The sequence below is a fragment of the Diabrotica undecimpunctata genome, chromosome 2 (genome assembly GCF_040954645.1).
Source record: "Diabrotica undecimpunctata isolate CICGRU chromosome 2, icDiaUnde3, whole genome shotgun sequence".
NCBI lineage: Eukaryota > Metazoa > Arthropoda > Insecta > Coleoptera > Chrysomelidae > Diabrotica > Diabrotica undecimpunctata.
Window position 1 is genome coordinate 22,955 of NC_092804.1, and position 1,153,433 is coordinate 1,176,387.

A 1,153,433-nucleotide genomic window follows, 5' to 3' on the forward strand; every position below is an offset into this window, starting at 1 on the left:
AGTCCAGGAGCCCGACCGACTTTCAGGCCACCCAACGCGTCCTTCAGCTCGTCTATGGAGAAGCACACATCAAGCTCCCTGGGAACTCCGGGGTATCTCCTCATCACATAACTTCTGCCAGCCGGGAATAATTCCCGGACAAGCCTCAGATTTTTTCAAAGGGAGAGTACGCCCGAATAAAGCTAACCGAACCTAACCCAACCTAACCTAAACAAATTGCTTTCAAGAGTTACCATCGCCAAAGGTGGAGTATTGCCCAATATACAAGCAGTATTAATACCCAGAAGACCAAAAAGAAAGCTTAAGATACTATTTTCCCTTTTTATACAACCCGGATCTTTTAAGGCCACACACTATTTCCTATTTAAAATTTCAAAGTTGCACTCCCTCTCACCCCCAGAGGGTGATGGTGGGTGGTAGTTTTTGGTGTTATTCGATAGAGCTTTAAAAATTATTACACAAGTGTTTTATTGGTTTTTTCAATTCAAAGTGTATTTCTCGAGATATCAAACCCCATTCATAATTTTTAAACTCTAATGCCGTTCACATTCGGCAAATATCAGTTTTAAAAGCTAATTTATAATATCAGATTATTTCCAATTCGATGTGTTTTTTGTAATTGAAACGATATTTATTGGAAAATTTTTGCCAAATTTTAAATAAAAAAAATTTTTATTTGATGTTTTGGTACATGCACTTGGTCCAGCTTATTCCAAACATGTGTTTTTTGTGATCCTTTAACTGTAGTTTGCCGGAAAAGAGGGTAAATCGAATTAAAAAATCTACAGTTTTTTCGATTTTCCGGCAAAACGGTGCATATTTTCTAGCCACATGTATAGATTTTTTCAATCAGCAATTCACCTTTACGAAATTTTCAGCAAAATTCTGAGTACGAAAGAAGAAGGAGCGGCCAATTTTATGTAAGAAATGACCATTCGCTCCACCCTCCACCTCCCGTTTCCATCGAAAAAATTGAAAAAAATTTAACAAAAAAGAAAAAGAAAAGAAAAGAAAAATAAGAAAAGGGAAAAAAAGAAATAAGTAAAGAAAAAAAATTAAAAAAGAAAAAAAAAAGAAAAAGAAAAAACCAAAAAAAGCAAGTTATATGGAAAAGACAAGAAAGAACAAAAGGAAAAAAAGAAAAAGAAAAAAAAAAACTAAAAGAAAAAGAAAAAAAAAAGAAAAAAAAAGGAAAAAAAAAATAATTTTTTTCTCGCGAACCGTTAGATGCAGGAAAATTCTAAGCATGCCAAAATAACGAGCGGTCAATTTCATGGCCACTCTTATCATAAAAAAAAGGAGAAACAAGAAATAAAAAAGACAAAGAAAAAAAAGAAGAAAAAAAAAGACAAAGAAAAAGAAAAAAGGAAAAAAAAGACAAAAGAGAAGAAAAAGAAAACTTTAGGGGGTTGGGTGCAGGGTAGTTTTTAATGTCATTCGATATATTTTTCAATACAATATATTGTTCAATTCGAACAATATAATGTTCGTAGTTTTTGGTTTTTTATTTGAAAGTGTATCTCTCCAGATTTCAAATCTATCGAAGGACATTAAAAATTATTCCCCACCCCCACCCCCGGGGGGTGAAATGGTGTGCAACTTTGAAATGTTAAATAGAAACCCCCATTTTTTGTTGTAGATTTTCTTTCCTCATAAAAAAATAAGTAACTTTATACGAAATTTTTTTTAAATCATTGATTAACGGGGCTACAATCGGAAAAAAAGGTTTATCGTGTTACCATAGGAAAATTATGAATAGGGTTTGAAATCTGTAGAAATACACTTTCAAATAATAAAAAACCAAAAAGCACTTATTTATCACTGTTTAATAATCTATCGAATGACAATAAAAACTATTCCCCACCCCATCCCCTTGTGGTGAAATGGGGTGCAACTTTGAAATTTTAAATAGTAAACCCCTATTTTTTGTTGCTGATTTTCTCTCCTCATAAAAAATAAATAAATTCATACAAAAATTTATTTCAAATCGTTGATTAACAGCACTACAATCAGAAAAAAAAATTTATCGTGTTATCATAGGAAAATTATGAATAGGGATTAAAATCAGGAGAAATACACTTCCAAATAAAAAACCAAAATTTACGTATTTAATATTGTTTAAAAGTCTATCGAATGACGATAAAAAGCCCCTATTTTTTTTATTTTAGAATTTAATTTCTCATCAAAAAACAAGTGACTTTTGTACGAAACTTTTCTTTAAATTGTTAATAAATATCGTTTTAATTACAAAAAACAAACATCAAATTGGAAATAACCTGATATTATAAATTAGTTTTTAAAACCGATATTTATCGAATGTGATCGGCATTAGAGTTTAAAAATTATCAATTGGGTTTGATATCTCGAGAAATACACTTCCAAATGAAAAAAAAAAAAAAAAAATTAAAACACTTGTGAAATAAGTTTTAAAGTCCTATGGAATGATACCAAAAACTATCACCGATCATCACCCCCTGGGGATGAGAGGGGGTGCAACTTTGAAATTTTAAATAGGTAGCCCCAATTTTTTGTTGCTGATTTTCTCTCCTCATAAACGGTCCTCATTTCCGGTCAAACGGTGCATTTCTGATAAAAATATGTATAGTTTTTTTTTAATCAGTGCGTCAAGCTTAATCGAAATAAATTAAATTTACAACGAAATATCAAGTTTTAATTTTAACAAAATTTTTCGGACATGTAGACCTCCAAATGGAAATTACTCACCATAGTTTAATATCCGGTTTTATTTCAAAATTCTCAGAAATGCCCCCCCCCCCAAATGTAGGCAATGTTTTAAATACTTTAATAGAGATATTTTCAACTTCAACTTTTGAAGGACTAATGTCTTACTATAACGAAAAACTTTATTTTTCACTAAAACTATTTCCTTCTCGAAATTTTGATGGTCTTTCTTTGATCTTTATTCTTTGATCTTTGATCTTTCTTTGATCTTTATTTTTTCTCTATCTCTCCTTTTAAGTTTCGAGCTACAAATCATTTCTAAAATATTTTCGAGTGGGATTATTTGAAATGAAACAAATCATAAACGAGCAAGTTTATTTACTAATTACCTAATACATGAATTATTACTTTTTATACATTATTTAATTAAAATTTCAACAGATTTTATTTAATCTATATCACAATTACGTCATAGGTTTTAGTAGGTAAGTATTGTATTAATATTATTATTAGAAAAAGGGCAGCCTAGGAATAGCCGTAACTGATATTTTTATAAAATTTGATCAACGTTTTTCTTTCGGTAACGATATGTCGTGCCGATAAAACTGTTTAGAAAGTTTGTTTTTTGTCGTTTTGTCGTATTTGTGTATTTTTGTTAAGTAATTTTATTCATTTTAAATTATTCTTTTTCGATTTTATATTTGAGGCCATTATTTGCAAAACTCGCTAAAAGTTTCGAAAATTATTTTTTTTTATAAGTTTATTTCAATTTTAAATAGGAATTGAATAATATAATCAGAATTTCTAAAAACTCGTTAGCATATGCTGTAGAGAAAATTACAGCTATTTGCAGATTTCGCTCTTTGCTTTAAATGTTTAATTGCAGAACTTGCTGTTTGTTCTACCACCAATAAAATTGGCCGATTGGTTCACGTAACGAACACGCTACTACAACAGGTGTGTTGAAGAAAGAAATTTTCAGTAGTTTATAATTATTCAAGCGAATATACAGTTGTATTTTGGCGAATTAGGAACAGTTTTTTTTATTTTTATGGAGTAAGTAAGTGAAAATGGTTGTTCTGTTAAACATAGTCCACAGGGAAAATGACGCAAAAAAGATCTTCAGTCAAAAACAAAGAAAAATAACGTGGATAAAGTTGCTAAGTCAGTGCTTCATATTAACATTTATAATTATAGATTTCTGCGAAAATCGTTTGATTTTTTATGTAGTTTCACTTATTTTTCACGTTTTAACGTTGGCGTTGGGTAGAGCTACAGAAAAGTTTAATGAAAGAGTTGTAATGTTACAGAAATACACCAAGAGCACTTCTGGCCTTTCCAACTTGTGGTCATAATGGACGACCCAGATTGTCGTATTTTTGTACAAACTCACGATGAAGCAAGTGATAGATTTTCATGGCTAACTTTATCAGTCAAAAGATTAAAGTAAACAAGACCTTCTGATATTGCCTTGTGGTAAAGTTGTACGGTACTTAAGCTGATGAAAAAAGAAACTGCACCAAAAAAATAAATAGAATCCATAACATGTACAGAGTATCATTACTGTAAAAGTGACATAAGCGTGAAGGTCTACTTGCCATGTGACTTGAATTTTTAGAAACTTTTCTACCATTATCTTCGAATAGTTCCTCAGCCTAAGCATGTGAAGCTTAATATTTTATAATAGGTAATAATTTTCTGCTTGATAATAAAAGAATAAAAATCTGTAAAACGATGTTTTTAAACACGCTGGAAATATTGGAAACCTAAGTTACAACTGCCTTATAAAAAATTTGAGAAGGTGGCACTTTAGAAAAGGATATACGAGGACGCCATACTGTAAGACCCAACAAAATTGCAGGAGATATTAAGAAAACTATGAGAACTCATATTAAATTGTTTCCATTAGTTCCTTTCCATTATAATAAAAAACATTAAAAAATGTATTTGGAAGATGGTTTAAATATTAGTAAAATGTACAGAATGTACAAAGAGCATATTGGACCAAACTAAGTACAGATGCAAGTGATCTGCAATATCGTGAAATTTTCAACTTAGAATTCAATATAGCATTCTTTAAACAAAAAAAGAATCAATGTCAACTATGCACGGGTTATACAGCTGATAATGACATAAAATTAAAATTGCAAGAAAAATATGATCAATACTTACAAGTACAATTTATTATCAAAGTAAGTAATTTTACAGTATATGACATAGGTAACAATAAAGGATTCTAATACGTTTGGTATGAAGAAGCGGCGAAACAAAATAAAATTAGTAGTTGCTTGTTAGACTGTCTGAGGACACCAAAAACTAAAGGGGTTAAAAGTATCATCTTATACTCCGACAATTGTAGGGTCAAAATAGAAACAGTCTTATTTTCTCCATGTTTTTTTGTTGTTTTTGAAAGGCCCCAACCAGATTTTGTAAAATCTTCTGACATGGTAAAAAATCAAAACTGGAGAATGGGCGAAACTTTTAATCCAGTAAAAATTAATAAAATGGGGGAATAATTGTCGTTGCTACTAGAAGAACTTAATACTGTTCAATTTAAATACGATTTTGCAGAAACCCCAAGAATTCTATGTTTGAAAAAAGTATTAGTCAACTTCAAACTCATTCCACTGAGTTGCCGAAACTTTATACTTCTCCTCTAACTGTTGATAGTAAGAAATTGAAAGATTTATTAGAGCTTTGCAGAGGTGATTCACCTTCAACACCGCGTTTGTACCATAACTTCTTTTTTATTTACGGTCAAAGAAGGGAACACACACGAAGAATAATATACATCAAGTCTCTAAAAGTTCTAGTAGCAGCGAAACTGAAGAAGATGACTTGGAGTAGAAATAAATGTAACCTATTTTGTGAAATTTAAGATATAATTATAAAGTTCGTACTTATTAAAATGTTTCTTTCAAAATGATCGTATGTCATTTTTTCCCTAAATTGTTCAGACGAAAAATGTAGTAACTCATATAAAAAAGAACAGAATATATTTAAAAAAATATAATTCTTTGGTGATAAATTTTAGGAACTGCATTTAAATAAACATACCTATAAAAGTTTGTTTTTCAACAGTTTATTTTTTTTAAACTGCTAACCAGTGTTCATACTTGTAAATTCATTTTCTCAAAACTATCTAAAATGACTTACTACAGTCTTTGTTGCATGAGTCGAATTTAATTACAGATGGAATAACCTTATTTCGCCCTGAAGAAAAAGAAAAGAAAAAAAAAACAAACAACTTGAAAAACCTATTCAGAGGTTAAGGTTTTTTTTATCTAGCACTCTTAATGTTGCGACCTTCTATTCTTTGTCGATTGTTCAAGAGCCTGCCTTTTCTTAATAATATTTTTATCAAACACAATTCCGTAGCAAATTATCGATTAACATGGAATAAAATTAACAATCAATAAAATAAATTAACGAAACGATCGTAGATATTTTCATTATTAAACATCTTCCAACAGTTTTACCGAACAGACATCATGAACCGTTCAAACAAAAGTAACATCAAAACATTTAACCAAAGGCATATCAAATTAAACCCAACATAAATGTATTAAAATATGCTCAATATCCTAGATACCTAAGATTAGTTAGTAGTACTTAACATGTTTTGGTGAACCGTTGTAAAAACAACACATTTTTTCATAGATTAAAGTAGTAGTCAACGAACGAGTAGAATGGTAATATGCAGCGGTTCTTTTTGGGTGTTTTTAGACGCCTTTTTGCTGTGTTTATTAATCAGGAAGACATTGGTGTTAAAATTAAGCAATAAAATTCTAAAAATGTGACAAAAAATTTATGTTAACACCTAGTCAAATCAAAATTTATGTGCACGAAAACTTGTAACAGTCCATTAATTATCATTCTACTCCGTTCATGGCTTCATTGTCGTTAGGTATGGGTAGGCTTCTGGGAAAGCGGGCTCAAAAATTTTGGTACGAGCCCGAATCCGGAGACTGCTCCTGTCAGTAGACCCAAGAAACGGGAATCCACTGCGGTGTTGTTTGAGCATGTTCGATCGCAGACTCGAGAGCGGCTATCGTCTCATCTATATCGTTATTTATTATAGATAGATCGAAATAGTGCCCATAAGCGTGACGAAGCATATCAGATTCTTTGGCTAATCGTTCCAAACTTCCATCGAACTAAAACAAATAAACGGAATATAAAAGTACTGATTATATCATTAACATTTAACTAAATTACTCATCAATGTGCATAAATATATTGACACCTTCTACGTAGCTATCGTAAGTGCATTCGGTCAACTTTACACTACAGCTGTAAAAAGGTTCGCTCATTGTGTATTGATGATGTTCTGTGGGAAACAGTCAATATTTTTGAAAATTTGCACATTAATTACGAAATAGGTGGGTAATAATCGTGTGTAATACTTGAATTCACATTATTTATTGTTTTCGAGAAAAATCATTTACGATATTTTACGTTGACCAACATAAAAAGTAAATTATACTATTTAACCCTTACTATGAATTACGTTGGACACTATACAAAATTATTTATCGTATATCATAGATGATATATATTCTTCTTTGAAAAAAATGGTTAATAATTGTTGTAAGTAGTAGATAATATATTCTACTCCGTTAAAATTTTAAATAATAATGTCGTATGTATATTAACCTCATTGTAATAAAAATATTCAAGGGTATTTTTAGGAAAGTAGGCAATGAAAAAGCATGAAATTATTATTGGTAGAATCACACTACCATATTTTATTGATAGAATTATCGTTATTTGTCATACAAATTCAAAAAGTAGTACCTTATTTTAATTATTTTAAGGTACCGTAGTATAAAGCTAAATATAGCTTTTAATATCCCTTATTCTAAGATTCATCAACATTCTAGTAACAAAAAAATAAAAATACAATATAACTCACTATCATCCCCAATCTAAGTGTCCCCAACGACTAAAAAGCAATGACAAATAGATACTTTTAAAGTAGATGCAGCGTACATGGCTATGCGATTGATTTGTGCCTTAGGTCCTTATGTTTAAAAAAAATTATCTAACACGTAGAAACCTAATTAGCGCCCCTTGTGTCCTGTCCTTCATGCCCCAAATGAAGCCAATATCTTCTTTATCCACGACTTGAAAACAGGTGAATATTGATAGTTTACGTTTATAATAAAGATAATAAGTTACCGTGTGGATTATTAAGTATTTTCTGAAAATCGAATGAAGCCGTTAATATTTTTCCCTTTAAGGTTTTAGTTTAGTTTTTATCAAAGCACTTTCTTTCACGCCAGATATTTTTACTATACATTATGTGATTCATAAATCTGTGTTTCAAGCGATGCTGGTTTAGATTTAATTTTTTTAATCTGACATTTACTACATTAGTCCTTTTTGGGAACGTAAAAACTCAAGTTAAAATATTTGTTAACAATATCACGATATTTCCTTTCAGTATTAGCTACAGAGGAGTATACCTGTTCGTCAAACCATTCCTTGTATAAATCAAATAAGCAATGGAAATTTAAATCGCTATCCAAATAAAGATTATCCCTTCTACTTCGTGTATAATGAGATTCTACGGTTTGAATGGACTTGATGTGATCACAAACACTTTTGACAACGTCTTCGGTCATCACCTTACGATGATTGTGACATTTCTGATCTATTTTTATATTAAACCGCTGATACCGTCTTATAAATTCGTCCTTATCACTTCTCTTCACTTTCAGTCTATAAAAAAGAGTAAAATTGCGACTTGATACTATATCAGTAAAAACCCTTCGTTTTTTTTTGTTTTAGGACGAAGTAGGTTACAAAACCCCATTGCTTTTCCCTCTTACGTAAATTCCAAAATTTATTGAAAATGGAAATCCTTTTATTGGTACTAATTTTTGAAGAACATTTTTGTCTACAATTTTTTGGCCTTTACCTTCACGACTTTTATATAATTTACCTCTATTTTTTAGTCTCCTTCTTGTATTATTAATCCAAGATCGACGTCTGATGTTATACATCTTTCGAGAAACCTGTTTTCGTTTTCTAAAACATTTCGGAGTTTATTTTGAAAATAAAGAAATAGGGCTGTTAACTGAGGGTGTTGATAGTAAATCAGTAGGGGATGAAATGGCTGACTGCGGTTTTCGTATAGCGTTGTCGTATTAAGAACAAAAGTAGTTATTACAATCGTAGTCTAAATAGTTTTTAGTCCACTCTGGTGGTGGAATCTGTGTGTTATCTTCCTCTGCTTGGTTCTCTCTTGATTCTAAAAATAATTCAATTCAAATTAAGTTACCATTGTGTAGCTATATTTATAAATATTTACTAGAAACCGAATAAGGAGAAACAATATTAAAATCTTCATCAACTGTATCTGACAAAAAATCCATAATTTGTTCTATTGCACTCTTGTATACAGCCACACAGGGGAATCTGGAAAAAGAAAATGTAATGTAATGTAAAGTTAAATGTAAAGAAAGACACGTATAATGTTGTTACTTAAATAACTTAACGAAGTAATCTATGGCAAGTAGTCGATCCGATAAAAAACATTATGAAACGCAAACCAAAATTATCGTATCATATACATACGACATAATTTTTATTTCTTTCCCGGTAAATATCTTATTTAACACGCACGACATTTTTGTAATAGTGCAAAAACGTAAAGTAAAGTAAATATAACTTACTATATTTTTCGTCGGTAAAGATAAAAATTATTACGTTTATATTAAAATACTCATTTTACTACAAAATATCAATACACAATAATACATACCTTCATTTTTTTCACTTTCTTTAATCAAATTTTCACCCTCCGTAAAATATCGGTAGTAGAACATACGATTGTATTCTTGGACATACGACATTTTACATTCTAATTTTAAAGGCGTTCTATTGGAATTATTGAAATTTTAATTATTGCAGACATTAGTTTACCTGTTTATGAAAAATAAAATGTATGAAAATAAAAAAAGTGAAAAATCGAAATTTGTTGGTTACGATACTTTACGTAGGAGGTGTAGATATTTTGGATAGTTGTGCGAAAAGAAAGAAAATAATGCTTTTTAATAACGACTGTTTTAGAGTGACTAGTGGGGCATAATACTAAACAAGGTATAAATAAGAATAATCTTAAAATAATTTATACCTAAGGGAGCGGCGCCAACACAAACAAAAATCAGAGTAGAAGAACTAAATTCGGAATCCACAGAATACTTCTACTAAAAAAGAATATTAGAAGATTTCTGGAAATAAAATATTAGTAAACGATAACATCGAAGACAGCTGGAAAAAACTCAAAAAGAAAATGAAGACAAAATCTGATGAAAAGAAAAAAGCCTTACAAAACACAATAAACACAACGGGCATACACCCACTATAAACGAATTAGAAATGAAACGAATACTTAGTTAGATAAATCAAATGGAAACACTAGCAGAGCTTCTTCAAACAGATGGAACATGTCTTTTACGAAACACAGAGAGAAATATGGAGAATGATCAGAGGAAAAAGGAAAGAGATGAACAAATTAATAAAAATGAAACACATTTAGAAGGAGACAAGGGCAGACTACTTTCGATCCCTATTTATTGAAGGTGACGATAATGAACCATCAACACCAGAGGTGACGGCAAACGAAGAAGTAAATATTAAGGAGGAAGCGGTAAACAAAGCATTAAGAAAATTAAAAAACAGATAATCACTAGGAGATCAAAGAATATCGAACGAACTCATAAAGTACGGAGGACCAGATCTGACCAAACAACTATTAAAACTAATTCAAAAATAATAGAATAAAACAGAATTTCTCAAGAATGGAGATCAGGAATAGAATAGAAATATGCTTTATTGTCACTGACAATTTTACAATATAATGGACAAAGCTTACAAAAAAGTCAAAAAAATAACAATAACAATTATTAAAACTTACTAAAATTACATAAATCGTCAATATCTCTTAAAATTTGCCAAATAACCTGAAAGCACTCCTCAACAAAAGTTTAGTTCCGAACAATTTATTGGGTTACTTAAAATGTATAAATATGTTACACAAAATTTAACTTAATTAATTGTTACAAATGTTTTATTGATCACAAATTATAATTAATTGTTACAATGATTGATTATTACAAATGTTAAATTTAATATTATTACAAATGTTACAGGAATGTGGCTAATAACCTTTGGGTGGATGCGACTTTATTTCTTTAAATAAAAAAAAAGAAGTTATAATTGCATGAAGAGTTTCAAAATTAGAGTTTCTCCAGGTACCACTGATATCATCAGCAAAAAGAAAAAATTTTCCATCGATTTTTAAGTTATTGATGTCGTTTATAAAGATATGAAAAAGTAAAGGACCTAGTACTGAACCTTGGGGTACCGCACATACAATTCTTTTGTGACTAGAGTCAGTATCATTTGCTCTAACTAGTTGTTTCCTATTCCTCAAGTAAGATTGGAACCAATTCAAAGAAATACCTGGAACACCGCATAGAATCTTTCTGCTTTTATTAGGCCGGTCGTCTAACAAATTTAACAGGTTCTTAAAAAATAGTTTTGTGGAAAAATCAGATGATCTAGAAATGCAACGAATATAATTTATTATAGATTAAGATTTTTGTTATAAACCAATGAAAATTGAAAAAAGGATTCATTTAACAGCAAGTCACTTTTTGTTATAGTAGAGAAGACATTCTTTGTAGAAACAATTAGGGTGCCACCATAAACTAAACTTGGATGATCGTACCTAGCAAATTGTGGTATATTTTTTACAAAAAACGGCTCGTTAACTTCAAACCAGTGCACGGTAACTGCAACTATCAAGAAAATCATAATTCCTCTAAAAACAAAAATAATTCATCTGTTTTATATCTAATAGAATGAATATTAATGAAAACCATGTTAAAGTTATCATCACTATAATAGTTTGAGGTTTCTAGTCCCGCAGAACACTCACAGTCATATTATTTAAAAATTTCGATTCGAAGAGGCAACGGAATAGTAGTTTCGGTGACTTTCCCTTGACCTTTATTATTCTTTAGGTGAATAATTCTTTTCGAAGTGAGAAAGGACCTAAAAGCAGCAAGATCAGCTTTCACCTCAGTTGGACTAATTCCAGTCGCATCGTTAAATTCTAGAAGAATTTTTCGTAAATCTTTAGTCTTAGTAGAAAGTTCTTCGGGAGCCAAAAAGACTTTAACAATTGTGTTGTTGAATCCTTCGTAACATACTGAAGCAGGTTGGTCATGTAGAAAAGCAAGATGTAGTTTAATGACTTTCAGAATATCTTGTTTCCTTAATCTTGCTAGAAAATATCGACTGTTCAAATTATTGTTTAATCTAACTCTTGGTGGGTCAAAGGATGAAGATTTATCAATGGTTCCAAAGTACCTTCTTAATGAAGTTAATACAGAACGGAAAGAATACTTAGATTTGCAAATTTCGATGGCCTGCTTTTCTGTAACTATTTTTGTATTTTCCACTTCACTTTTGTTGTTGCTTAAAATGGTAATTGGATTTTCCAAGCTAACGGGGCTTCTGATGTTCTTCGGACTTATAGTTGACCCAGATGAAGGCGTTGGTTCGGAATATGTAGATTCTATAGACCATTTAATGTTTACACCAGGTGGCCAAATTTCCTTATTAAATAATAAGTCAATGGAAGTTTTAGATTTTATGCCTATTATAGCGAGATTTAACAAAACGAGCAGTTTTACAGAAAGGTCAAGGAGTAACTTGATTTTGATGTTCAGAATGCAAAAGACTGCAAAGACACGAGTTATGGATCGCACTTTTGACTTAAAGAGCTTTTAGCAACAGGTGTCAGAAAAGCTACTACAGTGCACAATTTTTAATTTGTATGAATGAGATTTGTTTTCATTCAACACTCGGTGTACTGTCTTTTGATTTATTCTATAGATAGATGCAACTAGGACTGTAGAAGACGTAGGGGTATTTCTGAAATTATGTCAATTTTCTTATCATCACTAATTGTTGGTCGACCAGATCGTTTGACATCTTGAACACTATCTGTTTGTTTACACTTCCGAAGAAGCTTCCTCAAATAAACTCTCGATGTGGGGCGATCGGGGTAGCTCTCATTAAAAAGACTACATGGAAATTATTTCCACATTCACCAGTTATTAACACAGCTCCTAATCAGTCGGCTACAGTACGTACCATTCGGCCTTTGTAAAAATTTAAACGTCTCGTTAAACACTAATTGAACCAAATATTAAATAAGAAAAACTAAGCAGAAACAACTTAACTGAATTTGAATTGACGAAACTAAGCAGAAAAGGAAACTAAATATTAGGGTATAAACGCGATTGCAACCTAAAAATAGCTAGAGAATTGACTGAACTAGGCAGAAACAGAAACTTAATATTGAGCTATAAACGTTTTTGCAGACTAAAAACAACTAGCCACGGTCAAGTAAAAAAAACGTCAACTTTTTTGACAAATAACCAAAGGGGGACGTTAGAATTTTTATTAATTAAATGTCAAACTAGAATTTAAGTATTTATTTAATTTATTCGTCAAAATCATCTTAAATCCAAACAAAATTTGTATGATTGAAGAGGTATAATAAAATAATTGTAGTTTCGCATTTAATTAATAAATATTCTAACGTCTGCCTCTGGTTAATTGTCAAAAAAGTTTGGCAATTAGAGAATTGAAAAACGTCAATTTTTTCACAAGTAACCAAGAACGGAGGTTTTAATATTTATTAATTAATTTAGTATTTAATTTAATTTGTTCATCAAAATGAGCTTAAATAAAATAAGTATGGTCAAACGAGGTATCAGTTGCCATATTTTTAAATAGGTCCAGGGTTGCCATATTTTTAAATATCACAGTAGCGATATAACGTCATCTTTCACTATTACGTCACTTTTATGACTAGTTAAGAAGCCCACATCTGTTTATTACCTCCCTTCAAATTTCACTATTAAAAGTAGAACCGTTCAAAAGATACGAGAGGGTGAACGGACTTTTGACTAGCACTGTATATACTATACTATACGATATATTATTTTGGCTACCTCGTTTGATTTACACATTATTTAAAGATTTTATAAATGTTTTATCACCAGTTTGGCGTCAAAAATGGTAATTTTTTTAACCCTAATGTGACAAATAAAGAACCATTTTCTTAGACTCACGTCTTAGATTATTAAAAAAATGATTCATTAAAAAGTTATGAACTTAATATAGAGAGATCACTGTATATTTATGTAAAAAACGAAATAAAGACGTATAAAGAAAAAACGAAATATTAAATAAAATCTATACTTACATCTGCTATGTTTTGCAAAGCTGGGGCAGCAATGAACACAACATATGGTGAGAACTCAGCAGTACGTAGCACCTTAAGTGCTTGTGGTTCCACATCGAGGATGGCTATTTTGCCATCTTGATGTATTTTTCTAATAGTATCTAATTTAGTGCCATACATGGCATCTTCGTGAGTACCGTATTCTAAGTACTCATTAGCGGCTATGTCGGCCATCATCTCATCGTGAGATACAAAAAAGTAATTTCTGCCATTTTCTTCATCTGCCCTGGGTTGCCTCGTTGTATCTAAAATCAAAACTGTACTTATAACTACTAAATATTGTATTTATGTGGGATTAAATCACAACTGATTATAATAAAAATTATATTTTAAATTTGTTTTTGGTATTTTGATTTCCACACACACACACACACATATATATATATATATATATATATATATATATATATATATATATATATATATATATATATATATATATATATATATATAAATATATATATATATAGTTTTATTATTCGTTTTCTGATGTAATGTGACCATTTTTTAAATTGAAGAAAATGTTAAGCCACATTTTTTTTAAATAAACTGTTTTTATAAACATGTGTTTTTTCTGTAACATAATAAATGCTAATGAGTTTTAATGATTAACAAAATCATATAACATATAACAAGAGCTATGGTTTTCTAAACTTTAATCAATATTTTTAAGATTTTTTTAAAACTTTAAACCTTAGCATTCTTATTTTGTGGCTTACCACTATGTTGCAATAAGTCTAAGATTAAAAATATTTAGAAGTACATTTATATTTGGAAGTCTAAAACAAGCGATCAGTACGTATTAAAATAAAATGCTAATACTTACGCGGTATTGGATAAGCGTATTCATCCGGGTGTTTGGCTATTAACGTATTCTTTATATGCCTCCGTCCCACTCCATGAGCACCAAGCAACACCAATGTTTTCCTTTGAAATGCCGGATCGGTCACTGCAAAGTCATTTGATTAAATGTAAATCAATTTACAAATTTCCTCTCTAAACCGAGCGTCTGATATGTATGCACATACTAATTAACCTCGAGAGTTACTTCACCGAATTAATCGCTAGTTGGTTAGAGGAATAGATCCAAAATAGTTTTTCGATAAGCCCATATAAAAAATTAACTTAACAAGTACGTTTTCCACATCTTAAGAGGTTATAAAAACATTGACTTTTAAGTGTTGACTCATACTTCTGTTTGACATTCATTCTAACAATAAAAGCTTCTCTTGTAAATATTTAATATTTTTTTGTAAATTTAAATATACAATTATATTTGAGAAGGTAAAAAGACAACACCAATTGAAAGTTTTTCTTTCTTTTATTTTTTCTTTTTTTTTTACCTTTTTAACATGGACCTACATTTGCGAACAATGCATCGTTTATCCCATTTAAAATTAAAATTTATATTAAACAATAAAAAATGTCGAGGCCGTCCTGGTGGTACAGTAGTAAACAGTGTTTTTCTTCGGTCCTACAAAATTTGCAATTTACGGTGGGATTTAAGAATAGGGTTTAGTTAAGTTATAGTGCAATAATTAGCTGATAAACTGTAAGTCATCTGTATATATTTATTGATCAATCTATGATCATGATCATGATGATTAATATATTATGATCTTATACAAATCAAGTTGGTTTCTATTTACAATTTAAATAACCTTAAAATTTCGTATCGATATGAGGTGTATTGAGTTGTGCATGCCGTTGTTATGAGCAACTGGACAAGTCAGGACCGAAAATTCTGGGGCCACTATTCAAGATAACTATGGAGTCAAATATTGAATCGATTTCCACCCCCATTCAAAGTCCAATCTACAACTGTTAAGTCATATTTCACAGCCCTAGCCTAGCACCAATTTCTAAAAAAAAGATCAGGCTATAATTTTCGGCGCAATCGATGGAGCTCATTTTCAGGGTTACCTATCCCTTTAGGAAGCATAATAGGACCCAAAAAGTATTATTTTCTGTTTCCGTTTATTAAAAAATAGAATTTGCATATGTCAATCTAGTAACCAACTGTTAGAGGAGTTTATGAATTCCCACCGCTCAATCAAGGTTCAGGATCAAATTATAAATGCACGTCGACTTATAACACCAGCTGAGAGAGTTATACTGTCAAATATTTTTCCAACTATTCTTCATGATGTGTTTTGCAAATAATTAAAAAATATTGGTTTAAATATGATTCTTCTGATTTCTTTTCTTAAGATCAGTTCAAACCTACCGAAATATAGCGACATACTAAGTTACCGAAGACAAGTCTATGTCAGACCATACAATTTTGTCGTACCTGAGTCGTTTACAGTAAATTACGAAAATAGTTCCTATAGAATCTTTATTTTTTTAGGATAGTCTAACCTGCTATAAATGCAAAGCGTCAGAACATATCGCTAGCTAGTGTCTTACGAATTCCAGTAATGCTCCAAGTGTAAGCTCACCTACAAAACTCCACAACCAAGAAATTACCGACACTCCTAGTTATAGCAACACTTTCAGTCAACCTCATTCGGCGACAACACCGTTTTCACAAACTTCGGAAGCAATATCCTGCAAACTATCAACATCTTTTCCATTAGATAAAATTGCAGAAATTTCTGATAAAGCTGATACATTACCACATTTTTCTGAAACAACTATTTCAACCAATCTTACAAATAAAACTGTAAGCTCGACTTCTGTCTCTACTTATGAGTTTACTCCAGTACTTCCTAATGTAATAGAGCCACAGCATTTAATTAAAACCTCTGATAATACTTGCGCCAAGCAAGTACGTCCATTAAACGCAGTTTTGTTGAAATCATTTCTCCTCCTACAGATTCAGCACATTCATCACAAAATCTGTTCATAAAATCAAAATTTTCTAAAAACCGCACTTATCCAACGATCCATTTATACGGAAAACTCTTGAAAATTTTATTGGTAATCATACACCACCTTTCGTTTTAAATTACCACCAATTGTATTTAATGATTGATAATGTCCAAGGCTCACCCGACAATATTAATGTCATCAAAGAAATTTACAAGTGATATGGTTGGTTTACTCCATCTTTTAAAATGCAGCTATCAATATACAAATGATAAAACAACAAAAACTAAGTTTACAAAACTTCAGAAGAAACTACTACTTAACCATTTAGGAAAAGATATATCTGACTTGGACAGTGTCTCCTCTGTGGACAATCGTTCAGTATCCTCCAACTCAGAATCTATTAATAACATTTAACTCGATTCTTCAGTGGAACATTGATGGATTTTTCCATCGTCTCTCTATGCTACAGCTTCTTTTATCTGAATATTCTACAGGTATTATTTGTTTACAGGAGACTAACTTAAAGACAAATAAATTGTATAATTGTAGCATACAATACCCAAAAATAAATTAAAGTTTAAAATGCTAAAAGCAAGGGCCCAGCTGTCAAAACTCCTAAAACATTTTTATGGAATAATTACGTATCGGAAATATTAATGACAATACCTCTCTCTCTAATGTCTGAAACAAAGTTAGAAACATATCTGGTTTACACATACACAAATTATGCCTGCACATTTATCTAGGACATACCAAGTTAATACACTCTTACCTTTTCACAAATAATAATCTACCCATATGTGATCAGTTGAACACTTTTTAATAAATTGTGGTAAATACGATCAAGAAAGACATCGTTACAATTATCTCGAACTCTCTAGCAGAAACTCTAGGTCAGCAGTGTTCCTATGATAATATAATTAAATATTTAACATTTTCTATAAACTGTAGTTATTCAATTTTGTTATTTATATTTTGTTCCGTGACTAATAACCTTTTGGTGGATGCGCATTTTTTTCTAACAAAAAAAAAATAAACACAAAAATTTTAAGAGCCGAGACAAACGTACCTACTGTTTACATTTTTTGTTAAGGCTGCTACGAAAAACTAATTGTTAAACTGAAAGGATACTTACTGGGTAGTTTCACAACCTCCTCATAAGTAACTAAATCTAATTGGTCAAAAACGGCATTATGCTTCGCCAAATATTTGTCCTTATATTGTTTTTTCTTACGACCAAATATTGAGCAATTCACTGCAAAAAAAAAGAATGTTATAAAGTTGTTGTTTCTTTTTATAAAGTTAATTTTTATTTTATATAATATTCTAAAATAATGTATTGTTTGTTTGTTCTACCATTTAGCACAAAGCTTGAGATTCTTCTTCATCTGCCGATAACCTATCCAAATATTAAACCTTAACGATCGTATTGACTATAATAATTTTCTGTTTTATGGTACCATGCTGTAAAATTTCAAAATTCAGAATACTCTTCTTCAGCCTGAAAATTATTGATTGATTGATTTATTATATTTAGCAGAATTTTGCGTACATGAGGAATAAGGGTAATCGTTGTGCAATTGCTGCATATGGTTAGTGATTCTTTTTTATGAATAGGTATAAAGGTTGATTCGCATCACTCATTACGCATTCACCTGGTATCCATATCATGTTGCATATATCCTGTATTACCTATTTATGCCAATCTCGCCCATTGCTTTGAGTCTCCCGTACTATGCTATTTATAACTGTTTTTTTGTTTCTTAGTTGGTTGAGAGTTATCTCTACATCTGCTCATAAAATAATCGGTTAGGCCTCTTTGATTGGATGTTTTTTGTGTTCCGAAACTGACGTATCTTTTATAGTGTCTTTTTATAATTCTGAACAGTAATTTTCCAGGTTTTCACAATGCTCTCCATGTCGGTTTTTAATTCTTCATTATGGATTTCAATGAAGTTGTAACTTGAACTCTCGGGCCCAATATTAAACTTTTTTGATGAATTTCACGGTGATTTGCATTCCAGTATCCTGTGTTTGCAAATCCTATTATGAAGATATTGTGGGTTTTTGTTTTAAATGTTCTTGATATCTCCAATGTGATTTTGCTAAATCGCATATATCTGTACTTTAACTTAGTGTTTTCTGCAGGGACTTTGACTTTAATCTCATATTGCTAACAACAAGAAATTTGTCTATGTAACGTATTCAATGTGCTTTGAAAACAAATATAAAAATGAATTATTTGTTAATGAATTACTTTAAAATAAAATAAAGTATTATATGCTATAAGCGTGCAAATTTAGCACAATTACAAAAAGAGAACTGTTCTAGCAGAGTTTTGGTTGTAAGACAATGGTTTACTGTATAATACTCGTATATTTCACAACAGCTCATAAGGATCAGCTTACACAACAATCACAAATATAAACCTTTAAGTATGTAAGAATCATTTCAGGGATTAAAAAATACTGTGACTAAAATACTCATAAGAATTAAAAGCCTAGATATATCTCAAAGCTTTACGTCGCTGTCTAGGACAGTTTTAGTGGTTGAATAAATATATTATCTTAAGCAGGTAGACATACATAATAATATGGTAGACATAGATATACAGGGTGAGTTTTTAGTGCGATATCGGTCGATAATTTCATTGTGGTATTAACGAATATCCAAAAAATTTATTTAGAAGAATTGTAAGCAATGATTTTCTCCATACTTGGAAAATATGTGGAATTCTACAGGGTGATTAATAACTTGTGGTATAGCAAACAAACAATTTTTTAAATGAGACACCCTATATATTTTTATATTTATATTCCTCTCATAATTTTTGTTCTTATAATATTGGATTTTGCATTACTATACAGAGTATTTAACCAGTTATAATCATTTTTATTTCCAAATCCCTATAAAATCAACACCATGTATATAAAGAAGTAATGCATAAACAATTATTTATTTTGTACAATAAGGGAAACAATATATTGTAGTTTTTAACTTAAGCTTAATTAAAATCATTGACTAAAATTTGTATATATGGTGAACTTTAAAACAAAATTACGATTTTCTCAATTTTTTTTTAAATATATTTTATTTTTTAAAAATATTGTGTATTTTTGATACTCTTTCATTTTTATATAGCTTTTCCTATACCTAAACTCATTATTTTCCAAGATATTTTTAGTTTTCTTCAAATTCCGGGAATACATTCAATTTTTGTAAGTATTGAGTATTGAGGACTAAATAAATATTGAGTATTGAGGATCCATACAGAGATCTTGTCTCAAATAAGCAAACCCTGAGAGTCTTACATTGCCATGAGTTAATCTGTTTAATACAACATAATTTAAACTTGTCGACCAATATGTAATAATTAGTACAGTTAACATCATTTAAAGGGTTTTTACCCACATCTTTAGTGGCTTCACTCATGTATAGCGGGTAATTACACTGATAATAGATTGTTTAGTCCGAAAACGTTCTTTGATGTAACACGATGGTATTTTTATAATACATATACCTTTATTAACGGATTTTTTTAAATAAACATTTTTTGATGATTCTTGGTAATACAGCTAACTACGGGAATTTCATTTTCGTTGAATATTGTAAATAAATCGAATATAGAAAAAAGATCGTTCGATTAATTTATCGTAATATATAAACAAAAAAAATTAACAATAATTTTGAAAGCGAGATTTGTTTCAATTGATTGCAGCAAAACCCAATTGATATGAACTAATTTTTAAAACCTTTTTAATAAAGTCAAACTTGAAACAAACTATATTATTTAATGTGACAATTCTTTATTTTTCCTTTAGAACATTCATAATTTCAAATGTAGCGGGCCTAAGCTTAAAAGAAATTAAGTTGTTTTATTTCAAACTATCCAACTCTATCTGTCTATTGATTATGTACTTTAGAAATTAACTAAGACGTTAAAGCCGATTTATTATTTCAAATGATTAATGGAGCCCTAAATATAAAAAAGCCATAGAGTGTCACCATTTAAAGGGGTGCGTTTTTTAGAAAAGGGTGAATTCGTCCATATGTCCATATTTGTCCAAAGTTCGCAACTCACACCATTTTTGGTTATTTTTCGCTACTTTTTTGTTAAAAATTCTATAATCCTTTTCTACGCCATTGTAGGTATACACATTAAATAGAAAGGAAATTTAATTACTTTTGAAATGTTCTATTGTAGAAGGGTCTAGGGCTAATTTTAAGCAAGAAACTGTTATAGAATCGAAATATGCTTTATTGTCACCTAAAATTGTACAATTTTATGGACAAAGCTTACAAAAAAATACCCATAACAATTATACTTTACTAAAATTACATAAATCGTCAATATCCCAAAATAAAACATAATAAAATATACAAACCATTGCAAAATTTCACTAAATTGCAAATTGCATAATAAAACCTTACGAAATAATGCATATGATACCCAAATATACATATAAAAATACTTTGTTGCTTGTACCTAAACGTACTGTAATTCCTTAGTTATTCATTTATAAACTCTTTCACCAAATAATATGGTCTTTCAGATAGATATGTTTTTGTCAATTTACGGAAATTAAGGAATGGAGTTGTAAATTAAAGTTGCAAAGGGAGATGGTTGTATAATTATTTTGCCGAATATAATATAGATTTCTTTACTAACTCAGTGGACGGGATCGGTAAATACACATCAAAGCTTGAATTTCTTGCTGGAACATGTAGGTGTTTACGAATTAATCAAACAGTTTCTAGAATATATCGAGAGGGAAGAGTTAAAATCCCGTGATTTTTTAAGCAGCTTCTGCAATGTGTTATTCTGCTGAGGCCAAAAAGATACCGTATTGCAAAAAACAGTGGCAGTATAAAGATTATTGTTAACTGCTTGATAGACCTCATAAAACATAGCATCGCTGGTACATTTATTAAAAAAAAAGCCGAACTGACTGTGATAAAATGTTGTTTTCAACGAGAAAGGACATAGGTCGGGCTTTACTACGTCTCAATCATTTTGAATAGGACCCGTAGTGAGGCAATAGGTCTATAGTTGCAGACATTAGATTTTTCACGACCCTGGTGAAGAGAAATCATAATGGCTGTCTTTGGGCACTTTTTAAATATACCTTTTTCAAAGAAATCGTTAATAGTGAAAACAGGACTTTCAACACATTATTTGGGAGATTTAAGAAATTTTTTATGGATAGTCCATCAGTATTACAGGAATATTTGTTTTTGATACTACTGATTGTTTGGATCAGATTTTGAACTTGAATTTTGCTATTTACGGCAAAATCCAAAAATTGCTTAACAAAAGCTGCACTCTTCATCTTTAAAACCCATTTTAATTTATGTTGATAGGATTCTTAGATCAATAGCTATCGAATTTTTACCGTCGAGTTGGTACAAATTTTATACAAAAAATTTTCCGTTTCCATCACCACCTACAAAGGGCGGGTTTGGGGGAAAGCCCAGGGGTAGTTGTAGCAAACGTCTTTGCATCTTTTTGGGGCCTTAAAATTGATATTCTCAGCAATATTTAGCTTATTCGTATGATTTTTAGAGGACTGGACTAATAGTTTCTATTAGTCAAAATCTTAGTTTATCTTTGATGTCTGCAATGGGTTTACCATTGCCATCTTTGAGTATCTCATAGTGTGCTCGCTTTTTGGTATTTGTTAGTTCTTTTAGTTTTTTATGCATATTAAAGCTGTCGTATTTTCTGTCATACTCTTCTATTTCTATGCATTGATTGTTAACCACAGTCTTCGACGCCACTGTCCAATTGACCGGTTAATTATTGGTCGAATTGTTTCCAATAAAAAACTATCTTTTTTTCTCTACAACAATACTTATACCTATATCTCCGTAGAAAAAATTATGGGGAAAAAATATCGTAAGTCCCCGTTTTTTTTTTTACTTTGTTTTTTAAATATATTTTTGTAAAAAAAAATTGTTGACTTCAAGAAGTGACATTTTAATAGATAATTTATATTTGAACAATTTTTCTGTATATGTATATACATGTACATAGAAACCACCCAGCTGCACGCTAGTGCATACGGACAAATTCACCGGACACTTTCTCAAAAACGAACCCCTTTAAATGGTAGCACTTCGCGGCTTTTTTTATATCTGGGGGTCCATTTATCATATGAAATAATAAAACCTCTTTAACGTTGTAGTTCCCGTTAGCTCTATTTCTTTGAACATAATTAATAGAATGTAGTAGAATCTTGAATCACTTTTTAATGTATTCGGCAGACAAAGCTTTCTAAAACGAATAGAACTAGACATTCCAGACTTTTTACGTGTTAATTTAAAATGCAAACAGCATAAAAAATAAATAAGCACAGATATAAATTTGGACCTGACTAAGTACAAAAAAGTCATTTGTAAATAAGTACAAAACGGACTAGTATTCGAGACAATTTAGGAAACCAAAAAATATTAAAGCAAATAATTTTCAACATAATATAGTTAGAGGTTAAAATTCATTAAGCTGAAACAGCCATAGATATTTTACCTTACAAAGGAAAACAAGTCAAGCCAATAAAATCCATGCAAGTATTACATGCTTTAATAATCTGACTACGAAAAGCAAACTTTTGACACATACACAATTTGAGATTCCAATTTCGATAAGCATTTATATGTTTTTATGTAGAATTTTTTTCCCACACTGGATAGTCTACTCTGAAACAACTTAAACTGTACCAGCAATAACACATGTTTTACTATATAGGCTTCTATTTACGTAATGACTGTAAAAGGCATTTATGTAAAAGGTTATTTTTATTTAAGACGAAGAAAATAACTCGTAATAAATTGTCAGCGAAAACAGTAACAATTTGATACGTTGGCGAAATTATTTTTAGTTGTCTTCCCGCGAAGACTATAGGCACAAAAATATTTGCGGCGAAAAGAATTGTATTTCAGTAGGTGACTTCAAAAAGTATAATTTATCCTAATGTACCAGTGATTAGGAAAATTTTGCTACCAAAAAATATTTTTTTCTCAATAAATATCGCCAAAAAATTTATTTTGACTTATTATACGGGGTTAATCAAAAGGTGGTTTTTTATCCTAACTTTGAAACATTCTGTGGAATAATTTTGTTAGCTGATTTTCGTAAAATTTTATCGAAAAGTAATTTTTTTTAGCAGAACTTTATTTGTAATAATAATATTTGTGGACATAAAAATAGAAATGATTTTATTTGCCATTGTAGAGTTATTATTGCATCGCATTAAATTGCATCAAATCAAGACACAACTTCATCCAAAGGTCTGAGCCGGTAAATGGAACAACTCCGGACTCAGTACACCAGGACATTTATATTTATAAATGCAGCAATTGCAAAATTCTCGACAGTGTACCGAATACGAAATGTAAGTAATCGTAAGTATTCCATTGCAGTTAGTTATTGATACCCACAAATAAAACAGGCATTTTGAGTTTTACCAGGACAAATATATGCATAGGCCATTTTCTGCTTTAGTATCGTTGTTTTGTCCTGTTTACAAAAGGCTATAAAATCTGTTTATATTACAAATGTCAAATATGCAATTTGGTTTTAAGTATTCCGAAAGTACCGAGTTATTAACTCGACAAATAAATACGATGTTTCATAAAATTCTGTTCATGAGTTTAAAGCTAGTAAATGGATATGTGAAATTTATATTCGTTCAACTTATTGATTGGCTATAAAGTTTTTATTGTTATTACCCATATTCTGACCTAATATATTCAATAGTTGATCTAGGGAAAATACAATGATTTGGGATATCTATTGATAATAATTTATTTTTGTCTGAATTTCCTTCATTCTACCAATTATTAATTGTTACTATGCATTTCTAGTAGTTTATCATTTCGTATGAGTTCAATCACTACAACTACAAATTTTTATACAACTGCATGTATTTTGTCAATTACGGCAAGCTAGAAATACGAAAATACGTGTTTTGATTTTTCGTTATAATTTAAACAAAAAAAAGTAATACAATTACTAATACCAATTCTTACAATTAACACACAAAAATCTGCTAGAACGTCAGGCAGACAACAGTTCACTAGACACTTAACGAACGTTGAGCATGCTCTAAGTTGACACTAAAGTAAAGAGGTGGTCTTATACCTGTGGTACCATCACAACCATTAGCATGAGAAGAACATCCTTTTTCCACGTCTGGCATTCAACAAAAATACAGATCACACCAAATACACTTTTTAGGAGTAGTTTTTAGTCATTTAAAGGAGTTATTCGAAAAAGTTTTGAGGCGGCACTTTGGTTTAAAAAGTTTTATTTTGTAACAACACTTTGGTGGGGTAATATTGTGTAGGTAATTTCGTAACGCATGTGTATAACATCTATCAAAAGATAAGAGATTTGATATATTATATGACCTTAAACTCAACTTACTATTAGTGAGACCAATGAGCAAATTAGAAAAGTTAGCACATAAAAAGTACAAGAAGAAAATAAAAAATTATGAAAAATAAATAAAAAGTTATTATATCAAAAGTATGTTTTGATGATGACACATGATTACCAAGGAAAAATTCATACAACAATAATAGGCTACAAGTCCATGGAATACTTGTGAAGGGTCATTTGACCCAATATGAATCACCTAATATAAACCAATACTACAATATGTAATACCTCAAGAAACTATGATGTCGATGTTTATCGACAAGGTGCCTTCACTGATAAGTTAATGCTGTACAAAAATATTGGTACCAGTAACAGAGACAATCTTTAATTTTCGGAAAATTTTGACCGCATATTCATTAATTTGATACGAAAATCATCGATTTCATGGCAAAATTTTTCGCAGATATCTGAAGCTTTTAAGACATAGGTGGGGGTTACTAGATGACAAATAGATGAAAAAGTACTCGTATTTTTACTTTGCGTTTTTTTTAAACAATAATTTATGGTCACAATTTGATTTTTTGTCTACAAGTTTTTTCCGTATTTTGCCGTGGAATCGATGATTTTTGTATAACTAGACTGTGCTAATTGTAGTATTGATTTATATGTGACTCGTACTGGGTCAAATGACCCCTTAAAATGTCCCATCGGCTTGTAGTCTATAAGAAATGTAGCTCAAAAAAACTATATAGATAGATAGATAATAGAACAAGGAGTAATAACAACACATATGTTACTAAAAGTCTATTTGAATCGGATATTGCCTTTTAGATATGGAAAAGAAAACCTAACGATGTACATTTAAATATAACGATATACCCTAGTATAAAAACTATCTAATCGTTTGAAGTCTTAGGTCAGACATAGTTAATGGAAAAAACGTATTGAAGTACTGCCAGTTCGGCCCTATTCTTTTATAAACAAATGCCAAAGTACGATAATATATTTTTTTTACCTGTAATATTTTTCGATTTCGTTGAGAGCAATCGTTGTACTGAGAAACTGTTTCGTTATGAAGAGACAGTGAATTGGAATATTTACTTTTATGATTTTATTTAAGTTTTTTTTTCTGGAAAATGGCTTTTAGAGAATTACCCAGACTGGTTTTTATTTGTTTTTAAATTAGACTGAATTTTAATTATTATTGATTGCAGAATCAAACTTTTCATCTTATCAGAACATTAGTACTACATTATACCTAATATTATTTTATATATACATAAATTTTGTTTGGTTTTATTTTTATTTTGTTTTTTGTCTTGTTTTTTTTCTTGTTTTTTTATTATTTTATTTTTATTTTTTTAATTCTTTTATATGTTTTTTTTCTATTAATTTGTAGTATACATTTTTTTCAAACCATATTATTCAAATAGATTATGCACATGCACTAGTTACAACTTTTATTTACATATTTTAACATAGATGTAAATGCAATAAAGAATTTCCGTATTATTTGAAAATATTAAAAGATTAGGGTTTATTGGAAAACAACACTCACTTAGAATTTATTAATTCTTATAAAATTCGTTTATATTATTAATTTGTAAATCACATTAAGACCGCCTACTTTGCCAAAAGTACAATTACGAGCATTTGATAAGCCGATTCCATGCATATAAGATGGCGTAAGAGCATGATTTGCTTTCAGCCGATTAATGGTGTATAAAATTAATGTCGATTAGATTATGTGTAAAACCATTTTCTTGAGGGTATTCTCAGGTTACAATGCAGTAACCCTAGGATACCCTCTAGTTTTTGTCTGTTTTAGCCAAATAGTCAATGATTTCAGTGCCTTTTATTTCCGAATGGCCTTGATCCATGTAATAATTGTTACATTTAATCCTAACTGTATAGTTTCAAGCAGAATTTTAAGAATTTTTAGTTTAATGTGGTTTATGTGTTTTACTGTTTGAATGTTGTTAAATCTGTCGTCCACGCCTTTACTATCAGTAAATATAACATAGTTACTAATCGGATTCAATAGTACATACTGAAGAGCAACCATTACTGTCATCATGTCTACTGTGTATATTGAGCATTCATTGGATAAGCTATACTGGTGACTATCCCGTCTTTTTATAACATAATGGTCTCTTAATACAAAAATTGCTCCTAACAATATTAAAAAATGCTACAGATGAAAAACTACATTTTAGGACATTAGCATTTGTTTATAAAAAAATACGGTTGATCTGATACTACGTCGATATTTTTCATTGGGTATGTCACCCATATGACTTAAAGCTATCAGATAACTGTAATAAGTGCTCCCGTAATCTCGATTATGTTTTAATTTCTAAACAAGGTCTTTACACTTGACTGAATGACACTTAATATTCACAATACCCAAATTTGTTAAAAACACAAAGAAGTAAAAAAAGTATAAGTCGGAATATATAAAATGAAAATAGTGAGTTTGAAGCACAAAGACGGAATAAACACTGACATAAATAGATTAGTGAAAGATCGTTTTAAAAATTGTCCAAATTACCTATACAACCTTACTCCCCTAAATTATCTCCATGAGCGAAGACACCGGGTCCAAAACTTTTTCAACTTATAGTTTTTATACAGCAGAAAGTTATAAATTTAGAATTATTAGTAAGATTAAAAGGGTTTTTCATGCCATTTCCAAACTCATGACTTTTTTACTTTTTTTCTCAAGACTTCCGCTACTTGGAGTTCGATTTTTAAAGGCAGAAACGAATCTGAATTATAATTACTTTGAGAATTACTAATTAAGTTAAAAACTTTCTTTTAAAACTTCTTTTTCAAAACATAGATTCGGCATTAAAATACTACGTTTTTAAATAAAATTATTAAAAATAAAGAGATTAAGGAAATAAACATAAATTAAAAAGTAGAAATCAGCGGAATATGCTGAAAATGTGCCCAGTATGCGGGTGACTCGCTTACAAAAACAAACATTGATTAACTTACAAATGTGGAAGGAGGAAATTATGGTGGAAGAATGAAAGATCTATCTATGTATCTATGTATAAAATAGAAAACAATATCAAAAAACATGCGTGTTACGTAGTTTTGTTATACTATAATAAATAGTTTCGCGAATTCTGTAGATGTAAATTGGTTAAATGCCTTTAATAATCAAAATTTAATTATAATATCGACCCATTAATAATCAGCTAACAACAGCAATCACAAAACTAGGTAATTAATTCGATTTATTAACGGTAACAGTTTCGTTTACGACCTTAATAAAATACATGAGTTGGATTAATTGCTATTATTCTATTTGTTTAGTTATTATTTGGGTGAAATAGACATGCTACACATATAGAATGCAGTTCCTCTCAATGTCACATTAGGAGGCGTAATTTTGACTATATTTTTTTATATTAACGACTCTAGCGCGAGTTTTACAATACGTACCAAACACGTTCCACGAAATCACGGATCAGAGGCAATTTATTTTATTTATAATCTGATATATTCTGTGCATTTATATATCGTACTGCAAAAATTTAAAAGAAATTTGTGTATCTGAGACAGAACTACGACTAAGAGCAACGTTAAAAAAACAAAGATAGATAAAAAAAAATAGAGAATACAAAAAATAAAGGTTTTTTAACCTAGCTAAAACTAAAAGAAAGGCTTTGACTTCACAGGCAAATCAGATAAATCCTGTTTTAAACGGGATACTAAAAGTATGCTTTCTATGCTATTTATCAATGTTTCCCGAGTAATAAAAGGTACCGGTTTCTGTCGAAAGGTATCCTGAATTAGGCCACCACATTTCGCTTACACCTAAATTATTTTTATTCATTCTTTTCATTTCTTGAAGGATGATATGTATTTTACCAGGTTGATACATGCTTTTGACGTTCCGCGTACCTATTTTTGCTTTTGATATTTTTACTTTTTCTTGTTTCGATGTTTAAAAAGGGTTTCGCTGGTTAACGACTTACGTTCTAGCGGTTGGTAAATGTTATTTGAGTTGATTTTGTTTTTTCTACTTTTGTTTTCCATTTTGTATACCAATCACTAAGTATGTCCAGATGATATTGCAGATTTTGTGAGGCTTATAAAGGGAACTCCATTTACAGCTAGTACTACTACGTCTTCAACAAAGGAAGTGATTGTAGTTTTATTACTCTGGTATATTGGTTGTGTAGATTGAGAAAAGCAGAGGCTCAGAACATTAGACTTTAGGAAGAGTTGAAAGGACAGGGGTTGGATTGTTGATCTTTGAATTTTACAGTTTACCGGCATATTTGACACATCTAGACAGCTTAGCAGAATAGTGCCTTGTGTGTCCGTAGTTTTGGTATTTTTTGCACTAAGTGATGATTTTTGGTCTTAAATCAGAGCTGCCTATGTGTCTTAAAAGAAAACTCTTTAATCAGTGCGTGTTGCCAGTACTTACATATGGTGCAGAGACATTAACACTAACCAAGAAAGTAAGAAATAAAATTTGTGTTACCCAAAGAGCCATGGAACGATCGATGTTAGGCATTTCTCGTAGGGATCGGATCACGAACAAGGAAATAAGACGGAGAACAGGAGTGACAGATGCCATAGAAAGAATTATGACCCTTAAGTGGAACTGGGCGGGGCACATAGCTAGAATGTCGGATAACAGATGGACACAGCGAATAATACAGTGGAGACCGAGACAAGAAGGACATCGAAGTAGAGACCAACAAGATGGTCTGATGACATAAAACGGATCGACAAAAATTGGATGCAAACAGCACAAAACAGAAATACATGGAAAAGACTGAGGGAGACCTATATCCAGCAGTGGATAGATCCGGGTTAAATGATGATGATGATGATGATGATTTTTGAGTTCTTTTTAGTATCAACAGAAACTCTAATTCCTAAGAGATTGGTAATATGAAATATTTTTTCAATGCTTGCTTTATTTTCATATTCCAGCATAAACATGTTATAGTGGTTTCTCATTATAATGTAATGTAATGATAATGTATTAGTGATTTTACTAGAAACCAATTAGCAATAGCTAATTGTTCAGTTATTTCTCGAGTAAGAATACTTATCACATAATGTAATAATAATAACTCTTACTAGCTAACGCTTACAAATAAGTGTAACCTCATTACAAGCGTTTTGAATAAGTTGTTATATCAAAGTTCCAGAATGTTTAATTTTCTTTTGTCAAATGCCTTTGCAGCTCCCCGTATACACCTTCGTTTCTCCAATTTATTTAGGGTATCCAATACATTATTAAAATCAAATTCTGCTCCAAATACCTTTGCTCATTTTTAATAAAGCTCTACGAATAATTTTGGCAAAGAATTCGAAAACGTAGATATCAGATTTGTTCTTTTTTAATCCACATATTTCTTTTTGCTCCATATTTTTAGAGAGCGATAAAATTGGATTTTAGCTAATCTTCGAAGTATAAAAGGGAATGATATAATCAGTACGTTACGTAACGCGTAGGGAATTTTTTATTAATTTAGGAGTTTACCGCTTCTAATATTTAATATTGCTTTTTTTTAAGCATTAGAGTAATTTTTACAGATATAGAGTGCTATTAATTTTGAACGATAAGGTTCTACCACAGAGGCCAGTAGTCAATTGATAAACTGATATATTAACCAAAAATTCATTAGGTATGGTACAACTACATTCAATCTGATTTCCTTTTTAACTGGAAAAAACGAAAAACTACTGGGTCTACTACTTTCATAGATGTGCCAGCAATAGTGTGGCGAGAAGAAATAATATAAAAGCTGTTTATTGTAACTTATTGTCAAGATTAATAGAAAATAGGCTTAACTATACCGTATTTTAACTAATAAAGGAATCAGTACTCCCAGAAAATGCACACATTTGCACTAAGAATGAATAGTTGCACAATTATTTCTAGAGTTTTTGACTTAACTCATCTCAGGATGTGATACCGTAAACTATAGTTTTCCCAAAAAACGGTTAACGTGTAGTTTGAAAACACACCTCTTAACCATAATAAATATCCATAATACAAAGTGTTAACTAGCATCTAATCAATATTACTAAGAAATTAAATAATATAATAGTCATCTAGAAACAAGTATAATTTAATTGCGTTCATATGCAAAAGGTTAATGCATAAACTATTGCACGATTGCTAAATTACCTCCAACACAATGGCTTCCAGTGCTAAATGGTATACTACCACCACATCTGTATATTTGTTATACTCATAAATGCGTCAAAGACACATACAGTAAAGATAATAATAGACACGCAACTACAAACATTAAAAATAAGTTAAAGTAATGTAGAGAGAGGCAGACACACAAGTAGAAAAAAAGAGTTAGCTATAGAAAGACTTATTCCATCATAACTGATAAACATTTAGGTATTTCTATCCGTCATCCTCAAATATCCAATTTAACATTTTCTTGTTACGTATTGCTTCCCCAAGAAAAATTCAATTGACCAAATTCTTTATAGATATGAATTTGTAGAAGGTTCTTTACTTCGTTATTTCTGGGTCACTGATTTTGTTTATCTATTTATTTTAAAATAACACTGAGATAAACATAAGTCGTTGTAAATCCTAGATTTTTTGTGTTTTTTTTTTATTATCACAGTCACTTCGCTGTATTGTAATTATAACATTTGGTTGCATGTTTAGCATGTACAAGAACGGCATTCATTCCCATTGTTTATCAAACAAAAATTAACGACATTATAAGCAAACTAACAGATTTAAAAAAGATGAATTGCATAACAAACTAAAATTGGAAAAGACGTATAATTGCACTAAATACATATTTAAAAAAAATTGCTCTATTTGAATTTAAAACAGTTCACTGAGCTTGGAAGTATTGTAAACACTAAAAAACTTTCAATTTAGAATAATTATCTAGATCTGGATGGATACACCAGTATTTATCGTTAAGAACATCATCATCACGATATTTAACACCACAATAATTTCTGTTATCATTACTAGCAATCAAAGATAATATTTACAAATAAGAATACGAGCTATTTATTTATTTAACCACATCTATTAGAGAGTGATAACCAAAAAAGCAATAGGAAGATAATACTTACAGTACATTTAACCAACTTACACCTATAAACGATTATCGGAATTCGCATTTCGTTGTTGTAAAAGCCACGGTAAACTGCACTAGTGTTCTCCATAACACTTTGCTCAAATTTAGATATAAAATAAATATGTGCCATTTACCCTTGTTCATAGTTTGGCATATTTTGTTATATTTTAATTTATTTGTTATATTTTGTAATAACTATTTTCTGAAACAAATACTACCGTGCTAAGGATAATTTATATTCAAAATAGATAAACAAAGTACTAAAATAACACTTTTAATTTTTGTTAAAAAATACTTCGGAGTAAACTAGAACATTGTGTCAATTTAAATTGTGGTGGTTAGATTGACCATAATTATATCTGTTAGAGTGTACCGTTTTTAAGACGTCTGCGATTACGGGTGAAAGGGTTTTGGTAAACATATTTTTATTAAATAACTTTTTATTTTCAAATGAAAATACTTGTGGGAAACATGTTAATTTGTTTACGTACGGTTTCCAATCATCTCTAAAGTTTTTACCAAACACAATTTAATTACAATTGGCATTCCTAATGGTCATTAGGCTAATTTGCTTAATGTGTTAAAAATCTTTGTAAGTGGTTATATTATATTTTACCTCTCAAGCACAATAGTTAGAAAGTTTCTGTCATATTGATCTAAACTCAGTATATTGTAGTTCAAACGTGTAGTTTCAAGTGACCATCATGCTTAGACGTAAGTTGGATATTAAAGAATTAATTGCAAATGTGCATAAATATTTTACCATGGAAAGAGACAATGGTGGACCTTTAAAGTCATTATTATGTATAAATCAACGCGTTTGTGACGCACTCGGGATAAGTGAAAGTAAGCTAAAAAATGTAATGAAGACTAAGAGATTCTCAAGAAGATCTTACTGTGACTGAGTATTACAAAGACAAGAAAACAACTCATAAACATTTTAGGAGGATTGACTTACCTGATAGAGAAAACATTTTCGCAATATTTTGTATGGAGTTCGTGAAAACAATCAAAATGTCAGTTTAGATACTTTACTGGCCAATATAAGAGAAAGACGAGTTTCTGAAATTAAAAGGACTAGCCTTTGGAAAGTGTTAAGAGATTTAAGATTTAAATTTAAAAATGAAAATAATAGGTTACTTGTATGCGAAAGGAGTAGTGTGATTCACAAAAAATTGAGTACCGAACATAAAAAATGATTAGTTAAAAATAATACCAATTTTCCGGAATACGCCTTCTAATCAGAGTTACTAGAAATTTAGAAACGTAATGAAAAACCAACAGTTTATATAGTTGACCAAATTGTATCAAAGTATGGACATCAAGTACTAAGGTTGCCGCCGTATCACTGCCAGTTAATCCCATCGAACACATCTGGGGTATATATAAAACGTATTATGATAATCACGTTGGATGCAGTGGATACAGTGATGATGCAGTTAGGAAAATGTGGCCAGAAGCTCTTATAACTGCAACTTCAGAAATATGTGCCAAAACTGTAAACTAATGTGAAAAATTAATAAGAGTGGTGAATCCGGGAAAATCAAATTAGTGAAATTAATCTAGTGATTATAGATTTACATAATGATAGCGGTAGTGAATTTAGTGACGATGATGATTTATAAATTTAAATAATCAGTAAGTACACTATTATAATGTTATTTACAAAATAATTGTACAGCAGGTTAACCATTACATTTATACATTCATTATTAGCCAAATAATGAATAATATTTAAAATTCCATTTGAATTTTTGCTCCTTATTTCATACAAATGAACTCTAACTGATAATACAGGCAAACATATTCTAAACAAAGTAAGTGATTAAAACGATTATGGAGAAGTCCAGTGCAGTTTACCGTGCCTTTTACTACAACGAAAGGTTTTCTGCGAATTACAATAATCCTTTAGAGGTGTAAGTTGGTTGAATGTGCTGTATTGCTTTGCATGAGAAATGAAAAAAGTAAATCCCAAATAGAAATTGGAAGGGAACGAGGAATAAAAGAAGCTAAAACCAGCGAACAAGATAAGATATATAAATTATGTAAGAAATAACATTAGTAAACAAGCCTCTTTGTAACTTCATAGTGCAGTGTAGTTTGCCCATTGTTTTCTACCAAATCATGATTTTGTGTATAATTGACCTATACGATTTAGGAACTCGAAGGTCCAGCTTCATGTGATGTTCTGAGATTTTCGTCAACTTGAATTTCTTACCAGCCATTTGCTGCTCGCCAAACTTTTCGAACCACCTTGATTTGTTTTGGAAAAAATGCCGTTGTTTTTCGGCCGGTAAATTCTCCCATAACATCAAGTTCCTTCTGGAAAAAGTGAATTTTGCAATTTACGGCCTTATTGCCTATACAAACATGTTCAAAAGGGCAAAGGTGAAAAAGTTTTTTTGTGCTCCATAGGGGGTTTTCTCGTAGTAGCTTTGGATGATTTTTAATAGTTCTTTGGTGGATAATGCTTTTGAACTGAGTTTTCTTTTTTCTTGAACATTTAAAGCTGCCTCCGCTTAATATCTCTGGCCAATCTTGAACATTTGAAAGATATATCTGTGAAAGTATCGATTTTTATGCCATACTCCATAAAATATTTTTCTTGTACCATTTTTGCTGAAGTATTCCACATTAACTTTACAGACTACTCTTTATAGTCTTCGCCATTGCCTTTTTTCATGTTAAAGGCATAATCCTCGAGAATTTTTACTAGTTCCTTTATGGTAGTACATCTTTCAAGCGTAAAATTTCTCACCCGTAGGAACTCCGAACATTGTGTTCAAATAGAGCTTCTGGATCTCTGCTAGTTCAATGGGACATTTTCCGAAACCCATCTTTTGATTTCTTTACCTGACTGGCATCCAAATCTTGATTTTCCTTCTGGATTTATTATATCCGTCCAAAATTAATTACACCTTAATGACGTTTGTCAAACTGACAACAATAGAATTACCAGACACCTTCGTGACGGATCTGTCATAATTATGTCGCTGAAAAATCATGGACAGGAAGGAATTTTGTCAGTAGGAAACGTGGCGTCGCTGTGACGTTTTATCAGTTAAAAAGAGTCTAGTGAAATATTCATACCAAACCTTAAATTTTTTCAGGGATTCGTTCTGAAATGAATTACTTTATATTTTATTTTGTTTATTGAACTAATTAGCCACGTACTCAGGAATAAATCTCAGTGATTTTAATAAATCTGTAAAAAATTCTAGACATTAGGATTTTTTGTTTAGATAAGTTTATATTGAAGAAAAAGCTTTTAAAAATTAAAATCTGTAAAAATGTGATTTTACTTTTAAGATAATTTTTATGTAACGTCGAAAATAATTATATGTAAATTACTCGTTTATAGATTATGTAAATATATATATATATATATATATATATATATATATATATATATATATATATATATATATATATATATATATATAGATATATATATATATAATAATGATGATTCTGCCCATTTAATTTGTTAGAAAATAAGTTTCAACCTACGTAGTATCCAGAACTATTATAAATTGAAAGCAATAGTGAAATATTTTTTTAAAACGCGTGCCCCTACATACATTTAGATGAAACAATTAATAGACATAAAGAGAAGAATAAACAAAATAACGGATATGCATAATATACGTTTAAATACCTTGTTCCTGTTTCGTTTTCTCCATGGCCGCGCAAGCGGCCCTCCACTCCTGCAATTCTGGGGAAGGAATAAGACCAGCCGAACCAGCAGCATTGTCTTTCCTCGCTTGCCACCAATGATGGTCGTCTTTACTAATAATCTGAAACAAATCGGAAAAAATATCTTAACAATGTAATACGAAAATATTTTTTTTCTTTTTCTACACAGTATAAAAAATTTGATAAATTGTAGCAGGATGTTTATGAAAAACAAAAACAGATTCAGGACCTCTTTGATGATGAAAAGACACAACCTCAGATGAATGTAGCCAAATAAATAATACTTGGCATTTTAACCTTCTCTTGCATAATTTTAAGGAAAATTTTGTTTTCTTAGAAAAATTATTTTATTGCGAAATATTAAAAATTAACATTAGAAAATAGTATAGTAAGTGTAAAAACATTATATTTTTTACTTAAAACCCAAAAAATAGTCCGTCCACTCTAGTGGTCACTATGTACTTGTGGAATCGCGGAAGCGTAAGTTGCACCATTTGCACATGTATTTTGTTTTTATTTTGGGTGGTGGTGTACCAGATAAAGGTCTATCTCGTTTATTTTCTTTCTGCGTTCCCAAATTTAATAATGCTCTGGCAATACTTGCTTTAAATTCAAGCAGATTTTTTTTTGAATTTCTGTTTTTCTTGTACAAAATCCATGCATTTACAATACGAACATCCACAAAATGCATATTATGTACCAGCGTTTGTTTCTTCTCCTTAGAGAATACAGGGCCAACAACTGGTTCATTAGGTCAACTCCTCCCTTGTTTTTGTTATAGAACTGAGTCTTGTTTTCTAGCCATTTTGTAACAATTATTTTGCCACCATCAGTACGTGCAACGGATGAAATTCCCCTACCCTCTTGTTTCAGTTGTTGATCTGTTTTCATAACAGAATTACAATTTTGTAGTCGATTCAGTCGGAAAGTTCCTGTCGCTCATATACCTCTTTTATGCTGTTCTTCAATAAGGGGAAGTGAGTAAAATAAATTATCAAAAAATACTTTATGATTGATTCTCTCTAAGTTGTCAGTTAGATGCAAAACTACATCAGCGCATGCTCCAAGTTTACTAATTTGACTTCTGTCTCCCGAAGCTCCTTGGTAAACCTCAAAACGATACATATATTCACTAATTCCAGCTCTTACCCAAATTTTGACTCCCCACTTTTTAGATTTTTTTAGTAAGTATTGCTTTATACCTAATTTTTCCTTTTAGTGAAATAATTTGCTTATTAACTGATTGGTATTCCTCTGGATCTGTGGTATCTAAGAAGTTATTCTGAATTTTATCCAAAAATGGTCGGATTTTTCGCAATTTGTCGGTGTTATTTTGGTTTACATTATCATTTTTTACGAAATGTAAAAACCTCAAAATATATTCAAATCTATTAACAGGCATAGCATCTGCAATAAGGTCCATCCTCATGCCATTATCACTTGACCAGTAAAGCCGTATTCTGGTATATCTGATTTATGCCCAAGAAAGCATATAAGTCATATTTTTAAAAACCAACTTATTGTTTTGGTTAGCATATAAATTGGTCTGAAAGACGATATCATCCATTATATCTGCGGTGAACAGTGATAAACAATAATCAATGGGATTGTTTTCTTGAACATGAATATTTTCTGTTCCTCTAAACTGTGGAAAAGTTGCTGGCCCATACATGCTGTCATTATTGCACCATTTTCAGTCTTTTTTTCAGTATTTTTTGGTTTTTTCTCTTGATTTTTGTGTTTTGATGAAAATGCCAAAATACGCTGAGCTAATAGAATTTTATCTTCACCTATATCATCGTCACTGTTTTCTGGCTGTATCTCTTCTAACTCACTTTCAACAATTTGGTCTTCAGCTGTTACATGTTCGAGCGAATACGTCTCTTCGCCATTGTAATCACATTCCAAATCTAAACCTTCTGGTAAATCATAAATAATGTCATCATTGTAAATACCTATAAATTCTTCATTTTCTACTAAACATAAAGGTGTTTCATCCCTATTGTTGTCTTCATCGGCAAAAAGTACTTTCTGAAATAGAATAAAATTTATCATTGAGGAAGTAATATTATGTCAATAAATAAAATTTATTTATTTCCACTAAAATAATATAGGTAATTACATAAAAAAATGCCCTCGAAAATCCCTAAATAAATAAATCTTTGAAGAAAATAACAAAAAATATGTGAACAAGAAACCTACTACCCGTCTGAAAATTATATCTACTCATAAAATATACCACTAGAGTGAAATTCTAAGTTACATATTGTATGATGTCGACTCTAGTGGATATGCCTTCAAGGTGATATTTTCAGTGAGTTTTTCATTTATTTTTAAATTATAACAAAGGCTAATTGTGTAAAATACATAATTCTATAAGAAAAATATTTTCTTACCTTTTTTTTGCTTTTCCCTAGAAGGTACGGGCACTTATTTCAGGCAATTCACAGGTGACCATCGCGGTCAGGGGATTTATAGATACTAACATAAACAAACTTTGACTTTCAAAATAAATATTGTAGATAGCGGTAGTAGTTACTTGATTAGAATACACTAAAAGGGATTTCAAGGTGTTAGAATGTGAAATGGAATGACACTGGATGTAAAAAGGCTAATAAGAGGCAAAGGCCGACAAATATGCAGGAAGGATGTCTTTTTCCTACGGATACCGATGATTTTAACGGACCTGCCATTTGATTTTAAGTGTCCACAATTTTCCGTAAGTTTGCCGTTTGCAATGACAATAAATAAATCGCAAGGCCAACTGTTGTTATCAGAGAGCACTAAATTGATTTAAGAATTTTCATGCCTAATATTTTTGAGAAGTTTTTTTGTTTTTTTGGGTAATTTTTAGATATTGAACTTTGAGATATTATTAACTCTAATGTGGTATGAAGTTCGCCATGTCAGCTAGTTTAAAATAAGATTAAATAATAGAAATAAAACAAACTGCTATTGAACAAAAAATATGATACGAAAAACTAGCCAGAAGATTGGCTTAGATCAATATTTGTGTCCATAATAAAAAAAACCAAAGCAAATAGATGTTCACAAAGTTAATAATTGGTCAAAAGAAACACGACCTTGAATCCTACTCACGAGTGATCAACTTAAGTGGCAATTAATTTGAAATACTTAAGGGGCTTGGAATGAAGAATTGTTTGTAAAGACAATTTTGTTATTGTCAAAAAATTGCTAACATCAAGATGTTTTGTCGGCAGCGATAACGCATTTCATCGAGTAAAACAAAGTACAAACTTACTAGATAGGCACCACAAGGAAAAGCATAATTCTGATATTTAAAAAAAAATACCAAACAATAATACTCTCTTTGACACGTTCTTGGATTTTCATTGTCAAGTATTATCACATATTCCAAAAATCCTTTTTTTTTTAATCCAAATCGTCCTTTTCACTAGTTCTTCACAAAATTTTCCGTCGCCAGATTCGCTTAAAAATCCGACTAACGACAAAAGAAAATTAAATTAGGTACATTTTAAGTTTTTCTGGAAAATTGGTTTGAATGTAGTCCCAAGGAGAGTCGGAGGACTTTTTACGACAAATAAACTTTATTACAAAAACTTTGTCCCACGACATTCTGCTTTCATTAAAGGAGGGATCCGACTCCGTAGCGATACGTTTATTGAAACAATTTAGACTATACTCAAAACTAATTAATGTTAGTTTGAGTTGAATAAGGTAAAAGAGAAATTAAGATAAAGTTGGAGAGTGAGTTTTGTTGGAATATGATGACATAATGGAGTCTAAAAACAATTGATATGTGTTTCGGCCTACAGAAGTAACTTTTAATGAGACATAGACGTTGATTCTAATTGGAACAACTATTTAAATATTTTGAGACTATAAGGTAGCAGTGGTATATAAATACAGTTATGCCTTTATTAGAAACAGAATTTCTTGATCAATACACTGCTTAATTTAATAGAATTACTGGAATACTCGATATTGTATTCATAAGTGACTGCAGCCAATATTATCAAATATGTGGCAGTGGTTTGAGATGTTTTGCTGACTTAATTAGTATTAGACTACCTATTAAAAACTAAAAATAACTCTGATTCACTTATCAAAACACATTCACACACTGCCTAGGCCCCCTACATACATAACAATTTATAGTTGTGCGTATGGGAAACTAATCTTCAAACCACTAAAAAGAAACTCTAACCCTACTTGTAAGTAGAGCTTACTAACTCAGAGTAGAAGATCAAGATAAGTCATGGTCCCTCATATAGGTTTAAGACTTGTCTAACATTATTAACAGCTTGGTTGAAAGGTGCAAAACACCGATTACGCTATGCGATACCATCGATATGAAGGGAACCGGCAGATCACGTTACAGATTTTTACTTTTGTCTCACCCATATTAAGAGCATAGAACCAAGAATACTGTGCAGCATCCCAATTTACCATTAGCTATCCGTCTGTCGAACATAGCAAAAATCTTTCTATCCCAAAATCATTTAAAAACTTTGAGCATGAACGAAGAACCTGATAGTGTCGGGACTCCATCTGATAATATACAATAATTATTAGAATAGAAAATAGACAATAGTCTACTATTTCAAGAACCAGAACATTACACAAAACCCCTTCTGCTTTTACAGGATGGTTCACAGGTTCGAAATTTAAAACTAGTTGAATCACAGCCAGAATTTCTACCGTAAAGTATGGAATCTCCTCGAAGATAACGTCTAACAGGGGAGATTTCCTATAATATTCACATTCATATTGTATGAGAGCTGGCAAATTTGACAACTTCTGAATAAAGTTAAAGTAAGAGCACGGAGAGCATTTGAAACAGTAGCTTCGCACCGTTACCCGTTCGAGTAAGTGCGTCAACCAAATGTCCGAACCTGCGGTTTCTCTCGTACTAAGCACGATTACTATCGCAACGACGAGTCATCAGTAGGGTAAAACTAACCTGTCTCACGACGGTCTAATCCCAGCTCACGTTCCCTGTCTCTGGGTGAATAGACCAGCTCCAGAATATGGCCAGCTCACCGCTTGGCGAATTTTGCTTCGCAATGATAGGAAGAGCCGACATCGAAGGATCAAAAAGCGATGTCGCTATGAACGCTTGGCCGCCACAAGCCAGTTATCTGTATGGTAACTTTTTTGACACCTCTTGCTGAAAATTCGCCAAGACAAAAGAATCGATAAACCGTGCTTTCGCAGTCCCTATGCATACTGAACATCAGGATCAAGCCAGCTTTTGCCCTTTTGCTCTACGTGAGGTTTCTGTCCTCGCTGAGCTAGCCTTAGGATACCTGCATTATTCTTGGCAGATATACCGCCCGAGTCAAACTCCCCGCCTGGCAGTGTCATCGAATCGAATAAGGCTGGAGGTAAGTTGACGCTCGAAACGAATCACACAACGCAACGAATCGTCACTCCGTGCCCTTGGCTCAAGAATACCGTGACAGTCGCTGCCTCATCGTGAGCAAACGACGTACGCGTTTCGCTTCTTCACAGCAAATAAGGCATTGATGATCATTGAAAAACTCCTTGATATCTTTTTACGAGGTGTTTTTTAATTTTATGCTTTTCTACTTTTTGGTTCGTAAAAATAATCACTTATAATAAATTTTCCAACAACGACTATTTTAGCCCACATGTCTTTTCTTTTTACAATTTTTTTTCTAAAACTTTTTACCAAAACTTTTCGTAGGTAGTAGAATACTATAAATCATATTGTGATGGTAGGCATTTGATTATTTTATCCATTTTTGAACCTTTAATGAAATATAAGTCGTAAAGAGCATCTTACATAAAGAAAAAAAAAAAAAGAAATTTTGGCTCATAAAGGCAAAAGAAAATGAAATGAGATACAAAAATCAATTATTGGCTCATTATGAGGTTTGGACCGTCACTTTTTAGATATTTTTAAAAATGATCGTGTTCATTAGCTACTCGATATGTATTAAATAGCAACTTACTTGAAGAATATCACCAGTCTTAAAGGCAATACCAGCTTGTGCACATGGAATAAGGTCGTCTTCCAATGGATCATAATCAAACTGCGCTCTAACAAATATCTGAAAAAAAAAGACAGAAATATAATCTTAACGTAGAGTTTTATAAAATGCTATAGGTATTTTCACAAGTATTATTAAGCTTTGTTAAAAAACAAGTATTTTAAAACAAAATCTGTAAATGTTGAATTGAATTGGAGGTATCATGGATATTTTGCATGGATATTTTTTTGATAAATGACATCAAAAATCAACTGCTTCACGACTAACTCATACAGTAAATAAATCGTTTTTGAATTGTGACATCCTCTGGCAATTTACTTGGTGTTCAAAAATCTATTTCACGAGTAGTGTTTTTACTGTGGGTGGCTATAAGATTAAGTTATAATATTATTCAGAGTTAAAAACACGAAGATTCAAACATTTCATGACTCATTACTCGAATTCTTTAATTCTTGTGCTAAGTTAACGTTCTTTGATTGTCAATAAAACCCTAACCAATTACTTCGGGATTGCGCATTGAACCGTGTCGAAGAAGTTGGACTTGTTAATTTGGACAAATATATTTTGGTTGCTAAAAGCCCTCAAAATTTTTAACAGAGAATGACTTTAAGCAAGTCAAAGAATTCACATTTGTCTTAGACCGCTAGTAAATACAACAAACATAAGGCACAAAGTAAAAAAGTTCATAGCAATAGCAAATAGATCTTTCCATGGTCTTTAAATTATTTGTGAAATAAAAACCTAAAACGTTCAGTGAAGCGTAACATTTACAAAATGTTAATAAGACCGAATTGATATATGGGGCTGAAATATGGACTTTATCCAAAATAACAAAAGACTACTTTGGTTTGGTATCTTTAAGAGAATCATATTTCAAACGATTTTTGAGGCGATAATTAAAAATGGTCTATGGCGTCGAAGATATCACCTTAAATTATACCAGCTATATACAGATTCAGATATTGTGAAATTTATTAAAGAGCTAAGACTAAGAAAGGCTGGACACATTGCTCAAAACCAGAGGGCAGAACAAATATATGACGACCACGTTTGATGATGTGGAAGATCTTAAGATTCTAAGGATCACAAGTAAAGTAGAGTATTTATTTAACTCCATAACATACAAATATTGTTTATTATAATATACAACATAACTTAAATATATACAAACAAGAACACCTATTTAACAGAAAAACATTTATGGCAAAGTTACGGGAAGCAGTTCAGTGGATGTTCTGCAATGAGTCATATTCTTCTGAGCAGTAAAAACAATGTTTTAGAAAATATTACTTAGCTTAGCTTAGCTTAGCTGTTTAATACTTTTTGGTAAAATATTATAATAGTTATAATTAAAACAATTTTTTTCTGAAAGACTTAATCTACAGTGATTTGTTCGTAGGTAGTGACAGTTTCACGTATTGTGAACATGGACATAAGACTGCTTTATTAAATGATCCCATTTTCTGTGAATTTCAGTTAGCACTTGAAATATCAACAGAGTAGGTAGCGGCATAATTTTGAATTTGATAAAGAAAGGTCGGCAGTGTTCTAGATAACTAACCTCTGCTAAAATCCTGGCAGCTTTCTTTTGCATTCTAAAAATTTGAAGTGCATTTGGTGCATTGCCCCATATAATTACACCACAGCTTAAGTGAGAGTGAAATAAAGAAAAATACAGCCGGAAAAATGAAAGATTACCCGTGAAGGATCATATCAATCATTTATTTTGTGTTTGCTATCTTTTTCTATAAATAACAAATGTTTGTTATAGAAAAAGACAGCAAATACAAAATAAGTGATTGATATGGTCGTTTATGGGTAATCTTTCATTTTTCCGACTGTATGTCATTTGTAATGTTTCAAAGTTGACAACCCTTGCTAGTTGGCGAATAACAAATAATGACATTGATAGTTTTCTCTTAAGTTATGAGATCTGAGCCGACCAGTTGAGTCGATTATCTATGCTTATTCTCAATAGTTTAACAGTCTCTTTGCTATCTGGATCATTGTGTAAATTACTTGCAGATATCACCAAATTTTGCGTTTTGTCAGAGTTAAGTTTTAGTTTGTTTGCAGCAAATCATAGGCTAGATTTAGTAGAAACTTCCTCATGAGACATTTTTAAATCATTATTTTTTCCTGATATAACGTATGTTGTAAAATCTGCGAATTGTATGGTTTTGTACGGAGATATAAATTTAGGCAAATCTTTGACAAAAATAATAAACAAAAGAGGTCCTAAGATCGAACCTTGCGGGACTTCATATTTTACAGATAGAAAATCGGAGAGATGCCCTTTAGACACAACCGCCTGGTGTCTGCCACATTGATACGAAGTTATAAGCTTATCAGGGATACCTCTGATTCCAGAGTAGTTTAATTTGTGAAGCAAAATGTCGCGTGAAACGCAATCAAAAGCCTTCGACAAGTCGCAAAGCACTTCAATCACCTCGCTCACAACATTAAATACCGCGTTCGATTGTGAACGATTCAGAAGTGCTCGTTCTATTATTGCGTAGTAGAACGAACACTTCTGAATCCATATTGTGAGTTGATAAAGTAATTATTTGACTCAAAATAGGAACGAAATTGTTTTTTTATAACCTTTTCAATCAGTTTCTCAAAAGGAGAACCAATGCTTATGGGTCTGTAATTATAGGTTTTTAAGGGATCACCTTTTTTGGAGATCCGTAGTACTTTTGAGTATTTTAGTACTTCTGGAAATACTCCAGTTGATAGAATTAAATTAATAAGATGAGTGAAAAGTGTGAAAAATATTTGCTAAGTTTCTTTTAAAATTTTGCTATTAATTTCGTGAACGTCCCTACAACTAGACTTACTAAGAGACTTTATTATTTGAGAGACCTCTTCGTCCACAACGGAGACGAAAAAAAGGACTTGCCGGAGAAGGATAATTTCTATAATTGAAGAGGACATCGATATTAATAGTCGAAAGAGATGTAATTATATTCTCTGCAATTGTAGTAAAAAATTGATTTATTTCGTCTGGAGATATAACAGGTTGAACCGAACTGGATCGTGTGTTGTTTCTTTCTAAATTTACTATTTTCCAGCAGTTCTTAGGTTTATTATTGAAATTAGTAATACAATTACAGTAAGTTGACTTTTTAGCAATTTGTAATTGCCGATTATTTTCAAATTTTTATTGTTTATATACTTTTAACAAATCGGGATCCTTAGTGGAATCTGCAATGTGTTTAATAAGAGAAAGATTAGATCTGTAAGGGTCACGGGTGTTTATTCGGCAGTTTTTTTTTACTTTTTTTAGTTGAAAATGTTTTACTAATAAATTGTTTTAAGTTTCGGTAAGAACGACTGTCAAAAAATCAGGATCATTATTAATATGATAGAAAAAGTCCATATTTGTACTAGCTAGCGCACGTTTAAGCTTCTGTAAACGAGAAGAAATAATAAACCATTAAAATGCTTGATTTGAAGAAGATGGAGGAGGAATCGACCGAAGTGGCGACTTGTCTGCGAGCAGGTCTTGTTCCACAAAAATGATTGTCAAGTCAATTATGATGATGATAAATGGAGCTATTGGGGATCTTATGTCTAATTCAAAGTCTTCTTCATAAAAATCGTTTTTTTTTAGTTTGCCGTATTATGTTTAAGGTTATTCCAGAAGCACATTAGTGAATATTGTGTTGAAGTCAAAACTAACTAGCATGTTGTTGGGTTATAATCTATTTCTGTCAGTTTTTGTAGTAAATGTCTTGGGCAGTTTGTTGCAAGGATGCTACAAGATGATTTAAATCAAACAAGACTTACAAATAAACGATTGGAGAAGTACCACATAAGAACCGTCGTATTTAAATAAAATGCACTAAAACGTATTGTAATTCAAAATATATCATTACAAAAATTTAATTAAATATATCTGATTAATACCTTCAACGATTTTACGCACTTTTAAATTTCTTAATTTATCTCTTTTCATTAGTCAAACTCAATGCTTTCTAAAGGGAAAAATCTCAAAAAATAAACCCTAGAGACATAAGTAAAAAGCATAAAGTTTAATATCCTGGTCTAAAAGCAAATAGACCCTAACTTCCTAAAACCGCTCTTCAAGTCTCGGCAATCTCAGCTGCGGCAACTATTTTTTATCCTTGATATAAATCCGTCCACCTTCATTGCATTATCAACAAAAAAAAAAAAAAAAGAAAAAATAACGGTAACGTGCCTAATGCGTCCGAAATTAGGATTTAGTACCGGCCAGTTGGAACAAAAAAGGAGTGGAGTGGTCTTGAGGATTCAATAGCACAATATTCGATATGTTCTTTGTTGCGTTTCAACAAAACTATGATACAAATTTAGAAGCTGAGCCTGAAATTATTTTTACGTCCACATTATTTTGCATTAGTAGCGATATAAAATAGACGATAGACTTAATAGACGATATACAAAAGGCCATCATAAAAATATTGCTCATAAATTATACCACCATTTTAGCGGTAAAAATAAGTTAATCTATTATGCACAGCACACCTAAAGTTATGAAGTGTTACACGTGAATTTTTAATGTTGCGCTAAAACTAAAATTGTTGCGATTAAATACTTTTTTATGAACATTTACGTCAATGAATGTTGTTTTATATAACAACTTATAACAACCGACGAAGCGCCAATATTTAATTTTTTAGGTTTTTATTAGTTAGAGCCTTTATAAACTTTTATCTATTGGTATTTGTTTGTAAACTGAATCGTTTGGAACAATACAGCCTTCTTTAACGGCTTAATCCTCTCATTTTATCCTTCAAACGGAGCTAAACAATTTTAGAATAAAAAATATAAAAATAAATATATAAAGTTTTTCCAGTGTCGGATATACCAAGCCTATTTGAATCATGTGTTAGTCTCAGAGATTTAGAAACCTTACTTTCGGATAAGAACAATTTGAGAACAAATGTACACAAAAATTTTAAATCTTTTAATAAAATGTAAATCTGATTTTTTAAAAATTGAAGAATTAAGTTATTTTAAATACGTTTAAGAACAAGTCACCTTTGGAAAACATCCACCTGCAGACATGTTCATAAATAATTAGTTCACTTTCAACAAAAATACTAGTAAAATAAACTGATTATCTATTTATCGACACATATTGATGAATATAAATAGTCACATAAAAGAATTAAAATATGGACCAGTTTTTTTCTGGTATATAACCAAAATATAGTGTACGAGTAAAACAGGAAAAAGCAGTTGATCTAATAAATTGTTAGAAAAATATTATGATTTAAACTGGAATAGTATTAACGAATTAAGTTAGTTTAAACACGATTTAGAACAAGAAAACTTTGGACAACGTTCACCTGCAGACAAAGTTCATAAATAATTAGATTACTTTCAACAACAATACTTGTAAAATACATAGGTTCCCTGTTTTCCTGTTTATCGATATTATATAAATAAATATAAATAGCCACAGAAAAGAATAGAAATATGAACCAGTTTTGTCCTGGTAAAATACCAAAATATAATTTAGAAGTAAAACGAAGAAAAAGCAGAAATTAAAAAGTATGAAGCAATCATTAATTACCGATTACTTTAAAAAATAAAAATTTTACTATACAGTATGCAACCTATCCTTAAATTTCTTAAATTGATGTCATTTTGTTTGTTTATATTTCTAATGAATTGAAATTACAATAAACTAAATTATATTTGTAGAAGTAAAATGCCTATCAGTTGCATTATTTTTATACTATGTTCTTTCTTAGACGACCAATCATTTTTATTGACTAGCTTTTGATTCACTGATGGTGGTTGCTAGTGGAAAGTTTCACTGTATCAAAAAAAAATTGTTATAGAAATATGAGAGTAAATGCACAAGATTAGAAAAAGATTAAAACCCCAATGAAAATGGAAATACTTGAACCATTTGTACAGCAGATACATAAATAGTTCCTTATTAGAGTGTGCTCTTAAGATTGAGATTCTTCTTATACAAATAAACAAGTCAATATATACAAAGATTATGATTGATATGATATATGTTTCAACTTGAAAATTATATGGCTGATGGAATTGATAGGGATACTTTGATTAATATATATATAAATATTACTGTAAAAAAGTATTGCTCCAAACGTCCATACAGATGCACCATTGAAGACAAATAAACCATCATATAGTAGAGCTTTTAAAGACAAATTTATTGAAAAATTTTAGTCCATTTGCTACTCCACTAACTCTCGCATATAAGGAAGGAGGAAACAGAAATTCAAGCTGGTAAATAGATTTTAAGGAACTAAATAAAATTTTAGTCTCTCAATGACAAAAATTTTCAGGAGGATTTCGAGGAATTAATATCAAGAACTAGAAATGGTTCACAGAAACACTTTCCTGCTGTAGATATAAATTCCGCATTATTGTTAATGAGAATGTAAAATAAGGAAAAAAATGGCATTCGTAAAACAAGTTAACCATTTCCAATGAAGCAATACAAAAAGGAAGGTTTCAGGCTAAAAATTTTTAAATACACTTTCGTAGAAAATTCAGGAGAATACTCAGATCATATAACAAAAAATGGTTCCATCACAACTTAATAATGTTATTCGATTGATGTGGAAAATGTTCCAGAAACAAAAAAGAATGTACGAATGTATGAATCAATTTTTTGGGAATATCATAAGGTTGGTCAGGATATGGCAATCATTCTGGACCTGCTATAGGTAAAAAAATGTTACAATTTGAACTTTTTTTCAGTTCTTAAACTTCTCAGGGCACACATAAATATGGGACATGTTAAAAAGACTACAGATAAAAATACGAAAGACTACAGATAAAAAAAAGAAAAAAGGTAATCGAGCGAGTTAATATCGCCCAAAAAGTTCCAAATTATGATCACATTTGTTTTTTTCATTCTCTGTAATATCTATGTTTGCTATAAATTTTTAAAATATATTTTCTCTATATAGAAAATTGTGCAATGAAGAACTAAACTCATACGGAAGTTAAATAAATTCTTGTAAAAATGGGGAGGAATAATTAACAAAAATTGTAGCATTAAAATCATACAATTAGAAAAAAGCTATACATAAAGCAAACAATACTATTATGGAAGCATAATTTAAGACATTCATGAATGAAACGACACAACGATAATGGCAAGTATTTTAAAAGCAGACGGCACAATAAGAGAAAGGATATGGGGCTTAATATCGTATTACGCTGGCTCGTATTAATAAGTATGAAGTTACTTTTCGATAAAAATATTTTAATGGTCAATATAGCTACCAACTCTCTCAATATAATTATTCCAACACGTATTCCACACTTATTCCAACTTAGCAATGTATTAATTATCTCTTTATAATAATGTCCTCAAAATACCTTTAATTACCGATTACTTTGGAATTAACAAGGAAAATGATATTTCTGTAGCTGGCTGTATACCATGAACCATAAAACCATTTTTTTTTCTTTTAAAGAGGGTATATAATTCCAAAAATGCCCTTTCGGGTTACTTCAGGGAACGTTTTCGGACTAATAACTCTATCATCAGTGCAGTAACCAAGTACACATAAGTCACTAAATAAGTGGTTAAAAAACCCTTTAAATGATGTTAACTTTGTTAATTAATAAATATTTGTCAATAAATTTAAATAATGTAGTTTTGAACAGATTTACTTCATGACAATGCAAGACTACCAGAGGTTACTAACACAAGAGAAGGTGTTTCTATGGGCTATTGATGATCCATGGAGACATGATCCATGGAGACATTTTCTCTTGGGTTAACAACCTTAGATAGTCTTGTGTTGTGATCAAGTAAATCTGTTCAAAACTATATTATTTAAATTAATAGACCAATATGTATTAATTAAGTTAACATCATTAAAAGGTTTCTATTTACAAATGTAGTGGCTTCACTAATGTGTACCTGGTAACTGCACTGATGATGGACTTGTTAGTACGTTCTGAGATGTAACTCGAAAGGGTATTTTTAGAATATACAGTGCTAGTCGAAAGTCCGTTCCCCCCTCGTATCTTTTGAACGGTTATACTTATAATAGTGAAATTTGGAGGGAAAATAATAAACATTTATAACATAAATAAAATTTAATAAACAGACAGAAGCTTCTTAACTAGTCATAACAAGTGACGTAATAGTGACGGATGACGTTACAGCGCCACTGTGACAGATAATTTTAAATAGGACCTTATGGCAAGTGATAACTCGTTTTAAAGGTAATAAAAATACCTGTTCATCCTTACTAATTTTATTTGAGTGAGCTCATTTTGATGAATGAATCGAATAAATATTAAAATTGTAGTTCGGCATTTAATTAATAAGTATTAAAACCCCCGTCTCTAGTTAAAGACGGGGGTTTGTCAAAAAGCTTCGTCAAAAAGCTGACGTTTTTCAATTCCCTAATTGTTTTTACGCTAACATCAACTTTCTTGACAATTAACCAGAGGCAAACGTTAGAATACTTATTAATTAAATGCGAAACTACAATTATTTTAATATACCTATTCAATCATACTAATTTTGTTTGGATATAAGATGAATTGACGAATAAATTAAATAAATACTAACATTTTAGTTTGGCATTTAATTAAGAAAAATTCTAACGTCCGCCTTTGGTTATTTGTCAAAAAAGTTGACGTTTGTCAACTCTCTAGTTGATTTTAGTTTTCAAAAGCGTTTATAGCTCAGTATGTAGTTTCTGTTTCTACTTAGGTTACTTAGTCAATACAAGTATAATCAAATTGTTTTTAGTTAGTTGTTCTTAGTTTTCTTAAACGAGACGTTTAAATTTCTACAAGGGCTGAATGTTACGTACTGTAGCCGACAAAGTAGCAGCTGTGTTAATAATTGGTGAATGTGGAAATAATTTCCATGCAGCGGAACGTCTTTTTAATAAGAGGTATCTCGATCGCCCTACATCGAGAGATTAGTTGAGGAAGCTTCTTCGGAAGTTTAAACAAACAGGTAGTGTTCAAGATGTCAAAAGATCTAGTCGACCAACAATTAGTCATGACAAAAAATTTACATAATTTCAGAACTGGTAGTAAACCCTACTTCTTCTACAGCCCAAGTTACATCTATCTATGAAATCAGTCAAAAGACAGTACACCGAGTGTTGGCTGAAAACAAATTTCATCCATACAAATTAAAAATTGTGGACCAACTTTCAGATGATGACCCTGACCGAAGACTAGAATTCTGTGAAAATATGTCCAATAAAAATAACTAACAGCACGATTACATAAAACCAATTTGTTTTAGTGACGAAAGTACTTTTTCTCTCAATGGAAATGGTAACACAACACAATGTGAGGTATTCGAGTGAAACCACAAAGTTGGGCCAGTTTTTCTCAATACTAACGTAACCAGTGAAGTGTATCTGGTGATGTTACAAAATGCAATTGAACCGTTAATACTTGAAGTTCTGGAAGATAATCTAGATGAATTCGGCAACTTGGAAATAATGTTTTAACAAGATGGTGCTTCTGTACACCATTATGGTGCAGTAAGACGTTACCTAGATGAGGAATATCGTGGTAGATGGATTGGACGACGAGGTATGATAGAATAACTAGCTCGGTCATGGGACGTCACACCATTAGATTTTTTTTCGTGGGGATACTTGAAATCTAAAGTTTACGCTACAGCACCCGACAATATTGACATTTTGAAACAACGAATTGTTGAAGAATGTAGGGCAATTTCCCCCGACACATTTGAACGAGTACGGCAAGAGTTTAGAAATAGAATGCATTACTGTCAGGAAGTAGATGAAGCATATTTTGAACACTTACTATAAGAACTGATTGTTAAATATTTATTAAATGAGAAGCTATAATTTTAGTATTTATTTAATTTATTCATCAAAATGAGCTTAAACTCAAACACAAATGTTATGACTGAATAAGTATTTTCAATACCTTTTAAACGAAGTATCACTTGCCATAAGGTCCCAATTATACCTTACCATCTGTCACAGTGGCGCTCTAACGTCATCTGTCCCTATTACGTCACCTTTTATGACTAGTTGAGAAGCCTATTTCGTTTATTACCTTCCTCCAATTTTCACGCTACGGGGGAACGGACTTTTGACTAGCACTGTATATACCTTTTATAAAGGATTTTTCACGTAAAAGTTTTTTTTGATTACTTTCAAGTTACAAAAAAATCTCTTCCAAAACTTTGGAAATAGATCAACATATTTGGGAGTCAAATCTATAATATTTAGGCAGTACTGCTAAAACCAATTCATGAATTATGTAAATTTTAAATGTAGATTTGTAGACAAGTGTTCTCTATTGCAAAATTACTTACTTCAAACAATATTTTGTTGCTAAGTTGTTGCAATAAATAATACTGGCACTTTATTGTTTTTCCTCTTTGTAAGGATTTTTTTTACCTTATGGTAGCTTCGGAGTTAAAGAACCACTATGTGTCCCTCATTTAAACTGTTATTCACTTTTGAAAGTATAATGATGATGAAGCTATTACTAATGATACAAAAGAGATGTCTTTAGAATGTTCAGAATTTCATTTCTTCTATTTTTCATTGAAATTTTATACAGACCCTCAGTTGAGGTAAGCACTATGTCTATCTCACGCATTTTTAATCAATAGTCATTCAATATGTTTCGGTGGATTTTTTCATTCGTATCCGAATTAGTATAAGATTTTGAATGTCCACTTTGGAGTTGATCGGTGTTAAATTCGGCAAGGCGGAATCCTAATAAAAGTGAGCAATCCTACTCTGCTTTAATGTTAAAATACAAATCTTTAGACTTTGGCAGGTAAATTAAACTTAAAGTACGTATCTTCTATGTTTCTTTCTGATTAACGATTTAAAATTTAGATGTATTCTGCTTCATTTTTTATAGGTATTGTTAAAATATTCTTACATGAATTCAAACTAATTATGGAATAGGGAAAACTGATCAACTCTACTAATAACTAGTGAGTTAAACAAAAAACATGCGAATGATCCTAAACTACCTGATTTCGTAAACAATAACTCTAAGTTAGTACAGAATGAATGAGGGAAAATGACAAAAAACAGAAAAGCACATCGCACCAGCACCAGTGAGTAATTTGTTGATGTACTTACTAAAACAGGCAGCGGTTTAATCCGGAACAACTAGATCAAAAATAGAAAACAAAATGAATAACAAGTTCCTAATATCTAAATTTAGATTTAAATAAAAATGTTATAAACTAATTTAAACTATAAAAGTCTAATTTCTAAAATTCATACGTTTTTCTTTATTTTACTAAAATATGGTACGATAGTGGTAATGTTGAAATAGTGGGATCATGTTGTCAACACAGCTTGACTGTGGTTAGGCAATGTCATTTAGTTAGTCCGGCACTAGCAACGAGAAATAACGTCCTTGTTTTATATAAATATATTTACAAAATGAGAGACGGATTAATTTTATATTATAATCTTCCAATTTCGATTTTACATTGCTTATTAAATATTTTGTTTATATATTGTATGCGCAAAAATTCTTTAACAATAATATCTATCTTCGCCTCCGAATTAAACCGATAATCACCGTTTATAATATAAGATCAGAAGAATTTAACATGACGATTTTAAGTCAAAAAACTATTAGAATAATAAGATGTATACTGTAAGTCGATGAAGTTAGCATTGAACAAGTAATGGAAATAAAGTACCTAGTCATTGCACTGTCCAGCTATAAAGAAGGTAAAAAGAAGTAAATGATCACAAAGAGCAAATTAATAGAATAGTCGGATCTCTTAATAACACTATATGGATATAATCCACCTATTAACGGTGAGATATAATAGAGAATCTATAAGGCTGTATTATGATATAAATAATAATGTATGCATTAGAAACAGGACCCAATATTAAGAATGTTAGGCTGTGCAGAAATAAGAATATTCAGAAGAATTACAGGAAACACTCTGAGATCAGAATAAAATGTAATGTACAGGGTATAAACGAACCGACACTAAACAGAAAAACACAACAGAACCATCGCATCAGTAGAACGACAGATATACGAGTCGTTAAAATATAACGGAATAAATCTCCAAGTGGTAGAAGTATCAGCCGACCTTGCAGGAAATAGAGGGACAATCTTCCCTAGAGGCAATAGCCCACCAGTGAACAAGCAAAACTGTTTTTATAAAGGAAGAAGAAGAAGAAAAACAACTTCATACAGTAAGTAAATCTTGAACTCGTTGTTTGATAAGTTTCTAGTTTGGTATTTCTTTTTTTTTGTACTGTAAGTGATTTAAATAACGTGAATATCATTAGCTTCGATGCCAAATGAAGGAAAGTATGTCCGAAGAAAAATCCCATAAAAATGTTTCCACAATTCTACCACATCGTATAATATACGGTATTATAATTTGTTGTAGGTTGTAACGTTATAAACGTCACATCTTTATTAATTTATATTTAAATAATTATTTTATTTTAATTTCTTTATTAATTTATTAATTTCTTAAATTTCAGTTTTTTTTTTATTATTTTTTCTTCAAAGAATAGTTGGCGCCCTATCTCTTTCTGTCCGATAGACTAAATATTCTGTTCTATTTTGACAGAAGAGCTAATTCCATCATAGACATGTGACATATGGCACCTGCGCTATACTTCATTGTAGTCACAACTTTTGTCTTAAGTCCCTACTATTTCAGTCAATCAGCTTTTCTAAAGTGGTGGTATATTTTTTTGTGTGTAGTTTGAAATTTATAAAAGAAGGAAATATGAAATAAGGTACATTTTATGGTCTGCAAAAATCTCTTTGGGGTGAGTACTTTTATTGTAACCTATATTATATAATTGTGACAGTATTTTCAATATTCATAACCCCATTCCTTTCAAAGCCACTTTTTCGATTGAATGCATGTAGAAATCTCACAAAACTTAACTAATTTCAATAATAATTCTATTTCACTTTATCCTTGCCATCTGCTATTTGTTTAATTGTGATTTTATAAAATAATTGGCAAGAAAGTTAACACTCTTTGATATCTCTCTAATACACCCTGTGTTATATTCTAGTTTATGGGATAGTTTATCGAATAAAACTAATTTCTGCTTCTTCTTTCGGGAGTAACTTCCTGAAGACATCGTCGACGATTGGATTAGCCACATATAAAATGAACCAACTAAGACTGCAGCTGTCTTCAAGACCACTAAAATGGCCAACACCTAAGGTCTACCCACATAATCTGGAGGCAACAACATCTTGTACAGAAGCAAGAAACCAATCCATGTCATACGTTTCATTTCATTTTATTGTAAAGCTATAGGAAGGGTTGATGTTAAATAAAATAAACACCGTAGGAAAAATATATGGCTTGAAGATAAATGCTGGAAAAACTAAATGCATGGCAATAAGAAAAAACGCACTTTTAAGAATAGAACTGCAAGAAGACAATGCTCCAATCGATCAAGTGAAAACATTTTAAACTTGGAAATGATGATAAATGACCAATGGGATCCTTAACAAGAAATAAAATGCCGTACTGAACAAGCAAGACAAGCTTTTATCAAATTTAAACCACTACTTTGTAACCTCAATCTTTCCTTCAATCTCCGCTACAGGATGGTTAAATGCTATGTATTGTCCATATTGTTATACGGTATGAAAACATGGACGTCAAGAGTACCTTCCATTAATAAGTTGGAGGCCTTCGAAATGTTGACGTTGTGAAGAATGTTCCGCATACCATGGACAGATAGGGTGGGAAACGAGGAAGTCTTAAGAAAGGCAATTATTAAGAGAGAACTACTCAATTTGATCAAGGTACAAAAAATTGGATACCTCAGCCATATTCTGAGAGGAAAAAAATACGCAATCCCTCAACTAATCATCCAGGGAAAGATTGAAGGCAGGAGAGAAGTAGGTCGCAAACAAATGTCGTGGCTACAGAACATAAAGAACTGGACAGGCATAAATAACACGGGCGATCTTTTGCATGCCGCAAAAGACAGACGTCTGGCCTTAAGATAATTCGCCAACGCACTACAGGTGCACGAAACTATAAGAAGCAGGAGGCAGGGTTTGCTTGTGCAAACTTAATATCATTATTTTGTTTTATGCTAAATAAATATGATAAGTTAATTCATTGTTTTATTTATTATCAACTGAATTTTCATTGTTTAATTCATCGTTTAAGACAAGACGGATTCACACTTAAGATACAGCTAAGCGAAGCATAGTTGATAAGCTCCCATAGTTGATTGAGGTAGTATTTTATAATAGCATTTCAATTCTCTTTGGTAGCCTTATCGTTACACATTGAAGTTGTTACAAGGTGCGAGTAGGATTTAATCCATAACTAATAACAATCAGGTGTCAAAAACTACTATAATTTCAATCATATTGCTCTGAATCTCTTTTTTGTGGCATCTCAGTACAATTTTTATTGGGAATAAGCCACCACTTTTGATTTTGTCTTTTTATAGTGATAAAATAGTGATAATTAATAATTTAGTTGCAATTCAAATTAACCTTTATGCTGTCCTTGGTGTATATTCAAACCAAGTTTACGCTATACAATAAATAACTAAATTCAGCCATACGCAGCACATCTATAAATTGATTATTTGAAAACCCAACCATCATAGCCCAAAAGATGAATATAAATGTAGTCTTTAAAATTATAAAAAAGTCCGGAAAATAAATTTAAAATACTCGGACAGTTTTTCTAGAGAAAGGTTTAAAATGTATGTATATAAAAAATAACATTCAAGGCTGTTGCTTATGCGGGTAGTAAAGCTTTAATATTTTGAACTAAAATGTTATTATGATGAAGTTTTAAGTAATAAAAGGATCTACCTTTTGGTATTACGATAATAAAGATTTATGATAATAAAACTGCAAGCGTGTTAACATCGTAAAATCCGAAATTATAGCATATATGTCGCTAGAAATTCCATAAGGAACATAATCTTTTTTATTATAATGTAATAATAAAATTAGATAATCTGGAATCTGGAACAAAGGTATCGAATGAATACTAACAGCTAGTCAATATTATGAAAACAGAATCTACTTCACTATAACGAACGCCTGGGTACAAAAATATATATAACTTCTTATTTTTTACGCTAAAGCGACGAATTTATAACCTTATTTTTGCTGTCCAACGCTTTTTCCAAAGTCCCTGAATTAGTTCCCTTGATAAAATCTTTTAATTGCCACAACATAAACCTCCTCTGAGAGTTTAGTTTATCTCCACTCAAAGTTTACTTCTCATTAAGTTGTTTATTTGCTTAATAAAATTAGAAGGAAGAGGGACAAATAAAGTAGCCCAAGTTATATTTCGGCGAATTAGTTTAATGATTTCTAATTATCAGCGAGAGACTTAAGGAGGTAATAAAATTTAAGGAAAGAGCTAATTAAGCTGCAAAGGTTATGCATATGACTAAATCAGTGTAAAGTTGTTCGCTAAAGATAGCACTTTAGCGCTCTTGCGGGATAACATCTGAAAAATATAAGTCGTCAATACCAAATTTATCAGAAGTTACTGATAAGTTTACGCAATAATTATATAATTTCATTGACTTGCGATTAAACTAAAGTTCGATAAGTGTTGAATTCGACCGTTACTTAGATAAACGTTCATTTGATCTAAAAAAAAAAAAAACTAAAATTCTAAACTAAAAAGATCTAAAATTTTTCTTCTAATCTTCTTATGTATTCTTCTTCTAGCTCGATAACCGTTATTGATCGTTGGATATTATGTTGGCTACTATATTCAATATCGTGTCCTTGTTCACAGCAGCTCTAAATAATTATGTAGACAAATTTCTGTACCGTGCGTTATAATTAGATTTTTCAGCCTTGCTGTTCTTCTTCTACCAGCACAGCGTTTACATTGGATTTTTCCCTGAATGACCAGATGCAAAAGTTCATATTTTTTAGGATGTCTCATAATGTGAGCGAAGTATCCAGCTTTAGTAGTCGTATGTATGCCGAAAATTCAAAGGCTTCTAAGTGTTCTAAAAATAGCAGCCTCACTTAGAGTCCACACTTCCACTCCACACAGTAGTACTGGAAAAGTATAGTAATATACTCAATGCAAAAAAACGTAACGGAGCAAATTTTGTCAAATTCAAAGTATTTCAGTTTTTTATTTTTAGCCCCATTTTAATGATTTTCTAGCACACTGTGTATAAATAATTTATAAATTTTAATTTAGTATAGTTAGTTTTTTAATCAAATTTTGTATTTGACTTATTATACGGAGTTAATCGAAACGTGATTTTTTATCCTAAGTTTGAAACATCCTGTGGAATAATTCCGTCAGCGGATTTTCATAAAATGTTTTTTGGTTGCAACCGTGTCTTCTACGAATTATGTTTTTTGTTTAATGAGAAAATATGGATTATTTTAATTTTAGGAGTTAAATGACTTTGACACCCACAATTTACGACTTTTCCTATTATTACCATTATATTTTGTATTAATTTGGAATACGACAATGGGGGCTTTGTTGACTAATACCGAGGGAATGTTATATTGACATCCCAGAAGCACTGTATTTAAATAATGATTAAAAGCAACGACATTATCTTGGTTTTAATGAACAATGATAACAATAACAAAACATAAAAAAAAACAAATTAACTGTAACAAAGAAAAATTACTAAACAATAATTTGCCATTCCTCTTCTAGAACCAAGCGAAGTTCGTTAATTGAGGCTGGTGCGACTTCGCGACCTCTAATATTTCTACCAAACATGCCCCAAACGTCCTCTATTTGGTTCAGATCTGGAGAACACGATAGACAGTTCATTTTATTATTACCAACTTCCTCTAAATAGTGTGTGACACACATTGTAGAGTGGGGTCAGGCATTATCTTGCATTAATAGAAAATCATCGCCGATATATTGAGAAAAGGGTACTACGTGATTCGTTAAAATGTGCGGTCAACGAACCCTCAATAAATACCAATTCAGTGTGCGCCTCTCAGAATATTCCTGCCTATACCGTCACCTAACGCGGGGACTGAAAGCGCACTCCGCAAATCTCTCTCCAGTTCGACGCCATACTCGTTCTCCCCCATCTGATGAGTGAAGACAGCATCTCAACTCATCCGTAAAAAGAACATTACCCCATTGTCCTAAATTCCAATGTGCCACTCTGTGCCGTGGAAGTGATTTGGGCCCAGCTGCTGGTCTGCAACTTTGCAAATCAAGTTCATGTTATCTTCGACGAACTGTAAAAACAATAACATTATTGCCTCGAAGCCCTTGAAGCTGATTTTTTGTTTGTACCGCTGTTAAATGACGATACCGCAAAGCGTTTACTCGTATAAAACGATCATCTAAAGCGGTAGTTTTGCACTTTCTTCCACTTCCCACTTTACGCTTGTTTGTTCCAGTTCGTATAAAACGTTCCACTACCCTTTGGATGGTGGAACAATGAGTGTGCTGTACTCTAGCCACATATTCATAATTTTGCCCATCTTCAACCAGAGCAACGGCTTTCGCACAATCTTTGACACTAAGAACCATGATCAATCATAGATAAACAAAATGTGGCAATATGACATAATGATAACAGTCACCAAAGCCACCTCGTTCTATTACAAAATAATTATAAAATAATTATAATTAAAAAAGTCCTAAATTGTGGGTGGCAAATTCATTTGGCTCTAATAAATAAACCAAGGCATATTTTGACATGAAACATAAAACACAATGCTTAGCAGACATGCGTAGCAACCGAAAAATATTGTTTTACGAAAATTCGTGAACGGAATTATTCCACAGGATGTTTCGAAGTTAAGATAATAAAACCACGTTTTAATTAACCCCTTATAATAAGTCAAATATAAAATTTTATTAAAAAACTGACGATACCAAATTAAAATTTCTAAATTGATACACAGTGTGCTAAAAATTATTTAAAATAGGGCTAAAAATACAAAAATTGAAATACTTTGAATTTGATCAAAATTTTCTCCATTGCGTTTTTTTTTGCATCTGAGTGTATATATCAGTTTAACATAAAACTAAGATCGTGGGTGTAACTATGTTCCTCATTTTTACAAAAGAATCACGGGATTGTCCCATCCTGCTTTTAGTTTCTATGATTGGATCTCAGTTCTCGTTGATATTCTGCCGAGATACATGAGTTTACCTACTCAGTCCAGTACAGCATATCCGACTATTATGTATGTTTTTGTTATTATTTGTGTATGGTATTGTTAAAAGACAGGTAAACGCAAATGGGGATGACTATGGAAGAACTGTGTGGCAGCGGACTTGAGAGTAAAAGGTTTTAATGAAGAAGACACGGAGAAAAAAGAGTAGGGAAGAAAAGTGAAGAACAGCAATCCCCGAGAAGGAAAAAGCTAAGAAAATAGAAGAATTTGTTTCATTGTCTCGTATCTTGTTTCATTTGTATTTTGTTTCATTTTTTTTTTACAAATTAAAAGGAGAAAATCCCAGTGACTGGCTATATACCATAGTTTAAAAAAACTGTACATAGAAGTAAACACTTTTGGGAGTTAAATGGTAAGTATATTTTCTTAATAAAAATTATTTAAAATTTGCCATATCACAAATCTTCAAAGTCTTTTCGTTTCAGTCCCACCATGATCAGTGAAAAACTTTAAAGTATATTTAAACTTTAAAATGATACAACTACTACTAAGGATTTCCACAGTTTTCACTGTCTTCCTTCACTCAACCGTTTTCTCCAATTTTCCCTGTCATTCCAGTCTCCATCTCGCAGGGTTCTTTTCTCCATAGCCTCGTCGATTTCATCTCTGAATGACCTTCGGGGTCTTCCTCTCTTTCTTCTTCCAATCGGGCTCCATTCTGTGATTTTGTTTATCCAGCGTCCTCTGTCCGCTCTTCTGACGTGGCCGTACCAGGATAGTCTCTTCTCCTCTATATAGTCGATTATGTCTGATTGCACTCCCATTCTCCGCTTAATCTCTGCGTTTTCAATTCTGTCTCTTTTTGTAAGTCTACAGCTTCTCCTCAGGAACTCCATTTCTACTGCTCTTATTCTACCTCTATTTCTCTTGTTTATTGTCCAGTTTTCGGACCCATATGTCAGGATACTTCTTGTCAGGGTGTTATATATTCTCTTTTTTGTCTTTATCGTAATGTTCTTATCCCACAACACTGAGTTTAGTTGTCTTATACAGTTTCTTGTTTGTCTCAGTCTGTTATTTATATCTTCTTCTGTTGTTCCCTGGTTCGATATTATGGTTCCTAAATACTTGAATATATCTGTTCCATTTGATACATGTATCATGATACAAACAGAAGGTAAAATTTTGACTGTTAAATTACAAATAATGTGAAAATCTTACATTTAAAGTAGTTAAAACTAACTATGTAATTAGGTGTGAAAACCTGTGTATTGCATGAAAATCATGATTAATTTTAATATTATAATGACACTAGGCCGATGTTATATGATTTCCTACTGGACCGAAAACGTTTAGAAGATTTGTAATCTTTTTGAAAAAATTTGAAATAATTTTTATTAATAAAATATACCATTTTACACCAGAAGTATTTACTTCTTTGTAAATTCCATTTTTTTTAGTCTGTAAAATTTCTTTTTTATACACTACACATGATAATCTAATCTTGTTTAACCGAAACAAATGCTAACCAATTTTTCTCCTACAAGAAAAATTTTTCCTTAACACAAGTAACTGTAATTCTTATTAATTCCCGTTAAAGTTACTAAATAATATTAAATTGCCACACAAAATAGTTTCTAAAGTTCTTCTTCTTCTTGTAGTGCCTATCCGTTTCAGATGTTGGTGACCATCATGGCAATCTGTATTTTGCAAACTGTGGCAATGAAGATTTGTGGTTGTTGTGTTGATTAACGTACGTAGATTTTTCAGCCAGTAAATCCTTCGCCTTCCTGGTCCACGTTTTCCTTCTACTTTTTCTTGTAGAATTATTATCTTTCGCTGTTCCTTATGATATGACCGAGGTATTCGATTATGGCTGTTTTTATTGTGGTTAACAACTCTTTTCCTTTGTGTATTTTTAATAAAACGTCCTGGTTAGTAACGTGGTCGGTATAGAATATCTTCAGGATTCCACGATAAAACAACATTCACACTTTCTCAACAATATTAATAACTAGGACATTAAAATATATTGAAGTGTTCAAAAGATAATCCCCAGGTTTATCCCCAGGTCAAGTTTATAGATGAGGCATGTTATCGACGAAGAAGTTATACTGAAAAAAGCAACAAATTTAGATAACTTATCGAGAGGTTTACGATATTACATACCAAACCAAACCAAACATTCATGGCTACACAATAATATGCGAGAATCTTGTACAATTTACAATGCAATCAATATAATTCCAGGCAAAAAATTGTACAACGGTAAAAAAGAAAAGATTAGAAGAAAAAGAGTAAGTAGTTGTATTTCAACGTAGTTTTTATCTATATTGCGTGCTTCTTGTTTAATGCCAATATTGAATTTTTTACTCTTTTATCTAAGTCTTTATTTACCTGTTTATAGATTTAACTTCTTAGTTTGGCTAATCAGCATTCTAGATGGTTTTTTATGATTCTTACTTCTTTATGATGTACAAGGTTAAAGAAGCTTTATTGGTTCATATGGTTAATGGTCCCCCAAATATGAAAAAAGCTCGGAGTTTTATTTAAAGGGGTGCGCTTTCGAGAAAGAGGTGAATTAGTCCCTATGCAGTAAGGTGCATTTGGGTGACCTCAGTTTTCGTACACATATATGTAAAGAAAAGTTGTTTATAATTAAATTTCATATCTAAAAGCTATTTTTTAAAGTCAAGAACAAATTGTTTTTGATAAAAATGTATTCAAAAAAAAGCGAAAAATAAGAACACACGCTATTTTTCTTTTTTATCCCATAACTTATCTCTACGGGGGTATATATATGTATATGCATTGCTTTACAGAAAATAACTTTTATCCTTCTTCTTTAAAATGATGTTGTATAAAAGTATTAGCACTATAGTTTCAGAGGTAGTAAACTGACAATCTATCAGATTGCAAAAATTAAACAAATTTTAGAAAAAACACTGGAATATAGCATAGATAGTCATTACATATTTATAGACTACAAAGCAGACTTCTTCTTTTTATAGTGTCGTGCACCTATAGTGCGTTGGCGACGTCTGTCTTTTGCGGCATGCAAGAGATCGCCAGCATTATTTATGCCTGTCCAGTTCTTTATGTTCCGTAGCCACGACATTTGTTTACAACCTACTCCTCTCTTGACTTTAGTCTAAGCAGACTACGACTCTGTAAATAAAACGGAAATGGTCAAAGCAACAAAGCAATGACAGAGCTAGAAATACCAAATCAGTTGGTAAATTTAACAAACTAACTCTTAAAAAAGTTTAATGTAGAGTACGAATTTAGGGGTGAACTTTAAACCTTTTAGAACCTTTTAAACCTTTTGAACATTTTAAAACAAATAATGGGCTGCGCCAGGGAGACCCTCTCTTCTGTATACTGTTTAATCTGGCTCTGGAAAAAGTAACACCTATGTCACATATCACAACCATTGGTTCAATATACAGGGATGAGTGCCTTAAGAACCGGCAAAATAAGGCAAAAGATAGAAAACATAATACGTTGTGGAATAAAAAGAGATGCAAGTAGTAGAGGTGAGAAATTATCAATATAAACCTATAATTTACTTTACATTACATTAAATCTATCGAATATTTCCCACCTTTAGACGTTAGCTTATGAGCTGGTTGACTTCAGTCATAATAATACGTATCACGTAATGTAAGTAAAAACAGTTTAAGTACGAGTATGTTTTTATCCAAAATTAAAGTATTGGTCAATAATAAACTGTGATTTGAGACGTCGCATACACTCTTCTCAATACAGAATTGTCATAGCTTGTTATTCTGTATTCGTCAACACAGAATTAATTATCAAATTACTACTAATTAAACTGTTTACTTACATTTGCTTTATTGCCTTCAATCAGTTTTTACTTTATGCGGAATTTAAAAAATGTTAATGTTCGACGTCATACTTGTAATATTATGACTGAAGTCAACTTCAGCTCATAAGTTAACGTCTAAAGGTGGGAAACTATCGATAGTCCTAATGTAATGCAATGTAATGTAAATTAGAGGTTTCTATCGATAATTTCCTACCTCTCCTACTTTCATCTCTTTTTATTTCACAACGTATTATGTTTTCTATCTTTTGCGTTATTTTGCCGGTTCTTAAGGCACTCATCACTGTATAATAAATCACTGCAAATCCTTGCCTATGCTGATGATATCAATATTGTTGGGAGAATTAAAAACGCTGTAAGTGAGGCGTATGTAGCATTAAAAGAATCAGCTACAAAAATGGGGTTAATAATAAACACCAACAAAACAAAGTATATGAGTATAAGCACGCAACTACAAATCCTACGAAGACTTGTTATAGAAAACGACGTTATCGAAGCAGTGAAAGAATTTTTATACCTGGGAGCGCTTCTAAACACTGAAAATAATACTACCGCAAAACTAAACCGCAGAATTTGCATGGCCAACAGATACTATTTTGGTATCAATCTCCTCTTTAAATCCACAATTATATCGAGAAATACAAAAATAAAACTCAGAGAAAAATGGTTCAGAGATCTGGGTTCTAACAAAATGGAATAAAATCATGTTAGGATGTTTCGAAAGAAAATATTCTTTCAAATAAAAAATCTTCATCTGCATTACATGCCCTATTCACGTCTGAGGTGAATAGGGCATGTAATTCGGATGAAACAAAATGACCCAGCTAGAAAAACGTTCCTTGGTAGACCCATTAGCCAGAGAAGAAGAGGAAGGCCCAGAACAAAGTTCGTTGATAACATAGATAAAGACATAAATGATAAAGGCGATAAATAGGGACAACTAAAGAGAAATTCTTGAGGAGGCTAGAACACACACAGGGTTGTAAATACAGAATAATGATAATGAAATACTCCCGAATAATTTTTAGTTATATTTCTTATAAAACGTGTAAAAAATTACTTCAAAGTTGTACAAAAATATCTGAAAATCAGCAATGTAGCTAAAGGTGTTGACTATTTGTCGTCTTTCGACTTTTCTAATTAGTATAATGTATGTGATGCTTATTTTGTAAGATTTATCTAAAATAGTGGGGTTCTCTTTCCTCGACAGTTTCAGGACATTTTGGATGACACGAAACAAGATGGCCAAGGTATAATATATCTACAAGTGCTCGAAAATGTGTAATCTTACACCAATCCGTCTCGAAATGTCACTAAATATGTAAATAAATCCTTTTAAATTTTTTTCTGGAGTGTACGAAAGAATTCAGTTACCCGAAATTTTTTTCAAAGCCGTGCCACAACGTTAAAACTTTTTATGATGGTGTTCCATTACGAAAATACGATCACTGTATTTAATCAAAAATAACTAAACATTTGAAAATATAATGCCGTACTTTAAGAGTTTTGGTTGAAAATAATTTACTAAATGTTGTAAAAACATAAACCACTTACCTCACAAGGTGGTGGCGCACTTCTGTAAGAAGGTACTATTTTAAACGTCACCGATCCCCGTGCTTCCCTCTGTAAATACAAAAAAGCATTTTATTCAGTTTCATTTTTCGATATTAGGAGATTGTATAGCAACACAAAATTATAATAATAACAAAAATTATGAAAATACTTACGAGAATTTTTTGAAGCGCATTGACTGATTGATTTATAACTGGAATACCATTGATTTCTCTAATTTCGTCGCCTACATGGAGGGTTGCTTGCCTATGAATCATCCCTCCGTGCATTATCCTAGCAACTATGCATTTGCCGTCTTCGTTCATTTTTAGGGTAATACCCTGAAAGAGAAAAAAATAATTAAAAAATAAAACTGGTATTGTAGCAAACAAAGGTCATGCCAACTAGTTGGCGTGGTTCCTTGGATATTTCCTTTTTTACACAAGCTAAAGTAAAATTGGGGGAAAGCAAAAAAAAGCATAAAACATAATAGCTAATAAAGCTAAACCAAAAATATTACATGAACAGAACAAAGAAACAAATATCAATCTTATTTCCCAAAGGGCGCCACCCATTTTTTTCTTTTTTCTTTAACAAAATTGGAAAAAACAAGACAAGATAAGAAAAAAAAACAAAGTTTTAATGAAATAACAAAAATGGTATATAATGTATATAGACATACATAATATATGATGCCTAACGAATTTGCAATTTAAGGCGATTATCATAAATAAATAATACTCTGCATATTTTTATAAATTCCCATATTAATTAATCTTTTTCTTCTTTCAGTACCCTGTCCGATTATCTAACGTTGGCGATCATATTGGAAATAATAACTTTGTTTACGGCGGCTCTAAATAAATTAGCGGTGGTCTTTTGATACTATTCTCGGTATTTTTTTTTTACGGAAAACTTATTAATTAGTCACCCAGACAAAAAATTATCTACATAGATTATACGTTCAAACTGCACCGCAAGAAATAAAAATAATATAAACGGCCAAAGCACATGAATTTTATTACCTCACACCTGAACTATAAACTAAATTAAAAGCGAGAACTCTTTTCAACAAAGATTTATTTCAGACTAACTAATTATTCATTCTCTGTCGGAAACGATAAATTCGTCACCAACAAAGAATGATTTCACATTTTTTACTTAAATAGGCAAAACTGATAAATAGTCTTTTTACGTTGTATATACAGGTCAGCCGTGAGTATTTCTTGGTTACAGTAATTTAATTAAATTCTTCTTCAGAAGCTAAACAAAAATTCAGAAAGTAAAATCATTTTGAAATAATTTTAATAAGGTAAAGACTAAAAAAATAATATAATTTTATTGAATTTTGTTCACTTCTTTTTTGATGCAGGATTTTTAACAAAATAAAAAAAGTTCTCGGTCAGAAAGAACAGGAATCCCTTTGTGGTCTCTGGACCCAAAACTCTAAAAAGAAGTAACGTAAAGTATATGCATTCATTATTTTCACATATTATTAAAATTCCAAAGTAAAAATAGACAAAGATATTAAGTAGGTATATTTTTTTTCTTCTGTAAGGAAATAGAGATAAAAGGGTTAGTGTTTTTTTAAGCTAAAAATTGTTAAAAAAAAAAGAAAACCTTGGAAAAAAATAAGGTAGTGGACTGAGATAAAGACTCACTGTACGTACAGTTTACACAAAAGTCTAGTATCGAGTGACGATGTGAATTATTCAAGTCAGCTTTCCGCCGAAAGAATTACGTCAGATTTGTCCCTCTTCCATGCATTCATATACAATAGCTAAAACGTAGTTTGGAAAACGGAAATTGTTTCCAGCGACTTAAAAAGATCTTCTGGGTCTAAAAAACACTCTTAACTTCTCAGTTAAGGAATAAACAGAATAACTCTGTTTATTCCTTTGCCTGACAATTAAAGTCAAAGAATTAAAATCATTCCTTCGAGTAACAAATTGCAAGTCTCAGTAAATCTTAACTTTATATAGGGTCGGACAAAACTAATAACATAAAATTATTTTAAGTTATACTAATAATATCTATAAAAATTTTCGAATCGTTACAGGCTATGATAACAACTAAATACCGCGTAATGAAATGTTCAATATTTGCATGAATATACAAATAAATAATGATAATGAACTGGAAAAACCTATGTCAAACATTATAAATCATAAAACTTACCATTGGTTCATCTGTGTTTTTCTGGAACTGAACCAACCGAACTCTGGTCACGTTTTCCATCTCGATCTCGCCATTCGGGCCGTCCAGATCGTCACCGCCGTTAAGGTATGGAAGAAGAGGCGGCGGCGTGACTCGCATGGCTTCCTCGCCGTACACTTCGTGAGCCACCACATCATGCGCTTGCAAAAGGGACTGTAACAAAAGAAAGAAACCTTAATACGTTTACAAAATATACATATTATTTTTTTTTTAATTAATCGCATCAAGCACTGAGGGTTATTTAGCGGGAGGACAAAACACAACATCACAATATGAAATTACAAAATAAATTACAATTTCAGTTAGGTTGATGGTAATTAAAAAATAAAAAAATTCTTTATAAAAGATATATTTATATAAAAACCCTATCGGGCAACATCACAGAACGTTTTCGGAATAGCTATTCCATCATCAGCGCTCTCCTAAAATAAGTATTACCGCTTTTGCACTGATGATAGAATAGTTATTTCGAAAACGTTCTGCGATGTAACCCGACAGGGTTTTTACATTAATAAACCTTTTCTAAAGGAATTTTTTTGAATAAAGAATTTTTCAATTCATTGTGGGTTTTAAAAATATAAAGTTATTATAATATTACAATCTAGAAAACAATAATTTATAATTTATAATTTATTAAGCATATTGATATCGTTTAGATAGTACCTAAGTTAAATTTTAAAATTGTAATCAGGTCCTAAAACTGAAAAACACAAAATTGAGTGATTTTCTCTTGTAAACTGGATAGATGGTAAGATTTCTGAACATAACTGTTTAAACATTTCAAAGTGATCATAAAATCTGATAATTTTACACTGAAGTAGATAATACATTTCTATTAATGGTGCTTATTCTTATAAGGATTCTCAATAGATGTCAGGATCTTCTTCTAGTGATAGTGATAATACGATAATATCGAATAATCTCGTATTAGTTCAGCTAGATTTGGGTCTAGATGTTTCATTAAGTAAGTGATCAATTCGACTGTTACTTGATGGAAATTCATTTTATATAACAATAAAACACTGAAAACTTTGTTTTCAAAACTTCCATAAAATTTATTATAATATCTTATAACTACAGCTGTTTCGACAGAGTGCCTTTCTCAAGTGATCTATTTTTGGTATATCTTTACACTTTATAGTCACAACGGAATAGGTTAAGGAGGGGAGAACTGTCTGTTAAAAGTTGGTCATTCAGAATTGTTTGTGTGTTTTAATTTGTTAATTTCCAGAGATTCTAATATAGAGCTTAAGACCTTAATTTCCAAAATCCAAATGTATAACAACTTCTTCAGTGAGATTTCCATTTGATTTCCATTTCCAAGTTCACAGCGCACATTTAATTGCACAGTTATTCATTATTCTATCGATATTATCCAATAGACATGTTTAAAACCCAATATTTTGTTTCACAATACCTTTTTATATACCTAAATCCTTCTTTTAAAATAAAAACCCTAAGAGAAATTCCGACCCAGAAATAATTTCACCCAATCAACCTCTCTTACGTAGATATATCAATATCGTAACATCGATTTTCTATGACTAGGAAAATCTGAGGGAAATCTTGTCCTCAAGATCACTCGAATTCTATACCGACCTACCAAAACCCATCAACGATTCAATCTCATACGAAGGCCATTTCTCATTACAAATGAGCCGGTTTATCACAAGAGGAAAATATACGGCAACCTGTTTGTATTTTTTACGTTTATTTATTAGATTTTCAAATGACAAAAACCATGACGTAGATAAAATATAAAAATATTTCATGCGGCAGATATTAAACTATTGTTTTGTTATCAAGCGTTGCATATTACATTTTCTATTTTGAATACTGTTCGAATTCAATACTGTTTTATTGTTATATTGAAAACATTTGTTTTCGTATGAACTTTAAAATATTGTATTGTTAAAAATAAACATTTGTCGACTGCGCAAATGAAAAAAATTGCGTAAACTGTTGTTAATAAAAACTTTGGCATTTATTACATCAATTAGGATAAATACAGTATGGACATCTTGAAAATTGAAAAACATAAGTTTGGAATTCTTTAGTAATTGAATAATCTATATACAATTTTAAAAGTGTAGGTTTTTGTAAATCAAAGTCGGAAGAAAACCGATTAATCAATCTGGCACTTATTTCGAGTCAATTGAGCGAAAGAAAAACACTTTCAGGTTTTCCCTGGACGAAGTTGGGAAATTATTTTTAGACCTCATTAAACCCGCATTAATCAGTCGTTTTAACTTCGCTTTGAAAGTAATGACAATAATGGGGAATAAAACCGTTTCTTTTGTAAGAAAAATGCTGAAACCGTCTTTTAATAGGTAAAAGGTCTTTGCAGTTGCCATTTGCCCATTACAAATATTTTACTTGTAGGGAATTTGTATGTTGGTATCTTGGTTATTTACTCTTTTTGTAAGTTTTAAACTGTAACAGAGTTGAGATAAGTTTAAGATTGATGAAAAGGATGCTGGTGTGAGCACATATTCATGAATGTTAAAGAAATAAGTCTTATTCACAATCTTAGTCACAATCTGTAATAGGTTTTATTAGCCGGTTTGGCTATTTACAAACTTTTACAGCATCATCATCGTCTGTGCCCTTAATATTTTTGTTAATCGTTTCCATGAAAGTAGCTATTGTATCTAATTATATTTACAATTTGTAACTGACATTTAGTTTGTCAATTATATCTGGTAAGTTAGACAGTACGTGCAAGAAAAAACAGGCTGAATGTCTTCCAGAATACGGTATAGAATATGTGGTATGTCATTTAAAATAAAAATATTATTCAAAGTCACATGTAGGCCAAATTTAACGAAAATAAGAAAACATCCTATGTGATGAAATGATAAAATTTAAATGTGATTGTTAAGAGTATCTTGGCAAGGTATTTGGTGATGTGTTTCACGGCATACTTGATTATAATCATATGATAAATTAAGAAATCTTTAAATTTTTCAAAAATGAAGGGGGATAGGTATAGGAAACACTATCGAAAAATCAGAATAAATCGAAACACCTGAAACACTCTGTATAATTCACATTATTTTTAAATTGTAGTGGTAATGGCCTTGTATACTTCTGTAAAAAAACTACAGATATTAAGTACTTTTCCGTATAGAGATCGAGACATATAGGATGGGCAAACCTGTATATAAGTCATTTCACCAATCTATTAGGAAGGAAATCCTTAATAAGGATTTCCTTTCTTGAAGAGGCTTCAAAAATCCTAAAGTAAGTATTTCTTATAAACAGATAATCTTATTTTCATATATAAGAAACAGTTAATCAACCAGGTTTGTTGGTATACGAACTAGTAAACAGAATTCAATGATTAAGATTATCTATTTTTATCTATCAACATTCTGGAATGTGGCCAACATTCTGAAAACTACAAAACTTTTAGTTTTGTTGTCAGCATTCTTCTTTTCCTCAAGACTTATGTTATTTATAAGTTTATCTATAATTTTATTGCATCGTTTTATGGTTCTACTTAATATTTAACATATATTTTAAGAGAAAAAACCCGTTAGCTATTAGTAGATATATTTTAAAATACTAGTACAATGGTTATTATCAAGAAAATTAGTATTTGGTGGGATAACCTTTGTTTTTTATGATAGACTCAATTCTGCGAGGCATGGAGTTCACAAGACGAGCCAAATCTTCTGGTGTAATAACTACTCTTTACCAGTTTTGAATAATGGCTTCCATCAGTTCTCTAATTGTTACTTGGTCTTCGGCGTGATACTACCACTTTCAGCCTTGACCATAAATTTTGTATTGGATTTAGATCGGGACTATTTCAAGGCAGAACAGTAACGTCATGGTTTCTCAATCATTCCATGAAAGTCTTAGCCGTATGATAAGGCGCTCCGTCCTGCTGAAAGATGCATTATTGGGCAACCCCTTCAAACAAATCTCTGATAGTCGGCTTGCAGTATCTCTTCCTGATATTTTTTTGCATTAATATTGTCCCCTAATACTGCTAAACGTCCAACTCCATTAGTGGTCATACAAGCCCATACCGTGACACTAACAGAATGCTTATAGAGAATTAAAACACTTCAAATCTGTATCTTGGTATAAAACATTTAAAACATTTAATAATAAATGTTTTAAAAGTGTCGTCCAGAATTTAGAGGTGCATAACGTAACGTTTATGATCTAGTTGAGATCATCCTCAGTGTCTTCTTTTTGTACTTGAAGCTAACACTAAAATAGTAGCGGTGACATCAATTTATGGTTGTACATGTTTAAAACTTTAAATTCTAATACGACCCTAGGTCGATGATAATGGATAAAGATTTTAATACTTAAAGAGCAACATATTTATTCAACGCTAAGTCAAACCCGGAATAACAGAGAAAGCAATATGTATGTATGTATATATACATATCATTGTATTATGTAAATTGTTTCATACTTCCCAATGCAAAATTTTAAGTATATTTCATATCTTCGTGAGCCCTTTCATGGTAAATGTTTTTTTGGTAGAAATACTTGGCATTTTTTATTTTCAAAATTTTAAATTTTTGTAATTTTTGTAGCGTGAATTTTTGTGTACTTCGTAACAGTTTCGGTAATTACTTCAAACGCTACAGCAAAACCGGTTGGTAATTAAATTAGCATATGCCAACATGTCGTTTATATGTCGTAAAGCTCATTATTGTTCAGCTGGTAACTTCAAAGGACATCGGTTTGGCAATTAAACGGGTATAATTAATATAATACGCGTGGAATGCAATCCACTGCTTATTGTGTTGCGCCGTGTTAAACACCAAAGGTTTTTAATTTCGGAATTCTTGGAAATTTTCATAAAAAAAGTTCCAAGTGGAATTATTTGACAACGAAAAGGTGTAACATAAAGTTGCCATACCTACCGACATATTTTGTTGAGTCCTTATTTGGTAATAAACCAAACACAAGTTATTTATTACATGATTACTTTATGCAAGAAAAAGGAAAACACTATTTTAACAAGTGTAATTAAAGCGTTGTGTTAAATATATGGTGATTTTTTAATATTTTGTTGATCGATTTTTTTAAAAAGTAACTTTCTCTCTTGTCGTCTGACAATTTCTGACAACTCCTTACCATTATTATATTATTCATTTATTGTTTAAGAAAGTCCAAAAGTAGTAAAACTACAATAACTTACCACAGCTTACTGCCCTCTTCACAACACAATTATAAAAAGGAAACAAAACTTTCTATCAGGCGGAGATTATATATTCAAAAATGCTATATGGACTCATTCAAAGAAACCACAGTCAAAGAAAAAGAATTGCATCAAGATGCTACAAAACTTGTAAGTAGATTATGTATAGACTGGAATACTGTCGTGTTGGTTAACAGACCTGATTTTTTATAAAATAGCTTGCCATGAGTTCGCTCTGATAAAGTAAAGACTCAGGAATTTGCATATCAGCGAATGTAGGTACGCTGTAACGTAATAAAACCTACACAGTCCATTTTATTTTTAATATTTTACTCTAGTGTGGAGTATTAGAAACCGTTTTCACGAAGGGATTTCTGTCTAGACAAATTGGCATGACGTGAATACAAATGATTGATTCCCACCACAGTGCATTGCTTCGACTGCTTGCTTTGCAATGTTTAGAAAGTACAAATTTATTCTGAATCCTGAATTCAGTTTCCGATTTATATTTTTAATATCAAAACTGTTTGAGAAGCTATTGTCAAAGATAGTGAAACTTGATATTGAAAGAAAAAATAATTCTGAAACATCAGTTTAGCTTCGGGAACAATCACTCCATACTCCAAGAAGTCCATATTATCACTGATTGTATCGAAAAATTTATGAAGAGAAATTAAGATGTTCAGACATTTATCGATATTTCCCAAACAAATTACTAAGTTTGGCATATTGTATTAATATAGAAACTATCTAAAGAAACTTCAAAACCATTTAATAACAATCTTTAATAATATCTAAGTGATAGAATATTCAGAACCAAACAATATTTTCCAAGAATGAAGGTGATTAGAGCACCACAAGTCAGTATTCAATGACCAAGACTAGGTTTACCTAAAGAACAAAACACGAAAAAGTTAAATTTCATATATTTCTATACATGAAATATAATGCTAAAATACGAAATCAATGAGCAATTTATCTCTCTCTATCTTATGGGAACGTTAATCTACTATTCCTTTTTACTGGTCCTAAGAACACGACGTTGTCATGTATGCCGTTTACACAGAATATTATCGTACTTTTAGATGTTTTCTATATATAAATTGTATATAAATATAATATTATGCATAAATATTGATGTTATAAAATATATTTTATTAGATACTTTAACGAATACAAAACAATCTTGAATCTATGATAATCTTGCTGCATATGAATGATTAAAATATAAATTGCTAGAATATCTATCATCACAAACTGGCAACGATGGCGTGTCGTTTTATCGCATTCAAATTCCTGAGAATCAACTGCTTACAAATTTGATTCTCAACTATAGTAAGTAAGTCGTGTAAGTATAAAAAAGTTCTAGTGTAATTCTTGTGCTGATCAATCTATTCCTCTACAATTACAAGCATGTTCTTTGAATATTGTTGTGAATTTATTAAAAGGTTCAATATTTATAACACTTACGGATTTAATTTATTTCTTTATTTATTTTAACTTATCTGACAATAATTTATTATATCCGTACGTGACAAATTCGCGTGCGCGGGTCTTGAGAATTAACTGCCCTCCATATAAAAATGTTGTATTTATATACGAAATCCTGATATACTAGAACAGCATCGAAAGATCGAGAAGCTTGGCCGGCTCATTCACCATAATTTTGGTTCTAGACTTCCACCGAAATTTCTACAATAAAACAGAATAATTAGTCATAAAAGTTAGGCCAGTATATTTATCGTAACATTGCCCCCCTCTTAAAAGATGGTTCCTCCTGGAACCTTGTCGGGACTGGAACCGGAACTGTATGCTGGTATCGGCAACTGGACCCTCTTTTACAACTTCCAGTTGTATAAAAATGACAAGGGACGGTTTTCTCTCCGCACCAGTAACTATGCGGATTGCAACAGACTAACACCTGGACTTCGGTGTCTTTAAAGATCTCCTCCACCATATTTCGGATAACCCTCCAATCTAATTGGCGGCACTCCAACTTTGGCATGGCTAACTTTTGCACGTCGGACTCTAGTACGTGCCCTCTCAATTGAAGTAAGGCTTCCCATACATCTCGGTAGGTAGGTTGGTCACGGGCAGTGTCTTTTGTTACCAGGTAGAAAAGGTAACGTGATGCATCTTGGAGTTTCAAGGTTTTACCGGACGCTGGCACTTGGCATTGAAGTTCTGCAACTCGACCAAACTTCCTTCGAAAGACGGATGCCAACCCTGGTGCGTCTTTGATACTGGCCGGGATGGTAAGGGCCAGCGAGTAGTCATCGGGGAGCGCGAGTAGATCTTGCTTTTCTTCAGTGGTAACACCATGTCTCGCTTTACCGGTACCTCCATAGGCACCCATGAATTCCTCAAACGTGAGGTCAGACACATCTTGGACTTGGTTTACTTCCACTTCTTCATCTACGTCGTGGTCACCTTCGAAAGATGCCAACCGGTTATGGTGTACTATCATCGGCTTTCCCCTCGGAATCTTGCTTATTCGGTAGATGACATCGTTGATCTTCTCCATGATGAGGTATGGACCTTCCCAAAACTGCTGCAATTTGGGAGAACAACCTTTTCGCTTCTTGGGATTATACAGCCATACTTTGTCGTTCTTCTTAAAGCAACCCTTTTCGGCTTGTGTATCGTACCGTTTCTTCATTCGGTCGCTAGCGATCTGAAGGTGGGAACGGACCAACTCATGTACATCGTCCATTCTTCTTCGTAATTCGATCACATAATCTTCACCTGCTACATCTTCTCCAGGTCGACACCCAAACTCTAGATCACAAGGTAGTCGCATTTCGCGTCCGAATAGGACTTTCGCTGGTGTCTGGCCTGTTGATTCGTTAACAGCAGATCTGTAGGCCATTGTGAAGAACGGAAGGTATTGGTCCCAGTCTCGCTGATGATCGGACACCATCTTTGTCAAATATTTGCCAACTGTCCTATTCATCCGTTCTACCATACCATCAGATTGCGGATGATATGCTGTAGTTCTTGTTTTCTTCATGCCTAGTCTATCACATATTCCTTGGAATAGATCGCTTTCGAAGTTCCTGCCTTGGTCACTATGGATCTCCAAAGGCACTCCAAATCGGCTGATATATTCTTGGATCAACTTATCTGCAACGGTGGCGGCCTTCTGGTCTGGAAGTGCGTAAATCTCGACCCACTTAGTGAAGTAATCCATTACTACCAACATGTACTTGCCCCCATTTTCAGTTTCTGGAAATGGCCCTGCAATGTCCAAAGCTATTCTTTCAAACGGGCTTCCAACATTATATTGTCTCATAGGAGCTCTCCTTTTCCGGTGAGGCCCGTTACTCGTAGCACAAATAGTACATTTCTTACACCAGTCTTTTACGTCGTCGGAACTGTTCATCCAATAAAACCGTTCCCGAATTCGCTGAAGGGTTTTCCTTACACCAAAATGCCCTCCCGATGGACTGTCGTGTAACTGACGAAGTACTTCGGCTATTCTGCTCTTTGGGATCACCAACTGTCTTCTTTTCTCTGAACCGTCATCATTTTCCAGGACTCGTTTGAGCAAGCCATCTTCGATGATAAATGAGTCCCACTGGGCCCAATACGTCTTAACTACTGAGCATAGGTTTGATATTTCCTGCCAAGGTGGTCGACGGTTTTCCTCTTTCCATTTTCGGATTTTCTGTATAACTGGATCTCTCTCTTGTTCTGCCCTTATCTTAGTAGGCGTCCAGTCGTCGTTGACAATCGTCGTTCTTAGCACTGCTGCTTCCTTGGATTCCGTTTTGTTGCAGTGGGAACACTCTGCTGGGCATGGCCTTCTGGAAAGAGAATCAGCGTTTCTGTGGCTAACTCCGGCCCGGTGCTCAATCTTAAAATCGTATTCTTGGAGTCGTTCGATCCACCTGGCTATCTGACCCTCTGGATTCTTAAACTGCATTAACCACTTAAGGGCGGCATGGTCGGTTCGGATTAGAAACTTTCTGCCATAGAGATATTGATAGAAGTGCTCTACTGATTTCACTACTGCCAGAAGTTCTCTTCTCGTGACGCAATAATTCCGTTCTGGTTTTGAAAGAACTTTACTAAAATATCCGAGGACTCGTTCCTGTCCTCCTTGAATCTGAGACAGCACTCCTCCAATTCCCACATTACTTGCATCCGTATCTAAGATGAACTCTCCTTCTGGCAGTGGATACCCCAAAATTGGTGCTGTTATTAAATGCTTTTTCAACGTTTCAAAGGCATTTTGGCAGTCTATATCCCAGCGGTATTCTCTTGATTCCTCTGTAAGTCGCGTTAATGGCTTAGCGATATCTGCAAACTTCTTAATAAACCTCCGGTAGTAAGTACATAGTCCAAGAAAACTTCTCACTTGATGTTTGTCAGTTGGTTTTGGCCATTCCTTAATGGAATCGATTTTTCCCTTATCCACGGCCACTCCTTCTTTACTGACTATATGACCCAGATAATTGACTTTACCTTGAAATAGCTGGCACTTCTTGGGGTTTAGCATCAATTGGGCAGCTTTAAGTCGATTAAAAACGTTTTCTAAATTCCTCAAATGATCTTCGAATGTCTCCCCCAAGACGATTATGTCATCTAAATAAACCAGGCATGTTTTCCAAGATAACCCTCTCAACACATTTTCCATAAGCCTCTCAAATGTCGCAGGAGCATTACAAAGTCCAAATGGCATAACGTTGAATTGCCACAATCCAGATCCTGTGGTGAAGGCTGTCTTTTCTTTATCGACTGGGTCCATTTCTACCTGCCAGTATCCAGACTTCAAATCTAAAGTAGAAAACAATTTACTTCCAGCCAATGTGTCCAATGTGTCATCGATCCGAGGCAGAGGATAACTATCTTTCTTGGTAACGTTGTTCAGCAAACGGTAATCCACACAGAACCTCGTCGTTCCGTCTTTCTTCTTAACCAGGACCACCGGAGAGACCCATGGGCTCGTAGAAGGTTCTATCACCCCGTCTTTCTTCATTTCCTGAACAATCGTTTCAGCTTCCTCTCTTTTCGCCTGTGGTAATCGTCGAGCTGTTTGACGAATTGGCTTAGCATTACCAGTATCAATTTTATGCTTAACAACCGTAGTTCTTCCCGTCTTTCCTCCTTTCGGTACGAAAATATCACGATACTGCCGAAGAAATTCCCTTAATTTCCTTTTCTCCATCTGATTTAGAGACTGTCCTGCAACTGCAACCATTTGGTCGAATTTATCGTTGGAATTATCAGATGTTGTCGCCTGACGGATTATGGATGTCACAGGTACACAAGTTCCTACTTTTGTCTCTTTCTTTATGGTCACTGGGTAGTCGTTGACATTGATAAGTCTCACAGGAATTTCTTTAGCCGAAGTCACCAATTCCTTTCCAATTATGATTCCACGGCCAACCTCATCGTCGTGGTTCCAAGGCTCCATCATAACAGGTCTCCCTTCGTCTACAATTCCCTGTAGTCGCGCTACTATGATCGTTTCGCTTCTCGCAGGCACGACTGTATCTTCTGTAATGGCTGCTTGCACAGTGTTGTCATTATGTGGATGGAGAAATACCTCCTCGTTGCCAACTTTGATTACCTTATTCTTAAAATCCAATTGGAATCCATGCATATTCATTACGTCCATTCCTAATATAACATCCTCTTCGATGTCAGCAACTATAACAGTATGGACGAACTTTTCTGCTCCAATTCCCAATTGTACCTGGATTTCTCCATGAATGTTGGCATTTTCACCTGTAGCGGTCCGAAGTCGTAACCTCGTTGGTAACAGTTTCTTTCGGCTGTTTATAACTGTCGGGCGTATAATGGTTCTGGTCGCTCCGGTATCCACCAACAACGTATGTCTTTTACCATTTATTTCTCCATCTACATATACACTATCTTCACGACATTTCAAAGAAGCTATTAGTATAAGAGGGTCTTTGGAAAAGTTCCGGGTCGAAGCTGCTCCCCTAAAGCCGACTCGTTCTGGTTTTTCCGATGGTGAGTTTCTTGATTTTATGGTCTTCGTTTTCTTGCATGTCATGCTTTTTATCAAATTAAAGAGCTGGTCAAGTTTATCTTCATCTCCTTCCTCTTTTACAGTCCTAACTTTACTGTACCCGCCAGAGGCCTGCGTAGCTGACTCGTATTCGAGGGCGGCGGATAAGACATCAACCAGCGTCTTGTGACGAGCTAATCGTAGTGTTCTCTGCATTTCATGATCACGAAGACCATCAATAAACGTTTGAACGGCCAATTTTTCCATCATGTCTTCGGGAGCTGTTGGATAAGCATATCGTACTAATCTGGCAATATCTACCTCATATTCTTGAAGAGCCTCATCTTTCTTCTGTCTACGATTTTTAAGCTGCGACTGATATACATGCTCCAAATGTTCGTGGCCATATCGCATATTTAACCTCTTCTTCAGTTGTTCGAAATCATCGGTCTCCTCTACTGCTATGGTCTGAAGCACATCTAGGGCATCTCCTCGAAGAGCGATAGTCAGGTTTACCGCCTTTTCTTTTTCAGACCATCCATTTGCTCTTGCGGCTGATTCGAACTGTTTCATGTAGTTGTTCCATGACGATTTTCCATCGAAAGTTGGGACTTTCACATGGACAGAACCTCCACTTCCTTCAAATTTCGGCCGTGTTTCCAACTTACATTTCGTCTCTTCTTCTTTTGTCTCCACTGTAATTGGATTGTTTCCTCTCTCTGCTGTCCCTGTTTCCTCCATCTTCCTTTCCATCTCTTTAATCTTTTCTTCGAAGGCCAACATATCGGCAGCAACTTGGTTTTTTAACGAAGACACTCTATCGTCAAGAGCAGATATCTCTGAAGTGACTTTAGAGATGTTAGCAGAAACTTTGCTTTCCAGAGAAGAAATCTCGTTAGAAACTTTGCTTTCTAAAGAAGCGATGTTGCCGGATACTTTGTTCTCCAATGATGCGATGTCGCCGGAAACTTTGTTCTCTAATTTCGAAATCGACGAGATGACAGCATCTTCAAATATATAAGTCTCTGGATCTAGTCCTTCTTCTAGCAAAGCGTTCTTTAGTCGTTGGACTAACTCAGCCTTTTTTCCGGTAGAAGCTAATTCTCTGTCTTCGAGATGTCTTCTTAAATTAGTCACTGTCAGCTCATAAATCGTAGCCATTTTCACAATTTATTTTATATTCACTTGTAATTTATTTTCGCAATTTATCTAAGTATTCCACTGTTCTGACACCATTTGTTGTGAATTTATTAAAAGGTTCAATATTTATAACACTTACGGATTTAATTTATTTCTTTATTTATTTTAACTTATCTGACAATAATTTATTATATCCGTACGTGACAAATTCGCGTGCGCGGGTCTTGAGAATTAACTGCCCTCCATATAAAAATGTTGTATTTATATACGAAATCCTGATATACTAGAACAGCATCGAAAGATCGAGAAGCTTGGCCGGCTCATTCACCATAATTTTGGTTCTAGACTTCCACCGAAATTTCTACAATAAAACAGAATAATTAGTCATAAAAGTTAGGCCAGTATATTTATCGTAACAATATATCCGTATTCCAGCACAATTATTATTGACTCTTCCAGTTTATTGAGCTTGTTAGTTGCAATTTATTCCTTACATTAATTCTGATTTTAGTAGTAATTAAGCAACCAACCAAAAAACGACCCAATATTAACTCCAGCATCCAGTGCTTCGATGTATTTAACTAATACCCACCTAATATTCAGTTTAAAAACTTTCCAACATCAAATAGCTTTTAGACTCTTAATTAAACCCTTCAATACACAACTTTCCCAGGGGTAAAATGGCTTTAATCCAAAAATTAAAGAAAACTTTTGGTGAAAAAATGATTAATTAACGAACTGAACTGAATCTGACAAAACTTATTTTTGAAGGAAAACATTATAAGTAAAGCAACAATTACACAAACAAAAAAATTAACAGATCTAGACATAAGGTTTATAAATTAACGAAGAAACTTTAGAATTTACAATAAAATCAATAATTGGCAAAAAAAATTATTGATAAAACTTTTTTTCTGCAGCCGTCCCAAGAATAAAACTTTCGGTATGATTTATTAAATCAAAAGTACCATTTTACACAACTTGTACCACAACATTGTATCACATTTGATTTCTAAATTTTTTGATATTTAAACTACAAAATATATGATATTGATGATCAAATCTTAGTAAAATACTTTTCTCAGACTACAATATTATAATAATGTTGAATAAAATATCCACTTAAACACTGAAGACAAAGGTAAAAGAAACTATTTCTGAGAACGGTTACGAGGTTTCTGATTGTCATCGTGAAAAAAATACAGTGAGAGTATTAGTCGTTAGATCTAGGATAAAACTCAAGTTCCATTTAGATAAAAACTCGATCAGAACCGCTTACTTTAGAATTCTGCTGGACGGAAACAAAGAAAATATTTAGGGAGATAGAGGAAAATTGTTACTAGATTTAAGTAGACAATGTTTTGTTGCAATACAAAATGATAATTTTGCAACTAAAGAAATTTATTTATTACAGAGATTAGAGCCATAGATAAATATGGATTAGAGCTAAATGTAAAATATATGAACAATATCTACCAACAAATATCTGAAAATATTAAATGAAAATGAAAGGTTAGTAAATTCAGAAAAGAACGAGATTAATAAACATTTAAGGTACTGTTACCGTCTAGAATTTTCAAAAAATCCTTTTTTTAATTTTAAGATTCCTTTTACCTTCAAAAATAAATGTCTAGATAAATAAATATCTAGAAATTCAAAGCTAATCCCAAGATATAACGCATTTAATTTACCGTACCGGGCTCTCCGTTTGGCGCAGGTGTTCACGCAGCTGTCAGTCGCACGACTTATATTTATTTACCTCCCCCCCCCCCAAAAAAGGGTAGTTTGACATCTTGTATTCTTAGCTTTCTCATAAATTCTTGTTTATTATATAAATTATATATTTCTATATAATCGATTTAGAAATAAATAATTACAAAGAAAAATTTAAACACGTTTTTCTGAAAACTACGTTTTTAACACTCACGAACAGTTTTTTTCCGGATCTAGTCGGTGGATTTTAATAAACATTAAAACATTTTGCAATAAAGTACTTGGAGAGCGAAAAACTGCTTTTCTAGTTTCAAGTACTTTCCTAAATCCAAACTGCGATATATCAATATTAGACTCACATTAATTGGTGAACTTAGTGAACACTTTAGTGAAGTGATTGATTAAGCATGTTAGTAATTCTTCTTTTCCTTTTTCCTCTTTATAAGCAATTCTGCTGGTTCATTGGCGGATTAATAACTCTATGAAAGGTGGTCACTAAAATTTTTGCGCGGTCGTCCGATACTTCTGTCGATTGGTGACTTCTTGGTGATCTCTTTCTATTTTGACGAAATGTATCTTCCCCATTCTGCTTATGTGGTTATTCACTACTCCTGGACAGAATCGGTATGTGGTAGGATTAGCTAGTATTAGAGTGTTGTCTAATTCCTATTTACCACTCCTCCAATTAGTTAAGTAAAGTTTTCCTAATGGTTATTTAATATCCATAAAGATTAAATTAAGTTTCTATTAGTTGTTCCTTTCGTAATTTACCCACCTTATTGACCTACTTCAATAAAAAAAAATCATATCAAAACTGAACGTACGTACCATAATTTTTATGACGTTAATGTGATTATCTCATTACGCTATTCCAAACACAATTTAAAACTACTTACTCATCTGGAAAAGCTTACTCCGTAAATGGTTGTCATTGCCGATTTATCTTTCAATTAACAGTTTTTGTCGTGTGGTTTTTAATTTTATTTTTCCCATGCCGCAGAGATTTTAGGGTTGCTCTGAAAAGCGGAAAATTTTTATTTGCCGCCACATTGGAACATAAAAGATATTAAAATAATAAATAATTTTACACAGATAAAATACGTTTTTTTTATAATGAAATGTATTGTGAAAGGAAGAATTTAAATTACTTGGAAAATGATAAAGGACATAAGAGCTGAGATTAGTATAATTGGTGATAAAGAAATGAAAAAGTCATCAAGTCAACGAAATTTTTTCTTTATCAGGAAATTTTAATTTAGTAGTAATGAAGAGTTAACCTAATAAATTGTCCGAAACAAAATTTTTCTCGAGTAATGCTTTCAGGTTATTGTGAAAATTTTAAGAATGTCTTTGATTTACATATTTAGGATAGTCTATCAACAAGTGCTTTATACCGTGTCCTGTATTGCATGTGTCGCATTTTGAAAGTTCAATATTTGAGAAGAGATAGGCCTGCAGCGCTAGTGAGTATGCCTACAGCGTCCAAATTGTAAACGTGTAAATATAATTTAAGCTCTTTTACTTCTTACTGTGGACTTCCATAAAAATATTTCACTGTTGATGATTCTGAGTTTAGAACTGGAATCATTCCACTCCAGATTCCAAGCATTTAACACCTTATTTTTGAAATAAACTTTTAAATCGCATGCGACACTTCGACACTCTGTTTCTGATTCGTCATCGGTAATAGCGATACGCATACTAGTATCTGCTGCTTATGTCCTTTTATACCTATATGAGATAGTATCCAAAGGAAGTGGATTCTTCTGAAATTTTCTTGACATTTTAATTTGGTCTTGATGATTTTCTCAATGGGGTGTTAAGTGTTGACTTCATGATTTTAATGTACACGTTAATCGGAGATTTACCAGTTTTTCTCATCATTTTGTTCATAGAACATGTTAAGCTGATTGGTCTGTAGGAGTCAGGTTCTGGGTTTGATTTTTGAAGTTATATAAAACGTAATATAATAGCTTTACACCAAATTAATGAAAATTTATTATTTTGCCAAATTTTTGTTATTATTTTATTTTCAAGGAATGTATCATTGTAGTTACCATTTGAAGACATGTCTTTAAAAGTTTCAGCTAAGCTGTTAGCTATTTAACGAGGAGAAGTTAAAATCCTATTATCTACTTTTAATTTTCAAATAATATAATGGGCGTGTATTTTAAACCAAAGATTTCTTTTATTCTTCTCCATACTTCGTTGATAGGAGTGGAGTTATTTCTGAAACATTCTTGGATCAGGAGGACTTCTTAGCTTGTTTTATAATAAGCTGTGTATAAGTGATTTAAAAATGATTTTATTTTCAGGTGTTTCATGTCTCTTTATTTAGAAACAGCATGTTTAACTTGCTCTAATTACAGCTCCACATTCTAGGTTCCACAAAGAGACAGGAATCTGATTATTTATTGTCTTTTTTGTTTTCCCAACAAATTGAGTAGTTATAGCAAACTAAACTGACTTGAGAGATAAATATTATATATGGCGTGTTGTCAAAAACAAGAGTACATGACTCTGGTAGTGTTAAACTGTGAGGGCTGATATATATTTGTCTTCAAAAATGAAGAATGTGGTTGTACTTCGGCATAGAAGCACTAATTTTTAAGAATGTCATGGGGAAGACAGAAATTATACCAATTTTTTGTAATCCATTCATAAGAAAATCGTGTGGTATTGCAGGACATACGTTGGAGAGCACAAGTCGTTCCGCTGGTGTAACTAATCTTATTGTTCTGAAAATTTTACCTTATTTCTATTTGGCCATGATTATTTATTAAATAATCTCCACCATTTATTTATTGGATAAGTATATATATATATATATATATATATATATATATATATATATATATATATATATATGCGATTATATAATCTAAAAGTGAAGATTATATTTTTCGGTTGAATTTTATTTTCCTAAGTAGGATACTAACACATTTTTCTTTACGTCATTTAAAATATGTTTTATAACCATAATTCATTAATTAAAACAAAACCTAAGACCTAAGCCTGTATTATCATTTTTGTCTAAATTAACCGAATACATATAAACCCTATAAATCGTTAGAATTATGTAATTCCAAGGATTCATATAAGCTGGGAGACACGCCAAATACATAGTTAGCCAGCAGTTTATTGCTTTGTATGATACTCGTAACCTATAACTAGAACAAGGATTTACTGCAACTTTTCTAATTTATTATTTTGTTTGCTAGCGTAAACGACTTATTAAATTGGACTTCTATTATACCTCTTTGTGCTAGAAATTTATGAAAAATATGTTAATTTTATTGTAACAGTATAACAACTGTAAAAGTGTAACTGTTGTGCATTCATTTAGTAACAATTCTTGACTCTATTATTGATCAATATACTAATAATCATATAATATACTTCCTTTTCCTTTATACAAGCGATCTTTTCTTTAAATAAATATATTTGATTAATGATATCGGTCAAGGTTAGTAGGTCTGGAATCACTCATATAGGATCTGTTGATAAGTAGCAGGTTATAGCAGGTTACGTTGGTCAAAGTTTAGAGTAAAAGATGGGGAGTGATTACTTTTGTTGGGGGTTAATTGAGCTAGTGGTTTGGAGCACTGTGATGCTATGTGACCTGACTTCTTGCAATTAGCAGTAGCATACTAAGTCGTCTTGAGATATGAATATTCTATATGACGTGTTTTCAAAAACAAGCCTGTTACTAAATGATTCTGGTAGTATTAGGCTGTTGGGACTGATATAAATTTGTCTTCTAAAACTGTGACTGTTATTATATTCCGGGAAAGAAGCACCAATTTTAGGAATGGTGTGGCGAAAACAGGAAATGAACCAATTTTTTAAACTCATTGATCACCAAGTTGTTGGAGAGCACAAGTCGTTCCGGTGATGTAACTAAGCTTCTTGCTCTGACAAAATTTCACATTGTGTTTGTCACCATTTGTTTATTAGGTATATACATAAGCGATTATTAGATAACCTAGAAGAAAAGATTATATTTTTCGAAGCTGCTGACGGCTATGTTTGTCAGGAGTTTATCTGACTTTGATATTTTTGAGTTGTAGAACTGTTGTTTGATTCCATTCTGACTTAGCACACCCGCTAAAACGGGTATATGGGTATTTACTAAAAGTGGTTATTTTACTAAAAAAACTATCATTTTGAAAACAATGACAAATATTTGTAATACAGTTGACTTTATATTAGTTTAACTGGATATTGTGTAAAGCATACACCTACAGTTTATGAAACATATATCACTAAGTTCACTATAGTTTAACATTAAAAATTGATTATAACTAATTGCTATATTAAATCATACCGTATTTATAGTTCGAATGTTTACTATGTTCGTTTCGAATGTAGACTCTCAGTTTTATATATTGTTAATTGAATCTAGCCTATCTTTATGATGTTAGGCAAGATTCACACATCTTTGAAATAAAATAATCTTTATCACAACTATAAAAAAAGTTTTTTTCCTATTTCAAAAACAGACTAATTAAGAGATACATACATCTACGTTTATCTTGTTAGTAATATGCTCTCTCTGTAGAATACCCTTATCGAAAAACACAACACTAGAAAACTATTTTTGATAGTAAAATGAAGCGGAACAAAATCCCAACAATCTAATTGATCCGTTTAACCCAATGAAATCTTTTTTTCGGTTCGCCTTTCTTACATTTCGCTTACGCTCCCATTTCGGTTTAGTTGTGCCAGAATCTCCTTCATTGGAATTTGTGGAAGTAGCATAAACCGCTTTGTGCTCCGAGAAAATTCGCAGGAAACAAAATTAGAGAAAATCATAAAACTTCTCCATAGGCATATTACTGAAAGTCAATAAGTAAAAAGTTTCGTCAATCTCTTTTTTTTCGGAAAATTTAACGAGCTCTTCGTGTTTCTTTGTACAGGGACGATAGTGAAGAGTTTGTTTCTTTTTTTTTTGGTGCATTATTGATGAGAATGATTATGGGAACAAATTCGATTCTTCTAGGAACAATTATTGTGGATAATACCAGATATATTCCTGTATTGTCATAAAAATACTTTAATTCATAAATATCAAATATATTTACTCTCTTTTTTGGAACAAAACACTATAAAATCTTTATTCTTTTGATATAAAAATTATTATTCTTTTCAATACATCAGTTCAAGATTGGGGCCGTATCACTTAGGTTATTTCCTTCTCCATCCTTACAGCTTGTTATTCTTGGCTTAAACTCTCTACTTAGTTTGTTCACATTTTTGTAGAACTCTTCATTATTTTATTTTAATTTTTTAGCCATTCTATGTTTTCTAACAGGTTTTCTTTAAATTGACTTTTTTTCTTCTATGTAATCTATTTTCTTTCCTTCTTAGTGTCCGGTATTCCTCCTTTGCTCTTTTTGTGCATCTAGCTTGATTTGACTTTAGGTATGCTCTATTTATGTTATCTGTTGCTTTTTGCAACTCCTCGTCAAGCCATTCGTTTTGTCCAACTGGTTTGGTTTTTCCCAATATTTCCGATGCCTTCCCAGTTATTTCTACATTTGTTTCAAAGTACAAATGTTTCTACATTTTGTCCAGAATTCCTCCACATTTTCCCCCGCTTCCAGGATCTATTTTCTCATTCATTTGTCTCATATACTTCCTTTTTCCTCCCGCTATTATGTTTTGGGTGCTTACAAAGTTTATTAGTCTCAACCCGTTAGCATTTGACTCTTTATGCAAACTCTCACATATTATAGTTGGCTACAAAAATTGCTCTTTTTCCTCTTTTTTAATTGAATCTCCGTTACGGTGGGTGACAATCTTAACTGTTAGATTCTTCAACCTAGATATTTGTCTTTTTCCGAAACTTCTTGTTTCCTCTATTTTAGTCTGACTTTCTCAAGCAGTTTTGGTTAGTATAATTCTTAGAGAATTTTTAGCGTGTACGGCAAAGGACTAAACCCTTTGAGTTTACCTTCTTTGATAAATATATAATTGGTGATTTTCAGGAGAATATTTCTATTGTGTACGTTTTATTGGATAATTAAAATAAAAAAAAAAAATATTAAAATTATTATCATTTATTACTTTTAGTAACCCATTTGGTAATTGAAAAGGATCTGGAATTTATTAGTTGTCATTGATCTTATTATATTAATATCCATACCTTTCCATATCCATACGCTTTGGTAATCTTGGCGTCTTCTACGTCTCCGCTTAGAGAATTCATTAGGAAGTTTCCTTGCTTGTGGACTTAAAATAACTCCTGTACGTATGTCTACTACCTCTGTGACTTTGAGTTTGCTAAAAAATACAGGCAAAACTACAGAGGAAGGCTAAAGAAATGAATTCAATAGGTAAACAAACAAAGATTTCTTGTAGAAAGGTAATAAATGAAAGGGTGGAAAATTGTGGAAATGTAGTGATAGATCACAAACTTATCGGAGGGAGCAACCAACCCTGTTGAAAAAACTCGCATTAAGTATCCTTATGAAAGAAAACTCGAAGGCGAACATGGCAATGAAACAGGACTCAATTAAGACTAAGTCTGAAATTACACAGATTAGAAATGATAAAAATGTTAATATAAAGTTGTAAATAATAAACGTGGAAAGTTAAAAATTTGAATATGGAACATACAGGGTTTAAGCAATATAGAAAAGGCACTGATGGATGAATTTTCAAAAACAGGATTTATTATTTTAGGAAAAACTGATACTATAAAAAAAGGTATAAGGTTTTCTGAACTAAATGGAATTTTATTTCAGAAAGTTAACTAAGATTAGAAACGGCATCGAAAAAAATGAAAAGACGACTCTTATTGTAGGGTGTAGACCATCCGATAACGATGCTAAGGAAAAGAAAGATGCCTTTTGAGACAGTTTACAGTGCTAAATAGACATTCTGGAGAACGGTCATAGAAACCGGAGATATTAATGGAAGGAATAATAAGTGACTTATCCCACCTCACAAATACGTCGGGAACATTAATAAAACATTCCATCATCAGTGCTATCTGGATGTATATATTTTGAGCCACAAAATACATAGGAGGAATTTCTGTACTATGTACATATAAAGTCCTCATGTACATTATAAACCAGCGGCTCCAACCACTAGCAAAAAATATTATTGGAGAGTATCAGACGGACTTCCGACGGGGAAAATCCATACGGGATCAAATATTTACAGTCAAACAGATCTTGATTAATTCATGGGAACATAACATTGATGCTCACAACGTGTTTATAGACTTCAAATAGGCATAAGACTCAGTCAAAAGGCACAAACTGTACAATATATCGGCTGAATTGGCAATACCACTCAAGCTTATTGGACTCATTAAAGCCACAATGGATGAAACTCAGGCATGACTGTGTACGAATACAGAACCACCGGACAGACTTTTTCAAAATGTCGCAGAGGGATTAGGGACTAAAGTAGAGAGATGGGCTGGCCCCAACTTTGTTTAACCTGGCACTGGAGTAAGCGGTTAGGAAAATGCAAACTGGCCGAGGAAACTTACTGACCAACCAAACGGCTTAATTGGCCGCTTATGCCGATGATATTAATACTATGAGTAGAACAGGAGAGCAGAAAACATAAAATAAAGAAGACAATGAAACGGTTGGAAAGTTTACATACCTGGGAGTAGAAATATATGCCGACGGATCAAAAGATGGAGAAATGCCGAAGAGAATAATGCAGGCAAACAGAGATTATTTTGCCTCTCCCATATATTTCGGTCTAAAAATGTCTACCGAAATACAAAGATAAGAATCTATAAAACCTTAATTCGACCAATAGCATGCTATGGCAGTGAAGCACTGGTCCTGAAAGAAACAGCTAAAAGCAAACTCGACACATTCGAAAGGAAATTACTAAGGAGAATACTAGAACCTGTAAGGGAAAACGAAATCTCACAAGTCGATATAACAACAAGCTTTATCAACTTTATAACGAAACACCACTGTCAGATTTCATTAGAATACAAATATTGCAATGGGCCGGAGATGTGATAAAAATGGGAGATGATAGGTTATTACACAGAGCACTAAATGCTAGAATACAGGGAAAAAGACCGATTGGAAAACCAAGAAAGCGCTGGGAAGATACAGTAAATAGCGACGCACAAGCCCTTTTAGGAGTCCGTATATGGTGAAGATCAGACGCAAACAAGCAAGCGTGGAGGCAAAAAATAAAGAAGGCCAATGCTCAATTTGGGATGTAGTGCCGTAGAAGAAGAAATAGATGGGTAAAAACCCCTTAAATGTTGTTAAATTAAATTTGAGTTACATTATTTGATTTATAAACTAAAATGTTTGATTTTTCAGTTTATAAACTCAAATAATGTAACTCAACTTTAATTACATAACATTTAAAGAGTTTTTACCCACGTATTTAGTAGCTCAAAACATGTACATCCAAGATAGCACTGATGATGGAATAATAATTCCGAAAACGTTCTGTGATGTAGCCGGATAGGGTGTTTTAATATTATACCTTTTATAAAGGAATTTTTAAATCAATTTTTTGTTGCCAGCTCCAGGACTTTAGCTTCCTTGTGGATGATATATTTTACTCATGAGAATTCTAAAAAAAGGCAAAAATCGCGAAAGGATTATTTTGTTAAACACTTTTATAGAAATTACTTTAAGGTCACTATATGACAGGACATCACTTATATGACACTCTGATCAAAAGATAACGAAGTTTTACCGTCGAGTCAAACTTGATTTCACGTGCATAGTCGCGCGCGACATTCAAAATCACGAGTCGTTTTAAGCATTGTTTCTGAAAAAATCGTTCATTTTACAAAAAAAAAAAGAGCTAATAAACAATTTGATTCAAATTATCTTAGCTTCATTTTTTATTTAAAATATTTTTTCTACTACGTACAGATTCTTGGTAAACCGATTTGAGGAAGGGTGGTTTTAAGACCACCAGATTTTAGGAGGGGCAAGCTTCACCTTGTTCGTATGACTTTTAAAGGTTCAGTGGCATTTTCGTCTTTAACGACTGGCGTATAAATAAATTAATTTATTTATATAAAAAATTAGGCATGTCTGAAACATGATACTTCATTTTTAGGTGATTCTATTCAAGTTAAAAGGAAATAAAAAAGAATTTAAACTTAAATACAGTAACTCTTCAAACGTATATTATAAACTTAAAGAGCATCTTCTAGGGAAACCTCATCTAAAAAATATCATTTTAATTCGAAATCAAATTTTTGTTGTTATTTCGAAGTAAAATGATATTTTTGTCATGTCATCTTCGAAAGCTCTATTACTGAGTATAATATGAATCTGCTTTTACAATAAATTTCCTTATAAAAAATTAAATTTATCATTGCTATATTTGCTAGCGACAAATTGTATGTGAATTTACCTTACCATTACCTGATTTATTCATTTTTTAAAATCGTTAGCAAGTATAAACTACCTATACCGTACACCCAACTCCGCGCCCACGTCCCAAATTCATATCGTTCACAAGCTTTGTGTGTAAACTTCTGATTTCATTCATGTGTGAAGAGATGTTATCGTTTGTAACTAACTTTCTGGACTTTTACGGAATTAAGAAAGTTCATTCAAGCAAAATTGAAGACGAAGTGAAAATCTGCAGAGGATAATCTCATATCAAGAGAGAAAATTTAATTTGTGAGTATTTGCGGAGTTTATTCAGCCACTGTAAATCTCGTTTATCGAATACGAAACCAAGGAAGGTATTTATAGAAGAGTTCAAAGAAAAATATGTGCGAGTTTCGTTGTATGGGTGCTTAATTTGCAAATTTAATTATTTGACGGTTCTATTATGGCTATACGGTTCAGTTGATCGGTGGATTTCGTGATTTAAGAGCAAATATTTCGAGAAATTTAATACTTTAACTGTTTTAAATTAAATTACGTAGCTTGATTTGAAATATGAAAACTAGGAGGAAAATAAGATCAAAATGATTTGTAAAGGTGATTTTTAAAAACACTGTGAGTCTACTTATGTTTTATTACTGCTTATTTCGTCGTTTTAAAGTGATATTAGGTATTTACATACCTTCTCCAAATGTACGCCGTTTCGTTCGGTTCTCTCCTGGGGGTGTTGGAGGCATCTCCATACACGAAATATCTCCACCTGCTGCGTGATATGTTTGAATAAGACTTTAAGTTGGGGTTCGAAGCAACATCTGGATAAGATATTATTTGGGATCTTTAACACAGACAATATAGACAGGTGGAAAGCGCAAGTAAATAACTCTTTAGGGCACTGGAGATTAAAGGTAAGACAAAGGGCTGCGGAGGGGTGATAAGATATGATTTTATCTTTAAAGTTACAGACGGTTTGGTAGATATGGTTGAAATTGCATTATAATTTCAGTCATTTTAAAGTCACATTAAAGATAATCAGCGTACAGAACATACGCGTACGCTTTAAGAAAAAATTTTACAATTAAATTTTTAAAATCGGATTTTTACGATCATTTAATCATTTCGAAGCAGATAAATGAATCGTGGATTTATTATCAGTGATAAATATCTAATTTATTTATTAATTAAAAGGTGCAAACTTTAAAGTATTTAAAATATCTACAGAATATCTTATATAACGATATAAAAGAGCAATTTACCTTAATTTATCTATACATTTAAATGGAAAAAGATATAAATATTTACTGAATACATATACACCATTTTTTTAAGAAATTCAATTGATAGATCAATTAGAAATCTTAAAAACTAATTATGAAACTATAAGTAATATTTAAATTAAAAAGTGAAACGAATTTAAATAAGAAATGACAAGTTGAACTAAAGAAACAATTTTTAAATTGTCACTAATAATAATAAAAAATCCATATCTTAATAAGGAAACCTTGGCATGTGAACCATTAAAATAAAACCAATTAGAACTATGTCGACAGTACAGAGTTAAACAACTATTGGGTGTCATTAGCAAATATGTCACGGATTTTTAATATTCAGCATCAGGTTTTAACTAAAAATTAAGTGAAATATATCCTCAACATGATTAACCTTCGGCTGATAATGTTATGTCTCTGGCACCGACTGATTCCAATTTTCGCGGTTTAAGCGCTGCTAATTTTTATTTCAATCTGCACCTCACAGTACCTTTCGAACGTGCCTGTATCTATTTAGTTGTAGTTTAGCAAGTGGACAGCGTGTATCGTTTAATAAGAATTTTGAATATTATACACAATTGGGTCCCACAAACCGACGTTACAGTTGCCGTTACATTTTGAGGTAAGGCTAATTTGTTTGATTTTTTGTTTGCGGTACTGATTTATATTATATTTTAGAGCATATGTTTATAATGAATTACGAGAGGAAACAAGAATGGCTGTGGCGGCTTCATGGGGAAGTTTTAAATGATTCAGAAGCAGAACCAGATGATGATGATGTGAGTTTGATAGATGACCATATTATAGAAACTATTGAGGGTATAGATTCGGAAGAGACGTTTGAAAATCAACAAAACTTACCTATTCTTGAAGAAACCCCTTGTACCTCAAGAATACCCTGCCTTGTCGGTAAAGATGGAACTACCAGGTGGCGAAAATATCCTGCATCAGCACAGAATGTTCGAACACGCGCTGAAAATATTTTCACACATTTACCTGGACCTAAGGGAGATATAAGACATAAAAATAAAGCTTTAGAAATATGGCAATGCTACTTTTCTCCAAACATATTAGAAAAAATTGTTACTTACACCAACAAATTTATAGAAATGTAAGCCTATGATGTTTCACAAAATCGTTCTTTTAGACCGACTGATTTATTAGAACTAAAAGCAGTATTGGGACTTTTATATATCTCTGGTGCTAGTAAAAATAACCGGAGGAATGCTGAAGATTTATTTAGGACAGGAATGGCTATGAACATATTCAGACTTACTATGTCCCGGATACGATTTCAGTTTTTGTTGAAACATATTCGTTTCGATGATAAAGCTACCAGACAAGAAAGAGTACAAGTCGACAAATTAGCTCCAATTAGGGAAATTTACGACGAGTTTGTATCCAATTTGTCCCAACATTACAATATGTCAGCATTCACCACGATTGACGAAAAACTCGAAGCATTTCGAGGTAAATGTCCTTTCAAAATTTTTATGCCTAAAAAGCTAATTCGCTACGGAATAAAAATATATGCCTTGGTGGACGCTAAAATGTTTTACACTGCAAATTGTACATAGGGAAACAGCCCGCAGGACCATTGCAAAGGGATACTTCGAATTTAGCATTAGTGCCTCGTCTTTGTTCACCTATCTTGGGATCAAATAGAAATGTCACGCCTAAGGCAACACCGTCTTACTACAGTTGGGAAAATACGTCAAAACGTGAGATACCTCCTCAAATGTTACTAGCAAGACCAGAAAAATCCATTATGTTTGCTTTTAGAGATAAGTGTACACTCGTTTCGTATTCTCCAAAACAAAAAAGAAATATCCTGTTAGTATCGACTATGAATTACGATTATGCTATTGACGAGGAAACTGGCAAACCGGAAATAATCATGAACTACAACAAAACAAAAGGCGGTGTCGACATTGTTGACAAAATGTGCGAAGCCTACAATTGCTCTCGTGTAACTCGTCAGTGGACAATGGTCATTTTTTATAGTGTCATGAACGTTGCTGGAATAAATAGTTACATCATTTACACCTCGAATACAGAAACAAAAATCGATATAAGAAAATTCTTAGAAAATTTAGGATCGTCGCATATTCGTCGACAAACACAACAGCAAAACAGTCCCAGGATAATCCGTTCACGTCTTTTTGAAATACGTGGTATAGAAACTGAGAATATTGCTCCCCAGAATCAAACTCATGGACGATGTACATAGTGCAGCACTACAGAAAGTCGAAGAACAAGATATTCTTGTGCAAACTGTAAAAAATATTTGTGTCTAGAACATCTGACGGGATTATGTAGGCATTGTTTTGAAAATTATGGTGCCCAAAATTTGGAATATTTTCAGTAATTTGTGTAAATTTTGTGAGTAAAATTTTATTTTCCCTGTTTATTAATATACAAGTAACTGATTTATGTTTTAGTGGAACCAGGAATTTACATTATTTTTTGTTGTAATTATTTTGATTTTATTAAAAGCCTGTTCAAATTTCATATTTATATTTGTATAGAGAATAATATACACAACTATTATTACAATTATTTATCACCTACAGCTAAATTTCTATATATTTTTTTAATTTTAGAAAAAGGTTTGGTTTGTTAAACCGACGTTATCAAAAATTTTAAAATTTTTCACGTTATCTGCGGAAGGTTAAGTGTAAAACGGCACGTATCGATATAAGTTTCAGCCTAAAAAATCATTCAACATCTGACACTATGCTTAAAAATTAGAACTTACAAGCCACTATGCAAGAAAATTACAAGCTATATTGGAACTATTATTGCTCACAGATCGGTAGTGATCTAACTAAAAGTAATAATTATTTTCGTAGCATAGAAATTATAGTTTTTGGCGAGAGCGCCAATGAAAATAATTTTAAAGCGAAAAGTAAAAATCCGAAAATTTCTACTATAATTTATGTTTGAAACCAAAACTCAGATCCTCATCCAAACTATGCCTAAAAGGGAGATAAAGCAGTGTGCGACACTACATAGACACTACAGATTTTCTTTTGCCAGTGAAAAGAAGTAGACAGTAAAGGTACTTAAATGAGCAGGTTGGAGAATACCAGGCAGGATTCAAAAAGAGCAGAGCCACCGTAGATCAAATATTCGTGTTAAAAATGATTCAGAGCAGTACGTATAAGTAACAGTTAAAGCTAAACCTCCTCTTTAGAGATTTCAAACAAGCTTACGATTCTGTGATAAGAAGGCGTCTGTACCATGCCCTAAGATTGCTTAAAATTCCAGAAAAGATGATCAGACTAGTCAAAATGACCTAAATGAAGGCCGACAATAGAGTAAGGATAGAAGGAAGCCTAACAGGAAAATTTGAAGTAAGACGGGAACTAAAGTAAGGAGATCCGCTGTCCACAATACTCTTTAATTTCTTGCTGGAGGCAATAATAAGAGAGAGTGGAATACGAATGAAAGATATGATTTATGACAACATAAACTGCTGAGGATTTTCAAACTCTCTGCAGCGTAAGCAAAAAAGTCTGGACTGATTATTACTAAGCCAAAAGCAAAGGATGTGGACATGGAGCAGATCACATATAATGACACACAACTAAAGACTACCACAAACAACGAGTATGAAGAGTATTGCTTCAAAAAGGTGACGTAGTTTAAGTACCTAGGAGTAACCGTAACAAGTAAATAGGAAGAAAGTCAAGAAATAGATAAGCTGATTTCGAAAGGAAGCAAGACGGTCAAAGCTCCACATAAACTAATAAGCGCAGAAAATCATCTACGGAAATTAGTCAAATCGTCAGGACAAAAAGACTTAGATAGTTAGGTCATCTTGCGAGAAGGTAAATGAAAAGTAGGCAAAAGACTGGCTGCTGAAAGGTGAAGTAAAGAAGAGAAGAGGATGGCCAAGTAAAAAGTGGCTACAAGCATGTAATGGAGACCTACAAGTAATAGGGATAACAAATTGGAGAACTATGGCCATGAACAGAAGAAAATAGAGGAGGAAAACAGTAGAAAAATTCCAAGCTATGGGACTCTATGGCCTGTTGAGATGTATATATAATATTATAATGTTATACTTGAAATTTCTACGGGAGCTATATGTGCTTTCTGAGGTTTTACGGGTTTGACTCAGCATAATTTTGTAATATCATTATTTTGGATGACGTTGCGGCAAGTTCGCACTTGCCATTGTAAAGTCGGGTAGTAACGCTTCTTGCTGGTGCTTGAAGTAAACTGACCACTTCAAGAACTAGCGTAGGTTTTATCGAATATTTTTTATTAAAATTCACTCCCATATAAATATTTTTCTACATACCAATTGTGATTAAATTGAAGAGTTAACGTACAAACTGGGATATCTATAGAAGATATAACCCTGTCTATGAGTTTGAGTTTGTGCTACTGCTATCATTTATAAACTTTTAATGCACATTATTTTAAAGATTTCTAGCACATTCTTAAAATTTTCTTAGTATCATACATACTATACTTGCAACATTCAACATGTTTATTTTTATACGGTTAAAATGTCAGCTCAAATCCTTTTAACCGCATCGAAATTATATTAATACAGTTGATCGTCACAACTTATTGTAGATTTTCCTAAAGACTTTCGTCAACTATTGACCCCTTATACGTTGTTTCTTACACATGTTGCTAACACTGGTAGATTTTCTAAAATATGCATTAATGTGTTAGCCTTTTTAGGACGTACTAAACAGATCCTAAGAACCTTTACCAAAATTTACATAATGTTGTAGGTATGTCTATCTTTTACTTATAAACTTCGACAAATTCGTAAACATTTAATGGTAATTTAATCTAAAGAAAACTTTTTTGTATTGTCTTATATCTACACCCTCGTTTTTGTGTATTACAAAATCGCTGTAAAGACAATCTCATTAAACTGAAACCATCAAAACACAGTGTCAGATTGCGATAATGAATTCATATAAACTGAAACCATTATTATACGTTCACATTCCACATTCCTAATACTAGCTTCCCTACAATGTTCTCTTACTTGTACTGTGCTGTTTTGTTGTGCCATTTATATTGAAATAGCTCGTCTTATAAATGTCACAGCATTCAAAGGAATGTGTATTCGTTGAACAAAGTAAGTTTTCGAAATCAAAATAGCATTACTTAATACAGAAATTTCAGTGTTTAATTAATATAAAATACATATAAACAAAAATGGATCAAAATGAATATTTTTCGAATAAAATCAACGTGTCTTGATTGCATAGGTCGCTGATCCATAAAATATGGTGGTTTTAATAAATAAATTTATTAAGTTAAGATAAAAATTATTTAACAAAATAAATGTAAAGTTATATTTCAACAACTAATCATTTTAATGACGTCCTATTGTGGTATAACAAAAGAAGTAATAAAATTATTGTGTTTTTTCCTATAACAAAAACAATTATTTATACATCCGTACTACCATTCTGTATAGTTTTTCGTACTTTGTAGAGTTTAAGATAGGCATCGCAACAAATATCGACCCCAAACCATAGAGCCATAAGTACAGATTGATATATTACTCCAAAAATTTCGAGATGTGTGATTTGGCAACGTTACCACATTAGGAAAAAGGACGAGAGACTTCTTTTGAAACCAAATCCGCTCACAAAGCGAAGATACGAGTCGAATCAGGAATTTAACACCTTATCTTTAGCGAAGCCACATAACAAAACATATATATCTCTCCCGTTTTCAGACTACATTTTACTGCACTGTGTCTGACATAAATACAAAAATAGCTGAATACCTGCGAGACAGTCAGGGAACGAGGAGAACGGAAAAAATATCGATGGAAACCGAAAATATGTAGATATTTCTCTCGGCATTGGGAATAAGAAGAGATCATTGGTGAGGAAGTCAGTTAAAAATAAGGGCGGATGAAAAAAATATTTGGCTAAAGAATAATTTACATAGTAATTTAGAAATTTAAATACTGAATTGAATTGAAGTGAATTAAAACTATATATTTAGTACAGTAACTTTTAGAAAATAGGACCTTACTTCCAAATTATGTCGGACTGCATCGATTTAGCTGAAGATGTGGATTTAAGCTTGTCTTACCTTCTTTTACAAAAGTTATATATGGGCGAAGTGTGATCTGATTAAATTAAGTAAAATAAATATATTCAATGATAATTTATACTTTAATACAATTTTTAAGCTCTACAAACCAACGCTCATGGCGTAAATATTTGCCTAACAACTTAAGCAAAGATATTAAAAACAACAAGAGCCAAAATAAAAAGCACTTACACAGTGATGTATATAAACTTGAACGTGGCGACTGCCCAAAAACTATAACGGTCAAACTGGTAGAAATTTTAATAAACACATAGCAGAACATAAAAGGGCTTTCAATAATAGAAAAACCGATTCTACATATGCACTTCATCTTCTAGATCATAATTACTCTTTTAATGAGGAATTTAAAATTCTTCACATTCAAAATAAAGGCCTTAAGCTATCTTTGTTAGAATCTATGGAAATTAACAAATTAAAAAACACAAATATAATTTTGAATGAACAACTTGAGACAAACAGTTCTCCCCTCCTCAACCTCTTTCATTGAAGACTATAAAGTGTAAACGCATGCCAAAAATAGATCACTTAAGAAAGGCAATCAGCCGAAACAGCTGTAGTGATAAGAGTTTATAATAAATTTTGTGGAAGTTTTTGAAAACAAAGTTTTAAGTGTTTTATTGTTACATAAAATTAATTTTCACCAAGTAACGGTCGAATTCATCAATTATTTAAAAGGAAAACGATTGATTTTGATTCTAACGAATATTAGGTTAATTATAACCTTTTTTTTTTCACGTTGAATACGTCGATCGAAATATTCGCAATAAAGTTCGTAAGTATTATTAATAATAAAGTAATAATACTCGCAAGTAGCTTGTAATATATTCGTAATAAAATTAAATAAGGAAATTTCCACCAAGTAACAAAAAAATTATTTATATTTTGTATTTTGAGAACGATTTCCGAAGTGGAAATTAAAACGTCAAATTAAACTTATTTTTAACTTAAATTGTGACTTATTTCCAATAAAAATAGTAATAATTGCATTAATATGCCACAAAAAAATAGATTCAGAATAATATTTCCCTGGTAATAATTAGTAGTAGTTCACGCAGGATTGTGTGTGTAAATAAAAGATAATTGATTTTGGAAAACTCTGGTTACTTTATTATTTTCGACGTTGAAAATATTCTGGAAAACGCCACTGACAGTTTTCTTTATAAAAACATTTATTCCGAGACCACGCAAATGTGAATTCGAAAATTGAGAAAGATATCAAGCAGATATTACGTAAAAAATATATATAATACATTTAAAAATATATATGCTTTCCGTGGTTTGACTCCGCGTTGAATAATTTTGGTTTTGATAAAAACCATTATTTTGACGACGTGTCGGCAAGGTTGCACTTGCCATTTTTAAGTCAGGTAATAGCATCTCTTGCTGGTGATTGAAGTTAACCAACACTCCTGGTCGATGCGGTTCCTTTTTATAGCCGCAAGGCTTCTTGTGATTGGTCCTGTCCGTGTGTAGGTAGGCGGGGACCTACTAGTTGGTCTTGTGGTCTGATGTATTTTTAACTTTTTCTTTAATATCGTTTTCCCTGTTGTTGAAAATTTTTGAGCATCATCTCTTTGGTTTAGACTGGGGCTTTTTTTATATTTCTATTGATTCTCTGATATTCCGTTTTCTTTTAATTTCAATGTTAGCTAGCATCGTATTTTGGTTCAGGTATATTGTGTGTCCTTTGTTTGAGACATGTTGGGCAAAGGACGACGTTTTTCCCTCCTTTCGATGGCATTTCGATGTTCTTCGCTTCTAACATTGATTCTTCGGTTGGTCTGTCCGATGTACGATTTGTCACAGTCCCCACATGGAATGTCCTATACTCCTTAATTTTATAACGATATTTTTGTATTAGTGGATGGTAAAATAGTTGAGATTTTTCTGTCGGTATTAAATATCGTTTTTATTTTGTGTTTTCTTATCACTCTCCCTATTTTCTCTGGTTTACCCTTTACATAACTAGTAGACTGGCTTTTTAAACATTTTAAAATGTAATCTTAAAATATGCTACCTAAGAAAACGTCTAATTAAAAAACAATTCCTGTAAATACAGAATACCGTTTCCTCGTATATATTCCGCGTAATTGGCCAAAGTGTTACCAGCTAACATAACGCCATTTCGCGTTTGATATGTCAAAAAGAGCGATATTTCCTCCTCCAACACAAGCGGCCACACCTCTGCAGTTCCGTTTTGTCGACAATTTAATATAAAACGTCAGAGACAAGCCTAGTCATATCTTAATTTCAGCTTTTTCCAGAAGAAAATATTAAATTAGGCACTAACATGTTAAGGGTTGATAATGTATTGCACAGGGGGCAGATATTGACTGTTTTAAGAGAAAAATTGATGTTCGTAAAATTATAACTATAATAGTAGCTTTATATTTACTATTAAAGAGTACATCGTTTTACATATGTTTGTTATTTTTCTCTAAATAATTATTAAATTTCATATTCTTTTTATTTTATTAATTTAATAATTTTATCTTTCATTTTACTATTTTTATTCTAAAAACGCCGTTTGGAATTCAGGAAACTGGCGATCTGATTGGTGAACCTTAATTTATATTACGCTACACAAAAAAGGAACTACCTACTACCAGATGTGAAAACTACCGCACACTATCACTAATAACACACGCTAGTCAAATATTGTTGCATATCATCAAAAAAAGATTAAACACCTATCTAAATTACCAAATATCTCGGTTTAAAGTACCAAAAGCGGGTTTTTTAAAAGGTAAAGGTAACTACACGGGAACAAATCCTGAATCTGAGACAACTCATTGAAAAGTCGAAAGAATTTCATGTACCTATGGTTATACGCTTCGTTGAATACCAAAAGGCATTAGATTGTGTAAGCTGGATATATCTGTGGTCCATTTTAATAGAAATGGGCACACCAATGCTCAGATTAAAAATCCTATTAAAAATCTGTACCAGTCCAATATAACAACAGAACGACCAGATCAGAAGTTCTCAGACCAATTTAAGACCGAGAGAGGTGTTAGACAAGGATGCGTATTGTCACCTGACTTATTCAACATTTACGGTGAACATGTCATGAGGATGGCTTTAGATGAATGGGCCGGTAGAGTAACAGTGACTAATAGGAAAGTTTTTCTAAAAATCGATAAATTTAAGACAAAAATAATGGTAGTCGACAGATTCGACACTATTCATCTGACTAACATGTTACAGGAATACCAGATAGTGGACAGTTTTGTCTATCTCGGGTCTAGTATACCTAACGATGGTAAATGTGAAGCAGAAGTTTGGAGACGTACTGGTATGGTAAAAAAATGCGATGACTCCCCTAACTAAAGTTTGGAAAGACAGATCTATCTCTCAAAATATCAAGATGAGACATGTGAATGCCCTTATATTCTCAATATTTCTATACGGGGCAGAGACTTGAACTCTACGAGAACGCGAGCGCCAAAAAATTTATGCTTTTGAGACGTGGTGCTGCAGAAGAATGCTGCGCATCACTCGGATTGCTCATAGGACAAACGTTTCCATTCTAAACCAACTAGAGATTAAAAAAAGGCTGTCCACAGTATGTCTGCAAAGTATTGTGCAATTTTTCGGTCACGTGGTTCGCAGAGGTGACGATTATTAATTGTTTCTGCAAACGTTCCAGAGAGAAGATTAAGAGGACGATCACGAACTAGACGGTCCGACCAAATTAAGAATTCAGCTGGAAACTCATTCTGCGAAGCTCTAAAGGTAGAGCCCAATGGAGAAATATTGAAAGAAATCACGTTTCTCAGTAATGGGGAACCGACAAGAGAGAGAGAGAGAGAGAGAGAGAGAGAGAGAGAGAGAGAGAGAGAGAGAGAGAGAAAGAGACAGAGAGAATAGATTCTAAAAACAGTTTGCTCAGCTTAACTCAAATATGTATATCTATCACTTGACAACTCTTGGAGTTCTGTCATGTCAGCTGTACTTCAAAATAGAAAGGGTATAATTTTTTGTATATATCTTTTATCTATAAAAAGACATGGTTCTGTAGAAAATTAATTTATATCAGTAAATCTTTCTCTGATGTAGGTTATATTTAATATTTAACCAAATATCTTCCTTTTTATAGTTTGGTTTCATTTTTTTTATACATAAATACATAAACTCTCCTGCACACAACTTATAATTCGTCCAACATGCAATTTAGTATCTTATAATTTAACTAATTCATCTATTAATAATTATATTTATTTTATCCTTGCCAATTTGCTATTTTCTGTTAAATATCGCAATTATTTTCAAATATGGCAAGGAACTATTTTAAAACATACGCAGTTGCTAACACAAGTTTATTATTCTAGTTTTTTTGGCCTAATTTATGTCCACCTTTTTGGGTGAAGACTTAACAAACCACATGGTCGACCATGATCGGAAGTAGAATACTGTAGTAGGTTGCCGTGGCTATGGGAACTCAGTATATCCCTAAAGTTTAGTACCAATATGAATACCTAGAACTAGAAACTAACAAATGCATTCCGCATTCCTGTTTAACTATTTGAAAATAACATCAGAAGCCATAAGTATCATTTAAAAATATGTTTATGTAAAACCATAGGCAAGATTTGCTTTCATTTAGTAAGAAAATTTAAATTTTATATTTATTTATGTATATCGGAGATAGTTATATTGTCACAAGATAAATGTTTATCAACCGATTAAAATTATCGATTACCGTTATAAAACGTACATTATTATTTTTCATTTATCAATTTGCATGTCAAATTCCTGACAAAGAGTTTTGATTTTTCGTTAAATTTTATTTTCGGATCGACCAACTTTTGGGAGCAGTGTTCACGACAGACTAACTCTGGGTTTGAATTATTTAATTTTCTGCTTAAACACCCTCAAAGTACCTTGCTAAAGGTTTTAATGCTTTAGGGGCTATTTTAAATTCATACTGCCTCAATAAGTGTTAAAAATACATTCGAAATAATTTGCAAGCTAAAAATATGGATATTTTTCGCAATATTGTTTAATACCTTAATAATGCAAGACAGTCAATGTTAAAAGTACAATATTGTACCTTCACTTCGAAAAAACTAAGAATATTTAGATAATTTCTACTCCTAAACTGATCTGTAAATCATAATATATAGAGAAGATGTTTGATTGCAAACACTTATAAGAATAAATCTATATAAGTCTGAGATATATGGCACAATGAATTTGAAAGTTAAAGGTTTTGTAGTAAAAACATGAATCCATCAAACTAATACCTCATGACAGTTCTAGCATTCGTAAATTTAAGACTCACGCAAATAAGAAATATATTCAGCATCGAATCTTAAAGTGAAGCAATTTTTAACCAAAAGTCCATACAAATTTTCAATAGTGTCAACCGCTTGATGCCTTAAACATGAAAGGAAAATTTCAAAGACAACCATTATACTTAAAGACCATAATATGGAATATATACTAAAATTTGGTTTGTAATTTGCTACACTACTCACTGCACTTAAGGTGAAACAGTTTTGGTTTGTTATGAATAAGAGATGCAGATTCAGAAATTACATTATGTTGCCAAAGCATGGTCCTTATATATAATAACATTGTCCGTATGGAAAATGTCTTAATAATCCTTGTAGAGCAGCGCCGAATTCATTTACTACTCTGGACATAAAACAATGGGCTATACAAAAATTTCTGAAAGCCTTTAATAGCGGAGAAAATGTTTTTACAGAAAAGAAACAAGATAACAATTTTTATTCCATTCCTTATAGAAAAAATAAGAAAAAAAGGTGTGCAGTAGACGGTACTGGAGACTAGCGTCAAGCTTCATACTATACTTTCTGTAAACCTGTTTAATATTGAATAAAATAATTTTATTATTTATTTATTATTTTTAAGTACAATATTTACAGAAAACCTACCCAAACAGATCATGTTATACATGAAACATCTAATCATCCAACTCAACATAAAATGGCTGCTTTCAATAGTTATATTCATAGGTTACTCAAATTTTCACTTTCTAATGGTAACTTTAATTTAGAACTTAATACTCTCAAGCCAATTGCTTTCAATAATGGTTATGATCCCAACATTATTTATAAGAATCTAAATAGAGCTAAACTCAAAATTGCAGAAAAGCTTGAATATTTATCACAATGTTTTCTTCAAACTAATGCTTCAAACAACATCAGATATTTTTCCTTTACTTATATTAGCCACATTTTCAATAAAATATCTAAACTTTTTACTTCTACAATTGAAAACATCAAAATTTCCTTTAAAAACACTTTAGGTTCCTTTTTAATCAACACCAAAGATAGGATGAACATACTTAAAAAAAGGTATTTATGGTATTTATAAATTTAAGTGTGATAATTGTGATGCCTCTTATGTAGGTAGAACCATTAGACAGTTATCTACTAGAATTTCAGAACATTTGAAAAGACCAAACTCTTCAAGTTTTGATTAACACTTATTATCTAGTAAACATAATTTTAACATAAATACTGGTTCGTCTATTTTACCTGACATTAGTAGAAAGAAAAACTATTTGCAGTTGGATTTATTCGAAGATTTGGAGATGACAAAGCAAACAAATGGAAACTCTCACTTTCTTAATACCCAAATTAATTTAAATTGTACTAAATTTAAACCTATTAAAAAAAATTATTGCAGCTTCACCTCGTAGTGGACCCAGCTCGGCTGTTTAGACTACCTGCACTGAGTATACCCATTAAGAATTTATTAATTTCATACTTTGTTTAACATTACTATTTTATTCTTCAATAATTTACAAAACTAGCTTGCTCAGGTTCAATTGATCTATAGTTGGCGTTAATTACACTCTCCATACATCTGTGTAATCTAGACATATCATTTCCACAGTTGTATATTTCAACATCTCCCACTGTTAGTCAGTTGGTCTTGAGTAACGCTTTTACATATTAATTTTATAGTTCTCCCATTGACTGGGGGTTTAACTGAATTACTTGAATTATAACCCCATTTATACATTTCTTTAAATTTTGGTTTTCTAATTTTTAGTATTTTAATTTCATAGTCAGATTTCTTCTTTTCTACAGTATTGATAGTGACTGGTAGACCCTTTTATTGTAGTCAACCACCCACTGTCTAATAGATTGTTTAGTCAATTTCTTATTTCTTGCATTCATACTTTATGTCCACTTCAATTGTTCTCAAACTAACACCCTAATTATTATAGACAGCTTTAAGCGTGAGATCTGGATTATGCAATCTAGTTAAAATATTCTATATGTCATATTTCATCAGGTGATTTCCTAGAGTATTGTCAGTTGGACCTTTGGTCAATGCTTAGTTACATAGAATTTTGAAATGTGCAGATCACACCTACATGATTGTGACAGCCCATACAAGCTGTCATATGTCACATGTCACCTAAACATTTCTGTTAATACCGGGAGCCATTCTCTCTCCTGATGCCGACCAGAATGTAGATTCGATTTTTTAAATTATTTTAAACTGTTTGTCCTTGTTTCTTGTAGTGTTATGTTCAACTTTATGTTTAATTTTATGTGTATGACATTCTGCAATTGTTGGATAGCCCAAAATTAACGAAGTAAGTCTAAAACGTTAATCACAAAAAAATTTTCATTTATTAACTTCGAGTTTTTATCGAGGTTAATCAATTTCTTCATTTAAAAAAACGTTTTTTGGCTTATTTCAGATTGGACAAGATTTAATTAATAAAACTATGCTCGATATCTGCCTTTATTTTTCAAATTTAATACATAATTCACAATAATGTTACTGTTACTGTAATGTTACCTAAGTACAGATTTTACACAATAGGGTAATTTGGGTATTTGCCTATTATGATAATATTTCATATTTTATTATTTTTAGTTAGTGTGTTTGTCGTTTCTTAAATTGTTAATATTAAATATCTGAGTGTAATGATTAAATTCGCAAAAATTTTATATGTGTGTATGTAAAAATTTTCACTATTCCTTTAACTTGCCAAAAACAAAACTATTTTTGTATATTGACCAAATAAAATATTCTATTCTACTGCTGTTCCTACTATTATATTCATAGTAACTTACCAATTTAATCTTATTCGATTTTTAAAAATAGGAAATCATCGATTCCATACCCCGTATCGCCTTTCCACAACATTCCTAGTTCGTATAGGAGATCAATTATAAATTCTCTGTTTCTGTTATAACACATTGTCTAGAAGTATCATCAAATATGATTTCAAAACTATAACCACACTAACCAACTGTAAAAAATTGTACAAACCTAACAAAATCTCCAGCTTTAAATCTTTGTATGCCACTATTATTAAATGTTGTTTGATCATGTACACAACCCAGCCATTTTGAAACAATATTCCTAATTTTTAAATTATTCACTGATTTTTTGGACATTTAATGCAAAAATACTTTTTCTGAATGATATATTTCTGCATTTGTACCTCCAAACTACAAATAACTGCAGCTATTCATCTTAGAAATCATAGAATTGTATAAAACTCTTCTTTAAATATTTTATCATTTATTTATCATTTTTTCAATTCATAAAAATCGAACTATTCTACGACACTACCAGTGACGACGCTATGTTGTGGCGCTAGTTACGTTTCGCTCGCCTCAGTATTTCACTGTAGAGAAAAAAATAAAATAGAACGCCAGTATAGAAGCTTCGTTTCAAAAAACAACACATGGTTTGATTACTTGCTTATGGAAGGATACAAGGATAGTTTCTACTTTAACCAAAAATATGAGGCACTAAGAAAGTAGAATGTAAAATGCCTCCTAAACTGCATTTTCCTTACTTCCACGTTGAATTATTCTTTGCTAATTAAGTGCAGGTTCACACAGTAAAGGAAATTGCTCAAACGAAGAGGCAGTAAAATTACATTTTCGTGTTTATTCTTTTTTAATACCAATTACATTATATAAATTGTTGGTTTTTAGTATTAATGAATATTTAATTCCTTGAATGAAATAAACAACGAAAATGTAAACTTTTACCGGTATAAAGCAGAACAAAAAACAGAGTAGCAGAAGCTTTTAGGAAGCTTTTTGCGGTATCGCCAACGTTTGGAAAAGGACCTCTGCTATTCCAGTTATAATAGCATTGCACAAATTTTTGATGGCCGTCGGCGAGAAAAAGTATGATGCACGTTTATTAAACCAACGTATTTCCAGAGCGGAAATTAAATGTGACAATATTAAATTTTTGTCACCGTTTGTTGTTTATTTCCAACCGCAGTAATAGGTTCCAGTATTTTTATGCTTTGTGTGTTTTTTCCGACGCGCGCTCTCCAATATGTATTCGATATTTGATTCGTTAGAGAGGAAAATTGATGTAGTACACAAAGGTAAACATTTTTTAAACGATGTTTGTTTGTTTTTTATTGAATATAACTATTTTATTGAAATTTTGATGATTCTGGTGAAGTGTTCAAACGATACGATATCATGTCGGTAAAGTTTTGAAGAATTTTTCTAAAAAATTTAATTTTACTGTAGGAAATTGATATTTTTCGCTGTGTGACATTATTAAAATTTTACATTAAAAAATTGAATTAGCCTCTAAGAAGATTGTATATTAAAAGATATAAAGGTGGCACAATCAAGCGTACCCTGAAACGTCGTTTTCTGGCTCAACGGCTAATCTCCCAAAAACTGAACCCACGATGACGGCTTCACTTAAGAGTACAAATGTGCAATCATTATAACTGATAATTTATACCTAATAGGTATAAGCGATCCAAAGTTTCAGCTATAGTACATTCAACCAACTTACACATCTAAACGATTAACGGAATTCGCATAAAACATTTCGTTGTAGTAAAAGGTACCGTTAACTGCACTGGTGTTCTCCATAATGTTTAACACTTTGCTAGGTTTTAGGTATAAAATAAATATATGTGTTATTAACCCGTTATTCACAGTTTTGCATATTTTGGTATATTTTGTTTAATAAATAGTATTCCTGCATAATGTTATTTAACGTGAATTTCTTTCAACTACTTGTTTACATTATCACAATAATTTTTTTCTGAAACAAATACTACCGTGCTAAGGAAAATTTATATTCAAAGTAGATATACAAAGTACTAAATAGAGGTGGTTAGATTGACCAAATGTCTATTAGAGTATTCCGTTTTTGAGAAGTCTGCGATTATGGGTTAAAGTTAAGGTTTGGGTAAATATATTTAACTTTTTATTTTCAAATGAAAATACTTATACTAAAAATTAAATAATTGTGGGAAACATTTTAATTTGTTTATGTACGGTTTCCAACCACTTCCAATCTTTTTATCAAACATAATAAATTACAATTAATATTCCTAATGGTAATTTGCTTAAAGTGTTTAGGATTTTTGTAAACGGTTATATTATATTTTACCTCTCAAGCACAACAGTTAGAAAGTTTCTGTCATACTGATCTAAACTCAGTATCTTGTAATTCAAACGTATAGTTTCAAATGACCATCATGCCTAGATGTAAGTTGGATACTGATGAATTAATTGCAAATGTGCATAAATACTTTAATATGGAAAGAGACAATGGTGGACCTTTAAAGTCATTATTATGAATAAATCAACGAGTTTGTGACGCACTTGGGATAAGTGAAAGTAAGCTAAAAACTGTAATGAAGTCTGTCAAGAAGATCTTACTGCGACTAAGTATCACGAAGACAAGAAAACAACTCGTAAACATTCTAGGAGCATTGACTTACCTGATGGAGAACAATTTGAAATTCGCAATATGACATGTTATATCGAATGCGTGAAAACATTCAGCATGTCAGTTTAGATATTTTACTGGCCATCAAAAGAAATTAAAAGGACTAGCCTTTGGACAGTTTTAAGAGATTAAGGATTAACATTCAAAAAAGAAAAATAATAGGTTACTTTTATGCGAAAGGAGTAGTGTGGTTCACAAAAGAATTAAGTTTTTGAGAGAATATACTTGACTTAAATTTGAAAATGCAACATTCGTATGCTTAGATGGGACATGGATATTTACATAGAGTGAAATTAAAAGAATTTGGCAAGACGACAGCATAAAATCAATAAAACACATAGATAGAGAAGGCAAAAGACACATCATTCTTCATGCAGGAGGGTAAGAAGGCTTTATAGAAAACGCAGATTTGATTTTTTTTTTCAAAATCAAAATCTGCTGATTATCATGAAAACATGAATGCAGATATGTTTGTTAAATGGCTTGAGGAAAAACTGTTACCTACTCTGAGTGAACCATCAGTTATAGTCTTAGATAATGCACCTTACTATTCGCACATTTTGGAGAAATAACCAAAACAGTCGTGAAACGTACCGAGCATAAAAAATTGGTTAGTTAAAAATAATATCAATTTTCCGGAATACGCCTTCAAAGCAGAATTACCGCAAATTTCGAAATGTAATGAAAAACCAACAGTTTATATAGTTGACCAAATTGTATCAAGTTATGGACATCAAGTACTACGGTTACCGCCGTATCACTGCCAGTTTAATCCTATCGAACACATCTGGGGTATATGTAAAACGTATTATAATAATCACGTTAGATGTAGTGGATACAGTGACGATGTAGTTAGGGAAATGTGACCAGAAGCTCTTAAAACTGCAACTCTAGAAATAAGGGCCAAAATTGTAAATAAATGTGAAAAATTATAGAAGAGTGGTGGATCCTGAAAAATAAAATTAGTGAAACTAATCCAGTGATTATAGATTTACATAATGATAGTGGTAGTGAATTTAGTGCCGATGATGATAATTTATAAATTTAAATAATCAGTAAGTACACTATTATAATGCTATTTGCAAAAGAATTGCACAGCAGGTTAACCAATAAATTTATACACACATTATTAGCTAATGAAGCAATAATATTTAAAATTACATTATAATTTATACTGCTCATTTTATACAAATTAACTCTAATTATTGATAATACAGGCAAAAATATTCTAAACAAACTAAGTAATTAAAAAGATCATGGAGAACTCCAGTGCAGTTTACCGTGCCTTTTACTACAACGAAAAGTTTTCTGCGAATTCCATTAATCGTTTAGAGGAGTAAGTCAGTTGAATGTACTGTACAAAATATTTGTCAACATCGTCAAAAGTCTTAGGTTCTATTCAGAACTAACTGGGTTATCTACAACCCATCCACGCTCGCAATGGTGCCCGAAGATACTTAAGATGACTTTTAGGAATGATCACAAGTGTGCTGAAAGCTACTTTGAAATTCTGTGCAAAGCCCACTACATAAACTGGAGAAATAATCAACAAAGCCAAACAAAATTTCGACCAGTTTCAGCAATATTTTTTTATACAGAACCGTATTATAACAAATGAGAGTAAATAAAGGTTATAAATATCATATACAATAGTAAACTTTAAAGTTTATTTTCTAGCAGAAATACATATATCAAAACCAAAACTATAACTTTCAATAAATCACTTTATAGGAGCAGCTTAAATTCCATTTCCGAGCAGGCGATTTTTAGAGCGAAAATAGTTGAACGATAAGGGAATTAAAAGTTTTTGCGGTTGACATCGAGCAGTTTTAAAATCGATAAATGTGTCGGTTGTATAACGACTTTTTGATTGGACAACGTTGTAGTAGTCGACCAATCCATTAGAAAGTTTTTGTTTAATTCGCGATCTGTTTCGATAATTGAGATCTGTGTATTGGGAATTTTTTAGTGGATGATTTTTATCGGACGTACACTTTTGTTGAAGTGTTTACGTATTTGATTAATATAAATATTCAGAAAAAAAACATATTAATATCAAGTTATACAAAAACAATGTACGCAACATTGTAATTTGTATTTAAAAGTAATTGAAAATTATTTACGTATTATACATACATATTTGAACAATGATTATTTCTACATACTGATTATATTTGTGGATTTTAAACAGGAATTTATCGGAATATTAGAAAGATTATTACATATGAGAAGCAGAAACTTAAGCCAAAAAACAAAAATAACCATATACAAAACCCTTATACAACCAGTGTTGACATATGGGTCGGAGGCATGGACCATTTCCAAGGCAGATGAAAATCTCCTGCTTATATTTGAACGAAGGATCCTGAGAAGAATATTTGGTGGCATCTGTAAAAATGGTGTTTGGAGAAGGAGGTACAACTACGAAATATATCACAGATATAAACATATATTTGGTGGTAAAGACGTAGTATCCTTTATAAAAATAGGAAGACTAAGATGGGCAGGACATCTGGCAAGATCACAGCAGAACAACCCTCCTAGAAGAATCCTTATGTCACAACCTGTGGGAAGTAGAAAAAGGGGTAGACCAAAACTCAGATGGAGGGATGGTGTAGATGAGGATGGTAGACAAATAGGCGCAGCAAACTGGCAACAGTTGGCAATGGATAGAACTGACTGGCGTAATAGACTTGGGAAGGTCGAGGCTCTTTTATAGGGCTGTAGCACCAATGATGATGATGATTAGAAAGATTATATTTAGAACTATAATCACTGTTTTAGTTTTTAAAGTGCAGTAAATCTTTGGAAAGCACGACACATACTGAATTTTAACAAATAAAATGGGTATTGTTGCCCTGGAAACCACCAGGGCTACAACTTACAATAATCACGGAGGGAGCTACAGCTGCCTTAGGACAGGAATTCCAAACGTCAAAACGTTTAAAGCAAATAGAAAAGGTTAATGCAAGTAAATGATAAAGTTAAAATGTAATGGCACGTCTCGCAAAACAGGAAAACAACAAAGCAATATTTTCATACAACACAGATTCTAGTAAAAAAATTAAAGATAAATAAATTGTTTTTGTTGTAATCGGCAAAACTAAATCGATAAAAACAGGTATTGTTGATTTAATTAAATAATTATCAGAATAAAATCAAAGAGATTAAAATCCATATACAAACTTAATTTGTTTCTTTTAGTATCACTATCAGGTGTAATTTTATATTCTTAATTATTTCAAAACCACACAAGATTAACATAACACAGAAAGAAAACCAAAAGGTAATTTTAATAATAACACTGATAAACATAGTTTGCTGTCGGAATTTTTTTTATTGTTTCTAGGTAATTTGGGTCTGCTGAATCAATTTCAAACATATACGGTAATTTAACGCAGCACTGTCTATATATATATATATATATATATATATATATATATATATATATATATATATATATATATATATATATATATATATATTTTTATATATATATATATATATTTATATATATAATATATTTATATATATATATATATATATATATATATATATATATATATATATTTATATATATATATATATATATATATTTATATATATAATATATTTATATATATATATATATATATATATATATATATATATATATATATATATATATATATATATATGTAGTGCTGCTACCCATCAAATAAACAAAACACAAATAGAAAGTAAGTTATTTATTGTACAACAATATACTTACAAAAATAATCACACATCTCTGCCAAAAAAACTTAACTTTTCATCTAACCTGAGCAGCATCGCAGCACAAATCTGTTATTCAGCATCCCCTAAAAACTTCCTTTTATAGGATTTTCTTGCAAAGGCTTTAATAAGACGGTTCCTTTGAAGACTCCAGCAGTAATATGCCATCGTGTGAGTGTTCTAATCTCCCCTAATACCCCTCCTTCATCGTTTTGATATCTTGGTGGATGCGTTCCCCTTCTTCCTCACTAAGGTCACCAATATTCGTTGGGAAACGGTTAAGTGGCTGTGGAGGTAATGAATTTTAATACTTATATTATAACAACCGTGAATTGTTGAGCATTTCATCCACTATATTGTCGTAATTATTGTTTTCTATATTCCGATTTATTGTTTCCAAGAAAATTTTCCACAACATTTACAAAAGAGCACCATGCATTACATTCAATTTCAATCATCGATTCTGTACAATGTTAATCTTTTACATGTTTATAATTAATATTTATTAAAAATAATAAAGTTATTTTCTCGCACTTTCGTAATGTATTCCAAGAAATGGTCGTCGTCAATATCAATATGTAAACACGTTAAAATGGAGATGAAAATTTTACACAATAACGAAGTTGAGGTTGTTTTTTTTTTTTGAAAAATAAAATTATTAAGGTGTACTCCAAAAGCAATAATTTGTAATTTGCATTAATTTGTAAATAAAAAATATTAGATATTATACAAAAAAATAATCTTGTACCGCTATTGGTTTCATGTGAGATATTTATTATCATTAAGAAATGAGTTCCATTGTTGATAACCTTAATAATAACACGGAAAAAAGTCAATCTATGAGACGAGTACGATCCATCTCAAATATCAAGAAGATATTCAGCTGTAAGCAATAACCTGGAGCCAACCATTGTTATGCTAAAGACATTTTTTTCCTTATTGCTTATTTTTTTCATAAAGCTCTTTCAGCCTAGTAAAAACGTATTTTTGAACCAATTTTTCATTAGGAATTTCTTGTTTACCTCAGTAATAATCCTTACAGAAAACGAAATGCAAATAAATTTAACAAATGCCTCAAAATTTCTTGTTCAGTTGTCCAGTCGACAATATCGGCCAAATCGGCCATGAAACTTATTTTCGTATTATACGATTGGATCTTTGGTTTTCTTAGTCATATCGTAGTTTCTTATTTACTATTATTTAGCTTTTAGAAAATCGAAAAAGAATAATGAATTTGTAATGTTTACGACGGTTTGGTAATCTTGACATGCATGAAATATGCCGTGTACAGAATATAATATAAAATATCGGTGGTCTGGCTGGCACTATTTTAAATTAAATTATAATCTTCTCCAGCTCTGCTAGAACTGCAAAATCAATAAGACATTATCGTTTACAATGTATATTAATGAGTCCACGTTCATACGGACTACAGACGAGAGACTACCATTCCGATATCAAACAAATAACTTTGGAACAAAGTTTGAGCGTTTTAACGTGTTCAATCAGAAACTCATTAACCAACTGACACATTCATCGATTACGTAAATATACAAGAGTTCACCATATAAAAATTTGATGTTGTTTTTAGGTTTACGTTACCTCAAAGGCGCGACGGATAGTGTATCTACGAGTGATTGAGTGTTCTGTGCCGATACGAATTTACTTCATTTTTTATTAAAAATAAATGCCTCTCGAATATTTATTTGAACAAAATTTAGGAAAAGGAAAAATGCTTCCCAAAAACTTCCGTGAACATTACCGATAGAAACATTTAATTTTATAGTTGTAGTTTTTCATAGAAGTCGCATCTGCACGGGAATTACCGTATGAAAAGATTTACTGTTACCACAGAAACAAACCATAGTTCATGATTTAGATTAAAATAGCATTTCATCTAGAATACCCAACGTTAAATAAACGACTTGTATCGTACAGTTAAGGGTGTAAGTGATCCAACAGAACATCAGAAGTTCTGTGACCCAAACGTAAACTTGTTCGAGTGATAACTCGCATAATACGCAGCAAATCGTGTTGGAAAACAAACGAGACTCGAAATAAGTGTCACAAAAATGTGCTCTGAAAAGACTAAAAATATAAACACGAATTAGTTCATGAAAGAACTAACAGACATATATGACAATCAAAGTTATTGCCGTATTTGTCTGTTTTAAACATTAAAAATATTGACTAACTGGAAAGATCGTTAAAAAGGTCACGAGAACAAAAATAAACAACTTTTGATGAATTAGAACAAAAGTTTAAAAGTCCAGATAAAAATTAATTTATGGTTGAAAGGAACACCTGTAAAATAGCAATCACATGAGGACAGACAGTAACAAAGATATTATTATCATTATTATTACATAGTGATAAAGGTTGGGGTCATTAAGACCCATAAGTCCATTTAAAATAAAAATGATATAGTACATTACAGAATAATTAGTTGCGCAAATAAACTACAGAGTAGCAGATTGTACACAATACTGTTCAGTTAACAAACAAACAAATAATAATCTAGTTGGTTTTTAAATGAATTTATAGATAGAGAGTTTATATTTTTTCGTACGGAGACTGTACACAGGAAATGTTGGCGCCTTATCGATGAAAAGAATTTCTTCTTTAGAATATAAATCCATATCCAAAGACTCCATACTAGAGCTAAATAATAAAAATAAAATAGATGGTTTAGGTTTTATTTCGTTACAGCGTACTTACATTCGCTGATATGCATATTTCTATCTCTTGGCTTCATCAGAGCGAACATTTAGAATTTCAGGTTTTAGAACAGTATTTCAGGATATACTGAAATTAGTATTTCCACCAACAAAATAGCCTCATAAAAAAGAAAGGAACAACATCAGCTTTTAGAACAAACAACAACTTGGGCAAATATATTAAAAACAACGAGAACCAAAATAACAAGCTCACAGCGGTATATACAAACTTAAATTTGGCGACTGCCCAAAAACTTACATCGGTCAAACTGGTAAAACTTTTAAGAAACGTATAGCAGAACACAAAAGGGCTTTAAACTACATACACACTTTACCTTCTAGACCATTCTCATATTTTTATTGACAAATTTCATATACTTAACATCCAAAATAAAGGCCTCAAGCTATCTTTATTAGAATGTATGGAAATTAACATATTAAAAATACAGACATATTTCTGAATGACCAACTTAAGACAAACAGTTCTCTCCCCTCCTCAACCTATTCAGTTAAAGACTGTATGTAAACACATTATACAAAAAATGGATCACTTGAGAAAGTCACTCATTGTCCATTGCAGATCTTTTTATTGCCCACAATTTTATCACTTAACCTTTTTTCACAGGACTTGTTATTTTGCCGAAAATTATGTCTTTATTCTTAAAGACTCATCTTCTTCCCCTTTTCGACATCAGATCGCCCGTAAATTATTTTTCCTTTAATTTTTGTTATATTTTCTGCCTTTTACAATGGATTTCAACCTATTACTTTTTTTTTACTTTTTACCGTTTTCAAAAAGTTCGGTCCTGGTCTATAGGTTTAGTTTAGGAGGACTATTGATAGGTATTGAATAAAAATATAATTAAAGGTAATTAAAAATATTAACAATGGCACAATGCTACATTGCTAAATACATCTGTTTAAAATGTTATCAATTAAATTAATTTAACAGTTCATTATACAGTGTATAACTTATGAATACAAACATAAATTTTGGTGAGTCAATTTTACGGTTAATTAAGGGTTAAATTGTAACACTAACCAGTTCACAGACAGGCCATCAATTATTGAGTTATTCTTAAAATAATACCAACTAGTCAGGGGCAGTTTTATGTGTGTTGCGAAGTATATCATAACGTAATTCATAAATGGTGGTTAAAAGTTTGTGTAGATCATAAGTATATACTACTACTAGTATTTATTACAGTGTGTTTTATTAATAATTGTAAATATTTTAACTGTAGATTCCTAAGCACAAAACATTAAGATTTAATATAAGTATCTTAAATAAAATGGCTCCTCACTAAATTACACGATATTTTGTTAAAAAATTTAAAAACTGTTTGTACCCAGTAGGTAGGTAGTTGTCAGGGCATGATGACACTCTAAATATTATTTTCTTTCTCCCTCCATTGGCTGCGATCCTGTGCCATATTGCCATATGGACGGCTTAACGGAGGTATTTTCACACAAGAGTCTTCATTTGGTCTGTCCATCGTATTTTTCGATCTTCCTCTTGGTCTTCGGCCCTCTACTATTCCTTCTATTCTCAATAGTTTCATGGTACACCATACCAAATAGTGTTAAATAAACGTTTCTAGATACTACCAGACATGTACGACAAGGGCTATTTTAGCACCCTTGTCGCTAAACTTTTAGATTCTCCAATACTTTCTATGTAAATAATATACTCTTTATTCGGAATTACACGTAGCATAATCACAGTTATTTTGATTAATGTATCAATTATGTCAGTGTTTTTGGGTCATAGGATTGCATTTACTATGTAAATAAAATTTAATCGCTATTATTAACAAAACATAATGTTCTTTATGAATGTTAGGGAAATAAATCTTCTACTCACAATCTGTAATAGGTTTTATTCTTCTTTTGGTGGCTATCCTCTGTGGATGTTGGCAATCACGTTTGTCCATACAACTTTGTTGACAGCTGCTCTAAATAGATGTATGGTAGTCATTCCTGCCCACTGTCTGATGTTCTTCAACCAAGATGTCCTTCTGCGCCCTTGAGATCTTTTGCCCTTATCTTGCCTTGTAAAATTAGTTGAATTAGTTGATACTTCTTATTGCGCATCACATGCCCTAAGTATGTCATCTTTCTGATTTTCATGATACGCATAATTTTCAGATTTTTATTCATACGTTGGATCACGGAGTTGTTTGTAACATGATGGATATAGAAAATTCTGAGCATGCGGCCGTAGCACTACATTTCGAAGGCTTCTAATCGTTTAGATGTTGCCTCCGTCAAAGTCCAGGCTTCGACTCCATATAAAAGGGTAGAAAACACATAGCATCTCAAGACTCGTGTTCTTATATCAATGTTCAGGTGCATATTACATAAAATCTTCCTGAGGCGATTGAAGATAGGTCTCGCCTTTTCTATACCACATCTTATTTCCTGTGAATAGTCTCATTTCTTATTTAGGCTGCATCCAAGATATGTAATTTTGTCGACTATTTTCAAGGTTTCATTATTAGCTGTGAATTGGTGCTGTATTACGTCGTTTTTACTTACTACAAGAACTTTGGTCTTCTTAGAGTTTAATTTCATACCGTGTATCTCACAGGCTTCCACTATACGGTATATGTTTGCAGATCCTCCGCATTATCAACAATCAAAACCGTATCGTTCGCATATCTTAAATTGTTTATGATTTAACCATTGATTTTGATACCTTTTCTTAAACCATCAATAGCTTCCCTGAACAGCATTTCCGAGTAAGTATTGAACAACGTCGATGACAAAATGCAGCCCTGACGTACTCCCCGTTTTATCGTGAATTCTTGTGAGGTTTCGTTGTCTACTCGTACAGTTGCCCTTTGCTGTAAGTATAAATTTTTAATTAGGCGTAAATCTTTGTCATCAATACTAGATTCTTTCAGTATCTGAAATAATTTTTTATGTTACACCTTGTCACATGCTTTTTCAAAGTCTATAAAGCATGCGTAGACTTCGAAATTTACCTTTCGAGTTCTTTGTATTAATACTTGTATGAAAAATAGGGCCTCTCGCGTTCCCAGTCCGCTTTTAAACCCAAACTGAACACTGTTCTGATTTTGTTCAGTAGACTCGTTAGGAGTTTGAGTTGGTCGTTTTCAAATAGTTTCAATATTTCAGCTTGTATGTTATCAGGTCCAGGTGCTTTGTTGGTTTTTAGTCTTTTTATTGTATATATTACTTGTTATTTCTGGTCCTGAACATCCAGAAACACTGACTTCTGTCTTTTGCTCTTCCTTAAATAATTCATCCATGTATTGCCTCTATCTATCAAGTATTCTCTCATTTTCGTAGAGCAGATTGTTGTGCTCGTCTAGTGTTAAGTTAGGACTTCGTGATCCGTTTCCTCCCGTTAAGTTTTTGATTTTTTTATGTAGGTTAAAAGTGTCATACTTCTGTTCTAGGGATTCTATTTCTATGCATTTAGATTTACTGGTGATTCATAAGGACATAATTAATACATTAATCAAAATAACTGTGCCGCTTCATTTTTAACCTCACATATCTCGAAAAATAATGACTTTATCGTTACAAATGAAGAGTATATTATTTACATAGAAAGTATTAGAGAATTGAAAAATTGTGCTAAAATAATTCCGCCCGTGGCGTACAATTTAGAAGGGGTCAACCATTCACTTTCCCCTATCGTACGCCTCTCTTAGTAGTCAGAAACGTTTATTTGACATAATTTAGTGGGGTGTAAGAATCAACAGTTGGAATATTTCCAATTATTAATGAAATACCCTGTATATTTAAAATTTGGTATCAGTAATAAAAATTTGACAAAACAATATAAAGCAACACTATTTTTTCTCTTTTTCTTGTCGATGGGCGTGAAATTTACGTCTCATTTTGCGTTCATTTAAAAGATGACATTTATTAGCATTTAATAGCCAATGGTCTTACATAATTTTATTTTAAAAGTACGGTGAAAAAATACTTTTCTCTTGGTTAATTATAATTTCCCACTATTACTCAGTAAAATTCACATAAGTTGTGAATTTAATTCCTTTAATGTCCATCTCAAGTAAAAAATTTACAGTATTTTAGTTATTTACATAGTTTAGTTATTTTTTTATTGTAATATGTATTATACTAAGACACTCAGTAAAAATCAACTATTTTAAGATAAAGATACCAAAACATAAATTAAATTCATCTGAAGTGGTTAGTGTACGATAAACATTCAAGATAATATAATTATGTTTATATTTTTAATCAGTTTCGATGTAACATATCCGTGTCAGCTGTATAAATAATAAATAGCGACCATATAATCTCGGCAGTAGTTTTGTGAGAAAAGTAGCAGCGGAATAATGGCTTTAGTAGCGAATAGTTTGCCAACTTTGTACGAATATTACAGTGGAAATGGCATTACGCAGGGTTTATCGGATAACCAGCCCTATTTTACGCTCAACCAGAAAAATATTACTCTGTACAGTGGAGCTTTCCACTATTTCCGAGTGCCGAGGGAGTACTGGCGAGACAGGCTAAGAAAAATGAGGGCAGCAGGCTTGAATACCGTGGAAACTTACGTCCCTTGGAATCTACATGAACCTCAACCAGGTAAATATATTAACAATTTTATAGTTTTAATATTACTGTAAATTTAGAGTAATTATATCAAAAGTACGTAAACATTTTTAATACAATATTGTAATGCTCGTTAAAAACTCTAACCGAATTTTTAATAGTTTAACAGTTTTACATTATTATTGTTCAATTTTTCACATGCAAAAAACCATATTTTGTTTGGCTCTATTAGTTCCTACAATTTTCAACCTCAATATTAAAAATCATTACCATTACCTTAATACAATCCTTAGTAATAATTCCTACTCCCACTTCAACGCCACCCTTTAGTCATCATAAGTATAGATAGTTTTAAAATAGCAAACATACAATCGATCTCTCTGATCTTCACGTTGGTACCGAATAAAAGTGCCTTTGTGGTCTCACTCTCGACTGTTGACTGCCGCTAGCAATAGACTGTCTCTCATCTAGCTGTCGATCGCCAACAGTCGTTTTAATTGCTTTTTTTTCTCTTATAGTGGTTCCGAAAACTATCGCGAATCTCTCTCGTGACTGTTGACTGAGACGCTTGTCACCTCTCCGACCGTAGTAACCGTACCGAAAAGACGCTTTACTCTTCGCTTGCGTGAGTCTTTCCAGAACGCAAATACCGCGAATCTTCTTGACTTTTGAATTGTATAGACAACAGACGAAATGTGCTCTATCTTTGATCTTAGTGTAAGTACAGTGAGACACGTGTGTAAAAACCGCTAAAGACAGCCGCGAGTGAATATCGCGAATGGAAGCCTATAAATACCGCAAGTGTGTGTAACAGAAATATTAGTAAGACTTTTGGCAAAACTTGATTTGGCTAATATCTGTATAACAGGCTTAATTCAATCTCCTAATTATTTTGAGCCAAAAGATGTTAAAGCAACTATCTATTTTAGGGATACCCAATAAGTTGGTTAAACTTATACGAGTGACTCTGGAGGGTTCCAAAGCTATGGTGAGAATAGATGGAGATATGACGTAGGCCTTTGATATTGAAAATGGAGTTAGACAAGGGGATGCCTTATCAACAACACTTTTTAATCTAACTTTAGAAGCTGTTGTTAGAAAACTGGATGTAAATGGCTGTATTAATACAAGAGCTATGCAAAATATGCGCATATGCGGATGATGTTGCCATAATAAGCCGCAACAAAAGGGTATTGAGCGAAAAAGTCATAGAACTGAAACGAGAAGCTGCTACGTTTGGTCTATATATAAATGAAAGCAAAACAAAATATATGGAGTGCACAAAATCGAATGAACATGAGAATCTGAAGGTAGACAACCATACCTACAAATATGCATCCACTTTTCCCTACCTAGGCTCAATAATAAATGACAACAACAACATCAATCAAGAAATACAAGCATGGATTCTTAGCGGTAATAAGTGCTTTTATGCATACAAAGACTTAATGAAAAGTAAGTTACTGAATCGTGAGTCTAAGCTGAGAATCTACAAAACAGTAATTAGACCAGTGGTCACATATGGATGTGAAACGTGGACCCTCTCAACCACTGATGAAAATCAACTGGGAATATTTGAGCGCAAAATACTAAGGAAGATATTTGGACCAACCCAATGCAGCGATAGTTCGTGGAGAATTAAAATGAACCACGAGCTGGATGAACTAATGCAGAGCGCAGATATTGTCAGATTTGTAAAATCACAAAGACTAAACTGGCTTGGTCACCTAGAAAGAATGCCAGATAATCGAGCTGTAAAAGTAGTCCAGAGATGGAAGCCCCAAGGAAACAGAACAAGAGGAAGGCCCCGTAAAAGATGGATAGACGACGTAGAGAGGGATCTTAAAACCATGAACATCAGGCAGTGGCGAAGGAAAGTATCCGACAGGGCAGAATGGAAGAACATTGTTAAGCAGGCCAAGACTCACAAAGGGTTGTAGCGCCATTAGAAGAAGAAAGAAGAAGAAGAATTATTTTGAGCCAGCCCTATTTAATACAGTTCTCATACTCTGAAATTATATTATTAATTTCACATATGTACACTCTTTTGTTCAATCATTAGGCCATACAAATTTGAAACAAGCTGGAATAAAACAAACAAATATATAGAAACATTGTCCAGCCAAATACTATCATGTAAGCACTTAGTTGTGATTGTGGTGGTTGGCAAGCAAGTCAAAAAAGTCAAAATAAAGGTCATGTGGTACAATTTACCAAAAAACTTACCTCTAAAAAGCACAAATTGAAATAAAACGACAATATACACATATATAACAAAATTAAATATGATTTTTTAGAAATAATTTATAATACCGTAATAAGATACCTTAAATTTCGAATATCTTATTGATCTATAATCCAATAGCTTGGTTTGGTTTCTAAACCTTTTGTTTATTTCACAATTCATTTTTTTCTGTGCTCCTAATACTCTTGTAGGCTCCTTTTTAGCTTATAGTCAAATATAATAATCTAAAAAGACTAACTATCTAATCTTTCTAGGTGTCTTCGATTTTGGTCAAGGAGGAACTGATATGCACAACTTTTTACACATTGACGAATTTCTGAAAATCGCCAAACAGGAGGATCTTTTAGTGTTGGTTAGACCTGGTCCATATATTTGCGCAGAATGGGAGTTTGGAGGTTTTCCCAGTTGGCTTTTAAAAAATGTTACTACAGTTAGGAGCTCAAAGGACAAAAATTATATGTCGTACATAACAAGGTATGTACAGTAAATAAATAAAACTTTTTGTTTGTTTTAAAAAATAAATTTTTAAATATCGTTACAATATAACTAAAAAATGCCAATGCAGGTCAATGTTAAGCATTTCAAATTTTATCTCTATGTATCACAAACGATTATGATAATATTTTGTTTCGTTCCGAATATATAAGGGAAATCTAATTACATTCGAAATGTGTTAAAAAGCAAACTACACAAATAATGACACACAAGAGAGAAAGAGAGTAACAAAATGAGAAAAACAAGTCGAAAAGGAGGAAACTTGAAATATAAAAAAATGGGAAAGAAATAAGAGTATTTGAGGTTCGTGTTCTATTATCCTATATAACCAGTTTATTTTTGTCGTAAAGTGGCGGCCACAACGGCGCACAGCACATCGCACCGCACCTAGCCTTGACCATAGCCTCGCTGAAGCAAATTAAATACAAGCATTGCCGTAAATGCGCGTGGCCACAACGACGCACCACTCCTTCCTTCGTACATGGCTGGGTAGCAAAGCCCGCCTACGTAAATTGAGCTTAGTATTTTCTGATCTTCGCACTTCGCACAATGATTATTCTAGGGATGGATAAAGACAAATTAATTATTATTAGTTGTGAACCAATTTGGAACAAAAAAGCAAAAACCACCACAATAGTTTGGTTTTATCAAAACTGTGGAAAGAAGTGTACAATTGGCGTATTGCATTTTTCCATTCAGTTTTGATACTTATTCCAGATTTCTGGAATACTGTACTAGCTTGTATATGTCTAGTGGATGTGCCATATTCTTATGAAGTCACCCAATAATATCTAAAAAGTATATCTATTTAGTTCTAAGGCCTGTCAGTCATTTTAAGATATGGTTGCGAGGTTCTCTGATCTAAAGTCTACAATCATTAGCCCTTGACTGGCACATATCCAATAATTATGCCTGATAATTTCTGCGAACTCGGAGCTATTACCTGCTTAATTTCTGCCGTACTTTGGCCCCATTAGCAAATATACGTTAGCACATTTTTGCTATTAATTATTTTTTAAGTAATTTAACAGCTGACCAGAACAAAGATTATTCGTCGAAAGTCAACAAAAATAATGACGAGACCAATTATTAATTTTCCTCCTATCAAGTAGGAAAACGGCAACTAGGCTAGAAGTAAAGAATAGAAGGTAGAACGATTTGCAGATCATTTAGAAAGCACGTTCAAACCCAACGACAGTGATGGTGAAGAACTGAGATGGGAAGAACCATTCCAAACCAAAGAGAGGATAACGTTGACATGCTTTAAAGAAGTATCAACAGAGATAAAAGAGAATATAAATCCTAAGAAAGCTCCAGGATATGATCTCTACAGGAGAACAGGAGAAAACTATTAAAAAATCTACCAAGAAAAGCCATAGCCTAAACAGGAATTCAGAAATCTCAAAATCATACATTGCGAATAGATATTTCATAGTAAAACAAGAAGAAGTGTACACTTAAGGGACATCAAAGCTGGCGTGCCACAAGGGAGTGTATTAGGTCCGTTTCTGTACCTATTGTATACGTGTGACATACCAGAGCTAGAACAAAACCCTATTTCCACCTTCGCGGATGATACAGCCATATTAGCGATAGAAGACACTAGTGAAGAAGCGACTGATGCAACTATCAGTAAGTAAATAAAATTCAAACCTGGGCCAGAAAATGGCGAATAAAATAAAATGAGACTTAATATGTAAATATTAACTTTACAAACAAAAAATAGAAAATTTCCCAGTTAGAATAAATGATACCCAAGTTCCTTATGCAACATCAGCAATCACTCAAGGCATCACTCTAAAAGCGAGGTTGAGCTGGAAAGTCCAGGTCAAAAAGAAAAGAGGGGAGCTTGATATTAGATATAAGAAATTGTATTCGCTGATTAAAAAAAAATTCAACATTATCCATTCATATTAAATTATCCATTTACAAGCAAGTACTGAGGCCAGTATGGGTATATGGGTGCCAACTCTGTGGCCGTAGCAGAGATTTCAAAATAAAGTACCACATTGTTGATATTCCTTGGTATATCCGTAAGAGCAACCTTCACCAGGACCAGGGTATGGAAACATAGTCATGTGGATATCGAGGCAATCCAGCTTCTTGATAACACTGAACTAAAGAGAAGACTCATAAGGACAAAAACATTTGAGTTAGTGTAAATGTGTAACAGTTTAGTGTAAAAGGCAGGGTATAATGCTGTGATGTTATTGAATGATAGTTGTAGTGCATTATTTGAAAGATAAAATAAGAGTAAGCCACAGGGTGAGCCGTTAAACTTAAGTACTTGCTGTTTGTTAAGTTAGGTCAGAAAATAACTGATATTTGGTGATATACCAAAAAACTTTTTTGTTATGTGTTTAACTGGGTATATTGTCCCAGTGAGAGTTATGTTCGAACAAGCCTTCGGATTCATGATTGTTTCCGGTTGCGTTTTTGGAACTCTCATCTCTGGACCAGAGTGTTTTGTACCTGATACTCTTCTGGCCAGTGTTCTTATCAACATTCTCACATAGCCTAGTGATTTTTGTGCCTTTAGATTATTGTCTTCTCTTTGAGAAGACAGTTCAAAGCACAACGTTTCCCACTTTTCCACTTTATTTTACTTTTTAGATAGAGTACGCTGACTAAACTTTTGACTTGTCTTATTATCAAAATCTTTGTGATTTAATTAAATCACTTCTAGTCATGGATTTTTTTTATTCCAATTGATTAAATTACTTGTATAATTAAAAATAAAGTGGCACAAACTTTGTTTGATTTCAGGTGGTTTAACATGTTACTACCCATATTGGCGCTGTTTCAGTTCCAAAGAGGGGGATCAATAGTCGGTTTCCAAATCGAAAACGAGTTTGCAAGTCTCTCCATAGACGATCCAGTATACCTCAATACACTCAGAAAGTTATTTATTGACAACGGTATAGTCGAGCTGCTATACACAGCTGATGCTCCAGATTATCTTCATGGAATTATACCGGGAGTGTTGCAGACTGCTAACGTTGGAAGTATGTCACAAATTACAAATGGGATAAAAACTATGCACAGTCGACAGCCCAACAAACCGAATATGGTTATGGAGACATATACAGGTATTTACGGTTACAAAACAATATTATAAAATATTAAAACAATTAAAACAAAGAGAAGACAAATAAATCTTGATTGAATTGGATTATATTGTTATTAAAGTTTGATCTATTTTGTACAGTTTAATCCAATCTGAAAGTTAAATCGTTAAAAGATATTTTTCTTTCATTTCTATGCTATTATTCCCAGCAGCCATCGAGGAAATAAAATAGTACACATTCATAAAAATCTTAGCATGAAAATAACTTTTTTTTATAATTCTTTTCAGGATGGTTCGACCACTGGGGTGAAAACCATCATACTACGTCAGGAGAGGGTTATTTACCATATCTAAAAGCAATTTTAGATTTTCCGGCATCAATAAATATGTACATGTTTGTAGGTAAGTAAAATATTAAGAACACTATAATCCTCTGATGAGACCATTAAAAGCACTTAAAGATTCATTGAAATTATTGTTTAACTAGAGATTTTTCAAAGCTTTATCCATGTTTCTTAAAATCCATCAAGTACAATGGAGATCAAAAGGCAATTCAAAATTCGGAGTGCTAATAAGCCGTACGTGCTAGTAGAAGCTATTTTAATAAATATAAAAAGCATAGACGTTAGAAGAAAATAAAATTAACTACAAAAATCAATAAAAAAATTAATCAAACAAAAAATCCAGTTAGGCCAAAAATATGTCCTTTATAATATGTCGTGGAGAAACATACGAAAAATTTCCGGCATAGAAGGGTGACCTACAATAACTAGTCTCAAAATAGGCAAACAAATATCTTGCTTGAGAGAAGCTAACAATTTCAAACAAATATCCTCCAACGATAAATTGGACTCAGTTCTCTGGGAAAATAAACTATTGGTGGAAAGTTTTAAATTCTTTCTTAAAAACTTTCAACATTCCATTAAATGCTCGTCTTACTTTACAATAACTAAATAACATACTTAAGGAATTAAAAGAAACAAGTCCTGGGCCATATGACGTCCCACGGTTTTTCTAAAATACCTTTCCTCGTTTGCTTTAATTATTTCATTTCACCTGCAATGGCAATAATATCCCTTTTATTTGGTCAAAATTTACCATTCCTCCATTTTTCAAAAGCCACAAAATCTCGTCTACACCCTGTTAATATTAAACAACCAGCCTAAGCTGTGCATTCGGCAAGCTACTAGAAAAAATTATCAACTCAAGGCTGATTTGGCATGGATAAAATTTAAATTTACTTATAAATGAGCAAGACGGTTTACAACAAAACTGATCTGGCACATACAACATATTAGACTTAGAAAGTAATATTCACGAATCCTTTTAGCAACACAAAATACTGTATCGCAATATTTTTTGATTTAGCAAAGCATTAGATACATGTTGGAGATACGGTATCTTAAACAAGTTATAATTTTGCAAAATTCGTAAAAACTGCCTCAATTATATCAAGACTTTTAACTTCAACTTCAACACTGAAGTTTAACTTAAAAAACTTTCCAAAACTTTCCACAAAAACTATCCCGGAGAACTATCTTTTTCTTTTTTAATGGATTTCTTGATCGATAATAATTATATCTCTGTAGCATTGATATCGATTTTTCACAATTTTAATCATAAAATTGAGTTGATTTTTATCTGCGAGAGTATCGAGATATAGTGTTTATATATTGAAGGTTGGTTGGCATCATTAATCATTTTTTTGCATCTAATTTACGCTCCCCCGATGCTGACGAAACTGATTTGAAATTCCATTTGGGCGCCGAACGAATCTACGTATATGGGACAGGTAACGTTTGGAAATTGAAACACTGATCGATGTAACACTTTGCATTTTTTTAAGTTTATGAAAGCACGCCGCGGGTTTCCATTAAATAAGCACGAAGAGGAACACGAGAGGAAAGTGACAAGGAGTTATTGGATGAAATCTTCATATATAAACAAGTTTTTCATTATCTTACTTATTGGTAACCAGTAATTGGCGAATTTAAATCTAATTACCCTAAAATACTTGTCGGATACAGATTCTCGTGAGAAAATTAATTGATTTTAGATAAGCTTCAAATAAAAATACCATAAATATTGACAATGCTATTTTCAAATCTTATATTTTCAACTGTAATATTGCAAAATTTGTAGTTCAAGCAACGAATCAAACGATTTTTATTATCTCAAGAGAAGAGTTTGTATTTGAGGCAAGGATTTGCACTGATTTATTATATATTGAACCAGTGGTTGTGCTTTGTAACATCCGTATTACTTTTTCTGAAACCCAGGTATTTTCGTACTATCTGTTCTGTATATGGTGCCATACGGTGACATAGTACTGTGGAAAATATTTTATACGCTCCATTTACAAGCGTAATTTCTCATTTAGGTGGTTTGGTTTTTTTGTGTATCATCTTTTCTTCAAATCAATGATTTTTACTGGCACAAATTTCTGCTCCTAGTTTATCTTTCGCTGCTGCTTCAATATCTTCCTTAATTCTGGTCTAGTAAGAGTCTATATTACATTTTGATTCCTTAGCCTATTGGTGATGTTTTCCTAGTACCGTTCTGCAATTGTCGCATTTATCAGCTTTTGCACATTACATTTTTTTTATCCATTTTATTTTCTTTATTGGTGGTTGAAATTCTAGCCCTCAATGTTGAGATCACTATTTTATGATCTGAATATATGCTTGCGCCACTATAACTTCTGCAGATTATTACGTATCTTCCATACCTTAAATCTATTAAGATTTTTATAAGAATCTAGACAGATTTAATCTGTTATGTCCTTTATTATATGGCAGGGTGGTTTTTCCAATTGGGTTTTTCCTTCTCCTGGATCTTTGATTTTGTTTCGTAATTTCTGTACCCTTTCAATGGTAGACGTGGAGAAGCAGTTTTTTCTTATAGCTGTTTTAACTTTGTGCATTTCCTCTTTTCTATGGTCCTCATCTGTCAGTTCTTTGGATCTTGTGATCCATGTTTTGATTACAATCAAATCAAATAAAATTAAAATAAAATAAGTAAAATAAGTAACCAGTGTATATTTTTAACACCTAAAAAAAATTCGCAAATCGTGTTGTTAATTCACCATTTATAACTCAAGAATGGCTATACCGATTTTAATATTTTAAATTTTTTTGGATTTTTGTAATTGACCAGAATATTTATTAATTCTAAGATGATACAGTCAACTAGTATTATATAAAAATAAAAATTTTACAATCTCATAGGGACCAACTATATGTAACCGCATTGACAGTAAAAAGAATTAAAGAAAAAGCAAGTTATATGTAAAAATCTCAAAAAAAGTATTGTTTTCAATAACCTTATTCAATGAATTGTGAATTTCTGCAATCGATAAAAAATATTTGTAATCATTGATGAATTCAACTTAGTTGGGACATACACCGTCTCGTTTAATGGAACGCATCACTCAGTCAGATTCATTTGTGTAATTGTTAATTAAATATAAACGTGCCGCACAGAATGCAATCCATTACAGTTTATTGAATCATGATACCAGAATAATATGAACGGGTATAACAGGAAACCGAATAAAATAGGAAACCACAGTGTAATGCATGTAAAAGTATGGAATCGTTTTGTATAAAATGTTAATTAAACGAAAGTTAGACAAAGATAACACGTTATATCAAATTGAACTGAAGAGGATTAGGATAATCATATTTTGCACTAATTGGGTTTGTAGCATTGCTTTGGCGAAAACGGTCACAGTGACCGAGAGTGTTATGATTTTAGAAGATGGCAACACCGAAATAAGGTCATCGGAACGTATTCACTGGACACATTTGGAAAAAGTTTTAAACCGCTGATGAAGCTAAACTCAATATATACAGACTTAATGTCTTGAAGAGATATTTTTTTTTCTATTCTTCTTGGAGCAGCTTTTCTATTTTCCTTCTAGTTCCATGACCATTATCGATCGTTGGATATGATGTTGGCTACCATATTCGCTATCGTGGCTGTATTGATAGCAGGTATAAATAAGTCCATTTTCCGTACTATTGTCTTAAATTATTTAACCATGATGTTCTTCTTCTACCAGGAGCACGTTTACATTGGATCTTTTCTTGAATGATCAGATGTAAAAGTTCATATTTTTCAGGGTGTATCATTGTCCAACCAGATAACACCGTTTTAAGTATTTATTTCTCTTACTTTTTTCGTCCAAGTGGGTTTATCTTCTAGTTTGATGAGCATTTTATAGCCTTTTTCACGTTCTTTACAGAGTTTGACATTCCGATACTGGCTGTACATTTGACAGCTGTGGCAGTTTTTCGATTTATTTGCTCCTACAGCTTTCTTCTTTTCTCCGAAACTAGGCTTTGAAAATAAAAAAGACAACAAAGTAGACGCTAACTTAAAAGATTTTAAAATTCATTTTCCATTCGTTTTTACTAAGGATATATAAGGATTTAGTAACAATAGCATGTTTTAATAAACAGTACACTTTCCTCTGCACCTATGTGCATTATAATCAACTGCGAATAGCTTGAATATTTCTTCTCTTAAGAATTGTAGTATTATTGATTATTTTAGGGAAAGTTTGCCTATGGCTTTTTTACTTTCATTTCCTTTTTGTGAAGATATTTGTGGCGTTCCAAATGCCTACATAGTTGAAGCAGCTTATGATTGGTTTTCTTTGTGGGACATCTCCTTCAAGAAGGAGAAAGGAAAAAAGCTTATGTTAATATGATGTATGTAGCGATTTACTGGCCGTCTCTCTTCAGTTCTGACCCCCCCGGAGGAAGTGTGGTGGTCATCGTGATGTCGTGTGTTGTGCGTCTCTAAATTTGTCTCTGGTCATTTCTCTGGTCAATTGTCTCTTTTCAGTTTTTTTAACTCATGCGGAAGTATTTGACATATTCCTGTAATTTGATCAATCCATCTTGGTGGCGATTTTCCTCGTGGTCTACGACCTTCTACCTTTCCTTGGATAATAATTTTTTTCCTTTTTTTGTGTCTACTCTCATAACATATTCTAACTATTTTAATTGTTGGAAATGGATTTTACTGAAGATCCGTTTGCTGATCGTTAGTTGATTTGAAATTGAATTATTTGTTCTATGGTCGGTCCACAGAATTCCTTACATGGTGTCATCTGTAAAACGTATTTTTTTTTTCATTTTTCAACCATTTATTGAGACGCCCTTTTCCCATCTTTCAAGCGCCTTTCTCATAATATGCTCCCCATATATATGAAGTAGTAGATGTGAAGACAGTATATATCCTTGTCTGATACCTTGTTCTAAATGGAATTCGTTTAAGAGTGTTTCAACAGTTTAACGGTTCTAGTAGTGTATTCGTACAGTTCAGTTATAAGCTAAATTACGTGTTTTAGTACGCTTACTTCTTTTAGTATATAAGTATTGCCATTTGACACCGTCGAATGCTTTGCGATAATCTATAAAGCAAATGGGTAGTGGAATGTTAAAATCCCTAGATTTTCTAGTATTTCCCTTTGTATAAAAGTTTTCAGTATCGTATTTTTTATGTGTAACATTATTTTGCTGGCATGTGAGATATTGAAGATGGTTCTATAGTTATTGTATTTACGGAATCAGGCGTTTTTATGTATTTATGTATTGTTATTATCGTAGATTTTGTCCAATCGCTAAGCTATTACTTGAAATGCCATATTTTGTTACAGAGCAAATGAAGCAATTTTATTCCGATTTCGTCTGTGACTTTGAGAACTTCTGGTGTTATCATATCTGGACCATGTGCTTTGTTATATTTATATTACTGATCGCCAGTCTTATCAGATTTTTGAGTATATTGGGTTCTTTTTCGATTTTTTAGGGGTTTGAAGAACAAGTTACTGGCGTTTATCATCTTTATATAGATCCCAACAATATAATGTGCATTTATATTTTCTGGTGGTTCTCAGGGTTCCTGTGTGGTCTTCAACGGCTTAAGTTTTGGTTTTAAAGTATCTTGTTATGAAGCGTATTTTTCTAAATAGTTCTATTTACTGATTGTTTTGATCGTGGCTCTTAATTCTTTTACATATATATTGCGATAGTATTGTTGTTTATCAGCCTTGCATTTTCGTTTTATTGCGTTGTTGAGGTTTCTTAAATTGGCTTTTCCCTTTCACTATGTACACCACTTTGACATTTCCTGACTAAGAAGTGAAAATTAAGTTTTTAAAGCCGTAACAAAGCTTTTCAATAAAACTCCTCTTTTAGTTTATTTCTATAACACAACTTACAAGAATTTGATACTAATCATTCAGCAAAGTCAACCGAAAGTTGAAGTAGATTCACACCTACCAAAATCTCCCATACGATTTTAGTATTTTTTTTGGGTTTTCGGATGTTAATAATTTGAAAATCTGGCCATACGGCTTTTACAAGAATATGCTTATGCATTAACAAAAACGTACTCATACAAAAACGATGAAAAACAAACATCATGTAATACGTTAAAAAAGATTAAAATACTGTAAACATTCAATAAATATAAAAATTATTTACATTTAAACCTTTAATTACACAGATAACTAAGTTAAAAACAGTTTATCCACAAATAGAAATTTAGAAATCACTTTAAATAAAGATTATCTAATCTAAATATTTTATTAACAATTGTACAGAATGAACTAATATGTTAATACAGAAACTTTTTGTCATATACCTAGACAAAGAAAACTAACGAGGTGTGCTCAACCATAAAAATATTATACCGAAAATATCTTAAAAAATGATATATTTTTTCAGTATATCGCTTCTAGATGCCACACGACCAGAGAAAAATTGAATTGTGGTATTTATTCCTTTCTTGCTGGTATAATTTTCTTTTTTTTTTTAAAGCAACGCCACGGAGGACATTTAACCCCAATTTTTTTTAACCTATGCAACTATTTTTTTTGATAAAAATACTACTTGAGTTCAGTGGGACATCCCATATATATATTTTAAAATGATAAAATTAATAACACTATTTTTTTTGTTATAGGTGGTACTAGTTTTGGCTTCATGAATGGTGCCAACGATGACACGAGGGGAATGGACAATTCTGGACTTCAACTAGACACCACCAGTTACGACTATGATTCTCCAATCTCTGAATACGGTAATATTGGCAACAAATTCACCTTAATCTCAAATGAGATAATTGCCAGAAATCCAGTTAAAACCAAACTACCACCACTACCAAACATCACAGCTCCTGTAAAGTACCCGTCGATTATAGCCCAGGGACAAATATTACTAGCAGACATAATTAATGAATCAAACGAAAAAATAATATCAGAAAATATTTTATCGATGGAAAAGCTACCTATAAATAACAATGCTGGTCAAAGTTACGGCTATATTGTTTATAGACAGACTAATCTGGATCTATCAACAAATTCTGTACTAAAAATATCTGGATATGTGAGAGACACCGTACTTGTTTTGTTAAATGGAAAGTTGGTATCACCTGCACCTGTCACCGCAGAGAGTATTAAAGGATTTGGTTTCTGGAAGCTCTACAACTCTACCTTAAATCTGAATAATACAGAACTTCAAAACGCTACTTTAGATTTAGTTGTTGAGAACTTTGGAAGATGCGGTTATGGCGCCTTAGATCAATTCCAACAATACAAAGGCCTTACTGATGACGTTTTTGTTAACGGAAATAAACTAACGCACTGGACGATCATTCCTTTAGAATTTAAAACTAGCTGGAACAAAAATCTAAATAACTGGAAAGCTGTAGGTAACATTACAGATACCCCAGCACTTTATAAATTTTCATTAAATATAAGAGAAGAGCCAAAAGATACCTTTGTGTCTTTAATGACCTGGGTCAAAGGGATCACAATCGTTAATGGTTTTGTATTAGGTAGACACTTTTTTATTGGTCCACAACAAACTCTTTATCTACCTGCTCCATTCCTACATAAAGGAGTAAATGATATTATTGTTTTTGAACACTACCATTCTCCTGGTTACCTAGATTTTGCAGATCATCCGATATTTGAACAGGTTGGTCATGTACAGACTGTAAACAAAGGTAAAATAATGAATTATTAGTATTATAAAGACTTTTTCCTTTCAAAAAATTATATTATGTAAAATAATTATAGAATAATTATTTTTAATTGTTTTAATTTGTTCTCATTTCATTCTGTAAATGTTGGCATAAAAGATATGTCTAATTTCTTGTTTCTTTTACAGGTGCTCAATTGGAAACTCTAATATCCTTTTTAAAAAACCTGTATGTTATGGTGTCTGCATAAAAATAAATTGCATATTAGAACTGAAACGGGAAATTAAAAAAATTGCTTATCGTGCAAAATTAGAATGTTTTTTAGCTTCGTTATTTATTTGTTTTTTTATCTGTTGACTTTATAAAATGTTACTAAAGGAATTAAAAAAAAGAATAGAGTATTTTTATTTGGACTATTCAATTAGCTAAATACTCGTATAATGATAAGCCACCGTGGTGGGATAATTTTATTTCATAGTCCCACATCGAAGCAACGGCCTGCCTCAAGGATACTAGGGGGAGAGGAAACTTGTCATTGAAGAAAAAGAAGAACAATAAACAACTTTATATAGCATCAAAACATTTGTTCCATGGCAAAAGAACAAAACCTCTACACATTAGGAGAGGAATTCGACATCACGGGACTATCATAAATTAAAAGAAGAGGAGAAGGGTAAGCAGAGTATGCGCGGTTGGGAGACCCCCCTCCACTTCCACTCTGACGTCACAAACCCCGCCCACTGACGTCACAAGCCCCGTCCACTGACGTCGCATGCCCCGCCCATCAATATGGCGGCTGACAGCTGTCAACTGTCATACGTCAAACGTGAAGATAGCGTCAATTCTTCTTCTTTTCGTATGTCATCGTTCAAACGTGAAGATAGCGTCAATTCTTCTTCTTTTAGTATGACATCGTTCAAACGTCAAGATTGCGTCAATTCTTCTTCTTTTCGTCTGTAATCGTTCAAACGTGAAGATAGCGTCAATTCTTCTTCTTCTTTCGTCTATCAAGCTTACGTATACTCATATCTCTACGCCCCGTCCAATACGTATCCTCATACCCACACCCTGACGTGTATCGACCAATGATGGCATAGGAACGCCCCTCAAATAAACGCCTGAATGGTGACATGTAAACGCCCCTCGACACAATGAGAACGAAGCCTCGACCAATACGCATCCTTATGGCCCCACGCCCCGATGTGTAACGACCAATACGTATCCTTATGCCCCACGCCCCTCGACCAATGATGGCATAGAAATGCTCCCAAGTAAACATCTGACCAATGGTGACGTAGGAATGCCCCAAACGAGGACAGTGGTGTTACGTATAAAATACAAAGGCAATAGAACTACGTATAGATTAAGTAATAAACAGGGTATAGTTAGAAAGTCAAAGCAATTCATGTATCGCTGGAAAGAATATAACGTAAAGAATACAATGACAAAAATCAAATATAGCGACCGGTCAAAGAGGAAATAGGTTTGTAACGCCGAAACGGCTCAACGTACAACAACATGCAAGGTATGAATGGAAAGGGGATGGGTCAGAAGTACGTAGACACAGAAAAAACATGACGACACATTGCCAAAAGGACACTTAACTTGTAACGTCTAAACGGCTCAACGTTCAACAATGTGCAAGGTATCAATGGAAAGGGGAGGTGGTAATGAATATGTTAGGATACAAAACAAACGCAAAGAAAATGCTCAGAATATCGATTAATTAGACTAATGAGCTACATTATTAAACCAGATAATTACGTGTAACACGTTAAATGAAAAAGGAGGGGATATCCAATACGATAACACAAAAAAACAAACGCAAAGACATCACAAAACGGTATTACATCGTATCTCCGTTGTTATTGGTCCGATTGCAACGTATAAGGCGTCAAACGAAAGGTGAGAGGATACTGATTACCTCAAGATAAAAACAGACACAAGAAATTGCCGAAACGATAATTACGCTATATTAATATACTTAAAACGTAGTTTAAACGCTTAAACATCAACTAACGCGATCTAACATATAGCAGACGTATACCTGGCGCAATCTAACGCATATCAGACGCGTTCTAACTCATATCAGACGTATAGCAGATGCATATCAGACGTAGAGCATACGTATATCAGACGTATAGCAGACGTACAGCAGAAGCAATCTAACGTATAGCAGACGTATAGCAGAAGCAATCTAACTAGTATCAGACGTGACGTCAGTGGGCGGGGCTTGTGGCGTCAGTGGGCGGGGCTTGTGACGTCAGTGGGCGGTGCTTGTGACGTCAGTGGGCGGGGCTTGTGACGTCAGAGTGGGAGTGGAGGGGGGTCTCCCAACCGCCGCATACTCTGCTAAGTTACGTGGAGATATTTATGCAATAGATTTTACTATAAAGGAAGGAAAGACTATAGTTCGGTGAGGTGCGTTTTTAAATCAATAAGAAGAGGAGATCAGGACAGGGTTACATAGTTGATCTTAAAACTAAATTAACAAACCAGAATACAGTTTGTTCATATTTATGCTCCAACTTAAAAAACAACTAATAACGAAATGTATACTTTTTACGAAGACCTTAAAAAAGCTAGAAGCTAATGAAGACATGAGAAATAGGGGAATACGTGCTTGGCAGAGAAAGGCGATGGATAGGGACAACTGATGATGAATGATGATGATTAAAAAAGCTATAGACGAAAACAATCCTAAAATAATATTAATGGGAGATTTTAACGCCAAAATTGGAAGAACAATTGAAGACTTGAAGACAAGAAAACATGAATAACTTTCATAGAAAAGAATAACAAAAAGTGGTTAAAGATGGCACCTAATGGAACTAGCAAAAATGAAATAGACTATTTTTGCTCAAACAACAAAAGAATATTTAAAGACGTAGCAACAACAAACAACATAACAACTATTAGTGACCATCGTATAGTTCAAAATCTCGCAGACATTCACAGAACGAGATGATGAATTTATTAAACAAGAAATAAAACCTCTTCTTACAGAAGAAATTATTGAAGAGAGTAAATCATCTTGGAGGGCCCAAGATTTTGTAACTTCGGAAAATCATAAACGCCGCATGGTAGTTGACTACTCTCAAACAATAAATAGATTTACATTACTTGATGTTAATCCTTTGCCGAATATCGATTCACTAGTGACAGAGAAGATATCAAAATATAAAGCTCAATTGATTGAAAATTCGCGTATCATCAAAAACCAATTCAGGTATCTGACAAACCATTAACAGCTTTCAAGGCAAATGGATGCCTTTACCAATTCCGTCGTATCCTTTTACCAATGGAGTATCATGTTTTCAGAAAGCTATTGATTCTATCATTAAACAAGAAAATCTACGTGTTTACGCTTATTTAGATGACGATGATGATAATAGTTGGTGGTGTGGATCAAGATAGCCATGATTTGAATTTACAGAATTTTTTATGTGTCGTTAAAAAATATGGGCTATTATAATAATTAAGATATTTTATTATATAATAATTATATAATAAATAATTTGGGGATATACAATAAAAAACTCTACAATGAAACCTGATTCAGACAGATTGAAGGCTTTACCAAATTTACCAGTTCCTAATGATTCTAAAAGTTGGAAGGTTTTCACATTACTCAAAATAAGTTAATAATTTTTCAGCAAAAATTAGGGGTCTTAGAGATAGCAAGAAAGTTCCATTTCCATAGGTCCAGACTCGGTATTTGCTTTTGAGGAATTGAGAACTGATATAGCTAATGCACTTCTATGGACCATGGAAAAAAAAATAACTTCTCAGTGTTGAAACAGATTCATCTGAATTTGCTTTTGCTGCCACAGTGAGTAAATCTGAAAGACCCGTTGCTTTTTTCTTAGTCATTCGTTATATGCTTGCGTTAAAGGCAATTCAAACTTAAGCAATATTTGACACAGTATAAAATCCATAACAAAGCCACAATTCTATTTATTTTTATTGGTTTACAGTTCAATGCTAGATTCCTAAAACCCTCGGTTTTGGGTACCACAAAAAATTTTCTTGGAAGCCTAAATTTGTCCCTTTTGTATTTTATCAGACATATTTTATAGTTCTTATTTTGTTGGTAAAATATAAACTTCATGGATTCATAAAAAAATACCGCAATCCTATTATGCTCTTATCGGCTGGACACGATCATAATCACCGAAACTTTATAACATATAAGCAGTTTGCGTGGGATCCGGTTTCTGTTGTGGAAGGAACTTTCACTTTCGGCTGCTAACAACGTAACTAGTTTAGGTCAGCGCGAGAAACTTTTGATCACAACTTACAACTTCGGTCATTTGTATACGTCATAAATTGGGATAAAATTGGATTTCGAGGGAGATCGCGCCGAATTTAATTTAATCTGTCAGTAAAAGTTATAAAGGCATAGTGGTCGTTTTTCAGCTTATACTTTGATACCGTTTTTTTGACTGTGTGAATAGAATTTGCAGAAGTTATAGTTTTGAAGAATAAAAAAAATAAAGAGTTTTTTATATGGTAGGTATACAAGTTGTAATCATAAAAAGATATAAGATCTTTTATTCGGATATACGCCAAATACATCTAAATATAAATCAATGTTCTGTGAAGTCAATTAAGGAGCTAGTATTTTGCACGAACCAATAAAAACCTTGAGAACGATTATCAGTTTTCATTAATAGGTAATAAAACTGTAGATACTTAAGGTAAATATTTATAAATTGGCAGAGATCAGAAAATACAAAATTTTTGTTTATAAAATTTAAGAATTTAATTAGATAGTGACAAAAATAACGGACTTTTGTTCGATCTGATGTGGTTCGATATAAATCAAAATTTGTAAAATTAGTACAATTCTCTAAAAATATAGATGAAATAAATGAATAATATATTGACAAACATTATTCAATAGTGGAAAAGTTTAGTAAATAAGACGAATGGTTTAAAAAAAATAAACTAGAGGGAAACAGATAAGTTGCACTAACAAGAGAAAGTCAAAAACAAACAAAAAAGACAAATCCAAGTATAGTAAAAACATGTTAATAATACTTCTTAAACAGTTTTCTTCTTCGGTTTTCCAAATCCTGCCTATGCTAGTCTTGCTCTTCTAGTGATCTCCGCACTTTGGTTTTCTTTGTCAAGTTTCAGAAGTTGGCCTAGGTAAATATATGTTTTGACTTGTTCTGTCTCAGTGCGATTTCTGTTTATGTGTCTGGAGTAGTCTGTGTTTACCATTGTTTTGGTTTTGTCAAATTCATTTATACCCGACTTAATGGGAGCTGTTTACTAGTTGCTCCACAATACTTTGTATCTCATCAAATGTGCTCCCTATGATCACGATGTCGTCAGCGAATCTGTGGTGGTTTAACTGTTGCCATATTGTTGATGCCATATTTTGATTAATTCGTAGTTCTAAAGACATCTTCTAGGGCTAAGTTATACAGCTTTGGTGATTTCACGTTGCCTTGTCGAACTCTTCTCTTAATCAGGATGGGATTGGTATTATCAGAGGAGCGTTTCTAAATATATTAGGTATTAGTTGCCTATATCTTGAATCTATTCGACAACTATTATTATATATTTTGTTTTATGGTCCACATCTCGATATTGTCAAGTGCCTTTTCATAGTCTACGAAGCTAAAAATATGGCTAGTTAGTATTCATTCGTCTTCTCTATTGTTCTTATTGTTCTTATTATCAGATATCGGTGTGATGAACTATATATTTTGCGGAATCAAGCCTGTTCTACCAGTTAGTAATTATCCAATTTTGCAAGTCAACGGGTTGTTAATAATTCTCATAAACGGTCTGTACACTTGACTGAGCAACGATATAGGTCCCAACTATACTGTCCCCTTTTTTGTATGGGGCACTATTACTAGACTCTCAGTCCAGTCTTTGGGGATTTAACTGTTATGAAGACATCTATTAAATAGCAAATGTTAGTGTTAAGATTGTTATTGTCCTGCTTGTTTTCAAAAGCTCGGCAATTATACCACTGTTTCCTGGAGCTCTAATATTTATAAGCTCTATTAAAGCTCTTTGTGTTGTTCGTATTTCGCCTCAAAACTTTTAAACTTTTGTTTTCTTGAGTTATTTTAGTTATTTCTCTTGTATTGTTTTCTCTTACGTCTTTTCGAATTGATCGTATTTATTTAATTTCTTCATTGTTGTGTAGTTGGAGCCGTAGTTTTCCGTCAGCTGTCTTCTTTTACCTATTAGCTCTTTGGTATTTTGGCTTAGTTTTTCTTCATGGGTCAGAACGGTCGGGCAGCACTCCCTTTCCGTTTCTTTTAGAGCCGTCATTATGCCATCATTTGCTTGATCTACATCTTCTATTTCGTCTTGCAAGTCTTGTATATATCTGGTTAGTATATCTTTATAGAGGTCGTTATTTTCTGGGGGAATACATTTCTTTTTTTTTTTTTTTGTTTTTCGGATCAACTTTGTTCTTTCCAATTTGACATTTAATAGTATCTTAGCTCGGATTAATCTGTGGTCGCTTCCTATCGAAAATTTGTTGAGTACTCCGATGTCTTTGATTATTTCTTTTCGGTTTGTTATGATATAAACTATTTTATTTTTGACGCTAATCTAATATACAGACAGTAATGTGATCAGTGGCAGAATATCTGTGCAAGCTATTTTATAAAATAAATCGTTAGTTACAGAAGGTTATTGTAACAATAGTCTACGAGGAATTCTTTTATTATGTAATAAAGATCACCTAGAAAACGAAAATAAACTTTCTTTAAGAAAATAAAACGTTGATTGGAAGCATTTTGAGAACCATATCATAGCTCAATTTTTGACAGATTATTATTATTTACAAAAAGAAAAATAAGTTTGTAATAACTCTTCGATGTTTCTAAAAATGCAGTGAAAATTGGTATATTTTGTTTTTCGTAATAAGGTTTTGGTATAAGCTCGAAATATTTCAGAATTATTGATCGGGCATACAACACTATTTAAGGAAGAAAACCAAATACGATAAGAAACTTTAAACAGATAAATGGGGCATATATAAACCGCGCAATATATTTTTGTTATGTCCAGTAAATATGGCATTGGACAGAAGCCAACATCTACTTTTCTAGGTTACGTCGTTCACACTGTCATAATAAGAGATATAAATGAAGAGTCTTTATTGCCTTATTGCAATATGGATTGTTGTACTTATACTATATCTAAGTAGTCACTGCAAAAGCTAGTCGCTTTACGGTTTAAAATTGATAGTTTCTTATCACGAAATAGAAGATATGAAATAAAATTTTATGTCGATATGTTGAGAACCTATATTTAAGCAAATATTTATAAAATAAATATGAAAGATTATCTATGTCCGATAGAGACTTTTAATTAAAATTGATTTTATAAAATGACAGAAAGTATAAAATATAAGATATTTAGTTTGTCAAGTTTGAGTAATTAGTAAAACCCACTGAAGAGAAACTTTTAGCTACTGTAATCCAATTAAAAATAAGAAAGGCGGTAAAGCTAAATGGTCACCTGAGATATGAATGTTTGTAGTGATATGTCTGAAAGAGATGACGCTTTTCTGGAACCAAAGATCTTCACTCATACGGGTAAAACAAAGAAGAAAATTATCTATGCTGTATAAAGACTGCTATCAATTGTTGTATTGTATTGGAATTAGCTGGGATCTAAACTATATTATTATAGAAGAGAATAAAAATATGCTTTATTGTCACTGAAAGTTGTACAATTTTATACAATTGTATAAAAGTACAAGTTGTACAATCGTACAAGTTGTACAATTTTATTTACAAAGCTTATAAAAAGTCAGAAAAATAACAATAAAAATTAAAAATTTACTAAAATTACATAACTCATAAATATCACAAAATAAAATATAATAAAATATACAATCCATTGCAAAATTTCACTAAATTGTAAATTGCATAATAAAACCTTACAAACTAATAAGTTTAAGTTGCTGCATGTGATACCCTAATATATATATCAAAATACTTTAGATACTTGTACATAAAAGTACTTTGATTTCTTAGTTTTTCGTTAAGAAACTCTTCCGCTGAATAATATGGTCTTTACCATAGATAGGCTTTTGTCATTTTATGGAACTTAGGAAGAAAATTTGTAGATTTTAGTTGCAAAGTATGATGGTTGTATAATTTTTTTGCAGAATATAATATAGATTTTTTTACTCAGTGGACGGGATCGGTAAATACTCGTCAAAGGTTGAATTTATGGTCTAGTAGTCATGATTAGGTCCTTAGGTTTACGAATTAAGATCCCAAATTAAAGAGGAAAGAAGTAAAATCCCGTGATTTTTGAAGTACCTTTTACAATGTGTTATTCTACTGAGCCCAAAAAGATACCGTATTGCTCTTTTGTATAAATTAAAAATAACACCAGATTGGATAGCTGTAGTAGAACCCCAAAAAGGAAGACCATATCGAAGATGAGACTCGAAAAAAGAAAAATATATTATTTTGAAAGATGCTAAATTGATTTCCTTCGAAACAGATCTTATTGCATAGCAAGCTGTGGCTAGTTTCTTACTTAACAAATCGATATGACGGGACTATTTAAGGTTGCTGTCTATAAAAATACCAAGAAATTTTACAGAATCGTTTATTATGGGCATATTGATATTTTAAATTATATATTTGGGATAAAACAAATGAATGCCTTTTAAACAATGATAATAATGAAAGCCTAAAATCAAATTGTAATAGTGCAATCGGCCAGTTTAGTGGATTAACCTAATGGAAATTATTCAAAGTTGCGTTGCAGTCATACATGGTGTCAGGTTGATGCGAATATTCGACGGTGAATAAATCATCAGTTCATCTCGTTACAGAAAGCGGGAATGTGCATACACACTAAAATAATAATAACTACGCTCTGAGGTAGTGAATGCCAAGAGTTCACAGACAAAAGCATTCGGTTCGGAGCTAATGAGGCGCACTAAAGCTCAACCATCTACCCACGGTTTGTCGGGAAATCCGACCACTGAATGACATTGTACATGAAATGGTGGTAGGTGTCCCGTTAACCCTATTTAACACAATACGTTACAAATTTTACAGGAGACTATATACAAATTATTTAAAAGAATGTTATTCTCCAAATACATACAAACGCTAGAAATCTGATTCATCTCTAGGGACTAAACAAAAGAAAAGATTATAAGGCTTTTAAGTTTCACTAAGAGAAAACCTTTAAAATCAACAAAAAATAAATTCGTTTTTCTGTTACTGAGTGCAATATGTACGTACAATACACATGTAGGTTTAAAAAAATATATCAGTTTTAACTGAACCTGTTTCAGATGTACCATCCAATAATTTACTTTTCCTATTTAAAATCAAATAATAGTTGTAATAGTTTAGTTACGCTTAAGAAATGTTAAAAGATGACTAAATGAAAGCTATGTACAAAATAATAAAGTCTGAAGAAAATTAAGTAAACCTTATCAGTCAAAATAATATGCGATAAATGACGTGGTTAAGTCTTTTATCCAATGGGCAAAAAGCAAATGGTTTGAACAGGGAAAACAAAGATTACAAAATATGACAAAAATATAAGAAATGCCATGTAAGCATAATAAATTAAAATAATTGTTTTATTTATTAGGTACTTATAGTAACTACTTAGAAATAAGTCTGACCATTTTGACTATTTAACTAAGAATTATCTGAGATGGAAAATTTGGCGTATAGGTACCTAACTTAAGAAATGCTGCTTAGTAATATTATTTATTTTCTAGGTTACTGTTGATATTTTAGACTGATCTTTGGACTGTTACTGTTGATATTTTAGACTGATCTATGGACGTGTTTTACAATTCCACGTTCTTGTCTAAATCCAAGCTGATGTTCCAGGATGAAGTTTTTGCTATCTAGGAATGGTTTGATTTGTTATTAATTTCTCTAAGATTTGTAAAGCACTGGTGGTAAATTTATGGGTCTATATGATGTTAATTCTTCTAGTTTTCTTCCTGGTTTTGGTATCGTAATTCAACTGCAATTTTATATTGACGTAGAAAATAGTATATTGTTATTATTGCATTAAAAATTTATAAGATTGCTGTTATTTCTTCCTTTTTCATGTTGATAGCATCCTATCTAATTCATTTAGTGCTATTTATTTACTCCAATTCTTCAGGTGTAGATACCAGGTTGTTTGGTTAAAAGGCTTGTGGGAGATAGTCACCAAAGGCATCATTATTTTTTACTTTACTTCTTGTCAAGTCGTTATTATTTTCTTGTAGCTTTCTAAAACGACCTCTGTTGAGTTCAGTTCCTCTAGGATTCTTTGTACAGAATAATTTTTTACAATACGTATTTTTTAGTTTATCTGCTGCTTTAACGAGATTAAGAGTTATGTTTCGTTGCAAAATTCTTCTTTAATATTTAAAACTTTTTTTGAGTGTTCCGTAGCAACGGATTATTCTAATAATGACAGAAAGGACCAAAGATGGTGAGACACTTGGTGCAACTTTACAAATTGCACACGATTTTGATAATAATTTAAGCATTAAAATTAACGTTCTTCTTAGCATATTACCATTTATTTTACCTTAAATTTTAACAAGGATATATATATATATATATATATATATATATATATATATATATATATATATATATATATATATATATATATATATATATATATATATATAATCTTTCAATTTTATAATATTATTTCCATTAAGCTTTGTTTACTTTAGATATTCAGAATATTCAGTTAACATTTTATTCCTTGTTCCTATAAAAACCTTTTTGTTGTTCCTTTATGTTTCTTTGTATATTAGGATACGTAATCGAAGATGACGATCTACAATATTTTTAAATTGCAAAAATTTCTCTAAGACTTTTATTAAAGAATACATATAAAAATGATAATGAGCAACTCTTATTTAAAACCCGAAAACGCTCCGTTCTTCGATATGTAAATTCTCAGAAAGTGACGAAAAAGAAATAGCATAATGCCATTACGGACCAATTTATTTATTATCGAGAGAGGCTGAACAGAAATTACACTTTTAAAAATTTTACTAAATGGGAATTTTCAGAATAAAAACCGTTATAGGATCGTTAAAAATTTTAATAACTTAATTCAATTAGGGCAGTTGAAAAATTACGACGAAACCGTAAAAAGTCTGCAGCAGTTCTTACAATTTTAAATTAAAACGGAAACACAAAAACTAAAAAAGTATAATAAAATGGATATTTAAAATGGAAGTTTAAGACTAAATGTTTTCGATTTATATTACTTAAACTAAAGTTTTTTTATATAAGAAATACCAAAATAGAAAATCCAGAGGAAGTTTAGAGATTTTTCAAAATCTTGCAGAGAAAAATTAGCAATTTAGGATCAAAATATATATTTATCAAAAGATTAAATTAAGAAAATGTAAAACATAAATTAATTATGTAAATAAAATGTATAATATTTTCAGAAAGACATATCGAGGATAAACCGAACCTAATGCTTGAAAACCAAAATCTTTTCTATAGGTAAAAACGAAATAAAATTTCTGAGTGATATTTGATCAACAGTTAAATTGGAAATCCAGCAGTTAGTTTTTTATGTCGAAATGGCATTAACTTGTTAAAGTACCTAGCTCACAAAACTTAAAGTGTCGGTGGTAAAAGACTACTCATGTTATACAGATCCTTAATTTGTTCCAAAATTTATTACGGATGTGCTGCATATCTGCCAGCACAACCCTTGTTAAAACCAGGAAAGGACCCAGAAAACCCCAGTAACTACAGACCTATCTCGCTGTTGTGTCACTTTTTCAAAATATACGAGAGACTGATACTCGCCAGAATAGAAAAAAAAAATGTCGACAAGCACCTTATCCCACAACAAGTAGGATTCAGACCCGGCAAATCTTGCACCGGTCAAGTCCTCGCACTAACAGAACACATTGAAGAGGGCTTTGAAGAAAAACTTATAACATTGGCTGCTTTCGTAGATTTGACAGCAGCCTATGACATAGTAAGGCACAAAACAGACGTTTTTTTTTGTTATGCTGGAGGGTAAAGAAAGTAGGTGGAGAGTTTAAAACAAGGGCCTCCCACCTGGAAGTGTTTTAGCACCAACGCTCTACAATATATACACAAACGACCAACCTATGCCGACCGAAACGAAGCACTTCCTCTATGCTGACGATCTTGCAATATGTGCTCAAGGAAATAGTTTTGAAGAAGTGGAGAATAAACTTAAAACTGCCTTAAAAACAATGACAGCGTACTACCTGCAGAATTTCCTCAGACCCAATCCCTCTAAAACCTAAGTCTGCGCTTTCCACCTTCGCGCAAAGAAAGCCAAGCAAAAACTTCAAATTGCGTGGAGTGGTAATACATTAGAACACACAAACTAACTTATATATCTTAGAGTAACTCGGGACCCGTCCCTCACCTACAGACAACATTGCATAAAAACGAGAGGGAAAGTAACAACTAGGAACAGCATACTCAGAAAGCTAACGGGAAGTAAATGGGGCGCACGTCCTGGCGATTTAAGAACAACGGCACAGGCACTGTGTTTCTCAACTGCTGAGTATTCGTACCCCGTTTGGGGCAGATCTGCCCACAGCAAGCAAGTTGGTACTGCGCCAAATGAGACATGCAGGATAGTAACTGGGTGCATGAAACCAACGCCACTCTTAAATCTATATAAAGCAGCGGGTATTGCAGAATCCTCAACACGCAGAGGCGTTGCAGAGCACATAGAGAAAATTAAACAGATCGCGGACGAAAGGCATGCCCTATACAAAGCTCGAACACGACGAAAGCGACTAAAATCTAAAAAAAACTTCCTTGGAACAGTGCAGGATGAACCACCTGAATATTTTCCTCTTCCCACGGTTTAATGGACCGGCCAGTCCCTAGACTTTAAAACGTGGAAAACTATGAATAGGATAAGAACGGGGGTCGCTCCAGTAAAAAATCAAACATGGCAAAATGGGAAAAATCGACCAAGATGATGTGAACTGTGACTGTGGAGAAACACACAATATGCAACATCTTCTTACATGCAGAAACTGTCCTCATCGATGTACCCTCGAAGATTTGTGGCTCGCCAAAAAATATGGAACCGACATAGCCTGATACTGGGCCGAAATTTTATGAATGACATGTCAGGACACGATAAAGTAAAGTAAGTAAGCACAACAACGTTATTTGGATACGTTACTTAGGATTATACGTGGAGCGTACAGTACTAAACCACTCCGATAAATAGCATACAAGCTGAAATATATGAACCAACGCTAGAGGTTCGTAGGCAGCTATTAACCCATAATGACACTTCTAGTATAACTGTTATTAAAGAATTCCAATTAATAACATTTTAGACATATCCATGGCTAATGACTCTTCAAAGTTCAGTCTCCCATATTCCCAGAAAGTTTATCATGCAATGAACCTACTTAAATGGAAGCAATTTCCATCCTTATATCAATACAAAAATATATCTTCATCTTCAACTTGGATTATAAGAATTCCACCACTCAATTGCAACAACTCCAAAAAAATAGCATCAACCTCAATCTTATGTTTATACATCGTGTTATATCTGTTGTATATAATATGTATTATGTTATGTCTATGTGTTATATTATCTTATATGTTTATATATCGCTACTAACCTTAGAGTTTGATGTGACTATGTTTGTACATAAAAAAAAACAATTTGTGTTGTATATTGGGAAGTGTACGATAGAATTGGTTTTTTCTACTTTTTCCTATCTTAGTTTTTTTTATATCATACCCTGTAATAACAATTCAATAAAATAATATTTTACATTTTATTTATTTGGTAGTAATACTACTGGGTCACTGCTACTATATATCTACCAAAGCAAGTCTTTGCTTGTAAATAAAAACAGAACACATCTCGAAACATAAACTACACAAAAACTACATGTAGGTACTTGAGAATTTCACTTATCTTAATCTCATCGTGAAAAGCTAACGGAAATACGCGAGCGCTATCATAAATCACCTGGTGTTGATTATCCTAAAGGCGTCGTAAAAGATCGATGATGGTTAGGGAAAAGTAGAAAAATTCAAATTAGACCTGACAATGACATACGTCCATTGATTAATCTCCAGACACCTGTCGGCGCCAAAAATTTGAGAAGTAATTGGACGTGAAATATGACAATTAATATCGGATGTGGGTGGAAAACATAATCGCAATATAATTCGTTTAAAGATTTATCCAATTTGCACCACAAATTGTCTTTCTTTTATTATAATAGAGTAGATAGATGAAAATATATTTTATTTAGCAATACGTCTAAAAATAAAGAGAAAACAACAAAATATTAGAGTTTATATAGAATTATGTAGATCGGTGTTTTTGATCATTTTCTTGAGATGACAAAAATCTGTAGAATTACTATTTATAATTATTCTCTATGCTTTTCTGCATTTCTGTTATACGTTTTCTTAAGATCAACGACTACCATATGAGCTTTTGTTTGTTTATTCCTATATTTTACCAGCGGTTACCACATAATGAAAATTGCACCTGCCCTACGAAAATCTGAAGTGATTTTTTAATATTTTTGTCTCTTTGGAAATGTTGACACTATGTGACATGTTGTAGTAACAACAGGTCATTAACAAATGTGACCTAAGAAGAAATAAAATTATTATTACAAAGAAAATTTCATTGTGCTTAAACCGGACTCTATTTTGACATGAATTATATTTAATTAATGTCAAATTATAGGTATATACTTGTTCAGGTTAACTTCGTGGCCAACTAATGTACAAGAGCCCTGAAGGTCTTAAAAAAGTTGGCAGGCATGATTTACCAGGTCTGCAGTAAGGACAATGTCATCTGCAAACCACAAGTTGTGTAGAATCTCCCCTTTTACGACAAATCCAATATTTTTCCAATTATTGTTTCTCATAACACTCTGTAATAAAACGGTGAATAGTTTAGAAGAGATGGTGTCTCCTTGCTTAATACCCTTTTCCAACTAAGAAATAGTAGCACTAAAAAAGTACCACAAATCAAATACGAACTTCCCGATAATTAAACATCTTTTTGCAGAAATCATAATCGATTACCCCAACTACTTACAAATCTTTACCAACGCCTCTAAAACCCCAGATGGACATGCTGCTGCTTACTATTCTGATTAAAAATCCTACAGTATACACTTACCTACAAATTAAAGTATAGTCACAGGCGAGACCACAGCTATATTAAAAGCCTTAAGTTTTATCAAAACGAGTAACACGATGAAGTACGTCATCATTACAGATACGTGATCGAAATTAAAGCAAAGTTGTATAAGAAATCCCATTATACAAGCCATAAAAATAAATTAGAAATACTTCATTCCATGGGAAAGGACACAACTTTCATTAGGGTACCATCGCACCATCAACTAGCATTTATAGGCCGTATCAACTTGGAAGATAATACAAAAATTACAAAATATCCTTATAGTGACACGAAACATTGTAATAACATGTTTGGCAAAATGACTGGAAAAATTCAGCAATCAAATTAAACACAATATGCCCATAGTGAACAGCTCTTTGAATAACTCCACACATAGACGAGATCAAGTAATTTTAAACCGTTTAAGAATTGGTTATACTGCTGTCACACACAAATGTTTAATGAGTAATGAAAAGATGCACCACCAATTTGCAAAAACTGCTCCACTTCATTGACAATGAAACACTTCTTGTTTGACTGCCCATGTTTCGAAAATTAAAGAAGAATGCATGGAATTTCAGACGAACTCAAATCTATCCTGACAGATAAAAATTTTAATGTATTAAATTATTTAAGAGATATAAAATTGTATTATACTGTTTGTTGTACATAATCCTATTAAAACTATTGTGTTTGTCATCCCACTAAGAACCCTACGTGGTTGATGTGAAATAAGTTTTTTTAAATAAAAGAAAAACCCCCAAAGACAATGTATTTGTGTCGCCATAGTACATTCTCATTACACCTGCTCTGCGCTATTATATACATTCCAAAGAAGAGCTCTTAATATGGAGTTATGCTGGATTGAGTTAAATGCTTTTCCAGAGTCTAATATTACTATTATTGGCCTGTTGTATTCTATAACTTTTTCTATCAAGGATTTTATTACTTTTTGGTGATCATTCATTCCAAAGCCACTCTTAAATCCGGCTTGCTCAAATGGTTGGTGAAAATCTAACTTAGGTTCCAGTCTGTTAGAGAACTCAATAAGAGCTTACACAATTGAGATAATAAGCTGATAGGTCTGTAATTTCCAATTTCTGTACAATATTTATTTAATATTATCATAATGCCACTATTCCATTTTTCTTGTGTAACTCCTTTAAAGAGGCAGGCATCATTATAAGGAGTTTTTAAAACTTTTATAACGCATTCGCCTCATAGTTTTATCATTTTACTTACAATGCCATCTTCTCCAGGTGTTTTGTGGTTTTCATTATTTTTAAAGCTGACTTAACTTGCTCTTCGGTTATATCTGGATTCATAATTCACGCTATTCCTAACTATATGTGGAAAAACTTTTTTTTCGTATTTGAAGCATTATGAAACTAGATATTTGAAGTTAGTTAAAAGAACTAAGTCTACTCAACAAAAAATCCAGCACGACAAGTTGCATATATATCGATTCTAAATGTCTTGCAGCAGTTCAAAGTAGAAACCACGATAAATACAGCATCATTGTTTAGAGTAACTATGCAGTGTTCCATCAACACGTTCACGTTTGCGTTCGCAATCAATCCTCCATTTGCCAAACTCCGCCGATAGTTTCAAGTTCTCTGTTTAAGTCGAGGAACTTCATGGACTGTTTAACCAAGCGATAGAAACATAATCTGATGCATGGGCATCCCTAGGGCTATTTGTATGTAAATACTGATGTGTGAATGTTCCAGCCGGTTAAATTTGCATTTTAAATGTAAAATTGTATTGGTTTGAGCTACGAGATAATTTTATCATTCATTTTTATCAACATAAAGGCTTTACAATCACAAAAATATCGGTCATCTTATTACGGGGATAACTTAATACTTAAAAATCATCAGACGACAATAAATTAGTGTAGTGATAAATCTTGAAAAATATTAGTATAATACTAATATAAACGTAAAATTCAGTCAGAATTAAACAACAAACTTCTGAAAAAAATACGTAAAAAGAAATAAGAAAAAAACAAAAAAAAGGGTTCAATATACGGTTTTGTAGACTAGCGTGAAGCTTCATATTAATCAACAAAATTGCTCTAGTTACTATTCTGTTTACAATTTCATATAATTTTCAATTAAATTCCTGTTACTTCAAATTTTACATTTTATTATGTTTGCTTTACAAACCTGTCAATTTCAGACCTAATATTAATAATAAAATAGAAATATCATTTGATAGTAAATTTAATTATTATATATAAACTAAATAATTTGTTATTTTTGTATGAAATTATTTTAAAACGAGAATTATTATAAAAATTTAAACAAATGATTCAATGTTTTTATTATTCAGATGTTGTTATATGACAGATATTCTTTTAATGTTTTATTTCTCATTTAATGTATATATTTTGATAGTTATTTTTCATGCAGTTTTTAATTTATGGCTGCTTAGAGTAAAAAAATGATGACTAGAAACGAATTGATCGAGAGTAGTGAATCAATGTCAAGAACCGCTATTCTATGACTCCACCCATGACGACGCTGTTTTGTGACGCTAATTCCGTGACGCATATTTCGTGACAGTCGTTCCAACATTTCACTAGAAAGGAAAAAAATAATACAACGCCAGTATAAAATCTCTGCTGCAAATGACTTATTGAGATAAATTGAGGCTATGAGAGCAAAAGTGGTCTAAGCAACATTTTGCTGATAATTGAGTTATAGATTACTATCACTTCTAACGACCTAAAGTTTCATTTAACGTAAATCTCTCCAAGGTGATTTTTCATTATAGAAAATAACAAAAATTTGAAAACACGAATGGGCTAACCCACGAAGTTGTGGAATACAACACAATTATTGTTCAATACATAAATACGTAAAATAATGCAAGAGTTGGCTAACCATTTTTTTGTAGGATAGACCGGTTTTAACTGCTTATCAAGGGTACGTATCTAACCTTCCATTGAATAGATGTTTGTATTAAGGTAGAAATTAGACTGTTTAGTGCAGTCCTTTTTTTTAATTGGAGTCCATAATTTGGTTATTAATAATGTTCATATATATGTTTGGAACGAGATACAAGCATCAAGAGGGCCTCAAAAAATAGGATCCTGTTTACTGCATTATTTTAAAAATGTTACAACACAAAAAGTAAAACTATATTCCCATAAATGCGGAGGGCAGACCCGTAACATTAAAATGGCTGTCCTTTGCGATTTTATTGTGTCATCCTGACATTGTGATGGAGAATATTGATCATAAGTTTTTAGTCAGCGGACATTGCCTGTGACCAAGATTTGGGATTAATAAGTAAGGAAAAAAAATTTTTAAGATATCTACGTACCTGACGACTGGATAAAGTATATGAACGAAATAAAGCACATTTTACTATAATAAAGATGACAAAAAACGATTTTTATTCAACTAAGAAGTTAGAAAGAAATATGACCAATCGCAAACTTGACACACAAAAAGCAAAAGTCCAATGGTTACAGATTCAGTGGATGCAATACAAGAAAACAAGTCCATTTACAAATTACTACAAATACAGCAATAATTCAGATGTTCTTTTTACTCACTAGATATTAAAAAGAGGACAATCATGGAAATACTACAGCTAGATAACCCAAGCAAAAAAAAGATTTTTTGGAATTACTTTCATTTGTGCCTCCAATACATCATGAATTTTTCACAAGCACCAGAACAATAAGATACGCTATACAGTCAGAAGAAGGGTTCAGTAACTACTTCTTCTTCTTCTTCCTTCTTGTAAGTAGGCGTTAAAGCCTGCTTCTTCTTCAATATTAGCCTAAAAAATTGCTTAAATTATCGCACCATCTTTTTGTTGGTCTGCAAATACTTCTTCGTCCATTAGGTGACTTATCTCGTGCTATTGGTGCTATCCTATCCTCTGCAATTCTACTAATGTGTTCGTTCCGCTCTTGTTTCCGTTTTGTCACCTATCGATTTAGGTCTTCTATATTGCATGCTCTTCTTTCTTTCTTTCTTCTAGACTTTTCCCTAATATTCGTAGATGTATTTTCATCTATGTTGTTTTAAGTAGTTGTCTCGTTTTAGATGTGCCGGGTCTTGTCTCCGACGTGTATGTTAATATAGGTCTAATTGCTGCTTTATAGATTCTTGTTTTTGTGTCTTGTCTTAGGTGTTTGTTCTTTCGGATTGTGTCATTAACAGATCCCGTCGCATTACTTGCTTTTAAGCTTTGTCGTCGCACTTATTCTTTAACATCTCCGTAACTAGTTAAATCTATTCCCAGATATCTAAACTTTGATTCCTGCTTTATTATTTTGCCATCATTTTCGATTTAACATAGTAGTGGGTTTTAAGATATAATACATTTGTTTTTTTCTGCTGACATTATCATATTGTATTTCTTGGCTGTTGTATTGAATATGTGTGTTAATCATTGGAGCGATTCTGTCTCGGCGATTAATGCGACGTCGTCTGCGTAACATAATATTTGAATTTCTTTGTTTCCCATTCTTTAACTATGAACTTTACGTACTGCTTGTATTATTTGGTCCATTATTATATTAAAGAGAAGTGGGCTTAACTAGTCACCCTGTCTAACCCCACTTTATACTGGTATACACTGTGTTAGATTTCCATTTACCTTTGTACTCGATTATGGAAGTAGATGTTTTCGATAGTTTGTATAATATTGATTGGTATGTTGGATGCGATTGAAAGCCTTTGTCAGGTCTATAAAACATAGATATGCTGGTTTATTGTACTTGATGGCCTTTTCTGTGATTTGTCTTAGTACAAATACGACATCTACGCAGAATCTTCCGGATCTGAATCCTTATTATTCATCTGATAAAGTTGTTAGTTTATTGATTTTGTTAGTTAGGACTTTTGTGGTAAGCTTAAGTGCGGTGTTCAGTAGATTTATACCACTATAATTGTTGGGATCTTTTTTATTTCCTTTCTTGAACATTGGTATCATTATGCTGTTTCTCCATGCGTCTGGTATCTTGCAGTGCAATATTAGATTTTGTATAAGTTTTGTCATCTCTAGGGTTATACTTTCTCCTCCGTGTTTTAAAAGCTCGTAGGTTATTCCATCTGGTTTTGGTGACTTTCTATTTTTAAGTGAAATTATGGCTATTTCTACTTCCTGAAAACTGATTTTTATTCGTGTCTTAATTTAGGTACGTTATTGTGTTGATTATTATTTTCCTTTCATTTAAACAGTTCCGTCAAGTATCTTTCTCATTCGTTTGCTGGTATGCTATTGTATTCATTCAACTCTGCCATTTCTTTCCGTTAGTTTCTTATGAATCTCCATATTTGTTTTTGTGTAAAGTCGCTTTTCATTCTTTGTGTAAACTTTTCCCAGTGTTCGTTTTTTGATCTTCTTACTAACTGCTTTGTTTTATTTCGTATTCTTCTATAGGTCTCTCGGGATTCTGGAGTATTTTTTATTTTTTTTTCTGAACCAGGGTGTATTGTTGTTGTTTCTTGTTGTTCAGTATGATTTTGCGTTTTCCGAGAGCTTCTGTTGCTGCTTCTTCAATGTCGTTTTTAATTTTCTCCCCAGCTCTCGTTTATATCTTCGATATCGTCTATTTGTTTTATTTAGGAATTAGGAGAAACAGATTAGATATGGATCGTAAATAACAAAAACCAAAATAGGTAATCGGCAAGCACTTAAAATGAAGCAGTCAAATGATTTATCAATATAATTCTAATTCTAATTTCGTCTATGTTGATTATTATTAATGGTAATAGTTACTTATGCCTGTTACCAATGTTTGTATACTCGTGCATTAACAACATTTCTTGTTTCATTCAAAATGTTCTCATTGTCATTTTTTTAAAAAATCAATGTTATGGAATAAATTTTTTTTTGATTTCTCTATCTATAAAAGATTATTTTAAGAAAGAAACTCACCTTACATAAGATCCACATAAATCTTTCTGTGGAGGACAAAAAGCTTTCGCAGAACACAACTTAGCAATTCGATTACGGAGCAATATCTCTGCGTAAGAAACATTTTATCTACTAAATAATTCATGTCGAATAAAACACAATCGTCGTTCCAATTTAAAAATTTCCTAAGTAATAAATTGACTCATAATGGATTTCTTCTTACTTTTTTTTTCTGGCATTACCATATCGCCGGATTACTCGTCTGGAGTAGAGAAGAACTCCGGTTATTAATGTAGAAACGATGATTGAGGATAAGCGATTTCAAATTTTGTTTAATGGAAATTTTTTGAGTTTATCCCATTAATCTTTTTTAAAAACTTCAAGTAATTACAAAACGGATTTACGTTCATTCCGGATAGGACTGACATTACTTAAATTACGACAATATTATTAATATTTTACAATGGTGGGACGGGATATTGTAAATGTAGTGACAGAAAGCAATATTTTTTATTTTATTGAAAAATGAACGACCAAGTCAGATATTAAGAGAATTACGGAATACATAATCGTAAACGAACTCTAACTAAGGAACATGTTCTAGAATCAGAAGGTAATAGGTAATTATTTATGTTGATAGATTTGTACACCTACCCGTATTTTAAAATCTAAAATTAAAAAATCGTTGTGAATACTAAAAAATACAGTAAATTAAGAAATTTTTGGGTTATTGAGTAACACAACGACCAACATTTTTATGTCACCCTGTATTATCAGCATCTTGTAGCCCAAAATTATATCATTAAATATAATTTGCGGACAAAAAGACTAATATTTGACAACCTTCTAATTAAAAGTTAAATAATAAATCGGTCCCCCAACGGCTGAAATATTTTATTCATCTCATTCGTTATATGATGTCCTCGCTCGAACATTTAAAAATTCCCTTTTATAGCACTAAGGTTTTTGGAAATTATATATAATTTCACACCGCCCCGAAAAATTTGAAATCCCTCTGTTAAATAATTCATATTAGAATTAGACTTTCAAATGAAAGAAAATCTTTAATCCGAGATCTTTTTGGAATTCTTTGGCTAATAAATAAATGAGGCTAGTTATCTTTTATATTTCTTTGGGAAAAATTTAAATAAAACCTTTTTTCAAATTTCAATTATGACCTAAAAAGGTTGTAATTATAGATAAATTTCAGCAAAGGATAACATGAAAAATGGCATTATACTTTTTAATATTTTTTTGCCACGGCCGTACAACCAGTTAGAGCAAATTAATAAAAAAACATTTACAGTAATTTCGAATAGAGCCTAACAAACAGGCGACAAAAAATTTCGACTGTTTTGCTTATATTTAGCAAATCAAAAGTAGCCATAACTAAGATCTTCCTGCTTTCGTGTCCAAACTTTAACCTAATATTTCTGTTTAAATTGTAGAGTGGAATTAAGTTTTGTTAATCTTGAATTTTATAGATACTTTATCTATGAATGAAAAACTAATATAACCTGAAAATTCTTCTATATTAATTGGTAACATATTACTAATAATTTGTTTAGTCCACCAGTTCTGTATCTGTAGAGTAGGGAGTGCTAGTTAGGTTCCACAGCACTTCGGCTACAATTGCTTCCATACTCTCGTAATAACGATAACTCCGGACATTTACATAGGACATGATCTACAATTTCTTGTTCACACTTCCTACATAGAGGTGTGTCTACTAGCCCCAGTGTGTGGAGGTCTTTGCTTAGTTAAAAATAACCAGTTAAAAAACCAACTATCAAGCGGTTTTCGTGGTCATTCCCAAGTACTTCTTAGATGCTGACTTTTCAAAGTTACTTAGTGTTACTCTGGCAAGTCTACATCCTTGCTCTTCTTTCAATATTTTCACGGTTTGAGTATGGAAGTTACATTTGATAATTTCCGCGATTTTAGTTGACCAACCAAAAAGATCCCCAGGTCCTAGGAGTCTTGGACTTGCCGCCTTCCTAGCCCATTGGTCAGTAATGCGGTTGCCTTTATTCCTGCCTCAGAATACTGGTATTACCATCCGAAGCTTGAGTTAGTTAATCGTGATATTCCATTACTAACCCTGATGTGAAACTTAAACTAATTCAAGGTTAGTAGCGCTTGTCTGCTATCTGTGCAGATTATTATAGTTTTGACGGCTATATCTTTTTGGGTAATGTTTTTTGCGGCTATGAAGCTACCAGCCAAATCGGAGCCGTTGCTGTATATGCAATACGCATTTGCCACGTTTGTCTCCCTATACTGGCTTGTTTCGATTTTGTAAAGTTTGTCAAAGATAAACGTTGGTTTAATTGAGTCGCAGCCAGTCTGTAGTAGGGGTAGCGCATCCAAGCTCACCCTGCCAGAAACAATTTCTCAATTGTCCCATTCCTACATCAAGGTTTGCACCAGCTGAGCGCAGTCGCATCATTGTCACCAGCGCCATTGTCACCTCTTTGACATATATGTCTAGAGGCGTGATGCCAATAGTCCAATAGTTTTCTGTCCACTAATTGTTATTAAAATCTCTCTAATGTTATTAGTTGTGCTCTTCAACAGTTGCATTGTTTTATTGAATTCAATTGCAGAAGAAAAATGTATGCACCTAAAGAAGAAATTGCAATAGGTAAAATTTTTCAGTCTTTATTTATTTTGTGTTAACTATTGTACAAAATACGTTTTGATTATTTAAATATAGTGATCTCCGTCACATTCCTTGTGTAACCTTCTGACTCATTTTCTTTTGTACTCTTACTTATTTTTTAAACTAATTATTTTTTCATTCTAATATTCTCACAAATTTATGAAATAATCTTTTTGACGATGATTACATGAAACATTCTCACATAGTTACCACACTGCCAAACTATCAAACGTGCTGTTAAATTCTGATTTATGGTTTTTTCAAATTTTAGCAAAGAGTACACTGACAGTGATGAATCTGTAGTTGCACAAAAAAGAACATCAAACATCTAGCTGACCCACAATGCAATGAGCCTACATAACACATCGACATTATCTACCGTCATAAAAAATGCAATTGAACTAACCAACATATATAGTCGAGAACAAACACAAATATGCTGGCCACAAAATGACGAAACGTTGAAATGGAGGCGTCCGGCATATTTGCAATGAATATTAATATCAAACTTGGTACATTCGTTACGCCAGCGGTTCCCAAACTGTTATTACAACCTGAAAGTTAGGTTTAATTAGCTTTCTTGAAGATACACTGTAAAAATCTAATAATTGCATTAAAACTATTAGATAATGTAATATATTATATTATATATTTAGCAGGAATTAAATATTACTCACTGGACCAAAAATCGGACTTACAATTACTTATAAATACACTACGAAAATTAGGGATAATAATAAAAATGTGAAGTGTATACCCGTAATTCTTTGAGTTTACTTTATTCTATCAAAAATTAACACAAAGACCTATATAATATAACATAAAACAAATTCATAATGGTAAATGGTACGACACCAGATCAGATATGAGAATAAAAAATGTAATATTATCGTATAGACGATACCTTAAAAAACAGAAGAAAAGGAAGACTTAAATTGGATGAATATCATGGCATATTTATTTCTCTTAAATTTAAAACTTTAAACGAGACTTTTTGTATTATAACAATATTTTGTATTTTCAGGTTAACTCTGTGTAGATGCTAATAGTTTTTACCGCTCTGAATACGTATAAGTGAGTGTACTTAAGAGTCCCCTTTTTCTTAATAAATTATGTGTGGGTTAGCTTATGCATAGTTCCCATGAACGAGCACGATTATTTCTTAAACTACTTCAACATATACACTCAAAAATTTAATTAGTTTTGGCTATAATTTCGTTAGTTTTAATATTTTCTCAAGGGAACAAATGTTTTGAACAAAATACCGCTTCTCAAAAATTAATAAGCTTTGAGTTAACTTATAGAAGAGCCAAAACCCAAGTTCATTATCAGTTGCCAGTTATTATTTGTATATCAAAGATGCATTTTGACGTAAGTATTTCTTTTGTTTAAAGTTCAGTGGTAAAACCTGCATATGATGCGGTAAGCTTAATAATTATTCTTTTTCAATTTATCGATAATAAATTCGATATACTATAAGGTTACACAGACCATCCCTTTTTGTCAATGTCGAGGCAAACCTCCGACATAATGGAGAGAACCCACCTGTATTTAGGGCTTTGGCAGTCAACGACGGGTATATTTCAACTGGTTTTAGTATACTTATAGTTTTAGTATAAATATGTTCCCTTCAGAGGCCCAATAACTTTGACATAATGTAGGAAGTGCCATATATAATCTTTTGTTGTTTTTGTGTACAGTTAATTTATGTTATTTTGCCGAATTTAAAAAAAATAATTTTTTATGAATTAACTATAGAAATTATGAAAATTTCTGTATTTCGTGTAGCATTAATTTTAGTATAAACAAAGTAACAGCTATTGAATTCGGCGAAACGTTACAGCATTGGATTTTTTAATTTATCAATTTTGAATTTGAATAATTCCAGTAATTTATTGATTTTCTTTGTCACCAATACTTTTAATCATTTTTGCCGTGATTTTATCATGCCAAGGTGCCTTTCCATTTTTTAGTTTCTATACTGCATCTATTAATTCCTTGTATGTAATGTTGTCTATAATGTCGTGTTCTTTATTATCGCATTCGGCATTTACTTCAACAGGTAGATGTTTCATATATATGGAACTTGCCAGCGTATTTTAAAGCACGATTTATATTTTCATCCCTATCGTTTACAAGCATTTCATGAGCTCACCCTAAACGACTATCCCCAAAAGCTAGCCTTCTGTAGTTGGTTTCTAAACAATCTCAATAATAATGATAAGTATTTTGGCTGATATAAGCAAGCCATTGAATTGTAGGATGTATTGTATAACCCATATTTTTCGGGATTATAAACGCTGAAAGATAACGTCAAAAAATTTTAACAAATCAATTGATGGATAATAAATTAATAGACGGATATTTTCAGCAAGACAGAACTCGAATTCTTACAACGCTTCTGGATTGTTACGCCTATTATATTCCCCCCTCGATTTCTGAATATGACCACAAAAAAAAAATCGATTTTTAAAATACCTGTAACGGATTTGGAATATCTACGATAAAGAATAGCGAATCATATTGAAGATTTTAATAATACTCTGTGGATCCTAAACAATGTCATTGACTAAATAAGACGAAAAGTTACGGTATGTAGAGATGTTGGTGATGGACATAATATACAGAATATTCTTTGATTTAACTTATTATTGTTATTGGTATTATTATATAATTATTATTGTTACTTATAATTTTGTTAATTTTTTTAATTTTTGGATATAGTTCTGTTTAAAGGTTTTGGCTGATTTTTTATGTTTTACAATGTTAATCAAAAATAATTTATAAACCAATGATACAAATTCAGATTAAAACAAGACATACGTAATTATTTGCTCGGATAGCTTTGATGAAAATAATTGTGGATCGCTCGTTATATTTACACGGCGCTGGATTAAGGCGCTAGGGGGAAATGTACCAAAATAAATTTTTGGGAACTGCAGGGCTGCCTCATCATTCGCCAGATTATTAAAATACGTGACGATTTAAAATGTAAGTGCAGTGAGTGCGAATTATTGCCACTGTTTCTTTAATTGTGCAATTAACAAAAAACGTGACACTTTTAATTGACAAACGAAATTTTGTGTAAGTGTGATAGAACAATGAAAATTTAAATACACGTTCGTAGATAATTAAACTAAAAAGTACATTTATATATACCAATTTAATTATTAATATCATTAATATTAACACGCAAAAGTATTAAATCTAGATAAGCTTAAATGATGTCAATGAGGTCATAATAAAAAAAACTGTTAAATACAAGCTCAGGAGTGGCAACCGCTATCAGAAAACGAAAATCCAAAATAAGTGTAGAATCACAAAACATGCTGAAATAAAGAAAAGATCTTCTGAGACAAAACAAAAGAGAGACTGCCGAATTTAAAGAACTTAAAAACCGAAGTCTCAAATGCACCAAACCGAAACTAGAAAAGAAAAACATATTAACCATTAAAAATAAACAAGGACAACTAAAAAAAAGTAAATTTGATGTAGCAAACTCAATTCAAAAGTTCTACGCCGATCTATATCGTTCCAGAAACGATCCCTCTAACTCCTCAAAGCAGAATTTAAAAGCGCAGATAACAAAAATGTCAACACAGAAGTGATTCCTGAAATAAGCCACAAAGAAATAAAAAGAGCAGTGAAAGAAATAAAAAGGAATAAAGCTGCTGGAAGCGATGGAATCCCAGCAGAAATGCTAAAGAAAGGCGGAGAAGAAGCCATCACATATCTAAAAATACTATTTAATAAATGTCTATTCGAAGGCAACATACCCGAACAAGGGAATACTGCTAAAACAATACTAATACACAAAAAGGGAGACACCACGGACCTGAGAATTATCGACCAATTTCACTTCTTTCACAACTTTACAAAGATTATTACAAACAGGTTATCAATTAAATTTGACAGATATCAACCAGTAGAACAAGCCGGATTTAGAAAAGGGCACAGCACCTGTGATCATCTATATACTTTGAAAATCCCAACAGAAAAGACTAACGAATACAATTTCCCATGTCTGGCTTTTACATATTATGAAAAACGTTTAAACAGCGTAGATATGGGCAATAGAAGAAGCATTAGTCAACATTCGGATCGACTCCAAGTACTGAATATTTATACATAATATTTACGAACAAACTGAAATGATATTGACGTTGGGTAATGGAATCAAAACAAGACCAGTAAAAATCAACCGAGGTGTAAGACAATGAGACACATTTTTTCCAACATTATTTACAGCTGCCCTAGAAGATATCTTTAAGTCATTAAACTAAGAAAATAAGGGAATCCCTATTAACGGAATATACTTGAACCATCTTAGATACGCAGATGATGTAGTACTAATAGCCGACACGTGGAATGCAATAAATAGGATGAATATACATATTTGGGTTAAAATGTTAAGGTAAGCAAAGAAAATCAGACTAACGAAATAAGCAGACGTGTAAAAAGGGGATGGGCAGCATTCGGAAGACTCTCGTACGTACTTAAAAAGAAAAATATACCTCAAAGACTGCGAACCAAAGTGCTTAATTCCTGTATCCTACCTGTACTTACATATGGAGCTGGACATTTACTAAAATAAACATGGAGAACATCAGAAAACTCAAAGAGCTCTGGAACGACAGAGGCTGGATATCTCACTCAAAGACCATAAAACCAATGAAGACATTTGTAATAGAACAAAAGTAAAATATGCTGAAATGAAAATGGGCTGGATATAACCAACGTCTTAAGGATGGCCGATGGAATTAAAGAAATCGAGAATTGGCGGCCAGATAAAACCAAAAAGACCACGAGGAGGACCGCAAATGCGCTGGAGCGACGATATTAAAATAACTGCAGGACCAATGTGGAAACGTCTCACAAACAACCGAGATGAATGGCGAAAATTAGGAGAGGCCTATATTCGGCAATCCGAATAGAAAAAACGACTTAAAAAAAGACTAATATTGAACTGTATTATAAACTAATATGAGCTCTTGTAGCACAACCTTTTATAAACGTTTCTACATGCTTGTTCACTAAACCATCCCCCAACGTATATTTGATAAAGTCATAAATTTATACCGGCAATAACGTCTTTTAAAAATGTCATTTTTCTTTGTTATCCTAAAATATGCCCTAAATACATATATTTTTTTTTCAATAAAATATAGTCCAAAAGTAATAAAAGTGACGTCTCTTTACGCATGATAAAATATTTGATATATATTCCAAAGCCCAAGGAGATTCGGCAAATAAAACATATTTTATTACATTTTTTATCACTTAATATCTGTTTATCTCGGAATGATTTTCCTAGAGGTATATTTTGTAGTAGTTATATAAAAAAATAATCCATTAAAAACAAATTCAAAAGATCCACTGTTTGATTTTTATTCTACTTTTTAAAATATTCTGATTGTCGAGTGTTAAAATCTTTGGATACTAAACTTTTTGTCTTCAAAAGTATTTTTTTTTTCTTTCCTGTTGACTCTTTGTGTATTTTAGAATCCTGCATCATACATAGAAAAGATAAAGCTGTAAATTTTATGTGTAAGTATATTGTTAAATGTTTCGTAAACGAAAAAAATCCGGATTTCAAACTGTTTTCAAAGATCGTTTTTCCTAATAGTTCTTATAATTTTATGACAATTTGGTAACATTGAACGAATTTTCTATACAAAGTCTAATACAAAAATGATTACGACCTGTAAATCATTTACAGTCCAATAAATGTCCCGGGTCGCTCACATTTCCCCGAAAAGTCAGCATCGCCAAACGCCATAAAATACAAATCCACGCCCGATAGCATATGGACCTAAATTATTCATTTCTCCATAAAAGTGGAAGTGCGCTCACGATAAGAAAATTCGTGAAAAAGCAAAGGAAAATTGTCAAGTACGTGATAACGTCATCAGAATGACCAAAAGAAAGCGAGACGCAAACCATTCGCTGTTGCAATTCTGGATGTTAAATTTCCAGACACGAACTTCCATTGAAGGCAGAGTTGGACTGAAAATGTTTTTTCAGTAATTTTTAAAATATATATTTTTATTAAACTTCCTTACAGGGCCCTTAAAACTTAGATTTAGAAGAGGTAGATATTGAAGTTCCTTACGTAACTGTTACATTTTTGATGTTTGAGGTTTGAATTTTCTCCTCAAGCGAGTAACTTTTCACTAATAATTTTTTTCATGTTTCCTACAACACTACAACACTAAACAGTAAAATTTAAAGAGCGGAAACACTTCGATTTCGTCATGGAATACCTCAAATGTAACTAAAACGTTATAGATAGACGAAAACCATTCTAATATACTAGCAGAGTCCTATTCTAAAACACACTCGTGTCGAAGTTTGTTTGGCTCCTTTTTCGTGAACATTAAATTACGTAATGATAAATAGTGTATCTAGATAATGCATGTAGAATATCGTGACTTAAGAACTTGAGGAAATTATTTAAATGCAGTAGTGTAGAACTATTTAGAGCGGCACTCAACAGGGTCAGCGTAGCCATGATGATTTCCAACCTTCGATAGAAGATGAAACTTAAAGAAGAAGATAATGCATTGATATTAAAAAATGATCAAATTTAAATAATCAATATATTTTTCAGAGCCAGTGACATGGCCCCGTTGCCCTTTAGGACTAGCCGCCACTGATCTTAATATATGTTCAAATATTTAACTATACTGTTTATTATGCTGAGTACCATTATATGCGCTTAATGTCCTGTTTATTATGGTGAGTACCATTTAATTTCAGTTGTCTTTATCTGCAGGATTTCAGATTTGTTACCAAACATAGTGCAATCTCTTTTTGCGGCTATTAGATTTCTTATTTTTTTGGGTATCTGTTTCTTTTGGTTTTTTCAGTGCTTGATCCAATTCGCAAGAAATCTTCAGCAATTCAGATAGTTCAATTATGCTCTGTAGATGTATCCTGAAATTAATCCAGTATAGTCCTTTATCAAAAACTGAAGACAATAGAGAATTATTCAGACTCCATGCAACTTGTCTCTTCTTCTTCTAAATAATAAGATGCAATCCTTTTAACAAAAAGTCAATAATTTTTTTAAATTCCATTTAAATTTTTTATTACGAAACAACATTAAATCATTATCTAAGTACAAGTAAGCTTTTCTAGTTGGCGTGGTTTTAATTATTCGCTACTTAGAAACTTATTCGCTAAAAGTCATGACAGATGAACAAAAGTCCGCCAGATGCGCCAGTGTGGTGAAAACTGACTTCTAAGAACTTAATATTCCTCTGAAAGTTCGAAAGCGTATTGTAATCTCTTGTTCGCGGTGATAGTATCCCAAGGCGTGTCTGAATGTGATTTTCAGTTTTCCTTTTAATACTTCCAGTTATATGTGAAACTTACCGAAAATAAGCATGTTAAAATACCAGAAGCTACTTGGATGAGGGTTTAATCTTTTAGTTATTGTTAGCTTGTATTTTCATTATTTCATACATATGATGCACCGGCGCTGCCTGTAAATTTATAAAATATGTAAGCAATCTTAGGCGAAATCAAAAAGTAACTTTTTCCTGATGGTTTTTCCTCAGGTTATACGTATATATAGTATTTACAGAAACAAAGACAGTAATTAGATGGCACAATAACATTGACAGTCAATATTAATGACCTTTCTAGGTGATCTTAACTTGGTAAACAAGGCTTTCGATTTGATCAAAAATCGTGAAAAAACGAAAATCATAATTAAGGGTAAAAACAATTCCCAAATGCAGAAATATATATTAACAAGAAATAAACGACGTTTTGAGATATATTTTTAGAACATTTATTCTATTGGACCTTTTCTCATCTCTAAATTTTCAATTTTTTTATATTTATTTCAATCATATATAATTTATTTATATTCTCCTATTTAAGTTGTATTTGAAGGATTTAACTTGTTTCTTTTTTAATTGATATTTTTGAAAAAGCAGATAAACTTTATGAACTTAATACAAAAAATGTTATGATAGATAAATAGATATGCTTATACAAAACAAACAGTATAATAGTACATAAATGTAAAAATCTTTAAGACACTCTTGTGCTGACACAATTTAAAATATTATGCAAAATTCTATTATATATTTCAGATCGCGTCATATATGCACGAGGCAAAAATGACGGCAAATGTGCTACCATATTTTCCTTTCCGTTCATGCGGCAAGTTTTGCGTAGAAAAATATCACTTTATAAGACGGAAAATGTCTCTCTACTTTAAAATTGCAACGAGATTTATCGAACTATGTACGAAATATATAAAAACGACATAAAGTACAAGATCAAAAATTTTAAAAGTAAATCGAAATTACTCAAAGCAAAGCATAAGCCACCTTACAATATTCTTCTCTTAAATTATTCCCAATGGCGCACAAAAAGATGACCCAAAATAGGATCATTAAATCAGGGACCAGAATAAAAGAAAGAAAACTAATTTAGTGATTTTTCGCCAGTTCCAACAGTTTATTGTATGTCTAGAAAATTATTCAGTAAAGATAAACTAATTAATCAAAAACCTTTGTACGTTTTAAAAAATATATATGCAGATATTCTGCGGATGCAGACCCTGACAAAATACAGTTATTCGGTACATGTTGATCATTGTTAATTTTGTAAAATAATAAAAACTTTTAAATTCAATTTTAGATTAGACTTATTTCTAACGACTTCTAAAAAATTTCTCAATTTTTTTCACATCTCGACGAAAGGATCTAACTTATTAATAGCCCCAGCTCGAGTTATAAAAATTTCCGAAATTTGTGCAAAATCCGAAGAGACATAAAAACAAAAGATTTATAGATGTTTTAATACCCGTTTTACTACCGTTTTACGTGTTCCAATTTTTTGCGATTTGTTGCCCTCTTTATCGTCTTTAACGACGGTAATCAGTAGATTTGTCGGCGTTGGTGCAAAACCGAAAACAGAAAAGTCATAAACGACTTTAGGCCCTTTCGCCAAACAAACGGTGCCATCAAACCTGATGTACACATTACAGTTATCGTTTTAGGAGTCAACATGATTTTAGTGCGAAGGTAGATATTTCGGAAATCAAAGATAAGGATGTTGGTAATTTACTGAGTTGATATGCAGTAGAGTTTGAAGTAATTTTTAGGGGTTTTCGAAAAACTATATGTGACAGATTTATCTAACATTTGTTTAGAAAAATCTCTAAATAGATACAATTTAGATTTTTTCTTTTTATTATGATTGTCTAAAGCGTCTAATTAAAGTTCGAGATTTGTTTTAGATTATTTCTTTATATATAAAGATAAATATGTTGTTTCGGAAAAATATTGTTTTTATTATACTCCAGTCGTCAGAGACGAAAATGTAAGTGAACCTCTAAAAATCATACGCACAAGCTGAATTTTGCAGGGAATATTAATTTTGGGACCTCAAAAAAAAACAAAAAAGGTTAATACTTTTACCCCCGGACTTGTCCCTAAAACGTCACTCGTATTGAAATAAAAACGCAAAAATATTGATTGACAGAATCTGTACGCCGTAGAAAAATTTTTTTAAATAAAAAGTATATATATAGAATAAAATAAATGTAGCTAACAAAATTTTAAACAAAAATATTTATTAGCACTTTCTGACTAGACTGAACCGTTTTCTCACAAATAACGTTTGAAGCGACTATCGATTTTGAATGTCAGTTACGCGCGCGAAATCAATGCTTAATTAAGTCTATATCATCTCGACAGTAAAAATATACGTAACAGCGTGTACTAGTAAATCCCCTTATTATTTTTAAATTATTATACGAGCTTTATTATTTCAAAACCTATAAACTAAATTATCAGTCACTCAATGAAGTAAATCCAGTTTATCTTCTGAAGCAAACTTCTTGTATTAGTGACATCATTTAGTCTTAATATTGGATGAGTTTTCCGAACCGAAACTTAAACACTAATTAATAATTCCCTAAACTTACTAAGAAGCTTTTGGATTTAATTAATAAAACTAACTTTATGTTATAAATTGGACAGGACTGTCTTTGAAAACTAAGGAATTTTTGACAGTCAGATTAAATTTGATTCTGTGACGGATGATTCTTTTTAAAGCTTGTCACTTTGCACTTTCAATTTCCATTAGAAATGGAAGCTAGTAGGAGATGGTGATTTAAAATTAATTTAATTTAGTTATGTTGAAAACTGTTCGCATTAATTAAAAATACTATGTAAATTTATTTGCAGAAATGTAAAATGTTCCGTGTGTGAGAAGTATTTGATATTTTTATTTATATTTAGTAAGTATCAAAAATTTACCAGCATATTTAAAAAACTTAAGTAGATCTAGAAGGAGAATGAAAAAAGTTAGTACTGAAAATTGTATCAGAAATATTATAAAAACAAAATAAATGGGAGCCTACATAACATAGACCACTAGAACCAAAAAAAAAGCAGACGCCAACAACGTGATAATCAGTAGAAATATAAAAAAGAAATATCCTAAACAACTAATACTTTTCACAGATAATCAATAAATCTATTTCATACTTATAGATTTAAAAAATCTATTGTTAGTAAAGTAAATGTACGCAGACATCTAAATAATTTAGCAAACATCTACGAAAAACTGAATAGACTATAGCTGAAGAACTAAACAAAGAATTGGAAGAAACAGGTAGAAAATATGTAAACAGAAATAAATAGAATAGAATAGAAATATACTTTATTGTCACTGAAAATTGTATAATTTTATGGAAAAATCTTACAAAAAGTAAAAAAAAACAATAACAACCAGAATTTACTGCAATTACATAAATTGTCAATATCACAAAATATAAAATGATAAAATAAACAATCCATTAAAATTTTAAATAAATTGCAAGTTGCATAATAACACCTTTGAAGTTGCTGCATATGCTACCCAAATAAAGATAAAAATACTTAAGTTACTTGTACATAAAGATATTGTAATTTCTTAGTTAGTCGTTAAGAAACTCTTCTACTGAGTAATATGGTTTTTCAGATAGATAAGCTTTTGTCACTTTACGGAACTTGCGAAAAGATGTTGCAGATTTAAGTTTTAAAGAGAGATTGTTGTATAGTTAATTTGCCTAATATAATATGGACTTCTTTACTAACTCGGACGAGATCGGTAGATAAACATCGAAGTTTGAATTTCTGATGGAGTGAGATGATTTCACGATTAGGTATTAAAGAAAAGGCATGTAGGTGTTTACGAATTAAGCAAACAGTTTCTAAAATATAAAAAGAGGAAAGCGCTAACATCCTGTGATTTTTAAAGTATCTTCTGCAATTTGTCGTTCTTCTAAAGTCAAACAAATACCGTATTGCTCCTTTATGTGATTTAAAAATAACATCAGATTGGGCAGCTGTACTAGAACCCCAAAAAGAAAGACCATATCAAAGATGAGACTCGAATAAGGAAAAATATGTTGTTTTGGAAGATATTAACTTGATTTCCTCCAAAACAGATCTTATGGCATAGCAGACTGAGGCTAGTTTCTCACTTAACAAATCGATTTGAAGGGACCATTTAAGGTTGCTGTCCATAAAAATACCAAGAAATTTTACAGTCAACGATACTGATCTGGCTGTTATGAAGAAGCAGGGGTTAAGCAGCTCCTTCATAGGACAATGCTACTATCTTTTCCACGTTAAAAAAAGTAAATTACAGTCGAATCAGGTTTTTGTTTTGAGTAGATCAGAAGTTATAGTTGCGTTAAGAGTTGCAATATTAGAGTTTCGCGAGGTGGTACTGGTACCGTAAGCAAAAAGAAGAAATTTTCCATCGATTTTTAAATTAGTGATATCATTAATAAAGATAATTAAACATACAGGACCCAATAATGAACCTTGGGGTACTCGTCATACAATGATTTTGTGACTAAAGTCAGTATCATTTGCTCTAACCAGTTGTTTCCTATTCCCTAAGTAAGATTGAAAGTCAAAATAATACCGTGAATTTCGTAGAAATTCAGTTGTTTTAGTAAAATGTAATGTACACAATCAAAAGCATAGTCACAAAAAATAGTTGCAGTGTCAAGATTATTGTTTAGTGCTTGGTAAATCCCATGTAGCACCAAAAACTTAGCCTCACTGGTACATTTATTAGATAAAAATCATCACTTATTTTATGATAAAATGTTTAATTTTATCAACTGGCCTTATAAAGAATGAATTCAAGACCTTTTGTTAATTGGAGAGATAGGAAATGGTATTCATTTAGATTGACGGTTTGGAAGGGAAAATGTTTGAGCTGTGTAAGTTTTATTTCAAAGATTGTTTATTATGAACCAAGTTTTTTTTGCTGTTAAATGAAGCGAATTGCAAGATGATAATAAATAATACAAAACGAAATAAAACAATCAAACGAATGAAAATAATTAAGAACAAACAGATGCGTTGGAAAGGTCATCTCATCATCATGTAATATGAACTCTACGAGTCTTATAGACCCTTTGCGAAATTTCCATCTATCATCCATAACTTTTTTCTTTTAACTTTTAGTTTTTTTCTGTCTACTAAATCCTTCTGAATTATATCTGACCTTCTTCGTCAGATTCTGCCCCTTCTTCTTTTAAATAAGATTGTCTCCATGCAATATTCTTAACTTAAGTTTTATTTCCCATTGCTGCCCAAAAGTCCTAAGAATTGTAGTGTTCAAGTCCTACAATTTTACTTATTGCAGATTGTTTGAAAATTTCGCAGAGTTCGTTGTTAGTTCTTCTCTCCCATATTTCCTTTATTTTCCGACCCTTATATATCCTCCCTTATATATATATTCCAATCTTTCCAGATTTCCAGATTACTTTATTATATTATGATCGTATTTAATTATGTATTCTAATTACTTATATCCTTTAAAAGTTTATAGTATATTATTTTACTTCTATTTAGCAAGTTTTTATTTTCAAACTTTTTAACACAAATTTTTTAATCTGTTTTCAAATTAAAAAAAAAACAACTTGTTGTTAATTGTCTCGAAAGCATAGAAAACTAATGCAAAAATTTGGTATCACTGTGGCAGAAAATGACAGTTTTGAAACCCTAATTTATTAGGGTACGCTTGGTTTAGACGGACCATCGGCATAAATTGCTAATTTTAGTCATAATCAAATATTTAATTTTTTCGTTATTATTCTAATTATTAAATCAATAAATGTGACATAAACACAGTTTATCTTGTGACGTCTTATTTATAACCCAAGTTTCAGCCCCACACAGAACAGTTTAGATTTTAATATAGCTACAAATTTAGATTTTAATATAGCAATTAAAGATCCTAAGCATTTATTTCCATCGAAAATCATTAATTTTCCATTTTGTCATTTCTCATCACCCCCAGATATAAATTTCCACTTCTTTAAATTCGATTTCTCCTTCTGTTTCTGTATATACTTTCTATATACTTAGATTAATTATTTCCTTTTTATTTTTTAATTCTATGTATGGACTCTTTTATAGAATCATTTACAAAGTTATAATTTGTAATAAATGAGGTAGAAAAACACTTTTAATAAAGTCTATTAAATGCCGTATCTGAGTAGTTTCATTTCTAAGGAAAGTACAAATAAAAATTTTAAATTAAAAATGAACTAATAAGACATTAGTATTTCAGAAGAGCCGGAAAATTCAAGCTTTTCTTTAATATTTTATCACCATCAACATAAAAATATATTTTCAGTTGTCTGTAAAAGTGAACCATTTATTAAATTCCTAAGAGATTAATTTTTCATTGTTTTGTACTTTATAATTATATTTTTAAATTCGCAAGGTTTTTTCTTGTACAACAATCAGTTTTAAAATTGAATAATACCAAACAGGTAAATGATAAGAGAAGGTTGTGATTTAATGTTTAATTTTTTTGATCATAAAGTCAGTAATTTAAAGATTTTTTATTAATTTTAATCTGCGCCAAATTTATTTTAAATCTAAGTCTAGTCAAAACTTTTTCTTTCACTTTTTCCTACTTTTGACAATTATATTTTTAGGTTTTTAATCATTAACCAATCCTCGTGATATTCCTGTTCTATTCTTCTACCGCACCTCTTTATATTTCGTTTCACACTATGGACTACTATTTAACTTAACTTATTCTAAAATTGTTAAGAAATGGATAATTAATTAACAATTTTGAAAAACAAACTTAAAATATCTGTCTATTATACATCACTACAACTAATAGGATGATAGTTTGGCAAAACTAGTAAGAAATTGTAAAGCATAAGAATTAACGAAAGTTATAAATTAAAAACTTTTGCGAATTATCGAAATTATAGTGATATTTGGTGAAATTGAATTGGTGAGTTGAAACTATATACCAAGATTTACCACTATAGGACCCTTCCATCAAAATAACAGACATTAGAGATGAGAAAAGAAGGTCAATTGATTCCAATTAAAATAATATTGATGACTAAAACAAGATAAACATACATATCAAGTTTTAATGCTCTAGGACTTTTTGTTCCTTTCAAGAAAGAGGATATAAAAATACCAGAAGAAAAGAAAATCTATTTACACCAAACTCAATTTGTTTTTTCCGTATATCAAGAAGAACTTATGTACAGCTGGTGTCTAAAAAAACTGATACGACTTTTAAAGTGTATTTTGTAGAAAATTGAGCAGTGTATTTTAAAGGATAAATACTTATTATTTACATACTGTCACTGTTACTGCCAAATCTTAAAATTTGTCAGATAACTTATCCTGTTCAACATTAAAAAATGGGTCCACATGTTAGCAAAGAACTAAAATAAAGAATAGTAATGAAATTAGAAGAAGATGGTTGGTCACTATCTGTCGCAGCGAACCATTTTAACGTAAGCAGCACATCAGTTTTTAATACTATTAAAAGATGAAGGGAACAAGAAACTCTCGAAAGAAACCAAGGTTCTGGAAGACCAAAAATATTTACCGCTTATAAAGATCGTACGCTTTTGGAAAGATTAAAAGAGAATCCTTTTGATGATGCGGAAACTGCAAAAATTATGTCACAATTTCCGGGAATAAAGACAACAACTTCTGAATCTTCTAAAGAGAACAAAATTTATTTAAAAAAATTGTGAATAAAATCCTTTATAAAAAGGTACCAATCCAACGGTAACTTTAACATCTCAACTGTAAATTAGACATAATGTAAACTAAATTTCATTTAATAATTTTAAAAGGGTTTTTACCCGCATATTTAGTGGCTACATCCATGTACTAACTAGACACTGATGATGGAATACTTATTCCGAAAACGTTTTGTCAATTCAACATAGCCCAACTGGGTTTTTTTTATATACCTTTTTATAAAGGATTTTATTCAAAATTTTTTTAATATATGGTATACAGCTAAATACAGGAACTTTGTTTCCTTGTGGATTAAAATTTATTTAATCCTCTATATATTGATAGATATCGAGAAGCTGGTCATTTTAGCGCCAATGTATCGGGATGAATTTCATCTAGAGGAATCGGAATGGTATGGCGTATTGATGGCAGGTTTGTTGGGTAGACTTATCTGAAAATTCTAAAAAACATCATGTTTCCCAGTGTAGAACAGTTGTATTCAGAAAATAATTTTATCCTCCAACAAGATTCACACTGCAAATATAATAAATCAGTAGCTCTAGAATAACAACATCGAAACCTTACCATGACTCAGCTACAGTCCAAATTTAAACTCAATCGGGAACGTGTAGGGGGTTATTATAAAACGGTTGTATCTGCATAATTTTATACCTCAAATTGCTGAAGAGCTGTGGCACAGTATACAACAGGTTTGGGGAAAGACCTCTCTAAAGAAGACAATTTCATAGTTCCTTTCACGCAGATGGACCGAAGAATTCAAACTGTTATCAATGCTGATGGATATATTACAAAATATTAATTTTATTTTATGCTAGCCTAACCTAACCTAAATTTAGTATAGTTTTGGTCTTCCAGACCCTCGCGTTCTTTCGAGAGTTTCTTGTGCCCTCAATTTTTTATTAATAGAAAAACTGTGGTTCTGCTTATGTTAAAATGTTTTGCTGCCTCTGATAGTACCCAGTTATCTTTTAATTTGGTTACAATTTCTGCTTTCATATATTGTTGAGTAAAGTCGTTTGTTTTATTCCTTAATAATAATGAAAATAATAACAACAACCCTATGTTTTATGTAAAAACTATCATTTATACTTTTTATAAAATGCAGGAATTCAAAATAATATCAAAATTTAGACCTTAATAATTATTACAATTTATTAATTAACAATATGTAATCCCTTGTTTGTTTATTTTATTATTTGTATGCCATAATAAATATAATACAATGTCGGACCAATCAAATAACTGCTCAAAATGATCGAATCTTACAAAGAGTCGTATCCGTTTTTTTTAGAAACCAGCTGTACGTAGTTTCAAAAATCTAGAATTTTGCAGTTTTTTGCACTTAAAAAAATGATTTCGCTCGATTTATTATTGAGTTTCATTTATTTGTTTGTTGTCCATCTTTGCCATCCAAATAAAACGTTCATGTTTTTCAGATCACCTTCGACCTGATCTTTACAATTATCATTGTGGTCTCGGAGGTCTCGAATTTGTTGTTTTCACTTTATTATTTTATTTAGTTTATTTTACTCTTCTGTTTGCATATCACCGAACGATGTCAGCCTTTGGACCTTTATATAGCGAATGCTATCTGTTTTGATCTTGAATGATATGTTGAATTGTTCTTCTTCCATTTAATTTCGTCCTAAAATTTTTCTGATAATCTTTTTTCTAGAATTCTTAATGCCTCTTCATCTCTGTTCACGTATTTTACTAATGACAAAGGAAGACCATAATTTTCATGCACAGAAAAACAATAATAACATATCAAAAACATATCAAAAAAGAAAATCCAATGGTTTGGATAGTAAATGAATACAAAACGTCAAAAAAAGAAAAAAGCTTTTTTACAATACAGAACACAAGAAACACAACAGGCATATAATCACTACGAACTAATCAGAAATGAAACGAATACTTTAGTCAGACAAATAAAAAGGGAACACTGGCAGAACATCTATCTTAACATCTATCTCTCTTAAAATAGACAGAAATTGGGGTAATGATCAGAGGACAAAGAAAATAGATGAAAGAATTAATAACAACGAAACACATTCAGAAAGAAACATGCGCAGACCACCTTAGATCTTTATTTGCTAAAGGTGACGATAATGAACCACCAACACTGAAAGTAGCGACAAACAAAGAAATAAACATTAAAGAGGGGGCTAAATGAAGCATTAAAGAAATTAAAAATAGAAAATTAAAGAAAAAGAGAGAACAGAGTACTAAAAGGACTCGTAGAATAAGGATGACCAAATTTAATTAAACAAATATTACAGATAATCCAAAAAATATTAGAACAAAACAGACTAGCACAAAAATGGGGATCAAAATAATATCCTAATACCCCGTTTCAAAAAGAAAAACCAATTGGACTAAAAGAATTACAAAGGAATTAATTTATTATACATAACACTAACATTAACAACCAAATTGATAACATATAAACTGAATGAAATTATAACACTAGCAGAAGAACAACAACGTTTTAGGTCAGAAAGATCATGCACCGACGCTATATTTATAATGAGTCAAGTGCATCAGAAATCACTAGAATGCGACAAACTGGCATATTTATGTTTCGTGTGTCTTAAGAAGGCATTAGACAAGGTCAAATTACAGGACGTTATCCACTTATTCTACGCAAAAGAGATACCTCTAGGGATAATAAAACAATATAACATATCTACCAAAACAACACAATAACAAGAAAAGTAGAAGTAGAACTAACTGACTCAATTGAAGCTGGCAATGGGATAAGACAGGGGGATTTCCTGAGTCCTTTATTGTTCAACCTGATCCTGGATGTTATCATTAAAAAAATGCGAACTTAAAAGGAATATCAAACGCTCTGCTATGCAGACGAAACAATATTTATCTCTCAAAGTGAAGACGATTTACAACGCATGCTGCATTAGCTTAATATAACCGACCAAAAAATTAACTGTTTAATTTGAATTTCTCCAAAAAGTCAAACATTAAGTGAATATAGCAAAAAGAGAAACCGGTTGGTGGAGAAACAAAAATATCGAGAATGCAATAAAACCCAATTTACAAAAACAGTCATCAGACCAATAATGACACAATAATAATGAAATATGCTTTATTATCACTGAAAATTGTACAATTTTATGGACAAAGTTTATAAAAAGTCAATAACAATAACAATTAAAATTTACTAAAATTAAATAACTCGCCAATAACACAAAATAAAAGATCTTTATAATTAGAAAAAGTTAATCAATGAATTGAAACCTCTGAATAAAATAAAAACATAACAATGGGAATCCCATAAAAAAGAATTTAGTAATAGGGACAGCATTAGACCTATAGAAGTAGTAGAAGAACAAAAATATGATGATCATGAAAACACGGAAATTACAGAAGAAGAAATGTAGGATATCCAATGTGAATTAAAAAAACAGAAAAGCTCTAGGTTCCGATAGCATTGCAAATAAAATCTTAAAATAAGGTGGGGAAATAATATTTTTTTTTTTTTTTTTTTTTTTTTTTTTTTTTTTATTTCAACTTTAACGTGCTCGGCTACTATGGCCACTTACACAGGTACTATAACATGAATTTTCATTACACAAACATTAAGTGTTACATTAAGAATATGTTACAATAATACGGAATGATAATAATATGTTATACAATGTATAAATTAAAATCTAATTATATTTTTTGATATAAGTGTTCATCTCTAAGGAATTGTAGCACAGCTTTTATTTGGTCAGGGTTGTTTAGGATATCTCGTACTTCACTTTTGAGTTTGTATTGTAATCTTCTGGCCAAATGTTGATGGCATTCAGTAAGAATATGTTTGATTGTCAAATATGATTGGCAGATTTGACAGGAGGGACGGATGCTAGAGGACATTAGGTAGCCGTGTGTGAGTTTTGAATGTCCTATCCGAAGTCGTCTTATCACAATGAGATCTCGTCTTGAGAGGGCTGAATAATCAAATGTAGGCTGACTGGTTATTGACGGTTGTATTTCGTGTAAGATCGAACGGTTAGAGTTCCAATGCTGCTGCCAAAGGAGTCTGGTTCTTCTTTTAATATATGATTTTAGGTCCTTACAAATTTGAATTTTATCGGTGATTTCAGGTGATGCTGTAGCAAGTTTAGCATAGTGATCTGCAGTTTCATTGCCTTCTATACCAATATGTGATGGCAGCCAGATTATGGTAACTGTTATGTTTTGGGACAAGATAATTTGGTAAGAGTCTAGGATCTTTTGGACGATTGGATGATCAGTAAATATATTTTTGATAGAATAGATTGATGCTAAAGAATCTGTGCATATGGCAACCTGCTTATTAGGTGGAGATATATGGTTAAAAGCTTGCAATATACTAAATAATTCGCCAGTATGAACGCTGCTGATGGCTGGTATAAGTGATGACTTAATTAGTGAATGAGAGGTTGTAACAGAGCAGCCTACTCCTGTGTCATTTTTTGAGGCATCCGTGTATAATATTAGGTCGTATTTATTTGTATCTATAATGTCTTTAAATGCATTTATAATGATCTCTTTCGGATGTTTATTTTTATCGACGTTGGTGAGCGAGGTGTTAAATTTGGGCGTGGACATGATCCAAGGAGGAGATGGAGAGAGATAAAGAGGAATGGTATGTGTAAGAGAGATATCATTAAGTGTCTGTGCTAAAATTAGTGGAATAGGTTTTATTGGTGGTAAGAAATTGGTATTGTGTAAATTATACGTGGACATTACAAATAAGGGATGCACTGGATTAGAGGGGTTAGCTGATACCGATGCTGCATAAGAGAGTAGCAGTTGTTTTCTTCTTATACAAAGAGGAGGTTCGTTAGCTTCGCAATAAAGATTATCTACAGGACTAGATCGAAAAGCGCCAATACAAAGACGAAGGGCTGTGTTGTGAATTGAGTTTAGAAGGTTAATATATGTTTTGGAGGCGGATATATATATGTGACAACCATAATCTAGCTTGGAGCGTATTAGTGATCTGTATATTTTAAGAAGTGAGTTTTCGTCAGATCCCCAATAATGATGTGATAGAGTTTTTATTATGTTTAGTCTTATGCTCGTTTCTCTTTTTATTGCAAATATATGTTGCTTCCAAGTTAGTCGTGAGTCAAACGTTAATCCGAGAATTTTGCATTGTTTAACAACAGGAAGAGGGACATTGTTGATCAAAATAAGTGGAGATGGAGAAGGGGGACGTCTACTAAAGTTTATAATTTTAGATTTTACATTGGATAAAGATAACCCCATGTCACTAGTTTTTTTTAAAAGTGTGTCAACAGCAGTTTGAATAAGCTTCGAGGTGGTAGAAGAGTTTTGTCCATGACAGTAAATTACTAGGTCATCAGCATACATGATATGTTTAATAGGGGAAATGAGGTGAGAGCATAAATCACTTATTGCTAGATTAAAAAGTGTAGGACTTAGTACCGATCCCTGAGGTACGCCATCAGTTTGAGTATAAGTAGAAGATAAAATACCGTTGACAGAGACTCTGAACGATCTAGAAGATAGAAAATTTCGTATGAAGTTAAATATATTACCATTAATATTAAGAAGGATAAGTTTGTTTAATATACATTGCCTACTTATAGTGTCAAAAGCACCTTCAATATCAAATATGGCAGCTACGACTTCTTGTCTTTTGTTTAAGGCCTCTGATATATGAGTTTGGAGGATTACAAGGTTGTCTTGGGTTGAACGGTTCTGACGAAATCCTGACTGTTCACTAGCAAATATCTTATGTTTTTCAATGAACCATAGGAGTCTTTTATTAATCATTTTTTCGAATATTTTGCACATCGTACAAGTTAGTGATATAGGTCTATAAGAGTTGGCCAAGGAACGTTCTAGGTTAGGCTTTTTAATAGGTATTACGATAGAGGTTTGCCATTGATTGGGAAATTGGTTAGATGACCAGATTAAATTATGCATCTCAAGTATTTTGAGTAGGCTACAGTTTGAGAGTTTTTTGATTAATATGTAAGGAATGTCGTCAGGACCAGCGGCATTGTTTTTACAAGTTTGAATAACTGATACTAGTTCTTCAAAAAGAAAGGGAGAATTAAGATGTGTGATGTCCATTATTGTTTCGGGTGAGGAACAGGGTGGGGCGTTAGGTAATGGTTTTCGTAAGGAGGCATCTATTTTACTTTTGAATTTAGTGTCGAAGTGCGTTGCTAGGGTTTCACCGATTTCTTGATTGTCAGTGATTGTAGTGTTATTTACAGCAATACTAGAGATTTTGAGGTTGGTGTTGTTTCCTTGGATTTGCCTAATCTTTTTCCAGAGGTCCGCCGGATTGGTGTTTGAATTAATAGAGGATACATATTCTCTCCAAGATGATTTTTTACTTTGTTTTATAATAAATCGGGCTTTCGCTCTGGTTTTCTTTAGTTCAATAAGATTCTCCAGATTTTTGTTTTTACGGTAATTTTTAAGAGCTAATTTTTGTTGTTCTGTTGCAGTTTGGCAAGATGTATTCCACCAAGGTACTGCCTTTCTTTTATGGGAAATACTATTTTTGCCTATGTGCAAATTTGCAGCTTTAAGTATGGAATCTGTGATTAATAATAGATTATTGTTAATATTGTCGGATAGGGATAGAGAAGGTAAGGTGTTATCTGTTTGTGAAGTATAGTCTATCCAGTCGGCATTTTTTAGCCGCCAGAAGTTTCTGGTTATAGTTTGTTCATGGTTGGAGATATCAGATGATACAAATATTGGAAAGTGGTTGCTGTCATATAGATCATCGGAAGTTTTCCAAGTTAGTGAAGTATATGTTTTTGGGTCGCTAAAACTAAGATCTATCGCCGAAAATGTGCCAGAGGAAAAGTTCAGATGCGTATTAGAGCCTGTATTTAATAGACAGGAGCCTGTGCAATTGATAACGTTTTCTATAGTTTTACCTCTGCCATTAGTATGGTTTGACCCCCACATAAAGTTATGAGCATTGAAGTCACCTACTAGAATATATGGAACGGGGAGCTGATATATAAGATTTAGAATTTCAATTTCTTTAAGGGGGTAGTTAGGAGGAATGTAAACACTGCATATCGTAAGTTTATTAGGACACCAAGTAGTTACGGCGATAGCCTCGAGTTCGGTGGTGATGAGAAGATGGGATGAATATATTTCACTTGAAATAAAAATAGATGTCCCACCACTGGCTCTGTCACAATTAGTTCTGATATAATGATATCCTTCGAACTTTTTTAGTGTGGGAAGCTTAGATATTTTTGAGTTCGTTTCTTGTAGACATATGATATCGGGTTGTTTTTCTGTCACTAGTTGTTGGATTCTTTCAATACAGGGAAAGAACCCATCGCAGTTCCATTGGATTAAATTGAAGGTGAATCTTGAGTTGAAGGGTAAGGGGGCAACTGAGATGGTTGTTCTGGCTGTTGGGAGATAAGGATTTTGGTTTCATCATCGGTTAGGAGTTCAGATGAGACGCTGATATTATCAGAGTCATCTGGGTTTAGCTGTCTTTTGATTTTCTTTTGAAGTCTCGTAAGTCGATTTTTAAGGGATCTTTCCTTAGTTTCTGAATGGAGAACTGTTATGTCTTGTAATAGTCCTTCAATATTTGACGTAAAAACAAAAGCTTCATTAAGTGGACTAGGATTACCATGTGTATTTTCTAGGAAAGCAATAAACTGAGTCTCGGTCAAAGTTAGACCAGATGGATTATTTTTATAAATGGCCGCTACGGATTGTAGTGAACTAGCTGTTAGATTATGTTCCTCTGATTTTGTAGTTTTTGCTTTTTTCTTGTGAGGTTTGGAGATAGTGTTTGTTTTTGTGGATAACGGAGGAAGCATTTGGTTAGACGCTGGTTCGGGTGTACTTGCTGAAGATAATATAGAAGGAATATCAGAATTGCTGTCTGTTGATATAGCTCTTTTTTGTCCTTGTGTGGGTGGAATTGATGGGTGTATAGTTTCAGTATCTATTTCAGTGTGGGTTTCTGTGCAATTTAAAGTAGTTAGGTCTGATTGAACAGGAGTGTTTACGTCAGAAATTATATCAGTAATTTCAGATGTAGAGGGCTCTAGATGGGGTAGTTCAGTTTGAGAAAAAGTAGTTGGATTATTGGTACATGAGTCAGCGGTATGTCCGACCTCTTTACATAAAAAACAATGCAATTTATCCGTAGAAATAAATATTCTATAAGGTGTGTTTTCGTATGTAATAACGAAGTTTCTATCTATTGAAAAGTTCTCTTTATCGGGGATAATATACGTTACTCTTCGGAAGCTCATTATGTGTGCATAACCTTCTCCGAGTGCACCACATTTCACAAATGACACAGGAGAGACCAGCTGTAATCCAATATCTTTAAGGGCTTTCTCAATTATGGAATGTGGAATTGAAGGAGATACGTTAGATATAAGAAGGCGTTTAGCTGGGGTGATAAGTCTTCTGATGGGAACTACTGTAGAGTTGATAGAGATATTTTGATGTATTTTTAGAAGGTTATCGACAACTGTAGGCGAGGAAAGATAAATACAGATGCGATTATTTGGAATACGTGATGCAAAGGTAATGTTTTTTGGGATAACAATGTCCCCTATAGCTTTAACATAGTCAAATAAAACAGTATTTGGAATAGCGTGCATTAAAATGGCTTGCTCCTTACGTGGGAAAGTAGGAGGTGGAGGTTTGGATAAAGTAGCAGCGACATATGATTTTGTGGGGAGGACTTGTGGAGTTGTGAGGTTTTGATTTGAGTTCATTTTTGTGAGTGTTCCTGGATACCAAAAACACTTCACTTAATTTTTAGTATTGCAACAGTCGTCCTATTAGGACACTGTGGATAAAATAATAGGAATATAACAGTTACCTGTATCTGCAGTTTTCCTTCAGTTGAATATAATAATATTATAGTCCAATAATAATTGCTTTTTCCATAACACACAAAATAATTCGAATTATCACATCACAAGGTAATGTTTACTCGTTGGCTACATCAATGGGAATCTTGAATACTAATTAATTGTAATATAACTATTAAATACTGTTTAATATAAACACAATTATTAAAAATTAATAGGAGAACTTTTAATTATCAAGTTTAACTTTGACAGTTGGAAATAATATTTAAAAACATAAAGGTACCTACTTTTCGGAATATTTTAAATAGTGACACTAAAATTTAACTGTTTCAGAACACTTTCAACTAACTAATTATTATTTTTATTAGATATCCTCATTCTTAATCAAATTTTACATAATATAAATCTAAAATACGCATTTTATATTTTTATTTCATTCTACTACTACCTCTTGTTGCTAAAAAAGTAGTTTAAAAAGATTATTCCAACACTTACAATTTTCTAGAACCAGCCATTTTAGTAAATCTATCCACCCACCCAAAACTAGATATAAATCGACAACATTTAAACCTGTCCAATCATAATTTGTTGTTTTAATGAGTTCGGCAACTTGTATTAGTCAAATAAATCTCTGACAGGTTTTTTATTCCTTTTACCAACGAAACTAGTTTTACCTTTTTACAATTTTATTGGTGAGTCGGTATCTGTGGGTAGGAGCGTCTGTTTTAACGAAAACCAATAAAAATGATTTCACTAATGAAGGTGTACCTAACTTATTTGGCTTGAAGGTGTGTGAGTAATGCTTGGAATATTATTGGATATACTCATTAACCAATAAAGAAAAAGAATGTGGTTTAAGGCTTTTAATTAAATTACTATTTTTATTGGAATATATATGCCACAGTTTAAGTTTAATTGACGTTTCAATTTCCACTTTGGAAATCGTTTTCAAAATGCAAAACATTATTTATGTTTTGTATTTTGTTTAGTATAATCTTTGGTTTAATATAAATTGAGAAACTTCTTTCCACACCATATGATGTGATTGGAGCATACATTAAATTTACAAAAATATTTGGCTCTAAATCTATTTCTTCGCAAAAATTACCAATAAGAATGTCAGCTATCTTAGTAAGGCTATGTTTTTTTCCAAGAACAACTTTGATGATTCTAATTAAGTACTTAATTAATAGTTTTTTGAAGCAAACTAAAATTTGATTTAATGAATAACAGTTGCGTAAAAATTTGCATCTAGCAGAGATTGGGAACTTTCATCCGTTCAAGCGTCAATTATATTTTTTAAATCTACGAAATAGTCTAAATAGAAAAAAGCTATAAAAGCTATATATAAAAATATGCTTTATTGTCACTGAAAATTGTACAATTTTATGGACAAAGCTTACTAAAAGTCAAAAAATAACAATACCAATTAAAATTTACTAAAATTACATGAATCGTCAATATCACAAAATAAAACATAATTAAATAGGTATACAATCCATTGCAAAATTTAACTAAATTGCAAATTGCATAATAAAATATTTAGAAATTAAAAAGTTGCTGCATATTATACCCAAATATACACTGTGTGCGTAAAGTATGGAACAAATTCTTTTTTAGCTAAACAGAGCATTTTAAGAAATAATCCTGAAACACATCGATTTTTGATTTTAATTTACCGTATTTTAAAATAATAGTCTAATTGTGGGTGAATTACTTTCGAGTAATGACGTCATCGTCATTGTTTTTTAAATAGAACACCCCCATTTTGTCTCAATTTTCGGATTTCTTTAGCTGAGCTCATTCCAAAAATGTATCACATGTTGATTCAAATTGGTACAGGGTGGACAAAAATACAATAGTTTTGTGTGTGTTCATAAAGTAACGCGTTAGTTAAATTAACAATATTATCAAAAATACTTGTCTAGCGGACAGAATAATATGATGAAATACATGTCCTGTACAAACGTTGTACAAATTCTTGTTGAACCTTGTTTATTGTGTCTTGAGAAATATTGTTTATTGCTGTCCGAATTCTCTGTTGTAATTCTTGAATATTTGCTGGTTTCGTTTGATACACAACATTCTTCAGATGGTCCCACATAAAATAATCCAAAGGATTGAAATCTGGTGACTTCGATGGCCATTCAATAGGTCCACGTCTACCAATCCCCCAGTTCGGAAATATTTCATCTAGGTACCTTCTAACATCTACAGCATAATGTGGAGGTGCACCATCCTGTTGAAACCATAAACTTTCATCAAAACCTCCAGGATTACGTCTGCTGGGAAACAAATTACGTAAAGTAGGTACGAGATACCCCCTTAAAAACTTAAGGTGCGTTGCCCCGTTTAAATTACCTTCGAAAAAGTAGGGTCCGATGATTACTTTTCGCGCGTATAGTGTATGATGCTCACGCATCCAGTGGGAGTTTTCTTTTGCCCCGTATCTACAATTCTAACGGTTAACCTCGTCATTTAACGTGAAAGTGGCCTCATCAGAAAAAAATAATGTTTTACACCAAAAGAGGGTCTCGGTGGCAGTTATCCATCATTGCTTCGCAAAATTGCATTCTTCTATCAGGATGATCTTCGTTTAATTCCTGCACAAGTTTGATTTTATAAGGATGCCATTTCTCAAGCTTTAATAGTGTGTGCACCGTTTGTTTGCTAACATCGATATCGCGACTAACTTTACGCACTAAAGTATGCGCATCTTTTTCAAAACTAAGTAAAACATCTAATGCTGTATCAGCATTTGCAGAGGGACGACCTGATTTCCGTGCATTTTCAACCATACCAGTTTCTCGAATTTTCTTTTCAATCTTACTAACTGTTGAACGCGTTATAGGTCTTTCTGGATATTTATCATTAAACAAATTGCACACTTCCATCTGAGTTCGCGATCTGTCTCCATACCCAATCATAATAAGTATTTCAATTCTTTGCTTTACACTTAACTCCATTTCTACTTCAAATTAAATCTAAGCAATAATATTAAAACATTTACAAATACCAAAAATATTATAGTACTAACCTGTCACATAACATCAATAAATTACTAAACAAATAATGACATTTAACAAAAACATAGCCTACTATGTTTCTTTTAAATTAATAAAAAATAATTTCTTTCATATTCTGTCCGCTAGACAATAAGTATTTTTGATATTGTTAATTTAACTAACGCGTTACTTTATGAGCACACACAAAACTATTGTATTTTTGTCCACCCTGTACCAATTTGAATCAACATGTGATACATTTTTGGAATCAGCTGAGCTAGTGTAATCCGAAAATTGAGACAAAATGGGGGTGTTCATCCTGTATATTAGAATATTATTTTAAAATACGGTAAATTAAAATCAAAAATCGACGTGTTTTTGCTCCTTTATAGGATATAGGATATAGTAAATTAAAGTCGGACCATGCTTTTATTTTAAGTAGATCTGAAGTTATAATTGCATGAAGAGTTATAATATTAGAGTTCCTCCAGGTAATAAACACGACCTGACACAGAGATGACATAAAGAATGTTAGAAACAACAAAGTAGATTTGTAAATTTCTATGTTTGTTGTTCTTGGTAGGTACTTGAACTAACATGTTATTAAATATCTCTATAATAGATTACTGTTTTATATAGTATTTCATATTCTTCATTTAGATCGTTTTCTTTATAATAGTTATCCTCCTACATTATTTTAAATCTGCAGTCAGTAATATCGATTCTTCAACATTGTGAATATCTGATCATATTTTAAGAGAAACTCCCTTTTAACTAAGAATTATAGCCTTTTTACAGCATGTTTTATCTAGCCGCAATACTTACTTAAGTTCATTCTAAACGCGGTAACAAAGACTATTTAAAACGCGACTGCTTGGGCAAACGTCGTAATTAATGAACTATTTTCTGGTCATAAAGGTTATTTATCACTAAGGTTTTTGCCGTTGGCAGAACTATTGCGGCGGATTTGAAGCATCTCCGAAATTTCCATTACGGAGAAAATTAATCCGGCTTGCCGCAGGTGCTAGTCGAATTAAAACGAAATTAGATCTTTATATAAATCAGAAGAGTCAACGCTATGAAAATTATTTAAAAGGTTTTATCGAAGATGAGTACTTTTAATTACAAACTGGGTACTTTTTTTTCTTCTCTAATTAAGTTTATATTGGTCTTAAGCGGCTGGTAATAAACTTAGTCTTCAGTAAAACACAGATGATGTCTCTATGTTAACATTGCATTTTTAGATATTTTTATTTTATATATTAATTAATGTTGATTATAAAATGTTTTAAACAAATTTATTTAAAAGTGGTGTCATTTTTGGATGTTAAAATTATATCTTACTAAAATAGCGAAATAGTTTCAGAAACATTAAATATACCTTAAATTCACAAAAAAGAGCCAGTTTTGGACCAAGAAAAGGTCTTGTAAATTTGAAATATCTTGAAAGTTTGAATAGCTAGGAAACCAGAAAACCTGTAACTGTTATAAACACGAAGCATAAGCATATGCAAGACCAACTTAGCGTTAAAAATCTAAGTATCGTAAAACGAACGAAGAATGAAAAAAAAAATGTAAAGATAGTTATAATTTACTCACATCTTCCAATTTTCAAAGACAAAATCAAAGTATTTTTATAATAGTAGTATAAAAGTAGATTATTAAGGCTCATTAAAAATTCTTAAAAGAGATTGCCATATTAGCTATGCTATAAACAGTTTTTCAAATATAAAAGCATTGTTGTATTTTTGGATTTTATCCTGTGATCATTTGTAGGTACAATATTCTTTTGCTTCATATTTCTCTACATCTATATTACAGTTGTATCATCATCATTATCATTGCCTTTTTCCCTATGTGGGGTCGGCTTCACCAATTACGTTTCTAAATAATTTTCTTGGGTTATATCAATATACCCGTTACCGACATGTCCTGCCTATGCGTCTCTCCCCAGGTCTGTTTTGGTCTTTCTCTTTTACTACTTCAAGGAATCCACGGATCAGCATTTCTTCGTATTGGGTGATTACCGTCTTTACGTTGTTGACCAAACCATCTTAACTTATGCTGTCTCATCTTAGCAACAACTGGTGCCACCCTTAGACTTACCCTAGTATACTTATTTCTAATTTTATCCATTTTTGTCACTCCACTCATTCATCTAAAAAATTTTATTTCTGCCGCATTCATTAGTTGTTCCTCTTTCTTTTTAACTGCACAGCATTCAGTTCCGTACATCATGGCTGGTCCTATGGCTGTTTTACAAAATTTTCCTTTCAGCTTCATTGGAATTTTTGTGTCACACAACACATCACTCGCTTCCTTTCCATTCATCTATCCAACCCTAATTCTTCTACATGCATTTCTATCTATTCTCCGATTACTCTGTAACATCGATCCTAGATACTTAAAACTATTACTTTTCACAATCATTTTACCATCCAAATATATCATTGTATTTGTACTAATTCAATCTTTAAATGAACATTCCAAATACTCTATTTTTGTCTTACTAAGAGCTTATCTCCACTGTTCCAGTTTTTGTTCTTAGCATTCTTAAGCACCACGATATATCACCCTGTAGTTTCGCTATTATTTGATCCAGAACTAATTAGAATAAATAAGGGTCGAGCACCGAGCTAGTGCAATCCTACTTTCACATGAAATTGATTAGTCTCTCCCACACTTGTAGTAACACTAGTTGTTACTCCCTCATACATGTCTCTCAAAATCTTTACATATTCACCAGGGACTCCTTTCTTAATAAGTGCCCACCCACAGAATCTCCCGAAGAACCCATCATCAACTGCCTGCTATGAAAATTGCATCTGTTGCTGATCTGCCTTGCATAAAGCCAAACTGATTATTGGATATTTTGGTGTTTTCACGTATCCGTCTATCAATTACTCTCTTCCATATTTTCATGGTGTGACTAAGTAATTTTATGGCCGCGTAGTTTGTTCATTGTTTTACATTTACATGTTTTTCACTTTCAGGAATATCATTTGGTTCAATTACTTTTTCCTTTTTTAGTTTTTGGATTGCTGGATCCACTTCTTCGTTCGTTATTTTGGTCACCATTGCTGTTACTGTCTCCGTTAAATCAACTGGTTGCCTGTCAAATTCTTTATTTAATAACCTGTCAAAGTACTTTTTCCATGTCTTTTTGACATCCTTTTCATAAATTAGTATTTTAATATTTTCATTTCGGATACATCTAATCTGATTAAAATCTTTTGCTGTCTTTGCTCTATGTTTGGCTATTTTATAAATCTTGGCTTCTCTTTCGCTGGTATCAAGTTGATCGTAAAGGGTTTGCTACTGCCACTTTTGCTTTCTGTTTGGCAACCGTATAGTTTTGAAGATCTGGTCTGACCTATTTTCTTGACACTGCTTGTATAATCTTCTCTTCTCTCTTATTTTTTCTTGAACTTCGTTAGACCGCCAGCTGGTCTTGTTATTCTCGAACTTCTTCCTGACGTTTTACCAAGTATTTCAATAACAGTATCTCTAATAATAGTAGCCATCTCCCTCCAAATTGTATTAGGACTTCCTTTCCTATTTCAACACATTTTTTCTGCTATCTTTGCCCTAAATAGACCTTCGTTCTCATCTTTTAATATCCTTCACTTAATTTTTTTGTGGTCCGATCCAAAATTTTGGCTGGGTTTGCTTTTTACTTCGATGTTCAGTACAAGTAACTTATGTTTTTGGTTTACTGTCTCTCACTAACTATTACCTTGCAGTCCTTACATTCATGTATAACTTCTTTTTTTGTCATGAAAAATTGGGATTGATTTTGTCCACTTTTGTATATAACAATAAGTTTCTCTCTTTTAAAATAAATTATTAACAATGGCCCTATCGAATACTGTTGCTAATTCAAGTATGTCAATCCTGTCTTGGATTGGCCCACATGTGCATTAAAATCACGTTTTATTATAACTTTCTCCTCTAATGGAATATCAGCCTTGTTTGAGGAGCATACACACATAACATTTAATACTTCTTTATCAAGTACAAAATTCACTGACATTATTCTATTACTCGTTCTTACAACTTCTACTACGTGATCTTTCATTTCACTATCAGCAATTATATCAACTTCATTTCTAGTGTTACTTTTCCCTACATACCACTACCTGTATCTTCCACTTAGTTCTTTCGCCCTTTGTCCTTTTCACCTAGTCTCTTAAATACAGGCAATTTGTCTCCTTTTTCTTTTAAGCGCATCTTCTAACTCCACACACTTTTCAAGATTCCAAGACCTTTTTCTAATTTTTCTAACCTGTAATGGTGTTTCCCCTCAGATATTCCTCATCTAGAAATCCGACCGGAGGCTCATTTTGCTTCCGGAATATTTTACCTCAGGAGATCCCATCATTTCAGTATAATTTTTATTACATTGGAGACGATATTTTCATTATCATGATCTGAAACGATTTTCGGATGTTTGATGTCTTTTCTATCAGCATCATATCTATATTACAGTTGTATGTGTTAACTTAATTATTTCTAGCCTAATATGGATTCCTATTTTTTTAATTTTTTACAAACATTCGGACATAGCAAAATAAACTGCATCCTAATCGGTTGCTCTTAATATTCTGTTCTGTAAATGTAGGTTTGGCCAAGCCGGCACTTTTTCACGTAAAACTGCAGTTGAATCGAATGCAGGCCCTAATGAAACCTCGTTTAAATCGAAGAAATTCCCGAACAGTCGTCTTGGACGGGTAACAAGGTATCTTAATGATAATAGAAACTCACCTTCGAATCCCCGCTAATTCTGCAACGAATTTGCGAGATGTTGCCGAGTAATTGAATCTGCTTACAGGCAGAATTGTATAACCCAATTTTGGAATGCCGTTTGCAAGTTAAATTTATTTTTATTATTAAAAGATTTAGTTTATTGGGTCAAACAATTTATTGGTAATATGAAGATCCTTCATTTTATGAGTAAAATAATGAATGTTTCAAAAGGAATTATAACGGATCTTCTAAAAGCAACTTCAAAAGTATATCAGTTGGTAGCGGCTATAATTGTGAAATTGGTAGTCATTTATTCAGTCTGTTCATTATTTCTTGTTCTCTCTAATGTTCATTATTTCTTGTTCATTATTTCTTGTTCTCTCTTTTCCGTTGTTCTAATAGAGCGAGAATTAACGCACGATCTTTTTAAGTACCTGGTCGTTTCTACAGAGAATACTCAGTTTATTTATCATTTTTTGATTCCACTGGTTATTTTATTAATCAATTTATCTTTATATGGCAAAATTTTCCTTCCATTTTTTTGTCTTATGAATTGTCGTTTGCCATTTTTTTCTCAACTTTACCTTTTCAGATACTACGTTTATGATCTTCACTAGATGGCTATTCAAAAGGTCTATTATTTTGTATCTAATGTATTATTTTTAACAATAAAAATATCGGTCTTGACACAAATCGAGCCCAAATTGCTAAAGTTCGGCAAACTGCACGCTGCCACTTCGCTCTTCCATGTTTTCCAGGACGTTCTTTTTAGTCTTCTGCTTTGCATTTTACAATTTAAACCTCTTCTCGGTAGTCTGTCATCTTTCACCCTCACTACATGACCAACGAAGTCTCTGGATACTAGGGAATTTTAAGATGAGTGGTTCTTTTAACAGCTGGTAAAATTTATTATAATGTTTAGATCTTCATATTCCATTTTCGGTGATGGGTCCAAAGGTCTTACTTAAAATTTTTCAAAACAAAACAACTACACCCGTACAGTGAAGGATGCAACAGAAACATATTCACAACTGAAAAGAGCGGCAAAGGATATCGGACTTAAAATACACATGTAAAATACACTATCCCAGACAAGAGCGAATTAGAATCAGAAATTAAATTAATATAGAGGATAATGTTGAAGCAGTGGAAAGGTTCACAAAGGGAAAACATCGGAAGTCAAATATTAAGGTCTTTAAAACTGTCACTAGACCAATGTTATGGTTACGGGACATGGATAGTAACAGGAATCACACTAAACTTTTCCGAAAAATCAAATTTTAGGTAACATTAATTATGTAAAAGAAAGGATTTGCTGTATTTGGGTTTAAGTTATTCGTGTTATCTTTATGTTGTATTAAAACTATTTTGTACCTATGATTAAACTCTTCGTTATTATATCTGTTTTATCAGAAGAAAAAGATTTAGAGGTATTGATCATGAATAGTACTTACATATTTAACTTCACTTAAAACTTGTTAAGAATACCATCAAACGTACCTGAAATAGAAATAATAGAGTTACAATAATTCGCTTATTCTGTATCATATTTTATAAAATATTTAGTATTCAATTGAAATAGCTTTACAGTAGGATCCTAGAAGGCGTATTATATTTACAATTTTATTTGTTATATTCAGAATATATCTCTTTACCTAAACACTAAAGTCATCTATAACTTCCATCATCATTCAATCATCTGTAATACATAAAGCGTACGTTGGTAATAAGCACACTGTGAAATATATGAATATAGAGTGGATCGCCAAATTAGTAGCAATAGTAAAATTTCTTAGTTTTCTAGTTTAACTGAATTTTTTTAGCATTTGGTTGTAAGGCTTGTATTTACTTTTTGTGTAAGGGAGAGTGATATTAGGATCAGAAAAACAATGAGTTTTGTATTTTTTGCAAAAAAATTGTAACATTAAATCACTAATTTTAATATGTAGTGATGCCATCCTTTGCTGCAATTACAGCTTTAATATGGGCTAGAGCAGTCGCCTAGTTTCAAGTACTCGCTTATACTGGTCCTGTCTCATTATCCCTTTCACGAAGTATAGGCGTCCCATACCCTTGGCTTTCCTCTATTAGTCGTCAGTTAAACTTTTGATCAACTTTCAGTTTACCATAGAATTTTTTGAAATGTGCACATCACTATAATTGTGAGTGCCAGATGTCACTTTAACATTTCCGTTAAGACCAGAAGCCATTCTGTCTCCTGCAGTTGCCCACAATGTGGCATTGAAACAATTTTTTATACTGTTTGTCCTTTGTCTAGTGTTACTTCTTTTGTAAATGTATTTAGTGTGTATAACATTTATTGACTTGCTGAATAGTCAACATTTTTGACGAATAGCTACTGAAGATGTTTTGAGAGCGAAAGTGCTTAAACAAGATTTAATAAAAAAACTGTGCTGGATATCTGACTTGTATATGTGGTTTATACCAATTTCTTTTGGCCAAAAGTAATTTAAAGTAGAAAATACAAAAATATGTGTAGTGTTCCAAATAACTTGACCACCTACTGAAATTATGAGTAGAAAAGAGTGGTCTCACATTATTTCATGACCCAAAACTTTCACGTTCCTTTTAGAGTAAGGTTTGGGAAAGGTTATACTGCTTTATTTATTAATTTCGACACCTTTATTGTTAAAAAATTCAAACTCAATGTACTAAAATAATACAAAAAAAAACAGTATAGAAAAAATCGTATAAAATACACATATATCTATCGTTGAAACCACAGACTTTTCCATTTAAATAGGGATTTAAAAAGGCACACTGGGAAATATGTAGTTATGCTAGACTGTGAGTTGCATAACTCACAAGGCAAAATCTGCCTTGATTTCTTATTATATGTCCCAAGTGCTGCAGCTTACGGCCCTATACGATGTTAACCAAATCCGCGGTTGTGTTCATCCTCAGTACTTAGTATTTCATTATTGGCGACTTTGTCTATTCATGGTACCTTCAGGATCCTTCTGTATAACTATAGCTCAAAAGCCCAAAGTTTTGATAGAGTTTCTGCCTTCAATGTCCACGTTTCTACTCCGTACATAAGCACTGAGTACATGTAACATTTAAGGAGCCTTAACTTTGTTTCTAGGATGATGGCATGGCTCTTCAATGTCCACGTTTCTACTCCGTACAGAAGCACTGAGTACATGTAACCTTTAAGGAGCCTTATCTTTGTTTCTAGAATGATGTCATGCCTCTTGAACACAGAGCTCATAGTCAAGAATGCACTTTTTGCCTTTCCGATCCGATTTTTAATGTCATTCTCATTTGGTTCACATATAGATTTGTTCCAGTTATATTTTCCTTGCTGATGATTAATAACTTGGTTTTGCTGGTGTTTCTATCGAGTCCATATGTTCTACTAGTTTCCGTTATGTTGTTCATTAAGTTTTACAGCTCTGCTATAGTGTTGGAAAACACTATTGTATCATCTGTATACTTCTTCTTCTCGTAGCACTACAACTCGGGGTGGGTTTTGGCTGACTGCACAACTTGCTTCCATCTTGAACGGTCGTTTATAATAGTTGGGTCAGTGGGCAGCCCCATTGTTCTTAAATCTGACCATATATTGTCTCTCCATCGCATTCGTGGACGTCCTAAGGGCCTTCTTCCTGTGGGGGCTTCCTCCCATATTAACTTGGCAAGGCGGTTATTAGGGAGTCTATGGACATGGCCAGCCCATCTTAGCCATTGGGATTTAATCTCTTGGACTATATCGCTCGCTCTATACATTTGCTTGACCTCAGAATTTGATCTCATTCGGTACAGGTTGCTATTAATGTCTTGATAAGGCCCAAAGATTCTTCTGAGGATTTTCCTCTCAAAACATCTAAGTTTTCTTTAGCATACTTTTATATTTTTCATTTCATTTTTTTTTATCTGCATACCGCAGGTTATTAGGCTTGACTCCATTTATTGAGATGTCTTCATCAATATCTTTTAAGGCCTTTTCAAAAATGTGCTTTGAGTACAGATTGGGATCACCGCTGATTGTTTCCAACACAAGTTAGTCATTATCTTTAGATCTCTTCCGTCAATCCCTGTCCTCTTTAGCACTTCCATCATTTGTTCATGCCTGACTCTATCGAAAGTCTTTTTGTAGTCGATCAGGGATGCAAAAACATCACAGCTGACATCTACGATTATTATCAGCGACTACTAAATAAATATTTTAATCATTTATTAATTTCCACCTAACATTTCTATTTCTGCTGTCGGCAAATTTATGCATTTATTAATTCTCAGAATTAGTTTAGGAACTTTCAAGTTCACCATACAGTTAACCCTATCAATAAATTACGAACTATCGAAGTAAACTCTCCAAAGTAAGGTAATAAAATATCCGCGATATAAATGGAAAAGGAAATGGAGACTGCACGAAAACAATCGAACTTTGAGAAATTGATTCATTCTTGCCACCATTAGTCTTCCTTACAAGCTGAATCGAGCGCATATTATGACCTTGACATAGAGAAAGAAAGAACTATACGTAGATTTTAGAAACTGGGATAGATGTCACCGAAATTTTGACTTTTAAAGTGTCTGTAAGCTATAAGAAAGTACACAAAGAGATATTTTTATTGAACTATAGGAAAAAATTGATTATTTAGCATAAAAATCGTACAAACTTTGCCACTCTGAACAGATCCGCCCTAGACATAAAGATTTGAATTTTCAACACTAACCCTAAAACATTCTAAGCAAACACTTCAAAGCCGGATTTAAATTGAATTATTTGGTCGTTCTTTTGCAAGGCATTTATTTAACGGTTCTGCTCTAAAAAAACTTACGCCTCTAACGTTTGGACCACAAACGAATCTTCAAAGCTCAAAAGAATCCAATTAGAACGACGCTCTGGTTTGTATGAAAGAGAGTTTGACTAACAAGTCAGTAAAACGTATCAACGTATTTTTTTGTCCTTGGTTTTGCTTTTGTTTCGTTTAAAAAAAACGAAAAAGGGCCCATTAGGTCAATAGGTACATATCGCAACAAAATTTTGGATAAAAAATAAACAAAAAATACGGACGAACAATCTTTTTTAAAAGTTCTTCATAAAATTGCTTTATTAAAATTAAAATTAATCAAAAGCTTTTGTCTGTAAATCGTGATGAACATCGTAAATAATACTCTTTACCCTAATTTATTATATTTTATTTTTTTTTTAGGTTTTAAAATTTTTATTGTTATACAAAATTTATATAAAGTTGATCTACATCAATAGTAGTAAAATAATGATCACTTATTAAAAATTATCTAAAGGTAGTAAAATAGTAGTAAAATAGTCTAATGATCTATATTCTTATGATGTTGAAGAACATAGCTTTAACCCTAATTGACACATTAGATTCTATTCGCTGCAGCTCGAAATAAATCAGACTGCCTCTAAAGTTTAAAATTGGGTTTCAGAAAGCACAATGGGTGCCACAGTCGCTAACAAAAAACGGAACAAAAACACATTGATCCTGAATAAAAACAAGAGGCTAAATAATGGGGTGAACCTGGTTCTTCGGCTTCGAAAGAATTTAGTGTCCAGAAATTAGCCAAGAAGGTGTTAAACTAAATTTTGATTATTATTAAAACCTTTTAAAACAGCTAAATAAAAAAATTCGTCAAAATCGACTCAGTTTGCAGAAAAAAAAATTCTTTTAAATCAGAACAATGCACCGTGTTATATGATAATTTAGACAATGATAACATTAATTAATTATAGTTCGAATTGTTACAGCATCCTCCGTTTTCACCCGATTTGGTCCCTAGCAACTTTCATCTGTTTCAATACCGAAAAAATTCACGAGTGTAAAGCGTTTTTCATCACAAGATAAGGTCATAATAGCTTGGAAGCATATTTTGCAGCCCTTCAGATTCTCACTTGAGGGATGGAATTCATAAAGTGGAATCTCGTTGGTAAAGTGTATTGATATCCAGGGCAAACAAAATGATTAATAAAGTTTATTTTAAAAATTATATAATTGCGTTTTTCTTATCGAACCGCAAAATTTATTAAACAGCCTATTATTTATCAAATAATTAAGTCATTTTTGATTACTAGTCCCAAAAGTTTGCGCCATCCCCTGGTGTACATATATGTTTGGAAACGATAAAACAAAAACTTTTTATTCTGATTCAAAACAAACTACAATAGGTACTTCGACAAAATGAATGACCACCAACAATAATTAGAAAAAAAAACCTTTTGAACATGTCCTGGAAAAGTTCGAATTCGAGTTTTTTTGTTTTTCTTTTTTAATGCTTTCCTCTAATTGAAGATAGAAAAATGTCAAAACATAGCAAGTTTTAAATAAATGAATGGGCACTTTGCGGTTTGTTTTTAGGGTAGTAGTTTTTAGTTCTATTTAAATTTTAATTAAGTTAATGGCTGTGGATGTGCAGAAGCATATCTAGAATAATCATGAAATTTTTCAGAAAAATAAAGTTATAGAGTTGGACTATAAGTTACACAGAGCTATATGGAGCTACACAAAATTGATTAGATCAGAAAGATGTAATTTCTGAACAATTTTTGATTTATAAACATTTAGGAATACGATTAAATTAGTAGTAGAAATAAAGTAAACAATTTTTGTTGTAAAACGGAGAGCTCTGTATAAACTAAGTCAATTTGAATATACAATTCCAGATATACAATTAATTTGCATATATTATTCTCTAGTCATTTGGTGGGTATATTATGTAATAATTCCAGAAGGGACAATTTATCTGTAGACCCTCGAAAGAGGATTACGCTATCAAAATCCTGGACGTGCTATCACTATAGTGCGAATAATTAAATTTTCGACATTTTGGGATATAAACAAGGGACTAAAAAAATGACAAATCAATTTCACCAATTTTGCTGACGTTGAAATATAACAATTAACTGAATCAATAAAAATAAAATGTTAAATATAAATAACTTGGCTAATTCCGTCAACAGTGCTGTTGGGTCGATCTAGTAAGCTGAGAGTACTGTTGCTGATTTACATTATGGTGGCCACACAATCAATTTTGTTACAGCATTCTCCGTTTTCACCCGATTTGGCCCCTAGCAACAATGTAATGAAGTTAGTATTCTGGAAAATCTAAATGAAAACACATATATCTCATTGAAAATAAAATTGCAGAATCCACTACAATAATAAAAGTTTAAAATCTAGAGGACGACAGAACAAGGTAAAAAATTAGAAAAATAAAGATCTATCAAATCGATGAAGTCGATGAAAGCTTTCTGTACGGAAGGTAGTATACAGCTACAATATTCAATAATGATAAAATAGACTATACTGAAATGTTTCACCTTTTAAAAACTATGTATAAGCAGATTAAAGGGCGATGCTAATGGTAACAAGGCTATAACAATTTAATTATCAACTAATCAGAGAAAATTTGTAATTACATAATAGTCAATAATTTCCATTTACAAATCATCCGTTATTTGATTTAGATAAAAGCATAATATAAATATATAGGTATGCTCAAATACATAAATATTTATACGATCAATAAAACATTGCTTAAACGTTTCGTCTAATCGTTATTTTTAATGAACATTTTATTTGTTCTATTTCCTACTTTACAATAAGTATTGTCATATTAAGAGTAGATACTAGTACTAGAAGAGACTACTGCATAAGCAAAGGATTGTCCAGAAACAACTGTCTAATAGAATCTAGCTATGATCGCTCATCGGATCATACACCGGTTATTATGAGTCTGAGACTCACGTCAAAAAACACCAACTGGGCAGATTTTCAATCCTACCTCGAAAAAAACACCAATCTTGATCATGACATAGATACAGCAGCTAAATACTTCACCACACTTGTGCAAAAAGCGGCATGACAATCTACACCATCAACAGAACGCAAACCAACACACACCACAAATGTTTCCATGCACATTCGCCAACTCATTGCTGAAAACGTCGTGTAAGGAGAACCTGGCAAAGATCTAGAAATACCATAGATCTTCTTCTTTTTCAAGTGCCCTGTCCGTTGCGAACGTTGGCTATCAACATGGCAATTCGAGCTTGTTTGCGGCGCTTCTGAATAGTTCGACCGATGTGAGCCCGAACCATTTTCGCAGATTTTGTAGCCACGAGTGTCTTCTCCTACCTGGCCCTCGCTTACTGTCTATTTTCCCCTGGACAATCAATTGCAGTAGACAGTACTTATCGTGTCTCAATATGTGGCCTAGATATTCAAGCTTTCTTTGTTTGATTGTGCTCACGATTTCTTTCTCCTTTCCGATTCTTTGAAATACCTCTATGTTGGTGACATGTTCGGTCCAGGATATACGAAGAATGCGTCGGTACACCCACATTTCGAATGATTCTAGTTTTCACGTGATCGTCTCTGCCAGCGTCCAGGCCTCCATACCATATAGTAAGATCGAAAGAATATAGCATTTAACTAGACGTAGTTTTAGAGGAAGAAAAAAATCCTTGCTTATGACGAGCTTTTTCATATTGTTAAATGCTGCTCTAGCTCGTTCTATTCTCGCCCTAATTTCTGTGGCCTGTTCCCATTTTGCATTTACGTTGGTGCCAAGGTACACATAAGATTCTACATATATTTAATAGACTACGTAGGCAACTTGGAGTAGCCATCAAAGCCGCAAACAACAAAACCTTTGTACATTACATTACAAACCTTACAGCAAATGACCAGACGTTATGGAAGGCGACTAAAAGCTTAAGAAACCATACACAACTGTTCCTCCCATCCGTAAACCAAATGGCGAATGGGCCTGTTCCAACAAAAAAAGCGGACGTCTTTGCTGAACATCTTATAAACGTATTTCAAATAGATCCAGCAGACCCTAATGAAGAAGGGGAAGAACTAATTAGCGCAGCATGTCAAATGTCCATCCCAATTAAAAGTTTTACAAGTCAGAAAAGAAATGAACAAACTCAACTCACGAAAGGCCTCAGGTTATGATTTATTCTCGGCACAAGTACTAAAACAACGTTCTCGCAAGACCATTACTTTGATAACAGTTATATTTAACCGCATGCTAAGCTTATCATACTTTCCAAAAATATGGAAATTTGCTGAAGTCATTGTGATCCTCAAGCTAGGAAAAGGAGTAACATCTTATTGACCCATCAGCCTACTCCCAACCGTAAACAAAGTTTTTGAAAGATTGCTGCTACAAAGGATATACGCAGATCATGACTTCCTAACATTACTTCCAAAACATAAGTTTGGTTTTCCGAAAAATCACTCCACTACCCAACAAGTTTATCGAATCATAAAAGAAATATCAAAAAGTCCTGAAGAAAAGAGATACTGCCACGGTGTATTTCTAGACATCTCCCAAGCATTTGACAAAGTCGGGCACGGAGGTCTGCTTTACAAAGTAAAAATAGCACTATCCAGTAACTATTTCCTCCTACTTAAATCCTACATATTAAATAAATATTTGAAAAAGACAGAAAATATTTTATTTCACGTTCAAAGCGTCTATGTATCTATTGATACGTATTTCGCTTTAATAAAGCTCATCAGAATAGTTATTCATAGCCGTTCTCAACGTGAAAAATAAAATTCTCTGTCTTATTAGAAGTAACAATAACATGACTTCGTTATGGACGCAATAGCGACATCTGATAGAAAAATCGGTAAGATAGTTTCGAAACAAATTCAGATTTCTGCTTTAATCTGGAGCCTTCTAAAAATTGCAAGGCATGGCCAAACGATGATAAAGATGTTAATAGAGACATGGGGAATCTAAAATTTGCATTCCACGACATGTCTATTCATCTAAGCAGAAATCCTAACGAATTTGTTTCTCGTACTCATACAGAGTAGATCCGAAGAAAATGAAAAAGACAGAAAATATTTTATTTCACGTTCAAAGCGTCTATGTATCTATTGATACGTATTTCGCTTTAATAAAGCTCATCAGAATAGTTATTCATAGCCGTTCTCAACGTGAAAAATAAAATTCTCTGTCTTATTAGAAGTAACAATAACATGACTTCGTTATGGACGCAATAGCGACATCTGATAGAAAAATCGGTAAGATAGTTTCGAAACAAATTCAGATTTCTGCTTTAATCTGGAGCCTTCTAAAAATTGCAAGGCATGGCCAAACGATGATAAAGATGTTAATAGAGACATGGGGAATCTAAAATTTGCATTCCACGACATGTCTATTCATCTAAGCAGAAATCCTAACGAATTTGTTTCTCGTACTCATACAGAGTAGATCCGAAGAAAATGAAAAAGACAGAAAATATTTTATTTCACGTTCAAAGCGTCTATGTATCTATTGATACGTATTTCGCTTTAATAAAGCTCATCAGAATAGTTATTCATAGCCGTTCTCAACGTGAAAAATAAAATTCTCTGTCTTATTAGAAGTAACAATAACATGACTTCGTTATGGACGCAATAGCGACATCTGATAGAAAAATCGGTAAGATAGTTTCGAAACAAATTCAGATTTCTGCTTTAATCTGGAGCCTTCTAAAAATTGCAAGGCATGGCCAAACGATGATAAAGATGTTAATAGAGACATGGGGAATCTAAAATTTGCATTCCACGACATGTCTATTCATCTAAGCAGAAATCCTAACGAATTTGTTTCTCGTACTCATACAGAGTAGATCCGAAGAAAATGAAAAAGACAGAAAATATTTTATTTCACGTTCAAAGCGTCTATGTATCTATTGATACGTATTTCGCTTTAATAAAGCTCATCAGAATAGTTATTCATAGCCGTTCTCAACGTGAAAAATAAAATTCTCTGTCTTATTAGAAGTAACAATAACATGACTTCGTTATGGACGCAATAGCGACATCTGATAGAAAAATCGGTAAGATAGTTTCGAAACAAATTCAGATTTCTGCTTTAATCTGGAGCCTTCTAAAAATTGCAAGGCATGGCCAAACGATGATAAAGATGTTAATAGAGACATGGGGAATCTAAAATTTGCATTCCACGACATGTCTATTCATCTAAGCAGAAATCCTAACGAATTTGTTTCTCGTACTCATACAGAGTAGATCCGAAGAAAATGAAAAAGACAGAAAATATTTTATTTCACGTTCAAAGCGTCTATGTATCTATTGATACGTATTTCGCTTTAATAAAGCTCATCAGAATAGTTATTCATAGCCGTTCTCAACGTGAAAAATAAAATTCTCTGTCTTATTAGAAGTAACAATAACATGACTTCGTTATGGACGCAATAGCGACATCTGATAGAAAAATCGGTAAGATAGTTTCGAAACAAATTCAGATTTCTGCTTTAATCTGGAGCCTTCTAAAAATTGCAAGGCATGGCCAAACGATGATAAAGATGTTAATAGAGACATGGGGAATCTAAAATTTGCATTCCACGACATGTCTATTCATCTAAGCAGAAATCCTAACGAATTTGTTTCTCGTACTCATACAGAGTAGATCCGAAGAAAATGAAAAAGACAGAAAATATTTTATTTCACGTTCAAAGCGTCTATGTATCTATTGATACGTATTTCGCTTTAATAAAGCTCATCAGAATAGTTATTCATAGCCGTTCTCAACGTGAAAAATAAAATTCTCTGTCTTATTAGAAGTAACAATAACATGACTTCGTTATGGACGCAATAGCGACATCTGATAGAAAAATCGGTAAGATAGTTTCGAAACAAATTCAGATTTCTGCTTTAATCTGGAGCCTTCTAAAAATTGCAAGGCATGGCCAAACGATGATAAAGATGTTAATAGAGACATGGGGAATCTAAAATTTGCATTCCACGACATGTCTATTCATCTAAGCAGAAATCCTAACGAATTTGTTTCTCGTACTCATACAGAGTAGATCCGAAGAAAATGAAAAAGACAGAAAATATTTTATTTCACGTTCAAAGCGTCTATGTATCTATTGATACGTATTTCGCTTTAATAAAGCTCATCAGAATAGTTATTCATAGCCGTTCTCAACGTGAAAAATAAAATTCTCTGTCTTATTAGAAGTAACAATAACATGACTTCGTTATGGACGCAATAGCGACATCTGATAGAAAAATCGGTAAGATAGTTTCGAAACAAATTCAGATTTCTGCTTTAATCTGGAGCCTTCTAAAAATTGCAAGGCATGGCCAAACGATGATAAAGATGTTAATAGAGACATGGGGAATCTAAAATTTGCATTCCACGACATGTCTATTCATCTAAGCAGAAATCCTAACGAATTTGTTTCTCGTACTCATACAGAGTAGATCCGAAGAAAATGAAAAAGACAGAAAATATTTTATTTCACGTTCAAAGCGTCTATGTATCTATTGATACGTATTTCGCTTTAATAAAGCTCATCAGAATAGTTATTCATAGCCGTTCTCAACGTGAAAAATAAAATTCTCTGTCTTATTAGAAGTAACAATAACATGACTTCGTTATGGACGCAATAGCGACATCTGATAGAAAAATCGGTAACTATCTTACCGATTTTTCTATCAGATGTCGCTATTGCGTCCATAACGAAGTCATGTTATTGTTACTTCTAATAAGACAGAGAATTTTATTTTTCACGTTGAGAACGGCTATGAATAACTATTCTGATGAGCTTTATTAAAGCGAAATACGTATCAATAGATACATAGACGCTTTGAACGTGAAATAAAATATTTTCTGTCTTTATCATTTTCTTCGGATCTACTCTGTATGAGTACGAGAAACAAATTCGTTAGGATTTCTGCTTAGATGAATAGACATGTCGTGGAATGCAAATTTTAGATTCCCCATGTCTCTATTAACATCTTTATCATCGTTTGGCCATGCCTTGCAATTTTTAGAAGGCTCCAGATTAAAGCAGAAATCTGAATTTGTTTCGAAACTATCTTACCGATTTTTCTATCAGATGTCGCTATTGCGTCCATAACGAAGTCATGTTATTGTTACTTCTAATAAGACAGAGAATTTTATTTTTCACGTTGAGAACGGCTATGAATAACTATTCTGATGAGCTTTATTAAAGCGAAATACGTATCAATAGATACATAGACGCTTTGAACGTGAAATAAAATATTTTCTGTCTTTTTCATTTTCTTCGGATCTACTCTGTATGAGTACGAGAAACAAATTCGTTAGGATTTCTGCTTAGATGAATAGACATGTCGTGGAATGCAAATTTTAGATTCCCCATGTCTCTATTAACATCTTTATCATCGTTTGGCCATGCCTTGCAATTTTTAGAAGGCTCCAGATTAAAGCAGAAATCTGAATTTGTTTCGAAACTATCTTACCGAAATAAATATTTCTTTGTAAAATTAAATAAAGACTAACAATCCAACCTCTGTCCTATCAACTCCGGAGTCCCACAGGGTAGTGTTCTAGGGCCGCTGCCTCTCTCACTCTACATAGCCGATATACCAGAGACTAATATTACTACAATCGCTTTCTTTGCTGACGACGTAGCAATACTAGCTGTAAATGAAGATCCCATACAAGCCTCACAAAACCTGCAACATCATGAGAACATACTCAGTGATTGGTATACGAAATGTAGAACAAAAGTAACTAAAACAAAATCAACTCAAATAATATTTACCAACCGTCACAACATATGCCCACCTGTAAGGATAGAAAATGTAAGAATACCCACAGTAAAAGACGCTAGATACCTTGGCCTCCATCTTGATCAACGTCTAACTTGGAAGAAACATATCCAGACCAAAAGAAGGCAGCTTGACCTAAAATTCCACCAAATGTATTGGCTTCTTGGACATAAATCAAAACTTAACATCCAAAACAAAATTCTTCTATACAAAGCCATACTGAAACCTATCTGGTTCTACGGACTACACCTATAGGGCTGTGCAAAGCCAACGTCGCTGAATATTATCCAAAATTTCCAGTCTAAAGTGCTAAGATCGATAGTGGATGCACCATGGTACATAAGTAATCAAACACTTCACTACGACTTAAAGATTCCTTTCATCAGAGAAGAAATCCATCGAGCCACGGAGTCACAAAATGAACGTACCATTCACCATGAAAACGAGATAGTAAGGGAACTATTCAACAATGGTCCAGCCAAAAGAAGACTAGATAGAACTTGGCCCCAAGACCTACTTCAAAACTAAACCAAAATAGAATAAGGTGTAACATCATTGGATGTCTCTCCTTCACGTGCAAAACCTGTAACGCATTTACTTAATACTCTCTAATGATGTAGATTGTAAATAAAATAATTATAAAAAAAATATTAAGAATAGAAACTAAAATGGAGATACTTTTTGTATCTCTATTTTAGTTTAAAAAATGCAAATGCAATTGTATCGGGTGCCAAAGAGTAGCAAAGGAAAATATTTCGGAAAATTAAAAAAATTCAAGAAAAGAAATTACAAAACCAACTTAAAAAAATCACAAAAAATCAAAACTAGCGAGAAGAGGAAAGAGAAATGCAGTGAAAATTAAGGAATGTTTTATTATAAAATAAGGATATGAGTAGTATCGTTAAAGAAAATACTAAGGCATACTAAAGCCTAAAACCTCAGAAAAAATTTTAATAACAGTAAACATATAATTAATTAAACAAAAAAGTAGAATAGAAACAGGATAATAGAAATAACCAGCATCTATACACTGATCCTGAGATAGAAGACTACCAACAGCATGAAAGAGGAAAATGAAAATGTGTATATAGAGCACTTAGTAATGATCGAAATAGCTAAAACAAAACACTTCAAAAACAATAAGTCACCTGATAAGGATACTTTCGTCCCTAAACTACTAAAACTTGAACACAAAATTATTATAATCAATGTATTTTAGAACGAAAAATATTAGATTCTGATAGCCAAAAACACCCCTCTCCCCGAAACACATACGCCCATTTGTTAACTGCCTCTTTTTAGTGTTAACTATACATAATAATAAATACCTAATATAATAGGCACTTTCATTAATTGAAGAAATCCCAGTTGTAGAAATAAGGAAAACCTAAAGAATCTACAATAAATTGTGAATATAATTTGGATAAAAAGATAAAAGATTAATATCGCAAAATTTTCATTTAGCAGTTGAAATAAGTTCAGATGATTAAAAACAAAAGACACGAAACGTTGCTATAAGTAAATCCCAAAAACATTAATAAATATTAAATATTGTTGACTTTTGACAGCATAATCGAAAGCAAAGTTAGAAATCACAAATTTATAAATAAAATTACTTATTTGTTTCAGTTATTTACGAGAAAAATTTTGAATAAATGTAATATACGGTCAGGACATATTGTAACTCCCAGTATATCTAGTACTATTAAAAATGGAAATTATGTGAAAAATATATAAATTTATAATTATTATATACGATTCCGAATTACTCTCTTTATTCGGTTCACCAACGACCTACTAAAGGAATGTACATATTGAAATAGGTCACTTAAGAAAGTTGCCTTGACCTCGAAACATCTGCCGACTTTGGGGAAAATTTGTAACAAATTTAAAATAAAGTGACAATTTACACATGTTCTGTAATTATGAAATAAATATTCGTTATAAAAACGTGTCTTTTATACGCTATAGTTCAAAAAGGGAATTCGTTGAAGTTTTTAAAATATTCTTTCGGGGTGCTGGTCGTTGAAGTAAAAAAAAGTGTCTAACCTGGTGAGGATGATGCAGATGATGGTGGTCAATCCCACCGTTGAGGAACCGATACCTGAAGGGGCTATGTACAGGGCAACTACTATGAAAGGGACTTTCGAGAGTACGAAGAGGTCCACCAACAGGCGTAACCGGATCAGAAGACCTTCCTGGCTGGTCGCACCAATGAACAGGCCCCCCCGCCGCACCGTACAGCGAGTGCGGATGAGAAGGCCATCCACCGTGTCCGTACGGATCCAGGACGTCACACCGTTTATTAAATCACGTGACACACTTCCCTTACCACTCGATTGTTTTTTGATTTTAGGTCAATGGTACGGCACAGCGAACGTTTTCCGTGAGTAGTGAGATGAACTCGGCCCTAGGTGGGCGCACACCACCTGGAAGAAGCGCCAGAGCACACTGGATGGATGTTCCCGATGCTGCATGGAGCACAGACGACGCGGTCACAGGCGCGAAGCGTCGGCGCAGGGTTGGTCACGAAAATTCAAGGACTGTTTTTATCATTTCTCTCGTTGATGCATCAATAGGATCAAATATTTTCGTATGCGTAGGCATGAGAAAGGTGCGGGAAGCGGTGTGGAAACCAGGGCAAAGATAATACTTCATTCAAAAATGCGGTGTTTCATACAGGGCGATGATACTTTCGCTAACATACAATAAGCATCATTTCACTTAGACAAGAGCACATTTATTAGTCCAGTCACACAAAATAATTCCTTTTTCTGGAGTGAAATTTATAAATTTTGCTTGATTTTTTATTGGATAAATCAAGAAGAGTATGACTTTCACCATAAATATTTTATTTAATTTGTACATTGTCATCAAAATCATGTAAAGGTATAAATAGGCATTAATAAACCCGAAACACAATGAAAATGATGTACGCATTGATTATCTAAAAAAAAATGTATACGGAGGAACAACAAATGATGTTAGACTCACAAATAATAGAAATTTACTATTTTTGTTTGGAATGAACCATAATGTTACTTTAAAATTTAGTTTAAAATACGCTCAAGATAAAAAAAAAACACTTGAAAATCTGAAGTTTTGAAAAGCTGCACACAGAGATTGGATATCAAATTATCTGAAAAATATTCTGGAGCAGCTAAGACTCAACAACTAACAGATTTAATTAACAAAATTTAAAAATACCTACAAAATAGAGAGCTAGGCGACTAACACTTGCATTCAAAACTGGCAGTAAGAAATAGACAGGAAACTACAAATATATTAACTTGTTAAATAGCATTTAGATACAACTAAAACTTACAAGAATGGATAAATCAGAGCATAAGCTTATCAGACGAAGAACAAGGTTTCTGTACTAAAATATTGTGTACAAATTGGGTATTAATCAAACATATTTAAAAAATAATTAAATCAGCATTTCAATTAGAATTGATTTGAAAAAAGCATTCGATGCAGTAAGACTCAATATATGTTTTGTAATACAGAAATTATACAAAATCGAATAACCACAAAAAACTATTGAAAACATGTACCACAAAAACAATATGGAATATAACTTACGAAATCTATAGACAGGCAATATAATAAGACAGAAGGACTATGCTTTTGAAGACAATGCTTTTGAATTTAATCATAGGTATCGTCATCACAAGCGTCAATAATGGAAGAAGATATAGAATAGACAAAAAGAAGTAAAAGTACTCTGTCACGAAGATGACGCAGTATTGATGAATATAGTCTACAAAGACTAGTCACATATTTAAGACAAGAGAAAAAAAATATAGTATGACAGACTCACCTCAGAAAAGCAAAACCAAAAAGAAATCGCACCAGCGTTTAACAAGTGATGAAAGTAGAATAAAATAAATATAATATCGACAGTTGCGTTTCGAATTAATTCGAGTTTCTCCTCATTCTTCTACACGTATTTTAAGGACAATCTATCATCAGGGAAACTTGTGAGAAGACTGAATTGGATGGACGTATCAGCTGGTTGGCAGTTATACGAAAACAATATACCAACGTACGCATTTAGTGACCTCTAACGAGGAATTAGTAAAATAGAACCTAGATACTAAAATACAGAGTAGAAAACTTTGCGATTGCCCTGTCTAGTTTTGGAGCACTGGAGAGAGAAAGAGAGGAAGAGGGAGAAAAAGAGGGAGAGAGAGAGTGGAAGTGAGAGTCCAAAAGGCAAGTAGACTGACAAGCCTTAATGAGACTAGTGAGAAGAGAAAACTGAGAAGTTTTATACAAAATTCACTGAAAGACCAAAAGAGTGAGGATATGATAAGATGATGAGTAAAATGAAAAAGGCCGGAGTTGTAATAAATAGAATTGAAAAGATAGATCAGAAAATAATAATTGCTAGAGACTAGAGAGCTATAATTGTAGGTATTTTGAAAGTTACCGATCTTCTAGTGATGTTAACAAGTTTGATATAACAAAATTACAGATATATCGTAATCATACCCGTACGCATTCAATAAAATGAAGAATTAGCAAAAAGACTATATTAGAGTGAAACAGCTGTTGACGATCAATTTTATGATTTTGCAAAATGATGAAATGATTGCATATTACCTATGTGTTAATATTAATGTCCCACAATTATTGTAGAGATTGTATTGAGACTAGTAAAACCAATGTATTGTGAACTTATTAATAATAACTATGGGAGATTAATATTAAAACATGGAGCTGATTACTGGATTCGTCTTATGTCAATTACCATAAAATGCGATCCTCTTATCAACTCAAATTTAAAACGCAGTATTAAGATTAGGATATTTTCCTTCACAATGGAAAGTGGCTCAAGTTATGTTAATCGATAAAATGGGCAAACCTTTAGGATCCGTAACTTCATATAGACCCATTAGTTTATTACCAATTCTTGCTAAAATTCTTAAGAAAGTAATAATAAAGAAATTGAGTTCTTTCTTAAATGAAAGATGTTTAGTTCCCGACTATCAATTTGGTTATTGACAAAAACACGCTGCAGTTGACCAGGTGCACAGAGTTGTTAATATCATAACTAGGATTTGGAGGCAAAGGGCTGCTATTGTTCTGCAGTCTTCTTGGACATCACGCAAGCTTTTGATAAAGTGTGGCATACAGGTTTGCTGTATAAAATTAAACAACAATTACCATCTGAATACTATAGTATATTCAAATCCTACATAACAGACAGATGTTTCCAGATAAAATACGGTACTCTAGTAGTAACAGCATTGAGACCTATAAACTGTGACGTACCTCAAGTATCTCAAATAATAGAGTAAGCACGTAGTGTGCTTACTCCATTCTTATATCTATTATACACGGCCGGCCTACCCACTTCTGGTCAGTGTTCCTTGGCAACATCTGCTGATGACACCGTCATCCTCTCGTTACACACAAATTCTATCGAAGCTTCTAGAAGCTTACGAGTCCACTTAAACACAATTCAAATATAGTTAAGAAAATGTCGAATCAAGGTAAACGAAAGTGAATCAAACTATGTAACTTTTACAACTAAACGTCTGACATGTCCACCTGTAAAACTAAACAATCATACTAATATACTATATAACTATACTATAAAACTATATACCACAATCCGTTAGTGCAAAATACCTTGGTATTCATCTTAATAGACAACTTAGTTGGAGAAACCACATAATAATAATAAACGAAAACAACTTTGATTAAAATTACGACAACTTTACTGGCAACTTGGAAGAAGATCTGAATTCAATAAGCGAATCCAATATTGAAATTCTGCAGAGGTTCCAATCGAAGGTCCTTAGGCAATTGTTAATGGAGCATACTACGTCCCTAAAAAAGTCATACATCGTGATCTGTCAGTGTTGCGGGGGAAGAAATAAAAAAGTGTAGTGATAGGAATTTAAAGCGGTTAAATTAAGCGGTTCTTAAACTGTTTAGAATATAGGAAATTTTTTTTAAATACTAAAAGGTACCAGCACTGGTAGGTATTCTTCGCTCGTGTTAATTTCTCTGTATGCATTATCAAATTTGATTATTGTCCAAACAGGACAGATTGCAAATCTTAACTTGGAAAATAAAAAAAATATATATCAAAACTTATGTAACAAATAAGCCTTCTTAGTTCCATAGGCCTGATAATGGAGTTTAAAATGTAATCTCCGAAACCGGTCGCAGAAACATAAGATCATTTAAGACTTAATAAACTTAAAGGATTGCGAGTCGAGACTTTTCTTTTTTCATTAGTATTGCACAAGTTTCAAAAAAGGATAAAGTACAAAAAGTTATTCGAATGAAGAAGGCAGGGGGAAATACAAAAAGATAAAACAACTGATTTCGAAAACATAGATCAGAAACTCATCAAAACTAAACATAGAATAGTTCAAACTTTATTCATGGATCATGATTTAAGATAAGTTTTAACGAAAGTCGAAAACCATGGCAAAGTAATATTAACATGGGAATAATCAAAATTTTTACTTTAATATAAGTTTATAAATAAACTTATTTTAAAGTAAAATTATGGCTTATTCCCAATACAAATAGTAATTGCATTGATGCCACAAGAAAAAAATTCAGAATAATATTAAAAAAGCAATTTAATTTGATTTCCACATTTCCTTCTACACTAATCTGAATATGGTTTAGTTAAATGTTTACACTGAAAGGTTTGTATTTAATAAATCATCTTCTGGAATTTGATACGTCTACAGACTCATCACTTTATAGTCCCCCATAAAATTATTAGACCCTCCGAGATACAGCAAACTGATCACCGGCATCCTTTGTAGATCGGCAAACTGATCACCGCAGATAGGTAAACTCATCTCCAGCATTTTTGCCCCAAGGCTTGTTACCTGTTATATTTCTTGTTAGTGTATTAAATTCATAAGTTATGGCCTATTAGACGTATTTGACAATCTAAACGGATTTGAAATCTAAAAATTCATCTGCATAAATTCTTAATAGTGAACTTTTCAATGAAAATATTTGTAAGCTTGGGCTATTTCTGGTTATCTGAAATAGTCCCGCTAAAAACTTCGCTATTTTATTTGCATTAGGACTTGGATTACACTTTTAAGTTATCAAACCTTAGCAGTTTGCAACCATTTATCTGCAACTGGGTGGACGTAGTCCAGTGATCGGTTTGCAAATCTCTCCGGGTGTGTTTTAAAATCCCTACTTTCATTGCGGTGATGAGTTTGTACTATCTACGAAGGCATTTGTGCTAATTTTGGTGATGAGTTTACGTGTACCCGGAATTTGAGCCTCTTGAATGATGAATCTTAATTATGCAATATACCCAAATGTGAATCACGAATCTTTTTGTCATGCATGTGAATCACGAATCACGCATGTATGAAAGATCACAATAAAAAGCAATATAAATATCACAGAGAATGTCACGAAGCAAATGGATCTCGATTTAGATATAACTAACTTGGCTCGCGTAATCTTCATTGTAGGTTGGTAAAATGTTACGTATGGTCGTTGATTAAAAACGTTAAAACGTTAAAAACATTAATTGAGGTACGTTATTGTGTTGATGATTATTTTCCTTTCCTTCAAACAGTTCCGTCAGGTATCTTTCCCATTCGTTTGCTGGTATATTCAATTCTGCCATTTCTTTTCGTTGGTTTCTTATGAATCTCCATTATTTGTTTTTGTGTGCCATAGAACTTGCTTTCCGTCCTTTTTGTAAACTGTTTCCACTGTTCAGTATTCTTCTATAGGTGTCTCGGGATTCTGGAATATTTAATGTTTTGTACTTCGTGTAGGCCTCTCGTTTCTCTTTACATTTCTCTTTTATTTCTTTTCGAGCAATGGTGTATTGTTGTTGTTTATTTTGTTCAGTATGACTGCGTTTTCCTAGAGCTTTTGTTGCTGCTTCTTTAATGTTGTTTTAATTTTCTCACAGCTCGCGTTTATATCTTCGATAACGTCTATTTGTTTCAGCTGTATCTTCTGGAGTCGTTCCACAGTGATTTTACATTGACTTATTCCTCGATTACTTCCTGTAGAAAATATTTTGGTGTTATTTTCATTCTTATCTTTGCTAGTACTGGTTTGTTTTCACTCCCTGCGTCTGCTGAGTTTAAAGTTCGCATATCTATAATCTGCTTTGGGTGGATTTTTCTATTAGTGACTGTAAAATCAACCATAGATTTGTGCCCTCTGGAGTTTTTAAATGTATATTTAAACTGGAGCTTATGGTCGAAAATGTATGATTGATTCTCAGTTCGTTAAAAGCACAGAGATTAGCCATGAGTTCTCCATTTGCGTTGATATGGTTTTCATTAAATCTTTGTTTTACTTCTGGAACTATTTCATTTCCGATACGTGTTTTAGGGGTTCTCGTCAGGATGGTTTGCAAATTGTTCGTAGAATGCCTCTCGTTCCTCCTTAGGTTTGTAGTCCTCGGGGCTATAGATAGATATGACATTTAATTTTTGGTAGTTCATTGTGATGTTCATTTTATATCGACAGTAATAATTATCGTCAAGTATAGAACTAATAAATGAAACTTGAAGACTAAATGAAACAAATGGAATTTTCGTAAATCTAGTTCAACCATAGATAAGAGATTTGATTAAATTAAGTCTGTATTAATTGAAATTAAATTTTTATTAAATATTTCATAAAAAGAGACTAATCGATCGTATTGTAAATTAATCGAATAACTTTTTAACTACCACCTTAATTTTAAACCAGCTTAGTCTTGCTGAAAAGAAGAAAAATAAAAGAAAAAGTATTACACAACGGATCTCTATAACTTAAACACACCCTATATATTACTAATCCTTACACTATTCCCACATTCCAATAATATAGGTCACATTAAATCACCCAGAATAAAAGATGAGTGCATACAGGGTGATGATCGCAGTTGTCTTAACGTGCAAATGAGAACGATGCGGCCTGGAGACGAATCTTATTTGTGTCAAGGAGCAAAACGCTTTAGCTTGCCGCTCATAAATTCAACGGTTTATCTCGTAAATGTCTACTGAGAATACTTTATATCTTTATAAGAGGTAGACCAGGCGGGAGCTCGGGAGCTGCAATTGCTGGATAGATTATACTATTATTGAAAAGTTGTAAAATTGTGCTGACAGGCTAATTTTGGTTAGAAAATTCAAGTTAATAATAAAATGAAAGCTGACTATTTAACAAAATGCTTTCTTATTATTGACATACCTATATTACGTCAATCACGCAAGAGTTATTAGATTCAATTTTATTACCTTGTATAGAATAATACATTTTTTAATTCTTAAATAATTTACCATTGTTAGAATATTTTCCGTAAGCTTTGATTTAATGTGTTCCTTTAAGAATAGAAAAGGTGTGTTTTATTATCAGTGGAATATTGTTGTTGATACATGTTGTTGCTAGTGGACCTTTTTTAAACAAAAGTGTGTATATTAGAGCGATATAGCCAATTCTTAAACACTTAATAACGACTCTCTTCTATTAGTAGGCTATTCAAGAAGTTATTTACCAACCGTGCGACTAGATCAGAAGTTCGCAAAATTCATGGTGAACATGTCATGAGGATGACTTTAAATGGATAAGTCGGTGGAAAAACAATGGCTGGTAGGAAAATCTCCAATTTAAGATATGCTGATGACACTACACGTATAGCAGCAAATAAGCAAGAAATGTTAAATCTCCTGCGCAGAGTTGAGTACGAAAGCAATAAAGTTGGTCTGAAAATCAATAAAGCTAAGGCAAAAATAATCGTGGTCGACAGATTCCTCACTATTCAACCGACTAACATGTTACAGGAATACCAGATAGTGGACAATAATATCTCGGGTCCAGTATAACTAACAATGGTAACTGTAAAGCAGAAGTTCGAAATCGTATTGGTGCAAAAAATGCGATGAGTCGTCTAACCAAAGTTTGGAAAGACAGATCTATCTCGTTGTGCATACCTTGGACAGCTCGTAGAGCAAACCAACTCGAGAATAAAAAAGACTATAAACAATATGTCAGCAACGTATTCTGCAATTTTTTGGTAACGTGGTTCGCAGAGGTGACGATCACCAACTAGATGGTCCGACCAAATTAATAATTCAGCTGGAAACTCATTCTGCGAAGCTTTCAAAGCAGCTAAAGATAGAGAGAGTACTAAATTTTAATAAATTTTTTCCTTTTCTTTCTTTCTTTCGCGACCAGTTCAAATAATTTGGCTTGTCCATACAGAAAAGAGCGGTCTAAATGGTCATGTCAGTTGCGTGCAGGAGATCGTGTTCAGTGCAAGGTTTCTCCAACAGAGGATAACTAAGTAGATGTGTTGAATGTTATAAATGCCACTCCATATTCACACAAGGTATCGGCGTCAGCAGGCAAAAGTCCTCATTTCTCCATGTTGGCGTAACTTTTTGACACTCCGACTCACAGACGACTGACAATCCTCCATATAAGGTAAGGCATGCTTCTTACAGCTTTTAGCTTCTTTTCATTTGGCAAGACTAGATAATTTAAATTAAAAGATGATAAATAATATTAAAATGCCACAATCAAAAACAGCTTCTGAACAATCAATAAAAGTCTTTCTCTTTGATTATTTGTAATATAACTAAAAGTTGATCTAAAATGTGTCTTTTTTTAATTTGTAAGTCATTATATATTTAAATATAGTTAGTACATTATAGAAACGCATCAGACCGATAATAACTGTTCCTATTGGCCAATTAACCTAAACAATACCTCGTTAAAATGAACATTTTTCGATAAAATTACACCTAAATGCTTTTAGCAATTCACTTTTTACCAGCCACATTTTATATCCCTCCACCGACCTTCTCGTCTCCGCTAATTCGTCGACTGTTCACGGCCAACAGAATATCCAGTGGGATTGCCGAAATTATCCAAATACGTCAATAAAATCTAATCCTTTCCGAGGGAGGTGTTATTACATTTTTTGAGAAGGATGTTACTGGGTAACGGTTACTATAGTTACGTCCACAGATATTGAATAGAAGTGATAGGTGACGTTTTTAAATATTCCCTCAGCTAGTCCTTCTATTTATGAATCTCTCATTATCATCGTTACCTAGTCTTCTGCGTCCAAAGTTATACATGGGTCTCCACTAATTCCTTTCAGTTCTGTCTCTTCAATGTTCCGTTTTCAATGTAAGAGTTTGGGAGATAACGTGTCTGATTCCTCTTTTGATTTTTATACATTTTGTATCTGTGTGTAATCTTTGGGTCATAATTCCATTATTGTATACTCCTCTATACATTGTATATTCCTTCAACACTCTCATTACACTATTAATTTCTATCTTATCGAATACTTTGCGAAAGTCTACTAAGCCAGGACCAATGGTCAGCTGTATATATACAGTCTCTGGTTCTATTTATAACTTTACGTGTCACGGAAGTGTAACGGTCACCACTTAAATTGGTTGACAATTTATATAAGGGAAACAGTACTCACAATTATTGAGCTGGAAACGAATCGGCTGAACGTTGCTCTTCTGTGCAACCAATTTCTGGATATACGGATGGCTCCATATTCAGCTAAAGGAAAACTCGATTGCCAATCATGGCAAAATATGAGATAGCCTGGGACTACATGGATTTATTTAGACCAGCATTGGACTGATATCAACTTGAGCCCAGATTGAACCATAATTCGGATTTACTACGTTGGATTAAACCGAAGACCAGGTTTAAATCCTAATTAACGAGAAAATAACATTGTTATATAGCCCGAATAATACAAAAGAAATTACGAAAATGTATTAAAAAATAGCTTACCCTTTATCAGGGGTCTAAAAACACAATACTTATCGAACTTCAACTACATGCTTAAACTGATCAGTGGAAAAATGAAATTAAATCAAGAAATAATCCTTTTTATAGAAAGAAATAATCAAAGAGGGAGTACAGTTATTTTATTTGTATGAGGTAAAGGGTGATAATAATCTAACCGCTGTTTTGTACAGAAGATTTACGAAATAATCATAAAACATAAAATATGATAGGTACGGATTACTGTGGGAGGTATTTTATTAGGAAGTATTATCAGCCTAAAATAATATCTTGGGAACTAACAGAATTTAAAATTATGTACCGAGTTTATTTTTGAAATTTAATAAAATAACTAGCTAAATTTGGACAAGATGTAATAATCATCATTTTGACTTGTTACAAATGTTTTACGGATGAAAGATGAAGTATACAGGATTGGTGGTGAAATAAGGAAATCGAAGACTCAATAAGGCTGTAGAGCTACAGAGAAGAAGGAGAGATATTTTTTTAAAAGTTCTTTCTTGTATTATTCCAATATATGGAGATTAGTTCACTACATTTCTAATCTATTATGTGATGTAAGCTAAGAAAATTCTATATTTTAAAAAATTGTCAAAATAAACATATGATATAATAATTATCAATAGCATTATTGACGCATTTAGAGCTTTGAATTCAGTTGTTGATAAAATGACTACTATATGTAGAATGTTTGATTTAGATTGATCGTTTTGGTTTGTAAGGATTCCTAAATCACTTAAAGAGCAAAGGATTTTCTCAAAAGTGGGCTACAATATGCAGGTATCACAAGAAATTCAGAGTGTTTCGACCAATCAAGACGAATCTGGGCCACACTGAACAGAATCAGAACAAACTGTGACAAGTGCTTCGACTCACTTTTTAGGTGGGGCAAAATACCCTTTTCAAACTGCGATTGTGATGCTAAAAAACAAACTGTTGGTCTAGAAAATATCCAGTGGAGAAATTCCCGATTAAATCCTACAGTGGCATATAGTCCTACAGTTTGTCAACTAAATGTTTCTTTATAAAAATTAATTATCATTATTTACTCTTGGTAATGTATTATGTACACAAAACTTAACTGTGCTATAGCCATACGCTAAATAAATCCTATGTTATGTCTACCCTGTATACCTGATTTATCATGGAGTGGCTGTGTCGGAATCCCAATTGATGCTCGATAATTAATTTATTGGTACATTGATCTCAAGTTGTTTCCTTATGCCATCTTAGTTCTTATTAAAAAATATTCCAAATATTAAGTGGTATCAAATAAAAATTCCCGTTTGTTTTAAAAGTTCATTCATAACAGTTTGATTTTTGTGTTCTGCAGAAGACATGGAAAAAACTAAAAAGTCCTAGCCATGTGACTTCTCTGGTGTATATCCTCTGTTAGATGTCAGTAATCACGTAGAGTCAATAATTTTGTTGTCAACTTTTGTTGTTGTTATTAAATACTCGATTGTCATTCCCCTCCATTGTTCTTTCCAAATCTTTTTCATACGTTGGAAAATGGTGTTGATGAGAAAATGAGAATTCACCACATTCTTGTAATTTAGACCATGCCTCCATCAAAATTTAGCTTTTCACAGCAAATAAAAGAGTGGAAAACACAAATGTCATAGCATCTTAAGACTCATATTCTTATATCAATGTTCAAGTGCAGATTACAAAAGATTTTTCTAAGATGGTTAAAGACAGTTTTGTGACCCTTTTTTTCTTTAAACCCATAACATAAAATAAATGAAATGGGTTGGTATGTATAAGGGTTAGTAGACCCTTGTAAAGATATCCAACGTTGAACACCGCGTTTTTGTAATGAGAGATCTATCGTCAGTTTTAGGTTCATTTAAACCTTTAAAGTTTTTGCCCCAAATTGATTATTTATTAAATAATTATTTGGATGATTTTTCATTTTCTATCATCCTCAAAGAAATTCATAGGACATGACACCTTCCTCATGATGTTTATATCAAAAGTAACCAAAAATTGACACTCGACAAGTAGCAATTTATATCTAAAGCCTACTTCATAATTGACTTCCTTTGATTGCGGTCAAATAGGGCTTAATAGCACCGAATATCAAAGACACTATAACAATTTCATGTTTTTAATTGATTAGGCACGTCCTTGTAAGTGCAGAAAAATTATGACTACTAGGAAACTTAATTAATATTTAATGTTTTAGTAATTTTATATTTCACATAAATACGTTACAGAAAATGAATTGTAATATTTTAATGATAAAAACCATTCACAGTTGCTTAACTTCGTTTAACCCTAACAGCAACATGCAAAAATTGCATACGAAAGCTACAGTCTATACCTTTAAAACGCGTTTTGAGTCGATAGGATAGGTTTTGAGTTGATAGGATACCCTTTTCTCGAATTTTTATCGTCGAGCTGATACAATTTTATTTAAAAAATTTAGGGAATACCCGGGGTAGGAGTAGCAAAATTGACATTCTGAGCAAAATTCAGCTTGTTCGTATAATTTTTAAAAGTTCTGTGGCATTTTCTCGAGTATACATGATTATACAGGACATTATAAATGTAGCTGATATTTTTTCCGTAATAATAGTCTCTTAGCATACTTTGATTTACAAGAAGGATTAATCCAAAATGCCAAGTATCTGTCTTCCTAGTAATACTATCTTACCGTCTTAAGTGTCTGTATAATTTACGTAGTTACTCTAACCCTCTCGATACTAGTACAAAGCTCATCATCACACGACGTTAACACGATCCCTTGCAAGAGCAAACTTACACATTTTAAATGCTTTAATGGGGTTTATTGATTTTCTCAGTGACAGAGAACAGCAGACCCGGAAAATAATTCGAGCCATATGTTTCATTTCAGTAAACGAAAATGTCGTCGAAAGTAAAAGTTGGAAAATTAGAAAACTTTTTAAAGAACGGTTGTTAAATGTTCTTTCGGTAAATTAAACAGGTTAACGTTAATTTTGGAAATTTCCATACCCAGTTTAGAATGCTTTAAACTGATTTGGTAATAGGTATGTCAGAATAAAAGAAAAGCGATTTCAAAATACGATGAAAGATAATCCAATATCTCGGTATAAAAGTACAAAATTTATAAATTAAGTATTTCTTCTTCTTCTCTAAACTCTTTTTAGTCGCTACGGTGTAGAATTTTTTGTTGTGTTGGTGTCTATTCGGTTTTTAAATTTTTTTTTGTTCTTCGGTATCATTTTCGTGTCTGTGTAGTTCATCCCTCGGCAATCTGCTTTTATAATTTCATTTATCAGCTTTTTTGTGGCTGTACTAACTTTTATTTCTATACTCCTGTAGTTACTAATATTCTCTTTGATAATTTTTCGCCTCCCATCTTCTATACGTGCCCAAACCATTCCAATTGTTTTTTGGTAATTTTACTTATTCTTGGTCTAGTTACAATTAAATTAAATTTTTAAACCAATTTCCTCTAGCTTTCGTGTCACTAATTCAAATGAATGACTGATGAGAAAAAAACATCCCTTTATTTCAATTCCAAGAAATTCAACCGATTGTTGCCTTTTCAAAACCAAGTAGGCAAAAATTGTGTTTTAAATTTGGTAGTCTGGTTTTTAACATATTTAAACATAATAATATTCTTTTATAAGTTTCTTAAGCCTTATTTGGTAGCAACGCAAAAATACAAGGAAATGCTATGCCATCAAGTGGAACGTGGATAGTATAAAGTCAGTATCAAGTATAACGAGATTCACTGTCATGTAGTAGCGAGTTGTTATCTTAGATGTTGCTCCGGGATTTTTCATAATTTCTTTCATTTTATTTACCATCTTTCTTGCATCTACTTCGAATGGTTCTACAATAATTTGTGAATGTTCTTCGTTGCATTTGATGATCGTCAACTTTGGTAGACACAATGGCTTTGTACTTTCAATTATGACTATTCCGACACTTCCAATGCACAATTCCATATTCGGTTACCCGATTTTGAACAAACTCAAAATTTTGGTATATAAGAGTCCATTTTCTACGCGAACTAAGACCATAAATAAGTTAATTTGCCATACAAACTTTTAAAACTATTATTCATAAAACTTTAAATACTAGTTTAAAAACTGATTTATGTTATGAAGCAAACAAGCAAGTAATTAAATTAAACCCAGCCTATTAGACATGTTTACCCCTAAGAATTACGTTCGGGTATAACAATTCATTGGAGCTAGGGGTATTAAGTTAGGTTAAAAACAGGAGTCACTCCACCGCGCCCCAATTCTTCAGACCATCCCTTTTCCCCCTATAGAAATCTGATGCGCGATAGGGGCACAACTATCAGCCAAATACTCTTCATGTGGGAGTCCCGGGTAATATAACTCCAACATGGTTCCCTAACCTATTCAAATTCAGGACAGCGTGACGCGCTTTGTTCCTGTTATCGTCTAGTGACGTTAAACTAAGTAATTTTTTATATTTTTAGTTATTTTTTGATAAGATGTGTATGTGAGGGTCCTAATGGTGTTTTTCTGATCCTATTTCCTTGGCGCCCACACAGTGTGGCGGTTTGCAGTATTTATCGAATTTTCTGAGCTACGACCTATCCTTTGTTGGTTAGCATAGGTAAGAACAATGTTTTAAAATAAAATAAACCCAGAATTTTCATCAGGAGCGGATAGAAAAATAATTGAACTTGAATTTAGGGTCTTGATTTTAACAATAATATTTTTTTCTTGTGGTTTTGAGCTCGAAACTTGTAATTTTGAGTTTTTTTCAGTTTCAAATTATTTCTCGATTTATTTCAAATTATTTAACTTGAAAACGATTTACTAGAGAAAACTTACAACAGATCTTTTTTGTCCATAATGATCTAAAAAACCAAAAAAAGAACCTAATAAAGCGCGTGTGGCATGGCGGGCGCTCATTTGTGCAATGATAATTAAGTCCAGCAAAAATTTGTGCCCTAGATTTTATTTCTCTCTATTAAATACGCCGCAGCCCGAGTCTTATCATAAACGCTTCATTAACGATTAGATTAAACAACAATATTTTAAAATTAAATAAGCTCAAAATCTTATCTACTTATCGGGAAATGATATAACAAGGTCTGAACTTAAATTTAGGTCTTTGATGAATTCAAAAATAATATTCGGTAGTTGTGTTTTTGCGTGTTGACAATCGTAATTTTGATTTTTTTCAAGTTTTAAGTTGTTTCGAAACTCAAAACTGATCAAGTTTACAAAAAAAATTACAAGACACCTACTTTGTTTAGAATGGTTAAAAAATTTAAAAAAAGAACCAAAAAAACTGTGATCCAATTGTAAGAACCAGAATTATAACAAATTTCGTGAAAAGCAAATGCAAAATAAAAATTCGATGGAGCTTTTTAAGTATAACTCAGCTTTTATATGTGAGATTTACTTTCGAAACCCCCTCATTTAAAAGGTAATTATTTCGGCAAAAAAAAAATTTGAAAAATGATTTTGTCTTTATTATTAAAAAAATTATAACAATTAAACATTAAAAAATTTACTAAAAAGTTGAGAATTAATTTGTTTATAAGACAGATAAAAAAATTAAGCTATAAACTTTTAAAATATGGCTAATTAAAGTTATAGAACAACTTAAAACAAACATTTTCAGCTTTGGTAAATGTTAACTTTCAAAAACGCGCTCTAAGGCCACGGTCAGCTCGCAGCGATTGCGGGCGCACGTAAACCGCGCGAGTGGATCAATTTTCAATATATCGGCCAAAAATGAATATAGAAACAATTGCTAAAACCTAAAATGTTCGTTTTAAATTGTTCTATAACTTCCATTACATTAATCAAACTGCCAACGTTTATGTCTTAATTTTGTTTAAAACCCTTATAAACAAATTAATTCGCCATTTTTTAACGACAATAAATATATAGTTTATAATTATATAAATATAAACTGGTATAACAAAGCGCGTTATTAGAAGTCTCATATCTTGGTTAAAAATTAACATAGAAAACATGATCAATAGTTAACTCCATCTAAAACTGATTCTAACTTAAAAAATGCTTGTTTTACAAGTCTTTCGCTTATCTCACTTATTTGAATAAACTAGTAACTAGTTAAATCCTTTTCGCCAGAAGTACAGTTTCGGTTAGTTCCAGTTTTTAAATGGCCATAAGGAATGTAATCCATATAATTGCCGATATGAACTAACTCGTTGTACTGATAAAAAGTCTGTAATTATAAATAATTTACTATTTTTATTGGGAATAAGTAACATAATACAACAAGCTACATTATAACAAAATAAAAATAGTAAAATTCATCAAGATGCCACAAGAAAATAGTTCAGAACAATACTTATAAAGAACAAGGAACTACTATCCATTTTCTTGGTGTAACATTGTAAAAGTATATTTATTATCTTATTTTATAGAAAAATCATTCAACACATCTGTATAATTTAGGATATAAAGATAATACAAAACAAGCTGCTTTGTGCTTTCCTCTAACTTTAAAATAAAATAACGAATGATAAACGAAACCAGTCCGATATTTTTATAAGACTGTTTATTTCGAATCCTCCAAAGGACTACTATCTCAAGGGTCACAAAGCCTTCGGCAATCTAAGAAAATTTTTCCCTTTTCGCATTGGAAATCTCGATGGTCATGGATTAGGTAAAAAATATTTTTTTATATATTTTTTTTGTAGTTGTTAATAGAACTATTTTTCTTATTGACATGTACCACATCAATCATAAGAAGTTACTAGTGGTTATAAAACGGTTAATACTATACAATATAAAAAATATATAAGAAAATCATCATCATAGTCATTAACATATTGACGGATGTGTTAATGTAGTTAATCATTGAGCTTCAGCAGTTCGGACAGTTTGATTAATAATATTTCTATTGGTCTTGGTCAAGTGGTATAGGTGCCGCTTCAGTATACTGTTTGTTGAGGAGCTTTTTTTTAATGTCTGTCCATCACTGAGGAGGTCTAACGCGTTGGCATTGATTTCGTTGGCAGTATACTCCAATAATCCAAGAATTAGCAAAGGCTTTGCTTTCGAGCAAAACGAGCACATTCATGTATATTGTCTGAGAGTCAAGTAGCACTGAAGGCAATAGCGTGATAGGAAGTGATGTCTCGGCTAGTGTGGAACTGCATCAAAGAACTGAATAAACCTTTGCCATTTTCCACACGCTCTTCTTTTTTCAGTTAGAATTTGTTTAATATGTTATAATATGCACGTTGTTGTCTTCAAGATTACCGTTTTTACTTATAGGAGTAGAGTCCCAAACAGTGTTTTGGATTACAGCCCTTAGCTTTTGTATTGTAAATTCCAGCTCATCAAATTCTTTTATTCGGTGATCTAACTTTATATTCTGGTTAATGTGTTTTCAAATTGTTCATAGTTTGTTTTTTTGTTAGATAGTCTTAATAACTGTTTACTGTATATTATAGTTGAGCTTAGTGTTATTATTATGGCACTGTGATCAAAACTATGCTTTTTTTTTAATGCGTGTTAGCTAACCCTTTAAATATTGCAAAATCTAGAGATCCGGAATTTTGTTGTTATCTGCTAAAATATATTTTACATCTCTTATAGTTTCATCTTTGCTTGACATTTTGTACATGTTTATATTGTTTATTTATTTTATTACTTTATATATCTTGGTATGCTAATAAACCTGAGTGGTTAAAGCAAAATTAATAAAAAAAACTCTTCTATTACACTAGTGGAAAAGTCGAAGTTTTATTTTAAAAATATCTCAGATTGTGGCATTGTGTCTACAACACTTTATTCGAAAATGATTAATCCAGACAATAACTTTTAGTCATCTCCACCATCACAGAACAAGTTAACAAGATCAAACATTTTTTATCAAATATTTCATCGGACAATATAAATCAAGTAATTACTAAACAAATTATTATTTTTCCACTTTACAATAATGATTTTTCCTCCGTTCTCAAGCCCTCTGCCATCTATTAGTGTCGTAGCAATTATAAATCGATTTTGACATTTGTGCCCTGATTAATCGCCGCAATATTAGAGACTCGAGCTCTCAATTTACTTTCCAGGGTGATGCAGATAGATGTGCTTGTTCCTAATGAGTACATCGTCAGAGCAGGAAAAGATATGATCAACGTAATTAAACATCAGTTGCGCGAGTAGATGAACTGATCATTTGTTAGTCGAAATAAATAGCGGTAAAGGTTTAAAAAATAACAAGGTACCGGAAAATTAAAGGTTTACGACATTAGTGGAAAAGACGCTAGAATCATGCTCAACAGGTTATGAATTCTAAAAGCGTTTCCAATTTGTTTTATCAAATATCTCTAATAACTATAAACTCACATTACATTCAAGACGAATATTTTTAGCTGAAACATTTAATCTCAAATTCTAATCTTATAGCTAAACTAAAAGACTACAAAAAGCATGTGAGATTCTGTTCTAATCTAATCGACAAATGGTGGCATAACAAAAATTCTTCTATTAGCAGTATAGCAGTAGCATATCCTTAAGTTTCTTAACGGTTAGACAGTTCAGGTGAATTAACTTTCCATCGAATTTCAATATCTCCTATGCCAAAGTCGTTTCGCAAATGTTAACAATGAAAATCCAATTTGTAGTATTTCTATTTCTTCTGGTATATGTTAAAACACCGAAAAATATTCTCAATCTTTTTGCGTCGCTGAGATTTATAATAAAAGCATGTTTTTTAGAGTATTTCTTAGATCTTGATTCCGCCTAAAATTGTGAGTCAAATAAACATAAACATTTCCACTTAGATTGGTGAGAAAGTTATGCGGGGAAGAGAACGACAACCCTCTACGATGGAACATCAAAGCGTTTGTTTTTATTGTTTAGTCTGGGTTTTCTTCAAATTCGTTATTGTTGTTCGTTATTCGTTTTTGTCATGAAAATATAGTATTAAGTGGTAGTAGCAGTTAAAAGATAGAGTGAGCAATAAGATTTAGATTCGCAAGAAATAGCTTAGGGCGTGTAGTTCTTCAAAGCCGGCAATTTTTGTTGTGGAGAGGTGAATTTGAGCTCAAGATGCTATTTGACAGTTTGATAAGTTAATCGCCGATTTGTTGTGCTGTGTCTTATGTGAGGAGTTTTTTAAAGCAGCCTTACAACAATTTGAAAAGTCGACATGGTTTTAATCAGGAGCGTTTGAGTGGCCGCGTTATGAAGCTATTTGTTGGCCGAATCAGTATCCCACTCTCCAGGACTTGTCCATTTTGTGTTCCATGGTCACCCCAGACCATTTGTAGTTTGTGTGGGACACATTTATGTGTTGTTTGCAGTGTTTTGATCCAATTCCACTTCCAATCCCATAAACTTCTTAACGGAAATACCAGCCAGAGTGATATAAGGTACTTTTTGTTAAAATTTTTATACTTTTTTTGTTTATAATAAAAAAATTAAAAAAATAAACATTTTTACATTATTAAAAAAATTTTGCTTTAAAAATTATAAATTGAAAAAATTATAAGTTTTATGGATCGGCTAATTATCATATTTCTTTTAAATAAGGTTAACTTTAATATTTAATAAATATTTCAAAAAGGTTTGATATTTCATTTCAACATATGACAGTCAGTATTATCGTTTTCTGTCATTTGGTACATAACCATAATTTTGATATCTGTTTTGTTCAAACGTAAACCCTATGTAAGCTCTGTTGAAAAATTTAGATATTTTTCATTTCTAATATTTATTTAAATAGTTCCAACTAGTTGTAAAATCGTTACAACTGTCGCCCAACCTGTAAGATTTGTTGTTAAGTTTTGTTAATATTATTTGTAATAACTGTTGATGTGAGAGTTTAAAATTGTTTCCTTTAAAAAGATTATTCCAAATAGTTTAGGAACCTTCTTGTGTTTGTTGCCCAAGAAATCTCTGTAAGTATTTTTTTGATCGCTTCCTTTATAGTTACCCCTTTCCAGTCCCTTAATAAAAATACTTACCTACGATACTAGCTCTCCAACCAAAACAAGAGTGGCCGTTCGCAAACGTTTCGGTTTGTTTCCTTCCCCTTTCTCCAGCCCAGTAATTGCTCAGTCCCCACTCTCAACCCTCTATAAAGTGATATCCAATGTGGTAGGCAAATTAAATCGTTACAAATTGATTTTAAGCATCAGATAGCCATGTTTGATAATCTATGCAGGATCTTCTGGGATGATTCAAAATCAAGATTGGTAGTCGGTTGAGCTGTATATGTTCCAGACCACCAAGAATCCCTAATGTTCGAGCTACCTGTTTTACTTACTGAGTTTTTGGGTAATGTTCAAGTTACCTGTTTTACTTACTGAGTTCTTGGATTTTTGTATTCTCAATACAAAATATATTCCATGTTAGTTAGATGTCTCTGCTAAAACTATTCAATCAGAACTTTGCGATTGCAATGGTCATGCATATTAATTATTGGCTGTATGAAAGCAAAAAGAATGATTATGCAATTAAGTATTTGATGTAAACTTTGATGCAATAACAAATACTAATTCCACAAAATCAAGCTTGTGTCTTTACTTGTCTTGACAAAACTATAAAATAAAACAAATCATCTGAGAATTTTTAAAAAGAATTAAGAGAAAAATTTAATTTGTGTTAAATGAGTCGGCTTAAATGTATTTAGAATTTCTTTCAGATGTTTATCCTTATATAATATGACCTGCCTCTATTGGTTAAAAGTCATATGAAAGTCATCTTAGTGCAAGAAGTGACCTTGCCTCATTCGTTATTTGTAAATTGAATGAAGTTAGTTGAATGACGAGCATACTTTCAGGTCAATTTAATGTTTCCATTTTTCTTTGTTGTCGTTTTCTTTGTTTTTTTTTTTTATTGATTAATGCATATTTATATATATATCTGCGCATAAGTGTTATGTGGGCATATTCATACAATAAGTTTACATTTGAATCGATTATTTCTTAAAGGGACTAAGTGATATTTTCAAGTTTTGAGAAAAACAGAAAAATGTTGTTTATTTTTGAACCTCTTGATATTTTAAACTTTTTATTCTTTATTTCATTAGTATGTTTCGGTTAAAGGTGTGCATTAATCAAATTAATCTAGAATTTTGGATTTTCTTTATTGGACAGATTTAAAAAAAAAATTACCTTAGGTCCTTTCAGAAATATACATTTTTATACAACAAATTTAATTTTTTAGGTTTTCATATCATCCTATAATATTTTTATTGTGAAAAATAGCCACAAAAATATATTTAACCAAAATTAGAAAAATAATATAATATTAAATATAGAAATAAATAAAACCAAACCAAAAGAACATTCGAGTTTCAATTCTATAAACGTAAAACTCTAGCTTATCTTCTGATACCCACTGGTTAAGGCTTTGCAAGTGGCCTATTTTTTTCCAAAATTGGCACCATGTCTTCAGGATATGCTGGTATTTTGGACCATGTGATAATAAATTGGTTGTTGTATTTCGGTAAAGTCAAGTGGAAGTGATTAACGCCAAAAATGCTATTAATATATCCCGATGCCCTTACATAACCTGAAGTTTCAGAGTTATATTCATAATAGTTAAAGGTCGAAATTGCAAAATGAATTTTTTGAGATCGAGGAACATTTGTTTGTTGAGATTCAGTGGAGGGGCTTGTCTTTTTTAATACTTAGGATAACATTCCTTAAAATCAAGAATCTCACTAGTTTGAACTTCTTTTACAGTAAACTTGCTTTTGGCTCTTGAATGAACAATAATTTCTGTGTACTTATCAGTTTCAAATATTCTGTGAAATTTTTCTCTTAAAGTACCTTTTTATGATACCGAAATCCCTGTCACGGGGCAAAAAGAAGTGCCCTCTACTCGGAATATAATGTTCAATTTTATCGAAGCGCCTCATACCCAGGGCGCCTCATATCGTACCCAGGGCAGTTGCCACCAAAAAGTTTTAACTCTTTTATGTTGGGTGGTTTGTAATTTTTTATATAATCGAGCAAAAATGTGCATACTCCATTAGGTCCCTTATTGGCCTGTCTTTAGTGATAAATATAGAAAAAATAATTTTTTGTTTTAAGATTATGAATGCAAAATACTTTAACCGTTAGATCGATCTTATAGAAGACTTCTTATACAGGTATATATGGTAGAAGAACATTTTGCATTTAGTCAAATGCGAGTCCTACCACGTTGTTCCCATCGTAACACTTTTAAACAGTATCCTTTACATTCGTATAAAACTTGTTGACACTTTTTTGTGTACCAACAATTCTGCAACATCCCTTTTTTTTGAGGCATCTCCCAGAGAGGGACTTTTGATTTTTAAATTCAACTCTTCATATTTTACCCATGTGTCTATTTGAGGACGGCCAAATTTCAAAGTAAAGTTTTCGCAAAAAAACGTATATTAATAGTTGTATTTAATTTTCGTTTCAGTATACTTAGATCTACTAATTTTGTACGTACTTTTTATATTAAGCCTACTATATAGATATTTATATTCTTTTCCCTAATAGCGACTTTCTTTTACTGGATAGCTTTGAATGTGCTGACGAATTAATATGTTTTGATTTTTCTGGCACTGCCCGTTTAATATTTTTGTCACATTTATTTCTACAAGTCACATTATTTTTAATGAATAATTTTATTCGCTTTATTATTTTTTCAGATACAGAATGCAAATTTAAGAAAGCTCCACAACACACTTTTATCTCCAACGCGAATAAAATGATCAAAAGATACTTTCTCTTAATTTATTGTTTTCATTTTTCTGGCTTCTTCGTTTTGCTACATTTTTCTGATGTATCAGACAACTTTATTTAACTTATTTGCAAGCTCCTGCGATTTGCCTGGCAGCAATCATCTTACCTTTATAATCTGTATACGCAATACCATTGACTCTATCTTTTTGATTAAAGTTCTTTGGTAATTATCATCATTTCTCACACCTCGCCGTCTATTTTTAAGATTATCTGATTGAGGTGGATCCCCTTTATTTTCAGTGCTTCTATTTTCGTCTGAACTAGACATATTGCTAGAAAAATGTGATTATATTACTCTTAAATGCACAGAGTATCGAAGCCGGTAAATCACTGAAAATATTTTGCGAATCGAGACTTGCATTTTAAACCAAAACAGAGCGCAAGGTCAAATGCAGCATGACACAAATTTAAATATTTACTTTTTAAAGGGAATAAGTTAGTTTACTTAGGTCTTTCCTGCGCTAAACCATTATTTTCTTACACAGAAATGCAAGTAAGGAATAATCGAATTTAGTTCATTTCTGCACCAAACGGTAGGTTTTGGGTCAATAATTAATTTCGCATACTAAAAGAAAAATGGCCCAAATAGCACTTAAGCCCTTTCAGAAATAATCGATTCATTTAATATTGTAACACACAGTATTTATTATATATCGTGGCTAAATGGATCAAACTCTCCATTTGAATTTCTGGCTTCAAAGTTGGAGGCGGATTTCAAAATATATACTAAATTATTTCGAAAACTTTTGTAAAATTACATCCCTCTCGTAATGTTTTCAGCAATTTCATGCAAGATAAGACATTTACTGAATTGTGCAAGATCACATTAACGCTGTTTTCCGAACTTATATTTCACGACATTCACACTGAATCAAAAACACACTGTCACAAAAATCCGGAGAAAGACAAATGGGAATAATTTTTCTCTGTCGTCCATGCACTGATTTTTAAAACAGCTGATTATTCTTCTGTCGCGTTATTTTGTTGCTGAGACAGCTTATACTTAATTGAAAAAAAATCTCAATTAGTTCCCGTCGGAAAATCGTATTTTTCTAGCTGTTTAATATACGAACAATCGTGGATATATGAAATTGAATATAGGGACTGAATTATTTTTAATTACCTACATAACTATAGTATCTGTTATACTAGAGACTTAAACTTTTAGAGAAACGTTTTAAATTACTTAAGATACTTATCATAAACGATCAATATAAAATCAATCTTTAATGTAATGAAATCTTTTCTAAGATTTAGTTTTCCGAAATTGTTGGGTCTAATATTTTTTATTTTCTTTTATAATAAACTATGTTATCTCACTTTTAAAATAGAGAAATAACTTGTGCTTTTGATAATTATACGAGTACATCACGTAGTTAAAAAACCAGTGGACCACTTTAAATATTTCGCGTACAGGACACAAATGACGTCAAGGAAAAAATACCATTAGCACTTGTCCCAGAAAGACAATAGCTTACACATTTTCAATTCCGAAATAAACCTCCGTCGTTGTATTATTTTTGAGCATGTCTTTAAAATTCTTAAGTGCAAATGTTTACGTAGTTTTCTTGGACATGACATCCGACCTAAATTGCAGCAATTAATTTGGAACGAGACGACAAAACGAGACAAACAAGAGACCGATACAGTCTTGTACAGGAAATACATTTGTGAGAAAATGCTGAATGTTGAGTTAAAATAAATTGTAAAATCAAAATTTTAATTCATAGATAAAGACTTGCTTGATTTAATGACAGACTTATTACATTTGGTTTCGAAAATTAGTTTACGGATTTTATTACATTTTGTATGAGTTGGGTTACTATGTAAAGCTTGTAATATCAAAATTACAAGCTCTACATAATAATCTAACCCCAAACAAAAGGAAGTAAGTCTATGATTCAATTTTTTTTAATGGGAAACCTTTTCAACAAATAATAGCTGTTCCCTCCCGAATATTGTAGCATTTATATTGTAAGCGAATTATTTTTGGTATGTGTTTACCCTTTATAGTCTATAACCGAATAGGTTGAGGAGAGAGAACTGTTTGTCTCAAGTTGATCATTTAGAATTATGTCTGTATTTTTAATTTGTTAATTTCAATAGATTCTAATAAAAAATCGTAAGGCCTTTATTTTGGATGTAAATAATTTAAAATTCGTCATTATAAGAATGACTATGATCTAGAAGCTAAAATGCATATATAGAATCTGTTTTCCTATTATTGAAAGCTCTTTTATGTTTTGCTATAGGTTTGTTAAAAGTTCTAACAGTTTAACCGATATAAGTTTTTGGGCAGTCGCCAGATTTAAGTTTGTATACACTACTGTGCAAGTGCTTGTTGTTTTGCAAGTTGTTTTTGCAAGTTGTTGTTTGTTCTAAAAGCTGGTGTTATTCCTTTTTTTTTACGTGTTTAGCTGTTTTTCTTGATATTGTTATATCTTAAATACAGCAAAGCGATGAGAAGCTTTTGCTAGACGATGATGAGGTCATATGAATATTTTACCTTTATATTACCACTCTTATGTTTCTTTCTTAACTTGGTAGATTATATCAGAGGTGAGACTATTATTTTAATAAATAAACCTGGGCAAAAACCAATTTAAAAACTGCAATACACTTCAATAATGCGAAATTTACTCAAAAGTTTAATTAAACAGTTACTTTTTCGCACCAATTTTAGGTTATATGAAAATTAAAAAAAAAGGACGCTCATTCAGTCAAATAATTAACAGCAGCTATTTCGACAAACCACCGGGACCAAAGGTCGGGATTAACTAGATTAACTACTCATACTCGTTTCAAACATCATCAGCAGCTCTGTAGTATAAAAAGAGAGTTATTGGTTTTAAAGCAATAAATTAGAGGATGTGAAAGAGCTTTGTTATATTAAAAGTTGTTTGGAATATATTCTGCATGCTTAACATTGTACAGCTACTACGGAATTGTAAATACGACAATAAATTTTTGTATAGCGTGATTGTAAAACGTAAATGCAACGAAATCATTCAATGTACAGTCCTGTAAACATTTGTAAGTTGCAGTAATATTTTATTTAAATTAAAGAAAAAAATATAAATTATAGTGATTGTTGACAACAGTTTCTAAAATCAGTCACTGTCCTCTCAGTAGCAGGTAAGATAAAAAACTAGAAACGTAGAAAAATGCGGAAAAATCAAAAACAACAGATTACAGTAAATAATGGCATAATCAAAAGATGAAAAGAATATTTCCACGACTTACTTAGGAAAAAATATTACTACTCTGGTTAATCTAGTTAACGAAAAAACTTAATAATAAAAACTGTCCTAATATTGATATCACGAAAACTAAGTGGATTATAATAAGGAACATATAATACAAATTAACTCACTCGGTGAGCGGTGAACGGTGAAATCTTTTTGAGGCAACATTCTGAACGGAGAATGTTTTAAATGTCTTGGAAGCCTGCTGAACGTCAACAGTGACTTTAACAAAGAAAATTCTTTCCATAATTGAGTCCCGTAAGGTCAATATTCTGGAAACGATATTATGCAACAAAATATATCTAAGCAGCTTCATCAAGGAATTTATAAAAAATGTAACAACAAAGAATTTGAGCTTTGGTGCTACTGTCCAAGATATTTAGAATGATAAATCGAAGGTAGGAAACCCCTTAACACAACTACAAGAAAAAACAGAATAGTTTGCCAAATACTAACAACTGCTACTTATTATTTAGGGCAAAGTAATATATGTAAAATTAAACAAAAGGAAATTAAAGGATTTAAAGAATTTGACAAATAGAAAAACAAAACCAAAAAAAATTAGGTATATAATAAAAATCGAGTAAGCCTAAATGACCTTAAATCCTTTAAGCTAAAAGAAATTTGTAGACGATTACAGTATTTAGCATTTTGCACAAATAATAAATCCTTTACCACTTATATTAATTAGCATAATTATAATCTGTTTAATATTTTGCATATTCGCTCTGGTATAAATCATTTGCACTCGCAAATTTCTATAATCTATGTTTGATTTACAATTTGTTCATTAACTATAAATACTTGACTCGCTACTAATAATTGTTTATGGATCATTACAACCTCATTTGCAGTGCTATCAGATTAATTAATACCAAGTTATTTTTGATACATCTACAATAAATCAGATACATGGTTTTTGCTATATTCGATCATATAGCAACTTTTTGTTCATTCCATAAGAACTTTTAGAAGATGTACGGCATATAGTGAGAGGTGGGAGATACCGGATAGCGCAGTTTATACTCAACGGAAAGATCGAGAGAAAAAGAGGAATTAGTAGATAGAAAGTACTATTTACAGCTCCGAAAGCTCCGTCAATGGACTGGCTTATCAGCAGATAAATTCTGATTCGCTGCGCAAGATCCAGAACCACCAATTTGGGCACAATACTCAAAGAAGAAGAACAAATAGGACAAGACGAAAAAATAGGTATACCTATATATTACGGTTAGTGTATATAAACATTACTAAAACAAAAACAAGGTTATAGAATGTCTATAAATATATTTTTGTTTTAATTATTATTAAATTTTTAATATTTTGATTTTTAATTCTTGTTCCTTAATATCCCTTATGATTGGCCTTTCTCTCTCTTCGTTTTCGTTAATATTTTTTCTTGATTTCTATCCTTATTTGATTTATATTTGGATACTTTTTCAATAACTAAAAGTTCTCCTTTCTGTGAAACTACTTCTTTTTGATCCAGACATAATTAATAGCAATTAACAGGTTATTATTAGCAACTACTAAGGTTATTTCGACAAAAATAAAGTAAAATTGATAAAAACACAATTATTATCAACCTACCACCTGAAACTTTTAAGTTAACTTTTAATAATGAAAAGAGCTGGGTATTTTAAAATTGGGTGTGACACTAAAGTGTACTTTAGTCTAAAGTGAACATTAGTTAAGGTCTAGATTAAGTTGTCGATATGAAATCGGGCTTTAATTTTTATTCTACACTTCTCAGTTTAAAATAATTTTATATAAATATAATGCCAGATTTTTACAATTCTCAGTGCAAAAATTGTATTAAAATGTGACAAACTTACTTTACTTAATCGTGTCCGGACATGTCATTTATAAAATTTCGGCCCAGTATCGGGCTACGTCGGTTCCATCTTTGTTGGCGAGCCACAAATCTTCGAGGGTACATCGATGAGGACAGTTTCTGCATGTAAGAAGATGTTCCATATTCTGTGTTTCTCCACAGTCACAGTTCACATCATCTTGGTCGATTGTTCCCCATTTTGCCATGTTTGATTTTACTGGAGCGACCCCCGTTCTTATCCGATTCATAGTTTTCCACGTTTTAAAGTCTAGGGACTGGTCGGTCCATTGAACCTGGGGAATAGGAAAATACTCAGGCGGTTCATCCTGCACTGTTCCAAGAAAGTTTTTCCTAGTTTGAGCTTTGTATAGGGCATGCCACTCGTCCGCGATCTGTTTAATTTTCTCTATGTGCTCTGCAACGCCTCTGCGTGTTGAGGGTTCTTTCTCCTTCAGTTCGTTTGGTACTTTAATAAACAGTAAAACATATTCTGCATAACCTAATACCATTTCGTTTACACGTTCTCACTTAATATCTATATAATATTGTTATGCTATTTATTTTTTTTTGTCATTTTATTCTACGATTTGATTAATTATAATGTGAATATTTTATCTAATATATGGTGATATTTTGGTGTCCTTTGCTTATCTATAATCTTTTCTATTATATTTTCATTGATTGAATTCATTCGTAAAGTTAATTAAACCAAATTATCCCAGTTATTGGATAACTAGTCCCCATTCGGATATTCCTAATTAAATAAATTCCGAAAAGCCAATTAAAACAACGACGAGCCAAGACAACCTCCGTTACCCAAATCGCTTCCCGCTACACCTTCCTTTCTTGTGTCCACAATTATGAGGCTCATATTTTTCCTATAATAGCGCTGCGTTGTGACCATTAGGCACCACCGTCTATTTGCCTGCCTCAAACTTGAACCGAGACCCTCCACTTAATATTACCACTATTAATCAGGCCCAGAACGAGCTACGATTGTTGATAACGTCGCAGAAAGAGTTTTTTGTCGGAAACGGGGGAAACCGACTACGGTTATTTATACTTAATGTGCTTCGTTTCAACAAAAATACCTTTATAAAAAAGAGTTTTCTCTAGTTCTAGTTTAAAGATCAAAAATGTTAATATTGGCTTTTATCGGCAAATTTTATCTAAAATAATTAATATCAGATGTCGCTATTTGCGTCTATACGAAGCCATGTTAGAGTTGCTTCCTAAGACAGAAAAGATTTATTTTCACATTTAGAGCGACTGAGAAAGCCGTTCTGAAAAGGCCTATTAGGCCGAAATACATATAAGCGGATGCACAGGCGCCCTGTACGTGAAATCAAATCTTAACTGTCTTTTCCTTTTTATCCAAAATTTTCTCAGTATGTTTAATTTTATCATTGACGCTTTTTATCATTGATACAATTATGACATAATCTTTAGGACACAATGTTGTATTGTTAAAGAAGTAGACGAACGGGGATCAAAAACTAGAAACTTCAATTCAAAGACAGATGTAATAATATGTACAATACTATCAACGTTTCATTTCGATTTATATACGTACTAAATAACTATATGAAAAATAAACGATAAAATGATGATTAAGCTAGAAAATTACGAAACAAAGTTAAAATTATTTATAGGTTGACTCTAGTCGAAAAAGTTAAAGCCAATAATCATTATCATTAACTAGCCTATATTTTTCCACTGCTAAACGTAGGCTTTCAGTAAAATTTCCCCCCGATTTCTATCTTAAGCTTCTTGCATCCAATTTGTGGTGATTCGCTTTAGATCATCCATTCATCTAGTTGGTGATCGTCCTCGGTTGCGATATACCTCTTGTCCTGGTCGCCATTCAAAAATCTTTCCGGTCCATCTCTCATCCGTCAATCTGGCAACATGTCCGGCCGAAGTACATTTAGCCAAGGCTATTTTTTTAACTGCATCCGTGACTCCCGCTCTACTTCTTATTTCTAGGTTTGGTACTTTATCTCTAATGGTAATACCTAACATTGATCTTTCCATTGCGTGTTGTATAACTCTTATTTTATTTAGTTCCTTTTATCAGAGTTACTGTTTCTGCACCATATGTAAGGACCGGTAAAACGCATTGGTTAAAACCTTTGTTTTTAACCAAACTTTAATATTAGACTTGAAAATGTTGCTCAATCTACCAAATCTACCAAAGGCAGCACATGTGAGACCTATTCTTCTTTGTATTTCAGTTGTCTTATTATCTCGGCCTAAGCGAATCTCATGTCCTACAGTACTTTCAACCAACTTACACCTCTAAACGATTAACAGAATTCGCAGAAAACCTTGTAAGTAAAAATCGCGGTAAACTGCACTGGTGTTTTCCATAATGTTTAACCCTGCTAAATTTTAGGTATAAAATAAATACATATATGTGTCATTAACCCGTTGTTCATAGTTTTGCATATTTTGTTACATTTTTTTTTTAAATAGCATTCTCGCACAATGTTATTTATTGTAAATTTCTTTCACCTACTCGTTTAATAATTTTTTTCTGAAACAAATACTACCGTGCTAAGGATAATTTATATTCAAAGAAGGTATACAAAGTACTAAATTATTACTCTTAATTTTTGTTAAAAAATACTTCGGAGTAAACTAAAACATTTTGTCAATTTAAATAGTGGTGGTTAGATTGACCATGTCTGTTAGAGTGTACCGTTTTTGAAACGTCTGCGATTACGGGTTAAAGTTCGGGTTTTTGGTAAATATATTTAACTTTTTATTTACAAATAAAAATACTTGTACTAAAAATAAAATAATTGTGGGAAACATTTTAATTTGTTTCTGTTTGGTTTCCAAAGCATTTCTTAACTTTTTATCAAACATAATTAAATTACAATCGGCATTGTTTACAAGCCGTTTTGTTATTATCTTCATAAACAGTTTGTAAGTATGGGGGAGCAAACTAATAGGTCTGTAGTTCTTTATTGTTCTATAGTCCATCTTCGGCAGGCAATTTATTGTTTTTTATCTCCGAGAGAACTCTTGTTATTTCGTCCGTTATGATATATGGGATGTCTACATTTTGGACAATTCGCATTTGACTTTCTTTAAGATCTGGAGGTTCTTCTCATTTATAGAATTATTACTAAAAATCTTGAGTAACATTTAAAATATATTTTTAATTTGTTTTTTAAGTGTTGCAAAAATAATCTGTGTCTTTGTCTTTCAATTCTCTTCTATTGTTTATAAGATTTTTAGTAGCTTCGGTGAGTTTATCCTCCTTGTTTTTTACTTTTTCCCTGCATTTTCTATGAGCATTCGATTGCCGCTTATTGGAATGCCTCTCTGTTAACATTGCTCAGCTCTATCTTCTAATGTTGATGTGACAATAGTGACACTCTCACACCTCTCACACCTCTCACTCCCAACAGTGACAATATTTTTTCTGTTTGTGATTATAAAATTTCGTTTTTCGTTATTCCATCGGGACTAGACTATATCCACTTACGTTGTTGGTTCTCCTCTATTATTTCGCGAACCGTATCCACATGAGCCCATAGTCACTTCTGCGTTATCTTCTTTAAATCCAAGTTTAGCGTTAAAATCGCTCATTAAGATTAGCTGATTCTTCATTCCTAGGGCTCGTCGTGGGTGCCTATACTTGGATAATTTTAATGAAGCGCCTCTCGTTCAGTTTTAATATGAGGTACACAAGTCTTGAGGTTACACTCTCTATTTTTATAATTATATCTCGGTATTTCTTATGCACGAAAAAAACTACGCCTCCAACTGAATAATCGTTTTCTCCAATGGAATGCAGCAGATGCCCTGATTTTATTATAAACTAATTATAGACGACCAAAATTTTAGAGCACACTTTTAAAATTATTTTAAAATAGTTATTGGGAACAACTACTTCAGTTTGTAGTTTTAAAGCAAAACCTACTTGTGAGATAAGATGCCAATATGTATTCACTAGAAAATAGATGAGTAAATAGGTAAATTGGGACTACTAAAAAAATTATTGATATTATAAGAATCATAAAAAGGTTTTACAAAAAAGTTATTCTAAATTAGAGAGTAAAAACTAATCCCTCCAAAGAACGGAGAAGTGTCAAGCTAAAAAGGCCTGCGTCATATATATTTGTCCAGAACTTTATTATTTACATTTTGCCATTTGATTAATATGAGCGATTGATCACTTAACAACTGGGTTTCCCTTCAATGATGCAATGTTTTTCTCTAATGCTACACCATTACCGAATCGGAAAAGATATCATTGCTCTTAACACAGACCCCATAAAAGTAATGCCTTGATCATTATTTGTTGTCAGCAATAAACGACCGAGTCTTTAAACGACGCCATTTTCCACGGCTTTGATATTTAATTAACAATTTGGAGGTACAAAACTTTAGTTTCGTTATCGCGACGCGGCGTCCCTTTGAGATAAATTTTGTTAATTTAAATCAGCGCCGTATCCCAAATATCATTAAATATTTAAATTTGTTTTAGACTAAAAATTAGTTTGACAGGAAAATAAACAGCTCGTGTATGAGGTATTAAAACGCGAATATGAAAATCAAACAAAAAAATTAAGAGAATATAATAATATGAACATTTTATATAGAACAGAAAACCTTGATAAACTAAAGCGTAAAGTCTATAAAATGGTACTGCAAGTATTTAGAGGTTTATTCATGAAATGACTTTATGATTTAACGATAATTCACTCGAGTAAATGAAATTAATTAGAAGTTAAGAGGCTTTAGCTTAGATAAAATAAGTTAAAATAAACAAAGACTATGGCAATTGAATCCATTTCAACTAAAATCGAAGATCAAAAGGCAATGAAGATGGGAAATCAGCAAAAGAAGGATAAAGATTTGTTATAAAATAAATAATAAATGTAGCTATAAAATTTAGATAAATCAATATCATATGAAAATATCGTCGTCTGTATGCAATAAAGGCTTAACTCAAAAATCGACAAAATTGAGTTAACATCACCAGAGGGCTCGAAAAAGAATTATTTATGACCTGCAAAACTGGGGTCACTAGTATAGCTAAACTAGTAGTCACTAGTATAGTAACTGTAAATTATTTTAAAATTTCTTCTATAACTCATAATTATTTTTTTGTCAGGCATACTGAAAATGAGGGTGACAGCCACCACTCTTTAATATAAAGAAATATCACTAAAGCTTTAAAAGGAGGGCCTATTTATCTACCTCATTACGCTATACTAATCCGAACTGCTCGTTGCAAACAATCATTTGAATTACACGAATTACGTCATAATGATTTTTTTACATTTACCTGAAAAAGGTAAATAATAAAATAGCGACTATTTTCAGTGAATATATCCAAGAAAATACTTGCAATACTTTGCACAAGAGGAGTATAGATCAGTTGATACCACCAAGACAAAACAAAAAAAGGTTTAGAAAGCATGGATATTATAGATATAGAAAAGGCTTACACTGATAGCCTGCTAATAAATGAAAAGAAAAAAAAGACCTTACTAGCCTTTGTGAATAGTGTTTCACTAATTCAGCTGATTTGTACGGACATTTTAATATATACTTTATTTATTTCGTTTTTCTTATAGTTGATAATAAACACATTTTCCCATTCAAGTAACTTGTAGTATTCTTTATTGAAGATTTATTTCAGTTGATATGAATAACAAAAAAATGCCAGTTTTGTTTTTGCCTTAATTAGTCTTGAAAGACAACATTTTGATGTGCAAAAGTGACACAACTCAAAATAAGGGTTGAATTTAAAAGTCTGTGTCAAAATTTACTAAAGGCTACCTAACCCTCTCTCAAATAAACCAAATTTTTTTTTTAAATCCCAATCCATGTAGTAAAACAAATAAGAGAGTTTCTATGTTGTGCCACTATTGCATACAGGCGATGATATGATCCCTCCGTAAATAAAGCATTTTTACAAACTAATTTTATGAAATCTAGTGTTAAGGTCCGAATTCAGTATTTTCCAGAAAATCGATAAAACGAAAGACAGTTCTTTTCAATTGCACAAAAAGGAGAAAATAAATTGAACGGGTATTACATCGTTTCCAGAAAATGGATCGGTTTTATTGTTAAGATGCAGCAGTGACCTCGTACGTAATACGGGGTATAACGTAGTTGAAAACATCTGGATATTGGGTCGCTTGATATGTTTCGACTAATCGAAGATAAATAAAAATGTGGGTCCGGCACGGAAAACAAGACGATGGAGCCATGACAGAATTTTAAATATATTAAATGATGGAGAGAAGAAACATGTAATATTTATTTTATTTAAGCAATCGCATTAATCAGGTGATCAATGGCCACAAATTAGTTCGAATTAAATTACACCAAGTTTTTTATTTTATTAAATTTTGTAGTGCATATTAGTATTCGTTAAGTCAATTATAATGTTGGTACAATAAACTTACAGTTGAGTCCAAAAACAGTGGTAATGTTTTTGGATGTTAGTTAACACTTTGGATGTTGTACAAAGGACATTTGAGGTAGTATATTCTCAAAGCAGCGAAAATTATTTCCAGATCTTGCCCAAAATTAAAAGAAATATGATTTTGGGAAAATAGGGAAGTCACTACCGCAGATATCCAACGACCTATTTTATCCCAAATGTTAATCACACTGCAAAATCTTCAAAAAAATTATCTCAAAATGAAAACAGTAGATGTTTTAATTGCAAAAAAAGCATATGTGCAGATTTCGATCCCAGGTTAGGACAAAATAACAAAAGAATAAGGTTAAAAGATCGCCTAGATCGACATACAGAAGCCCATCACATATTCCCACTAGAAAAGAAAGAAAAGAAAAAAAGAAAATTTGAAAGAAAAATTGGAAAAAGTCTACGAATTTCATAAAGCCAAGGCCAGGCTCAACATGCATCTTACCAGAAAAACTTTCAACAGTAAGTTTATACAAACCCAAACGTACGAAAGGACCGAAATTTAATTCATATTGAAAGATTAGCTACTTACCATGGAACATATCCACCCTGTTAGCTTCAGTCGGTCCTTAATAGACCAGTTATTCGAGGCGAATAACTATAAAGGAAGGTCACGAGAGTTATGTAAGATTCATTCCAAACAGAAAAGTCCTTACAAGTTCCATAACGAAAAAGAAGAAGTATTAAAAATCTATAATGTTCTAGATGTCATCGAAATATCTCGATATATCCCAGAAAATAGAAAGGTGACAATTCAAGTGGCAGTAGTAATTGAGTGTGTGAATAGTTTATTCGTTTAGAGTTGATAACAAGAAGTATTGTAATATTTCCTGCCGTTTTCACTAAATGTAATTTTAAAGAAGTGGAACCTTATGTTGCAAGTTCCACATTATGAGTTTTCGCACTTTTTAATTAAATAATTATATGTTTAACTTGTGTGACCAAGTCTGAGACGAGTTATGAATATGTCTTGTCTTCTCAAAGTAAGTAAAAAGTTACAAATTTCGCAATTTGTCGTGTTTCTGCGTCTGATTCACTTCGTATTTTTTGCCACGCTCCCATTATCTGTTATTTAATAAACACCTTAATGTTACTTCATATCGACATTTCAAAAATTTCAGAAGTATCAAACTGTAGCATTTTTCATTTAATCGATGATTTGATGTGAGCTTAATAACACTTTGGTTCTCGATTTGAGAGTATACTTTGTCATTTTTCGAGTTTTACATGTTATTTCTAATTATTTGGTAATGATCTCTGTTGTAAGTATAGAGCTTACCTCATATTGTTAATGAGAAATAGTTATTGTCAGCTATCTCTAGGAAGAAGTTGTTAAATCTCACCTTCTAGGATCCGTCATTAGTAGTGATAAATTTGGTTGTTCTATCATTCCTTTTTTAACAAAGGTCTTTTAAATATAAAATTCCAAGACCGATTGTAAATTTTCAAAACGCAAATACTAAAAACAAATCCAAAAAGATGCACATTCCTGTACCAGAGATGTAGTCGACACGAACGCTCTACAATACTGAGTAAAATGGTAGTTAGTGATGTAAAAACAATATTTAAAATTTTAACAACTGTCAAAGAGAAATATAATTGTACATTTCCTTTAAAAAGATTTTTTCATCAGTTCTGGACGACCCAATCTGGAAGAAACACCTAAGACAATACACAAAAAGAAGAATCTATAAAGCAGCAATTAGACGTATGTTAATATACACGGCGGAGACAAGACCTGACACATCTAAAACGAGATAACTACTAGAAACAAAAGAGATCAAAATACTTCAACGAATATCAGGCAAAAGTCTATTAGACAGAGAGAGAAGCGAAAACATAAGAAGAGCATGCAATATAGAAGACATAAATGGATGAGTGACAAAACGGAAACAAGAGTGGAACGAACACATTCGAAGAATGGCAGAGGATAGGATAGTACGAAAAGCACGAGATAAGTCACCAAATGGACGAAGAAACAGGCTTTAAAGCGTACATACAAAAAGAAAGAAGAAGGAGACGAAGTAAATTGATATATTGCTGATACCTGAATGTTACTAAATTATAAATAAAAAAAACGATTGAAGAAGACGATTGTGGATTTATTATTGATCAGCTGCATTGATTTAGCTTTTAGAAACTATGAAAATGATATATAATTATCTCAATTTTAAAAATTTAAAAACTAAAATTCTTTTTACTACTAGACTAAGAGATTTCGTCTTCTCTTCGCATATTTAAAAAGCTAGCAACACTATCAACATCTTATGTAACTATAAAATAGTAAGAATGGTAATAATACTCATCTAAATATTGTTGCGAAGTAATTCTCCAGTTTCCTACTTACACATTATTAAAGACTTACAACTCTCCGGCTCGTTTCAGCTTAAATCGAGAGCCCCGACTTAATATTACCGCCATTAATCAGGAAACGGTCTACCATATCGATCTACCATTTTTTTTGTGAACAGATATGCTTTGAGTCCTTTAGTCGAATGAAAGCAAGAAAAGAAAATTAGGAAATGTAATATCCCTAACGGCCTTTATGGCGAAAATTGAGAGATTTTTTTATACACACTAGGAAGAAGTTGACAAGGCGATTTTTTTTAACAAATCGTATAAAAATCGTCGCAAACGTCACCACTTTACTGCAAACGCTTAATTAATTTTTTTGACTATACAAGAAATCTTCGCCAAAAAATATCACAACAAAAGACATTATTTAATACAAGAAATCATTAGATATTTTTTATTAAATCTAATTTTTGTCTAAATAAATACTTCTTATTTATATTTTCCAATTTTCTTTATTTCTTATATCTTTATTTTTTACTCTGTTTACGTTATTTGAAACTGAAATTAAGTAGACATACTCGTGATGGAGCTGGTCTCAAGCTCGAATAAATTATAGACAAGTAACACCTCTTTAATAACCAGGGTTCAGCTATGGACGGACCCCTTGTCTAGATTTACAGTTGAAAACTACAACGGAGATGAAGGCTGGTGAGAAGAACATTCGAAATCGTTAACCGAAATAATTCCATAAGTATTGATCAACAGCTATGGGTGGAAGAAACAACACATGGTAGGGAATTTCATTGCCCTGGAGCTAAAAAACTGACTCCGAAGACGGAAGAGCTAGGTTAGTCAACGGCATTAAATGTGAACCACATTAAAGATCCTTAAGGAATTTTCAGGACACCACAATAGCTGAAATGCACCCCTTAAGGGGGGAGGGTGCTAAGAATCCTTCGGTCAGCCAAATTATATGTACTACATACATTTTAAATCCGAATCTACTGAAGAATAAATAGAAAATGTCTACCAGATTCTAGAAAACTGAAAAAAATATAAACTAGCTATTATCATTCACGATTTTAACGTAAAAATAGGTCAAGATACAGACGAAAATGTTGTGGGGACATAAGGTCTTGGCACAAGAAACAAAAAAGGAGAAAGACTGATTCAATTATGCCAAGGGGCGGATATTCTTGTAACGAATCATTTTTTCAAATTAAATCCAAGAAGGCTTTATACATGAAAAGCTCCTGGTGAAAAAAGAAAAAAGGAAAGCGCCCGCAGGGAAAACCATAAAAAACCAAATTAATGGGATTCTGTCTTATCCCATTGCCAGATTCAATAGGGTCAGTTAGTTCTTGTTTTACTTTCACTTTTATTGTGTTGTTCTGGTAGATATTTTCGATCGCTTTGACCATTCCCAGAGCTATCTCTCTTGCGTACAATAAGTGGACAATGTCCTTTAATTTGACCTGGTCAAATGCCTTCTTAAGATCCACGACACATAGATATGAAGGTTTATTGTATTGCACTTGCCTCATTATAAATATAGCGTCGGTACAGGATATTCCCGACCTAAAACATTGTTGTTCATCTGTTAGTGCTATAATTTTCATTCAGTTTGTTTGTTCTCACTTTGGTTGTTAACTTTAGTGTTGTGTTTAATAAATTAATTCCTCTGTAATTTTCAGGGTTCGATTTATCTCCAATTTTGAAAAGAGTTATTAGGATGCTTCATCTTCACTCTTACGGAAATCTGTTTTATTCTATTATCTTTTGAATTAGTTTTATTCTAGATTAGATCAAGAGATGGTACTAGAGTAAATGGACAAGTTATAAAAACTATTAGATAGGCAGACGATACCGTATCGCTGGAAGATAGTGCGCAGAAGCTCCAAAGAATGATGGATAAATACAGATAAATTGTAAGAAGACAAAAATAATGACCACTAGTAAGTAACACCATCATAAACGCCCCCATTACAATAAACGATATATTTATTGTTAAAAAAAGTGAAGAAAATATGCTACCTGGGCTACAATATTAAGGATACTTGAAATAATACCTACGAAATAAAAACTCAGAGGATCTTTTATCGGTCTTCACAAAAGATGCCATAAAATGGTTAAAGGCATTTGAAATGTGGTGCTAAGGGCGTTTGTTAAGAGTTTCATATATACACCACATAACTTACATAACTATTCTCACCAAAATCACAAGAAGATAGGCACCTTTAAAAGAAAAGTTGTTTCTTCTTCTTCTTCTTTTATGTACGCTTTAGAGCCCGTTTCTTCTTCAAAATCAGCCTAATAAATGGTTTAAGTTATCGCACCTTTTTTTTCTTGGCCTGCCAATACCTTTTCGTCCATTTGATGACTTATCTCGTACTATGCGTATTATCCTATCATCTGCCATTCTACTAATGTGTTCGTTCCACTCCTGTTTCCGTTTTGTCTCCCATCCATTTATGTCTTGTATATTGCATGCTCTTCTTATGTTCCGCTTCTCTCCCTATCCAATAGACTTTTCCCTGATATTCGTCGAAGTATTTTCATCTCTGTTGTTTCTAGTAGTCGTCTCCTTTTAAATGTGTCAGCTCTTGTCTCCGCCGTGTATGTTAATAGGTCTAATTGCTGTTTTATAGATTCTTGTTTTTGTGTCTTGTCTTAGGTGTTTGTTCTTCCAGATTGTGTCATTAAGAGATCCCGCCGCTTTACTTGCTTCTAAACTTTGTTGTCGCACTTCTTCTTCTACATCTCCGTAACAAGTTATATCTATTCCCAGATATCTAACTCGCTTTTTGCTTTATTATTTTCCCATCAATATCGATTTTACATCGTAGTGGGTATTTAGAAGTTGTCATACATTTGGTTTTTTCTGCTGATATTATCATATTGTATTGTCTGACTCCACTTTTTACTGGTATAGTCCACTGTGTTAGTTTTCCATTTATCTTTGCTGAATTGGATTATGTAAGAGGATGTGTCCGATGGTTTCTATAATATTGATTGGTATGTTTCTTTTATACAGTAGGTATAAGACGTCTTTGACTTGAAAGCGATCGAAAGCCTTTGTCAGGTCTATAAAACATAGATATGCTGGTTTATTTTACTAGATGGCCTTTTCTGTGATTTATCTTAGTACAAATTCGGCGTTTACGCACGATCTTCCGGATCTGAATCCTTGTTGTTCATCTAATAAAGTTGTTAGTTTATCGATTTTGTTAGTTAGAATTTTTGTAGTAAGCTTAAGTTCGGTGTTTAGTAGATTTATACCTCTATAATTGTTGGGGTCTTCTTTATCTCCTTTCTTGAACATTGGTCTCATTATGCTGTTTCTCCATGCGCCTGGTATCTTGCAGTATAATATTAGTTTTCGTATAAGTATTGTCATCTCTGGGGTTATGCTTTCTTCTCCGTGTTTCAGAAGATCGTTGTTTATTCGGTCTGGTCCTGGTAACTTTCTACCTTTGAGTAAATTTATGGCTATCTCTACTTCCTGAAAACTGATTTCCATTTCGTTTCTAATTCAGGCACGTTATTGTGTTGATTATTTTCCCTTCCTTTAAATAGTTCCCTCAGGTATATTTCCCAGTCGTTTAGTGGTTTGGTACTGTATTCCTTCAATTCTGCCATTTCTTTTCGTTGGTTTCTTATGAATCTCCATATTTGTTTTTGTGTACCGTAGAAGTCGTTTTTCATTTTTTCTTGAAAACTGTTCCCAGTGTTCATTTTTTGTTCTTCTTAGCAACTGCTTTGTTTCATTTCGTATTCTTCTATACGTGTCTCGGGATTCTGGAGTATTTGATGGTTTGTACTTCGTGTAGGTCTCTCGTTTCTCTTTACATTTCTCTTTTATTTCTTTTCGAACCATGGTGTATTGTTGTTGTTTTTTTTTTGTTCAGTATGACTTCGATGAAATGTGTTTCACAGTTTTTCTTCAGTGAAGGAAAACTGTGTTTTCCTAGAGCGTATGTTGCTGATTCTTTAATGTTGCTGTTAATTTTCTGCCAGCTCACATTTATATCTTCGATGTCATCGATTTGTTTTAGCTCTATCTTCTCAGCTAGCCTCGTTTGGTACATTTATCTTGTACAGTCGTTCCACAGTACATAGAATTTTTCCTCGGTGATTTGCTCAAGAAAATGTTTTGCTGGTACTAGTTTGTACTCACTCCCTGCGTCTTCACTCCTCATATATCGGATATCTAGAATCTGTTTTTGGGTGGATTTTTCTATTAGAGACTATAAAATCAAGCATAGATTTTGTGTCCCCTGGAGTTTTCAAATGTATATTTATACTGGAGCTTATGGTCGAAAAATTTAATGTTAATTCTCAGTTCGTTAAAAGCACAGATATTAGCCATGAGTTCTACATTTGCGTTGACATGGTTTTCATTAAATCTTTATTTTACTCCTGGAACTATTTCAATTTCGATTCGTGCATTAAAGTCACCCATAACAATTAAGGGTTCTTCATGAAGTATTTCATCCAGGATGGTTTGCAATTGTTCGTAGAATGCCTCTTGTTCTTTCTTAGGTGAAAAAGTGTTTAATTATGACAATCATTATTTTATTAAGAGAGAATTAGAATTATTAGAAATCGTATAAAATATTAAATGTGCAAAATAAACAACTCATGGCAACAATTTCATAATTTTTATTAGAGTGTTCTATCCAGACTTATATAAAATATTTTCTTTAAGAATAATAATTGTGCGTTAAATAAATTAATTATTTGTTGGTATTTCGCATCATTTATTTATAATAAATTATGTTTAATTAAAAAATTAATAAATGCTGAATAATCTTTTGTGTCATTACTGACAAAAATATGGGTCCATGAGCCGCTTTACATCAATCTATTTAAATTTAATATAGTCAACATTTTACGAATTATAATTTCTTTTTCGAATTCTATCGCATTGTTGATTCTCCCTTTTTAAAAAGACGAATTACGGTACAAATAAGAGATGTTTAAATTTGAAATTGAAATTTTTTTTGAAGTAGGCCACGGGGCTGGAAAGAATGTATTCCAGTGACGACGCTCAAAAAATTCATGGAGAACGATTCGGGATAAAACGTTGGAAACATTTGGAATTCAAGGTGAGCCGAGCTCACGACTAGCGGGTCATATTAAAATAAATTTAAATTTGTCACTGTGAAGCAAAGGTAATGGAATGCTAAGAGAATGTTTTGCTTTACGGAAGTTATCATCAGAGGTTTGTTTATTAAATGCGATGTAGGGTACAGCCATATATTTAAGTAATGGAATATTGAATTTTAGATGATGTAATTTTTATTCTTTGTTAATTAAACAAGTAAGTTTAAAAAGCTTGTTATTGTTAGATACTTTGGTATTTTAAGCGTCTAATACACTCTTCAGGTAGGGATGTACGGAGTGAGTAGCACATCCACAAGCCCTGATTTTATTATTTATTATTTTTTTCCTAACAGAGGATCTATCCATCACTTCACTAGAGACATAGGTTTAAAGAAAAAACAGTGGTACAGTGATTCTAGTAGAATTGAAAATGTTGTATAACGGTCATCCTCGTTTACGTAAATGAACTGGAATTTTACTGTGACTACTATTTCGTAAAAAGCCATATTTAATATGAGCTGATTTAGAAATCTCTTCCAAAGTACAAATATAAAAGTTCAACTTAAAAGGTTTTGCTAATAACTTTTTTTGTCACACTTTAGTACAACTTTTGAACTGATAATTGTAAAAAATCCGTTATGGGAAGTGTATAAAATAAAAATTAAAGCCCGATTTCATAATGACAACATAAACTGAATCTAAACTAATGTTCATTTTAGACTAAAGTACACTTTAGGGTCACATTAGTTCTAGTTCTAACGTATAGAGCAAAATCATTGACCCTTGCCAGAAAGGGTCATCAAGAGCATCCAGCACAACTAGATTCAAGGTGGACAAGATCGGATGTAATGAAATTATTTACGGGAGAGAAATATCTTTAGTTCTGAACAATCTTGTGTGGATCCTGGTCTGCTCTAAAATTAATTATGTTCGGTTTCTGGCAACCTGTTGCAATTTGGCTCATTAAAGAGTTGCTATAATTCGAAGTTATATCTTTTGCGCCACTGTCCTTGGTTGTTTAAATAACCAAATATTTTGCGGAGCTGTCCCATGTGTTAGGACTGGCGTCAGCAGTGTTTTCTATATAATAATTTTAGTTCTTCTTTTGATTTTTCTCGAAAGATTTTTCTTGATGTTTATAAGTTTATTAGTCCTTTAATTTCTTTGCTTGTTTTGTTGGTAGTAGTCACCAGCGAGACAAGGTATGTGAAGCTATCAACTCGTTTAAATATATGACTTCCAATGACTGTTTACCCTTCCTCATTTGCTATAAGATCCATGTCAATGTTATCAGCTTATGCTGAAATTTGTATCAATCTACTGTAAATAGTACCACCGTTTTTAATTTGTGTATCTCGGACTGCCTTTTTAAAGTAATATTACATAGAAGTCAAGCGAGGGTATCCCCATGTCTTAGTTAATCATTTATATTAAAGGATTAAGAATTTTCCTCCTGTATTCTAACACTGACTTTTAATTTAGACATTGTCATTCTTGTTAATCGTTAATTCGTTAATCAGGTTAAATTTTTCTAAGTATGCTAAACTCACGCAAGGATTGCTACAATACTGTTCTCTTAATACTGTAGAACGCAGCCTTAAATTCGACGAATTGGTAATGGGTTGCAATGTTAAATTCTGACATTTTCTCGAAGATCTTATCTTATTGGACGAATATTGGACTTTATTTGATTTTTCTAGAGTGAATCCAGTCTGGTGTATTCCTATTAAGCCAACTGTGTAAACTTGTAACCTTTCGTAGAGAATATTTGTTAGTATTTTGCAAGCAGTTATTAACAGGGTTATACCTCTGGGTTAATGTTTCATAGACAATAGACGCAGGATGCTGAAGCAGAAAAACTCAATTGGATAAAAATACAAGAACTACAATGTCTCTTTTAAGCAATTAGTGTGGTCTGATAGAAACATTCTGATAAAAACTACTCCTCAAAAAAATAAAAAAGCGAGAGGCGTATTTTATAACTGCTTCAATAAATATTGAAAAAAATTTTGGTCTGCATTTACCATAAAACATTTAACCATAATTATATTACAGCTCAAGTTCCTATCCCTCAAGTCGGTATTCTCCTCATTTTTTAAAGCTCTCTTCGAAACAAAATTGACACCATTAATCGTTATTCCACCGTTACAACCATTAATCAAGACGAGAAAGGCAAAATCGATCCAGAAATTGCTGTTCGGTTTATAACAGTGGCACCAGAGACACACTTTTTGTAAAAGAAGTAGGGGTTAAGCGTGAATACAGAGAGCAAAGAGAACTAGCAGAATGTCGTTTGTAGTGGATCGTCTTTATTACCCTAACCCACAAGGGGTGAAACCAGAGGCGTAGACGAAGAATAGATAGGGATTTAACGGAAATCTAGCACCAAGTGCAACTTTCTTAATTGTTTTATTATCGCTTTTTTTTTCTAAATTGTCGATTGTTTTATCTTACACTCAAAATTCATTGTTCAATGATCGTTTTACTCGTACTGCGAGTTCCGTAGAGTCGTAATTTGCAGCCATACTCACTATGTTATTGTATTTTCATCTTACAAATAATATACCTTGAGCCTTGTTGATCAAAATAACCTCTTTTTTGTCTTTTTTTGTTGAGCATTTAATAGGAGACATTTTTTGGTTTCAGTAGCTCTAATCCTATTCTCTTTGATTTCTCCAGCAGATCGTAACTTGTACAAAAGTTATCACAAAATAATACGTGGTCTAATGAGCAAGCGATGTGGTCTACCATATCCAGAACTACTTCTCATCCTAATGATAGGCTATTTTTCTTATCAATATTTTTGGGTCCACAATAAGTATCGCCATAACAATAACCATTGGCACTACATAACAACCAATTTTTGTAGCTGAATCTCATAGGTTTACTTTTTATAAATTGCTTACTGGTATATCTTCCAAAAAATTTAACCACAGATTCAAAAATTTTCATAAAAAATACCCCACTGTCTGTAATTCTGATTCAGCCGTGTTAGTAGAGATCGAACTTTTGTCATTGTATCATGTGCTCGTAACAGTGTATTGTCGGCAAGGCAAATGTGACGCTTTATATTTAGAAATATATTTCTAGACATAGATACACAAACAAACAACACATTTAAATCTCCAGAAAGACTCCAGTTAATTTTTTCACTGGGTTGTTGGTGATATCCTGTTAGTAGTAATACACCGAAAAATGTTTGTATTTCTGCCTTGGATACAATGAAAATATGGTTGTTGCATTAAGATGAATATAAATTAGTTTGGGTAACTATGTTATCAAATATGTCATCAGAGAATAATTTTTCAAATATCTTAAACTTCATTTAAGTCTTGTAATTCAAGCTTAACGATTTTAAACCGCTTATTCCACAATGGGCTTAAACACTTTTCTTCTCGTAATCTTTTTAACCGCATTGATAAAGGTACATCCCCAAAGTCTTTGCGTGTCTAAAAAATTTAGCTGTTTTACATGCGTTTCTAATTTATAGATTCTTTTCATTGAGTACTCTGTCTTACTTTTTTCCAGTTTTGTCAGCAACAGATTCTTTCGTAATAAATATTCATTGATGTTTTTTAAATGCCCTGATAATTTATCTCGAATTGCCTTGAACCCGATAATTTAAAAGTCAAACGTGGGGTCTGACAGGGATGGTCACTATCACCTTTGCGGTTCAACATATACTTTAAGTAAATCTTTATCGGAGTGAGAATGTATTAAAAACATCAGATACGCTGACAACACGGTGATATTTCCTGACAGTTATGAAACCCTCCAGGAGTTAATGAGTAGGGTCACAGAACTAAGTCAGAGATATGGACTTTCAGTAAACATTAAGAAAACAAAATGTACGATGATTTCTAAGAAGAAACATAGAAAGAGTTAAAATATACACCCAATTTGGTAAGAACGTCAATCAAAATTGGACCATTCTCTAGAAATAAAATGTAGGTTGGAGAAAGCAAGACCTGTACGTAAAAACAAGGTTCAGATATTCAAATATCATGATTTATCAGTACCCATAAAAATCAGGTTACTACGATATTATATCTTTCCTATACTGTTGTAAGGAGTTGAGTCATGGATTCTCACAGACGCTACCTGCAAGAAAATTATGGCTTTCGAAATGTGGCTTTATCATCAAATACTAAAGATATCTTACATGGACCACATTTCCCGGCAGAATAATCTACGTACGTGGTTCAACACAGCAACAAATATTTTCAGAGCAGCAGTGGGCAAAGTACAGATTGCCGTGATGGTCGCCAACATCCGAAACTAGGCACTAGAAGAAGAAAACTAAATAGAGAATATGAAAGGATCCCGATAATTTTAATTGTTTTAACTTATATAAAAAAGGTGGGTACCTGTTTACAACATAAATTACTCAGTATCAAATTGAACAAAGTCTACAACTGGTTTATCAATGTAGAACAATGTAGAACACTGTAGAATCAAACTCGTAATTGAGGTTGAGCCGAAAAATATTGTGGGCGGCAAATAGTTGCAAAATACTTGTAACCAAGACCCCAATAATTGATAAAGGAGATATTCAACAAACAGAGTGACAGCACACATTAAATCTTCTTTAGCAGCAGACGGAAAATAACTGAATTAGATTAATTACGTACATTTATATTAGAAAATAAGGTCTCTTTTTTTAATTAACGGTTTTGGAGATTACGTTCAACAAGGGTTGAATTTAAACCAAGATGGTTAGAGAATACTGGTACCCTTTGTGGACAATAAACGGCATTTTAAAGGAATCATTATTAGGAATATTTTAAAGGAAATATCTAGGTCCAAAAAATGGTCATAACATTGATTTGTCTACTGAAAATCAACACTTGATCTACGAATTACAAAATTGAAATATTTCAGTATATATGCGAAATAATTCACTTTAACTTAAACATCGATTAAATTCCAATAATATACGAATTATGTTAATACGTTTTGTTACAATATCGCCATTAAATTTGTTTATATATAAATGGCAATTTAATTTTCACAACTACTCTTAATATAACCCTTCCCGCCCATGAACAAAAGGCTAATCAAAATGGCTACGTCCAAGCAACAACCCGCTAGATTTTCTTGAGCCCAACCACAGATATAGATTCAAGTTTCGCATCTGGTATTTTAGAATTACGTGATACGACGGGCAAACCGAAATTACTAATTAAAACATCTAACAAATTCGGATGAATTCTTCCAGAGCGAGGGTAAGAAAAATATTAGCGCGGTTGCCGATTCGGCTCGTTACAAATTACATGCTTGTGCCGCGGGGCCGATTGGGGATTTTGATCAATATTTATACAATTTGGTAGAATCATTTATTAAAAGTTTACTTTGTAACCGTTTCCATTGCGGTTTAATATGATAACAAAGAAGCTGATATTATTTTCTGAGGTTTTTTTTGTATGTATTTTGAATATTACTTGTCTTGTATATACTTCGAGTTTATTTATAGACACCGAACATCAAAAATATACAACTACAATGTCAAAATTTACGATGGTGCTTCTAAATTGAAGATTTATATATCGCGACAGTGCTTTATAAAGAATGCTTTGAGTCTGTATATTATTCGTCAATAGTTTTATTCGTCAAGTATATATAATTTGTCATATTTTACTTAATAAATGAAAGTTTCAGTCTATACTATGTATATAAAATATTATTATATCATATATCGTTTTTTCTGATTTATTGTTGCCGTATGTGAAACAACTACTTAGCTATACATTTTATAAAGTTTCTTATTTTCACAAAAAGAAGATAGGATTGAGGTTAACGGAATAATAATGACGAATTGTTAAAACAGTATTGAAAAAAAATTGTACAAGAAAAAGAAGATTATGTCCAGCTATAAATTGACTAAATCAGCTATGTACGCAATATAATGGTAAAATTTCCATTTTTGATTACTTGGTCTTATAAAATCACAAAAAAGACCATAATATGCTTATGATAACGAAAGTGCGGTATTGAAGGATTTCAAGTATACCTGCTTATTATTCTATCATCAAAAAGTTATCTACGATATTAAAATTTTTCTATGGACGTACGTTCTGCTGAACTATCTTGTTGCGACTACCCATTGTGTCTCCATATAACATTACAAAGCGAAACAGTGAATATGAGTCCAAACCAGTCCAATATCAGAATGTGTGCGTCTTTCCAACACTCTACTTGCCTTTTATTTTCCCTCTGATTATTAACTTCAAAAGTTTTACTTTTTCTGCTTCTAATAACATAGTCCGTAGGATACTTTATAGCAACGTTATGCATGGTAATATTAATCATATATTATGTACAGTTAAGTGACGGGACTGCATAACGAAAAAAGACTATATTTTTGTCGCTCAACGATAGAGAAAATCATTAATCAATGTGAAGAGAAAACCAGCTGCAGACTGCACTGCCGATCAAAAAATGTTACAGGCAGAACTAAGCAGAACATTTTAGAGAATCATTAGCCAAAGCTAACCTAATAGTAACTACCGAAGACCCTAACAACATCTGGGAATCACTGAAACTATCAATTAATGATATGCACAAACCCCAAAGAAATAATACATAGGAAAAAACATTAGATGACTAAAGAGACTCTCAACCTTATACAAGAAAGACGAAATCTTAGGAGCGGCACATCAAATTTATTACAAAAAAAAAAGCGAGATACCACGAACCGCTATTTCTTGTATCGTAGTACTACTTTCGTGAGGCTTTTTAGCATTTTCAGCATTTTACTATAAATAAACAGTAGTAATACAACGCCAGAATGGAAGCTTCGCTTCGAATGATAAAGTTTATAAAAGAAGAAGGGAAAGATGGAATAACTGCTGACAGTCAAAGAAATGGGAGAGGTAGGAATTAAAGTAAAGCTAACCCTAAAATTTTAAAGACCAGAAAGTAGGCGAATGACTGAAGTAAGCATACTTTTATTCCTATATATAAAAAAATTTCACAGACAGATTGTACCAATTATTAAACAGTAGAATGAAAGAATAAAATCAGTTCTCCTACCACAAATTCCCCAAGAAAAAGGCGGATTCGTCCCAGGTAGGGGAACAACTTTTTGTTAATATTGGTCAAATTAAATATTCCTCATTCTATTGGTAGAGGGGGAAGAAAAATCAAAAACCTACGATATGTAAATGACACGGTTATATTGGTGACTTCTGCAGACGAACTGGAACAAATTATGAATAAGTTGGGCACGGGAGTACGGAATATGGTTTAAAAATGAGTATACAAAAAACCAAAGTTATGATGATCGATAGAAACAGAGACAACCAAACAGAGATCAGAAATATGTCAAGGAACAAAGTGGTCAGGCAATTTAATTAGTTATAATAATATGAGTTAACATCCGTAATGTTGGGAAAATGAATAGTCAATAAACAGAAGTTATTCAGATTAAATATATACTGATATGTCAACAATTTTTTTGAAATATATTAAAGCTTCATAAACAGAAGTCTTTAGAACTAAAAATAGAAAGTTCACTAGTTAGCTCCAAAGCTCACACATACATGACACCGTAGTCGTAGACACCTATTTTGTAAAGCATCTGTTCTTTTAAAAATCTATTAACTTGACGCATAAAGTATATTATACCCATAGCCAATAATAGATATGACGTATGCTTGATAGAATAGAAGAGAACTTTCCAAATCAGTAGGTACTACAATCGATTTTAGAAATTTTTTTCAAAAAGTTCAAAAAGTGTGAAATATACTCGTTACGTAACTTCCTAGTTAATTTGTTAATTTTTTTATCTAAGATCATATCTACAATTTTTTAAGTTGAGAAAAAATAAACAGGTTTAAAATATCGTATCTTAATCCATATATTAATCAGTTTCAATGAGCCATTATTACTAGGTCTCCCTTAAAACATCGTACCCACATCCTACACTGAGACAAACTTTGTCACGATCTCACTCCGGCCAAAAGAAAATAATTTATAAAATATGTTAAGGGTAAATATGCTGCGTAAATGAACTTTACGAAAACTGAGCTGTCCCTCATTTTCGTACGAACAACAATAGAGTTAACGGCGTGGAAAATGGTTATATTTTTGATGTATGTCGTCATTATGTGGACCGAAAACTGAGTCGTGTAGGCCTACAATTATTTTTAATTTAGTTTTATGGTTAACGTCCTATTATATTTCTCAAATGACGATTGTTTGCAGACTCGATTATAGCTATGTCTGGAGAAAATATAGAGCAGGGATTCTATATAATTAAACCACTAGGCTTAAAAATAGTTTTTAAAGATAACTATATCATTAATATAATTTATCGTTAACATATGTTGAAATAATTAGGCAGTAAAAAAAGGAAAATAAAAAAGCTACATTCATTTTACTAATTAAAACAAATTGCAAATTGTAGCGTTGCAGTGTATGAAAAAAAAAATATATATTTTGGCTCTTTTACAACAAAATATTTAATAATAAATCCCTTATTTATAAGGCTTGTTAGTAGAGTGTCAACACGTTGACTTAGGTGACATTTACGGCTTGACATTGTCAATAAAAAATTTAATTCAATACGAAAATATTTTATAATTTGTTTTTGAGAAACTACGTAAAAATAGGTTTAAATCCACAAAAAATAAAAAGTACTTTAATACATTTGTAAAAGTATACAGAAAGTGGCAGTATTCACTACCAGAATTAGATTTTGAATAAATAGTGTGCAAATTATGTACACTTTTTTATGGAAACAGGCGGTACAAGGTTGAAACAATGTTTAAGTAGACAATGGTAAGAATACTGTATGGATGAGAATAATTAATAATAATAGATATTGATGGAAACCATTTTTTTAAGATAGACTTGCTGCTGCATTCTAACAACGAAATACTAGTTCATTTGTAAGTTAACTTAAGATATAAAATGAAAAAATGGATACTACTAATGGTGCTTTAATAATACACAACAACAAAAACGATTCAATATCTTTTGTGTAAATGAACGTAATAAACAAAAAAACTCTACCATGTGCGAAGATGCAGGTGTGTTTGTCCTTACACGTCGTACTGATGCCTTTGTTTCGCGTACCAGTCATAGGTCGCCGATTTTTCCATTAGCAAACAAATTTTGTCCTTAGTGAAATATTTCACTTTTCTATACTTTTTTGAAGGACCACTCAGAAATCTAGGTCGAATGAAATTTTCGCAAAGAATGTTTTAACAAGTTTATTTAAACAATTTGACGTGCGAGTAGCGCGAACAAAAGCTTCTAGCTCACCCAGTGCTCGATTCAAAACTGATTCAAATTAAAAACAGTTCATAGCCTACCACAATGACCCTTTTTTTATATTGATCTGCATGTGATACTACAAGGAAAGAATTCCATAACAAAGTTTGTTAAACAGCTACAAAAAAAAATAAAGATCGATCATTCACAGGCATAAAAAAAATGTTTTTCTCTTTTTATTTATTTGTTTATTTAGATATTTATAATGATTACTCGAAAACGTGAATATTTTAAGCGACAGCACTCACACAAATGACTACCGTATATACCTAAATATTCAAAGTTTTATACGGAACATCTCATTTGAATATTTTATAAGCCTGTGATAAAGCTTTCATACTAGGCCATTTGCTTTCACCGTAGAAGTATTTATTTTTAAGATTTTTGAATTCCTGATCATTGCTGTCATTTTAACAGACAAATTTTTATATAAAACATTATCAAATAAACTACCAGATCCAAAGAAATATAATCAATAAGCAATGTAATGTAAATACGAACAGAAATCAATTTTAATAATTATAAAAGAATAAAACGTTTAATCAATCGATTGATGAAAACAAAAACAAAATAAAGTCTGGTTTCCTCAGCTAGTCAGAAAAGTTACTCAGTGACTACGCCTTAACACCACTTTCGTTATGATTCTAAATCCAAAATGGTCTAAAGAAGAAACGAGAAATTTGGCAGGGAATATATAGACGACAGAAAAAAATGAATGCAAGATAAAATTGATAACGTTTGAAGATAAAGTTTTTTTCTTCATTTCAGATATTATGTGTATTTTTACTATTTCGGGAAATCATATTTTACTAGCTTATGTAGATTCTAGAGTAGGATTACCCAGCGTTAACATTTATGTAAGAGGGAAAGTGTGGTTTTTGAAAGTTTTATCACTGCATTGCGTCTTGTGCTGTTCTTCAATTATACATATGTAAACTGTTCTGCAAATATACTGAAACTTATCTTTCTTCATCTTTTTAATTGAAATGAGTAAATTGTTCTAGTAGATGATCGTCACTTACTATTCTCATTCTTATGGGGTATTTACCTTCAAACTCCATAACCGTCTTTGTTGTCGATATTTGAAATTCTAATAGGTACACTAAGTATAGTTTGCAGATGGGTCTTTTCAGCTCAGTTTCAAAATTTTTGAATTCTCATACGATAAAACGATCACCATCAACGACAAAATATATTGTTTTCATTTGATGGAGAATTCTCAGTGTAGTGGGAGACCTTCATATCTTTCTGGTGGCTTTAAAACATCTGAAACATCATTATTAGCTCAACAATACTTTAAAGATCTTAGCTTGTTTTATAATTTTCTACCATTCTGAACTGTTTCTAGCTTTGTTTTTCTAGCTGATTATCTATAGAGTTTTCGGATCTTGTTTAACTAATTTTAGATTTTTAGTTTTAGCTTTCTCCCTATTTGCGTCTGCCTTTTATTTTCTTTGGCACTTTGTGGTCTACGGTGACTAGTTAGCCTAGGCATTAAAACTATTAATGCTTTTAAATTTTGTTATCTTGTATGGTTAGATTTTTTAAGTCTCTTCTTCCTGTTTACTTGCTGACATTCATGTATTTCTTGAGCATTTCAATAATTTTTAGGCTACCATTTTCTTCCACTCTTCATATCTATTTTGATTCTAGTTATGATATCGACCTTATTTGCAAAACGCTGTATTTGCATACTTTCTATTATTACTGATCCTCTTCTGAATCTTTCAAACAAACATCTGTAACATATTGACTTCTTCTTATTCTTCTTTTAATAACGATATAACCCTTTGTGGGTCTTGGCCTGCTTAACAACGTTCTTCCATTCAGCTTTCTTTCTCCATTGCCTGCTGTTTATGGTTTTAACATATCGACTATGAAATAAAAACTCCATAATCACAGGTAGATTGAAAGGCCCCAAAAACCCATATCCACCATCCCATTTACCTAGCTACAGATCTGGGAAAATTACCAATATACAAAAGCATCAATCAAAAAGGAGAGACGGTTTAAAATCACGACGAACCAGTCAAGGTAATGATAAACTAGCCGGAAGTAAGATAGGTTCAAAATGGCCATTTGGAGTTGGAGAGGATAAGATTAAACATAACAATATATAAACGACGACTTAAAAAATTGCGAAAAGTATAAAAATCAAAAAGCTTTAAAGAAGAAAGAAAGGGGATATTAAGGACACATAAAGATAACAAACCAAAAGAAATTATAAAGGAAGTAGAAAATACAGAGAATAAAATCATCAACATTCTAGCTTTACAACCCTGTGTGGGTCCTAGCTTCCCTAAGAATTTCTCTCCAGTCGTCCCTATCCATCGCCTTCCTCCCCCAAGCACGTATCTCCATATTTCTTGTTTTGGGTCTTCCTCTTCTTCTCTGACCAATGGATCTGTCAAGGAGCGTTTTTCTAGCTCAGATGTCCTATTTTAATATGTTTTACGATATCTGGTTTCTGGTATATTCTATAAAGTTTAAAGTTGTATCGTCTTCTCCACACTCCATTGTCATTCACTGCTTCATAGATCCGCCTTAAACAGATACTATTGGATACTGTTGGCAAAACAAAAAATGACCTAAACACAGCAAGGCCTGAAATAGAAAAACAAAATGACAAACCTTGGTAAACTCAAGCGAATGGAAACCTATGTCTTATAAGGATGATGGTCTCCGGTTCCACCTTTACAGTTGTGCATCGTTTATACATCAACAAAGAAACAGAAAATAGTTAATCCATATCTTCCTCACGTATGAGTTAATCCGGCCTAAATAATAAAACTTATATTTATCTATATTTAATAAAACATATTAACGAATTTTATATAAATACCTAAAAAATACTCACAATATAGTCCAATTGAACAGGATTTTCCAGCTGTATATAATACTCTCACTCACCTGAAACAAAAAAAATACAGAGTTGTATGGAAAGCTGAGATATATTACAATTATTAATCCCTATAAAATATTATCTCAAGAACACTGTCAGATTGGGGAACCAAGTTTTTGTTTATGTTTTGAAATTACGAATAACAAATTTAGAGATAGGAATAATTTATGACTTTATTATACACGTGGGCCTTTTAAAGTGTATATGGGAAGTTTAGAGACATTTAAATTAAATATGGAGGTCCTGCAATGAAAATTGTTAGAGTAGGAAGTTAAAGACAAGAGTTATTGTATTTAGTGTATAAATTTACAAATTAAAAAACACAAAACAGTTTTCTCTAAAAATATTTTATTCCGGAAGAATACAAAAAGGTAAACAACTACGTCTCTAGCACAAATAACAAAAATGTCAAAAATAGGGAATAAAACTACAACAATAGAAATAATAGAAGAAAAATTAATAACAGGTCGAAATCAAGAGGAGGACTTTAAAAATGAAATAAAAAGAGATTTAAACTCATTAATTATTAGGAATTAAAAAACAAAGAAATGAAATAAAAAAAATGGATAGCAGTGTTTTAGCAAACAAGGCTTGATCGTGTTGAATCAAGCCTATTAAATAATTGGATGAAAAACAATCTATTAATTCGTGAATTTTTGGCTGATATTAAATATTTCTCCCCTACTTGCTGACCATTTTCTTAATTCCGTTGAAAACACCTTTTATTCCCAACCACCAATACCAAGTTTCACCTTCATAGAAGGCCCACCTTCAGAATCACATAACTTTTTGTCATCAATTATTAATTTACATCCTGCAATTAATTTTACCTTGGAGTTAGAAAATAGTAGCATTATCAACTTTTTAGATTTAACAATTTAAAATAATTCTTTCTCCTCTACTTGTTCTAGATTAGAGTGTTTTTTTTTAAACCTACCCAAACTGATCATATGATACCTATATAATCGAATCATCCTTTTCAACATAAGATAGCAGCTATTCAGTGTTATGTCTACAGATTGCATAACATACCTATGTTCCAAGAGAACTACAATAAAGAAATCTTAATTATTAAACAAATAGCAACCAACAATGTTTTTCTCGTTCTACTGTAGATAAGGTCATTAGATGTTCAATACTCAAAAAAAAAACAAAACCAAGCTTTTAAGGTTGAAAAATCCCAACACTACATCCATTTATAGATCCTCATCTTATTTAGGACCAATTTCAGAAAAAATATCCAGAGTACTTTGTAATTAAATCATTTCTTTTTTCTTTCCAAAAACAGTAAAATGTTACATAACATGCCAAATAAAAATTTAAGACTGATAAACCTTTTAGAATATCTTAAGATATCCAAAGAAACAAAACAGTCAGTGACGGTCATTGAGCGTTTTGAGTTTCAGTAAATAGCGAACTGTTTTCTTTGAAGTGGATATTGCTTAAAAGGTTAGCAGCTATTACCCATCGAAATATTGTACTTATTAAAAAGAGTGGGAAAATTATGACCTAATTTTATAAGACCTGGTTGAAGAAATTCATAATAATAGTCAGCTCCTATACGAAACCGGTCGTTGGTGGTAGAATAGATTGATTGTAAGTAATTCTTATTCTTATTTCTTTTTATCTATTTTAAATTAGTTATTTATATGACTTTTCTATTGTAGCATAACTCTGAAGATCACTTTGTAAGTCGAAAGCGCTCAGCTAGGAAATAAATGTTATAAACACACTTCAATATTATTTTTCTTTTCATTTTCAAAATTTAAAAACGATTTACAAATCGGCCGCCTAAGCCCAAAAAGCGCAATATATAAAAATATACTCGTTTGCCACAATTCTACTCTCGGCTTCCCAAAAAGTATTAGGCACTTCACAGAAATGGAGTGATAAAATGTTTTTTATGGTCAATAAGTTATCTTCACAGAATGTATACAATAAGCAAAGCGTTATAAATGATTGCGTTTGAGCGTATAAGGGGAGGGTAAGATTGATGGCGCGAATCCTATCATATATATAAAAAAAGGATAAATGTACCGTGTAAGGTGGGTTTTATTTCTCAAATCACGATTATTATGTAGTAAAATATTGAGATGATGAGTGCTGGCCAAAAATATCCTGGATATTTTCGTATTGGCTACTTTAATGATAATATTTAAATACCAGTCTTTTTATATTTACCTTTACTTCGTTCTATAATAAAGATATGTTTTATTCATTCAATTTAATAGGTTCTAACTCGGAAATCGTTCTCAAAATAAAAATATTAGTAAATGAATTTACTAGTGTTTGTATTTTGAGAACGATTTTGGAAGTGGAAATTGAAACGTCAATAAACGTACTTTAACCTTTAATTGTGGCTTATTCCCATTTAAATAGTAATTATTTATTACCATTCTATATTTATGTTTTTTATTCTAGTAATAGTCGGTATGAGGTTCAAGCTGTTTAATGTTGAATCCATCAATCTCCTCAATAGTGAAAAAGAATAAACACTTCAATAAAAAAAAAGAGTGTGTGTACTTAGTACGTACGTAAAAGGTTATTCTTCTATTATATGATTTAATCGAAATTAATATATTTTAAACAGTTTATTTGTATTTTTTGTATAATAAACTAATTTTAATACTAAACATTTTCCAAAAAGTCCTTAAAATAATACCAAAAACTAAAAAAAGAAGTAAGGCAACAACACGAGGTGTTCCACAACTAAGTGGTTTCGTAGCGGTCACCCATCCAAATCATAACCGCGTTCGACACTGCTGCTATGTGACAATAGAATAAAATTGATACAAAATTAATTATTTTGGCAGATTGTACAAATAATATTACTTTTTAGTCTCCTTTTCATCATATTTTTATTAATCCTATTTCCGACGAATACTAATCCAAATACACAAAAATTATAATAAATAATATATTTACTAAATTTAACTTCCCAAAATACATCCACCGGGATAATAGCCATTTCCTTATTATTACATTGACAGCTAGGTATCAATAATAATTATCTACACGTTTCATTTAATATTTTGATTTACTTGTTTGAAAATGAATCATGACGCACGGGAAAAGATATAGTGGACGTACTATACAACAGCATTTTTTTCAAAACAAATCAAGGCGATTCGAAAAGTTTGGCAAGCAGCAAATGGCTAGTAACAATTCATCAAACGAAAATTTATGCCCAGTTAGATTATTTTTAAAATTATTGGAAAAAAGAGGACCAAATATTTTATCAGACAGACTCTTTCTTCCCGTTCACCCCAACAGGAAAAACCCATCTTGGTTCAAAAACTGTCCACTCGGAATCAACACCATAACTAAAGGAACAAACATGTCAGCTGAAAAAATTTGAATAGACACAAAAAAAAATTACATTACAAACCAATCTCATCAATCTTCAGCTGTGTCAGCCTTGTTCAAGCAAGGTGTTTCTGAACAGGATTTAATTAAATTAAAAGGTCACTCAAATGCAAGCTCTCTAAAACCATATCTGCAGCTGGACTCCAGTCACCACCAGAAGTTGATCGAAAATCTCAGAAACCCAAATGAAGCTGGACCTTCGAGTCCCTAACTGTTACAGGTCAATATTACACAAAATCATGCTTTGGTAGAAGAGAATGGGCAAACTACTATAGCTTATAATACTTGTATATTTAATATTGTTAACAAGTAAATAAATATTATGTTTCGTTGATATGGTGCATTAATTGTCTCGTGAAATAGTCTTGTCGAATATCATTCGAAAGAAAATTATTTACCGGCAAAATTTTCATCTAGTTTTATTCAAGTTTGTTGCCTTTTGGCAATTTTCGCTTATGAAATTTTGACAAAATCAGTCGACTGACGTCTCGTGATTTAACTGTCAAAATTTAATTCGCAAAAATTGCCAGGCAACAAACGTTCATACCAGTCGAAAATATTGCCGGCAAAATTTTCTCTCTTTATCATATTATATACGATAAAAATATTTTCGAATTAACATAAAGTTATTTACGTCAAGAATAAAGAAATTCTAAGATTATTTAAAGTTAGTGAAACATAATTAGAGAAAATTAAACTAATGTACGAAAATGCCGGAGAAAATTTAATGATATTTTAAAAATATAAAATGACTAGAAACCAGAAAAGCTAAACATGTTATTAGGAAATAATTGGATCTCCTAAAATAGCCTAAACGCAAGTATTACCTTTATCCCGGAATTATTTCCTTAATCCCTATCCCGAGCCAGTGGCAGAGCAAGGTATAAAATGGGGTAGGTAGGCTATTACTGTTTTCTTTTGTTTATTATTTTTATTTTCAAAATAAGATTTTTCATGTCCTGTAAATTTCATAAATAATTAACTTTTTTCTGTAGTTTCTTTACGTAGATATATAGAGAAGCTTGAATCCAGGAAATTTGTATAGACAGCCAGCCATACAGAGCCAGACATAAAGCAAATCTAATAAATATCAAATTAATGAAGCACAAAGAAAAAAGATATGTTTTTTTTAATTTTTTATTTTTTAAATGCATATTTACAAACTACTCATAAAAAGTACATTGAGTAATTAGGAAATGTGATGACAATATTGACTTCATTTGGGTACCGTCCAGCGACACTTCTCCATTTTCTCCAGTATATGTGATTTGGCTGATTTTTCGTTATTGACTTTAATTTTCCATTTTGTCAATTAATTCTCTAAGGTATGTAAGTAATTTTGCAGCTTTTCAGGTGCTATGTCTGGGTCTTTGTTTGAAACTAAAACGGCTGTATCATCGGCAAAAGTGACGTGGCACTGTGACGTCATCTGTAATAGGTATCAGCAGTAAATATTAGGTACATGAGGAGACCAAGAACACTTCCTAAGGAACTCCGGATTGGAATTAGTGATAGGTTAAGAAATCATTAATGATTTTTTTTATAATAGGATTAAAACGTTTTTAATCCTATTGAACCATCATCAGTGAAAACATTTTAGAAAGTAGTTAAAACTAGCCGCATACCAAGGTTTAATAAGCCTTAGATTTTATGATCTTAGAAACGTACTCATCTCTGTTTAAAAAAGAACCGAATACATTGAATATTGCTACTTTCGCTTCTCTTTTAACGACCTTATAGTTGTGAAGATCTGTGTTCGATCTACGTTCTTGCCAGTTTCTCTAATAATACTGGCCATATTGCTCCAAATTGTATGAGGACTTCTTTTCATTTTCCAGCAGAATTGTATAGACTTGTTTCTTATCTTTTAACATCCTTTACTTGATTTTTGTTATCGTCTTCGACATTTCGGTTTAGTTTTTACTATTTATTTCGATGTCCAGCACAAGTAATTTACGTTGTTAGCTCACTGTCTTACTAAATATTGTAACGATAGGGCAGTCATCGCTTGCTGATAGCTAGCCCTTTTTATCTGTGTCAGCACTTTCACCAACAGTCTACCAGTACCTTGCTTTTTACTGAGTCTGGTGTCTAATAGAGCTACCCATCATACTATTACTTTGCAGTCCTTACGTTTATCTTCTTTTTTTGTCGTAAAAGAATCTACTTGGGAGCGATTTTGTTTACTTTAATTTTCTACATAAAAATTGCTCATATTTCTCATGTAGAAGCCCTTTGATTTAATTTTTGTATTATAACACATCCTGTATATTGTTATGAACTTCTCGCATGATCGAATTTCCCTAAAGAAACAGTCGACTGAGCTTCTACAATGACGAAGGTATAAAGACCAGGAACCTTGTCCCTCTACGTCTTTTCCGGAACGTTATAAATCTCAAGGAGCTTTTCTTATCACTACGGCCGAAAACGACATAGTCGAATGGGTCAACATGTTTATTTTTAAGATATTTAAACTGCTGAAGGCGTTTGATAAAGAAAACGGCAAATATTTAAACTTTAGACTGATCTACCAAATCAAATTATATTTAAAATGAACTGAGATATTTATGAGACAAAATTGCTTCATAGCCCTCTATACGTAGGCCGTTTATAAAAAATTACACAAAATTAGTATGGCAGAATGATAGGACCGTCCTTAAAATGGTCCATGCACTCGTGATTAATGTTGTGTCTCTGTTATTTAGCTTTAAACAGAATTTTAGCGTTTATGGTTCGACAAAAACAATTTTCGCAATTTGTGCCTATATATCACGCGGCACTCTGCGATTAAATGTACCATAAGTGTGTATGTAGCCTAGTGGTGCTAAATCCGAGAACAAAGAGTTACATTTTACAGTTGATAATTTAGGTACAGGTAAAATTTGTTTTTCGTAATGTGAGAGTATTTTTTAATGGACGGTGTTGCTAATTAATGAAGTAAGGGGATTTGTTTCAGGAAACATATTATATATTAAATAAAGTAAAACCAACATTGTAAATCTGAACTGTGAGAATTATTCGTAGAAAGAGCTAAATTATACAATAAAGAACACTTTTTTAAGTAAAATAAAAACAAAATGAATACTATATAAAACGGGTAAAAAATATAACAAAAAAAGTGCCGTATTGATACATAATACTTTTTCTTCTTTTCGTTCTTGATTTTAACCAAATTGTTTTTTTTTATCCGTAAACACTTTTGTCCCTTACGTGCTTAAGTTGTCACTCAAACTGTTTCAGGAAGAATCCATGCTACGATGTCTACTTCATCATAGACTGATTCAACGATTATGTGACCGACATAAGCCTGAATAAAGGAGGAAGGTTTTTGGAACGTTTTAACACCCTAACAAGGTAAAAAATACTTTTACAGAACCAGACATCTAGAACAGAATATAATGGATTTATAATACCTACAATAAAAATTTACCAATACCTTACTTCATCAAAATTCTCTTGCACAATGAATCACATTTGAATAAATCACGTTCTGTAATTCATTTTTTTTTTCTGTAGATTCGTATTATTTTATATAATCTAATTAATTAGAAGTAAAACTAAGAAAGTTTCCAAGCAATTTTACACAAAGGTAACTATCTAATTTACCATTAAATAGTATCAGATTATTTAAAATTTGTTTACTTGATATTTAATCAGCTACATGTATTTACGAACGTCTAAGGTTATCAACTCATACTCACATACACACAAATTAGAAGAAAAAAGCCTGATCCTTCATATTTGTTTCTGAATCGGATACTAAGATTGTATCACATGCAAATATAAAGTTATTTGTGTGCTGTTTTTTATGTGATATTATTTTTCCTTATAATAAATAGTAAAGGATTCAGATTATGTTCTTATTTGACTTCTTCTTGCAATCTAAAGTAACGTTTATCCTAGGGCTTCTAAATACATGACATATATGTTACACGCTTGTACAGATTTGTGATAACATTTATGATATTCGTCAGTATTATATGTTTTCCCTATTATGTTTTCCATTATTTATTATCTATATTTACATAATCTCTTGGATAGCCATGTCAAATGCAAAAGGCAGGATTATTTATTGTCTTCTGATTTCTAATTTTCTTTCAACGACCTTTCTCAAAATCGTATATTTTATTCATATATAAGTATCTAAATACGCATCTTAGGTGTTAGTGCTCTAAATAGTTCAATGGAGCTACATCTGAATCACATACTCAAATTCTTCTACGACGAGATACGTCTTCTACCTCGGCTATTCTTTCTTTATATTTTTCCTTGTATTATCAGTTTTATAGTATGCATTATACATTTTACCACAATTTAATGGTATTCAGTACTTCCCTTTTATTCCCATTCGTTTTAACACCTTTTTATAGTTTTATCTTTAAAGGCATTTTGATGTTTCAACTTTCTTCATTTTGTTGAGTGCACTTTTTGTTTGTTCTATTCTTGACGTAACTTTATAGGTATATTTATTTGTGTACTTTCTTTACTTACTCACCATGCATTTTTATTGAGCTTGTTGCCCATTTGTGTTACCATAAATCGTCTTTTTTATATTTCAGGACTAGACTTTCAACTATTAGACTGTATCATCTGCAAACTGTATGTTGTTAATCAGCCGTCCATATACTTATGCCTGCTATTGATTATTTTATTACTTCTTAAATTATTTTTTTAAAATCCAAATTGAACACGATAGGCGACAGCACACATTTTTTTCTGAGACCACTTTCGTGGTTCGTCGAGTAATTGAATAAGTGGCATGTGTCCAAAATTTAGCAAAAAACTTTGTTATAATCTAAGAAACATAGATATACTGCTTAATTAACATTCATACATCTGTCTATGGGTATGTTTATAATAAATAGCGATTCTCTCGTTCCCATCGCAGTTCTAAAGCCAAAGTAGGTTTCGCTAATATTTCCTTTAAGTATTTTATACATTGTTTGATGATCGTAAAATTTCTAAATCGTCCCTAAATATTTCCCGTCTCTCATATCTTCCCCTACGTTGTCCTTCCACAACAACGCAAAAATCTAAGCTGATCATAACCTACTAGTGGGCAACTGTAAATTCGAAACAACATATAAAAATATAACAATAAAACACTAAAAATTTTCGTTTTCAACACTTCCACAAAATTTATTTTAAATTATTATCACTACAGTGGTTTCGGTCATAGTGCCTTTCTCAAGTGATCGATTTTTGGTATATGTTTACACTTTATAATCTTTAACTGAATAAGTTGAGGAGAGGAGAACTGTTTGTCCCAAGTTGGTTATTCAAAATTATATAGATTCTAATTAAGATAGCTTAAGACCTTTATTTTAAATGTGAAGAATTTGAAATCCTTTATTATTAGAATGATTATGGTTTAGAAGGTGAAGTGCGTACGTAGAGTCTGTTTTTCTATTATTGAATGTCCTTTTATGTTTTGCTATACGTTTGAGAAAATTCTACCAGTTTGACCGATGTAAGTTTTTGGGTCATCACTCATAACATATAAAAAGATACTACACTTATGTGCTTTTATTTATGTGATTCATTTAAACGCGATTTATTCAAAAGCATAGATATGTATGCATTTAACAAAAAAAGTGTGTTTAGATAGTTTTTTGTTATACGTGTACTAGATGACATTAATTAAAAATAGAAAATAATAAACTAAATTTTCCAAATCAATAATCACTATGTTTTAATCAAAGAATTCCAATAATTTTACATGCAACACAAATCTTTTTTCACTGGAAGTAATACGTTTTGAACCGATATGATTTTACATAAACACACATTTTCAAAATTATTATATGATAGGTTTATTTTGTTCATAAATGTTTTAATTATTAATATTTTACAGATTGCCCGCATATGTGATAAAATTCTAACCTTTGATTTTAATTAATTAAATGACACAGAGAAATATGTTTTGATCATATTTTGATATATACATTTTTCAATGTTTAATTTGAACTAAAAAGTGGTTAAATTGAAATGAATTTATACTCAAAACATATACCATAAACAGCTATAAAAATTTAACAATAATAAGATAAAATTAATTTTCTGGGATTCGTTAAACCTAAGCATTCGGGTAAGCAGCGGAATTATTTAAAAAAGGGTATTTAAATTCGTAAATCGGGTAAGCAGGGGAATTATTTAAAAAAAGGTACACAATTTGACAAAAATCATACCATAACAACTTTATGTTTTTGTTGTTCTTCATATTCATTCGATTAATAGTAAAATCCGCAAGATACGACATAATAGAGTAGAGTGCTTCAAGAATGCGTACTTAAGTTTTAATCAAGTGTAAAATCCAAACCAATTGTGTTGAAAGTATATTTATTTTTATTTAAGCCTGCTGATACATAACCAACAAAATCGATTATAATTTGAGAACTAAACATTATTACTTTAATAGAAAAAGTGAAACTAAAAAAAAGTGCTTTTGCGCATTCTTATAAACCCGTTTTTTAAAAGTAAGCATTTAGGATTGTAAGATTGCGCACGTGTAAGATTGTGAAAACAACTTTTTTTATTGTTTTGTATCTTTTCTGTCGGTCTGAGGTTCACATTTGATTTCCTTTTTAAACTATTTCCCAGAAGCGCGTATGGTGGTGGTAGGTTATCGCCAACATCCAGTTTGAGTTTGTATTGGGGCTGTTTTCCTCATTTTCTTCAATTAGTTGGTCCTTATATGTAGAGCTGGTGATAATTTCTGACTTTTTGCTTCTGCAATTTCTGGATCTAACCATAATTGATTTAGGTAACGGAGAAATCGTTGTGAATTTAATATAACTTGATGATGTTCCAGGAGTGTTTGATAAATCAAATCTTTTTGTTTCTGGAGCTAGATCAACTTTTTCTTTCAAAGTTATTGAAGATGTGTTGGAAATCAGATCTGTAAGCTGATGGGTATTGCTTTTGATCTGTAAAATCCTTCTCGTACAATCAGGTTCAGATGTAGGTATTTCGCTGATTATGGCATTCTCTTTAATTATCATGAATATTTTCCTTAGTAGTGGAATTCTCAAGAACAATAGTTGGACTGTCAAGAACATTAAGAGTATTTTCAGAGGCTGATTCAGATTTGATGTGGTTGAATATCGATTTCAAACGTAGAGTTTTTAGCGACTCCTGATTGTACGTTAAACAATTCTAGTTCTGGAGTTACTGCAGCTGTAAAAGGTTTTTCTAGTTTGTGACACAAGTAGGCCATGAAGTCAGCGTCAGAAAATATGTCATTATTAAAGGGACATATCCCAGTCACTTTAAAACCTTCAATTGCATTCGTTATAGTAGCAGCTTTCAAGTATACAATAGCAAATATTAAAGCAATTTTGTAAACCGTAATTAACCGCCCTGGACGGTTCGTCAGCCATTTTTCACATTCGTTTGGAACGTACCTGTAATCGTGGAATTATAAAAGCCAAGTTGAACATCTGTAGTCAGACGAATGACTGCATTCTTTGTACCGCCTTGTTTATAGCCAAATTATGTTGCTGGTAGTATACTTTGTCGCTTCATCCAAGTTTCCATTCTCTAAGATTTTTTTTCCTCTGAAGCAATGCCTATATTTATGCCCCCGTGGAAAAAAGTTTTGCGGCAAAAAAATCGCGTTGTTTCGTGTTTTTTTTGACGTGACAACGTCTTAAATTAGGTTGTGGCTCGGAGTCACTCATGAAAAAGTGTAACGCCCGCTCACGTCTGTTACGATGAGTCACCGAACGAGAGAGAGGCCCGCCGAACCGGCGAATGACTTGCGTCTCTCTCCCACTCAAACATGATCGGTCCGCTGCGCGCGCAGCACTAGAGAATTAGGCGCGTTGAATCGGTGCGTGCTTGTGTCCCTGTCTTTCTCGAGCGTTCTTGGCGTTGGAAAACCGAGAAAGCGTCATAATACAAGTTCACACGTGTGGTTAAAGTATCGTCAGCTGTGTCTGTAGTGAAAATGTGGAGTGCTTAGATTCGTCATTTACAACAACTACAACAATAAAGGTAAATAATTGTACACTAATACTTCATTATCGTAAACTATGATTGATTGATTAATTGTTAGATTGACACAAAAGTTGAGAAACTGAGTTTATAGGTTATGTCATACTATTGACAAATGTTGATAGTGTTAAGTAAATTATTAGTTTAAATCACTCTGCAATCAATCGTAATTCAGTCGATTGAGAAGAAACAGCGCGTTTCAACTGCAAACAACTATTGTGCAATTTAATAATATTCATATCAATAAATATTCTACCGAGAAAAAGACGTTGTCACGTAAAATCTTCGCCCGTAAAACCGACTTTACAGACAACCGATTTTTTTTTCGTTTTTTAAATATATGGTTTTCAAAAAATATATTTTGATTTATGAAGGTGACATTTCGATGGGAAATTTAATTTTATATAAATATATATGTACAAAAAGTACAAGACAAAATTCGAGTTAAAAATCAAAAAACTGAAAAATTGGCTAATTTGTTCCTTTCTCGAAAACGCGCTCGTTTTCAATGGTAACATTCTGCGGTTATTCCATGTTTGGGGATCGATTGACTATATAAGGACTATTGTTTCTATATGATAAAGTTCTTTTATATTGTTCTGTTTCTATTTCGTTCAGATTTTTTATTCATGAATCTTACTAAGTTATTCTTGAATTGATATCGATTTTACGAATACAAAGAGCTAGAACTTGTCTAGTTGCCTTTGTCAACATGTTACAGAAATTTATAGGAATTCATAGCTAACCCTTAATAGTATCTACTTAATAAACAAGATATTGGAATCGTTCCAGTTTCTTCTAACCAACATTCCCATTATTTCCAAGACTTAATTGCAGGTATTTGTTCGTCGTTTCTAGAGGTTTAACTGGCAACGCATGACGGAAACTATTTTCCTACAACCAGTAGAGCATAGCTTAGCTCTTAGATAAACTAACTAGGGTTAATTTTGAAATGTATACCAGTATGAATAATTGGGTACATCTGCAAATGGAACGAGAAGGATAATTGTTCCGAAAGACTTAGCAGCTTATACGTAGAAAGCCAACGCTGCCCGTGAAAATCAGCGATAACCGCCAGGGACGAATCCATCGTTGTTACGAGCTAAAGATGTATCTCTATTTGGCGGCAGGTACATTGTCACTGCTACACATACGATTGAATCGAAGTGCTCTAAGTAGTGATGACTAATTACGAGAGGTTTGTAGAAAAAATAAAATATTCTCAATAACTACAACATTTCTCGCCCTTACACTACAAAACAAACTTATTTCGTTTTCCTCGTTTTCCTCTCAAACAGAGAAACCCACCTCTATTACAAACCAGAGCTTCTGTAGTGTAGAATGCTTATCCTTAGGGAAATTTTCACTGTTGAATTGAAAATTATTTGTAAACAATGGTATAAACTAAACCAATAAATATCTGGTTGTAGCCTGTTTTATTAGAGAATGAACACTTGTGGTGGCTTTCATGAATTGTTAAATAATAACCAATCAATAATTTATTTGTACATATAGAATTACGAAAATTCAAATGTCTTTTATCAACAAAATTCACATCTCACAAGGAGTCTATCATCTAGGAGTTTAGACACAAGAAATTTAAAGTTGAGCTTGTTCTTTTTTTAATGCGGCATTTATTGCTTCATTTTGTGATTATTTTCTTGTATTATAACCAGGCTTATAAATTAAAGCAGAAAATAAAACAAACAAACGAAATTAAACAACAACTAATAAAAAGAAAAATAAGTAATGAGAGGGGAACCCGAATATACAAAAAATAAGCTAGAACGGATAGAAACATCATATCATTATCAGCTAGAAAATAGTATAATATAGTAATAAACATTTTACAATATAAAAATACAACAGAATAATATCAACAAAAGAATATCAATAAAAAACAAATATTCCAAATACTTGCAGCAAAGTAATTATTTTCAACATTTAACAGCTCTTTATGATCTACTCTTGTTAACTGTTCTGTTACAGTGTGAGTCTACTTAGTTAAATCTTTTTACATACTATCCTTTTACATCTGTCATCTTTCTTCAACAATATATTTTGTAGCTTGGCTGAATCATTCATGTTTTTTTGTGCTATACCTTGTTTGAGCCAGTTGTAATGTCATAACTCCGCATGTGGTGAGAAATGGGTCGATCGAGTAGCTCAGCAGTCACCATTGTCAGTCCTCAGCCGGGGTAAAGGAGGAAGGTTGGGCAGTGGGCTGACAACCCACTCCCGGAAAATACACACTGCTATGAAACCTAAACATTTGCCTCGAAATACAGGACGGACCTTTTGAAAACTGCAAAACAAGCTCAAACCGCATTTCTGCAAGAACCAAAAAGATATAAGCTCATTATTACTGTTCTTCAAAAGACAAGATAGCTGATAAAAGGCGTCAGGGACACTAAAACGCACAGAATTCTATACAGTGGGAAGGAACAAGGCAGCAAAGAATGTAGCGTGGCATGTGTGGTGGATAATGATTTTAAGTCAAAAACTTACAAAATACATACAGTCAAAACAATTTTTGACTTAAAATCATAGACTTCCAGTAAGCCAGTAAAAGGATATGCAAGTTAAGAATTTGCACTCACTTCGTCAACCTAACAATGGTAAATATTCACTGCCCAACAGAAGAACACGAACAACATACAAAGGAAAGCTTCTACCAACAGCTGGAGATAGTATATGAGAATGTGCCCAAAAATGACATCAAAATTATAATGGGTGTTATACGTTCCACATGCTTCTCAGATATACACAAAATGACATGGATTTCACCAGATGGAATCACAACCAATCAAATCGACATGTGCTGATAGACAAAAGGGCAGCCAGTAGTAGCATCTCAGATGTGAGAACACGACGAGAAGCATGCTGTGGATCAGACCATCTTTTACTCCAAACCAAATTTAGATGCAGAGTTAACAAATAAAGAAACGAAAGACAACAAAGAACAAACAAACTAGACGTAGAAAAAATAAAGATTCAGCAATGTAAAGAGAATTTCGAAGAAGAAGTGGCAAATGAGTTAAGGATACTAGAACTACACTCCATAGAGGGCAAATGGAATATTATAAAAATAGCAGTACCGACAGCGGCAGCGTCACCCTAAGAAACAAGAATAAGGCTAGGAAGATGAGCATGGTTCGATAACGAGTATAGACAAGCAATAGACGAAACAAATAAAGCATACAAAATGTCTATAATGAGCAGAATACGGGAAAGACCAACATCATTTGAAGTCGCAAGACGGAAAGCAGACAAAATATGTAGAAATAAAAAAAGAGTCTATAAAAATGAACAAATAGAAAAAATGGAAGAAAATTTAAAAAACAAGGAAATACACGAATACCTAAAAAAGATAAAAAGTGGGTATAAACCGCAAACAAGTCTATGTAAAGATGAAAGTGGGCAAATAATCAGTGACCAACAGAAAGTCACAGAAACCTGAAAGTATTATTTTCAGACCCTACATGACACACAAGTAGACATCGAAGATGAAATGGGTACGAACTAAGTAGAAGAGAATGAAGTAGGCAATGAACTAGAAGCTCCAACCATAGAGGAAGTTTTCGAAGTTATTAAGGACCAGAAAAACAATAAAGCCCCGGGAAACGAAATATTAGCAGAATTGTATAAGGTAGGTGACGACCACCTAGCAAGTCACATCCACGCATATCAAAGATATGTGACAAGAAGAGAAAATACCCGACGACTGAAAGAAAAGTATAGTATGCCCGATCTATAAACAAAAAGAAAAACTCAAGTGCAAAAACTACCGTGGAATTTCTCTACTATGTACAGCATATAAAATCCTCACGTATATTATAAACCAGCGGCATCAACCACTAGCAGAAAATATTATTGGAGAGTATCAGACGGGCTTCCAAGGGGGAAGATCGACACTAGATCAAATATTACTTCAAACACGCATACGACTTAGTCAAAAGGAACAAACTCTACAGTATATTGGCCGAGTTGGCAATACCACACAAGATAATTAGACTCATTAAAGCGACAATTGATGAAACTCAGGCATGTGTACAAATAAACAACCACCGGACAGACTTTTTCAAAATTTTGCAAGGACTAAACCAGGGAGATAAGCTAGCCCTAACTTTGTTTAACCTGGCACGAAAGTATGCGGTTAGACAAATGCAAACTGGACGAGGAAACTTACTGACCAAGCAAATGGTTCAACTGACCGCTTATGTCGATGATATTAATATTATGAGTAGAACATCAAAGGAGCACAGGAAACATACACAGAGCTAAAAATGCAAACAAAAGGCTAGGTCTGGAAATTAAAACAGAAAAAGCAAAAATAATGATACAGACGAGAAGAAAAATATAGTCCTACAAAACATTATACATGAAGATGACACTGAAACGGTTGGAAAATTTACATACCTGGGATCAGAAATATATGCCGACGGATCAGAGGATGGGGAATGGAGAAAGATGAGTATCAATAAAACTTTAATTCGACCAATAGCATGCTATGGCAGTGAAGCATGGGTCCTGGAAGAAACAAAAGCAAACTCGACACATTCGAAAGAAAAGTACTGAGAAGAATAATACTAGGACCTGTGAGGAAAAATGGAATCTTCAGAATCGATACAACAACGAGCTTTATCAGCTTTATAAGGAACTACCACTGTCAGACTTTATTAGAATACAAAGATTTCAATGGTCCGGACATGTGATAAGAATGGGAGAGGATAGGCTACCAAAAAGAGCACTGAATGCTAGAATGCAGGAAAAGAGACCGTTTGGAAAGCCAAGAAAGCGCTTAGAAAACACAGTAAACAGCGATGCACAAGCCCTTTTAGGAGTCCGTGTATGGAGAAAACCAGCCACAGACAAGTAAGGGTAGAGGCAAGAAATAAAGGTGGCGAAGGTTCAATTTGGGCTGTAGTGCCGTAGAAGAAGGAAAAGTTGTAATTCTATGCATATTGTTTAATTTGATTTATCTATGTCGATAATTAGTGTTGAGCTGACCAATATGTTACGAACAAATTGCCAACTTATTGCACATTATCTTTCATTAATCTCTGTTAACAACTGGCAATGAACTGGTCTATTACGTTTACATCGTTAAACAAATATTTCTTTTTTGTTTGTGAATAAAAATCAATTTCGTTTATTGTTCTTGCGTCTTCATTTTGCGATGTCCACCTTCTGGGTATTTTTTTCTAAAGAAGATATTCATTTCGAGAAGATTATTTTCCAAAAAGAAGTTGAATACATGTTTGCCTCTACCCCCTCTTCTTAAACTTAAAAAGTTATTTATTGTTGTTTCTGTCCTTAATTCTGATTTTTCCGATGACCACATAAAAAGTGGTCAGAGTTTACTCTAGTTTGCGTCTAATGTTTTTTTGTGGACTGTTTTCTAGAGGTTGTAAGAAATTCATTGAGATTGGGTGATTACTTAGAGTGATATAAGAAAAATGAGTTTTCATTGGGCATGGTAGCACCTTAATAACACTTGAAATTGTGTCGACATCAAAATAAACTGCTCTCTATTTAGATTGATTTTCTCATACAACTCTTAGTGAATATAGCCTCTATTATTGCACTTAACCTTCCACTCCCTAGGCCGCCAAGTTGACTATAAACCTTAATTGCCTCCACAAAACCCCACAAATTATTCTCTAAGCATTAGCTTTATACTTATTTGAATTTCAAAGTTATGTTTGTTGGATCGTATAGAGTCATGTCAATAAACCATAATGACTCTGTCTTAGATATATCCCGGGTTGGAAGTCGCATTGTACTGATGAGTAGATTAAACAGAGGTTGGGGTGTTAGAGTTGTAGATTTGTGAAGACATGAATAAATAATTATTTGGTTGAATTGTTTAATTCGGACTTAAAGCGTATATTAAATGATTGATAACTAGCTACGAATTAAGTTAAGTGCTTTTTAAAACTTGAATATATTTTTCTGTGGCCATAAATATCAAGGTCTATTTTTTTGTAAATATATTTTTATATTTTGGGAAAACACCACGTTTTTTCGTTCGATTTTTTCCAAAATATAAAATATTCAATATGTCAAAAGAAAACAGTTAGAGAATATATTAGGTGTTGTAAGAAATACATCAGCGATAGATTTTTCCTCGTGTAACAGCTTTCCCGATTCAGTGCACTAGCTTATAAGAGTACGTGAGGTCAAAGAAACTCATTTTGAAGTAGCTAAATTTTTAAAACTCTGCAGTAGAAACTGTTTAAGACATCTCTTTGATTTAAAACCGACAACATGATGGTTAAAAGTTTTTTAAATTCGACCAACAGCGATGTGACTGGTAGGAGATACTTATTTAATATAAAAAATATATATATTAACAGAGATTTTAACGGAATTCATTGCATTCTACAAACAAATCCATAAGATTTAGGCCATATATTGGAAGTGCTCAATTACATTCAATAATTAAATTAAACGAATAAGAGTATTAATAGCTTCCATCAATATAGTAAATTAACATACAAACAGCATTCCATTTACATCCACATCGCAAAATATCCAAACTACCACATCTCACTTGTAACTTTAGAAGCTCATATTGAAGCAGCTCGAACTTTCAAGTTGTCTATTAAATCCCTAGACAACTATAAGGAAACTGTGTAACCATCATCCATCATACGTAATACGAACATCTCAATCTGAAGTTCCTTGATTGGATACATAATTCCCTTTCATTTCAAATATGCGTCCTTTATTCGGCATTCGGCCTCTTAATAACGAAAGATGAGCCATCTGCTGGAAATTTATACGGGGATTGCTCAGTTGATAGTCAATATTTTATTAATTTGAGTACGAGAAGAAAGAATTTAAGCCTTTACAAAATTGTATACAATGTTTACTATTTTTATTTGGAATTTGCCACAAGTTTACTTTACTAAAGAAAAAGCTTAAGTGTAGTGAAGGCAGTTAATAAAAATTTGCCCACCAAAAGTTTTATGCAGATACCAGAGCAGCTGTACGTACACAACACGTTTTTTTTTTCTTTAAAAAATACATTGTTTGGGAACCGTGTTAACGAAGTGAGGAGTAAAATAGAATCATCTTATAGTGACGTGCACCTATAGTGCTTTAGCGAATAGACCAGACGTCTGTCTTTTGCGGCATGCAAAAGCTTGCCAGTGTTATTTATGCCTGTCCAGTTCTATATATTCCGTAGCCATGACATTTTTTTGCGACCTACTCCTCTCTTTTCCTCAATATTTCCTTGGATAAATAATTAGTTGGTGGATAAACTAATAAAATGGAATACAGCATTCTTTTCTACTCTCTATTATTCCAGTTTTGGAGGAAGGGGAATCAAGGCTAAACAGATATCAAATTTAACATAAAGAGAATTATAAAAATTTTATGTCTAGAGAATTTTTTTTTGTAATTTATTTGTCGTTTTTCGTTAGATAAATTCTATGCACATAAAAAAAAAAAAGAAAAACTAGCTATTTTTTTTCGTTATAACCAATAAATTAACAATCAGAATAAAAACAGTTAACGTGATGACCTTAGGTCCTATCCCTTGCTTTTGGCGTGATGCGGTCCCCTCCAGTGAGAGAATCACGTACCCATTTTACCGGTTTGTTTGTAGGAAAATTCTGAGCATGGCAAAAGAACGAGCTGCCAATTTTATGTAGGAAATGTCCATTCGCTTGACTCCCGGACCAAAATTGACGCCAACATAGCCGATTAACGAAATTTGATAAAAATCCAATTGTTTACAGTTTTTTCGATTTTCCGGCAAAACGGTGCATAATTTTTAGCCACATGTTTAGATTTTTTTAATCAGCAATCACTCTTCATCAAAATAATTCAAAATTCAAACAAAATATAAACTTTTAATTTTCTAGAAATTTTCAGAGAATACAGACATCCAAGTGGAAATTTTTCTCACGAACCGTTAGATGTAGGAAAATTCTAAGTATGGCAGAAGAACCAGCGGCCAATTTTATGTAGGAAATGTCCATTCGCTTGACTCTCGGACCAAAATTGACGCCAATATAGCCGATTAACGAAATTTGATAAAAATCCAAGGGTACCCCCTTTGAAAAATTTTTCCAAATTTTGCAACAAAAAAAATTTTGTTTAATGTTTTGGAACATGCACTTGGTCCAGCTTATTCCAAACATGTGTTTTTTCTGATCGCTCAACCCCAGTTTGCCGGAAAAGAGGAAAAATCGAATTAAAAAATCTACAGTTTTTTGGATTTTCCGGCAAAACGGTGCATAATTTTTAGCCACATGTTTAGATTTTTTTAATCAGCAAGTCACTCTTAATCGAAATAATTCGAATTTCAAACAAAATATACACTTTTAATTTTCTCGAAATTTTCAGCGAATACATACATCCAAGTGGAAATTTTTCTCACGAACCGTTAGATGTACGAAAATTCTGAGCATGGCAAAAGAACGAGCGGCCAATTTTATGTAGGAAATGTCCATTCGCTTGACTCTCGGACCTAAATTGACGCCAACATAGTCGATTAACGAAATTTGATGAAAATCCAATTGTTTAGAGTTTTTTCGATTTTCCGGCAAAACGGTGCATAATTTTTAGCCACATGTTTAGATTTTTTTAATCAGCAAATCACCCTTAATCGAACTAATTCAAAATTCAAACAAAATATAAACTTAAATTTTCTCGAAATTTTCAGAGAATACATACATTCAAGTGGAAATTTTTCTCACGAACCGTTAGATGTACGAAAATTCTGAGCATGGCAAAAGAACGAGCGGCCAATTTTATGTAGGAAATGTCCATTCGCTTGACTCCCGGACCAAAATTGACGCCAACATAGCCGATTAACGAAATTTGATAAAAATCCAATTGTTTACAGTTTTTTCGATTTCCGGCAAAACGGTGCATAATTTTTAGCCACATGTTTGGATTTTTTAATCAGGAAGTCACCCTTAAACGAAATAATTCAAAATTCAAACAAAATATAAACTTTTAATTTTCTCGAAATTTTCAGAGAATACATACATCCAAGTGGAAATTTTTCTCACGAACCGTTAGATGTACGAAAATTCTGAGCATGGCAAAAGAACGAGCGGCCAATTTTATGTAGGAAATGTCCATTCGCTTAACTCTCGGACCTAAATTGACGCCAACATAGCCGATTAACGAAATTTGATAAAAATCCAAGGGTACCCCCTTTGAAAAATTTTTCCAAATTTTGCAACAAAAAAAATTTTGTTTAATGTTTTGGAACATGCACTTGGTCCAGCTTAATCCAAACATGTGTTTTTTTCTGATCGCTCAACCCCAGTTTGCCGCAAAAGGGGAAAAATCGAATTAAAAAATCTACAGTTTTTTGGATTTTCCGGCAAAACGGTGCATAATTTTTAGCCACGTGTTTAGATTTTTTTAATTAGCAAGTCACTCTTAATCGAAATAATTCAAAATTCAAACAAAATATAAACTTTCAATTTTCTCGAAATTTTCAGAGAATACATACATTCAAGTGGAAATTTTTCTCACGAACCGTTAGATGTACGAAAATTCTGAGCATGGCAAAAGAACGAGCGGCCAATTTTATGTAGGAAATGTCCATTCGCTTGACTCCCGGACCAAAATTGACGCCAACATAGCCGATTAACGAAATTTGATAAAAATCCAATTGTTTACAGTTTTTTCGATTTTCCGGCAAAACGGTGCATAATTTTTAGCCACATGTTTGGATTTTTTTAATCAGGAAGTCACCCTTAAACGAAATAATTCAAAATTCAAACAAAATATAAACTTTTAATTTTCTCGAAATTTTCAGAGAATACATACATCCAAGTGGAAATTTTTCTCACGAACCGTTAGATATAGGAAAATTCTAAGTATGGCAGAAGAACCAGCGGCCAATTTTATGTAGGAAATGTCCATTCGCTTGACTCTCGGACCAAAATTGACGCCAATATAGCCGATTAACGAAATTTGATAAAAATCCAAGGGTACCCCCTTTGAAAAATTTTCCAAATTTGCAACAAAAAAAATTTTGTTTAATGTTTTGGAACATGCACTTGGTCCAGCTTATTCCAAACATGTGTTTTTTTCTGATCGCTCAACCCCAGTTTGCCGGAAAAGGGGAAAAATCGAATTAAAAAATCTACAGTTTTTTGGATTTTCCGGCAAAACGGTGCATAATTTTTAGCCACGTGTTTAGATTTTTTTAATTAGCAAGTCACTCTTAATCGAAATAATTCAAAATTCAAACAAAATATAAACTTTCAATTTTCTCGAAATTTTCAGAGAATACATACATTCAAGTGGAAATTTTCTCACGAACCGTTAGATGTACGAAAATTCTGAGCATGGCAAAAGAACGAGCGGCCAATTCTATGTAGGAAATGTCCATTCGCTTACTCTCGGACCTAAATTGACGCCAACATAGCCGATTAACGAAATTTGATGAAAATCCAATTGTTTAGAGTTTTTTCGATTTTCCGCAAAACGGTGCATAATTTTTAGCCACATGTTTAGATTTTTTAATCAGCAAATCACCCTTAATCGAACTAGTTCAAAATTCAAACAAAATATAAACTTTTAATTTTCTCGAAATTTTCAGAGAATACAGACATCCAAGTGAAATTTTTCTCACGAACCGTTAGATGTACGAAATTCTGAGCATGGCAAAAGAACGAGCGGCCAATTTTATGTAGGAAATGTCCATTCGCTTGACTCCCGGACCAAAATTGACGCCAACATAGCCGATTAACGAAATTTGATAAAAATCCAATTGTTTACAGTTTTTTCGATTTTCCGGCAAAACGGTGCATAATTTTTAGCCACATGTTTGGATTTTTTTAATCAGGAAGTCACCCTTAAACGAAATAATTCAAAATTCAAACAAAATATAAACTTTTAATTTCTCGAAATTTTCAGAGAATACATACATCCAAGTGGAAATTTTTCTCACGAACCGTTAGATATAGGAAAATTCTAAGTATGGCAGAAGAACCAGCGGCCAATTTTATGTAGGAAATGTCCATTCGCTTGACTCTCGGACCAAAATTGACGCCAATATAGCCGATTAACGAAATTTGATAAAAATCCAAGGGTACCCCCTTTGAAAAATTTTTCCAAATTTTGCAACAAAAAAAATTTTGTTTAATGTTTTGGACATGCACTTGGTCCAGCTTATTCCAAACATGTGTTTTTTTCTGATCGCTCAACCCCAGTTTGCCGAAAAGGGAAAAATCGAATTAAAAAATCTACAGTTTTTTGGATTTTCCGGCAAAACGGTGCATAATTTTTAGCCACGTGTTTAGATTTTTTTAATTAGCAAGTCACTCTTAATCGAAATAATTCAAAATTCAAACAAAATATAAACTTTCAATTTTCTCGAAATTTTCAGAGAATACATACATTCAAGTGGAAATTTTTCTCACGAACCGTTAGATGTACGAAAATTCTGAGCATGGCAAAAGAACGAGCGGCCAATTCTATGTAGGAAATGTCCATTCGCTTAACTCTCGGACCTAAATTGACGCCAACATAGCCGATTAACGAAATTTGATGAAAATCCAATTGTTTAGAGTTTTTTCGATTTTCCGGCAAAACGGTGCATAATTTTTAGCCACATGTTTAGATTTTTTTAATCAGCAAATCACCCTTAATCGAACTAGTTCAAAATTCAAACAAAATATAAACTTTTAATTTTCTCGAAATTTTCAGAGAATACAGACATCCAAGTGGAAATTTTTCTCACGAACCGTTAGATATAGGAAAATTCTAAGTATGGCAGAAGAACCAGCGGCCAATTTTATGTAGGAAATGTCCATTCGCTTGACTCTCGGACCAAAATTGACGCCAATATAGCCGATTAACGAAATTTGATAAAAATCCAAGGGTACCCCCTTTGAAAAATTTTTCCAAATTTTGCAACAAAAAAAATTTTGTTTAATGTTTTGGAACATGCACTTGGTCCAGCTTATTCCAAACATGTGTTTTTTTCTGATCGCTCAACCCCAGTTTGCCGAAAAGGGGAAAAATCGAATTAAAAAATCTACAGTTTTTTGGATTTTCCGGCAAAACGGTGCACAATTTTAGCCACGTGTTTAGATTTTTTTAATCAGCAAGTCACTCTTAATCGAAATAATTCAAAATTCAAACAAAATATAAACTTTCAATTTTCTCGAAATTTTCAGAGAATACATACATTCAAGTGGAAATTTTTCTCACGAACCGTTAGATGTACGAAAATTCTGAGCATGGCAAAAGAACGAGCGGCCAATTTTATGTAGGAAATGTCCATTCGCTTGACTCCCGGACCAAAATTGACGCCAACATAGCCGATTAACGAAATTTGATGAAAATCCAATTGTTTACAGTTTTTTCGATTTTCCGGCAAAACGGTGCATAATTTTTAGCCACATGTTTAGATTTTTTAATCAGCAAATCACCCTTAATCGATCTAGTTCAAAATTCAAACAAAATATAAACTTTTAATTTTCTCGAAATTTTCAGAGAATACAGACATCCAAGTGGAAATTTTTCTCACGAACCGTTAGATATAGGAAAATTCTAAGTATGGCAGAAGAACCAGCGGCCAATTTATGTAGGAAATGTCCATTCGCTTGACTCTCGGACCAAAATTGACGCCAATATAGCCGATTAACGAAATTTGATAAAAATCCAAGGGTACCCCCTTTGAAAAATTTTTCCAAATTTTGCAACAAAAAAAATTTTGTTTAATGTTTTGGAACATGCACTTGGTCCAGCTTATTCCAAACATGTGTTTTTTTCTGATCGATCAACCCCAGTTTGCCGGAAAAGAGGAAAAATCGAATTAAAAAATCTACAGTTTTTTGGATTTTCCGGCAAAACGGTGCATAATTTTTAGCCACATGTTTAGATTTTTTTAATCAGCAAGTCACTCTTAATCGAAATAATTCGAATTTCAAACAAAATATACACTTTTAATTTTCTCGAAATTTTCAGCGAATACATACATCCAAGTGGAAATTTTTCTCACGAACCGTTAGATGTACGAAAATTCTGAGCATGGCAAAAGAACGAGCAGCCAATTTTATGTAGGAAATGTCCATTCGCTTGACTCCCGGACCAAAATTTACGCCAACATAGCCGATTAACGAAATTTGATAAAAATCCAATTGTTTACAGTTTTTTCGATTTTCCGGCAAAACGGTGCATAATTTTTAGCCACATGTTTAGATTTTTTTAATCAGCAAATCACCCTTAATCGAACTAGTTCAAAATTCAAACAAAATATAAACTTTTAATTTTCTCGAATTTTCAGAGAATACAGACATCCAAGTAGAAATTTTTCTCACGAACCGTTAGATATAGGAAAATTCTAAGTATGGCAGAAGAACCAGCGGCCAATTTTATGTAGGAAATGTCCATTCGCTTGACTCTCGGACCAAAATTGACGCCAATATAGCCGATTAACGAAATTTGATAAAAATCCAAGGGTACCCCCTTTGAAAAATTTTTCCAAATTTTGCAACAAAAAAAAATTTTGTTAATGTTTTGGAACATGCACTTGGTCCAGCTTATTCCAAACATGTGTTTTTTTTCTGATCGATCAACCCCAGTTTGCCGGAAAAGGGGAAAAATCGAATTAAAAAATCTACAGTTTTTTGGATTTTCCGGCAAAACGGTGCATAATTTTTAGCCACGTGTTTAGATTTTTTTAATCAGCAAGTCACTCTTAATCGAAATAATTCAAAATTCAAACAAAATATAAACTTTCAATTTTCTCGAAATTTTCAGAGAATACATACATTCAAGTGGAAATTTTTCTCACGAACCGTTAGATGTACGAAAATTCTGAGCATGGCAAAAGAACGAGCGGCCAATTTTATGTAGGAAATGTCCATTCGCTTGACTCCCGGACCAAAATTGACGCCAACATAGCCGATTAACGAAATTTGATAAAAATCCAATTGTTTACAGTTTTTTCGATTTTCCGGCAAACGGTGCATAATTTTTAGCCACATGTTTAGATTTTTTTAATCAGCAAATCACCCTTCAACGAAATAATTCAAAATTCAAACAAAATATAAACTTTTAATTTTCTCGAAATTTTAAGAGAATACATACATCCAAGTGGAAATTTTTCTCACGAACCGTTAAATGTACGAAAATTCTGAGCATGGCAAAAGAACGAGCGGCCAATTTTATGTAGGAAATGTCCATTCGCTTGACTCTCGGACCTAAATTGACGCCAACATAGCCGATTAACGAAATTTGATGAAAATCCAATTGTTTACAGTTTTTTCGATTTTCCGGCAAAACGGTGCATAATTTTTAGCCACATGTTTAGATTTTTTAATCAGCAATCACTCTTAATCAAAATAATTTGAATTTCGAACAAAATATACACTTTTAATTTTGTCGAAATTTTCAGCGAATACATACATCCAAGTGGAAATTTTTCTCACGAACCGTTAGATGTACGAAAATTCTGAGCATGGCAAAAGAACGAGCGGCCAATTTTATGTAGGAAATGTCCATTCGCTTGACTCCCGGACCAAAATTGACGCCAACATAGCCGATTAACGAAATTTGATAAATATCCAATTGTTTACAGTTTTTTCGCTTTTCCGGCAAAACGGTGCATAATTTTTAGCCACATGTTTTGATTTTTTTAATCAGCAAATCACCCTTAATCGAAATAATTCAAAATTCAACAAAATATAAACTTTTAATTTCTCGAAATTTTCAGAGAATACAGATATCCAAGTGGAAATTTTTCTCACGAACCGTTAGAAGTAGAAAAATTCTAAGTATGGCAGAAGAACCAGCGGCCAATTTTATGTAGGAAATGTCCATTCGCTTGACTCTCGGACCAAAATTGACGCCAATATAGCCGATTAACGAAATTTGATAAAAATCCAAGGGTACCCCCTTTGAAAAATGTTTCCAAATTTTGCAACAAAAAAAATTTTGTTTAATGTTTTGGAACATGCACTTGGTCCAGCTTATTCCAAACATGTGTTTTTTTCTGATCGCTCAACCCCAGTTTGCCGGAAAAGAGGAAAAATCGAATTAAAAAATCTACAGTTTTTTGGATTTCCGGCAAAACGGTGCATAATTTTTAGCCACATGTTTAGATTTTTTTAATCAGCAAGTCACTCTTAATCGAAATAATTCGAATTTCAAACAAAATATACACTTTTAATTTTCTCGAAATTTTCAGAGAATACATACATCCAAGTGGAAATTTTTCTCACGAACCGTTAGATGTACGAAAATTCTGAGCATGGCAAAAGAACGAGCGGCCAATTTTATGTAGGAAATGTCCATTCGCTTGACTCCCGGACCAAAATTGACGCCAACATAGCCGATTAACGAAATTTGATGAAAATCCAATTGTTTACAGTTTTTTCGATTTTCCGGCAAAACGGTGCATAATTTTTAGCCACATGTTTAGATTTTTTTAATCAGCAAATCACCCTTAATCGAACTAGTTCAAAATTCAAACAAAATATAAACTTTTAATTTTCTCGAAATTTTCAGAGAATACAGACATCCAAGTGGAAATTTTTCTCACGAACCGTTAGATATAGGAAAATTCTAAGTATGGCAGAAGAACCAGCGGCCAATTTTATGTAGGAAATGTCCATTCGCTTGACTCTCGGACCAAAATTGACGCCAATATAGCCGATTAACGAAATTTGATAAAAATCCAAGGGTACCCCCTTTGAAAAATTTTTCCAAATTTTGCAACAAAAAAATTTTGTTTAATGTTTTGGGAACATGCACTTGGTCCAGCTTATTCCAAACATGTGTTTTTTTTCTGATCGATCAACCCCAGTTTGCCGGAAAAGAGGAAAAATCGAATTAAAAAATCTACAGTTTTTTGGATTTTCCGGCAAAACGGTGCATAATTTTTAGCCACATGTTTAGATTTTTTTAATCAGCAAGTCACTCTTAATCGAAATAATTCGAATTTCAAACAAAATATACACTTTTAATTTTCTCGAAATTTTCAGCGAATACATACATCCAAGTGGAAATTTTTCTCACGAACCGTTAGATGTACGAAAATCTGAGCATGGCAAAAGAACGAGCAGCCAATTTTATGTAGGAAATGTCCATTCGCTTGACTCCCGGACCAAAATTTACGCCAACATAGCCGATTAACGAATTTTGATAAAAATCCAATTGTTTACAGTTTTTTCGATTTTCCGGCAAAACGGTGCATAATTTTTAGCCACATGTTTAGATTTTTTTAATCAGCAAATCACCCTTAATCGAACTAGTTCAAAATTCAAACAAAATATAAACTTTTAATTTTCTCGAAATTTTCAGAGAATACAGACATCCAAGTGGAAATTTTTCTCACGAACCGTTAGATATAGGAAAATTCTAAGTATGGCAGAAGAACCAGCGGCCAATTTTATGTAGGAAATGTCCATTCGCTTGACTCTCGGACCAAAATTGACGCCAATATAGCCGATTAACGAAATTTGATAAAAATCCAAGGGTACCCCCTTTGAAAAATTTTTCCAAATTTTGCAACAAAAAAAAATTTTGTTTAATGTTTTGGAACATGCACTTGGTCCAGCTTATTCCAAACATGTGTTTTTTTTCTGATCGATCAACCCCAGTTTGCCGGAAAAGGGGAAAAATCGAATTAAAAAATCTACAGTTTTTTGGATTTTCCGGCAAAACGGTGCATAATTTTTAGCCACGTGTTTAGATTTTTTTAATCAGCAAGTCACTCTTAATCGAAATAATTCAAAATTCAAACAAATATAAACTTTCAATTTTCTCGAAATTTTCAGAGAATACATACATTCAAGTGGAAATTTTTCTCACGAACCGTTAGATGTACGAAAATTCTGAGCATGGCAAAAGAACGAGCGGCCAATTTTATGTAGGAAATGTCCATTCGCTTGACTCCCGGACCAAAATTGACGCCAACATAGCCGATTAACGAAATTTGATAAAAATCCAATTGTTTACAGTTTTTCGATTTTCCGGCAAAACGGTGCATAATTTTTAGCCACATGTTTAGATTTTTTTAATCAGCAAATCACCCTTCAACGAAATAATTCAAAATTCAAACAAATATAAACTTTTAATTTTCTCGAAATTTTAAGAGAATACATACATCCAAGTGGAAATTTTTCTCACGAACCGTTAAATGTACGAAAATTCTGAGCATGGCAAAAGAACGAGCGGCCAATTTTATGTAGGAAATGTCCATTCGCTTGACTCTCGGACCTAAATTGACGCCAACATAGCCGATTAACGAAATTTGATGAAAATCCAATTGTTTACAGTTTTTTCGATTTTCCGGCAAAACGGTGCATAATTTTTAGCCACATGTTTAGATTTTTTTAATCAGCAATCACTCTTAATCAAAATAATTTGAATTTCGAACAAAATATACACTTTTAATTTTGTCGAAATTTTCAGCGAATACATACATCCAAGTGGAAATTTTTCTCACGAACCGTTAGATGTACGAAAATTCTGAGCATGGCAAAAGAACGAGCGGCCAATTTTATGTAGAAATGTCCATTCGCTTGACTCCCGGACCAAATTGACGCCAACATAGCCGATTAACGAAATTTGATAAATATCCAATTGTTTACAGTTTTTTCGCTTTTCCGGCAAAACGGTGCATAATTTTTAGCCACATGTTGTGATTTTTTTAATCAGCAAATCACCCTTAATCGAAATAATTCAAAATTCAAACAAAATATAAACTTTTAATTTTCTCGAAATTTTCAGAGAATACAGATATCCAAGTGGAAATTTTTCTCACGAACCGTTAGAAGTAGAAAAATTCTAAGTATGGCAGAAGAACCAGCGGCCAATTTTATGTAGGAAATGTCCATTCGCTTGACTCTCGGACCAAAATTGACGCCAATATAGCCGATTAACGAAATTTGATAAAAATCCAAGGGTACCCCCTTTGAAAAATGTTCCAAATTTTGCAACAAAAAAAATTTTGTTTAATGTTTTGGAACATGCACTTGGTCCAGCTTATTCCAAACATGTGTTTTTTTCTGATCGCTCAACCCCAGTTTGCCGAAAAGAGGAAAAATCGAATTAAAAAATCTACAGTTTTTTGGATTTTCCGGCAAAACGGTGCATAATTTTAGACACATGTTTAGATTTTTTTAATCAGCAAGTCACTCTTAATCGAAATAATTCGAATTTCAAACAAAATATACACTTTTAATTTTCTCGAAATTTTCAGAGAATACATACATCCAAGTGGAAATTTTTCTCACGAACCGTTAGATGTACGAAAATTCTGAGCATGGCAAAAGAACGAGCGGCCAATTTTATGTAGGAAATGTCCATTCGCTTGACTCTCGGACCTAAATTGACGCCAACATAGCCGATTAACGAAATTTGATGAAAATCCAATTGTTTAGAGTTTTTTCGATTTTCCGGCAAAACGGTGCATAATTTTTAGCCACAAGTTTAGATTTTTTTAATCAGCAAATCACCCTTAATCGAACTAGTTCAAAATTCAAACAAAATATAAACTTTTAATTTTCTCGAAATTTTCAGAGAATACAGACATCCAAGTGGAAATTTTTCTCACGAACCGTTAGATATAGGAAAATTCTAAGTATGGCAGAAGAACCAGCGGCCAATTTTATGTAGGAAATGTCCATTCGCTTGACTCTCGGACCAAAATTGACGCCAATATAGCCGATTAACGAAATTTGATAAAAATCCAAGGGTACCCCCTTTGAAAAATTTTTCCAAATTTTGCAACAAAAAAAATTTTGTTTAATGTTTTGGAACATGCACTTGGTCCAGCTTATTCCAAACATGTGTTTTTTTTTCTGATCGATCAACCCCAGTTTACCGGAAAAGAGGAAAAATCGAATTAAAACATCTACAGTTTTTTGGATTTTCCGGCAAAACGGTGCATAATTTTTAGCCACATGTTGAGATTTTTTTAATCAGCAAGTTACTCTTAATCGAAATAATTCGAATTTCAAACAAAATATACACTTTTAATTTTCTCGAAATTTTCAGCGAATACATACATCCAAGTGGAAATTTTTCTCACGAACCGTTAGCTGTAGGAAAATTCTGAGTATGGCAGAAGAACGACCGGCCAACTTTATGTAGGAAATGTCCATTCGCTTGACTCTCGGACCAAAATTGACGCCAATATAGCCGATTAACGAAATTTGATAAAAATCCAATTGTTTACAGTTTTTTCGAATTTCCGGCAAAACGGTGCATAATTTTTAGCCACATGTTTAGCTTTTTTTTTCGGCAACTCACCCTTAATCGAAATAATTCAAATTTCAAACAAAATATACACTTTTAATTTTCTCGAAATTTTCAGAGAATACAGACATCCAAGTGGAAATTTTTTTGACGAACCGTTAGATATAGGAAAATTCTGAGTATGGCAGAAGAACCAGCGGCTAGTTTTATGTAATAAATGTCCATTCGCTTGACTCTCGGACCAAAATTGACGCCAATATTGCCGATTAACGAAATTTGATAAAAATCCAATTGTCTACACTTTTTTTAATTTTCCGAAAAAATATACACAATTAAACAAAATATACACTTTTAATTTTCTCGAAATTTTCAGAGAATACAGACATCCAAGTGGAAATTTTTCTCACGAACCGTTAGATGTAGGAAAATTCTGAGCATGGTAAAAGAACTAGCGGCCAATTTTATGTAGGAAATGCCCATTTTCTTATCCCTTAACCCTAGTTTGCCGGAAAATCAAAATTGTTGTTGTAAATCTCCTGATCAAAATATTCCCATCTTTTCTAAAGCAATTGTTAAAAAAATGTGTTGATAATAAAGAAAAACTGACGAATGGTAAAACTATCTCTATGATGATGAGTTGTCCAAATCCTTGTTCCTTGTAGCCTACACTATCTATTCTTAGCAGTACCCTAGGTAATTAGCAATTTTACAACAAATTATTGCGAGCCTATCGTCTTTAATGATCCCCTTCAAATGCACGACTCTTGGAATATAAGTAGAAAAATATAACTTACAATATTTTACTGGATCAGCTTCCGTCAGATACACTTACTCCAAGAAAACAATATTTTACTGGATCAGCTTCCGTCAGATACACTTACTCCAAGAAAACTCACAAACATTCACTTCTACTGCTTACTACCTCTGGGGAACCACCAGAGAACAACGACTGTTCGCCTTACACCCTTGGAAAAACAACTGATTATATTTTCTCACTTAAAAATCTAGCTAAACTCTCATTCCTACATACCTATCCCACTTTTTTCAATCTCCTCCAATCAAAGTTCATCACACTTATCCCCATCTATGATTTAGATAACAAACAACAATTTTGCCTACAATTATAAATTTCCTAAAAACTATTAACATGCTAATCGGTTTCTACACATTCTTAAGAACTGACCGAGAATTGTATTTTCTAAATATTTCTATTCTATTGTCTTATTCACTGTATATCGACGTACAAGTCTATTTGGAAAACCCGCTCGCATTGTTCATTATTTCACTAAGCTCACTCACGTCACTCGAATATATTTTACAAAGAAAATAATTTATGCATATCTTTAAATTTTGTTTACTACAGGTAATCCAGGATAATGGACTTTCATTTCTTCGAAATATCTTTTATAGTTTATTAGTTGAATTATTTGAATTATTATATTTTGTACTTTGAAATATATTAAGAGCAAACCAATATTATTTTCAATTTTACATAGCATAACAATATATATATATATATATATATATATATATATATATATATATATATATATATATATATATACTTACTAAACTCACAACATTTTAACATCCACCTGCTTGACTCAACCAAAAACTTGTTTTCAGGTCCGCACATAAAAAAAATACAAAATTTTCCTATCTCAGAACTTTATGTTTATTTAAGATTGGAAAGATATTATCCTTCGAGCAGAAATACTTGGAAAGGTAATATTTTTCTTACGAACGTCCCTATAAATCAAAATGTAAAGCATGTCTCGGCATTGTCTTTTATTCTGAGAAGTTTTTTCCCATTTCTTTAAACTTTTGACAGGTCTGATAAAAGTGGCATTGAAAGTGTAGTTTTCTGGCATTATTTCAGTCTTGATGTTGGTGCGGATAATAAAAGTGTATGATAAGTTTAATTTTTTTGTTTTCTTTGAAATATTAAAAAATTAAAAAAAATTTTTAATTTTTATAATGACTTAACACACAATTCTTACAGTTCCTATTCATGTCCAATGTTTATTAGTTAGGTCGCTGCATATAAGTATTGTTAAATTTTTTAGAAATTTTGTTCAAGCTTTCTCATTTAATCAGCATTTAATTTTCATGTCCAAAACCTCAGTGGTTATTGTTCTAAGATAAAGTTGTTCCAAGATAATTATTAAAAGTTGTTTTGTACCCTCACCCATACTTTAGTCTTTCTTTTTGGAAATTATTACATTATATTTTTATTATTCAACGATAGAACCTATTTTTCATTCATCCTGCAACTCTTTCCATAATCTTTTAAATTTCGGAGTTGTGGACTAATCACTGTATCATCATCGTGGTATTTATTTTTTATTGATTCTTTATTTACTTTACTCTTTATCAATTTTTCGGCCTAACACACAACTTTTTGTAAAATATGTTCTGGAATACACATTAAACGAAAAACGATAGGGGTGACAGTATGTATATTTGTCATCCCCCTATTTTACTCTTAATGCCCGATTTTGAATGCTTTTTAGTATTTCAACGTCGGATTATTCATGTTTATTACTTATCCGTTTTTATTCTAATTTTTTGGTCTATGCATATTGCTCTCATATCTTTAATACTATTTCGACTTTTTATAAAATTTTATTGATCCGTATTTTCCTTGTTCTACCTTTTTTTATTTTCTTCTTTGCTTCTATATTCCTTATAGTTAAACTGTTTTCGTTTTCCTGAATAGATGTTGAAGAGAAGATGCAGGTGTGTTTGTCCTTATACCTTGTCCTGATTCCTTTGTTTCGCGCACCAGTCATAGGTCGCTGGTTTTTTCCCTTGGGGAAAAAGTTTTGTCCTTAGGGAAATAGGCTCACTTTGTATACTTCTTTGAAGGACCAGCCAGAAAACTGGGACAAATGAAATTTTCAAAAAGAACGTTTTAACAAGTCTATTAAACAATTACAAGAACGTATTTTGGACGCCGATAACTTGCTTACGATAGCTGATTTATGAAACTAAACTTTATTAAACTATAAAATTAGATCAATTGTCGGTGATACAATATTGCCACGAACTGAGTAACTTAATATCCCGACTGTGTTAAACCTTCTGAAGTGCGGTTGGCGCGAGTATGAGCCTAGAGCTCATCCAATGCTGGATTAGAACTGATGCAAACTGATTTTTCACTCGGCTTGTAACCGTTTCTTAACATTAAGAAATCTCCCCCTGGCCCCCTCGACGTATCTAACGGATATGTCTACATTCAATACCTTCGACTTTCATTTTATTGTTAAAATTACCTGAGAAGGGTAACTTTCGTTAATGTTGGGAAATTTCAAATGACTCAAACCGATAATTTGGAATTACTAATCCTTTCATTGTTATGATTCTTTGATGATTTTAAAAGCTTATGTCTAGAAAGTTATTTGAATGCAAGTTATCGACGCCATACAGATTATTGGATGGTACAGAGAATTTGATAAATCTTAAACTAATATACAGTGTGATATAAAATAATATGACACAAAATAAGATAAAAATATTAAATATTGTTGTTACGCAACAGATGTCCCTGCAAGTTAGGAACATTTTCCACTTAATTTTTCTCTAGTAGAAGTTCTTGATTTATCTGTTAGTTAATTTATTTATTTCTGTATCTATGAAGTTTACTGTTTTCAGCAATCCTTTGTAATAAATTTTATATTTATAGCTATTATTTTTCCTTCCCTACTCTTCCTCTCTGGACATTATACTTTGTCTTCTTCTTTTCCTGGATATCTATCAACGGTTTTTTTTTATTATTATATATGTTTATTTACAATCTACATCATTACAGAGTATTAAGTAAATGTGTTACAGGTTTTGCGCGTGAAGGAGAGACTTCCAATGATGTCTCACCTTATTCTATTTTGGTTTAGTTTTGAAGTAGGTCTTGGGGCCAGGTCCTATCTAGTCTTCTTGTGGCTGGACCATTGTTGAATAGTTCCCTTACTAGCTCGTTTTCATGGTGAATGGTACGTTCATTTTGTGATTCCGTGGCTCGATGGATTTCTTCTCTGATGAAAGGAATCTTTAAGTCGTAGTGAAGTGTTTGATTACTTATGTACCATGGTGCATCCACTATCGATCTTAGCACTTTAGACTGGAAATTTTGGATAATATTCAGCGACGTTGGCTTTGCACAGCCCCATAGGTGTAGTCCGTAGAACCAGATAGGTTTCAGTATGGCTTTGTATAGAAGAATTTTGTTTTGGATGTAAAGTTTTGATTTACGTCCAAGAAGCCAATACATTTGGTGGAATTTTAGGTCAAGCTGCCTTCTTTTGGTCTGGATATGTTTCTTCCAAGTTAGACGTTGATCAAGATGGAGGCCAAGGTATCTAGCGTCTTTTACTGTGGGTATTCTTACATTTTCCATCCTTACAGGTGGGCATATATTGTGACGGTTGGTACATGTTATTTGAGCTGATTTTGTTTTATTTACTTTTGTTCTCCATTTCGTATACCAATCACTGAGTATGTTCAGATGATGTTGCAGGTTTTGTGAGGCTTGTATTGGATCTTAATTTACAGCTAGTATTGCTACGTCGTCAGCAAAGGAAGCGATTGTAGTATTATTAGTCTCTGGTATATCGGCTGTGTTGAGTGAGAAAAGCAGCGGCCCTAGAACACTACCCTGCGGGACTCCGAAGTTGATAGGATAGAGGTTGGATTGTTGGTCTTTAAATTTTACAGAGAAATATCTATTTGATATGTAGGATTTAAGTAGGAGGAAATAGTTACTGGATAGTGCTATTTTTACTTTGTAAAGCAGACCTCTGTGCCAGACTTTGTCAAACGCTTGTGAAATGTCTAGAAATACAGCGTTGCTGTATTTCTTTTCTTCAAGACTTTTTGATATTTCATTTATCATTCGATGAACTTGTTGGGAACCAAATTAATGTTTTGGAAGTAATGTTAGGAATTCATGATCTGCGTATATCCTTTGTAGCAGCAATCTTTCAAAAACTTTGCTTACGGTTGAGAGTAGGCTGATGGGTCGATAAGATATTACTTCATTGGGCTCATTTCCTGGCTTGAGGATCATAATGACTTCAGCAAATTTCGTTATTTTGAAATTTAGGAACATAATTTTTGTTTTATTAAATTTAATTTTTTGTTAATAAAGTTTTGTTTAGCACCATTAGCTTATTTTATTTCGATTAAGGGCCGTAAACCATAGTTGGGTCATATTGACCCGAACAGTAGATTTGCATAGTTGACTCGAATGGTGCAGCGGGGTTAATTCTGTTTTTAAAAATTACTCAAATAATTTTTATGTTAATTCGAAGATATATGAGACAAAGCAATAAAAGTGTAAAAATATCGGGATATCCTCTATCTTTACAAAATTATATAATTATAAATATATATAATTAATTTTGAAACCACAAAAAAGATGCAAAAAAGTTTACCACTTTTACCCCAGGGTTTAATCCTAAAACCCCCCTCGCGGGGGAGGGGGTACAACAGGCAAAAACATCATGTCATGGGTTTTAAAGATTAATCTCTAAAAATGGAAATTTTACTTCAACTGGTCAATGTCAAAATGGCAAAAATCGCGGCACGTTAATTTATTTAATGCCTTTATAAAAACTGCATACGAAAACTGCACTATTTGCCTTTAAAATTCATTCTGATTTTTGTCGATAGGAAATTTGGATCAAAAGATATCGAATTTTTACCGTCTAGCTGATACAAATTTTACTTAACAATTATTTCGCGCGCGTAACACATGCAAAGTCGACGGTCGCTTCAAGCGTTGTTTCTAAGAAAACGGTTCATTCTACACAAAAAAATGCTTATCAACATTTTTGTTGAAAATTATCTCAGCTACATTTTTTATTCGAAACATTTTTTTCTACGGTGAACAGATTATTGGTAAATCGATTTTTTTGCGTTTTTACTTCAGCTTGTTCGTATGATTTTTAGGGGTCAACTCTCTGACGACTAGACAAAAAATAAAACAAGGCATTTATTTTACTATAAATCTAAATGAAATATATTTGACAAAATTAGATCTATTATTGCGCTATATTGTGATCAAAAAATTTTTGACGCTTTTGAATTACTTTTCGGTACACTTTTTTTGGTTTCACAGAACTTCTTATTTTTATACTTTTGTAAGCTTTTTGCATAAAATTGTACATGTACATATGTCTATTACAGTAAAGCATATTTTTAGTCTATTCTATTTTATTAACATGGTTTCTTTCAAGAAGCACAGATAGCGCTAATTTATACATCCTTAATAATTTTTACTAACATTAATTCATTGTAATGTAACTTTCTGAATTCTCCTCGTACATTTTTATTTTAATTAATGTAAAAATTAAAAGCCTGTTTTAACCAGCACGAAAATCATTAGGGAAACCAATCACTTATCTAAGTCTACCGTTGCACCACCCACTCGTGCCGCCCGCACCGTTCATTTTTCTCTCCTACACTCTTTTTAGAAGATTATTCTTTCGCTAATGCCTCGCTCTCGAACCATTGTGTATTTTTAAACCCATTCAGCTTATCAGTGTTGCTGGTTGCGCTTGTGTACTCCCATCTCGTATGAATATTCAAATCGTCGAGTTCATTTAACACAAGTGACGAATCAGGGGATTAAGTTTTCACTGTAATTAAGCTCATAAAGCCGTGCGATCAATTATGTGCAACTTGATATGCAGTTTAAGCTGCATTGCTTCCTGAACGAGCTACCTAGGTCGCAATTGCATTTTTGAAGTAGCTAGTTAATAATCTTCGCACGTGTTTATATTTCATGTTTAAAGAAGATCATATATATTACCTCGTTAAAGAGGAACTGACAATCTTTTTTTCTGGAATACCACTAAATAATTAAGTACAATAAGATCATTAGAACAAACACAAGAGTTGTCGGAGTATTATAAGAAAGATCACATCTTAAAAACATTGCAAAATTATTATTTTTTCACAAATGTTAAATCTTTTGGCAAGTTTGGAATAATTAAATTTTATTCAAAGTATACTTTTATCTTAGATCAGTTAGTCCTTATCACACTATATAATATCGAACAAGCAAATACACCCTAAACAGATATTAGATATCAGAACATTAACATGTTCTGATTCTAAAAAATTTTGAAAATATTAATAAAAATACCACTGAATAAAAATTTACCTTCAAAATATATCGAAAAAATAAATATCAAGACCTTAGAAGACGAAACAACTCGATGGCTATATTAAAATTTAATAGAAAGAAAGAAAGAAAAATTAAATTTAAAGAAAACGGCCTATTAAAAGAAAATTTAGTAGATCAAAGATCTACTTAGGTTACTTTTTCTACCTGCGATTTCTCTTATTGACGTTTTGCGATGTTCACTTTTTGTATTGTTATGTCTACGTGCTTTTTGAAAGTAAGTTCTATGTCCATGGCGACTCCTAGGTATTTTGCTTCGCTTTTCCACTCAATGGGGTTGATCTGCACTGTCAGTTGTTCCTCTAGCCGTTGATGTCTCTTTTTAAAGAGTACCGTTTGCGTTTTTTCGGAGTTTAAGGCAATTTTTCATTTTAAACTCCACTTTTCGATATGGTCTAACGCTCTTTGCAGGTTGTTTACTGGTATGTCTACATTTTGGTATTTGGCCGCTATCGCAGTGTCATCGGCATAAAGGTTTAGTAGTATTCCTGGTGTTCTTGGAACGTGGGCGGTGTATATTGTATACAGTAGTGGTGATAGGATCGCTCCCTGTGATACTCCAGCCTCCGGGGTTACGAGCTCGGACAGGACTTGTCCTATACGAAGAGATTAGTCTCGTCATTAGCCCACTGTATTCATATACTCTCATTTTGTAGAACAGCCCTTTATGCCAAACTCTGTCGAAAGCTTTGCTTACGTCCAGCAAGGCTGCTCCTGTGTACTGTTTATCATTGAATCCAGCTGCTATGTACTCTATTAATCTGATTACTAGTAGCTCGCTGGAGTGCTGGAGGGCTTAAAGTCTGCTGAGGATGACTATCTCCACAACCTTGCTGATTACTGAAAGTAAGCTTATTGGCCTGTAATTTTGCAGGAATGTACTGTCTTTTCCTGGCTTTGAAATCATGATGACATGGGCCTCCTTCCATCAATTTAGGAATTGCTTGTATCTTAGCATCTCGTTGATTATGTTCGTTATAATTGCTATGACTCTCGCCGGTAAGTATTTCAGAGCCCTGTTTGTTATTTGATCTGATCCAGGTGCTTTCTTCGGTAAACTGTTTTTAATTAATTCATTTATCTCCACCGGTGATGTCGGAGGGATAATTTCGTTTGAATCCTAGGGCCTTTCTCTTTGCTCTTCGACGATGATGTCGATGTCTTCGTCTGGGTGGTAATTTAAATTACACTCTCTCTAGAGAGTAGTCCTCATAACCTTGGCTTCTTCCTCAGTGAACTAGACAATTTCGTTTTTTTTTTCGTTTATTGGGGGATTGATTTTTAATCCCTTTTGAGAATTCTTTGGAGCTTTGAAATATTTTGCATATTTATGCCTTGTTCCTCCATAGTTGGACGTGGTTTTCTCAGTTTTAACTGCGGTGTTGTTGTAGTGCTGTTTTGACCTTTCTATTAAGTCGGTTTGTCCTGTTTTCATTAACCTGGTTCCTTGTTCTTATTGCTGTCTACTTGGCTCTGTTTTTTCTCTTATCATGTCCTTTATCTCCTGTGGTATGTTTTTAAACCTTCCCATGTGTATTTCTACTTCCTCTTCTGTTCCTGTTCCTGACTGCTTGTTGTATGATGTTCATACATCATACAAAAGCATTTCTGATAGAGTAGCTTATATTATAATGTACCTAGATATTAAAACCAAGATCAAGGTTATACAAGTGTATGCTCCCACAACAACACATTAGGAAGAGGTAGGTAGTTGAAATTTTCTACGACGATTTGATTACCAGTTGATAGAACAGCATTAGAAGAAAATGATACAAAGTATACCATCATTATGGGAGATTTCAACGCAAAATTAGGTAAAAAAGAAGAAAATACTGAAACTAAAATAGGGATGCATGGTTATGGCACACGAAATGAAATAGAAGAAAAATTATATAACCTCTTAGAACGACACAATTTGTATGCCATGAACACACACTTGCCGAAAATGGACTTGGATATCTCCCAATAGAAAGAAGAAAAACGAGATCAATTACTTCTTGTGTGAGAACAAAGACATTTTTGAAGATATAACTGCTCTCAATCGATTCACAACTGGCAGCGATCATCGCGTTTTAAGAGCAAAGATTCTTGTTAAACAGACGAAAACCAGTAGAAACAGGCCACATAATTATTGTAATCAGAGAGATCAAACTAAAATGCGACAGAAGGAAGATGAGTACAGAGAATTCTTAAGAAAATAATTTGTAGAACATTATCAACAAGAATATTCCGACATGAACACAATAAATAAAGAAATGCAACGAAAGCTCTTGAAAGCAGAACTGACTGTTGCAAAGAAAACGAAAAATAAAGACGACAGAATAAGTGACGGAACAAAACTGTTGATGGAAAAAAGAGACGCAAATTTCTAAGCGAAGGAAAGCGAACCACCGATGGTTTCAAAGAATTGGATAAATAAATAAAGTTCATCTATAATTAAAATAAGGTGGAAAAACTAATAGAAAAGGACCGACGCCTGAAATGCTTAAGATAAAACTTAGGAAAGCCTATAATAATCTCATTGAAGGATAAAGATGGAAAAGAAATAAGAGAAAAGAACGAAATCCTTAAAGTTACTCAAACATTTTAGCGTGATTTATATTCCTCAAACACTAAAGAATAAAAGATGGAATCACAAAATACAACAATGGAGATCATGGTTAGGAAAGAGATGCAGAGGAAGACAACAAATGAGATGAGCTGATGACATTAAGAAGATCGGAGGACACAACTGGATTACTTAAGTCTGAAGAAGAAGGGGAGTCTGTATTTTTTATAGCCGTTTGATAAAGACGGTTTGAAGGTTGAACATAAAATGTAGACTTAAACTTTATTTTATAGTCACAACAGTTTTTGAAAGTTTGTTTTTAATAATATGCTCGGTTAACTGACTTGTGTCACACCTTGTATATAGCAATAAAATAGTTACACATAAACTATATTATCATCGATTGTGTTGTAATTTATTTTTATTTAACTGCCACAAAGGCATCAAATGTACAGGAATATAAATTAAAACTGTAAAAACTTTTATTGTTATTTGTTATGTTATATTATAAATTTTGAATGGATAAATATCATTAAAAAACGGAATTGATGTAAAACATTTTGCTGTAACAGAATATTACTCATATTTACATATATATATATATATATATATATATATATATATATATATATATATAAAACAATGTCAGTAAATTAATTGAAAAGTCTTGTTTAAAATATTAATGTAAACAATCGTAGCTTAATATAAATGGAATAATTACGTTTTTAGAGAAGCTCATGGAAAAGTTACCTCAATACATTTACAGCTCTAATGAATTTATCTGGGGATAAAGAGGTGCGAACAACGCGTTAGGTAACATCGTTTTTTCATAATAAAAACACTTTGGAATTAAAATCACCCATTGACAATCCTTTTCGATTACGTTTTATGGGGAATCGCTCGAATGTATTTTAGAATATTGCTATTTTGATCTTTTTGTTTAGGTTTTATGGGAAATTCTTCAACTGTATTGTACCTACATCCTTTTTATTTTATTTTTGTTGTAATTAGTGTTGTTGTGAACTTTCATACTGTAATGTCATCAAATGTTGAAAATTGACAGCTACGACGTTTCGGCAGAATACAGAAAGCCTAAAGATATAACTTGCAGAATCAAGTAGAACCTAATCTGGCATAAGTATAGCACTCACCTCCGTGAATCATAATATTTCTTTCAAAGTAATTTCTGTGGCCACTCGAAAAGTGAATTAAATTTGTCTTGTCGGATTTTCCGCCACCACTTTGAGCAATTCTTCAAATCTCAAGCAAGCCTGTGGTAGCTAGTCAGTTATATAAAGCAACATGCAAGTTTTTGCCACTTTTTGTGAAGTTGCCTGTATGTCTGTCTTCTTCGGACATGACAGGACAAGGATGCATGATATACGATGACGACACTGTCATCTTATGCGATAGTCTACAGGCCATTCAACAGTTATCGCATTATGTAAACACAGAAGGAAGCGAAATAGGTACAACAATGAATGTTTCTAAGACAAAATTTATAATATTCAGTCGCCAACCTCACGACAATTCTTTCCTACAGATAGATCTACAAAATATTAAGACAGTTTTATATTTTAAATATCTCAAATGGTACATAACAGATCAACTAGAGCCAATTAAAGAAATCAAATAAATGCATACTTGAAGCAGTTAGCACAACATTTCTAAAAATAAAATCATTCTTGTGACCCCAGTTTAAACGTAACATTACATCAGAAAATGACCAAATGCTATGTTTGGTCAGTGTTGTTACATGGCACCAACATCCGGGTTCTGATAATAGATTTCATACCTAGAGAGAGTAGCAACACTAAAATGGAACTGAGCAGGTCACGTGGCTCGAATGACAGACAATAGATGGACAAAGCGGATACTGGAATGGAGACCAAGAGATGATGCCTACCGAAGTAGAGGTCGTCCACCAACACGTTGGACTGACGATCTAAAACGTTGTCATAGGAATTGGATGCAAGAGGCACAAGATCGAAATAGATGGAAAATTATGAGGGAGATCTATGTCCAGCAGTGGATAAGCGAAGATTGAATGATGACCTAGGGTATGTTCTCAGGGGTGGTCGTACCATAGTACAGCTACACGAAGCGTACCCTAATAAATCAGCGGTCACCTTCAGCCTTGATATCAAAATGCGTACACAATTTCGCAGAAATTTAAAATTCTGAAGTGTTTTCTTTGCTTTGTGAGGCAATTAACAAGAAGTAAGCTTTAGTAGTGAAACTCTATTTCACAGAAGTAAAACAGATTACCGTGTGTTAGACAGTTTAAAAATGAGTATTCATTGAATAGAAGAAAAGTAATATATTGTAATCTGTTAAAGTAAATAAGTAAATAGAATATATAATTAAATAATATTATAATACAGTAATAAAAATATTAAATGTAAAATATGTAAATAAATACTAAATACTTTCCCCAGACCTTTACTGTTGTTTCGTTTCTCTTTGTCTAAAATTTATAGCATTGTTCTCGTCTGTTCTTTGCCCTACTTACTTTTTTACATTGCTTTTGGCGTGCATTTTAATTCACTCTGTACATTGTGGATAAACAGAAAAAAAACCATCGCAAAACTTTTAGCATTTTTTTAACTCTATTTTAATACCTACAAAAAGCAATGGCAAAAATCCAAGCCGGCTTTCGTTTTATTCGGTGCTGCTAGTTCGTGCGGTGAGTAGTGAATAGTGGGATAGGTAATGGTGTCGAGTCGGTTTCCCAAATAGGGAATTGATTTATGCCAGCGCGAACGAGAAGTTCAGAAAATGGAGTGTCGTAGAGAGCGAAGGGATTTGTTACCAATTTCAGTCCTTGTAAAACTATTCCGGATGGAACATATACGAATACATGTTTGAGCGTCTGTAAAACTAAAGAATATATTTTATTTAAAATCCTCATATTTAGAGGATAATTTACAAATTTGGAAGAAATGGATAGCGAAACAATATTAATATGTTCCAGTATAATTTTCAATATAAAACCATATAATATAAAATAATTGTTATAGCCACCTTGTAATCAAGTGCTCACAACAACAAAAAAATGTCAAGGGTTTCTATAAGTGCCCGAAACATTTGGCAAAAACTTTGCAAAAACAAAAACCATCCAAAATAAGCTAGTGGATGTTCAAAATGTAATAATAAATACCACCGCACTTGAGACAATAAAGGAGTATGTATCCTGGGACAAACAATACATAAATCTGGCTCCTGACTAACAGAAATTAACAGAAGAATAAAATTGGCTTGAGTGACTTGGTGTAAATATTACTTAATCAAAATGCTGTAATATTTAAATCCCAAATACCACTTCATCTGAAGAAAAGAGCATTCGATCAGTGTATACTGCCAATTGTGGCATACGGCTGCGAAACTTGGACATTAACGGAACAGATAACAGTGAAATTTAAAGTCACTCAAATGCCAATGAAGCGATGCATGTTATACCTAACAAAGGAAGATTGCTGTATTAAAACTCAATAAGTATTTTGTTTTAATACAGGAGGTGAAGATGTAGTATGATGATGTGTTGTGATCATACATATATAAATATTTATATATAAATATCCAAAAGTGACAATACCGAACCATTTTTTAAGCTGTATCCTATAATCTATTTTGCCAAAGATATAGCTTAATGGAACTTTTTTGTTATGTATCTTATAGTAGTGTTTCCTTGGTTTCAGCGAAATTCCAATATGACACCATCAAGGCCCGAAAAAATTTTGGCATTACTTCCATCACTAGAACTCAAAGTTCTGAAAGCGATGAAAGTTCTGAAGTCGAAAGTTTACCTTCTAAAGTTCAAGAGAGTTTTGATACATTATCAGATACAGATTCATTCATACAGAACATTTAAAACCACAGCTATCAACACATCAATCTGCTTTTAGTACGCCTAAATCTATTTGCAGTGTACCTAAATCTGATTTGAGTCCTCTAAAAACACGATCACAACATCAGATACCTGATCCATCTGAGGAGATTAACGACAATACTAACCAACCTAAAGGCAAATTAAAAAGTAAACGCACGAAACGACAGAATTTGGTTGAATACCACTGGATGAAAGAAGAATTTCAATATCGTGTGAACATTGTTCTGAAACTATTTTCTTGTGGCAAAGCCTTTACAGAATTCCCCTAAAAACTCGTTTTTGGTACCTCCCCATATTTGCACAAATAATGGATATTTTTATAAATAACGCATGGATTCTGTATAGAAGGGATAAAAAACACACGTCCGAAGATTATACTCTCAAATATTTTAGACAGTGCATAGCAGAGGCTCTAACAGCAAAGGGCAGAAAAAATAAGAGAGTGTTTGCCGAGCGAACCGAAGAAATTAAAAAAATTAAAAGGTGCGTTCTGCCGAGACCATCAGAGGAAATACGCTTTGATAAAGTTGATCATTTTCCTATTTATAATATCAAAGGCAGGTGTAGGTATTGCAAATCAATAGAGACACACTGGTAATGTTCAAAATATTCTCTTAGATTGTGTTTAGTAAAGGATAGAAATTAGCACATAAGTAAGTTTCACAACAGTTTTGGTTGTTTTTAACTAAATTGAAAAATTAATATCTTAATTTATTACTTTTTGCTTTCATTTTTTATTAAAAACTGGTTGTAGTACTTTTCTTTTCTGTGAGATACTCTCCATATCTCCCTTATTTATAAAAAGAATAATATAAAAATGGTCAAAATGCCTTGTCCATATCCAAATGCTTTACCATATCACACTATCTAAACAACAATTTGATAAAAATTCTCATGTTTGTTGGAAGCCTTTGAGCATAATCTCTTCGGTTTGGACAGTTGAGGTTTTTTTTTCTATTTCTATTAATTCTCTGATCTCGCGTATTCTTTTAATTTCAATGTTAGCTAGCATCGTAGTTCGGTTCAGGTTTAATGTATGTCCTGTGTTTGAGACATGTTTGGCAAGGGACGACGTTTTTCCCTCCTTTCTATGGAATTTCGATGTTTTTCTCGTCTAACATTGATTCTTCGGTTGGTCTGTCACAATCCCCACATGGAATCTCGTATACTCCTTAATTTCCTAACTATATTTTAATTTGTGGCGAATGGTAAAATGGTTGAGATTTTTCTGTCGGTATTAAATATCGTTTCTACTTTGTGTTTTTTTAGCACTCTCCCTATTTTCTGTGTTGTACCCTTTACATATGGTAGCATGGCTTTTTCCATCAGTTTTTCCTCTTCTGTTGGATCCTTAATTATTTCTTGAGCATTATGAGCGTTTTCAATGGTATATGTTGAAAAATATTTATAAGAAAAAACGGATCATATATATATATATATATATATATATATATATATATATATATATATATATATATATATAAAATCCATTTTTTTTATATATATATATTTTAGAGGATTTTCTTGGGTTTAGGTTCATAAAAAAATTTTGGCTTTTTCAAGAAGTAATATGGACTAAAAAAACATTTTATCAAGACATAGTACGGTTTAAAAGGGAAACTTTTGACTTACCAAGCATGTATATATATATATATATATATATATACATATACAAGTAAATTCGCCAATAGAAATTCCTATTAATCAGATCGTCTAAACAGTTATATGTACACTCTGAGACAATACAATGGAATGTACATAAATTATTTCTCGATGAATTGTACCCATATAATAGTACGTGCAACGTTCTTCGGAATAATATTCCCCGGCTCCGGCACGACAATTATTTATTCAATTGAATACGATAGCGCAACTTATATTAGCTTCGGAGCGAAGAATGGAATCGGCCAGGCCCTCTATATGAATAAGAACCTAAAACAGAAACAGAATAGGAAGGTATAAATCACGCAAAATGGATTTGAATGGATTAAACCATTCTTAAAGATACATTAGGGTCGACATCGATGCTCGGAACGGGGAGAACTGCCTCTGCAAAGTGATAAATGGACGGTCTACAAGTGGTTCATTATTGAAAGCTCGACCTTGTGGTTTTTTGCAATAAGGAGAGCCAACAATTAAAAATCATTTGTGTGGTCCGTTTCTTTTTTACAGTTATTTATTGTTGCGTAATTTGTCTGAACCGTCAGGGCTTCGTTATTAATTAGCGGGTTGTTTATTTTTCTAACTCATCTGATGTTTAAATGAAAATTGGTAATGTTCGTCAAAATCACTTTAACTAGCACAGTATTTTTATCACTTAATTATTCCCTACAGTAATTAATACTTAAAAATAAACATATCGTCTGGATATTTAAATAAATCAAACGATAAATATTAAAGGCTGGACGAGAACATGCGAGCCGGGACACAAATAGAAAGACACTCATATAATTTTTTGGCTTTAGTCATCAATCCTTACAATGGTTTAGCAGCTTTTTAAGAGACCGCACACAAGTGACAATAGGTTGTTTTAATTCAAATATAATTCATGTAACATCAGGAGGACCCAAGGAGATCACTGTTCACCCTTGTTATTTAATATGTTTGTAAACGATATATCAGAATGTTTTAGAAACTGCGATTTCCTGATGTTTGCAGATAATTTAAAAGTATTTAAATCCTTAGATTCAAATGATGATACTTTATGTTAACATTATATTGTTTTGTAATGGGGGTAATCCCGTATATAAATAAATAAAATTTTAGAAAAATATGGCTAATATTGATAGAGACAATGGAAAGATCAATTTTAGAACAACGATATCCTAATTCTATAAGCCTAGAAGAAATCGTACGAAATCATATTGATTACATATTGATTAATAGTAGATTCCGAAATGCCATTATATCTGTTAAAATATACCCGGCAGCAGACATATAATCTGATCACATCCCACTTTGAAGCCAAGCACAAAAAAATCTTCAGCTCCAATAGAATTACCAAAATCATTAAAAGACAAATCAAAGAAGCCAAAGAACAATGGGTAAATGAACAGAGCAAGGACTTTAATATTTATATTCTAATGTTTTCTGATGACCGAGACCCAATAGAACAATCAGATAGAGCGTTGGACACTCCTGAGATTTTTAAAGAAGAATTAATTAAAGTTTTACAAGAAACTAAAATTGGAAAAGCGGCTGGTACAGTTGATTTCAGTGTTGAAGTTCCAGAATTATTCGACGAAGTCGTCTTAACTCTTCCTAAAATATTTTCTTTTAGATCATTTTGTAACCTTTTCATTGACTAATTACTTTTCGTCTTAGATGTATACAGTATTTTCTTTTTTACGTCAAACTGATCTATATACTATATAGTATATATCTCATTTTCTTTCCTGGCAATCTTTTTATTTTAAAATCTTTGTGTTTTTCTTTGCCACAAACTCAATTTCACTCCATCTCTTAGATAGGGCGTCCTACACTTCTTCTTTCTTTCGATTTAGAATTAAGTATTGGTTGAGTTAGTAATACAGACATCATAAAAGCTAAATTATATAACTAAACAAATGATATACTTCCACAAACATTTCGTTAAAGCTTTTAAAACATTTATACGAATAGCCATTTTCCTTTGACTGTAAATAAGACTACCATTTACTTCGAATATCAAAGACTTCTACTCAACTTCTGCAATAAATTTCAATTAACTTTATGAAAAACGAATACGACGACGAATTTGAAAGTTGTAAGCATTCAAAGGTGCGTATATTGTTTCCTTAAAATATTCAAAAAAAAGGCAAACGGGATTTTTTGTTTGTAGAATGTTTTGAGTAAATTAAATGAAGGAAAAGAGGGATGGAATATCTTGGTATTATATAAATTAAACCATGGAGTGGAAGGTATTTTGTGTTTTATTTATATTTTTTATTTAATGTTACCGTACATTCCGAACAAAAATTGCTTGTACTTAATGTAGGATCAAACATGTATGAAATGTGAATAAGATTTATGAATTATTAATTAAAATAATGGGAAAATTTATTTCTTAATTTTCTTAGATTTGTCTTTGTTTTATGAACCGAAAGATTATTGTTACTGTTGTTTAATTTAGATAAAACTGAAGAGTTTGTAATATATTAAAAAAGATATTTGGAGGAGATATGAGACAGACAAGAAATTACTGACACTGGTTTTTGTTTTTAGAAGAAAATTACAAGTAATATGACCTTTTTTGCTAAAAGTAAGAGTGATGAGGATCCAGAATCTAAAAACTTTCAAATATTTAATTCATAAATTTCAAAAAAAAAAATAAAAGGTTAGATGGAAGATCAGATGGGGACATACAGAAGAAACCAAAATAATACTTGTAACATCAAAAATGATAACATTGAGGTTGTTAAGAGAATGTTAAATACAAAATACTAAATAACCAAGTAAGAGATATCTGTAAAACATAAAATATTTTGTGATGTAAAAATTAGAGAAGACGGAAATAAAACACGGATGTGAGATAGATGAATAGTGAGAGACTAGCTCAAACAGCAATAGATTTAGTAGCAATAGGCACCAGACTACAAGGAAGGTTGTCAAAATCGGTCAAAAATACGCCTAAAGCCAAATGAAAGAAGTAAAGGTTTGATACCCAAATTTAAAGACCAAATATCCACAGATTAGTTTATCATCTATGGCAAGGAAAAATAAGTACATCGGTGCAGGAAGTGTATTTGTTTATAATAATACAGAATTGGTTTATGATAATACAAGTATGCAGTTGGTAGAGCATGAGACTCTTATCTCAAGGTCGTGGATTAGTGCCCCACGTTGAACGCCAATGTATTCCAAAATAGCAACTAATGCGTAACGGTAAAGCTAATACCTGTGTAAGTGTTCAGTGAATTGTTGTTATCAAGCGCATAAGTTATAGAGTCAAACGAGATCAAGAACGACCTGTAAAATACAGTATAGCCCAAAATAAACAGTACTGAACTTGTAGTTATTTTATTGTTTTAAAAAATACATATTATTGACACTTTATAACATGTTCTAAATGAGCTCCTCCTATCTCAAGACAGACTTCATACCGATATTCCAGATTTCTTGTAATGTTATGGAATAAAGGTTATCTCAAGTCCGCGAAGAAGGCTCTAACGGCATCCTTTAACTCATTGATGGTTTGTGGTGCCCGTTTAAAAACCGCAGTTTTAGCCGTGCTCCTAATGTATGCGTGTGGAGATGTTAAGTCTGGAGAATGTGTACGATAGGGGAAGTCAGTGAATCGTGAAATGAATTTGTTTGGAAAATGTCCCTGAAGAAATTGACGAACTGCGATAGCAGTATGGCAAGTTGCCCCATCCTGCTGGAAAAATTCGTCTCGAAATGCCAAATTACGTGCACGACAAAATTGACGTAGTTCATGGATAAAGCGTGCTAAAATTTGTATGTAAACCTATTGAATAAGTGTTACTTGCCTACCATTTCCTTCGATAAAGTATGGACCAATGATTCCGTGTCCCGAAACTGCACACCTGACACTCACTTTTGTGCTATGTAAAGGAACTTCTTGAACTTCATCTGGTCTGGCCAAGCCCAGAAATTGATTTGTGGGACGATTTACATGGCCTGACAAATGAAAATGTACTTCGTCTGAAAACCATACATTTTCCAAAAATTCAGGATTTTCATACTGTAATGCCTGGATCACATACCAAAATGCACCCAGCTCATTCAGGATTCTTTGCAAGGAAGTTCGTTTTAAGCCAAGATGCAACGCTGTTCTTGTCTGGCTGGCTTTCGGATTTTCCAAGATTCGCTCAAAAACACATTCATGGTTATTGTTGTTGTTAACTGTCCTGGGACGCCCTGAGTTTCCTTTTCGTTGGCACAATACATTACCCGTATTTCTAAACTTTTCAACAACCTTCAAAATTACAGCATTACTTGGAGAACGTTTATTAAACCGTTGTGTAAATTGATCACACACGTATTATGTCGGCCGATTCCGTATGAGCTATAATGCTCCACAAGAAACAATTTCTCCTCTGTTCTTAACACGATTTTTAACAATTAGGCCTTAATGATTAATTGTTTAAAGATTACTTGACAGGTCTATACTAGTTAATTTGAATATGACAGCAAACACAAAGAGACATCTATATTTCAGTTTCAGTACTGTTTATTTTGGGCACTACTGTATTTTGGAGCACCAGTTAGTTAGTTAGTTAGTTAATTGCCACAGTTTATATTGCTTAAACTATTTTTCTGCCAGTCTAGTTTTAATCTTCTAATAATAAGCTATAAGGTTTCGTAGAGCAGTACATTAGGAGTAGTAATTAAGTACTCGAGTAACAGCACGCCAAGATGATGCAAATACTAAAAGAAGCAGAAATTAACAACCAAGATCTGAAAATAATTAGAAATATTTACTGGAATCAGACAGCAAATCTCAGAGTTAAAGGTTGTCTCCTCTAATCCTCAATCTGTACCCTGAAAAATATTTATCAAAGATTTGCAAGAAACTGAAAAAGATATTCTACTAAATGGTTACCGGCTAAACATCAGATATGCAGATGACACCATACTATTTGCGGACAACTTAGAAGACCTACAAGGTCTTATGAACGATAATTAGTCAATATTTGGACATTATTTATTGCAGAAGATAGTACACAAAGACCATACACGTTAACGCATTCTGCTTAATTTGTAAGGTTGTCAGAAGTAGGTTCTTCTTAATATTAAATAGCTAAGGGAAAATAACAACACATCTTTACTTTAACCCCTTAACGTACGTGCCCGTCTCAGTCACGGGCGCGCCTTACTGGTAATTTTGTACGCGCTCGTCTGGGACACGGGCGCCGGTTAAATTTTACCCATAAAATTTTTCAAGCCTTTGCGAAGCGGATATTTGTATAAAGAGACATATGTAAGCATATTATGTAAATTATTTTTCTATTATAAAATAGACGACTCAGTTACTATTGAGTTACTTTAAAATATATTTATTATCTCATAACTTGCAATTGGCAATCGTCACCATTGATAACCGATCTTATTGTCGAACTTTCGTTTTTATACAAGCCTTCTGTCTTGCCGGTGTAAAGTCATCTGAAGTCGATAATTATTTTGTTTTTGCGTTTGAACTAATTTTTGCCTTATTTGCATTAAACCTAGAGCTAAGATTAATACTATTATAAAAATTAATATTAAACTTACCTGTCTTCCGAGTTGAACCGCGTCGATATCCATTTTGCCGAGGTTTCGACATCCTCTCTGATGTCTTCTTCAGGGCTTCCGAGGTCTCAGTCTCCCGAGCCCCCAGACACTACTACACTCACTAGTCACTTCTATTTCACTCAGTAGTTCACTACTACGACTGGGACCAGGGGACGGTTCATTTATACCGTCGATGGTGGCGTGGCCAAGTGGGGGTTAGGGTGGGGATTGGAGCGAGAGTTGGCGCGAACATTTCCGACAGTGGGATTTTGATTCGAGGATGGAGGGGGCGATATTTTATTTATGAGAGGTCTCCATGTAGAAGGTAACCGTATGGCGTCATCTCTTTTATTAAGGCAATTTGGTCTTTTTTCTATTTCTATGGCTTCTCAAGTAATTCTTGGTTTATAAAAGCGGATGGGGGCTATGGTTCTGGAGTTTTCAAAATCAATTTTGTGACCTGTATGAAGATGGTGTTGACCGAGAGCTGAAATTGAATCGGAATTGCGAACAGAAATGGAATATTCATAAATCCTATTTTGAATTCTACGATTTGTTTGGCCTATATAGGATCGGGGACAGTCTGCACAGGGAATTTCAAAAACTCCGTGCTGTTCATTTGGAATATTGTCTGTGATTGATCGGACACGAGATGAAAGTTTTTGTTAATATTGTTTTTATTTCTCTTGGTTTAAGAATTTTGTCGATTTTGTCAGTGACACCTTTGATGTAAGGAAGAAAAGCTTTCGTATGATAAGGGTCTGAATCTTTGGATTGAGATTGAGTGGGAGGTTGATGTCTGTGGATGCTCCTATTGATGTGATTTTCGCGGTCACCGTTTTGGACGAGGGCTTGTTTTAAACAAGAAAGCTCAGCGGAAGACTGGTGAGTTTAATATTAATATTTATAATAGTATTAATCTTAGCTCTAGGTTTAATAATTGTACTAATCGTGGAAATCTTTCCGAACATAGCTTCTACGCCACTGAAAATATATTTTTTTATTTAATTATAACCAAAACAAAACATTTTCACTAAAAAAATTCGATTATTTTTTGACTATAACTTCAAAATTAATGTTTACGTTAAGGGGTTAAGGAGTCCTAGTTTATTTTGTTTTGTAAATCGATGTAAAGTGGATTATTCAAATCACCCTATGCTTACGCTGAAGAGCATATTTAATTCTAAATAAATATAATTGTTATCGTATAAGAAATTCTTCTTCATTATGTAACTGTATGTAACTAACATCTATTTTTTGTTTTGCGTACGAACCCGCATTTATTGTATAAATAAAAAACGTCGCAGTCCCATTTTTACGATCCTTAACTAAGCCACTGGTAGTAAAAAATAAATTGATAAACCAGAATACAATACCAAATACAAATTCACCAAATCAGGGCATAAACCGGATCCTTAATAAAAAATAAAGCATTCAAATTCTTTTTTAATTCCACCTCTCTTTTTCGTATATCCAATCAACATGCTTTTTCAATCAGCTAGTTTTATTTGGACGGGTCACTGTAAATACCCGTTCTTTGTTATGTTAAAACCGTTGAAATGTTTTTGTTTAATTTAAATATAAAAACACTGAAAAAATGATCTTGAATCGTACTGGATTTATATTGTTACCGGACCATTGTCTCTTTCTGTTGTTTTTATTTTATTATCAGTTTGGATACGGCTGTTATTCAAGCACCTTTAGTAGATATCATAAAATATTTTGTTTTATTAAAGAGATTTTTACACAAACTTTATCGATATTTTAAAATGATTTCTAAAAAATGACAAACATCTGAAAACAGGCAAAAGATATTCTGTATATAAACAAAAGTATCGAAGAAATATTAAGAAATGTAAAAATCAATATTCATTTCAAAGAAGATTATGAAATATGAAAAAAATTTATAATGCACAACAAAAATAGTACAGTACTTGATTCGGCGGTACATATACTAAAATTGGAACGATCCAGAGAAGATTAGCATGACCCCTGTGCAAGGATGACACGCAAAATCGTGAAAGGTTCCACATTTTGAGCTTGAAAGCACAAAGACAACTTCATGACTGGAATATTTAATTCATTCATTATTCAATATTCATTCATCCAATACTTTTTAAACAACAGATCTTTTCAAATAAAAATAAAAAATATTTTTTCAAATATTTATCGTTTGAAAAATGATACACCTCAAGTATCCGTGCTTAGTCTAATAATATTTTTAGCAGCAATAAATGATATAGTCAAAAATATTCAAGCACCCTTTCAAACCCGTTTATACGCTGACGACCTAGTGGTAACTATTAAAGGCAAATATATTTCCTTAATGTCCTCAATTCTTTAAAACTTTTTAGATATTCTCGAAAATTGGTCCCACCTTACAAGTTTTCAATTTTCAATAGGAAAATCAATAGGAGTTGTATTCTCTTTAAGCTCCTTGCCACAACCCCCCAACCCTGCGATTGTATGAGAAACAGCTGAAGTTTAGAGATCATTACAATTTCTTGGGTTTAATCTTTGATTCAAAGTTTATATGGAAAGATCACATCTCACAACTTATCCTTTATTGTAATAAAAGAACAAAAGTGTTAATCTCTTTGTAGCAAAAACTGGAGCTCAGACCCATCCACTCTAATTCTTTTGTATAAATCTGTAATATGTTCTAAGCTAGATTATGAAGCAATTGCTTATTACGCTGTTAATCAATCTCTTTTTAAATCATTAGATATTATATATAATAAAAGTCTTAGATTAATCACAGGGCATTTTCAGCTTAACTGGTACACAGCATTTATGCTCTTTTAGGAGAGGCACAGCTACATCACCGCTACATGTGCCTCGCACTATGCAGCCTCAGTCGCTTGTAATATTTCAAAAGTAATATATCAAAATCTTTTTACAAATAAATATGTAAACAAATTCCAAGATATTCGCTATAGTAAAAAACCATATTACTAACTAATTAAAACCAGACATCAAAATCTAAACACTAATTTTCCGAATATTTTCTCCTCGAATATTAAATATCCTTAGCCTTGGCTGATCGATTTATCAATCTGTGATACATATCTGGCCTATTTCGATAAATCCAGTACAAATAAATTACCTGATTTGGCTTAAGTTCGAAGCCCTCTTAGAAAAGTACCCCGACCACTATAAAATTTACACATATGCATCAAAGTCCGAAAACGGAGTGGAACATCAATCTTTTCCTTAGAAAACGATCTTCCTTTTCGTCTACCCCTAATATGAAGCACATATTTAGCTGAGATCTACGCTATATACCGTACTGTGAAACTTTTTAACGAGCTTACCTTTTAGATTCCCTTAGCTCTCTAAACTCATGTAAATATATTTTTCCAAAACATTTTTTTGAAAAGTTACTAAAATACCAGCTGTTTCAAGCTCATCAAGATATAAGTAGAGTTTAATTTTTGTGAAAACCCTCACACGTCGGAATAATGGGAAACGAAGAAGCTGGCAGAACTGCACGATAGACAATTTTAAGCGATTATTCGTAACCTATAGACAAGTGTGTTTCCAGTTCCCAATATGTCCCATACATGCTCAATTGGGTTTAAATCTGGCGATTGTGCAGGTCATGGTAAAACCTTAATTTCATTATCTTCGATGAATGTTCGCACGACCCTGGCAGTATGCGGACGCGCATTGTCGTGCATTAATTGAAATTGGTGACCAGCTTGTTGTGCAAAGGGTACGACAATAGGTTGGAGAATAATATTGCGGTAGTCTGTTGCATTTAAAAACCGTTCTGACAAACGAGATCGATTCTTCCACCAAGAGTGATGCCACCGCATACCATTATACTGCCGCCTTGCTGTCTATCAACCTCCTGCACATTGGCCAATAGTTCAGCATTGCCAAATCGTCTCCAAATTCTTGTCCGTCTTGTATCTGGTGCAAATCCAAATCGGGATTCACCTGTGAACAAAATAGAGGCCCACTCCGGTCTAACCCAATTTGCGTGTTCTTGTGCCCATTTAAGTAGATGAGCGCGATTTCGTCTGGATAACACAGGAACTCTTACAGGTCTTCGAGCATTTAATCCTACTTTATGCAGTCTATTTCTATGGTTTATATGGTTTTGCCACTTACAAATACCCAATGGGTCTCTTGTGGCCTCATTTGTAATTGTGATGCAGTTATAGTGCGATCTCGCAAAGCCTGCAACCTAATAAAACAGTCTTCAATATGGTTGGTTATCATTGTACGGCCTATATGACGTTCAGTAACATCACCAGTTTCTTGACACCTTAACCACAAAAGATTACTTATGTTCGTGTGGAAGACCTCAACAACGTATCTTTGACTTCTGCAGGCTTGAAACATTCCGATAGCACGCCACTGCATTTCGCGATGTAAATGATGTCTCTCCATTATTGGCAATTGCAAAACTAAATAAAAATCCACATAGACATCGAAAATCAAGTCCCAGTAAAGAAATATTACTTTCTATCTTATAGACAAAAAACTCATTGAAGTTTTGTTAAATTGTTTATAGTCATTCTTATCTGGATTACCGTCCCAGTTAGTACAATAATCGACAAAACAACAAAAAATATTAAAAACATAAATTTATTTTGTATTTGCAGCCAACATTGATTTAAAGCTAATAATAGAGGCGTCCCCTAGATATTTTGATGTGTGTATAATTAAATATCTATCAAAATTTTCTATAATCTGTCGTTATTGAATTTTGTTATTTACATTTTGTTTAATCGCTAATAACGTTTTGATGGATACGACTTTTTTTCCAATAAAAAATATATATGAACTATCGCAAAACCCAAATACAAAACCAAACAGAATATCATAGGAAGCTTCAAAGTCGATGTTTTCTTCTCAAAACACTAGTAAGGATATTATAATATTAGTGGCTTGCCCCCTGTTCTCCATTACCAAAAAAATTTTTCTATGAATCCAACGTTAGTTGGAGACTTCATAAAAGACCCAATCGAGCGGACAACCCTCTCATAGCTCCATTTTCTCTGTCTCTCTCTTTCCAAAGTTGATCCTCTAGATGTGCTAAGTTTAGAATATATTTTCTTAATCTGAATTAGCGCTTTCTGAGCAGTTTCGTAAACGATTTCTCTTGATTTCATTATCAGCCATTTTACATTCCGGAGTAGGAAATCAATTCCTTTAAAGGCCGGAAATACATAAATTAAAATTCTAACTTCCAAATGAATGGTCTCGAAAATTTGTTCGCAAAATACCGCCCGACCGGAGAAGGAGTAAAGTGTTCATATAATGTAAAATCACAGGCGTGCGTGTGCAGGTGTGAAGGAAAAATTATTTTGTAATAGGTAATATTCTCCAATTAGTGTCTGTCTGTATGTATAAAATACTGGGTAAAATAATATCCAGCAGACTAAAGAGAAAATACCATGAAACAACATAAGATGAAATTCATTTGTACCGCGTTTAAATAAGAAAAATTGGCTTGTACATTGTTACAAAAGTATTCTTTTTCTTTTTCTTCTTCTTCTTCTAATGGCACTGCAACTCTTTGTGTATGTGTAAAACTACACTATAATATAGTGTAGTTTTTAAATTAAGTTTAATTAAAATCATTTACTAAAATTTGTATGCAGGGTGAACTACAAAACGAAATTACGATTTTCTAATTTTTTTTAACTGGATCACCCTATATTTTATTTTTAAGAAATATTGTATTTATGATATTCTTTCATTTTTATATAGGATTTCCCATACCTAATCTCATTACATTCAGAAATATTTTTAGTTTTCTTCAAATTTCGAAAATACTTCAAATCATCTTAATACGCGCCACTGTTACGGAAAGAGTTTACTACACGCCGGAGCTCTCTCGCGGTATGCCAGATACTTTAATCAGTAACAGTCTTAGAGAACCGAAGGAGGTAAGATTAATGTTAATGTCATTTGTCGTTTGTCCTGCACAGTTGTGTACTTTGTCTCTGGCTACTAATAAAAAAGAAGAGTTATATGAATGGATAGACTAAAGAAAATAAGAAAACGGGAGCTAAATGTAGTTGTTTGGAGTGCAAATGTTACAATGATAAATTTTTGATCATTAGTTTGAGCGATATTTTTAAAAGTAAGCGCAGACAAAAAGAAAAAAGTTGACAATTTATAGTAGCTAGAAAAATTAAAGATAATTGGTTTTAAGAAATACAATTTACTAAAAAAGGGACAAATAATATAATGCTGATTGGACTAACCTCAGTGTTGAATAAATAGTTCACGTTGCAAAAGATAGGAAAGCCTTTAAAGAAATAATCCACAACGTTCTTTAGAAGGTGGCATAATAAGAAGAAGAACATAATGTTAAGCGTTGCCTTCTTCTTCTTCCTCTTTAGAAGCAATTCTGCTTGCTCATTGGCGGATTAATACCTCTATGGAAGGTTGTCATTCCATTTTTTGCAAGGTTGTCCGATACTTCTTCTGCCGATTGGTGACTTATCTCTTGCTATTTTGACGACACAGGTCTCCTCCATTCTGCTTATGTGGTCATTTCATTCTTTTTTGTTTCTATTTATATATACATTGTACGTTATATTTTCTTCTAATGTCTTCACTTCTCTTTCGATCTCTCAGCGTATTTCCTGTAATTCTTCTCAGTACTCTCATCTCTGCCGTTTCCAGTAGCCTTTGCGTTATGGCTGTGTCGGGTCTTATTTCTGAGACATATGTCATATTTGGTCTTACGCTGGCTTTATAAATTCTTGATTTTATCTTAGTCTTAATGTGTCTGTTTTGCCATAAAGTGTTATGAAGGCATCCTGCCAGTCAATTTACTTTTTGTACTTGATCTCTCACTTCTTTGTCCAGGCCTCCATAGATAGGCAATGTAATTTCTAAGTATTTTATTTTCATTACTTGCTCAATATTGATGCCATCAATTTCTATTTTACATTTGGTTGGTTCATTGCTGACTACTATTGTTTTAGTTTCATGAGATGAAATTGTCATATTAAATTATTTTGTTATAATGTTAAATCTGTGGACCAGTCTTTGCAGACTATCTTCATCTTGGACTATCAATATTGGATATCAATATAGTCTATCACAGATCTCCGTCCTCTAGTGTTTTCAAAAGTATATTTCTATTGTTCTTTGTGAGGGAAAATTGTATTATTAATACGTATCTCGTTTATGCTATAGAGGTTCGTCAGAAAGTCTGAAGGTGTTCGTAGAAGTTTTCCCTTATGGTGGTATCTCTGATGTTCTCTGGTGTATAGATTGCTATCACATTCAGAGGTTTGACATCCAGTTTAATTTTTACACTTACTATTCTTTCAGAGGTATACATATTTACATTCTTGTATTTGGTGTAAAAATTTTTTGTTTCCTACCAGAGCGGCTCTGGTTTCTTTCGCAACACCACTTTAAATCATCAGATAGTCATCTAGCATAATTTGACCCTTCCCTTTTCTGATCGTTGATCGTTGTGTAACATAAAATTAAATCTAAAATATAAATGAAAGTAGCAGGGCAATTATTAAATTAAAAGATAAATAAAGTTGGAGCCAAGCAAGGCCAAACTGTTCAGAGAAATCAGCGAACCGAAATTTTTCATCGCTGCTTAGCGATAGATTAGCTTAATACAAAACTTTTTCGTAACCAGTTATATTTTGATATGAACAGTCAATATCAACGGTATAAATACATTTATCTCGTCCCAAGCTTTGGTAATGCAGTAAATAGTGTACAAGTAAAGTGATTTGGGCCCCCGGAAGTCCTCATGATGAAGACTTCAGAGAAGAAGTGGAAAGCTGGATATACTCAAATTTGACACGGTTCAACCAGGAAACAAGCTGAACTTGGTTTAATATTAATAGCTTTAGGTTTAATATATACATTAATTTTTCTAATTTAGATAATGAAAACCGCATGATTTACTCCGGTAAATTTATCTATGAAAACTATAAAAATTACGTTCTTTTAAAACAGTTGTAATAAGTTCTACAGAATTAGTTATACTCATTAGTAGAACTTTTTATAGAACTCAAAATAAATCAAGAAGCCGCAACTTTGGAACAATTCGTTTAATGAATCACATTCTAGAAATCCACCGGAGAGTTGTTGCCGGGAGAAGTTTACAACGCAGAGGGAGTATACATTAGAAATAACAACGCCAGATTTAACACTAACTTATACATATGTATGCTGTAGACCTCTACATGCTACATTGTGTATGCCCTGGCAAAAAATGTTAAATATACGATATATACTCCTGGGAAAATTAATTAAAGTATCACTACATGATGAGAAGTTCTAATGTACTAAGTGTTTAAATTGGACTTTCTCTGGAAATTCAAGTAGGTATAAAAGAAATTTTTGAATTTGGTGAATCGGGCAGTGAATCAAAATTTTAACTGAATAGTTAACGTCAAAAATGTGACCTATTGACAACCGCAAGTACTCACACTGGAGTAAAAATAGAATCGTTTGGATATATATTACAATTTTTTGGATTGCTTTACTATATTTTTTGTGAAAATAATTAGCGTTGTCTCATTTTCGAGAACTATGTTTTTACTATGATTTACTTTTGGTTGATACTCGGCAATATCTGTACATACTTTTCCAATATGTTCAACTGCCTACAGTCTTTAACTATACGGGCATTGCTCAATTTGTTTTTCTACATCATTTTACGTTATTTTGTTTAAGATATATTCTTAATTATTTCTAATGCAAATAAACTAATAAATATAAACATTAATGGTGTCATGTAGAAGCAATTAGTTGTATTGTAATTTTAGATTTAAAAGGTAATAAATATCTTTTTTACCCTTTTCTGGGTCATATACGTCAACAATTGTGATACAACTTCTTATAAAGTTAAATCTTGTAGTTTTCTATAGAAATTTTTCATTTACTCTTTCTACATACTATAATTTCAGCAGTATTTACTAAAGTATTTCTATTTTTCCTGATGGATTTAGTAAGGGTATGCCTCCCTACCATATAGGTCAATGATAAATATATAACATCTTAGTATATCAAAATAACAATAATAATAATAAAGGTAAAATAAATAAGAATTAAAAAAAATAACAAAAAGGAAAGTTATGGAATGAGTGAACAATAATAAACCAAGGTTCACAAGAGTAAATCGAAGTCGTATATCGACATCACGGTAGCTAACCAGCTGATAGCAAGAAAAATTGTTAAAAAATAAATTTTTACATTGTATTGTATTGGCAATTTGTATTTTTACAAAATACAAATTGCCATGAAGAAGAAGAAGAAGTAGATAAAGTCAAATTGACATACTTTGCGTAAAGTACCGGAAGTCTCATGCTACTCTAGAGAAAAAGAACACACTATTGCGAGCATTTGATGTAATCAAACACAACTTTCTTCTTCTTTATTAACTTCTTTATTAACAAAATATAGTTCATGGTTAAAATGAAAAATACCCGAATATTTGTGCTGGCATTACAGAATTCGTAACGTTCTGAGTTATATGAATTGGACGCCCAGACGATAAAATTTATTATACCCCGCTATCCACTTCCATAACTAAAAGACAAGAATTTATCTTTATAGAACTAGACGATATCATGGTATAATACGCATTACTCAAACCGTCTTTGCTAAATGGGTGTAATTTTTAAAGTGTCCGAAAAGAGAAAAGATAACCATCATAGATAATACTAGTGTAAAAGATTAATAGTGGAAATTCTGAGTGAAAATTTTTATTACAATAATAAAATAATAACAAAAAAAATAAACAAAACCAACCACTTTGTTCAACGAGTTTTAATATAATATTTAGTTAATATTTTACTTTTAATGAACGTTCGAAATTTACTCAAGGGCCTACAACTTTTTTAATAAATCATTATCAAGTTTGCAAAGTCCCAACTGGACAATGAAAATATTTTACCTCATAAATTAGCTGTAGATATACACTTCGTTTATAATTAAACAAAACTTTTAATTGCCAATAAATTAGTAGCCAAAAAAAGTTCGAACATCTGTTCAAGCTTGTATTTTAAAAAAATCAAATATTTAATACATTCCTGCATAAAATACTAATTATTATACAAAGTAGAAGTGTACAGAATTTGTAAATCTACGAATTTTTTTGTGCAGTTATATTTATAGACTTACCCCAAAATGTTTCAACTCAACTGCTTACCTGAAACAAAAAAAAAATGGTTGTTATTCGTTTCTTTAGTACATCACACGAAAAAATTGTTCTACTTGAAGGTGTTTACCGGTCTGATGCGAGAATGCTTATATTGCGACCTAAAGGTAGTACAGAAGCACAGTATCTCGGCTATGAGGGTGGTGTCCAGATACAGCGACATTTGTAATCCGATTCATTCAAATTATTCTTAGTCCATTGAAAAGTTACTTTAGGGTTGCATTTTTGAGAGGAGGTAATTGTATTTTTTTTATGTGTTTTGGAGGGGATAAGAATAAGCTTGGGGGATAAGTTTGGGAGATCGCCATCTTTGTTCCCCGGTCGTCATCTTGGAAAAAGGGGTACAAAGAGTTTCCGCGCTGTATCTCATAAACTAGCAACCATACAAAAAATTTTATTAAACATTAATTGTAACAAATTAAATTGTCTACAACTTTATTCATATTACTTTTAATCGTGAAATGGGCAATAATATTATACAGCGTTTTTCAATGAATAATTTTCACTACAAATTTGTTTAATTTTATTAATTTCTCTGGCTTTTACAGCACTGCCAAGTTGACCGGGTTCTTGAATAATCGTAAAAATACGATAAAAACATAATTTATCATGTAACATACCATGTAACATAATAACATAACATGTTATTATTAGTTTATTATCGACCTTTGTTTTGATCACCAATGAGGTAGAGTCTGGAGGAGCGTTTTTTTAAGTGGTATCCTCATCAGTCGTAATTCACGGACAATAATTTTCACGCGAGATATTATTGAGCAATATTGAACAAGACAATTATATATTTAAAAGGTTTTTTCCAGCTATTTTTTTATTTTTTTTTTTTTTTGGTTTAGACTGCGGTTTAAGATCTAACTCTGTATCGAAGGTGAATAGTTGCGGAAGAGGGGGAGATTTGAATTGGCGTTTCAGTGGGTAATTCATCTTCAAATTTTTCGAATTTATAGATTAATTTTAATATTTCCATGTTGCTAAAGATAGTTCAAACACTCCTGACCATGGAGATGCGCGAAGGCGGAGTCAAATTCACCTAAAGGCAGAAAGGTTCTATTGTAAGTAGAATTATACAGTGCATAGTACAATGCGTTTCGCATGGAAGTGGGGACTAAACCAAATTTTGACAGCATTTGAAATGACCACAGCATTTGAGACCTGCTTTACAGCAACAACACATACTTCCACAGCTTCCCTGCAGAACTGCAGAAAATTAATCTCAGAAGTTCGGGGAGTTATGGAGTTTTGAAAGTTTTATATCCAAATTTTTCCATGCTTTTTCCAGTGCCAATCTTCAGGATCGTAGTGTTTTCTGGTGATAAACTCTAAGATTGTTGAAACGCGCTGCATCTTGTGGCGGAAGCAATGATAAGTTAAATGTATTTTTGGTCCGTCTTTAATTCCACAATATAAACGGACGAAGATATGTTAGCCAAGTACAGTGAGAAAAGACAACTTAACTTTCTCACTAAGAAATAATGCTGTTCCGCTAGCTAATTAATAATGTTTCTGTAAAATTTTGATGAATTTAAGTTTACCGATCTTGTAAGCTGCTGATGTTTTGTCGCAATCTAAAAAAGCATGGAAAAAGAGCGAATGTTCTGCAATGGCGTCGTCATATATAAAACTTCGTCGCCAAAGGACAGTGTAATTGATGCGACTTGCACTCTTTTGAAGGTTTAAAAAAATTGTACACTTTGGACACACAACATTGGACTGCTTCCTTCCTAATGTCGTTAGCAAGACAAGAATGTCAGTGTCCTCTGCTATGACAGTCGCAGAATCATAGTATTGAAATTCAGCAAGCGGATAACGGAGGATAACTGTATCTTCATCAGATTCAGCCTGGTCGACACTAAAACCCATTTCGGATAGAGCAGTTTTAAGAAGGTCTGTTAAGTTTGTTTTTTTTTTATTACTAAGAAATTTACCTTGGGATAAGGTTGGTAAGGATATATTAAACTTTATCCCTATGGATTGGTGCTTTTTGTGGTGGGGTACGTTTTGTGGCGGTAGAAAGGGTCGATAATAAATTGATAATAACATAGAACTGTCAACGAAATGATAAATTCGTTTAAAATGATATTAATAAAAAACACATATAATAGAAAACCAAGGTTTATGGTTCGCTAGTAGTCAATAAGTAATCAAGAATCCGGTCAACTTCGGGGAACCCAGAAAAATTAATAAAATTAAATAAAATTGTAGTGAAAATTGTTCTTTATAAAACCCTTTATAATATTGCTCTGATGTCATTTTATTGTAATATCAGAAATTTGTAACATCATAATAAGTACACTTGTATTTCGGTTTACTCTTTATGAGTACAAGAAACCAATTCGCCAAGGAATGTTTTGCCATGCAGTTATTTATAGAAGACACAGATTAAAGCAAAAATCTAAATTTTGCTAGTTAATGAAATATAGCGTGAAAACTCCTTGCACCACTTTTACCAAGATGACGGTCAGGGAACAAGAGTGGCGACTCGACAAAATTAAACTTAAGCTTCCTTACCCTTCCAATGCATAAAAAAAATAAAATTGTGTTCTCTAAGAAATGAACACTAAGCCCTAATAATGAAATTTCAATTAACTATCTGCTTTCAGTTGCAGTAAAAACCGATGATCACCTGTCACCAGTTTAACACAAAAGTTTTTAACTATGTTTTCTCAATATGATCGCTTTTCACTTAATTTTATTATTATTTAATCAATTTAAATTCATATTTAATAATCACACATATATAATATTGTCAAAATTGCTGTATATTCTGTACCAGACAGCATCCTAATACGGGTTATTATATTTTCAGCATTTAGTTTACCATGTACCATTGACCTGAAGATGCATAGCAAATTATAGTATGCGAAACCAGTCGTTGGTAGAAAAATAAATTGATTGTGAGTCAGTCTTATTCTTATTTCTTTTTACCTATCTGCTTTCAATCTGTAGTACTTTTCTATTTTTCTTTATTGTCCAACAAATAAAAATCTGTGGCTAATGACCTACTTCCAAGCCATATTCTCACACACACATACTTCAAGCCCTTTAAAATAATTACCAAAGACTGATTTGTTGAATTGATTTATTGATTATCCTATTTTTGCTTTAATTTCATTCGTGTATAATATATTATTTTAAATTTGTTGTTGCGTTAGGTTTATATTTTTCTACTTTTCCACTCCATTTTTTTACGTTTTTCCGCTTTTGCGTTTAATATAAACCGCATCTTTTTACTTTTAAGAAATAAATAGTTTCTCTTCACTGACTTCCACCACTCTCTCATGCATTCCTTACATGATTTTGTATCTGAAAAACAATGAAGTGATACACTTTCTTATAAAGTAGATGAAACACTTGCATAATGAGGAATTTTCAAAACCAGTAAATGGATTTTCCTCCAAAATACATATTTAAGTAGTGTATTCCAAGCTAAGCAGGATTTTCTTGAAAGTTTGGTAAAAACACCTATTTTAGTTTCGACTTTGTAAAAGTATTAACTGGAAAAGCGGCCAATTTTTTAACAAAGTAAGTTTAAATCCTCATTACGACGGAACTTAAAAATTCATCAACTACAAAGAAATTGGCCCAACTTACTTTAATATATTCTGCTATCTTTTAAAAAGTTTGATATAACCAGCAAAAAAATATATTGAATCTCTTGAAAACGATAAAATATTTTAGCTCAATGCCAACCAACTTTTTATCTTAATGAAATGATAAAGAATGCTTTGAGTTTCGAGAAATATTTTTATTTTATTCATAGCTTTTTAATTAAAAATTAGATTTAACCAATTTGGACCAAAAAAACTGTTACGTAATTTTTAAATATTTGCTTGATGTTTTTCCAATTTCTCTTTTATCTGTGTATAAACTTATGAACCCATCCTCCTAACTGAATGAGTTAAATATGTAAGCAAACCATATCACATTATGTACTGCCCTTTTTTTAACTAAAAACAAAATAGTATTTTAGAAGACATTTTAAACTAGTCTTCATTGTTTAATTTTTCTAAAAGCCGGAAGAGAAATAAAATAAACGCTTATTTGGCATTGGATATACTATTATAATAAAACCATCATGTCTCGTAGCTACTTATGTACATCCATCATAAATATTTTAATTTCTAATTGTATGTTTTACATGGAAATATATAAATGATTAATATGATGTCTTAGATACACTGAAATGCAAAAAAGATAAAAAATATTTTTTCGATAAAAAGGCTCACTGATGAAATTCGATGCCGGTTATAGAATTTGTGGAAAGGCAATACAGCAGTATTTCGTAATATTACCGTAAAAAATTAAGTCTTGCTTCCTGTAGACCCCAATCTACATCAACAACAAAACCAGTTAAGGCCAAAAAAGGAAAAAAAAAACACAGACTAAACAATTTCACTCAATTTCAACGTGAAATTGAGGGAACATTATTGTGAATTATTGTACATTAGACATTTTGTAGAACTCGATTCACAATTTCTAAAAAATTAGTTTCTCTTAAACCAATTGTTTGGTTTCTGAGGTAATTTACAATGTATAAGTTTTACACTTACTTTCACCTTTGTCAAGATAAATTTTATATGATAAATTTTATATGGTATATGTACATACAATTTCTCAATGATTTAATTAAATTTCGTTTATTATTTATAACATATTTGTTCTTCATAACCATAATTTTGATCAAAGCACCTTCATTCTGCAGTTATTTTTAATAGTCTCTTCTATAATTTTAGTATGTTATTTTTTTTTTGTCTTTTTAGATAACTATCTTTAGTCTCCTGTTTGTTTCTTGACAATTTTAGGATGTTTTGTCTATTATTTTTCTACTATATTTCGTTTGCTGTTGTATATTTGGATTTAAATTTAGCTGTTTTAGATTTTATATTGATCTGTGACAGATCTTCAATATAAAAGTTACATTTGCATATGTAATCATAGAGATAAGTTTATTTATTATAAAATTGAGCTGATTGCTGACATGGAATAAGGAAAATAGAGTAACAAAAAACGAAAGAGTAAATTGCACAAAAAGAAATATCTCGAAACATCTTCTTAAATGCAATCACCAATTATTTGGATATTTAGGAATTTATTTTTTTATTACATAAACAACATATACCAGCAATTAAAACACAATGACTTCATATGTATTGCTATTGAACAAATGCTTCTGTTTACTGCTCAAATATGATGAATTATAATTGAATATTTAGATTAATCAAAAACTTAAAAAAGCAGATAACAGAATGTGTTCAAGGATAAAATGATCAATTCGGATAACTGTCGCTTAAGAACGCAAAAATGACATAAGAGCTACACAATGAATTGAAGTTAATGTTTGTGCATAAATGACAATTTTTCTTCTCGTTTATCGATTCCCTTGTCATTATTAACCTCCTAAACGATGTTCATTTGGAACAACACACTCCGCATTGCTCACTTTGTCCTAGTTTCGAGTTATCACATTCAACTGGATCAAATCAATCATCCGCACGACTCTACATACCTATTCAACTCTTCCCCTAACAATTTATGGTCATTCTCTGATCAATCATACCACCTGCTCCGCTTATGACACCAACATAGGGTCAAGCACGTCATGGCCCTTCCTAATTGTATGTATATAAAAGGGATATTTTCGGGTTATCACTTTAACCTTATAGTAAAGTGGAATACTATTTTGTGTGATAAATTATTAAAAATTATGTGTACTGATGAGAAATAAAAATAGCATAAGTGCCATCTAAAGTTGCTCTACGAATATCTCTTACACTAATACTAAAAAAAAAATACATACAATAGCTAAGTAGTCTTATAGAGGAATAAATAAAACAAAAAAACTTATGTGTATAAATTATTAATAATTCGTAATAAAATTGAACGATAGTGAAGGGTATTTCGACATATTCATAATTAAGTCCCAAAAACATACATTTTTACTTCGTGTTGAGAGTTATCTTGTCGTTTTTCTTGATTGCTGCTGCCAGTGTCACCGCGTGCCTTAGTCGTAGACTAATACGCACTCTGATGCGCATCGCCCCGCCTCAAAATCTCTACAATTTTCACTATTGACCAACTGACCTGAAAATGCCCATATCGAGACAAAAGGAAATGTGTAAATATGGGACATTTACAAGTCACAGGCTTTATCATTCAGAAGGACCAGTTCGGATTCAGAAGAGAAATAAACTACAAACTTTAACTAGCAAGAGTCATCAGCGACACGAAGATCAAATTCAATAGGAAACAGAAGACAGGAATGGCCATCTCAGACATCGAAAAGGCATACGATACGGCTTGGAAGAAGGTACTAATCTACAAGATGGACAGAGCTAGATCATCTCAGTATTTAGTTGATATATGCGCCACATATCTAACAAATAGAACCCTACAAGTTTTAGCCGACCAATAGAAGTCCAGAATTCAAGAAATCCTAGAAAGGATGCCTTAGGGCAGTATTCTCTCGCCCATTTTATACAAAATTTTTGTTCCAGACCTACCAACAGATCCAAGAACAAGTACAGCACCTCGAAACAATCACGGAACACACCAAAAAATGAAAGATTAAAAAAATTCATTATACGACAACAAAGAAAGTGTCTGATGTCACGTAATCGTTTTGAATTATTAGTTGACAATTTACATTTTAGTGGTAATGAATATCGTGACAAGAATTTCAACTGCATCTCCCCTACTGGATAGCTGTCTACCCTATTGGATAAACTGGTATCCAATTTTCAAAGAGTGGTAGTACCGGGGAAAGAACTCTACATTGATGATCAAAAACAAGAGATGCAAGTTCGGAATATGGATATACAAACTCTGATTAGATGGAGGTTATACTTATGGTCTACAAATTTCTTGTGGTAATGATAAAACTTAAAATATGTCAGTTCCGGATAGTGTTGACTATCGTTTACCTAATAAATTATTAGATGTTAAACGTACCATACACAAAGATAATTTTTATACTAGTGCTAAATTAGCACATAGGTTGCTAAACAAAAATACCACTTTGGTGGGAACTTTGGGGCAAAATAAGAAATTTAATGCACAAGAAATGACAGGTGCAAAATTAAAAGAAAAGGGAGATAATTGGAACGAAAAGTTCACAGGTGTAGTAGTAACTAAGTGGAAGGACAAACGCGAAGTGCTTATGCCGAGTACAAAGCATATTGCTAAAATGGTAGAAGTTCCTCAAAGGGAAGGACTAGTTGAAAAGTCAGTTTCAGTTTCCGACTACAATTATTGCAAAGGATTGATAGATATATAAAAAAATAAAGTCTTACTCTACAAGTCTACAGCATTACAAAAATCAGTAAAATGGTATCGTAAAATAGCAATTGAGCTCCTTCTGGCGTCAGCTTTTGTCAACGCCTATATAATTTATCAAAAAGTCATCAACAATAACATGTTCATCACATCTTTCAAGGAAGAGTTGGTTTATCAACTGGTAGATTTGTCCAGACGACCTAATCCAGAGCAACAGATGCCACATGCTCGTAAAGTCACCTATAGAGGAAATGCAAAGTTCAGCCACAAGACCCGTCACATGTTACGCAAAAAATCCAGCAGATAATGGTAGAAAATTTTCACAGACTAAATGATTTTGCGACGTTTATTCATGTAGTCTATACACATTTGTATACAAATATAATTTAGTCATTTATTTCTTAACTAGAAACATGTATTGCTAATTTTAAAAGATATTTACTGATCTTTTACATTAAAAAGCAGTTTATTTCGTTGTATATAAATAAAACTTTTAGTTTTAAATGTAGCTTAAAAGTTTTAAGCTACATAATATTATATTGTTTTATTACTAGAGACTAGTATCCGTATAAATGAATGAGTTTTGTAAAGCACGATTGTACCACGCAGACTAAAATACACCAAAGGGTTTGAGACGCAATGGTGCTTTTGTTAACATCAGTAAGTTCAGTGTATGAAATGTACACTAGGTTCTCGTAGCGTTTAACCTCTAACAACACAAATATCATTTGTGGCATTTCTGAATAGTAATGTTGTCAGTATTTCAAACCAGGTTCTTAAGAAAAGAATTATGGTAAAGAAATATTTGATTTCGTCCGACTACCCAGTTAACATTTTTAAAGAACTATATTGGTCAATATGTAGTACATTGCTGATATTTAGTAAAGAGAAAGTATACAGTGGATAAATCTTCTAATAATTTGGAATACTATTTTATTTTAATAATACAATATTTTCTCGCTTCTTTCAATTCTAACAACAATTTTAAAATAGCACAAACCATTTAAACTCTGAGGACATATTTATTTAAGCCATTATGGAGAGATCCCGATCTCATTCTCGCCATTGCGATTTATCTCCTTTAGAATTGGGATAAAATTTAATTACATGGCATCGTCTCTGTACGTCGAGCCCCTATCTTTTGACTTATTTAGTTTATGTCTATCTCGACCATCTCGTTCGCCCCGTCTAGACTAACCTAATAAAAAGTTGTTGCAAAAAAATCGAAAATGGCTGTTGTCTCGCAAAAAATCCGGAGCTTTTGTGATGCAAACCTTGGGGGTTGTGACCCGAAACGACTTGTTGAAGGTGTGGATATTACTTTCGAAGTGGCAGCTAAGTAAAACGGTGTTTTATCGGGTGATTTAATACGAGATGAAATTGTAGCATCGCGATATACAAGGTTTTTTGCAATGGAGTTATTTCGAAGAGCATTTATTAAATTATCGCGAAATTTGTTTTTGATTAAAGGACATTTCCTTTAACAATTTTAAAAAGAACAGTTGACTTCTTCATTTCAGGGATTAGGCATATTTAATGCCCTAGATTAAACGTAGCTTATTTTTTTAAACGGCGTCCACTTCTTCTTCTTTTCGATTTATAATCTGGTATATTTGAATATCTAGTACCTACTTATAAAAACTCAAAAGGAAATGTAAAGCTTCTTATCAGAAGTGATACTTAAACATTTGCAAGAAACCGCTAACAAAATGGTTTAACCTTTTCATAGGCGATGAGAAAATAGTTTCCCACCATCAAACATTCATTTTATGGGCAACAGGAATTAGAATTCTGTATCAGTGCTGCCATCTTACTAAATATTGTTAAAGTCTCTTGCATTGCACTACATGGTTAGAGATGAAATCTGGAAAGATGTTAATTAACATTTAAATGACAGTTTGGTGATTTAGTTCTCTTTTTTATGTATTCCAACCATTCTATCATAGGGGTTGTTAAATAAAAAATTTTTAATTAGTCTAATTGGGTAAGAATTCTTCAATAAAATTTCTTTCAGTTCCATTGACCCTTTGTTGATGTTATTCGTGTGTAATCATTTGATTATTCTGTTTTTGAAAGCCAAAAACAATTTTTTTTATTAACGTATTATGCTACGTATAATACGGAGTATAACAATCATAAACTAGTTATCAACAACGAAAAATATAATAAAACGAAAGGAATATCTTTCTGACATAAATCAAATATCAAAATAAATTATCAATCATGTTTCCCCAAATTAAATAATATTAAAACATTGCAGATGCTAATAGAATAGGAATTTAATATTAATAATTTTAATATTTTGTGATGTTCAAAATTTAATAGATTAACCTCATGTTGTAGGTTTTTGTGCTTGTTTTATACAATGTTTTTTTTATTTTAATTTCATTGTGTTTACTGATAAAATAATTATAACCACATTATAATAGATAATAACAAAGAGGTTCACTTATTCTGCCCTAATAATGTCTGCAACCTCAATATATATATATATATATATATATATATATATATATATATATATATATATATATATAAGAAAGGCATATTATTTCAATTAAAGAAACATAATATGGTTAAATTAATAAAAGAAAACAATGTTAACAACTGTTCTCAAATATTCTCATCTTCTAATTAAATATTGTATGTATTAATGCATTTCTAATTAATTTTCCAACATGGAATAGCAAAGGATTTACATTTCGTTGTAGGAGCAAACAATGAACAACAATTTCCACACGGCAATTAGATTCTGAAACTACTAAAAGCAAATATTCTAATCAAATATCTTTACTTAGCGTAATTAATTTAATTGCGCTTTTGGAAACTATTGTTTAAGTATATTGGTCTTTTTAGATAAATACCACATATAGATAAAATATATAACAGTTAAAATACTTGGAAAAATGACTGGAAATATATTTGAGAATGCAGAGATATCAAACGAAAACAAAAAATCAATAAAAGTACCTAAAGAGACAAGACAAATTTTCTGATAAAAATCTACACTTTTCTACCTGCTGAATGATCAGAGATCGAAACAAAAAACACAACATAGTAAATAAAAATTACAACCTATGCAGTGATTACTAATGAACTGGTTGTTATCAATTACCAATATTTTAAGAATGTTATCTACTTTTAAAAAACTGTAACTATAGTTACTATACAAATCACACTACCGGACTAGATAGCAAACAAATCAAAACTTAAGAAGGTAGGGTCTTTTTGCGTTTCTTTATTTTTTTATTCGATAGTATAACCCCTAAAGAGTATCCAGTTAAAATTTTAGAGTGATCGCAGCGAAATTGATGGAGTGATACGCATTTAAGAGCAGTGAGTTGAGTGAGTGAGGTGGGTGAGTGAAGTGAGTGAGGTGATTGAGTACTCACATAGAAATTGGAATAAATACAGTTTCAAGTTTTTATAATTATGCACTCGCGGTAGATAACAATCGAATCACTAGAGCTATACAATGTCCGTAGATGCTACAAAAAAAAGCAGAGTTCGTTGAAAGCAGAAGTATAAAAGTATCACATAAGTAAAAACCGGGCCAAGTGCCAAAAATCGAAAAAATATTTTTAGTGCTTAAAAGTTGTATATTATGTGCTAAGCACTATGCTGTATAAAGTAGGCTAACTTCACAACTACTCAGAAGTGGTTCTAAAGAACGCCACAAGATCATATACGTGCCATGTGACAGGCATCTTAAACTAAAACCCGGGCTAAGTGCCAGCAAGCTAAGAGACAATAGAATAGACCAAACAAACTGCAGTAGTGCTGTGTGACATGTGGGATTGTCTTGTTTGTTAAAATCGTGTATTTAATTGTTTACATAGGACAACAGTGTATGTAGCAGTGTTAAAATAAAATAAAACAACGTACGAAAGGGCAGGGAAAAGAAGTTAAAATTTAAAAGAAGTTACGGTTAGAGGGCAAGGAATACCAAAATTTTAAAAATGAAATCATTCCACCTAAATGAAGTAGGCAAGGCTGTATTTACATAGATAATTTTCTATTAGTATATTATTAAATTTAAGTTTAATTTAAAACAATTTATAAGGGGTTTTTAATAAGTTACATGAATGACCTTAGATCCTTTAAATCTTTTGCCGATATAATGTGTAGAGTTAGTAAACAAAAATGTTATTACTGGCATTTCTATAAAGCCTCTGATGCCTCTTTATTTATTACCAGGTATCCACAAGCCATCCTGCAAGGGTAAATATTTGGAAAACGAGGTCCAGGAAGAAGAAGAACATCTTGGTTAAAGAACCTCAGAATTTGGTTCAATACAACATCTGTGCAGCTTTTCCGCGCTGCTGCCGATAAGATAAATATATTGACATGATGATCGCCAACATTCGTAACGGATAGGCACATCAAGAAGAAGAAGAATCCTGTAACTGTAAATATAACTGCAGAAAAATTACATTCGACCAAAAACTACTATTGTTTAAGAGTTTCTATGAAATTGGTGACAGCGTTAAACAAAACATTTATTTAATGGGCTTGATGAGTGTTTGTTAAGTAAAGGGAAGACGGCACAAATATTACAGTCCTTCTGAACCAGGTGCAAGTAGACGCCAAGCTTCGATTTATTTTACTATTCCAAACGGAAGTGGTGAAACTGTACAGGTTTGCAAAAAGACCTTTCTAGAAGTCTACAATATAAAGAAACAAAGAGTTGAAACATTGATAAAAGCAAAAAAAGGTAAAAATATACTCAAAAGGATGAATCTATCATCAAAAGCCATATTGAATGGTTACCTAAACAGGAAAGCCACTACACGAGAGAGAGAAAAACAGTAATAAATTATATCTGAAGATCTAAGCTACAGTAGACTACATGAAGCTTTTAAAGATCTATATCCCTTTACTAAAATCACCTTGCGACATTATACTGATACTATGAAAAATAATTTTCCTAATCTTCGCTTTCAAAAACCTCGACAAGACACTTGTGTAAATCAACAAAAATTATAACTACACCGTAGAAAAGCTCAGAAGGTTCGACATGTGATGAAACCGGACCATTAAAAATCGCAGATTCCAAACAACCAGTACTGCACTATTTCTATGGATCCCCAACAGGTTTTCTCTATGCCTACCTTGACACACCCGCATATGTATTACTTGCGACAGTTGTCATGTTACAATCTAGGTGTTTATGTGGGGGACAATAATCAAGCACTAATGTTTATTTTTAGCATGAGGGAATAACTGGCAGAGGTGGCAACGAAATATCTTCTTGCTTACTGAAAGCAGTCACCCTTAGAATGACAAACAAAAAGAAATTGAATATATGGAGTGATAACTGCTCCGGGCAGAACAAAAACAAAATGATGTTGTTTTTGTGGATCTACCTTGATGTAACTAAATATAACTGAAAAATAAATAAAAGACTTACTTGTACCACTGGATGGTGAAAGTAAAATAAAACAAGAGAAGAAAGAAGACTTGAAAAAATGTCTATCTTATTTGAAAGAAGAGAACAAACTATTTTATGAGAAATTACTTCAGTAAATTAATTACAATAGCCTATAGTAAAGCTTTATATAATCAAAACTGTTCCTTCTTATAATATTTAAATGTTAATTAAAAGTTTTCCTTATTATTTAAATTTAAGTCCTCACTTAAACCTATTATTGTTTATTAATTCTGCATATATCTCGTTTTTTGATATAAATATATATGGCACTTAGTCCAATATTTACCAAAACTTTTTTTTACCAAAACTGCTTTTAGCCCGTACCAAAAATCCCTTTCTTTTAAATTTTACCTAACAATTACAACTTATTTTTGTGTTTTAAAGCTATTTACATATTTTAGCACAGGAAACGTCGCAATCTGCGCCTGGAATAGACGATACTGAGTGATAATAAAAAAAATTACCTTTTTTTAACGCGTTTTTTTTTCGGAAAAATGTTTTTTAAGTTGGTGTTTACTGTATCTCAAAAACTACTTAATCGATCCTTCTCAAATTTTGCACACTTCTTATATAGATAAATTACTAGGTCAACGTCGAGATATGGTCCCTTTTCTTGTTCTAATTAATTTTCTAACATTAAATTACTCAAATTTTAACAAAAAAGAAAATTCAAAGAATTCGTCTTTTTATACTTATGAAATTAAACACGATATAATGAAGAATATCTCGACATTGCGACTTGGAGAAACGCAAAATCTAACTAAACCTTTTTGGTTTTTTTTTAAGAGATGATCCAGTTATAAGTTACGATGAACACCGCAAAGTAACTTTTTTTCATCTTGGAAAATTCGCTGTCATTTTCTTTTTTCGCAAGCAGCTTATTTCTATTCAGACTATTTCGCTCTCAAGAGTCCCCAATCTCTGCTAGATGCTAAAATTTTTTTTTAAAACTAAGTTCTTCAGCTAGCAACTTTCATTCATGAAATCAAAGTTTGCTTCAAAAAACTATTAAGCACATAATAAGAATCATCAAAGTTGTCCTTGGCGAAAGCATGTAAAGCCATGCAAAAGAAATTAGATTAGCTTGTCAAAATGTTAAAGGTAACACTGGAACAGATATTTTTCAAAAATTTGAAAAGATTTAAAAAACGATTGTTTTCAGAAATTTACTGCGATAGCTGATGTTCTTGTTGGTAGTTTTTGCGAAGAAATAGATTTAGAACCAAATATTCTTGTGAATTTAAAATGTAATTCCATTACATTCACATTATTGAAGTGGAAAGAAGATTCTCAATTTAGATTAAACCAAACATTATACTAAACAAAATACAAAACATTAAATAATGTTTTGCATTTTGAAAACGATTTCTGAAATGGAAATTGAAACGTCAATAAACCTATTTTAAACTTAAACTGTGGCTTATTCCAATAAAAATAGTAATTTAATTAAAGGCGTTAAACTACATTATTTATTCCAAGCATTACTCACACAAATTCAAGCCAAGTAAGTTGGGTACACCTTCATTAGTGAAATCATTTTTATTGGTTTTCGTTAAAACAGACGCTCCTACCCACAGATAACGACCCACCAATAAAATTGTAAAAAGCTAAAACTAGTTTCACTTGTAAGAGAAATAAAAAACCTGTCATTGATTTATTTGTCTAATAGCAGTAGTTGCTGAACTCATTAAAGCAACAAATTATGAATGGACATGTTTGAATGTTGTCGATTTATTATATCTAGTTTTGGATGGACAGATAAATTTAATAAAATGGCTGATTCTACAAAATTGTAAGTGTTGGAAGAACGTTTTTAAACTGCTTTTTTAGCAACAAAATGTCGTAGTAGAATGAAATGAAAATATAAAATGCGTATTTAGTGTCACTATTTAAAATATCCTAAAAAGTACTTTTATGGTTTTAATTATTATTTACCAACCTTATTTTAAGTTTTTATTTGCAATGCTATCGTAACCTTGAGCTTTTTAGTTTTTTAATTCACATTAGATATCCCACATTTCTTCTTTTGTAATTTCCGTGTTCTCATGATCATCATATTTCTGTTCTTCTACTACTTCTGTAGGTAAACAAGTACAAGGTAAGTAAACAAAAACACTAAATAAACTAACAACAAAATGAGTAATATTTAAAATTGAAGAAATTCTTCCATTGAATAGAAAATGTGTGCAGTCAAAAATTTCTATAATTTATTGTAAAATATATATAAAAAAGAGGTTAATCTTTGTAAATGGGTATATTTTATAACAAAGATTAACCTCTTTTTGTGATACGGGGTATACAGCCAGCTGCAGGAATTATATTCCTTGTGGATTTTAAAATATATATATTTCCCCTGCATATAAGGTATCTTTATTAACTAGTATTGAATAATTGATGGATTCGACCGTTACTTGATGGAAATTCATTTTATGTAACAATAAAACACTGAAAACTTTGTTTTCAAAACTTCCACAAATTTTTATTTTAAATTATTATCACTACAGCTGTTTCGGCTGATTGCCTTTCTCAAGTGATCTGTTTTTGGCATGGGTTTACACTTTATAGTCTCTAATGAAATAAGTTGAGGAGGGGAGAACTGTTTGTCTCAAGCTGGTCATTCAGAATTATATCTGTGTTTTTTAATTTGTTGATCTCCATAGATTCTAACAAAGATAGCTTAAGGCCTTTATTTTGAATGTGTAGGATTTTAAATTCGTCATCAAAAGAATGATTATGATCTAGAAGGTGAAAGATAGGGCTTTCAATAATAGAAAAACAGATTCTACATACGCACTTCACCTTCTAGATCATAATCATTCTTTTGATGACGAATTTAAAATCCTACACATTCAAAATAAAGGCCTTAAGCTATCTTTGTTAGAATCTATGGAGATCAACAAATTAAAAAACACAGATATAATTCTGAATGACCAGCTTGAGACAAACAGTTCTCCCCTCCTCAACTTATTTCATTAGAGACTATAAAGTGTAAACCCATGCCAAAAACAGATCACTTGAGAAAGGCAATCAGCCGAAACAGCTGTAGTGATAATAATTTAAAATAAAAATTTGTGGAAGTTTTGAAAACAAAGTTTTCAGTGTTTTATTGTTACAACTAGTATTGAAGTTATGAACTTGTCCACTGGTTTTAAAATTTTCTTCTTCTTCTTTTTATATGAGGCATGACTCTGTCTGTTTTTCAATGTGCCTCCAGTAAGTTGTGGTTGCATCGTTTTCGTGGTTTTCCTACTGATCGTCTTCCTATTGGAGAACCGTCTCATGCCATCCTTACTTCTCTATTAGCTGCCATTCCTCTTATATGATCGTTCTATTCTACTCTTCTATTTCTTAACTAGTTCTTGATTTTCTCCACCTTGCATATATGTCGTATATCTGTACTTCTAGTTCTGTCCCATAGTGTCTAACCATCAATTTTTTTAAGTGTTTTCATTTCCATTGTTTCTAACATACTTTTTGCCCTCTCTGTGTCAGGCCGCCGCGTTTGTCATTATTGCTCTGATAACTGTTTTATAAATTCTGACTTTCATTTATTTCCCGATATTTTTATTTCTTCATATTGTTTTATTCAGGCAGCATGCGGCTCTATTTGCTCTATTCACTTGATCTTTCACTTCAGTTTAAAGCTTTCCGTAGCTAGATAATGTGATGCCTAGATATTTAAACTCACATCACTTGTTCTATTATCTGACCTTCCAGCTCCAATTTACATCTTAGTAAATTTGCTGTTGTAACCATGCATTTTGTGTTTTTTGGGGAAATTAACATGTTAAATTTTCTGGCGATTATATTAAATTGGTGCAGCATATTATTTCATCCAAAATTAGGTTAAACAATAGAGGACTAAGAAAATCTTCTTATCCCAGTGCCAGCTTCAATAGGGTCGATTGGTTCTTCTTCTACTTTTACTTTTATTGTATTGTTTTGGTAGACATTTTCGATTGTTTTTATTATTCCTAGAGATATTTCTCTTGAGTACAGTAAGTGGATAACGTCTTTTAATTTGACCCGGTCAAATGCCTTCTTAAGGTCCACGAAACATAGATATGCTGGTTTGTTGTATTCTAATGATTTCTATTGCACTTGCCTCATTAAAATTTTTAAGGTTATTTAATATAAAATACAAAGACAGGCCAAAGGAAGTATTTTAAATTTTTGAAAATATTGTCTGGAACTAGTATTATGAGGGATACCAGCAATAGACCGTATTATTCTTTTTTGTTCAATAAAGACTTCATTAATATGGCTACTGGTTCCCCAAAACCAAATCCCGTATCTTAGACGGGATTCGGCATGGGCATAATTTTTCAGGTTTATAAGAGCCCAGTCCAATCAGTGCCTTTACTGTGGTCTTTTGGATACTGTGGCATACATAATGTTGGACTGTGAGCGTTGGGCGGATGAAAAAGACTGTAATGTTAGAGAAATGGAGAAAATGATGAGGGATGGGTGATGGTGGACACGGATTCACAAATTTATCAGGGAGATGCTCTCTTCAAAAAAACGAGAGGAGAGGGAAATCGCAACAGAATTTTAAAACAAGCGAGTAGCATGTCGGTGGGCTTAAGAGTGTCGTAAGCCGAAATAGAAGTGAATGAGAAACAGACGACGTGAGAGGGATGGCAGCCTCACTAAGGTAGGAGATTGAAAGTCTTTGATGGTTCGTGTGGGTGTGGTTTCCCGATGAATGTGTGGGAGAAAAAATGTGAATCGGGTGATAGCAAAGCATCAAGAGAGATGTTTGCCTTAACCAGCCCTTCTATCCTGATGTCTGGTGTGATAGAGGAAAGGTTTTTAGTTGACCTGGGCATAATAAAGCCCTATTCAGTGTTTCTGAATTGAAAAGTACTGTATTGAAAGCGTTTGACAGTCAGACTCAAATATGGAATTCACCTTCTGCATAATAGAGAAGTTCCTCTAATTATATAATATATTTAATTATATAAAACTATCGAAAACATCTACAAAAACAACAAAACAAAAGTCAGAATAGATTGACAACCTACAGAGCCCATAGAAATAGGCAGCGGAATAAGACAAGGGCACTGATTCAGCCTCATGCTGTCTAATTTAATCATGGACGAAATCCTCACAACAGTTAACAAAGGAAGAGGATACAGAATGGAAAACAAAGAAATAAAATTAATTACTATTTAAATGGGAATAAGCCACAATTAAAGGTTAAAAAACGTTTATTAACGTTTCAATTTCCACTTCGGAAATCGTTCTGAAAATACAAACATTAAAATCACTAATGTTTGTATTTTGAGAACGATTTCCGAAGTGGAAATTGAAACGGTTAATAAACGTATTTTAACTTTTAATTGTGGCTTATTCCCATTTAAATAGTAATTAATTTAAAAATGCCACAAAAAATAGCTTCAGAACAATATAAAGAAATAAAAATATAAAAATACTCTGTTACGCAGACGACACAATATTGATAGCCCAAGATGCAGATAATCTGCAAATACCAGATGTAAAATTAGAAATTGATGGCATCAGTATTGAACAAGTAATGAAAATAAAATACCTGAAAATTACATTGTCCAGCTATGGAGACCTGGACAAAGAAGTAAGAGATCAAGTACAAAAAGCAAACAGACTAGCAGAATGTCTTAATAACACTATATGGTGAAAAAGACATTTACACTGAGATGAAGGCAAGAATTTATAAAGCCAGTTTAAGACCAATAATAGCACATGCCTTAGAAATAAGACTCGATACTGCCAAAACGTAAAGGCTACTGAAAACAGCAGAGATGAGAGTACTGAGAAGTATTACAGGAAATACGCTAAGAGATCATAAAATAAGCGAAGACATTAGAAGAAAATGTAACGTACAGTGTATAAATAAATGGACACAAAATAGAAAAAGAGAATTGAATAACCACATTACCAGAATGGAGGAGACCCGTGTCGTCAAAATAGCAAGAGATCAAGTCACCACCGCGCAAAAGATTAAGTAACAACCTTCCATAGAGATATAAATCCGCCAATAAACAAGCAGAATTTCTTGTAAAGAAATTCTTCCTTCCACCTTTGTTCTTCTTTTTGGATCCTCTAAAATCTAATATTTGAATAATATAACGGTCCACTTCTCCTAATATTAATATGTATAAAAAACGATGAGACGAATTTTTTAATAAAAAGAAAATATTGTTTCGACCTACTAATAATAAGTAAAATCCTTACCTTTAAACTCTGTCGTCTATAACAACGCGTTCGGTTCAGATAATACTTGTAGACGTGAGGCGGAAGCGCCCTCTTTGTCTCCTCTCCGATCCAGAGCTCGGGATGCTGCGGGAGATGTTGATGATGATGTTGTTGGTGATGCTGGTGTGGCTGCGGATGCGGCGGTCCTGATGCCGGTGACACAGGACATAAAGGCGATTTCGAAGGATAATAGTCCCTGATTAACGGGAATCGACTGCTCATAACAACTCTCTATCGCGTTATTAATTACACGCCGGCTTTACTAACGAACTGATCATTATCGTATTTCACTCACTTTTTTAAATTTGGAATAGTTTTATTTCTAGGAAAACATAACAACTCGGTTAAATTTGCTTTTTGTTTAAATAGTCTAGTCTCTGTTGAAAATATCGTAAATATTTCAATAATTAACAAAAATTGTTGATTTTTTTATTACAAGAACTGGATCAGACTATAAATTAATGTTGTGGGATCTATTTGGAGAAAAGTATTAACTAAACTTAAATTTTCAGTCTTTTCAATTAACGGCAAACCCGGCAAAAACAGTTACAGGATACTTAAAAGGTAAACATTTAAAGCAGTAATTGCAAAATATGCAGGTATTTCGATGGTTGATGGGATTTTACGGAGATTAAGATTTAAAGGAAACAAAAATATACACAATAACGTAGATTAAGACACGAAATAATAATCAGTTTTTAGGAAGTAGAGATAGCCATAAATTCCAAATAAAAGCCATAGAGATGACAAAACTTATACAAAAACTAATATTGCACTGCAAGATACCAGACGCATGGAGAAACAGCATAATGATACCAATGTTTAAGAAAGGAGATAAATATGACCCCAATAAGTATAGAGATATAAATTCACTCAACACCGCACTTAAGCTTACCACAAAAGTCCTAACCAACAAAATCAATGAACTAATACCTTTATCAGATGAACAACAAAGATTCAGCTCCGGAAGATCCTGCGGAGATGCCGTATTTGTACTAAGACAAATCACAGAAAAGACCATCGAGTACAATAAACCAGCATATTTATGTTTTATAGACCTAACAAAGGCTTTTGATCGCATCCAAATCGAAGACATCTTACACCTATTGTATAAAAGAAATAATACCAATCAGTATTATACAAACCATCGAAAACATCTACTTACATAATCGAATACAAGCAAAAATATATGGAGAACTAATAAACTGTATACCCGCACAAAACGGAGTCAGACAAGGTGACTCGTTAAGCCCACTTCTCTTTAATTTAATATTGGATCAAATAATACAAGCAGTACGTAAAAGTCATAGTTAAAGAATGGGAAACAAATAAATCCAAATATTATGTTATGCATGGTGGTCACATATGGATGTGAAACGTGGACCCTCTCAACCACTGATGAAAATCAACTGAGAATATTTGAGCGCAAAATACTAAGGAAGATATTTGGACCAACCCAATGCAGCGATAGTTCGTGGAGAATTAAAATGAACCACGAGCTGGATGAACTAATGCAGAGCGCAGATATTGTCAGATTTGTAAAATCACAAAGACTAAACTGGCTTGGTCACCTAGAAAGAATGCCAGATAATCGAGCTGTAAAAGTAGTTCAGAGATGGAAGCCCCAAGGAAACAGAACAAGAGGAAGGCCCCGTAAAAGATGGATAGACGACGTAGAGAGGGATCTTAAAACCATGAACATCAGGCAGTGGCGAAGGAAAGTATCCGACAGGGCAGAATGGAAGAACATTGTTAAGCAGGCCAAGACTCACAAAGGGTTGTAGCGCCATTAGAAGAAGAAGATTATGTTATGCAGACGACGCCGCATTAATCGCCGAGACAGAAGACAAGCTCCAAAGATTAACACATATCTTCAATACAACAGCCAGGAAATACAATATGATAATATCAGCAGAAAAAACCAAATGTCTGACAACATCTAAATAGCCACTACGATATAAAATCAAAATTGATGGGAAAATAATAAAGCAGGAGGCAAGGTTTAGATATCTAGGAATAGATATAAATAGTTACGGAGATATTAGAATTACGACAACAAAGTTTAAAAGCAAGTCAAGCGGTGGGATCTCTTAATGACACAATCTGGAAGAACAAACACCTAATACAAGACACAAAAACAAGAATCTATAAAGCAGCAATTATACCTATATTAACATACACGGCGGAGACAAGACCTGACCTGAGAAGATAAAAAAGGGCATGCAATATAGAAGACATAAATGGATGGGTGACAAAACGAAAACAGAAAGGAAACGAACACATTAGTAGAGTGGCAGAGGATAGCAGAGTACGAGTAGCACGAGATAAGTCACCAAATGAATAAAAAATCAGAATACATCGATAACTCCTAGCGTCTTCTTATTTCTTTATTGAGAATCCAACCTTCTAAATTATTAAGAACTCATAATAGATCTATAACAGTTTCTTTATTCTTATAAAAACTCATCTCGCTTAGTCTCTACGAGAAATGATTTCTTGTTGGTATTGAAGATTCTCGTTAATTAAGGTCCAAGATGCTACAATTCTGAACTAGCTCGATGATATTGCAACTAATGAATAGTCGATCTAAAGTGTTGTTGTTTCCTTTGGTAAATATTTGCTATTTTTTTGTTTTTAGGCAAAAATACTAAGACCTTTAATGTGCTACCTTATTCACCAATCTGTAAAGACCGGCATAGCCCTTTCGTTGATGGAAATTCCAACGTGTTTAGCAATGTTTAAGTACCTCCTATCCTCCTATTTATATACCTAAATATCTCCTTACGAAAGATAATTTAATAATTGGATTGAGGTCGAAGCAATTCTATGCTAAGTTTTAGTCTGATTCTGTAACTTGTGCTAGGGTAATCTATTTGTTTGCGGATTATTCGACTTTAATTTACCCAGTGTTCTTTAATTCTAAATATGCAATGAACCGGATATTTCCTTGTTCAATTTTATACATTAATAATCGCCTTTACCGTAGTTACATTATAACTATATACAGTACACGTTTACATGTGTTTCCTTTGCCTCGTTAGGAAATAACAAAACTATTTCGTTCGATGGACGATAAGTAGCACTTGTTTGGCCAGTAAAATCAATAAAACTACTCGACGGTACTTTCCAAACAGAAATAATGTATGTCAAGGAGAAACTCGAGATCCTGTACAAATTCCAAATCGATTACGAACTTCAGAAAACAATTTCCATTCTGCAATACTAGATATATTAAAATTTCAAGGCGTATTTGGAACTTTCGGGTTGTTTCAATACTCAGTTAGGCATTATTAATATTTCACTAAACTATAATAACTGAAAAATTAAATTACGGTTATTGAAAATTAATAGAGCGGGATAAAATTGAGAAAGAAAACTTTGGATCGGTTAATTTGATTCTAAGAAGGTTTGGACTTCCGTGGAAAGTTAAATTGTATATTAAAATGTGTTATTTCACAGCTAAAACAAATACGTATTCCGAAGTAGGAAGTTATAATTATGGATTGTCAACTTTCTTAATTAGCTGGTTCAATGTATTTACACCGCCAATCACGGCGGCCCTTGTTACCCGTATTGAATATCGTCCGTCTGACGCGATATAATCAATAACAATAGCTTATGTATTCGTCCATGTGTAATCTAATATGTCCTGCATATATTATCCATTTCCGCAAATCTCCCAAAGTTAATACATTTGCTACGCTAGGTTCAGGAAGGTATATTTTAGTTAAGCTGTCATAGGACGGCATTGTTTTAGTAATAATAGAATAATGTTGAGATTCGACGTTGTTAATACTAAACCGTTTGAGCTTGATGTAGTATCCCATGATGTATACATAACATAAAACAAACAGTTCCAAAAAAGCACCTCGACTTTTGTTTTTAATTCCATGCAACGTTAGTTTTTCTACTCTATTCTCCACTTTATTCTATTCATGACCATAATTCTTCAGTTTGTCCGTTTTTATTATGTATTATGTATTTTTTTATGTATTTTTATTATGTACGATTAGCTGTACAACTTGAAGAAAGCATTTGACTGATTCAAATATGTAATCCAACTTTTAAATAATACAGAAATCAGAATAGATGAACAATTTACTGATCATAGACATAAGCAACGAAAGACTCCAAGCATACTAAGAAGAATTATAGGACATACGTTGGGAAAGCGAAACAAGAGTAAAAAAGTAGGAAAGAAATTTAACGTACAGAGTATAAACTCATAGAGGTTTCAGAAAAAAAGAAGATAATAAAATAAGTAGAATAAAGATTAGATTTGTCTAAATAACAAGAGATGAATTACCAAACGATAGAAGACGTATGTGCGATTGCGAAACTGATGGAATCATAACCTTCGATCAGAGGTCTTCTTTTTATGGTGCATGTTCGTTCTGAACGATGGCGATCATTCTGGCTATGATGACTTTGTTGGTTGCTATACAAAATAGCTGTGCTGAGGTCTTTCTATACCATGCTCTCAGGTTAGCCAGCTAGGATATTCTTCTTCGTCCTGATGCCCTTTTTTCTTTAATTTTACCTTGCAAAATGCATTGGGGTAGCTCATATCTGCCTTAATTTCTTATTATATGTTCCAAGTACTGCAGCTTACGGCCCTTCACGATGTTGACCAAATCCACGGTTGTATTCAACCTCCATAATACTGCTTAATTGGTGACTTTGTCTGTCCATGACATCTTTAGGATCCTTCTGTATAACCACAGCTCAAAAGCCTGAAGTTTTGATGGAGTTTTCGCCTTCAATATCCGCGTTCTACTCCGTACAGAAGCACTAAGTACACGTAACCTTTAAGGAGCCTTAATTTTGTTTCTAGGGTGAGATCATGGCTCTTAAACACAGAGCTCATAGTCAAGAATGCACTTTTTGCCTTTCCGATGCGACATTTAATCTCTTGGATATTGTCCTACTACTCATTGCTTATAGTTTTCAAGTAGTTGTGCTGTGAGACACGTTCAGTTCTTTAATTCTCATTTGGTTCACATATAGATTTGTTCCACTTATGTTTTCCTTGTTGATGATCATTAGCTTGGTTTTGCTGGTATTTATATCCAGTCCATATGTTCTGCTTGTTTCCGTTATTTTGTTCATTAAGTTTTGCATCCCTTCTATGTTATTCGAAAACACTATTGTATTATCTGCATACCGCAGGTTATTCAGCTTGACTCCATTTATTGAGATTCCGTCATCGGTATCTTGTAAAGCCTCTTTAAAAATTTGCTCCGAGTATCAGTGGTGAAATCATGCACCCCTATCTCACTTCCCTTAAGATTTTAACCTGATCTGTATATTCTCAATCTATTCGGAGCACCGCTGATTGACTACAATACAGGTTAGCTATTATTTTTAGGTCTCTTCTTTCTATTATTTAAAAAAGTTTTAGGTTTATTGAGTATAGTAGCAATGTCTTCGACTTTATTATTCAAGCAAAAATGTACAAAGTAAAATTTGTTCCATGATTTTACTGCCTAAAAAAATAAATATTGGTCAAAAACTAGAAATATTTGATTTATTAAGCCATTATTTGGCATTAAAGAGCGCCAATGAGAATAAATAAAGCATTTTCTAAATAGGTTTGCATTAATTACGGATATTTCCAACTACCTTTGTAAAAAAATCACTTAAGGGGCTAAACAAATTGGAGCACACATTATTTGCATTCTTTTTATGCCAACGACTGTTTTACTCTTGGACGTTAACCACGCCAAGCCTTAACTTGCAATAAAATTACAACTACGCAAATGCAAGTAGAGTAGTTTTTAAAATTCCACTGAGAATCCTCTGGTAGGTATATAATTACTAAAGTTTTGTAGCTGCAATTAACTAACTTCGTGGAAGTAACGTTGTACTATTTGTTGCCACTTATCGCAAAAAAGAACACATGCAATTAGGCGAACAGAAAAAATAATATATTTGAAATTCACATCGGGAAAATAGGATTTTTATGGATGTGTGGAGAGGTCTGGCTTCGAACTATGTTCATTAGTCACCGGTCTTATTAATGAAATATTACTGACTTATTATATCTGGACCCGAGTATTAAAAGGGCCAAACTTTGGTACCGTGGATGCAAATCAAACAAATAAAGTTTTAAAAAATATTCCATATCAGTTTTTGTGTAAAACTGACTTTATTAATGGTGATTGTAAAAAAGTGGATCTCAGAAGGAGTCCAGATAGTCTTACATTTTCTAAGCAGGTAAAACCTTTAAACCTTGAACAGCCATCAATAGTCAACCAAAAATATGATGATTTAATGCGGTTGTTGCCTTACATAAGTAATCATTACAAAACGTATTTAAACAGTTCCTCAACATTAGATGCCGATGACTATCCTGCTTTTGGAGGAAGAAATACAGCAAAACTACAAATATTTTGGTTTTAGAGGAAGCTATGTTAGTTTTTAAATACTTAAATGAACGAATTTTGCAAAATACATATTTTATTCCAGGACCAATTTCCAAGAAAAATTACTATTCCTTAAATTTTAAAGGGCCAAGCTCCCTCAAAATTCAAACTTACTAAATATTTGAGAATACAATATTTAATAATAAAAAATACTACATTCTTTTATTTTACTTGAAAGTCGTTATTAGTAATCAAAAATCTATTTTACCTAAATTAAAATTGACATTTTACTGTCCCTGAAACTTAACTACTCAAAACAACGAAAATAAAGTTTGGCACTTTTAATACTCAGGTCCAGATATATTACCTATTTTTAAATAGTATGTACTTGTGCGTATTAATTGTATTTCAGTGAATGGCTAAATATTTATTTTTGTTTTCCTAAAAAAATCAGTTAAGAGATTTGTTGAATGAGGAAATTAAACACGATATATTAGATGACACCTCAATGTGTAGTTTATACAATTTGAATAATAACTCTTCATGTGGTGAGGATGGAGACCGAAAGATTGCCAAATAGAGCCCTAGATAGTAAACTGTAGGGCGCAAGATCAAAAAGAAGGCTACGGAAAAGAAAGGTGGGAGGATGAAGTGGCAGCGGATGCGAAAAATTTGCTAGATATGAAAATTTGGAGAAGATCGGCATGGGACAGGCAAGGTTGGAGGCATAGTTTGGAGGAGGCCAAGGCTCGATTTAGGTTGTAGTGGTATTTAAGAAAGAGAGAGAGAGAGAGAGAGAGAGAGAGAGAGAGAGAGAGAGTGTGTGTAAATGTGTACATCACTGCTAGCGAATTCTCTTAAGACGGATTTATCAATATATTATTTTACGGTTTATATCATACTGATAGAATTCGTATTTGTTACATTGCTTGATATAGTTATTATATAAATTGATATCAATAAAGATCTCGAATTTTAAATAGGTTATAATACTATGAGTTTTGTATTTTTGTTTTTGTTTTTAAAATAGAAGTTAATAGTATTCGAACTCTCTAGTTTTGACAAAGCTACTCAATTTCAATCCAAACGCCCTAAAATAATTTGTAGAGCAAGTAACGAGCTCAAAACTTTTGTATGTAGTATACTTTCATGAAAGTTTAATATGCATATTATTTTCCAGGAATATGTTTAGTCCTGACAACAGAACGCTAGCGAACGTTTATGTAAAACCTTATAAATAATGCATGAATGGTCTGGTTTTGGAATGTAATCATTTGTTTTATTATTGAGTGACCACATAACAAAAAATATTCACGCAGGGGTTTTTTGAAACTATTTTACGCGTCGCAAAGCATTCATGATTGCTATTTGGGTTTTGATTTAAAATAAAATAGAGCCAACGTTCGGCGTTTTCTATTGTAAAGTTTTTTTTAATTGCATAGACAGTAGGCATTCAGAACTTTTACACCATTATGAAAAATCCCTTGGTCTTTGAAAAATCTTATATTATATATTTGTTGTGAGCCGGTAGTCAGCAGAGACTGGATATTCAATGGCGCATACATATTAAATTTTTGATTTAATTTTTCTAAGTAAGTTTGAATGCTGTTGAAACTTAGGACATTCAAAAAAGATGTGATTAGGATCATCCAGTTTTCTGCAGTGTTTGTAATTATCGTATTCAATCACATTTATCTATCTATAGGGTAGCTATGCTAACTAGGACAGAAACCTGATATTTCAATCTACTAAATCGATCATGTTTTGTTCTTGAAATGATACGTGTAATTATTAATTTAATAATTAATAATAATCTGACAAGTTTTTATTTTAAGTAGATCAGAAGTTATAATTGCATGAAGAGTTCCTCCAGGCAATACTGGTATCATCAGCAAAGAGAAAAATTTTTCCATCGATTTTTAAGTTATTGATGTCATTTATAAAGATAAGGAAAAGTAGAGAACCCAATACTGAACCTTGTGGTACTCCACATACAATGCTTTTGTGACTAGAGTCAGTATCATTTGCTCTAACTAGTCGCTTCCTATTCCTCAAGTAAGATTGGAACCAATTTAAAGAAATAGAACCTCGAATTCCATAGAGATTTAGTTTTTTTATCAAAATGTCATCCAAAGTGTGGTCGAATAATGTAATAAACATAATAATAAATAATTATATATTTATGTAAAGCTTACCTAACCTAACTTGTGAAAATGGTTTAACTTAACCACTACCGGACTTTTCAGGGCAGCAGTCAACAAAGTAAGAATAGCCATGTTAGTGTCCAACATCCGTAACGGATAGACACAATCAGAAGTAAAGCTTTACAACTCTTAAACCAAGCAGTTTGTGGTATAAAGTGGTATATATGTATATACACATGAAGAAGATGACAAGAAAGTGCCTAATGTTACAATGGTTTTAGCTACGTAGTCTACATATTCATTATCTTTGAGTCCAATATAAGCCTTAACCCAAATAAATTTTGTATTGAAGCCAGAGTCTGCTAAATGCTTTATCTGATCCTTTATTAAAAATATATTACGATTACTAAATGTTTTGACCAAAAAAGTATTTTTTATGTTCTATAGAACTCAAACACAGTCTGAAAGAATTAACATTTTCTTATAAGAATATAAGAGTTTTTAACACATTTCAATGCTTCAAGTATGGCCAATGATTGCCATTCATTAGATATTTCCGAAGCTCTCTATTTTGATATTGAAAAATTATTTCAAGATCTAAAATAAAATAAGAAAACAGTTACTTTTCTATGGGTTAAAGAAAACTTTGGATAAATTGGAAAATTTGGATAATATGGATAAAATGGAATTTAATTAGCAGGAAAAAAAGGAGATCAAAATATAAAGACAGTCTAAATTCATTAATTTAATATTCCTCCATGCTTACCAAAATGTATTTATCATTACAACTACGCTACACATTTAAAAAAAAGACAAAATGGAAAATTTGTAAAGATCAAAAAAATTAAATTAAAAGAGCAGTTCTGAAGATATGACTGCACTATTCTGGCAATGTGCGGCCTGGGAAATAGCATGACCTATTCTTGTAAAATGTCTGTAAGCACCGTACAAGCTTCCAAATTAATCCCACCGCACACAAATACTAAGCTGCTACCATACTGTACAGTTTTTATAATGTTATATTCTGCATAGCCCTTCCCAAGACTTCTGTACACTACGATTCGCCTGTCATCAGAAAAAAGACAATATCTGGATTCGTCCGCGAATAATATGTATTCGTCCCCAATCTTCATTTTTGTAAACAAAATGTTCACGAGGAAAATGCAATCTTGCCGTTTATGTTCTTTGGTTAATACTGGGGCAGTGGTTACTCTTCCAGGGCAGAGGTCATTTTTGACAATCCTTCTCCTTATTGTATTCTGGCTTATTCTAACATTGTAACTGTGCATCAATTCTTTTTGTAGAGAAGTACTGGTAAAAACCTTTTGTCTCGGTGAACAAAAACTTAAGAATCTCTCTAAATCAGGAATCACTCTACTCCAGCCTTAAACCGAGTCTTCTTGAGTTACCCGTAGAGGCAGCAAAACGTGCTATACCTCTTGAAGTCGTTCACTGAGTGACATGTTCAGCGTGTTCATTTTGAGTGCATTCTTTTTAGCGAAGAGTAAAAGTACAGTCAAATTCTGACAAATTTCTCCTTCGGAGATTTAGCAAAACGTATTCAAACCAAAATATATTGGAATAATGAAAGACTGCTACCCTCTTTTTAATTTACTTGTAAAAAATTGATAAATTGCAGTTTTATCGATAAATCTTTACCAGTACATATCGGTATGTAGTATTGGAAAATATAAGACTCTCTTCTGATCGTGTTATAATGAATATATCTTCAATGATTTGAATATGTTAGTTTAGGCCGACTTTTATTCTGACTAAAGAAAATAAGAAATTAAGACAGAAAACCACAAAATAATTTAAACTATTATCAAACATCCCAACAAGAAAAATTGAATCAAATAATCAATTAAAAATTTCAGCAAACGATTTAATCCACACTGCCAATAACTGGCCTACAAGTGTATGTGTGAGAGTGAAGGAAACTTTTGTGTACAGTTCGGATGAAATTCCTTGATGCATCTAATTGTGCCGGAGGCCAATTCATCTGAAAGTTTAAGGCCTCTAAGTAATTGGGTCGCATATATCTTAAGTTTTGCGAACGGGGTCGCTGTTTTAAACGGCCATCTTTAAAATTTATAGCCTACATTTATAATGCTCCCGACGTACTAATGTGTGAGCCTCTACAAAAACGTTTATGAGACAGTAATCATATTTAAACATAAAGTTTATATCTGTAAGGACACCACAATTTACTGTTTTATGATAACATTTGTTACTACTGCTGTTGGGGTCACATGTAATGGTAGAAATATAATAGATACAATAACATTAAGAACCTAACAACTAAAAGACGAATATCAGTGGGAAAAAGGGAAACAAAAACTATATAATTCACTACCTAATTCACGTTTAAAATAAAATAAAAAACAAAATAAAATCTATAAAAACCTATCGGTAAAACCAATAAGAAAAATGGGAAATACTACAAAAAAAAACCAATCAAATATGTCAAAAAAAAATGTTAGGAAAATGGCAGAGATTCCATTATTATTTAATACTCTATTAAATCAAAATGGCATCAAAATGGGAAAAATTCCAAAAATTCCATTATTTAATACTCTAATAAATCAAATAATTGCAGAAGAAAATACATCACCGGGACCTTAACTGAACCAAAAATTTTCTGGTGCCTTTCTACAATTCTCATTATTTTTACACCATTTAACTATTACTTCGTTCTAGTTTTATTGATAACCTATTTTATATTGGAGATAAAAAACATCCCGTGTTAAAAGTTTTTAGATATTTTTTTCTGGTATCTTTAAAATTTCCCCCGACAGTTGCGGTTACCGGGCACTAGCTTGAATCTAACGATCCTTTTTTGTAGAAAAATATACCACAATTGCTAGAAATGGTTATGGTGGCACCCTAATTTTTTCTACAAAAATAATGATTTCTCTCCTATAACAAAATATGACTTTCTGTTGAATTAATCATTTTTTGAGTTTTTATTAGTTTATACCAACAATGTTTACATCTATAGAATCTATACATTCTTTGCATTTATAGTGCACCTGGTTCCTCCACCGAACTATGTTTTCAGAACCTGCTAAATTTGTTAGACGACCTGCCCGATAAAAGCAGAAAGATTCTATGCGGTGACTTGAATATTAATTACGCTGTTGCTTGTGGTACCCAATTATCCTTGGTCAATATATTCGAATCGTATGGTTTCACAATGCACGTTAATTCTCCTACAAGAATTAATAAAACAACATCTACCAGAATTGGTTGTATTGTCTCAGATTTCTCACCCCTTGATGTACGTTCTACAATTATTAATGCAGCAATGTTTAGGTAGGATTTTCTCCGCTCATAACTTTCGTAAATTTCAAAATTTGTGCTTGACTTCTGGATGGCACTTTTCCTCAGTGGACTATAATTTCAGTGATTTTTTAGATAAGCTTGTCTGTATTTTCAATAAGGCATTTCCTTTAATTACAATAAGTCAAAATATCACAAACCCTGGACTACCAAAGGTATCCGCATATCAGCCAAGAATATGCGTTCACTACTGTACATCAAGAAATTTACTACCGACATCTTTGTTAGTGAATATATCTCCCAGTACAGAGGAACCTATCTAATACTTATCAAAATAGCTAAAAATATTGCAAAAAAAACTTGGTCCATAATAAACAAGCTTCGACATAAAACTAACACGGCTCAAAAGTTTTTCTCTTTCAAACCCCAAAAATACAAATGAATACTTCGTTAATGTGTGTAAAAATCATCAAAAAATCAAAAAACATCAGCTATTTTGCCACAAAAAGATCCTATTTCCCATGTCGCCAATTTAAAAAAATGTCGATAAATCTGAACTGATCCAAACAATCAGTAGTATCAAAAGCAATGATGGACTACTGATGGACTATCCATAAAATTTTTCTTAAATCTCCCAAATAATGTGTTAAAAGTCCTGGTCTTACTAACTTACGATTGCTTTGAAAAAGGTATATTTCCAAAGTGCCTGAGAAAGGTATATTTCCAGAGACAGCCATAATTATTCCCTTCATAAGTGTGGTAAAAAATCTAATGTCTGCAATTATAGACCTATTGCCTTACTACCGGTCCTGTTCAAAATTATTGTGCGACTTATAAAAGCCCGACTTACATCTTTTCTCGTTGAAAACAAAACTTTATCACAAAGTCAGTTTGGCTTTGTGCTATGCTATGTTTTCTGTACTACATGAGGTCTATCAAGAACTAAACAATAATTTTTATACTGCCACTGTTTGTTGTGACTATACCAAAGCTTTTGATTGTGTAAATCACGACATTTTGATAAAAAGCTAAATTTCTACGGAATTCGAGGTATTTCTTTGAATTGGATCCAATCTTACTTGAGGAAGAGAAAACAACTAGTTAGAGCAAATGATACTGACTCTGATCACAAAAGCATTGTATGTGAAGTATCACAAGGTTCGGTACTGGGTCCTCTACTTTTCCTTATCTTTATAAATGACACTACTTAAAAATCGATGGACAAATTTTTCTTTTTGCTGATGATACCAGTATTACCTGGAGGAACTCTAATATTGCAACTCTTCATGCAATTATAACTTTTGATTTACTTATAATAAAAAACTGGTCCGACTTTAATTTACTCTCTTATAACGTAGATAAAACAGTAGCATTATCCTACAAAGGAGCCCGTCAACCCTCGTTTCTTATTAACAGCCAGATCAGTATCGTTGATTCTGTAAAATTTCTTGGTATTATTATAGACCGCAACCTTAAATGGTATCTTTATATCGATTTGTTAAGTAAGAAACTAGCCTTAGCCTGCTATCCAATATAAGATCTGTTTCCAAGGAAATCAATTTAGCATCTTCCAAAATAACATACTTTTCTTTGTTCGAGTCTCATCTTCGATATGGCCTTCCTTTTTGGGGCTCAAGTATAGCGGCCCAATCTGATGTTATTTTTAAATTACAAAAAAGAGCAATACGGTATCTTTTTGGCCTCAGTAGAACAACACATTGCAGAAGCTACTTTAAAAATTACGGATTTTAAATCTTCCCTGTTTATATATTCTAGAATCTGTTTGCTTAACTCGTAAACACCTACATGTTCTTCCAGCTAGACCTAATCATGACTAATCCACCATAATCAAGCTCTGATGTGTATTTGCCGATCCCGTCCACTGAGTTAGTAAATAAATCTATATTATATTCGGCAAAAAAATTGTACAAGCAGCTCCCTTTGCAACTTAAATCTACAACTTCTTTCCTTAAGTTTCGTACTTGACAAAAGCCTATCTATCTGAAAGACCATATTATTCAGTTGCAGAGTTTCTTAACGAATAACTAAGAAATTACAGTACGTTTAGGTACAAGCAACCAAAGTATGTTTATATATATTTGGGTATCACATTCAGCAGCTTAAACTTATTCGTAAACTAGTTCGTAATGTTTTATTAGGCAATTTGCAATTTAATGAAATTTTGCAATGGATTGTATATTTTATTTTGTGGTATTGACGAATTATGTAATTTTAGTAAACTTTAATTGTTATTGTTGTTTTTTTGACTTTTTGTTAAGCTGTGTCCATAAAATTGTACAATTTTTAATGACAATGAAGCACATTTCTATTCTATGCTATTTATTTTGTGGATAGTTTTATTAAAAAAAATTTGATTTTTTTGGAAAAATTCCTTAAATTTATTAGTACGTCTAGTATACTTTATATTTTAAAAGATTTCGTTACTCATTGTTGCCTTATCTTTTCCTTAACCCTTTCGAGACCTTTCTCGTAGCTACCAAAACTCATCATCTATACATTTGTCTCAGTGTAATAGTTGTTGCTGTTACAACAAAATCACCAATTATTGTACATATGCAACCCGTAATCAAATGACACAAAGTAATTGTACAGCATCTGCATCGTTTCCTGTAACATGTTTCCAAATTGAGCGATATTAGTTTTGAAATTGAATTTTGCTCCCTACAGTCGAAGATGGAGGTAATCGAGAGAGTTTGTGTACTCGATTGCTATTAATTAGTGGCGGAAAAACGTATCAATTTGTTGGATATTCAGTTTTTAGGGCAAACACTCGCTTGTATAGATTTTTAAAAGTTATTAATGGCGTTAATGTTTTGGAAAGGATATTTTTTATGTCGTCAAAAATCCATTGCTTGAAATTTTATTGTTCTTTCAACTTTTCTTTTTTTCTTCTTCATATTCACTTCTTGCCGTACTACTCATATTTGTCTAAATTTTATAAAAAGTTCATTTCACGTTCCAGCTCTTTCTTTTACTATTTTTGCCCTTAATGAATCTTCTTTCTCATCTTTTGTCCACCATTTGATTTTTGTACTCCTCTCCCATATTATGTTTTGTTTCGCTTTTTTCTTAAATGTCCAGCAGCAGCAACTTAGGTTACTGGCTTGCAGTATCACATCTAAGTATCTTTTATTAAGAAAAAAACCAATAGTGCTTATCTTTTTCCATATCGTTCGAATGAAGTAACTTCCATGATATTTCATTATCTAAAATATCATATATACGGTAAAATGGATGAAATATGGTTTTTCTTTAATAGTTGCCTGGTTCAGAACAAAAACAACATCTTTATCCGCTTTTCATATCTGGTGCATGTACTGAAATTAGCATCAGAGATAACATACGTATACCGAATACGAGGACATTCATACCTACCTTGCTATAGTGACTTTAGTCTCATTTCTGTGCAAAAAAAAGTAGTTTTTGATGTTCGAGAAGAATGGGATAATCGTATTCGGCAGTCAAGGATTAAACCTTCTCAATTTAAAGTCGTTACTGCTGGGAAAGAAACTAACTGGTTTCTTATGGACGAAAGTTTTAAGGATTTATTTTTAAAGAACCAAAACCAAAAATTTCATTGAAACCAGCAAGAATGTACCAAATATCTGAGAAGTATCCTGGACAAGTTTTAATATGTCAAAGTAATCACCGCCCATCGACGTTCTACACCATTACTGGGACAACACTACCAAAACAAATAGATAACTCTGATACCAAACATTTCTAAATCTAGTCAGTGAAGCAAGTTATCGGAGAGGCCTTAAAATCAACATTTCAAAGACAAAGTGGATGGCAGTTGGAAAGATCAATATAGATCAAGGTCTGATTTCTCTTAATGGAGAAGAGATCGAAAGGGTAAATCATTTCAAATACCTTATCATCTGGTTAAATGTAAATTGTGACTCTGATGAAGAGATAATAACCAGGATCTAAAAATATCACGTAAGGATTTTATGACCTGGAAACCAGTTTTATGCAACAGAAACCTGTCGATGAATATTCGTAAGAAGATGAAATGTTATGTGTGGTCCATCCTATTGTATGGTTGTGAGACATGGACGTTAAAAACCACAATGCTAAACAAGTTAGAAGCATTCGAATTGTGGTGCTATAGACGAATCCTAAAGATATCGTGGGTTTCGCACACTTCCAATGAAGATGTTCTTCAAATGATCAATTCAGAACGTCTGCTCATAAACACCATAAAGAGGAGAAAAACAGAATACTACGACCATATAATTAGATGACCTAAATACCATCTACTTCGCCTTATAATACAAGGAAAAGTGGAAGGAAAGAGATGGATTGGTCGAAAGAAACTTTCATGGCTGCGTAATATTAGACAATGGTGTGGTTCCACAGTAGAAGAATTATTTCGCGCAGCAGCCGACAGAGAAAGGTTTCAGGAAATTGTAAACATGATGACGGCCAACGTCTGAATACGGACACGGCACCCAAAGAAGAAGAAGAAGATACCAAATAAAGCGAAAAATAAAATAAGTCAACAAAAGTTTCGCGATCTAATGGAGTTAACTAAATATCTCAAAAGTCCTCTTAATAAAGAATTTTATCTTAATCTAGAACCAGAATTAAGGGAAACCAAGGACCATATTCCAGTCGTAGAACTATGTAGAAGTTTCTACCGATTTTTGTTTAAAATATTAATAAAAACATGAAATCAACTTATTGTGATATCCACATTCCTTCCAATGAACATCTTAGTAAAAGTAAAATTTGAAATTTAAAGCTGGTAGTTTTTTTTGATTTGCCAAAATTTTAATTTTTGGACAATTGTTGTTTTTCCAAAAACCGCTTCAATTTTAATGATTTGGGAATAATTTTTAAATGAAATTTATCGTTTGAAGTCTACATTAAGAGACTGAGTTTGGATTTGCATTATGAATTAGTTTTTCTTTGTTTTTCTTATGATTTTTCAAAGCAATTCCTAGCGGTAGAGTTTTACTATGCTTTCTGTAATAACAATAAAGACCAATGCTATTGTTATCATTACTTTTTCGAAAGACTTTAGAAAATGTAGAAGGTGTCAAAATTTTCAGTAAAGATGAATTTGATTCAAATATGTCAAAAAATTGATTGTTTTGTTTTCAAGGTAACGAAACAAGATATTTTATTTAAAAAGTACAATTTAAAACTATGTCCAATCTGGAAGCTACAGCGTTAAGTGAGTTTATTAACCAATGTTTGATTTATTTTCAACCAGATATTCGATAAAACAATTCTATACATTCCAAATATTAAAACTATTGTTGCAACTTGATAATAAAAATCAATTTAAAAACCATATAAACGTCAGATAAATTTACGCGAACTGAACGAGTCATAGCGTTTTACATCGGATCTGTCATATTTGCATACCAAACAAGGCCAATAAAAACAACAGACGAGAGGATTATTTGGGCGCGTTCAGGTGTGTAAATTGCATCATAAATGTTTCATAGGAACGTATTATATTTGTTTTAACAATTTTAAAATTTGGAAATGTTTTATGTCGTGGTCATTCTGTTTTCGTTGGCGTTGAGATTATCCTAGATAAAATGCGCTGGTCTGAAAATGCGAACAAATTAAACGACTGCATACAATGTTGATGCTTGAATAATTACATAAAATCTAAAAAATCTCTGAGATTAAAGAAGTTTCACAAGTGAAACTGTAGGTCATATCAGTCAATAAAATAATTAGAAAAAAAATACAAGCATGCAGTATTGACGACTAATTAAATCGTGGTTTTTAAGAAGGAAGGAAGTTTTACTAAGAATGTCAAAAGCTTTAGAATATATCTGAATTTTGCTGACTTAACGAAGCTGACTAACATATTGTTAATATTTAGTGTGAAATTAAAAATTCATTTGCAGGGTTATTAAAAAAAATCATCATGCCAGAATGATATGTCTTTACATTTATGGATCACCTGATTCTTCCACAGAAGTATTTTTTCAGAACCTGTTAAATTGGTTAGACGATCTGCACAATAAAAGCAGACAAATCCTATGCGGTGACTTAAATGTTAATTACGCTATTGCTTGTGCTACCCAATTATTCTTATAATTGATTATATTGTCTCAGATTTCTCACCCCTTAATGTACGTTCTACAATTATTAATGCAGTACTCTATGACCATGAAGCAGTATATACCAAGTTTAACACTGTTAACAAACAATACGATTTTTTACGATTTTTTTTGTTTAGAACTTTCGTAAATTCCAAAATTTGTGCTTGACTTCTGGGTGGCAATTTACCTCTATGGACGTGGACTATAATTTCAGTGATTTTTTAGATAAGCTTGTCTGAATTTTCAATTTCCTTTAATTACAAGTAACTCAAAACATCCGGGACCTACTAAAGGTATCCGCATATCAGCGAAGAATATGCGTTCACTACTGTACATCATGACATTTACTATAAATGTCTTTGTCACTGAATATATCTCCAAGTACAGAGGAACTTATCTAAAATTTATTAAACAGCTAAAAAATGTACTATGAGAATCGTCTGGGAAGCTCTAAAAATGTTGCAAGGGAAACTTGGTCCATTATAAACGATCTTCGAAATAGAACTAACACAGCTCAAATATTTTCTCTTCCAAACCCTGAGAATCTAAATGCATACTTCGTTAATGTGAGTAAAAATATAACGTCAGCTAGTTTGCCACAACAACATCCTATTTCCTATCTCCCCGATTCAAAAAGGTCTCGAGTTCATTCTATATAATACCAGTTGATAAATCTGAACTGATCCAAACAATCAGTAGTATCAAAAGCAAATCTTCCCCTAGTACTGATGGACTATCCATAAAAATGTTCTTAAATCTCCCAAATAATGTGTTGAAAGTCCTGGTCTCACTAATTAACGATTCCTTTGAAAAAGGTATATTTCCAGAGTGCCTGAAGCCAATATTATTCCTCTTAGCCATAGAAAGCATATTTCTATTCTATTTTATTCTAGTCAAAATAAAGGAACTGTAATAACAAATAAAATATAAATGACTTGAAATTATAGAGGATTGGGACAAGAGGAACCAAAAATAAACGAATAACAAAAAACACAGAGCTCCTGAGACAGATTTAAAGATTTATTTGAATCATCTTTAAAACGCAAATGGAGACGATGATCGAATTACATTAAGAATTGGAATGCTTGGAAGACATTGTTACCAATATAAAAAGTCGGAGAATGATGTTTTATGGTCACATACAACGTATTAATCCTCGAGACTTCGTATTCATCATCATCTTATTCAAAATTAGCAAGCCAGGTTAGAAAAAATTTACAAAAAGCAGAAATTCCATCTGGCGACCTCCAAGATAGTCAAGATCTCATAAAAAAAAGGTCAAATCTACGAAGAACCTTCTTCTTCTCATTATTCCAGCTCCTCGTCCTGCTTGAAAGTGGGTAAATGAAAGGAAAGAGAAACATTCGATTAAAATGAAAACCTACTAACAGAGTAAAACACATAGACAAAAAGGTAAGGAAAGTAAACTAATTATTTATGAACTTGTTGTGCAGGTGGATGTTTTCCAAAGTTGTCTCGTTCTAGAACGTGTTTAAAATAGCTTAATTCTTTAATACTATTCTAGTTTAAATCATAATGTAATAAATAATAATAAATAAATTTTGGTGTTATAACAGGACAAAACTAGAGTTACATTCATTCATATCGTGTAGGCAAACAGGTTCCCCTTTTACTAGTATCTTGTTAGATTTGGACCTCTTCCGTGTATAAAACCTTTTGCACTCACTGATTTTAAAATGTAACGAACTTGTGGATTTTATAATTGTGTCTGCAGCTTTCGTAAAAACGAACACCGCACAATCGCTTTCCCAAGTTCTATGATAGTTCCATGTTCGGCTATAATTTTTTTTGTACTGATCTGGATTTACGATATTTTTACGACTTCTGATTTTTTTCTTTATATTTTCAAAACTCTATCATGTGTTATAAATTAATGTGCTGTTACAGGGATCACAGGCTCAATTGTTTCAATATTTTGAGGTGCTTTTTGGAAGAACCAGAAAAAACATGCGGCAATAACCGTTAGAATATTGTTCTGACCCCTAAAACCATCGGCAATCAAACGAATGATCTTTTTCCTTAAACAATTGTATTATTCGATGGTACAAAGCAGACGCAATTTCATTCGAGCACTTTTTGTGCTCATCTTCCGTCCGTGTATCTCAAAACGTGTTGTTTTTGTCAAGTTTGTCTTTTGAGCATCTGACAGCGACTGTAAAATTCTAAAGATGGAGTCGACTAAAAGAACAACTTTGACCCGGAATATTAGGAAGAGGTAAATTTTTTTCGCAATCAAAACCAGAGTAATGTCTCCATGTGAAGGACCTAGTTAATCTAAAATATTTAGATTTATTTCTGTTTCGTAACAGCGCTAATGTAAGAAGCAGATATATAAAAATACAAGACATAAAAAAGGCGACCTAAGGGACTTCGTCTCTTTGGCCGTCATCGTCTCCAGTCTTAAAACCCATATTTAAATATACTTACCATTCTGCCAACGATCTACAAACGTACAGAACTTGATTTTGGTAATTCTTATCATATTTAATTCAAAAATATTTCGTGACTAATTAACTAAGCCTAAGCAAGCAAGTTTCAAAAATTTCAACTCTCACATACTTTCTAGATGTTCTACATGCTGACTGAAATGTTTTGTTAACAAGTTATATCGATTAAAACACTTTCCAATGTCATAATTTACATACCGCCTTCAGAGAATACTTCAAGCCTACTTTGCGAGATAAAATACAGCTTTGTTTTTGTTAGGACGTCAAATGTTTTTAGAGAATGCTACATTTAACATTTCTCTACGGTATATAATCCATTCGGAAAACTGCCTCAAAAGTTTAACATTAATCTTTATTGACAGAATACTCAAATAATGAAATGGACTCACGAAGGTGGAAGAGTATTTTAAATATAATGGATGTTAATGAAAATTAAAACAAACCTGCTGCAGAACCGTAACAATAGTGCCATTACTCGTAAAAAATTGTGTAAAATAAGACGAAAAAATATTAAAAGGCTAAAAATTGTCCAATTTATGTGTGTATTGTTTATAAGATAGATTTATCATTTATCCCGAGCTACTTTTTCCACACCGCAAGGTCACGTGTTATTTTAATACCACAAAACAATAGTACCAAAAGATATATCCCAACAATGAAACAGGTTTTGTTTTCATCCGTTACGCAACGTTTTTCTAATCTTTGAGACTAATCACCGAGGATACCATTGTTCCGCTCTCTTTTCAAAGTTTTCCAAAGAAAAGAAATGTGTGTTTTGTCGTAGGTATTGTTACAAAAAAAAAACATTTGACCGTAAAGGTTTGCTACAAATTGTTTTCAAGACAGAAGATTTTAATTTTCTCTTAATTGTGCGGAGCAGACATGTTTCGTTGTAAAGTGTGCGTTTGTGATATTTGTGGTGATAAAACTCTGCAGAATAAAAGGAAGAAATTATTATTGTTGACAGTGTCTTTATAAAAACGTTTTAAATTTTCATAACAATTAAAGTTAAAATAGAAAGCGTCGCCTCTTAAAAAATGCAAATGCTCTCCCGAGATATAAACCGCCGAACAATTTTCTCTGATACAGAATTTAGTAGATAGTGGCACCACTATTACTAGACAAAAGAACTAGTTCATTCTGACTCCTTTGTGTTGCCGGAAAGGTCTTCCGTTTCGACGCGCAGACTGTAATTACTCCGTACAAGGGGTGTTATAACTTAAATTACGGACAGACTCTAAATTGCGTCTTTTATTACGAAGCTAATAAATAGGCGTGTATTTTAATAAGCGAGAGAGATTACAAGGAAGCTCTAAAACGATAATGAGCGACTTTTATTTTTGTGGCTACCTTTTTTATAATAAGAAGCATCTATATTGCATTTATTTACAAGGTACAGACTGTATTAAAGAAAGTCGGTTACGTAGTAGTAAATATCACTTTTTTTGGCCTTTGGGAGCTGTGCCCATTTAGCCATCCACATTTCTTAAAATTAACGCCTAAACTAAACCTACCCTACCATACATCAAGACTATTACGAACATAATTGAACAATCAAAGCCAGGGAAGAGAATTTTAGAAGAATTTTGCAAGAACTTGAACTTGAGTTGATAATATATTATTATATAAATGATATATTATTATATAAATAATAATATATATTAATTATTAAAAGTTATATATTTCTTACGAAATAATACATAATTAAAATCAACAACTTCTTTTACATTTCCGGGATATTCTGATTTCTCCAGAAGGTGAAAGTAGGCCAGTTCTTAATCTTTTTTCTGAGCTACCTCAGTTATAAAAAAGTGAATGTTGTGCGTGCCAGAGAAGGCAAGATGTATATCCTCCTCATTCCTTGAGAACTTGTCAGGGCGTAGTGACACTGTAACTATTATTGGCTTGCTGCCTCCATTGGCTGCGATCTTGTGCCATATGGAGAGATTTTCCCACCAGAGTTTTCAATTGGTTTGCCCATTATGTTGGAGATTTTCCTCTTGGTCTTCGGCCTCCTACTTTTCCTTCTACTACCAATAGTTACATAGTCTCCGTTAGTCTAGATATGTGGTCACAGTAAATTAGTTATGTTGGTTTTACTTTTTTTAATAGTCTGTCTTTTATATGAAGCTCTTCCGGAATTGACAGGTGGGTTCTGTGTTATGTCCAGGACACGCCCCGAATTCTTATATAGACATACATTTCGAAGGCGTTGATCTTATTCCTATCGATTTTTTTGAATGTCCATGTTTTAGCTGCGTTTTAGCAATTGGAAAATAAGGGCATTGACCAACCTGAGCTTAGTATTCCTTATTATTGTTTTGGTCTTTCCATATTTTAATCAGTTTAGCTGTTGCGGTTCGGCCCATTGTTAATCTACGCTTGATTTCTGAGGAGCAATCGTCATTGTTAGTTATCAGGGAGCACACGTATACAAATCTAGCTACCACTTCAAAATTCGCCACTTGGTCTATGTGCGGTAGATTATTATTTGCTTTATCTACGGTGATTATTTTTGTTTTTCCGGCGTTGAACTGAAGTCCGAAGCTTTATATCATCAAAGTCATCAAATACTCAAGAATCCCGAGACACCTATAGAAGATTACGAAATGAAACAAAGCAGTTGGTAAGAAGAACAAAAAATTAACACTGGGAACAGTTTACAAAAAGGATGGAAAGCGACTTCTACGGTACACAAAAACAAATATAGAGTTTCATAAGAAACCAACGAAAAGAAATGGCAGAATTGAAGGAATACAATAACATACCAGCAAACGAATGGGAAAGATACCTGACGGAACTGTTTAAAGGAAAGAAAAATAATAATCAACACAATAACGTACCTGAATTAAGACACGAAATAAAAATCCGTTTTCAGGAAGTAGAGATAGCCACAAATTCACTCAAAAATAGAAAGTCACCAGGACCAGACGGAATAAACAATGAGCTTCTAAAACAGGGAGAAAAAACTATAAACCGAGAGATGACAAAACTTATACAAAAACTGATATTGCACTGCAAGATACCAGACGCATGGAGAAACAGCATAATGATACCAATGATCAAAAAAGGAGATAAAGAGGAACCCAACGATTATAGAGGTATAAATTTACTAAACACCGCACTTAAACTTACCACAAAAGCCCTAACCAACAAAATCAAGAAACTAACAACTTTAGCAGATGAACAACAAGGATTCAGATCCGAAAGATCCTGCGTAGACGCAGTATATGTACTAAGACAAATCACAGAAAAGGCCATCGAGTACAATAAACCAGCATATCTATGTTTTATAGACCTGACACAGGCTTTTATTGCCTTGGATTATGAATAATTATCCACCATATAGACTATCTCCACATATAAGTCATATAAGTCCAGATACATTCTTTTAGTAACAGTTATTGACGATGACCTAAATACAAAGCATAACTCTTATTATATATTGTTTAAATATGTTATTCTTACAAGTTTTGTAAAATTCGTAAAAATATCATTAAAATCTTAAGATATAAGAATCTGCAAAAGTCAGACTCAAATATTATCTCTAATACACTCAAAATTCAGCATCTTCGCGACATCTTAAACAATTTGCATATCTGAATTCAATGAACGGTTTTAGCGCCACTGAAAATGTGCTTACCTAGTTGAAAGGTGAATTTAAAATGTCCGCTTATTTGGAAAGCTCTTTTCGATTCAAACACAAGGTGATTCCCGCGCATCGATGTTTTATTGTTACTTCTGACTCTGAATAATCATTCTGAACTATTATGCATCGGATATTTCCAGGTTCCTTAAGAGATCGTAAAATGCTTGCAGATTTTGTCGTTTAAATGTTAAAAAGTGGATTGTCGTTGTTATGTAGATAGATTTTCCCGACATTTTCAAAAAATAATACAAATAACAAGAAATAAAGTAAAACTAAGAAGTAAGATTACTTTTCTTAACAGCGTTATGAACACTTTTCACACTAATATCGTATTATAATACAATTAATTTTTCCAATAACATCTAATATATTTTATATTTTATTTGGTTGAGGAAATGGAGCATCTTGTATAGAACCTAATAGTAATTTTTTAACAAAAATTTTTATTCGGTTATTTATTTTTTAAATAAAATACTTTCATATATACGTAATAAGTTTTTTACATATTTTACAATAACTTTTTGTTCCTAAACTTGTACATTTTAGAATATTGACAAAGGCAAGCTTTTCTTGCCAAAACGTTGATTTCAATGGTTAATAAAATCTGGTTCCAAATTTAGTATTACTTATTGAACCTAAACCAAGAAACACTAATTTTATATTAATATAGTATGGTTCAAGAAACTCCATAAAGCTATATATTATATATATACATATATAATACACATTCATATCTTTTGTTATGTTTTTATTTAGAGTAAGTGTGGTAAAATCAATCCTCTCACTTATATTTTTAAGGCTAAGTTTAAGCCTTTTAGGAGCAGTCTTTTTGATACTTAATGTACACAGCTAATTACCTTTGTATCAGTAAACCAGCAACCTGAGTCCACTGAGAGCCGTAAAGAGGAGATTATTTAATAATTTCACACGCTTGGGTATGATTACAAGATTTAAACATATATGCGGAAATTATAAAATATTTCATACTTACAAATATTAAAAATTTTTACCATTTTATAAACGACTCAAAACATACTAGAACAATATAAATATATTATCCTTAACGTTTATTTCCACTTTATTCATCCATCAGCGTAGCGCCACTTTCTTATTCCACGAATATTTCTCCCAAAGCATTCAGGTGTGTCAAGCTGCCAACTTATTGGGTGATTTTTCTGTTAGCGGCCATTTGTTACAGTAGAAAACGGTATTATTCTTCAAACTTCTGAGGGATTTCATGCGTCATCAATCTCCCGACCAACATTCCCGTCCTTTTCTAGGTCGGAACACAACACGTCATCACGTAACGGTAATTTGTCTTTCGCTTGTTATTTGCTGTCTTCAAACAACGTGGGTTTCAGGTCTTGCATATGTGTCCCCGGTTTCATTGATAAACGTAGAAGCTTAAAGATAATGCATAGCATTGAAGTTTACTCTGACATTTTAGTTTTAGTAAAACATTTTTTAAAACCTAAACGCATATAAAACAATTATAAATACAGACGTTGTTTATAAGCATTATTAAAATTAGAAGAAAAGTCTCTCTTTAGAATAGTAGAACAAAAGATTTTTCTAATTTAAACTTTAAACATAAAAAAATAAAGCAATAAACTATAATTAACATAAAATATTACAGCATATAGAATAAATCCAAAGCATATTGAAGTCCAGCTCAATATGAATTCAGAAAAGAAACAGGAAGCAATCCAAGATCTGGCACTAATATCTAACCGAAATTAGAAAAATATGTCCTTAACTGTGTCCCAATAAATGAAATATGTATTAACGTTCTTACAGTTGCATGCCATTTCATTTGGATTTCCAAAGCATCACGGAATGCTTTGTAACATATTAAGAAACAAAGTTATTTATGGCATACTATAACAACTTTCAATTAAAGGTGATTCATCCCCAAATTAAACTGAGGGCTAACGGCAACAATGTTAAATGTCAGAAGTAAATTCTACCGGTACTTACTGGGTTATTTTTATTGTGTATGCTTAATCAATGTGGATAAGTAAAAAGTGAGATGGTTCCATAAAATTTGCCACCGTAACAAGATTCCTTCTGCACACCATTGCGATTCACTAGCGAAAAGTTAAACTAGTTGGATGAATACTTTGAATCATCGGTAAACTTACCAAAACTTTTCTGGTCTATATAATTACATCCATGGAAAAGTTGGAATGGCAGAAATAGTTTACTCGTTCGGTTTCTTCATCATCCAGCGTCCATATCTGCATAGGCGTCGTGTGTTTTGTTTCTTGTGAATGTGACTTTGTTTTATATTGTATTTTTGTTAAATAAACTTCACTATATTTGGCAAACCGAAATTGGGATCAGATCAGGAAACTCTGTTGAGAATATATAAAACACTAATTAGATCTAAATTAGATTATGGATCAATTGCATATGCATCTGCTTCAAAAACACAACTTAAAAAACTTGACAGCATACACAACGCTGGTATTAGAATTGCACTCGGAGCCTTCCGGACAACTCTTCCGAAAGCATACTGAGCGAAGCCGGCGAGCCACCTCTAAATTACCGAAGAATATACTTAGCTCTAGCGCATGCTACATCTATAGCCTCAAATATAAAAAAACCCCTCTACTTTAATACTTTTAATAACAAATATATTAATTATTACAATAATAAGCCCGTGCCCCCAAACCTTATTACGAGAGAATCCGATTATATAGCTCCAGACTGAACATTCAATTCCCAAAAGTATTTCAAACAAATACCAATAACTATCTACCTTGGACTATCGAACAGCCCAAAGTCATTACAGCGTTAAGTATATATAATAAACATGAAACTAGTCCTATTATTTTTAAAGTTAAACTAAATTCAATCCTAGATCAACAATACAATGAGTGGATTAAAATTTATACAGATGCATCCAAAGGTGAACTTGGCGTTGGAGTAGCAGTGGTAACACCAAATGAAACTTTTCAATTTAAACTTCCTCTAAATTCCAGCATCTATACTGCAGAACTATTTGGTTTGCTCAAAGCCATCAAGCAAGTAAATCTTAAAAACATCCCTTGTTGTCTAGTCCTTTCTGACTCTCTCAGCGCAGTCAAAGCTATGCAAAATGTATACCCTAAACACCCCATTGAGAAAATTATCAGGGCCGAATTAATGAAAGCTCAAGAAAATTTCAGAAGAGTCCACTTCCTATGGATACCATCTCATATAGGCATAGAAGGGAATGAAGAAGCAGATACTAGTGCGCGTAACGCTATCACCAGTGACGTATCAGAAACAGAGTGTCGGAGTATCGCAGGCGATCTAAAAGTTTATTTCAAAATAAGGTGTTAAGTGCGTGGAATCGGGAGTGGAATGACTCTAGTTCGAAACTCAGAACCATCAAAAGTGATATTTTTTCATGGAAGTCCACAGCCAAAAGTAGAAGATGCCAAACTATTATTACACGTCTACGACTTGGACACTGTAGGTATACTCATGCCTATCTCTTCTCAAATAGTGAACCTCCAAAATGCGAAACCTGCAATACAGTAGACAGTATAAAGCACTTCTTGATAGACTGTTCTAAATATGTAGATCAAAGACAGTCTTACAATTTGCCAAATAACCTGAAAGCACTCCTCAACAAAAGTTTAGTTCCGAACAATTTATTGGTTACTTAAAATCTATAAATATGTTACACAAAATTTAACTTAATTAATTGTTACAAATGTTCAATTGTTCACAAATTGTAATTAATTGTTACAATGATTGATTGTTACAAATGTTAATTTAATATTATTACAAATGTTACAGGAATGTCGCTAATAACCTTCGGGTGGATGCGACTTTGTTTCTTTAAATTAAAAAAAAAAAAAACTTCACTATATTTATTAACTTTAAAATAGTTTTTTAGTTAAATACACAAAAGACCAATAGCAGAATAATATGATTGGTGTTCTTTTTATAGCATTACGATGGTTGCTGTGGCTGGTCCAAGTATTGTCAGGTATTCTACAGATTATCTGTAGAATGTCTGTAAGGATAATAATACAAGATTTAAAATTTATATATGCCAAACGATCAAATCTGTCTTAATATAAAGAGAATATTTAGTCTCATAGCGACTAAGATATTTTTTTTATAATATTAATCTAATAATATTCAAAAATTTATCAGGAACTTTACTTTGAAAGGAGTAGTTTAAAACAAAAACGTATAAAAAATAACACTAACGAATTTTTATTTTGACAATCATCAAACTACACGTGTTTTTAAATCAAATTATGGGCAAATTTCATAGAAATAACACAAGAAAGTAGTTTCAGCACCGTAATGAGTTATTATTGGAAACCGTATATTAATAAACTGCATAGAAAGTGCATTTAAACAACACCAGAATAAAACTCCATGCACTATATGTCATCATTTCAAACATATATAAATAGTCGAATAAAAACACATATTAAAAGTGTGTCGTAGAAAATTTGTCATAGCAAAATCGTCCGTCGCCATTAATAAAAAACTTGGGAAAAATTTGAATTGCAAAATGACAGGGCTGTCCTTAGAGCGTTCCGCATATCCGTGATTAATGTTCTTTGGTGTTATTTAGGTCTAAACAAAATTTCCGCTTTTATGGTTCGGCAAAACAATTTTCATAATTCTGTCCTTATATCAGGGAGGTTACACTCGCGAATAAATGTACCATAGGTGTATATATGACCTAACGCTCCTACGTAAAAACAAAGAATCGAGTAAAATATAGAGTATTTTGATAATTTATGTTTCCGTTTCAAAAAATGGACGGATGTTTATATGAGCTCGTCGAAAATATGTATAATTGAGAAGAAACATGACCAGAAGAAAAACGGTTAATAAATTTACCCTAAAAGGGTTTAATCCATTAAAAAAATAATGATAATTGACTGAAAATTATTTTTGAACAAATTTTCGTAATATATATTGATAAGCTAAATAGATGTCACCGAATCGTTTAAAGTGATCTATTCTTAATATTTACTATTTTTTATACAATAAAATAATTTTTCCACTGTTTGCTGGTTTGAGTGATTTTTACCTATAGCTCAATTGGTGATATTGGTGATATTAGTGTAAGTGATGTAATTTCTTTTCTATCTCTGCTGATAGTAGCAGGATCTAGATGTTCTTCTCGATATTTGTTAATTCTTTAGTTTTATCTACATATTAAGACTGTCATATTGTTTTCATAATTTTCTATGTCTTCATATTGTTCCTTAATCCATATTTGTTTCGCGTCTTTTATTTTTCTTTTATCTGTGTATACAGTGATTTGTGTTTAATATTTTTTTTCTCGTCCTTGGTTCATAACTTAAACGTTTTATCTATTTCGCTTATATTATTTATTTGATCTTGAAGATACAAGATACAAAAAATCAATCATCAGCCGCTACAGTTACGTCGGTATCTGGAAAGCAACAAGTGTCTTCACCATCGAAAATGGAAAAAAAAAGACAAAAAAGAAAAACCTTACGATCCGTCAACATCTGTAATGGTGCTATAAAATGTCGTAATAAAAAGAGGTGGTTATTCTCTTCTAGCTATCAAGAAATATCTTTTTCTTCAAGTACCGCCTCTAGTGGAGGTTGGTGATGAGTGCTGCAAATTTCTCTATTCTGTGCTTTTCCTATTAAAGTTTGAAGGTCTAGTGCTGTCCAATCCTTGATGTTAGGCAACCAGATTATTTGTCGTTTGCCAAGATCACGTTTTCCTTCTATTTTGCCTTCCATTATTAGTTGAAGAAAGTTAAATATCTCCTGTTTGAGGATATGTCCGGGGAACATCTGCACAGGGAAAGGTTTTCGTACTCATGTTGCTATTTATGGTATTTGATTAATCGTTATGCAGTTTAAAGCAATTGAACCATGTATTCATAATATAGTTCAAACTAAACCCTTCTTTCAGTGTGTCAGTAATTTTGACATCATATAGGATTTTAATAATGTAAACCATATACGGCAAAGATAAATAAAACCAGTATTAAATATGTAAATAATTAATTTACTATGCAGCCATTTGAAACTAATTGTTAGTTTTACAGATCCATAAAATATGTTCAGTCTTCTTTACAAAATGAATATTTTTAAGAACAATAATTAACTCAAAAATAGTTGTCTGTACTTCGCCATCTATGGTGAAATAAAGAAAACAATCTATACTTTAAAATTTTTTAAATTCTATGTATAATAATAACTAGCGTACTTTTTTTTCTGTCACTTTCAACTTAATGCGTAAGAGAAAATTCAATAAACTATGACGCCCTGAAAGAATGGTTTGGTTTGAACTATAATCATGTTCTGTTTTTGATTAAACTGAAGTAGTTTGTCGCGTCTTTCATTCTGTATTCTCAGACAATTTTCACCATGTTTAGGTAAAACATTAATGTTGTCAACTTTGCCTTTTTCTCACTTTTGCATTGAGATCTCCCATTATTCACGTTATTTTATGATTTTTTTTGCTCTGTATTAAGACTTGTAGATCTCTATAGAACTGTTTAATCAAATTATCAAGTTTGTCGGTTGTTCTAGCTGACTTGTATAATAATGATGTTGATTTAGTTTTCTTGTACTTGTAGAAAAAGCATACGATCTAAGTCATAGTCCACATTTGTAACGGTTTTTTCTTGTCAAACGTTTTTTTTTGTAATACCTTTTTATCAAGAAATATATCGCGGTTAATTAAAAAGTAAATGTCAAGAAAATTTTACCATTCATTAAAAATCTTTTAAAACTGCCGTTGCTACTGGATCGCTGGTACATATAAAAGGAGGAGAAGAAGAGAAGCAACTAAACCGAAAAAAATCTGCCGAAACTTTTAAACCTATACCCACTGGTGCAAAGCGAAAATTAAAAAAAAAAATTAAAATCATTTTGCAATTGGTGTAGAAATGACTAATAGTCTAACCGATGAAATTTTGATTACAAAGCTTGCTCCAATTATGATTTTTTGCTAAGGTTCGACCTATAATGATTAATACTTAAAAATATATTTTACACTTTATCTATCAATGCTATTCTTTTGTAGCATCTAATTTTCTTTTTGATTGCCTCCTTTTTCTACGGAAATTAAGTTTCCACGTTGACATTTTTTAGGCATTTGCTACTTCGTTTTTTCTTTATTGTAACAATTAAAAAAATTAAAAACAAATTAAAAAATATTATAGTTTGAATTTGTACGTTAAAAAACAACTTTGTATATAAAACAGGATGAGGCTTCTTATTAATTATATTCGATCTTTAAACTAGCACAAAGGTCAGACCCTAATCTGGAAAACTCATAACAAACTATCAGCTGAAATTTCATTAAGGTCCCTCCCAGGCGTCCCGTTTCGTCCCGATGGTCTCGTGAACACGACGATAGAATTTCGAATGAAACAGTCGTGATAGATTCTGATTAGGTGCGGGACAAAGGTAGGCCGGCACCTCTAGTGCAATGTTCGTCCTCTTCGGGGATCTAATCTCATTACGCAAGAACACATTTTGTCAGTAGCCAGTTTGTTTTCTTGATGCTTTTGTAACGTACGTTCTCTAGGAAAAAGGTAGAAAAACAGAATACGATATTTTTAGGATAAAATCTCCGAATCGAGTATATTCGATTGATAGATGGATATTTTTCTGAGGAGCTAAGATTAGAAGATCTTTTATTTTCCGCCAAATCATAAACTGACTTTATTTTAAAGGAAATTTGTTTTTAAAGTCTATTTTAAGGATAATAAAAGCGATCAAAAAAAACCTGAGTAATGTCCGAATATTCGCACGATTTAATTGGCTAGTCACTGAGCTATTTTAAATGCCAAGTAGTTTTTTGTAGCTATCTAGTACACGTATCTGAAAAAAAAATTGGGTACTAAAATATGGGTCTACGAAAAACTGTATTAAAATTTTTCAAAAAGGTCGATAAAAATATCTTCCTAGCCAAATTTTACATAAACAATGTCAAACTGTCAAACCGACTAAGCCACTACCTAGCCGTATTTTTATGAGATTCCATGTCCAATGAAAATTTATCTATATAAATTAGACAGTAGGTAATTGAATTAAAAATATTTTCGGCCACTTTTTGACTGGTAACCTTATTATCAATGTATTCCCCTAATTTGAAATGTATGTGAAAATTGTTTAGTTAACAACGTTATGTTATGATGCTAGTGATCCTGCAGTGGGATATTGTACTAATATATTATATGTATACGGAGATATTATGTACTATTATATTATATAATATCATATAACTATTATGTTATATTATATATGAGGGGAATGGCAGAATTTAAGGAACTTAATCGAGTAATAAGAAAACAGATAAAAGAGGACATTAAAAAACATCAAGAAGACCGTATAGAACAAGTCATAGAGTAAAACCGAAGTCTCAAATGCATCAAACCGAAACTAGGAAAGAAAAAAATAATAACCAGTAAAAATGAACAAGGACGACAAGAAAAAAGTAAATCTGAAATAGCAAACTCAATTGAAAAGTTCTACGGCGATCTGTATCGTTCCAGAAACAGATCGCCGTAGCGATTTTAAAAGCATTTAAAAAATTTTAAACATTTTTTCCAAGACATTGTTTTTTCTATTTTAAAGATTATGTTTTGTTTTTGTGTGTATTCGTTATTCTTTTCGAAACAATAGTCATTTTATGGTCCAGATGAGTACAAAATTGCCAGCTTTAACACAAAACTTTCAATTCTGTGTTTTTTCTTTAGCAAAAAGGTTTCTTTTATGCTACCACAAAACGGAATGTATGTATTACGGCTTTATTTTTACAATGTTTACTTACTTCGATAGATTATTGGGCGGTTTAGGATGTACGAGGAATTTCGGCGAAAAAGAGTCTACCAATTTGCCGTAATTTTATGTTTCCGTTTGGAACGAACAACTATTTTCTATTCACCTAATTTGGTGTCTTACCTACAATTTCTGAGATACTATAGAATTCTTTTTAAGTTTAACAAACATTTACGTTTAAAATATAATTGAACTAAGACTTTCTTCCCTCTCTTCTTCTTATAGTGCATAAATAACAGTTGCTTTATAGGTCCATAAATTATAGTCACCATTAGTAACAATAATGTGATACATTTGGCCTGTGTCTCGACCGAAAACGATAAATTATTGTACTTACTGTTTTCTCTTGAGATCGAATGCGTATGTATACAGCAGCATTAGGAACAATTTGTTTAGGTTTGTAACTGAACTGAAATAATGTAATCTGTCTGTCACGCATTTACCTCAGAATTTTAAAGCCAAAACGTTGAATTAGAAAAAGATTTTTTTATAGTTTTAAATTACCTATAACGAAAGAATATAGTTTATGTGTTAAAAAATGAGAAAAACGTAAGTCCGTAATGAAAATAGAAAAGCTTTACTTTTTAGCAGTGTAAAAAACCAAGTTTTGTAAACAACTTCGTACTCCGTACTTCTTCTTCGTCTTCAGGTATCACATTAGAATTTTTCGACGTTAGCGATCACTATTGCAAGTGCTTCTTGATGGTCTGCCAAATGAAATAACCTTTTAGCCAAGAAACCTGTTTTCCACGTACACGTTTTCCATTTTACCTTTAAGAATTAGTTGCAGTATTCTACATCGATTTCCCCTCAATCCCAGATTTTTCGGTGTTTAACAGTATTTAGTAATTCTCGATCTTTGTTGAGTTTCTTTAGTACTTTCTTGTTAGTTTTCCTCTCCGTCCAAGGTATCTTAACGATCCTCTCTGAATCGACATTTCTAATGCTTCAATTCGGTTCAAGTTGGATATTTTTAGTGTTCACATTTCTGCTACTTACAAAAGTACAGACCAAATATAGTAATTTATCATTTTATTTTTTAGTTCTTAACAAAGATGGTTGTTGCAAATAAATATCTTCATTTTCAGAAAAGTGGTTTTAGTCATTGTTACTCTGCGTTTTATGTCTGGATTTACTTGGTCCATTATGATGGTTCGTTAATATGCAATTTTGTTAACTTAATCCTAACACCTTACAAAAAAAAATAATGTAGGTATATTACATATAGATATAGATAAGATAATGCACAAGTGTATCATTGGACACACTAATCTGTTTTCCAAATGTTACTTTAAACACCATTTGAGTTGTAAACATAATTACAGTAAAACAGTAAAATTTTCATTTTCTTGCCTCCTATTTTTTGTTTTGCCGCGCATTGTTAAGATAGATATTTTATACGGCAAGAAATTATATATTCTGTAAATTCTGTACAGAATGATTTTTTTGGTGTAACGCAAACAAATGCATAATTCTTAGATGTTGAAACTAGTCAGCTGGAGATCTGTAGACAAGAAACGATATCGTTTGAGTTGTTTACAATTGAAAGTTAAACAATTCCTTGGAATAGTTTCTAAACCTCAAAGTTGATCGAATTTAGATACGAAAATCTACTTCAGAACTAACGTTTGATGTTTGACTAGCTTGACAGAATGTCAACGTCAACTTCGGACTGTTAATATGCTTTCGAAGATTTAAGTTTCGGCGTTCAATCGAGTAGTTGGGAGATTGTATATACAGTTCTAGAGCGACGTTTTCGACGTTGTTCCTAACTTTGTGCCAATTATATGTTAAGAGATGATTTATTATACCTCGCTCGAAAATTATTTCTTGCACAGTTTTTGAGCTTATAATCCACAAAGCAATATTAAACGAATACGTGCAATGAAAAACGACACAATAGTCATTCATGTTATTTCAGTGATATTAAAGTTTTGTGCTCGTCCCTCTTTTGGTCCCCATTATTTATTTTTTGTTCTGAAATATACTAATGTATGATCAAAACTATACAAAAAGACTAAGTACCTGGTGAATCTTTGTTAAGGAATATTACAAGAAATAAAGGTAGTACCTGTATCCTTCAGTTTTTGACATATTTTTATTTGACAATGACCTAATAAAGATATGTAGAGGAATATTAAAAAGGTCGTTTATAATTTTAAGAATATAATAACATTTCCATTTATCGAAAAAAACAAACCTATAGTTAAAAAAAAATAGAACTAAAGTTCAGCTTCTGCAGTACCTCTGCATACTTTTTTGCGCATTCCAAACAAAAAAACTTCTTGGTTTCTTGTAGTGACAAAATGAGCAATTTTTTCTTTTTATAGCTTTTTAACTCTCGCTTTCAAGGGTTTTACGACGTCTTCAACGCCGAAGAATTCACATATGCTCAATCTGAGCTTCCATTGATTGTAAAAGTAGATATTGATTTTCCATACTTTTTTAATGCGAGATGCCATCTCGCTGGTGCTGATAAAGCGCCGGTAAAGCTGATATACTCATGTTTAAATAAATTTTAAGAATTATAGGTCCTTAGTATGTTTGTAAGTGGGTACGCATTCATACAGATATACAGTTCGTCAAGTTCGACGACCACAATTAACCTTGCTACGTTTCGATACTTTCAGTGGAGTTATAATCAGCAATACTATCAAGTTTAATGGCTCGTGGGTCTGTATTGGTATTGTGGTGGGAGAATAATAACAAAACAAGAGTCTTATTGAATTTTATAATGTAAGAAACCAATGTAATATCTTTTGTATATTCATACAGGTTTGTTTTTACTTCACGATTTCTTAATAGTAAAAAAACCCAGGCATTTTCTTTTTGTTTTTCTTAAGAGTACCAATACGAGTCAAGTCTCTTTGTTTTATGAGCTGCTATAACTCAATCAAAGTGAATCAATTATCAAAAGTCACTGATCTATTTGAACCAAAAAGTGGTTGTTCAAGTAGCATTATGACTTGTGTTGGTTTTCTGAATCCCCTTTTTTTTCATCATCTGGTTGTTCATTTCCATCTGAGTTTCTGCTTATATAGATTTGCATTTAAAAGGTAATTGTTTCTGGCATCAGTTCAGCACATCAACTTTATATACCTTATTTCATAGACCTATTTAAACACTAAGATATTAAAAAACGAAACACCATGGTTTAGAGAGGAAGTGAAGACAAAATGTGAAGAAAAGAAGAAAGCCTTTTTACAATACAGAACACAACAAACACAACAGGCATAAAACCACTATAAACGAATCAGAAATAAAACGAATACTTTAGTTAGGCAAATAAAAAGGAAATACTGACAAAGCTTCTCAAAACAGATGGAACACGACTACGAAACACAAAAAGAAATATGGAGAATGATCAGAGGACAAAGAAGAGAGATGAACAAACTAATAAAAACGAAACACATTCAGAAAGAAACATGGGTAGACTACTTTCGATCCCTATTTGCTAAAGGTGACGATAATTAACGACCAACACCAGAGGTGACGACAAACGAAGAAATAAATAATGAGAAGGAAGGGGTAAAGAAAGCATTAAAGAAATTAAAAAATAGAAAATCACCAGGAGAGAACAGAATACTGAAAGAACTCCTTAAGAACAGAGGACTAGATTTGACCAAACAACTATTAAAACTAATCCAATAAATAATAGAACAAAACAGAATTCCTCAAGAATGGAGATCAAACATCCTAATACCTCTTTTCAAAAAGGGAGACAAATCGGACCCGAAAAATTACACAGGAATTTATTTATTATACACAACACTAAAATTAACAACCAAAGTGATAACAAATAAACTGAATGAAATTATAACACTAGCAGAAGAACAACAAGGTTATAGGTCGGGAAGATGATGCACAGAGGCTATATTTATAATGAGGCAAGTGAAAGAGAAATCATTAGAATACAACAAACCAGCATATCTATGTTTCGTGCACCTTAAAAAGGCAATTGACGGAGGCAAATTAAAAGACGTTATCCACTTATTGTACGCAAAAGAGATACCTCTAGAAATAATCAAAACGATTGAAAATATCTACCAAAACAGCACAATAAAAGTAAAAATAGAAGAAGGACTAACCGACCCTATTGAAGCTGGCAATGGAATAAGACAGGGAGATTCCATCGCTGGTTTCTGGATCGTCAAACTTTAAACGCATTAAAAGGAAAGCACATCTTTCTTTTGACACAACGTACCTTTCTTCGTAATTTCCCTTCTGGTTCTGTTGGTGGTAAATATTTTGTTTAGATTTTCGATATTTGATTTGAATCAAGACGTATATGCTAAAAAGCTTACGAAAGCGTAAAATTTAGTCATGTCAAGGTCTGTAAACGTTGGTGAATTTTAATTGTTACATTTAGCTCTTTTTTTTCTTGTTTTATTTTCATTCTCTACATTTTTTTCATCCTCAATTTGACTCTAAACACAAGTTCGTGAAATTTAGAAATATTTATTACCTTCAAACGCAGATTCTGAGTTTTGATGGCTCTCTATATGAAAATCTACATCACATCTTAATTTTATATCACTGTTATCGCTGGCAGCCTCTTCAAACCACTTTAGAAGAACGTATTCAAAATCTTGACGCCGTATTTTACTCTTTTTGGACAGCGAGGTCCCTCATCCATTGTGTGCAAATAAATCTAAAAATTAATACTATGACTCCGTCTAGTAAACGGTACCTGCCGCTTAAATTAAAATATATGGCAAACGATGCTTCTCCGAATACTACTCTACAGCCGTCCAGTCTGGATCGACAGGTACTGAAATTACATGAACGGTACACGCAGATTTATGGGGTGGGAAGATATTCTACATTCAACGGTGTGATACCGTCTGTAAGACTGTGTTTTAGTACTTAAGGGCTAAATGTGTGACGCCATTATACTTGAACATTCCACTAGTTCTGTTTGGAACATAGTTTCTAAGTGTTCAACGATTACACAAGTTTAAGAAGCAACCATTTATAGACTTTTAAAAAAATAAAAGCAAAGAACTATTGCAAAACCACCGAAAAGGTCAAGAAGTACAAAAAAAATTATAGACGATATTGTCATCAGTGATTTAACAAGAAGGCTTACGTAACAAAAATACATACGTAACAAATTTTTTAAAATAGTTTAGTAGTAGCACTGCTAAATATAATACACAATCACCCCTCGTATTTCAAACGATATAACAAGGATCAGTCAATTTTCTTCATTTTTCTTCAAAGAAATGTTTCAAACTAATCGCGTTAAGTTTCGTCAAGAATTCGGGCCTTGTTTGAATTCCAAAACTGCCGAAACGTAATGAAATTTGTCGAGTCAAAACAAATACTGCTTCCTTAAAGTTGCTCTCCCAAGTTTGGCCTTAGAGCAGTTCGTTGATTCGGTTAATTAAAATTGGTCTAATGGAATTTAAGAAACTTCAACATCTTACACTATAAACAAGTAAACAAGATTAATATGTTTTAGTATCGCATTACTAAAAAAAGAGATAAATTTTACTATAAATTGAAAGAAAAAGGATCGAAGATAGGGATGAATCATTTTTTTAATGGCATCCACAATTCTTCGATGCATAGTTTTTATCAAGTTCTGACAAAATTCTAATGTAAAGGAATCTCATATTTCTTGCATTTTTTCTTTCAATTCGTTGACGGACCTGGCAGTATGTCTTCTCAAAGCTCTTTTCATTTCGCGCCACAAAGTCTCTATCAAGGACAAGTCGGGACTGTCAGAAACCCATTCCAGGAGTGGTATGCCATGGTCTTCAATCCATTTTAAACTCTTTTTTGAGGTATGAGAACCTTGAGAAATTCTTGTTGGAAGACAAAATCTTCCGCTGATGTTAAATGGTGTTCCACAATCGGTATAAGAGATTCTTCTAAAATATTCAAATATTTGTCCGTGATTACAATCCCATCGATAAAATGTAACTTTCCCACGTCTTTAGACGACATGCTGCCCAAGATCATGACAGATGCAGGAAATTTGACTTTTCTCTTCAGACAGTCGGGATGGAAAGCTTCATTTTTCCTGCGAATGACGCGACTCCTACTGTCTCCAACACACACTTCAAATCTGGACTTACCACTCCATTATATTGAATTCCATTACTACTGAGTCCAATTTTTATGCTGTTTTGACCATCTTAGTCTATTTTTCTTTTGTTTTAATGTTAAAAGTGGCTTTTCCTTAGCCTAAAATAAACTGAAATTTATTAAAATTAATTCGTACTAATTTTTTCAACTATAAAACTTAAGTATCAAAACCCAATTTGTGGGCCTCTAGGTGACATGTTGATCTAGAAACGTGTCTTCCAATAACGTCACTCCATAAAACGCTTAACTCCATATAATTTGCTCGTCCATTTTTTACTATAATGCGTCTTAATGCCCTTCGATCTGCTTCGGTTATTTTACTTTTTTGTACATTTCTAGGTTTTGTGACGACCGAACCTGTAGTATCTGTATCTTTTGAGTATATTTCTTACATTCTAGCGTGACAATGGCAACATATTCACGATTTCCGAATTGGATTTTCCAGAATTAAAAAATCTAATAATGATTGAACAAATTTTCTCATCGATAACTTTACCTCCACCCATTTTGCAATCCACAAACGGCAAAAAGCTTTACAATACAACAAAACACATTGGACATTAACTGACAACATTATTGTTTTGATGTCATTTTTCCATAGCCTATCTCTGAATTTAACGTAATTATGAAAAAATCAACGTATGTTGACATAAGTAAATGCATAGTCAGGCTTGAGTGAATTTTTTTTTGTTGCAAATAAATAAAAAGCCGTAAAGGTAATGATTTTAATAAATGTTAATAAAAATGCCATATTAATTAATATGGGAACTAATAAAAACATGCAGAGTATAATTCATTTATGGTATTCCGACTTGCAAATTTCAGAGCTGGTCCAACTGATATGGGAAGCGGCTCGTAAATGTTAACTTACTTCAAAAATACTTTTCTTTTCCAATTCTTGGTTTAATAAATATTAGAGACTGGACAGCCCAAAACCAGGATGGCCCCCAAAATAAACAGATATGGCACATACAAAGAGGAAAATAAAGAATAATCATTTACTAGGCATATGAAGAAGGATTAATTTCTCAACACACCCTTAAAAACCCAAAAGATTACACCTCCCTTGAACGCGAACTGGCACACATCGTAAATAAAAGGGATGAAAAGGAATATCCTGTGGGAGTTAACTACTTTATTCTGCGCCTTCGAGTCCTTTGTCTTACGGCTTTTTAACAAGATATATGAATATGATAATATTTCTCAGCTTGAGTTCGAGGAATGATCTGCCACTATATTACCTACGTAAATATGAAAAGGGTTAGAGGTGTCAAGACATCAACGTGGTAATTTATATTGTGTGGGTTGGTGCAGCGGCTTGAAATATAATTTGGAATTGTGGCGCGAGAGACAGATGATGACGATATATATGTCTGATTTGTAATGCTATGAGAGAGCTAGATTGAGAAAAATGTATGTTCGTAATAAAATGTCATATTTAATATAGAAAGAAAATAAGGACCACGCCAAAACTCTAGAACTAAACTATTTATTGCATGGGGAATCTAAATTGCTTAAAGAAAAATACAACTGAGCTCTTAATAATCATGGGTAATAATTTACCCAGCCCAAAAATTTAGATACTTAATACTCAAATTAGACCAGTAGTTACTTCATAATCCCATCAGTAAAAAGTTCAAGGGTATTAACGCCATAAAAACCACATGAAAGGGTGGAATCATACCGACCCATTAGCCTACTTCCAGTGCACTCAAGAAGATGGCAAAACGACACCAAGAGCATCCAGCACAACTGGACTCAAGATGCTTAAGATCGGAAGCAATGAAATTATTTAAGGCCTGCATTCAGCAGTGAATTCAAAACGGTCAATGATGACGATGACCTGATAAACAAAAGATAAACTATCAAAATGATATAAGATACGATAGCTCCTCTCATAATAAAAAATATTACACCTTGAATGTGATTATTTGTATGTTTCTGCGCCTGGACAAATTAACAGGGTCATGGGCAATCCAAACACCGAGGGCCAAAATTTATAGAATTTACAAAAATTACAAAAAGCCTTATGAAAATATAAAAGAAATTAAAAAAAAAAGGCATAAAACTGGAGTATAAAAACCAAGCCGTAAGTACCTGCTTTTATATTGACCACGTTTGCCTTTAATTCTGATAATTATAACAAACTATTTATAAATTTTTAAGATTTGTACAAAAATATGGAAATTATTATAACCTGAAAACTACTCTTTTAAGTAATTTCCTAGCATTCGCCACTTCACGCTGGTTGCAATTACAACTTTTCTTTAAAAAAAAACGATTCAGATGTTGTAATAAGCTCAAACAAGTTTCCAGTTTGTGTAAAATATTCGTGCGGATCTCATCACTAGGAGAAATTACAAATTTTAAGGGTAGTCTCCTTCAACACGGAGAGTTAATCCAAGGTTAATCTTATTTTCTCTACGTCTGGGTTTCCCTAGCGAAAAAGCGATGTTACACTAACAGAAATTGTTTTAATTAAAATATGTTAATTTAAATTATATTAAAAACATAAGGCAACAACAAAAATCAAAGGCAAAAACAACAAAAGAATTATTAATTTTATGAATATTTATCCCAGTAATCATTTTACAGTAGAAAAGAAAAACAGCTAAATATTTTGTTAGATATAAGAATAAAAATTAATACACATTATAAAATACTCCATAGACTGTGAGGTTCTGATATTAAACTATATAACACAGGAACAAAATCTAGATGACTACACACCTGTAAAGAGTTAAAAAAATCTATTAGAATTAACCAAGACTTGACTTAAATTATTGAGGTACTTAATTATGGACAGGCGGCGGATTTTTTCCAGAACAAATTATGTGTATATTATATTGTTAGCATAGCGAAAGTATATATAGATTTCCCCACTTCTTGAAAGTATTCTAAAAAAAGTATTCACACTATACCGCTTCATAAAAAGCGGATGTACCAGAATACGTAAAAAAACACATACACATGCATAAAGATAAAATAATAAAATAGGTACCTAAAAGAGAATTTTACTTACAATCGAAATGAATAATTTGAAAATGTGGCGAAAGAAAAAATAAACAAATATCTGATCAAAAAAAGTTAGATTAATAATAGTTAAATTATTATGGAAACAAAATATAATCATGTAATTATTAAATCTTATTATTCTCAAGAGAGTTAAAAGGAATTGTTTTAATAGTTTTTAAGTCTAAATGTATCGAAATGATTATTCTCAAACTAACGTGAATGAACCTAATAATTAATAATTGAACCTTGAGAATACATACTAAAAAAATAATTATCATTAAACTTTATTTGATAAATGTCACAAAAAATATATATATTGGTATGGATCAGTTTATCGATCAGAAATAGAATAAAGAGTTTTTTTATTATTTTAATATACCGCAGGCATATAAGTTAAAACACAACCCTGTACTTATTTGTAATAGTTAGAATAAGAGAAAACATTGTTCTGTAACGGGACCCTAACGAGTTTTTCCGTGAAAGACTGAGTGAATAGTGAAAGGACAATGGAACCCGTATAATTATAGATTTATGAATAAACTTGTAATTGTAACTTGTAGTTACACAAAATAAGTGAAATTTAAACAAGAAAATTAAATATATTTTAGACTTTATATTCCACATAACAAAATAAAATTTAGGAGCCGGTTTTTCCAAATTTTTGAAACATAGTTATATACTAGAAATTAAGGGTTAGCTATCACTTTTTGCACGCTGTAATCTCGCGTGAAGTAGCGGTAAGTATATCAGAAGTAATTAATAATAATCAGAAGCTAATTCAATAATTGTAAATATGAAGAAACATTTTAGGAAATATCTCTAGGTATATTTTTTGATATTATTTCGCCTTTAATTCCAGTTAACCCTAGATAGTTCCCCCACCAGATGTGTATTGATATGTTTTACACACAGAAACACTTAACGGCCAGATTTGCGGTCCGGGAGAGCCATTTGTATGCAGAAACATTTGTTAGGCTTCCCGGCTAATCTACCGCGAAATTCAAGGAAAAAGGGAAATAGGAAAATTCGGCTACAAGTGCAAAGCAACCACTTTTTTATCGGGGATTAAAGGAGGTTTTTTTAAAAGCCGACGAAGCTGTGTGTACGGAATCACTTACAGGGTTTTTAGAGTTTGGATAAAAAGGTCAACGGAAACAGGATGAATGTTTTGTTTGGGATGATTATTTTTGCTTATTTCTATTTAAATATTTCTGAATTTCAAAGGAGCGTACTCTTAGATAAATTGGATGCATACATCTAGGAATGCATCATTTTCAAGTTTAAATGATTATAAATCCTTTGTCACTCAATTAGGCTGATTCTAAGAGGTAACATTCTGTTTGCTAAAAAGAATAGTCTAACTAATTACAAAAATCCTTCTACAATTTAAATATTACAGTTATATGTCAGGATATAGCTGGTCCGAATTTGTTTAAACTTTCTATTTAAATTTTTTTCCATTTATTTTAAATAATTCATTTGGATATAAGTTGCAGATGCAGCATATATCCCCTGCTTCGTGGTTACCATTCAGCAGAATCTACAGTCTTATCTAATTTTCATTAAATAATTTCCTATTTATTTTATAATACTCCCTAGAAGTACTAAAAAAATTGATTTTTTAAATATACATTGAATAATTTTGGGAAATATAACCCTGTCTGATTCCTCGTTGTGTAGATACTTTGTCGCATTACTATTTCCAATTTTATGTTAGTGGTTTGGTTCCGAATATCTTTGTCATCAATTTCTTTTAAATATCTATTTTCTACATTTTTCTAGTATCCCATTTTTAAACGATAGACTGTATCAAATACTGTTTAGAAATCCATAAAGCACGTCAAAATGTATTTTCTTTAATCAAGACACATCTACAGTAATACGTTCATAGCAAATCTAAGCAAATCAAAATTCCGAATGGATTTATATATATCCAAACTACGTTTATTCAAATTTTCTTCGCATTTGTGTCTAATTTTGCTTTAAAGTATTTTTAAAAAAATCTTAAGAGAGTGGCTCATTGGGCAAATTAATCAACAAGGTCAAGTTTTAACCACAGAAATCCAATAACTTTCACGACGAATCTTCTTCCCTGTTTCTTGTTCAGGTCTTTTTCTTTTAGTATCCCAGTAACTTTTTTACTTATATAGGAAAAAAAAATGAACAACCAAAGATCCCTTTACCGAAAATCTTTCTTGACATAATAGTCTAAAGCGGCATTCCGGCGATTTCAGTAGCTAACAAAAAGCTTTCTATTCCTAACTCACTTTTTATTTCATTAAGCGTTTTACATCTTCTTTTCGAAAAAAAGAATTTAGCTTGTTTTTTAAAGATTTAACAAGATTGTGTAGTGTCGTGTTCACGACACTGTTAAAACAACGTAAAGAGTGAATCAAAAAATATTTTTTGTATTAAAAAGAATTTGATGAGCAAAAATACGGTATAAAAGAAGGTATTTTTGAAGCGAACCTTTTTTTCTCTACAGTAAAATGCTGAGGCGAGCGTCACGGAACTAGTGCCACAAAATCGCGTCGTGCCGGGCAGCATCGTCACGGGTAGAGTCATAGAATAGCGTCACTGAAGAGTTCTTGACATTGATTCAATACTCTCGATGAATTCGTTTCTAGCCATCATATATTTACACTAAACAGGATTAAATTGAAAAAGAAAACTGTGAGAAAATTTAAACTAAAAGGCACAGAAATGCGGAATGGTATGATGATAAATGCAGAACTGCAGTAGAGGAAAAAAGGCAAGCTAGCATAAACTAACTACAAAGAAACGCAAGAAATAGCAGAACAATTTATAACGAAAAAAGAATACAAGCGACTAGGATATGCAGAAGAAAAAAAAGAGAGGCTTTGAAAAAACAAGTACAAGAAATCCTAGAATATAACAACAGATACGAGAGCAGAAAATTTTATAAAAGAATAAAAGAAAGCACACATTTAGACGAAAATTGACAATATGCAAAGACAATGATGGAGAACTACTAACAGACAAACAAAAAATTATAATGAGATGGAAAGAATACTTTAAGAAAAACCTAAATGCAGACAATGGAAATGATCAAAACGAGAAATATGTAAATATATTTAACGGCGGAGCAGCATATTAAAAATCCGAGTTATGAAGAAGTAGTTCAAAAAATGAAGAAACTAAAAAACAGTAAAGCGCCAGGAACAGATAGAGTTTCGGCAAAATTGTTGAATTATGGAGGAACCGAACTCTGGGGAAGAATCCATTACCTGATAAAGTTGGTATGGACCAAAGGGGCAAATGTCGGAGGGGTAGTTGGTCTTATACAGCCAATATATAAAAAAGGAGATAAGAGGGAATGCTAGTATTACAGACTAATTACATTACTAAATGTAATATACAAAATAGTTTCTGGCATTATCTACACTAGATTGTCAGAATAATCCGAAAATATAATTGGTGATTATCAAAATAGATTCAGACCAAAAAGAGCCACTTTTGAGACAGGGAGACGCACTTTTAACCATGCTGTTCAACCTAGTTCTTGAAGCAGTCATCAGAAAAACCAAAGTAGTTACTGCATATGAAGATGATGTCGACGTTATTAGTAGAAGCAAAGACACGACTAATGAAAACGTTCAAGGAAATTGATCCTAAAGCACAAAAAATAGGGCTTAAAATAAACGAAACAAAAAATAAGTACATGACCATCAAAAGAACACCTGAGAATGAAAATAATATAGCAATAGACAACTATACTATTGAACGTGTAGATGCCTTCACACATCTGTGCACAGAAATCAATCAGAAGGATTCTGTAAGTAAGAATTCTGTAAAAATATTGATGTTACATCGAAATTATTAGACAAAAGAAACAAAATGACTATATACAGAACTTTGATTAAACCCGTAGTAACCTATGGTTGTGAAACCCGGGTAATGACGAAAAGAGAGGAAGCCCAACTCAGGACATTCGAGAGAAAGATACTGAGAAAAGTATATGGAACGATACAAGAGGAAGACGGCACATGGGAATCAGAAGAAACGACGAGGTTATTGAAATGAATTATAGGTATGACATTGTAAACAGGTGGCGTTGAGGCAAACGTAAAAATTAATTGAATTTGTTAAAAAGATAAAAAATCAATAATTAATAAAATTACTTTATTTAATTTTAAATATATTATTTATATTTTAAAAATACAAAAAACATAGTATGAAAGCCTAGCGCTAGTTTACAGTACTGCCTACTGTTCCACTTTCTTAATACAACTTGTTATTTTTACACATCTTATTTAGGTAATATATTAATTAAATTTACAATCAAATGATATTTATTTATATTTTCATAATTTCACATAAATAAAATTTCATATAAATACAATGTTGGATTTTTGCAATTATCAGTTCCAGTATTATAATAAAGTGCGATAAAAAGAGTTAAAAATTAGTTAAACATTTTTATTTTTTTATACAATCACAGCGGAAGAGTCCATTTGTGTATCTAACTGGGGATGGCCGTTAGGTATACAAAATGTCAAAACTTACAGAATTTGTTATTTTAATTTTTGAAATAATTTATAATTTTTTGTACAGAAATTGAAAAAATTTCTTACTAAAGAATGTGATAAAGCATGTAAAAAGCTTGAAAAAGATACACCAACAAAAACTGCTGACTAGAAATGTGATTAAAAATATTACGAAATTGTAAATAGAATAGTAATAACAGCAATTTTATTGATTTATATAAAGCTTTGCGATAGTCTACAGTACAGCTTACTAAACCCTTTTTTAACCAAATAAAGATAACTTAAGAGAGGGACAGATATATTAAAAAAAATCACTTCCATAGAATACTAACCATAAAATAAAAGTAAAACGAACACAATCATTTAGGAATTTGTTAAAAAAAACCCCCACCACCTTTTTTGTTAATTTATACACCTCCATCGTATTTTTATGTTTAATAATTTTTTTCTTTTCTTTAACGAAACATTTTGAAGCTCATAAAATTGATGAAACTTTTCGCGTTTATCCTCAATTTCTCTAGGACATAAATTACCGCCCTTTTAGTAGCCTCAAACTAAAATTTCGACATTCGAAAAATGTATCGCATATCTCTCCGTTCATTCCGTGTAATTAACGGAAACTTTAACGGGAACCGAAACTGCGGTAATTAGTGCAACGATTCAATGGCGGGAAATTTTATAAAATTAGTTCCTGGTCGTAATTAACGCTAATCCTCACTGCTACAACGTGTGCACGAGCTTCATTGTTAAACCGAACAGAATAGACCAAAAGTTGCTGTCTTGAAAATTGGAAAAGTTTTATATGGGACGACGCAAATGAACACATCTATTCGATAAGTATCTCGATACAATTGGGGTGTTTTACATAGCTGATTTATAGAGATTTAGAGATTTTACAGACTTAACAGATACAAGAGTTCATGAGGAAAATAAAATTCCTGTAGTTGGCTGTATATTTTTATGCATTTAAAAGCATTTACAAAAGATATATTATTATTATTAGTTATATACCTTTTATAAAGGGGGATAAAGGAGTAGAATGCGAAAACATGGAGTTATTTACAGTTTACTCCAATTTGCCCCTTCTACTTATATCCGACTCTCATCTTCACGCTGGTGTCCCCTGTAAACCGAGCAACTGAAGATCCGGTATCCAACCCGGGTGAAAAGTTGGGTCGGGAATTGGTGAGAGCAAGTAAAATGGCCCTCCGAAATGGGGGTTTGGCGTTGGATTAACTACCCAACCCTGTGAAAAACCTTTTGTTATGAGAGCTACAAAGAAAGAAACTGGACTGTCTAACCTACGACGAACCCGCAAATAAAATAAGGATAATGCATCAAAATTTTGCATGTGGAACGTAAGAAGCCTTTGTTAGTCTGGAGCCACGGCTCTTCTCATACAAGAAATGAATAATGCCAAAGCAGATATCATTGCTTTACAGAAAATGAGGTGGACTAGCTAAGGCATCCTCAAAAAAAAATAACTTCAATATTTGCTAAAGTGGACATCCTATCCGACACAAACTTGGTACCGAATTTATTGTAAGCAGCAAGGACAAACATAGCGTAATTATTTTCAAAGCTATTGATCATAGAATATATCGAATAAGACTTAAAGGGAAGTTGGCTAATATTAGCATCCACGCTTCAACGGAAGAAAAAGAAGATGATGAAAAAGGATATAATATAAAGGTATCATTTTTGGAGACCGACATTCATTCGCAAATTGCTAAGCAAGAGAATGAGAATGGAGAGACCTTTACTATTTTTACTGATGGCTGTAGCTATCAAAATTGCAATTGTGTTATGGCCAATGCCCTACTGAATTTAATATAACAATAGAGCAGAAATTTCTTGAGCCTGGCCATACACAACTGGAAGTGGATTCTGTCCACTCAGTGATAGAACAAAAGCTAAAAGATAAGATAATAAACGTACCTGCCGATTACGTCATCGTTTGTTAGCAGGCAAGAAAGAAACTAGCTCCATATATTGTAAATGATGAAAGACTTCTTGGTATTTTTGAGAGAAAAATTCTTAGAAAGATTTTTGAGGCCGTAAATGGGCTATGGCGTCGAAGATACAACTTTAAACTATATCAGTTATACACCAATCCATATATTGTGAAATTCGTTAAAGTGAAGAGACTTAGATGGGCTGGACACATTTGCTAGGATTTCAGAATGCGAATACACGAAGACATTAACATTTTTAAAACCAGAGGGTACAAGAAGTAGAGGACGACCACGAAGGAGATGGATTGATGATGTGGAAGAAGACATACAGATTCTAAGGGTCAGAAAATGGAAGGAAGTTGCCAGGAATCGACAGTAGTGGAGACTTCTTTGTGAGCAGGCCAAGATCTACAACGGATTGTCGAGCCACTTATGATGATGATGATATACCTTTTATAAAAGATTTTTAAATAAAACTTTTGAAACAAACGAGTATTCGATTTTAAAAGTACTATATTTTGTGATACTTCTAAATATAATTAAAATTTTTACGGTTTGAATAAAAACATATAAAATAAATATTTAAATTTTCTTTTTGACAGTTTAGGCAATAAACATTTAGAGCTTAAAAGCTTAAAAGCTTAAACATTTTATTCATTTATAAAACCACAGACATGTAATATTGGCATAATTGCTGTAATTTATATAATTTATATCACCTACCTATGTTTTTATCTTTGTTTTTATCTTTATTAGACAACACCCTAATATGGGATTATTATTTTCAGCATTTTAACTTTGTATCGTGACCTGAAGATGCTTTGCATATTATAGAAAGCGAAACCGGTCGTCCGATTAGTTAAATTAAATTGATTGTGAGTAAGTCTAACTTATTATTTCTTTTACCTTTTGAAATGGACTCACACAAGCAACACATTCATGATTTGCAATGCTTTAACTCTTGTGAGTATTAGTTAGCGGCATCCTCTTTTCAGGACGTTTTTCATACAATTATTAATTTTGCAAGACCGCTGGAATCGTTTAGCTGATATTTGAGCATCTCTTTCACCTAGGAAGATTTATAATCGCCGTTTACCCAAAAAAAATTTGAGAACAAATATCGAAAAAGTAAGAAACTTCACTTAAACATGTTAGAAAATCGCGCCCTCTCAAAAACAAACAAATCTGGGAAAATGAATAAGAAATTAAGGCCCAAGACGCACCGCAATTCGAGGATGTTAAATTCAAAAGCACAACGCCACCTGACGTCGTCTTATAAAAACAAATCACACAGACATTTCCGACGCCGAACGGTAGAAAATATGGTACATAAAACGCCTATACGTTTACTAAATTGAATGTTTGCTGCAGATACCAAATTTGATAGTCGGTGAGCCTATGATATAAAAAAAACTAATAAATAAAATAGAACTTAGAAATGAATAATCTTTTGCAAGCAACCTAGTAATTTGTGCTACAGGAACCATAATACCATAAACACTAATAACTTAGAAATATAGTCACAAAAAACTAATCTACAATTTTATGTTACGAGAACTTAGTATATTTTGTTAAAAAAACTCCCTCTAAGAAAAGTTTCCTCGATTAACTCTATATAATCAAAAACTTTCGTGCACACAAAGTATGAATATAAAAATAATCTCGATCAATACTTGGGATGTAGCATGTTGTAGATTTTAAAAATATACCAGGCACTTATACACACACATGAGATAAAAAGTAGATTATTCCACAATTGTATAGATTCAGATTGTAAACAATTGTAAACAAATAAAAAATACATATATACAGTTGCCTTTCATCGATATACCTATTTTGTTTTTTATTTTCTTATTTTGTGAGACATACTAATACATTTTACTTTTATTATTCACTCGCATTAACCTGTTTTATTTATACTGGTACTGTGAACAGAGGATGGTTCGATTATTCAGTAATACCGTCGATCTAGAGCTGAAATTGAATCGGAATTCCGAACAGAAATGGAGTGTTCATAAATCCTATTTTGGATTCTATGATTTGTTTGGCATATATAAGATCGGGGGTAGTCAGGACATAAAATTCCTTGTGCCGACATCTGAAAAGAAATCCGAAAAGGAAAACAGAGCCCTGCAGTCGTACGGGCCTGTACAAAGATTGGACTAGGACCCACCGGGAAGAAGTTGGAGTGGAATGGAGAACGTACATAGAAAATGCTATGATAGATAGAGACCTCAAAGATGTTAAAAAAATCCATAGTCATACTTATTATCTTTCAAATTCATTTAATTCATCTACCTAACTAGTAATACTTTGTACATTTAAATGAAACACAGAGTACGTTTCTTTAGTAATACCATAGTTATTGTAGTTATTGTTTATGCATGAAGGAAGAAAAACGTTCATAAATATATATATATATATATATATATATATATATATATATATATATATATATATATATATATATATATATATATATATATATATATATATATATATATATATATATATATATACCCTCAGGCCATAGTTCACAATGTAAAACTCTTTGAGAAGATACCTCAGGAACTGCAATTTTAAATGAAGCATACCTTCTTGGATATGTCGAGTTTTATTGGTTAACCTCAATATTTTCATCAATAGTCTTAAGATGATTTGTTAGGTATATAGATATACTTGTTAGTTATATTGATAGTACTTCATAGTTGTCTTTACAGCCGCCTTTAGTCCATTTGCTTTGGAGTTACTAGTGCCTATTAGAACTTTTTTTGGGTTTCTAAATGTTTTAGGTTTATTAGTGCTGTTGTCATTTTAAGGACTCAGAATTTGTTGTTTTATTGTTGTTGGTTGTTTTATATTGGTAGCACTTTTGATAGCTCTTGGCACTTAAGTTACTTCTTTATAACCTTTTTTTGTCTGATTTGTAGCTACTTTGATGGTCTAGAGTGTTTTTGTCAGTTCGTTTTAGACTATTTATTTTATAGTTTATTAATGATACTTGATCTTGTGAGGCTTTGATAGCAATTTCTTGGTTGAAGATAATCTTATCTTAATTTGTAGACCGCTTAAGTTTTTTGGTAGATACTTTAACCTCTTGGATCTCGATGTTTTCGAAATCACAATTAATGGTCCGTTGTTCTATCATTATGACATTTTTATTTTTAGTAACACAGCCGCCTTTAGTCCATTTGCTTTGGAGTTACTAGTGCCTATTAGAACTTTTTTTGGGTTTCTAAATGTTTTAGGTTTATTAGTGCTGTTGTCATTTTAAGGACTCAGAATTTGTTGTTTTATTGTTGTTGGTTGTTTTATATTGGTAGCACTTTTGATAGCTCTTGGCACTTAAGTTACTTCTTTATAACCTTTTTTTGTCTGATTTGTAGCTACTTTGATGGTCTAGAGTGTTTTTGTCAGTTCGTTTTAGACTATTTATTTTATAGTTTATTAATGATACTTGATCTTGTGAGGCTTTGATAGCAATTTCTTGGTTGAAGATAATCTTATCTTAATTTGTAGACCGCTTAAGTTTTTTGGTAGATACTTTAACCTCTTGGATCTCGATGTTTTCGAAATCACAATTAATGGTCCGTTGTTCTATCATTATGACATTTTTATTTTTAGTAACACAGCCTGTATGTAAGATATTTCTACAGGTAATGCATCGAAATCCCGTATTGGCCGGTTTTTTTTTACATTTTTTGCAGTTGTTAATGTTGTCCGATAAAACAGCCTTGTCACACATTATTATTAATAATAAATATATCAATTCTGATTTCCGATTTAAATATTTACCAAAGTGGAATAAATCGGCCAAATGCTTGTATAGAGGCAAAAGAAAGGCACTTCAATGACTCCAATTCACCCCGTTGTCAACAAAATAGATAATATAATTGTTAAAATTGTGATTAAAATGATGCTAACAATTAGAGATAATTTTTATCACCTTATACACACTATTCACTAAACAAAACTAATTATTTGACATTAATACTTTAGATTTTAGTTGAAATGTTGGAGTCGAGTTTCTGACAAACTTATAAGAACCGACAACCGACAATAAAAATAATATATTTATTTAAATATATTTAAAGTTCAAATTCGGAATAATGTACTAAAAATGATTTAAAAAGTGACTGAAAAGTGATTCTTTTTCACATTATCTTTAAAATTTCAAAGGTAGACAGATCTTTTAGAAATTTTACATATATTTACCACTAATCAGTGACATTAGAGGGTCTTACAATTAGTAGGCATATAAAATACTTTTGTAAAAAGGTCAGATTCGTATGACAAAAGTTTCATACTCATTTTTACGCAATTTTCCTATAACATATACAGTAGACCCATCGACTATAAAACTCCAATTCTTAACAGATAACATAAGAAAGCCGGAACAAAAGGAGAACGACAACGAAAGCTCCAAAGTAAGGTACAATCCTTAAATATTTCAACTACAAGGGTGTATTGCCTTACATGGCTCGAAACGTATTACCTGAGAAATCACCGCCCAATTTTCCCAGGAATTTACATGTTAATTACGCCTATTTTATTCAATATGCTAATGGGATAGGGAAAATTAATAAAGCGTATTTTGCTGAGCATCCCTCTTCGAACAACCCGCGCTATAGGCCAGGAAAACTTTTTCATTGAAGACATGAATGGTTTAAAACTATTTTTAATGTAGTAGGATCTTTTGGAAATTATATTTTTATAATTTTTATTGTAGTGCGTACAATTTTCCATTTTTTTGATGCTGTAGTTGATTTAAAAATTAATTTTCACAACAAAAGGTTTTATACGATCTATGCCTTTGAAAACTACTTAAATTTGAAAACAAACTTAATAATATTGTTTTCAAATACATATGTACCTCCCACAAGACCTAAGTAGCATATTTAAATATCCCATTTTAAAAGACTATGTTAATCTTTTTATTTTTTTGTAATAGGCCAAGGCCTGAACCATTGACAACTAGATTATTTCACAGTGAAGTGAAATTCGGTTAGTACACCTGTAGTATTATCTATCTGTATATCTGTATATATGTAGTTATACTACACACTATGTAGAATTTTGATATTATACATGGACGTCTTGTTCATAGATATGAAAAAGGCTTTCGACAGAATACGCCATAATTCACTCAAACACACTCTTGAAAGAAAAGGTATTTATAACAGACAACTTACGTCTAAAATAGGCAGTGAGACAGTGGTGAATACTGTAACAATTTAACATCCACAGTGAACATATTTGTCAGGAACTTTTATCAAGAGCAAACGATGAAGCGTAAAAGTAATATTAAATATAAAAAGAAAACTGAAATATTTGGACCAACTAAGAGACAAAGTCACACATTTCTACAAAATATTATGCAAAGAAGAATGTACTGGATAAAAAACTTTAAGCAAATTATTTGGTTGCACCACGAATGAAATATTTAGAGCAGATGTAAAAAGTTGATATCAAAAGTCTCCGATGGTATAGGAACCGTTACGATATCTACTTAACTGTTCTCAAAAACGAAGTAGTTCTTTAATAGATATGTGACACATGTTTTTCTTTTTAGCAATAATTCATATCTGTCAAGTTTATGCAGTTTTTCCCTATGACAGTTCTTTGTGTTTATGTACTTTTTTCTGTTAACTTTCTTACATATATCTTAATTAATTACAAATATAGCAAAAATATTAGACCTTTCAACAAAATAGAAATAACTTTGGCACCTATTTCTCGGCCTATGACACTCTATCTAGAGGAAACTGAGATTTATAGGATATAGGGGGAAACAAAGTGAAATATGCTGTCTTTGGGGCATATGGTGTTGACGAGTAGTACATACGTGTTGCGAATATTAGGGCACGCTAGACGTTTATATGAATAGAAGAATAATTTTAGTACGATGAGTATATTCTATTTTTTGAAGCGAAGCTTCTATACTGGCCTTGTATTACTTTTTTCGGGTGCAAATGCTAGTAAAATGGATTTCTCAAATAGTTGCCGTATCTAAAATGAAACAACAATGATAAATATGACAAAAACACCAAATCTGAGGTGTGTATTTAAAGTACAAACAATTAAGATCAAACTAGAACACTAATTTATATGACTTGTGTCCAAAAACTGCAGCATAAGTTTATCTTTAGTCTGGAAATAGATAAGTGAGTTATTTTAAAGGAATAACAATCCATATCTAACATGTATATGCTCAACTATGAACATTTTTTTCTTTGGTCCATTTTTGCCCTTAATATTTTTTCTCCAAGTAGTGTTCCTCAAAAATGAGAAACACTTGTTCCTTATTTCTGCTCAATAAATCTCAAAATCTTTTTACCTTTTATCAAAGGTGTCACTGACAAGATTAGTAGAACTCTTAACCCTCTAAATATCAACACCATCTTCAAAAAACGGCACACCTCAGTGCCGTTTGACTGTTTTTGTATTTATAAAAAGCAAGATACTGTTAAGATACTGGTATTATAGGTCACGAGTGAGGTCAGTAGGCAGATTAAGACCTTGAACTCGAACGGAACCATATCCCTCTTGATAATGGCTCCATAATGGGTGCTGAAACGTCAAGTCGAGTTTCAGCACCCATCAAAAAAACCTTTCTACGATATAATGGTGTAAAATAGAATTTCCTTCTTAACAAATTTCTTCCATTCTTTACGGTTTCGTGTCATTCTTCTTGTATCTATTCATGCCACCCCACTTCTCTCCAATATCTTCCCGATTACTTCATCCGATGTCTGTCTTAGTCTTCACCTTTTCTTGATTTTCAATATTTTTGCTTCCGGCAATCTTCTCACTATTAAGATATCCTTCATACGGTGTAAATAACCCCATTAACTTAGCTGGTTCTCTTCTATACTTTATCGAAGGCTTTTTCTTTGTTGAGGAATGCTACGCATATTTTCTTTCTCTCTTGCATCGCTTTTTATGTTATCTGTGAAAGAATTTCATACATGTATATTTTGCGGTAATAAAAGAGTTTTATTATTTTTTAAACCATTAGCATCACAAGTTGTTGTTTTCTGTAATCTTAATACCTTCTATAGTCTGGATTTAATTCAACGAACATTTGATGCTCCCTTTAGGCAGCGCAATGACGAAGCTTCAAAATCGCAATTACGAAAGTCTCTTTTCATAAAATAGCTTTTATTACGTTTTCTTTTCAACATGCATTTCTCGACAATACCGGAAACATTAAAACGACTAGCAGACTAGCTTCACAAACGATTTCTCTCGAGTGGCTGCCAATCAAAGCAATTAAATGTCAAAACTAAAACCCACTCGCTTATTCGCTGCTTACTTCAAAGGCAAATCAGACACAGTGCCGTCGGCACACAAAAAGTTGACAAATACAAAGAAGGGCCCAAACAAATGAAGATTCGTTTTTCGCTGTTGTCTCTAGCATATGATTGGATTATATAATCGGATCATTAAAAAGTATAACGTGTCTAATTTTGGTTTGTCTCAGGCATTGAGAGCAAAGTACCCAAAAATACCACTAGTGTTTTCGAAAACACTAAACATTAATAAGACATATATGAAATATATCATTAAATAAAGACCGATAATAAGACGATACAAATATATTTACATTTTAATAATCTTATATTTTACATGTTTTATATGTTACATGTTAAGTATAAAAAATTAGAAGATTTTTAAGAGTTCATTAAAATAGATATATAAAAAAACGAAAGCTGGGGCGAAGCAATATCTATGTGTAAAAATTGTAGTCCTAAGTAGAAATAAAGTGATATAAGGTTGAATGCACGAATAAATTAATTTTAATTAAATAAAAGGCAAAAATTATACATTAACACAACACGACACAAGAACAAACAGTTTAAAATTAAAAAAAACGACGAAGCTACATATTAGTTGGCATCAGAAGAGAGAATGGCTTCTGGTCTTAACGGAAATGTTAAAATGACTTTCACTCAAAAACTGTAAATTAAAGGTTGACTCTATGATACTACGGATGTCAGCTATCCCTTTTATTACAGCGTAATCTATCAAATCTGGAACTTTGTTGGGATCCTGAGACCAGTATGTATAACTACTGAGACTCTATAAAAATATGGACATCTAAGTCGAAACTTTAAGGGCGACAAGAGAACCGAAATGACGTAGAATACTATGCAAGATTAAAGATACCAAAGATGCAAGATTACAAAATTAGATGGGAAGGTATGAATGTATAAATAAAGACCAATAATGACATAAGCGATATAAACCAATGGAGATACATGAGAAACAAAGAAAATAAAAATAAAGAATTGAAAGCTTTGAGATCAACTGCTAAAAAAATATTAAGTGACGGATTTCGAAATACCTAAATTAGATATCTCCATAAAATACAGGATAACATACGAATAATAATTAAAATAAAAAAAATTAAGTAGTGTTTATAAAAAATTTATTTCAAATTTGATTAATTTTTGTTATTTTTTTGAAAAATTAAGGAATCTTTCATGCTTTTAAATTTTTGTCGGATGCAATTACGAACATAAAAAGTTCATATTGACAACTTTTTTGTACTTAAGTACACAATAAAAAATGTTTTCCTGGTGTTTTAAATTCATTTTTGCATAACACTCTTCTGTGATAGTTTTAATTCTACAAATATCACGCTGTTTTTATTTTACTGTTTTCCAGTATTTAATTAAATTTCGCATTTAATACAAAATATTCCGAACTTTTTCTGAAAGCAGCAAATATCAAGGGTCTCGTATATTTTTCTAATTAATCGTCGAAAAGCGTTAAAATGAATGAAACTCGTGCAAAGCGAAAAAGAAACTCTGGGCACCGCTTTCGAAACAAATAATGAAATTTTAAAGAGAATTGCTTAAAAATACGCCACGGCCGAGGCGTTCCATAAACACTTCTGAATTGCTTTAAACGTTTCCGAATAACCAGGACGACTAATTGGTTAACCAGAACATGAAAGGCCTGTGAAAAGTTCGATTAATAAAATTCCGATATGGTACGGTTATTTTCTCGTATGGTCGAATTGGGCCTAAGGCAGCCACATTTTATTTTTCTGTGAAAGGTCTACATCCTACTATGAAAAAATATCCAAAACAATTTACATTTGCTGTATATTTTACATTCGCTTATTGTTGTGTAGTGATGGCCTATTTTGATATCTGCATAAATTCTACAAATCTAGTCAAATGCTACAAGAAAGTGTAAATAGATTAGTTTTAAACATATTATTATTTCTAAAGAAACAGTAGCAAATTTCCAATATGTTAATGTAATTTTGAAAGCTAGTGAAGAGTATGGGCTGTCGCTAAGCACGAGCGAAAAAAATGTATGCTTCGAAAAAAGTCGGCGCGGAATATCGGGAATGTATGTACACAAAACTAGACGTCTAAAAAAATAATATAAAATACCATTATTCAGATATTTTGTACATGAAGGTCAGAATTAAAAAGGCCTGGAGTACATTTATAAAAATGATATAAGTATTATTTAGTCGAGATCTCAGTCTAGAATTAAAGTTACTGCTTATAACATACTACACTGGGGTGCAAAATTAACCGGACACTCGGATTTTTTTGTTTTTTTGTTGGTTTTTAGATCAAAACTTGTTTAATTTGTTTGTTTGAATTGTATTTTATGTCTTATTAGCGATAACAAGTTTTTCTTGTTTGAACCTGTTTAGATGTTTTGTTCGTCGCGTAATGAGTAATAGCAGCTTAGTATTACTTTAAGTTTACTATCGTACTGAGCCTGATTATAAGTTCGGCTGTACTGTCGGGTTTTTGTATTGTCTTCTGTTTAAAACTTGCAATAAAAAAGTTATGACACCAGAAGAAGTAGCACAAGCTGTTGCTTTACAAGATGATGATAATTTCTCGAAGTACAGTGTTTAATGCAATACAAAGATTTAGGGAAATAGGACAATACACCATAGGGCCAGGTCAAGGTAGACGAAGAACCACAAGTCAAGTTGAATATCGCTTTCTCAGGTTACAAGCATTACGCGATCGTACATTATCAGCACCAGTTCTTATTCAACGATTAAATGATGTCCATATAAACATAGTTTCCGTTTATACCGTTCGAAGACGCTTAAATGAATATAGATTAAGGTCCAGAATATCTGTCACGGGACCTCTATTAAAAACAGATCATCAGAGGCAACGTTTACACTTCGCTCGCGAACATCTTAATTGGGGTGTTGACGATTAAAGTGCTGTGCTTTTCACGGATGAATCAAGATTTAACAGATACTCATCAGATGGGCGGCCTAGGATATGAAGAAAAGCTGGTGAACGTTATCAGCAATGTTGCTTTAATCCGAGAGTTCAATTTGGTGGAAGAGGTATAATGGTGTGGACAGGTATTTCCCTAGAGGCTCATACAGAACTTGTTACAATTCAAGGGGGTAATTTGAACGCTTAACGGTATATTCAGCAATGTTTGGAAGATCATGTAGTGTCATTTGCCCCTCTTGTAGGTCTGATGGTCAAAACTTTCGCCTGATGCAAGATAATGCTCGTCCGCACATCGCGACAATAACACACATTGGATGACGGTGGGATTCGTTTATTACCATGGACTCCAAGGAGTACAAGCCTTAATTTAATAGAGCATGCATGGGATATTTTGGGACGACGTATTCGACGTAACCATGGTGAGTTTGAAACCATGAATGATTTGGAGCAAGCAGTTCGTTACGGATGGGTGCCAATCCCTTAAGCAGACTTTGCTGCCTTAATCCGACGTATGCCCGATCAAATGAGAGCCGTAATTAGGGCTCGTGGAGATAATACACTCTACTAAATATCGTTTTCCATAAAAACTGTTTATAATTAAAAAAAAAACAAAAATTTTGTTTCTTTGCAGATTTTTGTCGGTTTTGGCAGAATTTAGAATGTCGGTAATAAATATACAAAAGGCCCTAAGCAAGAACAACAATTGAATGTTATCTTATCAGTGCAAGAAAATCCTCATAAACCTACCTGATAAATTGCATCCAAACAATAGATGTGTCAAACGTCTGTTTTAAGCTCTCTAAAAGAGAATAAGTGGCACCCATATAAAGTACAGATGTGTTTTCTCAGATGAGGCCGCCTTCTCTTAACAGGTACAGTAAATAGGCAGAACTGTAAGTACTGGGCACAAGAGAACTCTCACTGAGCGCTAGCAGGGCACACTTAGTAACCACAGACAGTTAACGTGTGGGCGGGAATAGTTGGTAATAAAATTGTGGGACCATTTTTTATTGACGGTTCATTAAACGGTGACAAGCATTTTATTTACTTTAACAGCAAATAACTCTCGCACTGACGGCTGTATACCCAAATGATCAAAATGCTCAGCTACTGGACTACAAAAAAATGATATTGACCCTTCAATATCATTTTATTAATTCAATATCATTTTATTAATTCAATATCAGTTCAGCAAAAAATTCACAACTGAAAAATAAAATCCATCTGTCTGAGCTTTTTTTGCCCAATGGCTAAATTAAGAGTTTAACGAATTTATTCCAACCTTCATGTTCTTACTTTATATATAAATGTAGTTTTATAACTATGATAAATAATTATAATAAATAAATAAAGGACTTGAAGTGACGTCCATTTAAGCAGAAGGTTACAAAGAATCCTACACAGAGTCAGTTTATTCATGATCCGAAAAAAACTATTTTACTTTTTAATTTCTAAATTGGCTTTTCAATTTAACCTCGTAATTATTCCAGATTGTAATTAGAGAAATAAACTATTTAGCTTAGTGAATTTTTAAATTTTCGCAAAGAATTCCAGCTCCTTATTATTCAAGATCGCTCTGGAACGAGTCCAAATTAAGCAACCCATTAAAATCCTCGCCCTAGCCATCATTTATCCCGAAACCCCAAATAAATTATGCACTAATACCATAAAGGAAACACTTGAAACTTTAAATAGTTTGAACGGTGGAAATATAATAGGAGTTATTATATACAATCCCTCTTTCAATCTAAACTACAAAGTCGTATTGAGTATTCTTTTTATAAAACTGGGTCAAAACTGATGAGACCTTCTTCAGTTGTATTGTTAGTCGACGGTTTTTGTTTTTCCTTCATTCCAGATGACTGGATTCTGTTTTTGTCCCATTGTCATTGCACAATGAGTTTCTCTTTTAGTGAACGGCCTAGAATTTGTATGCCAATCAAGATTTTTGGAATGTGATGACTTGGCGCCGATTTGTACACCCTATTGAATGCTATTAGAGATAATGAAAAATGATGCGATAACCAAATAACAAAATGTTATTCGGCATCGTTTTTATTCGAATGAGTTGAAATTTCTATAAAATATAACCAGAAGCGACCTTTCCTACCATTGTTTATACAGGAAAAGTTCAAAGATGTTAATTAAAATTAATAATTTTCTAAAGGAATTATGGAAACTGTATAAATGCCAGATGTAGAAAATCATTTACAATAGTTAATATACCTTGTAAAAGTTACACAATCGACTTAACCTAATAATTTCTTTTCACATTCTTCGTCTTTACAGAACAAACATATTTTTTGACGTTTAATATCAGATACGACTACTAAATCGCATTTTTTGATCATCCCATTTTAGGTTATAGTTATATTTTCCGATAAACCTTTGTAACTTATGTTTCGAATCACGTCCCGGATTGAAATCCCGTCAACAAACTTTCGGATCTAAGAACAGAAACTAACAAACTATAAGCAACACATTTTCCGTTGTCATTTTCAGAGAATATACGACAAAATATCGAGCAAAAGACCCTGACGAAACCACATATCGCAAAACTACTGCCAACTCTAAGTGTCTGCAGTTTCTCAAGCGGTCTACATCTGCAGAAACTAGAGATTTGATTTACCATTTCACATATTGTAACAAATAAGTCTTGTAAAGGGATATGTGGTTCAACTTTTCGGTCAGATTTTTGATAGGAAGATGGTTTGTAATTTATTTTTTTTTTGTTTGTATATAATATATATGATATTGACATTGTGTATATATTATGACATTGTGTATATGAATAGAAAAAACATATTATATTACGTTTTTACTCTGCTAGACACACAATTGATACGAAAAACAACTCAGAAATAAAGAATAAAATTATTAATTCAACAGGAAATAAAATAGAATAGAATAGAAATACGCCTATTACTGAAAATTGTACAATTTTATGGACAACGCTTACAAAAAGTCAAAAAAAATCAAATTTACTAAAATTACATAAATCGTCCATACCATATAAAATATACAATCCATTGTAAAATAATAATAATAAAATAATAATAATATAACTTTAACCATAATAAAACCTTACGAACTAGTTGACAAATAAGTTTAAGTTGCTGCACGTGATACCCCAAAAATAAATATAAAAATACTTACTTTGTTGCTTGTACCTAAACGTACTGTAATTTCTTAGTTATTCGTTAAGAAACTCTTCCACTGAATAATATGGTCTTTCAGATAGATAGGCTTTTGCCAATTTAGGGAAGTTAAGGAAAGAAGTTGTACATTTAAGTTGCAAAGGGAGATGTTTGTATAATTTTCTTGCCGAATATAATAGTCATGATGAGGTCTTGCTGCAAAAACATGTACGTTTTTACGAATTAAGCAAACAGTTTTTAGAATATATAATGAGGGATGAATTAAAATCCCGTGATTTTTTAAGTAGCTTCTGGAATGTGTCAGAGGTCATGAGGCCAAAAATATACCGTATTGCTCTTTTTTGTAATTTAAAAATAACATCACTTAAGGTTGCTGTCTATAAAGATACCAAGAAATTTTACAGAATCACGATACTGATATGGCTGTTATTAAGAAGTACGAGTTGAAGAGATCCTTTATAGGATAATGCTACTGTCTTATCCACGTTAAAAAAGAGTAAATTAGAGTCGGGCCAGGTTTTTATTTTAAGTAGATCAGAAGTTATTAGAGTTCCTCCAGATAATACTGGTATCATCAGCAAAAAGAAAATTTTTTTTAACGATTTTTAAGTTAGTGATGTCATTTATAAAGATATGGAAAGGTAGAGAACGCAGTACTGAACCTTGTATGTACTTCCTAAACCTGGTACTTCACATACAATGCTTTTGTAACTATTTCTCAAGTAAGACGGGAACCAATTCAAAGAAAGATCTCGAATTCAGTAGAAATTTAGTTTTTTTATCAAAATGTCGTGATTTGCACAATCAAAATCTTTGGCATGATCCACAAAAAATGGTGGCAGTATAAAAATTATTGTTTAGTGCTTGATAAACCTTATATAGTACAGAAAATATACCATTGCTGGTACATTTGTTAGATAAAAAGCCGAACTGATTTTGTGATAAAATGTTGTTTTAACAAGAAAGGACATAAGTCCAAAACCAAGTTTCTCTTGCAACATTTTTAGAGTTTCCCAGACAATTCTCATAGTATAATTTTTAGCTGTTTTTTCAGCTCTTAGAATCAAGCTTTTATCGAACCTTATATTTATGACATTCCATGAAATATCTCATCTACGATTTGTTCTCAGATGTTTCTATTCTCAGGATTACTTTTAGTCAGTGCTACATTATTTTAACTGTTTTAGCTGTTTTGATAAGTTTTAGATAGGTTCCTCTATACTTGGAGATATATTATTCAGTGACAAAGACGTTGGTAGTAAATTTTTTGATGTACAGTAGCGAAAGCATATTCTTGGCTTATATGCGGATATCTTTGGTAGTCCAGGGTTTGTGATGTTTTGACTTAATTGTAATTAAAGGAAATGCCTTGAAAATACAGACAAGCCTATCTAAAAAATCACTGAAATTATAGTCCACATCCACAGAAGGAAAGTGTCACCCAGAAGTCAAGCACAAATTTCGGAATTTACGAAAGTTGTGAGCGAAAAAAATCCTACCTAAACGGTGGGTTTTCAAGGATTGTTTGTTAAGAGTGTTAAACTTGGTATATAATGCTTCATGATCAGATAGTCCTGCATTTTAATTGTAGAGCGTACATCAAGGCATGAGAAATATGAGACAATATAATCAATTATGGTAGATGTTGTTTTAGTAAGTCTTTTTGGTAGTAAATTACTAAGTAATTAGTAATAGTAAATTAAACCAAAAAGGGTTTTCTCAGTAACAAAGCTTAATTAGAGTAGACGGACATTGCATAAATCGAACAGAAAGCAAAATGCAAACATGGAAAACCAATATTTATAAGGTATTGATGGGCAGAATACTAATATAACATAAAATCAGAGAGATGATGGAAAAAATAAGCTGTCACATGAAGAAAAAATAAGTCTGTCGTCAAGTAAGTAAAAATAACCCGTAGAAAATTAGTGACTGCTCCAAAATCCTGTTGGACTATACATAAAAAACCCGATAAAGATAGTGAAAAAATGAGAGCATTCCTTGTTTGGAGATGTGCTATTAAGAATTTTCTCTTACTTCACTATATATACTTCAAAGCCACAAGTATATATCGCACAAGTTTCTTATTTATTTCACGGAAAAACAGAGAGCTAGCAAAAGTGTATAAGAAAAGTACCTACATAAAAATTCACAAATTAAGACAAGACCATCGGTTAAAGTATGTGACATAGAAAATTGTCTGTAAAGAACGTTACTACGTTTATGATTTCAGTATACTTTAAATTTTAAACATACATATATTTAAAATATTACGGTAATCAGATGATTTCTATGCGGTAAACCTTAAAGTTTCTAGAGCTTATATAATAAAACTCTTACGACACTAGAGAGCTAAAACACGTGAAATATTTTTAAACAAACATGATGACCTATTTTACTCACGTATATTTCTAAATACACATATATTTATCGTTTCAAAGGAATATGAATTTGTGCATTTTCATAGAAAATATCTAAAATTCACATACACGATATTATCCTACCAAAACAACTTATAAATCTCAAAGATACCGCACACAACGATGCCATTTACTTCATTGCCAAAACTTATTCCGAGCAACCCTTAATGGTTCCTTCTACCGTTATCTGATATTTGTTTATGCGGACATTTGTTACGAAAATAACTTGAATTTCTTACCTATTTCTTTAATGTCCCACCGCAAACAACGTTGGCTGAGAGCAAACATCTCGGTTTTCTCCGATTTTACTGCAAGAGATTTAAGTAAAAGCTAAATTTCTTAATAAAGGAACTCTCTTGATATAAAAAAATTTATGTGTTAGATCACGCGAGCTAAAAGTATTAAAAAGGTCAAAAAAGAAGCTACAAGAATATCAAAAACTCATTGATATTTTAATAAAAATCCCAAGTAGCTGGAATTGGCTCTTTTTATGCAGCTTCTTAGACAAAACCCATGTAAACCTAAGCAAAATTGCAAGATTAATACCTGCGACCTGGAGGCGTCTACAGACGTTGCTGTAAATAAAACATTGGAAGAAAACTTGTTTGAAAGGATCCATAAAATTATGATTACCTATCTCTAAAAACTCAAGTGAAATATATAAAAACTTAATCAAACAGATTAGATATATCACAGATGAAAACCATGCGAGGCTCCAATTTTTTTTAATTGCTTTATAGACGGCATTACTGAGTTGTTCCTTTATTTATTGCGAAGTTTAGTGGCGAAGTTAGAAATTGACCGAGTAGATTGCTGATAGTGAACATTTAAACGAAATAACTCTGTGTAAAAGTAGAAATCATCCGTAAATATATGCGTTGGAAGAAGAAGAAGGTAGGTAAATTGATGTCAATTTAGGACCCCAAAAAGACGCAAAAAAGTTTTCCACTCCTAATTTCGGGCTTCCCCCTAAAACCACTCGTAGGAAAGAAATAAAAAACATCGATTTACCAAGAATCTGTACGTCATAAAGTTATCAACAAGGATTTTATTATGTTTTAAATTTTAGCATTATTTTTAAACTTTTGTTAATATTTAATTTTTTTTTTATTTAGAATTGCCGCATCAACCATTAAAGGTTATTAGCGGATTTTACAGATTTTACAGTAACAAAATATACTAATTATAAATTAAGTTACAAATAATAAATTATAAATTAGAAAATATTATAAATATATAAATATTAAATTTTATGTAATAAACGTATGTCCTTAAGGAATTTGATTGTATTTGATACATTACAGTTTAATATGGAAATTGCAGTTTAGTGCCTATCCTAGTTTTAACATTTTTAAGTTTAGCCGTAGTAGAATTCCACATTTCTTGCCAATTTTTTACACAATGCTGTTTAATATTGAGCTTAATAACAGCTTTCTGTGCCAATTTATCTACTTTTTCATTTCCTGCGATACTTGTGTACGACGGGACCCAAAGAAATCTTTACTTTTGCATGTCTGTTTTGTAAGTGGTAAAGTGCCAATTGTGTTTGTTGCAGGATAACATGTGCTTAATATAATTGCCTTGAGCTCTGAAGAACAGATAAAGAGTCAGTAATGATAAGAAAGTTTGAGCTTGCATGACTCTAATACGTCTAATGCCTTTAAAATGACGATTGCTTCTCCCGTAAAAATGCCGCAGAATTGAGGGATACGAATTGCATATTTAGTATTTCTTAGTGTAAAGACCGCTGCATGTCTATTTTCAGTTCTTGATGCATCAGTAAAAATCTTGTTATAGCCAGTGTATTCTGATATCCGTTCTTAATGTAGTTTGTTAATCATTATAGGATTTGTAGTAATCTTTGGATAGGCCGTAAGGGATATGTCAATAGTGGGAGAATTAGTAGTCCAGGGAGGTATAGTGCGTTGTGTAGGATAAGAAAAACAAAAATTATAAACAACAATTTTGTGTATATTTACAAGATCCCAACTACAGCTACAATCCCAACCAAAGGAATGTTTATTGAATGGTCTACCAAAATTACGATTTTTTCAATGCCTTTATACAATAGGCTCCTTTTTGACGATAACATGCATAATTTATTATAAAATCTGTCTAAAAACTTTTAACATTAGGAAAAGCTCAGAAGGTATTATATTTTATACATTTTCCCATGGCCTTTATCTTAGTTTCTAGTATGTTTAAAGTTTCCTGTATAATTTCCTCCCTTAAGCATACGTTTCCAAGTCCGCAATATTAAGAATATAGTAGTCTCAACTAGGTTATCACTGCTCTATGCTCCAGTAAACATAATAACTATGTATATACTGCGATAACGTGAAGGAAATACAAGATTCTGTAATTACCCTTCGTATATCACAGTCAAGGAAGTTTCATAGGGGAACGTTGTATAACAATATTTCTGCAAATATATAAAATATGAGTTAAACATCATTATTCTTTGTTCAAAATTTCAATCTAACATCAAATAAAATGTAAAGAGGAATGTATTGTCTTATTTGGATTCTATATGAGTATATAAATAAAAACAAACAATGTGTTTACGTTTCATATCTGAAGATCTCATATGCAATAAATGAATGGGTGTTCATATATTTTTCTATACATTAGCGACATTGGAAATGTGAGAATAACCACATTTTAGCACGCTGTAGCAAATCGTACGGCAATTATCTGTTACTATACACTGAAATCTAAATAAATTAAATCAAATACTATAATTTGCCTTTTCACTCTAATTCTATTTACCTTTGATTTAATTTGATGGCTCTCTCATTCTCTCCTCGCTTTTTTTTACTACATCTGTGGAAAATAACTTCGTTTCGTGAATATATTTTTGCAAAAACGTGCCAGCGTTGCTGGTGCTGTAGCTTGTTAAGAAAGTTATTTTGTTTTCTTGATTTGTATTCTGCGTTTTAACCGAGGTATACGTTACATTAGGATGAAAGTATTTTCATATCTGTTTCTGTTTCCTACTTTAAATATTACTTTTGTGTGTAGGTTCGCATTTTTTAAAGGTTATAAAAAACAAAGTGTGTTTTGCAGTTGATTCGAGAAATGTATATCTGACTGCCACAGTCGATAATAAACCATAAGTTACTGAATAAAATCAAAAACTCATCTGTGTAATTTCTAAAATATGCACTTGATATGGTAACAAAAATGTATCTCAATTTTAAGTCAATGTTTACTAAAAAAACGTGAGATTCCATCGAACTGTACAATTGCTCATATTAGTGTTTTACTCTTCTTCTTCAAGTGCTTTTCTTTCACCTTAAATACTTCAGAAAATGGATATTAACATTAAAGCAGTGAATATCTACCTTAATAATAAAAAAAATAACACGAACAAAGGGAAAATAACGCAATTTTATCTTAGAGATTAACTCTTATTAAGTGGAGTTTTACTTTTTAAATTGGAAAAAAGAGAATTTTTAAATATTACACTTTTCTGCCTTCATGTAACAATTTTTTTTTAAGAAGATACTATTTAAATAAGAATAAGCCACAATTGAAGGTTAAAATAAGTTTATTGACGTTTCAATTTCCCCTTCGAAAATCGTTCTCAAAATACAAACATTAATAAATAATGTAGTAATTCTATAGTTATTCCATATGTGCTAGGCGCTTTATTTTTCGGTAGTATTTTTCAGATGTTTTATGACGTGTATAGTTTTTTTGTCAAAGTTTTTTTTTATTTATTTTGCTTCAACCACTTAGAGTTATTAGCATAAGAAAATAAAAAGAGTGATAAAGACATATATAGGCATATACAAAATATCAATTACATAATAAGGTATACAATATAAATTTTAATTATTGATGTATTGCGATAAATTTTATTAAAAAAGGTTATAGATTTCAAGAATTCTATCAAGTCAGTTACGTATTTAGATTCTCCTAGAAGTTCTTTTAATGTTTTTGGTATGTGGCGATATAGTCTTTCAACTGAGTATATTGGACAGTCAATCTAATCGTGGAAGTTATGCACATAATATTTTGAGAACGATTTCCGAAGTGGAAATTGAAACGTCAATAAACGTATTTTAACCTTTAATTGTGGCTTATTCCTATTTAAATAGTAATTAATTTAAAATGCCACAAGAAAATAGCTTCAGAACAATAGTTATGCACATATTTACATAAAATTCTCTAGGTTTGAAAAAATGGAAGAAAACTGTTAAAGTGTTGGGTCTTTAAAATGCCTGCTGATCTAAACTATGACGTAAGAGTCAATGAAAGAACATTGATAAACCTAACTATTAAAGCTGGTGTTCTACAAGGAGGTTTCTGAACCATATTTTTATTTATTACAAGTTATTTTGCCATTTTTTTTAATTATCAAGATTATGAAAACATTAAATGTCTAAACTAAGTGAAGAAAAAGATTTTTGTACTCTTTTATTAACAACTATTTACAATATAATCTCAGAATATAGATCACTATCGGTTTACTTATTGTAAACCTCTTAAAAAAGTCTTACAAAAATTAAAATGGTCGATTCTGCCTCAAATATTATATTCTCGCCCAAAGTTTATAAACATTAAACATTATACTTTTTGATTACATTAAATCTTGTAATACCTAATACCTACAACATCATAACAAACAACAATAAACACGATTTATCTTCCAGATAACTTCTTACTCGGCATTTTATTTGGCAAATAAATATTTTACATTTGATCTGGATAAGTTTATTCAGTAGTTCAGAGTTCTCGCCTAGGTGGCGCTAAGTGTTCAAATCTAAACTAACATAAAGCTTTAAATTATTTTGTTTATTTAATGTTATTTTAAAATTACAGCAACCAATATTTTTGACCATTTTTCGAACAAATTAATCGTATTAGTTATATTAATACGTAATTCATATTATTAGTATTATTAATTAAACATATCGTTTAAAGAACACAATGTGATTGAAATGTCAGATGTTGGTAGGTCATATATCTTTCCTAGGTGGCGTAGTTACCCTACCGGACAAACAGTGTGACTTGTTTTAACCTTTTATATAGATAAATACTTTATGAGCTCTTGCTGATTAGGATTTGCTCACGCTATTGTAGAGCCTGTAAAGTTTTTAAGCGCTCTATAATAAATAAAAATGCATCCGCCTATGTTCTGCTTACTAATATATGTATAATTAAAAAATTAAAAATATTGATATACGAATTTCATCCAAGTTTTATAAATCAATAGGTATGTAAAACGATAAAACTTCCAAAATAGTATCCATGTGCGACGAACACTTACTCTAAATGCTAGGCCGATCATTTCTATTAAATGAATTTTTCAACTCCAATACGAAAAGACTTTCGACAATCTTGTAGATCCAGCCCGGATCGAAAACATGGAGGATAAAGTAATATATTAAAAGAATAATGTAGTACACTGGAAAACTGCCAAACAATATCCGAGCACAGTCAATAACAAAAGTTTTTGCGAAAAACTTTTCTTGTTTCACTTTAAAGTATTTGGGAGTTAGGTATTTTTCTTTTTCCTCTAGTTGTGCCCTTTTACTTACATGAGTTTGATGTTAGATATAAGTATACAATGTTATACCAAAAAAACCTAGCACATTCATCCTAGTCATAAATAAAATTTAATAATTTGAATAATTTTAACAATAAATGATTAAAATGAAAGAACATATTAGCACTGTATTAACATGTTAATGTGAAATGTATAGAATAATTACGTACAGAATGTTCACAACGCTAAACTAATCAACTATTTGATTTATATATAAAGATGAAGATGAAAATTGAAAATGATCTCCTTGGTAACACCTGACAAGCTTGTCAACTAATGAAAGCAACGCAACAGAAGTCAATATATTTAAGAAATACCTGACACACAACCAAAGAAGAACAATAAAACCACACTATAGCAGAAAATCACACCTATACGGAGTTCCAAAAATTCACAAAGGAAATGTATCCTTCAGACCAATCTGCAGCAGCATGGGTTCTTTTTTCAGCTGACTGTAAAAGTTTTTTCTACACATAATACAGCCTTTAGCTTACAACACAACATTTATTAAAAACTTCCAACAATTCTTGCAAAAACTAGAAGAAATAAATTATAATTCCAAGAATATGCTAGTCAGCTTTTCTATTATTAGCGTTTTCGCCAATGTGCCATGGAAGAAAACTTTAAAAACGATAAGAGTCAAATTAGAGAAGATTGATAAACTGATAAAAACTAAACTGAATGTATCAGCTATTATGGAACTACTAACATAAGTTGCTTTGCATAAGCAACAGTTTTCAAATAAATAATGATTTTTACAAACAAAATTCCGGATTAGTAATTTTAATTTCTAAAAAAAAATTTCAAAGGATTAAAGAAAAAATCAATCAAAAAAATTAGACACACAAACTTCAAAATAATATTGAAAGATCATAATAATAACCAAAATATCTTCACTTTGTGTTTCCGTTCTTCACAAAAAATAATATTAGAAAGACAATTATATCAAAAACTAAAACAAACTTAATAACAAATTCCGTTGCGCTCATTGCTGTAATATGAACTTCAAACTCTTTCGTATTTCCTGCAAACTTTATGTAGTAATTTGGTTAACTTTTGAACAACTGCAGGAGCAGTTTTCAGAACAGAAATTTTGAAAGATCTAGTGATATTAAGTAATGTAGTGATAGTAAGAAATATTTAGTGATGTAACATATTAGCTTATAACATTATTAGATAGTTTTAATACTGTTAATTAAGTTTTTAAAAGGATTTATGTTTAAGTTTAAAAGAAATTTTCTCTAAAACATTTAATAAAATGTTACATCTATAGTCACTTCTATTTTTTCTTTTTGTTTTGTCTCCGAAATGAACATATTTTATTTTAGTGTAACTGTACAGTAAATACCAGTGAAGGTGAAAGAACTTTTGTAACAAATTATCCAGCTAGTAATTATCAAAAATAAAAATAGAAGAAGGAACTAGTGGGTATGATGGTACCTAACGTTTGTTTATTTCACGCAGTTGATGAAGATCTGTCTCTAATGATACACTAGAGTTGACTGAAGAGCTACTTGAGAAATTATGAAAATATTTGCTCTTAATCACATATAATACAAATAGATTAAAAACTTTGTAAAGCCAAAACTATATGTAATCATTATGAATATGCTAAATAAAATCTAGTGGTAGCATTATCATACCAAACAAATGCAGACCCATTACTACATACATCTATGCGCTGACTCGGCCAGTCAGCAATCTTGCTTTTGCAGCAAGCTCACTTTTGGCCAAGAAACACATAAGCGCCTAATACCCCACAAGGACGGATGTAAACAGAGAGAGAATACACACATCGCAAAAGTCTAGTGATATTTTTATAACATATTAAAATTAATCAAATTAACTTATGTGGTAGTTAAATTTCAATTGAATTTGTAAAGTTGCTCATCCTGTAGTTTTTATGAGTAAAACAAAACAATTCAAGTAATAACAAATATTTGACAAAGTCTTTAATAGGAAAGGAAAAAACTATAGTTTTTATACTGCAATAAATATTCTGGTAGTTTGGATTTTGTTCGTGCTATAAAGTTTTTGTCTAGTTAGTTCATTGAAAATATTGTTTTTTTTTTATCATGGAACGACGTCATTTAACACTGGATGAGATGAATATGACTGTAGGCCTTCTTTAATGTGGTATGCCGCAAATTAATGTAGCTAAGCACATAGGAGTCTACTAAAGTGTTACAAGTCAACTGGGGCGGCGTTTTTGTGACACTGGAAGTCCTACCAAACGTCATTCAAGACGTGAGCGCGCTACAACTGTAGCTCAAGACCGATTTTTAGTGTTAACCGCTAGAAAATAACCAACAATTACAGCACCTGAATTGGTTAGCGATTTGCAGCAGACATACCAGGTAACCATAGGCCATGATACTGTAAAAAATCGCATCCATGAAACCAATCTCCATAGTCGAAGGACGTTAAGATTTGCACCTCTCTCCAGAGTCAATCGCGCTGCAAGAATATCAAAACTGGGATACAAATGATTGGGCACCAGTTTTATTCTCCGACTAGATTGAGATTTCATCCAGATTCTCGTCAAGTAAAAGTGTGGAGACGATCTGGACATTTAGAACGCTTAAGACATGTCCAGGAAGTTTACACATACAGAAGTGATACAATGATAGTATTGGATAAAATAATAATTGGTGCCAGAACGGAACTCGTTTTTCCAGACCGCTCCTTTACAACTCAGCAGTACCTTAACATCATTATTGAACTTATCGTTCGTCCATTTGCTGGTGCTGTTGATCAAAACTTCCACCTCATGCATGATAATGCTCGTCTATATGTCACACGTCTAGTGACAGACAGGCTTGCTAACGAAGTTATCGATGTGTTGCATTGGCCAGCACAATCCCCTGACCTCAATCGCATTGAACATGTATGGGACATGCTTTAACGAAGAATTAATCCACGTATGGGTAACATATACACGCAGTTTCGTTTCTGAAAGCGTTTGATAGAAGAATGAACAAACGTACCTCAATAGGATATCGACAATCTCATATTGTCTATGAACGACAGAAATAGAGCCGTAATGTACCAGGGTGGACTCCACGCTTGTATTAATTTTGTTTTTTTTTTTTTTCATTGCGACCATATTTTGTGATTGACCTAAATTTAAATGTATTTAAAAGCATTCTCCTTATTTTTGACACTTCAACAATTTCTGTTTTATATTATTAAATACTACTAATCACTACAAATCGATTATTATTTATCAAAAACAATTATTAAAGAAAAAATATACAACTTTTTTAAAAATATGCCTAGACTTTTCCGATGTATGTTTATTCGCATCCTACTATAAGATTCGCAAAAACCCTGGCAAAACCCGGCATTAGAAGAAATGATAAAGAAAGGAAAAAAAAGAACTAAATATGTATTCGACCAATGAATAAAGAATACAAAACAAAATGGAAAGAACATATAAACAAATAGAGTAAAAATCGACTAACTAAATTATAAACCGGACGCAAGAGAAACTTTAGGGCCCCCCTAATGAGAAGATGAAACAAAATTTGATGCCGAATCACGCATATAATGCAGAAGAGAATATAGAGAGAAGGAAACTAAGGGAACTGGGAACAACATGTCAAAAATAACTGATGACAATTGCAGAAAAAATATATAAGAACGTCTAGAAATGAAAATCATTAGTAGAAAAGATTAACTACAGGTTGGAAAAATAATCTGTAGAGTGAAAAGAAACCGGATCTAACTAGCTTGTTACTTTTTAACAAAAATTTAAAGTAATATTTTCGAACGAAGCGTACGATTAATAGTGGACGCTGCAGGCTGAATAATGATTAATTACTTCGGTGAGAAACAACTTCAGAAATCGTTCTAAGCACTTATAAAGGCACAGTCAAACCACATCTAGATTTTGGTGCTTGACTAGTAGTGATATGTACATAAATATAGTTAATGAAATTGGACTATTGTCATATGAACCTGAAGGCGTCAGACTTGCTTTACATCGTGCTAGATTGACTTGCCAAGAATGATAATTATTAGAATTTGAAAAAAGGAGTAAAGAAAAATGAATGTGATATTATTGTCCTCTCAAATAAGCCGTAACACAGAAAAAAAGGCAATTAATATTGTTTGATGTGCAACCAAGTGTATAAAATTTTTATTCTTGTTTTATTATTTTTCTAGTAAATGTACAGAATAATCTCAAGGTAGTCTAGTTTAATGATCTTTCGCAGATCTGATACTTTATAGTCTATTCATAAAGTTATGTAAAACATTTCATGAAATTCGTTATTTGGAACAGAAAATGGTTAAGATTTTTACCGCAACGTCTGCCTGCATTCCTTAATAATAACTTTTATAACTTACATGCTGAATTCAGCAGTATTTTTATGAAACTCTCAACCTGCTTACGTATAAAATGTGATCTATGCGATGGTGTCGCAATATTTAAATAGACCGTATTTTTCGGAGACATGTCCCGTTTTGTGGCGATGTTGATATTCTTTTATGATTGTGCTTTCAATATGGGACAATGTAAATTTTGAAAACGTAATATATTTCGAAAGAAGTGCTCAGTAAAAATACATTTGAAGTGAATATCGGTGACCAGCCAAACAAACTTATGTTATTTGTGTGTTGAATATATCTAAAAGCATATTTCCACTGTCAAAAGTTTTTTAGAGAGCATATTGTTATGATAGTTTTACCATAAGATTGACTCCATATAAAGAAAGGAAAAAGACGAAAAAGAAGAGAAATTAAAAAACTAGAATCTTCTAGATGTCATCGAAATGTCCCAAAATATCTCGGTGGTTAGGGTAGTTCGCTTTGATTTTATTACAACTTCTTTAATTTTCGGATTATTCGGACTGACGAATAATTTACTGCAAAAGAATCAAACACGTATCAAGATCTTTATTGTTTTTGTTACAAATCCTACGTGAAATAATGTTTTTGATAGCTCAATGTGTCCGAACTGTTCAGGGTGTTCTGTCATATTTTCAGCGCATGGCACCTTGAGCTTCTGTCTATGACACCCCGTCTGGAGTTTATAAGACCGCATAGTTGGGTTATGATTGACATCCCTCAAATTTTATTTGGACTAGATATTCCCAATAACACTCTTTTAACTGTCCCTAACGGGCTTTATTTTCGTTGTTAATCCTTGTTGGTAACTTGTTGTTGCTTCTTCAAAGAGCTATCATCAAAGCCAAAGAAGATGTAATAGAAGTTGTTAAGAAAGCTAACCTCAGATGTTCAAAAATCAATTAAACTCAATTTTAAACTACCGACGCTCGTGGCAAAATCGCTGGTTCCGCTAAGAAATCTTTGACTGACTATAACAACCTAACAGCTGGGGTGATATCAGGATCCATCACTATTTTTACATTACGGTCCCGAATCCACAGTTTGAGACATATTTTACTGGATCAATTGTCGCCGACATGTGAAAGATTGGTGCAAGAAATGAGATTTATGTAACGGTAAAAAGGTATTAGAACAAGAAGTGGTAGAATGGCACAATATCTCCCCGGACACCTTTTTAACGGACTTGCATTAGATATTCTCTGTCCATTTCTGATGACAGAAAAAATTGCCTAAAATTGCATCCTTACCTAAATCAAGAAGCTACTACAGTAGTAGAAGTATTCACAATATATGTCATATCAAGATGGATTTACTTTGTACTCAAGGACGAAATTTTAAATCAAAACGACAAGAATTAAACAAAATCTTGAGTGTATAAAAAAATTCGCAATACGCCTCTCCATCTGCAATTAGACGAAATGGACGAAAATAATAGAACTTTTTGTCAATTCCTTTTGATGTTTGTCATTGATAATCAAAAAGATTGTGATATTTTAATTCCTCTACTCCTGCTACTCTATAGAAGTTCCGAACATGAAGTGACCCGTTTTTCTTCATCAATGATGAATACCAGAACAGAAAAGAAGCTTCTTTAAGATTTTGAATAGTTCTGTCATTAAATTAGAGTTGTTAAGAAGCATTGCAATATTGTTTGCTGTTTTTGAGTAAAAGTCATTAGAAAAAAAGTAACAATATATCAAGGATATTTGGGAAAAAGCTAATGAGCATTCTCTGCAGTTTTGGCGATACATTTTGGGCAAAACTAAAAACATAGATACACCACTATTAGTGAAATATGAAAATTAAAAAGAATCATAAATTAAGTCCTTTTCACAATTATTTGCCAAATATTTTAAATCGATATACGCTAAAACATAAATGTCACAGATTTTTACCTCACTAAATTTAATAAAGCTAATGTCAAACAGATTATGCTAACATGGAATGTCAAAACCTTAAAAAAGCAGAAAAAATCCACAGTGCAATACAGGAAGCGGATAGAATACATATTAAAATCATTGGATTAGCAAAAATGATATTGCCAGAATCTAGAGAAACACAAGTGGAAGATCACAAGGTATACTGCTCGGGAAAAGTGATGGTATCACATGAATATGGAGTTAGAGTAATCGTATTACCCAAGGTTGCTAAATGCGTTACTGACAATACACCAGTATCAGAGAAAGGGTAATGTACTACAAGTACAATCAACCCCACCAATGTAAACATCATCAAAGTTTATGAACCCAATACCGAAAAATAAGAGAAAGACGCAATTGAGTTTTAACAAAAAAAAATCTACAGAATTATATAAAAATTCAGGAAGCTCTCATTATTATTGGAGATTTAAAGCCAAGCTTGAAGCTAAAGATAAGACACAGTATATCGGAGCACATGGGCTTGGAGTCATAAATGAGAGAGGAGATATCCTAAATTTATTTTTTACTTAGCGTATGGGATTTAGACACATTTAAGAGGTTACAATAAACAGTCAACAATTTAAATTAAAATTGACTCTACATAAAAATACTTAAATCATATACTATTTATGATTATGATTTAAAACTTCCCTCGTAGGCTCGCTGGTAGCACTCCTCCAATATGTGGTTAATAGATTGGAGATAGATATTATCAGCAAATTATTATCACCTCAAAAGCTGTACACGTGGACATCTCCTCAAGACAGACTTTTTTAAAAACTGAACAATACAAAATGGAAAGGGAGATATACGAATCAATAGAAATACCAACGCAATCAATGACAAAAAAGATACACAGAACCTAAATATAATATATTTCAATCTGATTTAAATAATATTAAATATAACACCATAAAAAACTCTTAAAGTCATAACATATCTCCACTTTACCTTTTTCAAAACACCAATGATACGCCCATATAAAAATAATTATATACTAATGACAGTAAACCATGAGATATCAAATATCCATTTTACTTCAGTAAATTCATTAATGTCAGTGTCCCGTTTTACGTTTTGGTAAGTTTTTTTTTGTATACTTTACAATAACTTTTTGTTCCTAATCCTGTATATTTTAGAATCTTGACAAAGGCAAGGGTTTCCTGCCGAAACGTTCATTTCAAAGGACAAAAAATCTAGTTCCAAATTTAATATTACTTATTAAACTTAAACCCAAGAAATACAAATTTTATATATATATATATATATATATATATATATATATATATATATATATATATATCGTGACCTGAATAAAATTGGTTCCTCTTTTGACCTGGTAATTTATATTTATGTATTATCCATTCTAACTCACATAACCCTGTTGACAAAGATTGTCCGAAACTGTCCGACAATCGGACAATTTCAAAAAAAATCTTTTAGAAAATTTACAATTTTCGTTATTTCTATCAAACTATCCTAGCAAAATCCTAATAAAATATTTTGTAGTTGCCAAATCTCTTCTCTTCTAGCGATTTTAATATGTTATAAAATATAACGATGTTAAAATATGTTAAACATATTAAAGTGTGTATATATTGTAAATTTTTGTTAACCAAAACTTCCGCAAGACGTCATATTATTCGAAAAGTTAAACATGCAGATATCTATGTCAACATATTTTTCTTCGTTGACCCAATAAATTTCCATTTCCTCAAGCTGTTTCTTGCGACCTTTCCAGAAAACTACATCTCTAGAAGCTAGAAAACCTGCCAAAGCAGGTTTTCGGTATTATTGAATTTACATTTCGTCGAAAGACGTGCCAAAAGTTTAATGAAACAATTTATGGAATGGTGTTAGAGTAATATAAAGTAGGTTAAAAATTTTACAGAAACATTAATAATAGTATCTAAGCGATCGTATGTCAGTATCGTGTAAGATAAAGATGTTTATACCTCCCACCGCATATAAACTCTAATATTGCCACCAACCAGATATTTAATTAAATAGGGAGTTATAGTGAAGGATGGCTCGTCAGGAAAATTAAAAAGTCAAGACACATGCCTAAATACCATTTAACAATCAAGAACCACAACAAAAAGATTTGACCTACTTAAAACTGTAGATCGACGTGGTAAAGTAATGTTTTCTCGAATCGTAAATAGTTGGGTTTAATAATTTGTAAAATGTATTGGTTAATAAAGAAATAGGTACAACTGAGTCTGCACAATCATAACCCATCTGAAACTATCAAATTGAACTGAAAAATATGGCAGAAGAATCCAGAATCTTTTTGACACAATTCTAAAGCTCTACATTTAAAATAAACTAATGACATGTCCCCCTAAGAGTAGCGTATGTTTTACTAAAATTGCAAATTTTTGGGAGATTGTTTTTGGTAATCATTTAATTTAAAGCATAATTATTAAAATTGATATTATGCATTTTAAATAAAAGAAATATTAAACATAAATATATGTCGCAAAATACTCATAGAGATCAGTTGTGATGCTTTTTAACGTTCATATTCCTACCTCAATTTGCGGTTATTTTGAACAGAAAGCACCTCTACAGAACCGACAAACGTCAAAATTACAATCACCCTGTCTACGCAAACGGCAATAAAACTTCCACGCGTGCGTGAGCACCCACGTTTCCCGCTTTTATCCTACCTCACCTTTCTATTCCTTGAGAAACGGCTCTCTTCTCCGCAAGGCCTGATTATTCAAATACCAACGGAAACTTATAGTTTCGTATCGGTCTAACCTTCGCACGTGTCAATGGAGCATTCGCCCGGCCCGCCACTCGGCGCCGCAGCGGCAAAACGCCCGTCGTATTCCGCACGAGAGTAATGGCGAGCGGGTGCGATTGATGGGGGAGCGCGTGGGGGTAGAGCCGTTTTAGAGCAGCCAGCAATCCGGGCTCCGCTGCCGTGGCGTAACTGGGAATTGCGCCGGGTGGAAAGTCTCAATGAGAGCCATCGGTGGATATGCCGCATTGAAGCGCCCGCTCTGTTACGATGCCATATGAGGATGAATGTGCCGACTTTTTTTTCAGATTCAAAGAGGAACGTATCCGTGCGAATGTTCCTCGATGGCACTTTATTACTCTTTTTTCCGCCGAAATCAGTACACATTTTAAACGTTCGACACAACACTCCCTATTTTAAATATACGAGGTAGCAGTATTTTATAGATCTGGCATAAAATAAAAGACATTTGAGAGTTACAAAATTGCAGGAACATCAAGCGGAAGTTTCGGGTAGAAAATCAAATAAAATGGGTTTACTTTGTGAATACTTAAATGGGCAACAAATTTGTTAAATTTGTTTTATCATCAATCATTAATTTATCTAAGTATTTTGAAGCCCATAAAATATTCCCATTTCTTATATATACTTCGACTTTTCGCTTCTACTAGTCAATATCTAGTGCTAGTATTAACGACTTGCTGTTTGAACGTAAATAAAGATGAGTATGCTTGCTTTATAGATTATGAAAAGGCGTTTGATAGAGTCAGGTACGACCAACTCATGACAAGTTTTAAATAAAAGCAAATAGACAGGCGAGATATAAGAATAATAAAAAAAAGTGGTATCATGGTGGTATGGCTTTATTCATAACTTTGTTTTCCAGATTTTTAAAATTTAAATAATATTTTTAAAATTGAATAAAGTAATCTTTATCTAAAAATCTAAGTAAATAACCTTAATTAGTTATTTCTTATTTATATTTTAAACAACTTATATTAAAATAATTCAATAGATTATTGTTTGCTCGATCTTTTGCCACATGAAATAAAATTGTCCTGCATTTGATATCTGAGTCCATTCACGAATGTTTTTAACCAAAAAACTTGTTTTCTTTATCAATTTTCTATTTTCAATATCGTTTATCCAATCAACTTCCTACCAACTCAGTAGTGCCATGATACCATTACTTAATAGATTATTATACTCGTCCATATGTAGCACGAATTGTAAAAAACTGATTCGCCAGAGAGGAACATGTTAAAACATTTTTTAAGAAAGAATTGCTCTGCCTTTTTTTTCTTCTACGGCACTACAGCCCAAATTGAGCCTTTGCCTCCACCATTGCTGGTCTGTGTCTTCTGTGTCTTCCCAGCGCTTTCTTGGCTTTCCAAACGGTCTCTTTCCCTGCATTGGGATAATGAATTATGACAGTGGTGCTTGCTTATAAAGTTGATAAAACTCGTTGTTGTATCAACTTCTGCAGATTCAGTTTTCCCTTACACGTCCTAGTATTCTTCTCAGTACTTTCCTTAAGAATGTGTCGAGTTTGCTTCTGGATGTTTCTTGCAGAATCCATGCTTCACTGCGATAGCATGCTATTGGTCGAATTAAGGTGTTATAGATTCTCATCTTTGTATTTCGATAGATATTGTTAGACCAAAATATATAGGAGAGGGCCAAATAAGCTCTGTTTGTCTACGTTATTCCCTTCCGTATTTCTCCATCTTCTGATCCGTTGGCATATATTTCTACTCCCAGGTATGTAAACTTTCCAACCATTTCAATTTCATCTTCATGTATAATGTTTTGTAGCACTATTATTTCTTCTCATCTGTATCATTATTTTTGTTTTTTCTGTGTTAATTTCCAGATCTAGTCTTTTTGTTTGCGTTTTTAACTGTGCGTATGTTTCCTGTGTTCCTGTTGATGTTCTACTTACAATAATAATATCATCGGCATAAGCGGCCAGTTGAACCGTTCGGTTGGTCAGTAGGTTTCCTCGTCCAGTTTGCATTTGCCTAACCGCATACTCCAGTGCCAGGTTAAACAAAGTTGGGGCCAGCCCATCTCCCTACTTTAGTCCCTGTGAAATTTTGAAAAAGTCTGTCCGGTGGTTTTGTATTCGTACACATACCTAAGTTTCATGCATCGTGGCTTTAATGAGTCTAATTAGCTTGTGTGGTATTGCCCATTCAGCTAATATATTGTACAGTGTGTTCCTTTTAATTGAGTCGTATGCCTGATTGAAGTCTACAAACACGTTGTGAACATCAGAGTCATGTTCTCATGATTTACTCAAGATCTGTTTGACTGTAAATATTTGATCCAGTGTCGATCTTCCCTATCGGAAGCCCGTCTGATACTTTCTAATAATATTTTATGCTAGTAGTTTAAGCCGCTGGCTTATAATATACGTGAGGATATTATATGCTGTACATTGTACATGGTAGAGAAATTCCACGGTAGTATTTGCACTGGAGTTTCTCTTCTTTTTTATAGATCGGGCATACTATAATTTTCTTTCAGTTGTCGGATATTTTCTCTTCTTACCATATGTCTTTGATGGGCGCGTGAATGTGACTTGATAAGTGGTGGCCACCTACCTTATACAAGTCTGCTGGTATTTCGTCAACTGGCGGGGCTTTATTGTTTTTTTGGGCCTTTATAGCTTTGAGAACTGCCTCTATGGTTGGAGCTTCTACTCCATTCTCTACTTTATTCTCTTCTACGTAGCTCGTACCTATTTTATCTTCTAAGTTTACTTGTGTACCAAGTAGGGTCTGAAAATAATGCTTCCAGGTTTCAGTGACTTGCTGTTGATCACTGATTATTTGCCTACTTAGATCTTTACATAGACTTGTTTGAGGTTTATGCCCACTTTTTATCTTTTTTAGGTATTCGTAAGCCCCTCTAATTTCGTTGTCTTTGAAATTTTCTTCCATTATTTCTATTTGTGGATTTTCATAGGCTTTTTTTATTTCTACATATCTTGTCTGCTTTCCGTCTTGCGACTTGAAATGCTCTTCCTACGGTCATCATTTAAAACGTGTTTCGTTCGTGGTAGTTGGCAGGTATATCTCAAGCAGACATTAACAAAATATCGATTTGACTATGGTCGATAGATACGGAATTGCACTGCACCAAAGTGAAAGTCATACTTTGAGTTAAACGTAATTTTTTCAGTTTAACGTCATTTATAATCCACAGTATACGAAATTAGTTTCTCTTTTAATATATGAGCCATTTAAAATTAATCGTAACTTTAATCCCATATATTTTCTAACCCAATTCAGTCAAATAGTTGTGACGACAAGGCTATCGAGTTTTAATTATATCCATAATGTTCCTCCTCTTAACAGTTATGCTACAGTATGCTCACCACGCTATTGTCGTTAATTATTTTATGCAGAATATTTACAGCTAGAGATGGACGATGTGTTGCCTGATTTTTGGTAACAGTGATTTTGTTACCCGATAGACTGATCATAAAAAACTATGATCTATATATCCGGTACAGTTTATACTTGACTTCTATATTCATTGATTCAAAAAACATTCTTTATTACTGAAAATATGAATATTATACTATTGAGTTTAACTGCTAAAAACTAGTAGACCTAAATGACATGCAATGGAGACAAAAACAGCAAGACATTGGTTAAGATACACAATTAAAAATACAAATTCCCATTTTGGCGAATCCTGATTAATCACAGAGACACAAAGATACTATAATTCTAATAGAAGATGAAGAAATCTTGGAAATGTTTAAAGAAACATCTAGAAAAGTTGACCAACCTACTAAAAAATCCGATGAAAAATTCGAAATTGGTTCGAGTAAAATTGACGAAAGAGTAAAGAAATTTCGTGAAGTTTCGAATAAGAAACTCCCCAAAGTTTCAGAAAATATCGAAGAATTTTCTAAAATTACGGAAGAAAATTCGATAAAGTAAAAAAAATGTAAACGCTCTAGAAACAATAAAAAAATCAAGACTTCTTATGTAGTCTCAACAACAAATCTATCTCTACTTAATTGAGACAAAAAAAGGCAGTCAATCCAGAGCCGATGGTGAAATAAAGATAAATAAACATACTATCATCGGTAGTAATTATGGGCGTAATAAACAAAAACTTGCCTTTAAACGTACCAAACCTACAAATTACTCATTATAATACTGTTGGTGCTGAATCACACTTTTCGTTAGTACTACTAATAACATTAACGAATAGGAATATTTATAGGCAGTACTAAAAAAGTAATTAGTGAACGTTAAAAAACCGACTTTTTTCAGTTTACCAATAAACACATTTGTACTGCAGAATGGGTGGACCTATTAAATTAATTGATAGCACCGCTTAAATAATATATTTTTTTAAATGGTGGTTACGTTCTGTTGTAAAAGGGATCTTTATGGGATACTGCATTATGCTGTTATTAGTTTTATCCATTTAACAATTACAGTAATGGATTATTATGTAAGCTGAATTGTTGGCTTTAATTCAGGGCATAAAGCAATTCTTTCTCGTTATTATTTATTATTATTTTGTGAGAGTTGTAAAATACAGACCATTAAATACAACCACAGGTTTCGCAGTCAATATCCCAACAACACACATATATACATAGTGAAGGGCAAAATCAAAGGCAGAAGAAGCGTAGGAAGACGTTCTTCGTGAGTGGTTTGGCTTTAGTTTAATTAAACTAAATTATAATCTCAGATTGGAATCTCGGATTGGAGTCTTATACGATGTACCAAACGGTACATCTGTGCTGAAAATAAGAGTTTTCATTATTTTATTGCTTGATAAAATGAACTTCCATCAAGTAACAGTCGAATTCATCAAATATTGATAAAGCTTCCTTTTAACTTTTTCTGTTTATGTTTTCCATTTCCAATCGATTCCTGCACTATTTTACCTTTTTCTCTTTTTTTTAAGCAGTCTCTATTAAGTATTTTTCTTTAGATCTTCCTTTTCTTCACCCTTTTATCATCACAAATTAATAACTATTTATAGTTAATAAGAACTGCAAGTTAAATTAGACGATCACACACGTACAATTCATTTTATTCTGAGATATTATTGTACAAGGTTTTCCTGTATACGAATTCAGAAGTTGCTTTCGAAATTTACAGAACAGTTGGTGCATTTAGTTTTACGTCTTTAATAATTATACAAATTCCTAATTTGCGCTCTGACGAGCAGAAATGTGGAATGTAGGAGAGGCGAACCGTAAAAAACTAGATACCAGCAAGTAAAAGCTTCAATTTACTTGAAGGGTGGTAAGTAGCGGGAAATAAAAAAAATATGGTAACTTTACAGGCCCTAAATGAAATTTAGTAAAAGTTTGAGACATGAGTTGATAGCTTGTTCACTCCAAAGTTATTTTTTCTTGAGATCGTATTATTTTCTTCTGGTAAACTTCAGTCTTTAGGTAAATTAAAGTTTTTCTTTTGTGTTCCAATGATTTAACAGGATTCTTCATAAACTTGGAATATGGAATTTTTGTAATTAATTTCAGTAATCTTTTCTGACTATATATCGTATTAATTGTTAACCATTAACATAACCAGTTTATATTTGTTTATATAATTTAAAAGTAATTATAGAATATTCTTTTTGTAATGGGTTTAAGGCCTTTCAATTCTTCTCTCCATCTACTTTGATTTTTTTTTATACCTACACTTTTTACTATTTCAAGTAAAGTCTGAAATATTCTTCGGGTATATAACGGAAATATCTCTTGCTGTATTCTATTTTTTTAGTGTAATCGCTCATCATCATCATCGCGTAGCGCTACAACCCTGGTTGTGTCTTGGCTAACTGTACAACTTTTTTCCAATTTGTTCGGTCTTCCATCAACCTAGGGTCAAATGGAATGTTCATTTTCCGGAGATCTGCTAGGATGTTATCTCTCCATCGCATTCTGGGACGTCCGAGTGGTCTTTTGCCTGTAGGAATCTGCTCCCATACCAGTTTTACAAGTCTCTCGTTATGCAGTCTCGGCACGTGGCCTGCCCATCTTAGTCGCTGTGATTTAATTTCTTAGACAATATCGGCGTCATTGTAGAGTGCTTTTAATTCGATATTGGTTCTGATCGTATACTGGTTTGTGGTGATATCATGGTGAGGTCTGAAAATGTTTCTAAGTTTGCTTTGGTCATGGTCCACGTTTCGCATCCGTATGTTATTGCAGGTCAGACGATGGATTTATAGAGTTTGATATTTGTAGTGTAATCAGTGTAATTGTCCTACTTGTATATTCTAATTTATTTTAAACTATCTTTGTCAGGAAGTTTTATTTCGTTTTTTTTTTTCGTTTTATAGACGATTTAGTTTTCCATATTTATAGAAGAATATTTCTACCTTTTTACAAACTAAACAGTAAATATTTTCAAAATTTTATTGGAAATAAATGTTTATTCCTTAATGTTCGTCTGGAAGCCCTAAAAGAAAGTAAGGACAATAAAAATTTTATTACCTCACGGACGTAAAGTTTTATTTTATTATCAAAACCATAATTTAGGAAATAACCGTTCTTTTTAAAGTGGATATAAAATATATTTTAATTTAATTCTGCTCGGGACTTTTTTAAAGTAAACCAACTGGCAATTTTTTGTAATTTTATAAGTCCACAAAGCTGATTTTTAATTGTAATAGTCACAACAAACACTCCAGTTGTAGAATTAATATTATTTTATACAATGTATGTTGATTAATTTTTAAATAGAAGTGGAGATAAGTGGGTTAAAATACCGTGATTTTGATGTCTTTTCGTGCATGTTTTTTATACAAAATAGTTCCACAGACAACGGGGACTATAAAGCAGATTTAAATTTATATAAAAGTCAGTTATCGATATCATAGAAACCGAAGATTACTTAATGCCATGGTATCGTGTAAAGCTTACCCAAGGGCAGATACAGCAAGTGACCACAACCTTGTTTTAGACGACATAAAATTCAACGAAAGAAAATACAAACAGCCACCAACCAACAGGTCTAGAATTAATATAAGAAGACTAAAAAAAGTTGATCTCTGCCAACAGATAAATGACAAATACACAAGGATGTCCAGAAAGTAGAAAGACAAGGACACCTTAACGCTACAGAAAAATGGAGAGATTTAGAGAAGATCCTGAGGAACATCATAAAATAACACTTGGAGGGTGACGTCCCCTAAAAGCAAACAATGGATAACACAAGAAATACAATTAATTACTATTTAAATGGGAATAAGCCACAATTGAAGGTTAAAATAAGTTTATTGACGTTTCAATTTCCACTTCGGAAATCGTTCTCAAAATACAAACATTAGTTAATACTAATGTTTGTATTTTGAGAACGATTTATTTATACTCTGGTTAGCCATTATATTTATACATTCATTATTAGCCAAATAAACAATAATATTTAAAATTCCATTTGAATTTTTGCTTCTCATTTTATACAAATTATCTCTAACTGATATTGCAGGCAAAAATATTCTAAACAAAGTAAGTAATTAAAAACATTATGGAGAACTCCAGTGCAGTTTGCCGTGCCTTTTACTACAATGAAAGGTTTTTTGCGAATTCCGTTAATCGTTTAGAGGAGTAAGTTGGTTGAATGTACTGCATCTCATGACGTTTTGACGTAAAATAATTTGGGAAGAAAGAATTTAATAGTTAAGAATCTTCTGTTGAGTTCCCTAAGGTCCGTTTGAAGATCCACCACCCGACATATAACGCCGCAACATCAGAGACGATATCTATCTCCCAGTCAGTCTCGGCTCCTCCCTCAATAATATATTGTGGTGGAATAGTAGACGGGAAAAGTAGAGCATTACTAAAACCAATTTTCTTTAAATTCAAATTCACATATAGTCAACGTTTGTCATGTAATTGTCGTGAAATATTATTGAAATCGTAAAATTTCCCAAGAAGCTTTTATGATATTTACTGATAAAGGCCATGAAATAATCCTAAGTAATCATAGCCCGTATTAACATTTCACATCAGTACTAACCGCTCGGTAGTGTATAATTCATCAGAATCTATAATTAATCCCGTCTAATAATTATTATTGATGTTTCTAATCAATTCCCGCGTCTATTATACCATATCTCTTATGCCCGAAGGGGATAGAGAAACCACAAACAAACCCTTTCCCGACAACCCACACCTGAAACTGCTATTAATTCCCTTTCTACACCTCTTAGAATTTGAAAGGGATATGTTTCCCGGGATCAATAAAATGGTAATGATTCAATAATGGGCAAAATTACAGGCGGTTTGGATGATTTTATGAAATATCTATCACAGTGTGGTACTTACAGATTCGAAGTATCTTGAAGTTATGCAAAGGCTAACTTACACGTACCTGCAAAAAGAAACAAAACAATGGTTAAAAATATATATTAAAATATTATATAAAATTTTAGAGTAAACAAAATTATCAACTGCGAAAAAATTAAATTACATTTGGCTTTAAAACCGAGCCTTTGCTGAAGAGTATGGTTATTATGTTAAATAAATATTTGTTTCAAAACACAGTCACGTATGTGCGTTAGGGCACGAGTTTATCAATACGCCCTCTGAAATGCAGACACACCACCTACGCTGGATTTAATTTTAAAAATAAACGAGGAAGAAGCTTTTATGATACTACACGATGTTTTTTGAATTCTAATCATTGATTACTATAATAGCAGTCCTTTACTTGTCTTAATAAAATTACAAGCATCGAAGCAATTAGCTTTATTAACAAATAGATAGATAGTTTATTTGACAATAAGTTACACAAGGTTTATAGCAAGTCAAAAGTACTAATTATAAATATAAAACATTACAAAAAATTGAAAAATACATTAAAAATATTTCAAACATTAAAATACATTCAAAGAGTACAATATATACAGCGCAATACAACAATTAAAATAATATTAATTTTGGTTGTGATGCAGCTTGGGCATTCACAGATACACTCTCGTAATATTCACCCATGTATAAGGACACATGGTCACTAGGTACTGTTTACTTTACAGTACATTTTTATTATACAATAGTAAACTACAGACAGTAGTAAACTGTAGGTAAATTTAGGTTTAGATTCAAAAAGATTACAAAAAAGAATAGTAAGAAAAAATGTAATATGAGACGACTAAAAAATAAGGAAACAAAAGATACAGTCACACGGATTTTTTCAGAAAAGCTAAGTAACATGGAGCAAATATATAATCCAGAAAAATCACTCCAGAATATATATGAAACAGAGAAGAACAATCTAATAGAAAATGAAGATAAGAAGAAAAGTTGGATGAATGGATATATACTGCAACTCATGGAAGAAAGAAGAAAATCAAAGAATAACGTAAGAATGTATCAAAATATTTAAAGACAAATAAGAACCGAAATACGAAAGGCCAAAGAAAATTAGTTAAAAACACAGTGTGAAGGGATAGAAATGTTGGAACAAAAACAGGATACATTTAATATGCATAAAAAGGTAAAACAAGCAGCTGGTCTTCAAAAATCCAACACAGCTAACAAACTGCAAGACAACTGGGGAACATCATCACAGATAAAAATGAAGAAATATGCATACGGACCAAATACATACAAGAACTCTTTGATGATAATAGGTCCGAACAACCTCCGTCCTACATAATATAATGACCACTTACCAATCAACATATTCAATGACATATATTTAAACGGAGTAATATCAAGATGATGGCTGAAGTCAACGTTTATTGCTCTACCAAAGAAAACAAAATCCGCATCCTGCAATGATTCCCGGACCGCCAGCTTAATGAGCAACATTTTAAAGTTATTTCTAAAAATCATGCATCAAAAGATATATAGACTATGCGAAGAAAAAATCAGCCGTATACAGTTTGGTTTTCGAAAAGCAGTGGGTACGAGAGAGGCACTCTTTAGCATACAAGTGCTATTTCAACGATGTAGAGATGTGAAATGCGATATTTATGCATGCTTCATTGATTACCATAAAGTATTTGATACAGTAAAACACGACAAACTGATGGAGATATTAACAAATATTGGAATAAACGCCTACGATCTAAGAATTATTAGTCGTCTTTACTGGAATCAAACATCGTCTATCCGCACAGAGGCAGAAGAATCCGATGACATCAAAATCAGACGTGGGGTTTGACAGGGATGTATACTACCACCATTGCTGTTTAACATATACTCTGAAGAAAACAAAATGTATGATGATCTCTAAGAAGGAACAGCAAATCGAAAGAATCAGTGTGAATGGTCAACCAATAGAAAGAGTAAAAATATACACCTACCTTGGTACGAACGTCAATAAAAATTGGGACCATTCCCTAGAAATAAAATCTAGGACAAAGAAAGCAAGATCTGCATTTCAAAAAAAGTTTTCAAATGCCACGATTTATCAGTAACCATAAAAATCAGGTTACTACGATGTTATTATCTTTCCTATACTGTTGTACGGAGTTGACTCGTAAACTCTCACAGACGCAGACGCTACCTGTAAGAAAATTGAGGCTTTCGAAATGTGGCTTTATCGTACAGGACATTTCACTAAGAATGCAAAAAGGGGAAGAGTTGTTAACCACAATAAAAATAGCCAAAATTGAATACCTCGGTCATATCATAAGGAAAGATACGGGTAGCTGCAATTAATTCTTCAACAAAAAGTAGAAGGAAAACGAGTACCAAGAAGGCGAAGAATTTTCTGGCTGAAAAATAGACGTACGTTGTTCAACATAACCACCACAAATCTTTTCAGTGCCGCACTTTGCAAAATAAAGATTGCCATGATGGTCGCCAATATCCGAAACGGATAGACACTACAAGAAGAAGAAACTACAGAGAGTGGATGACTTCCTACTTATTTCTAAACGTCGATAGGGTACTGCAAACTGTCTCTTATTTCTTGTGTTGTGTGAGCAAATGTCACTATTACATAAAAAAGTTCTTTGATTCTTATGAATTAGTATCAATAATTCCAAAATGGAAATCCCATTTACTGTTAATATATTTAAATCCTTAAATAGGCTTTTACAAGACCAACCATATGAAAAAGCTGCAATAGATCTCATAATTGAGCCTTAAAAACGCCCTTTACACTAGGAGATCCATCCCAGACAGTTATACCGTAACTCATTGTCAACTGTACTTCAGCAAAATAAAAAAAGACGAAGATGGTGCAGACTAAGTATTCTACTCAAATTTCTTAATTGATAACACTTAGAGTTGAGTTTTTAAACACATTCCAATAATGAATCTTATAAGATAAATCAAAAACTTCACTTCACTACAATTCAAAATACTCTCACCATTGATGAAAATACTTAGATCAGGTTTAGTAAAACTTGCACGGGATGCAAATGATACAAAATTAGTTTTTTGAACATTAAACAGGAGCGACTGATTACTGGACCAATCAGAGAAGGTTCTCGGTGAGTTTCTTACATTATCTTATAAACATATTTACAATATGTCTTTATCGCGATATAGCCTTGTGGAGTCATCCGCATAAACTGATTCAAATGAATCAGATATTACATATGGTAGTTCATTAATATACAAAATAAATAATATCCAGCCCAATATGGTGCCCCGTGATACTCCATTCTTATTAACAATAGGACATTGAAACTCTTAAGTCATTTTTTATTCAGTTCATATATATCGAGGAGTACATCGTGTTGCTCACAATCAAAAGCGCGACTAAGGTCACAAAAAATGACAATTGGATTTTCACTGTTTTCAATTGTTTCAATCCTCATAGAAGCTGTTAATGGCTGTGCAAGTAGAAAATTTATTTCGAAACCCATGTTGATGGTTTGTGACAATTCGGTTGATATCCAAAAATGTTAATAGTTGTTTTAGAATTGCATATTTAATAAGCCTAGATACCACAGATGGAACAGACAACGGTCGAAAATTTGACATTCATTCAGGATCACTATGTTTATATACCGGTGAAATGATAGAAGTTTTCAGCATACTGGGAAAACACCAGTATTAAAAAGATCCATTTATAATGTGAGCGAGTGAAGTCAAAATCTGAAATGTAATTTTCTTAATTACTATACCTGATATTTCATCAAAACCACACGATGATTTGTTTTTAATTTTATAAGATATCTTCCTCTGCTATATATAAGATAGGAACAAACTATTTCAAACAAATTCGTTGAACTGCTGAAAATTAAAATTTGCTTTAAATTATTTTACTGATTATATCTTCTGGTGCATTTATAAAGTAATCAATAAATTTGTTTGATATTATATCTAAATCTATAATTCTAGTATTAGCTATTTTTAGACAGATATTTTTGTGATTTTTTTGTGTTCTATTAAGTTCATTTATGACAGCCCATGTGGTTTTGTTTTGGTTAGAGGATTCAGACATTTTGTTAAAATAAAACTCTTTGTGGTCTCAACAAGAACTTTGTCCTGATATGTTTTTTTTGTCTGTATAGTGTATTTAGCTCAGGGTATGCCTTACTCAAAGTATTCAAATTCTTTAGACTATCTGAACTATATTTTACTTCTTGTGTGGCCCATGTTTTTTTGTTTTGGTAATTTTTGGTTTTCCCTATAGGAGAATAAAAAAGAACTGTAATTTTTCATGAAAGGTATTATATTTACTCTCAACATCAGTTGCATGATAAACATCTTGCCATGTTTCGTTACTCATGAGATTGTTGAATGCAGTTATAGCGCCTTCATGTATTATTCTGAAAGAATTTTGAACTGATATCATAGTTAGATTAATAAATTTTAACCTCAAAAGGAATATATCGTGACACGATTTAGTATTTACATTTACAGTACCTATACAATCATCACAATTTGTATATACCTGATCCAAAATATTTCCGCATGTGGAACTCGACCTTGTACGCGTAAAGTTACTGGGAGACAATCCATAAGATGGAATACCATAGTGTCATGGAATTTACATTAAAATCGCCTATTAAAAATATGAATTGATTTGGTTTAAAATTTGAATTCAAAATAAGATTAAGTTTTTCATAAAATACATTAAATTAATCGTACAATACTAAAATAGTGAAATTAGCTGTTCATTAGGGATGTCCTTCCAATCATTTACTTGTTATTTTTCATTACCTTATGTCCGTGTTTACAGATGTTTTGACGTAATAAAAAAATCCTGTATTGACCTTAGAGAAAAACATTTTACAACAATACAGCCATTTTTAACTGTAACATTTCTTTTTACCCGTTTATCTCAAAAGTTAAGTGTGGAACTCTCGTATTTGCTAAGTAAACAACAAAGTAATTTTAGTACTTCCGAGAGTCATATAATAAACGAACAACATATCCCATCTTTGTTGAACGTGTGTTGAGAACAAAATAACATTTGCGAATAACGACACAAACATTCATTAAACTCATGTCCGAGAGAAACTCGACCCTTTGATAATAACATTGACGAGTAAATAAAACGTAAAAAGAAAGTTAAAGAAACTTGAAACTGTCCGTCCAAGTAGAGGAAAAGTTCCAATGGAAACTAAAACGATCCATCCAGGTTGAGGGCGAAAGGAGAATTGATGGCAGACTGTAGCAACTTCTAAAGAGATTAGAATCGGGAAAGTTGTTACAGCGTTACAAATGAAATTAGAAAGTAAATGAGTTTCATTTGGTAGCTCCGTTGTATATATTAGTTTAACTGATTATAATTGAATGGAAACTTTTTTGAATGTGTGCTTTGTTTGTTTTAGCTACAATCTAATATAGCGTTCTTGAGCTATCAGTACAGTCGACGGAGTAAAAAAATACATTAATAATTGTTAAGATATATTGCACTATTGGAAAAAATCAGAACAAAGACAATAAGAAAAACCCAAACAGCCACAGAGGTAAAAATATAATCTTTAAGAAATTAAAGATCACAAGAAAAAATAATAAAATATTTGGCATCATCATAGTTAATTTAGAAATTGTTATTGATATTACAGCCAAAGAAGCTAGATTTGCAAAAAAAAATTGCAGTAATGATAATTAACTTAACCTTTCTGTTAAATAGATCGGGAACATTAATAATTACTAGAAACATCGATTTTTTCTACCTTTCTTGCTCATCACTTTAAAAACAGTTCAATTTGAAGCAAAGTCGTAATGAAATAAAATAGTGACAATTCTTCTTAGGGTGTCTGTCCTTTCCGAACGTTGGCGATCATTCTGGCTATGATGACTTTGTTGGTTATTATACAGAATAGCTGAATAGCTAGCTCATTGTCAAGAATGCACTTTTTCCGATGCAACATTTAATCTCTTGGGTATTGTCCCATGACTCATTGATTAAAGTTCCCAAGTAGTTGTACTGTAAGACACGTTTAATTCTCATTTAGTTCACATACAGATTTGCTCCAGTTATATATTCCTTGCTGATGATCATTATCTTGGCTTTGCTGGTGTTTATATCCAGTCCTTATGTTCTATTTGTTTCCTTTATTTTGTTCATTAAGTTTTGCAGCCCTTCAGCAGTTTCTATGGTATTGGAAAACACTATGCCTTCTTCCGACCAAAAAATAATATCAAGCCCCGATGTATAAATTGTATACTCTGTATACGGAATTGGTGTAATCCTATTTTTAACTTTGGTCTTAACATTCCTCGAGAACATTTAATTAACTAGACTAAAGTTCTCAAAAGTGAACAGCAACATTTCCACAATTCCTTCGGGATTACTTTTATTCCAGCCAGTTTGGCTATCCGAGTAGCATTTCCAAAACATTAGACGTGGGTTAGATTGAAACAAAAAGAATATTGCTTTCGTTTATTAGAAAATATCAGTATAAAAAGTAAAAATATACCGACGACATCTAGCTAGGAAACTATAGTGTGATGAGGAGCATTTCAAAAAATTCTTTATATAGTATATTAGGATTAAATAATATAAAATATTATTTGCCTATTTGGGTCAAGATTGTGATAAAAATATCTATTTATTGTTCTTACTTCTAAATGTATCCTGTAACGGTTATTGAAGCTAGGATATGGTGGGTAAGCAATAGTGGGGAATTGAACAACGAATTAAGGACAAATACAAAAAAGAAAAAGAAGGATAACAGGCAAAAATAGCCCACCAAAATATGGAAAAATACATGAAAAATATTAAAGTGGAATATAAATCAACACATTGTAAAAACAAAACCAACATATACAAAAAACCAAACGCAAAACACACATTAAATAAATCAATTGTGATGAGTGTGTTTCACCTCCCACAGTAAAACATGTACTAGTGGACAGAGTGAGAAGGTCAATCGTCATAGAATTAAATAGCATTCACCTAACATCTAAGACTTTTTAAATTTAAATAACACCATAGATAACTTACATTTGTTTTTAAGCCAGTATCTGGAAACACTAAAAATAGATGTCGTAAATATATTTTATTGGCTACGTAATCTTATATTACACTTAGTATAAAAAAATCTGAAGAAAATAGGACAAGCGGTTTTTAAATAAGTTGCCTAGAAGCAACTTTAACAGTCAAAAAACACTATTTGGTACTAACAACGAATATCTCAAAATTTTGTTAATTATATTTAAAGAACTGTACAACTAGACATTTTATTGATTTAATAAAAAAAATGTTACTTATACAGTGTCTAATAATAGAAAATTATAAATATAAGCCTTTTTCTAACGGCGGAATGAGAAAAAACAACTTTTGTTCGGTGTAAAACAAAGCTGCATGTTACATTTCTTACACTGCACAGTGGTATAACCAGTTTTACAAAATATAAATCTTTCTTTAGCGGTATAAAGTGGCCAGTAACCTAACGCATCTGTTCTGGTAGCATTATCAGGTCTTACAGCAAGATAATGGCCAAGTATTTTATCTGTACCTTCCGTACTTAATGGACGGTCTCGCTTTACTTTGGTCTTTCCAGTTTGGGCGTCTTCCTGGTCACTTGACGCCTCTTGGATACCACAGTGTAATTCTAGTGGACCACTATTGCCAGTTCTTCTCGCTAAATGTCCCGCCCACTGCCATGTTCGAGATTTAAATCTATGGATTACATCAATAACCTTGGTTTTCTGTCTGATCTATTATATTGTTTTTCAATGTCTCTTACATAAAAACACTAGAAAGACCAAGGTAAATAGATAAAGAAATGAGGAAATTAGACAACAGATTAAATCAATCTACTATAAAAAAAAAATCGGTGCCTGTAAAGTCGGTTTTACGGGCGAAGATTTTACGTGACAACGTCTTTTTTATATATTATTTTATATATTATATATTATTATATTATTATTTTATATATTATTTATATTTTATATATTATATTTTTATATATTATTTTATATATTATTTATTTTATATTATATTATTGATCTTATTATTTTCTACAAAATTTATTTGAAAATTTTTTCGATATATCAATTAGTTGCGGAGATAACGATCATTGAAGTTATTGTTTGCTACCAGTATTTTATATATTTATTTTTTTCAGTTATAAAAAATTACTATTTCCAATTGTGTCTACCAAGTATGGTCACATATATTTGCCTACATATTAAATAATAATAAGTACAGATAATGTTATGTGACGTTCACTTCTGATTATATATATTTTAATATTTTTAATTTTAAAGAATCAATTTGAAAATCAAAACACTTATTCAGATCGAAGGTTCAAATTTTTGCTAAATAAATTTGAAATTAATTAAAATTTGTAAATGTAAATGGTAAAGTTGAAAATGAAAACATTTACTAAAATTGGAATTTGAAATTCTTGCTAAACACAGTTAAATTCTAACTCCGCGCGTGATGATTGGTCGGTTTAGTTCGTTTGTTTGGTCGCCCTGTTTTGACAGGTTAGAAATTATAATTTGTTATTTTAAATGTTTGACTAGAAATACGCGCTGTTTCTTCTCAATCGACTGAATTACGATTGATTGCAGAGTGATTTAAACTAATAATTTACTTAACACTATCAACATTTGTCAATAGTATGACATAACCTATAAACTCAGTTTCTCAACTTTTGTGTCAATCTAACAATTAATCAATCAATTATAGTTTACGATAATGAAATATTAGTGTACAATTATTTACCTTTATTGTTGTAGTTGTTGTAAATGACGAATCTAAGCACTCCACATTTTCACTACAGACACAGCTGACGATACTTTCAACGATTTTCAACTTTAGCGATTCAACGCGCCTAATTCTCTAGTGCCGCGCGCAGCGGACCGATCATGTTTGAGTGGGAGACGCAAGGCATTCGCCGGTCCGGCGGGCCTCTCTCTCGTTCGGCGACTCACGAACAGACGTGAGCGGGCGTTACACTTTTTCTTAAATGACTCCGAGCCACAACCTAATTTAAGACGTTGTCACGTCAAAATAAGTTGGTACTTTCAACTAATAAAGAAAACCCAAACAACTTAACGAAGATTATAATAGAAACAAACAAAACAAATATTCGAGAAAATATAGTCAAACAAAAAAATGGATGATTAAAATAAACGAAAATGGACAAAAAAGGAGAAAGGCGATCACAAAAATGAGAGCAATAAATACAGACCTCAAAAAACAGTGAATCTGGACATTTGAGCCTTCTATTTTGCTGATATGGTATTATGTACAGCTGGTTATTAACAAACCTGCCATCTTTACGCCATACCGTTCCCATGCCACTAAATGAAATCCATCCCCATACATTGGCGCTAAAATGACCAGCTGCTCGATATATATCAACATATAAAGGATTAAATTTATTATTATCTGGTCTATACACTCCAATTTTGTCCTTTTTAGAAGATTGAAAAATTTTTTCAATTGTGAATATTACCTCGTTCCGAAAATCTTGATTTTGTAAGTGATAGAAAATATAAGTCTTGATTGCTTTTGTTGTGATATAAGAGCTTGTTTTTTGATGCAGTTCGGTACCTAAGATGCGATTCTTTGCACCAAGTTATTGTCGTTCTTCCCAGAAACTGTGACATAATTCTTGAAGTTTTCGTATGATCAAAAGTATTCTCGTCTAATCTCTCCAAAAGGGTACGATCTACATGAGCGGTAGATATTTTTGGTCTTCCAGAACCTTGCTTTCTTTCGAGAGTTGCTTGTTCTCTCCATCTTTTATTAATATTAAAAACTGTTGCTGGCATGTAGAGCCATTTTTTGATATTGAACAGAATAAGTTATATGACTAAGATTTGGCAATGAAAGTGACAGTATGTAAATAATAAGTATTTATCCTTCTAAATACACTGCTCAATTTTCTACAAAATACGCTTTTAAGAGTCGTGTCAGTTTTTTTTAGAAACCAGCTGTACAACAAGAAATAAATCTTCATCATTTAACGATTTTTTTTTCAGATTTCTCTACTATTTCAAAACGATTTTATAATTTTGATGGTGAAATGATCACAAATTATATATTGGACCAAAATGGATTTAAACTATTTACAATAGAGAGTAGATAACCAAAAATGATACAAATTTTCAAATATTCATGTTAGTATGTCATTTAATACATCAGAATCCATTTGTTTGTAGGTGTTTCTGCTTATGTTCTTTGGTTATGATTTGTTTTATGCGAAGACTCTCCATTTGCTGTACAGATAGCTTTTTAGAGTTATATGTCATTAAACTTTGCTACCAGCTTGATCAATTTCATTTTATATAAAATTGATATAAGATTCTGAACCAATCTTTGATCAGGAACTGTCTTCCATCGATCTTTCCATATATTATCACTTTTAAGGGTTCGTGTTTTTCTTGATGTTTTATTGATCGTTTACATATACCGTTTTAAATTAGATAATAGTAAAAAAAGTTTTTACAAACATTTTTATTGGCTCGTGTATTTACTTCACTACAATTTCAACAAATTTATCGCACATTCTCAAAGAAATCTCCAATATAGTAATCAATTACTCGCACGCCATTACCTTACCAACAATGGGAAAATTTATGAAACAATCAATAACACAAACGAATCCTTATCTGCAGACCAAATCTTCTAAAGAACTGGAGCTGATTCAGGGATTTGCTACTGATTTATTTCATTCTTTTGACGCTCTATACAGTTCCAAATAATTTACTACGTCAGTAAGTGCTATTTGTTTTCGGAAAATAATATAAACTAGAAAACAATTTCGTTAAAACCGTCGTTGTGGTTAAAAAAGGTACATAAATATTTGGGGAATGTGTGTAAAGAGATTTAGTATTTTTATTCCACAGTAATTCATATTTTTGTTATGTTCGCAACGTTTTTGTTTACAAACGATAACACTTTCGTTGTAAAAGAACTTTTTTCATCCAAGATATTTCAACTATTTTGAAAACACCTTTTTATACATAACTAGTGATTTTGCCCGTCACCCTACGATAAGGGTCCAATTTACGGTTAGGACGTAAATAAAATGATATTTTAAGTCACTTAACTCTTTTAATTTTTGTTTAGTTAATTTTTATTTAGTGAGTTTATTTTAGTTATTTCAATTTAGTCTAACAATTAAGTCACTTTTGAAGAATCGCTGAACTTTTGCGCACAGTATTATTATAAAAGCAATAAACGTACAAAATCAAGCGTTATTCTTGTTTAGCAATTCATTTGTGAGGAAAGTTCGAGTTTTGTATTATAATTTTTACCGATCACCACTTTCGCAGCCAATTTTTTAGGATCAACTAAATTATCAAAAGAATTAAAAATTTAATTTTTAAAATAATAAACTTCTTGCATGAAAGGGCCGATCATTTCACATCCAGATAAATATTGTCCTATCTGACAGATAGTTGTCTGGAGGATAGATATTTATTCGTAGAATAAAATGTACCCCGTCTTTTCACGTCAAATTATGCTGCGGTTATTTATCTGAAAGACAAACATAACATTTTATTTCGGAACAGACCAATAGTTAACTAATTGTCAAAGAAATCATACTAATGTTTTAATATCTCTTTTGATTATACAATTTTTGATAGCAGGAATAAATTAAATTATGTAAAGAAAAATGTAAGAACGAATTAAAAAATGATAAGTGTTTTTATTGATTCTTCTGAGGTTTTTCCGTAATACTAAAATATTACTTTAGGTTAACTCTAACATTTTTAACTTCAGAAAGTTCAATAATTTCTTCACTTGGCAATTCATTTTCAAAATTGTATTCAAATGTTGCTGTAGATTAGAACAATTAAATCTTCTAAGATGGTCAAAAGAGCATCAAGATTGGACTTGATCGCAATGGGATTCAATACAACGGAGTGAGAGAAGACAGTAGGAGTCGCGTCATTCGCATGAAAAATGAAGCTTTCCATTCCGACTGTCTGAACAGAAAAGTTAAATTTCCTGCAGCTAACATGATCTAGAGCAGCATGTAGTCTAAAGTTGTGGGAAAGTTACATTTTATCGATGGGATTGTAAACACGGACAAATATTTGAATAATTTTGAAGAATCTCTTTTACCGATTATGGAACGTCGTTTAACATCAGCGGAATATTTTATCTTCCAACAAGACGGCGCAGGTTCTTATATCTCAAAAAAGAGTTTAAAATGGATTGAAGACCATGATATACCACTTCTGGAATGGATTTCTAACAATCCCGACTTGTCCCCGATAGAGACTTTGTGGCGCGAAATGAAAAAAGTTTTGAGAAAACATCCTGTCAGGTCCGTCGACGAATTAATGGAAAAATTGCAAGAAATATGGGATTTGTTTACATTAGAATTTTGTCAGAACTTGGTAAAACTATGCCTCGAAGAATCATGTGGATGTCATTAAAAATAAAAGGGATGTAACTCAGTGGTAAACTCTCACATTTTTTTTTTGTTAATATTACTTTGTTCTATCTATATTATTCTGTTCAATCAATAGTTTTCATTACGTTATAAAATATTTTCTATAATTAGTAAATTCAAAAATGTTGTTCGATTCATTAAAACTTCTAAAATTTTCGCTGCGCTTTTATTTTTGTTCTCTAAAATTTACTTTTCCTATCAATCTAACGTTTGTATTAACCGTATTAAAAATAATATTTGAGCTAAAAGAAGAATAAGGCTAATCTATGGTTTTTCTACACATCGTTAAGTACATTCTGTATTTGGATCTTCCAATTTGTCTGTATATATGTCTGTATCCTTTCTTTCTTTCTTTCTTTCATTTCTATATTTTATATTCCCTACGGTTATACATTGTATAAAGTTTAAAAAAGTGGCAAGCAATGTTCAATGAAAATAAATTAAAGAAGAAATTTAGATGAATGAACACGAATAAACAACATCGAGAAATATCATCGTTGAGTCCACGCTGAATGTCGTGACAATTAAAAATAATTAGTTAAGCCCGTTAATTTAGTCTGGTTTGTGTGTAGCCTGGTTTAATAACATTATTTTTTTGGTGTTATTTATTCGATATTTTTTTGATATATTTATAGCAAAATACACTAGCAAAAAAAGCGACAAAAATACCAAACGGTATATACATTTACTTTTTCCCTTTTTTTATATAAAAGTGTTCTTCGACCGAACCATCCATTCTTTACTTTAACTGTTATGGATGGAACTATCCAAATGCCAATGGACTGAAAAGATCGACGCGATCTTAAAAAAGCTCATTTGCAAAAATATTGGAAAACGGACCGAGACCGTTGTGATTTATTAGGATTTTTTAGGACTTCAACAACGGTTAGGGCAGGGTCCCTTTGGACGGTTCGTTTTTGTCGTTCAGTCAAACTATATATTTACACGTATATATTGTTCGGCGTTTGAAATAAATGTTTAAGGTACTAGCGAGAAAGATAAATGGAAATATTTTCATTGAACGACGGTTAGATATACAGGATTCAGTAAAGGTGTTGAGGAAAATAGAATAATCATTTAAAACACCACAAGAAAAACAACCTACAACCTTGAACGCCTAGATTGTTAGATAATAAATGATCTTGCTCGTAAAGTAAACACAAAATGTAACTAGGAAAGATAATGAAAGCGAATAAAAACATAGGATATAGAAAACCTTAACAATATATTTAACCAGAACATATTTACTGGTAATTGTCATTTAAAATTTTAGAATGTAAGAGTACAAAAGGGGGGCTAAACAACTAAATTATTTATAAAAGAAAATATTATTACATCTTTTAGCATCGTCTGTTTTGCCTTGCAAATTTATAGAAGGCACAGATTAAAGCAAAAATCTGAATTCTGGTTTCGTCAATAAAAATCTTCGGATTTCTACTTTCGAGATTTAAATTATTTATATTTTCTAGTGAGCATAAAAAACCCGCAAATGTTTCAATTTAACTTAAGTTCTAGATGTTCTAATTTCCAAGATCACTGTTTTAATTATTATTGACAATAATTGCCTTTGTTTACATACCAAAAAAGTATTGAACAATTTCCTTGCGTATACTTGCGAAAAAGCTTAACGATTTTTAGGTATTTTCACCCACACCCACATTCTTCACAGGACTAATCCTTTTCCGTGATTTCGTTTCTCGATACCGGCAAATACCTTCCCCTATAGATACCAAAATTTGTGGCACTCGGTCTGTCCCAATCGGAGAGATATTGAATGTGTCCGCTGCTGGTAGTATCCAATTACCGGAGACGTGGGTATTTGTCTTGTGAGAACTCCGTTCTGCTACGCCGATCGAACTAATACACATCAGTAATTACATTCAACGAGAAGACAATTGTACCTAGTGTATCTACAAGGAAGTGAATTTTACGTGTTTTGATACCAAGTTGACAATTTTACATCACACGTCCATGTTGCATCCTTAATATCAAGTTTATGTCGTTGTGGCTTTATTCATTATGTTGAGTTTCATAAACAAAATCGTTCCTAATAGTTTCATTACTAAATTTCAAATTGTTGTTGAAATCTCTAAACCGTGTATGTTATATTTACGAAAAACTCCCTAATAAGAAATGTAAGTTGGTGTGACTCTGAAGGACGGTTGCCACTGGAGGATTCATAAAAAATCACGTTTGTATACTTTTCCGAAATAAAACATTTTTACATTATTACATTACGATATTACAATATTAATGAGGTGATTAATTACAATTACGTCTTTCAAATACGAAATACACAACAGTGTATATCTTGGCATATGTATATTTATGTACGTTTCTAATTCTAGCATTTAAGTCACCTTCTATAATCACACGGTCTCTTTTATTTTATTTATAGAGAAAATCCCTTTCGTACAGATTGTAACTACCTGTTAACCTAAGAAGGGTATGCCATTTTTAATGAAGTCCTCTTATTTTTAAGTGCACTGTAGATGAGGATTAAAACCATTAAACTGTCCAGTGGTCATGCTACAATTAGGTCATCGACATAACGCTTAACAAAAGAAATTTTAAAATCCAGTAGCCTTAAAAGGTTGGCAATAAAGCTGTTTGGAAAAAAGGAAAAAAAGGAGAAGGTGCGAACTAAAAAAATTACGGATTGATAAAGTGATCAAGCAAATGGAAAGGTAGGATTTCAAAAAATAGAATGGTAGATAAAGAGGATCATATCAGGTGTAGAGAGAAGGCGGAAATTGCTGTAAAAATCATAAATATATATGACATTTATTATTGAAAACATTGTGAAAATCTGTGTTTCTACTTTAAACTCAGTGGTGGAATTATTTGAGCTATTTTTGTTAATTACAAATCATAAAAGTATGACGATGTAAAGAAAACCGAAAAGAAATATTAAAATACGAAGTAAATTTTTTATGACTTGTAATTAAATCAAAGATAAGAATAGCTGTAAAGATTATTAAACTCCGACGAGAGATGCCACCATAAGAAGAAGAAGAAGAAACAAGAGCTTAAATAATTCCACCACCGACCTAAATATAAAACTCGGAATCTGAAAATATTCCATCAAAACGTAATAGATACTTAAAATCGACTGGGTAATATTTTACGATTTGTAAATTAGCTTCTTAGATTTCTTAAAAATGTCCAGACGCCCGTGGCATCTTCCAACGTATCCGTGTTTTTTAATAGTTGAAATTTTAAGCTAACATTAGACGGTTTTAAAAAATACTGTTACTAATAAATTATAAACAGCAGCTTCTCAAAGGTTGAATATTAAAATAATAAAGAGTAATTGATGCTAAGGACAGAATATTAGTTCTAATGTGAGCACCATTCTCCTATCGTGTATAAAAACTAGAATTTTATTAATCTAAAATAGTTTATGGGACAATAAAATTATATGTCGTCGGAACTTTCTTTCCAAAGTGTTCTATTTAATACGACCTAAAAAAAGTTTTATTCCTTCGAGTTGCATTTTATGAGATCACGTATTTAAGTTTGAGTTCTCTATTCCTTTTTACCCGTTGTTTCGTGGACATCGAGACATTTGTCGACAATAGAACTCGATTTATACGTCCCCCAGTGGTTATACGAATGAGTTGAAAAAGATTTAAGATTGCTGTAAATATTTGATTACATTTCGTTGTGCAAATAAAAGACGGTTTGATGGATGTATGATCGATTTCGAGAAAACGTTCAAGTTTAGTCGATGCTGAAGATATCAATCGAGAAATTCCTTATTTTGTTTTTCTCACAACATATTTTTCTGTCTTTAGTAATAAAATCTAGTCATGCATTTAGCTAAATGTACATATTAACTGTAACTTGACTCAAGACGATTTGTAGTGTTCCCCAAGAATGATTACCCCAATTTTTACAATTATTTAATTGAAAAAATTTTGTATTTATAAACCAATTTAAAGATTCGTGTCTATTGGGGGAGATCAACTTTAAGCAATGTTAAGTAGAAGAGATGGAGTAATAATCTTAAGAGATACACGTCTCATTCTTCTTCTTCTACGGCACTACAGCTCAAATTAAGCCTTGGCCTCCTTTATTTTTTGCCTCCACTCTTGCTTGTCTGTGGTTGATCTTCTCCAAACACGGACTCCTAAAAAGGCTTGTGCGTTGCTGTTTACTATGTCGTCCCAGCGCTTTCTTGGCTTACCAACCGATCTCTTTCCCTGCATTCTAGCATTCAGTGCTCTTTTTATAGCCTATCCTCTCCCATTCTTATCACATGTCCGGCCCATTACAATCTTTGTATTCTAATGAAGTCTGACAGTGGTGTTACTTATAAAGTTGATAAAGCTCGTTGTTGTATCGACTTCTGAAGATTCCGTTTTCCCTCACAGGTCCTAGTATTCTCCTCAGTACTTTCCTTTCGAATGTGTCGAGTTTGCTTTTGGATGTTTTTTTCAGGACTCATGCTTCACTGCCTTAGCATGCTATAAGTCGGATTAAGGTTTTATAGATTCTTATCTTTGTATTTCGGAGGACATTTTTAGACCGAAATATGCGGGAGGGAGCAAAATAAGCTCTGTTTGCCTGCGTTATTCTTTTCCGTATTTCTCCATCTTCTGATCCGTCGGCATATATGTATTTCTGCTCCCAGGTATGTAAACTGTCCAACCGTTTCAATATCATCTTCATGTATAATGTTTTGTGGGACTATATTTCTTGTCGTCTGTATCGTTCGTCTAGTTCGTCTAGTTCGTTTGTTCTTTGTTGTCTTTCGTTTCTTTCTTAAGTTATTCTGCATCTAAATTTGGTTTGGAGTAAAAGATGGTCTGATCTACAGCATGTTCCTCGTCGTGTTCTCACATCTAAGATACTACTGGCTGCGTCTCATAGCTTATATGTAAATTTGATATTGCTTATTTTCGTACAGATATATTATAATTTTAATACTTAGAGGTAGTAAGTCTTTACCTCCTCTTTACCTTAAATTTTATGAAGAGCAATAACACTGGCTTAGATTTTGTCCAAAACCAAACAGATACACCTTGTATTACTTATATAAAAATAAAAAAATTATTTTTTCTAGTAAAAATATAAAAATAGCTTTAGAACAATAAATTCAGTGATCGATACTAAAGTTGAGTACAGTTTAAATTCAGTGCGATTTAAGAGGCAACATCATCTAGAGTTGCTGTATGTGGTCTTACTATTAATATTAGCTCCAACTATCTCCAAAGTAGAGTAATCTACGGGCTATTTTTGACAACATTTTTCTAATCGGTGGCTAAAGCTAACTACCGATGCAATAAGTTCCTCTAAGTAACAACGATTTCGTCAATTGCAATTTTCAGAACTTTCGTATCTTTTCATTAACAAATATTAATTACGAACATTCATTATTTAAATAAAAGCTGTGTGAGTAGCTTCTTGTAAACCAAGTGCGGGTTGATCCTTATTTTCATTTTTGGTAGATTTTTATAATCTTGTCTCTGTACTGTTGCAACTTTATTGTAAATCAATTTAGTATTATTTTGTACTTGCTATAAATTATTAGTTTTAAAGCCAATTATCTCGAGATAAGCCTTAAATATTAAAGACAGATATTTATATGATCTACTGTTTTGGAATTTTTTTAAAACATTAAGTTCTCCTTAATTTTATATTTTATTAATTATGATTCCTTTAGTATCGGCTGTTGCATCTCTTATTATGTATTGAACAAGATGACATAGTCTCATTGACGTAGTCACTTTTATACAACTATGAATCCCGTTAATTCGTTTTGTATCCGGATTGTACTTTCTGATTTTGGCTACAAAGTTGATCTGTTATATAAATATTATATTTGGAGATTGATATATCAAAAATTTTTGAACTTTAGAATACTTTGAAAATATCCCCTCACTTAATAATGTTCTGAAGCTATTTTCTTGTGGCATTTTAAATTAATTACTATTTAAATGGGAATAAGCCACAATTAAAGGTTGAAACGTCAATAAACGTATTTTAACCTTTAATTGTGGCTTATTCCCATTTAAATAGTAATTAATCCCTTCACTTTTAAAACTCTTTCTCTCACTGTAGAATTTTACATATATTTTTGTTTTCTCTATTTACCTAACACACCAGCTATCCTAGAGCTAAAAATATCTAGATCCATCTAATAAAAACTGCACTATAGGGTATATATTCCAGAAAATATATCACAAAATCCATGCCGTAGGTCGACACGTTGGAAAAGCTATAATTTCTATTTTATATTTTTCGTATCACTTCGAATATACCCCGGTTAACGCATTTTCCTCCTATTCCGAATCTAGCTCAGGAAATACGTTTTACGGATGCTATCCTTGTACCTTGTTAGCTGTTTTGTTTTTCTGATTTGTATTCCACAGGGACGTGTTGGAGTGTAGATCTGTATTACATTAGAATTGAAGTGCTTTTCTCTAGTTCTTATTTAACTGTTAGCAGAGAATTTTTAGGTTGCTAATGTGATAATTGAGTTCGTATTTAGTCTGTGTTAATAGCAGTTTAAAGTTCTTTCAATTGGAAATTGGAACGTTTTGTAGTTATATATTTAGTCAGGACTCCCGACTATCATCAAAATAGTTAAATTTGGAATAAAATAGACAGCAACTATATTTAACAGAATATATTTCTTCTTACTCTTCTTTCTCATTATAAGCAATTCTGCTTGTTCATTAACGGATTAATACCCCAATGGAAGGTTGTCACTCCATCTTTTGCACGGTCGTCCAATACTTCTTCTGCCGATTGGTGACATAACTCTTGCTATTTTGATGACACGGGTCTCCCCCATTCTGCTTATGTTGTTACTCAATCCCTTTTTGTCTTTTTAGTGTCCATTCTTCTCAGTGCTCTCTTCTCTGCCGTTTCCAGTTGCCTTTGTGTTGTGGCTGTGTCGGGTCTTGTTTCTGAGGCATAAGTCATTATTCGTCTTACACTGTTTTTATAACTTCTTGACTTTATCTCAGTGTTAATGTGTCTGTTTGGCTATATAATGTTATTAAGTGATCCTGCCAGTATATTTGCTTTTTGTACTTGATCTCACACTTCTTTGTCCAGATCTCCATATCTGGACAGTGTAATTCCAACAAAAAATATGTAACTGAAAAAATCCCCCAAAACTGGTTAAAGTCGACTATTGTAACTATACCAAAAAATTAAAATCAAAAACATGCAAAGTTTGACACAATTTTGATTCAGCGATGGTGTTGATGAAAGTAAGTCAACTTTCCCATTATAAGAGAGCCAGAAAGAACTGTACTTAGCCCAACAGATCATAGAAAATTTTTCTTAATAAATAAACAAATTAAAAATTATTCCAAAACTTTAGTTCATATCGGAAATCAGACATAAATTAAAAAATATTCGCAGTGCACCAAAAATTATCCGCGTCAAGACCAAAGTTACTATTTTCTCATTAAATTTAATAAGCATCCTATTTTTACTCGGCTGCAAGTGCAAAGGTAAAAGTAATACAAAAGCCTCTGGTGTAGTAGCTACGAATGCACGAATAAAATGTTAATATTTATTGTGCAGGATTTTATGTTTTCGCAGGATTTCCAGCAGCATGCTCAATTAGAATTCACGGTGGCATATGCACAATTATTGCGAAGTGGGTTATGTGCTATAAATTTTCATAAAAAAATAAACGACTATGGCAAACAAATCTCCCGTATTGTGAAAAATAGCTCAGAGCCGTGATTGGTTATCATTTTTGAAATTATCCCATTAGCGGATTCGGGATAATGTTATAAAAGAAAGCGATGTTAAACAAATGACTGAGCAGAGGATAAAAACCATTCCATGTATTGTTAAAATAATTCAAATGCGATAAGTAAATAGCGTGGTTTTGTAAAATAGCGAGACCAAAGGAACACTGTTTTTAATATGGTATAGTTACTGCTATTTAGAATTAATACTACCATCCTTTTTTTTATAATTAATGTTAATATTTATTGAAACTCTACTTATAACACATAAGAAAACCTGATCGAAATTGGAAAAGTCAATTTGTTATATAAATTGCTTGGATGATTTATAAAATACACATATAGCCCACATGAAGAACATAAATCATAAAATATTAAAAAGTTCATCGCGCACGCAACACTGCATCTCGGTAGAGCTTTTTCGGAATAAGGAAACACTAAAGAAAATCCTGAGGAATCAAAACTAGCCAATAACACCATAAAATGTATCCGGGACGTGCCTTTCTCTCTGATTTTGTGATACTCATAAATACATATATTTTATCTCTTAGGTAAATGGCACAAGAGATATGGGATTTCTGGTTAGGATCGACACGAATCCATTCGTTTGTTATGGAATATAAAATTTTAGTGGCTATAGCTTTCTTCCGTGAAATGTATTTTACGCTTTTATTAATTGATTCATACTTTTTCTGAGAATATACTCCAGATAAATATTTTCTGCCATTATAGTGGGAATACACTGTAGGAAAAAAAATTTCTCTTTCTTATAGTATCTACACAATATTAAGTGCATAAATTAACTTAAAGACTGTCTAAATTGTAAATAAATAAATAAATAGTGAAATTTTGACATGGTGTTCCAACCTTCTATTTCAATATGAATTGATGAACAATATAAAAATTACATACAACATCAATACATAAAAACCTTACATAGAAGTAAGAACTTCTCATAACATACAAGACAAAAATATCTTTAAATACTATATCTAGATAAAGATTAGAAGATTATTAGAGATATAAGGACTAGCTCCAATAGCGTCAATCGTCACTTCTCTTTAATCGTGACTTCTCTTCCATACACCGTCAACTTTTTTCATCACCCATATCGTTTTTGTTACTTAACACTATTCTCTCATTATTTTATTACTTTAGTCCATGTGCCAGTCTTCTCTTCTATTTTAGATTGACTTGTTTCTGTTATGACCTTTTTGAATCTTTTCCATGCACCTTCTATTGTTTCTTCTAAATGGTTCTCTTCTAGTGCAGTTTTCGTACTTTGGTTTCAACATATTTCTGGTATATTGCTTTTTTCTGTCATCTTCCGCAACATTCCAGTTTATTCTATATTGGGATTTTATTTTCTATCTTGTTGAGTTCCAACTTTTATTGCTACAGGATTATGGTCAGTAAATAATCTGGACTCTCCTGAACTCTAAATTAATTATTGTCAAACGAATTGCAGAGATTTTAAAGGCATAGGTATAAGTTTTATCTTCAGCAATAACCTGTGTAATATATTTTATTCTAATTTCCTTTCTACCGCCATTTTTTTAGTTTTTATTTCGCACCAAACATCAAATTTAAATTGAAATGTTCAATTTCGCCTATAAATCTTAATTGCACTATATTGATAGTTAGTGTATACAGAGAAATCAACATTTAATTATTGAACGGTTATATTGTTTGATCGAATATATCATGGCGACAGAAGCGTAAATCAGTTCCTCAGGACGTGATAAACGATTCCAGACTGGAGCCGGATATTATGCTGATGTACCGACTCACTATTGCCAATTATTGGACGATACATAATTTATGGTAATATAACCCAGATTGCTATAACTTCGTAATGGGAGATATATATAGCATGGAAAAGAGTTGAACTGATTGTTCATTAATTGAGATAAATAAATGGTGTATTATAACACTTTTAAAATCGTGTTGTTCCGCTAATGTTCAAATCTCGGTCCAGTTTAAAAAAATAAGCTGTATTAGCACTTTGAAATCCAAAATGAATTTGCAACTTAAATCAAAGTAGATGACTGGATTTGCTCGGTCGATGGATGAGTAGTACGGCCAGAGATGCGAACTTAAAAATACTTCGATCTCCTCATTTCATTATTTGTTACCAAAAGACATTGAAGATTTGTAGCGCTAAAAACTACTTCGACGATATTGCAATAATTTATTTCTTTAAATATATAAATTATATCAATCGTTTGTTTGGGAGACAATTGACAGCACATCTATGCATTTGTGATTGTACATCGACTAGGACGTCTAATAAATACAATTAATCGAATACTTTTCTGTGTACTTATTAAAAGAAGAGTCATTCCAGTTTAATCTGCTAAAGAAGTTAGATCTCATCGACGAGTTAGAGAGAAGAATACTATTTTACCGTACGTGCCTATAGGTCACAACTCGGTGAAGTGTATTCTATACACTCCCCGGGTGCTAAAATGTTTTCTTTTGATGTTTTTTGCTTCCTTAAATTTGTTTGTTTGTTAATAATCTTGTTTCATATTCCACTGTCTTTTACCGACATGGAAATTGGCCAAATTAATCCTTGAGTTTCTAGTGGTTACTCTCATGCATAAGTTTTCTTGGTGTTTTTTTAAGCCAAGCATATAAGTTCCTTTTATGTAATACAATTATTAATATCTTTACCATTGACATTCAACGTAGTGTGTATTACTTTACTTCCTATATCTTTTTTAAATTTTACAAAACGATTTTCTTGTGGCATTTTAAATTAATTACTATTGAATAATTAATTTAATAATTAAATTAATTACATATTGTAAGTATTGAAGATTTGCTTTTCGATGTGATATCAAATTCTGATTTTGATCAAATTATTTTTAGTTTACATATAGTTTATGAAAATTCATATATTAAACAAAGAGATATACATTTAAATAAATTTAATATTCTATTAGAACAAAACAGTATACACACTTTAGATAACCTAAATAGAAATAATGACATTTTAGCGACAGTTGTCAATCTATCAAATAGACATTTAAATGCAACGGAGAGTTTAATACTGTCAAAGGGTCTAAACTTTGCTGTTACTCAGCCATCAATACCAAAATTAGACATAATAAGCTCAGTGGAAAAAATATCTCAATGTTTATCAACCCATGAAAAGGAAGAATACAGAATATTATGTAAGCTTGAATTGGAAAAGTCTACTAAAATTGAACAAAACATAAGCAAAGAGGAACTAAAGTCTATAAGAACTTTAAAAAATGACGACTCCATAATCATCCTACCAGCAGACAAGGGGGGGAATGCAACTGTGGTAATGGATAGAATTCAATATGAAAACAAAATTAAAGATCTAATAATAAACGGACCTTACACAAACTTAACAAAGGATCCAACAAAACCTTTGGAAAACAAAATATATAGAACTTTATTCAAGTTTAAAGATTGTTTACCCAGTTATCAGAGAAGATTAATTACACCTCATTACAGTAAGACCCCTCATTTTTATGGAGTACCGAAAGTTCATAAAACGAATATACCACTTAGACCCATTTGTAGTACCATGAATTCTCCTTGTAGTGAACTATCAAAATTTTTATTAAATGTTTTAAAACCAATTGCAAATAAAAATGACACATTTATAAAAAATACACAACATTTTTTAAATAAATTATCAAATATTGAATTTAATTCAAATAATACTTTAGTAAGTTTTGACATAAATAGTTTATTTACGAATGTGCCATTAGATAAGACTTTAAATATAGTCAAGACAAAATTAGAGAGTGATGATACATTGGCAACTAGAACAAGACTAATTTACAAAACGAGACACAGAACATTAGTGTTCACCACGACGATTAAGTGTATTCACTTCAAGAGTATTCACATCACATTTAAAGTAAATTAGAGCAATATTTCTGGAGTTATAGAGACTTGGATACCTCGCGGTCGGTACGTTCGATATCAATTTACAAACTTTAAACGTGTTATTCTCGAAACTTTGTTTCTAAATGTGGTAGGCAAGATTTCTCGAGAATAAATCGACCTATTTTGCTAAAACTTACAAAGTTCATCCTTATAGTATTGTTTCGTAATTAAACAAAGCAATTGAGAAAAAAAAATGAAGTTGAAAGTTTTGACATAAGTTTAAATGAATTTTTGTCTCATATATTTTAGCATTTTACCGATTCGCATCGTTTTAAAAACATTTTCTTCATATAGAACAAGAACGAGTCGACCGATTGAAAATCCCTTTGTTCAATCAGGAGTCAACACTATAAAGTTATAACGTGGAAAGTTTCAGTAAAATCGGTCGATTCGTTGTCGATAAATCGTGCCCACCGCACAGAAAAACAAAATTTCGGGAAAAACTGAGACCGCACGTACCGACCGCGCGGTATTCAACTCTCTATACCTCCGGTAATATTGATCGAAATTATTTCAAATTTGGTACTTCAAATACTCTTAAAGTAATCAACTTTCGTATCGAATAAAAATAGGAAATTGTCAGAATATAGTTTTTTTGGATGGTTTACTATTTTACATCATTACGATGAGTATACAAACTTTCCAACAGTGTATTCTGTTCCTTCTCACTAGTCACTGCAATTTCTTTGGGATACCTTTTAAATTTAAATGGCCAGTAAAACTACTTTAAGCATAAAATCTTGAATATTTGAAGTGAATAATAAATTGCTCGATACAATGTCATTGAAGTACTCATTTTCTGATGATATAGCGGTTCAGATTGAATGAAGAATAGTGATTTTTACTCGAAAGACTGCTACATTGTCATATTATAAATATTGGATACAACATAAATAAAATACAAAGATTACAGTAAATTACAATGTGTATATGAACACATAATTTTAACATAAACAGATATAAAAATACATGGATTTGTGATCAGCTATCCTTCTTATAGGTTGTAGAACCTTCAAATATGTGTATAAGAGTTTTACGTAATTTTTACAGTTTTTCATAATAGACTGATCTACTCCAATCAAGAAAAAAACTCCTAAAAATATCTTGTATTTAAAGGTTTTAAAAGGTATATAATGGGTAGCTGATGACAATTATGTAGAGACGTACTGCTAGCTTGACTTTGTTTTTTCATTAAGAATTGTAAAAAATGAAAAAAAAATAGTTTTTGCTTAAAAATGTTTCTTAAACATTTGAGAGTAAAATTCAACTCCTTTTATACATATATGAAAATAAAAATATATATTTTCATTAAAATATTGATTCAATCCTTCATTTACTATACTCCTATTACAGGTCAAATGTTTATATACAGCAAACGATGCACTATATACCTATATACCTAATTATTTTTCTCTTTCTGCTCTCTCTTACCTATAGCATTACATATGTAATGATTGTGCAGATTGACTCCCATAGAAACTTGTAACGGCGAACGCGTGTATAGAAGTATAACTTCTACTGGCAGTCTCACGGGACTGCCACACCCGTTTTGTTTTTCTATTGGTAATATACATACCCAACGCGAAAGGAAGAAACCAGCGAGTTCAAGATTGAACATATATAATCTTTTTCTTTCTGATGGCTTTATATGTTATAAAAAGTTCATCATATGTGCAGAAAGCAACAATATAAAAATCAGCACCTTTAAAAAATATTTGCCTTAAATAAATGCTGTTGATTATTTACATTTATAAAGACACTCCACAAAATAGCATAACAAACAACAAATTATTAATATGTTATAGCTAAAAGGACCAATCTTTGTAAAATTATTAAAACACATCAAGCTATGAAAGATTCAAGACATTTCAAGGTCTTTATTAATATGGTAGAATCATTTTAGACTAAAAGTATAAATAAAAACCATTTAAAATGTGGAATTTATCGTTTACCATATAACATACGAAAAAATTCTTACAATTCTTAAGATAATATTAGTAATTTGCTAGTATTTCTCTCTAATGAAATCCTCACCCCATCGAACATATTTTTGACAAATCGAAATTGATTTTATTGCTTCCACCACATATTTCATCTGTGACTGTTCGTTCACGGAACGTGACCCAATCAAAAATTTATAAGAAACCCTTTTTTTCTTTCTATATAAACAAGTTTTGTCGAAAAAACACGACTAACGCACGATCAGACTTCACATTAGCCATAAAGGAGGAAAATAAAACACTGAAAATCAGAACTAACCAATATCAAACCGTAAAACAGAACCCGAACGTGCTTTTAGTGACATTGCGATTCTTTTATGTTGCGATTTCACCGTTTTCTTTCTTTCGATGCCAGACGTAAACTACATAAGTCTAAACTGAAGGAGAAAAACGTCAGAGTGTACTAGGTAATATTATTGCGTCGACTATATTTTTCTTTTTATTATGTCCCCTGTTCAAATGAAAGTTTTTTAGTGACTTTTAAGTCAAAATGATAAATGGTAATAGCTTCTGCCGAAAACTACAAAGGAAAAAGCTATAAAGCTGTAGCATACGCAAAATCTTTCAATTAAGAAATTAAGAAACTATTATTGGTTAAAGTTATTCATCGTTAAAAGCGAAAAAATAGGACGGAAGCTTCGGATCTATGTCTTACAGGTAAGAGTACGGGTTGGTGAACACGCTGAAGCGAAAGAAAGTACAAGTTGCATACATTTAAAAGTGAAGGACAACGAAAGAAGTGGAAAGGAAAACGGGAAAAATACTAGGTGATCAAACGGCGACAGGCCTTGCAATAGTCACCAAAAAAACGCTTTTTTGCAAAAAAATTTATATTGGTATGACTCAATGAATCAATGGTATGACATGACATAAAAATTAACATTTAAGGAGCGAAGCAATAAAAAACAGCAAAACGTAGCATTTTTCGACCACAACTAGTAAACTGAACAGGGCTTCTCTCGTTCCCGTGCCGGCTCTGATTCCAAACTGATCGTTCCATTGATTGTTTCGAAATTTTTATAGATTAGATTATGTTCGACTATTGATAGGACTTTTATTGCATGACTCATAAGGCTTCTCGGATGGAACTCGTTGCAGTGTTGTGGGTTTGACTTTTTCTGTAGTAGAATGAATATTGATTCCAGCCAGTCTTCGGGTATTTTTCCTGTATCAGAAATGCCATTGAATAAAAGAACAAATATTTCGATATTTTCTTCGCTGATTAATTTTAACGTTTCTGGGTGTATTCCATCTGAACCTGGACCTTTATTTGTTTTGAGTTGATTAATGGCATGTATAATTTCGGTTTTCAGAAAGGTCTTTCGTTGGTGTTATCTAATCCTTTTGATTCTTCTCGTACGCGATTAATAATTATTTTGATATAGTTTTACCATTCTGCCAGTTCCATCCATGTTTAGCATATTGTATAGAGTTTTTCTCTTGTCAGTCGATGTAAATTCTTTTACATTTTTATGTAAATTTAAAAAATCGTACCCTTGTTGTAGTTCTTCTATTTCGACTTATTTTGTTTCTAACCATTTCTCATTTGCCTCAGTTATTTTTTTCCGAACTATTGTGTTCTCCATCCTTGTCACGTTTTTCTTTGGATCTTCTTCGTTTGTCCATTAATTGTAAAATTATCTAGTATCTATTCCTGTTTGTTATTTCTAGGTGTTGCTTTTAGGTGTTTTTTATTACTTTGATTACTAGCTCTTTCATAGTTTTCCACAGGACGTGTACATCATCGGACTCGGTAATTCTATGGTTGTCAATATTTTCTAAATTATAATATTACCTCTTCTAATTATCTTGAACCAACCTTAGGATATAGTACTACCATATTTCTAAGAGACTCAATAATATTCAGCTCAACGGAATGCTTGTTTACGTAATTTCACACCTCAAACAAAATATCCCGCTCAGGTGAATATTGACGAGTCTCTTACAAAGATGGTAGTACTATTAACTCTAAAATTATTTAAATAATTTCGCAGATGTTCATGCCTTAATTATACAATAGTTGTTGTGGTTTATTAAATGTATGATCCACGCATGATCATCTTTTTTTTTTCTTAATAGTCATTTATACTTTTTCTTTATCAGTTTCCTAGTTTTCCTTTTGTGATAATATTTGGCAAGATTGTAATCAGACATAAAGTTTCTGGTGATATGTGAATGATTTAATGTATATCATTACCTTAAGTGCCAGTTGGGAATTTTCTGTGTCAATTTTTTGTTAGTGTGTTTGACCTTCCTCCCATGATAGCAGTTACGTTGTGAAATTTGACGAAAAATCTTAACATGATGTCATTTTTTCACATGTCTAATGGTAACCGAAAAATAAATTTATGAACAAAAGCATTGTAGGTATTCGAATTAATTGTTTACTCGGATAAGTCGATTATTTATTGTACCTTGTGGTCGTAAGGTGGCCAATGTTACCTGTGACGATTTCTCAGTGTTTACCTTAATTTTCTACTGATGAAGCTAACCTTAAAGTAAATTGAGGTAGAATTAAAGACTTTCTGGTGCTTCTAGAGGGTTTCCTGTAATGATATGATTGTGGTCTCATCAGCGAAGGGAGTCAGGTTGGGATATCAGTTGCATATCAGATATAGATAAGAACCCAGTATATTGCCTTGGATCTACACATCAGATGATTATCGTTATAAATGTAGAAATATCTGTCGGACAGATATAATTTCAAAATAAAGTATAACTGAGTAGGAATTGTTTATTTTTAATTTTGTATAATAATGCCATAATTTGTCTGTTAATTGACTAAAAAAATGTTTTATTATATTTTTATGCGATATTGATTTTCTTCTCTTCAAATTAAACAGCAGGTATTTGGTTTTCAAGCATGACTGCTTCTTTTATGCTTTTTTTTTTAGTATTCTCTCGAAAATTCCACATCATAAGTCTGTGAGATTGATGGATCCGTACAACAAACCTTTCGTTCATGGTTTTTTACATTTAACAATCATTGTAATTTTAGAAATCTTTCATTGGATTGGAAAAGAGAAAAAATAGAATATTTGGTTTATTGACACGCCTGTTTTTGTTGGTTTTATTATTTGTTTAATTTTAGACGAAGATATTTATCTGGTAACAATAGGCAAGGGACATTAAGCAAATCATTTATTTCTTAGTTTTTCTGTCTTACTGATTTAGCTCTATTCAGCTGCCATATATTTGTCTAATTGGTAGCAATTTATCATTGGGTATAAAATTTTTAAAGTGTTTAATAGGTGCGTGAGGTCTGTGAATAAGTTTGTTAAAATTTCGTGAAGATTTCGTGTATATTGCTACAATTTAGTATCTGTTTGTTTTTGTAAGATTAGTTTTTTCATGTATTGTTTGTTCGTTATTTGTTTAATATATATTTTCTTTCTTTTTCTCTCAAAATGTGTCACTATTTTAATAACAGTATCAATGCTACATTTATCTCAATTTTGTATCAAGCAATTTCTTCATAATTGATAAAATACATAACACCTAAACGTCCCTAAATGTTTTCACTTTATTCCGCTACAAAAATGTTAACACAGAATTGCAAAACTCGGGCCATATTTTATAAAAGGTGATAAGATACTTCTCGCAACAATGTACACTATTTTGACTTGATGTCTTTCGTAATGCCCTCGGAGAAGCGAAGACGAAGAACAAGGTATTCCACTTTATTTCCCTTCTCGTTGGAAACTTGCAATAAAATGCACATCACACAACTGGCAATATTTTCAAAGTTTGTTGGTAATTTGTTGTTCGCCGCCAGAATCAAATTATGTTTGTTTAATATTTCGAGCTCGAGCGAACTTTATCATGTTGTTTTAGAATGTATAAGAAATCTGATATCTTAAAAGGTTGGTATTTATATGTTAAATTCCGAATATGGTTTGTTATTTAGGAGGCGTATTAAGGATACCGCATCACGTTAACCGAGTTGAGATTAGGTATTTAATAATACCAACAGTATAGTAAATTTGGACCAAAATGTAGCTAGTAAAACTAAATTAATATTTTTTAAAAAAGTTTGAGATAGTTGGATATCTTTAATAAGTAGTATTACTAAAAAAATACACTCCACGTTCATCCTTCCAATGTCCTTCGTCATCATCAGCATCAACCTGTATGCGTCCACTGCTGGATATAGGTCTCCCTCAGCTCTTTCCATCTGTATTACTTCTTGCCTTGGTCTTCACTCTAAAATACGTTTTGTCTATCGGTTATCTGATAATCTGGCGACGTGTCCTGCCTAATTTCATTTTAACGAAGCAATTTTTTCGATAGCGTCTATGGTTTTTGTTCTACGACGTATGTCTTCGTTTAGGATTCGGTCTCTCAGAGAGACATCTAACATCTGGCGCTCCATAGCCATCTGAGTTACGCGAATTTTATAAACTACCTTTTTGGGGAGTGTTATTGTTTCCGCTCCATAAGTGAGGTAACACATATTGGTCAAAGATTTATCTTTGAGGCATATGGGTAGATCCAATTTAAATACATGGTTTAATTTAACAAACACTGCCCAGGCTAAGCCTATGCGCCGTGGGAGCTCACCTGTCTGGTTATCTCTGCCCAGCCAAATTTCATGTCCTAGATACTTATACGATGTAGTCTGCAAAATATCCCTTCCATCAACAGCAATATTTCGATTTAACACCAGATTTCGTCATCATTTGCGTTTTGTTCATATTAATCTTTAGTCCGACCTCCAAGGAAGCGTGATATAATTTCTCAAACATTAGTATTGCAATCTCAAATGACTGAGCTTCTCTCCATTTATGTTGATACCATGCTCGTTCAGATGTGCCTTCTTAAAAGTATGTTCTAAAAGCGTCGTGAATAGTTTTGGAGAGACTGTGGCTCCTTGCCGTACTCCTCACTGTATGCAGAATTTATTTGTTTCTTGTTTAGATAGTCTTACGCTAGCTGTAGCATTTTGGTAGATATAATTGATTATGTTAGTGTAGCGATGTTCTATTCGGCATTCTGTCAATGCTTTTAACATTTTTTGATGGCTTATGATATCGAATACAGACTTCTCTATTAGGTTCTTTATCATTAGTAAGTGGCCGTTAGTGCTGTATCCCGATCTAAATCCAGCTTATTCTCTAGTCTGATAGAATTTTAATTTAGCGTCCAGTCTTTTTTTGATAATTGTTGTGAAAAGTTTATATAGATGTGAAAGCAAACTAATAGGACGGTAGTTTTTTAAATCTGTCATGTCTCCTTGCTTGTGTAATAAAGTAATGGCTGCATTATTCCATTGAGAAAGAGGTTTTCCATGGTAGATGCATTGGGTAAAAAGCTTGGCCAAAACCTGAATAATTTAATTTCCACCTAGTTTTATCGCTTCGATCACTACTCCGTCATCGCCAGGGGATTTGTTACTTTTCATTTCTAAAAGTGCCGTTTTAATTTCGTATGGAGTTATTTCTGGCATTAATTCTGATCCCTGGTTTGTGTTTGGGCAGGGGTTCGTCTTGCCTTTCGTCGGTGCTCATACATTTCGCGATAAAAGGATTCGACAACCTCAAGGATTTTCGGTCTATCACTAGTAATGTTTCCAACTTGTTTTTTATTTGGTACATATTTTTGTTGCGCATGTTGTTCGTATTTCGCCTGAAAACTTTTAACTTTTTGTTTTCTTGAATTATTTTAGTTATTTCTCTTGTATTGTTTTCTCTTACGTCTTTTCAGATTGACCGGTGGATATCTTTATTTAATTTTTTCATGGTTGTGTAGTTGGAGCCGTATTTTTCCGTCAGCTGTCTTCTTTTACCTATTAGCTCTTTGGTATTTTGGCTTAGTTTTTCTTTATGGGTCAGAACGGTCGGGCAGCACTCCCTTTCCGTTTCCTTTAGAGCCTTCACTATGCCATCATTTGCTTGATCTACATCTTCTATTTCGTCTTGTAAGTCTTGTATATGTCTGGTTAGTGTATCTTCATACAGGTCGTTGTTTTATGGGGGAATCCATTTCTTTTTCTTGTTTTTAGAATCATCTTTGTTCTTTCCAATTTGACATTTAATAGTATGTTAACTCGGAATAATCTGTAGTCGCCTTCTATTAAAAATTTGTAGGGTACTTCGATGTCTTTGATTATTTCTTTTCTGTTTGTTATAATATAATCTATTTCATTTTTGACACTGCCATCTGGGCATGATCCATGTCCATTTACGCTGAGGCTTTTATCGAAAAAAGAGTTCATTATGAATAAATTTTCCTGGTGTAATGAGTTCAGCAATCTTTGCCCTTACTCTCCTTCTCTTATTCTTCTTACGGTGTCTATCCGTTCCGTTCCGTGTTCTTCATCTTCTTCTTCTTCTTACGGTGTCTATCCGTTCCGGATGTTGGCGATCAGCACAGCTATCATAACTTTACTTGCAGCTATTTGGAATAGTCCGGTTGTAGACGTATTGAACCACTTCCTTAGGTTTTGAAGCCAAGACATTTTTTTCTTCCTTTTTGCTTCGATTTCACAATTCATAATCAGCTGCAACAACTTGTACTTATCATTTCTAAGTATGTGCCCCAAATATGCTTTCTTTCGCCTTTTCATGGTGGTCAAAAGTTCTCTGTCTCTTCCCATTCTGTGGAACACCATTTCGTTCGTAATATGATCGGTCCATGGTATCTTCAAAATTCTCCTAAAACACCACATCTCAAAAACTTCCAGTTTTCTCATTAAGTCAACATTAACAGTACAGGCTTCGACACTATAAAAAAGAATAGAGTGGATATAACATTTTACCATCCGATATCGGATTTACAGATTGAGTCTTTGGTTACTCAGAAATTTCCTCATCTTTACCGGATTCAGATCTTCCGTAATCCAGACTCATAAGTATTTAATTTTGTCCACATGCTCAATATCTTCATTTTTTATCTGGATCCTTGTAATGACTTTGCCCCTCTTACCGATAACCAGGGTTTTTGTTTTCTTTATGTTTATTGTTAAACCAAACTGTTCCCCAGTATCACAAATTGTTTTTAGTAACGTCTGCAGGTCTGTCTCACTTTCAGCAATAATGACTGTGTCGTCAGCATAACGGATGTTATTTAAATTTTCACCATTTATCTTGATCCCTTCTGTACAGATTTCAAGTGCTTGCGTAAATAACTCGGAATACATATTCAATAGTAATGGCGAAACACAGCCCTATCTCACTCTACTTATCTGTTGCTCATCCGTGCTATTTCCATCTAATGTTACCACAGCCTGTTGCTTCCAATAGAGATTTTTCACTATGTTAATGTCATTTGTGTCGAGTCCTTTTCTCTTTAGACATTCCATGAGAATGTTATGTTTAACTTCGAAGGCCTCGAGCTTTTCTAAAGAAGCTTCAGAGAGCGTCCATGTCTCTACTCCGTATAATAATTTAGAAAATACATAGCATATGATGATAGAGATTTTGATACTGTGGTAAGTGGTAAATCGTGACTTCTAAAAAAAACTTCAGTAGAGTGGTCCCATTGGCTGTTTATGTTAGTACCAAGTACCTGTGAATTGACTGTTAATTTAAAAAAAGATGTGTATTTAATATTTCGCGCTGCTTAACTACCATGTACTTTGTTTTGTTCGCATTGAAATCCAGCCAATATTCTCGACTTATATCTGATATGCGGGACTTATTGCTTGTTAACCATCTAGGTTATCTGCAAAAACTACTGCGTCGTCAGTATATCTAATTTTGTTTAGATGCACTACATTAACTAAGACGCCTTCCTATTGTTCTCCCAGTGCTTGCTCGAAGATACGCTCCGAAGATACGTTAAATAGCACTGGAGACAGAATGCATCCTTGTCTCACTCCTCTATCTATGGAGATTATCTCTGTCAACTTGTCTACTATTCTTTATAAATACATAAAATTTGTCAATATTATTATTCCGTACTTCATAAAATAAGGTGTCTTGTTGTAATGAGGTGTAATTAATTTTCTTTGGAAATCTGTTAATAATAATCTTCAATCTTGTTTTCCAAAGTTTTGTTGGATTTTTTGTTAATTTGGTACAAGGTGCGTTTGTTATGAAGTCTTTAAATTTGTCCTAATACCGAATTTAAATTAATATTAATAAATATTAAATTTAATTCAGATGTCACAAGAAAATAGCTTGAGAACAATATTAAAATTTACCTTAATTTCCCATCAACTAGAGCACTAGGCAATACCCAATGACGTGGTTAGATGTAATGTGATTTCGGTGTTTAATCTGACAACAGAATTTAACAAATAGTGGAAGCAATGCATCTATTAAATGGACCGCTCACCTAATATTGAAACGGCAGTAAATTTGCTCAAAGCCCCAGTAAGCTCAAACAGTATACGTTGATTTTCTTGACTCATATGGTTAAATTTTGGAGTGAGGTAAAGTTGAATACAAATTGACCTGGTGGTTTGTTAACAATGTGTCGTAATGCACAAGTCTGGTGATTTCTTAATTGTCATTAATCAAATTAATACCGTAAAAAAGCAGGCGTAACAAATACAGGTTTAATTTATTTATAAAAATACAATAGTTAATTATTCAGAAAAACAGTAAATGACACGAAAAACCTGATTCTTTCAAAGACTATAAAGTTTTGTCTAATCGGTGAATCAGTTTCAATATTATACATAACTAGCTCTGTTGAGAGAGTCGGTCAGAAAATGCCACGATATAAAAAACAATAACACAGAGTGCTCTTTTGAATTCCTGCATTTTATGAAGAGTATATAAATGATAGTTTTTGCATAAAATGGGGTTGTTGTTATTATTTTTATTATTATTAAGGAATAAAACAAACGACTTAACTCAACATTATAATAAGGCAAGAATTATTGTAACCAAATTAAAAGATAACTGGCCACTATCAGAAGCAGCAAAACATTTTAACATAAGCAGAACCACAGTTTTTTTATTAATAAAAAATGGAGGGACCAGAAACTCTTGAAAGAATGCGAGGGTCTGGAAGACACAAACTATACGAAATTTAAGTATGTAAAAATAAAATTAATGTTGTGTGAATCAACATTGATAACAACTTTGTAAAGTCAAATAGTCTTCGGTGTATCTGAGTGAAAGGAAATATAAAATTGCCTTCTTCAGATAGCTCTTTCCAAACCCGTTGTATACCGTGTCACAGCTCTTCAGCATTTTAAGGTATAAAATTACGCTGATACAAACGTTTTATAATAACCCCCCACACATTCTCGATTGGGTTTAAATCTGGACTGTAGCTGGGCCATGGTAAGATTTCGATGTTGTTTTTCTGGAACCACTGGTTTATTATATTTGTAGTGTGAACAGGACAATTTCTGAATCCAACTGTTCTACACTGGGAAACACGATATTTTCTAGAATATTCAGATAAGAATTTCCAGAATATTCTGCCCAATAAACCTGCCATCAATACGGGGTGCCATTCCCATTCATTTAGATAAAATCCATCTCCATACATTGGCGAATGACCAGCTGCTCGATATCTATCAGCATATAGAGGATTAAGTCTATTATTATCTGGTTTATACACCCCAATTTTGCCCTTTTTAGAAGATTGAAAAAATTTTTCATCTGTAAATATTACCTTGTCACAAAAATCTTGATTTTGTAGCTGATGGTTTAAAGCAAATATTTCTTGATTGCTTCTGTTGTGGTGTAAGAGCTTGTTTTTGTTCTGCAGTTCGGTAACTAAGACGCGATGCTTTAATACTGCGCCAAGTTGTTGTCTTTCTTCCCGAAAACTGTGATATAATTCTTGCAGTTTTCGCATCTTCAAAAGAATTCTTCCCTAATCTCTCCAAAAGCGTACGATCTTCATGAGCGGTTGATATTTTTGGTATTCCAGAACCTTGCTTTATGTAATTAATACTAAAAACTGTTGTTCTGTTTACGTTAAAATGGTTCTCTACTGCAGATAGTGACCAACTATCTTCTAATTTCGATAAAATTCTTGATTTTAGTTCTCTGCTAGCATGTGGAGCCATTTTTTTGTGGTTGACGTAACAAAATAAGTTATCTGACAAATTTTAAGATTTGGTAGTGGGACTGACAGTATGTAAATAGTATTTATCCTTCAGAATACAGTGCTCTATTTTCTACAAAATACGCTTTAAGAGTCGTATCATTTTTCAAGGGGCAATCAAGTTATCAGGTTTATTTTCTTTTATAAGACCTTACTTGTACCGTAATAACCCTTACAGAAAAATTTCTAACATTTCTAGAAATTTTTATCTACAGTAATAGCTACACAAATACCTCTTAGAAATATCAAATATCGTTAGTACATCGTTATTTACATTCTACTGATTTTCTGTTTTATTCGAAATAATTCCTTTGAAATTCCGATTCAGTTGTTTTGTAAATATAAAATCCGGTGCAATAAATTGAGAAAAACAAAAAGTAATAATTCATTAAAATCATCTCAACTTTATTCACTTGATTATAGTAAAATATGTTTATGTTCCGCAGTCGTCGAGTCGGCGATGCAGAATGTTTGTTAAATAAGTTTCTTGCATTTAAATAGGATCGTTACCATCGACTGCCTTTCCTAGAACTACTTCATATAGCAAGATTCCGTGTTTGATAAAGAGAAACGGAAGCTGCAATTTCAAAACTTTCCGGTTTGTACACGGCGAAATCCTTTTTGCATAACGTCGTAAATATTTAGCATGATTGTTTACACAGAAGATAGTTTTGTTAGATTGCAATTTTGAATAATATTGGTATAATATGACAAGACTCAAAACGTTTTATATTATATTGGTATAACATGCATTCAAATTGTAACAATATTAATTCCAAATAAAAACCTATACATAAATACTTCGAAATGTTCAACTTTTTTTTTAATAACTTTTAATTTTAAAATATGAACCAAGATAAATAATTATGTATAAAAGCTTTTATTATATAGTTATTATATATCTTTCGTATTCCTATTTCTTCGAATTTTATCAAGTATTGAGTAAAACATTTTATTTTCTTCTTCTTCTTCTTCTTCCTCATTATAAGCAATTCTGCTTGTTCATTGGCAAATTAATACCTCTATGGAAGGTTGTCATTCCATATTTTGCAAGATCGTTCGATACTTCTTCTGCCGACTGGTGACTATTTTAACGACACGGGTCTCCTCCATTCTGCTTATGTGGTTATTCCATTCTTTTTTTCTATTTTGTGCCCATTCGTTTATACAATGTACGTTACATTTTCTTCTAATGTCTTCACTTCTCTTTCGATCTCTCAGCGCATTTCCTGTAATTCTTCTCAGTACTCTCATCTCTGCTGTTTTCAGTAGCCTTTGCGTTGTGGCTGTGGCGGGTCTTGTTTCTGAGGCATATGTCATTATTGGTCTTACACTGGCTTTATAAATTCTTGACTTTATCTCAGTGTTAATGTGGTGTTGTGTGTTAATGGAATATATAGATGTAAGAATATTTAAGTATTTGATGATTATATATCTCGAAAACTAGAGCTGATACAATGAAAAGGTTTGTATTTTTGGAATCAGCACAGATGAATTAACCAAAATCAGTTGATTTTTTTTTTGGAGCAAGACAATTTTTTTTGTTGCGCTTATCAATATATTGAAAGTGCTATAAAGTGTTGTTAATACGATATAAACGTCGAATATGCGTCAATTACGACTCAAATGTAGTTAAGTAGTCAAAAGTGTTAGAAAATCGCGAATATGCGTTAAAACCACCATAAAATAACGAAAATTTGTCAAAAAACCTCGAGATCTCACAAAAACCAACTGAAGACGTCACAATCACATCTAATATGCGCCGATTATGTGTCGAAAGCTCTAGAAAACTTCAAAAATGTTCGATTATGCATGGATATCATAAAAACGTCAAATATGCACCAAAATATTCAAAATAACATGTAATATGCACCATATATGCATCCAAAGTATGACAAAACGTTAAAAAGTATATAAAACAGGCGGAACTGGCATTAATTATACGTCGAATATTCTATAAAGTGTCATAAAAAACCCAAATATGTGTTAAAAACGGCATAAAACGTCCAATATATATAAAACGTCATAAAATGGCGTCGAATATGCGTCTGAGGCATCCAAAAAATATCGAATGTGCGCTGGCTACGTCGAATATTTGACAAAAATCAAAGACTTGCCAAAAGAGCAAAAAAGCATCGAATTATTCGTCGATTATTCTTTGAATGCACTAAAAAACATCCAGTATTACTCAAAATTATTAAAAAACCACGAATATACGTCAAAATATTCAAAAAGCGTCTCAGATATGTGTCAAAAATGTCATAGTCATGTCGAATATGTCACGACGTTGATTATGTGTCCAAAGCGGTAAAAAATGTTGACAATACGTGAATCGTCAAATATTTGGCGTTGTTTGATACATATTCATCGATTTTGACACATATTCGACCTTTTCTGCGCTTTTGACGGCCACTATGTCGAAACACGGTCTAGCAGTGATTACTGAAAGTTTATTAATTCAGTAATTAACATCTTTATTTAAGACATAAATAGCATGCACACGTAAGGAAAACAATATAACATACGCTAACAATAGACACCTAAACACTGAACTGATCTAGTGGAATATCTTTAAATTTGCATAATTTACTTTTATCCTACCTGGTTCCAACTAACCTACACCGTAATTCACTTATTACCGACCTCACATCGAAAATATAACGACCAAGTTTAAATTACTGTGAAATAACAAAATATTGATTTGCATATCCTTTGTCTGAAAATTGCGCGTTTGGTGAAGGTTCAAATTGGTCACATACGTGATTATTAAAATGAAGAGGAAGTTTTCCCAACAAATTTATAACGTCAGCATCCTCGTCACTGTTACGGAGAATCTTTATTAAAGGGCTTTCGGCACATTTTAATTCGAAATTAGTGGTATAAATTCAAATACGTTTAGAAAAGCCGACAAAAAGAGTTCTCTCGAAAAAAGTATTCATCCTCCTAATTTTACGTAAAATACCAGTGTCATTTGTAGTATCGTGTAAAGAATCGAATCTAAGCAACTACACTATTTGGCATTTATTTCCTAATAGAATATAGCTTGATCCAAAAAGAGATTTTATGATCTTGCCAAGCTCTTATTTGCCGAGAAAACAAAATAATTTATGATATTCCTTACATGTATTTCCAAAAATCTTACAAACAACGTATTGGAAAACGATAAAGTAGCATCTTATAGAATAATAGAAATATACGGTTCAAGAGTCTTCGCTTCCATACCGTTGCATCTAATTTATTTCCAGTCTCATCCTGTAATATCAACTCCAGAAAATTCCATTACCAGAACATCGGCATGTGGCTGTCACCTAACCAGCAAACTCGGATCTGCATAAAGACGTGAAACTTAAAAATCAATTTGCTGCATTCAATTTGGCATTCAGTGCATAACTTACATCCTTCGGGTGAACACGAGGATCTTATAGAGAACGCCCTAAATCATTTAGCGAACGGACTATCCAATTCCTAACCCAAATACCGCAGGGGCCGCCAACTATCTGATGCCTCGATGTCGCATATGGTTACGACAGTTCATATCTAAGTGGCGGGAGTATGAGAGATGGATTGCGCTTCGGAAAGATTATGAAACTATAAAGTTTTAGAGTATTTTATAATCGAGTAATGCAATTTTTCAAAGTTGTAACGATCCAGGCGCATTTCAATTTTGGACGATATTTGAACTGCATTACTTCTTTCGTTTTAGATTTTCTCAACCATATTTTGTTTGTAGCTTATTTATTTTAATTAAAGTAAATATCAAAATGCTATAAGTTTCACGGAATGTTTTATAGCATATATTTTGTCAGAAATGTTATATTGATTGTTAAAGATCTAAAATTTCTCTAGAAAAGTCTCCTAAAGTTGTGACCAATTTATTATCTCCCTTATCAGTCGACCTCTAACAACCTGTTTCTATATTTCTAAAATCAAAACGTGTCACGTGCAATTGCCAATTTTATCTAATCATATCAATCTCTAAAATCTCATTTGTGCTTCCCCTAAAAGCAATTTTTGTCGGTCGTTCGATCGTCACCGTCGCAATTCCATTTTTCTACCAACATATAACATAAAATACGATCACGGCAAAAAGAAACACGCTGATGACCATAAAACGTGTATTTTCTGAATTTTCTACACCCCACGCCACATCAGCTTAATAGCGTCATTGGAAAACTGTATAAAAACGAAACATCTCATTCCGCAAAAAAAGAGAAGTGACTAAGCATCCGATGGTAAAAACAATAAAGATTCAAGGTGAAGTATTATTTGTCTATTTATTAAGTCAGATATGCTGAGGACATAGTAATAGACGTAAGAGACAATAAAAAGCTTAGAATACGCACTTATGACTGCTAGAAGAAGCAAAAATTGGAAAACTGAAAATAAATGAAAAAAAGACGTATTATATGTTAATCTGGAGAAAAAATTGTAACACAGATAATGTAAAAATTGAACAATGTATAATTTCAAAAAGGAGAGAGATTTAAGTAGATTTAAGATTTAAGATTGGCAATCATAATGGATATTTTTCTTTTTGAACTTGCTACTCTAAACCAATCAAACGATCTGCATTGATACCAATCACGTAGACTCTTTAACCAAGACTTCTTCAAAAGAAAAACTAAAAAACTACAAATAGCCAGGTAGCTATGGTATCCCAGCAGAGTTATTTAACCCTTAACCACTAACGTGCCACTTTTGTAACATGAGCACTAACGTGACATCTCCCAGGCGGTGTAGAAGAGATTCAGTTTTTTCCATTTTATTAATGCAATTTATGATTAATTTTTATTATTCTTATTTTTAAGCTAATGTTTACCAGGAGCTCTTTTAATTCAAACCTATGTAAAAAATAATAAAAATATTTATTGTTAACAAAAAACAAAAAACAAAAGTTTTTTCTACTGCCTCAAAAATTGGAAAACCAACCAATATTTAAGTAAAAAACGTTTAAAAAACTCAAACAATAATTTTTTTCTGTTAGATCAAAAATGTAACAATACAAATAATTGCATACAAAAATGTGTAGGTATATGCCTACATTTAAAAAATCACAACTGGTCAAATAACAGTTTTTCAGCATATTTGGCACATCACTTTTACATTCCAGGTATATCGGTTTTTGACAGCTGTAACAAGTGTAGGAAGGCAGGGAGCGTAGGCGTACAGATTCCTAGGCGTAGGCGTATTTTATCTTTTATCTTTTCCTGCTCCCCAAAGATGTGAAGTTTCCCATACTGTTTTTTTTTTTTAATATATAGGGCATTATATTTAATTATTAAAATATATATTAACTGATGCTTCAAATAGATTAGGCCGTTTCTCATTATGCATCCGAAATATTCTAATTTTCTTCTTTTAATCGTATACAACACTTCTCTTTCTTCCTCCATTCTTCGTAGTACAGTCCCGTTTCATTTACTTCTTGTGAGTGATCCCATTGTTCGTTTACTATTGTTCTAAGATAGGTAAACTGTTTTACTCGGCCCACTGGTGTATTCTTCATAAGCAGTTGAACGTATCTAATTTTATTTTTGCTGATGACCATAAATTTAGTTTTTGATATGTTTACTTGTAGTCCAAATCTTTCACTTACTTCATTAGCTTTGTTTATTAGTTGCTATAAACTGTTTAAACTGTCTGCAAAAATAACGGTGTCATCTGCATAGCGGATGATGTTTAGGCGTTCTCCATTTAAAAGGATTAAATGTTCACAATTTTCCAAGGGTTCAGTAAATAAGTCTTCTGAATATAGGTTGAATAATATAGGTGAAAGTATACATCCTTGTCTAACGCCTTGCGGAATCTGGATCGGTTCATCTCCAAGATTTGTTCTTATTGTGGCTGATTGGTTTCAGTATAAATTTTTTATTATCCGACGTTCTTTATCATCTATTTGGGCTTTTGTCAGAACATCCATCATTTTTCGGTGTTAAACTGGGTCGAATGCTTTTTGGTAGTCCACAATGCAGGTGTAGTTATCGCCAGTCATATCTCTGCATCTTTGGAATAATACCTGTAGACTAAACAGTACATATCTCGTACCTATGCCTTTCATGAATCCAAACTGTGTGTCTTGTATTCTCTCTTCGCATAGCTTGTATATTCTGCGATGTATAATTTTAAGAAAAAGTAGTGTATGGCTCATTAGACTTAATAGCCTATATTCTCCGAACTTTTTCGCTTCCTGTTTCTTTGGTAACCTAATAAATTCTGAAACTAGGTAATATTTAGGAATATTGCCGGTGTCATAGATATTATTGAAGATTTTACACAGTATTCTTAAAGATTCATTATCAAGAAGTTTAAGAAATTCAGGCTGTACTCCATCTGGTCATGGAGCTCTCTCTTCTTTAAGTAATGTTATGGCTGCTTTTATTTCTGCCTCTAGTATAGGTGATCCTGTTTCCGTAGGTATTGAGGACTAATTCTTCCTCTCACCAAAAAATAAATTTCGTATGTAATGTTTCCAGGTATCATCAATACTCTCTTTGTCCACGATTACCTCTCCGTTGTCATTAACAAGTTTAGTTACTCTTCTGTTTTTACATTTGCCTGTAATTTCTCTTACCTTTTTATGCACGTTGAAGTCGTCGTATTTACTTTGTATAATTTCGATTTCTTGGCATTTTTTCTCCAGTTCTTTCTGTTTGGCTTCTCTGATCTTTCTTTGTATATCTCGCTGTAATGTTTTAAACACAGAGTTCTTGTTTTTCCTTCTTTATTCCATCAGCTGCAGAATCTCTATCGTCATCCATGTCTTATTCTTACCTTCTTCGTTCTTCATAAAATTGTCTTTAATGTCGTCTATCGTTTTATTAAGTGATTCTATCTTCTCTTCTTTGCTTTCCGTTTTATTTTTGATTTCTTTGAATTTTCTATTTATTGTTTTGCTGACTATTTCTTTTACTTCACTACATTTCAGTTTTCTCATGTTGTTTTTTTACCGTTTTTTCGCGTGTTTTCTTTAAGTTGGTTCTATACACGCCCATTAAAGGATTGTTGTCAGATTGAATATCAGCGTCTGGGTAGGTTTTAAACTGTTGAAACTATTTCGATATCTTTTGTCAACAAGTATATAGTCTATTTAGTTTCTTATAATAACCGTTGTCTCTAGGTAATTTTTACGTATACAGGCGTCTAGGTGGTAGTTTGTAAAAGGTGTTTAGCACGATTAAGTCGTGTTCAGCTGCAAAGATACTCATTGTTTCTCCTTCTCTCTCATAATCCATAAGGACCAATATGTTGCCCTTCTTTTTAGTTACCTATTTTAGCATTGAAATCTGATCTTTATCCATGAACATTAAAATATATGCTTGGGAACAACATTCTAATAATCAAAACATCGTTTAATTTAATTCAATGCCGAATAAACAAAACGTGATCAAAAATTCAGCTACCCTATAGAGCCAGCAGAAATTATGTGTCATAGATTTTCTGTTTAAAAGCAACCTTCGTATTCCGATATTAGTATTTTGAAACATGAGTAGAGGTTCACGCTGTCTTTTGTTTATACCACCGAACTGATCCAACTTACGATGTGTTGCTAAGTTATCAATAAATAAAAAACGTACAGTATTTTTCCGAAGTGCAACATGGATAATTGTTTGGCCTAGCCGGATGATGGCTCAATACCACACATTAAAATATTTACCGACATCTAATTCCCCATATTATTGGCATCGCTCCATCCTTAAAGAAGTTCAATATGTTTTTCTATTTAATACCTATATTGAATACATGATAAATATTTTTCCACTTTTTTTACGTTCGGAAGGAGTTAAAACATTTTAAAATGCACACCTTCTAAATTGATATTATACAAATGTACTAATGTCTTTTTTGTGAATTAAAATACAGTTATAAAGTAAAATATTTTTATGAAAAAACATTTTATTTGACACTAGATTTGATATTCAACTTTTTGAAGAACAGTTAATTTCAATTATCCTACGAACTAACCAGTATCAAGCAATTTCCCGGATTTTATCCTAGTTTAATACGCTAAATCCACCGAAAATCTGAAGTACTCGGTCGTATAGACACTTTAGAAAGAAAAAGAACCGATCGCCGACGAAATACTTTGCACCATCGGCCAGAGAGCCGACGTAACGGCTCGAAATGTTCGACAAAGGCTATTTCAAATTGGGTTAATGTGTTTTGCCGTTTGTTCTGATAATACGATTCGTGAATGTAAAGGATTTGATTAGAAGTGAGAAAGTAGATCGGGTAGAAGTTAGAAAAAAGAAAGTATAGTATAGAGTGTAAAGTTTGTTGTATATATTTGTAAACGTGTTATAAAGTGTATTACTATAGCGACTATTAACACGTTAAATGCCAATGTTGTACCACAATATGAACTGGTATCATTGTCAAATTCGTTTCTTCCTGGTACCATTTTAAGGCATGCATTATAATTTATATTTCAGACTTACGAAGAAGTTTTTTTCTTATGATACCATCGTCATTTAAGGTTGGCAACAATCTCAGCAAACTAAAATCTATATTGATCCTCTAGAACTAGTGAATGTAAGTCAAAACCATTTCAATTTCTAATATTTTTCAACCACAAATGCTTTTGTCTTTCCAGTTCCATATCGTCATATCTTTTCTTTAATTTGTTAGTATTTATTTTAAAGGCCAATAAATCGTATTCCCCAATTATGTGGTTTAAAAGTTGTTAAAGGGCTTCCGGGTTGTATGTAATTCTGCTCTTTGCATTTCAATCTGCTCTTTTTACTAACTTATCGTCAGTCTGTTTGTCTTTAAAATTTGAAAGATAATCCCTCAAACGAAGCGCTGTCCCATTATGAAATATCCGAATGTTCCCATCAAAAACAGACCACACGCAAAAAATAACTGTACTCCTTCTTGAATAATTCGTGAAAGGAAAGGAATTCCAAATGTTTAGAATGTTTGAAATAAGAAGAAAAGGTTAATGCGAGTTAATAGCAAAATAAAGTTAGTAGGTATCGGCATAGCTCACAGTAAAGGAAAATTTTCAGATAGCTTAGCTTCCTTCGTGGATGTGTTAGTTGTTGCTCTGGAATCCTTAGATTTATTTAACATTATTGCCACAAATTGGTCGCATTGCTCTCGTAGTGATTCTTTCCGAAGATAACATGCTCGTTTTCTAACTTAGCTGCACCGTACTGAAGATGACCAATAGTCAGAAATACGTATATACGGTTGCCATCCATGTTTTTTTTTCATTAGTTTAACTACATACTTCATTTAATTACTAAACCCACAGAAAAACGAAACAATATGTTTTTATTTATATACTTATCTAATATTTATTGAACGTTGTTCAATTAAATTAATATACAGAATTATAATACAGAAGTAGAGAAATGGTGGAATCTGCACGCCCTGCTCTATCTCAAGTAAAAATGCAAAGCCACAATCTCCTCCACCGTGATACCGCCCCATTTTTCCAAACCGCTTAACCAATTCCGAATGCAACGTATCTATCAGCTTTCTACGAAAAAGCCAGGATTACCTACATCCATCATCCCCGGAATTTCAGCACGGCGGTGAGAAATATGGCAGTGGGCAATTTCGCGTCAATCACAATGATAAGATATAAGAAAAAAATATGTCTGCTAAAAGATACACTCTCACGCTGCTTGATATATTGGTCCACTGACAAAGATTTATATCGGGATGTTTTCTAAATTTGCTCTGGTGGTAAAACGGGAAATAGGATTGGTATTTTCCCGGAAGATTACGAAACAATTTTCGAATGAGGTAGGGTTGAGTTGAAGCTAAAAAATATTTTATGTTTGAATATCATTGCTAAAGAATTTTTAAAGAAAACTTGACATTGAGCAACATTTAAACACATATTTTGTCTGGAACTTATCTATAATCTTCTTTTTTGGACAATTCTAACAACATATGGTGCAAATAATTGTATTAATATGATTGATTTAAGTCTAAACGTTCAATTAACTTTTTCGTTCTCTCAATACTTTCATTATTTGGCTTTTATACTACGTTTTAACATAACTTTGTCTATTTCGTTTCTGCAGTATCTTCTAGGCCGGTCTCTTTTCCTTCTACATCAACCGAATATCTACCTAATCAACGAGAAAATAAAAGCAAAATATTACAGAACAGACAAACAATATACAACTAGCACAATATACGAATGACACTCTACTAGGAGTAAATGAGTCAACTTAACAACCTAAAGCAAACTTTGATATTCGGAACAGGTAACAGATCCTCAATCCCTGGAATGAAAAGGTTATAAGGAGGATAATATTGTCGCGTTCTTTTGACACAAGTAACATCAGAAAACAAACACAATGTACAAATATATCATAAACCTCCTAAGAAATTCAGTTCTTTGCAAGGCTTCTAACAATAGGTTTCTGAAATGAATATATTGGGTAATTAAAAAAAACTGTTTTTTTTTAACAATGTGTGCTATATCTAAACGATGCTGAGCAAATAACCGACCATATCCCAGACCGCACCCAAGAATGTTCAGCCACATGATTCGAAACTAGGTAACAATTTTAACATGACTACTACGATTAAAAGTTTTATGTCAAATCTAAACCAAAAAACATTATCGTCAGAAATAATAATTACATACCTTCAATAATATTTCGAGATATAATAGATTTATATACAATATCAAATCTGAACTTTTTGAGATTCTTCCAACAATAAATAGTTTCAGAACGTTTCTAAACAGCCGTGCCGAAAAAAAATTTAAATTTTTTGTCGTTGACACTAAAGTTAGTTTGCCATGTATTGGTAAAGATGTCAGATAACATACGTTTATTACAGACTTGGAGAATAAATAGTTAATGGTATTCGTGATGAATCAAAGGATGTAGTACGAGTAAGAGCAATCAATAGCATAACCAATTATTTGAACCACACTTCAGTAGACAAGCCAAACCAAACCACTTCATTCAACATGTTGCTTGAAAAAACATGCAACTTATTGAAATCAAATCTGGATCCGTATACTCTACAATCAGACAAATGTGGATGTATCGTTGATTATTAATATGTATATTATTAGGAATCTTAAATATATAGGTAAGATATACGCTAACGTAGCAAAACAACTGATGATTTCCCACTGGATGTTTTCAAAATTATACTGTCCACCAAAAATTCACAGAAATAATATTCCTCTTTGTCCTATTCCTCATAAGCTCAATCAACTCCACTACTTACAACCTCCCCATATACTTGGCTAACATCCGAACTTTTACTTTTGAAGATCAAACGAACTACAATGTGAAAGATACATTTACGTTTATCGAATAAATCAGAAATGTTGCAATCACTCAAACCTATGTACTTATATCCCTAAATGATTAATTGAAATCATTAAAATTTTACATCACAATTGGCAACAATTTGAGAGCTTGGTTTAACTGCACTTCTGCTGACCTCTTTAGAGCAGCGGCGTCGCGTCGAAAGTGCGAATTGCCATGATGGTTGCCAACTTTTGTAGAGGAGATGGCACATGAAGAAGAAGAAGAACCGCATATGAACCTAAGTCAGGATGATTTCTTCAAGGTGATCGACATTATTTTTTTCCAATATGTACTCTTCCTTTGGTGGAACTTTTCCCCCATGGGATACTTCCATGGGTTCTCCAATCAGCCCCATTGTAGCCAACACTGTTTAAGACCATCTATTCAATATAGTAATTCCAAGAGTACCGTTCAGTTTACCGTTCATATACAAATATGTGGATGATGTGATAAGTGCGATCCTCGAAGACAGCATTCAAACTACACTGGACATCTTTAATGTATTTCACAAACACCTAAAATTTACCGATAAAGTTGAGCAAGAACAAAGTGTTCCTTTTTAGACACTAAAGTGATCAGAACATCAGAGAATAAGATCATTTTGGATTGGTATCAGAAACCAAATAACTGAAAGATTTATAAATTATTTCTCTCAGCACTCAAAAATCCAAAATCACTGTTGTTGTGAGGAAGAACAGAATTTTACACATTGGATGATATTTTTATACAAAAGAATTTAAAAATATACAACAGATTTTTGAATAACGGCTATCCTAGTTATGTTGAACAACGTACGTAGACTTTTCAGATCGGAAATCCTTCACCTTCCCTGGTTAAATTTTTTCTTCTACTTTTTCCTGTAAAGTTAATTGCAGCAACCCATATATTTCGCTATTCCTCATGATGTGACCGACATATTCAATTTTGGATGTTTTTATTCTGGTTAACAGCTCTTTTTCTTTTTGTATTCTTAATAGAACGTCCTGAGTAATGACCAGGTCTGTATTTAGGATTCGATATGTATTTTAATATTTTAAAATTCTGATAAACTAAAAATATTTAACACCTGATTCGATTTAAATGTAAAAAAATAAACCGAAATCAGTGTCGCCCTTTAGGTTCACAGAGCAACATCAGAGAGAGAAATAGAGGTTTCAACAAACAGCCAACGGACGGTGAACCACTCTATACGATATATTCCAGGTGACATTAATCTGAACAAACTACAAGTCTGTGTATTAAGTGATCGTTCAGTCACGATAGGTGACACTCCAAACTATGTCCAAGTAAAAATATTGGCAAGGAACAGAAACCACAAAAAAGAATTTTAATTAAAACCACATAGAACACCTTGAATAAAAGAGCGGTCATTGACAATCTAAGTGCTATATATAGTAATCTATTACCAATGAAAGAAGTATCACATATATAAGTCTCACATAAAAAGTACACAAAAGATTGAAGGGGTTATGGGTTCAAATAAAATTAAGTGCTGTTTCTTTTGTGTTTGGTTTTTGCCTTCTTCGTTGGCAAGAAAAATTCCGTTGCTTGTTTAATAAATACGAAGAGAGAGTAAACAGAACAGCTCTTTAGCTTCTATGCATCACCTTGTGATGAAGCTTGCATAAAATTAGAAGCAAGGACAGACAGGTCAAAGTCGGGTGTTGTTTTGTTTCCTTTTTGTTTTGGTATAAGTTCTCTTCTTCTGTTCCATGTTAAACTAACATAAAAATATTGATAAAGTTATGACGAGAAAAATGAAAATTATATACTTAAATTAAATTCGTTATGTTAGGATACGCTAGTGGTTTAAGAATATCATGTATTCTTTAAGTTAAATAAACTCAAAAGCTCAAACAAATCTTAAAGCATAAACAGAAAGTTATGAAAAACAAATCAACATTTGTAGATAATTTTTATTTAAATTATCGTGAAAGGACTAAAGTATTTTCCTTAAAGTTATATTTTTTCAATGGCTCGATATTTTATTCTTCACATATTTTATGTATTTATCTCAGAGAATATGAGATTGTAAAGTAGGCACGAAATCTAGATAAAAAAAAGTGTTCAGTCATAAAAATACTTCAGAAAAACCTTCCTCAAGTTAAATAAAACATTCGCGTGAAGATCGGAAGCTTAACCTCCAAAGTCATTTTAATCAAGCGAAGTGTTTGGAAAGTGCTAAAGGTCCTTACGTCCAGTCTAGTTCGACTATCACGTTGCCGTTGCTGTCATTCTAATTGATTACATTCCCAAAAAGGGAACCTATCAGACTTTTCCCGATTCCATTTCCTTGCTCTCAACCGACGCATTTACATCACGAATTGATAAGAAAAAGCCCCAAGGAATGTTTTATTTAACTTATCTTACTTAATGTTCGCTCCACTTAAAAACTATAATGGGCCGAACGTTTGACAGCACAGTGTTGTATTCAGGCTCAATGAAGGGGCATAATGCGTTTTGTTGCCACACAAAATTACATCTTTTAATTTTCTTAATACCAGTATAATTTTTCGGTAGGATAATATTTACGAAAATATGGATATTACAAATAGAAAATCATGGACACGTTCTTTGGACATAAAGATATGAATGTGTTGCTTGTGTGAGTCCATTTTAAAAAAGAGGTAAAAGAAATAAATTAGACTTACGCACAATCAATTTAATTTTACTACCCAAGACGACCGGTTCCGCTTTCTAAAATTTGCAAAGCATCATCAGGTCAGTGGTACAAAGTAAATTAAATGCTGAAATTACAAAAAAGCCCATATTAGGGTGCTGTCTTATAAGGATACAGATCAAAAAAGTTATAGTAATTATGCCAATATTACATGTCTGTGTTTATTAATATGCATATTATATATTTTTTTATGATTTTCTTTGTTCTGTTAATACTATAGTTGATCAAATTGCTGATTTATTAGTTGTAGATTTGAATTTTGTTTTTACTCGTATCTTATACCATTCAAGCATGTTGTATTGTACGTTGTAGCTATTGTATATTAGCTTTTTTTGACTTGTTAAAATCTGTGTATTATACTCACTGGGAACATTAACAACATATTCATAATGTACTTTTTCCCAAACACTTTAGGTATATTTTGTTAAGCTGAACATTATCCTACAACGACGAAAACATACTCGCCCGTTTCTTTGGGAAAAGCACAATGAACCGCGATAGATACCGAGCTTAATCCTTTAGGAAAAGCTTCGTTCCCGAAAAATTTCAAGAATTTAACGCAAGAATAGAAGATCGCTCCTTTTCTTGCTCCCACCCCTCAAAATTATCTCTACCCTACTTTTTTTTATTCAGTGGTATAATCCGTAAATGTCGAGAAACCGCTGGCCTCAGGCAAAAGAAAATGTGAAAGAAAAACTCATTTCTGTTTCAGACCCACGCGAATTTTAAACTGACATGTTTGTTTTCGGGAAAGTACACGATGGTGAAGTGAATTCGGATCATTATACAGGACGACGTTGTTTGTATTCATTAAAAACAGATTTTGATGAGCAGCAGTTTCATTAAGAAATGACGTACAATTTAAAAGTCAGTATATGAAATAACTGGAAAAGATTAATTTTAAAAGGATTTAAATTTTTTTATTCAAAAAAGAATGTCGCATCAACCATAGCGACTACATAAGATCGGTTATACATTATGGTATAGATTTCAGATAGTCTCTTAGATTCCCTGTCTGACACATATCACCTAGCGGTTAAGTTGTTGGGTAGGCGATAATGAGACCGTTGTTGTTTATAATGTTAGCAGTCTAATAATATATCGTGGCTCCTGGGCTATATGAACGCTGTCCTCGTTAGACAGAGCTTTTCCGCAGATTGGAAAATATCGAAACTAATACTCCTGCCTAAAGGAGAGGAAAAATATCGACTTATGTGCCTCCTCTCTGTATTTGTAAACTGTTTGAAAGAATGCTGAGCGGGAAAATCGATGAAGCAATTAAGAGGCCTGGAGGCTTATTCCCTAGACAATATGGGTTTCGTAAGAATGTTAGCACGACTGATGCAGTGTTGAGAGTTTTCGAGCGTCAAATATGGAGGCCCAAGGCCAAAAATGAGCCACTTTGATACTACTAGATATTAGGAACGCCTTCAATTCACTGCAATGGGGAACAGTGACGAGGGCGGTAGAGGATAGAAACTTTCCTGGCTAATTAAGGAACCTGGTCTCGGACTATCTATCAGAAAGAAGGATCCTGGTTTAGAAGGGTGTTAATGTGGATGTTACGGATGGAGTGCCACAGGGGTCCGTCCTTGACCCAAACCTATGGAACCTGGCATATGATGGGGTTTTGCGTCTTGAATACGGTGAGAGGATCACCCTCTTCGCATTCGCGGATAACCTTGCGTTGCTGGTAGTAGCACCGGATACGGAAGAACTTCTGTACTACGCACGGAGTGCATTGTGATCGGATCACGGAGTGATCTTGCAAAAGATTGGATGAGTAGTCTGCTCGGTCTGAAACTCACTAGGGAGAAGACCGAGGCCGTGATCCTTCAGGGACCACGGAAACGCGAGAATGTTATATTTGAGTGCGGTGGTGCGAAGATCACTCCAAACAAATGCGTAAAGTACTTGGGAGTAACTCTTCACACCAATGGGAGTTGGGGCGAGCTCTGCGGGTGGTGACGCGCATGGCCACTCAGAGAGCTGCTGCACTGAGAGGGATAATGCCCAATATAGGCAGGCGCAAACCTGAGTAGAAGGGTAGATATATCGTCCTACCGAAGACTTTTGACACAAACAGACAGAATAAGCCTGTTACGCGTAGATAGCTCCTACAGGACTGTTTCTGCAGCAGCATTGTGGATCATCACAGGCTGCATGCTCTCTCACATCTAGGCATGTAATAGGACCCGTTTACTTCATTGTGCTCATAATATTGGTGTGAATGAGAGTGTAAAACGTGAAAAGACGGATGTGGCAAGCCGAATACGAGGCATCTGTGGATGTGGCATAGTGGACCAAGTTACTTATACCGAAGGTAAAGACGTGACTCGAATGTTGGCACCAGCGTTTAGATTTCTGCGGTTTGGTCGACACTGTGTCACATACACTGTTGGAATGTACAAGATGGAGTGTGGATAGATTAGAATTGGAGAGAAGGGATAGTTCTCGTTTCGATTACGTGAGTCATATGATTGCGAGGATGTGTAAGGATGAAGAGACGTGGGCAAGAACCCATGCATTCATTATACAGACGCTCCAGTCCAGGGAGACTAAAGAAAGACTGCTGTAGTCTTTATCATAAGTGTATGGTAGAACTTCTGTAGAAAAAAGAGTTGTTAGTTAGGGATCGCATAGAGTTAGATCTATTGCTAATGATTCTCCTGAGACTGGTTGGAGAACCGTCATTAAAAAAATTTGAGTGAAAGTCAGTTATTACTTTTTCTAAAATTTTACCTTGTGTTGAGTCCCAATTTACATTATGCTTGTTAAAGTCAGTTGTGCAGTTAAAGTTGTTAAAGCTGTAAAAGTATTTCTGTAGTGAAGTGTCGTTGAAGTGAAGTGTCGTGAAGTGTTTAGTATGTCGTTTTAGTTTACGAGCGTACTTTGCGGTAGATATACGTTGTTAATGTAGTAAGTAATAATTGATTCGACTTTTATCTTGAGTGCTTAAAGATTGACTAACTATTAGAGGGATTTAAATTTGAGTTGATTAAAATTTTAGTTTAAAATAAATTTATATGACGTTTCGATTTTCAAAGTGGAAGATCTACAACAAAACAGTAAAAAATAAATTGTTATTAACAAAAAAAAAATTGAAACTACATTTTCTAACTTTAGTAGTAGAATAAAATAGTTCAAACAACGACTAAAATGAATCAGAAAGCAATGCATCGTCTCTAGAAATGTTAATCGAAAAAAAAATATAGCAAGAAATAGTTCAACGAATTAAAAAGGCACAAAAAACGACCAAAAATCTTCACTCTTTTTACGCTTTTTCTCTCAGGTTACCGGCCAAACCGCAACTGTAAATCTGCGATAAATACTACATTTATAACCTCCCTTTAACAATATGTACATTAGATATTCCCCAAACTCCCTCAATTGTTCCAAAATTATCCCAGCCGTCTTGAATCGGGTCTTTTGTATGCCACGAACAGGAAACTAGCACCAGACACGTGCCTTATTGCAATAAGCTAAATTGCCTCGTATCGTATGAAGCTCCTCTTGCATAATCTTTAACAGATTTGGCAACACATCCACATACATCCGAATCGTGCTTCTTAGAGCTGCAATCATTTATGAATAGCTTATAAAAGAAGATATTTAGGATGGTTACTTAATAAATTTCGAGAAAAGAAACATTATAGTGAAATTATTTAAATATGACTAAAAATTAATAATCTGATGTATCAGAGGGCGCCACTTCGATTAAGTGCCGCAACTTTGACCATTTTCTGGGAAATCCACTTAGTTTTAGTTTTAGTTTCAGATGCATATTGGTATCTACACGTTCTTTGATAAGCTTATAGTCACGAATTTAGTTTCTTTAATGTTAGTTTTAATGTCACAAATGATATGTTCTTCTTATAATTGTCACAATGATAATTGTTCTTTAGAACGATTATCAAGTTTAAATAAAATTTTGTCCTATAGCTGAATAACAAGAATATTATTTCAAAAACTATCCTTCATAAATCCAAACTGATGTTTTAATGTTCCTCTATTTTTTTCTACCTGATCTAGTTTTCAATGAGTTCATATTTTCATGGTGTAATTAACTTCTAAATTGTTAATTGTCCCGTTTATTATTTTACAAAGTTTTACAAATTACTAAGTTACAACTTTTCTTTACTATGTCAACATATTACTGTTCTGTGTGAAAACAAAAGGAAACTAACTTAAAAAACTGATATGTATTATTAACTAAAATAGAATGTTTAAATTAGAAACTGTCAGACAATCAGAAAAGCTGTAGTTGAAAATTGTTTTAGTAGAAACCATGTATTTTCTATAGAACTAACCAAACATGACTAACGAATAAAACATATAATATCAAAACGACACAGAAGAAATTTTTGCGTTGTTGCCAATTATCAAAAAATATTTTCACGACTATTAGAAATCTCTATAAATTAACTACATGCTCCAAATTTTAGCACTCTAGAAATTGTTTTATTATCCACGCGGCTCTAGAATTAATGTTGTTAATGGAGAATGTAAGCAAGCAGTTATGGATGTTGGAACCACACTGTGGTTAACAATAAAACGAATTACCCATTCAGTTCACATCTGAACGCAGTTATACAAGAAACTAAATTGAATTTAAATGGCGGATTTGCTAACGCTAATCCGCCAACAATTATAGAGTAGAAAAGTTAAAGGGCGAATCCATGATCTGGTCGGTTTATAAAGGATCGTAACAGCTTTTTAAGGGTGATAACTATAGAGAGAGTATTGAGGATTACTTTATAAAAAACGATTATGATCAAGGAATCGATGATTTTATTGCAATGGATTCTGTGCTGAATCACCATTGAATTTGTTTTTTTTAATTCCTGTAGGAACACAGATCCTAAGGTTTATAAAAATGGGGTCGTACATAGACAAGGAAGCAATAATCATAAAGAGTTAAAAACAAAAGCAGATAAGAAAAGTTAGAAGACAAAAACCAAATAAAATTATGCAAAATATTTCAGAGAGGCACAAATGAACTTCAAAGTAATGAACAAAAAAGATATAAGCATGTAGAAATAATTTTAAAAAAGAGACAAATTCCTGCAAAAAATAAGAAATATGTAGAAATATCTCCTCTATCTTTTTTCCTTCGTAAAGATGTAGTGGCGTCATGTAATTTGTTTGACTATTTTTGTCCAATTATCTCTCTCCTGTGGGTGTTGTTTTACTTCGGAGAGTGAGTAACCAGTTATGTCCTTTATTTGGTCCTACCATAGTACTGCAGTTCTTCCTCTAGATCTTTTACCTGCTACATTACCTTCAATTATCATTCGCTCCATGTCTTCTCTTCTTCTAGTTATATGTCCAAAATATCTCAGTACATTTTGGTTGATAGTTGTGATGAGTCTAGTTTTTATGCTAATTTCTACTAGAATTGAGTTATTTGTGCCATGGGAGGTCCATGGTATGCTCAACATTCTATGGTAGACCCACATTTCAAATATCAGTATACACTTTGAATCGGCTTTTTTTATTGTCCAAGTTTCTGAAGCATAGGTGGCTATAGGATATATCAATGCTCGAACAAGGCGTAATTTTGTGTTTTTTGTGATGTTCTTCCAAATTTTTGTGAGTTTGGCTGTTGCCGATCTGTCCATTGTGATGCGTCGACGGATCTCGTCTTCACATCCTCCACTGTTATTAATAACGGAGCCTAAGTAATTAAATGGCCTGACCACTTCGTAATGCCATGTTTCTTATCTCTGTTTGGTTGTTTCTTATTCTATCGATGATCATCACTTTGGTTTTCTGCACATGACGCCAATATAACAATATATGTCATCAGCATAACGTAGGTTTTTGATTTTTCTTTCTCCTATCGTTGCTACACCTTGCCATTCCTCAAAAACTTTTCTCTCTTGTTTCTCTACCTGGGACGAATCTGCATTGTTCTTGGGAAATTTGTGTTAAGAGAATTGATTTTAGTCTTTTATTGATGACGATTAGAAGTACTTTGCCCGAGTGTGATATCAATGCTACTGAACGGTAATTACTGCAATCTGTCGGTGAACCTTTTTTATATATGGGAATAAACGTGAGTTTACCTCAGTCATTTGGCCACTTTCCGATATTCCAGATGTCATTGCAAATTCTGAGCATTACTTCCGTCCCTAATTCTTCCATTTCTTTGAGTGTTTCAGGTGTTATTCTATGTTCTCCTTCTGCTTTTCTGAATTCCAGCTTTTTAATTGCCGCCTCAATTTCTGATTTCTATATTTGAGGTACTTAGGTACTTTTGATTTCTATATTTGGGTCGTTGTTATAGAATAGTATTTCGCAAAATTGTTTCCACACCTGTGCGATACCGTCTGAGTTTGTTATGGTATTCCCACTATTATCTGTGATGATCTGTGTCTGCGGTTGGAATTATCTCGCTAGATACTTCACTATTGAGAAAAGTTCTCTAGATTCTTGGCGGTCAGCATGTTCCTCTAGTTGTATCCATACGTTTTTAATATAATTATTATTGTTACTTCTGCACAAGTATTTTACAGTTGTATTTATAGTGCATATCTCTATTTCTTTTTGTTTAGAATTCGATGTGCCGTTTCTAAGTTTTCGTCCTTTTTCTACAAGATTGAGAGTCTCTTCAGTCATCCAATGTTTTTTCCTAGTTTTTTTATCTTTGGGATTAGTATTGTTGATGGCTTCAGTAATTTATTTCTATGTGTATTCTCACGTTTTTTCATGGTCTCCGGTGATCATTGGTAGGTCAGCTTCTGCTAATGCTTCTCTAAACTCTTCCGGCTGTTTTGGAATCAATATTTGTCTTTTATTTGTGATTGTTTTACTGTGTAACTTAATGCGAAATTATGATTGTAACATTTTGTGGTCGGCACCACAGTCTTTAGCTGGTTTTCAATATATATGGTCTTCATCTATTTTAGTTTTTCCTATTTTTGCATTCCAATCTTCTATTATCATCATTTGTTCTTTTTTAAGAATGTTATGTTCGGTTTCATGTTTCAGCTGTCAAAAAACTAAGGATATTCACATGGTAACAAAATGTTAATCTGTAAATCAACCCACTAATTAAACATAAAAAACACAAATTAAGCGAAAACGAACAAAAAAATAATTGTGTCCCTAATCTACACTGTGGCCATTGAGAGACGATATAAGAAAAATAGACAAAGAAAAATACGTTAAAACAACTACATATATATCAAATAAAATAAACAAATATCTTTTTTGTACAATTTCATTAGGATTTTCTATGCATGTTGTGTACGAAAGCACAAAATTTATTATAACATCACTACAGCAGTTTCGGTAGAGTGCTTTTCTTAAGTGTTTTATTTTTGGTATTTGTTTACACTTTATAGTCTTTAACTGAATACTCTGAGGAGGGGAGGACTGTTTGTCTCAAGTTGGTCATTTAGAATTATGTCTGTATTCGTTAATTTGTTAATTTCCATGCATTCTAATGAAGGTAGCTTAAGGCCTTTATTTTGAATGTGAAGAATTTGAAATTGGTTCTTAAAGGAATGATTATGGTCTAAAAGGTGAAGTGCGTACGAAGAATATGTTTTTCTATTATTAAAAACACTTTTATATTGTGTTATACGTTTGTTAAAGGTTCTACCAGTTTGACCGATGTTGGTTTTTGGGCAGTAGCCACATTTAAGTTTGTATACACCACTGTGTAATTGCTTTTTCTTTTGGCTTTTGTTGATTTTAATATATTTGCCTAAGTTGTTATTTGTTCTAAAAACTGGTATTATTCCTTTATTTTTTATGTGTTTGACTGTAATCTGGAATCGAGCAGAAGGTATTGGGTGTTTCCTCTGGTGGTGGAAAATAATGGTGGTTCACAGTGAAATAAGTGCGATTCTACGGTTTTGCAAAAATAAACAAAGACAAACAGTGAACTTTAAAATCTTTTCCTCGACAAAAACGAATAAAGACAATTTTATCACGACAAAGTGATTGAAATATAGATAGAAAATTGAAAGTTACAGAAACCAACAAATACGAAACGCAATAAAAGTGGATTTAAAGTGAAATGGAGATAGAAAAAATTAAACATGTAACGAGGATAACAGAAGACAGATTGGGTTTTAGAATTGAATTTCATCGAGAAAAAAAGAAGCGATGCCCTCAGAGAAGTTGGCTTAACTATATAGATAAAAGAATAAAAGCAAATGACTTTTGAGAATAAAAGTAAATGAGAAAAGGCAACAGCATATGAAAGAATAACATAAAAAATGTAAAAGAAGAAAAGGCGATATATATTGATCTGTTAACTATGACTTTCTTACTGGCATTTAAAAAATATTGATAAATTTTCCAAATCAATATTTTTATACAACATTCTTTATACCTTAAAACGTAGCTTGAATTGATAGGACACTTTTATATATTGTTAAAAAATATTTTTTTCTTTATAAATTTTTTTTTTCACAAAAACATCTCGAATATTATGGTTCAACCGTTATGTTTGTTATAACAGGGTATACATCTCGATAGGGGATATCTTTTGATATGAAAATTTAATGAGGTTCCCTAATAGGCGTAAGTGAAAGGTGAGAACAGCAAAAGGAGGCTAAGGGTCCAGATCAGGTAATGGGCATAAATATGTTACGACTGTGGCGAGGCTGGGTTAGTTAGAATCGGGTTTGGAATAAATTGATGAGAGGTTTTCAGATGAAGCTATGAATTTCAATGAAGAAATTTTAATTAAAGGCATTTAACCAGAAATTATTATTATGATCTACAAAAGCAAACAAAACATTATTTTGAATTACATTCAAAAACATTACTTTTTAAAAATCAAGATAATCCAAAAATCTTAATAATAAAATGAAATAAAAATGTGTAAATCAACTTAAGGGCACGAGAGTTATAAAAAGAACTTTCGTGGTGACTCTAGTATCATATACATGGAAATACTGGGTGTATAATTTCAGTGGTCCTTTGTTTAACCTTCTCTAGCGAAGTTGATTTTAGTAGCGAAAAAAAAAATAATTTGTTGGCAGCCCAATTTAATACACTAAAACTAAATTTCACAAAGAGATGACTAACGTCTTAACTAAGATACAAATATTAAGAGTCTACCCCTCAAATTGAGGTAGATCTCATTATACAGCCCATGCCTAAAAATTAAACCAACTCGGGTGTTTCTTTTTTTACGCAATGGAATGATTTTTTCGGCGTATATACGTTTATACTTTCAAAATGCAAGGATCGTTATTCGAGTGTCTCGGACCGGATGGACAAATTATACAAATATCCAACTTCGGGTTATAGCAATTAAGTTGCGAGACAAATATTTGCTCGACGTTTGGGCACCCTTTTTTTAGCTATATCAAGAGTGGTATAAAAATTACCACATTACCACTTTATATACTTCCGTTCGAGTTCGGGGTCTTAATCTGCCTGCTTCCCTCACTCGCGACGAACCAGTATATTCTTCTGTAAAAATACAAGAACCGTCAAACGGCACTGAGGTCTCAATCTGCCAACTCCTCATTGTCGAGTGGAGCGATGGTTTTGCCTTTTCGAAATCTATTTTGTGACCTGTCTGAATATAATGTTGGGCTGGGCCTGAAGTAGTATCGGAATGTTTTACTGATATTGAATATTCGTTAATACGGTTGTGGATTCGTCAGTTTGTTTGTCCTATGTATGTACGTGGGTAACTGGAACAGTGTAGAACAAGAACAAGAACTTCAAGCAGCTCCAGTAAACAGTCTCGTTGGCACGCCAAGGTGAAAAAATGGCTCGTACCGAAAAAATGTAGTAAAAAAATGACCAAAGAGTGAATTTAAAATTTCTGTTAAATTACCTGTATGGGAAAGCTATGAAACTTTACAAAGAGTTCTAAGACGATTGCTTATCCCTTGCCAGAATTTCATAAGGGTACAAACATAAGATGTAAGAAGAATGACGTGCAACTCGACTTCTTATGACATCAAAAAGTAACTTCTAAAGACCCTTCGAAAGGTTAATGAAAAGATTCAAAAAGACCGTCAGTTATGTATTAGGGCCACTGCAGAACATTATATTTTGAAATGTGAACATGGAGAAGATTGCTTTGAGTTACATGGACGACTTGCCGTACGAATGTCTGGGTTCTAGATGAAATTAAACCTAGTGAACGCCTTTCTAGTACTTTTTACTCAAAAATTTTAAAGTTTTTGGTCAAAATAAAGCGGTTAATGGTCCAAGGAAAGTCTCACAGTTAACACAAACGTGGCAGATCTCAACAAACAGTATACTAAGGCAGCACATGTAACAGATGACCGCGACCAGAGGAGAAATATCAATAATAAAACTGTCCGAGCTGCTGGAGCCCAATGATGAACCACAACACATCTGCTAAGATGTTAATGACTATGATGATGATGAAGACAAATTTCGCATAAGGAACTAAGCATGGGTAAAATGTTTGATAAGCATGTGTCCAGATTACAACATAAATTTTGACGAAACATATTTTTCAATATGACTCTATAATCAAGCAGGTAATTCATGTAGTGGAAGACTCAAAACTCTTTAAATCTAAGGCGATGTTAATTGTTGTCTTCGACATAAAGGGGCGTACTTTAACGGAATGAGTACCAAAAGGTCAGATTTAAAAAAAAAAGGCAAAAAAATACAGCGCTCACTCTGGCAAGCCCTATTTGGCTAAACCTAACCTAACCTAACCAAACTATTCTCCAGATTTAGCACCCTGTGATTTCTAATTTAAACCCTGCTTAAAAGAAGCCTGTCACAAGTCACTCAAAGATGCAAAACAAGAATTGTGCAGATACTCGACTACCTGTCAGAAAATAATTTACAACACTGCTTCACATATTAGAAAAATGCTAAATTAAGATTGCCGGTTATAAACCTAATTATCAGACCTCGTAATATCCTCCTCATTTTAAAGCATGAAAATTATACAAATCAAAAAGGCTATTAACGACGAAAAAGTTTATCAAAGATGTTTCATAAATAAATTGTTCATCGATTACGATATTTACCCTTTTAATTATAAATTTCAATTCTATATCAATCTCCCTTCCTATGAAAATTAATGTGGAACCTAATTATTGATCTACATAAAGAAAATATGCGGTCTACTGTGCACAGATCGCTCCATCTGTTATAAAGTGTGACGATGTTTTTAGGTCACTAGAATTTTGGGGTCAGTAGGTTGGCAGAATTGATTTTAGTACGGATAAGACATCTAACGGCCAAAAGGCAAACTTTCAGCAGAAATCAATAGAATGATACGATAGAGTCTTCTTCAAGTAATCAATATCAGGTAATGCAGAATCTACTTAAATCAATAACAAGATTTGAGGGATGTTGTTAAAAAATTAAAATGAAAAATATATATTAATATAATAAAACTTTTCAAATGTCCTAATATTGCCAAAACTATTCAAATACAATAATCAACATTTTTTTATTTAGGTTTGGTTACTTGAACAATCAAAATTGTTTTTACAATTTAGAAACGCCTGGTTTTTACATTTTTCGTAAATTTATTTGGAATATTTTATTATAATACATACAAAGCACCTTTTTTGTAAAATAAAATTCTATTGAGAACATTGTGTTTTGGTAAGTAAAATAAAGGATAGCAAAATTTGTTCTGTAAAATTTTCTACTACGCGTACACCACCACCATCTAACGAGAAACCCAAAAAACACTTACCTTGAAATGCGGCCGGCATAGCAGATCCCTCAATTCCTGCAGGTCCCTGTAGTCGGTGTCTCGTCGATGTTCGAGGTCCCGTAAAGCGTCAGCTGCATCGCGAGCACACTGAACCGCGTCGTTTAACGGCGCGCGTAGAGGTGTCAGCACGCGGTTGTCGATGCGATCGAAAAGCTGGAAAATTAAGAAGGGCATTAGCGGTGGCTACTAATCCAAAAGGACGGCATAAAAATTATTTTAAATGAGTTTTATATTATTGTATTTAGTAATCAGTTAAAAAGAGGACCACAAAAAATCCAATGGTGATTTTTTGTGGTCACGGTTGGGAGGTAAAAACAATTGTGATAAGACTGGGGAGAGAATATGAATTAAGATTAAAGTTTAAAGGTTCATTTTAATTTTACAGATAAATTTCATTATAATCATATATACATTTCGTATTCAGAGGAGCACATATTAAAAGGTGGAAGAACATTACATTTTATTAAACGTGCGGATAAATTATAGGTATGTCAAATGTATTTTGGTCGCTCAAAGAGATTTAAGTCGCGTACTTTCTGGTATTCAGTACATAGATTTGAATCAAAAACTTTAAATCTTGGCAGATGTAGAAAGAAGCCTGCATGTCCAAACTTCATTCCAAATAAAGTTGTTACATATCTTCGAGGTACTATATAATATTTAAACCAATATATATGTGAAACTGAAGGCTGAATCAGTGAATACTGAGATTTGGATTGTTTGCAAAGATCTCGCCATGACTGACTTTATTGATTTGTAACACTGTGCTTAATGGTATCTTATTTAAAAATGCAAAACCTATCGCCATTTGACAGATTTTTTAGACAAACCATCTACATATTCATTATGCGTTATTATCTCAGGATCTATCTGGAAGATAGCTTCAGTAGATTCATAAAGCTCTTATTAAATTTAATATCGAACAAATCGTAGAAACAACACAATTAATCACACCCAACACATTATTCCGACGACCTGTGAAGCACATTAGGTGAACAGTCATTTGGTGGTGCAAATATGGCAGGCACCTACAATCATTAATCATAATTTTTCTTGTCAAATTATTTTGAATTCAGCATCTATTTATGTATCCCTCTTGACTAGGGATTACCTGCTTCAGTACTATTTTTTCTTGTCTACATTTGTTTTTAGAGTCACGAGAGAAGATTCCGTTTTATGAACTTCTCTAGAATTCTGGATACAAACTATTTATTATTTAACGTGTCTTCTAAATGAGCCTTCATTAGAGATTAACATTTTACCTCATTTTACCCATTTAAAAAATTTGGTTGACCATTATTAGTTTATTTTAATACGATATTCTTTTTATCTAAAGTCCAACGTAATGAGTTCAAATACTTCAAATATTTGGGAGTCCAAATAATATCAAAAGAGAGTAACGAAGAAATACATTCTAGGATTGGCCAAGCAAGATCAGCCACTAGACAGCTATACGGACTATTGGGGAATAATAAAATAACAAAAGAAAATAAAAGAAGAATTTATAAAACAATAATAGAAAGCACTGGGTTGTACGGTACCGAACTTTAGGAAATCAATCGAAGAAATAAATTAAAAATTAAGGTCATGGAAATGGACTTATAGGGTGAGGAACGTAGACATCAGGAGAGAAAGAGAAATTGACCTAGACATACTAGACATTATTGAAGTCAAAAGACTAAACTGGTATTGCCTGAAAATAGATGACAAAAAAAAATGGACTCCGCTCACTAGAAGAAAACGAGGTAGACCAAGACGGTCATGGAGAGAAGATGTCGAAGATGCCCTTAATGACCCCCAGAGATTTAAAAACTAAAGATTGATTCGACAGAAAACGCTGGAAATTAGGATACGAGAGCCGGCGCCAACTGTAGAATACTCGCCTATTATATATTATATAGTAATGAGTCTTTACATACCTAACACCATCGCTCCCTTCTTACTTATTATTTACTATTAGTCAAGAAATATAACTGCATTAAATGACAAACTTGAAGAAGATAAATGTAAGAAAACATAGATTTAAAAATTTAAAAACCGTCCAGAAAAATCAGCTAAATTAATAAAAATACCTTCACTCCGACTAACAGGCACTCCCGAATACCTAAAACACATACAGAATAATAAAAAGAAAAGATAATGGCAGATGAAAAATAGTTAGTGGGATTTCCAGGCATTGCGTATCCACGACATTTCTACGAAAACGGGCAAACAGATAATACTCAGCTTGCGTGCACAAGTACGCTTCAAAGGAGACTTCAATTACGAATTCCATTAAATATGATACGAAAAAATCTTTGTTGAAACTATCATAAAGCTTTGATCTACTTAATTTTATAAAATGTATAAAGTGAAAGACTGGATTACGTTTTGGTATTAAAATTGAACAGGGAGAAATCTTTTACTACCATTTTGGAGTTACGCCTTGTCTCGCTTGTTACAATAAATCTAGGTAAAGTTGACTTCGTTTCAGTTAGTCTAGATCGAGTATAATGTACAGGATTCGGGCTACTTTATACAACATAGTTAAAAAAAGGACTTATCAACAATAACCGACCTATGGTCGAAAACAATGAAGTTTCTAAGTATTGTGTGCACGGAAAATTCACAAAGTTTTCAATAGAACAAAACATCTGGAAGAAGTATCAGATATACTAACTTCGGAAGACAAGAATTGTTTCTTTGACAAAAATCAAACGCAACCAAAATACTTAAATAACATCTTAACTAATTTAACCATATTTACCAAGAGTATGACACGAAATAGATGATATATACTTCAAAATATTTAAACAACCCTTAGTGTAATTAATGCTATTAAAAAACTTCGTCTAATCCACACTTTAAGATGAAATAATATTGTAACGGATTTACTGGATGAATAGTTCCGACGATATAAAGGGCTTTTGTAAGAAATGTACTATCTGTGCCATAAGTAACGGACCTCAAAAAAAGGCTCCAATGAGACAATATAATGTTGGAAGTCCGATTGAAAGAATAGCTTTGAAAATTGCCGAGCCATTTCCAGAAAATGAAAATGGTTGCAAGTACATGTTGGTCGTGATGGATTACTTTACGAAGTGGGTCTAGTTCTATGCAATTTTAGACCAGAAGGTCGCCACTATTGCAGATGTGTTGATCAAACAGTACATTAGCCGATTTGGGGTGTCTTAAGATCCACAGTGGCCAAAAAAGAAAGTTTAAGGGCGATCTACTCCAGGGAATCTACGACAGACTAGACATAAAGAAAATAAGAACTACTGTCTATCACCAGCAGTCGCAATCGGAAAATAAGACTGTTGGTCTGTTTTTTACAAAAATGGTGTCCAATCACCAGCAAGTCTGGAACCAGTACCTTCCGTTCTTTACAATGACCTACAGATTCGCTGTTAATGAATCAACACGTCAAACATTAGCAAAAGTCCTATTTGGATGCGAGATGCGACTACCTTGTGATCTAGAGTTTGGATGTCAACCTGGAGGAGATCTAGCTAGCTAAAATTATGTGAACTAATTACAAAGAAGACTGGACGATAAACACAAGTTGATCCGTTCCCATCTTCAGATCGCTAGCGATAGAATGAAGAAACGGTACGATACCCAAGCCGAAAAGTGATGTTTTACGAATGACCAAAGTCTGGCTCTGTAATCCAAAGAATCGAAAGGGTTGTTCTCTCAAGTTGCAGCAGTTCTGGAAAGATCCGTACCTTATTAGGAAGAAGATTAATAATATCAAGCAAAATTCTAAGGGTAAAATCACAAAAGGGACTACGACGTAGATTAAATATTGGAAGTAAACAAAGTACAAAAAGTATCTGACATTACGTTTAAGGAATTCATGGGAGTCTTAAAGCAAGACATGGTGTTACAACTGAAAAAAAGCAAGGTCTACTCGCACTTCCAGATGATTATTCACAGACTCATACCATCCTGGCCAGTATTAAAGACGCACACGCTCTGAAACCCCAAACGTTTCGTGGGAAAAGTGGGAAACATCTTCAGTAGAGGGAACACGTGCTGGATTCCAACGTGCAAAAATTAGCCATGTCAAAGCTGGAATTCCGCCAATTGGATTGGACGATTGTCCTAAATATAGTGGAGGAAATTTTTACAGACACTGAAGTTCAGGTAATAATATGTTGCAATCCGTATTGTTACCGGTGCTAAGAGAAAACCGCCCCTTCTCACTTTTATACCGTAGCTTTTGGTTTTACCCGGTATATCATAAAACCCAAAAAAGATTCTTAATCTGTTTGCGTTTTTTAGATTGATAATGTAAACATTTTGAAGTCTGTTTATAATAAACAAATTGCTTTTTCGTTTGATATTGGTTCCGCCTAGATAATTAGGTACGCAAGAAATAAATAAGATTACTAAATGTCTTCTTTCTGGTCAACTGAAGAAATGCACATGCTAGATATTTATACTTGTTCTAACGTCGTCGAGACAATTTTACTGGGTTCTGAAAGTGTTTCGAAGAATGAGGCGCACTCTATAATAGAGTAATTAGATTTTATACATTAATCCAATAAATAAAATTGTAATTGTGTTTTAGTGTAAACGTTAGTGTTTAAAAAAAATAAACATTTCAATATACACATGAAAACATTTAAGACTTACTTCGAGTAATATATGAAGGCGTGTATCTTCAAGAAGCGCCAGTAGATGAGCGCGTTCTTGAGGTTGTGATTCTTGTAAGCAGTAAATGTCGTCCAAAGAGTCAACAATTGTAGATACGGCTAAAAAACAAATAAATTCCAATTAACCTAAATACACACTACCAAAAAGAAAAGCTAATATAAATTATTAGTAATAGCTAGTAAGCGCTACTGAAATTTTAAATAGTGCTGTTTCATTTTATACACTTTGAAATCATTATTATTACTACAAAAAATTGAACTAAAAGCTAATAATGTTGAATTGTTGAATTTGTGATGTACATCAGTATACCTTTCGTTATTATGGAAATAAGAAAAACAAAAATTAATTTGCAATGTGTCACATCAGAATAAAATTGTTATTACTGGTTGTATATTGCCTAAAACAGGAATGAGACGAATGTTTCGAACATTATTGGGAGTGCCATTAATGGAAGTACAACCTCATTGGCTTCCGAGAATGTCGGTAGTATTAATTTGAACAGCAGTTACTCTGATTTAAAAAACAGAAGTATAAATATTTCAAACAATGCCAACTGTACTTTTCACATTCATTTAAAAGGTTAAGATTTCTAAATATTTGAATAAAGCTTTTGAAATATTTGTTAGTAATATTTTATTAATAATTTATTTGTTTGACGTTACAAGTTATGTACTCCTGTCAGGTCAGATAAATATTTAAAACTGTTGATGTTGCCATGGTAACTTTAAAACACGCGCGTTTTTGAAAGTTGAATTAAAACACGCTACAGCGTACTTTAAATAAGCAAAATGGGGTAGACTATACTAATAAAAAGTACCTATATATTTTAAATTTAAAATGATTATAAAAATTTATTAAAATAACCAACAAACTCTCAGATGTTAAAAGATCCATTTATTTTTTTATAGCACGACTAAAACTTCTGAGAGTATCTAATTATAAATTACCTTCAGAAATATAACTTCGTAACTCCATTAAACAGGTAATTGCTCCATTATGTACTCTATCAAACTCGATTAATAGAACTTTATGAATTTAGTTTCCGTAAGTTGTGGAAGAGGTGATATTTTGTACTGGATGGACTGAAAAATAATGTTTTAAAAGAAAAATAATGAAGTTTTTTTTTTATTTCTATAATTTCTGTACTACTATTATCTGCTAGTACTAACAACTAGATAGAATAATATTAATAGACTAGTAAAGCAAATAATTCGATAGTCTGGTCATGTAGTTAGAATGGAGACCTAAAGATTGCCAGAAAGAGCCGTAAATAGTAATGAAGTTTTTTTTTATTTCTATAATTTCTGTACTACTATTATCTGCTAGTACTAACAACTAGATAGAATAATATTAATAGACTAGCAAAGCAAATAATTTGATAGTCTGGTCATGTAGTTAGAATGGAGACCTAAAGATTGCCAGAAAGAGCCGTAAATAGTAAAATGCAGGATGCAAACCAAAAGGAAGGAACCGGCAAGGTTGGAGGCATAGTTTAGAGGAGTCCAAAGGCTTGATGCTGTAGCACCATTGTAGAGAGAATGATAATAATAGTAAATATATATTATATGATGATATACATTTGCATAACTGAGGATCCTAGGTTGCTTAGCCCTCTCCAGAATCTCTCTGTCTTACTAGGAGTTTTGGATAAACTTTAGAACTACGAATGTGATTAAGGGACAAACGAGTCTACAGATTTTCCTTAACGAAGTTAACAGACTTTCAGGATCATTAATACTTCTCTCATGCCTCCCTTTTCAAAATGAATCCGAGTAAAAACTGTTAATGTTTTGATCTAAAATTGCAATGCAAAAATTGCTCCGGATACGAGAAATAAGCAGCATGTTAAATGTTGTCTAGTGTCGCATTAAACCTAACAGGATAATATTTTATGACACGTAAAAATAGTACGCCACTGGTAAATTGGAAACTTTTTAATGCTTTAAAAGAAAAACACTCCATTTTGCTATTTTCTCTCGTTAATCAAAATTTAAACAACAATTATTTGGTTTGAAGTAAATCAATATTGTTCTAAAGGTATTTTCTTCTTTTGATTTCCTAAGTTGAAATTAAAACGTCATTAAACCTATTTTAACTTTCGATTGTGGCTTATTCCCATTAAAATAGTATCTAAATCAATTAAAAATAATTTTTGTAGAAGGAAGTAAAAAAGTGGTACAGTGACGGTACTGTAAGTAGACTAATGCGAGGCTTCATACTAGATTTTCTGTATTTTTAAAATTTAAATAATATTTTTAAAATTAAATAAAATAATCTTATTATTTATTTATTACTATTTTTTATAGGTTTTGTATACATTTTAATAAAATTATGGGGTTGTTGTGCGCTGTGACGCTTGTTTCAGTATTTTACATTGGAGAAAAATGAATACGTCAGTATAGAAGCTTTTTTTTCAATAGAAATTTCAATGGAAGTTTCAAAAAAACTTTTAATAAAAATTTTAATAAAATACCATTTGATATCCATAAAATTTTCAAGTTTTCCTAAATACAATTCTGGCAATTGTTAGATTTCTCTAGAATTGCATGTAAGAATTCTAGATATGTCCAAAGTACAACTATAGGTATGTACGTTATTTAAAAATAAGATTTCTTTGCAAGTTTGGACAAAATTTTGAAAATATAAATATTTTATTGATTTATTTTATATTAAAGTAATTGCATAAAATAAACTTAAAGAGCTTACTTTACCGAGTTGCTTTAAACCAAAAGGGCAAGAATAAATCTTAAACCGAAGTTCTACAGTCACAGTAACGATTACGAAATCCAACATCTAAACTTGAAGTATTTCCGTCGAAAGCTTCCCAGATATTTACGCCAACTTTGAACCTGCAGTAGAGTGCTCTTTGTATACCGTTACGGTATGTACGGAAACATGTTTCCGTTGGGTATAGCATTATATTTTTTTGCCGCACGTACGGAAAATGTATTGCAGCCGCCCGCTTAATAAACATTTCGTGGGAATATTGCACTTTTAGCTTATGGAACATGCAACGATTTATTGGATCGCTACGGCGGTATTTATATTTGTGCAAGTTGGCAGTTCTAAACAAGTAGGTAATTCGTTATGTAAACGTTGCCGTCATTATCGCTGTTCAGTTTTAACCAACTCGTAAAATGGTGCAAATATATTTGTGGGAGAACAGTGATACCAAGCCAACTCCGGTGATTAGTATAATTCTAAACCCAGAAAAAAACTTCACTGTCCCACAGTTCCTTGCGATTTTTACTTCTTCGCTTGAAGACCCTTCGATTTAGTGGGCCACCCAGAGTTTAAGTAATTACGACCAACTGATAATGTTAACGGATCACTAGGTACCCTGGGAAACCCTGTATTATTGAATATAAATTTTTATATTCTAATAGGACAACCTGTAAATCCAACAACAAACTATGTCTAGAAATAAAATCCAATAAATTATGAAAGTCGGTTTAATATAAAATAATATACCAAATTTTTGTATAGATTAGGTAAAATGACATAACGTATTTCAATCATTAAATTCCTACATAAAGAAATTAACATTTATATACCCTAAAGATTGGTACCAACCTATTTATACGATAGGACTGGACTATTCTATCGTATCCTTAAACCCTAAAGGTTTTAGTTAGGTTAGTTATAGTTGAATTTTAATGTTAATACTAATTTATTTACTGAATACTATTTTTAAATGCAATATTAGAACTTAGCAAAATCCAATCTGTATAAACGATTTATTGCAAAAAAAGTATTGAATAAAACTACTAAAGGCTGCGGATTAATAAGAAATTTGTCCAGTCATACTGTACGTTTTTTACTTTCTTAGAGGCCTTAGCACGTTACCGAAACCTAGGTTTTTTAAAGAAAAAGAAAGCATAATAGTCTACTTATGGATGTTCTTCGGACTCCTATTAGGTCTCGAATTATTCGTTGGCCTAGATTTCAGTTATGCTCTATGCTGCATTATATATTGGATAAAATTTACCTTGCTTTTCCAAGAGTTGTTGAAAAACCATCTACCATTTCACCTTCATTAAAGAAGCCGGCACTTTAACTTTACATACACACAACGTGCATACTAAGTTTGTTACAGTAGCACCAATATTAACGTTTATTATATGTAATTTTTAACTGCCGTAATTGCGGTATTACACCTTCCCATTTCAGCAACATGACATTTCACTTCGCCAGTCTTATCTCGAATGTTTTTCATTTCTTTGCTATTAAGTAACCTTGAACGAACCCATCCATATTTTCGTCTACGCTACAAAAACTAGTTATACATAATATTTGGGCGAGACATGTCCATCTCGCTTCAATTCGTATCATACGCAATTATAGATAGCTATTCTTACACTTTAGAAAAAGACCCCATTGATATGACAACAGAAATAATTCGTTTATCAATATTTTAACAGCGGCGTGCTTTATTTTTTAAAAATAAATATTATATTTTATTTACAAACTTTTATCGTTACAGAACCGTAACAATATTAAAGAAAGTTATTATTACTGTTAAATAGGATTCTTCCAACAGTGTCCTTAAATTTTGAGGCAAAAAAACCCAGCTTTCTGAATTTAGTACAGATTGCAAGTTTTTAATGGGACATCGTTCACCTATCAATTGAGCCAAATCGTTTTTGAAACAAACCAGAAACGGACGTTGTTTGAAAATAAAAAGTGTGTCAGTCTGGTGTGTCCAGTTCGAAGTCGAGTTTCGAATTTTCCAGCGACGATTGTTGATTCTTGGTCTTTAAGTTTTGGGGGTGGCGGGATGACTAGCATTTAACGACACAAATACACCTACAGCCTTAAGATCGAAAGTAAAATGTTTTAAGGCCTTTAAAGAAGTAAATTTTTTTATACCATAAAATATAAAAAGTATTTTCTATCTTTCCAGGAATGTACCCAGTCTATTTTCTGTTTCTTATCGTTATTTTACACACATTTTACACATACTTTTTAATCTGAAATAACAAATTGATTGCGTGTATACCGCCCGTTTGTAACCCGTAGCAATAACCACCCGAAGCGAACGACAGTTTGAAAAAATTTACTTCCCGCGGATATAATTACTGCTAAAGCTTTGTCCAAACAGTTATTTAAAAGAGCACATTCAAACTGATCGTTTTTTAATATGTTTTCGAACCGTAGAAAATTACACAAATAATTTTTTGCCGCAAAGTTTAACTGAACGTAAAAAAGGCATTCAGCTTTTACAAAGTATTTCATTTTTACTTTATTTTTTGAGAAGGGTGATAAATCAATACTTATAAATTAAAAATGTAATATGCAGGTAGAGCGTAAAAATATGGATTAATATTTTTGTTTATTTATTAAAAACTGTTTCATTGATAAAAAAATGTTTCAAAATAAAATAGAAAGAAAATAAACTAATACAGTAGGATGTCAGAGGGCCCAACAAAATTATTGATCGTAACATATAGCTTAAATTGGAATAATAATAATAGTATTAAAATAAACAGATGGTAAAAAGATAAACTTTAAAAGAGCGGCTCTAATTATGCTAAATGAGACCAATAGCGTCTAAATTTCTAGGCAGAATAAAGTAGGATCTGCTTACCCATATTGAAAGAGATGGTTAATTAATAGGAAAATAACACTATAAGTAAGTCAGTAACATATCGAGGATACATTATTTATGTTTTTAAATAACAAACATATAAAATCAGAGTTTGGTGTTTATTGAGAATAAACTAAATGTAAGATCAAATACTTACCATGTCTGGATAGTATTATGAAGTTTTTTCCTGATTTTTTCCTTACGATCTACTATGGAATCATTAACAGGAGAATTTTACTGTCATCATTGCATATGGTTGTCTTTTTAAAGATGAATCACATGCTATAATTTTTTCTGACGGATATTCTCAAGTTAACGTTTATTTCATGTAATCGAATGAACTATCTTGCAATAAAGTCGTCCCAGAAACGCAACTCTAATGCAATATTAATGAGTCAGATAAAATTAAGCATTAAGATAAGAAAATACAAGAAAATAGCTTTAGAACAGCAGTAACATATAAGTGCCTATATACAGATAATATACACATAATTTTTCCTTCCAGAAAAGTTTATAGAATTTTTCCTTCCAGGAAAAGAAAGGTCTTAGATTATGTAAAGAAAAATAAATAGACCCCAAGTTCAATAAAGTTCTTCTTTGGAAAAAGAAGAACCTACAGTACATTCAACCAACTTACACCTCTAAACGATTAATGGAATTCGCAGAAAATCTTTCGTTGTAGTAAAAGGCACAGTAAACTGCACTGGAGTTCTCCATAATGTTTAACACTTTGCTAAATTTTTAAGTCGTGGTTTATAGTTTTGCATATTTTGTTTCCTTTTTTTAATAAATAGTATTCTTTATTGTTATTTAACGTAAATTTTTTTCACCTACTTGTTTATTAATTTTTTTCTGAAATAAATACTACCGTGCTAAAGATAATTTATATTCAAAGTAGATATACAAACTACTAAAATATCATTTTTAATTTTTGTTAAAAAATACTTCGAAGTAAACTAGAGCATTTTGTCAATTTAAATAGTGGTGGTTAGATTGACAATGTGTCTGGTAGAGTGTACCGTTTTTGAGACGAGTGCGATTACGTGTTAAAGTTAGGACCTTACCTTGACATTCGGAGATTTTGGAGAAATAACCAAAACAGTCGTGGAACGTATCGAGCATAAAACATTGGTTAGTAAAAATTATTTCAATTTTCCGGAATATGCCTTCAAATCAGAGTTAGGTAAGTAATATTAGTCTATCTTGGGCTATGGTAAACTAGTAATGGTAAAAACATTACTTTATAATGAAAGAATATTAAATAGAAGAAATGAGGGCTTGTATAGAATCATTCCCAAATTGAAATTAATTCGTCTGAAAAACGTAGTATTAATATTAAGAGCATTAATATACATTAGACAAATGATTTGACTTTGGTCTTTGCACAACCATGAATAAAATCTTTTCTATTCCAAAAATGATGTTAAACTCAGTATTAAGAACGTATAGAATCATAGATGAGACAAAAATCATATTTACAACAAACAAAATTTACTATCCAAATATCCTTTTTTCTTAAAACTTCTATAGAGCATTATACATACGAAACGAGCCCGAGTTTAATCCGCAGCCGTCAATATTCAGCATCAAACTTCAAACATGCACACACGTTTCCGCAGACTTTTAGTCGAAACTATTCTCAAAAGCGAAGAGGAGTTTGCAAACTTGTAAAACTGTCGTTAAAAGTTTCCCGTTTAGCATAGAGCATTCTGTTCTAGTAGCTGTTTGATTATTTAATTTCCCATCGAGTGGTTTGACTTGCTCACACGAGTTATGTGATCTTTAACGAATCTTCGAAGGGTTGAATGGATAAATGGCAGGAACAATTTCGCATTTAAACAAGTTGTAGATGAATCTTATTCAAAAGAAACGGTTTTAGTTTGCTATACACTATATATACATATATATAATATTACACGAAAAAATATATGACAGTCGCTACATGTGTTGACCGATGTAGAAAGATAAATTTTTACATAAGTTTCTAAACTTTTACTAGAAATAAAGTGTTTAATTCAAAAATATACTTTTCTAAGTTCTCAAAAGCATCTCAAAAGAATATATCCAGCAGTTAGTTCTTTCATATCGAAATGACCTGTATAAGTGGTGGAAGTGTACATGTCCCACTTTTGTTCTAAACTTATTTGTGACAGCCACGTTTTAAAAGTATGCTGGAATATTAAGAAAATTTGTAATATAGCATTAAATTAATGCAAGGCAAGTCTTCAATGAGTTTTATGTGTCTACAATTGTTATCTTATAGTGCTATTTTATTTATTTATATCTTCAAAAAGTAATAGTGAACGAAACTGATAGCATAACCTTAAAATTTGTCTTTTATTTCAGACTTATTCGGAATATGACGATCCAGAAGGGAACAAAAACCATAGTCCAATAAAAGATAGTAGTAGCGATAGTAATCATGATCTAGAAAATATTGCAGTGGTTGATTTAAACGTGTCATTAAAGAAAAGGGGCCAAAAAACGTTTGAGATACAGCGATTTAGTAGAGAGGCAAGTAAGAAAACGAAAAAGGAATGCAAGTGAAGAATACGTAGGCTATAAAAACAAGTAAGTAAAAGCAAGAAGTTTGCAAAGCTATATACATACTAACATAATTTCAGTGTCAAAAATGCACCGATGAACAAAGACAGGAAATATTTAAATCCAATTCTGAGGTCTAGGAAATTAAAATCTGCAGCATGCATTCATTATGTCTTGTAAAGAGATCGCTTTGTCCAAAAGACCACGTACAGAAGCTGTTACTAATAATGCAAAGAGCGTTACTATCAAATTGAAAAAAATGAGAGTTTGGAAAATGTTTTTCTTAAAAACCTTGGATATCAGCAATGGACGTTACTCGAGAATTTTAAATGGGATATCTTACGTTGGAATCACCGCTATTGATAAAAGAGGAACAGCTCTATGTCCTAATAAACGATCACAGGATATAATTAATAAGGCAAAACGACATATTAATACGTTTCCAAAATATACCAGCCATTACACCAGACATTACAATCCCTGTAGACATTACTTTCCTTAATTTTTGACCATAAGAAAAATGAATATGTGTTACCTAGTGCACTGTCAAGAAAAAAACGAAGCTCCTGTGAAGGAATGGTGCTATAATAGAATGTTTAATAACGAATTTATTCTAAGTTTTTATCATCCCTTGTCCGATAAGTGCGATAAGTTCGAGACATCAATAAAATCATGCATAAGTGAGTCAGATAAAAAGAAAATATTGTGCGAGAGAGAGCTTCATCGCCGAAAAGCCGAATTGGGAATACAAGTCAAAAAAGAGGCAAAAATAATGGCCTAAACTTTAAGGAATGAAGAAGTGGTATCAGTTTGTTTCGATCTGCAAAAAACTTTACCTACACCAGCACTTACAACCAACAAAGTGTTTTATATGCGAGTAATATGGACATATAATTTTGGAATCCATAATGTGAGCAAGAAATGTGCTTTGATGTATATGTGAGATGAATCAGTTGCATCCAGAGGCTCTCTGGAAGTTTCTTCGTCTTTGAATGAACATTATGAAATTTAAGTACACTCTTATTGAAGAGACTGAATTTATAACTGTATAAAAAAGATGCGTGGAAGAACACCTTAGAATATTGGTCGTAGCCAACTATACAGTTCATCCATGACTCTGAAGTACGAAAAAGGGAAGAATTTACGAGACCTACTACGCTTTGTGCCACCAATTTACCATCAATTTTCCAATCAGCTCAACCATACTGCGAAGAAGGGAAGACAATGTCAGAAAAAGAAGCCAATGCAACCTGAAAAAAAGAAAGAGTAGGACAATGAATATAATGTAGAGATAGACGACAATGACAAAATACTTTTGAATTACTATGATAATAAGGAAGATATCTAGCTCAGTGGCTAGCAAGTTCATATAATATAATATTTCGTTGTTATTTTAATGCATTTTTGTTCATGTATTTTTATGCAATATAAATTTGTTTTCGTATCTAATGTAGGTTTTTAAACAAATGTTTAAAAAATTATGCGTATTTTCTTTATAAAAGATATAAAACTTTCAAAAAAATGAAATGTATATGATTGTAAAAATTGCATATGAAAACATTAAGAACTTAATAATAATAATAACTTGATGAGATTTTAAAATCTAACAAAAAAATGTGTTTGGTCTTTTTGTGTCATTCCTTACACTTGAAAATCTCATTTTCTTAAAACTATCTAAATGTCACTTGTACCACTTTCCTCTCAGCCCCTCAATAATAGGTATGTATATATAAATACGAAAAAATTATTTTAAAAAATGGCGAGAGCGCACAATGTTTTTTTAATATTCCTCTACAGTTACTTATGTTTAAATACACATTGCGAATACGCGTATAACAGAAATACAGACATAATTTCATATAAAATAGCACAACTGTCACACGAACGCTATTATTAATGCAGTTGATTATCATCTCATAAGCATCTCTGCGATTACGCAGCAAATACGTCACATTTCTCTCGATTTCCCAAATCAAATTAATGTCATGTGGAACGCACACTAATTTCGGCCTGGAATCTACAGAATGGATATCGACGCGACAGGTGACATGAACCTTCTAGGGTCACAATGGGGGACCTCTTATACGTTAAATTCATAAAGTATTAATTTATTGTTAAATGATATAATATCAAATCATTCGGAATAAGATTTTACTCTCACATTGAGACATATATAAAAAGATTTCTTCTGGCTAAACTAAGTCTCATAAATTGTTAAATCGTATTAAACACTCGATAAAAATATTTTTCTAAATAAATGAACCGACGTGAGTAAACCTAAACTTTTTTCGACCGTCCCTAGCGTCTGTGTTATTAGTTCAAGAGAAAAATCAGCTGGAATTGGATCTTTACTTTTTCTATTGCCCATTGAGCGGAAATGATTAGCTTTGGTGAGCACAATTTACTTCTTTCTCTATGCCATAAAAAGATATACTCTAATAGACTCCACGTTATAGAGAGAAATTCCTATTCGTTTTAACGTTTCGCTTTCTTATTGGAATTTAAAGTTGTTGAAGTGAAAGAAGTAGATAAAATGTATTTGTAGTGTAAAGAAATCGACGAAAGTGGTAATTAGAAAAGTTACGAATAAAAAATATAAATTACTAAGAAGAGTGTATAGTATGGTAATTTTAATATTTGCTATGTTTAAATCTTACGAAATAAAACAACAATTGATTAATTTAAATTATCAAAGAGTATTTTCGAACACTTTTGTTCAAGTATCATAGAATATACTAGAAAAAACTAGATATCCATTGAACTTTTTCCTATTCGTTTTGCTTGTATGATCCTTCTTCTTCTTTTTATACTTTTATCTACTTACGTTCTATGCTTTTTTTGTAGTTAGTTAAGTCAACGAGCCTTTTTTTATAGAAAAATATACCACAATTGCTAGGTATGATCGTTCAAAATCAGCTCATGGTGGCACCCTAATTCTCTCTACAAATAATGATTTCTCTCCTATAACAAAATATGACTTTCTGTTGAATGAATTTGAGTTTTTGAGTTTTCATTGGTTTACAACAAGAATCTTGATCTATACATCCTCTATTTATAGATTACCTGATTCTTCCACGGAACTATGTTTACAGGACCTGTTAAATTTGTTAGACTACCTGCCCAATAAAAGCAGAAAGCTTCTATGCGGCGATTTGAATATTCATTACGCTGTTGCTTGTGCTACCGAATTATATTTGATTCGAATTCGAATTCGGATCGTATGTTTTCACAATGCACGTTAATTCTCCTACAAGAATTACTAAAACAACATCTACCATAATTGATTATATTTTCTCAGATTTCTCACCTCTTGATGTACGTTCTACAATTATTAATGTAGTATTCTCTGACCATGAAGCAGTATATACCAAGTTTAACACTCTTAACAAAAAACCTCGACAACCCAACGTTTAGGTAGGATTTTTTTCCACTCAGAATTTTTGTAAATTCCTAAATTTTTGCTTGACTTTTGGGCGGCACTTTCCCTTTGTGGACGTGGACTATAATTTCAGTGATTTTTTAGATAGGCTTGTCTGTATTTTCAATACGGCATTTAGTTTAATTACAAGTCAAAACATCACAAACCCTGGACTACTAAAAGTATCCGCATATCAGCCAAGAATATGCGTTCACTACTGTACATCAAGAAATTTACTACCAACGTTTTTGTCACAGAATATGTCTAAAGACACTCTGGAATTACTTTAAAATGCCACAAGAAAATAGCTTCAGAACAATATTAAGCATATTTCTATTCTATTCTATTCGCCTTTTTCAATATTGCCTATTCTATTGAAATATTGTCATTTCACCTTTTTCAACATTTTTCAGGTAACTATTTGGTGAAATTAAACATATCATTACACTAGAAATGGTGTAAAATAGTGTATGCGTTATATTGCTTTCAAATTTGGTATTTCGTGATCTTAAGAAAACGATAAAATTACAAAAACTTTAAGAAGAAAAGTGAAGTTTAAGAGAATCTTCATTTTAAACTAGTTAAAAAATTATTTGTAATACCCTGAGATTTTGTCACGCGTAAACATTTGTGTTTCATTAATATTAACAAGACAAGCATCCCAGTATTCATAAACATTTAAAATTGGTCCATAAAGAACAAACTAGAAAGCTGACAAAAACATAGTTGGATAGAATGATCAGAAATACAAATGTCCTTGACATTTATATTGACATTTAATCTTCTCTGACTCTCTTAACTTTGCAGTCAAACCGTTTTGGTAGTGGTTTAACACTAATGAAGCTAAAATGACGCACTGCAGTACAGCACTGTATGTATCTTTTCTTCCGGCTCATTAAAAGAGCACATGAAATACAATTCCAATGTTTTGTTTAAAATGAACAGTTAATCTGATCGCGTGTTTTTTTATTTTCGGTCAATATTTTATCTTTACGCATTTTTAAATGAAATTTCCATTTATGTAATTACATTTCTCATAAAACCCATAGCAACGAACTAGCAATACACGTCGAGAAACGAATTACGGGACATCGAATGAGACGTCATACAATTTTTCACCGAAAGTAGATGAGAAATGTCAGAAACTTCGAAGCAGACGGTATAGAAATGGTCCTCCTCCTAATACTGTCACGTCATTCCATATTCGCGTCTGTTCTGCTGCACAATATTTCTCTCGGTTATTTAAAAAAAGTCACAATATTAAAATCGTGGTAGCAATAAATACCTAGCTTGTAGTGCTCTTATATATGCCACTTTCTTGTAAAGCTCAGTTTTTTGTAAAGGTTTTAATGAAAAGAGTTACAGGAACGACAAATCTTTATCAGATTTTTTGTAGATTTACTGATTTACAGAGTGGAAAAAAGATATTTTTAATCTGTAGCGGTATGTACCATAAGTATGTATGTATGTATGTATGTATGTACTGAAACAAATTTTTGAAAAAACACTGGAATATGGCATTGATACACATCACATATTTATAAACTACAAAGCAGCCTACGACTCTGTGAATAGAAGATAAATGTTCAAAGCAATGAAAGAGCTAGGAATACCAAATCAGTGGGTAAATTTAACAAAACTAACTTTTGAAAAAGTTGAACGTAGAGTACAAATTCAGGGGAAACTATCTGAATATTTTAAAACAAATAACAGGCTGCACCAGGGAGACCCTCTCTTCTGTATACTGTTCAATCTGCAAGAATCAGTTACAAAAATGGGTTTAACATCGAAGTAGTGAACGAATTTATATAACACTGAAAATAATACTACCGCAAAGATAAACCGCAGAGTATGCACGGCCAACAGATGCTATTTTGGGCTCAATTTCCTCCTTAAACCCACAATTATATCGAAAAATGCAAAAATAAAAATTCTACAAAACAATAATACACCCAGACCTAACATATGGTTCAGAGACCTGGACTCTAACAAAAAATAATGAAAAAATATTAGGATATTTCAAAAGAAAAGTATCAAGGCGAATCTATGAAGCAGTAAATGACAATGGAGTGTGGAAAAGACGATACAACTTCGAACTTTATAGAATGTATTAGGAACCTGATATCGTAAAACATATTAAGATAGAACGTCTGAGGTGGATAGGGCATGTACTGCGGATGGAACAAAATGACCCAGCTATAAAAACACTCTTTGATAGACCCATTGGTCAGAGAAGAAAAGGACGACCCAGAACAAGGTTCCTTGATAACATCGATGAAGGTATAAGAAATATGGGAATACGCGCTTGGCAGAGAAAAGCGATGGATAGGGATGACTGGAGAGAAATTGTTGAGGAGGCTAGAACCCACGCAGAATTGTAAAGTCAGAATGATGATAATGATAAAAAACAAAGTGTGAGTGTTGCTTTGAAAGTGTGTTAAATAGTTTTAACTATCCAGTTCCTACCCTCCACCCCCCAAACAAGAAATTCATAATAAATGTAAGTAAGTACTATATAACTTGTATGAGTACTTGTTCAGCATCTTTTTGGCTTTGTTTTAAGCAGCTTAAGTACACAATTTATAGTTGTTATGTCTACTTTATCAAATATTTTCCAGCATGAGAATTTGATAGTCAAATCTAAAGTAAGATTCTAAAATTTAGCTAAGAAATTGATAATTTACAAATTTGTAAATTAGCGATGAACCAGTGACACATTTGAGAAAGGGCTATATAAAAACCTTACATATTTTTAAATCATAATTAAATATCTAGTAAGATTATTGAAGAATTTGTTAAAATATAAACCTAAGTAAACCTTACATCAACAATATCAAGCAATAAATGTCACGTTACTTAGTAAGGTAATTGGGCTGCTACCGAGCCATATATTTATATTATGTTGATCTGATATTTGTTAGAAATTGTTATTTATAAATAATAAAGTTTCATTACTAAAGAATACTAAAACGCCTACATAAAAAAATTGTCATATATGATGGATTGATCACAGGACCAAAAAAGTTAATATAATTTTAAAAAACTTTTACATCTACACAAAAGGCGTGAATTTTTCAGAAATTTCTGACATCGTTCACACGTCAAAGTTATAAAGTTCCCAATAAAGAATAAATTTGCTAAAAGCAGAACAGAACTTTACAGTTCTAGACGAATTCACGGTATATCAAAGCGATTAAGCACGAGACATGCTGTCAATCAAAATTTATTCAAATTCGATGTTTGGGATGTTGGCGTTAAAGCGTATATGGGCTTTGCATTTAAGCGACTGCTGGAAGAGAAATACGAGTATAAACGGCATTAAACACATCGGTAGAGCGATATATTCCTCGTAAAATTATAGTAAATCATACAAAAATTACAGTATACAGACAGAAAATAAAAGATCAAATACAGACAACAAACTAAGAAGAAGAAGACATTAACCAAGTATAGGTAAATATACGATATATTTTGTTCAAAAATCGGTGAAAATATTGGACAAAACCAAGCAGAAAAAAGAAATCATTGGTTTGATCATGCGTGCTAAATTTCCACAAGTAGAAAGAACGCAGCATATCAAAAAACCATCGACGTAGATTGTACACGGAGAAAAAAAAAAGAGTATAGAGAAAAAAACGAGTATAGTCTTAGAAGAGAGGAAAAACGTATCCATCGACGTAACAAGAGGGAATACGAACAAAACACTCTCAATGAGATACAAAATTTATTCGATAAAAATGAAACGAGGAAATACGACAAATCCTTAAATAATAACCATCGAGAATTAAAACTACAATTAAAAATTTGTAAAGACACTAACGGTGAAATTTTACATGATAAAAACTCAGTTCTTACCAGATGAGCACAACATTTCAGCGAACATCTAAATATAAACGATATTAAAGGAGGTTACAACATAGACAATCAACAAAATCTACAATATCAACTACACAGTGAAGACCTAACAAGAGAAGAAGTGTCAAATGCCATCTTAAAACTAAAAGACAATAAAGCCCCAGGAGTCAATGAAATCTGTTCAGAAAAGTATAAAAAAGGAAGTGATCAACTTTTTGCAGCAATCCATAAACTAAGAGTACTTATATGGCTGAATGAATTGGTACCAGAAAAGTGGCTAAAGGGAATATATATTATGTCCGTTGCATAAAAAGGGTGATGAACCGGAGTGCAAGAACTATACAGAGCATCTACGTATAAAATCTTCGGCAATGTACTGTTTGAAAGACTTACACATTTTACAAAGGATATTGTTGGTCAATATCAATGCGGATTTACTGCTGGAAAGTTAACTACACATCGAATTCAAGCACAAAGGCAGATTCTAAAAAAGTCACTAGAATATAACATAGATACACACCAGCTCTTCGTCGACTTCGAAGCAGCCTATGACAGTGTGAAAAGAACTGCATTATATAATGCAATGATAGACTTTGGGATCCCACCTAAGTTAGTTAAGTTAACCCAAGTAATAATGCAAAACGTAAGCTCATGCGTTACAATTGAAGAAGAAAACTTTACGTTCTTTGAGAGTAGTAATGGTCTAAGACAGGGGGAGGCGCTGAAGTGTCTCCTCTTTAATATTGCCTGGAAAAGGCAATCAGACAATTAAATATTAGATTGAATGGAACTTTTTTTAATAGATGGACACAAATTCTCGCATTCGCTGACGATATAGTTATAGTGGGCAGACGTATGAGAGACATGGTGCAGTATTTTACAAGGCTTGTGGACGCGGCAAGTGAATTAGGACGAAATAAAGAGACGCATAGCAATAGTAAACTCGATATATACAAAACCTTAATAAGACCGATTTTGATATATAGGGCTGATACGTGCACCTTATCTCAAAAGGATGAAACACTTCTTGGTATTTTTTAAAGAAAAATTCTTAGAAAGATTTTTGAGGCCATTAATGAAAATGGGCTATGGCGTCGAAGATACAACTTTGACTGTATTAGTTATACACCGATCCAGATATTGTAAAATGCGTTAAAGTCCGAGACTTAGATGGGCTGGACACATTACTAAGATTTCAGACCAGGAATAAACGAACAGATTAACATTTTCAAAACCAGAGGGCACTAAAAGTAGAGGACGACCACCAAGGAGATGGATTGATGGTGTGGAAGAAGACCTGCAGATTTTAAGGGTCAGAAGATGGAGGGAAGTTGCCAGGAATTGACAGGAGTGGCGACTTCTTTGTGAGCAGACCAAGATCCACAACGGATTGTCGAACCACTTATGATGATGATAAAACATGTTTTTTTTTGTGTTTATTTCCAAAAGAAAATGAACTAATGTAGGAAATCTACCTAGCTATGATAATTTTATTATTATCAATAAAATATTTGACTTTAGATTTTGGAAAGGTCTTAGGAGAAAAATATACGGTCTAGAAAACATTTCCTTATCTTTTTATCTTTACCAAACATCACCATGTATATTAAAAGCTTTTCCTGTCTCAATATATTTCTAAAAATACGTTATTAGTAGAGTAATTTTATTCGGAAGTTTACTCTCCTAATTAATAATCATAATAAACACCCGAAATTGTCCTAAAAATCCACCAAACTCGGTCCACCGACCGGTAATCCCTTTGATCAAATCCAAAAAGTTTCTGCTGTTATATTAATTATTATTTTCCTGCTTGCAGCCTGCTAAATCTCCGACGTTTGATAATTAGAAAAGTTTTAACACGTTTCTGGAATTATCAGCCATCCCTTCTGTTCCTATTGATCATTGTTTTATTCAAAATTCCAAGTGGCTTTTGTATCTTTGCTAGTTAACCTACACATGCCACGGGCAAGAGTCTTTAACGATGTTAGTGTTGTGTTTTGTAAGCAAAAACAGTAGATCAATAAAACATATTAGGGGGTAAATTAATATATGAATAGATAGAAAAAAAATTTCCAACTGAATAGATCTTAAATTATTCGTGAATCTAAGAGTTTGCAGAAAATTTGAAATCATAAAATAAACAAATAATCTGTGATTTCAGCTTTTTATTTACTACAAAAAATACAGCTCAAATTCTCTATAGGCACACAAATAACAACAAAAACGTAATTTAATTCATTAACGAAGTTAAAGACCATCCTTTGGGATACTAGAAACTAGGGGGGTGGTGAAACTAAATATATATTATTTCATCAGGGTCTCCTGAGTGAACAATCAGCCACGATGACTTTGATATTTTAGATTTATAGCTGTTGTGGTTTGATTAATGTTTAACGCGGAAGTATTTCATAATGAGGCGACTAAAATAGGAAAATTACATAAATAACTGAGGAATAAATTTAAATATATGAAAAAAACTTATCGTTGCGATAAAATTGTTTTTCAAAATATTTAAGTTAAGCGCTGACTAAAAATAAATCCTGATAATAGAAAGATCTCAGAACGAATCGTAGATGAGATGTTTCATGGAATGTCATAAATATAAGTTTCGATAAAAGCTCGATCCTAAAAGCTAAAAAATGGCATTTACACATTTATTTATGTTATATTATCATAAACTTTATTTGTGAATACCATTTCGTTGAAGGAACGTTTACAGCTGAACAGTATTACATTGACCAAGGTGTGAGGGACCAGGACCTGGTAGAAATTGTGCGAATTGGTACCTGCAACATCCAGGGACTGATTCAAAACCCTGTAAAGTTACACATGATTAAAAAATAAATGACAGACTACAATCTTTTGGTACTGGGACTTTCAGAAATTCACTGGAGAGATAAAGGGCATTTTAAAACGTCGTCTATTTTGCAGGTCCAGATAACACAAGTAAAAATGGATTATTGTACCCTCTAAACTGAACGACTGCGTAATTGGATATGATATAATACTGTTGATGACAGAATAATATCCAATAAAATGAGAAAACCCACCAATACCCTAAACCTTGTCCAGATATACGCTGCTACAACAGCTACACCAGAAGAAGACATTAACAGGTTCTATGGTCGTTTAGAAGAAACTGTTAGCGCTATTTCAAATCGTGAACTAATCATAATTTTAGGAGACTTGACGCTAAACTAGGGTCATCGTATGAAAATATTGAAGAAGTGCTGGGCAAAAATGGACTGACGTAGAGTCCTAGTACGTGTTTGTAATCTTACAATTACAAACACGTTCTATCAACATCATCTACGGAGATTATATATACATGGCGCATCCCAGATGGATGAACAAGGAATTAAACAGACTACATCCTAATAAGATCAAGATGGAAGTCGTCGGCCATCAAATGTAAAACATATCCTAGCGTAGACGGTAGTATTCTGGTATTAAACGTTCGACTTTGTTTTAAAGTCCCCAAAAGAAGATTCTTAAGAAAAGTCATGTCTAAATCCATCAAAAATCAATGATTTCCAACAAAACCTAGAAGAAGCTCTTTCTTTAGACAAGTAGATAGTGAATCTGAGAGCACTTTGATCTATCTCAAAGATAAGATAATCGAGGCTGCAAAAGACTGTGAGGCAGCGGTGTTCACGGGCAGTAAACCATGGATATCCGATAATACGTGGACTGTGATTCAAAGGAGAAAAGAAGATTAAACTAGATACGGAAAAAACGATGAATGCACAGTGTTATCAAAAGAAATAAGAAAACAGTGCCGCAAAGACAAAGCTGATTAGATCTCTCAAATATGCAGAGAGATAGAGGAACATGGCTGTCGAAATAAACCGAGGGATTTATTTCAGAAGATTCAACTCCTTACCAGAGAATCTAAATATCAAACGTGGTCTGTAATAGATAACGAAGGTAATCTAAAGACCGATACTGACGAAATATTGGAAACATGGCAAAACTACTGTAACGAGCTATATAAAAATAACGAGGTACCAGCAGAAAATCAATGGCTTTCTGATTACCCTAAAGAACTTATTGTCTTACTTGCTGAAGTCAAAGATGCGATTAAATCGCTTAAGAGAAATAAATTTCCAGACTTTGATTCAATACCAGGTGAAATAATACAGTTACTAAGGTAACAAAGGATTATATATCAACTGTTCTATCTGTGTCGCTGTTTGGAACTCAGGAAAATGGCCATCCGATTGGTGTACCTCAATTTATACCCCGCTACATAAAAAGGAACTACTAACAGATGTGAAAACTAGCGCACACTGTCACTAATAACACATGCTAGTAAAATCTTGTTTCATATCATTAAAAACAGATTAAAAACCTATCTACATTACCAAATACCTCAGGAACAAGCGGGCTTTGTAAAGGAAGGTACACGGGAACAAATCCTGAGCCTAAGACAACTCATTGAAAAGTCTAGAGAATTTCAAGTACCTATGATTATATGTTTCGTTGACTACCAAAAGGCATTTGATTGTATAAGGTGGAAAACTACTAAAGGAGATTTTGTAAACCAAATTGACCTCATCTTGGTAGAAAAGCGATCAGAAGCAAGCATTTTGGACGTAAAAAAGAGACGTGGAGTATATTGCGACGCAGACTACCCCCTAGCTCAATTACACTTCAGATGTAGAATCAGCTCACAGGCAAAAGAGAATCGACCAAGAAAAGAAATATTCTAGATTCTAGAAAGTCTAGAAACTCAAAAGAATGTGTAGAAATTGTTTGAAAGTTCCTGTCCAAAACTAATAGAATAAAAATATAGTAAACATAACGTCACCAGTTTTGGTATTTTAAAAATATAAAGCTGAATAAATCAAAACAAACCATATCAATCTCGCATAGTAACTTGGATAAATACCTAGGAAGCAAAAAAAATTGATATACACTTAGCAAAATATGCTGTACTAAAAAAAAACTAGACGTCGAAAAATGAACAAACTTTACAGCTAGAAAAACAATGTTTTAATATGCTAAATTCATATTGACAGTCTTGACATCTACGAAGTATTTTCAAATACCGAAGACGAGAACATGAGCAGAATTATAATTAGAAACAAAACGATCGTCGAAAATAAAAGGGAATCGCTATAAGTCACTCGGCAACCATTAAAACTGAAGACAAATGTTTTCGGGGAGAAACCGACAGAGCGACGTTGTAATTCGAAAACGAAACTTTTAACTTTAGTTTACTTTATTGAAAGCTTTTTTGTTTCTCTTCGAGGTCGTGTCGTAGGGCAAGTTCACTAATTAAATTGTATATCCCGGGAGAATATTATATTGAAATTATTATTGAGTTATCTGAAAGGACGACCCACACACAAATTTTGTTTTAATTTATTTCGGTCAATTAAAAATCAATTTGGTAGATTTTCACACAGAAAATTTTAAAATATTAAATGAATTTTCTGAAAGGATATTTGCACAGAAATTACTAGATAACTGAGTTTGTATAAATATGACAACACAGGTCGGTCTGGTTAAAGTGAGCACATTAGAGTATAGGGAAATTACATTTTTGAGGTTATTGTGTATTCTTAGAATGAAACTATACGTTAGGAATTTATAGATATGTTTATATCACAATATTTCACCAAAACGTGTCAAAATTGCGTGGGCCTACTACGTAACCTATTTTCCTACGTAGGAACATCATAATCATTTTTCAACGGAGAATCACGTCACTACAGAGACTTGTTCATATTAACGACGACGCAATAGGTCAGAAAGTAAATGCCGGCTCTTATTATAAACTAGTGATTGCCCGTCGCACAAAGTGGTATTTTACATAAAAAGCTGGCCAAAACCAAAATTTTAAAAATTAAGATTTCAACCTGATTCTTGACCTTAAAGCAGGTAGTTATGTGCCGTCATCTGGTAATATTCCCTTCCTAAATAACCTAACTAAACAAATTTGACAGATGTCAATTCCTAACATGTTTTGGTTGCGTTTAGTTTTGAGATTTAACTACACTTTTTTGTGCGATTTGTGATTTCTTAATTTTTATAATTCAAGTGATTTTTTTAATAGCGGCAGTTATGAATATGCCAAAGGAAAGTAAGTACTTAATATTAAACCATTTTCTAAAACATTACCCTTCTAGAACTTCAATCACAATTAATCCAATTTTTTGAATAATTTTCAATATAAGCGAATGCTTTTAGTTACTCTCTACTCATCGATACTGCATAAGATTTATTTCATAATAAAGATTAGACTATCTAATTTCATAAACAACTTTCAAAGTTTTCACAAATTTTCACAAAATTAAATAAAAATAAAAATACTGTGAGTAGTACAAGCTAAGTTATTCCAACACAATGCATCCAAATGTACAAAAAATATTTGAAAAAATAGCATTTATGCTTTTTGACTGATTCGCATTAATTCCTATATTTATAATTAAAGGGATGATATTTATGTAGGTATATATTGAATTCAAATTTTATACCTAAAAATCATTGAATATCTGCCAAGATATTCAATGATTTGAAGACCGAGAAGCTGCTAAAAGCATGAAATCAAATATTGCTGATATTTTGAGTGACGTTTTACTAAAGGTAGGTCTTTGGTGAGAAATTTATTGTTTATCGTACTAGACTATGGCAGTTGGCCAAGGAAACAAGAATGATATAGTTTACCTAGATTTTGGTGAAGCTGTAGAGCATTTAGTGAAATTTTTAGAATATTTAGAATTTAGGAATTCAGATTCTTGGAAAGTTGAATCTATGTGGAATAAAGAGTTAGCTATTACAATGGATTTCAGCGTTTCTTACTGATATTTTTGGGTGAACATTATTGGTACTGTAGTGACAAAAATGAAGTAATAAGGGACATTCTCCAGTGATCGATTCTAGGTTCTTACTTAATATACACACTTCTAATCTTAATTCTATTGTTTCTTCTAGGATTTTATGCTTTTTAGTTATAATCCTGATATAATTTTCAGAAGAACGCCAAAAAAATTCCGTTTTTAACAAATTAATTTCAGTTAAAAGTTTATTTATATTATATTTAACAATAATAATTCGTTTTGTTAATTATTAATCCCGTCCAGAGACATGCCCTAGTGCTAATATGTTTACAAAAATATTTTACTTACCACAAAAAGACACTTCATCGTCACCAAAATCGGAAAATGTGTCCGTATTCGAATCATCGTAGGGATACCATTTACTAGAATTGACGGCACTAAGAACGAACGTTTTCAATTTCCTACGGCTATTAAATTTTTTCAATTCCTCTACAGTCTCAGACAAGTGAATCCTCAATCCCTTGTCTCGATCCTGAAACAATTAATAGAACGTCTATTAGACCAATTCAATCTCTGTTAACATAAAGGAAGTTATTGTGTTACTATACGTGTATAGTACTGACATTAAAGAGAAATTACACTTACGACTTACATTATAATTCGTCTAGAAAATTTCTATAATATAATAAAAGAGCCCACAAAATTTCACTAAAATAAATTTCATAGATTTCGAATAATAAATTTGCAATCAATTTTTTTTTAATTTAAATTTTTTATAATCTTGCACAACAAAAATAAGACCATTATAGAAATTTGCCAATGTTTTTACTTAAAAAAAAACACTTTACCTATGGAACGTACTTTATAGAATTACAATTGGATTATTTGCGTAGCCTCAGAAATGTTTCAAAATTATAAACAATTTTTTGGCTTATTAACAAAATATAATATCTCGGTAACTATTAGCTCAAATTAAATTCAGAAAACAGCGTTGAAAAGGATTTGGCAAGACGCTTCTTCTAAAAAAAAAGTTAAACAAGCAATGGTTCTTGAGGTACAAACGTTTAAAGTTGACCGGCATTTGCGACGAAGTTTTAAACAATAGGATGATTATCTTTAAATCATTACCTTTTTCTTTCTGAGCTCTTTCTCCATAAAAATTTTGTCCGTGAAAAATATTAATAAATTAGGTTGAGGAAAATTGAATTTCAAAGTTTAAAATCGGTATACGTAAAAAAATGTGTTTTGTAAAAAATACGTAAAAATTAAAATGCGACTGGCGCCGCTAACATCAAAATTTAGTCGTTTTTTCATAGATCGGACCTGATCTAAATAAAAAAAAAGACTATTTCACTACACTATTTTTAACCGATAAAACGTCATACCAACGCCACGTCTCCTCCTGACAAAACTCCTTCCTGCTCGTGATTTCTCAGCGACAAAATTATGACAGATCCATCACGAAGGTGTCTGGTAATTCTATTGTTGTCAGTTTGACACATTTGGACAGATATAATAAATCCAGACTAAAAATCAAGATTTGGCTGCCAGTCAGGTGAAAAAATCAAAAATTGGTTTCGGAAAATGTCCCATTGAACACACAGAGGTCCAGAAGCTCTATTTGGACCCAATTTTCGGAGTTCCTACGGGTGAGATATTTTACGCTTGAAAGTCAATGTGAAATACTACAGCAAAAATGGTACAAGAAAAATATTTTACGGCGTATGGCATAAAAATCGACCCTTTCACAGATATATCTTTTAAATGTGCAAGATTGACCAGAGTTACGAAGCATAGGCAGCTTCAAAGTGTTCAAGAGAAAAAAATCTCAGTCCAAAAGCATTATCCACCGAAGAACCATTAAAAATCATCCAAAGCTACGACGAGGAAACCCCCGATGGAGCACAAAAAAAGTTTTTTTTTGCTCATTTGAACTTGCTTGGAGAGGCAATGAGACCGTAAACTGCAAGATTCACTTTTGTCAGAAGTAATTTGATGTTATGGGGGAATTTACGGGCCCAATTGAATACGACAGCATTTTTTCCAAAACAAATCAAGGCGGTTAGAAAAGTTTGGCGAGCAGCAAATGGCTGGCAAGAAATTCATCAAAAGAAAATTCATAAACGCATTTCCATTTTTCCCTACTGATTTTCTCTAAAAAAGTACAGTGTAAAGTTTTCCTTTTCTATTTTTAAATCTTTTTCCATCATATTTCGTGCAGTTATATCTAGTTCATATTTTCTTATCTGTTGGGCTAATTCCTGCATTTTCTCCACTACTATCATGGTTTTCACAGTCCAGGTTCCTATTTTTACCTCATCTTTTTTCTTGCCTTCTGCTTTTTACTTTTAATTGGTATGCAACGAAACATAATTTAAAACTAACTTCAAACATTATTGAAATAAACAGAACTCAACAAACTCTAATGATCGAACAACTCTTCTTTTATTTAAGCGTGGTAGAATCTTTCTAATTTTACTATATTCTTTCTTATAGCGTTGCCAAAAATTATTAATTTTTCAAATTTGTGATAAACAAACTGAATTATTTCAAAGCAAACTGAATCGTTCTGAAATTTTTATCACAAATTTTTCTCTATAAAAGCCTCGTTTTGATGCATAATTTGTATAATAATTTTTGCAAAAGTTATTAACAATTTATTTCATTTGAAAATATTTACCTCTTTTTAACGTTTATTAATATATAAATACATAAAAACTTTTACCGCAGCTCGTTTTAAAATTGTTTTAATAAACCAACTGATTATTATTTAGTTTTTTTTATCAAATACGCTGACCGCTATACGGAAAATAAGTGGCCCCCCTATAAACCTCCGAAAATAAAAATTCATTGAACATTTTATGCACTGTTTCATATTATATACTCAACGTCTTAAACAAAAAATGGCCATTACCGCTTGATTGCTTAGCATAATAAATTTATTTAATTAGAAGGCAACAAAATTTAGAAGGGAAAGGAACAAAATTTGAATAAAAACTAGAGGAATATACATACTCATATTCGCCACGAAGTATATTTGCAAGACTTTCTGACTGGCTTGGTTGATTTCTAACCCTACGATGATTTCAGAGCTGCAGGCTGACCATTCTAGAGTATAAATTTCTACTCCCCCAAGTCAAGTTGTCACGCTTCTTGTAATATGCGGCTGTACATTATCACGTAAAAAGATGAAATTGTCTCCAATAAATGAACCAAATAGAACTACTGCTTCTGCCAAAGCATCCTCTATATACGGCGAGCATTCAGGGGGTCAATGATGAAAATAAGTTCAGTTCGAGCGTCAAATGAAATTCCAGCACAAACCATGACACCACTACCGCCAAACTTTCTTCTCTGGGACATACAAGCCTGGGCATATCTTGCATTTTTCCGTCTCCAAACCCTCTCTCGGCTGTCGCCAGACTTCAAACACGACAGCGATTCATCAGTAAAGAGAATTCGGCTCCAATCCTATATATCCTGATTACTACAGTATCTGGGTTGTTATTAGAGAACAATAGCCGGCCTTCTTGCCATTAGTACTCTTTCATTGAGGCGTCTTTTAACCGTTCTCTCGCTTAGGAGATTGACGACTTCTATTTCTAGCGATAAGTTTCGTCACAATAAAACGATCATCTCTTCCACGTACCAGTCTCTGTAAAGCGATCGAAAGCTCTCCACACTATAGTTCTCAAAATACCTAAAGTTTTGGGTACATAAACTTGACTTCTTCCGTCTTGTAGTAATGCAATAATTCGAGCAACATCTACTGCAGCTAACACCATATCTTAATTATTCGCTTAATCAAAATCCACGTTTGAAACTCCAAATTACTGTTTAATTAAATCATTTCAACTTAGAAGATAAAGAGCGACTACAGAAAACAACAACATAAACGTCAAAACCGTCAAAAAAAAGCACATATGATCGCAATAAATATTTAAATTGAGACGCAAATAATGCATAAAACTTACAATGAATTTTTATTTTCGGAAATTTATAGGGTGGCACTTTTTTTGCTGTTCAGTGTATAATGGTTTTAACTTAGAGACCAAAATACTAAAAATCAGTCATATTTTAATTAAATTGGTAATAAATAAAAATAAACGAAAAAAACTGGATGAATTTGTTAAACGAAAATAATTGTTTGAAAATCGTTAGACTGACTGTCAACTGTCACTGTATTTCTGCTAATTTTTTTAAATTATATATATACAGAAAGTACTTACCCGCAACCATTTGTGGTTCAGTATTTCTTGAATGGTTATTCTTTGTTTGGGATCTACGGTGAGCATTTGTTGAACTAAATCTTTGGCCGTATCGCTTATCAACTGCCAATGTAGAGATGTATCCAACTGCAACCAAAAATACATCGTTAGAAACATCCACATAAAACAGAAATAATTACGTACTAACTTTTTTATTAAAGTACTGGTTCAAAGACAGGTACTCTTAATTCAAATTAATTCGCTTATTTCAGAAACACCTAACAACCCAAGTCACATTCGGACAGTTTGCAGGAGATAAAAAAAGGGTTTTGAGAGTTTATCTGAACATTTTCACTAAAAGTAAAGTTGAAAGTTAATAGATTACACCTAATGTAAGAATTTGTCAAAAACAAAAACATTCTTAATCGTTACTAAACTCTTTAAAAAAACATTTTTAAAATTGACTTATTTCAGTAATGAAATGTCAGGTTTCAAAACAAAAGTATTTAGGTATTACTAAACAATTTTAATATCAAACAGTTAATTTTGTGACTTCTTTGGATTTTTTCTTAGTTGCTGATGTTTGAATAATATTTCCGTACAATAGTTTGAACGGTTCCTCCACCCATTGAAGCAATTTTCTGTTTTGGCCTCTAGTATTGGAATTAGGTCTTTATACGCTTTTTGAGTTGGCATTTTAACTGTAATGCATTTGAAAATGATGCAATTTAGAAATTGAGAACGAAATTCGTTGGTCCCTTGTTACCCTCTGTGTCTCGTTAGACGCAGATGCAGACTTATAATACCTAGGCCACCAGTCCTTAAAATTTATAATACTTTCTATTTTCATTTTACAGACCGTGAATAGGTTTTGGGCACTTGCGGTAACAATGATCTTCGTGTACTTATGGATGTCATAAACTTTTCTGAGGTTTCTTTTAATAACCTCAAAAACACGGTGACAGGGAAGAAATGAGTGACCTCGAAGTGGGAAAAATTGTTGAATTTTTTTAAATCTGTCTGTATCGGTTAAAGCGAAACACATTCTTGTAAGGCAGTGGTTTTTGTTTTGATCTGGGCAGTTGTCAGAAAACAGGCGTAGTTCTTTTATATATGTTCTGCATAAGTTAAAGGTTCTGCATAAAATCGAAGGCGATTGCTTCAACATCATCTCTTTGAATGCATTGCTCAACTGGCGCCGAAGTAAAATTTTTTACTTCGGCCCTTTTCCGTAACCACTACTTTTTTTGCTGCTCCACCAAAACTACGGCTTTTAATTTTTAAATTAAGCTCCTCAGAGACATTGCATGTGTCAATTTGTGGCGTATCAAAATATAGGTTAAAATTTTCATAAAAAAAATTATTGTAGCAACTGTATTTTACTGTACTCTCAGGATACTTTTTAATAAACAATTTGTGCATTATTTTTATATTAAGTTTCGCATCCAAGTACAGTAAAACCTCGATGTAACGGGGGGAACGGTGTGTCCGTTAAAGCGAAAAGTCCGTTATATAAAAATATGTTTAAAATAAATCAAAACACTTTTTTTCTTTAATATATATGTACACTGTATTCAGATATATATAAAAAATACAAAATACAAACAAAATTCTATTTAATTGTCTTCGGACATTCGTCGTGAAGTGACGTTGTTGTTAATATCGACGCGCTTACTGTCGGTAATTATGTTTTGAAAAAGGAATCAAGTTTCGTTTGCAATTTTTATGTTTGCTGTTTTTTTTATGATCAACTCTCTAAAATTACGAAAATGCTTAGAATACAGTTGAACTTCGTTATCTGATAAATATAATCTATAAATGCTATTAGAGCGTCGAGATGCGATGTTACCTCTGATAATTTTATTTTGGCAGTATTGTTTTGTCATCTTCTTCGCTAACTTTACTTTCATCCTCACTTTTTAGGTTCATAACTTCATCTGCTATTTCACTTTCCGTCATGATGTTATATCCAGGGTCACCTTCTCTAGCCTAGGGTCACTTTCTTTAGATCTACTTCTAGCCATTGCAAAACATCTTCCTCAGCTACATGTTCTCCTGCATTATTATGTATTGTCCTACAGAAATCAGTAACTTCGAAGCCTTCTATATCTATGTATCTTGGCTATCAAACAAATTCTTCCAACCATTTTTTAATGTTTGTTCTTTTACATCCTCCCATGCTGCAGAAAAATTAAAAATTGTTGATTTTAAATTGCAAGCTACGCTGTCCTCTTGGATATTCTGCATTATCTCTATCGTGCAATACAACCATTACTTCGTCTAAAAACTTGCGATGCATGAGTTGATTAAGTAATGTTGTATTTTTTCACAAAACCATACAGCTAAAGTTGCCATCTTCTGAACATAGAATATTTTCAGAGGGGTGAGCAGGAGCGTTGTCTAAAAGTAATAAACATTTCACCTCTGCTGGCCCAATTCCCAATTTCTTCTCTTGAAATTTTTTTCACTGAAGGTACAAATTCTTTGAAAAACCAATTTTTGAAAATATCTCGAAATGTGTCCTCTTATGCTAAATTTTATTGAAATTTTTGTAAAATACAGTGGTATGGGACGGGCTAAGCATGTATTAACAGTACATTTTTATTTATTTTTTTTTTCTACATTTGACCGGAGTTTTTGTCTGTTATATCCGAAGTCCGTTAAATAGAGGTCCGTTATATCGAGGTTTTACTGTACTTAAATTCCTTATGAGACTCTTTGACTAGAAATGTAGTTAAATAATGTTCCCTTATATATTTTTTCTCCTTTTCTTATAGGTATCACATTACATACTACAAGTCTTTTAATTCTCTTTAGCTTTTCTCTTCCAATGGCATAAATACATAAAAAAGCACAATCGTATATCCTTTTTTTTAGTCTGATCAACATTAACAAAAAACTTGTAACTTCTTGTTCTATCATTACCTTATTCATTACGTCTTATTCTTCTAGACACCTCCATTACTTCTATTACTCCTTATAGATATATATTCTGTTCGATTTTTGTTGTCAATCCGTAAAAGTTACTAAAAATAATGTTCGTTTGATCTTCGTTCACTTTTTCAAAAAACATTTGAGTATGTATATACAGCGTTAACAGACCTTTTAGGTCCATTGCTGGATGGATAATTTCCATCGTTTTCTGTTCTTAGCTATCAACTTCCAAACTCTGATTCCCATCTCTCTGACATCTTCCATCACTACATCTCTCCATTTCTTTCTTGGTCTTACTCTCTTTTTTTGCCCTCAGGTACTCTCCAAGCAATATTCTTGACTAGTCTATTACCTTGCATTCTTTCTAGATGACCGAGCCATTCTAGTCTACGTTTTTTCACCACTTTTGTTATTGTTGGGTTAGCATACAAATGGTACACTTCTGCATTAGTTCGTCTTCTCCATTCTACCTCTACTACTTTTCCACTAAACATTCTGCGAAGTATCTTTCTTTCCCAGGCTTCCAATGTGTTCTGTATGGTTTTGTTTATAGTCCATGTCTCGGCAGCGTATAGGATTGTGGGTCTAATTATAGTTTTGTTAACTCTTATTTTTGTATTACGACATATATCTTTGGCCTTAATTATTTTGCTCATGGCTCCGGCACACCTGTTGCTCTTGGTCAGTCTCAGGTTGATTTCAGTTTCTTCCTTACATGTCCGATCAATAAGCATACCTAAGTACATATATTCATCCACCGTCTCGAATTCTACAACTGGTCCATCATCCACCTCCAATTTAAAGGATCCCCTGGTGTTTATTTCTTTTTTGCTGGAGATCTCCATGTACTTCGATTTATTAATATTAACTTTCAGTCCCATTTTAGAGCTTTCCCTATATTTGATAGTTCTTTTCCATTTCTTGCAATGAGAACCACGTCATCAGCGTATGCTAAGCATGGGTGCTCCTTATATAAAATAAATAAAATGCTCAAAATAAAACATTTCAGTAGACACCTAAAAAATGTATTTTACAAACTAAAAAATATTATATTTTTATTGTCTTACTTGCGCTGAGGTCCTATTTGCCTTGCTTACGGGACTTGTGTCTAAGCCACAGAAATACATGTTGTTGTTATAAACTTAAAATCACCAAAATGTGAATTGGGTTGTTTCTAAAATAAGCGATTCAATTATTTATTACTTTATACTATTTATTGCTACCAGGGACATCCTAAAATAATTTTAATATTAAAAAAAAACTGAAAAATATCTTTTTCGAATTTTAAAAATTGTTTTACGGTGTAGTCCTAATGAAGTTTTGAAAAACTGGTAAAATATTGCTTATAACTTATATATCTATATATAATATATTTTTCGGTACTTTTAATCTAAAAACTATTGCTGCCTCTGTCTTATACAATAAATAAACCCATTACTCAGAGAATCTTCCATTCGCGTAATGCTCCAAGATCATTTCGAACGGGGGTTATTACCCCCTACGAGGAAATCCCGAAGGAACTCTGGCCCCCCGCCAACAACCGATAGCGTGACACTAGCCCCGACTGGGCTCAACTCCTTCTAAAATAAAAGAAATCCGTCGGCGACCTCAAAGCACATGATGTAGGTATTGACTGGGGGATGTAAACAATGCATTGGAAAGAATTCTTAATCGACTTTCTTGGAACAAGATTTATTTAACGGCGATATTGGGTTCTCGATATTTTAAGATAGAAACCATTTGTAAAGTAAGTGGAGATACGTGCCGGAGATACTGATTAGGTTTTTGGGATTTTTATAATAGATGTTGGAGTTTATTTCACGATATTTCGTTGTATTTTCTACCTCTCTTAACGGGATCATCACTATTTACCAGTAAAAAACGTATTTTCATCTCCACACGAAGGTATAAGAGATAGAAAAAAATTAAATGTTTCAGTCATAATAAAACTATTAATTTTTCAAAAGATAATATGGATTTTTATTAATAATTATATAAACAATCCTCGAAAACCCAAAGTTTAGGTAGGATTTTTTCCGCTCAGAACTTTTGTAAATTTTAAAATTTGTTCTTGACTTCTGTGGACGTGGACGTTAACTTCACTGATTTTGTAGATAGGCTTGTCTGTATTTTCAATAAGACATTTCCTTTAATTACAATTAAGTCAAAACATCACAAAATCTGGACTACCAAAGGTATCCGCATATCAGCCAAGAATATATGTTCACTACTCCACATCAACAAATTTACTACCAACGTCTTTGTCACTGAATATATCTCCAAGTACAGAGGAACCTATCTAAAACTGACAGCCATTTATTACTCTTCATAAGGGTGGTGCAAAATCGAACTGCAACTATAGGCCTATTGTCTACCGGTCCTATTCAAAATTACTGGGAGACCTAAAAAAGCGTCGTTTCTCGTTGAAAACAACATTTTATCACAAAATCAGTTTGGCTTTTTCTCTAATAAATGCAGCGGCGATGCTATGTTTTCTGTACTACATGAGGTCTATCAAGCACTAAACAATAATCTTTATACTGCCACTATGCCAAAGCTTTTGATTGTGTAAATCACGAATTTTGATAAAAAAAAACTAAATTTGTACGGAATTCGAGGTATTTCTTTGAATTGCTTCCAATCTTACCTAAGGAATAGGAAACAACTAGTTAGAGCAAATGATACTAACTCTAGTCACAAGAGCATTGTATGTGGAGTACCACAAGGTTCAGTACTGTCCTCTACTTTTATTTATCTTTATAAATGTCATTTCTATCTTAAAAATCGATGGAAAAATCTTTCTTTTTGCTAAGTATACCAGTATTACCTGGAGGACCTCTCTATATTGCAACTCTTCATGCAATTATAACTTCTGATATACTTAAAAAAATCCTGGTCCGACTCTAATTTACTCTCTTGTAACGTGGATAAGACAGTAGCATTATCCTATAAAGAAGCTCTTAAACCCTTGTTTCTTAATAACGGCCAGATCAATATCGTTGATTCTGTAAAATTTCTTGGTATTTTTGTAGATAGCAACCTTAAATGGTCCCTTCATACCGATTTTTTAAGTAAGAAACTAGCCTCAGCCTGCTACGCAATAAGATCTGTTTCGAAGGAAATCAATTTAGCATCTTCCAAGATATTTTTCTTTGTTAGAGTCTCATCTTCGATATGGCCTTCCTTTTTGCGGTTCTAGTAAATCTGATGTTATTTTTAAATTACAAAAACAGCAATACGGTATCTTTTTGGCCTCAGTAGAATAACACATTGCAGAAGCTACTTTAAAAATCACGGGATTTTAACTCTTCCCTCTTTATATATTCTAAAAACTGTTTGCTTAATTCGTAAACACCTAAATGTTTTTCTAGCAAGACTCAACCATGACTACTCCACCAGAAATTCAATCTTTGATGTGTATTTACCGATCCCATCCACTGAGTTAGTAAAGAAATCTATATTATATTCGGCAAAAAAATTATACAACCATTTCCCTTTGGTTCCGTAAATTGACAAAAGCCTATTTATCTGAAAGACCATATTATTCAGTGGAAGAGTTTCTTAACGAATAACTAAGAAATTACAGTACGTTTAGGTAGAAGCAACTAAAGTATTTTTATATATATTTGGGTATCACATACAGCAACTTAAACTTATTCGTAACTAGTGCGTAAGGTTTATTATGCAATTTGCAATTTAATTAAATTTTGCAATGGATTGTATATTTTATTATCTTTTATTTTGTGATATTGTACAATTTTCAGTGACAATCAAGTATATTTCTATTCTATTCTATACCTAGTTATTTATATAAGTTAAAAAAATAAAGTACGTAAGAGAGAAAAAGAATAACGAAAAAATCAATACAAATGATGTCTTGAGGGCACTATAGAAAAGAAGCTTTTCAAAAAAATTATCCTTTTTTTCCATAATTCATAAACTTTTCTGACTACCTTCTCCTGCAATATATATTTTTGACTCCTATGTAAAAAAATTGCATTAACTTTGTAATCCATAACACAATTTCCATATTAGCCGAAATATTTTACTTTATTGCAGAGGAGTCCCAGTGGTAAACATAATTAAGGATATGCCTTTGTTTCAACACCATTATTTTCCACTTTTCTGTAGCCGAGAGAGATAATTAGAGACGGATCGTCTAGCTCTATTCGGTTTCGGTCTACGGAAACTGATCGTGTACATGGTTTCTCTTGGTGAACAATTACCAGGATCTACAAATAAATTGGAACAGTGAATTAACTGCAAACCGCCATCGGGGATATATCATTTCCAGTGACTGAGTTGGATACTAAGAAAGCGAGTATAAGGGGTTTGTAGTTCTAGATACTAAAGCAAAATTCTTAATGATATCAAATAGTTTCGCGGAAAATTCAAAAGTTAAGATTCTTCGAATTATTTGATATTGAGAAGAGTCGCTGATGCTGTGAATTATTTAATTCTAACATTATGCCAAAACATAAAAAAACCTGTGAAAATAACATTACCAGAATAGATTTAAAATACTATAAAATGTAGTCATAATGGCCGTCATAAATTTTGTAAAAAAAAAAGAAGAAAAACGGACATAGTTTAAACAACGGAAAGAAACATGTAAAAAAGGGTAAAAACAAATTAAAAATATAGTTGAAAAAGTAAAGAAAACAAGAAACGAGATAGGATTATAAAAATGGCATCCACGTGAAATCCGGATGTCACTCAACAAAAGTTACAATATATTTTTTATTTTTCCTCATTTCTTTAATACAATTTGATCGACAAGTTGTAGGTAGGCTGACGTAAACAAAAACTAAGTTTGGGAAAGCAAAAAAAAGTCGAGAGGATGCCAAATTGCTAATATGCTATTGCTAAACTAATATGTGCCATGGTACAGAAGGGTACCAAAGATTTAATTGTTTTGAATGACTATTATCCAAATCAAATTCTTACCGTTACAAGAAAAAAAACTTGGTTCCAAGAAAAAGTTCTTCAAGATACAAGCTATTGCTTTGTAGAACACTAATATGGAAGTTAACATTTAAGACTGAAGGATTTAGACAGAAAATGGATCTAAAATGGAAACAAGTCGTCTATCTATTACTTATAACAACAGTTAATTTTTAAGTGCTTTTTAAAAATTCTAATGTTGTACAATTAATTAAATGAAAGGACGACCAAAACCAAGTTAATAAAAAGAAGACAATAAGACAACAATAAATAGGGAAACAAAAAAGACCCCAATAATTCAAAGGGACATATACTAATGTACTGGGGCATAATGATGGGACATTTACTGTAAGCCTTAAAACCGTTAGCTCAAAGAATACTCCCCTATTAAGATATAAAAGTGAAACACCTTTAAACCAAAAAAAAACATGTTTTCCACGGTTTTTAGGAGTTTTCACAACGTTAAATATATTTTTTGACATCTGCACTACTTTTATAAAAGATAAGACTCAGCGCAAGTTGTCTATTTTTATAGATCCGTAGGTTGAGTGGTCATAACCTGAATATACATTTTTTTTTTTTTTTTTCGAAAAAACCGTCTAACTTTTTTTTTTGAGGTAGCTGCAGGTCCAATTTTTTTTTATTTTAATCTTTTCTATTTTAATCTTTAACATAATAATGAAGAAAATAGTACAAGCAGTACGTAAGGGTCATGGTTACAGAATGGGGAACAAACAAATCCAAATATTATGTTATGCAGACGACGCCGCATTAATCGCCAAGACAGAACACACATCGAATAGTACGAGATAAGTCATCAATTGGACGAAAAAGTATTGGCAGACAAAGAAAAATATGGTGCGATAATTTAAATAATAGAAGGCTGATATTGAAGAAAAACAGGCTTTAAAGCGTACATATAAGAAGGAAGAAGAAGAAGACATTAGAATGAAGACAATTTTCTGCTTGTTATTTAGGATTTTCAGTAAAATTGATTATTTTACGAGTTATTTAATAATCTTACTCACTTTAGTAAACTTGTTCAATCCTTTTCGGCTAAAGTATATTTTCAGGTAGCTCTAGTCGTTAAAGGGCCATTAAGGGAACCCACACGAAAACCCTAGTTCAGTACATATTCATACAGTAGACTAATTACCAATTTATGTCTTTAGTTATGATTCTGATCAACCTAACAAAAAATTTAAATCTGAACCAAAAGTAATTTTACACTGTCTAATAGTTTAATAAAAATTCCGTATACGAACAGAACAAATCTTTTAGTCCCATAATGGATTTTAGTTGGAAAGTTTCGCCCAAGCCCTAGAGACTAACTAAATTATTCTTGTCCAATTATTTTCTCGAATACACGTTAAAGTAGAGGGTAATAGTACTGAATTAAACGATTAAATCTTTATTAAGTTTCCGGTGTACTTTATGACCAAAGGGTGTAGTGTAACCAGCAATGAAACAGATAGGCGGAATACGTGATTGTTAGTTATAATATTGTCGGAGGTTCTGGAGAGTGCTACTGTTGGAGTAACTATTTTATACCGAATTTCTTAATGTCTGATGCTACCTTATTATGTACAGGGTGTTTCTCTAACATAGTAGAACACTCTTTACAGGGTCTACTCTAATAACCAAAAAATAAGTTCACATACTTAGGGCGAAAGCCTGTTTTAATTTGGTAAAAGAAAAACACGAAGATTTAATACCATTTTGTATTGATTGCGAAAAAAATTTACTTCTTCCTAAAAGTCAGGATCAAAGTTGTTATTATAGCCGACAACTCTATCTTTACAATTTTACAGTCAATATCGGATACTCAAAAGGCAAACTTGACAAAAACAACACGTTTTGTTATACATGGACGGAAGATGAGTACAAAAATGGCTCGAATAAAATTACGTCTGTTTTGTACCATCGACTAATACATACAAATTTTTAAGGAAAAAAGATCATTGGTTGATAACCGATAGTTGTGGGGGTCAGGACAAGAATCTAACGGCTATTGCGGCATGTTCATGCTGGTTCCTCCAAAAAGTACCTCAAAATATTGAATCAATTGAGCTTAAATTCACTGTAACATTCATTTATATCATCTGAGTTTTTGAAAATATAAAGAAAAAAATCAGAAACCGTAAAAATATTGTAAATTCAGATCAGTAGAAAGAAATTATAGCGAAACATGGAACTATCAGAAAACGATTGTGGTGTGTTCGATTTTAATAAAGCTGAAGACACATATATAGAAACCACAAATTCGTTACACTTTAAAATCAGCAAGTGCAAAAGGTTTTATGACCGGAAAAGTTAAGCTATTGTAAACACGTTTTAGAACGAGACCATTTTGGTAAACATCCACCTGCAGACAAGTTCATAAATAATTAGTTCACTTTCCACAACAATACTAGTAAAATAAACGGGTTCCCCTGTTTTCCTGTATATTACCAAAATATAGTTTACAAGTAAATCAAGAAATAGCAGTTGATCTTATAAATTGTTAGAAAAATATTATGTTTTAAACTGGAAAAGTATTAAAGAATTAAGATATTTAAAACACATTTTAAAACGGGACAACTTTGGTAAACATTCACCTGCAGATAAGTTCATAAATAATTAGTTCACTTTCAACAACAATACTAGTAAAATAAACGTGTTCCCCTGTTTTCCTGTTTATCGACACATATTAATAAATATAAATAGTCACATAAAATAATAGAAATATGGACCAGTTTTGTGCTGGTATAATACCAAAATATATTTTGCAAGTAAGCAGTCAATGTTAGAAAATTGTTAGAAATACATTATGGCTTAAACTGAAAGAGTATTGAAGAATTAAGCTATTTTAAACACGTTTTAGAACCAGATAACTTTGGAAACATCCACCTGAAGACAACGATTTATGCAAACCTATACAAGAATTACCAGAATATGTCGTTTAAATTTAGTTCATTCCTTTAATTTCAACAACGATAAATCATAATTTAAGATTAATGCTAATATTTAATCCGTATCTTCACTCATAAACAAATATTTTAAAGCCAAGTCGACAATCTCCAACAATTCATATCAAATTCGCCAATAACCATTATGTTAATGTGATTTTCTTTCATATTACTGAGAGTACAAGTTATTTATTCTCTATATTTTGGTGATGCATATAACAACTATGTAAGTACCTTCTTCTTCTTCTTCTTTTTATGTAGACATGACTGTCTATTTTTCAATGTGCCTATAGTAAGTTGTCGTTCCATCGTTTTCGTGGTCTTCTTACTGATCGTCTTCCTATTGGGGAAAGTCTCTTGCCGTCTTTACTACTCTATTTTTGTCATTTGGTATATATGATCATTCTATTCTACTCTTCTATTTCTCACCCAGTTCTTAATGTTCTCCACCTTGCATTTACGTCGTATATCTGTACTTCTATCCCTGTCCCATAGTGTTTTACCATCAATTTTTTTAAGTGTTTTCATCTTTGCTGTTTCTAACATTCTTTTTGTCCTCTCTGTGTCAATTAATCTCGTTCATGAACGTGTACCCAGGTTTCAAACTGTAGTAAATGAAATAAAAGAGAAGTATAAAACTGTCCGTTATAATACTAGCCATTTTATAATTCTTGTAGCCGACGTAAATTGGGTTCACGTATTTTGGTTTATTTCCTATAATACGAAAGATGACAATGTGCAAAAATCCAGTGGATCTACTGTATGTTCTTAATTTATGTCATCGAACTTTATTTCTTCTTATATAAAAAATTTCATCATTTCTTTTGTAGTGGTAAACTTCTATAACGCCAAAAACAATATATAGATACATTTTATGTGTTGATAAAGATAAAGATCTTGAGAAATATCATTAAATAGTTAAGCTCTTCGTACCGTGATACTAAATTGCAATGTATTACTCTACACTAATGCGAAATTAGCTATAGGTTTCACTCGTCTACACGAAATCAACGAACATTCTCCTAAACCATTATCCGTTAATATCGTTATATCACTATTTACATATTAGGTATAAAACATTATGTACTTAATTAAACTCCAACTCTACAGAGAACAGTATTTTACGTTCTTCCTGAAGTTCCAGAGATTTACTAAAACTCACATACTACGTTAGCTCTAATTGTTGAACTACAAACCGCGCAACAAGAAAGGCCCCGAAACGAGATAATATTGCGTTTGCTTAAAACTTTATCGCGAGTATTTTAAGTAGGTTATTGCTGTGCTGAAACTACCTTAAGGAGTTTTATACCTCGAAGTTTCACCAGTATGCTTTATATCGAGTTTATGCACAGAGGTCTTGGGATTTGCAATGCCTTGACATTTTGAACTCTTTGCACGAAGTTAATTGTTTGATTTGTTTATTTTTGGTAATTATTTGGAAACAAAAATATTTTGGGATTCACTATATTAAATGATTCCTGATAAAATTTACTTTTTATTTAGCAGTACTAAAACTGCTTTTTTTTGTTTTACTTGTAAACTATATTTTGGTATTATACCAGGAAAAAACTGGTCCTTATTTCTATTATTTTATGCGACTATTTATATTTATTATTATCGTGTCGATAAATAGGAAAACAGAGGAACCCGTTTATTTTACTAGTATTGTTGTTAAAAGTGAACTAATTGTTTATGAACTTGTCTGCAGGTGGATGTTTATCAAAGTTGTCCCGTTCTAAAACGTATTTAAAATAGCTTAATTCTTTAACGGTCTTCCAGTTTAAAACATAATATTTTTCTAACAATTTATAAGGTCAACTGCTTTTTTTGGTTTTACTTGTACAGACCCGAAATCGTACTTTAGGGCCAATAATATATTATTGCTGTTTAAATATATTGATTTTTCAAACCAAACAAATGTTTCAAAGTCTCTGTGACTTAAGTAAATATTTGAAGTATTATAACCCTATCATTTCCAAATGAAATTATAAAAAAGCAAGTCGAAAGACTGATTGATAAATACGATAACGACATTTCATTTTGATATTTAGGAACAATTGCTTTAAAAACCTGCTTGCAAACTGAAATTCAGAAAATTCAATCTGTTAAAGAAACTACAGACTTATTAATGATAAAACATAATAACCTTGCATCCTTTTCTGGGGGTAATAACAGCATTTTTTCTGTTTTAAACAATTCCGGTAACTACTGCTGAAGTTAAAAAAAGATTTTCAAAATTAAAATTTATTAAAAACTTCTTCAGGACTCCTAAGAGATAGGAACGACTATTAGACTTGTCGTTACTGTCTATAAAACCGACAATCTAGAGAAGATTAAATCTTCTTCAGCTATGGACACTTTAATAAATAAGTTTGCCTAACAAAAGGCGAGAAAAGTTTATTTTTAAATTGTTTGGGTAACATATTATGGACTGGCACGAGCATTTGTATTTGTAATTATATTTGTATAATTTATAACTATATTTAGTAAATAATTTGTTCAATACAAGCGTTTTTGCTTTATTTTATGAATATTTTTTAGCACTATCCCATATAGTCGCGGAAAAGGGCTCCGTACAAACTTTGTGGGGCTAGCTACGCCACTGTAAATCAGGAAAATAATAAACTGCAGGACAGAAGAATGAAAACGTTGATGGAAGAAAACTCAGTGAAACAAAGAGAAGTAAATATAATACATACGTAAAAAAGGTCATTCTTCAAAAAACAACTGAAAGATATCGAAGACCAAAATGAAGAAATTAAATCTTACATAGAAAATTGAATAGAAAAGATTGAAGATGCATAAATAATTAGAACTTAATAAACACAAGATATTAACCAAAAAAAGCTCACCCTAAAGACAAACTTATAACAAAATTAAATTAAACAAAAAAAAGGAAAAAAAGTTAACTTAATCTGAGTCAGATAAAGTTGTTCTATTTTCTTCAATGTCACTATTTATTCAAACCTGCGTTTTTCAAAAAAATCAATATTCTCCTGAGTTTCATTTTTTTTCTTAAATATAGTTTTGTTATTTAAAATTTTGAATATTGGTCTTTGTATGATATGGATATATAACTGGGTATTCCAATACCAGACTATGGAACTAAATTTCCTAAATAGTATTATTGTGTTTAAAATATACAAGCCACACCTTCCAATTGATCATACCCAATAAATTCTTCGTGAATAATAGAATGGAATATTTTCATAAATTATGACAAATCGTAAAGTAGAAAGGAAGTACTTAAAAGTCAATTAGTGAAAACGAATAGTGTCACCTTTTTTTACGGCAAATAATTAAAATGCAGGTACAATAGTACTGGTCCGTTGTTGATACCTTTAGTACCGCCTACCTAATCGACTTTTTTTGCTACCGTAAAGTTAGCGATGTAGAACGATAGTAAAACTATTTTATTTAATCTGACAATACCTATGTGTTCAAATTATAATACTACTTTACCGATAGGATCATTGAAAACATGTATTTTTATTAACAAAAATACTTCCCTTTCTTCTTCTATTTTTATTTAGGCATAATGATTTATTCTATTAAAGTATGGCCATGCCATATCTTTTAAGTCGACTTATACTTCTTCCGGTTCTTTTATTCTACACAAAAATTAATAATAAACATTTTTGTTTAAAATTATCTCAGAAACATTTTTTTCTACGGCGTACAGATTCTTAATAAATCGATTTTTTTCGCTTTTACCCCCCTACGAGGGGGGTTTCAGGGAGAAACCCGGGGCTAAAAATCATAAACATTTTTGCATCCTTTTTAGGGTCCCAAAATTAATATTCTCGGCAAAATTCAGCTTATTCGTATGATTTTCAGAGGTTCAGTGGCATTTTCGTCTGACGATTAGAGTATGAATGGATTGAGATATCAAATGAAGGACAATTATTCCATGTGGCAGAAGATCGAGAAGCCTTCGCATTGGTGATCGTCAACGTTGGGTAACTCTGATATGGCACGTGAAGAAGAACAATGGGGTTGGTGGGGGACAACTTTAAAATTTTTATTAGTTGGGCAAAACTTTTTGAATGTTTGCTAAAAGGGATTTCCTGGCTACAAGTTTTTGGTGGGTAAAAACATATTTTGAAGGTAAAAATTATTTTACTACCAGAGGCCTAACAACACTTAATTTCTTACAGAAATTTATCCATACTGGGGACACGAGGCTAGGTGAAGCTATAAATATCCTTAACTCACTGCTTAAGCACAATTACAGTGCTGCAGAAGACTATCGGCTTCAGACAATGAAAGAGGAATCAGCTTAGTGATATGGCGAATATATTCTCAATCAGCAGTACGAACATAGACAATTCTAAATTTTCCATCTTTGCTGCTAATTGGTTCTATTACTCTCACTAGCGGCCACCATCACAGAGGTGTATTTTTACTTGTGATTAGAACTAGATCATTTACTTTCATATTATGTGGTCAGAAGGAGCCATTTTGGACGATGTTGTAAGATATTTAAATAGTCAACCGACCAACGTTTCCAAAAGGATTGCTGTATTTTCAAAATTTGTTTCCAGATAGACAGTTTGTTAATAGGCGTATTAGTAACATTAATCTCAGAAAAATGCAGGGAGTGCCGATTAAGAGAAGAGATGCCCAGGAGTAAGTGGTTGTCAATCAATAGGGTCATTAGATAATGCATATAGCGGTCGTGAGGTTAAAATAGCTTCTATTTGGTTTAAAACGGTATATAACTTCTCGAAAGACGACACTAAATGACCCATTAAGCGTACTAAATGAAACTTAGTACTTTTTAAAGCTGACTCCCAGAGCCCATCCCAAAGAGGTGATCAAGGACGAATAAGCTTCCACTAAATCTCGGTTTGAGCTAAATAAGTTCTAATTTGGTCAAATTCGGAATTTGATTTTGAGAAATAAATCGTTTAAACGTTGCCAAAAAATCGGATAACTCCCTAACCAACTCTAAATGAATGGCTTGTGTAGATATGCAAACAAAAAGTACAAAATAACATTTAAGTGTTGGAGTCTTGTGTAATCTAGAAGCCCTAATAAACAGGGGACTTGCAAAATCTACACATGCAGTGTGAAAAGCGCGCGAGATTCTAACTCTAGCCAATGGGAGTGAAGACATAAGTTGTGATGCATCTTGTGTGTTGAATCTATAACATGTACTGAATTGTTTGATAATTCGTTTAACATACTTGACCCCACTTTGAGGCGAACTAGGAGAACTATTAAACAAACCTCCAGAAGGCAGCCTTATCTTAGTGAATTATTGGTGGAGATAGATGATATAACCAGTTCCTCTTACACTTGATTCAGATGATGTAATCAGTTTTTAGGACACTTTCTCTTAATTTTGAAAGGGATATCTGAGGAGACTTCTATCGAATAGTTGTTAAGACTTTTAAAGCGACAAAAGGCTTCTTTAAAATCGAGGAGAGTCGAAGGGAAGAACTGGCTTTTTTTCAACAGAGGGAGGAAGTAAGCTTTACATCACTCCAGGTGAAGACACCAGTGACTGAATTTACGAGGGAAGAAGTGACAGAAGCTGACAAAATGTTCAAGGTAGGAAAAGTGCCTGGACCTGATACCTTCCACCATGAAGGAGAAAGTGTAATGAGCACAGAATATTATAAAAAACTTGCTAAAAAGACAAGAGCTTCCAGATCTGAAAACGGCAAATCTCATACTTATGCCGAAACCGGGAAAAGAATTAGAGGAGTCTGGGTTGTACAGACCTATTTGCCTGTTAAATACCTTAGGCAAGGTCTTTGAGATTCTTGTGAAGACAAGGCTGGAGAAGGAAATAATGAAGAAAGGCGGCATATACGACCACCAGTAAGGGTTCAGGAAAGGAAAAATCTGCGTAGATGCCATAAGCAGATTTAAGAGAGAGATATCTATATGTAGGAGCAGGTACATGGTGTCTTTCTTTGTCGATATAAGAAATGCTTTTAAAAGTGCTAGCTGAAAAATTATCGTCAGAATACTGGGCGACTTATGGACATCTCGCTATCTGCAGAACTTGGTCAGTAATAACTTGACGGATAGGTGCATTAATATAATAAGGGGTAACCCTAGGAGGACCACGGTGAGAGTGCCGCATTGCTCCGTCTTACGCCATTGCTTCGGAACGTTCTTTACAACGAGATTTTGGATGCCGACTTTGGCATTGGTCTACAGGCAATAGCGAATGCGGACGACCTGGTTGTGATAGTGGAGCACAACGAAAACTGGTCAATTATGTATAGAGCGAACCGAGCCCTCAGCAAAGTGAAAACGTAGATGAGAAGCAACGACCTCATACTGGCAGCCGAAAAAACTAAAGCTATGATCCTCAAGGTTCCGAGGGCCAAAAACTGTAGTTTGTACACCGAAGGGAGAAATCTTACCTGCCAAAAAAGTGAAGTATTTGGGGAGTAGTCCTAGATACGAGACGAATCCTTGGTGAGCAGGTGAACTACGTAGTTCGCAAGGTAGAGGAGATAACTTTAACGCTGACAAGGATTATGCCCAATGTGTGAAGACCAGAGACTGCCAAAAGGAAAATTTTAATGGAAGTCGTTCACTCTACTATACTCTATGCGGCATTATGGTAACAAAAGCTTAACATCAAGAAATGTAGGAGAATGCTAGAAAAAGTCCAAAGAAAAACACGTGCATATAGAACAACATCAATGATGGCCATACAAATAATCGCAGGGGTGTTACCCATTCATCTGATGATGAAGGAAAGGGCGAAAAACTACGGGAAGGATGAGCAAGAAAAAATAGTAACTAGGAATAGCAGCATATCTGAGTGGCAGGAAGAATGGAAAAACGAGCATAGGGTAGCGTGGATAAGGGTATTAATTTCAAATAATGCAGACTGGATGAAATGCGGTGACAGAGCCATTAACTGCTTTTTCACCCAGTTCCTAATAGTTCACGGCCCTTTCAGGACCGAGCACTGTGTATTCGAGGGCAGAATTTTCAATAGTGGCAGAAATTAGTTACACAGGAGGATAGGTAGGCTAAGTGCAAATACAATAATGCAGATAGCAATGAGGGGAAACACCGAATCCAAGGCAATACTGAAGGCAGAAACTCAAATCGCCAGAAAGAAGGAAATACTAGAGAGAAATCTGCAGCAAAGGTAAGAGGGAGAGAGAAAGAAAGAAAAGACAGGCTAATCATGTGATGCATCGCTCTAGAGAGGACCTGCCGCATGAGTAGTCTGGTTGAGGAGGTGGACTTCAGTTGGTACGCAGGGAGCTACGGTTGCATCTGTGAGCACGACTTCTCTGGAAAAACTGCATGAGGATGAAGCCTTCCACCCTAAATCCAACACACGCCAGTGCATGCTTAACGAAACATGTCCTTATACGGTTTTTGGAAGATTTACCACCTTTTTACGACAAAAAAACTTCCTCACACCATATTTACATGTATTTATCAAATACACTGTAAATTGTAATAAATAAATAAAAAAAAGTATCTCTAATTATAAACTACTAAATTAGTCGTTTATTCGTGTGAATTATAGACGAAAAATGTATATTTTAGCGTGCTTATGAAATAACTTTAAAATTTGTAATATTGCAGAGGTTTAACAAACTTTTTTTATTTTCTCGTAGTCCACAAAACTTCCCCGTACTGTTTTTCTAGAGTTTCATCAATTATATTACTTAAATTTCAACATTGAACTCGGAGCTCTCTAAGCAACTCAACAAATTCTTTCTTTGTGTCTGTACTTTCTGAATTATGGATCGGTGAATCTTACGAAGTTCAAAAGCAGTGCAACTTTAAAGTTCTCACGGTACTTTATTACGTTTTCAGGTTTAAGTTTAGCGGGAGTCTTTCTATACGACTGGGATGTTTGAATTATGGAAAATTATAATGAGGAGATATCGTTTTGAGAAAAATTAGAAGCTATAATGACAAATGGTTTACGAAAGGTTGAATAATCTGTCTTCATTATACGTCCTCAAAATTATCAATTTTATGGTATTCGGCGAAATATAATTTTTAACCGATTTAGATATTCAGTTGTAATTTTTATCGTTATATAAATATGTTGCTTGCAGTTTTTTGAAAACTATTTCCAGACACAAAGTCTGGAAATATATATAATAATCAAGAGCTTAATATATAAAATTAGGTAAGTTAAATTACAATTAATGTTCGTTATACCTACCCAAAAATATAATACTTATCGATCATTTTTCATCGTAAAAGATTAACAAGTGAATATTCCCAATGGACCTTTTGTTTTATATTGATACTCACTATATTTTCATGCATTTTAGGTATAATCAATCAGACAAGAAGTACTCAAAGTTTATATGCTACAAAAAGAAACAACAATTAAACCAAAATGCTAGAATCTCCTGAGGAAAAATATTCCAGAAGCAAACTTCCTCCGTTTTGATTTTCGGGAGAGGGCTATTTCAGAGGGAACATCATTATAGCTTAGAAAAATCATGAAAGGTTACTGGAATCTTAAAAGTCTTAAAGGTAAGAGTAATGTGTTGGAAGATCCGCTTAAAGAAAAAGAGTACAAACTGCTTGCATTCAAGAGACGAAATACAAAGGACAACGGGTGAAATAATTAGGTGAAGGATCCAAATAGTAGTATATAAGAGGATAAAATTCATAACATTATTATAAACAAAAATTATAAACACGTACGCATCCATAAAAATAATCTTAAACTGTATAATCGTTAAACAAAAAGAAATAGATATAAAACTTTGTTGCGACATATAAAAGTGGATAAGTGTATGAATAAAGTAGAAAGAAAACTATTATTTAGTAATAAATAGAATCAGATAACATTATTGTCAGTTTTTGGAAACACTTAAAAGATAAAAAGCCCATATTTGTCACATTGTTAATAAATAAAACAAGGTGATAAGATAAAAACAACAACTTAGATATAAACAATGGATAGTTATTTTACTTAAACACTTTGATTTAGGTGATTTAGGTCTAATTTAACGGGTAATAAGGTAAGTGTATTGTAAACAATTATTATTGTATTATAACAATTATTAGTGTATTGTAAACAATTATTATTTGGATATGCACTTATATATTGGGTATTTCCCATATTCAAGTACTTAACATCATCTACATATTTTGGTAATTATAACTTTTCTCCATTTAAACATCTTTCAAACCATCTTCGCACTAATTTTTACGTTGACGAATATTTCTATCGCATGATCCTATCTATTTGTGTACATAAGCCATCACCGATCTCACTCTCATTCGTTTATACAGTTGTTCAAGTATGTTGTGGATAGTGTTATCTTATGTCATCCTCCTCCTAAGTTCTATATATAAATGGTCTTTCTTGGGTTTAGGTTGAATAAGTAATATTAAATTTGAATTTTAGAGATTAGATTAGATTCTAGACTAGATTTTATTGTCCATTGAAACCAACGTTTCGGCAGGAAACCCTTGCCTTTATCAAGATTCTAAAATGGCATTCTAAATTGAAGAATATTTTATTTAGGTCCTGTGTATCTTTTTTGTCATTGATTGCTTAGGTATTTCTTTTTATTTCTATTGATTCGTATATCTCCCTCTTCTTTTTGTTTTGTTCGGTTTTTAAAATTTTGATGTTTTCGAAGACAAATTTATGCCTATTCTCATTTTCGTGTTTTGTGACCGTAGTGACGTTGTTCTTGTCATATTTGTGAGAACGAATTCTGGATTGAAGCAGTTGACTGGATTGTCCAATATAGACACTTCGCACTTAATACATGGTATCTCGTAAACAACATGTGATTTTTTGAGTTTTGGAGTTTGTGTTTTCGGTTTAGTGAAATATTTATTTAAAAGGTTGTTGCCTTTGTGAGCCACTGTTATGTTATGTTTGGATAAAAGATTCGTTAGTTGTTCGGATAAACCTTTTATATATGGAAGAGTTGTATACGCAGTCTTGATACTGTTGGGTTTATTGTTATTTGAATTTTAGTAAAATTTATTTAGTCTTGATTTGAAAATAGTTTCGATTAGATGTTCGGGATATGCATTATTTAAAAGGGCATTTTTGTTTTATTTATTGCAGTTGGTCTGTATTCTGAATCTGCTAGTTTTATAGATTTATCAGCAAGAATTATAATTATAGACTTCTTGTGGGAGAATGGCTGATGAGATTTATAGTTGAGATATCGTGAAGACCATGTTTCTTTTGTAAACCACATGGTTTTAACTGTGTTAATAATGAGATGTTAGGTGATATCCAGAAAATTTATTTTTACAATTTCTATAGTAAAAACAATTTCTATAGTAAACTTTAGTCTTGGGTAGTAACTGTTAAAATGATCTAAAATTTGTTGGGATATTACAGATACAGTCATGGATAGAGCGGTAAAAGAATGGTACATTAAAATCTAAATGACTCATGACAGATTCTTGTAAATTTTCCAGAACCAGTTGAGCAATGACACTGGAACTACTTGCACCCATTTCACATCCATCCATATACAGAAATAAGGTCATTGGAATCTTTAATATAATACGGATTTTTATTTGTGACATTCTAAATAATATTTTTTAACAACTTTGAAAGATTCTCGAAGGGTGATTTTGCTGTATTTGGCGATATATAATCATTTTTGTCCCATCTGTCAATAAGAGCATTATTTCTTTTTTTGGAAAATATTGGTAGGATCAGTTCTAAGTTTATGATATATGGTTTCCTCTTTTAAAAGATCATTAATTGTATTGTCGTAATCATTAGATTCCATAATAACGGTTTTGTTGGTTTTATCAGGTTTCAGAACAACTACATTAGAATTTTCCCTCAAGAAGGTATTCGTCTTTTGAATTTTTTTATGTAATGCTTTATTTTACCTAACATATATAAATCATATATAATATCAGAGACAGGAATTTCGTTTTTATTATGAATAGGAACTGCAAAGTATTATCTTTTAAACTTAAAATCTGTACGTCATTTAATTTTTTTTGACGTTAGTTAAATTTTCGACCCAAGACCTCTCCAATTTATATTTAATATAAAATTAGTATTTCTTGGGTTTAGGTTCAATAAGTAATAATAAATTTGGAACTAGATTTTATTGTCCATTAATTTATAAATGTTCTGTCTTTTACAAAGGCATTTGGTGTGTATCGATATTCACCGGTGAATGTCGACCCACACCAATTTCGAACATTCACAGTAACAAATATATATGATAAAAATCCATAATTCCTTGTTTTTAATGTATTGATGGTCGGTTTCTAATAAGGGTAGACTGCTTTGAAGGTAAAATTGTCCAGGAATTAAAACCCGTCGTTACTGCTATAAGACTAAAGTTATAAATTTCAATATATTATCTATTAGAATAAATGATATTTACTCTGCGATGTTATGTTCACGAAGAGTACCTCCTTGGCAAGGATTCAAACTTGAAAAACAAACTGAATTTTGGGAGTTGTACTAGATTCCTCGATAGAGCTCAATAATGATGTCTTTCTGGCTGAAATCTTTCGACTTTCGCAGCACAATTCGGATTATTTGTATAGTACTTTTTAAAATGGTATGTAGAACGTAAATAAACTAAACATTGTGTGACTCCTAGAGTTCATTTTCTACAATTTGTATTTTTTTCTTTTTAGGAAACTAAATTTGATTAAAGGACGAAAAATGTCAAACCAACACCATCATCACGGAAACCATCACAACCATCATCACCACCACCATCACCACCACCACCACGAATCTGATTCTCGAGCGAACCGTCTATCGACTACGCCACCATCAAGCTGGTATGATGTACGTTACGGACGACCACCTTGCGGTCATGTTTCTTATAAGTACGGGTGCAACGACTGCCAAAAGCATCACCTTCGTTATTATTCCTAAAAAGACTTGGTTTAAACAATTGTCAGTTGCACAATAGGACCTCGACTATCGAGTTGTTATATAAAAAATATATTATATAAAATCATAATAAATGTATATGTATGTTAATTAGGTATATTACGATATATGCAAAGGTTACTATACCCGTCTTGATTTTTCGAGTCACGCTATATAGGATCGAGCCCGTGCAAAACATCATACCAATCGCTAAGAAGTATTCACTTCAAAAAATGAGACATTGTTAAAATCGGTCCACTGGGTTCTTCAAATATAGGGTAAAAGGGTTTATTCTTGACCCTTTCGAGGGTCATATATCAGGCTCAGGGGATCCTAGAATAGCCATGTATAAAGCCATAGGATTAGTGAATTTGTTTAGGCAGATATTTACTTATCTCTTTTTCTTATAAATTGAACAAATTTTTAAGACCTGCTATTAAGAACTGTTGATTAACGGGGTTTTGGTAGCAGTGGGTATTTTGTGACAACTGGATAGAATGAGAGGAATATTTGTGAGTTCTAATTGGTTTAAAAATATAGGGAGAGGTTTGAAGGATCGATGTAAGTCCTGCCAGGAGAAGAAATTGGTATTGTGGTTTGAAGACCAGGAGACGTCACTACATTTTTTTCTTATACGACAGTGCTAATTAGCGGAGTTTTCAAAAAGTAAATTTTGTGAAAAGTTGTGTTTTGTATTTGTGGAAAGAGTTCCAACTGTGGTAGCAGGCAAAAGAAGTCCAAGAAATAGATGACATACTGTAAGTAAAACACAGATGTATAGTTTATATTTGACCAAGTAGATCAGTTGAGATATCCTTGTGTCTGAAGAGAAGGAGTTGACGATTGAGTAATGACGATTATAAATTATTTGAAATCGTCTTGCTGAAGTAACTTGTGAACAAGTGAACACAAATAAGAACTTTCTTTTTTACCTCTATGCACTATTTCTCAAACTCGATCATGATTATTTGCTGTTATTGAGGAGCAATATTGCAGTCTACATGACAGGATAAACTCGGTTGAATATTAATGTAAGCACTTTATAATCAACTCCCTATATTCCTGTATTCAACGAATTATTACTTAACTAATCTCGTAAAATCTTTCAAAACCCACAATTTCACATCATTCTTACAAATTCTTGAAATTCAAACAAAGCGAATCCACCATTTACAGTCGACAGTTCATTTCCCAACTTTCAGTCATAATTCTCACGAAGTTATGTGAACCAAATTCAAAATTACACACCACTGAATCACCTCCAAGCTCGCTGCTGTATAGAAATCATCGTCGGCATAGCACATTTAACGTCGTCTTTCAAACTTATGCTCTTCATTATCTTTTTACCACCCTAAAGGTCAACAAATCTACCACCGCTCCAGCAAAAAGTGAAGGGTGTATCTTTACGACAATCTGTCTTATATCCGTGTCCATTCCGTCCTCGCTTTTTATACATTTACAACGGAATCTGTTAAATTTTATTACATCTTTCTCGAAAAAGAAAACAACATAATTTGAGATTTTCGCTTCCCGGTGACGGTTTTCATAGCCGCCGAGTGACTTGGACAAAAAAAGTTCAGGTTCTCGCGGTGAAGTAGGGAAGTTTTATTGTTGTCAGGCTTAACACTAAATTTTTAATGCAGTGTTGATCAAATAAAAGAATTGTCTGTTGCCCACATTTAATAAGAAAAATTTTGGTTGACATTCGCGAGGAAAAGTTGGTATTTTTCTGTGTGTCGTCACTTTATGGTTTTTTGTGTGATACTATTAAAAATTGTCCAATCATCGACAGCAAAAACTAAATGGGGAGAAAAGATATTATACAAGAAGAATTTTTTGAAAGCATTTTAATTTTGGGGTCATTGAGATATATGTATTGTGGGCAATACACATATATACGTACAACAATATACTTTTCTGGGAGAATATCTATAAATATTCGGAAAAGTACAGGTGTTCTATTTTTCTGAAAAAGCTAAAATCTCGACGGTAAAATACAAAAAATGTTATGTCTTATGGAAATTCTAAACTTGTCTAAGAAACTTAAGTGCTTATATAGGTTTGGATTATATATGGTACCCACATTATTAGTTTATTAAAATTACTGCAATATTTCACTAGAAAATTTCAAATAATTCTCAAATTCATCGTCACTTTTTTATATTGAAGGTTATCAGCAGTGTCATAAAAACTCATCCCGAAGAACTGAACGAATATGAAAGTAACTTCTTCTTCTTCTCGTGCCACTCCTAGCGGAGATTGGAAATCATCATGGCCACTGCGACTTTGTTAGCAGCGCGCCTAAAAAGTTCAATCGAACTACACCCGAACCATTCACGTAGATTACGAAGCCACGATATTTTTCTTCTTCCTACACTTCTTTTGCCCTTAATTTTGCCCTGCATGATATTTCTTAAAAGTTTCTAGTTTTTATCTCATTTAGAATTTCGCATCTTTTGTCTAAAGTTTGGAGTACTTGCGTGTTAGTGACGCGGTCCATCCATGATATTCTGAGAATGCGCCTATAGCACCACATCTCGAAAGCTTCGATGTTTTTTGTGGTCAACTGTTTTAGTGTCCAAGCCTCTACTCCATACAACAGGGTAGAAAAGACATAACACCGCAGCATTCGTATTCGTAACTTTATATTGATATCACGATTGCAAAAGAGTTTGCGCATTCTATTAAAGACTGATCTAGCGATTTCTATTCTACATCTAATCTCTTTTGTTTGATCAGTATCGTCTGTGATCCAAGCACCTAGATATTTATAACAGGACACACGCTCAATCGTTGTATTGTCTATTACAAGATTAGCTCTGATGTTCTTTGATTTCGTGATTACCATAAATTTAGTTTTTTTCAAATTAATTTTCAAGCCGTAACTGTTACAGTATATATTTAGACTTTGAACGAGATGTTGTAGTTCTACTAGCGTTCCCGTTAGGAGAACCGTATCGTCAGCATACCTTATATTGTTGATCGTCTCACCATTTATTATCAGACCAAGATCTTCTTCCTCGAGTGCTTGTTCACAAATAGCTTCACTATACAGATTAAATAAAAGTGGCGACAAGATGCATCCCTGCCGGACTCCTCGACGGATTTGAATTTCTTCTGTTAGCCTACCCTCAACCTTCACATTTGCTGTTTGATTCCAATATAGGTTGCATATAATTCGAATATCTCGGCTGTCTATATTTTTCTTTATTAGAATTTGTCTTAGTGGTTCATGTTGTACTTTGTCAAAGGCCTTTTCGAAATCAATAAAGCAGGTGTAAATTTCTTGGTTCATGTCTAAGCATCTCTGTGAGAGAACGTTCATTGCAAACAGAGCCTCCCTTGTACCCAGCCCTTTTCTGAATCCCATCTGAGTGTTACTGATGTCTACGTCTAATTTCCTATAGATCCTATTATGGATTATTTTCAGGAACAGTTTTAGAGCATGACTCATCAAGGCTATCGTACGATATTCGCTGCATTCCCTTGTATTTGCCTTTTTTGGCAGTAGTATAAAGGTCGAACGGAGCCATTCCCTAGGTATTATTCCAGTTCTATATATTGTGTTAAATAGATCTAGGAGTATTTTAATAGATTCATCGTCCATAAGTTTGAGCAGTTCTACGGGAATTTCATCAGGACCGGGGGCCTTACCACTTTTCGCTTGTTTGATTGCGTAATCTATTTCTTCTCTGATTATATCAGGCCCTGTATCATCTGTATATTCGTTTGAGATTTCTTGTCTATCTTTGTCATCAAAAAGTTGTGATATGTATTCTGTCCATAGATTCATTTTTTGTTGTAAATCTGTTATGAGTAAACCATCTGTATCTTTGATCTGTCCTGTCTGTGTTGTTCTTCTCCTTCCTGTCATTTCTTTAATCTTTTTGTGTACATTAAAAAAGTCATATTTGCGCTCCAGTTGTTCCAACTCCTGGCATTGCTCACTTAGCCATCTTTCTCTAGCTTTTCTTATTTTCTTTTTTATCAGTTTATCTGTTTCTTTGTATCTTATCGGATTATTTGTTTTGTGTACCCTTCTTTCACACATCAACTGTAGTATTTCCTCATTCATCCATTCTTTATGTTTCCTTTCTTTCGGTGTTAAATTTTCTCTCCCTGCCAGCATTACGGCATGTTTAATATGAAAGTAACACCAAACATTAAAAGAAAAATAAAAATGGTCTATTGTCTCATCATCATCAATGGCATCATAGTACGTTATAAGAACGCCATCTTCAGAGCAATTCTCCATTCGCCTCTGTGTCTAGCAACTCTTCTCCATTTTCTAACTCTAATAGATTTTATATCATCCTCTTCTTCTTCTTTACGTGCCATCTCCGCGACGGAGGTTGACAATCATCATGGCTATTCTGATCTTAGATGCTGCCGCTCTGAATAGTTCGATTGATGTGCATCCTTACCATTCCCTCAAGTTACACAACCATGAGATTCTTCTCCTTCCTACATTTCTCTTGCCCTGGATTTTTCTTTGTATAATTAATAGAAGTATGCTGTATCTTTCATGTCCCAAAACGTAACGCAAAACATGTCCCAGGTATTGCAGCTTTCGTATCTTGATGGTTTCCAATATTTCCATTCTCTTGTTGACTCTTCTCACGACTTCTTTGTTTGTTACATGCTTAGTCCATGATATCTTCAGGATTCTTCTATACACCCATAGTCCAAATGCTTCCAACTTTTTTGTAGTCGACGCACTAAGTCGATGCTTCTATCCCGTAAAGCAGAATCGAGTAAATATAACACGTTGCCAGCCTAACTCTTAAGTATAATTTCAGTTCTCTTGCACAAAATACCTTTTTCATTTTATTGAAGTTTGTTCGTGTTTTTTCTATACGAACTATGATTTCTTTTTAGTATTCGCTTGTGTGATTAATTATTGTGCCAAGACAATTGTAGTTTTCAACTTGTTCTAAAGTTTTACCGTTAATTATCAAGTTTTTTCATTATTTTGGGTTTTTATTATCCTCATAAATTTAGTTTTCTTGATGTTTATTGATAATCCATATTCTTCTCCATACTCAACTATCTTGTTCATTAGCTTTTGGAGATCTTGGAGGTTGTCTGCTATTATGATGGTATAGTCAGCATATCTAATGTTGTTAATTGGTGTTTCATTGACTTTTATTCCTGCTGTTTCTCCCTCAAAAGCTCTTTTCATAATTTCTTCAGAGTATGCATTGAATAGTAATGATGACTGCGTATGTGTGCCTGCTGTTTTTAATATAGATTTGTTATAATTCGAAGCTCATTTTATTGTATTTGTTATGCTTTGAGGACGTCCATTAGCTCTATGTGGTGGACTTTATCGAAAGCCTTGCATATCTTGGTTCACATCCAAGCCTCTCTGGATAAATACGTTGAATGCAGTACCTACGCCTCTACGGAATCCAAATTGGGTTTTTTCAATATCCATACTAAGTATTTGGTAAATGCGTTTCTGGATGATCTTTAAAATCATTTTAAGTGTGTGAGACAACAGGCTTATGGTGCGGTGGTCGGTGTATTCTCTAGCATTCTTTTGTTTTTTTTTTTGACAAATAAATGTTGAGGTCAACCATTCATTGGGTATGTCACCCGAGTGAAAAACTTTATTAAAGAGCTTTCCTCTTTCGTCGTTGAAGAACTCTTCCATATAATCTTTCCATCGGTTTGGCTTTTCGTCAGTTGTTATCATTTCCATTTTTATCTAAAAGAATTGTGTTCTTGTTTCTTTTTTGCAGCTCTGCCATTTCATTAACCATTTTATGTAGGTAGAATAAGTCGTATTTGTTCTGAAGATCTTCTATTTCTTTACATTTTTCCTCATAAGAAGTTTGTTTTACCTCTCGTATCATTTTTCTTATTTCATTGTTAATGATTTTGTAATTGCGACTGTCTTTGTTCTTGGCTTATTTTCTTTGGTCCATCTAGCCGAGTATTTCTTCGGTCGTCCAGTTGTCTCTCTTTCTTATCGGTTCTTTAAATATTTCTTTGCATGGAAAGAGGAGGCAATTTTTTTAATGTTCCCCATTGTTGGTTTATCTTCTATGTGTTAGTATCTAATTTATCAAAGTTTTCGTATATTTTCTGTTGGAGTTTGTTTTTAATATCAACTTCTTTCAGTTTTCTAACATCTAATTTTGGAAATCTTTGGGGTTTTCTAATACGTAATACGTATTAGAAAGACTCTAAGTTGTCTTAATACCTTAGTCTCGTAAAACGTGCTAGCTTAATGAATTATTTCAATACAACTCACAATTGTAACGTCTGCGCCTGAAACGTCACTGGTCTTATTAGTGTTTTATAGAGTGTCAGTTTAATTTTTCTGGGTAGTTTTGGTCTTCTGATCTTCTGGTCTTCTGATCTTCTGGTCTTCTCAAGACATAGTAACACTTACTGGCGAGCACTATTCTTCTTTTAATTTCTTCGCTGACTTAGTTTTTAATAGTTTATCTTTTCGTTAATCCTTTATCTCCTGCAATATCCTCCTTCAACAAATTTTTTTTCCTTCTCTATAATAAATGATTTTTTAGCGGGCTTCCAATTTATTATATATTATTATGAAAACAGAATAAAATATGGCGGAAAAGAAAAAGATGAATAAAAAATGGAGGAAATGAAATAAATAATAATAACAACAACAATAACAACAATATTATTATCGATATAACAAAGATATGCAAACATAAGCTGTCTAATGCAGTATACAACACCGTGGTATTATCTCCTTGTATCGTCAATTTTCTGTGGTGTAGGTTTACTGAAGATTTGTTAATTTTACTATTTTTTATCGTTTTGATAGCTTTACCTAAACTACTGATAACTAATACTAATTTAACTAAAACGTAGATTAAATAAATATTAAATTATTTCATTACATCAACTCAAACTCCAACGAAATTTTTGTTTTAAATGTGCACATTTTACCTCAAAACATATTCTCATAAATACTACAACTTACTAAACTTTCAACCAACTCTCACGAACACAAATATTTAACCAACTAACAATGTTTGTTAAAGCTTGTACGTAAAAGTAACAACTTCCCGCATCTCATATTTGGTAAGCTTTTTTACACCATGGATATCGTTAGGTTTAATGGCACTGACCGATGATCCGAAGAAAAAGGTTAAGTGCTTTTAAACGATTGCTACAGGATGTAACGAGTGCTAAAGGTTTCACATCTGTTCTTGTCGGAATACTTAAAACACAAGAGATGAACGGAAATATATTGGAGGTTGAGGAAAAACGGTATTTAATATTTTATAGAAATAGGTGGGTAAAATAAAGAAGGTAAGTTATGGAGAATATATATCGGAAATCGTATTCAGAATTCAGAGTAAACATGTATTTTCTAAAACGTTGCAAAACAAGCAGACGACGAATGCACTGGCGTAAGGATTTATAATTTGTATACACGTCATGCCAATTTGTCTAGGCAAAAATTCCTTCGTAAAAACTTTTTTTCACTGATTTAATTATATACTAATACAGAACAACTAAACAATTTAATACTTTGCTCTTATACAAAACGTGTCAGCGTGAGAGAGAGAGAGAGAGGGAGAACTAATGTCAAAAGCTGAATGTCAAGGAGTGGCCCTTGAACTATAGTGGCCCCTATAATATAATGTTAGATCGCCAAATAAAAAAATCTGATGAGCTGGAATTTCGAGTACAAAAGCTAACGGCTGTAAGACAAAACGCTGCTTGAGAATCTACTCCTATAAGTAAAAAGGGTAAGCGAAAAAAGAAGAGTGTGTGCAAAATGGCAAAGGTTTTGGAATCCACTCGATAAGACAGAGCTAAATAAACTAACACACCAGCTAACGTCAGCACTAAATAAAGCTCGTAATGACACCTTCAATTTTTATAGAAGAACAATAACATCTCAATGACACAAATTGTATAGAACAAAACATATTTTGTGTTTTATTCTGAATATTAACTTCGCTAGCGTATACTTCCATAATTGATCGGTTCAAAAAACAAACAGCCTCCGGTAGTGGTACGTATTTAAATACAACTCTGTTTATAATTAAGTTGAAAATTGATTATTTAAACAAACTTTTTGGTGAAAAACATAAATTAGAACACGGGAAGTGGCTGGTTAAACATTACACGAATAAGGATGTAAACAATATTGGTTTTGAGATATAAAATAAACGGAAGAAATAGGAAGAGCCAAAACTTTGATGAAATTTATTGCGTACTTTTTAAATCAGTGCTATTAGTGTTTTAATTAATTAGTTGCTTGTGAAAAACGGATTAAAATTTAACAAGATGTTGAAATTAACTCATGCTTGATAAAAAGTAATTTTTAAAATAAAACGTAGTTAAATAACTTAATTGTTTTGAGATCGTGTATGTATGTATGTATATATGTAGTATGTTAAGTTTTCCTGTTTTTATTACCATAATATGAATTCATTACCACTTTATCATTACGAACTTAACCAAATTGAACTAATCTAAGTAAGAACGTTTTTTCAAACAAAAATACAGATTAAGGGGGATGTTAGGCATGGCTGTGTTCTGTCTATGTTGAATGTACACCCAGAAGAAATAATCGAGGAAGCACTAGAAGAACTAACTACAAAAACAAAAGTATTATGATCAACCAATCAACAACATGCGGTTCGCAGACGACACCATTCTACTATCACGACACATGTTATCTGCAAAAACTCTTCAACGGCGAATCTGTTGCACGAAACTGCATTTTATATTTAAAACGTAATAATGGAGTATTTTGTTAGTATTATAAATTCTTTTCTCAACACAGTGGTGCTCCTTTAGCAACAACAGAGTCTAAAAACTAGCAACAGTTGGCAAGGGTCTTAACAAGTCATGAAACAAATTCACTGCATATTCAAATTCATAAAAAGTTTCAGATCAAAAGATTCAGATTAATTTTTGTTCCTTGTAATATATAAAACCAGTGTTCTTTCTGAATATACCACGTCATCTTCGAACACATTATCTGGATCTTAAAGTTCATCAAAAGAACTTTATTTTCTAACGACATCCGATTTAAATGACTTGTACGAGATTTAGGGCTATCAATATCTAAGGCTCAATTGCTTGGATCACGATTAAAATAGTGGAATTTGCTAGACAAGAAAACGAGAATCTTATATTTTCGCACAAAGCAAGACAATTTTGCGAGTTATGTTTCCAAAGTGAATGATTTGGTGTATTGTAATGATGCTGCAGGGTTTCTTCAAGAACTAAATTTTCCAGAAGAATATGAAGAGTGGAGACAGTTTTAAATATTTTAATATTAGTTTGAAAGCCGTCCTACGGTCCATCTAGCCATCGATAACGGTAATAAATACCTTTCAGGACCCCTCGCGAATGCAACAAACATAAACGATAATTATACAAATTTGAAGGTATTACTTAAGCAAATAAAATATTCTCAATACCTGTGCTGATCTGAAACTCGTAGCATACTCACTGGCTTACACGAAGGATATATTCGAAGAAGTTTTGCTGGTTTTATGTGAATGGGATATAATAGTCGTGCACAAGATAAACACTACGTAGCGAAAAATTTGCCAAAAAGAAAAAGTTTAACATCTGGAGTTAAAGATGTATCTCAAAAACCTCAAAAACCTGGTGTAACTAGACTAAAAGTTTTCCTGCCACCACTTTACATAACGCTGCAATTCATGAAAAATTTCCTAAAAGCTATGAACAAAAATTTTAAACAATCTCAGTATTTTAAAAATAAATTTCCCCGAATCAGTGCTACGAAGTTGAAAGAAGGAAATTTTGTTCATCTGCAGATATGAGAGCTTATGATAGATATAGCTTTTAATTTGATATTAAACAGAGCAGAAAGAGGAGCATGTGCGGCTCTAATATAAGTGTGTCGTAATTTCCTTGGCAATACGGAAGCTGACAACTACCGAGAAATCATTCAAGAATTTCTTTGTGTTTATGACGATCAGGGAAGCAAGATGTTACTCATGATTCATTTTTTAGATTTGCACTTATGTTTTTCCTGAAAATCTGGGTGCCGTATGAGATGACTATTGAGAAAGGTTTCATCAGAATATATTGTACTTTGAAAGACGCTACAATGGGAAATGGCCAGCAGCAATGCTGTTGATCGATTGTCTGTGGTCTGTTGGTCGATTTACCGAGGAACTCAAATTGAAGCAATGAAAAGAAACAAACTACAAAATAACTTGGATTTAATCGTTATAATGAGATTTAGTAAAACTTTGATGACTTTTATGTGAAAAAATAGTATTTTTTACTGTAACACCACAGTACTTGAAAAATTGTTTTATAGTTGTTGCTCCAATAATATCCAATAATATCCATGTTGCAATAATGCTCAAATAATAAAATGAATTTCCATCAAGTAACGGTCGAATCCATCAATTATCCAATAATATCGTTTTTTGATTAAATGAAGATTATATGAAAAGTGCATCTGCTATATTTTTTATTTTCACAGTAAATTTTGTTTTTGTGGCATAAAACAAAACAATATTATGCATGAAAACAAAAAGTAGGAAAAAAAAATTTTGCAGATCAGTGTTTAAAAGTTTTAAAACATCTCATAAAAACTTCTTTGAAACATTTAGACAATACTAAGAAACCGTTCTGAAACTATTTCTTTAATATCTACTATATTTAAAATTGCTTATCGTTTCGATTTTTTACCTCGGAAATCTGTCTCAAAATACAAGTTAAGTTGAATCTTAAAAAGTACCTTTTGTCGTCTACCGATAAAACAATAATATTCACAGAAAGTATTGTCGGCGTTTAGGTTGGTTTTTTCAAGCTCCGGACTGTATAAAATTGCACAGCTGAACTACATCGTGCAATAACCATTGTGGAAAAATCATACCTCGAATATTAAATTCTAAAACTGTTTGTTTTTAATTTATGTATTTTCAGACCTATTTCTACAATCACGATTACCGTCAGGATTTCACTTATTTTCTTGAGTAGACAATCGGGTTTTTAGTAAATGGAGAAACTTCAAAGTTTGCCACAACGTAACTTTCAGATTTGGGTTAATCATCTTATAAAAGAAAATTCGTTTTCTACGGCGGATAGTTCCATAAGTTTTTCTGAGTGTTTTTCTAGTAGACTCTCCGCACGACCGAAAAGTTTCGAGCATTCGGTGTCGGTAAAAAAATTGAGATTAATGTTTTTGTAGTTCTGTTGTTAAAAAGGGGAGAATTGTAAATTTTTTTCGCGGATTCTGTACAGAGAGAAACGGTAAAAGTTCATTATGTTTCGTAGTTAACTTTTAGCTCATATATAACGCAATTTCTGGCTGATTGTTTAAGTATTAGTTCAGCTGAGTATTCAGAAACTTAAAGAAAAAACCAACTTGATATTTCTAATTTTAAATAGCTGGTTTATCAACAAACAAAAAGTTGTACCTTCAAGAAACTAGTAATATAGTACTTTATTCTTTATAAAACAAGAAAAACATTTCATTCTAACGAAGAAAGTTTTTAAGTAGGAAAAACACTTTTATGACTGTAACTGCGCTTGATTTTTTAAAGGCGTCCTACAGTTCTTCTTCCTTTCGGTTCGTAATTTCGTACTTGAAATTAAAGTAGACGATTGCATTTCTTTTCAATTCAAGGTCCACCATTGCACTATACGTGTTTCGAAGTTCGTCTCTCATCAGTAGCATGTGTGGTAGCTTAAAAGTAAAAATAAAAACGTTTATTGTCCTTAATATAATTAATATTTCACACCTCTCGTATTAATATCGATATTTCAACTTATCGTAGCCTTCTTTCTTGACGTACCGCTTCCGCGCCGCCTACTGGTTGGACTGCTTCCTCTTGGATCTTAAATTTTTCTGTCCTGGACTCCTTGACTTTTTCTGTAGGTACTTGTTTTCGACATGGTACCTTACACTGAAATGAACTCCCAAGTATTTGGCCGTTAAGGTAACTTAATATCCTTGAGTACGCTAGAAGCGACCTCTATACGAGGTAACGAGAAGTCGAGAGATTTCTCTTCTATGGCGAATTCGGTGAACTACAAATTTAAGCTTACTGTAAGATATTGGACGATGTTAGGAATATCCTTTTATTTCGACAATAAATCTATAGAGGTCGCTACTAGCATACTCAGGCATGCTATGTTATTATAACTGCCAAATAGTTGAGAGCAATTTATTTCATCTTAAGCTACCACAAGTGCTTCTGATGAGATTTGAATACTTGGAAACACGTGTAGAGCAATGGTGGAGATTGAATTGAATTGATCTTTTTTCTACATAAAGAGCGCAAAATATGGTGTTTCTTAAGGATCAACTGTAAATGTATTGTCAGAATAAAAGGTTACTCCAATAGTTTCCAATACGCTTGGACTTGCAGTTTACCTAATTTGCCATTGAAGAGATGGCGTAATTTAGTATTTGTTTTAGTTCGTATGTGCCATAATAATTTATCTGTCTTTTAAGTCTTGTAATGTCTTTCACTCTTCTGAGAAATCATATTTGTCCAGCTTGTATACTAAAATTATTTATGTGTATTAATGCCTAGCCTTCACATGCATATAACAGACAGTGTGGTCATTGCCTTATTAAGTATCACTGTATCGATTATTGTTTTTTCTTGTTTTGTATGAAATTGTGACAGTATTGCTACACATGCATTTAATAACTCTGATTACGTGTATTAGATATTCTCTTTTTCCCATAATTTCAAATAGTGTGTATCTATTGACACGGTCGAAGATTTTTTTAAAATTTATAAAGGCAATATGTGTAAATCAACCAAACAAGTTAATTTTTTAATGGAATTGAATGGTCAATATACTAGAGGAGTTTGGTAAATAGATCGACAATTTCAACTATTTTTCTTTCGGGACGTTCATTGTACAATTATTTTCATCTAAACAGATTTGTATAAATTATTCATGTAATCTAGTAATGGCCACCGATGCCAAATTATAACTGTTCCCGGACATAAACCATTACCAAAGTTATTTTCGCTCATTATACTTCAGTTTTGACCATATAATAATTAATATTTATTACCCAAAAGAGTTGGAAATTATGAATAGTGCAGTAAAAATAAACAAAATTTTTTTTCTAACGCTGACAATTTTAAAATATTGTGATTTTAAATAAATGAATAAAAAATGAAACAAATACCTTAGTTAGATAAATGGAAAGGGAAGACTGGTAGTATTCCACTCAAAATATTCTGCTATGTAGACGACGCAATACTACTACTCTCTTAAAATGAAAATGATTTACAACGTGGAAGATGGAGCAAACAGAGCCGCAGATTACCTGAATGAAACAATATGGAGAATAAAAATATCGGTAAAAAAATTAAAGTCAGAATTTACAAAACAGTCATCAAAACAATAATGACATACGCGTCAAAAACATGACCTGGCACAGACAGGACAAAAAGGATGTAAGAAACAGCAGAAGTGAAAACACTTAAAAAAATTTATGGTTAAGCATTATGGGACAGAGCTAGATGCAAGATGTAGAACATAACGGAGTAGGTAAAAAATAGAAGAGTAGAATGGAACGATCATATAAGCCGAATGACAACAAATACAGTAGTAAAGATAGCAAAAAACGGTTTCCAATAGGAACACAATCACAAAGCATGGTCCTACTCCATTTATGGTTTTAGATGCGTCCGTGTATATAAGATGGTAATTATTGTACTGTGTGAGAATATGGAGAAAGTGAGTTTTAAAAAAAATTGGATATCACGTTATTTTAAGGAAAACATAAATTTATTTCACAGGTAGGATAAATGGGAGTTAGTTCAATATTAAAATCTAATAAGTATCTATTAGCTTGTTCATAGAAAGGTACAGGACCCCTATTTCTATTTTGATAGACCTCCTGGAACCTGTTAGCAACAGCATGGTGGAGAGCTGGATTTTTTGGGTTAGATTTTATATTCGAGACATACGATAGAGTTAAGTATTTTCTTCTCAGGTTTAAGAGTGGCTCTCCAGCTTCACAGAGTAGACTGTCAGAGGACTGGTGCAATTTGCTCCAAGAGCAAGTCTATGTTTAGTCCAGCTTGGCACGATAGTCTTAACGAGTGTATATGACTTGTCCAGCTTAATTTTGAGTCCAGTTGCATCCCTAGCAATTTTATTTCTTTTGGATATTCTATAGAATTGTATAAAAATAGATTTGGAGCTTTTGTGGATTTAATTTTCGTAAAAAATGTATAGCTTTTGTTTTTGTTGTGGGAATTCTAAGAGTTGCAGCAATACGATTAGGAGTAGATAATATGTCTTTATTTATTGCTAGAATTACCAGATCATCAGCGTATAAAAAAGTTTTAATTGTGGCATTGCAGTACGACACAACATTGTTAATAGCAATTAAAATAGCGCTAAGCTTAGATTAGAGCCCCGTGGAATTCCATTTTTCTGTAATTTAGATTCAAACAAATGGTTATTGATTCGAACTTGGAAATATCGTTGCCGTAGAAAGTTTGAAACAAAGGAAACATGTCACCGTGAATCTTCCAATTGTGAAATGTAGTTAAAATATCATAGATTGATGCGCCTTAAATTTAAATAAAAGAAAATTGTGAGCAATGTAATTCGTTCGTGAAATAAATAAACTATACTTTGAATGTTTCTGTCTATGTTGACTGGATTACTAGTAAATTTATTTTAGCCCAGTTTAAAATGGCAAACAACATGTGTTAAAATTGATTACTTTGTTTGCGCGAAAAACTTTGTTACACAGTTTATATGTGGACGTGTGGAGTAAACTTTTTAGTTGAATAAACTAACAACGTGTTAATAAAACAGAATGTATAATAGTGTACAAGGCATAGTTAATATTTTATAGTGTTTGTAAATATTAATGACTTAGTTTATATGAAGCCACACGTCCCATAAGATATATAGATCAGTAGATACAATCTGAATAACGTGCATTCTTAACTTTAACAATTAAATACACGTTTAAAGTAATATATGGAGAATTGTATACAATTGTATTCTTCGTTTCGTGTTGTTTTTAATAAAATACTTGAGGTTAGTGATTTCAGCAAACTCGTCTCTTAAGTTTGTCAGCTTTTATTAGTTGTGGGATTAACTATTATTCCAAAAATATGGCAAGGGATGATGCTTTCCGAATTATTATTTTAAGTAGTTCTTCTTCGATATTTATTAGTTGCAGTACTTTCTTTTTCTCATTTGTTAGGTGTGATATCCAGGGTATCTTTAGGCTTCTTCTATATATCTACCTTTCACAGCTTTCAGCTAATTCAGAATTAATATGTGAAAAATTCACATATACTTATGTGAATTATACCTCGCTTGATCAATCGTGACCTTGATCCCTTACAGCGTCTTGAAAGAGCAGGCGATGTATTTAGGATGGCAAAAAACAAGCGTCCAAAAAAACTGTTGGATGCCTGAATGCAGGGAGACCTATTAAAAGACCGAGAAAGCGATGGAAAGATAATGTGGATAGGAACACAAGAAATCTCCTAAGTAGTCGATCTTGTTGGAGAATCGCTACAAACTGTAATGAATGGAGAGGTTTGTTGAGAGAGTCCAGGGCTGGAATTGGGCTGTAGAGCCCTAGGATGGATGGATGATAGAATTGATGAGTAGGAAATGTTTCATTTGACGAAAATAATCTGCGAAAACATATAGCAATAATAAAATAACGACCTAACAGTTGGAAACTTTAATCCAGTAGACAAACCTTTAGTAAGGGCATGACGACAATTTGTATTTTGTTTATACTACCAAACTTTTCTTACAAATGTCCCTAGCACAGTAATACCATTGAAGTATTCATGTACAAGAATTTAATTTCACAGGAGCAAAATTGTTTCAATCCTTTCTAAGAAACTTAGGTGTTGCAATTATAATATGATTAATACAGATTTTGTAAATACCCCCATTATTGGTTTATTAAAGTTTTTGCAATATTTGAGTTAATAAAGTTTCAAATAATTTTGGAATACTTCGTAATTGGTTTATGACATTGCGTTGGGGATTATTTGCTATGCCATAAAAACTGCCCTATCAATGATTTTGAGACGGGGTACTATTATCTGCCTTAAATTATCATCGCTGACTATAGATATCCGAACTTTAAAATCAGCAGACGCAGGAAGTGAATACAAACTAGTGTACTAGCAGAAATAAGAATGAAAATATTACCAAAACTTTCACTACAGGAAATCACCGTGAAAAAATTTAATGTAGAATCACTGTGGAACGACTCTACAAGAGAAATATACCAAAGGAGGCTAGCACAGAAGATACAACTGAAAGAAATAGACGACATCGAAGATATAAATGCGAGCTGGGAGAAAATTAAAAACAACATTGAAGAAGCAGTAACAGAAGCTCTAGGAGAACGCAAAGTCATACTGAACAAAAGAAGCAACAACAATACACCATGGTTCAGAAAAGAAATAAAAGGGAAATGTAAAGAGAAACCACAGGTCTACAAAACGTAAAAAACATCAAATACTCCAGAATTCTAAGACACCTATAGAAGAATACGGAATGAAACAAATCAGTTGGTGAGAAGAACAAAATATGAACACTGGGACAGTTTACAAAAAGAATGGAAAGCGACTTCTACGGTAGTCAAAAACAAATATGGAGATTCATTAGAAACCAACGGAAAGAAATGGTAGAATTGAAGGAATTAACATATCAGCCAACGAATGGTAAAGATACCTGATGGAACTGTTTAACGGAAAGGAAAATAATAATCAACACATAGCAATCAGTTTTCAGGAAGTAGAAATAGCCATAAATTCACTCAAAAATAGAAAGTCGCCAGGACTAGACGAAATAACCAACGAGCTTCTAAAAAACGGAGGAGAAAGTATAACCCTAGAGATGACAAAACTTATACAAAAACTAATATTGCACCGCAAAATACAAGAAAGGAGATAAGAAAGATCCCAACAATTATAGAGGTATAAATCTACTAAACACCGCACTTAAGCTTACCACAAAATTCCTAAAAAACAAAATCAATAAATTAACAACTTTATCAAATGAAAAACAAGGATTCAGATCCGGAAGATCCTGCCTAGACGCCGTATTTGTACTAAGACAAATCACAAAAAGGCCATCGAGTACAATATTTCAGCAAATCTACGTTTTATAGACCTGACAAAGGTTTTCCATCGCATCCAAGTCGAAGATGTTTTACACCTACTATATAAAAGAAACATAGCCATTACTATTATACAAACCGTCGAAAATATCTACTTCCATAATCGAATACAGGCAAAGATAAATGAAAAACTAACACAGTGCATACCAGTACAAAGCGGAGCCAGACAGGGTGACTTGTTAAGCCCACTTCTCTTTAATATAATAATGGACGAAATAATATAAGTAGTACGTAAAGGTAATGGTTACAGAATGGGGAACAAATAAATCCAAATATTATCAATACAATACAACAGCCAAGAAATACAATATGATAATATCAGCAGAAAAAACCAAATGTATGACAACGTCTAAATACCCACTACTATGTAAAATTAAAATTAATGGGAAAATAATAAAGTAGGAAAAAAGGTTTAGATATCTGGAAATAGATATAACTGGTTACGGAGATGTTGAAGAAGAAGTACGACAACAAAGCTTAAAAGTAAGTAAAGCCGTGGGATCTCTTAATGACACAATCTGGAAGAACAAATACCTAAGACAAGACACAAAAACAAGAATCTATAAAGCAGCAATTAGAGCTATAGTAACATACACGGCGGAGACAAGACCTGACAAATATAAAACGAGACGACTACTAGAAACAACAAAGATGAAAATACTTCGACGAATATCAGGGAAAAGTCTGTTGGATAGGGAGAGAAGCGAAAACATAAAAAGAAAATGCAATATAGAAGACATAAATGGATGGGTGACAAAAAAAAAACAGGAGTGGAACGAACATATTAGTAGAATGGCAGAGGATGTACGAATAGCACGAGATAAGTCACCAAATGGACGAAGAAGTATTGGCAGACCAAGAAAAAGATAGCGCGATAATTTAAACAATTTAGGAGGCTAATATTGAAGAAGAAACAGGCTTTTAAGCCTACATACAAGAAGGAATTAAAAGAAGAAATTATCACCGGATTTGTTTTTTACATAATAAATACAACTGAGATAAACTCAACGCCTGTCTCTTTCAATTAGCCAATGCAATATGGAGATTTGTTCATCACACCGCAAAATTTGTTTACTGTGCATATATCGGTTAAAATTGTAGCTCAAAACTATCGCGTACACTTTCAACATTTAGCAGCTCGAATAGCAACTACGTTATTTAATTCAACGCCGTGTTTTGCGGTACAGACATATAAAATATGAATTTCGAATGAAGTATGGATTTTATGCGAACCGAAAAAAGGAGCGTATTGACTGAAATTGAACTGTTCGATACCCTACATAAAATGACCTGTTTTATAGTTTTTTTGACAAAACGTACAAATTGGTTTAACTCTAGCAATTCTTTGTGTATGGTTGTTGCTTATACACGTAAACAAAGAATAAGATGACGTTGAAATTGTCATTTTCTCATTTCTAGTACCTAGGAGGGACAATGCACTAGACGAAAAATACCATTAATTCAAAAATTTTGTACAGAATGCCTCTTTGTATCAATTACTCAAGAAAACTTTCATGATTTCTTCAGTCAAGTTTGCTAAATAGCAGTCTTACTTTCACACAAATATCTTTTCTACAACAATTTGACATCTTAAACAAAGTCATCTTACGCAATTTTTGTTTCATTATTAATAACAGCATAATACTCATTCTAACCTTGATCTGAAGGTAATGCGATGTTATTCCAGATGGATTTGGAAATTTTACGTATGGTAATTTGTTCTGCCCTTCTGAGTACGCTGTTGATTGTCAACAAATATTCTTACAAATTTCGAAGATTTGTTCTATTCTAGGAAGCAGATGTAAAGGCAATGGTTCATATTAAAACATAGATATAATTTTAGTTTAAATTGTATTCTGGTTTATGATTCTTAAGAACCTTATTAGTTTGTCTGTGAAAAATCGTTGGTAAAAAAAGTGAAAGTATAAAATTGTACTGTGTTTTGAGGACACTGACCTCATAACCAGAATCAAGAAACATGATCTTCCAGCTTCATGCTTGTTGTTTTATTTTATGCAGATCACGTTCCTTGTCGATATAATTTTTTAAGGTTTTTCCGTATAGTTGACTATATGTACTGGCTACTGATAAATCTGTAGTTTCTGCACGAATCTCTCGTACTTTTTTGTAAATTTGCATAATTCATGCTTTTATTCTAGCTTTTTGGGTGTTCTTCTTCATCTATATTTTGTAAATATATCTTATCGTTTAATATGTCAATTTGAACTCTACGTTCTTTAATAGTTTGACCGCTATACATGTCCTGATGCCTTGTTGTTTTCAAGGAATTTGGTATTTTTCTCTCATATTTGCTCTTTTTATCTCATATATGTTTTAACAGTTAAATATTTAGTTTTTAAGGGAAAGCGGGAGTGCATCCACGAATTTTCCTTTTTGGGCATCAAACTCTTGTGACGAACTGTCAAAATGGATTTACTTACAGGATTTTGGCTGTAGGTTTCTGATTTTGTTGTTCGTCTCTTGTGGGGATGAAATTATGGACTGCACTTTTCTTACCGATTTATTAAAAATACAAACACTATACACTTGATCTACTTGCCTCTTGTATACTGCAGAATATGGGGAGAGAGAAAACTAAAACTTTTTGAGTGTAAGAGAAAAATACTAAGAGCGATGTTTTTCGTTGAGTTACTTTTTTTAGGTCTGTGGGCGAAAAGACTGAAGGCGGAAGTAGGAAGCGGAAGGATTATATTTGGATATCTGTCGTGTTTCAGGGGTGGTGGTAATTCAATTAAGGTAATACAAATTTATAAAATTTGCTGGCTTTCCAAGAATATTCTTCCTGAACGTAAAAACATATAAGGGATAATATAGAGTATTTTCTCTATCCTCTTGGAGTTCCTTTAAGTGTTCTCTGTACGTATTTATCAAAATAGGGAGTATGTTTTGTACCAGAAAATGTATAATAATTAAAAACTTATGTGTCTTTCTATTACTTTCTATCACATACTTCATTTCTCTCTATAGATGTTTACCATACATCAATAATAATTTTAGTCGTTTTGTTAAACATAGTTTATGGATCTATCTAATGAAAAAAATCCTTCATAATATCCCGAAAATAGTACATAAAAGCTATAAATAATTGTTACCCGTTTTTCATTTATCATTAAACTTTATGCACATAATTAAAATGAAACGTTTGAACTAAATTTAAACGTATAGCGTAATAAACTACTAATGTGATACTTTATTGGTAATTAACTATAAACATTCAAGGAATATTAACAGTCAAAATTTTTACTTATAAACACTGCTAAACTGAAGCTGCTACCTAAGATTTAAAATACAGTTACATAATTTTTATGTGGATACAATGATGGTGATTATCTTGCTATCTGAAGAAATAATCGATTTCATGGCCACCTTAAATAAGCACCGTAATTTATTTTAATGGTTTTATATTTCTTACGATATTCTTGTAGATTCTATTCTACATTTAAAAAATATATTTATACTGAACAAAACATAAAAAATGTCATTGGTCACAGAAGCTAGAATAACTAGATGAGGAGAAACAAAATCTATAGATATCTTAAAGATTAACGGAACTATTAGAAAATGGTCGACGATGACGGTGATATTGTTGACGGTATGTGGTTTGTTATTTTATGTTTTTTTGTGTCTATTTAAATTTTTTCAGCTGACACTTTTGTCCAATTAGATACGGTGTTGATTCCAAGTGGACAGTTTTTGAACCAAAATTCATCCTTCCAGTTGGGTGAACGGTAAGAAAGAGTCTGTCTGATAAAATCGTTGGTCCCTTTTTTACCATTAATTTGAAAAATAATCTGACTGGGCATATTTTCGTTTGTTGAATTTCTTACCAGAAAATTGCTACTTGCCAAACTTTTCGAACCGCCTTGATTTGTTTAGGCAAAATGCTGTTGTATTCAATTCGGCCCGTAAATTCTTTCATAACATCAAATTACTTCTGGAAAAAGTGAATCTTGCAGATAACGGCCTCATTGCCTCTCAAAACAAATTCAAATGAGCAAAGGTAAAAAAACTTTTTTTGTGCTTCATCGGGGGTTTTCTCGTCCTAGCTTTGAATGATTTTTAATAGTTCTTCGGTAGATAATGCTTTTGAACTGAGTTTTCTTTGTTCTTAAATACTTTGAAGCTACCTTCGCTTGGTATCTCTGGCCAATCTTGAACATTTGAAAGATATATCTGTGAAAGGGTCGATTTTTATGCCGCACTCAGTAAAATATTTTTCTTGTGCCATTTTTGCTGTAGTATTCCACATTGACTTTACAGACGACTGTCTATAGTCTTCGCCATTGCCTTTTTTCATGTAAAAGGCATAATCCTCGAGAATTTTTGCTAGTTTCGTTTTGGTAGTACATCTTTCGAGAGTAAAATTTCTCAGTTAGAAACTCCGAATGGGTCCAAATAGAGCTTCTGGTCCTCTGCTCGTTCAATGGGACATTTTCCAAAACCAATTTTTTAATTTCTTCACCTGACTATCATCCAAATCTTAATTTTTCGTCTGGATTCATTATTTCTGTCCAAAATTTATTACGCCTCAATGACGTTTGTCAAACTGACAAATTTTGTCAGTAGGAAACGTGGCGTTGCTATGACGTTTTATCGGTTAAAAATAGTCTTGTGAAATAGTCACTAGAAATAATTGTAAAGCTTCATTGACTATGTGAGTATAATTGTATGATTTTTCAATTAACATCAACTTTTTTATGAAGGTTTGTGTTTATGTTTCTTATAACGTTCATGGATTATTTTCGTATTAATGCTGTTTTCTTATAATAAAGTTTGTGTTTTATCTATTCTTAATTTTTACTTTTACCTGAAAATTATGATAATAGTAAGAGGATCTTGAGGTTTCTCTGTCGAAACAATGCATTTTTTTTGCATTCTGTAATCTGTAGCGTTCTGTAGCGTTATTTTAGAAATAAACTTTTAGAAAGCTCGATTGTATATGTACCAAGCCTTAATAAATGCTTTTAAAGAAAAATCAAAAAGCTTACGTTTGTCGTATAAAAATGAATACAAGATGGAATGATTGAAAATAAAAGTCATCGTAGAAAATCGCCCTGTTTCATCAGCATCAAACCCACTTACGTTCCAAATTCGACGATACCCTAAACTAAACATTTACCGAACAAAAATCGTCTCGACTCACACTAAAGCGGCACTGCAAATTTATCAAGTCGCCGTCTTTGTTTTAACGTGATAAAAAAAAACTCCAATTCACAATGACAATTTGTTGTTTTTCATTTTTCATCTTTTTACTGCGAGACGAAGCGATTGCTACGGATTTATTTAGACTAAAGCTCGGCGTTTTATAAACTGTAATACTACAAAATATTTACGGTTTTTTTAGATAGAGTACAGTTTTTAAATTTTGTAACAAAGTATACTTTGATATAAATTACCTTTTGTTTAACGCGCAAATAAAGAAGTGTGCAATATGAGATAATGAGAAAATGAGAAAACATCGCAGAAGACCATCAATTAATTATAATAATTCTCCTGACGAATATCATAAATTAAGAGAAATAAAATTGTAGAATAACTATTTGATGACAATTGAAAAATTTGAACAAAAAACAGTACAAGACATTTGATAAATTTCAACACTTAATATTGCTCAATATAAAATAAATCGTTGGCAGATATTTTAACCTGAAAGAAAAATACAACCGCACATACCAGGGCGTGATATCAAATTATATGAATGGCCCGCCATGACTGAAATATCTCCAAGAAGAATATATCTATTACAAACTTGAAAAAAGAAGAAACGTACCGGTAAACCCTATTTTATCAGAAACAGCCAAGATCATTCGACATTAAAGACTACGATACCAAAATAAAGAATATTCTAAACTATAGTTTCAGCTCATTTCAGGAAAAATTCGTCAAGGTTTCCAAATCTTTACGGTTTACCCAAGGTAGAGATAGTGCAAGCACTCCTGACCACGGCGCAGTAGACGAAATTTGGTTTAGTCCCCACTTCCATGCGAAACGCACTCTACTGTGCAACGTGAATGGTAGAACGTTTCAGTTTGGTTAGCATAATTCCACTTACAATAGAATCTTTCTGCCTTTACGTGAATTTCGACTCCGCCTTCGCGCAGCTTCATGGTCAGGAGTGTTTGCACTATCTCTACATAAGGCAGGACTACCATTACAACCAATAGTCAGTTCTATCGAATCACCGTTACAACCACTGGCAAAATTTCTGACTGATCAGCTACAACCATACGCAAAGGAAGTGGACCCTTACGTCCAAAACGCAAGCCATTTTATCGACCGTATAAAGGACGTTATTCTTAAACCTGGACACCTGTTAGTTAGCTTTGATATAGTCTCATTATTCACCAATGTTCGAGTAGAAGAATCATTAGCAATTATACTCAGAAAATATCCAATACCACAGGATACACTAAAATTGACGATGCATTGCTTGAATAGTACCTACTTCATCTACAAGGAGCAGAGATTCAAACAATTTGAAGAAGTACCGATGTGTCCACCACTGTCACCTGCAAAACCCAACCTTTTATACAAGATATGGAATCAAAAGCAATACAAACGGCAGAGCATAAGTCCAAACTATGGCTTAGGTATGTTGACGACACATTTATCATCTGGACACGCGGAGAAGAAAAAATTAATACATTCCTACAACACATCCACACAATATCCATACAAAAATACAGTTTACCATGCAACGAGAGAATAACCAACAACTTCCATTCTTAGATGTGTTGGTTATAAGGAAAGAAGTCGGAAGCATAAGATATACAGTATACCGAAAACCAACCGATACTGACAGATATTTATACGCAGATTCATCATCCTGCACAGTTAAATTCGGTAATAAAAACATTATTCACAAGATCTGAAAAACTAACAGATGAAGACCAAAAGAATGAGGAAATATACAAAGTCAAAACAGCTTTACGAAAAAAATGGCTTCTTCCGAAGTAAAAAGTAGCAAGCAGCAGACACGCAATACCTCATGAGTATCGAAACCTGAATTATTCTACATGCTAACTAGCCAAATAACAGCTGAATAAAAGGTTCCTGCATAATCTCAAACTAAAAAACGGAAACATTTGACGGTCAATCTTATATACTAAAACGCTAAGCCCTTTTCTTGTCCACCACTTTACTCAAAAACCATATTAGATAATTAAAATATTTTTGCGGAATATTATTAGTATTACGTATGAGATTGTCAAGATATACTTTTGGTACAAAAATTCACTTCCGGTTTTGAGATGACCGGAAGTTAAAATTTACTTTAAGTTTTAGACCCCCCAATGTATATATGGATCGAAAGGTCTCGTCGAGACGAATCTAAATATGTACTTCCGGTTGCGATCCGACACCGGAAGTGACCCGAAACGCGCATAAAACGTCAAGATAGAGCCAATCTGACACCGGATTCGTGATCAGCATGCAAAATTAACTGCTAAATGATATCCATGTCGACATTTGATGAACTAAAAATTGCATTCCGGTTTTGAGGTCGACTTCCGGTTTCGTTTTTATTAGTAAAATCAATAGAGAATTCAGCGTAGAGTTCAAAAATGTAAGTTCACGAAATTATCATTTATAGTTTTTGAGTTATTGATAAAAATATTTTTACTTCCGGTCATTGTATATATTGTATATTTTTCTCGCAAAATAAAAATTTCACTTAAAAAACTCGATGTCGAGTTGGTCCGCTAGTATAATTTTTAACATAGCATGTACATAAAAGACTCTCCCTATCACACTTTGTTTCCATTTTATATACTTCCAATCTACTACATCGTAAAAGCAATAAATACAACCTAGACTCCTCAATTTAATTTAAAATGCAATAAATCTGAGAGGATAAGGGGATTTTATAGGTTTTATAATAGTTAAGCGGCTGAACGACCCCAACTATTTTCGTCAATAAATCACACGACCATCAAATACCTAAAGAGTTACAGTCGTTCTGAAAGTATTTTTGTATGGCATTTTAATATTATTCACTGTCTTTAATGACAATTTGCCACAATTTCAGTCGAAAATAAATTTATTTTGATGTTTCTATTTCATGTCATATTGACAATTCAGACACACATATCTCTAAAAGAGGAGAAGAAGAAGGATGTTGGGAAATAGTTTTTAAAGAAAAACTTATATCCTTCACATCTACAGGGGGAAAAGGAAGGATCTAAAGAAAACAAGAATAATTAATGTACATGCTCATTCCAAAGAGAAAGACGATGATACAAAAAATGTGTTTTTATGAGCAGCTGGTAGATGAATACAAGAATTTACCAAGACAGGATGTAAAAGAATAACCGGTGACTGCAATGCAAAGGGTGGAAACTTAGACAGGGAAAGAAAGAGGAAAGGTAACACTAATTTAACAAACCTTCGAAAAGTGAAGCCAGTTTCGATATGACCGCCATGTTTTGGCGCCTGTACGTTGCCCATTAATCAGGGTTACCAGATCTACTGATTTTTCAGTAGATCTACTGATTTCTTCAACTTCAATTTACTGATGTACTGAAACACTATATCGATCTGCTATGTAATCATAAAATCATGTTCAAAAAGTGATCATTATGTCAGTGTTTAATTATAAATTTTGGAAAAAATCTATTTATTAATATATGTATATCCATCATTTAAGATTCATTAAGACAAGGGTTTGTGCGGTTGATTTGTATATATATATATATATATATATATATATATATATATATATATATGTAGGTTTGCCCTTTATCCGATTTATTATTGAATCACTCAATAGTATTCATTCATTCGAGTTACAGCCTCATCGATTGAAATTCTCATCTCGTAGAAAAGCACGCTATCTTTTTAATATGTATTCTATGGAAAGCGTTTTTTAATTTTCTAAAATATCAACGGCCCTCACAATCAAATTAAATTTTGAAAAAACATAACTGATTACTTTTCTGGAATTCCATTTGTCATTTCTTCCGAAACCGGTTAAAAGTTTTCGTAATCAGATCACCCTACCCAAGCTAAGGTGTGAGGTAATCGTGCCGATGGCTGTATGGCCACAGGGTTTTATGTGGTCGTGAACGATCCCCCTGGGGAACCAGGCAAACCCCACTGTATAAAGCCTTCCCCTGGTAATGCGGGGCTCTGCCAGGGGTGACCAAGCTTTCCCTAGCTACTCGTGGGAACAACATGTATACGAAAAATAAAAAAACCAAAACCAAATTCTGAGGTTGGACCAAAACGTTCACCTCAGTCCGAAGCCGCAGATAAGGATGGACAGCAATGTTCACCTCTAATCTCGGCCAAACCGGAGGCTGGACCAAAACGTTCACCTCAGCCTGAAGCCGGAGCTAAGGATGAACAGCAATGTTCACCTCAAGCTTCGGCCCAAGCGGAGGATGGACAAGGACCACCTCGGGAAAACCGGCCAAAACGCCACAGAATTAGCGGCGCCGAGGCAAAAAGAAGGAAGAAGGCCAGAGAGGCGATGGGAAAAGCACCCACGGGAGCAGCTCATCCCTCTCCAGCCCCTCCCAAAACAAAGGTGAAGATGCCCACATCGGAGGCTGACAACGGTTCCACCTCCAAAAGAGGACAGGAACCAACAGCCCCCGGTGTGAAGCGCCTTCGCCCAAGTACCTCCACGGAGGGCACGCCGAGGAAGCATAAGAAGTCACGCGGTGGTGGAAACACCGCTGCGCCTTCCCAAAGCTTCGCCGAAGCTACCTTAAGACATCTTAAGGTTGCTATTATAGATAAGTTAAACCCGTATGGAAAGGTCACCGCCGACCGGGCAAACCTTATCAAACAAAGCCTAATCGAGGAATTGGACAGAACAATCTTGTCACCCTCGAGCAGCCAGGTAAAAGCACCCACGTTCAAGTCGTGGACTTACTCAGGTGAGATCATCAGAGTAGTCTGTGATGACGATGAGGCGCTTGCATGGCTGGAAAAGGCTACATCTGACCTCAAACCGTGGGAGGAAGCATCACTGGCTGTTGTCAGTCAGGATAAGCTCCCAAAACTTACCAAAGCCTCTCTATGGATCCCGGAGGATGCTATTAGCACCTCTGATGACCCAGAAAGAGTGCTGCGGAGGTTAGCGGCGCAAAATCCAGACATGGCAGTCGCGAGATGGTGCACTTTTCACCATGAGGTAAAAAAGGATCCTAAAGGACACCTGTTTGTCTTCGGAATCGGAGACGATGACATGGTTGTCCTTAGGAAAAGGGCAATGAGGCTGAGCTGCACGTTTACCTCATTGTATCTAAAAACAAGCACAAGCAAAGTGCAGGATACCTCCTCGGAACCAGGAACCTCAGACACGCGGCAACCGACTGCGGTTGCTGAGACTGAGACAACCCTGGTCCCACAGCAGGGAGAAGATCATCAAATGATGGTTGACGAACTCTGCGGAGGAAGTTCCGAAATAACTGAGGCTGCCCCCTCCTCAACTGAGGAGGAAATGGACACCTAAAAAGAGCCGAAACGATACCTAAGCCATGGGCAAGGATGTCGAAAAAAATAAGGTCACTATTATTCAATGCAACCTCCAACACAAAAAGGTGGCAACGGCAACACTATGTCGCCGCCTGGATGTAACGGAGGATGCAATAGCACTAATCCAAGAACCTTGGATAAATAAGACCAAAATAACTGGTCTTAGCAGCCTAAACGGTCAAATTTTCAGCTTACCAAGCAATCAACAACCGAGAACAGCAATATATGTTCCCAGAAAAATCAAAGCCTCCCCTATGGCGCAGTTTTGCACCTCAGACGTAACTGCGGTTAAAGTGAAGTGCCCATGGGGAAAGGGCAAAAATAGAGAGTTGATACTAGCATCAGTCTACCTACCCTCAGATGCAGCCACCCTACCACCAACAAGGGAAATGGAAGATCTGGTAGACCATTGTCTCAGTCAGAAGGTAGAACTTATTATCGGCTGCGATTCGAACTCTCACCATCTAGGCTGGGGCAGCAGAGATAACAACGCCCGAGGTAAGTCTCTTTATAACTATATTACTATAAAAGATTTGTATATCTTAAATAAGGGCACCGAACCTACCTTTATTAATGTTCGTAGCCAAACAGTCATCGATATCACGCTGGCAACAGCTGAAATATCGAATAAAATTCAGAACTGGCAGGTATCGGAGGATATTTCTATGTCCGACCACCGCTGGCTAACCTATAATATTAGTCTGGAAAAAAGCCTTATCAAATCGCGCGACCCTAAGAGGACGGATGTAGAACTCTACAACCGACTCTTAGAAGATGCTCTGCGGAATGAAAGGGCTTCAACTCCAGGAACTAATACAGAATTGGAAAGGTATGCGGTATCTATCCAAAACAAAATAAGCTATGCTTATAAAAAATCCTGTCCAATAAGGATGGTCCAGGAAAGTCGCAAAACCAACTCTTGGTGGTGCACTGAATTGGAACACCTTAGGAAGACAGCAAGAACAGCTTTTAATAGAGCAAAACGCACCAAACTCAAAGAGGATTGGGATTCTTACCAATCAAATCTCAGAGAGTTTAAAAAAGTCTGCAGACAAAGACAAAGAGCTGCTTGGAGAACCTTCTGTGAGGAAATCGAAGATTTCCCGCAGGCTTCCAGGTTACAAAAAGCGCTCTCAAAGGACCCACATCGGCATGTCGGCATACTAACGAAGGAAGATGGGAATAAAACTTCCAACCTTCGCGAAAGTGCTGAGGTCCTGATGAAAACACACTTTCCCGGTTCTAGTGTCTCAACAGCACCAAACCGGATGGAAGAAGCAATCATACCGTCAACAAACGACTGGCATCTCGCCAGAACAATGATTAATGAGGAAAAGGTAAAATGGGCCATATTGTGCTTCACCCCTTTCAAATCACCAGGGCCTGACGGCATATATCCAGCCCTACTACGGTGGGGACTGGATATCCTTCTGCCGCACCTCGTGGAAATATTCAGAGCCTCTTTGGTTCTGAGATATATTCCTAGGAAGTGGAGAGAGGTACGTGTGGTCTTCATACCAAAACCAGGTAGGATGGACTACACCCTACCAAAGGCTTTCCGACCAATTAGCCTAACATCCTTTCTGTTGAAAACGATGGAAAGGCTATGCGAGAGGTACATAAGGGATGAAGTTCTGGTCCATAACCCACTTCACCCAAATCAACATGCATATACTTCGGGAAGATCTACCGATTCTGCACTGCATCATGTAGTGGGAAGAATTGAAAGATCGCTGGATAATAAAGAATCCACCCTAGGTATATTCATAGACATTGAGGGAGCGTTTGATAAAACCACATTCCCAACTATCACCCAACAGCTCAACGTCAGGAATGTTCCCCTGGCCATAAGCGAATGGATATTCAGTATGCTCTCTAATAGAGCAATAAGCATAAATGTAGAAGACGTTTCTGTTAGAGGCATGGTTACGAGGGGCTGTCCACAGGGAGGGGTGCTATCACCACTACTCTGGAACATAGTTCTAGATACCCTGGTTGACCAACTCAGCAGCAACGGTTTCTACACAATAGCCTATGCAGACGATATTGCTGTCCTGCAAAGCGGTAAGTTTGAGAGCACACTATGTGAGAGATCACAAGTTGCTCTCCGACTAATAGAAACATGGTGCAAGGAACACTCACTATCTATAAATCCAAAGAAAACTGAGATGGTCCTCTTTACCAGGAAAAGAAGAATCACGGGCTTAATACCCCCAAGGATTCTAAACTACAGTCTAAATTTTTCTGACGAGGTGAAGTACCTTGGTATTACCCTTGACAAGAAGTTAACATGGAACTCACACTTAGATGGTAGAGCTAAAAGAGCATATATTGCCTATGAGCAGTGTCGACGAACGGTCGGACGCACCTGGGGCCTCACGCCCAGGGTGATCGCCTGGGTCTACACCGCTGTCATTAGGCCAATGCTAACTTACGGAGCTATTGCTTGGGTACCAAAAGTGCTACAGGCAACAGCGATTAACAAACTAAACCATATTCAGCGGATGGCTTGCATAAATATAACAGGTGCCATGAAAACAACACCAACTGCTGCAATGGAGTTGATCATTGGCATCACGCCTCTAGATATATATGTCAAAGAGGTGGCGCTAGTGACAATGATGCGACTGCGCTCAGCTGGTGCAAACCTTGATGTAGGAATGGGACAATTGAGAACTCGTTTCTGGCGAGAAGAGTTGGATGCGTTACCACTTCTACAGGCAGGCTGCGACTCAATTGAACCAAAGTTTGTCTTCAACAAACCCTACAAAATTGAAACAGGACAGTACATGGAGACAAACGTGGCAAATGCCTATTGCATATACACCGATGGCTCCAAAATGAAAGAAGGCTCAGGATGCGGGATATACTCCAGATCACTGAACCTAAGAATAAAGTGGGGTATGGGCAAAAATGCCAGCGTAGTTCAGACAGAACTGACTGGTATCTCCATAGCCGCAAAAGAGATAACCCAAAAAGGTATAGCAGGTAAAACTATAATCATCTGCACAGATAGCAGACAAGCGCTACTAACCTTGAATAGACCACGTGTCACATCAGGTTTAGTAATGGAGTGTCACAAGTCACTAACCCAAGCTTCGGATGGTAATACCATCATCCTGAGGTGGGTTAAAGGACACAATAGGAATAAAGGCAACCGCATTGCTGACCAATTAGCTAGGAAGGCGGCAGGCCTAAGACTCTTAGGACCTGGGGATCTTTTTGGTTGGTCAACTACAACAATCGCGGAAATTGTCAAATGTCACTCCCATACTCAAACCGTAAAAAGATGGGAAGAAGGGAAAGGATGTAAACTTGCCAGGGTAACACTAAGTAACCTTGAAGAGTCAACATCTAAGAAGTACTTGGGAATGACCAGGAAAAACCTACGTTTGGCAGTTGGTTTTTTAACTGGTCATTGTCAACTAAGCAAACACCTCCATACACTGGGGCTAGCAGACACACCTCTATGTAGGAAGTGTGAACGAGAAGACGAAACTGTAGAGCATGTCCTATGTGAATGCCCAGAGTTATCGTTAATACGAGAGTACGCGTTCGGCGAGTCCTGGCCAACACCTGCCCACATAAGAGAGATGTCTCCTGGTGACTTGTCCACCTTCCTAGAATTGGCAGGATGGACAATGAGCTAAGGGTGACAGCTCCCTGGGAGGATGCACAATGGGTCAATTGTGGCCTAAGTGCTGTGAAACTTAACTCGCCCTCCCTACTCTACAGATACAGATATATATGTAGGTTTGCCCTTTATCCGATTTATTATTGAATCACTCAATAGTATTCATTCATTCGAGTTACAGCCTCATCGATTGAAATTCTCATCTCGTAGAAAAGCACGCTATCTTTTTAATATGTATTCTATGGAAAGCGTTTTTTAATTTTCTAAAATATCAACGGCCCTCACAATCAAATTAAATTTTGAAAAAACATAACTGATTACTTTTCTGGAATTCCATTTGTCATTTCTTCCGAAACCGGTTAAAAGTTTTCGTAATCAGATTTACGGAAATTGATTTCTGGAACTTTAGCGAACGAAAGAAAATCCGCGCAATTAGAACGGCAAAATAGAGCAAGATCTTTAATTTAACTAAATCTAAATGACATCCAATAGTCGTTTGTAGAATTGCGATTCAGAGACTTAGTATAATTTCAATTTTGTATTCGAAAAAGTTCCTTGACAATCTTAACTAAAAATGTCTCCTAAGTTGCTTTACATGGTGGCAAGCTTGCTGGGGTAGTTCATATAAAAACTATTGTTTTCTAATGCTTTTACTAGTAAATATTCGACTCCAGTATTTTAATTCACACCTAGTTTTTTAGTGGTGAAACTGTGCTGATACTGTTAAACGTTTTGCGTTGGTTGAGTGCCCTCGTTAGAAAATTTTTTTAAATAAAACCAAGGAGACTGTATTGTAAAAATTACTTTATTGAGTAAGTCTCCTAATATTAGCATCAGATTATAAAAATGGCGCCCTGGCTGGCTGTTGGTCACATGTTGTTGCTTTGGTTCATGTATAGTGGTCATATTTGAGAGAACGGTTAAAATTTACGTTTGACCAAATACTATCCACAACAAAAAGAATATACTGCATTTAGACTGTTCGAGGCCGAAATTATTGCAGTATAGCTTTCTTAAGATACCGCTGAATATGTGACTAACAGTGTTGAGAATATGATATCTCTGTGTACGTCTTAAGAAATTCAGTTTGTTCCTAAATTTTTTCTTAATGGATATTTATTCTGTAGACAATTGAATTCAAGAAAACTGTCCTTTCCATATTAAAAAGTCACTTACTATCTGTATGTCATTTTTTCTCACAATCTGCACACACTATTTTATAATTTATGTTTTTTGTGAATATGGCTTCAGTTTTGTCTTTTAGCTTTTGTTTGCTTAAATTGCCTATCGTCCAAAATTTTAGAGTTATTTTGTTTTACAAAAATAAACACATTAGGATACACAAATTTTGGAGAATAATTAAAAAAAGTAGGTATCAAATCCAATAAAACTCTTATTCCCCATAATAAATCCTGTTTTTCCATTTCTTCTTTAATAATTTTCTTACACAACCTACCCACAGTTGGGGTGACTCATATTCTCCTATAATTATTTGGGTCTTTTTTGTTTCCGTTTTTTTGTGTGGAACTTAAATTACCCACTTTTCTATCTCCGCTATTTTTCCATCAAATAAGCATTTGATAAAAATATTTGTTTCAATTCTTGCAGGTATGTCGCCTGGGTGTTATTTAGTAAGTTGAGGGACTATTATAGATATCTTTTTTTCTGGTAATAACTCTGAGTAATATTTACAAATTTATCCATTTGGATCGATTCTATATTTACCCTTTCTTGATATATTAAAAATATTCTCTATCCATAGAAAAACATCAACCTAATTTCCGGGCAGAAACGTCAACAATAGATCAAATATCAAAACTAAGATGACTTCTGGAGTCAACGACGACGATTTCTGGACGTCAAATATCAAGACTAATACAAAGAAACATGGCATTGAGAGATTTTTCTTAATTTTAAATGGCTTATAATAACATAAACAGAAAGTCTCTATAACGACATGCAAGAGTTTGGAATACCAAATTACTTGGGTAAAGTGAACTTTATAAAGCTATGACATTACAAAAAGCAAGTCTTTAGTTAAAGCAGGATTCTCAAAGCTACAGAAAGCTTAAAAAACTATTACTAAACTACTTATAATGAGCATCCCAAAAACAAAATATATATTATCAATAACTCCTTAAAGAGAGATGCATGACTTAATTAAACAGGGACAAACCATTAGCTTGAGTGTTAGACCAATAATAAATAAATTCTTGACTTCGTCTCAGTGTTAATGTGTCTGTTTCGCTATATATTGTTATTAAGGCATCCTGCCAGTCTATTTGCTTTTTGTACTTGATCTCTCACTTCTTTGTCCAGGTCTCCATAGCTGAACAATGTAATTCCCAGGTATTTTATTTCCATTACTTGTTCAATACTGATGCCATTAATTTCTAGTTTTTAATAAATAAATAAATTTAAAAGAAAAGTACAAATTAAAAGTTTGAAAAGCATTGTGTAAAATACAATTTTAAAGTACTTTTCTTTTCAATTCATTGATTTGCCAACAAGTGTATACAAAACATATCAGTCTTTTGTAATTTTTTTGATACAGATGCCACATTCTTTAAAAGTAACTAGAAAACCCATTTTTCTCAATTATAAGACTTATGTAGATTCACATAAATCTTAAGTACATTTTGGTCTAACGTCGAATTCTCACAGACAATCAGAAGAATTGTTTCTCGGTGTAGGTGTAGATTTAATTTTTGTTTGGTAACCTCAACATTACCAGTACCTTGTAAGGCCTTTGCGTAACTGTAGCTAAAAGCTACGTGCTGTTAGCAACGCGTTTGGGATTTCAATTTACATAATCCCCGGAACACCGAGAACGCGTCCATTTTATAACGTACGAAATTTTAGTGCAGTAAAAACAAAACTTCTTCAGATTGAGAAAAATGTATAAGTATCACTAAAATTAATTAAATATAAATATAAATAAATATATACAGATACATAAATAAACGTACCAACATCCACATAATATAACATAAAAAACTTTTAATCCTATTACCAACAACTTCCCAAAAACTATTCCCACTACCCAAGAGTGAAAAAGTATATATACCAATGTTTTCCATGAAGAGTGTATGTACTTAGGGACACCAGTCCCGATGTCAAGTTAGAGTAACTTCTCTAGAGTCAGTAAAGTAAATAGGGAGAAAAGCCGATATGTGTGCTACCCCTACAGTTAGGTGGCTTAACCACAGTCAATAAAAACAGAGGGTTTTCCATTACCCAGGGCACCCAAAGTAACTTTCAGATTATAAGCCTCCTCACGTAAGTCACACGTTGAGGAGGGGTGGAGGAGAAGCATGAGGGTCAGATAGGTACCACTTCAATAGCGAAGTGTAACCAGTTTAATCTTCGGACATGTGGATCCCACTTTATAATGGTATACACATGTTCCTTAGGGGCAGGGTTGATCACATGTGTGTGTGAAGAGTGTATTGGTCTAATTATTGTAGTACCCTAGAGAATACCTATATTTTGCAACATATTTAATAGAGAAATTATTGCAATTTTAAAACCACTTAAATTTTGCCAAAAGTATACAGGAGCCGACATTCTGCTAAACACAGATTCACTTTCTGTATTCCAGAAGCATAAAATAACCAAATAATCTCTATCATCTAAAAAGATACGCTTAAAATATAAATATTTATTTTCTTTGTAAAATAAACCAGATATTTGAATATCAAACAATATTGTAAACAAGTGGGACAGCATTGTCCAGTTCTAGCAACCAGCAAAAAGAAGAAAACAAATATTGATAAAAATTGATCATTATGATATTAAGGCCCTGTACACATGAGGACGTTAGACGTCGCGTTTGCCTAACGCCGCGTTTCAAGTACCAAGGAGCAAATTTAGAACCAACGTCGTCAAAACGTGGCGCTCATAGAATATACTTCAAACACTGCGTTTGCAACACGTTTCTAGTTACTAGGAGAGGTATATGATCATACACATGTTCACAATTAAACGCGCGCTTTTGTCCTGTTAAATTGCTGTGCCCGGTTAAAAAGTGATCTGTCTACAATGGAAGTTGAAAATTTTAATAAGAAATTGTTTACCGATGAAGAGCAATAGAGAAGATGTATTTGGGACATGGAATATGACGAATACAAGAACGGAGTTTTACCCACTGCACTATTACACAACGTATACTTAAAACTTTGGAGTGTATTTTCTTAATTTGGGGTATAGAGTCACAAAAGGATCCATGGTCAATGTATCATTAATTAAAGGATTTCCCACTATCTTCTTTGGCTTTCTGTGAATCTACGGAGTAACAAGCAAATACGCTAACTCCCCTAACTCCATAACTGTACTGGCTGGTACTCTGTACTCGACATAAGCAATAATTATTGAACAATAGCTCAATGGTCAAAGAGATCAGACTTTCTCTAACTTTCTACCTCCAGCAACCAGTAAAAAGAAAAAAAAGTAAGTGATAAATTGAATCAGAATTGATCATACTGTAGATGCCTGGTAACATTCTAATAGAATGTCCAATCTAGACGTATGAAACGTCTTATATTTTAAGAATATCTTAATAATGTATTTCATTAAATGTATAATTTTCTTTATTTATTTTGTTTAACACCTTGTATATATACACAAACGCCCATTAATAGCCTTTTATGATTGACGCGACTTTGTGTTTTGTATCTAAAACTATTCTATTACTGTAAAATCAAAATATTTTTGTAAACTTTGGAAAAAACTTACGTGTAGTTTTCCTCGGCAAACTGCCTCAGCTAAACGCCTTCCACTGCCGTGAAACGGAAGAGTTCCGGAAAGGAGGATATGTAATAGAACTCCCGCTGCCCAAATATCTACTGGTTTGCCGTACTGTCGCCTTTCCACAATTTCTGGAGCCATGAAGTGTGGACAACCGACTCGTCCTATAAACAAAACCATATAGAAACGAAGCTTAGGTCAACTGTCCCATATTTACAAATTCATAGCATGCATAGGTTCATGTTTAATACATTTTAATTATATCTAAATGCACATATGGACAAAAGTTTCTTTGTCAGTTACAAAATATGACTAGAATCTGTAAATATAAGATTTCAAAGCACACTTAATCGACATAAAAATGAAATAAATGTATAATGAAAAAAAAGTTTATTCATATTTTTGCCAATTTAACTAATGTATTTTACTAGATATATTTATTTTAAGGATTCACCAAACTTTTACACAAAAACCTTTGACACCTTTGGTGATACTTCTTTGCCACTATTACAGGATTGAAACGAACCAACTAACGATTTGAGTACGTCCATTCTATCTGTTGTTCCTCTAGACTTTTTAGGGATATGGCTAGAATTGTCATTTAACTACATCAACAATTAACACTAGTTTTTTCATTTAAAGAAATAAATAATTAAATTAAATGTATCAGTTATTTATAGTTTATTGACGGGATCTATCCCTAACTTATGCCATGCAGTGTATTACTTTGCATTCATATGGAAAATGTTTTACACGGAAGAGGATAAAACTACAACATGTGTCATAATTTATTAAGAAAGTAGATAGACATTTTAAGCGTAAATAAATAAAATACAGCCATTTATCTGATAATCTGCAAACACTTAGATTTAAAAACAATAAACTCTTTGTTGATATCTATATTTTCATTTTTAACACAGTTCTTAAAGCCTTTGTAAAGTTATTTTTAGGTTATTAGTGCAGTTTCTTGTCCATGAATACATTTTATTAAGTGACATTTGCCGCTTCTTTACTTGTGTCTACTGTTAGTACATCATCTCATAGGTAAAATAATATGACAGTGTGGGGTGAGCTCATAGATTTGAGAAATCTTTGATTATTCGGCAGATTATTAAAAATATATCAGGCAGGATTGTAAGGAGCCAAATTGGTATCCCTACCAGAGGATTAAGCTGTACAGATTGGCAATATGTTCAGTAAGAGAGTTCCAAATACTTTTGAAAGTACCAAAATAGAACGAAAACGGATCAAAATCTCGAAAAACAAAACAAGCCAAGGATATACAAGGATATACCAGCTCGCATAATGATATGTTAAAGAAAGCAACTTGGAATTGTAAAGGTTTATGTTGACGCATATGGAGCTCTGTCAGACATCTTTAAGAGCAACATGCCAAATTATTCGACCAATGTGGGCTTGCACTCACAACTTATGGTGTCGAAACCTAGCCTATAGCAACCGAACTCAGAGTAGCCTAAAGACGAATGGAACGCTCGCTACTTGGACTGACTCTCAGAGACAAAGTTAAAAACGAAGAAATAAGAAGGACAGGCATCACAGTTGTAATAGAGCGTATAGCATGGCTGAAGTGACACTGGGTCATGTGACCAGAATGAATGACGGGCGGTGGACAGACGACGTTAAAAAAATCGCTGGGAATTGGCTGCAGGAACCTTAAGACTGACAGAACTCGAAGAAATTATGGGAGGACTATGTTCAACTTTGGAGACAAAAGACTGGATGATGAAGATGATGTTGACCAAAACAGTCAACAAAAGTCTAAGTTATGGAACGACGAAATATTAGAAGTAGAAAAAAATATTACTAGGAAAGAAAAAATTTTTAAATACGAGATTACGGTTTCAACAGCAATGAACTTTTCTCAATGTATATTTTTCTTTGTCTTTAATACTTCCTTCTTAGCACAACCAGTGTATAATATACATTGTTCAACCAGCTTTTGAAATTAGATGATAAATTCATCTCTTGATTTATGTTTGTTACAGTATAAAGAGTGTAGTGAGTGCTTTTCAGTAATTAAATAGGGAGAATGTGTCGTAAATTTATATTTACATTTATATCTGTTTTTTTTTTCCATAAAATTGTGTTCAAAGTATTATCTTTAGTTCAAAGTATATTTAGAAAATAAAAAAAAAATGCACCTTTCTTCGAATTGTTTGTTTTGCACTATTTTTTATTTGCTGGGGTTTTCTGTTTTTGGCAACTGTTTCTAGCGATTTCGTGGCTTCTGTAATACTGTCGTGTTTTCGTTATTTCAAAACTCTATAAACGGTTGCTTTTTTAACTCAAGTAATGGCTGAACACTTTTAAAAACTATACTCCCAACATAACATAAAGACTAATGGATGATAGTAATATATGATAATGAATGATAATGAAATGCTAATATTATATACCTGAGCATATCATGTAGGTCTACTTAAACATAGAAATAAAGGACAGATATATCCTAAAGATCATTCAAGTGTACGCCTCTACTACAGCATCTCCAGACGACAAAGTCCAAATATTCTAAGATCAAATTTCCTATGGGATTAAGGAAAATTTTGATCACTTCTAAATAATAGGTGGCAATTTCAACTCGAAATAAACACTAATAAAGACCTCTGTGAAATAATATTGAGAAATTTTGGAAGTGAAGGCACAAGTGATAGAGGTAAACAACTGTTAACTTCCTTTTTGTAAAACATATCTATCAAATGAACAGCTTCTTTAAAAGAAAAAACACAGAAGGTGGACATGAGAAATACCTGATGGAAAAACAAGGAACCAAATCGACTATTTCATAACAAACAAAAAATAATTATTTAAAGACGTAAATGTTGTAAACCAGTTTAGTACAAGCATTGATCATAGATGATAAATAAGAATCAATCAAAGAAATGGACAAAACCAACTAATATTCAAGAGTTCAAAAGATATATTGATAATTCATAGAAAGGCACAACAAATGTTCAAAATAATGCAATAGGCTCAAACTTAATATTATCCAACAAACAAAAAGGATGAGAAACTAAGTCAACCTATGAAAACCTTTATAGAACTAAAGCAACAGATGAAAGAAGATTATATTATAAACAAAGAGCTGTTAAATAATATATTAAAACGATCAAAAATGCAATATAAAAAACTAAACAAAAAATAGAGCAAAATATGGACATGAAGGTTTGGAGAAGGAGCGTACAAAACAGAAAAATAGAAATTAATAAACTAAGAAACAGAGCTGGAGAAGAAATTACGAACAAAGATGCTATATTAACAACAGTCGAATAGTGCTACACAGAGCTATATAGATCAAGAGAAAAGATAACAATACGCAACCCCCAATTACAGTAAAGACCTGGGTATTAAACCAAGGATCAGATTTAAAGCTCAATATAACAAAATCAAAAATCAAAGAATCCTTGAAGAAAATTATCGAACCCCAGGCGAAGATGGAATAGTGTCACTAAAAATTGTAATTTAAAAAAATTTACTATTTTTCAATATCTGCCTTCACTACGCTAATATTCCACCAAAATGGAACAACGCTACTATAGTTATATTCATAAAGCAAGAGACAAAGCAAATTTAGAGAATTACAGACAGACTGGTCTCCTCAGCTATATATGGATACAAGTTGTCCAAGCGAATAATAGTTAAAAAAATGGAAAAGCATGCTTCTGGATAAGAGCGGCGCAAGATAAACGGGATTGGAAACACGAGAAAGACGCCAATATTCAACAGTGGACTTTTGAGGCTGTATGATGATCAGTTTATACTTTTTTTTAATTATAAACTTTTTAGCTCCCTGGGTTTGTTGGTCTGTTATAAATAAAAACACTTAATTATTGCGCAAACATTTCGGCTATTTCCATTTTCAATAAGCACTTTATTATATAAATATTATATTACACAATTATATATAATGGTTGCACTCTTTAAAAGTTTAAGATGGATTTTTTTTTAAATGTAAAAATCATAAAAATGAATTCGTTTCTTTTCTTTTTCATTTATATCAGAAATTCCAATAAATCTACCTAGAAACTATATTACACACAATGCACAGTCAAATACAAACTATATCTCAAACGCAATAGTTAAAATTGGCAGAAATATGTGTTTTTAAAAAGAAAGTGCCGAGTAAGCCTATTTATTCGTCGTAACACCAACAGCACAAGCTGCGGACTACACAATCTACGCCATATCATGACCAGCGAAAAATAAAATTCGAACATGAAATATAGTGAACCTACAGAACAACGGAATGGCACATGAATTTTCGAGAAAGTAGATATCGGTCGTTGAACATGAAAAACTCTCTTAGTGAGAATTGTTCCTGGTAAAAGTTGTGTATGCTTTGGGAAATATCCTAATAATTGTTGACTTGTACCATAAATTATTCAGTTCCTCACAAAATAGATTAATAAAGAGCTTGTTATTGTTAATATCTTTCAAAGTAACTGACATAAATCTTTCTTCTTGTCATAAGCTTCTTTCCTACAGTACATTCAACTAACTTACACCTCTAAACGATTAACGGAATTCGCAGAAAACCTTTCGTTGTAGTAAGTGGCACGGTAAACTGCACTGGTATTCTCCATAACGTTTAACACGTTTAGATATAAAATAAAGATAGATAAAAGATAGATAGATAAAGTAACGATGCAGTAAGGGAAATGTGGCAAGAAGCTCTTAAAACTGCAACTCCGGAAATATGGGCCAAAACTGTAAATTAAAATTAATAAAAATTAATAGAAGAGTTGTGGATCCGGGAAAATAAAATTAGTGAAATTAATCCAGTGATTATAGATCTACATAATGATAGCGGTAAATAATCACTAAGTACACTATTATAATGTTATTTAAAAAATGACAATTCCATTTAAATTTTCGCTCCACAGTTTATACAAACTAACTCTTAACTAATAATATAGGCAAAAATATTCTAAACAAAGTAAGTAATTAAAAAGATTAAGTAAAAATTCCAGTGCAGTTTACTGTGCCTTTTACGTCACGCAAAGGTTTTCTGCGAATTCCATTAATCGTTTGGATGTGCAAGTTGATTAAATGTACCTTATGAATAGTTACTTGTACTGCCAACTTTTTTAATCTTGTTAATTCTTCGTATTTGTCCTTTGGAAAGTTGCACCACTGCTATAAAAGTTAAGACGTAAGAACTTGTGAAAGACGTGCAACTTACAAAAAAAGTGTCTTTTATCGTGACTAATTAGTTAAAAAGGAAAGTTATTGTCAGGAATCCTTGTTAATACCATAAAAGACGACGAATCTCTTCGTTTAACTCAAATTTAAAATTTTATTTTTTCTTTATTTTCGACACAATTTGTAATATTTCATATATATGTCGATAGGTCTACGAAGAGATTAACTAAATGATTGTGATCGTGAAGCTTTTATGATGATTAATGGAAGTGCTGGAGAGAGAGTGAATGAATTTCGACGGACATTTTGTAGTATTGCCAATATCCTTAAAAAGATACACGGTAATAAAATTGCCATCTAAACATTTTTACGTTCTGTAAGTATCTATCTTCTATAAGATATATGTCGTGTGTCGAATACGAGAAGTAGTCCCCATTTTATATTGAACAGAATTCCAGTAAAAATATTGTAATGACATTAATTTAACAAATTTTTTATCGTTTGCGTACAAAAGCGAAGAAGTTTTAATTTAGAAGAGGAATCGTCTATTATTTTATAGCTATATCTTACTCTAAAGCTGTAACGCTGTAACTAAAGCTCCACTGCAGGGACATAACAATGTGGGTAACTGCGAAATACCGGACATGAAAACCAACGTTCGCGTTCAAGTACAATGTGCACTTTTCAGTACAGAAGGCTCTAGCGTCCCGACAGTATGAATTTTAATGACTAAATAAATTTGAATTCCAAATGTGAAATTGTGAAAAACTTTTGTCGGGCTGTTCTTTCTTTCTGTAAGAGAAAAGAAGTTTAAAATGAAAACGACTCGGTGGAATTGTATTCAGCGACGAATAATTAGAACGGAAGGCGGTGAGGACGCAATTGAAAAACAAAAGAAGACGTGGTCAAAATAGCTGCATCGGTAATTGTATTATTGTTAATTTAATGCAAGTTTTCTACGACGTGATTAGTAACTTTTAGCTGTATTAAAAATTATTTATATACATAGCTATAGTACAGATAGTTGTAGCTATAATAATAATAGTAATATTTATTTACTTCCCATGATATAATATAAAACAATGTTACAATATAATATTTCAATATAATAGAATAAAAAAGTAATTTTAAGTTAAATATTTTATACAAACAAATAGTTTTTAGCAAATAAACAAAGAAGAAATTCCCTGATGAACCAGAGGTTGTGCTCAGAGATTACATTCTTTTTACTATTCAAATATTTGTTCTACAGAACCATCAGGTTAATAATATAAAATATTATTACAAAGTGTAATATAGTATAGTATTAGTTACTCCCAACTGGAAGGAGACCACGCGGACGCCCTCGTCTCCAGTGGCGAGATAATATAGCAGGAGACCTAAGCACTATGGGCGTGGAGAATTGGATGGAGGTTGCTTAAGACAGAAAACAGTGGAGGCATGTTGTCGAGTCGGCTAAAACCCACGAAGGCTTGTAGCGCCACGGAGTAAGTAAGTAAGTATTAGTTATATGATGAATTTATTTAAAAAAGATGGCTTCCAAAATTTCTGATCCAGTGTTCTTAAGAAATGTTATAAAAATGGATTTAATCATGATGAATGAGTAGATTTTTCCCCAAATTGTCTTTAGCATGGAGACCTCTCCTCAATCTTAATGAAGCATCTTCTGAAATAGGCAACACATGTCTAGACCCTGCAATAAAGGAAAAGAGAACCAACTATTCTTGCCTCATCAAATAAAAACAGACAAAAAATATAGTAAAACTAAAAACATAATGGTAAATTATAATTTTTAGAATTAGGTAGTCCATCTAAAAAACCTTTTAACATTAGAATACTCTTTTCGTTCTAATTCGAAAAATGCGCAGAAATATATCGATGATCGCAAATGGCATTACTCTCGGGATTTCTGCAGACTTATGAAATATCATAAAACGAATAAAAATGTAAATAAAAACACAGCGTTCAAACATCAACTTACTGTCTCTTTTGAATAAAACTTTCACGAGCAAGTCACGGGGGAGCCTCAAATTTCCACTTTTCTACATTGGGTCATGTTAAAATAAAGTTCTAAAGACCTTTGCGACATTGAGCAGATTTTATTCCATTTTTTTTGTGCTGTGAAAATGTTATAGCCACAGTTGGAAAATGTCTGTATTTTAGTATAAAATGTTGCACATAAAATTTTGAACAAGATTCAAGGATCAATAAAATAAAATTGTATACCAAATAAAAGTATGTAAATCGGAAATATTTACTGTTACATTAATCTGTGACAAATGCTACTGCATAGAATAGAGTCGACTTAAAAATCTGTGAATATTAATCAAAAACCTTGACAATATCCATGAAACAATTAAATAGAATTATATTTTCAATAGTTTAAGTACTAGAAAGTGAGTAATTAAATCAGATACATCACTAGAATTTTGTCAAGAATAAAGCTCCATCATAGAGAATTATCCAATCGAACCTAAATGGATTCTACGCCCAATTTGAACTTTTTGAAGTACTAATATCACAAAAAATACAACAACAAACAGATCTTGGTGACAAAGATATAGTAAACAACAGTCAATAATATCGAGTAAAATATCTTTTAAATATAAAATGCAATGCTAGTGTTAACCTATTAGGTACTAGGGTGCTATATATGATAGACTAAACAACGATCTTTCCATTACAGCGCTTAAAGCGTGACCTTCAGAACCTTAGTAGACGTTTTTAGTAGAACCTTAGTAGGCGAAAGCAAAATACATTATTTTGTATTATTTAGTATTATGCGAAAATTATTTGTTGTTGTGATTGTATATTGAGAGTTCGTCTTTGTTTTGACTATGTATCGACTATGATGATATAAAAAATGCCCACTTTTAAAGCGGATTCTACTTCCCTCTCTATTATAAAAATATATCTAAACTGTGATTTGAAACAAGTAAATTACACAGCGATCATAAACCGTTTTAAAAGCCGCCATAAACTTTATTTTGACGGTTATCACAAGTAGCGCTAATGACCTATTTGTTTCAATAATGGAGGCATAAATTCATGAACGAAATAACGTTTTATAGCCACGATAATGACAGAAAGTTTAACAGACAAATAAAGCAAATTAATTACATATTACGCCCCTGGGTGGTAATTGGTATCGCCTCTAACGAACTGTGTATTAGAGGCGAAAGAGAGCGAAGGAGGAAATAATTGCAAAGGTAAATTCACTTTGTAACGTTGATAAGGGGATCAGATATTAACATTTGCGTAAAATGTATGTAAATTGTGTAGAGTAGTTCATGTCAAAGAAAAACCTAAATTTTTTCGAAGAACCATCTCAATTACTGAAAAAATATGGTCTTCTCTGAAATTAGAGTATTGTTTAACTGAGGATATGTCAGTTGCTGAGACAAGCTCTTGAGGAAAAAGGTAAGACAAAAACAGAGTATTTGGAATATCACAGCCCGTTCAGATGGTATGGATTTAAATCGATAAAAATGTCGAAATGCTCAGTGGCACAAAAGTGTAAATCAATGCATTCAGACGATTCGATTGTATAGCGCGCTCTGAAATTTTACCGGATACGTCGAAATTTACATTTGATTTGTAACTGCAAAGCGTATCCAGTGACGCAATCTAAAATTCAAGACAGATAAAATTTGAATTTTATCAAACTCTAATAGTGACAGATCAAAAAAGCATAATTACCTAATTTTTTAATTGTTTACTGGGGGTTTGTTTAATTATTTTACTTGTAGTAAATACGTAAGACGTAGTGTAGTGGATACAAGATAATTAATGTGGACATGTAAATTTTGAACATTTTGTGTCAGTACATTTTCCCAGATGTTTCTAATACATTCTTTTTCGTCGTTTTCGGCGTTTTATTCTGGCCGAAAAATCTACGCACGTGGTTCAGAAAAACAACCACAAATCTTTTCAGAGCCGCAGTTTGCAAAATACAGATTGCCAGGATGATCGCCAACAAGGAGAGCATTACAGACTAATGAAAAAATAGATAAAAATTCTTGCGTTATCATAAGGACAGTTATAATGTACGATATGTGCGGACAAAAGGTATATTGTATAAATTAATGCGAGCGATTCCATGCAGAAAGATCACTAATGTCATTAATGCTATTCTGTGCAACAGAAGTTTACAAGTCAGCATGGATGATAAGATTAATACCAAATGAAACTTAACAACGGCCTCTCGCAACGATCGGTACTGGCGCCCTGCTCTTTAGCCTTTATATAGCAGACATGCCCAAAACCATATCAAAGGAGTTCGGCACATATTCAGATGACTGGGCACTTGGTACGAGCCATAAAGAATTAAAGACTACTAAGAAAATATTAACAATCGACCTGGCTATTCTCAGAAGATATTTCGCCACTGGAGATTAACACCCAACGCAGCTAACACAAAAGCATCGTCCTTTCGTTTAAACAGCAGACTAGTAAACTACCAATTAAACATTTACTTTAAAGACAGACTTCTCAATCACACTTAACACCTAAAATATCTAGGTGTGATACTCGATAGAACGCGAAGCTTTAAAAAATATCTTACAAAGACGACTGTAAAATAGAACATGAAATAACATTCTGCAAAAGTTATGTATGAGGTACCACATGTGGTTTTTTAGCGTCTACACTAGATCGACAGCACTGAGAGTCGTGTATCCCATTGCGGAGTTTTGCGCATCGGTGTGACTCAACAGGCGACACTACAAACGTGTGGACACCCAACTAAACCAGGCTTTACGTATTATATCGGGTACAATAAAGGCTACACCAACATACTGGCTACAAGCACTGAGCCACATAGTCCCCTGACATGCCCGCCCTTGTGAGGGAGTATAGAAAAATTAACGCTGATCCTGGGGTCGTATTTTCGAATTCAATCAAATTTTTTCGTATACGAGTTAACTCGAATGAAACATTTCATATACAAATATGAATCTGTATTTTTGAACGTCCTTCGAAATGTTATACGTATACGAGAAGAATTTGCACCGACGACACTGCAAATTCGAACAACCAAAACTTAAATAAAAAAAAGAAGAATAATTGACAGTTTTATTTAACCTATTTTATGGTAATTGTGTAAGTATAACAATTCTTTGTTTCTTGTACATTAGCTGAAAGGAGTAAAAAAACAGCATGCAATATGGTAGTTCAGTGTCGGCCGAAAAAAAAAAGAGCCATTTAAGTCTATTAAGTCCATTGTGAGAGGAAATTGTACATCCGAATAATACTCTAGAGGGTTAAGAACGGGAAAAATATTATACTAATGTAAATTGTATTATATTGTTCAATCTAAAACAACGATTAAAAACTATCAGCTGAACTCTTATCTGACGTACACGGGCCCAGTAATGACTGAAATGAAAATTTCAATATTACAGCAATTCTCAACAGTCCTTCTTCTACTGACGAAAAGATATTTCCTTTATCTGGGTACCTTCTCATATGGGAATAAGTGGTAATGAGAAAGTGGACTCTCTGGCAAGCAATGCAACCACCGACCAAAGTATTGCTATCATAAATCAAATGCCTTGGACTGATCACAAAGTAAATATCAAAGCCCACGTATACAGAGCGTGGCAAACTACTTGGGATCACACTGCTAACAAACTCAAAGAATGTCTAAGTCAAGTAGGAACCAAACTCATCTTACCAAATAATAGAAAAGACCAAGTCATCATCAACCGACTCCGAATAGGACATACTTTCCTTACACACAAGCATATCTTCAACCAGGAGGCTGCTCCGATGTGTACCAAGTGCAACACTCAGTTGTCAGTGAAACATAATTGTTGAGTGTCCAGTGTACCAGAACGAAAGAATCGCGTGTGCCCTTAGTGATAATTTAAAAAGTATACTAACGTCAAATTTACAGTCTTTATTAAGTTATCTTAAAATGACTAAACTATATACCAGATTGTAAAAAATATTTTTTTATGTAACAATATGTATCTTACTGTTTGTGTATGTCCCCCTGCTAATAACCCTTAGTGGTTGATGCGGGTATATTTGTTTAAATAAAAAAATATATATTACAGCAAGTTTTCAATTTACGATCCTGCACCTATGTTTATACTTCTCTCCAAGATCCAAGATCTTTTCAAGAATTTCGGCCACTTGTTTAACTCATTTGTTAACAAAAATTAATTATTGTTATTTATTCTTTGTAATTTATTGTCCTTCTTGCTTATACACAAAACTTAATCGAAATAAAAGTACGGAACTAAATATTAGACAGTTAAAAGGAAAATGCGAATGCTTAGATGGATGAGTGGAATGACAAAGAGGATAAAATTAAGAATAAATGACCTAAGGGAAGTCTAGGAATAGCACCAATTGATGCCAAAATGAGATAACATAGGTTACGATGATTTTAACATATTCAACGTTGAGACATTAATCACGCAATATGAAGAATAGCCGATTCGCAAGTTTTTGGGAGAACCTGAAGAGAAAAATAAAAGAAAGCCTGTGAGGAGACGCTTAGACAGGACATGTATTCATTGCGTCCTTAAAATTAAATTTTGTTTTACCGCTGTATATTCTTGAGTGGAGATTTTTTAAGAATATGTTCAATGCATGACTGACTGGCATTCGCCTTTTTTGATACATACATTTAAGCCATTCGACCATATATTTTGTGAAATAGCCGGGTTTCATTAATTGCAACATTTCAGCATCTGCAGATTACTAAGATCAGACTAGATAAATAAGGTTACTCTACGACCAAAATGGGCATACAAAATGTAAATCTCCATAATAAAATCTAAGGTCCAAAATACCAAACGCCACGGAAATCACTCCACAACTTTCAAACAACATACAAGATCGTGACGTATGAGGTTTCGTGTACATGTCGTCAACGGGTCACCGAAAGTCAGCATCGTCTCAGAGACATTTTCATGTAAAATGTCACGTTTTACTTCTTGTCACGTTGTACATAAAATGTCACGTGTCATGTCACAGTCTGATGTAAAATTTAAAATAAATACTTACTCTTTTTAAACTATGATTAATTTCTAATAGTAAAGTCAATAGAAAAGTTTAAATATACATGTATTAGGTATACCTGATAATAGAAATACAAGGCACATATTATAAACTGACTTGAAGTACTAGGAAAATTTGCATGATTCGAAACGTAAATGTTTTTTTTTTTCTTATGCAGAGTGATTTTAAATTTCCGGACCTTACATCTTGATGGAACTTGATGCTAAAAACAAAATGGTAAATCCAGATGAAAATCATTCACGTTTTAAGGTATTTAAAGTCAACTTATAGTATGGACTGGGTATTTCCACCACCACTGAAATTTTTCACTATATACATTTAAATTTTCCACTTTATACCACTCTCTTATGACGTGACAACATATAACAGTGAGTCCATTAAAGTTTTACACAAATGGAGGAAAAGCTTATCTCATATATCACACCAAAAATTATTCTTAACAAAATGTCCTGGAAATCCGTAATCAAGAATAACAATTTTAATGCATTGGTTCGAATATAAAGAAAAACATTAGAACATCGAAACAAAAATTGGGACAACTATAGCCAACTGCTAAACCCAAATAAATCTGCGTTCTGGAAACTATCTAAAATACTAAAAAAAGATACCAATTATATACTACAAAAAAACCAATTCCACAGGATGTACGAAACATTATCATCCCGATGAAAATCTCGACTTCACAGAAGAAGTGGAAAGAAGATACAGGGCAATAAAAAGAACAAAAGGCAACATAGAAATTACCCATATGTCCCCTGAACGTTGATCAAGCGTACTAACGCCAAAAAAGCTCCAGGACCGGACCATATTACGAATAGAGCTCTAAAGAATCTACCAGCAAAAGCAATAGAATACATAAGAACTTTAATAAACCACATCCTAAGATTAAGACATTTTCCTTGCAGATGGAAGGAAGCTCAAGTTATAATGATCGAAAACCCAGGGAAAATGTCACAATTTTCACAGAATTATCAGCCGATAAGCTTATTGCCAGCAATAAGCAAAATTGCAGAGCAGGTCATACTAGCTAGGCTTAAATAAGAATCAAAAGTTCGGATTCACATACGAACACTCATGTGAACTTTAGGTACTGCGTCTAGCAGAATATATCACAAAAAGGTTCAATTAAAAGAAATATACAGCAGCCGCCTTTCTAGATGTCAGTAAAGGATTCGACAGTGTCTGGCACGAAGGCTTGCTGTATAAAATGAACCAATATGGTTATAGGGAGGCGATGACATGTCTTCTCTCGTCATACCTAGCCGACAGAAGATTCATAGTTCGGATAGGGCCAACCCTATCCGAAGCTGGAGCCATGGAGGCTGGTGCGCCACAGGGCGCGGTGTTGTCGCCGTATGTATATACCATATACACAGCAGACACCCCAACCGAACCCAAATTGTTTCTAAGTCTATACGCAGATGATACAGTGATAGTTCTTAGCAGTACCAACCAAGATCTAGCAACAAGACACCTACAAAGGGCACTTAGCGAACTACAAGATTGATGTATATAGTGGAAGATAGCTGTCAACCCTGACAAAATACAGGCCGTCATGTACCAAGAAAGAAGACGCGCACCAAATGGGGTTTTGTCGAAAAAGCGAATTTTGTTTAGCGATGAAGCTCACTTTTGGTTGAATGGCTATGTCAACAAACAAAACTGCTCTGTTTGGGGTTAAGATAATCCTAATATGTATATTGAGAACACATTACATCTAGAAAAACTGACTGGTGTGCTTTATGGTCTGGTGGAATCGATGGACCGTACTTTTTGAAAAACGATGCCGGTCAGAACATTACAGTCAATGGTGACTGGTATAGAGCCACGATTACCGCCTTTTTGATTTCCCAATTGAACAACCCTGATGTGCAGGAGCTGTCGTTTCAATAAGATGGCGCAATATGTCACACATCTCGTGCCTTAATTGATTTTTTGAAGGAAACGTTTGGTAACCACATAGTTTCACGTTTCGGACCGTGAATTGTCTCCAAGATCGTGCGACTTAACACTTCTATACTATCTTATGTGATGATATGTGAAGGAGCTAGTCTACGCCGATAAGCATGAAACGATTGACCACTTGGAGGATAACATTTGCCACATTATTGCCGATATACAGCGACAAATATTGGAAAAAATGATCGAAAATTAGACCTCCAGATTAGACTACGTCAGAGCCAGCCATGATGATCATATGCCGGAAATCATATTTAAATTATAATGCCAAAAGGTTATCTTTCGAATAAAGTCAATTTCATGTCAATTTATAAAAATAATTTTGTTTTATTCCAGTTCAAACTTCTATACCTCTAAAAAACACCCTTTACATCGGGTGTAATAGTTTCACATTCTTCTAATTAATGTGTCGAGGATGGTCATCATCTTAAAATAACTTCTTAAGGTAAACCTTTTGTTTTAAGTAGATCCACAAAAAAAGTCTACCGGGGTGAGGCCTAGGGCCCTCGAAGGCCAAAAAAAATCCGAATTCCGCCGTAACATCCTAGCGCTAAAATAAGACTTTGTAGGACCAATTCTCGAACATTTATTTTTTAACGGCATGCTGCTCTATAATGTTGGTACTATATTTCTTGTCTTTCTATTGACAGGTAATCAAGTAAATCGGACAACTGATTATTTAAAAATTGTAGGTATCTGTCTGCATTAATGCTATTTCGAAAAATGTATGACTTAACAATTCTGTTCAGACATCATCTCGAAAAGCTTCAAAAATTACCAGAATGGACCAGCGCTTTTTTATCTTTCCTCGGAAATAATAACATGGGGTGCCTCTAGAAACAGACCGTTCTATCATATCCCACTTACTGTTTATAGAATATTAAATATTTTTTCGGTTTGGACACAATTCTCCTGCTGTCACATATTTGTACGTAAATCCACTCTTCTCAAATTAATTTTCGATGAATGTCGCAGTGAATGACAACATTTTCAATTAACAGCCGCAACAGAAACTGAGTGATTTTTCTAATTAACGATCTATGGTCGTCAGTTTCCAATGAAATCGCTAAAATCGACCACAAGTACTTTCGAAACAATTGCAATCGCAACGCCCGTAGTTAGCAAGCACTGTTTGGTATTTCTGCACTCGCTCGAATGTAATAGTGAAGCTTTAAAGCTCGTTCTTGGATAGACTAACGTTATTTTGATGTTTTACAATAGTTTTAGATTTACCGAGTTAAGTCTTTGAAGGATACACTTTTAATAAAATAAGTGTGGAATTAAAAATATGTATCAGTAATTTGTCTAGTATTTTATTTTATTTATTTTAAGATTTTCTATTCCAATCGCGACCTTGTTTCATGTTTCGTACTAGTAATTCATCTCATACGTCTCAAAGTTTTCAATTGTATTCCTTGTTTATGGAATCATTCATTAACAGGTTCTTTTCTGTTTTTGGTAATTTTCAACATTTTTCCTTGTAGTTCAAATTTATCGGTATCAGTGTTGCCTGTAAAATTTATCCAATATTCCTTATTGGCGGCTTTGTTTTCAGCGTTGACCCTCTTTCTGTTATCTACTATATTCTGATATTTTCTATGTAGTTTCTCAGAAGCTGCTCCCAATTTTAAACTTCTTTATTTCCTTGCAAAACTCCAGGAATTCTCTAGTGTTAGTTTGCCAATATTCGCGTGTTGGCAAAACTTTTAACATTCCGGTTTATCTTGTTTTATAAAATACTTTCATGCTTTCCGTTGAAAAATAAAGATAATTTTAATGAATTGCTAAATGAAGACATTATTGAACTTTCTGAAGTGAATATATTTTATTGTTGTGGAAAAACCTGAGAAAAATCATTAAACATGTATTATTTTTTTATTCGTTATTAAATTTTTCTTTACATAATTTACTTTATTTCTGCCACCACAAATTGTATAATGAAAAGAGATATTAAAACATTATTGTGATTTCTTTAACAATTAATTAAATATTGGTACGTTCCGAAATAAATTTTTTATATTTATCTTACAGATAAGTAACCGCAACATAATTAGACGTGAAAATATGATAAATAAAAATTCTATTTTATGAATAAATGTCTATGTTTAATTGATTTTGATTTTGTTTGACTTCTACTGGGAAAGGCAATTCTATCCCATCATCAGATTTTTTTCTCTAATTTCTGGTTGATCCCTTAATTTCAAGAATGCTTTGCGGCTCGATTTTGGAGCAAATTCAGAAAGTTTCTTGACGACAATCGGTTTTTTAAAGATGTCTTGGCTGATAGAATTTGTTTTTTTTTTTTTTTGAGGAATTATGTCTTTTGAGATGTAACTGGCGGCGCTTTCAGTTCTGATAATCCTTTTTTAGCTTTGGCCAGGTACCTCTTTAGTGATTTTGGCGTTAGTTGAACACTCTTATAGCTCATCTGGACAACCTGTTATGTCGATGCACCATTTTTCTTCATGATTTTTAAGTGAGTCTGTCTAGTCTTAGGTGCCACTTTCACGATCATCTGGCCGCTTCTCGTAGCTACTATAGATATACAATATCGATATTGTACTAGAGTCTAATTTTATAATACCTGCTGTTTTCGACATTATGTAGACTCCAGCGCCCAAAGAAGGCAGCTGCTTCTGATTAATGCAAAGGAGTGTTTTTACCAACTCCGTTTTTGATTACTTGTAGCAGAGACAAACAAACAACAAGTTTAATATTTTAAAAATTTAATTTTTAAATCTTTTGAAAGTTTGTTGTTTCTAAATTATTGGCTGCGAATTTGGTGATCGGTAAAAATACAAATTTTGAGCTTTCCCATTAAATGATTTGTCAAACTAGAATTGCGCTGATTTTGGTACGTAAATCGATTACATAAGACGACTTTATGCAAAAGTTCAGCGATTCTTCAAAAGTGACTTATTTGTTACGAAGGTTGTACAACGTAGTAAAATATCATTTTTTTACGTCCTAGGCTTAAATAGGGTGGTAAATAAATTGATTGGAGATCACTGTCGCATGGTGACGGACAAAATCACTAGTAATAAATAAAAATGGAAGAGAATGGGTTGATGAAAATAAAAAAATTTTATAGGAAGCAATAAAGGAAATAAGGAATAATGTAAAAATAAACGGAATATAAACAAACCAAGTTATAAAAAAAATGTAAAATAAAGAAAAGACTACAACAAAAATAAGTTGAAGAGTAATTTCAAAAGAGAGTGATTTCTACCAAGAACCAAATTAAATAAAAAGATGATTCAAGAAAAAATCCAAAAATTATTTACATAAACTGTCGTAGACTTGGCATGATATAAATTCATTCACTTCAATATTCTTCTTCTTTTTCTTTTTGGTGCCTCTTAATAAGAAAACCAGCTGTTTAATTTTCGGAGTCAGTCAAACATTCAGGTCAACGTTTGGAAGTCACCGAATGTTTTCCTATTGGTGATTTGTTATACAAAAAAATATTAGATATAGAGGTAGCATAAATTCTCATGTAACATGAGAAAAAAATGGTAAAAACGTTAGATTATTATTACGATGTTTCAAGAGAACTCCTGTTTATTGAGATTATACTGTGGCAACTAAATTTGTTCTAACATCCTCTTTAATTATTATTGAACAATCTTTTTATTTTACATTTCTGTTTCAAGGCGCTTTTCAAATATTCTTAATTTTCGTGACAGATATTATTAAACGCAAAATATGTTGCTCAAGTAAACGTTTATCTCTTAGCGTTGGTAACACAAACTTTATAGATAACAGTAGAGTGGCAGATAACAGTTATTTATGGATCATATCATTACTACCCTCTGTCACCTGATAGTACAAGTCTGAACTTTGTCTCGGCTTTCTAGCTAATAAATCTCGTGAAAATTTGGGAAACGCAGTAAATCATTCACCGCAAATATTCTTCTTGTAAAGGTTTATTGTTTCAAGGTAATGTGTAACCTACCCTTGGACAATTATTACAAAAATTTGTATTATTTTCTTGGCATAATCGATATTTTCTTAACAATTATAGCTATTTTACATTTGTCCTCGGCTTTCTTTCCACATGCGATAAATACAGTGTATCAATTTTAAAACAAATAATGGATTATATCTCACGAACAAAAGCCGATATCAAAAAATGTTTGAAACCGTTTCTAGAATAGTAAGGGGGAATTAAAATGACATGAAAGACAACTCACCCGAATCAACTCCCTAGGCCCCACCCACCACAACCAAAAAAGTTTAAATTACAAACTGCTACTTGTGATACATCATTGAAAAGACTATAAAAAATTTTTATAGTCTTTTCAATGATGTATCACATCCTAGGACAGCCTATTTTCAAATTCTGCACGAACACTTTGGCAAATGTTGTTCTAGTAATAGCGCGACATGCTTGCCTTATTCTTCCTCGCAATTCCCCAAATGACGCAGGTTGAGTTTTATTAACAACTGACGTGAGGTAACCCATAGAAAAAAGTGAGGTGGCGGTAAGTCTGGTGATCTCGGTGGCCACTCAATAAGACCTCTCTTTCCAATCCATTTATTCGGAAAATTAGTAACCAATCAGTGCCTAACTGGAGCTGCATAGTGAGGAAGTGCTCCATCTTGTTGGAAGTGCAGCAAATCTTCGTATAGAGCTAGGTTGCCTTGATCGTCCCTTTGATTCTTTAATTCATGCACAATTAAAGGTTCAATGGTGTTTTCCAGCATATCGAGATAAATACCGCCACTTAAATTGCAATTGCCTCGTACGAACAAGGGGCCAATTATAGCATCGCCTAATATTCCTGCCCAAACATTCAGTTTTTCAGGATATTGAGTGTGACCTTCTCTGAATCGATGCGGGTTACATTCATAAGTGAAACAAATATTTTTTAACATTCTCGGTTCAACGCGAATTCTTTCAGGCATGAGTTCACAAAACTCATTCGTCGGTCTGGATCATCATCGCCTAGTTCTTGAAGAGTTTGTGTTTTGTGACTCATGTGAAAGTCCTATCATTGCAGATACTTGACGTGTTGATGCAGCAGGCTCTATTGCAAAATTTTCAAGGACCTCAATTTGGGATGCTTCATTCAGTAATCTTGTGGCATCTCTTTTTTTATTTTGCACTGATCCCGTTTCTCTAAACTTTGCAACTAAATCGCGGACGTACATGTGACTTAAATTTTTGTCTGGATGCCTTTTATGAAATATTTGGGCTGTTCTTAAAGAACACTGGTTCTGGGAGGCAAATTTGAAAATGATCTCCACGCGTTCGGGTATACTGTAAACCATCGTGAGAACTACAGCTGAAGGACAGTATCGATCGTACAAATGATGAAAACTAATGACATTTAAAATTCTTAAATAAACTATTGAATCTGACAGAATCCAAAAAACAGATGCTTGTTTTGCAAAAGCGGCAAATTAAGTTTTTATTTAACAAAAAAAAATTCCGACGGTCACTTATCATTCAAAGAAATAGTCCGGGAGGTAGCATTACAAATACAAGTCATATTACGCCGACTGATATTAACACCCTGTATAATTCTTAAACAATAATTATTCAGGGTCATCAACAGAATCAACAAAATCCTCATTTAATTTTCCATTTACGCCAAAGTTTCATAATTGTTGCTTCACCCTGTATAATTATTATGTATACCATTAAATAGCATTTTTATAGTCTTTTCAATGATGTATTACAAGTGGGGGTTTGAAATTTAAACTTTTTAGTTGTGGTGGGTGGGCCCTGAGGAAGTTGATGGGGGTGAGTTTTCTTTCATGTCATTTTAGTTCCCCCTTGCTATCCTAGAAACGGTTTCAAGCATTTTTCGATATCAGCTTTTGTTCGTAAAATATAGCACATTGTAAGTTTTAAAATTAACACACTGTATAAATGTCGTCACCCAAGGGTATATTAATATTTCGTTTTCTTTCCTACGGCTTTCTTATTGGAATGGAAATATCAAGACAATACCATTCTGGAATTATTATTGGAGATTCTTTGGCTAATGTAGATATTCATCCTTTTCGTTAATTTCCTATATCAAGAATTTTCTAACTTCACGCCAGGAATTCCTTTAGATATAGATTATGGAAGGTAAAAACTTTTTCTTAAAACATCGGCAAAAACGATAATTATTATACTGTGTACTAATTTATCATGTATTTGTTCTATTTCAAAAGATTTTTAATTTTCCATGAACTTTTCGATTGAAATAAAATCGTTCAAAAACGAAGACTTGAAAGAATAAATCTCGTAGTAACGTTAACGTTTCTATTCAGGTATTATTATAATGCACCATGGATTTTCTTCGAATCGGGGATTATTACTTGAGTAATCCGCGATTATTGTCTTTATCTATAACATTTTATTTTGAGTGTCGCATTTAATCAACTGCCAGACGATAATGCTTAAAGATAGGGTTTTTATACCATGTGTTTTTGGAATAGAACCTTAAAATTTCATATGAACTAATTTTAGGTAGGTACCAATATAGCTGTTTTTTAAGATGATGATTAAGAGCAGAAAATTTATTGAACACATTCAGATTTATTGGAAAACATGCTTTGCATGTATGTTGGATAAATTTCTGTCAGTGTTTAACTACGCCACTGATAGTCAAAGATTTTTCCCGTAAGTAATAATTAGACTTAGGCAAATAGACATAAAATGTATGAACGTCAATTTATTTTGAATTGTATATTTTAAAACATATGGTTTCTAATTCCCTGTGTCCAATTCTTCTCGATCGACGATGATAAAATAAAATGTTGCAAGTCGTGGAGAAAAATATAGTTTTATTGACCGCTACTGAATTATTACACTATAGTTGTTTTTGAGGTAAAAATTTATAATAGACTATCTCCCAAACTAGTCCCAAAGCTATATTTATAATCTCACTAAAATGCTACGATTCATCAAATAAGTGTATTGCCCTCTGCATAGACCAAAAACCTTTGACTTTTGAAAGCTGGCAAATATAATTTGAACCGAGGAAATGATTTCAGGCATTTCCTTAATACATATTAGGCAATCTATAATTTGCAGGAAGTTCAAGAAAATGTAATTAAGCTACTCGATACCAACTCGATACACGTCACTTGTTTATCACATGAAATGAACAGAGTTGCAGAAGAAATTAGAAAAAAGTTTCCTTTTGTAAACTTACTGATATCAAGCATGAAAAAAGTACTCCTCAAATTTTCTATAAGAATTCAACTTTATAAAGAAGTCCTTCCAAATATTCCACTTTCACCAGAACCCGTTCTAACACGATGGGGAACATGGTTGGAAGCCGCTTTTTTCTATTCAGACTATTTCGTAGATTTAAAAAAATATTATTGACGCTTGAACGGATGAAAGTTCAAAATCTCTGATAGATGTTAAACAAAATTTTTAAAACAAAATTCTTCAGCAGCAACTTTTATTTATTAAATAAAATTTTAGTTGGCTTCAAAAAAAACTATTACCTACTCAATTAGAATCATCAACTTGTCCTTGGTAGAAAGTAGAAAGCCTAGCCTTAATAAAAGAAAATAGATCAGCTTGTCAAATTTGAAACGATTTAAAAAAAAATGGTTTTCAGAAGCTTATTGAGATAGCCGACGTTCTTGTAGGTAATTTTTTCGAAGAAATAGATTTAGAACCAAATATTCTTGTGAATTTAAAATATGCTCTCATTACATCCCTTGATGTGAAAAGCAGTTTCTCAATTTACATTAAACAAAACATACTAAACAAAATACAAAACATTAAATAATGTTTTGCAACGATTTCCGAAGTGGAAATTAAAACGTCAATAAAATTGTTTTAAACTTAAGTTGTAGCTTATTCTCAATAAAAATACTAATTTAATTAAAGGCGTTAACCACACTCCTTTACTTTATTAGGTAATGAGTATATCCAATAATATTCTTAGCATTACTCATACATCTTCAAGCAAAGTAAGTTGTGTAGACCATCATTAGTGAAATCATTTTATTGGTTTTCGTTAAAACAGACGCTCCTACCCACAGATACCGACTCACCAATAAAATTGTAAAAAGGTAAAACTAGTTTCACTGGTAAGAGGAATAAAAAACCTGTCACAGATTTATTTGACTAATAGCAGTTGCTGAACTCATTAAAACAACAAATTATGATTGGACAGGTTTGGATATTGTAGATTTATATCTTGTTTTGGGTGGACGGATATATTTAATAAAATGGCTGGTTTTAGAATATTGTAAGTGTTGGAATAATATTTTTAAACTACTTTTTTAGCAACAAAAGGTCGTAGTAGAATGAAATAAAAATATAAAATGCGTATTTGAGTTTTATATCATGTAAAATTATATTAAAAATGAAGATATTTAATAAAAATAATAAGTAGTTAGTTAAAAGTGTCCTGCAAGAGTTAAATTTTATTGCCACTACTTAAAATTATCCTGAAAAGTATTTATATGTTTTTAATTATTGATTCCCCGCCTTATTTTAAGAGTTCATTTGCAATGCCATCGGAACCTAGAGCTTTTCTGTTTTTGAATTCACATTGGATATCCCACATTCCTTATTTGTAATTTCCGTGTTTTCATGATTATATGTTTGTTCTTCTACTACTTCTTTAGGTCTAATGCTATCCCTATTGTTAAGTTCCCGTATCTTAGAGGGGATTCAGCCTGGTCATAATAAAGCACTATTAATTGTTTCTCCGTTAACACTTGTTTTAAATTTCGAAACCAAAAAAGTTACTGAGTTTAATTTTGCGGCAAGTGCATCACAATGTTTTTTCCAATTAAGACATTCATCTATATGAAGTCTTAGGAACTTTTCTCATGAAATGTCATTACTATTTATGTTCAACTTAAGTGGGTTAACACATCGTTGCCTATGGTGAAACTGCATAAAAACAGTTTTTTGGTGGATTACAGAACCAGGTGTCAACGTCATGACTACAAAGAGGTATTATGGCAATTATATCATCTGCAAATATTGTAAAATATCCATCTCGGAGTTAACCGAGACAACAACGTTTACGTAAATAAGAAATATAATGGGTCCTAAAATTGAGCCTTGCGGTACACCTACACCACCGGCAAAAAAAAATATTTACATTGCCAAATAAATCACTAAATTCGAAGAAAAATTGCATGCGTTCTGTCAGCGCTTGTTTGGCATTTTAAGGGAGAGGGGATAACGTATTTTCAACGGCGGCTGTCTGTAGTTTACTGACCCCTTAGTTTCTTTAGTTTATTCTGCGTGTTTGTACCATATACAGTTGGCTTTGTGCGAGTGTTAAACTTCTTTTTATTTACTCAGTAAAGTTTGTGATCGTTAAATTTTAAATTAAAGTGAAAAATATGCGTCGAAAGAACCTCACACAACAGGAGAAAGTTCGTTCTTTAACATTACTTGAGAAAGGAGACTCTGTAACTTCCGTAGCACGTGATATTGGTGTTTCAAGAGAGGCAATTTATCAATTGAAACGGTTGGCTGCGTCGTTGCCTTCAGAGACTGTTTCGGAAAGAAAAACTGGTTCTGGTGCTCTTAAAAAAACATCTAGGACTGACACCATCATCAGGCGTGAAGTAATGTTGAACGCTTCCATAACTACCACGGAACTCAAAAATAAACATCCTGATCTCCTTCAGAACGTTTTAACAAGAACGATTGGTCATCTGCTTCAGAAAGATCTAGCATTACCAAGTTGACGTGCTGCAAAGAGTTGACGTGCACTTGCTTACAAAAGCAATGAGTAAAAAAGATAAGATTTTTGTAAAAGATATCAGCATTGGACATCTGAAAAATGGAAAAAAGTCATGTTCAGTGACGAAAGTACGTTCAGGTTAGTAAGAGGAAGCTCCAAATTTGTTCGCCGTCCACACACCGCGTTAAGGTAAGATCCAAAGTTCACAGTTACCACCATCAAACATCCTGAAAGTGTAATGGTATGGGGTGAGTTTAGTGGAAATAAAGGAAGGGCACGGTTGTATTTCTTGCCAAAGAATGTTACAATGAGGGCAAGCAACTATGTGACCGTTCTAGAACAACATTTATTGAACTTGTGGGAAAATCAAGGAATGTGACTTCTTTATGCACGATGGTGACTCTGTTCACAAAGTCAAGACAGTGTCAAAGTTCTTGAATGATCACAATATCAACGTATTGGAATGGCCATGTAATTCGCCCAACCTTATTCCCATCGAGAACGCCTAGAATATGATGAAAAATAAGGTTCAAGAGCTGAAAGAGGAATTAAAGAGGTTGGGGTGATCATGGAAGAAGAATATGCTCAATTCGTGCCCAAGAGAATCCATCTTGTTATCGACTACAAGGGTGATATAACAAAGTATTCATTTGTAAAATTAAAATAACAATTATCCTGATTTATGTGTTTTATTCACTGTGTTTAAGATTTTTTTTACCGTCACTGTACATTCATATTGAGATAGTTAAATGTATGACTCGCATTTGATTTTTTGCCTTTCTCGGTATAGCACGCGTATAGTCGACGTGCAGTTAAATAAGATGCTAACTAATTCAATACACGTCCTTGAATACCCATATTTTTAATTTATGAATTAAAATTTCGTGATTGACAGTGTCGAAGGCCCTGCTGAGATCACAAAATATCCCAACAAGATTTTCTCCTGCATCTCTATTAAACTTGTAAAAGTATCATAAAAGCAATGAATTGCTGTATGGGTAGATTTTTTAGACTGGAAACCATGTTGGGTACTAACAATCACATTATTTATCTGTAAAAATGAATTAAGTCTTTATAGCTATATTCAAAGATTTTTGAAAATACTAAAGAAATTGTTATTGGAAGGTAATTATTCATTTCTTTAGGGTCGCCTTTTTTATGATTCGGTAGCACCTTTCCAGTTTTATATAATTTGGAAAGTTACCATTTGAAAATGATAAATTAACTAAATATGTTAATGGTGATATAAAATATATTATACATTCTAAAAATAAGATATTACATGAAGTCGATGATTTTTTCACAGATTGACTGAAGTATAATATTATGCTACAAGTACAAGACAGGTCCAAAAATTATAGCAGAAAATAATGCTAGTTTGCCGTGAGATATAATTTCAAATACTATTAATTTAAAATAATATACAACGATAGCTTGATAGAATGTTTATTACTTGCTATTGCTATGTTTACATGCTCACGTTTGAATGGGTAATGATTCATAAATGTTGTATCTGGATAACAAAATATCTATGGGAGAGGTAGGAAAACTCAGTCCTCGCATCTAAAATTATACCTTTTCAATTTGGGTAATTTCCAAGGCCGCGGAACTATTTCATAAATGCGCTTCTCCAAACTCAAGCAAAAAAAGTGTCTAATGAAAACTATTTACAAAAAAAAGCCGATTTATTGCTTCCTCTTACAGTAAATTTTATAGCTATTTAAAGATAAGGATTTAAAGATAACAGTTACAATTGTCGAACTTGTCGAAACGTCAAAAATTACACATAGGTATAAAAACTAATTAATGAGATTAATTAAAAAATGTGCAGACGAAAGACTATCAATACCACAGTCTTTTAAATATGTTCGAATTATGTCACATATGAAAACACTTAGACACATTTATCTAAAATCTGATATCGTTAGTTCTTCTTCGTTACATACTTCTCTGGAACGTAAAACTTTTAAGTCTCATACCACGTTTGCACAGAATACGCGCCGTACATTTTTGTGGAACTATCATAAGTTTTCGTGCAAACTTTTGTAAATTTCCTAAAAGACATAATCGTAAAAGCAACCGAAGAATTACAACTGCAAAATCTTTTAGGAGTAATATAAAGTTTACGATTGAAATACAAGCTATTCTTGTCAATTTACAGATACCAGGTCTGAAATTTATTCTCGAGAATGTAGTAAGGTTTGGCGTGGTAATTTTTATGTTATGCTTCTGTAGAAGTCAATTTCTCGGGAAAGAATGGCAATTTTTAGGTTATAAAATAAAGTATAATATAGTAAAATTTAGATCACGGGAATACACAGTTCTTTAGGAGCTAAATAGAAAATTCACATGACTGAGTATAAAATGTGCAGATATAATAGATTCTTCAACAATTTTCTGTTTGTTAAGGAAAATTTAAACATTTTTTTTCTAATTTATTATAATAACTACAAGGAAATATAAAGATTGGCTAAAAAGTGTATGAATAGTAGTTTCAAAAATGTCAGTAGAGGATTCTTAAAATTGTGTAGAAAATTCTACAGGAATCTTCTATTGTTTGAGTCCAGAATTTAGGTATGTCTTGTCTGTTTCGGCATCAAACTTGTCTTCATTTTTTCAATGGGCTTCCTACAGTTCTTCTTCCTTTCAGTTTTGAGTTTAGGAATTGTTTATTTAAACGATTTTTATGCATTCTGTTTATACAGAGTGATTGATTAGTGTGATAAAGCTCAGTAGATTCGCCACAATAATAGATAACAATAAAAGTTTTTTTAAAGGCATACACTAGGTGTCAATTATCCACTCACAATACGACTAATACATCAAATATAAAAATTTAATATATTGTGGCATTATAGCCGCACTTTAAACGAGAATAGGTTTTATTTGTCACCTGTATTAAATATGCCAAAAATGTGCACATGTTTTATCTACAGAAAAACAATGCATTCTTCTTATCCACAGGACAACCAACATACTGGCCAGCAAATATTAACAAAATTTTGGATATTCTAGATTTTGCAATATTTAAAGGTTTACCTAACACGTATACAAAATAGAGCCTAGTTTTGACCTTAGTTCGGATCATAGCGCCATAATAATAATAAGCACAACTATAATATACAATAAACAGCCATTAAGAATATTTAACAATAAAAACAAACTGCGAACAATTTGATAACACCATTAACCAGAATATAACGTTAGATCACCGAATAAAAGAACCTGATGAGCTGGAATTTGCAGTAAAAAGCTAACGGCTGTAATACAAAACGCTACTTGGAAATCTACTCCTATAAGTAAAGAGGGCAACCCTGAAGACAATAAGGTGCTATTACATATCAAACAAATTCTAACCGAAAAAAGGAGGGCGCGTGCAAAATGGCAAAGGTCTCGAAATCCACTCGATAAGGCACAGCTAGCTACATAGACTAACACATCAGCTAACGTCAGTGCTAAATCAAGCTCGTAATGACAACTTCAATTTTTGTATTAACAATATCTCTCTATAGCATTTTTCATATAAAAATGCTTGCACGTCATTCAAGATTTACGACGTCAGAACCCCACAGCGTTGCCAAAACATCAGAATAGTTAGTAGGTAAGTGAGGAATTTTTAAAATGTCAACTATTTGTCAAACTATTATATTAACAGTATACACACTTAGTTTTAAGACTGCTGCAACACACTAAAATCAATTAAAAAACATTTTAATACAGAATTATATATTCTAAATTTTAAACTTACCTCTTTTAGGGCTTTAACAGTAAAAACGCCCCGTCATTATTTCTTGTTCAAAATAATCTATCTTATATGAAAGCTTATCAACTTTCTACAGACTATTTACTTGTTTTGGCATAGCACAATCACAATACACGACTATAATTAGTTTTTAAAGTTATTAATCTAAATTTAATATGTATTTATAAATACAATTTATTAATATATATATTAAATTATCATCAAATTGTGCAAGAAATCAAAACATAAACAAAACCCTTACTCTAAAAAACCGGCAACACTTTATACACTTTTGCCACATGCTGAACTGTCAATAAAATTTGAAATATTCCTGTATCAGTTGCGTACCATTGTCTAATCTATTTAATTAAAATTATTATTTTGTGGAATATTAGACTTAAAGATTTATTTCATAAAATTTATATTATTAATAATAACAAATGTTTTTGGTTATTTAATCAATATAATTCTAAAATTTCCAATATAATGATGATTTTATTTTTCTGATTTTTACACCATGTTGACGCCTATGAAGGATCGAGCAGTTCAGTATGGCTTTCGTATTATTAGCTGTGTTAGGAAAATTTGAACTCTAAGGTTGACGTTCTGGAAATTTTAAATATAAGTGACGTCACTTAATATAAATTGTGACGTGCAAGCATTTTTATATGAAAAATGCTATAGATGACTACTCTATATAGAGAGCAACTAAAAAAATTTAAGAAACTGACACTACCAATTCCTCCAATAAGAAAACCTAATAGAAGTTGGGCGCAGACTGATAAAGAAAAAGCTAATGTATTTGCAGAATATTTAGAAAATATATTTACTCCAAATTTAGATCAAAACATAAATGATGATGTAGTTAGCGAATATCTAGATGCACCCTGCCCACTATCACCTCCAATAAAAGTATTCTCCCCATTTGAGTTTCGCAGAATAATTTATTATCTATATGAGAATGCTGCAGTTAAGCAATTTTCCAATCCAGCGGAAATATGCTCATATTATAATGATTGGAAAGCCAGGTAAATTGCCTACAGAACTTTCTTCCTAGCTTTATATTGAGGGAGAGCTAGCCTCTTAGCTAAGGTTAAAATGAGGTTAAATATTACTTAATGCTTATTACTTAAATTGCAGCTAAATTATCAGTGAATATTATATTAGCCACCAATCGAGGAACGAAGACTGAAGAGGACTTGGCCAGAAGACCTGGTTACATAGGTGAAAATGGGGCCTGTTGCTGGACGGTACTCAATTCAAGTCATCATATTTACTAATTACTCAATGTACTGTTTATGAGTAAACTGTAAATATGCATTTCAAAATAAAAAAAAAAGTTTTTTTCTTTAAAAGTACAAAATATTTACGTTTACTTCTAGAATGATGAAAAAAGTAAAGCCTCAAGATACATTAGAAAAGTTGCGGTCGGACCCTTGCCAGACTTGCACAGACTGGGCAAACTAATATCAGCCGAAAAGAAATCGTAAAAAAAATGAATCTAATATCTGAAAAAATCGTTAAAACGGAAATGCTTTCTTTTTGTACCGTATTTTCCATTACAATGCTAATCATATTTGTATTATGATTTGTGTTCATATAATAGCAGTTCTAATAACAAAAATCTTATATATTTCACTAATTTGCGAATATTTTGGATTATCGCTAGACATTCGAATTTGCTATTATCTTTCAAAGCTTTCATCCCTAATCCAAAATAGTCGCCAAATCAGAAATATTATAGATTTTTGATATTTTGTTAAATTAATTACTATTTAACTGGGAATAAGCCACAATTAAAGGTTAAAATACGTTTATTGACGTTTCAATTTCCACTTCGGAAATCGTTCTCAAAATACCTTTTTGTTTTTCTCAAAAATTTCCGAAGTGGAAATTGAAACGTCAATAAACGTATTTTAACCTTTAATTGTGGCTTATTCCCAGTTAAATAGTAATTAATTTAAAATGCCACAAGAAAATAGCTTCAGAACAATATATTTTGTTAAGTTATCAAAAATATTCTATAACAAATAAATAATATCAGGGTTTTTTGAGAACTAGAGTATGGAATTCTTGTGATAAAATTACCAAACTAGTACTTCTTGTCGTCGATATTTTATTGGATTACTACTTTATTCTTGGGATTTACTCAATTATGATGACGTAGAGCAATAAAACTGTTTTATTGTCAGATACATAATGTACGAATGACATAAAGTTACCTGTATATATACGGAATCTTGCACGTATGTAATAATCAATTCTGAGACCGACAACGAACTAGCAGCAAGACCAAGACGGCTTGCTCGAGAACGAAAATATATTGGCAATACCACAGTGTTCCACGCGATGTGTAAAATATGCATAAAGCTCTCTGACTGGCAAGGCAACGAATTTATCTTACCAGCGTTGTCAGATTTTAGATACAGCCGACCCAGAGGACTGAGGTTGTTTCGATATTCTGACACAAGACATTCTGCAGGCCACAAAATACACAAAAATATCAAACGTTCATATATAGTAAGCGAATAAAAGCATTGTCATTGCTAAACCACTAACGAGATTATCTGTTATGCTATTGCGATTCATACAAGGTATTGTTGTATGCAAACTTAACCTGAATTATATTTTTATAAAAGTGAATTGAGTTTTGTAATAAAAGTCTTATAAAAGTATTACTTTGACATACACGTTCCATTATTGTCTGTTTTTAAGTACCTAACAATAACAATAACTCGAATAATATTAGTTTCCAAATTATAAGAGCCTTCTTTGTCATCTTGAAGTGGTAGTTTTATAGTTGTGAATTTTCCTTCTCCTGTGTTAAATTGGAGGGGAGAAGAAGAATCAGTTCTTCTTTTTTAAAACTTTCAATTTACTTAAACTCATTGTGCAAATGAATATATTTTTTTAACCTTTTATTCATATACAAGAAAAAATAAAAATTTGTACAGCAAAATTGCAGTGTTCACGTATACTCAAGCAGCTAATTCAAACTAAATATTACAAAAACCAAGAATACATTCGAATCAACACAACCTCAAATTTATTCGTTCCTATTAAATTTTCAAAGGTAGCTCTAGATTCTATTTAAACAGGTATTGATGAGAACAGACTACGAAGAAATTAGAAACATGAAGATTTACTAGAGAACTAAAAGTAAGGTTGTCTTCTTTACGTGCCATCTCCGCGACGAAGGTTGGCAATCATCACTGCGATTCTAAATTTTGATACTACAGCCTGAAAGAGTTCAGTTGAGCTGCATCCAAACCATTCTCTGAGGTTTCTCAGCCAGAACATCCTTCTTCTACCTATGCTGCGCTTTTCTTGAATCTTTCCCTGCATTATTATTTTTAGAAATTCATATCTGTCACCACGTGTTATATGACCCAGATATTGTAGTTTTCTTATTTTGATGGAATCCTGTTTAAAGTCCATGTCTCCACACCATACAAAAGAATAGAAAATACATAACACTTTAGTACTCGTTTTCTAAGATTTAGGCTGAGGTCTCTACAACATAATTTTTGTTTCATATTAGTGAGTGCACTTCTAGCCTTTTCTATTCTAACTCTAATTTCTTTAGTATAATCGTTTGTTTCATTAATGTTATAGTTATAAATAGTTATAAATCTGAACTCGTTCTATCGTCTTATTATTTACCTGTAGATTGATTGATTGAATGAATATCTTTCTTTGATATAACCATGAATTTTGTTTTCTTTATGTTTAGTGACAGACCAAATTCTTCACTCGCTGCAACAACCTTATCTAAAATTCTTTGTAAATCTGTAATATTTTCTGCTATTAGTATTGTATCATCAGCATATCTAATTTCACGTATGGGTAGGCCATTTATTTTTATGCCTGCTACCTCATCTTCTAATGCTTTTTTGAATATTTCGTCTCAGTATGCATTAAACAGTGATGGTGACAAGACACAGCCCTGTCTAACACCTCTTTTGATTTTTACTTTATTAGTTTTTAAATTATTTATTTTTACGACAGCTTCTTGTTCATAATACAGATTATTTATTATTTTTATATCCCGTGTGACGATGTTCTTTATTCTCAGTAGTTTTATTAAGGGATTATGTTACACTGTATCGAATGCCTTGTCATAATCTAGGAAGCAGACATAGATGTCCTGGTTTACATCTAAACATTTCTGTATTATCACATTTACTGCATATAATCTTTCTCTTGTTCCTTGAGCATTTCTAAATCCGAACTGAGTTTGTCCGATGTCTTGTTCTAACTTTTTAAATATTCTTCGATGAATAATCTTTAGTATGTGGCACATTAGACTGATGGTACGGTTATCGCAACATTGTCTGGCGTTTTTCTTTTTCGGTATAGTCAGGAATGTTAAAAGAAACCATTCTTTAGGTAATATACCTGTTCTGTATATGATATTAAATAATTCGACAATAACATGTATATTGCAGTCGGCAATAAGTTGTAATTTTTCTGTCGGGTTATAGAAAGATATTATGTACAGACTCATAGAAAGGGTGTCTAAACCGAAGTGGAAATGGGATGATGATGTGACAAGAATGAAGGATGTAAGATGGACGTGAAAACTACAAGAATGTAAACCAAGACCACCTAGACGATGGCAGAACGATCTAAAAAGCTAAGCAAAAACTGGTTAGAAAGTTCACAGGACCAAGAACGGGTATTTAATAGAGGCTTATAATAATCATGATATCTCGGTAGATGAAAGTGAAATAAGCTAAAACCAAGTGTATTACATTTATATGATGTCAGAAATATGTCAACAATGAAACAATGGCAGATTATTCCAAGCTGAGCATATACTGTAAATGAAAATCGACTTGTTCAAAAAGATGATAAGACGAAAGCATACATTTACATAACACAAATAATAAGTACTTAACTGAAGCAAGATATTCAGCATGTTAATCTATAAAACTATTTTAAAATCCACTTAGACTTACGGTATTAAGGTCTGGGAAACACGTTCAATAACTAACAATATGGACATATTTCAAAGATCCCAAAAAAATGAAGGAGGATATTTAATGTTCCATACAACAAAATACAGCAGTCCGATCAGAAAAATATATAAGAGAATAAAGTTAAATATATAGTAAGTGTATATGCATTTTAATCTGATTTATAGGCAAAAGGTTATTTGGACATCAATAATATAACCAAAATTTTATGTCAAAACAGGCAAAAATAGCTAATCCGTCAATAAAGAAGAAGGCAAATTGTCATGACTTTGAGAAGAGATAAAAACAAATCTTTATTCGTAGAAAAATTATTTTGTTTTATTTCCAAGGTAACAAACATCCTAATACTTCTACAGGTATAACAGAAAGAGCAACATCAACAAGAGTCCTAAACTATTGCGACACGCCATATTTGGTTACCACTACCGGAGGGTTTCTAATTTTATGCGAATTTCTAAAACGTAAGGGTAGTTCGACTCAAAGTTGACTCAGAGCTGCTGTGTAACATATTTAAGCGTCGTTTAGCTGCCGGTTATATTTCTGTTTGACTAAATTGGATTGTGGTGGCGAGGTCGCTAGACAACTCATAAGTGAATCTATGAACGCACCCTGGGCAACGTAAGTTTGCGACGGAGGGTCGCTGAGTTACGCAAACTGGATTAGAGAATTGTTTAAGGATATTATCTACGAGTTTGGAATATGTGATTAAAAACGAACAAGACGGAGATACTACGTAGTGTGAATATTTGTACATGTTTCATTACTATCCCCTTTAATGCGTGTCAATGTTTTGTACCTAAAACGCTCTAAGCTATTTTTTTATTCAAAACAGCATTAGAAGTTTGTTCGCAATATATGAAAAATAAGAGTAAAAACATGGTGTATATGACGTTTTGCGTAATAAATCGTTAAAATTAATGGAATCGGAAAACATAACCGTTGCAACAATATTATTTGAATGAACACCTAATAATGATTCATTCTTTAAATAATTTTACTGTTACCTGTAACAAGTATGTTATTTTTGTATTGAAGATCTTAGAAAATGGTCTTAAAAAAGAAAAAAGGATTTAAGTTTGCCGTTCCTGAAACCAAGAGGGAGCCTAGAAACCACACTGATAATAATTGCTACTTTGTCATTACTGGCAATAACTTGAAAATAAGAAGATAATAAGCTATCCTAACCTAATTTCCGCCATCCAACCAGTATGTTTATCCATGTTTCATTTAAATAAAAAATATTTTGTTATGATATGTTTTCCTTCTCGCAATTTTAAAATTTCCATTCTGCGTGTTATAATCACAGGACTTACACAACCTTTTAATTTTAACTAAAATGATTCACAATCTGCAAACCATGTTCTGCTACTTGGAAATTTTAATCCTTTCTAAGAAAGTTGTGGGCTTATAAATTGACCCTCTCCTTTTAGGAAATTGTAAATATTTTTGAGGTCCAGTATAAATATACATTTGAAAACTCCAAGGGGCACAAATCTATGATTGATTTTATAGCTACGAATAGAAAAATCCACGAAAATCAGATTCTAGATATCCAAACTTTAAACTCAGCAGACGCAGGGAGTAAACACAAACTAGTACTAGCAAAAATAAGACAGCAAATAAGACCACAATATTTTCTACGGGAAATCACCGTCGAAAAATTTAATGTAGAATCACTGTGGAACGACTCTACAAGAGAAATGTACTAAAGTAGATTAGCACAGAAGATATAGCTGAAACAAATATATGACATCGAAGATATAAACGCGAGCTGGGAGAAAATTAAAAACAACATTGAAGAAGCAGCAACAGAAGCTCTAGGAAAACGCAAAGTCATATAAAAGAGAACAGAAAGAACAAAAGTAACACCATGGTTCAAAAAAGAAATGGAGAAATGTAAAGAGAAACGAGAGGCCTACATGAAGTACAAAACATCAAATACTCCAGAATCTCGAGACACCTATAGAAGAATACGAAATGAAACAAAGCAGTTGCTAAGAAAAACAAAAAATGAACACTTACAAAAAGGATGGAAAGCGACTTTTACGATACATAAAAACAAATATGAAGATTTTTAAGAAACCAACGGAAAGAAATGGCAGAATTAAAGGAATACAATAACATACCAGCAAACGAATGGAAAGATACCTGACGGAACTGTTTAAAGGAAGGGAAAATAATGATCAACACAATTACGTACCTGAATTAAGACCCGAAATAGAAACCAATTGTCAGGAAGTAGTTATAGCCATAAATTCACTTAAAAATAGAAAGTTATCAGGACCAGACGAAATAACCAACGAGATTCTAAAGCACGGAGGAGAAAGTATAACCCTCTAGATGACAAAACTAATATTGCACTGCAATATAGAGGAGACGCATGGAGAAACAGCATAATGATACCAATGTTCAAGAAAGGAGATAAAGAAGACCCCAACGATTATAGAAGTATAAATCGACTGAACACCGCACTTAAGCTTACCACAAAAGTCGTAACCAATAAAATCAATAAACTAACAACTTTATCAGATTAGGAACAAGGATTCAGATCCGAAAGATCCTGCGTAGACGCCGTATCTGTACTAAGACAAATCACAGAAAAGGCCATCGAGTACAATAAATCAGCATACCTATGTTGTATAGACAAAGGCCTTCGATCGCATCCAAGCTGAAGACATCTTACACCTACCGTATAAAAGAAACAAACCAATCAATATTATACAAACCATCGAAAACTAACACAGTGTATACCACTACAAAGCGGAGTCAGACAGGGTGACTTATTAAGCCCATTTCTCTTTAATATAATAATGGACGAAATAATACAAGCAGTACGTAAAAGTCATGGTTACAGAACGGAGAACAAAGAAATCCAAATATGTCATGCAGACGACGCCGCATTAATCGCCCAGACAGAAAATGGTATCTCTGACCAATTTTGCACATTTGAAAGATATATCTGTGAAAGTGTCGATTTTTATGCCACACTCCATAAAATATTTTTCTTGTACCATTTTTGCTGTAGTATTCCACATTGACTTTAGAGACACACAGAAGATTCTTTATAGTCTTCGTCATTGCCTTTTTTCATGTTAAAGGTATAATCCTCGAGAATTTTTGCTAGTTCCGTTTTGGTAGTACATCTTTCGAGCGTAAAATTTCTCAGTTAGGAACTCCGAATGGGTCCAAATAGAGCTTTTGGACCTCTGTGTGTTCAATGGGACATTTTCCAAAACAAATTTTTTGATTTCTTCACCTGACTAGCATCCAAATCTTCATTTTTCGTCTGGATTCATTATATCTGTCCAAAATTGATTACGCCTCAATGACGTTTGTCAAACTGACAACAATAGAATTACCAGACTCCTTCGTGACGCATCTGTCATAATTTTGTAGCTGAGAAGGAGTCATAATGTTGTCACTACAGGAAGGAGTTTTGTTAGTAGGAAGCGTAGCGTTGTTATGACGTTTTATCAGATAAAAATAGTCTATAAAATTTCACGATAGTACAATGCTCTATTAACCGACTTATGATAAAATAAATTGCTAAATAAGTATTTAATATTATACTCCGCATTCCAACTAACAGAAACTTTAAATTAAATTCTTTTGCTAAATGACATGCGCCCCATTTTCAACCATCATTTCCTTTTGCCGATCTAATTTGGAGTTATTTGAAGAGATTCTAAACTGGCATTGTGGACCACCCCACGCTGAGTTATAGACGGCGATAGGTGTACAGCGAAAGAGAAAATTTCACTGTTCGTTTTTTGTTTTGGAAAAGTTTATGAGCTTATAGATTCCGCCTTTTGTTAAAGAGTTTCATTGGATCGATATCGGGCGAATTTATGGGGAATGTGAATGTACGTTTTACGTAACAATATGTATATTAGGAGACCGAAATATTTTCTCGAGATATTCACGGTGTAAGAAATAGCAAGCGAGAACATTTTTTAAAGTTCGATGCTACTTTCGTAGTTTACGATGTAATCAGATGAATATTTTTAGAATGATATACAGAATGAAAACTAATACACATATAAGTATCACTTTTCTATCTTTTAAACTCAAATAAGACGAGCTGTCTTATCTTTCTTCTACAATAGTAAGTATAATAGAGGTATAGTAAAAATTGGCTGCCTACTTTTTTCCTGATTAAGTTCCTCTATTGCTTTCTGGATTTGTATAATCCCCTTCTAATTTTTACATTTTAAAAATTTGTTGCTTGTGGTATAATAAACTAAAGATAAAAAGTCGAAATCCGAAATTTTCAAAACCAAAACTTCAGATTATTGCCCAGATATCTGCCTCGTACAATTTTCAAAGCAAAACATACGATGATTGGAGTGACATGGGTAATCTAAATTTGCATTTCAGAACATAATAATTCATCTAGACAAGAACCTTTACTGAACTGGTTTCGAATATTCAAAACAAGTAAATAAAGATACAGAAGAACAGTTAAGGTTTAATTTCAGTATAATAGAGCTTCCTTTATTCGTCTATAAATGCCTATACGTATCGAATGTGTAAAATCTTACCTATTTTTCTGCAAAAACTAAAGAATATGAGAAATTAAAGAATCTAAATAAACCATAATATGATATAAACATGCGTAGGGAGACAAAAAGCCTACAAAGAAAAACAAACAAATGAAAGAAGTAAAAGAAATTGGCTTCAGTAAACTAACTGCAGATGGAGAAGCGTATGTTAGATAACAATGTGATTCAATTAAAGATGTTTTATTCACACCGACCTGAAAGCATTATTTAAAGAAAAGATTAATTCAATATGGTAGTATACATGGAAGAACTCCCCAACCAAGCTGTACGAAGTTGATATTAATCATCAAAAATTACCAAAATTTAACAATAGAAAAGAACAAGTTACCCTCACTCGCCTCCGGATTGGTCATACTCGGTTAACACACGACTAACTACTAAAACGTGCTGATAAACCTATGTGTGACATGTGTAAAAGTGTCTTAACGGTAAAACATTGTTTATTGTAGTGCTCCAAGTATGATGTGCAACGCAAAATGTATAACATACCATCAACATTAAATAGTGCTCTTGGAAAAGACAGTGATACTAAAAATATTTTCGCCTTGACTTTACTTTGTATAAATTTAGGTTTATTTCTATTTATGTATTGCTATGGTTAGTATTTTATTGTTAAGTTCTAACTCTGTATCACAATCCATACACGCTAATAACCCTGCGTGGTTGATGCGTTATGTAAGGAAAAAAAATATGATCCAAGAGGGTTAATGTTTGAATAGAAACTTTTAGCACACTTATACAACATTAAAGAAGCAGCAACAGAAGCTCTAGGAAACGGCAAAGTGATACTGAACAAAAGAAACGACAACAATACACCTTGGTTCGGAAAAGAAATAAAAGAGAAATGTAAAGAGAAACGAGAGGCCTACACGAAGTACAAAACGTCAAATACTTCAGAATCCCGAGACACCTATAGAAGAATACGAAATGAAACAAAGCAAATTCAGAAATGATGGAATCAAAAAGCAAGAAATCAAGGCAAAACAGATGATGCACTGGAGAAGATGTTGTAAATATACTATAATGAACAAAATAAAATAATGACGGTAGGTATTAAAGAAAGTTATTAGACACTAGAAGAATGAATACAAAGGGATTAGCCACAGAAGCCTGAAAATGAAAACTATTCAGAGGAATAGTGGAAAGAACTGAAGCGATGTAAAATGATCTTAGAACACGTCTATGTTTAAGCTCTTACCCTGTTTCTACCTCCATAACATTTCTCTTGCATCCATTCTACTTTAGTAGCAGAAGAAATTATCTGTTTATACATTTCCATGTTTTTTATGTTTCATCTTTTTAGTCTCTTTACCATCAGTTGTAATTAATTGGTTTGTTATCATTTGTTTACGTTCTTCTTCTATTATATTTTAATCTGCTCCTTCCAAACCACATTTTTAATGGTACTATTCTTCTTCCGAAATGAATGAACTACTATAAAGTTATGGTCATCAAATTCATTCTCTTGCTATTTCCGTAAGCAAATTATAACACATGCTGCGAGTGTTCAAGGAACATCCCAATGGATGTTTATAGAATCAATTTACTGATTGGATTCGGAAAGATAATCATAGATAATAACGGATAAGCGTATCGGTAAATGTTACATGTGGTCGATTCAATAACAATGATATACAGGGCGCGAAAAATTGCATTTCTATATAACATTCGTCTTTTTTAACACATTGAGAAAGATGAAAACATTCAATAGTTGACATTTTCAGGAAATAGAGGTTCTTGTGTTTTTATTTGTGTTCTAATGTGTTTTTAAATAAACTAAGTACTGTAAAATAATTTTATATATTAAACTGAACTATAAAACTGACCTAAATAGCAGTAACATTTAAACCATCTTTAGGGTACAAAAAAGGCTTTAAAGGCTTCATAATCTCGTTATTGGTTTCTAAACAATTAATTATTCATAATCAGAACTTGTATTCGATAACGTATTTAAACACGGAAGTCTGGGTTTGCATTACTAATTAGTTTTTTTGAATATTTCATTGTTTTTCTCTATATTATTCGCTCTGGATTATATTTTTGATATAATCCACTATCTAAAGCGACTGTGCATATTAACAAAACAAAATAGTTTCTTTAATTTGTATTTTGAGAAGCGAAAGTCGAAGTAGAATTCAAAATAAACGTATTTTTAACTGAAATTGTAATTAATTATTTAAAAAAAAGTTTTAGAACAGTATTTAATTTTTTTGGCGTGTTATAGACACTTTATTTTTGTTCACATCTCGTTTACATCTTTTCCAGGTCTGTTCCAAACTTTTCTTTTCACAAACTTTTTATACAATTTTATAATTTGGTCTACTAGAGACTGTTTATTTTTTCAGTTTTTTACATATAATTCCAAAAAACCAAGAAAAAAAGGTAAAGGCCAAAGCGACTATAACCAATATTTTCTAGCATACATAGCAGGCGTAGGTATATTTGTCCATAAAAAAAATTAAAGACAACATAAATAACTGCCGTTATATATCCGAAAGAATAATACATATGAACATCACAATGGACTGCCAAAAATTAAATGTCATATCTATCTATAGCCCCGAGGACTGCAAACCTAAGGAGGAACGAGAGGCATTCTACGAACATTTGCAAACCATCCTGGATGAAATACCTCATGAAGAACCCTTAATTCTTATGGGTGACTTTAATACACGAATCGGAAATGAAATAGTTCCAGGAGTAAAACAAATATTTAATGAAAACCATGTCAACGCAAATGGAGAACTCATGGCTAATCTCTGTGCTTTTAACGAACTGAGAATCAATAATACATTTTTCGACCATAAGCTCCAGTATAAATATACATTTGAAAACTCCAGGGGGCATAAATATATGATAGATTTTATAGTCACTAACAGAAAAATCCACGCAAAGCAGATTCTAGATATCCGAACTTTAAACTCAGCTGACGCAGAGAGTGAACATAAACTAGTACTAGCAAAAATAAGAAAGAAAATAACACCAAAACATTTTCTACAGGAAATCACCGAGGAAAAATTCAATGTAGAATCACTGTGGAACGACTCTACAAGAGAAATGTACCAAAGGAGGCTAGCACAGAAGATACAGCTGAAAAAAATAGACGACATCGAAGAAGCTCTAGAAAAACGCAAAGTCATCCTAAACAAAAGAAATAACAACAATATACCATGGTTCAGAAAAGAAATAAAAGAAATGTAAAAAGAAACGAGAAGATTACACGAAGTACAAAACACCAAATACTCCAGAATACAGAGACACCTATAGAAGAATACGAAATGAAACAAAGCAGTCGGTAAGAACAAAAAATGAAAACTGGGAACAGTTTACAAAAAGGATGGAAGGCAGTATACCAGTACAAAGCGGAGTCAGATAGGGTGACTCGTTAAGCCCACTTCTCTTTAATATAATGATGGACGAAATAAAACAAGCAGTACGTAAAGTTCATGGCTACAGAATGGGAAACAAGGAAATCCAAATATTATGTTATGCAGACGACGCCGCATTAATCGCCGAGACAGAAGACGAGCTCCAAAGATTAACACATATCTTCAATACAACAGCCAAGAAATACAATATGATAATATTAGCAGAAAAAAACAAATGTATGACAACATCTAAATACCCACTACGATATAAAATCGAAATTGATGGGAAATAAAGCAGGAAGCAAGGTTTAGATATCTGGGAATAGATATAACTAGTTACGGAGATGTTGAAAAAGAAGTACGACAACAAAGCTTAAAAGCAAGTAAAGCGGAGGGATATCTTAATGACACAATCTAGAAGAACAAACACCTAAGACAAGACACAAAAACAAAAATCTATAAAGCAGCAATTAGACCTATATTAACATACACGGCGGAGACAAGACCTGATACATCTAAAACGAGACGACTACTAGAAATAACGGAGATGAAAATACCAGGGAAAATTTTGTTGGATAGAGAGAGAAGAGAAAACATAAGAAGAGCATGCAATATAGAAGACATAAATGGATGGGTGACAAAACGGAAACAGGAGTGGAACGAACACATTAGTAGAATATCAGAGGATAGGATAGTACGAATAGCACGAGATAAGTCATCAAATGGACGAAGAAGTTTTGGCAGACCAAGAAAAAGATGGTGCGATACTTTAAACAATTTAGGAGACTGATATTGAAGAATAAACAGGCTTTAAAGCCTACATAGAAAAAGAAAGAAGAAAAAGAAGATATAATTAAATTCCCAACTTTGTGTAGGGTCCATACAATATCGCCGTGTTCTAAAGGCACATTATTCCTCTGCCCGTCCTATATATTCGTCTTAAATTATTACTTTTATAACTTTTACGTATATTTTTTATGCCACTGTAGTTACCTAATGTTTAAATTCTTTTTCGTATTCATCTAGTGTTTTTTGGGGTATCATTTTAAACATAAAGCATATAAACAAAGTTTATACGAAGTGTGGATATTTACATTCTTTTATAGTTACCTAACACAATCAGTAAATTCGTGAAATATTGTTAGGTTAGGTTCATTGTTTTTCGGTCCTTCAGCTAACTTTTTAAATTACTTTAAGAGTTTTGTGTAAGTCTCAAAGTATTGGGGAGAAAATATAAACAGAGACTTCGAAATGTTCACAAAGCTAAGTTTAGAAATTGGGAAATTGGGAAATTTAGAAATACTTTGGGCGATTGTCCAAAAATTTACATCGGAAAAACAAGTTTTAAATTAGATATATAAAATACTTAAATACAAAATAAGAGATGGACGCATATTATAACAAAATTTGAAATAATACATACATTATCGAATACAGTTTTTTTTCCAAAAAGTTAGTATAAAATATAACCTCTACACTAACACCGAAAAATATTTATATACAAAAGCAGCAATTAAGATAGCAAAAAATGTCCTATAGTCTCTCAATTGCCTCGTGGTAAAAGATAAGTCACATCATATGAAAGTCAAATTATAACATAAACAGCACACCCACCAAATGGTAGCTGACCACGACCACGAAATGGCGTTTGATCACGCCCACAATGATGCCGCCAATATCTATTAAATCTTGTCATTTACAAAATCTTCACCCGTGAGAAATTATTGTATTTGGCAACATTCTCACTTATTTAAGATGCCAGAACAAGATATTACCTATCAGATAAGTATTACGACAGATCTCATGTCGTATGTTATATGTCTTGCCGTCAGTTGTGTGATCACTCATGTATCATGTTTAAAAATGATATTAAGGGATAAATACAAAACACCTAGAGAAAAAAACAAGTGGTTGGATAAAGAAACACACAAAAATATGTGCGAATAAACTAAAAGAGAATATAAAAAACAAGACTTGTCTATGGTGAACATCAAGACGAGAAACACATATAATATCAATTTGATAACACATTTTCCTTATTGTGCCTGAAGATATATATTGGTTGTACCACTTTCCGCTATCTTAATTGCCCCTATCTACTTTAATTGTCGTAACTAGAAAGATCTTGTCATAACTTACCTCCAGTAGTGATGGGATGTCGGTCTGGAAGCTGTACAGCTACTCCGAATCCGCCGAGTTTGACGGGTGCAGAGTTTTCTTTGGTCGCCAAAAGGATGCAGTCTGGTTTGATGTCTCTGTGAACGATGTCGTTCTCGTGGCAGTATCTAAGTGCCTCTAAGATTTGTCGCATGTAATGGCTGAAACAATATGTAAGTTGTGAGTAGTAAAAAAAAATTATATATGGTAATTAAAGAGTGCACAAACAAAGAAAGGAGATGACAAGAAAGCAAAAATATTCGGAAAGATTAATGTAACAAAAAAATAACTAATAGTCTTATATATCTCAAAGACAAGGAGAAGGTAAAGAATAGAATAGAAAAGAAATATGCTTTATTATCACTGAAAATTATACAATTTTATGGACAAAGCTTACAAAAATAACAATAACAATTTAAAATTTACTGAAAGAAAATTTTTATAGATGTCCCATCTGTACTACAGAAAAATTAGCTTTTGATACTACTTATTGTTTGGATTAGTTTAGATTTATAAACTGGTCTTATAAAGAATGAATTACAGACCTTTTTTTAATTTAAGGAGATAGGAAATAGGATCTTGTTGTGGCAAAATAGTTGATGTTATATTTTTACACACATTAACGAAATATTCATTAGCCTTTCAGTGTTTGGAAGAGAAAATGTTTGAGCTGTGATAGTTTTAATTCGAAGATTGTTTATTATGGACCAAGTTTCTTTTGAAACATTTTTGCAGCTTCCCAACATTAGGATATTATACGATGCCGAAGAGAAATAACACAGGTTTGAACCAACATGTTTATTTACCAACCAGAATAACCAGAGATTTAAAAAACATCTAAAAATGAATAGAGAACTACCAAAATAAAGAAATAAAATTTACAAGAAGTAAAAGCAGGGTAAAACGAACAGAAAACGTCCTTTTCATTATATGTACTTATTGTGTATAAAATGAAGTAGGGCGCGGTTCACCGCTTAATAGGAACTAATCTCGAGATAATATTACTGAGATCCTTCTAATATCGCCCTCAAATTGTGACACATTACGAGCTTCTACCTATATATGCACAGCGTATGCATAATAGGTTAAATATTTAACGTATTGCTTGCTATGCACCGATGTTTTAGCTGCCTAAGCTTCAGCAGGAAGGTATATATGCATTCGGTAGTAAATTTCAATTTAATGGTATGAGCGTCGTGTCATTTCGCGAACTAAAGAAATCCATTACCGAGCTTACTTTGTAGGTATACGTAAATAAAATATTGGTGAGTGTAAAGATTTATAGGATGAGTTGTTTTTGATAAATGGAACAAGGATGTCGGAATATTAGCCAATGTATAGATTAAATGAAAAATGATTTGCAGATTATACATCGATATCAAAAAATGTTTTAAACTTCTGGAGAAGAAGAATAAGATGGTTGCACAATAATTTTACCGCGTGAATCCTTTCCCGGGCTGTTGTTTTTTTATTCAAGTTTATGCGACCAACAGTTTTCCCGTTCTCAGGAAGAAAAAAATCACCAAGGGTAGTGAAACGTTGATATGGGCTCACATATGGGTATAAAAACTCAAAATCTAAAATTTTTTAATAAAAATAGTTCTGTATTCAGCCAATGATCTGAGACTAACATGAGAAATCTTCTCTAGATCTTTTTCAGTAGTAGATATTAAACCAGGGCGGATCTGTGAAAAATCGACTAAATTTGGAAGAGAGGTGGCATTCGGATTTTTTCAGAAATAGTTCATTTATCCTCCCTCTCAAATAGATCGGAGACATTAATAAAAAAATTTAAAAATTGAAAAATTACCAAGAAAATTTCTTCTTCATTCATATTCCTATTCATAAGGGTGGTGAAAAATCTAATGTTAACAACTGCCTTACTGCCTGTCCTATACAAAATTATTGAGGGATTGTATTTACCGATCCCGTTCACTGAGCTGGTAACGAAATCTATATTATATTCAGTGGAAGAGTTGCTTAACGAATAACTGAGAAATAACAGTATGTTTAGGTACAAGCAGCTAAAGTATTTTTATATATATTTGGGTAGAATGTAATATTTGGATTTTTATCACATGCAGCAACTTAAACTTATTCGTAACTAGTTCGTAAGGTTTTATTATGCAATGGATTGTATATTTTATTATCTTTTAATTTGTGATATTAACGATTTATGTAATTTTAGCAAATTTTAATTGTTATTGTTATTTTTTTCGAGTTTTTGTAAGCTTTGTCCATAAAATTGTACAATTTTTAGTTCTAACATTAAAGCATATTTCTATTCTATTCTAGAACATCGATTTTTTCTAAACATCTTACAAAAACAAAACTTTCGTAAACAAAAACTTTCTCTTTTTGTTATCGATAAACAATTTTGTTTACCAAAAAAATTCACGTTATTTGCATATTGACCTAATGACAGTAAACAGGTACTTTATGTAGCGTAAACACGTGCCCTCTCCCCCTCAACAATCAATTATGTAATAAAGTATAAAAGACTAACAATATAAATATCGTTGTTAATTTGGTATAACAGGTGAAAGAGTAAGTTTTTGTGGTGACTATTCTTGTCAAGTGTTTCGTGATTATGTCAGAAAAAACGAGATATCCAACGACAGCTTCGAAATGGGGTGCAGTTATTGTAAGTAATTGTTGCTTTTAATATTGTTTAAAGTACGATATTCTGCACTATTCTGCAGATATTTTCTTTTAGCATATTAGCTTTTATTAGATATTTCTTAGGGATACTCCAAACATCTTTAGGATTATTCCTAACGTACAGATACTTTCTAGGTATTTATATGTTGAGACCTCCTCTAGTTTTTATCCTTGGTGTTTTTGCCATTAAAACTCATTATCTTGCTTTTCTGGATATTTTCTGCCCATTAACTTTGTTATCGCTTTTTCTATATGTTTACTAATTTTTGCATCCTGTTGTAATTGTCCGATATAGATTATGACGTCTACATAGACTAGTGTTTGAATTTGTTTGAGGGTAAGTCGATTGTACCCAATTGCTGTTTAAAGAGTTATAGAAATCGTATTTTTTATTAATCTACCCCTGAATATTATAAATAGTATAGGGCTCCGGCTATCGCCTTGTCTCGCTCCTCTTTCTAGGATAAAATCTTCTGTTCTTTCTACCCGATTTTTCTATATAATTATCTATATAATTACACTTTTTGTGCCACTGTCACTTTCATAATTTGTTTGTTATTTCATCCATGGTAATATGAACTAGATGTATACTGATTCAGTCAGTAGATGTCAGCCGTTTGTGTTGTACTGATTTTTCTCAATTAGACTTGACAGATATGTCTTATTCTTCCTTACGTACCATCTCCGCGACGAAGGTTGGCAATCATCATGGCTATTCTGATCTTAGATGCTGCCGCTCTGAATAGTTCGATTGACGTGAATCCGTACCATTCCCTCAAGTTACGCAACCATGAGATGCTTCTCCTTCCTACACTTCTCTTGTCCTAGATTTTCATCATCATCATCACTGGCTCGACAACCCTTTTTGGGTCTTGGCCTGTTCTAGGATTCTTCTCCATTCCGATCTGTTTCGTGCTTTTTTTCTCCAGTTTTTTATTTTTAAGGTTGTTATATCATTTTCTATTTGTTCTAAGTATCTCAGTTTCGGTCTTCCTCTTGTTCTTTTTCCTACTGGCATCTGTTTGAATATTTTGTTTGGTATTTCACCTTCTTCCATTCTTTCTACATGTCCTATCCAACGCAGCCGTCCTATTTTGATGAATGTTATAATATCCGGATCCTGGTATATTTTGTATAGTTCAGAGTTGTATCGTCTTCGCCATATTCCGTTTTCTTTTGTGCCCTTATATATGTGTCGCAAGATTTTTCTTTCGAAGGAGGCTAACAACGTTTCCTCTCTTTTAGTAAGTGTCCAGGTTTCTGAGCCATATGTGAGTACCGGTCTTATTAGGGTTTTATATATTTGGCATTTTGTCTTTCTTGCGACGTTATCTGATCTTAGGTGTCTAATTAAGCCATGGTAACATTTATTTGCAATAAATATTCGCCTCTTCACTTCCTCCGTAACGTTATTATCAGACGTGACTAAGGATCCCAAGTATATAAAGTTTTTTACCTCCTCTATGTTGTATTCTCCTATTGTCCTAGATTTTCCCTTGTATAATTAATTGAAGTATGTTGTATCTTTCATTATCCATAACATGCCCCCGGTATTGCAGCTTTCGTGCCTTGATGGTTTCCAAAACTCTCTAAGTCTCATTTCAGTTCTCTTGCACAAAGTACCTTTCTCAATTTATTGAAGTTCGTGCTTTCTCCATTCAAACTTTGATTTTTTTGGAGTAATCGTTTGTGTGATTAATTATTGTGCCAAGATAATTGTAGTTTTCAACGTGTTCTAAAGTTTTACCGTTAATTGTCAGGCTTTCATCATTATTATTTCATCATATATCGTATTTATTCTGAAGATCTTTTAACTCTTTACATTTTTCCAGATAGTAAATTTGTTTTGCCTCTCTTATCGTTTTTCTTGTTTCATTGTTAATGATTTTGTAATTGTGACTGTCTTTGTTCTTGACTTGTCTTCTTTGGTCCATCCTGCCGAGTATTTCGTCGGTCATTCAGTTGTCTCTCTTTCTTATCGGTTCTTTTAATATCTCTTTGCATGAAACGAGAAGGCAGTTTTTTAATGTTTCCCATTGTTGGTTTATCTCGTATGTGTTAGTATCTAATTTATCAAAGTTTTCGTATATTTTCTGTTGGAGTTTGTTTTTTATATCAGCTTCTTTCAGTTTTCTAACATTTAATTTTGGACTTTTTTGGGGATTTCTAATACGTTTAAGCTTAAGCGTGACATTAGGGATTAGTGGGTTATGGTCTGATGTGAGATCTTCTCCTGGATATGTTTTAACTAATTTGATAGTGTTGCGATATCTCTCTTTAACCATTAACACAGATATGTCACAGACACCTTATTATGTAGTTTTTTTTTCGCTAACCTCAGTACATAGCATCCTGTATTTTCTAGACTTATTTTTAATTGATCTTGTTTTATACTTAAATATATATGTTTCTAGTTTTTTTTTTAATATCTTCAGTGTTTCTCGATATTAAATGAATTACTTCATTGAGTGATATTATGTTGTACATATTTGTTTGTGACTATTTCTATAAATTTTATGTTAAATGAAAATTTAAAAAAAATGTCTCTATCTTTTATTGTTTCAGCTTAGTGATTTCGAGAGACAATTCACACAGGACGACACGTACGGTGCATTCGAAATGGATAGGTGTTCTACACCAAAACCCGCAGAAGAAATTCCTTCTGTAGAAAACGACAAGCCGTCCTACCAGAGCTTTTGCGATCATTTAAGAACTCGAATCACTAAGGCTCGTGTTAGGGGAATAGTGCAAAGTCCTAAATCCATAATAGGAGGTCATCTTGTTGGAGCTAGACGTTCATATGATGCAGACAGCAGTGATAATTACCAATTTATAATCACAACAAAGACCAGTTCTCCTAGAAGACCTCAAGACTGCGCTGTTTTTATATGGAACAAAATTACTGCAACATTGAGGAAGCTGCATCTGGATGAGGACCAAAAAAGATGGCAATTGAAATAAGATAAACTAAATGATGTGATCACGTACTGATTTTTAGCTATATATGCATAGCTTGTATATTCATAGTGTTAATTAGATTTAAAATTAGTTTATAGAGAATTAAAAGGTACTTTAAAATGTATATATTTTCCATAATAAATAAAGGTTTAATATAAATTTGTGGTTTTATTTGCTTTAAATGTTTTTAAAAAATCGACTAACGATGGTAAAAATGTATTCGTCGATATTACTTTCCTTGTTTTGTATTAGGTGCTTAAGTACCTACCAGGTTAGGGCTCTATTCTCATTTTACCCAATTATGATGTCTCCTGTAATTATTTTCACTTTTTCATTACTGTTTTATTTATTTCCTCAAACCAGCCTTGTTGTTGGTATTTCTCTACGTTTTCCCCATTGTTCCACTATCTACGATTTCTTTTATCGATCTTCCAAGTTTTCAAACTACAATTTATTGTCTAATAATATTATTTGTTGAATAAATAGTCTATATATCTGTCTTTGTTTTTAAAATAGTTTTCAGTTCATTACTATTTTAGGTTTCCTTTTTTTCATTTCTATGTGTCGAAGTCTATTTCGGTTACCAGAAATGTGTCCTCAACTGTTATAATTTAAATAAAATATGTTATTATCGGTCTAAGGTCATTTCTAGTTATATTCTTCTGGCTTGGGCTCAAATGAGCCTAAAAAAGATTCAAAGCAGAAAAAAATTCCCAAAATTATTGCCTCTAAAGAAAGTTATTCGAAATAAAACGATATTTGTATGCCACAGTATCGAGTTATAGGCACCTAGTACCGTTTTGGTTTTGCATATATTATCTGTCATACTATCCTTGGTTTGTCTTTCTTTTCCTGCAGATAGCATACATTTACGTGGGTTTCATTCTTTACTGTCACCGATTTATCTAGTAGCAAAAGGAAAAACAATTTATCGAAAGAAAATACAGAGTACAAAGGAAAGATGCAACAAAAGTTATGAGAGAAACAGACATGAAAAAGAGAAAATCAAAGAAGCAACCTTCATCCCACTCAATTAAAAACAGTGTGTGATAAAATCCATCAGCAGAATGTAGCAGGCTTTGGATGGCGATACTTAAAGAAGAAGTCGCCAATAAGAATATGCCAATAACAGCGGAATAAGAAACCCAGCATAAACATCACTCTCTGGCATACACAATACATATGCAACACACAATACACATTCACTTAACAGGAACATTCTACACACATACAAACATTTACAGCACATGAAGTAAAACATCCACCCTCACATCTTTTTAGCCAAATGTGGCTGTTGCCTATAACACCGTGGCCAAAAGTGAATCAACCTCCAATTTTGTTGACATAATTTTGTCAACAGTCTTGGCGGTTATACACATCTTTTTTATCATATGAGAGAAAATGTTGCCGGCAATATTTTCGAATGGTATGAGAGTTTGCTGCCTGGCAATTTTCGCGAATTAAATGTTGACACTTAAATCACGAGACGTCAGTAGAGTGATTTTATCAAAATTTCATAAGCGAAAATTGTCAAAACAAACTTGAATAAAGCCATAAGAAAATTTTGCCGGTAAATAATTTTCTCTCGAATGATATTCGACAAGACTATTTCACGAGACAATTAATGCACCATATCAACGAAACATAATCTTTATTTATCTGTTAACAATATTAATTGCACGATTCTTATAAGCTATAGTAGTTTGATGCAGTTTGTTTGCACCCTGATTTGAATAATTTTTTTACTGAACCAGTTTCGTTAAACTTTTTTACTAAATTACTGACAATAGATCTTGTTATGGACTTTGCGGAGATAATTGAGGCGTTTTACATTTCAAACTCACTCTAAATAATAAAAAATAGAGAAATAATATCAAATTTTCGACATAAAAATCTTTAACTTTTTGAAAACCTAAACACAGAACCTCTAAAAAACAGAATATAAAGTGATTGGATAAAAAAAGTTTAGAAAAAACTTTGAGGCAAATACAAAGTTTAGGAAAAGAAGGACTCCTAGAATACTGTAGCAATAAATCAAATAACGCTACTAGCAATACCGTGATACAATAAACAACATTAATTCTAAGATAAAAGGCCTGAAAAGGGACAATTGGACACGACTCACTAAAGGCATAGATCACGAGCTATATGAAACGCAAATAAAACTTTGGAAAATCCCTAAAGTTACAAAAAACTCAATAATGAATTTAAAAATCTCAGCAAAATAGAAACAGAGCAAAGGATATCTTACATAAAAGAACTTTACAATGGAAACAGTATCAAATCTACAGAAGCAGATGATGAAGAAGAAAGTGACGATAATGACAACATTGAAATTATAAAAGAAGAAATCAGAGATAGCTTGTGTAAATTAAAAAAGAGTAAAGCTTCAATATTGGATGGCATACCAAATGGACCCTTAAAATGCGCCGTGAAAACAAGAATTGAAACCACATAGGTACTTTTCAGGAAATTTTAAAAAGTATTCATTAACCAGGACCGGCATTTCAATACTAATACACAAAAAAGGGAATAATATTACTAATTATTCTACTAAAGATATAAGACCAACAGGCACTATACCATCAGAAAGTCTCTTTTAAAGATGACGATATAGTTGTCAGTCAATGTTACACATACAACTGCAGCCTTAAGATCGGAAGCTGGACAAAGCACTAATATAAAAAGAAGAAGGACATTTTAACAATTGAATTTTCAAATTTAAAGTCGAAGAAAGTTTATTTAGAAACTCTTTGTTATGACAAAATTATTCTTAAATAATATTTAGATATTGCTCTAATGATTGTAAACAGGTACTTAAGGCGTAAACAAACCCGTAGTATCAATGCGATCATGAGGATATAAAAGATTCCGAATGTTAATATCGATACAATTAATCTTAGTACTTTGGCAGACTCCAGTTTGAAACGTTTTTCAAGTAACATATTCGTGAATAGTTCAGGAATGTCGGGTTATCCATTGATCTGCATGAGGGATGCTTTGATTGTAAGTACTGTATTTTTTTGTTCTAAATAATTAAGATTTTGCTTTGTGTATATAAAATATTCAACTCAAATCGTTTCTGATTTATTTATTTTCTTCTCAATTATTTTCTAGTAATCTTTCATAATTTGTATAACATATTACACAACTTTTCGCAAATCACAGTGACACACGGTGAAGAGTTTATTGATTTTGGAATTATATAGTAAACGTTTTTGATTTCTATATTATCTGTAATTTGGAACATATCTATCCGACGTGTACATCTACTCCACTGTTTCTTATTTCCTGTCAATACTTTCGCTTGGTATCTGAACTGCGGAACAGTTACAACTAAAGATATATTTAAATTGTTCTTACCAACTTTACAGAAACCGCTTACAGAAAGAGCTTTTTCGATTTACATAGCAATTTCCAAAATTTATTTTGACAACTTTACAAAAAAAAATCCTTATATCTATTTTTGTCGTAGATACGATCATTTTCAAGACATTCATGATAACAGGTTGAAAAATAGGGATCAGTATGTTGATTTTTTGTTCTTAAGGCTGTTTTATCGGTGCACCAAAACCTAGGGACAGTGTTTTCTATGTTATTTACCGGCAAAATGTCTCGAAATTTGGACTCGTTATTCGAAATTATGTTGCCTTTAGAATGACGGTTTTACTTTTTTTACTGAATTTTCTTTTTTCATTATGTGTCCATACCATCTAGTTCTTTGTGCTTTTATTGCTCTAACTATGTTCTCTTAACCCATCCATTCTTGTATTTCGTGATTCATCCATTGTCTTGCATCCCCTTCGTTTTCCCACTTTGGTCCCAGTATTTTTCTGACAATCTTCCTCTCAAAAACTTTCAATTGCTCTTCTTCTCTTGCTGTTAATATAAATGTTTCTGCAGCATATACTACTATTGGTCTTATGATCGTTTTCATTTTTGTGTTTCCGCTTATCTTCTTATCTCTAAACATTTTTTTATTTCTATAAAACGCTGTATTTCTCGCTTGAATTCTTCTTTTCGTATCTACACTTTCATTTCTTCTGTTGCCTAGTACTCCCAAATATTTGAATGTTTCAACCTCTTCAAAACTGTGCGAATTTATTGTACGTTCTGTCATTTGTGTCTATTTTTTCTTGCTTACGCTGATATATTTTGTTTTATTTATATTTATTTTCAGTTCTCTCAGTTTGGCTTCGTTTTCTAGTTCTTGGAAGGTGTTCTTTAATGCCCTCTTATCTGTTGCTACTATGGTTATATCGTCCAGTTCCTGGATTTGACAGTTTTTTTTTATTATCCGGTCTAGTGATAGAATAAATAGTACCGCTGAGAGCACATCTTATTTTCTTACACCATTTTATATTTTTATTATTTCTATTCTTTCTCTTCTGGTGTCTATTGTTGCTTGGGAATCTCGCATTGTCATTTCTATCATTCGTATAATTTTATAAAACATGTATACTGACTGACCATAATTACAATATGATATTTTGCTTCAGATTGAAAAAGGATACATTGACGAAAATGACGAACTAGAATTCAATATACAAAGATGTTCGACGCCGAAACCAGAAGAGGAAATTCCATCGCTCGAAAACGACACATCATCGTACAAGAGATTTTACAATAAACTACAAACCAAAATCAGCTCTTACCGTGTAAGAGGAGTAACAGTGAGACCACATACCATTCTATCGGGACATCTTGTGGGACCTAAATCCCCAATTGAAGAAAATAAAAGCGTAACAGAAAAGTTTTTTATAATTGAAGATGGGCGTAGCAATGAACCTGATGTACGAACTCTTCATATTTGGGACAATATCATCGCAACTTTAAAGAGATTACAGGTGAATGTAGACAAGAGTTTTGAAAAATGAACAAATCAATTATTTTATATTTTCACATATAGTATGTAAATGTATGTTTTAATATTTAAATATTTATTTTCCTAAATGAGAGTTTTTAAAATGGATTTTCGTAATATACAAAATGTTTTTACATCAGTTATTAAATTTCTTCTAATTTGTAACTCTCTATTTTTAAATGTAAATTTTAATTAGCATTTATAAAAGATTAGTATAAGATAGCATTGTTACTAGATGTTAAAATACATGTAAAAATATCAGTACATTTCGGCATTCGTTAAAAATATACAATCTTCATTGCTCTGCATCTGATACCGACGTTGCTGCAATGCAGATTTATTACGGTAGAGAGATCAAAAGGCCCTCTACCTTTCAGTAACTGATACGAGCCTTTAATTTCATTTCCGACTAGCGGCAAATGATTTTTTACAAGTAATAAGGAAATGTTTTAAAAAATCATTATTTTTTAATCAATATGCCTATATGCCACGAAATATATAAAAATCTCATCGAGTCTTTCTCTTTTTTATCTTTATACATTGTCGTTATCAATAAACACTTTATTATATACTAAAATTTAATATAAAGACTGGCATAATATCGATTATAAATTATATTGTAATAGGGTAATTACTATTCTAGAATAAGACAGTAATTACGTCAGTTATAAAAACAGCCGTCTTTGAGATGCAGTGCACTTTGCACGTGCACGCTAATTACAAGATATCTAAAGAGCGTCGTCTTTGAAGACGTTTAGACACGAATTGCGACAATATTATATTTTAATGACATTAACTGAAGTTACGTGAAATTATTACCCATAGGAAGATGAAGATGTCTAATTAAAAGATATACAATAAAACAACATTTTGTCGCCAATTATTCAATCATTCTTTAGTAATTAGATGAACATTTTTCAAGATTTAGAAAATCATATAAACTAAGTTGCGTATTAAAAATATACTTGTAGCAATTCTAGAACTTAAGTAATCTGTATGAGCACTCCAATCCAAATTATCATCTAGAAAGATTCCTAATAGTTAAACACTATTTCTTGAGATATACTTCCGATTGGAACTAAAAATCAAATTCTGGTTTTTTTATACCTATAGCTTCAGCCTATTATGTACAAACCAGTTTTTTGCTTTCTGGGTATCACTATCTATTTTAATTTTTAAATTAGGCTGATTAATATCAGTATTAATGAGAGTTGTATTATTTGCATAGCAAACACATTTTATAGGAAAAATATAGTGAAATAAATCGTTCAGGTAAATGGGAAACAAAGTAGGTCCTAATATCGAACCTTGAGGCACCCATATTCGACAGTGTTAAACTCAGAAAAGTTGTTATTAAGAAAAACTGCCTGTTTGCTATTTGTTAAGTAATGATCTAAATAGATTAAGAGTGTTTCCCTTAATACCGTATGCATTATGCATTTTTTTCCAACAGTAATTCATGCGAAACAGTCAAAATCATTGAATAAGTCACACAATGTTAAAGACACAAGATATAGTTATATATGCGAGAGATATATAACTATATCTCTCGCAATTTTTTGTATAGCTAATCTAGTGCTACACTTTTTTCTAAAGCTATATTGTTTACTGTGAAGTATTTTGTATTTTTCTAGATATTCTATCAAACGAACATTTAGAATACTCTCAAAAATTTTGCTGCAAATGGGAATGATTGAGATGGGACGATAATTTCTTTTACTTACTGTTTAATTTTTAATTACTTTAAATACATATGGGAAAATCCCTTCAGTAAGACAATTATTATAAAGTATAATTAATTTGTCAATAATTATATTGATTGTTTCCACAAATATTTTTTTGTTTAAGAAATAAAAATCCGTGCAGTGTGAATTTTTCAATATATGCAAAACATTCCTGATTTCAGTAACACTAACAGGTAATAAAAATATATGGGCCTATAATAAATAAAAAAAATTCAAATACTTGGATTTATCATTCCATAGCCTAGCTTAATAACAATTTTTTCGGTAGCCTCGGTATTTAAAATTTATTGTTTTCTAATTTATGCAATCCTCTCTTTCCAAAAAATATATATAAATTATTAACATACCTTCATTGTTATGACTATTTTGTAAATAGATCTATACCAGACAAACAAATCATATTTTATTGATAAGAAAATAACAATAGAACTCTAATTACACCGACTCCATATTCTTTTGTTATGTATCCACAACTCATTAGCATTAGAAAGTGCAGGTAAACAGATTCCACGTTTGTGATTCAATGACAACAAACAATTTAACTGAAAGCATATCGATATCCTCCTGGATCGTTAGGTATAAAAGGAATGGTATATGTTATTACACTTCATTCTAGGTTTGCATTACATTTAGTAAACAAGTTTATTTTGCTTTTGTATCTGATTAAAAGTGGCAGTGTGTTATATAGATATGGATAATTACGTGGAAAGTGAATTTAGAAATTTCATGGTGAGTTATAATTTTTGTACCGTAAAAATTTAGTATTTTTCATACAGGATATTTTTTTATTTATTTTTAAAAAGCTTGTTGTATTTTGACATTGTGTTGTCAAAAATCTAGTAACATTAGTAGCCAGAGAATTTATCAAGACAGTCGTTGTAATTACTATCTAACAATTGATTTACGTTTTATATGGGACAAAAGTTATGCAAATTCATCATTTCATCATGCATTCAATTTTTTTCGTAAATTTTTATTTATTCTTCTTCTTCAAATTCCATCTCCGCGGTGAAGGTCGGTTCTCATAAATTCCATCATCTTGACGTTCATTGTAAGACCATACTCTTTTCCATACTCCGCTATTGGGGTCACCAGTCTCTGAAGACCTTCAATATTTTCGGCTAAAATCACAGTGTCCTCCACATATCTAATGTTTTTAATGGGAACTCCATTTACCTTTATTCTAGCTGTTTCACCCTCAAGACCTTTTTCAGGATCTCTTCGGAGTAGGCATTAAAATAATTGGCGACAATACGCATCCCTGTCTCACTCCACGTCTAATTAGAATTTCTTCTGACAGCTGTTCGTTAACACGTACTTTTGCTCGCTGTTTATAGTATAAATTTGATATGATCCGTAGGTCGTTATAGTCAATCTTCTTTGATTTCAGGACAATGAAACATGCATATATCTTGATTGACGTCCAGGCATCTTTGTATCAGTATATTAAGTGAAAAAAGAGCTTCACGCGTTCCTAGTCCTTTTGTGAGGTAGTGTGTAGTCCTAGTCAGTTTGTGGTATATTCGGTTATTTTTATTTATAAAGAATTTAATTAAAAATTGTTGATTTTCAGAATTTTCGTGTGAAGGTTAAAACCATTATATTTTATCAAAAAATGATAAAAAAATTAGTTAGTTTATTAAAAAGTCTTTAAAATATACCAATGCAAAAAAGTTATTAAATTTATTAGTTTAAATATACTGAAATTTTGCAAATAAGAATTAACTTTAAATTATGGTATGCCTCGTGTTTTGGTTGACATGTATTTCACGTAAGCTTTTTTCTTTTCTTTACATTTTTCCTCCACTTCTGTACAAAACCGTGGAGTTCTTCGCCTTGGGAACGACTTAGTTTTATGTTTCTTTCACCAAAAACTTCCATGGCCGAGACTAAGATATTAGACTTGTTACTGCTCTTACATATAAGATTGGAGAGGGTTGTAACTATCTATTTGACAGAATATAGTCTATCATAGATGTTTGTCGTCCACTGTTTTCAAAATTGTATTTGTATTGTTCTTTGTGAGGGAAATATTTATATGGTATTAATTTATAGACAAAAATTCGTTCACTACAAAAAAATGCATACGAAAAAAATGAATTTGCATAACTTTTGTTATTCTATCCATTCATAACCTAAAACAATAATTATTGTTAGCTAGCAGTTCTGTCAAAACTGTCAAAAAAACACTGTATTTCTGGTTATTTCCATGGGATAGAGCATCTTAAGTATAAAACTGCAGGAAATGTTTTCCACAGTTGTGTTCATAAATAACTGGTTTTTATTGTCGATTTTGTCTTGATTAAGTTTGACTTATATATCGGTGAAACGGGTAGAACTTTTAACAAATAGTAGAGCATACAAGGGCTTTCTATAATAGAAAAACAGATTGTACGTAAACACATACCAAAAATAGACACTTGAGAAAGGCACTCTGCCGACACAGCTGCAGTGATAAGAATTTAAAATAAATTTTGTGGAATTTTTGAAAACATAAGTTTTCAGTGTTTTATTGTTACATAAAATGAATTTCCATCAAGTAACGGGCGAATCCATCACTTGTTTAAAATTTGTTTAGTTTATTAATGTTTGTATTTTTAAAAATAACGCTAAATATATTACAACAAATACCCAGTAAAAAACCACTGATTATAAGCTCGCAAATTTTCCTCGAACAATTCTTCAAACCATTTATCTTCCGTCCTTTTTACACCGAATACGTTCCAAGTTGGGTTTTAAGAAAAGATTTTTTTCTACATTAGCGTCTCGGAAAATCCTTTTCTCATTAATTATACATGCGATATATTGCGGCAAACGCTTCAACGCAAATTTTCCAAGTTTTAATTTTAATTTATGGTCAGTTGTCGCTTTGTAAAACCCGCGGTTTAATTAATAGAACTGCGAGAACTACCGGTGATTAAAATTATTCATTTTAGGCGTGTTTCAGTTTAGAGATGTATTAATCAAGATAAAGATTATTAATTTGTTTATAATACAGCTTTCCGCAAACCGCGTTTGCCCATATACAATTTTTCTCGTTACCAAAGTCTACTCCACTTTTGCTACATCATTCGAATTTGTTTCTTTTGAAATTTTTATACTGTTAATGTGAGTAAAAATATAACATCAACCATTTTGCCACAACAAGATCCTATTTCCTATCTCCCTAATTCAAAAAAGGTCTCGAATTCATTATTTATAAGACTAGTTGATAAATCTAAACTGATCCAAATAATCAGTAGTATAAAAAGTAAATCTTCCTGTAATACTGATGGACTATCCATAAAAATTTTCTTAAATCTCCTAAAAAATGTGTTGGAAGACCTGGTCTCACTAATTAACTATTTCTTTAAAAAAGGTATATTTCCAGAGTGCCTAAAGACAGCCATTAGTATTTCTCTTCCTAAGGTTGGTGAGAAATCTAATGTCTGCAACTATAGACATATTGCCTTACTACCGGTCCTATTTAAAATTATTGAGAGACTTATGTCCTTTCTCGTTGAAAACAACATTTTATCACAAAGTCAGTTCGGCTTTTTATTTAATAAATGTATCAGCAATACTATGTTTTCTGTACTACATGAGGTCTATCAAGCACTAAACAATAATCTTTATCCTGCTACTGTTTTTTGTGACTATGCCAAAGCTTTTGATTGTGTAAATCACGACATTTTGATAAAAAAAATAAATTTCTATGAAATTCGAGGTATTTCTTTGAATTGGTTCCAATCTTGCTTGAGGAATACAAAACAACTAGTTAGAACAAATGATACTGACTCCAGTCATTAATGTATTGTATGTGAGTGACCACAAGGTTCAGTACTGGGTCCTCTACTTTTCCTTATCTTTAGAAATGACATCATTAACTTAAAAATCGATGGAAATTTTTTTCTTTTTGCTGATGATACCAGTATTACATAGAGGAACTCTAATATTTCAACTTTTCATGCAATTATTACTTCTGATCTACTTAAAATAAAAACCTGGTCCGGGTCAAATTTACTCTCTTTTAACGTGGATAAGACAGTAGCATTATCCTAAAAAGGAGCTCTTTAACCCTTACTTCTTAATAACAGCCAGATCAGTATCGTTGATTATGTAAAATTTCTTGGTATTATTATAGACAGCAACCTTCAATGGTATCTTTATATCGATTTGTTGAGTAAGAAAATAGCCTCAGCCTGCTATGCAATAAGATCTGTTTCGAAGGAAATCAATTTAGCATCTTCCAAAATAACATATTAATCTTTGTTCGAGTCTCATCTTCGATATGGCTTTCCTTTTTGGGATTCTAGTACAGCTACACAATTTGATGTTATTTTTAAATTACAAAAAGAGCAATACGGTATCTTTTTAGCCTGAGTAGAATAACACATTGCAGATGCTACTTCAAAAATCACAGGATTTTAACTTTTCCCTCTTTTAAATATTCTAGAAACTGTTTGCTTAATTCGTAAACACCTACATTGTTTTCCAGCAAGACCTAGGATGACTACTCCACCAGAAATTCAAACTTTGATGTGTATTTACCGATCCCGTCCATTAAGTTAGTAAAGAAATCTATATTATATTTGGCAAAAAAATTATACAAACATCTCCCTTTGCAACTTAAATCTACAACTTCTTTCCTTAAGTTCCGTAAATTGACAAAAGCGTAATAATATCTATCTGAAAGACCATATTATTCGTTATTAGTTTGTGGTACTGACGATTTATGTAATTTTAGTAAGTTTTAAATTGTTATTGTTATTTTTTTGACTTTTTGTAAGCTTTATCCATAAAATTATACAATTTTCAATGACAATTAAGTATATTTCTATTATATTCTGTTAAATTTTTTCTATTATCTACTCCCATATTTTTTACTTTTTTTAATATATTTGTCTAAGTCTACTTATAACACAGCCCAACAAAAAAAAAATTTTGTCTTGCTGCTGAAAAAAAATCAACTGATTTTGCTTAATTTATCTGTGCTGATTCCAAAAATACAAACCTTTTCTTTGTATCAGCTCTAGTTTTCGAGATATAACATACTCATCAAATACTTAAATATTCTTACATTTTTGTATATTCCGCCACTGATACTGCAATATGTTTATAAAACAACTTAACAAATTCTAGTACAAATACATACTAATGACTTTTAATTAAAGTGTACTTTTTGGAAATGCCCATAACTTGAAATTAACGCTAATTACTTTTTAACTATTGTCCAATAAGTAAATAGTATTTTCTCTGAAACGACCTTAATAAATTCCTATAAAGTCAATTGCGTTCTATTGTAAAATTTAGTTTGAACTTGAGTTTCGTTGCAAGAGTTTGTTTTTGACAACTGAAAACCATGGCTTCTACAAGCAGACATTCTACGTGGACATATCCTAACCTGGATTCAGCAATAAGACCAGTTCCACATCAGCTTGAACAGATACCCATTCCAATATTTAGCTGTCTACCTACGTTACCAGAGGATAATATCAAAACGTTATCTGACGAATTACAGACTACTAGATTTGAGGAAGACGACAGTAATTTTGAAGAGGAGTCAACACGTCCTGAACTCTTTACTCAGGAAGAGAAGTGATCGGATCAGAGATTTGAACCTTCCAAAGGATTCTTCCGAGTTGTTTGCCTCCAGACTAAAGCAAAAGAATCTTCTTCATCCAGACATCAAAGTTACATACTACCATAATAGAGAAAAAAACCTTTTGCCTTTTTTTTTCTCAGCAAAATGATATGGTTTTTTGTAATAATATTAAAGGACTGTTAGACAAATTGGGTATATCGGAATATACACCAGATCACTGGCGTCTTTCTATCGACAGTTCCAAACGAAGTTTAAAGTGTTTACATAATGGCAACAAATATGGAATTACACCAATTGGGCATTCTACAAAAATGAAAGAAGAATATAAAACAAACTCGCTGGTGCTAAAAAACATCAAGTATGACCAACATCAGTGGGCGATCTGTGTTGATTTTAAGATGCTGAAGTTTCTCCTGGGACAAGGTGGCTATACAAAATATTCTTGTTTCCTGTGTCTTTTGGATAGCAGGACTAAAGACCAACACTGAGTAAGAAGAAAATGGAATCCCAGAGATGCTTTAGTTCAAGGAGAAGCTAATGTAGTTAACGAAGCATTGGTCGACCGAGAGAAAATAATATTACCTCCGTTACATATTAAACTTGGGCTGATGAAACAATTTGTAAAGGTCCTAGACCATAATCGTCCTTGTTTTGAATACTTGTCCAGCAAATTCCCTGCACTTAGCAAAGAAAACTTGAAAGCCGGAATATTTTACTTATAAACTTATAAAAGATTCGCATTTTACAGAATCGATGACTGAAATTGAATGTAATGCATGGTGCTCTTTTGTGAAAGTTGTACAAAATTTTCTTGGAAACAATAAATCGGAAAATTACCGGTATATAGTGGAAGAAATGTTCAACAATTTTAACAAACACGGATGTCATATGAGTATTAAAATTCATTACCTCCACAGCCACTTAGACCGTTTCCTAGAAAGTCTTCAAAGTGACCGTCCTTTTAAAGCCTTTGCAAGAAAATCATATAAAAGGAAGTTTTTAGGTGACGCTGGTTAGGTAAGATGAAGAGTTAAGTTTTTTTTGCAGATGTGTGTGGTGATTTTTGTAAGTACATTATTGTACAATAAATATCTTAATTTTTATTAGTGTTTTGTTTATTTAATTGGTAGCAGCACTACATATATGTAGCTAGTGCTGCGTTAAATTACCTTATATGTTAGAAATGTGATCTGTTGTATTTCCTGAAAACGATCTGATGGAGCAAATCTAATGGTATTTTTGGATTCAGCAGGCCCAAATTACTTAAAAACAGTAAAAAAATTTCCGGCAGCAAACTGTGTGTTTACCAGTGTAATTATCCATTTAATCTCTGAAGGTGACAAAATAGTATACGAGCTGGTAGTTATAAAAAGGAATTTGTTAAATTCCTGACACAATTTCAGTTTCTATATCTTCCATTTATTAAAAAGCCATCTCTCCTATCTTACGAGGATTTCCAGGTACATCCTTTTTTTGTCCAATTATGCTACGAATTTATATTTTTTTAAAATGGTAGGGCGATTGCCGCTGTTGTCTGTTGTTTTTTGTTCGTGATATTCAATATAACATATTCCGTTATTTTTCATTTTCCCAATAACCAAATGTATAATTTCTTACAGCCAAACACGTTCTCGAGGCAAAGATGTTCCACGCCAATCCCCCGGCCGGATGGTGTCGAAGATACCTTCCACGACGACTCCACGTCTTACTCCAACTTTAAACAAAATTTGATCGGTAACGAATTTACACCGAATTTGCGAGGAAATTTGATATTGGGGGATATCATCATCGGAGGTCATCTGGTTATGCCGAAGCCATGCAGATTTACAAGATATCGACCTATTGTAACCGACGGCGACGCTGAAGATCGAGTTCCAAAAAGGCAGACGTTTCGACCACGATTTTAAGTGATTGGTGAGTAATTTAATGATACGTTAAGTAATGCTATAGTAGGATGAAAATTTTGCTTTTTTTGAAGGAATTACTTTTTCGGATATAATTAAAACTTAATATTTTATACCTGAAGATATTTGTTTTTGAATCAAATATCTTTGCCTTTGCCAATACGAATTTTGATTTAAATTAATTTTACTACTTATACCTTTCAGGGTCGACTTGGTTATTCTAATATTGCTATCATTTGCCCAATCATGTGTACTCTGTCCAATTTCCTGTCGGTTCAACAACTGTTTCCCTTTTATTTATTGCAGTAGAATCTCTTTATTTATCTGCTGTCTAATTTCTACATTTCTGTACCTATTCATTTTGGTCTTTACAGCAATCCTTCGAAGATATTTCATTTATATAGCAGTTATTTTTGTTAATATAAGTATATTTTATATTGCATATATTTCTTTCTTTTCGAGTATTATTTTATTTATTGCATTGTATATGTTATTTGCCTACCTTCGTCTTTTTGCTACATCTAGGCCTATTTTTCCATTATTAGAAATCATGGTCGCTAAGTTTCCAAATGTTTCTACTATCAACAATACTTTCTATTTAATTATAATTGTTGTATTCCGTTTTTTGTTTTTATTGCAGTAAAACCTCGATACAACGGACTACTTGGGGGACTGGGTGTCCGTTAAAGAACGATATATAAAAATATGTTTAAAATAAATCAAAAAAATTTTTTTTTAAATGTGTGTGTACACTGTATTTAAATATAATATAACATACGAAACATATAAAATACGAAAAAAATCCTATTTAATTGTTTTCTGAATATCGTAGTGAAGTCACGTTGCTGTTGATATCGACGCGCTTACTGTCGGTAATCCAGTAAAAAAGAATCAAGTTTCGTTTGCACTTTACATGTTTGCTGTTTTTTACGATCAACTCTCTAAAATTACGAAAATGCGTATGAACTTCGTTATCTGATGAAAAATCAATAAATGTTATTAGGTCGTCGAGATGCAATCTCACCTCTGATAACTTCATTTTTGGCAGTGTTGCTTTGTCTTCTTCTTCGCTGTCTTCACTTCCATCCCCATTTTTTAGGTTCATAACTTCATCTGCTATTTCACTTCCAGTCATGATGTTATACCCAGGGTCACCTTTATTTACTTCTGGAAATTGTAAAACATCTTCCTGAGCTACATGTGCTCCGACATTATTATGTATTGTCCTACAGAAATCAGTAACTTCCAACCCGTCTAAATCTATATCTGTCTTGGCCATCAAACAAATTCTTTCAACAATTTTTTAAATTTTGCTCTTTTACCTCCTCCCATGCTGCAACAAAATTAAAAATTGTTGATTTTAAATTGCAAGACCATAAGTTTGCAAGGTACGCTACCCTCTTGTATCTTCTGCATTATCTCCATCGTGCAATACAACCATTACTTCGTCTATAAACTTTCTGCGATATATTCGTTTGGCTGCCAAAATTATTCCCTGATCCATGGGTTAAATAAGCGATGTTGTATTTTTGGCAAAAACAGACAGCTTAGGTTTCCATCTTCTAAATGTAGAATATTCTCAGAGGGGTGAGCAGGAGCGTTGTCTAAAACCAATAAACATTTTACCTCTTCTGGCAGTATTCTCAATTTCTTCTCTTGAAATTTTTTCACTGAAGGTACAAATTCTTTGAAAAACCAATTTTTGAAATTACCTGAGGTGAACTGTGCCTTTTTAGAGCTATAATATGAAACGGACAGATGATGCATTATATCTTTTAAAACTCTAGGCTTACGAGATTTTCCAACCATTACAGGAGTCAGTTTATGCGATTCATCGGCGTTAGCACAAAGCAGTGCCAAGATCCTGCCCTTGCTGATTTTTCTTTCAGAATTCGAAATTTTATAACTTTTTCTTCCTCTGTTCTTTCCACTTGTGTACAACTTTATAACCTATTGATTCTCTCTTCTAATTAAAATTCTACGTTATTATTCTTGGATGTATGGGTTCAAATTTAACTACTCTCTTATTTAATACTTCTGTTAATATAATTCCCACACCTTCTTTTCCTCTATGTTTCCTTGCCAGAACCGAAATAACCCATTTTATGTATATGACATATAAATGTTTCTTTTTTATTTCAGGTGAAGTCTACGGTGTAAATACAACTGTACGTTAACGGCAGATACCAAAAATCGTAAGCGCTTTCTACGACGAGCATCCTGTCATAAAAATTATCATGGCGGATGTTCTGCGTGAAAATAGCGTGTTGGAGATGACAAGAAAGAAAGATAATTCTTATGAAATACTGTTCTGGAAATTTTGTTTGAATAATACTATATTTACTATGTGCTGTTTTAGTATTTCTTCAGAATAAATGTATTATTAGTATTTATAGTATTTTATTTATTGACCTGACCTTAATTAACCCATTAGTTCGGTAACGTAATGTAACGGCAAAGTGGTGCCATCTAAATAGATTCTCTATCGCATACGTCGCAAATTTTCAGTTGAAAACAGGTCAGTTCTTGTCAGAAGGTACTAGTGTTTACATCGTTGTAAATATGCGATTTTATTAGAACTTTGTTTTGAATCTGTGCCTGGATAAAATATAACGAAAGAAATGAAGCTTCAAGTAATGGACTTCGTTGATAAAGAGTAACTATATAAATCTTATTTTGTATAATAAAGTTATTATTAGAAAACAAATAGTATGAGGAAATATAAATACATATTTTTTGTGTAAAAAAGCTTTGATATTTTTTCAAATAAAAAAGTTGTTCGGTTAGGATATTGGCTGTTATAACATATACAGGGATGAGTGCCTTAAGAACCGGCAAAATAAGGCAAAAGATAGAAAACATAATACGTTGTGAAATAAAAAGAGATGAAAGTAGTAGAGGTGAGAAATTATCGACATAAACCTATAATTTACTTTACACTACATTGGATCTATCGAAAGTTTCCCACCTTCAGACGTTAGCTTATGAGCTAATAATAATGTAAGTATGAGTAATATTATGACTGAAGTCAACTAGCTCATAAGCTAACGTCTAAAGGTGGGAAACTATCGATAGTCGTAATGTAATGTAATGCAAATTAGAGGTTTCTATCGATAATTTCCCACCTCTACTACTTTCATCTCTTTTTATTTCACAACGTATTATGTTTTCTATCTTAGGCGTTATTTTGCCGGTTCTTAAGGCACTCATCACTGTATACATATTTGCAACGCAAGGATGTAATGTAAGCATATTTTATAGTTATTTTGTACCAATATATCATATGTTTTCTTTTTATTGTATGGTATTTTTAGTAACATTTTTCAAGTATTAGTATAGAGAATGTTTATAGAACTTTAAAATTTAAAAATGCAGTATGTAAGTTGTTTTTTTATTTCAGATGCCTTGCTGCAGTTCTTCAAAGAGACCTGACTGTTCAAGAGCTATTGATATAACCTTTGGAGAATACAACGAGATATATAATTCTATAGAGGTAATTTATATAGCGCCACCCGATCCAAGTACTCTGACGGATTAGGATTCCGGAGATGAGGACGAGGACGTAGATTTCGACAATTTGAGCAAACGTCAGCTACTTGTCGATGCAGAAGTTAGAACTGCTTATGGAATTATACTAGGAGACGAAATTCCTACTCAACAGTCAGAATCGACAAAAGGTAACATTTCTTTGGCAAATGATATCGATATTACACCTGCTCATATGGTATGTCCAAAAGTTTCTGAATCCCAGGATTGGGTTTTGAGAGATTCTACATATAACGAGAAACAATTTTTTGGGTCAGATTATTCACTGTTTGAAAACAAATCAGTGGTTGATATATTCTAAGTGTTCATAGATGAAGAAATCATTTTATTTCTGGTACAGCAAACAAACCAATATGCTACTTTCAAGAACCTACCAGACTCAGAAGTCTCGCCAGAGGAAATGAAATGTTTTATTGCTGTATTGATTCTTAGTGGTTATAATGATCTTCCTTGCAAGTTTACGTGTTGGGAGCAACGTCTTGACACTAGAAACGAACTTGAATATAATGCTATGAGACGCAACAGATTTGAGCAAATTTTGAGGCTTATTTACTTGAACTCTAACGCAAATATTAATAAGGGTGACAAGCTCTGGAAACTACGGCCATTGATGAATAAAGTGAAGGACAGATTCAGAAAGTATTTTGTTCCTGAAAAAGATGTGGCTTTCAACGAAAGTATGGTCAAATACTACGCTAAACATCGCTGCAAGCAATTTTTAAGAGCCAAATCCATACGATTTGGTTATGTCTGGTTATGTTAAGTCTGATGCCTAAATACAGTGATGGGCTATTTGATTGATTTCGAGATATATCAAGGAAAATCTGTAACTCCTGATATTGATATAGAAAGAAACTTTGAAAAGGCGGCAGCACCACTGGTAAAAATGATAGACGGACTACCTGATAATCTGAAATCTTCTCCATTCTTATTTTACTTTGATAATTTATTTACCACCTTCAGTTTATTGTCTTATTTACTTTTGAAAGGATACGGAGGCACGGAGACTACAGGGGAAAACCGTTTACCTAGGAGCTGTCCTTTTTTAGCTAAAAAAGATATTCAGAAAAAGGAAAGGGGATACTATGAAAGTAAGATGAATGCTGTACTAGTAGCTAAGTGAGTCGATAATTCCGTAGTTTGCATTGCTTCAAATGGATATAACATCAATCCAATAACAAATTTTAGACGTTATTCGCAAAAGGTAAAGAACACATATAAGTTAGCAGGCCAGCAGTACTTGCAGAGTATAACAAAAAAATGGGTGGTACTGATCAAATGGATCAGAATCTTGGACAGTACAGGATTCAAATTAGAAACTGAAAATGGTACTGGGCATTGTTTACATGGCTTCTTGATGTTTCAGTCAATAACGCGTGGTGTTTGTATTGAAAATCAGACAACTCTCAGATGTCCCAAATAGACTTTCGAAGGGCTAGCGTGCAAGTTTATTTGAAGAAATATTCGTCATCTCCCAAAGGCACTGGCTGGACTCCATCTCCATCTTCTAATGCGCAAAGAGTAGCCGATGAAATAAGATACGATAGCATGACATCTAGTATATAAAATTCCAAAAGACAAAAGAAGACTTTGTGATGGAAGATTTGCAAAAGTTCAACACGCAAGATGTGTAAAAAATGTAACTTAGGCCTCTGTATTGATTATTTCGTTACCTATCACACAAACCAAAATGTTTAAATTCCTTTTTCATTATTTTCAGTTTTTAATTAAATAGAACTATTTACAAAAATATTTTGTATTTTTTGCACCCATTAGCTCCTAGCGTTACATATTTGTAACATCATATACTGAGTGATGTATAAATCCGAATGCGTAAATTCATTTATTTTTATGTTTTTTAATAAAATTTTAGCATCATATTAAAAACTGCGAAACATGGCACTAATTGGAGTATAAAACAAAAGTGAAATATGTGACAAATATAGACGATTACGCTCTCATAGCTTTACAAAAAATTGCAACATTAATAACACTAATAATATAATGAAATAATGACTTCTACCTTGCTACAGCTTCGCTATATACAAATCCAGCAGATGCCCTTCTCACTACTTCATAGCACAGGTCCGAACCATCCATACTGAAACAAAAGCAAAGATTAGAATGGTATTCATCAAGATTTTATAAAATATAAATTAATTAAGAAACCGTTGTGTCAAGTTATGTGAATTACGAGTTGGTTTTGTATGTAAATTTTATAATACAATTTCAGTATTTTTGTAGTTCAAATGTTTCATTATGTACCCCTGAACAAATAAATTTATAACAGTAACCTCACATTTAAACGAATTTAGACTAAATCCTACATTATTTACTATCTCGACAAAAGGGAAACGCTCCTGATTACATATATTGGGATTATTAAACTGGTTTCCTAATTAATATATACACAAATATAATATACTTCGTTTGAAATGCAATCTCGCATTCAAAGCAGGTTTATTTAGAAGAGCCAATTTATTAAATGAATTTAACTAACGTTCCAGAGCATCACCAAATCTTTATCAACATAAACCATTATAAAGTAAAGTTTCAAATTGACTAGGTCGGTCTAACTGTCAAAGTGGTTTTTCTATTGGTTTTGACAACTGTATTTTTCTCCGGATACATTTAATCTGGTTAAAACCTTCTGCATTCTTTGCTCTGTTCGGCTATTTTATATATCTTTATTTGACGTTCTCAGATATTATAATAATATAGATTTGTATACGGTTCTGCTTTAGCTTTTGATACTGCTACTTTGATTTTTGGTGACCGTATACCATCGACGTATTGTTTTTACCGACTGTTTCACTAGACTATTTTTAACTGATAAAACGTCATAGCAACGTCACGTGTCCTACTGACAAAACTACTGCCTGCCCGTGATTTCTCAGCAACAAAATTATGGTAGATCCGTCACGAAGGTGTCTAGTAATTGTATTGTTGTCAGTTTGACAAACGTCATTGAGGCGTAATCAATTTTGGACAGATATAATTAATCCAGATGAAAAATCAAGCAGTCAGGTGAAAAAATTAAAAAATTGGTTTCGGAAAATGTTCCACTTAACACGCAGAGGTCCAGAAGCTCTATTTGGACCCAATTTTCGGAGTTCCTACGGGTGAGAAATTTTACGCTTGAAAGATGTACTACCATAACGAAACAAGGCGAAAATTCTCCAAGATTATGCCTTTAACATGAAAAAAGGCAATGTCGAAGACTATAAAGAGTCGTCTGTAAAGTCAATGTGGAATACTACAGCAAAAATGGTAGAAGAAAAATATTTTACGGAGTACGGCATAAAAATCGGCCCTTTCACAGATATATCTTTCAAATGTGCAATATTGGCCAAAGATACCAAGCGGAGGCAGCTTCAAAGTGTTCAAGAAAAAATAAAACTCAGTCCAAAAGCATTATCCACCGAAGAACCATTAAAAATCATCCAAAGCTACGACGAGGAAACCCTCGATGGAGCACAAAAAAAGTTTTTTCACCTTTGCTCATTTTAACTTGCTCATATCAATCAATAATACACAAAATCATGCTTTGGTAGAAAAGAATGGGCAAACTACTATAGCTTATAATAATTGTACATTTAGTATTGTTAACAAATAAATAAAAATTATGTTTCGTTGATATGGTGCAATAATTGTCACGTGAAATAGTCTTGTCAAATATCATTCGAGAGAAAATTATTTACCGGCAAAATTATCTTCTGGTTTTATTAAAGTTTTTTCGCTTATGAAATTTTGTTAAAATCAGCCGACTGGCGTCTCGTGATTTAACTGCCAAAATTTAATTCGCAAAAATTGCCAGGCAACAAACTTTCATACCAGTCGAAAATATTGCCGGCAAAATTTTCTCTTTTATGATATTATATATGAATTAACCCCATAAATATCGCTAGATAAAGAGTAATGCCAATAATAATGAAAAAGTTTTTTGATCAATGTTTAGTACATCCACTAGTTATAAGTGCCAACAGGTATGACGGCAAATAAAATGTTTGTACAACAGAAGTTTCATTATAAATTTACATGTGATGAGAGCCGCTGCGAGTCCTTGCGATTCATCAGCCCCTTCAATCACGTTGTTAAATTAAGGCCAACTATCCCTCTCCCTCTCTCCTCGTTCACGAATCAGCATATTTGATATAGATCATTCACAGCAAGGGGTCAAGTCATATTGCACCAGGCTTAAACTGAACCAACCGTAAATTTAATTAACATACTGAGCGCTTGTCAGTGATGGAACAAGGCGCAACATATGCCGGAGAATCTGAATGGTGTATCTTCGTTATCGGTATACTGACAACAAGTTAAGTACAGGATGTTCCATAAAACTTCATCTCTTTACGTATTTAACGAAGTTTCTTCTGTTTCCTCTTTATTCTGTTTCTGTTCTTTTTTTGCTGTTCTAATTTTGTATAAGTTTTGTTTATATTTCTAGTTTTTTAATAATAATTTGTATATATATGTAAAGTTTATACCCGTCAAACGTTTAAACAAGTGTGCATTATCGATTAATGAGAAAGTAATTATAAGCAATATTTATAATTGCTTAAGAATGGAACATCCTTCGGGTTCTTTTGACGATACTATTGAAAAGACAAGTAATATGACAGGAGTAACTTGTACCAGCGCCAATCCTTCATGAGGAAGCCAGAGCACTCTTATCGTTTAGTGGAATTAGTTGCTACCTAAAGTTGAGTGGTGAAGTTTTACAACGTTCACATTAGTCGATTTTATTTTATCAATTTTTTTGTATTTCATGGGGTTTCAGTATAGTTTTCTAGTTCCATACGTAAGGTTACAGCATCTGTAAAGAAATATGCAAATCATTTTGATTCATAAATACAAGAAAAGCATGTATTGAGGTGTATAAAACTGAGTTATTTGCCTTTACCGGTCCACTTTTAGGTTAGGAATCGTAGTTTATTACCTTAAGGGGACGAATGTCAAGGCAAATGAAGAAACGAAGGCTTTTGGCCGAGGCAGTGTGTTACCAACAGCTGTGGAGAAGGAGCTAGTTAATCACATTTTAAAAATAGAGACGTTGATGTTTGGCCTCACGATCAATGATGTTCGACGGCTTGCATTTCAAATCATCGAGAGAAATCAAATACCACGTAATTTTAATAAAGAAACCCAAATGGCAGAAGAGAAGTCGTTTTATGCTTTCAAAGTTAATGATGTGCGCAAAAGGATTCAATAAAAAGAATGTTTACGTCTTTTTCGACCTTCTGGAAAAAATTGTTGATAAGAATAATATTAATGCAACTCACATATTTAACGTTGATGAAACGGGTGTCATCACTGTGTAAAACAAATACCAAAAGGTTCTCGCACAAAAAGGTAAAAGGCAAGTTGGATCAGTATCCAGCGGAGAACGTGGAGTCAACACGCCAGTTGTTTGCTGTGCGAGTGCTTCAGAAATTTACGTTCCACTTATGCTTATATTTAAGCGTAAACGAATGAACAACGATTTTGGGTTGGTGCTCCACCAGAGAGTATGTTTGATATGATATCAGAATCAGACTACATGACTAGTGATCTCTTTGTAAAATGGCTCCAGAATTTTATTAATTCTGTAAACCCAACAGTGGAAAAAAAGTTAGTTTGGTACTGGATGGGCATACAACGCACTCCAAGAACCTTAAAGCAATTTTACGTGCAAGAGAGCACGGTGTAATAATGCTACAATTGAATGGGCATACGACCAATCGCGTGCAGTCTTTGGATAGATCATTCTTTAAGCCTTTCAAAGGCTACTACACTCAATCAGCTGAAAAGTGGCTTCGTTCTAACCCCGGATTATGTGTTACACAACTTCACGTAGCTGGCTTGATTTCTGAAGCTTATGGGAGAGCAGTAAGCATTGATATTGCAGTCAATGGTTTCCTAACTAGTAGAGTGAAGTATGGCCTGTTGATCGCATGTTCTTCAAAGATCATGACTTTTGTGCGGCTGAAAATTTAAATGACCATAAAGGCAGTGAAACTCGGGAAGATCGTGAAAATGAAGAGTCTAATGAGACAAACAACGGACCGCTTAGGTGTACAACAGGAGCTAATATACAGTACGAAACAATCTGGTATAAAATACTTAGTCCTAAAGAGATTTTAGCTACGACTACTACATCCACTAGGCCTACTAAAAAAACTCGTGAAAGAAGTCCAAAACTTTACATTTCAATTGATTCAATTTCCCCGATACCGAAGCCTCATCCAAAATCCAAAAAGGGAACAACACAGAGGGCAATGGTACAATTACAGCTACAATTAGCTCAGGAACAGATAAAATAAATAAAAATGAAATTGGGGAAGGAAGAAACTTGTAGGTGCTCCAAAAATAAAACCAGAGTCCGTCAAATAAATTCGTATTATTACAATTAACACCCATTTTTTTCATTCTAATAAGTAATTTTAACAAAAAAAAGTTACCTTTTTACAATAAAAATCATTATGTTATATTTTTAACAAATATGTGGTTAAAATTACAGCTATTTTTAAAGTTTCTTTTAACATTGTAGTTAAAAAATATTATTTTGTGTACAGAATATAAAATGAGCTTGTAATAAATCAGTTTGTCTTCAGATTTTCAGAGTTGATAATCGTTACAAAAAAAATTAATAATCCATAATACAAGAATACCCCAGAATTTTGCCAAAAGTACCATCGTCAGAGTCTTAAAAGGGATTAAAATAAGAATCGGCTATTTTTATATTTTCTCAATACCGATGGGTACAGCTAAAGTCTTAAATTCTAATAAAGAATCTGTTAAAATAAATATTTTGTTTGAGCCGCCCGTGCAGTAAATTTTCTTAAAATTTTGATTTATTACTCCCTCTCGATTGCGAAAAGATTATAGGTTAGAATATTATTCGACATGCAGAAAGAGAAAAATGAATAAGTATTGAAATGAAGAAAATAAAAAAATGGTTAAATGAAGAACCTTTACCAGAAAAATTAAGAAAACAGCTGAGCTGGTACGATCATGTCATGAGAAAAAAATCAAAACAATTTAGTTAAGAGTATAATAGAAGTAAAGTGAACAAAACAAAAAATAGAAGAATAAGGAAAAAATGGATGGACAGAATAAACTAAATTTAATAAAAAAGAGAAAGGGTTGCAGAAATAAGATAAATGTGTAAAAATTCTGACGCGAAAAGTCAAGAATTGATGTGGGGATTAATAATTTATTTTTACATAATATAAAATTATCACAAACCTTCTATAAATATATATTTAACTCTACTACAAATTTTGTTAACATAAACTTATTTATTTATGTGACAACTATTTGATTTCATACAACAAAATTAATCCCAATATTTACTGGAACTGTGACGATATCGATATTTCAGCATCCTTCAAAACTATCTTCAAAGCTCAAAATTTTCCCATCATTTGTTTCTTCACACGAGCTAAGCAAAACAACAATAATTATTCTACTATTATCCAGTTAAATATGAGACCAGGTTTTGTAATATTTTTTATTGAAACTGGTTTTCATTTCTTTCACTTGGATTGGTAAGTCGGTATTTGTGGGTTGGATTGTGTGTTGTGAGTTATTCCAATAAAGAAGTCAATGACGAATATTAACTACTTTCACTGTTTTTTTAAGGTGTTTGAGTGAGCGACGATAGAATATTATTCGACAGAACTGTAAACCAATTAAGAAAACGATTGTATTTTTAAGGCGTTCTACAATTTACAATAAATACACAGAATATTTTTAAATAGATCTGAAAATTTTTAAATGCAAGATACTGACAGAGATTTGGAAGGGATCAAAATATGAAGATGGAACTAAACGAAGAGAAGAGGAAGATAATGATAATAAATAAGAAAAATAAATCAGAAATAGTTAAAACATATGATTACCTAGAGATATTATTTCTAATGATCGAAAAATAGACCTAAATATAAGAAAAAGAGAAGGAAGGCAACTTAATAGGTTCTGAAACTAGTTTCTTTTGGTATGTCTAAGTTAAATATTGTATTTGTATGGTTTTTAACCACAATTTGTTTTTGACATTTCGATTTCCAATCCGGAAATACTTTTCATAAACTGACGTTTTGCAGCAGCCAAAAAGAAGTAAATAACACGATTCACAAAGAAAATTAAATTCCTGCAGCTGGCTGTATACCATAAATTACAAAAGTTTTATTTAAAAATCCTTTATAAAATGTATATAATTAAAACGACCTCTTCGGGCTACATCACAGAACATTTTCGGACTAAAAAGTCCATTATCAGTGCATTACCAGGTGCAAGATTGGTGAGCAAGATAAGAATTTTGCCCTTCACATACGTTGCAAAACATGTGTTGAAAGCCTGCGATCCTTGAGCAACATCCATATTGAACTCTGGTGTACCTATCATTTGCAGGGAAGGACAAGATCATACAGCTCCGGTGGATCCTCAGAAAATTTTACTTTTACCTCTCCATATAAAACGCAGCCTTATGAAAAATTTTGTCAAAGCAATTCACAAAGAAAGTAGTCTACATTTCTGAGAGAAAAATTCTCACGTATTAATGAAGCCAAGCTAAAAGGCGGACATTTTTGATGGCTCTCAGATTAGACAGCTAATGCAAGACTCAAAATTCAATGAAAGTCAGTAAACACAAGAGAGAAATGCTTGGATTTCATTGAAATCTATTGTCTATTATAGTTTATTCGTCTTCCGGGTTTGGACCGTGTCATTTGTGAGTGACCCAAAAGTGGGTTCATCTCGACGTTTCGCTACAATTGTATGTAGCTTCTTCAGGAGAACAAAAAGAAAAGAAACAAAAGACAAGAAGATGGGTAGTTAGCAACGGTAACTCAGTTACTCAACGCAACCAGAGGCGAATACTAACTACCAAGATGGGCATTTGGTCACAGTAACTCAACTACTCAACGCAGCCAGAGGTGAAAACCAAATGCCAGGACAGGGATTCACGTCCAACAGCTCAGAACACTAACGCGTCGAGAGGTAGGGAGTGGATTCACTCCCTGCCTCTCGACGCGTTAGTGTTCTGAGCTGTTGGACGTGAATCCCTGTCCTGGCATTTGGTTTTCACCTCTGGCTGCGTTGAGTAGTTGAGTTACTGTGACCAAATGCCCATCTTGGTAGTTAGTATTCGCCTCTGGTTGCGTTGAGTAACTGAGTTACCGTTGCTAACTACCCATCTTCTTGTCTTTTGTTTCTTTTCTTTTTGTTCTCCTGAAGAAGCTACATACAATTGTAGCGAAACGTCGAGATGAACCCACTTTTGGGTCACTCACAAATGACACGGTCCAAACCCGGAAGACGAATAAACTATAATTCTGACTCTGGCCGTGGAAGCCTACGATTTCTATTGTCTATTATTAAAAACTTTCTGAGTAACTATAGGACCCAAGTCTATGAGTCTACTGTAAAGGAAATCTTTTAGAACTTCAATGCTCTTGGCGAACGTATATCTCTAAAGATGCACTTTCTACCCCACATTTGGAATACTTCTTTGAAAACTGCAGCGATTATAGTGGAGAGCAAGACGAACTCTTCCATCCGGACATTCGAGTAATGAAAGAGAGATACCAGGACCGCTGGGACGTAAATATGCTTGCAGACTATTGCTGATGTTTTAAAAGGAATTTTACAGATGACAAACATGCCAAAAAGTCTTTAAAATGATCATTTATTAACGAATAGCTGTTGTAAAAAGGATACTTTGAAATGAATAGCTAAATTTGTGTATATTATTGTGAAATGTAAATCTGTTTTCAAGCAATAAACATAATAATAATTCTCGTGCTCTGCCTTGTATTATGGTAACTTGACTTTCGAAAAATTTGAAATAGTAAATTAACCTGATCTTATTGAGAAAAATGAGTTGCATTTTTGAATTCAGCACGCATGAAATATAAAAGATAACCTATAAACGTACCGACCTCAAAAATGACGCAGGCTAGTGTAATCAATGTAAGTGTATGTAACCTACAGAGAATATTCAAAGGTTATCCTAAAGGAAGGCAAATAAAAGATATTATGAGAGTAAGACATACAATAACCGATGAAATAAAAGACATGGCCAGCAGTTAATTTGGATTGGTCATGTACAAAGATTGTCAGACACAAGACTTCTCAAAATAATTATATAATACAAACCAGGTGAAAGGAGAAAACGAGAAAGGTCCCGTCGCGTATTGTTACTTATAGAGAAGTATTAGAAATAATGGTTCGAATACAATAAAAATTATATACATTTGCCAAAACATATTTCTAAAACTAAGTATATAAGTTTTATGTCGCAAAGCAGATATTGGACTTCCCCGATAATTTATGTCGTATCGCTGCCAAAATTTCCCATCGTTCGACCAAAACATAAAACCCAATACAAAACAAAATACAGAGTTCCTCTTGGAAGCTTCCAAAAGAAATGGAAATAAATAGGATCGGAATCACGTTAACTGGCTTCGCCGCCAAAATAAATTCAAATAAAGGTTCGCACAGAGCGGGAAATACTCCAGATCTAAGGGTGTTGGATGAGAGGGTCGTGGATTTTTATTAAGATAGAATCGAGTGTTATTAACGAGGTCGATGTTTTTACAAGAAGGGTGGAGAAATAAAGAAAACGAAATTAAATATAGATATAGAGAAAGATAAAAAAAGTTTATGTCATATTATGAAAACTGTGCAGGTCTTATTTCTACGAAAATACGAAAAATTTCAAGATTGTACGTACTTTTTGCAAAGAAAAATATTTAAAAACACGATAACAAAATGTTTTTAAAATGTGGCTAAGAATGGTTAGTGTTGCGAGATGGGATAGCTTAGCTGTCCCGCAAACTTCCTCTTTTGATTGTATATCTCTTTAGCTTCTTGTGTATTTTTCTGTTGAATTTCTACATAAGTATTCCGTTTCTAATCGCTGTTTTTAGATCTTCGTTCCCCAATCGTAGTTTTTTATTGTATTTTTCACGTTTTCCCTATTTCTTCCTTTGCTACGTCATCTATGCAGATTTTGATATTTTCCCATTTTGTATTAATATCAACGAAGATGTAAGACATGAATTACATATCTACTCAAACAGAAAGGACGAACATCGATTAACTAAACAAACACAAAATTACTTGTATGTATTTTCAATAAGGCATTTCCTTTAATTACAATTAAGTCAAAACATCACAAACCCTGGACTACCAAAGATATCCGCATATCAGCTAAGAATATGCGTTCACTACTGTACAGTAAGAAATTTACTACTAACGTCTTTGTCACTAAATATATCTCCAAGTACGGAGGAACCTATCTAAAACTAATCAAAACAGCTAAAAAAATGTACTACGAGAATGGTCTTGGAGGCTCTAAAAATGTTACAAGAGAAACTTGGTCCATAAAAAACGATCTTCGAAATAAAATTAACACAGCTTAAATATTTTCTCTTCCAAACCCTAAAAATCTAAATGAATACTTCGTTAATGTGAGTAAATATATAAAATCAACTATTTTGCCGCAAGATCGTATTTCCTATCTCCACAATTTAAAAAAGGCCTCGAATTCATTCTTTATAAGACCACTTGAGAAATCTGAAGTGATCCAAACAATCAGTAGTATCAAAAGCAAATCTTCCTCTAGTACTGATGGACTATGAATAAAAATTTTCTTAAATCTCCCAAAAAATGTGTTGGAACTCCTGGTCTCACTAATTAACGATTCCTTTAAAAAACGTATATTTCCAAAGTGCCTAAAGACAGCCATTATTATTCCTCTGCATATGGGTGGCCGAAGATCTGTAGGCCGAAGGCAGAACTCATAGCTGAAGAATCTACGTGATTGGTATCAACGCAGATCGATTGATTTGTTTATAGCAACAAGTTCAAAAATAAAAATAGCCATTATGATTGCCAACCTCCGTAGGGAGACGGCACTCTAAGAATAAGATAAGGGTGGCAAAAAATCTAATGTCTGCAACTATAGACCTTATTACCAGTCCTATCCAAAATTATTAAGAGACTTATGAAAGCAAGACTTATGTCCTTTCTCGTTGAAAACAACATTTTATCACAAAGTCAGTTCGGCTTTTTATCTAATAAATGTACCAGCGATGCTATGTTTTCTGTACTACATGAGGTAAATCAAGCACTAAACAATAATCTTTATCCTACTACTGTTTTTTGTGACTATGCCAAAGCTTTTGATTGTGTAAATCACGACATTTTGATAAAAAAACTAAATTTCTATGGAATTCGAGGTATTTTTTTGAATTGATTCCAATCTTACTTGAGGAATAGAATACAACTAGTTAGAGCAAATGATACTGACTCTAGTCACAAATGCATTGTATGTGGAGGATCACAAGGTTCAGTGCTGGGTCCTCTACTTTTCCTTATCTTTATAAATGACATCGCTATATAACTTCTGATCTATTTAAAATAAAAACCTGGTCCGACTCTAATTTACTCTCTTTTAACGTGTATAAGACAGTAGTGTTTTCCTATAAAGGGGTTATTTAACCTTTACTTCTTAATAACAGCCAGATCAGTATCGTTGATTCAAGAAATCAATTTAGCATCTTCCAAAATAACATATTTTTCTTTGTTCGTGTCTCATTTTCGAGATGGTCTTCCTTTTTGAAGTTCTAGTACAGCTGCCAATCTGATGTTATTTTTAAATTATAAAAAAGAGCAATACGCTATCTTTTTGGCCTCAGTAGAATAACACATTAGTAGAATAACACAAGACACAATATTGTAACATAAAATCTAATTTCGACGTACCCCATATAACGGTTGGATCTCTAGGAACGATGATGCGTGTTCGAGAATCCAAAATGTATTGACCGGCTTACAGAGCGAGACGCCCATACAAGAGAGAATAGAGGTGGACTATTCCAGATTATTCTAGTAAATAGCGATTTTTATATTTAAGGAGCTCTGTTGTTACTTTTAGTTAGTTGATAAGAGAATATCGTACTGTAAACTTTTTATATAAATAGTTTATATAAATTAGAACCACTCATTTTATTGTTAAACATGTTACAATATTAATTGACATGAGATGAGATTAAGCCTGTACATAATACGATAAATAGGTAAAAACAGAAAGAATACGGTGAGAAATAGATTTCAAGTTATCACACGAAATATAGATGACAATATAGACCTACAACAATGTGAAAAACAATACATACAAAAAGATGACAAAAAGGAATCTAAATAAAAAATATTTATGAAGACAAAAATAAATTTATAAAGTAAAATATTGTGAAATTTAAAAAAACTGTCGGTGGTACTGGACGTAACAACTTTTAAAGTTATACTAAATATGGTGACACTACTAACGAAAATATCTTGAAAAAGCGTTTTAAAATAACTAAAAAATTATGTTGCTAAATACTTACAATTCGAACACCATATATAGCATTCCTTCCGATGAATAGGTCTCCAGTAATTCTACTATGTGTGGATGTTTGAGCATATGACATATCGTAGCTTCCCTTTTCAAATCTGAAAAGAAAAACAAAACAAATTAAAAACTGTGATACTGACGCTAACAGTTTTATTATCAATTTTGGCACATTCTATGTTGTAGTATCCAACATACTGTCCCCTTAATCAGATACATTTATTATAACAAATCTGTAACGCCTGTAAACCTTCCAAAAAAATTTATTTTTCTGCAAACCTGGCCTCCATAACACATTTGGCCTAGAAGAGGAGGAAGATGATAGACCAAAAATATTGCAGCAGTGTATACTCTGCAATAAGACAGCTAAAGAATGAAAACCTGGTGGTTTCAACCAAAAAAAGGTGTCGCCGGTGGGGGTTTGGGGGTAAACTCCCCTTACCCCAGGACGTATAAAGTAAAAGGTATATAAAGAATATTAGGAAAATGTAACTGTAACTTGTATAAATACACAATAATTAATAATTATTATTGTGTGCTTTAATATTTTTAGAAAGAACGCTTAAGTTATAAGATTTGGCAACATTGCCAGCCAAATAATTACACAGCAATAAAGAAGTGACACATGCCTTTGTGCATGGGATAAAAAACTTAATTCTCATTTAATCACCTAATTCTCATTTAATTTTATGTTCTATCCATTTGTCTAAAAAATGCGCCTACAGTACTGTATCTGCGGCGACTTTATGGACTATCGCGGGTTGTGTCCTTCTGCATGTGTTAGCGGTATAAAGTAGACATATCTATGAGAGAAGAGATCATTTGACAACAGTCATAAAAAAATAAGAAAGGGAAAGATCAATGGAAAGATGGCAAGAAGAGTGGAACAACACTGAAGATGTTGCCCAGTGGACCAAGATGTATGAGGGAATTCTTCAAGAGCCACGACCTCCCTCTTGCTATAAAAGAAAGAATGTTGCAATGGTACATCTTCTCTGGTCTTTTTTAAAGTGATGAATCTTGGACCTTAAATCCAGATACATGTAGAAGATTGGATGCATTTGAGACGAAGCTATATCGAAGGATACTTAAGATCCCGTAAACTGACCAAGTCACAAATAAGGACGTCCTTGACTGAATACCATCAAATCTCGAAACCTACGAGCTTCTGCGGACAATTTATGCGAAATAAATCCAGATATGACCTCCTACAAGCCATCCTGCAAAGATAAATATTCCGCAATTGTCCAGGAAGAAGAAGAACATCCTGGTTAAAGAATCTTAGAACCTGGTTCAACACAACATCTGCACAACATTCATCACGGATGCGCATATCAAGAAGAAAACTTTTTTTGAGTTGAGGAAAGCCATGATAGTCTGACGGAGACAGATCTGATCAATAAGAGGGGTATTAGAACCCTATGTCAATAATTGTTTGCATGGAAATATATGATTTATATGTAAGGTCCCTTTCTTGCAACACAAAAGATCTTGGATATCTTTCAGCGTTGTCAATCATGATCGGCATTTCCAAAATACTACAGCAAGAACTTTTCCACTATATTTTTGAACATGAAATTTCGTAATCTGGAGCACCAAAGTGTCTCAAAAATTACCTCTTTTGAAGTTTGAAATCCCATTTTTTATGGTCGCATACGAAGAACATTGTTCACCGAGGGTATTACTCGTATGCGTATCTTCGAAACGTATCTAACTTTCAACCACTTCATGATGTCTCGAGATCCTGATTTTCAATTTTTTAATGCAACTTTGATTACTTTGTGACGTGAAACTTTACACTGACACTTCTACTAAGCTATTATTCATTTTTACGGTAACGTATAATCTTCTTTGATTGCATGATACCGGCTCATCATGACGTAATCGAATGTGTGATTTGATACCGGCGCATCCGTCAATATTTTGGGTGTATTTAAGATTCCTACGAAACACTTTATATTGACCAGAACTTTATTGGTTTCAAAAATATTCTACATAAAACGTTTCAACCGACCCCTTAATAATATTAAAAAATAGATTTGTATAAAACATAATGATTATCTAATCTAAAAAATAAATTGCAGGATAGGTAAGAAGCAGAAGAGTATTTAGAGGCGAAAACATTGGGTCAGACAATTTTGTAGTAGTATCAACAATTGAAACATACACACAATGGAGGAAATCTAAATATATTCCTAAACTACAGTAAAGAAAACATGACTAATATTAAGGATAAGTAAAATGAATATATCAGAAGAGACTAACCACAAACTTGGAGAAATTAGAGACCAAAATGACATCAATGGAAAAGTAACTATAATCTAGTCGTCAGAGACGAAAATGCCACTGAATCTCTAAGAATTATACGAACAAGCTGAATTTTGCTGAAAATATCAATTTTGGGAGCCCAAAGATGCAAAAAAGATTGCCACTCCTTCTCTCAGGCTCCCCCTAAAACCCAACAAATATGAATCATTTAACCTGTAAACATGTTATTATTCTAATAAGAATTCTCTAGTAGTTTCCCCTATGATAAAACCGGTCTTCTTTGCCGTTCGAGAGAGTTCAGGGGTCAGCACAGGTCAACTTCCGTCCGCTTCGAAGGGATTCCAGAACTAACGGCTGTTTGATATAAATAGCGAAATTTTCATTGTGTGAGTTAGTCTGAAAATATAATCGAGTCGAGTTTTGAAATGTAACGCGCGGGATAAATAAATTGTAATAAATGTTGTAAATAAATTATATAATTATTGTGAAATAAATTAGTAATTAAATTACAAATAAAGACTTAAATAAACTAAGTGTTAGAATATTTTATAATAAATAAAGTTAATAAATTAGACAAATAAACTCAGTTCACTACACATCAAATTCAAGCACATAGGCAAAAGTCACTAGAATATAACAAAGATACACACCATCTCTTCGTCGACTTTAAAGGAGCCTATGACAGTGTGAAAAGAACTGCACTATATAATGCAATGGTAGACTTTGGGATCCCACCTAAGTTAGTTAAGTTGACTCAACTAACAATGTAAAACGTAAGCTCATGCGTTAGAATTGAAGGAGAAAACACTAAGTTCTTTGATATTAATAATGGTCTAAGACAGAGGGACGCGCTGGCGTGTGTCCTATTTAATATTGCCTTGGAAAAGGCAAACAGACAAGTAAATGTTAGAATGAATGGAACTATTTTTAATGGATCGACGCAAATTCTTGCATTCGCTGACGATATAGTAATAGTGGGGAGAAGTATGAGAGAGATGGTGCAGTGTTTTACAAGGCTTGCGGACGCGGCAAGTGAATTAGGACTTGTGGTAACCGAGGAAAAAACCAATTATATGTTGGTTTCTAAAAACCCCGAAATATCCAACAGAGAATTTAGATTAACAACCATACCTTTGAGCAAGTCAAAGAATTCACGTGTCTTGGATCGCTAGTAAACACAACCAACACAACAAGCGACGAAATAAAAATTTTTGAGAGAAAAATTTTTAGAAAGATTTTTGGGGTTGTAAATGAAAATGGGCTACGAATACACGAAGAGATTTACATTTTCAAAACCAAGCACAGGATGACCACGAAGGAGATGGATTGACTACAGATTCTAAGGGTCAGAAGATGGAGAGAAGTTGCCAGGAATCGACAGCAGTGGCGACTTCTTTGTGAGCAGCCCAAGATCCACAACGGATTGTCGAGCCACTTATGATGATGAGCTTAAGTAGCTCGTTTTTCATTCCTTCGGTATTTTGTCATCAAATAAGCATTTATTAAATATTTATTTTAGGTATAACTCCAGAGTAAGTTGCTCTGTTATTTTCAGATATACATGCATTTTGTGTTTGTGTTTTATTTCGTAAGTTTGGGGGAGTACATAAACATATTTTTCTTGTAATACTCTGAGTCATATTTTACCCATTCGACCTGTTGTATTGGTTCTATCGTTTACCTTAAAATAAAAACCTTTTTGAAAAATTGTTCTAACAGAATAAACCCTTCAAATTCACCGCTTATCTACAACCTACGTGAGCCCCAAATTGGAAAAAGAAATCGCATATAGTCAAGTGGGTAACAGGTGTAATTACCCGTTGAAATCTAATAAATATAAAATAACAAGGTCGTCGCTTGTGCTGGTAGTTGTGGATTATTCACATCATTACCCACCCTCGTTCGGGGTGGGACGCGATGATGGCGGTCTAAAATTTTCTGTTTTCTCTTATTATCGCTGTTTACCGCAGTGTTGGAAAACGAGATTTGAAATGATATGAGGGATGAGGTTTTTAATGTTGAAAAATGCCGACGCTGAGGACAATCATTACGGTGAGTTATTATTTGATGGGGTGTATGATTAATTTGTGGTGGGTAATAAACGGACATTGTTTTTACTAAATTTTCATTTTTATGTATTAGTAAAGGTTTGCTTTAAACGCAATGTAAATGTTGTTTCACGACGTGTTGTTTCAGTTCTAGTATTTTTTGCTTTTTCTGTTTTATTGTGATTAAATTACATGTGGTGTTACTAATACAATACACAAACAATAAACAAGTTCTTCACAGTGAAAAAAATTGTCATAGAACCACCTATAATAACCAGATAGGTTAAAAGAAAGAATAACAACATATAAGCGTTTCAGAAATGAAAATACTTAGGTAAATATATTTAGTAATATTACAAAGGGGGTAATAGTGCTGTGATCCAAGATGTAGATGAAAAATTTCAAGAAAAGTTTGCATTTGAAAATTCTATACAATTGTTTCTGTATATAAAATCCTTTACTCATGAAGACTTTACTCTGAGTAAACAAGAAGGGGCAAAAACTATAGAAAAACCTTAGATACGAGGTCATCAAATTAAAAAAGTCAATGTAGATCTTTAAGGGTATAGACGCAAAATGTCGCTTGTCAAAATGCTCAATGTGTTTTAAATATATGCATTTTTTTCGAATCTTGAGAAAAGTAATAAGTATATTTAAAAAATTTAAACGCGGAATGAAAGATTACGTTATTACCGAGATCCAAAAGTCCCTGAAAATTTCTATAGTGTTTATTTTAATAAGTTACAGGGGTGAAAAGAAAAGAGAAAAATTAGTGTTACTTCTAATTTCAAATATCTCATTCAAAAGAAACTTTTTGGTTATTCTATATATATCTTGTCTTCCATCTTTTGCGATATTTTGCCAGGCCTTAACGCACTGATCACTGGATATATAACTCTTACTTTTTTAACTGTGAATATAAATTCGAAAAAATAATAATTTTTGCAGTAAGTTTTGTTCCTACAGGTATATATATATATATATATATATATATATATATATATATATATATATATATATATGAACTAAGAAACCTAACTTTTCTGGAGTATAGACCTAACTATAGGAGACTCAGTTGTGACAAAAAACAGAAATTGATACTTCCAAAGTTTTTTACAATTCATATTTGTTGATTAATGTAATGTACTTCGTTACATACTGAAAAACAAAGAATTGCCATTGCACCAATATTTTCCAATCCGAATAACACTTATTTAAAGCCAAACAACATACTTCTTGTCCATTGTTAATTGAAAAAACTTAGAACAACTTTCAATACGATCCTTTTTCACAACTTCCTCGAAGAATACATTACGAATTTTCAATTTTTCTTCGACCGTAAATATAGCTTTCAAGAAAAATACCAACATCGAATGGAACGGAACGCTCTGGAGAAAACATATATTTTGCATATAAATATCCCATTTCGGCGAAAGAAACTTTAGTACAACTTTTCAGTTGGCATTGTTATGTTTTGTGTTCCACTTCTTGACAGTTATCCAAGTATTTTTGGGAAGTATATACATTTTTACTTGACTAATTTATTAAGTGATGTTATATTGGCAATATTAGCCAATTTTGACAATAAATATGTCTTTAGTAGTAGTATGAGAGGTTTGTATGACTACAGACTTTACGAACCAATCGACAGATTTGTTTTACTGTATTTTTAGAAAGAATTCTTTTTATAAACGATGATTTTTGGAATTATGACTTAAATTTCTTTGTAATATATGCCCTTTTTATTGATTATATTTTCTACTTCTCATCTTACTTTCCAAAGGTGACTACTAACTCTGTTAATGTCGTTTGTCATAGGTACATTTATATTTTGTTTCTTTGGTTTTATGTATGACTTTTTTAGTTAAGACATCGATCATTTTATTTCGCTGTATTCCACATATCTCTTGGCCCATATTATACGTATCTTCTTGAATTTTTTATTTAATCTTATTTAAAAGATTTAACCAAATTTAATTTAGTTTGAGAAACAAACTCCAGTTGCACAGAGAAAATTCTGCATCCCGATTAAAACTTTGTTCTTCCTTAGACAATTCTACTGTAATCTACAGTTTCAAACGTCCGGAATTGATTGAAACTTCAATTCCCAATTTGCTATTGTCCAGAGAGATATCCTCCGAACGAGCTTTTGTTAAAAATTACAGTTTTTATTTTAGAGATTCCAATTTTCGATATTATATGTGCTTTTCTTAGACGTTACATACATATAGCTGTTTAGAAAAGCACAAAAATATGTATTTGACGACAAAATCATTCTATTCACATATTCACATTATTCCTTAGAAAATAAATATAATATAATAATATAATTCCCGTATAAATAAAGTACCAAAACTTAAAATTTAATGAAACTGTTAGTATAAATTGCACCTAGAAATTGAGCTCTAATGCATAGGTAACGTATCCATTGCGACACAAAGGTATTTTTATTTCTTTAGTAAAGATGGTGAGCTCGAAGTCTGAATTGAAAGAATTTCATTTTGTATTTTTGCTTTAAACTTGAATGTGTGTTGGCTAAGGTGAAAAAATAATACAATTTGTAAGGTAAAGAACTAATTAAGGACCACAAAATAATTTTTAAACAAAAATTCTTCTTCTGATAAAAAAATTTAGTAAAAACTCACAAGGTTAATAGAAACTGTTACTAAATTATATGACAAATAATATTGAAACCGTGAGAAAGAAATAAATTGTATAAAAAATATTGAGTTAGTGAGGAAATTAAGTTACCAAGATGGAAATAGAGAAACAAGAAAACAAGAAAAATATATAATTCCCTGGAAAAGTATAATAAATGAAGGAATTATGTTAAGAAGCTACGTAAAAGAAGGAAGAATCTCAAGCTATAAAATAAAATGTGATATTAGCAATCAACTAATAGAAAATAAGTTTGATTATAGTAAGTATGAATGAAAACCGCAAAATGTAATGAATAAAGTTTCTTAAAATATATATTGTAATTAATTCAAAATTTCAAGCAATATTTCTTCTTTAAAACATGCACGGCAAATATATTTCGGTAAATAGGGACAAATATTTACACACAACCTTCCTGAATATTTAAACATCTATAAAAGCTTACCATCTGTGCTGAGACCTGGACTCGAAGTGAATTTAGCTACATCTACTATTTTAGCAGCAAATTGCTGGCCAGTCTGTCGATGGATACATCTCCGTACGATGCTGAATGGTCCCCTGCAAACAAAATAACGGTTAATGACTCAGGAACACTAATTAGTGGCTTCGGTACACTTAGCTTAGAAATTTGGGATTCCGGTTGGTCTTTTAAGGGGTTTAATGGAGTTGTAATTGTAACCTTAACAATCGATAAATCTATTACACAATATGGTAGATAGATACTACAATATATTGAATGAAGGATTTTACTTTTTAACAAGACATTTTTTAAAACGAATATTGGTTTTTCCTATATGTTTTCCAAAAATTCGAAGAATAGAGTTTTGTGATACTCTAATAACTAAGGCTAATAAACCCAATTTTATTAAAAACATTTTATTTACTGATAAATCTTCTGTTTCGTTAGAAGGGGGATGCAATCCTTCCATTACGAGGTATTAGGCGTGGGAAAACCAGCCAAGAAGTGTTGTTTACCGAACGCAACACCCTCAAAAGATTAACGTCTGGGTTGGCATTTTAGGAGACCATATAATAGGTCCATCTTTTATTGAGGGCAAGTTGAATAGTAGAATATACCTCGATTTGTAACAGAATCATGTTCTTCATGCTATTCTCAACCTGGAGAATGTTTGGTTCCATCAAGACGGCTGTTCAGTTCACAACGGTCGAATAATTAGGGAATACTTAAACAATACTTTCCCGAATCGAGTTATTAGTGGAACAGGCAATATTAAGTGGCCTGTGCGATCTCCAGATCTTACACCCATGGACTTCTTTTTATTTTGACATTTAAAAAGCATCATCTACGATCATACTGAGGCTACAGCCCAAAATTTGGATGAGTTAAAAAACCGAATAGGAGAAGTTAATTTGCAGTAGGATGAACTAACTTTTCTATATAATGGAACACACCAGATGTAACGTTACAACGTTCCATCTCCTTTTTATAATACCTCCTATTGTTTTTCTTTGTATTTCACTTTTCATATAGACCTTTTCTCCTTATTTTGTTTCTTTGACATTTTAGTTAATTTTCGTTAAAAAACTTTTCGCTTTAGTTTACATTTCATTCTGTAGCCTTTCCTTTCAAATTAAGCTCCCATTCACTATTCAAATATTCAGTTCAGCACTTCAATTGTTCTAGCTGCTGTCCTATTTCTTATACGTACTTTTAATACTAGTTTTCTAAAACCTCGAACTATTTATTATAATTAGCGATCATCAGATCTATTATCTATTCTTCAGTACGAGTTTTTCTCCTATAAGTTTACCGCTTAAAAACAAGTGCCTTCGTGAAACTAGTTCTCTTCCAAATAAAATAAAACTTCAAAAGTTTGAAATCAATTAAAGTATAGAACAACAAGAAGTTTTTCCCAATTTATTGAGGTGAGTATTTTCCTAATTTTATTTTACCTTGTGCTGTTCGGTTAATGTTTTTAGTGAGCGATCATTTGAAATGCTTGAGATTTTTTATTATCTTTATTTTTTAAGCTTATTACTATCAGTAGTATCTACTCGACATAATGACAAGCCACTTCAAAATGGCGAATATGGGCGGAAGCGATTCGGATATTTCTGTGAGTTTTGACGATTCTAGCAAGAAAATACTGAAATTGGGTCGACGTTTGATGACAGTGACCGTAATCCTGACTATGTACAATCTAGAAATGACTCAAGTGATGAAAATACAGCGGTGTGTAATTTTTTTGTTAAATGTGGCTTGTCGCATTATTACCATTCAAGATTAAAGTATGATTGTTGTGGCTTGTGACATGGCTTGTTATATTATTACATTTTGTTGTAGGATAATAAACAAGGTCCGTCAAGAAAAAGGACAAAACCAAACACACACGACAAAACTCCAACAAGTCGATGGAGACAAAGACATGAACACTGTTATTCAAGATCAAAAAGAAAAATTCGACAAAATTTAGGGCAACCATATGTAAGCGATAGAACGAAAAAAACTGCCTGGTTGAGGATTGGGACCGCCTTGCAGTTGCACTAACAAGTATATGGAAAAGCTTCAGGGCCACGAGAGCAATATTTTCTACGAGTTTTGAAACCTTGGTTCATGGGAGTTACAAAATAGCTACTTATTCGGATGTATACATATTGTTAAGAAGAAAAGGTCCTACCGAAAAAAGCAAAAACATCAAGAATTGCCTAAAAAGATCAATGCAGTGTACTTCTATTAATGTTAATGGTGAAACTACACGTATCTGTAAAACAGAATTTTTAAATATCCATAGATTTCAAGCTTCTAAGAGCAGAGTAAATAACATTGTTCGCAAGAAGATAATCTAGTGGGATAAAAAAATCTAGAAGGAAATCTAGTGCCAGAAAGGGACAGCAAAGGAATGCATACAAACCGTGCGAACAAAATATCTGATTCGGAAATACTAAAGCCGGCTTTACATTTACGAGTACTCAAATCCGAATTACTCTACTCGGAGTGCATCTCGGAAATATAAACGCCTTCTCGGAACCTTTTGCTAGTTGAATACGAGTACGGATCGAAGTTGAACGCTAAATGAGTGGCAATACGATAGCACGTGTAAATTACAAATAGAAATGGCGGAACTCAGATTTTCTGGAGAACAGATGGAGCAGTTTATTGATCTTTACCGAATATTCGAATATTTCTGGAATGGTACACTCAGAAAGTATCGTGATATTAACAAAAGGAATAATGCATATGAAGCTATTGCAGATATAATGAATATTTTACAGAACAAGTCTAAAAAGATTAATAATGATCCATACACACAAAATTTTTAAAATCCTTTCTATCTTGCGTTAATTATGTTGTAAGCAAAGATTCTTCAATGTCAAATATGTGACGTACTTATAAATGTTGGTTCACCCCAATGCTTCCCTTTTGTTTATTTTTTTATCTTCATTTTTCGCCTTTAAAATGTTTAATATCACTAACGCGATAGCAGCTTGTTTCTTGCTTAAAAGAGCCTTAAGTGATAAAAACCACATGCATTCGTTTTAAAAAGTATCAAAATCACTACAGTCGGCAAGAGAACATGAATAAAGTTTTCCTGGACCATAACATGAGTATAGCCAGTCTCTATTCGGATCGATTTGTCCCTTAGTGTAAAGAAGCGGGAATTGAATCAGTTAAGGAGCATACTTACCGTAAGATATTCTGTACTAAGTATAATATTGGATTCAAGTGGCCAAAATCAGACACTTGCAAGACAAATAGAGTCAACAAAATCAGAAGAAAAAAAAGATTATAACGAATTAACAACAAGACTTAAAAATATAGAAGGAAAATATGGATGTAAAATCTAGGAATCCATGATTGTACGGAAGACGCTGGTCATATTTTTGTCTGGACGGAAAACATTGCAAAAAGAGGAAGTGATGAAATTGCATCAATACTTATAAAATTCCTGAGCTCAAAGTTAGGTGAAGTAGAACATCTCGTTTTTTTCACTGATAATTGTCCCGGGCAAGACAAAAACTGGCTGTTAATCTCTTTATGATTCCAGCTAGTGAAGGAACAATTTTAGTCTATTACACACCATTTTTTAGTCAGCCTCACCTTCCCTCTGACAGGGATTTTGCTCTTATAGAAAAACGACATGTATGTATGCTTCGTACTATATGACTGTGTACTCTACTATATGAATTTATTAGTTGGTCTATGTGGTATTCTGTCAATGCTTTTAACATATTCTGCTGGCTTATATTATCGAACAGTACGGACTAAACATTAATACTCACAAAACGAAACAACTGATTATCAGCAAGGAGAATATAAATGGGGCTCATCTATACATTAATGGGACGCAGATAAAGCGACTAAAACAGTATTGCTACCTGGGAACTATTATAAACGAACAGTGGAGCAATGTACAGTAAGTGCCGCATAGGAAAGGCAAGAACGGTCTTTAACAAAATGAGCGCCATCTTCAAAAGTCACAACATATTCCTAGATACAAAAATGAGACATTTGAGATGCTATGTTTTCTCTGTGTTGTTGTACGGGGCGGAGGCATGGACGCTCACAGACACCACTATTAAAAAACTTGAAGCATTTGAGATGTGGCTTTATAGAAGAATGCTGAGAATATCATGGACAGCAAGGATCACGAACAAGGAAGTTCTAGAAAAAATGAAGAAGGAACCAAAGATTGTGTTTACGATCAAACGCATAAAATTGCAATATCTGGGACACGTTATGAGAAATCAGCACTGTTACTCCCTGCTGCAGTCTATATTGCAAGGTAAAGTCAAAGATAAGCGAGGACCCGGTAGAAGGATAATATCATGGCTGCGGAATTTAAGAACATGGTTTAAGAAAACCTCAACGAAGCTGTTTCAAGCCGCAGCGAGCAAGGTCATGATTGCCAATATGATTTCCAACATCCGAAACGGATAGGAACCAGAAGAAGAAGAATATTATCGAATACTTTCTCGTAATCCATGAATATCAATGTCAGTGGTTCATTGTATTCTGCAGACTTCTCTATCATATTCTTTATCACTAGTAAGTGGTCGTTAGTGCTGTATCCCGATCTAAATCCAGCATGTTCTCTGGGCTGATATAAGTCTAACAGTCTTCAGTCTTTTTTTGATAATTGTTGGTACGGTAGTTTTTTAGGTCTCCTGTTGTTATGTCCCCTTTCTTGTGTAATAATACAATGACTGCTTTATTCCATTAAGAGGATATCCCTTGGTAGATGCATTCGGTGAAAAGTTTGGTCAAAGCCTGAATAATTTTATTTCCACCTAGTTTGATCGCCTTGATCACTATTTCATCATCATATCTAAAAGTGTCGTTTTGACTTCGTATTGTGTTATTCCTGTAATTAATTCTGATGACTGGTTTGTAATTCAAGGGCTGATCTTATCATTTGTTGGGGCCCTCATACATTTCGCGATAAAAGGATTGAACAACCTCGAAGATTTCGGTTGTTTTCGTAGTAATGTTTCCATCTTTGTTTCTTATTTTGTAATTAATGTCCGTTTTCCACCTCAAAATTTTTAAAATTGTGTTTTCTTGAGTTATTTTTGTTGTTTCTCTTGTATTATTTTCTCATATGTCTTTTCGGATTTTTCGGTGGATATCTTTATTTAATTTCGTCATTTTTATACAGTTGGAGTCTTTTTCCGTCAGCTGTCTTCGTTGCTTAGGAGCTTTTTAGTCTTTCGGCTTAGTTTTTCTTCGTGGATCCTGAGGAGGGAGAGCAAGGATCGTTTCTTTTCGTGTCATCGTTATGCCATTATTTTCTTGTTCAATATCTTTTTTTTTTGTTCAATATTTTCATATTTCTGGGGTTGTTTTCTGTCAGAATCCATTTCTTTTTCTCGTTGTTAAGATCATCTTGGTTCGTTCAGAACTATTCTTTTCCGCGTTTTCCTATCACGTTACTTTCTTGTTTGTTTACTCTGCAGATCGGTCACCCAATTATAATTTCCAAACATTTTTATCTATTTTTTTTTTTAATTACAGATAAAAAGATAATTATGCAATTACTTTTTAAAAAACTCTGATAAATTGTAAGTACAATCAGTTTGTTAACCTTCTAATTACCTAAATCAAATTAAACATATTATCTATAATGTTTACACTAGATAAAGAGCTTAAAATATCATTGAAAAGGTATTTACACAAATAAATATCGTTATAGAAAGAAACATTTACAATAGAGTACTGTTTGTGCAAGAGGAACAAAGTAAAATGTTAATATTTGTTGTTGATATTATTTTATGTGTGTACAGAAGACTGTAAAATAATGAAAATATCCAGAGGAATGTTTTTACTGATTATATTATGTTAACGATACGACGTTCATAGTATTGAGGAAATATTTTTACTTATTCTGCCCTAGGATTTTTACAGCTTGTAATATGATCTCATCCCTGGAATATGATTCCACGGGTGAGGGCTCGAAGGCTTTCAAGAGACCAGTAATGATATAGGAAAGAGGGGTCTTGTGGTTATCAGACTTGTTTGAAAAAATTGTCTCTAAAAGAAAATTGAGTAACTAGGTACAAAACGACATCAAAAAGACATGAAAAACAATGGATGTGCTACCTTTACAGGCTACAGGACTCATCTTGGCGGTTCGGTCCCATATTTTATTGTTAATTAACCCATTAACGTCCAGCGTACCTGTACGAGTACGGTAAATATAATTTTCTACTGACGCCATCTGTCGTCGAAAATCTTAATGTCTGAGGCACAAGACGCTTCTGCATAGTTTCATCTCCAAGACGGAGTACAGATTACTTCCGTAATAAGTTAAAATAAATTATACTGTTGGTCTGAATTTAGCCTTAGAAAATGGATATGCTAACGTTACCGAAATATTTTTCTGAAAGATAGACCACAGATTTAGGAGAACTTGTCATTGGCTAGATCTTCCACAGAACAACGAGAGAATCTCTGTTGATAATTTGAGGTAGAATCTAATGGATGGTAACTGTTAGAGACGAAATCAAAGTGAATACAAGTGTGAAATTACTGACAAATGAATAATTACGAACAGTATGGTTTTAATTGGTTTGATAAGTAGTTTGCCAGTTCGTATATCGGTTAGTTAATATCGGAGAGCATGACATAAAAGTCATAAATTCTGTAAGATAATTTTTAGGATTTGTATGCCTTTTGATTGCAATTAGTTAATTAGGTTTTCTAGTTGACACGAGTGTACACTGGTAGATAACTAATAATGTTCGCACATAGGCGAAATAACACTAAGTCAGCTAGATATGCCCTCATGAGAATTAAGGAAATACAATTCCCAAAAAATAAATTCGTCAACCCAAAAGGCAAGCCTCAATATTCTCAAAATGTTACTTTTAAAAACAAAATGCATTAAACTCCAACAAAAGTAGGCTGAATCTGATTTGAGACCACCAGGAAGAAGCACAACACATATCATGGAATCAAAACATCGGAAGAGCGATGAATATTCATTAATAATTACTGTGTTAATAATTTACCGCATGTGGCTGTGTCGACATCATACAAGCAGGCGAACTCCTTCTAAGATACTGAATCTGAACCTACAAGAATCAACCCAAATCCAAGGCAAAACGTCTCAACGTTGGACATATTCGTCACCAAAGAAGTTATTATGGAAGATGTAAGAACACACTACGAGTGCCGTTCCGACCACAAACCCGTGACGGGAATTATGACTTCAAGAATCGACCACCCGACGATCGAACCGATAAAAAGATGGAAATGGAAAGATGTAAACTGGCCAAACTACAGACAGCTAAATCAAATAGAGATAAAGAGAGAATTCGAATCTACAGAAGAAGTGAAAAAAAAATAGAAAACATCATAAGAAAAATCCAGCAAGCCCTGGAAAACAACAAACCAAAGGGAAAGACGAATAACAGAGGACTAATTATTCCGAATGAGCTTAAGGAAATAATAAAGGAGAGAAACAGGACCAGAAGAGCCTTCCAAAGAACTAGAAGACTGGAATTCAAGATTTACGGAGACGAACTATCCGAAGAAATAAGGACAATACTCAGAAGCATCACCGAGGATAAATGGCACAACATCAGGAAAGCAGAAGAAAAGCACGGAAATGTATGGAAGATGCTAAAATCCAAGAAGAGGACAAAACAGAAGCTACAACCTATATTCAACGAGGAAGGAACCATAATTGCCAGGTCATTTATCACTGTGACTAGGCTACTACCGAGTCGTATAAATATGTGATTCCATGGCCTCAATGCTTAAAGCCTCAGTCAAATCGGTTCCAATAGTATAACATTTATTATACACTAAGGTCTCTTTTTATGCGGATTATTTTTATGCGATTTTAAAGATGTGCGGTTTGTATTTCATCCAAAAATTTATCCAAAAATTAAATATTAACTATTCACATCCAGATGTCAGTACAGTGAGCATTTGCAATTCGGGGATTCCCTTGTTACATGATATTACACCTTTGCGAATTTCGCATTGAAAGGTATAACCTGCTATTTTTTTAAAATAATTTTTCTCTTAGCGGTACTTCGTTTTATAATAAGTTTTTTAAAATTTTGCTGATTCCAAGTTGCAGTTTTATTTTTCATTCTTCTTCTTCCTATGCCGTCCCCATTAACGGAGGTTGGCGACCACATTTTTAAAAGCTTCTCTGTCTTTTGCAACGTGGAATAATTCGTCTACAGTCATGTTTGTCCAGTCTCGAATATTTCGCAGCCATGACTTCCCCTTTCTACCTATTCCCTTTTTGCCATCTACTCTACCCTGCATGATGACCTGCAGAAGACTATATTTATTATTTCTTAGTATGTGTCCAAGGTATGCAGTCTTGCGTACTTTTATCGTTCTCAACAATTTTTCATTAGAAGAGGTTTTTGCCATCTCAATATCGTAAGTCAAAGTCAGTTTTTTTTTTTTTCTTTTTTTAAGATTTTCTTTGGCCGATTGGAAAAAAACATCAAATACCGCTTGGGTCTTAGATCGCTTAGGAAAAGGAGAAGGGTCTACGGCAATTGGAAAACATTTTAATTTAGGCGAATCAACTGTAAGAGCAATTAAGAAGAATGAAGTTGTCATAAGAAAATCTATCATTTCTGGTACGAAATTAAGCGCCAAATTTTCATCTTACTCAAGGGATGTATTATTAGAAAACACAGAAAAAGCTATTGCAATATGGATTGAGGAACTAATTCAAAAAAGAATTCCTGTAAGTTGAAGGCAAAGATTTAAAATAACTGCAAGTGATTTGGATGGCTAACAAGAAAGCCTGGATGACAACAGCTATTTTTACAGAATGGTTCAATAATTGCTTCGTGCCAGAAGTAGAAGTCTTAATTGGGTTCAATTGCAACGTTTAAAACATATTACATAAAGACAACTTACAAATCCATTGTGAGTAAACTAGAAAATGAGCGCTTAACAGTAAAAGACGTGTGGAAGCAATTTTCTATTTTGATTCATGTTGCATCTGCTTCCGCTCAAATAAGACCAAGAACTTTAAATGCCTGTTGGAAAAAGGTTTGGCCATCATGTCTAACAAGCAATGCAACCATTCAAATATCGACACTTTTAGATAGAATAATCGATTTGACACATGAAATTGGCGGAGATGGTTTTAATCCCTTCAGCCGCGATAATATAGAAGAATTGCTTGTGGATGATGCATTAAATGACCATGATCTAATTGATCTAACTTTAGATGGCGTCGTGAGTCTAGAAAATGATAATGATAAGAAAGAAAAACCAACACCCCTCACTGCCAAATTAATTCGAAAATGCTTTCCACTTTGCAGTAATTAGATAATCATTTTCTTATTAAAGACCCCAATTTTGAACGAGCCTTTAAATTACAACGTGAGCTTCAGAACTGCATCATGCGCTACACAAAAAATTACTAGGATCATCATCGCAAAGTTTAATTACCGATTAAAATGTCAGAAAAGGAAGAGCTATACAGAACGAGAATGAAGTTTGTGAAAATCCACCGCCTTTACCGCAAATACCTATTGCAGAGAGAGTTTCTTCTGACGATGAAGATGATTTTGAGCCACTTCGCAAACTGTGTAAACCATTATCAGATAGCGATAATGATTAAAAATGTAGATGTAAAACTATATGTACCTATTTCTTTCCCATAAAATAAAATTGATTAAGTTTTAAAAACAAGTTTTTTTAAGCTTTTGTTAGAATTTCTTTCAGATATTCCAAGTAATTTATCATGCAGCCTATTTCTTTGAATTTCTGCAAACTTCTTTGTTTTTGTCTTGGTTGTATGTAATTTTAGAAGGCTGCGGAACGTATCCCTACTTTTTCAAGGCAAATAATGTCTTTTTTTATGCGATTTTTTTTATATGCGCTTTTCTGTGTAAAGTATTCACCGCATAAAACGAAACCTTACTGTATCTTATAAATAGATGACTAGTAAACTAATTATAATTCTGTGGGTTGTAATAAACGATACAATCGACAAAATTCATATCAATCGTATTTTTAAAAATATAATTTAGCTGTTGATTAATTTATTGATTTATTTGTTAATGATGACAATTATAATTGTTTGTTGAGTGATTAAATTTGAGGAAATGCATATTTAATTTGATATACAACAATCTGATAACGCTATAATTACGCTTATATAGTAACTGAATTTATTAAAATAACATGGATGCAGAATACTGTATCATGTTTTATTAGTCGATAACTGATCAGGATGTCAATTTTTAATTAGTTGAATACGAAATAGAATAACACAACACATAAAATACATAAAACGTAAATGAAATGGTGTGATTTGAAACCTTGATTATTGGAATATTTTCCTATTTTACACATGTAGCTTCCCCTTAGGTTTTACTGCTTTATAACATCTTTGATTCATCATCATTGGTGCTACAGCCCTATAAAAGAGCCTCGACCTTCCCAAGTCTATTACGCCAGTCAGTTCTATCCATTGCCAACTGTTGCCAGTTTGCTGCGCCTATTTGTCTACCATCCTCATCTACACCATCCCTCCATCTGAGTTTTGGTCTACCCCTATTTCTACTTCCCACAGGTTGTGACATAAGGATTCTTCTTGGAGGGTTGTTCTGCTGTGATCTTGCCAGATGTCCTGCCCATCTTAGTCTTCCTATTTTTATAAAGGATACTACGTCTTTACCACCAAATATATGTTTATATCTGTGATATATCTCGTAGTTGTACCTCCTTCTCCAAACACCATTTTCACAGATGCCACCAAATATTTTTCTCAGGATCCTTCGTTCAAATATAAGCAGGCGATTTTCATCTGCCTTGGAAATGGTCCATGCCTCCGACCCATATGTCAACACTGGTTGTATAAGGGTTTTGTATATGGTAATTTTTGTTTTATGGCTTAAGTTTCTGCTTCTCATATGTCTACTCAGTCCAAAATAGCATTTGTTTGCTAGGATTATTCTTCGCTTGATTTCTTCCGTCATGACGTTCTCCTTGGTGATCAGGGAGCCTAAGTATGTGAATTTGTCCACCACTTCAAAGGTAGAATTATCAACCGTGAATTGGTGGCCGATGTTTCTGGCTCTATTGTTGGGTGTTGATGCCATTATCTTGGTTTTCTAACATCTTTGATTATTTTAAGTTATTTCACGAATTTGTGACTGAACGGTTCACTCTACAGGACTGCATAAGAAGTACGAGAGTAAATCGCTCTAGCAATTTCTAAATTAAATTTAAAAAATTCCATTAATAATCTTTTTTTGCAGTATGAATAAGAATTTGTTTATAGTAAATCCTTTTAGAGCAAGAGCCCGTAAACTCCAGACCTTCGTTATTTTATAAACAGTTGAAAATTCGTCAGTGCATGCTCCCAAAATCTGCATATTACCATTATGAAGTTTGGGTTGTGGCCTTGGCGGGTCGATACACCTTAGAGCAGGGCGGGGAAAACTTTGAAATCTTAAATGGAAACCTCTATTTTTTATTCCAGATTTGGATTCTTCATAAAAAAATAATTATCTTTTATAAGGAACATTTTTTTAATTGTTGATAGATGGCGTTACAGTAGGAAAAACAATTTATTTTGATACCCTAGGAAAATTATGGAAAATTATGCAATTTTATTGAGCATTGATTTCGCGCGCGTAACTGACATTCGTAATCGCCGATCGCTTCAATCGTTGTTTCTGAGAGAATGGTTCATTCTACACAAAAAATGCTAACAAACATTTTTGTTCAAAATTATATTAGCTACATTTTTTATTTAAAACATTTTTTTCTATCGCGTACAGATTCTTGGTAAATTGGTTTTTTTTTTTTTCATTTTCCTTTCTCTACGTGGAGGGTTTTAGGGAAAAGCCCGGGGGTAAAAGTGGTAAACTTTTTTTCATCTTTTTTAGCGTTCTAAAATTGTCATTTTCAGCTTGCTCGTACAATTTTTAGAGGTTCAGTGGCATTTTCGTCTCTGACGACTAACTGGAGTAATTTGAAAGATGTTCATTTATGCGTAAGAGTTCATATTTATAGATATAAAATTTATAGGTATCATATTTATAGGTATACGATTCGTGCATTGATAAAAAATATCTGATTTTGAACCAAAACTTAGATATTTTTGAGTTAAAGTTAATTTTTCTAAATCCGCTACTTCCGTTTGCAGTTTATATTTTTTGAAGCGTTTTTTATACAACAATTTTGTATTTCTAGTATGTTTTCTAGAGAGTGTCCGGCTTTTAAGAGTATATTACAAGTTGATTACAATTACAACCAATTATGGTTTGATCTTTCAGATAGTCATTCAGCGAAATTATTTTCTTTATGTCCTCGTCTTCTTTAGAGCTAAAAAATGTCAGTTTTAAACTAGTGAGCAAGAGGTGTCTTTTGATCTTTATTTGTTAAAGCTCTTTAATCATAATTTTTAAATTAATTTGACTTAAAATATTAATTATGACTTTATTGTCTCTCTTTTCTTTCTCTTCGGCTACCATTTTTTATCCACTCTTGAATGTGGGTCTCTCTTAATCGCTTCCATCTTTATCTATCTTGCCCATCTTCAATTTAATCCACTGTTTAAGTGGCACTGTTCTTATGTCATATACCCATCTCTGTCGAAGTCTTCCCATGCTTCTTGTCGTCCCTCTTGGTCTATATTGAAACGTGCTTGCATCCACGCAAGATCTAAAATGTTTGAAAACTGACAAAAAGGATATTTTTTTACTTTTTCTTCATTGCAGAGATTAGACTTTGTCACTTCTATCTTTATAATAAAAGTGTTATGACCACATTTTTTGTGGTGTTGCTGGATCTGTATTACTTAGTAAGATTTTAATAAGGATTAAGTATTTTTTTGAGTAGTTTTTAGAGTAGTACAGCTGGCGCCGTTTCTCGCATCCTAATTTCCAGCGTTTCTTGTCGAAGCAATCTGCAGTTTTTAACTCTCTAAATCTCTGGCGGTCATTGCATCTTTGACATCTTCTCTCCATGACCGTCTTGGTCTACCTCGTTTTCTTCTAGTGGCCGAAGTCCATTTTTCTATCTTTTTTGACCATCTATTTTCAGGCATTCTCTGCAGGAGTCCATACCAGTTTAGTCTTTTGGCCTCGATAGTATCTATTATGTCTAGGTCAATTTCCATTTCGCTCCTAATGCCTACGTTCATCACCATATCAAGTCTAGTATGCCGGCAACATCGTCTCCAATAGTCCATTTCCATCGCCTTAATTTTTGATTTGTTTTTTTTTTATTGATTTCTCAAAGTTCGGCGCCGTACGACCCAGTGCCTTCTATTATTGTTTTATAAATTCTTCTTTCATTTTCTTTTGTTATTTTATTATACCACAATAGTCTGTGTAGCTGTCTAGTGGCTGATCTTGCTTGGCCAATCCTAGAATATTTTTCTTCGTTACTCCCTGCTTTTGATGTTATTTGAACCCCAAGTATTTGAAGGTTTCAGTTGATTTATTAGTTCCCATTTCAATGTGTAGGCTTTCTGATTTTTCTCCTGTAACTAAATGCTCGGTTTTTGTGTATTCGTTGTAAGATCCCGTTTGTGTACTCCTCCTCCAGTTTTCTAAGAATATAGTCTATATCGCTTTCGTCTTCAGCTGGAGTGGATTGGTCGTCAGCAAAGTGTATCGTGTACAATCTCTCGTCTTCGATTGGAATGCCTATATTGCAGCATTTTCTTCTCCACACTGAGAGCGCCTCATTCAGTTATATTTTGAAGAGTGTAGGTGCTATGCAGCAGCCTTGATTTAGACCCTTACTAATAAGAATTTCGCTAGTTAATTTGTTTCAAGTTTTAATATTTACCGTCATATTTTTGTAAAGCTGTTGTACTGCTTTTATATTTTTTTATTTATTCCTTGTTTTTCAATTGCTACCCAGAGCATTGAAAGTGGTACACTATCGTATGCCTTTGCCATATCTATAAAGACTACATAAGTTGAAAGGTTGTGGGCTAATCTTTTCTCAATAACCTGCTTTAGAGAAAATATGCTGTCTATATATGACCTACCTGAACGAAAGCTATTTTGTTTTTCTACATCTGTCATCTCTTTTTCAATTTTATTTTTTATTATTTTTCCATAGAGTCTTGAGAGTGAGTTTATGACACTTAGCCCCCTGTAGTTTCTACAATTCCTTCTATCTCCTTTTTTGCAGATCTTGTTAATATGTGCTTTTGTCCACTCCGCTGGTAAGTCATGTCTTTTATAGAATAAGGTGAAGACATACGCCAGTAATTCCCGCAATACTTGTGGGCTGTGTTTTAATAATTCGTTCTGTATACCTTGTGATCCGCATGCTTTTGGATTTTTCAGACTTCGTATTGCATCTTCGACTTCCTGTACTGTATCGTCTTCATCGTATTCCACTTCATATGTAGTTTTAATGTTCGTGAATTGCGGTCTCATTTTTGAGTCAGAAGTTGTGAATAATGTTCAATCCAAGATCTTTCTTCTATTAAATCTATTCTACTCACTTCTTTTCTTTTTGTTCTCAGGGTTTTTACCGTTTTTCATGCTTCTCATGATTTTGTTGACCCTATAAATTTGTTGAGCTCTTCGCATTTACTTTCCCAGGAAACATTTTTTGCTTTAGTTACTAGATTTTATACTTCTCTGTTTGACCTTGCGTATGTTCCTCTATCATCTGGTAGGTTTGTTTGTCGCCACTTCTGATATGCTTGTGTCTTGTTGTATACTGCATTAGCCATATTATTTGTCCACCACAATGGAGTATACTTTTTATTCCTGTCGATCGTGCCGAGTGCTTCATAAGAAGCTTCATTGATATTATTTTTTTTAGGTAGGTATTCTGGGCTGAAGAGTAGATCAGGTTTGCAAATTTTTGGCTAAGCCGTAACTTGAATTATTGTCGGTGGATTTCGAAAACAAAAGAAGCAAAGCTTAGATCTCAAAAAAATTGTGACACTTGTTATGCTGTATCGATTGAATTCTTGTGAACTATTTATAACTTTTAAAAAGTCCAATAACATGAACAATTTCGCTTTATAAAGAGAATCTAATTATCCAATCACCCTCGGTAGAAACAATTCTCTAAACACACAATTTCTTATATAAACCTTCCTGCAATTAAAGACAAGAGAAAATTCAACTCCGCACCCCTAATAACCGCCTTAAAAAGCTAGTGGCTTACACCGTCTACCTATAAAACAAAAGTGAAACCATCATCTGTGCTAATTACGTTTTTTGTTAGAGGTCCCCACGCTTCTGCCGTCCCAAATTCCCTTTAATAACGGCTTATTCATTCATTCTTCTTGTTCTTTTGACATTTTTGTCGATTTGTAGAAAGCTTTAATAAAAATATTAGATCTGAATGAGTAAAAGAGTTAATTGTTTTATATATGAGGGTAAGATGGAAAGTTCTTGGCATCGGCCAAATGTGGCACTGCTAAGAATGAGATTATTTACTACTAAAGTAAAAAAGGCAATTGTGAGTTTGATTAGACAAATATTTATAAAATTTTAGGCAAAATGAATCAACTTCAATACTGTACTTAGTTTTGAATGGTTTATTGCTAATAGTTCTTTTATAGATATCATTTTCCTCTCAGACGATCTGAGACGAATAGCATCTAATGTATATTGTACAAAGAAAGCTGCGGCAATCACAAGCAATAATTAAAAAAAATCAAAACATATAATTGTATTAGATAATCCTGCAAATAAGATCACAAATAATTAGAAAAATAAAAGAAAGCCATGAAGCAATAGACAAAGAAGCAGTCTACTCATAGTGCAACATATAGGAGAAAAAATAGCTAATGATAACAAAAAATTTACTGCAAGTCAAAATTGTCAAAAAGTCAAACACACTCATCTGAATCAAATATGCAAAGAAGTAAAAGAACATAAAAATCAAACTGAGACCAAAGATATGTTCAAATATATAATATAGTTAACACGCTCTTTTGCAACAAATTTTTTGTGATAAATTTTATTGATCTTATGAGAATCATAAAAAATGGCAAAAATCACGCAACCTTTATTTATTTTACACCTTTATAAAACTGATATCATTTGCGCCAAAAAAAAAATTATACGAAAGCTGCACTCTTTACCATTAAAACGCATTTTGATTTTTCTTGATAGGAGGCTTTAATCAAAAGATATCGAATTTTTACCGTCGAGCTGATAGAAATTTTATTTGTAATCTTAACTAATATTTAACATCGTCGGTCTCTTCGCTGGTTGTTTCTGAGAGCACAGTTCATTCTACACAAAAATACTAGTCAACATTTTTTGTTTAAAATTATCTCAGCTACATTTTTATTTGAAACGTTTTTTCTTGGTAGGCAGATTCTTGGTAAATTGATTTTTTTCGTTACCACCCCTTCCCCTAACAGGGGAAGCCGGGGATAGGAGTGCTAAACTTTTTGCATATTTTTGTGGTCCTAAAATTGACACTCTCGTCAAAATTTAGCTTGTTTGTTTGATTTTTAGAGGTTCAGTAGCGTTTTCGTATCTGACTACTGGATTAAAGGACTGTAATAGAAAACGTTTTACGAGAAAAAAACAGATAACCATTTAATTGGCACAGAACGAATAAGACACATAAATAAATACAGATACGATAAGCCTATTTTTGCATCATCCTTTAATACTGTTTTTTAACAATGTTTCAGTTGAATACTTTTTTAATTCATCTTTAAGGAAACGGTAAGCTGAACAAAGAAACGCACTGGGTATATAGAAAATCACGAATTTATATTCAATAAAATTAAGAAACCACGTCGTAATCAATTGCAGAATTAAATATCAGCATAAGAACCTTTCAGAACATATTGACATAATTTATTGCCCATTCAGACAACTCAACAATTGAGAGTAAGTGATTATGCTCCAAGATCCGCAATCCTACTGTTGTAGGATCCTTGTTTTCCAATTTGGTACTTTCAACTTCATTAATCAAATCTAGTACAGTGATGACCATGATATTCATTTGTCGGGTCATTTAAAAAGACGTAGCAGTAGCACCACAGGCTACACGAATCTTTATGCGGGTTACGTTTAGAAATGTCTGTAAGTTCACGTTTTATCAATTTTTCTTTTCATCTCACTCTTTGAACTTAATATCATTAGATGCATTTATTTGGGATATGCTGAGCCTATGGCTTTCTGAGATAATCCTTGTTGACAATACAATAGTTAAGAGAAAATTGCAGATTTAACAACATCATTTTCCACATTTCGCAACGTAATGAACGGTACTTAAAATATGTTCATGATATTATAACTACACTACTTAAATTAAACATGCCCCTAGAGCTGACGAACCAAACGACATAAGTGAAGCATTCTATAGTAAATAATCCAAGACTTTAAAAAGCCTTCCCAAAGATTGGTAGGGCACAATCAGCAGAATTTATAAGAAAGTTTCGGCTTGGAGAAAGAAATGAACAGAGAGAAAGAGAACCATTGGGTGAATTTGTAGCAGAAGAAGAGTTTGTGATGACTAACACTTACTTCAATCACCCATACAGAAGAATATATATATATGGAAATCACCCCAAGATCCTCCAGGCCGCATAGTGAGAAATCAAATAGATTACATTATGATTGAGAAAATGAAAGCATGTACTTACATAATCGAATACAGGCAAAGATAAATGGAAAACTAATACAGTGTATACTAGTACAAAGCGGAGTCAGATAGGGTGACTCGTTAAGCCCACTTCTCTTTAATATAATAATGGATGAAATAATGCAAGCAGTACGTAAAGGTCATGGTTACAGAATGGGGAACAAATAAATCCAAATATTATTTTATGTAGACGACGCTGCATTAATCGCCAAGACAGAAGACGAGCTAAAAAGATTAATACAAATCTTCAATACAAGAGCCAAGAAATACAATATGAGAATAGCAGCAGAAAAAACCAAATGTATGACAACATCTAAATACCCACTACGATATAAAATCGAAATTGATGCGAAAATAATAAAGCAGGAAGCAAGGTTTGGATATCTGGGAATAGATATATCTAGTTACGGAGATGTTGAAGAAGAAGTACCACAACAAAGCTTAAAAGCAAGTAAAGCGGCGGGATCTCTTAATGACACAATATGGAAGAACAAACACCTAAGACAAGACACAAAAACAAGAATCTATAAAGCAGCAATTAGACCTATATTAACATACACGGCGGAGACAAGACCTGACACATATAAAACGAGACAATTACTAGAAACAACAGAGATGAAAATACTTCGACGAATATCAGGGAAAAGTCTTGGATAGGGAGAGAAGCGAAAACAAGAAGAGCATGCAATATAGAAGACATAAATGGATGGGTGACAAAACGCAAACAGAAGTGAAACGAACACATTAGTAGAATGGCAGAGGATAGGGTAGTACGAAAAGCACGAGATAAGTCACCAAATGGACACGGAAGTATTGGCAGACCAATAAAAAGATGGTGAGATAATTTAAACAATTTAGGAGGCTAATATTAAAGAAGAAACAGGCTTTACATTCCTACCAACCTACATTCCAGCCTACATTCAAGAAGGAAGAAGAAAGAAGATGATTGATAAACGATTCCGTAACAGCATAACATCAATATCTCAAGACATACCCAGGAGCCGTTACAAGTCCATAACCCACTGATTGGCAAAATTGGGCTTAGGCTACAGACGATTCTACGTAGTGTTAACACAAAATATGACATCAGGCTACTGAAAGACCAACAGACAGAACAGGAAGTAAAACAATATGTACAAAACAAATTAAATACCGTTATTCAAACGAATGTGATTGACCAGAAGCTGGAAAAGTTGCATAGAGTCTCACAAGACGTACAAAAAAAAATCTTCAAACCACCAAAAATAAAAAAAAATCGTGGTAACCAATGAGGCCTTAGATATGATGCAGAAGAGGCAAAACAGAGATCAGGACAGGACATTATACAAAAGGATAGACTAAGAAATCAAAAAAGTATCAGAATAGCTAAGAAAACAATGTGCTGAAATACAGCTATTGCGACATAAAAACGATTCATTCAATAAGTATACACAAGTTTTGTGCAGAATTTCAAGCCCATTACAGAATGAGCAAGGAATGCGACAGTATTAACACAATCATGTAAACACATGTTATGAGAAATGAACAGAGATATTGCTTGTTGCAACTCATTCTTCAGCGTAGGGTATTTGTAAAGAAAGAACCAGTGAGAAGAACAATATCTTGGCTTCAAAACATTAGAAAGTTGTTCAATACGTCTACAACTGGACTATTCCGAATAATTGCAAGCAAAGTTAGGCTAGCCATAAGAAGAAATTGAACAAGATAGTTAAACTACTGTACTAGATTAGCAACAAGTAATAATCTTGAAGAAGCAGAATTATAAACTACATATAAAGGATAACAAAACTAAAGCAGGATGAAAGAAAAACCAAAAAACAGAGTTTCTTTCCGTTAATAGTCGAAATAAGTCTTCAAAAATGTACACTACGGGGAATGAAATTCTTCTGCAATAAACACCGCTTCATTTCAAAGGTTGGCGATCCAAATATAATTGTAGCTTTGAAAACTGCTGCACGAAAGATTTCTGTGGATGAGCGGTTAAACCGTCTCCTTATATATTTCAGCCATAAGTTCTGGCATCTTCCTACAGATCTTTTGGCCAGTACTTTACCTTCTAATATGATTCGAAGTGATTCGTATTTTTCACCACTGAACATAATGCCCAAGTATTGTATAAAGGAAAGAACATATGGAACGCAACGATATATAAAAGAAAATCGATTAGAGAAGAGACCAAAGTCAAAGATGTTACATAACAAGTTACTTACAACATGCTGAAATAAGACAGACGACGACAAAACTACGCACGAAACAGTACAATATACAAGAAGAGGCTTACGTACAAAAATGGGTAGAATAAACCGATAAAACCAACTGTAAAAGGACTCGAGAGAATTTGAAATCAAATAATTAGTTCTCGCGTCCAAAGTGATAATCAAACTCTGGACCATTACGTCTATATTTTGTTGATTAATTATGTAATGAAAAGCTATATTTCATGTACGAGAATGTTTTCTTTACATACATTTTCTCTAGACTTTGAAGTAAGAGACGAAATGACGGCTATTAAAGGACAAGAAAGAAGGTTAACTTAACTCAGAGCAAAAATAGTGGAAACAATGAGTTAGGGCATGAATGAAGTTTGAGAGAAAAGAGATCTGGGGGTGGATACACGAAGGTAAAAAATAACACAAAAGACCAAACTGTATTAAGAGTGCCAAGAAAATAAATCGGGTACAGATCTTCAAAATTATAAGGTCGCTAAAAAGAAGAAGATTAACACACATCTTCAATACAATAGCCAAGAAATACAATATATTAATATCAGCAGAAAAAATCAAATGTTTGACAACGTTGAAAATTTAAAGTCAAAATTGATGGGAAAATAATAAAGCAGGAGCAAAATTTAGATATCTGGGAATAGACATAACTAGTTACGGAGGTGTTGAAGAAGAAGTACGACAACAAAGCTTGAAAGCAAGTAAGGCGGCAGGATCTTTTAATGACACAATCTGGAAGAACAAACACCTAAGACAAGAAACAAAAACAAGAATCTATAAAGCAGCAATTGGACCTATATTAACGTACACGGCAGAGACAAGAGCTGGCACTAAAGCGAGACACTACTAGAAAGAACAGAGATGAAAATAGTTAGACCAAATGGACGAAGAAGTATTGGCAGACCAAGAAAACGATGGTGCGATAATTTAAACAATTTAGGAGGCTAATATTAAAGAAGAAACAGGATTTAAAGCCTACATACAAGAACAAAGAAAGAAAGAAGAAAGAAGCTAAAAAGAAGCAAAGGTAGCAATACCAAAAGAAAGCAGAAGCTAATAAAAATTGTTACAATCAACTTACTTTACACCAATTTAATTGATACCAGGGAGGATGAAGTGAAGTGCTTTGCTTATAAAATAGAAATAATAGGGTAATATATACTGAAGCAAGATTAATTTACTCAAGCACTTCAAAAAATACAAAAAGGAAAAGCAATTAAAGCAAATAACATCACTACGAACGTGTGAAGAGCTTGAGAAAAGACAGGAACAAGTTGGCTAACAGGTTGGTTTAATCAAATTATGGAAGTGTGATAAATATCAGACCAATGGAGAAGCAATATATCAGTACGTAATTACAAAAATGAAGTTTTTTAACCATTTACATATTACAGAGTTATAAAACTACTTAGTCGCACCACGAATAAATGGGAAACAGTATCTGTACCTAATAAAAATGAAGTCGATAGTGAAAGGATTGTGAAAATTTGGGTTCTTCCTTAGGCTAAGACGAAGCTATGTGCTAATTTTCAAGACTTTGGGACTTTTCCTGCAAGAGTTATTGCACAAATAACGACAAGATCTTCAAGAATAATCTGTCAAATAGATAGATAGGTGACATCTAACATCCTTGTCGCACTACTTTTTAAAATATATTGGTTATTTTTAATTCTACTACTAATTGTTGTTGTATTATTGGTAGGTACATTTATCTATTTATCTTTCTTTAGTTGTCAATTTGTAGTACTGTTAATACATAAACATTTTAGAAGGGTAAATAATTTATTTATGCGCACAGAAAATATTAATTTGTTAGCTGCAATAGCGATTGGTTTAGTGTTGCAAATGATTGACTGAATATGTGTACTTTGTTGACTATGAGATTGTGGTAGGTTTTCGGGATATATGGAGAGAAATGTGCAAAAAGATTTATTGCTGGTGGCGAAAAAAACGTCAATATATGAAAACGAACCTTCCGATTTCCTCGCAGAGATCGTAAACGTCGTCAAAAAGCACCTCTTCTTCGGTCATGGTTACAATTACAGCCTCGAACGAGAAACACGCATAAAAATCGTTAATACACGGTAATTTTTTAGGGTTAGCTAATCAAAATTTCGAACGAATCGCCCGCACTATCGGTTGTCATTTGAAAACACCACAGGTCACTATGTGCAAAGTGGGTGAGGCTAAATGCACCGGGTTTTATGCAAGAAACACTCCGAACCGCGTTAAGTGTTGCCTAGAATCAGGCGCGTGAGTACACACTAAACCTTTAATATGGCCGCACCTACAGTATAAACACGATAACACTGTGTTTATTATCGTCGAAAGACGCACATCAAACGAGTATCTGCAAAAGAAAACTACAAAAAGGCGAAGCTGGCATCACGTTAACCAAACCGGAGTATTTACCGGAGTCTACACACCCAAAGCACGTTAGTATTAACGAAAATCCAATGCAAACTGACAGCGATGATCAGTGACGGGTCTACAGCGCCGGGCCCTTGCCGATTATCACACATGCGCTGCGCATTTTCAAAACAGAATTACAACCACTTATTTCTTTTCAGATCTTTCAAATGTGCCAATTGTTTTTATTTCTAAAATCCATTAGAGGATTGCACACGTCTACCTGGTGACCTATATATTTGATGACACGCTTGAATATGCCTTCATATTCAATAATAATGGCATGACTTCTATACAGGGTGATGTGATTCAACACTAAGCTGTGTCGCCAAGATATCACAAACCGAATTGTAACATTCTAAGTTTAAATTATTATCTGAAAATGCTCCTTGATTGATAATTAATTTTTGTGCTTTCAAAACAAAAAGTCAAAAAATTTTGATTGATATCCAAATCATATTAAACTGTGTCCACATCAACAAGGGAATATAACGCTCTTCAAGGCCATATTTATCATGTAGGTACATAAATTACCAGAAGATTAGATAAAGGCCAGAGAGGGATTAAAATAAAAATATTATGAATGGGCATAAGAAAAATACTATACAGTATGATGCAAATGTATGGAATATGTACTCTTCTTTTCACGTCAAATTATATTGCGGTCATTTATCTGTAAGATAAACGTAAAATTTATTTCGGATAAATAAAAGACACCAATATTAAATTAATTGTGAAAGAAATTACACTAATATTTTAATATTTCTTTTGATTAGGTATACAATTTGTGGTGGCAGGAGTAAATAAAATTATGCAAAGAAAAATTTAATAACGAACAAAAAAATGATACATGTATATTTATTATTCTTCTGAGGTTTCTAAATGGTACTAAAATACTAAAATATTATTGTATAAGGTTAGCTCAAACATATTTAACTTCAGAAAGTTCAGTAATGTCTTAATTTAGAAATTCATCTTCAAAACTGCCTTGATTTTTATCTCTCGCTAGGTTATAAAATGTTGCTGTAGATTAGATTTGTTAAATCTTTCCAACTTTACAGTCACTTTAATTGGTTAAAATGGTACCTAAACCTTCTCTTCCACACATAAAAAGTTCTGTTATATATCTGGTTTTAACCAGTTTCATTATAGAAATTTTCTTCATGGATTGTTTAGAGAACTCCATAAAAATGGCTTCACTGTATAATCAGAATAAACAAGTAACAACTCATTTCTATTATCTCAATTTAAACTTTTTTTTAATTATCAAGATTATGAAAACATGAATAAATAAACCAATTAAAGAAAAAGAGGTAGGATACCTACCTTTATAATCTTTTATTAACGACTATTTATAATATATTCTCAGAATATAGATCATTGTCGGTTTACTTATCTAAACTCTCTTAAAAAAGTCTTTATCACTACAAAAATTAAAATGGTAGATTCCGCCGCAATTATTATATTCTCGCACTAACTCTTGCATTCTCGTGATAATCTACAACATAATGACAGACTACAACAAACCCAATTTATCTTCCAAATAACTTCTTCTTCGGTACTTTATTTGGGAAAAAATATTTTACAGTTTACCTGTCAGATAAGTTTATTCATAAAAGTTGGTTGTTCATATTTCTTTCTTAGGTGGCGTAATTACCCCTACCGGACAAACAGTGTGACTTGTCATTCTAGCCTTTTATATAGATAGATACGGCTGGTGGACGCTCAATGAAAAAAAATTCCAAGTCAAATACATGTTTATATTTAGGTGAGGATCAAATATCGATTTTGGTCAATGATCAAAAAATATATCACTAATAAATCGCCAATATCCAAAATATTTATTTTCGACTGTAGATCAGAATGCCTTTTTTTCAGAAAGAATCTAGACCTTTTGGAATTGCCAGAATGCGTAAATTTTTCCAAGTCAGCCAGAAAGTATAAACGGCACCTAAACAAAACGTCTAAATGACCATTTAATATAGAAAAATTTGTTTATTGTTTATGTAAGTAGGTATAACATTTAAATTTTTGTAGATCATCATTGAAACGTAACTTTAGTCCTCCCAAACCTCCCAAAATAATTGTTTTTGGGAGGTTCCGATAAGAGCACACTTGCCAAAACGACATGTAGGGCATCCCATGAAAAAATAAAGTAAAATATGATGCCGGACCAAGAATTAAGAAGATAATTGAATAATATTGATTCTTAAATCAGGAAATTCTTAATAGAACGGTCACTATCATAATTGTCAACATAAAAGTTAAGTCAACATAAGAGTTAAAAAATTGTTTCTTTAAATAAAATATATTTTGAAAACGACGTTTTGATCTAAAACCAAAAACGTCAAGTAGTTATTCACTTTACAATATATTTTTGTATTTATACACAGATATTAGATAAAATATTCTCGTATTTCGTCTAACATTTCAACTGCCATTGCATTGAACACAATAATAGAATAATCTAGACTTAAAATAAAAAGAAAAATGACAAGCCAGATGTAACTTGCGTTGGAAATTGGAAATTCTTCATCAAACAGTGACTATCGTATAGAATACTGTCAGCATCCTTGGGAGAGACATTTTCCTGATATCGCAAAAGCCATTTGTCAGTGAAAGCGGGAATGCCACACTATCCGGGAGAGAAATTTTGATCCGGGTCTTCGTAGAGAATATATCGTTGACATACTTAAGAATACGAGCGAGCGTGATGTAAAACAGCGAATTTGATACCGATCATGCATAATCATGTGTTTTATTAATGGTAAATGAGGATATTACAACACAAAAAGTATAATAAAAAAAGCTGTAAAAGCAAATAAGTTTATAATCCACAAGTAATCTAAGTTCCTGTAGTTGGCTTTATACCATATATCCCAAAAATTTTTATTAAAAATCCTTTATAAACGGTATATAATTTAAAAAACCGATCGGGCTATATCACAAAACGTTTTCAGAATCCATATTCCATCATCAGTGTCTAGGCGAAGGCATGACTCCACCTCGTAGACACATCGTCTCAGAGAATACAATTATTATGACACATGGTACTCCTTATTTTTTATTATAAAAAATTAAAAAAAAATTAATATGTAATAAATTCACTGTTTAAATAAATATTTCACACTCGTACTATTGCAATAAAACATTAAAACCAATAAACGATAACTTGTTGAGCAGTTCTGACTGAAACAACGGAGCAGTAAAATGTTATTCATAAAGGTAGTGTAAAATATATCGCCGCTTATCTGGTCCGGTGGTCCGTTAGTAATAAAGTTACCAGCATTTAATTGCAAAGCGGTCTTCTTAGGTGAAAATTACTTTAGGTATACAAGACATATCTTAAAAATATTTAGATAAATACATCGATCTAAAACTATTAGAAGTACAGTTAACTCTCCCTTGAACGGACAGTAGTCGTTGCTCTTAAAGTGTCCGTTTCAGGGAGGTGTCCGTGTAACGGGAAAAAATAAATATGTAAACTTGAAATTTTTAAACTCACTCTAATTGAGTTTTTGAATATGCTTAATCAAAAATTTTCGTTAAAATTCTTATACTAGTCTTCTATAACACAACTTAACCTTATTATCAGAGTAATATTCCTGGTGTTAGCAGTTCTCAGTTAAATGTGAAGTAGAGACATCAAATTTGTATAGTGCTGATAAGGTAAAGAATTATATCAAATGTCACTTATGGGTATTTGTATTGATTTGAAATAATAAATGTAGTTTTTATCCCAAACTACATAAGTGGCATGGAAATTAGACTTTTTTAAACAGTTACTGTTTCAATTACAATTATTTATATAACATACGTGTAAAACTCATTTAGAATGTGTTTATTACGCAACTAATTTATTTTGTTTATAAATATTTGTATAGGTGGATAACTTTTTAATTATGTCATCCAGATATGTATAAGACCCGTGGGAAATTGGTGAGTCGTCCTTATCAAAGACCGCAAAATCAGTAGGCCCAGATCAGATACCCACTGAGCTAATTAAATGCATTAACAAAGAAACACTGCATATACTTTTCGATCTGTTCAACAAACGACACGAGTAATACCCAAAGATTGGTTGCTGTCCACGTTTGTAACACTACCAAAGTCAATATATGACAGAATGCTCTCAGTACACAACAATTTCCTTAATAAGCCACACACTTAAGATATTTCTCAATCTAATACATGGAAGACTATGCAAAAAAATAGAAGAAGATATAGATGACACCCAGTTTGGATTCAGAGGAGGACTAGGAACGAGAGAAGCTCTGTTTGCTTTTAACGTTCTCGTGCGAAGACGACTAGATATGAACCAGGATCTTTATATCTGCTTTATAGATTATCAAAAGGCTTTTGATAGAGTACGACATCAGTAACTCGTAAAAAGAAAAGAATGTGGATAGTCGAGATATACGGGTTATTGTCAATCTGTACTGAAATCAAAAAGCAAAGGTTAGAATCGAAAATGTCAATACAGAAACTATAGGAATCAAAAGAGGTGTTAGACACGATTGCGTGCTGTTCCCACTGTTATTCAATCTCTACAGCGAAGCTATTTTTAATGAAGCAATACCAGAGGAACAACAGGGTATATCAGTAAACGGAAAAAACTTGAACAACATAAGATTCGCAGACGACACTGCTGTTTTTGTAGATAGTCTAGAAGCACTGTAACGCTTAGTAAATAGATTAAATCAAGTCAGTATAAAATATGGACTACAAGTGAATGTTAAGAAAACCAAGTGCATGATTATTTCTAAGCAACATACAGTAGGAAGGCTAGATATCGAGAGAAAACAAGTAGAAAGAGTGAATAAATACAAATACCTGGGAACCTGGGTAAATGAAAACAATGACCGAGGTAGAGAAATACGGACACTCATTGAAATTGCAAGACAAGCATTTATAAAAATAAAAACAATGTTTGTTAATCGAGACCTTCCTCTGGAGCTGAGGATAAGAGCCTTAAGATGATACGTATTCTCGACTTTGTTGTATGGAATGAAAAGCTAAAAGTAGATTATATAAAGAAGTTGGAATCATTTGAGATGTAGTGCTATAGGATTTTGAAAATACCATGGACCCAACAAGTTACAAATGCAGAAGTGTTAAGAGGACTACAAACGCATTGCGAGGTCATAAAGCACATCAAAACAAGAAAGCTGAAATATTTAGGCCACATTACCAGAGGTGCGAAATATGAGATATTAAGGCTCATAATGCAAGGTAAAATCAAGGGTAAAAGATCCATAGGAAGGCGAAGAATTTCCTGGCTAAGAAACCCAAGAGAGTGGTATAGTTGCAGCTCAGTGGATCTTTTCAGAGCAGCCGCCAATAAGGTAAGGATAGCTGTGATGATATCCAACCTCCGATAGAAGGAACTACAAGAAGAATTGTAAAAATAAAATGACGTTTAACAAACGTCATTTTATTCATTTTTTGGCAAATTTTGATTTTAAGGTTTTACCGTTAATTGTCAAGCTTTCATCATTATTGTGGGTTTTTGATATCCTCATAAATTTAGTTTTCTTGATGTTTATTGACAATCCACATTCTTCTCCATACTCAACTATCTTGTTCATTAGCTTTTGGAAATCTTGGGGTTTGTCTTCTATTATGATAATATCGTCGGCATATCTAATGTTGTTAATTGGTGTTCCATTGACCTTTATTTCTGCTGTTTCTTCCTCAGGAGCTCTTTTCATAATTTCTTCAGAGTATGTTTTGAATAGTAGTGGCGACAATACACATATATATAATGTCGGTTTACAACGTTCTTCGACGACTTCCGATTTCCAATCTGCATCTCTTACTATCATCCTCCAGTTCTCTTTCCCTGATTTCTTTATCAACTCCTTCTAGGCCTTCCTGGTCTCCGACTACCTCATGGTTGCCATTCAAGAATTTGTCTTGGTATTCTATTCTCCTTACGTATCCGTACCATGCGAGTTGTGTCATCAACAATATTATGTGTAACCCCCAAGATTTCTCGGACTCTCTCGTTTGTTATTCTGTCACGTCTGGAAATTCCCGCCGAGCGGCGCCAGAAGTCCATTTCTGTTGCTCTAAATATTTTCTCTGTTCTGTCTTTTAGGGGCCACACTTCGCATCCATATGTTGATACTTTTTATTCTGGTGTATATTTTTCTTTAATTTTAACTAGAGATGTTTTTATCCCACAGTAAACTGTTCAGTAAGGCTATGCCTTTCCTTCACTGTGTATTTCGTTCTTTAATAGCTGCAATTCATTTTCCGTCCTGAGTGATCTTTACTCCTAGGTAGGTATTTGTAGTCGTCACATAGTTTGATCTCTTGATTTTCCTCTACGAGAAGGTTATGTTGATCTCCTCCGATACTCATGTACTGTTTTTTCCATATTCACTTCCAAACCCCACTCTGTAAACTCTTCTAATAGTTTACGCATCATGTAACTAGGGTCTTCAGAGTCCTGTGCAATCAGTCCTGGTCATCCGCAAAGCACAGAGTTAAGTCCATTAATGGTATGCCCATATTCGTACATTTTTTCTTCCATTTGTTGAGTACTGCTTCGAGGTATATTTTGAATAATGTTGGGGATATACAGCATCCTTGTCTTAGTCCTTTAGTTACTTTGAATCCCGGTGTTTCATCAGATCAGATTTCCTGTTTTAATTCTTGTTGTTTGTTGGTAGTACAACGTTTTTACCGCTTCAATCAATTCTATATTTATATTTCTTTTCCCCAGTGCCTCCCATAATTTATCAAGCGGGACACTATCATATGCTTTCCTAAGGTCTACGAACGTCAGGTAGACTTCTTGGCCACGAGCAACTTTCTTTTCAATTATCTGAGTAATAGAGAAGACATGGTCTATTGTAGATCAACCTGCACGAAAACCAGCCTGTTCTTTGGCTTCCATATCTTGGTATTTTTCTTCTATTCGATTTTTTATTATTTTCCCATATATTCTGCTAATACTACTAGTAACTGCAATTCCTCTATAGTTTTCAGGTTTCGATTTATCCCCCTTTTTATGAATGGTGCTCATATGCGATTCTTTCCATTCCTCAGGCATTTCATGTGTATTTATGCATTCCTGGAAAAGTTGTCGTAGCTGTTGAATTAGTTTTTTGGGTCCATGTTTGATGGGTTCCAGAGCTACATTTCCTGGGCCAGGTGATTCTTTAGATGTCTGCATACAGTTTCGACTTCTCTCTCATCTATTCTGGTTGGTAATCCTATCAGCCTGACGCCTTGTAGACCATAGTTCTCTAGCTGTTTGAAGGGCTCTCTTGTCTCTGTAAGTAAATCTTTAAAGTATTCTTCCAAATTTGTGGTGATATGGACCGGATAATATTTCTTTTTCTGTTGTTTCTTAAATTTTTTAACATTTTCCAGCTTTCTGAACTTTGCCTTCCACCAATGTATGTATGACAATACACATCCCTCTTTTAATTTCAAACTCTTCTGATGTGCGTTCTTTAATATGTATGTGTGCCTGCTGTTTATAATATAGATTTGTTATAATTCGAAGGTCATTGTATTGTAATTGTTTTGCTTTGAGGACGTCCATTAGCTCTTTGTGGTGGACTTTATCGAAAGCCTTGTTGTAATCTATGAAACAGACGTACATATCTTGGTTCACATCCAATCATCTCTAGATTAGTACGTTGAGTACCTACGCCTTTACGGAATCCAAATTGGGTGTCTTCAATATCCATATTAAGTATTTGGTAAATATGTTTATGGATGATCTTTAAAAACATTTTAAGTGTGTGAGACATCAGGTTTATGGTGCAGTGGTTGGTGCATCCTGTGATGGAGTATTTATTTCTATATTTATCAATTTAATTGGATATTTTTCATCATCTATATTGAACTAAGGTTTCTTTTATACGAAAATGGATCATGTTCCTCACTTTTTGTCTGTGGAAAACATTTTCTTGGTGCTTAACAGTTAATAAGAATTACTCAATGCCAGAGATTATTTCTATTGATTTTGTTTAGATATTCTGGATTCAGTGATGAAATCAAACAAAAAACAATTGATTTGTTGTTTATTATCAATACATACATATATATTATAAATTATTCAATAATTATTATAGCAAAATGTAAACTGTTAAGCCGATATTGGAATATTTATTGATATAGGTATATGATTAATAAAAGTGCTAAATAATTAAGAAATGTATGTCCAGTAGCTTAAATTATTTGAATCATCAAAATGTAAACTGTTAAGCCGATATTGGAATATTTATTGATATAGGTATATGATTAATAAAAGTGTTAAATAATAAAGAAATGTATGTCCAGTAGCTTAAATTATTTGAATCATCATTTCATTTACAATTAACATAAATGTTAGATTATTTTTATTAAAAAAGTGAGTTATAATAATATCTATGATAAAATGATTTTACACCAGTTTTTTATATGTAAAACTATTAACAGACTACATTAGTGTAAGGTTAGATAATTATTTGTTCTGTCACAAAATAGCATACTACATCACTACTAATGTAGACTATAGTTTAAAATACAGCAAAACTCTCTCAGCATACACCAATAATCCTAGTAACAAACTAATAATTTTCTACCTACTGATAATAATAACAACAGCTCCTGTATACATACTCAGTCCAACCAAAAAACGTATTAGTACTTTACATACTTTGAGGTTTTATAAAACATATCACAACAAACTGAGTTTTCCTGTCACACTATTAACGTTCTCTTCCAATCCAAACAAACTGAGAACAGTTACAGATCCTGGTGCTATCTGTGTGTGTCCTGCATCTCTGACGAGATAACACGGAATGTTTTTCTCCTTGGCTTTTTCGTAAAGCTCTTTTAAGTGAGATTCATCGATACCCTTTAGTACTATTTTCTTCTCTCTGAAATAAATGAAGCAATCTCACTATCATCTACCTGCTATACAAAATGTGACCTACATACCCATAACATTCCCAATTGCCGAGTTCATCCTTTTTATCCATCATAATTTCTCGAAATAACCCCAAACAAGCATGACCTACCTAAAAAAATCTTAATTTTAGGTTTTAAAAGCTTCTCATACACTGATTAATATCTTACTTGTGCCGCTATCTTGCCTACGCCCATTTTTAGAGAACTATTTACAACAAACGTCATTTTATAATACTCGGCAGGCTCTCCTCCATCTGAATCAGAACTATCTGCTTTTGCATCGTGACTACCAAAGGTCCTAGCATCTTCCTCTTGACTGTTAAATACATATTCTACTGCTTCGTCTAGTGATGTGTTTCCCGTACAAAATAATGCCTAAAAGAACGTACAATATATCATTAATTTACATATTAGTAAAAATCAATTTTAATTTAACATACCTGAACAGCAATGTCGTGATTTATTCCCATAGAAACTAACTGATGAAGAAATTCTTCATTGGGTCTAAATTCAAGCTCTGGTTCAGTCATCAGGTCCATTAATTTTTTTAAAACTAATAATCTTCCTCAAAAATCAATTCCTTTTTCTAGGACACAAGATATACTTCAAAATTATAAATCCAAAAGGTTAGATTTAGATTCTTCTTTTTTAACAAGTACAAAGTACAACTATCTGGTTGCTTGATTTTATCTACATCCACAACATTCAATCATAATGATAAATGAATTCGTGCATAAATACAAGAATTTTATCGCTTATGACCAATAATTAACAGTGAGTAATACGTTTAATATGCATAAACTTTAACAATGCATCATAAAATAAAGATTGACAAATATACGTGTCATTAAAAACGCCTTATTGTTCAGTTATTGTTTCAATTGTTTGTGTACTCGTACTGACATCTGATTGATAAGGTTAGTTTGGTTTTTATATTAATTAAGATTTAGTTAAAGTTAATATTATTAGTCGAATAATTTAACGTAGTCAACGTGTTAATATTGTGGATGCAGTAATATATTTATAGCTTTACTTATTTTATGCAGTAACCATACTTAAGGTGTTGTACTAGCAAATAGTAAATGTTAGCATTGATACTTTATACATTGATACATTACTGTTTTTCAGTATGGAAATTTAAAGAGAAAGTAAAAGGAATTTTCTAAAAGTTGTTCGTTTTTCCAGAAATTATTTATAAAACAAAATTATTTAGTTTTATTTAGAATAGTAATGTTGGTTGCCTAACTACAAGCACATGAACTTATTTTATAAATAAACATCATAGGTGGATCAGACAATTGAACGAAGGGATACATATTTTAAAATTTATATTTTTTTGTTTGTAAATATTTTGATTAATTCAATGTCTAGATATTTTTAAATCCGATTTACGTTTTCAGTAATATTAACAAATGAATAAAATCAAAACAAAAAGCAAGAAACATGAAAAAACTAAGGGTAAAAGGAAAAGAAAAGCAGACACATCTGATAGCGAAGAAGAACAGTTAGAAAACAAAAGGAAAAAACGACATAGAGAAGAATCACCTTCTAGTAGTTCTTCGTCATCTTCGTCATATTCCAGCAGTTCTAGTAGCAGCACCACTACTGACACTAGTTGTTCCGATGAAGAGGTTTCACAAAAGAAAATCAAAACGAAAGTGAAGAAAAAGAGGAAATCATCGCCATCTACTTCATCAAGTTCAAGTGAATCATCTGAGAGGGAGCTAAAAAGTAAAAAGAAAAAGAAGGTAAGAGGTAGCATTTTGCTTAAAATTCTGAACATATGAAATTTAACATGTAGTTGCACATTTTCGTAAATTTCTCATAAGTAAATTTTGAATATGCCATAAATATGTTATTCTTCAAATATAATTCAACAAACCATGCCAAGCCACCTCATCTCCCCGGTGTCGCGATTTTTATCATTTTTATCGGCAAACAACTTGGATTGTCGATGTTAGTGCTCCAGCAATTGCGTTTAGAACAAAACGGGGTTGAATTGTTAAACTGTTTGTTCGGGCTGTTAGGCCGTTGTATCCTGAGATTAGTTCTCGACGTTTCGCCAACACTAGGGGTTGGCATCTTCTGGAGATGTTACTGCTTCATCAACGAAAATCGTCATTTTTTGACAAGTAACTAGAGGCGGAGGTTTTAATATTTATTAATTAAATGCGAAACTACAATTTTAGTATTTATTTAATTTAGTCATTCAAATGAGCTTAAACTCAAATAAAATTAGTATGGTTGAATAGTTTTTTTCAATACCTTTAAAACGAGTTATCACTTGCCATAAGGTCCTATTTAAAATTATCTGTCACAGTGGCGCTGTAACCTCATCTGTCACTATTACGTCACTTGTTATGACTAGTTGAGAAGCCTATGTCGTTTATTACCTCCCTCCAGATTTCACTATTATAAGTATAACCGTTCAAAAGATACGAGTGGGGGAACGGACTTTTGACTAGCACTGTATAATGTAGTATTTTTTGGTGTCTTTTTTGTGTAATGGTAGATCATTGTTTCAATTATAGGTCCTTACCAAAAAACGCCCTAGAAAGCAGTCATCTAGTTCGTCTACTTCTACTAGCAATAGCGACAGTAGCTTATCGAGTGACGGCAAATCAAAAAAATCTTCCAAAAGCTCGTCCAAAAAGAAAAAGCCGAAACAAGAGGATGAATCTATGGATATACCTGTAAGTTTGATGGAGAAAGGTAAGTCGATGGCGCCGATGACGAAAGAAGAGTGGGACAAGAATCAGTCTACAGTTAAGAGAGTCTTTGATGAGTCTACAGGACGTCATAGGTAATTTTTTTATCGCTAAGAAATGACATTTCTTGACAATGAATTTTCAGATTGATAAACGGAAACGGTGAAGTGTTGGAGGAAATAGTGAGCAGAGACCGTCACAAGGAAATCAACAAAATGGCAACCAAAGGCGATGGGGAATATTTCCAAAATAAACTGTCTTCTGCTGTTACGAAATAAAAACAACTTAGTAAGATTTCATTATTAAATAATATTTTTAACAATTTGAATATTTATTAAGTACTTAACATTTAAGTAAAAAATAAATTGATAAAATAGTGCGTTAATGATTTGTGTAATGTTTTATTTCTTCCTAGACCACTTGATCCCTCATGGTATTCATTTTTCACTATATCGTCTTTAAACATTATTTTCTTCACCTAAGCCATTGAATTATTGTTTTCTCAAGTAGCTGCAATAATTTTTTCTGATTTTCTTGAATGGTATGAAGTATTATCCAAGGGAATTGCAGAATCTGTTGGAATTTGCCCAAAGTATTCAACAAAAACATCGTCATTTATATCTTAGCAGTAGTCAGCGGTGTTAACTGATTTAAATTCTAGTAAATCAACGTTCCAAAATCCTTCTGCACTACCTATAAAGGTAATAATTATTATTTCTTATTCTTCAAGAATTTGTACAGTATTTGAAGATCATTTCGCAGAAATTTAATTTGTTATAATTCGAAGGTCATTGTATTGTAATTTTTTGCTTTGAGGACGTCCATTGGCTCTATGCGGCAGACTTTATCGAAAGCCTTGTTGTAATGTATGAAACAGACGTACATATCTTGGTTCACATCCAAGCATCTCTGGATTACTACGTTGAATTCAAATAGAGCCTCACGGGTATCTACGCCTCTACGGAATCCAAATTGGGTTTCTTCAATATTCGTATCAAGTATTTGGTAAATGCGTTTATGGATGATCTTTAAAAACATTTTAAGTGTGTGAGACATTAGGCTTATGGTGCGTTGGTCGGTGCATTCTCTAGCATTTTTCTTTTTTGGGAGATAAATAAATGTTGAGGTCAACCATTCATTGGGTATGTCACCCGACTGATAAATTTCATTAAAGAGCTTTAAGAGGACATCCATGTACTCATTTTCTATTATTTTAAGGATATCTCTATCCTCGAAAGATATGTCTTGAAGGTTTCCTCTTTCGTCATGGAAGAACTATTCCATATAATAATATTACTGGTTCACCTATATCTTCCATTATCCTATCAAACTTCCATTTTCTCTTCTATTTTCAATACATGGGCAATGGCGTTTTCCAATTTGTATCCTTAACGGTAATTTGGAAGGCTCAAAACGGTAATACCACAAAGTCTAGCCATTAAATCAACAGCATATTGACGATATCTACCACGATGCTCCTTGATTATTGTGTATTTGACCATATCTGTAAATAAAATACATTTTTCTCGTAGTCAGCCCGGCATACTGGATTTTCTGTGAGTCATCGTTGGAATGCGTTCAACAATGCGGCTAGGTTAAGATGCATTATGCAATATTATAGATATAACTAATTTTTAATCAAATAATTTAATTCTAAAACATAATTAAATAACCACGCCGCTGGAATTGTATAATATCCCAACAAATGGTAGTTTTAAAATCAGTACTTATCAATGAATCACTCTCCTTATTTTCTAGTCAGAGTATTCCGAATTTGTTAGTGTCATAAATAACTATAACATAAATATAACACAATATATTAACTTAAAAATCAACACGATACAATTTGAATTTAAACATGCTGGAAAGTTTGGATCTGTAACATGAGAATCTGTCTGGCTTAAGGCAATAAATTATATTTAATCGCCTCTTGACGAATGAGACGGCGAATATCAACACGTGCGTTTGTTGTCAGATGGGAACTTGCTAAACGAATGAACTTTAGAGCTTCTCCGAATAGGTCTACTGGCGTTTTACCAGTTTCAAATTTCTCAGCCACTAGACTAGATTCTTCAACTACTGTTGCTTTTTAATTTACCTGCATTATAATCAGAAGGCTGGTTGTATACCAATTTCTGTACTGATCCTAATCGTCATCCTCATTTAAAGTTCATCCAAAATGTGTAAATTTCTGAATTATCTGCAACATTTTAAGATGTTCTCTTGAGAATTAGATGAAACATGTGATTTCAAAATGACGGAGCACCGCCGCATCATACAGTAAATGTAAAGCGTATACTAAATAATAACTACAACGATAGTTGGATCGGATACGATACTATGAAAGGGCCCACAAGATATCCAGGACTAACTACACTAGACTATTTTAAAATTCGTATACAAAGTGCCTTTGACAGTGTTGAATCTGAAATGAAAGATATTCGACAGTCTTTTATTAACCACATACGACTGTGTCTTGAACATAATGGGCAATATTTTGAACATTTATTAACATAGTTAATAATGCATTTATGAAATAGGTTATCAGTTAGGTAAATATTATTTTGTAACATGATATGAATTAATTTTTGCCAGCTTACGTTTTATTTAATATTTGATATTTTGATTTATGTTTATAAAATTAGATAATAATGTTTATTTGTTATATATTAGTTGGTACACAAAATGTGTTAATGAAAAATTTTCTTTAAATGTCTACAAAACAAAATATTCTAGGCATTAAACAGTCTGATATGAAAAGAAAGGTTGAAATATTCTCTTCTTCTATTCTAGCTGGGCTACGCCATATATAGGCAACTTAGCAAGGACTAAGTAAGTTGCCAATTTTCTGTAGCAGTTTTGCCAGAGTTTGAAATATGCTTTATTTAAACAATTGTGTTTTGTTACATATGATCCCATTAATTTTAAATAATGTATGATCAAACCACAATGTTTTCAGTTCAGCAATATCCCATTAATTAATAATATTGACCATAACCACAAGGATTTAGGTTCGGCAATGATAATTTTGTAGTAAGTGGGCTGCAAGGACATTGGGTTTTAATAAAACAACTTTGTATAGACTTCACACATTAAATAAAACACCTCTTGTTTATTAAAAACATTTATTCCTTGATCAACAACGGAGAAAAATGTAAATATAAATAATTATCACAAATATAATAATTTCTAGACCTCACTATAATATTTATATCAAAATAACTTGCACTAAATCAACTTTATACATTATTAAATACATAAAGATTGCAATTATATTTTTTTATAGCTGACTGGTGAGCCCAGACTGTAGATTCTAAAGTAAAACCATTTTAACCTCTTGTAAAACTAGCTTCTTACACTTAAGAAAAGCTGTAAGTCCTTGTTTCTGGGAAAGTCCATAGAATAAAATCCATCTGTAGTAAATTCACAGACTAGAAAGAGTATATCGTAAAACAAAACATTGTGTGCCAGTATGTAACCTAAAATCAACCAAATGCCGATGTCTAAGCTCCAATTAACTAACTAATAAGCTTCCTAGTCCATGGATTTCTATAAATCAACTTATTTTTGGTTGACTAGTTGTTATAGATTAAGACTTTGTCTATGAATTGCAGTCTATTTTCAAGAATCATTAACCTTTATGAAAATCACTTTCTTTTGTGAAAAATAGCAAAAAAATATTCAAGCAATTATTACAACCCAACGTTATTTTTCTATTTACAACTTAAGATATCTCTAAATACCTATATACATTTATAAAAATAATAATTTGGCTTAAAATTTTAATGTCCTTTTTTTTGAAATACTCTGTTCAAAATGATTAGAGAAATAATTCTCTCTCATGTCACCACTTATTTATATACTTACATTGCACAACAAATAACTAACGACTTAAATAGTGAACAAATATTTGTATCTTTAATCATTTAAACAAAAGACTAAAAAATTAAACCTTGTTTAATAATCACACACTCTAGAATTTTATCATTTTCGATTATTCCAAGTAATCAACAACCGATTACAAATATTTATTATCCAAATAAAGGCAGTTTACTAAAAAATATATATTTACTTTACCTAGTTTAATAATAAAGGGATAAACACAAATATTGGTCGATTAAAACTGTTCAAAAGACTTTAGATGAGGCAAAATATTCTATTACAGTAACCGCTGTCGTAAAATATTAAGTATAGACACATGTACTGCAATAATCCACTTCAAGTGAATAATACAGTACATTCAACCAACTTACACCACTAAACGATTAACGGAATTAGCAGAAAATCTTTCGTTGTAGTCAAAGGCACAGTAAACTGCACTGGAGTTCTCCATAATGTTTAACACTTTTTGGTTTTGCTAAATTTTAGGTATAAAATAAATATATGTGCCATTAACCCGTTGTTCATAGTTTTACATATTTTGTTACATTTTTTTTAATAGTAATCTTGCATAATGTTATTTAACGTAAATTTCTTTCACCTACTTGTTTAATAATTTTTTTCTGAAACAAATACTACCGCGCTAAGGATAATTTATATTCAAAGTAGATATAAAAAGTACTAAATTTAAAACACTTTTAATTCAAGTGGTGGTTAAATTGACCATATGTCTGGTTAGAGTGTATAGTTTTTGAGACGTCTGCGATTACGGGTTAAAGTTAGGGTTTTGGTAAATATATTTAACTTTTTATTTTCAAACAAAAATACTTGTACTAAAAAATAAAATTATTGTGGGAAGCATTCTAATTTGTTTATGTATGGTTTCCAACCATTTCTAAACTTTCTATCAAACATAATTAAATTACAATCGGCATTCCTAATGATCATTAGGCTAATTTGCTTAATGTGTTTAGAATCTTTGTAAGCGGTTATATTATATTTTACCTCTCAACCACAACAGTCAGAAAGTATATTGAACAGTATATTGTAATTCAAACGTCTAGTTTCAAGCTATCATCATGCCTAGACATAAGTTGGATATTGATGAATTAATTGCAAATATGCATAAATACTTTACCATGGAAAGAGACAATGGTGGACATTTAAACTCATTATTATGTATAAATCAACACGTTTGTGACTCACTCAGGATAAGTGAAAGTTAACTAAAAACTGTAATGAAGACTGTCAGAGATTCTCAAAAAGATCTTACTGTGACTGAGTATCACGAAGACAAGAAAACAACTCTTAAACATTCTAGGAGTATTGACTTACCTGATGGAGAAAAATTTTAAATTCGCAATACTTTGTACCAAATGTGTGAAAATTAACATGTCAGTTTAGATACTTTACTGGCCAAAATAAGAGAAAGACAAGTTTCTAAAATTAAGAGGACTAGCCTTTGGAAAGTGTTGAGAGATTTAGGATTTAAATTCAAAAAAGAAAATAATAGGTTACTTTTATGCGAAAGGAGTAGTGTGTTTCACAAAAGAATTAAATTTTTGAGAGAATATATTAGACTTAAATCTGAAAATGCAACATTCATATACTTAGATGGGACATGGATATTTGCAAACGGTGGAATTAAAGGAATTTGGCAAGAGGACAGCATAAAATTAATAAAACGCACAGATAGCGAAGGCAAAAGAGACATCATTCTTCATGCAGGAGGGAAAGAAGGCTTTATATAAAACACAGACTTGATTTTTTCTTCAAAATCAAACAAAGCCATTGTTAAATGGCTTGAGGAGAAATTGTTACCTAGTCCTGAGTGAACCATGAGTTATAGTTTTATATAATGCACCTTACCATTCAGAAATTTTGAAAAACAACCAAACCAGTCGTGGAACGTACCGAGAATAAAAAATTGGTAAGTTAAAAATAATATCAATTTTCTGTAATACGCCTTCAAATCAGAGTTTTTTTGGAAATTTCGAAATGTAATGAAAAATCAACAGTTTATATAGTTAACCAAATTGTATCAAGTTATGGGCATCAAGTACTACGCTTACCGTCGTATCACCCGCCAGTTTAATCCCATCGAATACATCTGGGGTATATGTAAAACGTATTATGATAATCACATTGGATGCAGTGGATACAGTGACGATGCAGTTAGGGAAATGTGGCAAGAAGCTCTTAAAACTGCAACTCCAGAAATATGGGCCAAAATTGTAAATAAATTAATGTGAAAAATTAATAGAAGAGTGGTGGATCCGGGAAAATAAAATTAGTGAAATTAATCCAGTGATTATAGATTTACATTATGATAGCGGTAGTGAATTTGTTGACGATGATGATTTATAAATTTAAATAATCAGTAAGTACACTATTATAATGTTATTTACAAAATAATTTTTACAGCAGGTTAACCATTATATTTATACATTTATTATTAGAAAAATAAACAATAATTTTTAAAATTCCATTTGAATTGTTGCTCCTCATTTTATATAAATTACTAACTGATAATACAGGCAAAAATATTCTAAACAAAGTAAGTAATTAAAAAGATTATACAAAACTCAGTTTACCGTGCCTTTTACTACAACGAAAGGTTTTCTGCGAATTCCATTAATCATTTAGAGGTGTAAGTTGGTTGAATGTACTGTAAGTAAGAATCTACTGTACTAGTAACCACAAAATAATATTTATCATAAAACGATCAAATATAGCTAAGAGGATGATTTGACTCATACTATTAAGGAACTATTTAGGTTTTCAATCATACCAGACCATATCGACTTATTCATGTGAATAATAAGTTCTAATGTATGTGCTTTTTTAGCGTTTTAAAAGTATGTTTGATGCTCTTTCCTGTATTCATATCCTTCATCAGAGTAACTGCTTCTCTGTGCATTTCAGCACTTTCTACCACATTGATATCAAATATGTTAAGTTAAGTATTATCCTGTTTACCTGATATCACTCCTTTATTATCTATTATCTTCATATCATCATTATACATCTCCGTAAATAATATTTTAACTTGCAAAATAATGATTTATAGTGTTAACCATTTAATCTAATATCACTGTGATGGATTTGGTGTTTTGACAATAGCTAAAATAAACCTAACCTAACTTTCAAAGTGAATGTTTTAACCATCGACATATAAATTTAATATAAACAGACTGACTGCTGCAATACAATCACGTTCTCCCAAATAGAGAAAACTAATGTAAAGCAGTTCCTGCATCTCTTTATAATTTGCCAGGTTTATCGGTGACCTCAATGACCAATGAGAAGGTAACGTGGTCTGCCCATTAGAAAGAGATGCATCAACTGCTTTGTGTGAGTTTTCTCTGTCATATTGGGGGAACGTGACTGTATTGCAGCAGGGAGTCTATTTGTATTATATGTACATGGTTTTAACCAATACCAATTGCAAATAAGAACCTATATAGGTTCCAATACTATACAAATTATGTTAAAATAAAAGTTTCAATGACTTTATTAGTAAAATTCTCACAAAAGAACTTTCATATGCCATATATGAAGACAGTAATATTTGATATATTGCATCAGACAAATCTATTGTAATATTAACTGCCTGTAGTTGGACTTGATAACTTCTCAATTTGTTAAACTTATCTAATAACTACCTTGTTTTATAATCAGTACAGTAACAGAAGCTGAAATTGTCTAATTGGTATATAGATCTTAATGAAGGGTTCCTATACTGTTTTTGGCATTCTCTAATAGAATAAGTCTATTTTGATGTGACTGAGATTAATTATAAAAACGAACAATATTTATTACTATTTAGTATGTCAGTGAACAAATATATAGTGACCATTTGCTATGTTGCATAATAAAACCACACAGTAGATCATAAAATAGTGCAAAAAACACTATAGTCTCCCATACACCCTAATTAAAACCATACCACATCCCATTTGATGTATGTACCAATCAGACTCAAAACAGCTGCATAAAATATGAGGTGGAACCATCCCTCCAAGATGGATCATCTACAATCTTTGCTCTACAAAGGGGACAAGTTTGTTCCCTATCAAACCAAGTGGTGACGCAGCTTTCACAGAAGATATGTCTGCACTGAAGTAGAACTGGGGAATCATATTGGTCATGGCAGATGGGGCTTTGGATTTGATCTTTGCTGGGAGATGAACCTATACTCTAAAAAATCAAAATGTCAATTTAAAAACCTGTTTTATATGACAGAAAATTGTTTAAAATTTGATACAGTTAAAAAAGTTTAAAATTGTTATAAAACAATTTTTATTTAGTTTAGAACTTTCTAACTAGTCTAAAATCTTGAAATTAATTCTAAAAAATCTGAAATCTAAAAATTAAAATTCAGAATACAACTCTCAAATTTTATTTGTATATTTTGTTTGACAATATGAGGGATTTTGTTTGTACAATCGAATCAATTTGGTTTAAAGTATTCTGAAATCTTTGGTTGTTTTACTCCAAAAGCACTGCTCTCAATTCTCAATCTTTAAATTGTGATTGAATCATGAGCTGTGAATAAAAATAAAAATTGTTTACATAAACAAATGTTGTGGTAGCATAACTGTACATTTCAATCAATTTCAACACAAACAAAATAAATTGGCAACTCAATGTTTGCTTTTGTAGTTAATACAACTTATGTACAGATCCTGATGGTTAACAGAGGTTACAGTTAATGGAGAGATGGATAATCGAGGTTCCACTGTAATATAAAAACACTTTTTACTTACAACATTCTGTAGGAGCTTCAGACAAGCCAATTTGAGTAACTTAACCCTGGACATCAAGTCTGAACCCTTAGAAATCATATAAAATGCAGACAAGAACACAGCTACTATCTTCTCAGGTCCCTGGTAGGATTCAAGCAAGTAATACAGCCAAGGCTGAATGTAGCAATGCTTCGGTACATTTGGGATATTGCTTCAATGAATAAATATATTTTTCCCTGAAAAATATCATTTAATAATTCATAAACAAATCATAATTCTTAATGATATTTATTATCTTTAAAGAGAAACATTTTAACAAGCATAAAACAAAAACTTACCCTTTTTTTAAAATCCAGAATAACTCCAGGCAACATAGTTAACAATATTTTAACAGATACAGTCATCAGTTTCAAAGTAAAATCTGTTATTGTTACTATCCACAACAAGTTCCACACAGTCAGAGTATGAGTAAATGATCTAATCAATACCAAAATTCAACACTACATTGAAATCGTGTAAATCATCAGCAAATACATAATGAATAAATATTAGACAAACTGCAATGTACAGCAGTGACATAGCTAGTACACCAATACTTCTTCTTTGTCTTAAAACTGTTTCTTTTTTAACTGCAGAGTTAGTATGAGCAAAAGTTATAAACAAAATTACTAGAATAAAAATTCCTTCATGGTAGTCATAAAGGCTCTTCGCCAGTAATATCAAAATAAAAGGAACATATTTTAATAACACTTTAATAAACTGCTGAGCTTCTACGACATTCTGAGCTCTTTCTGTGTCCTCTGTGTTGTTGTTATCAGTATTGTTAACAGTGTTATTAAAGTTTTCATTGTCTTGTTGAGGGGGAGCTTCAGGATCCCTGCTGGGTTCAATTTCTAGATTTATATAGTAACTGTCATTGTTAACTTCCACTGGTGGTCGAGAAACATTCACTTCAGACTGCGGCCTGTTTAGAAAATTAGTAACTCCGGCGTTTACTGACCTTGCAGTTTCCACAAGAGGTTCTATTTCCCTAATGACATTCGTTAAAACTATCTCTCAGCTGTCTTGCACCTTCTACAGTTCGTCTCTGGAATGAAGCGGGTGCTGAGATTGACGGTAACACATTGTTACTATTTGTTTGAAAGAATGTTCTAGGCTGAGGATGGGTTAAATCCGCCGACTGGCTTCGATGGAAAGAAAAATTCGAATTTGGATTGTTTGACATATTTGTTCATTAGTAAACGCGGAGTCTAAAGTTCGTATACACAATACTAAACAATGTTATATCACGCTAACGTTTGTTCACAACTGTTTTATAACAATTTTTGATAATGATCTCGTCGTCATTACTCATTATTTATTTTCAACATCTGTCAGTGCAGTGCAGTTGTCAAATTTGTCATTGAACGTCAAACGATAATATACATTTAACATACACATCTTTTTTTAATATTAAAATTATTTTAAGTTTTCTTATTATTTCTACGTATTATTTAATATAAAATGGTTTAAAATAGTGCAGTATAAAATATAATATACTATATACTATTATTTTTGTAGTTGTAAGTTGTAATACATTTTGATATTAGTAATTTTATGATGAGGTCCATACTGTTCTGTAAGCGAAAAGAATATTGATTATTGGTGTTGACATTAATGTTGCCTTGGTTATGTGTCAAATGTTTGTTGACAAAATTTGTTTGGCAGTTTAAATATTATGGTTTGTCTTTAATGCTTATTTATTTCCAAGTTTGGTCAATACTTTTTGTAACGAAAGTAATTTTGAAATGTTTTAATTGCAGGAAATGATTTTCAATAGGTGGTTCCGCCTAGTTCATACAGAAATCAACAGTTATGACTGATACAGATGATACAGATGAGCTGTTACTGATTCCTCCTGACTTTTTTGCAACAGAATCAGGTTTTGGACATTCCGAAACGGCCCAACCGTATTACAACATTGTAGATAATCTAATAAAGCAAGTTGGTAGTCTTCAGAACAGAATAAAATCAATTGAATCCTGTGAAAGTTTTTATAGCAACTCTTTAGAATCACTTAGAATGGATAGGCCAAGAGAAAGTTTTAAGAAATGCAATAGTAGCGATGATTTGTGTACCTCTTTTAGTGCTCAAAACAGTCCACAAAAGCCTATGGAATTTAAATTGAATTCTTTACCAAATAGTCCTAATGTTAAAAAATATGTCAACCTTAGAAACCCAAGAGTAGGATTACAGTCAAAGTTATCACCTTCAGCTGCATATTCAAACAAATACACAAGGTCAGGAAAAGATGGCCAACTTCTCAATGAAGTAGACACATTCTAAAGTAAAAACTATTCAAAGGATAAGTGCTGTGAGGAATTTAGAAAATGACTTTGAAAATTGTGGTTCTAAACATAATGAACCTGAAGTTGTAACGCATTTTGAAAGGAGAAATGAGCCTATTAGGCAAAAAACTTGGCAAATGGGAGATGGTAAATATAATGTACATAATTTGGAAACTAGAGTTCAAGAAGCATTAATTGGGCAAAACGAAAGAAGAGAAGAATCAGATGTTCAAACTTCTGCAGACAACTCAAAAGAAAATTCCAATTTTGTTCAAGAATTGCTGCAATTCAATGATCAACCTTGTAGCGATAGTAGTTCAGATTCAACTCAAACTACAGCTTACAACAGAACAAAAAACACTAAAACCAACTTGCTAACGGATCCAATACATTCCAATGCCCTTAAGGTTCTTCATTTGCATAAAAAACTGCATGAAGATCCCAGCAAGAAGGCCAGAAGTAAAGAAAATGCAGGTGAGCATAAACAAAAAAGTAAGCACACAATTGTAGGTGATAATTTAGGTGCACAGTTGAGTTTGTTAAATTTGGCTGATATTTGGAATTCAGAAAACCACACTCTAACCAGAAGTCAACTGACACAAAAGCTACAAGAGGAAAAATATAGAAGACAGGTAAGACAAACAATCTCTTCATTCTTAGCATCCATCAGTTTATTTTGTGATGTGATTTTCTTGATCTTATGTGGTGATTACTACTTCTAGCATTGTGAAGACTTAATTCAAGAGCTTCAGGTGAAGAATTTAGAACTACAACAAAAGATGTCAGTGGCTGTAAAAGTTGATGATGCAAAAAACTCAACTATACAGAAATATCAAGACGCTTTGGATAAACTAGTCAGTAAGTTAGAAAAATGTAACAAAGATAGAGTAGAACTGGAATTTGAAATAAATAAATTGAAGAATGAGCATATTGATGAAAAAGAAGATGCAGATCAGGTAATATTATTGTTTTTTTTTTATCATTATTACATATAGATGTTGCCTCTGACATTAATTTGCTTTTTCTCAATTAATTCTCCTTAATAATACTTCATAGCATACTTAACCAAAGAAATGTTTTTTCAGAGAGTTGCCCATTATGAGAATGAAGTACAAAAAGCTCTAAATGTAGCTCATACTAGTCAAGAAAAGACAGTCATGCTAGAAAAGAAATGTGCAGAACTGAGTAATGAGCAGCAAAGCTTGGTTCAGAAATTAGAAAATGTGCAAAAAGATTGTGCTAAAGAGTGTGAAAAGTATAGGCAAATGTCAGAAATTTTAGCTCAGAAGGAACTGGAATTAAATGAAGTAAGTATAGTATAACATTTTATATTTAAACTGAGAAGCATAGACATATAATACAAGATATGCTGATTGTTGCAATACCAGCCTGTTCCTCCAGTGCAACAGAGAAAACTGATGCAAAGCAGTCCCTTCATCACTTTCCAATGAGCCGGGAACACTATTGTATTACAGCAATCAGTCTATTTGTATTATATGTCTATGCCGAGAAGGGTTCCTTACATAACCTAGCATAACCTCCTAGTGTTTAGGCTAAAGTATTGTCCTAGTCATGCAAAATTCAAGATACATAGTTCTCATAATCATTTACCTTTCAGAATAAAACACTGCTCTCAGCTGCCAGAAATGAAATCACTCAAAATAGACAGGCAGTGGATATGTTTCAGACTGAATTTAATAAAATGAAGAACGAATATAATCAGATAGAAAACAATCTAAAAGAAGAACGATCACAAAAGACACAGCTCAACAAGAGAATACTGGAATTAACAGAAGAGATAGAATCTTACAAAAAACAAGTGGTATGTATTAAGTTATTAAATATTATCTTGAGCTTTTTGGGAATTTTCCCAGTTATGTACAATAGTATCCACTAAATGAAAATTCAATACATCTAGTTATTTTTTTTTTGTTATTTCTGTTTTTTTTTTGTAGTGGTTTTAGTGATTGTTTATTCTTTTAGAATTCACTGCAAGAAGAACTATCTAAGGTGAAAAAGCAGTCAGAATTGAACAAAGTAGATCTAAGGAACTTTTATCAAGGTCAAGTAGAGCTTTTAGTGCAGAACAAGCTCAAGGAGTTCCAGTGCCAATTGGATGAACAAGAAAATAAGTTTAAGGAGGAAGTCACTAAAAGAGAAAAGGCGATTTCGAAGTCTGCTGCTCAATTCCTTCAACAAATATTAGAAAAGTAAGGAAAAACTGTTACTGATCTTTGCAAATTGCTGCAACTGTTTTCTCCTGTCGGTATGTCTGTGGACATTATAATGTTACTACTTTAAGACAACTATTTTTCTCTCCCTTTATTTTTTTTCTGTTTCGTTTTGCTTGTTTTTTGTTCTTGAGTGATTTCTTTACTTTTTACCTGGTTTTAAGACAGGAAAACCTGTTTTTTTTTTTGTATAATTCTTTTAATACAAAATAAACAATTTCCAGGCATTCAGTGGAGGTCCAGTTGCTGGGTAAGAAGCACCAAGAAGAAACTGAAATATACCAAATTCAGATCAAACAGCACAAACAGCAGGTTGAGAGTTTGCAATACAAACTAGAGCAGTTCCAGAAACGGAGTTTGGCCATTGCCAAGCAAGTGCCTAAAGTGATGGAGTCGCAGTTAAATGAGGCTTTGAAAATTATCACGCACGGCAGAAGCCCGATCCTTAATGACGATTTTGCATTTAATACGATGGGTAAGCAGTGACTAGTTCGATATAAATAATGATTTATGGGAATTTATTGTTTCTAATCTAACATAACCTAACCTAACCTACATAAGTATTTTTAAAAAAGTTTTCAATGCTTATTCCATACTTTAACGCTTTTTCTGACTCCTTTGGAGCTTAGAAGTCACATTTCTCATGTTCTTTGAAATAATTTGACGATATTCCAACGCATTCGACATTTTTATTATGTACAACGGCCTGCAAATTATCTTGACATTTTTTGACACTAGTTTAATGCTTATTGGTTACTTTTAATATTTTTTGAAGCTTTTTCGTCGCTTTTCAAGTACTTTTGTTGTTTTTTTTGTTGACATTTTTGACTACTTTTCGACGTCAGTCAAACGCGTTCGACACTTATTCGGCATTTTGAACACGTTTGTGGTATTACACTGACTCTTAAATTATTTTGACGCGTTTTTGACATTTTTAACTTTTATTTCGACACTTTTCCAACGATTTTTACACTATCTTAACGCATATTGGATACTTTTAACTCTATTTCCATACTTTTCCAAGGATTTTAACGCTTATTAGATACTTTTTCTAAACTTTTGACTACTCTTACTTCGACTATTTTTAATACGTTTCATGACCTTGGGATGTCTCTTATATCTAACTTAAAACAACCTATCTCAACCTAACATAACACCTAACCTGGCCTAACTTACGGACCGTGTCGGTCATTAAATGTAACAGTAATAAGAGATACGGCATATTACAGATGAGCTGAACACCTGGAAAACTAAATCCTACAAAAACCTCGAAGAAGTACTGTCTCAATATGAAGAAGAGGATTCCGCCCCACAAAAGAAGTCCAAAAACGAGGACGCCGGTTGTGCGAGCGACGGAGGAAACGGAAACCACCATTCGGAACAACAATTTGAGACTCCCGTCTCTAGTAGAAACCCCGCGAGTCGAGCTTTATCCAACAACGACATTCAACAATTTTTAAGTCTTGTAAGTAACATTTTTTTATTTATACGGTTAATTCAGTCACTGTCTGTTTCGGTTACATAATTTATAATGTGAATAACTGTGAAATTTGGCAACTTTGTCATGAAGAACCAGTGAGACTTTTTAAAATTATGATCATCAACAAAATTTGCAGCTAAAACTTGAAATAAAAGAACAACAATATGAATTGTTGATAAAAATTATAAAAACAAATTAAAAACAACGAGAAAAACGATACAGAAAGAGATAACGTGGCAACGGTGTAAAACGTTAACTCAGCAGTAATTATTCTTCTTATGCCTTCTTTTTGTCTTTTATCTACCATTTTCCGCTTTAATCTTTCTTGAGTTTGCATTTTCCTTGTTTATTTTCAGCCAATAACAAACTCATTTTTAGATTTTCTTTTTTCTACATCTCTACAATAGTTCACCATTATTTAGTTGCCAGAAGTATTCTGATAATTTAGAAAAAACACCGTCTACGAGCGGGTTAGGCCAGTATTCGTCGCCAGTGACAATGCAGCATTTAGTAGGTCGGTGAAGTTATACTGAAAAAACAGAAATAATGAAATTTACTGCATTCAACTTAAATTTAACTTCATGCGACCTTTTTTGTTAAGAAACAATTGGTTCAGAATACGAATTTTAGCGTTAAGAGCGTAGACGCAAAATTTCGCGCAAATGTGTTTTAAATGCATTAATTTTTTTCGAATCTTGAGAAAACGAATAAGTATTTTTGAAAAATTTAAACGCAGAATAAAAGATTATATTATTACCGAGGGCCGAAAGTCCCTGAAAACTTCTATAATGTTTATTTTAGTAAGTTAAGGGAAGAGAAAGAAGAGAAAATTAAGAGTGATTTTTAATTTCGAATATCTCATTCAAAAGAAACTTTTTGTTTATTCTAAGGGACTTTCAGACCACGGTAATAATGTAATCTTTCATTCTGCGTTTAAATTTTTCAAAAATATTTATTAGATTTCTCAGGATTCGAAAAAAATAAATGCATTTAAAAAGCATTGGCCAGAAATTTTGCGCCTACACTCTTAAAAGTATAAAACTAGCTTTCTCAAAATTAATTCAAACTGCATTAACACTTTGTTATTGGTTCTGCTTTCATATCGGAAGCAGCTGCCGATATAACTATTACAACGCTGATAACTAAAGTACATTCAACCACCTTACACCTCTAAACGATTAATGGAATTCGCAGAAAACCTTTCGTTGTAGTAAAAGGTACGGTAAACTGCACTGGAGTTCTCCATAATCTTTTTAATTACTTTGATTAAAATATTTTTGCCAGTATTATCAGTTAGAGTTGTTAATTTGTATAAAATGAGGAGCAAAAATTCAAGTATACGAATGTTACATTTTCAGATTTAAGTTTAGTATATTCTCTCAAAAATATAATTCTTTTGTGAACCACACTACTCCTTTCGCATAAAAGTAAACTATTATTTTCTTTTTTTACCTTAAATCCTAAATCTCTCAACACTTTCCAAAGGCTAGTCCTCTTAATTTCAGAAACTTGTCTTTCTCTTCTAAGTCAATGCTCCTAGAATGTTTACGAGTTGTTTTCTTGTCTTCGGGATACTCACTCATAGTATGATCTTGAGAATCTCTGACAGTCTTCATTACAGTTTTTAGCTTATTTTCACTTATCCCGAGTGCGTCACAAACGCGTTGATTTATACATAATAATGACTTTAAAGGTCCACCATTGACTTTTTCCATGGTAACGTATTTATGCTTATTTGCAATTAATTCATCAATATCCAACTTGTCTAGGCATGATGGTCACTTAAAACTACACGTTTGAATAATTACAATATACTAAGTTTAGATCAATATGACAGAAACTTTCTAACTGTTGTGCTTGAGATGTAAAATATAATATAACCGCATACAAAGATCATAAACACCTTAAGCAAATTAGCCGAATGATCATTAGGAATGCCGATGGTAATTTAATTATGTTTGATAAAAAGTTTAGAAATGGTTGGAAACCGTACATAAACAAATTAAAATGTTTCCCACAATTATTTTATTTTTAGTACAAGTATTTTCATTTGAAAATAAAAAGTTAAATATATTTACCAAAACCCTAACTTTAACCCGTAATCGCAGACGTCTCAAAAACGTACACTCTAACAGACATATAATCAATCTAACCACCACTATTTAAATTGACAAAATGTTCTAGTTTACTCCGAAGTATTTTTTAACAAAAATTAAAAGTGATATTTTAGTACTTTGTATATCTATTTTGAATATAAATTATCCTTAGCACGGTAGTATTTGTTTTAGAAAAAAATTATTAAAGAAGTAGGTGAAAGAAATTTACGTTAAATAATATATTTATTAAAAAAAAATGTGACAAAATATACAAAACTATGAACAATGGGTTAATGACACATATATTTATTTTATACCTAAAATTTAGCAAAGTATAATCTTATGAAGAATACCAGTGCAGTTTACCATGCCTTTTACTACAACGAAAGGTTTTCTGCAAATTCCACTAATCGTTTAGAGGTGTAAGTTGGTTAAATGTACTGTACTACCGGTTGTTTATTATTCTCTATGAGTAGTATTAGCGATATATATTTGAAAGGAAGGAAGTGTAAAAATAGAAAAAAAATATTGCAATTACTGGATCATATTCCCAACTGATACTAATAATAATATTTTGCCAAGAAATATCAAAATAAGCAACACAAACTTAAATTCTAAATAAAAAAAGCTTGTGTGGAGATCAGTATTAAAAGTTTAACCATTAAGAAAAAGAAAAGGGGTTACATGTACTGTGTCCTAACCATGGATAAGATATGCAACCGTTATCGTATAATAAGTTTCATCATCATTTAAATTCTAATATAAAAATTTAATTTATTTTTATCGTGATGTTGCTTTGTTATTGTTCATTACTTTCAGGTTAGATATTATAAAAAAATATTTGCCAATGATTTTGATACGTTTTCTTCTTTAGGGCCTCAGTTACATTTTCTTGCTCGTATGTCAATTCCCAAGAGTCTTCAAGAAGATACTTTTAGCTTGTGATCGCATTTATTGTATACACTAAAAGAAAAAAATAAACGTGCTGCTTTGATCCTTGCAAATTTTTATAGTTTTTTATTGAAATACAAGAAAAATAGATTTATTAGGTTATGTAGATTACATAACAGAACTGCTTTGTGACCTGAAACCACTGAAAAATGGATTTTAAATTTTCTATAATACTGTACTAAATTTAATTACGAACATTATAAAACATTATTCATTTTTTTTTAAATACAATTTCAGTTTAAAATGTTGGTAATTATTAAGACTATTTTTTTTTAATGCTGTTATTTCCTTAGACAAGGAAAGAGAGGGGACACGTAGACGTATGGAATTGACTGGAACTAGAAAGGTTGCCAGGTCATATTTTATTTCTTCAGTAGATTGAGAATAAGAGATGTATATAAATAAATAGATTTTTTTTAATTTATAATTGATCACTGACATGATGATCACTTTTTGAACATGATTTTATCATTACATTTTTTTTAGTAGATCGATATAGTGTTTCAGTAAATCAGTAAATTGAAGTTGAAGTCAGTAGATCTACTGAAAAATCAGCAGACCTGGTAACCCTGCGGGAGGTAGTAATGGGCAACGTACAGTCACAAAACATGGCGGTCACATTGAAACTGGCTTCACTGTTCGAAAGTTTATTAAATGAACGTTACCTGTCCTCCCTCTCACCTTGTCTAAGGGTATTCCGAATATGGATGTTGATAATCGTAGATAAAGACAGTCAAGACTACTTAATGCACCGAATGCGATCTGTCCGAAATATCTGCAAACGTTGCTCAATATTCATTTGGTTTCTTTATTTACTTCTTCAAAAGTAGGTAATTTCAACACACTTTGATCTTTGATCACTATAAGTTTTTAAATGACAGCTATGTTAACAAAATGATGGCGTCAGAGGATGCTTTTGGCGTTTTTTCGGCGCATTCCTCACTTTTCTCGCTCTTTAGATATTAATGACACTTTTTCTTGATGCTCTTCAAACGCTCTTAATGCTATTTCGATACTTAAACGGATCTGATATTTTTTAGACGTTTTTAAATATCTTTTAACGATTTTCTTTGGCATTTTTTAAACTTTTTGGACACTTTTAACCCAGTTTCAAGCTTATTTGTCATTTTTAACACGTTTGATGCCTTTACGTTGCTGTTTAAACTATGTCAACGTTATAACGCTTTTCTAAGGATTTTTTTTATTGTTCAATAAAAAACGCATTTGACGCAATTCGACACTTTTGACTAGGTACTATTTAAACACACGATTTTTCGACTTTTTTGTCTCTTTCACACTTTTCTAACGATTTTGAGTATTTTTCGAACATTATCGATGCTTTTCAAACGCTTTTGATTATTACATGGCACCTTCAAAAAATGTTACGTGTTTTCAACACTTTTGTTCGATAAAGCTTCTATTGCTTGTTTGACAATTTAACGCATTTGACACTCTTTCAACGCTTTTTCAACTCCCTTGACACATTGTTGTCGTTTTTCAAGGGTATTTTAGCGTGATTTGACATTTTTTAACACCTTTGATACTTTTTTGTGGCTCTTTAAACTATTTTAATTTTTCTTTACACTATTAACGCTTTTTTAAGGATTTTTACGTTTTTTTGAGCTTCTAAAACACCTCTGATATCTTTCAAACTTGGTTGACGACTTCTCACTTTTCAACTTCTTTGATGCTAGGAAAACACTTTTCTCGGTGTTTTTAGAACGAATTAGATGCTATTCCAAATTGTTGACTAAATTTTGACTACTATTCAAACGCTTGTGATGTTTATTCGACGAGTTCTTAATTATTGCGACGGTTTTTACAATCGTAACATTTTTACGACGCTATTCAGTTCGACGCTTATTCGACATTTGTCCTTCTGAATTTTTTTGAGCACTTATTCGTCACATGACGCTTTTTTCGACGATTTTCCAACGATTTTTACTTTTTCAGACTTTCGACCCATTTCAAACTAATTTGAGGCTTGATCGACACTTTTAACGCAATTAAAACTTTTTTTTTATTCCTTTAAAACTCTATTCGACTTATTTTTGGCACTTTTTTCGACACTTTTACTCTGCGTTCATAAACTAAGCCATGTATGATGTAATTATTTAAAAATTGATCTGAAATCGATTAGAAATTGATTTGAAAAATAATTTTCTCCTTCAGTTATTGAATAAAGCATCTGGTAATCCAAATCAACAAGAAACAGCCAGGGAACCTGAATTTTTAAGTTTGGATTTGAACGAGAAGTTTTCATACTTTCAAGTAAGTATAAAAAAAATCAAACATTTACAATATCTTTACATTAGACATTTTTTATACATTCATTCCTATATTTAAATACGTTGGGGAGTCACTTTTGGTGGGGGTTTTAAATAATTACACATTAATATTGATTCGAGAATAGATATTTGTCTTGAAAACTAGTTTTCTGAGAATTAGAATAAAGATAAATTCAAAAACAGGAAGGAATAAATGGATTGGTGGATTTCTAAATACTAAATTGGAAGAGGATCCTAAATTGAGCCATTAAATACTTAAATTACCTAAAGCGAATCTACTGTCTCGCTCCTTAACCTTCGGGTACAATTAAAGTTCAGTTTTCGGGCGCATCAAAAGACCTACCTTCATCAGAGCTTCCATTTACTTGTCAAGGACGAGGTTGTAGGTCTACACCAAGATCCAAGCCGTCACCGCACTCACAGGAATCTAATCCCTTAAAAATACTCGTGGCTCGCAGAAAACTACAAGCTTCTTCACCAGACTAACTTTCGACTGGTTAAGTGCCAGATACAAGAATTTGCGATCTCTCATAAACCTCAAAAAATATATAGACTTACAGAACTTTATTGCTTTTCAAAGTATGTCCCACCAAGATCGATACACTTTTGAATACGTTCAAACCAATTGGTGTAACAGTTGACACCTGCAAATCGCTGTTTTAAAGGCATCGATGGTTTCTTCTGGCGACTGGAATCGCTGCCCACACATTGAATTCTTGATATTTGGAAACGTGAATAAGCCGTTGAGACTTAGGTTGGAATTTTACGGTGGATGGTTTAACAATTCGATGTTTTGAAGCTCCAAAAACTCTATTGTCTTTTGGTCAGTGCGAGCACTTGCAATGTCCTCATGTAGGATGATTCGCCGTTGTATGTTGTTTTGTCGGAGTTTCGCAATAACTTCTGATAAAAAAACGATTATAAACCAATCAGAATTAACCGTTCTTCGATCTTCTAAAGCGATTGTTGCCACATGACCAGATTTTGACAAAAAAGTTGCGACCATTTTCTTTGACACTCTCGGTTTATATCAACAAAACATTTAGGTTACATTTGTCGGAAGGTTTTATCGGTGGCGGCCTCTAAGCGGCTATATGTAAAAGGAAAAAGACAAACCTCGTATCGGTGCTGTCTAATTTACAGAAAAACTTGGACTGTGGCACTCTTAAAGACGACGCCCAGAGGATCCTAACCTGTTTTATAGCCTCATATAAGAAGTCCTCAACTTCTTTGATAGGAGCTTTCTAACACTACCTCGACGAATACTGAAGGGTTCAGATATCTCCGGTCCATACAACCACTGCTAAAGGAAACTCCAATAATTTCATCTCAACTGAAGTTAGAGCAACCTTGTAGTCCAGAATTAGCTTGTAGCCAACCATAGAAGCTTATAAGATTCTTAATGTTGCCAGACTATATATGTAGATAGTGATAGTCCTGCCAAAAACGACCGTATGCAAATTCTGTCTCACTACCAGTCTATATGTTTAGAACATCTTTGATAAAAGCTCTTTAAGATAACCTTAAGTAAATCGACTGAAACGGAAGTTAGAGCCATTTTGCAGTCCAGAACTAGCTTGGAGCTAACTCTAATCGGGTAATATTGGGTCCGCCAAAGAAGGCTGTATTCAATATTTCATGAGCGCTGAATTAGAACACGAAAAACCTTTTTTTATCTGCGAATATGTTTTATAAATTAGCATTAATGAGCCGAAATATTAAACATCTCATTTTTTAGGATAAGGACGACGGAAAAGATGCCCAAAAAGGATCACATAGAGAACGCAAAGGGCTAAAACCACCTTGGAAATAAAACAAGATTGTTAATTTTTATATATTATTTTTTAGTTTTATATAAATATTATAAAATATAATAAATATTTTCTTATACATAAAATGTGTCATCATATTTTATTAAACCACTTATTAAAAACAACAAAAATAAATGTACATAGAGACCAGACAATAATTATGACGTAAACGATACAAAAGAACGTCTTAACAGTTTTAGCTAGAGAGTTAAGTTTTCAGTTCTTTGTAACTGTTGTTTCTGTCATAATGATTTAATCTCTATTTCTGTGGTAAACGATTTAAGTTTGATACAAAATGACGTATTCTCTGAAGATAAGTCGAAAGGATATCTAAATCATGAATAATCTATAATAGAATAACTTCATAGTAACAGTATAGAAATGAAAGAAAAAACTTAAAACAAGTGATTATATAGATAGAGGAAATTTTTAAGAAGAAAATAAAGCAAAATATTGAATAAATAAATATAAGCATAAATTAGACAAAAATTCAGAAGCATTAAAGAAAATTCAGGCATAGAAAACTAAAATTTTTATAGTAAGTCAACAAAACCACGTGCACACATGATGCAATTATAATAAATGATACAAAAAGACGGGACCGTTTTAAGGAAGAACATACCTATATTCTAATTCTTAATAAGTTTTAACTAAAGACGTAAGTTTTCAGATTTCTTTAACTGTTGTTTGTGTCAAAATCATTTAAATTATTGGCTGATCAGATTGCTTAACAGACTTCTCATGAATGATAAAAATTAATTTTAATTGATTATTAAAATCTTTATTTGAAAAAACACTATTATTTTTATTGTCGGGAAAATGATTGCTTCGTTATAAAATGGCTAATTCTATAAAGGTAAGTCGAACAGATATCTAAGAGACCAGAATAATCCATAAACGAAGCAGTAATTTCTAGTAGTAGTAAATAATAAAAGTGTAATTTCATTTTAAGGGGAGGGGGTAGTTCATTTTAAGAGGAGGGAAGTTCTGACGACTGGAGTAATATATTAAAAAAAAAACAATTTATTTGGATTATTTGTGAACTAAATTTCTGAATAAAAATACGTGCAGATATTCAATATACATCTCATTATTCATTATGGTGATGTTTCATAGGATGTCGTCTAGTCGCCACGACCGGTCTGTTAACTAACAACGAAGGTGGAATATCACTAATAGTAGAATTACAGTCTGATTGTTGCATGTCAAACATATATGATAAGTCTATATCGTATCTGGGCAACTTGTCTCTGAGATACGATATGACGTTCTTGCCTAAATTCGGTTCTCGGCTCATTATAAAGCTGGAGAGATACCTGGGCACCTTCGATTTTTCTGCGCAGTGCAATAAAAGAGCCCATGATGTATAGTCTGAGTCTAAAACGTAGGTATTGTATACTCCTTCATCTGAAAATGCAAAATTGGTATTCTTGATATGTAAGTCAACATATCACACGAAATAGATAAAGATCGGTGAGAGAGATTCAGTTCTTTGATATATGATAAATAAAACAGTTTATTATAGTATCCACGACGATCTTACAATTATGTCATTGCATGTCCGATTTTCCCCCAAAATAATCTACAAGGTGGGGCAAAAGTAATCACCCGATGTTCTTTTGCTGTAATTTTTTTGAATAAAAAACTTTTGTTCTGCTTGTGAAATTTGTTTATTTAATCTATTCAGTCAACAAAATGATATCAGCCAAGTGATCGCCGCCAGAGGTAATGACTATAAGGGCCAGTTTTATGGCATTTTCCATCACTCTTATCATAACTTCAGGCGACAGGTTCTCGCATTCCTGGCGACTATTCTCCTTAAGGGCTTCAAGAGAATGAGGCTTGTTGACGTATATCCGCGACTTTAAAAAACCCCATAAAAATATGTCTGGAACGGTTAAATCGGGTGATCTAGCCGGCCAATGCTAATCACCAAAGCGAGATATTATGCGACTCGGAAATACTTCCTTCAAAATATCGGTTATGGCTCAAGTAGTGTGCGATGTTGCACCATCCTGTTGGAGTGCGCCGTCTACAGTCGTCGTTTTGTCTGCGGCGTTCTCAAGGCCTGTGGTCTCCTCCAGCGTAAATAGCATACCACACAGTAACTTTGAGCAGGTGTAATGGCTCTTATTGGGTGATACACAGATTTTTGGTGCTTCAGAAACGATAGTTTTGAAAGAAATGAGCCATCGCCCATGATAATTTTCGATGACAAATTGTCCTCATCTTCGTTGAAATTTGACTGCGTTTGGCAGTCAACAGTTAACAGATCTGCACTATGTAAGGTAACATCTTAAATTTTTCACCAAAATTCTGCGTATGGACTGCCGGCTAACGCCCAATTGCGCGATACATAGTCTTGTAGATGTCCCGGGTTCCTCTTCGACATCTTGGATAACAGTAGCGATATTCTGAGCAGAGCGGCTGCTTCGGGACCAGCCAGCCTTGGAAGTATCTCGTGCTCTTTCAGTCTCTTCAAAGCGAGTGACCAAACGCCGTAGTGTTTGTCCTGTTGGTATCGGACGGCCAGGAAATCTGCGCTGCGCCAACACAGCCGAAGAATTGTTGCGCAAAAAATGGAAACAATTATTCCGCATATTTGCAAAGTAAACCGATTTGTGACTTATCGATTTATATTCTTCGTTTGTTTACTTTCTAAAATGTCAAACCCGAATTGACATTTGGCGCCTTTTTAAAAAGTTATAGCGTCTTCCAATGGGGTGATTATTTTTGCCCCACCTTGTACAACAGCCTAATCAGGTATGCAATTCTAGATACAAAACTATTGAAACTATTAAATACAGTTAGACAACTCACTACTATTGTATTAGTACTTACAAGTGTCTTCAGAATGGACCCAATGTGCAGGCTCTTCAGGATGTGGCATGACCCAAGAAATATTCCCAGTAAGTATTTCGTTGATAGGATCATCAACGAAACTATAGTTGAAATTCATGTTGACGTTTTCAAAAGTGGACATCGCAAAATCGGCCCTCATACATCTATAGGATAAAGCTTCTTCAGAACTAGCGTAGTATTCTATGACATACCATGTCCCTAGCATCTAAAAAATGTCACTGTTTGATAGTTATAATATAGGCGCTATAAATAAGGACAAGACGAAAGGATAAACCAATGTTTAATGTGTTTTAATGACTTCAGATGAGATAGTTCCATCTTGTGGACAGATATGATATCACTTGGAGTCACTTCTTATTGTACAAAAGTGCTAACGGTCTACGGTAGCTGAGGTCCCCATGAAATAGTATCATTGTGTGCAAGCGTTCCTTGACTGATGCATCCCTAGTAAGAAAAGTATAATTAAGAGCTAATTCCTGCTTGTTTTCCGCATTGCTTCAGCCTTAAGTGTCCATTCAATATATACTTTACAATGTACTTCACCAAATGTTTTTGAGTTAAGTTCGGATCTAGGCCCCCATCTGGTCACGGGAGTGTTTTTGGCACTCTTTCGTCGTCTTATATTCCCCGATGACCTGGAATCCATACTAATATGACACTGTAATGTTCGGCCAGTCTGTCGAGTACTTCTTGGCATTCCGTTTTTCTTGTTTATCTTTAGTCTCTACTTTTTTCTATAAACTATTCCATTTTTGTACTTTTACAACTTATACAATTTTTGTTGGTTTAACTTTTTCTTTTCAGTTTTGTATGAATCCTCCCAATATTTCCCAATTTTCATATTCCTTGCTACATTTTTTTATTATTTCATTATATAATTCTGTGTTTTTTATCTTTTTTCACATTTCCTTCTTTCTTCAAAAGTTTTTATAGTCTTCCTCATTTCTGTGCTAAACCATTTTCCGTATACATACTTCTTTTTCTTATTATTATTTTGTAACATTTATATTTTATCTAAATTCTGTTTTTGTTAAAGGAGCTGTTTCTAGAGTTGTCGTATTGATTGTTCTTGAATTGGTTCCATGTTACTAGTTTTCCCTCTTTTCGTAGTGTTGTGAAGTTTTTCGTTAGGGTTAGTCTTGTTATGACGCTTCCATAGGTACCTGTTTGGTATCTACATTTTGCTTCTTTTCACATCTTTGGTCTTAATATTGCTCTCTTGTATTGTGGTTGATTTTCTCATTTCTTGTATATATGTAATTATCTGTATCTGATCATTTTGTTAGTAATTAGGGTTTTCTTAAATGGTTAAAAAATTGCGTACCCTTAGTTTATAAAACATTTGTTACGTCAGCTCGCTGACTATGCTACTGATCCCCATCCTAACGATGAAGCAACCAGTCTAGTCTACAAAATACTCAAAAAACAGGTGCCCGTTCGATTTGAACGTCCTGGCATCACAATGGGTCTTCACTAGAATTCCAGAACAACGGGGCAATATAAATACGAGAAATTAAATTCTAGAGAGTTAGTTAACTCTAGGTTTTGGTGATGCAGATATCGTGATCTGTTCCAAGGACTTGAAACGAGAGAGAGATAGTGGTCTACAGCTCCACCAAACGAAAACCGACAAAGCAAAAGTACCACATCAATGAAAAGAAATGCCTTGCAGTGGTTTGGACCTTGAAAAAATATAAGCACTTTTTACAAGACAAAAGATTCACCTTGTTCACGGGTAGCCGTGCCTTGCTCTGGTTGGACAGATACAAGTATGACAAGACAAAACTTTTCCGTTTTTCCTCTTACACAACTTCGAAGTCGTCCATATACCAGGGAAAGACAACGAATTGCCAGACCACCTATCCCGCAACCCAGAGCAAGACGAGCAACCCCACCACGACTCTGATGCCGAAGTAGAGAGATTTGCTTGGCCTCAACCGACCGAAAGCCAAGATGGTGACTCCCCTTTACTATGCTTTTAGACGATGCTGAAGATGACGCAACCCATCCCATCCTCGACGACCTCATCGACATGCCCCTGCAGACCAGAATCCAGAGGGACAATTTACAATTAGGAAAATATATTGATAATAGGTTGCTAGTCAAAAAGGGGCAGCAAATATTTTTAAATCGATTAATAGTAATTAATTTATGACAAAAATTTTAATTTTAATTTTTTTTTTTTAATAAAATACGCTGCTCATGACGTACATATATGCATGTTTTTTATGTAAAACTAAAGCAAATTTTTAGCCAGCTGTTAAAAACTCGAGGTATCAAGGATAAAATAAAATAGACTGACACTTAAAACCAGTAGCGCTGCGCGCTAGCTGTCTTTTATTTTATCTTTGATACCTCGCGTTTTTAACAGCTGGCAAACCTAATTTTCGACCATTTTTTCTCAGGCAAACTTATATCATCATATTAAGAAAAAAATTAGTTTTAATTTAAAATAAAAAAACATGCACATACGTCATGAGCAGCGAATTTTATTTAAAAATATATTTGCGGCCACGTTTTGACTGGCAATCTATTATAAATGTATTGTACTAAATTTAAATGTATGTTAAAATGTCAGTTTGATTAACTATGTTATGAACATAGTAATCCTGCAGTGGGATCTTAGGCTATTAGAGTTTTTGTGTGATTGCTTGTTAATTAGGATTTTCCACGATCAATTCCAGCTTTTAGATCTAAGATTTTTTTAACTATTTTCCATCTGTTAGTACACAATATCTGGTTGATAATTGATTTTGTGTATTCTGCTCACAAATAAAAAAATAAAATAGTGAAAAAACACCAAAAATTATAAAAAAAATTGATCTAACTTGATTGGATGAAAATTTATAATATTGAGACAAATTTCTTACCTCTTGCAAATCAAAATTCCTTATTGCTCGCACTTGAGGACATTTTGTTTTATCCTCTGGTCTATTTCTTCTTGTTTGCACATTATTTACAGCAAAAATTCCTATTATTGCAAAAAGAATCACACATTTGTCCATTTTGAACAACTAAATGATAAGAGTAATTTCAAGCATTTCCCTTTGTGTCATCGTTTTATCATCTTTGGTGGGCGTTTATCAAAATATTTATTGATGTGTCCGAAATATTTATAAATTCTAGTAAACTAATGGATATCTCTACAGTTTGTTTCGTAAATATAAATAAAGTTGAGATAGACAAAGCTGTATTTGCTATTCGATATCGATATAGATAAATGTAAATTGGTAATTATAATTGAAATGACTTACTTGTTCTAATGAATGAACGTCGAAGACCATTTTTGTTTTTATGTGATATTTACTTAAAAAAAACTTTTTCATGGAAAGAGAAAGCGAAATTTATTGCTCGAACATGCAAAAATTGCCTGAACATTGAAATGAAGAACAACATTAATAACATTCTAGAATACGGGAATGGCCCGAAAAAGTTGACAACCTTAACTTTACACTAAATTCACCATTCCAATTTAGTAAATACAGAGCAAGTGAATCACAAAGTTGGAAAATCAAAACAAGGTCTTTAAAATCCAATAACTTTAGCTAGTGGAATAATAATCTCAAAACCCAAAGCGTTTTAAAGTTAATGTAAATAATTTTAACCAAGTAACTCGACAAACTCAAGAAATGTTACACCAAAAACGGGTAATTTTTCCTCAATAACCTTATTGCCTTTCACCTAAGCTATGTTAAATACAAATTGTCTGATTCACAAAAAGGAATAACAGTAGCTCTCCAGATATTGCCAAAGAAAGACTTATTTTCTTGTTCAAATTATGGCTCTCTTAGTTACTCGTTTTATCAGCTAATGTCAAGTAAGCCTCGAGTCTAATATTACCCTTTAAAGGTGTTTGGGCTACTAATATCCTAAGATGCAAATTTGTGCAACTCTTGTACATTAAGCAATTAACTGAAACTAAGAAAGATGAATTGACAAAACAAGAATTTGTATCGAATTAACATAAAATGCTAAGAGTTCTGATGGTAATTTTGAAGAAATATTACAGATACTTAAAAATTATAAAGTATATATGACCTTTACGTTAAATGCAGGTGCACAAGCTAATATAATTCTAGCTCAAAATCGCCGGTAATACCTGTAACACCTCCGACGAAAGTTACTAGATCCTTCCTGTGCCGTCGCCCTTGGTTGTACGTTGTAAAAATATTTTTCAGGCTTGTCCAGCACCATCGAAAGCACGCTATGTGGTGGATCTCTGGTGTATCTTTTGTATTTGATTCGAAACAAATATCATCATCATTAAGGCCTTTCATTGCTGATGGAATGTTAGCCATTCTCAGTTAGAAGTCTTTGATTCGCTTATTGCGGTGAACCATTGCCAACATTTTTTGTATGACTAGGCTTTCGTTCAAATTTCCTTTCACTCACTTCGGTGTCTACATAGGTCCCTCCAGTTTCTCTCATCTTTCAGGATTTTGAAATATCCCATATCTCTCTAAGTCTTCCCCTTCACCTTTCAGTGTCTGGCTTCCTTTTGTAGACCTTCTTAACCAGTAGGTCATTTTTCTTTCTCTCTACGTGTCCCAGCCATCTCATATATACAAACAAAAACACAACATATTAAACAGAAAAAGATTTATGGCAAAGTTACGGTAAGCACTTCAGTGGATGTTCTGCAATGGGTCATATATTCTTCTTAGCAATAAAAAAATATTTTAGAAGATATTTTTTTTATAACTTTAATGAAACTATTACAGCTTAGCTGTTTAATACTTTTTGGTAAAATATTGTAATAGTTAGCACGTTTTCTGTGAATTTCAGTTAGAACTTGAAATATCAACAGAGTAGGTAGCGCCATAATTTTGAATTTGATAAAGAAACGTCGGCAGTGTTCTAGATAACTAACCCCTGTTAAAATCCTGACAGCTTTCTGTTGTATTCTAAAAATTTAAAGTGAATTTGTTGAATTGCCCCATATGAGTACACCATAGTTTAGGTGAGAGTGGAATAAAGAAACATATTATGTCATTTTTAATGTTTCAGTTAACCCTTGCTAGTTGGCAAATAAAAATAATGAACTTGATAGCTTTTTAAGTTGAGATATGAGCCCACCAGTTGAGTCGATTATCGATGGTTATTCCCAATAGTTTAACAGTTTCTTTGTAATCTGGATCATTGTGTAAATTACTTGCAGATATAACCAAACTTTGCGTTTTATCAGAGTTAAGTTTTAGTTTGTTTGTAGCAAAGCATGAGCTACACTTAGTAGAAACTTCCTCATGAAGCATTTTTAAATCATCATTATTTTTTCCTGATATAACGTATGTCGTATCATCTACGAATTGTATGGTTTTGTACGGAGATATGAATTTAGGCAAATCGTTGACAAATAATAAACAAAAGAGGTCCTAAGACCGAACCTTGTGGGAATCCATGTTTTATGGATAGAAAATAGAGATGACTTTTTGATACTGCCGCCTGGTGTCTGCCACATAGATAAAAAGTTATAAGCTTAAGAGGGAGAACGAGCACTTCTGAATCCATATTGTGAGTTGCTAAAGTAATTATTTGACTCAAAATAGGAATAAAATTGTTGTTTGATAACCTTTTCAATCACTTTCCCAAAAGTAGAAACAATGCTTATGGGTTTGTAATTGTCAGTTTTTGAAGAATCACCTTTTTTGTAGATTCTTGCTGGATCTACGGGAACTGGATCTTGCGTTGTTTCTTTCGAAATTTACTATTTTCCAGCAGTCTCTAGGTTTATTATTGGAATAAGTAATAAAATTACAGTAAGCTGACTTTTTAGCAATTTGTAGTTGCCGATTATATTAAAACTTTTATTGTTTAAATAATTTGAACAAATCGGGATCCTTAGTGGCATCTGCACTGTGTTTAATAATAGAAAGATTAGATATGTAAGACATTGCACGGATGTTTTTTCAGCAGTTTGTCGTACTTTTTTTAGTGGAAAATTCTTTAATATTAAATTGTTATAAGTTTCGGTAAGAAAGACTGTCAAAAAATCAGGATCATTATTAATATCATAGAAAAAGTCCATCTTGGTACTAGCTAGCGCACGTTTAAGCTTCTGTAAACCAGAAGAAGTAATATACCGTGCCAAGTGTCTGCCTGAAGGCAGACACTTTGGTCAGAACGTGAGGTTCAGGGAATTGATATTCAGTCTTTGTCTATTAACTGCTTAATCGTGATGATTTGAATCTAGGATTGATTTGATTTTTCCTACACCTACACTGCTAATCCTTACAACATAATCAACGTAACCAAAGGCGAAAATCAACAGTCGTGGAACCGATTCATGTACAGTAACTAAATTAATCAACATATCCAGAGATGAAAGTGAATCCATCAGAGTGAAATAATTATCATTTCACAGACATCATACTCGTCAGACAAAAATATTATTCATTCTAATAATTCTCTCCACCATTCGATTTGAATTTGACTGCATCTTGACTAGTTTCGTATGATTTAATTCATGACGCTCGTTTGGGTAAAGATCCACCGTACCGATTGTAAGTTTCATTGTCCTATTACTTTCTTTTATTGACGAACGTAAATAGACTGCATATAAATCGTAACAAAGAGTTATGTCAACAAACCGTGACGGCTTTGTCAGCGAAACACAATTCGTGTGCATCTAAAACGTCTACTTTAAATAAAAAGCAATTTAAGTGTTATCACAATATCTTCCCACAAAACTGATAGTTGGTATCGAGCGATTTGAATGAGGCTGACCTTCCTATAGCTGGCGGTAATCACCGCAATGTCAGTTGGTGTTTACTCACAAACAAAATCGGTTTAAAGAAATGTGTGCCTTGGTCGCCGACGTTCTTCCAACTCTCTACGAGTATTATACGGGTAAGCGAACGTTTTATTTTCAGTGATTCTCGTGTTATAGTAGTTTTGCTTTAAATTTGAGATACATATTTATGGAGTGATTGTTTATATAGTACATATAATTGACTTTTTAAACGTCACGTCAATTAAAGAGTAAAAATTGTTCAAATGAATTTTGTACTTCAAATTGCAGAAGGCATTGATTATTTTATAGTCGATTTTGCGCAGTTTTTTGGAGAAAAAAGCTGCACGTGAATTACAGTTCAAGAAATGCACATAATTAGACATGCATTATCTATATAATCTAGATAAGAAATGCATAAAAATAAAAAGAAACTCGCATTTTCTGCTTTCAATAATTAATTTAGTGACCCTTCATTAATCTTTTGTCTATCTCGTTTTCTTCTTTTCCCGTGTTCGTTATGGTTACTCCTACGTATTCAAATTATGACACTTTTTCAAAACTATAGACAGTCTTTGCTCCTTTCATTTTGATATATTTGTTATTTGTTATGTCTCCTCTCATTTCCATATATTGCGTTTTTGTTTGGTTTATTATTAACCAATATCTTCTCGCTTCTTCTTCAAATTTCTGGAAAACTTTTTCTAAATGTTGATAGCGGATCCCCTTGTTTAAACCTCTATTCACTGTGAACTGTCTTGAAAAGCTTCCTTCCATTGTTACCCTATTCATCGTGTTCCTAAGCGTCATTCTCACTAGCCTTATAAGCTTTTCTGGCATTTCTAATGTTCTCATGGCCTCATATAGCATCGTTCGATTTAGGGAATCATATGCTTGTTTAAAATCGATAAATAGCGTATGTAATCCTAAGTTTTGTTCGTAGCTATTATTTTGTATTCATTTTAACATACTTATTTGATCAGTAGTTGTTCTTCCTGATCTAAAACCTTCCTGGTGTTCTAATCACTTTGTTATCATATTTTATTAATCTTTTCCTAATAATTTTTGCAAGTATTTTATAGACTATTTATAATAGTGCTATACCTCTATAGTTTTTGCACTCCATTTTGTCTCATTTTTTATAGATAGGACAAATAAGAGCACTATTTCATTGTTTTGGCATTTCTTCCTTTTGCCAAATCATTAGTGTCAAGTGAAATATCCTTTCCTTCAATCTTTCGCCATCTTCCTTAAAAATCTCAGCTGGGATACTACTTTCTCCTGCACTTTTGTTATTTTCCAGGTCTCTTATTATTTCTTTGACTTTATTCAGAGTTGGTTTCTCCGGATTTTTTAACTTCTTAGTGGAGATTCTTTACCTCTTTGTTTATTTAGGCTTTTTCTATGTTTTTCGGCTAATTGGCCTTACTAGCTTAGGTGGGATCCCAAAGACTATCATTGCATTATATAATGCAGTTCTTTTCACCCTGTCATAGGCCGCTTTGAAGTCGACGAAGAGATGGTGTGTATCTATGTTATATCTAAGTGACTTTTCTAGAATCTGCCTATGTGCTTGAATTTAACTTATATTGACCAACAATATCCTTTGTAAAATGTTTAAGTGTTTCAAACAATACATTTTCGAAGATTTTATACGCAGATGCTAACAGAATAATGCCTCTATATTTCTTACATTCCAGTTTATAACCCTTTTTATGCAACGGACATATTATTCCCTTTAGCCACTCTTCTGGTACCAAATCATTTTGCCATTATGTACTATTAGTTTATGGATTTCTGCAAAAAGTTGATCACCACCTTTTTTTATACATTTCCTAACAGATTTGATCGATTCCTGGGGCTTTCTCTAAACTCCTTCAATATCATGTATATTGAAGGAGATGTTCGCTGAAATGTTGTGTCCATCTGTTAAGAACTGAGTTTTTATCATGTAGAATTTCACCGTTAGTGTCTTTACAAATTATTAATCGTCGTTTAAATTTTCGACGGCTATTATTTAAGGATTTGTAGTATTTCCTCGTTTCATTTTTATTGAATAAACTTTGTATCTCATTGAGAGTATTCTGTTCGTATTCCCTCTTACGTCGATGGAGACTTTCAAATGTAATATAGTCTTAATCAATATTAACGTCTTCAAAACATACATTTGACAGGTAAATTTCGGATCATCTACAACGCTTTGTTTAATTATTACCGATTAAACCGGTAGCTAACAAAGGATAATAAAAATGACGATTACAAAGTTTAAGTAAATTAATTATATGTTAGTATTTGAAATTATGGAAAATCGATTGCCGATATGCATCCTATTGTAATTCTATTTTTATATACAACTTGCGAAATTGCAAATTAGGTGATTAAACATTTTTACGAATATCAAACGGTTTCGTAATCGTAGGAAACGAACTGCTGAGTGATAAAATGTAGGTTTAATCACATTTTTTTTTTAAATTGGTGCAATTAATTGATATAGAAAGCATTGACCTGCTTTTTTACCGAAATCGACAAGCATTAGCATTGTAAGGAGGGCACATAGAATTACAATAGTAACCCGAATTTATAATTTTGGTTTTCTAGAAACTTTTTTAGCAAATTTAATAAAACAGACCATGTGATATTATAGCGGGTGGCTTAAGTATTATAATCAGAAATTAAACCCAAAATAAAGAACACGTTCTTTAGATACAAAGATATAAACCGAAAGAAAAAGGAAGCGTAAAAGACGGAGTGAAGTTTGATGTTGAAACGGGCAACACATGCATAACCCATATACGTATATATTAACATAGACTGAGCAGTCTGAGGAGCTAAGAGCTAAGTAACGATACCAATTTTTTTCGTTGTTTGTTGTGTCTTTGCCTTACATCAAGTAAGTATAGCAGCGTTTCGTTTGGTGGGGAAGACAGAGAATGAAGAATGAAGTTTTAATGCCCTAGAGAGAGAGAGAGAGAGAGAGAGAGAGAGAGAGAGAGAGATAGATCGAATAACCGCAAGAGATCTTGTTAGTACCGGCAGCCGGAATGATTGGTCTATTTTTATAATATACGTCTATGGCATAACACATAGAGTTAAAAAGAAGACTTTTTAATGTCCGCATCTTTCAAAATTATTGATGAATCTTTTCCTTACATTAGATCGATCCATAAGGTTTTTATATTATTTCATTTCTTATCTTTAGTGGTTTTTAGATTTCATTTAAATACCAGATTTTTATTATGATATTATTTAACAGCAGTCATTTCTTTATAATTTTACAAATAAATACCTAAAATAACGCTTGTAGAAATTTAGTAATATTTAAGGCGAGAAGATCCGGTTCGTTCGGAAAAATATTCACATGTCATGAGATACCCCATAATAAGGTAAATTTTTTTAAATAATTTTTTTTGAACAAATTGTAACAATCAATTTTTTCAAAGCGGTTAATTTTTTTTTATTTTTGGATCATTCTGAATAAAACATGTCTCTTGTAGGTATGTAGTTTTTCCTTAAACTTCGATTTCAAATCGAAAATCGTTTTTGAGTTATAAATAATTTAAAGCTAAGAAAAACGCAAAATTACGATTTTCAAAGCTCAAAAACACAAGTAAGAAACATTATTTTTGAATTTATCAAGGACCTAAATACAAGTTCAAACCTTGTTCTATTATTTTCCGATAAGTATTTTGGGCCTATTTAATTTTAAAACATTGTTTTTTAATCTAATCATTAATGAAGCGCTTGTGACAGGACGGGCGTTCGTGCTGCCGCGTGTTTAAGAGAGAGAAAAAAGATCTATGGCACACATTTTTGCTGGTTTAAATTCTCATTGTACAAATAAGCGCCCGCCCTGCCATAATCCAGCAGATTTATGTCGATGTGCATACTTATCTGGTAACACCAATGGTACACACAAAATATGCATATGCATATTTTTGTAGGTGGAGTAAAATAAAAAGTAAACACGTCTCAATTTTAGTTTTGGCTTGTCTAAAAGGCTCGTATAGATTTAGTAAAAACTTGTTCTTCTTAGGGTGCCTGTCCGTTCCAAACGTTGGCGATCATTCTGGCTATGACCACTTTGTTGGTTGCTATACAGAATAGCTGTGTTGAGGTCTTTCTATACCATGTTCTCGGGTTAGCAAGAAAGGATATTCATCTTCGTTATGGGCCATTTTTTCTTCAATTTTACCTTGCAAAATGTATTGGCTCATATCTGCCTTAATTTCTCAATATATGTCCCAAGTACTGCAGCTTACGGCCCTTCACGATGTTAACCAAATCCGCGGTTGTGTTCAATCTTCGTAGTACTTCTTTATTGGTGACCTTGTCTGTTCATGGTATCTTCAGGATCCTTCTACATAACCATAGCTCAAAAGCCTGAAGTTTTGATAGAGTTTCCGCCTTTAATGTCCACGTTTCTACTTATGTCACTCCTATCGGAGATTGGAAATCATCAAGCCTATCCTGACCTTGTTTACAGCTCACCTAAAGAGTTCATTAGTGGTACAGCCAAACAGCCAAAAGGAAGCACTGAGTACACGTAACATTTAAGGAGCATTATTTTTGTTTCTAGGGTGAGGTCATGGCTCTTGACCATACAACACAGAGATAACTCTAAGTCAAGAATGCTCTTTTTGCCTTTCCGATGCGACGTTTAATCTCTTGGGTATTGTCCAACGACTCATTATAGTTCCCAAGTAGTTGTACTGTTAGACACGTTCAATTCTCATTTGGTTCACGTACAGACTTGCTCCAGTTATGTTTTCCTTGGAATGATCATTAGCTTGGTTTTGCTGGTGTTTATATCCAGTCCATATGTTCTACATGTTTCTGTTATTTTGTTCAATAAATTTTGCAACCCGTCTATGGCATTGGAAAACACTATTGTATCATCTGCATACCGCAAGTTATTGATTTTGACTCCATTTATTGAGAAGCCTTCATCAATATCTTTTATAGCCTCGTCTAAAATGTATTCCGAGTAAAAATTGAATATCAGTGGTGAAATTATGCACCCCTGTCTCACTTCCCTTAATATTCTGACATGAGATGTATATTTTTCATCTATTCGGAACACCCCTGATTGATTCCAATATAGGTTAGCTATTATTTTTAGGTCTCTTTCGTCAATCTCTGTCCTCTTCAGCACTTTCATCATTTGTTCATGCCTGACTCTATCGAAAGCCTTCTTGTAGTCAATCAGGCATGCAAAAACATCACAGCTGATATCTCTACATTTTTGAAACAATATCTGCTCGCTAAATAAAACTTTCCTCGTACCAACGTCGTTCACAAATCCAAATTGATTGGTAGCAAATTGTTCCTCGCAATTCGGGTAAATTCTTTTGTGAATGACTTTTAAAAACAGCTTCAGCAGATGGCTCATTAGGCTTATGGTCTTATAGTCTTCACAAACTTTTGCTCTTGGTTTTTTGGGCAATGGTACGAATTCCGATTTGAGCCACTCTACTGGTATTTTTCCTGCTTTGTATATTTCATTAAATATATATATATATATATATATATATATATATATATATATATATATATATATATATATATATATATATATAAAGAATATTCCTCGTAATGTACTAAAAACTAGCAGAAATAAGGATGTTAGACCACGTAGTTTATTAACAATTATACAAAACAGGTTTTTAATGAGAAATTCAATCACCTCGAAAATATGATCTAATGTTTTTATGATTTAAACGTTCCCATAAATAACTCCTTAACATACACGTCAAGTTATAAGTAAACATAAAGTGCCGGTTTTTATATTCCGGTAAAAGATCATTGACCATTTTTTTAAGAATCAATATGCGAACAGTGTCTGCAAGTGTTTTGGGAGTCTCACAATAGCTTTTATTGAGAATAAACATTAAGATTTTATTAATATATCTTAAAATAGTTGATATCCATGATTAGTATCATGTGAAAAAACTAATTCCTTTAAGTAAACTTTGTTAATCGACGGTTCTGTATTACTGGTTGCATAATTTAAAAAAAATATCGACTTGAATATTGTTATAGTGCGAAACACTTTTTTTAAATTCAATTCAAATATATGTATAAGCTTAAGAACAACAGAACTGTCCAATAGTTACCTTGGTAATTACTAAGTTAATCTTAATATTTGAATAAAGAGGAATAAAGCTTAGTTAATGGCGACATCTAACCAAATTTCTTGAAACTCTAATATTATACATAGGAATCTGTGGAATGTATTAACAAGATTCTAAAACTGCTTTCTTGTGGCATTGGCACATGTTTAAATATTATGTTTTTTATGGGATTAAGCCACAATTATTCGTTGCGATTGTGATGAAAGTCACATTTTTAATTAACTAATATTTGACGTTTTGCTGTCCACTCCGGAAATCGTCTTCAAAACAAAAAATTTTTTTTAACAAATTATTTAGAAATGTGTACCTACAACCAAAGAATATAGACGCATAAGACGTATATTCTTTGCTTGAAGATTTCATGTTAGAAATCCAAAAATTCTACAAAGTAAACCAAATAAAAGTATTTTAAATTCGTTTAAATGTTGTAGTAGATATCTGTCGGATTGTATTTCGCAACAACGATCAAAGATATTGTTGTTATTGTGATGTACTGTATTTTCCACAGAGCCCCATTAAATAGCAGAGTCTATTATTAGAATTATTCTATTTTATTCTGTTATTATTCTATTATTCTACTACATTATTGTTATGTATTTTCTAAAATGTAAATCATAAATTTGGTATTCGTGGCGCCATCTCTATGTCAATAGAGTACCTAATCGATATAATAGAATTGAAACTAACTCAAGACGGTGGTCAGAAAATACCTTACAGTGTATTTGCAAAAAACTCAATCCAAACCGATGCTCAAAACTACATGTGAATATTTTTAAATGAGATAACGAAAAAATCTACTTTAACAGCAATTTAAAACTTACCTTCAGAATAAAATCTACGTTTAACTCCTGTTCTGCTGGTCTGTAGCAGCATCCATTAGTAGTATACTGGCGCTTCTCTGCATTCTTTTAACGACGTTACGTTAGTGCGAATCACTCCGGATATCTTCTGATACCGGCGGCGACCAACTCATTCTGACATATATACACGCCACCACGAAACAGTTTCTATTAGTTATCCATTAAGTTGTCTACAGAGAGAATTTTGATGATTCCTAATCAATCTTTGTGCAGCTGTTATTAAATAATTTTCTTGCATTTTAACAATTACATGTTTCACCTCCTCTTCATTGATCTTTTTTATCCAACATCTTCATTTCCACTTCCTTCTCCATATCAAAATTCTTCTTTTAGACAACTTTTTGGAATTACCTGGATCAGCCTCGAACAACTTATCCGAGAATCTCGAAAGACTCACAGATTAGTCACCCTTATTGACCCAGAAACTGTCAGTGATCCCATCTAACAGTTATCAAAATCACACTCTAACTCTTACACTGTGGAGTCCCTACCTTAAGTAAATATTTTAATATTTGATCGTAAATTATTATATTAGTAAGTATATCAGTAATTTTGTATTTCATTTTATATTATTTAAACTTTAATGTATCTCATATCTCCACCACAAACATACTCCTACCTTTACCGATAATAGCGACCCGACACGGTACTAGATTACCGACAATAGCGATCCGACACGGTACTAGATTACCGACAATAGCGACCCGACACGGTACTAGATTACCGATAATAGCGACCCGACACGGTACTAGATTACCGATAATAGCGACCCGACACGGTACTAGATGCTGTAACAAAGAGAAGATTTGTTAATACACAGAGATATTTTGCATTAGTTATATTTAAAAAAGATGGAGATATGCAGTTATCATACATACAAGAATTTAAAATTTGAAATTGTTCAAAGAATCCAAAATAGAAACAAATTTATGAAATATAACCCAAAGGGAAATATGATTTTAAGACATGTAAGAGATTCCAAGAGAACTGTTTGTTGGAGTGGTCATTACCATCAAAAACCAAGACAATTGGAGTAGAGAGAAAAGGTGACCAAAACTTGTGGAAGAAAAGAACAAAAAATATAAAAAATAAACTAAAATAACTCGAAGAAAAGATCAATTCAGAAGAAAGGTATAATTTTGTACCATGAAGCAAAAAAAATCAGTTAACAAGGAAGAAAATACTGAAAAACTTGTAATGTTTAAAAAGAAAGATAGAGGAGAACAAAAAGGAATAATAGAAATATCGGTAAAAGAATATATAGAAAATGTACCCAATACAACATTTGAAATCCCTAAAAGTTCTGAGATAATCGAGTTAACCTCAACATTGATGAAAAACAAGGAATCCTATGCAAGAATATATATTAACTAATTAAACTATTTGAAAATTGAGAAATTACTTGGCAAATAGATTATTACATAAAGATTAGTAGTAAGAATTATTAATACATAAAAATAGAACCTAGACCACTAAACTTGATATGGTGAGTAACGTAGACATTAGAAGAGAAATGGACATTAACCTAGACGTACTAGACACTATCGAAGCCAAAAGACTAAACTGGTATGGACACCTGCAGCGAATGCTTAAAAATATATGGCCAAAATAAAAAAATAAAAATGGACTTCGCCCACCTGATGGAAGATGTCGAAGGAAAAAATCATTGGCAAAACTAGCAAATCAGTAAAAAAGAAACTAGATTCAAGTGGAAGGCAACCGTAGATACGTATTTATGACTATTAATCTTCATCAGTACTGTGCATCCAAGTTAGAAAAGAAGCAAATTAACTTGGGAAAGGATCTACAGAAGCCATGCGACCAATTGTGGCAGTACTGTTAGTAGTCTCTACATTCCAGCAAAGAATATAGACGCTTAGCGTCTATCTTCTTTGATTCCAGCCTGGAGACTCTGCAACACCGCCACAGAGGGAGGGAATAGCGTAAAAACTTTCACATAGACTATTCATTAAAAGTTACTGTTTAATATTTCAAAAATAATTCAGGAATGCTTTTTGTTCTTATTAAAAGATTATGGATGAAATGGAAGTTTTGAAGTTTCGGAGAAAAGGAAAATTTCAAAATTTAGTAAAAAGTTTCATTGAATACTTTTTTGAACAGGACAATTGTTTAATGAAATAATTTCGAAAATAGTCTAAAAAGTTTAATGAAAAGTCCCGAGAAAATGAAATTTTTATTTTTTTATTTTATCCTATTTTTAATTCAAAGTTATAAAATTTTATTTACACGTAATAAAAAAGTAAATACTTTGACTATTGTAAATTTCATACCTTTTAAAGTTTTAAAATTAGAGATTTAACAATTTAATATATTAAAAATAAAGATTTTATTGTGAAAAAAGTTATATAAATAGCTCCGTTTGTATCCCTTTCCACTTCCCCCTAACTAACTATATCTTTCATGATGGTTTTAAGCCGACGGCCACGGTTTGAGCATCTATTTTAAGCGTCTATATTCTTTGGTTTGAGTTTATGCAGTCGCCCTCTTAAGGATTGTTTTGAAGTATCATAACCGTAACCAAATCGACCATTTGAACTGTTCTTCCGTATGCGTCTATATTATTTGCTACAACCAAAGATTTTGTTATTGGTTATGTCCAATAGTTGTCCAAATGTTGAAAAAAATCCCAAAAATCACTAACTAAGGCATTTTTTTATCCAAAAATTGCAAATAACTCGTAAAGAAAGCATTTTTCGGAAAATTACTAAGATAGAAAAAGTATTTATTTCGATAAGCCTAAAAAAATTTACTCGAATGTTATTTGTTAATAACAATTTCCGTCCCACTTTGAAAAATAAAAAAAATACGTTCGAACTGGAAAAAATATATATTATAGAATCGATTAAAAAAGGTTTGCTGCGGTAGAAATGCAAAATTAGTCGGTTTATAAAGAGGTAAACCGGTCGCCTACAGCCTCCTATCAAAAATTTCTTCCTTGAAATGCAGTAAAAAAAATAATATATTGCACTTTTTATAGGTGGTGGAATCCAGACGGGACTCAATGCCGACAAACCGTACTTTACCTTAAACAACAAAAACATATCCATCTACAGCGGCGCCTGTCATTACTTCAGAGTACCCAAACGCTACTGGAGGAACCGCTTACGAAAGCTGCGGGCCGCCGGCTTCAACACAGTCGAAACATACGTACCATGGAACCTACACGAGCCCCAACCCGGTTGGTATGACTTTGGAGCGGGAGGTTCAGATATGCAGGATTTTTTGAATGTGACGGAGTTCTTGAAAATCGCTCAGGAGGAGGATTTGTTGGCGATAGTGAGACCCGGGCCGTACATTTGTTCAGAGTGGGAATTTGGAGGGTTTCCTAGTTGGTTTCTGCGGGAGAAGAATCTGAAAATACGAACTTCTGAACCTACGTACATGAAACACGTCACAAGGTAAGGATAACGGTAGTTTTCTTCTTTGTCATTTAGTAGAACTAGCATAGATGGAAGGCAACCCTGAATACGTATTTCTGTCCTATTAGCCTTCAGCAGTACTATGCAGTAAAGTTCTTCTATTTTATATTCCTATTTTGAAAATGTTTCTTTTTTTCCTCATGTTCCAAAGCTATCCAGGGTATTTATAAATATCTTTGCATTAGTAAATTATTTTTCTAACGATTCTAGTTTTTAATTAATTGTTAAAATTTGTTTCACTAATTTTTTGCGTGTCATCTTATGTTCAGCGATTACTTTCATTTGTAATTTCATTCAGGAAGTTAGTCGTAGCCTCACAAGAATTCCTCTCCAGTCGTCCCTATCCATCGCCTTCCTTCGCCAAGCACGTATTTTCATATTTCTCATATCTTCATCGATGTTATCAAGAAACCTTGTTCGGGGTCTTCTTCTTCTTCTCTGACCAATGGGTCTATTAAGGAGTGATCTTCTAGCTGGGTCATTTTGTATCATCCGCATTACATGCCCTATCCACTTCAGACGTCCAATCTTAATATGTTTGACGATATCAGGTTCCTGGTATATTCTAGAAAGTTCGAAGTTGTATCGTCTTCTCCACACTCCATTGTCATTCGCAGCTCCATAGATTTGCCTTAGTACTTTTCTTTCGAAACATCCTAACATGTTTTCATTATTTTTCGTTAGAGTCCAGGTCTCTGAATCATATGTTAGGACTGGGCGGATTATTGTTTTGTAGAGTTTTATTTTTATATTTCTCGATATAATTGTGGATTTAAGGAAGAGATTGAGGCCAAAATAGCATCTGTTGTTCGTGCAAATCTCTGCGGTAGTATTATTTTCAGTGTTAAGGAGCACTCCAAGGTATACAAATTCGTTCACTGCTTCGATGACGTCGTTTTCTATAACGAGTGGTCGTAGGATTTGTGGTTGCGTGCTTATTTTCATATACTTCGTTTTGTTGGTGTTTCTAATTAAACCCATTTCTGTAGCTTTTCAGTCAATACCCTAGGGCAAGTTGATTTGTTATCAGATCAACACTCGCCTTTTTCGTCAATCAATCTGAACGTTAGAACCTTGTTTAAGCTTGCGCTTCTTAGAGGAGGGTCTGCCCCCTTTTTTTGAGGAGGATGAGAAACGTTAGTTGCAAGTCCATTATTTTGGAGTGGTATGCAAGCCATAAGTAGAAGTCAGCTCCGATGTTATTAGCCGTACTAGGAACGGATCTGAATTAGCGTTTTTGTCGTGCAGTTAATTTATCTACGATATTTGAGGGGAGTTGCTTCGAGGATGAGTAGTACTCATCAGCAAGTTCGTCGCCAGCAAAGTGTAGAAGTTTGCTGAGGCCTTCCTTGTGCGGCGGCTGCTGCTTTGTATGGTTGTAGGCCTTCCACTTCCTCTAGCGCACATCGGTGGAAGAGGAACGTGTGTAACAGAGCGCTGTAGGGACTGAGGCGATGCATATTGTTACAATACACAAAATTGTAAATTGATAGATTTATATAATGTTTATACATAATTAATCTATTTAATGATGAATATAAACAAATTCCCCAGGTTCACTGAACTAACCATTTTTTATTTCAGATATTTCAACGTTCTCTTGCCTATTCTAGCTCTGTTACAATTCACTAAAGGTGGTCCTGTGATAGCATTTCAAGTAGAAAACGAATACGGTAGTACCGAAAGAGCGGGAAAGTTTGTACCTGATAAACAATATTTAAGGGAGTTGAGGGGGCTATTTTTGAATAACGGTATTGTTGAATTATTGGTGACATCCGATAGTCCATCACAGCACGGCGATCGAGGGACTCTACCAGGTAAATTATAAACAATTTCAAAGTTATAATTAATGCTGATGTTCACTCGTCTTCATTACTATCAGGGTATATATAGCCTAATACTTTTGTTTCAAAATTTAGATAATCAAGCTTATTGAGCTGTTTATGAGTCAGATATGCTATCTTGAATATTTAGTTTGTAATATAAAGCTGTCTTTGTCATTCGTTCGAGTGTATTCTCTCTAAATGTTATCTCTATTCAACCCTTTTTGTTTGTTACTTTTTATGACTATGTCTTTATTATATCGATATATTATTAAGTAATTAAATTCATCTATGTTTCCTATTTAGTTGCTAATACCTATTTTTAATCCCATCATCTAAAGGCCATTATTTTTATTTTCAAATTGGTCATACAGTATACAGATGGAATTCTGTCCTTTAGTTTTGCGATGTTGTCAAAGTTAAAAATAATTCTGCTAACTGAGGACTAATAGGAACTGAATTTTTGAGCGGTTGAAACGGATCTAGTTCCTTTCGCAGTCCTTAGAAACAGATATGGTGCACACGGACAGTGATGATAACGCGTCAGAAGGCAAGAAGAGAAAAGATAGGGGATCAACTTCATCTTTCCTGCAGAGCGAATAAACTGCCAGAATACCAGCAAAAGAAATCCAAGGAAAGAAGATTCAGAGGATGAGGACGACGTTATGAGTATGTTCAAGAAGATGATGGGGAACTGAAAAAAATCAGGAATATAGAGAAGAGATGATAGCGCTGAAAAAAGAAAATATAAAGATAATGCAAGAATTGGAAGAAACAAAAAACAAATTAACCCAGATTGAAAACAAAGTATAAAGAATTATCAACGATGTTCATCAGCGATGACCTGACAAAATGGAAAGACACATAAGGCAGGAAATTGTAAATAAAGGCAGGGAATTAAGAGCTGAAGGTCAAAACGTGGAGATAGGGTACAAAAAACTAACTGTGGATGGCATAAAATGGGAATGGGCCGGAAAGGGTACTTTCAAACGAGAAAATTCTAAAACTGTGGACCCAAAAAACGGCATATAGTAGTAAAAAAAGAAAAAGACAGCCTATTATGCTGACGGACCCTAGCGATGAACAGAAAAATGAGTTTGAACATAAATAACAAAACAAAAAATAAGAATACGTACCTAAATATTGCGACATGGAATGTACGAGGAGTATAGGAGGAGCGAGCATTAATTAACCTAATAGAAGAACTTAAAAAATATAAAATACACATCATAGAAATACAAGAAACACATTTGACTAGAAACAAAATTGAAAATATTAGCTTATACACATTTTATATAAGTGGAGGCGATAATAGGAATTTTGAAGTGGGTTTTCTGGCACATGAAGACGTGGAGCAGGTAAAACAATTCGTAGCAAAATCTGACAGAATGTGTGCAATTAGAGTTCAAGGAAAAGAGAACATGATATCGCTGATAAATATACATGCTCCAACAGAAGAAAAAGGAGAAGAAGTGAAAGATGAATTTTATGAATTAGAGTCATTGTCTGAAGAAATGCCCAGACAAGAATTAAAATTATTATAGGCGACGCCAATGCAAAGGTCGGAAGAGAAAATATATATAAAAACATAACACTAACAGGGGGTGAATGTAAACATATGAATACAAATGATAATGGCCAAAGATTGATTACATTTGCAATTGAAAACAGGATGAATATATTGAGTAAGCATTTCAGGAGAAAAAATATATTTAAAGGAACGTGGAAAATTCCGGGAGCAAATGAAACTATAATAGACCACATCTTAATACAAGAGAAATTCGCAAATTTAATAACAAATCTGAAAACGTACAAAGGGGCTGACGTAGACTCAGATCATTTTTTGGTTAGAATTAATATGAGAGAAGCAATAATTAAAAAGCATAAACGGAAAAAAAAAGTTCAAAGTAAATTTAATTTTGAAAAACTGAAAATTTGAGGTAGTGCAGGATTATCAAAAGGATATACAAGAAACGTACAAGATAGTACAAGGAAGCAACGTCGAAGAACATACCAAGAACAAATAGATTTATAAAAAACCACTGGTTCGATGACGAATGTAAAACAGAGTTAAAAAAAAGATCAGATTTAAGATTAAAAATTTTACAATCGCAAAAACAAGACGACCTAGAAGGGTATGCCGAACAACGAAAAAAAGTATAGAAAATCCTAAGGGATCGGAAACGAAAGTATATGGATGATAAAATAAAGCGTATTAAAAAATATTTCAAGAAAAATGAAATAAAAAATTTTTACAAACAGGTAAAAAACATTAAAACTGTGTATCAGGGAAGAACGATGAATGTAAAAGATGGGCAAGGAAACCTGATAGTGGACGAATACCATGAACCACGAATATGTGAAAGGTGGATAGAATATTTCGAAGATATGCTAAATGACGGAGTGACTACCGAAGAAAATTATAATGTTCCTAAACCTCAAATAGTAATAAAACAAATACCAAAGCCCACAAGAGACGAAATTGAAGAAATAATAAGATATGAAAAATCCCCGGGGAGAGCGTTATTGTGGCAGAGAACATAAAATATGGAGGAGAGGCTTTAATAAACCAACTTTGTGAGCTAATACTAGAAGTGTGGGATGCGGAAGAAATGCTTCAAGAATGGAATAAGTCTGCCTTCATTCATATTACGACAATATTTTATGCCGTGTATAAAGTTCTCCATTTTACATTTCATCACTAGTCTTTCTAGAATTTTTTTTTTATTTATTTCTTTTCCAATTGAATACTTCCTCTGTTGATTCCATTCTTTTTAGAGATATATTTAGAAATACTTTGTCTTTCTTTAACTGTTGTGCTATGTCTTTATTAAATAATATGACTGCTTGTTTATTTCTAATTTTCGTTTTTCTATCTCAAACTCTCTTGTTGCTTTTTATACGGCCTAATTCATTTTTACTATTAAAAAGTAGTACTTTGATAATATACTCGTACTCTCTGTATATTCTAATATATTTGACGTGCTTACTGATTTTGATATTTATTTTAACATAGTAGATAATTAGATTTGATTTAGATGTGCATTTTTTAAAGGCATTTTTCTACAAACCGCCAACTTTAACTTTGACCCGAAGTTCGAATTCGGCAGCTTACAGAAGCTTCAACCGAACCGACCAGTAATGGCGATGGAGTTTTGGACTGGCTGGTTCGATCACTGGTCGGAAGAGCATCATGTGACCGACAGACAAATGTATACAACCGTCGTCGAACAAATTTTGACGTACCCTGCATCAGTGAACTTCTACATGTTCGAGGGTGGAACTAATTTCGGGTTCATGAACGGCGGAAACCAAGCTAATGGAGCCGTTGACAATTCTGGATATCAACCCGATACTACGAGCTATGATTATGACGCGCTGTTAACTGAAAGTGGGGATTACACGATGAAGTATGTGGTGATCAAGGAGTTGTTGAAAAAATACAACAAAATACTTACCAGGTAGTTGCTTTTTCTTTCTATGTTAATACAGTAGGAAACTTTATTACAATTATTTAGAGAATTGACATTTGGCATTCCTCTATCGTTCTCTATAGTACTTTTTTAATATTACAGTTCGCAGTAAACTCGAAATTTAGTTTAGTATAGATTAATTTAGCAAATAAACTTGTTCAAAAACGAAAGATGTAGTTGACTCGATCTGTTTTTACTAGTGAATAACGTCCCGTCCACACGTCAATATCATCATCACAAGTGACTCGACAATCCGTTGTGGATATTGGCTTGCTCACAAAAAGTCGAAACTACTGTCGATTCCTGGCAACTTCCTTCCACCTTCTGACCCTTAGAATCTGCAGGTCTTCTTCCACATCATTAATCCATCTTCTTCGTGGTCATCCTGTGCTTCTTGTGCCCACTGGTTTTTAAAATGTAAATATCTTCGTGTATTCGTGATCTGACATCCTAGCAATGTGTCCAGCCCATCTAAGTCTCTGCACTTTAACGAATTTCACAATATCTGGATCGGTGTATAACTGATATAGTTCAAAGTTATATCTTCGACGCCATAGCTCATTTTCATCTACGGCCCCACACATCTTTCTAAGAATTTTTCTCTCAAAAAAAGTTTTATATTCCTTCTGCTATTAAATTTCTTTTGAATTCCTAATTAATACAAATTTATATTTCAGAATTCCTCAAACTCCGTCCGAAACACCAAAAATTGCTTACAATTCAACACCCATACAAAGTCAGATATTACTAACTGAATTATTGGAAAAACAAGAAACAAAAATCATGAGTCCTTTCGTCCTACCCATGGAACATCTTCAAATCAACAATAATTCAGGACAAAGTTATGGATACATAGTGTACAGAAAAAGATTTATTGACATACCCGCTAATTCAGTCCTGCTAGTAGAAGGACGAGTATGTGATACTTTAGTTGTATTGATAAACGGTAATTTGGTATCGAAACCTTTGAATAAAGCGAGTGATTTGAACAGTTTTGGGTTCTGGAAAGTAAAAGACGCTACTCTTACTTTAGGTCCTAATCATTACGCTGAAGCGGTTCTGGATCTCGTTGTAGAAAATTGGGGTCGAAGTGGTTTTGGGGCCGTCGATCAATTTAATCAATTCAAGGGACTCTGGCAAGGTGACGTTTACTTAAACAACGAAAGAATAAATAACTGGGAAATATTTCCCTTAGAGTTCAAAAAATTATGGAACCAAAACTTGTCCGGATGGCACAAACCATCTAAAGTCTGGTCTGTAGGTCCTGCGTTATACAAAGCAAATATTTATATCGAGAAACCTATAGACACTTACTTGGACATGAGCAAATGGTGCAAAGGTATAGCTATTGTGAACAACTTCGTGTTGGGGAGGTACTCCAAAATTGGACCACAACAAGCTCTATATTTGCCTGCGCCGTTTTTAAAAGAAGGCAATAATGAAATTGTGATATTTGAACACTATAACCCAGCGGAAGAAATATCGTTTTCTTCTGCGCAGATTTATAAAACTAGAACTGATTCAGATTAGTCTTTTTTAAAATAAATTGTGTAAATGTACAAAATAAATTATTTACTAAATTATGTCTTTATTATCTCTGTCTTCTTCTCCGTTGAGTTCGATATAGCTCTTTTAAAAAGGTTTTTTTTGTATCCACTTCCTTATCCACATAAACCTAGACTTAAAGTGATTTACTCTTATTACTAGGTAGGTACTCTACTCTTAAAGGAGTACTTTGAAGGAGGTACACCGTTGATCTTGACAACCTGGTTTTATTCGCTATCATTTTTAGAACAGGAAAGAGAGAGGACAGTTAACGCACATTTAAGTAACCTGCGCAAAATGAGTCGAGGTTCGATGTGATTTATATCTGGACCTGAGTATTAAAAGGGCCAAACTCCATTTTTGCCTTTATTGAGTTAGTATCATCACAAAAATTATAATATTCAAAACTTTTAAAACAAAAAAGACCAATCTTGTATGAATGATTGCCGATTGCTTAGTTTTAATTTCGGGCTTATCTCCAAATCAGTTTGAATTAAAACGGCCAAAGTGCACATAGAACTGCTTACTCTACTTGACTAAAGAGCCAATATCCAGTGAGCATTGAACTTTGGCCTTTGCCTTTATATTCTTGTCATTGGAGATCAGCCTTTACAAAAACATAACTTTAAAAAAATTGTTGTTGTAATGACCGGTGAAGCCCTTATGTGTTTTATTTTAAGTGAGTTTACTGCAAGTAAAGCAAAAAAATGTATTCAAACCGAACTAAAAGGCTCTTGTTTTTAATTAATAACTTCGGACAAGTTGGTGATAGAAATAGAAACGAAAATGGTAAGTACTCGTACTAAAATAAAATAGGTATGCAAATTGCGGTATTTTATTAATATAAAAAATGGGTTTAGGTCATTCTACTGAAGAATCCATATCAAGTTCTTTTACCCAGCCTGGTTGTAGTAATGCTGCTGTTATTGTGGAAATCATCCCACAAGATGTAGACATGCAATTTCAGATATCTGATAATATTGCGCTGGATCAGTCAAGAAACTATAGAAGGTGTAATAGATACTGATGTCGTTTTTGTCGTTTTGTTGCAATCTTTAATACCTACTGGTTTTATAATACAGTAAGTTTTATTACCTTGCTGTTGTATATTTTGTACCTATGTATAACGCTAAACCAAGTATATGTATTGTACTAGATCAAACAACCAGATAGCTAGACTATTAATTGATGATTTGGAACTGGAAGGTGTGGACACCTTCGTCTGCCTGAGCTCGCTGCTGACCAAAGACAACAATGTCAGAGAAGAAATTAAAAGAAGAATAGTGCTTTCCAATAAGTGCTATTATGGCTCGAGGAAACAGATGGCCCCAAAACTACCCAGAATAATTAAAGTTACCATATATAAAACACTAATAAGGCCAGCGTTAACATACGTGTCATAAACGTGGTCACTTACACAGAACGACCAAGAATTGCTTAAACGTTTCGAGAGAAAAATTCTAAGGAAGATATATGGAGGAGTCCAAGAACAGGGTTTGTGGCGTAGGCGCTACAACTTTGAGCTATACAGAAGTTTTGGGGAACCTGACGTTGTAAAATGTATTAAATTAGCACGCCTTCGATGGATAGGACATGTAATTAGGCGAGATGAAGATGCAACGATCAGAAAAAATTAGGTATCACGATAACATAGAAGATGATCTAAAATCCATCGGAGTTAAAGCATGGAGAAGAATTGCCAGAGACAGTGGCGAATAGAAGATTGTTCTGAAGAAGGCTTTGGCTCATAACGAGCTGTAATGCCACTTATGATGATGTATAACGCTTAGGTGGTTATAGTTTTAAAATGTCGATTCATTTCTTTTAGAATATTCCGCCGTTAAATTCAATGAATTTGCTTAGAGAGCAACTTAATGAAACCCATGAAAGCAATCAACAAAATGAAAAAGAAAAAAAACATTAACTTTCTTTAAACGTAAGTACTTCCAACGTAGTAATTAGTATCTCTTTAACATTCTTAAAAGGAAAAAACTATTTTTTCCTCTTACATTGTTTTTTAAATTTTTTTTAGGAACCAGAAAGTAGATCAAGGTCTTAATTATAGTCCAGATAAAAACGATAGCGAAGATGATGAACTTATTTTAAAAATTAAAGTGGAAATAAATTAATTAAGGAAACGATTGAAACGTATTCAAGATTGGAAGCAACTTAAAAGAAGGTACAAAAACGTAAAACGAGGAATATAAAACTAAAAAGGGCAAGGTAAAGAAAGCTAAATTATTAGAGTCAGCATGCTACTGTAGGCGAAAGTATTATGATAAGATTGATAATGCTCAAAGAAAGAATATACACTCAGCCAAAAAGTATCGCATCACCTATGAAACTGCAAATTTTGTATTAAAAATAATTTAAAACATAGATTTTGTACTGTTGTTTTTTTTAAGTACGTAACAAGTATTAAAAGAAAAATGCAGAATGTCCAAAAAACAAAGGTTTTATTTAATTTATTTCATAAATTCGAAGTAAGCGCACAAACAGCATTGAATAAAAAAAATAAAAATCAAGATTTAGTAAGATAATTTAGTAAGACGTATTGCCTCCTCTAACTCTTATAACATCTAGACAACGTTGTAGCATACCTCCAATTAATCTTCTTAGATAATCTTGATCGATATTATCCCATTCTAAGGTTAACAACCGTTGCAGATCCTAAAGATTAGCTGGCGTCAAATTACCAGATCTCACCTTTCTGTAAAGATGGTCCCAAACATGTTCTATTGGATTTAAGTCCGGGCTGTGAGCTGGCCAATTCAAAACTTGTAAATTTACCTCTTGAAGGTACTCGGTAAAAATTCTTGCGACGTGTGGGCATGCATTGTCATGCATTAAAACAAAGTCATTGCCAATAAATGGGGCGTAAGGAACAACATGCATCTTCAAAATTTCTCTAATGTACCTATCAGCAGTTAAGGATCCTCCATCTAGCTGTACTAATTCGGTTTGATCTCTAAGAGATATTTCGTCCCAGAGCATAATAGATCCTCCTCCAAAGTTTGTTCCCGGTCTTAGGTTGCATTGAAAATAACGCTCGCCATCTCGTCTATAAACTGGTATTCTTCGATCCGAAGTGTATAAACAAAATCTTGACTCATTCGTAAAGAGTGTGTTACCCCAAATTATGATGAGGGAACTAGCAGCCAGCTCGCAATACGTTGGCCTAAAAATGAATATGAAAAAAACAAAAATAATGACAAACACAGATGACCCCAGACGTATAACTATAAATGGCAGTGAGATAGAACAAATCCAGGAATATACCTACCTAGGCCAAATCCTGAGACTTGACTAAGAGAACCAAAGTGCGGAAATTACTAGAAGAGCAAGACTAGCATGGGCAGGATTTGGAAAACTTAGTTGGATACTTTAGAACCGCAAAATGTCCCAATACTTGAGGAGCAAAGTGTTGAACCAATGCATCCTTCCTATCATGACATATGGATGTCAAACCTGGACCCTAACCAAGGCAAACATGAATAAACTAGCCACAACAGAAAGAGCAATGTTAGGTATACGACTGTCAGATAAAAAGAGGAACGACTGGATAAGATCCAAAACAAAAGTCGAGGACATAGCAACAAAAATTGCCAAACTTAAATGGAGCTTCGCGGGCCACACTGCTAGACAAAAAAACCAACGTTGGAATACTACAATACAACATTGGAGACCTTACGAAAGTAAACGACCAAGAAGAAAACCACAGATGAGATGGGTTGATGACATTAAAAGAATAGCTGGAACAAATTGGAAATATGTTGCTCAGGATAGAGACCGATGGAAGGAGTTGGGAGAGGCCTATGTCAAAACATGGACGACAGAAGGCTAAGAAGAAGAAGAATGTTACCCCAGTCGTCGATATTCCAGTTTACGTGCTCTCTTCCAAATGTTAGACGTCCTATACGGTGTTTCCTTGTAAGTCTCGAGGCAGTGGCCCTAATTCCAGACTATCTTAAGATGTGCCTAACAGTTTCTGAAGACACACGTACATTTCGAGTCTTCGACGCAAAGCCTGAAGGACTAAAAATCTATTGTCCACATGCGTAGTTGCTCTTGACCGACCTGTTATAGCTCGTCTTTCATAAAGACCAGTCTCTCGCTACCTTACTACCACTCGTGATACTGTCGACTGATTTACACACACTAAATTGGCCACATATCGCTGACTCCTTCCGTCTTCAATGAGGGAAATTATTCAACCACTTGATCTCTCGTTAAATTTAAATTTATATTGTCACGACCTTCCATACTTAATATTTAAAACGAAATTTTAAATTAAACGCAAACTGTATACTTTTTACAAAAGTTAAATAAGGACTGATAATATAAAAACCAGACAAAATATGTAGCAATTAACATTTTTTTTTTCTTAAACAGTAAGCTGTATTTATAAATTTCTTTTTATTATTTATTCTAGCCTTAATATTGTTAAGGGCCAGAAAGAAATAATTTAAATTAACCAAATGCTGTCAGAAATATTTGGAATTTTATAAGTGATGCGATACTTTTTTTGGCGAAGTATATTTTCGCGATTTTATCAATTAAGTAGACACGCTGAAGATCAACTGTTAGCGCAAAGTGTGGAAGAAAAACTCAAAGGTAGGCAAAAGCTGGCATTATAGAAAATGGATAGCAGATCTTTTTATAGGAAACATTTTTTAAAAGATTCTAGCGGAAATCGAACAGAAGTTTGTCAAAGCATGTACTTAAGCACCTATGACATTTCTATTAAAAAGATAAGAGTGATTGTAGAGAAAAAAGGGCCCGTGGTGGGGTATGTCCACTAGATGGAAAAGGGATGCATAAAAGCCAACCCAAACTTCTGAAGAGTTAAAGATATTGTTCGCGATCACCTAAGAAGTTTTCCAGAATATACCAGCCACTATTCCCGTGAAAAATCTTCTAGGCATTATCTTAGCCCCGATTTGAATATTTCAAGTATTTAAAGACTTATACTGAAAACTGCAACGAAATAAAAGTTGCTTCGCTTAAAGAATTTTAGTAAAGAAAAATATTTAATGAAGAACTTAATCTTGCTTTTCATCATCTTACAAAAATGATACATGTGCAAACTGTGAACGGCTAAATCTTTGCCTTAAGTCATATTATAATAAACCAAACCTTACAGAAAATGAGGTATATAAAAAGATTACAATAAAACAAGATTTAAATAACCATTTGGAAATGGCTCAAAGCTGTTATGAAAATAAGAAGAAAGATAAAGAAATGAGTAAATCTGTTTCATTTGATTTTGAAAAAGGTGCCGACCTTCTTCTTGAGAAGTGGTGTATCGTTTTACAAAAGATAATTGTGGATCTACAATCTAACTCCTTATAAAACAGATCATATTGGCAATGAATGGATTTGTTTTTTATGGAACAAAGCTATAGCATGACGTGAAGGTCAAGAAATAGCTTCTTGTTTAAGAAAGTTTGTTTTGGACAAAAGAAATTAAAACTCTTAATTTGTACAGTGATTCATGTTTTGGTCGGAATAGAAACATTTATGTTGCTACAATGTTCTACAAGATTTCAAAGGCGATACCAGACAAAAACTCATTATTTGAGATAACCTACTACTTTATGGAGCCAGGGCACACCCATATGGAGGTCGATATGATATATGCATCCATTGAAAAAGCTAAAAAAAAACTGCCATGAAAATCAAGGTGCCACATGACTGGAAAAATTATATTAAAGCAGTTTATAGAAAAATCATGATAAGCGTTAAGTTTGGTCCAGCAGAATTTTTAAATTATGGAGATGTCCTAAAAAAGATTTAATGCGCAGAGAAAAAAATGAAGACAGGGATTTGGTACCGTCGATGCAAATCAAACAAATAAAGTTTCAAAAAAATCTTCCATATCAGTTTTTTTATAAAACTGAATTTAATGATGGTTTTAAAAAGTGGATCTCAGAAGGGGATCCATGCGAAATCGAGATAATCATGATGGTTTTAAAAAGTGGATCTCAGAAGGGGATGAGGGGAATCCATCCGAAATCGAGAAAATCTTACATTTTCTGAGCAGGTAAAACCTTTAAACTTTGAACAACTACCAATAGTCAACCAAAAATATGGTGATTTAATGCAGTTGTTGCCGTACATTAGTGATCATAACAAAACGTATTTTAAATAGTTAAAACCTTCTTCAACATTAGATGCCGATGACTATCCTGCTTTAGAGGAAGAAATATAGTAAAACTACAAAGATTTTGTTTTTACAGGAAGCTATGTTATTTTTTAAATACATAAATGAATTTTACAAAATACATATTTTATTCCAGGACCAATCTCCAAGAAAAATTACTATTTTTTAATTTTTAAAAGACCAAACTCCTTCAAAATTTAAACTTACTAAACATTTGACAACACAATATTTTTAGTAATAAAAAATACTACTTTTATTTTACTTGAAACTTCGTTATTATTAATCAAAAATTTATTTTACCTACATTTAAAATTGACATTTTACCTTTCCTGAAACTTAAATTGCTTATTAATACTCATCCCAGATATAATAACAGATGAACGGTGGACCAGAAATATGGTAGATTTACAAAGGAGGAAAGAGGGAATAGAAGATTACGGAACGACCCAGAAACAATAAATAAACGGAATGGATGGAAATCGACTCACTAAACAAACACTACATTGCAAACTGAAAGACAAAAGGAGTCTAAGATGTCCCTAAGTCCATTGAAAATATTTTTAACAATGAAACATGCAACAAATACAAAATAACTTTTTTTTATTAATAAACAAGAAAAAGAAGAGTCATATAAGGTAAGTATTGTACAAGCCAACTGCACAAAAAGTTAATATACAAGAGAAGTATTAAGAAAATAAACAACCGGTACATTTAATGACTTTATAAATAATGTAAAATATTAAAATAAATGGAATAATTAATTTAATCGCTATGTAACTAATATAAAATCATTTTTTTTTAATAGTTTTGCTCTTAGTTCTTTACTTTCCCTTTGTATTATGAATTTTTTCATTTAAATTAATTTTTTATCAAATATTGTGTGCAAATCGCACTAACAAAGCAAGAGCTCCAATGTTTTTAGAATGCATTTATGTCAAATAAACGCCATTTCCAGGAATTCGAAGTTTGCTAGACTTCTAATCTGTACCTACTATGTTATAAAAAATTGTAATATTTGCAATGCAATTTCATAAAAATACAAATATATTTCAAACAAATTCACTAAGAACGAAAAATGATTATTTTCTAATGCTAAATCATGTTTCAATCACTTACCTTTTACAAAATCAAAGTAGATATGAATAATATGGAAAGATATTATTAATGCCAGTTCACTACATTTATTGTATCGCACTTTATAGTCCTTTTGTTGTTTCCACTACAATAATTGTCCGTTTTAAAAGAACTCGTTTGATTTTCAAATTTAAAATTAATTACCAAAATGCCGGTACAAATCGCAAAAAGAAATCTGTAAACAACCTTACCGCGTCTAAACGATCGCCGAAATTGAATGCATACACGGTTCGTTTGGCCTCTCGGAGCACGAAGTGAATTCCGAATCTTATTGATGCTCAATTGTTTTTCCAATGATTACTTGTATTTGTGCAGTTTTTTGTACATGCATTTTTTGTACTATTTATGTCGATTTAAGCGGATGGGTTAGTATGGTAATAATTTCAACAAATATTTACACGAAAGATAGATGGCGCCAGAATTCTTAGGTATGCAAATATACAAAATAATAACAAATTAATTTTGTTTTTTATATTTTGCTACGTAATTAAAAAAACATAATTAAACGTTATTATTTTGCTGCATAATAAAAGTAAATAAAAATATAAAATTAATTCTTGAAACATGAATTTAGTCTCGACTTTTATAGAAGTTGACAACCAGTATATCGTTTGTGTTCTTCATGTGTTGCGTTATTAGTTTAGAAACATCGAGTTAGATTATAGATTCTAGAATGTATCTTTCACAACGAAGTATGTTGTGAAATTTTACAGTTTGTTATACAATTTACAATTTTTAAGATATTTTATTGTTTTACTACTGTCTTCTGTTAAAGCTTCTTTTAGGTTGGATTGTATTTTAGCTGTCTACCTTGCTGTTGAATACACTGGGCAGTCTATTATTATATGTTGTACTGACAATGGTAATTGGCAGTTGTAGCACAGCGGCTAAGGGTTCTTGGAAATGATGTATCCATGTGTGAATTTTGTATGTCCTAGCAGCAATCTGTTGAAGACTACTTGGTCACGTCTTTTAGCTGGGAGTGGTAGTAAAGCAGAAGCAACATCTGGTTTGATAATTTTTAGTTTTGCTCCATTTTTCCTTCCAGGTTTTATGAAGTTGGGTTTTTATTAATGTTTTTTGGTCTGAAAATGGTATGTTTTGCATCATAGGAATTGTTATGTTATTGACAGTTTCTGTTGCTGCTCTATCAGCCGCTTCATTGCCTATTATGCTGACATGGGATGGCACCCATAAGAATCTTATGTTTTTGCCGCTTGTTTGGTCATTGTAAAGCATATCTTTTGTTTTTGCTAAATTGGCATGAGTAGGATACATCTGTTTGATACCCTTTAAGGCACTCATAGAATATGATATGATGAGAAAATTTATATCTTTGCTGATACATAGATTTAGTGCGTTGCAAATTGCTTGCAGTTCTCCCGTATATATGCTACACTGACAAAGGTACTGTCTTCGAAAATAGCTGCAGCAGCCACACCATTGCTGTTTTTATAGGCGTCAGTAAAAATTAGTTTGAAATCAGGATATCTGGAGATGGTAGAATGGAATTGTTGTTTAATTTCAAAGTGATTGTGTGAATTCTTGGGATAGCTGCGAGTAAGGTAAAACTACTTTTGGTATTTGAACTTTCCAGGGAGGACACTGGCATCTGTTTGCAGCAGTGGCTCTCAACTGATATGTATCATATTCAAATCGATTTATGCATCCGTTGAAAGGTAAGTTTCTAGGGGAGTAATTTGAGTAGAGATTTGGAGAGTATGTCTTTATTAACTTTGTTATAAAGGGATTTTCATTTTCATTTGTACTAAGATATTTACTAGCACAACACATTGAAAAATATTGCCTTCTAAGAAATAGTGGAGGTTCTCCGGCTAAGACTTGAAGGCTGCTAATTGGCGTGGTTCTGAAAGCTCCGAAAACTATGCGTAATGCTGTGGATTAGGTGATTTCCAGTTTGTTCAATTGAGTTTTTTTAGTAGCAGTTTCGTAGCCTATACATCCGTAATCTAGTTTGCTTCTAATTAGAGCTTGGTATAATCCAAGAAGAATACTTGTGTCTGTACCCCATTTGTGATTAGAAAGGACTTTTAGAAGGTTTATTCTCTGTTAATACGATTTAATTAATTCATTTATATGCGATGTCCATTTGAGTTTTACTCCTCATATATATTACAAGATCGTCCGTATAAAGATGTGATTTTACTGGAAGTAAAAAATGGTTAGAGACTTGTTTATAGTTATTAAAAACAGCAGCGGGCTTAATACAGATACTTGAGGGAATCCATTTTACAATGACTTCGTACTTGATACGACACCGTTTGTTTTAACTTTTATACATCATTTCTCCAGGAAGTTTTTGGTGATGGCTAGGAATTTGTCATCTATTTTCCAGCTTTTCATTGTTTTTAAAATGTGGTATATCCATGTGGTGTCGAATGCTTTTGTTATATCGAAAAAAATTGCTATTAATTTTTGTTTATGTATAAAGGCTTCATGTATTTCAGATTCTAATGCTGTAATGTTATCTATTGTAGACCGTTCTGATCTGTATCCACTTTGGGTGCATGTAAGGAGATTTTTCTTTTCAAGTACCATTTTAATTTTTTACTTAGAATCTTTTCCATTATTTCACAAATGCTACAGGTAAGAGCTATTGGTCGATATGAGGAAGAAAAGTTTTTTGATATATTGTCTTTTAAAAATGGTATAATGTCTAGAATGTTTGTTTACCAGAATGTATCGTTGATAGAATCCTGATGTTGGTACAAATAGTCTGCTTAGCTGTTTTAGCTTTAATTTTCTACGCCTATTGTAAAAGTCCGTCTTCTTCTTATTCATATATAATCTTATATTTCTACTATCTCCAATTTTTTTGTTCGATTGATTTGTTTGTATTATTTATTACTATCCCTTAAATGGCCCTAGAATATTGTTTACACAAGTGGTCGCTTGGCGTACTTTGTACGCCAGACAAAAATAAGGAGGTATTTAAGTTAACACCTTACATTTCTTAAATACATAGGAATAAATAAACACAAATTTTATGTAAAAACTTTAATGAAGTATAAAATATAAAAATTTAAAAGATTTCTCAGATGACATAAAAAGATACAAAAAGGAAATTAATTTTAAGGACTTTCTGATTGATTTTCATGATGCTGGCATTCTAAGAAAAAGTGTGTGGTGATTACATGTTGGTTTACTGCATCTTTGGCACTTTAATGTGGTTGCTCTATATTTTTTTTCGACCGCACTGGGTACACCATCCTGTTTTTTTCTTGTAGTTTTAGAGTCTCATTCTCGGAACTCTTCTACGGAGCTAAGTAACTTTTGATGCCAACAGATAGGTTGGTGATATTTGCCATCTTTTACAAACAGGGTGTCATTAGAGAAACCGCTAAATTTTTTAAGAAATGTCTATGACTTAGGAATTTATTCCTGCAATATTCATAAGCTGATAAAATACGACCAATGGCCACCGTCTAGTTCGTCTTTGGACAGTGTACTTGCTGCACCATTAATGGACTACATCGATTCCCCTTTAATTTCATTGTAGAATAGTACTATGTCTGGTTTTCCTAACTTCTTATCTACAAAATCATCAGCGTGTAGAAAGTAATATGACAAAAATTGAGGGGTGTATAGGTCTAATATTGCTTGGTTGTAATTCGGGTGGGATTTCTCTTTTATTATTTTTTTTTTTCAAAGTATCAACCAAAGTAATTTTTCGATGAAGAAACTTTTGGGACAAAGGATAACTGGTGTACCAATTATCTGTGGTCAAGTTTGTTTTAAAATCTTTGAAGGGCTCGACCAATCTGAGTACAATATCTGTTGCAGTGTTTGGTAGATTATATCTTCCTTTGGGCTGCTTGTCATAGTAAATTTCTAAATGTGAGACATAAAACATCTTTGAATCACACAATGCAAATATTTCTATCTATCTATTTAAGGATTTTTACAGCTGTCGCCGCCTTCCTTCTTTCAGCCAACGTCTCCAGTCCTTTCTGTTCTGCCATTGTCTCGTCTTTTCATGGCCTTGTCCACTTCCCTCGATGATCCCTCCATGATCTTCGGGGTCTACCTCTTTTCATCCTTCCTATTGGGCTCCAATCCGAAATCTTTGCTATCCACCTTGTATGATCTGTTCTTCTCACATGTCCATACCAAATTAAACGTTTTTCTTCATTAACTTCATTTCAGTTGCTGTGATTTTGGACCTGTTTCGTTTATTTATTATCCAATTCTCTGCTCCATAGGTCATTATACTGCGTACCAAGGTGATATAAATTCTCTTCTTTGTATTTCTGGTAATCTATCTATCCCACAGTACCCCGTTTATTTGTTTAATACATGTTCTTGTCTGTGCTAATCTGCTGGTTATCTCTTGCTCGGTAGTTCCATTTTTTGAGAGTATGAATCCTAAATATTTAAATTTGTCAGTGATGTTAATTTCCCCATTATCGTCCATTTCCAAGTTTCTCACTGGTCCTTGCTCTGTTGTAAAATATTCGGTCTTTTCTAGATTTATTTCCAGTCCATTATTTGTGTATTCCTTTTCTAATTTTCGGAGCATATAGCACAGATCTTCTTCATCTTGAGCCGTTACCACTTGGTCATCTGCAAAGCTTAATGTGTACAAGAAGTTGTCCCGGATTGGTATTCCCATCCCTTCACATTTCCTTTTCCATGGTTTTAATATTTGTTCGAGGAATATCTTGAACAGTGTTGGAGATGTAGAACATTCCTGCAATAAGCCTTTTGCAAATATTTGTATTCCATATTTGTTGGGCTTTTTAGGCAAATATTGTACAAAACTACGACGACCCCGGTATGGAACTAACATTTCGTCAATTCTAATACATTCACCTGGCAGAAATTTTTCCGACAGTTGTCTGTGAATTTGTCTGTAATTTCTCGCACTGCCGCTAATTTCTGTCTGCTTCCGTTCTTCACGACTTCTTTTGTCGTCAAACCTAAGTTCTCCAAGGAGAAACAGAAAACGTTTATATCCCATACATGCCGGAAAGTTTTGGATTCCTGTGCCGTCAGTTGCCCACATCTCTCTAAAATCAGTACGGCTTAACTTTTTACACCAGCAAGGAAGAGAATTCCAAGAAGTGCAAAAATTAACTCTGGCGTTGTTAATTTTGCATCTGTCCCTTGTGTACCCTCCTTGAATTGTTGTACCTAATAAAAATATTTTTGTACGATGTCACACTTTCTATCATTTATTTGGTAACGAATTAAAAAAATGCACTTAGCTCATCTTTAACACTTTCTGAATCGACTAGCGCGGAAAATTTTCACAAGATTTTTTGAGGGAGTTTTGACAAATTTACTTATAATAGGATGTTTATTCCACACCATATTTTCGTCGCGACTTGTAGATACCTTTTCTTCTTCTGCGTCCATTTGATGATTACATACTCTTCTTTATTTACACTTCTTTATCACCTTCCTGCTCTAAAGTGAAATCATGGTCACTGTATTCAATACATTCATCGGACGCATCGGGATCAATACCACCCATGTCTTCATCATCAGATTCTTCCACTATTTTTCTGGCTATCTCCTCTAACTCATTGCTAGTAAGTTTTTCCTATAACTGTATGGTACAATAGACCTAAAATAAATAATTACAGCATAATAAACTATACTTTTACTTAATTATTTGCTCCGATAACCAAGCGGGAGATTCATCACACCCCTGCCTCATTTAAGAGGCGCCGTACTCAGGGCAATCATTTTGTAGTTCTTCAGCCACAAAAATGTTCAACAGAGAATCCTAATCAACAACTAAACCCTTTAAGTGGAAATCGGAAAGTCAAAATAAAATTATTTTTAACTTACATTGTGGCTTATTCCCAATATACACAAAAAACATTTTTTGTTTAAAATTGTCCCAGCTAAATTTTTTATTTAAAAGATTTTTGGTAAATTGATTTTTTTGCGTTTTTACTCCCTTTCGAGGGGGGTTTTAGAGGGAAGCTTAGAGGTAAAAGTGGTAAACTTTTTTGGATCTTTTTCGGGGTCCCAAAATTAATATGCTCGGCAAAATTCAGCTTGTTCGTATGATTTTTAGAGGTTCAGTGGTATTTTCGTATCTGACGACTGGAGTATTAGTTTAACACTATTTCCTAAGATCCACTTAACACTTTGATTTTCGGTTACGATCCAAACTGAAAATTAAATTCTGATTTTTATCATATTATAGGTATTTTATATAGTTTTATAACAAAAATTTATATAAAATAATATATTATACATATTTTTTCCATATGAACCTCTGGTTGTGGTAGCAAAACGTACTTCACGTAATAAGAGGAACTTTTGGGCGAGAGTTTTGCAAATCCAGATGTTTTAAAAAAATTTCCATATAAACATCAATTAATCTAGTGGATATACCACCCACAATACACCTTTGAAGTAAAAAAATTACTAACTTTTTACAATATTTAGATAAAATTAACAACTCATAACAAATAATACTGATTTGGAACAAATACAACAATATTACTAATTTTATACAATTTTTGAACTGATTACACATTTTATGAATTACGTACTATCTTTTAGTACATAATACAATATTTTTAGAAAATGTTTGAACATTTTTTCACATTCTATTATTGTACTTTTCGATAACTATTTATTAATAGTTTTTTTTTTAATTATCCTCTGTTAAAGCTTTTTTCATTATCGTAAACCATCGGTACTGGTATTTAACTTTCACCTTTATTATTTCGGTGTCGTTTATCTGTTAACTTATCTCATATTACTCAAAATTCTTTCTAACTTATTGCTCCTATTTATATTTTTCCTTTTATTATTTTGTATACGTTTCTCTCAATTCTAGATTTTCTATGGACGGTAGAAAATTGGTAAAAATAAACAAAAAACTGTTTTTACTCATTTATTTCTTTATTTATTCCAAAGTATTCGATCTACATACAAACATAAACGTCCAGACTCATTACCAAGAACAAAATGAAATTAACAATTTATTTGTTCATACTTTTTAAATAAAACAAAAATGTTTTCTTATATACCACATTGATCACTAAAAAGATAAGAATGAAAGAGAATCTCCAAATCGTATATATACTACACCAAGCAAATATACAAGTACAAATATTACAGAAAGATTAGTAGGTTTAGTAGGACAAAAATTATCCAGTCCGCCATATTATTGTGACGTCACGCCGAATTTTTTAGGTTAGAAAAACAAAAATATTCGAAAGGTATTATTCGTGAAATAGTTTTTTACTATATTATCAAAAAAAAAAAAAAAAAAAATGTTTCGTCTCTTGTCACGAATTTTAGATATTTCTGTTTTACTAACGATAATTTGTTACTCTGATTTCTAAAATTTGTACTTAAAATGTCCTATGCAAAATTCAATTATTTTATAATGAAGATAATATAGACCAGGAGGATCTGTGAAAGAGAGACTAAAGGCTATATAGGAATAAGATGGTAAAATCTGCACTCGGCTGGGTTTTTGATTTGGGGTTGAGCTCTTGAAAGTACATATTTAGAAACCCCTTCAGCCAAATTTGTAGCTATCTAGGTGACTCCTGTGGTTCTCTATCGCAAAATTGTGTTTTTTCGAAAAACATTTTTCCTAGACTATCCTTTGCTCTAAAAAATCTAAAAAATTTACGAATATACATATTAATGTTAAAAACTCTCCGATTTTTTTCAGATTTTTTGGATCAAAATTGAGCTCAGGAAAAAGATTTGAATTTTTCAAAAAAATTTTAGTTTGTACGTAATTTTTGGCAAACTTGTAAATAATTATTTTTCGTGTATTTTTTTTTCGTTCTTTTGAATGGCTAGATTAAATTTTTCAATTTCGCTCTCCGGGAAATCGTCAAGATTTGAAAAATCCCGTTTTTTTATATTTTCCCCATGTTTTATGCACATTACCTCATTTAAATGTGACAAATAACGATTTTTGTTACTCTCCCTCCTTTTTTCAAGTGGTGATTATCATTTAAATGTTGTCATGCCCAAAAACACTTATTTTTTTTCAGATTTTTTGGACCAAAATTGAGCACAAAGAAATATTTGAATTTTTCAAAGAATTTAGGTTATATAAAAAACTCTTACATCCACCTCAAAACAGATCCGCCCTGCCCTGGTCTAATAGTCTTTTTTTTCAAATTTTAAGAAAAAGCAACTGTTGTGGGATGTAGGATAGAAAAGTTCCATACTACATCTAAATCGCCATACTAAGGTTAACAGTTCTTCACCGAAAATGTTTGGGGATCTCTCAAGACTCTAGATATTTATACCATTGAATTTGAGAATAAATTGTTATTTAAGTAAGCACTTTTTAGGAAGCAGTACAAAAAATGCTTCAGACCATTTTACATTCGTTTGTATTATACCAAGCTTTCTGTTGTTAATAAGACTTTCCACAACTCTATAAACGGTATAAGAGTTCCTGAACTATTATTAATTTCTGCTCTATAAATTAAAGATCCATTAGCGTACTGGTTGTTCAATGCTATTAAATTTGAATTAATGCTTTTTCAGTGGCTAGATACTAAATGTTAAATAGTATCTAGCCACTCGGACCTTAAACAACTTCCCCAGAGATTTTATTGAGAGTATTGATAATGAAGTATGAAAATAAATAAATTCTAACAGTAACAAAATAACCACACAATGTAGTGATATGTCTAAGTATATGAAATTTTTAGCAGTTATACAGCAGTGACGTTACTAATAATAATGTGCAGTTTTGAGTATTATATACACAAGAGAACATAGATTTTGCTTTTCAAAGCCTTGCTATTACAGAATTATTTTTAAATGTTTTAAACATTTGAAACAATGGGCTAAAGTAGATCTACCATATAAACATAATACTTGATCTTGCGAAATGGCAAGAGAGAGGAATGTTTGACTACCACTTAGGAAAAATCATATATTGCTAGTTCATTTGAACTGTACAAAAAACTTCTACTGGTATAAACAGTCTGTGAAACTCGTTCACCTGCTTCTTAAGACTTTAATAACACAAGTACTTCCAAGAAAGCTTTCAGTCTATCAACACCTCCACCGTTCCTTCCAAATTACACTCATTTTTAATAATATCCTTCTTATGTATCTCCAAGTGACTGCTCAAGCTCCACTGGTAGCTAAACCTCTTCGAGCACACGTAGCACACATACTGTTTGTTTTCCATCGCATGCATAGACCTGTGCTGCATCAGTTCTTCGTCTGTATCGAATTTCCTTAGACATATAGTGCATGCTTTTTCGTTGGAAGTGTGAGTAAGGATGTGTTGGTTTAGATTACTGAGTTGGCGGAATCTATCCGGACAAAAAGTGCATTGGAACGGCATTTCGCCGGTGTGGAGTCTCATGTGGGTGTGCATGTTTCCTTTTTGGGTGAACCTACGCGAACAATACGAACATTCGAACGGTCGTAAGTGGTCAGGTACACGGTGCTTGTTAGATTTAGTTTTTTTACGCCTTAAGGTCATTGTATCGTTATTTATGTTGGTGTTCCAGGTTTTCTTAATGTTCCCTTTACTAGGTTGTGTATTGGGTTGGAAAGCCTGATTTGTGTCCATATAAATCGTTGCAGCTGGAGATTCCTGTTTAGAATCAGTATCTAAAAGAAATTTCAAACATTATCTATATACTAAATTAGATAAAGGTATTATCATAATAACGCTAAGCTACTTTACTCTAAAATGGAAAATAACATGGATTATAACTGTCCAAGATACCAATTCAAATGATATTTTATAAAAAACTTCACTATCTAAATTTTTAACCAACAAAAATGTTCATTATCTACATGGTGTATTTACATATGTTTCCAGAATCTTAGATAAGGCTGGTAAAAGTGAAATGGGTCAACTGAAACAACTTTTGCCATTTTTAGGGCAGTGGGAACACTTCGTGTAGTAATGTTTAATTTACTATAGTACTTAAAACAGTTGATATCTCACTCTTGAACTCTTTATAGTAGCAACTGATAACTTGTCGAGTCCACTCGCAGTTTTACCCTTCAATTTATTTATTATATCTTAAATTTCATCCTTTACTGTGAAGCTCCAAGAAAAAATGTATAAGTTTGGAAATAGTTGTTGGTTTTTTTGTTAGCTTCTTATAATGTATTATGATGTTTAGTATGCTCCAAATTTTTTTTGATCATTTTCAGCTGCTGTTATCTCCATTTGATAAAATTCTCTCTCTGTTCAATGTTTTCTGTGTGTCTTCTGAGATGTTTTATAAAGTTGAATTAAATAGTTACTATTAGGGTACATCTTAGACTGTTTGCAGTGATAGTTTCTTTCTTGTACTAATTTAAGTATGTCAACATTAAACCAGGTGGCAATATTGTTTCAAAAATGATTTTTTAGTTTAACTTGTATGAGGTTTCTTTGAAAGATTCTAATTATTTCATCACATACAATGTTGGGGTCGTCCCAGATTTTGTCCAGTAATTGAAGTAACTCACACTTAAATCTGTCTTTATTTAGTCTTTTAAACATATGATATTTGGTGATCACTGATACATTCTTCTACAAGTGCCAGTTCATGATCTGTTTTAGTATTGGTGAATGTATAGTCTATAAGTGTTTTTGTATTGTGACTCTAATAGGTATACTTTTATTTACAAAAAAAAGCATTTAAAAACATTTAGAAGCACTTCAAGGTCATTTTTTGGTTTGGTACTTGATAGATAGTCCCCATTAATATCACCCATAATCCAACATTTCTTGTTTAACTCATTCAACATGTCAAGTTTGTCTTCTAGAATAGAATTAAATTCATTTACACTAAAATCTCATGGTCTATATATTGCACCAACAATTATATTGACTTTTTCAATATAAACAAATAATATTGAACATATTATCATCATATTGAGTAATGTCATAAGTATCTAAAGATATTTTATTACTAAAATACCAACACCTCCAACTCGCTTTTCTCTGTTTATATAAAATAACTGATAACCCTTAATGTTAAAGAACTTTTCTTCTTCCGGATATAATCATGACTCCGTTATTATCATATGAGTCATTAATAACAGGGATATTATCATTTCTGCCACTACTACACTTTCCAGAAGCAAGTTTACACTGTTTTCAGGTACCATAACCTTGCTTTATTTACATTTACCTTTGATCATTTGACAATATTATTTACTATTTGAATGCCCTTTCAGCACAGCTTTTATGAAAAGCACTTTTCTTTCAAATATTGCATAATTGAATACTGATTTATTGCAATAATCACACACTAGAGTTGTATTGCACATGTTGAACCTCCAAGATCTTATATATTTAAGTAAATCTTAAATATCTTATTTATTTAATATATTTAAGGTGATGTTATTTATAATTCAATAAGAGTTAAAGACTTTTTCGAATAAGAAAATAGCAAAAAGGCTTCTAGCCAGGGTAAAAACCTATTCAGAGAGCCAAGAGACTTAGGTTGATGGAAGGGCACTTAATGCTCAGTAGTGATAGCTACTTTTGTGCATTGAGTATAATTGAGTAGATGCTATCGATGGCGTAACTCTGACACCTATGTTCGTCTATTCCCTAGCTTCTAGTGGGGTAAAAGGAATCAGAAGCAAATGAAGCAAACAATAGATAAGAACAACACAACCTCAGCCATCCAGAAACTATGCCTCTGGTGTCTTATACAAGATGATGAAAGGAAACTGCTGAAAAATGTTCCTTTTAACCACTGTGAATCATTTACTAAATATACGAAACAAATAGTGAAAGTTGGTTAGGATAACAGACCAACTACAATCTAACAAATACTTAATTAATGATTCTAAGTATTTTTAAGTGTTTTACCATTAATTGTACAATTCTCCTCTATAAAACGATCATCAGCATCAGATGATCTTACTTCATTAATATCATCATCATCATTTTCACATTTAATCTCTATTATTTCTTCAATACTATCTTCAGTCAAGTCTACATTGGCCTCAGCTCCATTCAAATTATTATTTTGAGAAGATTGATGAAAATCGTTTCTGTCTCTGTCATCATGGTGTATTTCTATCTAAAAGTGAAAATAGTAACCTAAGCAAATTTGACATTCTCACAAGTTATTAATTAGTAAACTTACAAGAAATATTTCAGTATATATATTTCACATTTATTTATTAAAATAAGATTTCCATTTGTATTCCCATTCTTTTGCTGTGCAGTTTAAGCATTGGTCCATGTGAAGCCTGCCATTTTTGCTACATATATATTTAGATACTTACTCCTTTTTAGATCATTTTTTCATTATTATTCTTTATGATTTACATTTTTATTAATTTCATATATCAAGTACGATTTTTTTAATATATCTTTTGTGTTCATGTCATGTATTATTGGCCCTTTGTTTATTTTGATCGTTTAATACGATAATCTGTTTCAAGCAGCCTCTACAAGAATCTTTGCATGTAAGAATTGTATAAAAAAATTGCTAGAGAGAAAGAAATATACTTTATGGATGCTATGTACCAAAAGGCCATAGATCAAGGTCTTTCAGCCAATTTACAATATTAATATAGATATATTAAACTATTTGACTAATTGACTTATTAAAAAAATACAATAATTAAAAAAAATAGTGGTAATTACAATTTTGTCAGACTATTTACTAAGTAACAACCATGGAAGCAAAGACACTAAAAGAAAGTTGTTTATTGTCTTAATGTGTAGATTTGTGGATTTCTTCTGCATATCTACAGTGAGTATTTTCAGGTATCTACATAACGTGAGGCTTAATCAATTGCATCCCTTTTTACAAACAACAAATTAAAGATTCAAACAAATTATTGAGTCTCTCATAAGTCCTAATGTAGTTTAATGATAATTTGGTATTTACTGCACTATAATTAATTACTTGCATGGAGAAGTTAGTCAATCAATACTGTAATACTGTATTAGTATTTAGGATAAGACAGAAGACATGCCAAACAAAATACATCTCTAATTAGGACCAGTTTTTGGTTATCTTGGTACATATTATACCTATATATTTTAGTACACTCTCTAGAACACCCTGTTATTAAGAGTTCGGAGGGTAAAACTTCATTTAAAGTCCATTTAAATATCAAATCATGACATAAACAACTCCTAACCTCTAAATCAACATTTTATTATTGACAGAATTATCAAATATCAAATAGATATGACACTAAACATTTTACACTTACCTGTGTATTCACTAAAGGTGTAATATCACAAAAATGCAATGTTTCTTTAATCCTAATGTCATTATAAGTTGCTCTCTCTATAAACTTACAGATATTTTGAAGACATTCAATACACTTTGTGCAAACATATCTGTCAACCCCTATCCCACCTTCAATCTAGAAAAAAAAATAAATAAAAAAAAACCGGCATTAAAAGGCCATTCTTCTTTTACCTCTATACCAGTTATATTTTCAAACAACCGTTTTAAATTATCGTAATCTTTCCACAATTTCAAACCTTCTCTAGTTAGACAAATTCTACATAATAATATATTAGATTTGTGAATGGCAAAAAATGGCTGGTTATTTTCTTGGAACTCCACTGCCATATTTAACATTTACATTTATTAGATCTTTCAATAAAAACAGAAAACAAACCAAGACAACAATGAAATCTCAATGTTGCCACCCTTAAACTATTGCTGATCAGGGGCGTAGCGTGAGACAATTAGTAAGGGATGCGATAGAACTTGATCAAAAATAATATATTATTATATTATACATAATTCTAAATTATAATAGTTTGGTAGTTGTCAGTTAGTCTAAAAGACACAAAATTATTTAATAAACTTTAATTTATATATTGTACAACATACCTAGGTACCTATTGGCTAAATTCTAATTTTGATTGTAAGTATATGACCTCGGTATAATATATGACATTTCGAATTTTTCATTTGGACATCTCTATAAATTACTTAAAGTCATAATAGTTAATTATTTAGTTTGTGTTGCTATAGTTACCAACTACATAATAGTTAAAATTATTATTTTTCAGGTTGCCAAGCAGTTATACTCGGTTCGCTATGCCAGTCCGAACTGTCTAGTGAATTTAGTAATTATTTTTTTGCTAAGTTAGTTACTTTTTGACAGACTAAAAGTGGCTGGAAATTACTATACAACCAAGCATACTTACTCATAGGCAATATTGATAGTAAACAAACTAAATAGTAAATAAAATAGAACTTTGCGAATTACCGACAATCAATATTTATTTATCTGCACCATATAATAAATAGTTATGTTAAATTATAGCAACTAAAATATATTTTTTAAATATATACAACCCAAAATTTGATGGGTTTAGTATACACTTCCAGCATTTAGAATAATTCTTCTTTTTTTAAAGAAAGAAGTCTGCAATAGTAGGATACTTGAGCTATTAATACTGAGAAGTAGGAATTGTTGTGTTGTAGGTTTCCGACAATGAATCTGTCAAAATATGCCTGAGCTAAGCGAATGGAGTATACCTAAATTGAAGACCAAGAAATTTATCTTAAGATAATGATTAATAATAAGTTATGTAGTGGCGGAAAAGTTTGAAAATAAATTAATAATAACATGTGAATAATATTGATAAATTGATCTAACATGATATGAAAAAAATATATAATAGAAAACTAAGTCTAATGGTTCGTTTTTATCATATTCATGAGTAATCAAGAACCCGTGCAACTTCGGAGCGTAGTAAAGCCCAGAAAAATTAATAAAATATTTGTAGTGAAAATTATTATATTATTAAAATTAGTCAATTTATCGTAAAATGATTAAAAAAAAGTATGTTATCAAAATTTTTTAGTTATTTTTGTTAACAACCTTTTTATTTTCTGTTTTACACTAAAAAGTAATAGAAATAAAGTTGTAGACAATTTAATTTACTAATAATATTGTCGAATAAAATTTTCTGTAAGGTTGCTAGTTTATGAGATACAGTCCGAAAATTATTTGCACGCCTTATTCGAAGATGCCGCCTACCTATTCAAGAACCCGGACAATTTCAGAGCACTGTAAATTCCAGAGAAATTAATGAAATTAAACAAATTTGTAGTGAAAATCATTCTTTAAAAACCCGTTATAACATTGGTTTAATGTAATTTTTTTGTAAAAATACAAAAAAAGTTGTAAGGCCCAATATAAAATGTATTCCAAACGTTTTAGTTATTTTTATTTATAACTTAACTACTAAACTACTTAACTAAAATATACCATAACATACAGCACAAATTTTTGTTTTTTGCTTTTTTTTTTCAAATTTTTGTACCATTTATTATAACCGGCTATGAATTATTTTCATAGTTTTTAGTTATATTTTGTCAAAACAGTGACTACCATGCAAGAAATAATATTCTTATCGAAAAAACAACAATTCTATTCCTAAATACAGATAACTGTTTATAAAAATTTGCAAGAACCACAACTTTCAGACGGCATAGTGGCCAAAAATTCTTTTACTCATCAAGTAATCATTTGGAATTGATGCTGTGCATTTTTCAATATCCTCAACGAATGGGGGTTAAAATCAAAGGTTACGCGCTAGATTTATCACCCCTGTACCATTCGGTATGTACGGCACTGCAAAAAAATTTGTTAACTTGTTAATAACATTTATTATTAGAGTTACAAAATATGGAATTAAATTATTATAACTACATAACATTATTTAATGGAATTCACAAACTGGCAATTCTAACAAGATCCGGTGACAGATAGATTATCAGCAGCAAATATTGTATGTAATATAACTTTTATTACATTATCTGTGTATTAAGTTTATGTAAGGAAAAGCCACATCCAGCATCAAAAGCTATGCGTATCAGCATCCTTGAAACCTCATTTTTTGAAGATATACTGCTCTCTATAATATAGAATATACGAATATATCATATTCTTCAGCAACTGACGTACTCTTCCATCCACCATGCCGCTTCAACGGTACCATATCATACTGGCTTCAGCTTCTGCCAGAAGAGTTTTTAATGTTCGACGCAGACAGTGACCTGTAAATTTGTCACGATCACTCAAACTTAGATATTTTGCAATGATAGAGGGGATTTTTCGAAATGTATTTTTTCCAACCGGTTATACAGTACAGTAATCTTATCTATAGGCCAGAAAAACATTTTTTCTGAATAGCCACGTAGCCGTAAAGACATGGAATCTCTTATGAGCTTTAAACTATTTATTTTGTCTTCGCCAATAATGGTAAAAACGCGCCTTTTCTGTGTTTTTGACGGGTACGTTTACCACAAAAACTGATTTTTTTTCTTCTTCGTGAGTAATTATCATATTCACCAGTTCTTGCCGTCGACATTCGCTAAATACACCAAATATGAATGCAACTTGATAATTAAAAATGTCTCATTCAGTGCTTCATGGATAAATTTTAAGACATCTTCTCTAGACAGAATTTTAGACTTTTTGGCTGGTATCCTTTTTACCATTCGCTTGACTTATGGTAATTTGGTAATTAACGATGTTAATATTTTTATTTACTGTTAAAGTTTTTTTATCATTAAATATTTGGATCATAAGGAACTGTGAGAAAACGTTTCAGCGAGATCGCTGAGGTATCCAATAGTCTATAAGCCCATTGGAGGTTTTTAATGGGTCATTTGACTCAGCATGCATCACATATAAAACAATACTACAATATGTAATAACAACTTTGGAAACTATGCTGTCAATTCTTATCTTAACTTATTAAAGTTTATATGCACCGTGGGCATTAATAGATGTGTATACCCTCGGGCGTCTTACAAACACTAGGGCCAGAGGCAAACGCTAGGTGAATAGTCGCCCTGAGATATAAACATCTACTTAATGCTCTTAGTACATAAATAACTATTAGGTTGACTTTTTAAGCCAATGTAAAAAATGTTTCATAATTATTCAACGAAGCAGGAAGTGTGTCAGGGAAATATTCTATCACATGGTTATAACTAGCAGTTTTATTAGCCATGTTATAATTTAGTAGTTCTACTCAACCAATTTGAAAGCACACACAGTGGTGAGTGAACTAAAATTGAAAGCTTGTGTAATAATTGTTAAAAATTCTCATATTTTTGTTTGAATTTTGTTTTTTTAAGATGTTTAAAACCAATCGTTTCTATAATAACGCTGTAGCACTAAGATCTGATTAAATAAATAAATTAAATGAGAAAATGGAAACTTGCAACAAAAAAATTGACAGAACAATAAAACTGAAACTATTTAGATCTTTTGGTAATGCAGTACAAATCATACGACATATAGATCACAGAGATGAATTTATTACAAGGTAAAAGTAAGTTTAAATAATAAAAAAATAGTACAAAACTTTGAAGTGCCAAAAAAACCTTTCTTATAAAATTGCTATGTTAAAATCATAGTGTCTAAGGAAACTCCAATACAATATTCAATACATGGAATTCTGTACAACAAAGTATACATTTCAACACCTAATTTGCTAAATAGTACTTTATTAAAATCTTAAGTACTATTGTACAATTGACATTTGTTTAAACCAAGTCTTTTCAGCAATAATGACGACGGTGATGGTGGTGGCAGTGGTGGCACCCATGGCTGTAGCCCGAATGACCGCAAGGTGGTAGTCCGTATGGTCCATACCAGCTTGATGGTGGCGGAGGCATTGGTGGTCCATATGGAGGAGGAGGAGGTCCGTAATTTGTCGGGACTGGAACTGGTACTGGAATTATTGGTGGTGGTGGAGGAGGTCCGTGGTGGTGATGATGGTGATTGGGATGTAGCACGTCGTGGATGATTTCACCAATTATTCCACGATTGTGGTGGTGGTGATGGTGGTGGTGATGATCGTGGTGGTGCGGCATTTTCTTGTTTTATTCAGGTCAGTTTCCTATAAAGAAAAAAATACAAATTTTAGAAAATTAACACTAAGTCACATAATGTTTAGTCTATTTACTTTTTATATGACATTTTAATAAGTACTATACAAGAAATCTGAATTGAACGGCGGAATTCAAAAAGGTGTCAGCAAGAAGAACATCATTGAGGTCTATCCAGAAATCTAGTACATACTCGCAAATTTCACTTTGTCTTGTAAGTTTGAAACCTCGTTGTTACGTTGCCTTGTCGAGAAGGTACCATCCGTAAACATAGCGTCGCAGAGGAACAAACATTTATTGTAATACTAGTACCATCTGTGGCAGAATTTAAGTGTTAAATATGGAACTTAACTCGCTAGTAAACATAAGGTTTTAAGTGCACGAAGTCATGAAATCGTCTGTAATGTATTGAAATTTATGACGTTGGAAACAGAACGTGTAAAGATGTTAAAGTTTTTTGGGTAAATCAAAACCAATCCGAAATGACTAAAAATTACAAATAAACTTAAGTTCAATTCACAGAAATAAACTTTCTTATCTTTTTTGTTTTTGCGAAAAAAAAAGAAAAAAAATTCAGTTAAAGAAAAAATAGCGAGGCAAAAACTTTATCACGTATATATTTTTAGATAAGACTTACAAAGAAATACTTTTGATCCAAATAAATAAACGTATACAAAGTGTTGCATTTTTTTTTGGCCATCAGTTTACATTAATAACAAGGAATTATGAGTTCACATCATGTAAGTATATATAACACAATATTATTAGAAGTTAAGGAGGAGGATTACATAAGATACGCCATCCAAAGCATACTTGAACTTGAACAACTCTATAACTCTATATTATAGAAACCAATGGAAGTATGATCAGTGATGGCTTATATAAAAAAATAGATAAGAATCGGCTACAATAGAAACATTAGTCACCTAGATTTACTAAGAAAATAATTTGAGCGATGTTTAAATAAAGAAAAAGTTAAAGTTAACAAAATATGTAGTAGCTATGACGTTTAGTACGTAAATATGAGAAATGCCCAATATTTAAATGCATAATGATCTAAAATGATAGTTGTTTAAAATGCACTTACCTTATTACGCGTTAAATAAAACCAAATCACCTTAACGATTACTAAAACGGCTAAACCTTGATAAAATGCCACAGATAAAGTGTTCAAGTATCATAAATATCCATTGTTTATATCCTATGCTGCTATTTTATCTTATCACCTCGTTTTATGTATTAACAATATGACAAATACAAACTTTTTATCCTATTGAGTGCTTCTAAAAACTGATAATAATGTTATTTGAATCTGTTTATTTGTTAATTTCAATGACTCATTACTATATTTACGTCATTTTGTGAAACTATTTGGAACGAAATATGTTTTATATATAAATTGATGACTAATATTTCTATATTTTCACATATTTTACACCTATTATATAGTTTATTAATACAGAATCTGATCAGCATTTATTAAAAAGCAATTTTTGGCTAATTTAAATTATTGATAAGAAACCAAAAAGTTTTAGGAAGCAACAACAAGGAAAAGGAAGAAAAAAAATTGGGCAAACTTCAAGAGGTTAGTGGGCGAAGAAATTGGAAACATCCCAACAATAGAAAACCCACGAGATCTAAAAGAAAAAGTCATAGAGTTCGAATAAATTATAAAAGAAGCTCCAACTGTACCAGAGAAGAATATACGTTTCATAGGGGTAGGTTTACGGAAATAATCCCTAAACTAAGTGAAATGATAAGAGAAAAGAATAATAACCCAGGAAGACAGAAACAGGGCAAACCGACTAAACCGGTAAGTAAAACAGGCACTAATAGAATACAGAAATCAAAAATTGCACGAGCACGTAAAAGAAATGGAAGAACGAAGACAGAACATGAAAGAAATATGGAGGCTTCAAAAAATATTAAGGAATGATGAATGGTTTATTTAACAAATATTATGATCTTAACTGATCATAGCCGCCTTATTTACTACCGTTCAACATACAATGGACCAGTACTATCTGGATTAATACTGTTACGATAAATATGACTCATGCCTAAACTGTAAACATGTTTTTCTAATAAGTATTTTTCTAGTAGTTTCCCCTACGATAACACCGGTCTTCTTTCCATGCTGTTCGAGACAGTTCAAGGGTCGCCGGCCGAAATTCTACGGAACTCTGGAATAACGACTATTTAATATATAGAGGATCTTTTTATTGAAAACAGTTAGTCTGTAACGTAGTTAGTAGTTAGTCTGAATAATGGAATAATATAAATTAAAGTAGTTGTGTTCTAGTTTTTAGTGATAAGTGTAAGAATATATATATATAAATATATATATATATATATATATATATATATATATATATATATATAAATTAAATAAAGACTTTAATAAACTAAGTGTTAGAATATTTTGTAATAAATAAAGTTAATAAATTAGATTAATAAACTCAGTTCAATACGAAAACGCCTTGACCAAAACTCAGCTTTAAGATGTGGAGAATTTTTGCTTCCTGTACCGGTATACGATGGTAAATTATAAGAAACTTTTAAATAAAAATGAGATTTATTCATTTTTTTTTATTTTTGCTACAGGTCCTTTAACAATTCCAAAGGCTAAGTTTAACCACCTAATGAGTCTTATGCTGTTTTGAAGTCCTAAAGGTGTGACATTTTTCCATAACCTGGCTCATCTTTAACAGTAATTTTAAATTATTTATATGTTGATAAATAAATAAACATTAAAAATACATTAATTTTCTTAGTCCAAAAATAAAAACGGCTGGTTTTTATCTGTTTCAGGTGACATTGATGCTTTTGTTTCTCCAAAACCGTGGGTCATGCAGTTTTTGTTGCAATAAAGCCGACTTTAGTTTTTGTAAACCAAAAAACGGTAGTTATAATACTTTATAATAATGTTTACTTCTGTTTTATGTAAACTACTGTTTATAATCCTTTTTTGAAATAAAAATAATTGGTTTTGAACAAATAATTTACTCAGTTGTGAAAAGAAATGACATACCTATCTTGTTTTTTTCCTGTACCCTTCAAATGTAATACTGAGCTATAGGCTCTTCTTAAGTTGATGGAAAGAAGCTCATATGACAATGATTCACAAACCAGGGATGAACAGCATTTTTCCGCAAAATAACAGGCCGATTAGCTTACTTCGAGCAGTCAGCAAATTAGTAGAAGGACTCATACAAACCAGACTCCAAACAGAAATAGACAATGTGGTAGTTTGTTTGGTGCGTAAACTTAAATCGAATAGTAATCAAATGATGCTAGTGAAGGTCACGCATCACCTGACAACGACTCAACTGAGATATGTTATCAGATTTATAGGCATTTCTGCAAAACAGAAAAACCCCACTTTGCCCCAGTACCATCAATATGCCCCACTCTCCTCTACATACTAATTTGATGGTTGCCGTCGTCTTTGCTGGAACTTTTCTTTTTGCTGTTTTTCTAGGCACTTTCGTTTTCCGTTTCTTTTCTTCTCTCTCTTTTATTTCTTCTTTGTTTGGTGTATCTTCTTCTTAAAGTGCCTGACCTCTATGGATGTAAGCTGTTATATTGAATCACATTGCTTTATCTACTGCCGATCTGAATAAGTTGCCATAATCAATTTATTTAATAATTTATTATCAATCCCTTTCGTAAATGATCTGATGATTAACATTTTAGTGAAAAACGTATAATACTTCTTCTAACCGTCGCGTCGACTCAAATGTTTTCTTAATTAAAAATTTAATCACTTTTATTTCCGGATATTTTCAAAAACGAAGTTATCGTTAAAAATAATTATTAAAAATTCAAGATAAGCGACCCGTTACAACAAATAAACAACATACTTAGTTTGGTGGTTTGTCTACTAGAAAATTGTAAAGTACCTATCCAGTCTTGTGCTTCCTTATGATTTGTAAGTGAAAACACATTTTTTTTTAAATATAGTGCATAGGTATACTACTAAATAGTCGATTACGGAGTTTGTGAAACGTCTATAAATAGTTATTTTAGTTACTTGGAGAGTAAAATTTTATCATAAGAATGTAAATGTAGATACAGATTGTTTTGGGGTATGCAGCTGTGTGTGTTTTTTTCAATTTTTCTGTGTCAATCCGGTTTCTTTTTTCACTTTTTTTATTTTTGTATCTGTGACATCTCACCTTCGAGCTACATCTTGGTTTACCTCCTTTTTTGTGAATATAATTATATCCATTTAAAAAATTTGTGTTTACTTCGGTCTAGCAGGTATTCAATCCAATGCAGTGCTGTGTTTTGTTTCTCATATTCTTAGCCCTTTGTAAGTATTGTAAAATTCATCATTTGTGCGTTTCATCTATCGCTACACTGCTTTTATCCCGCCATAAACCCTTTAAAGTAATTTGATTTCCTATATTTCCTTTATACAAGTAAAAACTATGTATTTCTAAATAATTTATTATTTAAACAGTCGAAAAAAAAATATAGGTAAGCTATACATGTTTAAATTCGTTACTTAAAATAATCCCCTCTTGTAGATAATCTTCGAAATGGGTAATCACCACGGTCACCATTCAGATCATCACCATGGACACCACGACCGTCACCACTATTCCCACGATCAACATATACCACCACCGCAATCTCCCCCGCACCAACCGACATATTATGCGCCGCCTCCAACGAATTATGCACCCTCTGCCCCTCCGGGTGCTTGGTATGGACCACCTTTACCGTGCGGGCACAATATCTTTGTCCATGGCTGCCACCATTGTCACTACTACCATAGAAGATAGAAAAATGAGATAAAAGTTGAAATTTATTGATAAATGAGACGTCTAGTAAACACATTAAATTATTTTATATGAGTAAATTTTAAGTCTATATTAATACACATTAATACCTACACATATAATTCTTTTAATTATTAATACGTGAGTACATGGATTACATGAAAATTTGCCATCATCACATTGATTTTGCTTAATTCTTAAGAAATTGTCTTATCCTTTGGGAAAGCAGAGCTACGAAAGAACTACAAGACAATTAAATTAGAAACTACTTGCCCAACATGGATAAAAAAGCTGAAACATAACACAACGTTTATGCTGCTTATTTAAACCTATATTATAAATAACACATTTTATATCCTTTTAATACATATATAATAAATAAAATATCCATTAAATATAATAATTATTTATTTCAATTTTGTACTGAATGTAGCCAAATATCTAACTTAGTGAAGATAGAGTTGCCTATATCGTAGTAAAAATATACTTATTAATGCACTTCTGAAATACGTTGCCAAGTTAACGGCATGTGACTAAAATAAATGGGAATTTTAGTTTGAAAACATCATAACTTAATTTACTCATCTTTCTTCTATTATTTTATAATTTTAAAGGGGGAAAATATATGATTTTTCATATCAATTAGCAACTTCATTCTTGGATTGAAAATTCTTTACGAGCAAATGTGCAACATCACATGTAAAATAAAGTAAGATTTGCTTGTTTTATATTAAAGATTTTTTTTTAAATTGTGCGATTGATCAATGAACTAATTGTAAAATACGTATAAAATGCTGTAAATAACTGCAAACAAATCACACGCATAAAAATGTGGCAAATGTGTATTATTCGTGTGTGCTGTCAGAACAGTCGTATGCTGAACTGTCATGTGACGTAATAGTAAAAAAAGTGGTGGGCAATGTGATGTGTACAAATTTTGTTCCACGTCGAAACCAACCGTGTGCTTGTAGAAAGTCAAGAAAGGTGGCCGGTCATTTAGTGGAATAGAGACTTGTTAAATACAAGCAAGTTTTGTGAGGCTGTGAGATCTTGTGGTTCAGTAAACATGAACAAATTAATATTTTTAGCGTTATTAGTGTTCCCAGCAGTCATTTTCATTTTCGAAAATGGTAAGTACCTTCCAATTTAACAAAAATAAATTTGTCTATTTGAATCTACTTTCAGTATATTTTTGTTTTGTCCCATATTGAATTTACTGTAGAATGTTGTAATTAACGTAGGTTTTGCGTAGGAATTGTTTTTATTTCAAGAAAATGCTTATAAAACTCAAAATTCAAATGAGGTTAAGTAACTCCTTTTTGACACATTTTCTATTTATTTAAGGAAAAATGGTATCATATGCTGAAGAAGATCCCATTGAGGATGAAGTAGAAGTTGAAGGGGAAGTAGACTCTGATGTTGAAGCAACGACTACAGAAGAAGAAGTGGATGAAGATACAAAGTCACTTTCGTCACCATATGCTGATACTACCCTGTTGTTTGTGAAGCCTGAATCTACTGGAGCCTCTCAACTAGGTTTGTACTTCTTTATAGATGAATATGACTTTAATATAAAGATAGATTAACTTCAGGGAGAAGTGTTTTATGTCAAATTCTGTGCTCTAAGCTGCTGCTAAGAACCTTCTTAGTGTTAATTAAGTGTAACTTTCACTGAGTTTTATCAGTTCAAAATGATTCTGAGGATAACTGTAATATTCTGCACATATACCATAGAATCAAGTGTAGCTTTCTTTTACATTTTTAAGTTGTTTTATTGTGTTTTAATTTTCTTTGAAATAGCAAAGAGAAATTTTTGTGGATGTGAAGGTTTTAAAGAGATTACATTAATACAAATAAAGAATGTAAGAATCATTATTGTGAAAGGAAAAGTACATATTTAGGAAAGAAGATGAAGATTTTGTGAAGGAAATACTAACTCTGCTATGGAATTATCATCAGTGAAACTTACCATATAATTTTTAGGTTTTCTTTTCATATTAAGCACATTCTACATAACTGTAGATGTTATAATACCAGATGGAATTAGAAATATAATTAAAACTGTCATAAGCTATGAGTAATAGACATATTCATTAATAAGTTAATAAACATTTTATCAATTCATTATTGAAATATTCATTTACTTTCAGAAATTCCTGCTGGTCTACCTGTTGAATTCTTAGTAGGATTCCGCAACAAAGGTGATCAAGATTTTGTTGTAGACACCCTCGAAGCATCCTTCCGCTATCCAATGGACTTCAACTTCTTCATCCAAAACTTTTCAGCTGTTGGATATAGGTAAATATTTTTTTTGCTAAATGATAAATATTTTTGCTGTTTATAGAGATGGTGTACATTGGAAATACATATTATTTATATATTATTGTAAAAAATACCAGTTTTACTGAAGAGTAAATTTTTACAGCAAAGTTGTTCAACCTGAAGAAGAAGCCACTTTCCTCTATAGTTTTCTACCAGCTGAAGCCTATGCAGGCCGACCATTTGGATTGAACATCTTGTTGAACTATCATGATGCTTCAGGAAATGCTTTCCAAGAAGCTGTCTTCAATGAAACAGTCCAAATTGTTGAATTAGAAGAAGGTAGGTCTTCTTCTTCTTTATTTTTTTACTTTCATAGCTTTGGAAACCAAAATACACACATAGTTTCAGCTCAAATTAATATTTGTTGTTTTTTATACAATTAATTTTCATTTGATATGTTTTATACAGGGCTTGATGGAGAAACGTTCTTCCTCTATGTCTTCTTGGCTGCTGGTGTAGTATTGCTTTTGGTTATTGGACAACAAACTCTGCTATCAGTTGGTAAGAAGCGCAGTGGAGGAAGTGGTGGTAGCAGCAGGAAATCAGCACCTGTTGAGACTGGAACTAGCAATCCAAACAATGTTGACTACGATTGGTTGCCAAAACAAACACTAGCTAGCTTAAGTAAGTACTTTTTGTATTAATTGTCAATAATGAACCATTTCTTTTCATAAAATATCCGTATCTCTAATCCCTGACTTTTTAAAGTGGGTTTTATTTATTTTTGTTGTATTTTTCTGAGCTAAACTCTAATATATCACTCTTAATATTTCTTTTAAAACTTTATTTGGTTATTGAGAGAATAGTAACTAATCACTGTCAAGTAGTAATTGTTTAGGGCTACCTGTTTGTATGTGTACAGTTTCCTTCCCTACAGTTTACTTCTAAAATGGAACCTTTATATGTGGAACATAATATTTTGACATTAGGCATAACATATAATACGAAATTTTGTTGTGGAATGTGACATTTCCACATGTGGTATTTGACTCCTACAGTAATTTTCCAAGTTTTTTATCATATCAATTGTGGTACTAAATCCTAGAATGTGTATCTATGTCTGTTAGCGTGTTAATTCCCCAAAGTCACCCATGTTGAAGCTGTCAACGACTTTACTGTGGAAACACACAACTTCATTATTCCCAAATTCCCAGTGCCTGGTGTACCAATTTTGTCTACCAGGAACAAATTATGGGAACTCTGGGAAAATCATGTCAATCTTGCATAATGCCGCGAACATGTTTGATACAATTACTTCGTTCTAAATGCCTTGTGAAATTATTTACAGTTTTGTATTTTGACGTAATATCACCGGAGAATGTTACAATGGTTTTCTGTAAAAAATATCAATGATTAAATGAACATTGTGTTCCTCTTAAAAATGAACTCGTTATGTAAGTGTTTTACATAAATATTGACTTTTCTTAATGTCCAAAATCTGTTTTAAATGGTTCTATTGGTCTCAGTAGGATTTTTACTTGTTGTATCGCTTTAACACTTAACAAAGAAGATATAGAACTCTTGGGTTATAAGGTAACTTTGTTTTTGTTGCATATTCCTCAACATAAATATGTTTCAGGATTTCCTATGATTTTTTTATTCCTATCATCCAGTGCAATGTTAAGAATGCTCTCATTGTAGCAGTCTTAAGTAACTTTGAACAGCCCATGCAAATATATTATCACATTTAGCACTTCTACTTTGGATGCTATTTCTGCTATTTTCTGCGATTTTCAATAGCCATCAACAATATATGTTGCCTGAATTAGAACTTCTACATTAGATACACCACAAAACTAGTGCCTGAATCATTTTAAACATTACATATGTCATCTTATGCATCCACAACCTTCACCTGTAATCTTACCACCACACACATCCAAACTACAAGAATGTATGTTTGTTACAGACAAGGAAAAGCTGCAAAAATCGCCAAAAGGCAAACCACAGAGCCCAAGGCAGAGGAAAGTCAAACGTACTACCGGTTCAGAGTAGTGATAATAGTGACTGAATTAAAAATTCATCCAATTCGTTTTCATCTTGATCAAAAGACTCGTCATTGAAGTTACTAAATTCTACATCATCAGAAAGACGAAAAATTACTACTTTCTTTAGATGTATCTAAGGAAACGTTTTTTATGGAACTCGATAAAAAATTCTTGCACTTAATACCTAAATAGAAACGTTTTCTTAGATTTTTCATAGACTGTCATTACTGTACGTACTCATTTTTTAGTTTTTCCAGGAGGTAGTTGTTTTTTGTTCTTTCGAAAAACTATTTATAATTTTGTATATTTCAGTGTGTTGTGAGTTTCCAGTTGTTATATTTGAAATAGATTATATGATTGAATATATCACGTGAATATTCAAATTACACCATAATGGTGCTCAAATGACCTATTAAAGCGTAATTTGATTTGTAATTGTTGTTTTATTAACCTTACTTCTGAAGATACGAAGGATTTTGACACGAAAAAAAAAGTTTTTGAGCGTCAGATTAGTTTAACTCATTCGAATAGTTATTTTTTACAATTAATCGGTGTAAGCAGGTGGAGAATCGACTAATTTGAGGTAATGTATCGAAACAACGTTATATAATGGTTTAGGTTATTTAAGAAATACTGTATAGGCAAGGCAAGTTAGGCAAGGTTAACATGGTTCTTTTTAAAGACCTGGATCAGTTAAATGTTCTGGTTTTCGAGTCAGCAGGATCTTTATTGACAGAACTCGACTTAAAATCGATGTTGTTTGAAGCCACATACCTTTTCACTTGACTCCACACTATCTCAATCGGGTTCAGCTCGCAATGGTAAGGCGGCAGTCTCAAAATTTTAACTCCATATTTTTCCGCAGTTGTTGTAAAACGACAACGGTTTCTCTGGCTTTCGGCAAGTTTGGAGTTAACGTCTTCTCAAACCATTCTGCATATAACAAACCGAGGACCTCCCTTTTATGAAGGCATTTCGTGGTTTCTGGATTGTGTCCCTCCATTCCTTTTTGACTGAAGCACCGACGTCAGTCCAAGACTCATCGGTATAAACAAGGTTTACATTATCCTTTTTCCTCAATGTTTTTAATTGCCTGAGGTACTTGTGTCTCCAAGATATGGATCTATTTCTTTCCATCATTATCGAATCTCGAACTCTTTTACCATATTCAAAACCCATTTCATTTAGTAGCTTACGAAATGTGGTTTTTGAAAAAGCTGTTAGGTCCTCATTATCCTTCACTCTAACTTGTTAAACTGTTTGTTCGGGCTGTTAGGCCGTTGTCTTCTGAGATTAGTTCTCGACGTTTCGCCAACTAGGGGTTGGCATCTTCTGGAGATGTTACTGCTTCGCGTGTAAGCTGAAACTGACGCCACGTTGTACTGCGGAGGCCATATTTATATTTTCTACTCGCCTCCCCTCCACTGGTTTCGGCGTGAGGGGGCGTGTCGTCGTTTTTAGTAGCTTTTCTTTCTTCGTGTTTTGCGGGAAGGGTTTTTGTGGACCAATATTAAAATCCACAATTCGAAATGTTATTAAGCGTGGAAGTTAAATAGCTCTGTTCGTACTCGTTTCCCACTTCCCCCTAACTATATCTTTCATGATATGTTTTTAAACCGACGGCCACGGTTTGAGTGTATGCAGTCGCTCCCTTCAGGAATGTTTTGAAGTATAATAACCGTGACCAAATCGCCCTATTCAAATGTCCTATCGCCTTGTATATGGACATATATTCTTTGCTTCTTCTATGGAATAAAGAAAGACACAATAAAAATATGACAAAAAGTTACATTTTGGTCTTCTTGGAATTTTTAAAATCAAACAAAACATGTAATTATAATTATTTTATTTTACATTTTACGTAAACATGGTAATTGTGTTAAAGAAAGTTCTATGTCTATTTGTGGATCATTACATTAAGAACACTAATATTTTATATTCTCAAAAAAAACGCATTAATATCTTTAGGACAACTTAACATTTTATTATTTTTTTGTATGTTGTAGTTTTTTTCTAGTTTTACCACAGTATGGAATCTCAGTATTTATCTGTTTATGTTAAAGTATCCATTTGCCAATGAAAACATTATACGAGAATATATAAATAATGGGAGGAATATCACTGAAAGTATTTTTTAGTTTGATGATTTATGTGTCGAATTTTGGAATGAAATATTCCAACATAACAATAAAAATTTAAAAATAAAACATGTAGTTGTAGTACGTGCATGATACATCCAAAAAAAAACTCCCTCGAGTGCCTACCGAATTGTTGATCTCAATCACAATACATAATTATGGCTGTCCATGGAGAGGTAAAACAACCACAACTGCCCTCAACTGAGTTTCAGAAAAACAAACAGTAAGTAAATAAAAGAAAAAACAGTTAAAAGAACCGTTTTTACATCTTCATATTCTCTCTTTCTTACTCTTCCTAGCTTATCCGTAAGTAAGAGAAACTTCAGATTCTCATAACCATTCAGAACCGGCGGTAGAAAAACTCAAGTAACATAACGACAAAACACTGCCCGAAGAGGCAAAAGAGTGACCTTAAAGAGAGTTTCCCAGAGATAAATTAGACAATCCAGCAGCAGAAAAGCTTTAGTAACTAACTGACTTCGTTGTAGGGTACTCCCTCTTTTGCTTCTCACCCACGAGGAATAAGAACAAAGACGTTATCTCGAGGAACGATCTCCAAACAGTGAAAAGCTTTTTCAGGACATTTGTTGAATTTTTTGATGTGTTAATATTATTCAACCAAAAAAACATGTTAGAAATGTAATAAAAGTTGTCTATTTCTGAGTAACTTAATAAGTATTTACTTAAATCGAGAAATAAATCCTTTAAATACTGGGAAGAAAACGTGGTACCACGGAAACTACAATTCTCCTTCACACATACGAGACATGTATCTTCTTCTTGAGGTGATTTCCGGATGTTGGCGATCATCATGAAAATTTTGAACTGCTCGAAACAGATCTGCGGTCGGCATATTGAATCCAAACCATTTTCCCTTCCTTTATTTCTGTATTTTTATATTCAGACCTCGTCCGAATAGTTGACTTACTTCTGTCATGCGACTCATTAATATTTGTAGCCCTTTCTCCCTTGTTTTTGTAGCAAACACAACTGTATCATTTGCATTATGATGTTGAGTATTTCTCCATTACATTCCATACTGGAATTCTCTTTATGGATTACATCTTTGAGTCTCAAATGCTGGTCGAATATACTCTAGTGATTTCTCAGTGATTTGCTTTATAACGAATATTGCATCTGTACACGATCTTCCACTACGAAAACCCTGTTGTTCATCTGCTAAACTTATCCTCTGATTTATTAGTACTTTTTTTTTTAATTTAGTAAATTTAATAAATTTTAGTTGTAAGTTTTAGCGTAGTATTTAACAAGTTTATACCTCTGTAGTTTTGTGACTGTTTTCTATCTCCTTTTTTGAATAGCAGAATTAGTTTGCTCGTTCTCCATTTTTCCGGTATTTTATTGTGTTTTATAATTTTATTAATTAATGTTGTTAATTGTTCTGTGATTGTTGCTCCACAAGATTTTAGTAACTCGTTTGGTATCCCGTCTTTATCTGCTGCTTTTCTATTTTTTAGGTTTTCAAGTATTTTCCGAACTTCCTGTGCATTTATATTATGTTTTTCATTTGTGGTAATGATGGTGTTTCCGGTTCTAGCGTCGTTTGTTCTTCCTCTGCATATAACTTTTTTAGGTAGTTTTTAGGTAGTTCTTTGACCTCTTATGAAGCGCCATATTTCCTTTTGAAGACCGTAAAGATCATGTTCCATTTCTTTTGAAAATCGGTCCCAGTGATCATTTTTTATTTTTCTTACAAGTGCATGTGTTTCGTTTCTAATTGTCTTGTAATTATGGTATGCCTCTTGTGTTTTGATTGACATGTATTTCAGGTAAGCTTTTTTCTTTGATTTACATTTTTCATTTATATTTTTTTCACCAAGAACTTCCTTGGACGAGGCTAAGATATTAGACTTAATTTTTGCCCAGCTTTCTTCGACTCCATCACTTTCTGTGATATATTTATTTTTTCGGTTATTCTTTTTTGGAATAGGTATCTTGTGGAGTCATCCTGTAAGCTTTTGACTTTTATCTTTGTGATATATTCTGGTGTTTTGTTATCACATATATGTGTTTTCATTCGGATTTTGCACAATACCAATTTATGATCGCTTCCTATTTCTGCGGAGTTAACCAGGTTAGCACCCTACTGGTAGACTTTAAAACCATAATGCTCATAGAAACAGGATTATGTCTCGGAACATTATTTGTTTCTATAGGATAATTGTACACCAACATATTAAATAACTGGGACAGGACGTTTCGAACCTGATCAAGTAATTTTCTAAATATATAAAAGACTTCCTGATGCGTTCTAGATTCTAGAAGAAGAAAAGATCTTTCAGGTATTCATGTAGTAAAATTAACGAGAGAAAACGATCCCTTTTGAATTTCATAACAATCCAGTCCTTGACGGTCATAGAAAAACCTAATAATTTCAATTAATACTGTAACCAACGAAAAAAAGATTGCCAGTGGCATTATGATGATATAAAGGTCTCTCTAATTTATGAAAACTTTACATCAAAATAAAATTGCTGTCCATACAAAAGCAAAATAAATATTTACGCATTTTTAATGTAATGATTCAGTTAGAACATTATGGCGTTTTCTAAATAATAACCTATTTAGTTTAAGTGTTCCATGAACCTACAAACGTAACGTATTGCCTAGAACAAAGCAAACTGGTAACTCAATAGTCTTTATAAATAGTTACTCTATTTCTATTCGAGCTAGATTTGACCACATGATTACTTCATTTCCAGATTTTTTTTATCAAAGAACAAAACCTTTCGAATCCTTTTTTAGATAGTATGATTATTTGTTTTTTTTTCCTCTTGGCTTCGAAATTGTCTTTCAGCCAGTGTCAATCAACATGAGCTTTATTAAAGAATATTTGTTTATTAATATCATTAGATTTGAGGAGCTAGTTAAGCAACGGAAGTAAATAGACCTGGGGGGATTTGTTTTGAGGAGGACGTGAGAAGTGGCATTCGGATTTTTACAGCAATAAATAGGTGGTAACTTCAGTAATAATAATTTATTTATCCTCGTTCTCAAATAGGTCGAGAACATTAATAAAAAAATTAAAATATTTAAAAATTACTAAAAACATCGATTTTTTTCTACTTTTCTCGCTTAGAACTTTAAAACAATTTTGGAGCAAAGTCGTAATAAAGTAAAATAGCAAAAAATGTTTAAATTTATTACCCTTGCTGCAAAATAGCAATAAATACAAAAAAAAGAGGGGAGACAAGCTTTTCTTATTCAATGTTTTTGAACCACTTAGATTGCACCATTACCTTTTTGTTTCGGAGGTCATTCTTGAAAAAAAAATCTCATCTCTTCAAGATATTTATAACATATATGATAATAATAAAAACCATCGGTATTACGCGTAAAAATAACAAAAAAAATTAGGTTGAAGTAAACTGAATTTCAAATATCAATCTTCCGAGACTTTTTTTATAAAAATTGGTAATGGTTTTATAACTCTAATGCTCTTACTAAATCGGGATATCTCGTATAAAATTCATACGGTCCTTGGTCTTAGTACGGCCCTTTTAAAAGTTCAAAGCTAGAGCCTTTTCGTCTTAACCCTCTACCACATACGAAACCTTTCATGGTTTCACAATACCACAATACCAATAGAAATGGTGAATTTTTTTGTTGGATAAAATTTTTTGGAGAAAGTAAGTATTATTTTTTATTGTATAAATATTTTTCTACATCAAATTTCACTTTATTATCTAGCTTTATTATGTCATTTATTATCAAACCATATATTAGGAGGTAAAATGCAAACAACTTCAGTCACAAATAGTAATTTTTCAGGGAGGGCGAAAAATTTGTAGCTTTGTTCTGAAAAAGGATAATGAGTTCTAATCAATGTTATGCAATAGTATCGGTTCCAAACATGAGATAAAAACACTTATTTCAGTTAGGGTAGCTAAAAAATAGTTTAAAAATAAGACCTATTGCACGAACGTGGAAAGAAGTCGTTTTGCATGTAAAATGTTGTGGACATAAAATGATTTGCATGTAAATAAAGTAAAGGAACAATGGTTTTCTGAATGAATTTCTATTTTTGTAAAATAATAATATAGGCCTTACCTAAGTGACAAAGATTGTCATATTAGGTAGTTAATGCAACAAATAGTTTTTTAAATGGAAGTCACAGCGCTCATCGTCGACACAGTCATTCGTTACTTCCTGCTACTCACCAGCAGCTGCTGTAGTGGGTTCATAAAAAATCAAACTCTTGTACCAACTTACAAATTTATCTTGCAAAAAATGGACTGTTGCCTTTAGGTACGGAGTTTGATTAAACCGTGTTCCAAATTCGGAAATACTATCCGGAAAAAAACTAAAGAAAAAAGAACGTGGTTTCATTGTGGAAAAAGTTGCCTTTGTTGAAGACATAAACATAAGTCTAATAACTTGGTTCGATCATAAGCCAGTAAATATGTTATCAACTTACATCGGTAGTGAACCTAGAACCACAAACGTAGATTCCATGCCTTCAAGTTGTTGAAGTTTATAATCAGCTGATGGAAGGAGTGGACCTTTTAGACTCGATACTGGGGCTTTACAAAATCCATCTAATATCAAGAAAATGGTATAAACGATTTTTTTTTCATATGTTGGATCTATGTGTTGTGAACGCATAGATACTCTGGCGTAGAAAAATTGAAAAAAGTTGCTATATGCCATTATTTGACTTTAAGTCGTTTCTGAACATTTATGTAGATCTGGGAAGTCACTGGGAAGAAAGAGAGGTCGTCCAGTAGGACAAAATGATACTTCAAGGTCTAGTCATCACGGAACTCCAACGTCTAGTCGTCAAGGAACTCCATCTGTGTTAACCAATGGAACAACCCCAACACCAACAAAAAGAACAAGAAAAACTCCTGCAAGATATCAAGTGATACCGTTAAATTCTGTACGGACAATATTGGGCACATGCCAGAATGGCAAAAATATCGCCGACAGTGTCAAATATGTACAAAAAAAACGTACACCAAATGTAAAAAGTGTATTTTTATATTGTAGTGAAAAAAGGAATTTTCTATCAAAATTTCGTAACTAATATGTATTTTTATATGTTAACATTTTATTAAAATATGTTCGTATAATGCATGCGAAACCATGGATTTTCAAAAAATATTCCAGTTTGTAGTTATTGCATAGGGAATCATACATGGGTTTACAAAAAACTTTTATATATAGGACTAAACAGTTATTTTATATTTACTAATGCCTTTTATATGCCTTAGTATTTTGAGAACGATTTCCGAAGTGGAAATTGAAACGTCAATAAACGTATTTTAACCTTTAATTGTGGCTTATTCCCATTTAAATAGTAATTAGCCTTAATAAAAATCACAATACTTAAAAATATTTTTATATCATGTTTGCAATAATTCATGCAGTAGAGGGTTAAACTCCCGCTTTGTTTATTGCTTGATCTACGGCCTACTAAAATTATGCATAAATCAAGGCACTATCTTTGTAAATTACCTTACAAAATAGTCGTAGTTCAGGTGATCTTGGAAAATTAATAGAACAGGTGCTTGGAATAAAATAAAAGGTTATGCTATTCAAAATATAAATTATCGTTTACTCAATGGGAAAAATGATTAAAGACTATGCGTAAACTATTTATTATTTATTATGCTATATTAAAGAAACAGGTTCAGAATAGAAAAACAAATAAAGATAATGCTATAGCATTATCAACTTCATTCAGCTTTTTATTTCTGCTTTACTCTTTTATTTCACAATTTAAACGACGAAGTGTGAAATATACAAAGTATTTTTTCTTTTAAAATGATCAAATAAATAGTCTATTTTGATCAATATTGCAAAAAATGGATCAAATGAATTGCTAACAAGAATTTCTATTTGAAAAAATTAAACTACATAGTAATCATGTGGTTAAATCTTAGACTATATAAGAATAATGTCAAAGATACTAAATGAACATCGCGAAAATTACGATTTAATGTAAACGTACCAGACTCAAACGAAAGAAATTCGAAAAAACTTGCTATAAGTACTTAGATACTTTAGGTCGATACTAAGTTACCTCAAACATCTTATTTTGATATCATTTTTGGTGCTGTTCATCCACGATAGAAAATTGTGAAATCAGAAACAACGGATTAAACGGTCGGTTAAATACATCCACTAGATTTAGTTTCAATTCGATTTATTAAAGTGGGGGAGTGATTCAAGTGGCAAATATTTTACTTTAAAAGTATTCCCAAGTAAGATGATATGTTGTTTGTTACTTTTTTTGTCAATTCACTGATTATTGAGGTCTCTATTTCTTTCTCTATAATCTAAAGATGTTCATATATCCTCTACATTGCTAAAAATTGTGTTGTCCACTGCTTAATCATACTAGACAACTATGAAACCTTATTTAACGAAACACTGGTGCTTATTAAGTCGTTGCTCTAGTTTCTCCAAATATTTAGAGAGGCTATAAAGATTCAGATGAAGAGTAAGACAGAGAAGAATATGAAACATTAAAAAAGAATGCTAAAAAAGTGATAAGGCAAAATAAAAGATAAGCAGACGAAAAAATGCAGGATATAGAGCAGGAAAGAACAAACAGGAATATGAAAAATTTTTGGGAATCATGTTCAAAAATGAATTTAAAATAAAGACCGAAGCACTTGTGCTATGACGAATAACAAAGAATCTACAAGAGAAGGAGTTACAAATAAAAGAAAGGAACCATAGGAACATAGTTTTAGCGGATACAAATTTTAATAAAACAGACTCAATAATTCTTCTATTATTAGCCAAAGAATATAGTTTGATATTACTGGACGGAGTAAATCGAAGGAAGGATAGTTTGCTCACCAAAATACTAAATTGGGTTGAATAATGTCAGGGAATGAGTAGTTAGAGCATATTCCTAAGATACAAGTGCTCAGTATGATGTCTAGGCGATATATATGTTTATTGACAATTTTTACATAGTAAACACTACATGACATATCACAATACAAATAAGTCGCTCAGATATACATAAAAAGTAGTTAAGAAATAATAGAAAAACATAATAGAACGGATAAATTTATAAAAATAAAAACAAATAACAGTTAGGTGTAAAAATAGTTTTCATAATAGATAGACGGATGAAGATATGAAAAAAAAAAAAATGCATTTAGAAAAACACGTCGAACAAGATGTGCGGGCAATAGGTCATTAGAATTATACAAACGTCAAATAGTACAAATGGAATACAATAACTTTCAAAACATTTCAAAATAGAAGTAAATCTAGCGAATGTACTACACCTATTGACTACGAATAACAATTTATCAACAGAATATCGATTCTTATATTGTCTTTTTAACGCTAAATTCGCAAATGTGCTGGGATTTGTCTATCTTGTTGAAGTATACTAACTAAACAACTAATGGTTGTCTTAATACTACGCAAATAATACAATCATATGTATTGTAATTTGTAAAAGGGTCTGACACTGAAAAATACCATAAAAAATAGAAAAACTGAAAATTAAAACTGACCATTAATTTTTTAAAACGTACACCAGAATTTTAAGAGTAACCAGTAAACTGGAACTTAATGACCTTCAGTCAACAGTCAAACAATTACGTGCAGATCTTTTCACGTGGTTCTCGCATATAATTTTTTAAATGTGTGTGTTAATAAATGCCAATATTTATCGAGAGTTCTCAAAAATGTTGCTACCTTCCCAACGCAACGGGTTTTCCAGTTTAAAGAAAACTACTAAAACTGAGACTTTTGATTATTTTTTCATGTATATATAAAATAAAAAAAAATGACATAGTGAAGTAAATTTCGTTTTTCGTTATCGGTTAAAATGTTATTGGTAATTCAAAAATTGCCACACATAAACATTATCAATAAGAAATCAAGATTGTTAGCTTTAGGCAAACAAGATAGACGAATCATTCTTTTAACAGATGAATTTTTAGCATGAGCAAACTATCATGGAGTGGACGTTAACAAAATATTTTCTTATCTGTACTTAATCGTATTTTCATTACCCAAGAATTATTCTGTTTAAATTTCGTTATTGGATCCAAATTTAATAATCTTCGTTTTCTCTATGCATAATGTAAAACTTGTAACAAGCGTCCTGACTAATACAATTCACAGCGCAGGACAATCTTTACGTCACAATAAGTCACCACGAGGCAAACATGGTGTCAGAAGTGGGATATTCATTTGAATAATTTATAAACTAAAGTTAAATTGTAATATAGAAATTGTAATATTAATCTTTTGAAGTCTCTTTGCGACTTTATAAAAAATTCAGTTCGTAATTTATTCGGTTTTCAGTACAGACTATTTAAAACATTTCAAAATTCGTGAATACTGATACTGATCAATCGTGCAACTAAAACATCTTACCGTAAAGTAGTTACATCAACAGTTTGAGGAATGGCATGAAAATTCCGGTGGTTTTAAGAAGAACAACCGAAACGACTACTTATCAACAATGGAGATAAACCAGATATAGCTGACGAAGCAGTGATGGAGATTGTAACTTCCAAAAAAATTGTAGCGTTTCCTAGCAAAACCTAAGTTTCTAAAAGAAGAATCTCCTACAATAACGAAAGAAACATTAAAAGAAATGCAGAAAACTGTACCTGGCCCAGAAGAGGAAACAAATCATATATAAATTATGATAACTATTGGGACTTCAACGACAAATATATCACCAAATAAAATAGAACGAGACTTGGTAAGCCCAGATCCTAAGGTGAAAGAAAAATGGACACAAATAGAATCGGAACACCTTATGTCAGGACTTCCCAAGACATTAATAATGAAATCAAAACATAGGCACAAACATGATAAAGGATATTTATTTATGTAACTGGCTAGTTAATGTGAGGGATGAGGGCTTGCTTTTTTGAGCACAGCTTATGAAACCGGGTCTCCAGTTTGGAAATTGCTACTCTTATTCCTTTTTCTGAGTTTATGGTTGACCTGTACTTATTTTTAATTACTGCAACTGCAGAAAAGCCCGTTTCGCACAAGTACGAAGTCGCAAATGGTAACAAAACCTTTAATGCAGCAGTGCTCATGGCATGATATTTATGAGAAAGTGAACTCCAAAATTCAAACCGTTTGTCCTTATCGTATTAAAGCTTTAGGCTGGAATCGTAGGACATATCTGTCTGTTGTTCTTCTTCCTCTGTTGAAAGTGTCGATGGCGTGGATGACAGGAGAGGGTTTCTGGCCCAGTCATATTGTTCTATATCTTCGGGAACATATTTCTCAAAGTGTTCCCCCAATGATAACACGTGTAAAATTCGTTTCTTAATTCGTATACACGTGCGAGTACGTTGCCTTTGGACAGCCAACAAGAAATGCAACAATAAATTAAAGAGGTTTGCTCGGCCCCAATTTCTTCACAAAGTTTATGGAAAATTCTTGTTTCACGGGTCGTGTTTTAATGTAGTTCACCACTTTAATAATGCTATCCATCACAACACTTAATTCAGGTGTAACGTTCTTTGCTACTAAGGCCTCTCTATGTTTGACACAATGTGTCCATTTTACTCTTGGAGTCCTGCTTTTGATGAGAGCTTGTAGTCCTCCATACTGTCCAGACATCGCTCGGGCACCATCCGTATACACGCCTATACAGTTATCCCAGTTAATAATATTTTCAGTCATATATGACTTTAAAATCTCGAATAAATCAGTAGCTTTACAACTTTCACATATTTTTCTGCAAAATAACAAATCCTCACATATTTTTTTCTTGTATCTACCGTACCAATTGAGTATCATCATCAGTCGCCTCGTCTAGCTGAATGGCAAATAAGCCTGAAAATTTCCCCACAATTTGCTCATTAATATTTTCTGTCATGTCGTGAATACGGCATTCAAACAATACTAACCGTATTGTTTGGAAGAGGTACATTTTTTATTTTTTTAGCTGCCGATTCTCCTATCATCACTGTTACCATATCAACCGCTGCAGGTGAGATCAGTTCCTCAGCGATCCTATGTAGTGTTTTACATTTTGCTACACGGTAAGCTACCATGTAGGAGGCGAGCAATGCTTGGACAGGAATTGATGCTCTTGAAACCAAAGCCGTGATCTGATGTTTTAGCTCTCGCAATTTTCTTACAAAAAAGTCTCTTGTTAACCTTGATGACTGTGAGTTGATTCCAAATGCCGTTTTAGTTTATTAGGAAGCATACTTTCAGCAACCAACACTGTGGCAAACAACAAAAAACAAAACAAAAGCTTGACTAAACGACATAACACGCGCGATAGTAGGGAACACGAAGGAGAGGAGCCGACCGGCGAAACAGAATGCGCCCGGCGCTCACTCGACTCCAGTGTTGCCAATGTCCAGATAATTATCTGATTTTCGGATAATTTCGTGGACCATCGGACCAACAATTTTTTGAATAATTTCGGATAATTCAAGGGTCTATCGACTTGATGTTATATTTTTTATTTGATTTATTTATTAATACATATATTTTATACTCATTTAAAATCAAATAATCGCGCTGACACGCGATGCCTCTGGGACAACGCAGCGACGCAGAGTTTGGTAAGCCCTGCCTTATGTAATTCAACATACAGCCATCGTTTGATAAAAAGTCTTCTTGCTCCGTTAATCTTAGACAATTTGAAGCTATTGCAATGGCCAACGATTGTACAGAACAAGCAAATCTGCAAATCAAGAAAGCATTTGAAGAGAGAGTTGTACGTGTCGAGATTATGGTACCAAAGACGTTGTCCTCAACCATCTGACAATATTCTGAAGGAAATAGTGGTAAATAATAGCGAAAGTTTTAAGGTTAGTAGGACAAAATCTCTTAGATAAAACAGTTTAAATGGTATTGAAATCCAAAACCACGGAGAGGGAGACGAACAGAGCTGCGAGAACGAGTTGAACGTTCTATATATCTGGGCTGTGAAATATATAAGTCAGGGCGCTCGGTACTATACCATAAACATTTTTCAGACTTTTTTTTAAAGGTGAATTTTGACAATTTCTTTAACAATCATCATTTTACATAATATTTTCTGAGCAATGTTCTTGAAAAGCTTGCAAATATTCAAGACAAAATAAGTTCACTTAAATTTTCCATAACCCATACCCATCAGCGACTATCGACAGCTAAAGATCGGGAAAGATAAACAAAGTAGACCTTAGTTCATTTTTATATGGCAAAATTCTTACTTCGAATTTGTTGAACGGCTGGTAAATTAATCTACTATAACGTTTTATAATTAAATTTAGCATGCAGAGTTACTATTATATTTGCTTTAGTAACTCTAGCATTACTACCTTCGTTATGCACAAAAGGGAGTTTAGTATCCAATAACGAAACCTAAATCTTCCAATTAAGCTATGTACCCAATCTAGTTCAATCACAATAATCTTTCAGTCGCTAATATTTAAATAAATAAGCCCTAGGACCCAGCTTTCATCAAACAGTCAATATCGGCGTCGTCGGTCGAGTCGTCTGAAGGTGTCGGCGACGGGGACGAAACTGTGGTCATTAGGGATGCTCCCAAGGTCGTCGGTTGCCTAGTGAAGCTCGATCGCCGTTGGGCTGTATTGGAGTTAACCCAGGAAGGCCTTCGCAACGACGACGTTCCATAAGCTTCTTCGGGAATTATGTCCCTAGTGATGGATCTAAAAAAGAGTCCTGTTAGAAAAAAAAAACAATTTCATTTTTAGTTTTGTGCGATAAAAACGGATGATTGTTTCATAAATTTTGTGGGCAAAATTACTTCGTAAATCATAAAAAGTAGAAGAAGAAACATACATCATACATACATCAGGAAATTTATCTGTAGAAAAATTAAATAAAATGGATGAGTATTCAAATCAAACTTACCCACTATTCAACTCCATCATCGATCCTCTTCTAGCCTGTCGTCTCTGTCCGGGAGGTTGAGGAAGAGGAGATATCGGCATCAGCGGTTTCTGTAACACACCTAACGGATCCGACTCTTTTTCGCTATCGTCTACGAGAAGAGACGTACTTCGTCCTGACGAATTCCTTCTTTCCTTTTGAGGAGTAGATTCGGCGCTGCAGGATTGCTCAGAGCCGATGCTCTCACGTCGAAAGAGGCCTATGACTGATGAGCGCGGATTTTCTAGACCACCTATAAAAGTAATAAAAATATTACAGTACGGTAGCGTTAATCCGAACGAAATCGGGGAAACGGGTTGTTCGGATGATCGCATCGTTCGGATTACCTATGACTTTTTTTATTGGGAGAAGAAATGCTTTATGTATATTAATAAAATATTATTATATACAAATATATAAACAATATATTTAATAAATACATATTAGCTATATAAATTTCAATGGGGAGCAGTAAAAAAATCTGTATTTTTTTTCTGAACGCCAGATTCGACGTGCTGATTAAACGCTCTGTCTCTTATATACCTCAGCATTATGATCTCATCGCTGCTGTCGAAGTTGTCTTCTGCCCAACTGATGACCGTGTTCAGGGTTTTAGCAGCTTCAACAGCAGAAGTTTTTGAAGCAGGTGGTTCATCATTGACATCCTCCTCTTCCGTTTCTTCATTTTGAATGGCCCTTACAATTTCTTTATTTATGAGCATTTCTTGGTTGTCAAATGAAGAGTCGTTAACAGCCACTAAGTTTGAGCTCAAGGTTTTCCAAGAAAGCTGAATCAAACGTTGTGAAATGGATGACCAACAATTTGCCAAATTGAAAACTACATCCTTGAGATTAACTTTCTTCAATGCTACTTCCAGATCCGCTCCACTTTGCTCGTCAGGAAGAATGTTGGAGAGTAAAGTTTTTCGATAGCGCAGTTTTGTGTTCTGGATGACATTCTGGTCCATTGGTTGAATCATAGCTGTCGTGTTGGGCTTAAACATGGTCACTTAAAATTCATGTTTCCGCTAAACTACTACGCATAGTCTAAGTGGTTACGCCTATGATAGATACGTACTCCTGCTCTAAAATACATCAACTGCCATAACTTCATTAATACCGATGCTTCTTCTTTTAAATGTGCCTATCTTCTAGAGATGTTGGCGATCACATTGACCCATCTTATTCTATTAACAGCAGCTCTAAATAGATCAGTTGACGTTAGACCAGTCCACTTTCTAAGATTGGTCAGCCAGGATATACGTCTACCTCCAGGGCCTTTCTTACCCTCAATTTAGAGTTGTAGAATCAACTGTAGAAGTCTTGCCTTGTAGAATCAACTGCAGAAGTCGGTATTTATCATTACGCATGATGTTCGTGCTAGAAACAACGAATATAGACGCATATGCGTCTATATTCTTTGCTAGAAAGTCGAAATTAGCGTATTAGATAGAAAAAATTTCTTGACCAATCCAATGGTACCACTTTTGTCCTTATGCGAGTATCATCAACGAGCAAAATATGTATATATAATATATATACATACTTTTTTAAAGGTGTCCTGCCAGAAGGACAAAATAAGACATTTTGTAATGCCGGAAGGCCTTCTGGCGGTCTACTAATAAGTACGATGGACGAGGCATCGTATGGCATAGAGAAAAAGAAACGTACGAGTAGTATGTTAATACTTGTATTTTAGTTAACACCTAACATATAAATAAATACTTAATAACCTAAAAACAAACCTAAAATAAAAAAAAATACATAAAAAATTTTATCGTTGCGAAGTCAGTTTTCTGAAGCAATTTAAATATTTTCAACTTACCTAAAAAGGTGGCCGAGGGTGAATTATAGGCAAGGTATTCTTTATTGGATGCCCATCCAGGGAACTCGCTTTGCAGAATAGGGACGCATCCCTCCTCTTCCCGTTTCCAGGGAAGCATCATCTCCGTCGCCGTTGGTGTAGACACTCTCATGAAATCGCCTGCTAGCAAACAGATATGGTTTTATTTTTTTATATTTATGTTGATTTAACTTATAAACGGGTTAAACCAAACATTAGAGGGCGAAGAAGCATAATTATTTCTATTTCTTTGTTTAGCACAATTTTACGGTGCAAAAACGGTGTTTTTGATTATTTTTATTTTTATTGTATCAAATCAATATTTTAAAGTAGAATGAGCACAATATTATAAAATAACATAAATAAAGTTTTAATTTGAGCTGTGCTAAATTAAATTTAATGATCAAACAACCGAAATAAGAGCCAGGATAGAAATAGCAAGAAATGCGTTTGTAAAAATGAAAACAATTCTCTGCAACAAGGACCTTAGATTAGAACTGAAAGTAAGAGCACTGAGATGCTACGTATTTTCGATACTGCAATATGGACTTGAAAGCTGGATATTAAAGCAAGAATACATAAATAAGTTACAGTCCTTTGAAATGTGGTGGATGCTTAGAATGTCATGGACACAGAAGAAAACTAACACGAAGTATTGCGAGAAATGGTCAAAGAATGCGAAATAATAAACACAATAAAAATAAGAAAGTTACAATATCTGGGACACGTAATGAGGGGACAGCGATATGAACTGCTAAGGCTGATAATACAGGGAAAGATAGATGGAGGAAGGAGTATAGGAAGAAGGAGAGTGCCATGGTTGAAGGATTTAAGGGACTGGTTTAAATGCAGTTCTATAGAACTCTTCAGAGCAGCAGTAGATAGAGTAAAGATAGTGATGATGATATCCAACCTCCGATCGGGAGACGGCACTTAAAGAAGAAGAAATTAAATTTTACCCAATAATTTATGCAAAATTAACGGTTGAAGGTCTAGAAATATCAATTTTTTGGCATGTCTGTCAAAATATTTTCTTGAAGTTCATCATATCTTCTAATCCGATATCTAATAGATAGTCTTAAACATTTTACCTTATGGAACATCTCTTACCGTCTATAGATCCCTTTGAAGATCTTTTTGCGCTGTCGGAATAAACACTTTCATCTGTAACTAAGAAAAATGACAATTATCAACTAGAAAATGTACAAAAAAGTTTTTGCACATTACATTTAAAAGCTCAAGTAACTATAAATTAAAAATACGCGCGCTAAGAAAATCTGAACTATATAAATTCAACAAAGAACTTCTAGTAAAACTTTTCCAATATGCTTTGATTTTCCCAAGTTTCTAAGTTAGTCAATTTGGAAGTTTTGACATGTGATATAATCGTATAGTTATGTGTCTTGTATTTCGTTGTTTGTATTTCGTTTTGTAGGTATCTGTAATTAAGTTGCTCAGTAGATTTTTTAGTTTTATTAATTTAAAATGGTTCAGAAATTACTTTCTCGTTATATTTTATTATTTGTTTAATATACATAGAAAAGATAATTTAAAGATAGAAATAGGACATTAGTTACTAAATAAAAAATATATAAGTTGAATTCGAAAAAGCATTTGAATGTGTAGATCACTTGATCTTGCAAATGTAAAAATACATGAAAAAATTAGGGGAATTTTGATTACAAATATAAAGATTATCTATAATAAAAAGCGACTACGAATATTCAGTTATAGCAAGTCTTTTAGGCCTTTCACATTGTCAGTTTAGTTAGCAGCGCAGTTTCAGTTCAGTACAGGGGGCAAAGAAATTGTGCTTAAATGATTCCTTTTTATATGAATGCAGAAATGCTTGGTCGTAATTGTTGTGCGTGGTGAAAAAGTGAAAAAGGTACCTCATTAATTTTGAATATAGCAACTTTATTTTAAAGTAAATATTCTTTTTTCTTTGAATTGTCTCGTGTGATTTTTACTTTACTAAAGACACTTAAATCTGTATCTGGAACAGCAATCTACGAAACCGAATATAGATGATGAATGGAAGAATTTGAGAATATGTATTGAATGAGCCACTTTATCACTCTAGACAAGAAAAAGAAAATATGGAACAGGAAAAGCTTACTACAAAGAAATCAACTAGTAGATTGGACAACCTTGAACCAAAAATTTCTATCAGGATAGCGCAACATCCAAAATAGAAGCAAATACAATTTTTCACGAATACGGACATGAAGGCATAGAAAATCTGAGAAAAAATCATAAGTAGATAGATAACGTTACTTCTGGCCCATCCCCTAAATCTCAACCCCAACCCCCGGCTGCAAATGTCAATTATCACATTTTACATCATAACGTCAAGTTTTTACGTTAAAACGTCACCCATCACGTCAAAACGTGACTCGTCACGTCAAAACTTCACGTTATCTCGTCAAAATGTGACCGTGACGTTTTGACTTGACGTATGACATTTTGACGTAACCTGTGACATTTTGACGTGACAGGCAACGTTGTGATGTGAAAATGTCACCTTTTGACACGAAATGTGACGTTTGGCATTTACTACCGGGGGTCGCGATTTAGGGAATGGGAAAAAAGTAATCTTCTCGATCTACTATACTACTACTACGACTCTAAAAATAGGCTTGTTAGACTATACGTTTTATTAATAACTAAAAAGTGTCTTACATACAAGTTTCTGTATTTAACAGCAAAAAGTGTAGCATACTATTCTACTATAACTAAATTAAGTCCAAATTACTCATAAGTAAAGCAAATGGGAAGATACCTATTGCAAATATAAAGCATGAAGACTACAAGTTTAATAATATTTCTTTATTTCTAAGTCCTTTTCTAAAAATTTAAGGTGTTTTCCTGTCAGAGTTTTTATTTTCCGTGTATTTTAATAATTGCACAAAAAGCAAAAAATTATCAATTTTACGATACAGCGTGGCATACATTGCTTTCTCGAATGGTTGTACAGTCTGGCAAAAGGTTTTTAGATTTTGATCAAATATCCATATACATATTATTATATTATGGAAAACACAAAATTTCCTTAACAAAGGAAATTTTGGTAATCGTTTTATTTTATAGATAGGCGCTAAATATTTTAACGACGTGTCGAAGGTCGAACTTGCCAATTTCGTAACGCTTCTTGCTGATGCTTGAAGTAGACTTCAAAACCAAAATTATTCAACGCGGAGTCAAACCCGGAAAACCACAGAAAGCACAAATTACTACCGCGGAAAATGCGTATAAGCTATGTGTCTATAACCTAGAGCTAAGATTAATACTATTACAGGTATTAATATTAAACTTAACTTAACAGTCTTCTTAGTTGAAACTCGTATATTATCATTGCGCTGAGCTTTCGACATCCTCTTCATAACTTCTGAGATCTCAGTCTCCCGAACCCCCAGATACTTCTACACTGATCCCTAACCAATGCATTACTGGTGCTGGGAATAGAGGACGGTTCGTTTATACCATCGATGGTGACGTGGTTTGGGTGGAGGTTGGCGTGGGGATTAGCGTGGGGATTGGCGCGGTGATTGGCGCTGGGATGGGCTGGGGGTTTGGCGCAAACATTTCTGACAGTAGGATTCTGATTGACGTGTGGAGCGGATGATATTTTCTTTATGAGAGGTCTCCAAGTCAAAGGTAACCGTATGCCGTCATCTCTTTTATTGAGACAATTTGGCCTTTTTTCAATTTTAAAATTAAAATTAAAAAACCACTGAACTGTGTAATGTATTTATTTGAATGATATTTACTCAGTGATATCCACGCCCAAAAAATATATTTTGTGGCCATAGCTTAGCTAGTAACTCTTATGGCATACAATGTCAGGCTCACAGTAACATACCTTTTTTAATTAAATTTATGAAAAATTTTAATATTACATGATCCTTTGATACTCAAAACATTATATTCAAAAGCTTTTTTACATTTTTTAGCTTCTGAAAACTAAGGATATTTTCTGCCATACTGTCACAACCCTACAAAATACCGTCCTACACTGTACAATATTCTTTAATTAATAATTGTTTGTAAAACGCGAAAATTACTTTTGATTTTCCATGCAAAATTAGCCAATTTTTTAAATACTCACGTGATGATTTTGCCGTAAAGGTAATGGGACTATCCCAGTCTTCTTTCGTCGTTTTTGAAGAAGGCTCTGTTTCGTCCTCATTGAGAACTTCTGTTATGTAATCTATTGAATGAAAATATAGAATTTTGTCATATCGCCAATTTTTTTGTTTTCTCATTCTTTATGTATGAATTTGGTATTTGTATGAATTTAAGTAGTATGTATCTGACATAGAAAGCACAAAAGAAGGTGTTCACATTTAAACAAAGACGGCAAACTTGAACTTAGCATTTAGTTTATGACAGAGCAGAAGGGATAACATCTAATGCGGCACAGAGAGTTTAATTAACTTTTATAAGTAAATGTGGAAGGAAAAAGAAGTACAGAGAGAAAGTAAAAATCATGGCTGCGTAACATAAAATAGTGTATTCATACAAGAGGAAGCCAAGTAGATAACGTATCAAGCAGAGGACAGACAAAAATTTACCATATTAATGGCCAAGCTCAATTAAAAAGGCACTTTAAAAACAAAATTCGTTTTATTCGGTTGCTTAGTCGTTTAAGTAATAGCCCCTTCCTTGAATATTTCTGTTGTTATACCGTTTTCTCCTGAACTCTTGTGATTCTTCAGCTGCTTTATTATTTCCTCTATCTCCCGATCTAATAATTTGTTTATTTCGGCCTCAGTATCGCTTTCCCGTGGTCCGGTTTGTGATTGTATTTTCTTGGTATTTTCCTCTGCGTTTAGCAGTTTCTCAAAATATTCTGCCCACCACTCTAGTTTTCTTGGTAAGGCAATTACGGGACCCTTAGCTTTATTGACTTTGACTTCTTGGTAAAAATTATAAATCTCTTTGTTTATCATATGATTTTCCATGCTTTACTTCCTGGTTTTTGTTTTTTTTTGTCTTTTTTCTTTGCAAATATTCATTTCTATTTTAGCTTTTCTTCTGGTTTATAAATTACATTCATTCTGTATCAAACCAATCTGTACTGTTTGCGTTGTTTATTTTTCCTAATGTCTTTTCTGTTGTTTTCGTTATTATCTTCTCTATTTCTGGTTGAAACATGTTTTCCAAATTAATTCAGAAATACATTCGAAGAAAATATCTACCAGAAGATGGCAAACGAAAAACAGGTAGTGGAAATAGACAATAGATATAAAGTTCTAACATAATCAAAGGATCATTATATCTGGAAGTAAGGAAAACACAGAATACTTTTTCCAAAAGTATAACTATTTTGAAGGTACGATAAATATGGGCACCAAAAATAACGACAATAAATAACAGAAAAACAACAAATCTTACATATTCAGTTGAGGCAAAAAAAGCTGATAGCAGCTTCTTGTAAGTAATAGACCGAAAAGTAAAAGCAGTAAACATTAAAAAATCAATAAGTAAAATAAACAAGCACTTCACCCACGTCTGAAGTGTTTAGTTGACAACTCTGGAACAAGATGAATTAGGCACTGGAAGGCGTCTAATGGAGAATACTTAAAAATAAATAAATAAGATGCGATAGATTTTTATAAAAACAATAAAACTTTGGGCAATTTATGTCAGTTTATTTTAAAAATTTGACTCATTTATATATTTGTTTATCAAAGACTTTAACTTTACAATTTGATCTGATTTAAAGCTTTTTTGTAACAAAAAGGCAACTACGAGTAAAATCATATTGCTAGGGGTGTGCAAAATTTTAATTTGTGAGGTGTAGTTGACAAAAAATGAAATAGTTACCCGAACAGAACTGCTTCGCCGTTCCATTTTGCTGGAATTCTGGGAAACTGACGTGGTTTTGCTTTCCGTCCTAAAACAATATAATGATTTCATTCGAAACTTATTCTAAATCTAAAATTTATAACATAAACTTCCAAAATTACACATTTTTATGACTAAATCTGTAATAAAGATCCTCTTAACTTTAAAAAACCGTTCACCATTATTCTTAAATAACCATCTTTTTCAAAATTTCCAAAAAAATGGAAGGATCAAATAGTTCGTGATTTATTTTGCAAAGGTATAATTAAAGAAGCTCCTATAAATGTATACTTTTTTTCTTCTTACGAGTATAGTTAGAGTACAAGATACATTTAAACTCTCCCCATCATCTTTCGTCAAACCCTTTCTATTCAAGCCAACCTCTTCTCGTAAATTTCAATCAGTCATCGCTCTTGTCATCATTTTATGATCTTCGTGGTTTACCCCATTGTATTCTTTCGGATGTTCTCCAATGAAATATTTTTTAATGATATTGCTAGTCGGGTATTTTTATAAATGTTCAAACTACTTCAAATACCGTTCTTCTTTTCTAAGAAATTAAGATTTTCCCGCTTTTTGGAATTGTAAATTTTATTTCTGCTTCTCCAATTCGTTCTACCAAATATACTCTAATATTTTTGAATTTCTCCACTGAGTTATATTTACGTCATCATTAGCTAGCACTTGAAATCTAGCGTTGCGGCTTGCTACTAAGTATTCACCAGACATAAATAGATCGTGAGATTGTGATTAATTTGTTATTTGTACGATATTGCCTCTATATACATATTTATATAATTTTCTGTAACCATTGCCCGTCAATGTTTAGTTCTTTTAAGGCTTCCCACAACTTTGATGTTGGAACGTTATCGTATGTTTTTTCTAATTCCACAAACAATAAATGTAACTTCTTTGAGTGCGTGATAAAATCTGTACTTGTTGACAGCAGTTTTACATTAGCTGTGTTATTCTGTTTTATAGACAAGGAGCTCATGCTCTTAATAGTTCGATCGGATTATTTCCAGGACCTGCGAATCGGTCACTTTTCATTCTGGTTAGTGCTGTTACAACTTCTATTGTAATAACTACAGTTCTGTCTGTTAGTTTATTATTAAGTAGTATATCTAAGTTGGATACTCTGGTGTATTTTCAACTGCAGATGTTTATTCTGATAAAGGAAATAAATCAAGGCTAAATGACTGCTTTTTGTGTTGTTTATTTTCAGACTTTCCACCTTTGTGTTTTTGTTCTGATCTGTTCTTTTCGCTTTTTATTCCTCTGCAACCTTACTTATCACTCTTTTCATGTTATGGTATTCTTCCTGGTTTTTATCTCTTTTATGTTACAAATTAACTCCATTTCTTAATTGTAGTATTTTTAAGTATAACTTATTATAGTTAAGAAACAATGAGGAAGTCTAAAGGCAATAGATCTGAAGAACGTGGAGGCCGCAGAAAACGACCTGTGTGTGCTTTCTATCGTTCATTAAATATTTTTTCCGACATTAGCCAACGTCTCTGGGATTGTTTGATTTTATGCCATCTTCTTGGTATCGCACTTGAATTCTTTCTATCGCTGGCAAATTGGCCAAATTTGGTTGAACCACATTTCTTAAAATGTTCAAATATCCTTGTTCAGTAAAATTTTTATCTTAGAAGTGGGCTTAAAAATTCGATCGCTTAAAAAAATTATTAAAAAACTCATGGCAAATATGGAGTACTCAAGAACCTACCAAAACTGCTGCGCCCACCTACGTTTTATTACAGGAAACTTAATAAAGAACTATCATCATCATCATTCTGGCTTAACAAACCTGCGTGGGTCCTAGCCTCCTCAAGAATTTCTCTCCAGTCGTCTCTATCCATTGCCTTCCTCCGCAAAGCACGTATTTCCATATTTTTCACGTCTTCATCGATGATATCAAGGAACCTTGTTCTGGGTCTTCCTGTTTTTCTCTGACCAATGGGTCTATCAAAGAGCGTTTTTCTAGCTAGGTAATTTTGCTACATCCGCATTACATGGCCTATCTGCTTCAGAGGTAAATATGTTTTACGATATTAAGTTCCCGGTATTTTCGTAAAGTTGTATCGTCTTCTCCACACACCATTGTCATTCGCAGCTCCATAGATTGGCAATTTATAGCAAATTCTGCAGTTTATCCCTGCGGTAGTGTTATTTTCAGTGTTACGGAGCGTTCCCAGGTATACAAATTCATTCACGGCTTCGATGACGTCATGTTCTATAACAATTGATGTTGGTGTTTATTATTAAAACCATTTTTGTAGCTGATTCTTTTAATGCTACATATGCCTCTCGTACATCGTTTTCCGTTCTCCCAACAATATTGATATCATCACCATAAGCAAAGATTTGCACTGATTTATTATATTGAACCAATGGTTGCGACTTATGACATACGCATTACTTTTTCAAGAGCCAGATTAAACAGTATATAGGAGAGGAGGTCTCCTTGGCGTAGCCCGTTATTTGTTTTAAAAGATTCAGACAGTTTCCCTTGTATTCGTACTCTACATTCAACTTTTTCAAGAGTTAGTTTTTTTAAATTTTCCAACGGATTTGGTATTCATAGCTCTTTCATTGCTTTGAACATTTTTCTTCTATTCACAGAGTCGTATGCTGCTTTGTAGTGTATAAATAGGTGATGATGAGTATCTATGCCATATTCCAGGGTTGCAATCTGATGAATTGTCGATTTGCCACCTTTGAAACTAGCCTGGTATTTTCCTTCTTTCCGTTTTGCATATGTTGCCTGTAGAAAATATTTTATACGCTGCATTTAGAAGCGTAAGTTCTCTGTGGTTAAATCATTTAAAGATATCTTCTTTTTTGTATATGGTGCAAAGTATTCCAATATTCCAATTATTGGGGAGGGATTTCTGTGTCCATATTTCTTTTATAAGCTGCTGTAATGCCATTATGGTATCATGGCTACCTTCTTTATATAGTTCAGCTGGGAGATTATCTATTCCGGTTGATTTCTTTCTGGCTAGTTTTTTAAAGGCTAATAAAAAACTATGTTTCTTGACATGTTCTTGGCTTTTTTAAGGGATTTTTTGGATGCCCAGTATTGACAATTATGCCTGTCATGCCAATCATGACCATGACATTATTCGTAAATTTTGCAACACCATTACCAATAATATTAATAAAACATCTTTCTGTATAATAAACTAGTCACAAAAATTAATCTGTTTTTTTAGATCCGCATTATTATTATCTGGAATTTGGCTTCAAGTTACGTTTTTTTCAAATTCTTTGAATTGATGAAAATTATATTGTTGAATTATACAGTTAAAGATGCCAAACCGTTTACCTTATTATCTTCATTATTGCCAATTGCCTTATATCTAATATTCTGTGCTCCACATGATCCATAATTTTGCAAATTATTCGTAGTGGTTTCTTCATCAATGGGTTTATTAGTTGGAGGAGGTAATTCAGGATATCGTTCTGTAAAAACAGATATTCTGGCTGACATTCTCTGGCATTTTTCATGAATTAATAATAAATTAATAAAATAGTCTGGTCTGTCCTAATTTGATCATTACACTTAACTATGTTTCTGATATTAAACCTTTTACAATGCAAAAAATATAAATCTCTTTATCTCAGCACCTTATATGAAAATAAAACTCTTCATATTGGTGAAAAAAGCAAAAAAAAAAAGAAAAATGCCCTACAAAAAATTGAAACTGTCAGAGACAAAAAAACAACGTCTCGTTTAAAAAAAGTAGTTTCCACAATGTCAATGCATGGTAAACAAACACACGAGTAAGAAAATCGATGGTAGATCTATAAACCTTTATAAAAATTAAAAAAAAAATTAATTATCTGGCACTTACTTTATTGAGCTTTTTGCTGTGTCTTTTATGATGGTGTTTCTTATCTGCCACCAACCTCCTCATGTTAAAGTGCATCCTGTAATTGACTTGGGTCGAAAGATCTCGATCGTTGACTGCATGTCTACTATAGCTAAGTTTGCGATGCTGTAACAATGTAAGTACAATGACTATACAATTCAATACTATCTCTTCAAAAACTGTATCACACACCAGTACAAACAAAATGGTTTATACTTTTATACGAGACAGAAGACCTGTCATTCAGAATATCACTATATGACGTCACAAGTGTTCGCGCGCTTTTTCGATCGTTTGAAACGATTTAAATACACAGAAAATTTTAAATTTATATTGCTAAGTTATTTTGTGTTTTTGAGGCGTGAAATTTGGAAATCTTATTTTCAAACGAAACTGAAGAATATTATGTAATAAAACACAAATGTGCAAGTTCCCTATTGTATTTTTGCAACTAGAGTTTACGACTTAAAAAATTACTTAAAAAAAAAACAATCAACCACATGACAAAGTGGAACAATCAAATATTGATTAGTATTTAACATAAAAAATAACCATGTGTCAAGTGTCACATATCTAAAAATCTTAAATTTTTAAAGCAATTGTAAAATAAAATGGCTAACAAACAAATAATCTTTAATCAAATTTAAAACATCTCTAAAGCATGCAGCTTAATAGACATTTCACACTTTTCAAAGAGTGCTATACTGCTTGTGATAACTTTAAAAAAACAAACGTAAAGCCAAAACACTCCAAATCGAATAAAAAAATTTACACAAAACAAAATAAACATCCAATTAAAAACCAAATCAAAGCCGCGTCACTCACCGTTAGTAAGTTGCCTCTTCGACTGTGCTGAAGGGACAAAATTGAGATATTACTTCAACAGTTTTAACAAAAAACCTAAACTAATTTATTTAAATAATTTTGTAAGTTAGTATATGTAGGAGGTGTGACGATGTCAGGAGACCTAATTTTTAGCTACCTAAAGCAATCTGCGACAAATATCCAGGATATTTGTAATTAATTATTACGTATATAATGTATATGTAATTACGTATTACGTATTATGTATTACGATATATGTAATTAATTAATTATATTAATTAATAAGTAGTTATCCAGGGGACACATTGATGTAATTGCGATTGTCTGACTTTTGTATAATTTCTATCGGTACTCGCGAACCTAGAGCATTTTACAAACTTATTTCACATATATTTTTTTATAGATATTTTAAACTCTGATATACAAGTGTTCGTTAAATGATAAAATTAGTTTTTAAAGTAAATTTAATGAAGAAAATAAAGGCCTTTCTTATTTTTCCTGCGTGCAAAAGAAGGAATTAAAGATATTTTAAAATCAATTTTTACATAACGACACAAATAAAAAAGGCAAGGTATAATTATTTTTCATTGCAAGGATAAGGCATTAAACTTTCCCCATCTTTTCAAGTGATCACCTACACTCTTTCACTCTTCTTTGTCATGTTTGATTGTTTTATGCCGTTGTTCCCCACTTATATTGGAATCCATTAAATACCCCTTCATTTTGAGCTCTTTCAGGGTTACAAGTGTAAGGTCCTTTAGGTTAATCAACATCTGGAATTCAACCCCTTATTATTTACTTCTTCATCAATCCCCTTTTTATCAGTGGCTTACACGTTGCCCTCCGACTATCGAGTTCGTAGTTATTATGAGCTGTGTGACGCCACTTCCTGGTTCAAAAACGACCTAGGTTATCTACTAGTACGATACATTTATGGTACAAATAAAGTATATAAGAGGGAAATATTGAACAAAGTGGATACAACAACGGTAGAGGCAAGAGTTGAAGAAAATACGACGATAATAGGACACAATATCTACAATTTCTTGAGTATAGTGCAGGCTTGTATTCTTTTCAGTAATGTGGACTACGAGCAATAAAAGCACAGATAATTAGATTGTATGGACATATAATGAGAAAAGAGGTAAAAGAACCAGGTAAAAGGTAAAAGAACCAGAGGCAGACCTAAACTGATATGGAGATGGAGATTATCAAGACTCTGAAGGAGTATGGAAATTATGAAAATAAGAATAACCATCAAAGAGAAAGAGAAGAATGGAGAAAAGTAGTGGAAACAGCGAAGTCACACTAGAAATTGTAAAACCAAACCCAGAATGGAATGATTCCGACACAAAAAGGATCTTTAAGTGAAAACAGCTTCAGCTTCTTCGAAAGCGTATACTTTGTATATATAATATGGACTACATAAAGCATGTCTAAAGCATGCACCTTCCAGGAAGTGGACTAATTCCTGACATAAACTAAGCACATATGAATCAGCAGACGGCCGAACAGTACAACAAATAACTTCCAAACATACAAATCCCTTGCTGTAAGTGGATTCTTCACGACTCTGTTCCAATGTAAATCGAGAAAAAAATTCTACCACATATTACAAGAAACCATTGAAGCAGATTATAATTGGAATACATACCAAAAAATAGAGAAAGGCTAGAGTTAGCGTTGTAACCAAACATGGAAAAAGGATTCAATATATTCAAAATCGCTAAAACCTTTAACTCCACATCTTTTAATGTAAAAATGAGGGAAAAGCTGTGGATAATTATATTAGAAGAGACATTTTGGTACAGAAGTCTTTGCGCTGCTGTAAGTATGCGTACCAAGTTGAAAAGTTGCAAGAAGGGACATAAGAAAACGAAAGGAAAGAAGAATATATTTTACGATATACAGGCAGAGGGTCCGGCTACTTCCTATGGAAGTGGTAGAGGTGGAAATAGGGAAAGGTATTTTCTCGGAAAGAAAACAATCAGAAGCTGAAGGTGAATAAATTAATAAAGATGCAGAATAAAAATTATGTGAGGTAGAACATGAAGATGCAAACAAATAAGATATATAAATATACTAAACTACCTTGAGTAAATGAGCCGATGTAATCATTGAGAAATCATCAAAAAAAAAACAACACAAAAATGACATAGATTGCAACGTGACATCTCACATAAAACTATTAACTGTAATATTTACATTGTTATCATGACCGGTGGGATAAATTTATGTTTTTTTTTTCGTTTACAATGAATTTCGGACCTTTTCCATTCAATATTTAATTTTCCTGTCCAAATTCTACGAACTTTTAATTATATTTGAACTTTTTTTAAGTTCACATTTCCCCACGGCACATATGTTTTGCATATTTGTTCTTTTTAGCATATATGTCATTGTTTGATTCCTCTTTGAATCTACCGGATCTATTATTTGTTCTTCTATGTTTCTTCTTCTTTTGGCATCATAACCCTGGATGGGTCTTTGCCTGTCTGGCTATGTCCTTCCATTCAGATCTCTCTTGGGCCCTTTTCCTCCACTGTCTTATATTTATGGTTTTCAAGTAGTCTTCCACGTCATCCAACCATCTCGTCCTGGGCCTTCCTTTTTTCCGCCTTCCTACCGGCTTCCACTGTAACATTTTCTTTGTCGTTTTCGTGTCTTCTTGTCGCTGAACATGTCCCAGCCATGACAGTCTTTGACTTTTCGCAAATCTTACAATGTCATACCCTTCATTCAGTTCATTAATCTCGTCGTTTCTCCTGATTCTCCATGTGCCGTTTTCCTCTTGCACCGGGCCATATACTTTTCTCAGTATCTTTCTCTCGAATGTCCTGAGTTGGACTTCCTCTTTTTTCGTCATTACCTAGGTTTCACAACCATTAGGTCTAATCAAAGTTCTGTAGATAGTCATTTTGGTTCTTTTGTCTTTATATTATAATTTAAATGTCATCAATTTTTTTATTAGCATAGCATGTACGATTTCCAAAAAGAGGAGTTCGCCAGGGCTGTGTACTTTCTCCACTATTGTTTAATATATATATTCCGAAAAGATCTTTCAAAATGCTCTCGAAAATATTGAAGAAGGAATAGAAATTAACGGAGAATATGTAAACAACTTAAGATACTCAGACGATACTCAGACACGAAACAGATAGAAGCCGTACAAAAATTTTAGTATCTTGGTTGCTGGATAACAAACGATCTTGACTACGAAGTTAAAATGCGTGTTCGTATAGAGTATGCTAGGTCCGCTTTTCAAAGAATGAAAAAATTCCTAATAAACTCTCCCTTATTGTTAGATATCCGATACCAATTTTAAAAAACATTCATTTATTCCATATGGCTATACGGAGTGGAAACATGAACTCTCGGAATCACAAGTATGAGACGTGTAGAAGAGTTTGAGATGTGGGTTTTTCGAAGAATGGTGAAGATCTTTTGGACAGAGCACTTGACCAACAACGAAGTGCTGAGAAGAGTAAGGACTGAGAGAGAACCCCTTAATATTGTAAAAACCAGAAAAACGAGTTATCTAGGACATATTTACAGAGGAGAAAAAAAACTTCCTACTGACTGACAATGGAAGAAAAAGTGGAAGAAAGAAGAGGTCTAAGAAGAAGAAAATGCTCCTGGCTGAAAAATGTAAGAGACTGGACAGGCATGGACACACATTTGATACTAAGAACAGCTCAAGATAGAGAGCAATTTGCTGTAGGTATAGCCAACCTTCAGTAATGGAGAGGGCACCTTAAGAAAATTCTTTCCATCTCATTATAATTTTTTGTTTTTCTGTTAGTAGTTCTCCGTCCTTGTCTTTGCATATCGTCAATTTTGGTGTAAATGACTGTGTGCTTTCTTTTATAGAATTTTCTGCTCTCGTGTCTGTTGTTATGTTCTAGAATTTCTTGTACTTGTTTTTTCAAAGCCTCTCTCTTTTTTCTTCTGCATATTCTAGTCGCGTGTATTCTCTTTTCTTATATATTTCTATGCTATGTTCTCTCTCTCGCGGTAGCGGGTAAGTACTCCTCCACAATCCCAGTGGAGGATAGACTTACTTCAGGGATGCGACCCTGCCCTACGCGAGCCTTGATTGTCTCTCAACTCCTATGAAGAGAAATCATGTCCTAAACCCATTCCTACCCAATACCTACTATCCTACCAATTTCCCAAACCAACTCACCAACCCGCCTGGCAAGCGTGGTGTTTAAATGCCAAAACCCCTCAGCATGAATAGACATTCAAGAAAAGGGCCCTCAGTCCCCGGCAGCTCGCTAGTTCCCAACCAAGGTAGCGGTAGGATTCACGGACAGCGGGCAGAGGGTGCAAAGAATCTCCGGGATGTAAGAGGCTACCAAGAACGACGAACGCTGCACATAATTACGTATAATGTAAGAACCTTATCCAAAGATGAAAAAATGATGGAACTGGAGGAAGAACTCAGACATGTGAAATGGGATATTATAGGAATTAGCGAAGTCAAAAGAAGAGGTGAAGATCAGGTCAAACTAAAATCAGGCAACATATTCCACTATAATGGGGAAACAGAATCGACAACTGGAGGAGTAGGTTTATTAGTACACAAAAAATTACAGAAAATGATACAGAGCATTGGCTGCATTTCCTCAAGAGTTATGTATATAAATCTAAGACTAAATAAGAGATACAATCTGAAAATAATCCAGGTGTACGCCCCCACCAGCGATTACGAAGATGAGATTGTTGAAGCCTTCTATGAGGAAATCGAAAGAGCAAAAAAGCAGGAACCGGCCCATTACAATCTGATAATGGGAGATTTTAACGGGAAACACGGAAGGAAAAAGGACGAACAAGAAGTAGCAATCGGAGATTTTGGAATCGGAGTAAGAAACGAAAGAGGCGAAATACTTACCATCTTTCTACTGCAACACAAACTGTATGCAATGAACACCTTTTTTAAGAAGAAACAGAGTAGAAAATGGACGTGGGTTAGTCCAGATGGAAGAACTAAGAGCGAATATGATTATATAATAACAGACAAAAAGCAAATTATTCAAGATGTCACTGTACTTAATAAACTATAAGTAGGAAGCGACCACAGACCAGTAAGAGCTAGAATCACGATAAACCTACAAAAAGAAAGAGCAAAGATGATAAACAGTGGCAAACGCATAGTTTGGAATTCACCAAATCAGCCAGAAGCGTACATAAAAAATATAGCAGAAACTTTACAGAGTAATAATCCCAAACCTCTAAGTATCGACGATCATAATAAATTAATTACAGACTCGGTTAGAAACGCACAACTCAAATTCTGCAAGAAAAATTACACCAAAAGTGAAAAGATTAGCAAAGACACAAAAGCTCTCATGGAAATACGACGAAACCTAAGCGAGAAAGAAAAGGGAAACAAAGAAGAATATAGAAAACTAAATAAAAGAATTTCAGCGGATATTAGAAGAGATATAAGAAGATATAATACTAATGTAATTACTCAAACAGTAGAAAAGAACAAAGGTTTAAAGATAATGAAAAGAGAACTCACACAAAGTAAAAAAGAAATATACAAGCTAGAAGATAAAGACGGAAAGGCAACAACAGATAAACAAAACATTCTGAAAATAACTAGAGAGTTTTATAAAGACCTCTATACCAGCCAAAGATCACAAGAAAATTTACCGACATGAGTAAAGACTCTCATAAATCAGGGATCGGAAATACTTTTACCCATTACTGTGTCAGAAGTAAGATCAGCTTTAAAGGAAATGAAGAACCATCGATCGCCTGGTGACGATGGACTCGTTATTGAGGCAATAAAAGCAGGAGGAGAAATTCTATTAAAATCAGTAAGCTAACTGTTTAATAAATGCTTACATGCGGGTACGATTCCTAAAGACTGGAACAATGCAGTGATAGTCTTGTTACACAAAAAAGGTGATATTACTAAATTAGAAAATTATAGACCCATCAGCCTCTTGACACATATGTATAAACTCTTTATGAAAATCTTAACAAAGAGACTAACACCTAAACTAGATTTCTATCAGCCCAAAGAACAGGCAGGCTTTAGGAGAGGATATGGCACCAATGACCATTTGCACACCATAAAGATCTTAATTGAAAAATGCATCGAGTACAACATACCACTGGTTCTTGCATTTGTCGATTACGAGAAGGCTTTTGATACTGTAGAGTTTGAAACCGTACTGGAAGCCCTAAATCAAAGCCGAATAGATTACAGGTACACGTCACTAATCAAAAACATCTACGAGAACGCTACATCAAGTATACGACTACACGAAGACACAGAAAAATTCAGCTTAGGTCGAGGAGTAAGACAAGGAGACAATATTTCACCAAAATTGTTCACGGCAGCTCTAGAGTCAATATTTAAGAACACCCAATGGCAAGATATGAGCATCAATATAGATGGAGAAAGATTAAATCATCTGAGGTTTGCAGATGATGTCGTATTAATCGCAGATAACTTACAGGATACGGTTTCTATGCTACATTCGCTTAAAAGTCTGTCTGAAAGAGCAGGATTAAAGATAAACTTTGAGAAAACTAAACTTATGACAAATCTCGTAATGAGTGGAAATATAACTATCGACAATAATACCATACAACAAACAGACACTTACAAATATCTGGGACACGAGATCAAAATAAACAGAGACAATCAAACAAATGAAATACAGAGGCGAATAGGCCTGACATGGGCAGCATTTGGCAAACTAAGCCATATTCTAAAAAGTTCAATTCCCATGTGTCTCAAGCGAAAAGTTTATAACCAATGTGTTTTGCCTGTACAAACTTATGGAGCAGAGACTTTAACACTCACGCAGAAATCTGCGAATAAACTAAGAGTTACACAACGAGCCATGGAACGTGCAATGCTGAATGTGAGCCTCCGAGACCACATAACAAACTGACAAATCAGGCAAAGATCAGGAGTTCAAGACGTCATCGAAAGAACCACGAGACTTAAGTGGAACTGGGCAGGTCACTTAGCCAGAACACAAGATGGACGATGGACAAGACGAATTATGGAATGGAGGCCCAGAAATTATAAAAGAAGCCGAGGACGACCACCGACTAGATGGACCGACGACATAAAAAGAGTAGCGGGAAACTGGCTACAAGCGGCCCAGTGTAGAGAACACTGGAAAGAACTGAGGGAGGCCTATGTCCAGCAGTGGACGGGATTGGCTGATTGATGATGATGTTACTCTCTGTTAATACTGTGTCGTATTTGACTTATATGTACTCCATTCTACCACTCTTTGATCAGCTTTAAACAATCATCATCTTCATTCAGCTTATAAATTTATTCACTGCTGGCCAAGCTGGTCCAAACTCCCTTAAATGTTTACATAATCCTGTGCACTTTCCAGTGCACAGTATCCAGTTTTTATGTAAACTTCGCAAATTGCAGTTTTGAATGCTTCACTAAAAATGTTTTCTCATTATATGTTAAAAAACGACGGTGACAAAATTCGTCTTTGTCTTACTCAGGGGTGGATACACGGGAAAAAGGAAAATTTCTCTCCAAGAACATCCAAAATTAAAGAAAACCTATTATTTGCGTCTTTTATATAGTTTGGGTTTATCTTTTTCATATCCTTTGGTTGGTGTTTCCGGAGAAGTTTCCCTGCAAGTTAGAAGTTCACCCTTCAAGGCAAATGTCTAGATCCGCCACTGGTCTTGCTTTTCTTTATATTAGAATGTTATTCGTAATTATTTATATGGATGTTATGTGTGCCTTCTGATAATGAATGTTTTAAATGTAAAGTATAGGTAAAACCTTACAAAGTTCACTTCGGTTGCAATAATTAGTTCTCCATGCTGGACTTAGTCGAACGCTATATGTGAATTAACAAAGCATAAAAACACGTCTTTAAATGACAGTCTATACTAACGTAGATGCAAATCTAAAAAATAAAACTACTTGTTGAACAAATTTGGTACCAAATTATAGCAATTTGTGGTGCTTTATTTTAGTGATACACAAAACTAAAACTAAAAAAAACATCGAATTGACAACAAAAAAAGCAGTACCGCGACACTCACCGTTATTAAATTGCCTCGTCTACTGTGCTGAAGGAATAAAATTTTAAAAATTAATGTAACAATAACATAAAATTCATTTATGTGGGCGTAATTAAGTCGAAAGGTATCTCCGGATTTTTTAGGCTTCGATAACATTTAAAAAAAGTATCCGGTAAAATAAGACTAGGCGATAAGCTTGCGTTTGTTCTGAAAAATATTCCCATGAGATGTTTTTCTTTAATCCCTTTCATAAGATACCCCAAAATGGTTCAAGAGGTCGCCTAGGCGAAAAATTTTTTCAACCAATTTTTTTTTAAACAAATTGTAACAATCAATTTCTTCAGTCCGGACAAATTTTTTTTGGATCATTCTAAACAAAATAAGTCTCTTGTAGTTTTTTTTTGTAAACTTTATCGTTTTCGAGTTATAAATAATTTAAAACTGAGAAAAACACAAAATTACGATTTTCAAGGCACTAAAACACAAATTAAAAGCATTATTTTTGAATTCACCAAGAACCTAAATTCAAGTTCTATTATTTGCCGATAAGTATTTTGTGTCTATTTTATTTTAAAACATTGTTTTTTTATCGTTAATGAAGCGCTTATAACAGGACGGGCGCTGGGGATGCGGCGTGTATAAGGGAGGGAAACCAGATCTAGAGGACCAATTTGTGCTTGTTTAAATTCTCATTGTACAAATGAGCGCCCGCCAGGCCATACGCGCTTCATTATCAATTAACAAGTGGATGGCTCACTTCTTCACATACATTATGAAGACCGGTACCATACCACAGGAATTCAAACGCTCGAAGGTCATTGCCATATTAAAACCAGAATGATAACAACTCTAAGAACTAGAGACTAATAGCCCTACTATCGGCGACGTTCAAGCTACTAGAATGACTTGTCTACAACAGAATTAGTCCAAAGCTACTTGAATTAATACCGGTTGATCAGGCAGGTTTGCGACCGAAAGGAAGCTGCGCAGATTCTTTCACTTACTACATTTATTAGAGCAGGGTTTCAAAGAAAATTTAAAACTGCAGCCGCATTCATAGACCTAACAACGGCCTCCGATACAGTCTGGAAAGAAGGTACGATATGCAAGAACCTCCGTACAATCTCCTGTAAATCCACCGCTCGAATAATCAACAGCATGCTAGCCGACCAAACGATTCAAGTAGTCATGGGAACCGACATCAGCTCCCCAAGAAAACTGAAGAATGGACTGCCTCAAGGATCTGACCTAGCTACCCTTCTCTTTAGCCTGTACATCGCTGATATACCAGAAACCAGATCAAGGAAGTTTGGTTACGCCGATGACTGGGTCCTTTCAACAAGGTGTAAGTCATTTGAACAAACAGAAGAAATCCTCACGACGGACTTACACCCACTGGGAAAGTATTTCCGTAAATGGTGGCTCCAATCAAACGCTACCAAAACAGAGGTTTCCAGTTTCCACCTAAATAACAAGCTTGCAATAAGAACACTCAATATTCAATTCGAAAACACCACACTCGCCTACAATAAAACATCAAAGTACCTTGGGGTGACTCTTGACAGAAACCTATCTTTTAAGGAACATCTGTCAACAACAGCGAAAAAACAAACATAAATCCAGAAACAACATCATCCAGAAGCTGTGCGGCACAACATGGGGAGTATTAGCTTCCATATTGCGATCATCTGCCCTGGGTCTTGTCTTCTCAACCGCAGAATACGCAATGGCTCTCAGTACTGAGCCACATTCCACCACCCAAACTACGGCGCATACACTTCCTCACTAGTGAGTACAGAAAAATAATTAGTAACGAGATCCTGCCAATCCATCAAGATATAGATGCTGCCAATGGTAACTGTCTACGCTCCAGACAATCGCCAATAAAAACAGCACAGCACAAACTTCCACAGCACTGCTGTGGAAAATGAGTTCAACTTAACGGCCACTTGGACTCGAGAATGGATGAAACAACAAAATAGCAGCTTACCCTGCATCACACAAAAACCACCAGATTTTGACTTACCACGCAATACATGGACTATGCTGAACCGAATCAGAACCCAACGCTGAAGATGCGGTTACATGATGCACAAATGAGGTAAACGACCATCCCCACTCTGTGACTGCGGACAACCACAAACCATCTGTGGACAACCAGTGTCCCACAAGATCCTATCATGGCAGGTCAGATGATTTTTTTAATAGCGACTACAGAGTCGATAGACTATATAAATAAGCTAGTAAATTATATATATATATGTAAATTTACAAAATATATTTAAATTTAAATGTAAATGTGTTAAGTGCCATACGATAAAAAAAATCAATCAAAAAACAATGGTTTATTAGTAATTGATGCACCAAGGGTGGTGCACTTATTACACCTATAGAGCAACATAATCCAGCCAGAGTGCCTCTGGACCGAAGGATGAATGTTATTCGATGGGTGTAATCATCCGGTAACACCAGTGGTACATATAAGATTTTATTTTTCACTTTACATAATATAAAAACTAAAATTTCGGGCCAGAGGCTATTTTGCTTAACAAACAATTACTGACTTGTATAATTCGCTTCAACAACTAACTTACCCTTCTATAAGGCTTTCCTAGTTCCTCTGCCAGCAAATGATGAATCTTTGCATCAGTTAAATCTTTCTTCGAAGGATTATACTCTAATTCTTGCATATCTATGTTCCACGTGCTAGAATCTAATTGACTAAAGCTTGTACTGAAACAAAACAACATCAATTAATGACTAATATAAATCTTACAATTAAGATGCTTTTTCTTAACTTTTGAAAGACAGAACAAAACCAGCACCTTCCTTTTGTTTTCGGCTTATCTATGCTCTGGTTTATTCATACATTGTATTTAATGTGCATCTGGTGGCCCTCTATAATCTCTATCGTGTTTTTATTGCTGTCTTCATTAAAGAAGGCTATTGATTATTCTGATAAAACTTTTTTCATAGTGTTTAGAAGTCTATACCGATGAATTGTCTGATATTTCTTATCCTGAACAATGTAGCGTGTTACGCTACCTTATTCTTTCAATGTAGCGTGTTTTTCTTCTATTTTACCCTGCATAATTAGTTGTGAAGCTGTCTTTCTTTATATAGTCATTTACAGTACATTCAACCAACTTACACCTCTAAACGATTAACGGAATTAGCAGAAAACCTTTCGTTGTAGTAAAAGGCGCGGTAAACTGCACTGGTGTTCTCCATAATGTTTAACAGTTTGCTAAATTTTAGGTATAAAATAAATATATGCGTCATTAACCCGTTGTTTATAGTTTTGCATATTTTGGTACATTTTTTTAATAAATAGTAGTCTTGCACAATGTTATTTAACGTAAATTTCTTTCACCTACTTATTTAATACTTTTTTCTGAAACAAATACTACCGTCCTAAGGATAATTTATATTCAAAGTAGATATACAAAGCACCAAAATATCCCTTTTAATTTTTGTTAAAAAATACTTCGGAGTAAACTAGAACATTTTGTCAATTTAAATGGTGGTTAGATTGACCATATGTCTGTTAGAGTGTACCGTTTTTGAGACGTCTGCAATTACGGGTAAAAGTAAGGGTTTTGGTAAATAGATTTAACATTTTATTTTCAAATGAAAATACTTAATACTTAGTACTAAAAATAAAATAATTGCGGGAAACAATTTAATTTGTTTATGTTCGGTTTCCAACCATTTCTAAACTTTTTATCAAACATAATTAAATTACAATAAGCATTCCTAATGATCATTAGGCTAATTTGCTTAATGTGTTTAGGATCTTTGTAAATGATTATATTATATTTTACCTCTCAAGCACAACAGTTAGAAAGTTTATGTAATATTGATCTAAACTCAGAATATTGTAATTCAAACGTGTAGTTTCAAGTGACCATCATGCCTAGACGTAAGTTAGATATTGATGAATTAATTGCAAATGTGCATAAATACTTTACCATGGTAAGAGACAATGGTAGACCTTTAAAGTCATTATTATGTATAAATCAACTCGAGATAAATGAATGGAAGCTAAAAACTGTAACGAAGACTGTCAGAGATTTTCAAGAAGATCTTACTGTGACTGAGTATCACGAAGACAAGAAAACAACTCGTAAACATTCTAGGAGCATTGACTTATCTGATGGAGAAAAATTTGAAATTCGTAATAATTTGTATCGAATTCGAGAAAACAATCAACATGTCAGTTTAGATACTTTACTGGCCAAAATAAGAGAAAGACAAGTTTTTTAAATTAAAAGGACTAGCCTTTGGAAAGAATTATGCGAAAGGAGCAGCGTGGTTCACAAAAGAATTAAATTTTTGAGAGATTATACTAGACTTAAATCTGAAAATGCAGCAGTCGTATACTTAGATGAGACATGGATATTTGCAAAGGGTCGAATTAAAAGAATTTGGCAAGACGATAGCATAATATCAATAAAACACACAGATGGCGAAGCCAAAAAACATATTATTCTTCATGCAGCAGGGAAAGAAGGCTTTATAGAAAATTGATTTTTTCTTCAAAATCAAAATCTGCTGATTACCATGAAAACATGAATACAGATAGTCTGAGTGAACCATCAGTTATAGTTTTAGATAATGCACCTTACCATTCGGAGATTTTGGAGAAACAAGCAAAACAGTCGTGGAACGTACCGAGCGTAAAAAAGTGGTTAGTTAAAAATAATATCAATTTTCTGGAATACGCCTTCAAATCAGAGTTTAGACTTCAAATCACTGGAAATTTCGAAACGTAATGAAAAACCAACAGTTTATATAGTTGACCATATTGTATCAAGTTATGGACATCAAGTACTACGGTTACCGCCGTATCACTGCCGGTTTAATCCCATCGAATACATCTGGGGTATATGTAAAACGTATTATGATAATTACATTGGATGCAGTGGATACAGTGGCGATGCAGTTAGAAAGATGAGGCAAGAGGCAAAACTGTAAATAAATGTGAAAAATTAATAGAAGAGTGAAATTAATTGTAATTAATTCACTAATAATAATAAATTAGTGAAATTAATCCAGTGATTATAGATTTACGTAATTATAGCGGTAGTGAATTTAGTGACGATGAGGATGATTTATAAATTTATATATTCAGTAAGTATACTATTATAATGTTATTTACAAAATAATTGTATATTTAAAATTCCATTTGAATTTTTGCTCCTCATTTTATACAAATTAACTCTAACTGATAATACAGGCAAAAATATTCTAAATAAAGTAAGTAATTTAAAAGATTATGGAGAACTCCAGTGCAGTTTACCGTATCTTTAACTACAACTAAAAATTTTCTGCGAATTCCATTAAACTTTTATAGGTGTAAGTTGGTTTAACGTACTGTATACCGTATCTTCGATGATCAAGACATATCGTAAGCTTCTTCTGTCTGTTGACTCTCGGAAGAGTATAGCTTCATGATATCTGTGGTTCTCCACCCTTCACTGTCTTCGGCTGCTAGTGAAGTGTCGTGTAGATCATGGCCAATAATTCCTTTGACCTGATCCACCCAGAGAATGTAATACAAGTGATTTCCTTTTCTCTAATTTCTCTTGCGAGAAAAATCTTCCGGTATTCTTCTTAAGTGCTCAACATTTTTGACATGGGATTTCTACCTATCGATCAGTTAATTTAGACTCTCAGTCTTAAGCATCTATTTCCAGTCTATAAAGAAATATTGATCATTTATATGTAATATCTTAGAAGTTTGTGTTTTAGCTAAAAATTAAGATGTAAATCGAAAAGAAACCAGCCACTCTAATGGCTTTAGACAAGATCGCTTAAACCTATTAGAGTTTTTCTAGTTACCATTAGAGTTTGCGATGAATATTGCATGACCTGCGTATCTGCTGCTTAATATTTTGATGACTTTTTCCGGTGCTCCGAATTCTTCTTCTTAGGGTGCCTGTCCTTTACGAACGTTGGCTATCATGACTTTGTTGGTTGCTATACGGAATAGCTGTGTTGAAGTCTTTCTATAACATGCTCTCAGGTTAGCAAGCCAGGATATTCTTCTTCATCCTGGGGCCCTTTCTCCTTCAATTTAACCTTGCAAAATGCATTGGAGTAGCTCATATCTGTGAATAATAACTCGAAATACATGTTAAATAGCTTATGGGACAATACGTATCCTTGTTTTATTCCTTCGCTTATGTTAATAAGCTTGAGATTTTACCGTTATTATTAAAATTCTAATATTAGCGTCTTTAATATATTTAAGTCGTTCCAGCATATTTTTATGGTTCACATGATTGAACGCCTTTTTTCCATCTACGAAGCACAGAAACACATCTATATTTTTATGAATATGAACAACAAGGAAGTGCTACAAAGATAAAAACCACAAAGCATGCATTGAAAAACTAGTGCCATAATTGGAATGAAACATATCAGTTACCTACAATACTGTACACCGTTTAGTATTAAACGACCACAAAAAGATAATGTATAAATTAAGGCTTCACTACAACCTAAACCAAATATAATTCTTTGTTAAAATTCCACATATTTATGTCAATCATCTGTCAGTTGTTGTCATCTACCATTGGTGGGACATACTTGAATTTTACTGACGTAACATTGAGTGACTTTTTTCGTCGATTGCACATATTTTTTATGAACAAGACACATATAATTCATTGTTTATTTAAATATAAATGGCAAATAAGTGATTTTAGTAATATTTTTGGGAATAATACTCTTATACTATATTTTTAATACTGTGAAAGTACTGTTATTGGTGTGGTTGAATACAGAAACAATTCGGGAAGTTAACTTAGAAAAATTAAATGATATTTGCCATTTCATTTGAAATAAACACGGGAACAAATCTAAATAATACATACAAAAATAGTTTTAAACATTCATAAATTGAGGGAAAGTTTCGACTCACCTCTCCCTCAATGGCTCATCAGAATCAGTGCCGGACCTATATTTGGATAATGTTTTGATTAAAATATTATGAAAATAATTTTGATTCGGGTAAATTTAACAAATTGGTTTGTAATGTTAATATTTGTGGTAAATATTGGCAAATTACAAAACGACTGATACCGAAAACAATATATAATACTACAAAAAGCAATTATCAGAAGAAAAATCAATCATGAAAACAGCTAATAAATGGAGAACACTTTCAAACTTAATAACTGTTGTATTAACTAATTAATATTGCAGAGATATAGTATTTTTACTGTTAAGTAATATATGTAAAACAATTTGCAACACTATATAATATGTATTTTATAAAAAATACGAAAAAGCCGTTAAAATATATGCAGTGTACACCATCAATATATTCCATACTTTTATTTTAAATTATTTACCTGCTATTAATATTTCCTGCAGTGTAGTTCTTGAATATGGCTGACATACTCTCCGTCCCAGAAATGTTGCCGATGGTAGAGGCATTGCGGCGCATGTACTCCATAGCGTCCCTCATCGCTAATTTCGAATACGTCTCCAGGATTTTCTGTTCTGCCCCTTGGTGATTGCGCAGTACGTAAGGCCTGATGAAGTGGTTGTCAAATCGTTTGAATCTGGAACAAATGTTTTTTTTGTGTTAGTATACTGCAAGTGGCAAAAGTAGCTCAGTTGATTTTCGCTTGGTAATAATCTTCAAATAATTGGAGAATAATTATAAGTTAGAAAATTCAAGAGTTCAAAAATAAGTGTTTAAAAGTTATTGCATACAGGTTATAGTAGTGAATCAATAAAATAACATCAAAAAAATAACATTAAACTATTTTAACAAGTTTTAATAAACAATAATAATCTGAAAGCTAATTCTATTAAAGTTTGAAATCAATAAAATAGCAAAAAAGAAAACGGTAAAGAAAAACACAAAAATAGGCTATAAGAAATTGATTGTAAACGAGAAGAAATGAATATGGGATGAAGAAAAACAGCAATTAAAAGAAGATATCAGAGTAAAGTTCCCCAAAAACTAGTAGTAGAAAAGCAACTGAAGAGGTATGATACTAAAAGGCAAGAGAAAGTAATACGATTATGGAAAATGGAAAAATAAGCACAAAATAAAGTACATAGCGTACGTAGATAATGTGATGATACTACAGAGAACCAAAAAACATCTAGAAAAAGTTTTCCAGAAATTTGAAGAAGGAGATAAAAGATACTGACTAATAATAAACCAAACAAAAACGCAATATATGAAAATAACAAATAATGAAACAGCAGGAGAAATACGAAATGACAGCAAATTTATCATCATGAAAGGAGCTGAGGTTGTCTATGGTTTTGAAAAAGTAGTATAGTTTGAATCCTAAGAAGTAACCATAACGAACACATAAAAAGAAGGAAAATAAATAGACAAAAGATTAATGGAGGAAAACAGAGTGACAGTAAATTTAATAATGAAAGTAACAGTAAATTTAATAATGAAAGCAGAAAATGTGTCAGGAACAGGTAAATTGCAAGTCTACGAGACAGTAAACAGAGGCACGGTTATATGTTCCAGCGAAACGTGGATCATGAACAAGCAGAACGAAAAGAAAGTAAAGATTTGGAAAAGAAAAGTGCTCAGAAACATCTTCGGAAGAATACAGAAGAGAGAGAGATATTGGAAGAAGATGAACAAATAAATAAATATTGAGGATGTATGGAAAACCAATAATTAAGGCAAAAGTACTAGCCGAAAGAGCTAGTAGCTATAATAAGGGAGGGAGAAGTGGGTAAAAAAGAAGACGACGTCTAAAGACAAAATGATTTAAAGTAGTAAAGCAAGATTTGTCAGAAATAGGCGTGAGAGATTAAAGAGAAAAATCAAGGGACTGAAAAAATGATGGAATATAACCAGCACCAGGGGCCTATACGGCCTGTAGCGCTGTTATATAGATACCTTGTTTCAGTTGCCCACGTACATACATAGGACAGACAAACCGACGAATCCATAACCGAATTTACGAACATTCTATATCTGTAAACCATTTCGATAATACTTCAGTCCTAGCTCAACATCATATAGCATCCTAGCAAAAACTATCGCCCAGTTTAATCATGCGCCATGACGCTAAAGGACTGCCGGCAACACGACGGCCGCTGCTTCAGCGACCCCCGCCCCAAACCATTCCGCTCAGACCGTTTCTGCGCATACTGGGAGAGTAAAAGCAGCTACACAGGTTGAGACTTGAGAAAGGCACTCTGCCGAAACAGCTGTAGTGATATATTATAATAAATTTTACGGAAGTTTCAAAAACAAGGTTTTAAGTGTTTTATTAAAGGTTAAAGCTAAAAATTATCCAGTTCAACTCCCGTAGTCTAAAATCTAATCAGTATAATATTCCCTTTTAACCTACCTAGGACGTTGGAGAAGCGTAGATTTGCATTTACATGTATTCGGGTAGTTTTCAGAGATGATAAAACCCAATAAATTTATTCAAGGATTCGTATTGCTTACCCCAACCGCTTTTATGCGAATTTTAAAGTTTATTTTGTTAATATTTTGGAGAATCATCGCTAACTAAATTAATATTGAGGTTTAGGTATTGTTAAGTGTGCGTAGAAATTATAATTAAGACTAATATTTTATTAAAAACTAATCAAGCTATTAATAAACACTAAACAAGCTCACGAATATATTTTTCTGGCACAAATTGCATCGATTTTGTCTCCGTTTAGCTTATACAATATGTGTATGTTGTATCAACCTATAACATTGTATCTTCAAAAAATATTCAAATGTGTATCTTTGGTTTTTGAGCTTAGTCTTCACATTTTCCAATTAAGGACATTACAAAAACTACTAGCTGGCGCTGGAGGTTAAAATATAACTCTTCAAAATAGTCATTTGTGTTAATTTTGGCTCTATCATATTGTAGTGTTGATTGGTTCGTTCGTTCATTTTTTTAATATGGAACTATTGTTTGTTTCGTTAACTTTCATTTGAGGCATAAAAATTAATACTTACGATGCTCCTATCGAATTTTGTCTCTAGAATGCACCTGTAGATTGCTAATTTTTTTCTTATTTAACTTTTGTTGACCAAAGAATTAAATTTAGTTTTTTGATTGCAGCTTTCCTTGATAGGATATAATGCTTACTAAACGAGTTATTTACATTTAGAGGACCTCATGACCTTCTACTACAACGGTTAGGAAATTCAGTTTTCAAAATTGTTTTTTAAACACCTACTTTTTGTATTTTTTAATGAACGAGATATCTTCATAGTGATTTGCTATTACCATCTGGTCATCTATCTGCGAATAACAATATAGCAATGCGTATATTGTCTTTTTATGTCTAATTTATTGGGCATAGAAAGACAATTTAGCATTTACTGTGTTAGGTATTTAATGGATTTTGAATATATACCTTTAATAAAGTGAGGAATAAGCCTTTATTTATTTACTGAGAAGCTTTGATTTGTTGTTATTTTTAAGAACTTGACATAATTTTGTAGGGGTATATTAACATAGACTTTTTATTGGTCAACAGAAACAAGGTGGTTATTTAGGGTGACAAGATCAATTAAGTTAAAATGTGAATTATTAAAGCAGTTTGAAAAGTAATTCTTTTAAAAATATTATGTTTTCCATCCCACTGAGAATGAATGCATTAATAATTGTCCCCGTGGTACAGTATTCTTTTATGATAAACAGGTAAACATCCGTTTATTCTGATTACAACTTGAAAAATATAAAAATTAGCATAATTGAATTGGAGTTCTGGGAAAATGGATTTATAGAGTTTAAGTGGTAATGCAAATTCGTATAAAAATGCCATAAAATTTTACATTACATTTAGGGCGAAATACCGTGGAAGAATAATTTCAACCACTGCTTGATATATTCTAATAATATTGTCAATTGAGGTACTGTACAGAAAGCTAACCAAATGGATATTTTCAAGAAAAAATTTTTCAGCTCCTTTATTAGATACCAACATGAAATATTAGAGTCAAACTGAAAGGATTGCGCTAGAGGGTTTCCTAGAGGATGTCTCAATTAACAACGTCTAAAAAAAGTGTCTCATGACGGATAGTACTTCTCAGGATTGGGACATCTGAAACAAAAGATTCCAACGGGATTACTTAAAGAAAGCGCCCTTACACGAAAATTAACCACTTTTTAGAAAAAAAGTCGAAAATTTCATTTTGGCATGAAAAAGTCTGGTAAAAGAAATCGATTTTTTTCAACTTGTTCTTCAATCGCCATTTTGTTTTTTGATTTTAATTTTCAATTAAAAGTGGTTGGTTGTCCTTCAAGGATGCTTTTTTTACGCAATCTCGTAATCCAGTTGGAAGATTTTTTTATTTAAAATGTATAAATCCTGAAAATAAATGTCAGTCATAGGACACTCCTTTTTTTAAGGTGATGACTTAGGCGCCCTCTGGAAACCGGGCTATCTATGGGAACTAAAAACAAAAATGTTTTTTTTCAACTCAAAGATTATATAACATTTAAAAAAATTCATGTTTATATCTAATAAAAGAGCTAAGAATTTAAGCTTTTTTTTTTGAAAATATGTATTTTTTAGGGGCCTGCGTAGCGCAAGCGGTAGGATGCTTGCCTCGCAAGCCGGTGGTCCGGAGTTCGAATCCTACCGCCGGCAAGAACATCTAGACATTTTAAAAATGTCTATAGGCCCCAGGTCGACTCAGCCTGAATAAAAATGAGTACCTTGGATAAAACCAGGGGTAATAATAGACGGTTGAAGCGTAGCACTGGCCATGTTACCTTCCTTGTATACCGTAGGCCCTAGATATAGCAGACTACCCTGCTATACTCCCAAAGCCGCGACAGCGGTATAAAACGGGAGACTATTATATATATATATATATATATATATATATATATATATATATATATATATATATATATATATATATATATATATATATATATATATTTTTAGCCTTCTAATTTGTAGTAGTACCTTAAAGATTTAAATAAATAACAAAAACAACTAATAAAGGTATTGGTAGGGGATACGATTTTTAAACTTTTTGTTTGTTCTTCGTAGGAATAAGATACTGATGAAATTTTCACAAAATTGTTACGATGTATAACACTTTCGAGAGCTGCTGGAAGGGGAACCAACTAACAACATAGAACTGGAGTACCAAGATGAGGAATTTGTGGAATCTCCCTTGGCAGAGGAAATTACAATATGTATAAAAAAAACTCTAAAACCACAAATCCTTAAGCAGCGATGGTATCCCATCAGAGTTATTCAAACACGGTGGAGTGCAGATCGTTAATGTAATGCAATAAATATTTTGTAAAGTTTGGTCTGAGTAGCAAATGCCTGAGGAAAGGAGCTTATGTTTAATGTACCCGTTACACAAAAAGGGAACACAAATATAATGCAATAATTACAGCGAAATAAGTCTCCTAAATACAGCAAACAAGATATCGTTTAACATCTTACATGAGAGGTTGAAGCCTTATACCAAAGCGTTCCTAGGAAAATATCAGGACTTCAATTATTAACCCAATCTTCACACTACGACAAATTCTCGAGAAAGCGAAAGAGTTTATTACAAATATGTACCATCGTTTTGTCGATTTTAAAGCGGCATATGACAGTGTGAATACACAATCTATTGCAAAATTTAAACAAATTGCAAATTGGATAAGAAAACTTTACGAACTAATAAGTTCGCATAAGTTGCTGCATATGATGCCCAAATATATGTAAAAATACTTTAGTTATTTGTACATAAAGGTACTGTAAGTTCTTAGTTATTCGTTAAGAAACTCTTCTACTGAATATTATAGTCTTTTAGATAGACATCTTTTGTCATATTACGGAACTTAAGGAAAGAAGTTGCAGATTTAAGTTGCAAAAGGAAATGGTTGTATAATTTTTTTGCCGAATATAATATATTCTTTTTTTACTAACTGATTTTTGAAATAGCTTCTGCAATGTGTTATGAGGCCAAAAAGAAACCACATTGCTCTTTTTTGTAATTTAAATATAACATAAGATTGGGCAGCTGTACTAAGACCCAAAAAGGAAGACCATATCGAAGATGAGACTCGAACAAAGAAAAATATGTTATTTTTGGAAGATGGAAGATTGATTTCTTTCGAAACAGATCTTATTGCATAGCAGGCTGAGGCTAGTTTCTTACTTAACAAGTCGATATGAAGGGATCATTTAAGGTTGCTGTCCATAAAAATACCAAGAAATTTTACAGAATCAACGATACTGGTCTGGCTGTTATTAAGAAGCAAGGGTTGAAGGGCTCCTTTATAGGATAATGCTACTGTCGTATCCACGTTAAAAGAGAGTAAATTAAAGGAATCAAATCAGGCTCTTATATTAAGTAGATGAGAAGTTATAGTTGTACGAAGAGTTGCAATATTAGAGTTTCTCCAGGTGATACTGGTATCATCAGCAAAAAGAAAATCTTCACACCGATTTTTAAGTTAGTGATGTCATTTATAAAGATAAAGAAAAGTAAATGACCCAGTATTGAACTTTGTGGTACTCCACATACAATGCTTTTGTGACTAGTCAGTATCATTTGCTCTAACTAGTTGTTTTCTATTCCTCAATTAAGATTGGAACCAATTTAAAGAAATACCTCGAATTCCATAGAAATTTAGTTTTTTTATCAAAATGACGTGATTTACACAATCAAAAGCTTTAGCATAATCACAAAAAACAGGGGCAGTATAAAGATTATTGTATAGTGCTTGATATACCTCAAGTAGTACAGAAACATTTAACGTACATACATTTAATGTAGCTCGCAGAAAGTAAACCTCGTGACGAATTTAAAAAAAGGGGCGTATTCTGCTGTTGTCTACTATCACCAGTAGTTATTATTAGCTATTACCGTAGTATTGTCTGCATAACAAATGCTATTTATTGAAACGCCGTTGATTTTGATACCTTGCGTGTCATTTCCTAAGTGTTGAAATATTTTCTGAACATAAGTATTGAGCAAAATCAGAAAGTGTACATCTTTGTCAGATGCCCCTTAATATTTCCAAAGTGTCCGTTAAAAGATTTTTATTAATGAGGATATTTGCTGATTCGTTCCAATACAGATATTTTATTATTCTTATATCCTTACCAATACCAAATTCCTATAAGAGCTCTAAAGAGGAAATTGCTTTATAAACTTTTTCGGCAGCATATTAGAATTCAAAATAAATAATAGTTTTTAAACTGTTTATTCAAATCAAAATATTAGCAAAAAATCAAAATTTAAATCCATTTATACCTCTTGTCTGCCTTTTCTTATTTCTCTGGAAAATGATAAATATTCTCATTTCTTCGTTCTAGCTTCTGCATTCATAATCTTAGTCGCAATTTTTCTGGTATGACCTGATGGATCAAAGTGATTAGTATGCTGTTGTACCTCCTTCTTCGATCGTTGTTTTCCACTGTGGCCACAGTAGAGCTCTTTATCGTATTCGTAGTTGTAATGTTCGTATTTATCTGAACGGTCTGCTGACATTTTGCTACGGTTTTGACAATAAAAATTTCGTTGTAAAGTTGTTATTTTTTGCACCAATTTGTCAGATATATAGCACACTTGTCATGTTTGGCAAATATCTCAAATAGATCTTCAATGTGTACAAAAATGAATTGATCTGTCTTGACCTGCTTATAGTCAAAGTTTTTTTTTCGAGCTTTTGAGTTTTTTTCTTAAATTCTCAAGCTATGTTCCTTACAACAGTTATTATCTAACTGTATCATAAATTCTGTATTCTTTCTTGTATTTCCTTTAAAGTCGAATAACACTTCAGAAAAGCACAAACATGCAGAAAATGCAGAAAAAATTCACATTTTTATATCTCTAACAAATTAATTTCAGTTAAAAGTCTATTTATATTATATCAAAATATTCATAGTAAGTATCAATTTAAGTTTATTTATACAATTATTTAAATCAGTTTTCTGCTTGGTGCCTAGTTTTAGTATATCATATGGTTATTATAAATAAAAACACTTACCTGTCTCGAATGTGGTAGTTGCCATGTTGTCCTAAGATATCTTCAATTCCCGCCATGGCATGGTCCATCAGCTAAAAGAATTGTGTCATAAAATAATCTTATTCTCAAAATCACAGACTAACCTAATATATCAAAAACATATAACTCTTAAAGAAGTATTTCAACTCTTTGAAAACAAGTATTGTAAATAGATATATATCATACCCTTTCATGAATCCTTTCATTCATCGTAGGCTTCTTTTTCTCTGCCGTCTTGACGTTGAGAATCTTCACCAACGGTTTGATCGTGATGCCTTGAAAGAATACTGTGAAATACACAACGGCAATCGTCGTGGTCATGAACATGGGCTGCAACTTGACCGTTTGAGGATCTATCAGGAGCACCAGGGCAAAAGCAACGGCACCCCTCAAGCCTCCGTAGGACATGACGAATTTATCGACGGTGCTCAGCTGGTTCAAGCGGAATCTGTTCGCCAATGCCGTAAATATTATAACCCCTGGAAGAATCAGAATAAAATTATTGAATTTATGCATCCAGGAAGGACGGTACTTGTTTAGACTCTTTCCTTAAATTTTATACAGTACTTGGTGTTGCAAAATCAACGGACTCAATTCTATTCTATTTCAACGGACTCAGTAAAGACACTCATTGAAAAATCTATAGAATGCAACAAACCTTTTGTCCTCACTTTCATATATTTTCATGAAGCGTTCGACATGATCGAAATAGACAGCCTTATAGAAGCAATGAATGACAGCAGGATTGACCAGAGGTATAGTAAAATTATTTACAATATTTACAAAAATGTCACTATGATTGTTAAAGTACACAATAAAACCCGACCAATAAAAATAAAACGTGGGATAAGGCGTAGGATAAGGATAAGCGTGGGATAAGGAGATACATTCTTACCGAAACTATTCATAACGGCATTAGAGAATGCCTTTAAAATGGTCAATTGGGACCACAGAAGAGTAACAATAGACGGCGAAAAGCTTAACAAACTCCATTTCGTAGATGACATTGTCCTCATCACATATAATTCAGTAGAAGCCACCGCAATGAATTGGATTTTGCATGATCGAAGGTGGGCCTCAGAATGAACTTGATCAAAATTAAGTTTATAACAAAGATGGTCTCCAATAACCATTTAACCATTCAAGACAAAGCTTTAGAACTGGTGGAGAAATATGCGTATCTGGGTCATGAAATAAAAATCAGCATTGATAATTAAACATGCGAAATCCAAAGACGAATTATTTTAGCTTGGGCAGCCTTTGAAAAACTGCGAGATACTAGGGCCAACATACCAATTAGCATCAAAAGAAAAGTATTTGACCAATGCGTATTACCGGTCATGACCTATGGGGCGGAAACTATGACTCTAACCAACACTACGAAATTTAGAGTGGCACAGAGACGAATGGAACGCTCTATGCTGGGAGTGACGTTGCAGGGCTGAATAAGGGAGGCCTATTTCCAGCAGTGGACGTGATAATGACGTGAACTCATTATGAGTTCTCAGTGAACCATCTTTTATGTAATTAAAAAAAGAGATTTGTTCAACTTTGGCTGTCTCTCTACATATCCACAGTGATATAAATCTGTGAATATTAACTTTACACCGTTTCCTATTAACACCTTAAGATTTTTGTTCAAACTACAAGCTACAAACTGCAAACTATAAGCGTGCACAACAACCATTTAAAAACTGCCGTTAGAGTTTTTCTGTTTGATAAGTTTGATTACCCTTTCATGGAAAAATTATTAGTCGAAACCACAAAAGAGACACTATTCACTATTTGGTAAATAAAAGGGTTTTATTCTTTATGTACAATTTTTTCATACAGAAATAATGGATTTTATCACGCTAGGATATAAAATTGGTTATATTTACTTTAAGTTTTATAAGTAGTTTTTAGACACAAAACGTTGAAAACTACATTTAAATTGTTCCAAATTGTATTTGTAAGATTTTGTTCCTAACATCAAAGGTGTTAATGACAAAATCGATAAAATTTTCAATTCAAGTGGAATAAAGGCAATATTTACTCCTCAATAAAACTTTCATCTATTGTCTGATACGTCAAAGATAGTATTGCAAATGAACAGCAATTAGTTTCTAGAAACCAATAATTATCTGAGAAGCCATAAAGATCGAAAAATACCTGATTTGTCTCAATAAAACAGATGACAGAACCCGACTACTTTCATAACATATAATCATCGACCGTACAAATGGACCGTCCCAAAGCACCAAGCAGTAGTACAGTTAATAGTCAACCGTGTACAAGTGAAATGTTCTGATGGTTTAGAAAGCTGAGCTCCCAAAAGCCCTAATGAAGACTTCAGAGAGATATATCGAAAGCCCGGTGTACTCAAATTCGACTAGGTTCTACCCGGAAACCGGATGAGTTTGATACTAATTTTTTCAGTAATATTAATCTTAGCTTCAGGTATGATTTAAAAAATAGTGCAAAAGTGTAGTTAACTAGGATTTTTATGAGAGTAAGTAAGACAATCGGTTTTCTTTTTTGGGTTATATTAGTAAATTATGAATTTAGTATTTCCAATCACCGTAACGATAAAGGTCAAAGTCGATTACGAGCGATAAATATATCAACAAAAGGAATAGGTCTGTTATTCAAGCTTCCATAGTACTGTATAAAATTTAAAGGTACAAAATGCACAATAGCGGAGTATACAAGAAGACAGATGCAGTTAGATAGAAATACTACAGCAGTGGTGAAGAGAACTGGAAAAAGAGAAATAGAGGAAGAATTAAAGATGAAGAGATATTTGAAGGACCAGTCCTCAAAATAAGGATATACTTAAAATGATGGGTTAACTTTTGATATGATCGCCGAAATAAGAAAGCTGTGTAAAGAACAAAGAGATACATTGGATTGTATTAGAAAAGTAAAAAAGAAAAATTTAGTTCAGGTTTAATGTCCTGTGTTTGAGACATGTCGTGTAAGAGTCGACGTTTTTCTCTCCTTTCGATGGTATTTTGATATTCTTCTCGTCTAACATTGATTCTTCGGTTGTTCTGTCCGATGTACGATTTGTCACAATCCCCACATAGAATATTATATATTCTTTGATTTTCGTAAAATTTTGGTAAAATAGTTTAGATTTTTCTGTCGGTATTAAATATCATTTCTATTTTATGTTTTCTTAGCACTTTCCCTATTTTCTCTATTGTACCCTTTATGATAGAATGACTGTTGAAGTCGATTGTGCGTCTTCTGTTTGGTCTTTAATTCTCTCTTGAGTATTCTGAGCCTTTTCAATGGTATATGTTGAGAAGACGTTTTTTCTTTGAGCTGTTTTCACATTATGCATTTCTTTATTTTAATGTTCTTCGTCTGTCAGTCTTTCGGATCTTGTCATCCGGGTTTTAATGACTGAATGTAATTGTGCAAGATGGTGATATGAATCTGCGTATAGTTATCAGTCGGTATGTATGGGTTTTCGATACAGTGTATGTTCTATATGTCCGTCTTCCTTCTTTATTATTAACACATCTAAAAATGGTAGTTGTTCCTTTTCTCCAGTTCCATAGTAAACTGAATTTTATGGTGGAAATTATTGATGTGTGCTAAAAATACCTTTAGTTTTTCTTTTCCATGTGTCCAGATTATAAAAGTATCGTTCACGTACCTAAGACCAAGTTTTTCAGTATATATATATATATATATATATATATATATATATATATATATATATATATATATATACATGATAGTACTAACCGCAAAAGTCTTGGAATAGCTATCTTAATTAGTACCATTGAGTTGACACCTATAATTCGTCCCAAACCCTTCTTTCAGTGCGTCATAGTTGATCGAATTCTCTCTAACACATTAAGCTAGAAGTGACAGAAAAAAACGTGAGTCTGTGATTATTATACATAGAGATTAGAAAATTATTTATCGTAAAGCTAATTCTACTTACGGATGTATAATTGGTTGGAGTTTAGAATACGCTAAATAGATATCGAATCAACGATGCGCATAAATATAATTTGACGCAGATTGACGATCGTGACAGTACTTTCACAATGTCAACTGATAAAATGATAATTGTCATTTCAGGTTAGTATTATCAGACATTTTATAGTGAAAATTTAATTTTGTATTTATTGTCATAAAAATATTATAATATGCCGACATATATCGAGAAAGAACAAAGACTAATATTAAAATTATTAAATTATTTTCAATTAGAAAAAGAGACATTACGATCCTGCAACTGTCAAATTTAACTAAAATGTCATGCAATAATTCTCGACATTCTTAAAATCCTTTATGACGTCAAAATTAGTGACGCACTGAAAGAAGGGTTTGGGACAGACTGTAGCACGTGTTCTAATACCTGTCTTATCGTAATTATATTTATCCACGTGATAACAAAATAACTGTCAAGGTTTTTATGCTGTAAAAAAATCTTTTTCAAATCATACTTCATTATATCCCAATTTTCTTTGCTTACAAGAAACGTCTAATTCATCAATTCATCAAAACATGTTTTTCTCTCTCCCTAACAACTGCGTTCCAACAAATCGATTGTCGTCTTACATAAACAACGCGTCACGTGACACAGCGACACTGAAGTATTAAGTCACGTGCAGCCACAGGGAGATAATTATTATGCGGTCCTAATTTTCCTTCGTGCGTACTTTTCTTTTAAGAAAAGATTTATCGCGAGTCGGGTCTTCAAATATGGTTTGGATTGGCTGAGGAATGCTTTCAGCGGATTTTTATTTATTTATGTGACGTAGACGTAGATTTTTTTAAACATAATATTTTCTATATATTGAATTTATTTATTATAGTCGATTTGGTAATTTTGAAAATTATATGAAGTCTCAAAGTAGCATTGTAAAAACTAAGAAAAGTCAAAAAACAATAGACAAAAAGATTTGGAAAGGTTTTGTGTCTTCTTTAAACAAAACTACTCCAACTACAACGAACGATATCAGTTAGACACCGATACAGATATTGTGAAATTCGTTAAATTAGAGACTAGAGATCGGCTGATAACATTGCTAGGATATCAGACTAGGAATACACGAAGAGATTTTCAAAACCAGGGGTCACAAGAAGCAGAGGATGACCACGAAGAAGATGGATTGATGAGGTGGAAGAAGACCTACAAATTCTAAGAGTCAGAAGATGGTGGGAACTTGCCAGGAATCAACAGTAGTGGCGACTTCTTTGTGAGCGGGAGAAGATCCACAACGAACTGTCGAGCCACTTATGATGATGGTGATGTATGAGCTTTAGAAATTAAAATTATAAAAATTATAAATTAAAAGATTTATTTTACCTGAGGCTAAGTTAGGCCAATTTCAATATGATTCAATTGCCACCCTTCCACTCGACCTAAGAGGTCTATCGTGGACCGAGACTAGAACTAGCAATGAACAAGAAAAAACAAAAATATTCTCGATTTGGTTTTATATGACCAACATTTTTTGGAGATTTCCATCTAAATAATATGTACGAAGTAGCTCCAAAAATTTGTTCATCATAAACAAATCATTTTTTTCTTCAATTGGGAAGAGTTTTTTTCATTCACATTTTCTTCTCTTTGTCCCACTTTGGCAATAAAATCACTTATTATGATAAGTAGTTCTTACTCGAAAATATTTTTCATAAAATACAATGGGAGATTTCAATATGATTACCGCCACTAAGTGTGCAATTTTGGATAACCTTAAAGCTATCTCATTTACATTTTATTTTGTATTCGAAGCTTATTGGGCTGGCTATATTATTTTTATAAATTCTTCTACAAATTTGAGACAAGAACGCATCTATATTTATATATTTTTTACATTAAAGACACTTGCATAAAGCTTTTTTTTGGGTAATAATAAGTGGCAATTCCTACTTACCTATAACTCGATAAAATGAGCAAAAGACTATCGTCAGAATGACAAACCAAGTGTTCCAATCGTGGTTCTTGTTTACAGTAGCTACTCCCAGGAACATGAATATGATGGTTTCGGAGGAACTGCTTAACATTTTCATGGTGTATTTGATGGTAGTATGAGACTTATGAGATATATTAGCTTCCACATAATTCTTCATTGTAATGCCACAAAAAGTTATTCTGAAATAAGCAATAAATGTTTTGATCATTAGATATTGGTACGTCTAGAATAATACTTACGCCAAAATTCCGGACATATGAAATATCTCGGCGTTTAAATATGCTAAATAGGCCATAACAAATATAAAAATAGGTTCTATAACACGCACTTCATTCGTAAACTTAGTCACTATGGAGGTGGCGATGCCCCAAATCACCCCGATGACCGTCCCACCGATGGCGACCACCCAAAAGTTCAGGAATCCCGAAATCATGTCGACGTACAGGATATTCTTGAGTCCCATCTCCGTGTAGGACTCGAAGAGATGGTAGAGGACTACTGTCACAGCATCGTTGAGAAGCGATTCGCCAAACACAACTATGTACAAAATCTCGTTAACTTGAATTTCTTCGAATACTGCTAGAACTGCTACTGGATCGACTGCGGAGATCAGAGAGCCGAACAGGAACATGTCTAACAGGGGAGTATCACAGGAAAACAGACCTGTCAGTCCGACCGCCCACAAGGAAGCACCTGCAACATGACAATAACTATTTAGTACCTGTACTGTAACACAGTATACTAGATTCAAATAAATAAATAAATCAATCGGTAGATCAATTAAACAATTAATTACAGGTAACCAATTTTCAGATTCGTACAATAAACTTTTTATTAAAGTTTCATAATTATTACATTTTTTTGTATTACATAGATATTAAGGGTATCAGCATTCATTAAATAAATTTCTCTTTTAAATTCTCTCTTTAAGTTCATCAATACCATTATGCCGGTTAACGTAAACTTTAGACTTAAGTTATCCCAACAAGAAAAATCTAGTGGGGACAGAGCAGAAGATCTAGCTGGCCATTCTAAAAATCCTAATCTGTCAATTCATATATTTGGAAAAATATTATTTAAGTATTCACGTACATGTCGTGCGTAATGCGGTGGTGCTCCATCTTAATGGTACCATAGCGAATTGTTCGGTAGCTGAAGATTTTGATGATTTGAGTACAGAGCCTCAAGTGCGGGAATTATTCGCTTCTTCTAATTCAGGGGTCGCTGTTACTTACTCGTTGTCGCCACTCCTTTTTGTCCATCGGGTCTTCTTCGCCTACACCTCTCTCCCAAGTCCTCTGCTACGCAGTCCAATCAACTCGTTTCTGATCCTGTCCCTTCTAGTCTCACCACCATAACATCTCATCCGCCGTAACATTTTCATTTTGGCTATCTCTATCTTCTTTTCTTGGATCTCTTTACAGGCCAACCTTCACTAACGTACATCAATGAAGGTCTCATCACACTCTTGGATATCTTACCTTTCAGCCCTTCCCCGATTTTTCGATCACAAAGTACATTCTCCATTATATAGGAGCCAAGGTATTTAAATTCTCCTACTCGTCCTAGCTTTTCTTCAAGAAATTCTACATCTCCAACCATTCCTCTTCCTCCCAACCACATTAACACTTTTCTCCTAACACTCCAACTTCGTCCAACATTTCTTTGTTCTCCTCTGCTATATACATATCCTTCAAATAGGCAATTTCAACGAATAGACAAATAATACTAAATGCTTATACTAAATACTAAATATTAATAAACATTAAAATATTAATCTTTTTTCACAGTGCTAAGACATAAAATCGGATTAACCCCTGGAAAGTTTAGGCACTCTTTGTGTATTTTTTTTTGTACATAAGTATCCCTTTTCCCAGACGAAATTTCCAAAATTGTATCCTTCCAGCAGCTTTAGTTGGTTTTCTAAAGCTAATAACGCAGACTTTGAAACTGATATAATTACAACTTGTTGGTTAGAAATTTTTTTTGTTGACAGTCCATTCTAGAGCTTGATAAATTGCAAATACATCTGCGAGTATATGGAGCATATATGGAGTATATAGCACAACCCACTCCCAATCTTAATTTAGAACCATTCGTGAAAATCCTGCATGGATTATCAAGCTTGGCTATTTGATGTTGAAAATTAACTGGATTCTCTCTGTGAAAATTGTGGAACCAAACATTGACTTCGGCATAAGAGACATTGAAATGCGATTGAAAAAAAGTTAATTCACCTGGAGTGTTTAGGTGCTGAGAAACGTTGGGATATGCCATTACCAGAATAGGAGAATTTCTGTTTGTTTAGCAAGATTAGAAACAGAAATGTTGCATATTTTTTGTGGTAACTTAGTTTGATTGCAAGAATGACGTTTCTTCTTCTAAATGTGCCTATCTTCTAGAGATGTTGGCGACCACATTGACTCATCTTATTCTATTAGGTCTCTCCTACCCTCAATCTTGCCTTGTAGAATCAACTTTCTGCTTTTTTTTGCTTTTGTTGAAATTAAGGAATGAATTTTTTAGCTAAAAAAAGGCGTCTTAAATGTAAGGGCGGATCCATAGATTTAGGTAGTAGATTCTTTGTAGGTGTAGATTTGAGCATCAAATTTCAAATCTTCGTAGTGTAAAATAGATATTTCCTTGTTTTTATATAATTCAGACCATCCATTTAGGAGATAGTTAGGCGTTTCCAAACTTGGTCCACTCCGTATATAAAGAATGTAAATCGAATAACAGCTTCACCGAGCATGTCATGTTAAATAGGTTCACTTTGCATGTTTGTTGAATCAGTTTTTTTTAATTACTCTTTGTCTTCCCCGGGGCCAGATAAATATTTTACAAAACAAACGTCGATTTGTTTTCCTGTTTAAATGTATGGAAATTTATGTCGCGTATTTAAACGGTTTTAAAAAATTTTAATAATTAAAAAATAATGATTTGAAAATGTAAAATTGTTCGCAAATTAAACATATGAAAGCAACAGAATAAGTTACAGTAGAAGATTTATCACGCGTAGAAATATAATCAGAAGAGCTGTGCCAATAGGCTATTGATTATATACTTTTTAGAAAGGAATTATAACGTTAATGAGGTTTTCCTCATAAAATGACTATTACCATTTAAAGGGATGCGTTTTTGAGAAAGGGGTGAAATAAGTCTCTATGCACTAGGGTGCATTACGGCGAATTCTACGTACTTATCGTACATATACATCTACAGAAAATTTTCTCTCTAAATGCCCCATTTAAGGTCAAACATTTTTTTTTACAAAAATATATTCAAAAAACGAAGCAAAAAAACACAAAAACACGCGATTTTTCTTTTCGTCCCATAACTTTTCTACATGGTGGTATAGGTAAATCTCTACAGAAAAAAAAATTCTATCATTCTTCTTTAAGAAACTGACTTTATTTGTAGCAAAATGCAAAAATTGCATACCAAATATGCACTCTTTACCTTTAACACTTTTTTGACTGCTCATGACTCTCATGTGAGCCGCATCGTTCTTTTGTCAGATGCGCATGGCTCGTAGCAAGTCTATCAAAACCAAAAAAAAAACGTAAAATACCTTTAACAGAAGAACTTTTAAACATATTGCAGAATACCGATGATGATGGTAATGGTGATTATTCAGATTTTGATATAAGTGGTCGGGACTGCGGTTGGGGTGAATCGAATTCGGAAAAGCATACAGATGATGAGGAAGGTAATTGATTTTTTGGTACATTGTTACAAAAAAAAATGTTATGAGCAATTGATGATATATCCATTCAAGAGTCGGAGGTTACAAATGGTGTTATTGATGGTATCTTCCGGGGGAAATGAAAAAGTTTCAGTTGACTAAAAAAAAAGGAAATTCTACAAACAATTCCAGGCAATAAGGAACCTATCGATTTTTTTAGATTTATTGTTAATGATAAACTAATAAATTTATTTGTTGAGGAAACTAATCATTATGCTGAAGAGCTTTTTTGTTAGGAAGGAATTACTGAGAAGTCCAGAGTTACACGATGGAAACCTGTTACATTCAAAGACATGTTGACTTTCTTAGCACTAGTGTTGCACACAGAAACAATAACGTTAAATAGATTACAAGATTGCTGAAAAGGTCACTATCTGTTTAATATAAAATGCTTCACTGAGCACATGAATCATGACAGATTTCTATTAAATATAAGATGTCTATATTTTACCAATAATGACCAACAAAATTCTACAGATTGTCTGATAAAAATTAAACTAATCATCAATTTTTTCAACAGAAAGATGGGAGCCATTTATTATCCCGAAAAAAATTTGTATCTTGATGAGTTAATGGTACTATGACGTGGGAGTCTGATTTTTCGCCATTACATCAAAAACAAACGCCATAAATACAGAATAAAGTTATACATGTTAACTGAACCAAACGGTTTAATTTTAAAAACTTTGGTGTATATTGGAGCAACCGACAATACGGGAGGAAAAGGTCATACGAGTAAAGTGGTTCAGTATCTATTGGAGGACTATTTAGATTCTGGACATAGTGTCTACATGAACAACTTGTATAATTCTTATGAGTTAGCTCACTATTTAACCACACGCAGTACACACTGCACTATCACCCTCAATGTCAAAAGAAAAATGTCTGAAGAAAAGTCTTGTTTCAAATATTGTTTTCTACGGCGTACAAATTCCTGGTAAATCAATGTTTTCCGTTTACCCCTCCCCTACTACAGGGGATTTAGGGGGAAACTCAGGGGTAGGAGTGGCAAATTTTTTTGCATCGTTGTGGTCTCAAAATTGCATGATATTTAGAGGTTCGGTGGTATTTTCCTCTCTGAAGACTGCGGTAATTAGTAACCTCAAACATCATCATCATCATCATCATTGGTGCCACAGCCCTATAAAACAGCCTCGACCTTCCCAAGTCTATTACGCCAGTCAGTTCTATCCATTGCCAACTGCTGTCAGTTTGCTGCGCCTATTTGTCTACCATCCTCATCTACACCATCCCTCCATCTGAGTTTTGGCCTACCCCTACTTCTACTTCCCACAAGTTGTGACATAAGGATTCTTCTAGGAAGGTTGTTCTGCTGTGATCTTGCCAGATGTCTGAGGTTCCATCCAACCCGTGTGGAACCTCAGACATTCTGAGAAATATTTTTTCAAGCATGCATTAAACGAACAATTTCGAAATATTGATAGACACTTACCTATAGTTAAAGTATTAAAAATAGTGCCAACAACAGCAAACAAGAGAATAGTGCCAAAATGTTCAAAAAACAGTCGATTAGGCATGAAATAGCCGGCGTCAAGGATGATCGGTGGAAGCATGTAAAAGAAAAACGTATCAGGTGTCAATGGTGACATGTGAACGCTATCTGTTATATGCACCAGGATCACTCCGATCACCACGCCCACGAAGATCAGTAGGCACGATTCGGGAAATATCGCGCTCAGCTTCGGCGCCATGTGAAATCCTGCAAAAAAATATTTTTTTTAGTATTTGAGTACACATTTTATTTCATTATTGGTTTTACAGCTTTAACATTAATCATCATACGGCTCTAACATATTTCTTAGTACGCCTTTCTGCTATAATATTTTTTACCGTATTTTTTTAAAAATGTATCTTTATCGCAAAAAGATCAAGAATTCGTTAAAAGTCTTTTAAGTCATAAATCACAGACTATTTCGTATCTATTACAAGAAAAGATTTTTGAATAAATATTTCTGGCACCAATACGTCGCTATAAAACCCATAATTTGAACCGATTATCTCTTTTATGTCTACGTATAAAAATAAGAATTTTTATATATATTATTGACACAATATCTGAACCTCAAAACTCCAGGGGTCAGTTAATTTAGGCTAAAATTCCTTTTATGGTAATAAAGTAATATTTTAAACCACACGCCTGTAATTTTTATCGTTCTATTTTCACTAAAAGGTTTCTTAATAGTCGATCACAAATAACATTTTATTGATTTTGAATTTGTAAACGATAATCAATAAAAAATCACGAAAAATTTCCCCTTGATTAAAATTACTAGGAAAGGCTGGTTTCTTCCTGACAGGAAGGCTGCATGACGGATGTGCCCAGACTTTAAGACTGGATAGACTGACCGATGGACAAGATAAACGTAATCTATAGGATCGACATTTTATTTTCGTAATATTTTTTAGACGCAATAAGTAAAATCAACTAAAGTATTTTTATCAGGAAGCGATAGTGGTTGTTAACAAATAAATATATCTGTACAGGGATACAGATATTTTAACTGATTACGTATATTGCTGCTTCTGCCCTGTTGAGAGTTTTACGAATCCCGTCTACAACATAGAGCGAATTTAGACGGGGACGAAGCAACATCTCTGTTTTGCAGAAGTCCTCAAAAATCCGTCAAGACTGTACTGAGACGGATTTTTAGTAGTTTTGTGAAGTTTAAAAGTTTTAATTATCAAAGTCGAATTTTATTTGTATGCAATTACGTGGCTAAAGGTGCTAAAATACAAAAGGCTAAAATACAAAAAGTTGAATTTATTGTTATTCTATAAATTCCACATGTAAAATTTAGTCGATTAAACGTTTTAATTGTATGAAAATTATTCAATTCTTCGCTAGTTTGAAACTTTCATGTTAAAAATAAAATATGAATTTAATGATTTATTAATAAAATAATAATAAACAGGAATATTTATTAACATTTCAAAGAAAAGTATAATGATATTAGAAATAGAGACTTGTTTGTACATGTAAAATGTTTAGTGAATGGCATTTATGTGACAGAACCTTAGACAAGGAAAAAGAGGGGACGCCGGGACGCGTAATCGTATAGAATTGACTAAAGCCGGCACCAGAAAGGTTGCCAGGCCATAAAGTGGAGAACTTGTTTGTTATTTTCTTCGACATTTTGGACTGCTGTGGCGGTAATACAAATTACTGTGTATTTATTTTTGGGTAAAAATAAACTAAGAATAGGTAGAACTAGATATTTTGTTTATCAACAAACAGTAATTAAATTTAGATGAACAATTTCTTGTTTTTATTGCATCAAAATAGACTTTGTTATTTTTGTCTAGGCACCTGTTGCACTGAATTTTGATCTAAAAATAGGAATTCAGAAATGTTTATATTTATCGGTGAATATAAAACGAGTTGGTTCATATTAAAATTCCTGTAAATTGGAAAACTAGTTTGTTATTTACTACGACATTCAGGACTAAAAGTTATTGTGTTTTTATTTTTGGTTAAAAATTCTATTTAAAATTAAAATATCGAAAAATAATTAATCACCTGTCAAATTCACGTCGGACATTGTAGCTAGTTTTAAGGCCCGTTTTCACACTACGTCTTATTGTACGTTTTGTGGGTCATATAAAACGTACGACAAAATGTACGTTTTGTCCAGTGTATACACACTACGTTTTTCCTTCCGTTTTCTACCTCATTTCTAATTCAGAGTCTTGAGTTGTGTGAAGTTTGTTTAGTGTTTTTGTTTATTATGGAGGAAACACGGCTACTTTCTTTTATTTTTTCAACTATAAAGATACTACGACTGAGGAAAAAGGGGATGAAGAGGGAAAAGACAAGATGATCAAGAGAGTGGGCTTCTAAAAAGAAGCCATTATTCCCACGTCTCGTTACTAAAAGAGGCGAACCAGATGACTGGCGCAATTATTTGCGAATGGACACCATATAAGACACCTCATGAGAAAAGCCATTACACCCCATGAAAGACTCACAGCAACTCTCAGATATCTTACAACAGGACGCAGCGTCAAGGACTTGGAGTTCACAATTATAATATCCAAACCAGCGTTAAGCCAAATAATTCCTGAAACCTGTAATGCAATCTACTTGGTTTTAAAACATAACTACTTAAAAACTTTTATACAATTCAATAAGTTCCCCAAGAAAATCATAGGTGCATTGCCGCAAATCTGACATTATTGGGCTTTTTTTTGGGGAAAAAATGAAACGAACTGCAGTGGAACTAATCGTCAAATACGCCAAGATCGGACGACTTGTCTGAACATGTATTTTCACGTAACGTTTTATCCTATCAGTTCTCGCAAAACTATGCTTCTCCCATCATTTCACGTCCAACGACAAGACGTACGTTTTGCTGTTTACATGCCACGTTTTATTGTATAGGATTTGTCCTATCCAACAAAACGTACAATAAGACGTAGCGTGAAAACCGGCTAGACAAGGAAAGAGAGGTGTAATCGTATGGAAATGACTGAAGCCAGCTCCAGAATTGACCGGCACCAGAAAGGTTGCCATGTCATATTTTATTTCTTCACTAGATTGATAATAATGGATATATATAAATAAATAAGTTTTTTTCAAAATTTATAATCGAATACTGATATTATGATCATTTTTGGAACATGATTTTATCATTATATATTTTTTAGTAGATCGATAAAGTGTTTCAGTAAATTGAAGTTGAAATCAGTAGATCTGCTGAAAAATCAGTAGACCTGGTAATTCTGCAAGAGGTAGTAATGGGCAACGTACAGGCAGCAAAACATGGCGGCCACATCGAAACTGGCTTCACTTTTGGAAAGTACGTTACCTGTCCTCTCTCTTTCCTTGTCTAAGGACAGAATCTTTAAAATATAAAAGAAAATCAAGTGAGGAAAAAATAGGGGTCGTCCAGGTTGTCAAGTTGTCAGAAAAATATGATAAAAATAGAAACGTTATAAAAATTTCAGAATCAATTTAAAATCAGAGAATAATCTAAAATCATACAGTTGGAGATGTGTAAAATGGACCCAATTTAAAGCTGCTGCAATAAAATTTATAAATTTTGAAATACTGATGCGAAATTATTGACTGTAATTATAAAAAGGGTTATATTATTGTAAAGACCAAACTTTAAATTGCAGAGTAACATAATCATATCAATACATTGTGTTAAGCTTTGTACAAGGCTGATTATAATATAGACAACATTTTTTTTATGTAAAGAGCGTCTATATTATTCATTTTAGGGTTAATAAAATTTGTAAGTGTGTAAAATAAATAAAATCTGTTTTGACATTTAAAAATATTCATTGTCTAAAGTTTCTAAGTTTCTAAAGTTATACTGCTCCAGACATAGCACATTGTGTGTCCTGAATTTACCCATGTTTCGTCTAAATAATCAATTTTTAATTTGGTTTACCGAAATTTGTTTATGGATTTCAAGAAATTTCGTCTCCACAAAATGTCCTCGTCTAGATATAACAAAGCACTATTTCTGCCCCTCCGTACGTATTTAAAATCAAGTGATTCGAGAAAATTATAAAATGTAGTGATTTTAAAATTCGGCAAGTTTCCGTCCTCGTTAACAGTTAAAAGATCTTTATATAGTGAGTATTTCGTTAAAAAAAATTGGTGCACAATTCGTATCATCAATTTTGTATAATATAGTTTTTCTGGGTATAGCCTTTTTCGGAAAATAAAAATGTTCCGGTATTTTTCTGCTCTTTAACAATTCTCTACACAGAACCTTCACCTACTCCACAAGAAGAAGCTCTCAGCTCTCTGCTTCACTACTTCCGATACCAAAGCTTTCGGATGCGATTCTATTGTCGATGTAAACATTATAAATGACACTTTTTTCCGCACAACTAAAAAAACGTATTCTTGATCGCTTTTTTGGAGTAACTTCCTCCGTAGAATCTATAGAACTGGACATTTTAAATAACAAATTTGTACAAAAACCTTGAAAAGGTAAAATAAAACTATAAAACTACTACATATACTTTAAATTACCATTCGGACTATCGACTATCGCTTCTCGATAAAATATTATATATCAGAAATAATTGTATCAGAGTCGAAACTTTTGGTGGAAATAGCTAAGCTAGCCAAGCTAGCGAAACTTTTGGGTGAAATGCAAAAAATTATTAATAATTTTCGTTTTCTAAATTAGAAAAGAATTATTGGTTGAATTGAATCCTTTTATTATTTGGTAATTTATTACATTAATCCTGAATATACTTAGGGAAATCATTAAAATTATGAATGACGAGTAGGAGGAATGTGAAGGCGGGCTTGTACATAAACTGAGCTTGCAATTTTCTAGATCGTTGAATTTATTTCGATACACAAGGGAAGAATTGATTAGGACGTAGGTGTGGCTGAATTCCAGGCTTTGGATTAAAAAGACTAGCACCATTGATTGAATAACCCAATTTGGGTTATTCAATCAACGCTAGCACGCAATTATTACATTTATTTGAGGCTACAGATTTACGTCACAGCAACAAAAAGTAGAAAGAAAAACTATCGTTAGAAGATCTAAGGCAAAACTATTGGTTACTATTATATTTTTTCGGTGGTATATCTGATAAATGATCGTATCTGCTTTTGTCTATTAGATGGAATGTTTTTTTTATATTTTTTATTTATTTATTTCCATTCTTAATATATCCATTCGTCTTCTTTGATAACTCTATCTCTCATTATGTGCCGTATATTTTCTTCCCAGGCAACTGAAGGCCTTCCCCTTCTTCTTCTTTGTTGTGGTATGTAATTTAAAGCTTTCTTTGGCCATCTATCTTCATTCACTCGCTTCACGTGACCATACCACACTAGTTGTCTAGTTTCAATTCTGTCTACACTGGAAGTATTTGTCCTCCTTTTAATACCCTCATTTATGATATGATCTTTTTTGGATACACCACACGCTCTTCTAAGAACATCCATTTCTACTAATTCTATTCTTTTTCTATCTTTTTTTCGTGATCTGCCAGACTTCTGCCCCATAAGTCATAATAGGCTCTACCAAGGTTCGATAGATTGTCAATTTCGTTTCTTGTCTAATATCTTTAGACCATAGTAGAGAGTTTAGAATGTTTACCGCTTTTTTTCCCTGCTGCGTTCTGTTTTCGATGTCTCTTTTGGTAGTGCCTTCTTTAGATATTATAGATCCGAGATATTTATATTCATTGCATGTTTTTGAATTTTTTATGTCTAACTCTGGATCTTCTTCATCATCTCCTATTTTAAGATACTCTGTCTTGGACATATTCATATTGATAGCGTATGTTCGGATATTTCTTCCATTTCGATCTCTTGGAATTTACATCTATCCTCTGTTAGCAGGACCTCATAATGATGTTTCCACTGTTTCAGATCTATTAACTGTAAGTTAGATTTTTACTTTTCTTCCCTCCGGAGAGACTTTATCACCTTCCACGCTTGCCCAACTTTTGTTCCACCCATATACCTATCCACCTCTCCACATTTTCGATCCCACTTCATTTTTGCTTTTCACTTCTTCTCTTTTTACATCTCGATTTAATTTTTTATATATCTTGTAATCTTCCTCCTTTCACGTTGACATCCATTTCTGATAAGCAGTTTTCTTCTTGTTTACTAACGTTTCCATATTCTCTTACCACCATTCTTGATTTTTTGTTTCATGTTTGTCTTTATACCCCAAAGCTTCACTTGTAGTAGCACTTTTCTCGATCCACATTTTGTAATTTTGTGGCCAGTCGAAATTTGTAAAGAAATTTCGTTGAATGTTCTTTTAAGCTTTCTATAGGTTATATTTTCTAAGGTTATATTTAGGGGATGTTACTTCTTGTCCCTTTTCTATATTCTGTGCTCGGGTGTTATTGTTTTTGCGATAGTTAACTATCACGTTGGCCATAAGTAAACGATGGTCGGATCCACATTCTGATTCAGGGTATACTCTTACGTAAGTTTGACGTTATATTACATAGTCGATTATCGAACGCAGATTCCTAGTAGGTTGTATCCATGTAAATTTGTGGATGTCTCTATGTTGAAAAAACCCATTCATAATTTTGAGAGATATTGTTTCACAAAAATCTCTAAGACGCATTCCGTTGCCATTGGTTATTTATACCCCATATCTTTCTACGACTCTGTTATTTTGTGCGGTTTAATTCTCCTAGTATAAAGATTTCACAGTTTTTTTTTAACTTCAGAGAGTATTTCATTCATCTTGTAGAAATCGTCTTTACTTTAAAGACAAACACATTTTACAGACAAAAATGTAATAACAAGTATGAAATTTACATGCACACATATAGAAATATATATACAGACACACATATATATGTAGATAAAGACATCTATATCTCGGTGTGTCTATGCCAGATATACCCACTAAGATATAGTGGTTGAAGTAGGTAGAAAGCAAGATTTGATGGGTTTGGTATTGGTGTTGAAGATATCTATGTTGCTATTTTTTAAAAATATATTGCACTGCCTTATCTTGCTGTTTGTGGGCGAGCAATCTGTCTCACAAATACAAAACAGCCCTCGATGACTTAACCTTAAGTTAATCTTAGGTACAAAGAATTTTATGTAGTTAATGAACAATAAATCTTTATATTTTAAGTTATTCACGACAACATATACAAACAGCATTGCTGGCATTCTCCGTCTCTGTTCTAGTGTTACAAATTTAAAAGTTTCAATCATACTTCTGTTAGACACCAAATAAGGATAACAGTTATATTTTCTATTAAATAGTTATTAGTTATAAACTACAGAATCATACTCGAGGTGTGGTCTAACCAAAAAGTTGTATAATTTAATTATGCTATCTATCATCTTAAAATGTTTTGTGTTTCTAATTATAAACGCTAATATCATTAAAGCTTTATTAGTAATGATGTGATAATGTTCATTGCAGCGCAAGTTTTGTTGAAAATTTACACCAAGATCTTTAAACAGTGACTTTCTTGGCAATTCTCTATTATTTATATCATAAGTCATTTTTATAAAGTTTATAAAGCTGATTATACGTTAACTTTTACACTCCGCTGACTTATAAGGAATTGAACATACAAATATCCATTAAAAAATGTCTCCTTCCATAGTTTAATAATATAAAGGGCGAGTTTGAATTTTGACTAATATTTGACCAATATAAACGTTTTATAAAAAGACAGAAGACTTTTATGCGCTGTAGTTGTAGCGAAATCCAGCGTTTTGTCTTTGATGATACAGTTCACTGTTGTTTACAGTCTACATATGATAATTCTAATAAAACATTTGTATACTTATTTTGACTGTGCAGAGATTGAGATGTAGCTTCTTTAAAGCACAGTTCCTCCGGCACATCCGTGACGTTATTGAAGATTTTAAAACATTTTCCTTAATTTTTATCCACTGTTAACCGACTCTATATTTGTTTTTTGTAATTAAAGCTAAAATAAATATAAATCTACATAAAACATTATCTAAATTACATATAATATTTCCACCAAGATCATTATCTAGCGAGCTTGATCACTTCGGAACACCAAAACACCAATTTTCCAGCACCGACATGTCCTATTTCGTCGGAGCTTTTGGCCCGTGGCCAGAAACGCGATAGGAATGTCTGATAATACAATAGAATAACGAATTTATCGACCTTGATGGGGGCTGTAGGAAAGTGCTAGCCGTTGCGGACTGGCACATCATAAAAGAGCTTCGTGGAACACGCCAATCATAAATGTAAAAATTGAATGAAATTAAAAAGTATTATGAAATAGGTTTGGGCGGTACGAGGAAATTCAACTTATAAAATTGACTATCACAACGTTAAGTTCAAATTGCAAAAAGTGTTGATTGTTTGAGTAAAGAAGCTCAATAATTCTGAATTTCTAAGGCCTATTTGGTGGTTAATGAACAGATTCATACAGTGGGTTTATTAACATTTTAAAATTTTAAGCAAATTATACGTTAACTTTGTATATATATATATATATATATATATATATATATATATATATATATATATATATATATATTTGGGCTTCGTCAGAACTATCCAAAATGTTGACACCGTTATGGTATTTTCGGAACGAGAGTACAACACACTATGTGTGGTAAATGAGAAGTTTTATCTCTAGATCCCAATCTCATCTCAATAATTCGTTGTTGTCTCTCCTTTATCCGACATTCTCTTTTTTTAAACATCCGTAAGTATCTTTCGCTCCCATCTATCTAATTTTAGCCCCACGTTCAACCTCCTACTTCATATTGTTATTAAATACAAATTCGACAGACCAAACAAGAAATTTATATACTAAAAGCTGTGGAATATCAAAGTCGAAGTGTCATCCAAAAATTATTAAAAATCATCTAAAGCAATGATAGTTATTGAAAAAATAAAGCAATATCCAACTCTTGTAAACAAACATATTCTTAAAACGAAGTGATACTTTAAAAAATTTACATTTTCTATAAAGAAGGTAAAAGAATATGTTCAATATTCAGTTGCCTCATAAAAGTATCGATCCCTGGAAGAACTTCTTTAGCCCGTTTTCGTAGTGTACTCCAGGCGCCGCACTAGCGGGAGTATATGTCTCATCATACACATCAGATCACGAATCTGCTGACCTTGTTAAAGAGGGCCGAGCATTACGAAACTGCGAGTATCGCAAAAAATGGGAATATAATGTCAAGGTTGCTAGAAAACTTTTGGATTTTATGCCACAGATAAATCATCGTGTAGTTTCTCGCCCACTTTGGTAAACAACATTCCGCTAGAAAAAGGGGCAGTGAATCTTTAGCTTTTAGATGGACTGACGAGAAAGTTGTTTATGCAATGTGAGTAAACAGTTTTTTAAATGTTTAATTAACAATCGATTAAAACGGAGGGGAAAATGATTAACGAGCATCTACAATCTAATATTTAGAATATGGGAAGCAGAAAAATTTCCCGATGATTGGAAGAAGGCAGAATTGTATCAATATTTACGAATGGAGAAGTAATAGACTGTAATAACTAAAGCAAAAATGTGAAAGATCGTAACTAATTTCGGTGAAAAACAGGGTCAGAGGTCTGAGGCACCTGCCACCCGCCACTCAGGAAAAAATCATTCGCTCTCACAAAATATGAAAATGAGAAGAAGCGTAAATTTGACTTCGAAAACATCAAAATTTTAAAAACTGAACAAAACACAAGGAAGAGGGAGATATACGAATCAATACAAATAAAAAGAAATACCAACGCAATCAATGACAAAAAAGATAAACAGAACCTAAATAAAATAATATATTTCAATTTGATTTAAATAATAATAAATATAACACCATAAAAGTCTTTTAAAGTCATAACATATTTCCACTTTACCTTTTTCTAAAACAGTGGTTCTCAACCTGGGGGGCGCGCCTATCTCTGGGGGGGGGGGTAGTGAGAGAATTTCAGGGGAGGCGTGAGGGTACAAAGAACAAAAAATAAAAAAATATATATTTTGTTAAAAAACAAAATATTTTGTATTTCGTGTTTTTATTTTGTTTAGAAATATTTCTTTATTTAAACGTGATATCGTTTTACTCGAACACACAACTTGAGTTAAACACGACAGTCTTGTGTATGGCAACATCGTAGGAGCGCAAAGTATATTTACCAACACTGTATTGCAAGCACTCCTGGCTCCAGTTCAGTGACTCCGTCTCACGCGTCAGTCTCAGTCGACAGCGCCTGTGTGCTCTTTGTAGCAATCAGTGTAATCGTTATTTAATATATTTAATAACAGAGTGATTGTTTGTGAATTATTTAATAGTGTTGTGTAACAGCTTTGAAAATGGCTAAGTCACTTCCAAAGAAAAGATTGTATTCAGACGATTATATCAAGTATAGTTTTACCTTTATGGAGAAAAATGGCAGTCATTTACCTCAGTGTGTCAACTGCCATGCTGTTCTTAGTAATGATGCAATGCGCTCCGGACGTTTGAAACGGCATCTAATTACAAACCATTCTTCTTTGAAAGATAAAGGCCCAGAATTTTTTATTGCCAAAAAAGCAGCCTAAAACGTATGAAACTTGACTCTACTGCAAATTTTCGTGTTGAAAATGAGAAAGCTGTGGAAGCATCATACAAAATAGCATGTAATAGTTAAAGACAAGAAACCACATACTATTGGTGAGTCACTAATTAAACCTTGTTTACTTACTGCTTGTAATACCGTACTTAGTGAAGGCAGTTGTAAGAAAGTAGAATAAACTTCTCTCTCAAACGACACAGTAAAACGTAGAATTGATGACATGGCTCTGGATTTGAAAATCAACTATTGCAAAAATTAAAAGGTAGCTATTCCACTTTACCTCACTTTCTCCTACCTCTGTTTCGTTTTCGATGCACCACCCTGTATATAAAAAAACTAAGTGTAGTACGGTCGAAGCATTCACAAAGGTATTTTCTGTATCTGGATGTAATTCGGCCGCCGCCCGTGAGGTGGAGCGAAGGTTCTTCGCCTCCATCCTCGACCTTGTGGTTATTGTGTGTGCTTGTACCATACTCCACGTGAAGTTCACCGGTGGCTCTGTAGTCCTCGAAGGCCCACCAACAATTTAGAATACTTTAACAGTTCGATGGTTCTCACTTGACAGTGGTTTATTTTCTTACATGTATTGAACATGAGTATTCTAATTGCGGTGTACGCCCTGGACTTCACAGAGATTCGACGTGAGTTCGAGCACACACTCCACGAGGTGTATAAGAACACCGTCGGAGTGGCGACTTCGACCTTGCTGCTACGCCTTGCACGTTACTTGCCTCGGAAACAATCTTATGTCTTATAAAGACGTTGATTATTCAGCTCGGTCATCGAGTGAGGAACGATTCTAAGTTCACCTGGGATTTATTCACTCCTAAACGTCGGTGGACCAGTCAAACACTGTGCCAGTTCGGCAAGATCTGAGATAGGTATAAGGTACACTGTCTTTCCTATCTCAAAGATCGATGCCTAACCAGGTAGGGATGTTCACTCCTAGCTGATATTTTCTTTCGTGATGTGACAAGTTTACTATTAAACTTTTCTTCACCTCGACAAAAGAATGGCCAATAGTCGATACTATGATCCCTATACCTTCCTGTAGGCCTGAATAATGTCGTAGCCACGCGGCTTCGTATTTATTTAAACACTAAAAAGCTTTTGGAATCGTCTTCGAAGTCTTCTTAAATCGAAGAAATGTTCACTCAGGTAATAACAAATAGCAGAATTGTAGAAAAGGCACTCGGCCAACAAGGTCTACCAGGGGCTTATGGTGTAAAGTGACGAGCTCCCAATCGAAAGATGTGCTGCTTTTTTATACACTTTGTGTTTGCAATTTAGCAGCGATCTTGCACCGGGAGGCCAATAACAAAGCAGTTAATAAAACTGTATGTTATTGGCCGGCCTTAGTGAAAATCTGCGTCGAGATTGGTTGCTTCTGGCGACATAAGAAATTAACATGGAAGTAAACACTGGCAAAAGCAAATCAATGGTAATGGTAATTGAATACACCAAGAACAACATTCTTAGTCTATTGCCATGCACAAGATACGGAAAAGAAAAATCAGATAAACAACACATAATTATAATAAGAAAAAAAATCACTGTATTTTATTATGCATCTAAAAAATTGCTAATATTTGTAAAAGATAATTTTACATAAATGTAGTTCGCTTGAGGCGCAGTGAAAATTCATTTTGTAATTTCTGCATCCACAGCACGTTGCTAGGATTAATCGAGCATTTATACCACTTTTCGGACCGACATTTTCAATAAATCAATGCTTACTTTTTCTAACCAAACAGAATAATTAAAAAATTTTCACATTTATCGAACTTCCCCACGTACGGTACACCCGGTAACGGGTCACGAGGCTGTAACAATTATTCGGAGAGAACGTGAGCTGCACCACCGGGTTTTAATTATGCCGGGCGGTGTGGAGCTTAAGCCTTTTTGTTTGTTTGGTTTAAAAATAGATTAACTGGCCAATATAGGGGATATATACGGATATGACTTTTCAAAAAAAAGTTTAAAATAAATAGTAACTTAACAAAAAACTTGAAAAACATTGAATAATCAAGATCAAAATTTTTTAGTCTATTACACAAGCATACATTTTTTTTTTCATGAAAAAGTGTTTCAAATTTAATAGGTATCTTATAGTAACGAGATCACGAGTCTGTACTTACTTAGTTTTGTTCCACCACGTCAGGGTTTCAAGGAAAGTGTATAAAAATTTTCATAGATACTGCCAAAAATACTGAAAAAATATTTATTGAAACTATATTTAATAGAAAATTAAACTGCGAAATTGATTTTTTTATAACACAAAAACAATACAGTAGGTATAATCTATGTTAGACAATCGTTAGTTTTTTTGAATAAAATCATTATCTTTTTCAGTGAAACTGCGTTTTGTAGTTTTCTTTTTGTAGATTTTTGTGAGCGAGTTCCTCTTTTAGGTCCTGCAACCATCATTCTAATATCCCATCTTCCTTGGTAACGTCTCTCCAGCTCCTTTATGTCTTGATGGAATTTCCTTCCCTGTTTCTCGATGGCAGCTCCAATAATAGTTATAACATGGGAATCCCGAAAATAAAGTTTGACGCTCATATTGTATCCCAATTTTCGACCAAGTTGGCTACAATTTTTTTGAAGTTTAAAGAATAGTTTTTTTCCAAGGAAACCTTCTATGACTTTTACGAAAGAACTTGATGCTTCAGATTCATCCTGGGTCATTGTATTTTAGAACAAGCCATCCGATTTTTAAGGTTCGAATTTGAGGGCCTACAAAAATTCCTTCTTAAGTTTAGTTTAAGACAGTGCTGGAAATTTATCGCACAGGTATTTAAAGCAGTCACCTTGTCTATTTATAACTTTAAAAAACTAAAATCCACAAGGAAACTAAGTTTTTGTAGCTGGCGGTATACCATGTATCACAAAAAATTTATTTAAAAATCATTTATAAAAGGTATATAATTAAAACACCCAATCGGGCTACATCACAGAACGTTTTCGGAATTTATATTCCACCATAAAGTGTGTGTATTATACGTGTTTTAATTATTTACCTTTTATAAAGAATTTTTAAATAAATTGTTTTTAAGAAACTAGTTCATCAATCCTAACTTTATGTGAACGGGCGTCAAAAGAACTAATTTTGGGTCAACTAACCTACCACAGTGCACATTTTTTGTCTCGGTACGAGTTTTTCTTTGAGTAGTCATTCTTTCTTTACGTATTGTAAACGTAACTTACACAAAAACATGGATATTTTGTGAATCCAGACTGCAGACCCAAAAGCATTTATATTATTTAACGTTCCCCACAAAGCTGCCAACAATATTCGCTATACTTTATTTTATTTATTAACAGCTCGAGGTTCTCATATGTTTCTTTGGAATGCACAGAGTGAGCAACAAGCACTAAGGCATAAGTATTACCATTGTGCAACAAGACACCCTCCAGACTTCTCTTAAAAGAATTAATAAATATCCGCCATAATGTAGAATCGTAATTGTCAACTTCCTATCTCATGACTACTTCAGGAATATTATTACAATCCACCAGTGAACCCTCTTAATAGAAATATTCCGCAAACTCTTGATCACTATGCCTATACTACGAAAATGTGGTTCCTGGAGCCAACAGATTTTTATCTTTCAGTCGTGATCCTAAGATTTTTGTAGCGTCCTTCGATAGTTTTCGATATAAAAATAATTTAAGTACAATTACGATGGGACTACAATTAGCAGAAAAAAATATACAATACAAATATAAGACCCAGTCGAAACAACAGCAGAAGACGAGCTAATAGAATTTTACAACAGATTACAAAATGATCTAGAGGAAGCTAAAGAAGAATACGAAACAAAGATCATAACAGAAAGATGAGAAAATATGGATAAGAAACCATAAACAGAAATGGAATAAGGATGATCGAATTCTACAGGAGAAATGAATCAATGATTGGAACATCTATTGAATCCAACGAATAGAAGATAACTGCATGTTTAAGCAGGAAAACAATGCTAAAGTTTCAATAGATTTATATAGTACCAAAAATTATAATGTGAAGAAACCTAAAGAAACCTCGAAAAAAAGTAGAAAATATTCAAAAGAAAAATAACTGACAAGGCGGAAGAAGTATGTTGAATAAACAATAAAAACATTAATAAAGGAAAAGCAAATTGCCTGGAAGAAATGCAACCAAACTTCTATAAAAATCGATAATAAGGAATCTATTACAAAGAGAAACATAGCAAAAGGAAAAGTCAAATAAAAAGAAAGCTGGAAAAAAGTTGGTAGTTGCTTAAGAGAACGAAACAAAATAGAAACATTAGAATTTGGAAACAACAATATACATATATATTTGAAATCGAACTGGCAGAAGAATAGTTATAGGAAGATAAAGTAGTGGAAAGCCTATTGGAGATAACAAGAGAGGAATTTGAGGAAGACATAAGTAGAATCAAAACAGTGAAAAAATCACACAACCGACTTCTATTAGTTACTTTCGAGCAGGGAAGATGTATGTTCCCTCCATGTTAAATCTTATAACATGGACCCAGTGTCATAAATATATAATAATTCACGATGATTTTCATGTAAGAAAAGGGTTTCTGCATCTGTTTACGTAGTTAGTTTCAACTACTTTTATGTAGTCAGAGTGGACCAATCACAGCGAACATTGGCCCCTGGCTGGCCAATAACAAAGGGTTTTGCTATTTCGGATTCTGTCGAAGACACAGCATTCCACTAGACCACCGACGGTTAGGAGTAAATAAAAGCACGGGTGGACTTAGAATTACTCCCCAATCATTGGCCAAGCAGAAGTAACACTTCCACGCCAAACCATTCGGTAGAAATAAATAAAGGTCCTTACGGAACTTAAAATTATTTCACAAGAGGTGGCGGTACGGAGTGAGCCCTTCGATATCAACCGTGATTGCGGGATAAATAAAAGACCCGAAGAGACTTACAATTACTCCGCAATTCAGGGGCAATCGAAGAGTCAACATTCTGCCGGCGTTCCTATACCTCGAGGAGTGTGAACTTGGCTACACGCTGAGGCTTGAAAGGCCGGCGTCTCTGTGAGATTCAAGGCATCCATCGTGCATAGAATACTAACCAATAATTCATGTAAGATAAATATATATACGATTCACGTAAGAAATTCGAAAAGTTAAAGTATTCTACACTGCCGGTGGCACCTTGCTGACGACAGAGCGTCTCGCTGAGTGGAAGTCACGGACGTATAACTCCGCGAGCAAGAGGATGGAAGCGAAAAACATTCGTTCCTTCTCCAGAGCGGCGGTCGGAAACCATCCGGAAAAATAAGTCGGAGAATGAACCGACGCTTTTCACTAATGATGGCCCGATTGGACCGAAAACGTATTGAAGATTTGAAATCATTTTTGATAAAATTTTTAAATTATTTTAATAAATAATATACCATTATAAGAAGTTATTACTTTTATGTTAAGTCTTTTTTTTAAAATCATATTTCCATTGTTTATTAACACGCGTGACCCTTTCGGTCACGCTTTTTTAGTGTAATGAAATATATTTTGTTAATAATTCCAAACTATTCCCACTTATGGTACTCTTTTGTAAGGTAATGACTTTTGGTAGGAATATTAGCATATTTTTTAATAAAATAGGGCCCGTTTTTGATGTTGTCAATTGACAAAATTGTGACTAACTGTAATATTTACTTAAACGAAGTTAAAATTCTTGTGTCGTCAATTGACGACACAGTGACTGAAAGGGTTAAGAGCTGAAAATTGAACATATTATAAATGAAAATGTAGATTTTATAATCCAATTTATAGACCACATCTAAAAAAAAGGTGTAAAAAGTTATAGCCCATTAAAGTTATCGTACTCGTAAATTACCTCCACGATAAAGTAGAGGGAAGAACTTTCCGAGCTGCGATTTTTTTGAAAGTAACTTCAAATTGAAGCGTGCGGGAAAAATTGCACAATATGACCTTCTATGGTACGCAAAACATATATTTTCTTAAACTGGGGTAGCTTTAGAAAATAATAGGAACTGGTTATGTTTAGCTCCCGTAAAAATCGAAAAATCCCGGAAAATAAATAAATTTTTTCTATAAACAGTTTATTATTATTTTATAAGAAATATTTAAATTTTAATAACTTATGTATATTTTTTTATATATAAACATAATTTTAATTTAAAAATTCATATTCCGAATGTGTTTATTTAAATTAAAATAGAAAACGACTTATTTTTTAAAAATCTTTAACACTCTTTGAATAAATGGTTCCAAAATAAATTTTGGAACTAATCTTTTTGTACTTTACAAGAATAATTAAGAATCAATATTATATATTTATACGAATAATATACTATTGTAGATAAATAAAGGCAGAGAAGAAGAAGAAGAAAATCTGTCTATTGCATAAATACCATTTGTCATTTTATAATATGTTAAAGTACTTACGACTGGGAAATTTGAAGACGTTGAAATGAAGAAAGAGGCATATTTGTTTTGACCAATGAAAAGGAAGGAAACTTATTGATGAAGGGGGTGTTAAGCCAAAAGAGTTTTTGGAATAAAAGAAAACGACAGTGAGTGTAGAGACAGTGTAAGGAGTTGATTTCCGATAGCTGAAAGGAGCAGTTTTGTGTTTAAGAAAAAAAAAACAGAAAAAAGTGTCGGTCTTCGTAAACCATAAGCCTTGAAGGCATCCGTAAAAGTAACAAGTACAAAGTTATATTTTTTGAAAAGTTAAAATTAAATTGAGTGATAAGTGATAGCAGTTGTAAGTACTCACATAATAGTATCCGACATCGTAAATAAAAATTGTTCCAATGTATTCAGATATACCTCTATATTTCTTTCTGACAATATTCTCTATTGCGAGGACTTCTGTTTCATCGACGCATAAAGACTCCAGTGTATTTTGACAGGAACTTTTACATAAACAATTTCGTAATATTTTTAAATTATTTCTTGCAACCATAATTCATTATTGTATCTATACTGGGTAATGTTCTCTTTTAAAATAACTTGCGGTATTTTTATTATGCCTTTTTATATTTAATTACTTACTCTTTTCATAGATTGTTTGTTTTTTGCAATTTATGCTGTCATTAAAATTTGTGTTTATTTCTTTGGTAGAAACATTTTTTTATTTTTGAATTTTATTTATCCATGAATTTCCTCTGAGTATTGGTTTTGCATTTCTGTGATTGAATGACGTAAAACCCTGAGATTATTGACCAATTTGAGCTAGCCCAAAAAAATTTTTGTTTCATTAATTATTAATTCAAAATAAATAAATATATATATATATATATATATATATATATATATAATAAAAGTATATTTTTTTATAAACAAATACATAAAGAATTATATATTTTTTAAGAAATAATAGAAATTTAATTGTTTTATGAAAAAATTTAACTAATTGATTTGTTCGATTTTTAGAGGAAAATAGCGGGGATTTTTTATTTTGTCAAGCTACCGCAATGTAAAAAAATTAAGTTTCTGCGTGTTATTGAAACCGATGTATTGCAAATTTTTTCAGCGGGCCCCAATAATTTGAAGTTCCATTCTTAAAAAAACGGAGCTCTGACCGGCGGTATTTTACGAATACCATCACTTTAATGGGTTATCTCTTTTTACTACTTTATAATATATGCTATCTATAAAATGGTTCATAGAACTTAGATCTTTCGTTTATAATCTGTTTAATTTTCAGCTCTTAATCTTAATAAATAATGACATAAATATGAATAGTGACATACAAAAAATCTCAAAATTATTATAAATGTTTATAAGGTAAAAAGTCAGTCCTTTTTCAAACGGTTTTTTTAATAATAATTTTGATAAAATGTTGAAATTTTTTTAATATATTTTAAAATTGAAGCCTCAAAGAATCGATTGCGATCTGTTAAATACATATAGAGTCACTGATTAGACAAGTACAATTGTCTAAATAATTGCTCTCTATGGTAAACAAAATGAATAGCTTACAAATTTAGTTAATAACTCAATAATTGCCATAATTTCAAGTAGCTATATTACATGTTATTATGCAAAAAACAAAATTATTAACATTTATAAATTACTGCAAAAATAATAATAAAAATAAAATATTCTTCGCAATTATCTCAGGCAATTTTTTATATATTTTAATTTAGAAACCCTCAAAAGCCAAATTAGCTCTAAATCTTGAAAGATTTGTCATCAGCTCTCTCGCATATACTTTTTAGAACCTTCAAAAACCTGTATAAGAATTTTTCAGCTTTTTTTCTTTACTGGCTTATAACAACTAGTTAAGATGGTACGGTCACATGTACAGAATGATTGACAGTAGACTGGTCAAAATCATAGAAAGGAAAAAGAACAAGAAATAGAACGAAAGATAGATCCAGTAAAATATGTACCAAATAAGTATTCGAAATGGGCAACAACAGAGGAAGAACCAGGAGAAATGAAATAATTGACTAATAGTTCACCGAAAAAACAGTTAAGAAAACCCAACATTACGGCTCCTAGGGAAAATAATGTATTACTAAAAAGCAGAAGAAGAAGAAGAAGAAGAGTAAAGTATTATTTCTGTAAAAGACCAAAAATAATAACAGGCAAATTTGTTTTTAGTACATTAAAAAAATGCTCAGAATAGTATGAATGATGAAATAATTCAGTTAACATACACTGGTGCCATGATTAAATTAATAACTTTTCTGGAAATACTAAAAGTAGCAGATTTAGATTATTTTATGTTTATATTATAATAGTTTTCAATCATTATCGAAAAACAAATAAACTGTAAGCAGTTTTATTGAAAAGTATTAAATTTTACCTAAATTAACAGACAAATATTATCATCTTGACGACGGTACAATATAAATAATTAAAATAAAATCGTTGAATACAGATTTTTTAATGAAAATTCACCAGAATACTAAATTATCTGAATATTAACAGGACATTATAATTGATAAATGAGTTCATTGTAATATTTTAGTGGATTTTAGCTAGTTTTTCTTTTCTCCGTGAGTTACATAATGCCTAACGCCTGTACCTGTGGTTGCCACATAAACATCCAGTCAGCTCGAACTCTCTCAGCTGATGCGAATAACACTCACCTATTTTGGACAGGCTGGCACAAAAAATCCATAAAGCAATGATGAACGGCGTTTCGACTCTCTGAAAAGAGACTGAAATGATGGGATATCTGGTCACCTCCTTTTTATCCGGCGTTTTCTGGGTAACGTGCCCAGTAATAACCTCCTCCTGCGTATTGTCCTTAACATCTTCCACCGGTACGAGGTTCGTTCTATGGCCGGAGGGAGTCGGAATGGCCCTATACAAACTGCTGAAGTCATATGAGTTAGTGTCAAGGTTAGCCGAGGGCTGTTTGTGGTTGTCGGCAGCATGATTCGGCGGTTTGGCAAAGCAGTGTCTGTTTCCGATCAACAACAACAATAACAACACAGTCAACAACACGTAGCCTGTCTTGCATGCCCGCCTCGACAGATTCACGCCGTGTTCCAGCGAATACATCACATATGGTCTAACTACGCGGAAGGACTGCCATAGGGCAGTCTGTTGCAGGTACTGTGCACCTGACGAGACTGGGTTGAAGATTAGGGCGGCTGATACAGTCGATCGCGAGCGTCGGGACGCCGACGCGCCACTGCTATGGACGCCTGCGCTGAGAGGGTTGCGGCTGTCGAGAGTTCGCTCTTGTAAGGGTTGAAAGCACTGAATATAATCCAATCAAACCGGTTAAATTATGTATACCTTTAAATCACTTCCTGTTCATACATTTAGACATTTAGAAAATTACACATTTCTATTTTATAAGAAATTTTTACTTTCTACACCGTTTTCTAATGCGAAGTTGTATTTTATTTAATTGCAGTGCTATTTATTCCATGTTTCGCGCAATGCATAATAAAAACAATTTACCCAAATAGCAACTTTCTGCACACTTCTAGACGTATTTAATAATAAGATATTACTATTTTCTTGTATTAATAAACACAAGGATAATGCGGAGTGATATTCGCCGCAATAAGCGCATCAAGGAGCTCTAAGATGCTCTAAGTAAGAACGGCAAACATTCCATCAGAAATAAAAGGATTTTATAATGATTATTATTAAAATTAGTACTAGGGCCGCTCCCAATACGGGATTGAAACATGAAATTATCATAATAAGCATTTAATAAGCACTTTCGTTCAGCTTCTAGATTATTATATCTTTCGATAAAATAATTAGACGATTTTTATAATCATAATATGACAACTGTTAATTGTACTCACATACGACATAACATAAACATTGTGGGGTGATCCTATAATAAAGGAGGATATTATAGTCTCCCACGCTATTTTGAACATAAAAATACAAAAGAATAATAATTTAATTCTGAAATATCGAATTGAGACGTCGAATTCGTTCAGATCTTCTTAATTGCAGATGTTCAGATAAAAGCGGCTTCAGCAGTAGGTTCATAAATGGGTACTAGTTGATTATCAGGATCATCAGGTTCTATAATTAGATATACATTTTCGTTGATAGGGATTGAATGTAAATTAACTGGAGGAACTGAATGTTGGATAGACAGCAGAAGATAGTAGGGTATGTTCTTGGTATTGTGACTGATAACGAATTACTTCTGGTTCGTTTATAAAGGTTACATGAATAAGTTATTTATGAAATATATTAAGTCACCCATTTCCAGAAATTGATATTTTGACAGAAAACCAATGTTTACACATAGGCGCATCATTTGCTGAGGAAACATATTAAGTACTAATACATGTTCCTCACTAACAGATCGTATATCATTCAGTTAATTTATAAGATATCAAGTCGCCGACTTAATATGTTTCACAAATAAACGTTCATCTACCAATTTGACAAAATATATACAACCTCTAACCTAACTTTTGTTTGTTTGTCCTCTGTCGTTGCTAAAGCATTATTGTTGCTTTACGTTCGTATTTTAGTAACAAAAATGAGGTATAGTGACAGTGTTAAACGGAAGAAGAGAAAAAGTGTACTATACACTGACGACTATAAAGTCAACAGAATTAAAATGCAATACTTTCTGCAGCAGAGTATGTTAATTGCAAAGGCAATATAGTACGTGCAAGAAAACTGAAAACCCGTTCAGGTAAACAGTTATAATTAATATACATAGGCAAGTTATGTTAAATTAGGTTGCTGCAAGATGAAATGCTGGGTTAAAATTACGGAAGAATGGCGTCAGGACATTTTGAAGAAAATATATTCCTTCAAGATCAGCGAACAAGATATTTACCTACAAGGTCTAATCGAGGCCATACCTATAAAAAATCGAAGACCAAGAAAATTAAAGAACAAGAGGAAAAGGTCATTTAAAGATAGAACCTGTTCATTTGTTTATAACGTTCAATTGGGAAAAGTAAAAAACTTTTGGGAAAAACTCCTGAAGATAAGAGAGGGCAGCAGAATACCAGGAATTCCAACCAACACTGTTGCTCAAATAATGAATCACATTCAATGTTTTCCCTTAAAAAAGCCATTATTCTACGCAAAAAGTCGAATATCTTTGTTCAACCCTGAACATAAAAATTATGTACGATCTTTTTAAAACTAGGTACCCTGACACAAAAGTATTCTATTACAAAATTTTTAAAGAGAGGTTTAACTACCGCTTTGGACGGCCACAAGTCGACACGTGCTGTGAATGTAAAAGACTAACGTTAGGACTAAAAACACAACACATAACGATATTGCAAAACATGTTGCTGCTGCCGAATTGCTTGTTCACAAAAGACGAAGTAACAAATTTTACAAATCTATCAGGGATACAACAGAACTATGTAAAGCGAGTAAGGACACATCACTTTGTTCAACATTCGACTATATGCAGAATATTTCACTTCCATGCATTCCTATCCAGGAAATGTACTATTTTAGGCAATTATCCGTGCTTACATTCTCAATTCATAATGTTGGTGATGAAACTGCTATGTTTTACCTATACCATGAAGGCCTTGCTAAGAAAGTTCCAAATTCCTATTGGATTACTTGAATATTTATTTTTTTAGCGTTTAAAATTTGTATATGTACAGTGACAACTGTGCAGGATAAAACAAAAATCATTCGATGATACGTTTTCTCTTGGCATTGACAGATATGGGCCGATTAAAATTTTTTTTCTATAGATTGCCTTTAAGAGGTCATTTATTCCTCCCGAATAATAGAGACTTTGGTCTGGTTAAGTGTGTATTACATCGGACAGATCGCTATTACACTGCCAAAGAAGTCATGGAACTAATACTAGGTCCTGGAAAGAAACATAAATTTTTAGTTAATTTAGTTGATACTACAGACATTCTTGATTTTCAAAAATAGTGGCCCGCTCTCTGCAAAAAAGTTGCCAATTCTAATAAATGTATTTCTAACAAAGTACAAAGCATTTTAAAAATTCAGAATACAACAAATTTGTATTTGACTCAACAACAAAAGGTCTGTTTTTAATTTAGTAATTAAAGTAATTTTAGTGGTAGGGCTATAAGGAGTACGTTTACTTTAAAAAAATCCAGGGCAGTATGATGTTCAACTACCTACTACGCAAGCTTATCAATCGAAGTGTCCCATTTTGAAATAGAAGGTAAGCAATTTAAAGAAGACACTTCAGTACCTACCGGGCACAAAGAATTTTATACAGAATATGTTACAAGACTGGCCAACTCGCCAATATAGAATAGTTTCTTACATCATCACATCTAATTTAAGTTTATAAAAGCACATAAATGTTGTTTGGCAATAGTTTCTTATTATTTTTCACGTTTAATAGCTTATTTTTATGTTTTATTAAATTATTAAATATTAAATCAATTGATCAAAATCGGATTAAACATTTATACAATCCAATCAACATTTACTGGTGAATTATTAATATGGTGAAGTTTAATAATATAAATATAAATGACATAACAACAAAAGTAAAATACATTTAATAAGAATACACTGATAAAAACATCAATATGTGGAACAGTTTTCTGACTGATTTTATAACAAAATAACTAATATATATATGTTTTGCAAAAATTATAAATATAGGTAATAACCAAACATTCAAATGATAATTGGTGGCAAAAGACTAAAACTATAAACTAACAGGACTATTTTAGGTTAATGTTGTTGTAGAGAACAAGGTTTGTAGTCAGTACAAGAAACAAAGAAATACGAAATCAAATATAATAAATACCAAGCAGTGAAAATTACTGGTATAATATTTTAAGCTCCATAGATTACTTATTTGTTTCTACTAATTATGCAACCAGTTATACACATCTTCTAACATTTTGTTGTCCACCCATAAAAACTAGACTAAGGGATAGCGCATTCGCCACAATTTAGACTGTCAAACTCATTTATGCGGCCCGTAATGTTATCTAGGAGGCGCTTTATCAAACTGATAAAAATTCGTTTCGATCTCCAAGATCTTAACTTTTTGGATATATTTGTTTTAATTTAAGGTTAAGACTTTTTATCTATAAAGTTTGATATAATTGTATTTTTTTGCATGCAAAATGGAGCTATTACTCTACAAATAAAGAAGTTTTACATACAACAAAAAGGGAGACTACTTGACAAAAAACTTAAAATATTGAAAGTCACAAAAAATGTTCAATACTCTTATCTCCTTTCTGTATAAGGTTAAACAAAGGTGACCTGCAGAAATAATCTATGTTAAGGAGAATGAACAAAAAGTAGAACATAGTAAAGACAAGGATATCGAAGAACTTTACGATCATATTGAACAAGTACCTACTGAAATATGTTAAAATCCATAAAATACTTATTATAATGAATGATTTCAATGCCAAAGTAGACGAAGGGAAATGCGAAGATTTGATTGGGAAACATGGACTTGGCGAGCGCACTAAAAGAGAAGAAAGCTTCCACTAAGAAAATGCAGAGGGTAAAATGGTAAGATGTTTCAGAAATGCTGTTGGAATATTATCAGGTCCGGGACTAGAATCCTTCAGGTTCAGAACAAATAAATAATTTATGTGTTAGAAAGAGATAGGATGGTTTAAGGAATTATTTTAAAGTTCAAATGGATGAATGGAGTTTTCCATTCGCCGAACGTTTTGTTCGGCGAATTCTTAAGCTTTAAGAAAATTGGCTGTATAAGTACTGTTGATTCGATGAGTGGCCGGCGATGATTGATAAACCCGTGAAATTGTGAAGTATGTAAACCAGATATTTTTCTAACTTTATTCCAGATATCAGAGAGAGGGGTATTGCTATTAATTTCCGATACTTACTTATTCTATGAAAAATTTTTAGCAGTTAGCTGTGCCCTTGCTTTTACCATTTTAAATTTTACTTTTTTTTTATTCTCCACTTAGATATAAATATGGGACCTGATAAGGAAAAATTATGGTTTCTAATACGAATTGGGAAATGGTCACTACCATATGAATAGGCTAGAGCCTCCCAATTGAGGCAATGAGCCAAATTTGTGTCGCAAAGAGTTAAATCGATGCATGAGGAATACCCTATTGAAATATTTAATCTTGTGGGGCTACGATCATTAGGAAAATTTACATTGCTAAGTTGATCGAAGATATCAGCAATACTTATGTGTTCTGGCAGATGTGTGATCTTACCCCCATATTATGTTGTGAGCATTAAAGTCGCCTAGAATTATACGAGGACGTGACAGTTGCTCTAATAACCTACAAAGGCTATCAGAATTTACTTATATATCACAAGGAAGGTAATAATTGAAAATAGACACTAAACTGACAGCGACAGCCTCCAAATCACTAACTATTGGAATTTGCACCGCCTCGCTAGATTTGTTTACTAGTGTCGCTACACCACCGTTTGCACGACTTGCATCTGTACGGTCTTTGCGAAAACAAGTGAAAGGTTCAGAATTTTACAATTTATTGGTCTTTAAGTTTGTCTCCAGTAAACAAGCCTGTTTGCAGGAGCCGATGGCAAAAACTAACAATGTTCCACTGAAGAATCAGTTGAATGTTCTTAACAGATTCGGAGTTGGAGGATACTGAACGATTGTCTACAGAGGAGTCACTGTCCAAGTCAGATATATCTTTCCCTAAATGGTTAAGTGGTTTCTTTTGAAGTTTTGTAAACTTGGTTTTTGTTGAGCCTTGGAGATTATCAACCATTAAGGACAATTGGTGGTAATTTAAAACGAAAGGTGGTGTATGATTATCTATAAAATTTTCAAGAGTTTTGCATGTAGATAGATCGTTGGAAGATTTTGGTTTTGTAAACGGATTTTGTGATAAAAGTGCTGAATCTGTAGAAGGAGAAATGATCTCACCAAAACTGCGTTTTATGAAGGTACTTGCATTGGCGCAATTATTATCAGAGTTAGCACTTAGATGCTGTGGCTTTAATACACTCGCGATCATAAAATCCGGGTCACCTTGAAAATCACCGATATTTCATTTTTAACGAGCTTAATCGTAAATAATAATAACACAAATACAAACTAATGCATTTTTCTGAGAATCGTTGCGGTTTCCTTTATAAGAAAGAATTCCAATAGTGTCGATTTCGCGGTAAAGTGCACACTTCCCAAAATGAACGCTACCTGTAACTCCGCGTGTTTTAAATGTCTCGTTTGTGCTTCGACTTTCTGTTCAAATGCAACGGACAAACGTTTATTATTGCCACCATTAGTGTTTATTAGTACCATTATTAGTGTTTATTTTTTGACAAAAATGCCTTTGACTGTTGAAACGGCACAAATTGTTGCACTTGTGGAAGACGGTCACACTCAACGGAAAGTCACAAGAACTGTTGGCCTAAGCCTTTCTACGGTTCAACGTGTGCTTCAACGCTTTCAGGAGGCAAGTTTGCTAACCAGGCGACCTGGCTCTGGACGAATGAGAACGACGACGGCACTAGATGACCGTTTCCTTGTGTTTCAGTCTTTACGAAACCGGACCTCAACAGCGGTTATGCATCAAAATCGTCTAGAGGAAGTACGAAATCGCAATTTTAGTGTTGCAACAGTCAGAAGAAGACTTCGTTCTTCTTGACTATCTTCTCGGGTAATGTCTAGAGGACCGCCACTTCGCCGGATGCCTCGAGTTGCACGACTAGCTTTTGCTTAACAATACGCGCATTGGGAAATTAACGATTGTAGCAAAGTGTTATTCTCAGATGAATCCCGTTTCTGCCTAACTGGATCCGATGGACGTGTAAGAGTTTGGAGGAGAACCGGTGAATGATTTTCACAAGCTTGCATTGCTCCAAGAATGCCATTTGGTGGAGGCTCGGCCATGGCTTGGGGAGGTATATCTTTCGACTTTCACACAGAATTACCCTTCATCGAAAATGGGTCACTAACTGCACGAAGGTACATTACGGAGATTCCGGAAGAACATGTTATGCCCAACATGGCAGGGCTTGGAGAAAACGCCGTTTTTATGCAGGACAACGTGCGATTGCACGTTACCAGGATCAGTATGTAATGCTTGGACGAAGTTAGAATTACGAGGGTAGCCTGGCCAGCTAGGTCTCCGGACCCGAATCCCATCGAACATCTCTGGGACGATTTGAAAAAACGTATTCAAACCCATACACCTCCTCCTAACAACGCACAGGAGCTTAAGGATCTGTTAGTGAGAGAGTGGAATAACATACCACAACATGTAATCCGGAGAAAAATTGAGAGTATGCCCCGTCGTCTGCAAGAGGTTATTAGAGCAAGAGGAGGCAATACACGATATTGATCATTGAAATTTCACTGATTTTTTACCACGTTCTGTATTTTCCATATTTTTTCGTATGTATGTTTTATCAACAATTTGACTTATTTTCTGTTTTTTTCAATAAATACAATAAAAAACCATTTTTTTTCTTTCAAAACAAACATCGATGACAAATAAAAAATACATTAGCCAAAAGAAAGATTATTACTGCACCAGAGGCAAAAATATTTAAGAAACTTGAAATTTTCAAGATGACCCGGATTTTATGATCGCGAGTGTACATTAGTTGGAAGTACTGAACCAAACTCACAAGTAGTGACAGAAGTCGAGTTTGAGTTTTACTTTTAAGATTGGCTATTTTACTTAATAAATAAAAAACTGTTAACTACTATAACGCCATGGACGGACTCCCAAGAAAGTATTACAAGGATAAAATAGTTACTTTTCTACTAAACCTAAGAATTTATTATGATTTAGTCTATTTATGGGATTTTCGAGTATAATAAATAAATTTGGAAGAAGACCTATGGGAAAATAAGGACCCCTAGAGACTAGCGCTAGGACTAGAAATCGGAAGGCGATGTATGAACCGAGAGCCTAGTCATTCATTTGTTTGAAATGCATTTGTTATTTGTGTCATTAGTTATTTGTGGTGAAGTACCTTTAATTCTGCGGATCTTGTTCCATACTTCACATAAAGGGATATCATAGAGTATTGCGTACATGTAGTGTGTCCAGGACTTTAATACGTTTAATAATTTTGATTATGTATTTCGCCTTAGTTTTCTTATGTGTGCTAATTTTTTAATACGTTAAATGCATATTTGCTCAGTTTCAGTGCTTTTTAGCATTCTTCTTTCCAACATGGAGGAATTTGTTTACGGTTCGACTTGCTTGACTTACCTATAGTCTCTTATGCAGCTTTTATCATCACTATAGTGAATTTCTAATCTGCATTTTCAATTCTCCACTTTTCTAGAACGAACCTTTCAATATTTTTAAACTATAATTATATAGTTTTTCATTGCTATAGGCCAGTGATCACTATCATAAGTATGATGTAGTAATTTCCAGTTTAAATTTGGAGCTGGCGAGACTTCACATATAGAGAGAATTTGCAATGCAGTTATTTAATTGTTGGAATAATTCAAGATATCAGTTTAGAAGTTACATGACAAAATATTTGAAAACCTCATTTCACGCATACATATACTACTACGTGTATTTCATGTTGCCTGCCACTTGGCTCCACACTAAACAGTTTTGCATTCTTCTTAGGACGTGTATATTGTACTGCCTACATCTTGACGTTAATTGTGAGTAAAGAAAAAACATAATAATGTTGGAAGATTTTTATTGAGCCAAATTATATTTATAAAACTACATTTTCATTTAAATTTTACTCGTACGTTTCTACTATTAATATAGATATCTACTGATTAAAATTTTTAAATTTTCAATAACATTTCACGATAAAATTTTGTATTGAATTAACTATGACATAGTTTTGATATTATTGTATTTATTTTTACCGAGAATATTATGGATTATAATATGGCGTGCACCAACAGTAAGTAAACTTGTTAATATTTTTTATTTCTAATAGATGTAGACAAAAAAGTATTATAGAAAAATTTTTTTGTTAATATTTTTAACAAATTTGGAATGAAATAGGTAAGTATTATGCCGGAATGACTGTTGTAGTTTGATTTCTATACGAGAAGTAAAGTTACTGATAGGGTGGTCAATATTTTGAAAACAGTTTTCTTGACATTGACATATGACATGTCAAATAAGGGTTCAGGATGAAGAATAGTCATAAAAAACGGTATCACATAAAAGGGAAACTAAAGCCACAGAATAAATAACAACCAGAATGGCCCCAAGCTACGACAGAACTGTAATTTAAATTTTTAGAGATTTATAATTTAGTACATTTGAAATAATTTAATCTATTCTTCAACTAAAAGTGCGAATAAAATAATGCATAAGTATTATGTCTATAATTGCCATAAATAAATTAAACATGGTTAATTTTTCTATGCACACAAGATAAAATGTCCCTGAACGGCACTGGTTTAAACTAAAACATGGCTGATTCCGTCTGCACGAACGAGATGCGCATACTTATTTTTTAAAGCAGATTGGGCATTCTGATTGTTTATTATTTTGTGCTAAAGCTATATTTTAAGTATTTAAAGCAACATTTTCAATCTTATAGTCCGAACGTATCAAAAAATCTCAATATTAGCAAGTTTCTTTATATATTATGTACAGGGAGTCCAAAAAATATTTTTCACAGTCAAATTTAACGTAGGCAAAAATTTAATAGGAAAAAAATGTGGACACAATTTTCAGTTTCAAAATTATGTTATGTGTATCTAAATATATTTCAAGTGTTTGTAGCTTAAATTTTATTAGATATTTAGAGATAAATATAAACAGTCGTGTATCTTAAAAATAAAATTTTGATTATTAAGTCATTAAGATAGGTAAGATATGTAGCTTAAGACAGTCCTTTAGTATATTTTAACTAAAATTGTTTTAACTCTCATTTAATACCCGTTCTAAATGCTACGTTCTAAAAGCGGAGGCAAAAGAGATATAATAAAATGATACTGATGATATAGTACTTACAGGCGTATTATTTTTTTAATAATCCATAATATTCCGACCTTTCTTACAAAAATAAAAATCTTTTACAACATTTAAATAGTAAATAAATATTAAAAACGTTCAGATGCCATCACATCACACTACCCTCGATATATATACACCTTAATTATTATAGTTTCAAATTACAAAACTAAGTTAATAAAATATTAGGACGTTTCTCTTGATAGACTAGGACCTGCTCTTTCCGTATCTCGATAAAGTTCCAAGGGAATCGTTCGAATAAGTGTCCACCTAAACTTTTATCTCTTTATAACCACTATGAGCTGATACAAGATGTTAACATTTGTTCTCTCAATTCTACAAATAGTATTCCGCTGGATAAGTTGCTGTCGATATTCCCCGCTTCTAATGAGCAAATAATTTGTTTTGAGCAAATAAATTACAGCCAATTCGAAGGAATAATTGAATTTACCTAAAATTTTACATTTACTTTGTAAAATACTTCAAAGTTTTTAATTTCATTATTTATTGTTGCTGAAGTGTTTCTTTTTCTTCATAACAAATAATCAACCTAATAAGAGATATACCGAGATATGAACTTATAGTCATGGGATAATTCAATGGTAAAATAGGTAACGGAAAAAAGGGCAACATATTGGTCCTTATGGATTAGGAGAGAGAAATCAACGAGGAGAACCAATGAGTATCTTTGCAGCTGAACATGACTTAATCGTGCTAAACACATTTTACAAACTACCACCTAGATGCCTGTATATGTGGAAATCATCTAGAGGCAACTGAGAAGACGTTATTATAAGAAACCAAATAGACTATATACTCGTTAACAAAAGATATAGAAATAGCTTCAACAGTGTTAAAACCTACCCAGAAGCTGATATTCAATGTGACAACAATCCTTTAGTGGGCGTGTATGGAACTAAGTTAACGAAAACAAGCTGAAAAACTGTAAAAAAAACGTGACATGAGAAAACTGAAATGTAGTGGGGTAAAAGAAATAGTCATCAAAACAATCAATAGAAACTTCAAATAAATCGATAATACAACAGAAAGCACAGAAGAGAAGATAGAATCCCTTAATAAAACGATAGACGACATTAAAGACAGTTTTATGAAGAACGAAGAAGGTAAGAATAAGATATGGATGACGACAGAGATTCTGCAGCTGATGGAAGAAAGAGGGAAAAACAAGAACAATAACTCTATGTATAAAACATTATAACGAGATATACAGATAAAGATCAGAGAAGCCAAACAGAAATAACTGGAGAAAAAATGCCAAGAAATCGAAATTCTACAAAGTAAATACGACGACTTCAACGTGCATAAAAAGGTAAGAGAAATTACAGGCAAATGTAAAAACTGAGGAGTAAGTAAACTTGTTAATGACAACGGAGAGGTAATCGTGGACAATGAAAGTATTGATAAAACCTAAAAAAAATACATACGAAATTTATTTTTTGTTGAGATGTAGGACCAGTCCCCAATACCTGGACCAGATGGAGTACTTGTTCAGATACAAGACGTTACCAAAGAAACAGGGAGCGAAAAGGTGGAGAAAATATAGGCTAATAAGTCTAATGAGCCATACACTAAAACTTTTTCTTAAAATTATACATCGCAGAATATACAAGCTATACGAAGAGAGAATACAAGACACACAGTTTGGATTTATGAAAGGCGTAGGTACAAGAGATACACTGTTTAGTCTACAGGTATTATTTCAAAGATGCAGAGATATAACTTGCTATATCTACACCTGCTTTGTGGACTACCAAAAAGCATTTGACAGAGTTCAACACCGAAAAATTATAGATGTTCTAACAAAAGCCCAAATAGATAATAAAGACCGGCGTATAATACAAAATTTATACTTTCACCAATCAGCTACAATAAGAACAAATCTTGGAGATGAACCGACCGAAGCGATCCAGATTCTGGGAGGCATTAGACAAGGATGTATACTTTTACCTATATTATTCAATTTATATTCAGAAGAAATATTTAGTGAAGTCTTGGAAAATTGCGAACATGGAATACTTTTAAATGGAGAACGCCTAAACAACATCTGCTATGCAGATGACACCGTTATTTCTGCAGACAGTTTAAACAGTTTACAGCAACTAATACATAAAATAAATGAAGTAAGTGAAAGATTTGGACTAAAAACAAACATATCAAAAACTAAATTTATGGTCATCAGCAAAAATAAAATTAGTGACGTCCAACTGCTTATCAAGAATACACCAGTGAACCGAGTAAAACAGTAAAAAAATGTAGAATAGAGAAGGTTAAGAGTGCATTCAACAACATAGCCAAACTCTTTAAAAGCCACAACCTTAATCTGGAGATAAAAGTAAGGCTGCTAGGATGTTATATCTTCTCGATATTATACTACGGAGTTAAATCCTGGACACTCACCAATATTCGAAACGAATAGGCACCAAAAGAAGAAGAAAGTATTTCCTTAGGAAGGTTTTCTATTAAAAAAGCAAGAAAATTATTGACACGAGTTATGTTGCATTTTACACCAAGTCTAACCATCTTAAAATTGATCAGTTGCTGATCAAGGTGAACAGCAAGTGAGCTGAACAAGGTGACAATAAAATCTGTTTGGTAATTAATGAGTAATTCATTACAATTTTCAATCATTTACAGATTCATCGTACTTAAAAATATTACTTTTCACAATCATTTCACCACCTTTTTTTCCTGTTTCAGTTTGAAAAAAAAGTGGTTCCCATATAGACAACCCATACCACGATTTCATATATAATTCGCTCAATTGCCTTTAATTATTGTTAAATTTGTTTCAGATATAGGCAACCAATACTACATTTCGTCAATGAAATATAGATTTTATTATTTTTTATGCTTTTTTTAGATGTATATTTAAATATTCATGTTATTTTGGTGTTGCAAATTGTTTTTCAGATGTTTATGTGCATGTTTGATGATACATTTTCATAATCTCGAAAATAATAATAATATTTGCAGTATTTCATTATATTATCATAGTCCTTTAATTCAATCATTATAATAATTCTAAAAATTCGGAACGTTATCGAAGAAGGAAAGAACAGGCAAAACTATAGCTATGCAAACATATTATTTAAAAGAAATCACTTGCTGTACACAATTTGGAATTATTTTCGGGTAAAACTAGTATCTTCTTTGACTAGATTGAAATTTCAACAACAAAATATAAAAATAAAATCTCTTAAATTTGTAAAAGTAACACAAAACAAAAAAACGTAAGGGGGACAATTAAAAAACTATTGTTATGGGAGGAATTACGAATATTGTAGAAACATGATCCTGACAATGCAATCCTTGATATTATAAATGTTTTTCTAAACCATTTCGTCAGGTTTTTCTAATTAGCTCTACTTGACACTACCAACCTTCCTTTTATGATACTATGAACCTCCTTTTCAGTCAAACCTTGGGTTTATTATGCATCAATCTTTTTATCTACGGTTCAATTAAATCAAACCTATCTTCATCACTTTAATGTTATTACTATAACGGAGTATTAGCTGTGAGACTCAAACTTCGATAAGTTATACAGTTAAGAGTAGACGTGATTAGTCTACGTAAGAGTGGATTAGTCTACCCTCCACCACTTTTATAAATGCAACAAGGCTACATTGAGCGCAACATTTATCGGTAGTGTATCGTTAGCTTCAGGAAGACAATTAAATACATGAATATGTCAACAGTCAACTTCAAATGTCGCTTGTCTGACTAGCTTTCTTCTGTTGACACAATCCACTGTGGAAATCACGCGATTTTAATGACGGAGAATTAAAAAAATATTCTAAATGGTAACGTTTTTCTTACAATCTTATATTAATTAGTGTATGGCAAGTGTTTCGTCTTTTAAGTTACATAAAACTGAACTTTTTAACTAGTTAAATGCATTGACTTAGAGCTAAACTTGAGCATTCGGCCTATATTATAGCTACACAACTTTTAAAAGCCATATTTATCACTTATGTAACGACAAGAACAAAAATATACGGAGTTCAGAAAAGCGGTCGGAAGATCTTCACAAATATAAAACTCAATCAAAACAATTAATGATTACAAAAAATAAATAAAAATAAACAAGAGAGAGGTATAAATATATCCAGGATGTGCAAAAATGGTTTCCACAAAATAAACTGCAAATTATGAAACTGATTTTATGCTTCAGATCTTTAAATGCGACTTTTTGAGATGCTTAAATCATCTGTTGTGTTTTACAGTTATATTTTGTTGCAAGAATCCTTGCACACCCTGTATTGTACTGTAAAAACTGTCATACATTTGTTTATTTTGCCAAAGTATCTATTTTTTAGATGATTTAACACCCAATAATGCATTTTCAATATCTTAAAACTGAATGTTTTACTACAACTACAAAAATTATAGAGGAACACCATATCGACAAAAATTAAAAACTAAGACAAAAGGAAAAAAATTCCACAGATTGAACAATTATAGAAATTGTTGTATTTAACAATTATAGAAAGAAACTGTCAACTGTCACTTCTTGACAAATGACAACTGCCAACTATGTCACTTCGTTGAAAAAAGCAATGCATTAATTGTAAATTGATTGACAAAATGATAGTACCTAATGGAAAAGAGTGTCTTTAGATCGAAGATTCTTTGAGTTATTTAATTAGTCTGGTAAATATTAACCACAATATTTAATAAAAATCGTAGAGGCAACAATACTTGAAAACTAAGACAAAACGAAGAGAAAAATTCACTTTTACCGAGACTGTTAGAAAATAGAACTAAATATGCACTGACAGAGAGCAATTGTCAACTGTCACTGGTCTTCTACCAACTGTCATATATCACTTCAGTGATATATGACATGGACCAAAACAGCCGAAAATGTCATGGAATGTTTGTATATGTTTAAATATCATTTTTAATAAAATAATTATATAATGTTGACCTAGATTTTCTAGATTAATTAAATAAACTCCTACAGTAAAAATCTTCTCTTGACCGTCTTCCTAAACCCGAAAATACTGTCAAATCTTCAAAACCTTAAAAGCTATCAAGTCGAATCAGTAAAGGCTCAAACGACGATAACATCACAACCTTGGATTTCTTTCTAACTTTACCGTTGCCACTCCTAGAGGAGTACTCGGATCAAGGAACCATCACACGACACAAAGACGGGAACATCTCGGCTTGAATGGGACCGTACTCGACCAGTTCACCGTCGACGGTTATGTAGCCCTCTTCAGTCATGTCCGGCTCTATTCGGAACGCGTGTACGGGGATGAGTTCTACGAGGCCGTCGAAGGATTTTGAGGTGGCATGGGCGCCGGTGCTGAGGCCGAGCAGAAACTGGAGGAGTTGGGATCTGGTTGCACCGGCACGAACTATCAGTAACCTAAAAAAAATTATTTTATGTTTACTAAACAGCGCAATATTATTGGAACGTTGTTATTATTGTTAATATAATCTGTATGAGTATTAAAACTTAACTCCAATTATTTTCTGAACATTAAAAATGTAAATTAATTGCTCTTTTATGGAAAACGCTTGAATGGGCCAATTTTTGATATTTTTTCAGCTTTCCACATTTACGTAAACAGTTTTTTATTTATTGTCAACAGTATTAATTAAATTGGAATATATGACATGTCACAATTCAACGATCGCCATTTTTAAAAGGCGCAAAACATACAGACTAACACAAGAGATTTAAGGTATTGTATTACTTGTCATTTGATTCATTTTAAATAAACTTACACGATGACGTCTTAAATAATGACGTCTTTTCGCCATTTTTAATCATTCAAGCTATTAAAATAACAAATACGATGGTCAGTTACCAAATAATTTTGTGATTTATTTTACGGTTTAGAAAATAGTTACGGTGTATCAGATATATGACTCTCACTGTCGTATTAATACAGAACGATAGAAACTGTCACCTGTCAATTGTCAAATGACAACTATCATATGACACTGAAGATGAGGAAAGTGTATGATTTGCGTTGTTTGTAAATTTATTGAGAAAATGGCATTAACTATAGATAAGATTATTAAACAATAAGAAAAACGATTAAAAATTAAAGACAAAAGAAAGAAAAAGTCAAAAGAGTGAAACAGCTTAAGACTTATTACTATAGTTATACAAAAATAATTTAAGTCGTTAATCAATATCGATCATTTGACACAAGTCAAATGAACGAACTCAATTAGAGAATCAATTTTTTTTTGCTCTTTTGCCAATTATTGTCAATCTCTACATAATCGTTATCCCCTCTCCGTTTATTTAACGCATCACATGCTCCAATCGGACCAATAACAACGGAAATATGATGTAATGCCCTTTTGTCAATGCCGTCATGTACGTTTTTTCTGCCCTCCCCTTTCCAGTTATGTATTATGCATCACGATCCGACGAACTATTCTACCCCCACCACAAAACGCTCAAAAAATGCAGAATGAACCAATGCGATTTCTTATGGGATTTTACACGGGAAATACGGCCGTACCAGTGTTGCCTTTTTTTAAATGATTTAAAAACTCGAATGCATTAGCCCACAAAACTAAATGCATAACTCACCCATAATCACATTTCGCGAAAAATAGACATGCGCGAAGATCATGCGCATGCGGTTCAAGACGCGGAAGTCAAAGTGCGCTCAAGTGCCTTATTATCTACTAGTAAAAGGCCTAGTACCTTGCCGAACGTACGCTCACCCGCTTCGCGCATGTATTATTTCGCGAAATGTGATTATGGGTGAGTCGTGCAGTCAATTTTGGAGGCTAATGCGTTCAATTTTTTAAATCATTCAGTACCAGGTTCATTATGCTAATTCTTGATCGTTTTGTAGTAAGGGTCGAATAGTTAAAAGGAAAAAGGATAGCGAACATATTGAGACTGAAAAAACATACATGGCGGCATTGCCAAAAAGGGCATTACATCATATATCCGTTGTTATAGGTCCGATTGGAGCGTGTGATGAGTTAAATGAAAGGGGAGGGGATAAATATTATATTAAAATAGAAAAAACAAACATGGCGACTACCAAAAGGACACTTAGGCAATTAAAATGAATTTGGTAGCATCCTGTAATTTTGCTAGTAAGTTGTTTCTGAAGTAAGAAAAATACCACTTAACCACTAACCTAAAAAATTAATTGCATCTCGATTTGAACCATCAAGCTGCACAGTACGTCTTTAGAGAGAGCGAAAGAGGGACCGACCGACAGCATTTTGTACATACAATGAGCTCAAAACTTGAATATTCAAGAAGCGGTAATAGCGAGTAAAGTAGACTAAAGCAATATGGGTACAACAAAAGTTAATACTAATGTATGGTATTATAAGCAAATAAAAACAAGATACTGAAACCAGGCACGGATAATTATCAGGGAATTGTTAAATATGGAGGTGGGAACCAACTATTAGAACAGTTCCAAAATCCCAACACTTGTAGTATTTCAGAGCGCACAGTGTTATAAAAATTGCAAGTAACATAACATTGCAAATGTAATTTTACACATTAGTACATGTTACAAGTTAACAATGGGCCAAACCACTACATAGAATCTTTCTATAAAATTCGTTTGAATGTAGTTTTTCATGATGGCGCATGAACCAAACATAGGCGTTGCTTTTAATCTTTAAAAGTTGTAATACTTTCAATAAATAATTATTACGTGTTGAGAAATATTGAGTTATTATGCAATATGCACACAAATCAAATCCGGAATAGAAAGAAATCAAATATTTTAATAAAGAAATAAAAATATATGTGATGGGTCTAAAATTCTCGACCGACAGTGAGAGATTGGCACACAATCCAACTAGAAACATGGAAGTAATACTTACCATATCTTGCCATCGTTTAAAGTAGCATCTGGAGCGAACAGGCAGTCTTCCCCGAGATGGCTTTGATATGAAGCGTGGACCATGACGAACCGGCCCGATATACACTCCCACTTCGTCGGGAGAGGTGCTAATACTGCTGGTATTTGGGAAGCAGGGCCGTACATTCGTGGTCTTTCGGCGGGATTCGGCGACGCACCCACTGCGCCGGCGCTGTCTGCCGTCGATTGATAGGAGCTGCCGGTGGCGGAGAAGTAAGCGCTTCGTCGAGAGTTTGCGCTGTACCATGAGTCCACTCGCGGTCGACCTAAAGCGCGAAATAAAAATATAAGCTATACCATATTCGCCTAACAGAAAAGTAGAATAAACAAACTAGGGACGCGTGATATATTCATTCCAAGTATCTAGAGATGCTGAAGAGGTATCTACTTGTTACAAAAACACTTATACTGTAACTGATTATATACAAAAGCGTATCAAAAGTAACAAGTAGAAACTCACAAGTAACGACAATCTACACCTCTAAACAAAGACGCATAATTTGCAGTTTTAACAGATATGGATTCAGTAATCCTTACGAATCATATTTATGTCTGTTGAATTATATAAATATAATTTTTACTTTTAATAGCTCTATATATATGTGTTGGTATATTTATAGTGTTGGTTTATAATTATAGTGTTATTTAAATAAACTTAGAACTGTGAACATTTTTAAGGTGTTTGCTGTTTTCTCTCAACTGAAGTAAGTAAATTTAATATTATTTTGACTGTATTATAATAATTATTATGATGATAGAAGGGTTGCAAGTGTGAGTCTATAATTGAACAAATATATTAAAAAGGTCAATACTCACAATCTAATATTTACTTTCAAAGTTTTACAGAAGCGATCGGTTTCGAGGCTTACAATATTTGCCTCATCCTCAGGCCCAGCAAAGAGTTTGTTTTGTTAAAAAACAATAATATAGATATCGCCAATAAGGTTTTCCGCTTACATCCAGGGTACTGTCTGTCTTCATCTTTTCCTTTTGACACTATCATTGTAGTGAGGTGATATGTTGATCATTATATATGTATGTAAATAAAAGGTCTTACAAAATAAAGACCTTTTGGTCTTAACCTTGTAAGAGCCTGTGACAAAAACAACAAAAAACAAAAAAAGGACATCCTACTGCATAATATGTGATTTTCCATCTTCCACAAGTTTTTAAACTATATACAGTCCGGATGTGGATTCATTTCGCATAATGTGTCCAAAGTACTGTAACTTTCGAGATTTGATGGTGGTCAGTACCTCTCGGTTCTTCATCATTCTTCTGAGGACCTCCTCATTGGTGACTCGGTCAGTCCACGGGATTTTAAGTATTCTCCGATATAGCCACATCTCAAATGCTTCCAATTTTCTGCCTATTTGTCGCCTATGCAATACTTTGGGGACGATCTATCGATGGATTCATATATAGTTTTGTCTCCTGAATCAAAATCTGAAAGCGGCATTTTGATATCTCGAACCATCTTCGACATAACCGGCAAGTCAAAAATAGTGATGTCACAATTCTTCTAAATATACATTCGTTTTTGCTGACACAAATAAATGTTAAATCGATATCGAAACGTCGACTTAATAAATTTTATTTATTAATGTTAATGTAATGTTAAATGTATAAGTCTATCTACCCTATAATTATGTATAAGTATTTTCCCGAACTTTTACACAAGAAGAGGTCTCTTTTTATATCATTAATGATAATATTATTTCCAAATATTGGATTTAAAGCGTAAAATGTATAAAAACAACTTTCTATTTTTTGCCTTTTGATTAATACCACAATTAACTAATGATGTGTGAATGACAGTTTACAAAAATATTATTTAAGTATACTTCTTTGAATGATTAATCATTGATTACTATTATTTTAACAGTAATCCTAAAAATTATAAATTAATTCATTTCAAATTCAGATGGTATAGGCTGCTAGAATCTTAATACAACCCTGTACAATTATATAAACATCGGGTTTCGCGTGTTATGTGGATGCATTTGTTGACCGCTACTTTTCTGTTAAATGAATTTACTTTAGACGGAAATTTGTACAAGAAAAACTGTCGATAACGGATAGAAATGGTACAAGCTAAGAGAGTCTTAAAACCGTCACAAAATTGGACTCCTGTTCATTGTGGAAATATAATTTCACATAAGCATTCTTTATACTCGCGATATTTTAAAATTTGATTATATCGTAACATATTGCTATCCGTCTCGAAGGATCAATGTTTAATTTGGATGCCCTTTAGTAAAAAATATGCAGTCTATTGTATGTTATTATGAAAGCCATAAAGAGGCAATGGATCATATTCTTATTTAATTTATCCTTTTCGCTGACTGTGAAAAGATTGGTGGTACAAAGTATAAGATCCTGAAATCCTTGTTGATCCAGCATAGGCGTAAAGGCTTTGCTAATACCCTGGGGCAACTAGAAAGTTTCTGGAGAATCCAAAGTTCACCCTCGTACGCCGATCTTGAGCTCTATAACTGTAATTCATTAAATTCATCTTTTTCTGTGACCTAATGTAGACGAGACAATAAATAAAGCTAAGAAGATCAAAAATATATGTAGAAAACAATATAGTCAATGTCAAAAACGTTCTACGTATATAATTTACCTGCTTTAGTTTCTAAATTGACCTCACTCGGAAGATCGACGTTGCTGCCTACGATGCTTGAAAATACAAGATTGTTTTGTTGTTCTACTAGAGGAAGTTCAGCCGGTAAGTACCACAATTTTCCTCCGTAACTTCGAAGACCGATAAGCCTCGCCAGGGACCAAATGGTAAACCTGAAATGTTGTACAGATATTAAATATGGAAATAAATAAGTTTTATTGTTAAAATAAGATTATTAATTTAACTAAATGCGTTTAATAATATAGCAAACTACCTTTGATGTACTGGCAACTCGTGACTGACGCTCTCCCATTTTATGGATCAGGGGCAATGAACGCCTATAAAGCGCAATTTTTTGTCACTTTTATAAATCTTTTACGCGGCTTTTTCGTTTTGTTGACAGTTAATTGCTTTTGTTCAGAGCTTCTGACAGTGTCTTGCTACTTTTACAACCATTTTATGAAACATATGATAATTTTAATTTGCGATTTTATCATTTTTTCGTTACATTTGTTCATTTTTCCTTGTTTTCAGGCTTTACGACACTCTATTGTTGTTTTTGGCGCTTTTAAAAACGTTTCATGGCACTTTTGACATTGTATCGTCACTTTTGACGTTCTTTTCTTTCATAGGGTTTCATCACTTTTAGAAACGTATTTTGTTTATTTTGACTATTTTTCGTTACAAAAGACACTTTTAACATTACTCCGCAGTTCTTGCCAGTGTTTCGTTGCTATTATAATCTATTTTGACAATTTTTCGAAGTAATTATTTGGCAGTTTTCCAACGCTATTGAGACTATCGTTGCTTTTGACACTTTTACATAATATACACCGCATTTTTGACAATTTGTCGCCGCTCTTGACGATACTTTAATCGCTTTCCTTCTATATACATATAACATATAGTCACATTTCAGTCTCTTTTGAAAGTGTTTCGTTGCTTTTAGAAGATTTTTCATTAAAAATGGGCGCTTTTCCTTTGCTTTTAACACTATTCCCCCACTTTTCACAATGTTTCATCGCTTTTGACGATCCTTTAGTCGCTTTTCAGTCTCTATCCAAAACTTTTCGTAGTGGACACTTTTCCTTCGCTTTGCACACTATTCGGAGCTGTTGACAGTGTTTCATCGCTTTAACAATTGATTTTGACAATTTTTGGGGCATTTCCTGATGTTTTTGTCTTTTCGACTATTTCCCTCATTTTTGACAATTTTTCGTCGCTTTTGACGATCCTTTAGCAGCTTTTTCGACGCTATCGAACATTTTTCGCTATCAAACACGCCTTTAGAAGATTTTTAACCGGTTTTGGCAATTTTTCGTTGCAATGGACACTTTTCTTTTACTTTGCACACTGTTCGGAGCTTTTGACAGCTTCTTGTCGCTTGTACAATTGATTTTGACGATTTTTTGTCGAAATTCCCGATATTTTTGTCTTTTTCGACTTTTTTGCTCAAATTGGCCATTTTTCGTCGCTTTCGACAATCTTTCAGTAACTTTTACGTCGCTATCCAATACTTTTCACTATCGAACATGCTTTTAGAAATTTTTTTAGCGGTTTCGGCAATTTTTCATTGTGGTTTGCACATTTCCTTCGTTTGTAACACTATTTCGGAGCTGTTGAACGTGTTTCGTCGCATTTACAATTCATTTTAACGATTTTTTTGGACATTTCACGATATTTTTGTCTTTTTCGACTCTTTTCCGCATTTTTTCGTCGCTTTTGAAGATCTATTAGTCACTTTTCCGTCGCTTACCAACACTTTTCGCTCTCTAACACGCTTTTAGAAGGTTTTTAGCGGTTTTGGCAATGTTTCATTGCAATGGCACTTTTCCTGCGCGTTTAAATCTATTTCGCAGCTTTTGACAGTGTTTCCACGTTTCCAACTCACTGACAATTTTTTGAGGCATTTTTATCGTAAGTATACTTGTTGAAAATCATTATCTGCTGTTTCTTTCTGTATCTATTTATTCTATATGAAATTACAAAAGAAGTGCTTTATGCTTTATTTTCAGGAGATGGCAACAACGTAGCTATCAGATGATTGATATATTAGTGCTGTCAGTGAAATGTGACAAATCATAATGATATTAATTCAATTAAAGTAAGCAGTATCGAAAAAAACGGATATAGTGAAAAGGAGTGCTTTAACTATCTAAAAACTGCAATAACAACTGTATTTCGGCGGTATGAAAACCTTAAGCTTGGTCAGACGAGTTTTAGTGATCGAATTTCATGAAGGTCGACCAAAAATATCAAGAACAGCATCGTAAGACGTACGATAAATGATGATAGCATCGATATGTCTTATAGAGAAACAAATAAATCAAATTTATATCAGTTTTTCAACAAAATTTTCTGTTGGCGTTGGATTCTACACAATTTCGGAGGTAAAAAAAAATTTTAATTAAAAATGTTTTAGACTTCGATATCACCTCGTGGCCTTTCTATTTCATCTCATAAATAGTTCAAATATAACGTATGTTTAATTAAAATTATGATTTATTCTCATCAAGTAAAGTAATTAATTTAGAAATGCCTTTTTTGTACCGAAAACTGGACCATTTTATTCAAAGATCGTAAAACTGTAAGCGTTTCAAACGTATAATAGATCTCCGATTCTTCAGACAGTCCCGACGTTTCAGAAAGTGAGAAATCAATTGCTTGGCCAACGATTTCCAACGCAAGATAGCACTCATTGAACTATTTAAAAATTTCCTCGCATGCAAGAGTGTACAGAGTGTGACGATGAATATTTTAAAAAACAATAAACTCTCGAGAATGGCAATTAGGCGTAAAATTACAAAAACGACTTGTTCGCTTCATCATCTCCGAATCAGAACAACACGCTAACTTTTCTATTGTATTTTAATGTTGAACATGTATAGCCTTGGATGTGAATTTCTTAATCAGTGTTTACGATTTGATATATAAGTAATTTATAAACGAAAAACACGAGGTTTCATTAAAAAAACCACACAATGCCATTATTAACAAGACAGTCATTGTTTGGTGAGGTATATACATGGTAAAAATAGTACTTGAGCTCTTTTTAATCATAGTACCGTTTTCGGTTATTTCTTTGACCAGACACTGGCAAAGTACGGCTTTTTGGGCAATAGACCAGTAGCGCACCTAGAATTTGCCTCTGGGGGGGGGGGGTGGTTGGTCACCGAAATTTTTTTATGATGTTACCTCCATTTTTAGTCCTCAACATGTGTGAGTAACAGTGTCGGAATAGGGTCCTGGGGGGGGGGGGGTTAACCCCCAAAATCCCCCCCTGGGTGTGCCAGTGCTATAGACTAAGGCCTGCAATATGATTTTGAGTTACCCCTACAATTACACAGGACAAAATGAATTTTGTAAACATCAAAAATAGAATAACGATTTCGTTCTCATTATGTTCGGAGTACTGTTTATCGCATATAATACTGGCTAAGTTAGTACGTCATCTTTCATAGGCTTAGTGCCGAAGTAGATATCTGTAGATCGGTAGCATAGAGATGTGGACTACAGTGTTTTGCTTGGCTAAATTCGGAGCCAATCGGGCGTTTTGTCTGTTCCAATTTTAGTATGTTCTCAAGGTCAGTGTAGTTTCGACACTTACGTAGTCAGTGTCAATTCTTTTTTTGCTTATTTGGCAGTGTTTTCCGATGTTTTTGATCGTTACAATGACAAGTAAAAAGGGTTAAGTTGATTGGTGGAATATGTGGACTTGAAAATACTTTTTTACATCAATTAAGAATAAACTTGTATGTATCATTCTCAATGAAGCTGTAAGGAACATGACTGGATACTCATTCTCGGAAGCACAGAATATACACAAGGAAGACATGAATCGACAACAATTATCAAGCGAATGACATGACACCACTATATCCTTACGAAAGTCAAAGCAATAACTGGCTGGTGTAAATCATAATAGAAACTGGTATACATAATTCCCTATAACTCCCTCTCAAAATTAAAAAAAATATATACCATTATTTGATATATAATATATTGTGGAAAAACAAGAAACATGTGTGAATGTACTAAAAAAATAATTTGGACTCACCTTTGGCCTCCCAATATCCTAAACTTCTCGCTCTCTATATCGATATCGGACAGCAAGCCCCATCCGACGGACAAGAACGAAAAGACGATCTGAGACGTGGTTTCCACCCTCACCAAATCCATAAACTCGGAATGATTTCGAACTATCGCTAAAGCCGAAGGTAAAACTGGCATGGTCATGTACGGTTCTGAGTAATAGTGTGCTATGCTGCGCGCCAGACCGTTGCCGGAACCTCCCGGTACTATACCGATGGGAATCGACCTCGTCACGTCAGCCCAATCGGATCGTTCGAAGATGCCGTTGAGTACTTCGAAGAAGATTCCATCACCGCCGACCTAAAAATATTAAATAAATCATCAACCGTATCGCCATATTATTTTGAAACTATTTTCTTTTATAATTAATATACACTGTCCAGATATGGAGACTCAGAGAGAAAAGTATGAGATGGAGTGTATGGCGTAACCAACATCATCATCATCATAAGTGGCTCGACAATCCATTGTGGATCTTGGCCTGCTCACAAAGAAGTGGCCACTCCTGTCGATTCCTGGCAACTTCCCTCCATCTTCTGACCCTTAGAATCTTTAGGTCTTTTTCCACATCATCAATCCATCTCCTTCGTGGTCGTCTTCTACTTCTTGTGCCCTCTGGTTTTGACATTGTTAATCTCTTCATGTATTCGTGATCTGACATCCTAGCAATGTGTCCAGCCCATCTAAGTCTCTGCAACGAATTTTATAACATCTGGATCGGTGTGTAACTGATATAGTTCAAAGTTATATCTTCGACGCCATAGCCCATTTTCATTTACGGCCCCAAAAATCTTTTTAAAGGAATTTCTCTCAAAAAGAGGTCTTTCATCATTTTGAGAAAGTCCACATTTCAGCCCCATAAATCAAAACCAGTCTTATTAAGGACTTGTATATATTGAGCTTTACTCTAAGTTTTATATTTTTATTTTTTAAATGTTTCTGGAGACCGTAAACAGTTCTGTTTGCTATTGCTACGCGTCTTTTTATTTCGTCGCTTGTCGTGTTTATTGCGTTTACTAGCGATCCAAGATATATGAATTCTTTGACTTGCTCAAATGTATGGTTGTTAATTTGAATTCTCTGTTGGATATATCGGGGGTTTTTAGAAACCAACATATATTTGGGTTTTTCCTCGTTTACCACAATTGTTTACCTAATTCACTTGCCGACTCCATAAGCCTTGTAAAACACAGGACCATGTCTCTGATACTTCTGCCCACTATAACTATATCGTCAGCGAATGCGAGAATTTGCGTCGATCTATTAAAAATAGTTCCATTCATTCTAATATTTAATTGTCTGATTGCCTTTTCCAAGGCAATATTAAAGAGGAGACACGCCAGCGCGTCTCCCTGTCTTAGACCATTATTATTAATGTCAAAGAACTTTTTTTCTCCTTCTTTTTCTCTAGTTTTCTAGAGTCTAGAGTTTTCTCCTTCAATTCTAACGCATCAGTTTACGTTTTGCATTGTTAGTTGGGTCAACTTAATTAACTTAGGTGGGATCCCAAAGTCTATCATTGCATTATATAATGCAGTTCTTTTCACACTGTCATAGACTGCTTTGAAGTCGATGAAGAGATGGTATCTATGATATATTCTAGTGGCTTTTCTAGAATCTGCCTATGTGCTTGAATTTGATGTGTAACCAACATAATTAGCTTAAATATTAATTTTTATGGGATTACACTACATCTCACTGGATGGCCCACTACAGTGAGCCATCCGACAATCCAAGCAGATGTAAATGCCACCAGAGTCAACAGTGACCGGTAAACGTACTGACTAGAAATAAAGCAGAAGTTGGGCCCTGTCTCAAGAGTCCTGAAATCTCCGCAAAACAAGTTCCTTGAGACTACGTCGGCCAGTACTGAAGGGCACTCCAATCACCGTTTCAGGTCCCACTACAGGCAGAGAGAGGAGCTCCATTTTGCCAGAGCGTCAACCTGTTCGTTCTCTTCCACACCTGTGACATACCTATGACAACATATCAAGTTAAATCTATTGGTCAGCGCAACGTTACCCAGTGTTCTCTTGCACCCAAGAACCAGTTTAGAGTTGATTTGTGGTGCTTCCAGAGCCCTTAGTGCTGCTTGATTGTCAGAACAGATAAAAATGGTCCTTTGTGAGTAAGCCCTATCCATTATCTCCTGAGCACATAAAAGGATCGAAAAGCTCTCAACCTGGAAGACTTTGGAAGCCTGGTGCTTTATAAAGTAGCTTTTTGGATCCATACTTACAGATTGGGGTGACATGGGGATACTGTTGTCATTTATAGCTTTTTTGACATTCTGCTGCTTCGTTATCTGCTATTCCAACATGTGATGGGACCCACGGAAACTTGATGCTTGCATCTTTAGTATGCAATTTAATAATTTCTTCCCTTATTAGTACAGCTAATGGTTGCTGCGTGTATATTTTCCTGATTATTTATAGTGATGACATAGAATCTGTCACAATTAATATTTTGTTCATCTTATTTACATTTGCGTTTAGTATCGCTTGGTAAATTGCGTATAGTTCTCCTGTTAACATAGTGGCAGTATCTGGAATTCTATGCTTAAGAATCTCTGTGCTGTTAATTATTGCCATTCCGACTCCATTTTCAGTTTTAGACGCGTCTGTATAGTATTTTGTGTAATCGAAATGGGAGTTAATTAGATCTCTGAAGAGTTGTATAATAAGATTAGTGTTGTTGCTATTTTTTTGGAATTGTAATAGACTGTAATTGCTGTTGGAATTTTTATAATCCAAGGTGAAGATAAAGCTATATTTTTGTATTGATATAAGGGTGCAAATTGCTTCCAGTTAAGTAGGTTCAATGCATGATAAATTCTGCGGGAATATGGGTCTCAAAAGCATCTTTTTAGTTTTTTTTTTCTGGAATCGCATTAGTTTTTCCTATTATTCGCTTCTACGTATAGAGATTTCCAAATGAAGGGACCTCTTAGATGAAAATCGTTATAGGTATTCTTACTGGTTAGCTCTTCTTCCATACAAAAATTTATCAACCTTTCTCCCCGTTCATTGCTTTCACCTGGCTAGTAAATATTGCAAACATATACATTACATAAATCATTTTTATCAGTGATAAATAAAAATATTGAATATTGATGTGATAGTATCGCGTTCGATATTATGTTATCTTCATATCGTTCACACAAAAACGTTTTATAATCGCTTCCTTTTAATTGGTAAAATTCCATAATAGCTGCTTTTATAATAGATTAAAAAATAATTTATTGTTTTTGTGAATATTTAAGTAATGTGAATCTAAGTGGACAAAATCAATCGTAAATATATTATTTTAAACACTTCAAGAAAGAATATACAGGGTGTATTTTTAGTGAGACAATGGTCGATAATCCGATTATGGCACAGAATATAGAAAAAAGCGATTTAGAAATAATGTAATAATGGTATTCTCCAGACTTGAATAATATATCAAACTTTACATATACACTGTATATTTTCTCATATTTAGATTCCTCTTGTAATTTCTGTTCTTACCATACAAAGCTTCACACCATTTTTATAATCATTTTTATTTAGAAATCGCTATGAAATAAACATACTGTATATAAAGAAGAAATAAATAAGTATTCAATTTACATAATAAGGTAAACAATATATTTAAGTTTTCAATTCCTTTACAGAGTGAGCTACAAAAGAAAATTAGGATTTTCTCATATTTTTTAAAAATACACAATCATAATATATTTTAATTTTTCAAAAGCTTGCATTTATGATACCCTTTGATTTTTATGAAGCTTTTATAACTAAAGAGATAAGTTTCTATAAGAAATTTCTCAAAGTGTTCTCCAAACCTTAGAGCTTAGAATATGCAGTTATAATTTGAATGCAGTATCGGTAAAATCTTAGACGTACTCCCACTCAAAAAAACGCTCCTTGATAGACCCATTGGCCAGAAAAGAAGAGGAAGACATGGAAAATATGGGACTTGAGGAGGCTAGGACTCACATAAAGCCAGAATGATGATGATGATGTTTATTCATGTGTCCTTAACGACTAAGTAGTCGTTTAATAGATCACCACTTTGGTTTTTTTTCTATATACAAATTCTCAAATACATTTTTATTTTCTTAATTTTTTGTACCTATTTTGGAATTAAAATTTACACATCTTTTAGTAAGTCCTTGAGGAGGTAAATTTTTTGTTCTGCTTTAATAATACTTTTATGAAGCACAATGCCATCTTCTCTTGCATCAAGCTGGTTACAATGTTTCTCAAAACTACCGAACCATCATATCATTTTAACACAGCTTTCACATTGCAACATCCTTGACGTGGATACTTTATGAATTGCAAAGATATTTTAATAAATACATTATTGCTATCAGTGTTTACAAATAATTTACAAAACTGTTTAAATGAAGGTTAAACAGTATGTTATGATTCGTAAAATGCTAAATATACTACGTTTTATCAGTCTAAAATTCTCATTTTAGGACGAAATTATTGCAATCTTTTGTCTTCAGATTAAATTTAACGTTATTCTGTTCGCTTGTGACCATTTCTATTTTTTTTTTTCTGTATTCTTTTGGAAAATATTCCACTGTCAGTTTTCCATATATGTTTCGGTCACTAAATTCTTTGAGTTTTTGTCTCTCCTACAATCCGCCCCCAAATAAAATTCAATACAATAACTTCAAATAACTCTATTTGCCCATTTTTCTCATCATCCCTTCAGTATCTTTCTTTTAAGATTTAAGTTTTTAATTGGCTCATTCTGAGCAAAAATGTTCTTAGTAACTTTTCTCTTGAAATGCATCGTTTTCGAGTTATAAACAAATTAAAATCCAAAAAAGCGCGAAAATGACTATTTTTAAAGCTCGAAAACTCATGGAAAAATTAATATTTTATTATTACAGTTTTGTTATAAGGGGACTATTTGAAGTAAGATTGTACAAAAGATTGTAGTAAACACTATTGACGGCGTCCCCTGGAAACGTCTTCTAGTAGACGGATAATCGTTCCAACACTGGACCAAACCAAATCAGATGGCAAACATCAAGCCACAACGGTTCTTCTCAGAGCTAACACTGACAGTAGCGAACATAAATATCGAGGGCATCACTACAGCCAAACAAGACATCCTATCAGAATTCTGCAAGAACACGAAATGTGAGGTATTGTGGATCCAGGAAACCCATAGAGACTTAACTGCAGCGAGACCGAAAGTCTCCGGTATGAAACTCATTGAGGAAATACCAAGTAATAAGCATGGGAGCGCGGTATTTGTGAGAACTCAAACCATAGTCTCATCTGTGGGAACAACAAATGTACACGGTATAAAGATAAAAACCACTGAGATCGAAAAATGCACAATAACCTCGGTATACAAGCCCCAAACCAGCCTTTTATATTTTCACCCAACTAACTTCCAATCACAACCCAATCAGCTTGTACAGGAAGATTTTAACAGTCACAGTTTACTCTGGGGCTATGCAGATTCGGACGCAAATGAAGACGCAGTAGAAGCATGGATCAAAACGAGTGGCCTCACGTTAATCCATGATCCTAAACTACCAACATCTTTTGAGAGCAAAGTTTGGAAAAGAGGATATAATCCGGATATGTTTTTCAAGTAATAACCTCGAAGACCGATATACCAAAGTAGTATATGGTTCCATACCAAAAACTCATATTCTCATAGGAATAGACCAATTGGTATAAATATCTTTCCAATTGTCAGACCACAACCTATTCCATTCAGGAGGAGATTTAACTTCAAAAAGGCAAACTGGCAAAAGTATGCAGACTGCTAGATTCTGAGCTGACTGACGTCTTGAACCAAAAGTAGAGAACTACAAAAAATTTGTAGAAGTACTCAAAAATGTGTCTAGAAAAGCTATCCCCAGAGGATGTAGACAACAATATGTTCCCGAGAGGTCCAGCGAGTCCAAAGTACTAATGAGAACATATGAAACCCTCTATTTCACTGACCCTTTTAGCCAAGAAACGGTTGACCGCGGAGCAGTACTACTCTAACAGCTATGTCAAGCCAGACAGGAAAAGTGGATTGAGATCTAGAAAAAATTGACATAAAACATAGTAGCAAAATAGCATGGAACCTTGTAAAAAAACTTAGCGATCCAAAAGAACCTTGCAAGGTTACAGCAAACCAAGTCGCTGCTCAACTCCTTATGAATGGAAGAACTACGAACCGATATAAGGACCCAAACACTAGAAGAAGAATGGATTCGGAGACAAACCAACTAGGAACTCCGTTTACATTAACTCCACAACGGTATGAACAGGTTAATAAACGGGAAAGCTGCAGGTGTGGATGATATATACAGTGAACAAATAAAGCATCTAGGCCAAGGAGCAAAAAACTGGATCTTGCAACTTTATAATACGTGCCGCAAAGCATACGAAATTTCATAATTACGAAGGAAATCTAAAGTAATAGCCTTGTTAAAACCATGAAAGGACCCAGAAAATCCCAGTAGCTACATACCTATTTCGCTGTTGTGTCACTTTTTCAAACTATACGAGAGACTCATATTCGCCAGAATAGAAAAAAATGTCGACAAGCACCTCATCCCACAACAAGGAGGATTCAGACCCAGCAAATCTTGCACTGGTCAAGTCCTCGCACTAACAGAACACATTGAAGAGGGTTTTGAAGAAAACATTATAACAGGGTCTGCTTTCGTAGATTTGACAGCAGCAAAATTATACGACACTCTCAATGACCACCATCTGGGTAAGGTCGTATATTCCTTACTGCAAAACAGACGTTTTTTCGTTATGCTGGAGGGTAAAATAAGTAGATGAAGAGTTAAAAAAAACGGCCTCCCACAGAGAAGTTTTTTAGCACCAATGCTCTTCAATGTATACACAAACGACCAACCTACGCCGACTGAAACCAAGCACTTCCTCTATGCTGACGATCTTGAAATATGTGCTCAAGCAAATAGTTTTGAAGAAGTGGAGGAGAAACTCGAAATTGCCTTGAAAACTCCAAATTGCGTGGAATGGTAATACATTAGAACACACAAACCAACTTATATATCTTGGAGTAACTCTGGACTGGTCCCTCACTTACAGACAACACTGCATAAAAACCAGAGGGAAAGTAACAACTAGGAACAGCATACTCAGAAAGCTAACGCTATACTCAGAAAGGGAAGTAAATGGGGTGCACGTCCTGGTGTTTTAAGAACAACGGCACAGTCACTGTGTTTTTCAACTGCTGAATACGCGTACCCCGTTTGGAGCAGATCTGCCCACACCAAACAAGTTGATACTGCAGGATAGTAACGGGGTGCATGAAACCAACGCCATTCTCAAATCTATATAAAGCAGCGGGTTTTGCAGAGCGCAGAGGCGTTGCAGAGCACATAGAGAAAATTAAACAGATCGCGGGTGAGCGGCATGCCCTCTACAAAGCTCGAACACCACGAAAGTGACTAAAATCCAGGAAAAGCTTCCTTCAAACAGTGCAGGATGAACCGCCTGAGTATTTTCCTCTTCCCCAGGTTCAATGGACCGGCCAGTCCCTAGACTTTAAAACGTGGAAAACTATGAATCGGATAAGAACGGGGGTCGCTCCAATAAAATCAAACATGGCAAAATGGGGAAAAATAGACCAAGATGATGTGAACTGTGACTATGGAGAAACTCAGAATATGGAACATCTTCTTACATGCAGAAACTGTGCTCATCGATGTACCCTCGAAGATTTATGGCTCGCCAACAAAGATGGAACCGACGTAGCCCGATACTGGGCCGAAATTTTATGAATGACATGTCCGGACACGATTAAGTAAAGTAAGTATTTTGAAAATATTTTCCAGTGAGTATCTTTGGTTTTTCTAAAATCTTTCTTGTGTTGCGGATTCTTTATTATTTTTAATGACTCCTCCGGTTTTAAAGTTTTAAAGGCTAAAAATACTTTTTTTCATATATTTTTTTAATTTATCTGCGAAATTTGTAGCTTTTTACAAATTTCACTTTATTTTTGACAAACTTATTATTGTAGATTTTTTTTTATTGCTTTTCTTTAAACCTAGATAATTTTATTTTTCGAGACAACAATGAAAGATTCTGATTTAAATTTATTACGTATTTAATTCGCATATTATGTAAAATCTATAAAGTTATCGGACAATATATACATAATTAAAAATGTTTAGTGCACGCTCTGTATATATAAAGATATGTAAACACTCAAGGTGAGTAACCTGTATCAGTTTAATATGAAACACAGTTTTTTTGTTTTGTTAAACAGTTGCTAAACGACAAGAAATTATCATATGACCTCGCCGAGGAAATTTTACCAATTAAAACATACCATTTGGGGAGACTTTTATGCAGAACTTGCTATCCAAGGTTTAAGATTTCTTTATTTAAAGGAAGGTTAAACGATTGAACTAAGAATTTACAAGAGAATTAAAATGATTCAAAATACGTACATTTCTTACAAATATACAGTTCCCTCCAGCGATATATCGCTCGACTTAAAAAAATTACCATCTTTAGCCCGAAAAAATTAGCAATCGAGTGCAATATGCTTCGTCGAGTGCTGTCTCCAAGGATTTAATCGTAACATTTTGTAACCACCACATTTCTTGTGCATAAATTTTTGTTTCTTAACTGCTTTTAGCAATGTTTCAGACAGTTTAAAGTTTTTTCTACACTCAGATGCAAAAAAAACGCAACGGAGAAAATTTTGGTCGAATTCAAAGTATTTTAATTTTTTATTTTTAGCCCTATTTTGATGATATTTTAGCATTATTTAGTATTTTGCCTCAAAATATCCTCCTTAGAAAAAAAAATTGGCTTCCTTTTTGTCTTTTTTCTAGTTATACTTTATTCCTCGTATAATAATAGTGGATCCAAATTCCAGAAATATTTTGAAAAGGTCCAAAAAGTCTTTCGATTTATGACCCAGATAAAGGTCTCGAAAAATAATCAATCCATTTAATAAGTACGACCCAACACGTGGTGTATTTTTTATCATTATTTACACTCTGCAAAATAATATCTTATACAATTTTCACATAATCACAAAGACAGTAACAAATGAAACAATTATTACTCAACAAATACAAATTTGAACAAGTCTATTTTGCGACTGTCTATAAAAATCGGCAAAAATTTATTGGGTAATGTGATTTGAGATAAAAATTGATGAAAAACAAATAATATAATTACCAATAAAACGAATAATACGAAAATATAATCTGATTATGTATTGTAAAAATGTATTGCTGCCAAATATTTCTGAGCAAAAACAAAACTTATATCGATGAATTAATTATATAATACATTTAGACATTACTTGTCAATGTTTCTAAAGGGCCATACATGCATCTTTACCTATTCATTACAATGACGTAACTGTTTAAAGAAAGAAAAACGTGAAGTTTTTGAAACTGAAACTCAATGGCAAATTCAATTTCAAAATCTTTCCTTAAATACACTTTTAATAACTTTAAAAGAGTTTGCAGTAAGAAATTTTTATATTAAATTTATATTGACCACATATTTATTCTGTATAGACTGTTTTACGGAATTCTTATTCGTCCCACTTAAACAAATCTTGAAAAAAATTAGGGAAGAAAAGAAAATGACAAGCATAAAAGCGCCCTAGACTGACAACCCTAACACTATACCTTAGCCAGAAATTTACACAAACTTTTTTAACTATATGGAATTAAAACTTGGGCGTTAGTAATATACACTATATATATACTTTATATATACTTTATATATATACTTTACTATACGGCATGGAAGCGTGGACAATAAAACAGTCTGAAATCAAAAAATTAAACTCCTTTAATTTAATAACCACATCCTGAGATGTGGTGCTACAGGAGAATCCACAGAAAATCGTGGACTGAAAAAGTAACTAATATAGAGGTGTTACAAAGAATGAAGAAAGAATGTGAAGTCATAAAAAACTGTTAAAATTAGAAAGATTCAATATCTGGGTCATATAATGAGGGGCGAGAAGTACGTATTACTTAGATTAATTATGCAAGGGAAGATACAAGGGAAGAGAAACCCAGGACGACGCAAAATATCCTGGCTAAGAAATTTGAGAGAGTGGTTCGGTTGCAGCTCATTAGAATTATTCAGAAGCGCGGCCAATAAAATTAAAATAGCGATGATGATTTCCAACCTCCGATAGGAGAAGGAACCTGAAGAAGAAGAATATACACTATGAGGCGGTTAGAGACTTTGAAATGAGGATAATGTGGACGATGCTCAGAATGCCATCGCCGCAAAGCATTTCCCTGAGAATTTCTAATGTTGACAGTTTCGTTGCCTTTTTGTCGTCGATAAAACAAATATCTACGTCACAGTTGACATCCCTGCGCCTCTGCATACTTGTACAGCGAATAGAGCCTATTCTTCACATTTTTTATATCTTCTGTTATTCTGATATCACTTTTAAAAACGTTTAAATGCTAATGAGCCACTTAAACTAAATTGTACTGGCTCATTAGGCTAATTATTCTGTAGTCTTCACATGTTTTTACATTTAGTTTTTTTTTCGCTACAGTTACAAAGGTCGACTTTAACAAACTTTGGGGGGGATTTTTCAGTTACATATATTTTATTAAATATAATTTTTATTCATTTTATTTACTGTTTATCCATAAGTTTCAGGAATTCTGCATAAAACTTGTCAGGTCCTACAGCTTTGCTGTCTTTAGTTGTTCTAATAGCTGACGTGACTCCTTCAATGGCAATCGGGGGTCCTGTTTGGCATTCCGTGTCTTGAATGATAATCTGCCTTTCATCTGCAGTTACTTCCACATATTCCTTTCAAATGTCTAGTCTCTCTTCTATACTTAATAGTGGTTTTCCTTGGTTGTCTGCCAAGCATCCAACTCCTTTAGGCTTGTATAATCCTGCAGTTTCTTCCTAACTTAATGCAGTCACACTATTATCCTAATACGTTGATCAGATTAAGTCACTAACTTCCTAATGTCCTAATCAGCTTAAGATGGAATACTGGTAGTTCTGTTATGACATTGTGAAGTCACACTCAACTTCTAATACGGTGATTGGCTTGGGACACTAATTACCTTATATGGTCACGAGTAGTTCGGTGATGACACATAAACACAGCGGAACCGAAAATAATATTTTGGTGTGATTGAATTACGACCATTGTGAACGAGTGAGTTAATTTAATAAAATAGCTATATTTACCTAAATACGTGTTTTATCTATTTTAATAGACGATATTAAGCAGTACTTAAATTGAGCTTTATCCCGGTTTTCTGACCGTTGTTAAGTAGTTTCTTTTGAGCTTCAGAGGTATTGTATCGAAATAGTTATAGTTTCCGGATGATTGATGCTTTTCTCTTGTTTGTTTGTGTGCTCGGAGTCCAGTATTGGCCGACGGGAGGCTAAACTTTCTTCTATGACAAAATCGCTACGACTATGGCAGGGATAAAAATTCAATAGGGTTCAAATATGGAGATTTAGCTAGCCAATTACCACCAATTTTTATTTCTAATATACGATATGAATCGTATGGGAGGGTTGTGATTTTGCTAGATGTCTCATGCACCTAGCACCTCAATTTCACGTGATATGTATTTGCATAGGTGCTAGAAGAAGACCAATATTCTGTTGTGTCATCCTGCACATTTTCAACCTTTATTTGGGTACCTAAATTTGGGAATCTTTGTTCTATGGTATTTTCAAAGTCGGTTCAGTTTTACAAAAATGTGCTATTTTCTAAAATAAATGAAATGTTATTAACGCTTTGATAACACATCTCTGGACCTCCTATATAATATATATATATATATATATATATATATATATATATATATATATATATATATATATATATATGTATATATATATATTAAATTAAATATTATTTTTTTTTTCTCTATACAATCCCCAAAGTGTTATGTTTATGTCACTGTTTTATAAAAGTATGTAAAAGTAGTTAGTTTTTTGCATGCAATATTTTTTACTCCAGCGATTTTTGCCAAGTTTTCGTTTTTGAGGAATTTCTCTTGTATGTCATGTGACACTGCATGCAACTTTTTAAGCTTCTGGTCCGCTACATTCGTCTGAATAAAGGTATTTAAGTTGTTTTGTATACACTGTTTTACATTTTGTTTCGTGTGTTTGTCTTTACGTGGCCTGATGTCGTTTGTTTAATTGATACTACGCCGAATCTTCTTTATGAGCCTTGTTGCTTAGCCTAATTTTGTCAATGGGAAATCCAACACTAATGAAAATATATATAACAATAAAACACTGAAAACTTTGTTTTCAAAACTTCCATAAAATATATTATAAATTCTTATTATTATTAACTAAATAGGTTGAGGAGGAGAAAACTGTTTATCTCAAGTTGGTCATTCAGAATTATATCTGTATTTTTTAGTTTGTTCATTTCCATACATTCTAATAAAGATAGCTTGAGGCCTTTATTTTGGATGTGAAGAATTTTAAATTGGTCATTAAAAGAATGATTATGATCTAGAAGGTGAAGTGCGTATGTAGAATCTGTTTTTCTATTATTGAAAGCCCTTTTATGTTCTGCTATACATTTGTTAAAAGCTCTACCAGTTTGACCTATGTAGGTAAGTTTTTGGGCAGTCGCCACATTTAACTTTGTGTACACTACTGTGTAAGTGCTTTTTATTATGGATCTTGTTGTGTTTAATATATTTGCCTAAATTGTTGTATGTTCTAAAAGCTGGTGTTATTCCTTTCTTTTTTAAACAAAGTTTTCAGTGTTTTATTGTTATATAAAATGAATTTCCATCAAGTAACAGTCGAATCCATCACTTACTAAAGATAATAAATAATAAGTAAGTACTGCAAGCTCATAAATTTTATTAAACTTGCTATTTAAACATGGCTGATACTTTCTCAAACCTTATTTCTCATAGGTCATATTACGTAACTTTCCGGAAAAAACAAGTTGCATATAATTCCTTATAAACTTCATTAAGAAAATTACTCTAAAAAACCACAAATCATCTTTTCCCCAATATCGATTTTTCTGTGTTCTAACACTGTTGCTCCTTTATGTAATCAGGACATTCACTACTTTGTACTGATCCGTTCTATGGTGTTTGTTTACGTAACTGTGGGAATATCCTTGTAAATATCTATTAAAATACTCTTAAAGATTTATAAATTAAATCACCGTAAAATATGGATTGTTTATTAGGTATTTATCATAAATAAAAAAACTTGTTATACCAGTTGGTCAAAAATACCATTAAAGTTCAATAAACATTCAGCAAAACTGGATTTTTATTTTTATACGATAATGAAAGAGGCCACGGTTAAAAAAAAATATCTAAAATGTAACGACTGCACTGGAATATTCTGAATGCAGTATATTGTAAATAAATGTAACAAACAAAAACGGTATGGTTATCGAAAGAGATTCGGTATTAAAATAAAAAAGTTAAATGTGTTTTACGTTTCCTACAAACAGAATGGAAGTATGGATAATTGAAAACTATCCTATCTTATGTAAAATTTTTCGCTGAATACAAATACATAGGCCCCCCCCATCTCAAAAACTGGTACCAATTTTTATAAACAATGTTTTTATAAATAAATTTTCAAATTTTAATATTTTAATTTACAACTAATACCGTTGTAAAGTACGGCTAAAAATATATTAAAAATTGTAAATATGTTATATACAAAAAGTTTATAGTTTAAAAGTTATTAACACTTTTAAGTCAAGAAATCGAAGATTTAGCTAACTTTTAATCCTCATAACTTATTACATGGTTCATATTTCTCTAAAAGCTGCACATAAATAGAAAATTTATACCTATTTTGACAATTCACTATTGAAAAAAATGGAAGAAATGTTTTTCATTGAGCTAACAAGTAATAATTAAATAGCTTTTCGCCCTTGCAGAATTACAAGCACACAGCTTGCTAGTTTTTATTTTCAATAGTTTAAGTTTTTATCTTATCTGCTAAAACAAGATTATAGTCACTTGTTATATCCACCTGCTGTATCTGTACGGAACTTTTGATTTAAAATGATATAGTCAACCTACCTCAAAAGGAAAATCTTTGACCGGTGTGTGTTACCTGTACTCACTAATGGAGCGGAAACATTATCTTCTTCTTCTTCAGCCTTAAGTAATCCAACTTTGGACACAGGCCTCCCCCAAATCAATTCAGTGTTTTTTATTTTGCGCCACTTGCTTCCAGTTGTGTCCACCGGTCTTCTTAATGTCATCAGCCCATCTCATTTGTGGTCTTCCTCTGCTTCTCTTTCCTAACCATGGTCTCCATTGATGCATTAACATTAACAAACATTACTACTCGCAAAAAAGGCAGTGAACACTCGCGTGACTCAAGTGGCTATGGAGGGCCAGATGATGAGTGTTTCTCTGAGAGACTCAATCCCAAACGAAGAAATACATAATAGAACAAAAACAACAGACGCTATCGAAAAAATCGCGTCGCTAAAATGGAATTGGGCAGAACACGTAGCAATATTATCAGAAAACCGATGGATACAATGTATTGTCGAGTGGAGATCAAGATAAGAAGGACTACGGAGCAGAAGACACCCCCAACCAGATGGACTGACGACCTGATGCTTATTAATAGTAAATGGATGCAAGCCGGTACAAGACTGAGATAGATGGAAAGAGCTGAGGGAGAACTATGTCCAGCAGTCAATGCGTACAGGTTGATGCTGATGATGAGTCGATATGATTTCTTACTATGTACGTTGCAATGTACGTGCAATCCTGTACGTTGACAATAGCTACTCCATTGCGATTTTGTGGGGTGTTATTCCAGAGTAATAAAACACGTAGTTGTCTATTAAATTTTTGACAGTTGGGCCATCGAACTTCACTACATCCAAGGATATCTATCTCTAAGACTTGCATTTCTTAGATCAGGTTATAAGCTTTTCCTTAGCCATAATTATACATACAGTACGTTAAGTTTTAAATTAGATATACACACTATAAATGGCAACACTGCGCGCCGTCGACTTTCCACGAACCTCCGTTGCCCCGTCGCCAATAATTTGTCATTCTACAGTGGTTGTTTAAAGCAGTAAGAGCGTAGTTTTTAATTTATTTTTGTAAACAACATATCTGTTTATACGTCCGTAGAAAAGGTTCAAATAATAAAATGGTTTTATGGTGGTAATTCTGGACAACAGTGTATAGATTTATTTTCTGTGTTTGTTGAGGGGAGACCAATTCCTTGCGTACAATCAGTTCATAATATTGTTAAATATTTTAACCAGAAAAAGTTGAGGAAAGAGAACAACGGGATACATAAATTTGTGCAACAATCGAGGTAGCAATGTTACTGTAACTACAGTATGAAAAAAGCAAGGCTACAAGAATTTTAAATATTCGAAAACGCAGCAGACGACTACGACTACTCGTCTTTATCCAGACGTTACTCGAGACTAAGTAGACGACTACTTTCAACTTCCAGATGTTGGAAGCGCATCTTATGATCTTTCTAGTTCTCTACATATCAATTTTTATGTTTTTTACAATAATTTTTTATATACATGTATGATTATCACATGTTCTTTTGCTGTGCCAAGTCTGTTAAATTGTAAACTGTACCTAGTTTCAATTAATTGTTTATACAACTTTATCTCTAAATGTCCATTATCGTAAGCTTTTTTACACATTTAATATCATTGACTGCTACGTCTTTTTAAGGTAACACACATATTATAACTTCTCTATGGATGTTTGGTTTTTCATATTGTTCTTTTTAGATGAACTGATGATGCTTTCTGAGCAGAAAGCGAAACGTCTTCAATAAATAGATGAAGTAGCCACCTTCTTTGTCTTTTATTTCTCCACTTTAACCGAAAAACCCACCACTCTTCGAGTGTTCCTAAAGGTGGGTACACATATGCTCCGAATGCCGTCTCGAACCCCGTCGCGTTCTCAAGTGTGGACGGAGTCAGGCAACCGCGTACCGTACCTCGACGCGTCAACAACGTACATCGAAGCGATCCATCGGTTGTCGGTAAAATGCCTTCGCATCAAAAGAAATTTGAGCGCGACAATGTACACCACGAATTCATGTTTGGACTAGCTTGCGAATCTTTTATCGAATCTCCAGTCATTCAAAATAGTCAGTCTGTTATTTTGAAGGTTGAATGTGTTTTTAAAGTTGAGTGCATCAAGATGGAATGGACAGAAGAGAATAGTTTACTCTTAATCGAAAATTATCGGGAAAAAGAGATATTATGGGATACAAATAATCCCAGATACTACAATAAGATAAAAAAAAACGATGCATGGGAAGAGATTGCTTCTAAAATGCAAATTACAGTGGATGAGTGTAAAAAAAATGACCAATCTTCTATCTGGATTCTTCTTTATGTGCCGTCTTCTACCGAAGGTTGGCGACCATCAAACGATAGGTTTCTCTGTTTTGTGCCGCATGTATTATGTTCGCGGCTTCTGGTATTTGAAACCATTCTCTCAAATTTCTCAGCCAGGATTTCTTCTTTCTACCCAAACCTCTTCTACATTCAATCTTGCCTTCCATGATAAGCTGTAGCAGACTGTACTTATCATTACGGAACACATGGCCCAGGTATGACGCTTTCCTCCTTTTAACAGTTGTTAACAATTCCATTTCTTTACCCATTCGTCTTAATACCTCTGTGTTGGTCACTCTGTCTGTCCAAGGTATTCTCAGTATGCGTCGATACAGCCACATTTCTATAGCCGCTAACTTCTTTATAGTTGCTGCTGTTAACGTCCACCCTTCAACTCCGTAAAGTAGCGTAGAGAGTACGTAGCATTTGGTGGCGCGCCATTGGAGGTTAACGCTTAGGTGGCGGTTGCTTAAGAGCTTTCTCATTTTGATGAATTTGGATCTTGCTATTTCAATTCGGATCTTAATCTCTACATCTGGGTCCCACTTATCATTTACTGTATATCCCAGATATTTAAATCGGTGTACTCTTTCAATACGGATTACGGAGAGAAAATCTTGCATCTTGCACATGCAAATTCAACTCAATTACTGCTGGAACGCTAAAATGTTTGGTACAAAGTACGGAGCGGTGTTCGGTTCGTTACTTATTTCAATGCCCCCTGTAACAACGTCGCGAACTTCTGTTGATCGCGTCGCTGTACGCGACGGGGTTCGAGACGGTATTCGGAGCATATGTGTAACCACCTTTATATCCGATTATATTCCATATATATGTATATATATATATATATATATATACATATATATATATATATATATATATATATATATATATATATTTATATATATATATATATATATATATATATATATATATATATATATATATATATATATATATATAATATGTATTTATGACTATGGTCTTCCTCCGATGTCATTATTCATTATTTATACGATATCATGACTGACGTGTTCTTGAACTGTGTTCTTGAAAGATTTTCCGTTATCGAAAATAACATATTTTTTAACGGAATTTACTCAATCAATGTTGATAGTCGTGCCATTTTGGACTACATATTTATATTTATTATCACGACAATTAAGCCGTTCGTATTTTTGTACTCGTGCAGATCACTGTACGGGTCTTTGTCTGGAACCATGTGAAATTGAAAGTAATTAATTTAACATTGCTTATCCTTGCCACCAATAAAAATAAAATACTGTGTTGTAATTTAATCCAATAAACAATCGTTGTTAACCTTTGATTTATATTAAATTTTCATTAATTTGCATTATACAAAAAACTTTATCTTGAATATATCATTTTTGAAGTAAGTAATTTAGACAAATTTGATAATATTTTAAAATTGTCAACGTGAGATTTTTAACTTTAACATAATGGTTTTATTCTAATTTTTTTTATTCCAGTATTGAAGTATTTGTTGCGTTTACATTTCATGGAGCGTCTTACATTTTTTTTACAGGTTTTTCAAATCAGAAAAAATTTAAATATCTATACCTTAAATATTGTATTTACTCTTATAAATAATGATAAAATAAATTATATTTTACATTTGTCTTCGGCGTTTCAGTTTACGATGAAGAAATAGTATTAAAAAAAATATTTTAAGTTGTCGTTGTTTATTAATGGTTGTCCTCGATCTTATAGGTAAATAGTCTCTGATAAATTGTATCTCTGATCTTCTATCAATCCATTAATTTTGGTATATTCTTATTGCTAACTTCTTCTTTTGGTATTGGTAACCAGAGCCTGTTACATTCTGTTAATGGGTAATATTTTTCTTCATTAAGATGATTTGGCATTAAGAGGGTTGCGCCTTTGATTTTTCTCTTTTTGCTATCTGTTTATTTCGTTATTATTGAAGCATCTTTACAGGACGAGGCAATGGAAAGACGAGACTTATAGGACGGAGAATGACAGAACAGAAATAGATGGCGTCAAGGGTTGAAAATTGTGTGGTTGCATGTGGTTTGCCTTCTAGTTTAGGGAGAACTAACCTTTCGTCAAAGTGTTAAATTCGACGACTGATCAATTTTGTAATCTTGATGAAATCAGAATAGCTACACATATATAATTCTAGACAGAGAAATAAACATATTTACCATTATGTGTTCTGAAATGGCTGTTCTACCCAGTTAATTTCAGCTAGTCCTGCGATTTAAATGTTGGATTTTGTCAGTTCTCTTTCAATAATTACCAGTTTCCCAGTAAGAATCTTCAGCCCTTGCACGTGGCTGGCAGTCCCCACAGACACACAAAGAGAAGAGGAGGCAAATCAATATTTATTCATACAGCATGCATACGAGGAAAAACGGCGCACAACGCCACTACTTACATTAAGCGGCTTAACCACAGAAAGACCTCTCGAAAGCCCCAATTCTCAGGGTCATCATCATCAATCAGCCAATCCCGTCCACTGCTGGACATAGGCCTCCCTCAGTTCTTTCCAGTGTTCTCTACACTGGGCCGCTTGTAGCCAGTTTCCCGCTACTCTTTTTATGTCGTCGGTCCATCTAGTCGGTGGTCGTCCTCGGCTTCTTTTATAATTTCTGGGCCTCCATTCCATAATTCGTCTTGTCCATCGTCCATCTTGTGTTCTGGCTAAGTGTCCTGCCCAGTTCCACTTAAGTCTCGTGGTTCTATTCGTGAGTCTAAGTTCGTGAGACCCTAAGTCTCAGGGTATTCAAGAATAAAACACGTAGAGTCTCCCCAACGTTAAGTCACGTGATTAGGAAGGGGTGGTGGTGGCTTAAGGATCAGGAGCTAGCGATTCTTACGGGACGTGAGCTTCTTAGTCTTCGGATATGAGAATTCCTTACTCCAGGAATCTCATATTACCTACAGCTGGAATCTAATTTAGTATCTGTGTGTTTGCACCAAAGACAATTGCAAATCGGCAGCAAAATAACGTTAAAGCATGTGGAATAACAAAGAAAAATGTCTAAAGCTTAACGTGTTATACACTACTTATTTTTACTCAATTGAATAACGACGAAAATGAATGAAATCTATCTTGTTTTAGTCACATAACGACAAGGAAGCTACAGTGGCTTCAGAAAATTATTGAGCATTGAAAAACTATACAAGTTGTAGAAAAAACATTGTAGAAATGTAGCAATATACGAACATGAAAGTTAGACAATACTATCTACATTAAATTTAACATGGTTTACTTAAAGTTGTTTCAATATTAGATAAATTTGGTGGCCTTTTAGTCTGTTGATAACAAATTTAGTAAATACATTCAGATGCAAAAAAACGCAACAGAGAAAATTTTGGTCAAATTCAAAGTATTTCAGTTTTTTTATTTTTAGCCCTATTTTGATGATTTTTTTACCACACTGTAAAAAAATTTATAAATTTTAATTTAGTATACTGAGTTTTTTAATAAAATTTTGTATTTGACTTATTATACGGGGTTAATCGAAAGGTGGTTTTTTATTCTAACTTTGAAACATCCTGTGGAATAATTCCGTTAGCGGATTTTCGGATTTTAAAATCTTGTTTTCGGTTGCAACCATGTCTTCTAAGTATTATGTTTTTTGTTTCATGTGAAAATATTGATTGGTTTATTTTTAGGAGCGAAATGACTGCCACCCACAATTTACGACTTTTCCTATTATTATTATTATCTTTTTTATTAATTTGTAATATAACGATGGGGGCTTTGGTGACTGATATCGAAGGAATGTCATATCGACATCCCAGAAGCACTGTATTTAAATAATGATAAAAAGCAACAACATGATCTTGGTTTTAATGAACAATGATAACAATAACCAAACATAAAAAACAACTTAAATGTAACTTAACGTAAGTACTCAAATAACAAAGAAAACTATTAAAAAATAACTTAATACTTTGTATTGCCTCCCCTAGTCTCTATAACTGCCTGTACACGTCGGCTCATGCTGTCTATGAGGTTGAGAATATCATCTTGCTGGATGTTTTACCATTCCTTTTCTAGAGCCAAGCAAAGTTCGTTAATTAAGGCTGGTGCGACTTCGCGACCTCTATATTTCTACCAAGCATGTCCCAAACGTGCTCTATTGGGTTCAGATCTGGTGAACACAGTAGTCAGTTCATTTTAATAATACCAACTTCCTCTAAATATTGCGTGACACACATTGCAGAGTCGGGTCGCGCATTATCTTGCATTAAGTAATAGAAAATCATCGCCGATATATTGAGAAAAGGGTACTACGTGATTAGCTAAAATTTACTCGATATTCCGGTGTGCAGTCAACGAACTCTCAATAAATACCAATTCAAGGTGCGCCCATACCATCACCGAACCACCTTCATGGCTAACGCGGGGACTGAAAGCGCACTCCGCAAATCTCTCTCCAGTTCGACGCCATACTCGTTCTCCCCCATCTGATGAGTGAAGACAGCATCTCAACTCATCCGTAAAAAGAACATTAATCCATTGTTCTAAATTTTAATGTAAATGTTCCCTGGAAAATTGTAGTCTAGCCACTCTGTGCCGTGGAAGTAATTTGGGCCCAGTTGCTGGCCCGCAACTTTGCAAACCAAATTCATGTAATCTTAGACGAACTGTAAATACACTTACATTATTGCCTCGAACCTCTTGAAGCTGATTTCTTGTTTGCACCGCTGTTAAATGACGATCCCGCAAAGCGTTTACTCGTATAAAACGATCATCTAAAGCGGTAGTTTTGCGCTTTCTGTCACTTCCCGCTTTACGCTTGTTTGTTTCAGTTTGTACAAAACATTCCACTTCCCTTTGGATGATAAAGCGATGAGAACTCTAGCCACTAATTCATAATTTCGCCCATCTTCAACCAGAGCAACGGCTTTCGCACAATCTTCGACAGTAAGAACCATGATTAATCATACGTAAACAAAATGTCACCAAAGCCACTTCGTCGTATTACAAAATAACTCCAAAATAATCAGGATTAAAAAAGTCCTAAATTGTGGGTGGCAAATGCATTTGGCTCTAAAAAATGAACCAAGGCATATATTGACATGAAACAAAAAACGCAATGCTTAGGAGACATGGTTGCAACCGAAAAATAAGGTTTTACGAAAATTCGCAAACGGAATTATTCCACAGGATGTTTCAAATTTAGGATAATAAAACCACATATTAATTAACCCTGTACAATAAGTCAAATATAAAACTTTATCAAAAAACTGACTATACCAAATTAAAATTTATAAATTTATACACAGTGTGCTAAAAATATCATCAAAATAGAACTAAAAATGAAAAAAAAACTGAAATACTTCGAATTTGACCAAAATTTTCTCTGTTGCTTTTTTTTCCATCTGAGTGTATAATCAATAGGTTTTTTTTTAACAACCAAGTTATTTGTGAGAGATATCATTGCGAGAACAGTTGTGTAATTTCTTTAAAATAAGGTTAACAGGTTGATTTCTCTTGTGGGCAATTTGGAAAACCCAAGTGAATGTAACTGTAATGTGTGTGCAGAAGAAAAGGATGGCCTTAGATGTACTCCATTTATGAGATTTATTCAATTGAAATCTTATTTATTATATTTTTAAAACAATTGAATTATATCTTGTCATATTACTGAAAGTTGTCTGTGGTATTTTATTTGGAAGATGAAGGTGAGGATGAAAATAAAGGTTTTTCGTTGTGCTAAAATTATTGCAATATTTCTTAGGTATGAAAATTATTTCAAAGAATGAATTTTACAATTGACAGACAAAAGTTAATGACAGAATATATGTTTGGATTTAGGCAACAGCATGGAACAATTGAGCAGGTACATAGGGTTGCCAAAGTAGCAAGAAATGTAATTGAAAAGAAAGGATACTGCACTGCTGCCTTTTTGGATGTCTCCTATTAAAGCAATTGTTGTTTTACAATGATCAGTAAAGTAAGATAATAGAACTAATGGTTCCGTGCCACTCATTCATTGACTGGGAAACTCAGATGCTAAGAAACCATAAAGTAGATACAAAAACTTTAGGTATATCAAAGCTTGGCAATTAATTTTTTTTAATAACTTAATAATGCTACGAAATAAATTAGAGTATAGTACAAAATTCGCAATTCCATAGCAATAACAAATTATTTGTTATGAAGAAATAATTAATCATTCATAATGAATAAAGACTTTAAAAAGTAGATAAAAAGTAAGAAAAATGTAAAGAATTTCTATATGACGTTAGTCATACTATTAATATTCATCATTAATTTGCAAAATAGACTACAATTTAAGGTAGAAATGATTCTATAGAATATGGAATGATCACTTTTGAAATTGAATCAAATAGAAAGAACTTACTGTAACAATTCCAGTCCACTGAAAGACATTGTTGGTCCTCATGAACTCCCTTGCATAGTTGGCATGTTTGGTCAAATACAAATCAAACGGAATCTCTGCTTCTTGTAACACAGGTACCACTTTCTGTTGGAACAAGTCTTTTGCTTTGCCAGCTCCACTTTTTGGGTTGCACAAAACTAGGATTTTTCTGTCTTCTCTGAGCTTATGCAAGGTAGTAAATTCGACAATACTGGTGTTAGGAACATTCTCCCCTTTTATTAGTTTCTTAATTATTGTTCTCCACCTCTGAGCTTCCCTGTTGTTATCTTCGAATTTATCAAAAGATCTAAACCTCAAAGTTATTATGGTTCTTTCCCTTTTTTTGTTTGACGATTTTGTGTTTTGAAATAAATATGCATAAATGTACAAATAGGCACTAGTGTCATTGATATCAAGATCCCCGGAAGTTTCTTCTACAACTTCCAAACTACCTGATCGAGTAATTGATTGGCAAACACATCGTTTTGATTGTTTTTTACTTCGAAGACATCTGCAGCCTACTATGTCTGTAATTGGTACAACTTGTTCTTTGTGATTTTCTTCACTTTCTTTTATTAAATGAAGACCTTGTCGTGTTAAACGCACTTTGAACACACAGTTTTTCTTGGTTAATACATAAAACGTTTCTTCTAAAAGGATTTGATTTAAATTTTGATCATCTTTTGCGATTTCCATTATTGTTGCTCACATATGTTAAAGTACTACACTATCTTTAAATCATTTGCATATAAAACCCTTACTTTTGGTTTTATTCCTTAAAAATATTCTAATTTATGAAGGAACAGTTGCGGGTCTTCAACATAATGCTAATATATTGACAAATTGGAAGTACGATTCGCACTTCATTTAACACTTTTTGTACTTTTAATTAAAAACAATAATAATTGAGTTGATTACACTGATATGACATAAGATCGAGAAGCATGACCACAAACACAAACACCCACACTCTATACACTAATCTCCCTCCTTCGCTCTAGCAACCTCATTTGTTACTGTCAGTTGGCGTCAATCGTCAATCGTCAATGACACAACATCTGTTTAAAGTAGAGATGGAAAATAATAAACAAAATAGACTTGGACATGATCGTTATAATATGTTATTTTTAAATATAAAGAGTATATTATTATTTGAACGATCTTTTAAACACGTGATTATCAGAATATTAACTTACGAATAACTTCAATCATAGATATATAGGTATTTTGGATTTTTTAGAATTAATGTCCATTATTTCAAGATTTTGTGCTTTTTCCTAACTGAACTCATAAAACGTCGAGACCAAATCAACTACGTTGTTAATTAAGAAAAGAAGCCGAATAATTTCAAATTGACGTAAGATGGCGGATTTTAAAAGACAAGATTTTAACGAGGAAATAATGCCGAAAAAAAGCGATAACGAAAATAAACCAAATATTCAGGATGAAGACAGCGAAAGCGCTGAAGAACAGCCTCTTGATGTTGGCGAACACTATTTGGTGCGAAGATCTGACGACACTTGGCGTAAGTTTAAAAATTTCAATTAATATACAAAGGGCTAAAATAACAAAACTTGTAATTTTTATAAACATAAAAGAAATAAGTTCATTAATAAGGACAGACTTAATTACTGTGTTATATTTTATCAATTCATGAATTAATTTGTTGTAATTAATTGTTCGTAAACAAGGGAAACATAATTTAACAAATGAATTTCAGTAACTACTGTTTCTTAATGTTGGATAATTTTAGATCCTGCTGAGATTATACAATCCCGATTCAATGAACTAGAAAGACAGTACGAATATTACGTTCATTATGAAGGATATAACAGAAGATTGGATGAATGGGTAAGTAATAAATGACAACAATTGCTTAAAAATGAAATATTTGTTTTTGATGTAGTTCTTGTTTGAATCAACGTTATATGGGATCTGCATTTCATAAAAATATTGCTATTAAGTACTTATAAAGCTAGACATCCGAATTTCAGACATTCAAATATATTTTTCTGGGCAGGTACCAAGAGGACGAATAATGTCTTCCAGGTTCAATATGACAGAAAGTGGACAGAAGGGGATGTTAGATATGAAGGTATTGAGAGATAGACCACTGATCAATGATTTATTATCAGATAATTCTGATAGAAAGATAACTAGAAACCAAAAAAGAAGGCATGATGAAATAAATCATATACAAAAAACGTAAGTAGATTTATTAGATAAATGAGTAATCTTAAAAATTGTGTGATATGTCTAGATAAAATAGATATAGATTTTGTCTAGGTTTTTTACAGTAGTCACTGTTTTGAACTATTTGAAAAATTGTCAGAACTTGCTTCAATAGACACTTTGATCTCTCCTGCTATTATCTTCAACAATTTGACGATTTTGTTATTATTTTTCAAATGTAAATATTTAATATGTTGTATTTTAGTTATGCTGAAATGGACCCCACAACAGCAGCTTTAGAGAAAGAACATGAACAGATAACAAAAGTGAAATACATAGACAAAATACAGATCGGCAGGTTTGAAATTGATACCTGGTATTTTAGTCCTTTTCCAGAAGAATATGGGAGACAGAGCAAATTATGGATCTGTGAATATTGTCTAAAGTATATGAGATTAGAAAAAAGTTATAGATATCACATGGTAAAGTATGATTCTATATATTTAACGTTTTGTATTGTATAATATAGTTTCAAATGGCCAATCCATCTATTTTCTCAATAATTCTCTCTCCTTTATTGGAAGGTACTGCATTTTACCATTTTTTTAAATGTTAAAATATTATATGCTCAGTTCTTAATGTTTTTTTATTGATTTCATTGATTTATTTGTTTTTGAATATCAAATTTGGATTATACTGGGCAAGATCACAGTCTGTAGATGATATGAAACATAAAACAGCAAAAATTATTGAGAAAATCATACAAAAAACCTTCCAGTTCAGTTTGGAACAGTAAAAAATCACAATGGATTTATGAGATTTGGGAATAGATGAACATTGAAAAAAATATTGAATAAATTAAATAAATTTAAAATAAGATGTGTTTGGATGCTTCACCTCCTATCACCAGCCAAAATCCCAACCAAGATTTTCTAAACAATTTAAAGCGTAATTTTTTTTTCTAGAGTGAATGTACTCAACGTCAGCCAGTTGGAAAAGAAATTTATAGAAAAGGAACCCTATCTGTGTATGAAGTTGATGGAAAGGATCATAAAGTATACTGTCAGAATTTATGTCTACTAGCCAAGCTGTTTTTGGACCACAAAACCTTATATTTTGATGTTGAACCATTTTTGTTTTATATTTTGTGTGAAGTCGACAAACAGGGTGCACATATTGTAGGATATTTTTCAAAAGTAAGTAGATAATTATAATTTTAGACATTTTTAGTACAGTTCCTCATATTTAATTAATTCCTTTAACAATTTGCTGACTATATTTCCTCTGCATTACTGGCTTTTGTGTAGTTCTACTTAATTACTTCACCATTTTTAGGAAAAAGAATCTCCAGATGGCAACAATGTAGCCTGTATCCTCACCTTACCTCCCTACCAAAGACAAGGTTATGGCAAATTGCTCATAGCTTTCAGTTATGAATTATCTCGACTGGAAGGCACAGTTGGCAGCCCTGAACAACCTCTAAGTGATCTTGGCAAGTTAAGTTATAGAAGTTATTGGAGTTGGGTACTGCTGGAAGTTTTGCGGGGTTTTCGGGGGACAATTTCAATAAAAGATTTGAGGTAAATGTAATATTTGATTGTTTTATCAATTGCTTAATGACAAAATTGAATTTTATCATATAAATTATTGTCACTAATCCAATAATATTTCTTACTTTAGTCAAATGACAAGCATCAGTCAAACAGATATAATCTCCACATTGCAAAGCATGAACATGATCAAATATTGGAAAGGTCACCATGTGATATGCGTCACGCCAAAGTTAGTAGAAGAGCATATAAAATCCAGTCAATATAAGAGGCCCAGGTTGTGTGTGGACAGCACTGCCTTAAGATGGACTCCGAGGAGGCATGTCAATAGTAAACTAGGGAAAAAATAGACTTATATGTATTTTTTATTGTTTCAGTATTAAGTTTTCTAAAATAAAGATTGAAAAGAAAATACTGGCAGTTTTTATGTAGTATTATAAGCATTTGACAGAAATTAACAGTTTTCTATGGTGCAAAATGATGTAGCAGTTGTAATGTAACCAAGGAAGTGTCAATCAAATTCCTAAAACAAAATACTGATTGTTTTTATGTAGCAGTATAAGTATTGAGCCAAATACAAAGACATTCTGTCAGAAAATTGGTATAGTTTTTGTAATATAACCAAGGAACAATAAATTCAAAGCCTAAGACACCATATGTGCAGTTTTATTGGAGGAAGTTTGAAGATTTTTCGTGGTGAAAAATGCTGTAGTTTTTGTCATATAACCAAGGAAAGGTACATTGAAGTCCTGAAACAAAAAATTGATGGTTTTATGTAGTTATATAAGTATAGGTCAAATATGAAGACAGTCTTTAAAAAAATGATTGTAATATATCAAGAAACAATATATTAAAGTCTTAAAACAACATATTTGTAGTTTTGTTGTACTCATATAAGTATTGAATTAAATTTGAAGACCTTTCTTGGTTAAAAATGATGTTGCAATTGTAATGTAACCAAAAAAGAGTAAATTAAAATGCTGAAACAAAAAATTGATGGTTTTTATAGAGTTATATAAGTATTGGGCTAAATACGAAGATATTCTATGAAGAAAATGATTGTAAAATACCAGGAAATTATACTAAAGCTCTAAAACACCATATTTGTAGTTTTTTTGTAGCCATATAAGTAATGAATGAAGTTTGAAGACTTTTTATGGTCACAAATGATGTTTCACTTGTAATGTAACCAAAGAAAAGTAAATTAGAAACAAAAAATTTCACTTTTCGTGAGATTTTTGCCAAAGGGATAAACTTTATACCTACGAGAATTAAACCAATTTCAAACAAATTAGGACGACATTTAGTTTCCCATGGATTGTCATCAATTTCAAATATCAGGTCTTGAAACTTGATATATGGGTTCTTCTTAGTCAATATTTAGGTTCAACAGAATTTAACAAAAACTTAAAACAAATCATTTATTCAAAATATTTCTTGATATTTAAAATAAGTTGAAATCGCTGCTTTTGCCCTTTGATAAAACAAAATCTCCGGCGTTTCCATAACATCGGAATTTTTATCCTCTTTGACAGCGATATTTAAATCGATGACCATACCGAGAAGTCCAAATGTTGAATTTCCTTTCCAGTGTCTCTTCAAATCATCAAAAGTAAATAGGTTTGTTGAGCTTCCTAGAAGTTTGAGACGGTCTGTAAGGGCGTCGTGGTATATATGCAGAAGGTCTTCAAGTTGGTCTAGTTCTTTTTGAGAACAAGTGAGGAATAGGAAGTTCGATAGGTCATGAGCAGGTGATCTAACACCGGAGAGTTGCCAGTCTAAAAGCATTACTGAGTTTGGAGTTTCACGTCCATCATCCTAAAAAGAGCAGTTTAATTATATTCTAATATTAATGAGTCGTAAAGAAGAAGTCTTTAATTGAACAAATTTAAATCTAAAAAAATACTTAAATCATTATTAAAGACTAAAGATTGAGGAAAAAAAACTATTTAAGATTACAAGATATAAATATTTGACATATACGTTGTTGGCGACTTCCGGTTTTACCGGAAGTGATATCGAGTTTTAAATATTTTATATTTCTATATCAGCCATAGTCAAACAGATGGGAGAATTGTAATCTAATGTGCAGTCTATATGAAACCTAACGTATACTTACTAGTGAATACTTAAACATATAATTATTGTTCCAATTGTCTCCATGACAAATAACATCCTGTCCATCTACTGCACGAATCTCTTTATCTTCAATTTTAAACGCATCTTCTAGCTCAGCTTCCAGCCGTACACTGAGTTCTACATCTCCGGTCATTTTGAGGACATTCGCCATCTCTTCTATTCTACTTTTCACGTATTCCTGCATATCGTTCTGTGCGGCAAATATAGCGTGGATATCTGGAAAACGTTTACATAAATCTTTAAACTCTTCGGGGTGTTGATCTCTAAATGCAAATGAAATGGCATGGAGTTTTCCATATTCACGAAGTATCAGTTTGCAGTGATCCATATCGAAAGCTTTTCTTCTATCATGCATTCTGTATCCCTTGTTCGTTACGTTTTCAATAAGAATAACTTGTGCGTTTTTATCGTTGAGACTATAAAAGTATTTTGGCGCACTGTCAAAAACATCCTCTACATTTTTCCTTAATTCAAATGTCCTAAATGTTGGCAATACTGTATGGTATATTAATGTCTCTATTATGAATGCGTTTTTTACTGTTTCACGTTGTTGATTAAAGTCGTGTTTTAGAACTACGTGTAAGAATTTTTCTTCATTTGAATGAGTACACTTCACAGTTAAAAAGATAATATCACTCATATAACCAGTATCTTTATCAGGTTTTCCATTAAACTCGATTTGGTAGTCTTCATATTTTTGATCTTGTAGAAATTGAATCACCCATGATTTAATTTTTGCTTGAGAAACCATTTTAACACCAATATTGAACTATACTTAATTATATCTCATGTTGCACAACGCTGCGTAAGTGCTAGATAATGATCATAATAGATAGTGGATAGACAACCAACCTGTAATATACGAATAAACTCAATAAACTACAATTTATTATACCTACGTCACTGAACTACATTATGCTGTTGGTTGAGCCGCTGAAAAGATGGAATGATCATGTGAATGGCACGCACTCTTAAATATTTCTCTTCCTATGTTACCGCTTTTCCCACGTTTACACCGCTCAACAAAAACGAACTAACAATGTTGCTATAATGTATTTATATCGTTTTTTAGAGGTTATTGATTTACATTAATTTTAAACATTTTCACAAAATTCACCAGCCAGCGAAAGTGAAACACAAATCATGATACATAAAACATTTAAGTTATAGTATCATGACACAAATAATGACGGTGTAAACAGCTTCCCATAAGGTCTAGTTTCGAGCGCCTGTCGATGCTTGCATTGAGTGATCATGCGACCTTGGATTCCATGTTTTAAGCGGCCAGGGTTTTTTTTTTTTATAGTTGCCATTTATCTTTGTTTGCAATTGCTTGAAGTTGAAATGAGTAAATATTTTCTATGGTTTGTCTACACTTTGATAATCTAATACATATGGATATGTAAACTCCATTCGCTTAGCTCGGACAAATTTTGACAGATTCATTGTCGGAAACCTACAACACAACAATTCCTACTTCTCAGTATTAATAGCTCAAGTATCCTGCTATTACAGACTTCTTTCTTTAAAAAAGAAGAATTATTCTAAATAGTCGAAGTGTATACTAAACCCATCAAATTTTGGGTAGTATATATTTAAAAAATATATATTTAGTTTTATAATTTAACATAACTATTTATTATATGGTGCAGATAAATAAATATTGATTGTCGGTAATTCGCAAAGTTCTATTTTATTTACTATTTGGTTTGTTTACTATTAATATTGGCTATGAGCACGAGTGCTTGGTTGTATAGTAATTTCCAGCCACTTTTAGTCTGTCAAAAAGTAACTAACTTCGCAAAAAAATAATTACTAAATTCACTAGACAGTTCGGACTGGGATTAGCGAATCGAGTTTACTAACCTTACCTAACTCAAACAAATTGTTTAATATAAAAAATATTTATATCCAGTTAACAATTTCTTTACTTTCATAAGTTTATTATTTTCATCAAAAATTATAATATTTGTTAGACGAGGCAACACTGTTTAAAGAAATGCTCTTACTCCCTATGCACGTCCTTAAAATTGTCTTCTTCTTCGTGCGACTAGGATTACTCCTGTTTCTTTTGTTTATATTGTCATTTTGAAAATTCTGTGGAATATAGATAATATTACATTTTTTTACCCCGATAATCTGAAAAATTAAAGCTGTGCTCCAAATAATTAATTTAATAGCAAATTTTTCCAATATTTAAAGCACTGTCAAAGAAAAGTAAAAATACGTTTTTATCTGATTGTATTTTACATTAGCGTGAAGGCGTATAATAAGAGTACGCACTTAATATTAAAAGTGCGACAGTTTTTTATTTTTACGAAAATGGACTATTTATCATTCCTCACATTGTTAATCAACCATTTAAAAAGATGTTTTAGAATAGTTTTAAACCATGTTTGAATTCAAATAAGAAATATTTAATTTTGTTTGCGGAGCTGCTACTGCGTACTCTTATACACAAATTATTTGCATAAGAGTACGCATCTATATGTTTAAGAGTACGCACATTACTGAAGTATACAAAAATATTAAGACATTCCATAAATCAAACTTTATTTCTAGAATAAACACAACAAAAATACATAAAAAAAGAAATATAACAAGTATGTTTTCATATTTCTTTTTTGATTTCAAAGAATTGCGAGGTCATAGAGCACATCAAAACAAGATAGCAGGAATATCTCGGCCACATTACCAGAGGCACGAAATATGAGATACCTAATAAGGCTCATAATACAAGGTAAAATCAAGGATAAAAGATCCATAGGAAGACGAAGAATTGCGAGGTCATAGAGCACATCAAAACAAGATAGCAGGAATATTTCGGCCACATTACCAGAGGCGCGAAATATGAGATAATAAGGCTCATAATACAAGGTAAAATCAAGGATAAAAGATCCATAGGAAGACGAAGAATTGCGAGGTCATAGAGCACATCAAAACAAGATAGCAGGAATATTTCGGCCACATTACCAGAGGCGCGAAATATGAGATAATAAGGCTCATAATACAAGGTAAAATCAAGGATAAAAGATCCATAGGAAGACGAAGAATTGCGAGGTCATAGAGCACATCAAAACAAGATAGCAGGAATATTTCGGCCACATTACCAGAGGCGCGAAATATGAGATAATAAGGCTCATAATACAAGGTAAAATCGAGGATAAAAGATCCATAGGAAGACGAAGAATTGCGAGGTCATAGAGCACATCAAAACAAGATAGCAGGCATATTTCGGCCACATTACCGGAGGCGCGAAATATGAGATAATAAGGCTCATAATACAAGGTAAAATCAAGGATAAAAGATCCATAGGAAGACGAAGAATTGCGAGGTCATAGAGCACATCAAAACAAGATAGCAGGAATATTTCGGCCACATTACCAGAGGCACGAAATATGAGATAATAAGGCTCATAATACAAGGTAAAATCAAAGATAAAAGATCCATAGGAAGACGAAGAATTGCGAGGTCATAGAGCACATCAAAACAAGATAGCAGGAATATTTCGGCCACATTACCAGAGGCGCGAAATATGAGATAATAAGGCTCATAATACAAGGTAAAATCAAGGATAAAAGATCCATAGGAAGACGAAGAATTTCTTGGATAAGAAAGCTAAGAGAGCGGTATAGTTGCAGCTCAGTAGATCTTTTCAGAGCAGCCGCCAATAAGGTACGGATAGCTGTGATGATAGCCAACCTCCAATAGGAGAAGAAACTACAAGAAGAAGAAGTCACAAGAGATACAATATCTCTAACTTCAGCAATGATTGAAATAGGTTATTGGAATATGCTTCGATAAAATTGGCTATTTGCATATTTGAACAATTGTAATTCGAGCGACGTATCAGGAAATGGTCATTGAGGTAATCAATGATAACTGAATGTAAGTATTATCAAAAATAACATTTCGTTGGAATTTATGAGGAAGGCAAATCTATTAATACGCACTCTACAATTCGTAAAAAACAATTTGACAATTATTTCTAGAGCTGATGAAACGAGTTTATTTTTTAAGACACTGGCAAACAGTGGAGAGATTTACAATAGTGGTCAACACAGTGAAGTGAAGAGCTTGATACACTTTAAACGATCGTGATAAATATAACTCTGGAAACGAATCATAAAATAGTTGAGGTATAAAACTAATAACTTGTCGTTTTTATTAGATCACAATTATAGTAATAAATTAACAAATTTTTATTGTATTATTGAAAACTTTTCTTTAAATTTAAAGTATGTCTCCAGAACCGCCTTCGCTCTCGGATAATACAACTCTTCAACACTTTCCGTAAAGTTGAAGCCACCGTAGAAGTCATTGCTTACAACAATCTTCAAGTCCAGTATCATTATCACGATTCCCAAGATGGAATAATCTTTCCAATGTCTTTTCAAATCTTCAAAAGTGAATAGATCTTCACTGCTTCCTAGCTGCTTTAGGTAATTTGTTAAGAACTTGTGGTACGTTTTTAAAAGATGCTCTAGTTGGTCCAGTTCGTTTTTGGAACAGACTAAGAATAATAGTAACGCGAGGTCAAAAGCTGGTGATCTAAGGCATGCTAGTTGCCAGTCTACTAGCATTACAGCTGCTGGTTTTGTAGGATCTTTTTTCTGAAATCAAAAATATTATATTTAAGATTTTAACAATATTGAGAATAATTATATGTGGTATATTGTTTATCCAAAATTAACACTAGGAAAACCTAGCTGTTACATTTAGTTTTAAGAGGTGTAACAGTACTAAGAGAGTTAATAACAAAAAAACTATGGATGTCTGAATTCTCCAACAAAATATGTGCCACATATGGTCTATTTCCTATTTAAAATTTAATAGTTGGGGTACTGAAAGAGATAGGATTGACAAATAAAAGATATCTTTATCGTTAACATAATGTTCCATTTTGAATAAAAATCGACCTGTTCTAATAGTATTTTCACAAAATCCACTGAATATTTCGAGACATTAGGGTAAACTCTTTCGTTTGCTTCAGTGAATTGAATTCAAAAGGAAATTATTTCTAGCGTCCCTCAGGATTCTTATTTGGGCACATTTATAAAATATATCATATCACCATTAGAAAGTCCCTCTAAAAAATGATACAACAGCTAGACATCAACATCACAAGAGCTGGGATGATACAATAAACCGGACTATGTCTTACAATCAAACAAAGAAAGCTTGAATATCTAGGCCACATATTGAGACACGATAAGTACCGTTTTCTGCAATTGATTGTCCAGGGGAAAGTAGACAATAAGCGAGGGCCAGGCAGGAGAAGACACTCGTGGCTCCAAAATCTGCGAAAGTGGTTCGGGCTCACATCGGTCGAACTATTCAGAAGCGCCGCAAACAAGATCAGAGTTGCCATGTTGATAGCCAACGTTCGCAACGGACAGGGTACTTGAAGAAGAAGAAGATGTCTTACAATAAGAAGAAGATTAAAAATAATGTTATTATATCTTCGATTGCTTGTAATGATCTCCTATTTGCGGATGACTGTTGCTTTATGTCTATCTATATAAAAGGCTATGATGACAAGTCACACCGTTTGTCCAGTAAACTAACGACTCCATCTAGGTAAGAAATCTGAACTACCACCATTTGACATTTCAATCATATTTTGTTCTTGAAACGATACGTTTAATTAGAAATACAAAAAATATTAATTACATATTTATATAATTAATAATTAATTTTAATAATAATTTTAAGGTAGAATTTAATACAAAATGCTTAATTTAAAGTTTTATGTAAGTTTAGATTTAAAATTCTAGCGTCACCTAGGAAAGAAAACTGAACAGATAAACTGACAGATAAAATAAAGTAAAATTATCTGACATATAAAATATTAAATATTTATTTACTAAATTAAGTACTGAATAAACAGTTATCTAAAAAATAAATTGTGTTTATTGTAGTTCATTATTATGTTGTAGGTTATCGTGAAATCAAAAATATAATCTAAATATTGTTGTTTAGTGTACGTTAGAGACATGATGGATATTAAAATATTTAATGAAATCGGAGAGTATGATCAGTTTGATGTTTAATGTTAATAAACTTAGTGCGAGAATATATCATTTAATGCAGAATTGAACATTTTAATTTTTGTAATGAAAAAGACTTTTTAAAAAGATTAAGATTAAGTAAACCGACAGTGATCTGTATTCTGAGAAAATATTGTAAATAGTTGTTAATAAATGATTATAAAAATGGGTGTATATATATTTTCATTTACTTAGTTTAGGCTAGTTTACCTAGCCTTAAATAGGAGGAAGACAGAAAGAATTAAGTGAAGTTATCATAGATGCAATTGATTGAATCCTCCGTCGCATGGTGACGGGCATAATCACTAGTCTATAATAACAGCTGACTGCACTCAGTGATTGGTGTAACGTATATTAAATGTTGGAAAGAGACATTTAGTAAGGTTTTATCCAATTTTGTTTAATTGCCAAGTTGGTGTGGAAACTTTAAACTCTAAAAATACAGTTAAAGATTTGGGAGCCGTACTTAATTAATTAGACAACATTTTTAACGAATTAGGGTTATGTAAATTTGTATTATGATATAAATATAAAGACGCCAAAAACTGGTACCTACACCAAAATTGTTCATCTAACATTCCTGTTTAACGGTCATCACGTAGGACAACTGAACATTGAAGGAAAGACCTACTTGACAACTGCTGGATGGATATACACTAGGAGTAAGAAGTAAAAAATAATATTTCTACTAATATGAATCAAATATATTACTTACATCATACAGAAACATATGATTATGATTCCAGTTATCGCCATGAACAAAAACAGCCTGTTCTTCTTCAGAATTTAGAGTAATTTTACCGTTAAAACGATTCTCCAATTCTTTCATTAGTTTAATACTCAGTTCCTCATCGCCGTTCCTTTTCAACAATTCATTTATTCCAGCAATATCCTTTCGTATACTATCTTTTTGCTCCTCTATATATACACTATAAAATTCTTCTGTACCACATAAAGCTTTAAATTTTTCTGGTTGTTGGTCTTTTAACGCAAAAGATAAAGCATGGAATTTGGCGTAAGCTTCTAGTAAAATGTAGCAGTGATTCATGTCAGCACAAGCTGTTCTATCCATTAACTTATATCCTAATTTAACTATGTTTTCAGTTATAATTACTTGTGCGTTTTGATCTGTAAAACTATCATAATACTTTGGAATAACATTCAAACTTGGTAAGTTCTTCGACTCTAAGAACTGATTGAAAGTTTCTACTACTGTCCTGTAAATGTGTGTCTCTATTCTAAATGCAAGTGCTATTAACGGCGAGCTCTTGTAAAAATCATGTTTTATGATCAAATTTAATGTTTCTGGTTTGTTATTTTCAGTCGAGTAACGCACTGTCACTAGATGTATATCACTTAAATATCCGCAGTTTTCTATTGTACTTATGTCGTCGACGATTTGATATCCTTGGATCCGCCGTCGCGTCATAAACTGCTTCACCCAGTGCCCTACTAATTCTTTCGAGTTTACTTTTTCGTTCGAGTCCATTTTTATATATAAAAAAAAGAAAATGAACCGAATGAGATCGCAAAACGACTGTATTTAATGTACTTTCGCGAAAGGGATCGCGACACCACTGTAGATAGCAGCAGCAGACTGAAAAATTCAAAACACGAGATAATATGTGTAATAAATGTTGTTTAGCAGCGGCGTATCTTTCATAGATACATAATATTGTTTTATTATTTCACTAACTTATGACGAAGAGTATGTTCACATAAGTGAAATGTGTATTTCTGTAACTTCGTTACAGAGGTTTTACAATTTTTTAACAGAATATATATAATCTGTTTAATTTTTTGTTCTTTCATTAAAAATTTTGTTTTGCTAGGGTATTTGCCCGTATTACCGATTAGGCCTTATATACGATTATTCGTGCATATAGTTTATAGCCTGAATGAAGTAGGCTAATATATACTTCAGTAACTATTTATGTTTGTTCTTTTACATTTTTTAAAATGTGATTTAGCTCATGCAATTGCCATTCCTTTGTAACTTGAGGTATGCAGATGAGATTGTGCTAATGGCAGAGAATGTTAAAGATTTGCAGAGATTAGTCCAAAAAGTTTATACGACAAGCTTACATTGTGGCTTAAATATTAACTTAGATAAAACCTAGTTTGTAATTTTTACCAAGAAATCAAATATCAATGCTTCTTCTTCTTCCTTCTTGAATGTAGGCTTTAAAGCCTGTTTTTTCTTCATTATTAGCCTCCTAAATTTTTTTAAATGATCGCACCATCTTTTTCTTTGTCTTGTAATACTTTTTCGTCCATTTGGTGACTTATCTCGTGCTACTCGTATTATCCTATCCTCTGACATTCTACTAATATGTTCGTTCCACTCCTGTTTCCCTTTTGTCACCCATCCGTTTATGTCTTCTAGATTGCATGCTCTTCTTATGTTTTTCCTTTTTTTCCTATTCAAGACTTTTCCCTGATATTCATCGGAGTATTTTCATCTCTGTTGTTTCTAGTAGTCATCTCTCTTTAGACATGTCAGGTGTCTCTGCCGTGCCAGTTGTCTCTGCCGTGTATGTTAATATAGGTCTAAATGTTAATGCCCAACTTATTATTGATGGTCAAAATATCTCACGTTCAGATAAATATAAATATATTAAGAAATTATGTATGTTATTGGAACTTTAAATGAGAATAATATTTTTTCAATGGAACTATCAACCAGAATTGAAAGTTCACGTAACTCATTTATAAAAATGAAACAATTTTTTGTAATAGAAATTTGAGTGTCGACATAAAAATGAGCATGTTTAGATGTTACATATTTAGTATCCTCCTATCCTGTATAGAGGCAGCTTCTTAGACTAAAGCGTTGATGAGAAAAGTGAAAGTTTTCGAGATGCAGCTTTACAAAAGAAGCCTGAGAATATTTTACGTAGACAGAGTCACGCATTAAGAAGAAGAAACAGAACTAAATAATGAAATGAAGATACAAAAACTACAATACTTTAAGATCACGTAATTAGAGGAATAACATATAAGCTTCTGCAGAATATTATACGTAATCTGTAATCTGTGGAAAGATTTTATGAAAGCGTAGTGGTGAAAGGAGATAAATGTTATGGCTGTGTAATCTCAGAGAGTGGTTTTATTGCCCGTCTAACTAGCGTTTTAGAGCAGCAGTTAACAAAATGGAAATAATCATGCTGATCGCCAACCTTCGAATAAGATGGTACTTTGAGCGAGTGAGTAGAATTTTACCACCAAATGGAGTTAACAGTACCACATAGGTTGGATTATTAATCAATCTTTTGACGTGATAATGTCTTAAATTAGGTTGTGGCTCGGAGTCACTCATGAAAAAGTGTAACGCCCGCTCACGTCTGTTACGATGAGTCACCGAACGAGAGAGAGGCCCGCCGGACCGGCGAATGCTTTGCGTCTCTCTCCCACTCAAACATGATCGGTCCGCTGCGCGCGCAGCACTAGAGAATTAGGCGCTTTGAATCGGTGCGTGCTTGTGTCTCTGTCTTTCTCGAGCGTTCTTGGCGTTGGAAAACCGAGAAAGCGTCATAATACAAGTTCACACGTGTGGTTAAAGTATCGTCAGCTGTGTCTGTAGTGAAAATGTGGAGTGCTTAGATTCGTCATTTACAACAACTACAACAATAAAGGTAAATAATTGTACACTAATATTTCATTATCGTAAACTATGATTGATTGATTAATTGTTAGATTGACACAAAAGTTGAGAAACTGAGTTTATAGGTTTATAGGTTATGTCATACTATTGACAAATGTTGATAGTGTTAAGTAAATTATTAGTTTAAATCACTCTGTTATCAATCGTAATTCAGTCGATTGAGAAGAAACAGCGCGTTTCAACTGCAAACAACTATTGTGCAATTTAATAATATTCATATCAATAAATATTCTACCGAGAAAAAGACGTTGTCACGTAAAATCTTCGCCCGTAAAACGGACTTTACAGGCAACCGATTTTTTTTGGTCTAGATCCAACGTGTCTTGCGATAACAGTGACACCTCGAGTAAGATGTCATTTTTTATCACGCATATTGGTATTAGTCTAGCAAAGCTCTAGTTCTATGTTACCCAATTATAAACCCTGCTGGTTAAAGCCGTATTTTCGCATACCACAAAGAAAATGAACTATTTTTGCATTAGTCCTAATATTTGCAAAGCATTATAAGTATATAAAGATCCTTTACGTATATACAAAAATAATAGACAAATGTGTACAGAATCAAACCATGTGCTTGTTTCTATTAATTTTATCTTACAGAGCGGTTCTTTTTCTTTAAGTGCCAACATACGTAGCACTCACTTAGGTTTTCTTTTCATGGATATTTCCCTGTATAATTAGTTGGCAAGGCAAGATTGAGAGTAAGAGACGTAGGGGACGTAGACGTATATCCTGGCTGGCAAATCTTAGGAGGTGGACTGGTCTAACGTCAACTCATATATTTCGAGCTGCTGTGAATAGAATAAGATGGGTCAAAGATGGGTACATTTAGAAGAAGGTTATTAGTTGGAGAAGGTTTATCTCCCTGCACTTGTAATATGTTCGAGGAATTCAATTTTTTTTTGTGTTTATAATTTTCACTTCTTTATTCATTATTTTTAGAACTTTTTTGTTTGTGGTGTGATAAGTTATTTACATAGCCTTTAAAAGTATCCAAACATTAAGAATGGTCGAAGAACACTTTTATAACCGCACAAATAATGGTAGTTTTCATTGAGTTTGCCTTGTGGATGTTACGACACTGGTTTTTCGATATAAAAGATAACCTTGAGTGCACGGAAAACCCGCGGGATGAATAACCGTGTTATTATTTCATTAATGTAGTGAAGGTTGATTTAGTCACGTAAACTGTTATTGATACTGTTTTTTCTGTATATTTACATACCAAATTGTTAGATTTGTTGACAAATAATGTTGTTTAAATTATTTTTAAGATCTTTTCTCCTGAAATTGCCCCCTTTTATTGATATACTTGAAAAGGTCATAATGATACTCAAATTTAACAGCAGTAACTTTATAGAGAATATTTTAAGAAACAAAAATTTCACAGTTTCTAAACTGTTTCTTACCTATCGAGACACATTTCTTTCTTCCATTGTTTAAAGACCCATTAAGATAGGTAGATATTAAATTTTTATCAATTTCAGATATCGAATCTTGAAACTTAATATTTATATGGTTTTCTCTTAGTCATAATTTGGATTCAACAGAATTTATCAAACCTTTAAAACACAAATTATTTATTTAAAATATAGTAATTAATAGGAAGTTCGATAAGTCGTGAACAGATGCTCTAACAATAGAGTTGCTGAAACGAGGATTTGACAGTCGTCACCCTAAAAACAGTAGTTCTATTATATTCTAATTTTCTATAATGATCCTGTAATCTGCTATTTCTTGGACCTACGGTATACAAAGAAGGTAACAGGGTCAGTGCTACGCTTCAACTGCCTATTTAACTCTAGTTTGACACAAGGTGCTTAATTTATTTAGGCTGAGTCTACGTGGACCCCGTAGACATTTTAAAAATGTCTAAAATGTTTTAGCCGACGCTGGGAATCGATCCAGGGTTTTCAGCGTGATAGTCAGACACTCTACAGTATGAGCTATTTGGCCCATATTCCAATTTTATATCTCCTAAAAAAACGAGTTATAAATAAATATAATATCATATATAAGCATATAATAATATGCTTAAATTACTAATAAATAACAAATATTGGTTTAAAATATGTACAATTATTATCTTATCTTAAAATAAATAAAAAAACTGGATAAAAAAAAAGTACATTATTTTGACGGAACTAAACAATCAACACTACATATAACGTAAACAAAAAACAACGATAAAGAAATATTTAGGAGGAGGGCCGGAACTAGGAGATTTGTCAGGGTGGACAAAGATTAGTTTATACCATCCACCAAAGAATAATACCTTTGTAAGCTATTTTGTCGATGCGGTAATTGAAATTGCACACCGTATGTATAGATACTATTAAAAGGTTTTATTTGAAAAAGTATGAGAATACCATGGGCAGTCCGGAGAAAGAATGAATCTATGTTGAATCAGTTAAACAAAAAGAAAACACTAAGAGTGCAAATATCAGAACAAATAATAGAGGAGAAAGCCCTAATATGGGCACTCATTTTGTTTTTGAAGTGAATACTTCTTATCACTCAGTACGATATTTTTCACTGGCCCGAAATAATATTTAGGGTGACTCGAAATATCGAGACACGTGCAGTAACCTTGCGGTATACAGTATTATACATACATATACACTTAAATAAAAAAAAATTAAATTAAACTAAAATAAAATAACATAAAATAAAATCAAATCGAGCCGGATTGAATGGAAGATTTTATTTATTTAAAAAAATCTTTCGGAAAACTTAATTGATAAAACATAATTTAATATACTATTTTCAAAAATCGCAAACGTACATGTCTTTCTTAGCTCCTGAACATAGTTCATGTGCCCACAAGTTACACAGAAGGCATTAAACCAAAGCACTCTCTGTCGACTTGAAATCGCCCCTACAAAATAAGTATGCATTCTGTATCTTGGTCGTCTATTGTGTCTTGCCCAACTTTCTCAAGTTCAACATCATCGTCAACTGGAAAAAATTGTTCATATGCTGCGAAACTGCCTTCATTGCTGCTGCTAGATTCTGATGTTTTTGATTTCTTCTGGATTTTTCTTTTTTTCGGCAATGTTGAACCCTCGTTTAATGAATTTCCAAGTGATTTTCTTTTCATGTTATTAACTTTTTTGTTTAGAGTTTTAGCAAGAGAATCTTGTTAGTCAGTTTTGTAGGGAGGGGAGGTAATTATTTGTGATTTGGAACCTTTTCATCCACAAGTGGATGTTTTTTTTTAAATATTAATACCGGGGATATTTTAAAAAGTGACACAAATCTTGGAGAAGTCTCAATGTTTTCGATATCAATAAATTTGGAGCAGGTAAGCTATGGTTCCATCAGCTTCTTTTGCATAGAACCAACTGCTCCTTTGGGAAAGATTTGTTGGTTTCAGTATCGGAGCTACCTAAATCCGCTTTATTTTCGGGTATAATGACGTTTAACGATGTCATGTTATTTGTTTTTCGACTTCATATCTTTCGGCTATAAAGTCTGAGTCAGAAAATATATTACGGCCAAAGGCATAGATTCACGTTACCCTAAATCTATTCACGACAATTTCTTTTGACTGTGACTTTAAAAATGCCTTGCCTAACCTAACCAAAAGCACGTTGATTTAAAAGACACAAATTTCGCATTTCCTCGCTGTAGTACATCTGGAACCTGGAACCTAAGGTTTATCAAGAGATTTAAGCTTATGTGTGGAACGAGGAGGTAGGGAGATTATAGAAGCCGATTATAGTTTTCTCTAGCCAAATCAATTACTTCCAAATTGTGCGTGTTGCTATAATGACCATTAAGTACTAGAAGATCAGGAGACCCTTTTGTCGATTTTACAAAATTTATAAAATGTTTTATTCATTCTATAAACAAGTTCTGTTATATCCGCATATATTGACCCAGGTGAAGCACCACACAGTAACTGGTCATTTCGATTTTTTTGGGGAAAAGTCAACATAGGCGGAACAAAATGATCCGCAGCACTCATTGCTACAATTAAAGTTAGAAGGAATCCACGTTTAGCAGATGTTATTAACGCAGTTTGTCATTTTTCGTTTCTTCCTACAACTTGTGCAACTTTCCTATGGACAATTGACAATCCAGTTTTATCCACATCGAAAACGATATGCGAAGAAAAATTATGTTTCTTTTATTCGGTTTTCAAGTTGTTAAGAAACTCCTGTAGGTTTGTTTCGTTGAATCTCAGAGCTCTAGAAAAAGAAGTTCCAGTGGGTCTTCAAGTGATAGGAAAGTGTTATGGCGCCTTAAGAAAGCTTCCAGCTAGGTTCTTACTGCAATGTTATTTTTAAATTCATAAGTTAATCCATTTTTTGTAGCTAATGTGTATGCCATTCTGCGAATATCTTTTCGTGTTAGACCAAAATATGCAGACAGGTACTGAACCAACTGTACTTCGATATCTTTTCCTAATACTGTTTTTCTTCCAAGCGAAGTTGAAATTATTTCCTTTACATCTGAGCCTCTAGTTTTCTGAATTTTTAGGAATCTTTTTAAAGAAGATCTTGGTACGTTAAAACATTTACTGGAATTTTTAAAACCCATTATTTTATTGCTAACAACCTCCATGGCTTTTTGCGTGTCTTCAGGCCTCTATTTTTTCTGATATTTGGGTTAGCTTAGAGGCTTGGCTTATCTGAAAAAAAGACACAACTGGTAATTAATCGAAACATAAATTTTTGGTCCAAATACAGCCACAAAAGGCATAATAATAATGATTATAATATAAGGGATAAAATCGTGGTTGAATTTGGTATTGAAATCCGAAGGGTTATAGTTACGAATTTCTACAATAAAAATTCATTTATTATTGATATAATTTTGACCTGTAATAAATAATATAAAATAATACAATTTCTTTTTATAAATCATCGAATAATTTCTACCTAAAAAACTTTACCCAACCGTATGCTAAGGTGTTGCGTTACAGTTTTTTTATTCAAAATAAATGTCAAATAAACATGTACCCGGCCTGATAATAACGATTTCATAAAACATTCTTAAATACCGCAAAATCGCAGAAAGTACGAAGACTATGACCCAACCTGCTGACCCAGATGTCTCCACTACTTCTTAAGATCAACTGAAATGTTATCAGTGTGCGGTCGTGACATTCGCAATCAACAGACATTGATAATGAACTCGGATCATTAGCTAATATTTACGGAGTGCATTGTGAGCTGAAATGAAGAAAGTGAATAAGATTTGGTTTTACTTTCATTGGATTTTGATTTATGGCAAGTTTAGTGTGCTAGCCAAACCGGCCGTAAAGACGGATATTTGGCAGGATAAAAATGATCAAGAAGAAGAGCAGTTTGTAAATAATGTTAAATTTAGTATTGCCATTAACCACTCGAGATTGCCTAGAGGTATGTAACATACCATAATTATTAATTAGTTCTTCTAAAATTGTTGTAAATATCTTTATTTATTAATATTATTTTTATGAATATTAAATCATTTAAACGACCCCAAAAAAAAGTTATAGTGACAACCTGATATTTGCATTTGTAATTTGGGAAGTCTATATTAAATTTCCAGTTTTCACTAGTATTTCATTAAAATACTAAAGTGCAGGGTGTTATATTTAAGAAAACTCAGAAAATATTCATTCCAAGTTTCGACCAACCCTGTATATCAAAATTAAACATTTCGCTAGGCTAAAATTTTAAACAAAAGTAGACTATATTAAAAATCTTTTAAACATAAGTAATAATTTTTTGATGCCAGATCTCTACAATTCTACAGAGTGTTAGTATTGCTACGAAATTGACAAAACGTAATTATCTTTTAAACTACCTCGTATAATATTGCCTTGTAATAAACCTTGTATTAAAAAAAAACGAGAACATTAAAAAAAGTTCGAAAATGTTAAAATAAATATACAGGGAGTTCCATCAAAAAAAATGTTGGTTTGACCCTGTTGATATGAGCGGGGCCGTTTATTTAAAAAAATATTTTTAATGCAAAGGTGGCCAACTTAATCTGACTCGAAATCTACTGTGTGCCTTTTTAATTCTTTGAGATCTCCCGAATAGGAATTTTTTAACTATACTGGCGTGCAATGAAATTTTAAATCTAGAATTTTAACGTTAAAAGTGAGCTGAATATCTCAGAGTCACTCACTATATCTCAGAAAATCAATCACTGATTCTGAAAGACTATTTTATCAGCTTTCGAGATCTGACCTAAACATGTGTATTGGGGTACTAACACTAAGATCAACAGATAGAGCACATTTCCATTTGTTGTCTATACAATTCAAAAGAGGATTACTGGAGGAATGTCTGTTACTAGAGGCAGTCAACAGTCGAGAGAAAGGACGTCTGTTGCTAGCGAAAGTCAACAGTCAAGAGAGCCCGTCTATTGCTAGTGGCAGTCAACAGTCGAAAGAGTACGTCTGTTGATAGTAGCAGTCAATAGTAGAGGGAGCATCTTTTTTGTTTGCTATTTTACAACTGTCTGTATTTCTAAAGGAGTGGGGTTGAAGTAACAGTAGGAAAGGTTGGTGTTGGGTACTGATTTTAAAATTGAGGTAGAGACTGATAGGAATTATTACAACGAAAAAATGACATGGTTTTTCGAACGTGAAAAATTGAACATACGGGATGGCTAATAAGTGACTAATTGACATTGATTTATTTTTCTCTTTCTCCATTTCAAATAAAGTTTACGTGTCCAATACATTTTACATTTTCACTAGTATTTTTAGTAACCCTAATAATGAAAATAATCCAAATACATTTATTCCAGTTTTAAACTTTTTTCCGGTTCCAGTGGAAGAGGAGTGTAATGCAAATGATGGTCGGCGAAAAGGTAAAGCTATTTTAAAATATTTAATATTTTCTTATAAGTAATTAGTTAAACGAAAAACACCAACAAATAATAACTGATGATATCTGGGATAAAACTGTTTAGGAACAAGAACATTTTACAATAAATATTAAACACAAAAATAAGTGTCACTTAATCATTTTACACCCCTTTTTTAATAACAGCTTATTTTTAGGAGTATGTATGAACACCTACGAATGTAGAATGAAAGGGGGAAAGTCATATGGATTTTGTGCTTACGGATTTGGAGTTTGCTGTGTATGTAAGTTGTAAGTTTAACAAAAGTATTTTTCCAGTAAGTATATTTTCAATTAATTAGTCTTTTTATGACAATAAATAGTAATTTTTACATGAAAACCATAGCGCAGAAGTAACTGGTAATAAAAAGCCTCAATTTTTCACAATATAAAGATAAGAGCTACATAAAAGGTAACAAATAGGAAAAATAACATCGATTTGACAGTTTTCTTCTAATATCGAAGGTAATATGTTGAAGTATAGCTCAAAATTTTGATCTATTTTCGAAACCCTCGAAAGAAAAACATGTGCAATTTCAAAAACTTTGTTGTCCAAAGCTTCTTTTTTAATATTAAATTTTTGACACACATCTCAATCAAGAAATTGTTGAAAGAAAGAAATAAGTGGTTATTTTCTTATAAATTTTTAATATTGTATCATATTTTGTCTGGTTCTTGAATGATTTATTAACTGTTCTACATTATATAAACTTTTGTGATCAATGTTTCTACGTTTTTTTCTATGCAAAATTTGCTTTTTAATTTTGTGATCGCCTTCATAAATTATATGGTCAATTCCATATAAGTTTATTGTTACTTATTTTCTTTCAAAAAACAGTACAAAACAGGGCAAAAACAGTACTTACTTTTCTTATAATCTGAGTACTTATCCTTACATATAATTAAGAAAATATTGTTAAAAATTAATAATTGTTACTGCCAGACTCATTTTGTTGGTGGTAACTTTTACCAGATGCTCTAATGCTTAAAAAAAATGTGAGGCTAGACACTCACACATCAATTTTGGTCGATAAAAGTTCGATCGAAATTTTGTCGATGATTCTTTGCACGCACACTACACAACATTTCTTCTACAAACTTTGTTCATCTACAAAGGTTTGTTAAGTAAACAAAATCACAATAAACAACACAGAACTACGAAGCAAGGTACCTTCAGCAGTGTCCAAAACACGCAAATGGTCCTCTGGTCGGTGTGGACAAAGATCGATGTGTGTGGGCGCTTTTATTTGGTACCCTTCGCCTGGGACGGACGGCAACGATCACGGCAGCCATCCATACAGTGGCAGTGACAGTCATCGAACTCCATAGGGCCAGAGAACTACCAGATAGAGCATCGATGCCTTGTCCTTTGTCCATCGATGCGTATGCACGCTCACATTGTTTCTTCGCACCACCAAAGGCATTTCTTTGATCAAACTTTTATCGATTGTCCAAATTTGATGTGTGTACATATGCCTACAGTAATTTTACTTATATTCTCGCTCTTGATATTTATATATGATACTCAGTGAACTAATGCAATAATTTTTGTAAGCAGCCAGACCAATCGGAAGGGTCAAACATTCCCCAAGCTTTGTATGTGTTTGTCGTTTTCTATTTATTCATTTATTCTAAATATATTTTTCCTCACTTCTCCTCAATATCACCGAACTACGTTCGGTGTTCGGTGCTTTAAGATCATGCTTTCTAACCACTTTTACATGGACGCTGAACCACATTGTGAGAATACGTATTTAACAATTAAATATTGTTTAAAGAACGCCATTTTTGTTATTATATTACTTTGTTATTATATTTTAGTTACAGCTACCTGCGATCAAGAAATTTCCAACAATATTACTTACTTTGTAAATCCAGATTTTCCAGATTTGACTAGAGATATGAGCAGCTGCTCTTTGAGGGTTAAGAAAATTGATGAAGAAATTGCACAATTACGTTTAGATTTCGTACATTTTAACTTGGTAAGTCTTCTATTTTAGTACGTGTAAAAGCTGTTTCTAATTTCCAATTTGGAAGTATAGATTTTTGACAATCATAGTTTTCTTATGTTTTATACATTTTGTATTCTGTTTTTTTAACCGTGCTGAACTTTTAGGGACAACCCAATAGGAAGAATGGTATCTGCGAAGAAGATATTTTTGTTATGACTACCGGCAGTTATTCAAGGGACATCACTTTATGTGGATTTAACAGCGGGCAACATAGTAAGTATCACACAAATCGTAGTTTTTGGTTGAGGGTAAAAAAGAAAAATGGACAAAACTATTAAATGATCTCGACATGAAGCAAAACAGGAGGCGGTTATGGAAGCGGAGTAAAAACCTTAGTATTGACTACTGCTCCTCCACACCATGACCTGTCAAAAGTATCGTCCGATCAATATAAGACTAAATGCAAGAAAATAAAAGAACACATAACACGAGTACTTGACGAAGAGAAAAACTTTTCAGACCTTTTACAAATCAATAGCTATTAGAGATAATGAACAAAAGTACTGAGAGCTGCTACTTTTTTAAACTGGAGAAAAGCCCACTTAGTGGCTCCAATGAAACCGAGAAAATCACCAATAGACCTTAAAAAACTTCCACCCTTTCTGGCCGTTATGTTATCTCTATAAGCTGTTCGAAAAATTGGTTTTGGAGAAACTTGGCCAAGATGTGAATGGACAGATTATTCCGCAATAAACTGGCTTTAAATCTGGAAAGTCTTGTTAATGCCAGATTCCAAACGTCACATAGTTTATCGAGAATTTTTGAGAATGATCACTGGAGCTGTTCATGGACCTCTCTGTAACTTATAACACAGTCAACCATCGCAAACTACTTACCAAGGTATACCATCTTATCAAAGACTTCCACTTAACGCAAATTGACATGGGTATTTCACAGAAAAAAAATTCTACGTGTCACTGCAAGATAAGAAGAGTTGTTGGAGGAATCAATAGAAAGGTTTGCCTTAAAGCAGTACACCACTGACCAGCCAAATATTCCAACTATTAAAAGATACATAATATATTTATGTGGAGGATACGGCTATATGCAGTCAAGCAATAATAACAGGGAGGCTGGGAGACAATTGAATATAGAGTGGAGCAAATTTAGACTGAGTCACTGTAAATACCCAAAAGATCTGGGTGTTAAGTTCAACATTATTATAAACAAGTAAAAATTATTCAAGAAAAGTGTTCGTCTATTTTGAACATAAACAGCAATAAAAATAGAAAATTTCCTTCATATTTTAATGAAATATTCGCAGCTTATTTGTGTAGGTATTACGCATTGCCATATATTTGGAAAATTGTAGAGACTATCTACATACAATTATACATTACACTTTACCGTGTAAGGAGGAAACTAAAAAAGGAAATAACTAAGTAGGAAGAAAAAACAAAATGTCAAAGAAAAAGCGAAGCTTTGAAAATGAGTTCATTTAAGAACTTTAATTTTAATTATATAAAGGAACAAAATAAAAATAAAAAAGTTATAGATGTTAAATATTACAAAACAAAGAAAAACCACATCATGATGAAGATGCTCGACCGAAGAGCGATACAATATTTAAAGAACGATACTGAAGATGCTATATATTACTTTTATAAAAGTCGTACATAGCAGAATGGACAAAAAATGTGAAGAACAAGATTTCACTACATTTTGGGTACATCAGAGGCTCTTGTCGCTTTAGTTCTGATTCGGAGATGCAGAGATGCCAACAATGTTTTGTGGACTACAAGAAGACGTTTGATAGAGTTTAATGACCAGTTGGCAGCGAAAATCTCGGTAGATAGAGGAATAAGGTAAGGGTGCATGCTGTCTCCGTTGTTGTTTAACATATATTCTAAACATATTTTTGCACAAGCGCTGTAAGAAATAAAATAAATTAGTGATCTGTTCCTGATAGATCGAAGCGACTTAAAATTTATAAAAGCAGTTATAGAAAATATGGGCTTTAGAAAAAATAAGAAAGGAAATAATATATATAGAGGGACTGAGTAGGGAAATTCGATGCTCAAATAGGGTTCTAGTTCATTCGAGATCAATGATTAGGATATAATAATTGTTCAGTAACTACGTATCTTAAATGTATTATATATTATTTATTTTTAGTTTATTTCGATGTTGATAACACTAACGACTTCATCGAAATTAAAATGAATATGAGCAGAAAAGCTGTAACGCGACTATGGGAAGTGAGAGTTACTCAAATGCCATTTTCTCAAAGAGCTCCAGCAGGTTGTCTACAATATTATGAAGGTAACACTTTAACTTTATTTTTCTTATTACCAGCAAGTTAAATCATAGTTTTCTTAAAATGCTGAAAAGATAGTCCAATGTGAGTCCATAATACCAGTATTTGGGAAATGAGTCGATAGTCACAATCTTAAGTAGTTTTTATTATTTTTTATTGACGGTAAATTTTGGGTTATCGGTTTTAAGGCTTACAATATTTGTCTCATTATCAGGTCCCAGAATGTCAGTATTTTCTATACTAAAAACTACAAGATATCCATATCTTTTGGGTCCACCGCCCGTCATTGTTCTGGCCACATGGTCCGCCCAGTTCCACTTCAGCCACGCTGAAGTCGTTTTTAAACATAACCTCCCTAAAATGACAACAGAACAAGGCAAAAGGCAAATTTTATTAAATTGTGTTTGTGTTTTTATGTATGAGCCGCCAAAAATTAAAAAAAAAAATTTTTATATCCAGACATAACCTAGTATTTACTTTCAAACACTATAGCTTTTGTCTTTTTGGAGATATTTTGATCTGGAAAGGAATATATGCTATTATAGATGGTTTATATGCGCGGCATGCTCCCTTGACTATACCGGACGAGTTCAATCGGTTGATGAAACATTGTTATGCTTTGCGCAGTTCGGGTAGCGGGTAGATACTCTTTAACGTTCCCGACAAAAGATTGATCTACTTCAGGGATGTGACTCTGGTAGGCACTTCATTGCCCTGGAGCTGAGAAATTAACTCCGAGATGGAGAAAGCCACAGGATGACTACCACATTAAAGATCCGCATGGATATCCTTATTGAAAATCATCATGGACCCACTAGTCGATAATTTTCTTAATGATCATGAAGGGGAGCACAATCCGATTTAGATGACAGAGCCTCTCAGAGAGAATAACTCTATAGTCTTGAAAGTACATTATCATCTAAAATTTATCCAGAAGTAGACATATTCTCCGATTACAATCCGGTAGTTTTGTCGATGAGAGTGAAACTAAATAGAATGTAAAGCACCCAAGCTCCAAGAAAATCATAGATACAAGGCAGCTCAAACAAGACAACATAGATGCGGAAACGAAATTTAAAATAAATGAGAACTTAAGGAAAGTCAAAGAAGATAATGCAGAAACTTTAACTATTAACCAAAAAATGGGAAACAACTCAATATGTCCTTGTCAGTTGAAAAAAAAACTCCTCTTAAACTACTTGGTGAAAAACAAAAAAACAAAACCTTGGATGATAGTTGATATTCTTGAATTTATGGAATAACAAAAAAACATAAAGTAAGAAACCTGAATAAATACAAAAAAATTAAAAAAAAAAAACATTATAAATAAATCGAGAGGTAAAAGAGAGGCTCTCCGACAAATGGAAGGAAATAGAAGATCTTAATAAAAAGTCTGATAGCTTTAATTTTTACAAAAAATATCAAAGAAAGACAGAAAGAAAACCACAAAAAGGAATATCCTGGCTTAAGAACTTAAAGGAGTGGTTTGAATGCAGTGCTGCAGAACTATTTAGAGCGGAAATCTACAGGGTCTCTATAACCATGATGATTTCGTACCTTCGATAGAAGATAGAACTTGAAAAGAAGAAGCGCAGACTGGAAATTTAAGAGAAAAACTGGAAAAAAAATTACACAAAAACGATATGATCCACTTAAAATACCATGAGGAAACGGTATTATTAAGAAACAAAATATGAGATGGTGTATGTAGGCTGATAAGAGGGGAATATACGAGGTCGTATAAACATAATATGTAATAAAATTATAGATCTGGTTGTAAAGATCTATTTCGTCGTAAGGGCTACATGACCAAACTATATGATATTTATTACCTCATCCATCCTGTTTCTATTTTGCTCTTTCTATCCTCGTTTTTTTGTATTATTCGCTTAACTAGGTTGATAGTAACATCGTATTCTTCATTGTTCTGTATCGCTTTTTGTGTCGAAATATTGGATGTTATCGCTCCTAGCCTTAATATTAATTGATTCAAAAGAGCCATGACCGGTAAGAAGTTGTGTAAAATAATAATATAACCTTTTGGACCTACATTTAGACCATGTTTTACCACATCAGGGATTAACAATTTGGTCCATTAAGTGTCTATATTCGAAAGTAAGTATTTACGCTAACTAGTTACTAGGCTCTGGCATTTAAGGCAAGCGCAGTTCTCTTGACAGCTATATCTAGTATATTTGTTTGGAAAACCCTGCTTTGCGAGCTGATTAATAATTCATAGAGACCACTTTACAGCACAAACTTAACAATTTTCTAGAAAATTAAAAAAAAAGAAAACTTTTTTGAAAAAGAAAAGCGAGCCTTTCTAAGTGTAATCTTATCTTTAATCCTTTAGGTCCCACTGGAATAATACAAACTATGAATTTTGCTGATAACGGTCGCCATCTTGCTAATCAAGACTACAACATTTGTATTCGACAAGAGGATGCCATGTGCAGTATTGTTTATGAACCATGCCATGAAAACGGGTTTAGAATCAGCCCAAATCCCGGCGATGACTATATGGAAGTAGGTTCTGGGGACTACATTGATGATATTGATGATGAAGTTGGTATCGTTGAAGGAAGACAAATGGATAGCTGTGGTGATAAAATAACAATACCTTGTGAATCTGATGACTTGTTACTCGTAGGTATATCATTATCAAATTTTTGTGTAGATGATTAACAATATTTATGTAGTTATTTTACACCTTTTTGCTATTTAATTTTGCAACAAGTTACATATATTCTTTTATTGTATGTCTTAGAAATATCCCATAAACGCTTTTATTTTTTTTTGTTTTCGCAACTTAAGATTTTTAGATATATCTAATATTGTTTTCTTCCTGAATATATTGGACAGCAAGAGCGAGATTTGGTTGTCTCACGTATCGGGTTTTTGATCCTAGGTGTTCTCTTAGATCTCCAAAAAATGTGGTCAAAGCTTGTTGTTAGACAATAAGCTTAGTTCTATTTACTTTCCTCATATTCTGTGTCAAATTCAATGTGATTTAAAATATTATTTAAAAGTTATATGACCTTTTCATCGAATTCACGTTAGTGAATTTTTATTACGTTTGTCTGCAAAATTTTGGACAAGAATTGATTTTATTGACGGACAATCTTTACGGAAATAATTTCTGTGATTCTTCTTTGATTTGGTTCACGATTCTTTGAGCAACCATATATTATTAAAAATGTTTGGTATTATAGAATGTATTTCAAAAGAAATAACTGATACTTTTAGATTCAGTACTTATTGAAGGAGAATTGCTTATTCTAACAGATGATACTTACAAAAGGATATTCGAATTAGAAATAGATAAAATTTGTTTACAGGTACAGGATGAAGTTTGAATGCATTCCTTTTTGGTAGGGGTTTCTTTCCTTCTTTGAGTTTCTTTTCGGCTTTCTTTATAAATATGTTTTCAATTTCTCTGAAATCCGTGAGTTAAACAGCTGTAGTTTTCCCTGGATGTTGGCTCGGTAGCGGGTAGACGTTTAAACACGAACAGGATCTTCTGGAGACTAATTCACTGAATGCGCCACTTAAGGGTTGTCACTCCCGAAGGTACTTTTTAAATATGCTCTTTTAAAGATACAACTAACAGAGTAACAGCACTTTTATTAATTAAATTACAACTCTGTTAAACATAAATTTACAACATTTATCTCAAATTAATCTATGATGACTTGTCTGCGAAATTGCTAATCGACTGGATTATTGGACTTCAATACTGCTGATGTGTGGGATTATTGTACCGTAATTCGTATCTGCCAACTCTATACCCTTACTTGTAAGATTTTCAAAATTTAAAGAGTCAATTCTGATTTTTTTTCACCGATTTAAACATCTCTGTATATTCTATTCATGATAATATTGATAATATATTAAGAAATATACTAGATTTTTTAATTCTTCCATATGACTAATTGCTATATACACTTCAGCAAGGAGAAGACGATGTGATTCAAGGCATATGTGACGTCATCCATTGCGGTTCTTCGTTATGTCCAGATGGAGAAGACCCTTGTAGAATCGAAAGCACGGTGACGCCGTTTGTGGTCGGAGTTCACTTTGGACAAACATTCCGAGAAGCGTCTCCAGAAGACAATCTGGGAATGTGTTTGACATATGAACAGCAGGAGTGTAATGTGTAGATCTACTTCGTATTTTTGTACAATTGTATAGTAAACTTATATAGTAAATAGTAAATATATATACTTAATACTTAAATAGTAAAAAATTGACGTGTCTAATTTCTTTTATAATCATTTTTTTGAGATGGCGACACAGTAATTAATGGTTTTTAAACTGTAAGGAAAATTTACATTCGTTAAGAGAATAACAGATATAAAGGACAAGAAATAAGTAGATAATATCTTTTATTTTGCTGATTTTATACTTTATTTAATGTTCTAAACTAAAGTGTATAAATGTAACTCTGAAGCAAACCAGTAAATATTAAAAGATTCTTATTAAATAAAATTAGCTTTTTACAAATTTTACTTCATAATGTATCGAAAAAAGTATAAAACTAGGAAAAAACTGTTTTTCACTTGTACTGAACCGCAGTTTGCTTACATTTTTATTTGTCGCTACACTACTTCTTTCTTTAAGCAATTTGGTGACGGAATCTCTCATCGTGTTAGACTAAAACTGCACATAAATTTATCAAAGGCGACTTCTAAGTCGCCTTTGATTAGGTTCTAAGAGTTCTGTTACTCATGGGCTCGATTGTGTCACCTCACCTTCTTCATCTTCTTCATGCGCCATCTCCTATAAGAAGGTTGGCAACCATCATGGAAATTCGCACTTTCGATACCGTTGCTCTAAAGAGGTCAGCAGAAGTGCAGTTAAACCAAGCTCTCAAATTGTTTAACCAGGAGATGCGTCTTCTTCCGCGACTCCTTCTACCCTGTATTCTTCCTTGTATTATTAATTGCAGCAAGTTATAACGCTCTCCCCTCATGACATGTCCCAGATATTGCAGTTTTCTGACTTTAATTGTATTTAAAACCCCTTTATCTTTTTCCATTCTTCTTATTACCTCGATATTCGCGACTCTATCCACCCAACTTATTCTTAACTCGAAGGCTTCTAATCTGTCCGAAACATCTTTCTTTAATGTCCAAGCCTCTAACCCATAAAATAATACGGAGAACACTTAGCATCTCAGAAGTCTTATCTTTAAAGAAATTGAAATGTCCCTGCTGCAGAGTACTTTTTCAGTTTGTTGAAAGAATTTCTTGCCTGTCCTATTCTTGCCTTAATCTCTTCTGTGTACTCATTATTTTCGTTAATTATTATACCCAGATATTTATATTTTTCAACCTCACCTGCTGTATGCTATAAAGGAGGCCTCATGATTTTTTTTCTTTTTTTAATTGTTATTTTCTTATTATTGCAGTTGAAAACATTGTGAGGAAATACCTACACTCCATAAGAGTTTATTTACCTAAGAATATATTATTCCATCTTGTCTGCAAGTAACCCCAAATTTGTCTTGCGCAAGTGCGCCGATACCGTTTATTTGCTAATTAAACACTCTAAATATCTAGCAGTACTATTCAGCCTTCTTAATAAATTACAATTGGTAACAGTGTTCTTGGTTGTATGGATTGACTCCTTATGTCAAAAAATAAAAAAAAAACAGATTTAAGAAATAAAAAAAGATATTGGAAATGGGGTTTGTCTTGGTGGGCATTCGAAAGAATTAAAAATATTCCTTTATGACTTCACAATTTTTATTTAACTTAGGTATATAATCTTAAATTTCATATTTAACCAGCTAATGGCTTTTTACAAAACTGGATAACTGGTCATCAAAGCCAAACCGCACAAATGAGCATTTCTTTGCAGCCTGAAGTAACCTTCTTCACCCCAGTCTGCACCCCATGAGTTCTTTATAATCCAGTAGGGTGTGTTGTTTTCTTCACCGTATCCTACGACAAGGATTCCGTGGTCCAAGTAGTCGACATTGTTTACGCACTGTTTGTTATCAAAGATACCACGTGAGTAGAACTGGATGGGTTCGGCGTAGATGGCTGCAGAAATTGGACCAACAGTACCTAAAAAAGAGAAATAGTTAAACAAGGGTTAGTTAAAACAACATTTAAATATAATTAACGTGTAAGGTGGAGTTGTGCTTCTCCTACAACATAAGCAGAAAACCATATTGGGTGGTAATATCGACGCTGATTAATTACTCTGTTTTGAAGCAAAGTGTAGTTCTATGCTGAAGAAATGGAAGACTGTGATTTAAGATTTTTATTTTATTTTAGCACTGTTAATTTTACAAATAATTGAGTGTCGATAAGTAAGGCAAACTTGACGTATAGTTGTGTGTTGTTGAGGGCAGGTAAATGAGTTTTTATAGTGATTTTTAGGCGAAGGAAGAATTTACAACCTTTTTATGGCTTTTTAATTTTATATCTTTAAAAGGAATAAAAGATTTTACGAATGACCATTAAAAAACCCTTTTAATGAGAAGTCGAAAAATAGATTATTTTTTGCTTGTCTTCTAGAAACATAAATGGGGCTCTGACCTGGTTGTAATGGAGTCGCGGGATGCCTCAGGTATTATGTGAATAATATTTTTTAGAATATATGTATATAAAAGAGTCTAATGTATAGAGCAATAAATTTTTAAAAGAAATTTAGCGAAGTTAAATGCTAAGACATACTAAGATATATTTCAAAAACTTCAAAAAGGGAGACCTACAGAGGACAATATTATTTGGTCAACAAGAAAAAAGTTTTTTCTTGTTAATTTTGTAGAATGTTTATTTGTAGAATCAACTTACCAACAGCTTGTCTCAAAGCTTCTTCATTAGCTGCAGGTTCTTTGTAACCTTGGATCTTTAGTTCAGCTTTGCCAGCACTGCGTCTGCAGCTTCTTTGTTCGGCTTCATAGGGATAGCTAGACTCAGATTCGATTCCGTTGTCCTGGATGTATTCGAAAGCGCTGGTCATAAGACCACCGTAGTCGCAGTCGCCATTTCCGTAGTCTGAGGAACAATCCAAAAGTTCTTGCTCACTGAGACCTACTGATTTACCGTTGATGATTTGATTTTGTCCTTCAAGAGAACCAGTCTAAAATATATAGGGTATAAATTAAACAGATACTCTCTCAACTAAACAAATAACTTAAAGGTATATTAAAATATCCATTAAAAATATATTTAAATAGTATTAAAAGTACAAAAATTCGATTAGGATTCCAGTGACAATTAGGATTACAGTTAGTAAAATTAAGAACAAGCATTTTGGAACTCTTGAAATCCTCTCTTAAAAAAAGTTAAATATATTTTTGACCAATCCTTAAAATAAATGACTGAATATAGTTAAAAAAATGTTTAACGAAAACAATTAAAAGTCCATAAACTTGATAGATAAAAATTAAAGAAATATTACGGTTTTAAAAGCAAAAACTTACAGCACTAAAAGCCCAGCAGGATCCACAGTTTCCTTGATCTTTAACTGCCAATACGGCACCTTTTTGTCTCCAATCAATAGAGTCTGGAACATCAGCATTTACATCTTGAAGATGAGGGGTTTTCTTGATCTTAGGGATGTTCTTAGCTTGCATACCGAGCTTAGCTTTGAATTCTTCGGGGGTCATGTCAGCGAACTGGTTGATACCCATTGTGTAACCTACAAGTCCTTGTTCGTATTTAGCGTTATGTTCGTTGATGAGTTTCAAATTTGACTGGAAAACTGAGAAGCGGACTCTTTCCTCGATTGGGTTTTTGTAAACTTTGCCATGTTCGACCTGGAAAACGTTATATAAACGTTATGTATTGTAAAATACATCTTTTTTATCTAAATAAATAAAATTGTTATATATTTGACTTACTTTGAAGCTTTCCCAATGCTCACTATTTGACAAAGCACTGGCGCTCAAAATGACGGCAGCGAAGGCGATAAATAGTTTCATTTTGATTTTTCTAAAACAAAAAATATATTTGTTATAAAGTACTAATATAAACCGATAAAAAATTTACTAGTTTAATTAAATTTAATTAGTAGAGAAAATTTTTTGTTTAGAAATCATCGATAAAACTTTTGTAAACCGTATAGGATCTGTTGTATGAATACCGACTATCATCCTGTTGGGTTACATGCCCCTAATTGCTCTCTTGTACTTTGGCGAGTGAAAAGCATAGCGGAACTGAAAGGAAGTTGGGCAGACCAAGTATTGAGAATACATGACTCACGATGGACAAGCAAAATTACAAATTGGAGGCCAAGAACAGACAAACGTATCACTAAAAATTGGCAACAAATAGCACAAAATCTTAAAGAATGGAGGAGTTTAAGGGAGGCCTATGTCTAGCAGTGGACGTGATAAATAAAGGCTAAATAATGATGATGACTTTGAAGAAATATGATTGAAATTGACTACCGATATACAAGGTTAATTTACAATACATACAAAAACGCAACTATGTTGGTGAAACTACTTAAAAATACTCATCATATTCCAATCGGCAGAGGAATCCGACAGGGTGATACCTTATCGCCTAAACTGTTTACCGCAGTACTAGAATATACTTGTAAAAAACTTAACTGCGAAAAGAAACGCCCGAACATTGACAGTAGAAGATGAACAAATTTAAAATTCGCAGACGACATAGTTTTGTTCTCGGACAACCTGAAGGAGATATGTCCAATGCTACATAAACTTCAGTTAGTATGTGCCAGTGTGGGTCTTAAAATAAACATCTCCAAAACAAAATTTATGACAAACCTAGTACCTAGCGAAAATATCAATATTGGAGACAAAGAAGTAGAGCTGGTGGAAAAATACATATACCTTGGACACGAAATAAAGATCACAACCAAACATGAAAACTACGAAGAAGAATAAACCTGGCATAGGCAGCCAATGGAAAACTCAAAGACATCTTTAAAAGTGATATACCAATTTCTTTAAAACGTAAAATATTTGACCAGTTTGTGTTGCCTGAAACTTTGTCATTGACAGCTACAACTTTAAAAAAGCTGCAAATAGCTCAGAGGAAAATGGAAAGGTCAATGCTGAGTATATCGCTATGTGAGCGAGTTAGAAATGAAGACTTAAGACAAAGCACAGGAGTTACATATGTAATTTCTCGAATTGCAACACTAAAATGAAACTTGGCAGGACACTGGATGAAAGGTGGACGAAAAGATTGCTCGAGTGGAGGCCGAGGTTAGGCAAAATAAGTAGAGGGAGACCCTCTGCTCATTGGAATGACAATCTCATAAAAATATCAAGAAATTGGATGAAAAGTACTCAAGATAGAGCACAATAGACAAAAATGAGGGAGGTCTATGTGTAGCAGTATGCAATAGGCTGGGTGATGATGACGATGAATCAAATGTACGTAATTTAAAGCATTAGAGAGATTACGTAATTTATTCATGGAAATAAAATTGAATGTTTTTGGTCAAAAACAATCTGCTTTGTCATGGTGACCGCCTATTCCTAGGATAGAATATGACTAATTATAAAATGGATACAATGATCTGCTATTTTTTTTATGAGTGGTTTGTTGTTTTTCAATTTCGCAATTTTTTAAGAGAATGCCTTAAGTTGTAGGTATTTGATAAGTATTGTCTTTATGGATCTCTTTGACAGACAAGGGTCCAACAATTAGAGCTGTTGACAATCTTCTATTTGTAAGATTAGTTATTAATCGCTACATTTGTGCCAAAACAGGTTGCGTTCTTTTAAATATTTACTAGCGAGAAAAAATTAATTCAAGTGTGTAATTTTCACATTCGGGTCTTGTTAACGACATTAACTAATAAGGTTTGTACTGCACGTAATACAGGTACATTTACTGTGAGAGGAATTAATTTAAACGTAGATTAATCAATTTCTGGCTTTCTTTTTGGAAAAAAATTTATAAAAATTGTGGGAATGTCAACATAAGGAAAAGAAGAAAATTTTTTAGAGCGAACCATGTGAGCGCTGTCTTATAATATATATGAATACTTATAAGATCTGAAGAACATTTTGTGTCAGAGTTACAGCTAACAAAATTCTGTTTATGTAACAATAAAACACTGAAAACTTTGTTTTTAAACTTCCACAAAATTTATTTTAAATTCTTATCACTACAGCTGTTTCAGCTGATTGCCTTTCTCAAGTGATCTGTTTTTGGTATGGGTTTACACTTTATAGTCTCTAATGAAATAGGTTGAGGAGGGGAGAACTGTTTGTCTCAAGCTGGTCATTTAGAATTATATCTGTGTTTTTTAGTTTGTTGATTTCCATAGATTCTAACAAAGATAGCTTAAGGCCTTTATTTTGAATGTGGAGAATTTTAAATTCGTCATTAAAAGAATGATTATGATCTAGAAGGTGAAGTGCGTATGTAGAATCTGTTTTTCTATTATTGAAAGCCCTTTTATGTTCTGCTAATCGTTTATTAAAATTTCTACCTGTTTGACCAATGTAAGTTTTTGGGCAGTCGCCACATTTAAGTTTGTACAAAGCCCAAAGCGACTGCCCAAAAACTTACATTGGTCAAACAGGTAGAAATTTTATTAAACGAATAGCAGAACATAAAAGGGCTTTCAATAATAGAAAAACAGATTCCACATACGCACTTCACCTTCTAGATCATAATCATTCTTTTAATGACGAATTTAAAATTCTCCACATTCAAAATAAAGGCCTTAAGCTATCTTTGTTAGCATCTATGGAAATCAACAAATTAAAAAACACAGATATAATTCTGAATGACCAGCTTGAGACAAACAGTTCTCCCCTCCTCAACCTATTTCATTAGAGACTATAAAGTGTAAACCCATACCAAAAACAGATCACTTGAGAAAGGCAATCAGCCGAAACAGCTGTAGTGATAAGAATTTAAAATAAATTTTGTGGAAGTTTGAAAACAAAGTTTTCAGTGTTTTATTGTTACATAAAATGAATTTCCATCAAGTAACGGTCGAATCCATCAATTAAATTCTGTTTAATTTCAAGCGCGGAATTTTTTATTTTTTTTTATTTGGAGTAATTCTAATTTTTGACGTATTCTGAGATATATACATGTGACGAATATAATATTTAAGAAGTCTTAATATGTATGCAACTGAATGTTTTCAACGTCCTTATCCAGAACTAAACAACGTAGAAAACCCAATTGTTGAATTGGACAAAAATTTCAACTAACTTGTCAAATTTTTTTATAAAGTAGGGTCGCTTATAGACTCATTTCGTGAAAGAGTTGCACTCCAAAGCTTCTGTAACAATAATTTTGCTTCTGAGAGACATCGTAAGATTAGACCGAGGTAATTAAAACATTTTTTTGTGAATGGTGGCTGAAAATTCATACACGGAGTGATATACAAAAATAATATATCGATTTTAATTTAAAAATGTTCAAGATGTAAAAACCGTTCCATTTTAGTTGACGCGTATTATAGAAACACAATTTTAAAGTAGACATCATGGAAAACTCAAGAAATATACTACAACAATTTCAAAGATAAAGTGAAGTAAATATTATAATCTGAATATCTGAGTTTATTACAATAAAAATAATAGAAACTTTTTATCATGACTCAATAGAGAAATTGTTTTTCTACAAAAAAAGTAATATCCTTATCTAATAATATCATTTAAAAATATAAATGCAAATATAGCATATACCAATACTTGTCTAAATAAAAAAAATAGTGAATTATTGTACCGAGTAAGGCTTACCTAAAAGAACAACAAAATGATACTTTGAGAAACTACAGAAAATAGAACCATTTATACCTCAGCGAAAATTGGACTTTAAAAACCTTTAAGTGGCATAGACAGGCACTTAAGATTTCTTAAATTTTTTTATAATTCTTTTAAATTTTATAATCTAGGTAAATTTTTATTATTTAAATTTACACGTGAAATACTGTACATAGTTAACGAGATAAGATCATATATTGTTTTGAGCGTTAATTGGTCATAGATCTTCCAGATTAGCTGTCATAAGTGTTTTAATCTCATGTCACGTCTGCTTCCTGTATTTTATTTTTAGAGGTATGTAGATATGTGGCTTTTACAATAGTCTATTCTTTAGTTTTAATATGTTAGTGTGTTTCTTGGATATTTAGCTATTTTTGTTTTTAATATCATTTTTTTCAAAGCAGACCAATAAGTTATTTTTTTTGTGTTTTTAGCTATTGTGGTTTAGATTTAACCTGCAGTTGTTTATTACTACATAACTTCTCCTTTTTTGTCATTCCCAAACACAAAATAAAATCGCACACTCAATTTTCATTGATTTTACCCTCGCTGTTTAACATTTTTTCTTTCACTGAGTTGACTCTTGTGTTTTAAATCTGAGTTAAATCTATTAGAAGCTAAAAATTCTTCTGGAGTATTCTGTTATATTTTTGGAGTGTTTTTTGTTTTTTTTTTGTAAAGCTGTTTTATCACGAATCACAGTGTTTCGATCAGTACACGCTGGCTGGACAAAATTAGTTATTGCATTCTTTTGCTTCCAATGGCTGTATTAAATATTGTTATTAACATTATTTTTTTCAATTTTTATAAAAAAAATATTTTTATAGAGAAAATTTATTGTACACAATTACATTTTATTTGCAAGAATACAATTTATATTTACACTAACTTACAGTGACATGTTTGTACAATGTTTAGGTTCTCATATTTACAATTTCCATTTAATCACTAGATTCTTCTGCAGAATAATTATCGACTGTATAATCTTGTATGCAAATATCATGAGTAAAAATTGTGAAATTTGTATTTACAGAAAATGGAATTATTAAATCTTTAATTCTGGAGTTTAGAAGAAAAATCATTCTTTTTCTTATGCTCTGCAAAATTATCGTGCATTGGCTATCAAATTGGCTATACTAATTTTGTTGAAGGCAGCTCGGAAAAGAGCCGTATGCCTGTTTGAATCATGTTCCCATGATTTACTCAAGATCTGTTTGACTGTAAATATTTGATCCAGTGTCGATCTTCCCCATTGGAAGCTCGTCTGATACTTTACAATAATATTTTCTGCTAGTGGTGGGAGCTGCTGGTTTATAATAGACATAAGGACTTTATAAGCTGTACACAGTAAAGAAATGTCATAGTAGTTTTTGCACTGGAGTTTGTCTTCTTTTTTATAAATCAGACATACCATACTTTTCTTTCAGTCGTCGGGTATTTTCTCTTTTTGCCATATGTCTTTGATGAGACCGTGGATGTGACTTGCTAGGTGATCTCTAACTATCTTATACAATTCTGCTGGTGTTCATCAACTTCGGGGTCAGGACCTTAATAGCTTCTAGAACTTCTTCTATGGTTGGAGCAGTGGATGCTGCAGGGTGGGTGTCCTCTATGGAGTGCAGTTCTAGCGTCCTTAACTCATTTGCGACTTATTCTCCGAACTTCTCTTTACATTCCTGAAAAGGAACAAACTATACAATATATTGACTAAATTGGAAATACTACACAAGCTAATTAGATTCATTAAAGCCACAATGGATGAAACTAAGGCATGTATACGAATACAAAACCACCGGTCAGACTTTTTCAAAATTTCGCAGGGACTAAATCAGGGAGATAGGCTGGCCCCAACTTTGTTTAACCTGGCACTGAAGTATGCGGTTAGGCAAATGCAAACTGGACAAGGAAACTTACTGACCAACCTAACGGTTTAACTGGCCGCTTATGCCGATGATTTTTAAAAATGTTTAAAGTGTGTGACTCATTAAAGCTATTGTTCAGTGATCCAAGCAGGATGTTGCACTTGAATTTTTGGGTATTGCCACAAAGGTTGATTGCAGCCATTTTCTGGGTATTGTGGAAGTCTGATACATTGGTTTAAAGAGTTCAGTTATTTCAACAAGAACATCTTCATCAATGAGTATTAATAATTCGATGGGCACATCGTCTGGTCCGCTAGCTTTTCCACCTTTTGTGTTTTTGATGATGGCATAGATGACTTATTTTTGTAATATTGGTGGTCCGTTATCCTATTGGTGGTTTCTAATGATAGTTCTTCTCTTTCATCAATAAATAACTGTTGACTGTAATTGGTCCAGTGACAAAATCTCTCCTTCATATCAGTATAAAGAAGATATAAGATAAAGAAAATATCATTTTTAATAATATTCGTTCTTGTGCTTTTTCTAGAACCTGTCATTTCTTTGATTTTTTTGTGTAAATTAAAGCTATCATACTTTTTATTCAGATCTTCTATTTCCTGGCATTTGTCAGAAAGCCACCTCTCTTTTGTCATGATTTTCTTAAATTTCATTTTTATTGACAAAACCAGCGGATTGTGATCGGAGAATATGTCCGCTCCTGGATAAGTTTTGGATGACATTATAGAATATCTATATCTTCTGTTGCCAATAATATAATCTATTTGATTACCGACTATTTTGTTGTTATTGTCAGCAGGTGTTATATGTTAATTATAGAGTTGTACTGGCTCCTTATTTGGATTAACTTCTTTTTGCTCTGTATTTCCAAGTATCGTGTACCTGACTAACCTTGATTTATTTCTAGGCCAAAATATCTAGCCTAATTTTATATTCTTCTCCTCCTCTTCTACAATTTTTTCAGCTAATTGCTTAAGATACGCAAAATAACTATAAATTTATTTAAAAACTTTTATTTTATTATCAAACTAGTAGTTTACAAAATTGGGTAACTTGTATCTAGCGTCAAACCGCACAATTGCGCGTTTCTCTCTATTCTGAAGTAACCTTGTTCGCCCCACCATTGGCCCCATGAGTTTTTGACAATCCAATAGGGCTTATTGTTTTCTTCACCGTAACCTACGACAAGAACTCCATGGTCCAAGTAACTTTCATCGTTATAGCATGCTTTGTTGTCAAAAATACCGCCAAAATAGAACTGGATTGGTTCAGCGTACATAGCTGCAGAAATTGGACCAACAGTACCTGAAAACAAAACATAAAATATAAACAAAAAGTAATAAAAGGTTTAGTTTTAAAGCACACGATGAACATTTTTTTATGAATGGTTCATTAAGTAAAAAAAGCAATGATCAAAGAGTGGTATAAATTCTTAAAATGCTATACAAATAACATAACGATTAGGCACGTTACGTTTTTAATAGAAATATTTGTATTTTAATGAGAAATCTGTGTTAATCCATTGCAGTTATATATTTGAAGTTACAGTTACAGAAAGGAAGTATACTACATAAAGAGAAGAGTTATAGTAATCAAAGAAATAAGAGTATTGCAAATTCTTAGTAATTTTCGATCTTTTTAGTTTTTTTGTCCAGTGGTCTCCTTTTTGCTGTATATATAGACCTTCTCCATTTGTAAAATAACAGCTCAATTTTACATTAAAAAATACAAAATTATATCAAACTTTATAGATAAAAAGTACTAAACTCTAAATTCCACTGGAATTAATATTTAGAATTATTAAGTATAAATGTTTCCAAAAAGCAAAGATAATTTTCGTGGATATCCAAATCAATTTTTATAAGTTTGGTGAAGCGTCTTCGCAGCAACATTACAGGCCGAATAAATTATTTTGACAGTCTAAATTCTGGCGAATGCACATCCCTTAGTCTAGTTCCATATATTAAGTCATATTTCATTTGTGTGTGCTGCAACAAAACTTTAGATATGTTTAACTGGTTGCATAATTAATAGGAACAAATAAATATTCTTAAATAAAATAAATAATCAAATAAATAAAGGTACTAAATAGGTACTATGCAGATAAAAAGTATATTACCTCAACATTTAAGTAGTAAACTCAACTTACCAACAGCTTGTCTTAGAGCTTCGTCATTATTTTCTATTTCTTTGTAGCCTTGAATTTGAATTACACTTTGGCCAGCTCTGCGTTGGCAAAGTCCTTGTATGCCTTTGTATGGATAGCTAGACTCGGATTCGATACCGTTATCTTTGATGTATTCGAAAGCACTGGTCATAAGGCCACCTTCTTCGCAGTCGCCATTTCCGTAGTCGGTGGAACAATCCAAAAGTTCCTGCTCACTGAGAGATACTGATTTACCGTTGATGATGTGGTTTTGTCCTTCAAGAGAACCAGTCTAAAACAATTAGAATATAATTTGTTTGGGTATTGTATTATCCGTATAATTATAGCAATCCTTAAAATACTTTAAAGAAAGGAAGAAACATTTGAGAAAGAATAAATTAACAAAATAAAAACAGTAAAAACAATACAATAAATATAGTACAAATTAAATATTGTACAGAGAAAGAAAGATACTAAATTTTGTAATTATATCCTCTTAAACGGCTAGAGATAATTTGAAACATCGTTTCGTGAAATAATGAAGTTCAGCGAGGGCTGGTCAGAGACGACTATCACTGTCAAGTCGACTAAAAGAAAAATGGATGAGTAAAAAATGTAAAGAAACTGAAACATTGAAGCAAATATATAACTTGTTTAATCTCCATTAAAAATTAAAATAATCTATAAACCTAGAAGATCACCAGAAAACCTAGACACTCTAGGAAGCCTGAAAGACTTACGTAGAGAAAATCTATTGTTCAATAAAAATATTGTAACGAACGAGCTTATTTCGACGCATCCCATGTATTGGTTGCATCTCGAGATGATGATCTGTGTCCCAGAATGTTTATGGTCTATCGACCGGTGGAAATATCCGAGGCGCTAATGCAAGCAAAATAGAGGTGGACTATTTCAGATTATTCTAGTACATAATAACTTGTATATATAAGCAGCGCCGATATTAGTTGGTTTAGTTGATAAGATATTATTGTGCTGTAAACTTATAAATAAATATATTTATATAAATTAGAACCGCTCGTTTTATTTAAACACGCTACAATATATACCTGCTTAGTAAATTATTAAAAAGTGTTAAAGAAAAAGCTACGTTTTAACACCAAAACTTACAGCACTAAAAGCCCAGCAAGATCCGCAGTTTCCTTGGTCCTTAACTTCCAATACAGCACTTTTTTGTCTCCAATCAATGGAATCTGGAACTTCAGCGTTTACATTTTGAACGTGACGAGTTTTGTTGATTTTGGGCCTGTTCTTTGCTTGCATACCAAGCTTGGCCTTGAACTCTTCTGGAGTCATGTCAGCGAACTGGTTGACGCCCATTGTGTAACCAACAAGTCCTTGCTCGTATTTAGCATTGTGTTCGTTGATGAGTTTCAGATTTGACTGGAAAACTGAGAAGCGGACTCTTTCCTCGATCGGGTTTTTGTAAACTTTGCCATGTTTCACCTTAAATTAATAAACATTATCGGTATGTGTGAGATCGTTTCCTTATATATAGTATATAACTTACTTTAAAGCTTTCCCAATGCTCATTTAGTGATAAAGCACTGACGCTCAAAATGATGGCTGCGAAGGTGAGAAATAGTTTCATTTTGATTTTTCTGAAAAAAAAATTAATTAACTACTAGAAGAAGCAAAAAGAAACATATTAAAAACTCAGTAAGTTAATAGTATTAATAAAAACAATTCGGTAAGATGGGGAAAATGTCTTGAACTAAAATGGCACAACAATGATTAACTGTATGATCAGTATTCGTTAAGAATATATAATGATTTAATTAGACATAAAGAGATACATAAATATACATATATACAATACCAGTTCTCAATCAAAAATAAATAATGGACTATGTAATTGTTGGTCAAAAGTCAATGATTATGGTCGAAGGAACGAGAGTATATAGAGGAGCCACTTGTGGAACAGACCACCATTTAGTGAAATCAAAAATATCTTTTTTTTTTCTTTCGGCACCATGTCTGTATTCAAAAGTTGGTCATCATGATGTTTACAATTTCCTAAACCCATTCTTCATCCTCTGCTGCGGGAAATATTTCTTCTGCTGCACACGATTGTCTAATATTATGCAGCCGATAAAGTTTCTTTCGACCAATCCATCACTTTTCCTCCACTTTTGCTTGTATTATAAGGAGAAGTAGATGGTATTTGAAGTCCTCTAATTATATAGCCGAGTATTCTGTTTTTCTTCAATTCATAACGTTTCATCAGCAGACGTTCTAAATTCATCATTTTAAGCACATAATTGGAAGTGTGCAAACCCATAATATTTTTAGGATCCAAAAACTCAATTCATTTTTAATTTGTTAAGCATCATCATCCAGCCTCAAGAGACCACTGCTGAACATAGGCCTCTTCCTCATGTTTCCAACCCCGTCTATCTTGCGCCGCTCTCATCCAGTTTTTATTGAGTTTTCTTAAATCGTCAGTCCATCTTGTAGGTGGTCGACCGACGCTTCTCTTGTCTTCCCTTGGCCTCCATTCCAATAACCTCTTTGTCCATCGCCCATCTGTCATTCTGGCTATGTGTCCTGCCCATCTCCATTTTAGTCTGGCTATCTTCTCGATGATGTCAGTCACTCCGGTTCTTCTCCTGATGTCTTCGTTGGTTATTCTGTCTCGCAGAGTTATTCCTAACATGGACCGCTCCATTCTTCTCTGCGTGACTCTCAGTTTGGTAGCTGCTGCTTTTGTTAAGGTAAGTGTTTCTGCTCCGTACGTCAAGACTGGGAGGACGCACTGATCAAATACCTTTCTCTTTGGGCATGTGGGCAGCTCACTTTTAAAAGTTTCTCTCAGTTTTCCAAATGCTGCCCACCCAAGGCCGATTCTTCTCTTCAGTTCATGAGTCTGGTTATCCCTGCCAATCATAATTTCATGTCCCAGGTATTTATATCTATCTACGAGTTCTATTTCTTTCCCACCAATACTGATGTTCTGGTTGGGTACCAAATTGGTCATGATTTTTGTTTTCGAGATATTTATATTTAAACCTACACTTTCTGTAGCCACAACGAGTTCCTGTACCATCTCTCTTGCCATACCTAGATCTTCAGCTATTATAAGTATATCATCGGCGAAACGTAAGTTGTTTAGATATTCTCCATCTATTTTTATTCCCTTTGTCATCCCTTGGATGACAAAGGGATGACAAAGGCAAAAAACCATTATGTTAAGCATAATGGTTTTTATTGTACATGTATCACAATCATATAATAGATTACACATAACACTTTAGGACCTTGTTGCGAATATTCATCGACAGGTTTCTGTTACAAATAACTGGTTTCCAGGTCATAAAAGCCTTACGTTATATTTCAATACCAGTTATTATCTGTTCATTAGAGTCATAATTTACATTTAAAAAGCTGCCAAGGTACTTAGGATGGTTATCGCGTTTTATCTCCTCTCCATTAAGCAAAAGCAGATCTTGAAATATTTAAATCTCTTCTATAAGTCTCTATAATACTTTGTCTTTAAAATGTTAATTCTAACTTTGATAATTCTATCTTTGATAAGTTGCTTATAGTTGATAAGACAGATTTACTTGTGTCAGGAGGTCTTGTAAATTTTTTGCAAGAACTACTATATCATCTGCGTATCTGATATTGTTGATTACTTCTCCACCTAGTCTTACTCTCTCTTATCTGTCATGCAAAGCCTCCCCAAAGATTTGTCCAGAATATAGAATAAAAAGACTGGGTGACAAAATACAATCCTGTCGTACTCCACGTTTGATAAGTAGTTTTTCAGTAAGATTATCTCCAATTTAGCTTTAGTCTTAAAATAATAAGTATTTTTGTAGTCATATATCGTAGTAGGCTATCAAAAAGGTCTCAGTCTAACGCCTTCTCGAAGTGGATGAAACAAACATAAATGTTCTTTTGGAATTCAAGGCTTTTTATAGGAGAACGCGTATACAAAACAGTGCCTATCTACTTGTTAAACCATTTCTAAATCCAAATTGATTATTACCCATTCTACTTTTATACAGAAGGAATACGTGGGTTCAAATATTTCGTAAAACTATCTTAAGTGCGTGGCTCATTAAACTGATTAGTCCAAAATCGCTGCATTTGGTGGGCCTGTTTTTTCTTTGGTTATGTTAGAAACAGTGACTTCATCCAATCATCTGGTATTTTTTCTTCGTTGTAAATTTTGTTAAAAAAACTGGTTAAGTAGATAATATTTTTCTTGTCCAAAAGTTTAAGTAGCTCAACAAGGATTTGATCGGATCCAGCAGATTTATTATTTTTGGCTTGTTTTATTGCTTTCCTGACTTCTGCTTTATGGCTACAGGTAGTGTGTCTATGTAAACTTTCCAACCGATTCAATGTCATCTTCATGTATAATGTTTTGTGGGACTATATTCTTCTCGTCTGTATCATTATTTTTGTTTTTTTCTGTGTTATTTTCCAGACCTAACCTTTAATTTTGCATTTTTAACTCTGCGTATGTTTCCGGTGCTTCTGTTGATGTTCTACTCATAATATTATTATCATCGGCATAAGCGGACAGTTAAACCGTTCGGTTGGCCAGTAGGTTTCCTCGTCCAGTTTGCATTTGCCTATGGTGATTAGAATGTGTAGAAAAAAATATTCTGTGTAAAGCCACGAATAACTAAGTAAATAACTGTTAGCGACGATCGTTGTATTCCAATACTTTAACCGTTTGGTAAGAAACAATTGAAAAAAAAAATTAGCCAAGAGAAATGATCTGAACCCCCAGTAGTTATAGTTAAATATATGAAACTAATAATAATGAACTTTATAATTACTTACCTAAAAGAACAACAAAATGATAAGTTGGAAAACTTAAAAGAAGTATTTATACCTTATTCAAAATTGGACTTTGAAAGATTTAAGTAGATAGAGTGTCGTACTACCACTCAAGATTTTTATAAAAAAATTGATTCACATGTATCTGAGTCACCATGATAAGCTCTTCCTTTGCGTAAAGATATGTTATATATAAATCAATAAACAACGATTTGTTGTTATAAAGTTTGATTGTTTTAATCTGGTATTTGATAAATTAATAAATGGCGATCTTGTGATTTCCAAAAGATTAAACACCAAGTTATTATCTTGGGAATCCCGATTTTTTGGTATATTTTGTGGTTCAACAGGGTATCTTTTTGTATTTATCGCACGAAGAGGGTGCAGATTTAGCACTGGATGATGTTCTGCTTCTTTATGAACAGAAGAAAGAACATCTGCTTTTAAAAATGGTTCTATTGAGTTTTCTTTACTACCTTTGTGTTTGTTTTTATAACGTTGAGTGTTGTAATAGCTTTCACCTCCAATCTTTTATAAGGTCAATTTTGAAGAGGTCAACTTTTTTGTAATGAAAAAATTTACACTAACAGACGCTTCTTGTAAATATGTTATATAATGAAACATTATATAACTCCTGTATGTACTCCACTTTAGTATCAAACACTAAAGTTAATTTTTAATGTATATTTGATCTTTTCGGGTGTTAAATCAAACTACTTGAGATAAGATACAATAGAATTGTATATACACACTTATAGATAAATTCCCACAGAAAGAAATACGTTCAAACTCTTAGACGACGCAAAAATGAGTTTAATCTCGACTACCTAACGAAAAGTGATCCTCTTTTTCTCAAATTGAACAAACTATCCCCAAGAATAGGATTATCCCCACTTAAAAACTCCGTCTTAAAAAAAACCGACTTATTTTCATTTTCGGCGGAAACATATAAACATAACGGTATTTTTTAAAAAGGGAAGCAAAAAGGCAAATAACTGTACCATATTGAGGGAAAGGTTCTCTTTGAATTAAAGCTATTTGTAAAAAGTTTAACAAATCTTATTACTCTCTTTCTAGCGCTATAAAAAAGAGGAGCCTAAATGTTCTTTGTTCCCAAAAAATGACGATTGCTTTTAAATTTCTGACAAAGCAGCCAAGTAATATGTATGTTTCGGTACTTTTTTAAAGAATTAAAAAACCTGGAAAATATCGAAGAATTAGGTCTATAAAGATACAAAATCCAAAGCACCGTTACGTTCTCATAAAAGACTATATCGGTATCTCTCATTCGTTTCGGCGAGGTGAACAAGAGAGATTTTTGGGTACGGTCATTGGCGTAGCTGCGGTAATTGCAAAAGGTTTTTAAAATTATTCTTAAAGTAATATATAATAATTAGTTTTTAATCTAATTATAAAAAAAATGTTACAATGTATAAATTTTATATACAAAGTCCTTGACTTGATTGGTTAGTGAACCTCAGATTAATTATTATGGTTTATTCTCTTAAACCGTTTGTGTTTCATGTCAGTACAAACTTTGTCCTCATCTGGTGTTGTTATGTTGATATCAAATTTAATAATATAGGTATATAGCCTTGCATACTTCATTTATTGTGCCAACTCACACTAGTAATAGTAGCACCCCGGCATATTTACTTTTTGAGATTATCGGTTTGTTTGTTGAAGTCAAACTTAATGTCACTCTTGATCGTGTGGACTCGGGATAAAGTAGCTACACAATTGTAAGCAACATAACTCTTAGAGAAACAATATCTATTAATCAAGGAATAGGAGTTTTTAACAAAAACCGTCTTCTTCTTTTAGTGCCGACTTCACTAGTAAATGTTATATATGTTGAAGGCAGATATAACAGAAGGCCAAGGCACAATTCGGATTTTACCGCCATTGGAAAAGAAATTGTCAATTATGAATTATGCCTCTATCTTTTTGGGCCTTTTTTCTGTGCGCTTTTCATTGATCTTTGTTTCGAAATTATTTATTTTTCTGTCTTCCTTCATTATTGTCACATACATTGGCTATACATATTTTTCTGCTTATGTACCCCTGCACATTACAGTTCCATCCCTTGTCTTTTCCATTTACCCTTTAGAATAATGTCTTTGGTCTTCTCTGCTGCGAGTTCTAGTCCATGATCTATCATCTAGTCCTCGTTGGGCACTTCTATATCATTCCTGCTTGTCATTTTTTCGGTAATTATTTTGACTCCATTTTTAATTCCTTCTTTGTTCTCCAGATCTATTTGGATATCCATTTTTCTACTTTTTGGGACTGGTTTTATATTGTTTTGTGTGTCTCTGAATGTTGTGCACACGGGCTTCCTCAGAACCTCTTCCTTCTTATTTGCTTTAATTTGATCAAAGTAGTCAAACATCCGGTTTCTAAGCTTTTCTACTTTCTTCTTAATTCCAAGTTGAGTATGCGGTACCGCTCTCATGAGTGCCATAACGCTTTCCTAACTAACTTTGATTTATTGTTGGTGGATTGTGCCTATCCGAAATGAACCTTTCCTTTTTCTTGTTTTTGGTCCTTGGGCTTTGTTTGCCACTGATCATTAAAGCTTCTAAATATATTCCCTATACTAATGAAAACTAAGTTATCTTTCTATCTTGTTCCAACTTATCACCAATATATTATTCCTAACTACATCTACTGAGTATTCTGACGTATTTGATACCGTTTTCATATTTTTTAAATCCATTTTAGTATTATATCCACGATTAATTCCTACACACTTTAACTGTGATTCTATTTTATAGGTTTGTTATTGACCATATGCTATTTCTATTAAATAATTACTAAAAATATAGTTTTTTTTTTAACATTTATTTAATTCTTAAGTACTAATACATATTTATAAAACAGGATAACTTGCCATCAGAGCTACGCCGCACAAATTTTCATTTCTCTCCAACCTGAAGAAACCTTCTTCACCCCAACTTTTGCCCCATGAATTCTTGATAATCCAAAATGGTTTGTTGTCTTCTTCACCATAACCGACGACCAGGATTCCGTGATCTAAGAGATAACTTTCGCTTTTGCACTTTTTGTTGTCATAAATACCACCAGAATAGAACTGGATTGGGTCAGCGAAAATGGCTGCAGAAATTGGACCAACGGTACCTAAAATTAAAGAAGAATGTTGTTATGCGAATTACTCTGCATACATACTTAAACCTGGCAATTTTTTGATGAATGTCTTCACTGCAATACCTTAAAAAATTCGTTTTTTTTTCACTTAGAAAGTTCTTTAATTTTGAAAGTTTTTTAATATTTAATTTAGTATTTAAATTTAAATAATTTAAAAAATAGAATAAATATAACCCAGTTATTAATGGTAATATAGTAAAATTAATTGCAAATAATGCCTGTAAATATGTTAAACACTGTTAAAAGAAAACAAAAACTGTAAAAAAAAAGAAAGTGGACCTTTAGCTTGTGTTCGTTACTTTTCAACACATATTCATATACTTCCATATGGATTTAACCCAAGACAATCCATTGATTCCGATGTTTATATACTGTAGTTTGGATTTCACCTACCCTTATTGAGTGTGTCTCTATATCTTTTCGCTTGTAACTTCTTCTGCCTGCTTTTCTATAAACCTATATATTGTCAAATTATCAAATTATCTTACCACAACTATGTTATCTACGGAACACAAAGAAAAATATGGAGAATAATCAGAGTATAAAGAAAAGAGATGAACGAACTTAAACGAGAACGAAAAACGACACATATTTAAAAACAAACGTGGACAGACTATTTTGAATCCTTATTTTTCCAAAGATGACCATAATGAACTTAAAACCTAAGGAAGGAAATTAAAAAGTAAAAAATCACCAGGAGAGAAGAGAATACCGAACGAACTCCTAAAGTATGGAGGATCAGATCTACCCAAACAACTATTAAACAAATCCAAAAAATTGTTTTCAGAAGTGATTATGTAGTCTACTAACCTAATCAGTTAAATTCCATTTCTGTTCTATCTCTTTAATTTGATTTTGTTTTTTTCTCTGCCTGTCTTTGTATTCCAGTATACCACCAGCACTATTCTTTCACTTCGGCACATATTTTATGCCGTTGTGAAGTTTTTAGAAAACTGCACCTTTTGGTACTCAGTTATTTCGTAACATTATGAATACTACATTTACTTAGTACTTAATTATAGTCTCAACTTACCAACAGCTTGTCTTAAAGCTTCTTCATTAGGTTCTAACTCATTGTATCCTTGAATTTTAACTACAGTTTTGCTAGCACTTCGTGTGCAATATTGTCGCGTAGCTTTGTAGGGATAGTCAAACTCGGATTCTATTCCCAGATCCCGAATGTACTTAAAAGCATTAGTCATGAGGCCACCATCATAACAGTTGCCATCGCCGTATCCTGCAGAACAATCTAGAAGTTCTTGTTCACTGAGAGGAACTGATTCACCATTTAAGATGTAGTTTTGTCCTTCAACTGCACCGGTCTAAAAAAAAAACAGAATATAAATTGAATAACTAATCATAATGAAAAGTATCTTTTTAATGTAGTGTATGAGGTAATAACGATAATAATCTCCAAATGAAATCTGTTGGATATTGTGTGGACTGTATTTTTGTGGATGCTGGTTGGATGAAAAAATCACTATAGAACTAGAAGACAACTATATTAAATAAGAAATTAATTTTATATACACAAAATTAGAAAATGAACTTATGCCTCTAACTCCTGTTAATTTAGTGTCAATGTCAGTGTTATACAAAAGAATAGAAATATGCGTTATTGTCACTGAAAATTTTACAATTTTATGGACAAAGCTTACAAAAAGTAAAAAATAACAACAATTAAAATATTGTTCTGAAGCTATTTTCTTGTGGCACGTTAAAGTAATTACTATTTAAATGAGAATAAGCCACAATTGAAGGTTAAAGTAAGTTTATTGACGTTTTAATTTTCACTTCGGAAATCGTTCCCAAAATACAAACATTAGTAAATTAAACAAATTTTTTTTTTGTTTTTTTTTTCAACAAAAAATTTGTTTAATTTACTAATGTTTGTATTTTGGGAACGATTTCCGAAGTGGAAATTAAAAGTCAATAAACTTACTTTAACCTTAAATTGTGGCTTTAATTTAAGTGAATTTAAAATAAACTGACGATGATGATTTATAAAGATTTTTTTTATACATCAGCAATCTATCTATCTAAATATCTATCAGCCATCAAAACATCAATATAAAAAAGCAATCTAATTGGTGAACTCTGAAAACAGAGGGAAATATTTGATGAAATTATTGGTTAAGATTTAAAAATAACTATCTTTTTATAAGAAAAAACTTACAGCACTAAAAGCCCAGCAGGATCCACAGTTTCCTTGATCTTTTACGCCCAATACAGCACCTTTTTGCCTCCAATCAATAGAGTCTGGAACCTCAGCATTTACATCTTGAACATGAAGAGATTTCTCGATGTTGGGTATGTTCTTAGCTTGCATACCAAGCTTGGCTTTAAACTCTTCTGGCGTCATGTCAGCGAACTGGTTAACACCCATTGTGTAGCCTACAAGTCCCTGCTCGTATTTGGAGTTGTGTTCGTTGATGAGTTTCAAATTTGACAGAAAAACTGAAAAGTGCACTCTTTCCTCAATTGGGTTTTTGTAAACTTTGCCATGTTTGACCTGCAATACATTAAGAACTACGATATGTAAAAATCTTTATTCTATTTTATTGATACTTTTTAACCAACATCTTTTCTAATTAAATAATATAAAAATGTTATTTTCAGCTTAAACTGTTATTTCTATAGCCAATTACATATAATTCTCGAAGATAATTTGCACTATGTACTTTCTTCTTCTTCTTCTTAAGGTGCCTGTCTGTTCCGAACGTTGGCAGTCATACTGGCTGTGATGACTTTGTTATTTGCTATACGGAATAGCTGTGTTAAGGTCTCTCTATATCATGCTCTTAGGTTAGCAAGCTAGGATACTCTTCTTTGGCTTGATTTCTCATTATATTTTTTTAAGTAGTGCAGCTTACGCCCCGTCACAAAGTGATCAAATCCGTGGCTGTGTTCATGCTCCGTAGTACTTCTTTATTGGTGACTTTATCTGTCCATGGTATCTTCAGGATCCTTTGACCATAGCTCAAAAGCCTGAAATTTTGACAGAGTTTCCGCCTTCAATGTCCACGATTCTGCTTCGTACAGAAGCACTGAGTACACGTAAAAAGTGTACTCTGTCTTCTGAAAAGTGTTGCTTGCTGGCGAGATTCGAATTAACGATCCCAGAGGTTTCAGCTCAGGAGGTTAACGCTCTTACCACTGCGCCACCAAAGCGTTCAAAGTTCAAATACATTAAAATATAGATAAAACTCGATAGTTCTTAGACTTACCTTGAAGTTATCCCAATACTCGTTAAGTGATAAAGCACTGGTGCTCAAAATGATGGCTGCGAATGCGATTAATATTTTCATATTGATTATTCTAAAACAAACAACAATTTCAGTGAAAGCACTATGATAAAAATATTATAAATAAATTGCACTTTAGTCAAATCTATCTTTTTTGATCTAAATTAATGATGAAACTTTATTAAACGATATAAGATTTGTATCAGCTTTATCCATTTGACAGATAATCATTTTTTTAGTAAATAGCTTACATCTCAGCAACGAGACATAAAAATATTTACGTCCCTATAAAAGAAATTATTCTCTTCTCTGTCTCAAACACATTTGTCATAAATGCAAAAAAAGAAACATTTTTTTGCATTTATGACAAGCTATACGATGCTGTAAAATAACTAAAAGCAGTAATAGCAACGACAAAGAATATATAATTATCGAAAGGCTACTCGAAAATTAAAAAAAACCAAAGAAAAAGGAGAGCAAACCACCTAAGAACTTCATTCATTCTCAATGAAACAACTGACTCCAACCGAATGAAAACAATAAACTGAGCACTTTAAGAATCATACTAGCTAAAATTACCAGAAAAAGATTAAAAAAAAGTGAAACTACTAGTGCTCTTCAAAGTGTTCAAAATACTTTTACTAACAAGGCTAACACCTCTCCTAGAATTTACGGTAATAATTCCAACTTATCAATTTGGATTCAGGTAGACACATTTTACCACTTACCTCTAAACTATTATACAACTACTAAATTCATACCTTACATATAGAGGTTTTAAAGGCAAATACGACAATGGAATAACAGAACTTCAACCCATAACAGCGGGAGTCTCACAGGAAAGTGTACTGGGCCCTACTCTACACTGCCAACCTGTCAACATCACCTGCCACAACAGCAGCTACATTTGCAGATGATGCAGCGATCTTATGCTTTAAAAAGAATCCATACATCGCATCAGAACTCATTCAAAATAACATACATGAAGTTAAAAAATGGTTAAAAGAATGGAGAATTAAACCGAATAAGCAAAAGTCGCTACATGTAACATTTATAACCCTTAAAGAAATATATTTACCAGTATGTATTAACCGCAAATTTCTAATTTAACTAAGCTGCCACCGTTCTTCGGAGGGCACGTAAAGCCGTCGGTCCCGGCTACGAAAGTATTCGTTAAGTCTATTAATAAAATGTGAAAACTGGGTGACATCAATATCTTAATTACTATTACAAACCGATTTAAGGAGAAGAAAATGCAAAAATTCTACCTTAATGTCCTCAGAAAAAAGTTCAATCTTTTAAGAAAAACTTCTTAAATCCGACAGAAGTTCACAAACAAGTTTTTCCTTGCATTGCATTGTAGTTTTAAATTTAAGAAGTTTAGATGTCTGTAGATATCCGCCAAAAATGCTAGAGTCACCAACACATAAGGACGACCAATTGTTGCGCATGATTCCATTCGAATTTCAATAAAAGATTGTATAATCCTGATAACAAATGATTCATTCCTAAATTAAAGATAAAAAAAAAGAAAAATATTACTAACCTTTTTTATGGCTAACTATATACTTTCTTCTCTTTGGACGAATTTTTTTAAAAGAAAACCGAGTTTTGTTTTTACAAGATACATTCATTTTCTGGTATTCTAGAAGATATATTAGGGAGTGTCTTTTTATACGTCTTTTATTATTTTATAAATTAAGTTACAGAGCAGATATACAGTATATTTTAGAATATATTACTTACCTAAAAGAACAACAAAATGGTATGATGAAAAATTTGGAAAAATATGAATTATTTATACTTAAATTGATATCTTCTATTGACTGTTTAAGTGGCCAAAACAAACAATACAATACTTAAGATTTTGGAAATGATAATCAAATTTCCATTGAAATCATCATAAAATCAGTGATATATCAATGACTTTATTTACAGTGATCCATTTCGCATCTCTTATCTTCTTCTTCAAGTGCCGTCTTCGTCCCAAAGGTTGAAAGTCAACAAGGGTTTTGTGTACTGGATAATGGTTTACCACTATAATGGTGTTAAACCATTCAACCAAATTTTTAATCGTGGATATCTTTTTTCTATTGATCTACTTTCATTTATATCTTCTTGGATTAAGAGCTGAATGAAGTTTTTAAGAATCTTTTGCTGTTTTCTTTCTTTAAAATCATGAGTAATCCAGAAACTCTAATAAGAAGGAATTTAAAGATGACTGTAGTACCGTATTGTAATGATAATGCCGTCATCGCTTGTCAACAGCTAGCATTCTGTGTACCACCACTCCCACCAAAAACCGACCACCACCACGATGCGCACTGGTAATGAAACATCTTACATTTAATAAGAAGTATTGATCTGGCAAGAACTTCTACCCCTATCTCTAAGTACTGATTAGACCCTACCGACCTTTTCCGTCCCTGTAATCAAATAGTAATCGATTCCTACCATACACTACTTCGCCTAGGTCGAGTATTGATCGGCCTCCTCCCGGTCTTTGATATTGATTAAAGATCTTCATTCAGAAAGGTGCATGAATAGTCATAGTTGCTAACCTAGACCATAATTGCTACACTTTTATTCGGGCTTGCGACCAGCTGTGATTAAATATACGGCGCCTGATCAACTTAATGCACCCGGTCGTCGCGTTTACCTATCACAGAAAGAGACATTAAGAGATTAAGTCACAAGCGAAGTGATCTCTTAATAATAAGGTCTGGAAGAACAATCACCTAGGATAGACACAGCAGCAATTAGACCTATAATAAAATATACAATAGAGACGAGAAATGACACGTTTAAAACAAAAAACAAAACAATTGCTAGATACGACAGAGGTGAGAATACTAAGGAATTTAAGGGAAGGGCCTACTGAATAGAGAGAAAACAAAACGAGGACAACAGAAGGGCGTGTAGTATACAAGACAATAATACATGGGCAACAAAGCGGACTAGAAATGAAACAAACACATCAGCACAATAGCAGAAGATAGTGGTGCGTATGTCCCTTTCCTCCAACATAAGACAAAAACCAAACTATTAAGTCACTCTTTTTTTATGTAGACTTGACTCTGTCTGCTTCCCAATGTGCCTCCAATTTTTGTCTCATCGTTTCCGTAGACTTTCCTACTGATCGTCTTTCTATTGGGAAACCATAGGAAGATCTCTTTCGTTGGATCGTTCTATCTTACTCTTCTATCTCTTACCTAATCGTTGATATTCTTTACCGTGCATCTATGTCGTATATATGTCTCACAGTGTCTTACCATCAATTTTCAACCAAGAGTTTTATCTCTGCTGTTTCTGGTATTTTTTTGTTTTTTTTTGTCATGTTTGTGTCAGGTAATATTTCTGCCACGTATGTCATTATTGGTCTAATGACTTAATTTAATTTGTTTTCTGATATTTTTATTTCTTTATATTGGCTTATTTAGGCAACCTGCGGCTCTGTTTGTTCTACTCACTTGGTCTTCCCCATCTGCTTCGAACTTTTTGTAGCTAGATGGTATGCCTAGATATTTTAACTCTCCCTTAACAACCTTTAAAGCCTGTTTTTTGTTTAATATAAGCCTCCTAAATTGTTAAAATTATCGCACCATTTTATTCTTGATCTGTCAATACTTCTTCGTCTATTTGGAGACTTATCTCGTGATATTCGTACTATCCTATCCTCTGCCATTCTACTAATGTATTAGTTGTACTCATTCATATTCATTTATGTCTTCTATATTGCTTGCTCTTCTTATATTTTTGCTTCTCTCCCTATCCAACATTTGTTGTTGTTCCTGATATTCGTCGAAGTATTTTCATCTCTGTTGTTTCTAGCAGTCGTCTCGTTTTAGATGTATCAGCTCTTATCTCCGCTGTGTATGTTAATATAGGTATAATTGCTACTTTATAGATTCTTGTCTTTGTGTCTTGTCTTAAGTGTTTGTTCTTCCAGATTGTGTCTTCTTTGCTTGATTTTAAGCTTTAGTAATCTAAACCTTGCTTCCTGCTTTATTATTTTCCCATTAATTTTGATTTTATAACGTAGTGGGTATTTAGATGTTGTCATACATTTGGTTCTTTCTGCTGATATTATCATATTGTATTTCTTGGCTGTTGTATTAAAGATGTGTGTTAATCTTTGGAGCTCGTCTTCTGTCTCGGCGATTAATCCGGCGTCGCCTGCATAACATAATATTTGGATTTCTTTGTCCCCCATTCTGTAACCATGCGCTTTACGTACTGCATGTATTATTTTGTTCACTGGGGATATTAACATGTTAAATTTTATGGCGGTTATATTAAATTGGTGCAGTATGCATTGTAAATCATCTTTACTTTAAGAGAGTAGTATCGCATATCCATTTTTAATTCTATTTTTTTTTATTATTGTATCCAGGATTAGATTGAACAACAGGGAATCTCTCTGTCTTATCCAGTTGCCAGCTTTGGTTGAATTAGTTAGTTATTTTTCTAGGTTTACCTTTATTGTGTTGTTTTGATAGATATTTTCGATTGTTTTGATAATTCCTAGAGGTATCTAACTTGCATACAATAAGTAGATATCCCTTTTAATTTAATTCTGTCAAATGCCTCCTTAAGGTCCACCGAACAACGATTTGCCGGTTTGTTGTATTTTAACGATTTCCTTTTATTTCTCTTAGGAGAAATCATAAAAGACTCCGATTTATTAGTATTCGTCGAAGTTAGCCCGAAAACACTTTCATTTTACAATTGATCTTGAAAATAATTAAGTTTAAATGACCACTTTGCTAAGTCGAGTATGTACGTTTATTACGTAGTAAGAGCAAGATAAATTATCTGAGTTTGGACTAGAGCATATGTAATCTGATTTTCATGGAAAGGTGAGCCTTTTGTAGTAATTTTTAAGCTAGGAGAAAATTTACGATCTTTTTCATGGATATCTAGTTTATAAATTCAAAACAATAAAATATTTTACGGTCGTTTATTAACAAAACCTTTTAGTGAAAATAGAACAATAAAAAATACAGGTATACTGTTAAATTTTTTTTGCAATCATAAAAGCAATTTTGACCTTAATTACCGACAGGGATAACCTGTGATATAACAATCGGGAAAAAAATGTACAGAGCAATATTAAAAAAGGAATATGATAGGGCTGTAACAGAGAGCGTAGTAAAAATAGTAAGAGACAAATCAGCAAATGGTCAAAGAATAGTAGGAAATCGAAGGAAGAGATGGGGCGATAATTTATATGATGCAGGAGGCTAACATCGGGGAACAATCACGCCTTAGAAGACTACATATAAGGAGGAAGAGACAGAAAAAGAAGAAAATATAGAATTTTGTGTACGTACATAATAAGTTTACTTCCCACTGTATATTTTAGGTTTATTATGTTTGTTCAAGTTTATATATTTATATTAAATTATTTTTAAAAAATCATTTGCCACGATATTTTTAATATTATTACTGAAATAATAGAAACATGAACGAATTAAAAAAATATAATACTTTTTTAACAACTATATTTACTTTTAAAATCACTGTACTTTTACAAAACTGGATAACTCGTCATCAAAGCTAAACCACACAAATCAGCATTTCTGAGCAGCCTGAAGTAGCCTTGTTCACCCCAGTCTTGACCCCATGAATTTTTGACAATCCAGTAGGGCTTACCATTTTCCTCGCCGTAACCTACAACGAGAATTCCGTGATCCAAGTAACCACTGTCGTTTACGCACTTTTTATCGTCAAATATGCCACTTGAGTAAAACTGGATTGGATCAGCGTACATGGCTGCAGAAATAGGACCAACAGTACCTAAAAAAAGATAAATAATAAGTAGTGCAAAATTTAAGTTTAAAATAGAATTTTTGTTACTTTTTAAAAAAATATTTTAAAACTGTTGCACTTTCTAGATAATTGTACAAGAACAGAAAGACGGTATTAGATTTAATTTCAATGCAGGGCATCCGCCTATCCGCCAGCCGCTTATACGTATCTCAACCTTATTAGGTATCATCAGAGTGACATATGCAGCGGCGAATATGTCGCCTCTCGAGCTGAATCGAAATTAAATCTCTCCCGCCATACGACAATAATTATAAAAATGTTTATTTACGGACGTTACAACGCCATCTAATAACAACACTGCATTTAAGTTAAATCTAATATTGTCTTTCCGTTTTAGTTCTTTACTCGGTTGCGAGTACCAGAAACTTAAATCAATAATAATTTTTGCCGTGATGACCGGCATGAGATGCAAATTATTGATTCCCTTCGAATAGTCGACTAATTTATCAATCTGTCTGTTTTGAAAGTTGTAGAAAGCACAGTGGTAAACATTTGAATTTAGTTTCGCCAAGTTGGAAATCTTAGGATTTCTAGTGTTGTTAATGGTACAAGAATTTAATCTATAGGTGGTAAAATTAACTTACCAACAGCTTGTCTTAAAGCTTCTTCATTATCAGCTACTTCTTTGTAACCTTGAATTTCAAGTACGGCTTTGTGAAGGCTGCGCCTACATTGTCCTTGTTTTGCTTCGTAGGGATATCTGTGCTCAGATTGGATTCCGTAGTCTTCGATATATTCAAAAGCGTTGGTCATAAGGCCTCCTTGTTGGCAGTCACCATTTCCGTAGTCTGTGGAACAATCCAAAAGTTCTTGCTCGCTGAGAGCTATTGATTCTCCGTTGATAATGTTGTTTTGCCCTTCGAGGGAACCGGTCTAAAATATGTATATAGTTACATTATTTGTATTATTCACATAGTTTCAAAAGTTATGCATTACCTCTCTTATTTACGGTTTTTACACTTTTATAAACCTTTATGCTTATTAAATATTTAATAGACCTATTTCATATAAAATACACCTTTTTTGGTTTTTATTTTATTTAAATAAGTTTTTATTTTGCCAAGGTGTAAACATTTGAAAAATTTATTGTGGTAAAATTTGTGAAAACGTGATTTATAATGGATCATAATTTAATTTCTGAGTTGGATCGTGCAAGAATTATCGTTTTAGTTGAAGGAGGCCATCTACTGCGGTTCTTAGCAGATAGAGTAATTGTTTCACAAAGTGATGTCTTACGGATATGGAATAGGTTTCTGGAGACAAATTTAGTATAGAATATAGCTCGCTCTGGTAGATCCCAAGTCACGAATGAGCAACAGAATAGAACTAGAATTTCCATTCGGCGAAATTCTCTGTGTCTGTAGCAGCCCTGCAGACTTCAGGTATGCTACAGGAGTCAGTATGTCGTTGGCTACAATCAGAAGAAGAATTTTAGAGTTAGTTTTGAGGAGTCGTCGACCAAAAAAAAAAATCTCAGCGACAACCAAGACATGTTTTGCACCGCCTCCAGTGGGCCTAAAAACACTTAAAGCTGCCTCAACAGTTTTGGTATTTTGTGCTTTTTTCAGATGAGACCAAAATCTGTTTAAATAGTAATAGCCGGCAAATTCTTGTTTGGCAGATGGACGTACAGAATTGGTGACTCTTGATGGGACTCTAACAAGACAAAGGTACATTACACGGATTTTAGAACCTAATGTGAGATTATGACGAGGAACTGTGGGTAAAAATTTTGTATTTATGAATGATAACGCCTATCCACATAGGATTTAAGCGGTTACTGACTATTTTGAGACAGAAGGTATTTGTAGTTTGGAGTGGCCTGCGATTTCTCCAGACATGAACTCCATTGAACATGCATGGGATGTGCTCTTCAGAGCTGTTCATTGTTCATGCCCGAATAAATCCTGATAAAATCCATCATGAACTTACAATTGCCTATAGAGAAGACTGGGAGAATATGCCACAGGAAATGATTGATCGACTTGTTAACAGAATTGGAGAACACACTAGAAAAGATAGAATAATAAAAATTAAAATCAAAGAGCGTATGAGCATAAATATCAACATCCTAGATTCTATAGCAAGAGAGATCAAAGAATATTAAAGCAAATATAACAGTGGATCCCTAAAAACTGCAGCAAAAGGGGTAGACTAAGAATATAGTCATAGTGGAGACTAAACGATGAATCTAAAGATACATGTCTAAAAGCAGATAATTGAAAGGATCGCCAAAGTTGAAAGCTAGGATGTGATACACGGAAGGAGAACTGTACAAAAAAAAACATAGATTTGCAAAAATGTTGGATAACCTTAAAAAGAAGGAATTAAAAAATAAACACACAAAGAAATATACCATAAAGCAGAATTTACATAGCTTTATAATCGGAAGTAAGTAATTTCATAGAAGTTTTAATAAAATTTTCTTTAAAATGTTATGCCGTTTATAAAACAATAGTTAAATAGCAGTCTTTGTGCTATATAGGTACATTCTTAAATGTGGCGACTGCCCAAAAACTTACATCGGCTAAACTGGCAGAACTTATAACAGATGTATAGCAGAAAACAAAATGACTTTTAGCAATAGAAAAACAGATTTTACGTGCGAACTTTACCTTCTAGATCATAATAATTCTTTTAATGATCAATTTCAAATTCTTCATATTCAAAATAAAGGCCGTAAGCTCTCTTTATTAGAATCTATGGAAATTAACAAATTAAAAAATACAGACATAATTCTGAATGACCAACTTGAGACAAACAGCCCCCAACGCATTCAGTTAAAGAGTATACAGTATAAACTTATACCAAAAATATATCACTTAAAAAACACACTCTCTTAAAACAGCTGTAGGTAGTGATAAAAAATAAAAATTATAATAAATTTTGTGGAAGTTTTGAAAACAAAAGTTTTTAGTGTTTTATCGCTAGATAAAATAAATTTTCATCAAGTAAAGGTCGAATCCATGACTTACTAGAAGATTTACCAGAACAATTATTGTATTTGTCTAACCCTACAGAGCATACGTTAGGCCTATAAGATGATCAAAACATGGCCCAGGAAAAGAAGAAGAAGAGTTGTTTCTACTGTCCAAGCAAAAAAAGACGCATTACCACCAACTATTGCAAGGAGTGCAAGAAGCCAATTTGCGGAGAACACCGAGGAGATATTTGTACCGTATGTTCCTAAAAATACCCAAATATGTTTGTTTCATAATTGTATGCTTTTGTAAGATATACTAAGAATGTTAATTGTTTTCTATATAATAAATAAAAAATTCAAAGTAAAAAATATAGGCTTTTTTCTATGGAGTAGTAAAATTTACGATAGTCCCGTATTTACGTTTGGAAAAAACGGTCCCGTATTCTAGGGTTAAAATTAAATAAACATGAGAATATAATATCGGATATTGAATTAAGGATGCGATCCAAATCTGTGTTTTCTAAACGTTACAAAACAAAATAGACGACAAATGCACTATTAGAGCTTACTATGAGTTTGCTATAAGGACGCCAAGAAGCAGAAATATACATATCAGCGAATTGTGGTACGCTGTAACAAAATTAAACCTTAACTGTCTATTTTATCTTTAAATAAACATATATTTGTACAAGAAAAATCTTACAGTACTGAAAGCCCAGCAAGATCCGCAGTTTCCTTGATCTTTAACTCCTAAGACGGCACCTTTTTGTCTCCAATCAATTGAGTCTGGAACCTCAGCATTTACATCTTGAACATGACGAGTTTTCTTGATGTTAGGGATGTTCTTTGCTTGCATTCCGAGCTTGGCTTTGAACTCTTCTGGGGTCATGTCAGCAAACTGATTGACACCCATTATGTAGCCTACAAGTCCTTGCTCGTATTTGGCATTGTGTTCTTTGATAAGCTTCAGATTTGACTGGAAAACTGAAAAGCGGACTCTTTCCTCAATTGGATTTTTGTAAATTTTGCTATGTTGGGCCTAAAATGTATTAATAATAACGGTGTAAATATCCACTTTAATCAACGGTTGAATAAAAGTAATTTAGATATGTACCTGTTTAACTTACTTTAAAGCTTTCCCAATGCTCGTTTAGTGAGAGAGCACTGGCGCTCAAAACGATAACTGCGAAGACGATAAGTTCTTTCATTTTGATTGTCCTAGAACAAAAAGTAACTTAAATGTACGTGAACACATAAAAATTAGTAAAAAAATATTCACTAAAATGATGTTGAAACAATAATTGAAACAAGTATGAAAAATTTTTCGAAAAAATTGAGGGAATATTTCTAAGTTGTACTTTCTACCAGAAATAAATAAATAAAATGAAAAAAACAAAGAAGACAATTTGATAAAGATGTTAGCATAAAAAACATTTTGTTTTGTAAAAACAGAAAAACTGTTTTTCTTTTAGAAAATATGAATGACTTATATGTCCAATAATAATATAATATGCAAATTAAAAGTAACAATTTTAAATATAAAAATAGGTTTGTTTCAGCTATAAAAATAAAATATAAATAAAAATGTCATATAAACTATACTTACCTTGAAAACAACAGAATGATACTTTGATAAAGTTTAGAAAATGGGAACTATATATTTAAACTGAAAAAGAGATTAAAATATTGAAGTGGCACAACCAGTATATACTTGAGATATTCTTGAAAATACTCTATTTTGATTTACGATTAGGGTTTTGCAAAGTTATCAAGATAAAATATTGTATGAACTTAGTTATCTCATTTTTTTTCTGTATGGATTTGTCTCAGAATTTTCAAATAAACCTACTATAAAATTTTGTAGTAATTGAATTTTACATTCAATCTAACGTTCTTTATCTGATTATGCTTCTAAGTCCGCACTTTATAATAAACATATTTTATAATATATTTTTACAACTTTACAACTTACCAAAATGTTGACATGTTAGTTAATAGTAAATGTTATCGTATTTTAATGTAAAGAATATTTTCCATTCTAGCGTAGTTCTCTCAAAGCTCAAAATTATATGGCGAATGCATAGTTAAAAATAAATAATAGTTTATATACAAATAAAGAGTTTTTTTGAGTTTAATTTACCATACCATGCATCCTGATGGAACCGCCCACGGTGGCACTCCAGTCATTATTAAAAACACAATCAAACACCATTACGCGACTTTTTGTGCAAAAGAATGTATACAAGCCACAAATACAGTTATATTTGCAGATACAGTTGGACAGTATCCATTACTTTCTCTGCAGTTTATTGCCCTCCAAAGCATAAAATAACAAAAGGAGACTTTAAAGAGTTCTTTGACGAACTAGGCAACGGATTCATTTGTGGCGGTGACTATAATGCCAAGAATCAGAAATGGTGTTCTAGACTAGATACGATCCAAAAACTAGAGCTAAACAAAGCAATAAACAACAATAATCTAGAAGTACCAGCACGAGAACCAACGTGTTGGCCAACTGACTTAAATAAAACCCCCGATTTTCTAGACTTTGGCATAACTAAACTAATTACCAAGAACTATATGCATGCTAATTTATGTTATGAACTATCTTCCGATCATCCTCAGATATTGTAACAATAACTAAAAAAAGAACTCCTGGCTTAAGAACTTAAGAGAATGGTTTGAATGCAGTAGTGCAGAACTTTTTAGAGCGGCAGTCAACAGAGTCCGCATAGCCATGATGATTTCCAACCTTCGATAGAAGATGGAACTTAAAGAAGAAGAACTGAAAAAATCCTCCACAAGAAAAACCATATGTATTAAATAACCGAAAAACAAATTGGAACATCTTAAAACATCTAGTGAAGAAGAAACCTACTAAACATTGCCCTAAAGACCAATAAAGAGATAAAACATACTGTAGAGCACTTTATTTTATTTATACAACAAGCTACCTGGGACTCAACAACACCCAGAATCAATTTAATGTTTTCTGATAATATTTTTAAAATTTTTTGCACTGCATAAATATAAAACGATGACGGCTTTTCGATACACGAATAATTATTATTGTCCATACGCGAAACATGGAAAAGTTAATTCCAAAACATCCAACAGTAGGCTTTGTGATTTCTTTATTGTCATTGAAAAAAAAAAAACCTTTCATAGCTAGTCTCATTCCATTGCACTGTCGAGGTTGCTTAACTTTACGCAGCATAATGACAACTTATTCTACTTTTAATTGTAAATTGTTAGGTGGTAGTCGAAGCAATAAATTTAAGTCTGTAGGATAGTTGACTACGTCATTCTGATTTGAACGAAAACAACTTTTTTGGAAGAAAATGCAGAGTAGTACTTATATATACCCGAATCCACATACATATAAAATTTCATAAAAATCAGTCAAGCCGTTTCGAAGAAGTACGGCAAGTAACTCTGTGTGACATTAATATAGCCATTAAAAAATAGAGGTTGGTGTTAGAAGTGTGAAAATTAAGAGTTGTATGTATTGGTTAATGTCCCATCATAAATAAAAACATTTATATAAAAAACAAAAAAAATGTTTGGGGTGGACCACTCTTATTACTTAGGGGTATGAAAAGTGTATTAAAGTATAAGTGAATATTAAGGTATTTAGAACACGCGCGATTTTTTGAGCAAGACGGAGCAGCCGTCGTATTTTCAAACACTTTAAATTAAAATCAGAAGAAATATGACAATACAAGGCCGATATAAATAAGGCACTTGAATTGAATCGGTGTAAAAATTAAAATTAGAGACTTACAGTGTTAATATACAGTATTAAGATATATAATTCTCTACGGTATTTTTCTAACTATATTAAATCATGTTTGTCCTTTTTAAAATGGCATAGTCTTTTATTTTATCCACCAATCTCATCCCACTATACTTTAAACCACTTTCTTCATCAATATCAAAAAAAAACAAAATTTTTATGTTAAAAGTTTTATTATAAAACTAAGTGTATGTTTACAAAGTGGGATAACTTGTCATTAAAGCCAAACCGCACAAGTTAGCATTCCTCTTCAGTCTGAAGTAACCTTCTTCACCCCAGTCTGCACCCCATGAGTTCTTTACAATCCAGTAGGGTGTGTTGTTTTCTTCACCGTATCCTACGACGAGGATTCCGTGGTCCAAGAAGTCGGCATCGTTTACGCACTGTTTGTTATCAAAGATACCACGTGAGTAGAATTGGATGGGATCAGCGTAAATTGCTGCAGAAATTGGACCCACGGTACCTAAAAAAAGAGGAAGAAATAAATAAATAGTAATAAACATCATTTTTAAACAAGATTTACGTTATTTTGTACAACATGATTCTTCTTCATCATCATCCAGCTTGCTGCGTTCAAAAATGTACATAGGCTTCACCTTATTTATTCCAGTTCTGTAGGTCTCGAACTTCCTACAGCCAGTTCCGATAGACAGTCATCTGTCTCTAAAGCGAAACTTTAGCATAATGTTACAATATTGAAGTTTAATAAACTCATGTGGTAATAGAAATACAAACTATAATGCTATTTAAAGTACAATAATAATTTTCACACTAGGTAAAAGAAAAAAACTATTAGGGAAATATTGTTTAGCCAATAATTTAAAATGTACTGAGCTCTACCTCGTTTAAAGAAACCATATTTATTCAGTTTAATATATTAACAGTTAACTTACCAACAGCTTGTCTCAAAGCTTCTTCATTAGCTGCAGGTTCTTTGTAACCTTTGATCTTTAGTTCAGCTTTGCCAGCTTTGCGTCTGCAATTTCCTTGCTCGGCTTCGTAGGGATAGCTAGACTCAGATTCGATTCCGTTGTCCTCGATGTATTCAAAAGCGCTGGTCATCAGGCCACCATAATCGCAGTCGCCATTTCCGTAGTCTGAGGAACAATCCAAAAGTTCCTGTTCACTGAGACCTACTGATTTGCCATTGATGAGATAGTTTTGTCCTTCAAGGGAACCAGTCTAAAATAATTAAAATATAAATTATTTATATATTCTAGTATCATTAGTTCGGCAGAAATTTTTATGGCTTTTTAATGACAGTAGAACGAAAATAAACGACAGTTACTTTAAGATTAGAAAAAACAACAAATTGCTGTATTAAGGAATTATACCAGAAAAGAAATTGATAGAATTATAGTTTCTTAAAATGAACTTTAGAATTAAAAAGATAAAAGAAATCAAGATTATGTTTTAACTTATCTATAAATTATAATTTATTGCAGTTTAAGTATCAGCGGTATCTATTGTTTCGTTAAACAAGCGTACTGCGACTGTCATTGTCTAAAATAATATAAAACAGGTGACAAATCTAATAAGAAGGATTTTTAATTAACAAAAACAGAAAATTAATGAAATTCAGTTTATATAGTTGATTTATATTGTTGAACAAATTATACGTTTTATTAATAATGAAAAACAGGAAGTACTCGGCAAATATTATAAATGAAAATGTTTTTAAAATCAAAAACTTACAGCACTGAAGGCCCAGCAGGATCCACAGTCTCCTTGATCTTTAACCCCCAATACGGCACCTTTTTGTCTCCAGTCAATGGAGTCTGGAACCTCAGCGTTTACATCTTGAACATGACGAGTTGTCTTGATTTTAGGGATGTTTTTTGCTTGCATACCGAGCTTGGCATTAAACTCTTCTGGGGTTATGTCAGCGAACTGGTTGACTGCCATTGTATAGCCTACAAGTCCCTGTTCGTATTTTGCGTTGTGTTCGTTGATGAGTTTCAGATTTGATTGGAAAACTGAGAAGCGGACTCTTTCCTCGATTGGATTTTTGTAAACCTTGCCATGTTTGACCTGGAATAAATTAATAATAACGGTATAGTTAACTCCTTTTCTTGCTTATGTATAAACATTATTAACATAACATTTATTTTAATATATCGATATTTATTTTGACTTACTTTAAAATTCTCCCAATGGTCGTTGAGTGACAAAGCACTGACGCTCAAAATGATAGCTGCGAAGGCGACGAATAGTTTCATTTTGATTTTTCTAAAACAAAACGTAAATTTGGAAGAGTGTTAAAATAAAAAGTAGTGTACATATAAGTATAATCAAATTTAGCTAATAAAGATTTCTTTGATTTAAAATTGTTAATGGAGTTTTAGCAAACTGTTAAAAGTACATACAATAGTGTAAGGATGTTTGTATTTAACAGCAAAAATAAATGATTTAAATAAAGAAATGAATAAAGTTCCAAATATATTTCATAAATAGAAAATATGAGAGATATCTCAATAAAAACCGTAAATTGCAGTATAATTAAATGTATAAAAGACACTAAAGATCTATGCAACCACTTGTATATTGTACAAAAATATTCAGCAAATATAATAGAACTTGCTATGTGATACTAGAAGGTGACTTGTAAATATTGTAAATACACCTATTGCTCAAGAAGCGAGGAAAACAAAATATATATAAAAAAACGAAGATATGTAAAGAGAAACTCGAAGTAAAGCAAAAATAGTTAGGCCACCACCTCACTTATGAGCAGCGTTTATGGGAAAACTTTATTTTTAATTGATTTATATGGAAGAAAAACTTTTTGTTACGTTGTAGTGATTTTTTTCTTCATATTTGTGACTTCCTTAATCTTTTTGTATGCATTAAAGTAGTCATGCTTTTTTAGTAAATCTCCGAGTTCCTCACAGTTGCTGCTCATCCATTCTTCTTTGACTTTCCTGATTTGGTTTCGGATGATTTTCTGGGTTTTTTTTTATATTTTTCTTCATTGCGATTTTTGTAAGATATCCTTATGTCGATCATTTCTAGGACTTCTTCTGTCATCCATGTATTCTTTGTTTTTCTGATGTTGTCTTGTAGTGAAGGTGTGCCAAATACTTTCTATTGTTTCTTCTGCTTCCGCGAGTGCTTCATTGAACTTTTCTTTGAGTGTATCATTGAGTGTTATCTCTATTTCTGCCTGTACTATTGGATCTTTAAGTTTTTTCGAGGATCTTACGAACTACCATCTAAACAATAATAATCTGACTAGAATCTCTTTAATGTAAGGCTTTCCACTAATAAAGTTGACAGTACTCTAGTTTAGTAATTACTATTTAAATGGGAATAAGCTACAATTAAAGGTTAAAGTACGTTTATTGACGTTTTAATTTCCACTTCGGAAATCACTCTAGTTTAGTGAAAGTGATATGGAAGTTTTTGTTTTTTTTGTTAACAAAAGGTTTTAGGAATGTTCTTGTGTTCATTTTTTTTGTAGTCAAAACTAGGAACAAATTAAATTTTTTATGATTAATGGCTGATATTTTTATATTCTTTTAGATTTGTCTTAAATCCTATTCCATTTAAGTTTTTCCTATTTGGATAACACATACTAGGTTATGTTGTAATATGGGATAGACCATATTTGTATCATTTTAATCTATAGGTTCGTTTTATAATTACAATGCCACAAAAAAGTATTGTTCCCTCAAACCAATGTAAATCTTGGAACTTAGATAATATGAAAAAAGCAATTTAAGCAGAAGATACATCAAAAATAACCACAGAATTAAGAAATGCACCCCTCCAAAATCATAAGTAAATACAAATTGGAAAACTACAATACAAGTCTACAAAGCACAAATAGTTATGTAATGAAGATAGTGACATCAATGGTCACCAAAATAACAAATGAAGAGGTGGGTCTAGCAGTTTATATAAGAAAAAAAAATGGTAAAACAGTTGGACTAGATGATATTCTTGACAAACTGTGGACAGCATTAGGAAAGACAGTAAAAAGTTGGTTAACAGGACTATTTATTAGAATTATGGAAGTAAAACAAATGTCAGACGAACGTAGAAGCAGTATATTAATGTCTGTTTACAAAAATAATGACGATACATAACAGTGGACAAACTACAGCAACATAAAACTACTGTCACACCACGAAAATATGGAAGAGAGTGATTGATACACGGATACGTGAAGAAACCGAAAAATCTGATAATCAGTTTGGTTTTATGCAAGGCAGATCAACAACAGATGCAATTTAAATTATAAGACAGTTGATGGAAAATATCCTACAAAATATGGATAAGAAAGGAGTCTCCAGTAAGTATGTAAAGATTATGGGATATATGTAAAAGGAAGTAACAACTAATGTTAGGACAGGTGTGCGAGAGACTAGTACATTTCATGTGAAAGTAGGATGTCTTTTTGCTTAGTCCTTAATTATTCCCATTAGAGTTTTAGATAAGATGGCGAAACTACAGGGTATCATTTCTTGGTGCTTAATATACGCTGATGATATACTGTTCGTAGAAAATAGTAAAAACGATTAAAAATGAACACTGGAATAGCGGAGACAAGCTATTGAGGAAGAACTAAGACAAAAACAGAACATTTCGAATGGTAATTTAAAGATGGAGTTACTACAAATATAATGATATCTTTAAATGGTGAATGATTGTAAAAAGTAATAGTTTTAAACGCCTAGGATCGGTATTATAGGGTAACGAGAAAATAGTTGGAGATGCAATTAGAGTTCAATAGATTAAGTGGAAGGAAGCGAGTGATGTGTTGTGTGACATAAAAATTTCAATGAGGCTAAAGAGATAATTCTATAAAACAGCCATAATACTAGCTAGGGTATACGGAACTAAATATTAGACAGTTAAAAAGACACAAAACAATGATTGCTTAAGGCTGAAATGAGGAGGATTACATTGATAATGTGCTGGTTCTTGGAAAGTAGGAGAAGAATTTTTTAAACAAAATATGGTTAAGAGAGCTAAGTTAAATGAAATGGTAACCCATATTTGTTTCTTCTCCACTACTTAGAAATTATTTTTGAATAACAATAAATGTAATTGTATGGAAATCTGTTGCAAACGGAATGGTGTAAAATGGATCAATTAAACAAATACCAAATAATACACTAAAAGAAATAAGAAGTGTAGGACATCTCTCTCTCTCTCTAAAATATGAGGTCAAGTTTGATAAAGGAATAGACAAAAAATCCTCAATCCCTGGAACAAAGGAGAAGAAGATAACCAACTAAATATTATTTTTACGGTACTATAGAGTAACAGTTTTACTGTAGAAGAAAATGTATGATTAAGCTAATAATAAAATTTATATAAAAATAAAAATAAAATCTAAAACATACAAATCACTTTGATTTGTATCTTTATCTATCTTGAGAATAACTTATATTACTTACCTTGAAGAACAACAAAATGATACTTTGAGAAACTTTACTAAATTCGAACTATATATAGTAATAGGAAATGCACTTTAAAATATTCAAGTACTATAGCCAGACTACACTTATATTTTTTTAAAAATATTTTATTGGGATTTACAACTAAAATCTGGTGCAAAATCATCAAGATAAAATCTTGTAAGCGTTTCGTTATCTCATTTTTTTTCTGAACGATTATTGGTGTCAGTTTTTTTAGATCAACATACTAGAAAACTTATTAAAGGTCGTTTTAAAATAAGATATAACAGCTTTTCACGCCTGAAGGTCTATGTATTCTTTTTTTCTTCACTATTTTTACCAATCATTTTTGTTTTTAGTCGTTCTCTTTCAGTCCGGTATTTTTAGTTGGGTAGGTCTTCCTCTTCTACGCTTTTCGCCACTTCTGTTAAAATTTGTTTGCATGTCTGTTTGTGAGCTTACTGTAAATATGTCCCATCCAAAGTGCTATTTGTGCTTTTTTTTGTATTAAGCTTGGTTGGTTGTTAAGCTTTATTACTTCCTTACTTATTTTTTTTTCATGGGTCATCATTGTCCTTTGTTACTCCATATCTCATGCGTAATATCTCCTTTTAACATCATTTCAATTTCTGTACCTTTCTGACTTAACACACAAGTTTCGCTGCCATATTATTTTTGACTGAGAATCGTATAATATTGATAACATTTGATATCTGATCATTGCAGCTTAGGTTTTACACCATGCAGAGTTTTTTATGTAAATAGTTTTTTTTCGCAAAATTAATAACAAAAGAATTATCATATGTGTAATAAATAAAAATGATGTTAGGCATCGGCAATTTGAAAATTTTTTTTTTTAAATAGAAGGATAAAATTGCATATTATAACATTGTTTTTACTTTCAAACAACTTTTTATAATAACAATTGTGAAATATAAATGTACTTTACTCTGAAGCACAATTAATTATTTTTGACATATTTTGTATATTATTGATGAAATTTGATATCTGATGGTTGCATATTAGGTTTTAGACCATGCACAAATTTTTTTTCCATAAAATTTATTATAAAAAAGTTTTCTACATGATGCCTATTTAATTGATTACACTAAAAGCATGTGTAAACCGAGTAGGCAGTAACATACGCAGTGGAAACAAGAGCTGACACGTCGCTTACAAGAAAATTGAAGAAAACTACTGAAATCAAAGTAGTAATAATCAAAAGAGGAATTTCCTTCACGGAGATAAAATCTGTAAACGTAGTGAGATGGAAAAGAACACGACTCCTCAAAAGGAGAGATAATTACCAAATGTGGTACACCACAAAATGCATTAGAAAAACAATTAAGAAATGCTTTACAGAGAAAAAAACTGTAAATCTGAAACATTTTACATGTAATGAACTCGTTGATGGTAATAAAAGATATAGGCCTGTATCTTTTGCACGATAAACCGTAACAATTGTTACTTTCATGTAAATAGAATAGAAAACATCAATAAAATACCATACAGGAAACAGTTGCTTTATAGAACGCCCCTTTAAAAGATATAAGAATCCCTGAAGAAGATGATGACTGTCTCAATTTTCGATAAAAAAGGATGTCGGATGCGATAGAAAGTCAAAGGATACAAAATTGTTGAACAGGCCAAAACTCACGAAGTGTTTGAGAACTGAAGAAAGAAGGAACAGCTAAAAAAATGTCTGGTAGTATGTTATTTATTTTCTTAAATACAATATTTCTGCAAAGCAAAATAATAATAAATCTTTAGAGTACCAGTCAATAAGATAAGGAAGTTTTTATCGTACATTATCTTTGATTAATCTTTTAGTGTTTGATTTTTAAATCAGATACACTTCATCTTATAACTACGCAAAATATCAATATTTTACACGACCCCATTGATAAATTATCTAGATGTTTTAAGAGCATTAATATTATCTATATATAGATTTGATGATGACTAGCCTTTTTCTAGTTATATTTAGTAAATAATATTTAGTTTTATCCCAATTAGAAAGATAATAGATATATAACTATTTAGTGAGAATAATTCCTAAATATTACAAATTAAAGAAAATTCAGTGTTATTGAGAGATTTTAAAACGTAGTCCAACACTTGTGGTTTTCTGTTTACTAAGATTCATCAATTTGTATAGATTTTGTGGTTAATATTACAGTTTATAATATTATTAACCACTTCCAAAACATTCTCTGACATTATAAAACCTTAACAAGAGCTTTAGAAAACAAAGATTATTTTTCTACAAAACATTTATAAACAATTTATGACATTTTTAATCAAATTCACAGATTTTTTTGTTTATTAATTATTCTTTAAAATCGTATTTTTTAAACGAAGCTATTAGAATGATTAACACAGTCATGTACTCTACTGATATTACAGAAAATCACTATCCTCAACCAGATCAGTTGTTTACCATAAAATTAGTGCTGTTAAGATATACTTACCAAATCACAATAAATTCTTCTTTGCTTGTATTTTGGAAATGTATTTCTTTGGAGTATGCTCCACAGAAATGTATTTGGTAGTGCATTGAGCTTTGTGAAATAAAGATCGCCTCTTAACGCAACTGGGTCCTGCGGTAAAAGAGCACTGTCGCCAGTATAAAAAAGAATATTAACAGATCGATTATTGAGCGGTAGGAGGAGGCTTGTATCATCTGTATATAGCATTGGAGCTGGTACTGGGCCTTGTGAAACTTCGGCTCAAGGAATAAAAAATGTTGACAGTTTCTCCGTGGCATTAATAACAACGACCAAGCAGAGATATTTGAGCAAATGATTCCCAGAAATCGGCAATCGGCAATTGAGCTTGGTGAAATTTTCGAGTCCAAACTTAGTCCAAACTAAATTTTCCAAACTTTCTCTAGAAATTTTAAGTGTCTTTCCTTAAGAAGCATATCGTTGATTTTGCCTAGAGTGTTTAGAAGATATATTACTTTGTAGGATTTTGTTCTGGCTAGGGGTTTCACAGGTTTGGGGACTACGATTGTGCTGAATATTATCCAAAAAGTAGGAAAAAGGCAGGCATCAACAATTTGGACGATCTGCAGAATAATCAACTGTAAAAGTTGTTTTAAGCCTTTTCTATGGATGTTATCTGGGCCAGTAACTATATTTTTGCCGTTGCTACACACTGAATAATACGCTTAATAGGCGAAGACAGTTTCTTTATATTCTGAGGGTACTGATTGACCTCTATATAGGCATTAAAGAGCAGGTCTTCGATTTTTTGCTTGGTGATCAACTTGCATATAGAAGTAATATTCCTAACCAAACTTCACGTTGACGACGTCAAACCCAAAAACAGCACCTTATTCAGATATGTACTACGCTACCAACAGGTATAGAAATTAGCGATTCCATGGTTTATTTCATAGTTAATTTCAGTGTAAAACACACATATATAAAAAGTAACCAAGGTATTACAGACTATGGCTATTTAAAAATAATTCAAATGTTTTCAGTGTTTTTATACATATTTACATTATTGACTAACGTGTCATCGTAAATGTTTAAAATGAATATATTTTCAAACCTAGTTGTACATTTTTTATCAGACCTAGTCAATTTAATTGTTCAGACCTCTCGATAATGTTCAGATATATAATTTTTAGATGTCACGTCCTTTTTCAATTAACGTTATTGATACGAATGTCAACAAAAAGTTTTTTATTTAGTTTAGATAGAGCTAAATTTAAAGCACTCTGGTTTTATTAAAGCACTTATCTGTTACTTTTATCTTATATACCTTAAATATTTTTAGTTAATTGTTTTTTGTATCTTATTTATAATATATTAAGTTTCATTCATCAAATTCAAAATTTAATCCAACTTTATAAACCTAATATATTAGTCTCTAAATTTCACTTTTATAAGTTTCGAATCAGTAAAACAAATATGTTTAAAAATCAAAGATAATTTTCTGTAGATTTTAGAGAATGTTAAGAAAATTGAAAGTGAGCCACTGAGATAATGTTAACGAATTGCAATAAATATTTTGACAGTCTAAATTTTGGCGAATGAACCATTCTTGAGGCTATTTTCCTATAGGACATAATTTTGTTATGTTAAAGTGGTTGCATAATTAATAGGAACAAACGTATCAATTACAAAGACACTAAATTATCTTATCTTTGTATTAAGTGAATAATACTTGATAGGCAGATTACAGCGGGCATTGTTCATATAAAAAAGTTTGTATTAAAAAAAGTGAACAGTTTTACGTTGATATTAGTATTCATTTGAGACTTAAAATGTTACAAAAATGATTTAATTGAAACTAAACTCGGAGTAGAAATTAAAATACATAATTTAGAATGTCTTTCGACAAGATAACCATGACAAATGTCACCACGATTAAGTAGGATAAGTTTTTTAACAGAAATATTTGCATTTGAATGAAAAATCTTTGTTAGTATATTAATTGCAGTTATCTGAACAAATGAGCTGTTTTTAAATACTGGTCTAAAATTAGATTTCTGTTTCACTTTTTGTTTATTCTTTTTTACAAAGACAGTTTCTTCAGTTTAACTTTATCTAACACTATACAGAAAGACATTATAATAAAGACAAGAGTTACAATGAGCATAGAAATAAGTAACAAATAATATGAGAATTATAAATTCTTTGTGACTTTCAATATTTTAGTTGTTTGTCCGGTAGTCTACTTTATGTGGTGTGTAAAACTTCTCTATTTATAGAGTAATAGCTCCATTTTGTATTAAAATATATACTTATATAAAACTTTATAGGGAAAAAGTCAACATTCAAATTTCACTCGCATGAATATTTCGAATTAAACTAAATATATCCGAAAAGTTAAGATAATTTTCGTGGAGATCAAAATTAAGTTTGGTGAAGCGCCTCCGAGATAACATTACACAATTGACAGCCCAAATTGTGGCGAATGCGCAATCCATTAGTCTAGTTCCCTATAGGTCATAATTTTATTTGTGCGTAGTGCGACAAAAGGTTAGTTGTGTATATAACTGGTTGCATAATCAAAAGGAAAAAAAAATAATAATCTGTGAAGCTTTTAAAAAATATTGTACTACTGTTTGTCACTACATTAATAACGGTTTGTTATTTATGTTTATTTATATCCGTATTTATTTGTCTCTTGTGCTGACTACACACATTGTTTTCACAATAAGATTTAATAAATTACTGTTAGTTTATAGCTTTAGCGTTTCGTTGTTATTTATCATTTAAATATTTAGTTTTTTTGAGCAACTCCTAAATACATAAAAACCCATAACGAGAGGACAACAAAGACAGTACCAGTTAGACGAATCTGAAATACCAGGGCCCCCACTAGCTGAAGTAAAGTCCGTAACTTCGCCCTTAAAAAGCCATACAGCCCAGTTCCAGGCGGCATACAGGCGGAACTACTAAAAAAAAGGGGAGAAAAGCTCCACCTTAAGATTTATCATCTTATAAGAGAAGTCTGGGAAAGAAAAGAAATACGGAAACACTGGCATAAAAGCCATATAGTACCTACCCACAAGAAGAGAGACAAAGAAGTATGTCGGAACTATAGAGAAATATCCTTAATCAATAATACAATGTACAAAATTATATCCGTAATACTGTCTTACTGTCTAGAAGTCCATACGCAGAGGAAATATTAGGCGACTACCAAAGGGGCGTTTGAGATGTGGTTGTATCGAAGGATACTAAAAATTCCATGGACTAGCAGAACCAGAAACGAAGAAGTTCTTCGAAGAATGGAACATCAACGAACTCTATTAAATATTATTAAGAGGCGTAAACTAGAATATCTTGAACATATAATCAGAGGACCAAGATATGAGTTCCTTCGGCTAATTCTCAACGGTAAAATCGAAGGAAAGAAATGGATAGGACGGAAGAAACTTTCTTGGTTGATGAATTTGCGGCAGTGGACAGGTTTGACAGCGGACCAATTGCTACACGTAGCGCAAGACCGAGATCTGTATAAAAATATTATAAGTATGGTAGTCGCCGACGTTCCGTAGGGATATGGCACTCTAAGAAGAAGAACCAAAGGGGATTCAGACCGGGAAGGTCGACCATAGACCAGATATTTATCCTACGCCAGGTGTTGGAAAAAAACTGGGAATTCAACCGCGATGTACATCAAATCTTCGTGGACTTTAAACAAGCTTACGATTCTGTAAGCAGAGAAGCATTGTGGGAGACCATGGTAGAAATTGGAGTACCTGGAAAGCTGGTACGATTAGCCCAGGTGAGCACAGAGAACACTTCCGCACGGATCAGAATTAACAACACCACGTGGGAGGAATTCCTCATTGACACCGGGCTTAGACAAGGAGATCCTCTCGCCCCCCTGCTATTTAATTTTACACTGGAACATGCAGTAAGGAGAGCTCAACCACAATTAACAAACGGATTTGCCGCCCAAGGATCAAAAATACTATTGGCGTTTGCGGATGACGTGGACACAATTGCACAACCTACCAGAGATGCAAAAGAAGTTTTTACCCTATTCGAAAACGGATCCAAGGAAGTTGGTCTGAAGGTCAACGAGGACAAGACCAAGTACATGGTGGTTACGAAGAACCCAAGATCAAGGGTTAGACAAAACGTAACAATCAATGAATACAACTTTGAAGTCGTCAAAGAATTCAATTACCTGGGAGCAATCATAACATCTGAAAATAAATATGAAAAGGACATGGCAGCCAGTATCATTGCAGGAAACAGGGCATATTACTCATTAATGACCGAACTTAAATCAAAAATACTCTCAATACCAGCAAAAATAATAGTTTACAAGACAACAATTCGTCCCACAATAACGTATGGAAGCGAGACATGGACTCTGAACCAGCGGAAAACGACAAAATTACTGGTACTGGAAAGAAAGATACTGCGGACTATCTATGGGCTTTGCAGAGAAGATACAACAGGAGAATGGAGAAGAAGACACAATGATGGACTCCAGACGGTATTTGGAAGTAGGAATGGTAGTGGAAAACATAGTACGCCACATTAAAGCAAACCGAATAAAATGAGCAGACCACGTACTAAGATCGAGTGACGAAAGACTCCTGAACGCCACATTCTGGAAAAGGTTCAATGGCAGAAGGTCAGTTGGTTACCTACGAAAGAGATGAAAGGACGCAGTAGCCAGTGATCTATGCAAAATGAGAATACAGAAATGGGAGATAGCTGCTCAGGACCGACAACAATGGAGGCAAATAGTAAACGTGGCCAAGACTCACATAGACATGATCAGCACATCTCGCTTGTTCCTCCACTTCTAAACAACGATGTCCGAATTATTGTCTTCAATTGCATGTTTGCCTTCTATTAATTTTTTGGCAATGACGTTTTTGGGATTATATTTGCGGTTTACACGTAGCGTACCAAGATTTTCGGTGTAGGACTTCATGTCAGTCCATTCATAAGTTTTATCACTATATTTTTTTCACAATATACGTAAATATACACAATATACGTAAATATTCGTATATATATACCCGGTATTTAGGCGGCACACGCCCTTCCGGTAGGGATCTATGGAAGAGTATCACCAAGCCGCAAGCCCTTATCTCTTGCCGTACTGCTCCACCATAGGCCGATCAGATACCAGCATATTCTAGACTAAGCCGCAGATTCATTTAGAATTTTAAACTGCTGCGTTAGCCTTTTTGTTTTCTGTACACCGAGCTGGGGATTGAACTGACATCTCTCGCAGTGAAGCGAAGGAGAAGCCAGCCGCCCAGCCCGCTTGGCTATCCGATCGACTATAAATATTCGTTTTTACAATATACGATTTTACCGTAGGTAAAACCTACGCACTTGTGTGCACCTTGTGTTGGCAATACACTACTAGATTTTTAGTCGCCCTTGAAAAGGCACTAAAGTTTTGTCAATGCACACATTATCCTTTGGAACAATGGCAGCCTTCAATTTATGCTTTAGTATGTTAACCAAGGGAACGATCTTATGCAAATGGTGCTTTGTTGTTACTGAATTATAAACAGTATTTTATTCGTTTATAAAGTATTCGTTTTTTGACCAGTACGAATGAAAAGATGGAAATGACATAATAACATGATTAATGATTAATGACATATAACTATACCCATGAATAGTTTTATTTCGGCGACTTCAGTGTTGTGCCACGCGGTAATACGTGCGCTTTTTTCTGATTTCTTTCCTGATACTGGAGGGCATAACGATTTATTTTTTCGTCCTAAAATATAAAAAAAAATCAAAATCAGTTGAACAAAATAAATTAGATATTTACCATCATGGATTTAAGATCATCGTCTACAAAATATTTGTCGAATTAAAAGGGCGATTTGTTGTATCAGATTTTGTACAATTGGGTATGAAAACCTGCAGAATTATAGTCCTCAAATGTAAATTTCTCTAAAATTTTCGCTATTGACCGGCCTCCAGATAATAGCTTTATTCATTGCATTGAATACTATTGGATCTTCTAAAATTTCCTGTTCGGAGCCTTCAGAATGTTGGGCAATGACAGATTCTATATCAGCATCAACATTTTTTTTGAAATTCGTATAATCTTTTTCTTTACTGGTGAACGCCGATACAACTTGTCCCAACGGTTTAGTATTTAGTGAAAATTAAAATTGGAATATTGATTATGACAGAATATTAAGTAAGCACAAAGTTGAATAAAGAGTTGAACACCATTTCTTTTTAAAATAAAAATAATAAAATTAAAGATAAAGATAATAAATAAAAAACAAATAAAGGAACATAATTATTAAGAAAAAAAACATGTTATGTTTATAACTTTACAAAACGTATGTTTTTTATTTGACAAAATATTGATAATTCACCAGGAAGTGCTAATTGGATTAAATAAATGTTTAAATCGATTTTGATAAATTGATTTCTTAATTTAAAAAAGTAATTTGTACACCTACTAAACTTAAAAAATTCTCTATTTTTTTTCTTGGAAATCAATTACTCTGTTTTACCTACTTAACGAGACATCGTAATAGAATACTTTATTGACAAAATCAGATGTTTAGGATAATTATTATATCTATCTTGCCATATATTGATGATATCCAAGTATATCGATGACATGGCGACCCGGTTAACGATAGTTTTCAGCACAAAAGATAATTGATGGGCCCTCATACAAACAAAGGAGAGACAAGGGCGTGTTATCTATACTCATTACACGAAGATCTTTAGAATATTTTATCACAATATAGTAATTTTAGAAAATATTTGGGGATTAAAAATATTGATCAATTGATTTATTATAACAGCTTCACAAAAATTTGCTCAGTAAAAAATTGGAATTAAATTTTTATTTTTGTAAACTTTTGTTAAATATTTTTTTAATAAAGCTGTCTATCCCCTACTACTTCTTTTATTTTGTTGATAAAATTAAATCTCTTTTTTTCAATCATATTGTACTTCATTTTCCTCTCATCATTTTATTTTCTTTTATTTATTTTATTTTTCAGAAAAAATTTCAACGATTTATTAGTGCTTCTGGTTTACAAAAGCTTAAACGTGCGCTAGCTAGTACAAATATGTACTTTTTCTACGAGATTCATAATAATCCTGATTTTTTGACAGTTTTTCTTAGCGAAACTTATAACAATTTAATATTAAAGCATTTTTAACTAAAAAATGTACAACAAACTGGTCAAAAATCACCCGTGCAATGGTTTAATAATGAATTAAGGTCTTACAGATCTAATTTTTCTCTTATTAAATACATTGCAGATGTCACTAAGGATCCCGATTTGTGAAAAGTATATAAACAACAAAAATTTGAATATAATCGGCAAATAGGTATTTACGGAAATGAAAAAGCAGATCAATTGGCTAACAAAAGTCGAATGAACTCAAAACATCCTGCAAAATTAAAGACATATCCGTACACTGATCTAAAAAACCTGGTTAAAATCCACTGTATTAATACTAAAATTAAGTACTAAATTATATGTAATATGCCCAAAAATAACTGATGTCCTGGAGACTCCTTTAAACAGAAGAAACCAAGTCAATATTAATCGTATAAGAATTGGCCATAATGCCTTAACACACAAATACCTAATAACAAAAGAACCACTACCTATCTGCTCTCGCTGCTCTAACCCACTAACAGTGAAACACATGCTGCTTGATTGTCCTCAATTCAAGGATAAAAGAAGATCCACGGATTCACAGATGATGAACTCAAGACAGTTCTCGCCAAAAAAATTTCTACAGTGTTAAGCTATTTGCAAGACATCGACTTATTCAATTTTATTTAATGTAATATTTCATGTATTTGTTATATCCACTAATAACAATTTTATTGCTATTTCCAATAATTAACCTAGAGACTGCTGGAAAACAGTACATTTCAAAAGAAACAACACAAGATCCACGTTTGGTTCAAGCTGATCTACCTCCAGACGAAATAAATAAATTTTTTACTACAATTGTAGATAGAGAATGTAATTACATCTATTTTAACTATTAATGTTAATGTCTTTTTTAATTATAAAAAAATGAAGGGAGTGGCAGTCCAGTAAGACTGCAGGTGGAAGTTATACTTCTATATACGCGTTTGCCGTTACAAATTTATATGGGAGTCAATCTACCAAATAGTTTTAACACCTTTCACTCTTCTTATTAATTTAATCCTATCAACTGGAGTACTTTCAGAAGTACTAAAATACTCAAAAGTACTATCAATCTACAAAAAACGGGATTACTTAAAAATTGACAATTACAGACCCATAAGCAATATTTCTATTTTTAGAAAATTGATTGAAAAAGCTATCAAACAACAGTTTTATTCTTATTTTGAGCCATATAATTACTATAGCAACTTACAATATGGATACAGAAGTACTCGTTCTACTTCGAACGCGGTATTTAATGTTGTGAGCAACATAATTGAGTTGCTTGAACGCGGCAATCGCACAGCAATTTCTCTTTGCGACTTGTCGAAGGCTTTTGATTGCGTTTCACACGACATTTTGCTTCACAAATTAAATCACTATAAAATCAAAAGTATGCTTCTTAAGCTTATAACTTCTTATCTATGTGGCAGACATTAGGCAATAGTGTCTAAAGGTAATCTCCCCGATTTTCGATTCGTCAAATATGAAGTCCCACAAGGTTGGGTCTTAGGACCTCTTTTGTTTATTATTTATGTCAACAATTTGCCTAAATTCATATCTATGTACAAATCCATACAACTCGCAGATGATAATACATACGTTATATTAGGAAAAAATAATGATGATTTAAAAATATCTCATGAGAACGTTTCTATTAAATCTAGCTCATGGTTTGCTGCAAACAAACTAAAACTTAACTCTATTAAAATGCAAAATTTGGTTTTAGTAGTAATTAACACAATGATCCAGATAACAAAGAGACTGTTAAACTATTGAAAATAACCATAGATAATCGACTGAACTTGTCGGCTCATATCTCACAACTAAAGGAAAAGCTATCAAGTTCATCAATAAAAATTATACAAATTAAATTTATAATATTGTTTTTACAATGCAAAAATTGTAAATAGATATAAATTCAATTTAATCCTAAAATAAACACATCAAGATAAAAAACAATAAGGAAACATCCTAGATAACAAAACTCTCAATGATCTAATATGTTACATAAAAGTATTTTCATTAAAAAAGCTCCATTTTTCATAAAAGCCTATTCCCAAAAAAAACGTGAAAAACTAAGGCATCCTTAATAAAAGCTTGAGAACAAATTAAAAAGAATAGCATCTTTTGAATAAAAATTAATATCAAAATTATGGTTCCAATATCTTAAAACACGGAAGCTCTTCTCGATCAACTTTATTATAATTACTTTAGTAAATTTATGAAGATTATAAGGGATTAAACTTCCATTAGAGACAAGCTTTGTACCTGAATGTTACAAATTTAATATATTAGATGTAGGCATAAACCAATTCAAATTAGCCCTTTATTATATATCCTGTAATTTTGAAAGCTAAATTAGGAATATAACTTCTTAGATGGATAATGTGTTACTTACAATGTATATCATACTATATATTTCATCATTTCATTCCTTTAGGCTTTGTTGAGTTGATCCTTTGATGTGTCCCTCTTCTATAACTGTAGCTTTCTTATTTGTTGGAAGCATTGTGCCATAAGTTCAGTTTCGTTTCATTGTTCTGAATCCATTTTCTTGTGATATTTTTAAGTTTACTATTTTAATGAGAATAAGTCACAATTGAAGTTTAAAATAAGTTTATTGACGTTTCAATTTCCACTTCGAGAATAGTTCTTAAAATACAAACATTAATAAACTCAACAATTGTTTTTTGAAATTGAAACGGTAATAAACGTATTTAAAACTTCAAATGTGGCTTATTCTCATAAAAATAGTAATAGTTTTTGTTTACATTCAAACACAAATAGTAAATACTTTTATCTTCCTAATTATTCATTTTTCGATTCAACAACGAATATTTGCTGACAACAGTAATGAAATAACAACTGAGCTCTAACCCATTCATTTATACTATCACTTGACATTAATTTATCTAAATCAAATCCAGAATATGAAAAATTATTTACAAATATTTAGCCTTAGATGCTTTAATTATTATAATACCTTTTTTCTATGTTGTATCCTTTTCTGGTCTACTAAATTGTGTTACCATTTTATAAGCAGATGTAAATCCTTTTTTTTTGCCCTTAAATTTGCCAAATAGAATAAAATAGAATGCTTAATTGTCATTAAAAATTGTACAATTTTATGGACAAAGCTTACAAAAAGTCAAAAAAATAACAATAACAATTAACATTTACTAAAATTACATAAATCGTCAATATCACAAAATAAAACATAATAAATTTACAATTCAGTGCAAAATTTCACTAAATTGCAAATTGCACAAAGAAAACCTTACGAACTAGTTTACGAATCAGTTTAAGTTGCTGCATGTGATACCCAAATATATATAAAAATACTTTAGTTGCTTCTACCTAAACGTACAAGTTGTATAATTTCTTAGTTATTCATTAAGAAGCTTTGCCACTGAGTAATATGGTCTTTCAGATATATAGGCTTTTGTCAATTAAACTTAAGGAAATAAATTGTAGATTTAAGTTGCAAAGAGAGATGATTGTATATTCTTTTTTGCCGAATATAATATAGATTTCTTTACTAACTCAGTGGACGGGATCGAAAAATACACATCAAAGCTTGAATTTCTGGTAGAGTAGTCATGATGAGGTCTTGCTGGAAAAACATGTACGTGTTTACGAATTAAACAAATAGTTTCTAGAATATATAAAGAGGGAACAGTTAAAATCAAGTGTTTTTGAAGTAGCTTTTGCAATGTGTTATTCTACGGAAGCCGAAAAGATACCGTATTGCTCTTTTTTGTAATTTAAAAATAACATGAGATTGGGCAGCTGTACTAGAACCCCAAAACGGAAGGTCATATCGAAGATGAAAATCGAACCAAAAACATATGTTATTTTGAAAGATACTATTTTAATTTCCTTCGAAACAGATCCTATTGCATAGTAGGCTGAGGCTAGTTTCTTACTTAAAAAAAAATCGATATGAAGGGACCTTTTAAGGTTACAGTCTATTAAAATACCAAGAAATTTTACAGAATCAACGATACTGATCTGATTGTTATTAAGAAGCAAGGGTTGAAGGCTCCTTTATAGGATAAAGCTACTGTCTTATCCACGTTAAAAGAGTGTAAATTAGAGTGGGATCACATTTTAATTTTAAGTAAATAAAAAGTTGCAATTGCATAAAGAGTTGCAATATTAGAGTTCCTCCAGATAATACTGGTATAGTTAGCAAAAAGAAAAAGTTTTCCATCGATCTTTAAGTAAGTGATGTCATTTATAAAAATAAGGAAAAGTAGAGGACCCAGTACTGAACCTTGTATGTCTATACATAGAATGCTTTTGTGACTAGAGTCAGTATCATTTGCTCTAACTAGTTGTTTCCTATTTCTCAAGTGAGATTAGAACCAATTCCAAGAAATACCTCGAATTCCGTAGACGTTTAATTTATTTATCAAAATGTTGTGATTTACACAATCAAAAGCTTTGGCATAGTCCCAAAAAACAGTGGCAGTATAAACATTATTGTTTAGTGCTTGATAGACCTCATTTACTACAGAAAACATAGCATCGCTGGTACATTTATTAGATAAAAAGCCGAACTGACTTTGTTATAAAATAATGTTTATAACAAGAAAGGACATAAGTTGGGCTTTTATAAGTCTCTCAATAACTTGGGATAGGACCGGTAGTAAGGCAAAAGGTCTACAGTTGCAGACATTAGGTTTTTTACCACCCTTATTAAGAGGAATAATAATGGCTTCCTTTAGGCACTCTGCATTCCTTTCTCAAAGGAATCGTTAACTAGTGAAATCAGGACATTCAACAAATTATTTAAGATATTTAAGAAAATTTTTATGGATAGTCCATCAGTATTACAGGAAGATTTGCTTTTGATACTACTGATTGTTTGGATCAGTTCAGATTTATCAACTGGCCTTATAAAGAATGAATTCGAGACCTTTTTTGAATTTTGGTAATAGGAAATATGATCTTAATATGGCAGATGGTATATTTTTACTCACATTAACCAAGTATTCATTTAGATTTTTAGGACGTGGAAGAGAAAATGTTTGAGCTGTGTTAGTTTTATTTCAAAGATCGTTTATTATGAACCAAGTTTTCCTTGCAACATTTTTAGACCTTCACAACAAACTTTTCGCACGATTTTTGACTGTTTTTTGCTCTCCTGTAAATTTAATCGTTATCCTACAGTTTCCTTAATTTTAATATATTGCACACTGCATATCTTATAAGTTCGATATTTATTTGGTTTGCTTTTTGTTTTATTTGGTTGCTATTGTAGTGCCGTATTACTTTCCTATTTTGTTTTCTTTTCTTTGTCAAAAAGTATACATTTTCCAGACTTCTAAACAATGTATTTTAGGAAAATCAGATGAGATAAGAGCTGTAGAATCTCTCTCTCTCTTGTCGTTTCCTCATTGCTGAGGATCGTGATTTCCTACAATGCGGGCTGTCAATTCTCTCCATCTCTTGCGATTTTGGGCTGCTCTCATGGACTCGGAAAACGTCTCTCCAGTGGATTTCTGTACTTGATCTGACCATCGGATTGGTGAGCGTCCTCTGCCTCTACGTCCTTCTACAAGCTGTAGAATGGCGCAGGAAAAAAAGGACAGATGCAGAAAAATAGTGGTACTGGAGCGACAACAGTATAAAAGTGTAAAGAGTTGTAACGCCATTGCTGATGATATATTATTAAACACCATTATCTAACAGTTCATGTGTATTTATGAATAGCTTTAAATCTAAAGAACGTGCTCGTCCTTTACAATTTATTCTTGTTTTTAGCAAAGATTTTAAAGTCAAATAAGTGCTATCCGTTTTTTCAATTTAGAATTTATTTCCAAATGCAATTACATTTGCAAATTTTCACAAGAATACAATTTTTTTGTAACTACTTTTATTATTGATTTTATGTCCCTATTTTTAATTAATAAGGAGATAAAATCAAACAAAAGGAAAATCTTAGGTTTTTCTCTTTTTTTGTGTTCTACTTTAGTAATATGTTCCCTTTTTGAAGCTGCCTTCAACAAAATTAGTATAGCCAATTTGATAACTGACGCACAATAATCGAGCATGGTAGAAGAAGAAGAAAAAAGGTTAAATATATTAAAAATTGCAAACAAATTAGTAAAAAAAGAGGGAAGAAAATTTACTGCGACACTTAACAATATCACTCCAGAAAATATTCTGTCACCATATGTATTCAAACGACTGGCAGACGATTTAATGCAATGTATTTTCTATGCTATTGTTTTTTCTCAAATATTTGTGAAAGTTTATATACACAAAGCAAATAGGTAATTTTACATATGTAGTTAACTTTGATCCAAACTAAAAAGGTAAATAAGCGTATTAATGCTTCAGTTAGTCTAATAAAATAAACGGTGGACTAAAAGCCAAAAGCAAACACTAATATATATTCAACAATGCTGTTATTAAAGGAAGATCTTAAATATTATTAGAGATAGAATTAAATCAAAGGAAGGTTGTACAAATTGAAATAATTTCGTTAGTGTATACAATCTAATTTTACTATGTTGACTTTAATGTTGGTAGTATTTGCTAATTGGGCTGCTAAATATTGACCTAATCCAATCAGCGTGCAACATTTCCTTCGGTGTTTTCGTTTATTTTCAGTTCATATTGTGCGGTTAGTTGCTGCTGATGCCAAAATTTTGTTTTAAATTAGAGGATCTGCTTGTAGAAATTAAAAAATAAAAATAGGTGAGTATATTTAAGTTTACAACTAAGACGCTACTTTTATTCGTCCTTCCTGATACGTATTTATTTATTAAAAGTATAAGTTTCAAAAAGACATTTTGAATAGCGAAATGATAATTGAAAAAATTATTTTATAATTTATGGTTTATTTCTAGCAAGTATTTTTATGTCAGTATAACGCTGCATTTGCTTTGAAGTATAAGAACTAAAATAATATTTTTTCCTAGAGGTATGATCTGGTTCAACTACTTTATCATTCTTAATATTTTCTAGTGCTTAAGATTTTTCCTTGTTTCTTATTTAATATCATTTTTATTTGTGTTAATTCTACTAATCTTTTTGTTTCCTTTTTGACTAAAGTGTAGCATTGTTTCGTGTCTTACATCAACTTTCTTCTTTCAAAATGTAAAGTCATCATCATCAACCCATTGTAAAATCAAAACTAAATAATTTTTAATTATCTTACTAAGATCATGTTGCCATTGTTTATGTGGTCTTTATTTTCCTGGTTTCTCTGTCCTTGATCTCTCTTTCATTAGTTAAGCGAGTTAATTTTCCTTTCCTTATCCTAACCATGCAGCCAAATATTTTAAGATTAGTTCCCACGACTGTTCCAGGATATTTATAACCCTACTTTTAGTTCGCAGATCTTCATTTGTAATCTTGTTTTTAAACGTAAAACTTTTCAATAATTTTTTCATTTTTCTCTGTGCTATCATTAGTCTTGAAACTTGTAAGTGATAGTAACTTTGCTCCATATGTAATACAAAAAGACAATTAGATTCTACCCCTGGATTCCTGTTTATCGACACGATATGAATAAATATAAATAGTCACATAAAAGAATAGAAATACTGACCAGTTTTGTCCTAACATAATACCAAAATGTAGTTTACAAGTAAAACAAGAAAAGTAGTTTACTTTGACCTTATAATTGTTAGAAAAATATTATGATTTAAACTGGAAGAGTATTAAAGAATTAAGTTAGTTTAAACACGATTTAGAACTAGACAACTTTGGAAAACATCCACCTGCAGACAAGTTCATAAATAATTGGTTCACTTTCAACAGCAATACTAGTAAAATAAATGAGTTCCCCTGTTTTCCTGTTTATCGACGCGATATAAATAAATATAAATATTCACATAAAATAATAGAAATATGGACCAGTTGTTTTCTAGTATAATACGAAAATATGGTTTACAAGTAAAACAAGAAAAAGCAGTTGATGTTAGCAGTGTAAAGCAGTTCTATTATTTTTCTAATCACTGTTTGTGATCATTAGTTCTAAATTTAGACCAGAATCGTTTGTTCCTTAATTTTTCATCTAACGTCACTGTTATTACTCTTGTGAAAAGTTTGTACATATAATTTAATGACCTAATGCACATTCAGGTCAGGTTTATTTATCTTTGGATAGAGCAAATGTATTATGGCTTAATTTCATATTTAATATGATCCATATTTAATAGACTTCATTACTGTTTCATATTCCTTTGAAATTTTTGGCTTTCTTAAATATCTTGCATAAGCTTTTCATTGAGGGCATCTATATTTCCAACTTAGGTTATTTTTTGTGTTTGATTTCAACTTCGTCTTTTTGTTTGTTTGTATATGTTGATAGTGAATATTTTTTCTACTAGGATATCTTCTTCTTCTTCATATTCATATGCCATCTCCTCTAAGAAAGTTGGCAACCATCATGGCAATTCGCACTTTCGATACCGCTGCTCTAAAGAGGTCAGCAGAAGTGCAGTTAAACCAAGCTCTCAAATTGTTTAACCAGGAGATGCGTCTTCTTCCGCGACCCCTTCTACCCTGTACTAGGATAAAGTCAATTTAATTTCTAACTAGGTCATCTTGTTAATTGTGGAGATCTTCATGTACAAAGGCATCTCAAGGGTAGTTGAACAATGTGGTTGCGATCGTTAATTTGATCGTCTTTTTGTTAGTCTAATTTTATTTCTCACTAGCTGCCCGCCGCTTCGAACGGGTGGTGTATCTAATGAAAAAATGAGATATAATTGTCGGATTAGGAAAAAAATTACAATTAAAATACAAAAATTTAATCATATTTAGATACTCTATTGTAATGCCTTACAGTGGTAATGTTTTTATTTTTTACATATGGAGAGAGAAAAAATAACGCTGATAGTTTGCGAATCTCGAACATGCTACGTATAACTGACTACCGGTGCAAAAACATGGCAATTCTTTGAGATTTATTAATTGACCGGGAACTAAACACATTGAAATTAAAAAGCAAACTCAGTTTGCATTAGTGGTATTCTTGGAATAAGCACATCATCCTCATTCTCTAATTATTTAGAAATTATATATTTTTCAGTAGCCAGCTTCCAGATTCAGATTCAGTGATTCAGATTTTGTAAAATGATTGTTAGCGATCCAATCTTGAGCTGTAAATTGTGTGGCGGTAATCCTAGTCAATCCAATGAATTTAAGATCTTATTTGAATAATTAATGACTTCATTTGGATCAGTTATGGAATCGATTGAGTTCACTTTGAATTTTTATAAATAAATCATCTCTTCTTATTTTTAACCGCTAAACTGGCTCATTCGCATAACCAAGCATAGTGTTTGGAGCTTGCATCAATATTTGGGGAAACTTTCAAAATAAATTCTTCTTCTGACGTTATGAATTGTCATAAATTTGGTGAAAACAAAATAAGCCTGTAGAATGGTCAAGAGAAATGTTTCCATTGCCAATGTCTAATAATGCCTTTAAACAAACTTCTTATTTACATGTTTCTTGGATGCAATGCCACTTGTATGCCCATATGACGGTACTGCCAGCGCAATTTGATTTAGTACCCGAATCTTATCTAAAATTAATGAAGTTAAGAATGTTTTTTCATTGCCGTAATTTACTTTTATTATCATATCGTACGATATTTTTTGGTGCCAATTTAAAAGTGATACCTTACTCTGTATTGATTGACTCAAAGCCTTGCCGATGTATTACCGGTCTTGTTCAAATTCCCTATTGAATGCATTGTGCATGAGGCGATTAGGCGCAGGTGTCCATAATTAAATGACAGCATCAGCGATTATGTGATCTCAATGAGCATTATCTTCTAGTAAATGTAAACTTTACAGGATTCCCGACATGCTTTGCATACCTCAACATTAAAGGTTCGTAGAAATTGGAATGAAGTTACTTGACGAATATTTACTAATACTAAACGCAAGTATGTACGGCAATGCATTGATTAAACATGGCTTCGGTTATTAGTTGTTACGATTTAAAATGGCGAAAAAATTGCTTTTTATCTCTTAAATTCTTTTAAAATTACCTTTTATGCAAACTGTGTCCCTATAATAACAAACACAACAAAAAATTATCCATTTACAAGCAAGTGTTAAGGCGAGTATGGGTATATGGGTGCCAACTCTGTGGCTGTACCAAAGTTGGAGCCGTAACTATCCAGAGATTTCAAAACAAAATACTGAGGAACATTGTTAATGCTCCTTGGTGTATCTGTAACAGAAACCTCCACCAGGACCTGGGTATGGAAATTGTAACCGAAGTAATCAAGAGAACACCAGCAAGTTACGACCAGAGGCTGCATAGTCATGTGAATGTGTAAATTAGTGTAATTAGTGTAAATGTATAACAGCTTAGTGTAAAAAGCAGAGTATAGTGCTGTGATGTTATGGCATGTTAGTTGTAGTGCATTAGTTGATAAATACAGTTACAGTAAGCAATAGGGTAAGCCCTTAGCTTTAAGTATTTGCTGTTTATTAAGCTGGGTCAGAAAATAACTGATACAAGATAGTTGGTCATATGTGACCAGAGAGCAGTATATAAACACTGTATATCGGATATACACAGAAAATCGGATATTAAACAAAAGACATAGGGCAGCATTTAGGCAGCAGAGATGAAATACCTCAGAAGAACGATCGGAGTAAAAAGAACTGATAGAATCAGAAATGAAGAAATAAGAGAAATACTCAAAATCAAACCGATACTCGACTTAATCAAGGAGAAAAAATTGGCATGGTTCGGACATCTAACCCGGATGGACAATAATAGACAAGTAAAGAGTGTGGGACGCCAAAGCAATAGGGAAGAACAGAAGAGGAACACCCATTAAAGAATGGAACAGTGACATTTGGCAGATACTGCAGAGTAAGGGTAAGACTTGGCAGGAAGCAACACAGATGGCATCAAATAGGAAGGAATGGAGAAAGTTCGTTAAGAGCTGGGACACCTCAGAAGACTGTAAAATATTGTAATTTAATGAATTGTATTATAAGCGGCCCAACACCGAAAGGTACAAATGGGTCTACTGATTAAGTTCTTTGATTTTCGCTGTCTGGTCCTGTCTTCTTTTGCAAATGCTGACCATATCCGTATTCCGTTGCAATTACTACATTTTTCGGTTGTTTATTTAATTATCGTTATACTTTTCTGGTTCTTATTTTCTCTTTCTTGCTTAGGGTGTCATAAGCGGATATGTCTACAGAGAGCCTCAAATTATCTTATTAATCAGATAAACAAATATGTGAACAATAAAATACCGTCTAAAACTCCCTTATTTCCTGAATGTTTTCTAAATCCTGTATATGTTTCATTCCTGAAATATGTATGTATTTTTATGCTGCTAACTATAAGACACCTCATTTATTACTGGACAGAAAACGATTTAAACCCTTAAAGATATGTTTAATGTATAAGGTAGGAAAATATTAACAAACAACCATTTTGTAAAATACAGGACTCTACATATATGTATATAGTTAAGAAATAGTGTAGAAAGTATTTCTTTAATAGAAAATTGGACAGATAAATAATAATAAAAAATTTATTCCCTTACATAAATCTTTTTATTTTATTTTACATCTGCCTAAATCTTCTTTAATCAACAGTATCTTGAGAATATGATTGACCAACAACTACTATCTTATTCTTAATACTAAATTCCGTATTGATTAATACATTGACAACTATATTAGCATATTATCATCATCATCATCATCATCATCATCATCATCATCATCATCACCATCATCATCATTATCATCATCGTCATCATCTTGGTCATCATCATCATCACCATCATCATCATCATCATCATCGTCATCATCTTGGTCATCATCATCATCACCATCATCATCATTATCATCATCGTCATCATCTTGGTCATCATCATCATCACCATCATCATCATTATCATCATCGTCATCATCTTGGTCATCATCATCATCACCATCATCATCATTATCATCATCGTCATCATCTTGGTCATCATCATCATCATCATTGCTGCTACCGCCTGAGTTGAGCGTCGACCTTCCTAAGCTGATTCCTTCATTCGGTGCTATTATAAGAGAATAAGCTGCTACTAGCGTAATTTTTTTTTATATTGGTACACCCTTCATATAAACGTCTGTTAAGTTTCATTTGAATCTGTTAATTCGTTTTTTATTTATAAGTCATTTAGTATCGACGTGTCACAGTAATTTTTTACAATGAAAAGATCAAGTCTCTTTATTTTTCTCCCCGAACCCGTTTGATCAAAAATATCTTCGTAACAAGATCTACGTTATTGCTAAAGTTACAGCTTATTGTATTTAACAAATCAAGCATCGTACAGTGACTGAATTTTTTTTAAGATTTAAAAGCAAAAGAAATGTATGAACTAAATTTCTAAGTGTATAAGAATTTTTTGCCATCAATTAGTACAGTAGAAAGATATGTTGCTAAATTTAAACATAGTCGAATAAGTCTTAAACACGATCCAGTCTTCCTTATTATCTTAGAATTCGTTTATTTATTTAAACAGTAACAGAAAGAACTCATTTGTAAAGAGACATTTTATAAAAAATTTAAACTTATAGGCCACTAGTTATGTATTTTAAAATTTATTACCAAAAATTACAAAGGATCTACAAGTAACAGTGACTAATGTTTTTTTATAACGTAATTTACTATTGAAAGTTCCCACAAGAAACCCCGTATTCTTTCGAAATCTCAGATGAATCTAATTCCATTTTAGAATGTTTGTTTTGTATTCTGTGTTTTATTTTTAAAACATTCAGACGGCATTTTCCTGAAGGTAATATGCTCTGTGATATATATTTTACGGTAGTTTACCGAGGTTAGTCTTACGATGTCTATTTTAGGACGCATCTAATGCAGAAAGTTTCAGATGCCGTTTTGGGAACATAAAAATATTTATCATGTAAAGTAGCTACAACATTTACATTAGATATAGTTTCTGTTGCTAGCTGTAATGGTCTGTAATAAAATTCTGAAAGACCTTCATTTGTAGTAAATCCCTTGTTTTTATAAAAATTTCAACATTGAGATCGAAACCATGATTTTCCGGAATTAAATGGTTGGCGTATATTAAATTCCGTTGACAAAAAAGTATATTTTTTTTCATTATTCATTTTTAAGAATTTCTTCACCTTAGTAATGAATATCTTCCTATCTTCTCTGTCTTTATTATCACTTAATGTATTTACAATAAGAATTGTTGATTTGTAAAGCGGTGTTAATCTATTTTTTCCTTAAAGTTTAAGAAGGCTGTGAGCTTCTGAAAAAAAAAAGGATTTCCACAGCATCTTTATTGGTAATTTTTTTAGAATATAGCTATAAAAGCCTGCAGTTTTTATGAGTATTATATCTGTTGGTATGTGAAAATAAAATTGTTGATTTTTCCTATTTTCCTTAAAATTTCTATCATATTTTCACACCTTTTAAATTTCTAATCTAATCTAATATATTTAATATAAAATTATATTAAATATATTTTAATATAATTATTCTTACTTATTTAATATAACTATTCAAAAATCAATTAGCCAAATCGAACAAATCCTTACGCCCGAGTGTTTTAAAAAAGTTATTCATAAAGTGTGGAAACGATCTATTATCTCATGACCTTTTACATTATTTATTTTCCTATAATAACAAAGGACAGAACATTTTGCTGGCAATGTTTTCGACTGGTATGAAAGTTTGTTGCCTGGCAATTTTCGCGAATTAAATTTTGACAGTTAAATTACGAGACGACAGTCGAGTGATTTTGCAAAACTGTTATAAGCGAAAATTGCCAAAAGCCAAAAAACTTTTAATAAAAAATAAACTTAAAAAAAAATAAAAAAAAGAAGAAAAGTTTGCCGGTAAATAATTTTCTCTCGGTTGATATTCAACAAGACTATTTTACGATGCAATTAATGCACCATATCAACGAAACATAATCTTTATTTATTTGTTAACAATATTAAATGTAGAATTATTATAAGCTATAGTAGATTGCCCATTATTTTCTACCAAAGCATGATTTTCGGTATTATTAATCTGTAGCATTTGGGAACTCGAAGGTCCAGCTTTATTTGTTGTTCTGAGATTTTCGATCAGCTGGTGGTGACTGAAATCCAGTAGCAGATATGGTTTTAGAGAGCTTGCATTTAAGTGACCCGTTAATTTAATTAACTCCTGTTCAGAAACACCTTGCTTAAACAAGGCTTACACAGCTGAAGATCGATGAGAATGGTTTGTTTTTTGTGTCTATTCTTATTTTTTCAACTGGCACTTTTGTCCACTTAGATATGGTGTGGATTCAAAGTGGACAGTTTTTGAACCAAGATCCATCCTTCCAATTGGGATAAACGGCAAGAAAGAGTCTGATAAAATCATTGGTCCCCTTTAATTCATTAATTTCAAAAATAATCTAACTGGGCATACATTTTCGTTTGATGTATTTCTTGCCAGCCATTTGCTGCTTGCCGTTACAAGCCAACTTTTCGATCCGCCTTGATTTGTTAGAAAATGCTGTTGTATTCAATTCGTCCCGTAAATTCTTCCATAACATTCAATTCCTTCTGGAAAAAGGGAATTTTGCATGGATAGCGGTTGCAGTTGCTTCTTCTGGAATAGCAGCCACATTGTTAGAAGGATGCCGTACGGCTCATTCAGCATTCAAATTACCGTTAAATCTTCAACCTATTGAAGAACCAACGTGTAATATTGCAAAACACTCAGCAATGGCCAAAGTTTTAGCGGCATCGAAAATCATCATCTGGGACGAATGCACAATGGCGCATAAACGTGCATTAGAAGCACTTAACCGAACATTAAAAGATTTACGCAATGACTCGAGATGTTTTGGAGGAGCAATGATTTTACTGTCTGGCGATTTCCGCCAAATACTGCCAGTAATTCCAAGATCTACGGCTGCCGATGAAATAAACGCTTGCCTAAAATCGTCAAATCTATGGCGCTATGTGAAGAAACTGCAGCTGACAACAAACATGAGAGTTACATTGCTTAATGATACAGATACATCTGCTGAAGATTTCTCGGAGCAATTGCTGACTATCGGTAATGGTCAAGTACCTGTCGATGAATCGAGCGGATTAATATCATTTCCAAATAATTTCTGTAATTTTGTCTCATTAAAAGACGAACTTATTAACAATGTATTTCCAAATATTATTTCTAACTACAAAAATAATGAATGGTTGAGTGAGCGAGCAATTTTAGCGGCTAAGAATAAAGATGTAGATGACCTGAACTACATAATTTAAAATAAGATCATTGGAACAATGCATTCATTCAAATCTATTGACTGCGTCACAAATGAAGATGAAGCCACCAACTATCCAATTGAATTTTTAAACTCTTTGGACGTGCCTGGCTTACCACCGCACAATTTACGCCTAAAGGTTGGCTCCGTAGTAATCATGCTTCGAAACATAAACCAACCAAAACTGTGCAACGGTACGCGTTTGGTGGTTAGTAAATTGATGAAAAATGTAATTTACGCTACGATAATGATAGGAAAATTCAAAGGTGAGGAAGTTCTCATTCCGAGGATCCCGATGATCCCAACCGATATGCCGTTTGAATTTAAGACTTCAATTTCCGATACGTCTTGCATTTGCCATGACCATCAACAAATCACAAGGCCAACCCTTAAAAGTTTGTGGTTTAAATCTAGAACATTCATGTTTTTCCCATGGTCAATTATACGTGGCATGTTCACGGGTCGGAAGACCATCTGCGTTGTTTGTTTTTGCGCCTGATAATAAAACAAAAAATGTCGTGTATCACAAGGTACTTAAATGTACTAAATACTATGTACTAAAATACAGAAATAATAATGAACGATTAATGTAGTTATTTAATTTTTTTTTGTATTTTTTCCAATAAAAAAAAAACACGATCTGCTTATTTATTACCATTAAGGCGGAACAAAGTTCGCCGGGTCAGCTAGTATATATATATATATATATATATATATATATATATATATATATATATATATATATATAAATAGACCTTCTGGACCTCTGCGTGTTCAATGGGATATTTTCCGAAACCAATTTTTTGATTTCTTCACCTGAGTGGCATCCAAATCTTGGTTTTTCGTCTGGATTCATGATATCTGTCTAAAATTGATTACGCCTCAATGAGATTTGTCAAATTGACAACAATAGAATTACCAGATATCTTCGTGAGGGATCTGTCATAATTATGTCGCTGAAAAATCATGGGCAGGAAGGAGTTTTGTGAATTAGAAACGTGGCGTTGCTATGACATTTTATCAGTTAAAAATAATTTAGTGAAACAGTCACAAGAATAGAGTTAATATCGAAAAAAATATAGATATCTGAATTCACCAGCAGAAAACCTGTTCCCTATTTAAAATTTATGGGTTGTACTGCTGGAAGTGAGGAGGTTGATATTTGACAGATATCTATATCGTTAAAACATGACTTCTTTAGAATAAACATCGATTTGATTTAGTATTTTACAAAATTCAATAAATATTGACAAATATCAGGGTGGATTCATAACAGTTTTATACATAAATCAACAATGCAAGATCCTACCGAATATTTATTATGTCATTTAATAACATTGTAAAAAATATATTAAAAAATATTTTTCATACAAGTACCTAAAAGGTATAATATATTTTCATATTCCCTTCTTCCCATCGGCATGTTTGCCTTTACATCTGGTATAAATCTTTTATTGAATTTTTTAGCATATTTTTCTTAAGCAAACGATATTTAAATTCCAAATTCCGCGAATTTCTTTGTCGCTAATTTATTAAACGGACCCAGCAACGGAAAATCATTATTTTTAAGGAAATTGGGGATTTTTAAAACACATGCTAAGATTGGAAATAAGTTAAGAGGATTTTGATTATATGTTATAGGATGTAGAAAATTATTTCTACCATGTAAGATGTTTGGCGGCTATGCAGGAAAGTGTTATTACATTTTCTATTATACTACTTGTAAAAATAATTATATACTAAACAAACTCCAACATGCATTATATATTTAACTGAGATCTAAAAAAGTGACAATCTCAGTGATTACATATGCTTTGAAAAATCCTACTATTGTGCAGAGGTACAGTAACATACCATCTTTAACTATCGGCTGAACACTATTTCGTCTCTTAAATTATTTGCATTCCTGAACTCCTGGATATATTTTTCTGTATTTTTAGTACCGTACCTACTTCCCTGCTTGGCTTTTTTAGCAAACATCTCGCTATACTCTGCTTAGATGGTAAATCAGTTTTTGTTTTTTTTGGTACATCCTCTGTATGCGAATTCTGTTGAGGATGTCTCTGATCTTAAGGAGTCTTCTTGTGACCGGATAGAAGAAGTATCTCATTCTCTTCTTGGTCACCTCCCTTACATGCTTAGTTGCATTTGAAACTCGGTCCTGATATAACGATCCTTCAATAAGTCTGTAGCAGGCCGTTTTTGTTATTTATGAGTGCCTCGAGTTAGATTCTGCCGTTGAACTCAACTGGCATTGTATACAACATTACAGCTTCATCATCAGCTCTAACGTAGGCTTAGTATAATTGAATCTTCTTGGCCTGTAATAAACGACTGTTTCTGAAAATAAAAGCTTAAATTAGTTTTTTGCCATAGGTATTTTTTTTTTTTTGACTTTTTAAGTGTTTCTGACGAAATTTATTTTTCTGTCGAGGTGGATTCCAAGGTACTTGGTGACTTGTTTTGATTGGATTCTGTTTGCTCTTATCCTTAGTTTATCTATTGGTCGGTTTTATTACTGCGCAATATTCTACGTGTTGATTTTTTTTTCATTTCTCTAGGTAGTCAGCAATTGTTCCTAAGTGGTCTTCAAATTTATTGAAAAATTTTTCCGCCTTTTTTTCCTGCGGTGTATATTGCGGTATGTCCACGTAGAGGGCTGTATTTGTTATTGCATCTGTTGGCAAATCAGAAAAAAATGTTGTATAGAATAGGATTTAGATAGATATAGGAGAGGTTAGGTATAGCTTTCTACATTTCAAAGTAAAAAAAAAACTGTCCACCTGGTAATTGTCATTCCACTATGTATCATCGTTTGCTTGTAGCGACCTCTATTCGAAGAAAAATTAAGCGAAAAGACCTCTTATCGATGGCGATTTAAGTAAAATGCAAACCTGAGTTTACTAAAAGCTACAAAACGATATTAGGAATATATTTATTTCGACAATAGAGCAGAAGTTTATGCACGCAAATCACCATCATTTGCACTCTTTAAGTAGAGCAAAAACTTTAAAATTATTATAACATAGACAGTGATATTTCTTTTCAATTTGGCTCTCATCGTTCCCCTATAAGTATTTCATAGATTTACAATCATTAGACATGCAGAATTACTAGTTTTATACCAATAGGGACAAAACACAATATAAAAGTGAACTCGTATCATAGAAATAGCGGAAATTAAAGTGTCATTTAACAGTATATGTGAAGACTACTGCTACATGTACATGATGCTCTTTTAAGCAAATTGTTTAAAGTACAGTTAAATACAACTGAATGAAATTTACAAAAATATTTAAATTTGTTATTTTTATATTGGTACTGGTCCTATATTAATAATTTTAAATTGTTGATGAGCAAAATTGAATAAAAAACAGTGACTGTTCTATGTATATTTAAGAAGTAGATAATTCTTCTTCACTAAAGTTGCTCGCTTTTGTTGGTTATTTTTGGATTTGTTTTTATCTCTCAAAATATTTGAACATTCTACTAATATCAACCGGCATTGTAGTAAATATTGTAGTTGAGTTACTAGGTTGATTTGGATATGTGTGTGAAATAAATAAATAAAAATTTATATAGTTAAATATACGGTGAGGAAATGTAAAATATAGAGTACAAGGTAATACGGTATGCTAAATTAAGAGTAAATAAACGACTGTCTTTGATATAACTATTATATTTTTGTCATCTTTTATCGGTCCTAGAAGGTGGGCAGAACTGCCTTCCAGCCTCGGTTATGGAGGATTCTTTCAGCGTGGCCACGATGATATCCGAGACGACCGCACGCTGGGGTTGTTCGGACATTATCGCCGTCAATCTCAAAGCTAACCTGCTAAATAACACTCTCCTCAACCATAAGTTACTGGCCGCATCGTTCTGATTGGGACGCAAAGTTGGTACTATATTCACCATATCTCTCATTCACGCAAAATTCTAATACATTCTCGGACTTTCTCACTACGACTGAATCCTTTCCTTTCTCTGTACCTCACTGTTCATGTTCAATATCGCCCCTTCTTGTTTTGCCTTATCTTTTTGCTTGCTTCTGGCCATCCTGCTTCCCTTTGAGTCGACTTTCTTCTTGTTTTTTTCGTTCTTTTCACATATCTCTGAACTAATCTCCACCAATCTGACGACCTAAGCATGTCCTTCACCTGTTGCGTATTTGATTGCACACTATATTTTAGTTCTCTCTTAAGCAATCGCGTACCAATAGAGTGCGTAAGACAGTGTCCGATATTTCCCAGTACAAGCTTTTGTCATTTTCTTCCTTTCCAAAACTGTAAAGGTATGCTCTGAGACAACTATGTCCTCTAAGCATCTGCTCCAGGAAGTAATCCAAACTCCTATGCCCGCAGTTCTTTTTCCTGCGTAATCTTTTCAAATTACGAATCAGTGACTTCGTCCACTGCACTACCCTTCTCATCGCGTTTCATTCCTCTCGACAAACCATAATGGACCTCTCTTTTTTTCTTTTTTTAAACGTCCTGTTGCTATGTCTTCATTTCTTCTCTCGTATACTCTTCCACTTTCCTTCGGTAGCACGTGAATCGGAATACATCCGGTGATATCAACCAATGCCTCAGCAGAGAATGTTCTGTATGCACATGCCAGACTTTTATCTACTAGGGTGACCAGTACGTCTTTTTTAAAACTGCAGTACCTTAGACAGGCGCCGCGTAGAGTACAATCGATTGCACAACAAAACAAAGGGCACTCTTCCTCCCAGTTTTGGGCCCTTTGATTTTGAGCATGATCTCCCCAACGTGACGGATTTTACCGTAGCTCTTTGAGTCACTACTTCTGTATCCCCTCTAAATATTTTACGCATTTCTTTGGAATCATACTCTTTTCTACATATTCAAATGATATCAGGTCCGTTTTCCTTGGTCTCTTGAGAACTATGGCCTCAGTCTTGTCCGCAGCCAGTTTTATGCCATGTATTTTTATCCAGTCCTCGACTTGGTCGCATATATGCTCGCACCGAAGACAAGTTCCTCCCTGGTCTGCACCACTACCTGCATAGCAAATGCGAAAGGGGTTACATCATTGCGGTATTATTGGCTTACAACGCCGTCGTATGCCAGGTTCCACAGTGTGGTTCCTAGGACAGGCCCCTGACTAACAGTCTAGCCGTCACGCCAATCACCACTTCCCTTTCTATCACAATTTTTCTGTCTGACAGATAGTCTAAAACTAAATTCATTAAGTACCTCGGGCAGCTTCTCTCTCGTAAAGCCTTAATTACCTTTTTTCCATTTTAATGTGTCGAACGCATTTTGGACATCAAACAACAGTAGGATCGCCCACCTCTGCTTAACCACTAATTCGCGCAACTCCCTGAAGACTTTTATAGTTGCAGCCATCGTGCATTTGATCTATCTAAAACCTTACTACCTGGGTGACAGCAACTCTTTAATAACTATGTCGATTCGCACTCTTATAGTTTTGGTAGATCAGGACAGGGCTCATTTATGAGCCCTTCAGACCGGACTTTAGATCTCCTAAGATGGGTCGATTGTATCAGCCTTATCATACGGACTAGTCTCTTTAGGACTCTTTAATATAGTTTAGCTTTGCACGTCAAAAGGCAAACAAATGTTACCAATTTGGGAGTAGCACGAGGCTCAACATTTTTTAGTTTGCTCTAAATCGTTGAGTTTAAACAGTGCATCCATGTGTTTAAAAAGCCACGTCGGCTCCAAAATACCAATGCAATTCACCGCTTCTGGTGGTATCACATCGAGTCCCGGAGCCTTTCTTGTCTTTAGGGCAGTTAACCCTTCGTTGAGTTCGTCTATGGTAAAAGATACAGCTTGTTCAGCTTCGGCGTCCCTTTACACTTCATGATAATGGCCGAGTGGAAACAGTTTTTAGATAACCTGTGCAGTGGCATCTCACACAGAGGGTGTAACTTGAACTGGTTCATTTTGGTTTTAAATCTCTGACCCTCTTAATATAACTATCTGTTTTTAGTTTGAAACTTATCACTATCTCGTTAATATCGTCAAAAGCTTGAAAAATATTGGGAGACTCAAATCAAAACTTTTTAAAGAAGAAGTTTAACTAAAAATGGGACGAAAACTATACGAAATTAATAAGTATATCAGAAAAATAACGAAAAGTTTTTTAAATACCTATTTCATGTTTAATACTATACCACTAAGATCTGGTCATGACTAACCAATTTTCAATTATTCTTTTACCATAAAATACTAAAGGGAACTGAATGCTAAGATCGTACCCTATGATGTTTTTTTATTTTATCTAATAACTAAAGGGAACTGAATGCTAAGATCTTACCCTATGATGTCTTTTTATTGTATCTAATAACTAAGGTAACATGCTACTCACTAAACTAGAACACTTAGTTTTTTGTTTTAGAGTCTAACTGCCTTATTCTTTTAAGTGCCTTGTCCAGTCTGTCGTACGTTGACCATCACCATAGCAAGATTTGTTTTATTAGCACTTTTTAGCCCAGTTCATTCGCGAAGTTTCGGAGTCATGATTGTCGTTTTTTTCCAATTACCCGTTGTCCGTTGAATTTACCTATAAGTATCAACTGTAGTAAGTGGTTCAAGAAAAAGAACATTTTAAAATCTCAGAACCCTTGATATTTTTATACAAATATTCCATAAATATTTTGTCTTAAATAAATTGTACCACACAACTGTTATTTTTCTTCTATGCTACTTTACGTCGATATTTACCGCATTCATTATTCTTCTATCCGTCTATTTCTGCCAATAAATAAAATAACAGAAGTTATCATTTGTATATCGGAATATCTATTTCCATACTTTAACAATAAGTAAACAAAAATAAAAAACAAAGGCAAATATTGAAACGGGTACATCTCATCTCCCGATCAACCTGTTTTTTACCTACAGCTAGAACTTGTTGAATATACTTTGTTTGTCAACAACACAAAGCAATTAAATTGCGATCTGAAACTAAAAAAAAAAGATTTACGAATCGATTTTCTTTTCTGACTCAACCAGCAAACAACTCTAATATTGCATTAATCAACGTTTCTACAAGGGGATTCACAAAATCTCGGTACAGATTGTTCATTAGAAAATATTATTACTATTAATATTAATATCTAACTATGAATGAGGCGATAAAATTATTAAAAAAAATCAGGAATTCGTATAACATTTTAATTATTTAGTGAACTTACTTATCATTATTTCTTTTGCGTTTGGCTTTTTTAACCACATTTCTTTACTTAAGTTTCTGTTATTGTCTGTCATACAATAAAGCAGTCGTTTTCTTTCATTTTATCAACAAATCTATTAGTCAGCTTGTTCCTGTCTGTTCTAAAGGTATATACAAGGTACAGCATCTTAGTCCACTGGGCAATATCTTCCGTACCATTCCACTCTTCTTGCCACGCTCCCATTGATCTTTTTCTTTCTACTTTTTTGATTGCTGTAGTCAAATGCTCTCTTCTCTCATAGAGATGTCTTCTTTATGCTCTTCTTGCAGGCTGCTATCTCTACCGCCCCACTCCTTATTGGTGTCGCGTAAAGAATGATTGTCTGTACAACACCATGTAGGGTTCTGCTCTGTTCTGAATTAGGGATCTCAATATTGAAGGGTATCAGCCTTCCCAGCGCAGCCCCACTCTTTGCTACCTTCGGAGCTACCTCCCGTGTATGCTGCCTCATCCGCCATATTGGTGTAGCGTCATTTCTAAATAATTATTGCATTTCTGTGATGTTAGCTATGTCCCTGATTTTTCATCCAGTCCTTCAAGACATTGCCCATATGTCTTAATCGAAATCGGAGATATGGCTCGTCCCACGTTACTACCAACACAGTAAGATTATCGGCAAATACGAAGGGGGTTATACCTTCTCGGTATTCGCAGTTCGTGGCCTCGTCATAAGCTAGGTTCCATAACGTCGAACCCAAGAACGATACCTATGGGACTCCATCCGTCATGTCAATAAGCGTGCCCTTATCAACCATGTGTCCTTCTTCGCCATCACATTCATCAGGTAGCTAGAACACTTCCTCTTATCCGATGTCCTATCCGATATCTTCTTTCCACTGCAGAGTCTTGAATGTATTTCTAACATCGAGTAGCAGCAGAGTGATCCAGCGCTCTTTATGCCCAATTTTGTGCAATGCTTCGATTACACCCAAAATTGTGTCAATTCTATTCTTCCTCTTGCAGACTTAAAACTGTCTCGGGAGTAGGCCTTCTGATTTCTCAATCGTGTCGTCGATCCATTCTCGCAGCATCCCCTCGTACAACTTCCTGATGCAAGGGACGAGGCATATGGAGCGATACACTTTCCCAGTTTGGGAAAGCAGTACCAATTTTGATATCCTTCAAGCCTCAGCCTCAATCTTTTACTTCATTTTAACGTCTTTTTTTCTATGTAAATATATAAAGAAAATATTGTTTTTAAAGGTAAACTATAGCTGCATGTCGGAGTAAAAGGTTACTTCTAGCGTCGTTTAACAGCCTCTAGTAAGAGGCTTTGAATTTGCGGTTCACCCAATTCACTATCGTAGAGAGGTCTCCTGACTTATTTTCGCTTATATAAATTTTATATTACGTGAATAATTTTTAATTTATTTACTGTAATGCATCATCATAATATTAACGCGAAAAAAGTGAATTTTTATTATTCTTTTGACTAAAAACCTTTTTAAAGAATGGTTCTGTGTAGAATATGAATTTATTTACTCCAAAACAATTATTTGCGACAAATTGTGTAAAATTCTTCAGTAAATTACTGACATTATCGGAACTGATTTAATCACATTAATAAAAATATTTTTATATTACTTTACATGAATCTCCCTGCATAACCACAGATGGCATTTGTTCTGGTTTAATATTTGCAAAATGTTTTCTTGTTTAACGTACAAACAATGATTTGAAGGCATAATTATTATCAGTAGCTTTTTGATTGTTTATTAAAGATAAATAAAACACGGATTAAGATAATTGGAACAGATTATTAATTACAGTAAGTGGGGCAGTTTTCTTGAGGGATTTAAATCAGATGTTATATAACATTTGAATTTTTGCAATTCGTATGTGTGTGTGTGTGTGTGTGTGTGTGTGTGTGTGTGTGTGTGTGTGTGTGTGTGTGTGTGTGTGTGTGTGTGTGTGTTTGATGAAATAAAAGTTAAAGGAAAAATATGGGATTTTGTTATTAATAAACCGTTGGTCTTAATATAATTATCAGCTCATGAACAATTTTTAATTTGTTTCTAACATTTAACATTTTTAAGAGTTTATTGCCTACAACTATCATATACCCTACAGCATAATCACGTTATAGCACTCTCATATCTGAAATCTCTTGAAGTTAGGTACTGGTGTACCTACGGTACTCAATATTCACGTATTTGTGGAGACTGTCTTCGTGATTCTTCAAAACTAAATTGATTTATGATTTACAGATATCTAGATTTTTATGTATCATATGGTATATATGTTTTTATCACTGTTTCTGATGCAGCAAGGAACATTTATATTCTTAATGAGTACTTTCTTTTAGAATCATTATTTCAGATGGATATTTCTTTTTGTATTACAATACCAGAGTTATAATGAATAGTTGTAATATAACGTCTATCCAACTATGTATTTAAAGCAACTTAATAATAAATGAAAAACAAAACTGTCTAAAAGCTATCAAAAAAATATATCGCGTCGCAAAAGTGCAATTGGGCAGGACATGTAGCCATATTATAAGACAACCGATGGGTAAAACGTATTGTCATGTGGAGACCAAGATAAGAAGTACTACGAAACATAGGACGTCCACCTACCAGATGGAATGACGACATGAAGCGTGTTAGCGTGTGCGTGTGTTAGGAAATGGATGCAAAAGACAGACACATATGGAAAGAGCTGAGGGAGATCTATGTCCAGCAGTGGCGCATACAGGTTAATGCTGATGATGAATATTAAACTGCAACTAATTATATTGGGTATTATAGACAAGATCAACAGATTATTCAAACTCTAAGGTGCATCTTAGACAATTAAAATCGTTAAAATAATACAAACATTTACTTCAACTCATTAAAAAAAAATGCATTAAAATCATCGAATTTTTCAAAGGTCAAATCTAAATCTCATAAAATCGATGCAAACGTATGCAAAAACATAAAAGTTTGTAAACATTCGAAACCAGGGTCCGTTACATTAAAAAAATACGATTATAAGTTTGCTTTGCTTTCGGAAAACATATCTGACATTAAAATTCACACCGTCGCTATTAAATTTTTAAAACCTCTTAAAACTAAAATATTTAAAAATTTTATTACCGACTAGCTTTGAGTCTAGAGAAAATAAATAAAAATACTTTTATAACGGTGATTATAGGTACAAGGTATTAAATTTTTGAATATTTTTTTAAGAGAAATTTGTCTAAACAAAAAATAAACAATTTTTGTAATAGAAAAAAATCAGGGTTGCAATAAGACTAGCTTATTTTACTATATATATGTATATATATAAATATATATATATATATATATATATATATAATTTATAATATTTAATTGTACTACAATTACTACAATGGTTGAAATAGCTTACCTTAACTCAATCTTACTCAGGCTCTGTTTTCGTGGTTCAATATGATTCAGACAATCCATTGTCGATGGATTAATTGATTGATTGATTAAAATACTAATTTAAGACATTGGTTTGTAATGATTTTTGTGATGATTCGTGTATCGTACATTGTACATGGTAATAAAGGAATTACATTTTTTAAATCTTAGCAAGAAATGTTATGAAAGGGTCAAAATTTTAATTTTAGCCAGACACCTCTTCACCATATAAGATCTTTCGTGGATTTAGGATCATGTTTTCTGATTCTTTAACCATAATTATTATTCCTATGCATAGAATATTGAGATGGTTGTGGTGTAAACACCGCTTCTGTTGGTATTACCGTCCCCCTGCACTGTTCCCCTAGACTAATTTCTGTTACAAAAGTCTGTCTATTCTTGAAAAGAAAAATTTTTAAAAGGTTGAAGCGCTGAACTATTTTATTGTTATCTGCGTGTTGATGTCTATCTTAAGAATGAGTATAAAATTTTTGTACCACTCAGTATACCATTAGTACTATGTAGACCAAATTTAGCAAACGATTTCACAACTAAATTTTCGGTGTCTATATTGACCAATACAATATTCGATTAAAAGGTAACCGGTTACCATAATTTACAACTTTTGTTGTTGGTGTTGGCAAATGATAAGGACATTAAATTAATATTAATAAGACTTCCATAAATATTTTAGCGTGTTTGCTTAACTAATTTAAAAAGAGATTAACAGTGCGGTGTCGAGAAAAAACAAGGGAGCCAATAAATTATCAGAATACTCCAATAAATTAACACCATTTTCGAATGTTTCGAGGAATTTTGTTATTTTTTAATTAGACAATTGCTGTGAAATATTGGCCGGTTTTTAGACTATTGTATTTGTTTTAACTTTGAATTCTGTTTTTGTGGCTTCGAATGCCGTAAGTCTAATATTTGAAATTTGCATTCTAGTAATAGTAATAGGAACGATACAAAATGTAAGTGTCCTTCTTTAATTAACGGATCACTTCGCAATTAAGATATATAAAGAATACATATATATATATATATATATATATATATATATATATATATATATATATATATACACACAACGCAAAAGTCTGAGGATATTTTAGTAATTTGACAATACCAATGACAGAAATTTCATGACCATATAAATTTGCTTGTATTATAATTGTTGTTACAAACACTCACTTCTTATCAAAAAAAAATTGTAAAACTGATAGCAATGTGTTTTAGAATGTTTTTTATAAGGGACAAAAAAAATCGACATTTTTTGTTTTGTTTTTTTTTTAAATTTTAGTCACAATATACCATTCTTGCTTAATAGGTGAGTTAAACATATTGTCTTTTTACCATGCAACGACAACATTTAACGTTGGACGAGATGAGTAGAGCCGTGGGCCTTCTTCAAGCTGGTATGCGACAAACTTAAGTTGCTGACCAGCTGGGTGTCTCCCAAAGCGCCGTAAGTCGTTTGTGGCATCGGTTTAGAGACACTGGGAGTCCAGCCGATCCAGGACGTGGTCGCTCTACAACCGTCGCTCAAGACCGATATTTAATTTTAAATGCCAGAATGCAGCCAACAATCACAGCACCCGAGCTGGTTAATGAATTACAGCTTGCAGATAATGTAATAATTAGCAGCAGTACTGTGAGGAATCGTCTCCATGAAGTCAATCCTCGTAGTTGGCGACCACTGAGATGTCCACCTCTATCTAGAGGCAATCGCGCTGCAAGATTAACCTGGTGTCAAGAGTTTCTAGAATTGGTCTGACAATGACTGGGCCACAGTTTTTTTAGTGACGAGTCTAAATATGGATTTCATCCAGATTCTCGTCGGACAAGAGTTTGGAGACGACCCGGAAATGGAGAACGATTACGACATCTTCAAGAAGTGTATGCATACAGAGGTGGTACATTAATGGTATGGGGTGGAATCATGATTGACGGAAGAACTGACCTCATTTTCCCACGTGGCTTTCTCACAAGTCAGCAATATTTGGACACTATTCTTGAACCTGTTGTGCGCCCGTTTGCTGCTGCTGTTGGAGAAAATTTTTACTTTATGAATGATAACGCTCGACCACATGTTGCGCATATTGTAACAAACTGGTTGGATAACGAGGGTATTGATGTATTACCGTGGCCAGCACAATCACCGGACTTGAATCCCATTGAGCATGTACGAGACATGCTCCAACGAAAAATTACTGCACATATGTGCAATATCTACAATGAGTTTCAAGTAAAAGAGATTCTGAGAGACCAATGGACGCAACTACCTCAAGTAGACATTAACAATGTGATTCGGAGCATGAACAGTAGATGTAGAGCTATGATAAACCAATGTGTTGGCCATACTTTATTTTAAGTTTATATTTCGTATTTTTGACATTTTATGGTGGTATGTGAAACATGAGTGATTTCCAATATATTTTTTTTTGCTCCAATTTTCTGTTTTTCTTGCAATTTATGGTTTTTGACATATTAAACAACAATTTAAAATACAAATTTTGTATTACTTTTTTAAGTTGATTACAGATAAACAAAATAGGTCTATTTATAAGGATATCCCTAGACTTTTGCGTTGTATATATATATATAAAAATGTGCACTCGTAAGTGAATGGGATGTTTTCGGTCAATTTGGAGATAAAAAAGACAAGAGTTGTGCTACTTTATCTATTTATTGAAGACGTTTCGCCTATTGTTCAATAAGCATCATCAGTTCATCTAAAAGAGTGTTATTAGCGATACATCTAATATGAAAAAACAATTAAATAATAAAATAAAATAATAAAAAACAATATATATATATATATATATATATATATATATATATATATATATATACGAAAACTTAATCAAAAATTAAAAATTAGGCAAACAAATATAAATTAAAAAAACAAAAATTAAGACCGTCTGTACAAGCCAAAGTAGTTTTTTTATTGGCCAAAGAAAAAACAAGCAAGGAGAACAACAACAGAAACAAATAATGAAATCCTAGCATAAAAAAACTATAAAAGTATATACCCAGAAACTATGAATACGTCTCTGGAATGATCTAATTAGACCTCATTAGCATTTCCAAAATATTTTGTGTGTTTAAAATCAACACTAAACCTCGTTTAGATGATTGCGAAGTAAGCACACATTAACATCAACAGAATGGATTCAATATTTTAATTTTAGCTAACGATTTTCGTTAATACTATCGGTATATTTTAAAAAGTATTTATTTTTTTTTTGAGGTTAGAAAAGTTTATTTCTTTACTGTTTTTTATTACTTACAAGATGAGTAATAAAAAAGTTATTATTTGTTATATTTTCCACCTCCATAAATTTTTTCCTTTTTTCCTCCATAAGTAAGGCATATTTTTTTTTGAAATCATCATGGAACAGTTTTAACTAGTTTTTATTACTTTTTTGTTATTATTTTACATATTTTATCGTGATCTAAAGACAAATTTAGTGAATGTAGTCTACAACTGGTTGTTGTACCAGAACACATGCATGCTATGTTATATTATAAGTCGTCTTTTTAGTATTACTTATACCTTTTTTCTTAAGACTATTATGTTTGCTTTTATACTGTTTCTGTATTAAATCCCAAAAACAATAAATGTAGTCATTTTAACCAAAAATCTTTCAGTGCTTCATGATTTGAAAGGCCATTCCTTTTGCTATGCTTTATTGTCAACTTTTCAGGGATCTGTTATTTCGTTTTTCTTTTGAATTCTTCTTTTCTTTTAAATTAAATCTAAAGAACATTGATTCTCCGCAAAAAAAGCAGGTCCTGATTTTTTATTGGATCGTCTCATTAAGTATTCCTACTAATTATTAATTCTCCTATTAATTCTACTTTCGTAACGATAGAGGAAATCGTCTAATACAATTCTGCCAAGAACAAAGTCTAGTAATTACAAACAAGTTTTTTAAATTACCTATGAGACGGTTATACACATGGCGCTCACCAGCAGATAAACCAGAACCAGTGGTAAGAAACCAAATTAATTATTAATGAATAAAGAGAGATATCGTAACACCATCAAATCAGTTAAAACATATCCAGGAGCAGATGTCACATCAGACAATAACCCACTAATCGCTAATGTCGCGCTTAAGCTTAAACGTAGTAGAAAATCCCAAAGAACTACAAAATTAGATGTTAGAAAACTGAAAGAAGCTGATATAAAAAACAAACTCCAACAGAAAATATACGAAAACTTTGATAAATTAGATACTAACACCTACGAGATAAACCAACAATGGATAACATTAAAAAACTGCCTTCTCGTTCCATTCAAATAGATATTAAAAGAACCCATAAGAAAGAAAGACAACTGGATGACCGCCGAAATACTTAAAGAACATAAACCAAGAACAAAGACAGTCTCAATTACAAAATGAAATCAGAAAAATGATAACAGAGGCAAAACAAATTTACTATGAGGAAAAATGTAAATAGATAGAAGAACAAATAAGACCTATTCAACCTACATAAAAAGGTTAAAAAAATGACAGGGCTGCAAAAAAACCACAATTAAACCTTTTTATATTCTTCTTAGGGTGCCTGTCCGTTCCGAACGTTGGCGATCATTCTGACTATGATGACTTTGTTGATTGCTATACGGAATAGCTGTGTTGAGGTCTTTCTATACCATGCTCTCAGGTTAGCAAGCCAGGATATTCTTCTTTGTCTTGGGGTCCTTTTTCCTTCAATTTTACCTTGCAAAATGTATTGAAGTAGCTCGTATATTCCTTGATTTCTCATTATATGTCCCAAGTACTGCATCTTACGACCCTTCACGATGTTGACCAAATCCACGGTTGTGTTCATCCTCCGCAGTACTTCTTCATTGGTGACTTTGTCTGTTCATGGTATCTTCAGGATCCTTTTGTATAACCATAGCTCAAAAGCCTAAAGTTTTAATCGAGTTTTCGCCTTCAATGTCCACTAAACCCGTCCACTTTAAATAAAAATGGAAATAATATAATAACGACGGACGAAAAGCTAAAACGATGGAAATAATATATGGAAGAGCTCTTCGACGACGAAAGCGGGAACTTACAAGACATATCTTTCAGGGACAGAGAAACAAGTATATAACTTACAAATGAAGAAATATTGTATGCACTAAAGATCACGAGAAAGGGAAAAAGCTCGAGGCCAGATCAACTACCTATTGAATTGTCCTAAAATAATAGAAAATGAGTACATGGATGTCCTCTTAAAGCTCTTTAATGAAATTTATCAGTCGGGTGACATACCCAATAAATGGTTAACCTCAAGATTTATTTGTCTCCCAAAAAAGAAAAATGCTAGAGAATGTACCGACCACCGCACCATAAGCCTGATGACTCACACATTCAAATATTTTTCAATTCATTCAAAGATCATCCATAAACGCATATCCATATCAAGTATTCGCAAATACTTGATATGGATATTGAAGAAACCCAATTTGGATTCCATAGAGGCGTAGGTACTCGTGAAGCTCTCTTTGCATTCAACGTACTAATCCAGAGATGCTTGGATGTGAACCAAGATATGTACGTCTGTTTCATAGATTACAACAAGGCTTTGGATAACTTCCGCCACAAAGAGCTAATGGACGTCCTCAAAGCAAAACATGTACAATACAATAACCTTCGAATTACAACAAATCTATATTATAAACAGCAGGCCCACATACGCATTAATGAACACACATCAGAAGAGTTCGAAATTTAAAGAGGAGTGCGACAGGAGTGTGTATTGTCACCACTACTATTCAATGCATACTCTAAAGAAATTATGAAAAGAGCTCTTGAGAGAGAAACAACAGGAATAAAGGTCAATGGAACACCAATTAACAACATTAGATATGCGGACGATACCATCATAATAGCAGACAACCTCTAAAAGCTTATGAACAAGACAGTTGAGTATGGAGAAGAATATGGATTGTAAATAAACATAAAAAAAAACTAAATTTTTGAGAATATAAAAAACCCAACATAATGATTAAAGCCTGACAAATAACGGTAAAACTTTAGAACAAGTCAAATCTACAATTATCTTGGCACACTAATTACTCACACAAACGATTGCTCCAAAGAATTGAACTTGAATCTGATTTACGGGATAGAAACATGGACACTTAACGCGTCGACTACTAAAAAGTTGGAAGCATTTAAACTGTGGGTGTATAGAAGAATCCTGAGGATATCATGGACCGAGCATGTAACAAACAACGAAGTCATGAGAGGAGTCAACAAAAAAATGAAAATATTGGAAATCATTAAGACACGAAAGCTGCAATACCTGGGGCATGTTATGAGTAATGAAAGATACAACATGCTTTAATTAATTATACAAGGGAAAATCCAGGACAAGAGAGGTGTAGGAAGGAGAAGAATCTGATGGTTGCGTAACTTGAGGGAATGGTACGGATGCACATCAATCGAACTATTCAGAGCAGCAGCATCTAAGATCAGAATAGCCATGATGATTGCCAATCTCCGTCGCGGAGATTGCACGTAAAGAAGAAGATATGGTTTTTAGAATAAGTTACCTGGATATCGGTTGCTGCATATCTGGATAAGTTTAAAACACAATCCATAATGCCTTTATCTCTACGAAACCCAAGGTGACCGTCTGAGTAGAGGTTGTTATTTTCCATCATCCACTGTATACAAGACATTCAAAGAATGACAGTTATCTCCTTTAATTAAAATATTATTTAAATCATCACGGAGAAAATGTGCTGATGCAGGAAAGTCATATATCATACAATAATGGATATCATCATTTCTAGGGGAGAATCTCGTAGAACACTTAATATTACCAATTATTTTATTGATACTAACGGGAGACGACAAAAAATGTGAGTTAATTTCATATTCAGTAGGATGTATTGACGATGGAACATAGCAAACATGAAACAAATATTCCATATTTCAGTTAAATAAGTTTGTCTATTTAGAAAGTTTTAGCTGGGTTTAGCTTATATTTTTCTTTTGCTGCTGATACTTTTGATTCCTTTTCTCAATCTAACGATTTTAAATATCTTACTTCTTTGCTGCTGTAATACATTTTTTCCATTTTTTTTAACTTTGTTTAACCTCCACTATGTCTTTTTTTGGAAACTCTTTGACTAAAGCTTTTTTCAAGTGCTTGACAATTACAATATATCTCCAATAATACTAGCTATCTTTTTTCACATGTTATTTTATGTTTTTTTAAGCATCATTCATCTACTTAATATTATATGAATACTTAGTTAACAAATCATTTGTTGGTTTGAATACTGCTCAATCTGACAACTGTTTGAAATGTCCTATGCTATCAATAAAATTAGGAGTTAAAAAAAAGCAAATTCAATGAGAATTTTTTAGGAATCGAGCATTTTTTTCAAATATTACGAGAACTGCCAAATCATCATCTTGTTATTATAATAAGGTATAATCAACAAGCGCTTCTTTTTGGGTATTGAAAACATCAAATTATTGGGTTAAACGCGATTCATCCGCGGCGTGGCACCAACTGACTTCCTTTTTTCCCGTTATTAAAAATAAATTGCGGGAAATCTTTTTTCATCGTTCGGAGAAGCGGTTGTTTTGTTGAAAATAAAAATTATAAAGAAAAATTGCATAAAGCAGAGAGAAAAATATAAAGATCTATATATAATAAAAATGAATAAAAAATATTTAAAAAATATAATTAGTCTAGTCGTCAGAGATTTGTCCTTTAAAAATGATACAAACAAGCTGAATTTTGACGAGAATGACAATTTTGGGACACCAAAAAAGATGCAAAAAAGTTTACCACCTTAAGGCTCTACCCTAAAACCTCTCGTACTGCAAGAAAACGGAAAAAATTAATTTTCTATGAATATGTAGAATATGTTTCCACTCTACGATGGGGAGTTTTGTTGGGAAGCCTTGGAATAACCCTTAAACGGGCAAGGTGGGTCCAACGGGCAAGAGAAGCCAATTCTTTTATCATAAACTGATAAAAAAATTTATATTGAATTTATGCATCACTGAATTTGTTAAGAAGTATGTGTCCTTCAACATAGTCATGAGCTATTCAAAATATTTATTATTATTGTTGAATTATTGCGTCAAAAGTGTTTTGTCGTGTAAAAGGGCAACACAGGCTCGTCGGACCCTATTTGTATTTATACCTAAAGTCTAAATCTTTGTTACAGAAGTTAATCTGGCAATAAAGTAGTGTTTTTGTGGATTATCTAAACGACTGTTATGATTTCGGAAATCAAATAATAAAGTCTAAACGTGTAACAAACAATATAAACATCTCTTTGATGTGAACATTAAAGAGATGCTTACAATAGGTATTATACCCATTGCTGGAATGCAATAATATTATTAGGTAGGTACCTATACATATTTTGAAATAAATATTGCATCTGCTCAGTCGTTTCGTCAAAAAACATAACGGTAGATGAGCAACTTGTTCCGTATCAAGGTAGGTGTCCTTTCAAGCAGTATATGTCTTCAAAGTCAGATAAGTATGGCATAAAAATATGGTGAGCCTGTGACAATTAAAAAAGTTTGTAAGTATTGCAATAAAGAAACATACATGACTAATCTATATCTTTTTATTTTTATTGTTTTTTTTTTAACCTAAAACTTAATAATAATTTAATTTGTCATATCAATTTGCTATTCTAGTTGGGAATGAGATAATCTTGTGGCCTAGTCCCAACTAAAATAGTAAATTGATATGACAAAGTATTTAGTTGTAAAAGTAAAATAATAATATTCTTCTGACTTATGCGTTTTATTTATTTTGTAAAGATTGTTTTTGTTGGTATTTTATACATGAGCTGCTAATTACCGTTATCTTTTCTCAGAAGGGTTTTCACACAATAATGAAAGGCAACAACACCGTAAGCTTATTCCAGGGTATGCGTAAACATCAATCCCTCTTTTTAAATTAAATAGCCTGGTAGATTTAAAAAAGTTTTTATTTATTTATTAATTAAGTCTTTATTTGGCTCCAAATGTTTATTACTTGTAAATAAATATTTTTTCTCGCATGTCATTATTTTGTGCAAATCCTTCAGGTAGATCGCACCCCCGGGGAAGACCGCATACTGTAGTAACACTTTTTTTGTAATCTATACAATTTAACTTTAATAAAAAATCAAAAAAGGATATTAGAAATATATGGATAAATATGAATAGTACATTCAAGAACAGTGGTGAGCCCAACGGACCCGGGTTGCCCGTTTACCTAAATAAAATGTGTTGTCCGGATAAGGGTTAAAATAAGTAAACCTTTTGCAACTTTTTTGGAGTCCCGAAATTGACATTCTCAGTAAAATTCAGCTTGTTCTTATGATTCTTAAAAATTTAGTTGCATTTTCGTCTTTAACGACTGTAGTAGATATTTTTGATAATAAATAATGAGTTTTAGTTGTTTTTCTTGACGTATATGTTAACCACTCGCATAAGTTAAATTTTTTAAGCATTTTTAATACTAAACATTTCCACGGGTATCTTTATAGTCTGTAAAAGTTAAATTTTGACAAAACTAGCTCATATTAACACACCAGCACAATATTACCATATTTTTACCATTAATATAATACCAGTGTTAACACTTATCATTAATCAACTAGCAATATTTATCATTATTGAGTAATTTATTCGAAAGAAAAAAAAATTAAAAATTATACTTTTTACTAAAATATTTCTTATTCCGTATAATTAATTATCGACACTATTTATCTTATTGATAAAATATGTATAGTGAAGTCTAAATAGTTAATCGTCTAGATGAAAACAAACTTTCACATTTCTATAAAAAAAATTGCGTCTTGAACCGATATTTTTAACCAGTATTTCATATATTCCCGAATGAAGCAAATGCGTGCTTACGCGCCACTATGACGTATTTCAACTGTTATCAATCTTATGTTCCAGATTTAGCCAGAAGGACATAAGACAGTCTCCAGGTAACACAGGATAGCAAGGACTCTATCGAAAATGAACGTGACTACTGAAACTCTTGATTCGTGTGGATTTAATACAACAAATGTTAGTGAAATTTGTGACAATCGAACTAATCAGACTATAGTGTTTCCTTTAGAAACGCGACCAGAGACATATTTTGTACCCGTGATATTTTTTGTGATATTCGTTGTGGGAGTGTTGGGGAATGGGACGCTTGTGATGATATTTGTGAGACATAAACATATGAGAAATGTACCTAATACGTAAGTATTTTTTATAACATTTTAAATTACTACTACTAAGTCTCCATGTCTTCATCTTTTTCTAATTTTTATTTCCTTAAAAGAATCTTTTTCTCTGACGTGTTCTTACCAGGCTAGTCTTTTTTTCTCTATTATCATTATCATCATCATTCTGAGCGTTTTCTACTGATTACGGTGGAGCCCCCTTTACATACTCGTTCTTGATTTCAACCCACGATTGTCTAATATTCGCTTTTTTGTGCCATGTTGTACAGACTCGGTTTCTTATGCCATAGTCCCATTTTAAATTTGGACGCCTCGTTGTGGTAATTCTAGTGGACCATCTATTTTCAGTTTTTCTCGTTAAACGTCCCTACCAATGCCATTTTAAAGATTTAATTGTGTGGATTAGTGTCCTAAGAAATAAATTGTATGAAGCCATGGATGAATTCCACATCCCCGATAAACTAATAACATTGGTTAAGGCTACAATGCGTAAAATCGTTTGCAAAGTCCAAATACAGGGCGAACAATCACAGGCATTTGAAACGCATGTTGGGCTGCGACAGGGAGATGCGCTGGCGTGTCTCCTTTTCAACATAGCTTTGGAAAAGGCGGTCAGGGATGCACAAATAGACAGCAGAGGAAACATTTTTAATAAATCATCCCAAATTTTGGCATATGCAGATGATGTTGATCTAGTTGCCCGCACAACACGCAAGCTAGAAGAAATGTATACCACCTTGTCACACGCCTCAAAAAATATGGGCCTGCAAGTAAATGAAAATAAAACTAAGTTAATGGCATCAACACCCAACAATAGAGCCAGAAACATCGGACACCAAGTCACGGTTGATAATTCTACCTTTGAAGTGGTGGACAAATTCACATACTTAGGCTCCCTGATCACCAAGGAGAACGTCATGACGGAAGAAATCAAGCGAAGAATAATCCTAGCAACAAATGCCATTTTGGACTCAGTATACATATGAGAAGCAGAAACTTAAGCCAAAAAACAAAAATAACCATATACAAAACCCTTATACAACCAGTGTTGACATATGGGTCGGAGGCATGGACCATTTCCAAGGCAGATGAAAATCTCCTGCTTATATTTGAACGAAGGATCCTGAGAAGAATATTTGGTGGCATCTGTGAAAATGGTGTTTGGAGAAAGAGGTACAACTACGAGATATATCACAGATATAAACATATATTTGGTGGTAAAGACGTAGTATCCTTTATAAAAATAGGAAGACTAAGATGGGCAGGACATCTGGCAAGATCACAGCAGAACAACCCTCCTAGAAGAATCCTTATGTCACAACCTGTGGGAAGTAGAAAAAGGGGTAGACCAAAACTCAGATGGAGAGATGGTGTAGATGAGGATGGTAGACAAATAGGCGCAGCAAACTGGCAACAGTTGGCAATGGATAGAACTGACTGGCGTAATAGACTTGGGAAGGTCGAGGCTCTTTTATAGGGCTGTAGCACCAATGATGATTTTGTGGATTATATTAGTGACTTTGTTTTTTGGTCTGATTCATTTTATTCTTTTTCGATTTATCTTTGTTATACTAGCATGCATCGCTCCATTGATCTTTGGGCGATTTTGAGTTTTGTAATTATCTCCTTCTTTAGTATTTAAAATTTAAAAGGGAAGTTTCCGGTGGTTGGTTGTATACAGTACTTTAAAAAAACTTACAAAGATGTACAAACTTTGTAAAATGGTATAAAATTTTATGAATAAAATTTTTAAAAACTTATTCAAAATGGATTTATAAATTTTCAGAATGTTTTCAATCCTATAAGATCATCCTCAGTAAAAAACTTAAAAGTATACCCACTTAAAAATGAAAACAAAAAGGGTCAAATTTTGACTGTTAAATAAAAAATGTGGTTATTACTTACGTCTATATAGTATTTGGAACTAGCCACATGATGAGATCAGGTGACCGCTAAATTACATAAATTGAGTAACTAACACTGTAATTAAGTAAGACAGTAGGTAGATGGTAAAATATTACAAGTTGGGAATTTTGAGCTGGGAATGTACAATTTCCCAGCTCAAAAAAAAACCTTATGTACTAAAAGGTACCAACCAACTGTTTTTCTTCTTCTTTTTCTTCTTCTTCTTTATAAGCAATTCTGCTTGTTCATTGGCGGATTAATACCTCTATAAAGGTTGTCACTCCATCTTTTGCGCGATCGTCCGATACTTCTTCTGCCGATTGATGAGTGACTTTTTTCTTGCTATTTTGACGACACCGGTCTCCTCCATTCTGCTTATGTTGTTATTCCATTCTTTTTTTTATGTTGTGTCTATTGATTTATACAATGTACGTTACATTTTCTTCTAATGTCTTCAGTTCTCTTTTGATCCCTCAGCGTATTTTCTGTAATTCTTCTCAGTACTCTCATCTCTGCCGCTTCCAGTCACCGTTGCATTGTGGCTGTATCGGGTCTTGTTTTTGCGGCATATATCATTATTATTGGTCTTACACTGGCTTTATAAATTCTTCTGTTTCGCCATATAGTGCTGTTATTGCATCCTGCCAGTCTATTTGCTTTTTGTACTTGATCTTTCACTTCTGTGTCCAAGTCTCTATAACTAAACAGTGTAGATTCCAGGTATTTTATTTCCATTACTTGTTTGATACTGATGCCTTTATAATGTTTAGGGGAACTTATTTATTATACAGAAGATGGATTATATCTTTGTAAATGTAAAACATACTTTTTGCCTTAAATAGAATGTGGACATTAAAGACATATACGTTTAGGTGGCTCTTATAGTGAATATCGTTTGTTGTTATGTTTGGGACACTGAGATTTTCTTCAAAATCCAGGCAAATAGCTTCGTCAGTCAGAGAGGTTCGACTATTTTTCTTTGCAGCCCTTTTTCTACTGTAAAATACCTCAGCCTTTCTTTTGTGTACATCATTTTGTATCGTAATCTGGCGTATTTCCTTTTGCAAGCGTTCATTTTGAGCAAGATTGAAGCTGTTTAAAACATCAGACTGAAGAGCTGTTTAAAACTCATCACAGGAACTACATGTATCGGTTCTGGGATATCCAAGTTATCCAGGGATATCCATGGCTATATTAAGTTTTTGTATTAAAGATTGTTTTGTAAGACTTGTAAGATATTTTTATAGAAGGGTTCAACTCGCAAAACATTTTGAATATTTTTGTTTGTTTGTGTCTTCAGGTAAGTCTTGAATAACATGTCAAACCTATCTATTTATAAGTACATATTTTTTGTATATTCGTGCAAAAAAAGATTACAATATGACTTATTCGTTAATGCTTTTATGATTGGCAATAAAATTTTGCATTCACCTTTAATCATTTTTTATCACACTAATCTGTTACTCGCCTCGCTCGCTAATAACAGACTCGTTGGATAAAGAGTTACTTTACAGACTTATTACAAAAACAACTATTACCTTTTATTAAATTTGTTTCAGATATATTTTTTCATTAGCCTTAGCAGACTTGCTGGTTGTCGTCACTAGTGTTCCCTTCACTTCGATTATCTACACTATGGAGAGCTGGCCGTGGGGAACATTAGTCTGTAAAATTTCAGAGACTACTAAAGACTTATCTGTAGCAGTCTCCGTTTTCACTTTAACAGCTCTATCGGCTGACAGATTTTTTGCCATCGTTGATCCTCTCAAGAAGTTTCACGCTACGGGTGAGTAGGTAATTTTAAATCATTTTAATTACTGTTCTGTATTTCGTAATGTTATACAGTAGGTTGAATATTGAATATAGATCGTCAAGCAAAAAATCATTAGAAACATATTTAGTTTATATAAGCACCTACTCGATCTAAAATATCAATATACTAAAAATTCAACTTATATCTCGACGACACAATTTTTCTTTTAATGATTTTGGGTTCATACTTCTTTCTTCGGTGTAAAGGCCATGTATGAATCCCGGTTTCCCATTTAATGCTGATAACTTTTAACTAGTATTAATAGTGGACCAAGTAAGCGAAGATATCTATTACAACATCCTTATGTATAACATTTTATTGTTCTATTGTGTCAATCAGCGCTGCTCAAAAAGTTTAAGTTAAAACACTTTTGTTTAATTTCTTGTGATGTGTAATGTAGGTTTACCAAATAATCAAAGATATGCCATTACAAGAACATATTATTGAACTGATTGAACACGGTTAATAATAATATTCAAAGGGGCTATATAGCCATTGAAACTGTTTCTAGTAAAGTATTCGTATATAAAATAAATACATTTTTAAAGTTTTTTATTGTAAAAAAATAATACAGAAGTAAAATAAGTTTTTTTATTTGACTTGTTCCAGGTGGAACCAGGAGTGCAAAAAGAATAACTATAGGAACAACAGTGATCGTCTGGATACTGTCATTGCTAATCGCTCTACCAGCTTCTGTAGGATCCCACATAAAACAGATCCCCGACGAAGAAAATCCCATATTTTCAGTTTGCTACCCTTTTCCCTCCGAATGGATGAATGACAACTATGCCAAAATGATGGTTCTGCTAAAATTTTTTATTTTGTACCTTATTCCGCTTATTATCATAGCGACATTTTACTTAGGGATGGCAGTTTCGTTGATTACTAGTACGAAGAATATGCCGGGAGAAATCCAGGGAATTGAGAAACAGGTAAATAGTTCTTAAAAACATAATTTGGGGAGTAAGGGATTATTTTATTTTTCAAAAAATCATTTGCACATCATTTAGATGCCTTAGTTTGTAATTAATAGTTTAAAAGTTATAATTATTCATTTAAACAGTATGAGAATGTAAGTCTTGACAAATATTTTTCTGTAATAGAGTAAGGTCTTTTTATATGCGGTGGATACGTTCCACAGGTTCCACACATACGTTCAGCTCTTTTACGATTGTGTTCCGGACTTATTTTTTTATAACAACCATTACACCGTCTGCGTTGAACTTTTCCATTTTCTTAGCGTGCAATGTTTGTTAGTTCATGAACTTTTCGAATGGGCTTTTCTATTTTCTGCTTGGTATTGATTCCAAGTAAAGATTTCGCCAGACATTTGATAAATGAAGCTAGTGGCATTGTTTTATTACTATAAATTTTTTTATATAAGATACAACTATTAACAACTACAATACTAATATATTCAAAAAGGACTTTCCTATACCATTTGACACTTTTACGAGCAGGACTGTAGTAAGAAATCATTTGATCTGAAAAGTCTATACCACCTTTAATCCTATTATAGTCCAAAACTGAAGTAGGTTTTCTAATTATTTCACTTTTCCGATTTCTTCTCTCAGTTTCCTTCATGTCAGATCCATGGAACGTTGAAACCATGTAAATTGTTTTCTTATCTTAATACTTGAATAGTCGAATTCCGTTAGTATTGATTGCACCTATAATTTGTCCTTTGTCTAGTTTCTCTGTTTTGACTTCATTTGGGATACTACTTCGATTAACCCTCATTGTTCCACAGTATTCTGTGTTTCTATTTTTCAAAAAAGTGGCTAATGAAATATTGCTGTACCAGTTGTCTGCTACAAGAGTGCGACCTTTGTCAAGTAATGGCTCAGAGAAAAAAACAACAACAGATCCGGAGAAGTCTAATCCAGGTAATATTGTAGACGTACCCTGGCCGCAGTATATGGAGAAATTCCATATATATCCTGACATCTCGCATAGCTTAAATAATTTTATTCCATATTTATGAGACTTGCCGGGATTATATTGTCGAAATAGTAGTCTTTCTCGGTGATAAATCATAGTTTCATCGACACTTATTTCTTCCCCGGGGGTATAGATCTCTTGAATTTTTAAAATAAACAACTTGATGAAAGCATCTATTTTGTATAATCGATTGTTAGGTTGAGCTGTTGAATTATCACAAACGTGCCAGTTTTTCAGTATCAAAGAGAATCTGTTGTAGCTCATTCCAATTTGGTGAAACATTGGATGGTAAAATAGACTGTCTCGTCGCCAATAATCTTCTATGTTAAGGTATTGGATAAGTCTTGTTACAAGCAGAATACCTAAAAAAATTTTCATCTCGCATAATGTTACATCGACCCATTTCTTCATTCTAGAGGACCTTCTTAGTGTATGCGTTGCCATGTATTGCAGCGCATAACGATTTGTTTCAGTAACCATTAAATTGAGGATTTCATCGTCAAAAAATTGTTGGAATATATCAACGGGATTTACGACATTTCCATCTGTAATTAGAATTCTCTTTTGTAAACCGGAATTTCCAGTAAAATTTACTCTCACTCTCTCCTGAAAGTTTGAAGCTCATTCATTCAGGGATAGGTTGTGTTGGTGATGGTGATAGACGTAATTGAATGTCTTCTTCGGAAGATGAACTTGTTGCTGAAGAATCATTTGAACATTCAGAAGGTACATGAATCACTAAACTCGTCACTTAAATCACTAAAATTTTCTGGATTATGACTTTCACTCTCTTTACTAGACTCGTAGCTTCTTTTGTTACTACTATGGCCATAAAAGTGTGAAGGATTCATTTTTATAATTTTATAGCATTTAGAAGCTAAAAAGAGAATAAATTAATAAACTAATAATAAAACAAATACACATAATAATTTTAAGTAATGTGAATCACATATGATACTCACATCGTATGAGAAAGAAACAATAATAAAATTGCTTTGCGTATCACATGTAATGCACGTGATTTTTGTGCTTAGTATTTATCGTCTATTACTCACAACACTGCCACAGTTGGAAATTTCAACCGCCTGAGCCTGCATATCCCCACCTCGTTGAAGACGTCTATGCGCGCGCATAGAAAATCGGTTAGACTGGCAATGGGTTAAATACTTGATCGGCACAGTAGTCCCAATGTTCGATAATTCTCGCTACCTCCTGTAGAAATATTTTTGCTGTTGCTTTATCTGCTGTAGCCCTCCCTCCTGTGATTTTGATATTATGAAATGCATTTCTGTTTAGCAGGGTTCAAAAGCCGCAGTCAGAGTAGATGGAGAACTGACTCCCCTGTTTAACATCAACATGGGAGTAAGACAGGGAGATGCCCTATCAACCTAGTTCTTGAGGCAGTCATCAGAAAAACCAATATAACCGGCCATATAAACACCAAATCAGTACAAATTACTGCATATGCAGACGATGTAGCCATCATTAGTAGGAATAAGCCACGACTAATGGAAGTGCATCCTGCAAAGATCCTGAAGCAAGAAAAAGAGGTCTCAAAATAAACGAAGCAAAAACGAAGTATATGACAGTCAAAAGAATAACTGACAATGAAAATAATATCACAATAGACAACTATACTATCGAACGAGTGGATGCCTTTACATATCTCGGCACAGAAATCAATCAGAAGAACTCCGTAAGTAGCGAAATTAATGCACGTATTTCCAGCGGGAATCGTACATACTATGCTAATAAAAGATTGATGACATCGAAATTATTAGACAAAAGAACCAAAATGACTATCTACAGAACACTGATTAGACCCGTAGTAACCTATGGATGTGAAACTTGGGTAATGACGAAAAAAGATGAAGCCCAACTCAGGACATTCGAGAGAAAAATACTGAGGAAAGTATATGGCCCGGTACAAGAGGAAGATGGCACATGGATAATCAGGAGAAACGACGAGGTTAATGAGTTAAATGAAGGTTATGACATTGTAAGATTTGTGAAAAGTCAAAGACTGTCATGGCTGGGACATGTGCAGAGACAAAACGATGCAAAAACAACAAAGAAAATGTTACAATGGAAGCCCATAGGAAGGCGAAAAAAAGGAAGGCCCAGAACGAGATGGTTGGATGACGTGGAAGACGACCTGAAAACAATGAACATAAGACAATGGAGAAGAAGGGCACAAGAGAGATCTGAATGAAAGGACATAGCCAGACAGGCAAAGACCCATCCAGGGTTATGATGCCAAAATAAGAAGATTTCTTTTTAGCTAGCTGAAAATTTTTTACCAGGTTAAGGAGTGGAAGTTGGTGGCTCTAACTGTTTCATTAACTCATAAACCTGAAGAGCTTTTTCCTAGATTAACTAACCACTTACAGGAAATTTCTTAGAATTAGTTCCTCAATCCAAATTGCGATAGCTCTTTCTATTCTTTCTAATAATACATCCTTTAAGTAAGATGAAAATTTGGCGCTTAATTTTGTACCAGATATAGCAACTTCATTCTTCTTAACTGATCTTACAGTTGATTCGCCTAAATTAAAATGTTTTTCAATTACCGTAGATTCTTCTCCTTTTCCTAAGAGATCTAAAATTGCAATTTTTGACGAAATTGATTATCTTTCATGTTTTTTTTCTCCATTGGGCCAAATAAAATATTAAAAAAAAATTAAAAAATTAGACTTACGATATTGCGATGACAAAAACCTCTTCTAATGAAAAATAAAACTTTACGACACTCCCTTGAAATCTTTCAATGCGAAAACCGCGCTGTTTATTATACTACAACTTGGAATCAACAGAATTTTAAACAACTTATAAAACCGCTAGGAGAAAAATTATTTTAAAACAATAACAGATTATACCTTTCAACACGAAACTCGCAAAATACAAACCGCACATCTTTAAAATTGCATAAAACTAATTCGCATAAAATGAGATCTAACTATATTTACCTTTGTTTGAGGTGTAATTAAGTTATTACATTTTAAGTTTATACAAATTAAAATAAATTGTTGTTAGAGACAACAACTAAGATTTTAGTGCCTATGATAACCACTATGATAGTATAGGATTATGAGAAGATAGTGTATTTTACTTAAAAGAGCCTACTTACTAAAAAAGAAACCGAGACGAACCATATCTGTAGTTTTTCTCCTCCACTACATTAAAATTTCGTGTTTTATGTAACTGTTCAAGACAAATACGAGTAAAATCTAGTAGTTCAGAAAGCCAAAGAACATTGTCTAATTAAAGTGATACATTTAAAGCTACATCTAGGTCTCAAGAGCCCAGCTAATTAAGTTGGTCTGTCTAATTTTGAATGTAGGCAACCGCCAAGACATAATGCTCCAGTTATATTTAAATATGCGCGCAAATTGTGGTGAATTCAAACCGGAAAATGGAATATCACAATTTGAAATACAGCTATTCATGTAAGAATGAAGGGTATTTGTATTTATATTTTAAGCATTGTATGTACGTAATTATTTTACATTGTGGAGGAGGAGAAATGGTTCAAATAATATCTAGTTATCCATTCATGTGCTGTAATCGGAGTCAGAAAAGGAGCCGGAATGAATGAAATACTTATACAAAAATAGCATATAATATAAAATATATCACTGGAAAAACGACGGTTTATGTAACAATTGGTGAATATAATAAGAAATCCAACAAAGAAGTACAATTTTTCAATAGAAGATTTAAGATAAAATAATTATTTTATGGTTATAAAGATGAAAATCGCACAATAATTTTTATTTTTAGACTTTCAGAAATTGCTAATGTAAAATATGGTTATAGATCTATATTCCACATGACAAACAAATTTCTTAAAAAAAAAAAACTAATTAAAAATAATGTATTTTAGAGTAAGAATAATATAGCTGCATTGAGCTGCAGCATATCGTATAGCTTATTGGTTACTTTTTTTTTTTAAATAACACTTAATAACACGTTAAGCCCTGGACCATCATGATATGTTTTCTGTCAGACGGGAACATTTTTTTTAATAATTTTGAAGTAAGAATGTGTATAACTATTTATTTCTATTGTAAAATAAAAAAAATACATTTTTTTAAGTAAAAAACAGCATGTATCAACACGGTACACACGGTCTATTTTTAATTATTTTTGTAATTTGTTTTAATGTGGACCACGTGTGCCATATTGGCTTACATCAGGAAGATAATCAAATACTTTCTCCCTAAGATATTTTAAGTTTAAAAATGCAAAAACAATTTACTTTTTCAAAGAACATGTATGAATATTTACAAAACAATTAACACACATATATGCGGTAGTAACGGCACATGCCGGACAAAAAGTGTACACCCTTTTGGCATTCTTCATCGCTGATGCTCTTCCTTCACAGTTCGAAAAGTTCTTATAACATACTTAACACCTTCCCCTTTTCTCTTTCTCGTCCAACGTGTGCAGAGTTGTTAAAGTGTTTTTAGAAGTTGTTTGTGGCATTAAAAGACTTTGAACAATCTGTTCACGGAACTCAGTAATTGTGAAATGTTTGCCGGTAACACATTTGTAGAGAACTAAGGAGTTCACAATTGCGGTATTTGTTAGTAATTCCACAGCCTATTTACGATACCACTTTATACTTCGTCAAACAGGGGAATTATTAGCCTTTTGATCCGACACATCTATAAAATATTTTGCAGAATTATAGTCAACAATGGTCGGTGTTTTGGGAACATGCCCACGTTTTGTTTGAACATCTAATCATCAAAAGAATATCGTTGGTCGTTAAAAACAAAACGTCTCGTTTATGTTTCCATTTTTTGCATCTCTTTTCCACCGTACACATTTACGGCGTACGTATTCCTTTTGTGTGGGTCCAATCTCTGTTTTGTAGCCAAAATTTTTTCTTTCATCATATGCCCCTTTTACCTTCAATCTTGCCTTCTAATATTACTTGGAGCTGCTCAAATTCCCTATGGCGCATTATGTGTCCTAGATATAACGTCTTTCTAATTTTGATAGTATTGACCAGATGAGGGCGTGTTTTCATTGCTCTCAGTACTTCTTCATTCGTAGTTCTGCTGGTCCAGCTTATTCTTAGTATTCGGCGGTACAACCACATTTCAAATGAATTTAATTTGTTGACGTCATATTGTTTTAATGTCCAGGTCTTACAGCCATATAGTTATAGAGACCACACATAACACATTAGTGTTCTCAATGTTATTGAGACTGATAGCTTGGGGTTACAGAGCATTTTACGCATATTCATGAAACCAGATCTTGCTATTTCAATGCGTCTTCTAAATAATGTCGATAAACAGTAGGTAGAAATTTATTGGTTTGTGGTCTGTCAGTTTTGCAATTTCTTCCTAATTTATTCCTGAAGTAAAGCATAGTTAGAACTTATTGAGATCATCTGGATTTGGTACATCGCTCCATGTTATTTTATTTCTTGATACAATATCGTCAATAACAGCTTTCAGGCTAACTTTTGCAGATTATGTTTTTCTACAAAGCAAAAAAAAGTAAACTACAAACAGAAATTGTGCATTCCTAAATAACTTACCTATCCTTCTTGTATCAGGTTTATTTTGGTTAAAACTAGGACCTGCAACAAATTCTTTGCAATTTTGTGTTTGTTTGAAAATTGTAGCTTTTTTTTTCTACGAGACTCATATTCACTACTGCATGAGTCTGAAGAACCATCAGTAACATTTTAATTGTACACTGGATCGACATCGGAATCATAAAACGTACTTTCAGGCATACCGATATCACTAAAGTCACTCTCCTCAGCAATTCTGGGAAGTTCGTCTTCCGATAGTCCTTTACGGAAAATTATCTTCTTTTTTAACTCCACTTTTTAACAAAAAACTGAAGAGAAAATAGTCTTAGGGTGGCCGCACACAGAAGGAGCAAAACTGTTTTAGTCAAAAACGTTTTTGACTAAACGAGTCTGACGCTGATGTTTCCATATAAATGAAATGAGCTGACGCACACTTATTACTCGTGTGTCTAAATCATGTTTAGTGTTTAGGCTCATTTAGTTTCAGTCAGTCTGTTTGATGTTGATTACCTGATCGTCGTTTGGTGTTTTTCGAATTCCCTTCTTGGAACCGCTCGAGAAGTGAACAAGAAGCATATGTGGAAACAGCGATATTTTGCTTGTTTATATTGTGTGTATCATGGAAGTGGACGCAGATAAATTAATTGTACTGATTGAGGCCAGATTCTTTTCTCATTAATAGGATGCACCCAAAATTGTCTTTTATTTTGCGTTTTTTTGTCCTGTAGGAGGAACCACTGCCAGAAAACTAGTGCAATTTCGTCGTTATCTGTCGATATCTTTAATAAAACTGATTGCAGTATGGTTTGTGCAAACTTTTTTTTCTCTTGAAAACAAAATGTTTCTTGTGGGAACAAAAACGTCTTCGTTTCAAACAAACACGTTTTTGACTAAAACAGTTTTGCTCTTTCTGTGTGCGGCCACCCTTAGCCTCGTTAGGCGTTCGAACCGATACTGACTGAAGTATTTTAGAAATTATAACCTAACCTGTTTGTGAACACCTGGTTTAACGGACCAACCTCTGATTTTGTTTACCACAGACCGTTTACACAAATTAATACATAAGAAAGCACGGCAAATGCGTACCTCGACGAGGCACAGCTTTAGGAACACGACACTTCGCTGTGGCCTGATAGGTAGACACGGTTCCAGATAAAACTAGAGTGTGTGCCAGTGTGGTATACATGGGGCTTAACGTGTTAATTAGGAATTTAACGCTAAAATACCTACAAAGTTTATATCATAAGTTGATAAATGAAAAAGTAATTCCAAAATGATTTATTATTTTAGATTTATTTTCTTAGCATATTTTTAACCTTCCATGACTGGCGCTTATAATCTGGACAATGCGGCTGGATCATCGAGTATTTGTCCGCATATATATTTTTGTTATACCTACCGGCTTAAATTTATTGTACTAACTTCGGAAATGATTTAAGGAGATGTTAATCAACTATTTGAAAATGATAAACTACAGTTAGAGCATTTAGTTTGAGTAAAATAAAATTTCAAAACATGTAATATCGGGAATACATTCTGATAATAAAAATTTTTCGGTAGTCACCGCAAACTCTGCTCTGTCCGTCTTTCTTTTTGACAAGTACAATTGGACTTGCAGAATCTGATGTACTAGGTCAAATTAGTTTTTCCTCGACCTATTCCTCAATTTGCTTACCTACTTCTTATTTTTCTAATATTGATAGCCTTCTTGGGTTTTGGTGTATCGGCTTAGAATTATTTTTATTTTTATATCTGTCGTCTTCGTCTGGTGAGGTTCATAATTTTCGACAAATTCTTTTTATTTCCATCCTAATACACTTCTCAACAATTGAAGTGGATATAATGAAAATGTGTATTTTATTTTTTGTTCATAAGGTCAAATAGAAAAATGGAGTGATATAAATAAAGATTTATTTTTACTTCGTATTTTCATACAGATGAACCAAAAGAAAGAAATTCTTTAAGAAAAAAAAATTGAAAATAAACAAAAATTGTAAAATTAACAACCTAAAATTTCTATTCCTGCTCAATTTTTAATATCCCGAAAAAAAAAATTAATAGTGTGTGGGTCCATCTCTGTGTCGCCTTAGTGCTCTAACTCTATTTGGAAGACCTCTTATTAAATAATTGATGAACTGCTGCGGTATAGGTTCCCAAATCGCGCGTAATGTATTAGCCAACTGATCTATGGTTTGGGGCGGTTGAAGGAGCCTGTTTTGTTGCCTAGACATTTTGGCCCAAACACGTTCAGTGCAATTCATATCAGGTGAACACGGTGACCACTCCATTCTTGTAATGCCATGAGCTTCTATACACTCGTTAACAATTCTCGCACGGTGAGGGCGAGCATTATCATCAATCAGAACAAATTGTTCGCCTATTGCACCAAAAAATGGAACAACTATTGGTACTATGACTCTGTTTCGATACCGTGTAGCAGTCATTGTCTCATTAATTAAGACGACTAAGTCCGTGTGACCGTCAAAACATATGCCTCCCCTCACGCAAAGGGATCCACCTCCAAAAAGAGTGGTTGGGACTCTCAGATTTTTATTGTAACTCTGTCCTCTTTCCCTCCACATCAATATTCGGCCATCATTCGTATTCATACGAAATCTGGACTCGTCATTAAAAAGACAATTCCTCCAGTTTTCGAAATTCCACTGATAGTGTTCCATCGCCCAGCGATATCTGCATGCACGCTGCTCCCTAGTTAGTCGTGGATGGGTAGCACATCGTCTAGCACTTAAATTGAATGCATGTAACCATCTTCTGACAGTTTGAATGAAAATTGCTCGTCCAGTAGCATGCCTGAAGATACTGTTAATTCTGGAAGCCGTGAATGTTGGGTTTCTTCTTGCCGTCAGAACTACAAAACGGTCTTGCCAACTAGTACTAGATCGATATCTTTCTCCTCCAAACCTGTATGTTGCAGATTCAGTTGCTACATACCGATTCCATGCACGACTTATCACACTTTGCGACACATTTATCCTCATAGCACCCTCTCGTTGAGTTATGCCTTGTTGGACCCAACGAACTAATTGCTCGAGCTGCACTAGTTCTAAACATCTTTGCGGCATAATGTTTTTGTGATAAATAGATTTCTTGACTTATTGACAACTGGTAAAGCCAATACAAACACTTTTATACGAATGATATATTCATGTTTGGAACAACATGTCTCTCTTTGTACGACATAAGGGCCGATAAGAATAGGGAGAAAAAAACCACATGCAAACAATATTGGCAATAAAGATAGCATATAGAGTATAGTACAGGCAATTATTTTAAAAATAGTTTTATATGTTAATTTTAGGAATTTTAAAATTATCAACTTCAATTGTTGAGTGGTGTCTTTTATATGTTCCAGTTGTAGATTATCATCGTGTGTCGCCTCGTTAACTGCGATCCTTATTACCATATTATTTCCTTCTTTTTTGCATACAATAATTCCATCTTCGGTTATGGTAACCCCTACTTGTTTTAGTATAGTTTTCAAGAAGAACCTTAACGTCTGATAGTGAACGTAATTATTTTTTTTTAATTTTAAGGTCACGGAGTTTTTGTATACCACGTCAATGATATTTACCTGACCAGAAGTTGCGATCTGTGTCCTCAATTTTCACAATTATAACATTGTTCTTTTTTCTTCATCCTATTTTCCAGTATTCTTCTGTCATCTCCTCTAGCTTTATTATTTATCTAATCTCGTGTTGCTTTATAGTTGCTGCCATCTCGTCGTACTTTAATAATTCTGTCATCTCGTCTTGCTTTATTGTTTGTCCACTTCTTTCGTTGCGTCTCAGTTGTAGAGGATATGTGTGTAGTCTGCTTTTTAATGAGTTCATACAATTTATTTTCTTCCTTAAAATCTCTAAAGTTTTTTGCACCATAAAGCATTACTTTGTTAACAGGGTCGTCTTAAACGCCTTCTATTCTATATTTTATTATGACCTCATCTTCTATATTACCTCTGCTACCAATTTCCCGCATCGTCAGTACATATTCCTGTACACTTTCGTCATGCTTTTTCTTGCTATTCATCAGCATTTTATGTATTTCAGAAATTCAGCTTCCTCTAAAACTAAAATTGCTGCATGGTAAATTCTTTGTTGTGTAAATGACTATTTTTTTTCATACAAAATCTATTTTTATAAACTAGATTTTTTACATATTTATCCGTTTTATTTTTAGATAAAAGCAAGGAAGAAAGTAGCAGTGACAGTACTCATCTTCGTAGCCGTTTTTGCCGTATGTTTTGCTCCTATTCACATTTTTATGTTATTCTTTTACCTCCACCCTGACTTCCAAAGTTTGTACAATGACTTTTGGCACTATTTTCGAATCACAGGATTTTGTTTGGCTTATATGAACTACTGTGTAAATCCAGTGGCACTTTACTTCGTGAGTGGAGCTTTCAGGAAGTATTTTAATCAGTAAGTATTATTTTTACTGCTCAATTTTAGATGTTTTTAGGCTAGAATAGTAATTTACGTAACAAGTTTCGAAAGTAAATTTAACGGAATGAGTAGGAAGTTTCTACTCTGGAACCTTGCGAAGTTTATAAAGGTAGTTATTTCGCATTGTTTGCAATAAAATAAAGACTTTGATATTCATCATTGTCGTGCATATGGGTAATGGTCTTAGTTAAAAAAATAATGATTTCCCACTGAGATGTTTCAAATTGAAAAGCGTTTTTGAATTCTTTTTTAATTATTTAATTAAGAATTATTTTTAAAATTTAACGAGATGATTCAATATTGTTATAAATCGGATGACATTTATGACTTTAAATTTTGACAATCGTTACGAATCGAATCTGTCTTTGATAGATATTCTTTTAATTTTTTACTTCTCATTTAATGTTTATATATTTTGTTTATTATCTAAATTATTTTTCATGTAGTTTTTCAATACTACAACACTAACCTTAATTTATACTCCCGTTGACACTAACCATTCGTAATATTTACGACTTTTTTTCAATTCCAAAAAAGTAAAACAAAAAATTAAGATGAATTTTTAATTAATTTTTTAAATGAACAAAGGAACATTTATATGCAAAAAAATTCAAAATTTATTTATCTACGTCACAGGTAACGCAACAACGAGCACGGTGTTCTGCGCAAAATGCTGGTTTGCAGTGATTGCAATGTAGTGACGTCATTCTTCTTTTTTTGGAGGGAGAGATGTAGCATGTAGTATGTTTGTTAGAAGGTTGATTGAGGTCTGCAACTTTCAAAGGAATTTGAATTAAATCGCTTATCAAAAGGTTCACCGAGCGTTGCAAAGTCGGCATTCCAAAATGCTTTTCAAACCGTAATCTTGTTGAGTTGTTGATGTAGATTTAACATAAAAGGAGACTATGAGCTGATTCATATATCGCCTCCTATATATATGTAATCTGACTATTTGGATTGATGATTTCCAGCAAATATTAGTGAGGATTTAGTCAATTTGATTTATGAACGTATCTTTAGGATATTTCCAAGCAGTAAAATCAGCGAACATGGTGTTTAAAAATTGAGTATTTATAATGGAATAGTATTTTGTGATCGCAAACTCGATTAAGTGGTATCTCCTCTTTCGTTTGTCTGATCTGTGCCAAACTTTCCCAGTACATTTTTTAGGTGTTCATTCTGTGTAGCGTTGCTAACTTTTGCATTAAAGTCACCACATATAAGGTTAGTTCTTTATTTGGAATGTTGGTATTTGTTGTTTCCAATTTTTTGTAGAATTGGTAAGACCAGAATAATACTAATAAGTAGACTTCGGCAAATATGCATATTGCATATTTTGCATATTGTGCATATTTTATGCAAATATTTCATATTTTGGCATATTTGTATAAAAGTTTGCATAAAGTGCATAAAAGTTCAGATTTTTATACTGTATTTGAAAATTTTTAAACATACCAATTTATTTCAATTCTTGTATAAAATTTTGTAGTCATTTTAATCAAGAAATGATCTAAGTACGTAATCTCTACAGGTACAAAACATTTACAATTTCAAAGAAGATCAATTTAAGTAGCCCTCAACATTCTTAGAAAGTCTCGGTCACTGAGGCATTCAGTTATTGGATAATCGCTAGGGGTTCGCTCATTTGCATTTTATGATCTAATCCCCAAATCTATCTACAATTTATTGTATCTTAACAGCAGGTAAACGGCTAATAGTTTTGTTCCTAATTTAGGGATTTTCCAAAATCTTCCAGTTTATTGAATTAGGTACCTAAACATTTCTAATTTAATGCTCAGATTTGTAAATCATTTTTGTTTTGATATTCAAAGCGTAAACACTCGTTGTGCGTAACAAAAAGGAAGATTGTGATTTTATAATGCCTAAAACAACCAGTGCTTCAACTTGGATTAAACTTTATAAAGAGCTGTCTATGGATATGGAAAAAATCTACTGTTCAGCCTGTGGCAAAATTGTAAGTATCTAATATTTTCTATTAAATATCTAATATTTCATACATACAGGGTGTTTTCAAATGACACTTACAACGTTTGACTGTAGATACTTCTCGAAAAATTGAACAAAACGATATAGTTAATGAGGGGTCAAACTTATTTACTTTTCGAGATACAGGGTGTTAAAATTTAAAAAAATTAAATTATTTTAGTTAATAACAACAATAACTTTAAAACCAATAAACGTATTTACTTGAAATTTAGTACTCGTAGGTTGTTTTTAAATGAAAAATAGCTTCCTTTAGTGAGAAAAAATTGTCCATGGTACAATACAATGGTGTGTATTTAGAAAAATTTTTCACCTTTACTTTTTTTATGAAGTCAGCTATTCTAAAACACAATTATTTTTATTGTAATTGAATTAACAAAAAAAAAACTTTTGTTGAATTTTAAAATAAGTTATATGATGTACTAATGGTTAGTAACAAAAACTAATTTGTGGATTAATACTGCATTTAAAACACTTAGCGAGTGTTTTTTTTTTCCAAACCAGTTATTTAATTAACCAAAAACACCTTGTACATTTTTATATTTTAAAGGTTGGGTTAAAATAAAGGTTTTTATTTTTATTTATAGATAGCATGTGAAAAGAAATTTCAGATAGACCAACATGTGAGAACTGCTTCACACATTGCAAAAAAAGGAAAAATAGGAGGAAAACATCAAACTTCAATGGCTAAATGTTTCCAATCTACTTCAAAAAAATTAGATGAGCAAGAAACTTTTAATGAAGACTTGTGTCGCGCATTAGTGTCTGCAAACATACCGCTTTCAAAATTAGCAAATGTAAATTTTAGTTCGTTTCTAAAAAAATATTGCAAACTTAATGTTCCAAGTGATCGGTCTCTAAGAAGAAATAATTTGAACGGGCTATACTCGTCGGTGTTAATTAATATTAAGGAAGAAATTGCGGATAATTGTTTTTACATATCTGTAGACGAAACCACTGATTCCTCAGGAAAGTATATTGCTCATTTATTGATTGGTGTTCTTAAAGAAGATACCTTACCAAAATATCATCTTATTTCATGCCAGCAACTTGAGAAAACAAATGCTTTAACAATTTCGCGTTTTATACAAGAAACATTAGCAACTTTTTTTCTTCCGACGACTATTCCTTCTAATAAATTACTGCTTATTTTATCGGATGCTGCTCCTTATATGGTGAAAGCAGGACAAAATTTAAAAATATTTTTCCCAGATTTAATACATGTTACTTGTGTAGCGCATGGATTAAACAGAGTTGCAGAGGAAATACGAAAAAAGTTTCCTCTTGTAAATACCATGATATCCAGTGTCAAAAAAGTATTTCTTAAATCTCCTATAAGAATTCAACTTTATAAAGAAATGCTACCTAACATTCTTCTTCCACCACAACCTATTTTAACGCGATGGGGAACATGGTTAGAAGCAGCTAATTTTTATGCAGATCATTTTGTTAAAATAAAGAACATAATTGATACGTTAACAGATGAAAGTTCCCAATCTCTTTTGGATTCTAAACAAACTTTTCAGAGTAACTTGCTCTAACAAGAACTTTCATTTATAAAATCAAATTTTAGTTTTGTTCAAAAAACAATTACTCAGTTAGAATCACCAAAACTGTCATTGTTCGAAAGTACAGCATTAATAAAAGAATTTGCGTCATGTTGTCGGAACGTTAGAGGTAATATTGGAAAAGATATTTTAAAAAAATTTGAAGCTACTATGGAAAAAAATAAAGGTTACCATATTCTTTCTGAAGTAGTCAGTGTTCTAGCTGGAAATATTTCGGAAACAATTAATTTAGAACCAAATGTTTTGGTTAGTTTGAAAAATGCTCCCGTTACATCAGTTGATGTTGAACGAAGTTTTTCCATATATAAATATATGTACTCAGACAGAAGCCACAAGTTTTTGTTAAAAAATTTTGAACACCACTTGGTCATTTATTGTTACCATAATTCTAAATAAGTTTATTCATACTTAAAAATGATGTAGTTACTTAAAATAAATGTAAATCTTAATGAATAGTAGGAAATATTTAGTTATGTACACTTTTTTTTTTATAAAATTGTTACTATTTTACGATTTTTTTATTTATTTGTATGCATATTTTGTAAAATATTTGCATATTTTCGGGTAAACACGTGCATATTTATGCGCATATTTTCTACATTTTTATTTGCATATTTGCCGAAGTCTACTAATAAGCCAGAAAAGCTACAGGTTGCCTTAACCGAATTCTCTGAAACAGGAACAAGGAAAAGAAACTTTAATATCTATGAAACTCTGATAAAAAATATAGGTACTATTGTACGAATGTGAAACGTGGCCATTACCAGAGAGAAACCAAAGAAAATTATAAGCCCTGAAAATGGATGCAATAAGGCGAATCAGAATTTCGAGAAGGGGAGGATAAGAAATCTAGGAACGCATGGGAATAGAAGTCACAATAATGGGTGAAGTATAGCGAAAGCGGCTCATTTTGTACGGACGAATAGAAAACAATAGACTGCCAAAACAATTACTGTCATGGACACCTACAGAAAAACAAAAGAGAGAAAAAAAACGAAATGATAAGAAAATCAATGAGCTCCAAATTATTTAGAGAAGGACAATGGAACAACCGACGTGATAGAAATTGGACATCGGACAACGTAGAAAGATTTTCTTTAAACCAATTTTCACCATCATCAACAGATATTCTATCTATCGTTGGATGTCAACCTTTCTTAGGTGTGTCCATTTATTTCTGTTTGTTGTTTTTGTATCCATTCGCGACCAGCCATTCGCTTGATTTCATCAGTTCATCTGGTTTGAGGTCTGCCTCTTCTTCTCTTGTTTATTGTTGGTCTCCATTCAATAATTCGCTTCGTCTAACGGTTGTTTTTTATTCTTCTTATGTGTCCTACCCAGTTCCATTATAACATGGCAATCTTTTGAATTATATCTGCAATTTTTGTTCGTCTTCTTATTTCTTCATTGGACTTGCGATAGCTGAGCTTGATGTTAAGCATTCTCCGTTCTATATCTCTGAGTCACTTGGAGTTTTTGGACTATGTTGTTGTTAAAAGTCCATGTTTTAGTTTCATATGCCAGTACCGGCAACACGTACTGATCAAAAGATTTTGACTTTAAAGTATTTGGTAATCTTGATTTAAATACTGTTTGCAATCTGTCAAATGCTGCCGATGCTAAGGATCATCTTCTATTTAAATCAGCCTTTAAGCCTTGTCAATTCGTTTTTTGGTCCCAGGTATGTATATGACTCAACCTTTTTTATATTAATATAGCCAGAGTTATATTCTTAGTTATATCTAGAGATTCGTTTGTTAGACTTATTTGTTTTTGTTGGATTTATTTTTAGATCTATTTCTTTTGATTTTGTATTTAGGTCTAATAGCATTTCTTGCAATTCTTCTCTGTCTTTTGCTATTAACACAACATCATTGGCAAATCTCAGGTGATTTAGGTTTTCGCGTCTATCTTCACTCCTTTATTTGTCCATTTTAAAGTTTGGAACATATCTTCTAGAGCTAAATTAAATAGCTTGAGTGAAATAGAATCTCCTTGTCTAAACTCTGTGTGTAGTTTTATCTTTACTGTTTTTTCTTCGACTTTTACTTGCGATGTTGCATTGTCATATATCTGCTCAATGATTTTTGTATATCGATCATCGATTATATTGTTGTTTAAGGCGTTAAGAATGGCCCACATTTCTATGAAGTCACATGCCTTCTCGTAATAGATCATAGCTATCCAGAGTGTTACAACGTATTCACTCAAAGTAAAAATATTCACATATTTTTCAATTAGTGTTCTTATTACTTGTATATGATCTATGGTACTATAATCTTTTCTAAATGCTGTGTGCTCCAAAGCTGATAACTATCCAGTTTCTTTGATAGTCGCAATGTAATTGTCTTCATAACCAGCTTATGCAAGGCTGATAACAGGCTAATTGATCTATAGTTGTCTAGTTTATGTTTTTCCCTTTCTAAATATCAGTATTATAATACTTTATTATTATACAGTTTAGCTGGTATTAAAATATTTTTTTTTATTATAAATCAATAGCGCCTTTTAATTTTAAAGTTAGATGTCTCGACTTTGTTTTTTAAAGGTGAGCACAATCGATTAAATTCTTAACTGTTTTTTTTTGTTTGGCTCTTCCACACGATATAATTTAATGTATCGTACGAGTTTACTATTCTGGAATGAGCGGTATTTGTTTTGAAATTACCTCGATGCCATATACCTTTATTACCGAAACAAATCATCTCAAATAACATTTCTACGACCTGCGAACGGGAAAGATAAATCAACGCAGCCCCAAAGCAATGAACTCTCTTGATTTATACGACCCGAACCTTATACCTTCATAAAAACCAACGGGACTAAATCCAACTGCCAGACATATCCATTTAACTTACAATTTTATCCCTTTTACAGATATTTATTTTGCAAGAAGCCGACGAGGTCGAGGAGGAGCACTTATCCCCATCAGCACACGTCAATTTCGCTATTATCTGTTAAACGGAATCAGGTTAGTATTACCAGGAACGACAAGCAGGCGTCAATAAATCGTTCTCCTGATGCGTTGACTATGCAGGAGACCACAATTGCACTGTTGGATAACGGAAATTCTAGTGAACGCAGTCATTCGTGCAACAAAATTCGGTAGCACGAGAAATTTGATAAGTGAGCTGCAAATGAAGACAGTATTACAAAGAGAAGACGCTAACTACGGGTATGTGTTGAATTGAATTATTTTAAGTTTATCTATTACGTGATGTGATCAACAATAAAAAAATTTTAAAAATACATAAAACGTTCTTCTATTCTGATATTGTCAAATTATTTTGTACACGAATACAAACATCTTTAATTTTTTTACGAAATATTGAGTTTGAAAACAGTTTCCTGTTTCAGCTTCTGGCTTACGCTTTCGCGCACAATCCTATTCTGAGATATATCTGTCCGGGCTGATTTCTGTATCATCTTTTCTATTTCTGCCTTTTTCTTTCCATGGTTATATTTTCATTCTTATGTCGTTTTTCATGTCTTCCCACTATCTTATTCTCAGCGTTTCCAGGCTTCTTCGTTAGATTTGTGATCATCCCGTAACTTTTTTGGTCACATCAATCCAATGCATTGTAATTTAACTTCAAACATCCGTTGAACCAAATTTGAGGGTCGTCTTTAAAGTTCTTTCAGATATATAATAAAAGATAACGTAGGAGAAGTTGTAAGAATAAGTGATAAAATAATGTCAGTGAAAGGATTCATTAAGATAGGAAAAATGTCCTCTCCAGAATTCAATTTTTTTACGTTTTATGTGATTTAAAAAAATAGCAAAATAGAAAAATTTTTTTCTTGAAAAAAAGCGTATAACTTTTTTCTTGTTAAATTGGTCAATTTGTCTTGGTCCAATTTTGTTAGGGATTTTGGAGGATTCCCTTTATTTTATAGAATTCAAAATAGACCGAACCAAAGTTTCTATAGGTTATATATATTCCAAAAAAAATGAGGCCTTAAGAACATTCCAAAATTGGGCGAAACACATTTAAACCCCCAAAGACTACGTGTTTTTACAGTTTTGGCGCGATTTAATATATATTTTTGACATCGGTACTACCTGAATAAATTTTCTCATATTTTTACTTATTTTCTAATTAAAAAAACCGCAAAAACACGGTTTTTTGGAGGTTTTACCAAATTTTAGAATGGTCTAAAGACCTCAATCAATTTCCGCTATTAGTAGAATTAAACCTAAATCTAAGATTATTAGCGTCGACTGTCATTGCACCGAGCATTCGACATCCCCTTTGGAGTCTTCTTTAGGGTTTTTAAGGTCTCAGTCTCCCCAGCCCGCAGACACTACTACACTGATCACTTACCAACGTACTACTTGTACTGGGAACAGAGTAATGTTCATTTATACCGTCGATGTTGACGTGGTTTGGGTGGAGGTGGACGACGTGGGGGTTAGGGTACGGATTGGTGCAAGAATTGACGCGAGGGTTGGCGCGAATATTTCTGACAGTAGGATTTTGATTGGTAGTTGACAGTAGGGTATAAAAACTATATCTATTACACTATCAATCTATCTATCATACAATCTAGCTATGAAAAGCTCGAAACAGAATTAGAAGATCAAGTAAATAAAGAAAACAGATCCATATGATATCTGAATAAAGCAATATCAACGAATAATAATATCAGGAAAGAAATGAAAGGCAGAATTAACAAACCAGTCATCAGACCATTAATGACATACGCGGCAGGAACACGAACTAATACATAGGAAACAAAAAGAATACTAGAACTTGTAAAAATAAAAACTCTTAGAAAAATCGATGGTAAGATACTACGGATCAGAGTTAGAAGTACAGATATACGACGTAGATGCAAGGTGAAGAACATCAAGAACTGGGTACGAAATAAAAGAGTAGAATGAATTAATCATATAAGTCGAATGACTACAAATAGGGTAGTAAAGACGGCAACAAACGATTCCTTAATTGGAAGAGGACTAGTGAAAAGACAACGAATATGATTGGATGCACATTGAAAAACAGAAATTATCTTTGTCATCTATAAAAGGTATAATCATATAATGCCTGTCGTCTTGTTTAAAAGTGATAAATTCCTTTTTATAGTTACTTGTATTCGATTTGTTTAACTCATCTATTTTTTTATAGTTCAACAATTTTAATAAAGACATTTCGCCTCGTTGCATTCTCGATATATTTTCTTCCAGATTTCCACATTTCCATGGTTTTCGTAAGTTTGTTTTATTAGAGCTTTCCTCTAAGTTTTAAAAATTTCGTTTTGTTGTTAATTATTTTATATCTTTTGTATTTATTAACGGCTTTTTTCTAGCTTATATTAGCTTATATCTTTCATTGTTGATTGAATGAGAAATTTTTTAACGTTTGACGTTTTCTATATAGTTATGTTGGCTGCATTAAAAATGATGATATTGGCAGCTCGTATGTCTATATCAACATTTTCAAGTATTTCGCAGGGTGGGACATTGTGGTATTCATGAAACTTTGAGAATTGATGAAGTGAAATTGTAACTAATTTCAATTAAAGATAGTAAATAATTAAAGGTATGTGCAAAATTGATAAATCACTCTGTATATTTGTAATAAGTAATTAGATATACATTTAAAAAATGTGACTCACCCCGTAAAACAAATTTATTTTTTCGGTGTTCAAACATAATAATAACGTTCATTCTTGACATTTCAAATAAGTCTAATTACAGAACATAATAATCACGTGATAGATAATTTAAAATAAGGCAGTTATATAAGTAAGTCCTTTATAGGATGTTTTATGAGCTAGCTCTTTTTTTTTGAAAAGGGTCTTAATGAATTATTTCAGTAAGAATATCAAATTTTTTTAGGATTGATGCAATTTGTTAAGTATTATTACCTTACTGCTGTAAATATTTTTATAAAATCTATTTTTATATAAAAAATATAGATAAATAAAGTGTATATTATAACGCTCTTAAGATTTTTCTTTTAGTAATAATGAACACCTGGTTTAAACTACATCCAAGGAATATGTACACCTGGAAATCTACACAGAATTCTATCACAGAATTGTAAGAAATCAGATTGATTACATGCTAGTAAATAAGAGATATAGGAACAGCTGTACATCTCTCAAAACATACCTGGGGGCAGACATAAATTCTAATCATATACCAGTGGTAGGTAATTTTAAAGTCAGAATAAAGAAGGCTACAAGTAAGTCGATGAAGAAGTATGATGTTAGAAAGCTGAAAGATTCCAATGTTCGACTGAAGGTGAGTGAAAACCCCAATACAAAGGTGCTAAAATGCAGAAATACAGGAACTATAGAGGAAAGTCTGACCATCATACCAGAAACAGTGAGAGAAATAAAAGATTAACAGAATTAAAAGAATAACACCTGAAGAAATATACAGGGAAAAGGAAATCGTGGATGACCAATGAAAAACTTGAAATTATGGATAAAAAAAAACAAAAAAATCTTCAAGAATATAAGAGAATACATACCATCGTCAGAAAAAAGTTAAGAGAAGCCCAGTTATATAACTTCAATTTCCATCGAAAGGCAAAGGAAATAGCTGGAAAGTTCCGAAAACGCAACAGCGAAAAATAACAGACGATGAAATCAATTTTGTCATAACCAAAGAAGATAAGAAGAAAGTATGGGAAGAATACTTGGAGAAACTTTTCCAAGACCTTAAAACAATACAAGAACCCACCATTAAAGAAAACGGCAGCCTTTAGACAAATGAAGGATGGAAAGGCGCCGGGACTTGACTAAATTTCTGCAAAACTGCTAAAGCTATTAGATGCAGAACAAATAAAAATAAGGACTGAAATATTTAATGAAATATACAAGGCAGGAATAATATCAGTAGAGTAGCTCGAATCGGAGTTCGTATCATTGCCCAAAAAACCAAAAGCAAAAGTTTGTAAAGACTATAGGACCATAAGCCTAATGAGCTATCTGCTGAAGCGATTTTTAAAATTCATTCTGAAAGAATTTACCGCAAATGCGAGGAACAAATTGCGTCCAATCAGTTTGGATTTGCGGACGCCGTTGGTACGAGGGAAGCTTTATCTAAATACATGACAAAACCATGCAGGTATTGTTTAAAAAATGTAGAGATGTCAACTGTAATGTTTTTGCATGCTCGGTTGACTACAGGAAGGCTTTCGATAGAGTCAAGCATGAACAAATGATGGAAGTACTGAAGAGAAAATAATAGCTTACCTGTATTGGAATCAATCAGAGGTGCTCCAAATAGATGGAGAATATACAGATCAGGTCAAAATCTTAGGGGAGTGAGACAGGGGTGCATAATTTCAGCACTGATATTCAATTTTTACTCAAAGCACATTTTTGAACAGGCTCTGAAAGATAGTTATGAAGGCATCTCAATAAATGAAGTCAAGCTCAATAACCTGCGGTATTCAGATAACACAATAGTGTTTTCCAATAACATAGAAGGGTTGCAAAACTTAATAAACAAATAACAGAAACAAGTAAAACATATATAAACTAGATATAAACACCAGAAAAACCAAACTAATGATCATCAGCAAGAAAAACGTAACTAAAGCAAATCTGTATGTGAATTAAAGGAGAGTTGAACATGTCTCACAGAACAACTACTTGGAAACTATAATTAATCATTTGTGGGACAATACCCAAGAGATCAAATGTCGCATTGAAAGGGCAAAAAGTGTATTCTTAAGTATGAGCTCTGTGTTCAAGAGCAATGACCTCATCCTAGAAACAAAAATAGGGCTCCTTAAATTTTATGTGTACTCAGTGCTTCTGTACGGAGTAAAAACGTGGACACTTAAGGCTGAAACTCTATCAAAACTTCAGGCTATTGATCTATGTTTAGAATCCTGAAGAAACCATGGACAGACAAAGTCACCAATGAAGAAGTACTACGGAGGATGAACACAACCGCGGATTTGGTCAATATCGTGAAGGGCCGCAAGCTCCAGTACTTGGGATATATAATGAGAAATCAAGGCAGATATAAGCTACTTCAATGCATTTTTCAAGGAAAAATTAAAGAAAAAAGGGTCCCAGGACGAAGAAGAGTATCCTGGCTTGCTAACTTAAAAGCATGGTATAGAAAGACCTCAACCCAGCTATTCCGTATAGCAACAAAGTCATTATAGCCAGAATGATGGCCAACATTCAAAACGGACAGGTTCCCTATGAAGAAGAAAGATTTTTCTTAAAATCCTACATGCCATAATTTGGGATGAATGCGAAAAAAAATGTCGAAGAAATTGCAGTTTGTATTTTAAAATGACTTGAGTGATCTGGAGTACCTTTTACTTTACCAGTACTGCTCCAGAGATGCCGTAACATCAGCTGTGACGTCCACATTTGTTTTATTGACTAGGCCAATGCGTTTGACCATTGTTAATACTAGAAGATAATCATCGCCCTAGAAAATGTAGAATTACATAAAAAGAAAATCCGAATTAATATGAATTTATTCTGGAACCAGCGTGTTCCAGTCAAGTATTTTATTCCTTTTTATTCCACTTTTCCAATAAATTTCAATCAAATATTTTGAATACGTTATTAAAGGTAGCGTGATTTTCCTCGCGGCATTATGTGACACAAACTAGAAAAGATTATCGTAAAAGGGTCATCAATCTTCAAAAGAAGAAGGCAGACTTAAAAGAAGGCAAATTAAATTTAATATTCTCTTGTCGAAAATAAGAATTCATGCTTTAAAACTAGAATATTTACATAAATTCACGTAAATAACAGCTTCGCATTAATAAGCATATATTGGTCTACATAGACAAAAAATTTTCCAGTTAGAAAGAATTTTCCGCAATAACACTACAACAGTTGTTGTATTTTGTTTTTTTTTTACTCTCTGTAAACATCATCGAGATACGCCTCTGTCTGACATACATACCCAAAATTGTAAAACTTCCTCTAGTTGGGATTTTTTCAGCCCCTTAATACTTAATCTTTACTAATTTTATCTTAATTCGAATTTCCCGGAAGTCTCACCGAAAAAGATATTTTTGTTGATCTTCCAGATGCCATATCGTTAAGCCGATGGAATATTTTACTATCCCCAGTAGAAATCTCTCGAAACGTCTTTGGCTGCCCATCAAAAAATATTTACGAGAATGAACTCCCACGGGGCAAGAGAAATATGAGAAAAATGTGCACGCTTGAAGAACTGCTCGAGCTGCTGGAAAACTTCACATGTTTAAACAACCGTTACTGGACAAAAGTAGTAAATATAAAAAAAAATTTGAAATAAAAGAATAAAAGTATGGAGTATTGGGAAATATAGTTGACGAAGATGGTGTCCTATTTATAACTCATTATGGTTAAGTTTAAGTCAAGTATTCACTGTTATCCTAATGGTAAGTAGGATGTGGTTTTTAAAAGACAATAAATAAGGTGTTTGCATGTACCTTAATCAAACGTACAAAACACAGGACGGAACTGTTTCTCATATATATATATTTTATTAATAATAATAAATGTCATTATTTTCTTTTAGTAATAAGTACATTTTATAAAAATTTTTATAAAAAAGCAGGAAATAGATAAATATCTACGAAACAAAATGGCCAAAGATCCGTTGGTACTGTCTACTTGGATAAATCAGTAGGTCAGCTTTTCATTTTATGTGAGAATTTTTTTTAACGATTTTTTTTAAGAAACAGTTTAATTTACTTTAATGTCTTTTGCTAATTCATTATATAGTCTTAATAATTTAATATGTAAAGGAGTGCTTGATATATTCTGTATGATATGGTGGTGTTATAATTTATGTACTCTATAATTACTGTGTTATAATTACTGTGTAATTATATGTGCACCTTGTATTGACAGTATATAATGTATATAATGTACTGTAATATTCAAAATGTATATTGTTATATGGAAATATTTTCCTTTTTGTATTCAACCACTTAATATATTTTAATTTAAGACGAATTAGAACTTTGGGACAAATCGGCAAAACAAAAATACACAACACAAAGCAAAAATAAACAATAAAATCGAAAAATGTATTGAAGAAAAGAAAGGAAATCTGAATCCTGAAAAATATCATGCGCAACTACTACCACCACCACAAACAATTGAACAGAACGCTCTACTTCTTTAAGTGAAACTGCTCCTTCTAAATACGTTTCTCTTAAGCTCTATAAAGAAGCTTTTCCTGAGCCCTCTACTTCAACGGAAGGGTCTATGTTGCCCAAATCAGGTTTTCTGTTTTCACCAAAAGTTTTGATGCAAAGAAAAGAAGCGTGTAAAAAACAATATTGACAAGAGGAAAGGTAAAACTGTCATATTAACATCATCGCCATATAAGGCTCAACTAGATGCCGAAGGACAGGAGTGCAACGAGAAACAAAAAGGTAAACAAAAAAAGGACCTTTTTAATAAAAATAAAAAATCAAAAAAATTACACCGGATGATACAATGGATATTTCAGAAAGCCATAAATGGAGAACAGCTCCCAAAGGAATGGACGGCGGCATATATGACATCTATATTTAAGAAAGGAGATAGAAAACGATGCGAAAACTACAGAGGAATAAGCGTAATATCATCAATAGGAAGATTATATGGGAAGATACTGCAAGAAAAGATAGAGCAAGCGATAAAAGGCAAAATCGGGGAGGATCAGGCAGGCTTCACGGCAGGAAGATCATGCATAGACCACATATACACACTGGAACAACTGTTGGAAAAGAAAAAAGCAAAAAATAGAGATATACACTTGGCATTTGTGGATCTGAGAAAGGCGTATGACTCTGTACCAAAGTCAGAACTATGGGAGGCAATGTACAAATTAGAAATACAGACGGAACTCATAGAAGCTACAAAAGCTCTGTATAAAGAAAATAAAGTGTCCATTAAAATGGGAACAAGAATCATAGGAGACTTCACCACAACAAAAGGGCTCCTGCAGTGTTGTTCCACATCTCCAACCCTATTCAAAATATACTTAGAGAAAGCCTTGACTACATGGAAAAGAAAATGCGAAGGCATGGGAGTACCGGTACGGAACGAATACCTATATACGTTAAGTTTTGCAGACGATCAAGTAGTTATTGCACAAGACCAAGACGACCTCAGCTACATGATGAAGAAACTACAAGAAGAATATACCAAGGCTGGCCTAGATATTAACCTCGCGAAAACAGAGTACCTATCTACAAGTGAAGAAGACATAGAAGATCTACAGATTGATGACAACGTAACAATCAAAGGAAAGGATAAATTCAAATACCTGGGGTTTATAATCACGAAAAAGGCAACAACAGAGGAAAAAATTACACAAAGATTAGGACAAACAAGAACAGCAATCCGACAACTTAACTCAGTATGGTGGGATAGACACCTAAATATGAAAACAAAAACGCAGATTTATAAAACATTAGTGCGAAGTATTATGACATATGGGGCCGAAAATTGGATCATAAACAAGAAAAACAGCAGTAAGATAATAGCAACAGAGATGGAATGCCTGCGAAGATGCTGCAGAGTAACAAGATGGATAGGAGAAGTAATGACGAAATAAAGCAAAGAACATCAATAGAAACAGACATACTAACATATATAGAACAAAAAAGACTAAAGTGGTATGGACATGTAAGAAGAGCTAGCGACAGCAGATGGATAAAAAGAATAACCGAATGGAGCCCCATAGGAAGGAGGAAGAGAGGACGACCCCGAAAATCCTGGAGGAACGAAGTAGACGACGCCATGAGTAAGAGAGGACTAAACGATGGAGAATGGAACAACAGAGAGAGATGGAAACGGTTGAGCGAGGGAAGGCAGTGAATACTGTAGAATCCCTAAATATATATATATATATATATAAAAAATCTGAGACTTCCAGTGATAATCTATTAAAAAAAAAGAAAAGACTAGAGAACCAGTCCTGCCACTGCCCAAGAAAATAAAACAAAATAGTGGTTTGTCTATCCAAAATAAGCGTAAAAATTAAAAGACTCAGGCTGAAGATTTTGATACGTCCTCTAATGAAGACGAGGAAGAAGAAGACGAAGAAGCTTACATTTTTTGCTACGAGATATACAAAAACTTTTTCGATTAAGGTTTAATTCAGTGCTGCAAATTTAATGGCAGTAGTTTGATTTTTAGTTTTTAACTCAATCTTTCTTCCAAAACGAAGTATTTGCACATTTTCAAAAATGTCTATTTTTGTTCTTATGTAATGTTTGTTGAATACACAATCTATGTTTTCTGGTACCTCAAAACACACTTTAACTAACTTGATTGTATAAAATATTATATTTATTACAAATTTTCACTTTATCTTACAAAAATTTTATTATTAATGTTTTGGGAATGGATTCAGTGTCCGCAATCATATAAACTCTAACTAACAACAAACAATTTTAATGCTATCAGTAATTCTAGAAACATAAAACTTACATAAATAACTTCTTAACACAAATGGTCTTAAATCCATGTGTGTATACTGTTTCAGTATTTCTTCGGTATTTTGATACCTAACCGTCCCGATAGCAAAAAGCCGTCTCCTCAAGAAGGCAATTCGAGCCAATCGATTTCTCTGAACTGTTTAACTGGCTAGAAAAAAATCGAGTGGGTCACTTTATGGAGATGACTCGACCTCAACAACTTACAGTAAATGTGTAAAAAGCTTTCGTTTACGACGAATAAACTTTCCGTTCAGCCTGATGAATTTTTTGTCTGGACTTTAATGTTGCAATAAAGAAAAAATTTATAAAGAGGGGTTTTCATGGTTCTTAGATTCTTAAATTATATCTTGAATTACTTTCACTTGTGAAACTGATTAGCAGTGTATTGCATTTGCATGATTAGTAAGGTCCAAATTTAAAAATAAACTAAAAAATTGTATTTCAAAATATATACATATTTTGAAACCGTATATAATATTCACAAATACTTTTATTGAAAAAGAAAATATGACATTTTTTATTAATTTATTTAATATTTCCTTCCCGATATCTGAGTGGATAAAAAAAGGGGAGAAAGATGTGAAAGAAAGATTGTTTTCTTCTAAATATAAATTTTTTTAAAATAATTACTCACTTATGTTTTAACGGACGATATTAGTTCATTTTCTTCTTATATTACAAATTCATTGTCACAATTAAATATTTATATCGGTTTTTCCAGTCTGTTTTATTTATGTAAGTACTATCATAAGAATTATAATAAATTCAGTGGTAAGACGGTGACTATTCTATGGAAATTAGAGATATATTCGGAATAACCACCTGTTATAAAAAATAATTACATATTTAATTTTTCGACAGAAATTGCATAAAAAAATCTTTTTATTACGGTCATTTAAAATGTACATTGTAGTTACCATCAGACGTATTTCACTTATTTTTATTCAGTGTAATAATTAAATGCTGTTGTGTAATTTAATCAAAGATATCAATAAAACTATCAGGAGAATTTTAACAAGAATGTCTAGGGTTTACCAATGTAATCGGTTAGTACCTAGTTATAATATTGGATTGGTAAATTCCATTTTTAATAAATAATTGTCGATTATTTGAGTAAAATAGCATAAAGCAAATAAAAAAAGCTATTGCACAAAATGGAAAATAGATGACATATGGGCTATACATAATAATAAACGGCAAATAGACTTCCTGAACATTTACAAGCAACTTTCCAACCGAACGATTAAGATGATCTGGAAATCTGTAATAAACTAGAATTAAAATTTTTTATAAATAAATAAGTTTCCCCCAAATAAAGTTTCTTATGAAATCAGAACAAATATTAATCCAAAAACAGCCTCTGCTTTGAATCTCTCATTACAGACGAAATCCTAAAATAAATACCAAAAAACCATATTACATTTTATCAATCTAATGTATCATTTAAACTGAAGTGTCCCCTTACTATTTGAACTGTATCATACGCCATTAGAATGATCAAACTATCACAATCACTGTTCACTAGGTGACTTCAAATTAATGAGGTGAAGAATTTAATCTCCACGTTGAACAATTTGTAAAATTTTTCCTTTCCGCTTGGTAGGAAGATGGAAAAGCTATAAAAAGATTTTTTGTGACAATCTACAATGTAGGTTAAGAACAAGGTATAGCTTTCTGAAGGCAGCACTGTTAATACCCCTTTTTAACCCTTAGACACGTGGTCTACAATCGTGGACCACCTCTTTTCAAACACTTTTATATTTTTGTCATTTTCTCTTACATGCGCGTGAATCTCAGTAGCTGTTGCTAACGTCTTATTCTAATTTATGGTTTTATTTGTGTTCGGCACTTCAGTTGAATATTTTGTCAAGCATGGAACAGTACTGGTCTATAATTGTAGACCACGTGTCCACTGACGTTACAACATCTGGCTACATTGCAGATATTTGATTCTATGGTTTTCAAAAGTCAAGGTAACTTTTATTTATTACCATTTGGTACACTTGTAGTTACTGTAATATATTTTAGATAATACTATGTCTGATAATAAAAAAAGACAAGTGGAACGAAGCAACGACCCTGAAGTTTGGTCTCGATGGTTCGATGAGATATTAAGTGGGGAAGAAGAAGACTGTGACGATAAGTCCGAAGATGATCTCGATGTGAATGTGAATTTTGCTGAAAGGAGTGATTACGAAACAGACAAGATGAAGGAACGTCAGACGACTCTGATAAAGCAAGTCCTTCAAATTTTTACATAGGAAAAGACAGGGTGACTAAATGAAAAAAGAATAGTTCCAATTTACAAGTTCGTATCCGTTCTTAGAGTCTCATCAAACTTATTCCTGGTACAAAAGGAAACGCACGCACTGTTGAAACTCAGATTGATTGCCTGAAGTTATTTTTGGATGAAACAGTTATTACAGTAATAACTGTCTCGACAAATATTTTTATTGAAAATATACGGAGCAATTACCAAAGAAATCAAGACTGTAGACAAACTAATGAAACTGAAATTCCTACATGTATTGGGATATTGTTCTTGATTGGTATTCTTAGAAGTTTCAGAAAAAAATTACATAAAATATGGGATAATTCTCAAGGACCTGGAGTTGAGTCATGCTCCCTGGCAATGAACGAGAAAAGATTTCGATTCCGCATAAGATGTCTACGGTTCGATGATGTGGAGAAAAGAACAGAGCGAAGAGAAATGAATAAACTTGCACCCATTAGAGAACTTCTGGAAATATTTTTGGTGAATTTTCAAAAAAAAACTTCATTCCTAGTGAGTGGGTATTTTACAGTAGATGAACAACTATTAGCACTTAGGGGACATTGTGCGTTTAAGCTGTACATCCCAACGAAGCCAGCCAAATATGGCATTAAAACATTTGATTTGGTAGACGCAAAAACGTTTTACGCATTCAATTTGAAAACTTGGGTAAAACCTGAGTACGTGGGTACTCAGCCAGAAGATCCATACAAATTTGTAAATACCAGTAACGACATAACTCTTCGGTTGGCAGAGCCCATCACAGGTACCAATCGTAATATTACGGCAGACAATAGGTTTAGCAGTTTATCATTGGTCAATAGTTTACTGAAGAAAAAACTTACATATTTGGTTACTGTAAAAAATAGTCCAGAGGTCCCTCAAGAGTTTCTGCCCCAGAAAAATTGAGAAGTAAAGACGTCTCTTTTTGGTTTCCAAGCTGATTGTAGTATGGTGTCTTATGTCCCAAAGAAAAGTAAGTCGGTGGCATTGATATCCTCCATGCACAATGATGATACTATAGATGAAGATAATGGAGATGATAGAAAGCCAGTAATGATCACTGATTATAAAAACACCAAAATTGGCGTGGATATGGTAGATCAATTGTGTCGGATTTATAACGTCGCAAGAAATACACGCCGTTGGCCAATGGTTGTATTTTACAATTTATTGAATATTACTGGCATAAACGCCCTCTGCGTGTATAAGGCTAATCATCCCAAACAAAAAATAAAACGCAGTGACTTTCTTAAAAAATGTGTTTGGGAAAATCCGACCATAAATTGAAGTTAGATCAACAATTCCTCGGCTGCCAAGAGAAATGAGGAAGCGAGCTCAATCTCTGCTGGACATAGATTGAACATGAAGAAGGGATTAAACATGAAGTCCCCGTTTAAAATATTGTGATTCCCTTCAGGTTTGCTTTAAATGTTGTTGGTTTGTATACCAAACAAGGCAGAAAAGCACTGAAAAAGGCACTGTGGTAGTTGTTGTGGCCTGTGTTGTGGAACATCTTGGAGGCTGAGATGAAGTCGCCAGTTGAATCAGAGTTGAAAGTTTTTTCTGGATATGATGTTCTTTTTAACGTGTAAGAGTTTTTTTAAGCTAAATGTGACAAAAGCCAAGTCCTTAGTTGCTATTGTTCCTGCAAGCGGCTTTTACATCTACATACAACTTTATAACTAGTGTATTACACTAAATATGTGTTACTAGATGTTTGCGTTAACGGCCGTTAACGGCTTTCGAGAGGCCGTTTTGATACAGGTAGTCCAGTGTGAATGTGTATGATGGCATGACAGTGATAGAAGCTACCATTATGATGTCACTTTAGTTCCGTCAATTGTTTAAACATCCTTAGCCAACCCTAGAATTTGTAACTAGCACAGGATTCAGTTATGGACCGGGGGCCCTAACGGCGAGGTTACTTCGTGTACTAGTGTATTGAGTTCGATAGACAGTTTCAATTTCAGCCAGTTTAAGTGAGGAAATAGTTGCGGCTATTTTCTTAAAAAACGGACACGTATTATTGAGTAGTGCGATTGGGAAACCGCAAAACCCAATTTCCCCCTGTCCAAGGGTAAGGAAAAGGATTGGGTTATATAAAGTTTCAGTAAGCTAGCGGAGTAGCTTCAAGGATGTCAGCGTATTCGCCCGGGAGTTCGTCAATGCAAGCCTGCATTAGAGTGGACGGAATGTGAATTGTTTTATGTATTGGCCTCCTAGTTGGTACGTGACCCAGATAAGAAACTTTTTACGGTTTCTTGGGTATTAGCCTGGGCGCCGTTAATGGTTCTGAGTGTAAAGTTGCTTTTGAGAAATTTAATTTTCTCGATAATTGTGGCAACATTTAAGGTGTTGTGGATTTTACGAGATGAGAATCTCCAGAGTTTTCTATTTACACTACACAGAATCCTGAGTTCAGCAGCGAGTAGTTTATTCTTCTGATAGTCTTTTAAAAGGCATTATAAGTTAGACTTATAGACTGTAACGGGCCGACTGAAGTGTAGACGAGAGTTTTTATGTGTTCTAATTTCCTCTGTAAGTGGTATGGTATGAGGAGGCGTGCTCGATTTTTGATCCTATCTAAATCAAAATCACTAGTACTTGATTTTAAGAGAGTTTTCTTCTAAATCTTGTTAGAATGCAATCTATTTGATCTAGGTGGGTGGTGCTGATAAAACGTTTTTTTAATTGCAAGATAATGCTTTATACTCCTCAAGAGGGTCACGCCTCGCATTTGTCTGCCCCAGACCATTGCTCCTTTAATATTTTCTGACTTAAGTGACCCTACTTTGATATTAAAATCTCCTAAGATTTTTACTTGCTCAAGATAGTTTCTTCTAGAAAACCATAGGACCTATCAATTTTTATCTTTATAAGGTGTAGAATATTGGTGGATATTTGCATTTTAATAGATATTATTCTGCATTTGACAGTATCATATCCAGTCGTTCAGTTTGGAGGATAGAATGATTGCAACTCCATTTATACTTCTTTACACACTGATAAAGAAATTTTCAATATACCTTTTTTATATAATATTTCCCCATTAACATGGTTTACGTTTTGTTTATCGGATAGTTGTATTTATTCTTTAATCAGTAAATCACCAAAAATTTGTACCACCTTGAAACCAATGCATTGTTATGACTGAACAAAAAATTTTTTTTTTGGTATTTGTCTTCTGCGTTTAGTACCGTTTTTAAAATTTCTTAACCACCTCTTTAATATGTCGTTTTAATATTGTATTGGTGATTTGGAGATTGGAGAGTTTCTACTGGATTTTTTTTATTTTTTTCTTGGTCCAAACAACACATTATTGGGAGTTTTTAATAAAAAAATACTGCGTAAACACTTAAGCACATTTCTAGAACTGATACATCACTAAAGGCATTTATTTATTTAAAGAGTTATAAAACTTTACAGAATATATCCGTCTTTTTTATTACCTTTAAAATGACAGGGTCACATACTTTCAGCTTTCAGTCAACGTGCTGACGTTTGTAAAGAAAATCGCTTGTGTCGATAAATAAAGCAAGTTTCCTTCGCGTTTTCCTTGGTGACGCCCTATATCTTTGTGTTAAGTTCGCAGATAGCATCTCGATTTACAAGGGATGTGGTAGAAGGAAATATTTGATACGTGAGAGCTCGCTCAAAACAACGAATATTCAGAAAAGACAATAGGCCATAGCGTTTTGCGACTCCATTTTATCAGTGTAGCTGCTTCAGCGCGGATTTATTGTTTTTCTTGGTATTCGTTTATGAAAATGGAAAATAATAGCTGTCAACGCGTCACTCAATTTTCATTTCGAAATGTCTAGGTACAGATATCTTACGTAATTTAAAAACAGTCATCTTTGTATATATATATATATATATATATATATATATATATATATATATATATATATATATATATGTATATATATATATAATACTCAAAATAAATACATAATAATTGTTTGCCTCTTCTTAAAAATGTTAAGTTATAGCTGTTTTAAAAGCATTTAAAAATTTTTCACTTATAATTCGGCTGCATTTGAGTAAAATAACCTTATAATAGCTCAAATTAAAGTAAACACTATAAGCTTTAAAACTAAACCTTAATTATAATCGGGGTATTATTTATAACAAAGTTATGACAGTTATAAACTGGATTTAGCTAGATACACGAATCACAAACAAGGAGCAAAAACTAAAATGACCAGACCGCTCACCTCATACATCAACTTTAAAGGATATCAGGTATACCACACTATCCACCCAGAAAATACATCACAAAAAGAAACCGCAATTATTATAGAACAGAACATACAACAACATCAGAAGATGGGATTGTAAACAGAAAAGTACAAGCCATGGCTATGAAAATTAAAACTAAGACCTATAACCTAATGGTCTCAACTTTAAATTTCTCGCTAAAATATAAAATACAGGCAGATTTGTACACACTTTTGAACACCCAAGAAAGTAGATTAATCATTGGAAGTGATTACAATGCAAAACATACTAAATAGGGATCAATATTAACCACCACTAAAGAAAGATAGCTCGTAAAAGCCTGTAAACAGTTGAACTGTGAAGTAGTATCGACTGGAAAATTAACCTATTGACCAACGGATCAGAATAAAATCCCTGACCTAATTGATTTTTTCATAATTAAGAATATTGCCTCTAATGTCTTAAGCATTAAGAAGGCCTGGGATATGAATTCTGATCATTCCTCCAGTCTCCTTACATTTAGTGACGAAATAAGTTGGAAAAAGATGGTAAATGTAAGGATATATTGGCAGAACTTTATAAATAAACTTGAAGACTCAGTTAATTTTTCTGTTACTTTAAAAACTAAAAATCGATTAGACGCGGACGTTAAATTGCTTACCAAACAGATTCAGCAAGTAGCATGGAATAGTACTCTAACCATTTCGATGAGAACCGAAGGAAAAAATTTACGAAAGAAATCAGAACTCTAATTTCTGAAAAAAGAAAATTATGTCGTAAATGGCAACAAACCAGATTAACCAAGTACAAGAAAAATTTAAACAATGTCACAATATCTTAAGTGAGAAATACAAGAATGGATCGACTAGTACATATACTGATGGAAGTTGGGCTCGAACCAATGCTCAAAAAGCCTGCTGATTTTGAAAGCACGTTCCCACCAAATGAAAGGAAATGACTTGGTCAACGTGAATAATTTTGGAACCAGATCTCTTGGAAAATAAACCTACTAATATCAAAGAAATTGCGAAAGAGATAAAAGAGAATACAGCTCCAGAGTTCGATGTAGTAACAGGTGAAACATTAAAACAATTACCAAAGAAAGCCATCACTAAGCTTACATATATATTTATTGCGTCGTTTAGTCTAAAGTACGTGTCCAAAATGTGGAAAGTGGCAGTAATAATAATTGAAAAACTAGGGAAACCGTCAAAGGAGGTTTTATCCTACAGGCCTATTTTATTATTGCCTTTACTTTCAAAATTATATGAAAAGATTCTAATCAAAATACTAAAGATCATCATTATCGAAAAAGAGATTAATTTCACCACATCAGTTTGGCTTTAGAAATAGTCATTTAACGATAGATCAGGTATATAGAATCACCAACATCATTAAACAGGAAAAACAAATCTGTTCAGCTATCTTCCTATACGTGGACCAAGTCTTCGATAAGGTATAGCATAAAGGCCTTATCAAAAAATATACCCCTTAAGGGTGCTTTATTAATAAATGAAAAAATATAACAAAGTAAGTTACGAAGTCGGATTGTACATTCCAAATCAACAAATTATATGTGTTACTAAAACGTGAGCCAAATGTGGCACTAGAAATGGACTTGGCATAATTGCTGATAGAGAAGCTGTAAAATAAGTAAGCTCACACAATATAACTAAATAAAACGCTATTTTATTAGTATAAAAAATAATAAACAATATTATATTTTTGTATCACAACATACAAAATCACATTAAATATGACCTAAAGATACATTTTCAGGTCCAGAATTCCTTCTTATATACCTCTCGTTGTTCACAGTCTCAGGATCTTCAGCTGCAGATATTCGTAGCATTTTCTGAATATCATCCAACGACTTACCCTTGGTTTCAGGTAAGTAGAATATAGTAAATAATATTAAGATAATAGCCCATAGGAAGTATATGTACATTGGGACAAACATTCCTGTCACCTTTGTAGCAAACTGATAGAGTTGGACTGAGATAATTCCTCCGGCTATGAATAAGCAGTCACCAAGAGCTACCGCGAAGGCTTTGATAGTGTCTGGTGCTATCTCCGCAGTGACTATCATAGGAACGATGCCGATGCCTATTTTAAAAAAGAGAGCATACGTCATAACTGATGCTATAGGCAACCAACTAATGGGTATGACGTTGAATCCTAGATATTGTAAGTGGAAGTAGCAAGCTAAAACAAATAGACAAAGTCCGGAAACAACAGCAGAGATAATGATTAATAATTTCCTCCCAAATCGGTCTACTAATATAGAACAAAATATGGAAGCTATCCACATTATTCCACCATAAAGGATAGCAGCGTGAGCCGTGTTGATGTGAACGGTCTGAGCAGAGTCTAGGATCACGTGTAAATTCATTACAATAGTTGCATAACCTAGAAGTTGTGGAACCAAATTTAATGCTACTATAATCATTAAAGAGATGCGGTTATATCTGCTTGAAAGTATGTGCTTAAAGCTACCACTGTTGTTCTTCTTTCGTTCCAACGCTAATGATATTTGATTAATTTCTTCTTCAGTGTCTTTATACGACTTAAAAAATTTTATAGCCTTGGTAGCTTCTTCCACTCGGTTGTTTTCTAATAGAAAATATGGAGATTCTGGTACAAAATAAACGAGTAAGACCATATTGGAGGATATCAATATAAAAGCTAATAAAGGTACTACGTAGTAAGGAGTAAAAGGACCAAGTCCATAGATTATAAGCGAGCCAGTGTGGTCCAATACCATGACTAATCCGGAGAGAAAACCTCGTATTCTTTCATCGGCAAATTCTGATACGTACATGGGACAGGCTACGTATGCCATGTCTGCAGCTGCCCCAGAGATGAGTCTGAAACAAATATAGAAGTTTAAAATTTTGGAATAATAAAACTTAAACTTAAATAATAAATTAGTAAATAAATTAATAAATAAATCAATCAATAAATAAATAAAATAACAAATAAATAGATGTATTAGTGAACAAATGAATAAAAAATAAATGAAATAAACTGTCCAAAAATTTGTAGAGTGGACCAAAAGTGTGGAAATGCTAATTATTTGTTCAAAGAGTGGTCCTTTTTTCCTTATTTTCGAATTTCTTCTCTTTCTTTTTAATAACTAGACTTTCTTTGGTTTTTTTTATCTTAATTATTTGTTCACATGTCCTAACCAAGCATGTTTGTTGCCAAAAAACTTTACGAAAAAAATATCCACTATTTTGTGACACTAATGAGACTATTTTATGATGAAAAGTCCTGTGTGGCATTTGTTCAAGTCGCTATTTTAATTAAATAGTAGGACTGTTTTTTATATATGAACTTTAATTTTATTAATAAACAAAATAAATAAAAAAATCACAAAATTGTGGCTTCTTCTGTAGATAATACTTGAATTTTACTTATTTGTCTGACTATACTATATTGCGTCGTGTTTGTTAACCACTCTAACACTTTTTCACTCTTTCTTTCACGATTTTATTATATTTATAAGAATTTTGTTATTAATATAGCCAAACATATTGCTCCGATCACAAACGTTAATAGGTATTAAGTTAAAAAGAAATTGATTGCCTAAAAAATCGACTTAATATTTATTTTCAAAATTACATCACAGCATCAGTATCCTTATTACAAACTATCTAAAATTTAATACAACAAGACCCACATCACTACCGTCAAATGGGATCTTCTGGTACACCTCTTGTTAGATCCTAATTTAATATTAAGGATTAGTTGCATGCAGTTGCGCCAACTTAATATGTCATGGTAAATTCGTAAAGTTTCGTAAGTGAAGGCTCTCCACTACAAGGGGATAACAGTTAACTACTAACAGGTTTCATACAAGCTTAAAGTATAATAATTGTGTTTGATCAATACGAGGATATTAAAGCAAAATAGCTGTCGTGAATTTCTAAAATTTTGGAAAAATGCAGAAACACTAGTTTTTAATATTTTATTTACAAAAGTTTCTTATATTTTTTTAAATTTATAAACTTTTTTCTTTTAGATTTTTGACACATTATCATTATATATCTTCCTTGTTTTATTTTTGTTTTATTATTTATTAATATTCATTGTAATTAGTTTTTGAGCACCCTTCGTATAACTCATTTTTGCCAGATACCCAGGACATTTTATTCTTAGTACTTACTTACTTTTTTTGAGTCTGACTTAGACTACATTTTTTTGCGAGCCATAAATCATTGAGGGTGCTCTGCGTTGAATAAAATCTGTATACTCTACGTGTTCTACATTCTGCATTTCCGTATATTCATAGAGTGCGTCGTTTTCTGTCTTTATACCCCAAAATGAGGTTCTGTTTTACAGTGGCAATGCCGGTGCGTATGCGGTTGAGTGTCTGTCAGGTTCTCCAGTCCAGGTTCATTACGTGTGGTGGCTTTGAGTGTAGGAAAAGTTTAACGTTAACGCTTTCAATAACTTTTTTTCTTAATTTGAGCTAGCTGGTTCTTGGGATTCCTCGAACTCGTATAATTGGTGTCTCTCACTGGTGTTCTAACACATCTTGTGCTACACAATACAAACAAGGGATTTGCTAAGTTACAGGTGCCTTAATATTTTTGGCTAGCTCTTCTGCCCTTATAATTTATGACCAAATTATTAAGACCATGGATGAAACGGATATGTATAGATATCTAGGAGTAACGCAGCTATGGAAAATTGACCATAAGCAAATGAAAATCAAGTTAACTTCAGTGTTCATAGAAAGAATAAAATAGGTACTTCATTCACAACAGTAAAAATGTATTTAAGACAATTTATTGTCTTGGTATCGTTAAGTGGACTAAAAAGAAGATAAAAATTTACAGCGAAACGTAAAAAGCACGCAACTAAATGCACAATGGCACAATCATCCTTGTAGTGCAGTGGAAAGAACGATATTACTTCGGTATTTAGGGGAAAGAGGACTTATAGATGTAAGTGACCAATTAGAAAAACAGATTACTTATTTATGAACTTATTTTTTAATGTAGACATGCTTATTTTTTGATACTGTATATGATCCACAATCCGTTGAAACTAAGGTGTAAACCTTTTCTTCTTCTGGGCATCTCACGGCATCTGTATTTTGCAAACTGCTACTATGAAAAGATTTGTGGTTGTTGTGTTGAATTATTAATTTTCAGCCAGGAAATTGTTCGCCTTCCTGGTCCACGTTATCCTTTTACTTTTCCTGAAAAAATTAATTGCAGCAACCCATATCTTTCGCTATTTCCCATGATGTGACCGAGTTATTTAATTTTGGCTGTTTTAATTGTGGTTAAAAACTGTTTTCTGTTTGCATTCTTAATTAAACGCCCTGGTTAGTAACGTGGTCGGTAAAGGATATCTTTAGGATTCTACGATAAAGCCACATTTCGAAGGCCTCAATTTTCTTACAGATAACGTCTGTGAGAGTCCACGACTCACTCCGTACAACAGTATAGGAAAGATATAACATCGTACTAACCTGATTTTTATGAGTACTGATAAATCGTGTCATGACAGAGTGGTAGAAGTCAGTGAAGAAAACAGACTGTCCCTAAACACAAAAAGACACAATTTATGGTAATTACAAAAGCCCAACAGCGCCAAAAAAACATAACAATACATGGAGAACAAATTAAAAATGTTGAAAAATATAAATATCTGGGTACAATAATTAACGATTAAATAATGAGTATACAGAAGAGATTAAGGCAAGAATAGGACAGGCAAGAAGTTTTTTCAACAAACTGAAAAAAGTACTCTGCAGCAGGGACATTTTAATTTCTTTAAAGATAAGAAAGTGCGAATTGCCATGATGGTTGCCAACCTTCTTAGAGGAGATGGTACATGAAGAAGAAGAAGATAAATCGTGGTATTTGAATAACTTTGTGAAATGCAAATCTGTCTTTCTCTATCCTAGATTTTATTTCTAGGGAATGGTCCCGATTTTCATTGACGTTCGTACCAAGGTACCTATTCGTTGACCATTTACACTGATTTTTTTGATTTACTGTTTCTTCTTAGAGATTATCATACATTTTATATTTTATTTTATTTTTTTTTTATTTTTTTAATGTTTAGTAAAAGTCCATATCTCTGAATCACTCCTGTGATAATATTCATTAACTCCTGGAGGGCTTCATAACTGTCAGCGAATACCACCGTGTCGTCCGCGTATCTGATGTTATTGATATGTTCTCCGTTAATTAAAATTCCGGCTTTAAAATCTTCTACTGCTTCTTGAAAGATTTCAACAAGGGTGATAGTATACATCTCTGTCGGACCCCTCGTTTGATTTTAATATTATCGGATTCTCCTGCCTTTGTACGTATAGATTGTAATTCTTAGATCACAAGTGTTTATTCCAATATTTGCAAACCTCTGCATGGGCAATATTACCCTTATATTTTTTATTATTAATATTTCCTAATAAATTTATCATTTTAATTTTGGAACGTTCTATATTTACACAACTTTGTTTCTATCAATCTCTTGAACTATTTTTAGTACTGTAGATGAAAAATTCTCTAATATTAATTTCATACGTGGTGCAATATAATATTCTTGAGGTGTGGATTACCATTATTTATTATGTAAATTACGACAATTTTTAACTAAGTTGTCAATATTATGATTTAAAGTGAATATTCATTTAAATCATAACGTTGTGATTGAATATTTATGTGTGAGTAACAAGATATTTTAATTCCAAAATCACGTAAGTCAATTAATTACGATTAGCATTAAAAAACATTCTAATTGAACAGTAAAATACTTTTAAAATTATAGTTTAAAGTTGATTTTAATATTACTTTGTGTCAGAAGTGTGTTTTTTTTATTTAAACAAAAATGACCCTGCATCAACTACTAAGACTTATTAGCAGGGGGTACAAACACAAATTACAAGTATTCAATTTCTTACAATATTTATATAACTTAAATATATTCTATTAAATACTGTAAAATTTAATGTCTTTCAAATATTTCAGCACTTTGTTGAACTGGCAGCTTAGTAGATCCTTCATGTTGGTAGAGAGGTTATTTTTTCTTCTTTCTTGGGTGTATGTTTTGCATTTTAACAGAATATGTTTCACAGTGATTTGTGTCTTGCAGTTGTGGTAGAAAGGGATGGCTTCTTTATTTATTAAGTGAATATAGATTGGTATAGAGAAGAATGTTTGTATCGTTGCGTTTTTGTGATTTCTTTCCGCTCTTTAAATATCCTTTGTTAAAAATACTGCATCATATACCGGGTGAGTTCTTAGAGGGATCTTAGACTTAGGTTAAATTATTTGGACCAAAGTATGCACATTTGACTAAATGTGTCATAGGGTAAAGGCTACAGTGATTGGCCACTTAAGCATTGAAGTTTTATAAATGTGTAAGGCACTAATTTGCATTAAAAACCATTTAAACAATACACTAAATATTAGACTGAAGTATCCTCTTTATAACTCAGTATGTCACTTATTGTTTAAAAATTGTTAATATTTATAAAAAAGTTTTATTCTTCCAGAATCAGATTTTATAGTAATTGGCCAAATTCGTATAATAATTGGCATACTAAAGTAGATGTTAATTGGCCACCATTAAGAGGCTAAGGTACCCTACATATTTTTCTTATTTATGTACCCCACCTGCTTAATTTTAATTTTGTTTAAAAAAACTATTAAAAAGTATGTATAATTTTAGTGATCAAAGACTAATTTGGTTAAATTATATAATTATAAATGATATCTATATCTACAATGATTAAGTTTATAATGGATCAAAAATAAGTGTACAATACTTAAGAAATTCGTAAGTTTTTACCCATAAACAACTAAATTGGCGACAACAAGAAGTGACCACACCCTTTAAGCACTCTATTGTCACGTCTGTAGCAAGATGATTTATTTCAGTAACACCAGAGATTCTTATTTATGATATTATGTTAGCATGGTTGATTACTATAGCATGGCCAACGAAGGTATTATTATTTACCTCATGTCAAATAAAATTTTGCTCTGAAATTGAAGATCTTGCGTTTCGGCGCCGTAAAGATATCAGTTAATTGCTTACTGAGCTAGTAAACTCAAATTTATTCACCACATTACGAATTCTGGCAATCATAAAATAACCAAAGTAGGAGAAATATTTCCCAAACAAAACACTCATTTTAATAATAAAATTTTATCATTTGGCACGGTTATTTGGCAAAACAGAGTGAATAAATGACAGACAATTTCACAGATGTAGCTTTAAACAGTGGCTGCTATCAACTGTCAAATTTTGAAATTTCCTGTTAGAAGACCCTGTACTATTTTTACGTTATTTACAATAAGTGATATTCAAAAAAGTCGTTCTTCGACTTTTATAACACCTTTATTTAGTTGAGAAATACATTTCACATTCAGAAATTTTTCCATATTCAATAGTCAAAGAAAATATTGATCATATTTTCAAACAGTTAATTTTCCATAAATAATAAAGCCCTACATTAAAACTGACACTTACCTACCGACAAACAGGTATATCATTTTATCTCCTAAACCAATCAGTAACCAAGAGACTAGCGCCATCACTGAAGCATATACCACTGATGCCTTTCTGCCGAATTTGTTCACTGAATATAAAGTTAGAGGTAAGCCAGCGAGAGATCCATATAAGTAGCAAGCTTCGAGCCATTCTGCTTCTGTGTGAGTTGTTTCTATATGGCTACTGTTGCTAGTTAAGTAGGGCACCATGGGAGAGGTCCAAGCGTATGTCATTCCATCGGATATTGCAAAGAGGCATCCTAAAAAATTAACATTATATATTCATATATGCAAATATTAGTAGCAAAAACTTGCTATTGCTTTGCTAAAATAAAAGCCACAAGTTCTAGGGAAAACCGCTTTGAGACTTTGAACGTTTCGGCACCCATTTTTTAGTCATTATCAAGAGGGATACCGTTTTGTTTGAGTTCGGGTCTCAATCTGCCTACTGCATTCACTCGTGAAGTACCAGTATTGTGTTCTGTAGGAGTACAAGAATTGTCAAACGACACTGGGGTCTCAATCTGCCTACTTCTCAACGTCGAAGCGCTCTTTTGGTGTTATTTTGTGTCATGTTCGCTTTCTAAAGCTCTGGAGAGATCTGGCCTTAATCTCGATGAAGGAAAAATCCGAATGCACCTCCACGTAATAGAAAGTGGGCAATATCAATGTTGATGGCTAACGCAGATAGGGACCGAGTGATTGCTGGTATAAGCAATCCCCTGCTTACCGACCAACGGCTTCTGGCGGATGTGTTGGTAGGTAGTAGGACAATCTTATGTCCTGGAGCTGAAAAATCAAATCCAAAGGTGGGAAAACCAATAAATTGGTCAACGGAAAAAGAATGCAGAAGGCAAGGGGAAACCACTGCATTAAATGTTCAACAGAACATCCTTAGTCATTTATCATGGCAAATACGCAAAAAAGTCAAATCGTTACTGATCATGGAATCCGGAAACCAAGATTCGTCAGGAAAGGAAAAGAACATGTAAAAGACGAGGCCTTCCAGATCAATAGCAACCAAAATCCTCGTTTAGATAATAAAATTCCACGTCTAAGAATACACAAATGTAGACCAATAAGACTTGCAACATGGAATGTAAGAAACTTGTACCAGCCAGGAAAATTAGACAATTTAATACAAGAAATGACCAGAATGGAAATAAATATACTGGGCATAAGTAACGTACAATGGCCAGACACCGGCAAACTTATAACTAAAAACGGCTATGCTAGAAATAACGTTCGGGCTCATCGCTATGGAGTCGTAATCTTGTTAGACACAGAAACTAATAAATCAATTATAAGCTTCACTTCTTACTCAGAGAGAGTGATAATGGTCCAGCTGAAGACAAACATGCAACAAATTAACTTAATTTAAGTATACGCACCAACAGCGGATAAGGATGAAGAGGAGATACATTTTTATATGGAGTTCGACACAATTTTAAGATCTAATAAAAAAGAAGATATGGTTTCCTTCGTTCGGTTTTTTCATATTTACCCAGGACTTCTTCTACTGAACTTTTAAGACAATATTTTATGTAATTTTAATGGTGCTCAACACTATCAAAGATTTCTTGTAAGAGCTTTTCATCGAGTCGTTTTTTGCATAAATAACTTTTTTTCCAATTATTAAATATAGCAAATTAATAACATTTGAAAATAAAATTCAAGAAAACATTAATTTAATTAAGTTTTTGTCTAAAATTTTAATAAATTTTGTTTATAAAATGCACTATAGTGTAAAAATTCCATTATAAAATTGGCATTTCACGATATTAATCGCATATCACGTAGCTCTGAAATATTTGTAAAATTGAAAAAATTAAATTCATTATTCTGCTAAAAATACCATTTTATTGATTTGAATAGACGCAACAATACATTTTAGTTTTTATCGATTTAGTTTTTATGTATTGGCAGAGCAATGTTTTCATCGGTTTTGAAAAATAGTGATTTAATACAGCTGCAAAAATGGATTGTTTTGATTTTGTTGTTTATTTTTAGTACCATTTTATTGGCGTTGCAAACAGATATTTCGAATACAAAAAAATTAATATGGATTTTATCATTAGATTATTTACATTCAAGGGTATCTTTAATTGAGTTTACTTTTAAGAAAACAAAGTTATATTACTACAGAATTAAAATTGTTTAACAAAGAAATAAATTGTGTCAAGAAAATTAAATATTTAGGTACTAGAAATAGTGGATTTAATACTGGTATCACCAATTCTCAATACAAGCATTTTTATTTTAAACCCTGTTAACAACTACGTGAATACAGACAGTCTGTATGTTACAAAATATTATAGATTGGATATTGTTCTGAAGCTATTTTCTGGTGGCATTTTTAAGTAGATACTATTTTAATCGGAATAAGCAACAATTAAAGGTTAAAATAAGTTTATTGACGTTTCAATTTCTACTTTGGAAATCGTTCTCAATTGTGGCTTATTCCCAATAAAATATTATCTATTATAGATTAGACTTTTCTTTTTGTGAAAGAGGTAATGAATAGCAGAAGACACTTATAAAATAACTGAAACATATCGACTAAAAGATGGAAAACTCCTGTCCGACAAACAAGACACAGAAGAATAAATGAGGTGGACAAGGATATACAATAAATCGTTGCTTGGAATTTTAGAGCAGAGGAGTCAAAAGAACAAAAAAATAACAAGAATGTTTTATGCGCGAAAGTTTATCCTCTACGTAATTTTATTTTCAATTTTACTTATAAACTTTTTCCATGATGAACAGAAGTGTTTGAACTAGAAGACCATTTTCTTCATTTAGAGATTTCTGGTATATTTTTTATGTTCCCATTGTCTTATTTTACGTGTTTGTGATATGAATTTTTTTTTAATTATTGTAGTTTTCAGTAGTTGGTTCCATTGTCTTAATCCTTTTATAATTATTTTCTTTTCTTGCTTAGGGGCTCTTAAGTTTGAATTTGCGTTTTTTTATTGAACTGCTTAATAAATACAAATTTTGTTTATAGCAAGTCAAAAAAATACATATTATATAAAAATGAATATAAAACGTAACTTAAGTGTATCACAAACAAGAACACATATTACACGGAAAAAGAGTTACGGTAAAGTTGTGGTAAGCAGTTCAGTGGATGTTCTGCAATGGGTCCTATGTTCTTCTGAGCAGTAAAAGCAATGATCTCGAAAAATTTTTTTATAACTTTTTGGAAACTATTACAACTTAGCTGTTTAATACTTTATGGTAAAATATTGTAATAGTTATAATTAAGGCAATTTTGATCTGAAAGACGTAATCTACAGTCATTTGTTCCTAAGTAAAGACATTTTCGCGTATTGTGAACGTAAACATCAGACTGAATTATTAAATGGGCCCGTTTTCCGTGAATTTTAGTCAGAACTTGACATAATATTATCAACAGAGTAGGTAGCGGTATAATTTTGAATTTGATAAAGAAAGGTCGGCAGTGTTCTAGATAACTAACCCCTGCTAAAATCCTGACAGCTTTCTTTTGCATTCTAAAAATTTGAAGTGCATTTGTTGAATTGCCCCATATGATTAATCCATAGTTTAGATAAGAGTGGAATAAAGAAAAATATGCCATTTTTAATGTTTCAAAATTGACATTCCTTGCTAATTGACGCATATCAAATAATGAACTTGGTAGCTTTTTCAATAGTTGTGAGATATTAGCCGACCAGTTCAGTCTATTATCTATGGTTATTCCCATTAGTTTAACAGTGGTTTAACAAATGCGGGACTTCATATTTTACGGATAGAAAATCGGAGAGATGACCTTTAGACACTAACGCCTGGTGTCTGCCACATAAATAAGAAGTCATAAGCTTAAGGGGGATACCTCTGATTCCATAGTAATTTAATTTGTAGAGCAAAATATCATGTGAAAGGCAGTCAAAAACCTAATAATCTCGCTCACATCAAATACCGCGCTCTTAGTAGAACGAGCACTTATGAATCCATATTGTAAGCTGTTAAAGTAAAAGCTGTTAAAGTAATTATTTGTCTTAAAATAGAAATAAAATAACTTTATTGTTGTTGTTAAATAACTTTTTCAGTCATATTCTCAAAAGTAAAAACAATGCTTATGGGTCTGTAATTATTAGTTATTGAGGAATCACCTTTTTTGTAGATAGGTAGCACTTTTAAGTATTTTAGTACTTCAGAAAATAATACAATTAATAGAATTAAATTAATCAGGTGAGTGAAATGAGTTAAAACTAATTGGTAAGTTTCTTTTAATATTTTGCTATTAATTTCGTGAACGTCCCTACAATTAGAATTACTAAGAGACTTTATTATTTGTTAGACCTCTTCTTCCACAACGGGACGAAAAAAAAAAGAATTGCTCGGAGAAGGTGATAATTTTTATAATTGACATCGAGATTAATTGTGGAAAAAAAATTAAATATATCTTCCCTGCAATTGTAGTAAAAAATTTATTTATTTCGTCTAGAGGTAGATCAGGTTGTACTGAACTGGATCTTGTATTGTTTCTTTCGAAATTTACTAGTTTCACAGTGAGCTGACTTTTTAGCATTTTGTAATTGCCGATTATATTCAAATTTTAGTGGCATCTACAATGTGTTTAATAAGAGAACGATTAGATCTGTAAGACCTTAATTCATTTTTAAACTTTTGCACGGATGTTTTTTCAGCAGCTTGTCGTACTTTTTTTTAGTGGAAAATGCTTTAATATTAAGTTGTTATAAGTTTCGGTTAGAAAGACTGTCAAAAAATCAGGACCATTATTAATATCATAGAAAAAGTCCATCTTTGGTATAACTAGCGCACGTTTAAGCTTCTGTAAACCAGAAGAAATAATAAACCGTTCAAATGTTTGATAAGTGTCAACAACTTTATGTTCAGAGTGTATAAATAAAAAATATAAAAAACCAGGTTCTAATACGCCCACTCTATAGACATTTTCAGAAAAATTTGTCATAATATTGTCGGATGCAACTACTGGACTGGGATGTGATTCTAGTATAATCGTTTATATTTTCTCTTAGACCAAAAGATATTAATAAATTTTGAATATCAGAAAAAGGGTCAGATTCAATTTTAAAATTTATATTAAAATCACCAAGTATAATCAGTTTGTCTGTTTTGCTAAGCAAGGACGTTATGACATTCTCAAAATTTACCAAAAACAAGTCAAAGTCTTGTCCGATCTGTGTATAGTTAAAATATTGGTTTTTATTAAAGGTATATAAATTGCACAAAACTCATTGAACATTGCTCTACATTATATTCATTTAGATCAAGGATCTCTTTATTATAAACCGTTTCAAATACTTTATCTGAAATCTTCCCATTCATAATTTATGCCTGGTTTCGTATACTGTTGTTTTAAATACTGACTCCTTTGGCATCTTTGGTAAAGATCCCCAATACTTTTTTCTTGTATAACATACATTTATTTTAGTGATATTAAATTAATCTTTGTCTGCTTCAATTGATTCAGTATTCAAATTGTTCCTGCCACTGATAGTGGTTTAAAATATTTTTTAAATAACTTTAATTAAGCAGTTTATTAATATTTAATATCCTGTTTATATCATTAAATAGACATCTGCTGTAATAAAATTTGACATCTGTTATCATAGTAAAACAGTATAATCAGTATTATATTTTACATTCCTTGAAATGATCATAATGGTCAGTTTTATTTTGTTTTTCGGTAATTTCTAAGTCAAATTAAATTTTGACTAACTCATTTTTTTATATTTGTACTGAATGTTACGCTAGGTAAGGCACAGATAAGGTTTTTTTTTTCTTGACAACCGGGCTAAGTACCCATCCAGCCAGCAGCAAATGTGTAATAACGTTCACTTAAATTAACCTATTCTAACTAAACTAAATACACTACAATTCTGGAAATTAAAAGAAGAACTACGATGGGAGAGGAACTAGGATTACTTTTCGCACCAAGGGGTCAGTCAAGGTGACTCACAGACAGAAAGTGTAGACCACGGAAAGTATAGGTAAAAAGGTAAAATATTTGGCGATTCAACGCAAGTAACGAGCTTAACACCTACACTAAAGTTTTAAGTTACATATTTTAATAAACTTATAATTTTATATACCTTGTACATATTTAATGATATCAAATAAAGTAGATTGAAAGGGGGGTATAATTTTTGCAAAAATAAACTATTAATAAGTTCCTGTCTTTGTATTTCAAATTTACTACAAGCATAAAAATGTGATATAAGTCGCAAACCACATTGCAAGTTTCACAAAGTTTGCATGTCCGAATTTCAGCCTACAAATGGTCACAATATCATTTCTTGTAAAATCATCATCTTGGTGCCACAAATCGGTCGGAATATTCGATTGTAATAGTGTGTATCGTGTGAGGTTATTAGAGCAATAGTTTTTCCAATGCAATTCTCATTTTGCCTTAAAACTACTCTTAGATATCATTAAATATTCTTGAGCACCTAAATTGTTGTTGATATGCTCTCCAGTTGTAACGCTTTCTTTGGCTAAGGAGTCTGCAACTTCATTGCCACGAAGTCCTATATGAGCTTTTATCCAAATGAATTTTAATTCGTATTGACTTTTTTTTTAATTTATGAATTTTTACTTTTAATTCTCTATTAAAAGAATTTGTATCGGTAGGCATCACATTAATTGGGTTAACGATGCATTTAAGAACAGATAAGGAGTCACTTAAAAAATTAATTTTTTTTTAACTTGTTTTTTTTTTCGACATAATTGCAGGCTTTAATAATACCAATCGCTTCTTTAGAAAAAATGGAAGTATTATTATTCGGTTTGAATTTTTCTTGAACGTTTGTTGATTGCGTATAGAATGCACATCCCGTACCATTATTTTCTGGCATAATGCCATAAAACCATAATTTTATATTCTGGCAGATTTGATATGCTGGCGCTTAATATATTTTTACTTATCAACAAATTTTCATTGTATACAGGAATATTAATTTCTAGTGGTTCCAACATGTCAAAGAACTCAGATTTTTCGACTGAAATAGTTCTTTTTAAATTACTATTATAACTACATGTATTTCTAAAATCCAGATAAGGTTTGTAGTTACATAGTTTTTGAACATTAGTCTGTCATTATCAAGAAACCTATCTTCTGGAAAAAATTGTCACGATTTTGAGAGATATTATCGCAGTTTTCACGTGTTAGATGAATTTTACCAACCGTGTTTTAGAGACTGCATATTTGCTTTTTAAAAATAGAAATATATTAAATTTTAGCTCCTTCTGGTTTTATTGTTGTACTAAGAATGTGAATATTTAATTAAACATATTAATTAGGAAATACCAATAATAAAAGCTCAAACTAAATCAAATGGTGTATCGAAAATAAGACCGAAAATAGACGATAAATATTTCAATAATTATGAAAATAGTTAGTGACTACGTTCACATAATTTATTATCAAGGATTATGCAGTTATATACATATTACAATAGTGTATAATAAATCATAAATTAGCAACATATCACAATTGTGCACCAGAACTCACGCCAGTTTAAATCATACATTATACTCATATCAAAACATAAAACCATTACCAGCTTGAGTCATAAGTAGGTGATAAAAATGCTATAAACTATAAAAGTAATGAAGTCAGTTAAAATAAACCAATTAAGTAGAAAATATTATCTTAAAATAAGATTTATCATAAGCGAGAAAGACTATAGTGCAAAAGGGTATTGGGTTAAGGAAATACAATCCAAAATTCAAAGCCTGTATTTTTGAGCACTACCATACCATGTTAATAATAAAACAACTTTTAGTGTTATTCGATCATTTTCAATAGACCTAATAAAAGCAGATGCTGAGCAATCAATGGAAATATTACAAACGCTTTTGAACAAAATATGAACTAACAAAGAATTCTCAAAGAAGTGGAAAGAGAGATTTATAACAAAAGCATCTAAAAAAGGAGACCTGAGTCGGTGCAATAATCGGCGTGAAATAATACAAGCTTGCGTGCAAAAGCTCCACCAGTAACCACATTTGCACCCTTAGAGTTTTCTTGGAACAAACAAATGAATAAAATAAAAATATTTATGTGAGTTTAATCAACTTTGAAAAGGTCTTTGACTATGTAAATAGTGTACAAATGTGGAAACTCTTCTACGAAGGATACACAGCCCAACTGGAAAAATCAGGAGAAATTACAGGAGAAATAGCCATAGAAAGTAAAGTCAAACAGGGTAGTATACTATCCCCTACCTTATTCCTTATTATGACAGATCGGGTAATGAGAAAATTAATTGACGATCGAACGACGTTGGCACAGCACTCTGAAACTATTGGACTTAGAATGAGTACAGAGAAAAGCAAACTCAAAATATTAACCACCCATACAATAAAATAATGATAAGCGGTAAGGAAGTAGAAAAATCAGACAAGATCACCTATTTGGGATCAGTCATGGAAAGGAACTTGGAGTGTAAAACGCATATGCCGACGAGAATGCATATGTATTTAAGGCTTTAAATAAAATTTGGCAAACAAACAAAATATCAACAACAATTAAAATGCTGAAAAGGTTGCCAATGTGAGGCCTGTAATACTAGCATATGGGAAATGAGCCAATATAAGTAGTTTTTATTTAATAAAGTTGGTGAATTTTGGGCTACCGGTTTTAAGGCCTACAATATTTGCACCATCATTAGACCCCAGTACGCTAGTTTTATTTGTATTAACACCTACAAGCTAAAACATCATAAAAACAAGTAATAAACAACTAAAACACAAAAAATAACACTAAATATTCACTCTAAACATTAAACACTCACCTCGAATAATTACGGGAGATTTTATTGGTCATGACATTACATGACATTACATGGAGATCAAATAAAACAACACAGGGGAAATATGTTAGAAAACGTTTTTAACACTATGAACTCATGCCTACTAAACGACGGATCTCCAACAAGATTCAATACGGCAACGAAAACATCTTCTGCCGTTGATCCCTCCATATGCAACTCCTCATTTCTGATCTATCTCGATTGGACATCACTTAAAGATTTATATAGTAGTGACCACTTACCAATCTAAATAAAACATAAGTTTAATAAAAATACAATACCAACACAAAAATGGAAAGTAAAAAAGGAAAATTGGATTGAATTTGAAAAAATATATATATCAAAGAGAATAAATCAGATTAAAATTTTCAGAGTCGATTGACTATACACTCACGAGCTTTAATCAACTTGTAGTGTATGCTGCTGATATAGCCATAGGAAAATCTCAACTTTTAAAGAAACACAAACCAGTTCCCTGGTGGAATACACAATGTGAGGCCACTATTCAATTAAATAAAACAATTTGAAACCGATACAAAAAATACAAAAATATTGATCTATTAACAGATTTCTGGCAGAAATGCATATCTAGCATTAACAGTAACACAAATATATCATCGGTTTGGAAAAAAGTTAAAAAAATAACAGGACAGCACACTTACCAACAAATCGTAAGTCTAGAAAAAGAAGGGACGTTACTAACTAATCCACAGAATATAATAAATGAACTAGCTGATACCTATCAAAAATTCTCATCCAGCCAAAATTACAGTAACGAGTTCTCAACTTACAAACAACATGAGGAGGCAGTACCTATTATAATTTCAGATGAATTTAACCCTATCAATATTCTTCTTAGTTATGGGGACTTATAAGAAGCACTTAATAGCATGAAAGATACTTCACTAGATCCGGAAAATATACCAATACAATTTAATAAAAAACGATTCATAGAAGCAAAAAAGTTTCTACTCCAAATTTTTAATATTTGTTTTTTTTTTAATTTTTAAATTTTTAATATACATCATTAACATGTTCTTCCTGTAAACTTATGAAAAAAATAGTTAACAAAAGATTAATGTGGAACCTAGAACATAATGATTCACTTGCCATTGAACAAGCTGGCTTTAGATCAGGCAGATCTACAAAAGACAGTATTATAGGTCTAGAAAACGCTATTCAAGAATCTTTTAAATGTAATCAAACATGTATGGCATTTACTATGTGTTGCCTATACATCTGCCAGCACAACAACGTAAAAACCTTTGGATACGTTACATAACCCCTCTCTAAGGATTATATTTAGAGCATACAGAACAACATAGCAAATACCATACAAGCTGAAATATGTGATCCTACGCTAGAGCTTTATAGGCAGCTATTAACTTTTAATAATAGACTTCTAGTATAGGTAACTGTCAATGAAAAAATTCCAATAAAAAACATTTTAGACATATTTATGGCTAATGACTCTTCAAAGTTCAATCTCCCATATTCCCGCAGAATTTATCATACAATGAACCTACTTAACTGGAAGCAGTTTCCACCCTCATATCAATAACAAAAATATATCTTTATCTTCACCTTGGATTATAAAAATTCCAACAGACAATTGCACTCTTTTACAATTCCAAAAAAATAGCACCAACCCTAATCTTATCTCACTAGGTTCTTCTGAGGTAGCCTCTTGCCTTTACAAATACATGAAAAGTGAAGTTACTGGGAAAGACTTTGCCTTTATGTCTGATACTTGTTCGGGCCAAAACAGAAATTCAATAGTTTCCGCAATGTATCTGTTTGTTGTTAAATCCCTAACCATTTCAAAATCGACCAGTTATTTTTTGAACCCGGACATTCCCAAATGGAATGTGATACGGTCCATGCCCACATCGAAAACGCAAGTAAAGATTTGGAAAGTTATGATCCATCGGGATGGTATACAGTGATTAAAATGGCTTCAAAGAAATCAAAATACGAAATAGTTGAAATATATCAGGAAGAAATTCTGGATTTTAATGAATTTCAAATTCAAATGATTAAAAATAAAAAAAACTGATACGGAAGAAAATGTTGTCAAATGGTTAAATATAGTTTGGCTACAATATAGAACAGAATACAATGATCATATTTATTTTAAATATGATTTTAAATCAGGCAACTTTACTTCGAACTTCGAACATTTTCAATTAATAAACTTGTGCCACGAAGAAAATACGACAAGCCTTTAACGATTGATGATAAAAAGGTTTACTATAAGTCTTTTTTTAATGCCTTTGGGTTATTGATCCATTCAGCCACGATATATAATAAATACTGTTTGTTTCAATATTAAATATATGGATACTATATACATACGCGCACATATACTATAACTCTGTGAGCAAAATATAATTAAAGAACAATACCACTTCTTTTACTACAATCTTCAAGGAAGGGGTGATGATCGTAATAAAAATCTTTCAGAAGATAAAGACGTTTAAAGATAGTATAAGTATTTAGACAATAAATAAGTTTAATATATGTGTATGTTATCAGAAAAATATCGTTTTTTATTTAGATACACTTGTAACATTTCTGACAATACAGGGTTAGTGCTGCATTGGATATTCTGAAAAATTTAAAAATATCAGGTCATTTAAGGTAAAGCTAAACTGCCAGGAAAATATCAGGGAGTTTTTTGCAAAATTTTAGGGAAATTACATTTTGTACTAACTAACAGTACTAACGCTGTAGTAAAACTATTATTATCAGCTGCGACGTTAACGATTACAAAAAAGTATGTATCGGTAAAATCAAAAAACGTTATCAGGCCATTATTATTATTCCAGATTTAGCCATACGGCTCACACTCATATTATTATTATTATTTACTATTTAACTGGGAATAAGCCACAATTAAAGGTTAAAATACGTTTATTGACGTTTCAATTTCCACTTCGGAAATCGTTCTCAAAATACAAACATTAGTAAATTAAACAAATTTAGTTCTTTTTTTTTTTTATTATTATTATTATTATTAGTAACAAATGCTATTTTTTTTCTCTGTAGCATTACAACAACCTGTAATAACTAACCTATTACAATATGTCAACGGAACTGTTATATTAATATATAAATTTACAGATTTTTATTGTCATGTATCTTACCTCCATAATTATAGATTTGTTGGCAAATATTATGTTTTAAAACAGTTTTTCGCATTTTCTACAACTTCATGTTTTTGTAGTTAACGTTGTTTGACATTAAACCTTCAAATTGTACAACTAGGGTTGCTTGATCGTATATACAGAATGAATGACTAGCAAACAAATATACAAAGCCAGAAAGAAAATAGTTAATACAGGTCTAGTAAATTTTAAATGTATTGTAAATATTGTAAATGCAGTAGTGAATTAGGAAATGTCGTTATAATATCGCTGCAGCTTGAGGATAGCTTAGATTTATTAATTAAATAATGAAATGAAATAAAATAAAATCAATTCAATGTTTTCTTCTGAGGAAGCTGTTATATAGCGAAACATGTCCAGTGCGAATGTTGTATTGCATTTTGCTGTTTTTGTTTTGTTTTGTTATTAAATATTTATACATATATATATATATATATATATATATATATATATATATATATATATATATATATATAATATATATATATATATATATATATATATATATATATATATATATATATAATTAAAATTAGTTTGAGACGGTTAAAAAGCGTTTCAGATATAAAGATAAAACTCAAAGAAAACCAGTAAAACAAAAAAAGTACGAACCTGAAAGCGCAGCGAACACTTGAGGTAAGAAATCCTTAATGCTTGGCACACTTCCTTTTTCACCTGTTACAGTCATCCTACTATGAAAATATTAGACTTTTAAAAAACAATATCATTTGTCACTTTCTAGAGATCCTTGTTGAACTACTAAAAATTTTACTCGTAGACCATGTGACAATCGCGAATTATGAATGCTTCACGATTCATTCTAAACACGCTACGAACATACCGATTCCGGCTAAAACAATGGGGAAAATGCCAGCTGCATGTAAACTCTATGCACTTATGTATAGAGTTACGATTGCGAATTGCGTATATTCCATAAATAATATCGATAAAGCAAATTTTAAAATTTCCAAGTTTTTTCCCAATTCAAGGTCTATGAAAAGTTTCATCTGTGATCCTAATTAATTTAAGGAGCAAAATGGACGTATCAAATTAATCAAGACGATTAATCTATAATTGTTAGTGCTTGGAAGTTTATGAGTTTTAATAATGATGAATTAGTTATATCAGGATGTCAATAATTTAAATTTTTAAACGATTTGTTTGTTTTACCTAGTTTTTTTTTGTTTTTCTTGCCCTGAGTCCACAAAGTGCTTTTTTAATATATGTTCTCAAATTCTTCTATTTGTTACTTATATCAAGTTTGGTAGATTGTTCTCCCAAATATCAATTTAAACATCTTTGGAAAATATCTCTTATATTTTCTTCTAGAATAAACTTCAAAACTTCAGTAGCTTTCTTTTATTTTCTTTTGTACTGTGCTAAATTTTTCAATATTGTACCTTTTAGAGAATTTAAAATTTTCTTTTACATTTATACTAGCGGACCAACTCGACATCGAGTTTTTTAAATGAAATTTTTATTTTGCGGGAAAAATATACAATATATACAATGACCGGAAGTAAAAATATTTTTATCAATAACTTAAAAACTATAAATGATAATTTCGTGAACTTAAATTTTTGAACTCTACGTTGAATTCTCTATTGATTTGACTAATAAAAACGAAACCGGAAGTCGACCTCAAAACCGGAATGCAATTTTTAGTTCATCAAATGTCAGATTTGCTCTATCTTGACGTTTTATGCGCGTTTCGGGTCACTTCCGGTGTCGGATCGCAACAGAAAGTACATATTTAGATTCGTCTCGACGAGACCTTTCGATCCATATATACATTGTGGGGTCTAAAACTTAAAGTAAATTTTAACTTCCGGTCATCTCAAAACCGGAAGTGAATTTTTGTACCAAAAGTATATCTTGACAATCTCATACGTAATACTAATATTATTCCGAAAAAATATTTTAATTATCTAATATGGTTTTTGAGTAAAGTGGTGGACAAGAAAAGGGCTTAGCGTTTTAGTATATAAGATTTCACAGGGTTGTGGACATCAAGGTTGTAATGATCTCAAAAACTTAAGTAAAACAATTAAGACATGAGAAAAGTACTCTTCAGTTGGTCTGTGTCGTTTTAACTGACAAGAACCAAGTGTTAAAGACCGAGCAGGGAGACATGTGGCTCCTCAAGTATTAAATTTTATCCAATGTCATCTACCTAGAGTCACCATATAATATAATTTAATTTTGGAAAGATGTAAACCTATATATGGATGTCATAGCCACAAATTCATTGTTAGCTTCAACTACATAAGGCACTGAAGATGATCTGATTAGATCAAAAATGTCATGCTACTGTATCAATTTTTAAGAACACTTGTAAAAGTTTTAACTATATGTTTTTATATACCTAAATAAAATGATGAAGTGTTTTAACTTCTGTATGTTTTTTTAAAGTACGCTTCATTTAGAAAATGCATGTACATTTAAACTATTTGGTAGTGTCAACATTGTTTCAGTGATGGACTCTGTTCATAAAATTTCAGTTTAGAAACACAATGAACAGGTCACCAAGAATAGGCACATATTAAATACAATTATTGAATGTTAAAGTATTGCGGGGGTTATGAACTAGCATTGAGAGGACACAATGAAGCACAGGAATTACCAAATCTTTGCCCAAAAATTTTCAAGGGGTACCCTTGGATTTTTTTCAAAATTTAATAATCGGATATATAGGCATCAATTTAGGCCGGAGAGTTAAACCGTTGCACTTTTCTAACATAAAATTGGCCGCTCGTTCTTTTCCTATGCTTAGAATTTTCCTACATCTAACGGTTTGTGAGCAAAAAATGCCAGTTTAATGCCTATATAGTCCATCTAATTTACAAACCGTTGCACGTCATCGGCGTCATAGCCCGTGACGTCACATGATAACAACACGAAATATTTAGGCGGTAGGTGTGTTCTTTTTTAGAATCACTTTGCCGAGTACATTGGCATTACAGCGACTAGACATATTTTATTATATACACGTAGAATTAATATTTAAAGATTTCTATCAATGTTAACTTAAAGAAATAGACAACAATATGTTTCATTTAATTTGTATAAATGCATTATAAAGCGTTTTTATAAAGAACATTTGTTCGGAACACACTGTAACTGTAATCGAACGAAGGTAAAATTTTGGCATAAATTGGTAACACTTATTTGACAGTTGCGGTGTTGACACTTTTTGTACTTTATTATTTTAAATTTTAAAGTGAATACCTCTTGTTTTATATTTTTACCTATTTAATAAAATCTGTCCTTTTTAGAACAAAATTAGTGTGTTTTATTTCAAAAATGTCACGTAAGAATTTAAATAGTCGTTGTAAAGAGTATAATAATAATTATGTGACCTATTTAATTTAAAATGGATTCAGGATTTTTTTATACTTTGGCAACTATGTCAACTTCGATCTCTGACGTAGATAATGACGTGCAACGGTTTGTAAATTAGATGGAATGTATGTCCTGACAATTTCGTGAAAATAAAAACTTACTATTTTGTTTCAAATTTAATTTATTTCGATTAAGCCTGATACGCAGATGATTGTGATTATGAGAAAATGCACCATTTGGTCGAAAAACGAAAAAAACTATAAATTTGTCAATTCGATTTTTCCTTTGTTCTGCCAAACTGTGGGTAGGGGATAGGAAAAAAAACACACGTTTGGAATAAGCTGGACAAAGTGCATCTACCAACTTCAAAAATATTTTTTTAAATTGAACTTGCCCAAAAATGTTTAAGGGAGTACCCTTGGATTTTTTTTTAAATTCAATAATCGGGTATATTGGCGTCAATTAAGACCCGAAAGTCAAACCATTGCACTTTTCTTACATAAAGTTGCCTGCTAAAAAATGCATCGTTTGACCGGAAATTGGAATTTGTTATCCTTGCTTAGTAATCTTAATAGTGTATTAGAAGAACATTTAAATACGACATCTTTTATTAAATATACCTACCATATAATACAAAATGAACTTTTGGATTGTATGTATAAGGTTTATTATGAAGAATTTACCATTGGCAAAAGTCTCGACAAAAGTCTGGTCTTCATCAGTACGGTGCATCCAAGTTAATAAAGGAGCAAATTAACTTCTACAGGAACCATGTGACCAATTTTGGTAGTACTATCAGAATTGGTCATTGGAATTCAGCCTATTAACTTTGTAACACGGCCCCATAGAAAGCTACAGCTACCTAAGCAAAGGATCACTTAGGAACAGTGTTATATAATACGTATCTATGGTTGTCTTTCATCTGCATCTATTTTCTTTTCTACTGAGTTGCGAGTTGTACCAACTGGCACCGAATTATGACTGTTTTTTAAAAACAACACTTTTTTAAAAATCAAAAACACACAAAATAAACTTTTATTCACACAAGCAAAGATTTTAGTTACAATTCAAAATATAATATTCAGACTGTTAAATTTTTTCACATGCGAAAAATCATGTCATTTTTCCGCTGTATTACTATCATTCTATGACAATTTTACAATTATTTCCCATGCTTCAACCCTTCCTACTCACATTTCAACCTCAATCCATTAGAAATACAGACAGTTGTAAGATAGCAAACAAGAAAGACTTTATTTTGCCTGTTGCCTATCGTTAAGAACAGTTGCTCTCTCTCTCGCCTGCTGAGTTCGCTAGCAGCGGACGTACTCTCTTCTTTTGCTTGTTACCTATCGCTTGGAACAGACTCACTCTCTTTCCTGTTGACTATCGTTAGTACCAGAGGTGTTCTCTCTACTATTGACTGCCGCTAACAACAGAACTTCTCTCTCTCTTTCCCGCTTATAGTTACGAGAAAAATACCAAAAATATTGTTTTAAATCGTATACAGATACAAATGTGCTCTATCTCGTTATCTCAGTGTTAGCAAGACACATGTTCAGAAACCGGTACCTGGACAGTTTCCACAATGAAGAACAACCGCGAGCGAAAGCCTGTAAATACCGCGAGTGTGTATGCAGCAGAAGAATTGGTAAGACTTTATATAAACTTAATTTGCTCTAATCTGTATAACCATTTACTACTTATCCTAATTTATTTTAAACCAGCCCTATATAATACAGTCCTCATACACTGATTATATATTTATAATTTCAAATATTTACACCCTTTTTGTACACAGACTTCAAATACAAATATATCAGATTAATATCAGACTAAAAACAGGTAGTTTTATTCAATCTTTTATTTATAATAAATATGCTAAAATGCTGAATTTGCTGTTCTAGAAAGTCGCAATTAATATTGCGAGGTTCCAGAAAGTTCGGTGCTGTTGGGCGGTAACTTCTTATTGAATTCGTGTGATCGTATATACTGAATTTCAGGGTTACTGTACTATAACTATAACTATACTATACTACTATAACTATTTCTCGCTTCCTAATTTCCAGTATTTCTTGTCGAAGCAATCTTCAGTTTTTAAATTTTTGGCGGTCATCTGCTTTGCTTCTTTGACATCTTCTCTCTATGACCGTCTTGGTCTACCTCGTTTTCTTCTAGTGGGCGGAGTCGATTTTTCTATCTTTTTTGGTCATCTATTTTCAGGCATTCTTTGCAAGAATTAATCAAAGATAAATTAACTTTAGTGTTGTAGCTTTAACAAAGTAACAAAGGCAATTTTTTTATCATTTTGCGATATATGAAAGGTAATAGGCCTGTTGTATGGTTTTTGTCCTTTGAAGGCGTGCAAGATCGAACAGTTTCCGGCCTCAGTGAGGTTCTAAAAAAATGAATAGAACTTTTCAATATTGAAAAGAAACTCATAGCTCAAGCATACGATGGCGTCGCAGTAATGAATGACAATAAGGGGGGTGTTTAGAGCCCGATGCAAAATTATTTCCCTTATGCGAAGTATTTACACTGTTACGCTCATCAACTAAATTTAAACATAAAATGTGCTTGTACCTAGAACATAAAATCAGTTTATTTATTTTTCGCCAATATTACTGGGTTTATTATTTTTTTTCCACTTCACCTAAACGCTAATAATCGCATTCCCACTATTTCTACAATGAGATGGAACTTTCAGTCGCGTGCCGTAAATACTATCTATGAAAATAAATATGAATTATTGGAATGCTTTGATAAGATCGAGGAGGAAAATGATTGGGATTATATTACAACGAGAGAAGTCTATGGATTAAAAAATTTTCTTCTTAATCCACAATTTCTGTTTATTCTTAACCTTCATTAGACGGGTTGTCGCCAAAGTAACCAATCACGACACAGATTGTCACTTTGGCCGGCCAATCACAAAGCTCGTTAATAACTGCTTTATCATTGACCTCCCGGCGGAAGATTGCTGCGAATTCTCAAACACTAAGTGTATAAAAGAGCAGCACCTCTTCCGATCGGGATCTACTCGTCATACTACTAGCCCCGCTAGACCTTGTTGGCTTGGTCCCACGCCACTACCACACTACTTTGAGTTTTATTATTAATCCAGTAACCGATTATCGTCGAAGACGTCGAACAAAAGAAAAATTCATCCACTTTGAAGAAACAATCGAAGCACAAGAACCGGCGTGTCGACTGAGAACGTTCCCTGCCAGGAAGACACTGCTCTTTTTGAAATAGAAAAAGACGGTGGTCTTAGAACTATTTTAAATTGTGTCGAAACTATAAACTACAGATAGATGGAAGACTGCCGAATAAAAATTAAGATCTATAAAGTAACAGCAAGAAATTGTGATCTGGGGTCAAAATAGACCCCGGTCAGTCCGATGAACCTTTTTGTAATATATCGCAACGATACATTTAAAAATATGTGTTCAGTTAGTGTCTTTACGTCCAGTATTTCTTTGAAGATTCATTCTTCGAAGTACACAACCTATTACAAATTTCATTAACCACTCCAGTTTTAACAGCGGAAGCAGATTGAAGTTTTAATTATTTAAAGAGAATTAAAACTTTTCTACGGAATACTAAGACAGACTAAATTCACTGTCTGTCTGTTCGATTTATAAAAAAGTACTCAGTGAAATTCCCAACTTTAACAATAGAGGCATCGACATACTTGCTAGCCAGAAAACCAGACGTGCCCAACTTTTGTACAAGTAAAGCTGCTATCGCGTAAGTTTAGTACAGTACCTGTATAATTTTTTGAGCCATGTTTCCGAATTTTTATTTTTTGTATTATAATTTCACGAGTCGCCACTGCCAATATCGTTTTACGAGATATATGCCCCTGATGATTGCCAAAGAGTGTATAGAAGGCCAGGAGAATGCCTTCTCCACACGTTAAATATTATTTGGTTTTAAATTAATCAATATTTTGGAACTTGGTTTTTATTTTATGGTTTGTTACTACACATATTTATATATAATAAAAGAAATATTACGTTAAAGTTTTTTTAATACCTACTTCCTCATTTTACTTAAAATTAAACTTAGTATCCGGTTAAATTTGCGGGGCAGTGTAGGTATTTACGATTACTTAATGTAAGTAAACTTAACGGTAAGCAACGATGTATACAGTTTTGTGTATTTAACTTTGCCTACGTTCAGGAGGACATATATTTTTATTGTTTCTGAAATAAAAATTGCTGCAGTACGATAAGAAAAGTGACGAGGTGTTTCTTTAATGAATGTTTATCAAATATTCTGTTAACAGATAATGTTAGAAATAGTTTAAAAACTCTGATGCTAATTTTTTTTTCAAATCACTCTTAAAAAGTGCATCGTATCTTTTAGAAAATAATCTGAAGCCAATTCCAATCACTATAAATATCACACAATAGAGGCAGTAAACTTATCATAATCTTAAAAGGTATTAAAATGTCATGAATTTTCCCCAAAATGGTTTTAAGAAGTAGTATATAACTTGCAAGATATATTTGTTTCAAAACATATTTAAAATATATCAATCTAATGCGAAAATAATAGTACCTAGCGCGTTATTTAAGTACAATTTGTGCTCTAAATATTTCACGAACTAAATAAATAAATGGCTGCTGCAAAGGCGCGTATAGTATTTTTATGAAAAATAGTAAACTTAATTCACTGTATCATAAATAAAGATTCATTTGTTTTATGATTTTCAACATGTTTTCCGGGATTCTTTTTTGTCTCAGTTTCTGTAACATATTTTTAAGTTTGCTTCTATCAAATTCTGGCGTGTTATATGCTATGTCGTATTAAGAAGAGTTATTCCACTGTAGTTGTCCAGATAGGTTCTTTGACCTTTCTTAAAAATCTGAATTGTAATACTGGCATATCGTATACAGTCTGTTGATGTCATCCTTCTCTCTAAATTTTTGTTAAACAATATTGTGAAAATTTTTATTTGAAATCCTTTATAAAAATGTATAAAAGAACCATTTTTGGTTACATCACAGAACGTTTTCGGAACGACTATTCCATTATCTGTGCTTTTTCCTAAAATAAGATTTACCACTTTATTATGATATCAAACGTGAAGGTTAAATGTTGACTTTATACAAAAACACTACTAGACATTGCAGTAAAAATAAACGCCTTAAGTCCAGAAACGTACAGAAAATTAGTAAGCTATATGAGAGAATAGAAAATGCTATTCCACAGCTTCCGACTTCAACAGGATAGAGCATATAAAATTGTAGTAAGAGGACTCCATCACATAATTAATATAGATGATATAAAAATCAAACTTGTAAAAAAGCTCACCGTGTTAGAATCATCTTCTTCTTCTCATTGCGCCGTCTCCTTTCGAAGGTTGGCGATCCAAATGGCAAGAATCATAATCAATGTTAAACATGGACTAACAAACGAACCTCTTCCACTATTCTTTATCGATCTTCAACCCAAAACAAATATTAAAAAAGCATACGAAATAGAATTTCTATTAAACTCAAAAACTAACGTAGAGCTCTAAGACAAAAGAACAGTATATTCCAGTGTACCAAATGCCAGGCCTATGGGTACTCCAAATCATATTGCTTAAAAGCATATAATTGCATAAAATGCGATGGTCCATATGATACAAAAACATGTACTTACCCTAAAAATACTCCTGTAACTTGCGCTTTATCTAATACTAGCCATCCAGCCAATTACAGAGGTTACACTGTATATATAGACAGAGTAAAACACAGAAACAGAAATAATGTAAATAAAACACATGAAAAATACCTAGACTACAATACAGCGTACCACATGTAAAGGTAGGTAATAGCAAAAAACACAGTGCAGCAACCACATGTAAAGGTAGTTATTCCCAAGTCGCTTCAGGAAATCTCCAAAGACCAAATAAAAACAGTATTAATGAAGATATAATTACGCTAATGTCAGACTTCCTAAATGAACGTAAAATGTTATTTAATCAGTTGCTTAATCAGAACAGCATAATCCTCAACCTGCTCAACAGTCATAGGCAAAATAACAAATTAATGGCTAAGCAAATAAGAATAGCCGCCTGGAATACCAATGGACTAACAAATCTTGTCCAAAAAATTACGTTTTTTTTAAAGTAAAAAAAAAATAATATATTATTAGTTTCAGAGGTCATTCAACTGATAGAACAGTTGTCAAAATTCCATTTTACACAACATATTTTACCCACAATTCCAACGGAACAGTCCATGCAGTATCAGAAATCATAAATAGAAACTTTACAAGTTATTCTACACCTAAAATTTAGAGCACTTTAATCACAATAGAAACATTCTCATGGCCATTGATTGTTGCAGCTATTTATTCACCTCCTAGACATGATATCCTAGTTGAAGAACACGACAGCTTCTTCCAAACCCTTGCCTTACACTTCCTTGTAGCAGGAATACCAAAAGTACTCTTACCTACATCGATCATTACAGAAAAACAATTTATTTTTCTTATCCACAGGAGAACCAACATACTTGTCAGCAAATACCAACAAAATTCCTGATCTTCTAGATTTGGCAATATTTAAAGGTTTACCTAATACGTGTTCAAAAATAGAGCTAGTTTTGACCTAAGCTCGGATCATAGCGCCATAGTAATAACATAAAGCACAACAAGTATAATATATAATCAAGTATCACAAGTATCAAGTATAATTATAATCAGCTTATTTCAACAGTTAGTTTGGTATTTCGTTAGTTCCTGGTGATCGTCTATTCTTAATATCATAACAAGAGCTTTTTATGTGTTTCATTTCAATAATGACACGAAGCTTTGTTCATTGGATTATGAAAATGATATTCTCTTCCAATATGGTCTTGATAAAGACGTTCATTTCTAACATTATTTGAAAGAGTGTGTGTTCCCATTTTGATCTTGAAATGAGATTAAGGTTTGGTAATCAAATACAAGTTGTATAATCAACAACATCAGTAGCTGCAGTGTCTTTAGAAATTGGCTACGGCCGAACATAATTTATATGGAACTCCTATTATGAGAGTCCGTGATCGTCAAACCTATTTAAGAGGAAGTAAGAGAGTCTTTGAAAAAACCTTAAATATTGGCAAACAATAAGTAATTGACAGAGGAAATCCTAGACTAGATGAAAGTTCGACGGAAACATAAAAATATAAATATTAACAAATACCGCTAAATCAACAAACTAATAAAAAGAAAAAATAAGGTAGCCGAAGAATCTTGGCTTGGGAATTTATGTTTAGAAATAAAAGACAAAAAAAAACACAAGAGTTTCTTTCAACTTTCACATAAAACTTACCTAAATATACCTCTGGAATTAGGAAAGTGAAAAATGCTCACGTACTTTAAAACGCAGACGGAAAAATTTGTGACCTCGAACAAGAATGCAAAGAATGGGAACTATACTCATGTAACCCTTTTGACGATGTTTCTCTAGATATACACATACTATCTGTGACAACCAGGTTCCAGTATAATAAAATCAGAAGTCAGAAAAGTGACACAGCAAGCCAAAAATAATAAAGCACCTGGACCAGATCAAATCCCTGCTAAGTTACTTAAACTTTTGGACGAGGAAAACATTAGCTACTTAACCACTTTTTGTAACAAAATTTAGAACGAAGATGATTTTAGTTTCAGTTTTATGTACCAAAAACATGTCGATACGTATTTGCAAAAGGATCTAAAATGTTATGTGTGGTATTATCCTATTGTATGGTTGTGAGACATTAAAAACTACAATGTTTAAAAAATTAGAAGCATTTGAATTGTTGTGCTATTGACTGATTTTAAAAATATAGATTTCGCACACTTCCAATGAAGATGTTTTTAAAATAATGAATTCGGAACGCTTGCTCAGAAACAACATAAATAGAGGAAAAACAGAATACTTCGGTCATATAATTAAAGGACCTAAATGCCATCTAGTTTATTTTTTAATACAAGGAAAAATATAGGGAAAGAGATGGATTGGTCGAAAGAAACTTTGATGATTGAGTATATTCGAAAATGATGTGGTACCATTGTCTAATATTCCAGTCAATAGAAAACGGTTTCAGGAAATTGTAAACATGATGATGACCAACGTCTGAATACGAACACGGCACCTAAATAAGAAGAAGGTTGACAATGACCACTGACCAATGACTTGAAAAATCATCCGTATTTATACACTAACCATTGTTTTTGGTCCTTACCTCGACCCATACTGTGTTTTGGTTTCGCGTTGTTTATACTTTACTTTCAGTTTCGCATATTTATATGAATGTGGTTAACAGACTCTCGAAAAGACTCTGATGTGTCGGGATAAACTCTGAAACAAAAGGACAGAAGTGAAGTTCATCTGGTGTTTGTGCCTGTTGCAGTACACTACTGGACAAACTGGGTGAGATTTTTCCATATTAGAACTTCGCTTATGTACAGAGTGAACCAGAAGTAACAAAGTGTGCGAAAAATTTGATTGCAAAATAAACTCTCAGTGTTATTTAAGATTTTTATCGCATTTTAATAAACTATAAACTTTCTCGCCGTGAAGTCTGCTTACATATGTCAAACTAATATCTTTAACAACCCATGGTCCTAATTATTGGGTACTGTACCCGCTGGCGACAAAAATTTAATAAGCTTTCCTTCAAAAATTAGTTAAGATTACTGGATGAAAGTTCCTTCATATAAAAGACCATTTGCATCTGTTTAATATTGTCATACCTGAATGTCTTCCATACACATATGATCATAATCCACCTTGCATTCAAAACATACCATCATATAACTTTGAACTTACGTCATTTGATAAAAACTCCACTAATACTGATCTAATTATTTTCCATTTTAGCAAAATCATTAGTCGTTATAAAAATCATACCCAGATATACACTGATGGTTCAAAATCATCCGAAGGTGTGGGAGCGTCTGTAGTAACTCCAGAGAAGGTCCTTAAATTTAAACTATCTAATGTTAGTACTATCTATACAGCTGAACTGTATGCTCTCTATCGCGCCAAAGAACTAATCAATCTGACAACAAACTCCAAATATATTATCTTAACAGACTCACTTAGTGCCATACAAAGCATCCGACAACTGTATCCAAAAAACACGCTTTTAAAAAAAATTAAAACAGTCCTTCTTCAGGCTTATATCAATCATAATGAGATAAATTTCATCTGGATCCCATCCCATATAGGAATAAAAGGCAACGAAACTGCTGACCATAGTGCGAAAGACGCGATAGTGAGTGACGTTTCCGAGATCGTAAACACATCAGTATCAACGGATATAAAAGCTTATATAAAAAATCAATCTTAAGTGCGTGGAAAAATAAATGGAATGTGTCGAATTCAAAATTAAAACAAGTGAAACCCAGCATAGAGGCATGGAATGTGCTACCTAAGTCAAGAAGCCAAGAAATAATAGTAACGCGCCTCAGACTCGGACATACTAGGTTAACGCATGATTACTTAATTAAAAAGTGCGAACCGCCGCGATGTGAAACGTGTAATACGACACTAACAATAATGCACCTACTTTGTGAATGTCCCCTCTACAATCAACAACGAAGCAATAACAAGATACCAGGAACACTTATAGAAGCTCTAGGTGCAGACTGTAACTTTAACAATACTCTAAATTTCTTGAAAGACATTAATAAGTACCACAATATTTAATAAACCAAATTGTATTGAAGGAATTGTACCTATTGTAATCCACTAATTTTTCGCTTATGGCCATTTGGTCGATGCGATTTTCTAAATAAAAAAAAAAGTTCCTTCATTGTTTTTGGATCCTATTCGCAAGACCTTTTTACGGGTCTTGTTTCATTTCCGTAATTCCACCAAGCTCTGTTTGTCCATTATATTATAGACATATTCTTCTCTGTCAATGTGGCCTTAATAAAGGCGTTTATTTCTTACATTACTTGAATGGGTGTGTGTTTCTTTTTTCAGAAATTTGATAATCAAACGTAAGTGTTGGAGTTGATGGCAGAGTTGAACTCTATGTTTAAAATCTCCGACACTGATTCGACTGTATCACTGAAGATTTATCACAAGATGTTAAAAAATAACCATAACCCATTGATATTTTATTTAATTTGACAATAACTTTCCTTTGTTGTTTGTTTTCAATTTTTACACAATGGTAATAAATCTATCTGATGACGTAAAAGCATTAAAAGCCTATAAAAACACTATAAAAATATTCATAAACATTTATATAGTCAAAAAGTTGTGAATGATATTTCACCATTGCTGCAAATTTATGAAAATCAATCTATAAAAACGAATATCGTTAAAATGAATTATTATTAATAAACAAATCTTGATAAGACCTATGTATTTTAGACAATAATACTTTTTAACACCTTCTTTTACAACTTATTATTTATAACACTTGATAAACAATTTTGTGCCAACAGATTAAACTTACCAGCAGTATCAGTTCTTTGTAATAAATTAAATAAGGTAAACAGTGATTGGTTTTTAATCGGCTTACAAATAATTTTTTAATAAAGTGATTAAAAACATAAAATACTAGGTAATTATATTTACTATTAATAAGTTATAATTATTGGAAAATATCATTTTAAAAATTTTCACATTAATATTTTATTTCACGGAAAATAAACATTTACACTAGTACACTGGTTAAGTATATTGTTTACAAATTTAAATATTTTTTCGCTTTTTTTTTGGTCATAAGGTTTAACTAATTTAATTGATACTATTTTCAATCTTTAGTATATTTGTTATAAGCTCATGTTTAAATTAAGCAGCTTTGAAAAGAGGCAAAATATGGCAATGCCGTAATTGCTACAATACGACAGGATTAACCAGTCCATAATATCGTGGAATTACATTTTCTTAATCCCAGTTTTTACAGTTAATCTGCTGACACTCGGTTGTCAAAGCCTCGTTTGTTATATTACAGGTACTACCAGGTAACAAGTTACAACTCGTGTAGCCGAGGTTGACATTTGCGTAGGAGAAGCTATTTGAAATGCATCCTACCCCATTAACTCCTCTCATATCAAATTATTTGTCTTTCTCCATTGATTCATAATACATAATATACAGTATACATATAATTGTTTCTGCTAGTTGATAGTGATCAGAATAAATCTCACTGCCGCGGTATACCCAAATATCTTCTAATTGAAATAAAACTACTTCTTATTAACCAACTTATTATTAACAACAGAGTATTAAGTACTGTATTAGCTAAAATTACACTGCCACTAAAAATGATAACATAACTAAATAAATAAAATTTGCAAAAATAATTATCAAGTATCGGTCAGATTAGACTTTCTAATTATAATCTATATATCGAATAATCCAAATAGACGTTGATAATGTGTTTTTGACCCCAAAAAATTTGCACACCATATTAAAATTAACTGTAACATTGTTTATACTCACTACATTTCAGAAGTTTATCAACTGGATTTATCAATTGATAACATACAGCATAATCGACCGACGAATTTGACTTTCAAGGTATTTCGTTTGTAATTATGAATGATATCAAATTTGTCGCTTACGAAATAATAAGAAACTGTTTGGGTGTTAGTTTTGTTTAAATGTGATATAAAAGGTAGGCTTTAACAAAATATTTATTAATCTAGCAAAGCGAACGATGTGCGTTTCAATGTAGTACATACTTTCAATGGTGGTTTTTCTTTTACCTTTATTTAAAAATGTGTGAGGAAAACATAACCATATTAATGTGAGGTCCACATTCTGAAATTGGCTATTAATTATGTACTTAGAAAGGAACTATAACGTTAAAGGGCCTTTATTATTTCATGTGGTCAATCGACCGCCAAATATAAAATAACCGCTGACTGCTACCATTTAAAGGGGTGCGTTTTTGAGAAAGGGATGAATTGTTCCTAAGCATTAGGGTGCATTTGGGAGAATCATATTCACTTTTTGTACATATACATCTACAGAAAAGTCATCTTTTAAAGTCAAAAATAATTTTTTCTAACAAAAATATATGCAAAAAATGAAGCAAAAAAACACGAACACACATGATTTTTCTTTTTTGTCCCCTAACTTTTTTCTCTGCCGGTATAAGTATAGACATTGATTAACAGAAAAACAACTTTTATCCGTTCTTTACAAAATATCATGTAAAAGTATTTAGGATTCACAGTATCCCAGATACAATTTCTCAAAGCTTGCCACTTACATCATTTTTGAGCCATTTTTCATATTTTTCTTCACAAATTGTTTTATAACTGTTTTTATGCAGTTTTAAGTGTATGCGAAGTAGCAAACAAAATAATTACCTTTAAAACGATATATTGTAGAAAGCTCTAGCACTAATTTTAAGCAAGATATGGTTCTTTATAGTTTTCTACTTTTAACGAGTTTTCCAATTTACGGCAAAATGCAAACATTGCGTACAAGAGCTGCACTCTTCATCTATAAAAAAAAATTTAATTTTTGTCGATAGAATACTCTGATCAACAACTATCGAATTTGTACTGTCGAGTTGACACAAATTTTATTTCAAAAATTGATTTCGCGCGCGTAACTAACATTCAAAATCACCGGTCGCTTTAAGCATTGTTTCTGAGAGAACGGTTCATATACAAATCGTTGCAAGCGTCACAATTTACCAAACCATACCTTGGTTACCGTTAGTCCTAGAATATTTCAGTAATGCATATACCAAACTGTACAAGAAAAAAAAATATTAAGTTTAAAAAACGGCCATAAAGCTTTGCAAAAATCGTTAAAACTAGTAAATTTTGAAGTATATATGTACAACATTAAGTATGAGATGGCTGTATAAATCTGTGGCTGTATAGATCACTGTAAAAATTAAACAACAATGGTGATAAAATACACCCTTTGCATACCACATGACGAATCTGAATATCCTCATTCAGATCATTTTTAACTTTCACTTTCGCTGTTTGATTTTCATAGAGATTATATATAATTCTAACGTCTCTACTGTCTATGTTTTAATTAAACAAAATTTTTTTGAGCCGATTATGCTGCAATCTGTGAAATGCCCTCTCAAAATCAATGAAACAGGTATATAGTTCTTGATTCATATCTGGTCATCTCTGTGAAAGAACACTCACTACAAACACTGCATTCCGTGTTCCCAAACCTTTCCTATATCCCATTTGTGTACTATTTATGCCTTCATCTAATTTCTTATGTATTCTATTCTTAAAAAAAGGAAATATATCTACCCGACATTGTTAAGCATAGTCTCCACAATAAAATCAAATCCACACCTCATCCATTTGGACCTCATCCAAAGGCTTAAAAAAATAAGCAAATCCATCATGTGCTTATAGATTCTAGACACCTCTCCAACCTAATGGATATTCTCACCTACAGAAGCAATAACATTGATTTAGACCACAAAGATTTAAATTAAAATCTCAAATGCTATGAAGAAGAGTAGCACCAAAACAACCCGCAACAATATTAAACTCCTTAAAAATCCACAAACATTAGAAATATTTCAAAACAATATCGAAACTAAAAACAACATTAATTAGGATCTAACATCTAGCGAACAGTGAAAAACGTACAAGAAAATTTTTAAAAATGCAGCAAATAAATATTCTAAGACTTGAAAGACCACCACGCAATGATTGGTTTGATGCAGAGTGCGAGGAAACTTCCTGAAGAACAAATGATGCATATAAACTTATCCAAAAATGGACAACTCGAGAGAAGCAACAAAATTATAGTATATAAGTATTTACACAAAAAAAAACGAGCTTTTTGAAAACGGAATTTTGGAAGAACTTGACACGTTAAAAAGGCAAAACCAAACCAGAAAATTCTATAAATTTTTTAGTAATGCAAGAAAAGAATTTAAACTAATGCTAAGAATGTGTAAAAATAAGAAGATATCTACTCAACACAAAATGGGGCGTATTAGATTAGTGGGTCTTCTTCTTCCTATGCCGTCCCCATTAACGGAGGTTGGCGACCACATTTTTAAAAGCTTCTCTGTCTTTTGCAACGTGGAATAATTCGTCTACAGTCATGTTTGTCCAGTCTCGAATATTTCGCAGCCATGACTTCCTCTTTCTACCTATTCCCTTTTTGCCATCGACTCTACCCTGCATGATGACCTGCAGAAGACTATATTTATTATTTCTTAGTATGTCTCAAAGGTATGCAGTCTTGGGTACTTTTATCGTTCTCAACGATTTTTTGTCTCGACCCATCCTTCTCAGCACTTCCTCATTGGTGACCCTGGCAGTCCATGGAATTTTCAACATTCTCCGGTATATCCAAAGTTCAAAGGCTTCAATCTTTTTAACTATTTGCGCTTTTAGTGTCCATGTTTCTACCCCATACAATAGTTGCGACCAGACGTAACATTCAACAAACCTCAGTCTCAGCGCAGTATTCAGATTTTTGTCACAGAACAATTGTTTGAATTTTAAGAACGCTGCCCTTGCCATTTCTATTCGTACCCGGATCTCTTGGTCTGGATCTAATTCTGTGTTGATGTAAGCTCCCAGATATTTATATTTTGTCACTCTCTCTATTTGCTGTCCACCAAGAGTTAGTTGTTCATTATTTATTGGACTCCTTGATACTATCATAAATTTGGTCTTATCTGTGTTGATGTCAAGTCCCATTTGAATGCACTCACTATTTATTGATTGGTGATTTACAGATTGGTGGGTAGAACATTATGAAGACCTACTTTTCACTGAAGTTGAAGATAAGAATCTCGACCTTCAGAAGCAATAAATCTCCTTTAATTCGAGAAGTACGGGATGCTATAAAAAATAACTAAAAAATAACAAAATTCCAGGAAGTGAAGACATACCTGCAGAATATATACCTGCACGGTCTGTCGATACTTCTACCATGTGGCGTTATTCTCATTTCTGCTATTTTCAGCTGTTTGAAATCGTCATGTTAAATTTATTTTGCTCATTTCTTGGTAGTAGGATTTTTAGGATACACAAATGATTTAGGGTAACAACTTGTCTAACTTTGAAGAGTCAGTCAAAGTACCAGACTCTATTAGAAGCTTGTGAGAAATCCAAAAAAAGCTGCTAAACCACGCTTCACTTCTTTATTAACTTTATTAATAAAATTAGATGCGGTGAATTTACTTTTGTGATGGCATGCTGCTGATTAAATCAAAACTGATAGTTGAGTATTGTTTGGAATTCTGAGAAAATTGGTTAAAATTTACCCTGTAGCAATTTTGTAAAAACTTGATATTATTTGGCAGCAAACTGAGAAGTCTATAGGATTTAATGTTTTCCATTTGGTGCCTTAGAAATTAAAGATCATTTGTGCAACTTATAACCATAGACAATAATTGCTAACGTCTAGAATTGCATGTGTAATAAAGAGTTTTAATTATAGCGTGTAAAGTTTTGTTTAAGTTGTTGTTAATTGTATTTTATTATAACATACGAATTTTAAAATAATCTTATTTTGCTGATACACAGTTTTGGACAGTATCTTAATATTCAACAATGTTGGTTACGATAATTTTCTAATGTATGCTGTTCTACATAACAAAATGACTAATATTATGGTAGTACCAAATTTTCACTATCACACAAATATATTTTTAATATTTTTTTAATAGCTTCATTCACGCAAGTCGTTTCATTACAGCAATTAACGTGACTTTAAACTGTACTTTTTTGATATAAACGATCATAAATGTTTTTAGTTGCTGGTACCAACATGACGTTCCGTACTGAAAATGTGGCAGTTACAAGAATCGCAAAATTTTTGCCCCAAATTATTGCTGGATTTGCAGGTAAGTCAAGGTTACTTTCGTGTTATAAGTTAGTGTAGTTAATCGATTTTTATTCACTCTCTTAATATATTGTTTTTTATTCGTTCGGTATTATTTCATTTTCTTTTATAGTCTTTCATTCTGCTATCATTTGGGACCTTATATACTATAATTTGCTCTACATTTCTCTGTTTCTGTCATAAAATTCCTGGGTTTGTCGGTCTGTTATAAATAAAAAAACTTAATTATTGCTTAAACTTTTCAGCTGTTTGCTTTATGTCTGATGTCTTTATTACCATTGGGTTTAAATTTTGAAAAATATTTTCCGGATGTTTTTAACGATTTATATCCAACATTAATATCATCTTTTGCCAACATTTTTTACATTTATTCAGAGAATCCATTAATGTATGGCAAGGATACATAGTGTTTGTTCGATTGAGTTGTTTTTTAAATACACCATGGCAAATATTTTAAATATGGCCCTAAATCACTCGTAAATTAAAGTACCGTCCACATGTATTTAAGGTCAAATACCACTTATTCATTCCATCCGTTTTAAATAATGCAAACATAAAATATAATTGTGTAATATAATCTCTAATTAATAAAGGGCTTATTGAAAATGGTAAATAGCCGCAACGTAAAGCAAAAAATAACTGTTTCTATTTATAACATGAATTAAAAAAGTTTCGTTCGATTTCGGGTTCTCATTCTGCATACTTCCCTTACTCGTGACGTACCAGTATTTTGATTTCCAGAACTACGATAACCGTCAAACAGCACTGAGGTCTCAATCAGGCTACTCCTCAGTGTCGAGTCACTCTGGAGTAGGATGTAGTAAAGAAGTGTTGGTGCTGGTATTTAAAATGTAATATCTGCTTCCTCCATCACCAGTGAGTTACGTATTAAGCAGTTATTCAGTCACATGAAACTATAATTTATTATTCTGTTACAGAGCAATTCGAGAAACAATAAAAAACCGTTTATTCTTTTAGTAAATTGATTTCTACGTTAATATTTCTACACTAAAATTTTATAATTTTAGGAACGTTACTCGCAATTTCGGATGGTATGACGTTCGCCTGGACTTCACCCATGACAATCTACCTCACCAGCAAAGAGAGCCACATAAGAACAACAAAAGAAGTTGTGGAATGGCTGGAAACGGCATTTTTGTGTGGGTGCTTTTGTGGTATCCCCATAACGCTGTATACAGTAGACAAATTCGGAAGGAAAAAATCGTTGGTACTCGTGTCTGTCATGATGTTGGTTGGCTGGATTCTGATCGGTTTGGCCAATAGGATGATTTATATATTTGCTGCAAGGTAAATCGCTATACGTACACATTGATACACTAGAATAATTAACATATTTTTCATACATTTAATTACAACAACTTTAAGGGACTAATACCTTTGCATTTTTGCTCTTCCACTGATAATTTTTACCAACTTTCGTACTTTAAGTGGCGGCACCACACTTTGCTATGTGTTATTTGTTATGCTCCGTATTCAACCAAATAAGACGAAGTGTAAAGGGTACATTTTATCAATTATTAGCTTTATTCACACGCATAAGCAAATAACCGACTAGCAAATACGCCTATCCGTTCTTTTGTGTGAGTTTTTGACATATTTCAAAGGACACGAATAAGCTGAATGCACGCTGAATGTATATATCGACTGGTCACACTTCGCTCGCATCGGTAGTTTTCTCGCTGTTTATCTTAGTTCAATTTTATTTCAATTCTTGTTATTCTTGAACCATTAATTCTAAAAATTTGTGTGTTTATTTACAACTATCGTATCTTTAATTGGTGGTGTACCTACTTTAACATGAAGTGGACAGATGAAAAGGTAATGAGATTTTTGGATTTACATCAGATGCAGCCTTGCATCTGGTATCAAAAAATAGTTATTTTAAATTAAAAACAAAAGAATAACGATGCCTGGAATGAAATCAAAATGACTTGTTATCAGGTACTTGTGCACCAGCGTCTGCTACGCGGTCGTTTAGTCTCTTTGTGTTTACACAATACGTACTGGTAAACTGCATTTAAGTAAAAATGAGTTTCAGCAGCCAGTAATACATGCACGTTCATTTTGGTTTTACAAAACATGCACGACGCAAATATTTCGCATGTTTATTTGTTATTCGCTGACGAATAACAAATATTTGGGCGAACGTGTGATGCCGTCATAAAAGAGTTTTTACGTTTAAAACTTTTTATTGACTAATATCTTTTCTGCCGCATTTCTGTCCTCCTAATACAACATTTTAATAACTGGTCTATTTCAAGACAGTTTTAACTTCCAGAAATTTTAATTAAAACTTTAAATAGAGGAGTTACATATCATTCACATTTCTGCTGTCCTCATACCAATGTTAATAGCTTTAAAATTCTAATACTCTTCGTATTTTTTCGGTAACTATAAGGAATTTTTTTTTCATCATTGATGGATTCGACCGTTACTTGATGGAAATTCATTTTATGTAACAATAAAACACTGAAAACTTTGTTTTTAAAAACTTTTACAAAATTTATTATAACATCACTATAGCTGTTTCAGCAATCTTGAGAAATGCAATCAGCCGAAAGAGCTGTAGTAATAAGAGTTTATAATAAATTTTGTGGAAGTTGTTTTATTGTTACATTTTTTTTAATGATTTCAGTTGATTTAAAGACTTTCAGTGATTCATACTTGTATATTATGTTTAAAAATTCGTGTTTTAAAAATTATATATATTAGATCCTAGACCAATTATAAGAAACTTCTACAGGAACAGAGGTATAACCCAAAAAACCATACAAAGGAAAATAAGCCATCTCCACATCCAATAAAAGTAAAGATTGAAGATATCTGATCTAAATTAATAAAATAACTGTCTAATAAATGAAAAAACTCACAACCATGATTTTAAAAAGAAACAACTGTATACAACAATAATTTACACGTACAGGAGACATAAATCTGTCACATCTATCATCAGACTTTGCTGCTTGCAGAAGATTCTGCGATGATAATATTAATATTTTACAATTATCCTATTTCTAGAGTTTTTATGTCCAGGAGCTGTGGTGGACTAAACATTTGGCTTCTACCGATGATAATTTTAACTGGCGTATTTTAAAACGCCCCACCACCCCATATTTAAATCAACATCGTATAACTGGTATATATTTAAAACAATCTTTTACATTCAGAAATTTTGATGTGGTAACTTGTTTACATTTCTGCTCTTCTGATCTAAAATATTTTAACTGTATTATTCCTCTTTATACTCATGCTAGCCATATAACTGTTCTATTTGATGTAGTCTACTTAGACTTCTCCAAAGCTTTTGACCGTGTTCCAAAACGTCGATTACTAGCTAAATTGGATCACTATGGTATCCGCGGAAAGTTGAACATTTGGATTGAAGATTTTCTATCCGATAGATACTTCAGGGTTCGTGTTGGGGAAGACCACTCACTAGATTATTGTCTCACCATTCAACTTTTGTTTGATATACTTAATTGTTTATGTTTACTTAACTTTATAATTGGTATTAGTTTTATAAGGACTAATTTTTTATACTTTTTGTTTTTTCAGTTCAGAAGGTCTTTGTTTTTAGTAACAGTTATCAGTTCATGTTGAGTATGTACGGTATTTATTATGAAGATAATTTTAAATTCATTTAACAGCTCTATCCTTATTCCCACATAGTTCTGATTTCTACGTCTCACGTGAACAAACCATTGCAGTTTTTGTTCTTGAACCTTTCTTGAGACTGTTACCAGACCGGCTCTTTTCTTAATCGCAATGTTCCTAATCTTGCCTCTATTATTCTTACCCAACAGCTTCTGAATCCAGCTATAGCTTCTAAATTTTCTTTACAGACGACATATCACCGCCGTACAGCTAAGCAAGCCTAACTATACTCTTATATATCTTTCCTTTCAACCCTTCTCCGACTTGTTGACCACAGAGTACCTTGCTGATTAACTGTTAGTTAAATCAACCAACTTGTAATCTGAAAGTAATCCTTGATCTAGTGTTTTACTTTTAATTATTTAGGGGCCAAAGTATTTAAATTCTCCTACTTGTCTTAGTTTTTCTCCAAGTAGTTCTGTGTCCCCAACCATTCCTCTTTCACCCAACCACATATACTTTGTTTTCGACATGCTAACCTAAAATCCTTCATCTTTAATAGCCCTTCTTCAGTTCTCCATCTTCTACTCGAATATTTCTTTGCTCTCCTTAACTAACCCGATATCATCTGCAAAGTGCCCCTCATACCCTACCTGTCAGTAGATCCATATCAAAAAAATATAGGTGGGAAGTCAGTGAAGAACCTTGATGTAAACCAACCGTCACAGAAACAAGCAATATAAAAATATACAACATAGGAGCAAAAATGAAAAAGCAACTGTTCTTGACCTATACGATTTTAATTCATAAAAACCGGATCACAAATTCTATATATTATAATGATGTAGGAGTGTTACAGAAAGCCAGATCTAACGATACACTTCTTAGATTAATTTTACAATAAAACAACTATATACAAGATAACTAACCTCTTTGCATTTATGTTTACCTGGTACAAACTATTAGTAACCTATTTCTTGGCACTTTTACTTCCTTTATGCAAAGGATTATTAACTGCTTTATTTTAAGATTAAGATTAAGATTTCAATTAAAGCTGGTAATAAACTTGCATTTCTGCTCTTGTGCAAAATTTTAATAATTGACGTGTTAAATAGAGAGACATCTGAAGAGTGGGACAAAGTGAGTGGGTCAAAATTTTCCTTAGTCAAAATGTACCCCTCAAAGTTTTTTGACATAAAGCTAGCCACCGATCAATATTTTCTGAAAACAGCTAAACCGCCAATTTCTCTAAAACCAGTGCGCATGTTCGAAATTACTGAAGAGACTGCTGTAGTGAAGTTAAAGGATACCTACAATGGTCCATGGACTATCTTCAAAAACTTCGATGAACTAATGTCTTCGAATTTCTGCTTTCCTTACACAACATATTAATTACTTAGTTATTTTAGATATTTTGTAATTAAAGACTTTAATATAATCTAACTAACTTCTTGACATTTCTGCTCTTTTGATCACAAATTTTAACATCTGGCGTGTCTTAAAAACTTTGATGATCTCTGCGCATTTTCTGATAAGTATTATTAATTGATTTTTTTTAAATCTGATTTTCTCATACAAAATATTAATAGTTCAATCAACGGATGTATAAGAGTTGTCATGAGTTGGACTTTTAGCCTAATAAAAAAAAATTGCTGCAGTACTGATATAAAAGAACTTGCAGTGAAAGCAGCTAGTTAAAAATTTATGACCAGATTAGAGTTTCGGATGTAAAGGAAAGAAAAAATCTGCCTAGAAAATGTTAAAGGAAAAAATGAGATAAACCTGTGGTAAAATGTGGTATATTAGATAAGAAATGAAAAAACAGTGATAAACGGGAACGATCGAATAATGGGTGGCAATGATAACTGTAATAACTACATATACAATATAGTTCTCTTAAATTTAGTACGAATAATCTAACAGTTTTCTGAACATATATATTTAAAATTTTTTTTTTATTTAAGTAAAACTAATTTAAAAATATTTCTTTTTTTCAGGGTTTTGGCAGGTATAGCTAGCAACATGGTATACGTAGCATGTCCAATGTACAACGCCGAAATAGCAGACGAAAAAATTCGAGGATTTCTCTCAGCTATCATGATGGTAATGGACCACACAGGCTCCCTTATAATCTATGCAATAGGACCCTACACGCCGTTCTATACTGCTCCTCTATTGGGATCCGTTATAGTAATTTTCCAAATAATTGTCTTCTCCTTTATGCCTGATTCGCCATTTTATTTAATATCTTCTGGTAAAATTGCAGATGCTCACAAGGCGTTAACGTTCTTTAAGCCTTATAAAGACGCTGATGATGAAATTAATGTGATTTCATCTTCCATTGAAAGCGAAAAAAGCGAAAAAGGACAAAAGCTTAGTATATTTGACACAAAAGTCAATAGAAAAGTGCTAACAATTATTACGGTGTTAAATCTAACACCACAAATGTTGGGTTATCCAGTCATCATTATGAACCTGCACATTATTTTGAAAGCAGCGGGATCCATCTACATGGACTTCTCACTTGCTGCCATCACAGCTGGTAGTATAATGCTGGCAGCGACGATCTTCTGCTCCGTATCTGTAGACAGATTTGGCAGAAGGATTTTACTTTTAGTATCGTCGACTGTATCAGGTTGCTGTGTACTAGCACTAGCTGTTTATTTCCACCTACAAGCCTTATCCTACAACACCATTCCAGTGAGTTGGATACCGATAGTATCGGTATTTATATTTTGTCTTTTCTTCAAGATCGGCATCGGTATAGTACCCTTGATAGTAAATGCAGAAATAGCTCCTGGTAACATCAAAGCCATAGCTGTTACTTACGGCGATGGTCTCAAAATCGTTGGTAGTATTATATCGGTACAAATTTACCAATTTGTTACGAAGGCTACAGGTCTCTACTTACCTTTCTATATTTATTCCTGCTCAGCTGTTGTATTAGGGATATTTACGTTTTTCTGGATTCCAGAGACCAAAGGACACTCACTAGAAGAAATTCAGAAAATTCTAAAATCTGATTCGATCGGAAAAAGATATTAATTGTTTGTATTGTTGATATTTATTTTTTTTTACGAATAAAGCATTTGTATAAAACTATTATTCTTTATTTTATATAGAAATAAAAATTGGTATCTTAAAATTCATTTACAAGAAATTTTAAAAATAATTTTAGCTACGTAAAAAAACTACGAAAGTTTGGCAAAGGAAAATTCTATGAGCTATATATGAAGGTAAAAACATAGAGGAAGGTTGGGAGCGACGAACAAATAGGGAGGTAGAGGAAATGTATACCGAACCAAGCTCAGTCGCTTTATAAGAGCACAGAAAGTGAGATGCATGGGCACGTGATGAGAATGGAAAGAAAGAGGATGCCAAAGATGATTCTAAAATGGAGCTTAATCACGAAAATAAGGAAAGGACAACCCAGATAAAGGTGGTTTGATAGTACAGGAAGATCTAAGAAAAGAGGTAATTGATAGTTGGGCAGAAAGAGCAACAAACACAGATAAATAGAGGAAAATAGTAAGCCAATTTGCAAGCAAATTTAAAGCAGAAGAAAAATGGTACAGCACCAAATGTCTTGAAATAGAAAAACTGCAGAAAAAAAGTGAAAGAAATAACTGATAGTTACTTGATAGTAGTTTACTTAATAAACAGGGAAATATTATAGTCAACGAACAAGACCGATTAGAGAGATGGAAATAATATATTGAGGAGCTGTTTAATGACGATAGAACAGAAATTCAAATCGAAAATATATCGACTGGTCCAAAGCTATCAAAGAATAGGAAAGCAACCAGTCCAGATAAAATTCCAAGCGACATAAACTACTCGACGATAAGAGTAAACATTCCCTTCTAAGCCTCTTCTTTGGCGATGTCTTTGTATATATTGAAAGTATTAACATTTATAATTTAGACTATTAAAACAATTTAAGTGTAACTTGTTAATGATCTGCTGCATAATTTTAGTTCTTTTACAGATAGCTTAATTCATGTTTTTATAAATGTAATGTAATAGTCATGTAATTATAAATACCTGGTAATGAAATATTAAATGTTAAAGTTGTAAACGATGTATTCATTAAATAGTTTTATGAGAAATAAACTTTCTCTTGAAGTGAGTGGTGAAGTTGATAATAGTTTCTACAAATTATCAAATAGTGTTTTGTTTTTATGTTTATTATTGTTTCACACGAATTTTCATCAAGTACCAGCCATTGTTGTTTTTGTTGGAAAATAAAGGAATTATTACTATTATCAGGTGATAAAAACATATAAATTATACCAATTTTCCAAAGACCACAAAATTAAACAATCATAGTTATTATATAGTAGTTATTATGTCGAAATTAGCTCATATATAAACAGTTTATCATTTAACATATTTACACACAAGCTTCTACCACAATTGCTTTTACTTCATAGTATGTAGATACTCTTTTTTATTTTAACAAAGGTCACGAACTATATTCAAAATATAGCTATCGTTTTATGTGGTAATTTATTAAACATTTATCAACCTCTTACACAATTTAGGGTATACGTATAAATAAAACATACATGATACTATATAAGGTTTTTGAAATATTTGCCAGAAAAGTAACGTCTGTAAAAATATTTTTAGACAGCAGAATTAATTGAACAAATTAAGTAAGAAATATGGCTATGGTATTACCTGAATTGTACAATCAATGCAACGACTTAACAGTATCTACCACCAAGGATCACCTTTCCAAGTACAAACACCTAATTAAATGGAAAAACGAGGAATCGATCATGGAACTCGGGGTTGGTGATGGAAACTGTTCGATGTACTGTCTGCAGCCCTTTTTGCCGAATCATTACAAGGAATTCATTGCTATGGATATCTCAGAAGCTATGTTGGAGTACGCGAAAAATAATATCAACCTGCCAAACACTAGGTTTGTTCAATGTGATGTTGGAAGTAAAGATATCGCCGATGAGTTTATTGAAAAGTTCGACCATATATTTAGTTTTTATTGTATACATATGATAGAAAATATAAGGTAAGTTTAAATATTTGTTTTGAATATTACTTCTTATTTTCGCGTAGATTTGATTTGTCTGCTTTTTAATGTGCCTCTTGTAAGTTGTCATTCTATCGTTTTTGTGGTCCTCTAACTGATTGTTTTTCTATTGGATAACCATTCCCCGTCATCTTTACTCTTCTATTTGTTGATACCACAATAAAACTTATAACAAATAAAATCAATAGTCAAACGTCTTAGTGGTCGAACAACAGGAATTCAGGTCACGCAGTTTATTTACAGATGCCGTTTTTCTCTTCTGGCAAATAACTGAAAAATTAATTGCTAATATAATAAACCTTTTTGTTTATTATATTTACGTGTTTTTGTTCATATTCATATCGGTTTAAAACGTTTTGCTGTATCTTCCGATACCCAATCCCCATTTTCTTCCGCCCGTCTATAGGTTTTCTTCTTTTTCTCTATCTCTAATTTCTCAATGTATGCCTGCAAAAAATTGTTCAATAGTACTAAGTGAGCAAATAGCTTAACACCAAATTTAACTTGGAGCTTCTATTGCTAGATCTAAGGTATATCCTTGCATCTGGAACGGATCAAAAGAGAAATAACTTTAAGGTAACTTCCATTATTGAAATGACAGAAAAATCCCAAAAAAACCATTCTGTGGTGGAGGTGTCCAAAAAGAAAATAAAAAACCTAGCCTTAAATTAAATAAATTTCTATCCCATGTGACTTCTGGTAGATATGATGCTGTGCTTTTACGTTTGTGAACGCCGTTGGTACGAAGGAAGTTTTATTTGCCGTCCAGGTATTGTTTTAGAAATGTAGAGAAATCAGCTGTGATGTTTTTGCATGCCTAATTGACTACAAGAAGGCTTTCGATAGAGTCAGGAATTAACAAATGATAGAAGTGCTGAAAAGGACAGGGATTGACGAAAGAGACCTTAAAATAATAGCTAACCTGTATTGGAATTAAACAGCGGTGCTTTGAATAGATGGAGAATATACAGGAGTGAGACAGGGGTGTATAATTTCATCACTGACATTAAATCTGCACTTGGAGCATATTTTTGAAGAGGCTCTAAAAGATATTGATAAAGGTCTCTCAATAAATGGAGTCAAGCTCAATAACCTGCGGTAGCGGTATGCAGATAATACAATAGTGTCTTCCAATACCACAGAAGAGCTGCAAAACTTAATGAACAAAATAACGGAAACGAGTAGAACATCATCAGCAAGGAAAACATAAATGGAGCAAATCTGTATGTGAACCAAATGAGAATTGAACACATGTCTCACAAAACAGCTAGTTGGGAACTATAATCAATAAGTCGTGGGACAATACCCAAGAGATTAAATGTTGCATCAGAAATGCAAAAAGTACATTCTTGACTATGAGCTTTGTGTACACGAGCCATGACCTCAACCGAGAAATAAAAAGAAGGCTCTTTAAATGTTACGTGTACTCAGTGCTTCTGTACGGACTAGAAACGTGGACATTATAGGCGAAAACTTATTATCAAAACTTCAGGCTTTTGAGCTATGGTTATACAGAAAGATCCTGAAGATACCATGGACAGACAAAGTTACAAATGAAGAAGTACTACGGAGTATGAACACAACCGCGAATTTGGTCAACATCGTGAAGGGCCGTAAACTGCAGTACTTGGGACATATAATTAGACATTAAGGCAGATAAGAGCTACTACAATGCATTTTGCAAGGTAAAACTGAAGGAAAAAGGGCCCCAAGACGAAGAAGAACATCCTGACTTGCTAACCTGAGAGCATGGTATAGAGAGACCTCAACACAGCTATTTCGTATAGCAACCAACAAAGTCATCATAGCCAGAATGATCGCCAACGTTCGGAACGGACAGGCACCCTAAGAAGAAGAATCTCTTATTTATTGGGAACCGGCTGAAAAATATAAATCTTATTAATTATCTAAAATTTGCTAAGACCTTGGGTTAATTGCAATAATTATGGTTTTCACAATCAAAAACGAAATATCATTACCAGAGAATAGTTTGTTTTCAATATTTTTATAAAATATCAAATATTTCCTAATAGGAAAAAAGAAAGCGATGTGACAATAACTCATTAAAAAGAGGATATTCTAAAATGGCTGTAAGTATATATTTATTTTAAACTTGGCTCACCTAGCCCAATTACGATGAAATCCAAAATTAATAAACGAAAATTTTAATTCCAAAATAAAAACTAAAAAAAAAAATGTACTTCAAACTGAAGAAAATTCTTGAAAAACAAACTAAATCCTAAATTTCACATCATTTGTGTACCCGCTGGTATGTTATCATGTGTAAGTTTCGACCAAAAGTATCCGGTATAATTCAATCCGATGTCACATCTTCCAAAATCGTAGTAGTATTCCCAAATCGTAGGTCTTATCCTGCTTTTAGGTTTGTTGTGTTGTTCTGGTAGAAATTTTTGTAATTATTCCTAGCACAATATAAGAGAATAAGTATCTATCTTGCCTATAATAAGAGCATAACCTCCTTTAATTTGACCCTGTCGAATGCCTTCTTTATGTCCACGAAACGTAAATATGCTAATTTGCTGTATTCTATAGTGACTTCCCATGTCCTTAGTGACTTCCAATGTCTACTTATAAATATAGCGTCGTTGCATGATATTTCCGACCAAAAATCTTGTTGTTGTTCTGCTAGTGACATAATTGCATTTAGTTATATCTTTGGTTTTAGTAACTGTTTGATCAGATCCTTTTGGTCCCCCGTACTTTAGGAGTTTGTTGGTTATTCTGTTCTTTTTTGGTTATGATTTACTTTTTGAAGAGAAGCTTCTATACTGGCATTGTATTACTTTTTTTCTATACAAAAAAATGCTGAGCGAACTGGTAGTGTCATAGAATAGCGGTTCTTAACATCGATTTACTACTATTCATCAATTCGTTTCTAGTCATCATATATTTACTCCAAGCAGGTTTACACAGTACCACAGTACCTCCTACTGTATCACTTTTTATAAACTTTCTTAATGCTTCCTTTACCTCTCCTTACACAATATTTAGTTCTTCGTTTTTCGCCACTTCTAGTGTTTGTGGTTTATTATTATCACCTTTAACAAATAGGTAGTCTACCCATGTTTCCTTCTTAATTTTTTTTTTAATTCTTTTATCTCCTTTTATTGTCCTCTGGTCATTCTCCATATTTCTTTTTGTGTTCCGTAGAAGTTGTGTTCCATTTATTTTGAGAAGCTCTGCCAGTGTTCCCTTTTTTATTTTTCTTACTAAAGTATTCGCTTCATTTCTGATTTGTTTATAGTGAGTATTCTTGTTGTGTTTGTTGTGTTCTATACTGTGAAAAGGCTTTCTTTTTTTTTTCTTTACATTTTCTCTTCACTTTCTCTTAATCATGGTGCTTTTTTTGATATGTTAACGTTCGTTACTTTACTCTCTCCAAAAGCTTGTTTTGCTGCGTTGATTATATAATTTTTGAGTTTTTTCCAGCTTATCTCAATGTAATTGTTTACTAATATTTCATTCTAAGCAATATTTTCAGATATTCATTTTGGTGTAAGTATTCTGTGGATTCTGTATTTAGTAGTTTGACTCTGATTTTTGTTTATATTAACGCCGCTCTCTTTAATGTGATGTATTTTATGATAATTCTTATTTTGCATAATATTAAGCTATCGTCCCTACCCACATCTGCTAAGTTGAGGCATCTTAAGTCGATTCCTTTTGATGCAGACTGATTGTGCATATTTTTTACCTCCGAATTTACCCACCCCTTGCGACTGCTGGACATAGGCCTCCCCCATTTCTGTCCATTGTGATCTATCTTCAGCACTTTTCATCCAATTTCTTGACATTTTCTTGATATCGTCAGTCCAACGAGTAGGGGTTGGACTCCATTTAAGCAATCTCTTCGTCCACCATTCATCAGTGATTCCGGCTTAGTTCCATTTCAGTGTGGCAATTCGGAAAATTACATCGGTATCTCCTGTTCTTGGTCTTAAGTCTTTATTTCTAACTCGGTCACAAAGCGATATACTCAGCATTGACCTTTCCATTTTCCTGTGAGCCATTTGCAGCGTTTTAAAAGTTGTAGCTATCAATGTCAAAGTTTTGGCACCATACGTCATCATAGGCAACACACATTGGACAAATGTTTTACGTTTTAAAGAAATTGGTATATCGCTTTTAAAGATGTCTTTGAGTTTTTCATAGGCTGCCCCTTCTAGGTTTATTCTTCTTCGTAGTTTGCATGTTTGGTTGTGATCTTTATTTCATGTCCAAGGTATATGTATTTTTCCATTAGCATTACTTCGTTTTCTACAATATGAATATTTCTGCTAGGTACTAGGTTTGTGATGAATTTTGTTTTGGAGATGTTTATTTTAAGACCCACACTGGCACACACTAACTGAAATTCATGTAGCATTGTACATATCTCCTTGAGATTGTCCGATAACAAAACTATGTCATCTGCGAATTTTAAATTTTGTTAATCTCTACCGTCAATGTTCAGAACTTTCTCTTTCCAGTTAAGTTTTTTACAAGCATATTCTAGTACTACAGTGAACAGTTTAGGCGATAAGGTATCACCCTGTCGGACTCCTCTGCCAATTGGGATACGATCCGTGTTTTTATGTAGTTTCAACGATATAGTTGCGTTCTTATATATATTGCGTTCCAAATCTGGTCTGAAATCCCGTAGGAAAGTTTTTTCGTTTCTAGACGTAAAGGCGATTCGTTACTATTCTTGTAAGGAGTTTTTATAGGTGACTTTAGGTCTGTAGTTTTACAATTCATGGGATCTCCTTTTTCGTACAATAGAATTAAATCAGAATTGTGCCATTTGTCGGGTATATTATTGTCCAAAAGACACATGTTAAAAAGGTTTTTATATTTCTTAAGTAGGTAAGTGCTTCCGATTTTGATTACATCAGTAACTACACAATCTTCGCCTGGAGATTTGTTATTCTTAGCTTTCCTTAGAGCTAGTTTTATTTCGTCTATTGTGATTTCCGGTAGTAGTTCTGATCCTTGGTTGATAATGCTCTTTTTCCTAGTTAATATTTCTGGTACTTGATCTTCTCTGCTCTTTGCTTTGTGTTGGCATATGTACAACAAGTTGTAAAACTCTTTAACTATTTTAACGGTTTCCTCTCTGTTGGTTGTAAGATGACCATTTCTATCTTTAATCTTTATTATTTGCCTTGTCCCCGTTCTTATGCGTTTTCTCAATATTTTCATACTTTTATTGATCTTTTATATTGTTAATTTATGTATTACAATGTTTTAGTCAAGCCTTTAAAAACCTCTACAAGATGTTAAAACCCGGCGGACAAATGTTTCTCACAGTTATGGAATATAGTTTGGCAGATGTGGCGTTCCACAAACTGAGCAAGATACCACGATGGGAGAAATATGGAAAGCAGACTACTGTCTCGCCATTTTACTACAGTGAGAGCCCCAAAGAAGAATATATACGGCTATTGCAAGATGCAGGTTTTAAAAATTATGTGCTTGAGACTGAGAGCATCGATTTTGTACTTGGGGGAGAAGATGTGTGGCAAAGTAAGTAAGAACATTTGGTTGATGACTCTTCGCTGTAATTTTATAATTTTCTGTCTTTTGCTTTATTTTTTAGGAATATTTAATATCATTCCTTTTTAAAAACATTCTAGTCATATTTATGTTTTTTCATTTATTTTAGAACTGTGTATCGCCATTAATCCACTATTACCGAAAATATCAGCTGAAGAATTAGAAGACTACAAATTAGATTATCTCAACCAATTACGAAAAAGTAGATCCTTTTCATTTAACAATAACAATTCTCGTATAAGTACCCATTTTAAAATGTTTATTATTGTAGCAAATAAAATTTAAAAATCTGAATCTATTCATTGTTTAAATTTTTGTTTTGAATAATTAATAATTTTTGCTTACCTTAGTTTTCTGAGGCGCTAGCTGTAGATCGTTCTCTCGATCCACCTACTAATGCGGCGCATGGCTGTGTTAGCCGTATGGGCCATGTCCGTTTTCTGACTCGCCTTCGCAACCAGTGCGTGATCATCGGCATAAGCTACAAGAGTGCATTCCTTTGGCATCTGTAGCCTCAACACCCCATTATACAGGACATTCCACAGAATGGGACCTAGTACTGAACCCTACGGAACACCCTGCGACAAACTGATGCTGGTTTCTTTTTCTATTATGGACCTGTCAGTAAAGTATCTGTCAATTACATTGACCAGGTACTCACTAACGCCCAATTATTTGTGCCTTGACATGATTTTTGCCTTGATGCCTATTAAAGGCATTCTTGACGTCAAGCAGGATGAGAGCCACCCATCTCTTTGTATCCTGCGTAACTAAAGAGGTTATTTCTGTGACCGCATCTATGGTAGATCTCTTGGCCCTAAAACCATATTGGCGTTCGCTCAGCGCATGCTTTTCTTCTAGCTCTCGCTCAAAGTGGCCTTTTACAAGCTGTTCGTACAATTTAGCTATCGAAATAAGAAGGCAAACTGGCCAAAATCGTACCTCTTCCTCTTTACCTATACCTTTCGGGCATTGCGATAAGACAGGGAGATTCCCTGGGTCCTAAATTGGACTCAACCTGATTATGGACGAAATAATAAAAAAAGTACGGCCTAAAAAAGGATACCAAATGGAAGAAAAACAACTTAAAATAATCTGCTATGCAGACGACGCAATACTACTCTCTCAAAGTAAAGATGATTTACAACGTATGCTGCACCAATCTAATATAACTGCCAGAAAATTTAACATGTTAATTTTCCCAAAAACGACAAAATGCATTGTTACAACAGCAAATTTACTAAGATGTAAATTGGAGCTGGAAGGTCAGATAATAGAACAAGTGATAGAGTTTAAATATCTAGGCATCAGATTATCTAGCTACGGAAAGCTCGAAACCGAGGTGGAAGATCAAGTGAATAGAGCAAACAGAGCCGTAGGCTGCCTAAATGAAATAATATAGAGAAATAAAAATATTGGGAAAGAAATGAAAGGCAGAATTTACAAAACAGTCATCAGACCAATAATGACATACGCGGCAGAAACAAGACCTGATACAGAGAGGACAAAAAGAATGTTAGAAACAGCAGAGATGAAAACACTTAGAAAAACTGATGGTAAGACACTATGGGACAGAGCTAGAAGTACATATATACGACGTAGATGCAAGGTGGAGAACATCAAGAACTGGGTAAGAAATAGAAGAGTAGAATGGAACGATCATATAGGCCGAATGACAACAAATAGAGTAGTAAAGACGACAAGATACGGTTCTCCAATAGGAAGACGATCAGTAGGAAGACCACGAAAACGATGGAACGACTGGAGGCACATTGAAAAGAGTCATGTCTATATAAAAAGAAGAAGAAGAAGAAAGAATAACAAGACAACGATGCAAAAAATAGATCACTTGAGAAAGGCATTCTGCTGAAATCGTTGTAATAAGACTTTGTAATAAATTTTGTGGAAGTTTTGTAAACAAAAGTTTTCAGTGTTTTATTGTATTATATTAAATTGGTAAACAATAACACTATTGAATAAACATTGAAAAGAATTTAAAACCATGTATCACATACTAAGGATATTAAATACAGTGAAAAAACACAATGCAATGACGAATAAAAATGCAATAAAAATAAATGTAGTCGTGAAGTAGTTCTCGTTTAATTATTTTAATTATTTGCAGATTAAAGTGAAGCCTTTTGCTACCAGTACACAAAATTAAATCTGTCACAAAAGTAATTACTTGACTAGAACTGCATATAACGAAATTACTTAAAGGTTTCCATAGCTCTGAGCATAAAAGAAAATATTTGAGTGACGTCGACTAGTTAAATTGGAGAGTTTTATTCAGTTCGATTTTAATTAGTTGATGCACATGTCGGGATTTCTGAGAGTATAAGCCTGCAAAAGTAGTTAAAAGTTTTGGTATGATTTTTATCGTATTAAAAGTTAATTAAAAAGCAAGCATACTTTAATTTAGGTCTTCAAAAATGGAACTGATGACATTTTCGTAATATATTACGGAAGTAAAGAGGACTTTCGTTTGAATTTATGGATGAGAGGTAATCATTTTAAGTTACTTTAATAAAAATAATAGTCAATGGTCAGTCAATTACAAAAGAACGTATTTTAGTCTGTAGTTGAGTAAAAAACAGGATAGAGCCAAATAAATCGTTGCCATATTGATATATAAATCTGGGTAAAACATGTAAATTTATATCATATTATGTTAATCGTTTAAGTATAATTTTTTTAAGTCATTGGGAGGATATAACGTCGCCTTAAACAGAAAACCTCGTATATTACAAAAACCAAACTTTACATGAGAGAGTAAAAACTGATTAGCCACCTTGAAATTGAGTGCTTAATGACATTTTTTGAAACACTCTAAGTAATGATATTACATTTAGCTAATTTACTAATAAAATTAAACCTACTGAAATTTTATGTGTAAATTGTTATTATCACTTTTAATCAGTGAAATACGAGGTTATCCATTTTAGTTCATTTATATTTACGTGGTTTTCTTGATTTTAAAGAATATACGTGGTTTCCTTACCCTTGTTATTTTATATGCAAGGTTTTCTTTACAGTCATCACAGAAGAAAATTAATAATTGTTGCTAAATATATTGTTAAAAAAACTAATAATTAAGTATTGGTTATTATTGGATCAGTTATTCATTTGATAGTGATATGTGTATTATAAATATCAAAATTATAACAATAAATGGCTATCCATTTTGAAAGAAAGATTTAGAAAAATAGAAATAAACAATATAGAAACGCAAACATTTATTCATATTAAGATAAATTATTTTAAAATACATGAGCACACACTTTCGATACAAATAGTGCTGGAGTTTTTCATGTAGTGAGGAAGGCTATCGTAAAAAATATGTACATCTATTGGCAAGACAGATTTAATCTCTTGTAGATCAATGAACTTCCTTGACCGAATTAGAATTTTTGTTTTGTGCAGAAGTTTCAATGTAACATCAGCTACTGGCTTTTTAATCCTACACGGAAGATCCGAAAAATCATCTGAAAAGTTTAATTTATACATTTACCCCACCTTCGGGCTTATATTGAATGCATCTCAAATCAGTTACCACGGGATCACCTTTTTTATTTCCCGGTCAGATCGTGGGTATAAAATTCATTTTACTGTACATTTAAAAAAACTGGTGATCCAGGTAATGAACTTTGTAGGGACTGGGGTTGAGTCTTGCTGTACGACATACTTCCACTTATCCACCAGGAGAGTATATTTCTCTATGTCTTAATTTTCTTTCAATAAGACTGTGAATCGAATCGCACTTCATTTGTGTGTGTACACTCCTTTTCTTAGTATTTTTGAGTTATAGTCAATCGTTTTTTGTGAAATAAGACATAGCGCATTGGATATAATGCATTTACGTTTTCGCTATTGTACAAAATCACGTTGTCATATTTAGAGCTATCAATTTCAGTGGTTATGAAATGTGACATAATAGATTTAAACTCATCAGCAGTTACTCCTCCCTCGGATTCGTCCCAGATATAGCAAGATGCGTTGTTAGTTTTAAAAATATAAATTGTGAAATTATGTACTTTCAATTTCGTTCGATAGTACAAATCAGATGCCTTCAATGATGGGCATAAAAGCACAGCCTTTACATCCATAGTACACTGCGGTTCTGTTGTCTGTGTTCTGTCATATACCGTTTTTCTTCCCTTGCTTTAGTTTTTTTTTAAATGAGTAGAGTTTTTTAGTAGTGCTACAATAGTGCGATTCTAACTTTGGCAAATTATTAAAAAACTCTTTGAGAATAGTTTTACGTTTGGTCTCAACGTTTTTTTCTTGCTCTCTGCTTACATGTGATCGTAAATATACATTATCCTCTTCATCATCTCCATTTTTCTTTTACTCTGTGTGCAATTTTTCTATCATCCTGCTAGATTGAGTTGTTACCCAGTTTAAAACCGACCATTCTCCCAGACATAAGGTGTTTAGGAACATCTTTTTACATACACGAATTCTTTTTTGACTTTGACCAACTTTTAAATGATAATATAAAGAACTATTTCATCGTACATTTTCTGACTCTACTTTTCTACATGATATATTTCTGCTGTCAACTTTCAGTTTAATGAAAATGCGGCGCTCGTCCCAATTCAAGTGCCAATAATCTATGAAAATCGTTTTCCTAATTTCTTCCGTAACTCTATGGCATTTAAAAACTGACTTGTTTTTACGTTTACATGGAAAATACCATGGACAGAAAGAGTAACAAATCAAGATGTTCTGCTGAAGATGGGGAAGGAATGCGAAGTGATAAAAACCATACAAACAAAAAAACTGGAATATCTGGCCCACATAATGAGAGGAGAAAAGTACTCTCTGCTTAGGCTCATAATCCAAGGAAAAATCTCGGGAAAGAGAAATGTGGGACGTAGGAGGATTTCCTGGTTGCGAAATTTAAGGAAGTGGTATGGGTGCAGTTCAATGCAGTTGCTCAGAGCTGCAGCCAACAAAGTAAAGATTGCTGGGATGGTAGCCAACCTCCGATAGGAGACGGTACTGCAAGAAAAAGAAACAACGAGGTTACATTTCTATTTTAAACCTTTTGACGTCATACACACATTTTCCAGCTTAATTTTTTTCCCTTCCATACTTTTCACCCTTCATTCTTTTTTCTTTACTCTTTTCTCTTATTTATTAATTATATTAATATGTAATCAATACTTTTTGTAATATTAATTAAACGTATCGTTTCAAAAACAAAATATAATTGACTCATAGGTTAAAATGTCAGTAGTTCATATTTATTTGTTCAGATGGCGTTAGGATTTTAGATCTAAACTAACAGTAAGCTTTAAATGATTTTGTATTAAATTCTACCTTAAAAATATTATTAAAATTAATTATTAATTTTATTAATATGTAATTAATACAGTATTATCAATTAAACGTATCGTTTCAAGAACAAAATATGATTGAAATGTCAAATGATGATAGTTCAGATTTCTTTCCTAGATGGCGTCGTTAGTTTACTGGACAAACGGTGTGACCTGTCATCATAGCCTTTGATATAGATAGATTAGCACTTCATGTTTTATATTATTTGTAAGATTATTCAAATATTCAGTAGTTTTTAAACATTTGTTATGAACCACATTCTTACATGTATATTGACAATTGTAAAGTGTGTGTCTTTTGTAACTTTTCGTAATACTATAGAATTAAAAATATTTAATGGACCCGTATTGAACAATACAAGATACAAAATTTTAAAAAAGTGCACTGAAAAATAAATGCTGAAGGTGTATAAACATTTAGGCTTTTGATTACGCAGATGTTTTGGTACACACAATTTTTTTCCTAAAATTATTAATATATTTTATATACTTCCAACTTACAAAGAACCACTGTATATTATATCTAAAGCTCGTTTGATGGTTTTTACATTTTATAAAAAAGTTGCCTTAATTTTTTACCCCATAAATTATACACCTTTTTGCCAGCCATATATTTATATCAAAGACCGTTTTATCTCAATATTTTCAACTCGGTAAATAGCAGTTCCATCTACTTAAACCACACCAGTGAGTCTTTTATGCCTAAATATTTTGGCAGTAAAAATTTATACTATGATACAGCACAAGTGTCAGGGAGAAAAATGTTTTAAGGGAATTTTCTTGGTAATTTATAATTTAATAAAATCTTGTCGGGATTTTGACTTAGAATTTCCTCTATCATTGTATTATATTTGGATCTCATCTATTATCTTGCTATATTTTTATCTTCGAGCAGCGACACTGCTTTAAAAAACTTTTTTCAAACACCAACAGTATTACAATGCATGTTTGCAATAACTTAATGACCGGTATATACTGTTACTTAAACTTCTAGTTTAGATTTAAATAATGCATTTTATGAGGTTCCAGACATTTCAGCATTTTTCGATGACATCTCGATAATTCTAGATTCCTTTTAATACTTTTTTATGTCATTATTGGTCTCATGACTGTTTTGAAAATTCTGCCTTTTATTTCTTTCCCAATATTTTTATTTCTCCATATTGTTTCATCCAGGCAACCTGCGACTCTGTTTGCTCTATTTACTTTATTTTTCATTTCTGTTTTAAGCTTTCCGTAGCTAGATAATGTGATGTCTAGATATTTAAACTCCACCACTTGAGTCGCTCAGAAGCAGAGTGGCCTAACTGATTTTTATGTATAATTTTGATAGGTAGTACAATAGGTAGCATTTTATCATATCGTTCATCTAAAAGTGGCTCAACTAACATTTCACTGTATACCAAGAGATGGTGCGAGTTGTACAATTAGATTACGTAAACATTTCATTATGATTTAGTTATGGAAATGTGGCCCAAGTGACATTTGGGCCAGTGTGCAGTATGATATTTTAGACATTCTCATTCTTGTCTTATGTGTTTGTATCACTCTTGTCTAGCGTTCATTCGTTTTATACAGTACTATCAGCCTTTTTAATCTGTTTAAATTCGTCATTCTTGTGTGACGGTGAGTAAATTATTGCATTTTATATTAATAGTGATTGTAAATATCTCGGCTTATAATTTAAATTAGGATTCTAAATTTTTGAAGACCATAACCTTAAAATTTTAACCTTAAAATGAAGAAATCAGGTACACAGAGACAAAATCGGTCAGAACATCACCATCGATGACTTTAACTTTGAGCGCGTTAGACAATTCAAGTATCTTGGAAAAACAATAACTAAAGACAATAACGGATCACAAGAAATAAACAACAGGATCCAGGCCAGCAACAGCTGTCTTTTTGCCCTCCAAAACCTTATAAAATCGAAACAGCTAACAAGACGTACAAAAATACAGGTCTATAAAACAATCATACGACGCGTTATGATGTATGGAAGCAAAACGTGGACGATAACAAAGGCAAACGAAGAGAGACTATGTGTTTGGGAAAGAAAAATCCTAAGGAAGATCTTTGGCCCTGTGCTGGATGAAGCATCAGAACAATATAGGATAAGAACTAACAAAGAGCTCGAAGAACTTTACCCAGACGCCAACATTATAAAAGAAATAAAGTCCAGATGACTTCAATGGGCAGGACACCTCAGAAGACATTCTGACGAACAAACATTAACAGTTAACTGGTGTGGGAGGAAATCCCAACTGGACAGAAAACAGTGGAGACATGTTGTCGAGTCGGCTAAAACCCACGAAGGGTTGTAACGCCACGGAGTAAGTAAGTAAGTAAGTAACAATATTACAATACTTAATACAACTCCATGACAAATATATACAAGCTATACGCTCCCGAAGAAGTGAGAAGACGCGCCCAAGATGTTATCACTTGAAGATCCTTTTTGTGTGGGGAATCATCTCGTTTTGGGTTTGGTTTTACAGTTTCTGGTGTGACTGCGCTGTTTTCAGTACCTTTTTCTATGATCTCTCTTTGATTGTGCTTTCTATATTTCTAATTTCCATACTCCTTAAGTCTTCTTACACTTGTTGTCTTCATCTCAATTTATGTCTGCCTCTGGGTCTTTTGTATGGTGATATCCATTCCGTTGTAACTTTTAATGGATTGCTCTTTTATCTTTTCATTGTATGTCCATACCATCTAATTCTTTGTGCTTTTATTGCTCTAATTATGTTCTCTTGATCCATCTATTCTGGTATTTCGTAATTTATCCATTGTCTTGCATCCTTTTCGTTTTCGCTCTTCTGTCCCAGTATTTTTCTGATAATTTTTTTTTCTCTCAAAAACTTGTAATTGCTCTTCTTCTCTTGATGTTAATATAAATGTTTCTGCAGCATATACTACTGTTGGTCTTATGGTCGTTTTTTAGATTTTAATCTGTGGGTTTTAGCTTATCTTCTTATCTCTAAACATTTTTTATTTCTATAAAACTCTGTATTTCCGGCTTGAATTCTTCTTTTCATATCTACACTCTCATTTCTTTAGTTGACTAATACTCCCAAATATTTGAATGTTTCCACCTCTTCGAAATTTTGTGTGCATTTATTATACGTTCTGTCATTTGTGTCTTCTTTTTCTTGCTTACGTTCATGTATTTTGTTTTATTTTCATTTATTTCCAGTCATTTGAGTTTGGCTTCGTTTTCCATTTATTGGAAGGTTTTCTTTAATGCCTTTTTATCTGTTGCTACTATGGGTATATCGTCCGCATATCCTATTATTTGTACTGCATTCTTGTTTATAGTTCCTGCATTTGACACTTTTTTGAAGTTATACTTCTATACGCGCGCTCCACGTTGGAAATTTGTATGGGAGTGAATCTATGAAATCATTACATATGTAAGATAATGAGTAAGATAGAGACAGAAGATATATTTTCTCTCTTTTCCTCTCCCGAATATAAAAATGTTCCTTTTAATATATAATTTAATATTATATATATTATATAAAAATATATATACATATAATATTATACATATAATAAAATATTTATTAATATTATTATTTATGTGATATGTTTTGTATTATTTATTAAATGTTCATAATTATATTAGTCTTTTGTATTTGAAAATAATAATCTCAATAAATCACTGTATGATCCAGAACTGTCAATTTTGAAATAAATTTGTGTCATGTCCTCGGTAGTATAGTAGTCAGTATCTCCGCCTGTCACGCGGGAGACCGGGGTTCGATTCCCAGTCGGGGAGGACTTTTTTATTAATAGTATTACATTATTGTCATTTTTAAATACTTATGGATATTGCATTTTAATTTGTATTGTATTATTATATGGAATTATGTTGCACTGTATTTTAGTGTATTTTTGATGTATATTATTGTCATTTTTAAATACTTATGAATATTGCAGTTTGTATTGTATTAGGTATTATATTAATAACAAAATAAACAATGAATTTTACTGCAGAGTATGTGTAAAAATTTTTTTGCAAATATACATTTTCGACAAAATATTGATTCAATCCTTCATTGTTAGTAAGTTGTTATTAATTCTGTTTCTCTTTCTGCTATGTCTTACCTATAGAATTATATATGTAATTATTGTGCAGATTGACTCCCAAATAAATTTGTAACGGCGAATGCGTGTATAGACGTGTAACTTCTACTGACAGTCCCACTGAACTGCTACACCCGTTTTTTTATTATCTTGTCTATTAATCGAATAAATAGTACCGTTGAGAGCACATCTTGTCTTTTTTATTGAATTTCTTGAAAATTTCTTTTATTTCTTAAAAATCTCTCATTGTCAGTTCTATCATTCTTATAATTATATTTGGTATTTTACTCTCTTGTAAGTCTTGGATCATTTTTCTTCTACTTAGTCTGTGTAAAGTCTAGGAATAGTATATGTGTTTCTCTGTCGTACTCGTATGTTTTCTCTATTACTTGATTTAGCGTATGTCTAGCGTCTATCGTGGATCTTTCTTTTCTAAAACCGTACTCTTCTATGCTTTGTTCTGTATATATTGTTAGTCTGTCTCTAATTATACCAGTCGTCATTACTTTATATTTTCTCTTACAAGTCGTCTCCTTGTTTTCGGATTGCCACTATAATTCCGTTATTCCATTCTTCAGACATTAATTTTTTGCTCCATATATTAGTTTATAAATCTGTCTGCAGATAAGCAGATATAACTTCGTCGTAGATAAACTTCGTCTTCTCCTGCTGGTTTCTCGTTTTTAAATTTGCATTCAATCCAACAGTAAATGAACAATGGGATCACTCACAGGAAATAAAATGTAGAATAGAGAAGGCTAGGAGTGCATTCAATAACATGGCCAAACTCTTTAAAAGCCACAATCTTAATCTGGAGATAAAAGTAAGGCTCCTACGATGTTATATCTTCTCAATATTGTATTACGGAGTTGAATCCTGGACACTAACTGAAGCAATGGAGAAAAAACTTGAAGCCTTCGAGATGTGGCTATACAGGCGAATTCTAAGGATATCATGGACAGACAAGATAACCAACGAGACCGTATTACGAAGAGTGGGCAAAGAAAGAGAGGTGATGTATACCATTAAAAGGAGAAAGTTGGAATATCTCGGACATATAATGAGAAACAGCACTAAATACAGATTACTGAAGGTAATCCTACAGGGTAAAGTATTCGGAAAGCGAGGAATTGGGAGAAGGAGAATATCATGGTTGAAGAACCTGAGGAAATGGTTCTCCACAACAACAACGAATCTATTTAAAGCATCAGTCAATAAAATAATTATAGCCAGAATGATTGCCAATATTCGGAACGAATAGGCACTGAAAGAAGAAGAAGAAGAAATTTGCATATTTTCTTTTTCACTTCTGTATAGGTCAATTATTCTTCTTCTTCATCTTGTTCTGTGTACGTTATTGTTTCTCTTTCTTCTTCTTTATCCGTTTCTTGATATATTTCTTCGAAGTACTTCTGCCATTTCTCTGCTTCTATAGCTGTATTAGCTATCCGATTTCGGGTACCTAGTTTTAAGTATTGGTACAATGGTTCTGAGTCGTGTCTTTTATTTTCTGTTTCTATATAGTTCATAATTGCTTCCGCTTTTTAATATTTTTTTCAATTTATATAATTTCCTTATCTTTTGCCTTTGATATTTGTGTTTTTTTAGTTCCTCATTTTTGCTTGTACTTAACCATTTCTATCTTGTTTTATTCGTTGCTCTTACTGCTAATTTGCACTCATTGTCAAACCAAATATGACTTCTTTTATTTTGCGTTTTGTCAACCACTTTATCTGCTGCATTTTTTATTCTTTGTTGGATTTTTTTCCACTGTTCCTGCATTTGTTTTTCTTTAAACTCCATCTTTGTATTTACTTCTTGTACAAATCTTTTTCTTACTTATTTCTCTATTAAACAATGACAATTATTAACTTCAAAAACTCAAATATTATTGTTATTGGACTGTCAACTTCACGTGTTTATATACATTTTCTGACGTTTTAGACATTACTAGACATTTCGGGATTTTTTTACACTTCAAACATTCTATATTCTTTAATACTTCTTTTGTGTTCGTCAAGAGACTTTATCAATATGGAGCGAATGTCATAAAACTGCCGCAACAGTAGTGAAAATTTTAAGAAACTTGTTGGAAGAATATGACGATAAGTCATAAGTCATAAGCAACGAATGGAGATCGGTAAAATATATAGGATAGAGAATATCTCCAGAATGTATACAATAAGATATCGATAGATCGATGATACTATAATTACTTAGTTTTGATTTTTTATTATATCTATAGTTAATCGAAATAATATACTGTTTTAGTCAAAATTCTGCTAGGGATTCTATTTTCGAAATCTTTATTATTTGCAATTCCTTCAGATCTTTAGTATAAATTTGTACTTGTCCTCTGTATTTGTTTAACGTCATTTTAAAAGAATTTCAGCATATAAACGTCATAAACGGTTAGTAAAAAGGGAAAATAGTAAAGAAAATAAACATACAGTTTCCTCAATACCGACTTGATGCTTAATTCTACATTTCTAGTACAAAAAGCAGTTTACACATTAAATGCAACTTCTGCTTTCCTGAAAGCGCCCGTTAAAACTCCGTTGATGTTGCAGATACGGTAGACTTGATCGCCTAAAGCGTGACATTGCTTTCGGCCTGATGTACACGTAAAGGATTTTCTGCGATTTTCAAATTTTCTACACCATATTATATTAAGCCATGTGACATTTTCCAGCGTTTGTAAAGTTTTGGAAGGATTAACTCATTAAATATAATCAGGAAGGTTTTTGTCTTTGTTTTAGCTTTTAAATTATGAATTATGCTTCAGTTTGAGTTAAATATTATGACACAAGGTTACTAAGTACAAAAAAAAATTGACATGGAAACGACAACGTATATAAAAACAAGTAATAGATAAAATAAAAAAAAAGTAAACGTGTTTAAAAAAAAAAGTTGTACAGTAGGCGGTACTCTAGACTAGCGCCATGCTTCATACTATATTTTCTGTATTTTTTAAAATGAAATAATATGTTTAAAATTGACTTAAGTAATTTTATTATTTATTTATTATTTTTATAGATATTAATAAAATTGAAAAAGTTTAAATGTTAAATGGACTCTTTCAATTATTTACTGTGACTACTATTTCGTACTTTTTTTTACACTTTAATACAATTTTTGAACTGACAACTGTAAAAATCCGACTATATATTTATATGAACTCTAGAACCAAAGAAACTTTGGAAAGTCGACAGAACCACTGGTGAAAATGATGAACTACCTGATAATCTCTAATATTTGGCATTCTAATTTTACTTTAACAATTTATTTACTACCTTCAGTTTATTTACTTATTTACGTTTGAAAGGGTACGGAGACATGGGAACTATAAGGGAAAACCGTTTAAGTAGGAGCTGTCCTTTATTAGATAAAAAAAATATTCAGAAAAAGGAAAGGGGATACTATGAAAGTACTATTAGTAAAACGGATGCTGTACTAGTAGCTACGTGGATCAATAATTCCGTAGTTTACATTGCTTCAAATAGATACGGCATCAATCCAATAACAAATCTTAAACGTTATTCTCAAAAGAAAAAGAAACACATACAAGTTAGCAGACCAGCAGTACTTGCAAAATATAACAAAAAAAAAAAAAACCAGTCCAGTGGGACTGCCGGTAGAAGTTATACTTCTATACACGCGTTCGTCGTTACAAATTTATATGGGAGTCAATCTGCACAATCATTACATATGTAATGCTATAGGTAAGAGAGAGCACAAAGAGAAAAAGAATTAGGTATACAGGTATATGGTGCATCGTTTGCTGTATATAAACATTTGACCTGTAATAGGAGTATAGTAAGTAAATAAAGGATTGAATCAATATTTTGATGAAAATATATATTTTTATTTTCATGTATGTATAAAAGGAATTAAATTAAAAAAAAATTTCACACGTACTTTGCAGTAAAATTCATTGTTTATTTTGTTATTAATATAAAAATACGATACAATACATTGCAACATAATTCATTATAATAAAACAATACAAATTAAAATGCAATATTCACAAGTATTTAAAAATAACAATATATATAACTTACTTACGCATATGTTTAATTTACCATGATAACAATATTAATAAAAAAATATTGTTTGGTGATACAACTGTCAATTTACCTGACATTGACAAATACATTATTTAATTGTTATTTGTTGTGTATATAAGTACACATTTGAACTTTCTTGAGATATTTACAAGTTTTAATTTATAATTTAACATGCCTAACGAGGCTTGTTACTCCCGTGCAAATTTTTGATTCACTCCCGTGCAAATTTCCAACGTCGAATGCGCGTCTAGAAGTATAACTTCAAAAACCAACAACTCGGATTATGTTGTAAATTTTCATTTTATTTTAAAATTTAGCGTTTTTGCGTAGATTACATATATTTAATAAATATACGTGGGGTTTTTAAATATTTCAAAAATAAAAAAGGAAATTCATATTGGGATTCGAACTCACATACACCAGCGTATGAACCAAACACGTAAAATTAGATATGACAAACATATTTCAAAATTGACAGTTCTCGGTCATACAGTGATTTATTAATATTATTATTTTAATAAAAGCCTAAAATAATAATAAACATTCAATAAATAATACAAAACATATCACATAAATAATAATATTATGAAGAGAGGAAGAGAGAGAAAATATATCTTCTGTCTCTCTCTTACTCATTATCTTACATATGTAATGATTTCACCGATTCACTCCCGTACAAATTTCCAACTTGGAGCGCGCGTATAGAAGTATAACTTCAAAAATTTTGTGGAAAGGGTTTTTAATGTGGTATATATACCCCATTATTATATTCAAATATTTAAATTCAAATATATACAATTTTCATAAAAACTTGGTATAAGATTAATTAACCTCGCTTTTAAAGGGATTTATTTTTTTTTTTCAAATCCTATTAAGTACATATATGTTGAGAGAGCTTTTAAAATGTAGCATTGCCCAGATATAACGAATTTACTTTTTCCTTTAAAAGGTAATAAAATTCGACTCTAATACTATTATTTCATCCATATAAAACGTTTTATTTCACCTACTTTTAAAAAATTATTCCAACCGACTGCAAAATAAAACCTATATACCAACCTTTTTGTAAATGTTCCCCGGTGTTTTCAATTTACTGACTCTTTGATTTTGATGTGCACCACATTTGCAAAAATTGTTGTTCCTTTTAAAAGTCTACTGTTTACTCGGTAACGGAAAAAGTCACAGTGGTCACAGTCATTCAAAAAGCGAAGCAGCAGTCCGATGTATTGTTCTGCATGTGTATTCAACCCCGTTCGGGCATGTTTGGTTATATAAGCAAAAGAAACTACGGTGAAACAGTTTGCGGGAAATAGAAACGCAAGTTTAATTTACTGTGAATGTTAGTCAGCAATAATTGATGAAAAAAGAGATAGTTTTGTCACGGTTGTATAAAGTTTTCAAAATTTGATCCGAACTTTTGTCGTTTGTGTAATAATGTGGTTTAGTAGTTAGTCAGTAATAGTTGACGAAAATGAGATAGTTTACTCACAGTTATATAAAGTTTTCAAAATTTGACCCTAACTTTTGTAGTTTGTGTAATAATGTGGTTCAGTAGTATGTCTGTCGAAAAATAAAGGTATATTGTTTTATACAAGAAATGATAAATACACTAAAGGAAATGGTTATTGAAAATAACACAATACAATAACTAGCCATATAGACTAGGGCGGATTTTTGTAAAGGAGGATGTGAAAGTTGTAACGAATATTTTGTCTAACATATAGGGTATTACTATGGGGGGTTGAAAATTGGGGACAGAAGTTACTGGGGGTGGAGTAAAGTAAGCAAAATAAACGAAACTTATGCGAACGGCGCTCAGGGTTTATTTGAAGAATTGGGTCGTGGATCAGTGAATGAAACACTAGGTTTGGATTGGGGCAACGATAAAAAAATGAAACAATGTGGTACTTACATGAGTCTCCTGGACAAATTGGCAAACAAAACACAAGAAGGCCCTCTAGCTATTTGAAATAGGGACGCCGCTTCGGGGAACTTTCTGTTGGATGAAAGAAAAGGTTCTTCCTTCTTAAAAAATACAAGAGAGAGGTTAGGAGACTTTTCTAAAATAAATAAACAAAATAGTTTAGGGGAAAAAATTAAACATTTATTACCGTCTCACCACAAATAGTTATAAACATAGACACTAACAAAAATATTATATTAATAGTTACAAGACTGAGAAGGAAACACTGACTATGTTCTGTCTGTTTACAAACTCTAAGAAGTTGGAGATACTACAAATACTACAATACTTACAAATGTTACTGGGCTACAATCTGTAGCAGTAACAAATTATTACAAATAAAGAAATACCTTTTAAATGAGACCATTCATAGAAGTTAACCTTTTTCTAGAAACAAAACAAACTAATGTAAAAAAATAAAACTAGCTGTCAGATGTCAATACTTGAATTTTAAAACTGAGAACAATTCTGACTGCTATGGCCACGCCCTAACACATATAATTTCAATTATTACAAATTATTTCAAATTGTTATGAAAGCAAATTATTATGAAAAAAATGTCTATCTCTACTTTAAAAGTTCAAACAGAAAAGTTACCTAAATTTTACTAAAATGCACTTGAGTTGTAAACTGGACTTACTAAAATTTCTAGGGGTAGGAACTGAACTGGGAATCTCTGACACACGAATAAAAAAACTGCATCTATAGTCTGGAACGAAGACCAGGGACAAACAAAAGTGAGGTTGAAGTGGCACTAAACGCAACCTTGGACTTGACTTCTAAAAAAAAAACTGGAACACGTGGGTATTTTCCAAATTTGTTGTAATCGCCGTGTTACAAATATCTCATACGAGAGATCGCATACAACAAAAGCCAGTGATTACTCTTATTTAAGCAGACATATTACTTTGAGAAAAAATCACTTTTCTAACAAATTTTGACGGCTTCTTCAAACTACATACCGACGTCTGCTTACGAAGGCCACCCTTTTCTACCTCTATTAACTGCACATAACACTGCTACTATACTACACAATTTCCCATGAAAATAGACGAAAACACAAAACATTAAACAATAAAACTAAACACGCCTTTAACAGCGGCCGGCCTTACCGAGAGTGAGTAAATTTTTAAAAATCATTCGTTTAGCTTGGTATAAAAAAAAACACTTAAAACGGAAACGGGAACGCAAAATATCCTAAAGTGGCTCTGATCAAAGAATACCGAGAAAATACCCATCTGTGAAATATAAACACATTTTAAAATGGTTTATTAATGACCTCGGCGACGCAAAAAGGATTGAAATACTTTTTCGGTATTTTAACATTAACGAAATAAAATAGAAATACATATAAAAGGAAATTTAACAACATCGTTTTTTTTTCTACTTCCCTTGCTTATAACAGTTTTAAAACAATTCATTTTGGAGCAAAGTAACAGAATATTCTTCTTCTTATTCTTTTTCCTCTTTATAAGCAATTCTGTTTGTACACAAATTGGATATATGTTGCTCAGGATAGAGACCGATAAAAGGAGTTGGGAGAGGCCTATGTCCAAACATGGACGACAGAAGGCTAAGAAAAAGAAGAAGTTTGTTTATTGGTGGATTAATACCTATATGGAAGGTTGTCACTTTATCTTTTGCGTGGTCGTCCGATCCTTCTTCTGTCGACTGGTAACTTATCTCTTGTTATTTTGACGACACGGGTCTCCTGAATTCGGGTTATGTGGTTATTCCATTCTTTTTTTCTATTTTGTGTCCATTCAATGATGGACTGTACGTTAAATTTTCTTCCAATGTCTTCACTGCTCTTTCAGTACTTTCACCCCTGCCGTTTCCAGTAGCCTTTACGTTGCGGCTGTGTCGGGTCTTGTTTCTGAGACATATGGTCATTATCGGTCTTACACTGGCCTGATAAATTCTTGACTTCATCTCAGTGTTAATATATCTGTTTCGCCATATAGTGTTATTAAGGCATCCTGCTATTCTATTTGCTTTTTGTACTTGATTTCTCACTTCTTTGTCTAGGTCTCCACAGCTAGACAGTGTAATTCCCAGATATTAAATTTCCATTACTTGTTTAACGCTGATGCCATCAATTTCTGGTTTACATCCTTTTCCTGAGATCCTTTTTTCTTAAGATCCTTAAGAGAAGATGGCAAAGATACCTTCTCTCTTCATCTAGAGGGCCACCTGTTTTTTTTTTATTTTAGCAGCTGTAACTTAATGTGAGTTTTTACGAGTCCATTGACCTATTTTTGATTTTATGCTTAATTTGAAACTTTTTTATAAATAATTACATAATATAGTTTTTCATTATTATCTATATAATTTTCGTTTTGGATTATTTTTATTTATTTGTAAAGAAAAGGAATGACTAGTATTTCTATAATTAATGTACTTTAATTTTAGTATTAACCAAACAAGCAGCTTTACATTTTTTGTGAAATTATAGTTCATATATTATTTATTTTCAATTATTAATTTTTGGTGCGGCTGGTCATACAAGGGAAGGTGAAAGGCAGAAGAGGACCGGGGAGAAGACGCACGTCCTGGCTGAAGAATCTGAGACAATGTATTGGGAAAACGTCAATAGAACTTTTCAGAACGGTTGCAGATAGAGTCAAATGGGCTATGATGATCGTCAATGTCCTTAGGAATGGGACACGTTAAGAAAGAAGAATTTTTGAGACATTTTAAAAGATGATTAAAATATAAATTAACTTGTTTACATTTGAGTTTGTTTTATTTCAAGAGCTGTAATCTGTTTTAATTATAAGTTATCTGTTTTTAATAGTTTAACGATTTTTTAAACAAATAATGGTTAAGTGCTATGTTTGGTCCGTACTTTTGTATAGTGCAGAACTGTGGACGCTAAAAGTATCGATCATGAACAAAATTGAAGCATTGGAAGTGTGGGTTTATAGACGAATGCTGAAGATACCTTGGACAGCAAGAAAAACTAATGAAGAAGTACTAAGGAGCGTCAACGAAGATAGAGAACAACAGCTAAAGACTGTTAAACATCAAAAAATGTCTTATTTGGGACATATAGTAAGGGGAAGTCGATATAAAATATTACAACTGATCCTTAAAGGCAAAATAGAGGGCCGTAGAGGAGTAGGAAGAAAACACGTTTCTTGATTAAAAAACATTCGAGAATGGACTCAGATATCAAATGCAGGACAATTATTCCATATTGCAGAAGATCGAGAAGCCTTCGCAATGGTGATCGCCAACTTCGGATAATTCTGATATGGCACGCGAAGAAGAACAATTTTTCGAGGTTTATTATTTTATTTTTCTAGAGACAATATAAACCTTTTAAAATATTTTATTAAATATGTAATCTTTTACAGCTTTAAGTAAATATGTCGATTTTCATGATTTTTGTTAATAATTTGCTGATATGTTTTCTGAAGGTTTTTTCTAAAGTCTTTGAGACAAATGTTTCTTTAATTTATTTAATCTTGAGCTCCTTCATGAGTTTCAGGTTAAAACTTATTGGCGCTCAATTGGTTTTGCAGTTCAGTTCTATTTCGTTTTTCTTGTCTTTCTTTGTCAAACTTTTATATTTTGTTGTCCAATTATTATCTATCATTTACCTGTCTTTGATATACACTTTTCTATCATCTATATACTTAATCACCCCCCAATGAAGCTACCAAACTAAGCAACGTGGTCTTCGTTAACTATTGGTGAATGAAAAGCTTTTTATTATCGACTTTTGTCAGCCTTTTCGACACAATTTATGTACTTTTATACTATTGTATATATTTAATCCTAAGAGATTGATTTGATACAATAAAAAACAATCAAAAACACCGATTTTTGGCCCTTAAAGTGCCGTAAAAAATCCAACAATTTGACATTGGATATATTTGGAGGTTACTCTAAGCATTGCCCTTCATAATGGTGTGCTGGTTGCAAAAATTCTCTAATTCATGCTCAGAACTTTTCATTTTTGTCGCTGCAGCTTGAACTGGTGCACCGAACCGACAAGGGAACCAGCCAAGACAGAGACCATTACATTACATTAGAGACAGCTACTCGAAAGAACAGTCAACTTTATTCATGTCTTTTGACTATAAATAGCGATTTTTTAAAAATAAAAATTATATCCCCATCAAATATTAAAATATAGGCCTTTAACTATTGAATGGCGCCAATACTAATTTTAAATTTATTCAACACAGCAGCTGTGATTTTTTAAACACATTAAGCTAATTTCGCTTCTATTGGTAGGTTCATTTTTTGTTTCGATAAAATGTACTATTAGAAATATAAGAATAAATTTTTTTCTATTTTCTTTTGTTTCTTTTTTAAGTTTTTGTCAACTGATTGAGTGGTTTTGACAAACTAGTGCATAAAGTACACGTTCACAATAAAAGATGAACCAAACCTATTATATTGAAGTAGTTTCCTAAAAGGAAGCTTCCTTTTAATTACTTTACGTTTGAATACTTTGTGATTCGTGACAAAAAGCAATTTTGCGACATCAACACAGACTTTTAAATATCCCCAGAGTATAAGAGGCGTGACTGGGATGATAAAGCGTTATTTAAAAGACCTACGCATTCCTGCAAATCATTAATCTGGCAGATGTAACAATATGACTTGATGAAAGTTAGTAACAAGTAGCATTTTATATGAATTGGTGGGTTAATATAGCAAAGAATTTATTTAGTTCATTTTTTACTTGACAAATTAAAAACAATTGATAACCTGAAAAAGAATATTCTTGATAATTAGACTTCGGCAAATATGCATATTGCATATTTTGCATATTGTGCATATTTTATGTAAATATTTCATATTTTGGCATATTTGTATAAAAGTTTGCATAAAGTGCATAAAAGTTCAGATTTTTATACTGTATTTGAAAATTTTTAAACATACCAATTTATTTCAATTCTTGTATAAAATTTTGTAGTCATTTTAATCAAGAAATGATCTAAGTACGTAATCTCTACAGGTACAAAACATTTACAATTTCAAAGAAGATCAATTTAAGTAGCCCTCAACATTCTTAGAAAGTCTCGGTCACTGAGGCATTCAGTTATTGGATAATCGCTAAGGGTTCGCTCATTTGCATTTTATGATCTAATCCCCAAATCTATCTACAATTTATTGTATCTTAACAGCAGGTAAACGGCTAATAGTTTTGTTCCTAATTTAGGAATTTTCCAAAATCTCCCAGTTTATTGAATTAGGTACCTAAACATTTCTAATTTGATGCTCAGATTTGTAAATCATTTTTGTTTTGATATTCAAAGCGTAAACACTCGTTGTGCGTAACAAAAAGGAAGATTGTGATTTTATAATGCCTAAAACAACCAGTGCTTCAACTTGGATTAAACCTTATAAAGAGCTGTCTATGGATATGGGAAAAATCTACTGTTCAGTCTGTGGCAAAATTGTAAGTATCTAATATTTTCTATTAAATATCTAATATTTCATACATACAGGGTGTTTCCAAATGACACTTACAACGTTTGACTGTAGACACTTCTCAAAAATTTGAACAAAACGATATAGTTATTGAGGGGTCAAACTTATTTACTTTTCGAGATACAGGGTGTTAAAATTAAAAAAAATTAAATTCTTTTAGTTAATAACAACAACAACTTTAAAACCAATAAACGTATTTACTTGAAATTTAGTACTCGTAGGTTGTTTTTAAATGAAAAATAGATTCCATTAGTGAGAAAAAATTGTCCATGGTACAATACAATGGTGTGTATTTAGAAAAATTTTTCACCTTTACTTTTTTTTATGAAGTCAGCTATTCTAAAACACAATTATTTTTATTGTAATTGAATTAACAAAAACAAAACTTTTGTTGAATTTTAAAATAAGTTATATGATGTACTAATGGTTAGTAACAAAAACTAATTTGTGGATTAATACTGCTTTTAAAACACTTAGCGAGTGTTTTTTTTCCAAACCAGTTATTTGATTAACCAAAAACACCTTGTATATTTTTATATTTTAAAGGTTGGGTTAAAATAAAGGTTTTTATTTATAGATAGCATGTGAGAAGAAATTTCAGATAGACCAACATGTGAGAACTGCTTCACACATTGCAAAAAAAGGAAAAATAGGAGGAAAACATCAAACAATGGCTAAATGTTTCCAATCTAATTCAAAAAAATTAGATGAGCAAGAAACTTTTAATGAAGACTTGTGTCGCGCATTAGTGTCTGCAAACATACCGCTTTCAAAATTAGCAAATGTAAATTTCAGTTCATTTCTAAAAAAATATTGCAAACTTAATGTTCCAAGTGATCGGTCTCTAAGAAGAAATAATGTGAACGGGCTATACTCGTCGGTGTTAATTAATATTAAGGAAGAAATTGCAGATAATTATTTTTACATATCTGTAGACGAAACCACTGATTCCTCATGAAAGTATATTGCTCATTTATTGATTGGTGTTCTTAAAGAAGATACCTTACCAAAATCTCATCTTATTTCATGCCAGCAACTTGAGAAAACAAATGCTTTAACAATTTCGCGTTTTATACAAGAAACATTAGCAACTTTTTTTCTTTCGACAACTATTCCTTCTAATAAATTACTGCTTATTTTATTGGATGCTGCTCCTTATATGGTGAAAGCAGGACAAAATTTAAAAAAATTTTCCCAGATTTAATACATGTTACTTGTGTAGCGCATGGATTAAACAGAGTTGCAGAGGAAATAGGAAAAAAGTTTCCTCTTGTAAATACCATGATATCCAGTGTCAAAAATGTATTTCTTAAATCTCCTATAAGAATTCAACTTTATAAATAAATGCTACCTAACATTCCTCTTCCACCACAACCTATTTTAACGCGATTGGGAACATGGTTAGAAGCAGCTAATTTTTATGCAGATCATTTTGTTAAAATAAAGAACATAATTGATACGTTAACAGATGAAAGTTCCCAATCTCTTTTGGATTCTAAACAAACTTTTCAGAGTAACTTGCTTCAACAAGAACTTTCATTTATAAAATCAAATTTTAGTTTTGTTCAAAAAACAATTACTCAGTTAGAATCACCAAAACTGTCATTGTTCGAAAGTACAGCATTAATAAAAGAATTTGCGTCATGTTGTCGGAACGTTAGAGGTAATATTGGAAAAGATATTTTAAAAAAAATTAAAGCTACTATGGAAAAAAATAAAGGTTACCATATTCTTTCTGAAGTAGTCAGTGTTCTAACTGGAAATATTTCGGAAACAATTAATTTAGAACCAAATGTTTTGGTTAGTTTGAAAAATGCTCCCGTTACATCAGTTGATGTTGAACGAAGTTTTTCCATATATAAATATATGTACTCAGACAGAAGCCACAAGTTTTTGTTAGAAAATTTTGAACACCACTTGGTCATTTATTGTTACCATAATTCTAAATAAGTTTATTCATACTTAAAAATGATGTAGTTACTTAAAATAAATGTAAATCTTAATGAATAGTAGGAAATATTTAGTTATGTACACTTTTTTTTTTAAATAAAATTGTTACGATTTTACGATTTTTTTATTTATTTGTATGCATAGTTTGTAAAATATTTGCATATTTTCGGGTAAACACGTGCATATTTATGCGCATATTTTCTACATTTTTATTTGCATATTTGCCGAAGTCTATTGATAATGATGGAAAAAAATTAATTATTTGGGAAAAGATACAGCTTCTTCTTTAAGGTTAAAATACGACACATTTTATTTGAAGATATCTACGTTTATTCTACCTTTTCAACTAAACGTAAAAGTGTATTCTTGCAATCATGCATATTGCTTACACAGCAGAAGCTGTATAAATTATCTCATCTTATACGGTACATTGTTTTGACTACCTATATACAGAAACCTGTCAGTTAATTTTAAGAAAGATAGAGAGTATAGCTCTTTCTTTCAACTTGTTTCCAACTTTTAACTAAAAGCTGACCGTAAAATTAAAAAAAAAACAAGGTATAAGGTAATCAAAATACTTCTTCGGCATTTTCCCATTATGAGTTCGCAGTTCTAATGCTCCACATTAATGTTTCTCAGAGTTCTTTGTAGCATTCCCTATATATGAGACCACCAGAACCAGAGTGGCCCAAGTGATATTTTTTCATATTTAGACTTTATCACAAAAACGATATGAAATAATAATATTTTCAAAGCCACAGTGGAATAAGATTAGTTTTCTCCGTGAATAACAGATGGCGACACTAGTATTGTTTTGGCATTGTAATTTTATACTCCATTTTAAAAATTATAGTAAAACAGGTGACTTGGGCCACTCTGGCATTGGCAATGCTTAACTGTCATTGTGATTATTATTGATAGGTTGTTTACGTGTTTCTTATTTTATAACAGTGTTTTAATTAGAAAATCAATAAAAACATGAATGAAAGTGAGGACGAAGGCGCGGAAGGCACTGAATGTAACGTAAAAGGTGAGTTTCTCTGTCATTTAACTAACAATTCAACTGTTATAACCTTTGTCAAGTTAACATAACCTACAAAAAAACATTAATTGTACTGTTTTAATTTTTTCAAAGCTTACATCTTACCTAAAGTAATTATTGTTGTGTTTGTTTGCAGCAGATGTTCCTGCATTATCTGCAGCAACTGCAGATAATGGAGGAAGTGGGGCTGAAACTTCTGATAACATCGAAAATGAATTACGAGATATACTTCTTCTGCTGTTCTTTTAATGTCATTGATACTGTTTAGGCAAAGCAAATATGTTTTTATTACCATTTTTTGATTTATGGAGTTGTCTTTTAATTTTCTTAAGAGCTATTACAATAATTTTAAGAAACAATGTTTATAAAAACATTTACAATAAATTATTTGAAATCATTCTGTAATCTGGCATTTTGTTTTTGTCCCCAGATTATTTTGATGTTTGTATAAGTTTAATCTTTAAACACAAGCTTATGCAGTTCTTCATGTTTATATTTTTAATATAATCCCAAAAATTCTGCTCTCTTCATAGCAATATGAGACTGTTACATTATTTAAAAACAATGTCTTTCACTACAATACTGAGTGACATACGACAACCACTAAGCAGTTCTTTGCCCTTCAACTAAATCTATAAAGAGGTCTCATAAAAAAGGTTCTTCTAAAAAGAATTAAATTTGATCTCATTGTAACAAATTCTGTTTAACTTAATACACTTTATGATATCTAACGAAAAGTATAACTTCAATTTTTGCTGACTCTACAAGGTCTTTCTATTGTGAATTCACGTATTTTTAATTGACATTTAATTGAATCACGCAATGTTTTTGGTTAATAAATTAAATTTACCCTAAATCTTAGAAAAAACACTGTGTGGGTTATTTCAAATGCTTAGTAACATATGACATTATATACTAAAGTATATTAAGACTTTTCTGCTGAGCAGTCTTGATGGATGCCGTAGCAACAAAGTAAAAGAAATGTCGAAGACGTGTACGCTAAGGAGGTAATTCAACAGCTCTTGTAAGTATTGAAGACCTCATTCCTGCCACAGTGTGAATTTATAAACGTTAAAGAAACTGCTCTAAATTGAGTAGAAGCACTTTGTTAGGTCAGCGTTATGCCGAACCCGTATAATATTCTGATATTCAACAACTGAACTATCTTTTAAACGATTATCCCGGTCTAGTTTATTTGTTTTGATTGTGATGTTTACCTTTGAGTTATTCCACAAAGACATAACTTTCCGCAAAAACAACTTTGTACTATTCTCGGTATTTATATACACAAACTCTAGCTCGATGTTGTATTTGTGCTATACCGGTTTGACGAGAGCGTAGGCGCAAAATTTCGGGCCAATGCTTTTTAAATGCATTCATTTTTTTCGAATAATATATTATTACTGAGGGCCTAAAGTCCCTGAAAACTTCTATAATGTTTATTTTAATAAGTTACAGGGGTGAAAAAAAGAGAAAATTTAGTGTGATTTTTAATTTTAAATATCTCATTCAAAAAAACTTTTAGTTTATTCTAAGGTACTTTCGGCCCTCGGTAATAATGTAGTCTTTCATTCTGCGGTTAAATTTTTCAAAAATATTTGTTAGTTTTCTCAGGATTCGAAAAAAATGATTTGCATTTAAAAAGCATTGGCCCGAAATTTTGCGCCTACGCTCTTAATACTGTTAAAATATAATATTACTATTATTATCTATATTACCTCAATTCCGTTCCGAGTAATTGTAAACCAGCCAAATAATTAGCCAACGATCTGGTGGGTGGTAATAGGAAATAACATATTTGTAGAGAAATACATTACTGGACCTGTACGGAAATTTACATTGATGTAATTTATGGAAATGTAAAAGTATATATGAAATATAATTAAAATGTGTTACGTAACAAGTTGTGGTTTAATATAATCGTCAATAAAAAATACCTTAGTGAAAGTTTCTATTTTCAAGGCTTGATATAATTTTTTACATGATTATTCTTACTTCAAAAAGGCAAACTGGCAAAAGTATGCAGACATGCTAGATTCTGAGCTGCTACGTCTTAAACCAAAAGAAGAGCTGTCCCCTGAGGATGTAGACAACAATATGTTCCCAAGATGTCCAGCGAGTCCAAAAAACTAATGAGAAAATACGAATCCTTCTATTCCACTGACCCTTTTAGCCAAGAAACAGTTGACTGCCAACAGCTAAGTCAAGCTAGACAGGAAAAGTGGATTGAGACCCTGGAAAAATTAGACATGATACATAGTAGCAAAATAGCATGGAACCTTGTAAAAACATTTACCGGTAATCCAAAAGAACATAAACTACCTTGCAAGGTTACAGCAAACCAAGTCGCTGCTTAACTCCTTATGAATGGAATTACTACGAACCGACATAAGGACCCAAATACTAGAAGAAGATTTAATTCGAAAACAAACCACCTAAGAACTCGTTTTATACTAAAAGAACTCCACGACGGTATGAACAGGTTCAAAAACTGAAAAGCTGCAGTTGTGGATGATATATACAGTGAACAAATAAAGCATCTAGGCAAAGGAGCGAAAAATTGGATCTTGCAACTTTATAACACGTACTACACAGTCTGTGAAATTCCAAAATCATGGAGGAAATCTAAAGTAATAGATAAACCTGTTAAAACCAGGAAAGGACCCAGAAAATCCCAGTAGCTACAGACCTATTTCCTTGTTGTTCCTCTTTTTCAAACTATACGAGAGACTTATACTCGCCAGAATAGAAAAAAATGTCGATAAGCACCTCATCCCACAACAAGAAGAATTTAGACCCGGCAAATCTTGCACCGGTTAAGTCCTCGCACTAACAGAACACATTGAAGAGAGCTTTGAAGAAAAACTTATAACAAGGGCTGCTTTCGTAGATTTGACTGCAGCCTATGACACAGTAAGGCACAAAACATTGCTCCGCAAATTATACGAGACTCTTTATGACCACCATCTGGGTAAGGTCGTATATTCCTTACTGCAAAACAGACGTTTTTTCGTTATGATGGAGGGTAAAGTGAGTAGGTGTTAAAAAAAAACGGTCTCCCAGAGGGAAGTGTTTTAGCACCAATGATCTTCAATATATACACAAACGACCAACCTACGCCGAATGAAACCAAGCACTTCTTCTATGTTGACGATCTTGCAATATTTGCTCACGGAAATAGTTTTGAAGAAATGAAGGAAAAACTCGAAACTGCCTTAAAAACCATGAAAGTGTACTACCTGCAAAATTACCTGCACTTAATCGCTCTTAAACCCAAGTCTGCACTTTTCACCTTTGCACAAAGGAGGCCAAGCGAAAACTCCAAATTGCGTGGAATAATAATAAATTAGAACACACAAACCAACCTATACATCTTGGAGTAACACTGGACCGGTCCCTCACCTACAGACAACATTGCATAAAAACGGGGGGTAAAGTAACAATTAGGAACAGTATACTCAGAAAGCTTACGGCAAGTAAATGGGGTGCACGTCCTGGTGTTCTAACAACAACGGCATAGGCACTGAGTTTCTCAACTCTGAATATGCGTGCCTTGTTTGGGGCAGATCTGCCCACACCAAACAAGTTGATACTGCTCTAAATGAGACATGCAAAATAGTAACGGGGTGCATGAAACCAACGCCACTCCAAATCTATATAAAGCAGCGGGTTTTGCAGAAACCTCAACAAAATTAAACAAATCGAGGACGAGCGGCATGCCCTATACAAAGTTCGAACACCACGAAAGCTACTAAAATCCAGGAAAAGCTTTCTTGGAACAGTGCAGAACGAACCGTCTGAATATTTTCCTCTTCCCCAGGTTCAACGGATCGGCCAGTATCTAGATTTTAAAACGTAAAAAACTATGAATAGGTTGAAAACAGAGGTTGCTCCAGTAAAATCAAACATGGCAAAATGGGGGAAAATAGACCAAGAAGTGTGAACTGTGACTATGGAGAAACACAGAATATGGAACATCTTCTTACATTCAAAAACTGTCCGCATTGATGGAACCGATGTAGCCCGATAGTGGGCAAAATTTTTGTGAATGACATGTCCGGACACGGTAAAGTTAAATAAGTAAACCTGATTATTCTGTTTTTCTAAAGGAGTAAGAAATAAATTTTGAAGTATAAGCAGGAAGTAATATAGCGGTAACATAAACTCTTTAAAGTGCAAAAAAATATTTAATAAGTAAGTTTTAGAAACATTTTGTTGTATTAAAAACAACAACTGTCGGAAATTCCGGTTCGTTAAAAAAATTTTACAAACCTGTGTTGTGATTACTGTATTATATACATTTTTTCCGAATTCCTCTTAACTACACGATTGAAAAACTTTTTTGAAACGAAAATTGTCATCCTTTTAACCGAGAAAATCTTAAACGGATTAAAATTTTAATTTTATAGCCTTCATTTTTATAGTGTATCCTCTTTCCACCGACTTCGAAGGGTTCAAAATTGAATACATACTTTACCGACATAATCTATGCCAAAATCCTTAAAGTTCGTCATAAGAGACCCTGTCTTAATTTGCACTCTAATCTTCTCAAATTATCTTTGAGTTGCCCGTAGAAGATCACCCTTATAATGCTCTCGTAACGGCTAAGAGATTCATCTGCTGAACTTTTGAATATCTGGAGATACCCTTGCATAATTTTAGTCACTAGAGTGACTTTTTGCCTTTTTAGGATTCAGATACTGTATGAATTAATGAATAAAAGTTAAGATTTACGACTATTAACCACTGTAGAAAATTATGGGACTTGTGGAATGAGAATTTAAACAATTAATAATAATTAAAAGTTGCAAAAAATATTATAATACTGTTTTGAAAAATGTGTTGAAAGGAATTCAAAAGGCAAAATGATTTGATTTCATTATTTACAAATGACTTATACGTTTTTAATAGTACATACCTATTTAGTAGTAGAAGGGGTCATTTAAGAGAAATATAATTACAGTATGTGGCAATATAAACAGTACTGAATCGCATATGGCAAATTTTTATATGTGATGCGCCGAAACGTACTGAGTGATTTCCGAACGTCGTTATATCGTATGTAAATGTCGTTCAGTATGTTTTTAAGTGCTGCAGAAAAGTCTTTATTGTGGAGTACTATAAAACTGTTGATGGCAGGAAAATATCCATTAATATGAGAATATCCACCAATACTCTATACCTTGTCCAGATATACGCTCCTACAACAGCTCCAAAAGAAGGAGACATCAATAGGTTATATGGCCTTCTAGAAGAAACTGTTAGTGCTATTCTGAATTGTAAACAATCATAATTTTGGAATACTTTAACGCCAAAGTAGGACAAAAATGGACTGGGACAGCGAAATGAGATTGGCGATCGTCTAGTGGAGTTCTGCGAAGAACAACATCTTGCAATTACAAAACGTTCTATCAACATCATCCACGGAGATTATACACATAGCGCAGCTCAGATGGATGAACAAGAAATCAAATAGACTACATCCTAATAAGATCAAGATGGAAGTCTTCTCGTAGCACTACATCCCGTGGTGGGTTTTGGCTGACTGCACAACTTGCTTCCATCTAATTGTGGAGTCGTTGGCCATTAACCATAAAACATATCCTGGCTCAGACTGTGGAATATTAAACGTTTTATTTTGTTTTAAAGTCCCCAAAAGAAAACCCCTAAGAAAAGTCGTGTCTTCAAACCCATCAAAAATCTATGATTTTTAAGAAAACCTCTTAAAGAAGCTCTTTTTTCAGACCAAGTAGGTCGTGACCCTGAGAGCACTTGGAACTGTCTTAAAGATAAGGTAATCGATGCTACAAAAGACTGCGAGGCAGTGGTTTCCACGGGCCATAAGCCGTGGATATTTGATAATACGTGGACTGTGATTCAACGCAGAAAACAAAATGAAACTAGATACAGAACAAACGATGAATACAGAACGTTATCGAAATAAATCAGAAAACAGTGCCGCAAAGACAAACCTGATTACATCTCTTAAATATGCACAGAGTTAAAGGATCATGGCTGTCTAAATGAACCGAGGGATTTATTTCAGAAGATCAAACTCCTTACCAGAGAATTTAAATCTCAAACGTGATCTGTGATAGATAAGGAAGGTAATCTAAAGACCGATACTGACAAAATATTGCAAACATGGGAAAACCACTGTGGCGAGCTGTATAAAAACAATGAGGTACCAGCAGAAAATCAGTGGTCCTCTGACTACTCTAGAGATCCTGCTATCTTACTTGCTGAAGTCAAAGATGGTATTAAATCGCTAAACAGAAATAAATCCCCAGGCATTGATTCAATACCAGGTAAAATACTAAAGTTACTACGTAACAAATGACTATCATCCATTCTATCTGTGTCGCAGGAAAATGGCCGTCTGATTGGTGTACCTCAGTTTATATCCAACTATACAAAAAAGGAACTACTACCAAATGTGAAAACTACCGTACACTGTCATTAATAACACATGCTAGTAAAATCCTATTAAAAACAGATTAAAAACCTATCTACATTACCAAATACCTCAGGAACAAGCGGGGTTTATAAAGGATAAAGATACACGGGAACAAAACATAAACCTGAGACATTTAATTGAAAAGCCAAGATAATTTTAAGTACCTAGAATTATATGTTACGTTGACTACCAAAAGGCATTTAATTATGTAAGCTGGATAAATTTGTGGTCTATTTTAATAAAAATAGGCACACCAATACACCTGGTGATACTTGTAAAAAATCTGTACCAGTCCAATATAGCAAGAGTATGACTAGATCAGAAGTTTTGAAACTAATTCAAGACCAAGAGAGAGGTGTTAAACAAGGATGCCTATTGTCACCTGACTTATTCAACATTTATGGTGAACATGTCATAAGGATGGCTTTAGATGGATGGTACGGTGGAGTAACAGTGGCTGTTAGGAAAATCTCCAATTCAAGATTTGCTGATGATACTACACTTATAGCAGCAATTGAGCAGGAAATGTTTAATCTCTTGCAAAGAGTTGAGTAAAAAAGCAATAAAGTTGGTCTGAAAATCAATAAAGCCAAGACAAAAATAAGTGGTCGACAGATTTCACACTATTTAACTGACTAACATGTTATAGGAATACCAGATAATGGACAGTTTTGTCTATCTCGGGTCTAGTATAACTAACGATGGTAACTGTAAAGCAGAAGTTCGGAGACGTATTGGTAAGGCAAACAATGCGATAAGTCGTTTAACCAAAGTTTGGAAAGGCAGATCTATCTCTTAAAAAAATCGAGACGAGACTGGTGAATGCCCTTGTATTCTCAATATTCTTTGAAATGTAGTGGTGGAGAAGAATGTTGCGCATACATTGGACAGCTTGTAGGACAAACGTTTCTATTCTAAACCAACTTGAGATTTAAAAAGGCTTTTCACAATATGTCTGCAACAGATTCTATTTTCTTTTTTGGGCACCTACCACTTAATCAACAATGGTTTTAACGGGACAGGGCAACTTGCCACACGGCCAGGAAATCTCTTCAAATGCTGCGCAATCATTTTGGGGATCGCTTTATTTCACACGACAATTATTTTCAATACCCATCGCACTTACCAGACATGGCTGTACCGTACCATCTAACCTTCCTGAATTACTGATAAAATTCAAGATTTTTTTTTCTTGATATTCATCAGCCTACGAAGATTAAGGATAGGACACACACGTTTGACACACTTTTGTCCTCTACAGACCAACAGTTATGCTCCCACTCACATACTCACAGGATGTCAACACTACGAGGCCACTCACAGTTTAAAGAAATTCTGAACTGTTCAAGCCGACTCAAGAGTTTAATAGACTTCTTAAAGATTACACAGTTGTTAAACAAAAAATATAATTTACATAATATTGTTATTATTTACTATTGTAAACTCTGTATCATAACTCTGTACGTACTTCTGTAAACCTTTGCTCCCGTGTCGATGATTAAAGATGTCGAGATGTCAAATTTGTCGTTAATTCAAAATAATAATAAAAAAAGCAGCCTTCGTTCACAGACATGATTAAAAACCTTCGTGAATGCTACGCAAAATTATAGAACGGACAAATTAAAATCTGTTTTATCGGGAATGTCGTCATGAATAATGTTTGCAAGTCTATATCATGTATACTTCATATATAAATAATAATAAACATTTCAATATTCATTTTAATACTGTTTATTTTGCTGCATACCGTACATAATAAAGACTTTCTCTTCTTTTCTTGTTCTTCTTTTTAACATTGTGTTTAATGAGTTACTCCTAATCCAAAAGATAGGTATATACCTAACGAAAGATTCTTGAAAAGGGTAGGATAACTTTTTCATATGGCAGAAGGCTATAAAACCTTGGCTATAGCTTGTTATCTTGATGATGAATCTTTAAGAATACTATGTAAAATCTTCAATAATAACTATGACACAGGCAATATTCCAAAAGATTGGCTAGTTTCAGAATTTATTACGTTACCAAAGAAATAGGGAGTAAAAAAGTGCGGAGAATATAGACTAATAAGTCTAATGAGCCATACACTAAAATTTTTTCTTACAATTATACATCGCAGAATATACAAGCTATGCGAAGAGAGAATATAAGACATATATTTTGGATTCATAAAAGTGCAAAAAGAAATGCACTCTTTAGTCTACAGGCAAGATTCCAAAGATACAGAGATAAAATGTTGGATGTTCTAACAAAAGTCCAAATAGATGATAAATACCGGCGTATAATACAAAATTTATACTGGAACCAATCAGCCACAATAAGAACAAATCTTGGAGATGAACCAACGGACGCGATCCAGATTTTGCGAAACGTTAGACAAGGATGTATACTTTCACCTATATTATTCAACCTATATTTACAGAAAATATTTAGTAAAGCCTTAGAAAATTGCGAACATAGAATACTTTTAAATGGAAAACGCGTAAACAACATCCGCTATGCAGATGACACCGTTATTTTTGCAGACAGTTTAAACAAATAAAGTAAGCGAAAGATTTGGCTTCAAGTAAACATATCAAAAATTAAATTTATGGTCATTTGTAAAAATAAAATTAGAGACGCCCAACTGCTTATCAAGAACACACCAGTAGACCGAGTAAAACAGTTTACCTATCTTGGAACAATAGTAAACGAACAATGGGATAACTCACAAGAAGTAAAATGTAGAATAGAGAAGGTTAAGAGTGAATTCAACAACATGGTCAGATTCTTTAAAAGTTACAACCTTAATCTAGAGACAAAAGTAAGTCTCCTACGATGTTCTTATCTTCTTGATATTATACTACGGTGTTGAATTTTTGACACTCCCTGAAGCTTTCGAGATGTGGCTACACAGAAAAATTACACGGATAAGATAACCAACGAGACTGTACTATGAAGAATAGGGAAAAAAAGAGAAGTGCTGTATACGACTAAAAGAAGAAAAATAGAATATATCAGACACATTATGAGAAACGGCACTAAATACAGATTACTCAAAATAATCTTTAAGGTAAAATATTCGGAAAGTGAGGAATTGGATGAAGAAGAATATTATGCTTAAAAAACCTGAGAAAATGGTTCTCCACAACAATAACTAATTTATTTAAAGCATCAGTTAATAAAATAATTATAGCCAGAATATTCTCCAATATTCGAAACGAAGAGGCACCAAAGAAGAAGATAATGATCGTCAATGTCGAACAATTTTTAAATGGCACAAACAGAAGAAATGTGTATGACTACGTTCCACCCAGAGCTACAAATAAAACTTTTATCAAAACATTTGCGGCTTGAAATCCAATAAAAGAACATCCAACTAACTATCGAATTAACGCAATCAACAATTCGCTCTACCCAACCCGAACCCGAATCCCCGAATTCATTCCAACTTATAAAGTAGTCAGATCATTTCCTAGGGCATGTTGGGACCGATAGGGTTAGTTATTCAGCCGGCCCTTTGAAATTATACCGCATGCTTGTCGTCGGGATGCAACTCATTCAAGTCAGCGGCGCTACATGACGCGCCGTTTGACGTCCAAGTGCGTGGCAAAGTTTTCAGTTTTGAACGCGCCATCCTTGCCAACGGAACCGACGCTTTTACCGGCTATTGCAGCGCTGAAGAACGTTTTTTACGAGTTCGAAACTTGATTAAAAAGTTTTGGGTGTAATAAACGGTAATCTTGAAAAGATTTTAAGTTGAAAAAACTAATTTAGTGGGTGCTAATTGTTGTATGAACTGCATAAAATAAGTTGTTGGGAAGTTGTTACAAGTAAGTAATAAATTGTAATTAAAAAAAAAACATTACACTACTTTAGCCCCGATGAATTAGATGTGATAGGAACTTGTCCTTTCTTTGAACCCAGAATATAGCCCATAAAGTGTTTAGTGGCAGTAAGAATTTTCTACGCACTTCATACTATAATACAAATACCATATACAAATCTGCTAATGCTTTTCGAGAGTCTAAAAGTCGACCAATTAATAAGAAGTATGTGCTAACATTTTATTATTCAGTACGCAATCTTTACAGTTATTCTTATAATTTTAGAAAAAGAATATCTTTAGATATAATTTTTTTTTAATTTATTACTAATTGGAGAATGATCAAGGCATGACCAATTCGTTTATAGTTCAGTGGAATATCAATGGGTGTTATATCCATTATAAACAGTTACAACTTATAATCCGTGAACTTTCTTTTATAATTCGTTGTCTTAAACAAACTAACATAAATTTAAAAAAATTTGTCAAAAAACAAATAAAATAGCCCAACCAGCTAGTGGTTGACTACCTATCGTCACAAGAGCTAATTTGTAGGCTAATATAATCGCATTTAATACTTATCTAGAAGCTGTAGCAAAGTCTTTATCATAAGAATATCAATATATGTAACATATATTGTTCTGAAGTTATTTTCTTGTGGCATGTTACAGTAATTACTATTTAAATGGGAATAAGCCACAATTAAAGGTTAAAGTACGTTTATTGACATTTCAATTTCCACTTCGGAAATCGTTCTCAAAATCAAAATTTTCACGTTTCAATTTCCACTCCGGAAATCGTTCTCAAAATCTAAATTTTGAGAACGATTTCCGAAGTGGAAATTAAAACGTCTATAAACGTACTTTAACCTTTATTTGTGGCTTATTCCGATTTAAATATGTAACATATATTTACCACAATCTTGT

At 32.6% G+C, this 1,153,433-nt stretch overlaps 28 protein-coding genes, 4 long non-coding RNA genes and 1 other non-coding gene across 52 annotated transcripts; 18 read left to right on the forward strand and 15 right to left on the reverse strand.

Annotated features, from left to right (window-relative positions):
• Window positions 1–3,043: 3,043 nt before the first annotated feature.
• Window positions 3,044–686,725, reverse strand: CASK (peripheral plasma membrane protein CASK). 4 transcript variants are annotated; one of them, XM_072521979.1, is made up of 21 exons: window positions 686,159–686,725; window positions 664,358–664,470; window positions 656,934–657,039; window positions 645,581–645,658; window positions 620,278–620,456; window positions 577,651–577,826; window positions 518,984–519,109; window positions 515,103–515,286; window positions 492,545–492,663; window positions 487,904–488,077; window positions 67,682–67,873; window positions 65,680–65,844; window positions 65,507–65,575; window positions 53,109–53,138; window positions 41,968–42,066; window positions 35,970–36,108; window positions 24,969–25,019; window positions 17,964–18,083; window positions 14,841–14,963; window positions 13,976–14,259; window positions 3,044–6,839 (listed from the first exon to the last, which is right to left on the reverse strand). In XM_072521979.1, the coding sequence occupies exons 1-21, from the start codon at window positions 686,215–686,217 to the stop codon at window positions 6,660–6,662; spliced, it is 2,766 nt and encodes a 921-aa protein (XP_072378080.1). In that variant the 5' UTR covers window positions 686,218–686,725; the 3' UTR covers window positions 3,044–6,659. The 4 variants fall into 4 exon arrangements, with proteins under 4 accessions (XP_072378080.1, XP_072378081.1, XP_072378082.1 ...); XM_072521980.1 differs by lacking the exon at window positions 53,109–53,138 and having other exon boundaries at window positions 686,159–686,724; XM_072521981.1 differs by lacking the exon at window positions 24,969–25,019 and having other exon boundaries at window positions 686,159–686,721.
• LOC140434010 (beta-galactosidase-1-like protein 3) lies at window positions 119,850–134,403 on the forward strand. 2 transcript variants are annotated; one of them, XM_072521977.1, is made up of 6 exons: window positions 119,850–120,228; window positions 122,695–122,914; window positions 125,702–126,024; window positions 126,291–126,404; window positions 132,981–134,024; window positions 134,189–134,403. In XM_072521977.1, exons 1-6 carry the CDS (start codon window positions 119,979–119,981, stop codon window positions 134,248–134,250), a joined length of 2,013 nt encoding a protein of 670 aa, XP_072378078.1. In that variant the 5' UTR covers window positions 119,850–119,978; the 3' UTR covers window positions 134,251–134,403. The 2 variants fall into 2 exon arrangements, with proteins under 2 accessions (XP_072378078.1, XP_072378079.1); XM_072521978.1 differs by having other exon boundaries at window positions 132,981–133,996; window positions 134,189–134,399.
• On the forward strand, window positions 311,878–311,984 carry LOC140435336 (U6 spliceosomal RNA). The gene has a single exon (XR_011950143.1). It is a non-coding gene; the product is annotated as a U6 spliceosomal RNA (small nuclear RNA).
• LOC140434015 (uncharacterized) lies at window positions 513,938–538,110 on the forward strand. The gene is made up of 3 exons (XR_011950016.1): window positions 513,938–514,057; window positions 537,598–537,919; window positions 538,068–538,110. It is a non-coding gene; the product is annotated as an uncharacterized lncRNA (long non-coding RNA).
• LOC140433123 (uncharacterized) lies at window positions 538,581–541,747 on the forward strand. Its single transcript, XR_011949870.1, has 2 exons — window positions 538,581–538,769; window positions 541,393–541,747. It is a non-coding gene; the product is annotated as an uncharacterized lncRNA (long non-coding RNA).
• LOC140433124 (uncharacterized) lies at window positions 622,817–626,063 on the forward strand. Its single transcript, XM_072521176.1, has 2 exons — window positions 622,817–622,939; window positions 625,522–626,063. Exons 1-2 carry the CDS (start codon window positions 622,886–622,888, stop codon window positions 625,915–625,917), a joined length of 450 nt encoding a protein of 149 aa, XP_072377277.1. The 5' UTR covers window positions 622,817–622,885; the 3' UTR covers window positions 625,918–626,063.
• On the forward strand, window positions 628,810–630,926 carry LOC140433125 (uncharacterized). The gene is made up of 2 exons (XM_072521177.1): window positions 628,810–628,920; window positions 630,414–630,926. The coding sequence occupies exons 1-2, from the start codon at window positions 628,879–628,881 to the stop codon at window positions 630,789–630,791; spliced, it is 420 nt and encodes a 139-aa protein (XP_072377278.1). The 5' UTR covers window positions 628,810–628,878; the 3' UTR covers window positions 630,792–630,926.
• Window positions 633,101–642,394, forward strand: LOC140433126 (uncharacterized). The gene is made up of 3 exons (XR_011949871.1): window positions 633,101–633,252; window positions 639,727–640,021; window positions 642,154–642,394. It is a non-coding gene; the product is annotated as an uncharacterized lncRNA (long non-coding RNA).
• Window positions 686,726–694,612: 7,887 nt separating the features above from the next.
• On the reverse strand, window positions 694,613–696,165 carry LOC140434014 (probable peptidyl-tRNA hydrolase 2). Its single transcript, XM_072521987.1, has 4 exons — window positions 695,949–696,165; window positions 695,677–695,883; window positions 695,539–695,618; window positions 694,613–695,477 (listed from the first exon to the last, which is right to left on the reverse strand). Exons 1-4 carry the CDS (start codon window positions 696,045–696,047, stop codon window positions 695,276–695,278), a joined length of 588 nt encoding a protein of 195 aa, XP_072378088.1. The 5' UTR covers window positions 696,048–696,165; the 3' UTR covers window positions 694,613–695,275.
• A 123-nt stretch (window positions 696,166–696,288) lies between these two features.
• LOC140434013 (uncharacterized) lies at window positions 696,289–698,604 on the forward strand. Of its 3 annotated transcripts, none has more exons than XM_072521983.1 (4): window positions 696,289–696,425; window positions 696,909–697,256; window positions 698,040–698,311; window positions 698,362–698,604. In XM_072521983.1, exons 2-4 carry the CDS (start codon window positions 696,921–696,923, stop codon window positions 698,492–698,494), a joined length of 741 nt encoding a protein of 246 aa, XP_072378084.1. In that variant the 5' UTR covers window positions 696,289–696,425; window positions 696,909–696,920; the 3' UTR covers window positions 698,495–698,604. The 3 variants fall into 3 exon arrangements, with proteins under 3 accessions (XP_072378084.1, XP_072378086.1, XP_072378085.1); XM_072521985.1 differs by lacking the exon at window positions 696,289–696,425 and adding an exon at window positions 696,460–696,568; XM_072521984.1 differs by lacking the exon at window positions 696,289–696,425 and adding an exon at window positions 696,484–696,592.
• Window positions 698,605–701,324: 2,720 nt separating this feature from the next.
• On the reverse strand, window positions 701,325–708,230 carry LOC140434016 (RING finger and transmembrane domain-containing protein 2-like). The gene is given in 6 exon segments (XM_072521988.1): window positions 701,325–706,295; window positions 706,865–707,022; window positions 707,025–707,079; window positions 707,182–707,334; window positions 707,336–707,884; window positions 707,886–708,230. Coding segments are annotated over 6 exon segments (1,317 nt in total). The 5' UTR covers window positions 708,069–708,230; the 3' UTR covers window positions 701,325–706,076.
• Window positions 708,231–708,569: 339 nt separating this feature from the next.
• Window positions 708,570–720,810, forward strand: LOC140434018 (uncharacterized). Its single transcript, XM_072521991.1, is given in 10 exon segments — window positions 708,570–709,163; window positions 709,165–709,802; window positions 709,893–710,126; window positions 710,256–710,477; window positions 710,789–710,992; window positions 711,154–711,380; window positions 711,626–711,876; window positions 712,631–712,866; window positions 718,101–718,199; window positions 719,955–720,810. Coding segments are annotated over 10 exon segments (2,652 nt in total). The 5' UTR covers window positions 708,570–708,697; the 3' UTR covers window positions 720,030–720,810.
• A 145-nt stretch (window positions 720,811–720,955) lies between these two features.
• Window positions 720,956–725,997, reverse strand: Karl (lipocalin/cytosolic fatty acid-binding protein Karl). Of its 2 annotated transcripts, none has more exons than XM_072521989.1 (3): window positions 725,760–725,997; window positions 722,869–723,094; window positions 720,956–721,434 (listed from the first exon to the last, which is right to left on the reverse strand). In XM_072521989.1, exons 1-3 carry the CDS (start codon window positions 725,892–725,894, stop codon window positions 721,118–721,120), a joined length of 678 nt encoding a protein of 225 aa, XP_072378090.1. In that variant the 5' UTR covers window positions 725,895–725,997; the 3' UTR covers window positions 720,956–721,117. The 2 variants fall into 2 exon arrangements, with proteins under 2 accessions (XP_072378090.1, XP_072378091.1); XM_072521990.1 differs by having other exon boundaries at window positions 722,869–723,107; window positions 725,760–725,840.
• A 3,452-nt stretch (window positions 725,998–729,449) lies between these two features.
• LOC140434019 (beta-galactosidase-1-like protein 2) lies at window positions 729,450–746,929 on the forward strand. Its single transcript, XM_072521992.1, has 5 exons — window positions 729,450–729,735; window positions 739,606–740,026; window positions 741,632–741,864; window positions 744,926–745,331; window positions 746,021–746,929. The coding sequence occupies exons 1-5, from the start codon at window positions 729,684–729,686 to the stop codon at window positions 746,871–746,873; spliced, it is 1,965 nt and encodes a 654-aa protein (XP_072378093.1). The 5' UTR covers window positions 729,450–729,683; the 3' UTR covers window positions 746,874–746,929.
• A 14,128-nt stretch (window positions 746,930–761,057) lies between these two features.
• On the reverse strand, window positions 761,058–768,464 carry LOC140434020 (uncharacterized). Its single transcript, XM_072521993.1, has 4 exons — window positions 767,568–768,464; window positions 767,356–767,511; window positions 765,992–766,205; window positions 761,058–763,779 (listed from the first exon to the last, which is right to left on the reverse strand). The coding sequence occupies exons 1-4, from the start codon at window positions 767,730–767,732 to the stop codon at window positions 763,202–763,204; spliced, it is 1,113 nt and encodes a 370-aa protein (XP_072378094.1). The 5' UTR covers window positions 767,733–768,464; the 3' UTR covers window positions 761,058–763,201.
• Window positions 768,465–772,039: 3,575 nt separating this feature from the next.
• On the forward strand, window positions 772,040–777,200 carry LOC140434021 (uncharacterized). Its single transcript, XR_011950017.1, has 5 exons — window positions 772,040–772,756; window positions 773,546–774,556; window positions 774,621–774,689; window positions 774,828–775,947; window positions 776,549–777,200. It is a non-coding gene; the product is annotated as an uncharacterized lncRNA (long non-coding RNA).
• Window positions 777,201–777,728: 528 nt separating this feature from the next.
• l(1)G0320 (signal sequence receptor subunit 1 l(1)G0320) lies at window positions 777,729–781,548 on the forward strand. The gene is made up of 6 exons (XM_072521994.1): window positions 777,729–777,933; window positions 778,148–778,339; window positions 778,954–779,101; window positions 779,229–779,404; window positions 779,534–779,749; window positions 781,035–781,548. Exons 1-6 carry the CDS (start codon window positions 777,870–777,872, stop codon window positions 781,118–781,120), a joined length of 882 nt encoding a protein of 293 aa, XP_072378095.1. The 5' UTR covers window positions 777,729–777,869; the 3' UTR covers window positions 781,121–781,548.
• A 1,396-nt stretch (window positions 781,549–782,944) lies between these two features.
• Nhe2 (Na[+]/H[+] hydrogen exchanger 2) lies at window positions 782,945–861,821 on the reverse strand. Of its 9 annotated transcripts, none has more exons than XM_072521998.1 (18): window positions 861,323–861,821; window positions 841,656–841,922; window positions 836,697–837,150; window positions 836,419–836,636; window positions 830,720–831,012; window positions 830,516–830,586; window positions 822,911–823,123; window positions 822,478–822,513; window positions 818,144–818,282; window positions 815,571–815,597; window positions 807,516–807,542; window positions 806,673–806,816; window positions 802,789–802,858; window positions 801,068–801,169; window positions 798,070–798,123; window positions 796,942–797,100; window positions 795,099–795,369; window positions 782,945–794,893 (listed from the first exon to the last, which is right to left on the reverse strand). In XM_072521998.1, the coding sequence occupies exons 1-18, from the start codon at window positions 861,738–861,740 to the stop codon at window positions 794,668–794,670; spliced, it is 3,189 nt and encodes a 1,062-aa protein (XP_072378099.1). In that variant the 5' UTR covers window positions 861,741–861,821; the 3' UTR covers window positions 782,945–794,667. The 9 variants fall into 9 exon arrangements, with proteins under 9 accessions (XP_072378099.1, XP_072378098.1, XP_072378097.1 ...); XM_072521997.1 differs by having other exon boundaries at window positions 796,942–797,103; XM_072521996.1 differs by having other exon boundaries at window positions 798,070–798,129.
• An 8,468-nt stretch (window positions 861,822–870,289) lies between these two features.
• LOC140434024 (sphingosine kinase 1-like) lies at window positions 870,290–909,958 on the reverse strand. Its single transcript, XM_072522004.1, has 5 exons — window positions 908,935–909,958; window positions 886,155–886,489; window positions 882,098–882,270; window positions 879,434–879,737; window positions 870,290–876,977 (listed from the first exon to the last, which is right to left on the reverse strand). Exons 1-5 carry the CDS (start codon window positions 909,646–909,648, stop codon window positions 876,731–876,733), a joined length of 1,773 nt encoding a protein of 590 aa, XP_072378105.1. The 5' UTR covers window positions 909,649–909,958; the 3' UTR covers window positions 870,290–876,730.
• A 323-nt stretch (window positions 909,959–910,281) lies between these two features.
• Window positions 910,282–913,086, forward strand: mof (males absent on the first). The gene is made up of 7 exons (XM_072521178.1): window positions 910,282–910,477; window positions 910,706–910,803; window positions 910,973–911,157; window positions 911,390–911,606; window positions 912,090–912,320; window positions 912,460–912,704; window positions 912,805–913,086. Exons 1-7 carry the CDS (start codon window positions 910,315–910,317, stop codon window positions 913,022–913,024), a joined length of 1,359 nt encoding a protein of 452 aa, XP_072377279.1. The 5' UTR covers window positions 910,282–910,314; the 3' UTR covers window positions 913,025–913,086.
• A 995-nt stretch (window positions 913,087–914,081) lies between these two features.
• On the reverse strand, window positions 914,082–915,783 carry LOC140433128 (uncharacterized). The gene is made up of 2 exons (XM_072521179.1): window positions 914,794–915,783; window positions 914,082–914,492 (listed from the first exon to the last, which is right to left on the reverse strand). The coding sequence occupies exons 1-2, from the start codon at window positions 915,562–915,564 to the stop codon at window positions 914,100–914,102; spliced, it is 1,164 nt and encodes a 387-aa protein (XP_072377280.1). The 5' UTR covers window positions 915,565–915,783; the 3' UTR covers window positions 914,082–914,099.
• Window positions 915,784–918,955: 3,172 nt separating this feature from the next.
• LOC140434025 (uncharacterized) lies at window positions 918,956–922,462 on the reverse strand. The gene is made up of 2 exons (XM_072522005.1): window positions 921,579–922,462; window positions 918,956–919,426 (listed from the first exon to the last, which is right to left on the reverse strand). Exons 1-2 carry the CDS (start codon window positions 922,350–922,352, stop codon window positions 919,016–919,018), a joined length of 1,185 nt encoding a protein of 394 aa, XP_072378106.1. The 5' UTR covers window positions 922,353–922,462; the 3' UTR covers window positions 918,956–919,015.
• Window positions 922,463–929,561: 7,099 nt separating this feature from the next.
• On the forward strand, window positions 929,562–941,238 carry LOC140434027 (uncharacterized). 2 transcript variants are annotated; one of them, XM_072522008.1, is made up of 8 exons: window positions 929,562–929,896; window positions 931,281–931,343; window positions 931,537–931,623; window positions 933,200–933,360; window positions 933,495–933,603; window positions 935,506–935,652; window positions 938,001–938,297; window positions 939,598–939,775. In XM_072522008.1, the coding sequence occupies exons 1-8, from the start codon at window positions 929,713–929,715 to the stop codon at window positions 939,630–939,632; spliced, it is 1,083 nt and encodes a 360-aa protein (XP_072378109.1). In that variant the 5' UTR covers window positions 929,562–929,712; the 3' UTR covers window positions 939,633–939,775. The 2 variants fall into 2 exon arrangements, with proteins under 2 accessions (XP_072378109.1, XP_072378108.1); XM_072522007.1 differs by having other exon boundaries at window positions 929,564–929,896; window positions 938,001–938,293; window positions 939,598–941,238.
• Window positions 941,239–941,376: 138 nt separating this feature from the next.
• Window positions 941,377–947,418, reverse strand: LOC140434028 (cathepsin L-like proteinase). The gene is made up of 5 exons (XM_072522009.1): window positions 947,352–947,418; window positions 943,506–943,596; window positions 943,086–943,421; window positions 942,454–942,742; window positions 941,377–941,718 (listed from the first exon to the last, which is right to left on the reverse strand). The coding sequence occupies exons 2-5, from the start codon at window positions 943,584–943,586 to the stop codon at window positions 941,450–941,452; spliced, it is 975 nt and encodes a 324-aa protein (XP_072378110.1). The 5' UTR covers window positions 943,587–943,596; window positions 947,352–947,418; the 3' UTR covers window positions 941,377–941,449.
• A 2,834-nt stretch (window positions 947,419–950,252) lies between these two features.
• Window positions 950,253–953,058, reverse strand: LOC140434029 (cathepsin L-like proteinase). The gene is made up of 4 exons (XM_072522010.1): window positions 952,930–953,058; window positions 952,530–952,865; window positions 951,405–951,693; window positions 950,253–950,560 (listed from the first exon to the last, which is right to left on the reverse strand). The coding sequence occupies exons 1-4, from the start codon at window positions 953,008–953,010 to the stop codon at window positions 950,292–950,294; spliced, it is 975 nt and encodes a 324-aa protein (XP_072378111.1). The 5' UTR covers window positions 953,011–953,058; the 3' UTR covers window positions 950,253–950,291.
• Window positions 953,059–959,038: 5,980 nt separating this feature from the next.
• Window positions 959,039–964,397, reverse strand: LOC140434031 (cathepsin L-like proteinase). Its single transcript, XM_072522012.1, has 5 exons — window positions 964,373–964,397; window positions 962,609–962,699; window positions 961,558–961,893; window positions 960,415–960,703; window positions 959,039–959,354 (listed from the first exon to the last, which is right to left on the reverse strand). Exons 2-5 carry the CDS (start codon window positions 962,687–962,689, stop codon window positions 959,086–959,088), a joined length of 975 nt encoding a protein of 324 aa, XP_072378113.1. The 5' UTR covers window positions 962,690–962,699; window positions 964,373–964,397; the 3' UTR covers window positions 959,039–959,085.
• A 3,716-nt stretch (window positions 964,398–968,113) lies between these two features.
• LOC140434026 (cathepsin L-like proteinase) lies at window positions 968,114–973,101 on the reverse strand. Its single transcript, XM_072522006.1, has 5 exons — window positions 972,988–973,101; window positions 972,509–972,599; window positions 972,085–972,420; window positions 969,043–969,331; window positions 968,114–968,425 (listed from the first exon to the last, which is right to left on the reverse strand). Exons 2-5 carry the CDS (start codon window positions 972,587–972,589, stop codon window positions 968,157–968,159), a joined length of 975 nt encoding a protein of 324 aa, XP_072378107.1. The 5' UTR covers window positions 972,590–972,599; window positions 972,988–973,101; the 3' UTR covers window positions 968,114–968,156.
• A 2,230-nt stretch (window positions 973,102–975,331) lies between these two features.
• Window positions 975,332–980,645, reverse strand: LOC140434030 (cathepsin L-like proteinase). The gene is made up of 5 exons (XM_072522011.1): window positions 980,583–980,645; window positions 977,316–977,406; window positions 976,873–977,208; window positions 976,071–976,359; window positions 975,332–975,640 (listed from the first exon to the last, which is right to left on the reverse strand). The coding sequence occupies exons 2-5, from the start codon at window positions 977,394–977,396 to the stop codon at window positions 975,372–975,374; spliced, it is 975 nt and encodes a 324-aa protein (XP_072378112.1). The 5' UTR covers window positions 977,397–977,406; window positions 980,583–980,645; the 3' UTR covers window positions 975,332–975,371.
• A 16,183-nt stretch (window positions 980,646–996,828) lies between these two features.
• On the forward strand, window positions 996,829–1,051,496 carry LOC140434032 (neuropeptide CCHamide-1 receptor-like). The gene is made up of 6 exons (XM_072522013.1): window positions 996,829–996,933; window positions 1,026,028–1,026,320; window positions 1,029,770–1,029,996; window positions 1,030,633–1,030,955; window positions 1,041,719–1,041,960; window positions 1,048,434–1,051,496. Exons 2-6 carry the CDS (start codon window positions 1,026,091–1,026,093, stop codon window positions 1,048,663–1,048,665), a joined length of 1,254 nt encoding a protein of 417 aa, XP_072378114.1. The 5' UTR covers window positions 996,829–996,933; window positions 1,026,028–1,026,090; the 3' UTR covers window positions 1,048,666–1,051,496.
• On the forward strand, window positions 1,004,664–1,005,494 carry LOC140433106 (uncharacterized). The gene has a single exon (XM_072521159.1). The coding sequence runs from the start codon at window positions 1,004,664–1,004,666 to the stop codon at window positions 1,005,492–1,005,494; it is 831 nt and encodes a 276-aa protein (XP_072377260.1).
• Window positions 1,051,497–1,066,144: 14,648 nt separating the features above from the next.
• On the reverse strand, window positions 1,066,145–1,085,835 carry LOC140434033 (facilitated trehalose transporter Tret1-like). The gene is made up of 3 exons (XM_072522014.1): window positions 1,085,595–1,085,835; window positions 1,072,971–1,073,250; window positions 1,066,145–1,067,338 (listed from the first exon to the last, which is right to left on the reverse strand). Exons 1-3 carry the CDS (start codon window positions 1,085,668–1,085,670, stop codon window positions 1,066,222–1,066,224), a joined length of 1,473 nt encoding a protein of 490 aa, XP_072378115.1. The 5' UTR covers window positions 1,085,671–1,085,835; the 3' UTR covers window positions 1,066,145–1,066,221.
• On the forward strand, window positions 1,077,209–1,110,834 carry LOC140434034 (facilitated trehalose transporter Tret1-like). Of its 3 annotated transcripts, none has more exons than XM_072522017.1 (4): window positions 1,077,209–1,077,232; window positions 1,104,029–1,104,118; window positions 1,105,146–1,105,425; window positions 1,109,730–1,110,834. In XM_072522017.1, exons 2-4 carry the CDS (start codon window positions 1,104,043–1,104,045, stop codon window positions 1,110,775–1,110,777), a joined length of 1,404 nt encoding a protein of 467 aa, XP_072378118.1. In that variant the 5' UTR covers window positions 1,077,209–1,077,232; window positions 1,104,029–1,104,042; the 3' UTR covers window positions 1,110,778–1,110,834. The 3 variants fall into 3 exon arrangements, with proteins under 3 accessions (XP_072378118.1, XP_072378117.1, XP_072378116.1); XM_072522016.1 differs by lacking the exon at window positions 1,077,209–1,077,232 and adding an exon at window positions 1,098,727–1,098,871; XM_072522015.1 differs by lacking the exon at window positions 1,077,209–1,077,232 and adding an exon at window positions 1,099,803–1,099,930.
• A 1,023-nt stretch (window positions 1,110,835–1,111,857) lies between these two features.
• On the forward strand, window positions 1,111,858–1,118,649 carry LOC140434035 (juvenile hormone acid O-methyltransferase-like). 2 transcript variants are annotated; one of them, XM_072522019.1, is made up of 4 exons: window positions 1,111,858–1,112,001; window positions 1,112,365–1,112,767; window positions 1,118,040–1,118,314; window positions 1,118,454–1,118,649. In XM_072522019.1, exons 2-4 carry the CDS (start codon window positions 1,112,400–1,112,402, stop codon window positions 1,118,627–1,118,629), a joined length of 819 nt encoding a protein of 272 aa, XP_072378120.1. In that variant the 5' UTR covers window positions 1,111,858–1,112,001; window positions 1,112,365–1,112,399; the 3' UTR covers window positions 1,118,630–1,118,649. The 2 variants fall into 2 exon arrangements, with proteins under 2 accessions (XP_072378120.1, XP_072378119.1); XM_072522018.1 differs by lacking the exon at window positions 1,111,858–1,112,001 and having other exon boundaries at window positions 1,112,286–1,112,767.
• The last annotated feature ends 34,784 nt before the right edge of the window (window positions 1,118,650–1,153,433 follow it).

Excerpts from the sequence above, each read along its gene's own strand:
- LOC140434010 (XM_072521977.1), top strand. The coding sequence starts at position 119,979 with ATGGCTTTAGTAGCGAATAGTTTGCCAACTTTGTACGAATATTACAGT. Across the intron at positions 120,229-122,694 it reads TCTACATGAACCTCAACCAG|GTGTCTTCGATTTTGGTCAA; the intron begins GTAAATATATTA and ends TAATCTTTCTAG. Across the intron at positions 134,025-134,188 it reads TGTACAGACTGTAAACAAAG|GTGCTCAATTGGAAACTCTA; the intron begins GTAAAATAATGA and ends TTTCTTTTACAG.
- LOC140433124 (XM_072521176.1), top strand. The coding sequence starts at position 622,886 with ATGTCAGAAAAAACGAGATATCCAACGACAGCTTCGAAATGGGGTGCA. Across the intron at positions 622,940-625,521 it reads CGAAATGGGGTGCAGTTATT|CTTAGTGATTTCGAGAGACA; the intron begins GTAAGTAATTGT and ends TTATTGTTTCAG.
- LOC140433125 (XM_072521177.1), top strand. The coding sequence starts at position 628,879 with ATGTCGGGTTATCCATTGATCTGCATGAGGGATGCTTTGATT. Across the intron at positions 628,921-630,413 it reads GCATGAGGGATGCTTTGATT|ATTGAAAAAGGATACATTGA; the intron begins GTAAGTACTGTA and ends ATTTTGCTTCAG.
- CASK (XM_072521979.1), bottom strand. The coding sequence starts at position 686,217 with ATGACCGAAGAAGAGGTGCTTTTTGACGACGTTTACGATCTCTGCGAG. Across the intron at positions 645,659-656,933 it reads CTATATATGGTGTTCGAATT|TATGGATGGTTCGGACCTGT; the intron begins GTAAGTATTTAG and ends CTTTTGTTTCAG. Across the intron at positions 36,109-41,967 it reads AGACTGGTGATATTCTTCAA|ATTATTAGTAAAGACGACCA; the intron begins GTAAGTTGCTAT and ends GATTTGTTTCAG.
- LOC140434014 (XM_072521987.1), bottom strand. The coding sequence starts at position 696,047 with ATGGACCTGATGACTGAACCAGAGCTTGAATTTAGACCCAATGAAGAA. Across the intron at positions 695,884-695,948 it reads ATCACGACATTGCTGTTCAG|GCATTATTTTGTACGGGAAA; the intron begins GTATGTTAAATT and ends ACGTTCTTTTAG. Across the intron at positions 695,619-695,676 it reads TAGGCAAGATAGCGGCACAA|GTAGGTCATGCTTGTTTGGG; the intron begins GTAAGATATTAA and ends AGATTTTTTTAG.
- LOC140434013 (XM_072521983.1), top strand. The coding sequence starts at position 696,921 with ATGAATAAAATCAAAACAAAAAGCAAGAAACATGAAAAAACTAAGGGT. Across the intron at positions 697,257-698,039 it reads AAAGTAAAAAGAAAAAGAAG|GTCCTTACCAAAAAACGCCC; the intron begins GTAAGAGGTAGC and ends TTTCAATTATAG. Across the intron at positions 698,312-698,361 it reads GAGTCTACAGGACGTCATAG|ATTGATAAACGGAAACGGTG; the intron begins GTAATTTTTTTA and ends ATGAATTTTCAG.
- Karl (XM_072521989.1), bottom strand. The coding sequence starts at position 725,894 with ATGGACAAATGTGTGATTCTTTTTGCAATAATAGGAATTTTTGCTGTA. Across the intron at positions 723,095-725,759 it reads GGAATTTTGATTTGCAAGAG|ATGCTAGGGACATGGTATGT; the intron begins GTAAGAAATTTG and ends GACATTTTTTAG. Across the intron at positions 721,435-722,868 it reads GGTCCATTCTGAAGACACTT|ATGAAGGAGTATACAATACC; the intron begins GTAAGTACTAAT and ends TTGCATTTTCAG.
- LOC140434019 (XM_072521992.1), top strand. The coding sequence starts at position 729,684 with ATGTGTGCCTTGGTCGCCGACGTTCTTCCAACTCTCTACGAGTATTAT. Across the intron at positions 740,027-741,631 it reads TACATGAAACACGTCACAAG|ATATTTCAACGTTCTCTTGC; the intron begins GTAAGGATAACG and ends TTTTTATTTCAG. Across the intron at positions 741,865-744,925 it reads CGATCGAGGGACTCTACCAG|GCATTTTTCTACAAACCGCC; the intron begins GTAAATTATAAA and ends CATTTTTTAAAG.
- LOC140434020 (XM_072521993.1), bottom strand. The coding sequence starts at position 767,732 with ATGTTAAATATGGCAGTGGAGTTCCAAGAAAATAACCAGCCATTTTTT. Across the intron at positions 767,512-767,567 it reads AAAATATAACTGGTATAGAG|ATTGAAGGTGGGATAGGGGT; the intron begins GTAAAAGAAGAA and ends TTTTTTTTCTAG. Across the intron at positions 763,780-765,991 it reads GGAGAATTGTACAATTAATG|ATACTGATTCTAAACAGGAA; the intron begins GTAAAACACTTA and ends AATTTCTTTTAG.
- Nhe2 (XM_072521995.1), bottom strand. The coding sequence starts at position 861,740 with ATGTATTCGCTGGAACACGGCGTGAATCTGTCGAGGCGGGCATGCAAG. Across the intron at positions 830,587-830,719 it reads ATGAAAGGATTCATGAAAGG|CTGATGGACCATGCCATGGC; the intron begins GTATGATATATA and ends CAATTCTTTTAG. Across the intron at positions 822,514-822,910 it reads GCAGGAAATATTAATAGCAG|GTCCGGCACTGATTCTGATG; the intron begins GTAAATAATTTA and ends ATCCAAATATAG.
- LOC140434024 (XM_072522004.1), bottom strand. The coding sequence starts at position 909,648 with ATGGAAATCGCAAAAGATGATCAAAATTTAAATCAAATCCTTTTAGAA. Across the intron at positions 886,490-908,934 it reads AGTGGACTGGAATTGTTACA|GTCGGCGGTGATGGAATCTT; the intron begins GTAAGTTCTTTC and ends TAATATTTTTAG. Across the intron at positions 879,738-882,097 it reads CAATTTAGAAACTAAAGCAG|GTCGACCGCGAGTGGACTCA; the intron begins GTAAATTATATA and ends TTCGCGCTTTAG.
- mof (XM_072521178.1), top strand. The coding sequence starts at position 910,315 with ATGGCGGATTTTAAAAGACAAGATTTTAACGAGGAAATAATGCCGAAA. Across the intron at positions 910,804-910,972 it reads ACAGAAGATTGGATGAATGG|GTACCAAGAGGACGAATAAT; the intron begins GTAAGTAATAAA and ends TTTTCTGGGCAG. Across the intron at positions 911,158-911,389 it reads ATAAATCATATACAAAAAAC|TTATGCTGAAATGGACCCCA; the intron begins GTAAGTAGATTT and ends GTTGTATTTTAG.
- LOC140433128 (XM_072521179.1), bottom strand. The coding sequence starts at position 915,564 with ATGGTTTCTCAAGCAAAAATTAAATCATGGGTGATTCAATTTCTACAA. Across the intron at positions 914,493-914,793 it reads ATATGTTTAAGTATTCACTA|GATGATGGACGTGAAACTCC; the intron begins GTAAGTATACGT and ends TGCTCTTTTTAG.
- LOC140434025 (XM_072522005.1), bottom strand. The coding sequence starts at position 922,352 with ATGGACTCGAACGAAAAAGTAAACTCGAAAGAATTAGTAGGGCACTGG. Across the intron at positions 919,427-921,578 it reads ATCATATGTTTCTGTATGAT|AAAAAAGATCCTACAAAACC; the intron begins GTAAGTAATATA and ends TTTTGATTTCAG.
- LOC140434027 (XM_072522007.1), top strand. The coding sequence starts at position 929,713 with ATGAAGAAAGTGAATAAGATTTGGTTTTACTTTCATTGGATTTTGATT. Across the intron at positions 933,361-933,494 it reads ATTTCGTACATTTTAACTTG|GGACAACCCAATAGGAAGAA; the intron begins GTAAGTCTTCTA and ends CTGAACTTTTAG. Across the intron at positions 938,294-939,597 it reads AATCTGATGACTTGTTACTC|CAAGGAGAAGACGATGTGAT; the intron begins GTAGGTATATCA and ends TATACACTTCAG.
- LOC140434028 (XM_072522009.1), bottom strand. The coding sequence starts at position 943,586 with ATGAAACTATTTATCGCCTTCGCTGCCGTCATTTTGAGCGCCAGTGCT. Across the intron at positions 943,422-943,505 it reads AGCATTGGGAAAGCTTCAAA|GTCGAACATGGCAAAGTTTA; the intron begins GTAAGTCAAATA and ends AACGTTTTCCAG. Across the intron at positions 942,743-943,085 it reads CCTGCTGGGCTTTTAGTGCT|ACTGGTTCTCTTGAAGGACA; the intron begins GTAAGTTTTTGC and ends TATATATTTTAG.
- LOC140434029 (XM_072522010.1), bottom strand. The coding sequence starts at position 953,010 with ATGAAACTATTTCTCACCTTCGCAGCCATCATTTTGAGCGTCAGTGCT. Across the intron at positions 952,866-952,929 it reads AGCATTGGGAAAGCTTTAAA|GTGAAACATGGCAAAGTTTA; the intron begins GTAAGTTATATA and ends TATTAATTTAAG. Across the intron at positions 950,561-951,404 it reads AGCTCTAAGACAAGCTGTTG|GTACTGTTGGTCCAATTTCT; the intron begins GTAAGTTGAGTT and ends TTTTGTTTTCAG.
- LOC140434031 (XM_072522012.1), bottom strand. The coding sequence starts at position 962,689 with ATGAAAATATTAATCGCATTCGCAGCCATCATTTTGAGCACCAGTGCT. Across the intron at positions 961,894-962,608 it reads AGTATTGGGATAACTTCAAG|GTCAAACATGGCAAAGTTTA; the intron begins GTAAGTCTAAGA and ends AATGTATTGCAG. Across the intron at positions 960,704-961,557 it reads CCTGCTGGGCTTTTAGTGCT|ACCGGTGCAGTTGAAGGACA; the intron begins GTAAGTTTTTTC and ends TTTTTTTTTTAG.
- LOC140434026 (XM_072522006.1), bottom strand. The coding sequence starts at position 972,589 with ATGAAAGAACTTATCGTCTTCGCAGTTATCGTTTTGAGCGCCAGTGCT. Across the intron at positions 969,332-972,084 it reads CTTGCTGGGCTTTCAGTACT|ACCGGTTCCCTCGAAGGGCA; the intron begins GTAAGATTTTTC and ends TACATATTTTAG. Across the intron at positions 968,426-969,042 it reads AGCTTTAAGACAAGCTGTTG|GTACTGTTGGTCCTATTTCT; the intron begins GTAAGTTAATTT and ends ATCTTTTTTTAG.
- LOC140434030 (XM_072522011.1), bottom strand. The coding sequence starts at position 977,396 with ATGAAACTATTCGTCGCCTTCGCAGCTATCATTTTGAGCGTCAGTGCT. Across the intron at positions 977,209-977,315 it reads ACCATTGGGAGAATTTTAAA|GTCAAACATGGCAAGGTTTA; the intron begins GTAAGTCAAAAT and ends AATTTATTCCAG. Across the intron at positions 975,641-976,070 it reads AGCTTTGAGACAAGCTGTTG|GTACCGTGGGTCCAATTTCT; the intron begins GTAAGTTAACTG and ends CTCTTTTTTTAG.
- LOC140433106 (XM_072521159.1), top strand. The coding sequence starts at position 1,004,664 with ATGTATTTCTTGCCAGCCATTTGCTGCTTGCCGTTACAAGCCAACTTT.
- LOC140434032 (XM_072522013.1), top strand. The coding sequence starts at position 1,026,091 with ATGAACGTGACTACTGAAACTCTTGATTCGTGTGGATTTAATACAACA. Across the intron at positions 1,029,997-1,030,632 it reads CAAGAAGTTTCACGCTACGG|GTGGAACCAGGAGTGCAAAA; the intron begins GTGAGTAGGTAA and ends GACTTGTTCCAG. Across the intron at positions 1,041,961-1,048,433 it reads TTCAGGAAGTATTTTAATCA|ATATTTATTTTGCAAGAAGC; the intron begins GTAAGTATTATT and ends TCCCTTTTACAG.
- LOC140434033 (XM_072522014.1), bottom strand. The coding sequence starts at position 1,085,670 with ATGACTGTAACAGGTGAAAAAGGAAGTGTGCCAAGCATTAAGGATTTC. Across the intron at positions 1,073,251-1,085,594 it reads AGTGTTCGCTGCGCTTTCAG|GATGCCTCTTTGCAATATCC; the intron begins GTTCGTACTTTT and ends TTAATTTTTTAG. Across the intron at positions 1,067,339-1,072,970 it reads ATATACCTGTTTGTCGGTAG|ACTCATCTCTGGGGCAGCTG; the intron begins GTAAGTGTCAGT and ends TATTTGTTTCAG.
- LOC140434034 (XM_072522017.1), top strand. The coding sequence starts at position 1,104,043 with ATGACGTTCCGTACTGAAAATGTGGCAGTTACAAGAATCGCAAAATTT. Across the intron at positions 1,104,119-1,105,145 it reads AATTATTGCTGGATTTGCAG|GAACGTTACTCGCAATTTCG; the intron begins GTAAGTCAAGGT and ends TTATAATTTTAG. Across the intron at positions 1,105,426-1,109,729 it reads ATTTATATATTTGCTGCAAG|GGTTTTGGCAGGTATAGCTA; the intron begins GTAAATCGCTAT and ends TCTTTTTTTCAG.
- LOC140434035 (XM_072522019.1), top strand. The coding sequence starts at position 1,112,400 with ATGGCTATGGTATTACCTGAATTGTACAATCAATGCAACGACTTAACA. Across the intron at positions 1,112,768-1,118,039 it reads CATATGATAGAAAATATAAG|TCAAGCCTTTAAAAACCTCT; the intron begins GTAAGTTTAAAT and ends ACAATGTTTTAG. Across the intron at positions 1,118,315-1,118,453 it reads GGGAGAAGATGTGTGGCAAA|AACTGTGTATCGCCATTAAT; the intron begins GTAAGTAAGAAC and ends CATTTATTTTAG.